The 1,040,194-nt window shown below is 43.4% G+C and overlaps 1 protein-coding gene and 1 long non-coding RNA gene across 2 annotated transcripts; one reads left to right on the plus strand and one right to left on the minus strand.

Annotated features, from left to right (window-relative positions):
* The first annotated feature begins 329,771 nt into the window (after positions 1–329,771).
* On the plus strand, positions 329,772–974,319 carry LOC145350299 (contactin-associated protein-like 5). The gene is made up of 24 exons (XM_080199493.1): positions 329,772–329,990; positions 405,456–405,566; positions 413,889–414,082; positions 532,406–532,553; positions 571,852–572,055; positions 576,385–576,569; positions 581,430–581,573; positions 589,580–589,841; positions 623,681–623,824; positions 625,966–626,137; positions 668,880–668,986; positions 672,618–672,737; positions 677,583–677,783; positions 747,083–747,239; positions 754,220–754,347; positions 756,024–756,194; positions 763,914–764,132; positions 795,651–795,890; positions 804,779–805,003; positions 848,916–849,049; positions 876,625–876,718; positions 908,213–908,431; positions 965,635–965,706; positions 972,197–974,319. Exons 1-24 carry the CDS (start codon positions 329,900–329,902, stop codon positions 972,391–972,393), a joined length of 3,939 nt encoding a protein of 1,312 aa, XP_080055619.1. The 5' UTR covers positions 329,772–329,899; the 3' UTR covers positions 972,394–974,319.
* LOC145350300 (uncharacterized) lies at positions 821,598–863,378 on the minus strand. Its single transcript, XR_013888173.1, has 3 exons — positions 863,220–863,378; positions 845,898–845,934; positions 821,598–821,698 (listed from the first exon to the last, which is right to left on the minus strand). It is a non-coding gene; the product is annotated as an uncharacterized LOC145350300 (long non-coding RNA).
* Positions 974,320–1,040,194: the final 65,875 nt, after the last annotated feature.

Below are 1,040,194 nucleotides of genomic sequence, written 5' to 3' on the forward strand. Positions count from 1 at the left end.
GGTGCCTGTTTGAGCACACTCAGGGAGAACTTAGCACGGCCAATCCACCTAATCAGCACGTCTTTCGGACTGTGGGAGAAAACTGGAGCACTCAGACGAAACCCATGAAGACACAAGGAGAATGTGTGGACTCCGCACAGACAGTGACCCAAGCCTAAATCGAACGCAGATCCTTGGAGCTGTGAGGCAGCAGTGCTAACCACTGTGCCACCGCACTGCCCAAGAGAATGTTGAAGGTATCAGTAAAGATAATAATGATGTGGACAGTTTTACGGGTGGAAACTTAATTGATAATACCTTTAACATAGTGAACAATTTTACATTGAAAAGGCTACCTATATTCAGCTCAGCAATTTTATTGCATGTGGATTTAGTAGTGGTGTCAAAAGAAAATGCCACTTGCTTTTTTTATAGGAAGGTTAATACCCGAGAAGAATTTTATTAAAAATTACAGATTGGTTGATAAATCCAGTTTAATGACAAAATCAATTAATGAACATAAAACTAAGCTTATTCCCACCCAATAAATATTAGTTTATTCAGGATCGTGAAATCAAACAACTGGGATATATCAGTAATTAAAGAAATTCAGTCACTGTGAATATTTTATGTTTGATTTTGTTCTGTACCAGTTAATTACAAGACACGATATAACTGGAGAGGAGGTGGTTGAAAGCATTGGACAGTACGGTAGCACAGTGGTTAGCACAGTTGCCTCACAGCGCCAAGGGTCCAGGTTCAGTTCTGACCTTGGGTCACTGTGCGTACATCATATCCTAGAAATCATAGAATCCCTACAATGCAGAAGGGGACCATTCGGCCCATTGAGTCTGCACCAAAAGCAAATCCACCCAGGCCTTACATGCAACCCCATATATTAATCCCTCTAACCTACACATCCCAAGATACTAAGGGGAAATTTAGCATGGCCAATAAACCTAACCTTCACATTTTTGGACTGTGGGAGGATACCGGAGCACCAAGAGGAAACCCGCACAGGAGAACGTGCAAACTCCACATAGACAGTGACCCAAGCCAGGAATCGAACTCTCTGGTGCTGTGAGGCAGCAGTGCTAGCCACCGTGCCATCCAGTAGACTTTGCATATTCTCCCTGTGTCTGCATGGATTTCCTCCCACAGTCCAAAGATGCGCAGATTAGCTTGATTAGCCCATGAGAAATTGCCCCTTAGTGTCACGGGGATTAGCAGGGCCAATGAGTGGGATTTCGGGAATAGGACTTGGGTAGGAGTGTCGTTGGTGCAGGCTCGATGGGCCGAATGGCCACTTTTTGCACAGTATATTTAATAACCACATTCATAGCATTTGTAAATTATTGCTGTAAATAACCAGATGATCACCTTTTTACATTAAAGGGAACTTCAATACTTTAACCTGAAGCACAGCCATGTCCAGCTGATTTTCCACCATCTCATACTCTTGGGGTGAATGGGATTAAAGGTTATGGGGAGAAAGCAGGATTAGGCTCTTGAGTTGGACATCAGCCACGATCGTGATGAATGGCTGAGAAGGTTCGAAGGGCAAAATGGCCTCCTCCTGCTCCTATCTTCTATGTTTCTATGGTACACCACCTTCCCTAACACCTCCCTCTTCCAGCACGCAGCCTTGCAGCCTCTTGTCTTTCAACCCAATTAACTACGAATCAGCTGGTGCACATTCAATGGCTGCCTCGCTTGACTTGGAAAATTCTTTGTTCCTTTATCGCTCAGGATAAAGAGGTTTGATTTCCTGCCAAATAAACCATGATACCTCAATGGATCAAGTGGGTTTGTTGAATGGGTAAAAATGATGATGCCTGGAATTTTTTTGTTCAGGCCTCTTCTCAGGTGTAGAATGGGTGGCACAATGGGAGCATGTACCAGAAATCGAAAGACTAATCCTCTCCCAAACTCGAGTCTGGATCTTCATCATAGAACAGTTACAGCACAGGAAGAGGCCATTTGGCCCATCACGTTCATGCTGACTGTTTGCAGGAGAAACTCAGCTTGGTAAACCACCGTCCCGGCTATTCCTCTGCAATTGCAATGTCCAAATCTCTTTTCAAAACCACAATTGAATCTGCCCCCACCATATTGCCTCCAAATCCTTAACCTCCCACTGGGTAAAATGTTTTTTCCTCATGTTGCCATTGTTTCTTAAACGTCTTACTTCTGTGTCTTCTGGTTTTTGATCCTTGCACCAATGGAAATAATTTTTACTTATCTTCTCTGTCCAGTCTCTTCATGATTTTGAATACTGCTATCAAAACTCCATACAACCTTCTCTTCTCTGAGGAGCCCCAACTTCTTCAATTTATCTGTGTAAATGAAGTGCTTCATCGTTCGGGTGGTATGGTGGTACAGTGGTTAGCACTGCTGCCTCACAGCACCAGAGACTTGGGTTTGATTCCCAGTTTGGGTCACTGTCTGTGCAGAGTCTGCATGTTCTCCCTGTGTCTGCGTGGGTTTCCTCCAGGTGCTCCAGTTTCCTCCCACAGTCCAAAGATATGCAGGTTAGGTGGATTGGCCATGCTAAATTGCCCCTGAGTATCAAAGGGAGTAGCTAAGGTAAATGCATGGGGTTATGGGGATAGGACCTGGGCGGGATTGTTGCCAGTGCAGACTCAATGGGCCGAATGGCTTCCTTCTGCACTGTAGAGATTCTATGATTCTCGGAACCATTCTGGTTACTGATAGACATAGTCTATAGGCCACCAAATAATAACATCATGGTAGGGCAGGCAATAAACAAAGAAATAAGTAATGCATGTAAAAATGGTATGGCAATTATGACAGGGAATTTTAATCTACATACTGATTGGTCAAACCAGGTTGGTCAAGTCAGCCTTGAGGTATGGGTTCGTAGAATGTATCTGTGATAATTTCTTTGAACATTATATAATGAAACCGTAAGGCAGCAAACTATCCTAGGTCTGATCCTGTGGAATAAACAGGAATAATTAATGATCTCATAGATAGGGATCCTCTTGGAAGGCGTGATCACAGTGTGGTTGAATTTGAAATACAGATGGAGGGTGAGAAGGTAAAATCCAAGGAGACGACAATGGAATGAGGGCAGAGGTAGACTGGGAGCAAAGACTTTATTGTGGGACAATTAAGGAACAGTAGAGAACTTTTCAATTTTTCACAATGCTCAGCAAAAGTATATATCAGTGAGAAAGAAGAACTGTCGGAAAAGGGATAATTAGCCATGGATATCTAAGGAAATAAATGAGGATATCAAATTGAAAGGTAACGCATACAAAGTGGCAAAGATTAGTGAGAAACTAAAGGATTGGGAAATCTTTAAAGGTCAATAGAAAGCCACGAAAGAAGCTATAAATAAAAGTAAGATAGATTATGGGAGTAAACTAGCTTAGAATATAAAAACAGATAGCAAAAGTTTCCACAAATACATAAGAAGAAAAAGAGTGGCTAAGATAAACATACACCCTTTTGAGGACGAGAAGTGGGATTTAATGAGGAAATGGACAGGTATTTTGTGTTGGTCTTTACAGTGGAAGACACAAATAACATGACAAAAATTGATGACAAGGAGGCAATGACAGGTGAGGACCTAGAAGCTGTTGTTATCACGAAAAATGTAAGGCAATGGGGCTAAAGGTAAACAAGTCCCCTGGCCCTGATGGAATGCATCCCAGAGTACTAAAAGAGATGGTGGGGGGAGTAGCAAATGCACTAACGGTAATTTACCAAAATTCGCTGGACTCAGTGGTGGTTCCCGCAGATTGGAAAGCAGAAAATGTGATGCCATTGTTTCAAAAAGGAGGTAGACAAAAGGTGGATAACTATAGTTAACTTAACTTCCGTAGTGGGGAAAATGCTCGAATCTATCATCAAGGAAGAAATAGTGAGACAACTGGGTGGAAATTGTCCCATTGAACAGATGCAGTGTGGGTTCATGAAAGGCATGTCATGTTTAACTAAATTACTGGAGTTCTTTGTGGACATTATGAGCGCAGTGGACAATGGGGAACTGGTGGATGTGGTGTATCTGGATTTCCAGAAAGCATTCAACAAGGTGCCACACTATAGGCTGCTGCATAAAACAAAGGTGCACAGCGTTACAGGAAATGTATTAGCATGATTAGAGGATTGGTTAACTAACAGAAAGCAAAGTGTGGGGGTAAATGGGTGTTTTTCTGGTTGGCGGCCAGTGGCTAGTGGTGTGCCCCAGGGATCAGCGTTGGGCATGCATCCCAATGTCATCATGGTCTCACATGATATTGAAGATAATTAAGAAACCAATTCAAATTAATTAAACTCCAGTTGTCTGAGGTTTTACATTGTTTGACTGTCCTTAAGGTTGGTGGGCTAGTTGAGTGGCAAAGCAGCCTTTACGTTTGAGCTGTAACCTCGATCTAGGGAGGGGTTGTAAGGTCACGGCTCAGATAAAATTAACAAGTGTGTTTGGGGACTGGGGTGTGTGTATGATTGAGCTGCTGTTTTAACATTGATTTTTATCTTCATGGACCAGACCTGAGACAGCTCTGCAGTGGCTGCCCACTGAGGGAACACGCTGGAAGTGTCAACCCACATGCTCCCTTTTCTCAGTGCCTGCCCTCTTCCCACACAGCACTCAGCCTTTTCCAGAGTATTGTTGAGTCAAGCCTCTTCCCAGGGATTTGACAGTCAATTTATCAGCCAGCATGAAATTACGCTCTGGGTCACAACTGCGGTTGGGAATTTTGTGCCCAATCCCGGGCTTACCAAGCGTATGCACATGACAGGTGACAAATTCGGGCCCTTGTCTTTTGTACATCATAGAATCCCTACAGTGCAGAATGAGGCCATTCAGCCCATCGAGTCTGCACCAGCTCTCCGACAGCGTATCTTCCCTAGGCCTTTTTCCTCTGCCCTACAAGCGCAACCCCATACATTTATCCCGCTAATCCTCCTAACCTACACAATTTGGGACACCAGGGGGAAAATTTAGCATGGCCAATCCACCTAACCCGTATATCTTTCAGACTGTGGGAGGGAACTGGAGCACCCGGGGGAGCGGGAGAATGTGCAAACTGCACACAGACTATCACCCAAGGCTGGAATTGAACTCCGCTCCCTGTCACTGTGAGGCCGCAATACTAACCACTGTGCCACCATGCTGCCCTTGTAATTACTTAATATCTTGTAATTGCATCTTTTAATGATTGAACATCTCTGAAGTTGGACTGGGTTGACTGTGGATGAGATGAGGCATGGGTTGAATTATTAAGCTGCTGCATCTGACTGTAAATCAAATGTACAGAGTGATAGTTATGATTGGCTCAATTGTTCCAGCTGAGTTTTGTATATAAACACAATTTGCATGCTACACTACCCCACTTTAAGTGGGTCACCTTGCTTGACTTACACAGATTAATTCCTCTGCATACAGCATTTACTGTTTGCCTTTTCTGGTGTTTTTCTGGCACAGTTCTTTCGCAAAAGCTAGATTGGTTTTCAGATGTCTAAGACTCTCGTTACTTCCTTGCTGTTCACAGTCGAAAAGAGATTAAACCTTCCAGCAAAATGGTTCATCAATTCCTCCAAGTTGCTTGTTATTTACAGTCTATTTGAGAAATGAAAGAAGAAATAAAGTAGAATCTTCTATTTATAGACTACTTCTCGCAACCTCAGGATGTCACAAAGAGCTTTTTGGTCAATGAATCGCTTTTCCAATGTCATCACTGCTGTAATAACAGGAAGCACAGCAGCCAATTTGTGTACAGCAAGGTCAAAATGCAATATAATGAACAGACAATCTTTTTTAAGTGGTGGTGCTTGACAAACAAACATTGGGCAGGGCACATTGCCTCTGTTGGTGTTCGAAACATGAAACAGCGCCTTTTAAATTCATCTGTGTGATGGATGGGTGCAGCTCCAACGACATTCAAGACACCATCCAGGACAAAGCAACCCGTTTGGTTGGCACCACCATCTGTAAACATCCATTCCCTCCACCACCGAAGCTCAGTAGCAGCAGTGTGTACAATCTACCAGGGGCACTGCCGAAACTCTCCAAGTTTCTTTAGACAGCATCTTCTAAACCCACGGCCACTTTCAATTTAGAAGGACAAGGGCAACAGATAAGTCGGAACACCAACACCTGCAAGTTCCCCTCCGAGCCACACACTATCCTGACTTGGAAACATATCACTGTTCCTTCACAGTTGCTGGGACAGGATCCTGGAATTCCCTCCCTAATGGCATTGTGAGTCAACCCTCAGAAGGCGGACTATGGACTTCAGAGGTTCAAACAAGGTAGCTCACCACTACCTTCTCAAAGACAACTAGGGATGGGCAATAAGTGCTGACCAGCCAGCGACGCCCATGTCCCGTGTTTTAATTTTAAAAATACATAAGAACATAAGAACATAAGAAATAGGAGCAGGAGTAGGCCATCTAGCCCGTCGAGCCTGCCCCGCCACTCAATAAGATCATGGCTGATCTGTCGTGGCTCAGTTCCACTTTCCCGCCCTCTCCCCATAACCCTTAATCCCCTCTCTTATCAAAAACCCATCAACCCGCTTCTTAAAAATATTTAGCGAGGCAGCCTCCACCACTTCAACGGGCAGAGAATTCCAGAGATTCACCATCCTTTGAGTGAAGAAGTTCCTCCTCAACTCCGTTCTAAACTGCCCCTCCTTTATCTTGAGGCTGTGCCCCCTAGTCCTACTGTCCTTTCTGAGTGGGAAGAGTCTCTCCACCTCTATCCTATCCATCCCATTCATCATCTTATACGTCTCAATGAGATCTCCCCTCATTCTTCTAAACTCTAACGAGTACAAGCCTAGTTTATTCAGCCTCTCCTCATAGCTCAACCCCCTCAACTCCTCAGAGCCGTAACCATAATATGATATCTCTAACAATGCAGTGCTCCTTCAGTGGTCCACTCACGTCTTGGGCCAGATTATGTTCTCAAATCTCTGGGAAGAGGCTTGTCTCAACAATGTTCTGACCCAGAGAGGAGACTGCTGTCACTGAGCGACAGCTGGCATGTATCAGCAAGATCAGCTGGTTAGCAGTTGGCTGTCAATTACTTCAGGATCCTTTTCTTTGACTTACAGTAATACAGCCTGCTTTTAAAAAGCAAACATTAATGCAATGGGGGCAGAATGGTGGCACAGTGGTTAGCATTGCTGCCTCCCACCTGGGTCCAATTCCGGCCTCGGGTGACTCTCCGTACCTGCACTTTCTCCCCATGTCTGCGTGGGTTTCCTCCGGGTGCTCCGGTTTCCTCCCACAGCCCAAAGATGTGCAGGTTAGGTTGATTGGCCACCTTATATTGACCTTAGTGTCAGGGGGTTAACAGGGTCAATGTGTGGGGTGATGGGAATAGTTTGGGATTGTAGTCAGTGCAGGCTTGATGGGCCAAATGGTCTCCTTCTGCACTGTAGGTTTTATGATTCAATGTTTTTCCTAAATCCGTTTTGTGGAAAAATGGTAACAAAAGTAATCTTACTTTCTGGAATTCACTCCCTTAAATCTTTCTGCTTCCCCAACTCCTTCTGCACCACTCATCACTTCCTTAAGGCTCACTTGTTTGCGACCATACTTTTGGTGTGATCAGATGATGTGTACAAGCACTTAGCAGCGTAAAGTATAGTTACTGTTAGATTTTAGGAAATGTAGCATCTAATTTGCACACAACACATTCCCACAATCAGCAAAGTCGTAATGACCAGGTAATATTTTTGAGAAGTTGACTGATGGATAAATGTTGACTAGGATATCCCTTCTCTCCTCTGAAATAATGCTATGGGATCCTCTATGTCTACCTGAGAGGACAGAGAAAGCCTTGTTTAATATTTTGTCTGAAAGATAGCACACCATCTGTCGTACATGCAAGTGCCAACCTAGATGTGGGCCAGAATTTTCTCGTCCCATTCACCCACCACAGGAATGTTAGCGGGCGGGACGGAAAATTTGATGAACCTTTTAAAGACCTCAGCCAAGAATTTTCCACCTTGAGGCATGCTGCTAGGAAATCCTGTCCACTATGTTCACTCTATGGGCCAGGATTTCCCCCCCACCCCTGCATGGGAGGTTTTCCATGTGGTGGATGTGGCAAGCCATTGGCCACCAGTGGGATCTTCTGGTCCCTCCAAGGGCTTTTGCAAGGCTTGCCAGCCCTGTCACTGGGGAACTTGCCACTGGGGTGGGTTGGGGGGCGTGGGGGGGGGGCGGAATTGTTGGTGGGGGGTGGGGGAGGCAGGGGTTAACTTTGGCAGGAAAGGCTGAAAAATCCCATCCCTGGAGTGAACCTCAAACACACAACGTTTGACTCGAAACCACTGTTGCCGAACAAAATGCCCCCATATAAACAAACTTCTGATTTAGAGGCGAGAGTATTACAACTGAGACCAGATGATACTTGGAGAAGCAAATATTCCTGGTTTCAACACATTTGAGCAGACGCCTGTGAGGAAAGGATTCAGAAAGCTCAGTGTTGTCATTAGTTCAGTGCTCAAACTATACAGACAAAACAGATTCATGCTCACATTACTGGCAATACTGTACCCTCGCACAGCTCTGAATAAATGGCATTAGACAGCACCTTAAAAAGCAAAGAACTCACAGCAATTCAAGCAAAAGGGAGCCCTTGCATGAATGCACCTCAGAATCAGATGTAGGTAATGGTAGCAGGACTGCTCAATAATTTTATGATTTTGTGGAGAATTCATGCTGGTACTAATGTCAACAAATCTATGTTTTTCCAAACGGCGAAAGCTCAGGTCAAGTCTCAGTTGTGGTATCAGCAGAAATATTAGCACTAAGAGCTCCTCCATGGTTTGGTGGGTGAAACATCAAAATCTGGAAGGTACATGTGAATTCACAGGTCTAAATTGGTCTTAGCTGACCCTACCCTTCCAACACTTGACCAGGCATTACTATTGGCTTTAGCATTCCCGAGTCGAGGGAGATGGAAATCAGAGAGGGTTTCCGCTCCTGTTTGTTCTAGCACCCCTTTGCTTTATGTGTCCATCTCGTTGGGTGAGATAGGATTAGAATCAATCGCGATGATGTTGTCCACTGGCACATGGTTGAGGTTCTGCGCTACTAATGCAAAGCAGCAGCTTCAAGGGGAGGGGAAATAAATTGGAGAATTTAGAAGAGGTTAATAAACATTAGCAGCTAAGAGAAGGGTTGGAGAGGAAATGGTGGCACATGGTATTGTCACTGGATTAGTAATTTGGGGACTTGGGTTCAAATCCCACCATGGCAGGATGGAGAAATTTTAACACAATAAAAATCTGCAATTAAAACGTCTAATGATGACCATGAAACCATAGTTGATTGTTGTAATACATGAATACGATGGGAATAGAGGGATAAAGTCCCCGAAAGGGTAGGGGGCTTTATTTCAGTTGGGCAACATGATCTGTGCAGGATTGGAGGGTCGAAGGGTCTGTTCCTGTGCTGTAATTTTCTTTGTTCTTTAGCAGATGTACAAGGCAAGTTTTTTACACAGAGGGTGGTGGGTGCCTGGAACTCGTTGCCGGGGGAGATCATGGAAGCAGATATAATCGTGACTTTTAAGGGGTGTCTTGACAAATAAGGACTATGAACAGTTAATTATACGTGAAAGGATTTGAAATGAAATTGAATCATGATCTATATGCTTTATATCAATGAAATTGATAATGATGATTTTGAAATAACCTGTTGAATTAAAATTGAATTGTATTAATTAAGTTTGTAAAGTAGGAATGTGCCGTTTGTAGTACTGTGACTACAGATATCAGTAACTTTAATGAAAGAAAACAAGATTCATCAACATTTTCATATAGAATTGTGTAACTTGCATTCAAAAGATAATGGATGCAAACAGGCATTTTCAAAATATATCGGTATGAAGGAGCACCTTAAGATACATTTTATATGATACAAGCTGCCCAGGCCTGGAATGATGCCGAGTGATGAGCCCTCGTTTAGCATTAGACAAAGTCTTTGGCCAGTGCCGACTTAAGCAAAATAAGTTTTCTTGGATACTATGGCAACCAGAAAGTAATCTATGCCAAGAGGTGGTGACTTTCATTAATCAGAAAGACCTAATGAAGTAACATTATTTAAAGTGGCAGATTTTAAAATACTGTCATCATTAGATTGACATATTGAATAATAAATGAAATCACACTGAGCTAATTAATGGATTGAACTATAGATAACAAAAGAGTATAATTGACTTGCATTTTGGCACAAAAGACAGGATCTTTTGAGAAAGCCCTGTGGTGCTGTTGTGCTGCCTGGCATATCTGAGGTCTCCCTTCAGCCAAAGTTATTGTTCTCTCTTTTTGTATGTCATGTTTGATTTTTTTTCTATGTTTTAATAAACTAGTTTAAAATAAAATTTATTATGCTTTTAAACTGAGTCGTTTTGCCTTTGCAAAGTTTGCATTTTCAGAAATGCTTTAGTCTTTTCTAAAGATAACCAGCCACCAAATCAAAATTCCCCATGACAGAGAAAACACAGAAGTAACACTAAATTACAGAGAATCATATTTGATTAAAGTATAATAACAATAACAGTTAGTATTTATAGAGCGCATCGGGCATAGCAAGCCACCCGAAGACACTTCACAATAGTGTCATGGAACTAAATGTGATATTGAACCTTGTAAATAACTATTAGGACAGCATCAAAGTGGTAGATTTTAAAGAGCATCTTAGTGGAATGGTGAGAGGTAGGGAAGCAGCTAGCTTTAGAGTAAGAATTTTGCAGTTTGGAGGCTAGGTTAGAGGGCCGAATAGGAGATCTTGAATCATTGTCGGGCTGGAACAGATTACAGCGATGCCGTAGAGTAAGGAAATGAAAGGATCTGAAAAGAAGGATGGGAATTTTAAAATGGAGGTATTGCCAAACGATAAGCCAATGGAAGTCAGCGAGCATTGGGAGGATAGGTGGATGGGACTTACCATGCATTCAGGAACAGGTGGCAGGGCTTTGGATCTCAAGGAGGGAGGCTAGCCATTGAAATAATTGAATCTAGAGATAGCAATGGCATTAAGGAGGGTCTCAACAGTTAATGCACTGAGGCAAGGGCACAGATGAGTGATTTTGCATGGGTGGAATGCAGTCTTGATGTTGGAGCAGATCAATGAATCATAGAATCATATCAAATTGTACGGAGGATGAAGATAGAATCATAGCATCAAAGAATCATACAGTGTGGAAGAGGCCCTTCAGCCCATTGAGTCTGCACTGGCCTGTGAGAAACATCTGAACTCCCTCCTAATTCCATTTACCACATTTGCCCCATAGGATGAAAAGCTTCAATAAAAAAATCTCTTTTTTCAGGAATAGTCAAAGATTTTGTTAGACATTGCTAGGAAACCATACAAAATCTCAGAGGCGTCCAAAGCAATCAGTGACCAGGAACTCAAAAAGCGGATAAAAGCGCATTTTTGGTTTGAAGTTTAAGTAATTGAAGATATGAATAATTCAGAAATACTTTACTCTGTTCAACAAAATGCCAGTATCAATAACAGATTCCGTGAAAGAAGGAAAAAAAGAGTTGCTGATTGGATTAGACAACTCACATTGCCTTTCACAAAGAATCGCAACGCTCAAGTATTGAGGAATGAGCCATGTATTCAATTCAGGTTCAGAGCCAATGATTAGCACAGGCAAGGATTTTCTCTGGATTGCTATTTACTTTGGCACTATTACTAATCAGTTCAGGAATGTGCAAGAGATGGTAAAGTAAATAGCATGAGAATATTGCAAGGAATTTTATCATGTAATTGACACAAATGAGGTGACTGATAAAATCAACAACGACAAAGTCACCAGTTGAGAATTATCATGGTTCAGGTCAAAAACTCCAGAATGCTTTATGGAGTCTGCCTGGATCACAAGTTTTTCATCTTGAATTTGGCTAGGATAAGCATGTGATGTTTCACTTCAGGTATGATTCAAGTAAACCACTAGGGAGACAAAAGACCCTTTTCACAGGTTTAACGCAGCACAGACTATTGCTCACGTGACACTGGTAACTGAGTCCTTTGGTAGACAGTTGAAAACTCTCAATCTTGATACACCCAGAATAGGTTGAAGTCAGAACAGCTTCTCAGAACATCAGGGACTTTAGGCAAACTACCAACAACAGATTCTTTCCTTCAGGAAAGCAAAAACCTTGCTTTAAGATGACCAGCAGAATTTCCAGCTAAAACAGGGACAGAAAAATCTCTGTTCAGCTTGCTATCCCTGTAAACAAAGCAACTGCAAAACTAAACCTCTAACTGCTACCAAACACAAAATGAAACCTTAAACTCCTCGAAAAAACTGTCCAAAAACACATGACCATCCTCCGAACAATGCAAAACTAATCCCACAGTAAACAGTAACAACTCACTTAAGTAGCAATCAATGGAATTTCCAGTCAAGCCGGCAAAAATGACATCACTGAAGCCATGAGAGCTCCAGAAATCGTGATTTAAAAAAAAACTTGTTAAAGGTACATTAACATCACAGGATTTAAGAAATTATTTGAATAAGCGTAAAATGCACTTGACCTGGCTGTAAACTGCCATATTTTGTTGTATTTTGCAGCTTTCTCTTCTTGTACCTGACTAACTGAAAGTTATATTTTATCCCCATGCATTAAAAATACATATGGAGGGGAATCTCACCAAAAAAATGGCAGAGTATTGATTCTGGCAAGAAAAGAGAGAAACAAGCTGATTGTGACGTAGCAGTGCTGACCACTGTGCCACCGTGCCACTCCATATTAAAATTTATTGGAATGCATGCAAAGCAGAGTCATGCCCGCTGTGGACGTGAACATGATGATATTGCTGGCAAGGGGCGAGGGAGATCCGAGGTTGTGATCTGGCGCTCCATCCAACTGGATGGAAGGCCATCTGGAGTCCCTGCTGGTATTCACATGGATGGCAAGCGTGGGCTCAGGATCGCCTTCACATTCTTTAGTTTCAAGAATTCTTAGCAGGAGTCTAGTCAAATTCTATATTTTGACAGCATTTTCGTTGATTGCTGATAACCATGTTAGGAGGTCTTGTGGCCAAGTGGCTGGAATCCCTACCTCTGAGCCAGAATTTCTGGGTTCAAGTCCCACACCCCAGAACGTGATGGTCAAGGAAGATGTGATCATAACACAGCCAAACAGGTTGAGCATCAACTTGTAAATCCTTTCCTGATTAACGAGGGGGTGAAAGGTTATTGGGGGTGGACAGGGGTATGGGGTTGAGATCAACTATGATCTTATTGGTTTTGATTTGATTTGATTTGATTTATTATTGTCACATGTAGTAGTACACAGTGAAAATTATTGTTTCCCTGAACACTATACAGATAAAGCATACCATTCAGAGAGAAGGAAAGGAGAAAGTGCAGAATGTTGTGTTACAGTCATAGCTAGGATGTGGAAAAAGATCAGCTTAATGTGAGGTAGGTCCATTCAAGAGTCTGATGGCAGCAGGGAAGAAGCTGTTCTTGAATCAGTTGGTCCATGTCCTCAGACTTTTGTAGCTTTTTCCCAGCGGAAGAAGATGGGAGAAAGTATGTCTGAGGTATATGGGGTCCTTAATTATGCTGGCTGCTTTTCCAAGGCAGCAGGAAGTGTAGACAGTGTCAATGGATGGGAGGCTGGTTTGAGAAATGGACTGGGCTTCGTTCACAACTCTGTGTAGTTAGTTTCCTGTGGTCTTGGACAGAACAGGAGCCATACCAAGTTGTGATTGAATGGCGGTGCAGGTTCCGGGGACTGAGTGGCCTTTTCCAGCTCACCAGACTATAGCATTTTTGAGAAAGTGCATGTTGCTACAGCAATCTGGATACCTTGTTGGGTGCATGGATTAGGTGGAAGGCCAGTTGGAATCAGATTGGTGCTGACAGCATGAGATTCGATCCCTATTCTGCTTTGGGTGGATTTGTTGGGTGCATGGATTAGGTGGAAGGCCAGTTGGAATCAGATTGGTGCTGACAGCATGAGATTCGATCCCCATTCTGCTTTGGGTGGATTTAAGACCTGACTCCTTTCTCGATCCATGGTGTAATTTATGGCACTGTGGACCTGCTCTGCCGCTGGCCGGAAGAATAACTCCATAAGTGAAGATTACTTGGACGAGCATCAGAATTCAACACCTTTGGCCATGATGACTTTTTAAAAAATCTAACCAAATCTAAATACGACAATCCTATCACTCTGGGATTTGGGTTTGCTATCAGACCCAGATCCAGATGTGAGGCTTCCTTCATTGACTTTCTTTGAATATGGGCATGAAACAAACTTAACATGAGTTGTTGCTAAATTACTGCCACATTCAGGAACATGAATGCGGGATCTCCAAAAATAACAGAAATCCATTCGAACCACCCAACTTCTTCTGTCATCCAGGTTTTGGTTTTGAACCCGATCAGACCATTTTCTGCATGCTCATTACGATGAAGGAATGAACACTTTTCTAACATTAGGTTAGGATACATTTTTGGGGAATAATCAAAAGCATTCAATATCCGAGTCTTTATTATTAGAGGTGCGGAGTACAAGAAAAAGGAGGTTAAGTTGAACTTGCCTCAGACACTAGTGGGACCTTGTCTGGAGTAATGCGTTCAGTTCTGAGCATCACACTCATTGAATCATACAAGCATTGAGTCCACACCGACACGATAGAAACATCTGAACTCCTAACTAATCCCATCTGCCAGCACTTGGCCCATAGCCCTGAATGTTACAATGTGCCAAGTGATCTTCCAGATATTTTTCAAAGGATGTGAGGCAACCAGCCTCTACCACCCTCCCAGACAACCCATTCCAGTCCGTCACCATGCTCTGGGTAAAATGTTTTTACTCACATCCCCCCCTAAACATCCTGCCTCTCACCTTGAACCTATGTCCCCTTGTGACTGACCCTTCAACTAAGGGGAACAGCTGCTCCTTATCCACTCTGCCATGTCCCTCATAATCTTGTACATCTCGATCAAGTTGCCCCTCACTCAGTCTTCTCTGTTCCAAAGAAAATAATTCAAGCCTATCTAACCTCTCTTTGTAATTTAAATGTTCCATCCTGGGCAGCATCCAGAATCTCCTTTGTACCCCCTCCAGTGCAATCACATCCTTCCAATAATGTGGCTACCAGAGCTGAACACAGTACTCTAGTTGTGGCCTCACCATAGTTCTATACAACTCCAACATGACTTTCCTGCTTTTGTAATCTATGCTTGATTGATAAAGGCAAGTGTCCCATATGCCTTTTTCATCACCCTACTAACATGCCCTTCCGCTTTCACAGATCTGTGGACAAGCAAGCTAAGGTCTCCTTGTTCTACAGAACTTCCTAGTGTCCAATCATTCACTGAATACTTTCTTGTCAAATTACTCTTTCCAAAGTGTATCACCTCACACTTTTCAGGGTTAAATCCCATTTGCCATTTATCTGCCCATTTGACCATACCATCCACGTCTTCTTGCAGCTCAAGACACTTCGACTCACTGTTTACAATCTTTGTGTCATCCCAAAAACCTACGAATTCTACCCTCCCACGTAGTCATCAGTGTAATTTACTTAAATGATGAATAATGAGGGCCCAACAGATCCCTGTGGTACACTGCTGGACACTGGCTTCCAGTCACTAAATCAGCCTTGTGTCATCACTCTCTGTCTCCTACAACTGAGTAAGAAGTCTCACAACACCATGTTAAAATCCAGCAGGTTTATTTGGTACCAAACACCACTAGCTTTCGGAGCTTTGCCCTTTGTGAGGTGAATGGGGAGTTCTGGTCACAAACTGAGCATACAAAGGCACACACTCAGGTTACAGAATACTGAATAGAATGCGAGTCTTTACAGCTAATCAAGTCTTAAAGATGCAGACAATGTGAGTGCAGATGGCATTAAGCATAGGTTAAAGAGCCTACAACTGAGCCAATTTTGAATACACTTCATAAAATTACCCTGTATCCCATGTGAATTTATCTCCTTTACAAGCGATCCATGTGGGACCTTACCAAAGGCTTTGCTGAAATTCATATAAACTACATTGACTGCACAGCCCTCAACTCCAATTATCTGGCAACTCCCCCATGGTCAAAGAGGAATTGAAATTTTGGGTCAAAGCTCATACAAACTCTTCCCTTGCTCCACAGCAGTCTGGGGCACAATTCATTCAGATCTGGGCACTTATCCACTTCTAAGGCTGCCATCACCTCCAGTATCATATCCTTCCCTATGTAAATTTGCCCAAGAACTTCACAGTCCCTCTCCTCGAATTCTATACCATTGTCCTCATTCTCTTGGGTGAAGATGGATGTGAAATATTCATTCAACACTCTACCAATATCCTTTGGTTCCACAGATTTCCCCCTTGGTCCCTAACGGGCCCTACTCTTTCCCTGGTTATTCTCTTCCCATTGATAGAGAATATCTTGGGATTTTCCTTACTTTTACCTTCCAGAGGTTTCTCATATCCCCTCTTTGCTCTCCTAATTGCTTTCTTAAGCTCCACTCTGCACTTTCTATACCTCACTAATGCCTCCATTGATTTGCTCTCCTTGTACTTTTTAAAATACCTTTTTCTTTCTCATTGTATCCTGAATATCTCTGGCCATCCACGGTTCTCTGGGCTTGTTTTTCACATCTATCACCTTAGCAGGAACATGCTGGGTTTGCAACCTCCTCATTTCCTTTTTGAATTCCTCCCACTACTCGCCTGTAGATTTTCCCATTAGTAGCTGTTCCCAGTCTATCTTGGCCAGATCCTGTCTTATTTTACTAAAATCCACTCTTCCCCCAATCCAGAACTTTTTTTTTTGCAGCTTGTCCATTTCCTTGTCCATAATAAGCTTAAATTGTACCATGTTGCGATCGCTATCACTAAAATGCTCCCCCACCAACACCTCAACCAGCTGTCTGGCTTCATTCCCCACAATCAGGTCCAGCACAATTCCCTTCCTTATTGGACCCTCCACATATTAATTTAAACAGTTGTCCTGTACACATTTCAAGAAATCTACTCCATCCAAGCCCTTAACATTATCTATATCTCAGTTAATGTTAATGAATATTTTAAAAAATTTATTTATTAGTGTCACAAGTAGGTTTACATTAACACTGCGATGAAGTTACTGTGAAAATCCTCTAGTTGCCACACTCTGGCGCCTGTTTGGGTACACTAATGGAGAATTTAGCATGGCTAACGCACCTAGCCAGCATGTCCTTTGGGCTGAAGGAGGAAATCGGAACACCTGGAGAAAACCCACATAGACATGAGGAGAATGTGCAGTCTCCGCACAGAGAGTGACCCAGACCGGCAGTTGAATCTGGTTCCTTGGCGCTGTGAGGCAGCAGTGCTAACCACTGTGTCACGGTCCTGCCCACATGATGTGAAGGCATTGAAGGGAGTGCAGAAAATATTCATGAGAATGGTCCCAGGAATGAGGAACTTCTGGTGTGAAGGTAGATCGAAGAAGTTGGAAGCGTTTTCCTTGTAGAAGAGAATGACACCGGGAGATTTGGTAGAGGTATTCAAAATCATGAGGACGTTGGACAGAGTAGATGGGGAGAATCTTTTCTCAGTCACAAAAGGGTCAAGTACAAGAGGGCACCATTTTAAAAATTGGCTAAGAAAGCAATGATGGCACAAGGAAATTGTTTTTCACCCAGCGAGTGGTCAGGATTGGGAATGCACTGGTTGAGAGCTAGGTTCCATTGAGGCATTCAAAAGGGAACAAGTCTGAAAAGGAAGAATTTTCAGAGTTATAGGGAGAGGCCAGGGGAGTGATATTAGTTGAGTTGTGACTTCAGAGAGTTGATGGAGACACAACGAGACAAATGGCCTCCTTCTGCGCTGCAACAATTCTGCGATCCTGTGAATGTGTTTTCATGATGTTGACTGCAGGATTAACCTTGGGCAGGACATCAAGGATAACTCCCCTGCTCTGCTTTGAAATAGCTTTGCAGGATCTTTTAGACCCGCCAAGAGCAAGCAGCTGGAGACTCAGTTCAATGTTTCACCCAAAGGATAGCACCCCCTCCGCGCTGCACCGCAGCGTCAGCACAGATTTGTGTGCTCAAGCCCTGAGGTAAAAATTGAATGCACCAACTCGTGAGTCAGAGGTGAGGAAGCTCCCCACTGAGCCACAGATGACACTTGGCAGCACAGCAGCTAGCCTGTGAAAGTACTGGGTGAATTTACAGATGGTTCACACAAAGCGCAGCAACACTGAATACAGAAGTGGAAGATAGCCCCGTATTTAGGTCACTCCCATGATTCACCCGGCAACAGAACATCAGCTTTAACGAACCTATTTTTGTCAAACTCCATCTCCAGCTGTACCTGGACTGAGAAGGGATTCTGAGCAGGGCCCAAGAGAGCTGGTCAGCACAGAGCCTGATTACACTTCATTATTGGGAAACAGATTGAGATGATCAAAACTGTCACTCCCCGGCAGTCGGCTTCCATGTCATCGGTGTCAGCTGGTTTCAAATCTGGGTCTCTGTCATAACTCATTACAGTGGCCAGTCTGCCAGACACCTTACATTTGATCCACAAGCATAGTTCATCCTTGGCCAAGCCGTAATAAACCTTCCCTGCTTACAGCAACAGAAAGATTTAATGAGATATGATTGAATTCATAACCAGATGGCGCAGGCTCTGGGGTGTTTCTGTCTAATGAAAAACATCCCACTCTTTAGTGTTAGCGGTTGGAAGGCCATGTTTTGTGATTGGCAGTAAGCGCATTCTGATTAGCTCCCTTAAGGGTAGGCTTCTGCGGAAGGTGTGCGATGGTATGACAGCACTGCGAAATGTTAAGAAGGTTTTTTTTAACATTTCTGCAGGACGCCGCAGAAGAAAGCAGTCAAGGAGAGATCGGCGGACTCTGCTTTCCACCCTCTTCCATTTGGGGGATTTGACAGGGTGGATGCTGAGAGGAGGTTTCCCCTCCTGGGGGAATCTAGAAGTAGGGAGCACTGTTTCAAAATGAGGGGTCTCCCAATTATGATGGAGAAGAGGAAGTATTTCTCCGCTCAGAGGGTCACTAGTATATGGAATTTGCATTCCCAATATGCAGTGGAGGCTGGGTCATTTAATATATTGGGCAGCACGGTGGCACAGTGGTTAGCACTGCTGCCTCACAGTGCCAGGACCTGGGTTCAATTCCGGAGTTGGGTCACTCTCTGTGTGGACATTCTCCCTGTGTCTGCATGGGTTTCTTCTAGGCACTTTGGTTTCCTTCCACATTCCCAATATGTGCAGATTAGGTTGATTGCTTAGTTGCCCCTTAATGTTGGGAGATTAGCAAGGTAAATATGTTGGGTTATGGGACTAGGGCCTGGGTGGGATTGTTGTCGACACAGGCTCGATAGGCCGAATGGCCTCCTTCTGCTCTGGTGGAGGGATTCTGTGATTCTGTTATGGGAAGCAGCAGGAATGTAGAGTTTAGGCCACAAACAAATCATCCCCAATGGCAAAACATGTTCAAGGGGCCAAATGGCCTACTCCTGCTCCTATAGCTAACGTTCTTATTTTACCTGATTCCACAACATCTGCAAAGGACCAATTGGGAGCTGGAGAGCCCTCCATCCAATTGCTCAAGGAACCTGCCTCTGCAATTTTGCATTTAGATGCAGATTCAAGAGAAGCTTGCAGAATTCAAGAAAATCTGTGTGTTGTCATTTGTCTCACATCATTTGTATATGTGACTCCAGGTCACAATGAGAGAACCTTGATGCCTCCCTCATTCACTTAAATGCATCCTCAGCCATGGAGAAGAAATGCTTCAAAGAGAGTAAACAGGTGAAGAAAGACATTGGAGGAATTTTCCAGATGCGCTTTCTCCCAGTTGGAATCGGTTGGCCCAGGATTTGGACATTGAGTGAAAAATGGATTTTGCGCTGCGCCAGTCCTGACCAGGTTCCTGGCCAGAGCAGGCAGGAACCCAATAAACATTCTAATGGCCTGTTTAATATGTCATTAGCATTCTTGAAACATAGCAACATAGAAGATAGGAGCAGGAGGAGGCCATTTGGCCCTTCAAGCCTGCCCTGCCATTCATTATGATCATGGCTGAACATCCAACTCAATACCTTAATCCTGCATTCCCCCAATAACCTTTGGTCCCATTTGCTCCGAGTGCTATAGAAATATAGATATCTCATTCCAATCCCTCCCACTGTTTGCCTAACTCCCCAGTGGAATCTGCACTGGGTGGGCTTTGGTGCAGGTCCTACCAATGGGGGACCTGGCTCATTGGGCCCCAAGGGGGGGAGGAGGGTAATGTCAAGGAGATAGGTCCAGTGCCCATGTGCCCTCTCCCACTGCCAGGCTGCAGAGGCAGTTTTCCCCCCACAAGGGTCATGGGGGTTGGATAGACTTGGGCTGGAATAAGGTGTTGGCCTCAGAACTCCCCCCCCCACCCCGCCAAGGCTGCACTTGTCCTCTTTGCGCTGGAAAATTATTACTCAATTTCAAGATAGTGAATTCACACACCATTCTGTGGTAAAATATTCATTATTGTCTCTGCCCTCTAAAACCTTTGAAGTCCCCTGGCCACTTTTAATCTCCATGTCCTTTGGACAGTAGGAAGGCTCCCAAACCACAGCAGCATCCCATTCAGCAGAAGGGATTCCTTTTTCTCTCTTTAGGAAGTTGCAAGGGTGAAAAAAACCCTTCCAGGTCCGCTGACTGAAAAAAGTCAGTCATTTTCACTCGGGGAGAATTTCCTTCTCCTCAGCTGTTCATTCATTGTTTTTAACACAGCAATTGTTCAAGTCTCTGAACATTTATAGAAAGTTAAGAGTCTTTGAAATACTGCAAAACATTGTTTCCATACTAATTTCAGTTCAGACCCTTTAACCTTCCTTTGATTGACAACTTAATGGTTTTTACTCAGCATGCAACCATGCAGCTGGAGTACTGTGTGCAGTTTAAAAGTAGGGAGTCTGTTTCGTCATTCAATCGTGGCTGATTTCTTTTCATTCTCCTGCCTTTTGTCCATAACCCCTAATCTCCTGATCAATCAAGAACCTATCTATCTCTGTCTTAAAGACACTCAATGACCTGCCTCCACAGCCTTCTGCAGCAAAGGGTTCCACAGATTCACCACTGAAGAAATTCCTCTTCATCTTTGTTTTAAAGGATCATCCCTTTAGCCTGAGGTTGTGCCCTTTGGCTCCAGCTTTTCCTATTAGTGGAAACATCCTCTCCAAATCCACTCTATCCAGGCTAATGGGATGCTGGCCTTCATAGCGAGGGGGATTGAATATAAAAGTAGGGGGGTCTTGCTGCGGCTGTATAGGGCATTGGTGAGGCCGCAGCTGGAGTACTGTGTGCAGTTTTGGGCGCCGTACTTACGCAAGGATATTTTGGCCTTGGAGGGAGTGCAGAGGAGGTTTACTAGGCTGATACCGGAGTTGAGGGGGTTGAGCTATGAGGAGAGGCTGAATAAACTGGGCTTGTACTCGTTAGAGTTTAGAAGAATGAGGGGAGATCTCATTGAGACGTATAAGATGATGAATGGGATGGATAGGATAGAGGTGGAGAGACTCTTCCCGCTCAAAAAAGACAGTAGGACTAGGGGGCACAGCCTCAAGATAAAAGGGGGGCGGTTTAGAACGGAGTTGAGGAGGAACTTCTTCACTCAAAGGGTGGTGAATCTCTGGAATTCTCTGCCCGTTGAGGTGGTGGAGGCTGCCTCGCTAAATATTTTTAAGACGCGGGTTGATGGGTTTTTGATAAGAGAGGGGATTAAGGGTTATGGGGAGAAAGCGGGAATGTGGAACTGAGCCACGACAGATCAGCCATGATCTTATTGAATGGCGGGGCAGGCTCGAAGGGCTAGATGGCCTACTCCTGCTCCTATTTCTCATGCTCTTATGTTCTTATGTCTGTTTATTTACCTTCCCCTTCATGCTTGAATGCATCTCAAGTAGCCCTTATTGAAGTTAATTGTATTCTTTACACAAAAGAGGGACTGAAAAGCATTTATCTGTTTTGAAGTGGCCGCACTCCACCCCTCCCATCTTTTGCCAATTGGACCTCTGTTGCCCACTCCATGTTGTCCTCTGATACATTGCTTACATTCGTTCTGCCATTAATACATTCTGATCTCTTAATATGCCACTATCAAAACCTTTCTTAGCCATGATCACCATCATTTACATTCCCTTTGGCTTTTTGTCCACAATATCTTTGCCACTCTCTCCCAGGCCTCCATTTAATCCTTACGGCTCCACACCCCCCCCCCACCACAGCAGTATAAGCCTCATCCTATTTCCAGTTCTTTTCAATTCTGACAAAGAGTCATCCAGACTCGAAATATTGGCTCTGTTCTCACTCTCCACAGATGCTGTCAGACCTTTTCTTCATTCATGGGGTGTTGGCATCACAGCTTGACTCAACATTTATTGTCCATCCCTGAGGACAATTTTTGAGAGTCAACCACATTGCTGTGGCTTTGTAGGCCAAACCAGGTAAAGACAGAAGATTCCCTTCCACTGAGGACATTGGTGAACCAGATGGGTTTTTACGACAATCGACAATAGTTTCATGGGCATCATTATACTTTTAATACCAGATTTTTACTGAATTCAAATTTCACCATCTGCTGTGGCTGGATTTGAACCAGGGTCCCCAGACCATTACCCTAGGTTTCAGGATTACAAATCCTGCAACAATACTGCTCCATCGCCTCCCTATATAATTTGCTTTTATGGAAATTTGAGTGTCATCCTCAGTACATTGTTCTGCATGAAGATTTCAGCAGCTGCTTGGGGTGAAGCAGGTAAGTAAGAATAATGTTTGGCTCACTCACCTGACTCTCAGCCAGCTTGACTGCTTGTCACATGAGTATTGTAATGTGATTTCTGAAGAATGTTGACATGTGGAGCAGCTGGTATAGGCAGCACTGGGATGTGACACGTGGGTAGACAAAAAAACTGCCACATTTTCATGGGCTCTGAGATGCGACCAGTCCCCAGTGAAACTGAGATTCGAAGACAGTGGCGCTTGGGATCTCATGGCAGAAACACATGCCACGCAACGGGAGCTGGCCCTCGCACTGAGTGCCAACTTGTTCATCCCAGGACTTTAGTCCAAGGGCAGTCAAGATCATGTGCTACCTCCCTGTGTCCCTGAGGCATTTAAGGTGGGCGGAATTTTACTGGCACGTCCATTCAAGTTATGTATGACCCCACACGAGGCCAAAGGAGAACGTTGTTCTCTGAACCTCGCCTGCCCCTGGAACCGGGGCCAACATGTCGATAAAGTTCCAGCCGATCACTTGAATAGAAACAACGTGCGGGGGTACAGGGAAATGGAGAGGAACTGCACTAAGTCATAATGCTTGTTTGGAAAACCATTGGACCAAATGGCCTCCTTCTGTGTTACAACAAAAAAAATGTCCTTAGGATAATAATGATAGGGAGACGCAAAGAAGGATGATGATGATGCAGATGGAGAAAAAAGGACAAAAAATTGGACTCCAAACTACCCACGAATTCCTACACAGCCATCTTACCCTGCGGCCTCTCTCCAATGAGTTCCAACTCAGCCTCTACATCGCCTGTTTCTTCATTCCAGTACACCAGCTCAAATGCCTTCTTTTTGGTGTTGTAATATGTGTTTAAGGGATAGGAGCATGCCATTACGAGAAGGGAAGTGTGTCATGTGATCCAGCCTCAGTTTCACTTTGGCCTGTGTTTGGCCTTCTTTGGAAGAGTGGGGGGGGAAGTATCTTTAAAAATGAAGGGGAATGTTGTAATATGCCTTTAAACCATAACAGCATGACATCACTGGAGGGGAGGTGTGTCATGTGATCTGTTCTCAGTTGTACCTCTGCTGGTTAGCACATACATAACTCAGCTCTGCGTCCAGTGCGTAGAGGAGCAGAGGGGAGGAGGACCTCCTTGTGGGCTTGCCCCTGCGTCCAGCTAAGCCTCTCATTAGCAGGTCCATGCAGTTGGTGACAGAGAGGGTTGTCTGTGCAACTGTGCGCCCCTCTCCTGTAACTATGCTTGCTTCCAGGTATCCCTGGAAAGGGAACATGCAGTGTCTGTCGGCACTATCAAGATCTTCCATGACCTGTGAGCACCGTGGGGGCTGGAATGTCTTATCTATCCCTTCAGTCACATTTTGTTTTGTTATTTTAAGTTTTCTTTGAAATTCTGTTTACTATAATATAGCATCCCTTTAAGGAGCTGCAAATCAATTTTCCCATTTGTTCATTTAGTTTATTTGGTTAACCAAAAGAAGCATCAGTCAATCTTCAATATATCTATCAGCATGCCGGCTCGGTGGTTAGCACTGCTGCCTCACAGTGTCAAGGAACCCGGGTTCAATCCCTGGCCTGCCTGTTTGGAGTTTGCACATTCTCCCCATGTTTGCATGGGTTTCCTCCGGGTGCTCTGGTTTCCACCCACACTGCAAAAATGCGAGGGTTAGATTGATTGGCCATGCTAAATTGACCCTAGTGTCAGGGGAATTAGCAAGGTAACGATATGGGATTCCGGGAATAAGACCTGGGTGGAATTGTGGGTGGTGCAGACTTGATGGGCTGAATGGCCCTCTTCTTCAGTGTAGAGATTCTACATACTTAAGACCTAGACTAAATAAATGAACCCACAATGTGTTTTCAATGCGTTATGAGTGATTAGTGCCTTTGTATCATTATAAGAACACAGCAATTAGGGTAAGGGAATTAAAAAGTGATAATGAAGAGGTGACACTGAAGGAGCAAAGAATAAAGTTGCTGATGGGATTCGAGTGATGGAATCTTGAACTAATGGGTCTCAGCAAAACAATTTTTTTTATAAATTAAGTTTTTTTTTATGTTAGTTAAATTATACCATATTTATCTAATGGTTGAAGGTATCAGCATAAAAATTAATTATGAAACCAATTTTATCTGTTGTTAAAAAGTTTTATTATGTGAGGCTATAATTTGTACTTCAATATTTTATTTAATAAATATGCAAATATAAGCATCAGTTTAGCGCTTCTGCACGAGTAGCACTAAATGTGTCGAGTCTAAATGTTTTGCTTGACTCTTTCTGCACTGTCGATTCATCCTGTATTAATTGTGTGTGTTTGGTTGAACAATTTCCCAATCATTTTTCTGAAATGACCTGGACACTTTTTAACCCCAAAACACAACAGCATTCTTTTGATTCACCCTCAACATGTGAACCTCATTCCCAGACCGGCATTTAGTGGTCCTTGAGTGGGTGCTGGGCTTTTCTATTAGCTGCAGGAGCTGGTTGTTACATCTTTCTTTGCTACTTCAGAGAATCAACCCCATTTCTAAGACAATCAATGAAGATGAACATCTCACCAAAGCCATCCTCATATCTCTTCAAACAACTGCGCAACCTCAAACAGACTATTGTTCACACAAACTACTCAGCCTTCAGGAGAATAGTGACTACAACTTTACCACGGCAACCTCTGTAAGACATGCCGGATCATCAACATGGATACCACCGGCACACGTGAGGACAGGTACATGTTACATACTCATGCAACTTGGTCAACGCTGTCTACTTCATATGCAGCAGGAAAGGGTGTCCCGGGGCATGGTACATTGGGGAGGCCATGCAGACGCTGCGATAACAGTCGAAAGGACACTTCTCAACAATCACCAGCCAGGACTGTTCCCTTCCAGTCATGGAACACTTCAGCAGTCACAGGCATTCAGTCTCTGATCCTCAGGTAAGCGTTCTTCAAGGCGGCCACACAACAATGCAGAATCACCGAGCAGAAATTGATAGTCAAGTTCCGCACACATGAGGGTGGCCTCAACCGGGATCTTGGGTTCATGTCAAACTATGTGTGACCCCCACCATTTGGCCTGGGCTTGCAAAATCCTACTAACTGGCCCGGCTTGAGACCATTTACATTTCTTTAACCTGTGATTATCCCTCTCTTCACTTGCTTTGGCTATACCTGTAAAGACTTGATTACCTGAGAAGACTCACATTCCAACCATTATCTTGCAACTGTGTCTTTGCCTATATGTATGCCATGTTTGTGAAACTTACCTTTCCACTCACCTGATGAAGGAACAGCGCTCCAAAAGCTTGTGATTCTAAATAAAGCTGTTGAACTTTAACCTGATGTTGTGAGGCTTCTTACTGTGCCCATTTTTGCAGGAATGGGATCACTCCGATATTACAACAATGATGACCAAAAAGTGCTCATTCAGATTCCAAGATCCAGGAATACTGGTGAGCGACACAACACAACTTGGAGCAGCAACTGGAGACACTCAGCGGGGAAAGGCCCGCAACTAAGACCTCCCATCATAGCTATAGGGAATGGCTGCAAAACGTGTAAAATCTCTCAGTGTGAATGATTGCTAAGAAATTAATATTGTTGATATAAATTGTAATTCTGACTGTAGTGAGACACGCAGAATGTCAAATGTTATATTAGAAACTCTACAGTACAGAAAGAGGCCATTCGGCCCATTGAATCTGTACCGACCACAGTCCCACCTAGGCCCTACCCCCACATCCCTACATATTTTACTCATTAACCCCTTTAACCTACGCATCTCAGGACACTAAGGGCAATTTTAGCATAGCCAATCAATCCAACCTGCACGTCTTTGGACTGTGGGAGGAAACCGGAGCACCCGGAAGAAACCCACGCAGACACGAGGAGAATGTGCAAACTCCACACAGACAGTGACCCAAGCCGGGAATCGAACTGAGGTCCCTGGAGCTGTGAAGCAGTAATGCCACCCACTGTGCTACCGCGCCACCCACTGTGTTACTGTGCCACCCTATATTGATAGATACCAATCCATTTTGCTCTTATACACATATTTGATGTGTTCAAAAAGGCATTTTTACCTGGCGCTGTGAGGCAGCAGTGCTAATTACTGTGTCATTGTGGGAACTTATTAGGATGTTACCAGGACTTGATGGTTTGAGTTATAAGGAGAGGCTGGAGAGACAGCGACTTTTTTCCCTGAAGTGTAGGAGGCTTTTTAGGAGTGATCTTACAGGGATCTATAAAATAATAGATCAGCTAGATAGTCAACATCTTTTCCCAAAGGAGGAGAGTCCAAAACCTGTTGATATAGGTTTAAAATGAGAGGGGAGAGATACAAAAGGGTCCAATTTTTTCACACAGAGGATAGTGAGTGTCTGGAACAAGCTGCCAGGGGCAGTAGTAGAGGCGGGTATAATATTATCTTTTAAAAAGCATTTAGACAGTTACAAGGGTAAGATGGGTATAGAGGGATATGAGCCAAATGCGGGCAATTGGGACTAGCTTAATGATAAAAACTGGGCGGCATGGACAAATTGGGCCGAAGGGCCTGTTTCCATGCTGTAAACCTCTCTGACCCTACGATTCTAATCCGTTGGCTATAAGGCGCTTTCATAGATCAAAACTATTCTTCGAGGCTAATATTTCTCAGCATGTTTTCGTAAAGTGGACTTTTACAATCAGACAGCTTGATGGCCACCTTGACTGGTGCCAACTTTTTACATTTAGCTGAACTGAAATACGCAAACTTCCATAGTGGGATTTGAACTCAAGTCTTCTTGATTATTAAGGCAGATTTCTAGATACTAGTTCATTTCCAAAAACACTCCAGGCTGGATTTTCCTGCTGTTCCTGCTACCTGGATATACCAGTCCCATCAACAGTGACAGTCGATAGTTCCCTGGCGGGCAGTGGGTGCGAATAACAGGAAACCTAGTTGACAGACTCCGAGGTGACAGGAACCTGACCAGAGTGAAGACAGCTGCTGATTGTAGCCAGCTGCTTCTGTCAAATGCATATGTGGAAAATGTGCCCTCCCTCCCCACCCCCACACCCCTGCCCCCACGCGCCCCCCCCCCCCCCCCCCCCAACGCCTCCCCCCAATGCCTGGAAATCAGAAAGTGCTAAAGTCGGCGCTGGGACTTATGATTTTTGGGCACCCGTGCTTGTGCCACAACAGGATGTCAGTCCCGTCATGGCAAAACTCTGGCTCGTAATCTAGGCACACATTTCAGTCCAGTACCGAGAGAGTGCTGCATTGTCAGAGGTGCCATCTTTGGATAACCTTAGACCGAGCTTGCACCTGTTCTCTCAGTAGATAAGATAATCTGTAGTCAGTGTTCAAAGAGCAAGATATATACTCTTTTACTTTATTCATAGAATGTGGGTGTTACTGGCTAGGCCAGCATTTATTGCCCATCTCCAATTGCCCTTGAACTGAATGGCTCACAAGGCCATTTCAGAGGGCATTTTCTCCAATATCCTGGCTAAAAGTTATCCTTCAACCAACACCACTACTCAAATTATCTTATTGCTGTATGTAGGACCTTGCTCTGTGTAAATTGAGACCATCTTTCCTACCTAACAGCAGTGATCATACTTTTAACAAATCTATTTCAAAGGCTATAAAAGAGCTTTGGATGCCCAGAGTTGTGAAAGGTGTTTTATAAATGTAAGTATTTTCTTTCACTCTTCTTAAGTTTATGTTTTCTTTTCTGTCTCCTTAATCAAAAGTGGGCAGATTTCAATACTTCTGAGTTCCTATCATCTATCGTGGCAACAGGAGAAACAGGGGAAGGAAGATGAAGTCAAGGAGAAAATAAAATGACAACTATGTCTTTGGCAGCTATAATGATAGAGAGATGAGAATGATGTAGATGGAGATAAAGGATGAGTTCCCAAACAGACATCTGCTTTGTGTCTTGCCTTCAGTAATATTCAACTCAATGTAGGGATATGGGGTAGGGCCTGGGTGGGATTGTGGGCAGTGTAGACTCGATGGGCCAAAAGGCCTTTTTCTGCACTGTAGGGATTCTATGTATTTCTATGTATTCCAACTCCTACATCACTCATTTCTTCATTCTCATGCAATGGATCAAGTACTTTCTCTTCAGGGAAAACGAATTAAACAGTAATAATGAGGAAGTGGCACTGAGTGATTCACAGACAGCAAGGGAATAAGAACAAAGAACAAAGAAAATTACAGCACAGGAACAGGCCCATCGGCCTTCCAAGCCTGCACTGACCATTTTGCCTGACTTAACTAAAACCCCCTACCTTTCTGGGGACCATATCCCTCTACTCCCATCCTATTCATGTATTTGTAAGACACCCCTTAAAAACCACTACCTCTCCTGGCAGCGAGTTCCAGGCACCCACCATTCTCTGTGTAAAAGATCTACCTCGTACATCTCCTTTAAACCTTGCCCTTTGCACCTTAATCCTATGCCCTCTAGTAATTGATTCTTCCACCCTGGGAAAAAGCTTCTGACTATCCACTCTGTCCACGCCTCTCAAAATCTTGTAGACTTCCACTAGGTTGCCCCTCAACCTCAATCATTCCAGTGAGAACAACCAAGTTTCTCCAACCTCTCCTCATAGTCAATGCCCTCTATACCAGGTAACATCCTCATAAGTCTTTTCTGTACCCTCTCCAAAGCCTCCATATCTTTCTGGTAACAGGGCGACCAGAATTTAACACTATGGGTGGAATTTTACCAGCACATCTGCCCAAGTTTCTCACAATCCCGCCCAACACCAACAGAGAATGCTATTCTCTGAGCAGAGCCCGCCCCTGGGATCAGGGCTGGCATGCCAGTAAAAGTGCAGCCGAAATAAGGTTCTATAAAGCTGCAATATGACTTGCCAATTTTTAAACTCAATGCCCCGGTGGATGAAAGTAAACATGCCATATGCCTTCTTCACTACCTTTTCCCTCTGTGTTGCCACTTTCAGTGACCTGTGTACCTGTACACCCACATTCCCCTGTGTATCAAAACTCTTAAGGGTTCTGCCATTTACTGTATATTTCCTATCTGTAGACCTACCAAAATGCATTACCTCACATTTGTCCGGATTAAACTCCATCTGCCATCTCTCTGCCCAAGTCTCCAACTGATCTATATCCCACTGTATCCTCTGACGGTCCTCATCGCTATCCACAAATCCACCAACGTTTGTGTCGTCCACAAACTTACTAATCAAACCAGTTACATTTTCCTCCAAATCATTTATGTATATTACAAACAGCAAAGGTCCTAGCACTTTGAGGAATGCCACTTGTCACAGCCCTCCATTCAGAAACGCACACTTCCATTGCTACCCTCTGTCTTCTATGACCAAGTAAAAAGTCTGACAACACCAGGTTTTAGTCCAACCTATTTATTTGATAATATTCTCGCAAGCTTTTGAGGGGTTACCCTCTTCGTCAGGTGAATGGCCCCTCGAAAGCTTGCGAGAATATTATCAAATAAATAGGTTGGACTAAAACCTGGTGTTGTCAGACTTTTTACTGTGTTTACGCCAGTCCAACGCCGGCATACCCACATCATGACTTCTATGACCAAGCCAGTTTTGTATCCACCTTGCTAGCTTACCTCTGATCTCATGTGACTTCAACTTCTGCACCAATCTGCCATGAGGGACCTTGTGAAAGACCTTACTGAAGTCCATGTAGACAACACCCACTGCCCTACCCTCATTAATCAACTTTGTCACTTGTTCAAAAAACTCATCCAAGTTAGTGAGACACGACCTCCCCTTCACAAAACCATGTTGCCTCTCACCAATATGGGTTACCTAATAAGGTTGCCTAAGGTTCGGACTGATGGGACCGAGAACAACTCGGGCAAACCAAAACAACACATAAAGTAAGTTACATTTATCGAAGAGTGAGTCATAGAATCCCTACAGTGCAGAAGGAGGCCATTCAGCCCATCGAACCTGGACTAACAACAATCCCACCTGTGCCCTATTCCCAGTAATACCTATTTCCCCTGCTAATCCCCTGACATTAACGGACAATTTAGCATGGCCAATGCATCTCACCCGCACATCTTTGGATTGTGGGAGGAAACAGGTGTACCCAAACGAAACGCACATAGACACGGGGAGAATGTGCAGACCCCACCTGAGGCTGGAATTGAACCGGGTGCCTGGTGCTAATCATTGTGCCACTGTGCCGCCCATGGCTGAAGGTAACGGAGTGATGAGTTAATCATTAAAACAATTTTAACCTGTTATTGAAAAATTTTATTCTGTGAGGCCGTATTATATACTTGAATGTTTTTGTTTAGTAAATATGCAATGGTAAGCATCAGCTCTGCGGTTCCACACAAGTAGAGCCAAAATGTGTTGATTCTAAATGTCCTACCTGACTCTTTCTGCACTGTTGATTCATCCTGTATTAAATGTGCATGTTTGGTTGCACAAGTTTCCAATTATTTTTGTCAAATGACTTTGGGGGGGTTGAGGTGGTGAGTATGGGCAAATTATTTTACCCTGTCGTTTCTGTTCTCGTGAAGAGGGATGTCTGAATTATTGCTACTCTTTGTGTAATTATAAAGAAATTAATATGTTTGACACAACAATTTAGGATGCATTAATTAGCGTTATTAAAATATGACTACAGCATTTGAATTTTGACATGAAAAATATAAAGTTAAAGTTTATTTATTAATGTCACAACTAGGCTTACATTAACACTGCAATGGAGTTACTGTGAAAATCCCTTAGTTGCCACACTCTGGCACCTGTTTGGGTACACTGAGGGAGAATTTAGCACAGCCAATGCGCCTAATCAGCACATCTTTTGGACTGTGGGAGGAAACACTGTCTGCGCAACATCGAGGGCCGAAGGGCCTGTACTGCGCTGTAATGTTCTATGTTCTATGAAACTGGGGTGCCCGGAGGAAACCCACGCAGACACGGGTACAATGTACAGACTCTGCACAGTGACACAAGCCAGGATTTGAACCCGGGTGTCTGGTGCTGTGAGGCAGCAAGTGATAACCACTGTGTCAGCATGCCGCCCTCTCTAGCTACAGGATTGGATTTGTTGCTGGGTGGTTAAAAGTTCAGAAGTAAACTTAGAATTCTTAAAGTGTTTCTATATTTCTGGAAGGCTGGTGGGGGTTCAGTCTGAGAACATTTGAAAATTTGATACAAAGTTGTTTTTTGTGGTAGAAAATGGACAATTCCAGTTTGGCCACTGAGACACGTCTTAAAAAAAGCCAACATACAGATATGTTTTGCATCAATTATTCCCCAAAAGGAAAAACAGTACATGTGTGAAGATATGCTAAAAGAAAAATAACGAGCATCCACTTTGACAGCAAACTGAGACAGCGATACTAATATCGCCATATCAACATCCTGGGTTGCCATTGACCAGAAACTGAACTGGATTAGCTGTACAAATACTGTGGCTACAGGAGCAGCTCAGAGGCTAGGAGTCATGCAGCTATTAACTCACCTCCTGATTCCCCACAGCCTGTCCACCATCTACAAAGCTCAAGGATCTTGGGAGTCATTGTTCAAGATTCTCTTAAGGTTAATGTGCAAGTTCAGTCAGCAGTTGGGAAGGCAAATACAATGTTAGCATTCATATTGAGAAGGCTAGAATACAAGAGCAGAGATGTACTTCTGAGGTTGTATAAGACTCTGGTCAGAGCCCACTTGGAGTCTTGTGGGCAGTTTTGGGCTCTGTATCTAAGGAAGGATGTGCTGGCCTTGGAAAGGGTCCAGAGAAGGTTCACAAGAATGATCCCTGGAATGAAGAACTTATCGTATGAGGAATGGGTCTGTACTCATTGGAATTTAGAAGGATGTGGAGGAATCTTATTGAAACTTACAGCATACCTCATAAGAACATAAGAACATAAGAAATAGGAGCAGGAGTAGGCCATCTAGTCCTTCGAGCCTGCCCCGCCATTCAATAAGATCATGGCTGATCTGTCGTGGCTCAGTTCCACATTCCCGCCCTCTCCCCATAACCCTTAATCCCCTCTCTTATCAAAAACCCATCAACCCGCGTCTTAAAAATATTTAGCGAGGTAGCCTCCACCACTTCAACGGGCAGAGAATTCCAGAGATTCACCACCCTTTGAGTGAAGAAGTTCCTCCTCAACTCCGTTCTAAACCGCGCCCCCCTTTATCTTGAGGCTGTGCCCCCTAGTCCTACTGTCCTTTCTGAGCGGGAAGAGTCTCTCCACCTCTATCCTATCCATCCCATTCATCATCTTATACGTCTCAATGAGATCTCCCCTCATTCTTCTAAACTCTAACGAGTACAAGCCTAGTTTATTCAGCCTCTCCTCATAGCTCAACCCCCTCAACTCCGGCATCAGCCTAGTAAACCTCCTCTGCACTCCCTCCAAGGCCAAAATATCCTTGCGTAAGTACAGCGCCCAAAACTGCACACAGTACTCCAGCTGCGGCCTCACCAATGCCCTATACAGCCGCAGCAAGACCTCCCTACTTTTATATTCAATCCCCCTCGCTATGAAGGCCAGCATCCCATTAGCCTGGATAGAGTGGATTTGGAGAGGATGTTTCCACTAATAGGAAAAGCTGGAGCCAAAGGGCACAACCTCAGGCTAAAGGGATGATCCTTTAAAACAAAGATGAAGAGGAATTTCTTCAGTGGTGAATCTGTGGAACCCTTTGCTGCAGAAGGCTGTGGAGGCAGGTCATTGAGTGTCTTTAAGACAGAGATAGATAGGTTCTTGATTGATCAGGAGATTAGGGGTTATGGAGAAAAGGCAGGAGAATGAAAAGAAATCAGCCACGATTGAATGGCGAAGCAGACTCGATGGGCCGACTGCCTAATTCTGCTCCTACATCTTATAGCCTTATGGTATAAATCAGGATTGTGATGGAATACTCTTACTTTGTCTAGATGAATGCAGTCCAACAATGCTCAAGAAGCTCCACCCCATCCAGGACAAAGCAGCCCATTTGATTGGCACCCCATCCACAAACATTCACTCCCTTCACCATCGACACACATTTCCAGCAGTGTGTAATATCTCCAAGATGCACAAGCAGGATCTCACCAAGATTCCTCAGACAGCACCTTCCAAACCCACCTAGAAAGGACAAAGGCAGCAAATGCTGAGAATACCACCAACTGGGAATTACCCTACAAACCACTCACCATCTTGACTTGAAAATTTATCAGAATTCCTTCACTGTTACTGGGTTAAAATCCTGGAATTCCCTCCCAACAGCACTGTGGATGTACCTACACCACATGGGCTGTAGCATTTCAAGAAAGCTGCTCACTGTCACCTTCTCAAGGGCAACAGATGGGCAATAAAGGCTGACCTGGCCAACAACATCCACAGCCATTGAATGAAATGAAAAAAGAATTAGAGGCTGTGATTGTCAGGTTTCTTTCATATATTTGTTTTGTAGCTTTCAATAAGCTTTGCTTATAAGAAAGAATTAAAATTGCATGAACTTGAACAATATTATCGACATGTTATGATTAGTTTTAGTTATAAATAATCTCATGGACAAACTGAAACCTTAACAAAAACACATGAGATGGGATTTCCATCTGGCAACCTCCTCCAGATTTATGCCTGCTGCAAGTTGCAGAGACCAAGGGTTAGACAGGGAGAATGTTTCCACTCAAGGGAGAATGCGGGACCAGAGGCCATGTGCGCAGAATTAGGGCATGCACATTTAAGATGGATTTGAGGAAGAATTTCTCCTCTCAAAGAGTGGTGAATCTTTGGAATTGTGATGATACTGTACTATTTATTTATTTCATATTTCTGTAAAGTGTTTAATGTTTAATATTTTTTTCTCAAAACAGTCAGTATGTCTTGTGGGAATGCACCAGATGCCGGAAAGAAGGTAATTACTCATTTTAGCCCTGTAGTGTTTACTTAGAATTAAGCTAATTATGATTTGTTTATAAGATAACCCCATGGGGCTTGCATGGGGAATCATTTGATTGGTCTCCCTTCTGAACTCATAGAACGGTGATTGGTAATTGCCTTACCAGGTAGATTTCATATAGCAAGCCCTTTATAAAGCAAGCCCCTGAGTGGGTCCATTATTGCATTGTCCTTGTTGGGATCTTTTTACATTCACCACAGGCTTGTGGTTTTGCTTTACTTTATTTTGTGCAATAGAACACTGTTCCTTTACGGCTGACTCCTGGAGTTATTATAGTTTATTTAAGAGAAAAAAAAACCCTGGGGTGTTTTTCTTGATTAAAGTAATAGAAGGTGAATTAGGTATACAAGGTTATATAGTCATTAGAAGTGGGAGGAGCTAGGTATATGGCAGAAAAAATACAACTTTCTGTATTCAGTTGCTGAATTTGCAAGCAAGTATGCCTGGACTTGCTAACTATATATAAAGGGGGAGGGGCTTAAATCTATAAGAAAGATGTTGCTTAATTGGAACTGAAATAGTGATCAGTTAGAAATCAGAATAGTTTCCTTTCATTTTAATGATTGTTCAACTGTTACAATTTAAGCTACTTCATTTTGTATCAGCTATATGTAAACTGTTATGAATAATGTTTGTTTTGGCAAAATTTGTCAGTAGAATCATGCCTGGAGCAAAAAATTCTATCCTCACATTTATCCCAAAAATAAAAAAAAAATTGCTGAGATCTAATCTGACTTCATAATATACCTTGGGGTTCGAGTCCATCACACTATTTTTTTTCCCTTGGGAAGCTATAGAGGCCAACTTTATTTCATTTTCTTAAATCGATAGGCGATAGCTGAGATCAATAGGTTTTTAATTAGTAAGGGAATTAAGAGTTACAAAGATAAGACAGGAAAGTGGACTTAGTGAGTGTTAGATCAGCCATGATCTTATTAAATGGTGGCGTAGGCTCAAAGGACTGAATGGCCTACACCTGTTCATATTTTTTGAGGTCATATACTTCAAACTGTAAGGCCAGCCCATTGAAATAGCCACTGCTTGAATGGATTATATCTGCCAATGCATTAAAATCAGCCAGCCTGGTACATAGATGCTGAAGATCAGTAACATTGGAGGTGTCTGATACTCTCCACTGGGAGATATCACTATGGCTAAAAATCTCAAGTGGGAATGGTAGTGATATGATAAAATAACTCATGCTGAAAGAACCCTCCTTACACGATGTGAGCAGTGTATAGCTACAGCATCCAGATAAATAAAGGATTGACTTAATTTGTAGCCTAAAGGGCTACACTTGCACTAAATAAATTAAAAGAAAACCAGCAAAATTATAAATTTTAATGAAAAATGAGATGCTAAGTTGTAAGAGACTTTTACTACCTTTGCCAATAATGGATGAACAGATACTGGTCGACAATCACCAGACTGGAGTGTTCCTTTCCTGGTAGGGAGCACTTCAGCACTCACGGGGATTTACCCTCCGATTGTCATGTGAGCGTCCTCCAAGATGGCCTTCAAGATACATGACAATGCAGAATCACTGAGCAGAAACTGATAGCCATGCTCTGCAGGCAGGAGGACGGCCCCAGCCGGGGTCTTGGGTTCATCTCACACTACATGTAACCTTCACCATTTGGCCTGGGCTTGCAAAATCTTACTAACTGTCGTGGCTTGAAGCAATTCACACCTCTTTAATCTGTGTTTATCCCTCTCTCCACTCGCATTGTCTGTACCTGCAAAGACTCAATTGCTTGTAAAGACTCGCATTCCAGCTATTACCTTGCAATTGAGTCTCTGTCTATGTATGCCCTGCTTGTGAACCCATCTCTCCACTCACCTGAAGGAGCAGTGCTCCAAAGGTTCATGATACCAAATAAACCTGGTGTCGTAAGACTTCTTACAGCATCCATTGTTAGACATTTCTCAAAACTTGCAGAAAAGTATTTGTGAGATAAGGCACGCTAAAATTTGTGGTGAAGTTAGTGCTTGTAAAATTATAAATACTTGTAAAATGCTAATAGCAGTAAATTTGTCTGTTTGAAAGGTGGCTTTGCATTTTTTAATACAAAAGAGCTGTATGTGCAAAAAATCTAGTACAGGCTGAAACAATGTATCAGGTAAAAACAACAGGATTGCTTTGGTAACAGCATTTGAATCAGAATCTGTTTTTGAATTTTAACCAATCAATTTGAAATAGGCATTTGGAAAGCAATAGCATATTGGATTTGAATTTTGATATTGTGATAACCTGTAAACCAACCCGACTGTGCGAATTTCTATATGTCATGAGCGGAGGGGGAGGGTGGGGGGGGGGGAGGTAAAACCACTCCCAGCTCCAGAAAACTGCAAGAAGAAAGACAGCCACTGCCTCTGTTAAAAAATGCCACAGCTGGAAAGGGAAAAACAGAAACTACTCTTAGTCAGCGTAACACACACATTTTATGTCTTAAGAGAAAGACTCATTTCATCTCAGAAGGATAAAAGAACAGAAACAAAGAGAAAAGAAGATTCCAGGAAGGCAACAAATCTGACTACATTTTGAGTGTGACTGAAGATTCCATATTCTTTTTGTTAGTAACTGGGAATTGTAATTATCTAAACAGCATTCCATTAGAATAGTATTTAATTCAGTCTGTTAATAATTTAGTTAACCTGTTCACTTTAGTTTGATGAAATGAAGTGTTACTTGTTACTCTTAAAGAGAGAGTCATAGAATTATTGAATCCGTACAGTGCAGAAGGGAGCCATTTGGCCACAACCCCACCCAGACCCTATTCCCATAGCCCTACATATTTACCCTGCTAATCTCCCTGATACCTGCGTCAATTTATCATGGCCAATCAACCTAACCCACACATCTTTGAACTCAGGTCCAAAGTCTCAAGTAGTTATTTTTATTTAACCACCAGAAATTGCTGTCGGCAAATTGTGTCATTTCTTGCATACTCTTCAATAGATTATGAAAGGGAGGTGCTTCTCTTTGAGTGGTTGAGTGTTAGTTCCTTCTCTTCATAACAAATTATTGAAGGGAAGTCAAATTGAAAAGAATACCCCAAGGCAACAAATATCTGAAGGAGACAGCAGTAGTTGGTAAAGCAAGAACTTCAACACAAAAAGTAATCAAAATTAGATACATGAGGGAAAATGGCTAGTAGGAAACTGAAAGAGCAACATTTGCCAGAAGTAAATGCTATATTTTTTGTTTGGCTGACTGCAGTTTGAGTTTAGAAGGGACATCAAGCTGAAAATAAGTGCCTCTCACTCTCCTTGGTTTTGGAAATTCTGCTGGTTACCTGAAAGCAAGGCTCCTTGCCTTCCTGGAGTAGAAATTCTGCAGTTGGTAGCTTGACCAGAGAGTCTTCCTGGTGTTCTGGGAAACTGTTCTGACTTGAAACTATTCTGGATGTATCCAGAGGGCCGCTAGAAGTTACAAGGCTAAAAAGTTAGGGTTTCAATTCTCCAACCAAAAGTATCAGTTCCAGTATACATGAGTATTCGTCCTTGCTCTGTTAAATCTGTGGAAAGTGCTTTGTCTGTGGGAGGTTTTGATAGGTTGGAACATTTTAGATATATTTGTTAAAGGGTATCGTGGTTGTTTTGTTTGTAATTGATAAAAGTTATTGCTAATTTTCTCTCTATACATGCTGATTATATTCCTAAATAAACTTTGTTTGAGAAAAGCTCCCTCGTAGATCATTTGAATTATACCTGAATTGAAACATATTATTCTTAGCTTAACCCAATTCAAAATGTAAAACTTATGATCCAGGCAGACTTGATAAAACACTTTGGAGTTTCTGACCTAAAATATTACATAACAAACTACCAAATCAGCAATCAGGGTGTGTAAATCTATAGGAAAGACACCTCACTCACTATAATAATTGTAAGAGAGAATTTGGAATAATCTGTGATTAAAAGACTAACAGATCAGGGTAGATTAAATTAGAGTGAATAGAGTATAAAGAAGTTACAATGTAACCACAAATGCTGTTTGCATATGTACACCTATAACCACTATTAAAGAATTTAGACATCTATTTTTGAAAACGTGTTCTGTATTAAAAGGCATGATACGACATAGTCAAGTAAAAAGAATCACATTCCTTGGAACAATGCAGCTACTGAGTGAAGGGAAGAGCTACTTTTATCAGTGTCTCTAGACAGTCCTAATGAATAGGATATTCATGAACCAAGGTCATACCAAGGGCCCCAGAGAGTTCTAATGAATGAGACATACATTGCACCAAGTTAGGTGCATTGACCATGCTAAATTCCCCCTTAGTGCTGGGGGAATGGCAAGATAAATATGTAGGGTTATTGGGGTAGTGTGGGATTGTTGTCAGTGTAAGCTCGATAGGCCAAAAGCATTTTTCAGCACTGTAGGAATGCTATGATTCTAAGAGCGCCAAAAACAGTGAATGCATATGAAGCTATTTTGTTACATGTTTTTGGTTAACAGACAGTCATTTTTTTTAAACCAGGTATTGATGGCAACATGAACAGATAACATGCAATATCCTGCTTCATGTTTTATTTATGTAGGCTCCCCCCGTGAATTAACTTATTCTTGCAGAAATATTTGGATAAATTTCCTCTGTCTGTATTTTGACCTATATTTGGCCCAATGCCTGCAGTTGAGAAGTATATGGCTACTTTTGCTATTGCCAGATCTGCAGTCAATGCCCCATAACTGTCGCCAGCAGATTCCCAAAGCTGTTCAAATGCCATTCTTCCTCCTTATTTTTTGTCACACTCACCCTTCCACGTCCTTATTTCACCCTGATTCAGCTTCTCTGATGTGGAATCAAACAGAATTGCATCGAGTCACATAGGAGCATGAGGTGGCCATTCAGCCTCTCGAACCTGTTCTGATATTCAATGAGATCATTGCTGATCTGCAGCCTAACTCCACATAAGCCTTAATACCAGAGGATAGCAACGATCCGTCCATCTCAGTTTTAAAATATACAAGTGATTTTAAAATGAATAATGGATTTGGCATCAATTACCATTTACAGGAGAAAATTCTAAACTTCTACTGCCCATTGTGTTTGTGCTGGCCATCAAGCACCTCTCTATTCTAATCCCATTTTCCACCGCTTGATCAGTAGTCTTATATACTGTGGTGTTCCAAGTGCTCATCTAAATTATTCTTAAATGTTCCCAACTCTGCCGTACTTTCAGGCTGTGAGTTCCAGATTCCCTCTACCCTCTGGGTGAAAAGATTTTTCCTCAAATCTCCTCTAAATTCCCAGCCGCTGATCTTAAATATATGTACCCTGGTTAATGATGCCTCTACTAAGGGGAAGGATTTCTTCCTGTCTACCCCACCTATGTCCCTCATAATTTTGTATACCTCAAAGACCACTCCCCCCTCCTTAATGCCAAGCCCTCTCTGCTTTAGGGAAATAACCCCAGCCAAACCAGCCTCTCTCAAAGCTGAAATGCGCCAACACAGGTAACATCCTGGTGAATCTCATCTGTACCCTCCATAGTGCAATCACACCCTTCTGATTGTGTGATGACTGCAACAGCACACAGTACTCTAGCTGTTGTTCAGGACCAGAGGAGAAACTCCAAAGCATTGGATGAAGTTGGCCAAAACCCAAACATTTACATTTGGTTTTGGCAGGGGTGAGCAAAAGATGTTTCACTCCAGGTATGATTCAAGTGACCCACTGGGAAGCTTTTATCAAACAAAGTCTATTTAAGAACACAGTTAGAATATAACAAAATAATTAGCATTTACCTTTTACCAATTTAAATACATGATAAAATATAATTATTAATAGCTAGCTGTCTCTATTTATCCAAATCAGCAGTATACCCCATATACATAAATTCCATCTGTAGAATCAGTTAACACAGAAACCACAGATGCTTACACAATGCTAGATTTCCAGCTGTTCAGCACTTCTTGAAGAGATCCATATGGCAGTTTTCAGAGAAGGATATAATCTTAAAGCAGCAAAACTTCAGAGAAGTAAACCTAGTATCTAGCAGCTCCCAGTCTCCAGACTTCAGAGAGTGGGGACAGGGAGTCATTGAGGTGTACAAAATTATGCAAGACACTAAATTCTCCCACCTCAGAAACAGCATCTAAGCGTAAATATTCTCCGTAAGCCTAGTTTCATCCTGTCACATCATCATATCTGTCAGTCATTCTAATCAAACCCCTCTCTGCAAAGTCCCAGGGGAACACCAAAAAACAGCATTAGTTCAGATTAAAACCATCATTCTAGCAAATAGAAGCAATTACATTGTTGCAGCAATAATAGAGGATGCCAGTTGTAGACAGTCCGATGAAATGGAAGGCTCTGCTAGAATCATCCTGCATGGTGACATGATTCATATGCATTTCTTAGAGGCACAATGTCATCACAAATGCTTGTATAACGAGCATTTTATACAATTCCGTCATGATCTCCCTGCTGTTATATTCTATGCCTCATAAAGACACTTATCCTATATGCCTTCTTAACCATCTTATCTATCTGCCCTGCTACCTTCAGAGATCTATGGACACACACTGCAAGGTCCCTCTGGTCCTAATGTCCTACCATTCATTGAATATTCCCTCGTCTTGTTTATCCTCTCAAAATGCATCACCTCACATCTTTCAGGGTTAAATTCCATTTGCCATTATTCCCCCCATTTTGACCAGTCTGTCTCTATTATCCTGCAGTTGAAGGTTTTCCTTCTTGCTAGATACCATACTACCAATTTCTGAGTCATGTTTTGACAATGTTCTATATTCCTCTAAGAACAAAAATAGTTTCTCTGTATCTGCAGTCATGAAGGCAGGAATCTAACTGGAACTGAGTTCATTGATTATAATCTGCCCTTGCTTGATGGCACACACGTTTCCTTTGCAATTGAATTTAAATCTTACGTAGACGTTGAGCAGAATCTAGTCTTTTTCAATTGCATAAAAAATTCCCATTTTAATCAAGGAAAAAAAATTGTAAGTCAGAGTTTAAAAATAATAAACACACATCAATCAGCAAATGAGGACAATAGGTGGATACCCTGGGTGAGAATTTAATCAAATTGATTCTGACACAGTAATGCACAAAGGACAATAACTTATCATTTCTCCCCTAAACGCTGCTTGATATTAGAGTATATTTCTAGTATCTCCCATTGTTACTTCTTCCAACATGTGTATTTTTTTCAGAGCTATAAATAACATGTTGTGAAATTAATAATGGATTCAGCTCAGTTGCATTCTGATTAAACAAACTCTCTTCTTACTGCAATCTCTTAGGGATTAAAATCTACATATTTTAAGGACACGAACATTTGAATGCCACGCAAATCACTCAAATGTTTTATTCGGAGCAAACAAATCCAGCAAAGTCTTTCAAATGAAAAAAAAACTTTGCGTTTCTCTGGAATGAGACACAGTATGCCAATGGACATGAATTACAAAAGTCAAAATGTAATAATATCTGCACATAAATTGTTTTGAAAAGCCTCAATCCATTTCATGTGATAAATTATCTTTTGAAGTGCAGCACTCTATAGAGACAAGTGTTAACAACCATTCCGTATTAACAAGATCTCACAAACAGTAATTAAATAAGTGACCAGTTAATTTGTTTTTTGATTGATGATGGAAAGTTGTCTGTCCTTGCAAATGAGATGCTGGTGTTGGACTGGGGTGGGGGGCACAATAAGGTGTTTCACAATCAAGTGAGTGGCACTGATTCACCTAATGAAGGAGCAGCACTCCGAAAGCTCGTGATATTGCATAAACCTGTTGGGCTTTAACCTGGTGTTGTGAGACTTTTTACTATTCTTGCACATAGAGCGGTGGAAATCTTTAGCACCCATCTAACTCTATAGATCTGTCAATGCTTTAACATCTCATTCAGTGGACTGCACTAGTTTTTACAGACATAATCCACATCACATCTGCACTAGCAATGCACTCTCTCAATACTGGAACAAAAACATTCTGCTGAAGGTCAAGTTTAAATCCTGGTGCAAATTTGGACATTCAAACTTCTGGCTTAAGAATGTTTGTCTCAGAATAAGGGGCAGGTCACTTAGAGCTGAGATGAGGATAAATCTCTTCAGTCAGAGGCTGATGATTCTTTGGAATTCTCTACCCCAGATGGATATGGAGGGTCAGGCATTAAACAAGTTCAACACAGGTCTTGATAGATTTAAAGATATCAATGATGTGGGGATGATGCAGGAAAATGGCATTAAGGTAGAAGATTTGCCATAATCCAGGGTGGGGTTCTCCATGATGGCACAGTGGTTAGCACTGCTGCCTCCCATTGTTGAATTCTGGCCTTGGATGACTGCCTATATGAAGTTTGCACATTCTTCCCATCTCTGCATGGGTTTCCCCTGGGTGTTCTGGTTTCCTCCCATATTCCAAAGATATGCAATGTACCAATGATTGGCCATGCTAACTTGCCCCTTAATATCAGGAGATTGGCAGCGTAAATACGTGGGGTTACGGGGATAGAGTTTGCACTGGCAACAATGGGATTGTTGTCAGTGGTGGCTCGATGGGCTGAATGGCCTCCTTTTGTACTGTAGAGATTGTATGACGAATGGTGGAGCAGGCTAAGGGTTCGAATGACCTACTCCTGCTCTTATTTCTTATGTTCCTTTAAGGGACAAGTGGGACCAGCTGAACAAATCAGAAACCCAATTCACTAACATTAGATTTAAACATTCTATAACATTTTATATTGAAGTATAAAATGCTCATTGGCCTTATTGGCATTACTACCTGCACTTGTCTACTTCTTAATTCCATTCTCCCCAAATACCAGAGCTAAAATAAAAACAGAAAATGCTGGAAAAGTTCAGCAGGTCTGACAGCATCTATGGAGAAACAGGGATTATGTTTTGAATCTAATAAAGCCAGAGCTGATCAGAGAATCCATTAAAGTCAGGTTTCCAATACCATTTCATAGACTGTCACCATCTGGATCAGGTTTTCCAGCTATTGCAGTCCATCTTTTTTTTATTCATACGTGGACGTGGACGTCACTGGCTGGCCAGCATTTATTGCCCATCCCTAGTTGCCCTGGAGAAGGTGGTGGTGAGCTGCCTTCTTGAATCGCTGCAGTCCATGTACTCTGGGTTGACTCACAATGCCGCTCGGGAGGGAATTCCAGGATTTTGATCCAGCGACTGTGAAGGAACAGTGAATATATTTCCATGTCAGGCTGGTGAGTGACTTGATGGGGAACTTGTAGGTGCTGTTGTCACCATGTCCTCCTAGATGGAAGTGGTCATGGGTTTGGAAGGTACTGCCTGAGATCTTTAGTGAGCTGCTGTAGTGCATCTTATAGAGAGAAATCACTGGTAGTGGAGGGAGTGGATGTTTGTAGATGTGGTCCAATTAAGTGGGCTGCTTTGTCCTGGATGGTGTCAAGCTTCTTCACTGTCATTGAAGCTGCACTTATCCAAACAAGAGGGAAGTATTCCATCCTACTCCTGGTCTGTGCCTTGCAGATGGTGGACAGGCTTTGGGGAGTAAAGAGATGAGTCACTTGCCATAGTATTCCTAGCCTCTGACCCGCTCTTGTAGCCACTATGTTTATGTGGTGAGTCCAGTTGAGTTTCTGGTCAATGGTAACCCCAAGGATGTTGACAGTGGGGGATTCAGTGACAGTAACACCATTGAATGTCAAGAGGGCGTTGCTGGAGTGCCTGTTATTGATTGTGGTCATTGCCTGGCATATGTGTGACGCAAATGCTACTTGCACTTGTCAACCGATGATTGGATATTGTCCAGATATTGTTGCATTTGAGCAGATTAGTTCTGATGTTAGTTCCATTAAAGCAGCTTAATATTCCTTCTATGTCATTAGGTGTGAGGGCCTGACAGCAAGGTTGAGCATGTTTATGGTTGAGCAGGTCAGCTGAGCATTGGGGAGCTGCCAATTCAATATTTGGTTTGCCTTACCTTTTGATCTCATTATTTCAACACTGAGTTCAGAAGTATTCTGTTAATGATCAACCTATTTTTCACAGTTCTCATTTTAATTTCTGTTGACTGTGCAAAGATTTGACTTGACAATTCAAGGGATTGATTCTCTATATAAAGCAAGCCTGCTGGGAAGCAAAGCACACAATACTTAATTTGCTGGCAGCAGATTGAGAAAAGCAGAAGGTGCAGCTGATGTAGAGGACCTACCAGGGTCACAGGACATTTATAAGCTTGAAAGGTGGGGTTAATTTTGGCCAAGGATATATTCAAAATTCCATAAGATCCAATAAAGGGCATGGGAATCTCACACTGCAAAGTGTGGACAGCACAGTGGCACAGTGGTTAGCACTGCTGCCTCACAGTGCCAGGGACCCAGGTTTGTTTCCCAGCTTGGGTCACTGTCTGTATGGAGTCTGCACATTATCCCTGCGTCTGTGTGGATTTTTTTCCGGGTGTTCCAGCTTCCTCCCACAGTCAATCACAAAGATGTTTGGATTAGGTTGATTGGCCATGCTAAATTGCCACTTAGTGTCAGGGGGACTAAGTATGTAGAGTTATGGAGATAGGGCCTGGGTGGAATTGTTGTAGGTACAGGCTCAGTAGGCCGAATGGCCTCCTTCTGCACTGTAGTGATTCTATGATTCTAAAGTCCCCGCAAACTGCAGAATAACAATGAGCTGTTATATACCTATAAACAATAAAGTTGTTTGAGACAGAGCGTAAAATGAGATTCCTATGCAAAACAACCAAGAGAAATTGCAACCCCTGCAAGTTATATGGCATTTTCAGGTATAAGCCCTTTGTTGGCAATACATCTTTGAGGCAGAAGGTTGTGGTTTAATGTTCCCCTCCAGAACATCAGCGGAAAAATCAAAGCTGACACTCACTGTGCCGTACTGAAGCAAGTGTTGCAGTGTCAGAGAAATTGAGCAGGACTTTTCGTTTACACTCGCCATGAAATTCCCCGCCACGTCAACGGAATTTTAAGTGGTTCATTAAATTTTCCCTCCCACCTGCAATGATTCCCGCAGCAGGTAGGGATGGAAAATTCACTTCACTGGCTTTCAGATCAAAGCCCGTCTTCCCTCTCAGGTGGAACTAACAGATTCAATGCCATTATTTTGTTGAAGAGTAGGTGAGTTATCCTTGCTGTGCAGGCTAATATTTATCTCTGAGTCAACATCACAGGAAGGTTATTATCTGGTCGTGGTCACGTTGCTCTTTTTGGGACATTCTTATACCCAAGTTGGCTGCTGCATTTCCATACATTGCCATGTGACTACATTTCACAAGTGTATAATTGGCTGTAACATGCTTTGAGACATCCCGCACTTGTGAACATTTATATATAAACGCACAGCTTTTGATCCTCACAAAATTGAAAGGTGTTACGTCTTCCATTCCTTAAGAAGAGAAAAGGTGGGAGCACACACATTAACTCTAATTATTTAACTAAAAATAGACACAACCAGGTTTCAAAAGAATTGGTCAGGTTCGCACTCGATGTAGAATCTATTGTCTTAGTCTCCTCTGATGTTCCTCAGGGCTTATTTATGCAATGATGAACTTTTAGAGTTGTCGCCAGACACAACAAACTGCACATGTCTTTTATCTACAAATTGCTTCAGCTTTTCCAGAAGATTCTCTGGTACCCAGCCAATTGTGTAACTGGAAACCGATCACATGACCTGAATGGCCAATGAAATTTCTTGTAAATGAAGCCATTATGCTTGGTTCAGATTGCATGTAGCTCCCATCGCCTTAACCCATGTTTAACCCATAAGACACAGCGCCATAGAGATGAGGTCGAGCTAAACAACTCAGCATATTTGGGCAATACAGGAAGCTTTAGGACACAGTTCACAGACTTGGCTCACAGCAAATTTATGACCTGCATCTGCTTTTAATTACAAGTTGACCAAACATCCTAGCGTGCTTAACTCTCAGCCAGAATCACCCTTCAAAGCCAATATTGACATTATTGTCGTTAAAATCATTTTTGTAGCCATCCTTGCTCCATCAATAACGTACCTAGAAAAGTACTGGTTACAGAGTAAACAAAATCTCGAGCCTGTTCAATCTGTCCTTTTGGATATAACCTTTCGGCTGTGGTATCATTTTAGTACATCTGTTCTGCATCATTTCCAGTGCCTCTGTATCATTTTCCTAACATGCAGAGCAGAACACTGCACAGTATTTGTTGCAGAAAGATTTCAAAACTCTGCTGTTGATGCTTCAAAAATGCTTTCAGACCACAATGACAAGTCAGCATGAACATACACAATTGGATCACAATTTACAGCAATAATCTCACCAGCACAATTTCAAATCACTTTATATTGGATTTGTCCATTCAGAAAATAACAGCGATTCCAATATTGTTATGGACACAGTGGTAGATCCCATTTTCTGCTTTGGTTTGTCTTCTTTGACAGAATTGCAGTCACAAGACTGAGGGGAATGGTGGGGTGGTGGAACTCATGGAAGGTAACAAGGAAAATGCAAAGATCAAATTCTACAGGAGCTCCGGGGGGCTCCATTCTATAGTGCTGGTGGAACCATCCAGATAAACGGCGGAGACCCAGTTACAAGTGGGTCCCCTCCCCATTGTGAAGCAAATGGCATTGAGGGGATGGGGTGGAAGGGCAGAGCCACAGGCCCAAAGTCTGAAGCTAGAATTCCCGCTGTTCCAGATCAGGCAGAAACCAATGTATCACAAAGGTCACTTTAGGCTTGTCTTTCCCTGGGTGAGTAAGTATAGTTATTTTCTTAATGACTGTAAGTGCAAGTTAGGCAATCTATCTGGAGTCCGGAGGAAAGGAGTAGTTTTCTGAAGGGGAATTATCCGTTGCCAGGGGCTGAAGGAAACATGGCAGACCTGTGCAAAGTCTAGTACCCTCCCCCGACTATGTCCTACACTCAATATAGAAAGACGCTTCAGGAACATTTGCCCCTGAACAGTATCAAATCCGAGAGATTTTGAACACCACCAGCACATTACATTAAGCATAACCTTCTAATCCATGACTGTAGGCTCAATGAGTCGCTAATTTAGCCACATTTATTGAGCTGAAGTTTGATTGCGCTAGTATTGATGCATGAAAAGAAATTCAAAGCTTGCCTACGAATGAAATGCTAGAAGTCTGCAATGTGTTATTGAAGGATAATCTCATCAGTTTTACTTTCAATTTGCCAGAAAGTTATAAGATTTACATATAAATTCATCCTTGACAACTGTTCTGTAAGATTTTTTAAACCCTGACTTGGCTAAGATCCAGATTCAATTTAAAACTCTGAAGAGAAATTTGGTCCTTGATATGTGATTCCTACACACCTCAGTTCTAAACCCCCTTAACTTGCCATGCCTCTTCCACATAGGCTGACAAAGAAAAGTAGGAATGAAAAGAACTGCATATGTCGTATTGAAAACCAAAACTCTTAAGTCTGTCACAGGAGATAGAAAGCATCCTTTCCAGATGTATCACCACTTGGTATGACTCCTGCTCTGGCCAAGATCACAATAAACTACAAAAAGTCATGAACGTAGCCCAATCCATCATGCAAACCAGCCTCTTGTCCATTGACTCTGTCTGTACTTCCCACCACCTTAGAAAAGCAGCCAGCATCATCAAGGACCCTATGCACCCCAACATATTCTCTTCCACCTTCTTCCGTTGGGAAAGAGATACAAAAGTCTGAGATCACATATCAACCGACTCAAGAACAGCTTCTCCCCTGCTGCCACCAGACTCTTGAATGGATTTACCTTACGTTAAGTTGATCTTTCTTTACCCCCGAGCTGTGACTAACACTATATGCTGCACCCTCTCCTTTCCTTCTCTCCTATGTATTCTGTGAATGGTATGCTTTGTCTGGATAGCACACGAGAAACAATACTTTCCACTGTGTACCAATACATATGACAATAATAAATTAAATCAAATCAGAAGTTGATAACTTGTACCTTCCTCTACATGAGTGATTGAATATTTTCCTGGTTTCATAAACCAACAAATTGAATATTTGACAGGTTTATGTTTCATGCAATGAAAGAGAATGCCTTAATTAAGTTACAAATACTGAAAAAAGTTTCTGTTAACAATGAGACCTGGTTTTCAAAAGGAAATGTAACACCAGGGGTTCTGACTGGTTCACTTTAATCCTGGAGATCAGTGAAAATTACTCAACAAGTTGCTTGCTATTTGGGTGTTGGTTGTCATGAGTGAAAGATCTATGTTGAGCTTGTAATGGCCATTGTCACTTACTGCTTCATTGTATGAGATTGCAGATCGTGGTGCCTTAGATTCTTTGCCAAAAGATCATTTGCAATAAGTCATGTTGAGGAAAATTGGTGAAAACCACAACATGAACAAGTTGTTCTGATCCACTGATGCAATTAACCTGACAAACCTGCTTCTCTCAAAATGCCACATACGTATTCATGAGAGAGACAGCTGAATTACTCCAAAACTGTGATGACCCATTGCTTAGCAACCAAATTATCCTCTTAATAATCAAGCAGGGTTGTGGTGTTCCGGACATGCTGCAGTTCAATGTTAGCGCAGCTGGATGGCTGGTTAGTGATGCTAACAGTGTGGACTCAATTCCAGTAACAGCTGAGGTTACCCATGTTGACCCCACCTTCTCAACCTTGCCCTTTACCTGAGGTGTGGCGATCCTCAGGTTAAATCACCACCTGTCGGCTCTCCCCCTCAAAGGGGAGAGCAGTCTATGGTCATCTGGGGCTATGGCGACTTTATTGATAGGACTTTATATTTACGCTGGCATTCTACTGCCCCGCCCCTCCCGCCTGTCCGCCACAAAATCAGAGTGGGTAAGGGGCGGACAATGGAAAAGTCCATTGTCCTTGGATGGGATTTTCCAGTCTTGCTCGAGCGAGGCCATTAAATCCCACCCAGCATCTTGAGAATGCATATCAATATTGTATTGCACCCTTCTCGCAATGTACATTTTCACCTAGTTTGTGACATCAGCAAATTTGGAAATATTGCATTTGGTCCCCATAACCCACATCATTTATATAGATTGTGAATAACTGTGGCCCCAATACTAATCCTTGAATATTCCTCTAGTTACAGATCCTGAAAATGACCTGTTTATTCTTACTCTCAGTTTTCTTTCTGTTAACCATTTCTCAATCCATAGCAGTTTATTAACCCCAGTCTCATGTGCTCTAATTTTGTTCACTATCCCCAATGAGCTTTTGCTTGTTGCAAGTTTTGGTCCAACTGCCAGATGTTTATTTTGGGGTTAGCACTGCTGCCTCACAGTGTCAGGGACCTGGGTTCAACTCTGGCCCTGGATCACTGTCTGTGTGGAGTCTGCATGTTCTCCCCATGTCTGTGTGGATTTTCACTGGATGCTCCAGTTTTCTCCCACAGTCCAAAGATGTGTGGGTTAAGTGAATTGGCCATGCTAAATTGCCCCTTGGTGTCAGGGGGACTAGCAGGGTAAATGCAGGGATAGGGACTGGATGGGATTGTTGTTGGTGCAGGCTCGATGGGCCAAATGGTGTTTTTCTGCACTGATTCCATTCTATGATTCCAACTTCTTGAGTGGAGACTTCTTAAAAGCTTCCTGAAAATTCAAATACATCACCATATCCACTGGTTCTCCTTTATCAATGTTACAAGTAACAGCCTCAAAAAATGTCAACAGATTTTTAAACATGGCTTCCCTTTCATAAATCCATTTGTCCAACTGTATCATTATTTTCCTGAAGTGTCTAGTTATCACATCTGTCGTGAAAGATTCTAACACTTTCTCCACTACTGATATCAAAACGTTCTGTACTTCCCCATTTTCTCCCTCTCTCCTTTTTGAACATTCAAATTTGTTACTTTCCAGCCTGAAAGAATCTTTCCAGATATTTTTGTTTTTGCACTTGAAAGATAACCACCAATGCAGCCACTATTGTCAACAATTGTGCCACATTCTGACATATTGGGCGGGATTTTACAGCCTCGCTTGGGCAAGACTGGAAATTCCCTCACAAGATCAACAGAGATTTCCGTTGTTGAACCCTTGCCCACTCCGATTCTGTAGAGTGCAAGGTGGTAGAGGTCTGGCCATAGAATGCTAATGCAGAACTTTGCCTCGTTTAAGTAAAGATTATCGGGACAATTTTCCAACCTCAGCGTGTCTGCTGTAGATTGCGTCAATCATGGAAAATAGCGTGCGGGCCTAAATATTAGTTCCATGCCAGGTGCCAACGGATATGCAATCGTACTGTCCCCTTTCCACTGGCACAAACCAGATCACGCCCAGAAGGGGCATGAGGCTGAATAGCATGAGATTGATTGGATCTCAGTCTCACTGGCAAGTTTGACACGTGATTGTCCCCCCTCCTGGAATGTTCTCACTTCTCTGGTGGGATTTCTCATAGATGCGAATAACTACTGGTCTCCATTTGTAGAGATCAAGTTCAATGGCCACGCCGTGGGACCCAAAGGCCTGAGTGTTCAGGGAATGACTGTGCATTACCCATTGGCCAGTGCCTACATGGCAGTGCCCACCTAGCACACTGGCAGTGTCAGTTGGGGTCATGTAAGGGTAGTTGCATGAAGTGTATCCTGGTGGGTGGGCACATCAGGAGTCAGGCAATGGCAAATCAGGAAGGCCCCAATAAGATCATAAGACATAGTAGCAGAATTCGGCCACTCAGCCCATCGAGTCCACTCTGTCATTCAAATTGGCTGATATTTCTCTCATTCCCATTCTTTTGCCTTTTCCCCATAATCCCTGATCCTTTATTAATCAAGAACCTATCTATCTCTGTCTTAAAGATACTCAATGGCCTTCACAGCCTTCTGCGGCAAGGAGTTCCACAGATTCACCACTCTCTGGCTGAAGAAATTCCTCCTCATCTGTTTTAAAGGACCACCCCTTTACCCTGAGGTTGTGCCCTCTGGCTCTAGTCCTTCCTACTAGTGAGAGTGGAAACATCCTGTCCATGTCCACTCTATCCAGGCCTCGCAGTATCTTATAAACTTCAATAAGATATCCCTCATCCTTTTAAACTCCTACGAATACAGAACTTTCTAAGCCCGGTTCACCCTTTCTTAGGTACAAGGCCCAAAACTACTCACGATACTCCAAATGGGGTCTGACCAAAGCCTTAAACAGCCTCAGAAGTACATCCCTGCTCAAGCATTCTAGCCCTTGACGTGTGCGCCAACATTGCATTTGCCTGCCTAACTGCCGGCTGAACCTGCACATTAACTGTAAGGGGATCTTGAACAAGAACTCCCCCAACTCCCTTTGTGTTTCTGATTTCCTAAGCATTTTCTCATTTAGAAAATAATCTATGCCTCCATTCCTCCTCCCGAAGTGTATAACTTCACATTTTTCAACATTGTATTCTGGCTGTCACTCCTTTGCCCACTCCCCTAACCTGTTCAAGTCCTTCTGAATCCCCCCCTGCTTCCTCAATACTACCTGTCCCTCTACATATCTTTGTATCATCTGCAAACTTAACAACAGTGCCTTCAGTTCCTTCTTCCAAATCGTCAATGTATACTGTGGAAAGTTGTGGTCCCATCACCGACCCCTGGGGCACACTGCCAGTCACTGGCTGCCTTCCTGTAAAAGACCCCTTTATCCCCACTTTCTGCCTTCTGCCAGTCAACCAATCCTCTATCCATGCCAGGATGTTACCCTTAACACCATGGGCGCTTAACTTATTTAACAGTCTCCTGTGTGGCACCTTGTCAAAGGCCTTTTGGAAATCTAAATAAATCATGTCCACTGGTTTTCCTTTATCTAACTTCCTTGTTACCTCCTCAAAGAGAACTCCAACTGATTTGTCAGACATAATTTCCCCTTGATGAAGCCGTGTTGACTTAGTCCTATTTTATCATGCACTTCCAAGTACTCTGCAATCTTATCTTTAATAATGGACTCTAAAATCTTGCCAATGACTGAAGTCAGTCAATATCCTGATGCTGGTGGCTCATGTCAGGGTGGGGCTAGAAGAACATCCCTGATAATGGAGTGGTCCCAATATCCATGAGGGGAGGGATGGGATCTCCTGGTCCACTGTGAGATCAGGGTGTTCTTGCGAAATGGCACGCTTTGCAGCTGGGCTCATCGTCATGTTTAGGTTACAAATTATTGAAGTTGGTTGGAAGAGATTATGTTTGCTGAAGTTTATCATATCATTTAATTGTTTTGAAGGCGAGGGGTAAGGAGTTTGGAAGCCTGTCCCAGATAGTTCCACTTAACCTGGATAGCTTCATTTACAAATTTTTATGGCAGCACCACTTTATCTGGAATCTTTGCATTACATATTTTTTTAAAATCCAATGTGGCCCAAATTAAAAAGAATGGGAACTGATTTTACAATGGCAGCTTGTGGTCTGAAACCTGTAATAGGAATGAAGTTTATTCCTGGGGCATGAATGGAATAAAAGTTAAGAGTCAATTCTGACTTGTATAATATATTTAAATTCAATAATTCCTGAATAAATTGTTTTTGGTTTCAATTATCAAAGCACAAGGCATTTTGAAATGCAACAAAAGGCTCCAAAGAACTGTCAAAAATCAAAATTTCCTGAGCCCTCAGATGCCCCTAGGTAATAAATATTGCATCAGCTGAGTATGATTCCCTCTTCCAAAGTAATGAAAAACATCATTATAAAGGTTAAACGTCGAGTATTTCAGTTTCCCTTTGCTGACAATACACTGGCTTTCTAAACGACCTAGACTTTGCTTGGAACTGCTTTCAGGGTGGCTACCTGCACACAACCACAAAATTACAGCAACAGAATTGCCACAGCTTCGAGCAAACGCTCAGTCTTGAGAGGCGGAATATATTTTGAGTTGTGGACGTTTTGTAGATGGTCTCACGTCAGGCGCAGTAACTAATGATGCCGCCTGATATGTGATAATCCAAAGGGACCTGAAGACAAGGCAATGACTGACCATTGGAATGCACCACAGATAAACAGGCAGGCAGAAGGGGAATGAGGATGTTGCATAGTTTAACTGACATCTGGGTGCCTGCGGGGGTAAGTCAGTCAAGCCCAATGAAACCATTTCTTGCAGACGATCGAGGGAATCAATATCATGGTGAGTTGCACAGCCAAGTCGTGTTTTAAAAGTCAAAGAGGTTGAAGTTTTACCTGACCTGACGAGCTCAGAAATCTGGAGCCCTGTGTTCAGTTTTTTTTGTCTGAAGCCTTGAGCTTCGGACACCTGCCATTTGAATTTTCCACCTTGCTCACAGTTTGACCCCGCTGTCCTTAGCCTTCTGCAGTGTTTGACTGAAGCTGAGCGCAAGTTCCAGGAACAGTGTCTTTCTGCAGTCTTCTGGACTTAGCACTGAGTTCAACAATTTCAGACAGGAATGCCTGTACACATTTTGTCTCCTTTCTCTCTGAAAGTTTTGGCCACTCACTTTGGTCTTGCACCACCAGCTCTTTGATATTTCATCTCTCTTCCAGCCTATCATAGACCTTCACTTTTGTTCTTTAGAAACATAGAAAATAGAAGCAGGAGTAGGCCATTCAGCCCTTCAAGGCTGCTCCACCATTCATCTTGATCATGGCTGATCATCAAATTCAATACCCTGATCCCATCTTCCCCCCCATATCCCTTGATTCCTTTAGCCCTAAGAACCATATCTAATTTTTTCTTCAAATCACAAAACGTTTTGGCCTCAACTACTTTCTGTGGGAGTGAATTCCACAGATTCACTATTTTCTGCGTGAAGAAGTTTCTCCTCATCTCGGTCTTAAAGGTTTTATCCCCTATCCTCAGCCAATGACCCCTAGTTCTGGACTTCCATCGGGAGCATTCTTTCTGAATTCATCTGTGAGATCACCTCTCAGTCGTCTAAACTCCAATGAATATATTCCTAATCGATAACTTGGTTGCATCTGCTCCACTTAAACTATGAGATTTCTAACTTTCCCTAGTTCTGATGAAAGATCATGGCATGGTTAGCATGGCTGCCTCACAATGCCAGGGACCCGGGTTTAATTCTGGCCTTGGATGACTGTATGAAGTCTGCACATTCTCCCCGTGTCTGCGTGAGTTTCCTTTGGGTGCTCCAGATTCCCCCCCCAACTCCAAAGATGTGTTGGTTATGTGCAATTCTCCTTCAGTGTACCCGAACAGGCACCGGACTGAGGCAACCAGGGAATTTCACAGTAACTTCATTACAGTGTTAATGTAAGCCATACTTGTCACTAATAAGTGAACTTTAACATTGATCTGAAACATTGGGCAGAGTCATCCGCCCTGGGTCTAAGTTCAGTGACAGGGGCAGGAAGCGAGAGTGCTTTCCGCTGTGGAGCCCAGTGGAAATCCATGCCAAATCATTTGTTGCTGGACTCATTAATTATGCTGCTGAGGAGATGGTTTCCCAATGTTTATTACAGGGAAGCTTGCAGCATGCATGCCACTTACCATCATATCCAGGTGCCATGTTTAAAAGGTGTCGAGCAGCTACTTTTATCAGTCAATTCAAGATGGGGTGTAGTGACTTCTAAGCTGTGCCCAGCATGCCTTCTAATTCTATCTTTTACTCTTGTTCTATGCTTCTAAAACGTTGTTCTAATCCTTTTAAACTCTCTAACAATGCTTTAATTCAAACTCTTGCACATTTGACCATCAGACTTTTGAATGGACCTACCTTAAGTTGATCTTTTTCAACACCCTAGCTATGAATGTAACACGACATTCTGTACTCTCTCCTTCCCTATGAATGGTATGCTTTGTCTATAGCGCACAAGAAACAATACTTCTCACTGTGTACTAGTACAAATCAAAGCTCTTCGCAATGGACCAGGACTTGGCACATAGCAGACAGAGAGCACAGACTCCCAGATTCAATGTTACATTGCTGCAATGAAATAGAAGAACGAGGGGATAACTTTTACCTATGGGATGGGGTGTGGAGGAGAACCCATCCATCCTGCATGCAAGACAGTTGCCAGGGTGGTCAAACTCCACCTGCAGGAGGGCCACTCTGCAATGCAGGAAAAAGATGAATGACCTAATCCATGTAACGGGGCTAAGTGAACCCTCTCCTACACATACCCAACTCACTGAATAGGAACTGACATGGACCTCAGTGGCTTGTCCCAAAACCATAAAATTCTGCCCAAGGTCAATGAACCTTTCCATTGTCTGCTCCGGTTCCTGGTGGCAAGTGGGGCAGTAAAATTCTGGCTACTATCTTTCTTCCCAGGCATTCAAGTGAGTCTCAGCATGCTGCAGGGATGCCCACTGCAGTGCTTGTAGTCTTCAACTAGGGAGGTGCCTGCAGGTCTTTAACCCTACTACATTGAAAGCTAACATTTTGAAGGGTGGGTATTGTCATAGGTGGCACGACATTCCTTTCAAGGATGGATGGACATCCTGCCTTGCTCCAATCACACTCAATTGGGCATGAAATGGCAGTGGACTTGTTCGAGGTTGGCAGGAGTGGGTTACGGGCTGAGCCTCAGGATTATGGGTGCTGTGAGGCAGCAGTGTTAACCTGGTGGACCTGGAGAGTCGGTGCAGACTCGATGGACCAACTGGTCTCCTTCCGCATGGTAGGAATTCTATGAATTCTACGAAAGTGACCCTTCTTTTTGCAAAAGTGGCATTTGCCGTCCTTGGCGGGACAATTTTCACATCTGTGCTTATTTCCTGCCACATCAATTGCAGTCAGCTGGTACGTTTAGATGGATAGTCTCTTCCGGCCTCCCTTTCTTTTTTGTGACCACTTCACTGTTTTTAAATTTGACTTACTCCATTGAGTGATATGGTTCTCCCTTTTACCCAGAACCTCAGGATTGGTTTTGCTTCCTGACCTTAACTTGTCTTCCCGATTGAATTGCCTTTGTTAAGATTAAATCATCCGCTGACTTCAAGTGGTCAGACAATGCTCCGTCCAAAATTCTGACACAATTGTTGTCCCTGATTAGTTCATCTTTTCAGCCACAAACCTATACCGATTACTGGTAAATGTATCAATATTTTTCTTTTGTCTTTGGCTACACTTGTTAAATTTCACCTATTCAACAATGGTATTTTTTTTGAAGACTGAAGTAAGCATGAAGTGCTATTATTACTTCATCATACTTAGCCTTTTCTTCATTGATCCCTTGCTGGACTAGGCTTTTGATTGTATAGCCAGCCATTGTATAAAATAGCACACTGACTTGCTCCCCACTTAGCTCCACCATGAAGCCCGAGGCGGTACATTCTCTGGCAAATCATTGGCATCTATTCAACCATGCTTCAGCCTAATTGAGACCTACGACATGTTCAAAGCTTTCCAATAATGACAGAGGATTTTCCATGCTTGTTCCTCCACCCGCTGCCATCATATTATGTTCTTGGTCTTGTGTGATAGCACAGGCTTTTTACAAAGTCTACGGACACAAGGAAAGAATTAACTTCAGTAAGCAACAACCCACTGTGGCTTCCCTTGTAGACCATGAGGTCTACAAGGGAGAGCAAGATCAAGGTTCATCAAGTCACTTCCTGTGAGCAGCTTGGTGGCACAGTGGTTAGCACTGCTGCCTCACAGCTCCAAGGACCCAAGTTCAATTCCCGGCTTGGATCACTGACTGTGTGGAGTCTGCATGCTCTCCCTGTATCTGTGTGAGTTTCCTCTGAGTGCTCCAGTTTCCTCCCACAGTCTGGAAGATGTGCGGGTTAGGTGGATTGGCCATGCTAAATTGTCCCTTCGTGTCAGGGGGACTAGCTAGGCAAAATACATGGGGTTACTGGGCTAAGGCCTATGTGGGATTGTGGTCAGTGCAGACTTGATGGGCTGAATGACCTCCTTCTGTACTGCAGGATTCTATGATCTATGATTTGTGATGATATATAATGTTTCATTAGCACATTACACAATTAGAATTAATCTTTTACACTACAATTACTATCAAAGCAACATATTCCATGGCCAGAAATCTGAAATTATATTCTGTTGAAAAGTTAACTCTAAACTACCTCTCCACAGACACCGGATGACCTATCGAGTATTTCTAGTGCTTTTTGGTTTTATTTGGTTCATTGAAATTTAAATTCAGGACACCATGTTCTGCTTGTTTAATGTTTATTTATTCATGTCACAAGTAGGTTTACATTAACACTGCAATGAAGCTACTGTGAAAATCCCCTAGTCGCCATACTTTGGTACCTGTTCGGATACACTGAGGGAGAATTTAGCATGGCCAATGCACCCAACCAACATGTCTTTTGAACTATGGGAGGGAACTGGACCACCCGGACGAAACTCACTCAGACACGGGGGAGAATGTGCAGTCGCCCACCCCAATAATTGAACCCAGGTCCCTGGCATTGTAAGGTAGCAGTGCTAACCACTGTGCCATTGTGCCACAATTGAAACATTTGGCTGTGGATATGACTCACTTCCCACCCCGAGATTCAGCCTGGCCCCTTTGATTGCTGGTCTTATGACACAACGACAACACCACCAATTTTACAAGTCAACAACGAAGTTGAAGCAGAGCACCTGGAGGAAACCCACGCAGATATGGGGAGAACATGCAGACTCCGCACAGACAGTGGCGCTGTGAGGCAACAGTGAGGCAACCACTGCACCACTGTGTTTAGTACTTGCAACTAATGATATTCATGAAAGGGTGGGAACTTTGAGCTGAGTTTTGTGTGTGTTCCCAGCCCTGTGGTAAGCACCATGAGTAGAACAACTCCTGATGTAGGCTGTGGTTGGAGCACATCAGATTGCAGGGAGCTTTCCATCCAACTTTTCCAATAACCTTAGGTCTCTTTGATGCAGACACGGAATAACAAAAGTAGAACAAAAAATGAAACAATTTTTCATCACTGACATTCCTTACCTTGATAAATACTTAAAATCAGCAAAGGAGGGAGGTAAAAATGAGTCCACTTCGGAGTTCTGTGATTATGGCCTTCAGAACTGATAGGCGAGAATCCATATTTTTCAAATGTGACAGCGGTGGTTTGCAAAGATATTTTTCATGTGCTTTTAAGCTATATTGTGTGACAAAAACTGTTGGAATCTACTACGCTTCCCAAGTTCAACACAGGAAATTGATGGTAGCCAATTACTATAGAAAACCTATTAGGTGGACTGCGCTTCCCAAATTTAAATAGGTATTTCCAAGTGGTAATGGAAGATGGAAGAGAATGATTTCACAGTTGCAGTGTCAATGCTGAGTTTCATGATCCCTAATGAAACTTGAGATTTGTTTTCATGGTTTAGAACACCGTCCAAAGTCATAATTGGGCTGGGACTTTCCTGCTGCACCCCCTCCACCCATTTCCCCCACCCCCTCCACCCCACGGTGGGTTTTTCCAGCAGCTGAGAACTCTCGCCATTGACTACCAATGGGATCTTCCAGACCCACTGAAGGCCCGCCACAAAGGGTGGGACAATAATATCCCGCTGGCAGAAAAGATCGGATAAACCTGCCAACAGAAATTACACAGCCGAAAAGATGGTGCTTGCAGACTCAATAGGAACATTTGCAAGAAAATTGGTTAAGTACTTGGGCCGGAATCTTACCACTGTTCATGCCGGCGGGGTTTTCCCATCCCGCTGCAGTAATTTGGCTGGCTGCCAAATTCTCCAACCTCGCTGCAGTGGGACTATGGCGTGAAACGGGTAGTAAGGTCGCGCCCAAGGAGTAATAGCCACATTTCAGGGCTTTGGGGAAACAGTGAGGGAGTGGGAATAATAAGCTGGGTCTACCAAAGAGCCAGCCTGGGCTCAATGGGCTGGATGGTCTCCCCCTGTGCTGCATCACTCACATGGTAGAATAAACCCCTTCGCCGAGCATTTTGCTAATCCGTGAGACAGCAAACAGCCGCTCGCAGAATGGACTGGAAACTGCACCTTTCGAAGATCAGCAAACGCTTCTCATTTCTGGCTTTAAAATGGAATTGGCTGCACTGTAATGTATTGATGCACCGACAAACAGAGTGAGCCCAGCAGGGTATTTCAATAGAAGTATGACTGAAAGGTGAAATTGCCTCAGTTTTAGCATTTGAGAAGGTACCTTCATAATTTTTAAACGCCCTACAGGTACCTAAAGTTATATGTTTGAAGCAAAACAAAATCCATTGCCTTATTTTACTCCAGTTTTGATTGGCGCCCAATCATTCATTTTCAGTGTCTGAGGATATTTTTTAGACAGGCGATTCTGATTTGCAGCCAAATTCCAGCCTTCGTGTCGGGCAAAAGTGATGTGGTTTTTTTTTGGGTTTGCCTATGTGTTTTTCTCATTGACAGCTCTTGCCTCACACCACTCACTGTGGATCAATGCACTGTTTATACAACGCTTTATCAAAAGGCTCCAATGATTACTTAAGCAAAACACAGTGATGAGGGGATGGTTGGAAATATAGAATTTACTGTATCAGAGAACATAGGAGCAGGCCCTTCGGCTCACAATGTTGTGCTGAACCTGATGTCAGGGATCCGGGTTCAATCCCGGCCTTACTTCACTCTCTGCGTGGAATTTGCACATTCTCCCCGTATCTGCGTGGGCTTCCTCCAGGTGCTCTGGTTTCCTCCCACGCTCCAAAGATGTGCGAATTAGGTTGATTGCTAAATTGACCCTAGTGTCAGGGGGATTAGCAGGGTAAATATGTGGAGTTATGGGGATAGGGTCTGGATGGGATTGCGGTCAGTGCAGAATCGATGGGCCAAGTGGCCTCCTTCTGCATTGCGGGGATTCTATGAATTCAACTAATCCCTTCTGCCTGCCCTTGATCCATACCCCGCTATTCTTTACATATTTATGTGCTTATCTAAAATTCTCTTAAACGCACCTATGTATCTGCGTTCACCACCAACCCTGGCAAAGCATTCTGGACACCTACTCTCATGATTCTGTGATCATGAAAGGCACTTTGTAAGTACAAGTCAGCTCTGATGAAGAGTCATCCTAAGTCAAAATGTTGTTAGCATCCATAGATGCTGCCAGACCTGCTGAGATTTTCCAGCAATTTCTGTTTTTGTTTCAGATTCCAGCATCCGCAGTATTTTGCCTGAATAAATACAGGTGGGTGGGATCTTCCAGCCGCATATGCCCCAAGACTGGAAATTCCTGCCCAAGATCAATGGACCTTTAAATGGCCTACCAAATTTTCTGTTCCACCCACTGTGATTCCTATAACAGGCAGGACAGGAAAATTCTACACTTTATAAAAGTAACATGAACATGTGCTTTAAAACGGAACAGTAAGAAGTCTCACCAGCTTAAAGTCCAACAGGTTTATTTGATATCATGAGCTTTCAGAGCACTGCTCCTTCATCAAGTGAGTGGGTTCAGAAACACGGCACATTTCGACACAGACTCAGTTGCAAGATAAAGGTTGGGATGCGAGTCTCAACAGGTGATCAATTCTTTACAGATATAGACAGTACGAGTGGAGAGGGATAATCACAGGTTAAAGAGGTGTGAGTCGTCTCAAGCTGGGACAGTTAGTGGGATTTTGCAAATGCAGGCCAAATGGTGGGGATCACACGTAGCGTGACATGGACCCAAGATCCCAGTTGAGGCTGTCCTCATGCATACGGAACTTGCCCATCAGTTTCTGCTTGGCGATTCTGCATTGTCGTGTGAACGATTGGGGAATGCTTATCTGAAGATTGGAGGCTGAATACCCTTGACTGCTGAAGTATTCCCCGACTGAAAGGGAACACTCCTGCCTGGTGATTGTCGCATGGTATCCCTTTTTTTTCTGGTCCAATCCACAGCTGGGATTGTACAGTCCTAACAAAAATCATTGCGCTTTTGGTTGAGTTGTCTAATTTCCCAGGACCCATCATGCCATGATGGAGCTGGAAAACCCCAGCCTGACTTCACCTGGGCCAAAGCAATACTTATAGAACTGCACCATAGTATTATTGAAAGTATTTATCATTCATTCTATTCCTAACAATGTCTGCCAATTGAGAAAACCTCAAGCATACTTCATGCTTCCTTTTCCAATAAGACATAATATTATCTGACTTCTTCCCAGGCTTTTCTCCCAGTCTGTGGACCATGAGGCCAAATGAATTGAATGCTATTGCTTTCCCTTCCCATCGTGACAATCATAATTTCTGTCCTATTCTCATTCTAGTTTCGCACATTCTGCTGTTTGGAATTGTTCTGGGGGTCAAATTCACAACTGTGATGATTGCAACAGTGAACTGATTGGATATCTTAACTTATTGCTGACGCCAGGCTTCTCTTTGTTGGAAACAGAAGCATTCCCGCTTGCCTGGTAAATTATATTACCCTCATATAATGGCTCTTTCTTCAGTTTGTAACATCACCCCTATAGAGACAGAATTAAGGAGAAACCTGCTGTGAGAAAATCGCTGAAGGTGTGGAATATCAATCCAAAACAGAACATGCAGCTGCAAACACCAAGTGAGTCCAAATCAATAGCAAAGTGTCATTCACTTTTGTAGGACTGTTGGTGACATCTCTGTGCATTTCAGTATCAAAGCAAACAGAATCCAGGAAGCCTTGTGAAGCAGGGGCACAAAGTGTTGTGTGAGCTTCCATGCAGTACGCCAATCTGCATGCAGTCAAAGTAAAGTTTATTTATTAATGTCATAAGTAGGCTTACATTAACACTGCAGTGAAGTTACTGCGAAAATCCCCCAGTCGCCACATTCCAGCATCTGTTTGGGTGCACTGAGGGAGAATTCAGCATGGCCAATGCACCTAACCAGCATGTCTTTCAGAACGTGGGTGGAAACCGCAGCAGCTGGAGGAAACCCATGCAGACACGGGGAGAACATGCAAACTCCGCACAGAGGGTGACCGAAGCTGGGAATCAAATCCGGGTCCCTGGAGCTGTGAAGCAACAGTGCTAACCATTGTGCTACCATGCCGCACCCAGCTCAGATGGAACTCATGGATTCAATTCCCGGCTTGGATCACAATCTGTGTGAAGTTTGCACATTCTCCCCGTGTCTACATGGGTTTCCTCTGGGTGCTCCGGTTTCCTCCCATAACCCAAAGACATGCAGATTAGGTTGATTGGCGATGCTAAGTTGCCCCTAGATTCGGGAGGGGAATAGTTGGCGATTATTAAGGTAAATGGATGAGGTTACAGGGATAGGGTGGGATTGTTGTCGGTGCAGGTCCGATGGGCCGAATGGCCTCCTTCTGTACTGTCAGGATTCTATGATTCTTTGAACTGTTCAGTAATCCAAAGAAACTCTGAAGCAACAAATGAAGTAAAAAGGTGATGAGTGTATTGATTGCAGAAGACAAAACTAATTTTCTATTTAATAGACCACCTCCTTAAATATTGATTTCCCTTTCAACAGATTCATCATATGAAGATTAGCAGTCAGATAAGACTGGGATATTGGTTCATGTCATGTAAACGCATTGTTAGTAGCTCTGAACAATGGAAAGATGATAGAAGCATAGTTACAACCATGGAACATAAAGCAATTAATAGAACAACAAACCCCAATGGAGCAATAGAGTTCATTTGATGCAATCCAGGAGAATTTGATGGATTCATAACAGAGGGATGATTGTTAGATTAATAGCTCTCTCTTGATTTGGTACATGATAATGCATGGTTACTTACAGTCACTCAGGTTCATTTCTAACCTACTTACAGCAAAATGAAAGGACAAACCCTCCACGGTAGTTAAAAGATCCCAGACTAATAAATGGACAACACATTAAGTGGGAACATTGACATATGGAGCATTAGTCAGAGGGTTGACATTTTTGATGAGGCAACACACACACACACTGCAATATTGTACTGAAGAATTAAAACTAATATAACAGGTCGCAAGAACAGAAAACGCTGGAAAATCTCAGCAGGTCTGACAGCATCTGTGGAGACAGAATAGAGCCAATGTTTCGGGTCTGGATGACCCTTTGTAAGAGCTGGGACAATGCTTGCTCCACCCCAGGAAACTGAGCATTCTTCAAAACAATGTGCTATGGGATCTTTCTGCATCCACGGGAGGCAAGTGTCATTTCAAAGACAGCAGTTCTGACATTGATGCTGCAGTCCCACACTATCGCTCTAGAGCTTTTAATCATGCAGCTGCTGGACTTGAACCCACGATCTGCTAACTCAACAAAGCGAAAGTGCCACCAGAGAGAAACGTTGCATTCTAATTGACCTCCATGTACAATAAAGCTGCAATAGATTTAAGCAATTAAACCTCTCATCTTTAATTGTCAGAAGCAGAATAATATCCTGTATCATGGCGTGTACAATGCTTCTGGACACTTGCACACCCTTGGAATTGCTGTGAATAATTGGATGCTACTTGTGACTGGAATTTCTAGATTCTATCTTACTGTAACAGTATGATGGCACAGGAGTTAGCACTGCATTCTCGCAGCACCAGGGACCCTTTTCAATTCTGGCCTTGGGTAACTGTGTAGACATGATGCGGAGATGCCGGTGTTGGATGGGGGTGGGCACGGTAAGAAGTCTCCACAACACTCGGTTAAAGTCCAACAAGTTTATTTGGAATCATGAGCTTCAGAGCACAGCTCTTTCGTTGGGCACCCTCCTCTCTCTGAGTAGCTGGAGCTGATAGGGTCACAGGCAGGGGAGATTGGGAACATCTGGACACTCCTAGGGATTCCTAGATGGGTGTGTGTGAGGTTTCCACCTGACAAACCTCCTCTTTTTGTATGCCCTCTCTGACTCCTTAAGGAGAAGGGGCACCAGGAGGGAGGTCAAGTCGCTCCGTCCTCCTCGTACCCAGGCACGGCAGAAACTTACCCATGGCTACAAAGATGGAATGCTGTCCTGGGCACATCTCAGGCAGAAACTGGGCATGTTGCTGGAATAGGATCTCTGCATCAGTCTCCCAATGGAGACTGCAATGTGCTTACATATTGGAGTCACTACATCAGAGGGCATGGACTCCTCCAGTTTGCATATCACTCTGTTGATGGCCTCTAACATTTCTGCCTGACGCTTCCCTGCGTCTCACCGATAGTCCAGCATTGTCTCCATGGCCACTTCCAGAGGCTCAGCGTCTCACCCAGACTTAGCATAGGCCTCTTGAGCAGCCCTCCAAATGCTGGAGACCTTGGCTGCAACTGCCTCCTCCTCCTCCTAAGGAAAGGTGCCTGTGCAAGCCAAGGCCGAAACTACTAAGAATTGCTGAGGTGAATGTGTCTGAGCTGATGGAGGGTGCAGGAAAACACTCTGGTGGCTTTACAGGCGAGAACTCACCCTTGTTCTCTTCTGAGGTCTCCCGCGGGCAGGAGCTGACTTCAGGTTCAGGGGCTGGCCTCATCTTCTTTCTGCTGGCACTTAAAATGGAGGGAGGTGAGGATGAATGACTGCCCAAAGGCTGGCTTATCAATCACCTTGGTTTGCTGAGGTTGTCTGGATAATGCATGCTTTCGTCATGAGATGACTCGGAGAAGCTAATATTGCCATCAGCACAGGCATGATCACAGTCCAACTCAGCAGCCTGCAGTTCAACTTGTGTGAGGGGCTAGAACGCAGGCACTCCCCCTGCCATTTACTCTCTCTCTCCTGTCGTGGGCCTCCTTCTCTGGAATAAAGAATCATAGAATTATAGAATTCTTACAGTGCAGAAGGGGGTCATTCAGCCCATCGAGTCTGTGCCAACCACAATCCCACCCAGGCCCTATTCCCATAACCCTCATTTACCCTGCGAATCACCCTGAAACTAAAGTCAACTTACCATGGCCAATCAACCTAACCCGCACATCTTTGGACATCTTGATGCATTGTGAACGTGCATGATGAAAGAGCAGGTCGCCGCTTGCTAATTCTGCGGCTCATAACTGACCTCAAGATCCACCAAAACCTGACCCCCATATGCATGGCACAAGTAGGGACTGAACTGGAACAGTTTCCTGGATGGGTGCAAGAAACATCCAGAACAAAACAGTCCACTTGATTGACACCCCATCCAATAGTCTCGACCACCAGTGCACAGTGGCAGCAGTGTGTGTAACATGTATAAGATGCACTGTAGCAAATTACCAAGGTTCATTCAGTAGCAAACTGCAAGCTCCATCAGCTGGAAGGGCAAGAACAGCATGAGAGTGGCAAAACCTGCAAGTTGCCCTGTTCTCCATCCCATGGAGGTGCATTCACTGTGGCTGGGCACAAATCCTGTAGTTGCTTTGCTAATATGCATGGGCTACAGGCATTCAATCAGGCAAAAGTCCACCACCTTGTCAAGGACATTTAGGGATGGGTGATAAAAATTCTAGCCTTGGCAGTGATGCCTGGGTCTCATGAGACAAACAGATATGGTGAGGTGGGTTGGAAGGGTAGAAGGTTCGCTTACCTTAGTGATGCAGATTAAATCATTGGCCTTTTTCCTGCACTGCTGGACAGTCCTCCACTGCACCCCAAGGCCATTGACCACTCTGGCTACTTCCTCCCAGGCAGCAGTGGTCAGCTGGGATGACTTTCTGCAGCCATCACTGTGTAGGTTCTAGCTTGCACTGCCTTTGGAAGATACTTGAGCAGTGCATCACTTGCTGTCTTCTCCTGCTCATCCTTTCCTTCTTCCTATGAGTGAAGGCCTGTCTGAATACCATTTACATATGGCATCTAGTATGATGGCTAGGCGCCTGACTTCCTGCCTGCCCCACTCAACGTGGAACATGCACGTGCATAACCAATTTGCATGTAAAAGTCCTTCTCAATCCATGGTGGAAATTACAGCAGGTTTCTCGTCCCGCCGTGGAGTTTATGGTGAGATGTGAAATTTCTGCCTCATGTTTTTAGCCGCAGACATGTAGACGGAAAAATAACGGTGCAAGTGAATGTACTTGAATTCAGAGTTATTGGTTAAAGGAGAAAGGGCTGCAATCTTTCTTGAATCAATGTCCAATTCTCCCCTAGTTTATTAAAATGGAGGCATCTTAGATAGGCCAGATTACTGTTATCTTCTGAATCAGTGACTTAAAAAACATCCAGAACCGAATACAGCTGCTGAGTGTGTCCATCGCTCAATGCTTTTCCGCAAGTTCAGCATTAAATGTAGGATTCTGATCTGTTAATTAGTCCATTGATGCAGATGAGATAAGACCACTGGCTGAGCAGTACGCTTCGGTAAACTTTGGAGTAATTCTACAACAGGAAAAATGAACAGCATCATTGGAGAGTCATCTTTTCTAATAATTGGTTGATGATCTAACATTGTGCACCAAACTGATTGTTGCTACGCATATTATTATTGAACCATTTGGCCTGGGCTTGTAAAATCTTACTAACTGACCTGGCTTGAGACAATTCACACCTTTAGCCTGTGATTATCCCTCTCTCTACTTGTATTATCTGTACCTGTAATGACTTGATTAACTGTAAACACTGGCACTGCAACCATTATCTTGCAATTGGTCTTTGACTATACATGCCATGTTTGTGAAACCTACCTCTCCACTCACCTGATGAAGGAGCAGCACTCCAAAAGCTTGGACTTTAACCTGGTGATCTGAGACTTCTTACTGTGCCCACCCCAATTCAATGCCAGCATGGGTGGCATGGTGGCACAATGGTTAGCGCTGCTGCCTCACAGCGCCAGGGACCCAGGTTCAATTCTGGCCTCGGGTCACAGTCTGTGTGGAGTTTGTACATTCTCCCTGTGTCTGCATGGGTTTCCTTCGCGTGCTCCAGGTTCCTTCCACACTCCAAAGATGTGTGGGTTAGAGTGATTGTCCATGCTAAATTGCCCCAAGTGTCAGGGGGTTCAGCAGGGTAAAATATGTAGTGTTATGGGGATAGGACTTGGATGGGATTGTTATCGGTGCAGACTCAAAGGGTCAGTGGCCTCCTTCTGCACTATAGGTATTTTATGATTCTGTGATATTAACTCAGTGAGACAATGAAAAGAATAATTTGGAGAAATGCAAGTGTGTTGACTAGTTCCTGCAAAACAAGATCAAAATTGATGTCCAATGTTCTGATTAGCATATTAAGTCTTGCAATAAAACTAAACTCTTTGGGAATTCTGTGCCTCTCTCCTGCTTTGATAGTAGGTAATGGAAGGTGCAGGGGGAATTTTCCAATTGGCATGCGATAAGGCTTACTGTTAGCAGAAATTGGCTGCAGCTATTTTCTGGCAGTAAAGGAGCAATCTGAATATTTTAGTTTCATGCCAGCAGTGAACAGGGGCACAGGGGAGAAAGTTCACTAATGTTGGGTTCATTTTTAATCATCAACAAGGTGTCTGCGCACGTAGTTGTTACGAGTTCCCAGACTGGAAACCTGCCCCACTCAAGAACTGAAGTTTATAGCTGTATGCAACAAAAAAAGAAAACCTCTGATATCGAAACATAGAAAATAGAGCAGGAGCAGGCCATTCGGCCCCTTACGCTTGGTGCACCATTCATTGTGAGCATGGCTGATCATCCAACTCAGTAACCTGATTCCACTTTGCACCTTCAATCCCCTTATTCCCAAGAGCCATATCTTAGGAGAGGTGATAGCCCAGTGGTATTAGAATTATAGAATCATAAAAACCCTACAGTGCAGAAGTAGGCCATTCAGCCCATCTAGTTTGCACCGACAACAAATTACACTATCCCCAAAATCCTATATATTTACCTTGCCAATCCCTCTAACATACACTAGCCAGGACACTAAGGGGCAATTTAACATTGACTGAACCATTGAAAAATTAATCCAGAAACTCAACTAATGTTTTGGGATCCCAGGTTGAAACCCTGCCACGACGAATGGTGGAATTTGAATTCAATAAAATTTTTCTGGAATTAAGAATCTACCGATGACCATAAAACCATTGTCGATTATCAGGAAAACCCATCTGGCTCACTGATGTACTTTAGGGAAGGGAATCTGTTGCCCTTACCTGGTCTGGCCTAAATGCAACTCCAGAGCCACAGCAATGTGGCTGACTCTCAGCTGTCCTCTGAACAAGGGCAGCTTGGAATGGGAAAAAGTGCTGGCCAGCCAGCAATAGCCATGTTTCACAAATTAATAAGAAAAAACTCCATCATGAAAGCATATATTTGGCCTCAACTGCTTTCCCTGGTTATCAACGTAGGGTGTTTAGGGCTAGGTTTGATTTGCTTATTGTCAGAGCTATTTGTAAATTGATAATCAGTCCCACATTTGAAATAGTATCAGAGACTTGTCAAAGTTATTGATCAGATGATGTGCATTGCAGACTGGTATACCACTGGAGAAGGAGGAAAACCTCCAGGTAAACCTGCTCCTGGGCCTTGCCAAACTTGCCATCAACAGGTCCAGACAGTGGGTGGCCGAGGAGGCCATACTTCCTGTGTGTTTGCCCCTCTACCGTGGCTACATTCACAGGGAACATGTGGTGTCTAATTGGCACTGTTGAGGTCTTCCATAGACATTGGGCACCACAGGGACTGGGGTGCATTATTGATCCCTTTAATCACATTTCAGTTTGATGTTTTAAGTTCCATTTGTGATTTGTCTTTGTTTAAGGCAGCATCATTTTAAGGAGCTGCCCTTTTACCTTTGTCTCTCCGTTCATCTGATTGTTCTTCATATAAAATAGTTGGAGATTGGTATAACACATTAAGTTATGAGTTGGCTATTGCTTTCCCTTTCTATTCTGAAGACACATTCTTTTGTGAGTATGCATCACAATCATGATCAAGTGCCTTTTCTCACAAATGAAATCCTATGAAATCCTATCCTAAAAGAGGACATGAGAAGACTTTGGCTGATAGGATTAAGGAGAATCGTAAGGCGTTCTATAGGTATGTCAAGAACAGAAGGTTGGTCAGGGCAAGATTAGGGCCAGTTACAGACAGCAGGGGGAAGTTGTGTGTGGAACCGGAGGAGATTGGAGAAGTATTGAACCAATATTTCTCTTCGGTGTTCACACAGGGGGACATGAATATAGCTGAGGAGGACATTGGGTTGCAGGGGTGTAAAATAGACAGTATTACGGTTGATAAGGGGGATGTGCTGGAAATTCTTGAGGGGCTGAAAATAGATAAGTCCCCTGGTCCGGATGGGATCTACCCTAGGATTCTCTGGGAGGCTAGAGAGGTGATTGCAGAGCCTCTGGCTCTGATCTTCAGGTCGTCATTGGTCTCTGGTGTAGTCCCGGAGGATTGGAGGATAGCGAATGTTGTCCCATTGTTTAAGAAGGGGAACAGAGACTTTGCCGGGAATTATAGACCGGTGAGTCTTACTTCTGTTGTGGGCAAGGTTTTAGAAAAAATTATTAGGGATAGGATTTATAGTTATTTGGAGTGTAATGAATTGATTAGAAATAGTCAGCATGGTTTTGTAGCGGGTAGGTCGTGCCTTACTAACCTTATTGAGTTTTTTGAGAAGGTGACCAAAGAGGTGGATGGGGGCAAGGCAGTTGACGTGGTATATATGGATTTTAGTAAGGCGTTCGATAAGGTTCACCATGGTAGGCTTCTGCAGAAAATGCAGATGTATGGGATTGTGGGTAATCTAGGAAGTTGGATCAGGAATTGGCTATCAGATAGGAGACAGAGGGTGGTGGTTGATGGTAAATATTCATCATGGAGTTCGGTTACGAGTGGTGTGCCTCAGGGATCTGTTTTGGGGCCACTGTTGTTTGTAATTTTTATTAATGATCTGGATGAGGGTATAGTTGGGTGGATTAGTAAATTTGCTGATGACACCAAGGTCGGAGGTGTGGTAGATTGTGAGGAAGGGTGTCATAGTCTGCAGGGAGACTTAGATAGGTTGCAGAGCTGGGCCGAGAGGTGGCGGATGGAATTTAATGCGGAGAAGTGTGAGGTAATTCACTTTGGTAGGAGCAACAGATGTGTCGAGTATAGGGCTAACGGGAGGACTTTGAATAGTGTGGATGAACAGAGGGATCTAGGTGTATGTGTACATAGATCCCTGAAAGTTGGGAATCAAGTAGATAAGGTTGTTAAGAAGGCGTACGGTGTCTTGGCGTTTATTGGTAGGGGGATTGAATTTAGGAGTCGCAGCGTCATGTTGCAACTGTACACTACTCTAGTGCGGCCGCACTTGGAGTACTGTGTGCAGTTCTGGTCCCCGCATTACAAGAAGGATGTGGAGGCGTTGGAGAGGGTGCAGAGGAGGTTTACTAGGATGTTGCCTGGTATGGTGGGGAGGTCCTATGAGGAGAGACTGAGGGATTTAGGGTTGTTTTCGTTGGAAAGAAGGCGGCTAAGAGGGGATCTTATTGAAGCATATAAGATGATTAGAGGTTTAGATAGGGTGGATAGTGATAGCCTTTTTCCTCGGATGGAGAAAGCTAGCACGAGGGGGCATGGCTTTAAATTGAGGGGGGGTAGCTACAGGACGGATGTCAGGGGTAGGTTCTTTACCCAGCGGGTGGTGAGGGATTGGAATGCCCTGCCTGCTGCAGTTGTAAATGCGTCTAGTTTGGGGGCGTTTAAGAGATCTCTGGATAGGTTTATGGACGAAAAGGGATTGGTATAGGCTAGTGGGTCATTGTTTTTGTAACTGGTCGGCGCAACATCGTGGGCCGAAGGGCCTGTTCTGCGCTGTAATGTTCTATGTTCTATGTTCTATGTTTTGAAATGTTGCTATCTGCATCTGCATATGGAGCAGTCTTGAAGGTCTGAGTGGCCTTATCCTGCTCCTAACTTATGGTGAGAACAACTAGACTTCTCTAGAGAAGAACCGAAAACCAATGTTAATTTAAAGAGTGAAATATTCAAAAAGCTTTGCATAGCAAGGTTTCTGAGAAGAATAGAGGAAAAATCCGGAATATAAAGTTGTTTATTTTCAGCAAAATCTTTTATTCACTTTAAGTGCTGCTGTAGACGCAAGGCCTGGTTGTTCTTTTTTAATTATTATATTTACTTAATGTGGACATTTTAAATTTGTATTCCTGATTTAAATATTTGAGTAAATAATGGCTACTTAATTTTGTATGATGGTAACCATTATAACTGAGACTCACCTTGCTGAAGAGGTAAGATACCACCCCAATTTGTTCGCAAATGATATTTGCAGCTATCAATCAATTTGGTGATTTTAGATAGACAATCAATTTTAGATAGTCAACTGTTTATCAGAAAAAAATACAAGAATGCGCTGATAGTTTTTCTAATTACCAAACTCTTGTACTAATGGTGCAGAAGGAAAGATGCAAATTGATTATCAGTTTGACTCACACACTGTATTTCAAACCCAAATGAAAGAAATTGGCAGGAAGGAACCACGAGACAGGGTATTAATTATTGTGAAGTTGAGTTTGTGAAGTGTAATCCTTTTAAAAACTGGTTTTGTGTTCAGTGTGTGGATGTTTAAAATGGAGGTGCACACACGGTACCCAGATTGCAACATTTGCGACAAGGACCAAGCATCAGGGTTGCCTAGGTAACAAGCTTTGCAGGCTTTTGAATTTTGACAACCTATCAGTTTAAAGAAGACACTCAGCAACCTATCAAATTCAAATTTGGCTGTTGTCGGCAACTAGACTTCTCTGGAAAAGAACCAAAAACCAATGATCAATCCTGGTGTCGGAAAGTTGGTTAAGTCATCATAACGATAAAAAGTTGAATTCAACTGCCTGCCTTCAAGTCAGTGATTTCAGCTGAAGCGCTGCTACCTCTAAATACCTAGTGAGAACAAGAGCAGCTCCCTGAGAGTTTAGAATATCTCTAAAGATCACTTTCCACCTATCTAATGAAGGGTACCAAATCAGAAAGAGTCATAGGGGTTTCTAGAATGGAAACAGACCCTTTGGCCCATGTTGTCATGTTGCCCCTTTCTTTTAAACCCCTGACTAGTCCCAATTGCCCACATTTGGCCCATATCCCTCTATACCCATTTTACCCATGTAACTGTCTAAATGTTTTTTTAAAAGATAAAATTGTACCCGCAAGAGCTTCCAGACAATGGAATTGACTGAAGAACCCCAAAGGTTTTTCCAAAGATGTCCAGTTGTATCTTTTTGTGAGTGACTAAGTTCCTATTGCTGTTATTTTTAGATAATGAATAGACTTTGTATTTATTTGAACAGCATTCTAGAAGTATCTTACTTTAATCCATATATTACTTGTTTAGTTAAAGTCCCCGGTTGGATAAATAAATAACTTGTTAATTATTCAGTGTCAGGTGTTTCTGTTAATGAATCTCTAAATGTTAATAAAGAACAGTTAATACCTTCCCAAACATTTTTAAACAGATTATGAGATGAGGTATTCCTTCTTGGGGATTTGGCGTGGCTTCTCAAAAAGGGATCATCGTGACATAATATTTAGATCTGAGTTTAAATGTAAACAAAAATGTAGTCATTGCGGATGGGTTTGTGGAATTTAATTTTCTTTATATACTTTCATGAGATGTGGATGTTGTTGGCTAGTTCAGCATTCATTGCCCATCCCTAATTGCCCTCGGGAAGGTGGTGGTGAGCTGCTTGGACTCTCTGCAGTTGCTGTGGTACAGGCATATCCACAGTACTGTTAGGGAGGGAGATCTAGGATTTTGGCACAATGATGGTGAAGGAACAATGACATATTTTCAACTCAGGATGGCGAGAGTGATCTGGTGGGGAGCATCCAGATGGTAATGGTCCCAGGTATCTGTTGCCCTTGACCTTCTGGGTGGTTGAGGTCATGAGCACGGAAGGTTCTATTGAACGTGCCTTGGTGAATTATTGCAGTCCATCATGTAGATGGTGCACATGGCTGCCCCTGCAATTATCTAAAATATGGTGTGATGACAATAAGCTGCAATCTCTGTTAATATGAAATGCGAATTGGAAGCATGCCTGTCATTTTGGAAAATACAATTATCGAGCTATTGAGCATGTTGGAAATAAGATTGACTGCATTTTCCCATTGCCCACTCCATTTTTAGCAGTCACGCAGGAGAATTGTTGAAAGTGATTTAAGTTTAAATTTATTTATTAGTGTCATAAGTAGGCTTACATTAACGCTGCGATTTATATCATTGATTAGGAGATGGCAGAAGTATGGATGAGAAGGCCAGCAGATAGAACCAGGGTTGCACACAGCAGCAGAATGGGCTACTTAATGTGACTGTGTTTGGATGGGAGTAGACTTTGGCTCCGATCTTCCAGTTACCGTGTCATCAGTGACTGGACCTACTACCCAAATTTCTGTGGCAGGATCCCACCAAAATCCTTATGCATACAGATTCGATTGGAATTCCCTGGGAAATTGAAACTCTGAAGGGCAATTTCCCTACTCCTTGAGACCCACCAAAAAAGTGCATGTCTCTGATCTAGAGTTGGAGATTTCAGGACATTTCCAACTTACTTACCAGGAAATGTTAGACAGAAAAATTCTAGTGGTTAGCACTACTGCCTCACAGCACCATGGATCCGGGTTCGATTCCTGGCTTGGGTCACTATCTGTGTGAAGTCCGCGCATTCTCCCCCTGTCTGCGTGGGTTTCCTCCAGGAGCTCTGGTTGCCTCCCACAATCCGTAAAACGTTGGTTAGGTGCATTAACGATACTAAATTCTTCCTCAGTGTACCCAAACAGGCACCGGAGTGTGGCGACGAAGGGATTTTCACAGTAACTTCATTGTAGCATTAATATAAGCCTACTTATGACACTAATAAATAAATTTAAAAAAACTGATGTGACTCCAGATGCACAGCAATATGGGTTTACTCTCAACTGCCTTCCAAAGGTAACTAGGTATGGGCAATAAATACTGTAAAAAGTCTGACAACACCAGGTTTTAGTCCAACCGATTTATTTGATAATAGACTCACAAGCTTTCGGGGTTAGTCCCTTCGTCAGGTGAATGGAGAGTTCTGGCCTCAGACAGAGCATATAAAGCACAGCCAGCGACACCTATGTCCAAAAATGAATAGAAAGAAGACGTTGTGGTGCTGATGCTGATCAGATTTGGCCTTTGATTTCTTCAGTCTGTTGAAACAGACAAAACAAGTAAGAAGAGATTGAGAGGACAGATTATCTTTAAACTGGAGGTTGTGACCAATTTCCAGTTCACAGCCTAACTACTAGATGCTTGATTGGGTATAGAGCAACCATCGTGTCTCCCCTTCCCCACCTTCTCAAAGCTGATTAGTCAGCTGACATAGATTCACTATGATGAGATGGCGGGGGGGCCTGAGTTAGTGGATCACACATTCCTCATTCTGTCACTCTCACCTCTCCAGAAACCATAAAATCCTGCCACAATCTCTCTGCTCTGAATGAATTCTGCAATTCACAGGGAGGCAGTGGCACAGTGGTATCATCACTGGACGAGTAATCCAAAAATTCTCTGGGGTCTTGGGTTCAAATCCCACCATGACAGATGGTGGAATTTGAATTCAAATAAAAATGATCCAGAAATAAGAGCCCACTGATAACAATGGAACCATTGTCTTTAAAATCCATCTGGTTTATTTATTGGTTACAAGTAAGCTTACACTAACACCGCAATGAAGTTATTGTGAAAATCCCCTAGTTGGCACACTCTGGCGCCTGTCTGAGTACACTGAGGGAGAATTTAACATGGCCAATGCACCTAACCAGCACATCGTTTGGACTGTGAGAAGAAATCGCAGCATCCAGAGGACACCCACTCAGATAGTGTGGAAACTCTGCACAGACAGTGACCCAAGCTGGGAATGGAACTCGCAGTCCCCGGCGCTGTAAGGCAGCAGTGCTAACCACTGCACCACCATGCCGTCACTAATGTCCTTTATGGAAGGAAATCTGCCAGCCTTACCTGGTCTGGCCTACATGTGACTCCAGATCCACAGTAATGTGGTTGACTCTCAAATGCTTTCTGAATTGGAGGCTATTAGGGATGGGCAATAAATGTTGGCCCACGCCCACATCTCGTAAAAATGAATGAAAGAAAGCAATCTTCGATGAGTAAACCCTTTGAAAACAGCAAGCTTACAGGTGACTGTTCATGAGAACAAATGAAGTGAGCTTTTTACTGTTTCCCATCAGCATAGATTCTAATGGAATTTCTGACAGGAAATTAGGATTGTTTTCAAAACCTCAGTCAGAGCATTTTCAAGGATAATCCCCGAGGTATGAAAAGTACCATTAAATGGCTTGATCTTCAGGGTAATACCCGAGTGAGTCGACCTAATAGATGAGATTACAATTTTGAACACACTGCAGCTTTCAGGATGTAGAGGGATCACAATATTTGCCTTTCCGAATGCCTTGCTGCCTTGAAACCAAAAACAGAAATGAATAAAACTCACTCGCCTACGACATTAAGGCTCAGGGTAAATTCATTATTTTAATCTTAAAAATGCTGGAAGAATGAGTAAGAAGCCTCACCCAATGCTAGGCATAGTAAACAAATTGCATTTTGAATTCTCCTGGGCCTCCAGTATATTTTTTTTAATAAGGAGGGCAGTGCAGTGCCCTGTGCATAGTGCAACACAAAGCATTATTTGAGTTCTCACTCTGAGCTTTGTGGGACAGTCGATCCCGGGTGCTTTGCCACAGGACAAGGAAAAACTGAAGGGTGGATTACCCCGAATGTCCCCCTCCTTGGTCGTTGGTCTCAAAGTAGGGGAATTCTAGGAGAATGCCCCGTGCCTTATCACATGGGTGGCACAGTGGCACAGTGGGATTTGGATTCAGTTCCTGGTTGGGTCACTGTTCGTGCGGAGTTTGCACGTTCTCCCCATGTCTGTATGTGTTTCCTCCAGGTGCTCCGATTTCCTCCCACAGTCTTAAAGACATGCTGGCGAAGTACATTTACCCGAACAAGCGCCGGAGTTTGGCGGCTGGGGGCATTTCACAGTAACCTCGTTGCAGTGTAATGTGAGCCTTACTTGTGATTAATAATTAAACTTTACTTGACTTTGCTTTACATTGTCACAAGATATCATACCAAGTTTCAGTCAGCTTTCACAGATGAACATAAATAGCCCATGAGAGCAATAAATAATGGAGAAGGGGTGTTCTCCCTGTGCCTGGAACAACACTTTGTTAGTCCATTTTGACAGGAATAACAGCAAAATGGACTATTATTTAAATGGTAAAAAATTACAGCATGTTGCTGTGCAGAGGAACCTGGGTATCCTTGTGCAAGAATCACAAGGAGTTGGTTTGCAGGTGTAGCCGGTAATTAAGAAGGCGAATGGAATTTAGTCTTTCATTGCTAGAAGGATGGAGTTTAAAAACAGTGAGGTTATTTTGCAGCTGTATAAAGTGCTGGTGAGGTCATATCTGGAGTGCTGTGTACAGTTTTGGTCTCTTTACTTGAGAAAGGATATACTGGCACTGGAGGGGGTGCAGAGGAGATTCATTAGATTGATTCTGGAGTTAAAAGGGTTGGCTTATGGAGAGAGACTGAGTAGACTGAGGCTATACTGAATGGAATTCAGGAGAATGAGGGGGGATCTTACAGAAAATATATGAGATTATGAAGGGAATAGATAAGAAAGAAGCAGGGAAGTTGTTTCCACTGGTGGGTGAAACTAAAACTAGGGGGCATGGTCTCAAAATAAAGGGGAACAGATTTAGGACTGAGTTGAGGAGGAACTTCTTCACACAAAGGTTGTGAATCTGTAGAATTCCCTGCCCAGTGAAGCAGTTGAGGCTACCTCATTGAATGTTTTTAAGGCGAGCATAGATAAATTTTTCAACAGTAAAGGAATTAAGGGTTATGGTGAGTGGGCTGAGTCCACAAAAAGATCAACCATGATCTTATTGAATGACGGAGCAGGCTCGAGGGGCCAGATGGCCTACTTCTGCTCCTAGTTCTTATGTTCTTATTTAACACACTTAAGAAGTATCAATAAAAATGAATGGCTGGTACTTTCCTGCCCCCCCTCCCCTTCCAAGGCAGGTGGTCTGGAGGCGGTGATGGCACTGCATTCGTTCTATGATCCCATCAAAGTCAGGGGTGTTTTCCATGGTCAGGGGCTATGTTATAAATATAACATGGGCTAAATATAACAGGGGCTTTTTATAAATATATAAAAAGGAAGAGGCTGGCTAGGGTGAACGTTGGTCCCTTAAAGGATGAGAAGGGGGACTTAGTGGTAGGGGATGGGGATATGGCTGAGGTCCTGGATAATTTTTTTGTTTCTGTCTTCACGGAGGAGGACGTGAATAATTTACCGGGTGTTAGAGATGGAAAGGTGGTAGGACTGGAGGGTCTTAATGACATTACTGTTACTAGAGAGGAGGTGCTCGACAGACTGGAGGGGCTGATTGTGGACAAGTCGCCAGGACCGGATGGAATGCATCCGAGGGTTCTGAAAGAAATGGCGGAGGTGATAGTGGATGCCTTGGTGGTTATTTTCCAGACGTTGCTGGATTCCGGGGAAGTGCCGGAAGATTGGAAAGCGGCTAATGTTACGCCGTTGTTTAAGAAGGGTGCCAGGCAAAAGGCAGGGAATTATAGGCCAGTTAGTTTAACGTCTGTTGTAGGTAAAATGTTAGAATCCATCATCAAGGAGGAAATAGCGAGGCATCTTGAGAGGAATTGCTTGATAGAGCAGACGCAGCACGGTTTCATTAAAGGGAAGTCGTGTCTGACAAATTTACTGGAGTTCTATGAGGATGTGTCTAGGGCGGTGGATAGAGGAGAGCCGGTGGATGTGGTCTTTCTTGATTTTCAGAAGGCGTTTGACAAGGTACCACAGGAGGTTATTGCAGAAGGTCAGGGGACATGGAGTTGGGGGTAGGGTGTTAGCGTGGATAGAGGATTGGTTGTCAAATAGGAGGCAGAGAGTGGGGGTCAATGGGTGCTATTCGGATTGGCGGATGGTGACTAGTGGAGTGCCCCAGGGGTCGGTGCTGGGGCCTCAGTTATTTACCATTTATATAGATGATCTGGAGGAGGGAACCGAGTGTATGGTGTCGAAATTTGCTGATGACACCAAGATTGGTGGAACGGCAAATTGCACGGAGGGTGTGGAGAGTCTACAGAAGGATCTAGATAGGCTGGGCGAATGGGCCAGGAAATGGCAAATGGAATTTAATGTTGGCAAGTGCGAGGTGGTCCACTTTGGTAGGAATAATGGTAGGAAGGATTATTACTTACGTGGCGAAAAACTGCAGCAGGCGACGGTGCAGAGGGACCTTGGAGTCCTTGTGCATGAGTTGCAAAAACCCAGCTTGCAGGTGCAGCAGGTGGTCAGGAAGGCGAATGGGATGCTGGCCTTCATAGCGAGGGGGATTGAATATAAAAGTAGGGAGGTCTTGCTGCGGCTGTATAGGGCATTGGTGAGGCCGCAGCTGGAGTACTGTGTGCAGTTTTGGGCGCCGTACTTACGCAAGGATATTTTGGCCTTGGAGGGAGTGCAGAGGAGGTTTACTAGGCTGATGCTGGAGTTGAGGGGGTTGAGCTATGAGGAGAGGCTGAATAAACTGGGCTTGTACTCGTTAGAGTTTAGAAGAATGAGGGGAGATCTCATTGAGACGTATAAGATGATGAATGGGATGGATAGGATAGAGGTGGAGAGACTCTTCCCGCTCAGAAAGGATAGTGGGACTAGGGGGCACAGCCTCAAGATAAAGGATTAGAACGGAGTTGAGGAGGAACTTCTTCACTCAAAGGGTGGTGAATCTCTGGAATTCTCTGCCCATTGAAGTGGTGGAGGCTACCTCGCTAAATATTTTTAAGACGCGGGTTGATGGGTTTTTGATAAGAGAGGGGATTAAGGGTTATGGGGAGAGGGCGGGAATGTGGAACTAAGCCACGACAGATCAGCCATGATCTTATTGAATGGCGGGGCAGGCTCGAAGGGCTTGTTGGCCTACTCCTGCTCCTATTTCTTATGTTCTTATGTTCTTATGTTGCTGGGGAACCCATAGTTAATGGTAGCCCCACCCCCCCTCAAGGAAAACACATTGTGCTGGTTTGGTGGGTGGGGGGGAGGGTCATAAAATCCTGCTAGCATCTGGTTATATTCACATTACTGTTTGCATATTCTTGCTGCGCTCTAGTTGTCTGCTGCGTTTGCCACCACACAACTGTTAGAGTAGTTTAATTGAACTTCATTGGCTGTAAAGGGGCTTTGGGACATGTGAAAAGTACTATATGAATGTAAGTTTTCTTTCTTTCCCCCAGCACACACATTGGGGAGATTTACAAGAGTGTTAAAGAATGAATTGTAAATGAAGGTGGGCTTTGAATGGTTAGGAAGGACTATTACTTACGTGGCGAAAAACTGCAGCAGGCGACGGTGCAGAGGGACCTCGGGGTCCTTGTGCATGAGTCGCAAAAACCCAACTTGCAGGTGCAGCAGGTGGTCAGGAAGGCGAATGGGATGCTGGCCTTCATAGCGAGGGGGATTGAATATATAAGTAGGGAGGTCTTGCTGCAGCTGTATAGGGCATTGGTGAGGCCGCAGCTGGAGTACTGTGTGCAGTTTTGGGCGCCGCACCTGCGCAAGGATATTTTGGCCCTGGAGGGAGTGCAGAGGAGGTTTACTAGGCTGATACCGGAGTTGAGGGGATTGAGCTATGAGGAGAGGCTGAATAAACTAGGCTTGTACTCGTTAGAGTTTAGAAGAATGAGGGGAGATCTCATTGAGACGTATAAGATGATGAATGGGATGGATAGGATAGAGGTGGAGAGACTCTTCCCGCTCAAAAAAGACAGTAGGACTAGGGGGCACAGCCTCAAGATAAAGGGGGGGCGGTTTAGAACGGAGTTGAGGAGGAACTTCTTCACTCAAAGGGTGGTGAATCTCTGGAATTCTCTGCCCGTTGAAGTGGTGGAGGCTGCCTCGCTAAATATTTTTAAGAAGCGGGTTGATGGGTTCTTGATAAGAGAGGGGATTAAGGGTTATGGGGAGAGGGCGGGAAAGTGGAACTGAGCCACAACAGATCAGCCATGATCTTATTGAATGGCGGGGCAGGCTCGAAGGGCTAGATGGCCTACTCCTGCTCCTATTTCTTATGTTCTTATGTTCTTATGCTCTTTAATGAAATGCTATAAAGCTAATAACAGACCCAAAAATGGAAGAGTTGCCTTTTCTCTCCGTAATTAATGTTGACTGCTGAAACCCCTGGTGTCCAGGCGTTTAAAATGAAACGTTTACTAGAATGCGTTTTTGTTGGAGCTATATTGAAGAACTAATTGCATCCTCTACGATTAACAACAAGTAACTCATTGCAACTGTTACATTTACCTTAGAATTCTTTATTCTCTTTTTTTTTGCCCGAGTCCCCATGTTCAGATAAGTTCAAAAAAATCCTTATTTCGTTGTCTCTTAATATTGAGAAAGAAAAATGGGAAGAAAATGTTTTTTTCCGCAACCTCAGAACATTGCCAAACATTTAGTAGCCAATGGGATAAAAACAGAAAATGCCGGGTAAACTCAACAGGTCTGGCAGCATCTGTGGAGAGAGAAACTGTGTCAAAGAGTCATATGGATTCAAAATGTGACCTGTGTTTCCCTCTCCACAGCTGTTGCCAGATCTGCTGAATTTATCCAGCAGCTTTAGCTTATGTTTCAGATTCCCGATATCCACAGTATTTTGCTTTAATTTAACCAATGAAGTTGTCATGCAGGAAACAGGGCCACAAAACGGTGCACGCAAACAGTGATGATGAGCAGATTGTTTCTGTGATACTGCCTGAAGGATAAGTATTGGCCAGGGACAATGGTGAGAGCCCCTCTCCTCATCTTCAAAATAGCGCACTGGGATCTTTTACATCAATCGTTCAGGTTTTAATATTTTATCCAAAAGACAATAGGGCAAAAAAAAATCACGCATGCTGTCAGTCTGAAATAAAAACAACAGCAAACGTTAAAACAAGCTGATAGAAAAGAAGATTAATGTTTTAGTTCAGATGAAGGATCATTTGTTGGTGATTTTATTCTGTGCACCATCACTCATTCCTACAACAAACCTTTATCTGCCATTTTAAATAGATATTTAATGTTCATGGGTTACAATCTCTGTTAAAATCATGACCAAAGTATCACAATCATAAGGGCTGATGGTGTAATCAGAATGCCTTACACTCACTTACCAAAGTGTAATGACTTCAATCAGGCCATTGAGGTTAGCCTGTTGGAATATGAACTCCCTGATTAAAGAGTGGAAGATAGTAATTGTAGGTTATTGATAAATGGATGGCATTAGCCAATGGTAATATATCTTTCTTTTTTTTGTATTTGAATGTTGTAACTATTCTTGTAATAACATATTTGTAATAAACAAAATAATTCTCTGATTAAGGAGTCAATTGATGGGCCAATCAGGGAGTATTTTCCTTGTATTTAACTGGGAGTGTCAGCTCTTCTGGCACTTCTGAAGGTAGATTGCTAACTGATAACATTCTGTGTATTGCTGCTGGAATTGTAAATAAAGGGATTTTGATGAAGGGGCTTCTGTCCCCGAAGGCTCATTACAAAAAACAAATCTTTTATGGAGAGCTTGTATGTACGGTGTGCTCTTACGGCAGTCAAAGGAAACACTACAAGGACACATTAGAACTAAGCTTGCTTAATTTTGATCTCAACCTAGTTTTGGGCAAGTTCACCCAGGATCCCTGCTTCTGGACAAACTAATAAAATATGATGCAACCTCCTTTGGAAGTGAGCACATATTGGAGGCGGAGAGAAAATGTAAAGAGAGGAAATCCTGAGCCAACAACTCATCCAACTCTGTGGTATTCTGTCCTTTATCATGCAGAATTTTATTCATTCATCATGGGACATGGGTGTTGTTGGTTGGCCAGCAATTAGTGCCCATCCCTAGCTGCCCTTGGAGGACAGTTGAGAGTCAACCACATTGCTGTGGCTCTGGAGTCACATGTAGGCCAGACCAGGTTAGGACAGCAGGTTCTCTTCCCTAAAAGATTTTAGTGAAACAAATGTATTTTTCCGACAATGGTTTCATGGCCATCAGTAGATTCGTAGTTCCAGATATTTCCTTTTATTGAATTAAAATTCCACCAACTGTTGTGAGGGGGATTTAAACCCCAGTCGCCAGAACATCAGCTGAGTTTCCCGATTAATAGTCCAGTGGTAATACCTCGAGGCCATTGCCTCTTCCCAGACTCTAAACACAGATCAGTTTTAGCTGTCACCTACCAACCCACTGGAAAGGTATCAAACATCTCATAGAATCCCTACAGTGCAGAAGAAGTCCGTTCGGCCCATCGAGCCTGCACCAACAACAAGACCACCAGGCCCTAATCCCCCTGTAACCTCATGTATTTACCCTGCTAGTCCCCCTAATACTAAGGGTCAATTTAGCATTCCCAATCAAATCTAATCCGCAAATCTTTGGACTGTGGGAGGAAACCAGAGCGCTCAGAGGAAACCCACGCAGATACGGGGAGAATGTACAAACTGCACATAGACAGTGACCTAAAGCTGGAATTGAACCCAGGTCCCTAGCACAGTGAGGCAGCAGTGCTAACCACTGTGCCATCCTGCTGCATCTCAGATGATGGACATGGTTATTTTCACCTCTAAGAATGAACAATAGACAATTAAAGACATGTTAAAATATTCATCCACTAATCATCAACAGTTATTTCCCGGCTGATTTTTGGTTTATGATGTTAATTAATCTTTATCACAGTGTTGGTTTGAATTTGCCTTCGCAACCAGTGGAAGCTTTGAATAGTAAGATTGTCCAGTCCACTGACTTTAACTTTATCATCACTAACATCCTATGCGTAGGTTTGAGGGATTAGCGGGCAAATATGTAGGGGTAGGGCCTGGTTGGGATTGTGGCTGGTGCGGACTCGATGGGCCGAATGGCCTCTTTTTGCACTGTAGGGTTTCTATGAGTTCCATGTGGAGAAAGCCAGATAAAGACTGACTTACCTGTAGCCTCCCTGCAATATTATAACATTCTGGATTGGGGAAATAAGAAGCAAAGAAATTGAGGGTGATTTTGCGAAGATCGGATCAGCTGTCATGTGCACTGCGGGAATGTTAATCAGGCAGGATTGCATGACAACTGGCTAACCTGCCACTGTAAAAAGTCTGACAACACCAGGTTTTAGTCCAACCGATTTATTTGATAATACTCACAAGCTTTCGAGGGGACTGCCTCTTTATCAGGTGAATGGAGAGTTCTGGCCTCAGACAGAGCGTATAAAGCTTTATATGCTCTGTCTGAGGCCAGAACTCTCCATTCACCTGACAAAGAGGCAGTCCCCTCGAAAGCTTGTGAGTATTATCAAATAAATCGGTTGGACTAAAACCTGGAGTTGTCAGACTTTTTACTGTGTTTACGCCAGTCCAACGCCGGCATTCCCACATCATAACCTGCCACTGCCAGTTATGTAACCATCTGAGGGTGCAAAGATCTTTCCTCATCACTCTGGCACCAGGGTTAACCCCGTGGATCTCCTCAATGCCAGTTTCCATTTTGTTCTGAATGTTTCCTTCAGTGAACTGAGGAAAATACAGAAATCAAAGTCTGGTCTGACTAGGTCAATATACAACCTTAACAAAATGGCCCTAAATTTATACTCCATTGATTTAGCATTCAATCAGAATTAGATGGATGCCATGCACATTCTTATTAAGAATGAAAGGTTTTCCCCGTCTTCATAAATAAATACTCTGATCCTAATTCATGATGAATACATTCCTAGTTTAATAATACTTATTAATGATACATTTTGCAACGGTAGCTAATGCCTCTAATTGCTGATTGTTATTGTGTGATGAGAGGGGATAATCAAAGGTGATCTGTTAGAATACTTAAATCTCTTACAGGTTTTATCCACATTTGACATAATCCCTTGCCTGGCTAAACAATACTTCAGATTACTAACGCTTATTTCAAACCTCACAATTAATTCTTCATCATTTCAATGTATGGGGGCTGCCTTCGGTTGAGTGGGGACCGAATATCGGAGAACCAGAATCATAAATCCAAGATTAAGGTCATCATTTGCAGCAGTCATCCCTAATGCTCCTTTTTCCTTTGAAGATTTAGAAAACCGATATCAGATTGGGGAAAAGCCACCATTGGTGTCTTCACAAGATCGTCCAATCTTGGTGATAAGAAAGATGAGCCAATGGCAGCATCCCTTCTGAAACTAGCTTACCCAAGCTTAATGTAGGCACAAATCACTCAAAACCAGCTCAATGGGCAGGATGTGTTGTCCATATAGATAGATAGATACCCTACAGTGTACGAACAGGCCATTTGGCCCACCGAGTCTGCACCAAACACAATCCCATCCAGGCCCTACCCCATATCCTGACATATTTACCCACTAATCCCTCTAACCTACACATTCCAGGACACTAAGGGGCAATTTTAGCATGGCCAATCAACCTAACCTGTACAGCTTTGGACTGTGGGAGGAAACCGGAGCACCAGGGGGAAACCCACGCAGACACAAGGAGAATGTGCAAACTCCACACAGACAATGAGCGAGGTCGGATATCAAACCCAGGTTCCTGGAGCTGTAAAGCAGCAGTGCTAACCACTGTGCTACAGTGCCACAAATGTATCTGACAACAGACCTCTGATGCAACCATTCTACTCAGAACCCAACCATGGCAGGAAATTCCCATAAGGATAGTTGAAAAACTTTAGGGATGTCCTCAGATCATCCTTGAAAAGTGCAATAGGAAGTCCCTGGCTTGTAATCAACCAACAGAGCCTAAGTTTAAAGGGATGGCTCTTTAGAATCGAGATGAGGAGGAATCTCTTCAGCCAGAGGGTGGTGAATCTGTGGAATTCATTGCCACAGAAGGCTGTGGAGTTCAGGTCATTGAGTGTATTTAAGACAGAGATAGGTAGGCCCTTGATAGGTAAGGGGATCAACGGTTACAGGGAAAAGGCAGGCAAATGGGACTGAGAAACATATCAGCCATGATTGAATGGCAGAGCAGATAAATGGCCTAATTCTGCTCCTATATCTTATTTATCTTAAGAGGAGAAGTTTTTTTTGACAAACACCATGAAATTTTATCAGGAACATACAACGGTGAAGTTGAAGTGTTTGAGAGCACACAGGCCTCCAAACATCTCATTTCTCCAAACCCTCAGGCCCACCATCTTCCCTGTATGTGGTAAAGGCAGCAGTCTGTGTTTTGGACTTACTGGCCCTCACAGAATCCACTGAAGCAGAATGGAAGCAAGTCATCCTTGACCTCAAGGGACTGCCTAAGAAGAAGAAAATTTAAGTGTTTAAGAAGGTTCACTAGGATGTTGCCGGGCCTTAAGGGTGTTGAATATGAGGAGAGATTGAATAAACTAAGATAAATGCAAAATTTTGCGGATGCTGGAATCTGAAACCAAAACAGAAAATGCTGGAAAGTCTCAGCAGGTCTGGCAGCACCTATGGAGAGAGAGTAGAGCCAACATTTTGAGTCTAGATGACCCTTCAATAGAGCTGGCAGGATAGTTTTCACTGGAAAGACAGAGGCTGAGGGGAGACATGACAGAGGTCTGCAAAATTATGAGAAGCATAGGCAGCATGGATAGTCAGAGCCTTTCCGGGGTGCAAGTGTCAATTATAAGGGGGCACAGGTTCAGGGTGAGAGGGGGAAAGTGTAAGGGAGATGTGCGGAAAAGGTTTTTCATGCAAAGAGCAGTGGGTGCCTGGAACGTGCTGTCAGAGGAGATGGTGGAAGCAGATACATTATTAACAGTTAAGAGGTTTCTGATGAGTACATAATGAGGAGGGAATAGAGGGATATGGACTGAGTAAGGGCAGAAGGATTCTTTTAGTGTAATTTGGACAGCATGACTAGCACAAGCTTGATGGGCCAAAAGGCCTATTTCTGAGCTGTATTTTTCTTTGGTCTTTGATCTAATACACAAAGAGCTTTAAACGAGCTTTTCTCATTAAATTCGCTTTTGCAAATGGGCAAAGTATAATTTGCATCACAACCTCCTCAGAAGAGAAAATGTTTTTTTTTCCAGGCTCTGAAAGTAACTGGTGAGGCATTCTTCAACATCATGCAAAAATGAATTAACGCTAACCTCAAGCATTCCACAATTATATTACACATGTGCCAGAGACATAATTCTCTTCAAATTATAAAACTGTATTTCTGGTCCTTAGACCTATGTTGTAGTTTAATAAATAGCCCCTATCAGATCCAGAATGTTCATTTCTGCCGATACTCAAACTTTTTAATTTAACTATGGTGCTTAAAGTCTAAGAACCATTTTTGGTCACATTTCTATGAGCTTTGTACAATGTATCAATGTCTTTTTGAATTGGACAATCAACTCCAATATTATCATATTGGTGGTGGTGGAGGTGGTGTAGTATCTTTGTACCTGGGTTGGTAATTCAGAGATCCAAGGTAATACTCTGGGGATCAAGGTTTGAATCCCACCACAGCTAATGGTGAAATTTGAGTTCAATAAACATTTCAAATTAAAAGTCTAATGATAAGTATGAAACCATTGTTATCATTGTAAAAACCCATCTGGTTCACCCATGTCCTTTAGGGAAAGAAATATACCATTCTTTCCCAGTCTGGCCTACATATGACTCCAGATCCACAGCAATGTGGTTGACTCACAAATACCCGTGTGAAATGACAGAGTGGCAGGCGGCACAGTGGCTAGCACTGCTGCCTCACAGTGCCAGGGACCCACATTCAATTCCAGCCTTGGGTCACTGTCTATGTAGAGTTTGCACATTCTCACAATGTCAGCTTGGGTTTCCTCCGGGTGCTCCGGTTTCATCCCACAGTCCAAAGATATGCAAGTTAGGTGGATTGGGCATGCTAAGTTGCCCCTTAATATCAGGGGGAACTAGCTCGGTTAAATGCATGGGACTATGGGGATAAGGTCTGGGAGGTGGGTTGTGGTGGGGGGTGTGGGGAAATTGTGGTCGGTGCAGACTCAATGAGCCGAATGGCTTCCTTCTGCAGTGTAGGATTCTATGATTCTAGTTAGGGGTGGGCAAAAAATGCTGGCCAAGACAATGACATCCACACCCCATAAATTGAATAAATTAAAGAAAAATTATTAGTGGGTTAAAAAAGATTTAAACAACTTGTTTCATTGGGTAACCGGTTGTCAAATTAACTTAATTTATTGTTCATATGAGCACGACATCATTGCTTATCTTGACAATGAAAATATCAGCAAGCTACATAGTTAAAGAAGGGAGTGGGAACTTTGGGGCAGTGGGTCAGAATGGTCAGGGTTTTGGCTGAACAATTTGACCCAATAGTTAGGTTTTATTCATACTGACACCGGGTAGAACTACGATGTTAATTAGTTGTGAAATAGTTTCTTGAAGTTGCTGTTCGCAAACTAATAATAATAGATAACAAAAAAATTACTCCTGACAGCATAACAAATTAACTTGTCAGTTTGAGCAGGAGGATGTTTAATTGTTGGCAATTCTTCTGCTAGATGCAGGTCAGTCACTGAATAAAAATAGACACAATTTGGCATTCGAACCAATCAACAATTTACAATGCTTGCTATTCATCTGTAATCGTCTTTACCTTACTGTAAGATTGCACATGCTGCCTAATTATTACTTTGTTGTTTAAATATATTTCAATGGGAATCGAATAACAACAATTCTCTATGGCACTAAATAAAGTTTAGATTTTCTGACCTTGGCATGAGTTTTTGGCCCATGAAAATACATTTCCAGCAGTGCTGTTAAGGCATCTTTTCCCTTTTTTGTGTCACTTTATGCTACACATCATTTTCTGCCTGGGAGGACAGTTAATCAACCTCGTCCACCTAATTCAGTCTTCGCTCCCAATGTTTGAAGGTGCATGAGAACTTGATAGTTTGGCTCAGCACTTGGTTTCTGCACTTCACAGGGTAAATGCTTTCTATTCCCACTAAACAGCTGATCATGCAAATCTCTCCTGCCTATAGAACATATAGAACATAGAACATAGAACATTACAGCACAGTGCAGGCCCTTCGGCTCTCAATGTTGTGCCAACCTGTGGAACTAACCTGAAGCCCATCTAACCTAGGCTATTCCAATATCATTCATATGTTTACCCAATGACCATTTAAATGGCCTTAATGTTGGCGAATCCACTACAGTTGCAGGCAGGACATTCTGCGCTCTGAGTAAAGCTTAGTACCCACTTTAACTGACACTGGCTGGAATTCTCCCACCTTGCCTCCAGCTGGGATTCTCCAGCCCCACTGATGTGAATGGATATTTGTCTGAGAGCCAAGTTCTCTGTTCTTGCTGGCAGTGGTTGTGGGACGTGTGAGACCAGAGACTTCCAACAGTTGTTAATGGTTTTGCTCCTTTCATGCGTTGTTCCTCACTCCCCGCCACTGCCCCCTCCCTGTTATGACTGCCAACTCTCATGAGAGGGCTATAGCGGGATTTGCGCTGGCAGGATCTCAGTTTGAGGTCTTCTCCATCTCCCCACTGATGAAATGATCAGATTCACATCCAAAAAGGGCATCAACCTGATGTCCTTGAATTTAAGTAGAATTTAACATCATCACACAACTTAACATCACTACTTCTGGGATCAGTAGATTTAGAAACCATAGACTCCATAGAATCCCTACAATGCAGATGGAGGCCATTCAGCCCATCGAGTCTGCACCAACAACAATCTGACCCAGGCCCTATTCCCCCAATCCCACACATTTAAACAGTTGTCCCTCTAACATACACATCCTGGGGCATTAAGGGGCAATTTAGCATGGCCAATCAACCTAAACTGCACATCTTTGGAGTGTGAGAGGAAACTGGAGCACCCAGAGGAAACCCACGCAGACACGGGGAGACTGTGCAAACTCCACATGGACAGTGACCCAAGCCGGGAATTGAACACAAGTCCCTGGAGCTGTGAGGCAGCAGTGCTAACCACTGTGCCACCATGATGGCAGTAGATGGGCAGCATTGTGGCATCATGGTTAGCACTGCTGCCTCATACCACCAGAGACCCCAGGTTCGATTCCCTGCTTGGGTTTCTGCTGAGTTTGCATGTTCTCCAGTATCTGTGTGGGTTTCCTCCAGGTGCTGCCAGTTTCCTCCCACAGTCTGAAGATTGTGTTGGTTAAGTGCATTGGCCACACTAAATTCTCCCTCATTGTACCCAAACATGCAGTGGAGTGCAACGAGGGGATTTTCAATGTAACCCCATTGCAGTGTTAATGTACTTGTGACATTAACAAATAAACATTAAACTTTAAAACTTTATGTTCTAAAGCAAAGACCAGTCATGATGATCACACCAGGACTTTGAGGTGACTGTAGGCCCCAGGTGGCGGTTGACATAACAGGGCACTGCCCCCTGTCACCCTGATAATGCCACCTGGCAGTGGCACATTGGCAATGTCAGGTTGGCAGTGCCCAGGGCTGGCCCTTTGTGCTGCCCTATTAGAGGGGCAACATAATTACATATGGTGGAGAGAGCGATGGATGATTGGGGGAGGGTTCTGTCTCCATTGGGGGTGGCAAGTAGAGTTACTGGGAGGAAGATGCCCTGGTGACAGTGGGGCGAAGATTGAGGTTTGCCTTGTGTGGGTAGAGGGGGAGGTGCCCCCATCTTTCAGTGGTAGGTCTGTTGAGAGGATTGGGGGTATTCCCCATATCTGCCAGGGGTCCCGTGGGGTTGGGGGGGAAGGTGGCCTTTAAGATTGGGTCACCCAGATATTCCACTAATTACATCTTTTCACTCTGTAAAGGACCCATTTATTCCAACTCTCTGTTTTCCATGTGACAGCCAGTTTTCAATCCTTGCTAACACACTTCCTCTGATTCCATGGGCTTTTACTTTATGCATGAGTCTCTTGTGCGGCACCTTGTCAAATGTCTTTTGCAAATCTAAATACACAACATCTACAAGGTCCCCTCTATCTCCTCTGCCTGTTACATCTTCAAAGAATTTGAGCAAGTTTGTCAAACATGATTTACCTTTCACAAAACCATGTCGAGTAGGTTTGAATACATTCAGCTATCCTAAATGATTGGCCACAGTAAGACAGGAAAGGCACTTCACAGAATCAGTATAAAACAAAATGTGACACCATGTCACAAAAGGATACATTAGGGTAGACAATCTAAACGTTTGACCAGAGCCGGGTTGTGAGGAGTACCTTAAATGAGGAAAGTGAGATTGAGAGTTGGAAAGATGGAGAGATGATATTCCAGTGCTTAAACAACTGAAGGCAGTTAAAATTGGGAATGCATAAGAGGCCAGCATTGGAGGAATGCAGATACCTTAAGATTACAGATATACAGAAGGGCAAAGCCATAGCGAGATTTGAAAGCAAGAGTCAGAATTTTAAAACGAAGATCTTGCTTGACTGGAAGCCAATGCAAGTCAGAGATGGGTGACGAGAATGGGACTTGCAAGTCCATTGGATGGTTGTGACAATTCTTAAAGGTGTATAAAGACAATTACTGCATTTAAAGAAAGGAGAGCAGTATTTTGACTGCACGTGCCCAAGGATAAAGGCTGGGCACCTTCGGTCTGCAAGTAATCAAGACCCTGATCTTAAGAACATAAGAAATAGGAGCACGAGTAGGCCATCCAGCCCTTCAAGCCTGCCCCACCATTCAATAAGATCATGGCTGATCTGTCGTGGCTCAGTTCCACTTTCCCGCCCTCTCCCCATAACCCTTAATCCCCTCTCTTATCAAAAACCCATCAACCCGCATCTTAAAAATATTTAGTGAGGTAGACTCCACCACTTCAACGGGCAGAGAATTCCAGAGATTCCCCACCCTTTGAGTGAAGAAGTTCCTCCTCAACTCCGTTCTAAACCGCCCCCCCTTTATCTTGAGGCTGTGCCCCCTAGTCCTACTGTCCTTTCTGAGCGGGAAGAGTCTCTCCACCTCTGTCCTATCCATCCCATTCATCATCTTATACGTCTCAATGAGATCTCCCCTCATTCTTCTAAACTCTAACGAGTACAAGCCTAGTTTATTCAGCCTCTCCTCATAGCTCAACCTCCTCAACTCCGGCATCAGCCTAGTAAACCTCCTCTGCGCTCCCTCCAAGGCCTAAATATCCTTGCGTAAGTGCGGCGCCCAAAACTGCACACAGTACTCCAGCTGCGGCCTCACCAGTGCCCTATACAGCCGCAGCAAGACCTCCCTACTTTTATATTCAATCCCCCTCGCTATGAAGGCCAGCATCCCATTAGCCTTCCTGACCACCTGTTGCACCTGCAGGCTGGGTTTTTGCGACTCATGCACAAGGACCCCGAGGTCCCTCTGCACCGTCGCCTGCTGCAGTTTTTCGCCATGTAAGTAATAGTCCTTCCTACCATTATTCCTACCAAAGTGGACCACTTCGCACTTGCCAACATTAAATTCCATTTGCCATTTCCTGGCCCATTCGCCCAGCCTATCTAGATCCTTCTGCAGACTCTCCACACCCTCCGCGCAATTTGCCTTTCCCCCAATCTTGGTGTCATCAGCAAATTTCGACACCCTGCACTCGGTTCCCTCCTCCAGATCATCTATATAAATGGTAAATAGCTGAGGCCCCAGCACCGACCCCTGGGGCACTCCACTAGTCACCAACCGCCAATCCGAATAGCGCCATTAACCCACACTCTCTGCCTCCTATTTGACAACCAATCCTCTATCCATGCTAACACCCTACCCCCAACTCCATGCCCCCTTACCTTCTGCAATAACCTCTTGTGAGGTACCTTGTCAAACGCCTTCTGAAAATCAAGAAAGACCACATCCACCGGCTCTCCTCTATCCACCGCCCTAGACACATCCTCATGGAACTCCAATAAATTTGTCAGACACGACTTCCCCTTAACAAAACCGTGCTGCGTCTGCTCTATCAAGCAATTCCCCTCAAGATGCCTCGCTATTTCCTCCTTGATGACAGATTCTAACATTTTACCTACAACAGACGTTAAACTAACCGGCCTATAATTCCCTGCCTTTTGCCTGGCACCCTTCTTAAACAACGGCGTAACATTAGCCGCTTTCCAATCTTCCGGCACTTCCTCAGAATCCAGCGATGTCTGGAAAATAACCACCAAGGCATCCACTATCACCTCCGCCATTTCTTTTAGAACCCTCGGATGCATTCCATCCTGTCCTGGGGACTTGTCCAGAATCGGTCCCTCCAGTCTGTCGAGCACCACCTCTCTAGTAACAACAATGTCCTACCAGCTTTCCATCGCTAACACTCGGCAAATTATTCACGTCTTCCTCCGTGAAGACCGAAACAAAAAAGTTGTTCAAGACCTCAGCCAGAAGCTATCTTCTGGGTGCTTGCCATTTCAACACACATCTTGCTCCCATATCCAAATGTCAGTCCTTGGCTTGCTGCAATGTCAACCTGGTGTTGTGAGACTTCTTGCTGCAACGTTCCAGTGAAGCTCAATGCAAACTGGAGGAACAGAATCTCATCTTCCGGCTATGTGCTTAACAGCCTTCGAGTCCCAACAACAAATTCAACAACTTCAGATTATTTGCTCACCCCACCTCGCCCCCCTTTATTTTCATTCTATTTTGTTTAATTTTTTAGTTCTCTACCTTTTATTTCTTTATTGTCTTTCTTCATTTTTCTTCCCCCCACTCTTTCCTCCCACTTCCCTTACTTTTTTCTCTCCCCGCTTCCCCCTTTCTACATTCTACCTCTGTCCCATTTCTCTATCTCCCCTCTCCCCTCCCCTCACCCCTCCTGCTACCTGCACTGTACCCCCCCCCCACCCCCCAAATCCTTATCTTTCACAGCGTACAGCTTCTCTGTTGTTTGGCCATTCACACCTTTTATTCTCTCTGTGGACAGCTATCAGCATTCTTTCCCTGTGGTTTCTATGGCTATGACTCAACTTTCATTCCCTCCCCATGCACTATAAATATCTCCCACTTTCTATACCTTTTGACTTTGACAAAAGGTCATCTAGACTTGAAACATCAGCACTTTTCTCACCTTACAGATGCTGCCAGACCTGCTGAGATTTTCCAGCATTTCCTCTTTTGGTTTTCAGATTCCAGCATCCGCAGTAATTTGCTTTTATTAAGGGTAAATCCACCTGGCTACATTACAGTCTCAGAAGGGACAATTGGACTGAAGAAATAGGATTAATGCACTGATTTTCCAACCAGCATGTGCCATTAACAAAGGATCTATGCAGTATTGGAGCTTGTAAAATAATCACATAATTATAGCAACATTTTTTATTTTACTTTATTTGTCGCAAAAGCAGTTCGCCACCACCTCCTCAAGGACAACTAGAAATGGACTTTGTAAGCTGCTCTAGCCAGCGATACCCATATCTTGCAAAATGAATTTTTAAGAGATATAATAATGTTAAATATGTTGTATTTTCACAGTTACTTTATAAGTGCGGCATGATAGTTGGTATTCTATCCATAAAATTCAGCAAAGAAATAGATAGCTGACGAAAATTGCAAATACAATTGTGATTGGTTACAGTGGCATGAGTGTCTAGGAAAAATATGTGAAAGGTCTATTTCCCCCAAGTGTAAAGTGTAAACAGATCACACTGTAAAATTTCGAGCTTACTGTTTCTTGACAGTCTTGCCACTTTTGATTTTTCGATTACTGGCTTGACAAGTGACAATGTAATTATTCAAAATCATGTCAAAACAGATTATTGAACCCTGGTACCCTGCAATGGTTGGTACATACTTAAAACATCGTGCACAATTTTGGATAGTGCCTTCTTTAGCAGCATATTAATGTACTGAAGAGATTTCAGAAAGGTACAGGAAGGATTATTCTGGGGCAAAAATGTTTAATTATGAGGATGTGTCAACATTCCTAGGTTGCTGAGTTTCTCCGGCTCTGGCATCTCGCACGTTGCTGATTTTCAGTGTTTAACCATTCACAGCTGTGTATTTAACTTCCATGTAGATCATTCATTCTGGGATTCCCTCCCCAGCTCTACCTCTCTTACCTTCTGTAAGATGCTCTGACAATCCTGTCCCAATGCCTCCTTATGTGACTTGCTGTTACAATTTGTTTGACCCTGGGATGTTTTGCAATGTTAAATGCAATGGTGTTATTGTTTGGGGAGATAAATGATGGACTGTCATGTCATTTCAATGGCTTACTATCTAGGTTGCTGTTGTTTCATGCGTGGTGTTAGCACAAATCTTGATTTGCATTATCGATGCAAGTTCTGCATATGAAGTCAGTGTTGGCAGGATGGATGGTGGGATTGACTTTGTACCATATTTCTTTGTCCTGAGACACTTGATTCTATTCCCCTGGAGTCACATGTAGGCCAGATAAGGTAATGATGACAGGTCAACGAGCACCTCATAGAGGCACTTATATTCTGTACATGGGACTTTTCTTGAATTTTATGTTCTGCAAAAGTCATATTCATTGTTCCCCATCCTTCACAGGAACCACATTGTGGTTTCAGATGCATAGAGGCAATGAGATAAGTGACAATCCAATTAAGAATACCTCTTGCAAGGTATTTACTTGGTGTTGAAAGAAGTGAAATTTCATAATGATTGTCAAGGGTGGACTTGCCCCGCCCCCCCCTCCATTTGTAGAGATGAGTTATGGAGGCATCCTTGAAATCTTGGGGCATCATGCCCTGGCTCTGGATCAGGTAGAAGAAGCTTCCTAACCCTCTGTACCTGAGTACTACAGGTGAAGTTTCCCCAGGCCCTTGCTGTTTGCCCATAGAAAGCTGCTTGATGGCCTCTACTTGAGGCTTCAGAAGTTGCATCATTGCACACTATGGATTGTTGGTTCATGAGATTATCAAAGTGCTCTGCCAATGAGAGAGAATCTCATGCCTGAGGAGCCAGTGCCATCTACTGAAAGGATGGGTGTCACACTATTTGAGGCCAGAGACAAGTTACAGTTCTTCAGGTCATTTTTATCAGTAGCTATTTGAAGCTAATCAGTCTTGTTTCCCATTATCAGTTCTTCACCTTACTTAGATGGACTCTAGCATGTGCTTTGTGCAATGACATTTGGTGATTTCTTATCAGATACGTAAGATCTGTGAGCATCATGTGTTTCGTCTAGTAGCTTGCTCTGTCTTTTGTGTTACCATCCCAGCTGATGTTAAGACTGGACAAGCCAAATCTCAGAGTGAAGTCTAGTTTTGTAGATCCTTATGTTTTATTTCAGAAGCCATGGAGGAAAGTTACTGAATACATTCGCAAGAGCCTGCTGATGAAATTTTAACACTGAGAATAAAGCATTTATTGAAAGGAGAAAACTGAGGTTAATTACATCAAACAAAAAGGTGGGAAAGATCTCAATACAAATTCAAGAAGATGATTCAATTTCCCAATATTCTTAACCCAGCAATATCTTTACGGATGTATAAACCAGTGAAAAGTTACCACTAGCTTGTCACAAAGTCTTGTTATGCATATCAATTGTTTTCTTCCCATGAGTTCTTGAGCACCCGCCAGATGCTCCTCACCCAATTTCTATCTCTCTTCAAGACATCCAAAAATCACCACACTTTAAACTCAGCGTTTTAGGAGTAACATAGCTAACCTCAACGTCAGTAAAACAGGAGAGATAATCATCGACTACAGGAAGCGTAGTGGAGGACATAACCCTGTCTACATCAATGGGGATGGAGTGGAAATGGTCAATAGCTTCAAGTTTCTGGGTGTCCAGATCACCAGCAACCAATTCTGGTCCCTCCACGCTGTTGCCATAGTTAAGGAATACCTCTACTTTCTCAGGGAGCTAAGGAATTTCAGCATGTCTGCTATCAATCTCATCAATTTTTACAGATGCACCATAGAAAGCATCTTTTCCGGATGTATCATAGCTTGGTCTGACCAAGACCCACACAAAACTACAAAGGGTTGTGAATGTAGCCCAGCCCATCACTCAAACCAGCTTCCCACACACTGTCTACACTTCCCACTGCCTCAGAAAGGCAACCAGCATAATCAAGGGCCCCAATCACCCTGACATACTCTCTTCCACCTTTTTCCATCGTGAAAAAGGTACAAAAGTCTGAGATCACATACTAACCGACTTAGGAACAGCTTCTTCCCTGCTGCATTAGATTTTTGAATGGACTTAGCTTATATTAAGTCTCTACACCTTAGCTATGACTCTAACATTACATTCTACAATCTCTCCTTTCCTTCTCCCCTTTACGACGGTATGCTTTGCCTGTAAAGCGAGCAAGAAACAATACTTTTTACTGTATATCAATGCATGTGACAATAAATCAAATCAAAAACTGATCACATTACTGAGTCTTACAATTGGCTATTTTGTTAACTACATCTACCCTTGTACTTGTCTCAAGGAGCTTAAATCTGCCTTCGTCCTCTGACATGCACCGAGCTCTCCTTTGTCTTTTGCTGTGTCTCTGTGTCATTGGACTACTGTCACTAGGCAACAGCCCAGTTTTTTCTACTTCGTTTTCCTTGCAAATCACTCAACTTTTGAAACCTTATTAACCCATCTCATTGCAAAACCTCATTAAAAAAGCAATCTAGCTTCCTTAACACAAAATACAGATGTATATATAAAATTCAAGTTAAAAATTATACATTTCTCATCACACATGGCGACTTTTGTTGAACTAGTCTTGGTCTTTCCGTTTAACAAATCCCAAGGAGCTTAGATGCTCTGCTGGAAGCTTTTCCCAAGACTTTTCAATGGTAATATTGTCCTCTGGGATATCAGCAATTCCTGTGGCCAGTTTGTGTCCCAGTTCTTAACTCCTTAAGAACAAATGCATCAAGCTTCCTTTGTGACTTGACTCTGCACGAGAATGCTTTAGATTTTGTTTTCAAGGACACAATACTACTTAACTATTTTGTACTACGAAGAGAGTTCCGGCTTCCTCCCACAGTCCAAAGATATGTAGGTTAGGTGGATTGGTTGTGCTAAATTGCTCCTTAGTGTTGAAAGTTGTGTAGGTTAGGTGAATGTACAAGGTTGTGGGGATAGGGCAAGGTGGATAAGGTGTCATTTTGGAAAATTGGGCAGACTCATTGGGCTGAATGGCCTCATTCCACACTGTAGGAAGTCTATGGGTTTAGCACTAAGCCCAAAATGTTCTGAAATTAATATTTTTTGAATGATACATATCTACTTTTCCAATTGCATGGCACCTTTTATCACATTAGGTGACATGGAAAGTAAATTTTCCAGTGGGAAATTGAACTGTATAAATGCACATTTAACACACAGATCTTTAGGATAGTTCGTCTTTCGTTGCCTCATCACTATTGGAGAAACATGAGCTACAGGTTTAAAATTCCTGTACAGGTCAGGACCTTCTGCTGCTCCATGTCCTCCAGTGCACACACACATACACACTTTCTAACACAATCACACACACAGCCAACTATCCACGCAAACACACGTGCCCATGGACACAGGCCAGAACTTTACCCTCTCGTCTGCCCCAGTATGAAATTCTCCCTTGGCCTCGGGCGGGGATTTTACGCTCCTTGCCCAAGTGAGCTTGTAAAATTCCAAACAAGTTCTCTCAGACATTCTCTAACACATCCACACACACAGCTAACTACCTGAAATAACTCCCCAGAAGCCATGCTCCCTTCATCAGATTGCCTTTATTTATAAACTCTATTCCACTCCTAAATGCTTCAGGTACACAGTCAGACTAAGGAGTACCAGTGGACTTGACACTCCCATTTTTATATGCAGGCCAGGCTTCCCGATTGGGCAGGCAATTATGACCTCAGTCAGGGACATCTTTTTGTGAAGCCTATTGCACCAGGTATTCCCAGGCAGTCTCCCAGCCAAGTACAAACCAGGCCTGAGTCTGCCTAGCTTCCGAGATCAGACAGGATCAGCTGTTTTTCTTTAGACTTGTGTGGCCGTAAGCGACCTCAATCAGGTAGCTCATACTCCAAAAACCAAACTGATGTGCCATGTTGAAGCCATTCCACTACCCACACACACAAGCCCAAACACACACTTACATACACCAGAGTTGAGGGGGTTGAGCTATGAGGAGAGGCTGAATAAACTAGGCTTGTACTCGTTAGAGTTTAGAAGAATGAGGGGAGATCTCATTGAGACGTATAAGATGATGAATGGGATGGATAGGATAGAGGTGAAGAGACTCTTCCCGCTCAAAAAAGACAGTAGGACTAGGGGGCACAGCCTCAAGATAAAGGGGGGGCGGTTTAGAACGGAGTTGAGGAGGAACTTCTTCACTCAAAGGGTGGTGAATCTCTGGAATTCTCTGCCCGTTGAAGTGGTGGAGGCTGCCTCGCTAAATATTTTTAAGACGCGGGTCGATGGGTTTTTGATAAGAGAGGGGATTAAGGGTTATGGGGAGAGGGCGGGAAAGTGGAACTGAGCCACGACAGATCAGCCATGATTTTATTGAATGGCGGGGCAGGCTCGAAGGGCTAGATGGCCTACTCCTGCTCCTATTTCTTATGTTCTTATAAGTGTTCTTGATTATCTGCTTATTACACTCATTAAAATGTCAAAATGATAAAAGACAAAGGGTGTCTCAAACCTTTGGCCCACAGCTTTTCACCTAATGGGTGGTGGATCAGGGCAGTCTGTGCTAAGATGCACTTGTAGGCACCAACATCCTGCACTGACCACATTAATGGCCCCGTTACTACAATTACCGACAAGCTGGGGGATCCAGTCCATTACTGCCACTAATGGATTGGCTGCCATGGAATTTTCAGAACCGTGTCTTTAACTTCATCAACAAATTAAGAACTAATCTTAAATCCATGAACAAACACGACCCCCCAGAGAAATAAAAAAAATCAACACAAAAGCCTGTACAACAAAAGAACTATATTACAGTTACTCAATTAACAGTTCACAATTGATCGACGAGTTCAAACAGTTACACCACGCAATTATAGAGTGCAACAAAGGAGATATTTCTGCTGACAAAATCAAAATTAACATCCCATAAGACTAAAATACATTTTGCTTTCAAATGGGTTTTAAAGCAGTGAGACACATACACTTGTCTTCACCCTATCCAAAAACTCTAATGAATCAGATAAATCTGAAATGAACTCATGGTTCACGAGACTACAGGAATTGCAATTTTCACAGGCTCGTATTGTTTCCGAGGGTTGCTTCACTTGGCAGTGGGAATTAAGTGAAAAAATGCATTAAGTTACCATGGCTGTGAACAGACTTTCACCAGTTCCAATGCCATTGCATCATTCATTCATCACCACTGTGCTTATCACAGATAGATGAAATATTACACCGAATAGAAAGAAGATGAATATGACTTGTGCATCATGTTTACAGTAAAGTAAAACTTACGGCATTAACCTAATACTATTTCAAAATGATCTTAGATAAACAGATCCTTCATTCGTAAATCTGAAATCTGAACATATCTGAAAGTGGTACAATTTTTGAAATTCATGTGTGGGATGTCCCAGAACTTAAACCAACTGCACTTGACCTTTAGTATGGAATGAATATGACTTGAGGCAACATGTCCCTAGCCAACACAATAACATCATAGACCATAAGATATAATAGTAGAATTCAGCCATTTGGCTCATCGAGTCTTCTCCACCATTCAAGCATGGCTGATATGATTCTTATCCCCATTCTTCTGCCTTCTCCCCATAACCCTTGATCCCCTTATTGATCAAGAACCTATCTATCTTGGTCTTAAAAGACACTCAATGACCTGGCCTCCACAGCCCTCTATGGAAATAAGCTCCACAGATTCACCAGCCTCTGGCTGAAGAAATCCCTCTACACCACAGTTTTAAAGGAGCGTCCCTTCAGTCTGAGGTTGCCCTCGAGTTTGAGTCTCTCCTGCTAGTGGAAACATCCTTTCCATGTCCGGTCTATATAAGCCTCCCTGTGTTCTGTAAGTTTCAATTAGATCCCTCCTCATCCTTCTAAACTCCATCGAGTATAGGTCCAGACTCCTCAATGTCTCCTCATGTGACAAACACTTCGTTCCTGGAACCATTCTTGTAAACATCCTCTGGACCCTTTCCAGGGCCAGCACATCCTTCCAAAGGAATGGAGCACAAAACTGCTCGCAATATTCCAAATGGGGTCTGACCAGAGTCGTATACAGCCACAGCAGTACATTACTGCTTTTGTATTTTAGTAACACATATTAATCTGATACAACCTGAACCAAGTGCAGTGACATTTAGCACGGAATATCGATGACCTGAGGAGGCAACACGACCTGAGCCAACATGACATGAGTTAACTACACCTGACCTTCAGGGTTGGAAGCTCATGAAGCTAACACAACCTGAGCCAACATGAACATTAGCGATGACACCTGGCCTTAGCCTGGGAAATCTAGTTGTTTGTGCTTCATGTGAATCTTGTCAGCCATACCTGATCTTTAGTGCGGGAAGTCTAGTTAATGGAAATTCCTGTCTCTATTACTCAGCAGTACATCTTACTTTTCTGGAGATTTTATTTACTTTAAACTACAGCTATTCTAGGCTATGACCCATTGTAAGTAGGTCTAGTCCTATATAAAGTATCTGAAAACCAAAACAATCTGAAAGCTGAAATCCGTGATCGGCCCCATGGTATTCAGATAATGGACACTCCATCTGTACTAACAGTATATTTTAATTTCTTACTCATTTTTCAATGCTGCTTATTTGCTCATGGGTGACTCTTTGCGTTGCATTATACAGATGAGCTTGAGCAGAAACCAGAGAGAAAATACTTTCCAAAACCTGGGGGTGGTATGGTTTTGGGCACAAGTGAAGGTTAGGTGTGCAGGTGAGTTGGATTGGCCATGTTAAATTGTCCCTTAATCTCTAAAGAGGCGCAAGTTAGGTGGATTGGTCGTACTTAATTGTCCCTCAGTGTCGAAAGATGCACAGGTTAGGTGGATTGGCCATGGTGAATTGCTCTTTAGTGTCTAAAGATGCACAGGTTATGTGGATTGGCTATGGTGAATGTGTGGGGATAGAATGGAGGGTGGATTGCTCTTTTGGAGAGTCAGTGCAGACCTGATGGGCCAAATGGCGTCTTTCTGCACTGTTGGGATTCTATGATTTCTCTCTTGGATTCTGCTTTTATTTCAATTTCTTTTTATTTCTATTGTTATTTTGATGAAATAATTGCTTGATACAAGCTTTCTTCTGCAATGCATTTCCTCCCTCATGTTGGAGAGAAGTTAGTTATTTCTTAATTGATTGGAGTATTCAATACAGTTGGCTATTTTATGTTCGGAGAATGCTGTGGACAATTCAATGTCAACCTTTAACTTCTTCTCTTCAACTGTGCATCAGAGAATAGTCTTAGAAAATTATCTTTCATGGCCAAGATTTATTAGATGACTAGAGTTCAGCTTAATATGCTGCACCTTATATTAGCCAGTCTAAAGAATATTAACAAACTAAACCAACCACAGCAGGAATGCTTCAAGAATATTAAATAATCTGTTCTTTGAGTTGTCAAAAATTAAATTGAGAACAAATTTGTGTGAACAATCACACTTTATTAACACATCCTTGGAAAACTGATTGATTCCATCATAACACTAAGCATGCACAGTCCACAAAATAATCAGATAGATACTAACAGATATAATTTCAATCATTAAAGACTCAAACATAGTTTAGATGTCAGGTTTTCATGGAGGGAACAGGTAGGTTTAGTTAGGAAACATCCCAATCCAGCGGATCTGTTCCTCCTAGAAGGGCCCATTACCATGTTATTTTTGCTCCAGAGAGCGGGAGGTGGGATGCAGTTGGAACCATGGCCTGTGGAGGCAGGCCCAAGGTATCAATGTAAGTGGGTGATAGTGAGGCTGGCATGCTGGAACGCCCGTCTCCATTTGCAGGGCGTTGACCCAAGTTTAAGGAATAATTTCAGGTCCTTGAACTCTCACTCCTAACACTCACCCACCTCTTATGCCCCCTCATATTTTCATTGCCTCCATAATCCTATGCCCCCTCAATTCTACCTCCAAGTGCCCTACATTTTACCCATCTTTCCTCTGTGGCCTCAGTGTACTCTCCCAATCAGTATCGATTGTGGACAATAGAGAAGAAAAAAATTCAACTTTTATCAATCTAATGGAATTTTCATTCAAACACACTTCGTTGTGAAATATATTTGCATTCCTAAAATCCATTCAAAACAAAATAAATCCCTTCAAATGGTTAATTATTGTAAAACGAACACAAAACTATTTCACTTCCTACATCAAAGACAGGTATTCATTTAATGACTTCTTCAAACTATCAATCACAATGTGAATGCAGACCCCTACTGATATTCGTGATTATGGACATTTTGAAACTCAGCCAAGTATTCATAATGAGCTTAGCTATAATAACAGCCCTTGAAAAATCTAAAGAATAGAATCAATTGAAATTGCAAAAACATATGGCTAATGTTTTTATCTAAGCCAGGCCAGATAGCTTATCAGTCAATTTATTCTAACAGCAGGTATGTGCTGTTTCTCTTTACTTTTTTTTACTCTACTTAAAGCTGCAGACTGTTTCTTTTTTAATTTAAAGTGCTGGGGGTTTAAATCACTCAGATCATAAGAACATAAGAACATAAGAACATAAGAAATAGGAGCAGGAGTAGGCCATCTAGCCCTTCGAGCCTGCCCCGCCATTCAATAAGATCATGGCTGATCTGTCGTGGCTCAGTTCCACTTTCCCGCCCTCTCCCCATAACCCTTAATCCCCTCTCTTATCAAGAACCCATCAACCTGCTTCTTAAAAATATTTAGCGAGGCAGCCTCCACCACTTCAACGGGCAGAGAATTCCAGAGATTCACCACCCTTTGAGTGAAGAAGTTCCTCCTCAACTCCGTTCTAAACCGCCTCCCCTTTATCTTGAGGCTGTGCCCCCTAGTCCTACTGTCTTTTTTGAGCGGGAAGAGTCTCTCCACCTCTATCCTATCCATCCCATTCATCATCTTATACGTCTCAATGAGATCTCCCCTCATTCTTCTAAACTCTAACGAGTACAAGCCTAGTTTATTCAGCCTCTCCTCATAGCTCAATCCCCTCAACTCTGGTATCAGCCTAGTAAACCTCCTCTGCACTCCCTCCAGGGCCAAAATATCCTTGCGCAGGTGCGGCGCCCAAAACTGCACACAGTACTCCAGCTGCGGCCTCACCAATGCCCTATACAGCTGCAGCAAGACCTCCCTACTTTTATATTCAATCCCCCTCGCTATGAAGGCCAGCATCCCATTCGCCTTCCTGACCACCTGCTGCACCTGCAAGCTGGGTTTTTGCGACTCATGCACAAGGACCCCGAGGTCCCTCTGCACCGTCGCCTGCTGCAGTTTTTCACCACGTAAGTAATAGTCCTTCCTACCATTCTTCCTACCAAAGTGGACCACCTCACACTTGCCAACATTAAATTCCATTTGCCATTTCCTGGCCCATTCGCCCAGCCTATCTAGATCCTTCTGCAGACTCTCCACACCCTCCGCACAATATGCCTTTCCCCCAATCTTGGTGTCATCAGCAAATTTCGACACCCTGCACTCGGTTCCCTCCTCCAGATCATCTATATAAATGGTAAATAGCTGAGGCCCCAGCACCGACCCCTGGGGCACCCCACTAGTCACCAACCGCCAATCCGAATAGCACCCATTGACCCCCACTCTCTGCCTCCTATTTGACAACCAATCCTCTATCCACGCTAACACCCTACCCCCAACTCCATGTCCCCTGACCTTCTGCAATAACCTCTTGTGAGGTACCTTGTCAAACGCCTTCTGAAAATCCAGAAAGACCACATCCACCGGCTCTCCTCTATCCACTGCCCTAGACACATCCTCATAGAACTCCAGTAAATTTGTCAGACACGACTTCCCTTTAATGAAACCGTGTTGCGTCTGCCCTATCAAGCAATTCCCTTCAAGATGCCTCGCAATTTCCTCCTTAATGACAGATTCCAACATTTTACCTACCACAGACGTTAAACTAACCGGCCTATAATTCCCCGCCTTTTGCCTGGCACCCTTCTTAAACAACGGCGTAACATTAGCCGTTTTCCAATCTTCCGGCACTTCCCCGGAATCCAGCGACGTCTGGAAAATAACCACCAAGGCATCCACTATAACCTCCGCCATTTCTTTCAGAACCCTCGGATGCATTCCATCCGGTCCTGGGGACTTGTCCACAATCAGCCCCTCCAGTCTGTCGAGCACCACCTCTCTAGTAACAGTAATGTCATTACGACCCTCCAGTCCTACCACCTTTCCATCGTTAACACCCGGCAAATTATTCACGTCCTCCTCCGTGAAGACAGAAACAAAAAAGTTATTCAATACCTTAGCCATATCCCCATCCCCTACCACTAGCTCCCCTTTCTCATCCTCTAAAGGACCAACGTTCACCCTAGCCAGCCTCTTCCTTTTTATATATTTATAAAAACTCTTGCTATCCTTTTTTATATTAAGCGCTAGCCCAGCTTCATAGCTTCTCCTACCCTCCTTTATCAACTTCTTTGTCAATCTTTGTTGACATTTAAACCTTTCCCAATCCTCTTCTCGCCCACTGCTCTTAGCTACTCTAAATTCCTCCGCTTTTAATTTAACACTTTCCTTCACCTCCTTCGTTATCCACGGCTTATTACCTCTCCTCCTACTGTCCTTTTTGACCATCGGAATAAATTTCTGCTGAGCACCAAGAAAGATCTCCTTAAAGATCCTCCACTGCTCCTCAGCAGACCTACCTTCCAACGCGCTCCCCCAGTCCACATTCGCCAATTCTTCTCTCATCCTACCGTACTCCCCTCTATTCAAACAAAGGACGCGTGTCCGGGAACCCACTTTCTCCTCCTCCATCTGCAACAGAAACTCCACCATGCAATGATCACTCTCTCCAAGAGGATCCTTCACCGCAAGGTCCCTAATTCTACCCGCCTCATTACATAGCACCAGATCCAAGATAGCTCACTCCCTCGTCGGCTCCAACACACACTGTTCAAGGAAATTATCCCGGCAGCATTCCAAGAACTCCTCCTCGAGCCCACCTCGTCCAACATGGGTCGACCAATCAATATGCAGATTGAAATCTCCCATAACTACGGCCGTCCCATTCCTGCATGCCGCACTTATTTGCGCGTTAACAGCCCGCCCCACCTCCAGATCATTATTCGGGGGCCTATAGACGACACCCACCAGCGTCTTCCTCCCTCTGCTGTTCCTAATCTCCACCCACAACGATTCCACTTTCTGCTCTTTATCATTTAAACAAACCTTAAATCCACCCTTCACAAGCCTTTATGTCTCTTCCATAAAATTGTGGCTCTTAGACTGTTGGCTAAGGTGATTAGAGCAATGAAGATGAACCTGTTTGTACTGAGCAGTCAGGTCAAGTAAGTCTGCTGAGTTCAGATTGTGATCCACACCTCTTCCACTGACAGCAGAAATTAGGATCTGATCAGACATGGTGGTGGGCCTTCTCCTTTTGGGTCCTGTCCACCATTTTGAAAGTCTCCTAAGTCTTCTCAACTCATTGAAGAGCCACATCCAAGTCCATTACAATAACTCAACATTAGCTGGAAGCTATTTAATAAATGTGGGATGGAAATTTCTGTCCATTGATGTCCTGCTGCCACTGCATGTGAGGACAGAGAATTTGGCACTCAGCCATATCTCTATTCAGTGCAGTGGGGCGAGGAAATCTCACCAGCATGAACAGCCAGAAAATTCCCCCCTTCCCCCTCCCCCTCCCCCACCACCTCACCCCTCCCCCCTCTCCCCACTCCCCCCTCCCCTCCCACTCTACCCCCCACTCCCCCTCCCCTCCCACTCCGCGTCCTCCCCCAGTCCACACCCCCCCCAACTCCGCACCCTCCCCCCACTCCACACCCCCCCCCCCCCAACTCCGCATCCCACCGCCCCCCCCACTTTCCAATCATGGGAGGCAAGATGGCACAGTGGTTGGCACTGCTGCCTCACAGTGCCAGGGACCCGGCTTCAATTCTGGCCTCGGGTCACTGTCTGTGTGGAGTTTGCACATTTTCCCTGTGTCTGCGTGGGTTTTCTTCAGCTGCTCCAGTTTCCTCCCAGAGTCCAAAGATGTGCAGGTTAGGTTAATTGGCCATGCTAAATTAACCCTAGTGTCAGAGGATTAACAGGGTAAATATGTGGGATTACGGAAATAGGGCCTGGGTTGAATTGTGGTCGTTGTAGGCTTGATGGGCCAAATGGCCTCCTTCTGCACTGTAAGGATTATATGAACTCTCTGAATAATGTCAAAGGTTAATTCAAGAATTCCATAAGACTGTGTTTTTTTACAGTTAGACTCCCTGGGCAACAATTCTAGGCAATAATTCTGTTCGTGTAATTTTTAAATCAATGCTGAATTATTACTGATAAGCTATAAGCAATGATTCTTCCTGTCTGTTTCTCTTTCCTTTCTCCCCACCCTTCAATTTTGGAAAGAAAGGGGAGGGTTGAGGTGTGCAGCACTTCACCAGGAACTGGGGCGTAGAGGGTTATTATTTTGAACGGGGCCATGACAAAGACAGTTTTGATAGGGAAGGGAAGCAGAAACTGAGGAGGGAGACATTTTCAAATTAACACTCATTTTAAAGCTATCAGCCGATGTATTGCATAAAAAGCACTGGGAAATCATGGCTGGCAGTAGCAATCAGCAATTTTCATGAAATTCAGGTGCTTAATGAGGCTCTCAGACATACTCTGTGAGAAGATTCTCAATCCATTAACATTCCCATCAGAAACCTGCAATCCTGAGGTATTGGGTAAGGAACAAGCCCATATCTGCTTGTTTGATATCCTTATCTCCGTTCACCTATCTACATCTGTATAATCAGTGCAGAACATTTACTTTATATTTCTATGCGAGATAGCAAATATCATATTGTATGTTGTGTGTTCCAGGTTTAAGATAAAACTGATAAGCAGATCAAGCTTTGCTTTCATAATTTATATTCAGCTCAACTTTTCAGCGTCATGCTGCTTCACCACATCCCAGTCTGTCTGGTAAGCTTCTACACATCCTTCCTTTACTTCATGTCATTTAAAGTCTTCTTCGACTGATCAAAGACAAAAATAACATTAGACAGTGAGAGACAGAGACACAATTGAAGATTTCCGAAATTAAACAAACTGGGTGTTCTGTTTCAAGTTGAATTTTGGATAAATGTTATTCTCTAAGCACAGACCTGGGACAGCAAATAATTGGCTGACTTTTGTGCTCTGGACAGCTTGTCTGCAAGCAATGTAGAATTCAACATCATGGTCGCAGTACTGTGTCATTATCACATACCCAACTGCACTCACCCTGCAGGTATTTTACTTGCGATGGTTGTAATGGCTTTAATCAGGCAAATGAGGTCGGCTTGTTAGAATATGAACTCCTTGATTAAGGGCCAAATTGATGGGCCAATCAAGGAACCTCTTGCTTTGTACTTAACCAAGAGGGTCAGTTCCTCTGGCACTCCTAGTATAGATTGCTAACTAAAGTAATCTGTATGCTGTTGCCAGACTTGTAAATAAAAAGATTTTGGTGAAAGGACTTCTGCCCCCGAGGACTTATTACAGTGGGAGGGTGTCAGTGTTCCAATCACCTGTGGATGAATTGCGGCCCTCAGGTGGCCAACAATGACCCCTTTAGAGCTCTTCCCACTGCTGCAAATCTTCCCACAACAAGAGGCAAGTGTCCAAGTTGCCCAGTAAAAGCTGGTGGCTTTGAGTTTGGACTGGACCAGGCAGAGAGTTGTCTCGCATTTGGGCACCCTGTGGAGGCCCCCTTCCCCAGGGTTTCAGCAGCCCACATTTCCACTATTCCCTGCTCGATCCATCCCAGTCGCCCCATCCTGCCAGCCTAAGCCCAGTGAGATCCTGGACTCACTTTGTTCTAGGCTTCTAGCATCTCTTTTGCAAGATACTCAATGTAATTCCATTAGCAGCCACTGCTCCTGGTAACACTGCTGGGATAAAGGATTTGCTGGGCATTTGATCAGCCAGCCAGAAGATGAGACTTCCTCTCAGCTCAAACCAATTAAAGCCTGAAGGCTATTAAAGGGATTTAGGGAGGTATGGTCAAGCAGAAGAGGTTCCCCTCTGATTTTCATAGTGGGAAGCAGAAGCTGTAAAAAATTCAGTCTGATAATTCTCTCTGTGTTATTAAACTTGAAAGATGTTTTCACTGTCAATCAAACAGAAACAGGGAATGCATAGCCTTGTCTCGAGCTTCTTCCGTTCATTCCTAATAACATTGCTTAAATATATCTTCACTGACTTCAGTCCTCCCACTGTACAAGGATGTGCAGCTTGGGTGAATTGGCTGTGTAAATGCAAAGGGTTACGGAAATAGGACGGGGGGAGGGGGGCAGGGGGGAGGTGGGGTGGGGGGGTGCGTGGTGGGCCTGGGTAAGAGGTTTTTTTGGAATGCCGGTGCAGATTCGATGGGCCAAATGGTCTCCTTCTGGCACTGTAGCGATTCTATGACAATAGTGTCATTTTTTTTCCACTGTTTAACATAACAGCCTAATGAGTGAAAGAGTGAATTTGATTGCCAATTCTGTCGATTTACACTCTAAATCAGGAGGAGAAGACTTTAAACATATCTTGCAGGGTCAAGGATGAGAGTAGAACTAATTATTGGGATACATTTTTAAAGTTTCAGTGACCAGAACAGATGTTTTCTTTCTGAAATCCATTTCTTTGAATGTGAACTAAACTTCTCAAAATTGTTTCATACCTTTTGATATGAATCTTTATTTTAAAATACAAGGAAAATAAATGAGCAAATGTGCATAAGTAAAATATTGGAATGCTTTTTATTTCACTCTTGCCAAAGGCATATGATGGAAATGTTGAAGATTTAATTCCACACTGTTTGTAGGTTTACTCAGCAACTTTGGTCTAATATTAGACCTTCTATGCCCTTTAGGATTAGACAGGGTAGAATGAGGAAGAATGTTCCTGATGGCGGGGCAGTCCAGAACTACCGGTCATAAGTTTGAGGATAAGAACTAATGTGAGGAGAAGTTTCTTCACCCAGAGGGCGTTGAGTATGTGGAATTCACTACTACAGAAAGTAGTTGAGGCCAAAACATTGTCTGATTCCAAGAAGAAATTAGATATAGCTTCAGGGGCTAAATGGATCAAGGGATATGAGGGGAAGAGGGGACCAGGATATTGAATTTGATGATCAGCCATGACCATAATAAATGGTGGAGCAGGATTGCATGGCCTACTCCCACTTCTAGTTTCTATGTTTCTATGTTAACTTTCTTTTACATCCATGATTGTCCGTATCAAAATATTTCTTTTTTGCAGTTTGAGAATGCAAACCACAGTATTACATATGCAAAGTAGCCTGGCAGAGATTTTTTAGCACGCACACTGATTGATTTTCTTTCTGTTAAGTCTCAAGTCCCTTTTGGCAGCTATCAAGATTAAGCTGATGCAAAGAAACTAAGGCAGGAATATGCACAAAACTTATTAATGTGCAAAAGTTTCATTTTGCACATTAGGAGAGAATCTGACTTTTAACTCATTTAGTCCCAGGATTTCAGCAGCCCACATTTCCACTATTCCCGACTCTATCCATCCCAGTGTCAACCAGAACTTTACTTAGATCAGGCGGACACTAACTCAAAAGCATGTGACATTGCGTAGGAAGACATCAGGCATGAACACCCTATCATAGACAACAAAGAAGAAGAACAAAGAAAGGGACAGCATAGGAACAGGCTCTTGGGCCTCCAAGCCCATGCCGATCATGATGCCCTAACTAAAAAACCTTCCGACCTTACTCGGCCTATATCCTTCTATTCCCTCCCTATTCACGTTCCCTCCAGGTGCCTCTTAAATGTTGCTAATGTACTTGCTTTCACCACCTCCTCTGGCAGCGCAGTCCAGGCACCCACCACTCTCTATGTGAAAAACTTCCCCTGCGTATCTCCCTTAAACTTTCCCCCCGTCATCTTGAACCTGTGCCCCCTTGTAATTGACACTTCCACCCTGGGAAAAAAGCCTCTGACTATCCAGCCTGTCTACGCCTCCCATAATTTTGTAGACATCTATCAGGTCTCCCCTCAGCCTCCACCTTTCCAGTGAAAACAATCCTAGTTTATTCAACCTCTTCTCACAGTCAAAGTCATAGTCATCATTGAGATTGCACGCAGCATTATGTTCAGAGGGTGCACATGGGAGCCTGAAGTGCACCCACTGTCAATTAAGAGGACAATTAAGCACATAAATGAGAAAATTGATGGTGATTTGACGTGGCTCATCCTCTTTTATGGTTGACGGAGAAGCCAAAAGCCTGGGCGGCCTTTGCAACAAACATATTCTAGGTAAAATGTCTGGGGTAATATAAAATAAAAGCAGATGTTTGAGAGCTGAGGCGTTGTGAGGTCTGCTTGATTTTGTAGCATTGACACAGTTTGCAGCATTGCTTAGAGCTTATTTCATTGGGACCGTACCACAGCTCCCTGAGGAAGCACCAAGGTAGCTGTCTGCCTTTAGGGAGCTCATTGGAATCACCTACCAGCTCGTTTCCCACCCCCTTCCTTGACAGCGCTGAACCTTTATCAACACATGTTCCACACCATGTGAAATCATGGCTGGGGCCCGATTGCGGCCGGAAGTACATATCGCTTTGGCTCCCGATGATCATGTCCTCCCAGTGAGTGTAAGCTTCAGGCCCTCATGTTTGGAGATTAATGTTGGCCTGATTTAGAACATAGAACATAGAAAAACTACAACACAAACAGGCCCTTCGGCCCACAAGTTGTGCCAATCATATCTCTACCTACTAGGCTTACCTATAACCCTCAATCCTATTAAGTCCCATATGTTCATCCTAAGTCTCTTAAAAGACCCTATCGAATTTGCCTCCACCATGACCAATGGCAGCCGATTCCAGTCACCTACCACCCTCTGAGTGAAAAACTTACCCCTGACATCTCCTCTGTGCCTATTCCCCAATTTCCTGAATAGTGGGTGGGATTTCCCGATCCTGCTCACCACGGGAGACATAACGGGCTGGACAGATTTAAAGGTCCACTGGCTTTGGGTGGGAATTTCCGGTCTTGGGTCGTGCGTGGCCAGAAAATCCCGCCCAATGTCTTTCTAGTCCCATTATCCTCCCTCAACTTCTTCAAAAGGGACTCAATCCCATGCCTCCCATAATTTTGTCCATCTTTCCAGTGAAAACAATCCTAGTTTATTCAACTTCTTCTCATAGTCAAAGTCATAGTCATCATTGAGATTGCAATGCAGCATTATGTTCAGAGGGCGCACATGGGAGCCTGAACTGCACCCACCAACAATTAAGAGGAAATTAAGCACATTGATGAGAAAAATGATCGTGATTTTACATGCAAACATGGTTCAGTTGGTAATGACTTCTTCGCCTTGTTTTTCACTACCATTCTTTTCCTAGAACGACAGTGTAATGTTAGTGTGCTTTTAAGGGTTTTTTAAAATTCATACTCACAGCCTTAGGTGATGTCATTGTTGGGAGGAGAAAATAAACTCTGGACAGGTCAGGTGACAAGGATTAATTTTCAGTTTTCAGTTTGGAGCTGCAGGTTTGATTGAGTTCTAGAAGGGACAACAAGCTAAAAAGTGTTTTCCCTCTTTCCCTGTTGTTTTGAAAATTCTGTTGGTTTCCGGAAGGGTGAAAATCTACTGTTCTTGGGGGCTGAACCAGAGTCTTTTTGGGAAACTGCCTTGTTTTGAAACTGTTTGGAGTGAATCCAGAGAACTGCAGACTTCAGCCAAGCGACTCAAATTTCCGTTATCACGTGAGCAGTAGATTGGGCTGTGTTAAACCTGTGAAAAATGTTTTTGTTATCTGCGGGTTTTAGTTTTAATTGGAACACATTAGAGATATTCATTAAGAGTTATATCTTATAGTGGTTGTCTTGTTTCTTGTTAGTAATTGATAAAAATGCTTTCTCATTTTCTTACTATATGTGTTAACTATACTCTTGAATGAGCTTTGTTTGATAAAAACTCCCTAATGGGTCTTTGAATCACACCTGAAGTGAAACATATCATGCTTATCCTAGCAAATTCAAAATGCAAAACTTATGATTCAGGCAGACTTTATAAAATACTTTGGAGTTTCTAACCTGAACCACAACAATAGACATGGCTCTAAATCTCTTTTGAACCTATTCTGCCCATTTCATGTGCTATCCCTGATAACTGGTAGCACAATATCCTTACTCATGTTCAACCTGACATACCCCCTTTAATTCACCATTTCCTAATTTTGAATTTATGTCCCCTGATACTTAAGCTGTTCCTATGGTAAAGCATTTTTCTGGCTCAATTTTTTTTTCAGTTTATTTCATGAACTTGAAAAATCAATAATAACACGACAGGAATGCGTTTTGTGAATTCTTAAGGGTTCATCGACTTCCCACAAGTGTTAGACATCAACAGGGTGACTGACAACTTGAACTCATGTAGTGTAGCATTGAATTCTTAAATGGCAAGCATTGGTGGTGCTTGCTACCATTATTTAAAGAAATAGCCCTATTTACCTTTTTCACAATGATCCATGATCAACAAAGAGGTTGATCTCAGGGCTGCTGAAGCTCAGATCACATGCTTACACAAAGGAGCCACGCCATTCTTTTTGTTCATCTGAAAAGAGAACTTAAAATAGAATGAAGAACAAAGAAAATCACAGTACAAGAACAGCCCTCCAAGCCTACACCAACCATGCTGCCCGACTGAACAAAAACCCCCTACCCTTCCAGGGACCATATCCCACTACTCCCATCCTATTCATGTATTTGTCAAGGCGCCCCTTAAAAGTCACTACTGTATCCGCTTCCACTACCTTCCCCAGCATCGAGATCCAGGCAGCCACTATCCTCTGTGCCGAACATCTGCCTTGTACGTTTCCTTTAAACTTGCCCCTCGCACCTTAAACCTGTGCCCTCTAGTAATTGACTCTTCCACCCTGGGAAAATGCTTCTGACTATCCACTTTGTCCATGTCTCTCATAATCTTATAGACTTCTATCAGATCTCCCCTCAACCTCCATCATTCCAGTGAGAACAAACCAAGTTTCTCCAACCTCTCCTCATAGCTAATGCCATCCATACCAGGCACCAACCTGGTAATTTTTTTCTGTACCCTGTCCAAAGCCTCCACATCCTTCTTGTAGTGTGGCAACCAGAATTGAACACTATATTCCAAGTGTGGCCTAACTAAGGTCCTATAAAGCTGCAACATGATTTGTGAATTTTTAAACTCAATGTCCCAGCTGATGAAGGCAAGTATGCCTTCTTGACTACCTTCTCTACCTGCGTTGCCACTTTCAGTGACTTGTGTACCTGTACACTCAGATCCCTCTGCCTATCAATACTCTTAAGGGTTCTGCCATTTACTGTATAAATGGCAGAACTAAATGTCCAAATACTATTGCTCCACCACTGGTGTTCAAATCTTGAGTTGTCTAGATCCTAAAATGAGGAATTCTCTCCCTAATCTGCTCCACCTCTCTAACTCACCCTCTTCCTTCAAGGTATGTTTCTGACCAAATGTTTGGTTACTTCCCTCAGTATCTTTCTCTTAACTCAATGTCAGTTTTCTCTCTGATTATGCTTTTGTCAGGCGCGTAATGAGAGAAAACACTGTGCCTTACAATGTTAAAGAGTCATGGGGGGGTTTTTCCATCCCGCTCGCCATAGCAGGTGGGGTGGGGACCGTACCAATATCTGTTGACCTTGGGTGGAATTTTCCGGTTTTGGGTCAAAACTAGCCAGAAAATCCTACACATAGAGTCAAAGAGTTTTACAAGATGGAATAAAGCCCTTGGACCCATCGTGTCTGCACCAGCCATCAAGCACCCATCCTAATCTCATTGTCCAGCACTTGGTCCGTTGCCTTGTATGCTATGGCAATTCAAGTGCTCATCTAATATTTTTTAGAACATAGAACATAGAACACTACAGCACTAACAGGCCCTTCGGCCCACAAGTTGCACTGATCATATCCGTACCCACCAGGACTATCTATAACTCTCAATCCCATTAATTCCCATGTACTCATCCAGAAGTCTCTTAAAAGACCCCAGCGAGTTCGCCTCTACCACCACAGACGGCAGCCAATTCCACTCACTCACCACCCTCTGAGTGAAAATTTTTTTATCTGTTGTGAGGGTTTCTGCCTCGACCACCCTTTCTGGCAATGAGTTCCAGATTCCCACTACCCTCTGGGTGAAGAAGTTTCTCTTCACATATAACTTCCTGCCCCTTGGCATACGCCTCAAGTTAACTTAAAGTTGTTTTTGCTGTTTAGTCTGGAAGCTCCCTGAATTGACGCAATTGTCATCCATGGGAAATAATGTGGAGTTTTCTGCTGCAGTGAAACCTCTGCCCTTAGCTTCCAGGCTCATCTCTCTGGAGTCTGGCTCTGGTGAATTATCTCAGTGTCTGTCGCTTCAGTTGGGACCTTCTTTCAGTTTTGAATCTGTTAAAGATGTCATTTTTCTTAATATTTCAGCTTTCTTGTGAGGATGAGGATTTTTGACCCAGAGTTGCCACCATGTTGGGAAGGTGTTGCTTACAGAATGTGTCATTGTTGGCCTTCCAAATGTTAATAGTAAATTTATTAACTGTATGTAATTATGTACAAACATACAGTAAAGGGTACTTACATCGAACTATCTCAGTCTTAGGTATCTAGCCAACACCAAACCGACCCTGGGTTTACACCTTGTGACTTCTTACATCTCTGTGTAGGAGGGACAGTATTCAGTCTGCATTAACCCTGAACGTGCCAGACCTTTCTGCTACAAATCAACATGATTTTTCAAACAAAACAGGCATATGATTGAATGACTGTGACCTTTCAGAAAGGATTTGTAGAAAATTGAGTCAGCAAGTAACAAGTGTTATTTGGCTACAAACTTAAGCTCTTTTTAGGCACTCAGGTTAGTATGATGAGGTCAAAGAACAAGAGTCAGAGAAGGACAGGGGGAGGTTTTGGAACAGATACGATAATGATTTTTAGGGGGCATCTTGGCAAATACATGAATAGGATGGGAATGGAGGGATATAGTCTCCGGAAGGATAGGGGGTTTTAGTTCAATCGGGCAGCATGGTTGGTGCAGGGCTGAAGGGCCTGTTCCTGTGATGTAATTTTCTTTGTTCTTTGTGAGTTGATTCAGATTTATTCAAACTTCTGTTTATTTTAACACTTTAGGCACCAAAACTCAAACTTACAACAGTTGCAACACTTTAACTCTTATACTGAACATCAGCTCTCCAACTGAACAATAACTTTATTTCTTTAAATGAAAACAGAACCGGTTTAGAACAAAATGGCCAGGTCCAAGTTTTCCATGTGGTTCTTTGTCTTCTCTGAAGACGTTCTTTCAGGGCACTCTTGGGACGGTTGATCTTTGAGCTATCACTGAAGACAAAGGGCTGGAACATGTGCCTTTATCCTAAACTTCTCAGAATCTTCCAGAAAGTTCTCTGACACTCAGCCAATGGTGTAACCGGAAACTGGTCACATTATTCAACCAGGCCAATGGAGCTATTCAAAGACAAATCCACAATGCTTAGTTTAAATGGCATGTCAGTCATAGGACTGCAACCCATATATGGATATGGGTCTGCCATTACCAGCTGAGTTCCAACAACTATCCTTATTTGGTCAGCACAGCAAATGTCAGGTCACAGCTCACAGGCCAGGTCACAGCTTGTAGCAACTTTGTGACCTGCATCTGTTTTCCATTAAAACTGGACCAAAAATCCCAGCATGCTTGATTCTCATTGCCACAGTTGTTCTTACAGCTAATATTGCCATTATCGTTGCTGAAGTCATTGTTGACGGCGGCTCTCCGACATCCAAGTAACTTCTAAGAAACAGAAACAATGCAAATTATTTATTAAATTTGATGGAAAAACTGCAACCTTTCACAGGGCGATGAATGGTAACAAGCAGGAGGAATATTTATCCGTCTGCTTCTATACAAGAATGTAAGAAAAAAGTGGAAAAAGTTGACATTTAAAGGTTAGAGAAAAAAAAACTCAGAAAGCCACATCTTCAGATAGATGATATGAATACATTTCATTTTGATGAAAATATCACGGCTAATTAAAACACTTGTCAGCCATTTTTCGGGGGGGGGGGGTGGAATCGGTGCTGGTGGTGTTGAGAAGGGAGGGGAATTGGTCTCAGTTGGTTTTCAGCAGAGTGATCGTCAGGGTTCCACGAATGCCTTCTAGGATAATTTGAACTCTGTGTTAAATGAACACTGTTGAAAATCATCTTCTACGTTTAACTTATTTACTGTGGGCTGATTCGGTGATATTCTTACTCTCTGGGTCAAATTTTCCCATTGCGCCCGGGCAAGGGGGTGTTCCAGGGAAAGATCCGTTGACCTTGGGCAGGATTTTCCGGCTTCGAGGTGAGCACAGCCAGAAAGACCCACCCTCTGAGTCCTCTGCGCTCCTCCAGTTGTGGCACCCCCCGTTTCAATCCCTCTCCCATTGCTGGCTGTATTTTCAGCTAAATGGGCCCTAAAATCTGGATGTTGATCACTGACCACCCCCCCCCAGTCCCTTTTTGATGGTGCTTGAATTATCCCTGTGACACAGCTTTCGATCATCTGTTCTGTTATCTCCTTTTGCGGTTCGGTGTCAAATTCACGGTGTGCTTGCGAATGATTTTGGGGCACTTGCTTTACCATATTAATGCAAGAGAGGAGCGGATTGAAATAAATTATTTGGTAGAAATAATAGTAGGAGGGAATATTATTTAACGGGAGAAAAGCTGCAGCATGCTACGGTGCAGAGGGACCTGGGAGTCCTTGTGCATGAATCGCAAAAACCCAGTCTGCGGGTGCAGCAGGTGATCAAGAAGGCGAATGGAACGTTGGCCTTTTCGCGAGGGGGATAGAATATAAAAGCAAGGAGGTCTTGCTGCAACTGTACAGGGCACAGGTGAGGCCGCAGCTGGAGTACTGTGTGCAGTTTGGGTCCCCTTATTTGCGAAAGGATATATTGGCCTTGGAGGGAGTACAGAGAAGGTTCACCAGGCTGATACTGGAGATGAGGGGGTTTGCTTATGAAGAGAGATTGAATAGACTGGGCCTGTACTCGTTGGAATTTAGAAGGCTGAGGGGGGATCTTATAGAGACTTACAAGATAATGAAGGGGATGGATAGGGTAGAGGTAGAGAGATTCTTTCCACTGTGAAAGGAAACCAGAACTAGAGGGCGCAGCCTCAAAATAAGGGAGGGGACAGTTTAGAATGGAGTTGAGGAGAAACTTCTTCACTCAAAGGGTGGTGAATCTCTGGAATTTTCTGCCCATTGAAGTGGTGGAGGCTACCTCATTGAATATATTTAAGTCACGGGTAGATAGATTTCTGATAGACAAGGGAATTAAGGGTTATGAGGAGAAAGTGGGAAAGTGGAACTGATCCAATTCAGATCAGCTATGATCTTATTGCATAGCGGGGCAGGCTCGAAGGGCTAGATGGCCTACTCCTGCTCCTATTTCTTATGTCCTTAAGAAATTGGTAAATGATGGAATGGACGACCCTTGACTATTCAAACATGAATAGCTGATGCATGGCCTGTCTTTTTGTCCAAGGGGAGCTGGAGTTTTTCAGGTAAGCAGCCTTCTATGGGACACAGCCACTTAAGCATAAATGATCACATCCGTTCAGGGAACATTCTTTTCAGCCTTTAAGATGATTAAATATACCAAAATTGTGTTTATAAATCTCCTCAGCTGCTTCATGCAGCTCAAAAGATCTGATCAGAAAGCAATGGCACTGACAGTAGACTTTGAAGAAGGAAAGGGAATCTGCATCTAAATAACATTGAAGCAAATCTATATCCACAGTGGGTAATTCTTACTTTGGCTGGTAAGTAAAATGTGAAAATGACTGAGGCACTCTTCCCTCATTTTCCCTTCTGGTATGCAAAAGTGTTTCATAGGTTGATATCACTTTAAAGTTTATTTATTGATTAGTGTCACAGGTAGGCTTACATTAACACTGCAATGAAGTTACTGTGGAAATCCTCTAGTCGCCACACTCCAACACCTGATCAGGTACACTGGGGGAGAATTTAGCATGGCCGATGCACCTAACCAACATGGTTTTCAGACTGTGGCACCCGGAGGAAACCCACGCACACACGGGAAGAACGTGCAGACTCCGCACAGACACCCAAGTTGGGAATCGAACTGAGGTCCCTGGTGCTGTGAGACAGCTGTGCTATCCACTGTACCACCGTGCTACGTGTGTTTGGTTATAGTCCAAAGGCAAAGTGATCTTTTCCCCAGTCGCATGCCTGGTGAATTGTGATAATGCTGCACAAGATGTACTATCAAAGGCAGAAGGTTTGGCCTCTGTCTGATGCTCTTGGATATCATCCCTGGCTGGAGATAGCAATCAGTCTCAACTCCTCTGTGCACTGCCCACAATCTCATAACAGTGAGGCTAGACCTTTGCTGAAATAAGAGAGAAAAGTCTAGAGGAGCAGCAAGCGTAACAGAAAGATTGCTGTTGACAGCATGCCTAGACAATGGAATTGAAGAAGAATATTGTAACAAAGAGCAAATTATTTGTAATTAATGTCTTATTGTATGCACCTTTTCCTTTGTCTGCACATAATTCTTTGTGTTCCCTTCTTTCTAATGCAGGACACAAATCTGAATTTCATAGCATTCCTTTAATTAGACATACCTTCTGTCTCCATGCTTCTTGTCAATCTAGCAACCAGGAAAGTCCCAGTTGGAGCAATGCAGACCTGATGGTGTTATTTTTCAAAACAGGGTCTTTTTTTGAAAGATACTTTCCCAGCATGATCCCAACATCAATATTCTTTCTTTTGGAATGATGTCTTTTCCAATTTGCCTCATGACGTTTTGACAAATCAAGCAGAATTCAGGCTTGAAGTGTGATTTATAGACTTGCCAAAAGGAAAGTCAAGAAGAAACTTCTGACCATTTAATATGGCAGAACAAGTCTTTGTTTCTCACTGCTATGTTTGGTGTTCGCTGGAACGCCTTCACTACTGGGGTTAGGGCAGTAATTTCAGAAATGCGGAGTGTTGCAGATTTCAATGGCTATTCATCATATGCTGACTTACATAATTTACAGCATAAGAGATTTGTATCTGGGTAGTTAATTTTGTTTTTGTCCGCATAATAAGTAATTAGGGCAAAAAAAACCTGCAAAATGAACACATCACATTAAGAGGCAACGCAACATTAGACTGAAGCAAACTTGAAAAAGTTGAAAATGCCGACCAGAGGTAGCAAATAGGACACAGTGGTCCTCATTAAAAGTTGAGGATCCTGCCCTGAGTAACTCCCTCTAGTTTACTTATATCTGTTGTTATGTTTGACCCTTTATAAGGAAATGGCAAAACGTATATTGTAAAGACCAAGCTGAAAGCAATTGTGTGCACCCAAGTGTGCAGTTCAACCTTAAGTTCATAGAATCATAGAATCTCTACAGTGCAGAAGGAGACCATTCGGCCCAACAAGTCTGCACCAACCACAATCCCATCTAAGCCTCATCCCCGCAACTCTAAATATTTACCCTGCTAATCCCTCTAATCTATGCATCCCAGGACACTAAGGGGCAATTTAACATAGCCAATGCACCAAACACACACATCTTTGGACTGGGAGCCTATACATTAAAAAAAATGAGCATAGATGTCTACACCAGCCGTTATTGTCCATCCCAAAGTGCTCTTGAGAAGGTGGGAGTGAACCGGCTTCTTGAACTGCTGCAGTCCATGTGGTGTAGGTTTACCCACAGCACTGTTAGGAAAGGAGTTCCAGGACTTTGACCCAGTGTCAAGTGGGGGAATTATAATTCCAAGTCAGGATGGTGTGTGGAGGGAACTTGCAGATAGTGGTGCTCCCATGCATCTATTGCCCTTGTACTTCTCAGAGATAGAGGTTCTGATTTTGAAAAGTGCTGACTAAGGAGCCTTTGTGAATTCCTGCAGTAGATTCTACAGTGCTGCTACTGTGTGTCAGTGATGGAGAGACTGTTTATTGAAGGTGATGGATGAGGTGCCAGAAAAGCTGGTTGTTTTGTCCTGTGGATGGTGTCAACGTTCTTGAATGATGTTGGAGCTGCACTCATCCAGGCAAGTGGAGAGTATTCTATCACGCCCCTGACTTGTGGATGATAGATTGTACTTAGGAAGTCAGTAGGTGAGCTATTTGCTGCAGAATTCCCAGCTTCTGACCTGCTCCTGTATCCATAATGTTTATATGGCAGACCCAAAGCAGTTCCTGGTCAATGGGAACCTCCTGCATTTTGATAGTGGGAGGATTCAGTGAAGTAATGCCATTGAATGCCAAAGAGAGATGGTTAGCTTCTCTCTTGTTGGAGATGGTCATTGTCTGGAACGTGTGTGGCACTAATGTCACTTGCCACTTGGGAACCCAAGGCTGAATGTTGTCCAGGTATTGCTGCATATGGACATGGACTGCTTCAGTGTCTGAGGAATCGCAAGTGGGGCTGAACATTGTGAAATTATCAGAAAACATCCCCTCTTCTGCCCTTATGCAGGAGAAGGGGCCATTGATGTAGTAGCTGGAGATGGTTAGACCTGGGACACCACCCTGAAGAACTCCTGCAGTGATATCCTGGGACTAAGATGACTCCCCTTCAACAATATCAACCATTATCCTTCCTGCTAGATATGACCTCCAAACAATGGAGAGTTCTCCCCCAATTCAGTTTTGCTGGGGCCTTTTGATGCCATGATGTGGAGGTGCCGGCGTTGGATTGGGGTAAGGCGCAATAGGAAGTCTCACAACACCAGGTTATATCACAGCCTGTGTTGTAGCTGTACTGGAACAGCTTGGCTAGAGGTGCGGCAAGTTCTAGAGCACAAGTCTTCAGTACCATTGCCTGAATATTGTCTTCCAGTATCCAATGCCTTCAGTAACTTATTGATGTCACATGTAGAGTTTAAAACTGGCTGAAGACTGACTTCTGTGATGCTGGGAATCTCAGGAGATTAATCATTCACTCAATACTTCTGGTTGAAGTTTGTTGCGAATGCTTCAGCTTTATCTTTTGCATTGTTGTGCTGGGCTCCTCCTTCAATGGGGTTGGGGTATTTGTGGAGCCTCTTCTTCCAGTGCCAAAGGATTGGAAAACTGTCAATATGGTACTCTTGTTCAAGAAAGGAAGGAGGCAAAATGCAGGAAACTTCAGTGAGCCTAACTTCAGTTATTGGAAAATGACTGAAATTGATTATTAGCAGACAATTACATTCATTTGAAAAATCATAATCTGATCAAGTAGAATCAATATGATTTCATGATGGGGAAATCATGTGTGACAAATTTACTGGAGTTCTTTGAGGAGGGAAAACTGGAGCAATCGCAGGAAACCCGTGCAGACACGGGGAGAACATGCAAACTCTACCAATGGCCAGAATTGAACCTGGATTCCTGGTGCTGCGAGTGCTAACCACTGTGCCATCCTGGTGCCCAGTGTCATGGACAGTTGCACCTCTGACAGATAATTCAGTGAGGATGAGGTCAAGTATGTTTTTCTCTTTTCTTGGCCCCCTCACCTCCTGATGCAGACTCAGTCTAGCATCAAGCCTGTTAGGACATGGCCAGCTCAGTCAGTAGTGATAATAGCGTTGCATCCTTGATGATGGACGTTGAAGACACCACTCCAACTTCATTTTCCGACCTTGCAGTGCTTTATCAAGTGGTGTTCAATATGGTGGAATACTGATTAATCAGCTGAGGGGAGGAGGGGAGGGGCGGTGGTAGGAGGAAGCCGGGAGAAATTTCCTTGCATATTCTTGATCTGGTACATTGAGACTTCATGGGTTTCGGGGCAATGTTGAGGACTCCCAGCACTACTTCCTCCCAATTATATATCACCACCTCTGTTATATCTGTACTGTGGGTGGGACAGGACATGCCAAGGCATGCTGATGGTGTGTGGGACAGTGTCTGTGGTCCTATGAGTTATGTGAGGCTGTTGATTGAATAGTCTGTGAGTAGCCATGGCAAAACTGTTGATTTGTAGCTGGCACAATATAATAGGACAGAAGTGCATTGTCAAGACAGCAATGTCCACTGCTCTCTGGTGTGCTTATCGAGAACATGAGCGATGTTCTAATGACTTATATTACGATATTAAGTTAGTGCACTTCAGAAATTTTCAATATTCGTGACAGCATTGGTTCTTGTTCTATTAGCCTTATAAAAACCAAATCAATAGTAGCAGTAGTAGGCCATTCAGCCCCTTGAGACTACTTCACCATTCAATAAGATCATGACTGATTCCACTTACCTGCCTGCTTCCTATAACCCTTGACTCCCCTGTCAATCAAAAGTCTACCCAACTCCAATTTAAAATGTTCTGAATGACCAAGCCTCCCCTACTATCTGTGGAAGAGAACTCCAGACAGTAGTGACCCTCTGAGAGAAAATATAAATCTCCTTATCTTGGTCTTAAATGGGGGACCCCTTATTTTTAAACAGTGTATCTGGTTCTAGGTTTTCCTCACAAAGGGCAAATAGTGAGGTAAACTTTCCACAGTCCCAAATGATCATGGGCTGACTGGTAATGATTTAACCTGAGGATTGCCACCAAAGTTGAGAGGGTAGGGCCTTCATGAATAACCTCAGCAGGTACAGGAATTGAATCCACGCTGTTGGTGTCACTCTGCATCATAAACCGGTGTTCCAGCTAGCTGACTCCCCAACCAAGGGAAACATCCTCTCAATATCTGCCCTGTCAAGCTTCCTCAGATTCTGATATGTTTTAATAATGTGGAGGTGCTGGTTTTGGACTAGGGTGGGCACAGTAAGAAGTCTCACAACACCAGTTTAAAGCCCAACAGGTTTATTTGGAATCACAAGCTTTTGGAGTGACTCACCTGATAAAGGGGCAGTGATCTGAAAGTGTGATTCCAAATAAACCTGTTGGACTTTAATCTGGTGTTGTGAGACGTCTTAATGTTTCAAAAGATCTCCTCTCATTCTTCTGAACTTCAATGAGTATGGTAGCCAATCTGCTCGACATCTTAAGCCAACTGCTTCATCCCAGGAATCAGGCTTGTGGAGTGAATGCAGAAAACTTCTCACTTTGAATGATTCCAATTAGCTTACTTTTTTTCCCCATTTTCTCTCCTCTAGAGCAAAACATTGTAAAAAATATTTTCCATGTATCATGTAGAATAATCATTAGTAAAAGGAAAATATTTTCTTAGCAATGCACCACCTTAATCCATTCAAATACAACAGGCAGTAAAGAAGGCAAATGGTGTGTTGACCTTCATAGTGAGAGGATTTGAATGATGTTTTGCTGCAATTGTATAGACCATTGATGAGGCCAACCTGGAGTATTGTGTGCTGTTTTGTTGTTCTTATCTGAGGAAGGATATCTTTTCTATAAAGGGAGTGTAGCGAAGGCTTACCAGGCTGATTCTTGGCATGGCAGATTTCATTAGAGGAGAGATTAAGTCGGTTAGGATTATATTCACTGGAGGTTAGAAGATTGAGAGGGGATCTCATAGGAACTTATAAAATTCTGACAGGGTGAGAAAGAGTAGATTCAGAACGAATGTTCCCAATAGTGGGGGAGTCCAGAACTAGAGCGTCATAGTTTGAGGATAAGGGGTAAACCTTTTAGAACTGAGGTGAGGAGAAATTTCTTCACCCAGAGGGTGGTGAATGTGTGGAATTCACTATCACGGAATGTAGCTGAGGCCAAAATATTGCCTGATTTCAAAAATAAATTAGATATATTTTTGGGGGCTAAAGGGATCAAGGGGCAGCATGATGGCACAGTGCTTAGCACTGCTGCCTCACAGCACCAGGGACCCAGGTTCAATTCCATGCTTGGGTCAATGTCTGTGTGTGGTTCTCACTGTTTTCCCTGTAGCCTTCATAGCGAGGGGGATTGAATATAAAAGTAGGGAGGTCTTGCTGCAGCTGTATAGGGCATTGGTGAGGCCGCAGCTGGAGTACTGTGTGCAGTTTTGGGCGCCGCACCTGCGCAAAGATATTTTGGCCTTGGAGGGAGTGCAGAGGAGGTTTACTAGGCTGATACCGGAGTTGAGGGGGTTGAGCTATGAGGAGAGGCTGAATAAACTGGGCTTGTACTCGTTAGAGTTTAGAAGAATGAGGGGAGATCTCATTGAGACGTATAAGATGATGAATGGGATGGATAGGATAGAGGTGGAGAGACTCTTCCCGCTCAAAAAAGACGGTAGGACTAGGGGGCACAGCCTCAAGATAAAAGGGGGGCGGTTTAGAACAGAGTTGAGGAGGAACTTCTTCACTCAAAGGGTGGTGAATCTCTGGAATTCTCTGCCCGTTGAAGTGGTGGAGGCTGCCTTGCTAAATATTTTTAAGATGCGGGTTGATGGGTTTTTGATAAGAGAGGGGATTAAGGGTTATGGGGAGAAAGCGGGAAAGTGGAGCTGAGCAGCGACAGATCGGCCATGGTCTTGTTGAGTGGCGGGGCAGGCTCGAGGGGCTGGATGGCCTACTCCTGCTCCTATTTCTATTTCTTATTTCTTATGTGTCTGCATGGGTTTCCTCTGGGTGCTCCGGTTTCCTCCCACAGTGCAAAGAAGTGTGGGTTAGGTTGATTGGCCATGCTAAAATTGCCCTTAGTGTCCTGAGATGTGTAAGTTAGAGGGATTAATGGGTAAATATGTAGGGGTATGGGGGTAGGGCTATAGTCGGTGCAGACTCGAAGGGCCGGATGGCCTCTTTCTGTACTGTAGGTTTTCTATGATCTCTATGATAAGGAGAAGGGGGGATTGGGATATTGAATTCGATGATCAGCCATGATCATAATGAATAGTGGAGCAGACTCGAAGGGCTACTCCCACTTCTAGTTTCTATATTTGTATGTTACAATGTTTCCCGAATACCAGACCTTCTAAATAACATCTCTCAACAACTAATCTCTTCAACAAAATATCTCTTCAGAGATTACCACATCTTGGTAGGTCATGACGTTACAACAAGTGCTGTTTAGTCAGATGAGGAAAGCCTTAGAAATATTCACAATGGATGTTTGGTGACAATAATTGTGTTGCGCTCTTAATTAAACAATTAGCACAGTTTAATGGGTAACTTTAATGGGTATTAATGTACTTTGCTGTTAATAGCCCTGGTTCAGACCAATTCTTTAAGTTTTGATTTAACAAGCTATGCTGCAAATGTGCGGAATTAAAAAAAAACTACCCTGTGACCTTTAGATGTGCAGAATTGTAAAAATACAAAAATTGTGATTGTCAAATAACGGTAAAGTCTCCAGTTGTTTTCCAGGTCGAGCTTGGCACTAAAATAACACAAGAGATAGCTTTGCAGGAAGGAAACGCAATGTCAGCTAAAGGGAAAGAGATAAATCTTTCATTCACATTTCGATTTGAGAGAATGCAAGCTTGGAAAGAAAATAGAACAATATTGAGCCAGGCAGTTTTACTTGAAATGTTTTAATGTTTATAATAAAGGAAAACTTTCTCTATTAAAATTTGCACTGTTGCAGAATGGATAATATCATTAAATCATAGAATCACTACAGTGCAGAAGGAGGCCCATCAAATCTGCACCGACCACAATTCCACCCAGCTTCTATTCCCCTAACCCCACACCTTTACTCTGTGAATTCACTGACAATATGGTCAACTTAGCATGGCCAATCAACCTAACACACACATCTTTGGATTGTGGGAAGAAACCAGAGCACCCGAAGTAAACCTACGCAGACTCGGGGAGAACGTGCAAACTCCACACAGACAGTGACCCAGAGCCTTGAATTGAATCCAGGTCCCTGTACTGTGAGGCTAACCACTGTGCCACTGTGCTGCCTCTAAGTGTTGTCATGGGTGTGACTCTTTTATTCAAGAAAGGAAGGAAGCTGAAAACAGTAAACTACAGGCCAGTTATCCTCACATCTGTTGCAGGGAAGTTGCTGGAATCCATTATTAAGGAACTAATAGTGGGGAACTTAGTAAATTTCAGCGCAATCAGACAGAGTTAACATGGCTTTGTGAAAGGAAATTATATTTGACTAAGTTATTACAGTTCTTTGAGTAAGTGACAAGCAACGTGGATAAAGGTGGACTTGTGCATGTGCTATACTTATTTCCAGAAGGCATTTGACAAGGTATCACATCAAAGATAAGAGCGCATGGTGTACGGGGTAATAAATTACAATGGATAGTGTATTGGTTAGTTAATAGAAAGCAGAAAGTATGGATAAATTGGTCTTTATCAGATTGGCAAGATGTGACAAGTAAACTGCCACAGGGATCAATGCTGATGCCTCAACCATTTACAATTTATATCAATGAGTAGGATGAAGTGACAGAGTGTATGGTTACTAAATTTGTGGATGACGCAAAGATAGGTAGAAAGCTAAGTTTTAAAGAGGACACTTGGAGGGAGTTTTCTCATCCCACCCGGCATGGGAATCATATTGGGCAGAAGTGGGGGCGGGGGGGCAGACCATTCAAAGGTCCATTGATCTCGATTGGGATTTTCCAGGTTTTGGGGCAACTGCAGTCAGAAAATCCCACCAAGGAGTCTGCAAAAAGGCATAAATAGGTTAAGTGAATGGGCAACAATTTGGCAGATGGACTCTTACATGTGAAAATGCGACCTTATCCATTTTGGCAGGAAGAATATAAAAACAGCATGTTATTTAAATCGAGAGAGATTGCAGTGTACTGAGGTGCAGAGGGATCTGGATGATCTGGTACATGAATCAGGAGCGATATAAATACAGTAAATGATTGGGAAGGCAAATGGAATGTTGTTGTTGGGAAATGAATATTTTGCATGTTTGCTACAGTTGTTTAATTGATGACACCTCAGCTAGAGTTCAGGGTACAGTTTAAATCTGTATATATAAAGAAGCAATTCAAAGCAGGTTCATTTGATTATACTTGGAATGGGGGGGGGAGCGATGGAGGGGTGGCTTATCTGATGAAGAAGGGTTGTACAGGTTGGATCTGGAGTTTAGAAGATTGTGCAGTGATCTTCCTGATGTAAGATCCTGAAGGGACTTGACAAAGTGTGAATGCTGAAAGGATGTTTCCCCATGTAGGTGAGTCTGGGGGACTTAAAAATAATGGGTCTCCCACTTAAGATGGAGATGAGAGGAAATGTTTTCTCTCAGAGGATTGTAAGTGTTTGGATACCTCTTTCCCAGAGAGTGCTGAAGGCCGGGTTAATAAATATTTTTAAGACAGGGATAGATAGATTCTTGACTAACAATGGAGTGAAAGATTATTAGGGGTAGACAGAATGTGGAGTTGAAGCCACAATCAGATCAGCCATGACTTACTGAATGGCAGAGCAGGATTGAGGGACTGAATGGCATTTGACTAAATTGTATGTTTTTATGTTCGTATGTTATGTGTGAGTGGATGTTGCTGGCAATACTTGGATTTTCTGCCCATCCCTAGTTGCCCTTAGGAAGGTGGTGGTGACCCTATTTGAGGAGGATACTGCCCACAGGGTTACTACAGAGTTCAAGGTTTTTGACCCCATAACAATGATGTTGAATGGTGGCTGTAGAAAAGTGGAGAATTAAAGATTCAAAAACTTCCGAGTCGCTTCATGAATTTCTTCTTTTGGTTTCTTCCACTTTATCACCCTTCTTCTGCTCCTCCTGTCAATCACCATTTCCTCTTCCAATCCTGCTGTCTTTTAGTCTCTCATCACCGCAGGCAGAATTTTACCCTCTACCTCCACCCCATCCCCATCTACACCAGTGAGATCTTTTAGTCCTGTCAAAGATGGTGGACGTTTGAACAACTTACTACATTTTCTGGCTCCCACCTCATGGGCAACAGGGCCGTAGAATTCCATCTACATCTCTCCATTTGGCCTTAAGCCTTTCTCTCCTCCTTCTTCATCGCTCACCACATCTTCCCTCTCTCTCTCTCTCATAGCCATCTTTTTTCAGTTACTTTCTTTGACGCTCCAACAATTTCACTGAGCCCCTGAAGTGTGATTTCTGATTTTCTCCTTTCCTGTCAATCTACACACCCACCTCATTAGTACCTAGTCATTGTTCCTTTATTCTCAATGTTGCCCAACTTTCGCCACTAGACACCAAGGCTGGTCTCACAGATGTCTTGTGGATTCTTCCATTCAGTGCCAGTGATACTTTTCTATCACAACAACCCCAAGCGGAGATAACAGAGAGAATCCATTGCTTAATTTCCATTTCCATCTTTCCATTGTCTGTCACCACTGAACTCAGGGGCTTGAAACTATTCACTTTCTCTAAAGGGGGTGATCTTACCATTGCACCCTGTCGGGCAATGCTTAGGACAAGCCAGTAAGATTGCCAAAGGGCTGAGAAATCAGGTTCACGCTGGATATACCGTGTACAGTTCAAATGCTGTGTATAGTACTGGGTACTATAATAGATAACCCTGTTATAGAAAGGATATTATTTAAGTAGGAAGAGTGTAGAAAAGATTTACTATGAAGGTACTGGGACTTGATGGTTTGGGTTATAAGGAGAGGCTGGATAGACTGGGACTTGTTTCCCCTGAGGCATAGAAGACTTAGGAGTGATCTTGCAGAGGTCTATAAAATAATGAGGGGCATACATCAGCTAGATAGTCAACACCTTTTCCCAAAGGCAGGGGAGTCTAAAATAGGTTTAGGTTTATGGTGGGAGTGGAGAGATACAAAAGGTCCAGAGGGGCAATTTTTTCACATAGAGGGTGGGAAATGTCTGGAACAAGCTGCCAGAGGCAGTAATTGAGACAGGTACAATTTCTGTAAGAAGGGTATAGAAGGAAATGGGCCAAATGTGGGCAACTGGGACTAGCTTAGTTGTAAAAACTGGGCGGCATGGAAAAATTGGGCCAAAGGGCCTGTTTCCATGCTGTAAACTTCTATGATCTCTCTATATCAGGCAAGGTGAGCCGTGCACCCATTTCCAGTGCGAGGCTAAATAATTTATTTAAATAGATTTAAATTTAAACTTACATAGACTTAATGAGCCCGGGAAGCAATCGTCTGGGTTCACTTGCCTGTAGCCTAGTGGGAAAGGTTCTCTCTGGTAAGGACCAGCATTAGTCCCAATGTACAGGGACCAGTCATGATGGCCTTGCGGGTAGAAGCAGAGAGCATTAAGACATCTCCGGGGAAGTTGAGGGAAATGGGGAGGTGCCTCTTGGGCAGTGCAACTCTGGCACTGCCAGCCCAGAACCCTGATACTGCCTGGAGATTGGGGTCTCTGGGCATGGTGCCTATGAGGGTGAGTACAGACTGGGCTGGGCCAATCGAGGGTGTGACACCATTGCAACTCTGCAGGTGATCAGTTGGGCGGGGAAGGGGATCACTGCCACTCTGCAAACGATTGGTGGGGAGGGAGAGGGGCCCCGCTATCACTCTGCAGGTGATTTGTGGGAGCAGTGATTGGTCTGGATGGTGGGGAGGATGGGGTGATATCTCCAGGGGGTGGGGCTTGTGATCGGCTGTGAGCCCCGCAATAGCTGCGGGGAGGGGTTGGGTTGATGCTGGCTGCAGCAGCAGAGGCCTGGCAGGTCTCTCCTTCAAACTTGTCAGGCTTCTGTTGGTTGCCATTGCGCATGTCCAGTCATAGTGTTCTGCACATACGTAATGGCACCCTGTGCTGCTACAGCAGGCTTTCTGCAATTTAAGCCCCACCTTTCCCCCTACAGACAAAGAATGATCCTACTGATTTTGCATGCACTAAGTACATAAAATAGCAGTTTTGAAGTCACCCAAAAAACAGACCTGAAACTCTCCCACGCCCATCCTTAGAACTTTTTTGGTAAGCCTTCATTCACACATGCACTCTGATTCTCCATTCTAAGTTCTGACAGTTGATAAATTGGGCCTATAGTCTACTGATCTTCATAGTTCTGTCTTTTATTCCAGTTATATGGTAACCCTCCAGTTACATGTTTTTCTCTATCCATTCTGTTTAGACCTCATGAGTTTGAACAATTATTAGAAAATGTTTAGACAGCGGCTTTCCATTAATCTGAATGTGAACATAGGAAAGAACAATGGAAAAGGTTTTGCAAAAATAGTAAGTTGTGGCACAACTGGAAGTACTTGTCAAAGTAAAATTTTTAACATATGGTAATTATAGACATAGGTATTCCTCATTTGCAAAGAGCTACATCAAAGTCAATTAGTGAAATAATTCAATAAAATTTACATGAAATTATGAAAATGAATCCGCCACACGATATTAAAAATTAATGCAAAAAATTAATAAATATTAATCTAGGATCTGCAAAATCAGTCTAAATGGCAATAGAAAAAGTATTTTCAAGCATTTACAGAGCTACTTTTCCATCTGTTTTCCCTTGGTTTGACCTAGCCTTGGCTACATGAAAATTCAAATGTTCAGTGCTATAGGAAAAGTGAATTGACATGTAGTGGGGGACAGGTGGGGGGAGTGGTGGGCGGGTGGGGCAGTGGTGGGCAGGTGCAGGTGGGGGTGTGGGTGGGTCAGGCAGTGGTGGGCAGATGGGGGAGTGGTGGGCAAGGAGGGCAGTGGCAGGCGGGTGGGGGAGCGCTGGACGGATCGGGCTGTGGTGGGCAGGAGGGGCAGTGATGGGCGGGAGGGGCAGTGATGGGCTGGTCAGGCAATGGTGGGCAGATGGGGGGCGGTGGGCAGGTGGGGTGGCGCTGGGCAGGTGGGGCAGTGGTGGGCAGATGGGGGAGTGGTTGGCAGGTGGGGCAGTGGTAAACGGATAGGGGAATGGTGGGCAGTGGGGTAGTGGTGGGCAGGTAGGGCAGTGGTGGGCGGATGGGGGAATGGTGGTGGGTGGGCAGGGGTGTCAAAATAGCAGACTGGAACCAAGAGAAATCACTTACTATTTCAGTTCCACTTTTTGATTTATGCCAGCAGCATGAACAATTTCTCTTCAGCACTCTGTTTTATTTGTTTATGCAGGTGGGGCTAGTGGCTGCTTTATATCCTGGTTTATGTGCAACTTGCTTTTGGGGGCACACTGTAGTTTCTTGACTTGGAGTGAAGGAAGTGAATCAATGCAGGCAGAACATAGACTATTCTGCAAATTTCTAGCTCACTGGATGCATGGCCTATGCTTGAGTCATGATTATACTCCTTTCGATTTCAGGATAGGGACTATTATGTGCTAATCTGAATACTAAAGATTGACCCTGTTATTGGAGATAATGTGAGAAGTGAACACAGCAAAAGACAAATTAGTGTTAGAAAAATATGCAAGGTTGGAAATCCATATTTAAAAGTTTTCACAGTTTATTTATTGATGTCCCAAGTAAACTTACATTAACGCTGCAATGAAGTTACTGTGAAAATCCCCGAGATGCCACACTCCAGCACCTGTTTGGGTACGCTGAGGGAGAATTTAGCAAGGCCAATGCCCCTAACCAGCACGACTTTTTGACTGTGGGAGGAAACCGGAGCACCCAGAAGAAACCCACGCAGACACTGGGAGAACATGCAAATTCCACCCAGATGGGGTCCCAAGCCGGGTCCCTGGTACTATGAGGCAGCTGCCCTTTAGGAACCTGCAGGTTGTATTGTTTTGGCCACCTTTCATACTGCTGACCAATATTCAGTTCCTTTGAAGGTACAGAATCGAAACAGTATGGTTAGCATCATGAATGCAATGGAAATTCAAGCATTTGACCCGCAGAATGCTTTAGCCTCAAGCTTATTTTTCTGATGGACATTTTCCATCTCAGAGCTGCCAAGTGCACAATGAAATTGTGTCAATCAGCTTCCATGCTGAGACTTTATTGACTTTGGATCAACTGTTTACCTGCCGAAAAATGACGCAACCTTCTGCCTAGCTTGCTTCGAAACATGTCTTAAAAATTGGTTCTCCGTGTTTTGTCTTGTGTAGCTGTTTATTTTATGTGTTCATAATTTAACGATTTATCCAGTTGACTATCTTTGTTTACTGGTGGTGGAATCCAAGCTAATTGTGAAGGCTCACATCTTTTATTTATATCAGGAGTTGAATGCCTGCTGGTTGCATGTAAAGGCATGTTACAATGACTCCTAAACACAGAGGGTATATAATTAGAAATCAGGAAAGACTGGGCTGCACTCGCTGCAAAGCTGGAAAATCCCACCCAATGTCAACGGACCTTAACATGGTCCGTGTTCCAGCTGCTACAATTCCCATGATGAACGGGATGGAAAATTCCACCCCTTGTCTCTTTTTTCTATGGAAAAGAGAACGTTGAAAGCTAATCCAACAAAAGCCTGTAATATTATGAAGGGGTTTGCTTGGGTAAATATATAAAAAAATGTTTCTACTTGTTGGCCATTCAAAATCAGAGATCATTAACATAAAATAGACAGTAATAAGTCCGATAAGGAATTTAGATGAAAGGACTTTGTCCAGAGAGTGGTTGGAATATTTAGTGGCTGAGGCAATTAGCATAGACACATATAAGAAAAAAACTAGGTAAGTACATAAGGGAGAAAGAAAGAAAGTTATATGCTGACAAGGTTAGATAGAATTGGGTGAAATGGGCCAGTATAGCGTTTAAAGACTGGCATGACCTCATTTCCTTTATCTGGAAGGAGGAGAACATGCTGGGAAATCTCAGAGACACTGTAGTCATGACCATCTTTAAGAAAGGTGACAAGCCCAACTGCAGTAACTCCCTCCTGAACACAGAGAAGGTCATCGCAAGAACCTTCCTTAATCGTCTACTCCCTGTGGCTAAAGAGTCACTTGCAGAACCCCAAGGCAAATTCCGCCCCTAAACAGTGGATGGACATGATCTTCAATGCATGACAATTACAAGAGAAATGCAGGCGCATTACCAACCCTTGTACTTTGCCTTCCTTGATGAGATCGATGGAGCTTTCCATGGTCTGCCCAACGCCTGCTTTGATTCCTGTGGCAGGTGGGATGGTAAAATTTGCCCCTGAGTCTAACAACGGAATAGTAATAGTTCCCATTGGTTCATTGATTCCTATTTTTAATTGGGGGGAGGGGGAGCAGGGGGGCGGCGAGGAGGGATGGATGTACTCAACAACACATCTGGAGAAGTTTCAAATCACTTCCAGTGACTTTTGGAGTTCCATGTCATTTTCCACTGCGCAGACTTCCAAAGTTGGTGTCAGAAACTTTTAACTTTAAACTTCAGTTTCAGTCATGTAATGATGGCCAATGTTAACAATTTTATTTTATTAAAATATGTTCTATCAAAGGCTAGGTCAGCATTTATTGCCCATCCCCAATTGCCTTTGAGAAGGTAGCGGTGAGCTGCCCTTTTGAATCATTGCAGTTCATTGCACTGAAAGGAAGAGAGTTCCATGATTTTGACCCAGTGACAGAGAAGGATCAGCAATATATTTCCATCTCAAGATGGTGAGTGACTTGGAAGGGAGCTTCTAGGTGGTAGTGTTCCCATGTACCTGATGCCCTTGCCTCGCTTTCACTCATTTGAGGCCTTTTAACAGTTGGATGCAACTAAGTAAGTGGCTTGCCATTTAAGAGTCATAGAATCCTAAAGTGTAGAAGGAGGCCATTTGGCCTACTGAGTCTACACTGACCATAATGCCACCTGGAGTCTATCCCTACAACCTCATGCATTTATCCTGGCTAGTCCCCCTAACACTAAGGAGCAATTTAGCATGGTCAATCCACCAAATATGCACATGTTTGGAACATGGGAGGAAATTGGAGCACCTGGACGAAACCCGCACAGACACGAGGAGAATGTGCAAATACCACACAGACACTGGTCCAAGCCAGGAATCGAACCCAGGTCTCTGGCCCTGTGAGGCAGCAATGCTAACCACTGTGCCACCGTGCTGCCCACAGAATCAACCAGTTTTCTTTAGAGCTGTAGATTTCCCTCCTTTTAGTTAGCCAGATGGGTTTTCATGACAACTGACAATGGTTTTAATTCCAGATTTTTAAAAATTGAATTCAAATTCCACCATGTGCTGTCCTCAGAGTATTATCTTGGGTCGCTGGATTATTGTCCAGTGAAAATGCCACTACACCACCATCTCCCACAGTACTGTTAGGTCATGATAAGGCAAAATTGAAAGACCAGACAATAACAGTTTAATTGTTTGCTATGGCTGATGGTATTATATGAGCATTCATATGTATGAGGAGCATCTGAGGACGCTGGGTCAATAGTTGATGGAGTTTGGAAGGATAAGCTGGGATCGCACTGAAACTTATAGAATACTGAAAGGCCTGGATAGAATAGATGTGTGGAAGATGCTTCCTTTAGTAGGAAAGACTAGGATCCGAGGGCACAGCCTCAGACTAACGGGATGACCCTTTAGAACTGAGATGGGGAGGAATTCTTTCAGCCAAGGAGTGGTGAATCTGTGGAATTTATTGCCACAGAAGGCTGCAGAGGCCAAGCCATTGATGCATTTAAGACAGAGATAGATAAGTTCCTGATTGATAAGGGGATCAAAGATTATGGGGCAAAAGCGGGAGAATGGGGTTGTGAAGCTTATCAGCCATTATTTGAATAGTGGGGCAGACCCGACAGACCAAATGGCCTAATTCTGCTCCTATATCTTATGGTCTTATGAAGAATTCTGGTGTTCGGTATTTCTGGAAAATTTAGAAATTGCCACACATTTAGCGTGTTGCTACACAGAGCAACCAGGGGGATTTCTTTCCTTGGTGATTGTCTCTATCAGGATCTCAAGCCTGATGCCAAGGTTCATAAGAATATGATTGGAAAGTTTTTTGATTATTATTTTAGCATTGTTGTAGACAGTGTTTTAATACTGCCGAATGTTACATTCCATACAAGTGTGAATTTAATGGGTTTTCATTATGTGAAGGGTATCTTGTCATGCTAAATTTAGTATGGAATGCAGTAGACTATATAAATAAATGAGATGTTGATCCATTCCATTGGGCAAGCCATCCCTGGGGAATGGTTCCATAACCTTTAGTAAATTTTGCTTCCTCGCATTTTGTAACTGTCATTGCTTTTCTGTGTGTTTGAGCACAGGAGCGCGGCATGTTGCGTAGCTCTATTTTTTCAGCAGCAGACATTACTTACGATCAGCCCAGGAGCCTTTTAAAACCAATGCATTAGGTTCTTGCGTTCCAGCCCATTAGTTCTGCTGGAGTTTACCCAGAGGGAGCATTGTGTTTCTCTTTCAATGCGATACAACAGAGTAGTCCTGGAACTCACACCGTCTGCTGTCGAGCAGAGGGAACAAAAACCTGCATTTGGACAGCACCTTTAACCTAACGAAATGCCTCATTGTGCTCTCCAGGGATCTCCTGATACCCAGACACATCAGGAGATATTAGATCAAAAACTTAGTCGAGGACTGCCTGAAAGGAAAAGAGCGAGATGGAGAGCAGTAACGTACTTTCCAGTGTTTAGTACCTAAGGTGAAAGCAATTGAGATTAGGAATGCTCAACAGACCTGAGAAATAGTCTCCATCTGCCATTCTGAGTCCCCTCAAAGACAAGGATCAAGCCCAAGGGAAAGCAACTAAATTTGTGCAATTTTTATCAGTCGGCTGAAGTACCACCTGTAGATTGGTCGCAATCTATGGGTACTTCACTGGTCTGGGATTTGACTCCATCTTATGATGGGGTTAATTTTATGATCTTGTCCTGTTGGCACAGTGGTTAGTACTGCTGCCTCACAGTGCCACAGACCTGGGTTCAACTCCAGCCTCGGGTGACTGTCTGTACGGAGTTTGCACATTCTCCCTCTTGCTGCGTGGGTTTCCTCTGGGTGCTCCAGTTTCCTCCCACAGTCCAAAAATGTGCAGGTTAGGGGACTGGCCATGCTAAATTGCCCATTAGTGTCCAGAAACATGTGGGTTGGATTGATTCGCCTTGGAAATGTGTAGCGTTGAGAGCATTAGGGCAGAAGGGATGGCCAGGGTGGACTGTTCTTCTGGAGGATCGGTGCAGACTCAATAAACCAAATGTCCTCTTTCTGCACTGTAGGGATTCTATGGTTGAAGGGATATACTCCAGATAAGGAGTCTTATTTCCTGGGACTTGTATGACATCTGGAGCACATGATGTGTGTAACTTTCTGACCATTACATACATATGTTATATGAATAGTTATGCAAATGTTATCATGATTATGTAAGACAAGCTAGATGGACAAGAGGGTCTCTTCCTCCCTGTTATTGCTTGATTGGCCACATATGCAACTAAATTTCTGTTAGTTGCTTCTGGTGAGTGAGGCAACAGAAACCGTAACCACTCACCCCTGATTACGGAGCCAAAACAATTGTCCTAATAATAATTTTGGGACATTTGTCTGAATCAAGCATATTCATAAAACAGATTGTATTATCATTATCACATCTCTTGCTGTGTGCAAATTGGTTGTTCTGTTTCCTACATTACAACAGCAATGACACCTCAAAAAAGTGTCAAATAACAAAGAACAAAGAAAAGTACAGCACAGGAACAGACCCATCAGCCCTCCAAGCTGTGCCGATCATGATGCTCTAACTTAACTAAAAAAAACCTTCTGTCCTTACACGGTCCGTATCCCTCTCATCCCTCCCTCTTCATGTGCCCGTCCAGGTGCCTCTTAAACGTTGCCTCTGTGCCTGTTTAGAATGTCCTTTTCTGTTAAGTGCTTTGGGACACCCTGAGATTGGGAAAGGCACCACATAAATGTATGTTTTTTTCTTTGTTTATGCTTGAAATCATGCTATCTACACTTTGTATTTCTAAAATCTTCCTCAACTTCTTCGACTGTCTGAAACTTCCAAGCTCTTTGTCTGAAAGCCTTTGTGAAACCTCTATACATCCGCCATAAATTCGAGAAACTCCCTCTGATTGGATGGACATCGTCTGAATTCACGTCTCTTACCTCACCCCAAGAAGAATTCCATTTTACAAATCTGGTTACACACATCTCTTTCTCCCGCATCACTTTTTATTTATCCATTTGTGGGACTTGGGCGTCACTGCCGGACCAGTATTTATTCCCCAGTCCTAGTTGCCCTTGAACTGACTGGTTTGCTAGGGCATTTCAGAGGGCAGGTGAGAGCCAACTACATTGCTGTGGCTCTGGAGTCATATTTAGGCCAGATCAGGTAAAAACATCAGATTTCCTTCCCTAAAGGGACATTAGTGAACCAGATGGATTCTTTGACAACTGACAATAGCTTCATGGTCATCAGTAGATTCTTAATTCCAGATACTTTATATTGAATTCAAATTCCACCATCTGCTATGGTGGGATTCGAACCCTGGTCCCCAGAGCATTAGCCGAGTCTCTGGATTAATAGACGGGGCCATCACCACAGACCACAATCGGTAAGGATAGGCAAAAACACCCCTTCCATAATCATCCTCAACACCGGTGCCCCACGAGGCTGTGTTCTCAACCTCTTACTCTCCTCCTTAGACACTGATGATTGTGTGGCCAATTTCCCTCCAACTCGATTTTCAAGTTTGCTGATGACACCACCATAGTGGGTCAGATCTTAAACATTAACGAGACAGAGTACTTTCTCAGAAGACTCAGGAAATTTGGCATGTCAGCTGTGACTCTCACCAACTTTTACAAATGCACAATTGAAGCATTCTTTCTGGTTGTATCACAGCTTGGTCTAGCTCTTGCTCTGCCCAAGACCGCAAGAAACTACAAAAGGTCGTGACTGTAGCTGAATCCATCGTGCAAACCAGCCTCCCATCCATTGACTCTGTCTATACTTCCCACTGCCTCGGCAAAGCAGCCAGCATAATTAAGGACCCCACGTACCCTGGACATTCTCTCTTTCTCCTTCTCCCATCAAGAAAAAGATACAAAAGTCTGAAGTCACCAACCAACTCAAGAACAGCTTCTCCCCTGCTGCTGTCAGACTTTTGAATGGACTTACCTTGCATTAAGCTGATCTTTCTTTACACCCTCACTAGGAAAGTGGCACTACATTCTGCATACCCTCCTTTCCTTCTCTATGAACAGTATGCTTTCTCTGTATAGTGCGCAAGAAATAATACTTGCACTGTATACTAATACATGTGACAATAATAAATCAAATCAAATCAAATCCTCCAGAGTACGTAAGTCTGTGATGGTTGCCCCTGTCAGACTGAAGGAACATTAGCAAGTTAGTATGCTATACAGGCAATAGTGCCACAAAGATACTTAAAAATTGTTTTCAGGCACAAGACTATACTTTCATAATTTGTAGATTGTTGATAATAACAGACTTTGGTCACTGACTTTACCCACAATGAGACAATGTCATTTAAAAACAAACCCTCAAAAATTCCAGGCCCTCAATCTGCAGACAGGACTAAATGGTCCGAGAAGCAAAACCAGAACTCAGTTACCTGGATTTAGAGACTAGTTTTCCATGGCCTGGACACTATGGGGGTGATTCTCCTACTGCGCCACACTAATTTTCTAACGCAGTGTGGTGAGACAATCTTGTATCAGGGCATGTGTGAGATTTGCAAAAGCCTTCCCACCGCGTGCACATCTCCCAGCGCCAGGTTTCTGGTGCTGACTGATCCACGCTGGAAACCAGCACCTTACATCTGATTTTAATCTTATTTTAAAGTGATTAACAGGCCCAGGACTGAATTCTTTAGGCCCGCAAGCATCTCCCTCCCCACCAGGAGTATTTCACTCCAGCGAGGTTCAGACTAGCTCCCCACTTTCGGGGAACAAGCGGCCTGGCCCTGATGGAGTGAAAGGGGGGGGCAATTGGTGCCCCTCCCCCCAGAAGTTGGGTCGTGGGGGGTGATGCCCCTTGGGCATGGGCACCCTGATAGTGACAGCCTGTGCCCCTGGCACTGCCCAAAGAGCAAATTGCCCATGCCTGGGGGCACCTTGGCACTTCTCAATGGGCATCAGGCAGTACCAAGAGGGTGGGGCAGGGCTTAGGGGCAATCAGTGGGGGTGGGGGAGCGTCCCGCCACCACTCTGCATAGGTATCGATGGGGGCAGGAGGGAGGCCAGGGATCGGGGTGGGCTGGAGGGGGATTGGGATTGCTGGGGGAGGTGAACCTGTTTCGGGGAGGAGGCTGGAGAGCGGACTGGGCTGAGGGTGCCTGCCGGGGAGTGGGTCTCCTGGGAGGTGGAGGGAAACGGCCGACGAGGGAGGCATCATCCTTGCTGGGGGAGGGTGGGTGCTGGCGATCGGAGTGCTCAGGGACTGGAGGGGGAGGTTGTGGCTGGCCCACAAATGGACGGGGGGCTGCGATTAGACCGTAGGGGGTTAAGGGACAGCACTGCAGGAGTCGTGGGCTGACCAGCGAACAAGCTGGCCAGCAGATGGGAAGGCTGACAATGTAAGGCCACTACACATGCAAAGAGGTCTGTTGATTTCACCCTCTTCAGGGTGAATAGATCCCCTTCCCTGAAAATTTTATGATATTCACACTGGTGGCTTCTGCACCGCAGAGTGTGTCAGATCTTGGTATGAGAAGGGATTAAGGGTTATGGGGAGAGGGCGGGAAAGTGGAACTGAGCCACGACAGATCAGCCATGATCTTATTGAATGGCGGGGCAGGCTCGAAGGGCTAGATGGCCTACTCCTGCTCCTATTTCTTATGTTCTTATGTTCTTATGTTCTTATGAACTCCCGCTGGGAAAATTGGCTTACACCAGTTTTCTTGCAAATTCAGCACTTAGAACTTTTTTTAGGCGAATTCCACCCTACATGTGGCTACAGGGACCGCTGACTGAATGGTTCTGGGTACCAACACGTATCTTTGGAAAATTTCCTTCGAAATTCAGCTGGAATGGAAGCACTGAATGGGCCGTATCCCATGATAGTACCTCCCTAGTATTCAGTCCCAGTGATTTCAATAGAATCACTATCAAGCACAGTTTATAAGCAGAAGATGATGAGATACCACCTCTCTCCGTGACTGTCCAAGACAAGTTTACATCCCAACGTATTTCAAGTTTATATCCCAACACATTACTCCAATTTCATTAATGAGCCATGAGTTATGAGGGAAAATAGACATCTACTTCTTTTCTGTTTGCTTCCAACTGGGGAAAAAATATACTTTTGAATGAAATGTGCAAGTTTGTATGATTGATAAATCAGTTTACATTTAAGAAAAAGATCCACGAGAAAATAATTTTACAGGTGAAGGGCAAAAACCTGAATTGTACAGATGAAGCATTTTGGTACTAATGGATTTGCACTTCCATGGAGCTTCATGTTAAGGGGAATGTGTATCAAGGATTCAAATACAGGAGCCGTTGGGCTCTGCATGATTCTTCATCCATTACAATTAACATCAAACTGTGCGCATGCATTTGTAAAATCTACTCTTCAAAGTAGGATGACGCAAAGCACCCATTATTCTGTGACAAAATGTTCTTTCCACAAATTCTATTTTTACTCGGGGTAGGGAGGTGGTGCACACAGTTTGTTTCCACAGCAGCCCTTGTTGCGCAGTTAGTGAGGCCTGCAAGAAGTGACAGATACAACATACCAAGCTGCTCACATCAGCTAAAATGGAGAACATCCCTTTGGAGTTCAGGGGACTAGTCAAGGATATAAAGTTTCTTGTAGGATGTGTCATAAAGGTTCAGTGAACAGAATTTAAACAGCTTTGTTATAAAGTCTGGTCATTTGGGCTTGCAATGGCTGGCTAATTATGAGGGATAGGGGGAACAGTGATAATATCTACAGGGATATAGCAAGATTCCATTCGCAACAGACGGCCGTTCTCCACCGTATCGTTAACAATGGCTGTGGAAAATATATTTCCAAAACTATGTTAAATCTTATATATTCTGCCATGTCGTCTAACACTTTAACTTTATTTGTCAACTTTATGTAACAGAATCACAAACTGAACATGTCCAGAATCATAGAATCCCTACAGTGCAGCAGGAGGCCATTCAGCCCATCGAGTTTGCACTGACCACAATCCCACCCAGGCCCTATTTCCATAACCCCACATATTTACTCTGCTAATCCGCTGGCACTAGGGTCTATTTAGCATGGCCAATAAATCTAATCCACACATTTTTGGACTGTGGGAGGAAACCAGAGCACCCAGAGGAAACCCACACAGACACGGGGAGAATGTGCAAACGCTTCACAGACAGTGACCCGAGGCTGGAATTGAACCGGGGTCCCTGGCGCTGTGAGGCAGCAGTGCTAGCCACTGTGCCACCTGTCCTCTCCAAAGGAGAAGTGACAGGTGAAATCTTCAAATTCTCCATACTCTTGAATATTGGAATATGCACAGTGGTGAGCACTGTTGCCTCACAGAACTCGGGGGGACCGAGGTTCTAGTCCCAATTTGGGTTTGTGGCAGAAACAAATACTTTTTTCAAAATTATTTCATGGGATGTGAGCGCTGCTGGCTGAGCCAGCATTTATTCCCTGTCCCTAAATTGCCCTTGAACTGTGTGCCTTACTGGGGGCATTTAAGAATCAAACACATTGCTGTGGATCTAGAGTCACTTGTCGGCCAGACCAGGCAAGGACAGCAGACTTACATTTGTTATCCAGTGGGTATTTTTGTATGACAATCGAAGGTAGTTTTGTGACACCATTATTGAGACGAGCTCTTTAATTCCAGATTTTTATTAATTCATTAAACTTTAATTCTACCGGCTATCATGGTGGGCTTTGAACTCCTGCTTAAACAGTTGGTTTAATATCTTCTTGCATTTGGAGTTATCGATTTTTAGTATAGAAGTTCAACATGTATCCCGATGGATTTGCTGACTTGTCTGTTTCTTTTATGTAAGGCTCAGTTTCCCCACTCCCACTGGAACCATTTGTATTGATTTGGTTGAGAACATGTTATTTGCAACTTTAAACTCACCAAGATCCCTTCGACAGCAGCTATCAATATCATGAACTCTATCCCAGGAAGGACAAGGCGCATGGGAACAGCACCACCTACAAGTCACGCACTGTTGGACCTGACTTTGAAACATAATGCCGTTCCTTCCGTGTGTTCCAAACTCTTACTTTAAAGCCCTGTGGATAGACCTTCACCAGAAGAACTGCGGTATTCAAAAAGGATGGCTCAGCCTCACATTCTCACGTAGGGTTAGGAATGGACAGCAGCCACATTCTGGAAAGGAATAAATAAAATAAATAAACTGTAAGAAGCATTCAATCTTCCACTTGTATCCATGATATGAACAAGGAGAATGGCATTAATCTCTTCACCAATCTCACCTTGTGTGCAACTGTTCTTTTTGTCAAGTCTCATCTGTGGAGAATTTGGGACAGCACAGTTGCACAAGGGAGGCAATGGCCTCGTGGCATTATCACTAAACTATTAATCCAGAAACCCAGCTAACTTTCTGGGGACTTAGGTTCAAATCCCGCCATAGCAGGTAGTGGAATTTGAATTCAATAAAAAATATCTGGAATTAAGAATCTACTAATGATTGTCAATTGTCAGAAAAATCCATCTGGTTCATTCATTCCCTTTAGGGATGGAAATTTGCCGTCCTTACCTGGTCTGGCCCACATGTGACTTGGGAGGCACAGCAATGTGGTTGACTCTCGACTGCCCTTGGACAACTAGGGATAGGCAATAAATGCTGGCCAGCCAATGTCGCCCATGTCCCACGAATGAATAATAGAATTGAATAACAGTGGTTGGCAGGGATCCAGCTTTGATTTCTGGCTTGGGTCACTATCTGCGCGGAGTCTGCACTTCCTCCCTGTGTTTGTGTGGGTTTCCTCCGGGTGTTCCAGTTTCCTCCCAATGTCCAAAGATGTGCTGGTAAGGTGGATTGGCCAAGCTAAATTGTCCCTCAGTGTCAGGGGGACCAGCTAGGGTAAATGCATGGGGTTATGGAGATAGGGCCTGGGTTGGATCCTGATTGGTGCAGACTCAATGGGCCAAATGGTCTTTTTCTGCATTGTAGGGATTCTATGATTCTGTGAATTCCCTTCCCATCCCTACCTCACTCCAAAGCTTTGACTTTTGCTTTGGTTCACTGGGAAAATGACTATCTTGTGAAAAGTTGGTGTGTTCGATTTTCCTGGTGATGATCAACTTGATGACTTCAATTCAGGTAGAACAGAGAACAAAGAATAATGCAGCATAAGAACAGGGTCTTTGGCCCACCAAGCCTGAGTCAACGTGTAGTTTCTAACCCTCTGTTTAACTCCCGTTCACGTGCCTATCCAGATACTTCTTGAACATTGCTAACGTGCCAGCTTCCAGCACCTCCAATGGCAGCGCATTGCAGGCTCCTACCACTCTCTGTGTGAAAAACCTTCCCTGCACATCTCCCCTAAAAAGTATCCCCTCTCACCTTGAAGCTGTGCCCTCTTGTATTTGATCTTTGCACCCTGGGAAGAAACCTCCGACTACTCACCCTATCTATACCTCCCATAATTTTGTAGACCTCTGCATCCTCCATGCACATAAAGGGTATATCTAACCATGCTTAGCTAACTCCCTGAGGTTGAGAGTTAGAAAGAAGAGAGATTAAAACAAGGCAAGTAACAAATTCTGAAAGACAATACAATCAAATTGGTCAGATTCATACTGTGCCATCAAAGTGTCTAGTCCCCTGCGAGCTTTTAGTTAATCGATGGTCAATCACTTTCAGAAATGCTCTTTCTTGTTTCCCCTGAAGTGAAATCACACTGTTCTGCCTGCATTTAACTCTTGACTTCCTGATTAGATTGAAATTATAATGCATATTTCCCCATGCTGCAAAACTGTGGAATTGATTTGATTTGATTTATTATTGTCACATGTGTTAGTATGCACTAAAAAGTACTGTTTCTTGTGCGCTATACGGACAAAGCATACCATTCATGGAGAAGGAAATGAGAGAGTGCAGAATATAGTGTTACAGTCACAGCTAAGGTGTAGAGAACGATCAACTTAATGCAAGGCGAGTCCATTCAAGAGTGTGACAACAGCAGGGAAGAAGCTGTTCTTGAGTTGGTTGGTACATGACCTCAGACTTTTGTATCTTTCTCTTAACGGAAGAAGGAGAAAGAGAGAATGTCCTGGGTGCTTGGGGTCCTTAAAGAATGTCCGGGGTGTTTTGGCTACTTTCCCAAGCCAGCAGGAAGTGTAGACAGAGTCAATGGATGGGAAGCTGGTTTACGTGATGGATTGAGCTACGTTCACGACCTTTTGTAGTTCCTTGCGGTCTTGGGCAGAGCAGGAGACATACCAAGCTGTGATACAACCAGAAAGAATGCTTTCTACAGATTATTAATCCAGAAGCTCAATTAATGTTCTGGGGCTCCAGGTTGGAATCCCGTTACGTACCAAGCTGTGATACAACCAAAAATTACCTTCTAAAATTAACATGGGACTGACTGGGAAGTTTTTTTAAAGAGTCAACACAGGGACAAATAGCCTCCTTTTCTGCATTGTGATTCTACCATCATTAAGCCTAGAAAATTAATGCCACACCACAATGAATTAATTCTGCTTACGTGAACTGCATTTGTTAGTAACTAATTGTCATCCACAAAGACTTCTCTCATTATTGGAGAGACACAATTGGTTATGTAGTTGATGGGACACCTTTCTATAACAAGCATGGGGCAAGGCAAGGGGGCAGGGGTTGAGCCTGTGCCTGGTTTACTTCATTTATGCAAATGCTTCATTTTAAGATATTGCTGCATAAGCAATTACATTTACATGCTACGCTGAAAATATTAACTAACACAGCTTTAACTTGACTACACTTTAAGACTCAGAAGGTATGCTGGGTTGGCTAGAAAATTGACTGCATTTTTGGAAAGTACAATGCCAGCAAAAACAGACTTTTTCATAAGCCATAAAAGCTTTACACAAACAGCATCTGTGAGGTCGCGAGGTAAGGATGGATATATTGTGGAACTGTGTGTTCACTTCAGTCTGTTTTAGAGTTGTGTTTTAATCAGTACAGGACTGGCAGAAGATGCCAGTCTCTCCCTCTGACTCTAGCTTTTTTCTCTTTCTGTTTACTTTTGTAATGACTTTAAGTTCTGTTCAATAAAAGAAATTCATCATACCCGTGCCGCCTTCGTCTATTCAAAGGAATGAATGGACCCTACAGTAGGCCTGTATGGACAACCACAGCCCCGTGATTACACCTGCGCTGGGGGCATCATTCTGCATTACACTCCAGCCATGTAGCTAACTGTATTAGCCGAATGACATCGTAGGACCATTGCCAAACAAAAGTAGTCACTGAGCCAAGTAAGGAGATATTATGGCAGATAACAAAAGCTTGCTAAAAAGGTAGGTTTTATGGAGCATCTTGAAGAAGGCTGGGGGAGGGGAGTGAAGCGGCTAACAGGAGTAGTTCCAGAATTGAGCGAGGGGCTTAGGCAGCTGATGATTTGGTCTCTCATGTTGGAGGGATGAAAGTCAGTAATGCGAAGAGTTCAGAATTGGAGAACAGGGAACATTAGAAATTGTAGAGCTGGACAAAGTTACAGAGACATAGAGGGCGTGCAATTTGAAAACAGATGAGAATTATTATGAAAAACACCAAAGGCAGAGATGAAATTTTTATTTCACTCAGTGGTTTACTCAATCTGGCATGCACAACAGGGAAGGTGGGAAAGCAGGCTCAGTGGTTCCTAACAAGAGTGAATTAAATAAATACATAAGAACATAAGAAATAGGAGCAGGAGTAGGCCATCTAGCCCTTCGAGCCTGCCCCGCCATTCAATAAGATCACGGCTGATCTGTTGTGGCTCAGTTCCACATTCCCGCCCTCTCCCCATAACCCTTAATCCCCTCATAAGAACATAAGAACATAAGAAATAGGAGCAGGAGTAGGCCATCTAGCCCTTCGAGCCTGCCCCGCCATTCAATAAGATCATGGCTGATCTGTCGTGGCTCAGTTCCACTTTCCCGCCCTCTCCCCATAACCCTTAATCCCCTCTCTTATCAAAAACCCATCAACCCGCGTCTTAAAAATATTTAGCGAGGCAGCCTCCACCACTTCAATGGGCAGAGAATTCCAGAGATTCACCACCCTTTGAGTGAAGAAGTTCCTCCTCAACTCCATTCTAAACCGCCCCCCCTTTATCTTGAGGCTGTGCCCCCTAGTCCTACTGTCTTTTTTGAGCGGGAAGAGTCTCTCCACCTCTATCCTATCCATCCCATTCATCATCTTATACATCTCAATGAGATCTCCCCTCATTCTTCTAAACTCTAATGAGTACAAGCCTAGTTTATTCAGCCTCTCCTCATAGCTCAACCCCCTCAACTCTGGTATCAGCCTAGTAAACCTCCTCTGCACTCCCTCCAAGGCCAAAATATCTTTGCGCAGGTGCGGCGCCCAAAACTGCACACAGTACTCCAGCTGCGGCCTCACCAATGCCCTATACAGCTGCAGCAAGACCTCCCTACTTTTACATTCAATCCCCCTCGCTATGAAGGCCAGCATCCCATTCGCCTTCCTGACCACCTGCTGCACCTGCAAGCTGGGTTTTTGCGACTCATGCACAAGGACCCTGAGGTCCCTCTGCACCGTCGCCTGCTGCAGTTTTTCGCCACGTAAGTAATAGTCCTTCCTACCATTATTCCTACCAAAGTGGACCACCTCACACTTGCCAACATTAAATTCCATTTGCCATTTCCTGGCCCATTCGCCCAGCCTATCTAGATCCTTCTGCAGACTCTCCACACCCTCCGCACGATTTGCCGTTCCCCCAATCTTGGTGTCATCAGCAAATTTCGACACCCTACACTCGGTTCCCTCCTCCAGATCATCTATATAAATGGTAAAAAGCTGAGGCCCCAGCACCGACCCCTGGGGCACTCCACTAGTCACCATCCGCCAATCCGAATAGCACCCATTGACCCCCACTCTTTGCCTCCTATTTGACAACCAATCCTCTATCCACGCTAACACCCTACCCCCAACTCCATGTCCCTCGACCTTCTGCAATAACCTCTTGTGAGGTACTTTGTCAAACGCCTTCTGAAAATCCAGAAAGACCACATCCACCGGCTCTCCTCTATCCACCGCCCTAGACACATCCTCATAGAACTCCAGTAAATTTGTCAGACACGACTTCCCTTTAATGAGACCGTGCTGCGTCTGCTCTATCAAGCAATTCCCTTCAAGATGCCTCGCAATTTCCTCCTTAATGACGGATTCTAACATTTTACCTACCACAGACGTTAAACTAACCGGCCTATAATTCCCCGCCTTTTGCCTGGCACCCTTCTTAAACAACGGCGTAACATTAGCCGTTGAATGAAAATGTTTTGTCTGTAGAGAAAGAGCATGGAATAGCACTAATCGCTACCTCAGTCAGTGAGCCAACATTGGCATACTGGGCCGAATGGCCTCATTCTGTGTGGCATGTCTCATGCGAGTAATTTTACTCTCCCACTCTCAATCCTCACAGCCTGTGGGTGAGGCAGGGTGAAGGGTTAAATCACTAAATCATGCTAAATTGCCCCTTAGTGTCCAAACATGTGTAGATTAAGGGGTTTAGCGGGATAAATGTGCAGGGTTACAGGGATAGAGTGGGGAAGACGGTCTGGGTAAGATACTCTGTCAGAGAGTCGGTGCCGACTCAATGAGCCTAATGGCCTCCTTTTGCACTGTATGAAAAAGACAGTGGAACATTGGATGTGCCAAGATTAAATGGTACTTAATCACTTTGACTGACAAGTTACCACAATAGAGGTGATTTATTTTTGACACTGGTAGTGCTGAGAAAAGAAAATCTATTTTTTATTAAAAGTAATCCAGCAGGTGGAAATGGGATTTGGAGAAACCCACCTTCATAGCAGGTGGAATATATAACTTTGACAACTCCTGCACACCACCAAAGAAGATTGTAGGACAAGCCTTCAGAGGAAATTGCCCATATACTTTCCTGACTGGCAGAGCTGTGGAGTGAAGGAATAAGGGAAATGCTCTATTTTAAAAAGCTGAAATAATGCCATATGCAATACTGAGGCAACTGCCAAATAAATCACAGCAGAACTCGGGAATAGAAAGAAAGTGCCAAATAATTAATTTTATTTCACAAAGGTAGAAATTTCAGTGTTGAAGCAGTTATCGAATCAAGACAGCCGGATGATGTACCACAGTAGAGAAACTCTGGACTGTCATTTTTGATAAGTGGATCCCTCGAGGTCATTTCAGATGCAAGCAATAAAGTGTAACACCTACACATACTATCAAATTGGTAGCAAATTCTGCAAAAAAAACAAAGTTGCTTGTTCAAAAATTAACTTTCAATGCATTTGTCTGACTTCAGAAGTTAAAGAGAAAGATGAATGACTCCTACATTCTGCAGATGATGTCCAGGAGTTAAAATGTCAAAGATTTCAAACAATGAAGGGCCAAATGACTAGCTGTGTGTCTGAGCCTCAGTCGACAGAGAAACATAAAACACAGAAGCAGGAGGAGGCCACTTGGCCTTCAGGCTGCTCCACCATTCATTTTGATCATGGCTGATCAAGGTCTCCGTCAATCCCCCTCACCTGCTCTCCTACTCGCCGACTGACTCTAACGAGTGTTCATAGAGTAATACTCAATAAACAAAATGGAAAAAAAAAACTGCTCCGCATTAAAAGCCCCTAATAAATCTGACTTATAGGGGAGAAAATAAACAGAGAAAAAAAACTGAGAAGCATTTGTGGACATGAACTATTGTTGAGGTTTTTAGCCAGGGGATTAAGAGGATGAAAGTTTCTGCCATTTGTCTACAGAACAAAGAGCAAAGAACAAAGAAAATTACAGCACAGGAACAGGCCCTTTGGCCTTCCAAGTCTGCACCGACCATGCTGTCCGACTGAACTAAAACCCCCTCCCCTTCTGGAGGCCATATCCCTCCATTCACATCCTATTCATGTATTTGTCAAGACACTCCTTAAAAGTCACTATCCTATCTGCTTCCACTACCTCCCCCAGCCTCGAGTTCCAGGCACCCACCACCCTCTGTGTGAAAAACATACCTTGTACGTCCTTTTTAAACCTTGCCCCTCAGAATTAGCAGTCTTGGGTCAGTCAACTCGCAGTGCACATTGCTCAAAGAAGGGAAAGACTCTTAAATGCATCTGAAATGCTGTGAGTTGTGATGAAAAATAGATGACCACCAATCTAGAGCTCAACTAAGGAGGGTTTATTAAAACAAAAGCAGAAAAGTAAGGACCAAGCCAGCATCAGTTGGCACCACTAGAACAACGTGATGAAAATGAAGAATGGTCAGCTGTTGGAAATAAGGGACTGCTGAGGGTGTTTTAACCAGAGGTTAAGAGGCTGCAATTTCCAGTTAATTAAAGCTTAATTTCCCCAGAGTGAGCCCAGGATTTGAGGAAGACAAACTCCTTGTTACATTGGAATTACATCTGATTTGACTTGACCTGTTAAATTTCCATAGGATTGGCCACATACAATCACATTGAGGTGGTGGTGGCATAATGCTATTTTCAATAAACTAGTAGCACAGTGGTTAGCACTGCTGCCTTGCAGCGCCAGGGGCTCAGGTTCGATTCCCAGCTTGGGTCACTGTCTGTGTGGAGTCTGCACATTTGCCCCATGTCTGCGTGGATTTCCTCCGGGTGCTCTGGTTCCCTCCCATAGTCCGAAAGATGTGCTGGTTAGGTGCATTGGCCATGCTAAACTCTCTCTCAGTGTACCCGAACAGGCATGGATAGTGGCGACTCAGGGATTTTCACAGTAACTTCATTGCAGTGTTAATGTAAGCCTACTTGTGACACTAATAAATAAAAAAGAAGTGTGGAAACCCAGAACAATACTCAGAGACAGGAGTTCCAATCCACCCAGCTACTACTGCTCTTTCATGCTATTGCTTTACAACAGCAACATGAGTGATGCTTACCAGTAATGAGATGCTGTCATCCAGCTAAAAAGCCATTCTGTCCATCATGCAGATGTGCAATGAGGTATATGAATTTTAGTGTCAGTGCAATGCTAGGTATGAAAGCTGTAAGCCCCAAAACTGGTGGATCATATCAAACAGCATATCCCAGCCACGATTTGCAATGGGCAAAGTACAGACCATACTCAACCAGCCCATGATTGCAAAATTCAAAACATAGTGGCCAACATTAAGTGTGATTCCATGATTGGACAACATTTGTTAAATAATCCTCAGTGTGAGAAAAATTACACTGACAATCAATTTAAGATTATTAGTCGGTCTTGCGTTAGCTTGTGCTCGTTAGAGTTTAGAAGAATGAGGGGAGATCTCATTGAGACGTATAAGATAATGAATGGGATGGATAGGATAGAGGTGGAGAGACTCTTCCCGCTCAAAAAAGACAGTAGGACTAGGGGGCACAGCCTCAAGATAAAAGGGGGGCGGTTTAGAACGGAGTTGAGGAGGAACTTCTTCACTCAAAGGGTGGTGAATCTCTGGAATTCTCTGCCCGTTGAAGTGGTGGAGGCTGCCTCGCTAAATATTTTTAAGACGCGGGTTGATGGGTTTTTGATAAGAGAGGGGATTAAGGGTTATGGGGAGAGGGCAGGAAAGTGGAACTGAGCAGCGACAGATCAGCCATGATCTTATTGAATGGCGGGGCAGGCTCGAAGGGCTAGATGGCCTACTCCTGCTCCTATTTCTTATGTTCTTATGTTCTTATGGTACATTCATATGCGCTGAAAGCTACATATAGAGTCATAGAGTCAGAGAGGTTTACAACGTGGAAACAGACCCTTTAGCCCAAATTGTCCTTGCTGCCTCTTTCTTCCAGCACTAAGCTTGTCCCGATTGCCCATGTTGGGCCCATATCCCTCTATGCCCATCTTACCCATGTAATTTTTTAAAAGACAAAATTGTACCCGCCTCTACTACTATCTCTGGCAATTTGTTCCAGACATACACCGCCCTCTGTGTGAAACAAATTGCCCCTCTGGACACTTTTGTATCTCTCCCCTCTCACCTTAAACCGATGGCATCTAGTTTTAGACACCCCTACCTTTGGAAAAGATATTGACTATCTACTTTGTCTATGTCCCTCATTATTTTTTGACCTCTATAAGATCACCTCTCAGCTTCCTATGCTCCGGTGGAAAAAGTCCCAGTCTATCCAGCCTCTCCTTATAATTCAAACCATCAAATCCTGGTAACATCCTAGTCAGTCTTTTCTGCACTCTTTCTAGTTTAATAATATCCTTTCTACAACTGAGTGACCAGAACTGGACACAGTATTCCATGTACACAGCAACCATTCTTTGCAGACAGGAAGAACAGGTGCACACATTGCACCTGTTTCAACTAAGCTGAATAAGTGACAGCACTCACAGGTTCACTTGTCATGGCAATGTCTTGACTACTCAGACTCAAGTTGTCTAAATTTGAACCAATACCTGGCAATTAACTTTCAGTCACCATCAAATAGTGCATTCTCCGTGGCAACACCTCTTACAACCAGCGGCCACTTGACCAACCAATCAGCACTCTCTTCTCATACTGTATAAATTTGTTGCTTCCTTTGGATTGGTATTCTTGTGAAATGTCCTGATTACAGCTTTGAGAAATAATATCCCTTTTTTCATCAGTATTCAAACACTGCACTACCAAATGACTCACAATATAAATTGTTGTTCCCTTTACATTTGGTATTTTTTGAAACCTGTCCTGATGAGTACCAGGTAAAAAGCTTTGGCAGCACATCTCTTTTTCAGCATCGCTGAAGTCCTGTACTATGAAGCGACTATTGATAAAAAAATTAGCACTTTGGTTTGAAAGTCAGCCACAACACATGTTTGAACTTGCTTTGATCTGTTATGTTAACAAAGACATCAAACTGTTCGGGTTTAATTTAAACTCTTGTTTTATATTAACATGTGCCATACTTTCTCCTCATTAAATCCAGTATCTTGGGTAGGTCCTCATTGAAAGAAGTGGGAAACTTTTCTGCTTAATTCAACTTTTAACCCCAGTAGGGTATAAATATTTCAAAGCCGAGATCTTACAACAGCGTAATTGTAATTGTAGTTGTAGAATAAAATGATGAAAGGATCGCAGTTGACCAGGGACTTAACTTAAATGGATAAGCCATCACATGATAATTCTGTGTATCACAATGAACATCATCAAATCTGAGGGTAATCTTGTGTTGAGTGTTATCCTTATCTCTCATGTTCATACGTCTTCTATTGAATTATCAAAGACCCACCCATTTGACAAAATAATCATATTTTGCTTTGTTGTCCTTAACAAAGATGAAACCAGGTATCAAGACAAGCCAATAATGATAAGAATGGTGATCCATTTTCATTTCGTTGTGCAAATTAGCATATAATTGTTGTTTAACGGAGGGTCAAATGATGAAGGGTATTTCTCTGAACTTCCAGAATTTCTACAGCAGATGTAGAAGGAAATTGATGCAATTTATTTCAATAATTGTACATGTTAACTGAAACCACTGATCCCAAATGGAAATTCAGCTGAAGATGCCCAGTTTCAGATAAAACAATAACTTGAGGGTTTGGTAGCTCGGGTAGTTCCTAATGATCCCATGCTTCTCATGAATAGTTGAGAACCCATTGCACTCATATTGTACCTTTCATATAGAAAAGGCCACACTGAGGAGAGTTCACAAACACAATTCTATTTAGTTTATTTAGTTTATTTATTTATTAGTCACAAGTAAGACTTGCATTAACACTGCAGTGAAGTTACTGTGAAATGCCCCCAGTCGCCACATTCTCTCGCACTAACCAGCACGTCTTTCAGATTGTGGTGGGGAAACCGGAGCACCCAGAAGAAACCCACACCAACACAGGGAGAGCAAACTCCACACAGACAGCCACCCAAGCCGGGAATCAAACCTGAGTCCGTGGCGCTGTGAAGCAGCGGTGGTAACCGCTGTGCCACACCAGTAGGAGACCTCAGTGGGGTTTTCTGGTCACGCTCATTCCAAAATTGGAAAATCCCATCCAAGGTCAATGGATCTTTACATGGTCTGCTCCCTGCCTGCTCCGATTCCTATGGTGGGCAGGAAGGGAACATCCCCCGCCCCCCCGCCTTGGGTGGGATTTTTCTTCCTTTGGTGACAGTTGAAGGTGGTGTGCTACTTACTGGCAGCGGGATCTCATGCTGCTGCCCTTGTCAAAGGGGTTTCCGGTTGAACACACCCCGTGAAATTCACAGCAAGGGGTGTGCCATCGGCTGGACCATAAGATCCCGCCAGCAGAATCAGCAGCAAGATTTCCGCGATTAGATTGGTCCCAGAAATAAGTTTTAAGGAGCATTTTGAATGAGAAGAAGGAGATAGAGATATGGGAAAAGCTTAGGACTTGGTTGCTGAAGAGTTGGCTGGCAACAGGCAGCAATGAAATCTGTGCTTGCTTAAAAAGCCAGGATTACAGTGGTAAGAACCAATGAGGCAGCACAGTGGTTCGCTCTGCTGCCTCACAGTGCCTGAGACCCGGGTTCGATTCCCAACTTGAGTCACTATCTGTGCGGAGTTTGCACATTCTCCCTGTGTCTGTGTGGATTTCCTCCAGGTGCTCTGGTTTCCTCCCACAGTCCAAAGATATGTGGGTTAGGTGGATTGACTAAATTGCATGGGTTCGTGGGAATAAGGTCTGGGTGAGTTGTGAGTGCAGACTCGATGGGCTGAATGGCTTCCTTCACAGGATTCTATGATTCTCTTAATAGGAGCAGGAGTAGACTTTTCAGTGAGGCCTTTGTTGGGCAACAATGGATGAGACAGCCACATATAGCCACATAATGTTTTTTGTATATATAGCAACATATTATGTTATAATTGAAATACTGCAGGTTGAATGTCAGCCATTATGGGACTTGACTAACTTGACCACATAAAACCACTTTTTCCTGGGACTACTCGGTACTATAGTCAATGGATTTTAAACTTATTGAGTAGGATCCCCTCTTATCAATACAAAGGCAGCTGCACTGACTAACCGACTGTTAATAGAATAAGTTGAGTGCAGTGATTCATTGTGAAGGCCCAAGGACAGTTGATATAAAGGCAGACCCCGACTCAGATTCCCAAATAGCTCTCACTTGCTCCTTTACAAGGCAGAAGCCACAGACTGGCAATCAGGTTTAGCTTGAGGTTAGGATCAATGAAACCACTTCAGCTGCATTCCCAGCTGAGGCTATCACTGAAGGTAGCGGGAGTTTGGGCCATGTCACCCTCATGCCTGCGTGGTTTGTGGGGAGTTGAGGGAGGGGAGGCTACCTGTTATTTGTGGGCACAGTAAGGATTCTCACAACACCAGTTTAAAGCCCAACAATTTTATTTAGAATCATGAGCTTTCGGAGCACTGTTCCTTCATTAGGAATTTGTGGCTGGGGACACAGGATGCCTCCCTTTTGGTGGGGGGTTTGTTATGCTCCCCTGGTCAGTGTGGGGGGTGGGAGGAACAATTTCATTTTTTTTGGGAGGATTGGGTCCTTTAAATGATTGTGGAGATCAGGGTGCCATTTTAAAATGGCAGTCTGGTCTTGGAACAGTGGAGCTGACCACTGAGTTGTGCGTGATGCCTGCTGGTATGGCGCTTAGTCCCAATTTGGGAGAATCACAGCCAAGGTGCCTGGTACACATTATGAGATAGTCCATATCTGTCCACCATCTGATCATGTGGCCACGTGATGCCTAATTGTCAGCTTCATTGGATATATATACAATCAATTAATATTGTGATTGGTAGTCAGCTGGAATGGGCTGAAGCAAATATATAAGAATGTGTGATTTCCTTTGTTCAGTCAAAAGGTCACATGGTTAGCCCAGTGGCTGACTTCCAACAATGGAAAAGAAAACACCCCAATTGAACAAACCTCGCCCTCAAGGGATTTATCTTAAGCCATTCTTCATCAACATCTTCAATAAGATCTTCCATAAAAGGAGAGGAGAGAGTGCTGAATGTAGTGTTATAGTCATAGCTAGGGTGCAGACGAAGATCACCTTAATATATGGTAGGTCCATCCAAAAGTTTGATGGCAGCAGGGAAGAAGCTGTTCCTGAGTCAGTTGATCTCAGACTTTTGTAAATTTTTCCTGACAGAAGAAGGTGGAAGAGAGAATGTCTGGGATGCATGGGGTCCTTAATTATGCTGGCTGCTTTCCTGAGATGGTGGGAGGTGTAGATTTGAATGAGGGGCGAGTATACAATCAATTAATCTTAGATTAACTTTACCAGATTCTCATCTCCCTTAATATCCAAAAATCATAGAATCCCCACAGAACAGAATGAGACTATTCGGTTCATCAAGTCTGCACCAACCACAATCCCATCCGGACCCTATTCCCGTAACCACACATACTTACCCTACTATTCCCCCTGACACAAAGGGACTGTTAGGCATGGCCAATCCACCTAACCCGCACATTTTTAGACTTTGGGAGGAAACTGGAGCACCCGGAGGAAACCCACACAGTGCCTATGCACTTGCATGCTAATGGTCAATGCGTGGTGTACATAGTTACCAGGTCCTTTTAGATAATAACATTCTTTGGTCTCATAACACTTCACACTGTTCTGCTTTTCTAATTTTCTATCAAAGTGGATAATGTAGCATCTTTCTGCTTCATATTCCATCTGTCAGATTCCTGCCCACTCATTTAACTTGTCTGAATTTCATCGCTGCCTTTTGTTTTTCTCAGTTTACTTTCCCACCCATCATTGTATCATCAGTCAAACTTGGATATAGCACACTCATCTCTCATCCAAGTCTACATTTTCCACCGCCTCAGGAAAGCAGCCAGCATAATTAAGGACCCCATGCACCCCGGACATTCTCTCTTTCACCTTCTTGCCTCGGGAAAAAGTTACAAAAGTCTGAGATCAACCGACTCCAGAACAGCTTCTTCCCTGCTGCCATCAGACTTTTGAATGGACCTACCATATATTAAGATGATCTTCCTCTGCACCCTAGCTGTGACTATAACACTACACTCTGCACTCTCTCCTTTCCTTCTCCCCTCTGTACTCTATGAACAGCATGCTTTGTCTACTGAGTGTGTAATAAACAGGCTGCATGCTTTCCTTTTTTCTCTGCTGGAATGAGAAGGAAAGGTAGATTTTTAAAAAGTATTTAATGGTGTCACAAATAGACTTACGTTAACACTGCAATGAAGTGAAAATCCCTTAGTTGCCGCACTCTGCCAGCTGTTCGGATATACTGAGGAAGAGCTAGCATGACTAAAGCATCTAACTTGCACATCTTTAGGAGTGTGAGAGGAAACCGGAGCACCTGAAGGAAACCCACAAAGAGAGAATGTGCAGTTAGTTACCCAAGCTGGGAATTGAACCCAGGTTCCTGGCGCTGTGGGGCAGCCGTGCCACTGTGGCGCCTGAGAAGCATTGGAAAAACCAAGGAAATCCACATTAGCTACTTTCATTATTTATTCTTCACACAGGCACACAAAACATTGTTTGACTTGCTGCTGTTTTATTTCTCAAAATCAGTTTGGTAACTTACTGTTACATAATTGGAACAGTTTGACCAATAGTGCTGCTTCAAATTGCAACAATAACCCTCGAAACTTTGCTTCCCAACCCACGCATTGATCTCCTGCAAATATAACAATGTACGCAGCTCCTAGTAATAAAATAAACTCATTAATTGATTAAGGAAAATATTTTGATATGTTACGCATAATTATATTGGTAAGTGAAATAAATACCTCAGGCACATCTGGGGTATTCATAGAATGTTCATTAGCTGTTCATCTTTCATTATTATTGTATAGCGTGCAAGAAACAATATTTTTCATTGTATATTAATACATGTGACAATAATAAATCAGATCAGACCTCATCCCCTTCCCAGTCCCATGGAATTAGTAGCACATTCCCTAGTGTCTCTGGATAAAACACAACTTTTTAACGATGGTTCTTCACTGCCCAACACTGGCTTAATGCCAAGAATTCAAAGTGTTATGATCCAGAGAAAAATTGAATTCCAAAATGAGCCCGCCGACATTCTTCATTGTCAGTAGCAGATGGTTGGATCGTGCTAACAGATGTGAGACAGAGAAATTTGAATAATCCGCAACCGTAATCCTTTACCCTGTGAGCACTGGAAAAGGTCAAGTTTCAGGATTTTTACTCAGCCAGGGTAAGAATTGCAAAGGGTACACAAGCAAACAGCTGTAGAGGCAGGTATACTTTCCCAGATTTTGTTCTGGCATATTTTACCTCTCTACAGATGTGTTGTCGGATATGATTTACAACTTTGAAAGCGAGCATATCATCCTGCGTTATCATTTACTTGGAATGAAGTGGTATAGGGGGCACTGCAAACATCTACAAAAGCCAGTGAATGTCATTGCTTGAGTGAATTCAGCTCTTGTATCACAGATTTGGCATTAAAGCAAATTACTCTGCATGCTGGTGATCTGAAATAAAAACGGAAAGTGCGAGAGAAACTCAATGGCTGGACTATTACCGGCATGCCCGCTGGTAAAATTGGAGTGGGCGCGGCTCTCAGAATGGTATTTTCCATTGGCCCTGGGCGGGATTTTACAAGCCTCGCCTAGCGAGGTTGCAAACTACTGGCCTGTGGATCTGGTAACATCTGTAGAGAGATGTGTCAATCCAATCCAACCCTTCTTCAGATTTGAAGAATGGTAGAAATGTGATAGGTTTTATGCTGTTGAAAAAGGGTTAGGTTTAGGGTTAAGGGGAGATTAAGTACTAAAGATGTCATGGAACAAAAGGGAATGGTAACGGTAGTGGTAAAGAAACAAAGCATTGGTCCAGAGTAGGTGTTAATAGCAGAATAAAGGTCCGCTCTGACTACAAAAATATGAAAACAAGATACTAACAGACATTAGGAGAAAGATAATATTTTGTTTCAACGTGCCGTACTTGGGGAATTTATGCATAATTGACAGTGGTAATCATTTGCAGCTAACCTTCAAACAGAAGTGCCAAGTGGATGATCTATCTCTGTCTGCATCATAGATTTGAGTCTTCAGGCAATCTGATTCACTCCAAGTGATATCAAGAAATGGTTGAAGGCACAGGGTACAACATAGACTATAGGCCCTGGCAGCATAACAGCAGTAGACCTGTGCTCCAGAACTAGCCACATCCTTCCCTGGTCTAGCCTGCACATGACTCCAGATCAACAGCAACTGGTGCTGTAAACCATTTGATTGAGCAAGGAATGCTGCCCAGGGCACAGCAGAAGTGGCTGACACCACAGGCCACACCACCTGTTCTTGTTCCTTCAGGGCTTCTGTAGTGCTGGCACCAGTGGCAATACAGAGTCCGATTCCGGGGCCATACTGTGAATGGTGTCATCATCACGGAAATTTGCTTGTGCTTTTCAGTTTATTCTCAATTAAATTTCTGGTCATTATGCACTGAGGCCTTTAATGGGCGAATATTATTAATTATCTTGCTGGAACTGAATTGCACAATATTTTAATGTTTCTATTTCAGACTGCACATTCGGGTCAGTTCAGAGATATTGTTGCTTTCCTTACAGTATTGCTGGATAATAACTAAATCAATCACAATGTGGCATACTTTCCAAACTTCAGTAAATCATTATTGACATTTTTTTTCTATGCAATGGATCCTAATTAGGCCTGTTGCCTTGATCATCAGGTTTTGATAAGTGTGTCATTGAAGCTATTATTATAGGGTAATATAAATCTTTCTTTAGTCTTCAGATGTCAAACCTATTTACCAGAGACCCAGTGACGTCTCCTGTTCTAAGCAGTTGAAATAGATTCCCAAACTTCATTTTTTTTCCATGAGAAAAATCTCTCATTGCACTTCAACTGCTCCAGAATTTGAATCAGGGCACAATCTGTGAACAAATCTACCGCCCCACTGACCTTCAAGCTAGCTCAGGGACAATAACTGACAGGGGTAACAATGGCTTTGATTGTGAGATCCAATGTTGACAGACATTGAGTGAGAATAGGTGGAGTGATTAAGCATTTTACAATGGATATTTCATTGGCAATCATTTCTACAAGACCAGAGGTCAAAGGCATTCCTGTAGCAATGAAAGCTCAGGGAACAGCTTAGTGAAAATGGGGGTGAGATGAATGGGCATTGATCAATGGGCTGTCAGACCGATGCTAAGGATGGAACATTCATTGGCACATGATGGTAGCCAGATGGTACATTTAAAATAAAACAGCTGTACCAACAGTTCCAAACTTGAATCCCTGAAGTAATCAAAGATTGGGTCATGATAATTTTGCATCATGCATTGTATCTTTCCTACCTTACACAGCACGGAAAGAGACCATTTAGCACAAGCATCCCATGCCAGCATTTGTGTTTCAATTGGGCCTCCTTCCACCCTACTTCATCAAACTCTATCAGTATTACACTCAATTGGCTTGTCTCTTGTTTGCCTACCTAGTCTTGTAGAATCATAGAATCCCTACAGTGCAGAAGGATGTCATTCGGCCCACCGAGTCTGCACTGTCTTAACCAGACAATGCAAAGTGAGTACTCAATCTCTTAAACTTTTATTGCTTGCTAGGAAGGAGAACAGACAGAGTGAATTTCACTATGTTGTTCTGTTGATTCATACAGATAATTAGCATCTATATTTAATTACAGCAAATGAGAAATAAGCAACTTCCTAATCCTTTATTTGCATACATAGTTCAATAATCATATCATTGCTTTTTGCCCTTTCTTATCTGATAGAAAACCATCTCCTTTATTAGCATTATATGCCACCATATCTTTTTTTTTAGTATTTATCTTAGTAACTTTTCTTTGTTTCATCCTGTGGCCAAGGCTGAGAATGCAGTGTTTATGAAACTGACACAAAGTTAGATTAGTCTCTTTCCTGAATACACAACTACTGACCTTCAGTGAGGCCTTGCCTGATAATCAGCCTTTTCCATCCCTGCTGACGGAGCTGCCTGCCACAGTTGTTGCAACTTAAGTTCCACAGTCTCTCCCTCTGACAGAATATCTTACCCAAGCCCTCACCCTAGCCCCATAACTCCACACAGTTCCTATGGCTATACCATCTAACCTAGACATCTTTGGATATTAAGGAGCAATTTACCTTGGCCAAACCATCTAATCTGTAGATATGTAGACTGTGGGAGGAAACCAGAGCACCCGGAGGTCTTGCCTTAAAGGTCTTGCATTTATGCTATTTCATCTCAACTGCTCTCTGTTGTAGTGAGTTTCCTATTCTCATCACTATTTGGGTAATGAACAGATGCCACTGGTAAAATTCCCCCAGGGTCCTGTGTCCATTCACGTGGCTTCACATCCCACTTTCAATCCTACTGTCAAAACTTTAACAAATCCTGGCCAATATATTTTGAGAAGCAAAATAATTCTTCTGAATTCTCTGTTGGATTTTTTAGTGACCATTCTTCACAGCGCCAGGGACCAAGATTCAAATCCCCGCTTGGGCTACTGTTTGTGTGTTCTCTCTGTGTCTGCATGGGTTTCCTCCGGGTGCTCCGCTTTCCTCCCCCAGTCTGAAGGACATGCTGGTTAGGTGCATTGACCTGAATAAGCGCCAGAGTGTGGCAACTAGGGGGTTTTCACAGTAACTTCATTGTGGTATTAATGTAAGCCTTACTTGTGACTAATAAGTAAACTTTAAAACTTTACTCTCTGCTTTCCCTCTTGTAGTGAGCTTCTACTCATTCTTTGAGAGTGACTGCATCTTAAAAGTAATCTATTGGTTGCCAACCACTTTGGGATGTCTCTGCGCTGTGAAAGGTGTTATAACTGGGTATGTTCTTTCTCTTTGTTAATCTGTAATGAGAAACTGAAAGGTTTCATTTGATGTTTGGCACCAACTCCCAGTGACCCACCATGCAGAATGGTAGTCCCTAATTCACGAGACAAAGTTTTAATTATCTCTTACTCATTTGAGGGGAAGACCTTAGATTTTTGGAAACTGAAGTCTCATTTACTCAGATCTCGTTACTAAACTTTTGGGATACTGCTGCAATTTGACAACTGCTGATGGGCTCTGAAAGCAGTTACGGTGTAACAGGCTGTGAGGTTGCTAGGTGAGAATATTTGCTGAGATGTGAAGGATGTTTTTACTGCCTTGGCATCTGCCCTGTCTTTGTTTAAAAATAGCCATGATTAATAAAGGTAAGCGCGGAAAAGTAATCCCAGGATGTAATTTTTTTCCCCCCTTTGATGCTGGCACAAGGTAGATCCCCAGGCTGAAAGTAAGTAATAAAAATATAGCAGGAACCTCCTGTGTATTGCTAAAGAAGCTTTAAGATTGCAATATCTCTCTACAATAATCCTCAGCCACTGCGCTGGTGAATAAAGAAAGGACAAGGAGTCGCGTAGCTGGGGGTTACTGTTAAAGACATTACGTTTTAGTCCCAAACAGAGCTGTAAAAGAGAAGAAAAAGTGGCTGAGAGAATGGGTGCTGGTGGGTGGGGGGGGGTCAAGAAGTGTGAAATCATAGAATCATAGAATCACTACCTCTACAGTGCAGAAAGAGGCCACCGATCACAATCCCACCCATATCATATTTGGACAAATGATATCTTCCTGTTAGAAAACAGCTACCTCAAAACGCATGCACTCCCATCTGTTTCAAAAAGACCAATGACTTTGCTTTTTGATTTATTATTACCACATATATTAACATACAGTGAAAAGTATTGTTTTTTAGCAGACTGTACAGACAAAACATACCGCTCATAAAGAAGGAAATGAGAGAGTGCAGAATGTAGTGTTTGAGTCATAGCTAGGGTGTAGAGAAAGGTCAACTTAATGCAAGGTGGGCCCATTCAAAAATCTGACAGCAGCAGGGAAGAAGCTGTTCTTGAGTCGGTTGGTACGTGACCTCAGACTTTTGTATCTTTTTCCCAAAGGAAGAAGGTGGAAGAGAGAATGTCCGATGTCCGAATATGCCAATCCACATAATGTTATTTTTCCTCCAAAATGATCGCAGTAATACAGGAATCCATTGGCCATGTTAAATTGCTTCTTATGGTCAAGAAGGTTAGCAGAGTAAATAAAAAAAACAAAGAACAATACAACACAGGAACAGGCCCTTTGGCCCACCGAGTCTGTGCTGATACACGGTTTCTAACCCTCTGGTCGTTCACATGTCTATCAAGATGTATCTTGAATATTGCTAATGTGCCTGCTTCCATCACCTCCACTGGCAGTATGTTTCAGAAACCCACCAACTTCTGTGTGAAAAAAATTCCCTGCATGTCACCCCTAAACTTACCCCCTCTCATCTTAAACTTGTGCCATCGTGTATTCGACCCTTCCCCCCGGGAAAAAGTTTCTGACTATTCACCCTATCTATGCGTGGGGTTAGAGGGATAGGACCTGGGTGGGATTGCTGTTGGCTCAATGGGCCAAATGGCCTCTTTCTGCACTGTAGGGATTCTCTGATTTCACTCTATGATGAAGTTTACCTGCATGACTACACCTTTAATGTTTCATAATTTCAGTTTAGGTAATAATACCAAATGATCATATTTTAGCTCACTTCAGGAGATGAATCATGCACTGTGTGCACGATGTCAGATACAATGAGTTGTGTCCATTCGATTGTGGATGTAATTTGGCCGATTCTGTTTCTACTAAAAGCAAAGCATTCGCTTAAAAATCATAGAATTCTGACAGCTGTGCAATTGCGGAGTAATAGCCACTTTACATTTTTAATTCATGAGCTGCCTATTGCTTTCACTGTTTCTATCATTCAATTAAAATATAACTTCAGACCTCAAGAGGCTGACAATCCATAACCAAATATAATGGTGGACTGATTGGGGGATTATTAATCATTAATGGATTATGAATACACACCAAGATCACAGGCAGGCACTTCAGTCTGAATAAATGAGCAGAACGATGTAATAGCTGAAGGTTGGAAAAGTCGGATAATTTAGCGATTTATTTAGAATTGATCGGATTCAGTGAAACATCCAAAATCTCATCCTTATTGCACCAGCTTTTATTTATTCTAACCAGAGAAGAAAGGTTTAGACCAAAGACACAAATTGTGCTATTTTTTAAAAAATTCATTGACGGGTTATGGGCAAGGCCATCATTTGTTGCCATTCCCAAAATGCCCTTGAATTGAGTGTCTCACTTGGCCATTTCACAGGGCAGTTGCTGTAGGTTTGGATTCACAGGTAGGCCAGAATAGGTAAGGGGCAACAGATTTCTTTCCCTAAAGGACATGAGTTGTTTTTTTCCGACAATCAACAATGAGTTCATGATGACCTTTAGACTTTTAATTCCAGTTTTATTCAATCAAATTGCACCATCTGACGTGATAGAATTCAATCCCACATCCTGACAGGATTCTTCTGGGTTGCTGGATTATTCATTCAGAGACAACAGCCAGAATTTTACTACCCCACCCACCACGGGAATCGGTGCAGGCAAGGGGTGGACCTTGGAATGATCCATTGAACTCAGATGGGATTTTACGATTTCGGGACAAGCGAGGAGTCCTGTCCAATACCACTATGTCACTGTCTCCCTTTGGAAGATTTCTGTGGATTCACAAGATCCAAAGTTTCCTATATGAAACAAACGATTAACCGAATAAGGAGTAAGATGTGAGGAGTGCAGAAGTATCATGTTAAAATTAATCTTTTGGTGTTTAATAAATAGTTTATTTCTTTGGGAAAAGTTAATTGGCAGTTCTGTAACTCTGTTCATCCATGTCTCTACAAACATTACAAGTTACTCTCTATTGAGCCAGGGTTGCATCCTGGGACTTGCCTGTTCAGTAGTAACATTAGCTAGATTTGTAACGAAAGTGGAGATTCAGAATCATAGCCTCATCAGTTCTTCCATGATGATTTTTATTCATTTGTGGAACATTGGCTGCCCAGCTTTTATTGTCCATCCCAGTTGCTGTTGGAGGGCATTTGGGAATCAGCCACATTGCTGTAGTCCTGGAGTCACATGTAGAACAGATTAGGTAAGACTTCCTTTCCTAAAGGGCATTAGTGAACCAAATGGGATATTCCAACAATGGTTTCATGGCCATCAGAAGAATCTTAATTCCACATTTTTTTAAATTGAATTCAAATTTCACGAACAGGCATGGCAGGATTCGAACTCGGGTCCCCAGAACATTAGCTGAATTTCTGGATTAACAATCTGGTGATAATACCACCATCTCCCCTGAGCGAGACAAAAACAGAAAATGCTGTGTGAAATCAGCAGGCTTGGCAGCATCTGTGGAGAGATTAACAGATTAATGCTTCAAGTCCCTATCATTCTTTCTCAGAGCTCTTCACGTCCAAGTTTCCCACCAGCCATGAATGAAAATTGTTAAACTCCAGAGAAGTGGTAATCTCCAGCTTTCTGCAACCACAAACAACTTGCATTTAGTCAGTTTCTTCAACTGTATACATTTCCCAAATCTCTCCACAGGAGCTTAACCAAATAAAAATGACACTGAGCCCAAGGAGATTTGAAGGAGTGAGAGGTCATGTGGCAGAAAGGCACAGCCAACAGTGCGATGTATTCAGGCTGGAACAAGAGGTCAGAATTGAAGGAGAATGAGGTCCTTGGAGGGTTGTAGGATTGAAGGAGATTTTCAAAAACAGAGTTAAACCTTCTTCCATGATTTTCCTTGTGATCCTGAAATCAATGGAAATAAAAATTGAAAAATCAGCTGCTGACCTTCCTGTGTCACCAACTTGGATGAACACTGTACCCGAGGTTGTGAAGAACTTCTTCACCTTTGGTGCCAGATACCATTATCTATCTCGAAAGCATTGTGCTGTGAGTCTCAAAGGCCCAAAATTCAACCAGGTTTGGGTGCAAAGAGAAGCTGGTGGGTTGGGGGAAGTGGGGGGAGGTTTAGAGGGGGTGGTGAGTGGCCTGATGAAGGTAAGGGTGGGGGGGGGGGTGTAATATAGAAGGAGGGCTGTGAAAGGGGCATGCACAGGAGGGGGGTTAATGATAAGGCCTCACGATGGATGCAGGGGGACAAGCTGGTGGATGAGAATGATGAACAACGCCTAAGGGAATGAAGCTGGATCCCAACAAGGCTGCATGACGAGCTCACAGACAAGGGTGTCAAAGAGATGCCACAATGGTTATTGGAAGGACATGCACAAAGACTCCAGTTGAGGTGGGTGGATGTCCAAGTGGGGCTGGGACAGATGATGGGCTTAGTGGGAGGTTGGATGAATCGAGAAGCAGGCTTCACCTTGAAGCTGCTAGCTTTTTCCCTCTGGGCTGCTGACATTTCTGGTGATCAAGATGTGGAGATGGCAGTGTTGGACTGGGGTAAATACAGTAAGAAGCCTCACAACACCAGGTTAAAGTCCAACAGGTTTATTTGGTAGTAAACACAGCTAACTTTTGAAGCGCTTCTCCAAAACTCACCTGATGAAGGAGCAGCACTCCGAAAGCTAGTGGCGTTTGCTACCAAATAAACCTACCGGACTTTAACCAGGTGTTGTGAGACATCTTGCTGTGTTCCTGGTGATGACAGGTGGGCTGGAGATGGTGATATGAGTGTGCCGGACTGATGATTAAATTTGGTGCCAGGATCTTCAAACCGGCCGGCTGATAGTGGGTGGATGAATCAAATGGAACACACTTGTGCAGAATTAATGAGATTCCAGTGCAGAATCTGGCATGTGGTCCTGTTATGTTGGTTGAGGGACAAGTGCCCCCAGTGCTCCCGGTGCTCCCGGAGCTGACCATCACTGCACCTAGTCTCAAAATGGGAAAATTCTGCTCAAGAACTCTGGGAGAAAACCCAACATTTTATGTTTGGATGTTCCTTCAAGCTTGTAAAGTAAATCATTAAGTATTTCAATAAATGCAGATTAGCACCCTTGTAAGCCCCAATCAATGTCAAAGGGATTAATGTATACACTCCCTTCATTTCCATTGAGGACTCCGTACAAACTATGAGGCTACACACAGCAAAACATGTCCCTCCTTCTTACTTTATGGTAACGTGAAACTCAGTCCAGATACTAACATTATGCCCTTTGAATTAACCTGAACATAGGGCGGCATAATAGCTCCTTTAATTCAGCAACCCATAAATCTTCATTGTTAAGCAAGTACTCCACGTTCTTCCCACAGTCCGAAAGACATGCTGGTTAGATCACTGGCCATGCTAAATTCTCCCTCAGTGTACCTGAAAAGGCACTGGAGTGTGGTGACTAGGGGACTTTTACAGTAAATTCATTGCAGTGTTAATAAGATCATAAAACCATAAGACACTGGAGCAGAATTAGGCCACTCGGCCCATTGAATCTGCTCTGCCATTCAATTGTGGCTGATTTTTTGCTCATCCCCATTTTCCTGCCTTTTCTCCATAACCCCTGATCATTTTGTTCATCAAGAACCTAGCTATCTCTGTTTTACATTCAATGACCTGGCCTCCACAGCCTTCTGTGGCAATGAGTTCTATAGGTCAACAATCTCTGGCTGAAGAAATTCCTCATCATCTCTGTTTTAAAGGATCGTCCCTTTAACCAGATGTTGTGCCCTCTGGTCTTAGTTTTCCCTACTAGTGGAAACATCCTCTCCACGTCCACTCTATCCAGGCCTCGCAGTATCCTGCAAGTTTCCATAAGGTCCCCCCTCATCCTCCTAAACTTTAACAAGTACAAACCCAGAGTCCTCAACCATTCCTCATATAACAAGCTCTTCATTCCGGTGATCATTCTTGTGAACCTCCTCTGGTACCTTTCCAAGGCCAGCAATCTTTCCTTAGATATGGGGCTCAAAACTGCTCACAACACTCCAAATGTGGTCTGACTAGAGCCTTATACAGCCTCAGAAGTACATTCCTGCTCTCATATTCGAGCCCTCTCAACATGAACGCTCACATTGCATTTACCTTCCTAACTGCTGACTGAACCTGCACCTTAACCTGAAGAGAATCTTGAACAAGGACTTCCAAGTCCCTTTGTGTTTCTGGTTTCCTCAGCATTTTCCCATTTAGAAAATAAATATAAGCCTATTTGTGACACCAGTAAATAAATAAATAAAGATAAACATTTGGCCTTGGATTATTATCTGTCTCTGTGAGAGCTGGAAACTTTAGTAATTGTTCTGCACTCAAAGCAGTGGAAATTTAGTCACATCCAGAGTTCAACTTTAAGGTGATTTTCTAGGGTTGGTGTCAAGTAGCGGTTGGAAAAATCCTCACTGAATGGCCCCGAGGGAGTGTTGGCGGATAAGGCGAGGATAGATAAACTTTTGAACAGTAAAGGAATTCAGGGTTATGTGAGTGGAGCTGAGTCCACGAAAAGATCAGCCATGATCTTACTGAATGGCAGAGCAGGCTCGAGAGGCCAGATGGCTGACTCCTGCTCCTAATTCTTATGTTCTTATAAGTTGCGTGGAGTTTCGGCTGCAAATCCACCGAGCAGACGCACGGGGAATCAGCAGTAAATTCATTTACACATTAAATTTGATTCTTGTCGCCGTTTGTGACAGTACATAATTGTCTCTTACCCAAACCGGCAAGAGTTATCCGGTAATCCGATTAGATGATTTTTGTGGTGTACTAGGCTGAGAAAAGACAGTGAACAGTCATGTTTTACACTCTTTATGTATGCACATCTCAACAGACATCGCAGCAGAGAGGCTGCAAAACAAAATGCGCAGCTCTTACTAAATACAACACTATAGCTCTCTATCAGCTTCAATTCTAATCCATCCATTTGATTTCTTACACTCAAAGCAAGGCAATTATTTACCAAAGCATATGGGATCCCAGTCTTCATGAATAGATGTATTGAGTACAAAGATCAGGGAAATTATACTGGCTTTTTTTCAATCACAGAATTGTTACTGCACAGATGGAGGCCATTCAGCCCATCACGTCTAAACCGGCTCTCTAAATGAGCATCATGAATTAGTGCCACTCACCTGCCCTTTTCCCCATATTCCTACACATCGGGTGGGATTTTGCAGCTGCACTCACCCCAAAACTGGAAAATCCCACCCGAGGTCAATGGATCTTTCCATGGTCTGCCCCTCGCCCGTTACAATTCCCACAGTGGGCAAACGGCGAAATTGACCCATTGCTTCTTTTTTCATGGAATCTCTACAGTGCAGAAGGAGGTCATTCAGCCCATTGAGTCTGCACAGACCACAACCCATATCCCCATTACCTCCTTCATTTACCCTAGCTAGTTCCCCCTGACACTAAGGGGCAACTTAGTATGGTCAATCCGCACACCTTTGGACTGGGTTCCAGGCATGAGGGACTTCAGCTATAAGGTTAGGTTGGAGAAGCTGGGATTGTTCTTCTTTGAGTAAAGAAGGTGAAGGAAAGAGATGTACACAATTATAACAAGTTTACACAAAAAAAAGCTGTTCCTATTAAATGATGGTACAAGGGCCAAGGGACACAGATTTAAGGTTTCGGGCAGGAGTGCAGGAGGGAAGTGAGGAGGAAATATTTTACACAATGAGCCAAAATGACCAGGAGATCTTGCCTAAGGGTGGGGGGGTGTGGTGGAAGCAGAGATAACCAATGATGCTAAAAGGAAAATTGGATGGACACTTAAAGGAAATGAAGTTACATTGGTACGGATATAGAACAAGGCAATGAGACTGACTAGATTTCTTTACTGAGCTAGCATAGACTCACTGGGCAGAATGGTCTCCTTCTGTCCAGTCCATGACTCTTGACATTTGTGCAAATTCAACTTTGATGATTCCTTATGCTTGCTGTTTTTAGGCGACTCCTTCAGAGTTACTGATGATCGTGGTTTTCTCCTCAATCTGTGTTTCCAGTTCAAATCCTTATTACAGCTGGTCCTACAGCAGAAAACATTCATCCTAAATCATAAAATCCCGACGGTGCAGAAGGAAGCCATTCAGCCCAACAAGCCTGCACTGACAACTATCCCACCTTGGCTCTATCCCTGTAATCCCACTTATTTACCTTGCTAACCCCCAGACACGAAAGGGTGATTTTTACCATGGCCAATCCACCTAACCAGCACATCATTGGACTGTAAAGTAAAAGTAAAGCTTATTTATTAGTCACAAGTAGGCTTACATTAAACTGTAATGAAGTTACTGCGAAAATCCCCTAGTTGCCACACTGCAGCACCTGCTCGGGCACAGCAAGGGAGAATTTAACATGGCCAATGCACCTAACCTGCACATCTTTGGACCATGGGAGGAAACTGGAGCACCCAAAGGAAACCCATGCAGACACAGGGAGAACGTGCAAACTCCGCACAATGACCCGAAGCCGGAATTCAACCCAAGTCCCTGGCACCGTGAGGCAGAGTGCTAACCATCGTGCCAACAACCAGACCATCCAGAGGAAACGCACATAGATATGACGAGAATATACAAACCCAACACAGTCACCTAAAGTTGGAACTGAACCCAGGTTCCCAGCACTATGAGGCAGCTCACTCGGAACAGCTCACTTGGAACAGCCACTGTGCCACCGTGTCTCTCACTTTAAGCAGGGCCCACCATTCAAGAGACCATACTACAAAGAAAATTATTTATAGTGGACAATTGTCAGAAGGTAGCCACGTTTTGCATACCAGGATGACATGAGACCTTGCAATGCAATTTTGAAAGAATAAACAAGTTGGGATTCAAAATGAAACAAAGACACAATAGGATGTGCCCATCAGATTTCAGTAACTAGCCTTGTACTCCTGCTTCAAACTGTAAAACTGTAAATAGTTCTGACATACTATTGAATGAGGGGCCCAGTTGATTCCCTTGGAAATGCTAATACCTAAAGCTGTTTAATTAGGGCAAAGCTCACTCACCAGTCTCAGGATGTTGATCGATCGATACCTTCCCCATCAAAAAAAAACCTTCAACAGGATGTTCACAAATCCAGGATTGCTGCAGGATTTAAGAAGGGGCAATCAAAGACAGGAGGGGTTTTGTGTCAATCATTGTCACACCTGTGATTTATGCTCTATAAGAGGACACTGGCAATAACTCGTAAAGTAACTGCAGACAGGATTGATGATACACACACATACTCGTCTCAGCCATCAGCAGGCCTGAGCGCAGCTCACTCAGAACAGTGTTTGTAAGTATTGATTTAATTTAAAGGGAGCGAGCTCCTTTTCAGAGGTACAATAAGCTGCTAACAGAATATCAAACTTTGAGCCTTGACCATAGTCTCCACCTAGGTCAGGCCAGATATTTGAGTTAGGAGTCTAAGAGCGAAGGTGCAAGTTCATCTTTCTACATTATTGACTGCTTTACTGTTCAACCCCAAAGCTGAGTGTGTCTCCATAATTAGGTGAAGCACAGCTTTTGCTTTCTCCAGAGTTTGTCCCAGTGGAGCAAGAGTCCTGAGGTGGCACGTGGTTGCGAAGCAACAGCCTAGTTTTCCTTTAAACCCACTTTGCTGTCACATCATAAACCCTCATTACCATGCATGCTTCTAGAAATGGAAATCATCAACTTTTTCAAATACAGAAAGGCAATCATAGAATCCCTAGTACAGCAGAAGGCCATTTGGCCCATTGAGTCTGCACCGACCACAATCCCATCCAGGCTCTATTCCCGTAACCCCATGTATTTACCCTGCTAACACCTTGACACTATTTACTATGGCCAATCAAACTAACCCGCACATTTTAGGAGTGTGGGAGGAAATAGGGGCGCCCGGACAAAACCCATTCAGGCATGGGGAAAATGTACAAACTCCACATAGACAGTCACCCGAGGCTGGAATTGAACCCTGGTCCCTTGGCGCTGTGAGGCAGCAGTGCTAACCACTGTGCCACTGTGCTACCAAAATTGTAAACAATATTAAACTTACTTAAAGCTATGCCTTATATCTAGCATACACAAATACAAGTATGACTTACTTCAAACTACTTCTATTTCCTCATAAGTACCATTGGTCTACCGGCGATATCCATCCCTGTGATTCCATCCATCTTCACGTCCAATACTGAAATTATGTTTCTTCTTGAGTTCCTCTGTTTTTCATATGTGAGGGGCAATGCTGTTACCTTTACCTTCCTTCATGCTCCACTATCTCTCTGCACATGGTGGCAATTGCCTCATGGAAAATCCCTTGCAGCAAGCTTTCCTTGCATTTACTAATGCAAGGGCTAATTTACTTGCATGGGCTAATTGGCTGCCAAGTTCAGATAGCTTGAGGCAGTTCTTGAGGATTTGAGATGATTCATATCCTGAATATCATAAGCTAAGCACCCAAAGCAAGCTTCTAAATTCAGATATGTGTCAAATGAATATAGAGTTCCTACAGTACAGAAAGAGGCCATTCGGCCCATCGAGTCTGCACCAACCACAAGCCCACCCAGGCCCTACCCCCATATTTACCCACTAATCCCTCTAACCCATGCATCTCAGGACACTAAGGACAATTTTAGCGTGGCCAATCAACTTAAACTGCACAGCTTTGGACTGTGGGAGGAAATCGGAGCACCCGGAGGAAATCCACGTAGACACGAGGAGAACGTGCAAACTCCACACAGACAGTGACCCAAGCCGGGAATCGAACCCAAGTCTCCGGAGCTGTGAAGCAACAGTGCTAACCATTGCTACCGTGTCGAACCTTCCTTTTATTTTTTTTTAAACAATGTACAATATTCGTAATGGAACTATTGTCCAGGAGCTTAATTGGAGCAACATTTATAGAAATGCTGTGGCTACAAGGACAAGTTAGGGCATGGGAATTCTGGCAGAATGAACTCACTAACTGACTCCATAAAGACTGTCCACAACCTATAAGGTACAAGTCAGGAGTCTGATGGAATACTCTCCACTTGCTTGGATGATTAAGGCTCCAACAACACTCAAAAGCTTGACACAATTCAGAACAAAGCATCCCACTTGATTGGCAACCCATCCATGACATTATTAATTCCCTTCACCACAGAAGGACAGTGGCAGCAGCATGTCCTTTAAAAGATATACCACAGAAACTTACCAAGGCTCCTTTGACAACACCTTCCTAACTCATGACCACCTGAAAGAACAAGGGTGCTGGACACATCTGAAAGGCACACACCATATTAACTTGTAAATGTATTACTCCATTGTCTTTGTATCAAGATCCTGTAATTTCCTTCCTAACAGCACTAGGGGTGTATTGGCACCACATAACTGCAGTGGTCAAACAAGCCGGCTCACCATCACCTCTTCAAGAGCAATTAGGGATGAGCAACACACTCTGGTCTTGCAAACACTGTGGTACTCTTTGACTTGATTTATTATTGTCACATGTATTAGCACACAGTGAAAAGTATTGTTTCTTGTGTGCTATACAGACAAAGCACGCTGTTCTTAGAGAAGGAGAGAGTGCAGAATGGAGTGTGACAGTCTTACAGTAGAGTAGCTCCATTCACAAGTCTGATGGTAGTAGGGGAGAAGCTGCCCTTGAGTAGGTTGGTATGTGACCTCAGGCTTTTGAATCTTTTTCCTGACAAAAGAAGATGGAAGAGAGTATATCTGGTGTGTGTGGAATTCTTGATTATGCTGCCTGCTTGTCAGAGGCAGCGGGAAGTGTAGACAGGGTCAATGGATAGGAGGCTGGTTTGCGTGATGAACAGGGCTTTGTTCACAACCCTCTGTAGTTTCTTGCAGTCTTGGACAGAGCCAAAGCCATACCAAGCTGTAAAATAACCAGAAAGAATGTTTTCTATGGTGCATCTATAAAAGTTGGTGAGAGTTGCAGTGGGCATGCCAAGTTTTCTTAGCCTTCTGAGAAAGTAGAGGCATTGATGGACTTTCTTTAACTGTGGCATTGCTTAAAGGAACCAGGACAGTTGGCGATCTGAACATCTAAAAACTTGAAGCTCACAACCATTTTCACATCCATTTTCACATTCCCACATCCCAAATCAAATCAAAACAAATCAAAAGGAAGGAAAGGAGAAAGTGCGGAATACAATGTTACAGTCACGGCTAGGGTGTAGAGGAAGATCAGGTTAATTACATGAGAGGTCCATTCAAAAGTCTGATGCCAGCAGAGAAGAAGCTGTTCTTGAATTGGTTGGTACGTGATCTCAGACTTTTGTATCTTTTTCCTGATGGAAGAAGATGGAAGAGAGAATGTCCGGGGTGTGTGGGGTCCTTGATTATGTTGGCTGCTTTTCTGAGGCAGCGGGAAGTGTAGGCAGAGTCAATTGATAGGAGGCTGATTTACATAATGGACTGGGCTTTGCATGCAAGTCATAGTGGGGCTGACACAGTCATGTCTGGTCAAACGTCCACACACATGCTCTTCATAAAAGCCAACATTGGATAGTGTGTGAGAATGAGCGATCGGGATATTGCCCTTTTATTTAAACATAGGGCTAATTGTAATCCTCCGTCAGCATTCAGTTAAGACTTATGATTCAGCCTTAGGAGAAGGCTTGCATTTATGTAGTGTCTTTCAGAGCCACAGGACATTCTGAAGAATTTCACATTCAGTGAAGAACTCATCACTGTCATATTGTGAGAAACAAATGGGCCAGCCAACATACACACAGCAAAGCAGCTCAAACAGCAGTGTGATAGTGATGAAATAATCTGGTTTGGTAATATGAGTTGAGGGGTAAACATCGACAATGATAACACCTTTATCCTTCTACCGAACAGTGGCAGAGGATACTTTGCAGTCACTCAAGAGACTGAATGGAGCTTCAGTTTAACATTTTATCTGAAAAACCTGACCAAGAGTGTAGTGCTCCACCAGTAATGAACAGGACTGCCAGCTTTGCTTCTTTTGTTCTCAAGCCTTGGGAGTGAGGTTGGAATCCGTAGACTCCCTATTTGGACGTCAGGCCACTACAGACTGAAGCATGGCGGACACTTGCATGTGTCCAGTTTGTGTAGCTCAGTTACTCATGATCAGTGCACTGAAACACCAGGAGTGTTAACTTCTGATGCTTTACTAATCTGCATCTGATTTAATTCAGGGCCAAACAAATTGGGACATTCAGAAAAAGAAAGGTCAGTTCACCCCTTCACATGTTCTGCTGACAGTGGAAATTAGGTGAAATTGCTCACTTGTAACAAGAGGCTCTGTTAATATTGATTTCATAGAAACATAAAATCCCTACAGTGAAGAAGAAGCCATTCAGCCCATCGAGTCTGCACCGGCTCTCTGACAGAGTATCTTACTCAGGTTCTCTGCCCCACCCTATCCCTGCAACATCACACATTTACCATGGCTAATCCCCTGAACATACACATCTTGGGCAATTAAGCGTGGCCAATCCACCTAAACTGCACATTTTTGGACTGTGGGAGGAAGCCAGAGCACCTGGAGGAAACCCACACGAAAATGGGGAGAACATGCAAACTTCACATAGACAGTCACCAAGGCCAGAATTGAATCCAGGTCCCTGGAGCTGTGTGGCAGCAGTGCTAACCATTGTGCCACCATACCACCCATTTGGTCACGTACAATTGGGGGAATTTCTCCCTCCTTAGCTGAGTCAGCAGAAGTCCCACAACACCAGGTTAAAGCCTAACAGGTTTATTCAGAATTACGAGCTTTCATCAGGTGAGTAATGAAGGAGCAGCAGTGCTCCAAAAGCTTTAGGTTTCAAATCAACCTGTTGGACTTTAACTTGAAGTTGTGAGACATCTTACTGTGCCCACCCCAATCCAACACTGACATCTCTGCATCACAATTCAGTCTAGGCAAAGTGCATGGCCATTGGTGTTCTCTGCTGAGGAACAGTAATATTACTTTGCAATAATGTCAAACATGTTCAGTTACATTGAGTTGAGCTCTGATAGAAATGCAAATTTGAAGCCATCGTCATTATTCTTCTGAGAAATAGACATCCCTGCAGCAAAAGAATTGTTGAAAGAATTTCATTCACATTACAAGACAAGTATTACTAGAGGGAGATAAAAACTAATTTGGGAATAATCCCCACGTATGAAATCTGAAATGATTTCTTCCTCATTCCTTCATTATGCTACACTGATGACTAGTGTGAAGGTAATCATCAGAATAATTAAACTATAAGAAAACGGTAATGGTAAATTTGGTGTTTATTGACTTCTGGGATGGTGATTAGAAGAGCTCCTGTCAGGTTGGTTCATTCTGTAACTTTCTTGCCACTGTGTCAGACGCTTATGGATTCAAGTCTCATCCCAGTTTTGAAGCATGCACTCCACATTGAAAAACTGTTGTATTGTTGGCTGTGTAATTTCTGAGATACAGTAGTAAACCAAGTTTATGTTGGGCCATTCTGATGATTCTCATCCATGGCAATACGTGGAGGAGGACTTGAAGAAGCTATGCCCAAGACCACAAGGAACTACGAAAGGTCATGAATGTAGCCCAATCCATCATACAAACCAGCCTCCCATCCATTGACTCTATCTACGCTTACCACTGCCTCAGCAAAGCAGCCCCACACACCCCGGACATTCTCTCTTCCACCGTCTTCCCTCGGGAAAAAGATACAAAAGTCTGAGAACATGTACCAAGCGACTCAAGAACAGCTTCTTCCCCTGTTGCTGCCAGACTACTGAATGAACTTACCTTGCATTAAGTTGATCTTTCTCTACACCCCAGCTATGACTGTAATACTACATTCTGCACCCTCTCACTTCCTTCTGTTTTGTCTGTAAAACGTGCAAGAAACAATATTTTTCACTGTATGTTAATACATGTGACAATAATAAATCAAATCAGGAGTTTCTCTGGTTAATTTTCCATCTTTCATTCTATGAGTTTTCATTCATCCATGAGGTGTGGGCTCAGTTGGCTAGGCCAGCATTCATTGCCCATCCCAAATTGGAGAAGTTGGTGGTGGGTTACTTTCTTGAATCATCACTGTCCATGTGGTGTAGGTACACCCGCAGTCTGTTAGGGAGGGAGTTCAGGATTCTGACCTTGTGACAATGAAGGAAGAGCAACATATTTCAAGTCAGGATAGTGAGCGGCTTGGAGGGGAACCTTCAGATGGTAGTTTCCCCAGGAATCTGCAACCCTTGTCTTTCTAAATGGTAGAGGTCATACATTTGGAAGGTAGTGTCTAAGGAGCGTTGGGGAGTTTTAGATCAGAGGTTGGGAATTCCGTGATGAGTGACTCACCTCCTGACTTGCCAAAGCCTGTCCACCATTTACAAGGCACAAGTCAGACTTGACTCGATGAGTGCAGATCCATCAAAACTCAAGAAACTTGACACCTTCTAGGTCAAAGCAATCACTTAATTGGCATCCCATACACAAATCTCCCTCCAGACTGATGTACAGTGCAGCAGTGCGTACAATCTACAAGATACACTGCAGTCCACAGCCAAACCAGATCAATGGTCATGTACCTCATTTCCTGTTTTGGGGATTTCTTCTGTACAAATTTTTTGCAGCATTTGCTGACAAAACAGCAGCTCAGCTGGAGGTCTTTGCTGCTGAATAGTAATACACATGATAATTGGAAACATAGCACAGAATTTAATATGTTAAGGGCACAACTGATGATAAAGGTGAGCAATTCAAATCCCACAAGGGAAGTGTAAAACAAATGCCCAAATTTTTTTACAATTTGTATAGTATGCAAAGAGGTTTTGAAACACTGGGGGCAGCACAGTGGCACAGTGGTTAGCACCGCTGCCTCACAGTGCCAGGGACCTGGATTTGATTCCCAGCTTGGGTCACTGCCTGTATGGAGTTTACACATTCTCCCCATGCCTGCATGGGTTTCCTTCAGGTGCTCTAGTTTCCACCCAGAGTCTGAAATATGTGCTGGTTAGGTGTATTGACCTGAAAAGGCACTGGAGTGTGGTGATTAGGGGAATTTTACAGTAATTTCATTACAGTGTTAGTGTAAGCCAACTTGTGACTAATAAAGAACAAAGAAAGAACAAAGAAAATGACAGCACAGGAACAGGCCCATTGGCCCTCCAAGCCTGCACTGACCATGCTGCCTGACTTAACTAAAACCCCCTACCCACCCAGGGACTATATCCTTCTATTCCCATCTTATTCATGCACTTGTCAAGACGCCCCTTAAAAGTTACTACCGTATCTGCTTCCACTTCCTCCCCGGCAGCAAGTTCTAGGCACCCACCGCTCTCTGTGTAAAAAATCTGCCTCATACATCTCCTTTAAATCTTACCCCTTGCACCTTAAACCTATGCCCCCTCATAATTGACTCTTCCACCTTGGGAAAACTTCCGACTATCCACTCTGTCCGTGCCTCTCAATCTTGCAGATCTCTTTCAGGTCTCCCCTCAACCTCCGTCACTCCAGTGAGAGCAAATCAAGTTTCTCCAACTTCTCCTCATAGCTACATACAACATCCTGGTAAATCTTTTCTGTATCCTCTCCAAAGCCTCCACATCCCTCTGGTAGTCTGGTGACCAGAATTGAACACTATATTCCAAGTGCGGCCTAACTAATGTTCTATAAATCTGCAACATGACTTGCCAATTTTTAAACTCAATACCACGGCCAATGAAGGCAAGCATGCTGTATGCCTTCTTGACTACATTCTCCACTTGCATTGCCACTTTCAGTGTCCTGTATACCTCTACACTCAGATCCCTTTGCTTATCAATACTCTTCAGTGTTCTGCCATTTACAGTATATTTCCTATCTGTATTAGACCTTCCAAAATGCATTACCTCACATTTGTCCAGATGAAATTCCATCCGCCATCTCTCCGCCCAAGTCTCCAACTGATCTATATCCTGCTGCATTCTCTGATTGTCCTCATCGCTATCTGCAAACCCACCAACCTTTGTGTCGTCTGCAAACTTACTAATCAATCCAGTTACATTTTCCTCCAAATCATTTATATATATTACAAACAGCAAAGGTCCCAGCACTGATCCCTGAGGAATACAACTTGTCATAGCCCTCCATTCAGAAAAGTTAAACTTTTAACTTTACTGTAAAAACCCAATAATGATGTCCCCTGTTTGAGCTTCCCAGTTACTGTAGAGTAAAGGAGACATGAATTTTGCTTCTTCATAAAATATCTTCATTCCTTTGATCCAACTTTTTTGTGTCTGTCTTCACGGAGGAGGACGTGAATAATTTGCCGGGTGTTAGCGATGGAAAGGTGGTAGGACTGGAGGGTCTCGATGACATTACTGTTACTAGAGAGGTGGTGCTCGACAGACTGGAGGGACTGATTGTGGACAAGTCCCCAGGACCGGATGGAATGCATCCGAGGGTGCTGAAAGAAATGGCGGAGGTGATAGTGGATGCCTTGGTGGTTATTTTCCAGACGTCGCTGGATTCCGGGGAAGTGCCGGAAGATTGGAAAACGGCTAATGTTACGCCGTTGTTTAAGAAGGGTGCCAGGCAAAAGGCGGGGAATTATAGGCCGGTTAGTTTAACGTCTGTGGTAGGTAAAATGTTAGAATCCATCATTAAGGAGGAAATTGCGAGGCATCTTGAAGGGAATTGCTTGATAGAGCAGACGCAGCACGGTCTCATTAAAGGGAAGTCGTGTCTGACAAATTTACTGGAGTTCTATGAGGATGTGTCTAGGGCGGTGGATAGAGGAGAGCCGGTGGATGTGGTCTTTCTGGATTTTCAGAAGGCGTTTGACAAAGTACCTCACAAGAGGTTATTGCAGAAGGTCGAGGGACATGGAGTTGGGGGTAGGGTGTTAGCGTGGATAGAGGATTGGTTGTCAAATAGGAGGCAGAGAGTGGGGGTCAATGGGTGCTATTCGGATTGGCGGATGGTGACTAGTGGAGTGCCCCAGGGGTCGGTGCTGGAGCCTCAGCTTTTTACCATTTATATAGATGATCTGGAGGAGGGAACCGAGTGTAGGGTGTCGAAATTTGCTGATGACACCAAGATTGGGGGAACGGCAAATTGTGCGGAGGGTATGGAGAGTCTGCAGAAGGATCTAGATAGGCTGGGCGAATGGGCCAGGAACTGGCAAATGGAATTTAATGTTGGCAAGTGTGAGGTGGTCCACTTTGGTAGGAAGAATGGTAGGAAGGGCTATTACTTACGTGGCGAAAAACTGCAGCAGGCGACAGTGCAGAGGGACCTCGGGGTCCTTGTGCATGAGTCGCAAAAACCCAGCTTGCAGGTGCAGCAGGTGGTCAGGAAGGCGAATGGGATGCTGGCCTTCATAGCGAGGGGGATTGAATATAAAAGTAGAGAGGTCTTGCTGCAGCTGTATAGGGCATTGGTGAGGCCGCAGCTGGAGTACTGTGTGCAGTTTTGGGCGCCGCACCTGCGCAAAGATATTTTGGCCTTGGAGGGAGTGCAGAGGAGGTTTACTAGGCTGATACCAGAGTTGAGGGGGTTGAGCTATGAGGAGAGGCTGAATAAACTAGGCTTGTACTTGTTAGAGTTTAGAAGAATGAGGGGAGATCTCATTGAGACGTATAAGATGATGAATGGGATGGATAGGATAGAGGTGGAGAGACTCTTCCCGCTCAAAAAAGACAGTAGGACTAGGGGGCACAGCCTCAAGATAAAGGGGGGGCGGTTTAGAACGGAGTTGAGGAGGAACTTCTTCACTCAAAGGGTGGTGAATCTCTGGAATTCTCTGCCGTTGAAGTGGTGGAGGCTACCTCGCTAAATATTTTTAAGACGCGGGTTGATGGGTTTTTGATAAGAGAGGGGATTAAGGGTTATGGGGAGAGGGCGGGAAAGTGGAACTGAGCCACGACAGATCAGCCATGATCTTATTGAATGGCGGGGCAGGCTCGAAGGGCTAGATGGCCTACTCCTGCTCCTATTTCTTATGTTCTTATGTTATTTAACTTCACACACAATTCTCTGCCACCTAACAGTGTCACCTGAGACCCCTTTACATACCTGTGACTTCAATTGAATAAATGACATCAAATTAGGATTTAATTGGAAGGTCTGTTAACCCATTCATAGCATCCTTTACTACTTGTGACAATTGTATAGTAATTTTTTTAAAATTTGGTTTGATTAATTGCTGTCACATGTATTAACATACAGTGATAAGTTTTGTTTCTTGCGTGCTAGTCAGACAAAATATACCACTCATAGAGAAGGAAATGAGAGAGTGCAGAATGTAGTGTTATAGTCATATCTAGGATGTAGGGAAAAATCAACTTCATGCAAGGTAAGTTCATTCAAAGGTCTGACAGCAGAAGAGAAGAAGCTGTTCTTGAGTCGATTGGTACGTGACCTCAGATTTCTGTATCTTTTTCCTGAAGGAAGAAGGTGGAAGAGAGAATGTCCGGGGTGTGTGGGGTCCTTAATTATGCTGGCTGCTTTGCCGAGGAAGTGGGAAGTGTAGACAGAGTCAGTTGATAGGAGGTTGGTTTGCATGATGGATTGGGCTACATTCATGCCTTTTTGTAGTTCCTTGCAGTCTTGGGCAGAGCAGGAGCCATACCAAGCTGTGATATAAACAGAAAGAATGCCTTCTATGTGCATCTGTAAAGGTTGATGAGAGTCGTAGCTGACATGCCAAATTTCCTTAGTCTTTTGAGAAAGCAGAGGTGTTGGTGGGCTTTCTTAATGATCGTGTCAGCATAGGGAGACCAAGACAAGTTGTTGGTGATCTGCACAACTAAAAACTTGAAGCTCTCAACTCTTTTTACTTCGTCCGCATTGATGTAGACAGGGGCACGTTTCCCTTTACGCTTCTTGAAGTTGATGACAATCTCTTTCGTTTTGTTGACATTGAGGGAGAGATTATTGTTGCCTCACCAGTTCACCAGATTCTCTATCTTATTCCTGTACTTTGTCTTGTCTATGTTTACTAAGAAAATTTTAAAGAATAATGTAAAGTAGAATCTCACTTAAATACAACAATAACTTCGCACAGTACGGAATACCTTAGAACAGTTCCAAACAAATTTAACTACCTACTGGAGCAGCAAACTGGCTGAGTGGTTAGCACTGTTGCCTCATAGCGCCAGGGACCCGGGTTTGATTCATGGCTTGGGTCACTGTCTGTGCAGAGTTTGCACATTCTCCCCACGTCTGCGTGGGTTTCCCCCGTGTGCTCCGGTTTCCTCCCACATTCTGAAAGATGTGCTGGTTAGGTGTATTGACCCGAGTAGGTGCCAGACTGTGACAACTAGGGAACTAACTTCATTGCAGTGTTAATGTTAGCTTTACTTGTAACTAATAAACTTTACTTCAGAGCTAACCTTCCTCATATCTGTTCAGCAATGCCTTATAGATTTTGAAATGTACAAGAATCCTGTAACTTTTACCACCAGTGCCTTTAATTTCTCTTGGGGTGCCCTCTGTTTAAAGGTTATTTATTAGTGTCTCAAGTAGGCTTACATTAGCATAGCAATGAATTTACTGTGAAAATCCTCTAGTCACCACACTCCAGCACCTGGTCAGGTACATTGAGGGAGAATTTAGCATGGCCAAAGCACCGAACCAGCACATCTTATGGACTGTGGGAGGAAACTAGGGCACTCCGCGGAAACTCACACAGACAGGGGGAGAACATGTAGATGCTGCACAGACAGGAACCCAAGCCGGGAATTGTATTTGGGTCCCTGGCATTGTGGGGCAGCAGTGATAACCACTGTGCCACAGTGCTGTTCTGAAGTTACCAGCAGTTGGATTTTCAGATCAGGCTATGTTCTCCATGTTTGCCTGGAGTTAACACAGTAAGAAGTCTCACAATACCAGGTTAAAGTCCAACAAGTTTATTTGATAGTAAACCCACTAGCTTTCAGGGTTTGCCCCTTTGTCAGGTGAGTGGAGAGTTCTGGTCACACACAGAGCATATAAAGGCACACACAGTTTACAGAATACTGATTAGAATGACAGTCTTTACAGCAAATCAATTCTTAAAGGTGCAGACAATGTGAGTGGAGACAGCATTAAGCATAGGTTAAAGACATGTGTATTGTCTCCAGTCAGGACAGTAAGTGAAATGTTTCAAGCCCAGGCAAGTCATGGGGGTTACAGATAATGTGACATGAACCCAAGATCCCGGTTGAGGCCATCCTCATGTGTGCGGAACTTGGCTATCAGTATCTGCTCAGCCATGAAGGCCACCTTGGAGAACGTTTACCCAAAGATCAAAGACCGAATGCCTGTGATCGCTGAAGTGCTCGTCAACAGGAAGGGAACAGTCTTGCCTGGTGATTGCCAAGTGGTGTTCATTCATCCATTGTTGTAGTGTCTGCATGGTCTCCCCAGTGTACCATGCCTCGGGACACATCACTGATGAAGACGAACATCTTGCCAAGGCCATCCCCACACCCCCACTTCTTGCCTTCAAACAACCACACAACCTCAAACAGACCATTGTCCGCAGCAAACTACCCAACCTTCAGGAGAACAGTGATCACAACACCACACAACCCTGACACAGCAACCTCTGCAAGACATGCCGAATCATCAACACGGATGCCATCATCTCATGTGAGAACACCATCTCCCAGGTACACGGCACATACTCTTGCAAATCGGCCAACATTGTCTACCTGATATGCTACAAGAAAGGATGTCCCAATGCTGCATCTTACCAATCGTCAATTTATATCCAGATTTCTTGCTATTTCTTCCTTGATGATAGATTCAAGCATTTTCTCTACTACAGAAGTTAAGCTAACCAGTCTATAGTTACCCTTCTTTTGTCTACCTCCTGTTTTAAACAGAGGCATCACATTTGCTGTTTTCCAATCTGCAGGAACTACCCAAAGATGTGCGGGTTAGGTTGATTGGCTATGCTAAGAAATTTCCCCTTAGTGTCCAGGGATGTGGAGGTTAGAGGGATTAGTGGTATAATATGTAGGGATATGGGGGTAGAGCCTGGCTGGCATTGTGTTCAGTGCAGACTCGATGGGCCGAAGGGCCTCTTTCTGCACTGTAGGGTTCTATGATTCTATGATTCTGCCCCAGAGTCCAGCCAATTTTGGTCAATTACCACTAGTGCATTTGCTATTTCTCCCACTATCTCTTTTATTACCCTTGGATGAATTCCATCAGGACTAGGAGACTTGTCTACCTTTAGCCCCATTAACTTGCCCAACACTACCTCATTCGTGATAATGATAGTTTCTAGCCATAGCCTTCCTGTCATGTTATTTGTGTCTTCCACTTTGAAGACTGATACAAAATACCGGTTCAATGCCTCAGCCATTTTCTAATTTCTAATTATTACATCCCCATTCTCATTCTCTAAAGGACCAATGTATACTTTAACCACTCTTTTTTGTTTTATATATTGTAGAAACTTCTGCTGTTTTTATATTCTGTGCTAGTTTACTCTCATAATCCATCTTACTTTTCTTTATAGCTTTTTTTGTGGCCTTCTGTTGACCTTTAAAGATTTCCCAATCCTCTACATTCCCACTATTCTTTGCCACTTTGTATGCATTTTCTTTCAATTTGATACCCTCCTTTATTTCCTTAGATACCCATGCCTGATTAGCTCTTTTTCTACAGTCCATTTTTATCAATGGTAGTTAAGTTTGCTGAGCACTGTGAAAGATCGCTTTGAAAGTCCTCCACTGTTCCTCAATTGTCCCACCATAAAGTTTTTGCTCCCAGTCTACCTTAGCCAACGCCTCCCTCATCCCTTTGTAGTCCCCTTTGTTTAAGAACAAGATACTGGTATTGGATTTTACCTCCTCACGCTCCATCTGTATTTTAAATTCAACCATACTGTGATCACTTCTATTGAGAAGATCCCTAACTGTAAGATCGTTAATTATTCCTATCTTATTACACAGGACCAAACCTAAGATAGCTTCCTCCCTCATAGGTTCATAAGAACATAAGAACATAAGAAATAGGAGCAGGAGTAGGCCATCTAGCCCTTCGAGCCTGCCCCGCCATTCAATAAGATCATGGCTGATCTGTCGTGGCTCAGTTCCACTTTCCCGCCCTCTCCCCATAACCCTTAATCCCCTCTCTTATCAAAAACCCATCAACCCGCGTCTTAAAAATATTTAACGAGGCAGCCTCCACCACTTGAACGGGCAGAGAATTCCAGAGATTCACCACCCTTTGAGTGAAGAAGTTCCTCCTCAACTCCGTTCTAAACTGCCCCCCCCTTTATCTTGAGGCTGTGCCCCCTAGTCCTACTGTCTTTTTTGAGCGGGAAGAGTCTCTCCACCTCTATCCTATCCATCCCATTCATCATCTTATACGTCTCAATGAGATCTCCCCTCATTCTTCTAAACTCCAACGAGTACAAGCCTAGTTTATTCAGCCTCTCCTCCTAGCTCAACCCCCTCAACTCCGGTATCAGCCTAGTAAACCTCCTCTGCACTCCCTCCAAGGCCAAAATATCTTTGCGCAGGTGCGGCGCCCAAAACTGCACACAGTACTCCAGCTGCGGCCGCACCAATGCCCTATACAGCTGCAGCAAGACCTCCCTACTTTTATATTCAATCCCCCTCGCTGTGAAGGCCAGCATCCCATTCGCCTTCCTGACCACCTGCTGCACCTGCAAGCTGGGTTTTTGCGACTTATGCACAAGGACCCCGAGGTCCCTCTGCACTGTCGCCTGCTGCAGTTTTTCGCCACGTAAGTAATAGTCCTTCCTACCATTCTTCCTACCAAAGTGGACCACCTCACACTTGCCAACATTAAATTCCATTTGCCATTTCCTGGCCCATTCGCCCAGCCTATCTAGATCCTTCTGCAGACTCTCCATACCCTCCGCACAATTTGCCGTTCCCCCAATCTTGGTGTCATCAGCAAATTTTGACACCCTACACTCGGTTCCCTCCTCCAGATCATCTATATAAATGGTAAATAGCTGAGGCCCCAGCACCGACCCCTGGGGCACTCCACTAGTCACCAACCGCCAATCCGAATAGCACCCATTGACCCCCACTCTCTGCCTCCTATTTGACAACCAATCCTCTATCCACGCTAACACCCTACCCCCAACTCCATGTCCCCTGACCTTCTGCAATAACCTCTTGTGAGGTACCTTGTCAAACGCCTTCTGAAAATCCAGAAAGACCACATCCACCGGCTCTCCTCTATCCACTGCCCTAGACACATCCTCATAGAACTCCAGTAAATTTGTCAGACACGACTTCCCTTTAATGAAACCGTGTTGCGTCTGCTCTATCAAGCAATTCCCTTCAAGATGCCTCGCAATTTCCTCCTTAATGACGGATTCTAACATTTTACCTACCACAGACATTAAACTAACCGGCCTATAATTCCCCGCCTTTTGCCTGGCACCCTTCTTAAACAACGGCGTAACATTTGCCGTTTTCCAATCTTCCGGCACTTCCCCGGAATCCAGTAACGTCTGGAAAATAACCACCAAGGCATCCACTATCACCTCCGCCATTTCTTTCAGCACCCTCGGATGCATTCCATCCGGTCCTGGGGACTTGTCCACAATCATTCAAGGAAGCTATTATGGATACATTCTATGAACTCCCCCTCAAGACTATCTTGACTGACCTGGTTTGACCAATTGATATGTAGATTAAAATCCTCTGTGATAACTGCTGTACCATTTTTACATGCATCCGTTACTTCTTTGTTTATTTCTCGCTCCACCATGATGTCATTATTTGGTGGCCAACAGACTACGCCTATCAGTGACTTTTTCTCCTTACTATTTCTAATTTCCACCCAAATGGATTCAACTTCTTTTTTTTCCATACCGCCCTGATGTCATCCTTAAATATCAGAGCTACACCACCTCCCTTACCTTCCTGTCGGTCCTTCCAAACAGTGTGATACCCCTGGATATTTAACTCCCAGTCATGACCATCATACAACCATGTCACTGCCAGTGTGAAGTTTGCATATTCTCCCCGTGTCTGCATGAGTTTCCTCCTGGTGCTCCGGTTTTCCTCAACAGTCCAAAGATGTGAGGGTTAGGTTGATTGGCCATGCTAAATTATCCTAGTATTGGGGGATTAGCAGAGTAAATATGAGGGGTGACGGGAATAGGGTCTGGGTGAAATTGTTGTTGGTGCAGGCTCAATGGGCTGAATAGCTTCCTTCTGTACTGTAGGGATCCTATGATTCTAATATGGAGTTGCTTCAAAGAGCCTCACGTGACAGTATCAAGAGAATGGGGCTTCACAAAAGACCAGACAATGTGATAGCTGTGCATGATAAGATGACGGGGTTCCAGCTTGGATATTGTACCCATGATGTGGCGTGAGCTACATGAGAGAGTTAGGTGTCACTTGACATGTCACACATTTTTCAATTTGTCGTGCAGAGTAAAGAGAATCTATGCAAGGGTGAGGGCAAAGACCAAAGCTCTGATGAAGGGTCATACAAACTTGAAATGTTGGCGCTATTCTCTCTCCACAGATGCTGTCAGATTTGCTGAGATTTTCCAGCATTTTCTGTTTTTGTTTCAGATTCCAGCATCTGTAGCATTATGCTTTAATGGAAGTGTGGAGCTCTGATGGAAATAGAGATATCCGACCACCACAATTACGCAATCCTGGTGATTAGTGCATCAAGTCTATTTCATTGATGATAATACACTTCGCACATCTTGTGGAAATGAATCCAGTTTCTCTCTGTCAATTAGATTACACCTGCCTCTGTCAGGATTTTTAATCTTGAACATGCCTGCCTTCATATATCGGCCAGAATTTTCCAACTGTTCATGCCAGTGGAATTTTCCCATCCCACTGCAGTGAAGGGAGATTTGGCTTGTGTCAAATTTTCCATCATCGCTGCAGCGGGTTACAGCATGAACGGGTGGGAAGATTTCACCCTTCATTCTTAATGGCCATAGCATTTCCCAATGTGCTTTACAGCCATAGAGGCTGTAGACTCTGTTGTAACACAGAATGCAGAGCAACCTGTGGGCAGCATGGTGACAGTGGTTAGCACTGCTGCCTCACTGCGCCAGGGACCCAGGTTCAATTCTGGTCTCGGGTCACTGTCTATGTGAAGTTTGCACTTTTTTCCCTGTGTCTGCATGGGTTTCCTCCAGGTGCTCCGTTTTCCTCCCACATTCTAAAAGCGCAATTGGCCATGCTAAATTGACCCGAATGTCGGGGGGATTAGAAAGGTAAATGTGTGGGGTTATGGGAATAGGGCCTGGTGGGATTGTAGTCAGTCTGGATTCAATGAGCCGAATGGCCTCCTTCTGTACTATAGGGGCTCTTTGATTCCAACCAATTTGCACACAGCACCTCCACAAACAGGAATGCGATAATGACCAAACAGATTGTGTATTCCAGTGTTATTAAGTAAGGACTAAATATTGGCCAGGAAACTGGGATGATCTTCCCGGTTCTTCCTCAAGACATGGGATCTTTTTTACGTCCACTTGCAAGGGCAGAGAGTGCTTTAGTTCAAAATCTCATCTGAAAAACAGCTCCTCTGTCAGTGCAGCACTCTCTCAGCATTGCTCTGGATTATCACCTTTGAGTTTTGTACTCAAGTCATCAGAGAGGAACTCAGAGTTAAGTGCACTACACTTATTCTCTCTACACTTCCCAGTGCCTTGGCAAAGCAACAGCATAATTAAGGAACCGACGCACCCTGGACATTCCCTCTTCCAAACTTCTTCTGTCGGGAAGAAGTTACAAAAATCTGAGGTCGCATACCAACCGAGTCAAGAGCAGCTACTTCCCTGCTGTCATCAGACTTTTGAATGAACCTACCCTGCAATAAGTTAACCTTTCTCTATGCCTTAGCTATGGCTGTAACGCTACATTCTGTACTCTCTCCTTTCCTTCTCTATGAACGGTATGCATGTCTGTCTCATGCGCAAGAAACAATACTTTTCATTCTATGCTACTACATGTGACAATAATAAATGAAATCAAATCTATCTACTAATATCAGAACTCTGTCCCAAAGTTAAGAATTGTTGTGGCTTGTCACACTTTTTGTTAATTTATTTACTGTTGTTTATTTGGACGAGCTACTTGTGTTCAACATGGCACGGAAGTTTTTAATTTAGCATTTGGTATCAGAATTGAACACTCACAGCTTAGGTATTGAGCAAGAAAGATACTCGTAAAATATCCTCTATGCTTTGCAATAACGTGTCTTGATCACCATATTAGGGCAGTTTTTAATTCTGCACTGGAGTGAATGTTTTCTACATTTATCATCCTTACAATTCCTTTGGGCACGATCGGCAGTTTAGCGTTAATTTGTGCTGAATTTAAATTATGGAACCAGGAACTGTGTTAATATTTCCAAATGTAAGGGCAAATTCAGCACGGCTGCCCTTCTGGAACACAACCTTGCCAGATGTGAGCACAGTTTGGAGAATTGGGACGATAGTTAACAATCCTATTTCCGATTCATGCGCTTGGTGTTAAATCTCTGCTCACAAAGCTAGCCCACTGTTGTGAAAATTTCATCATAACCAACAAAAAAAGATTTTTTTTTCCCCTTGAGTCTGGGGTAAATTCAAGTTTAGAAATTGAAGCATAATGTTTTAATTTGGTCCCAACCTGTTACAACTTTTTTTTATCTTGGATAGTGAATGAAATAGGAAAATGGATGCTTCAGGCAAGATAAGAGAGGGTGACAGAAGAGGCGTAGGGGTGTTGCTTCACTGATCAGTGTACCTGTGTACCTGTACACCCAGATCCCTCTGCCTATTAATGCTCTTTTACGGTTCTGTCATTTACTGTACATTTCCCATTTATATTAGACCATCCAAAATGTATTATCTCATGATTGTCTGGATTAAATTCCATCTGCCATCTCTCCACCCAAATCTTCAACTGATCTATATCCTGCTATATCCTCTGACAGTCCTTATCGCTTTCCGCAATTTCACCAATCTTTATGTCATCCTCAAACTTATTAATCAAACCGGTTACATTTTCCTCCAAATCATTTATATATATTACAGAAAACAAAGGTCTCTGTACTGATGGAATGTCAAATATCACAGACCTCCATTCAGAATCGCATCTTTCCGCTACTGCACTCTGTCTTCTATGACCAAGACGTGGAGATGCCAGCATTGGACTCGGGTAAACACAGTAAGAATTCTCACAACACCAGTTAAAGTCCAACAGGTTTATTTGGTAGCACAAGCTTTCAGAATGTTGCTCCTTCTTCAGGTGGGTGAAGAGTTGTGTTCGCAAATAGGATATACATAGACATGGACTCAATTTACAAGATAATGGTTGGAATGTGAGTTGGAATACTATCACCTGAAGAAGGAGAAACATTCCAAAAGCTTATGCTGCCAAATAAATCTGTTGGACTTTAACCAGGTGTTTAACCTCGGACTTTTTGCTAGTCTATGAACAAACCAGTTCTGTATCCATCTTGCCAGCGCACCTCTGATCCCATGCAACTTTACCTTCTGTACCAGTCTGCCATGAGGGACCTTGTCAAAGGTCTTACTGAAGTCTATGTACACAACATCCACTGTCCTACCCTCATCAATCATCTTCATCACTTCCTTGAAAAACTCAATCAAGTTTGAAAAAAGATAGAAGTAGTCCCAGAGTGAAAGTACTAAACTGAGGGAAGACTAACTACGACAGTATTTGGCAGGAGCGAGGGGACATAGACTGGGAGCGACTGTTTGAGGTAAATCCACAACTGATAAGTGGGAGTCATTTAAAAGACTGTTGTTAACGATGCAAGACAAGCATGTCTCAATAAAAATGAAAGGTGAAGATGGCAAGATTCAGGAACCTCGGATGGCAAGAGAGATTATGAGTTTACTGAGAAAGAAGAAGGAGGCATACATAAATTTCAGGAAATTGAAAACAGATAAGGGTCTTGAGGAATGCAAAGAAAGCAGGGACTTAAACAGGGACTTAGAAGGGTAAAAAGGGGTCATGAAATGTCCTCGGCTTGCAGGATTAAGGAGAAGCCCCAGGCTTTTTATGCCTATATAAGGAGGAAGAGGGTAGCTAAGGCAAGGGTAAGTCCAGTCAAGGACAGTGGATGGAATTTGTGTGGGTAACCAGATGAGGTGGGTGAGGTCCTTAATGAGGACTTTGCATCAATATTCCCAAAAGAGAAGGGTGTGATGGATAATGTGTGTAGAAAAGAGGATGTTGACATTCTTGGGCATGTTGAGCTTAAAAAGGAGGAGTTATTTTGAAGAACAGTAAGTGGACAAGTCCCTAGGGCCAAATAAGGTCTATCCCAGAATAGTGAGAGAGCTGAGGGAAGAAGCTGCAAAGGGCAACAATGCTGGCCAGCCAGCGGCTGTCATGTCCAGTGAGTAAAAAAAATTAACTATTTTGCTCTGCAGCCCACTTATCCATCTCTGTTTGTCAACCTGATTACCAATCAGGTATCAACTTGTCGTGATTGAAATGTTGCAGCAGGTCTTTGTTCTGTACGTGCTTCGCAACCTTCGACTTAATTGGCAATAGCAACCCTGGTCTGGAATTACTGGAGTCTGGCTTTGGCAGTTTCCTACCCAAATGGGGCAACAGTGGTTGGCAATGAAAGGCAAAACAGACAGAGTCTAGTGAGCAGCAAATCCCTCACATCAGCCTTTGACAAGTCAAGCAACTGCGCCAACTGGACCACGAGCTTATCTGACAGACACAGCTGAGGGAAGAGGTTGAAAGTGAACAATTTTCATACTGAAGCAGCAAAGAATTAAATGACTGGTGACAACTTGATTAACTTGCAGATGAGCACGATAGCAGAAAAAAAAAGTAATTAGCGTTGGAAATAGAAGGTTTTTTTTCCTGCCACTTAATTGTCAGCAACTTACATATACTCATCATTGCCAGAGATTGTCTTTTTAAAGTTCATTCAGGGAGAAACATGACTTTATCTGAATTTATATTGATGTGTCGACATGCTTGTCCTTTCAACACACTTTGCTTTTTTTTATTTTTTTAATGGAAGATTTATTTTGACGATAATGGAGAATACATTAAAAGGTCCTGCTAATAAAAATTGTCATAAGTTGTTTAACATTGTGGTGAGGTACCATATATTTTGCAGATGACACTGATGGAAGTTACAGGTCAAATTGGTGTTTGCATTTCTCCAACAGCGTGTCTCCATTCATGCAGCTAGTGAGACTGCCTGGAAAACTAATTGTGCTATTAGTTACCGATGGTTGGTTCAGCTTCCAGATAAGTCTTCCTCACCTTTTTAGCTGCACAACCGTTACCCATTAACTTTCATCGTGATAGCTCCCTCGCTGCTTTGTCTACCAACTACATATTTAGGTGAAGACAACGGCTGATTTCAGAGATCAAGCTAGACTTTTTTGGTCTTCTTCTCATAGAAACATAGAAGACAGGAGTAGGAGGAGGTCATTTGGCCCTTCGTGCTTGCTCTGCCACTCATCACGATTATGGGAGAAAGCGGGATTAAGCTATTGAGTTGAATAACCAGCCGTGATATTCATTTCTATGAATATTACGGATGATCATCCAACTCAATAGCCTAATTCTGCTTTCTCCCCATAACCTCGTTCCCATGAAATAAGTGGATGTATTACTGAGACGCAACATGGTTTTGTGAAGGAGAGGTCGTGTCTCACAAACTTGACCTAGTTTTTCGAGGGAATGACAAAGATGATTGATGAGGGTAGGGCAGTGGATGTTGTCTACATGGCCTTCAGTAAGGCCTTTGACAAGGTCCCCTGTGGCAGACTGGTGCAGAAGGTAAAGTCACATGGGATCAGAGGTGAGCTGGCAAGGTGGATACAAAACTGGCTTGGTCAAAGAAGACAGAGGGTAGCACTGGAAGGGTGCATTTCTGAATGGAGGGCTGTGACAAGTGACATTCCTCAGGGATCAGTGCTGGAACCTTTGGAGGAAAATGTAACTGGATTGCTCAGTAAGTTTGCGGATGACACAAAGGTTGGTGGACTTGCAGATAGCGATGAGGACCATCAGAGGATAGAGCAGGATATAGATCAGTTGGAGAGTTGGACGGAGAGATGACAGATGGAGTTTAATCCAGACAAAGGTGAGGTACATCATTTTGGAAGGTCTAATACAGATAGGAAATATACAGTAAATGGCAGAACCCTTAAGAGTATTGATAGGCAAAGGGATCTAGGTGTACAGGTACATAGGTCATTGAAAGTGGCAATGCAGGTGGAGAAGGTAGTCAAGCAGGCATATGGCATACTTGCCTTCATTGGCTGGGGCATTGAGTTTAAAAATTGGCAAGTCATTTTGCAACTTTATAGAATCTTAGTTAGGAACATAGTGTTCAATTCTGGTTGCCACATTACCAGAAGGAATGTGGAGGCTTTAGTGAGGGTACAGAAAAGATTTACCAAGATGTTCCCTGGTATGGAAGACATTAGCTATGAGGAGAGGTTAGAAAATTTATTCTCACTGGAATGATAGAGGTTGAGGTGCGACCTGATAGAAGTCTACAAGATTATGAGAGGCATGGATAGACTGGATAGTCAGAAGCATTTTCCCAGGGTGGAAGAGTCAATTACTAGGGGGCACAGGTTTAAGGTGCAAGGTGTAAGGTTTAAAAGAGATGTACAAGGCAGATTTTTTACACAGAGAGTAGTGGTGCCTGGAACGCGTTGCTGGGGGAAGCAGTGGAAGTGGATATGGTAGTGACTTTTAAGGGGCAAATTGACAAATACACGAATAGATGGGAATAGAGGGATATGGTCCCTGGAAGGGCAGCATAGTTGATGCAGATTAGAGGAACAAAGGGCCTGTTCCTGTGCTGTAATTTTCTTTGATCTTTGTTCTTTGCTTGCCCTGTCAACATTGGAATGATAAAGAACTCAAACAGTAATTCCACAATGATCCCATTCCTCTACAAAACCGTCATTTCATCAGATGATGAACTTTTGACATTGAGAAAGGGGGAGGTCCTCTTTTAGATGATGAGAGGAGAAAGCATAAAGATGTCAAAAGGCTGGTCAGTGAGGTGAAGCCTAGAAAAAAGCTTGGTGGTTAAGGCTAATTATTAGTAGAGGGAAAAAGAAATAGTGATGTCACAACAGTGAAAAAGGCAGTCAGAAAGGGGAGGTAATAGCATTTAAGAACATAAGAACATAAGAAATAGGAGCAGGAGTAGGCCATCTAGCCCTTCGAGCCTGCCCCGCCATTCAATAAGATCATGGCTGATCTGTTGTGGCTCAGTTCCACTTTCCCGCCCTCTCCCCATAACCCTTAATCCCCTCTCTTATCAAAAACCCATCAACCCGCTTCTTAAAAATATTTAGCGAGGCAGCCTCCACCACTTCAACGGGCAGAGAATTCCAGAGATTCACCACCCTTTGAGTGAAGAAGTTCCTCCTCAACTCCGTTCTAAACCGCCTCCCCTTTATCTTGAGGCTGTGCCCCCTAGTCCTACTGTCTTTTTTGAGCGGGAAGAGTCTCTCCACCTCTATCCTATCCATCCCATTCATCATCTTATACGTCTCAATGAGATCTCCCCTCATTCTTCTAAACTCTAACGAGTACAAGCCTAGTTTATTCAGCCTCTCCTCATAGCTCAACCCCCTCAACTCTGGTATCAGCCTAGTAAACCTCCTCTGCACTCCCTCCAGGGCCAAAATATCCTTGCGCAGGTGCGGCGCCCAAAACTGCACACAGTACTCCAGCTGCGGCCTCACCAATGCCCTATACAGCTGCAGCAAGACCTCCCTACTTTTATATTCAATCCCCCTCGCTATGAAGGCCAGCATCCCATTCGCCTTCCTGACCACCTGCTGCACCTGCAAGCTGGGTTTTTGCGACTCATGCACAAGGACCCCGAGGTCCCTCTGCACCGTCGCCTGCTGCAGTTTTTCACCACGTAAGTAATAGTCCTTCCTACCATTCTTCCTACCAAAGTGGACCACCTCACACTTGCCAACATTAAATTCCATTTGCCATTTCCTGGCCCATTCGCCCAGCCTATCTAGATCCTTCTGCAGACTCTCCACACCCTCCGCACAATTTGCCTTTCCCCCAATCTTGGTGTCATCAGCAAATTTCGACACCCTGCACTCGGTTCCCTCCTCCAGATCATCTATATAAATGGTAAATAGCTGAGGCCCCAGCACCGACCCCTGGGGCACCCCACTAGTCACCATTTGGTTTGATTTGATTTGCTTTATTGTTGTCACATGTATTGATATACAGTGAAAAGTAATATTTCTTGCACGCTATACAGACAAAGCATACTGTTCATAGAGAAGGAAATGAGAGTGCATAATGTAGTGTTACAGTTATAGCTAAGGTGTAAAGAAAGATCAACTTAATGCAAGGTAGGTCCAGTCAAAAGTCTGATGGCAGCAGGGAAGAAGCTGTTCTTGAGTCAGTTGGTACATGGCCTCAGACCTCTGTATCTTTTTCCTGATGGAAGAAGATGGAAGGGAGAATGTCCGAGGTGTGTGGGGTCCTTAATTGTGCTGGCTGTTTCGCCGAGGCATGGGGAAACGTAGACCAAGTCAACAGGTGGGAGGGTGGTTTGCGTGATGGACTGGGCTACATTCACGATATTGCTGTTTCTTGCAAGACATGCCGGATCATCGACATGGATACCATCATCACACGTGAGAATACCATCCACCAGGTACATGGTAAATACTCTTGCAACTCGGCCAACATTGTCTACCTGATACGTTGCAAGAAAGGATGTCCCGAAGCATGGTACATTGGGGAGACCATGCAGACGCTACGACAACGGATGAATGAACATCGCTCGACAGTCACCAGGCAAGACTGTTCCCTTCCTGTTAGCGAACACTTCAGTGATCACGGGCATTCAGCCTCTGACCTTCGGGTAAGCATTCTCCAAGGCGGCCTTCACGACACACGACAGCGCAGAGTCGCTGAGCAGAGACTGATAGCCAAGTTCCGCACACATGAGGACGGTCTCAACAGGGATCTTGGGTTCATGTCGCACTATCTGTAACCCCCATGACTTGCCTGGGTTTGCAAAACCTCACTTACTGTACTGTCTGGAGACAATACACATCTCTTTAAACTGTGATCAGTGCTCCTTCCACTCACATTATCAGCGACTTCAGGTCTTGAACAGCAGGTTAGGTGTAAGGATTCGCATTTTAATCAGTAATCTCTAAACTGTCTGTGCTTTATATGCTCTGTCTGAGGCCAGAACTCTCCATTCACCTGACGAAGGGGGTAACCCCGAAAGCTAGTGAGTATATTATCAAATAAATAGGTTGGACTAAAACCTGGTGTTGTCAGACTTTTTACTCTTGCAGTCTTGGGCAGAGCAGGAGCCATACCAAACTGTGATACAAACAGAAAGAATGCTTTCTATGGTTTAGTAATATTGTGGTATCATCATTGGACTGGTAATCCAAAGACCCAAGGTCCAGTCAAAGTTCCAGACCCACAGCAGGTGGTGAAATTTGAATTCAGTTGAACAAAATTGTCTATTGTCCTGAAAACCCATCTGGTTCATGAACTCCCTTTAGGGCAGGAAATCTGCCGACTATACCTGATCAGATCGACATGTGATTCCAGACCCACAGCAATGTGGTTGACTCTTAAATGGCCTAGCAAGCCACTCAGTACCTGGACAACTGGGGATGGGCAATAAATGCTGCCCTGAATGAATAAAAGATAAGTGAAGGTCACTAAATGGTGTGAGTGGACTCACAACTAAAGGTGAGCACAGCATTTAAACAAAAAATCTTAATTATTCCTACTTCCACAAGAATAACTAGTCTTCACCAAACCAAAATATTTCAAATCTGAAATGAGATCAAAGGAAATAAATCACCAGGAATGCGTGGAATTTATCCCAGAATCCTGAGTGAGATGAGGGAGAAGATTTGTGAAATCATTCTGAGGAAGTTAACAGATGTGAGGGAACCACCAAGTGATTGGAAATGAGTTAATGTGGTGTCTATATTCAAAAAAAGGTGACAAATCAAATGCAATCAAGTACAGATCCTCTAATCTTAATTCTATTTCAAATAATTGATTTGATTATCAGATGTAAGTTGTGGATTACTGTGAACCAACAAGGAACAACAGTTGCAAATCCAGAACTGGGATGCACTTTCAGGGAACCAATTTTACTGTCGAAGTGTACAGCAAATATGTACACTTAGAATCCTTACAGTACAGAAGGAAGCCATTCCACCCATCACACCTGCACTGTAACCCCTCTCAGACGCCATTATACATCAGACACTGGGACGTTATAAGCCGCAAAATAAAGACCAGAGACAGACACCAGATAAACATCTTATGAAATCACTGGGGAAGAAAGAGATCATATGACATGAGTGACCATTTTTAAACTTCTAACTACAGTTGAGAACTCAGGTGCTGGCCTTTCTGCAGGAAGGGTGGACCTCCCTCCTGCCAGCATCTGACAGCAGGACTCCAGACTGAGCAAGCAGCCTGCAACCAGCCTCCTTAAAGGCTGTTTATCTGGAGGCTACTTACCACTGTCTGCCAAGGAGGCCAAGTCTCTGAATATCAACTTCTCCTCACTGTGACACGATCATCATAAAGGAGTTTTGGACTTCAACCTTCAACCAGGAACCTACTCAACTGGAAATTCTCTGTGATTTCTCTGAATGTGGAATCCGGGAATCTGGAAATCACATGAATTAATATACATTTTTGTAGTTTGTTTCACTGTTAAGTTCTTCATCCCCTTAATGTATACATGCTTGTTTGTGTGTGTGTATGAATCATAGTCATAGAATCTTACAGGTATACAGCATGGAAACAGGCCCTTTGCCTCAACTTGCCCATGCCGCCTTTCTTTTAAACTGCTAAGCTAGTCCCAATTGCCTGCGTTTGGCCCATAGCCTTCTATGCCCATCATATCCATGTAACTGTCTAAACACTCCTTAAAAATTGTACCCGCCTCTATTACTTCTGGCAGCTTGTTCCAGACACTCACCACCCTCAATGTGAAAAAAATTACCCCTCTGGACCCTTTTGTATCTCTCTCCTCTCATCTCAAACCTATGCCTATCTTTGGGAAAAGATATTGACTATCTAGCTGATCTATGCCCCTCATTATTTCATAGAACTCTATAAGATCACCCCTAAGTCTCCTATGCTCCAGAGAAAAAAGTCCCAGTCCAACAAGCCTCTCCTTATAACTCAAACCATCAAGTATATTTATAAATTTGTGTATGTGTGTATGTGTGTGTGTGTGTGTGTATGTCTGTGTGTGTGTATGTATGTGAATGCATCTGTGAGTGTGTATGTGTCTGTGTATATGTGAGTGTGTGTGTAGGGGTATGTGTGTGTGTGTGTGTGTGTGTAGGGGGTGTGTGTGTGTCTATCCCTCTGTGTATATATGTGTGTATATATTTGTTTCTGTATGTGGCGTGTGTGCATGTGTGTATATAAATGTGTCTGTCTGTCTGTCTGTGTATGTGTATCTGTCTGTGTATGTATATCTGGGTGAAACTGCAATCACCTCCTCCACTCTCTGGGGTTTAAATGTGTGAATAAACTAAACATCCTATTTAATCCTAAGAGAGTTTGCCACAAAACCATTTTAAAAATTGAGTACACAAACAAAAGCTTTTGGAAAAAGCCCAACAGCCTATTTTTTAAAACAAGAAAACACATCTGTCTATGGACAGGTGGTGAGGAAATAAAGGAGTTGAGTTTTGCCCTTCTCTCCTGTCTATAACAGTACATTACCACAACTCCTTGATTGTGGCCTGCCACATTCAGGAGAGTTAAAAGTCACAGATGAAGCCTTATTGCTATACAGGTCCAGGCAACGAGACAATTCCTTCAGGCGCCAATTTAATTGAATGTAGGTTTATAGCCACAAAACTTAAAATTCCTTCATCGTGGCATTGCCTTCACTTTTCACCAAACTGTTGCTTAGTTAGCGATTGAACAAAAAACTTCTTAGTGTTACTTCCACATTCTGATTGACATTTCTCTCTCGAATTCATCTTATCATCTGAGAGCAGGGTTAATCAGAAACCTAACAGCTGAGTGGTAACCACAATCGCAGCAAGCAACAGATTTCCCCAACAGATTTCATTTCTTGGGTTTCACTTTTCAAACTATCAGTAATGCTAATTCAGAACACAGCTGCACATAACTGATTGCTAATAATAACGTACACATCTCAAATTAAATTACAAATAAAACCTGATTATTGAGGAGTCAGTTTTTATCCAGCTCCCTGATACTTATGAGACCCGCACAATCATTAAGCCACAGCTTCCATGGGCTTGCCAACACATTTGGATTGTCATTCCACTCCTGATTACTCAGGTTAAAATGCAACCAATCATAGAATGATAAAAACCTGACAAGTGCAGAAGGAGGTGATTTGGCCCATCAAGTCTGCACCGACAGCAGAGCGGTATGGTGGTTAGCACTGCTGCCTCACAGCGCCAGGGACCTGGGTTCGATTGCCAGCTTGGGTCACTGACTGTGTGGAGTTTGCACATTCTCCTTGTGTCTGCAGGGTGCTCCAATTTCCCCCCACTGTCCAAAGATGTGCACTTTAGATGCATTGGCCATGCTAAATTGCCCCTTAGTGTCAGGTGGACTAGTTATAAATATATGGGGTTAGGACCTGGGTGGGATTGTGGTCAGTGCAGACACGATGGGCTGAATCACCTCCTTCTGCACTGTAGGATTCTTTGAAAATCCACCTAAGCCCTATCCCCATAACCTTACACATTTATCTTACTAATCTTTCTAACCTGTGCTTTTTGGGACACTAAGGGGCAATTTAGCACGTTCAGTGCACCTAACGTGTACTTCTTTCTTGTCTGACTTTCTGACTTGAACCAGGTGAGGTTCAACAAGTTCCCAATGCCTTCTGTCAAGTGCAGAAAAGTCAGGAGACAGCAAGGTACAAACCCTTGTTACATTACCAGCTATGTTAAAGTAGGTAGCTTTAGAGGTTCAGCTATTTTGAGCAGCATGGAGAAGATTAGTGTATAAGTTAAGTTAGTAGGATTGTGGAAGGACAGGAGGGAGGTGGGGTTCTCAGGTGGTCAACGTGACGTAGGAAAGGGTTGTGTTATGAGTGGAGAGGGTAATCAGTTAAAGTTAAAGTTTATTTATTAGTGTCACTGCAGTGAAGTTACTGTGAAAATCCCCTAGTCGCCACATTTCGACATCTGTTAGGGTACACTGAGATTTTAGCATGGTCAATGCACCTAATCTGCACATCTTTCGGACTATGGGAGGCCATTGGAGCACCCGGAGGAAACCCGCACAGACATGGGGAGAATATGCAACTCCGCACTGACAGTGACCCAAGCTGGGAATCGAATCCAGGTTCCTGGTACCGTGAGGCAGCAGGGCTAACCACTGTGCCGTTGTGCTGCCCAATCAGTGAGGGGTGGGGCAGGGCAGGTGGTCAGTGAGGGCAGTCATAGGGCTGGGGTAGTCGGGATTTGCGAGGTTAGTTGGGGGTGGGGGAGTGGGAGGGAGGGTAGACATTATATCCAGTGGGAGATCATGGTATAGGAATCCATGAGTTAGACGGGGATTTAATTCTTCTAACTTTTCCTGGGTAACTTTTCCTGTAAGACATTGATGCTATTCAAGGAGCAAAACATTGAGCTGACTTTTCAAGTCAATGACCTTTCATCACATCTCCAGCAAGAGTTTTTGCAGCGTAGTCTCCGCTATAATGTAGGGAATGGGGAAGTCAATTCTGCCCAGCAAGATCTCAGTAACAGCAAAATGATATTGACCAGATATTTTAGTGATGTTTTAGTGATGTTGGTTGAGAACTAAACATTGATCAGGACGCTGGAAAAAAACTTGCCTGGTCTTCCTCAGGAGAGTACATTGGGATATTTGTGTTGATTTGTAAGGGCAGAAAATGCCTTGATTTAACATTTGGTGGCATGGTGGCACAGTGGTTAGCACTACTGCCTCACAGCACCAGAGACCTGGGTTCGATTCCTGGTTTGAGTTACTGTCTTTTGATTTGATTTATTATTGCCACATGTATTAGTCTACAGTGAAAGTATTGTTTCTTGCGCACTATACAGACAAACCATACTGTACAACGGGAAGAAAGGAGAGAGTGCAGAATGCAGTGTTACAGTCATAGCTAAGGTGTAGAGAAAGATCAACTTAATGTGAGGTTGGTCGATTTAAAAGTCTGATGGCAGCAGAGAAGCTGTTTTTGAGTTAGTTGATACATGTTCTCAGACTTTTGTATCTTTGTATCTGTGTGGAATTTACATGTTCTCCCCGTGTCTGCGTGGGTTTCTTCCTGGTACTCCTGTTTCTCCCCACAATCCGAAAGACGTGCTGGTTAGGTGCATTGGCCATGCTAAATTCTTCCTCAGTGTACCTAAACAGGAGTGTGGTGACTGGGGAATTTTCACGGTAACTTCATTGGAGTGTTAATGCAAGCCTACTTGTGATACTAATAAATTTAAACTTTAAAGAAAAGATTTTATCCAAAGGTTTGATGAACTGAAGGTGAAAGTTCCTCTTTGAATGAAAAATGGCAAGACATTTATTTTGCTTAAAATTGTCAAGCCTGAACTAAATTGTGGAACATGTGGCTTTGAAAATGTGCGATTTTTTCAGTGTGCAATTTAATGAGCAGTCATTAATTATGAATAAAACTAAAGTTAAAACAGGATTGTCACCTCCAATATATGTCATTGACAGAATGCAGCGCAAGTGAAATCCATTATCTGTAATTGTACTGAGAAAATTTAATTTCTAAGTCAGCATGACTAATCCAATGATTTCTTTACAACATTGTTGAATTAATTTTTGAATTTGTCTAATCTGTGCAACAAGAAAGCACAAGAAATAAGATGTAGGATTTGCACCGCTAATACCAATATCTGTTAAGCAGTGGTTAACCTGTGCGCACTGAATATAAGGGCAACTATGCTTTGCATGTTCAAATGAGCAAAAAAGAATAAAGTAATTAATGAAATAGGTGGAGCCCTCATTGTTGTTGAGTCCAAAACCCAGGCTCCAGAACTTTCTTCCTTGGCAATCCCTTGAGGTACAGGATGATTTGTTTCCAGTTTTGTTTGATGGGTTCTGAGATTGCTGATGACTCCAATGCACAATCTAGTGCTAGATGGATGGTTCTCCAGCAGGTGGGCTGAAGGGCTTTTTTGGCACTGTATGACCACACGATGAGTTCTTGGAGGGTTTGCGACCTTCCTCCGATATCTCAACCTTGCCTCTACGTGTCTCTGATGAAGTCTGACGATGTGTTTGTGGCCTTCTCCAATGAACCATTGCCAATTTTGGTCAGTCACAAGCCAGGGTCTCCCGTGAGTCAGTGGGAATGTTGGACTTCAAAGATTGATTGAGGGCAGACCCAAAGCATTTTAATTGTCCTCCCGAGAGCCCCCTGCCATGTTTTTTCTTCTGCTTACAGTGCAGGTCTATCAGACTCTCGTATAATTTAGTGAGCTTGCCTCATGAGCTGAAAACTGCACACTCCAGCCCCAAGCTGCAACTTGGATGACTCTGTGTCGCTTTACCAGGCATCAACCAGTTCCAGCCTACCCCAACAGTTTATGTTTCTAGACCTCAGGCTCAGCTTTTGTTTCCTTGGAAACCATAAGTATTATATTCCTTTCGATATTTCCCTTTTCTGTTTCCACTTTCAGTTTCTGTTTTCAGTTAGGTCACACTTTGTTTTGGTGTCTCCAGTTTTTTTTTAATCAGGCTATCTCTTCCATTCTGATCTTTTAGGATTAATAACCTCCCAGCTTGTTTGCTATGCATTTAGCCCCATTTTCATGACCTGTTGGCTCAGATCAAGCCCAAGATCAGGTGCATTGACTTTTCTAGTCAGTTGGAATCTTGTAAGTCTCTCTTGTGGGGACCATGAACTGGATTCAATTTGAATTGGTTTTTGGAGCAAGCAAGGAGATGGATTAATTGTTTGCTTTAAGACTGAAGGAAAAATAAAAAAAACATAATTCTTAAAACTACAAGTTAAAACCAAATTCTAAAACTAAAAGATTTATTCTAAAACACGTGCCATGAATAAGATATTTGTAACATCACAAAAACAACTTCAAATTTCATGGAAGTAGGAGCTGAAAATAACACAACGAGGGCAACAATGAAAAAAAAGAACAATTATGTTTGTTCAGAAGCATGATGTACAAAATTTAGATTCATCTTGCCAGAATTTGGGGGTCAGTTGTACAATCCATGGCTACCGGAAATATTTCTACCTCAAGCAAATCCCAAGGAAACAAAGCAGATTAAGAGGTCATTCATCTCATGTCTAGCTGTGGGATCTTAACCTGTGCAAAATAGCTCCCACACGCTTGCTTTGATTTGACTCGATTTGACTTATTATTGTCACATGTATTAGCATACAGTGAAAAGTATTGTTTCGTGCGTGCTATACAGGCAAAGCATACCGTTCACAGAGAAGGAAAGGAGAGAGCCCAGAATGCAGCGTTACAGTCATGGCTAGGATGTAGAGAAAAATCAACTCAGTGCAAGGTAGGTCCATTCAAAAGTCTGATGGCAGCAGGGAAGAAGCTGTTCTTGAGTTGGTTGGTACGTGACCTCAGACTTTTGTATCTTTTTTTCCCGACGGCCTGCTTCCATTACCGAGCAGTCACTGCTCTCCCAGAATACGTGAAGTGCGTTGACACAGTTCGGAGAGCCATGTTTGGATGCCATCCTAAACTTTCCTGTATTTCTGCTGAAAAACTCTCAACTTTTAAAGCCTTTATTAACTGGGGAACGATTAACAGATTCCAGTACTCTTCTGTTGGTGTTTAGTTGATGTCATGTCAATTTGCTGCAGGCAGCTTTTAACGTCGTAGTGGAAATGAGTTTTCCCGACATGATTTTAAATGGCAAGTACACAAAGTAACACTGCATCAGCAAGACGATGGGTAGGGAAGACTATTAGAGTTTGCAAATTGCTCCCTCGCCAGTAATTGGAGCAGTGGATGCTTGTTTTTCCTTAATTGGAATTTGTAACACTCATTTGAAGGGGTGTGCACAAACACGCTGCTGAAACAGCACTGCATTGTCATAAATTATAAACGATATATATGTTTTAATATTCTAATTATTAAATAATATGTCGCTCACAGCATTAAACAAACCACTTGGTGGAAGTTTCTTCTGTTCGCAACACTAATTTAAATCCACTGTCATTTAATGACACCTCCTCCGAACACAGATCTGAAACTATTTATCAATTAGGTGGGAAATCCATCCGCGAGATCTGAGGAATATCAGCAGGGGTCATTGAAAATGTCATTCAAGCAATTAAATTGCATTCAATTAAAACAAAGACAGTGCCAATTTTCAACTGCAGGAACCCAAGACCCTCGGAGGTGATCTAGCAACTTTTATCCAACCTATCCAAATCGTGTGATACAAATAACTGACCCACCTCAATGCATTTGAGCAAGGTTGGTTGAGGGACCTGAGGCTAACCAGCGCCACCAATTATTGTTAACAATAATCTGTTGCAACCATACTCCACCATCAGAGCAGCACCATTTGTGGAATGTAGTGAACTAGCTCCGGTATTGATGGCACACTAAACAGATGGGCAATTTCAATTCCAAGTTTTCCTTTTTTTCCTTCATGGGATATAGGCATTGCTGGCTGGCCAGCATTTATTGCTCATTCCCAGTTGCTCTTGGAGGGCTGTTGAGAGTTAACCAAATTGCTGTGGCTCTGAGGCCACATGTAGGCCAGACCAGGAAAGAACGGTAGATTTCCTTGCTTCAAGGGTATTAGTGAGCCAGATGGTACAATCAACAATGGTTTCATGGTCATCAGTAGGTGCTTACTTCCAGGTTTTTTTTTATTGAAATCAAATCCCATCATCTGCCATGGCAGGATACGAACCTGGGTCCCCAGAACATTGGCTGAGTTTCTATATTAATAGTCTAGCGCCAACATCACTAGGCCATCACATAAGAACATAAGAAATAGGAGCAGGAGTAGGCCATCCAGCCCTTTGAGCCTGCCCCGCCATTCAATAAGATCATGGCTGATCTGTCGCTGCTCAGTTCCACTTTCCCGCCCTCTCCCCATAACCCTTAATCCCCTCTCCTATCAAAAACCCATCAACCCGCGTCTTAAAAATATTTAGCGAGGCAGCCTCCACCAGTTCAACGGGCAGAGAATTCCAGAGATTCACCACCCTCTGAGTGAAGAAGTTCCTCCTCAACTCCGTTCTAAACCGCCCCCCCTTTATCTTGAGGCTGTGCCCCCTAGTCCTATTGTCTTTTTTGAGCGGGAAGAGTCTTTCCACCTCTATCCTATCCACCCCATTCATCATCTTATACGTCTCAATGAGATCTCCTCTCATTCTTCTAAACTCTAACAAGTACAAGCCTAGTTTATTCAGCCTCTCCTCATAGCTCAATCCCCTCAACTCCGGTATCAGCCTAGTAAACCTCCTCTGCACTCCCTCCAGGGCCAAAATATCTTTGCGCAGGTGCAGCGCCCAAAAATGCACACAGTACTCCAGTTGCGGCCTCACCAATGCCCTATACAGCTGCAGCAAGACCTCCCTACTTTTATATTCAATCCCCTTTGCTATGAAGGCCAGCATCCCATTCGCCTTCCTGACCACCTGCTGCACCTGCAAGCTGGGTTTTTGCGACTCATGCACAAGGACCCCGAGGTCCCTCTGCACCGTCGCCTGCTGCAGTTTTTCGCCACGTAAGTAATAGTCCTTCCTACCATTCTTCCTACCAAAGTGGACCACCTCACACTTGCCAACATTAAATTCCATTTGCCATTTCCTGGCCCATTCACCCAGCCTATCTAGATCCTTCTGCAGACTCTCCACACCCTCCGCACAATTTGCCGTTCCCCCAATCTTGGTGTCATCAGCAAATTTCGACACTCTACACTCGGTTCCCTCCTCCAGATCATCTATATAAATGGTAAAAAGCTGAGGCCCCAGCACCGACCCCTGGGGCACTCCACTAGTCACCATCCGCCAATCCGAATAGCACCCGTTGACCCCCACTCTCTGCCTCCTATTTGACAACCAATCCTCTATCCACGTTCACACCCTACCCCCAACTCCATGTCCCTCGACCTTCTGCAATAACCTCTTGTGAGGCACTTTGTCAAACGCCTTCTGAAAATCTAGAAAGACCACATCCACCGGCTCTCCTCTATCCACCGCCCTAGACACATCCTCATAGAACTCCAGTAAATTTGTCAGACACGACTTCCCTTTAATGAAACCGTGCTGCGTCTTACCTTCCCTTAAGGTAGATAACCACTAGTGGTTTTGGCTTTCTGATGTGAGAAAATGATATTCTCTCTTCTTCTCCCATTCAAATTCATAATTGTCTCAAAATAGGTGGACTACTCACCAAGAATTTTTCGTGATGGGGTCCACCTTGTCTCCTATAGATGACATCAATTCCATGAGGCAATATACCGTCCCACTACATCACGAGCGTGATGGGTGTTTTGTGTAGTTGTATGTAACCAATATTAATCTAATCCAGGAGGCAAGACAACAGGAATGCTGCTTTTTACAAAATGTCTACCTTTGTCAGCATGCAGGAAATGATTGATCAAGCATTAGTAATCATTAGAGCTAGCATCATCCCTTCATTGCAATTAATTGCTCCATAAGCATATTTTGTGACAAACAGCACATAATGCATCAATGTCGTTGTGATCCTATAGATGCTGATCATGCTTAAAAAATAAATTGAAATTCCCAGTGACCAGCAAAAAGGAATTACACGGCATGATTTCAATTTTTGAGACTCTTACTGTAATAAACAAACTAAATCAATGCTGACTAAATACTATTTTGTGGGCAACTTAGATTCTAAGCAGCGGAAATGTTAACCCTTGTTAATGTTTTAAAGCAATGAAAAATCATAGAAACCCTACAGTGCAGAAAGAGGCCCTTTGAGTCTGCACCAAACACAATCCCACCCAGGCCCTACCGCCATATCCCCACATTAATCCCTTGACACTAAGGGGCAATTTCTTAGCATGGCCAATCAACCTAACCCGCACATCTTTGGACTGTGGGAGGAAATCGGAGCACCTGGAGGGAACCCACACAGACACGAGGAGAATGTGCAAATTCCACACAGACAGTGACCAAAACCAGGAATCAAAGCCAGGACCCTGAAGCAGCAGTGCTAACCACTATGCTACTGTGCTGCCCCTTTTTATAAAGAGCCAGGTTTTTGAATATATAGGTACTGGATCCCGTATCGGAGGCACTAGAATCATAGAAACCCTACAGTGCAGAAAGAGGCCCTTTGGCCCATTGAGTCTGCACCAAACACAATCCCAACCAGGCCCTACGCCCACATCCCCACATTAATCCCTCAACACTAAAAATCTCCCTCCACTGTTGTACTTTACTCTGACCCTAAAGCAGGCAGTCTGCTCTCCTAAAAGCAGTCTGAAATGACACCTAGCTCCTATGGGATGGCTTCCTTTCTTTTCTTTTTCCAGTCAGACAACTTTTAATCCCTCAACTGGTTTTCACATTGTCATAAAAATTTAATCACTGGAAACAGTTCACTTTCAAAGATTAAGATTTACTTGGATGCTAACAGGACTTGATGGTTTGAGTTATAAGGAGAGGCTGGATAGCATGGGACTTTTTTCTCTAGAGCATAGGAGGCTTAGGGGTGATCTTATAGAAGTCTATAAAATAATGAGGGGCATAGATCACTAGATAGTCAACATCATTTCTCAAACGTTGGGGAGTCTAAAACTCAAGGGCGTAGGTTTAAGGTGAGAGAGGAGAGGTACAAAAGTGTCCAGAGGGGCAACTTCTTTCACATAGAGGATGGTGAGTGTCTGGAACAAGCTGCCAGAAGCAATAGTAGAGACGGGTACAATTTTATCTTTTAAAAAGCATTCAGACAATTACATGGGTAAGATGGATATAGAGGAATATGTGCCAAATGCGAACAACTGGGACTAGCTTAGGGGCTTTAAAAAAAAGGGCAGCATGGACAAGTTGGGCTGAAGGGCCTGTTTCCATGCTGTAGACCTCGATGATTCTATGACTCTAAGAACATTCTGGAAAAACTTGTGCTTTGAAGGATGCTGTTCCTTAAAGTTCAAGATGAAAAGATTCAACAAAATGCCTTCTCTCAGCAATACAAGTCCATTAAAGGACTAACACAGGATTCTGATTGATGTTCCTGGAAAAAAAAAATCCATTTAAAAGGAAAGGCAGTTAAGCAGTTTTTAAAGAAACTGGATGCCTCTTAACTTTGGTGGGCTGTGTGCAGAAGGGGTCACATGATAGTATATGGCTTTGAAAAAAAAGGCCAGAAAATTGTATAAATGCTTTTTTTTAAGTTCATTTATTAGGGTCACAAATAGGCTTTCATTAACATTGCAATGAAGTTACTGTGAAAATCCCTTAGTCACCACACTCCGGCGCCTGTTTGGGTACACTGAGGGAGAATTAACATGATTAATGCACCTGATCAGCGCATCTTTGTGGGATTGCACATCATTTGGACTGTGGAAGGATGCAGGAGCACCCGGAGGAAACCCACACAGTCATGGGGAGAACATGCAGATTCCGCAAAGACAGTGACCCAAGCCGGGAATCGAGCTCGGGTCTCTGGCGCTGTGAGGCAGCGTTGCTAACCACTGTTTGGTTTTGGTTTAAGAAGGGAGGCTAACTGCTTGTGGAAAGAAGACAGCAGCCTTTTGGCAGGGCAGGGGGGTGGGGGGATCGGGGGGCGGATGGGGGAATGGGATGTCCACCACAACAACAACAGGATCCAGCACTAGTGTGGGAGGTTGGAGAATAACAGGAGGCATTTGTACCTTGACATTGTGAGGCTACAGGTAAATTGGAGGTACATGGCCAGTGTGGGATCAGGCAGTCTCAGGCTTAGAGTTCACCAGGAATGTCAAACAGGACTAGTAAATGGGGACGTCACACTGCATGCCGGTCACCATATAACGTAAAGTCCTGGACAAACAGTCTCCTCATCCCTTACTGGGGTGGACTCAGGAGGCACAACAGCACAAATACTTTTGAACTGCTGTCTCTCATCCATGGTGCTCATAGGTGATCCATTTGTCTTTATGCAGGACAAGACCTCTAATATAAGGGACAGAGCAAAGAGTGGATGGGGAAACTCCTGAACTAAAGACACTCTCCACCTGTGAAGGGTGGGCAGCAGATCTTGCTGAAGAAAACAGAGATCATTCCTGAATGGAAGGTGATATCGGCTTCCCACAGAAAGCTAGTAAGGGTCCACCCAGTATATATTGGCCAGGCATGGAGAATGTCTTGAGTGGCCTATAATGTTGGATCACTTATTATTTGTTCCCACTATTCCAGCTACCAACAAGAAAAGGCAGAGGATGTCCAGTTGTAAGACCCTCAGTCCCAGGCTTTAGACCAACTTGATTGAGAATTAGAATAACCTTTGAAGAAGATTCATCACTGCATTCATCCCTCCCTTCCACCAGTGCAGAAATATGTACCTCAGTTGGACCTAGGTTAGAGCAGGCTGAGGTTCACAATCTAGTGATCACCTCATTGACACTGGTTTACAGCAGATCAAAGGTGTCCAATGCTTGGAGGACTGGAGGAAACTAGGCCCCTGTCGAACCTGATGATAAACCTCTGGAATTGGCCCTCAAAGAAATGCGGAGGTGCAGAGGCAGGCAAGGAAGCATCCGGCAGAATTTTAAGAAGGTGTCAGCAGACTGGAATGAAAGATAGAGAAAATGTTGTGCCTTCGGCATCTGAGTCCATCTATGTCTCCGTGGGAAGGGTGGCAACCAACCAGAAGATCCAAGTCTAGCCACTTCAAATGGATTTACGCTTGGGTCTTAACACCCCCAGGTGTGAAATTTCATGTACAACATGGCAGAGCATGTCTGAAGTGCCATCCATGCAGCAAATATTCAGAAGTAGTTCACTTACAATTTCAGACATCAGGTGACGTGTGGCAGCCATCTCTGTTCAGTGTCTTTTCTTGTATTTCAAAAAAAGATCCTCTCGAATAGTTTAATATATTTTTGGTCAGCTGATAAGAGTATAGTTAAATATCACACTGTCACAGTTTTCCATCATTGTGACATACAGTACAAGAGCTTCAGGACCCCCCTGACTCTATCCACAACAATTATTTTTCTTTTACTATGCAGTCACATCTGGGAAATATTACATTCTTTGATGTCCATGCATAATGTGTAAAAAAATGTTGCCAGATCTTTGCTCCTTACGTTCTCTTGTACTTGTTTTTAAGGACCAAAAAAATTTTGTGCATCTCACTACAGATACATTATTCTGTATCCAGTGTGGGTTAATTCTATCATCCCGAATGCTCAACCTCGTTAAAAGATAAAATTCATAAATAACATAAAGATATAATTGCAAAAATGATTAAGTATCGCACGGTCCAGAAAACACTGGTCCCTCTATTCAGTTCAGTGGAGTTGAACTGCAGGAAATAAGCATGAAAAATATGTTTTACAATCCGCTATTAGCATTTAAAGAAATGCAATGATAAAACTTTTTATTATTTATAAATATTCTCACAAAGATCATTGAATTCCAGTACTAATCAGAACACTCCAGGCCAAAGGTCACATTGTAATCTTCAGTTTATTATGTCTGAAGCAATTTCTATTCAACCTCCCAGCGGCAATTTATCGAAAAATGTACCTTGAAGTATCATAGGCTAGACTATATTGTTCATCATCATAAGTAAATATAAATATAACCTGCAAAAGTGAAAGGAATCTAAAACTGCTGACATTTCAAATTCTGACATATTAAAAGAGTGATTTTTGATTTGATTTATTATTGTCACATGTATTGGGATACAGTGAAAAGTATTGTTTCTTGCATACTATACAGATAAAATATACTGTTCCTGGTGTACCTAGGGGAGAAGGAAAGGAGAGAGTGCAGAACACAGTGTTACAGTCACAGCTAAGGTAGAGAGAAAGATCAATTTATTACATGGTATGTCCATTCAAAAGTCTGATGGCAGCAGGGAAGAAGCTGTATGCAGTAGCATTAATCTGAGCTGAGTGTGTTTTTGCAAATGTCCTGGCAACAAAGGATGTCTCAGTGTTGATAATGAGAAAATTAAGCAATCTGATGTCACTGAAAATAGGCACATGTTGCTGAAGATCTTAAGGTCATCAGAATGAATGCAGGAATATCAAATATTTATAACTTTATGCTCTACAGGAGCATAAGGGGAATGATTAGTTGACAAATCTGAATGACTGAGGTATTATCATGAAGAATCCAATGAGGAAAATAGGTTCCTTATGCTTCTGGGTAATTAAAAAAAGATGCAAAACTTTAATATATGTTTTTTTGTTTGTAGAGCATGGATCCCAGCATAGGAACTTATGTCACTTTGTAACATGCACGAGTGAGTCATGTTACAATCTGAACTAATCATCTTGAATTGGTTGTTAGTGTAGTTATTAGCACATTCAGGATTGTTCAACAAGTGCTGCCCAATTGTGAATTACATATCCAATAGACATTTTCTTTTGGGTTTTGCAAACATGGGCTGGCTAAGTATACACGTATATGGCATTGCACCAACACCGAGATTGATACATGACATTGCTCAGTTGTCTGCAGCTAGAGTATTTAGTTTCACTGATGGCAGCATTATGTTGCAGTCCCCCTTTGTTTTCTTTGTGGTAATGCCTCAGCCAATCAAAGTTAACTTATATTGCTTGCCAACCAATGAATATCCCTTTCCTCCTGTGGCATAAATTGTTATGTTTGCTTGAAATTTGGCATTCTTGCACTTGTCCTGATGAGTGCAGGGTGAAAAGCTTCAGCAATGTGTTTCCATTTTCAGCAATATCAAGTTCTCTATCACTGAGCAACTGTTTCCACTTTCTAAGTTGGACCATTGGTTTGTGAAATCTCAAGTTTTGTCTCCATTCAACTAAACACAGGCAATTCTGGAATTCAGTATGTGAAAGAGAAAGGAAAGTTTGCAATTTAGGTGGGGTAATGTACCAGAGCTGCCCTGACCAATCTGGTGAATCTCATACAGTCATAGAGTCATCGGGAGATACAACACTGAAACAAACCTTTCAGCCAACTCCTCCATGCTGACCAGATTTTCAAAATGGAACTTGTCCCATTTGCCTGTGTTTGGCCTATATCCCTCTAAACCTTTTCTATCCAAAGTACCTGCTCAAATGTCTTTTAAATATTGTAACTGTACCCGCCTATACCATCTCCTCTGGCAACTCATTCCATATATGCACCACCCTCGGTGTGAAATAGTTGCCCCTTAGGTCCCTTTTAAATCTTTCCCCTCTCACCTTAAACTCCCATGCCCACCAGTTTTGGACTCCCATACTCTTGGGAAATGGCCTTGGCTATTCACCTTATCTATGCCCCTCATGATTTAATAAACCTCTATAAGGTCATCCCTCATTCTCCTACACTTCAGGGAAAAAAAGTCTAGCCTATCCACTCTCTCCTTATAATTGAAACCTCCCTGTCTCAGTAACATCCTTGAAAATCCCTTTTGCACCCATTCCAGTTTAATAGCATTCTACTTATTGCAGAATGACCAGAATTTTATGCAGTACTCTAAATGTGGCCTTACTAATGTCTTGTACAAAGCTCCTTCACACGTTTGGCCATAGTAAAGTTAGGGAATGTTTGTCTTTATCTCCAAACAGCGGGAGTACAAATGGAAGAAACTTATGCTACCATTGCATAAAGCTTTGATTAGATCACACCTAGAGTTTTGCAATTGGTTCTGCACACCATATCCCAGAAAGGATACACTGACCTTGGAAAAAAATACGGAAAGATTCACCAGAATGATATCAATGCTCAGAGGGCCAGAATATAAAGGAAAGGTCTTAAACGAGACTTGTAAGGGGTGGCACGGTGATACAGTGGTTAGCACTGCTGCCTCACAGCACCAGGGACCCATGTTCAATTCTCAGCTTGGGTTATTGTGCAGAGTCTATACGTTCTCCCCATGTCTGCATGGGTTTCCTCTGGGTGCCCCGGTTTCCTCCCACAGTTTGAAAGACATGCTTGGCTATGCTACATTCTCCCTCATTGTACTCCTGAACAGGCACCGGAGTGTGGGGACTAGGGGATTTTCACAACAACTCATTGCATTGTTAATGTAAGCCTACTTGTGATACTAATAACTAAACTTTATTACTTTGAGTAAAGAAAATTGAGAGGGGATACATTTGAAGTCTTTAAGCGGTTTGAAGTGTTTGATCTGGTAGATAGAGAGAAACTATTTCCTCTGATGAGGCGTTGAATTCCATATTGTGAGGGCAGAACCCAAAATTATAACTAAGATTTACAATCAGAACTTATGTCACAAGGCACCCCTTACCTAAAAGGTAATGGAAATCTGGAACTGGCGGCTGGGGATCAATTGAAAGTTTGAAAATTGAGACTGAAAGATTTTTGCTAGCAAGGGTATTAAGGGGCATGGAAACAAATTGGGCAGATAGAGTTATGGTAGAGATCAACATTGAATGGTGGAATAGATGTGAGAGGTTGAATTCAGTTTAAGTTTATTGATTAGTGCCACAAGTAGGCTTAGGTTAACACTGCAATGAAGTTACTGTGAAAATCCCCTAGTTGCCACACTCCGGTGCCTGTTTGGGTTCACTGAGGGAGAATTTAGCATTGTCAATGCACCTAACCAGCACGCCTTTCAGACTATGGGAGGAAACTGGAACACCAGAAGGAAAGCCACACAGACACGGGGAGAAGGTATAGACTCCGCACAGACAGTGACCCAAGCCGGGAATCTAACCTGTGTCCCCAGTGCTGTGAGGCAGTACTTCTAACCACTGTGCCACCATGCAAGTTCGATTCATGGCTTCCTTTGTTCGTGTTGAGGATAAGACACCCTTCAGTCAGAAATAGCTTTTTGAGGCTGGGTCATTTAATCAAAGTGCATACCTGATCATAAAATCTTGAGACATGTGAGCAGGGGTAGAACAAATGGCCCATTGAGCTTGTTTGACCATTCAGTAAGATTGTGGCTGATCTGATAGTGGCCTTAACTCCACTCTCCTTCCTGTCATCAACCCCCACGTAACCCTTGAGTTGTGGTGGAAGGCATTTGCACAGATTCTGACATGGAGAGCATAAGTTAATCTTTCTTGGAAAAATTTTAACAGCACATTGATTCTGCTGCTTAGATTTATAACCACATCACAGTCAGAGATAATGAGAAATAGATTTAAGCTCCCACATCTCATGGAGAAGATTTGACTGGCAGCACCTCAGAGAGAACAGACACAGTCAGAATCAAATACGGCTTGGAACTGGTCTCAGGATTTGCAGAGACTGATTTGTTTTTTTGGATAGGTACTGGCTAAAGTATGAACGCATAGCCAATTAAGAAATATTAGTATAATTCCAAATTGATAAGTTAAAGTGTTGATGGTCAAGGCACGGATGATATAAAAATAAAGGCTGAAAATGAAAAAATTCCTACAGACCATATACCATGCAGATCAATGATCCTTTGTCACAAGTACACATAGGTCTTTCTTTTTGTTTAATTTATAGGATGTGGGTGCCACATTCAGCGACTATTATTTATTAACCTTGAGAAATGCATGATGATTTCCCTTCTTGAATACAACCAAATAGCTCATTAGGCAATTTCAGAGGACAGTTTTTAAAAAATTTATACGTGGGATATGCGCGTTTCTGGCTGCTCAGTATTTATTGGCCACCTGTAGTTGCTCTTGAGAATGTGGTGGTGAGCTTCCTTCTTGAACCCACTGAGTGGTTTGCTAGGCCACTTCAGAGGGTGACTGAGAGTCAGCCACATTGCCACAATGTTAGCCACATTGCTGGCACTGGAGTCACATGTAGGCATTCGAGTCACTCAAATTCTCTGCTTTATTTATTACTGATCAATTTATTTTGATGTGGCGAGGCCGGTGTTGGATTGGGATAAACACAGTAAGAAATCTCACAACACCAGGTTAAAGTCCAACAGGTTTATTTGGTAGCAAAAGCCACTAGCTTTCGGACCGCTGCTCCGAAGGCTTTTGCTATCAAATATACCTGTTGGACTTTAACCTGGTGTCGTGAGACTTCTTACTGTGTCACTTGTAGGTACGAAACCAGGTAAGGATGGCAGGTTTTCATCCCTAAAGGACATTAGTGAACCAATTGGGTTTTTCTGACAATCGACAATAATTTCACAGTCACCAGTAGATCCGTAATTCCAGATATTTTTATTGAGTTCAAATTCCACCATCTGCTGTGGCGGGATTCAAACCCGGGTCCCCAAAACATTAGCTGAGTTTCTGGATTAATAGTGATAATACCACAAGGCCATCACCTCCCCCAGTTTTAAAGCCGATCAGATTGTTATGGATCTGGAGTCATAGCGAGGCCAGATCAGGTAAGGATTACAGACTTCACTCCTTGTAGAACATCACGGAACTGGCTAATCCAGCAGTTATAATGTTGCTATCGCTTATATTAGTGTTTCTTTCAGATTTTATTGAATGCAATGGAAGTAATTTTCCCAGCTGCCGTTTGAACTTATGTCTCCTGGTCATCAATACAGGCCTCAGAATGACTAGTCATGTAATGTAACCAGTAGGCTACCAATGGGAATCAATAACTTATATTTTCCTTATAGAGGGGCTGACAAACTTGCGGTGAGCTTCCTCCATTTTATACTTTATTGTAAAAATCAAGGCCAGTATTTTCCAGCCTTGCCTGTGGCTAGGCTTCTCCAATCCCACCACTATGAATGGAGATTTGGCTGAATGCCAAGTTCTCCGTTTTCACTGGCAGCGTGACTGAAGAATTCCAGCCCAAGTGTTTTTTTTACCTATGTCAATCTTGAAGTGCAATTGTCATCCTTGACAATCCAAGTAGAGATGCTTTGAATCCAGTTCCACCTACATGACGGTGACCTTTCATTATTTTCAATTATTTGCCGCCTTCCCAAAACTTGTCTTGTTTTCCCATTCCGCTTCTGTGGAAAAATGCAAAAGAAAAACCACTGGAAATTTAAAAAAAAAACAGAAAAAGTCCTGGAAACACAAAACAGGTCAGGCAACGTCTGCTGAGAGAACTGAGAAAGGGATTCTGTTTCCAAGGAGAAGTGGCTCAGCCAGTAAGCACCCCGACAGGCATGGCAATCGCCATCTCCACGGCTATTCTGCCAAAGAATTCAGTTCTGCTGTCTGAAAAAGAACCATCTCATCCATCACAGTCATCTTAACCCTTGAGCTTTCCCTTGGATAATTTGATCAAAACTGTCAGTTCAGCCAGAATACTAACTGGTCGTATGAAATTTCAGATTTGAATGAACCCACTGTGTGTGAGCTGCAGTTACATGGTGAATAATAATACCTGCAATTGTGCACATCACCACTCAGGTCCTGAGATCACACACAAATATGGAACAGGAGTAGATCATTTTGTCCCTCAAGCCTGATCTGCCATTTAATACGATTGTGGCTGATGTGATTGTAGCCTCACATTGCGCTATTTCCCCCTTTAGCAATGGGCACGACGGCCATTTAAATGCATTTTCCTCTTTACTACTGCGTTTGCCCATCCAGAATCGATGCAAAATAGACATGCTTCACGTTAAGTCCAATTCGGGCTGTCTATCAGTGAGGGTTTATAAGGAGCATCCGAAGGCCCTCTGCTTGAGATCGTGGGGAGGCGGGTGGAGGGGAAGGGAGGTCCACTGCCACTGTGCCTGTGCTGATGTGCGTCGTAGAAAGCATTCTTTCTGGTTATATCACAGTTTGGTATTGCTCCTGCTCTGCCCAAGGCTGCAAGGAACTACAAAAGCCCAATCCATCATGCAAACCAGCCTCCCATCCACTGAATCTGTCTACACTTCCTGCTGCCTCTGCAAAGCAGCCAGCATAATTAAGGACCCCATGCACCTTGGACATTCTCTCTTCCACTTCTTCCGTCAGGAAAAAGTTACAGAAGTCACTTATCAACCGACTCAAGGACAGCTTCTTCCCTGCTGCTGTCAGACTTTTGAATGGACCTACCTTGCATTAAGTTGATCTTTCTCTCCACATTAGCTATGACTGTAACTCTACGTTCTGCACTCTGTCATTTCCTTCTCGATGAACGGTATGCTTTGTCTGTATGGTGCGCAAGAAACAATACTTTTCACTGTATGTTAATACATGTGACAATAATAAATCAAATCAAATCAAAACCAGTGGCGGGGAATGGGGGTCCACTTCCACTCTGCCTGAGATCAGTGAGGGGGAATGGGGGGTATCCACTGCCGCTCTGCCTGAGATCAGTGAGGGGGGATGGGGGGTATCTGCTCCCACTCTGCCTGAGATCAGTGAGAATGAAAGGAGAGGGTAGGTCACTGTCTGAGTTCGATGGGGGGAAGCGGGGAGGGGGGGTCTGTGATCGGTCTAGGTGGCAGGGAGTGGGGAGATAAGGGGATCAGTAATGTTGTGGGTAATGGGGCAATGCCCGTGGAGGCCAGGGAGAGGCATTATCCAACCTGGGAGAGATGTGGCAGGGGAGCAACATTCTATAATTTTTTTTCTGCGCATGCGCAGTTGGAAGTGCTGATCGGAGCAGCAGGGTTTTGGTCGTGTTAAGCCCCGCCCATGGACTTGTGCAGTGCGATTCAGGCTCGGTGATATTTATACAGAAAGAGTGCATATGGGGGCGCCTGAGAATGGGTCTAAATATCAGATCTGAAACTCTCCCCGGGCCCGATCTTACCATCAAGTTGCGCCCATTTTCAGGCACAAAAGCTTGGTAAGTTGTGTGTGAGGTAAGTAGCACGATCCGTGCCCACCTCTGTGCTAGTTCCCCCTTTACCAAAGCAATTGGGACCGCCTTAATGGGCTGCATGCCCAACCTTACCAGAACTTCCTCCTTTACCACCACGTTTGCCCATCCAGAACAGGTGTGAAACAGAGATGCTCCACAAAAGTCCGATACAGGCGCTCCAGTTAATGGGGAGGTAAGTGCCGAGCATCGGATGGCTCTCTGCTTGAGATCAGTGACGGGAGGGGGTCCGCTGTCACGCTGCCTGAGATCAGTGAGGCGGAAGGGGCGGGGGGGGGGGCCACTTCCACTCTGCCCGAGATCAGCGAGGGGAAGGGTGATCTGCTGCCACTCTGCATGAGATCAGTGGGGGGAAGCGGGGAGTGACTCGTGATCAGTCTGGGTGATGGGGGGTTGGGGAGGTAAGGGGGTCAATAGGATTGAGGAATATAGGTAAGCCTAGTAGGTAGCGATGTGATCGGTGCAACTTGTTGGCCAAAGGGCCTGTTTGAGCTGTAGTTTTTTCTATGTTTTTCTATGTTCTTCTAATAGTATTGTGGGTCATGGGGCAACGTCTATGGGGGCCAGGGGGAGGCATTATCCGGCCCGGGGAGGATGTGGCAGGGGAGCAGCATTTTATCTTTTTTTTCTGCGCATGTGCAGTTGGATCGAACTGCAGGGTTTTGGTCGTGTTAATCCCCACCCACAGGCTTGTGCAGCGCGATTCGGAATCACTGATATTTTTGCAGGCAGAGTTTGTATAGAAGTGCTTGAGAACGGGTCTAAAAGTCAGATCTGAAACTCTCCCAGGGACTGATGTTACCATCAAGTTGCGCCCGTTTTCAGGCGCAGAAATGTGGTAAAGTCATGCGTGAGGCAAGTAGCGTGATCCGTGCCTGCCTCCACACTGGTTCCCCCTTTACCAAAGTGATTGGGACTGAGCCTGAAACATACTTGCATTTAAATTCATTTAATGGGCTGCACGCACCCAACCTAATCAGTACTCCCCCCTTTACTACCATGTTCGCCCAACCAGAATCGGTGTAAAACAGACTTGCTCCACAAAAGTCCGATTTGGATGCTCCAGTTAGTGAGGAGGTAAGTGGCGAGCATTCAACGGCTCTCTGATTGGTGGGTGGAGCAAGTGAAGGTGGTCAGATGGCTTTCTGCTTGAGATTGGTGGGATGGGGGTCCACTACCATTCTGGCTGAGATCAGTGGGGGTGAAGGATGGTTCAGCACCACTCTACCTGAGATCAGTAAAGGGGCAGTTGGGTCCATTGCCACTCTGACTGAGATTGGTGAGGGGGAGCGGGGTACACTGTCACTCTGCCTGGGATTGGTGAGGAGGAAGGGGGTCCGCTGCCACTCTATCTGAGATTGGTGAGGGGGGGAGCTGTGTCCACTGCCACTGTGTCTGAGATCAGTGAGGGGGGAGCGGGGTCCACTGCCACTGTGCCTGAAATCAGTGAGGGGGGAGCTGTGTCTACTGCCACTCTGCCTGAGATCAGTGAGGGGGGAGCTGTGTCTACTGCCACTGTGCCTGAGATCAGTGAGGGGGGAGCGGGGTCCACTGCCACTGTGCCTGAAATCAGTGAGGGGGGAGCTGTGTCTACTGCCACTCTGCCTGAGATCAGTGAGGGGGGAGCTGTGTCTACTGCCACTGTGCCTGAGATCAGTGAGGGGGGAGCGGGGTCCACTGCCACTGTACCTGAGATAGGGGGAAGAGGGGGAAGTGCCCGAGATTGCTCTGGGTAGCGGGGGAGTGGGGAGATAAGGAGGTCAGTAATGTTGTGCATTGTGGGGCGATGTCTGTGCGGGTGAGGGGATGACATTATCTGGCCTGGGAAGGATGTGGCAGGGGAGCAGCATTCTATCATGTTTTTCTCTGTGCACGTGCAGTTGGAGGCACCGATTGGGGCTGCAGGATTTTGAGTGAGTTAAGCCCCACCCACAGGCTTGTGCAGCGCGATTCAGAATCACTAATAGTTTTGCAGGCAGAGTGTGTATGGGGGTGCTGGAGAACGGGTCTAAAAGGTGGATCTTTTTCAAGTCCGCCCAGACTTAATCAAAATGGTAAAATAGGGTCCCAAACCACATAGGATGACCTGAAAAGAGATGGTCAAAAGCCTGGTTAAAGAGATAGGTTTTAAGGAGCATCTGAAAGAAAGGACATGAGTTGAAGATGTGGAGAGAGGTTCAGGGAGGGAATTCCAGAGTTTAGGATCTAGGCAGCTGAAGAGACAACCACTAGCGATGGGGCAATTGAAATCAGGAAAATCCAGAGGGCAGAGTTAGATCACCATTTTAACTGAAGGAATGCATTTGGCCCTCAATTTCCTTCGACATCCTGCTGCTGCGCTGCTGTAACTTTGGGTGCAGTACCAATGCGAATCCCTACTGTGTATGTGAACAGGGTTACCATTGCCCATTTGACAATGTTACAGCTGTGTGATGGCACAACATCCTTGGAATTTCAATGGTTCCCATTTGGCAACCCTCCAGCTGCTAAATTTGTGAGATAATTTTTTAGGTTTCACACATTATGCAACACACGTGCACGCAATGGATCAACTCAACCTTTGGAATGGAAAGGTAGAACATTTGATCACACTCCACCTGCTTTTGAATCTGGCTGCATTAATCATAATCCTGGCAGCTGAATGTATAATGAACCTTAGGAGTCAGACACACTGCCAATTTAAATCGTGGTGACATAATTTTTGGAAAATTTAAATTATAATAAGCAGAGTTGGCCTTTCAAGCAAGGTGTTGCATAGTTTAGGTAATAATATATAACTCATTGTCAAAACAGAATGTAATTTTATGATGTATCGGGTTTGGATGCAGTAAAGCAATATACTGAGTCAAATAATGCAAGAAAAACAGCCTCTTCAAAGACCTTTCCGAGATTCAATTACACTTATGATGGGAACAGAAAGTAATTAATAATTAATATAATTATGAGGCATTTATTTCTGAAGTACAATGATGTTCACACAAAATATAGCATAGGAGTTAATGCAACAAGTTGTAATAGTATGCTCCATTCATAAATCGTTTTTTTTAACATCTTTGACTTAATCTCCATTTCCTCCATCTATAAACATGAATGTTGGACTCAAACCATGCTGCAGTCCTTCCATCATGTTTGTGATTTCTTTTGATACAGGCATAGGGAAGCAGGAACCGTTCAGAATGGCTGTGCACTTCCAGCATATGACTGAAAAGCTGGTTATGAAGAGCAAATTGCACAATTTATTTGCTCTGTTTTAAAACAGAAGCAAAACTACAATTTGTTTTGTGAGCTGCAACAGATTTAATGTCCTCTGTATAAAACATCAAACACAGAAACAAATCATTCGATGCAAACAATCTATGCTGGTGTTTGGAGTCCACCCAAACCTTCTCACATCTTTTCTTATCTAAATCTGTCATCGTGACCATCTATTTCTTCTCTCTCAAATTCCTTTCTCTAGTTTCCCCTGAAAAGCATGTATATTCAATTCATCCACTTCCTGCAATAGCGAGGTCCACATTCTCACCACTCTGAAGTTTCTTTGTCCTCCTTCTGTGCTGTAACCATTCTGATTCTGGCACAGGCACAGTCAAAGAATTTGGTAAACACGTGAGGAAGAGAAAATCTGAAGGTTACCCTGATAGTGTAGTCAAGAAGGCTGGGAAGAAACTTTAAATGCAAAGGGTGCCATAATGGTGAAAGATGAGGGATTCCCATTCTCCTACACACATTGAGTGCAGTTTCTTCACCTGAATACAGGACTCAGAACCCATTACACAAAAAGTGGCAAATGTTTGATCTTGTTGAGAAACCTTACCTTGACCTATACAAGAAATCCAGATATGACTACGGAGATCCATTAAAGATGCCAAAAGACAGTACCAAGCCAACCTAGAATCCCAGGGTAGCCACATGTACTTCCACCAACTATGGCAAGGTCTGCAAGATATAATGGGCTGCAAGATGAAGGCATATAAAATCACTGGCACCAGTGCACCCCTCCCCGATGAGTGAACACATTCTACGCCCATTTTGAGCAAGGGGTCAGCGAGAGGATTCCCTCCACCTCTGAAGCTTTAGCCAAACCAATATCCGAGGTCACCATTGCAGATGTCAGAGCAGCCTTTTCAAAAGTCAAACTATGGAAAGTGACTGGCGCACATTGGTAAACACAGTAAGAAATCTCACAACACCAGGTTAAAGTCCAACAGGTTTATTTGATAGCAAAATCCAGATGGCAGATGGGGTACCCAGACGAGCACTCAGACCTTGCGTGGACCTGCTGGCAGGGGTATTTGCAGGTATCTTCAACCCCTCTTTACACCAATCTGAAGTCCCTGTCTGCTTCAAGAAAATGACCTGTAGCAAAGAAAAGCCAGGCAGTATGTCTTAATGACTATCATCTGGTGGCTCTGAAATCCATCATTATGAAGTTCGAGAGGTTAGTCATAGCACAAATCAATTCTGTCCTCCTAGGTTGTCTAGATCCTCTACAGTTCACCGATCACCATGACTGGTCCACAGCAGATGCCATCTCCCTGGCCCTACATTCAGCCCTGGAGCACCAGGATAACAAAGACACCTGTGCCAGACTTCTATTTATTGACTACAACTCAGCCTTCAACACCATTGTTCCTACCAAGCTTATCTCCACTCTCTGTGGCCTGGGCCTCAGGACCTCTCTCTGCGACTGGGTCCAAGACTTACTCATCTACATTGCAATCAATAGGGATAGGCAACAACACCTCCTCCACGATCATCCTCAACACCAGTGCCCCACAAGGCTGTGTTCTCAGCCCCCCAGTATACTCCTTATACACCAATGACTGTGTGGTCAAATCCCCCTCCAACTTGATTTTCGCGTTTGCTGGTGATACCACCGTAGTGGGTCGGATCTTAAACAATGACAGGAGTACAGGAATGAGACAGAGAATCTGGTGAACCGGTGCAATGACAATAATCTTTCTTTCTCTCAATGTCAACATAATGAAGGAGTGATAGTCATCAATCTCAGGAAGCGTACTGGAGAACATGCCCCTGTCTACGTCAAGGAGGATGAAATAGAAATGGTCGAGAGCTTCAAGTTTCTAGGTGTCCAGATCCCCAAAAACTTGTCCTGGTCCCCCCATGCCGGCACTGTAACTAAGAAAGCTCACCAGCGCCTCTACTTTCTCAACAGGCTGAAGAAATTTGGCATGTCCACTTTGACTCTCACCGACTTTTACAGTATTGTTTCTCGTTGTATCAGAGGGCGCTATGTTACCATAGCGTTGCGCCCGTTTTTGGGCGCAAAAGCATGGTAAATTCGGGTGTGAGGCCATTAACGCGATCCACGCCCATGTCCACGCAGATTTCCACTTTACCGAAACCCGGGAATCTGCTTCATGCCCGAAACGGGAGCAACAGTGATTTAAATGTATTTGCATGTATTTCAATTGAATTAATGAACTGCCCGCCCAAATGTATCAGCAATTCCCCCTTTTACCATCGCGTTCGCTAATCCGGAATCGCGCCAAAATGAACCTGCTGAGTAAAAGTCTGAATCGGGTGCTCCAGCTGCTGAAGAGCGAGTTCAGAGCTTCCAACAGCTCTCTGACGCAGATCGGTGGTGGCAGGGAGGAGGGTGGAAGGAGCGGGGTGGGGTCAGATCATTCTCTGGTTGGGGTGGGGGGAGGGGAGTGAGGCCAGATCATTGCCTGGTTTGGAGGACAGGGGGGTGGGGTAGGAGGAGGAGGCGGGTCAGATGTATCACTGGTGGGGAAGAGGGGGAGGGTCAGTCATTCTCAGGTGGTGGGGGGAGTAGGGCTGATCGTTGTCTGGTCGTGGAGGGGGGAGGGCTGATTGTTGTCTGGTGGTGCGGTGGGGGGGGGAGGCGATTGTTGTCTTGTGGGGAGGGAGGAAGAGGCGGGTCAGATGTTCCTCTGGTTGCGGGGGGGGGGGGGGTCAGTGAGGCTAGATTGTTCTCTGTGGGGAAGGGGGTGAGTGAGGCCAGACCATTCTTTGGGGGTGGAGGGGGGGGGGGAGGGAGGACAGATCATTCTCTTGGGGTGGGGGAGGGAGGAGGGAGGCGAGTGGAATGTATTTCTGGTGGGGGGGAGGTCCAGTTGCTCACTGGTGGTGGAGAGGGAGATGGGTCTCTGGTGGGGGGGGGGGGGGGGGGGGGGGGGGCGTGCGGAGGGGCAAGGGGGTCTCTGCTGCCGCTCTCCAGGCAATTGGTGGAGGTGGGGTGAAGGGAGCAGGGAGTTGCAATTGGTCTGGGTAGCGTGGGGTCGGAAGCGGGGGGGCGGGGGGGGGGGGGGGGCGGGGGGTATGGACAAAGAGGACAGTGATGTCTATGGGGGCTATCGATCCCGCTTTCCGCTCCCGAGCTGCTTTCTCCGCTTTCTGCTGCCTGGGAGCGATCTGACACGGGCACGCTTTTTAAAATGTTTTTCCAATTGTGCGTGCGCAGTTCAGAGCTCCGATTGTTTCAGGCGTGCTAAGCCCTGCCCACAGTGCGGGTGGGACCCACGATTTTTTTTTCCGCCTGACTGCATACGGAAGTGCCTGAAAGCAGATTTCCAAATCGGATCTGAATTGCGCCCGGATTCAGTATTAGAATGAAAATGGTAAAATCGGGCCCACAGCTTGGTCTGTCTCCCTCTCTGCCCAAAACGACAAGAAACTACAAAGGGTCATGAACGAAGCCCAGTCCATCACGCAAACCAGCCTCCCATCCGTTGACTCTGCCTACACTTCCTACTGCCTCGGAAAGGCAGCCGGCATAATCAAGGATCCCACGCAACCCAGACATGCTCTCTTCCACCTTCTTCTGTCAGGAAAAATCTGAGGTTTCATACTAGCCAACTCAAGAACAGCCTCTTCCTACTGCCCTGTCAGACTTTTGAATGGATCAACCTCGTATTAAGTTGATCTTTCTCTGCACCCTCGCTATGACTGTAACACTGCATTCTGCACTCTCTTCTTTCCTTCTCTATGTACGGTGTGTCCTGTCTGTCAAGCACAAGAAACAATACTTTTCACTGTATACTCATACATCTGACAATAATAAATCAAATCAATTCAAATCAAACAAGCCTTTCCTGTTAATCATTCAGCTCTTTGATGGTGGAGTTAAGGAAAATGAAACAGTTCCATTGAACTTTCAGTTGTTAAATATTCTTATTTAAAAAAAAACATGTTCCTGTTTAAAGTTGTCTGGCGCCTTCCTGAATTTGACACGCTGAAAAGTGGGGAGTGAGATTCATTTTCTTTGCTTTGCTTGACTGACCCCATTCATGTGGAACTTCTTCATCGATAAGGATGCTCATTAAACTATTTCTGGCCAATCCCAGAGCATTTACAGGCTAGAGTGTAAATTTGGCGGGACAAAGAGCACATTAAAAAAAACCAAGGAAACTAGTTTAAACATGAGGTTAAGTAATCTGAAGAGTAGTTAACAGCAGAGGACTGCTCATCTGCAATGGTCAGAGGTGCTGGAGTTGCGCTCTGGTGTGCTCCAGCAACACTACAGCCCTGGAAGGTGACACACTGTGTTACTGCCCTGCAATCACTTGCTTCTCAATAAAGTGCTACAGACTTCTTCCAAACCACATTAACATTTTGGGTAATCTGTGACTCCTAGACCTAAGATTTACAAATTGCTAGCCCAGCTCATGGAAAATCTTCACTTCCTCTTCAGCACCTGGCCGCTTCTACTTCGCTGAAGAGTTTGCTGGCAGGCTGAGTGTTTTGATTTTAACTCGGGAAAGACTCAATGCAGGCTGAATGCATTTCAGCCAGGACTCCCCTCAAAGAAGGTTGAATATGTAACACAGGCCATGTCAACTCTCATTATCATGGGTGTGTTGCTTCCAGACTGTATGAATGGCAGAACCCTGCCTGATGCAAATTTCTGGTATGAGTCACCACTCTACTTAAAGTGGGGATGCATCTTTTAAGGTGATATGGGAGAACTCTACGAATACAGCCAGAATGTGCAGATTCTTACATCTAGTCATATTAGCTCAATTCCAACTTTACTACGCAGCTTGAAAGGATGCTTTTGGCTTTATGCTGCCACAAACCGTGGTTCAATTCTGGTGTGAAGTTACACGAGAGCCACGTAGACAATGGTAACTCGTGGTGGGATTTTCCAGTCCCGGACTTTCCCGCTTGAATGATTCCGACGAACCTTTTGCTGATTTTCCATTCTGCCCGCAATGATTCCATAGCAGGGGGGACTGGAAAATCCTGCCCTAGGGAATCATTTCTCCTTAGTCGCCTCACGCACATGGGATTCGTACCAAGCGCTATATGACTTTCAGTAGCAGTAGTCGTAGTAAAAACTTAAACGCTTAGAATTTGCTTGCCAAGGTAATGGCAAGCTTAATGCACTTGCAGTTATTATTGTGATAAAAGATACATTGAGAGTTATGAACTGCAGCAAGTGACCAGAAAATTTTCGATTGTCCCGTTATTAGCTTCACAAAATTCACAGTGCACCCCTAACTATCCCACAAGTTTCATGAAGTCCATTTGTGCTTTAATTGCCTATTAAGCTCACTGCAGAAAGAGAGGGTAAGTAACTAGCATGGTTTTTTAGTAATGCAATGTCTTTTTCCTGCAATGCCGTTCAACGACTCTGGACCAGAAACGGGAGAATTGAAACCGTGCAGTCTCAATTCTACTGGCACTAAATCATGGGTGACATGATGGCACAGTGGTTAGCATTGCTGCCTCACAGCACCAGGACCCGGGTTCAATTCTGGCTTTGGGTCACTGTCTGTGTGGAGTTTGCACGTTCTCCCCGTGTCTGCCTAGGTTTGCTCCAGTTTCCTTCCCAGTCCAATGATGTGTGGGTTAGGTTGATTGGACATGCTAAATTGCCCCACAGTGGCAGAGGGATTAGCAGGTTAAATACGTGGGGTCAACGGGATAGGGCCTGGGTGGGATTGTGGTCCAGGCAGATTTGATGGGCTGAATGGCCTCCTTTTTGCACTGTAGGGATTCTATTCTATGATAATTTTACAATGTTCAATATTTAAGAAGTGCTTTTGTGCAGTGGCACATTGGTTAGCACTGTTGCCTCACAGCACCGGGGACCTGAGTTTGAATCCAGGCTTGGGTCACTGGTTATGTGGAGTTTGCACGTTCTCCCCACATCTGCGTGGGCTTCCTCCGGGTGCTCCAGTTTCCTCCCACAGTCTGAAAGACGTTTTGGTTAGGTGCATTGACCCGAACAGACGTGGACGTGTGGTGTCTAGGGAAATTTCACAGTAACTTCATTGCTGTGTTAATGTAGCTTTACTTGTTACTAATAAATATACTTTAACATTTCACTTTCCTTTTATCCCTTTTTTATCCAATCTTTCTTTCCTATTTTATATAGGAATATATATATTTTATATATTTTCCCTATAATATATATATTTTTCCTATAAATATATATTTACATATATCTATATTTAATTATATTTTTATATTTAATATATTTATGTTTCTATTGTCATTCCTCCACCTATTTCTCAATTCTTGAATCTATTTGGATGAGGAGATAAGACTGTTGGTCCCACTATTCACCAATGTTCCCAGCTCACACTTGCAGCAAGTTACAGGGTAAAGTATTTCCCAGCTAAAGGGTGAGGGTAGAAAAGTCTAACCTTGGGGTTATGCCATGAAGTACACATAACCACAAGTCCTGGGCCAAGACTTTTGCACGTTATTTGGAAATATTGACGAGGGTCCAGTTTTCATGACATATAACAACGGAGTAAGTCTGTTACTGATGATAAGGGTAAAATAAATTCCACGTGGTGTCTTTGTGTGATGATCTAAATTAAAATGTGTGTTAAACGAATGCATTTGAAATGTAATGTTTTGAAGAATGAGTCATAAAGTATGAATATTCATAACATAGAATTTGAAGAAGGATCGTATAATGGTTTTAGCCTGTGATGAAGAAGAGAGTTATTGTGCTTAATAATGTCGACAATATGCAATGCAGAGACAAAGAAGAAAAGCTTTTCAGTCAACTGTGATTAATGAAAAACCAGTCGCTGCCAGGACAAAGTTGGCTGCAAACCAGAAGCTTCTTTGATTTAAGGATAGACAATCCATGGAAACCTTGAATTGTCCATTCCTGAGCCAGCTACTGTCTGCAGGATCATCCACCATTATTGCTCGCTCACCTTTTTTTCATTTCCTCTTCTCTGCTTTTCTTATCTCTAGCTACCTTCTCCCTCATTTTTTTTTCATCCCTATAATTGCGCTGTCGATTAAGCGAATGTCATTGCTTCATGCCTGAATAAACCAGATGAAGGAACTGGCCTGCTTTCAGAAGAATCACGTAGTTTTCTTTTTCGATTAAACTGACGTGTAAACGCTTACATGAGAGTGAAACCTGAGGAGATCCATCTCCAGAATGTGTCACTTAAAGTCATCCCAAGATGTTATGTACTTGGGAATATAACTGCGTATTGTGGGGCCTCTTCATCAAAGCCACATTAAAGCCTTGGTCTTTTGTTCATATAATAGGGTGTCACGGTGGCTCACAGCACCAGAGATCCAGGTTCAATTCCCAGCCTGGATTACTGTCTGTGTGGAGTCTGCACATTCTCCCTGTGTCTGTGTATGCTCCCTCCCACAGTCCGAAAGACGTGCTGGTTAGATGCATTGGCCATGCTAAATTCTCCCTCAGTGTGCCCAAACAGGAGCTGCAGTGTGATGACTAGGGGACTTTCACAGTAACTTCATTGCAGTGTTCATTTAAACTTTCTTGTGACAATAATAAATAAACTTTAATACAATCGTGTTCTTTATTCTATTATAATTTGCACAATTGTGGTGGAGTGGACTGAGATGGGGTGATGGTGGTGAGGGGCGGGGGAGGGGGTCTGTAGGAGGTGGCATGATGAGTTATGAAAAGTAAGGGAACATGTCATCAAGATGGACTCTCCTGGACCAGGGAGATGCACATCACATTCACGTTGTGTGGACTTGATTATGCTGCATCACTGTTCTTGTTAATCTTGACTATTGCTCCAGAAAATGGGCAATTGCAAGTTTCTTTCTACTGAGAACTAAGCTCAGTTTAGTTGAATCAATATGGACATTGAGCTCCCAGCTAAATGTAGCTGCGTAAGCCACTGTAAATGCAAAGTATTTTCTTGGAAATGCTCTGCAGGATGTAATAAATATTAAACTGCTTATGTTGAGTCTGTCGTGTAACATCCACATTGTATCCAACTTTGCCCATTGTGCTGGAGTTTGAATCCAGCTAATGTGGACAAGTTGAGAAAGAGTAATATTAAATAATCTGCGTTGTCACCACTCATCAGATGAATTCTAGAGTAAAATAGCCTTTGGCTTTTAGACTCATTTGCTTGTACTTTTGCCTCTGAGTGTGAAGTTAGAAGGTTCAAACAGCAGTGGCAGAACTGAGTAGAGAAACAAGACTGGAGGCAAAGTGCAGTCTTGAGTGATTATCAGAGGTGCCATTATTTAGATGAGACATTAGACCTCTTACAAGCGCATGTGAAAAAAACCCTTGTCCACATAATGAGGGTGGTGGCACAGTGGTTAGCACTGCTGCCTCACAGACCCAGGGATGCAGGTTTGATTCCTACCTTGGTTTACTGTCTGTGTGGAGTTTGCACATTCTCTCCATCTCTGCGTGGGTTTCCTCCGGGTGCTCCGGTTTCCGCCCACAGTCCAAAGATGTGTACCTTAGGTAGATTGGCCATGATCATTGTGGGGGGTTACAGGAATAGTGCGGGGGAGTGGGGCTTAGGTAGGGTGCTCTTTTGGATGGCCAGTGCTGACTTGATGGGCTGAATGGCCTCCTTCTGCACTGTAGCAATTCTATAGATTGTGTGGCATTTGCAGACAGGAACAGAATCTTCTAGTCTAATATCACTCTCCTGCATGCTTCTGTCAGCATCCCTCTCTCGATGAACACCACTCACAACAGACCATCTGGTCATTCAGTACTTCTTATCTGAAGGTGGGAAATGTGGACAAATTCTCGTTGTGTGCTAGTTTGCCAGCCTCCAGCCTCTTCTCATGAAGGTGGTGCCTGGGAAGTGGCAGGCAGCCAGTCAGACTAATTAAGGTGCCAAGACACTTTACACATGCCATCTGGACTGTCCAGGGGCCAGGAACACGTACTACAAAGCAGCCCAGCAGGGACACGATGGGTCAAAAGGGCGACAGCTATGGACACCAGAAAGGTTATCAGTCAGTGAATTCCCCAGCCAGGTCAATAATTGCCTTTAATTCCACTCTAAATAACAATCTTTGGTAAGGGGCATCTTCAAATGCCACATGGAAGTGCACAAAAATAACAGACATTTTCCCATCCTCTACTGTAGTTACTTATTGAAAAATTTCAAACGGGTTCCTCAGACATGACCTACCCTGCCTCTCACAGATGTGCTGAAAATGCTCAAGCCACTCCTTCTTTAATTATAGACTCTCCTCATTTCCCAGCAACAGATGGTGGGCTAGGTGATGTACAATTCCCTGGTTTGTCTCCCCCTCATTGGGAATCTAATCCAATTTTGAGTTTTACCTCGTAAATCCCAAATGTTTGCCTGCTGCGCCTTATGATGCAACCTGGGCCCCTCAATTAAATCGACAACCTCGGGAGTGCTCCTTGCTGTACCATCCTGTCCGGTTAAGAACACTTCAGCCAGTTGCTGCTTGAGCTCAGTGTACTTTTCTGTCGCGATGGAGATAAATCACACAGGCTTCAATGTCCATCTGAAGGTCATTTGCTCTGACAGTTCCTCGTGAAGTATTATTAGTCTGATGGGATCTAACAGACCAGACGGGGGGCATTTGATCCATTGTGCCCGTACTGGCTCTTTAAAAGAGTTGTCCAAAGGAGCCTGACACCCCAACCTTCCCCCTACCCTCCATCCCCCCTCCCCGTTCCCCCTAATCCTGCAAATTAGTTCCCCTCGAATGCATGTCCAATTGACTATTGAACGTTCCTGTGAAGGTTGATTCAGGTAGCGCGTTCCAGATCATAATAACCCTCATCAGAGCGAATTGTGGCAATTTAATTGCTTAAGAAAAACATATAAATCCACTCCATCAGTTACGATTATCTGCCATTAATTAATCTGCTACCTATTCTGTCAGCACATTGTCCCTGGTCCTTGCAACCACTGAGAATGGCTGACCTTGAACTGGAATTAGTTGATCGTGCTGATCCAACAGGAAAGTTGATTAACTGTTCAATGTAAGCCGTGAATGTACTTAAACTCCTTTTTGTGTCATTGCTCTAGACTTCGAATATTATTTGTTAGCTGCGCACTCAAGCTGAAACTTTGGGCATGAATGAAATAGATAATCAACATCTTTTCCCAAAGCAAGCACAGTCTAAAATTAGAGGGGCATAGGTTTAATGTAAGAGGGGAAAGATGCAAAAGGGTGCAGAGGGGCAATTTTCTTTCATTCAGAGGGCGGTGAGTGTCTAGAATGAACTGCCAGAGGCAGTAGTAGAGGCAGGTACAATTTTGTCCTTTAAAAAACATTTAGACAGTTACATGGGTAAGATAGGTATAGAGGGAAATGGGCCAAATGCAGGCAACTGGGACTAGCTTAGTAGTAAAAACTGGGTAGCATGGACAAGTTGGGTCGAAGGGCCTGTTTTCATGCTGTAAACCTCTGTGATTCTATGACTCTAACTAAACAGCAGAATCAAATTAGACCTCACGTTTATGACCAATCGAGATTGAGGAATCTGTAGCATCTTTTTTTTTCAGTTATTATTAAATGCAATGCTGACCAGAAATGTAGAAAGTACAATTTGCGGCTCCAGGGCCTTTTAGCGGTGAGGTACGTCCAATCAATTGGCCTTGGGGGAAGATTAGCTTTCCAGACACATTGCACACAAGCCATATCTCCGAGTTAACATTCTAAAATTCTCATTACATTGCATTTTAACCAAGTTTTTCAAATGGTGAAACAGTCCTGGCCGAGGCGAGAAGATGTAAACCATTTATTAATCGACCATAAATCTAGTCTATTTTGTTTCAAATTTCATCCATCTCTGTACTAATATTGGCTGTTGATTAACCAACACCTCAAAATTAAAGTTCTTATTCTCCGATCTAAATTACTTCCCCGGCCCCACCCTTTCCTTAAAAAACATCTTCCAGTCCTTTGAGAACTGTTCTGTCAATGCTGGTCCTTTACGTATCACCCAATCTCTTTGCTGTGCCCCTGAACTCTAAAATTTCCTTCTGAAAGCCTAATGCATCTCCCACTTCTTTTTTGGATTTGATTTCATTTATTATTGTCATATGTATTGAGATACAGTGAAATATTGTTTCATGTGTGCTTTTCAGACAAAACACACCGTTCATAGGATGCATAAGGGACAGGGAAAGGAGAAGGTGCAGCATGTAGTGTTACAGTCAGAGCTAGGGTTTGGAGAAAGATCAACTTTATATAAGGTAGGTCCATTCAAATATGTGATGGCTGCAGGGAAGAAACTGCCCTTCAATCAATTGTTACATGTTCTCAGATTTTTGCATTTTTTTCCCGATGGAAGAAGGTGGAAGAGCATATGCCTGGGGTATGTGGTGTCCTTGATTATGCTGGCTGCTTTTCCGAGGCATCAGGAAGTATAGACGGAATCAGTGGGTGGGAAGCTGATTTAGATTGGGCCTTATTCACCATACCTTGTAGTTCCTTGCAGACTTGGTCAGAGCAGGAGCCATACCAAGCTGTGATCATAGAATCCCACAGTGCAGGAGGAGGCCAGTTGGCCCATCCAGTCTACAGTGACAACAATCCCAGCTTACTCCTGTAACCCCATATATTTAGCCTGCCAACCTCCCTGACACTAAGGGACAATTTAGCATGGCCAATCCACCTAACCCACAAATCTTTGGAGCGTGGGAGGAAACTCATGCAGACGCGGGGAGAGCATGCAAACTCCACACAGATAGCTCCCTGAGGCTGGAATTGAACACAGTAAGAAGTCTCACAACACCAGGTTTAAATCCAACCAGTTTATTTGATAGTAAGCCCACAAGCTTTTGGAAATGCTGTTCCTTCATCAGGTGTGTGGAAGGTTCTGATCAAAGAAAGGCATATAAAGACACAAACAGTTTACAGAATACTGATTAGAATGGAAGTCTTTGCAGCTAACCTGCTATTCAAGTCTTAAAGATGCAGACAATGTCACATTGTATTGTTTCATGCGTGCTCTTCAGACAAAGCATACCGTTCATAGGATGCATAAGGGAGAGGGAAAGGAGAAGGTGCAGCACGTAGTGTCACAGTCAGAGCTAGGGTTTGGAGAAAGATCAACTTTATATAAGGTGGGTCCGTTCAAATTTCTTACTGTGTTTACCCCAGTCCAACGCTGGAACATCTACATCATGGCTGGAATTGAACCCAGATCTCTGGCGCTGTGAGGCAGCAATACTAACCACTGTGCCACCATGCTGCCCCAAAGCCTACTGCACCTGGTATTCCCAGGCAATCTCCTATCCAAATACTGACCAGGCCCGAGTCTGCTCAGCTTATGAGATCAGACGAGATTTGGTGCTTTCAGACTACTGTGACCGTAGGTTGTGATACATTTGGAAAGGATGCTTTTCTGTGGCGCATGTTCTTTAAGACCATCTTCAAAACTTACCTCTTTGGCCAACCGATGATTTACCTTTCTTAAAATCTCCTTCAGCTCAGTCTCAGTTTACAATTGATGGTCTTTCCATTGAAACAGCTAAGGGCATTTTCCCATTGTAAGGGTACTTTATATAAATGTACGTTGTTGCGTGTTTTTGTTATTGCCATTGAAATGCACCTAAAAATTTTTTCTTATTTTTTTACATGTAGCAAAGTTAAAATAACCAGAGTTCACTGGCTCCAGGAAAGAGCTTGCATTGCAGGGTGAACCCATTTGTGCCGGAATTGATGATTTCATCTTGATGATTTTCTTAACTTTACTGGAAATCCAAAAATTGAAACAATGAGAGCAATTTCCCGTTTGATCACACAGCATAAAAGTAGAAATGCAAGATGAAACCTGGCAGTATTACTATCATACCAGCTTATTTGCTGCTCCTGAAATATTTGAAACAAAACTAAACCTTATATGTGCAAACGTATGAGTAATTCAATCATTTTATTTTCTGGACAATACTAATCTCTCAGGTGGCATCATAAAAACACATTACCTAATCGTTGTCACATTGCCAACATAAAAACAAACTACTGCAATGCCGGAAAACTGAAGTAAAATAGAAAGTGCAGGGAAGTCTCAGCAGATGTGGCAGCATCTGTGGAGAAAGAAACAGAGTTAATGGGTGAAATTCTCCCAAGCCCCCACCAGCAGGTTCAATGGTGAGCAGGGGGGTTGGGGGGGGTGGGTGGAGGAGAATTCGGTGGGAGATCCAAACAACAGTTTTATGGTGTGAATTTCCATGGGATCTTCTGCTGGTGCCTCCCATGTTGACTCAGAAAAATTTCATAGTTTTTTTTACATTTCATAGAATCCCTGCAGTGCAAAAGGAGACCATTCAGCCCTTCGAATCTGCACCAACCACAATCCCGCCCAGATCCTATCCCCATAACCCCATGTATTTACCCTAGCTCGTACCCCTTGTATACTAAGGGGCAATTTAGCATGGCCAATGCACCTAACCCACATATCTTTAGATTGTGGGAGGAAACCAGAGCGTCCGGAGGAAACCCACAGAGACAGTGACCCAAGCCAGAAATCAAACCTGGGTCTCTAGTGTTGTGAGGCAGCAGTGCTAATCACTGTGCCACTCTGCTGCCCAGTTCAAGGTCAATGTGAAACTCACTTGCATCCCGCTAATGAGATGTGGATGAAGGCCAGACCACCTTGACCTGATTCTCCACAGTACCATTGAGAAACCACGCTGGTGCAAAACACAGTTGGAAAACATAGGCCAGAATTCTCCAGTCTCACAAACCCTGCTCTACTGCCAGCAAGACCAGAACATTTGGCTGAATGCCAAATGTCCATTCACAGCAGTGGGACTGGAGAATCCTAGCTGCGGTGAATTTGGAGAATCCAAACATTGTGTCCAGGAGTTGCGACTTACCTGAAAAATGCCTGGGGCTGCCTCCGGGAATCAGAACGGAGGCTGCTGGCAACCCTGGACCCTGAAACACCACAGCATTGGCTGGGCACAGCATCTACAGGTGATCCTTCCATATTGGATATCTTGGAGGGGGTCCACCTTGCATCTCAAAATGTTCCTGGAGTTCCAGCTTCATTCTCAGGAGATTTATTATCTGGCGTCAGAATGCTCCCAGAGACCATTTCCATTTTCAGGAGCTCCATCTTCTTTCAATGATGTTGGGCACCATTTCAATTTGGCACCCAGATGGGAGCCATTAGGCCAGCCCCGCCATGGAATTGAGTGCAAAATCCACAGCTGCATAGTGAATGAGGTCGGGACCAGGAGGTTTGGCATGTTTTCCCTTCACAGTGGGAAACATGATGGATGAGATTTCTCAACTGCCCCAAAGCCAGAAAATCCCGCCCAAGTCAATAGACCTTTGCACGGTCCTCCCCCACCCATGGCAGGTGGGACAGAAAAATTCCTACATGTCCCTTCCCTGCCACAGGACTTAGACCCGAGTTGAGAGAATTAAACCCATTGTTTTGAATCCAATTCCACATTCTGAAGAAGATTTGCAATGGACTCAATGTTAATTCTGTTCCTCTCTGCACAGATTATGCCAGGCTGGCTGTATTTTTCAGCATTTTTCTGTGTCTATTTAATTATCACATAGTTTTGATTTGATTTGATTTATTATTGTCACATGTATTGGGATACAGTAAAAAAATTTATTTTTTGAGCGCTATACAGTCAAAACATACAGTTCATCGAGTATATAGGGGAGAAAGAAAGGAGAGGGTACAGAATATTGTGTTGCAGTTACAGAATGAAGAGAAAGACCATGATATGTCCATTCAAAAATCTGATGGCAGCAGATTGAGTCGGTTGGTATGTGTTCTCAGACTTCTTCGAGACAGGATTTATTCCCATTTGGAAATAAATGGATGTATTATTGAGAGGCAACATGGTTTTGTGAAGGGGAGATCGTATCTCACTAACTTGATTGAGTTTCTCGAGGTCGTGACTAAGATGATTGATGAGGGTAGGGCAGTGGATGTTGTCTTCATGGACTTCAGTGGGGCCTTTAACAAGGTCCCTCATGGCAAACTGGTGCAGAAGGTGAAGTCGTATGGCATCAGAGGTGAGCTGGCAAGGTGGATACAAAACTGGCTTGGTCAAAGAAGACTGAGGGTAGCAGTGGAAGGGTGCATTTCTGAATGGAGGGCTGTGACAAGTGGTGCTCCTCAGGAATCAGTGCTGAGACCTTTTCTGTTTGTAATAAATATAAATGATTTGGAGGAAAATGTAACTGGAATGATTAGTAAGTTTTTGGATAACACAAAGGTTGGTGGATTTGCAGATAGCGATGAGGACCATCAGAGAATACAGCAGGATATAGATCAGTTGGAGACTTGGGTGGAGAGATGGCAGATGGAGTTTAATCTGGACAAATGTAAGGTAATGCATTTGGAAAGCCTAATACAGATAAGAAATATACAGTAAATGGCAGAACTCTTAGGAGTATTGATAGGCAAAGAGATCTGGGTGTACAGGTACAATGGTCAGTGAAAATGACAATGCAGGTGGAGAAAGTAGTCAGGAAGGCATACTTGCCTTCATCAGCTGGGGTATTGAATTTAAAAATTGACATGTCATGTTGATGCTTTATAGAACCTTAGTTAAGCCGTGCTTGGAATATAGCGTTCAATTCTGATCGCCACAGTACCAGAAGAAAGTGGAGGCTTTGGAGAGGGTACAGAAAAGATTTACCAGGATGTTGCCTGGTATGGAGGCATTAACTGTGAGGAGAGGTTGGAGAAACTTTGTTTGTTCTCACGGGAGCGATGGAGGTTGAGAGGAGACCTGATGGAAGTCTGCAAGATTATGAGAGGCGTGAACAGAGTGATAGTCAGAAGCTTTTTCCCAGGGTGGAAGAATCAATTACTAGGGGGCGTAGGTTTAAGGTGTGAGGGGCAAGTTTTAAAAGAGATGTACGAGGCAGATTTTTTACACAGAGAGAGCGGTGGGTGCCTGGAACTCGTTGCCGGGGGAGGTAGTGGAAGCGGATTGGGTAGTGACTTTTAAGTGGCCTTTTGACAAGTACATGAATGAGATGGGAATAGAGCGATATGGTCCCCTGAAGCGTAGGGGGTTTTCGTTATGTCGGGCAGCATGGTTGGTGCAGGCTTGGAGGGCCAATTGAGTCTGTTTACTATGCTGTAATTTTCTTTGTTCTTTGTACTTTGACTGAGGTGCAGAGACATTTTTTCATCCCGTGTGTGCTGAATCTGTGGAATACATTCCCACAGAAAGTAGTTGAGGCCAAACATTATGTGATTTCAAGAAGAAATTAGATATAGCTCTTGGGACTAAAGGGATCAAGGGACATGAGGGGAAGGTGGGATCAGGATATTGAATTTGATGATCAGCCATGATCAAAATGAATGGTGGGGCAGGCTCAAAGGGCCGAATGGCCTACTCCTACTTCTATTTTCTGTGCTTCTATGATTCCAACAGACTCATATCACATCTGGAACTGATCATGCCCATTTCAAAACAGAAGCAAAGGAACTGATAAACCCACCTTGCTGGTAGATCAGTAGCTGGAACTCTACCACCTTGCCCGCCATGGAATCGAAACGGGTGAGGGTCCAACAACGGAAGTCACCCTTGATCTCAGGCAGGAATGTCTGGTCTTGTCCAAGCAAGGCCACAAAATCCAACCCAGTGTGTCTGCTGAGACAATGGCTTCCCCAAGTCAGACCCTCAAAATGGATGGTAACTCTTTCAGCGAATAACAGTTGGGACGTTATCTGAGATCAAAGCCAGTTCCAGACAATGGGGATAACCATCCCTTTTGGAAGTGGTGAAAGATGGTCATGTGACCTGAATGACCATTTTGAAATCTTGCTTGTGGGAACTGAGAAATTCCCAGACAGTGATTTTAAAATTGACCTGAAAGGACTCCAACAGCCTGGCAGAGAGAGCAGATGATTACCACCTCACAGATCCATGAAACATGCTTGATTTTATAAGCCCCTGATCAGCACCTGCCAAGCTGTCTGAACACAGAGAGCCCATTGTGCTACATTTCCTTCCAGGATTTTCATATTGTTATCTCCAACCAGAACTCATCAGAACTGAACACCGCCACAAAGGACTCTGATTTTGGACTCTTGAAATCATGTGAACAAATATTCATTTCTGCAATTCTTGTACTTTACAATGTTCTTACTCTGCCCACCTTTTGTGTGTGTTTATACATACATATATGTGTGTGTGTGTGTGTGTGTGTATCTGTGTCTGTGTGTCTATTGGGGGAAACTTTCCCATCTCGGCCACTATGGAAAAATCGTAGCGGGCTGGGGACAGACCATGCAAAGGTCCATTGATCTTGGGTGGGATTATCCTGTTTTGGGGAACGCAGCTGGACATTCTCTGCCCCCCCACTGCACTTCCACTCGCCCCATCCAACTCTCTGGCCCCGCACTCTACATAAGCTAACCGCCTTCCCTGTATTATCTACTCTAGTGTCTTATCACTCACAGCACCTTTATTGATTCTACCAGTTACCTGGTACCAATAAGTCCAATTGCTTTTGCACGTGCCTGCTGGTTCACTACTTACGCAGCAAGTTTACACACCTTGAGTTCAATTACATTGGGGCTTCTGCCCAACATCTTGCAGAGGCATCCCATTTTCCTGCCCTCTTTGATCTGGACCAATGGTTACCCCTTGTTACATTTACCAGCTTTACGGCGGCACAATTGCACAGTAGTTAGCATTGCTGTCTCACAGCGCCAGGGACACAGGTTCGATTCTCAGCTTGGGTTACTGCCTGAATGGAGTCTGCATGTTCTCCCTGTGTCTGCATGGGTTTCCTCTGGGTGCTCTGGTCTCCACCCACAGTCCGAGAGACGTACTGGTTAGATGCACTGGCTATGCTAAATTTTCCCTCAGTGTATCCAAACAGATGCCACAGTGTGGCGACTCGGGAATTTACACAGTAACTTCATTGCAGTGTTAGTGTAAGCCAACTTGTGATACTAATAAATTAATTTTAACTTTAGTTCTGCAATCTTTTGTACAGACAGTAGTAATTGCTGTTGTGACTTACAATTCAGTTACCTACTAAATGACCAGCACTTCCCTGAGACCACTAACCTGTTTGAACAGAAAGATTTCTAACATGTAGTTTGCATTTTAGAATTATTTGGATCACTACACTATCAAAGATAAGGTTGTATCATTACAATAGCGAGTCAGTAAATGAATCAGTGAAACAATTAATGAATGAATAATCTGTGATAATCTTTAGTCCACTGTGATACCTCTCCAGTGTTTGCTGATTTTGTCTCAATGTTTTAATGTTTCCCTCAATTCACTGCCGAGTTGCAAATGTGTTAGCTGTCAACATAGTGTAAATTTACAATGTAAGCCCTATCGCAGTGCCACCTACAGCTGTGACTGGAACTCTAAGTAAATATTGACACATTTACAATGCGACTGATGAATCCAAAGAAAAACAGGTTGCAAGGATATAAAGTACTAGCAAGGCACAAGGAATGTTGGCCTTTATTGTAAGCGAGATAAAGTATAGAAAGCATGCAAGTATTGCTGCGATTGAAAGGTACTGGTGAGACCACACCTAACGTACTTAGTACTTAGAACGAGAGGCTTGTACTAGAAGTGATTCAGAGGAGAATCACCAGGCTGAGTTCTGGGGTTCATCTTTACAGGGAAAAATTGAGCAAGTTGGACCCATACTCACTAATGTTTAGGAGAATAAGAGGTGATCTTGTTGAAACATCTCAGATTCTGAGTGTGGGGGTGAAGGGAGGGGTGTGCGTGGTGGCAGGGTAGTTGCTGAGGAAGTTTCCTTTCGTGGGAGAATCATGGGCGTGGTGGGTGGATGAAGGATGTGGTTGGGTCCACTGACACAGAAGCAGAGCATAGGTGGCCACAGACTCACTATCATACACTTAAATAGTACTGAGATGGGCTGATTTGAATGTCTGCCTCAATTCTTTGTGAGTTCATTCCATCTTTTATAGAAGAATTTGATTTGATTTGATTTATTATTGTCACATGTATTAGCATACAGTGAAAAGTATTGTTTCTTACATGCTAAACAACAAGGCACACCATTCATAAAAAAGGAAAGGAGATTGTAGTGTTGCAGACATAGGTAGAGTGTAGAGAAAGGTCAACTTAGAGCAAGATCGGTCCATTCAAAAGTCTGACAGCAGCAGGGAAAAAGCTGTTCTTTGGCACGTTGTCAGTTGGCATGTGACCTCAGACTTTTGTATCTTTTTCCTGATGGAAGAAGATGGAAGAGAGAATGTCCAGGGTTGGTGGGGTCCTTAAATATGCTGGCTGCTTTTCCAAGGCAGCGGTAAGTGTAGAAAGAGTCAATGAATGGGAGGCTGGTTTGCTGAATGGACTGGGCTTCATTCACAACCCTTTGTAGTTTCTTGTGGTCAAGGACAGAACAGGAGCCATATCAAGCTGTGATACAACTAGAAAGAATGTATTCTCTGGTGCATCTGTAAAAGTTGGTGAGAGTCATAGCTGACATGCCAAATTTGCTTAGTCTCCTGAGAAGGTAGAGGCATTCGTGGGTTTACTTAACTATAGTGTCTGCACGGGGGGTCCAGGACAGGTTTTTGGTGATCTGGGCACCTAAAATCGAGAAGTACTTGATCATTTCTACTTCAACCCCATTGATATAGACAGAGGCATATTCTCCACTCTGCTTCCTGAAGTCAATGGCTATCTCCTTCATTTTGTTGACATTGAGAGAGAGATTATTGTCATCGTACCAGTTCACCAGATCCTATTACATTCCTGTACTCTGTCTCTGTCATTGTTTGAGATCAACACAGTACGATGGTGTCATCAGAGGTATATAAAGACTATATTAGGGGGCTGAGGACACAGCCTTGTGGGACACCGGTGTTGAAGATGATCTTGGAGGAGGTGTTGTTGCCTATCCTTACTGATTGCAGTTTTGGGTTAAGAAATTCAGGATCAAGTCACAGAAGGAGGAGCTGAGGCCCAGGCCATGGAGTTTGGAGGTACGTATTGTAGGAATAGTGGTGTTGAAGGCTGAGCTATAGTCAATAAATAAGAGTCTGATTAGGTGCCTTTGTTATCTAGGTATTCCAGGGTTGAGTGTAGGGCCAGGGAGATGGCATCTGTTGTGGACCCATTGCAGCAGTAGGCGAACTCTAGTGGATCTAGGCAATCTGGGAGGCTGGAATTGATTCACGCATGGCTAAAATTTCTCAGCACTTCATAATGATTAAACCCTCTAACCTTTTTCTCTGACACACTCCTCCAATACCCCACACAACCACCGGAGCCCACCATACCCTCCATGCAAGGTCAATGGCAACTAATGTCCTCCATCACTCCATGACCCCTCACATCCTCCATGTCAATTCAATACCAACACATACAGCTCACCAACCTCCATGGCCACTTGGACTTTCCATGTCACCTCTATTGCCACTCACACTTTATCTACTCTGGGTGCACCTCAGGAGTCATGTGGAGATGAAAATGACTTCTAACAATGTAACACAGATTTCACTCCTATACACCTGATGGTGAAAAAACTCCCTTTCATAAAATCCATTCAAAACAATTAAATCTCAAGTGTCTAAGCTCTCATCAAAACAAACTTCTATTCAGACCCCACATCAAAGAAAGCTAATTCTTGCAAAAGCTCTTTAACTATCATATAAAATGTGAGCTCAGAAACCCCTGTTGAGATAATCGTAGCCCTTTAAATTCATCCAACATTCATAATGATATAATAATGGTCCATATGGAAACATCAATTAACTATTTTGTTGACCAGATGCTACTTTCTTTTCCCTAATCTACTGTAGTCAATCAAGGCATTCCAGCTCTGATTGACATCTGCAGACAATTATTAATAGTTGAAAAAGTTTATTAGTCAAAAAGACAGTTACATGGATAAGATGGGTATGGAGGGATATGGGCTAAATGTGGGCAATTGGAACTAGCTTAGGGGTTAAAAAAATGGCATGGACAAGTTGGGCTGAAAGGCCTGTTTCCATGATGTAAACCTTTATAACTTTATGGGGCGGGTGGGACCTGTACAAGAAGGACAGGTTACATCTAAACTGGAAGGGCATAAACATTCTGGGTGGCAGATTTGCTAGTGTCACATGGGAGGATTTAAATCCAAGCTGTAAAATACCCTCTTGACACTACTCAACCTCTTTTCCCTCCATTAAGACATTCCTCAAAGCCAATCTCTTTGACCAAACTTTTAGTCACCTGACCTAGTAACCACTCATGCGTCTCAGTATCATACTTGGTTTCAATATGCTCCTGTGGAAGTGCCTTGGGATGTTTCATTCTGTTAATGGTGCTGTATAAATATAGGTTGTGGATGCTCTATTGTTGACTCTATTTAAAGGTGAGATGCACTTATGCCTGGTCTCTCAGGGAATCATGGAAGATGCAGGTGGATAGGAAAGTGGAGCTGAAGCTGAGGATTGGCCTTGATCGCACTGAATCGTGGAGCAGACCTGACTGGGAGGCGCGTCTGCTCCTGCTCGTATTTATTTTATTCTCATCTATGGATAGGAGATGAATGTCGGCCTTGCCAGCAATGCTAACATGCACCATGAATGAAAAGAACAAAAAGATCCAATGGACCATGTACACTGTTGCATTGAAATAAGTATATTTTTATTCACTCGTGGTACATGGGCAGCATTGGCTGATCAGCATTTATTGTTCACCCCTAGTTGCCAAGGGCAATTGAAAGTCAACACATTGCTGTGGCTCTGGAGTCACATGTAGGCCAAACCAGGCAAGGACAGTGGATTTCCTTCCTTAAAGGACATTAGTAAATCAGATGGGTTTTTTTTCCCTGACAATCAACAATGGTTTCATGGTCATCACAAGATTCGAATTCCAGATATATTTTATTGAATTCAAATTCTGCCACTTGCTGTGATGGGATTTGAACCCTGGTCCCCAGAACATTAGCTGAAGTTTGTGGATTAATAGTCTAGTGATCATACCACTAGGCCATTGCCTCCCCATATGGTTAAATGTGAACAAGATGTCATCACGCTGAGTTGAGAATGGTGTTTTCTCTTCAGGCAAATATCATGGGAAGGCTTGTCTCTCTGGTAGATGGAGACTGAAAGAGCCGATCCTTCAGGCTCCTGAACAGTCAGGGGATAGGACCTCCTGGTTTGGAAGGGCTCTGACATAAGTAAGTTCCTTCCATTGTCTGCAACTTGCGTCTGCTGGAAGGCTGCTTCCCTAGGTGTTCAGCACCAGCTGAAGCAGCTGTCAGCAGCTGTTGCTCAATGTTAGCCAGGGAAAGCTGTCTTTTCATCTGGTATTTGACACATTAGCAGGATACATATCAATCTCACTAACCAGAGCATGGTTGATGATGACATACTGCGTTTGGCTTTCTGAAATCCTCCATCCATGACACATGTCCTGCCCAGTGCAATTCATGTTGTAAGATTCTATTCAATATTGGCAGATTGGCTCTGTTGAGAACTACAATGTTTCTGATGTAGTCCAGCTCTCTGATATTCAAGTTGGAGTGACACCAGCTTTGAAATGAGCTTTTGACCTTGGACAGTCAATTGTCTACATCTTTGTTGACAGTAGTATCATTTGAGATCATGCAGCTGAGGTCGGTGAACTATTGGACTGCATTGAAATTTCTACCATCAATATTGTTCCACTGCAGAATGTAATTTCCTCAGGGAAGTGGTTGGTACAGCACTTCTGTTTTCTTCAGGCTAAAAGTAAGATGAAAGGCATTTGCTGCCTCATAGAAACATTGTACAATGACCGACATTGCCTCCTACACGTGCCAGTTTCACAGTACGTCCTTCTACTCTTTTTGTCGGCTGCTGCATGTTAGAAGGGCAGCTGTTCAAAAACAGATGTGTATACCCTCTGTCAAACCAGCCTTTGACGCATAAAGCATCACACTGAAGAAAATAGCGAAATGGGCTGGTGCCAGAATGCATCCTTGCTTAATGTCATGAAGCTGTCTGACAGGTCCATGGACCCGGGTTCAATTCCAGCCTTGGGTCACTGTGTGTGTGTGGAGTTTACACATTCTCCCTGTGTCTGTATGCGTTTCCCCTGGGTGCTCCGGTTTCATAGAACATAGAACACTACAGCACAAACAGGCCCTTCGGCCCACAAGTTGCGCCGATCACATCTATACCTACCAAACCCTAGAACTATCTGTAACTCCCAATGCCATTAGATCCCATATACTCATCCAGAAGTCTTTTAAAAGACCCCAGCGAGTTCGCCTCTACCACCACCGACGGCAGCCGATTCCACTCACTCACCACCCTCTGAGTGAAAAACTTTCCCCTAACATCTCCTCTGTACTTGCTTCCCAGCACCTTAAACCAGTGTCATCTCGTAGCAACCATTTCAGCCCTGGGAAATAGCCGCCGAGAATCCACCCTATCTATTCCTCTCAACATTTTATAAACCTCTATCAGGTCATCCTACACTTGAAAGGTGTATGGGTTAGTTTGATTGGCCATGATAAATTGTCTGTTAGTGTTGGGGGGATTAGTAGGGTAAATATGTGGGGTTATGGGAATAGGACAAGGATGGAATCGTTGTTGGCGAAGGCTTGATGGGCTGAATGGCCTCCTTCAGCGCTGTAGGAATCTATTCTGCTTAATTTGACCTTACTGCCGTTGGTGGAGTTGGTGGAAAATGGTGAGGAAGCTTATTGGGCACCTGAATCAGGATAGTATCACCTAAAGTCCATCCTGGCTGACTGCAGGAATCTTGATGAGAACTACAAAGAGAGTGCCAAGTCCACATCTTTTTCTCTACAGATCTCCAGTACCTGTCTCAACACAAAGGTCACACCTGCCAGTTACCCTGTTGGGTCTGAATCTACACTGACTTTCATAGAATCCCTACAGTGTTGAAGGATGCCATTCAGTCCATTGAGCCTACACAGACAACAATCCCATTCATCCCTTATTCCCACATCCCCACAAATTTATTTTGCTAATCCCCCTGACATTAAGGGACAATTTAGCATGACCATTCAACCTAAACCCACCTTTGAAATGTAGGAGGAAACTGGAGCGCTTGGAGGAAAAACACACACACTCACAGGGAGAACCTGCAAACTCCGCACAGACAGTGACCCAAGGCCAGAATTGAACTTGGGTCCCTGACCTGTGAGGCAGCAGTGCTAACTGCTGTGCCACCCTTTCAGTGAGGCTTTTGTCAGACCAACACGATCTTGAGATACTCTGCCAAAATTTTGCCTGCAGTGAAGAGCAAAATTAAAATCACACAAAACACCTCAAGTAAAAGGGTTCTCAGCTGAAATCTATAAACAGGGAGGAGCTGTGATCCTTGATAGGCTTACAGAGCTACTTACAGCATACTGGGAGAAAGGACAGTGCCTCAGGACTTTTGAGATGCATTGATATCTCCCTTTACACAAACAAGGGAGAGAGTCTGATCTATAGAGGCATCGCATTGTGTTAAAATGTCATAGGAGGGGAACATTTAGTTCAGAAAATTGTAAGTAGCTAAGGTAATTAAGAAAGAAAAATAATGCAATAGAAATTTGTGTTTGACTTAATCAAAAAAAAGGCTTAGGTTTACATAGCACTTTTCAAAGTTTCAAGGTGCTTTACAACCAATGAAATTACCCTTGAAGTGCAGTCACTGTTGTTATGCAGGAAATGCAGAAGCCAATTTGCGCACACCAAGTTTCAGCAATGTCATAATGACCAGATAATCAGCGATTGTGATATTGATTGGAGGATAATTATTGACCAGGACACCAGAGATAATTCCACTACTCTTCTTCAAAACAATGTCCTGGGATGTTCTCACATCCACCCGGGTATGTAGATTGGGAGGGTGGGGTTTTCTGGCCATGCGCACCCCAAGATGATTCTCATGGAGGGCGGAGCCAAAAACTCTTACCCGTCCTCTCGGTTTAAGATCTCTTCTGAAAGATGGCACATCAAACAGTAAATAAATTAGCTTTGCTTAGTATTCTGTGATTCTGTAAGCTATGGGTCAAATGTTGGCAAGTGGGATTAGGTGGGTAGGTCAGGGCATTTCATGCATCAGTGCAGACTCGATGAGCCGAAGGGCCTCTTCTGCACCGTAGTATTCTGTAATTCTGTGGTTCTGCTAATGAGCAGAGTGTTTAACCATCATTATTCAACTCTCTGTTGTTCCAATGGCTAGTTAGCGGGTTAACTGATATGTCTTAAACCTTCAGTAACTCAGAATATTGGGTTAATCACAATGACTAAGCTGGTAAAATAAATCCGCTAACTAGTAAATGAAAGCTTCAGCAAAACATTGTAGCTTTGGGATTATTGGAATGAAGCAGAAATAGTCAGAAAGCTGAATTATAAAAACAAAACTATAATTTATTGCAAAATATCTGTCCATGAAAGACATATTCAATTGAAAATTGGAATACTGCAAGGTCTGATGCTTTTTCATTGCATTGTAAATGTGACATGGAAAACTTAAATACAGTAATTTGTACAGCTTTGAACACAGAGGAATAACCAGCTATTTTAGTGCCTACGACCTGCTGTCATTCAGTGACCGAATTACATGGTACTGCATAAAATGATAGTGATAAAATATTGAACCCATTTCATTGTTGTGCAGAATTGCCAGTGTATGACTGTGATGATAACAAAAGGAGTGAAATGGAATTTGCTGAACGTTGTAATGTTGTGGTTATAATTGTGTTAAAGTCCCAAATCTTTGAATTTTCATTAGTGAGCATATGTATAGTCCTGCCCTAGCTCATTTCTGCTTTCTTGCTCTGATAATCAACTCACGATTTGAACCTGATGTGTCTCCTCTGCCACCTTGCTAGGCTTATACTGTCCAGCGAGGGGTCAGTGTCTGCCACAAGCTGCAAATCATGACTCTCCACCATGAGTTATGACACCCATATATTCATTTGTAGTTGCAGCAGTGCAGACAATAACTTAATGGGAATTTAGGGCGAGTGTGGGATGGTTTGAGGGACAGTTCATAGAATCATAGAAACTTTACAGTGCAGAAGGAGGCCATTCAACCCATCAAGTCTGCATTAACAATAACCCCACCCAGGCATTATCCCCAAAACCATCCATAAATTTACCCTACTAATCCCTGTAATGTACACATCCCAGAACACTAAGGGGCAATTTAGAATGGCCAATCAACCTAATCCGCACATCTTTGGACTGTGAGAGGAAACCGGAGCACCTGGAGGAATCCTATGCAGTCACGGAGAGAAACTCAACATAGACAGTGACCCAAACCAGGAACCGAATCCAGGTCCTGGAGCTGTGAAGCAGCAGTGCCAACCACTGTGCCAACATGCCACACAATTTAGGACTAATACAGATGGGAAATACACAGTAAATGGCAGAACCCTTAAGAGTATTGTTAGGCAGAGGGATCTGGATACACAGGTCACTGCAAGTGGAGAAGGTAGTCAAGAAGGCAGATGGCATGCTTGCCTTTATCGGCTGGGGCATTGAGTTTAAAAATTGGTAAGTCATGTTGCAACTTTATAGAACCTTAGGCCGCACTTAGAATATAGTGTTCAATTCTGGTTGCCACACTACCAGAAAGTGTGTAGGCTTTGGAGAGCATATAGAAAAGATTTGCCAGGATGTTGCCTGGTATGGAGGGCATTAGCTATGAGGAGAGGTTGGAGAAACTTGGTTTGTTCACACTGGAACAACAGAGATGGAGGGGCAAACTGATAGAAGCCTTCGAGATTATGAGGGGCATGGACAGAGTGGACAGTCAGAAGTTTTTTCCCAGGGTGGAAGAATCAGTTACGAGGGGGCATAGGTTTAAGGTACGTGGGGCAAGGTTTAAAGGAGATGTATGAGACAAGCTTTTTACACAGACAGTGGTGGGTGCCTGGAACTCACTGCCGAGGAGGTATTGGAAGTAGATACGATAGTGACTTTTAAGGGGCGTCTGGACACATACACGAATAGGATGGGAATAGAAGGATATGGTCCCGGGGTTTTAGTTCAGCTGGGCAGCATGGTCGGTGTAGACTTGGAGGGCTGAAGGGTCTGTTCTCTTGCTGTAATTTTCTTTGTTCTTAAGTAGTAAATTTGGGAATGAAATAGATGGACATGCAGGAGGGCTTTGTAGCTTTTGTTTACTATGTAAGTTCAAGTAAATAACTTATTTCATTGTTTGGGATACATATGAATCTATCAGCAATTTATTTCGGCATTTAGTTTATGGATGCTTAATGATTTATGCTTTATTACATGCCCCACTCTAATTAATTGTCCTCGGCTATATTGTGTTCAACACTGTGTCATCTTTTATGATTCAACCTGAGCCAAAAGGTTGATTTTTTTTTACATTCAGTAGATTTATGAAACTAACAAACCACTGTAGTTACTATTTACCAAATATAGTGGATACAAACAGCTGGTTAATCTTTATTTGAACTTACACAGTAAACACAAGCTACTCAGCCTTCCTCTGCGTGCGTCTATTATGTTCGCAAATGTACTTAATTCAGCGCTAAGTTGGGAGCCCATGTCATGGCGAGAAGCTTAGGCAAAGAGATTGAGAAAGGCACGCGTTTGTAAACTGGGCCCTGTTGGAATGGAGAAGGAGTGTAGGCGCTGGAGAAGGCAGGAGATAATTTCTCAACAGGGGAAGACAGAAGGCAGAGAAGATAAAAGTTGTACAACTACAATTCAAAGAGAGAACAAACAAGGAGCAGCCAGAACAACTAATAATGAGTACACTGAGCTGTGTCAGTGACAGAGAAGCTAATTTAAGCTGATCAAACATTGCTACACTGCTATGGTATCACGACACCAAAGAATTCAATGTAACGTTTCTTTTTCCCTTCCCGCACTTACTGGTACACTAGGCAGACTTTCATCTTTTCCCATAGCAAGTTTTTTTCCCCCTGCAAAAAGTTTCTAGCCTGTTGCCAGAGGTTTATAGCTTGAGGGGTGCCACTCCATATCAAACATGGCTGATCAGGAACTCCTCCCGCTCTTACTGTCTACGATTAGAGTCATAGAATAATAGAGGTGTACAGCATGGCCATTCGACCCAACTTGTCTATGCCTTGTTTTTACCAATAAGCTAGTCCCAATAGCCCATATATGGCCCATATCTCTCTATATCCATCTTATTCATGTAACTGTCCAAATGCTTTTTAAAAGACAAAATTGTACCCATCTCTGGCAGCTTGTTCCAGACACTCACCACTCTCCGTGTGAAAAGCATTGCATCTCTGGAGCCTTTTATATCTCTCCCCTCTCTCACCTTAAACCTATGCCATCTGGTTTTAGACTCCCCTAGTTTAGGAAATGATGTTGTCTATATATCTTATCTATGGCTCTCGTTATTTTATAGACCTCTATAAGATTACCCTGAAGCCTTCTACACTCAAGGGAAAAAAGTAGCAGTCCATCCAGCCTCTCTTTATAACTCAAATTATCAAATCCTGGCAGCATCCTAGTAAATCTTTTCTGCACTCTTTCTAGTTTAATAATACAATTTCTATAATAGGGTGGCCAGAACTGTACACACTATTCCAAGTGTGGATTTACTAGTGTCTTGTACAACTTCAACAAGACATCCCAACTTCTGTATTCAATGTTCTGACCAATGAAACCAACCAAGCTGAATGTCTACATCACCACTCTGTCCACCTGTGACTCTACTTTTAAGGAGCTATGAACTTTACCCCCAGGTCTCTTTGTTGTATAACTCTCCCAACTCCCTACCATTAACTGAGTAAGTCCTTCCTTGGTTCAAGTGACCAAAATGCATCAACTTGCATTTATCTAAATTAAACTCGATCTGCCACTCGTCAGCCCACTGGCCCAATTGATCAAGATCTCATTGCAATCGGAGATAACTTTCTTCACTGTCCACTATGCCATCAATCTTAGTATCATCTGTACACTTACTAACCATGCCTCCAATATTCTTATCCAAATCATTAGTATAAATGACAAATAACAGTGGACCCGGCACTGATCCCTGAGGCATACTGCTGGCCACAGGCCTCTGATTTATAAAACAATTCTCTACAACCACCATCTGGCTTCTGTCAAGAAACCAATTTTGTATCCATTTAGATACCTCATCCTGGATCCCATGAGATTTAACCTTATGCAACAACCCTACCATGCGGTACCTTGTCAAATGTCTTGCTAAAGTCCATGTAAGCAACGTCAACTGCACTGCCCTCATCTACCTTCTTGATTACCCCTTCAAAAAGTTCAATCAAAATCATGAGACATGATTTTCCACTCACAAAGCCATGCTGACTGCCCCTAATCAGTTCTTGTGTCTCTAAATGCCTGTAGATCCTGTCTCTCAAAATCCCCTCTAACAACTTACCCACTACAGACGTTAGGTACGCCCAGTGAAGCAGTTGAGGCTACCTCATTGAATGTTTTTAAGGCAAGGATAGATAAATTTTTGAACAGTAAAGGAATTAAGGGTTCTGGTGAGCAGGCGGGAAAGTGGAGCTGAGTCTGATTCTGGTAAAAAAACAATTATACTGATTCATTTCTGCTACAAGGGTCAGCTTTAGCTGCGCATGCATTGCTTTCAAAAACGTAAAGTTTATTTATTAGTGTCATGAATAGGCTTATATTCACACTGCAATGAAGTTTCTGTGAAAATCCCCTAGTTGCCACACTCAGGCATCTGTTTGGGTACACTGAGGGAGAATTTAGCATCGCCAATGCACCTAACTAGCACGTCTGACTGTGGGTGAAAAGCTGAGCACCCAGAGGAAACCCATGCAGACACGGGGAGAACATGCAGACTCAGCACAGACAGTGCCCCAAGCCGGGAATTGAATCTAGATCTCTAGCGCTGTGAGGCAAGAACATTAACCACAGTGCCACCCCAATGCAATGAAGTGAATAAAACACTGCAGTAATACAGTTCAGTCATGTTCCTCAGGTTGATATTATTCAGTCAGTTTTACTCTATTCAATGGAGTGCAAAACCTCAGATTCAGCACGTAAAACTTCAGATCCACAATGCCTACATCTTTGCTTCTCTGACACCTGGAGCATGTGATCTTACTAACTTTCTCAAAGTAATTGCCTTTCCATTGAACTATTCCCAGTTCTCACTAGTGTTAATTCACGTCTTCCTCTAGGTGTTTTTGGTGGCATCTTATCCATATTTTTATCAGTCCAATGTCATTTGTATGATGGGGAGATGATGGCCTCGTGGTATTATCACTAGACTATTAACCCAGAAACTCAGCTAGCATACTGGGGACCTGGGTTCAAATCCTGCCATGGCAAATGGTGGAATTTGAAGTCAATAAAAGAAAATCTGGAATTAAGAATCCACTGGTGACGATGAAACCATTGTCGATTGTCAGGAAAACCCATCTGGTTTACTAATGTCCTTTAGGAAAGGACATCTGCAGTTCTTATCCCACCTGACCTACATGTGATTCCAGAGCAATAGCAATGTGGTTGACTCTGAAATGCTCTTGGGCAACTAGGGATGGGCAATAAATCCTGGCCAGCCAGTGACGTCCACATTCCATGAGTGAATAAATAAAAATTGCACCAGCTCTAAGGAATTAGTGCAACCCTGCCAAGCAGATTAATCTATGATTCCATGAGCCAGTACACCAATGCCATGTGGATTGGAGACTCATTAAGCTTATGTACAGTCACAGTGGGAGAGTAACATATTTTCCGCATTTGATGTTTTATGCATCCGTCTGTGTGATAAAGGCAAAAACAAAGAATAGGAAACTACCCCCTTGTAAACATCAAATGTGCTTCTGGTGAGATGAAGATGGAGATTGGGGTGGCATGATGGCACAATGATGAGCACTGCTGTCTCACAGCACCAGGGACCCGTGTTTCATTCCAGCGTTGGGTGACTGTGAGTGTGTGTGTGTGTGTGTGTGTGTGTGTGTGTGTGCACACACGCGCGCGCGCACATTCTTCCAATGTCTGAATGGGTTTCCTTCAGGTACTCCGGTTTCTTCCCACAGTCCAAATTTGTGTAGGGTAGGTCGATTGGCCATGCTAAGCTGCTCCTTAGTGTCCAAAGTTTTGACGGTTAGATGCATTAGTGGCAGTCTGGGTAAATTGCTGTCTCGGAGAGTCGTGCGGACTCAATGGGTTGAGTGGCTTCCTTCTGGACTGTTGGGATTCTATGGAAGTGATTCTCCCACTCCAACCTGCAACTTTACTGGTGGGTTGGGATGGGAGGTGCGCGTCACTGGCTTTTTTCCGGGATTTGCACATGTGCCGGGAACGCATGTGTATCTTCCAGAGCAGGAAAACAGTTGCCGGCAAGACCATGCTGGAAACTGGCAGGAAGGCAGGTAAGTAATTTAAATATGTTTTTAAAATGTTTTAAATATCTTTTAAATTTAATTATTGGGAACTTAGCAGTCCTGATTGAATCTTCCATCCCGCCAGGATTACTTCATTCCAACAGGGTTCAGACTAGCTTCCCATGTTTGGGGAACTAGTGGGAGATCCCACTGGAATGAAGGGGGAGCAATTGGGACCCTGCAGGGGGCTGGGTGGTGGGGGGATGGTGCCCCATTGGCATGGGCACTCTGGCAGTGCCCATGCCGAGGGGGCACCTTGGTATTCCAGCTTGACACTGAGCAGTGTCAAGGGGGCAGGGCCTATTGTTGGCAGGGCCGAGGGCTGATTGGTGGAGGTGGGGGTCCTGCTGGCATTCTGCATTGGGATCAGTCTGGGATGGAGGGAGAGCAGTTACTGGGGTGGGCTGGGTGTGTTGGGAGGGGTTGATTGACCTGGGGGTGGGGGCTTGTCTCCCAGCGGGTCCGACCCTCGGGGGGGGGGGGGTGGTCAGCGGAGGGGTGTCTGCCAGGATAAGGGGGTTCGGGGGTTGCCACTGCTGTACATCAGGGTGGGGGGTTGGGGGGGGTGGTCAGGGCTGACCTGGGAATTGTTGTGGGGGCTGCGATTAGGCCATGGGTGGGGTTGGAGAGGCAGCACTGCGAGGTGCCCTGGGCTGGCCAGTGATTGAGTGGGGAGACTGACAGGTCAGGATTGCTGCACATGTGCAGAGTTCCAGAACTGTCAGATTCTGGCACAAATAAGCCTCACCGCCCCTGCGTCTTTAGTGAGATTCACGATTGGGACCTCTGCAGCGCACAGAGTGGGAAGATTCAAGTGAGAAGTTGAACTGACAAAACAGTTGTAATCTGGAACATTTTTCCCACCAATTCAGCACTTTTGGGAGAATTGCCTCCTATAATTCTTTGACTCTAAGCAAATTCCCTCTACCTTCCTTATGAGCACATTTCAGTCTAGAAGAACCACTTGGACATGTTGTCCATTTTCCAGAAAGGCCAAAGAAAAGCCACTGAGTGTAGTTATTGTATCAGAAATTATATTGGTGATTTTTTATTTCATGTTAGAGCAGATGTCATTCTTGGCACTTGATATTCGAGCAGATCAGTGACTGGGAATTCTGTGATGGCTAACACACCCTCTGTCTCCCCAGAGCATTTCCACCATCTATTTGACATAATTGTGGGCAGCACAGTAGCACTGTGGTTAGCCTTGCTGTGTCACAGTGCCAGGGACCCAAATTTGATTTTTGGCTTGGGCCACTGTCTGTGTTGAGTTTGCACATTCTCCCCGTGTCTGTGTGGGTTTCCTCCGGGTGCCCCAGTTTCCTCCCACGTTCTGAAAGACATGCTGGTTAGGTGCATTGGCCCGAACAGGCACCGGACTATGGCAACTGAGAGCATTTCACATTCAGTTCATTGCAGTGTTAATGTAAGCCTTACTTGTGACCAATAAATAAGCTACTTTACTTTTAACTTTAACTAGGAGTGTGATAGAACACTGGCCTGGAAGAGTGTAGCTCTGACAATACTTGCCCAAGGATGTGGTAGTACACCTATGCCAGAACCTGTGTGAAGCTCCCACATCAGATGACCTTGGAGGACATCCACTGCCAGTTGCTTTGAGGTTACTTCCACCCTGAACTTATTTCCCAGTGGATCTTTCCAGGAAGCCACTGAGCACTTTGCAGAATCTCACAATTGGCGATGCATAAATTCATAAGATAGGTGACAGATATTCTTTCCAGTAATGCTCTCCATTATGGGGGTTCCACATGGATGAAGTAAGACAGGTTGCCACAGTTGTGGGATTCACAGCATTTTCAGGTTTCCTGTCGGTACAGGGCGGTGTTGACTGCATGTATGCGACCTTGAGGGCTTCCTGGCAGCAGCCTGTAAGATTTATTAATAGGAAACGCAGAATGTTGAGCTCATATGTGATCACAGAAAACAGATCCAGCCTATGGTGTGTTAGCCACCCCCATACGAATCTTACATCTTGAGTCACCTGATAGACCTCAGCACTTTCAAAGTTGGCTCCTCAGTGAAATAGCTAATGATGCCCATCCATCGGCATCTGTGTCCATTTCTAGGCATTCCCCTGACTCTGAGTCATGTGCCTTCTTGCACTGTATGGGCAGTATTGTACTCACATTAAGTCCAGTTCCCGCTTCTGTTTTTCTTTCTGCCACCAGTTTTGTTTTGTTTCAGCCACTCATCCTTAAATGGCTCATTTGTCTTTAAACAACAGGTGCATCATACAAACTTCCTACGTCCCCTTTTCACCAAATCTTAGGATATAGATAGAATGCACACTGGATGGTCATGTCAAATGGACGGTCAGATTGAAGGAGCTAATATGGGAATGAACTTGCAGAGCATAAGTAGCCAGCTCTACATTGTACCCAATGCTATAATGAGAAATGTGTCCAATACAGAACAAATAGGAGCCTTTGGGGACCTAATGCACAGCATAAGTAATGAACAATAAGTAAAATGAACAAATTCTGGCAAGTTGGCATTTTCTTTTACTCAAGAGATGCTATCAACATTTTACAAGAATTCAAAGTCTGCATTAAATCAAATGAAAAGCACTGGCACCAAAACAAGGAGACCTATGCTTACAGCTGTCGAGACCGCCTGCACTGAAATCACTGAATACCTCAATTACCCAAGTGTACAGTATTATGATTCCTGCTGATGTTATAACTGGATGGGAAGATCCCAGAATGGAAACATGGCTCAAAATAGCCTAACTTTAATGTTTTATCAAGCATGGAGAAACAAAGTCACAGGACTGCTCGTTAGTTTTAACAATAAGAAAATACATGTACTAAACATGAGACAAAATGGGTTTTAATACAATATTCATTTACTCTCCTCTCCCCGCCCTTTGGATAAACAAACTACACAGAGGTTTTATGATTAATACAGATGACAAAGTACATTTAAAGTGACAATGCTCTCATTAGCACACAAAGTTGGTGTCTGTGGATTTCTGTCAGAAACCCTCAGATGATTGTCATATGAAAATTTCTAAATTCCATTCAGGAAAACCATGTTTAAAACCTTCTCTCAAAATTATATGTTCCTTTAGCAGTTTACATTCTAAATTCCTGTCCTGATTTTGCAAATGACACTTTCAAATAAAACTTCCGCTCCAGACTTAACAGTATGTCCATTCCAGGATTTTGTTCCAATCCCTTTATGTTTCCATTACCTTGTCTGACCCTCACAAATTTTGATATCCAGCTAATGCTTTCTTCCCAATTACTTTAGAGTGTGTTCTCTGGTGGTGGTAAGACATTTGAAACTTTAGGATTGCTTTAAAGACATTTTTCTAGCCTTCTCACCAATCGATTCCTTCTCAACTCTATAAGAACACAAGAACATAAGAAATAGGAGCAGGAGTAGGCCATCTAGCCCTTCGAGCCTGCCCCGCCATTCAATAAGATCATGGCTGATCTGTCGTGGCTCAGTTCCACTTTCCCGCCCTCTCCCCATAACCCTTAATCCCCTCTCTTATCAAAAACCCATCAACCCGCTTCTTGAAAATATTTAACGAGGCAGCCTCCACCACTTCAACGGGTAGAGAATTCCAGCGATTCACCACCCTTTGAGTGAAGAAGTTCCTCCTCAACTCCGTTCTAAAATGCCCCCCCTTTATCTTGAGGCTGTGCCCCCTAGTCCTACTGTCTTTTTTGAGCGGGAAGAGTCTCTCCACCTCTATCCTATCCATCCCATTCATCATCTTATACGTCTCAATGAGATCTCCCCTCATTCTTCTAAACTCCAACGAGTACAAGCCTAGTTTATTCAGCCTCTCCTCATAGCTCAACCCTCTCAACTCCGGTATCAGCCTAGTAAACCTCCTCTGCACTCCCTCCAAGGCCAAAATATCTTTGCGCAGGTGCGGCGCCCAAAACTGCACACAGTACTCCAGCTGCGGCCTCACCAATGCCCTATACAGCTGCAGCAAGACCTCCCTACTTTTATATTCAATCCCCTTCGCTATGAAGGCCAGCATCCCATTCGCCTTCCTGACCACCTGCTGCACCTGCAAGCTATTTGGAGTCCATGAACAGAATCCAGCTCTACTTCCAGATTTCCAGACCCAGCCATCCTCTGGAGTTGGCTTTCTTGCACATTAATCCATTATATAGCTTTTCTTCTAACAAAGTTGAGAGAGATCTAACTTTAACTTCTTCTGGCAGAGTTGAGAGAGAGCTGTTCACTGCTCCATGATCTGCCTTCAAGTGCCTTTGGGTTCCAGCAGCTAAAACTTCAGAGCAAAAAAAGTGTTTTGCTTTACCTTACAAAGGCCCCTAGTTGCTAAGCAACTGTATTTATTTTTCTTACTATAGCTCTCTGAGCACAATAGATTTCCAGCTTGAATTGAAACTAATCCCAACATATACAAGTGTCTTCACCTAGCATGAAATCTAACTATGAGTGTCTTCCAGGCACAGAAACATTAAATTAAACCTACTTAAAACTATAGCCTATTGCTAATGTTTACCAATACAAATGAAAATCCCTTCAGACTACCTTTGGTTTGCTAACATGAAGCCCTGGCAGAATCACCAGAAGAGGTTTCAATCAATGTTGTAAGGATGCTTTTCAATTAGATCTATGCAGTTATGGCAACTAGATAGGCACAGATGGATACTGCGTAACGTCAGATACCAAAGATATGAGTTAATTTGGGCTGCACGGTAACATAGTTGTCAGTAATACTGTCAGGGTTCAATTCTGGCCTCGGGTGATTGTCTGTGTGGAGTTCGTACATTCTCCCCTTGACTGCTTGGGAGCCCCAGTTTCCTCCCACACGCCAATGATGTGCAGATTAGGTGGATTGAGTATCCTAAATTGACCCAAAGGGTGGAATCTTTCAGCTGCACTTGCCCCAAGGCCGGAAAATCCTGCCCGTGGTCAAGGGACCTTTGCATAATCCATGTCCCACCTGCTACAATCGCTCAGGCATATGGGATGGTAAAATTCTGACCTTAGTGTCAGTGGAATTAGCAGAGTAAATACATGAGGTTATGGGGATAGGGCCTGGGTGGGATTGTAGTCAGTGCAGGCTCAGTGGGACAGTGGCCTCTTTCTGCACTGTAGGAATTCTATGATTCTACAGTTCTATGAATTCCATGATAGATTGTGCATCATTAAATAATGTAGGTTGGAATGAACATGGCAAGTAATGCAATAAAAATAGCACTGTAAGACAAAATAGCAAACTGGGAAACATTAGAAAGTTCTGCAGAAGAAGAATGGATATATTAAACACACAACTAATACAGAATAAAAAGTGGCAGAAACTTCAGTATACCCAGAATAAACATTGAAATGATGGGGCATTCAATAAAGCACCAGTGAATCATTGATGTCTTGTAATAACACTAAAAAAATGATATTATAATGGACATCCTGAGGAAACAATTTAATCAAAACACTTTGCCATGTTCGAATTTGTGTTCAGTTTTAATTTAGTTTATTTATTGGTGTCACAAGCAGGCTTACATTAATACTGCAGTGAAAATCCCCCAGTTGCTACACTCTGGCACTTGTTCAGGTACACTGAGGCAGAATTTAGCGTGGTCAATGCACCTAAACAGCATGTCTTTCAGGCTATGGGAGGAAACCGGATCACCTGGAGGAAACCCACGAAGACACGGGGAGAACGTGCAGACCCCGCACGTGACTCAAGTCGGGAATCGAACCTGGGTCCCTGATGCTGTGAAGCAGCAGTGCTACCACTGTGCCACCCAATTGTCATCATGGCATATTGTACATCCCATGCTGATTAAAATTGAACATGTGTTTGTGAAAATCCCACCTCTGCTGGATAAAATCATAAGATCCCTACAGTGCAGAAGGAGTCCATTCGGCCCTTCGAGTCTGTACCAACAACAATCCCATCTAGGCCCCATTCCTGGAACTCACAAATATATATGCCGCTAATCCCTCTAACCTATGCATCCCAGGACACTAAGGGTCAATTTAGCATGGCCAATGCACCTAATTTGCACATCTTTGGACAGTGGGAGGAAATCGGAACACCCGGAGGAAACCCGCACAGACGCGGAGAGAACGTGCATATTTCACACAGACACTTCAGACAATGAAGAATGTTTACAATACAAAATAGAAGGGAAAGCTAACACAAATACAATCTTTGAGAAATGAACACAAGTTGTTCCAATATTCTACCTCAAACGAAATGGATAATATTGATTGAAATAGAATAAATATGTCATGTCAAGACTTCAGTTAAACAGCAAATGTGCAAGTGAAGATGTTGCCATCATTCCAATTTGTGTGCATTCCTGACTAATAGGTACCTCTGTGATTGATGCAAATTCGTGGCTGTTCTGTAGAAGTGCAATTTATCGCCTTTAGAACTTTTGGATGAACAAATACCCCGGGGAATTTATGTTTTGTTTGCTCATGCTGCTGCAGATTGCACAAATATAAGGATCTGCCACTCCAAATTGCCCGATGATAAGCTCACAAAAGGTGTTTAATGTTACAGTCTGATTGATGTCAGTCGTGCTGCAATTGGGAAAGAGCCAATGACATAGAAGATGAGAGTTGTGGTCACCTTGATGGCCACTAGCAAGTCAATTGTCACCAAAGATTGCCCCTCTAAATCAATCAACAGGACCCAACAAAGATCTATTATTATCTGCTTGCTGAGATAAGTTGAAGTATAGTTTACACATTCAATTCCTTTTTGTGAGAAGTCTACATTCACGAGGTTACCAATCTGATACCTACCCATTCTTTTAGCTTTGTGCTGCAGCAAATTCTTGATGCAGGTCTTTCCCCTTGGATGGCGAAACTGACCATGTGACTTATCTCATTATTTCAGGTAAAAAGTGCAGTGGCGCAGGTTTAAGGGTCACTGCTTGCCCCTTTCATTATTTCCTGAAAGTAACTGAGGGAAATGTGGGGCTGGATTTTACTACGATGGATGGCACACACCCCGACCACATTCTTCCCACTCTTCCTCAGGAAGAAAGTTCAGCTGGATGCCAGCTTGCTCTAAGTCAACCTGCCTTGCAGCCATAACATGAGGTGGGCTGACTAAATTGTTGAAGAGTGAGACTTCTGCCAATCACTCAATAGGAAGCCCCCGCCCTCAGGTGCTGCTGTCCAATCTGAGTTCCAGAGTGGGTGCTGCTGGGACTGCAGGAAGAAGACTGAAGATAAACATGTCTACTCTGAGGAAGTTGGCTTGAGGATGAGGTTGGATCCCAGAGTCCAGGGAGAGTGGAAAAGAGGATTGTGGGGATTATATTCAGATAGGCAAACAATGCAGAAGGAAAGGGAAGGGTGACATCTTGGTATACCTTCCTCCAACACACAAACAGCACAATCAGCCTTACCCAGTTGAGGTGCCCCCTATATTTGTTCACATAGGACATTAAAAATGGCCTGCCCCCTCCTGGCCAACTGCTCATGCCAACTGTGTGACAGCATTGGATTTATCTTCTTGAAGCATTCACAGCTGAGGAACTGGATAAGGAATCGGGTGATCTCCTATGGGGCTGCTTGGAGTTAGTGGACTGCTCAGTATTTAAAAACTTTGTGACCAGCCTGAGTGAGTACGTCACTACAGTAACTGACTCCATTAGTAAGTGTGTAGAAGACTGTGTGCCAAAGAAGGAAATTTGTGTGTTCCCCAACTGGAAACCGTGGATGAACAGGGATATCCACTGCTTGCTGAAGCCCATGTCTGAGGCATTCAAGTCAGGTGGCACTGACCTATACAAGAAAGCCAGATACCATTTAAGGAGATCCATCAAAGATGCCAAAATATAGTATCGGATCAAGCTAGATTCCTAGGCTAGCCACACCGACCTTTGACGACTATGACAAGGTCTGCAAGGTATAACAAGTATGAAGGCATGTAAAATCACCAGCTCCAATGCACCCCTCCCTAATGAGTTCAATGTATTCTATATCCATTTTGAGCAAGAGGTCACAAAGGAGCATGCCCACTACCCTGGAAGCTCTGGATGAACCTGTATCTGGGGTCACTACTGCAAATGTTAGAGCAGCTTTCTTGAAGGTCAACCTACGGAAAGTGACTGGCCCGAATGGAGCACCCGGACAAGCACTCAGATCCTGCATGGATCAGTTCGTGGGAGTATTCACAGACATCTTCAGTCTCTCTTTACAATAATCTGAGGTCCCTATCAGCTTCACGAAGACAACCATCATCCTGGTACCTAAAAAAAAACAAACAGCATGCCTTAATGACTATCAGCCGGTGGCTCTGACATCCATCATTATGAAGTCCTTTGAAAGGTTAGTCGTGGCACAAATCAATTCCAGCCTCCCGAACTACCTGGATCCACTACAGTTTGCCTACTGCCACAACAGTTCCACAGCAGACGCCATTTCCCTAGCCCTGAACTCAACCCTGGAACACCTGGATAACAAGGACACCTAAATCAGACTCCTATTTATTAACTAAAGCTCAACCTTCAACACCATTATTCCCACAAAACTCATCTTCAAACTCCGTGGTCTGGGCCTCGGCACCTCTCTCTGCAACTGGATCCTGAACTTCCTAACCCACATGCCACAATCAATAAGGGTAGGCAAAAACACCTCCTCCACAATCACCCTCAACATCGGTGCCCCACAAGGCTGTGTTCTCAGACCCCTACTATTCTCCTTATATACCTGTGACTCTGCAGCCAAATTCCCCTCCAATTCGATTTTCAAGGTTGCTGACGACACAACCGTAGTGAATCGGATCTCAAATAATGACAAGCCAGAGCACAGGAATGAGAATGAGAATTTGGTGAACTGGTGCGGCAACAATAATCTGTCCCTCAATTTCAACAAAACAAAGGATATTGTCTTTGACTTCAGGAAGCATAAAGGAGAACATACCCTGTCTACATCAACGGGGATGAAGAAAGGGTCGAGAGCTTCAAGTTTTTAGGTGTCCGGATCACCAACAACCTGCCCTGGTCGCCCCATGCTGACACTGTAGTTAAGAAAGCCCACCAATGCCTCTACTTTCTCAGAAGACTAAGAAAATTTGGCATGTCAGCTATGGCTTTCACCAACTTTTATGGATACACCATAGAAAGCATTCTTTCTGGTTGTGTCACAGCTTGGTATGGCTCCTGCTCTATCCAAGACCGCAAGGGACTACAAAAGATCATGAATGTACCCCAATCCATCAGACAAACCAACCTCCCATCCATTGACTCCATCTACCTGCCTCAGCAAAGCAGCCAGCATAATTAAGGATCCCATGTACCCCAGACATTTTCTCTTCCACCTTCTTCTGTTGGGAAAAAGATACAGAAGTCTGAGTTCATGTACCAACTGACTCAAGAACAGCTTCTTCCCTGATGCTGTCAGAATTTTGAATGGACTTACCTTGCATTAAGTTGATCTTTCTCTACACCCCAGCTATAACTGTAACACTGCATTCTGCACTTCTTTCTGTTTGAATGGTCTACCTTGTCTGTGTAGCTCGCAAAAAACAATATTTTTCACTGTATGTTAATACATCTGACAATAATAAATCAAATCAAATTATTGAACATCATATTGTGTTTATGGTTCAGTTCACTGCCATTGTACATCTTATTATGGGCTTATGAGATGACTGAATGAGGAAATTTTGAAGCTTGATTTTTTTTTATTCATTCAGGAGACATGGGCATCCCTGGCTGGCCAGCATTTATTGCCCATTCTAGTTGTCCACTGGAGGGCAGTTGAGGGTCAATCACATTGCTGTGGCTCTGGAGTCACATGTAGGCCAGACCAGGTAAGGATGGCAGATTCACTTCCCTAAAGGACATTACTGAACCAGATGGATTTTCCTACAATTAACAATGGTTTTGTGGTCATCAGTAGATTCTTAATTCCAGTTTTTATTTTTCATTGAATTCAAATTCCATAACCTGGGTCCCCAGAACATTAGCTGAGTTTCTGGATTAATAGTCTAGCAATAATATCACTAGGCCCTTGCCTAGTGAATGTTTTAATATGAACCATTTATTATTAACCTTGAGCTATCTACAAATCCAATTTCTGGTCACACATGGGGTTGTTCTATGCAGGTCACCTACTTTTAGAGCTCTGTTTTTTGACTGTTGTTGAGAATGACTCTATACATCAAGCCATGGTTGGTATTCTCCCACGTTAACCCTTGTTCTGCTGAGCACTTTTATATTACAATGCATGCAGGCAATAAGACAACATGGGCAATGTATTATTCAGGTCAATGGGCTTGTTAATAAGTGTGACGTTAGTGTATCTTTAAGAGTTTTTTTTAATATCATGATCTCTGCAGCTCTCATAGCCAGTGTACCACATGGTCACAGATTTAGATGATGTCATTGGTGGGAGGAAAAAGAATTGTGGGCAGGTCAGGTGACAAGGGTTGTCTTTATTTTCAGTTCTGAGCTGCAGTTGGATTTTAGAAGGGACAGCAAGTTAAAATAAGTCTTCCCTTCTCTCCCTGTTGTTTTGAACATTCTGTTGGTTAGCTGAAAACAAGATCTTGTTTTCCTGAAGGGTAAAGTTTGTTGTTGTTGTAGGCTGGACCAGAGTCTCTCTAGTGCTTTAGGAAGCTGTCTGGTCTTCAAATTGTTCTGAGTTGAAAGAGCATTGGATTGCAGAATTCAACTAATGGCCTTAATCCCACTATCAAGTGAGCATTAACCATTGTGCTGTGTTAAACCTATGAACTGTGGGGCAGCAGTATTAACCACTGTGCTGTGTTAAACGTATGAACAGGGTTTTTATGTTGTCTATGGGTTTTGGTTTTAATTGGATCATATTAGAGATATTCATTAAGGGTTATACATTGCGGTGGTTGTTTTGTTTGTAACTGGTAAAAATTCTTGCTAATTTTTTACTGTACATGTTAACTATATTCTTTAATAAACTTTGTTTGATAAAAGCTCCCTAGTGGGTCTTTTGAATCATGACTGAAGTGGAACATATCTTGTTTGTCCTAACCAAATTCAAGAGACAAAACTAATGATTCCAGTGGGCTTCATAAAACACTTTGGAGTTTCTAACCTGAACCATAACACAAGCCAAAATGACTCCTAATTATTTATTTATATGGGTCCTCTTCAATAGCCCAGCTGGTAGAACAGAAGAGTTTGGAGGATTAAAAATGACATTCTTAGGTGCTGGTTCAGTTCTGGATTGAAGGGAGCACCATCTGTAATGGGTGGCATGGTGGCACAGTGGCTAGCACTGCTGCATCACAGCACCAGGATTAAGAACATGCTCCAAAACTGAAGACTCCTAAAAACCCACAGAGGGTTTAGCCTCAGCTCAAGACAAGCTGGATCAGGTTTGTGTGAAAAGAGATTGCCTCTCAACCACTGCTCTTCAACATGACTATTTAAGGCCAGCCCTACTGTTACTTCATTGCCTTGATGCCTCCCAACCCCAGCAACTCGCCAATTCACCCACATCTGCATGTGGCAGAAGGGTCTGAAAGAGCATTCGGTGGCCGTCCCACTCATTGGTTGGAGGGTAATTTATGTTGCCACAATCTGGTCCCTGCTACCCCACTGTAAATCTTTTCATCACCATCTTGCCACTCTCAATCTGGTCTAGGAGAGGAAATATTAATCTCAAAAAATCAACCACAGTGTGAGGATTAAAGGTCATATTGGATGAGGGGGTCGTTGGTTCCCTACTCTGAAGGACATTAGTTTGAGCTTTACAATAATTGCAAGATGGATGGCTGTTACACGTCCCTGCTAAGTTTTGCCGGTGGGCATATTAAATAAGTGCACTCACTTTTCAACCCACTTCTGAGCTCATCTCCATAATACACTATGGTGGGCATGAGCCGAAAGTGACAGTCTGTCTACCACATGTAGGTAAATAAGTAGGAGTCATTTCAGCTTGCCAACAAGCCCATTGACCCGAATAATACATTGCTCATGTTGTCATGCTGCCTATATGCATTGTAATATAAACATGCTCAGCAGAACAAGGGAGAATAGCATCGCCTACCCAAGGCATGGTGTATAGAGTCACATGGTAATAACCTTTCAGAGAACAGTCTAGGAACAGAACTCTGAAAGTAAGCTACCTACATAGAGCAATTCCATATGTGGCCCTACATTGCACCTGTGAACAGTTACATAATATGGTCATCATCCCTGGTTACAGCTCACAATTGCCCAGAATTATTAAAGTCAGTGGCCAACATGTCTTGGTGGAATCGTGAATACATGACCTTAGATTTCATTCCAGTAAGTTAATCACTCTACTACCTAATTAGAGTTATTTTGCGTCCACACAGAGGAAAGGGATAAGGAGACTGTTTCCCTTTATTTCACAATTACAAACACAAATGCATAGTTTGTCATCACAGAACACATTATAACAAAAATACAGAATAAATTATTTATCTGTGTTAGGATTGCAAGAATGTAAGAACATAAGAAATAGGAGCAGGAGTAGGCCATCTAGCCCTTCGAGCCTGCCCCACCATTCAATAAGATCATGGCTGATCTGAAGTGGATCAGTTCCACTTTCCCACTTTCTCCCCATAACCCTTAATTCCCTTGTCTATCAGAAACCTATCTACCCGTGACTTAAATATATTCAGCGAGGTAGCCTCCACCACTTCAATGGGTGGAGAATTCCAGAGATTCACCACCCTTTGAGTGAAGAAGTTCCTCCTCAACTCCGAACTAAACTGCACCTCCCCCCCCCTTATCTTGAGGCTGCGCCCTCTAGTCCTGCTATCCTTTCTAAGCGGTGTCAAACTACTGATGTGGGCAGTGTAGGCAGTATAGTCAGTGCAGGCTTGGAGGGCCGAAGGGCCTATTTGTGTGCTAAAGTTTTCTTTGTCCTTTGTTCTTTGATGCTTCCAAAGGCAATAGTATTTTCAGATTGGAGTTTACATTCATTAGCATCCTAAAAAACTGCACATATGCAAAATGTGTCCCTTGTGTTTTGAAACAGCAACAGATGGTTTAGTTTGGGTGAAAAATGCAATTGAAAAATGATATGTCCAAGCTGAAAAACTGAACAATTTCTCCATTGAACGGTCTTCATTTGGGAGAATGGAGTATTTTTAGAAATATTACCCCAGAACAATTTCACGGCAATTCTCATGTGACTGCTTCACTAACCAGATTGCCAACTTTCCAGTAACAATAGCTCAGTCATACTTGAACAACTGGTCTCTCTGGTATTAACAGGCAGTTAGTGAACTCTTCACACCTGAAGTAATTGAATTGTCAACACCCTTTATTGCAAATAAACCAAAAGCCGGGATTACATAACCCACTGGCAAAAAAAATCAGAGAGAAAGCATGTTATCTTCAGTTTAAGTAGGCAACTGTAAGTTGTAGTTAAATTTCAAATGAAAGGAACCCACCTACTTATACTTGTGTTGCACATCTGCTAACTGGTGACATAAAGCCATAAAGTTATTATGACAAAGATGGAGGTCATTCAGCCCGTTAGGCTCCCTGCAGAAAAATTGAAACAGTTCCATTCATTGCGTAAAGACGTTCTTTCTCACATTCCCTACACCTCTTGTTCTAATCCTTAAGTCTGTGTCCCCTAGCCCTTGTGCCATCAACTTTTGTTCCTCTACCTTATCTAAGAATGTTATAATCTCCTACACTTCTTTCAAATCTCCCCTCAATCTGCTTTGCTGCAAGGTAAACTGCGCCATGTTTGAGACCAATCTGGTCAATCTCCTCTGCTTCTCTCTCAAGGCTTTTACATCCTTCCCAATGTGTAGTGACTATAACTGTGTTCAATGGTCTTGCTGTTGACTAATCAGAGTGTTATAAAAGTTCAGCATGATTTCCCTGCATTTGTACTCAAATTCTCTATCTACAAAGCCCATGATAAGTTTATTAGTCACAAGTAAGGCTTACATTAACACTGCAATGAAGTTACTCTAAACATTCCCCCAGTTATCACACTCTGGTGCCTGTTTGGGTACACTGAGGGAGAATTTAGGGTGGCTAATGCACCTAACCTGCACATCTTTGGACTGTGGGAGGAAACCGCAACACCCACAGGAAACCCATGTCTCAGATTCCACTCAGACAATGGCCCGAGGCGGGACTCAAACTCGGGTCCCTGACACGGTGAGGCAGCAGTGTTAACCATTGTGCCAACGTGCCACCCACTTATACTTTGCTCGTTACTCTCTCATGATCACTTATGCTTTGCACATTACCCACTCAATATGACTGGCTGCCTTCAAAGACCTATGTACATGAACCCTCAGATCCCTCTGTGCCTGCACACAGTGCCATTAAGTCTATATCATCTAATTAAGTCTCTATCATTTTAGTTAAGTTTATATAAGTCTGGATAGTGCTTTGTGTATTACCCCACCATAAGTGGCCAGGCTTTCAATTGCCTTAACCTCTATACGTCCACCTCGCTATCTCATTTACCTCCTTTAAGACACTTATTAAAATCTTCCTCTTTAATCAGAATTATTAGTCATCTGACTTAATATCTCTTTATGTGGTTATGTGTCGTATCCTCCATCTGAAAAATGATTTACCCTGACTTACTGTTTCGCCCTTCAGCCAATTTTTTATCCAGGTTGATTCCAGCCCTCCTGATCCATTAGCCTTAAATTTGTTCTCATGGAATCATAGAATCATAGAATACTACAGTGCAGAAGGAGGACATTCGGCCCATCTGCCTGCACTGACCACAATGCCATCCAGACTCTATCCCCATAACCCCATGCATTTATCCTACCTAGTTGCTCTGACACTGCCTCCACAGGTGCTGCCTGACCTGCTGAGTATTTTCAACAAGCTGGGTGGGATTTGAAACCCGCAGTCTCCGTAAATGGGATCACCAGCACGGGAATAAAATGAGGGGAGAATTGGGAAATGCGATTCTCTCCACAGAGGTCATGTTTCCCGATTTTCCCCACCCTTCGCCAGTGAGGGCATGAGGTTCATGGTCAAAAAAAGGGCAGTAGGATCCTTATTTAAATAGATGTCAACAGGATCCTCTCTCATGACGCCATGTTGACGAGGTTTACAACTGTGGCCAGTTGAGGGGATCCCTCCAGGGGTGTAGAATTAAGTATTGCCCCCCCGCCACCCGCCCCCCCCCACGGGGGCAGAGAGGGACATGGCTGGTCACTGCTCCGGTTCTGCCCCGGCACAGATTAACACTACAAGTTTGGCATTGCCCATTCGCCCTTTCAGACTTATAGCATCTAGAGTATTTACTTTGATATTTGACATATGGTGGCACCAAAGATCCATAAAATGTTTTAATTTATTTCAACTGCTCATCAAGTGCTCTTGAGAAGTATTCCAGCACTTTTTTGATTGTAGTTTCACAATGATCAGAAGCTCTCAGTGAGAGGTCAAATCGCTTACACAGCCTTTTATTGTGTGGAGACGTTCTACCAAGTGATCACTGGTAATATTGGCTCTCCTTTCTTTCCATCTCTCGTTGAAGCACAACAGGTGCTTGAAAAGCATTTGCTTGCCAATTTAGTGAGTATTTATCTGTTCAAGTGCCATGAATGTAAAAGAATCATTACAACATCAGATAGTTTAGAAGATGTCCTTCGGCCCATTGAGTCCACACTGACGCATTGGAAACACCCGAACTCCCATGTAATCCCATCTGCCAGCACTTGGCCCAAAGCCCTGAATGTTATGATGTGTCAAGTGTTCATCCAGGTACTTTTTAAAGGATGTGAGGCAACCCGTCTCGACCACTTTCCCTGGTAGAGCATTCCAGACCGTTACCATCCTCTGGGTAAAAACTTTTTCCTCATATCCCCCCCTCAACATCCTGCCCCTCATCTTGAACCTACGTTTTCTCATGACTGACCCTTCAACTAAGGGGAACAGTTGCTCCTTATCCACTCCGTCCATGTCTCTAATAATCTTCTACACCTCAATTAGGCCGCCCCTCAGTCTTCTCTGTTCCAACGAAAACAACCCAAGCCTACCCAACCTCTCTTCATAACTTAAATGTTCCATTCCAGGCAGCATCCTGGTGAATCTCCTCTGCATCCCCTCCAGTGCAATTACACCCTGCTGATAATGTTTCAACCAGAACTGCACACAATACTCCACACTGAGCTGTGGCCTCACCATAATTCTATACAACTCTGACATGGCTTCCCTGCTTTTGTAAGCTCTGCCTGGATTGATAAAGACAAGTATCCCATATGACTTTTCCACTTCCCTACTAACATGCCCTTCCGCTTCCACAGATCTTTGGACAAATGTGCCATTTGTTCCATAGAACTTCCTAATGTCCTACCATGCAATGAGTGCTTTCTTGTCAAATTACTTCTTCCAAAATGCCTCACCTCACACTTTTCAGGGTTAAATTCTATCTGCTGCTTATCTGTCCATTTGACCATTTCACCTATATCTTTTTGTAGCCCAGGACACTCCGTCTCATTGTTAACCACCACCCAATTTTTGTGTCATCCACAAGACACATGGACCCTTGCAAATTTCTAAATGAAAAGAACATTGTATTTATTGTTGTTAATGCCCTATAGATGAAGAAAATAACAAAATCGCTCCAACTCACACCCACACATAGGTTTGAGATACGCATGTGTAGACATGCACACACACACATTTATATTAAAGGAGGGAGGATAGGTTAAATCACCTGAGAGCCCAAAAGAAAATCAATCATACACAAATCCTATAAATTGATGCATTGGATAGTTTCAGGCTGGGTTCGGTGATTTTTCCAGATTCTGTGTGAGACAATTTAAAGCCTTGGTTTAATGATCTCCGCTTTTTATTCTGAAATCTTGAAGATGCTGCTGGCGGTGTTTGTCTGGTCGTATACGGGCAGTGCACACGTTTGCTGCAGAGAGAGATCATTAATTTTTTTCTCACTCTTGTTATCCACTCTTGATCTGAGTGTCTCTGACCCCAGAATAGCAGTTTATTTTCCAATGCAAAAGGATAACTTGCTATCCCATGACCGCCGTTCATAAACGAGCCAGTTAGTAAATACAGTCAACAAGCTGGAGAACCTTCATTGGAGATCCATTGTTTAAAGGGTTAGATGAAATGGTCGGTAGACTCCCCGTGTCAGCTTTGTCCAAACTGATTGAGTTCACTGGCTTGGTCTACACCCACTGGAATGAACAGATTATGGCCGGATGCCTTAGATTTTTTTGGGGGGTTCAGACAGAGAGAGAGGACATGTCCCCTTTTCTTTGTGCTCTGCCACTTTTCTTTCAGCTCAGGTCCACCCTTGTTGCCCCCTGTGATGCCTTGCCTTTATATTTTGGCTTGTTATCTTCTTGCCTCCTGGACCTTTCCCTTTATTTTCATTACACTTGTTAGTTGTTTTCTTGTGTGGGGTGGTGAATGGGGTGGGTATCCTCATGTTGGGGAGGGGAAGAGGAAGGGGGGTTGTGGGGGTGGGGGCAAGAGGGAAACAGGATGATGGACTGGTTCTGCTACATTTTAGGTGGCTGGGAGAAGGTTGTTGTTGAGGTGCTGTTAGCTTTGGGATTTATATGTTTCTGGGATGTGTGTTGGAGAGTTTTTTTTTGGGGGGGGGTGTTTCCTGGCTGGGGAGGTTTTGTGTCTTGCTGACTGGGCGGTGGTGTAGCAGGTGGGCTACTGAGGGGAAGGTCAGGCGGTTGGGGCAAATGTCCTGGGGGTTTACTGATAGGTATGTTGATCGGTAGGTTGTGGGTTGATGGTTGATTTGTTATCTTCCCGTGTCTTGGCACTTTTGCCGCCGTCTGTTCGGGTGGGTGTGGTGGGGAACTCCTGGGGCTGGTGGGATGGGGTGACTTTTTATTTGTGGGTGTTTTCTGTTGTGGTGGACAGGATGGTGTGTTGTGGATTGGGGTAATATGTATCAGATAGGTGTGAGAGCATTAGTTGGCGGAGCAAGGGAGTTCAGGGACATCCTTGTTTGTCCAGGTTTGGCATGAGGCAAGAACTTTTGTTGACAGTACAAGGATGACTTCTTTGACCATTTATTTATTTATTTGTTAATTAGTGATCAAAGGAGACTTACATTAATAATGTAATGAAATTACTGTGGAAGGGTGCACTGAGGAAGAATTTATCATGGCTAATGCACCTAACACATCCTTCGAGTATGGGAGGAGACTTGAGCACCTGAAGGAAATCCGTGCAGAGAACATGCAGACCCCGCACAGGTAGTGGTTGGTCCAAGTCGGAAATCCAGTCCAGGTCCCTGGCGCTATCAGGCAGCAAGCACTGATCACTGTACCACAGCGTTGGCCCATCAATGAATGATTTTGCTTATATTATATTATTTTAAAGTGATCCAGAGGGTTAGTTCATAGAAGACCACAGTACAGAAAGAGGCCATTTGGCCCATCGAGTCTGCACCGACAACACTCCTACCCAGGCCCTATCCCCACAACCTCATGCATTTATCCGAGCTAGTCCCCTGACACTAAGAGGGAATTTAGCATGGCCAATCGACCCAACCAGCACATCGTTGGACTGTGGGAGGAAACTGAAGCACTTGGAGGAAACCCACGCAGAGAATGTGCAAACTCCACACAGACAATGACGTGAGGCCAGAATTGAACCTGGGTCCTTGGCGCTGAGGCAGCAGTGCTAACCGCTGCGCCACCGTGCTGCTCCCTTAGGATAGTGATGGGAAGTTACCCTGTGACCAGGGCTCTTTCCAGTGCTCAAGGTGATTCTGGGAGAATAGACATTTGCATTTTCCAGGGAGAGCCCTTTTGTTAGTTGTAATGAGTTAACCTGGTCCAGGTTTCTGTGTGTTCAATAATTTTTGATATGAGGCACTATTTTTTCCTGTTTCCAACTACATGATCACACATGCAAATGAATTAAAATCCATCTGCTATTCCATAGCTCATTCACTTAACTGGTTCTTATTACATATCATATACTACATTGAGTTTACAGTATAGAAATCAACTGATCTGTATCAGTGTTCACTCTCCATACAAGCCTCCTCACATCCGGCTTCTTCGGATCCCATTAATATATCTTCCCATTCCTTTGTAACTCATCTCCTTAAACAACATCCTCTAAAATGTATCTGTACTATTTTCAACTTGCTAATGTGATAGCACATTCCATATTCTGACCAGGCTCTGCGTTAAGAGGGTTTTCCTGAATATCCTTGGAGGCTTTGGGCAGTAGGAGGCCATGGGTGGAAACCTGAAGGCATGTCCCCTGCAGTCAGCCAGATAGACAGAGAGAGAGGTCAGGAAGACATGTTGAACAATGGAGAGGCAGCAAGGAGCTGTCAGGATTCCAGGTCGAGGAGCTCTCTTATTCCTCCTGTCCTGCAAGGTAACAAAGCAAAAGAATTGTGAAAGCACATTCTTTGTAATCATTGGATCTCTACAGTGCAGTAGGAGGCCATTTGGACCATCAAGCTTGCACCAACAACAATCCCACCCTGTCCCTATCCCTATAGCCCCACAAATTTACCCTGCTAATCCCCCGAGGGGTAATTTATCATGGCCAATCAATCTAATCTGCACATCTTTGGACTATGGGAGGAAACTGGAGCACTGGAGAAAAACCATGGAGACATGGGGAGAACATGCAAATTCCACACAGACAGTCACCCATGCTGGGAATTGAACCCAGGTCCCTGATGCAGTGAGACAGCAGTGCTAACCACTGTGTCACCGTGCCTAGGCCTCTTCTGGACCAGATCCACTTGTCACACAATTCAGAAGACATTCCTGGAGCTCAAATTGGATACTTAGTACAGGATCACATTGACTGGTAAACTCCTCTACTTTCTCAGAAGACGAAGGAAATTTGGCATGTCAGCTACGACTTTCACCAACTTTTACAGATGCACCATAGAAAGCATTCTTTTTGGTTGGATCACAGCTTGGTATGACTCCTACTCTGCCCAAGACCGCAAGGAACTACAAAGGTTGTGAATGTAGCCCAATCTATCACGCAAACCAGTTTCCCAACCATTGACTCTGCCTACACTTCCCGCTGCCTCGGCAAAGCAGCCAGCATAATCAAGGACCCCATGCACCCCGCATATTCTGTCTTTCGCCTTCTTCCTTCAGGAAAAAGATACAGAAGTTTGAGGTCACGTACCAACCAACTCAAGAACAGCTTCTTCCCTACTGCTGTCAAATTTTTAAATGAACTTACCTTGCATTAAGTTGATCTTTCTCTACACCCTAGTTATGACTATAACACTACATTCTGCACTCTCTTGTTTCCTTCTCTATGAATAGTATAATTTGTTTGTATAGCGCGCAAGAAACAATACTTTACACTGTATGTTAATACATGTGACAGTAATAAATCAAATAAATCAAATCTAATATCCCTCCATTCTGCTCAGAAGAAAAAAAAATGCATTTATATAGCACCCCTGATGACCACAGAAGATCCCCAAGTGCTTTGTAACCAATGAACTACTTTTGAAATGTTGTCACTGTTGCAGCAAAGCAGCCAATTTGCCCACAACAAGATTCCACAACAGCAACACAATAATGATTAGAAAGTCCGTTTCCTAGTTGGCACGCAGAAAAACAGCCTGGAGACCAGGGACAACTCCTTGCCCCTTTCCAAATATTTACATTCAGCTGAGATGGCAATGAGGTTAAGAAACCCATTAGAAAGATGGTACCTCCCACAGTATAGCATTCCCTTAGAATCAGCCTGGACTTTCCTATTCAAGCCCTGGAGTGGGGCTTGAACCTACAACTTTCAGAATCACCAATGGAGCCATAGCTAACATGTTGAAAATGCTGCCTGCAGGAAAGCTGCAGGATTAGGGGCACTAAGTTGCTGTGGTTACGTTAGCTGCCCATCTGCCCAGTTTCCAGGAAGAGAGTCACTGCAGTACAGAAGGAGGCTATTCAGCCCATCAATTCTGCATCCACCCTCTGATAGAGCATCTTACCCAGATCCTATTCCCGTCACTTCACATATTACTTCACTAATCCACTGCCAAATCTTGGATCACTAAGGGACAATTTAACATAGCTAATCAACCTAACCCACATTTCTTTGGACTGTGGGAGGAAACCAGAGCACACGGAGGAAACCCACGCAGACACGGGGGGAAACGTGTAAACTCCACATAGACAGTCACCCAAGGTCAGGATTAAATCCGGGTCCCCGGCGCTGCAAGGCAGCAATGCTAACCACTGTGCCACAGTGCCACTTAATTGAGCTCTATTATCTTTTCCCCCAGTGATGGCAGTCACCTTGCCTCACCTACACAAATTAACACAACTGAAATAATGGAAAATTTAGCAAACTTTTGTGTGGAATGGTAACACAAAACAGCTGTCACTGAAATATCTATCTGTCAGCACAGATGCTGAAATAAAGCACAATATCATAGCAGGTTCATTGCAATAAGAAACATTGTGCCAATAACTCACATGGCAAAAAAAAACACTGGATTATTTTATTTGTTGGGCTTTAAGTTCCCTGTACCTTACACATCGAGTTAGGTTGCTGGAGGATCTAATTCTCCCCTCATCTATTCAGGCCCCCTTTCCTTTCAAATTTTGAAAATTTTGCAGTGTACAATGAAACAAGGGTGCTGACCTCAAAGAAAGCTACACTGAAAGATATAATGGTATCAGTGGGGAAAACATTTCAGCTCTGTGTTGCACATTTGAGAGTTTTTAAATGGAGAATCCTAGCATGGAGCTGCAGTGTTGTCATCAAGCATTCCAAGTAACCAAGCCCATTAAGGAACTCTCACAGACAGCTAACCAGGAAAGATGATAGGGAGATAATGGTATTATTGCTAAACTATTGATTCAGGAACCCAGCTAATGTTCTGGGGACCCAGGTTCAAATCTTGCCATGGCAGATGGTGGAATTTGAATTTAATTTTAAAAATCTGGAATTAAGGACCTACTGATAACCATGAAACCATTGTCAATTGTCAGAAAAACCCATTTGATTCATCAATGTCCTTTAGGGAAGGAAATCTGCCATCCTTACCTGATCTAGCCTACATGTGACTCCAGAGCAACAACAAATGTGGTTGACTCTCAACTGCCCTTGGGCAACGAGGGATGGGCAATAAATGCTGGCCAGCCAGCGACGCCCATGTCCCAGGAATTAATTTAAAAAATGCAAAGCTCTAGAGTCAATTTTTTAAAAATAAATCCAATGTGGAACAATATATAAGTTGTGATATGCACATGAGCAGTGGCTGGAAGATTGTGGAAAAGTTTTAAAAACAAATCTTCACTTAAAAAAAACAAAATCTTATAGTTAAACTTCATGTAGACATTTTATATCACTCTACGCATCTCAAATTATTTCGCAGGGCTAGATCTGTTGATTAACATTAGAAGATACATTACCTAGATTGTTTTTGAAAAGTCAAGTACAGTTGGCTGGGATTTCTAATAGCCGCAAGGCAGCAGATAAGGGGGAAGTTCCCACCACTCAACCGATTGCAACGATCACTGGCTCTGGGATGGTATAGGGATGGGGTGGCAAGGGGTGGTGGGGTGTTTAGTGGCAGATTCCAAAATACACCCTGTGGTGAAACTTTGACAGACATGACAGCGACTTCAAAACTATTAATTTTCACTCTTCTTAAGACACGGTCATTTCCAAAGGGATAATAGTCAGAATTCTCCAGTCTTGCATGACCCATCACAGCTGTTAGCGAGAACGGGACAATTTGGCACTCAGCCAAAATTCTATTCACCACAGCGGGACTGGAGAATCCTAGCCAGGGGCCAAGATGGAGGATTAGGGCTCATGACTGCAAATGTTGACAGTTCATTGTTAAAACAAAGACTTCGGCCAATGTTACATGACCTGGGAGGCGTAATAAAGCTAAACATCTTTAAGGTAAGTATCTTTTGCAATATCTAACCACAATGCTAAATAGCTCCTCAGGTTCTACTATCAAGTTCTCCCAATTTGAAAACAAACAACAAAGCTTTTGAAATGCCAATCAGGTAGCCCCTGGAACTGTTTATGACATTTTTCTTCCCTTGCAGTGAAACATGCTGTGTGATATTATTGACACAAATTGCTTCACCCAAGTTGCTTCTGAGCTATTTCAGTTTTTCTGATCACACACCGGCTTCTAGTTTAAAAACATTTGATAGGTGCGCAGGACATGTTTTTTAACTTGTGTCAGAACAGTGCAAACAAAAGGCTTCCGTGCCTTAAATGATTTACTATTATTGTGTACATGCAAGTCTGCAAAGGACAAGTTGTTTCAATAGAATTAACTAGGGAGCAGTCAGTTATGAAAAATATTATTCAACTTGTGGCATAGGCCTGACTTAATTGATATATTATAAGCATTTATTGTCACAAATGTTCTGCGTGCTTGAGTGCATGGCAACCAAATGTCACAGTGCTATTTCACAATGTTCTCATTAAATTGTCAACATATAATAAGCCATGAATTGTATTTTGTTTCTCAGCCATGATTAATACAACATAACTATATTTCCATCATTATATTCCATCTTATGGTTAATTCTTAAGAGGGAATATTTATTAATTATGCTAAGTCATAATAAATCCCAATCATCTGTGTTTTCTGTCAATGTCCAGCACTTTACACCCGGGAATGGCATTTCATAATCACTGCTATTCCATCAGTGAATACGACTGAGGTGTAACAAGTGCAAGTATGGTTATTGCATCAGATGTGTCTTTGTAAAGTACTTGTAAGGTGCTTGGTGGAGCAATGACTTATGTGGGACTGGAGAATAGCACCGGGCACAGTATGATGTATAGAGTCACATGGTGAAGTCAAGAAGAAGGAACCCATAAGGGAGGGAATGAGGGCGGTGCGGGGTGCTGGCAGGCAGCTCCATGCATGGCATTATCTAGGATTTGTACATTGTTAAGGATTACCATAAATGGTTCATGTTTAAACATACAGGTCTCAAGGTTATCAATGAGACAAGAAAAGAACTCAGAACACAAGAGATACCGGCCATCTGACCACCACTCTCTGCCAGCAACATCAGAAATGTACAAAAAAGGGTTGGTAGATTAAATGCAATATTTTGATGAGGGCAGGGTGATGTCTGGACAATTCATGCCAAATATAGAATGAGTCAGGTAAAGATTGAGCACAAAGAGTGCCTTCACTGTCACTGGGTCAAAATTCTGGAACTTGCTGTATAATAGCACAGTAGGTGTATCTACACAACAAAGACTGCAGCGGTTCAAGAAGGCTGCTCACCACCACCTTCTGAAGAACAATTGTGAATGGGCAAGAAATGTTGGTCTAGGCAGCAATGTCTACAACTGCAAATGAATCCAGAAAAAGCTCTGAGGCAGCTAATCAATCTGGAAGTGAAGATCTTATGGGCAGAGGAAATGGAAAGAGTGAAATTAATTACATTTCTCTATGGAAACCTCAGCATGGTTATGCATTCTGGAGGATTTGCAGCTGGGTAGGGCTGTGGCCTCCACTATTACCCTCCAAACTGCCACAACAAGCAGAGGTGAATTTATCTGAACTCATTCATAGTATAGTGCCAAATACTCATGGAGGCTGTGTCACAGCTGTGCTACACCTAATGTTAGCTGTGGAAATTAAGTTGTAATTCCAGCAATGGCCAAACACTGAATACACTTTGTTCTGTAAGATTAAGGATGTTCAGGTCAAATAAAGCAATAAATATAGTGAAACTGCAGTTGAAAGCAATTACAAAATGCAAAAGCTGGTATGGAAAAATTTAAGTTACAACGTTTGTGGGAATTAAGTTATGAAAAACAACTCTGTCAAGTGATGGAAAAGATTATTAGCCAAACAAGACCTTCAGCCTGGCCTTCCAGTAAGGATAGTGCTTACTCACTCAGTATAAGAGACTAAATCTAAAACTTTGTTCCATAAACACTGCATTCCAGGCTAGGACACAGGATGGAAACTTGTGACAATTACCAAATAGCAAGGTATGGAGACATATTATGCTAACGAAGGATCCTTAGGAGACAATTTTCTAATGGATAAGAATGGGCAAAATGCTATGCTATGATTGGTGGATATATATGCAAATGAAAGGTTAGAAAGTTGCTCATTTCTCATTTGCTGTAATTGACTATATCTATTAGATTTTCTGCATGAATCAGCAGAACATCCTGCTACGCTAGGCACTGCATTGTGGTCTCGCTTATGCACAAGTTATTAAAGCTTGGAATTTGAGTACACTGGGTTTAAGTGTTGTCTGTACGTAAAGTCTACAACAATGCCAAAGGGTGGCAGTTCAGGTAAAAGTTAAACTTTACTAGGTAGTGTCACAAGTAGGCTTACATTAACACTGCAGTGAAGTTACTGTGAATCCCCTAGTCACCAAACTCCAGGGCCTGTTTGGATTCAACGAGGGAGAATTTAACATTCCCAATGCACCTAGCCAGCATATCTTTTGGACTGTGGAAGAAAACCGGAGCACCCGGAGGAAGCCAATGCTGACTCGGTGAGAACAAGCAAACTCCACACAGACAGTGACCCAAGCCGGGAATCAATCCTGGGACCCTAGTGCTGTAAGGCAGCAGTGCTATCCACGCTGCCACTGTGCACACATATCCTCACCATTTTTGGCTTTTTCTACTTCACTCTAGCATGAATGTCAGCTGCACCCTCATTTACATGCAGCCTACAGAAAGAGGTTTGAAATTGATTGACAGATTTTGTCTTCTTTACAGTGTAGGAAGAGGAACATTTCACAGCTGCCCTGTATTGCAGCACTGTTGCATTGTTCAGACAGAGTTCTTGGAATTGACAGCAAGTTTGTTGTCCTCCTCTGACGCCACAGCTTGTTCCTGTTCACCTATATCCTGTGAATCATCTAGTGATATCTTATCAAGCTCACTAACTGCCCCTTCCAAGATCTTTCAAAGGTTAGTGGGTGGGATGCAGCATATAGTCAAGTCCTTGTCTTGTCCCGACCCAGTGGCAATGCTGACAGGCCTAAAGTGACAGTACCCAGTGACTAATGTTAGCTCCAGGACAGACACCAGCAGAACTTACTTTGCAAGGGAATTAAGGGTTATGGAGAGAAAGTGGGAAAGTGAAACTGATCCACTTCAGATCAGCCATGATCTTGTTGAATGGCGGGGCAGGCTCGAAGGGCTAGATGGCCTACTCCTGCTCCTATTTCTTATGTTCTTATGTTCTTACATGATGCTTCTGTGATTATTTATATAGCAGTGAGCAAAGTGAGGCAAGAGGTGGAGATGGCATACTGCTAGCCCTCACCTCATGGAAAAGCTGTTTACATTATTTCTTATTCCCATAGTATTCTCTAAGGCTTGGCCATCCACGTCTTTTCTGAGCCACTCAAAAGGGTTATGAGTTCAGCGTGCCTCCCCAATTCCATTTTGGTCCCTTCAATTAGGTAGCAATTTTTTGCATACGCAATCTTGAGATGTAAGTTACAGGAGTGCAACAACAGTGTAAGATATATACAGGAAAAAGGCAGCTCCTTCACCAAGCCTATCACATTCGGACAAGTTGCAACGTGTGTACATGTTGATTCCACCCACCCCAACATCCCCACAATTTTAGACTGTAGCAGTTGAAGCCAGTCTCACAAACCCCACTACTCCAATTCAGATCTTTCAATTGCCAGTTATTGAGCATTCAAGGGGCCATTTCCAGACCAGCTTCAAGTTTCAGCTGACGAGATCAGTTTTTAGGCTTAAGGGTGGGGGGGGGGAGCTTGGAGGGGTTTGGGGGCTGGGTTCTGGGGGATGCCTTCATCAGCAATTACCTTAACAACAGTACCTTCCTCCCCGACCTGAGTCCCAGATGGCCCCCACAACTCCACTGTCTCACCACTGATACTGTCATCCCCTCCTGTACCCATGTCTCCCCTATCCTCCCCACCCTAAGACTTACCTGACTTACCTATTCCTGGAATCCCAGGACTAAGGCTCTGGGCGCTGCTGGCAGTGCCAGTCCTGGCCACTTGCAGCTTGTGGCGCTACTCAGACTAGGCCATTCAGATTGACTGGTAGCTTACTAAGGCGGACGTCCTCTCTTGTGAGAGGCAGAAGTCCCGTTCTTAGTCAATTACCGCTCACTGTAGCATGAAATCACTGCAAGCAGGGAGTGCCATCGCGAAATCCCACCATGTTAGAAATCCTGGTCCTGGTACACACTCAAGAGGGTGGGAGTTTCCAGCCACACCCGCCCCAAGACAGGAAAATCCCGCCTGAGGCCAACAAACGCTTGCGTGGTCCTTGTCCCGCCCACTACGATTCCCATGGTAGGTGGGACAGGAAACTTCAGCCCAGAGAATGTAAACTCATGTGCTCACACTAACACTCTTCATTACCAATAAAAACAGGGAAATGCTTAAGTGCTTAAAGCAAGGTAGTCATGTCTCCTTGAAGCTGCTAGAATTCTCATTAGTTTGGCTACCTCTATTTTTGGAAATATTCATCCTCTGATGAATTTTTGACATCTTCCTGCTTTACGACATGATACAGAAAAGGTGAGACGCCTATCGAAAGGGGTAGAAAATAACCTACCTGCCCTTTCGTCTGCAGTCTGGAAGATTTGCTTTGCAATGTCAGAACTTATACTTTTAATTAATACAGCCTTAATTAAATTGAATGGTAATGAGCTATTTCACTTGCTATGTGGCGCAGTCATGAGAGCCCTTTAACCTTTTGCATTGTTTCCATCGAGGCAAAGATAAGATTATGACAATTGAAGTCGTAGTGACTTGAACGATCCAGTCCGCTCCAGATGTAGCTGAGCATTAGATGATTGGGTGATGTTTATAATTATATCAGTGCATTCGAATGTTTGTCAGTTCGACAGTAATCCAAGAGAACAGAGACTGACACTACCTTCATAACTCTTCTCTCAACAGCTTCTGCGAGTAAGCACTCATTAACCAGCTGATAAGAGTTCCAGTGCTGTGTACACCAAACACTGAAGGGCAAAAAGTCATCCAGAACCTGTTTTGATTTGTGATCTGCCTGTGCCCATTCTGACTATCACACAAACCTCACAATGCATCCTCATTTCAACAATTGTAATACTGGGCCTAGAAGGGAGCCACAGTGCCATTGGTTAGTTCTTCCAAGGCAGCCTGTATCTCTCAATTTTTTGATTAGATTTGATTTGATTTATAATTGTCACACGTACTGGGATACAGTGAAAAGTATTGTTTCTCAGAAACATAGAAACTAGAAGCAGGAGTAGGCCACTCAGCCCTCAAGCCTGCACTGCCATTCATTTCGATCATGGCTGATCATCGAATTCAATATCCTGATCCACCCTACCCCCCAAATCCCTTGATCTCTTTAGCCTCCAGAGCTATATCTAATTTCTTCTGGCAATCAGGCAATGTTTTGGCGTCAATTACATTCTTGAGCTCTGTACAGGCAGAACATACCATTCATAGAATACATAGGGTTGAAGTAAAGAATGAGGTACAGAACTGTTTATTATCTTTATTTGTCAGTCACAAATAAGGCTTACATTAACATTGCAATAAAGTTACAATGAAATTCCCTTAGCTGCCATAATCCGGTACCTGTTCAGATCAATGCACCTAACCAGCATGCCTTTCAGAGTGTGGAAGGAAACCAGAACGCCTGGAGGAAACCCACAGACACACATGGGGAGAATGTGCAAACTCCACACAGACAGTGACCCAAGCCAGGAATCGAACCCGGGTTCCTGGCGCTGTGAGGCAGCACTTCTAACCACTGTGCTACCATACCAAATATAATGTTATAGTAAGAGATAGGGTGAAGAGAAAGATCAAAAGTCTGATGGCAGCAGGGAAGAAGCTATTCTTGAGTTGGTTGATGTGATCTCAGACTTTTGTATCTTTTTCCAGATGGAAGTAGGTGGAAGAGAATATGTTCGGGTGCATGGGGTCCTTGATTACGCTAGCTGTTTTTCCGAGGCAGTGGGAAGTGTAGTCAGTGTCAATGGATGGCAGGCAGTGGAAGGAAACTGCTGATGGCTGCTTGTACTGATGCTAGCTACAAGAACTGCACAATTGGAGCATCAGTGAAGAGACAAATTCAAAGAAGTGACATTGGAGGCCTCAGTGGTGGAGGTTGATAGGAGAGAGGCTATGTTCTTGGTGGTGGGGACCAAGAAACCTTCAAGGATCAACCTCACAGGAAAACAGGACAATTGACCAATGAGTCCAAGGCTGTAATTCTGGTGCTGAGGACCTTGAAACAGTGCTTCTTGAACTTCTTGTTCAATGAGATCATTGAACAAGAAGTCCAATGATCTTATGAGGGAAGCGAATACATCATTACCTGCCATCTCCCTCCCAGGGCACCATTAACCTTTCACACTGCTCATTATATCATTTCTGCCATCACTCATTCTGCAGTCGTCCCTGGCATCCTGGGATCGCATCTAACGTGCAGATTCTGTACCCCATTCTCACGCACTCTCCAATGTTGCCAGCCACACACCGACGCCTCCACATACCTCCACATTTGCAGCTGGGCAGGCAAATCACTCAAACATGACGCAACATAACAATTGGCATTCTCCCCTGTCTTTTACAGGGCCAGGTGCTCCATAGACACAGGGAGCAGAGCAGAACCATGACCCATTCAATGTGAAAAGAGAAGAATAGATGGATTGAACATGCTGCACAAGCATGGAGGGAATGTCTATGGGATCTTTAATATTCACCTGAAGATTTACCTGTTCCTCTAGTATGAAACACTTAGCATCTCATTGCACTTACAACAACAATTGGAACTTACATATTTCCACCACTTGAACTCAGTTTATTTTTTTTCCAGTGCCTATAGTAGCTGTTCCGCTCTGTCATCCGGGATGGAACATTCGGAATAGGATCTCCTGGAATTTTTTTTTTACGAGCTCACAGTTTATAGTCCAGGAAGCACATCAGTCGTAGTTTCTACTTCTAGATCAGTACGCTGAGAATAGGCACAAACTGTTCAATGCCCACAGTGCTGAAATCTTCTATCAGAAAATGGTGCCCCACAAATGAAGTTCTTTCATTCAATTAGCAGTGGCACTTAATTAACAAGTGGTTAATTAATCAAAACATTCATTGGATTAAAATGTTACTGTGTGAAAAGAAATTTCGCATTAATGGAACAAGGTGTTCTAATTTCCTGCACATCTTGTAACTGATCATTTATTGTTGGTTAAAATGATGGAGAAAACATTGGAATTAATCTATTTTACGCAAATGTCTCAGATTGGCTTACGTTCAGACTCTTCATACCAATCTAAATGGAAATACGACATAATTGAAATCAATTTACTATTGTAGACATGCTTTTATAGTGTAAGTATTAGCTTCACACTGATTTACAAATTGCAACTTGATTTCTTATTCACCACGTTTCTCCTCTGCTTGTCATCCACACAGTCGCTGTCATCCCCACAATTATTTTATCCATTTGCCTATTTGTTTTTACATTTTCCGGCAATTTAGCTGCCTTTGTAACACTGTAATCTGAAAATGCATCAATCCCGTTAAAAGTAATTTGAAGGCTCTTTTAAACAATGTCCTTTATAGATTTGTTTTTGTTTGGTAACAGACACATAAAACCCTAATAGATGAAAAAGGAACAAACAGTGTAATGGAACACCCACAAATAACTAATAAATCAGTGCCTGTGAACAAGAATGTGGAACCAAAGATTTTTCAAATTACCAGTCATTATTTAATGATAGTTTCTTCATCACCAAAAATATTGTTGCACTCTTATTTGATGAGCAACAATGTTAGACCCCATTGGAAATATTTTACTAAAGCTATTTTCCACCTCTTGACTGTTGATGTGATGCTCTGATAAGTGAATTGACAGCAATGGGGTGTGGATGGGTGGTTGTTCAAAGTGCAGCAACAATACAGCAGGATGTGCCTGCTTAGTCTACTGCTATCAAAGAGTTCATAGTGCATTGCTAGTTTGTTTCTCTGCCTAATTCTACCCTACACCATTCTTATGCTCGCGTGCGTTGTAATATGCTTTTGAGCATGGCATCACTTAAAAGGAAGTGTGTCATGCAGTCCAGTTTTAGTTTCACTTTTTTCACACAGCTTTGCTTTGCTTTCGGCGTCTTCAAGTTTATAACTATGTCCATCTATTTTCATGTGGCTGGTTTTGATAAATGAACACACAGCGTGTTTACCTGATGCCTTATGAGCCTTTGTCAGTAACATAAAAACATAATAGCATGTATATGCAAAATTTGGATAGCCCCATTTTACTGCAGGGAGAGTTCAGTAGAAATGCAAGATTAAAAAGTGAATCAGCAGATGAATAAATAAATTGTACGAATACTATTTTAAAGAGACGGGAAGAAAATTTTGTTCAGGTTAGATAAATAAGGCAGACTGAAGTAAATTGAGAAAGTAGTTCGAAATTATTATTGTGAGTTCCATATTGATAAGCAATCTCCCCATTGAGGACCAGCTACTCAGTATGCTGCAGTTTATGAACATACAATCTGTTGTGGGGAATTTGAATAATTTAAATAATATCTAAAAATTTACATTCAAAATCTTAGACTTTATTCAAAAAACTCACAGAAGGCAACATTTTGGTTCATAAGAACATTAGAACATAAGAAATAGGAGCAGGAGTAGGCCATCTAGCCCTTTGAGCCTGCCCCGCCATTCAATAAGATCATGGCTGATCTGTCGTGGCTCAGTTCCACATTCCCACCCTCTCCCCATAACCCTTAATCCCCTCTCTTATCAAAAACCCATCAACCCGCATCTCAAAAGACATCATAAAATTTGTTTAAAACATAAAATCAAACAGGACAAGCAAAATGTAAATGTATGGCCATTCTGGAGATCTTCTAAAGTTTAAACAGCTCAGGTCCAGAATTGTAAAAGCTCTCCGAGACATCTGAGGCACTCAGACAAATTACAAATCAGTTATAGTATTCTGTTATCTATAATTCCTCCTTCCATTAGCTTAGGATCGATTTCATCTAACAATAATACACACGTTGTCCGATACTGAGCCATTCACAATTTGCCAACCAGAATAATGCTTTTTCACTGTCCATATAGTACGGATGTCACCCTCTATCCTGGCAAAACTAACTTCCTGGTTGCTAGGCACCCACGACACTCTCCCCAGGTGTCAAAATGAACTTTTCCCACCAGCATATTGCCAGATGAATAATACCTTGGGCCCTAGGTACGTATTGATCCTGTGCCTAGACAATGAATGCCGCTATTCATGAAGTTACAATATTTGTTCCACATGTGCAACATTTCTAATACCTCCTCCTGCTATCTAAGGGATATTCACCTGATGGTTCTATCCTTCTGACCTAAACCATTATACATTGCGGCATCTTGTCCTTGGCCAAACTGAACAATATACTAAATACATTCAATATTTTGATCTATATAATATATACTTTAAAATAATATTTACTTATTTTAATACTGCTACTGCATTTACATTCTGTATACATTAACTTGTTATGGAGAATGATTTAACCGCTTCTAGCTCTCTTGCCTCCTCAAAGACCACATATGTCTGTAAATCTCACCAACTAATCTGAAATTCCCTTCTACACAATGCATTTCATCATCCAAATTTGGCAATTGCATATGTTCAGTGCAAAGTCACAAGAGGTTGACGATGAAGTTGCTGTCAGCATGCAATGTTTTAAATGCACCCTTATGAAAACGAAGATAAAATCCAGGGAGAACCTTACATCAGAAATTTGAAGATATCTACAACAATTTAGATCGAATTTCACACAAATGGTGCTTGCTTTCAATGGCTCCTTGTTACTTTTTCTTTGTGGAGCAGGGGCAGAAAAATGGCTGGCAGAGATTCTGGGTGACACCGAAGGAGTACTGTTCATGCTCACTGTTATGTCAATCATAGTACTGAGTACTGTGTGCAGTTTTGGTCCCCGCATTTGTGAAAGGATATATTGGCCTTGGAGGGAGTACAGAGAAGATTCACCAGGCTGATACCAGAGATGAGGGGGTTCTCTTATGAAGAGAGATTGAATAGACTGGGCCTGTACTCGTTAGAGTTTAGAAGGCTGAGGGGGGATCTTATAGAGACTTACAAGATAATGAAGGGGCTCGATAGGGTAGAGGTAGAGAGATTCTTCCCGCTTAGAAAGGATAGCAGAACTAGAGGGCACAGCATCAAAATAAGGAGGGGGGGGGCAGTTTAGAACAGAGTTGAGGAGGAACTTCTTCACTCAACGGGTGGTGAATCTCTGGAATTCTCTGCCCATTGAAGTGGTGGAGGCTACCTTGCTGAATATATTTAAGTAATGGGTAGATAGATTTCTGATAGACAAGGGAATTAAGGGTTATGGGGAGAAAGCAGGAAAGTGGAACTGATCCACTTCAGATCAGCCATGATCTTATTGAATGGCGGGGCAGGCTCGAAGGGCTAGATGGCCTCCCCCTGCTCCTATTTCTTATGTTCTTATGTTCTTAGTTATAGACCCAGGCACTTGCAGCCTGACTATAATTGAGATGTTGGAGCCTCCAGAGGATTGGGTTTCATAGGAAGACAGATATGGAGCTGTGGCAACTGGTTTAACAGATGAATTTAAACATTTGAATCACAGTGTAGGAGTCATCAAAATACCCTCAATCTTTCTTTTTTTTGTCCATTCCCACTTGAAGATGTTGACATTAATTGAGCATTCAAATGCACACAGCAATCATTTGACATTAAATGTCCTAATTTAGAATGAGTTTTGCATGCAGTCAGCAGCATTTTGCCATCTTTGACATGAAATGTGATCAAATGGCAAAAGACATTCTAATGTAGGGGGACTAAATTAGGCCAATAGAAGACACACAATCATGGTTTGAGAATGCAAACACAACTCTGACTTAAGAGTGCATGATCTTCGACTATAGAAAGCGCTGACAAGAGGTTGTCAATATAAAAGACAGAGCTAACTGAATAACAAGTATTTCTCATTGAAACATGTATCTTGAATTTCTAAAATAGACACAGCTTATTCCTTAGAATACATTTTGTAAAACTTCAGCTAGTGGCAAGATGCAGCAGGGTCTGTTGGGATGGAGTAGTGCGACAAACCTACATTCTATAGGACCATGGTTTTACTAAATGCTGCCACCTTATCGGCAGTTGTCGGGAACTCAATGCCAGCTTGATGAATGGAACTATACAGCTCAAAGCTGATAACACAGGAACAAGACAGACATAAGGATTTTCTAAGGGTCAGGTAAGAGTCACATGAGTTTGAGTCTGTGGGAATATTAACTTTAACATTTGCTGTCTTGCTGGACAACCAAGGGAGGTAACATCCGAAATTAAGGACAAATAAGATCCCTTGAGGTCAGGTTGTAAGTTGTTACTGGTTGGGATTGGTGACAGGGGTGATTATTGATTGATTTGTGTTAATGTTTGCTCGGCTATGTTTACCAGAAAGATGGGAAATATAATTTTGAAAATGTACATTTACCCTCGTATTTTACCCTGTATTTCACAGTGTTGGGCTTCTTTATATCATTCTCCCATTCGATTGTTTGGTTAATCAAGTCATGCCTTAGAATCAGTACACTGAGTTTGTGAGTCTCTGTGTTTAGCTTAAGTTTTAGCAATACACAGCCTTGAAAAAAAACATCAACACATTCAAAGCTTTATTCTTTTTTTTCATTTAGTCCACAATACAGTACATACTTGAGACCACTCACCGGATCCCCATTGTTCCTAATTCATTTTAAAGCATAGGTGGGTCTATGCTTTCCACCTGCACACTGCCCTACCAATCTCAGGAGCTAAGCTCTCTAACTTCCCACCCCAACCTCAGAGTTTAAACTCTACCTTCCCCCACAACCCCCCCACCCCTATTTGATGGTGTAAACTCTCTCCCAACCCTTATCCACATTCTCAGGGTTTTTATTTTGAACAAAAATTAAGAAACTTGCCCTTCCAATAGAAAGCCTAGCTGAGCTGGGGTCTTTCATAGTATCTCAAACCAGATAAAGTGACTGGCTGTGAAAAAAAGTTTTAAAAAATGTTGATTTATTAGTCACAAGTAAGGCTTACATTAACACCAAAATGAAGTTACTGTGAAATTCCACTAGTTGCCACATTCCGGAGCTGTTCAGGTCAATGTATCTAACCAGCACATCTTTCAGACTGTGGGAGGAAACCCACGCAGACACGGGGAGAATGTGCAAACTCCACACTGACAGTGCCCCAAGCCAGGAATCAAACCTGGGTCCCTGGCGCTGTGAGGCAGCAGTGCTAACCACTGTGCTACCGGTGTAACTGCCTCTTAAAGCAATCCCTCCTTAAGCATAAAATATTTGAATAGCACACTATCATCATAATCAGTAAAGTAAAAGTTGCAGTGGAAAGCTTATTAATCTTAACCTCAGCAAATATTAGTGCTGGTATTTGTCTGTGGTTTTGAAATCCTGCAAGAGTACCAAATTTGTGTTAGCCAGATCCTAAATTGTGGGTATGTTCTGCTAAGGAACCAATAATCTTTTGTTTGAAGCAGACAAAGTTTGCGATGCAAGATTCTACTAGTTTAACAAAGCAACAAGATTCCATGTTTTGAACAAACAAAAATAAGCTGTACTATACAAGATCAGAAAGACAAAACTATTTACAATGTCTTATATACTATTCTACACAGTCTTACATACTAGATTCAGTGTTCGTTTATGGTACATGTGAATTAACAGGCAAACTGTAGTCAATCAAACCACACTACACAATAAATGACAGATGCAACCAAAACAGATTCCATGGATTTCTCAGAAACCCACCCAGCTATTAGTCACACTGCGGCTGGAATTTTACTGTCTCACCCACCCTGGAATCTGGGTGGGCGAAATTCATGGAACAGAATTTTCCATTGGCCTCGGGCAGAGTTTTACGTGCCTCATCTGAGCGAGGTCGTCAAATGCCGGCCTGTATGTCAACCAGTCGCACTGGAGTTCCATCTCCCTCTTGAGGGTTTCCTATCATAATCTTTGAAAAACTTGCATTGGAATTCTCTCCCAAAGTCTCTCCCGCTTGGGAGGCTTCAATATTGGCCCACCTCGCAGTGTCTCAATCTCACCTTCTGAGATTCCATTCACTGGGTTCCTGAATACACCCAAGCATCTCCTTACAAGTACAAGTTCAGCTCTTCAGCCACACTAAGCAAAACACCACAGATCCGAAGATGTTGTTTTGCTCCAATCACCCACAGCATGGAATCAGTACCACATGGCTTCCTTTTTGGATTTCAGGCCTTCTTCTGAGCCCTTTTTGATTATTGAAGCTCCCAAGACCACTTCTTTTGCAGTCTGCAATCCCCCCTCCCCTTCACAGCTCTTTCTCTAATTGGGGACTGTTTCTCCTTTTTGTAACTCAATGGAGACCTGTTCTTACCCCCTGTCTCTTGCCCTCTTTCTGGGACACCTCTTTCGACCACTCCACTCTGCACCTGGTCACCTGATCTAGGTTTTCACACTGAATTATTTTTCCTCTATATGAAAGCATTTAAGGCTTATCCTGGCCCTAAGGATGTTAAAATATGCAAACTAAGCATGTGCAGCCAGTTCCCGGCCAGTCCCTGCTTGGGAGGCTTGAGACTCATCAGAAACTGAAGTCCCCAACCTCAAGGTAAGCTGAGTTTTATTATTGGGATTCTTAAGGCCAACAGCAGCTGGACGGGTAGTCCACCAGTGGAAAAGATGGTCATCAGACTTGTTGGAAACAAGGGTAAAGCGGAAAGGCGAGAGGAATTTAAGAAGATAGTTTGTAGTGGAGAAGTGAAGCCGAGAGGGCTTTACCTCTCTAAATGCGATTAGAATATTTTACCTCCACCTTAAGATTAATGAAAGATAGCAATTCTAGGTTGGATCACTCACTTTGTGCCCCATTAGATTGTCAGACTCTTATTTCCTCACCATAGATTCTACAAATTGAGTTGAACTGGCATTACAAAGGGAAGGAATATAAATAACATAGATGAAGCACACTTGAGCATTAAGTTAAATGATGCAGTTAAAATTTCTTTCTCATAGACCAGTAAAAATTATGAATGAACAATTCAGGAATAGATGCTGAATAAGGGGTGTCCCAGTAGTTAGCACAGCTACTTCGCAGTGCCAGGGATCTGGGTTCGATTCCTGGCTTGAGTCACTGTCTATGTGGAGTTTGCACATTCTCCCAATGTCTGTGTGGGTTTCCTCCAGGTGCTCCGGTTTCCTCCCACAGCCTGAAAGACGTGCTGGTTAGGTGCATTGACCCCAAACAGACACCAAAGTGTGGCAACTAGGGGAATTTCACAGTAACTTCATTGCAGTGTTAATGTAAACCTTAGATAAACTTTGGAATAAATATGTGTAGAAGCACAATTTCAATAGGATTGGTATGGATGCAAATGTTCTTGCGTTTCAAGCATTAACCGAGTTGGAGCCCTTTACGAGCTAGAGTTGTACATGATGACATGACCACCTCCTCCATGTGCTAGATAAAAGTCTGACCTGGAACTGGAGCTGGAAGATTTTTGTATTAAACTGAAGCCGGCACTGACCAGTGGCGCACAGCATGTCAAGAATCCATATCCATTAGCATTCGACTTTACTGCTCAACAATTTCTCCAGCCCCATTAAAATTAATGGGCAAGGCTTCTCGTTGGCAGCGCAGATTCGTACAATTACTGCATGGCGTCTTTACCAAGCTTGGTGATCAACATTATCAGCAGCAGAGTCTTTGAGGCTGATTCCTGATGGATGCCCCCGGGCACTTTATCTTCCACTCTGATTTCAAGCTCGCAATCACTGACATTGTTGCTGAACCCAATGAAGAGCAGGAAAATCTAACTTGGCAATGTCAACTCCCACTAAGCAATTAGAGGCTTAATTGCCGTAGCACTGCTGCAGCTAGGCAGTGCTCTCCACTTCCTCAAGCTGAAATACTGCACTCCCTGTCATTCTGAGTTGAAATATTAGGACCGCAGCAACTGCTAGAGAGTTTACAGGATAATCAAGTTTGCTAATGTTTGTTTCTTTCTTTTTAATCACTTTAGAATAGCGTGCATGGCATAGTTCTCTGGCAGCCTACTCCATCAGGCATCCACAGAAGCATAATAGAACAGAATCATAGAATAGAATTCCTGCAATGCAGAAAGAGGCCATTCAGCCCATTGAGTCTGCACCCAGGTCCTATTCCCATAATCTCACATATTTAGCTTGCTTATCCCCGATACTACAGACAATTTAGCATGGCCAATCAAACTAATCCGCACATCTTTGGAGTGTGTGAAGAAACTGGAGCACCTGGAGGAAACCCACACAGACACAGGGAGAGCATGCAAACGCCACACAGACAGTGACCTAAGGCCATAAGACCATAAGACCTTAAGACATAGGAGTAGAATAGGCCATTCTGCCTATCATAGATAAGGGCATTAGGGGTTATGAGAAAAATATCAGTCATTGAATGGTGGAGCCATTCAATGGCTGATATTTTTCTCATCCCCATTCTCCTGCCTCTTCCCCTAACCCCTGATGCCGTTATTAATCAAGAACCTAGCTATCTCTGTCTTAAGGATATTCAATGACCTGGCCTCCACAGCCTTCTGCGGAAAAGAGTTCCACAGATTCATCACTCTCTGGTTGAAGAAATTCCTCCTCATCTCTGTTTTAAAGCATCGTCCCTTTAGCCTGAGGTTGTGCCCTCTGGTTCTAGTTTTTCCTACTAGTGGAAACATCCTCTTCACATCCACTCTATCCAAGCCTTGCAGTATCCTATAAGTTTCAATAAGTTACCCCCTCATCCTTCTAAACTCCAACGAGTACAGACCAATGAGGCCAGAATCAGACCTTGGTCTCTGACGCTGTGAGACAGCAGTGCTAACCATTGTGCCACCTTGCCACCCCAACTCTAGTCCAACTATTTGGGCATGACTGCATGATACTGCCAACAAAATAATAACAACAACAATAGCAATTTGTTTGTGCATATATCACAACTTGAATGTAGCAAAGCTTCCCAAGTATTTGATTTGATTCAATTTGATTTATTATTGTCACATGTATTAACAGACAATGAAAAGAATTGTTTCTTGTGCGCTATGCAGGCAAAACATGCCATTCATAGAGACGGAAATGAGACAGCGCAGAATGTAGTGTTAGCTAGGGTGTAGAGAAAGATCAACTTATGCAGGGTAAGTCCATTCAAAGGTCTAACAGCAGCAGGGAAGAAACTGTTCTTGAGTTGGTTGGTACATGACTTCAGACTTTTGCATCTTTTTCCTAAAGGAAGAAGATGTAAGAGAGAATGTCCGGGGTGTGTGGGGTCCTGGCTGCTTTGCTGAGGCAGCAGGAAGTGTAGACAGTGTCAATGGATGGGAGGCTGGTTTGCGTGATGGATGGCAGTTTCTTGTGGTCTTGGGCAGAACAGGAGCCATACCAAGCTGTGATACAATCTGTAAAAGTGCATCTGTAAAAGTTGGTGAGAGTCACAGCTGACATGCCAAATTTCCTGAGGCTCCTGAGAAAGTAGAGGCATTGGTGGGTTTTCTTAACTATAGTGTCGGCATTGGGGGACCAGGACAGGTTTTTGGTTATCTGGGCACCTAAAAACGTGAAGCTTTCGACCCTTTCTATTTCATCCCCATTGATGTAGACAGAGGCGTGTTCAGAATTGAACAAAATTTCACGTCGAGTCACATCTGTTGATTTCAGGACCATAGCCAAAACCTTAAACGTAAATTTCTCAGGAGTATCTTAAAGAAGAAAAGAGGTGGAGAGGTGTAGGGAAGAAATTCCAAAGCATAGGACCTTGGCTGGAGGAAGGAATGACGGAAAGATTAAGATCTGTGTTGGTCAAGAAGCCAGAGTTGGAGGAGTTCACCGTTGTTGGAAGCCTGGAAGAGATTACAAAGGTATGGAGGTGTGAAGAAATGGATGGATTTAAAAACGAGGAAAAATCATTTACTCTGAGGCATTGCTTAACAATGAATACAGGGGTGACATGGGACTTGTTGAATTTGGATGTGGCCAGCAGAGATTTAGATTTCTTTAGGCTTATCAAGGGTGGAACATGGAAGACCAACCAGGAGTGCATTGGAATAGTCAAGTCTCGAGGTTACAAAGATATGGATGAGGGGCTCAGCAGCAGGTTGAGATGGATGTGGAGTTGAGCAATGTTATAGAGCTGAGAATTAGCATTTTAAACTTAGAGAAAATGTTTTGTCAGGAGCTCACTAGGTCAAAAATAAGACACTGAAATTACAAATAATCTGAATCAGGCAGAAAGAGAGGGATATATAGGTACATGACTAATATTTTCCATTAATAGGATACTGATGCCAATCCAAAAAGAAGTTTTGCGACCACACAGTCCAGCAATGTTGTATAAGAATTCCAGTACATGCACAATGCCAAGTTGATCATATCAAACAACATGTTTCTTTGGTTGTTCGGAATAGGCAGAGTTGAAACCACATTCAAACAGTTCACGCCTGCAAACCCCAAAATGAAACAGCTACTGTTGAGTGTGATTCTGCATTTGGTCAGCACCTGCAGAGCAATCCTGAGTGTGTAAACAGCTATGAGAAGGAACGGCCTCATGGTATTATCACTAAATTAATAATCCAGAAATTCAGCTAATGTTTCAAACCCTACCATGGCAGATGGTGGAATTTGAATTCAATAAAAAAAAATTGGAACTAAGAATCTACTGATGACCTTGAAACCATTGTCAAAAAAACCCCATCTGGTTCATTAATGTCCTTTAGGGAAGAAAATCTGCCATTTTCACCCAGTCTGGCCTACGTATGACTCCAGAGCCACAGCAATGTGGTTGACTCTGAACTGCCCTTGGGCAACTAGGGATGGGCAATAAATGTTGGCCAGCCAGTGATGCCCATGTCCCACGAATGAATTTTAAAAAACCCATTTATGATTGAGCTCATAATGTGATACATTGTAGTTGACTCTGAACAACCATCTAAAAGAAGCCGCTCAGTTCAAGAATAATTAAGAATGGGCAATAAATGCTGCTCCAACTCCCATGACATATATTCATTCACAGGGAATCGTTCACCGCAAACAAAAGGAACATATTTAAGCTTTGCACATTTTATGAAACTGGCCAATAAAACTAAACTTAGAAACCATAGAAAATTTACAGCTCAGAAACAGGCCTTTTGGCCCTTCTTGTCTGTGCCAAACCATTTTTTGCCTAGTCCCACTGACCTGCACTTGGACCATATCCCTCCATACCCCTCTCATCCGTGTACCTGTCCACGTTTTTCTTAAATGTTAAAAGTGACGCTGCATTTACCACTTTATCCTGCAGCTCATTCCACTCTCCCACCACTCTCTGTGTGAAGAAGCCCCCCCTAATATTCCCTTTAAACTTTTCTCCTTTCACCCTTAACCCATGCCCTCTGGTTTTTTTCTCTCCCCGAGCCTCAGTGGAAAAAGCCTACTTGAATTTACTCTATCTATACTCATCAAAATCTTATACACCTCTATCAAATCTCCCCTCATTCTTCTATGCTCCAGAGAATAAAGTCCCAACCTATTTAATCTCTCTCTGTAACCCAGCTTCTCAAGTCCCGGCAACATCCTCGTGAACCTTCTCTGCACTCTTTCAACCTTATTTACATCCTTCCTGTAACGAGGTGACTAAAACTGTACACAATACTCTAAATTCGGCCTCACCAATGCCTTATATAACCTTACCATAACACTCCAACTTTTATACTCAATACTCCGATTTAACCCTTTTCTCCTATAGTATAAACTGCTGTGATTGTTTGAAATTTGGAATTCTTACATTTGTCCAGTTGACAAATGCAAATACTGTGACAACGCTCATTTCAGCAGTGTAACTTTAGTCCATAAAACTGGTTTGTAACTGCAAGAATCTACAATACTGGAAACTCAAACAATTTGGAAAGATTTTTAAGCCTTTAAAAAAGACTCTGGCTCTCTAGAACAGGATTTCAGAACAAGCATAAGACCTAGCAAAGACCAAATTCCTGAAATCCTGCAGCTTTCAGCTTTTGGATGCAAGGTTTTGTCCCCTTTGTGCAACTGGTGCCGTAACAATGGCCAATATTCTGACTTTCAGAAGCAGCAGATGTAACTGTCTAGGTTGACAGAACTTTGTAATAAACAAATGTGAATAAATGGAGCTAAACATCCAGCTGGAGAACCTCCAAACTCTTTGAGGAAGGAGCATCAAAAGATTATGTCTGAGCCTCGGGGCAGAAGCTGCCAAACAAAGAAAGAAGACTTTATTCAGATTAAACAATTGTTATCATGAGATTCTGTTTTGTGGCCCAAGTTGTTGTGGAATGGAGTGTTTTACAGCACGCCCTGTTTGTTAAACATTTCCCTCATGCTTCAGCCCAGTTTGCTGGAAGTTGGGACTGACACAGCATGGCAAGAATAATGAGGAATTTTGGACCTTGATGAACACTGGACTAATGATCATAGAATCATAGAAGCCTACAGTGCAGAAGGAGGCCATTCGGCCCATCAAACCTGCACCAACAACAATCCCACACAGGCCCTATTCCCATAACCCCATGCACTTATCCTAGCTAGTCCCCCTGACACAAAGGGGCAACTTAGCATGGCCATTCCATCTCACCCACACATCTTTGAGCTATGAGAGGAAACCAGAGCACCCGGAGGAAACACACACCGATACAGGGAGAATGAGAAAACTCTACGTAGACAGTGACCTAAACCAGAAATTGAATGCAGGTTCCTGGTGCTGTGAGGCAGCAGTGCTAACCACTGTGCTACCGTGCTGCCTCAACTGAGATTTGAGAATTGAGAAAGAAACAGGAGAACAATAGCAAAGGTGGCTGTAAATTAGATTCAAATCATATATAGACAGAGAAATAAAGAGAGGGTGGCATGGTGGTTAGCACTGCTGCCTCATTGTGCCAGGGACCCGGGTTCAATTCCATCCTTGGGTGAATGTCTGTGTGGAGTTTGCGTGTTCTCCCTGTGCCTGAGTGGGTTTCCTTTGGGTGCTACAGTTTTCTCCTTCACTCCAAACATGTACAGGTTAGGAGAATTAGCCATGGTAAATGTATGGGGTTATGAGGATAGGGTGGATTGGGAGGTGGGCTTGGATAAGATGCTCTTTCGGAGATTCGGTGCAGACTCAATGGGCTGAATAAGCTTCTTCTGCACTGTAGGGAATCTAACGTCCATGGTTCAATGGATTGTGTTGAGAATGAAAGAAGAAAAATGTGATAGATGCAAACCATAAAAGTATAACATTTGAAAAATCTCCCCTTTTCCTGCCAGTAGAAGTGGAACTCTAGAGTTTCAGATGTTCACTTTCTTGGCCTTAAGGAAGTTGAAAGGAACAATAATTTTTCTCATAAAAAAGATCCTTACCCATTAAGTACCAGCCCTAACTTTCTACCGTGAGGTGAATTGGTAAATAATGTGAAAATGCAGTTATTTCTTAACGCTAACCACTGTGCCACCATACTGCCAATAGGAGCATAGTACCGCAATAAAAACTGTTACTTAGTACTTTTTCCCTTTGCCTCATCTGTTCAATCCCTGGACCACACAACATTCACAAGTTATAGCAAAGGCAATCTACCTGCTTGTGTTGGCATTTTAAAGTGGAGTAATTTCCAATGGATTACCTCACATTACAAAGACAACCAAAGGGAATGGCTGTCCCTGACATCTTGGTTACTTTTCTCCTGTTACATTGTGTTCCATACTTTCATGTTTAAATGTATTAAGAACATAATAACATAAGATCTAGGAGCAGGAGTAGGTCAACTGGCCCCTCGAGTCTGCTCTGCCATTCAATAAGATCACGGCTGATCTTTTTGTGGACTCAGCTCCACTTACCCGGCCACTCACAATAACCCTTAATTCCTTCACTGTTCAAAAATTTATCTATCCTTGCCTTAAAAACATTCAACAAGGGAAAAGCAAGTTCCTGTGGATGCAGGAATCTGAAATAAAAAGCGAAAATGCTGGAAAATCTCAGCAGGTCAGGAAACATCTGTAAAGAGAGAAAAGAATTGACGTTTCAAGCCTGGATGACACTTTGTCAAAGCTCTATGAGCTCTATTCAATGAGGTAACCTCAACTGCTTCAATGGGCAGGGAATTCCACAGATTCGCAACCCTATGAATCATGGCATGGTAGCACAGTGGTTAGCACTGCTGCTTCACAGCTCCAGGGTCCTGGGTTTGACTCCTGGCTTGGGTCACTGTGTGGAGTTTGCACATTCTCCTCGTGTCTGCGTGGGTTTCCTCCGGGTGCTCCGGTTTCCTCCCACAGTCCAAAGATGTACTGGTTAGGTTGATTGGCTGTGCTAAGAAATTGCCCCTTAGTGTCCGGGGACGTGTAGGTTAGAGGGATTAGTGGGTATAATATGTAGGGATATGAGGATAGGGCCTGGGTGGGATTGTGTTTGATGCAGATTCAATGGGCCGAAGGGCCTCTTTCTGCACTGTAGGGTTCTATGATTCTATGATAACCCTTTGGCTGAAGATGTTCCTCCTCAATTCAGCGGCAGTCCTCAGCTTGAAGCAGCATATCTTGGTGACACTCCTGCAAACATCTGCATTACTTTAATCTCTGGGCAAAGTTTCATTCATTCTTTGAGTTACTCTATTTTTCTGCCACTGCATCCCACTGCAAAGCAATTAATTACATCCACTAGAGATTAAATTTTTATGTTGACTGAAATAAGTCGACTTGCACTATTTAGATTCGAACAGTAGCAAGGATTGTTTCCGATCATCATTTTTTCTCAAATGTGCTCAAGGGTGAAGAGTGTGAATTAGCAATTAGTTGCTTCTAATTCTTTCTTAATAGGCTTCACACAAAGCTATTAGTTCATTCAAACTGGAAAACAATTCAGTAAAACATTCATTTCTTTGAACAGATGGTGTTAACTGCAAGAGACAAGAATGAAGACGTTAAATTTCACAACTGTCAAGTACAAATAGTGTGCCATAAAAATAATTTATAAAAGTCATGTCATTCCTGCCCAATCGGAACAACATTTTGTGATGTCAGGAGCAACTTCCAGTCAGTTGAAAGTGGTTTGAGATGTTAAGCTTCAAGCAGGCTCTCGCCGTGGAAACCTACTGTTCAGAGGAGTCCATTTTGAAATTCAGCAGTTAGAAACATTTCTAAAGTCCTTCCAAGTGCCTCACCAGCAAAATTCTATCTCATGTTTATCACTTCTATTAATGTATGTGTATGTGTCTCTCTGTCCTGCTCACTGTCTCTCTTTCCCTCTCTCTCTGACCCTGTCTCTTTTTCCCTCTCTCTCTGCCCCTGTCTGTCTCTTTGTTTCCATCTCTGTCTTTCTTTCTTTCTCCATGTTTCTCTCCTTCCCATTTCTTTCTTTTTCTATCTCTGTATTTGGCTCTCTCTTCTCTGTTTTAGTTTTATTTCGAAGTGTTAGAATTCATTGAGCGTATTTGCCAACTTTAAGGGCGTTCAAATGCTCAGTGGATAGGCATATGGATAACATTGGAATAGTTTAGGTTAGAGGGTCATTAGATTGGTTCCACTGGTCGGCGCAACATCGAGGGCCGAAGGGCCTGTACTGCGCTGTAGTGTTCTATGTTCTATTTCTCAGTGCTCTCGATGTGACTGATACCCTACTTGACAACTTAGACTAAATTCAGCACACAACGGCATTAACTTGCACTCAGTTGAGAAACCCTACATTTGAAAGTGATTTTAAAGTCACAATTTGATAAGGAAAATTAATCGAGCACCTGAAACTACGTCAACTGTGAACATTGATTTGTTTGCAAGTTTGGAAACCGTATCAATTACAAATAGCAACCGTTCACCTGACAGCGGTAGTATTAAACCCTCGTGAATCAGTGATCAGCTAGCTCCAAAGTGCGCTCACAGCAAGTGCTTGGCCTGTTTAAGCACTCAGAGAGAATGTTGTTGAAAATTAACTACGTCCCACACAGCCCACACTTGGAAATTTGCTTCCAGTTACAAATAGTCGTTTATGAATGCAGAAGATTGCTTCCGCAGCTTTGAAAACTGTGATAGGTTTCAAGAGTTTTTGAGGGCTTTTAATGAATCCTGTAGGACAGGATTGTGCTTTCGAGTGCTTTAGTTATCATTCCAAATTTCACCATTTGAAGGCAGATCAGCTGTGGTGGCTTCCGAATTTTTATGAACACCCAATCAATGTCAGATCTTCCAGATGAGATGTTGTTACTCAGCATGCGACTGCATTGCAACAGTGAATGTGGCACCCCAGGATCTATATTCATAAACAATATGTATTATATAATGCCTCTATAATCACTAAAAACCCTCCAATTAGTAACTATTGTCCTAAACTAAATAAAACTACCAATCGACTTTTATAATGAAACCTAATGCTATTATGTCTTGTTTTCTTTGCTACAGATGTGCCACAGGGTTAGAGTGATGCTTCATCAGCAATCATCTCCTCTTTCTGCTGTGAATTTCTGTAATTCTACCATAAACTGCACGTTGTTGCCATTCTTTAGATGCCTATCGGGAACATATTTGGTCTACCTCTGAGTTTGCACTTCTCCATTCTCTTGTGGCATTCCTGTGTCATCCCGAGAAGCTTTTCCTGCATTGTTTTGGTTATGGTTATTCTGTGATAATAGAGGACAGAATCTTTTGGCCAGCAAGTGGCAGGATGGAAGCCTATGGGGTGTCTGCTTCCACCCACGAGCATCAGGAGAATGTGGCTGACTGGCCAGCGTGAATTGTGGCCAAGCGTACACCCTATTGCCAACGGCGGAGCTAGGAGCTTGGCGGGAACAGAGTGGACAAGTGATCCGGGGGGAACATAAAAGGAGACCAGACAGCTGGAAGAAGGCTGCAAGGGGCTATAGAGTCAAGGAGTCATAGAGATATACTACATGGAAACAGGCCTTTCAGCCCAACTTGTCCATGCTGACCAGGTTGCCTGAACTGAACTAGTCCCATTTGCCTGCATTTGTCCCAAATCCCTCTAAACATTTTCCGTCCATATGCCTGTCCAAGTGTCTTCTAAATGTTGAAATTGTACCCACCTCTGGCAGATCATTCCATATATGCACCACCCTGTGTGAAGGACCATGGTGCTGGCAAAGACATGATTGAAAAGTGGACCTCATGATTGCCTCTGCACAATGAGCAGGCTGCCAATGTTCCTGGACACTCAACACCCCTATGCTAAACAGGTGACAACCTGTGGACTCTGGCACAGTCAGTGAGTGCCCAATGTTTCCACCCAATGCTGCAAAATGGAAGGAGGCGGGCATCCCACCAAACCAAAACGGTGTGGACAGAGGTGGTTGTGGTGTGGTAAATGCCCCAGGGGTCGGTGCTGGGGCCTCAGCTATTTACCATTTATATAGATGATCTGGAGGAGGGAACCGAGTGCAGGGTGTCGAAATTTGCTGATGACACCAAGATTGGGGGAAAGGCAAATTGTGCGGAGGGTGTGGAGAGTCTGCAGAAGGATCTAGATAGGCTGGGCGAATGGGCCAGGAAATGGCAAATGGAATTTAATGTTGGCAAGTGTGAGGTGGTCCACTTTGGTAGGAAGAATGGTAGGAAGGACTATTACTTACGTGGCGAAAAACTGCAGCAGGCGACGGTGCAGAGGGACCTCGGGGTCCTTGTGCATGAGTCGAAAAAACCCAGCTTGCAGGTGCAGCAGGTGGTCAGGAAGGCGAATGGGATGCTGGCCTTCATAGCGAGGGGGATTGAATATAAAAGTAGGGAGGTCTTGCTGCAGCTGTATAGGGCATTGGTGAGGCCGCAGCTGGAGTACTGTGTGCAGTTTTGGGCGCCGCACCTGCGCAAGGATATTTTGGCCCTGGAGGGAGTGCAGAGGAGGTTTACTAGGCTGATACCGGAGTTGAGGGGATTGAGCTATGAGGAGAGGCTGAATAAACTAGGCTTGTACTCGTTAGAGTTTAGAAGAATGAGGGGAGATCTCATTGAGACGTATAAGATGATGAATGGGATGGATAGGATAGAGGTGGAGAGACTCTTCCCGCTCAAAAAAGACAGTAGGACTAGGGGGCACAGCCTCAAGATAAAGGGGAGGCGGTTTAGAACGGAGTTGAGGAGGAACTTCTTCACTCAAAGGGTGGTGAATCTCTGGAATTCTCTGCCCGTTGAAGTGGTGGAGGCTGCCTCGCTAAATATTTTTAAGAAGCGGGTTGATGGGTTCTTGATAAGAGAGGGGATTAAGGGTTATGGGGAGAGGGCGGGAAAGTGGAACTGAGCCACAACAGATCAGCCATGATCTTATTGAATGGCGGGGCAGGCTCGAAGGGCTAGATGGCCTACTCCTGCTCCTATTTCTTATGTTCTTACGTTCTTATGTTCAATCACAATGCAGTGTGCCATACCCAGACACAATGCTACAAATGCTTCAGTTATCTTCTGAACTCCGCAAGCTTGAGTACCAACCTAGCCTGGCACTTAGTATGGAATATTTAAGGGTGGGTATCAGGAGGGGTGCTCATGGGTGAAACATGCATGGTACCAAAGGACATATATCCTCTGCATGCCATGCATGTAGACAGGGCCAAGCGCCTTCAGTGTATGGAAGGGTGAGGACTCCCATTCTGCCAGGCATCTAAGGCTGGATATTCAGCTGGAAGGCTCAGGAGACTGAAATGGTGTTGCTGGAGCTCTCTTCACTTACTGGAACACTTGTTCGCATTCGGGAGAAGAGAAGTCATAAGGTGCAGGACCACATATGCATGGGTGCTTGTATGCCCAACAAAGTCATGCCTTCACAATTCGAGGTAGACACTATCAATCACAAGGGCAAACAAGGAACAAGATTCTGAGGAATTGGCGATGCAGTAGTGTCGGACGATGGAAAGAAGGGGAGAGTGTAAGGGAAAAGCTGAATTGTGCCATTGCCAGTGAGAAGGGAACATCCAGAGATCTCACAGATCAGCGACCCTGTTGATCCATATATCACATATTTCCTTCTGTCTATTTATTCACAATCATCTAGAATGTAGAATCCTTACAAGGCAGAAAGAGACCATCGGGCCCATCAAGCCAACACTGACAACAATCCCACCCAGGCCCCATCCCACATATTTATCCTGTCCATATCCCTGACACTAAGGAGCAATTGAGCATGGCCAATCAACCTAACCCATACATTTTGGAACGTGGGAAGAAGCAGGAGCACCCGGAGGAAACCCACACCGGCACGGGGAGAATGTTACCTGTAGCAGGAATTGAACCCAGGTCCCTGGCACTGTGAGGCAGCAGGGCTAACCACCCTGCCACCCTTGCACTTCTTTCTCTCCATCTGTGAATATTTTTTCATTGCTATTTCACGGTATCAACACTTCTGCCTTTCTCTTGACTTAACTGATAGCTGGCTGTTTGACATTTGGTAGTTACAAAATCACGAGCTTACGCGTGGTTATTACTGCATCATTTGAATTACACATAGAAACATAGAAAATAAATGCAGGAGTAGGCCATTCAGCCCTTCAAGGCTGCACCACCATTCAGTACGATCATGGTTGATCATGTACTTCCAATATCCCACTCTCACTTTTTCTCCATACCCCTTGATCCCTTTAAGCACGAGGGCCACATCCAGCTCCTTCTTGAACATATCCAGCAAACTGGCCAGAACAGCATTTTGTCGTAGAGAATTCTACAGACCCACAACTCCCTGAGTGAAGAAGTTCTTCCTCATCTCAGTTCTGAATGGCTTCCCCCTTATTCTTAGACTGTGACCCCCAGTTCTGCACTTCTCCAACATTGGGAACATTTTTCCACGTCTAGCCTGCCCAGTCCCATCAGGATTTTATATGTTTCTATGAGATCATTCTTCTAAATTCCAGTGAGTTCAAGTCCAGTTGATCCAGTCTCTCTTCATTTGTTAGACCTGCCATTCCAGGAATCAGTCCGGTGAACCTTTGCTGGACTCCCGCAAAGTAAGAATGTTCTTCCTCAGACGAGGAGGCCAAAACAGCACACAATACTCAAGGTGTGGCTTCACCAAGGCCCTGTATAACTGCATCGAGTCACCTGATGAAGGGGCGGCAAGCGCTCCAAAAGCTAGTGGCTTTTGCTACCAAATAAACCTGTTGGACTTTAACCTGGTGTTGTGAGACTTCTTACTGTGTTTACCCCAGTCCAACACCAGCAACTCCATATCATAACTGCAGCAAGACATCCTTACTCCTACATTCAAATCCTCTTGCTATGAAGGCCAGCATGCCATTAGCTTTCCTCACTGTCTGCTGTACCTGCATGTCAACCTTCAGCGACTGTTTCACCGTGACACCTAAGTCACGTTGCACTTCCCCTTTTCCTAAACTGCCACCATTCAGGTAATAACTTTCCTTCCTGCTTTTGCCACCAAAGTGGATAACCTCACATTTATCCACATCATATTGCATTTGCCAAGTATTTGCCCACTCAGCCAGCTGTTCAAGTCACCCTGGAGCCTCTTACCATCCTCCTCACAGCGCACACTGTCGTGTTGTCTGCAAATTTGGAGATATTGCATTCAATTTCTTTGTCCAAATCATTAATGCATATTGTGTACAGCTGGGGTCCCAGCACTGAACCCTGCAGTACCCCACTAGTCACTGCCTGTCACTCTGAAAAGGACCTGTTCATTCCTATTCTTTGTTTCCTGTGTGCTAACCAATTCTCTATCCACGTCAACACATTATCCCCAAGACCATAAGCTTTAATTTTGCTTACTGATGTCTTGTCTTGGACCTTGTCAAAAGCCTTCTGACAGTCTAGGAACATTAGTGTCCATTGGTTCACCCTGGTCACCTCCTTAAAAAATTCTGGAAGAATTGTCAAGCACGATTTCTCTTCAGTGAATCAAAGCTGACTTGGACCGATCTTGTCACCACTTTCCAAATGCTCAGTTATTACTTCCTTAATAACTGATTCCAGCATTTTCCCCAACACCAATGTCAGGCTAGCTGGCCTATAATTATGTATTTTCTTTCTTCTTCCTTTGTTAAAAAGTGGGGTTACATTAGCTACCTTCCAATCCACTGGAATTCTTCCAGAGTCTATAGAATACTGGAAAATGATCTCCAATAATCTCACTATTTCTAGAGCCGCTTCTTTGAGCACTCTGGGATGCAAAGCATCAAGCCCTGGGGACTTATTGGGTTTTAATTCCAGCATTAAGCATTGTGTGGGAATTATAAGGTGTGCACTTCTCTGGCCAACAAAAAAGTTAACATGACTTGTTAATCGTAATGGGAGGGAATGAATAGACTCCTGTTCAAGATGTCTTAGCTATAAATGACAGACAGACAACCATGTTAACCAGTTATTGGCTGACACTCAGGCTTATTCAACGCAAGATATATACTTTCAGGAGAAGCATTGTGTTAAAGCTGAGATGACGGCCTGACTTTACCATTTTGATTCTAAGTGCTGAATCTGGGTGTGATTCAGGTCTAATTTGTAAACTCTGTTCTCTGGCACCCTCATATGCACTCAACCTGAAAAAAAAGTAACGATTCTGAATCGAGCTGCACAAGCCTGTGTGCAGGGCTTATCACTCCTTAAACGCTGCAGTTTCAATCGGAGCCTTCAACTGCGCACATGCAGGAAGAAAAGTTTGAAAAATGTTCCCCTGTCACATCGATCCCGGGCCATAGAAAGCGGATAAAGTGGCCTGGGAGTGATGGCCCCCACAGACATTGGCCCACCCCCACAACGTAACTGTCCCCCTTATCCATCCACCCACCCTGCCACCCAGACCAATTAGGGCCCACTGCCTTCTTTCTCCGCACCCCCCCCCCCTCAACTGATCGCCTTCAGAGTGGCAGTGGACACCCACCCCTCCCCAGCCCCTGCTCCCTGCCTCCCTCCACCAGAGAACCATTTGGCCCACCCCTTTCCTCCTCTCCCCCACCGCCCCCCACTTCCCACCCTGCACCAGAGTATGATCAGGTCTCCCCCTCCCCCAAACAGAGATGCATCTGGCCCACCTCTTGCCTCCCCCAACCTCCCCTCCCCACCAGAAATCCATCTGATCTGCCTCCCTCCTCCTCCCCCACTCACTCCACCCCCACCAGAGATCCATGTGGCCCACTCTTCACTTGCCCCCACCACAATCTGAGTTAGGGAGTTGTTAGAAGCTCTGAACTTTCCTCTTCAGAAGCTGGAGTGCCTGAAACAGACTTTTGCCGGGCATGTCTGTTTCATCTCAAATCTGGATGGGTGAACGTGATGGTAAAGGGGGGAATGCTGGTAAGTTTGAGCGTCCAACGCGCAAATGCATTTAAATTGCCATTGTGCCTATTTCGGGCATGGTCCTGATCACATTTATTTTTGGACCTTGGTAAAGGAGGAATCGGCTTAGACGTGGGCATGGATCGCACCATTCATTTCATGCTCGACTTTACCAAGTTTTTGCGCCCGTAAAATCGGGCCCAACATGTGTAATTAGCTATAAACTAATGGGCTAACTCTTACTTCATTTTTTACAAGTTATAAACCAACTGGCTATTTCCAACAATGGACTAAGATGTGTTTTCGACAATTTATTGGATAAAAAGTTGGTCCCCAGAAACGATTTTAATAGAGCAAGATGTTGAGAGAGATGTAGGGAGAAAGATGTAGGGAGAGACAGGTAGAATGAGTGATTTTGACAGAGAGGTGTTAGTTTTTCATGTTATCCGTATTTTCAGATCTGTCATTTCACATCCTACAATAAGAAGCATGGTAAAAAGTCTATTCAATTGTTAAAGACTTCCTGCTCTTGCTGTGAATTACAGATAATTACTGCTAATTACTGTTAATTGATGCTTTGCTTTTTGATCTTTCAGATTTGTTACCTTTTTAATGGCTAATAAACTTCCTGAATTCACCATTTAAAGTGTTCTTTCTTGTTATATAATTAAGTCTCTAGAACCTGGTGTGATTTATAATTGGGGGCTATTGCAAAAAGTGAATGCCATAAATCTTACTTCACTGAATTAAGTTTCTTATAGTGTGCATTTTTTTGTTGCTATTTTAACACTGCTGCCTCTCTTGACTTAACTGAAAACTAAATGTTTTGTAGTCAATATTTTCATCCATCTACTCATGGTCTGGATTCTCCAGTCATTCATGCCAGTGGGATTCTTTGGTCAATTTAAATGCATGCAGATGCATTTAAATTGCCATCGTGCCCATTTCAGGCATGGTCCTGATCACATTCATTTTTGTGAACACAGATTTGGTTGAGCGTCAAATTCTCCATCTTTGCTTATACTGGCGGTAGGGCCTGAATGGCCATGGCTTTGGCCTTGTATGACCTGGCAGTGTATACAGCCTACAATGTTGTTAGTTTCTCCTTTCCAATTATTTTTTGTACTGTTCACAGCCCCAAGTGTGCTGATCTTAACCACTTTTAAAAATACATCCTTAAATTTGGACTTTCTGGGTGCTGTTTTCCAATCTTGTTATGCAATTGTCAACAGACTCACCTGATTCCTGTTTCAGATCTTAAAATTCATGTTGGTAAATCTGACAATTTGACTTTGGCTGGATGAGTTTTTCAACAATATCTGGGTTTCTGCTGTCTTCTTTACTCTGCTTCCAGCTTTTAGACAAATTCACCTTTCCCGCTTTCTCACAAGAGGATGTGTGTGACCCTTGTTCTTTAGACCTTTCAACAAGATACTGAAATTAACACTTTTATTTTAACTTTTCAAATGCCTCTACAACATCATTAGCTGGCCAGATGCATTGGCCATGCTAAATTCTCCCTCAGTGTTCCCGAACAAGTGCTGTAGTGTGGCAACTAAGGGATTTTCACAGTAACTTAATTGCAGTGTTAATGCAAGCCTACTTGTGACAAACAAATAAACTAATTAAAATAATTATCCTCCTGATTCACCATGTCCTAGAGCTGTAATGCTGAGACAACCATCTTATTTTCATATAATTTTCTCAGTTTTTTATTTCTCTTTCTGGCGCTAGTTTCAATTTAATTCATTATTAACATTGTTTAAAATATTTGAGTTTTTGCTCATGGACAACCAGCGCCACCACGTTATATCCTCTGCTTCCCATGTGTTAGAAACAGTCGCACAGTCAAAATACAGGAGCTTCACTGACTGCATTTCTTGCTGCTCTCTATGTTTGGCTGCTGGACTGATACATGGTTACTCAGAAAGTGACTGCAGCACGACAGTGAATGTGGCAGCCCAGGCTAAACTCTTTCAATAAAACCAATATTCAGTAAATTAAACAAATGGGAGGTGGGGCACTATCACTAAAACAGAGCATCAAAAGGAAATTAATAAATTAAGTCAAAATGCCATTCCGAGGGTATTGTTGCACCGCAATCCCCACGATGCTCTCTGGTTGCGGAATGCCTGAAGTGTGCTGGTGGACACCACATGCTCTCTCCCCAAGGCTACCTGGCAGTGAATGCAGCCACAGTAGAGGGGTAGATAGTAGTGTCAAATAAGCCCCTCAGCCGCAATCCAGGATATATATTCACACAACAATTAATTTGTACAAATTATATAACAATATAATGGCCTCTTTCCAGATTTCTCCTTTTCTCTGTCTGCCTTTTCAAAGTTTCCTTGCCCAAGGGTGATGAGGCCAAACGCAATGCCCCGAATATGCTTCACATGACAGAACAGGAACCTCTCTGATGATTCAACCCACACTGGACAGTGCATTTGACAAATGAGCTTTTGGAAACCAACCAGGAAGATCAGGGAGCTGATATCATTTGTTTGAGCAATGATTTGTTGCCCGTAATTGTGCTGTTATTTATTTAATAACAATAATTGGATGAAGGGAAATTTATCCTGCAAGCAAGTCTTCACTTAAAACACGTCAAAGCCATTGTGATAAATCAAAAGCAGCAACTTGAGAAAGAGGAAGCAAAATAAGAATTGGCATTTAGGAACATTGGCAATTATCTAGGATTAAAATGAATTATTTCATATGATTAAGTTTTCAATTTGAGATAGAACAACCATTATACAGATATAATTTAGTCGTTTATGTACACTTATAGTTCTTGTTTGAGATTTGTTTTGTCAATGTAAGACATTTTAAGGTCTCTGCGTGTCTTCTTTTTTATATAACATTTGCACCAGGTATACTGTGCATTGGATTTCCTGTTTACGACTAAAATTTCACAATTATTTGTTCAAGTTCTTTATTCCTGGCAAAAATTAATTAGCTTAAAACTGATGTCAAAGTGACCAAATAATCAGATAACTTCTCAACTCATCATTGGTTGGAAGTTTGTTTATGATTCTTTTGAAGTAATTTGCTTTTCAAAAATTTATTTTACAGGATGTGGGTTTCGCTGTCTCGGCTAATATTTATGGCCCACCTATAATTGTCCTTGAGTAGGTGATGATAAGCTGCCTTCTTGAACAACTGCAGTCTAAGGAGGCATGTCCGCTACGACTCTCACCAACTTTTACAGATGCACCGTTGAAAACATTCTTTCTGGTTGTACCACAGCTTGGTATGTCTCCTGCTCTGCCTAAGTCTGCAAGAAACTACAAAATGTCATGATCCATCACGCCACACGATAATCCAACACGCAAACCAGCCTCCCATCCATTGACTCTGTCTACACTTCCAGCTGCCTCGGCAAAGCAGCCAGCATAATTAAGGACCCCACGCACCCTGGACATTTTCTCTTCCACTTTCTTAAAAGATACAAATGTCTGAGGTCACATATCAACCGACTTAAGAATAGTTTTATCCCTGCTGCCGTCAGATTTTTGAATGGACCTACCTCACACTAAGTTGATCTTTCTCTACATCCTAGCTATGACTGTAACACTACATTCTGCACTCTCTCCTTTCCTTCCCTATGTACGGGTATGCTTTGTCTGTATAGCACATAAGAAACAATACTTTTCTGTGTACGCTAATACATGAGACAATAATAAATCAAATTAGATCAGTCCAAGTGGTGTTGGTACACCCACAGTGCCTCAGAGAGAATGTGATAGGGAGCACAGGGATTATGGTGTATTATGTTTGTGTAAAACAAAAAATAAACAGGACATACTCTGTGCGGGTTGAAATAATGTTAGGGAGAAGCAAGCTAGGCACTTCAAAGAATAGCCTGTCAAGCTCTTGATTGGACTAGCCCACTATATAAATATGGGTGTTTTGTTCAGAAGGGATATTTGAAACCAATTACAAATTGAGAATAGAATACTAGATAAACAAAGTGTTACATGAAGAATATTTTTTAAATGGTGGAATTGCACTCAATTATAACACAGAAATGAAGGAAAGTACCTCTGATGAGTAATTTGATGCCCTGGGGGAAGCAATTATCTAGGGGTATTATTGCCAGACTATTCATCCAGAAATTGAGCTAATGTTCTGGGGACCTGGTGGGTTCAAATCCTGCCACTGCAGATGGTGGAATTTGAATTCAATACTGGAATACAATAAAATATCTGGAATTAAGAGTCTACTTTTGACCATGAAAGCATTGTTGATTGTCAGAAAAACCCACCTCATTCACAAATGTCCTTTGGGAAAGGAAATCTGCCATCCTTACTTGGTCTGTCTTACTGCGACTCCCGAGCCACACTAATGTAGTTGCCTCTCAACTGTCCTTTGAAATGGCCTAGCAAGCCACTAGTAAGGGTGACTAGGGATGAACAATAAATGCTGGCCAGCCAGCAACGTCCATGCCCCACAATTTAAAAAAAAGTCTCCATAAATCTGCATCACAGACACAGAGTCTGTGAGCTTTGAATCCATAGTTAGCTTCCCGAAGTGGGTCTGAGATGTCATCTACCCTTCTCTTCTTCAAGGATCCACTTCACCTCTGGATTGCTCCTGGAATTGGAGGACTTGACTCAATCCCACACTAACCCCCCCGGGAGCAAAACTTTTGTGTGAGTGTCATTCATATGGAGCTGAGATATTTTCTGTCTTGAGAATCAATGGCCTAATTCTGGCCCAAAGTGATAATATAACAAAAATATTCACAACCATTACCCTTTCATGTTTTCAAAATTGCCTTTCCTGAACCCTCATGGATGGGCAGGCCAACCCATACTATTCGTAGAACCATAGAATCATAGGAACCCTCCAGGGCAGAAGGAGGCTATCTGGCCCATCGTGTCTGCACCAACAACAATCCCACCCCAGGCCCTATCCCTTTAACCCCACAGATTTACCCCACTAATCCCTCTAACCGACACATCCCAAGATGCTATGGGCAATTTAGCATGGCCAATCAACCTAACCCGCACATCTATTGTATAGCTGCATACAGGAATTGAAATTATACCTATGAATTTGAATGGCTATCATGGTTTGAAACTTGTCTGGGCCAGTTTGTATCAGACTTGGGTAAAACAAATCATTAAAATGGATCATGGGCCTTTATTCTTGTGAAATGAGGAGTAGATGTTAGTGGGGGTCAGTTTAGATGAGTTGGCTGGACAACTGGTTTTTGATGTAAAGTGATATCAACAACTTTGTCCAATTCCTGTATCGGCTATAGATGTGGCCTTCTTGACTTGTTGCTTGCCTGAGGTGTGGTGAACCTCAGGTTAACACCACCAGCAGTCAGCTCTCTCCCTCAAAGAGGAGAGCAGCCGATAATCGCCTGGGATCATGTCGAGTTCAACTTTAGATACTAGTTCATTGGCAGTTCGCTTAATTAGGCGTTGAGTATCTGGCAAACTACATCTGAGAATAAGAATGCTTGATGCTCCTTATACTTTTTCCCAGCAAGTAACCCCCAACACCTAGCCCCACCCACCTAACAACCACCCCACCTACCAACCCACTCACTCAACTCCCTGCTCCTAGCCAGCTGACCACCAGCCTGGGCAAAGGCCTGTAAACGCATAAAATTAATTTTAAAGTGTGACGTCGATTGAGACAATATGTGTATCCCTGTGTTGCTACATATTGGCATAGTGACACAGTAGTTAGCACTGCTGCCTCACAGCACCAGGGACCCAGGTTCGATTCCCGGCTTGGTTCACTGTCTGTGTAGAGACTGCACGTTCTCCTCATGTCTGTATGGGCTTCCTCCAAGTGCTCTGGCTCCTCCCACAATCTAAAAGACGTTCTGGTTAGGTGCACTGGCCATGCTAAATTCTCCCTCAGTGTACCCAAACAGGCGCTGGATTGTGGTGACAAGGGGCTTTTCACTGTAACTTCACTGTGGTGTTAATGTAATCCTACTTGTGGCACTAATAAACTTTAAACTTTATGTGCAGGATTTTATGACTTTGCTCGGGCAAGACTCGTAAAATCCTGCTGGAAGTCAACAGAAAATTCCATTCTGTGAGCCTCGCCCACCCCAACTTTGGGACGGGTGAGGTGGTAAAATTCCAGTGTAAAACCCTACGAGCACACAATGGATCAATTGACTAGTTCTTCCAAACTATGACTGACATCAAAGCCAGGTAGACAATTATGAACAATGATTCAAATAAGCTGATCATGGAAAAGTGCAACAAAATAAAGCCAGAATTGGACACACAGCAAAAAATATCCTCCAAAAAGACCAACACTGAGAAAAGAAGGATTTGTAAAGGCCAGGCTTGCCCAAAATCATTGTGAACTTTCTCTATTGTTGGCTTGGCAATCACCTGATTAAGGTACTTCTGGAAGCACATTTTCGTAATTGAGTAAGATTAAGGCAGGGCAATGCAATTTGCTGATTGCCGGAGGTCTGTCACTTTCCCATTTACTCAGCTGCGAAGTGGAGCAAATTGGCATTCTGCAAGTGATCTCTGTGGGTTCTTCACTGGAAAGAACATTTTGCAAGATTCTTGCAGCTGGGCCCATTGATTTCACAAATGGCATTTCCAAGCCGTGCGGAGACTCAACCAATTTAATCTCGCATTTCTGGTCTTCCACCGATTTTTCCCTGATTTTACTTACCCAAACTATTCATGATTTGCTGAAGTTCCTTGCTACATCAATGTAACCTACCAGCTATTTTCCATGTTGGGCTTCATTTTCATCAGTGCAGATCACTGACTGATTTGGTGATTCCGGAGAATTGAAGAAATGTAATGATTATCAAGGGATGAGCAATTCTTCCTGATCCTCCATTGGAAAATCTATTGTCAGACACAAAACTAGATCGTGAAGATTGTGATGATACTATGCCTTTAAGAAATGTATTTGTCATATTTTATGTGCAGGATCTGTTATAGAAGTTTGTTGATCAGAGCCATGCTGTCTATAAATGGCACCCTCCATTGTTTCAGCAGCAGCAAAATTGATCTTTATTTTAATCTGAACTAATGCAGAGTTCTGCTGTTTTGTGTTTTCCCCTGAGATATTGCATTGTAGGGCTTGATCAGGTTTATTGACAAGTAAGGTGATGTGTCTGAGTGAGACCAGGCCTTCACAGGAAACTCAAGGCAGTCTGCTTTTGGGATCCTTAGAGAGAGGTCACTTTCTCAGTGAGGTCTGGAGACTGGAATCTGCCAGGAAATAAACATCTTTCTCTGAGATTCTCTTGTCTGCAAGTGGAACTTTCTCTGGAAATTACTACTTGAGAGCCAGAAGGCAGGTGTCTGTCTGGATCACTCTCCAGAACTGTCAAAAGGCTAGAAATCTATTACCTACAGAAAGAACTTTGGTTTCTATGCTAATTGGTTCTAAAGAAGGGATTCATATCTTTGCAGGATACTGCTAAATTGAAACAAAAGGAAATAACAAGCTGCTAAGAATTATAGTTTGTCATATTTAAGTATTTTAGTTGATAAAAGGTGTGCTAATTCTTTTTGTTATATTCTAATTGTGTTCTTAAATAAAGGTGTTTTTGCTAAAAGCTTCCCAGTGGGTCACTTGAATCATACCTGGAGTGAATTGCTTTATGTTCACCCTAATGCCAAAATTAAATGTAAAAGTTAGGGCCTGGGTTCAATTCATAAAATACCTTGGAGTGCCTGATCTAAATGTCTAATCCTAGAGGGCAGGCACTTAAGGTGAGAGAGGGAACATTCAAAAGAGGTGTGAGGGGCAAGTTTTTTAGACAGAGTGTCTGAGAACGTGCTGCAATGGATGGTGGTGCAGGCAGATATGATAGTGGCGTTCAATAGCCTTTTATATAAGAACATGAATATACAAGGAATGGAGAGATATGGACCAAGGGCAGGCAGACAGGATTAGTTTAATTTGGCATCACATTTGGCACAATATGTGGGCCAAAGAGCCTGTACCTGTGCTGTACAGTTCTTTGTTCTATCTGGTCCTTAACAAGACCCCCATATAGGGCCGGGTTAGTTTCTCTCAGTTGCACTGACAGGTTGGCACTCGAATTGGCCTCTCTGCCTTCCAGTGAGGAGCAGCAAGATAAAAAAAAAGCCTTCTCCTTCCTCCTCATTATTATTTTTAACAGAGGCTTCTTGAATTGGCCACTGCTCTCTGTGTTTCTTTTTGGCTCTTCTGAGAGACAGGGGGAGGAAGAGATGGTGCCAAGTAACAAACGCAGCTAAAGAAGAGGAGTTAACACTGATAGACATGATGACCTTTTCTCATCCCAGATATTTAAAGAGTCAGATGAAAAGGAAAGCTGAAATATTTTCCCCATGTGTAGGCATTGAAAAGAAGCAATGCTTTAAATTTATAGCTGTTTTTTAGATGTTTCTGTCTGCCTTCTTCCATTTCTCTAGCTGCCAGCATTTGACCTATGCTGCTCTGGGAGTTTTTGCTAATTATACGAATGAGTTCATGTTTTAAAATCAGCCCGCTATCATCAAGCTTGCACCACGCCAGCGCCAACCATTCCCCAGGTAGATTTTGTTCCTCTTGCAAAATTGGGGCTCTGAGTATGGCACTTGAAGGAAGCAGCCGACACATGGAAACTTTTAACAAAGCATGAAGTTTGTGCCCACACCTTACAAGGAGAGAAAATTCAACAATTCTTAAAACAATTTTAAATTAAGTTGATTTATTAGTAACACAAGTAGGCTTACATTAACACTTCAATGAAGTTATTGCGAGAATCCTCTCCAGCACGTGTTAGGCTACACTGAGAGAGAACTTAACATGGGCAATTCACCCACCATTTTATTCATAGTATCATAGAATCGCCACAGTACAGAAATAGGCCATTCAGCCCATCAAGTCCACAATGACAACAATCTCACCCAAGCCCTATCCTCGTAACCTCATGTATTTACATATGCTTCTCTCCCTGATGCGTGCGTATTTCCCCTGCCACTAAGGGGCAATTTAGCATGGCCAATTGACCTAATCTGCTTATCTTTGGACAGTGGAAGGAAACTGGAGCATCCAAGGGAATCCCATGCAGACAAAGGAAGCATGTGCTACGTGCATGAGAGCCAGCCAAGGTCCGAATTAAACCCAGGTCCCTGGCGCAGTGCCAACCATTATGCTGCCATGCCACCTTGAGTTGTTATTTTGTGTCATGTATCAGTAGAGGTTCCATGACAAGAAGGTCCAATATCTGGGAATCTGAGGTGTGACTGCAGCCAAAGAACAATGCGAGTGACTTTTGAAGGCTTTTGTGCACATATTAGTAACAGCCACTAGAATAAGTTCTGTTTAGTTACCACATTTAATGTTGAAAACATTTTCTAAGGAACCTCAGTGAGATTGTAAATGCACATTTTAAGAAAATATCTTAAAGAAGTCAGAGAATCTTTACCTTCTGGTTAAATTCACACTAAATAAGTCATTGGCGCGGAGTTTTCCTATTCCACCTGCTACAGGAATTGTAGTGGACAGGACAGGACCAGGCAAAGGTTAATTTACCTTGGGTAGGATTTTCTGGTCTTCTGGTTAGTGAAGAGGATGAGGACCTGCAAACTGGAAACTGTTGACACATTGTAGGGTTTCAGAGGAATCACAAATGCCAGTGAAAAATGGATTAGGACACTATTCTATTAGGTTAGGTACTTGGGGTTGAATCCAGAATAGACTCCTGTGTTCTGTGCATAGCAGATGTTAATTTTTGAGCTGACCAAATCTCAGAGGGAAACTTGACTTATCAGCAATACCTTTGTTTTTACTCTAAAAGAAAGAAGAAAATGCATTGAACTCAGCAGCTCAAAATCCAGGAATACTTTCAGAATTTTAGAATTAAAAGTAGAAGGTTTATTAACAGGAAGAAGCGAAACTTATGCACACAAGATTATGGGTACAGGGTTACAATTAGCCTTATAAATCATTCTATCAAAAGGAACCCCTCCTCGGACAACACCACAAACAAATACCATCCTGGCAACAACCCCTTATAGATGGATAACTATAAAAATCTGGTAATAATGGTAAGTCAAAGCTGCTGAAATTTTACTAAAGCTTACCATACAATGTCGCATTCACTTTCACTGTTGTGGAAATCCAAAACGTTATTACTTTTTGCAGATTCAAGACTTTTCTGGCATGGCTGATGGCTAATTCAAACTGAATCTCTTCTCCCAGCCCATTACTATTTTCAGCAGGGTCTCACTCACACACCCAAATCCTCAACCCTCAACATCACTCCTTAAATATCTGTCTTACCTTTCATACATGATTCTGAATTCCTCAGCGCTTCTTTAAATTTAATATTTTAAAAATATAAAAAACTTTCATGTTTTCCAATGCCTCCACTTTTAGGTCAAATAGAATTTAATAACTTTCTCTTGATTACCAGGTAAACCTTTGTGACTTGTTTTACTTCTCTTTAACAGTGAAAAGAACAAGTCTTTAGGTATCTCCCAAAGCAAATTTATCCCAAACCGAATCTATTTACTTACAAACCACTTAACCAGGAATGCCTAATAAGGATAGCATCTTTATCCCTTTCCCATCAGCTCAAGGCAGCACCGTGGCACAGTCATTAGCACTGCTGTCTCATAGCACAAAGGGCCCTGCTTCGATTCCTGGCTTGGGTCACTGTCTGTACGGAATTCACATGTTCTCCCTGTGTCTGCATGAGTTTCATCTGGGTGCTACAGCTTCCTCCCGCATTCTGAGACATGTGTTGGTTAGGTGCATTGGCCATGCCTCCCTCAGTGTACCCGAAGAGGAGCTGGAGTGTGGCAACTAGGGGATTTTCACAGTAACTTCATTGAAGTGTTAATGCAAGCCTATTTGTCACACTAATAAATGAACTTCAGACAACAAGTCTTTCAGCCCTTCCCAAAGCAAATTTCTAAACTTTGTCTGTTTACTTAAAAACCACTTGACCAGGAGAACCTCTTTACAAATGCATGAACCTCGCACCTTTATCCTTTTCCCATCAACTCTTACAGACAAAAATCTCCATCAATCTTTTCCAGCTTAATCACAACACAAACACATGAACCACCCCCACACACACACACACATCTACACAAAAAAAAAACAAAATACTCCCCCCCAAAAAAATTTTAAAAATCATCTATTCTCAAACATAGAACGAATAGCATTTATTTTTGGCTCTGCTGGATACAAGGGCTCTAAGAAAATTGACTTTGAGAACTGTCATCTTCTGCACAGCATGCTTACAATTTGGTACTGAATTGACAATTTAGTATGTTACAGAGGAGAAGATAAGGATGCTTGTTGGGGAGATGAAAGCATTTACATTGATCCACAGGTGGGCATTTTTGCACATTAGGGTTGGAAAGGTGGAAAGTAGAAATGCATTGACATTTGGTATCAGACATAACGGTGACATTTCGCTGTATGCCCAGACTAGGAGTCGAGGTTTTCCTGAATTTGAGCCTCAGGTCCTGTTGACATCAATTGGGTGGGCTGCTGGTACAGGTGATGTGGCCAAAGACAGTTAGCCCATTTCATTTCAGATTGGTGGCCCAAAGAAGTAGCAAATGTGGAGGGGCAATGGATGTTAATTGTATAATAACTGAAGTGAGCATCACTTAGGGATTCAGCTGTGCCCCTACATAAAGGAGGAAACTGAAACTGTGGTGGTTGGATTAGGAGATGCAACATGCAACTCTGTGAATAATTATACACTGATAAGTGTATAAAACGCTAGGTTCCAGTTCTATCCTTCAGCCCCTGGCTACCTCGAGTAGAATAATGGAGTGGGAGCGGGATTGGGAAAGGAGTGGGTGATTTCTAACCTGCACCAGCACTTGTTTTGTTACACATTAAAAACCATTCACCTTTCATTGGCAATTGCCTAGCAACAGTGTAAGGATCCTAAACTCTGTGACCTTCTCAGCTCTACAACATTGAAAATTAGAGCGGTGACCTAAAACTGGCATTAAACCCCTCACTGATGCATTTTAGAGTCCTACCAGCTGACAAATTGTTCAATGTAACATCAAGGAGGTGATGGCCTAGTGGTATTGTTGTTAGACTATAAATTCAGAAACTCAGCCAATGTTCTGGGGACATGGGTTCAAATCCCACCGTGGCAGATGGTGGAATTCATGTTTAATTGTAAAGAATATCTGGAATTAAAAATCTACCGATGACCATAAAGCCATTGTCGGAGAAACCTATCTTGTTTACTAATGACCTTTAGGGAAGGAAATCTGCCATCCTTGTCTGGTCTCCATGTGGCTCCAGAGTCATGGCAATGTATTAATTCTCAACTAGTAATGGTCAATAAATACTAGCCAGCCAGTGGCACCCATGTCCCATGAATTAACAAAAGAAGGGAATCTTTCTGGTGCCTTTTGGATATGCTAATCCCTGAATTTTTTTTTTAAGTTCTATCTCTTCCATTCATGTCATCAACTTTATGGAAAAAAGGAATCCAAAAATATAAATTAGAAAAAAGAAAACAATTTTCAAGGTGAGAACCACTGAGAGAGTAGTCTAATGTCAATTATTCCAAGACCTTTGTAAATAACCTAGTCACAATCTCAATATAATTTAAAGTTTATTTATTATTGTCACAAGTAATGAAGTTATTGTGAAAATCCCCTGGTCGCCACACTTCGGTGCCTGTTCGGGTACACTGAGGGAGAATTTAGCACGGTCAATGCACCTAATCAGTACATCTTTCGGACTGTGGGAGGAAACCGGAGCACCCAGCAGAAAACCATGCAGACACGGAAAGTACGTGCAGACTCCACACAAGAAATGACAGAAGTTGGGAATTGAATCCATGTCCCTGAGCTGTGAGGCAGCAGTGCTAACCACTGTGCCACTGTGCCATCCTACAATAGTCAATGATTTTCAGGAAAAGAAAAATATCAAAACAATATTTATTCTCAAATATTCCCATATATACCCTCGCCAGATTGAAAAAGAACACTTTGGTGGCATATTAGACACACATGTGTTTTAATGTTAATAATCTTTTATTCACAGAAAAAAGGTGCTAGTACTTTGTTTTTCCATGAATCAAACTGCAGCATCATTAATTCTGTCCTATAATCTGCATTTCTAGATCCTCAAATCACACTGCACTCCAGCAAATCAGAAATTAAACAATATAGTTTATATTTTTCATCAAGGGATTATTGTTAGCAACAATTTCGCCATCCAATGTGTCCATCAACTCAAAATAACATAATCTAAAGGGGACAGCACTGTGTTTGATAATTCATTATCACCAAGATCCAGATGGCCTGAGGTTAGATTTGTATTTATACAAATATTTAACTCTTCCCTTCTGCTATCCGACACAATGGGTGGGATTTTCTGGCCACGTTTGCCCCAAGGCTGGAAAATCCCATTGGAGGTCAATGGATCTTTGTATTTTCCTGTCCCGCCCACTACAACTCCTGTAGCGGGCAGGATGGGAAAATTCTGTCCAAGATGCCTCGATAAGCACCTTCATTGACCTAATTGACTATCTGCCACTAATAGTTGGGTAAGTTTCACCCACAGTGGAAACCATCTCCTCAAAATTGTCGGGAGGTGAGAACACATTGGCTGACGCAAAATTCCTTGCATGCCTTCTTTCAGATCCGCTTTACAGTTCTATGAAAATTCAGCCTGATAAAATTGATTGAGTTTCCCCTCTAAAAAAAGTCCTTAAACATTTTACAACAAATGGTTTATTGCCTTTGAGAAAGTAATGGAAAGAGTGATGGTTTGCTTACATTCCAAAGCATTATTGAAAAGCTTGAGAATCATTTTATATAATAATTGATTCTGATGTACAGCCAATGACATCTTATATCATAATTTAAAGTACACATTCAATTTTTTAGACATTCTCAGGGTCTTAAAAATACACAAGGAAGCTTTGAAATCTTGACCCATTCTGAGTTGGAATTATAATACATGCTGTTCGAAACGCAATTGGTCCCAATGTTTGTCTTTTGTGTTTTGCGAAGTTAGCCTAGACCTTAAGTTTTACATTTGAGTTTGGCATTAGGGTGAGCATACACTGCTTCACTCCAGACATGATTCAAGTGACCCAGAAGTTTTTATCAAAGTTTATTTAAGAACACTGTTGGGATTTAAAAAAGAATTAGCACAACTTTGGCCAATCATAAGACTTAAACATGAGGCAGTGTAACTCCTAAGCAGTTATCTATCTCTGTTGTTCCAAGGTAAAGCAACATCCCACAGACATACACATTGCTCCAGGCTTAGCACAAAGACAAATATGCTCACATTGTGCTGGACTTTCAACTTTGTAACACCCGTGGACAGAAATCCAAGACAGCAATTTTCAAAAAGAATATATGCTTAAAGCAGCAAAACTTTAGAGAAGTAAACCCAGTCTCAGGCAGCGTCCAAAAACAACCACCCAGACAACAGAATCTCCACTCCAGAGAGAGGGTAAAACACTGCTGTCCCTCTCAGCTTCAAGCAGCTCCTGAAAAACAAAACTAAAATTGGGCTTCTTTGTGAAGCATAGCTGTCCATAGACACATAGTTTTAAAGTTTATTCATTAGTGTCACAAATAGACTCACTTTAACACTGCAATGAAGTTATGGTGCAAACCCCCTAATCGCCACACTCTGGCGCCTGTTCAGGTACACTGAGGGAGAATTTATGATGGCTAATGCACCTATCAAGCGTGCATTTTGGACGAAAATTGGAGTATCTGGAGGAAACACGAGGAGAATGTGCAGACTCCGCACAGACAGTGACCCACCTGGGAATCAAACCCAGGTTCCTGGTGCTATGAGGCAGCAGTGCTAACCACTGTGCCACCATGCTGCCCTCACTTGACCTGATCTGTCATTCATCCTAATCTAGCTTTACTCTGCCATCCCAGGGAAACAGTACACTGCATTAGTTCAGATTAAAACCAACATGATGGCAATTGTACTTCTTCAATAACAATAAAGGACACTGGCTACAGACAACAAAATGCCAACAAAATCCCAAGGACTTGTAACTCATCCTGCTGAGAAAGATGATTAAAATACATTTCTTAAAGATACAGTACCGTCACATTTGTAAAACTAACCTTGTGGATCCATCTTAACATTGTTTAACTTGATATAAAACATGTGTTGTTCAGTTCCTACCAAGCTCTGTAACGTGGTATGGTGTTTGACCCAGATATGAGCTTCAATCCCATACCTGCACCATCACTCTGTAATTGCAAGTTGGTGTCCCTGTTGCCCTTGTTGATGTCACCAATGTTGTATTAGACATAGACAATAGAAAATAGGAGCAGCAGTGGTTCATTTGACCCATCAAGCCTGGTCTGCCATTCAATACGATCATGGCTGATCCTTTTTCTCAATGCCATAATCCCATGCTCTCCCCGTAACCCTTGATGCCTTTAAGAATTTAGAAACCCTTCCTAAAAATATTCATTAACTTGGTCTCCACAGATGTCTCTGCCAAGGACTTCCACAGTTCACCACCCTCTGAGTGAAGAAGTTTGGAAGCTTCTCCTTATCTCAGTCCTTAATGGTCTACCCTATATCCTGTGACTATAATCCCTTCTTCTAGACCTCCCAACCAGAAGAAACTCCATCTTTGCATCCAACCTGTCCAGCACCATCAGAGCTTTAAACATTTCAAACAGATTATAGGCGGCACAGAAGCACAGTGGTTAGCACTGCTGCTTCACAGCTCCGGGGACTGAGTTCGATTCCCTGCTTGGCTCACTGTCTGTGTGGAATTTGCACATTCTCCTCGTGTCTGCGTGGGTTTCCACCGGGTGCTCCGGTTTCCTCCCACAATCCAAAGATGTGCGGGTTAGGTTGATTGGCTATGTTAAAAATTGCCCTTAGTGTCTAGAGATGCGTAGGTTAGATGGATTAGTGGGTAAATATGTAGGGATATCGGGGTAGGAGCTGGGTGGGATTGTGGTCAGTGCAGACTCCATGGACCAAATGGCCTCTTTCTGTACTGTGGGGTTTCTATGATTCTAGATTCCAATCCCCCCAATCCTCCAAACTCCAGTCACAGTTTACTCAATCACTCCGCATATGACAATCACACCATATCAGGAATCAGTCAGATGAACATATGCTGCACTCATCCCATGGCAACTGGATCCTTTCCCAGACAAGGAGCCCAAAACTGCTCACAACACACCAGGTGCAGTGTGTTCTCACCAAGGCCCTGCACAATCTCAATAAGACATCCCCATTCCTGTACTCAAGTCTTCCTGTAACAAAGATCAACAAACCACTTTACCCTTCAACATGTACCAAGATGCTTGCCTTCAAAGACTGCCACATAAGGACACCCAGACCCGCCCTATACACCAACATTTCTTAATATATCACCATGTAAACAACTTCCTGCTACTCTAATCCTGATTGCAGTTGTCTCTTTGGCTGTTTGCTCATGCTGAATCAACAATGGTGATTAATTGACCACTTGTAGGTCATAGTTGGCGCATAGGCAAATGAGTGACACAATACATTTCCACCCACTGTTTAAAATTCTAACAGAGACAGGGTAGGTGAGTGACACAACTGCACATTCCTTCACCCCCACCTGCCCTCAGCCTCACCTGCCAGCCTGCTCCTGGCAGGGAAGGCTAGAGGGGGAGGGTATAAAATTCTGTTCAAAGAGTAACCAGAAAGGCAAATGGAATGTCATTCTTTATCTCCAGGATGCTAGAATTCAGCAGCAAGAGGATGGTTCTTCAGTTATAGAGAGCCTTGTTGGCACAGTGGCTAGCATGCTGCCTCACAGTGCCAGGGATCTGGGTTCAATTCTGGCCTCAGGTTACTATCTCTGTGGAGTTTGCACACTTTCCTTGTGTCTGTGTGGGTTTCCTCCAGGTTTTCTCCCACAGTCCAAAGATGTGCAGATTAGGTGGATTGGCCGTGCTATATTGACCCTAGTGCCAGGGGCATTAGCAGGGTAAAAATGTGGGGTTATGGGGGTAGATCCTGGGTGGGATTGTGATCGGTACAGACTCAATGGGCCAAATGGCCTCCTTCTGCACTATATGATTTCTTTGATTCTACCTTGAGTGCATTGTTCACTTTAGGGCATTGGACCTCTGAACATCAACATTGCAAGGAGTGTAACACAGTATTGCCAGTATCAATGTTGAAAGGGTTAAGTTGTAATGATTGATTGCATAAACTTAGCTTATATTTTAAAGGTTTACAAAGTCTGTGGATGATGTAATTGAGGTGTTTAAAATAGAAAATTGATTCAATAAGGTGAAAATTTCCTCTGATCAGGAAGATTCCAAAGTCTCAAAGTCAGAGATCACTCATTTAGGAATGTGATCAGAAAATATTTTTTTCCACTCTATCTGGAATCAAGGATTTACTGAAACCATTGTTGATTGTCAGAAAAACCCATCTGGTTCACTAATGTCCTTTAGGGAAGGAAATCTGCTGTTATTACCCAGTCTGGCTACACGTGACTCCAGAGCCACAGCAATGTGTTTGACTCTCAACTGCCCTCGGGCAACTAGGAATGGGTAATAAATGCTGGTCAGCCAGTGACACCCATATCCCACAAATAAATAAAAAATAACATCAAGATAGCATAAATCTGGAACATACCTCCCTAAAAAACTAAAGCAGTGGATGGAGGAGGAGCGATTGAAATTTTAAAGATTGAGGCCATTAGATTTCTGTTGGTTTCAGCTACAATGGATACGGAACGACTGTAGGTATATGGAGTTGAGGTACTGATTAATCATGATGATATTGAATGATGGAATGTGCTGCATACTATTAGGTTTTAGGGCCAGAGTGAAGCTTTGATTTAATGAGATTATTGAATATGCCATTGCTCTTAGTTAAACATTCTTCTGTCCTAATAAAGAGCTTAAAGCAGTAATTAACTGTAAGTGTAAGTCTGAACTCTGAAGATCTTGGATTCCCACCAAAAGCGAAGTCAATGTTGTGCTTAATAACAATAAATATTGGCTGTTTTTACAGGGAGTTACCAATAAAGCTCCTGCTTTTGAGATGTAAGTCACATAACAACAGGAATAAACCATTCAGCCAATTAAAGAAAATGCAAGTGAAATGCTACTTGAACTGAAAGACATGTTGGGGCCTTGGCCAATGAGTGGGGTGGGATGGGGGAGGGGTACCGGGGGTAAAGGAATGGGTGTTGCACCCTCTGTGATTGCATGGGGAGGTGCTGTGGGGAAGGGATGAGTAGTTGGGATGATGGAGAAGTGGACTAGGGTGTCACAGAGGGAGCGGTCCCTCAGGAATTCTGACAGGGGGAGATGTGTCTCATGGTGGCATCCTGCGGGAATTGGCGGAAATGGTAGAGGATGATCCTTTGTATGTGGAGGGGTAAAATGTGAGGACAAGGGGGACCCCAATATGTTTCTGGGAGGGAGGTGAAGGAGTGAGGACAGGGACGAGTCAGACACGGTTGAGTGCCCCATAAACGATACAATGTGGGACTGAGAGGAAGGGGGTTCTCAGTTAATGAAGAAAGCAGAAACATTGGAAGAATTTCTTTGAAGGTAGCATCATTGAAACAGATGAGATGGAGAATGCAGTGGAATCCTTACAGGAAACGGGATATGAGGAGCTACAGTTGTGGTAGCTTTGTGAGTCATTGGGCTTGTAATGAATGTTAGTGGCCAGAAATGGAGACAGAGAGATCAAGGAAGGGAAGGAAAGTGTTGCAGATTGATTATGTGAAAATGAGAGAGGGACAGAAATTGGAAGTAAAATCAGTACAATTTTCCAAGTCCAGACGTGACTATGAAGCAGCACCAAAAACAAGAGTCATATGGATATGAAACGTTAACTCTGTTTCTTCTCCACAGATGCTGCCAGACATGCTGCATTCTTCCAGCATTTCCTGTTTTTATTTTAGATTTCCAGCATCCACAGTATTATGTTTTTATTTTCACTCTTTGTACAATTGACCATTCGGCCTGCACACTGTATTTTCTGGAAGAGAGCTTCTAGTGGCTCTAAGTGAGTTTCCCAGGTGTTGTTGCACACTACGCAATTAGATAAGCCTACCACTACCTGGTTCATTGGCCTTTGAATGGTCGCTGGGGTACTGGGGAGTCCAAGTATCATGACTTGACACTGGCATAATATGTCAGAGTTACAAAGGTGGAGGTTTCTATCCCATCAAGGGAACCTGCCAACATCCTTCAATTGGATCTCCTTTTGTAATGGATGTTGCTTTACCTATCCCATCTACGCAGTCTTTTAGATGGCTATTGATTAGGAATCAACTTTCCAGTACTCAATACACGGCACAACTGGGGAGCTCCAGCTACTGCCGGTGTGCTCTGATAGGTTTTCTGGACCTAGCTGAGAAGGGTATCGCCTTATCACCAAATCACGGAATCACTACAATGCAGAAGGGGGTCATTTAGCTCTTTCAGTTTGCACCAACTCTCCGACAGCATACCTCAACTATAGCTCCTCACACAAGGCTCATTCCCTCGCTCTATCCCCATAACCCCATACATTTACTCCACTAATCCCCCTAACATACACATCTTTGGGCACTAAGGGGCAATTTAACATGGCCAATTCGCCTGCATATATGTTGGAGTGGGAGGAAACTGGAGCACCCAGAGGAAACCCATGCAGACACAGGGAGAACGTGTAAACTCTGCACAGGTAATTACCCAAGGCTGCTATTGAACCCAAGTCTCTGGCATTGTGAGACAGCAGTGCTACCCACTGTGCCACCGCGCCACTATGGGATAGGGCGTCTCTCACATCCTCCAGGTCAGACCTACATCCTCCAGGTCAGACCTACTTGTCTTTTCATCAGAAGGAGATGGGCTTTGGATGCCCCCTGGTGAGAGCTGAAACATCTCTCCTCGCCTCCCTTTTACCCATTCCCGCCTGCCTTTCCCTCCTTCACCATGGACCCTGGCCTTGTATTTTAAATCAATTTGTTCCATCTCATTTCAAATTCCTGAGTCTCAGTTAAAGATTTCAAAAAAATCAGTTTTCGAAACGAAGCTGCAGCTCAGTGAAATTAGAAACATGGATTTCTATATCAATAATCATATATTCAGAATTCAGTTAAAATTCCATTCTTCTGTGCCCTTTTGAGCAGCTATTTGCACAATTGCCTTTCCAATGCGAGGAGTTAAAAAGCCAATTGAAATTGCATTCCATTAGGGGGGGATAGTTTTCACAATGGAGCTGGAATTTCAACAAAGTGAGATTTGAGTATTTGTTCCTTTAACCTTCGTTTTTTATCGCTGGGTTCTGTCTCCGTGTCTGACAATGAAACTGAAAAAATCAGAGTAGGTCAATGGCACAAATACACAACCTGCATATTTGTGAAATTGAGAAATGTAATATCTTCATATTGCTTGGTGCTGGATGAAAACTATTAGGATTCAGTAGCTTCTAACTAAATGCATATGTCTGTTTATATTTTAATTCCTCAAATCTATGTGACTTAAATAAGCAGAGTAACTGAGAGGGTGTATTGTGATGGCATTTCACAGAATCACAGAATTGTTACAGCATAGATATCTGTCGGTGCCTGCGCCAACTCTCCGATAAGCAGCATACCTAATGCCACGCACCTGCTTCTACTCATAATCCTGTTCATTCTTCCTTTTCAGATATTATTCCAATTCCCTCATCGATGCCCTGATTGAATTCTGCCTCCACCACACTCTCAGGAACAGACATTCCACACCTTACCCACTCACCGTGTGCTACGTATCTCCTCATATCTCCATTGCTTCTTATTTTAATAACTTTAAATCTGTGCCTTTTCAATCTTGATCCACCCACAGCCTTGCCCTATCTAATCTGCCCGGGCATCTCATGAATTTGAATACCTCGTTCAAATTTAATTCAACTTTCTTTTCTCCATGGCAAACAATCTGAACCTCCAAAGTTCCTTGATGTAACTGAAGCTCCTTATCCTTGGAATCATTCTCATGAAACTTTTCTTACACCCTTCCCAAAATTGTGGATCCCAGAAATGGGCATGATATTCCAGTTGAGACCAAACCAGTGTTTTATTCAGGTTCAACATATCCTCCTAGCTCTTGTGCTTTATGCTCTGATTAATAAAGAGTAGGGACAGACCTTTCCCGACCCACCTACCACAGGAATCGCAGCGGATAGGACAGGAAATTTGGCAGACCATGCAAAGGTCCGTTGATCTCGGGCAGGAATTTTCGGTCTTGGAGGCGAGTGGAAAATCCGGTCCTAGGATTCTGTAAGTTTTATTAACCACTGTCTCAACTTGCCCTGTCACCACCAATGACCAATGAAACTGATACATAGAAACATAGAAGATTGGAACAGGAAGGGGCCATTTGGCCCTTCGAGCCTGCTCCGCCATTCATTATGATCACGGCTGATTATCCAATTCAATAGCCTAACTCTGCATTTTCTCCAGAACCCATGTATATCCAAGTCCCTCTGCCCCCTGCATCCCTTTAAGGATCATGCCCTTTATTTCATATTGTCTTCACATTCCTCTGCATTGAATTTCACCAGCCATTACATTAACTTGTATGTGTCCTTTTGAAGTTCTATATTATTCTCCTCACAGTACACAATGATTCCAAGCTTTATCCAAAAATGTTCAAATTGGACTCTGGACAACTGCACTTCAATCACTCCATTTAAAATTTGACCACTGAAAAATTACACCCCATGCAAAATTTGACATAATTCATAACCAGGTTAACCACAATTAAAGCTGAAAATACAGTCAACTCCCATCATTCATGATTCCCTCCATCGCAAATTTGTTTACGCTCACAAAAGTATTTCTGCACCAATCTTGGTGAGCTGGCCCTCATTCATGATTTAACAATTAAAATATCTCGCCTAAACATAACAAAAAGCGTCTATGTTGTCTTTTTCACAGTGGAAGTACAGAAGGTGCATGTGCCATCTCGAACTGCATGTCATTTGCTGTGATTTACAGAATACAGTAAATTCCAACCAATATTTTGCAGTGCAGGTACAGTACACCACTTGACTAAAAATGCCCAAGGAAAGTGATAATGCTTGAACAACAGATCACAATTTTGAATAGACTGAAAAAGGCATAAGTGTTACCATGTTGGCCAAAGGAGTATTCTGTCAATTTATCCACAATCAGCTAGAATAAATTGTATGAAGAGAAAGTAAGGGCCTATATTAGTGTCAGAGTGGCATATTTGCACAATGGTTAGCATTGCTGCCTCCCAGTGCCAAGGACTTGCGTTCAATTCCAGCCTTAGGTGACTATCTGTGGAGAATTTGCACATACTCCCCGTGTCGATATGGGCATCCTCCAAGCACTCCAGTTTCCTCCCAAGGTCCACAGAAAGTGGATTGGCTAGGCTAAATTATCCCTTAGTGTCCAAAGATATGTAGGTTAGATGGATTTGTCATGGTAAATGTGTGGGGTTATGGGTAAAGGTTGGGGGAGGGGGAGGGCAGGGTGCGCTTAGGTGGGGTGCTCTTTTGGAGAGCCGGTGCAGACTTGATGAGCCAGATGGCCTCTTTCTGCACTGTTGGGATTTTTATAGTTCTGGTAGTCGTATCATCAGCTTAAGTTTTGTAAGTAGGAGAGATTCACACAGAGGAAATAAAGGATACTAGTTAATGAATCCAATCATTGAGTGATTTCAAGAAGAAATAGGATGTAGCTCTTGGGGCTAAAGAGATCAAGGGATATGGGGGGAAGGCAGGACTAGGATATTGAATTCGAAGATCAGCTATGATCAAGATGGATGGTGGAGCAGGCTCGAAGGGCCGAATGGCCTCCTCCTGTTTTTATTCCCTATGTTTCTATGTATCATTTGAAACAAAACACTTGAGTAATTGTATCAACACATAAAGAGTACTCAAAGGCATGGTGTTGGTGTCACTGGTGATGTTGAAGGAAGTACAGAAGGTGCCTCTCCTTCCAAAGCATTCTCTGCCAGCAGAGGATAATTCAAATTTGGGCTGCAATAATGTGAAGTTGCTGGACAATTTTCACAGTAAAATCATTGCAGTGTCCATGTAAACCTACTTGTGACATTAATAAATAAATAAACAAGGCTGACCATGTAGCTGCAGGAGAGTTTCCCCAAGGCGCTGCATGAATACATTGAGGAGAGCGACTACTAGGCAGAGCAGATCATCAACACAGATGAAACAGGCCTGTTTTGGAAGAAAATGCCAACTAGGAACCACGTTTCGAAAGAAGAAAAGACAGTTCTTGGTTGCAAAGCAGCAAAGGACAGATTGATATTTTGACTGTGTGCCACTGTGGCTGGTTTTAAATGTAAACCAATGCTGGTTTCTAGGTCAGAAAACCCTCCAGTTTATAACAGGAAAAATAAATCTCAGCTACTAGTCTTTTCTCAGGCTAACAGAAATGCCTGGGTTACAGCAGGAGCATTTGAAGGCTGGTTTGCCAATTGCTTTCTGTCAGAGGTCTGGACTTATCTGAGGGAGAAGAAGCTGTCTTTCAAGGTCTGACTAATCCCCAATATTGCAGCTGGACGTCTGCACACTCTCGCAGAGAGATTTCAGATGTGGACATTTTATTTTTACCCCCAAATATAACCACATTTATCCAGACAATAGACGAGGGTGGGTCATTATCTCATTTAAAAACTACTATGCCTGATGAGGTTCTGCCCCATCCTTTCTTTATGGTTTAAGGAGGCTATTCAGCCCATAGAGTCTGCATCAACTGTCCAAAAGAGCATCTTACCCAGGTCTAAACCCTGTCCCATGCTCATACCATCTTGATTAGTTCACCGAACCTGCATATCTTTGAACTGTGAGAGCAAATCAGACATCCAGAGGAAACAAACTCTGTGCTGCTAGTCTCGAGTGTGTGCAGCTCAGTACTGTTAGTCTGTACAGCTCAGTACTGGAGCGTGTGTAGCTCAGTACTGGAGTGTGTGTAGCTCAGTACTGGAGTGTGTGTAGCTCAGTACTGGAGTGTGTGTAGCTCAGTACTGGAGTGTGTGTAGCTCAGTACTGGAGTGTGTGTAGCTCAGTACTGGAGTGTGTGTGGCTCAGTACTGGAGTGTGTGTAGCTCAGCACTGGAGTGTGTGTAGCTCAGTACAGGAGTGTGTGTAGCTCAGTACAGGAGTGTGTGTAGCTCAGCACAGGAGTGTGTGTAGCTCAGCACTGGAGTGTGTGTAGCTCAGTACAGGAGTGTGTGTAGCTCAGTACTGGAGTGTGTGTAGCTCAGTACTGGAGTGTGTGTAGCTCAGTACTGGTGTGTGTGTGGCTCAGCACTGGAGTGTGTGTAGCTCAGCACTGGAGTGTGTGTAGCTCAGTACTGGAGTGTGTGTAGCTTAGTACTGGAGTGTTTGTAGCTCAGTACCGGAGTGAGTGTAGTTCAGTACTGGAGTGTGTAGCTCAGTGCCGGTGTGTGTGTGGTTCAGCACTGGAGTGTGTGTAGCTCAGCGCTGGTGTGTGTGGAGCTTAGTATTGGAGTATGTGTAGCCCAGTACTGGAGTGTGTGTAGCTCAGCACTGGAGTGTGTGTAGCCCAGTACTGGAGTGAATGTAGTTCAGTACTGAAGTGTGTGTAGCTCAGTACTGGAGTGTGTGTAGCTCAGCACTGGAGTGTATGTAGCTCAGTACAGGAGTGTGTGTAGTTCAGTACTGGAGTGCGTGTAGCTCAGTACTGGAGTGTGTGTAGCTCGGTGTTAGAATGTGTGTAGTTCAGTACCGGAGTGTGTGTAGCTCAGTACTGGAGTGTGTGTAGCTCAGTACTGGAGTGTGTGTAGTTCAGTACTGGAGTGTGTGTAGCTCAGTACTGGTGTGTGTGTGGCTCAGCACTGGAGTGTGTGTAGCTCAGTACTGGAGTGTGTGTAGCTCAGTACTGGAGTGTGTGTAGCTCAGTATAGGAGTGTGTGTAGTTCAGTACTGGAGTGTGTGTAGCTCAGTACTGGAGTGAGTGTAGTTCAGTACTGGAGTGTGTAGCTCAGTGCCGGTGTGTGTGTGGTTCAGCACTGGAGTGTGTGTAGCTCAGCGCTGGTGTGTGTGGAGCTCAGTACTGGAGTGCGTGTAGCTCAGTACTGGAGTGTGTGTAGTTCAGTGTTAGAATGTGTGTAGCTCAGTACTGGAGTGTGTGTAGCTCAGTACTGGCGTGTGTGTAGCTCAGTACTGGAGTGTGTGTAGTTCAGTGTTAGAATGTGTGTAGTTCAGTACTGGAGTGTGTGTAGCTCAGTACTGGAGTGTGTGCACTCAGTACTGGAGTGTGTGTGGCTCAGTACTGGAGTGTGTGTAGCTCAGTACTGGAGTGTGTGTAGTTCAGTGTTAGAATGTGTGTAGTTCAGTACTGGAGTGTGTGTAGCTCAGTACTGGAGTGTGTGCACTCAGTACTGGAGTGTGTGTAGCTCAGTACTGGAGTGTGTGTATCTCAGCACTGGAGTGTATGTAGCTCAGTACAGGAGTGTGTGTAGTTCAGTACTGGAGTGTGTGCACTCAGTACTGGAGTGTGTGTAGCTCAGTACTGGAGTGTGTGCACTCAGTACTGGAGTGCGTGTAGCTCAGTACTGGAGTGTGTGTAGTTCAGTGTTAGAATGTGTGTAGCTCAGTACTGGAGTGTGTGTAGCTCAGTACTGGAGTGTGTGTAGCTCAGTACTGGAGTGTGTGCACTCAGTACTGGAGTGTGTGTAGCTCAGTACTGGAGTGTGTGCACTCAGTACTGGAGTGCGTGTAGCTCAGTACTGGAGTGTGTGTAGTTCAGTGTTAGAATGTGTGTAGCTCAGTACTGGAGTGTGTGTAGCTCAGTACTGGAGTGTGTGTAGCTCAGTACTGGAGTGTGTGTAGCTCAGCACTGGTGTGTGTGTGGCTCAGTACAGGAGTGTGTGTAGCTCAGTACTGGTGTGTGTGTGGCTCAGCACTTTAGTGTGTGTAGCTCAGTACTGGAGTGTGTGTAGCTCAGTACTGGAGTGTGTGTAGCTCAGCACAGGAGTGTGTGTAGTTCAGTGCCGGTGTGTGTGTGGCTCAGCACTGGAGTGTGTGTAGCTCAGTACCGGAGTGAGTGTACTCAGTACCGGAGTGTGTGTAGTTCAGTACTGGAGTGTGTAGCTCAGTGCCGGTGTGTGTGGCTCAGCACTGGAGTGTATGTGGCTCAGCGCTGGTGTGTGTGGAGCTCAGTATTGGAGTATGTGTAGCCCAGTACTGGAGTGAATGTAGTTCAGTACTGGAGTGGAGCTCAGTGCTGGAGAATAGTTTACGCTGCAGCTCTTCGACGCCGAGTTGCGGTGTCTCTCTGGCATTCCCTGTAAGTGATATTGAACCGCGTGGCTCCTCCGCACTTACGTCCGGATTCCCCGGGACCAAACAGCTGGCGCAGGGAAACGTGTTGTGTGGCAGGACAGTGGAAGGAGCAGCTGCTTTTAAAGAGGAAGGGAGAGGGAGACAGAGCCAGGCAAATCGGAATGTGCGCTGACATGGTCAGGAGTGGAGGAAGAGATCACTGAGCTCGCCCAGTCTCCAGATTCAATTGCTTCAAAACATGGACCAACACACTAGCAGAAAACGCTTCTTCTTCGCTTTTTCCCTCTCCATCATCAGCCTATGGATCTTCCTGACAACTGCACATTCCCGTAAGTACACCCTCTCGGTTTATTACTGGGGAAAGGAGGCTCACAGAAGGGGATTGCAGACAAATCGGTGGAGGGTATGCAGCCAATATGAAGCCAAATGTCAGAAAGGACATGTTGAGGTAACGTCCCTGGAAATATATCAACCTTTCTGCAGAGTGGTGATGATATTGTGTATAATAATGCCATTTAAAGAGACGCGCTGGTGTAGTTTTCGTGTTAATGCACCGGCGGTATTCGACGTGTGTGTAAAATACTTTATGATCGAGTTTGTTCTCATGTTTATACCATGATGCCACATGTGCAAAGTCCAGAGTGCCTAAGTTTTTATATTGGGCGAATCCCGCCATCTACTTGAACTGCCGTTTGCGCTGTTCTGTCTGTGCGTTGTGCAATGTGACTCTGTCCGTGGTGCTGAAACCAGTTCAGGCTACGGGAATAGCACCGGACAGCTCCTTGTTCTCAGAGTTGATGCTTTGGCGAGGAGTTGCTGCAGGGACCAGGAAGCTACTTAGCAAAGCATAGCCGTGTTGTGAGCTCCGAGCCAGATGCCAGGCAATGATGTGCTGGCCACCTCTCCACATGCCGTTGTACTAAACAAACGTCGTTGTGAAGAGTTAACGTTTTCATACTTCACAATGGCCTATACTGAAATTTTTTTTTTCAACTCGACTTGTACAATCTTCAGCGATCCGCATTCAATAAAGTGGGTCAGTGAGAGAGTCCTATTTTCAGGTTTCACTTGTGAAACCACTAAGATTAAAGGTACCCTAAATACAGACAGACTTAAGTGTGTATGCGTTGAGGTGTAGCAAATACATTCTACCTGTGTCTGTACGAGGTGGAGGAAAGGCTAGAGGGTGGGAATGGGGGCTGGCGGTGTGGAAGAGAATAAGGGGTTGGGGGCCGGGGGCGGCGGGAGGTGGGTGAGAACGGAAGGAGAGATACATAAAGCTAAATTAGCAATTGACACCGTAACTTAAATTGTCCCTTTTTTTTCAAACCATCTGCTGAAAATACACCGAGGAAAATGTTGCACATCAAAATTCCTGAATTTTTTTAATCCAGTAGATGTGACAAAAACGAACACTAACTGCAGGCAACTGTAGCTGATTAGCCATGGGTTTGCTCCATTGTTTTACCTGAAGGTTCTTTCCTTTTTAATGTATTACAATAGTTAGTTGGTTACTTACAGACTGCAGCTATACTGTTACGCTTGCGTCTGTGTAAATCCCTTTTGAGTTGCACATTGATGGAAATATGTGACTCAAACTTGAGAGTCAGATTCTGATTAAAGACCTCTGAATCTACTAAAGCCAGACAATGTGAGATCTCCTCCAGTTGGCAATCTTTATTCTGGGCAAAACTCCAATTTTATCAGCTTTGTGGCAGTATTTTATTCCTACCTATTCCAATTGCATTCAAATTTAATGGGTGGAAGTGCTGCAAAAGCATGTTTCATTGAATCCCTACAGGGCAGAAGGAGACCATTCAGTCCCTCAAGTCTGCACCGACCACAATCCAACCCAGGCCCTTTTCTTGTAACCCACATATTTACCCTGGTAATCCCCCTGATATTAGGGCCAATTTAGCATGGCCAATCAACCTAACCCACACATCTTTGGACTGTGGGAGGAAACTGCATCTGGAGGAAACCCATGCATTCATGGGAAAAATGTGCAAACTCCATACTGACAGTGACCTGAGGCCAGAATTAAATCTGTGTCTCTGGCACTGTGAGGCAGCAGTGCTAACCATTGTGTCACCATGCACTCTGGGACTGCTTCTGAAGTCTGAATAGATACTAAAAGAAGCCCAGTCATTTAAACAATATGGTATCATCAAACTATACTTTCATCAATTCATCCAAGATCATATTCCATGTGTGCATTAATTTTTAGCTTTTTTAATCAGCTCTTAGTATTATCAGCTTTTTTAGCATTTTTTTATTGATGGCATTTAACATACAGCAAAGATAAAGATAAAGAAGATTTTAAAGCCTGTGGAACAACATGTAGGAAACAGTTAAATTGAGTCTTGAATATACAACGTTATAGGGAGAGCAATACTTAAAGCTTAATTCAACATAAAAATGTGCAGTTATTTGTGTGTGTGTGTGTGTGTTAGTGTGTGCGTATGTGTGGGTGTGTGTTTGTGTGTGTGTGTATGTGTGTGTGCGCAATGTGATGGGATTGTGTGGGGAGATGGCAGGGTGATATGAAAAAATAGATATTCACAGCAGAAAATTTAAAGTTATTGCCTCTTTTAATACTCTTTATAAAGGATATTGAGACTCTCTTGACTCAACCAGTGAATAGTTCAGCAGGATGGAATGGGGGAATGATTTCTGATTCAATTCTGGAGTTATTGATGATTTCTGCAGGACTTAAAGAGCATTTTTAGACTAAGGAAAGGGAAATTTCCTACTCCTTTGGTCATATTTAGCCATCCCTACTGAAAGCATTCATGTGTAGAGATTGAACTTGACTCTGATATTCCCTCTCAAATAATCTGGCAGCAATCACTTTTCATGCCACACATGAAGGATACTTAAAATAAAAACAGGAGACATTGGAAATGCCCAGCTTGTCAGGTATCATCTGTAGAGAGAGAAACAGAGATGTTTTAGGTCAATGACCTTTCATCAGCACCAAAGGTCATCCACCTGAAACATTAATTCTGTTTCTGTCTGTGCAGAGTCTGCCCAACCAGCTGAGTATTTCCAACACTTTCAGTTTTATTTCCATCATCTGCAGTACTTTGCTTTTGCATGCAGGATGGACACTGCATCTGTTGTATTTGGTACTGAACCTCAACAAGGATGTGACTGAAATAGGAGAATATAAACAAAACTACAAAATTAGATTGCTGCTAAGTTTGGTTGTCCAGTAGATTTAAGTTTGTTTTTTAGTAGTGAGGGATAAGGACTTGATTATGAGTCAGCATGGAGGTGTTACTAAGCTAAACAAGTTTGGGAGACCTGTACTAATCTCACAGTTGAAACCAAAACGCCTTAGGTTAAGAAATACAACTGACACCATTTCAACTTCTTATTTAAAGGTATGTTTGATTCATGTCACAAGTAGGTTTACATTAATACTGCAATGAAGTTACTGGAAAAGTCCCCTAGTCGTCACACTCTGGCACCAATCCAGGTACACTGAGGAAGAATTTAACATGGCCACTACACCTAACCAGCCCATCTTTTGGACTGTGGGAGGAAACTGAGCAACCAGACGAAACTCATGCAGACAAGGGGAGCACATACAAATTCCATACAGTGACCCAAGTCGAGAATCGAACCCGAATGATAACCACTGTGTAATTGTGCCATCCCAATTCTTCATGTTGTGAGGGCAATAGGCATATAATGTGGCCTTGTTGCAGTACCTTGATGTACCTTGCACATAGTTGGCTCATAGGTTACTAGCTTCTCATCCATGCAGCACTGTGTTCATCAACTTGTGCCCCAAAGTTCTACTCCATGACTGACAGTATGGTGTCAGAGTTCTTGGGTTACATGGCAGTATTATTTGGCTTTTTATTTCCTTTTTAGTAAAACAGCAATGATTGCTATTCATCTAGCACTGCTCATTGATTCCACTGCTTAGAACGAACCATTTGGCACAAATGGTCCCTACTGTTTATGCTCCTACTTCCTCCCACTGACCTTGAAATCACCTTATTAATGTAATTCCTAAGATGCAGGAAAACAACTTGGACTTTTTACGAGGAGGAGGAAAAGAATATCATGGGATCCAGGGTGACGTATCTACATGGATACAAAATTGGTTTCTTGACCAAAGCCAGAGGATGGTTGTAGAGAGTTGTTCTTCAAACTGGAGGCCTGTGACAAGCAGTGTGTCTCAGGAATCAGTGCTGAGTCCACTGTTATTTGTCATTTATATTGAGAGTATAGGAGGCATGGTTAGTAAGTTTGCAGATGACACCAAGATTGGTGGCAGTGGACAGTAAAGAAAGTTATCCCCAATTGCAACGGGATCTTGATCAATTGGGCCAATGGACTGATGAATGGCAGATGCAGTTTAATTTAGACAAATACGAGATAATGCATTTTGGTGGATTGAACCAGGGCAGGGCTTACTCAGTTAATTGTAGGGCATTGGGGAGCATTACAGAACAAAGAGATCGAGGGGTACATGTTCATAGCTCCTTGAAAATGGAGTCATAGGTGGACAAAGTGGTGAAGAAGGTATTCGGTGTCCTTGGTTTCATTGGTTAGAACATTGTATATAGGAGTTGGAACATCTTGTTGAAGTTGTACAAGATATTGGTAAGGCCACACTTGGAATACTGTGTGCAATTCTGGTTACCATATTATAGAAAGGATATTATTAAACCAGAAACAGTGAAGAAAAGATTTGCCAGGATGCTACTGGGACTTGATGGATTGAGTTTTAAAGAGAGGCTGAATAGACTGGGACATTTTACTCTGGAGTGTGGGAGGCTGGGGGATGATCTTATAAAGGTCTATAAAATAATGAGGGGAATAGAAAAGGTAGATAGTCAATATCTTTTCCAAAAGATAGGGAAGTCTAAAACTAGAGGGCATAGGTTTAAGATGAGAGCGGAGAGATACAAAAATGTTCAGAGAGGCAATTTTTTCACACAGAGAGTGGTGATGTCTGGAACAAGCTGCCAGAGGTAATAGTAGAGGCAGGTACAATTTTGTCTTTTAAAAAGCATTTAGATAGTTACATGGTATGAGGGGTATAGAAGGATATGGGCCAAATGCAGGCAATTGGGACTAGCTTAGGGGTTTTAAAAGAAAAGGTCAGCATGGACAAGATGGGCTAAAGGGCCTGTTTCCATGCTGTAACCCTCTATTTCTCTATGACTCTGTCATGAACTTGAGAAAAGGGAGGAAATAGGGAAGAGAGACGGACAGAATTGTTGCTGAGGAGGCTTTTGATAAAGTTTGTGGAGGTGGGGGGGAGGAAAGACATATGGAAGCACAGCAAACTGAAGAGAGACAGAGAGTTGCACAAGACAGGAGCATTGTGGCTTCCAGTGGGGGAGCAGAAGGTGTGTGAGGGATGAGGAGAAGTGCATTCTCAGAGGAACAGAGTATATTCATGTAGAAGAGGTGATCATAAATCAAATGTGGCATGAGACATATAAGAATTAGAATTTGGAAGTCACAACTGGCCATAAGAAATTAATGGAGCTTAAAGAGGACAGGGTGATAAGTATGCAGCTCCATATCAATATGGCATGTGCTGCAAATGCTTGGATGAAAATGTGTGGATTGATGAGATGGAGAGGCTACTGAGAAAATTAAAGCCTAAAACAGGAGAGGAACTGGGCAAGGAAGCAGAGCTTGAAGTTGAATAGCATGCTATGGCTCACAATCCCTTGACTCAGTCTGAGATATTTGCTGGGATGGTTGATGGAATTGAGGCCAGTGACATGGAAGATATAGAGGTGGAATAGATTTCTGGATGAAGTATGGATATCAGCCTGGCAATCTGAGGGTGGCAGCAATCTGAGTGTTAATAAAAAAAGACAGTAGATAAGGAAGAGTGACCTTGGTAAGTTAAACATCCATTGTGACTTAACCAGTGCCATGTCCTTGTCTAGATAGAGCAAGAGAGGGAGGCAGCAAAATACATGGGTTTAAGGAGGAAACTGTAGTGTTTAGACCCTAGATGGCTGAAGGCTAGGTAGGTCAAAAAGAATGGGTTGATAAGAGCCTTAATCAAAGCCACCAGAGCGAGGTGCAGATTTGGAGGCCTGGAGATGATAGTAGGTAGGGCTGTAGTGGGTTACAGAAATTGTGAAGGCTGAGGGATTTAACTAGAAGGGATTTAACAGATAGTGACATAATTGGTAGGGACACATACACAGACATGGGTTAGCAAAAGTATCAGTAAGTTTTAAAAACATATTATATCAAAAATATGGAATGTGAAGTTTAAAGTTTTTAAAGTTTAAAGTTTATTAATGTCACAAGTAGGCTTACATTAACACCATCATTAAGTTATTATGAAATTTCCTTCTTTCCAAAAATATAGACTTTATTACTATAGTGGAGAAATTTGGCATTCGACAAACTTAAATGACATTTTATGTAACAACGAGTCTGTTTAATAGTAATTATTAAGGTATGCCATTAATAACCCAGTTGCACCTCATTCAATACTATGTATTTTCCAAGATTCTTGTTTTGAGAGTAAGAGTGCAGAGTGAACATTTTCATCAGCTCAGTGATTTCTAATTATTTGATGTCTGGAGAATGGGGTGAGGGGACCTCAATAGCATCCCTAAGGAGAATGCAGAATTACTGACAGCAGCTTCTGTATTTCCCTGTTCAGCGGCACATATGCAGACTCCAGAAGCTGCTATCAGTTTTGCTGTCATTGCAACCAGAAAATCTCAGCCATAAAGTATTTACACCCTAATGTTGGCAAGAGAAATTTCCAGATTCCAGATTTTGAAGTGCATAGAGTGAACATCGTCCTTCTTTTACTGAAAAGCTAACACTGCTGATGGCCAACTTAAAAAAAAAGAACCACATATGAACTTTAAAGTTCACATTGCACCGTACACTTTCCATTGCAGAATCCTGAGGAAGTAAGCACAAATTATAAGGTTGACATCCAAACCTTCGCAAGTTGCACTCGAGTTTTATTGGATATTTCCAGTTGCTGCAAAGCTAACCCTGGAGCAATACAAAATGTGCAAAAGAATTGTCTTGTGACAAACTCAAATCAGAATGTCTTTCAGTTAGATCTAAACGCCGTGATACGATAAACATCCAATACATTACTCATTTGGATTCGGAGTTGCCACTTTGACTTTAATCCTTCCTTTCTTCTTAGCGCCAACTGTCGAAGGTGTAAATTAAAACTAGTGTTAAGTTGCAGAAGAAGGCTAAGACATGTCAAGGCATCACTGGTTCTGTTAAAGTATGACAGTTGACATTCTGTTTCTCTGATCTTGCTAGTTAAAAGATAACTGGCCAGACTTCAAAGGTTTGCCGCACAGTAATCATTCAGCAATTTCAATCCCACATATGGAGATAAACTGCTCTATTTTATACAGCATATATGCACCTTAGACATATGATGCATTGATGCAAATAAATAGTGTGTGTGATATTTGTGCAGCTCTATTACCAAATAGCATGAAGCAGGATACCAGAATTCATTCACTTCACTCTCTCAGCCATAATGTTTTTTTCTTTTATAATATTTCAATGAATGTTTTTCTGATCTGATTTATTATTGTCACATGTATTAACATACAGTGAAAAGTATTGCTTTTTGTGAGCTACACAGAAAACATACAGTTCATAGAGAAGGAAAGGAGAGAGTGCAGAATGTAGTGTTACAGTCATAGCTAGGGTGTAGAGAAAGATCAACTTAATGCAAGGTAAGTCCATTCAAAAGTCTGACAGCAGCAGGGAAGAAGCTGTTCTTGAGTCAGTTGGTACGTGACCTCAGACTTCTGTATCTTTTTTCCCGAAGGGAGGAGGTGGAAGAGAGAGTGTCCAGGGTGCGTGGGGCCCTTAACTATACTGGCTGCTTTGTTGCGGTAGCGGGAAGTGTAGACAGAGTCAATGGATGGGAGGCTGGTTTGTGTGATGAGTTCATTATGCTTTTTAATCCTGGCATAATGACGGTGGTGAGAAAGATGTACAAATGCCTGGAACATTGGTCTGTGCAGGTGAAGTTCTGTTCCAATAAGCTGTTCACACACAGACAACGATATTTACAGTGGGGGGGAGGGGGGCATGTGGAGTGGGGAACAGGAGACGTGCGGCGGAACCTCAGAGAGATCTCTTGTCTTGCTGAATGCAACAGCCACTGTAACAGTGCCTGGTCACAGGTCAGTTTGACCAGCGAGCGGGCCAGCTGGCAAAACCCAAAAACCAGGGACCGTCATATGAGGGTTGCAGTTACTCCCGGATGTTTTAGTTGGGATGGTTATTTTTTTTGGATGTAAAGGGAAATTGGAGGCTTGCGATTGGATTCCCAAACCGAATGTCGATGGCAGTCTATTGGAACGGGCGATTGATGTATCGAGAGCTGATGTCTCGGGAGCAATGCAACTGGAATGCATGGTCCGCAAACACACACACTGACAACCCTGGCAGTGAGAGCCTGAGATCAGTTTCTTGGTCAGGGCCCTTGCTGGTCCCCTGCTATTCAGCACCAAGGAGAATGGAGTAGACGGTCCGCGAATTACGAAAAAAGCAACACACACTGGGAGAGGGAGAGAGGAGCACAACACGTGTGGGGGTGGGGTGAGCTGTAAGGAAACTGGAGAACTATTGCCTCGAGGGTCACCTAGACTTGAAACGTCAGCTCCGTTCTCTCTCCGCGGATGCTGTCAACCTTGCCGAAATTTTTAGGCATTTTCTGCTGATTTTTGTGGAGCGAGGGGTTGAGTGGCGGGGGGTATGCTGAGGAGATGGATGAGAGAGTGGGAGACAGAAATGGGAGGAGACAGAGAGAGAGAAGCCCAGACAGAGGGTTAGGAGATTGATGAAGTCATGCAAACACAGGAGGGAGGATAAACATAAACTGGGGATGGGGAAGCAGAAACCGGACCGGGCGCGGGGGTGGGGGGTGGGTGCAAGAGTTAATGTTTTGAATCTCCCTGTAGCTATGTTTATGCACTTTCTGTTTGGAGTCTTAAGGCCCGAATCTCACCTCCCTGAACCTGTGCTTCAATCGTGAGAGTCAGTGAAGCGAATCCGCTTTGGTTTGGGCTTTGTTTTATTTATTGTTTTTACAGCTGGCCATCTATTGCCAAAAGTAAATAAAAAAAGTACAACTCCTTCATTTGGAAGTTATTTACACCCATGACAATTTTGTCAACTAGGTAGAATTTGCTTTGGGTTTTTCCTTGTAACGTAAACACCGCACAGAATTTTGACTTAAATATTATAATGCTTATATCTGCCTGTTCTTGAATGTTCTCAAAAAAATCCCCAGAAAATGCTGGAAAAGCTCAGCAGGTCTGATAGCATGAGTGGAGAGGGAATAGAGACAACGTTTGGAGTCAAGGTGGCCCTTCTCTCTCCACATTTGCTGTCAGACCCGCTGAGATTTTCCAACATTTTCTGTTTTTGTTTCAGATTCCAGCATCCGCCAGCATTTTGTTATAATCCTGGATGATCTCAGTTTGATTTATTAATATTTATTCCTTTCACTAGAAAATAAAATGGTAAATATTTTATTTGGAGCTTATCACTCTGGCATTCAGCCAATGTTTTCTCATTTTTGTCTGACCTGTTACACTGCCGGGTACATTGAAACCGGCTGCACACTCGAATATCTTTCAGGAGAAATTGGCCTGATGTTCGGCCCCTAATGTTAGGTTGTTACTGAACTCGCTCCCGTGAAGCTTCGAGGAATCATTACACTCAGCCAAGCTGAATACGTTCGCAAACAAGAGGCAAATGCCATTTTGGCAAATGTCATGCGATTAAATATTCCCCCATGATCAAATTTTTAGAAACAAGTCCAACTGGAGGCGGCAGCTCACTTGAGCACTTCCTCCAACTCCACCTTCGCAGATTTATTAACATTTCGGTTAAAAATGCTAATATTTCATGAAACCAGATCTTAAGAAAAGTAACAAGTCAACACCTAATTCCTAACGAAAAGTTAATTGACCAAAATGTTCACTTTAGAGCTCCCGAAATAGCTGTTTCCTGACCCAATATTTCCAGCAACAAAAACGGAAATTGCTGGAAAATCGCACTAGGTCTGACAGCATCTGTGGGGAGAGAGTAGAGCGAACGTTTCGAGACGGGATGAACCTTCGTCAAATCTAAGGCGCCTGTGTGAGTTAATTCCTCCTGCTTCAAGGACTGGCCTGCAACGAAACTAATGAACTCATAATGAGAATTAATTCGACTTATCAATCGAGGAACAGCTTTTCAACCTAAAAAAAAGTCTATTCCAACAACAGGTTTGCCAAAGTGGGAACGGGACAGCCGGTTATTGTACCATACATTGCTTGCATTATTTCTCTCTCTCTCTATATATATATTTATACACACAATATATATGCATACATCCTATATACGTACTATATATGTACTCAATATATAAAATATCTGTATATTGTATGGATATATATTATGGGTTAAGTTGATTGGCCAGGCTAAATTTCCCCTTAGTGCAGGGGGGAAAGGCGGGTAAATATATGGGGTTACGGGGATAGGGCCTGGGTGGGATTGTTGTCGGTGCAGGCTCGATGGGCCGAATGGCCTCCTTCTGCACTGTAGGGATTCTATGATTCTATGAAAAATGTGTGACTCCATGCTCTATTACTCGATACATACGCACACATTGGTTTTGTGCGGTGTTGGGGCCAGGGATTTCAGTATGTATTTATTGATTATTTGTTACCTGACTTTCATATTCCCTGTCCCAAACGCGATTGTCCCAGTCTGATTTTAATGTATGTGTTCCCGGATCCTGAGTGATAATGGTAGATATCCCTACCCAGAATGCACAGCGCGGGAGAATATACCCTATCTATTATAGTGGACCTCGACGCGCAGTCGCAGGAGGAACTCTCCCTCAGCAGGTACACATAGAAACTTGTTTTACATTTTCCTATCTGGAGGCAAAAAGTGGCATTATGATTGGATGTTTAATATTTATATCAATATTAATGTTACAGAAAGGTGAGCTATTAGGTGATTTGATCCTAAAACTGGGAATATCTTTTACAATTTATAATTAAGATTAGGGCCAGACAAATGGAGCCAGAGGGTTGTTTGGAGGAAAGAACTAGCTGAATGGGACTGACACACGCAGCCAGGGGTTCTGTGAATGTTCTCAGGGTCACTCAGTTCCAAACTTTATTACAGTTCATTAGTACAATCATGAACAAAAGGAGTTGAATTCTGGAGATGAGGTGAGAATTGCTGCCCTTGACATCAAGGAGACATGAGACCAAGAGCGCAGGTTAGAACAAAGAACAAAGAACAACACAGCACGGGAAACAGGCCCTTCGGCCCAACGAGCCCGCGCCGCCGTCCCACTGTCTCAGTGACCTATTCATGATTTTAGTCTACGCCTAATGTGCGAGGATCAGGGAGGCCCAATATAGGGACAATTTAGTACCCAATCAATCAGCCTAAAAGCACATCTTTGGGATGTGGGAGGAAACCGGAGCACCCGGAGGAAACCCACGCAACCACGGGGAGAATGTGCAAACTCCCACAGACACAGGCCCAAATCCATGTGTCCGCACAGCAACAGAGATAGTCTCTGAGCTGTCATGTTAGATGGATTGGCCATGCCAAATTGCCCCTTCATGTGTCCCTAGATGTATAGGTTAGGGGAAGGTTAAGGGGATTAGTGGGGTAAATACTTGGGGTTACAGGGCTAGGGCCTGGGTAAGATGCTCTGTCAGAGAGTCAGTGCAGATTCGATGGGCCAAATGGCCTCCTTCTTCATTGTAGGAATTCTACAATGCAGAAGGGTGGCCTAGTGGTATTATCGCTAGACTATTAATCCAGAAACTCAGCTAATGTTGGGAGAACCGGGTTTGAATCCTGTCACCGCAGATGGTGGAATTTGAAATTCAGTAAATATCTGGAATTACGAATCTACTGATGACCATAAAACCATTGTCAATTGTAGTAAAAATCCAGGTGATTCACTAATGTCCTTCAGGGAAGAAAATCTGCCGTCCTTACCTGGTCTAGCCTACATGTGACTCCAGAGCCACAGTAGTGTGGTTGACTCTCAACTGCCTTCCAAGGGCAACTTGGGATGGGCAATAAATGCTGGCCAGCCAGCAATGCTCATGTCTTACGAATGAATAAAAAAAAATTCTAACTGTGACATCAACAACCCAGTAGTAGCAGATGAGGAGTCTTCACACTGGATAGTTACTGCACACACTCCTGCCAATGAAAGTTCTGCTGAGGTCTCTCTCTCTCTAAACAGAAATTTTTAATTATTACTTTAAGGAAGTTCTCCCATCCACTCTCCCAGATCTTGGTCTGCAGGGGACAATTTCAAAACTGGCGGATTGCATGAAACTTGAAAGTGTTGTAAACGGGAAAGAGAACAGTGTAGACCTTCAAAGGACAAGTCGATGTGCCCCCATGCTGACACTATAGTTAAGAAAGCCCAGCTACTTTCTTCGGAGGCTAAGGAAATTTGGCATGTCAGCTATGATTCTCACCAGCATTTAGAGATGCACTATGGAAAACATTCTTTCTAGTTGTATCACAGTTTGGAATGGTTCCTGCTTTGCCCAAGACCACAAAAAACTATAAAAGCTTGTGAATGTAGCCCAATCCATTACGCAAATCAGCCTTCCATACATTGACCATGTCCACACTTCCCACTGCCTCAGCAAAGCAGCCAGCATAACCAAGGACACCATGCAGTCTTCTTCCATCAGTAAAAAGATACAAAAATCTGAGGTCACGTTCCAACTGAGTCAAGAACAGCTTCTTCCCAGCTGTCATCAGACTTTTGAATGGGCCTACCTCGCATTTCTCTCTTCCCTAGCTATGACTGTAACACTACATTCTGGAATCTCCTTTCCTTCTCTATGAACATATGCTTTCTCTGTATAGCGTGCAAGAAATAATACTTTTCATAATATATTAACATGTGACAATAATAAATCAATTCAAATCAAAACAAAAAGTTGGTGGAGTGGGCAGATAGATGGCAGATGAAGTTCAGTGCGGGGAAGCGTGAGGTGATGCATTTTGGTAGGAAAATCATAGAGAGACAATATAAAATGGGGGTAAATTCTTAAAGGGGCGCAGGAACAGAAGGATCTGGATGTACATGTACATAGATCATTGAAGGTGGCAGGACAACTAGAGAGCGTAGTTAATAAAACATATGGGTATTCCAAGCTTTATTAATGGAGGGCAGAGTACAAGAGAAAAGAGATTGTGGTGAACATATACAAGACAGTAATTAGACCTCAGCTGTAATATTGTGTACATTTATGGGCACTGCAGCATAGGAAGGATGCAAATGCATGGGAGAAAGAGCAGAAAAGGTTGACAAGAACAGCTCCAGGAAGAGAAATTTCAGTTATGTGGATAGATTGGAGTGGCTGGGCCTTTTCTCCTTAGCGAGAAGAAGGCTAAGAGGAAATTTTACTGGAGATGTTCAAAATCATGAGCAGGTTGGACAGAGTAGATAGGGATGAACTGTTCCTGTTGGTAAAAGGATCAAGAGAGAGCGAGGGCGCAAATTTAAAGTGATTTGCAAAAGAAGCAAATGTGATGGGAAATAAAAACTTTTTTCTCATAGCGAGTTTAGGTCTGGAATACACTGTCTGGGAATATAGTGGTGGCTGGTTCAATTCGAGCTATTTAAGAGGTCATTAGTTACTTACGATATGGAAACAATGTGCAGGGATACCGAGAAAAGGCAGAGGAATGGCACTAAATCATGATGGTCATTTGGAGAGCCGGTACAGACACAATGGGCCAAATGGCCTCCTTCTGCAGTGATTTTGTGGGGATTGCTATGGGAAAATGCAACCACAAGTGCACAACTCACAGAGTTCCCAAACTTAAAATGACCCCATAGTTTGTTGGGGACCAAGGTGAGATGATTTCACTCACGTCTTGTGACGTTTAATGTTTCATTAGGTACATCAACATTTTTGACTGACTATTTTTGAAGCGTTTTCGATTCAAACCACTTGTGCAGTTGCAGCAGAAATGTGTTGAATGGTCAACAATCAGTCGTGATTTCTAATAATGGGATGGGGAGCTTAGGAACATGCTGAGGAACCTGAGTGCAGGAGTTTCCAAACAAACAGAAGCTACAGTTAGAGCAAAATGCATGGCCTAATTACAACATTAGTCGCAAAGTACTCAGCATACTACTGTGCAGAGGGACTTGGGGGTCCTTGTGCATGAATCTCAAAAAGTCTGCAGATGCAGCAGGTGATCAAGAAGGCGAATGGAATGTCGGCCTTTATCGCGAGGGGGATAGAATATAAAAGCAGGGAGGTCTTGCTGCAACTGTACAGGGCACTGGTGAGGCCACAACTGGAGTACTGTGTGCAGTTTTGGTCCTCTTATTTGTGAAAGGATATATTGGCCTTGGAGGGAGTACAGAGAAGGCTCGCCAGGTTGATACCGGAGATGATGGGGTTAGCTTATGAGGAGAGATTAAATAGACTGGGCCTGTGCTCGTTGGAGTTTAGAAGGCTGAGGGGGGATCTTTTCGAGACTTACAAGATAATGAAAGGGCTAGATAGGGTAGAGGTAGAGAGATACTTTCCACTTAGAGAGGAAACCAGAACTAGAGGGCACAGCCTCAAAATAAGGAGGGGGGAGGCAGTTTAGAACAGAGTTGAGGAGGAACTTCTTCTCTCAGAGGGTGGTGAATCTCTGGAATTCTCTGCCCATTGAAGTGGTGGAGGCTACCTCGTTGAATATGTTTAAGTCACGGGTTGATAGATTTCTGATAGATAAGGGAATTAAGGGTTATGGGGAGCAGGCGGGAAAGTGGAACTGATCCACTTCAGATCAGCCATGATCTTACTGAATGGCGGGGCAGGCTTGAAGGGCTAGATGGCCTACTCCTGCTCCTATTTCTTATGTTCTTATGTTCTTAAAGTGTAGGCGAGTGTGGTGGCCAGATGTTATGTGATCTTTCCAACGCCAAAGCAGTGCAATTTGCTTCTGTTTGAGTCTGGGCTGTTGCTGGTTCTTTGAGTTCAGTCAGATGTACTAAATGGTTCGTTCATCTCAGCAGTGACTCAACTGGAGGAGAGTATTACAGTCACCCTTTATTATACATTCCAAATCTCTTTTTTCCTTTGCATAGATCAAACAGGTTATACATCCTGTCTATGAATCCAAATGAACAGCTAGAGTTGGAAAAAATATCAAAGTTAAATTTCTATCAGCATGTGCTATGTGACTACTTCAAACCTACACAGTTAGATACAATTTACAGCACAGAAATGGGCCATTCTGCCCATCGGCTTTGTGCTTCTGATTATTATTTTTCCCTATTTCTAGTTTGCTTGTTCTGTGTGTGTTATCATATTCATCCAAGTAGAAATCCTTCCATTTCTGTATATGGTGACTACAGATTAGAAATAAAGATATAGGAACAAAAGGAGGCCATTCAGCCCCTCATTTCTATTTCCCCATTCAACTAAATTACAACTGAACTGCACTTTAGCTCCATTCATGCACATTTGCTTCCTAATGCCCAATACGTTTGTGAAAACAAAGTACTGTTAAGTGTCTGTTGTGAATGCAACAACCAAGAGGTGAATGTCAATGTGGACTGAGAATGACTGTGTCCATGTCACAGAATGGTTCCAGCACAGAAGGAAGCCATTCAGCCCATCGTGTCTGTGCTGACTCTCCAAAGGAGCAATTTAGCTCGCACTAGCCCCCCCCCCCCCCCCCCCCCCCACCATCTTCTCCCCACGGCTAGTGGGGATGGGCTAATTTGGGAGTGGACAGGACAGTTGCCAGATATGATGGACATAAGAAATAGGAGCAGACTAGACCAGGCACCCCCTCGAACATGCCCACCATTCAATACGATTGTGGCTAATCATCAACCTTAGCTATGCCTTGCCACCTATTGCCAATATCTCTTGATTCCCTTAGTGGCCAAAAGTCTGCTGATCTCAGCCTTAAATGTATTCAATTTTGGAGCATCCAGGACCCTCTGGGATAAAGAAATCCAAAGGTTCACAACTCTCAGTGAAAACATTTCTCTTCATCTCATTCCTAAACGATTGACCCCTTATCCTGAGACTGTGGCCTGCGTTCTATATTCCCCAGCCAGAGAAACAATCTCTCAGTGTCTGCTCAATCTCTACCTGCCAGCAGCTGCTCTGGAGCTTACACTCCCACTCTGCTGGTGCTTAAATTGGGAATTTGTGATTAAAATTGCTACAGTGGCTGGCAGGCATGGAAATAGCTCCTCAGAACGTGTGCTCTCCGGGAATTTGGACGTGTTGAAATCCACCTCAGTGAGCCAACAACCTCAGTAAATTCAGAATATCAAATAAATGTTGTGGTAGGAAAATATTAGGGCAACCCTCGGCAATTTCAGACTTTATAGCAAATTGCATTCAGTAAAGATTAAGATAATACCAGCCCGAGCTTTGTCATTAAGGACATTATGTAAATTGCCACCTCTTGTTCCACCTGCATATAATCTGCATGACAATAATTCCAGCAATTAGATAAGGAGGATGAGGGTTACTGATCTCACTGAAACAGTGTTACGCAGTGTGTTGAAAACATATATTATGTTGCCTTTCGTGGCATGATAATTACCTTCTCCCACAAAAGTCATTGTCAGTCTAAATATCCATCACAACCTGGTGAAGCTGTGGATGGAAAGTGCTCCACTTATTTCTCTTCCTCCCTCTCCCCCCACCCCCCCAGTATTCTCTGCTTCTTTCCTGAAGGCAGTGATTTAACTTGGTGAGCATCCTTCACGTAAGTTGCTAGATGCTGTGCAGCGGCCGAAACAGCTTCCAAGCTGGAAGGTTGTGGATGGATTGACACAGGCCAGCAGATTGATTGGCAAGCCTTTGTTTCTGCATTTATCTTATAAGTCTCCTAAAATAGGGGCAAGTGTCCTCAGATTCAGAGGGTTAATTTGATTTGATTTATTATTGCCACACGTATTAGCGAACAATGAAAAGTATTGTTCCTTGCGTGCTATACAGGCAAAGCATACCATACAAAGAGAAGTAGAGGAAAGGGAGCAGAGTACAGTGTTATAGTCGTACTGGGGCGTGGAGAAAGATCAACTTAATAAAAGGGAGGTCCATTCAAAAGTCTGATGGCAGCAGAAAATAAGCTGTTTTTGAGTTGGTTAGTACATGACTTCAGACTTTTGTATCTTTTTCCCGATGTAAAAAGGTAGAAGAGAAGAACGTCTGAGGTGCATAGAGTCCTTAATTATGCTGGCTGCTTCGCCGAGGCAGGGGAAAGGGTAGACAGAGTCAGTGGATTGGAGGCTGGTTTGTGTGACGGACTATACTTCATTAACAATGCATTGTGATTTTTTTTGCCATCTTGGATAGAACAGAAGCCATACCAAGCTGTGATACAACCAGAAAAAGTGCATTCTATGGAGCATCTGTAAAAATTGGTGAGAGTCATTGCAGACATGCTGAATTTCCTTAGCTTCCTGACATAGTAGATGCATTTGTGGAACTGTCACATTGGCTGTGGAGGGACCAGGACAGGTTGTTGATGATCTGGACATCTAGAAACTTGAAGCTCTCGACCATTTCCACTTCATCCCCGTTGATGTAGACAGGGGCATGTCCTCCACTACGCTTCTTGAAGTTGATGACAATCTCCTTTGTTTTAGTGACATTGAGGGAGAGATTATTGTTGTTGCACCAGTTCACCAGATTGTGAACACATTGACCTTGTCCAATAGCTCTCATTAGCCAGGCAACATTCTTGTTCTCTGTGGAATGTACGTTAGGAGTCACAAACAAAGCAGTGCTTCCCACATCTGTATGGCACTTCACCAACTGCCAAAATTATTTGGACTGAGGGTGGGTGGAGGAACTGTTCAGGAGTTCAAGCACAATCCAAAAATGTGCAGGTTAGGTGGATTGGCAATGCCAAATTGTCCCTGAGCATCCAAAGATGTGTAGGTTAGGTGGATTGACCATGGTAAATGTGTGGAGTTATGGGGATAAGATGATGGGGGTTGGAGGGAGAGTGGGGCATTGTTGGATAAGATGCTCTGTCAGAGAATTGGTGCAGAAGCAATGGGCTGAATGGCTTCCTTTTACCCTGTAGGGATTCTCTGGTTCTCTACAAATTCCTTTTTCTGCTTCCACATTTACTTCACCAGCTCCTGATAGTTTCCAGCCTTTCAAAAACGCCTGACAAACACCTCCACATGAATCTTTTTTACAGACTTGTCGAAGAAATGCGGAATTCGCTGTTCCCATCTGGTGAGTTTGGGGCACCTGCGCTTTTCATTGTGCACCAAGCATATCGAAGGAATCGGCAAACAGAATATCCTGTTCTGCGCACGGAACAGGAAGCAGACTTCAGCAGATGGATCAATACCAACACACACTGTTTGAGAATACACTCACCCCTGCTGACAATCACGTAACGATGGAACTGGAGAAACAAAGCAAATCAAAAAAAACCCCTCTTTTTTCCCAGCTTCGGCATCTTGACTTCCGCTACGGCAAGCCAGGATCAAAGATAACTGATGGAAATAAAAAGAACAAATGCTGGAAACACTCAACAGGTCAGGCAGTGTTTGTGGAGAGAGAGAGAGAGAGTTAATGACTCAGGGTAGTGACTTTTTACATTATAAGAACATAAGAACATAAGAAATAGGAGCAGGAGTAGGCCATCTGGCCCTTCGAGCCTGCCCCGCCATTCAATAAGATCATGGCTGATCTGTCGTGGCTCAGTTCCACTTTCCCGCCCTCTCCCCATAACCCTTAATCCCCTCTCTTATCAAAAACCCATCAACCCGCTTCTTAAAAATATTTAGCGAGGCAGCCTCCACCACTTCAACGGGCAGAGAATTCCAGAGATTCACCACCCTTTGAGTGAAGAAGTTCCTCCTCAACTCCGTTCTGAACCGCCCCCCCTTTATCTTGAGGCTGTGCCCCCTAGTCCTACTGTCTTTTTTGAGCGGGAAGAGTCTTTCCACCTCTATCCTATCCATCCCATTCATCATCTTATACGTCTCAATTATGCGCAATTGAAACTCACATCAGGTGTGATGGAATTGAGATACTGTACTATCATCAAAGTAATCTTTCTCAGTTTTCTTTCTTCCTGGTTGCAATGTCCTTCTCTAATTGCTGTTTGTATGTTCTGGCAGCCGGTTCTATGTACAGTATTCAAGGAGAGGTCATCATCAAGCTGAAGCCTGAAGCTGTATTCCCACATCTCCACCCCACCCCTCCTCACCCAACCTCTCCCACTCCCCCACAGAGATAGGAAACCAGAGTCAGGACTGTCTTCTGGTCTCAAATCTGTCTTTGGTGGTCAGTGTCAAGACTGCCATGTGGGTAAATCCTTCACTGACATACAGAGACAGGTTCCTCGTCCAGTTTAAGGTGATGAGGACGAGCTCTCGATGCTTGAGGGCCAATAAGAAACCTTCCCGCTTCAGAGAAGCACCCGGCTGAGTATAAGACAATTAGTTGGGAGCGTGTCTCAGCAAGAAGTTGCCACTTTCTAAAAAAGCTTTAATTTAAAACAAAATGTCAAAAAGCAGCTAGTCACCGCTGTGGCAGTAGGGGTGGTTAAGGTGGGCATTGATAGGTGGGGGTGGGAGGGGCCTCTCTTGAAGGTGATTTTTGAATGGACTTCCACCCAGACAGGAAGGGAGGCCTTCCAGGAATATTGGTACATAAGAACATAAGAACATAAGAAATAGGAGCAGGAGTAGGCCATCTAGCCCTTCGAGCCTGCCCCGCCATTCAATAAGATCATGGCTGATCTGTCGTGGCTCAGTTCCACTTTCCCGCCCTCTCCCCATAACCCTTAATCCCCTCTCTTATCAAGAACCCATCAACCCGCTTCTTAAAAATATTTAGCGAGGCAGCCTCCACCACTTCAACGGGCAGAGAATTCCAGAGATTCACCACCCTTTGAGTGAAGAAGTTCCTCCTCAACTCCGTTCTAAACCGCCTCCCCTTTATCTTGAGGCTGTGCCCCCTAGTCCTACTGTCTTTTTTGAGCGGGAAGAGTCTCTCCACCTCTACCCTATCCATCCCATTCATCATCTTATACGTCTCAATGAGATCTCCCCTCATTCTTCTAAACTCTAACGAGTACAAGCCTAGTTTACTCCAGCTTGCCACTAGATAGCTGCATCCAAGCCACTGGTGATCTCGTTATAACATCAGAAAACTGGTGGGAAACTCCAGTCAAGCATCTATCGCCCATCTTTAACAAAGTTTAGAGATTAAAAGAACGAGAGGCAATCTTATCGAAGCATAAGATTCTGAAGGGGTTGGACAGGCGAGATGCTGAGAAAATGTTTCTTATTGTGGGGCAATCTGGAACTAGGGGCACAATTTTGAAATAAGGGGTGTTCCATTTAAGTTGGAGAAGAGGAAGAATTTCCTCTTTGAGCAGGCTGTTAGTTGTAGAAATTCTCTTCCTGAGACACCAGTGGAACCTGGATCATTGAATATATTCAAGCTGGGATGGACAGATTCTTGATCGACAAGGGAATCAAGGGGGACAAGTATGAATGTGGAGTTAAAGCTACACAATTGGACCAGACATGGCTTTATTAAATGGTGGAGCAGATGTGTGGGGCTGAATGGTCTCTTCCTGTTGCTACTTTTCAACTCCCAGTCTAATTGCCTACCCTCCTCATGAACGTGGGGAGCCTTTCCATGCCACAAACCCACATTGACTAAAATGGCCAATGCTGGGAATGGAGTTGGGAATGAGGCACACTGGTTAGTTTTGTAATTTTCAGGTCACTTTTGCCTCCATTCCCACCATTGGTGAGGCTTGAGCATTTAGTCCATGAGCTCCATTCCTGTCACCACAGACTCAGCCTGATCTGTGAAATATCTCCTGTATCTTCTGCCTTTTCTTGTTGATTTCCAGCATCCCAGTGTTTTTGTTTTAGGACCAACAATGATTTTATGGTGTTCCTTATGAAAGCAGGAATGATGGGATTGGAAAGCACAGCTGGAGGCCATTCTGGCCATCAAGCCTATGCCGGGTTCCTGACAGCAGTACCTAATTACTCTCACTCTCTATCGTACTCTTTTGAAAGTTACTATTGAATTTTTTGAATTACAGCTCCAACAGAACTTAAAGCATGAAGAATTCCTGAACCATGTATGACCTACCTTGACATGCAACCCACCATCAAATTAATACTTCCACCTATCACTCAGATGATTAATTCACAGCTCAATTATGTAACCAGCATAGAGGATGGCTGCATAACTTTGCATAGTTAATCCTACTGCAGTTGAGGAAGGTTACAGACCAAATTGTTCTGAAATTATTACCGTTATGCAGTGCTGATGATAAGAAAAAGAGTTTATTTTGTTATGATTTTTCATAGTTTCCATTCAGGTAAGCTCTTCCCAGATGAGGTCTATCATGACCAAGTATATGGCGCAATGTGGTTAGCATTACTGCCTCACAGCACTAGGGACTTGGGTCCGATTCCCGGCTTGGGTCACTGTCTGTGTGGCGTTTGCATATTCTCCCCGTGTCTGCATGAGTTTACTCCGGTTTCCTCCCACAGTCCAAAGGTGTGCAGGTTAGGTGGATTAGCCATACTAAATTGTCTCTTAGTGTCAGAGGAACTAGCCAGGGTAAATACATGAGGTTGTAAGGATAGGGCCTGGATGAGATTGTGGTTAGTGCAGACTCGATGGGCTGAATGGCCTCCTTCTGCACTGTAGGATTCTATAATACATAGTAACGATTCCCTTTACTCTGTCCAAATATTAGTGTGAATATTTTAACTTCTTCCATCAGCCATATGTTTGGTCTCTATGGGAATATGGCCATTTCACTTGTATCTTGTTGCATTTTATTGCCATTAACCAACCCCATAAGAGCTAGGTCACCAGGCTGAGCATGCAGAACAGCAGAGAGAGAAGATTTTAATGAAAGCAAAATACTGCGGATGCTGGACATTTGAAATAGAAGCAGAAAGTATCTGGAAAACTCAGTAGCTCTGATAGCATCTGTGCAAAGTGGTCACGACAGCACAGTGATTAGCATTGCTGTCTCAAAGCGCCAGGGACCCAGGTTTGGTTCCCGGCTTGGATCACTGTCTATGTGGAATCTGCACATTCTCCCCGTGTCTGCATGGGTTTCCTCTGGGCTCTCCAGTTTCCTCCTGCAGTCCAAAGATGTGCGGGTTAGGTTGATTGTCAATGCTAAATTGATCATGGTGTCAGGGGCATTAACATGGTAAATATGTAGGGTTATGGGAATATGTAGGGTCCCTGGTTGGGACTGTGGTCAGTAAGACTCAATGGGCTGAATGGCCTCCTTCTGCACTGTAGGGATTCTATGCATACATCGGAGTTCACAGGTGGGATTTCCCAGTGAATCCCACCAGCAGGATTTTCTGATCCCGTTTTCTGTGATCTCCCGCCATGGATTCTCTGGCAGCGTAGGGTGTGAACAATAGGAAACCCCATTGACAGTGGAGGGACTGGAAGATGCCAACAGCAGCCAAAGGTGGACTGTCGTTGCCATTGTATAACATAGCCCGGCGTGGGGGAGTGGAAAACCGTGCCCAAAGTTTCAAGCCTGTGTTTCTTCCTCAGAGCTAAAGAGAGGCAGAAACATGTTGGATTTTATATTGTTACGAGGGGACAGAACTGGTGGAGCAAAGGGAGATTTTAACTTTGATTGCTCAGCTGATCTAGATCCAGAGATGTCAGGCATGGCCAGAGACGCTCTGCATCAGATAAGCAATCTGAAAGTAAGGGAACCCAAACCTTTCTTCTGGAACAAGTGACAGGTAGCCTGGTGTGGGAGGGTGAAGGGATATTTTGCATTGTGGCAATACATGCATGGAATATTAACAAAAGAAGAAAGGTGAAGGTTTAAGATGAAGGAGAAAGGCCAAAACCTAAAATTGCCAAACTCAACGTTGAGTCCCGAGGGCCATGACTTGACCAATCAGAAGAGGAGATGCTGCTCCTACAGCTTGGGCTGGGCTTCAAGGAGCATTGCCAAGGATGGGTGTGTGGGCATGAGAGCAAGTTACTGCTGAGTCATGCATTACCTCTTTACAAAACACCACCCCTCCACCATCACACCAGGCCATCTGTGTTGCTGCTTTGTGTTGGAGTTTCTATAGTTTTGCACACTCTCATTCCTTTCGGCTCTGACAGGGAGCTATGATTCAAAACATTAACTCTGTTATGCTTCCTGCCAGATGCTGGCAGACCTGCCGAGTTTATCCAGCATCCTCTGTTCTTGCGTCAGATCCTAGCATCCCACGGTATTTTGTTCATTTATGTAAGCCTTGATTGCAGGAAGAAATAAAATAACCGTTTCCCTCCATGTTTTAAACTGGGCATTGGGAATTTTTCAACCAATTTATAAAACAAAATCCCACTAGGTTTACTAACTACTTGAATGGAGTTCACGGGTGGTATTTTATGGCCTCACTTGATCCAAGACTGGAAAATTCCACCCGAGGTCGATGAACATTCCATTGTCTACCCTTCACCCGCTCCAATTCCATGGTGAGCGGGGCAGTAGAATTCCAGCACACATATTTCAATGAAGGTTTTAACAGCTGGGTAACCAATAGTGAAATAAAATCATCCGTTCTCAATTGCTAGTGATTAGGTCTGGTTTCCAGATGTCACGTTGCACACTGTTACGACCAGGTAAGAAAAGTTGAATTTGCTCCCCTCTATTCAACTTCCATGATTGGTCAAAAAAAAGGTTCAAACTTCTTTTTCATAGGGGTATGTCTTTTCTAAATCAGAATGTGTTTAAGTACTTAAGTAATGAGCAACAAGGAACCAACCAAGATCTTGTCGAATCAAATAAAGATTTATTAATCACTAAACCAAAAAGAAAAATAAAACATAATGTCTCACACACACACACACACACACACACACACACACATTATCAGAATTAAGGGACGTTAGAATTCAAATAAAAAATGGTTAAAAGAATATAAAGTTATTTAACTGTCCTGGAGGCACAGATATTTTAACATTGCAGCTGAGTTGGACTAACTGGTTTCCTGGGTGGGGTCAAAAAATGTTGCAATTATTATGAGGATTGCTGGTAGATTTCGAGTAAAGTATCTTCTGAACTGGGTAATACACTTGTTGGAAAAGAGGGTGGGGGGAGAGCTCAGCTTTCAGCCCCTCTCTTTTGTTGAAGTCTTTCTTGCAGTCTCACTGCAGTGGTTGTAGCCTTGAGATATTCCACCCATTGTGTAATTCCAAGGGGTTTTGGGTGGATCTGCCATTGTTTCAATATCCTGTAGTTTGCATTTTAATGATGTGGAGATGCCAGAGTTGGACTGTGGTGGGCACAGTAAGAAGATTCACAACACCAGGTTAAAGTCCAACAGGTTTATTTGGAATCACAAGTTTTTGGAGCACTGCTCCTTGACCAGGTGAGTAGAGAGGAAGGTTCACAAATATGTCCTGCTTGTGAACCTCCCTCTTCACTCACCAGAGGAAGGAGCAGTGCTCTGAAAGCTCATGATTCCAAATAAACCTGTTGGACATTGCATTTTAATATCACTTCCTTAGACAGTGATCGGTTTTGATGGGTTTCCAAATTCAGGGAATATTTTTTCTGTTCCCTTGGAGGTAGTTGGTTTGTTTTTTGTTCAGCTTCACCTTCACCTTGGAAGGTGGCAAAACCTTTCTGAAATGGTTTGTTGTGTCTCATTTTAAATTACAAAATTTCAAAGTCAGTCAGAAGTCTGAAAATCTGAACTTTAGAAGTCATTTGTGAACCAAGCTTTACGTTGCAGTAAACTAGTGAGCATTGTCTCCAAAACCCATGGGGCAACTATAGTATTGTTTGATAAAAAGCTGAATGAATGGCAAATCTAGGCATATTGGATCCAAACCTCTATTATTTCTCACACTTAAGTATTTTCTTAACCCTTGAAAAGCATTGTATTATGAGGAAAAGTTGAGCAGGTTGGCATGTACTCATTGAGTTTGGAAGAATGAGAGGTGATGTTATTGAAATATATAAGATCTTGAGAGGACTTGACAGGGTAGAAGCTGAGAGGAACTTTCCCTTTCGGAGAGTCTTGAACTAGGGGACACAGTTTATAAAATAGCATTCTCCTGTTTAATCTGAGATTAGATTTTTTTTTCTCTCTCTGAGTGTCATTAGTCTCTGTCTCAGAGAGCAGTGAACATGGGGGTCATTGAATATATTCAAGGCCTAGTTAGACAGATTTTTGAATCAACAAGGAAGTTAATGGTTATGGGGGAAGGCAGGAAAGTGGAGTTAAAGTCACAGTTGGACCAATCATGATCTTACTGAAGGGTGGAGCAGGGTTGAAGGGCCAAATGGCCTACTCTTGCTCCTATTTCTTATGTGTTCTAACTTTGGACTTGATCTTCATCACAGTGTAGCATCCCCTCATTGAGGCAAAAATATTGTAAAAAGGCCAAAATTTCTAAGTTCTATCTACAAGACCAGCATTTTTCATCTTCGTGGAGGCTGGACTGAAGTTGAGTCAGAGGTTGCACATTCACAGTTTTCAGAGGCAGCTGGCTATTAAAATTATCTCCACTGAAGTGACACTCTGGGAGAACAGGAGTGTGGAAACTGGAGCTTGCAGTTTTATACAGGTAAGGTGAAGCCTGAACTGGAGTACTCACTCTGGAGAGGTAAGGAACCCTTTTGGGAAGGGCTGCAGGACACTTCTGGGAAAGATAAGTGTCAAAGCTGTCAAGAAACTGTCCAAGGATACTAGCTGAGTTAGCATGGAAGGGAAAAGGGCAAAAAGTGTTGGGGTGGCATGGGTTGGCACTAAGTTTTCACTGGTGGTATGGGGCAATGGGGTTGAATCCAAGTGCATTAAGTTGACACTGGGATGTGAGGAGCCCTGCAATGGGTAGAGGGTAACTAAATTAGTGTCAAGGTGTGGGGGCAATGGGAGTGCATGGTGGGCGCAATTTGGCATGGATTGGGCATAAGGAATGGGGATGAGTACTGGAGGAATTTCTTTTAGAGTCATTGGGTGGAATTTTACAGGTTTGCTCGGGCGAGACTGGAAATTCCCAGCCGAGGTCAACAGAAATTTCCATTGTCGGATGCTCGCCTGCTCCGATTCCGTGGCAGGTGGGATGATAGAGTTCTGGCCATAGATGTATAGAGCAATACAGCACGAAAACAGATTCCTGTTTTCTGGTCCATGCTGATTATGATGTCCTCCCAGCTAATCCTAATTACCTGCATTTAGCCCATATTCCTCTGATCCTTTCCTATCCATGTACTTATCCAAATGCTTTTCAAATGTTGCTATTGTATTTTGTTTTTTTTTTATTTCTTTGGACACAATACCAGGATACATGCACAGCAGCCTACAGATTTGTTCCAGACTCACCTGTCCTAATTCCTGTTTTAGCCAGCCCAAAAATTCCACTTGCAGAGAGCCATTTTTAAAGGGCAGGTTCACCGAACTGGGAAATCTGAGTCACCTGTTCTATAATTTGTGTGGCTCGGTGCCAGACTTTGCCCAATAGAGGTCCTGTGATGCACTTCATGATACATTACTTCAAAGGCACCATATCAAAGCAGTTGTTGTTATATTTGAATATAGAAGTGTCTTGACTTTGCTATGAAACCAAAATTCTGTGAATTCAAATATGCAGTGTTAACAGATGGATGTAGCATATATACTTACTGTCAGAAATGTGTTTGCAGTGTCTTTACACCAAATATGCTGAAAATAGGTTCTTTCAACTCTACATGATGCCCTGCCCAATGGTCTGACTGAGATCTGACAAAACCTGACCAGAAGAATCAACAGTGCCGAAGGAGAGCCATTGAGTCTGCAGCAACCACAATCACACCCAGGCCATATTCCCATAACTCCATGCATTTATCCTAGCGAATCCCCTTGACACTGAGGGGCATCATCAATCCATCTAAGACGCACATCTTTAGCCTGTGGGAGGAAACCCATGCAGACAAGAAGAGAATATGCAAACTCCACACAGTCACCCAAGCTGGGAATCGAATGCAGGGGCCCCTGGAACTGTGAGGCCGTAATGCTAACCACTGTGCCACCATGCCACCCTTAAATAGCCTTTGGAGAAGTAAGAGACAAGATTTAACATTGGACTCGACATCTACTCTCCCAGTGACAACATTGTCTGTCAAATGTACATTTTCAATTTTGTTCTTAAATATTTTATTATTTCGCATGATCTAACGATGTTTTATTTTTAATTTGCTCATGGCATATTAGCTCTTACCTTTCTATTCAGGAACTAATTATATTTGTGTGTGGTCACCAAAATAAAAAATAAAATTCTATATTTTGGCTGTCTGCAGGAACAGTGAATCATACTGGGAATGATATTTCAAAGCCTAAATTTAATAAGATAGTGACAAGAAAGAATCAATTGAACTAATTCCCCATTAGGAATTGCTGAAAAAGAGTAGACACACTCAGTGATGATAGCCACATATGCATAATTGTATACAATGATAAATATTCATCCTAAAAGTGTGTGGAGCAACTGCTAGTAATGTGCAAGGTGTGCTAGTAATGATTCAGTAAAGGAGATGTGTTCATTTGATGTGGATGGTGTCTTTGAATGGGATGATGTTGGACTCATAAACATGAATGTTAATGCTTGGGAATATCCTGCAACATTTTCTCTTGAATTGATGAAGCTCTGGAATTCCTTCCATGAAGCTCTCTGACTGCTTTCTTTTTAGCCAGTCCATAAAACTGATCTCTTCAACCAAACCTTTGGTCACCTGTCCAAATATCTCCTTAGGTGACTTGGTATCAAATTTTGTTTGATCACACTCCTATTAGGTGCACCTTTTACTGTATTCAAGGAACTATACAACACAAACAAACTGCCATTGCTGTAATACCATGAGATGGAGTACCAAACATTATGTTTTATATTTTGTAAAACTAGCATGCTGACGTGTCAAGTTCACACACGGCCAGCGCTGTTCTTACTATTTCCGAGTCTGGCGTTATCCGTTTCTCTCATTATCCTTCACACTTTGCTGTTCCTCTCTCGTATTACCTCCTGGTTTCCACACTCCAGCCAAATTAATGTAAACCCTCCCCAACAGCGTAAGGAAATCTCCCTGCAATGGAATTGGTCCAGGCTCTGTTTTTGTGTAATTGATGTAGAGATACCGGCGTTGGACTGGGGTAAACACAGTAAGAAGTCTCACAACACCAGGTTAGAGTCCAACCAGTTTATTTGATTGTAATCTATCAATTACTATCAAATGAACTGGTTGGACTCTAACCTGGTGTTGTGAGACTTCTTACTGTATGTAACTGGTCAGGCTTGTACAAGTACCACCTCCCTCAGAACTGATCCTACTGTCTCTGGAATTCCAAAGCCCTCCCTCCTGTACCATTGTTCCAGCCACATAAATATATGTTTTGTTCTCCAATTTCAATATTCACCTGCACCTAGTCCTGGAAGTAATCTACAGATTACTTTTGCGGACCGAGCTCACCAAGTTCTGACTGCAGGACCACATTCCTCTTTCTGCCTACGTCATTGGTGCCAACGTTGACCATAACACCTGGCTGTTCACCCTTTCATCCCCTACCTCCGCTCTATCAGAGAGTGGCCAGCCTATGGAATTCACTACCTCAGATAGTAGTCGAGGCCAAAGCACTGTGACTGGAATTTTACCAGCCTGCCCGCCACAGGAATCAGAGTGGCTGAGAGGTGGACAATGGAAAGGTCCGTTGACCTCAGGTGGGATTTTATGGTTTTGGGACAAGCGAGGCCATAAAATCCTGCCTTGTATTTTTTCAAAAAGCGGTTAGATATAGCACTTGAGGCAAAGGGGATCAAAAGATATGGGGGAAGGTTGGATCGGGCTATTGGGTTGGATGATTAGCCATGATTATAATGAATAGTGGAAGAGGCTTGAAGGGCTGTATGATTTGATTTATTATTGTCACATCTATTAGTATATGGTGAACAGTATTGTTTCTTGTGCGCTATATTGCTGCTCCTATTTTCTATGTTTCTACCCCTTCAGGGTGTTTTACAGTGACTCACTGCTTCTGTTATTTTTATGAATTTATTAGTCACAAGTAGGCTTTCATTACATTGCAATGAAATTACTGTGAAAATCCCCTCGTCACCACACTCTGACGCCTGTTCGTGCATACTGAGGGAGAATTTAGCATGGCTAATGTACCTAACCAGTACATCTTTCTACTTGTTTGGAAGTACAACGCTGATTTTTTCTCATTTGTTTGTGTGTATTGCTGTGTTCTTCTCCCTATGTGTAGATCTACAGTAGGTTCCTCTCCTCTTTTTCCCTCTGTGCCCTAATCTGTATGTTTGTTTGTGGGTGGGTCTAGCTCTACCTCTTTTTTGCCCCGTGTATACTTGCACCATCTTGCCTGTATATATCTCAGTTTTCATTTATATTTCTAATCAATGCATAATGCTCCATGGGGTATTTCCAGGGAGGCTGCTGTGCTAGTCTAATAATAATTCTTAAAATCCTAGAGTGTAAATTCAAACACCAGAATGCACCAAATTTTATGAAAACCAGTTTTTGCAAAAAAAATCATCCAACTCATTAAAGTCAACTCAAACTCAGATTCTGCAGTGAGAGTGGGACACCTTTGCTAAGTCTCCCCCAAGGAGCAGTTTAATAAGCTCTCTTGAATAATAAATATTCAAAGCTAGCTTTTCATCCACACCCACTGAATCATAGAATTTGACCGAGTTTTATTCTAAACTGTTGCCCTGTAAAATATTTTGATCTGTAATGTCTTCTCCAATTATATTATTAAAAATGCCAACACCGTCTATTTTTGGACCCCTTCACTTTCCTGATTAATATGGTGGCCTTCAGTAAACTTATTTATTGGATAGGGGTCAACTTCCTTATATTACATCACTGATAAATCTTAGAAGATCTCCAATGCCTCCTGAACTTAAAATTGTAAAACAAAATCCAAAGACAATCTATTCATCACCGAACAGAATCTCTGCCTACTGATCCCTGTTTCATACTTGTTTGTTCATCCAGAATTGAGAAATGTTCAGTCTCATTGTCTTGACTCTGACTTTGAGCCCAGCTTCAATTCCTATATGCAGTACATTGTCGGGATTAGTAATGTTCACCTCTGTGACATTGTCCACCCTCAGAAATAAACTCGCTCCCAAAAATTCCTTTCCATCGCCTTCAAGGTCAACATATTGAATGGCCTCAAATTCCATTCAGCATAAATTCCAACTTATCCAACCTCCATGCTCACATGAAATCCCACCACAGAACATCACCCATTCCTCACTTGAATGCATTCAGTCCTCAATGCTCCAGCACTTTGATTTCAAAGTCCTTGCCCTCATTTATAAATCCCTTCACACTTCTGTCCCTAATTACTCCTCTCCTTATGTGCTGCTTTGTGTTAGCTGCTCCTGTGACTTTAGTTCTTTTTGCATTCCACCCTCTTTCTGCTCCATGTTTGGTCATAGAGGCTGGATTTTTACTGCCCCACCTACCACAGGAATCAGAGTGGGTGAGAGGAGAACAGTAGAAAGGTCTGTTGACCTCAGGCAGGATTTTATGGTTTCGGGGCAAGCGTGGGCGGAAAATCTGGCCAAGTGTCTTCAACTACCTTTGATGATATTCTCAGTCATTTCATCAAAAACTGAACAGAATAGAATAGAATCCCTGCAGTGCAGAAGGAGGCCATTTGGCATATTGAATCTGCACGACAGATACCCAGGTTTACCCACTAATCCCCCTATATTATACATTGTGGACATTAAGGGGTAATTTAGCATGGCCAATCCACCCAACCAATACATCTTGGGAATCTAAGGGGCAATTTAGCATGGCCAATCCACCTAATATTACACATCTTTGTCCAATGTTCCCAATTCTTCTACTTCTGCCCATCTTGCATGTCTACCTCTGTTACGTACTTTGGTACATTTCCCCATGTCAATGAAACAGAATAAGTGTGTGATTTTTTTTGTATGATATAACCTAAAATATTAGGGGTGAAAATAATCACTGGCTAACTATTTTCCAAACAGTCTTAACAACATATCTGTTGCTTTTATTATATAAGTTTGGACAAAGGAAATTATTATTTTTAGAAATTATTGAAACAAAAATAATCTCGCTGTCATCCTTGTTCAGGTTATATGTCATTTTTCAGTAACGTCCCTTTGGACTTCTCTTGCTCTCCATCCAATTTGTACTTTTACCTTGTATCTCTGCTTCTATAATTTGTTCTCTCTATAAATATTTACAACTAGAGAGTTAACCAGAGATGCATGGACACTTGCTGAAATATCACTGCACCTAGAGAAAGTAAAATCAACACAAGGAATACTTGATGGCCAGCAGGGAACTATGTTTTTCCTTCTGCTTCGGAATATTTATGGCACATGTTCTGGTTGCTTTGAAATTGTTTACTGGTACAATCTGCTTAGTTGTCGAAGCAACGCTGAATGAACAGCGAATGTGTTTATTAACAAAAAATGTGCAAATAAAAAAGGTAGACTTACAGTCTTCAACCACTTTTTCACTCCCTGTAGCTGAGAGGCGCCGTGGACTTGTGGGAGATAATTGTCAGAACTGCATGTATGAAGGATGGACCTTAATTTGTTTTTAAACTGGAGGTGTGTGGGGGGAGAAAAAAGTCCTTCTGTTTTCGTCAAGGGGGGAGGGAGGGGGGGGAGTCCAACCACTTACCCAGATGGATGCACTCAGTTAATAGTAAATTATTAAAATAATTGATTAAAAGACTCCGCTGGGGGCTTCCTCTATCAGAGCTGCACATCAGAGGCAAAATTCTTGGTCATAATTGCGATCAAACTGTGCAGGAAATAGATCTACACCCTGCAAAGGGGAAGGGCAAAAAGTCCACAGTTTGCCACGGGCAAGGCCGTGAGTTGTTTATTTGAACCCTAAACATCATGGTTTTAAGTTTATGCCTGCTAATATGCTGTTATAACAGTAGAAGAAAAATCAAACCTAAACTGGTGAAGTACAAATTGTTGGGCAGTTGCAATATTGATTCAACGTTGGTAGCTCAAACCTTTCATGTTCAAAGATTCAACAGTCCACATTCTGTTTTCTTCAGCCCTTTCATCAACTAAATAAATTATACAGGCAAATATTTGAAAGAATAAACAACAGCAAAATAGTACAGTTGCCAAACGTTTCCAGTGTGAGATTAATCAACATAAAGTGGGACGTCGGTTGCGACAGCGATTATAGAATCCCAGCCATAGAATTGAAAACAAGAAGTATGAATTAGAATATTTATTTCATTGTGAAATCATGTAAAGAAAACACAATAAACAGTGGGAAAGAAACTTTAAAAAGTCACAAAAAGAGCATTTATAAAAGTAATTAAAATACCAATATAGGATTTAAGAGCAGAAGTAGGCCATTCAGCCCTTCAAGCCTGCTCCGCCATTCTATAAGATCATGGCTGATCTGGTTGTGGCCTTAACCCCAGTAATCTGTCTGCCATCCCATATCCCTCGACTCTGTCTGATATCAAAAATCTATCTAACTCAGCCTTGAATTAATCCAAAATCCCAGTCTCCACCAATTTCCAGGGAATGAGATTCCAAACCTGAATATGTACATTTTCTGGACCAAAGAGGTTGTTGGACAGTAATTATGAATGTGTAATGATATTAAATTTACATCTGATTGGACAACTCTAACCAGAAACCCATTGACAGTGGTGGGATCTTCTAATTCCAATGGCAAGTCATATTCTATTGCCACAAAACATGCCCCACGAACCGTGGAAAATCCCATCCCTACTTTTCCTGTCCCATATTGGCAAGTACAAATAACATGTTAATCACAACTGGTGCTTGCTTACTCTGTTCAAATATGTTGAACACAACAATGCAGGATGTATATAAATATCAAAATGGCTAACATATTCTGGGACACTGGCTGAGCTCAAAATTGCGACTAATGCCAGAAAAGCATTGTTAAAAAAATAAAGAATTTATGTGCAACATTTTGTAACTATTAAATATAATAACCTGGCTGTATTGAGAAACAGATCACTTCCCAAAACTTCCCAATATTAAATAGATTAAAAAGGAATTTCTGGTCGCGTCCATCATGGGTCCATAAATTCCTATCAAAAATTGATGGACATTTTGCTGCTACATCAACGATTCCTGTTCCACATTTCAACAGTGACTACATTTCACAAATAGTTAGTGGCTTCAAAGTGTAACATCACCTGTCTCTGTCCCTGTCTCACCTCGCCCAAACTTTTTGTCTGGCGTAATATAGATCATCTTTCTCGTTTGAAAAAATATTTTTATTCTTTGCGTTAAAAGTTTATCAATGGACAAACAGATTTGTTCAGTCATCTTCCAAGGTTTTCTAAAAAAAAATTAGGATCTATCAAATCAGGTTTCACTCTGGTATCTGAGTTATCAGGTATTAACATCAGTTGGGATTACAAAAGTAGTTGGTCATTCATACTCTTAAGCAGTCACAGACTCACAGAAATATCCCTTGGCTCATAACCTATGCCATAAGCTGTACCCAGGCATCTTTTGCAATTTCCGGTAGCTTTTGGTCATCCAAGGGGAAATGTGTCTCCCTTCACTCATTCAGTGCCTGAGGAAGATCCATCAATGAAGCAGTGCTGAACTTCAGAGGAGATCCTGCGAGGACTCTGTGACATCTCTCCGGTGATATGGTTCAGTCCCTCAATGCACCCTGCAGCCCCAGAATGCTCCCTCCAGCTGGCAGGAATACTGGCTTCTTGGAAAACCTTTCACTTTATGATTTAGCTCCTTCCAGCACCCACTTTCCCTGGATTTTTACAGCGCGTGGCGGTGTCGCTGCCTTTTAAAAATGGCAACAACACCTGCGGCGGGATTTTCCGGCAACGCTCACCCCAAGATTGGAAAATCCCGTCCGAGGTCAATGGACCTTTGCGTGTTCCGCCTTCCATTTGTGACGCTTTCCTTGGCTGGTGCGATGGAATAATTCCACCCCTTGTGTCACGTGGTCTGCGACCTGATTTCTTGCGCCCCTGGCGCCAGTTCCGTTAATTAGCCGGTTGACGCATGATTGTGTTCAGCTCTCAATACAAGTTGTTTTTGGCAACGTTGCCTTGGTGCTCAGGTAATGAAAGGTGCTATATAAATGGAAGTCTTTCTTCTTTCAGTGCCTGCAGCTGAATGTGGAGGTCAGACACACACCTAGTACAAGATCTTGGCCCCCCATTTCTACAAAGCACGCAGGGTGGTATCACTGAATGTTTGGTCGCTGTAGTGCTAGTAGCGTCTCTTAAGTAAGAGTTGGATGGTGGGACTGGAGGGGTGGGAGTTGGCGGGGTGCGGTGGGATTGGGAACTGGGCGGAGTTGTAATTATTCCTCAGTTCACATGGCAAGGGGGAAGAAGCGGGGAAAGAAGTGGCCAGTTAACCAGACATCAGGTGGAGCATTCCTGCCCCTCATATAGTAAAGCCAGAGGAGTCTTAATGTCAGCGAAAACTGGAGGCATGGGCAGGAGATGTGTACTCACATGCACCCCTCACACAACAAGAAAAAGTACGGAGTTGACGGCATGTCCTCAGCATCATTTGGAATCTGACTCACTGTCCATTTAATTTGATTTGATTTATTACTGATGCATATATTGGAATACAGAGAAAAGTATTGTTTCTTGCTATACAGGCAAAACGTAGTGTTCATAAAGTACACAGGGGAGAAGGAAAGGAGAGGATGCAGAATGTAGCATTGCATTTACAGATAGGGTATAGAGCAAGATCAGTTTAATATATGATAGGCCAATGCGAAGGTCTGATGGCAGCAGGGAAGAAGCTGTTCTTGAGTCGGTGGGTATATGATCTCAGACATTTGTATCTTTTTCCTGATGGACAAAGGTGGAATAGAGAATGTCTGGGGGGCATGGGGTCCTTGATTATGCTGGTTGTTTTTCCAAGGCAGCAAGAAGTGTAGACTAAATGGATAGGAGGTTGGTTTGTATGATGGATTGGGCTATGTTCACAACCCTTTGTAGATTTTTACCATCTTGGTCAGAGCAGGAGCCATACTAAGCAACGATACACTTGTTCATGCAGGAGAAACATACCATGCAAGCTGCACAGTTGGTGAGTGAAGTACTTGTGCATTCGGAAATTGCAGAGGAACCTTGTGAGATGCACAGGGCCCTAAATTAATTCCAACTTTTCTACCTTCTAACATTCCCAGCGCATACTCCCACTGCCATGCAATGTGGTAGTGGATGGCTCACTTCCTGTACATGCACTTCCTGCCTCTCACACTGGGACTAGGAGGCTGTTTAATTGAAAGGTGACCACTGTGTGATCGAACATCTTTGGTGAGTAGTTAAGATGTGGGGCTGGATTTTTCTCCCCCTCTGCAGTGTGCTCTGCACCGGCAGGAGGTGTTCTACTGCTCGCTAGTAATGGGGTCTCATGGTCCTGCCGTGGATTGAACGCATCCTTGCCGCCCAGGAAACCCGCAGCAGGGGAGAGCCTTCAGCAAGGTCCTGCCAATGTGAACACAGCCGGCACATCCACACGATGTGAACAGCAGCAGGATTCCAGCGAATGAATATAATACCTATCCACAGCGGAAAAGACCCTTAATTAGGCCCCAGATGGATGGAGGACAGACTGCACCTCAGCAGCTTAATACACGATAGCTGATTGAAAAATACATCAAGAAGTTAAAGCAGTGCGCAAGTTACATCTCGCTTTTGCTGTCCTGAGTTTTAGATGTCAAAAGAGTCAAAATCTGGGCCTTTGACAATGTTAAAATGTGGGTTAAGCTGAGTGAAACTTGCAGTGATATTCAGGGTCCCTTGAATGAATATTTCATTTTCAAAAGCTATGATTTACTTTTCATTTTCCTCTATGCAGCCTTCACAATTCTCTGTTACAGATGATGCCATCTAATGGTTAAAGGGAAAAACATTGGCCATGGGTGATGCCTGTAGAATTTGTAATCCTTCCAGTGCCTGCTAGTTGATGCATTTATGACTTACTGAAGGTGGGTAGGGCTCTTAAAATAGCTGCAAATGTTCATATGCCTTCAAGCATGTCAAGAATTTCTAAGAGAGAATCCAAGAACTCACTTAAAGAGCGGCAGGTACATTTTATTGCTGTTCCTGATGCCTTAGCTACCTCTCAGGCTAGCAATCAAATCAGAAAATGCTGGAAGAACTCAACTGGCCAGAGACTGGGTGTGGGGAGGGGGGGAGGGATAGTAAAAGAGAATGGTGATGAGGCAGAAAGTCCGGAGAGACTTGGGAAAGGCAATTCTCTTGGTAGATTGTGGTTTTTATATCGTTGAATATATTTAAGTCACGGATAGATAGATTTCGGGTAAACAAGGGAATTAAGGGTTATGGGGAGAAAGCGGGAAAGTGGAACTGATCCACTTCAGGTCAGCCATGATCTTCTTGAATGGGGAGGCAGGCTCGAAGGGCTAGATGGCCTACTCCTGCTCCTATTTCTTATGTTCTTATGTTTTTGATTTTCCCTGTCCCCTGACTTTCACACCCACAAAGGGAACCTCACTTAAATAGATTCTCATGCCCGTAAGTATTATTAATGGCCCTCCACCACACGATTCCCCCTCCCTCACTAAATATTCAGCGGTCATGTTGGTGAGTTTTACAGCAGAGGTGGCCAAATGAGAAACAGTTGAAGGAATCCGTCCAGAAGTGAGTATAGGCCCTGGGCAGTGCCTTGGCATTTCTCCCTAGCACTGCCCCCTCAGCACAGTGCCAACTTGATAGTTCTACTCCAGTAGTGCCGACATGTGTGAAGGGACTGTGACAGGGGCTGGCCCCAGTTTGGCGTGGGGTGGGGGAGGGGCGGGTGAGGGGGATTGCAGGCATGGGGGGAGGGGGGGGCAGTGTGGGACATGTCAGAGATGATTGTCAGTGGAGGAAGGGGGAGTCCCTTATACCTTCATGATCTCGGGGAAGCGGTGTGAGAGCCGGGATAATTTGTTGTTTGTTTCTGTTCAGGGGTCCGTTTAAAGATGGTGCCCTGATCTCAGTGAATTAGGTCGTCCTGTGCTCTCAGGCCCCACCCCAACTGAGTGACAGCATAAACTCCAACCACTGATCTTTTTTAACTTAAAGAATTTCAAAATCTGGAGAGAAACCTGACCGGTGGAGATGGAGAGTTACACCCCGGGTTTCAGTCTGAGCCTTGCACTTTGGGCCGGATTTTCCGGCTGCGTTCACCCCAAGGACGGTAAAATCCCACCCGAGGTCAATGGACTTTTTCATAGTCAATATCCTGCCCGTGGCGATTCCCACAGCGGGTGAGCAGGATGGGAAAATTCCGCCATTTGGTAAAATTCCGTCCAGTATCTGTGGGGAGAGAAACAGATTGCACATTTTAGTTTGATGACCTTTCATTAGAGCAGGTTAATGGAACAATGGACATGAATGTTATTGAAATTCCCTTCCTATTGTATTGAAGTCGTTCATCAGTTTACTAGAAATTGGATCACACTTTTGCTGAAATAGGGGAAGAGGAATTTACAGTAAATGCTTTCAGCATTCATACCTGTCCTCAAACATCTTAATGTTAATTAAGGCATTATTTATGCCTTATTCTGACCTTCCTGTTGCTTGCCATTTCAACACATGATCTTGCTCCATGCCCACATGTCAGCCCTCGGCTTGCTGCAATGTTCCAGTGAAGCTCAATGCAAACTGGAAGAACAGCATCTCGTCTGCCAGCTGGGCACTTTATAGTCTTCCAATCTCAACATCGAATTCAAGACTTCAGAGGATTAGCTCGACCCCACCTTGACCCCTTTGTTTTAATTTTCAAAGAATCATAGAACCCCACAGTGCAGAAAGAGGCCCTTCAGCCCATCGAATCTGCACCGAACACAACCCCACCCAGGCCCTACCTTGATATCCCTACATATTTTACCCACTAATCCCTCTAACCTACGCATCCCAGGACACTGAGGGGCAATTTCTTAGCATAGCCAATCAAGCTAACCCGCACATCTTTGAACTGTGGGAAACCGGAGTACCTGGAGGAAACCCACGCAGACACGAGGAAAATGTGCAAATTCCACACAGACAGTGATCCGAGCCGGGAATCGAACCCACGTCCCCGGAGCTGTGAAGCAGCAGTGCTAACCACTGTGCTTAATTGTTAACTGTTCTCTACCTCTTATTTCTTTATTGTTTTTCTTTATTTCCCCCAATTCTATTTTACCCTCCTTTCCTTCCCTTTTCTCTTCCTTTGCTTCCCTTTCCCCCTTTTTCTCAATTTTACCTCTCACCCAACTCCACCTTCCCCCCTCCCACATCTTCATCGGTCACAGTTTACCCTCCAATTTCAGCTCCTCTGCCGTTTGGGCATTTGCATACCTTCTATTCTCTCTATGGACTTCCATTAGCAGTGCTTGGTTCTGTGGCTATGACTCATCTTTCATTCCCTCGCCCTGCAGGAGAAATATCTCCCACTTTCTATGCCTTTTAGCTTTGACAAAGAGTCATCTCGAGTCGAAACATCAGCTCTTTTCTCCCCTTACAGATGCTGCCAGACTTGCTGTGATTTTCCAGTATTTCCTCTTTTGGTTTCAGATTCCAGCATCCGCATTAATTTGCTTTTATTTTAAGGCATTATTTATGTTTGGTGACATGTTCACGCAGCCCTGACCTACATGAATTTGTTTTGTTAGCATTCTTTGACACCTACTGAGTTCTGCTCTAGTTAGTTTTAGCTACACATACAATAGCCACATAAACTCTGTTAATAATAGTGTTTATAAAGCTGGGCCAAAGTGATGCAGACTTCAGGCTACAAATAACATTAACTGCATAGCAAACTTTGAAAACCTCGCAAATTCCTTATTCTGCTGAGAGCTTTGAGTTTCAGAAACAACATATTCCATTGCACATCACCAGGTTTATCCCATGGCTTTAGATTGATTATGGTTTTAATCAAGCATTTTTGCTTTTAATCTCATTACCTATTGCTTTTGGAGCATTATTGGCTGATTTGCTGCACAGTTTATGCATTATTCTTATGCAGCATGCAATCAGTCAACTGTGGATAATCTCACAGGCTGAAAACTGCTATTGCCTGTGATAGCCAAGTAAAGTTAAGTGAGGGATTCTCTGAAGCATTGAGTGGTCTAGACTGTCACTAAGAAAGGTTTGGCCTCTGGGCAAAAATTAAAGTGGTTTATTTATTCGTCACAAGTGAGGCTTGCATTAACACTGCAATGAAGTTACTGTGAAATTACACTAGTCGCCACAGTCCAGTGCCTGTTCAGGCCAATGCATCTAACCAGCACGTCTATCAGAATGTGGGAGGAAACCTTACTCTGGAGTAAGCCCACAGAGACACAGGGAGGACGTACAAACTCCACACAGACCGTGACCCAAGCCGGGAATCAAACCTGGGTCCCGGATGCTGTGAAGGAGCAGTGCTAACCATTGTGCTACCATGCCACCCGGGCAGGAGCTGTGAGGGGAAAAGAGGAACAAGATATAATTTTCAAAATGCTCTTTTCTATGTATCTTCCATTTTCCCTCCCTTTCTGAGTGCAGTGCCAAAATGACAACTTTAATGGCACTCGCTGGGTACTAATGTACAAGTCATTATGTAATTTGTGTTGAGGAAGCGATACCCCGTGGATTACGAATCACCATAAGTTGCTGTTCTGTCTTGCAGCGATACCTGGCTCAACTTCAACCTCCCCACTGGTTCCATGACATCAGATGCATGAGGGAAATATAGCACTTTTCTCGACCGTCAGATGTCTCAAAGTGCTGTGCAGCCAATTTAAATTCTTCTGAAGTGTAGCCACTGTTCTAACGCATGAGACGCAGCAGCTATTTGTGCAGTGGGGTGATCAGTGGTGGAGCCTGCCCTGGAATTTATACCCTGGGACGGGTGTGCTTGGGAGATGTGGGGAGGTGGGGGCGGGGGAGGTGGGTGGGTTGAGGGAGTCACCAGCCAGTCAGAGGCAGGCAGCTCTGCACTCAGCAGCGCCAACTGAGGAGGCCAGGACTGCTGCTAGAGAGACACCCATACCCTTCCCCATCTCCCCCACTCACTCTCTACCCTTCCTCAACTCCCCACATATGGCGGTGGTGGGAGGGCAGGTGGAGGTGGGGGAGGTAGAGGCAGGGAATAAACAGAAAGGATGGGGAGAAGACGCTAGCATTTAGTATTCCTCCTCACACGCCTTATCATTGTCCAGTTCCTCGATCAGGTTCCGGGGAAGATATCTCGGTCGGGTCATGGGTGGAGGGGGGGGACTGCTAGTATTAAAATGGCGGCGTGGGCTCGTTGGGCCGAAGGGCCTGTTTCCTGGGCTGTTTTTGTTCTTTGTATAGCAAGCAACCCACCCACTTTCTCCTGCCATGCATGCACACCACATGGGGCCAGGGCTACTGGAACTGGGTAATTCCCTGTGGCAGTGCGATAAGGCCCTTAACCGGCCATCAATTGGAGATGGAGTTCCTGCCGCTCAGGGCTGGAGTTCAAGATATGCTGCCATCCTGCCCTATTACACACCTCCAAGCTCGCCACCAAGAATCACAGAATCATAGAAACCCTACAGTGCAGAAAGAAGCCATCTGGCCCATCGAGTCTGCTCCGAACACAATCCCACCCAGGCTCTACCCCCTTATCCCTACACATTTACCTGCTAATCCTTCTAACCTATGCATCTCAGGATGCTAAGGGGTAATTTTAGCATGGCCTTTCAATCTAACCTGCGCACCTTTAGACTGTGGGAGGAAATCGGAGCACCCAGAGAAAACCCATGTAGACACGAGGGGAATGTGCAAACTCCACACAGACAGTGACCCAAGCTGGGAATTGAACCTGGTGCTGGTCCCTCGTACTGTGAAGCAGCAGTGCTAACCACTGTGCTACCGTGCCACCCCAGGAGAGTGGCAGGTCAGTCAATAGCTGCATTCTCAGCGGTGAGCGCTCCCTCGTAAATGGAAAATGAACAGAAAGAACAGTAAAAGAATTGTGAACAGGAATTAAATCGGGGATGGCTTGCAAAGTGTATGTGTGGAAAAACGAGAGAAGGTTAAATGGCTGAAGAGGATGACACTTTAAGCAGGTCATCTTCTTTCGACCTGCCCTTTCCTTTCCCTCCTCCCTTTGATCTCTAACTGTTATAAGGTTGCTTATTCCTGAAGTTGAATGTTGGAAGTCGCAATATGTTTTACTCCGAACACTATCCTTGATTATATTGGCCAGCCAAAATCAATTGCTTCCACCCAGAAAGAGAGATGAGGCATGAATCATTCTACTTTGTTCTAGATTTTTTTCTTATCTTTTCAACAGAAGAGCGCAAATCAAAACTGCGCAGTAACAATTTAAATTTAAGGAGGAGTTAGAGAGATTTTTAATCAGCAATGGGTTGAAGGGTTATGGGGAGCAGGCAGGAAAATAAGGATGAGGAGTATGATTGAATGGCGGGGCGGACTTGATGAGCCGAATGACCTAATTCTGCCTCTCTATCTTATGAACTTATGAACAAACCTATTGTTGTTTACTGGCTGATGTTGTATTTTGGCAGACCTACTTTGTAACTAATGCAAAATTATTCATTTCAATGCCAGTGTCATTATAATGAGATTAATTCCATCTGTACATTTGAATGTCAATTCTGTTATCATTCCAAATGAATCTATACTTCAAGTAAACAGAGCAAGTATGCTCTCTAGCCACAGGAGAAAAGATCACTAAGTACTCAGTTATTTTGTGTTTACTTGACTAACACAGGAAATTAGTACATTTCAAGAATTGTTAAGCCAATACTTCTGTTAAAACTGGTTTGACACTGTTGTAGTCTTTGTCACGAGCCACGTTGATGTTATTGGTGAGGATGTCCCAACTTGAAACGTAAGTTTGTGGTGGTGTATAGTTTTGTTTTTGGAATGATGTGAGTAGTCACTTGAAAACTCGGTGAGAATAATCAGTCCAGCCAACATAAAACAATTGTTAAAGACTATTTATTAAATTAAAGAGACTACAGTACTCCAAGACAATTAAGCGTATGAATCACTAAACACATGCACCATATATGCAGAAATTACCTCTTATTCCAAAATATATCTACAATCACTGAACTCCTTAAGACTTCCAAACTAAATAAATCTATAAGTCAAATCCAGTTTATTACCACACAATACAAGGCTGCGGATCAAATCTGGAAAACATCTTTTCCTGGTCCAGGGAAGATAGTTAAACTGCTCTAAAGAAAGTTTCTGCGCTGTCGTGACTCTAAGACTGAGATGCAGGCTTGGCTGTGAATTGTGGACTGGCCTCTCAGGCTGTTAACTGTAATCTGGCCTGCCTGCTTCTGAGGGCGCTGGCAGTTATACTACTTTTCCTCTTTTATTCTTTATTCGGTGCATTTGACTGTCTGCATCTCTCAAATTCCTTGACTCGAGAAATTCGCTGTGTATACCTCCACGACTTCCTAATCATAGGTCAATTTGCAACTGGTTCTGTCTCGATGCCTGCCAATCTCAATACTGGGAAATATCACATCTTTTGAATATTGGCCACTGCTGACACTAGGCAGATTTCTTCCTGTTGTTGGGCAGATTGCATACGATCATGCCTTGTTAAATTCTTAGTATTGCTGTTCCTAGGCAGATCTGTGACAGTACATTGGCAAATTAAGTTTCCTGTCATGTGAGGATGTTCACTGCTCCACTAATGACCTCCTGGGTCTCCTCGCTGCTGTCCAAGAGATGGAGCAGATTTTTGAAGAGGATTCCCCAGTAATCACCTGGGAAACCTGTACTATCTAAAATAAAGATGCAGCAGTATTTATTTCGAGTTGTGTTTTGCCTGCAATGTCCTGAACTTTCTTATATATATCTGGGTTGAGGTTATTTACTTGTTGGGCCCATTGTGGCACCCCCTTGCCTATTGGCTCTTGGTCCACCAGTTTAAAATTCCTGAGTCCCACAGTCCAAAGATGTGCAGGCTAGGTTGATTGGCCATGCTAGGAAATTGCCCCTTAGTGTCCAGAGATGTGTAGGTTAGAGGGATTAGTGGGTATAATATGTAGGGATATGGGGTAGGGCCTGGGTGGGATTGTGTTCGGTGCAGACTCGATGGGCCGAAGGGCCTCTTTCTGCACTGTAAGGTTCTATGATTCTATATCACATTCAAATCCCTCAATGGTCTGAGCCGTCTCAGCTCTGCAAATCTGAGATGCTTACACTGCCCCAGAATCTGCAGTTCATTTTGCTTCTGTCATTTTTTAACCCTTGCATGAAACACGTAGGTCAATTTTAACCTAACCATGCAGTCAAGAATCTGGTGGGATCAAATTTTATTCCCCAGTGAATTCCTTTAAAAGAGAAACTTAAAAAGAAACTATGGAGTATCTTATTTTTATTTATTAGATATACAAGTAGGCTTACAATTGCACTGCAATGAAGTTACTGTGAAAATCCCCTCGTCGCCACACTCTGGCACCTGCTCGGGTGCAGTAAGGGAGAATTTAGCATGGCCAATGCACCTAACCAGCACGTCTTTCGGATTGTGCGAGGAAACCAGAGCACCTGGAAGAAACCCATGCAGACATGGGGAGTACATGCAGAATCCACATAGATAGTAACCTATCCAGGAATCAAACTCAGGTCCTGGGTACTGTGTGGCAGCAGTGCTCACCAATGTGCCACCATGCCATGTGTAAAACTAGAATCCTGCCCGATCTGCCATGGCTCCCACCCAGTGTTGTATTCTCCTATTATTCCATTATCATTTAGGAACTATATGTTCAGGCGTATGTATGCATGGGTCTCCAGGGTGTCACATCACTCATTACAATATGGCATTCATGGCGCCAAGTTTGAAACCATCCATGACAAAGTAACCCCACTTGATTGGGACCCCATCCACAAACATCACTTCCTCCACCACTGACACACAGTGGCAGCAGTGCATACCACCTACAAGATGCACTACAGGAACTCAAAGAAGCTCCTCAGACTGCACGTTCCGAACCCATGACCACTACAATCTACAAGGACAAGGACAGCAGATACACAGGAACATCACCACCTGAAAGTTCCCCTCCAAGCTCACTCACCATTCTGACTTGCAAATATATTGGTGTTCCTTCACTGTTACTAATAGGCCAAAATCCAGGAACTTCCTCCTTATCAGCACAGTGGCTGTACCTACACCTCAGGAACTGCAGCGATTCAAGAAAGCACCACTTTCTCAAAGGTAATTAAGAATGGGCAATCACTGTTGGCCCAGCCAACAATGCCAACCTCCTTTGAATGAATAAGAAAAACGCAACAATGTCTCAGTCCACCAGACATGGCATGAGATTCATGAAGCACATTTAATGGCGTGTCTAGCTTTTACTGTTTGAGAGTGTGATCATTTCAAAATTCTGGGAACCACTGGGCTAATCGCGAAATTCGGTTAAAATATTTTCTCATCCAATGTTACTGGAAGTTTCCTTAAATGAACGAGGCTCCACTTTGTGTCTGGGTTAGTTAGCAATAAGGTTTGGCTTTTGCATATCTGGCACATCGGAAAGTTGCCCCACATGCTGCTGTGTTATGGCCAGAACATCATGGGCAGTGTCAGCCAGAGCTTTTAAGAACATAAGAACATAAGAAATAGGAGCAGAAGCAGGCCATCTAGCCCTTCGAGCCTGCCCCGCCATTCAATAAGATCATGGCTGATCTGTCGCTGCTCAGTTCCACTTTCCCGCTTTCTCCCCATAACCCTCAATCCCCTCTCTTATCAAAAACCCATCAACCCGCGTCTTAAAAATATTTAGCGAGGCAGCCTCCACCTTTGCTTTGATTTGCGAGACTCTGCTGTCACCATTGTTTTATCACAGGTAAACACTGGACATAATTACTGGGGTCACTGATTTATGATGATTGACTGAGTTTAACTGCAATTTTATTGCACTGCCTTGCTCAGGTGTTAAATTGCCTTAAGGAGCAGAGGCGCACATATAGTCCAGTCTTATTTGGGCAATTGCTGAACATTCAAGCAACTTGGGGTAATTGAATTCAGGCGAGAATTCCTTAATGTTATATTAAATTCAGTGATGTGCAATTCAAGCATTGTTTAAACGGTATGATAACGTTATAAATGATTTTAAATGAGCAAGTTCTAAGCCTAGGAAATTATGTGCAAGATTATACAAATCCGTAATGTGTTTGTATCACATTTGTTTCTCCATTATTTTATTAATGGAGTTTATATCTGTTGAAACATCATAGAATCATAGAATCCCTGCAATACAGAAGGAACCATTCAGCCCATTGAGTCTGTACCGACCACAATCCCACCCAGGCCCTATTTCTGTAACCCTCACCCCCCTGACACTGAGGGTCAATTTAGCATGGCCAATCAACTTAACCCGCACATCTTCGTACTGTGGAAGGAAACTGGAGCGCCCGGAGGAAACCCACACAGACATGGGGAGAACGTGTAAACTCCACACAGACAGTGACCCGAGGCCAGAATTAAACCCGGGTCCCTGGCACTGTGAAGAAGCAGTGCTAACCTCTGTGCCACCATGCCACCCGCAGATGCAGGTTAGATTGACTGGCCATGCTAAATTGCTGCTTAGTGTTAGGGAGATTAGCAGGGTAAATATGTGGGGTTACGGTGATTGGGCCTGGGTGGGATTGTTGTTGTTACAGGCTCAATGGGCTGAATGGCCTCCTTCTGCACTGTAGGGATCCTATGATTTGATGAAATAACAAATAAGCTAATGTAAATATATAAGAGTCTCCCCACTGATGGCAGGGGAGGGTTGTGTATTGGGCAGAGGTTGGAGGACAGAGCCAATATGGATTAAAAGACATGTTAAGGGGGAGAGCATCCCAATTTGTGATGCATGTGCCTTACACCTTATTATTTTACGCTGATAGATATCAGGGTCCTCTGCCATGGTGAGGAGATAACTTAATTTAAATCAGAATCACACAGTACAATTTGTTGCACAGATTTCCCAGATTGCTTTTGTAATTTACTCCATCCCTACAGCCCTCCTAATGATGGTGTGCCTCCAATTTTTGTCTCTTGTGCATCCTCAATTTTTAAACCTCTCCACCATCGGTGGCCATGCCTTCAGCAGTCTGGGCCCTAAACTTTGGAAATCTCTCCTCAATAATATTTACTTTCCAATCAACATTGTTAAACTGGATGATCTGGCCATCATTACATTGTTTTTGGAGGAGCATCTGTGCTCAAATTGGCTGATGGACTTCCTACATTACAACAAGAAGCATACTTCAAAAGTTCTTCAATTGGGGTACCCTGAAGTCATGAAAGGGACTATATAAATACAAGCCACTTTCACTCTTCTTCCATTTCTCTTCCTTCCTCCTTAACACATCTCCTCTGGAACCTTTTGAACCTTGCATTCGGTTACCTATCTTAACAACCCATTTGATGGCTTGTGTCAGGTTTTGTTTCGTGTGCAGCACCTTGGGATGTTTCATTTCCAAGGGTACTATGTAAATTCAAGTTGTTGTTATTTTAGTGGAGGTTACTTTAGTTCAGTCATTAGTTTGAAGTTAAAGCAATTATTAGACACAGACAGATGTTAGCTCCATGCTAAACGTGATTAACAAAGAACAAGGAACAAAGAAATGTACAGCACAAGACAGGCCCTTTGGCCCTCCAAGCCCATACCAACCATGATGCCCTAAAAAGTAAAGTTTATTTCTTAATCACAAGTAATTTTCTTTCTTCTTTCAATATGTAGTGGCTTTTAAGGGGCGTCTTGACAAATGCATGATTCAGATGGGAATGGAGGGATATGGTCCCCAAAGGGAGGGGGATTTAGTTCAGTCAGGTATCAAGGTTGATGCAGGCTTGGATGGCGGAAGGGCCTATTCCTGTACTGTAATTTTCTTTGTTCTTTGTTCTTTATAAGGCTTACATTAATGCTGCAATGAAGTTACTGTGAAATTCCCCTAGTCGTCACAGTCCAGCCCCTGTTTGAGTCAATGCACCTAACCAGCACGTCTTTCAGAATGTGGGAGGAAACCGGAGCACCCAGAAGAAACCTGCGCAGACACTGGGAGAACGTGCAAACTCCACACAGACGGTGACCCAAGCTGGGAATATTAAACCCAGGTCCCTGGCACTGTGAAGCAGCAGTGCGAATCACTGTTATACCAGACTAAACTACAGAAATAATCTTCTGCCCTTACTTGGTCCATATCCCTCCATTCCCATCCTATTCATGTACCCGTCCAGATGCCTCTGAAATGTTGCAGATGTACCTGCTTCCACCATGGGTAAGTCATTAGTAAGCAGGTAAGTGGTGGGTCTCTGAAACGTTTGAGAGAGGAATCAAGTTACTTTTCAATTGACTCAGAGGAAGTAACTTGTTCAGTTACCTGCTTCACAGCCAGATATTTGGAAGAATCCAGAAGCATAGAGCCCAGAAAAATACAGCATAGAGGGTGGCCATCCAGTCCAAAACCATGCGTCTCCCCTTTAATATCTGAACCACGATTAAATTCTGGGGGGGCTCTGGGATAATTAGCTCATTAACAAAGCTAACTGGTACCTCACCAGCATTAGGTGGGGATTCCCACATTGAACCCTTCCCACTTTCAACTTGGGACACTTGTCTTGGCCCCAAAAATCCAATGTCGGTATTCCCACCCAATTTACCCAAATTCCCATCATCATGACCATTCCAGCTAGCTGCATTAACTTGTGCCCATCCGAGGAACCAGTACTTTATAAAGGTTCACCATAACTTCCTCACTTCAGTGTTCTGTGCTTTCTATATGTTCCGGATCCTGCGTACCTTATTAACTAAATTTGTCAATCTGCATTGTTACCTTTGATGATTTGTGTACAGATACCTCTAGGTCCCTTTGCTCCTGCACCCCTTTCTAGAATTGTATCCTATTTTCTTTTATATTGCCTCCCTTTATTCGTCTGGCCAAACTCATTCCCAGTTCTGAGTAAGGGTCATTGATCTGAAAGATTCGCTCTGTTTCTCTATCAGTTGCTGCCTGACGTGCTGAGTCTGTGCAGAATTTTCTGTTCTTGTTTCAGATTGCCAGCATCTATGGTATTTTGCTTTTGTTATATTGTAGTTTGTTCCTCGTTGACTTGTGCTTTATTAACTTCCCTCTTTTCCTTCTTCAGTGAACCAACAAACGAGACTGTGCTTTTGTCTTCCAACTCCAATTCCGTCAGGAAAATACATAGGCATGTTTAGTTTGACAGCTGAATGGTTTGTTAAGTTCCATAGTAAATTGTAAGTAGTAAAACCTTACAAAGCAAGAATTTGAATTGTTACAATACAAACCATTTGTAGAGAATTTCACCAGGTTGTTGGAGGCAGTGAAAGAAAATCAAAGAAAAATTAATTGAGTTGGTTTGCTGATGACATGTTCCCATCTCTATCTGTTTTTTCTAATGGTGAACGCAGTCTGACGTTGGCAACAGAAGAACGTTATTCAGCAATTTAGTACAATTTTTCACAGGTATAGCAGTTTTCCCACAGGTTCCGTGCTGTGTTAACAGCTCGGCAATTCAGAGGCAGAGGCCGCACAGAAGGAAATGATAGTGGAGAGGGCTTTCTAATCTTTAATGGCAAAATTGGATTGCCACAGACAGAAGTTGGAATTCTCTGACCTCACCCATAGCTGGGATTCTCCTATCCCCTGCAGTGAATGCTAAGTGTCAAATTCTCCAATGTCGCTGGCAACAAGAGTGGGGCATTCGAGATCAGAGAATCATAGCCAGAGACTTGCCATTGTGCAAGGAACCCCTGGAGACAGATGTCTCCAACGCTATTGGAAGTGATTCAGTGACAGTCACAGACATTAAATGATTGATCCTCCTTTACAGCCCTCTGCAGCACTGAGTGCAGTCATTTAGGCAGTATTTAATGCACGCTACAGGATGGGGGCAGAGGAGTTCACTCACCAGTCCACCCTCAGAGTCCACATCGCCTCTTTGAGGGAAGGCCAGCTGATGTAAGTTCCACTCAGGCCCTTGAATGGACAGTGTCAGGCCTTCCCCAAATTCATGGACCTCAGGGGAGGAAGTCCCATGTAGCTCCATTGAATAGCAGTGCCACTGGGATGATGGTGGTTGCTGTGGATATGACAGTAATCCAAAGCCATGTATCACACTCAATCCCAGAGCTATGGAGAGGATAATTCAGGAAGGGGGTTTGGGAGGGGGGGGGGGGCGGGAGGGGGGAGTTGTTGGGGTTGGCAGGTTCAGGGGCCGGGGGGGGAGAAGGGGGAAAGGGTCCGGCAGCAAGGGCAGAAGGGTGGCTCTCAGCAAGACACCTCCACCAATATCAGGTCCTTTTCACAGGTGCTAAATGCCTTTAAAAGAGGGACCCACCTGGGAGCCCACAAGCAACCCAGCAAGGGTTACTTCTCATGTTCCCTGCTTGGCAAAGTGTTTGCTGCCAACCTCAGCAGGATGAGGCCCTGGTGTGGAAATTGATTGCTGATTTAATCACCTCAGCTGGTGGTGGGGCGGGAAGACTGTCCTCGGGCCAGCAGGCTCTTAACCGGGGTGGAATCAGGAAGGCAGCGGGGTCACCATGTACCACCAGACCATCTGATTGAATGCTGTCCCATCACAAAACCTTCCTGGAGGAGGGCATTAAATTCCACGGAAATCCATTGAACCATAGAACATTACAGCACAGAAACAGGCCTTTTGGCCCTTCTTGGCTGTGCTGAACCATTTTCCTGCCTAGTCCCACTGACCTGCACCTGGACTATATCCCTCCACACCCCTCTCATCCATGTACCTGTCCAAGTTTATTCTGCCTCGTGTAAGCTGCCATCTGCCCTTGCAATTGAGCATGTTGGCTCATTCTCTTCCCTATCCAGCAACCTTAATTGGGCAACAGTCCCGTGAGGTGGATTTCTTTATTGGGTATCTTCAGGTTAGTTGAACCGGAAGGCGTGCTGCTGTTACAAACGAGATCAGGAGCTGAGAAAATTTCTAAGCCGGAAAATTTCAGTCCCTCACCTTTTTTTTTGTGAAAGTGGACCCGTGGCTCTTTTCATGTATCTGAAACAGCTTAAAGATTTGCCCTGAAGCCAGTGGAGCTATTGCTGTTTTCTCACGTCGTGCCAGAGTTTCACATTCAGAACGTATATCACTTATCAGAAATTGGCCTTTGGCAGTTCCATTATCCTTCATCTCGACTTGCTGCTTGATGTGCCTCGGGGTTTCTATTCATGGCCTGCCAACCTTCCCCTTGCATGTCATCACATTTACGGCACATGTTCTATTTTTTCTCCTGCTTTCTGGTGAGAGGAAGAAAGGGCTTCCTATTAAGCGAAACATTTATCCCAGTATGTATAAAAGGAAAGAAGATTCTCTTTTAACTTTATAATGCCAGTGCTTCCATGAGAAGTACCATTTCAGCTCTTTTCTTTCCTTTTCCTTTTTCTGAGTGCCTGCCTTCAACTCAGCAACTGCCCAGTGTGGCACAATGAAAATCAGCAATTGTCATCTCTTTGAAGACTCATTAGGTATTTTGACATTATTAATTCATAGTTTAAACATCTTGTTTTTCTTCTTTCCTTGGACATGCTATTTTTCTGGATACCCTCCATTCTCTAACTCTATTTCTGACATTTCATCCATAAAATCTTCATGTTCCAGTGAAGGGCTTTGGCTGGAAAACTGATGTTTCCTTATCTTTACAAATGCAATCTGACTAGCTGAGCTTTGAGGGCTTATTCTTGCTTTTGTTTTCAGATTTCCAGCATTGGCAGTAACTTAGTTCCTTCATGTTTTCAGCAAATGGTCAATCTGTGATTTTGATTTTGATTTGATTTGATTTATTATTGTCACGTATTAACAGACAGTGAAAAGTATTATTTCTTGCATGCAACTCAGACAAAACATACTGTTCATAGAGAAGGAAGCAAGCGTGTGCAGAATGTAATGTTACAGACAGAGCTAGAGTGTAGAGGAAGATTAACTTGGTGCAAGGTAAGTCCATTCAAAAGTCTGACAGCAGCAGGCAAGAAGCTGTTGTTGAGTCGGTTGGTACGTGGCCTCAGACTTTTGTATCTTTTTCCCGATGAAAGAGAGAATGTCTGGGATGTGTGGGGTCCTTAATTATGCTGGCTGCTATGCCGAGGCAGCAGGATGTGTAGACAGAGTCAAAGGATGAGAGGTTGGTTTGTGTTTATGGACTGGGCTATATTCATGTCCTTTTGTAGTTCCTTGCAGTCTTGGGTAGCGCAGGAGCCATACCAAGCTGTAAGGAGATCCATCAAAAGAAATCCATCAAAGATGCCAAAAGACAGTACTGGACCAGTTAGAGTCCCAGACTAGCCGCACTGGCCCCCGCTGATATGGCAAGGTCTGCAAGACACAACAGGCTACAAGATGAAGGCATATAAAATCGCGAGCTCTCTGAGGCAGGCTCTCGGGGGAGATGGTGGAAGTAGTCAGTTTGGGGGAACAGTGGAACAATGGTCAGCATTGTTGTCTTAAAGTGCCAGGAACCAAGATTCGATTCCTGTGCTTGGGACACTCTGCGGAGTCTGCCCATGTCTGCGTGGGTTTCCTCCAGTGTGCCAGTTCCTTTCAGTTCGAAGATGTGTGGGTTAGGTTAACTGACCATGATAAATTGCCCCTGAGTGTCAGGGTGGTTAGGAGGGTAAATATGTGGAGTTAGGGGGATAGGACTTGGGTGAGATTGCTGTCAGTGCAGGCTCAATGGGCCAAATGGCCTCCTTTCTGCATTGTAAGGATTCTATGATTCTACGAATTTCTTTCTGAAAATAACATTTTGGGATACAGTGGATGAGTAATTTGTAATGTGATGTGATAAGTGCGGAGGGAAAAGATTGCTTTAGATTAGAACTGGATGGCTTAAGGGCTTGGCCAGTTCACAAAGCTCTCCACAACTGGCATTTTTCTCATGTTTGGACCTGTTGGAGACTAATTGGTACATTGATTACCATGATTAGTCCAATTGACTTGCTCCATTATCAATGCATCATGTGAAGACCAGAATAGCAGGCAAACTAGCTGAACCTTGGCCTTGTTTTGTTTAGCTATGTTCAGTTGCCCGAAAAGAAACTTGAAATAAAAATCAGGCATATTTAAAATTAAAAATATTAAAATAATTCAATTGGGCATGACTCTTGCAGAGAATCTAACTCCTCTTTAAACAAAAAGCATTAGGAAATGGATCACGCAAGAAAAAAAGCATCAAATTTGTTTGTTGAGTTCACTCCTTGTGAAGGAGTGCTCAGTTTTGAAATGCGAGAAGCACTTTTGATTTGATGCGCTGCCCTAGAATATCTGCTCGTGCTACACTTTTCTTTATCCATTCACAGGACATGGGTACAGCTGGCAGCATTTGTTGCCCATTCCTTATTTTTAAATATGTTTTATTCCATTAGAATTTATATTTAGAATCCCTACATCGCAGAAGGAGGCCATTCAGCCCATCAAGTCTGCACCGACCACAGTCCCACCCAGGCCCTATTCCCGTAATCCTATATATTTAGCCTGATGCTCCCTTTGACACTAAGGGTCAATTTAGCATGGCCAATCACCTAACCTGCACATGTTTGGACTGTGGGAGGGAACTGAAGCACCCAGAGGAAACCCACACAGACATGGGGAGAATGTGCAAACTCCACACAAACAGTGGCCGGAGGGCGGAATCGAACCTAGGTCCCTGGCATTGTGAGGCAGCAGTGTTAACCACTGTGCTGCCCCATTCTCAAAGCTACAAAGCTAATGTGCACAGTGGACTTGCCAAGCCATTAATTCAACTCCTTGCTTGCTCCAAAAACCAAATCAAATTGAATCCAATATGTGGAATTATGGGAATAGGGCCGCAAGAGAAATAAACAAGATCCAAGCTGACAAGAAAGGGAAACACACCTGATCTTGGGCTTGATCTGATGCTTGACCTGAGCTAAATCGCCCTTGTGAAGGTCATGGAGAGTTGGCTTCTTTTTTTAAAAGTTTATTTATTGGCGTCACAAGTAGGTTTACATGAACACTGCAATGAAGTTACTGTGAAAATCCCTGAGTTGTCACACTCCAGCGTCTGTTCGAGTACACGGAGGGAGAATTTAGCATGACCAATGCACCTAACAACACATCTTTCAGACTGTGAGAGGAAACTAGAGCATCCAGAGGAAACCCACTTAGACACAGCAAAAATGTGCAGACTCCGCACAAACAGTGGCCCGAGCCAGGAATTGAATTTGGCCCCTGGTGCTGTCAGGTAGCAGTGCTAACCACTGCGCCACGAATTGAGTGGCTTATAAACTTCTACAGATACCAGCCAAAAGTCAAACACATTCCTGTGGAGCTGGAGTTATGTTTGGGCCAATCTCGGCAAGCACAATAAATTTTCTTCCTAATGGACACTAGTGAACCAGATAAGTTTTTACAACAAGCCAGGAGGTTCATGATTACAATTACTGACAATAGATTTCTATTTAATTCAATTCCCCACTTGCCATGATTGGAATCCAAGTCATTGGCTGAATTTTAAGGTGGCTGTGGGTATTAGTTTCATTCCTATTTTGGAGGAAATCAATTTTCCTCTGCATTCCTCATCTAATGCCAATTGTGTATGCCTTTCCAGTGTATTCACATGAACATCAGGTTTCCCAATATTAGAGGGGGATGGAAATTGCATTTCCTAACCCCTGCGTGTTTAGCCAACCGAATCAATGTACATCTCCTATGTTGACACATGAAGGAATTTGCCTGATCAGAAAGATCAAGGTCACGAGTAAAGCAGCAACTTTCCTAGTGTTTTTTTCCTGCAGCTACTAAACCAGCAAACTACTGCCTGAAAGCAAGTTGAGTGTCTGGCTGGGGTGTGGAGAATGGAAAGAGGATTTTCTTAAAGATAAACCTAACACACCTGAACAAGAAGGAGGTCAGTCTTCAAGCTCAGTCTTTTAAAACAAGACATTTTAACAATCTGCTCTGTAGATTGGGAGCAGCCCTATCCCATCTACAGTGCAAAGATGCACAGACGGAACAACAATAGCCTGAAATGCCTCGCTTGCTTGCTGCTCACACAGCTCAAAGGCAAGGGAGGCACCATCGGGCTGTAGATGATTTGATCTATGTCTTAAGTTTGGAGATGAAGGATCATGACCAACACAATCTCAGATTAATTCCAATACCTTTGAGGAACTTTAAAGAAAACAGCTTCAACTAAATCATATCGTTATAACTGGGGGGAAGGCGGGATTAGTGTATTGAATTTGATGATCAGCAATGATTAAAATGAATGGTGGAGCAGGCTTGAAGGGCCAAACGGCCTGCTCCTGCTTCTATTTTCTATTATCCCTTAGGTGAGGAACCTGAAATGATTGTAAGTAACTTAAAAGTGATTTTTGACCAAAATCTTGCTGCTTTGCTCTCTTGGGCTCTTCCTGATGATACGTATCTCCTTTCTGGAGCAATCTCCATGTGGAACCCCTTTCAGGGGCTTGCAAATAGAAGACAGTTTGTGAAAGAGATCATACACAGTCCTCTGCAGGATCTGGATTGCTTAATTGGGTGCATGACTATCTGTTAGTTGGTTAGTGTATTCCCAAATTTCTCTCGCGTTGGCTTAGCTGCAAAAGAACTTCTTCATGTCCCACTTGAATAACTGTCTAGTTTCAGTCAGCCTTCACTGGTTTCAACTAGTTTTCTGTGATTAACAGTTCGATTTAATTCACTTTTTTCAAATTAGTGCAATTAACACGTTTCAGTGTAATTAAAAAGTATTGCACTCATAAGTTTTCCATATCCCATAGACCGTGGCATATAAGTCAACCCAGTGTATACAATGACCCCATTTTTCCAGCCCCAACACTCTAGTTTTTGATATAAAAGCTGACCCCTTATTCAGCAACTGCACACTAGCATTAGTAGCCAGGCTCAACTTTTTTTAACCCACGAATATATGTTTTACTTAACTGGGCACAAGTGATCAAGGACACCTATGGGCTGTGATGCAAAAATGTTCAGGAGGTTTAAGACATATCCAAAGAGTGGCGAATGATGAAAAGAAATTAGTCTTCCATCAGAACGCATGAAGTACGAAACTGGCTTCAAGTTAAAAGTCATAACCTTTGCTGACACAGTCAAATAACTGTGCTGCAGTGAGAGAATTTAGTGTCAGCATAAAACTGATACGAGAATGGACGAAGAAGGAATCCACCTGAAGATGGTGCCCAAGACCAAATGTACCATAAGAAAGGGACCAGTCATTGGACTAATCTTGAGAAATACGTACCCGAATGGGCCCCAAAGGATCGTCCGAGAGGTTTCATTGTCAATATGACGTGCATAAATACATTGCAGTGGGACAGATCAAACCCCGACTCCAACAAATGTTTCAGAGTAACAGCTAGCTGGAGTGGCTATTTCACGGAACAAAAATGAATAATGAAGACCAAGACTTCCCAAGTGCTACCAAAAGACCTTGATGCCAAAATTATTAGTTTCCAGCAAACCTCCATCAGACAGTAGCAAAAACCTCAAGTACCCATTCTGTCATATTGCTAACATGGGTGAAACACCAGTGAATTTCAATATGCCCAATAAACCAACTGTGGAGTCATAAGACTCAAAAACAGCTCCAAGTGAAAAACCACAGGCCATGAGAAGACAAGGTTCTTGGTGGTACTGGCCTACGTTCCTAATGGAGCAAAGTTAAACCTTATTGTGATTTTTAAACACAAAGGCATGCTGAAAGTCAAATTCCCATCAAGAGATTTTATGCATGTCCAGAAAGTTAATTGGATAGGTGAGAACAGAGCAAAGATTTGGATCTGTGTATAAGGCATTCTAAAGGCTTATCGAAAGATTGCAGTTTATGAGCGTGAAACATGTTTTCGAGTCCATACAGACCATCAGGAAATGGTCTGTAAAAAATAACACTAATATTGAGGTTAAACAAAGGTCAATCTTTGTATCTGTGCCTGAACAAGCTATTCAAGAATTATGTCCATGCTGAATGATTTGATTTGATTTGATTTATTATTTGATTTGATTTAATTTATTACTGTCTCTTGTATTAGTATACATTGAAAAGTATTGTTTCTTGCGAGCTACACAAACAAAGCATATCGTTCATAGAGAAGGAAATGAGAGAGTGCAGAATATAATGTTGCAGTCATAGCTAGGGTGGGGAGAAAGATCAACTTAATGTGAGGTAGGTCCATTCAAAAGTCTGATGGCAGCAGGGAAGAAGCTGTTCTTGAGTCAGTTGGTATGTGGCCTCAGACGTTTGTATCCTTTTCACGATGGAAGAAGGTGGAAGAGAGAATGTCTGGGGTGCGTGACGTCCTTAATTTTGCTGGCTGCTTTGCTGAGGCAGTGGGAAGTCTAGATATAATCAATGGATGGGAGGTTAGCTTGCGTGATGGATTGGGCTACATTCGCGACCTTTTGTAGTTTCTTGTGGTCTTGGGCAGAGCAAGAGCCACACCAAGCTGTGACACAATCAGAAAGAATGCTTTCTATGGTGTATCTGTACAAATTGGTGAGAGTCATAGCTGCCAAATTCCCCTAGTCTTCTGAGAAAGTAAAGGCTTAGTAGGCTTTCTTAATTATAATGTCGGCATGGAATGGTAGACGGTTGATAGACAAAATAAACCTTCACAAAGAGTGGAATTAAGAGTGCTGCCGCTCTAGATATTTTATGTAGTTTCATCCTCAAATCATGGGATGCAATTAGCGCACAAGCTATCATCAGATCATTCAATTTCCAGTTTAATGGTTGGAGAGGAAGGCGATTCGCTGTGGAGGGGTGATTCTGGGGCAGCCAAAGTGTAGTGAATCTGTGGAATTCATTGCCACAAAAGGCTGTGGAGGCCAGGCCATTGAGCGTATTTAAGACGGAGATAGATAGGTTCTTGATTAGTAAAGGGATCAAAGGTTACAGGGAGAGGCAGGAGAATGGGGCTGAGAAACTTGTCAGCCATGATTGAATGGTGAAGCAGAATTGATGGGTCAAATAGCCTAATTCTACTCCTATATCTTATGAAGTGTAGGGTGTAGTCTACTGCATGTATTTCGGCATGAAAGACACTCTGCTGAGAGGCACATTATCTGAAACAACGACCATTTCCTGACTATGTAGTTCCTCTGCGACCACTGCAAAAAGTTTTTACATGTTTACATATGCAATGTTAACATAGATTCACTGGAAAATTGACTTCCTGCCTAATGAACAGGCCACAACCCAGTGTCTAGAATCACTGTTCAGGAGATCCATTTTCTTGTATTTCAGGAGGGAAATGAGAATGGACCTTAAGTAGTGGAAATGGATATATATTTGAACTTGAAAAGAAACAATTTGTAGAGATTATGCGGAAGAGCAGGATGGCGGGACTTATTAGGAAGTTCTTCCAAAGTGCTGCCAGTTTGGGCTGAATGAGCTTGTTCTGTGCTATAGAAAAGCTGAAATCAATGACTGAAATATAAATGCGCAGTTTTTCTAAGCTTGTGTTACGATTTTACCCAGTTGCGATTTAACAATTAGACAAGCTGGAATTCTTTTATATCGTAGGAATGCCCAGCTGGCTTTCTAATGTTTACAAGCGGATATCCAGATGCCTGTGCCTCAACTGATTTAACCTTAAAAGCCATCTTTCATATTGTCAAATCATCATCAAAGATACCAGTGAACGGGATTTTCCAGTCGCACTTGTCCCAAAACTGGAAGCTCCTGCCCACGGTCAATGGACTTTTACATGGTCCATCCCTCACCCACTATGATTCCCATGGTGGGTGGAATGGGAAAATTCGTCCCTTTGTATCAATTGAAGTTGTGCTTTTAGACCTTCTCAGGCTGAATGTGGTGCCAGAGTATAGAAGAAATCTGAAGAATAGATAATGGCATGGTGGCACAGTGCTTAGCACTGCTGCTTCACAGCTCCAGAGACCTGGGTTCGATTCCCAGCTTGGGTCACTGTCTGTGTGGAGTTTGCACATTCTCCTCGTGTCTGTGCGGGTTTTCTCCAGGTGCTCCAGTTTCCTCCCACAGCCCAAAGATGTGTGGGTTAGGTTGATTGGCCATGCTAAAAATTGCCCTCAGTGTTCTGAGATGTGTAGGTGAGAGGCATTAGTGGGTAAATATGTAGGGATATGGGGGTAGGGCCTGGGTGGGATTGTGGTCAATGCAGACTTGATGGGCCAAATGGCCTCTTTCTGTACTGTAGGGATTCTATGAATTCGATGAAAATGTAACCCAGGTGAGGTGGACCTGACAAAATTGCTGGAATTTTACTGGCGTACTCGCCCCGATTGCCAGTTGGCCTTGAGTGGGATCTTACGAGCCTCGGGCAGGTAAGGTGGTAAAATTCTGGCAAATATATCAAATAATCCTGAACCTACACAGATTTTCCTCAATTTAGTTATTTTGCCTCACAGTCCTAGGCTGCAGTTTTGAATACACAGTTGAAAGTCCGACAAACATATGGCCTGGAATTTGCTCCATGCTGGTTTGCCGTGGTAACTGTACTTGCGTTGCAGCAGGACTTGCAAACCCAAAGATGTTACCCACTTGGGGAAAACTCCCAGCCTGCTTCCTGAAATAGTCAGGAAGGAATCACTAGGAGGCTGGTTACGACAAAAAAACTTCTAGGGCTGATTTTTCCTGTTCCACTGACCACGGGAATTGAAGTGGGTGAGGGCAGACCGTGGAAAGGTCCATTGAACTCGAGCAGGATTTTCCAGTTTCAGGGCGAGCGCGGCTGGAAAATTCCACCCAGAACCTGTCTGTCTTCTTTAGATGAGTGAAACACCCAAAGGATCATCATCAAACAGCCTTTAATGCAGTGCCATATAAGGAGATATTCAGTAAAGTGATTCCCATAGCTTGGTCAAAGAGATAGGTTTTTAAGAAGTTTCTTAAAAGGAGAAAGGAAAAGTTCTCTCAGGAGAACTGACAATATGGGTAAAAAAGTGAGGCAGTTACTGTGTGGCAAAATTGAAAATATATTCTCAGCACTTTGCTACTGGAGAAGAATCTTTCTTGATACTGTTTCCTGTTTGATTATTTCTTAATAGACGCATGAATATGTAATATATATATACCGTTAAATGACAATCTGGTAGGCTCGTGTTTCCAAGGTGTTGCTGGGGATATTTAAGTGGAGGAATTCCAGAGCATAGTGGCCAGGTAGTTGACAGGGTAGCCATCAATGATGGGACAACTGAAAAGGAAAGTGAGAACCCAAACTGTTGACTTAAGTACGAACGAAGCAGATAAAATAGCAAGGGTGTGAAATGGGAGTGTCGCCTGTCAATGAAAATAGGCAAATATTGCAGACAGGGAGCCCTTAGGTATTGTGTGGCTGGCACCAGTGCCTTGAAGGTCAGTCTTCTGTTCCAGGAAAAATGTGGGATGATTGTGCAGCTGGCACCCATTGGGATTTGATGCCGTTTAATTTTTAAATAAATCTTTGAATGTTTATTTATTAATGTCACAAATAGGCTTACATTAACACTGCTATGAAGTTACTGTGAAATTCACCGATCCACCACATCCAGAGCCTGTTCATCCGGCAGCACGGTGGTACTACTGTCTCGCAATGCCAAGGGCCCGGGTTCGATTCCCGGCTTGGGTCACTGTCTGTGTGGAGTTTGCACATTCTCTCCGTGTCCTGTGGGTTTCCTCTGGATGCGCCGCTTTCCTCCCACAGACCAAATGATGTGCAGGTTAGGTGAATTGGCCTTGCTAAATTCTCCCTCAGTGAACACAAGAACATAAGAAATAGGAGCAGGAGAGGGCCATCTAGCCCTTTGAGCCTGCCCTGCCATTCAATAAGATCATGGCTGATCTGACGTGGCTCAGTTCCACTTACCCGCCTTCTCCCCATAACCCCTAATCCCCTTGCCTATCAAAAACCTATCAACCCGCATCTTAAATATATTTAGTGAGGCAGCCTCCACCACTTCAACGGGCAGAGAATTCCAGAGATTCACCACCCTTTGAGTGAAGAAGTTCCTCCTCAACTCTGTACTAAACCGCCGCCCCCCCCCCCGCCTTATCTTGAGGCTGTGCCCCCTAGTCCTACTGTCCTTTCTAAGCGGGAAGAGCCTCTCCACCTCTATCCTATCCATCCCATTCATCATCTTATATGTCTCAATGAGATCTCCCCTCATTCTTCTAAACTCTAACGAGTACAAGCCTAGTTTATTCAGCCTCTCCTCTTAGCTCAACCCCCTCAACTCCGGTAACAGCCTAGTGAACCTCCTCTGCACTCCCTCCAAGGCCAAAATATCCTTGAGTAAGTGCGGCGACCAAAACTGCACACAGTACTCCAGCTGCGGCCTCACCAGTGCCCTGTACAGTTGCAGCAAGACCTCCCTATTCAATCCCCCTCGCTATGAAGGCCAGCATCCCATTCGCCTTCCTGACCACCTGCTGCACCTCCAGTCTGGGTTTTTGCGACTCATGCACAAGGACCCCGAGGTCCCTCTTCACCGTAGCATGCTGCAGTTTTTCGCCATGTAAGTAATAGTCCTTCCTACCATTATTCCTACCAAAGTGGACAACTTCACACTTGCCAACATTAAATTCCATTTGCCTGAACAGAGGATCTTCCCAGTAACTTCTTTGCTGTGTGAATGTAAGCCTACTTGTGGCGAATAAATAAACTTTACTTTACTTTTGTTAAGGCTTTTGTAAACCAAATTCAGAAAAAGGATACCAACTGCAACCCAAGATATTAAATTGTAGTTTTTTTGTTTTGCTTTTTATTTAAAATTGTGACGTGAAGTGGAAATTCGATTAGTAATGCTTTATCGACTTTGCGGCTTTTTCCACAATTATTTGCATCTGAATCTACAGATTTAATATTTGTGACTGCTAGGGCAGTCACAAATATTTTAGAAAAAATGTAACTAAGGTCTGAAATATTTTAATTGCATAATCAATTATTTGGATTGATATTGTATTGCACCTTATGCTTAATGTCAAAATAATAGTCCTAAGTGCTCCGCACATTCAATTAAGCAATGCAAATGAGGTTCTTTCAGGCGAATTGACAATAGGAGTAAAAAAGTGAAGCAGTTATTGTGTGGCATTAAGGAAAATGTATTCTCAGCACTTTGCTACTGGAGAAGATTCTTTATTGGTACTATTTCCTATTTGATTGTTTCTTAATAGATACATGAATACATAATATGTATATAGTTGAATGACAAACTGTTGGGTAGCATTTCCAAGTTAATGAAGTTTATTGTGTGTGTAATTAATGTTCCCCTTTACTTTATGTTACAGTAAGGAACAAAATCTGTGTGTTCCTTTGCAATAATCTCTCTTTTAATAAGCCATAAATGCCATAGGCCAATTTCTCAAGTACAGTGAAACACACTTAATGCCTATATCCAGATAGCATCCTGTGTATGACTGAAAATTAATTTGCTTCTTTCCTGACAGTGTGTTTGCAGAATCTGTTTAAACATGTAGTGGCAAAATTAAATATTTTTATATCAAGTACATTCTGAACGTTAACCTTTTGCGTTACCTTTCAAATAAATTAAAATACTGTTGTGATGCTTGACTGCTGGCTAGTATTTTGTTATTAAATATAATGTTGCAACAGTTGTAACTGTCAGAGAATAATGATGGAAATTTTAGAGTCATTACAATTCTTTAATATTTTTCAGGTTAGTTGTCTATTTTTTAATACAGTCAGTTTACAGCGTATAGTATAAAAATTGTAAACAGTTTCGCATGGAAGTAATTCCGTGTTGTAGCTGTGTTGACACCTTATTTTTAGGTGTGCCTGATGCTGCTCCTGACATGCCCTCCTATACTTCTTGTTGAATCAGGGTTGATCCTCTGCTTTGATGGTAGTGATCAAGTGGGAGATGAGGTTATAGATTATAATTATACATTTTTTTAAAATTAATTTTTTTGACTCCATCCTTAAAGTTACAAAGCCAATGCTCAGAATGGAACGGGCAAACCCAAATCCATTCCTTGCTTGCTCTGAAAACCCAAATCCAAATTCCAACGAAATTCAATTCCAGGTCCCCTCAAAAGAGACGACAAGATCCAAGTTGACAAGATGAGGTATTGCACCCCATCTTGGGCTTGGTCTGATGCTTGATCTTAGCTAAAAGGCTGAGAAATGATGATTCTGGTTATATACAGTTTCGCTGTTGCAGACCATCCACAGAGCCTCATTGTTGCCGAGACTTAAGTTGCTAGATTTGTTCAAAAGCTCTCCTATTTTGCATGGTTATCACCAAAACCCTATCGTGCAGAAGGAGGCCATTCGTCTCATCGAGTCTGCACCGACAACAATCCCACCCCAAGCCCTATCTCCACAACCCCACACATTTACCCCACTGATCCCTCTAACCTACATATCCTGGGACACTAAGGGTCAATTTAGCATGGCCGCAGAAACAAGGGGAAAGGCTGCTGATGGCAGCCCTTAGAGAGGAGAGAAGGTTTGGATGGCCAAACGGCAGAGAAGTTGAAATCGGTGGGTAAGCTGTGACGGATGATGATGTGGGGGTGGGAGGGTGGGTGGGGTGAGGGGAGCGGGGGAATGGGTGGGAGAGAGACAACATTGAGAAAAAAGGGGAAAGGGGAAGCAAAGGTGGAGAAAAGGTAAGGAAAGTGGGAATAAAATAGAGAGAAAGAGTTGGGGGAAATAAAGAAAGACAATGAAGAAATAAAAAATTGAGAACATTTAAAAATTAAATAAAAGAAAACAAAGGGTCGAGGTGGGGTCAAGCTAATCATCTGGATTTATTGAATTTAATGTTGAGACTGGAAGGTTGTAACGTGCCTAGCCAGGAGATGAGGTGCTGTTCCTCCAGTTTGTGTTGAGCTTCGCTGGAACATTGCAGCAGGCTAAGGACAGACATAAATATCTCCCACTTTCTATGCCTTTTAACTTTGACAAAGGGTCAGCTGGACTCGAAACGTCAACTCTTTTCTCTCCTGACAGATGCTGCCAGATCTGCTGAGATTTTCCAGCATTTTCTCCGTTGATTTATTGAAAAGAAATGGTGAGATTGTAGGAGAGGTTTTCAAAGAATGTAGGGATGATGGTTACGCCGCCAGTGGTGGAGTGGAGCCAGTGTGGGTGGGAGGATGGAAAGAGAAAAATAATGAACCTATTTGGTCACAAACTGGATGTTTGTAATAGTAGCAATACAAAAAGACCTTGGGTTTTTTACATGATATTATTCCCTTGACTGTGGAGCTTTCGCTATTACATGGAAATAGGTAAGGATTTAGGGTGGAAATTGAGAAAAATTGAGAGTTAGGGGAACAAGAGGGAGAAAAGAAAACTGGGATCCAAGTTCTTCAATTTCTAGATTATTGATACAAGTATATATTTTTACAATTACGGTAATACGATGATCCAGGAAACTGGTCAAATGAGATATTTGGATGCTTTACTACATGAAAGGTGCTGCATAAATGCATTTTGTTGTTTTTATATACAGTATGTGAGGGGTCAGCGGGTGGGAAGTAATTGTTGGGGGTTCGAGTTTAGCCTAGATTGCTAATTAATCATTTTTGGTGTGTGAAAATGTACAATGATAAGCTAATGATCATGCCAGTAAGATGCAATTAACGTATTGCCTATTTGTTTGACTAAACGTATGAATTTAATTTACTCAATTCCATGTTAAATTTTATTTTGTTATTGTGAGCACTGAAAGGCACCAGCAGAGTCCACTTTGGGACTTTGGAAGGATAATAATCACATCAGTAAAGACTTTGGAAGCAAAATATGGACCTTCATGGATGATCCCCAAGTAATCATGAATTGTAAACAATGGGGAAAAGTGCAACCATATTCAAAAGAATTTGAACCTTTAGGAAGGTAATTGGGCCACTAGCAATGTAAAAGAATTGGTTTGGGTGGTAGGAAGCCATGAGATGGTTATTAATACATCTATAAAACCATCTGTTAATAGCAAGGTGTGTTATTTAGCTTAGTAAGAAGTCTCACAACATCAAGTTAAAGTCCAACAGGCTTCTTTGGAATCTCAAGCTTTCAGAACACTGCTCCTTCATCAGGTGAGTGGCACTGATTCACCTGATCAAGAAGGAACATTCTGTGATTCCAAATGAACCTGTTGGACTTTAACCTGGTGTTGTGAGACTTCTTACTGTGCCTACCCCAATCCAATGCCGGCATCTCCACATCATGGCTTTATTTAGCTTCTGTGACAGAATGAAATGTGCTTTACAGAGGTTGAGGACATGCAATTTTTGGACTGTGGGAGAAAACCGGAGCCTCAGGAGGAAATCCACACAGACAAGGGGAGAAAGTGCACTGAGGCAGTGACCCAAGCCAAGAATTGAACCCGGGTCCCTGGCGCTGTGAGGCAGCAGTGCTAAATACTGTGCCACAATGCCACCTAATACTCACATCCCATGGAAGAATAAAAACAACTTTATGTATTCACAATCAGTTCTTTTTCCAACGTGATAAACAATTTAAATATTCTTGGTGGGGTGGGGCGAGTGTGTGACAGCGAGGATGTTCAGGGGAGAAAATGAGTTAAGCGTGAGGCAGTTGGATTTGAGAACATTATACAGTGAATATTTAATATTAAGCCGCAAGGGGAAATGTTAGGTCAGATGATTAAAAGCTTGGTCAAAGAGTGGATTTTAAGGAGTGTCTAAAAAACAGAAAGCAATAAATGGTAAAATGAGTCATATCACATTTTTTAAAAAATGGTACAGTGTATATTGCGTTTGGTCATTTCAGGTTACATGAAAATGCATTCACATGGAAAATTAGGCCTCCTTGGCTATTGAAGAGCTCTGCTTAACCTGAATTTGAAGATGGCTCCTCTGGGATTTGACTCATCAGGAGTTTGTCTTATGTTGGGAGGGGAGACTTGGAAATTTTAAGATTGTGACAATCGAGGCAGATTGCAGGAAAAATATTGATGAGCAAGTTTATTCCAACTCCTTCACTTAGAAATGTTATATAATCACTCGCCCCTCCCCCACCATAGCCCCACCAGGAATGTGACGGAATACTCCCCACTTGCCTGGCTGAGTCCAGGTCCAATAACACTCACATCCTCCAGTACAAAAGAGTCCTCGGTATCCCATCCACCACCTTCAACATTCACTCCCCCATCACAGAAGTATGTACCATCTACAAGATGCACTGCAGCAACTCACCAAAGCTCCTTCTACAGGGTCTTTCAAGCCTGCAACCTCTACCACCGCAAAGGAGGAAGTTAGCTGATGCACCACCTGCAAGTTCCCCTCCAAGTCACACACCATCCTGACTTGGAACTATATAATTGCTCCTTCGTTGTCCATTGGTCAAAGTCCTGGAACTCTCTCCCTAACAGCACTGTGGATGTGGATACACCTCAATAGATGGCAGTTGTTCAAAAAGATTGGTCAACATCACCTTCTCAAGGGCACTTAGGGATGGGCGATGCATACTAGCTTAGTCACCAACACTCACATCCCATTAAAGAATAAAAGCAACTTTATGTCTTAACAAGTTTTTTTTTCCAATGTGATATACAATTACAATATTTTTGATGGGGGGAGGTGGGTGCGTGGCAGCGAGGGGGTTCTGGGTAGAAGAGGAGTTAAACATTTTGATTTGATTTATTATTGTCGCATGTATTAGTATACAATGAAGGGTATTGTTTCTTGCAAGCTATACAGACAAAACATACCGTACATAGAGAAGGAAAGGAGAGAGTGCAGAATGTAGTGTTATAATCATAGCTAGGGTGTAGAAAAAGATCAACTTAATGCAAGGTAGATCCACTCAAAAGTCTGATGGTGGCAGGGAGAAGTTGTTCTTGAGTTGGTCAGTATGTGTCCTCAGAAGTTTGAATCTTTTTCCTGATGGAAGACCATCTGCCCGGGGTGCATGGGGTCCTTAATTATGCTGGCGGCTCTTATGAGACAGCAGGAAGTATAGACAGTGTCAATGGGTGGGAGGTTGGTTTGAATGATGGACTGGGCTTCGTTCATGGCCCTTTGTAGTATTTTTGTGGTCTTGGTCAGAGCAGTGGCCATACCAAGCTGTGATATAACCAGAAAGAATGTTGTCTATGGTGCACCTGTAAAAGTTGGTGAGAATCATAGTGGACATACCAAATGAGGCAGTTGGATTTCACTGGATCTGCATACCAAGTTAAACTGTAAAGCCATTGAGAAGAAAAGCGTAAGTTGATGCAAGAGGGAATCAGATTGAAAGAAGCAAATAAAAAGAAAGTAAGTATGTGGCACTGAAATTAATCGAAAAGGGCAGGCTCTGGAGCATGATAGTCTTTTTGTTTATTCTGCATAGAAATATAAATATATATTTTACGTAGTCATCTGTGGTTTAACTCGCAACGATGCATTCGTTCGACCCCTTGCTTGATGAAACCGCATAAAATCTTGTTGATATGTCACTCAGTATTTTTCACATAAATTACTTCCTGGAGATAACTAAGTGGCAGTGCTCCAAAGCTAAGAGTAATTATCACTTGTCATACTTCTCTGGATAGTTTCAAATTAATTAATAATGTTCCGTGATTCAGTGCCACTCGAAATGGAAAATTAAAACGAGAAGATTAAAGCAGTTCATTGGATTTTTCTGCTCATCGTTTCTTTACGGTAAGGTGGTTTTAAAACTTTCCTGGGCAGCTTCTTCAGTTATGGCAGTTGCTATAGGAACCTATCAGTATAAAAAAGGAGTGTTTCCCTTTGGGTGAATCAGGGAAGGCACTCGAGCATTCTACAAAAATACACGCTGCACACATGAGCAGTCAATTCATCAGGTACTAAATCCTGCAACCAAAATATTCCTGAGGTTTTTGGAGATTTCTCTTGCATGACCTGGACCCGATTAAATTAACCCACATCAAAAGAAATTTGCCCAGTCATGAATTCCATGATGCTTTTGGCCTTTTCATAGCACTCCTTTGTGTTTTATTAAAAGTTTGTCACAAGTAAGGCTAACATTAACACTGTAATGAAGTTACCGTGAAATTCCCCAAGTCACCACAATCCAGCGCCTGTTCAGGTTAATGCACCTAACCAGCACGTCACTCAGAATGTGGAGCACCCGGAGGGAACCCATGCAGACATGAGGAGAATGTGCAAACCCCACACAGATAGTGACCCAAGCCAGGAATCGAACCCAGGTCCCTGGCGCTGTGAAGCCTCAGTGCTAACCACTGTGTTACAGGTAACCTTTCTGCTCCTGTACGCTGGCATTAAGCAACCTTTCCTTTGGAAGATGGGAGGTGAAACGGAACAGATTCCAGGACCTTGGCAGATGCAGAGAGATGTTACTCCCAGATTGAAAAGGATGGTTTGGTGATGGTGTATAGGAAGTGAAAAGATTTCACCAGTATGTATGTGGGTGGCACTTCATATCCTTTATGGATCACAAACTGTTATTGGGCTTGGTCAAGGAGGTAGTCATTTCTCCCAATGCCTCAGCCAGGGTTCAACGTTGGGTGTTGTTGTTAGCAGCCTATGAATACTCATTCCAGCGCAGACTGGGTACTCAGCTATCAAACACAGATACCTGGCCTTACTGCAGAGCAATTCACCACTGGCAGTGCCGCAAGAGATCATAAACACCCAGAACTTTTTGGATACCCTACTGATTTCTGCCCAGCAACTCCAGACATGGATCCAGAGACATCTAGTGCCAGTGAAGGTAAAAAAAAGGCCCTTCGCAGTTGGAATAAAGACAGATCGGAACAGTTCCAGACCTACCAAATCCTAAAAAGAGGAGTTGAGTGTAGACGGCAGAGTGATTTTGTGGGGACCCAGAGTAGCTGCTTCCTCCCCATCACCCTACTGCCATCTATCCTACCCCCACCTCAGCCAAGGTGACGCTGCCACTAGGAGACACATGCAGTCAGAGGCTGACATACTATTTGTGTCCACCAGCCCCCATATGCTACAGCTTCAGATGGATAGCAACATTCTTTTTGAATCTATCCTTTCTAACCTTGTTACAATTTTCTGAGTTTCTATGAGATCCCGTCTCACTCTTCTAAACTCCAGCGATTATAATCCCAGTTGACTTAGTCTCTCCTCAGGTGACAGGTCTGTTATTCTGTTGTTAATTCTTGTGAAATATGGAGATATAATGTGCATAATGTAAGTGAACAAGAATTTTCAATAACTGATTTAACTTCCCCTACTTCTTTTTAAATTATGTTGTGAGGAGAGGAAAACCAGATATCGATAATCTGTGTAGATAATCTGTGTCCTACGCCCGTAAAACCTATCAGAAAGATCAACATTTTACCTTGATTTCAAAGAACAGCATGTAAGGGACAATTTAGCTGAATGAAATGTACTCCAGGCAAACAAGTTGACATATTTTGTGGTTTCTATTGAGACAAGCTTTACGTCATGTCTGAACATGCCTCTCTGAAGACATTAAAACATAAATGTGCTTGTGGATGATTGTCCATTGACGAGAATCAGGATACACCAAGATCACTTGGAGAGACTCAGATATAGTGGTCACCCCAGACTTGGCTCCTGCAAACCTGAAATCTAGCAGAGTGGGGTTGTGAAGGAATCTTTTATCAGCAGAAGTTGTGAATGGCCAGAGTTCATTCCCCATTATCTGTCATTGGTTTATCGAGTCATTTGCATTGTCACATGGCTGAAACTGGCTGGAGGTAGCCAACGTCTCATTATTCTATTAGGGTCAATCTGGGAGACCAGGCGGTAAACCATGTCTAGTCCAGCACAAGATTCGAAAAGGAAGCCAATGCAGACCGTGAAGTAGGGACGTTCATCATACCTCATAAAATTGCTTCATTGCAGGGGTAGGCCACTTGGCTCATCAATTCTACACTGATTCTCTGACAGGCGATCTTACCCAGGCCACTCTCCCATTCCATCCCCAGAAGGACATGGAGGCTTTAGAGAGAGTGCAGAGAAGGTTTACCAGGATGTTGCCTGGTATGGAGGATCTTAGCTGTGAGGAGAGATTGGGTAGACTGGGATTGTTCTCCCTGGAAAGATGGAGAATGAGGGGAGACCTAATAGAGGTGTACAAAATTATGAAGGGTATAGATAGGGTGAATAGTGGGAAGCTTTTTCCCAGGTCGGAGGTGATGATCACGAGGGGTCACAGGCTCAAGGTGAGAAGGGCGAGGTATAACTCCGATATCAGAGGGATGTTTTTTACGCAGAGGGTGGTGGGGGCCTGGAATGCACTGCCAAGTAGGGTGGTGGAGGCAGGCATGCTGGCCTCGTTTAAGAATTACCTGGATAGCCACATGAGCAACCTGGGAATGGAGGGATACAAATGAATGGTCTAGTTGGACGACTGCGCGGCACAGGCTTGGAGGGTCGAAGGGCCTGTTTCGTGTGCTGTACTGTTCTTTGTTCTTTGTTCTTATCCCTGTAACCCCACACATGGCTAATCTGTTTAGCTGCCATATATGGGGAAACTAAGGGACAATTCTTTTCTCCATGTCCAATCCACTTAGCCTGCACATCTTTGGACTGTGGGAGGAAACCAGACCACTTGGAGGAAACCCAAGCAGACACTGGGAGTATGTGTGAACTCCACACACATAGTCACCTGAGGCCAAAATTGAATCTGGGTCCCTGGAATTGTGAGGCAGCAGTGCTAACCACTAAACCATCGTGCCGCCCTGCAGAATTATAAACTGTGACATGAACTTGACACAATCTTGTCTGAAAATGCTAGAAAACTCCAACCTGCATTGTGTCTATTGACCCAAGAGAGAATGCTTCACGCCTGCAATGTTTAAATAAGTGATCTGTTTTGTTTATCCTCTAAGTGCATGTTACATCTTTAGAAATAAACTTCTTGTGTGTTCTGGTATGCATGGTGACGTGTGTTTAACACGATTACAATTCCGTGAGAAATAAATTATTTAACCCTTCCTTTGCTTTAATAACTTAAGAGAAAGCCTTTTCTCTGTCTGTCCACAGCAAAATTTCTCAAAAATATATCTTGTAGCATGCCAAGAGGTGAAAAAAATGGGGAATCATGCGAGTGATTATCTGGAAGCACTTATCCCAAGACTGGAAATTCCCACTGGAGGTCAACGGACCTTTAAAAGGTCTGCCAAATTTTCTGTCCCGCCTGCTATGATTCCCACGGTGAGTGGGATGAGAAACTTCCAGCTTACATTCCAGGGGTAATCGAGGCAGACTGGGGGTGTGGGGTGGGGGGGGGAGGTGTGTGTTGAGGCTGGCCCTTACACATCCGGAGGCTAAAGGTTGGGTGATGGGGGTAGGGGTGGATGTTGGTCCCACTGCCAGCAATGCAGGGTCCCAGGGCTGACCAGTGATCGGGACACCGGCAGTGCAGGGCTACTGCGCATGCGCCGATCACTGCATTCAGAAATCGGATAAACACGGTAAGAAGTCTCACAACACCAGGTTAAAGTCCAACAAGTTTATTTGATAGTAATCCCACAAGCTTTCGGAACGCTGTTCCTTCGTTAGGTGAGTGGAAAGTTCGGCTGGTGTTGTGAGACTTCTTACTGTGTTTACCCTAGTCCAACTCTGGCATCTCCACATCCTGACAGATCAGCACATGCGCAGTGTCCCGCTCAGCACTATGTTGCCAGCCTCTCCAGTGGGAATATGCCCCACTCACTGATCTTTAGTGATACTCACCCTAGTGCCCTTTGCAATGAACAGCGTGGGAGATCTGTTTGGAAAGTCTTACTGAAAAACAGTGGGATTTACTCCAGTTTTTACACAATTTCAACACTTTTTTTGGGAAAATCCCACCTTTTCCCCCATCTACATCATAAGCCTGATGCTAGTCTTTCCCCATCTACAAGATTAGAAAGCAATCATTTGTTCTATTTTCCTCTGGCAATACTCATAGAACACTGCTCATTAAATACAAAATTTACAGGTACTATTGTCTATGTTATCTTGCTAGGAAGTAATACATTCATTGGTGCAGATCATATCATGAGCATGGAGAAGGGAGATCAATTGGCTTGTTAATGAGTTGCTGAACCTCAAGCTGAAGCATCTAATCTTGTATCGATTCAGAAAAAGCAATTCATTTGAAAACAAGAAGGCAAACAAACTCCTCATTGAGGACATCTGTGGGCTGCAGTGATTAAGACCCATAATTCAAATAAGAGTGACAGAGACAAACTTTACATTCCTGCTGAGGCAGGGTTGTAAGGTGGGCAGGGGTGTAAAATAAGTCCACCAATGCCCACTTCCACAGGCATTTTACCTGCCAGATGTCAGGCGTGGATCTTCCTGCATTCCACGGACCAATTAAGGCCTTTGAATGACCAACAAATGGTCATTCAAGGGCTCCACCTATTGCCACCGAGACTTTTCCTGCAATGGGGAGACCAGCCCTGAGGTGACCAGACTGCCAAGTTAAAAAAAGAGTTAGCAAAGTCAATGCTATCTGTCCCATTCTCTAACATTCAGAATTAACATGAGGTGAACATGAAATAGCAGGCAAGCTGTGTTTATACACATTGCAAACTGCATGTTAAATCATTCACAACCAAGACAAATTTCTCAGAAACCAACACAGATGCCAGGGATCACCGAGAGTCACAAAAAAAGACTTTAAAACTATGATCTCTGACTGCATGGTGGCATAGTGGTTAAGACTGCTGCCTCACGGCACCAGGTACCTGGCTTCGATTCCCGGCTTGGGTCCCCGTCTGTGTGGAATCTGCATGTTCTCCCTGTGTCTGCCCTTCCTCCGGGTGCTCCTGTTCCCTCCCACAATCCAAAAGACTTGCTTGTTAGGTGCATTGGCCATGCTAAATTCCCCCTAAGTGTACCCGAATAGGCGTCAAAGTTTAACGACTGGGGGATTTTCACAGTAACTTCATAGGACCCTGACCTATACAAGAAAGCCAGATACGATCGAAGGAGATCCATCGAAGATGCCAGAAGACAGTACCAGACCAAACTAGGGTCCCAGGCTAGCCACACAGACACCCGCCAGCTATGGCAAGATATAACTGGCGACGAGATGAAAGCATGTAAAATCGCCAGCTCCAACACCCCCTCCCTGATGAGCTCAATGCATTCTTTGCCCATTTTGAACAAGATGTCAGCGAAAACATGCCCTCCACCCTGGAAGCACTGGATGAACCAGTATCTAGGGGTCACCATTGCAGATGTCAGAACAGCTTCCTCAAAGGTCAACCGATAGAAAGCGACTGGGCCAGATGGGGTATCTGGAGTTGCACTCAGATCCTGCATGGATCAGCTGGAGGGTGTATTCACAGATAACTTCGCTTTACAACAATCTGAGGTCCTTATCTGCTTTAAGAAGACGACCATCATCCCAGTACTTCAGGAAGTGTAGAGGAGAACGTGCCCCTGTTTACATCAATAAGAATGAAGTAGAAAGGGTCAAGAGCTTCAAGTTTTTAGGTCCAGATCCCCAACAACCTGTCCTGGTCCCCCCATGCTGACACTATAGTTAAGAAAGCCCACAAACGCCTCTGCATTATCAGAAGTCTAAGGAAATCTGGCATGTTAGCTACAACTCTCACCAACTTTTACAGATGCACCATAGAAAGTATTCTTTCTGGTTGTATCACAGCTTGGTATGTCTCCTGCTCTGTCCAAGACCACAAGAAACTACAAAGGGCTGTGAATGTAACCTAATCTATCACGCAAACCAGCCTCCCATCCATTGACTCTATCTACACTTCCCACTGCCTCAGCAAAGCAACCAGCATAATTAAGGACCCCACACATTCTCTCTTCGACCTTCTTCCATTGGGAAAAAGATACAAAAGTCTGAGATCACGTACAAATCGACTCAAGAACAGCTTCTTCCCTGCTACTGTCAGACTGTTGAATGGACCTACCTTGCATTAGGTTTATCTTTCTCTACACCCCAGCTATGACTGTAACACTACATTCTGCTCTCTCCCCTTTCTTTTCTATGAATGGTATGCTTTGTATAGTGCGCAAGGAACAATATTTTTCACTGTACATTAATACTTGTGACAATAATAAATCAAATCAAATCAAATCAAATCCTTCATTGCAATGTTAATGTAGGCCCTCCTTGTGACAATAATAAATAAACTCTAAAAGCTTCCTCATGAGGGATTTTCCTTCCTCTTCTTCGAGGATTCAGCCTCTCATTTCCCTCAACAGCAGCTCCAGCCCACCCTGAGGGCTCACTTACTGCTTCCTCCCACAATGAGTTTCCAGACAGTTGGATTTCCTCTCAGACTGCCACAACAGATTGTTTGCCTTCCAACTACTCAATCGCATCATCTGAGACTGTGTTCTTATTGGGTTGGCCAGGTTGCACTCCAGTACCTAACCAGCTGCACAATCCCAGCTATCTAGCTGTACTTTATGGATAATATTGGAATAGTTTAGGTTAGAGGGTCATTAGATTGGTTCCACTGGTCGGCACAACATCGAGAGCCGAAGGGCCTGTGCTGCGCTGTAATGTTCTATGTTCTAAGCAGATGGCCACACTCCGGCGCCTGTTCGAGTACACTGAGTGAGAATGTAGCCTGGCCAATCCACCTAACCAGCGCGACTTTCAGATTATGGGAGGAAACCAGAACATCCAGGGAAACCCATGGAGATACGGGGAGAACATGCAGACCCTGCACAGACAGTGACCCAATCCGAGAATTGAACCTGGGTCCATGGCGCTGAGAAACGGCAGTGCTAGCCACTGAACCACTGTGCCACCCCGATAACTAAGATAACTGACTGTCTTACTTCCATAATAACTTGATGAGAACTTGATGTTCGGAATTCTACAGCTGCTCCCATCACGGAATTGGAGTGGGCAAGGGGTGGACAGCAGGAAGGTTCATTGACCTTGGGCAGGGATTTCAGGTCTCGCTCAAGCTAGCGTGTAAAATCCTGCCCAATATCTGAAACACAGTAAGAAGTGTTTACCCCAGTCCAACGCCGGCATTTCCACATCATCAATATCTGAAACCAAAAGGACTGGAGAGGACCAGATGACCACCACCTTTTCAAGAGTAATTAGGGATGGGCAATAACTGGTGGGCTAGCTGGCAATGCCCACACCACACATGAACAACAAAATAAAAGAAAGTTTTACAAAGCAGCATATTGGAGTGAAATTAAGCTATTTATTTCCATTATACTTATGCTTTCCTCAATGTGTTTTACTTTATAAGATGACACAATTTAAGATCATTTTACAGATGAAATAAATCAGCATAATTTGTTTTGAAACTGTTACCCATTTTGAATGAATGTGTGCACTAGAAGCCATCTGTCATGACAGAAGCTGTGAGTGTGGTGAATATTTATGATCTGATGAACATCAGCACTTTACAGCATTGTTATTAATGAATTCCTCGGTTGTATAAGAGATGAAGGAAGCCTTGCGAGTTCCCGAGTGCCAGTTTTTCTAAGTTATTCCAGGCTCGTGGAGGCTACCTGGGCAACTGTTCGAGCCATCCACCTATGCACTAATTTTCCCCAAATGTGTCTCCTAATGTACGGTGCCATGGTGGTTAGTACTGCTGCCTCTCACTGCCAGAGACCCGGGTTCAAATACAGCCTCAGGTGACCGACTGTGTGGATTTTGCACATTCTCCCCGTGTCTGTGTGGGTTTCCTCTGGATGTTCCAATTTTCTCCCACAGTCCAAAAGTATGCATGTTAGGTTGATTGGCCATGCTAAATTAACCCTAGTGTCAGGGGGATTAGCAGGATAAATATTTGGAGTTATTGGGATAGGGCCTGAGTGGGATTGTTGTTGGTGCAGACTCGATGGGCTGAATTATTTCTTTCTGCACTGTAAGGATTCAATAATGTGCACACAATGCATTTCTAAACAAAGTTAAAGATAATTTATTAGTCACAAGTTGGCTTCCATTCAGAATGCAATGAAGTTACTGTGAAAATCCCCGATTTGCCGCACTTCGACACCTGTTTGTGTACACTGAATGAGAATTTAGCATGGCCAATGCACCTAACCAGCACGTCTTTTGACTGTGGGAGGAAACTGGTGCACCCGGAGGAAACCCACGCAGACATGAGGAGAATGTGCGGACTCTGCTCAAACCGGCAATTGAACCCAAGCCCCTGGTGCTGTGAGGCAGCAGTGCTAATTACTGTGCCACCAAGACAGAAATAGACAATAGTTTTAATTTCTTCATTCTGAAATCAGTATTTAATTTATTGCTGTAAATTAAAGAACACTTTTGACTTGTTCCATTGGTGCAGCATCTTAATGGTTATATTGTGCTGTAGGTTGGTAAGGGTAGTCTCCCCATTTCATACAGTGGGACCTCTATCTTAGCTGAACTGTTTAAAGAATAGCATTTGTTCAAAGCATGGCATTTTAATGAGGGAAATAAGATGAATTAACTTCCTCCAATCTTGTTCACTTATTGGCTAGTTGCAGGGTGTCATTGGCTGCTGCAGGAGCCTTTTATTTGTTCTGGAGTGTAGTGCAGTGTGTGCCAGGGGGGTATGGGGACGATTGATGCTGGGCAGACCTAAGGAAGGGCTGAAAATAATCAAGTAAAAGTGGGAAACGTCCAAAACAAACACACGGCTACATTATTTTAATATGTGTGAGAGCTATTTATACGCCCATTGTCTTATAAACTGCGCAGATCTTGGTTCACAATATGTCAGTAATTTCACTTGACGACCATCTAGGTCTCTTAAGGCTTTGTTAAGATTCTCTACTGCGCTTGCAAACAGCAGAAACAGATTGTGCAGCTAATTGATTGAAATTTAATGCTTTTCTTCGTCTGGCAGATAACTGTGATGATCACTTGGTGTCTGATTTGCCTCAGTTGGTGTTCGATTCCTCCTCCGAGTTGTCTAGCAGTCACAGTCCTGGCTTTGCCAAGCTGAACAGACGAGATGGTAAGATGCAAGGCATTGATCAACAACCATTCATGTTTATTTCTTAAAGTTTATTTCTTTATTAGTGTCACCAGTAGACTTACATTAACACTGCAATTAAGTCACTTTGAAAATCCCTTAGTCGCCACACTCTGGCACCTGTTCGGGTACACTGAGGGAAAATTTTTGCACGGCCAATGTACCCAACCAGCATGTCTTTTGGACGAAACCAGACCATCTGGAGGAAACCCACATAGACACGGGGAGAATGTGTAAACATCACATGGAAAGTGACCCAAGCCAGGAATCAAACTCAGGCCCTCTGCGCTGAGAGTCAGCAGTGCGAATTACTGTGCCACCGTGCTGCTGCTGCAACTGGTCTTGAATAATGAAAAGACATTCACTTTTAAGAACATAAGAATATAAGAAATAGGAGCAGGACTAGGCCATCTAGCCCTTCGAGCCTGCCCCGCCATTCAATAAGATCATGGCTGATCTGTCGTGGCTCAGTTCCACATTCCCACCCTCTCCCCATAACCCTTAATCCCCTTGCCTATCAAAAACCTATCAACCTGCATCTTAAATATATTTAGCAGGGCAGCCTCCACCACTTCAATGGGCAGAGAATTCCAGAGATTCACCACCCTTTGAGTGAAGAAGTTCCTCCTCAACTCCGTTCTAAACCGCCCTCCCTTTATCTTGAGGCTGTGCCCCCTAGTCCTACTGTCCTTTCTGAGCGGGAAGAGCCTCTCTTGTCAGTTTGATAAGGACAAAATGTCTGATGCTGTAACTTGTACTTCAAGCTTTGTGTGTTATGAAGTTAGAAATGGGATCCCTCCTTCAGTAATCTTTGTTTAAAATTCAAAATCACGCTATAGAATCATAGAAACCTTACAGTAAAGAAAGAGGCCATTCAGGCCATCAAGTCTGCACCAACCACAATCCCACACCCAGGCCCTATCCCCCATCCCTACCCACTAACCCCTCTAACCTGTGCATCCCAGCACACTAAGAGGCAATTTAGCATGGCCAATCAACCTAACCCACACATCTTTGGAGCGTGGGAGAAAACTGAAGCACACGGAGGAAACCCATGCAGACATGGGGAGGATATGCAAACTCCACACAGACATTGACCTAAGCTGGGAATTGAACCCAGGTTCCTGGAACTGTCAAGCAGCAGTGCTAACCACTGTGCTACCATGCCACCCATTATCATCTTGGGAGGATAATAATTGATGGTAGCAATATTCCCTTTCTGTCTGTCTGTGTATTTTCACATTTCCAAAATATTTACATTCTCATTGTTAATGCCAACTTCAACAGAGAATTGACTGAATTCATAATATCATAAGATATAGGAGCAAAATTAGGCCATTTGGCCCATCTAGTCCACTCTGCCATTTGATTATGGCTGATATGCTCCTCATCCCCATTTTCCTGCCTTCTCCCCATAGCCTTTCAAGCCATTTACCAATTAAAAATCTGTCAAACTCCTCCTTAAATTTACTCACTATTGTAGCATCCACTGTACCTTGGGATAGCGAATGCCACAGGTTCACAACCTTTTGGGAGAAGTAGTTTCTCCTCAACTCTGTTTTAAATTTGTTACCCCTTATTCTAAGACTATGACCTCTCCTCCTAGAATTCTCCACCAGCAGAAGCATCTGCTCCATGTCTATTATATCTATACTTTTTATCATCTTGAATACCTCGATTTCATCTCCCCTCATTCTTCTAAATTCCAGAGTATAGGCCTAAACTGTTCAATTTCTCTTAATGCAACAAACCCCTCATCTCTGGAATCAATCTAGTGAGCTTCCTCTGAACTGCCCCCAGTGCTGCTAAATCTTTCCTCAAATATGGAGACCAAAGCTGTGCACAATGCTCCAGGTGCGGCCTCACCAATGTTTGTATAGTTGCAACAATACTTGATTACCTTCATATTCTATTCCTTCAGCTATAAATGCCAACATTTCATTTGCTTTCTTTATTATCTGCTGTACCCACATGTTAGTTTTCATGAATGAGGACACCCAGATCCCTCTGCACTGGAGCACCCCAAAATCTCTCCCCATTTAGATAATAAGTCACCTTCCCATTTTTGCAAACAAAATGCATGACCTCACACTTGTCCATGTTAAACTACAATTGACACATTTTGGCCTACTTTCCTCACCTCTCCCTGTCCCTTTGTAAGGTTCTTATTTCCTCATTGAAGACTACGAAGAGAGACTAAATAGACTGGGTCTGTACTCGTTAGAGTTTAGAAGGATGAGGGGGGATCTCATAGAGACATATTAGATAATGAAGGGGATGGATAGGGTAGAGGTAGAGAGATTCTTCCCGCTCAGAAAGGACAACAGGACTAGAGGGCACAGCCTTAAGATAGGGGGGGGGGGGGGGGGGAGAGAGAAGAGGAGGAGGAGGGTGGGGCCAGTTTAGAATGGAGTTGAGGAGGAACTTCTTCACTCAAAGGGTGGTGAATCTCTGGGATTCTCCACCCATTGAAGTGGTGGAGACTACCTCGCTAAATATATTTAAGTCACTGGTAGATAGGTTTTTGGTAGGCAAGGGAATTAAGGGTTATGGGGAGAAAGCAGGAAAGTGGAACTGAGCCACTTCAGATCAGCCATGATCTTATTGAATGGCAGGGCAGGCTCGAAGGCCTACTCCTGCTCCTACTTCTTATGTTCTTATGTTCATTGCAACTTATTGTCCTGCCTATTTTTGTGTCATCTCTAAATTTGGCTATAGAGCCTTCTATCCCTGTACCCAAGTCATTAATATGTATTGTAAATAGCTGGGGCCCAGGGACCAAACCCTGTGGCATCCCACAAGTTACTTCTTGCCATCCAGAAAAAAAAATTATTTGTCCCAACTCTGGCTAATGGAAAGAAGACAGTCATCTAAGCAAGCTGGTAAATTACCCCAATCCCATGTGATTGAACCTTATGAATTAGTCTTTTGTGTTGCACCTTATCAAATGTCTTCTGGAAGTCCAGATATACTACATCTGCTTGATCCCCATTATCCACTTTGCTTGTTACATCCTCAAAGAACTCTAGAAAATTAGTCAAACATGATTTGCCTTTCATAAAACCATGCTGATGGATAGTGTTTTGACTTTCCAAATGTCATGATATTTCTTCCTTGATAATTGATTCTAACACTTTTCCAACAGCAGATGTTAAACTAAGTTGTCTATAATTTCCCACATTTTGCCTCCCTCCCTTTTTGAATAAGGATGTTATATTAGCGTTTTTCTAATCCATTGGCACCTTTCCTGTGTCCAGGGAATTTTGGAATATCATAACCAATGGATCCACTATCTTCGCCTCCACTTCTTTTAATAGCCTAGGATGTCGGCCATCAGGCCCAGGGGACTTACCTGCTCTCAATCCCAATAATTTGCTGAGTACCTTTTCTCTATCAATGTTGATTATTCTAAGTTCTATCCTTTCTATTACTTCTGACTTACCAGTTCCTTTAGGAACGGTATTTGTGTCCTCCACGTGAAAATTGAAGGAAAGTAATGATTTAGCATATCTGCGATTTCAGTGTTCCCCACTATTAACTCTTCCATTTCATCTTCTAAGGGACCAACATTCACCCGAGTGACTCTCTTCCCTTTTATATAGCTGTAGAAACTTTTGCTATCCTTCTTGATAATTTGCACTAGTTTTCCTTTCGTAATTTACTTTGTCTTTTATTGCTTTTTTTGTATCCCTTTATGTTTGAAAGTTGCCCAATCTTCTATCCTGCTGCTGGCCTTTGTAATATTGTATATCTTAGTTTTTGTCTTTATATTATCCTGGACTTCCTTGTTTAAGCATGGGTGTTTTTTTTAAACTTCCCCTACCTTCTTTCTTCCTCACTGGAATACATTTTTTGTTTTGAGGACTTGAGTATCTCCTTAAACAAAAGCCACTGCTCATCAGCTGTCCTGCATTTTAGCCTTCCTACCCATACTACTCATGCCAAATCTATCCTCATGCCAATGCAATTTCTTTTGTTTAATTCCAGAACAATAGATGAGATTCCACTTTCTCACCCCCAAACTGAATTTTGAATCCAATCATACTACAGTGACTACTCTCTAGAGGATCCTTAACTGTGAGTTCTCATAGAACCTCCTCATTACAAAATATCAAACCCAGAGTAGCCCGCTCCCTGGTTGGTTCCACAACACATTGCTCCAAAAAAAAAAAGTGTCTAATGCATACAGTGAACTCTGCCTCCAGGCTACCCTTGTCAATTTGATTCTTCCAATCTATGAGGCATACTAAAATTGCCCATTATTACCATATCTTTCTTGCCCCCAGTATTTCCTGGTTTATACTGCATCCCACAGCAGAAAGATTGTTTGGAGACCTATAGGTTACACCTATCAAGTCCTTCTTTCCTTTACTATTTCTTATTTCTACCCAGACTGATTCGCATCTTGATCTCCTGTGGTTACAGTATTTCCTCAATACAGCACTGATTCCCTTCCTTTTCCTTTCAGTCTATCTTCGCAAAATGCTGAGTACTGTTAGATATTCAACTCCCACACCTGGCCTCCTTGTAACCATTTCTCAGTAATTGCCACTAAATCATACTCTTCTGTTTCTATTCACACCATTAACTCACTAATTTTGTTCCAAATGCTTTGTGCACTTAGAGACAAAGCTTTTACAATTGTTCAACTGGTAATTTTCCCCCTCTTTTCTAATTCCTTGGTGCATAAAGACATTCACCTGTTCTGTCTCTGTTTTATTGTCTGGTAACCATCCACCAAATCGTTAACCTGCACTCTTACTTCCCCCTTCTAATTTCCTGTGCAACAGAACCCACCCCACCCCATTCAGTTTAAAGCCCTGAATGAGTGAACCTGATGTTATTTGTCCAACTAAAGCCCTTCCTGTGATCCCCTCATCACCCAATATAAAATCCATTTGCATCGTAAATAAGCCAGTGCTTGTGCCTCTTCTACTCTGATTAAAATCATTGTCATTGAGTAGAAGCAAACTTCCTGAGATTTGTTTGGGTCTCTGTTTAAAAATAAGGAATCATGGTGGCATGGTAGGTAGCATTGCTGCTTCATAGCTCCAGAGATCCAGGTTTAATTCTGGGCTTGGGTCACTTTCTGTGTGGAGCTTGTACATTCTCTCCATGTCTGTGTGGCATTCAGCTTCCTCTCACTGTCAAAAGCTATTTAGTTTAGGTGGTTTGGCCATGCTAAATTTTCCCTTAGTGTCCAAAAATGTATAGGTCACATGGATTGCCATGGGCAATGTGTATGGGGATAAGGCAGGGCAATGCGCCTGGGTAAGTTACTCTTTCAGAGAGTCAGTGCAGACTTGATGGGCCAAATGGCCTCTCCTGCACTGCAGGGATTCAATGATTCACTCATTTAAGACAAAGATGAGGAAGAACACTTTCCTCTCAGAGCACGTTGAGTCTCTAGAACTTTCTTCCTCAAAAGGCAGTGAACTCAGCCTTTGAATATTTTTAAGGCAGAGCTAGATAACCTTTCACTGCCATATTTATCAAAAGTCTATCAGGTATAGGTGGGAATATGGGATTGAGGTAGCAATCAGATCAGCTTTGGTCTAATTGAATGGTGGAGTAGGCCTGAGGGGCTGTGTAGCCTGCACCTGCTCCTAACTCATATGTTTTTATGTATGTTCATGTCATTTTAGATCTTGTCTATTCTATTGGTTCCTATGAATGTTAAAATCTGAAGGGTAGCCGGGAATGTTCCAGGCCTCTGAGTTTTTCCAACATTTTCTGTTCCTATGTTAAAGGGCCTGATTTTTACCATTTTCATTCTAAGTGCTGAATCTGGGCATAATTCCGATCTGACTTGGAAATCTGCTTTCAGGTGCCCCCATGTCTGCTCAGCCTGGAAAAAAAAAATTGCGGGCCTGAATTGTGCTGTGGGCGAGGCTTAGCATACCTGACACGATCAGCGCTCTGAACTGCCCGTGCGCAGTTGGGAAAAATTTTGTAAAGACATGCCTGTGTCCGATCGCTTCCGGGCTGCAGAAAGCAGAGAAAGTGGCCCGGGAGCGAAAAGCAGGAGTGATGGCTTCACGCACATCGCTGTCTCCCATTATCCACCCAACCACTCCCCAGACTGATTGCGACCCTCTGCCGCACCCACACCCCTCTCGTTCTCCCCCCCCCCCCCCCCCCCCCCCCCCCCCCTGCTATTGGGGCCACTGGAAACTCTGAACTTGCTTTTCAACAGCTGGAGCGTCCAAAATAGAGCCCAAAAAGTTACAATTTTCTCATTTCTGTCAGAAAGTGTGAACCAACATCAAGACAGACTGGCATAACAAGGGAGAAAACTAACTGTAAAATTAACATTAAAGGCCTGAAAATCTCACATACTGTGTTAAGAAATGTAAGTGATAGCCACTAAAAGTCAAGGAAATGAAGCAGCAGCACTGCCATTGCTTAATGTTCATTTATTAGTGTCACAGCTAGGCTTGCGTTAACACTGCAATGAAGTTACTGTGAAAACCTCCTAGTTGCCACACTCCGGCACCTGTTTAGGTACAGTGAGGGAAGATTTAGCGTAGCCAATGCATCTAACAGGAATATCTTTCCAACTATGGGAGGAAACCAGAGCACGCAGAGCAAACCCACGCAGACACAGGGGAGAACGTGCAAACTCCACACAGACAGTGACCCAAGCCAGGAATTGAACCCAAGTCCCTGGCATTGTGAGGCGGCAGTGCTAACCACTGTGCCACATGCCGCCACTGGTGTGCACCAAACCAGCAAAGAGGTGCTTAATAATTCTGAGACCACAGAGTGGACTTTTTTGCATTTATCCCACACTTTTCTACTGAATGTTGTTTCACTCCAAATTTTTGGGAACAGATAACATAGATTGGTCCTCGGATGTAAGGATCAAGTCTAATTAGGAGAGATTGAGTAGCCAGGGTCAGTATTCCCTGCAGTGTAGTGTGAGGTGGAAAGACACTCTCACCGTACTACACTCGAATGCTCTGCTTTATTTATTACTCATTAATTTATTTTGCTCAGCAAGTTGTTTCTTTTCATACTTCAGGCTTACATTGATCAGCAACAAAGCACCTGTTTGGGTACACTGAGGGAGAATTTTTTGGCATGGCTAATGCATCCAGCCTGCACGTCTTTCTGATTGTGGGAGGAAACTGTAGCACCCGGAGGAAACCCACGCAGAAACTCATGCAAACTTCACACAGACAGTGACCCAAGCTGGGAATTGAACCCGGCTCCCTGGAGTTGTGAGGCAGCAGGGCTCACCACTGTGCCACCATGCCGCAAAGCTGGGCACAAGAACAAACGCCCATTAATTCGGACACTGCTCTGTTCAGGCATCTACCTGATACGTGTGGCCTTTGAACGTGCCTGCAGCAGTTGCAAGCAATCGAATGGTTGACCTTGAAAGTATAAGGGCAGCAAAAAGTTGCATTGAGAGTTGATGCAACAAGTTTCAGCACCTTCCTCCACTGTGTTGTGCCCATGAGATATGAATTATTTGGATAAACAAACAAAAAAAAATGCAATTCACCAGATTTCGAATAACTGTAATCAGCATGGAAACAACATCCAAATTTCCTCTTAACCCATGGGGAATGGAGCTAATTCCAGTACTCCAAAAGTGCCCAGGGACTTGAGACCAAGTGAGGGTCTTAACCATTTAAGACAGAGAAAATCTTTATCTGAGGGTCGTGAATCTGTGGAACTCTCTTCGCTCGAGTGTGGTAGAGGCAGAGACATTGAAGATTTTCAAGGCGGTGGTAGCTAGTCTCTTGAGGGAGATAAGGGAATAATAGGGTGGGATTTTGCAGCTGCGTTTGCCCCAAAACCGGAAAATCCTACCCTAGTTCAATGGAATTTTGCGTGGTTTGCCACCCCCCCCCTTCCCCCTGCAATGATTCTCGTAGCGGGCTGGATGGGAAAATTGCCCCCCATAGGGCATTGGTGTTGAGTAAGGTATTGGCAACTGAGGCCAAAATCAGATCAACCATGAGCTTCTTGAATGGCAGAGCAGGCTCAGAGAGGGCCCATTCCTGCTTTTTATATTTGTATCTAAACTCCGGACAATACGGATCCAGTTTACTTAGTCTCTCACCAAGTATTGTGCGTGGAAGCACACCCCACATTCTCATCACTTGTTCATACAGAACGATTATGTCTTCTTTGCGAAGCTTTCTGAAATCAACATTTGCAGTGGCTTCTGATAATGGAAATTTAAATATCGAATGTGTAGCTATCCATAATAATTTGAGATTTGCTTATCCACACTTGAGGGAAGGCTGAAGACTATTGTTACCAATGGCTTTCTCAAAAATTGTATTTCAGGGGCAGGTGGATGGTCCCCCCTGGAATCTAACAAACACCAATGGCTACAGATAGATCTTGGTGAGAGGACAGAAATCACGGCTGTAGCGACTCAAGGTCGATACGGTAGTTCAGACTGGGTGATAAGCTACCTGTTAATGTTCAGTGACACCGGAAGGAACTGGAAACGATATCGTCAAGAAGACAGCATTTGGGTAGGTGGTCCACACGATTATTTTCAAAATGTCATTATAAACATATAAATCTATTTCACAAGAAATATATAATACATATAGCTACCACAATTATTGCTGAATAAATAATAACCCTTTTTTAACCCCTCATAGATGTTGCCAACCAACAGTTTAATCATTTTTCATCAAACTCACTATTTATTATCTTTGCTCAAAAAAGGGTTTCTATGTCAGGTTAAACAACTTGTGCCTCATCTCTGACCACATCCTCTCACATTTTTCTGTGCAATCTTAAAACTTTGCATTGTCAGCTTTACAAACTATTGACATTGTGTTGAAGTGAGAAAGCTACATGGACTGTGATAGAATAATGTGTTGCTGTTAGCAAGGTGCCAAGACATACAAGACTATGGACCAAGTGCTGCAAAATGGGATAAGAATAGTTAAGGTGGTTTGTCTTTGACAGATGCAATGGGCTGAAGGGTCTTTTGCTGTTCTGTATATTTCTGTGACCCTATCAGATCAGATTGGAGTGACATTGAGGTGCATGGAAAATGCATTTGTGGAAGAAAAGTGTTCTTAAAAGGAAAGCATGTGCATCAATATCCTTTACAGAATATTCTGATGAAAAAGAAAGTCAAACTTAATCATTGGCAAACTTAATGAACATCAAACTTAATCAACTCCAAAGATGTGTGGGGTAAGTGGATTGGCCATGCTAAATTGCCACTTCATATCAGAGTGGCTAGCTAGGGTAAAAACATGGGGTTATGGGGATAGGGCCCAGCTGGGATTGCGGTCAGTGCAGACTTGATGGGCCGAATGGCCTTCTGCACTGTAGGGTTCTATGATTGCTTTTTGCCATCAGTTGATTTTTACCTCAGATGCAGTGAAGGTTAGATTTTCTTCTTGGTAACATTCTGACAAATTGTGAGCTTGGATTTCTTGAAGGCGGAAGCAATTCTTTTTGTCAAAACTTGAAAGTCATTTTAAAAAATGTGAACAGTAGCCCAGTGCTTAGGGAACTGAACCAGGAAACTATTGTGTGACTAGTCCACATTGTCAAATTTAATTCACCAAATGTGAATATACGTGGCCTAGAAAGAAAACAAATAAGTTGATCGGCTGTTTAATGTTTACTATCTTCCTTTGCTAGAGGCCAGTGTGTCCTGCATGAGAATCTGGTCCCACACTGCGTGATTGTCTTACTACGCCTCAGGCAGAACTTGCTTTGGGTTATAAATGCCACCATGCCAACAGGCGGCACAGTAGCATAGTGGTTAGCACCACTGTTTCACAGCTCCAGGGACCTGGGTTCGATTCCTGGCTTGGGTCACAGTCTGTGTGGAGTTTGCACATTCTCCTCGTGTCTGTGTGGGTTTCCTCTGGGTGCTCCGGTTTCCTCCCACAGTCCAAAGCTGTATGGGTTAGGTTGATTGGCCATTCTAAAAGTTGTCCCTTAGTGTCCTGAGATGCATAGCTTTGACGGATTGGTGGGTGGATATGGGGGTAAGGCCTGGGTGGGATTATGGTTGGTGCAGACTCGATGGGCCAAATGGCCTCTTTCTGCACTGCAGGGATTCTATGATAACATTTCTTCCATTCCAAGGAAAATTAATGGGTCTCAGGATTCAAAGTTAGAGTGACTAACTTCTTCCACACTGCCTTTTTATAGAGTTGTGGTATGGTATGTTGTATAGCACTTCAGATGTGGAGAGTTTGTGTGCTGCCAGGGAATGGCATCTGCTAACCGTCTGCACTGGTGGAGCAGAATTTCTTTCGTTTAACTCCAGTGGGTAAAATAAATTTCAGGAGAGAGGTTGATGACTTGCTATTCATATTAAATGATTGCACAAAGTCAAGATCCATCCTGCTGGTTGTCTCATTGTCATTGAACAGACTGGTGTGATTTGATCAAAATAAGAATAAAAAGGAACTCTGCACTGAATTCAGGGTATTCCCTCATTCGTACTGAGGTTGTGTGCATATGAAATAACAGTAATTCCTGCTTAAAGTAATCCCAAACAATTTTTCACCATCATTACGATTTGCAGCCTTTGCCTCACTGTCTAAAACCCTGTATTTATTTCAAATTTGTGCTTATATTTAGCCACACAGCATGGTGGCACAGTGGTTAGCACTGCTGACTCACAATGCCAGATGCTCAGGGGCTTGGGTCACTGTGTATGTGGAGTTTGCACATTGTCCCCAGAAATCCACTGTGTGGTTTCCTCCGGGTGTTCCGGTTTCACCCCCCCCCCACCCCCCACAGTCCAAAGCTGTACGGGTTAGGTGGATTGGCCATGCTAAATTGCCCCTTCAATTTAGGGGGACTAGCTAGGGTAAATGCATGGGGTTATGGGGAAGGGGGCCTGGGTGGGATTGTGGTCGGTACAGACGTGATGGGCCGAGTGGGCTCTTTCTGCATTGTGTACGATTCTATAAATACAGCGGCATAAAACCTTCCAGCTTGCCTCGGCCAAGCTACTTTCAAGCTGCAGCAGGTAGGAGGTTAGATTTAACTCCGGCCTGGAAAGCAATGTCTTGATTATAGTTCAAACGTGCAGGAGCACTGGGGGATTTTCACGTCCCTCCCCATGCCAAAACATTAAAAATCTCAAACCCCTATCCACTTTTGGATTTAATCCTTTAATAGAGGCAGTTCGGTGGGTGGTGGACTGGTCACTAACTAGCTCGTTTAAATACCATTGCGAGGCTGTGTGCTTCAGATTATTTCTCCTTTTTTGGTTTAATCCTGATCAGCCGGATTTCCCGTGAAGTGTCAGATTCAGAGACAAAACCATTCTTTTCAGTACCCCGAGGCAAAACAGCTTCTACTCCCTCCCCGCCTCAGCATACAACTGTGCGGCTAATGTATTTGTACACTTCACTTTAACTAATGAATTCTCTAGGTTTCCAAGCTATAAGGTGGAGCTTTCACACTCTGCAGTTATATGACAATATTAGCTTGTATTGCCAAAATCTTTCTAAAAGAAAAAATGCGTACCCTTTCTTTTTGTCTTTTGCACCCCACTAAATCCCTTCCTTTTCTGGAAATATTAACTCATGTTTAATAAATTGTCTCACATGCTCCCTCTCGTACTGTCATCTCGATAATACAACACAGAAGCAGGCCATTTGGCCCAACCAGTCCATGCTAGTATTTATGCTCCACTCGAGCATCCTCCCATCCAACTCTTACCAGCATAACCCACTATTCTCTTCCCCCTTATGTTCATATCTTATACCTTACCGAAATGGCTATTCTTCATACGAGCCTAATCAGTAGGTATTAGGCATACGGAGCAATACAATCAAGTCAGAACCTCTTCCTACCTTGAATTCACGCAGAAAGCACTTTCCAGGAAACATCTCTAGAAAACTCTCTAAAACAGGGACCGTGAGCATCTCTCGTGAACCAACCTGAAGATTAACCAGAATAACCCCTAACCCAGCTCAGAGCAACTAACTCAGCATAAGTTGTGGATTGAACGGAGATGTTTTGCTGTCTCTGACTTGGAGCCACACAAAACGTTGAGGGTTTCAACTGAGATTTCAAGGAACCTCTTTCCATTTCCCTGGCTCTTTTTTAAGTGTTCTCATCAAATCTCTTCTCAAAGGAACTTTTTATTAATTTTACCAGATGTGTATGGGTATGTGATCTTATTAGAATGGCAAATTGTCTCAAACACATGGAATTGTAATTTCAGTACTGCTGAAAAAAAAGAGACACACTGTCAAAACATCCCACCTTTCACTCATCAGGATAGGTCAGAAGAAAATACCAACAATAACAAGGATCAACAATCTGAAAAAAATCTCAAAGCTGATGAAGGGTTATCCAGACTCGATGTTGACTCTATTGTCTCTCCTCAGATGCTGTCAGACCTGCTGAGATTTTCCAGCAGTTTCTGTTTTTGTTTCAGATTCTAGCACCTGCAGTATGTTGCTTTTAACAACAATTTATACTCCATGAGAAGAGGGTACTGATTGGTTGGCAAGTGGGATTTGTTTCGTAGAGGCATTGCCAAAGAGATTGCAGCATGGAACAGTTAACTGTCCAGCCTTGTTCAAATCTGAACCAGGCGGATCGACTCTCATTAATCAAGGAATTGCCCTGGTGAATAAACCAGGGAATATTTGTTACCCTAGTTTTATTTAAAAAAGCGTAATGAATGGACATGGTTCTTCTGTCTGCAAAGGATTGGGTCCCATATGTGAATAGACTAGCATGTCAGTAACAAATGGGGGTGATAGGCCAGTGCTCCAGACAGGCTTTGAGGCCCTCTCCCAGCCTATCCGGTTCCAGCTACCTCGAACAGCCAGACCACCGTTGTGAAGCCTCATGAACGGTGACCTGGCTGCTAAGGGAAATTCTTATTTAAAATTAAAGTAGGCTGGAGATAGAAGATTCTTCTCTCTCACTTATCAGAAAAGGCTGCTTGCTGCTGCTTCACACTGAAGGGCCCTCCAGCTATGAGCACTTGTCCGCTGTCCTTAATGGGCAGCAGGCCCACCCTCTGTCTACTAACTGGCCAGTTTGAGCAGAACATATCACAGCTGGTTGACTGTTCCCCATACTGCGTGTGCTTCTAACTGCCATTTGACCTTGATGGTTGGGTCTATAGGGAAAATCCTGCCCAGCTGTTTTGATCTTGCATAAATGGAAATCAACGGTCATTTTTATCTTTCCAAGTGAGATGTGAAATGACTTTCCGTACGATAGTAAGAAACATTAAGTAGTTTCAATTGGAATAAATTTCCCATGTGCTCTTCATCTGCCTCTCCCACTTCCTACTCTTTCTTTAGCTTTAACTTTCCTTTAGGTTTTTCTATGTTGCCCTGGCTTTCCCTGCTGTTTTGACCTTATCTCTGTTATCTCAGCACCATCTATATTTAGATCTTTAAGCTCAGGCTCTGGAGTGAGTGCTGATGAGGAAAAGAGATTCTGCGATTTTAATGGGTAAATTAATGAGTGCTTGGGTAAGGCTGGGAAAGATAGATAAATAAGTACCTGGTTGTAAGAGCAGAGAATGCTGTTTCTTTAACGAAAAACACAGCAGTTTTATTGCATACAACGTCGTTCAGACTCCCTCTGGACTAATGTGATTGGGTTTGGTCACTTAATCAAAATGGTTGTAAGTGAATACAAAATGAGCAGTAAAAATGATGATGTTTAAGAGTTTAAGTTTAAAGCAAAACTAAGCATTTTTACTCAATGAAAAGGGGAGTCCTCGATGATCTATATGAAACTTTCCAAGCTTTGACACAACTATCCTATTTAAATACTTACACACAGCCAGGCGGCACAGTGGCACATCAGCACTGCTGCCTCACAGTACCAGAGACCCAGGTTCAATTCCAACATTAAGTGACTATCTGTGTGGAGTTTGCCCATTCTCCCCATGAATCTGGTTTCCAATGTGGAATGCCATAAGCATAGACAAGGGTCATGGGTGGAGAGGGGACTCACAATGTTGAAATGGTGGCGCGGGCTCATTGGGCCGAAGGGCCTGTTTCCCTTGCTGTGTTGTTCTTTGTTTGTCTGCGTGGGTTTCCTCCGGGTGCTCCAGTTTCCCCCCACACTCCAAAGATGTGCAGGTTGGCCATGCAGGGGGATTAGCAGGGTAAAAACATGGGGTTATGGCTGAAATTGTTGCCAGAGTGGCTAGATAGGCTGAATGGCCTCCTTCTGCACTGTAGGGATTCTATATTGATTTTTGGAGGATATTGGTTGGCTGGAGTTATGTCACACGACTTTCTCTTCTTTGCTAGACAAGAGAAATTGGAAGGACTGTTCCCAAAAAATGGCAAAATGTTAGGCTGGAATGTCACAGCCATTCATGCCGGCAGGGTTCTCCCATCCTGCTGCAGTGGACAGAGATTTGCTTGGGTGTCAAATTCTCCAACTTTCCTGCAGCAGAGTATGGTGTGGACAGCCGGTAAGATTGCAATCTCAGGGTCTGACTGAAAACCGGTGTGTTTCACTCCAGATCTTAAGGCATTTTGTCAAAAAAGAGGGTTGTTAGTTTCAAGAATTCACTGGCATCTCACAGTTGGGTACAAATGCATGAGTTTATTAGGAGTTTCTTCTTTGTTTCTAAAAAGATGTTCACCAGCTTCTCAGTCTCTCTCTCTCACTCTCTCTTACGTGATGTAACCAGTTCTCTGTCTTACAGTCATTATTATACATTATTTCAAAGAACACCCATTTACATTAATTGTTAATTGAACACATTTGCAGAGGTGGCTGACACTGATTAGTCCGGACTCTGGTCATGTATAATGCATGAGTTAGCTGTTTCTGCTGAGCTTAGCTGATCACACAGTGAGTAGTGACAAGTAGCACAATAGCAGAGCAGTACATGCCCCATGCCCTAGTATAAACAAGATCTTAGGAGTCATCTACAAATCTATGGTAGACATAATATAAACTTACTGCAGAAAATGTTAATACAAATACATTATAGAAAATGTTATAAAATTATAAAAGTGTAAAAGTAATATAAAAGTACAAAAATAATTAAAAAGTAATAGTTCTTTTAAAAAAGAGGTAAAAAGGTAACGGGGAAGCTGTGGTATGGTCACTGAATTAGTAATCCAGAGACCCAGGATAATAGAACATAGAACATTACAGCGCAGTACAGGCCCTTCGGCCCTCGATGTTGCGCTGACCAGTGGAACGAATCTAATGACCCTCTAACCAAAACTATTCCAATATTATCCATATGCCTATCCACTGACCATTTGAACGCCCTTAAAGTTGGCGAGTCCACAACTGCTGCAGGCAGTTGTTCTACAGACCAGGGTTTGAATCCCACTATGGCAGATTGTGAAATCAGAATAAGAATCAAGAATTCAATAAGAATCTGGAATTGAAAGTCTGATGATAACCATGAAATCATTGTTGATTGTTGTAAAATCCCATCTGGTTTACTAATGTCTTTTAGGGAAGGAAATCTGCCATCCTTACCTAGTCTGAACTACATGTGGCTCCAGATCCACAGAAATGTGGTTGATTCTTAAATGCCCTCTGAAGTGGGGCACTCAGGGATGGCCCACATCCCAGGACTGAACCAGTGAATAAAGAAAAACAGGTAGCTAAAAAGATTTAGGACATTTAGCTTCCAACAGGGGCGTGTTTCACATCAGCATGTTGAGTGGTGGGGAGTAAAATGCTGGTAAAGCCCGCTGCACTGAAATTGGGGCACCCTTTAGAAACTGATTACATCACCAGCGAGGGGTGGCAAAAATCAGAGATTGGCAATCACACCAGCGAGATTCCCGATCTCCAGGTTTCGCCGGATCTTGAGTCCTGCCAACAATCCCGCAGACAGAGAGTGCAAGCTCAAGATCGTCTCCATAAGTACAAACTAAAGCTTGAAAATAAAATTGCATTGAGGGGATCAGTTGACGAATTTTATTCAAGTTAGTGGCATTTAATTTCTCTCATTGAAAAATAACAGTCCTCCCATTTGGTTAGGCCGTATGTGCACAATCTGTTCCTTGAGAACCTGTTTAGCGCTGTTGTCCCACAGCGCTAAGGACCCAGGTTCAATTCCGGCCTTGGGGGATTGTGTGGAGTTTGCACATTCTCCCCGTGTCTGCGTGAGATTCCTCCGGATGCTCCGGTTTCCTCCCACACTCCAAAGGTAAGCCTGTTAGGTTACTTGGCCATGGCAAATCACCCCTTAGTGGATGGGGGATTAGCAGGGAAAATATGTGGGGTTACAGAGTTAGGGCCTGGGCAGGATTGTTGCTAGTGCAGTCTCCTTGAGCCAAATGGCCTCCTTCCGCACTGTAGGGATTCTATAATTCTCAGACCTCGTTACATCACTGGCGAGGGGTGGCGAAAATTGGGAAACGAGATCTCACCGACGAAAATCTCATTTCCAGACCCTTGTGGGATTTTGTGCCCGCTTTGCAGTTTATGTTCACGACAGAGATGGGCTCAAAATTCCACCCTATTCATTTCTGGCAAATGGAATTACCCCATACATCTCCAATGTACTTAAACTCATTAAATCCATTCATTACAGGTCTCTGGTTTACATTTTGAACTCAACTACTCAAAATCATATGCAGACAGGAGTACTTTCACACCTGATTGATTGTTGGAATCTCATTAAACCAATCCAGCCGATGCTTGCAAAAATAGCCACGAGTTAAAGAGCTGTGAACAGACATAATGTAAGCTCATTTCAGCTACTCGTTTTCCCCATTACTCCGAGAGGTGTGAAGTCCAAAGGTTGTTGATGATCACCTAAAATAGGAAAAATCTTGGGTATAATACCCTTGAACAATGTTTGATAATTATAACTTGAAATATTCCACACTCTGTGTAACAAATTGTTATTTCTGATAGGGGGGTACTGTTTTAAAATTAGGGGTTACCCTTTTGGGACAGAAATGAGAAGAAAAGTTTTCTCCCAGAGGGTTGTACAACTTTGGACCTCTCCACCTCAGGCGGCAGTGGAAGTAGAGTTCATTGAATGTTTTTAAGATGGAGGTAGACAGATTCTTTTTGGGCAAGAGAATCAGAAGTTACGGGGGCAGATGAGAATGTGAAACACAACACAAACAGATCAGCAGTGATCTTATTTAATGGCAGACCAGTCTTGAGGGGCAGAGTGGCCTACTTCTGCTCCTATTTTGTATGTTCTCCTGTTAGAACATGAGAAATAGGAGCAGGAGTAGGTCATTCAGCTTTGCTATTCAATGAGACCATGGATTGATGGGGCTATATGTCCCCAGCTCTTCTGCAATGTCTACTGTGGACGTTTTTTATTTGAGTAGTTTTCAAGAGAGTTTGATTACTGCTTCCCCACTGCACCCTCCCCCTGCATCACCCCCGCACCCTTTGTGATATCCAATGGAGGTCACTCTGTTGCTGTTTAAGAAGTTAAATCGTTTTTACCTCACTCTCACTGAAACGATGCTTTATATCTGGAAAATAATTCTGATCAGCAGTTCTTTTGGAGTGGATCAATGCATGTTATAAAGCTAATAACATATGCTTTTATGGGTTGCAAAGAACAGTAAAATTCTGGAAAATGTTCGTGCTTTCATTAAATAAGGGGTATGGTCCCTTGTATGGTCTTTTGAAATGCTTACTATTCATACTTGTGAGAAATGCAAATGTTATATTATCACTTATTAAGATATCATAATGTCCAAAGTTAATGAAAGGTCCAGAGGTACAACTTTCATTTTAATTTGGTTGGAAATGTAGCTCTCGCAGTGAAACTCTGCACATCCAACTCCAAGATGAATGCAACATTTTGTACTGATAAAACACTCTTGGTAGCAAATTTGAACTTCCAGTAAATAATAAGGTTGGGGCAATCGCTTTCAAGTGAATTATACATTAAAAAAAAGTTGTTTTATAATAGCTTTTTCAGATATAACTATAATACTTAACCCCTTTCACCTCTTGTATCAACATATTTATTCAACTGCATATTGTAACAGCCAATTCTAACTGATCTTCAAAGGAATATTTCTAATTTCAGGCTGAAAAATAGGAAATATTCGATCTGAGATGTGCATTAAATTGCAATCACAATCCATTTTAATTGGCTCAATTTGAATTTGGTTTATAGTTTATATGAGCTAGCAATTTTTTTTCCCTTTGTCTGCTCCACAATGAAGCATGAATCCCTGAAACTTCTTGATGTCAATTATGCTGCACTTACGCGGCACAGTTACACTGTTCAGCATCAGCAAGATTAACACACATCTCCAGCCAGATTAACATTGACTAGAAACTAACTGGACCAGCCAAATAAATCATAACATCCCTACAGTGCAGAAGAAGGCCATTTGGCCCATCGAGCCTGCACCAACAACAATCCTACCCAAGCCTCATCCCCTCAACCTCATGTATTTATCATGTTAATCCCCCTTACCATAAGGGTCAATTTAGCATGGCCAATCAACCTAACCTGCACATCTTTGGGCTGTGAGAGGAAACTGGAGCACCCGGAGGAAACCCACGCAGACACGGAGAGAATGTACAAACTCCACACAGACGGTGACCCGAGGCCAGAATTGAACTTGGGTACCTGGTGCTGTGAGGCAGCAGTGCTAACCACAGCACCACCATGCTGCCCTACTGTGGCTACAAGGGGAGTGCAGAGACAAAGACTTTCCTCCCCGCTCCATGATGTGTTTCACAGCAGTGGGAGGCAGTGCGCTGTTTGCTGATGGTGGGACATTATTGTCCTACCATTATCGATGAGGTTTCCCATTGAATGCAGCCTTCACCATCAGCAGAACCATAAGGTCTTGCTGGTATAAATACCAACAAGATTTTGGCATAGAAATCCTGCGGTAAGTAACTCACCCCCTGAATCCTCGAATACTGTCTACCATCTAGAAGGCATAAGCCAGGAATATTCTTCATATGCCTGGAATGGTTCAGCTCCAACAACACTCATGAACCTTGGCAACATCCAGGACAAAGCAGCTTGACTGGCATCCCTTCCACAAACATTCACTCCCTCTGTCACTGATGAACAGTGGCAGCAGTGTGTACCACCTACAAGGTGCACTGTAGGATTTCACCAAGGTTCCTTAGGCAGCACCTTTAAAACCCACCGCCGCTTCCATCCAGAAGGACCAGGGCACAGACACATGGTAACACCATCACCTGGAAATTCCCCTCCAAGCCACTCATCATCCTGACTTGGAAATACATCCCCATTCCTTAACTGCGGTGGGTCAAACCGCCTCCCTAACAGCACTATGGTTGTACCTACATCTCAGGGACTGTAGCAGTTCAAGAAGGCAGCTCACAACCACCTTCTCAAGGGCAATTAGGAATTCGCGATCATAAATACTGGGCCCACATTGCACGAATGAATAAAAACAAACAAGCCTTCTAATGTAAGTTAATTTACAGTTTTTGGTGCATCTCTAGTGAAATACAAATGTGGAAATTATGTCCTTTGCTAACATCTCCTGCTCAGGAAATTTCTGTGCAACAATGCATATATCTTTAAAGACTTTATAGACGTCTGTTTTTAGAATAACACTGCTATATCATAGGATGCATCTCTCATCTGCAGCATCAATCCAGATTGTCATGTGCACACTAAGTGCCAACTGTGCCCACTGGGCATTACTCCAAGATACCATGAAGAAGAAGCCCAGCCACCAACATCAATCATGACACTGTGAACTGCCACTGACACCCAGGACTGATTAAAGGAGTAGAGAGAAGAAACATCACTTCATAAGGGCAGCTAATGTTATCACACTCTCCCTTTACTCCTCGCTCACCTTGGGCACCTCCATTCTCTTCACACTCTTAAAGCAACACTTACACTACATTCTTGGTGTGTTCTTACAACTCCCTGAAAGTACAATAATTGTTTTTCATAATCCCCTTCCTCCACTTTAACATCCTTATATCTCTCATGTCAGCTGCCCCGTCCCAGTCACTGGACATTCCTTAAACATAGAAACATAGAAGATAGGAGTAGGAGGAAGCCATTTGGCCCTTTGGGCTTGCTCTGTCATTCATCGTGATCATGACTGATCATCCAACTCAATTGCCTAATCCTGCTTTTTCCCCATAAGAGCTATATCTAGCTGCCTCTTGAAAGCCTTGAATGTTTTGACATCAAGTATTTCTTCTGGTAATGAATTCCACAGGCTCACCACTCTTTGGCTGAATAAATGACTCCTCATCTCCGTCCTAAACGGTCTACCCCAAATCCTCAGACAGTGACCCCTGGTTCTGGACACACCCATCATCGGTAACATCCTCCCTGCATCTACCCTACCTAGTCCTGTTCGAATTTTATAAGTCTCTATGAGATACCCCTTCCCTATTCATTCATCTGAACTCCAGCAAAAACAATCCTAACCAAGTCAATCTCTCCTCATACATCAACCCCACTATTAACTAATAATCTCATCCTCAAATACAACAAACTGTCCCCTTTGCTTGCAGTGGAAGGAATGTTTGCTTTGCAATACACTTCGCAGTTGTCTTGTGATTTATGATGAAGATAGGAGAGTATTTGATCAAGGTGACATAGCAAAGACGTGTGGCCTAGGTGGCTCCCTTTAATTCTAAAGGATCCTCCAAATTCCCCAAAATAATTTCCCCTTGAAACAGGTTGTGAACGCTCCCTCCATGGCCAACAGATCCTGGATTTGAGCACAGGGCCTCTGTTGCAGAGGTAGGGATGCTATCACTGCACCACAAGACCTTCCGGTAAAGGTGCAGGTTCAAGTTGCATTGTGTTACTGACTGAACAAACGCACCCGCCTGAGCCCCTTGTTTGCCAACCTCGGAAGGAAGGTGGAGAATCAGGCCATTCTCACACTTGCTCCTCCTTTTCTAGTTGCCATTCAAGCAGTGGCACAAATCCATTTTGGGGACCCACATTTCCTCTACCATTCTGCAAACAATCACGTTGCTTCACTTTGTCACAGGGAAGTTAGGGATAGTGGCAGACAGATCATCTCGCTTTCGGAGAAAAGTTGTTTTCTGTTGCTGAGCTTCTGAAGAAATTAGCTCTTGTCCCCTAGAGCTCTTTCCCAACCCATTGCCATGGTTCTTCTTCCAAAAATGTAGCCCTAATGGCTTGCTGCTTCGTGATGACATTATACTGCTTACTGGATAATGGTCAATGGTGTTTTTAATGATGTTTCTGAGGTCAGATTCCACCTGAGCATTCATTGAACGCAAACCCTATCTATGGAAGTAAACTGCAGGATTAATGTGATCATAGAAACCCTACAGTGCAAAAGGAGGCCATTCAGCCCATTGGGTCTGTACCAACCACAATCTCACCCAGACCCTATCCCCATAACCACATGCATTTACCCTAGCTAGTCCACCTGACACTAAGGGTCAATTTAGTGTGGCCAATCAACCTAACCGTAGCTCTTTGGACTGTGGGAGGAAACTGGAGCACCTGGAAGAAATCCACGCAGACACGAGGAGAATGTGCAAACTCCATATAGACAGTGACCCAAGCCAGAAATCAAAACCAGGTCCCTGGCGCTGTGAGGCAGCAGTGCTAACCACTGTGCCACCTAGCCGCCCTGATGTCTACATGGATGTGAGTCTGCAGTCTGCATGAAAGAGAAGCCTATCCCCAGTGACAGCTCTGTGCCCTGTCCAGCTGATTAAAGGTGTTGCAGACTTGCAAGCCTGGTAGCTTCAGATGCTTGATTCTTGCACTGAGCTATGCCTGATAGTCTGCATTTTCCTGAGATGGTTTGGGAGGAACTTCGTAAGTGGTAACTGAAGAAGAGCTGACAATGGTGTCTACAGATCATCCCTCAGCCTCTGGTACAATTGCCTTGCTTTGTGAAGTGAAGGCAGTGAAGACTGATCTCTGACTGTTCCAAATGGTTGGAGAGGTCCATAATGCACACCCCCCCAGGATTGTGACAAATGTCATAAGGGCATCACAGAGGCAGTGTGGTTAGCACTGCTGCCTCACAGTGCCAGAAATCCGGGTTCAATTGGATACTCTGTGGAGTTTGTACCTCAATGTGGAATGCCATAAGTATAGTCAAGGGTCATGGGTGGAGGGCGGACTCATAATGTTAAAATGGCGGCGCGGGCTCGTTGGGCCAAAGGGCCTGTTTCCAGGGCTGTTTGTTCTTTGTTCTTTGTATTCTCACCGTGTCAATGTGGGTTTCCTCCAAGTGCTCCGGTTTCCTCCTACAGTCTGAAGACCTGCAGGTTAGTTGGAGTGGCAATGTTAATAAGCTCTGTAGTTTCCCAAAATGTATAGGTGAGATGGATTAGCTGTGGGAAATGTGTGGGGCTAGAGAATAGGGTGTGGGTAAGGTCCTGGGCAAGGATCCTCTGTCAAAGAGTTGGTATAGACTCGATGGCCAGTATTTCACAACCTCGCTCAGGTGAGGCTCGTAAAACCCTGCCGGAGGCCAATGAGAATTCAGTTCTGTGAGCCTCGCCCACCCTGATTCCAGGGTAAGTGTGCCGGTAAAATTCCAATCATTGTTCAAATGACCTCTTCTGCACTGTAGGGATTCTATGATTCTATGAAGAGAGAAGAACATTTATTGCACCTGCATTTGATGGTACCTCCCCATATTCTCTCACTCTTCAGAATGCGAAAGGAAATGCCAATCTTGCTAATTGAAATAATGAAGGGAAGCAACGTGTGTCAGCTTGGCTCAGTTGGTGGTATATTTGCTTCTGAATTGGAAGGTTTTGAGTTCAAGTGCCACTTGAGGAATTGAGCACATATCTAGGTTGGCAATAGAGTGCATACATAATGCTCATTTCCAAACATGTCTTCTAGGTAAAAGTCAGAGGTTTTATTCCTCTACTAATGGGGAAAGTTTTTTTTTTCTCTAATGGGATGTGGCCATTGCTATCTTGGCCAGCATTTATTACACATTGCTAATTAACAGAAGGTGGTGGTGAGCCGATTTATTAACTGCTGCTGGGCAGTGTAGTGTATTGGTTGACCCACAGCGCAGCTAGGAGAGGCGTTCTAGGATTTTGAAGCCACGACAGTGAAGAAATGGTGATTTAATTTCAAATCAGGATAACATGGAGGGGAAGTTGCAGCAGTGCCTTTGTCCGAGAGATCGCAGGTTTGAAAGGTACTGTGAAATGAGCCTTGGTGAGTTGCGCACTGCTGGCACTATTGGAAGTGAAGGGAATAAATGTTAAAGGTGGTGGATGGGTGCCAATTTAACAGTCGACTTTGTGCCAGATAGTGTCGAGCTCCTTGGGTGCTTTTGGAACCACACTCATCCAAATCAGGAGATGAGTTATTGTAGAATTCCCAGCCTCAGCTCTGGTCTTGTATCCTCAGTATTTGTATGGCTGGCCCAATTCAGTTTCTGGCCACGGGTAACCATAAAATCTCTGCAGTGCAGAAGGAAGCCAGCCCATCGAGTCTGCATTGAGTCTCTGAAAGACCATCTGACCGAGGCTCACCTCCCACTGTCCTATCTTTGTAACATGGTGGTCAACGTAACCTGCGGATCTTTGAACATTAAGGGGAAATTTACCATGACCTATTCACCTAACATGCACATCTTTGGACTGTGGGAGGAAACCACAGCACCCAGGAGAAACCCACGCAGATTCGGGGAGAACATGCAAACTCCACACAGTGACCAGAGGCTGGAATTGAATCCAGGTCCCTGGAGCTGTGAGGCAGCAGTGCTAATGACTGTACCACCACGCTGCTCTTCTAAAGTTCATTTCTGTATTGGTCTTTTAAGTAGTAGACTTCAGATTGCATCAAACTGGATGGACAGCGTATTTGCTCTATAACTTGGTAATCAGGAAGGAAAAAAAAAAATGAACAGAATTTTCTGACTTTGCTTGCCCTGAATGTGGAAAGTCCCACCTGAGGTCAACAGATCTTTCCATGGTCTGCCTCTCACCCACTCCGATTCCTGTGACGGGTGGAACGGTAAAATTCACCTCAATGAGTGGGTGGCTCAGTGGCACAGTGGTTAGCACTGCTGTCTCACAGCTTCAGGGACCTGGGTTCACTCTATGACTGGGTGACTATGATGACTTCAGCCAGGCTAATGAGGTTGGCTTGCTACAGTCTATGGGCACCTGGTGTGGAGAGGGGCAGGTCGGCATGGCGACGTCCTTGTGAACCTTGCTCCTGGGCCTGGTGAGACGCGCCATCAATAGGTCCAGGTGATCATCCATCCTGACTGTCTGCCCCTCAACTGTGGCTACATTCACGGCCAGGTCTCCCTAGAGAGGGAGCATGCGGTATCCACTGGCACAGTTGATGCTTTCCATGCCCGCAGGGCATAGCATGGGCTGGAGTGTATTATGACCCTGATAATCATCTTTTGATTTAATGTTTTAAGTTTACTTTCGACTTTGTTTTTGGTTGGGCCGTCCTCCCTTCCTTTTGGGGAGCTACCCCTTTTAATTTGTCCCTTAGTTAGTTTGAGTTTGTTCATTTGGTTGGTGTCAAAAGAGATATCTGATGAGTGTTAATTTGAGTTTGTTTATTTGGTTGGTATACAAAAAAAAAGAGATACCTGATGAGTCTTAATTGATGGTTAAATCAGGGAGCCTCACACTCCCCATTTAAAGCAGGTGGGTCAGACTTTCAGCAGGGAGCCACTGCAGAGCTGGCTATGTGCAGATGTATTGTGTAAATAAAGTGACTTGGCGACAGGACTTTTGCCTCCGTGGAGTTATTACAGTGACTGCCTGTGTGGAGTTTGCACATTCTCCCCGAGTCTGCATGGGTTTCCTCCGGTTTCCTCCCACAGTCCAAAGATGTGCGGTTTGGGTTGACTGGCCATGCTAAATTTGACTCCAGTGTCAGGGAGATTAGCAGAGTAAATGTGGAGAGTTACAGGAATAGGGCCAGGATAGGATTCTGGTCAGTACAGACACGATGGGTGAGATGGCCTCCTTCTGTACAGTGGGAATTCTGTATACTATTCTATATTCGGCGAGTCTGCCAGATTTCACACGTGATTCCTCCTGTTCTTACCTACCTAATGAATATCCCACCTTTGCATTAACATCAGGGCCTTTTCCATTGAACTTAAAGAGATCATGCCCTGCTGATCCTGTCTAACCCACATGAATTGAATCTAAATTGGTTCATAGCATGAATCCTTCATCAATAGTAATTCCACACTGACAGTGGCTGACTGCTTGTTGCTTTACGGAACTCTCGACTCAGCTGTACATTTATATGAGGTACAATAGAAAGCACTTTGTCTTCTCGAATGAAAACGTTGTTAGTTTCTTCACAGACACTTGTCAGTTTTGCTTATCCGCCCCAATAAAACATCTGGAAAAGCTGAGAGAGATATGCAGAGGCCATTTTAGCTGCAGACCTCAGCAGAACACACACAAGCTTTTCCTGTGGGGAGAATCTGACCGAATATCATTAAAAAAAAATTAAAAATTGCACATTTTGGGCAGCTTACCTTTCCAGCATTAAAACATGGCTGCAAGGTACGTCAAAAGAACTTCATTGGCTTTTACCACCAAAAACAAAAAGTGCTGGAAAAGCTCGGCGGGTCTGGCAGCATCTGTCGAGAGAGAGAGAAGCAGAGTTAATGGGTGGGATTTTACAGCCTCACTGGTGCTGAAACCATAAAATCCTGCTCAAGATGAACAGAACTTTCTATGGTTTACCCTTCGCCTGCTCCGATTCCCCAGACGGTAAAATTCCACCCATTGTGTCAGATCTCGATGGGTCTTCAGAACTGCAGCATTTTGCTTTTATTCATTGACTATTGAGTAGATTGCGGTGTTCTGAGGTTGTGAAGAGTGCTTGGTATAAACAAATTTTTCTTTTTAAGCATTAATTGGACCATTGTCATTATAGATCACTAAACTTCAGCAGCTCAATGTCTGGTACCAGTCGAATGAGCATTGAGCTAGATTTGCACTTTCTACATCAGTGTGCTGTCAAATCAGGATCTGTGTGTAATCCAAATGCAGGCTCTGTTATCTACAGCAAACCCTTTATGCTTCTGCACTGCAATATTTCTTTATTCTAGATGTTGGATATGAATTTAAATGCAATCCTGTCAGATGATAGTTGATGCCCTGACCTGGTAGAATCATAGAACCCCTGCAGTGCAGAAGAGGCCATTTGGCCCATCGAGTCTGCACCGACTCTCTGACAGATCATTCCACCCAGGCCCTCTCCCCCACCCCATTCCCACAACCCAAAGATGTGGGGGTTAGGTTAATTGGCAAGCTAAATTGACCCTCGTGTCAGGGGGATTAGTTGGATAAATGTGTCGGGTTATGGGAATAGGGCATGGGTGGGATTGTGGTTGGTACTGACTCGATGGATCAATTGGCCTCCTCTTCTATGAAATTCGATGAAATTCCATGAAATCCCACACAGCTGCCATAGTTAATCCACCTAACCTACGCATCTTGGAACACTAAGGGAGAATTTACATGACCACTGCACCTATCCAGACTGTGGGAGGAAACTGGAGAACCCGGAGGAAACCCACACAGACACAGGGAGAGTGTACAAACTCCACACAGACAGTCACCCAAGGTCAGAATTGAACCTGTGTGCCTGGAGCTGTGAGACAACTGTGCTAACCACTGTGCCACCATGCTGTCCTAAACACCTGGCTTCAAATTTCCTCTTTTGTTTTGGCTTCAAACTCTTGGACTTCACTGGACACCTCTACACGATGCTTCTGCATTAGACTACAATGGGGGAAAAAAAACTAGACTTCTGTCTGGAATCACTTATTATTTTCTTAATCTGTGATCCCTTGGAAAAAATCTGGAAAAATTTAGATCTACCTCATTTTTCAAGCTTTGTTTCAAGTAACACAATGGTTAACACTGTTGCCTCACAGTGGTGATTCCCAGCTTGGGTCACTGTCTGTGTGGATTTTGCACATTCTCCCCGTGTCTGTGTGGGTTTCCTCTGGGTGCTCCGGTTTCCTCCCACAATCTGAAAGATATGCTGGTTAGATGGATTGACCCGAAAAGGCGCTGGACTGTGGCAACTATTGGAATTCCACAGTAACTTCATTGCAGTGTTAATGTGAGCCTTACTTGTGACTAATAAATAAACTTTTACTTTAAAATTCCTGGGCTCCTCATGACATCAAGAAGACATTTCTGTTCTGGAACACCCTGGCTATACCATAAGGTCCATTTCTGCCTCTGTCTTACGAATGTTTTGTGACAATTAAGTCAAGGCAAATCAGTCCTCTGCCCTCCTCTACCACTGCAATGATTAAGAGACTCAGTCTCCTGCTGAACTTGTGACTGCAGTAAGAAGTCTCACAACACCAGGTTAAAGTCCAACCAGTTTATTTGATAGTAATCCCACAAGCTTTTGGAAATGGTGTTCCTTTGTCAGATGTGTGGAAGAACCTTCCACATTTTCTCTTTTAGTTTCAGATTCCAGCATCCGCAGCAATTTGATTTAATCCAATGACTGGATACTAATGAGATGCTGATGGTGAGGTGGATATGTAGAGTTACAGGACAGGAGAAAATTAGGAATCAACACATCAGGGTCTCAGTAAAGATTGTGGAGTATCAAAGAAAGTAGCTGAGAAGAGATTCAAATGGTACGGTCATCTATTGCGGAGAGGAAGGGAACATGCACTATGGTGAGCGTAGGAGATGGGGGTTCCAGGAAGAAGAGGAAGGTCTAAGGCCAGATGGAAAGTTTCATTGACAAGGGACTTAACGCAGCAGGATTGGAAGAAGAATGGATGCCTGACAGTGGGAGGTGGAGAAGGATGACCAACCAAGTGGTGATCCCAATTAAATGGGAAGATCTGAAAGAAGAAGGGGAAGGAGAAGTCAAAGTATACAAATCTCTAAAAGGACATGATTGGCATTGAAGGAGTTGGGAAAGCGAACTCCAATAGAGTTCTCCTGTTGACAAAATGTCGAAAATATGACCTTGTCAGAACCACTTGACAGCACCATTCCTGCTTTGACAAACGGTCATCTGGACTCAAAACATCAGCTCTTTTCTCTCCTTACAGATGCTGCCAGACCTGCTGAGATTTTCCAGCATTTTCTCTTTTGGTTTCAGATTCCAGCATCTGCAGTAATTTGCTTTTATCCAATATCCTGTTATACCAGCAAAGCCAGCAGAAGACCTCATGGCAACAGCCACTGTCCAATACTGGCATTTGCTCGACCACACTATCATTGGAGTAAGGAACCACAGAGATGACCACATCCTCCACAGGCACCAACTGGTCATTGCCTCATCTGTCCTGGTCCCTCCTCCTCAGGAAGTGAAGGAAGTTAAGCATGTTTGCGGCGACCCATTAATTTTTACATATACATCATAGAAAGCATTTTTTCTGGATGTATTACAGCTCCTATTCCTGCTCTGACCAAGACTGCAAGAAACTACAAAATGTCGTGAATGTAGCCCAGTCCAGCCTCCAATCCATTGACTCTGTCCACATTTCCCGCTGCCTCGGAAAAGCAGCCAGCATAATTAAGGACCCCATGCACCCTGGACATTCTTTCTTCCATCTTCTTCCATCGGGAAAAAGATACAGAAGTCTGAGGTCACGTACCAACTGACTCAAGGACAGCTTCTTCCCTGCTGCTGTCAGACCTTTGAATGGACCAACTTCGCATTAAGTCGATCTTTTTCTATACCCTAGCTGTGACTGTAGCACTATATTCTGCATCCTCTCCTTTCCTTCTTCCCTATGTATGCTATGAATGGTATGTTTTGTCTGTATGGTGCATAAGAAACAATACTTTTCACTGTATCCTGATACATGTGACACTAATAAATCAAATCAGAATCAAATCTAATGCGCCTCTTCCATCAGCTTGGCTCTCAAATGGCAGAGGCACCAATGGCTCTGCCACAACAAAATTAACATTGACCAGGTCTTGCTGTGTTGAGGTTTTCAATGCTCAGACTTGGACTGGCACAAGTGGCAAGTTACATTCATATCAAACAAGTGCCCAGCAATGACCATCTCCAACAAGAGAGAATCTATTCATTGCCCCTTGACATTCAGTGGCATTCCCACCATGAATCCCCCCACTATCAACTTCCTTGTTGTTACTATAGGCCTGAGACTGAAGAAGACCTGCCGTAGAAATACTGTGGCTACCAGAGCAGGTCAGAGACTGGGGCTTCTCAGGTGAGTAACTCACCTCCTGACTCCCCAAATTCTGTCCACTAGCTACAAGACAAAGTCAGGAGTGTGATAGAATACTCTTCACTTGCCTGAATCAGTGCAGCTGCGACACTCAGGAATCTGAGCATCATCCAGAACAAAGAAGCCTGATTAAGTGGCACACCAACCATAACCTTGAACATTCATACAAAAATAATATTCTGTGGATGCTGGAATTCTGAAATAAAAACAGAAAATGCTGGATAAGCTCATCAGGTCTGGCAGCATCTGTGAAGAGATAAACAGAGTTAATATATCAAGTCCATGAGACTCTTCTATAAAACTTAAACATTCACTCTCTCCACCTTCAACACAAAGTGGCAGCAGCGTGTACCATCAACAAGATGCACTTACAGGAACTCACCAACCCTTCTTTGACAGCATCTCTACCACCCAGAAGGAAAACAGCAGTAAGGAACACCTCCAGCTGCAAGTTTCCCTTCAAGCCACTCACCTTGGAACTGTTCCACTGTTCCTTTATTGTCACTGGATCAAAACCCTGGCACTCCCTTCCTGACAGCGCTGTGGATGTACCTAACCACATGGATCAAGAAGGCACCTCAGCACGACCATCTCAAGCAAAAGTGTCTCGAACTTCCCTTTTAATACCATTATCAACATCAGCACAACAGTTTGGGGATTTATATACAACTTCTGCTAATGCTTTTTGCTCCTTTAATGTTTCTCAGCACTACCCAATCAGATTTGATAGTATTGGAGCTGATATCTTTCACTGCTATTTCCGCTTTAACCAGCAATGCAACTCCATCACCTTCCTCTTTTTGTTTGTCATTGCTAAATACTGAATACCCCTGAATGCTCAATTCACATCCCTGGTCACCCTGCAGCTATGTCTCCCTAATCTGCACGATATCATACCTGTTTACATCTATTTGCGCAACTAATTCGTTTTATTGCAAATGCTCTGTGCTTTAAGGCACAAAGCCTTAAGGCTTGAATTTTTAATATTACATGTCCCATCCCTACTATTTTTCACTGTTTGAGTCTGGTGGTATAATGACACAGTGGTTAGCACTCCTGCCTCACAACACCAGGGACCCAGGTTTGATTACAGGTTTAGGTCACTGTGCGAATCTACACCTTCTCTCTGTGTCTGCATAGGTTTCCTCCGGGTGCTCCAATTTCCTCTCACAATCTGAACTACATGCTGGTTAGGTGCATTGGCCGTGCTAAATTCTCCCTCAGTGACCCCAAACAAGCACTGAAGTGTGGTGACTAGGGGATTTTCACAGTACCTTCATTGCAACGTTAATGTAAACCTACGCGTGATGCTACTAAATAAAGTAAACTTGATTTCTCTGCCTATCACTTTTCTGATTCCACTTTCTGTTTTTTATTCTTGTCTTTGGTTCCCCCTTCTCTTACTGGAGGGGGAATTCTATAACAATAATTGGTCATCTAATCAAAGAGTTCTTTGCTGAAGCACAACAGCATAAGCAGAGGCTGGACAAACTAGGGTTGTTTTCTCTGGAGTGGCAGAGGCTAAGGGACGACATGATAGAAATGTTTAAAATTATGAGAAGTATGGATAGGGTTGATAGTCAGAATCCTTTTTTTGCCAGGTGATAGGGGGAAAGGTCAAAGGAGTTATGAGTGGTAGGTGTCTGGAACGCGCTGCCAGGGATGGTGGTGGAGGCAGATATGTTAGGGGTGGTTAAGGGGCTTTTAGATATGCAGATGAATATGCAAACAATAGAGGGATATGGACCATGGGATTGCAGAAGGAATTAGTTTAATTTGGCATCATCTTTGGCACAACATCATGGGATGAAGAGCCCGTTCCTGAGCTGTACTGTTTCATGGTCTATGTTCTATGTGCTATTCCAGGAGAATATTCACATGTTACCTGCTGATCAACATTGTTCCAATTACTCTATCACGTGTCAACTTGCATCACTTACTGTGATGATGTTACCAATTTGGTGGCATTGTTGATCAATATGTTAAACTGCAGGCACTACAAAGCAATATCACAACAATAACCTTCTGATGCAAAGACTCCTGTGGTGACTATGGTGATGGTCCTTTCAAAGGCAACTAAGCAGAAGAGGTCTCATGGTTTCAGAGACCAATTAGGAATAGAGTGAGTAATCACCCCCTGGGGTGGAGCTCTCTCAGGCAGAAGACAGTCTAAAGACATGTCGGGACTGGGGCAGCGAGCCTCTGTAGAGTTTTTCCTTATTAATAAATACCCTTTGTGTTCCTGATGAAGTCTACATTGTACTTCATTACAACGACCGACAGAGCTAAAGTTGATACTGTGAAGCACATTGTTCAAAGAAAGACTTCCATCTCCACCTGTGTGTTCTTTTTGGTACAGAAACGATGCCATCTACTCAATAAGATCAAAGCCACTGGCTGTGGTAGGTTATTAAATATATTCCCTGATGTTCCACAAGCCCCACAGAATTACAGCAATCAATAAATATCACGCTTTCAAAATGACAGGAGAAAGGCTGAAACATGACATACAGAAGTTCAAATTGCTTCGCATCTGTTCTGTCAAAATGAACACTCAGAAATCTTCTGTTAAGGATTAACTAACACAAGAGCCATCTTAAAGTCTAATTGGCAAAAATGTTCTCACTATCATCACAGGAATCTATTATTCAGTTAACAACATGCAGATACCATACATATAAGTGCCAACCTTGAAATGTCAAACTAGAATGGCACACCTGGCCTTAGACATGAATACTAAGCAGTTCTATTTATGAAGGGGAAAGTGCTTTGCCTGAGACTCATCAGTCTGGTGAGTATGTAACGCAAAAGAAATTAAAAGCACTGTTTATGACAGCAATTTTGAAGCAATTGATTTCCACGAGTGAATTTCTGTTTTGTAATTCCTCAGGTCCCCAGAGTCACATAAATTATTCTTGAGTTTCTGACATCTGCAGTAATCACTTTACATTTCATTTTCATGTTTTTAATAATAACTTTGTATTACATATGTCCTTCATGTCCACAATGCGTCACCTCCCTCCAATTCCATTGCATCCATCCCTAAGGCTATGAGATTCCCATAGGAGGTCAACGATAATACATTAAGCAACATTAGTGAAAGAAAAGGAACATCAACCGTCAAAGGTGTGCCTCCCAGGGGACACAATCCAAGCTGCACAAAAACACACTGGCCTTGAATTTCTGCAGAGTTTCCCCAATTTCCTGTGATCGTTCTGGGTGGGAGGGCAATGGAGTTCTGGAGAGCTCCAGCTATGTCCAAGCGTGAGGCTGAAGTTCAGAGTGTGTGTTCCCTCAAAGGATGCTACCACAGCTTGGCAAGTGATTGCCATTTGTTTGGAAGGCACTTTCCATGTCAGGCACTTTCCATGTCAAGCACATCCCTGTCAGCCTTCAGAATGACATAGGAACAGCTTATGCAACTTCACTCTTCTCCTCTACTGAGGATTAAAGGCAGCAGGCTCATCACTGCCTACTGCTCCAGCAGCAGCAGGGGCAACAGCAGCCTTCTTCTCAATGCCCCTCCCCAGGGCAGGTGACATGGATACTGAGATCCAGTTGGAAGCAGGTGAGACCCCCAATCTAGATGTCAACAAGGCTGAGGATCAGTTGCTCTGACATGTCTAAGCACTAGTGCCTCAGGATGTTCAGGCTCTCCCGTGGCAGGCCACTGCTGACATTTGCAACGCGCCCCCCCCCACCCCCCACCCCCACCCCGGAACAGGACCCTCATCCCAGTGGATCTGGTGAGTCAGTTGCCTGTTATTAGAAGGCCTCCTTTCACTGCTCTCCCCCACTGCAACACATATCTCTACTTTTCAAAAAGTTTTTAAAAATTTCTTACTCCATAGAAATCATAGAATCCTACAGTGCAAAAAGAGGCCCTTCGGCCCATCGAGTCTGCACCGAACACAATCCCACCATGGCCTTACCCCCATATCCCTACATATTATACCCACTAATCCCTCTAACCTATGCATTCCTGGACACTAAGGGGCAATTTCTTAGCATGGCCAATCAACCTAACCCGCACATCGTTGGACTGAGGGAGGAAACCAGAGTACCTGGAGGAAATCCACGCAGACACGAGGAGAATGTGCAAACTCCACACAGACAGTGACCCAAGCCGGGAATCAATTCCAGGACCCTGGAGCTGTGAAGCAGTAGTGCTAACCACTGTGCTACTGCGCCACCCATCTTTAAAGTTACAAAGCCAAAGCCCAGAATAGACCGGGCAAACCCAAATCCATCCCTTCCTTGCTCCAAAATCAAATTCAAAATCCATTTGAATCCAATTCATGGTCCTCACAAGAGAGATAAACAAGATCCAAGCTGAGCAGATGAGACATTGCACCTCGTCCTGGGCTTGATCTGATGCTTAAATTGCGTGTCGTCTTGTCCTGCATTGAGGGAAAGGAAAAAGGTGTGAGTAATGGCTTGTGTGGAGAGCAGGGAAGGGCACTATTTGTAAAGGGTAACTGTGAGGTATTAATGCACGCGGCCATTAGGATGAGGGTGAACATGATGCTGGCTTTTCGGGTGGGGACCTGTAGAGAAAGGAATGAGTGGAACTGTGAGGTGTGTACACATGAAGAGTTCTGTGTGGGAGAATGCTGAGTAACTTGGAGTGTGGTGGTTGGTGCCTGAAAATGTTACACCACTCACCTGTCATGCCTTCCTGAGGTCGAGAATCCTCTTGGTGCACGGTCTTCAAATTGCACCTACTGCTGCTGACTCCCTCCACTTACATCCGTGCCTGCTCGGTGGGAGAGGCTTAGGAAAGTTCTACTCCACTGCAACCCCTCAACTCCCTCAGCTGGACCTTTGGCTGAGAGTGAGAGGCCAGTGGAGGGGAGGGGCGGGGGGCAGAGCGCGGAGGGCAGGCTTCCCCAAATTCATCGTTATTACAGTGCCACCGAAGCCTGAAAATTCCAAGTGCCGGTGAACCTTTCGGAAATATGTATTGTAAAAGTTTGAGACCCCTCATGTCTGTGAGTTCCAGTGAGCAAAATCCTTATTCAAGCTGCAAAGAGAGAATCATAGCTTACCATGGTGCCTCTCTATGTGGTACAGAGTTTATAGCACATATTTATAATTCTTCCTACTTTTCACTCTGATATTTCTCAATTTCTTAACTACCGCACAATAGATGTTTCCACGGTCTCACTACTCAGCCTTGTTGTCAGCCTTTAGTTTCCCCTTATCTCCTCGTCCTGTTTAGGATTGGATGTCTGTGAAAGCCATTACTGCTATAACGTGGGCTCACCACCCCTTGGCCAAGGAGCCCATCGTGCCTTCAGTACTAGTGGGCAGCATGGTGGCAGAGTGGTTAGCACTGCTGCCTCACAGTGCCAGGAGACCTGGGTTCGATTCCCGGCTTGGGTCACTGTATGCGTGGAGTTTGCAGGTTCTCCCCATGTCTGCGTGGGTTTCCTCCGGGTGCTCCGGTTTCGTCCCACAATCTGAAAGATGTGCTGGTTAGGTGCATTGATCCGAATGGGCGCCGGAGTGTGGTGACTTGGGGAATTTCAGAGTAATTTCATTGCAAGCCTTACTTGTGAATATAAATAAACTTTATTGGCTAAATCTCCCATCACCCTGAGAAAGGGCTGTTGCTACCTTTAACGCTGCTCATAACTATATGTGCCCACGTCAAAGCTATTACTGCTCATCTTAATATCAGTCTTCATTTCAAATTATTTCAATTACCCCACTTCACATGCCTTTATCCCTTCAATTAGAGATTCCCCCCTGGCAAAACTGATGCGTCATCCTGTATACCCAATTAACTGGGACATCAGGAGGTGGGCTCTTAATTGGTTTTCTCGTAATTGGTAAGTCATGAAGATGTGCTCCCTGCCAAACAATTACTTTTAATCCACTAGCTGGAAATATGAATTGAACTTCCAAAATACAGGGTGGCACAGTGGTTAGCACCGCTGCCTCACAGCACCAGGGACCTGGGTTCTACACTGTCTGTGTAGAGTTTGAATGTTCTCCTTGTAAGTGGGTAGATTTGCTCCAGGTGCTCTGGTTTCCTTCTAGCGTCCAGAGATGTGCAGGTTAGGTGGATTGGCCATGCTAAATTGCCGCCTTAATGTCTGGGGGACTAGTAGGGTAAATAAGTGGAGTTAAGGGGATAGGGTCTGGTTGCCGTTGTTGTCTGTGCTGACTCGATGGGCTGAATGGCCTCCTTTTGCACTGTAGGCATGATATGATTTAAAAACACAGACAAGTGGTGACTTGAACTCATAGTCAAGATGACCATCCAATTTGCATCGCTAGTCATTTAACAATTAAATCTTGATTAAGACGCAGAGAGTAGCCTGCCAAAATCCATCAAAGACATTGACCCTAGTATTTTTAGTTAGGAAGTAAAACAGTGATGGGGCTGTGGGAGTAGCAGGGACCTTGAAAACCATCACCCCCCCATAGGTGACTCTGGAGGTTCTCACCACCTGTGAAGGTGACATCACCACCATTTGGGTGCATCCACTCCAGGTAGTTGATGGTATAAGGGGGAAGAAGGGAGGGTTAGGATGGAAAGCAAGACCAATGCTCATTCCCCCAGATAGTAAGTTGGTGGTAGTATGGCGGTAGGGGGTGGTGAAGGGAGCAAGAGAGAGAGAGAGAGACGGAGAAAGGGGAAGAGCAGCTGGAAGATGAGAGTGGACCATTTGAGAGGAGGGGGAAGCAAATGGGGCGATGAGAGGACTTGGGTCCTGAGATTTATGACCGAGGAGTGTGAAGTCCTTCCAACTTCTGTCTCATTAGCCAGGCATCTATGGCAATCAGCCTGGAGACAGGCTGTTAAAGTTAAAATTGGACTTTGGTGAAGAGGATAATTTTTAAACCTGATCTAATGAAGTTAGAATTGGAATAAGAAATTATGTTTGCTGGCCATTTGCAGAGAGCAGTCACGATAAAAGCCAGCCCCTTTGTTTGTTTTAAGCACATGCTCACTCTCCAGAATTGAAAAGCTAAGAAAGATCCTTCATCCTTCTCTGTCTCTGTCTCCCCCAGCCAGCTCGCAGGATTTTGGGACCTGTCTGCCAAGGTCTGACTCTTTCTTTCTAAGTGGAGGTTTTAAAGAAAGAGCTCAACCTCATGTCAGCTGTGTCATAGAATCATAGAATGGAATCATAGGATACTTACAAGTACACAAGGAGGTCATTCGACCCATTACTGACAACGATCCCACCCAAACCCTATCCTTGTAACCCCATGTATTTGTCCAGCTCATCCCCCCGTTACTAAGGGACAATTTACCCTGGCTAATCAACCTAACCTGCACTTCTTTGGACTGTGGGAGGGAGAACTGGGAGGAAATCCGCACAGACACAGGGAGGACATGCAAATTCCACACAGACAATGACCCAAGCCGGGCTTCGAACTCGGGTCCCTGGCACTGTGAGGCAGCAGTGCTAACCATCATGCCGCCCCAAGAGAATGGTGACAAACCATTGTCACCAACAGAATAAATAGTTAATTGATCCGCAATCTTAAATCACCTTGACATAGAAAGCAGAAGGCTGCAGGAGAGAGCCTAAAGCCAGTTGCGCTGCCAAACGACTGACTGTAAACATTTTAACCATTTCTTTACCAACGCTAATTTGATTAAGCTATCCTGACTCATTCTGTAATCTGTACTTTTGGGTGTGAAATTTGGTGTGTATTTTATTGTGTAACTTAGATAGATTTCAGTGTAATAAAATTAACCTGTTCCTTTATTAAACTCCACAAATCCTGTCCAATTCCTCCTTTTGTGATCACAGTGTGTAAGCAGTTAAGTAACACTGAATTGGCAAGTGTATCCTTTTCAAATAAAAAAAAAGCCTGTTGCCTGTCTGACGAGGAGAGGAAAAGAGGGGAGCCATTTAACACCCCTTCATCTGATTGTAATGGTTACAAAGACCACCCCCAAAGCCCTCACACCGAGGAATTGCAATCTGAACCCAAAACTGGTCACACTGTTGTGCCAGAGGCGAAGGCTGTAAGATTCTGTTCCAATACACCTGTGGGTAATCTATAGTCTGAACCCGCTATGTTTACACAGTGCACAGGCAGATGTTCCACTTCAGTGCTTCTGGTGTGCATCGGGAATATATTTTAACAAATTGCGTCTGAATTGAAGCTATCATATCCATGCAGGTGCTTGGTGAGTGCAATCTAAAACTAATCCCACTGCCCTGCTTTCTCGCAACAGTAGTAGATCTTTCACAGGTTCAGGCATTTACTCACTTCCAGTGCCAGAAAGCTTCCTGGCACTGAACAGCTCACAGCGTAAAATAATAGTTGTTAAACTTTATCAGCTCCTTCCATAGTAGGGAATTATATTTTTCTCCAACTCTTATGCTATGACTGTAATTATCTTTTAACAGTTATTTTATTAATCCTTTCCTCACTGACGGCAGAGGTCCCCAAGCTTATCTTCACTTCAGAGATTCCAGTTACCTAATCACTCTTTGAAAAATACCAATCATTGGTTTGAACTGGAGCTGTTCTGCTAATTGAAGAAATCCTTGAATTTTAAACCAGCTAGTCATGTTATCCAGGAGGCGATGGCCTTGTGGTATTATCGCTAGACTCTGAATCTAGAAACTCAGCTAATGTTCTGGCAACCTGGGTTTGAATCCTACTACGGCAGATGGTGGAATTTGAATTCAATACAAAAAAAAATCTGGAATTAAGAATCCAGTGATGACCATTAAACATTGTCTATTATTGAGGAAAAACCCATCTGGTTCACTGATGTCCTTTAGGGAAGGAAATCTGCCTTCCATGCCTGGTGTGGCCTACGTGTCAGTCTAAAGGTACAACAGTGTGGTTGACTCTCAACTGCTCTCCAAGGGCAATTAGGGATGGGCAATAAATGCTGGCCAGCCATTGATGCCCATGTCCCACAAATAAAATTTTAAAATAGCATGTTTATATTTGAATTGTTTGGCTTAAGAACATAATTATTGTAAGTGGCCCTTCAGGCATACTCCACCATTCAATAATATCATGGTCAATCTTCACCCTGAGGAATATCTTCCTGCACTATCCACTTATTCTTTGATTTCTTTCGTATCCAGAAGTCCATCAATCGCTGACTTGAATATACTAAATGATTGAGCCTTTTGACATAGAGAATTCCAAATGTTCACACCCCTTTAAGCGTAGAAATGTTTCCTCACCTCATAACTAGCCAACCCTTTGTTACGACTCCATATTCTAGGTATCCCCCAGCCAAGGGAACCATCTACCCGTTTGAGCCCCTCAAGTACTTTATGCAATCACTTCTTGGGATAAACCCACATGCCTTGCATGGGGAATCATTAATTGACCGCCCTGTCAGACTCGTTGAGTACAAGCTCCCTAGAGATTGATAATTAACCAACGCACGTGGAGCTTGTATAAGGAGCCTTGTATAAAGCAAGCCCCTGAGTGGCTCCATCATTCCTTAGTCCTAGTTGGAACCAATTGAGTTCACTCAAGGCTTGTGGCTTTGCTTTACTTTATTTTGTGCAAAAGGCACTATTCCTTTACAGCTGACTCCTAGACTTACGCTTCTCCTGGGAAATATAGGCCTGAGGTATTTGATCCATGCTCATAAAATAATCCTATCATCCGCAGATCAGCCCAGTGAAATAAAAACAGAAAATGCTGGGTAAAGTCATCAGGTGTGGCAGCATTTGAGTTGGGAGAGAGTTATCATTTTGAGTTTATTTGGTTCTTCTTCAGAGCTCTGAGGAAGAGTCATAAGGAACATTAACTCTGTTTCACCCTCCACAGATGCCATCAAACTGTAGAGTTCATCCAGCATTTTCTGCTTTTATTTCATAATTCCAGCATCTGCAGTATTTTGCTTTTATTTCAGTCCAGTGAAGCTTCATTCTACACTCCCTGAGGCAAGTATGTTTATCCATAGGTAAGAAGACCAGTACTCCAGCTGTGACTTCACTAAGACCTTTGTCCAAGCCTTGTTCTGGCTCCACCCTCAAATAAACAAACCTGAGTTTAAGCTGATTAACTACTGCCAAATTATGACTGTAAACTGAAATATGGAGTGAGATTCTCCATCTTCTCAGTTCCATGTTTCCCACTGGCGGGAGGTGGCTCATTGTTTGCAAGCAGCAGGATTCTCTGGTCCCGCTGCTGTCAGTGGGGACACCCATTGATGTCACCCGACGCTGGTGGCGAACCTGCGGGCAGGGATGTGCTACCAGCAAGACTGGAAAATCCTGCCAGCGTGAATGCTGGAGAGTCCAAACCATGATTTCTATGAAAGTAGCTGGTGCCTAACCTCTATGTTCCACAGCAAAAACATGGACGATATGAAGATCAGCATTACACTCATACCATTTTTTCCACACAGCTATATCAAGTCGCAATAAAATTATGATCAGAAAACTGGGAAAGGAATACAAAGGCAATAGAGAAGAGAAAAGCTCTTGTGGTGACAATTAATCATGTGGCAGTTTCCATTGAGTAGAAATTAGTGTGGGCTTGTTTTCAGATCCTGCAATTTCAGATGCTGCAATAACAATGCTTATCCCAGGCTTAATAGAAAATTGGCCCATGGGTTTTGTCTGCATACTTGGGGCATGTTCCTGTGGGATATGGTACTGCCATCACTGGAAGCAGCACTCAGTTAAGTCCCAGCTCAGGGAGAAAGGGATGCTTGTGACACCTGTGGAGTTAGGGGACCTCTCCTGCTCATTCTAGTGTTATCGGGTGATTTATAAAATAACAAAAGAACAAATTCCAAAACGGGTCCCTGATTTGTTATTGTGGGACTGCTGAAAAAGCCTGAATGTGGTAGACCAAATTCCTGATGCATTCATGGAGGGGTAGATCAATGTGTCTCAGGGGTCATTAGAAAGGAATTAGTCCCCCCCCCAGTTGAATGTTCAAGTTATTTAACATCAATTTTCAGGCACCCACTTCCTTTAAATTTGGCAGCGAAACTAATGCCTATACAAATTGGACAGAGGCCATCCCGACACCAAATTGGTATGCGTTGCGTTAGTTTTGCGACCTGAATCACGTAGCAATTCCTGCCCCAATTTATCCAGCAGAAAATAGATTCATTATCTTTGACAGCGATGAACACAGCATGAAAAATTCATCAGAACGTTCGTGATAAGTTGTCTTCAGAAAAGCAAAATCAACAGCTTGCAATTATACCTAATTGTGTATTCGACGGGAACTTTTTTTTCAACTCCCAATTATAACATGTGATTTCCTTGTCAGCCACTTTGTTATTGTTAGCAAAAGGATTCAGATCATAATAAAACAAAATGATTTTGCAAGGCTTTAAAAGCAATATATTTAGCTTGAACTCCAATCATTGCATCTTAATTTCCCATTAGATATAATAACGTCAGTGAAAACTTGATTTTTTGAGTGTTTTCATCTTCAAAGCCACTAATCTTTTTATCGCGCCTTATTATCTATGAAGTGTTCAGCTACATCCATTTTGGACCTCCTATGTATATTTATTGCGATTTCAAGTGGTTGTGTATGGCAATAAATAGCAGCTGGATACAGCTGCAACAAGGACAGATGTCTAGCTAGTTTTCTAGTGTTGACTGCCGAGAACGTAAAACTTGCCCCTTTTTGCGATCTTGCGGAGTCCGTGGACCACGCTTACATTCATTGTTTTAGGCTGCATCCCCTTTTTAGTTATCTTCAAAACCTTTTACTGATGTTCTGTCTGCACTTCAGTCCCACGCTCCTGATTTATAGACACTTGGTGCGGATTGGATGGGGGGGAATGGGTGGAGAACCTCCTCATGAGTCTGTTCCTGGATCTAACTAACGTGCTGTTAACAAGTCCAGGCAGCAGGCGACTGAGGGGTGTCATCCGTCCCGACCGTCTAGCTCTCTACCATGGCTATATTTGTGGCTGGGTGTCCCTGGAGAGGGAGAGTTCTGAGTCCATGGGGATCATTGAGCTGCTGCATGTTCATTGGGCACCACAGGAGTGCATTATCGACCCCTTTAACCGTATTTTGTTTTAATGTCTGAAGCTTTCTTTTTGCTTTTCTTTTTGTTTCAGGTGATTTCCTTTCATTTGAGGAGGGTTGCCCTTCTTGCTTTGTCCCTCAGTTTGGTTGTTTTAGTTCATTTGATTTGATTTGATGAGAATATGCTGACTGGAGAGACTTCATTGCTGAATGTGAGTGCTTTTACTTTCAGTGTGAACTTTTCAGTCAGAAGAATGGAATTTCTCTTGCACTTTGACACTGTAAGCTAGACAGTGCTAAGTTAATAAAAGTCAGTGCTTTTTCTTTAATGCTTTAACTTGCATCTCAAGTCCAATGTGAGAGAATTATTTATTACTATGAGGTGGAATGAAATTCGTATTCCCAAAGCCATCTCATCTTGTTGAACTTCATTCAGAGCAGAACTCTGAGCTTAGCGCTAAAATACTTGAAGTATTTTATTGTAGCCATTGAGAATTGGCTTCCCATTGCCCCCAGATTGATTTGTCTTTGGCTGCCATGGTTCCATGGAGTAACCTTCCATTGTGGTGGGCCACAGACAGCAGTGTCGGAAAGACTTCCACCAGCAAGGGGAAATGCCTGTGAGGGTGAACTGCTGGCCTGGTACGAGAAGCTGAAGAAGCAGCTCCAGCTGTAGAAAACAGCGACACAGCTTAGGCACCAGTGACTCTTGAAAAGCTGACTCAATTAACGGCCTTGCTGAGGATTGACATTCTGGTAAGCAGACAACAGGTGTTGTGCCTTTACAAAAATGCTGATTTCCAAATTACCATCTCAATGTCACACCTTTAGTTTATGGCAGGGTGAGTGCTTTTACTTTCAGGGTGAAGCTTTTCAGTCAGAAGAATGGAATTTCTCTTGCACTTTGACACTGTAAGATAGACAGTGATAAGTTAATAAAAGTCAGTGCTTCTTCTTTAATGCTTTAACTTGCACCTTAAGTCCAATGTGAGAGAATTATTTATTACTATGGGGTGGAGTGAAATTCGCACTCCCAAAGGCATCTCATCATGTTGAATTTCATTCAGTGCAGAACTCGGAACATAGTGCTAATTGGGGTTGCATTACTTGAAGTACTTTATCGTAGCCATTGAGAATTGGCTTCCTACTGCTCCAGATTGACTTCTTGTCAGCCGCATTGATTTACCTGTGTAAATCTGGCTCCACAGGTCAATTCTCATTCAAGCCAACAGTACAGGTGCATTAGACTGACCAAGTATCCTTGAGTCTACTAGTTTTCCCGGAAATGTAAAACATCATCAGCAAACATTGCTACTTGTGTCTGCAGCTGATGAGACTGGACATCAGATGCCCTAATTTGTACATGTCTAAGTCTATGTTTGACACCCAGCTGGGTTCTGAGTGATCAGAAGTGTGATGGTTCTCACCAGCCTGCATCAAACTGCTGGACCTAACAGAGTTGATTGGGGAGTTTAAATTATTTCCAACTCTAAGGCAGACTTCCATCTGCTTCCATAGCTAGTAACTCCTGGAGCAGGTCACTAGTCTGTCACCGAGACTTGAGGAACACTATGGGGGAGGTGACAGCCCAATGGTATTATCACTAGACTATTAATCCAGAAACTCAGCGAGTATTCTGGGACCCAGCTTCGAATCCCGCCACGGCAGATGGTGGAATTCAAATTCACTAAAAGAAATATCTGGAATGAACAATCTACTGATGATCGGGGTCCTTGTGCATGAGTCGCAAAAACCCAGCTTGCAGGTGCAGCAGGTGGTCAGGAAGGCGAATGGGATGCTGGCCTTCATAGCGAGGGGGATTGAATATAAAAGTAGGGAGGTCTTGCTGCAGCTGTACAGGGCACTGGTGAGGCCGCAGCTGGAGTGCTGTGTGCAGTTTTGGGCGCCGCACCTGCGCAAGGATATTTTGGCCTTGGAGGGAGTGCAGAGGAGGTTTACTAGGCTGATACCGGAGTTGAGGGGGTTGAGCTATGAGGAGAGGCTGAATAAACTAGGCTTGTACTCGTTAGAGTTTAGAAGAATGAGGGGAGATCTCATTGAGACGTATAAGATGATGAATGGGATGGATAGGATAGAGGTGGAGAGACTCTTCCCGCTCAAAAAAGACAGTAGGACTAGGGGGCACAGCCTCAAGATAAAGGGGAGGCGGTTTAGAACGGAGTTGAGGAGGAACTTCTTCACTCAAAGGGTGGTGAATCTCTGGAATTCTCTGCCCGTTGAAGTGGTGGAGGCTGCCTCGCTAAATATTTTTAAGAAGCGGGTTGATGGGTTCTTGATAAGAGAGGGGATTAAGGGTTATGGGGAGAGGGCGGGAAAGTGGAACTGAGCCACGACAGATCAGCCATGATCTTATTGAATGGCGGGGCAGGCTCGAAGGGCTAGATGGCCTACTCCTGCTCCTATTTCTTATGTTCTTATGTTCTTAAATCATTGTCGATTGTCGGAAAAACCCATCTGGTTCACGAATACCCTTTAGGGAAGAAACTCTGCCGTCCTTACATGACCGGTCTACCTGTGCAATGTGGTTGACTCTCAACTGCCCTCTGAAATGGTTTAACAAGCCACTCAGTTGTTCAAGAAGGCACCACCACTAAGGTCAGTTAAGGATGAACAATAAATGCTGGTGCCACCCATATCCTATGAATGAGTTTAAAAATACTTCACATCAGCCGTGGCTAACCAGGTGTTTTACCGACTCTTGCCACATAATGAAATTTGGCATGTCAGCTACGATTCTCACCAACTTTTACAGATGCCCCACAGAAAGCATTCTTTCTGGGTTGTATCACAGCTTGGTATGACTCCTGCTCTGCCCAAGACTGCAAGGAACTACAAAAGGCTGTGTATGTAGCCCAATCCATCATGCAAACTAGACTCCCATCCATTGACTCAGTCTACACTTCCCGCTGCCTTGACAAAGCAGTGAGCATGATTAATGACCCCATGCACCCCGGACATTCTCTCTTCCACCTTCTTCCGTCGGGAAAAAGATACAAAAGTCTGAGGTCATGTACCAACCGACTTGAAAACAGCTTCCTCCCCGCTGCTGTTAGACGTTTGAATGGACCGACCTCGCATTAAGTCGATTTTTCTCTAGTATGCTTTGTCTATATGCTGTGCAAGAAACAATACTTTTCGCTGTATGTTAATACATGTGAAAATAATAAATCAAATCAAATTCAAAAATCAAATTTCTGTGTTTGGAAGGATTTGCAGGTTGACATTCAACCTGTTTGACCACGTTATGAATGTGAATGCACGTTCCTTGGACATCAAGTCCTGGGGTGGGACTTGAACATGAAGCTTCTGGCTGAGGGGCACGGACATTATCCACTGCGCCACCAGACCTCCTGTTTAAATTATAGAAGTAGGTAAATAGGATAACAGCAAAGTTATGATATTAATATGTCATGAGGTAGAGCTGAGTAAGTCTTTCAACTTCCCTATTTTTAAAATAATGTTCTGTAATGTTATAGGTTCAAACATTTCTTTGTTAATTTATTGAGATTGTACCCACTGTTCTATGCATTTCAAAAAAAAATCAGACAATTGTGCAGTTAGTTTTCATAGCAGATGGATTTTCTACCTTAAACAGCTTTCATTTTATAAAGCGGCGCAATTTGTCTTTATATTGATAATTAAGTCTAGTCCCTATAATTCAGACTGGCACTAACAGTTGCTGCATTAGAATTATAATGAGCTCTTGAACTTTAATTGTAATTTATTCATTTTCATGAGAAGGCACATTGCTACATTGCATGGATATGAAATGAATGGTGCTTTCAAACTTTTATGGTGTTTTAAGTTTTCATTGAGTAATGTGAAAAAGAAAAACTTGCATCTATATCATGCCTTTTACCCACCTTGGGATGTCCCACAGCACTGTACAGCTGATTAAGTTTTTTTTATAGCGCATATGTAATGAATAAAGCATTTTTGCCTAATGTTTCCGTAGCTAGTAATTCCCGGAGCAGGTTGCCAGTCTGTTGTCAGAGGCTTATAGCTTGAGGGCCACCACTCCATGTCAAGAGTGGCTGACCAGGAGTTGCTCCCAGTTTATTGCCTAAGCATCAATTATTTTAAGTACGCCTCAGCACACCAATGTCTCTTTCAGCCAGCATAATTAAGTACTGCACGCATCCCAGACATATTATCTTCCGTCTTCTTCCATCGGCAAAAAGATACAGAAGCCTGGGGACACATACCAACTGACTCAAGAACAGTTTCTTCCCTGCTGCCATCAGACTTTTGAATGGACCTACATCGCACTAAGTTGATCTTTCTCTACACCCTAGCTATGACTGTAACACTACATTCTGCACTCCTTCCTTTCCTTCTCAATGAATTCCTTCCAATTGTCTGTATAGCGTGCAAGGAACAATACTTTACATTGTATGTTAATGCATGTGACAATAATAAATCAAATCAAATTATACAAAGATAGTTTTGATATTATTTCAGATATTTCAGGAATCTCCTGTGCTGTTGCTGATGGACTAAAACTGTTGGTATCTTTCTCCTAATAAATATCTCTTTCATCCAGTTCTCCTTTTCTTTCTCTTTTTGTTTGTCTCACATTCTTCTTATCTTCATCTAGATACATGGTTTTATCTCATTGGTACCAAATGGAAACATTCATTTAATGTTAGAATTGGCTTTTTTGCATCATACTGAATTCAGAGATTAACGAGTTTTCTGCTGTTTGTTAAATACACCAGTAAATTATCTGTGGCACCGTTTTGGGGGGAGGGAGGGGGTGGTTAATGAATAGAAGGTCTTGTTCTTCAATTGTGACAGATTTGGGAGAGAAACTTGGGAGAAATAATGGAACATAGAAAATCAGAGCCGGGTGGGGCCGTTCGACCCTTCAAACCTGCTCCACCATTCATAGAATCATAGAGTCATAGAGCTTACAGCATGGAAACAGGCCCTTTGGCACAACTAGTCCATGCTGCTCCTTTTTTTTTAAACCCTTAAACTAATCCCAATTCCCGCAGTTGGCCCATATCCCTCTATACCCATCTTACCCAAGTAACGGTCAAAATGCTTTTTAAAAGACAAAATTGTACCTGCCTCTGGCAGCTTGTTCCAGACACTCACCACCCTCTGTGTGAAAAAACTGCCCCCCTCGGAGCCTTTTCTATCTCTCCCCTCACAATTTAAACCTTTGCCCTCTAGTTTTATACTCCTCTGCCTTTGGGTAAAGATATTGACTATCTAGCTGATCTATGCCCCTCATCATTTTATAAATCTCTATAAGATCAACCCCTCGGCCTTCTACGCTCCAGAGGAAAAAAGTCCCAGTCAATTCAGCCTCTCCTTATAACTCAAACCATCAAGTCCCAATAGCATTGTAGTAAAACTTTTCTGCACTCTTTCTAGTTTAATAATATCCTTTCTATAATAGGGTGACAAGAATTGTACACAGTATTCCAAGTGTGGCCTTACCAATGTCTTGTACAACTTCAACAAGATGTCCTAGCTCCTGTATTCACTGTTCTGACCAATGAAACCAATCATGCTGAATACCTTCTTCGCCACTCTGTCCATCTGTGAGTCCACTTTCAAGGAGCTATGAACTTGTAACCCTAGATCCCTATGTTCTGTAACTCTCCCCAATGGCTTACTATTAATTGAGTAAGTCCTGCCCTGGTACAATCTACCAAAATGTATCACCTTGCATTTATCTAAGTTAAACTCCATCTGCCATTCATCAGCCCATTGACCCAATTGATCAGGATCCCATTGCAATTCAAGATAATCTTCTTCACTTTACACTACACCACCAACCTTGGTGTCATCTGCAAACTTTACTAACTGTGCCTCCTATATTCTCATTCAAATCATTAATATAAATGACAAATAACAGTGGTCTCAGCACTGAATCCTGGGGTACACTGCTGGTCACAGGTCTCCAGTTTGAAAAACAACCCTCTACAACTGCCCTCTATCTTCTGTCATCAAGGCAATTTTGTATCCATTTAGCTACCTCATCTTGGATCCCGTGAGATTTAACATTATGCAACAACGTACCATGTGGTAGGTACTTTGTCAAAGGCCTTGCTAAAATCTATGTAAACAACATCAACTACACTGCCCTCATCTATGTTCTTGGTTACCCCTTCAAAAAACTCAATCAAATATGTGAGACATGATTTTCACTCACAAAACCACACTGACTGCCCTTAATCAGTCCTTGCATCTCTAAATGCCTGTAGATCCTATCTCTCAAAATACCTTCCAACAACTTACCCACCACAGATGTGAGGCTCACTGGCCTGTAATTCCTGGACTTTTCCCTGAAGCCATTTTTAAACAAAGGTACAACATTTGCCACACTTCAATCTTCAGACACCTCACGTGTGACTATTGATCTTTCAAATATCTCTGCTAGGGGATCCGCAATTTCCTCCCACAATGTTTTGGGATACACTTCATCAAGTCCCGGGATTCATCTACGTTGATGCACTTCAAGACTTCCAGCACCTTTTTCTCTGTAATATGTACACTCCTTAAGGCATCACTATTTATTTCCCCAAGTTCCCTAATGTCCATGCTTTTCTTAACAGTAAATACGGATGAAAAATATTCAGTTAGGATCTCACCCATCTTTTGTGGATCCGCACATAGATGACCTTGTTGATCCTTAAGGGGCCCTACTCTCTGCCTCGTTACTATTTTGGCTTTTCAGTATATGTAGAAGCTCTTTGGATTCTCCTTTGCCTTTTCTGCCAAAACAACCTCGTGTTCTCTTTTTGCCCCCCTGATTTCTCTCTTAACTCTACTCCTACACTCCCTATACTCTTCAAGGGATTCCGTTGATCCCAGCTGCTTATGCATGTCATGTGTCTCCTTCTTCTTCTTGATCAGGGCCTCAATACCCGAGTCATCCAGGGCTCCCTACTTCTACCAGCTTTGCCCTTCACTCGAAGAGGAATGTGCTTACCCTGAATCCTGGTTAACGCTTTTGAAAGCTTCCTACTTATCAGACATCCCTTTGCCTGCCCATAGATTCCCCCAATTAACTTTTGTTAGTTCCTGCCTTGGTACACACACTAAATATGGAGGGATAAATTTTCCACTGCCACCCACTGTGGGAATCACTGTGGACAGGCTGGACAACTTGACTGACCATTGAAAGATCTGTTAACCTCAGGTAGGAATTTTCTGTACTGGTGTGGGTGAGACTAGGAAATCCCACCAAAAATAATTTTTGATGCCGTTCACACCAAAGTAAAATTGTAATCAATGGTTCCTTTTCCTTCCTCATAACTTTGGGCGGCATGGTAGCACAGTGGTTAGCACTGTTGCTTCACCACTCCAGGGACCTGGGTTTGATTCCTGGCTTGGGTCACTGTCTGTGTGGAGTTTGCACATTCTCCTTGTATCTGCGTGCATTTTCTCCGGGCGCTCCGGTTTCCTCCAACAGTCCAAAGATGTGTGGGTTAGGTTGATTAAGAACATAAGAACATAAGAAATAGGAGCAGGAGTAGGCCATCTAGCCCTTCGAGCCTGCCCCGCCATTCAATAAGATCATGGCTGATCTGTTGTGGCTCAGTTCCACTTTCCCACCCTCTCCCCATAACCCTTAATCCCCTCTCTTATCAAGAACCCATCAACCCGCTTCTTAAAAATATTTAGCGAGGCAGCCTCCACCACTTCAACGGGCAGAGAATTCCAGAGATTCACCACCCTTTGAGTGAAGAAGTTCCTCCTCAACTCCGTTCTAAACCGCCTCCCCTTTATCTTGAGGCTGTGCCCCCTAGTCCTACTGTCTTTTTTGAGCGGGAAGAGTCTCTCCACCTCTATCCTATCCATCCCATTCATCATCTTATACGTCTCAATGAGATCTCCCCTCATTCTTCTAAACTCTAACGAGTACAAGCCTAGTTTATTCAGCCTCTCCTCATAGCTCAATCCCCTCAACTCCGGTATCAGCCTAGTAAACCTCCTCTGCACTCCCTCCAGGGCCAAAATATCCTTGCGCAGGTGCGGCGCCCAAAACTGCACACAGTACTCCAGCTGCGGCCTCACCAATGCCCTATACAGCTGCAGCAAGACCTCCCTACTTTTATATTCAATCCCCCTCGCTATGAAGGCCAGCATCCCATTCGCCTTCCTGACCACCTGCTGCACCTGCAAGCTGGGTTTTTGCGACTCATGCACAAGGACCCCGAGGTCCCTCTGCACCGTCGCCTGCTGCAGTTTTTCGCCACGTAAGTAATAGTCCTTCCTACCATTCTTCCTACCAAAGTGGACCACCTCACACTTGCCAACATTAAATTCCATTTGCCATTTCCTGGCCCATTCGCCCAGCCTATCTAGATCCTTCTGCAGACTCTCCACACCCTCCGCACAATTTGCCTTTCCCCCAATCTTGGTGTCATCAGCAAATTTCGACACCCTGCACTCGGTTCCCTCCTCCAGATCATCTATATAAATGGTAAATAGCTGAGGCCCCAGCACCGACCCCTGGGGCACCCCACTAGTCACCAACCGCCAATCCGAATAGCACCCATTGACCCCCACTCTCTGCCTCCTATTTGACAACCAATCCTCTATCCACGCTAACACCCTACCCCCAACTCCATGTCCCCTGACCTTCTGCAATAACCTCTTGTGAGGTACCTTGTCAAACGCCTTCTGAAAATCCAGAAAGACCACACACACTAAAATTGCCTGTTAGTGTCCTGAGATGTGTAGGTTAGAGGGATTAGTGGGTAAAATATGTGAGGATATGGGGTTCGGGCCTGGTCGGTGCAGACTCGATGGGCCGAATGGCCTCTTTCTGTACTGTAGGGATTCTATGATTTTAATTGCACCCTAACATTACCAAACTCATCCATATATTGTTGTAAAAAGAAAAATAATGGTGGCATGATGGCACCGTGGTTAGCATTGCTGCCTCACAGTGCCAGGAACCTGGGTTCAATTCCAGCCTCAGCCACTGTCTATGTGGAATTTGCACATTCTCCTCATGTTTGTGTGGGTTTCCGTCAGGTTCTCTGCTTTCTTCCCACAGTCCAAAGCTATGCGGGTTAGGTTGATTGTCCATGGCAAATTACCCTAGTGACTAGCAGGGTAAATGTGTGGATTTATGGGAATAGGGCCTAGGTTAGATTGTGATCGGTGTTGACTTGATGTGTCAAATGACCCCCTCCTGCACAGTAAGGACTCAATGATTTTATGATATTCTGATGCACTTCGCCTTTATGTTTACTGTCTCAATGAGAACAGACACACTTGATCTCACATCCTCATGATCATGCAAGATTTTACCATTGTTACACAGCAACAATAAATAAAATCCTATTTTAAGAATCATCTAGCAAAAAAAAGGATTATAAACAAGAGCCTGGCATCTGTTACAACAAACAATTCAATTTAGCATCTATGCTGTTGTTTATAATGACTTTCTGCTTTGCTCTCTTTTTATTCTATGGGATGTGGGCATCACTGGCAAGGCCAGCATTTATTCCCCACTCCTAATGCCCTTGAGAAGTTGATGAGGAACTGGTTTCTTGAATAACTGTGGACTATGTGGTGTAGATGGAACCGCAGCGATGATAGGGAGGGAGTTATCGCATTTTGACTGTGTGGCAGTGAAGGAACAGGAAAATAGTTCCAAGTAAGGATGGTATGCAGCTTGGAAAAGAACTTCACAGCTGGTGGCATTCCCATGCATCCGTTGCTCCTTGGCCTTCCAAATGCTAGAGATTACAGGTTTGGGCGATGCTGCGGAAGGAGCCTTTGCAAGTTACAACATTGCATCTTGTCAATGGGTCACACTGCTGCGACTATGCATAGGTGCTAGAGGGAATGAATATTGCAGGTGATGGACTATGAGTGAGATTTTCCTCCTACTCTGTGGTGTGTTTCATGGTGGCGGGAAATGTCTTGCTGGCAGTGGGATCTTATAATAGCAGCAGGGGTATGCCATTGGCAGGACCATAAGATCTTGCTGACTTAAATGACAGCAGGATCTTGGCGTATAATGCCAGCTGAATGGCTTAGAATCATTGGCTGGAATTTTACTAGCACTTCTGTCCCAATTCTGGGGTGGGCGAGGCTCAGGGAACAACATTCTCTTTTGGGATTGTACAAATCTCGGGTGGACGTGCCGATAAAATAAAATTCTGCTCATAGTCATACAGGTTTACAGCATAGAAACAGCCTTTCAGCCCAGTTTTTTAATCACTAAACTAATCCCAATTGCCTGCATTTGGCCCATATCCCTCTATACCCATCTTATCCATGTAACTAGCTCAATAGTATTTAAAAGACAAAATTGTACCGTGTCTACTCCTACCTTTGCCAGCTTGTTCCCACACTCACCACCATCTATGTGAACAAATTGCTTCTCTGGACCCTTTAGTATTTCTTCCTTCTCACCTTAAACCTATGCCCTCCAGTTTTAGACTCCCTTATCTTTGGGAAAAGGTGTTGACTATCTAACTGATCTATGCCCCTCATTATTCTAATAGACCTCTATAAGTTCGGCCCTAAGCCTCTTATGCTCCAGGGAAAAGAGGAAGTGCAACCTTGCACCTCATGTCCCAGGTATCCCATGTCCAGATATCTGTTTATATAATGTATCCATCCTTTTGATATTAATGATACTGATTCTCTCTTTGAAACTGCTTCTCATTCACTACCAGTCAACTTTAACATTGTTTGTTTTGTGGCTTCTACTTCTTTTCACCAATCATCCACTACTAGTGCTTTTCATGATCTTGATTTTAATTGGCCTTGTTGGATATCTTATGGTTTGTTTGATGGGTTTCTTATTTGCAGTGACCCCTGTACTAGTTAACAACGTGAAACTTCTTGGTCTGTTTGTCTAGTTTTGAGAGGTACAAATGGTGAACCCATGAATAAGTCAGTTGCAGGCTAACAAGCAGTTTCAATGCCCAAAAATCCATTGTTCACCTCAGAAGATAGATGGTGGCTATTCATGTTTCTGCGGGTAGATGAAGTTTTGGTGGTGCCTCTTTTGTTACAGGACCAGGCTGATAATCGGATCATCTGCTGGGTCGTGGTTTCATTCATTGCCCTGCATCCTCACATTGAGAGGTATGGGTTTCCACAGGCCTGAAGGTTGAGCTTTTATCCTGTAATAGCTGTTAGAATTTTCCAGAAACTGTAATCAATTTTTGGTTTAACAAAGTCCACTTTTAAAATCACAATAAAGTAAGGTTTAATTTAAACAGTTTATGATCTATTTCAGTTCTTAAGCCTTCTTAGATGGGGTAATGTTGATTTGCATTGATCAGTGAGATATTAATGAGAGGGTACAAATTTAAAGTTTAAGTTTATTTATTCATGTCACAAGCAGGCTTACGTTAACACTGCAATGAAGTTACTGTGAAATTCGCCTAGTGACCACACCCCAGCACTTGTTCGGAGACTCTGAGAGAGAATTTAGCACGGCCAATGCACCCAACCAGCACGTCTTTCGGACCTTGGGAGGAAAGGGGAGCACCCAGAGGAAACCCACGCAGAGATGAGGAAGATGTGCAGACTCCACACAGAGAGTGACCCAAGCCGGGAACTGAACTTGAGCCCCTGGCACTGTGAGGCAGCAGTGCTAACCATTGTGCCACTGTGCTGCTCTAGAAAAAGACTTCTTGAAAACTAGCAATATTAAAGAGTACAGGCGAACAAACAGAATAGAATTTGACTCTGTGTTGCAGAGAGACAACCAGCACCTTAGGCTTGATGAACCAAATGGCCTGTTTCCATGGTGCAAACATTCTGGAATATGTAATCACTTGCAAATGTGCTGTATTTCAGCACATGGTCCATCTTGTTGATATAAAGCAACACCCACCTGTCAGTAATCATTTCTGGTGACCTTATTTGATGTCAAATTATTGAGACTTAGGTAGTTTTGAAAATGATCTTAAGAAATATTCTGTACTGTTGAATTGGACTTGGCTTTCACATTTCTTATCTTAGTGAATCACAATAGTTCTGCACGTGGAGAATTATTACCCTTGGATGATTTATCAGAACTGAACAGGGATAGGGCAGAGGGGAGGAGAAAATTAAATCATATTTCTTCTCTCGATGCTTTCATGTGTTTCCGAGGGGACATTTCAGAATGGCACTGGAGTATATCTGGAAGCAGTTTCTCTATCCTCCACCACAAGTGACTCACAAATAAAAAATGTATGGTCTGGCATAAAGGGAATATTAAGAAAGAAACAAGTGCAGAATTAAATAAGAAACATTAAAATTGAATGAAAATGTTGGATAGTAAAGTGAGATAAAATATAAAAATGTCCAAATATCCAGATAATCATCATACAATGAAGATGAAGGAAATGAATTGATAATGTCTCAGATATGAACATTTCATTTGAATTTCATTTTAGGACCATAGAATTACATAAAATTTAAATCACAGAAACACACATTTATCTGATTCATAGAATCCCTAATGTGCTGGAAGGGACCATTTGGCCCATCAGACCTGCACTAACAGCAATCCCACCCAGGCCCTGTCCCTGTAACCCCACATATTTACCCTGCAAATCTTCCTGACACTAAGGGCCAATCAAACTAACCTGCATATCTTTGGACTGTTGGAGGGAACTGAAGCACCCAGAGGAAACCCACACAGACACAGGGAAAAACGTGCAAACTTCACACAGGTGTTGACCCAGTCTGGGATTTGAATCTGGATCCCTAGCACTGTGGTGCTGTAGTGCTAACTACTGTGCCATCCTAGTTCATACCACTATTTATTCTCCGCACCTCACTTTATCTAAACCTATCAGCATATTATTCCATTTCTATCTCCCTTGTGTACTTAACCTCGCTTCCCCTTGAATAAATCAATCCTATTCATTTCAACAACTTGTGGTCATGAGTTCCACATTTTAACCATTCTTTGGTTAAAGCAGTTTCTCCTGAAATAATTATTAGATTTATTAGTGACGATCTTAGAACATTAATGACTAGTTTTGGACTCCCTTCCCTATCCTCCTCCCCACCCCCCCCCCTCCTCACCAGCCCTTCCCACACAAGCGGAAGCATCTTCTCTATGTCCACCCGAGCAAACCCCTTCGTCATTTGAGTGATCTCTATTCAGCCACCCCTCAGCTTTCTATTTTCTGCTGAAAAGCATGTTGATCCTATCTTTCCTGATGGTTAAAAGTGTACAATTCTTGTTTGTGCTGAATGATGCCCTGAAGAGCTGGCAGTGAAATTTCCCTGTACCGCCAAAGTTAAAAAAAAGGACACCTTTGTGTCTTGAAGTGACCACAACCTTCAACTGTCATTTGTCAGAGTTCCTAAAATGTGCCACAGAAGATCTGATTTGAAAAGATTTGAATGGTCCATGCCGCAGGGTACTGGTGCATCCACAATGTCATTTAGGTTCCATGAAGGCACATAACGACAAGGTGCATTTTGTCACCAACCATAGCATCAGACGTCCATGTTGGAGGCCTTTGTGATAATTGACAATCTCCTACTGGTAGAGGGCACCAAATTGCAGATATAAACCCCTCTCAGCTTCATTAACTTAGGTCATGCCCTACAATGATTAAAGGAAGCACATTATTCAAACATTATCCAGATGGTGCATGATGTCAGCCTGAGACCTGCTGCCTCAGCAGCTGCAAGAGCGCAACATTTATGAGCTGGTCCATTCAGATGTCAAACTGGATGAATGGCTCTTGAGTGACTTGATGTATCCCTTTCCACCTTATCCAATGGCACTAGTCACAGTGGTAGCCAATGGATGCTGGTCATGGGGGTCATTCAAAAACAATGGTGTTCATTGAACAAACCTTTTCAGTTTTGATGCCTATATATCGGGGGGTAAAATTACAGCGTATCCTGAGAAGGATTATAAGGTTGTAATAGTCTGCAGTATGCACAAAGAGGAGGCAATGGCCGAGTGATATTGTCACTAGACTATTAATCCAGCAACTCAGCTAAATTTCCAGAGAGTTTCAATCATGCCACAGCACATTGTAAAATTTGACATTAAAATAAGATGATGCCTATATCAATTGTTGGGAAAACCCGTCTGATTGACTAATATCTTTAGCGACGCAAATCTCCCTTCCTTATCTGGTCTGGCCGACATTAACTCCAGAGCCACAGTATTGAGTTTGACTCTCAGCTGCCCTTGGGCTACTAGGGATGGGCAATAAATGCTGTAAGAAGTCTCACAATACCAGGTTAAAGTCCAACAGGTTTATTTTGATAGTGAACTCACAAGCTTTTGGGGTTTGCCCCTTGGTCACCTGACGAAGGGGCAAACCCCGAAAGCTTGTGAGTTTACTATCAAATAAACCTGTTGGACTTTAACCTGGTGTCGTGAGACTTCACACTGTGTTTACCCCAGTCCAATGCCGACATCTCCACACAATAAATGCTGGCCAGCCAACAAATGAATGAATAAACAAATGTGAAAGTGTCACAAAGATACGGTTTTTGAAAATCCAATTCCTAATTTTTTTTTTCTGGGTGGATTTTATAAAAACTGGGACCATATACAGATGCTAGGAAAACTACCCAGGTTGTTGCAGTACACACAATTTTGCATTCTGTCAACTGGGTTGAAGACAGATGCTCAAACTGCAACCCCACCCCTGTGGAACATGCCCCTGTCAATTCAGACCACCCTAATACTTTTCTGAGATGAGGCATCAAAATGCCATTACCTTTTGAAACAATAACTGCAGCAAAATGAAGTAATCAAATTTTTCAGGTACGTACAACCAGCAAGATGCTTCAAGGGCCTTATTAAGCAGGAGGATGAGAATAATAATGCTGTTCTGAGCACAGATTGATTAAAGCTGTGCTCTCTCTCTCTCAATTTCACTCTCTTGAATGTGTTGTGCCCCATTTTTCAAAGTAACCATTCTGAAAATAAAATAACTGCAAATGGAGACCTTTGCAAAAAAAGTCTGCTCCGTACCTCCCCAGTAAGAAGTCTCACAATACCAGGTTAAAGTCCAACAGGTTATTTGGTAGCAAAAGCCACTAGCTTTTGGGCCTCTGGCCGTTCATTGTACGCTGGCATCTCCATAACATGCCATACCTCCGAGGAGTACAGCTAAACTAAATGAGCACAACATTAAACATTGTCCACCATTGAATCACTAATCAAGGAACTGCCAACTCTATATTCCTTGATTTAACTTTGCTATGATCCCAGTTGATGTTACTACTGGATGGGAAGATCCCAAAATGGTACCGTGGCTGAAATGACCATAACTTTTACTTTTTTTAGAGGGTATGGAAGAACAGAGTTGCAGGACTTTGGCAACAGAAAAGATCATTTATCAAACATGAAAAGTTTGATTATAAAATAATACTTCTTCACCCGATCCAAATGTCCACAAACGTACACAGATTTTCAGGATAACACAGATTATAACATGTATCTTGTGCCACAATGTTCTCAGTAAATACTCAAATAAGCTAGCTATGGTCAAAAACACCCCATTCTGAAATCAAGTGGCAGATGCTACCCTAGTTGAATTTCTGTGGATATTTCCTCAGATTCCCCAAGATGATTATTACACAGTAAGCCAACTAGCCACACTGAACTCTAGCTTTCACATGCATGTTTCCTAAACTCCACTCTCGAGAAGAAACATCTTCAGATCTTCCAAACAATGCTTTCCTCAACTGTTTTCAGCAAGGGTCCACTTCTAGGATTTCCAACTCTCCTTTCAGTATTCCCCTGCCTTGGCTTGCCATGTGTGTTCAAGCTTCCATACGACCTCTCGGGTACTTAGCCAAGCCAGTAGAACACTACTGCTTCATAGGCTGTTCTAAGGTCACCTTATTTTAAGAAATGTGTTGAGCTTTGCTGGAATTGATTGCTGTCAAATGATTCCTGACAATTAATGGCAATATTTTCATGGACTGGCACTGATCTCATATCTTGAAGTAGGCGCATCATCTGAATGTCAGCAAGTCCTCTACCTGCTGTTATGGGGCTGTCACAATGTTGTTTTTGTTGCATTTAAAACTATCATTTCTCTCAAGTGGTGAGACAAAGGCATGAGTGTTTCAAGGTGATTTATTGACAACTGTAGCACTACAGGACTCCAACTAAGCCATTCAGAGTGCAGAATTCAGAAATATACAAGCAATTATAGTTTCAGATTTGATTACAAGTAATTAACGCATACCAATAAAACTATAGGAATTATATCTATCCATCACTGTTACTGATTAAGATTTCATCATGCATACATAAGGATATAGTGTCCAATTTCAATTTGTGCGTGTTATTTCATCAAGAAATGATAGCTATACCTCTGACCAATGGTACATCAACCTCCCCTTCAATTATTCCTTGTTGTAATGGGCACATGAGTTGCAGCTGCACATTGTTCAATTAAATTCTTATCTGGGTCTGTTTTAATCAAGACCTATGGTTTTCACATATCTTTCCCTGAAATTTTTAAACTTGGATTCCATGATTCCGTGATTGAATGATTACTGTTACCTTGCAGCATTGACTGGACACTGTCTTTTTATTACTTGTTCTCTCTAAGCATGTTAAAGCCTAGAAGTATTTGCAATTATTAACCCTTCCACCCTCAAAGACAGGAGACATTGCAAAATACTGTTGAAGACATGCAGATACTAGTGTGGTAAAGGGGGATACTCTGGATTTGATTTTCCCGTATTGAAACCAGGACGAAGCGAGATGGAATGGCAAAAATAAGGCCCCCTGTGGCCTATATGTCAACCTGCCACCTCCATTCTCGACTACTGACTCTCCAGAGGAAAGGGGGAGAGCCAGCGTGGGTAGAAAAGTGAAGTTGCCTGCTTTGTGAATTGGTTGTGTTGCTCATTAAGAGCACACATTCTGATCGCTCTAAATTTTCATGGAGGAGGGCGGGTGGTCATTAAGGACTCTCTGAGGCAGGCTGGTTTCAACATGGTCAGAATAGGGAAAGCACTATCGAAACAGCATTATTTGATGGAAAAAAAATCAAATTTGGGCAAAACAAAAGCGAAGCAGCGATGATATTTTAATTACCAGCTTTCTTTTACTCTAACCCAGGTCCATGTCCCCCATTGTCCCTGGCCAAATTGAAGACACCAGTACTCTCATTTCTTTAAGACCATGCACAGAAGCAAGCTATAGCAATATTTGAGCTAGGGTGTGGTATATTTTGTTGGTTTCCCACTTCCAGTGACATACATTTTACCAAACCCCGCACCACCCCTGCCCTCCCTTCCCCCCATCCTCCCCCCACCACTCTAAACCCCGCACCTCCCCGGGACCCGACCCAGTCTTTAATTGGTTAGCAGACCCATCTCTAAGGTCATGAAGACCCTGTGAAAATCCCACCAGCTGGCAGACTGGAAACTGAGGCAAGAATTCAAGCCAGGTTTGGGTCCAATTCCCAACTCAAATGGAGAATTCCAGCCCCAAGTCCTGAAGGAACAAACATTTCATGCAAAGCATCACTATTTGATTACCTTGTTGGTGCGGACTTCTCCGAAGTGTCTGTTTCACTCCAGGTCAACCTGCAAAAACTTCTAAGCTTTAATAAGCTTAGAGAGAACAAGCAATAAAAAGACAGTGTCCAGTCAATGCTGCAAGGTAACAGTAATCATTCAATCATAGAATCATGGAATCCAAACAGTGCAGAATGGACCCATTCAACCCCTTGAGCCTGCACTGACAACAATCCCCAAGGTCCTATAACTGTTACCCCACTATTTACTCTGCTGGACCTCTTAAAATGAGGTGCAATTTTACTTGGCCAATCAACATAACCCACCTATCTATGGAGCATTGGAGGAAACCGAAGCATCCACTCAGACACGGGGTGAACATGCAAACTCCACATAGACAGTGACCCAAGGCCAGAATTGAACCCGAGTCCCTGGTGCTGTGCAGCAGCAGTGCTAACCACTAACACAGTTTGACAACACTGGAGATGTAACCAGAAAAACAACATTCTTTTTGGCCAAGTTTGCAAATTTGACTTGGTGTGGCGAATGAGCATTCACCCAAGGGGACCCAATCCCAATTTCATAGCGAGCAGAGGGATAACATGCATCAATATGCTGTTATGTTTGTATTGTGGGAGTGGGGAGGTGGGACAAGAGGACGCGACATCTAAAACATCCACTCCATAATCGTGCAGTGATTCCTAAATACGTTTGAAACTCAAAGATATTCTCAATCGGGAGTAGAAAAAAGTAATTAATAAATGTAATACTGTGGAAATACACCATAGAAAATTATGGAAATTTGTGCAAATTTCAGAGAACTCATCTTGCTATTTCAGCTCAGACAATAAGAAAGAAACAAACCCTTTGACCCACCAATTTCATTTTCAGTGGATGAACGTCACTATTCAATTGCAGACAACAGGGTTTGGTGCTTACGCACTAAACATTTGCAATACTAATGCTACACAACAATGTTTCCCAGGTGTACTGAGTATCCTTTAATCACTGCAAAATTATTTTTCTCTCCCCCATAGAATTGGAACCATATATTAGTCAGGATAATTACAGTGCTGTAACAGCTAACTGAGAAAAGGAAGAAGGCTGAAAGCAAGGATTGATGCTGTTTTCTATCATTTGTTATTAAGCTGTGGGCACTGCTGGCTAGATCAAGATTGGTTGCCATCTTTTCTTGCCCTTGAGGAGATGATGGTTGGCTTGTCTTCTTGCGCTACTGCCATCTGTAGGACGTTAGATTATTAGGTGGCAAGGTGGGCGGGGGGTGTTGGGGAATGGGGGTTGGGGGTGTTGGGAGGGTTGGGGGTGGGGTTAGTGGTTCCAGGGTTTCAGCCCAGCAGCAATGAAGGAACGGAATGTGCAACCAACTCAAGGTGATGTGTATCTTAGAGGGAAGTCTGGAGGCAAAAAGACATCATTCCCACACGCCCGCTCCTCTTCTTCTCAGAGGTGGTGGAGATTGTGGGTTTTTTGTTTATTCATTTATGGAACATGGGCATCGCTGGCAGGGCCAGCACCTATTGCTCATCTCTAGTTGCCTGAGGACAGTTGAGAGTCAACCACATTCTTGTGGGTTTTGGAGTCACATGTAGGCCAGACCAAGTCAGGACAGCAGATTTCCTTCCCTCAAGGACATTAATGAACCAGATGGTTTTTCCTACCATTGACAATGGTTTCATGGTCATCAGTAGATTCTTAATTTCTGATTTTTTCTAAATTGAATTCAAATTCCACCATCTGCCATGGCAGGATTCGAACCTGGTTCCCCCGGAATATTAGCTGAATTTCTGGATTAATAGTCTAGTGACAACACTACGGCGGTGCTCTCCCTGTTTGGTGAGGCAAATAGAAGTGTTCAGTCCCATCATGGCTGCCATCTGACTTTGGTGGCACCAGGCAGGCAGCTGCCACTTCCTTGTGATGCTGGGTGTCACTAATTGGGTACCAAGCTCACCTCTTGCTCCTTCAGGACATCAGCCTTTTGAAATAACGTTGGGTGAGTAATGCAGAGCCAGCAAGGGACTGGGAGCTGGACGTTGTTTGGGCATTAGATTTTATAGACTCATAGAATCCCCACAGTGCAGGAGGAGGCTATTTGACCCATCGAGTCTGCAATGACTACAATCCCACCCAGGTCCTATTCCCGCATCCCCACACATTCACCCTGCCAATCATTCTGACACTAGGGTCAATTTAGCATGGCCAGCCAACCTAACCCGCATATGTTTAGACTGTTGGAGGAAACCAGAGCACCTGGAGGAAACCCACGCAGACATGGGGAAAATGCGCAAACTCTACACAGACAGTGACTCAAGGCTGGAATTGAACCCAGGTCCCTGATGCTGTGAGGCAGCAGTGCTTACCACTGTGCCATCGTACTACCCCAAAAATGATCAGGACATTCTGGATACCTCCCCTGCTCTTTTTTTTAATTCATGTGGGCATCAGTGCTTGGATTGTATTTATTGCCCTTTTCAGAGAGGTAGTTAAGACATTAGTTTCGTGGTCACTATTAGACTTTGAATTCCAGATTTTTATTGAAATCAGATTTCACCATCTACTGTCGTGGGATTTGACCCTAAGTCCCCATAGCATTACCCTGCGTCTCTGGATTACTTGCCCAGTAACAATACCACTATACCACTGCCTCTTCTATTTGTTGCCCCACGTTGAAAATCCGCTCCAAGGTTTCTTGAAAATATGCAAGGCAGGTAAGAATTTGTTATAAATAGCCGTAATTGCTAGACATTAATATAAAATTATAGCTTTCACTGTGATCACACTTAAAGTGAAAGAAAGTTGATTTTGTTGATTCCTGCTATTATTATTCAACCAGCATAAACTAATTGTTAAGCAGGAGTGCAGTATTTAACATATGCCTGACAGATGCCCACTTACCTGTCCAAAATATTTACTGTCGTGTGGGCCAGAGAGGCATAAATACCTCTGAATATGATTTAGGTTCAAGTTTAATCTTGCACGAACGCCTGTTGATTATTTTGCAATGAATGGCGTGTCTGTTTATATCACTCAAATTCAGAAGTTCAGTAGTTTCGATTCTCCTTGGCTTAGCCATCCCCCAGGTGTTTGCATCGTTGGAATAGTTTAATTCCTCTGGCAGTAATGAATGGAGCTCGATATGGACATGTACCTCAGCAGTCTTGTGAATGAATATATCCACGAAAATGGATAAAAACTTGAATCAGGAGCTGCTGTGATTTTTTTTTGTATTCAAGTGTGCATTTTTTTGTGATTTTCCATCTGTATTTAAGATCCATCAGCTTTCATAAACTTGAATATATAAAAACGTGTTTTAAGAAGTACTAATATTAGTTTGAGAGACAGGATCCACAGGCATTTAGAGATGCAAGAATTGATTAAGGACAGTCAGCATGGCTTAGTGAGTGGAAAAACATGTTTCACAAATTTAATTTTGAAGGAGTAACCAAGAAGATAGATGAGGGCAGTGCAGTTGATGTTATCTACATGGACTTTAACAAGGCCTTTGACAAGTATCGCACGGTAGGTTGTTGCATAAAGTTAAATCTCACGGAATCAAGGGTGAGGTATCTAAATGGATACAAAATTGGCTCCTTGACAGAAGCCAAAGGATGGTTGCAGAGAGTTGTTTTTCAAACTGGAGGCCTGTGACCAGTGGTGTGCCACAGAGATCAGTGCTGGGCCCATTGTTATTTGTAATTTATATCAATGATCTGGATGAGAATATAGGAGGCGTGGTTAATAAGTTTGCAGATGATACCAAGATTGGTGGCATAGTGGACAGTGAAGAAACTTATCTCCAATTGCAATGAGATCTTGATCAATTGGGCCAGTGGGCTGATAAATGGCAGATGGAGTTTAATTTACACAAATGCGAGGTGATGCATTTTGGTAGATTGAACCAGGGCAGGACTTACTCAGTTAATGGTAGGGTGTTGGGGAGAGTTAAAGAACAAAGAGATCTAGGGGTACATGTTCATAACTCCTTGGAAGTGAAGTCACAGATGGACAAAGTGGTGAAGAAGGCATTCAGCGTGCTTGGTTTCATTGGTCAGAACATTGAATACAGGAGTTGGGACATCTTGTTGAAGTTGTACAAGACATTGGTAAGGCCACACTTGGAATACTGTGTGCAATTCTGGTCACCCTATTATAGAAAGGATATTGTTAAACTAGAAAGAGTGCAGAAAAGATTTACCTGGAAGCTATGGGACTTGATGGATTGAGTTATACGGAGAGGCTGAATGGACTGGGACTTTATTTTCTGGGGTGTAGGAAGCTGAGGGGTGACCTTATAGAGTCTATAAAATAATGAAGGCATAGACAAGGCAGATAGTCAATATCTTTTCTCAAAGGTAGGGGAGTCTAAAACCAGAGGACATAGGTTTAAGGTGAGAGGGGAGAGATACAAAAGTGTCCAGAGGTTCAATTTTTTCACACAGAGGGTGGTGAGTATCTGGAACAAGCTGCCAGAGGTAGCAGTAGAGGCAGGCACAATTTTATCTTTTAAAAAGCATTTAGATATTTACATGGGTACAATGGGTATAGAGAGATATGGGCCAAATGCAGGCAATTGGGATTAGCTTAGGGGTTTTAATAAAAATGGGGTGGCATGGACAAGTTCACTGAAGGGCCTGTTTCCATGCTGTAAGCCTCTATGACTCTATAATTCTATCTTATTTACTCAAATAGAAACCCACTCATAACTTTGAAACTTCTATTAAATCACCTCCTATATTGTGGAGTTGGAACCTCCAGTGCATTGATTCAATTTGAATAGCGCGGGATACTCTGGTTACTAATGCTTTGACCTGTCTAGTTTTGGTTTTGGTTAGAATGACTTTACTTGCCACATAAGACATGCATAAAGCAACATTTTATTTTGAAATAAGACACGAATAACCATTTATAGTCTGCAAGGGTAAGCATTTTCCTCTAATCTGTTCCAGCGTATGAAAACCAGTTTGTGAAGTCAATGGCATTTTACGATTTTCGCTTAATTATGATAGCAATGCTTATACATGAATTTTTTACGCTTAATTGGAAAAAAATCTAAACTATTATTTCTTTGAGCTGATGCATTAAAAATAAGAGGACATCAGCCTGAGAAAGAAACATCAATAATACAGTTTCTTGATCGTTGTTAACTTTGTATGAGCTACCTTTGTACTAGGAATCACGTAGTCAATGGCTTGTTCTCACGTCAATAATGTTTTCCATTCAAGCCAATTGACCATTGTTGCAGTTTGTTGGTGTAATCCTTTTAATTACAGCTTTGGAGCCTGACTGACTGGGAGTAGGGAAGGGAAACAAAGTAAGTATTTAGTTTCTGACTTGATCATGATAATAATGGAGTAGCCAGGGCAACGGTTCATAACATCCTGGCCCCAATTGAACTGCTTAAAGGCATGTTTTCTGTGATTTATATTTCACCGCGTTAGGCATAATTTTTTGGGTAGTCAGATTTTCCAAATAGCAGCAGCATTGAGAAAATGTGTCTGATAATTGTCGCATAATGACTACCTCCCCAGATTGTTTTTAAGGTTGTCAACTATTGTTGAGTGTGTGAAATCACAGACAATAGACCATCCCCTCCTCCCCCCACCTGCCGCCCATCTTCCCACTATGGGCTGCCCAACATGTCCATCCTTATGCTGCCACTAGTTCTTGGCCCACGATCGCCAACAAACCCTCATTCTGCTCAGGACAAAATCTCTATATGATCCTCCCTCTCTGTGCTCAAATTGGAATGACAAAGCTGACAGGTGGTTGCTTGTTTGGGTTTTGAAATGCAAGAGGACATGTCCAATCTGGCTTGCCATAGTCATGTGATTCTGCCATGAGGGACACACTGTAGGTTGACATTTCTGGTCAGTTCTATATAACCTCTCACAGAGACAAACACTGAAGAAGTACAGTTGTCTCTGTACATGAAATTGAGGGGGAGAAGACACTGGGCCCGGCAACACTGAAAGGTTCAAATCTGCAAAGAAGCTCCTGCAAATGGCAAAGGAGCAGACAAAGACTGCAAAGAATGTTACTTCATTTTCGGAGACATGATGTGACATACAAGCAAGAAAAGCAGCTGCACACTGTGGTTATCCAGTCAATAACAGTGGTCCCAATGAGGAGGCTACAGCAGAATACAACAGTCCAAAGATGTGTGGGTTAGGTGGATTGGCCATGCTAAATTGCCCCTTAGAGTCAGGGGGCACTAGCTTGGGAAAATGCGTGGGGTTATGGGGATAGGGTCTATGTGGGATTGTGGTTGGTGCAGACTTGATGGGCCAAATGGCCTCCTGCACTGTAGAGATTCTATGATTCCATGAACATCTTTCAGATTCAACGTGAAGCAACATCTAGGCTGATACATACACCATCAATAAAACAGATACTTTAAATCTGACAAATAAGTATCTTCTCAACTTTAGTGAAGTGTCCAATGAGATGCAACTCTACAAACACCACATAATGTAACAATGACAAGGATGGTCTGAGATTGTCAATGATACACCTGTAGTCACAAACATATTGGGCACACTGAGGTGAATTGATAGCCCAAGATGTCATCTTGTTCAAAGAAAATAGAGTCATATTCCTAAGAACATGAAAGGAGGGATGTGAAAACCATCAAGAAATTGAACTGACATTGTAAGAGGCAAGAAGCATGTATTACTGGCCCAATATGGACAACAAAATTGAAGACTGTATTGGCCAATATGTGTGCACATAATAAGTACCAGGCTAAACAAGCTAAAGAGTCATTGATGATGCATAGCATGCCAGATAGACCAAGGATGAATCTGGGAGTAGATTTTCTCATTTTGGCCAGAACTGATGACAGATCACTGACTACAATTCTGACTATGGGAGTTAGACCAAGTGTCTTCAATGATGATGAAATACCTGGAAGCCCACTTCAGTTGGTACTGCATTTCAGATATTGCGATGAGTGAAAATGGTCCTCAGTTCACAGGGGAAGAATTCAACTGATTCACAAAGGATTGGAAAATTTATTGAAAGTTTATTTGAAGTTTATTTATTTAAACCTTACTTAAATTAAGCACTACTTGTAATCTCCACAATATCGCCAGTCAAATGGTAAGTCTAAGGTGGCAGTGAAAAACACCAAGGGACTCATCAAGAAATTGAACAAATCTAGCATCATTGAGTGGAGTAAAACACTAACTAAAGATATGGTCAAGTAGTCCTGTCCAGAGACTGATATCATGCTGCACGCAAACTACTCTTCCAATAGCAAAAAGCTACTGAAACCACCAGTAATAACAAGAGAAGATCAAAGTGCAGCATCAGAAAGCCAAATTTTATTTTGGCAAGTTTGGAAAACCATCGCTAGAGTTGAGCACTGGAGAGCCAGTCAAAGTGCAAACTTTTAATGCTCTCAAACATGTGAAACCTTGACACGTTCATACAGAGAAATTGTCACCTTGATCGTACACAGTGAACAACCAAATGTACCGGCACAGCTAACCAAACAATCAGTGAAGCTGTTCATTCACAACGATTGGGGGTTCAAGGAGAAGAGATCTTACCAGCTGTAAAGAGTATGAACTAGCATCAGTCCCAGAGGTCCATGAGTCCCCAAGAACAATCACCAAGGCAACAAGAGCCATTGGAACGACAATCTGTGGACAAGGAACATCACCCAGAAGAACAACCAATGTCAATGTGCATACATCCCATTAATCGACCTGCATGGTTTAAAGACTATGGTTGATATTTTACAGCCCCACCACAATGTGCATCTCCTCAACAGATGCAGTGGGCCATTTCTGTTTACTTCAATGGGATTGTAATATCCCATACGCCAAAGAAGGCGTATGGTATGCTAGCCTTCATTAATCGAGGGATTGAGTTTAGGAGTTGGGAGGTAATGCTGCAACTTTATAAGACCCTTGTCAGATCCCACTTGGAGTACTGTGCACAGTTCAGGTCGCCTCACTACAAGGATGTGGAAGCTATTGAGAGGGTGCAGAGGAGACTTACAAGGATGTTGCCTGGATTGGGAGGCATGCCTTATGAGGATAGGTTGAGGGAGCTAGGTCTCTTCTCCCTGGAGAGACGAAGATTGAGATGCGACCTGATAAAAGTTTATAAAATGTTGAGAGGTATAGATAGGGTGGATTCTCGGAGGCTATTTCCCAGGGCTGAAATGGTCGCTACAAGAGGACACAGGTTTAAGGTGCGGGGAGCAGGTACAGAGGAGATGTCAAGGGTAAGTTTTTCACTCAAAGGGTGGTGAGTGAGTGGAATCGGCTGCCATCAGTGGTGGTCGAGGCGAACTCGCTGGGGTCTTTTAAAATACTTCTGATGAGTACATGGGATTTAATGGGATTGAGAGTTATAGATAGGCCTGGTAGGTATGGATATGATCGGTGCAACTAGTGGGCCGAAGGGCCTGTCTGTGCTGTAGTGTTCTATATTTTATCCTACTAGATGTGAGGGACAGTAAAATCCAGGTCTCTGTGCAATGAATGTGCAGAGACTGACTAGCAGAACAAACTGTTGTTAATGCACGAGAACAGTGGGTGTGCTGTGGCTAACTTGGATAACTCAGTCACACAGGATCCTGCATGCAAATATGTCTTTTGTTCGCTGGACAAAGGGGGATGCTTGTATTTTTTGTTCAATCGGAAAAGAGGGATGATTTTGTCTTTTTAGTATGAAAAAGGGGTATTTGGATTTTGAAATGCAACTTTCCTGTATGTCCAATCTGGTTTGCTGTGGTCTTGTGACTTGCACTGTAGGCTGCCATTTCTGGTAAGTTCAAGAAAGCCTCTCAAAGACAGACACTGAAAAATACAGCTGTCCTAATACATTAAACGTGTTCATGTTCAATTTGTTTGAAGTCAGCTGTTATGTAACCTGAAAAATCAAAGTTGCATCCACCCAAAAGATTGTTTTTAAATCCTCAATCCTCTGCATTTGTTGTTTGTTGGGGAAATTCTGATGTTATTTTTATTTGCCTCTGTGAAAGCATGCATGAGTGTAACATTTATCACTGCTAAAAGTAAGTGATCTCTCCCTGCATTACTCATGACTGTTCAAATGTTCGTAACTTGGTTGTGAAATTTTGTTGCTTACGTAGCCTGTGCTTGTAAGGACCACCACTCCCATTCTTCTGACAGGGAGCACATCCTGAACTCAGTCAGAAGCTGATTGCCAAAGCTACAGGAGGTTTATCTCGATTGGGAGGTGTTTGCTCTTCCTGAGGGACAAGCAAGTTTATCTCAAGGTCAAGAAAATTAGCACAGGATCGCTCACTTGTGATTTGATTGAGTTTCATACTGATGATAGCTTCCATATTCCACAAACAAGCTCAAAGCTTAGCAGACCTGAAACATTTGTGAAGACATTAGCTTTCTTCAGAAACAATCACACTAATTTCTGTCTCATTTAAAGGGTAGCTTCTGTATCATGACTAGACTCATTCACAAAATCAGCATGCCTAATCCAAATTCAGAATCCCTGCTCTGAATTAAATGTTTTGACAAATATATTTGGTTGGGTTAGTGGTTGAGGCGGGAGACGGGGGGTGGGATGGACGGGGGGGGCGGGGTGGGTGGAGGGGAGGGTTGCTGGGGGGTGTGGGGAGGGGGCGGGAGCAGGGGAGGAGACACGACTTTCCAGCCCCTCCTACCAGCTGGATCTTCTGGTATTGTTGAAGATGACCCATCCCCACATCGTGGCGGGTTGCCCAGCAGAGGTACGGGTGAACCACACAAAATGCCGTAGACATCGGCGGGACTGGAAGGCTTTGCATGCGGCCAAGGCTGAGCCACCTCCGCCTGCTGGAAGGCACATCGTGCGGGTACGGGAAAGAGGAAGGGGGGAAGAGGAAGGGGAAAGCAATGGGAGGGGGAGAGCAGAGAAGGGTGGAGGTGATGCAGAAAATCCCACCCTTGAATTCCTCCTTTAGTAGGATTTGACCAGGACCTAATTTTGATGTTTGCGCTGGCACTCTAAGACAATTCACTCCATATACTAGACATTGTTCATACAATTACATTGTAATTCAGTGCAGCAACATACATTTATGAAATGCATAGTGGGACAACATGATTGAATCTGTTTATCTCACCACTGCTTCCCTAAACAGTACTTCAGTTATCATGCTGGGGATCTCCGAAGTAGATTGAATCTCTTTAAATATTCTACCGAAGTGCTGGAATCTTGATTCAGCTGACCTGTCTAATATCTTATCTAATGCGTACAAATGCAAATCCGAGCTGTCATTACTGCTATTAACTGCTTTTTTGAAGAGAAACGTGGAGAACATTTTGAACTTGAATGCAAATTCTAATACAAGGAGCTAAATAATTTAACAAATGTCCTGACTGGCCCAAAGAGCTGCCTCACAGGTGAGCTATAGTAGTTTGACTTGTTGGATTGTATTTTATTTGATGGCTAGAAGTAGCCTTTGCAGATAGAGAGGGCAAATTGGAATACTCATGCCTCCTTTTGTTGCCAGTAAAATTAAATGTGAAGTATTTTGCGATGTTTTATTCATTTTTTTCAAAAGAACGTTCAGTGGGTATGCTATTTCTTTTACCCATTTGCTTGCAAGCCTTCCAGCATGCTTTTGTAACTTCACTTACAATTGATTCATGGGCGATACAATGGCACTGTGGTTAGCACTCAGCGCCAGGGACCCGGGTTGGATTCCTAGTTTGGGTCACTGTCTGCACGTTCTCCCCATGTCTGCATGGGTATCTTCTGAGTGTTCTGGTTTCCTCCCACATTCCAAAAGACGTGCTGGTTAGGTGCATGGGCCGTGCTAAATTCTCCCTTAGTGTACCCGAACAGGCGCCGGATGTGGCGACTAGGACTTTCATCGTAACTTCATTACAGTATTAATGTAAGCCTGCTAGTGATACAGATAATTAAACTTAATCCTTACCTGTTTATCAGCTGGAAAATTGATATTCCAATTTCAGTCTAGGCAATTTCCAAAGGAGGGTGATACAGACTCGAAACATTACTCTTGCTTCTCTCCCCTCAGATGTTGACAGACTTGCTGAGTTTTGCCAGCACTTCCTGTCTTTTTATTTCAGTATCATATGCTGATTGTGTGCAGTTTTGCTGTCATTTATAAATCAAGTTGTCATTTCCGACAGTGTTAATTCATTGGAATTTATTGATTAAAACTTTCAAGATGTCAGGGGAACTGATCAAGAAGAATTGTTATCGGGAGTCTACAGAATGTGACCATAGACTGCGGTCTTTCAGGAATAACTTAAAAAATAATTTCCATATACATAAAATTTGGTAGAAATTCAAAATTGGTCCATCAAATGCCGATTCATTTTAATATTTGAGATTGATAGGGGCCTGAAGGGGAGGCACCGCATGGGGAGCTGTGCATGTTGAAATCGGGGATCGCCGGGCGAGTGGGGGTGGGGGAGGTTTGAACGGATGCACTGATCGGTCAGGGGGGCTGTTGAACAGGTTTGCTGATCTGCTGGGGAGGAGGGAAGGAATCAAGGATGGACCATAATGGGGGAGGGACACTATCAGGGGAGGGGATTAGAATCACGGACTGCAATCGGAGGCGGGTGGCATTGGTGGGGGGTGGGTGAGGCGATGTACGGGGGGGGGTGGGGGGGATTGACAATCTCCCAATTGTACATAGTGCACTGGGAGATCACGCGCAATAGCATCCTCTGCCAGTCAACAGCTGCTTCCCAGCGTGGACATACTCCATTCATTCCCCCTAGTGGAGAGAATTACACTTTGCCTCTTTTTTTTCTAAGTGTGATAAAATATTAATTTTTCTCATGCCAAAAAACGGATCTGAAACTCTCCCATTTTCATGCTCATTTGGCACTTAGAATTTCTTTTGGTAAGATCACCTCCATAGAGTTTTACAGCCCAGGAAGAGGCCCTTCGGTCCATCTTGTCTCCTCTGGCCATCAAGTAGCTATCTATTCTAATCCCATTTTCCAGTACTTGGTCCGTATACTGGTACTTAATAAAGAGAAACAATTTATATTTGTATAGCAGTGTAACAAAATTTCCCAAGACACTTCACCAGAGCACTACTGAATAAAATTAGACATTGAACCACAAAGGGAAATATAGTGACTCAATCAGGCCATTGAGGTTGGCCTATTGAAGTGTGAACTCCCTAATTACGGATCCACTAAAAGAGTTCCCTGATTAAGGATCCAATTGATGGGCCATTCAGGGGGTCTTTGCCCTGTACGTAACACGGAACGTATACTCTATGTACTGCTGTTAGAGTTTCTAAATAAAGGGATTTTGATGAAGGGACTTTGGCCTCTGAAGACTTATTACAGGAAATGTTAGGTCAAATGACCAAATCTTGATCATACAGACAGGTTTCCGGGACCAATTTAAGGGAGTAGAGTGTGAAAAGGTAAAAGATGGCAATTCTTGAGTATAGGGCCTAGACAGCTGAAACTATGGCTACCAATGCTGAAGTGATTAAAATTGGATATGCTGTACAGACCAGAGTTTGAGGAGCCCAGATACCTTGGAGGGATGTGGGGCCGAAGGAGATTGCAGAAATGAAGCAAAGTGGAAGGGAGTGGCGTAGTTGTGTTATCACTGGACTAGTAATCAAGAGATCGAGGGTAATGCGCTGGGGACCCGGGTTCAAATCCCACCATGGCAGATGGTGAAATTTGAATTCAATAAAAATCTGAAATTAAAAGTCTAATGATGACCACAAAACCATTGTCGATTGTCATAAAAACCAACCTGGTTCACTAATGTCCTTACCTAGTCTGGCCTATATGTGACTCTAGACCCATAAGATATAGGAGCAGAATTAGGCCATAAGGCCCATCGAGTCTGCTCCACCATTCAATCATGGCTGATATTTTTCTCATGTCCATTCTCCTGCCTTTTCCCCATAACCCCTGATCCCCTTATTAATCAAGAACCTATTTATCCCTTAAAGACACTTAATGAGTTGGCCTCCACAGCCTTCTGTAGCAAAGAATTCCACAGATTGACCACTTTCTGGCTGAAGAAATTTCTCCTCATCTCTGTTTTAAAGGATCATCCCTTTGGCCTGAGGTTGCGCCCTCTGGTTTTAGTTTTTCCTATGAGTGGAAACATCCTCTCCATGTCCACTCTATCCAGGCCTCACAGTATCCTGCAAGTTTCCATAAAATTCCCCCTCATCCTTCTAAATTCTAACGAGTACAGACCCAGAGTCCTCAACCGTTTCTCATACGACAAGCTCTTCATTCCAGGGATCATTCTTATGAACCTCCTCTGGACCCTTTCCAAGGCCAGCACATCCTTCCTTAGATATGGGGCCTAAAACTGCTCACACTACTCCAAATGGGATCTGACCAGAGCCTTGTACAGCCTCAGAAGTACATCCCTGTTTTCGTATCCTAGCCTTCTCAACCCACAGGTATGTGGCTGACTCTTAACTGCCCTCAGGGATGGGCAATAAATGCTGGCCCAGCCAACGACACCCACATGCTATGAATGAATCAAAACAAAAAGAAAACTTGAAGAGGAGTTTAAAAATCAAAGCATCGCTTGACTGGTTGCTAATACAGGTCAACGAACACAAGGAAGTTGGAAGTTAAACTTGATCAGATATAAGTAATACCCCCATTATATTGCACTCCATCTCTTGGCACGTGGAAGTGATTACAGGGTAATAATTGGATTTTAAGATTTTTTTCCTGTGGCATTGAATAGTAAATGATCTTCTGAAATAAACCTTTGTGATGTAATCACTCAGGGGAATGCATTGTTCATAATTTTACTGCTTAGTTAATTATGAGCTGCTCCTGAGCTCCACTGGTCAAATTCAATCAACGAGTTAATTTTATGGCAAGCTTTTCCCTCTGGAATAAAACCGTGGAATAAATTACTATTGGTATGGTATGTTTCAACTGTATATTCTTTACAACCAGAACCAAATTGCCTCTTACTTATCATGGTGCCCTGTCTTCTGATAATTTGGAAGCTAGTTTTGCAAAGAGTGGAAATAAACACTTGGCTTCAAAGTTTAACATAGAAATAAAAGCAGGAATAGGTCATTCGCCCCTTTGGGCCTGCTCCATTCATTTTTATTATCGCTGATCATCAAATTCAATATCCTTTTGCCCCCTCCCCACCCCCCATATCCCTTGGTCTCTTTAGCCCTAAGAGCTGTATTTAATTTCTTCTTGAAATCAGGCAACATTTTGGCCTCAACTACTTCCTGTGGTAGTGAATTCCACACATTCACCATCCTCTGGGTGAAGAAATTTCTCCTCACCTCAGTTCGAAAAGGTTTACCCCTTATCCTCAAAAGATGACCCCCTAGTTCTGGATTCCCCCACTATTGGGAACTTTCTTTCCGAATGTACCTTGCCTGACCCTGTTAGAATTTTATAAGTTTCTATGAGATCCCCTCTCCTTCTTCCAAACTCCATTGAATACAATCCTAATTGATTTAGTCTCTCCTCGTATCCCAGACCTGTCATCCCAGGAATGGTGATGATAACCACAGTCCCCAATTTCTAACATGGAGTTAATTTAGCATTAAGCAATAAATTTTTGTGGATTTGCAACTCTAGCCGAGTCCATTATAAAGTAATTCTGGCATCTTAAAAAAAAGTCCTTAAATCATGAATCCCCAATTTTCTTTTTGTCTTTTTGAGCATAAATTGCCATTAAATCCATGCACAATTGCAGATATCTCAAGTCGGTGTTGCTAAGCAACTACCATCAATGGGACAATTGCTGCAAGTCCACCAGAGGAAAAAAGCGACACTCAGATTTTAAGCTTGCCGAATTTCTGGTCCGCCACATTTAGATAAGAGACATATGGAGTAGTGGACGCTTGCACCTCATTCCCTTCCTTTACCACCACAAAGTATCATCAATACATCAACAGCAGTTAGAGTTGATGCAGACACCGTGGAATCATTCAATGGGATAGCACAGACATTGGCCATTCAGCCTGTCATCTCTGCACTGTCAAAGAGCAATCCTGTGTGTTACACTCCCATGTTGGGGAATCAGGATAATGTAAGTGGTGCAATTTTGGTGTTGGGGGTGCAAGGACAGAGGATCTGGAGGACCATTTTGCAGTTGACAAGGTGAAGTTGATAAGAAAGAATAACTGGCTTTGTAAATATGGATATTTAATATAAGGAGAGGGGCGGCACAGTGGTTAGCCCCGCTGCTTCACAGTGCCAGGGATCTGGGTTTGATTCCTGGCATGAGTCATAGTGAGGAGTTTGCATGTTTCCCCCATGTCTGCATGCATTTCCTCTGGATGCTCCGGTTTCCTCCCAAAGATGTGCCGGTTAGGTGGATTGGTCATGTTAAATTGCCCCTTAGTGTCAGGGGGATTAGCAAGGGTAAATGTATGGGGATAGGGCCTGGGAGAGATTGTGTTCAGTGCAGACAAAATGGTCTGAATGGCCTCCTTTTGCATTATAGGATTCTATAATTCTATAAATGTGGTGGAGGAGTCAAGTATACCTGCTTGATTCTACCCAAGCCTTTACAAGTTAGTTTCAGCTGGAATATTATGTACAGTTCTGGACATCATGCTGTAGTTTAGATGTCAAGGCCTTAAAGAGGGTACTGAGAAGCTGTACCCGGGATTTTCTCTTATTGTTTATGGGATGTGGGCGTCACCAGCTGGACCAGCATTTATTGTCCATTCCTGAAGGCATTTGAGAGTCAACCATATTGCTGTGGGTCTGGAATCACGTGTAGACCAATCCAGGTAATGATGGCACATTTTCTTCTGTAAAGGACTTTCGTGAACCAGATGTTTTTTTTTCAGACAATCGACAATGGTTTTGTGGCTGTCAGCAGACTTTTAAATCTAGATTTTTATGGAATTTAAATTTCATTTTCTGCCATGGTGGAATTTGAACCTGGGTACCCAGAGCATTACCCTGGACCTCTGGGTTACTGCTCCAGGATGATACTGGGGATGAGGGATGTTGGATATGTAGTGAGATTGCTCACTCTGACATTGTTCTCTGGAGAGTAGATATGGTTAATGGGAGACCCCCTGGAGGTAGTAAAATTATAAGGGTTTTAATAGAGCAAGTAGAGATATGCTGTTTCTTTTAGCACATAGTCAGTAATGAAAAGTCAAAGATTTAAAATAATTGGACAATTAGTGTAGGAACTCAGAGCATATTGAAAGAGGACTTACTTGCAGAGCTTTGAGGACAAAGATGGGTGCGATACTAAATTGAATAGTTCTTTCAAAAAAGCTGATAGGGGTATGCTGGGCTGGATAGACGGTAAGATTCTATAAGTAAATCCAGCTTAATTGAGCAGATTGTTGATAGCATTTCGATAAAAAGCATTGTCTCAGGAAAGACTTAGGAAAACCTAGAAAGTGGCAGTGTACCATGTTTGCTAATTACTCTTCCTTTGCAAAAGTAATTATCTTGTCAATTCAGCACACATTGTTGTGCCTCATTTCATTATGTTTGAGAAGCAAGACACTCAGCTGGCAGCACTGGTGGAGACAAAAGCTTAACATGTGAACCATTGAAAAACCTGTCAACTGTGAACTTGTACTCTGTTGCTACAAAGCTTCATAAATGAGTTGAACTTCACCCATGGCCATAACCGATATTGCCCTGGTAATTCCAGGAGCAACTCAACTCTCACTGGAGCACAACTACAGAATCCATATCTCACTGCAATACTTCAATTAACAAGGAAATCTTCTCTCTTCACTTCAATGAGAAAGGGAGGAAAGGAAAAGTTGTCTTCCATAAGTTAGAGTTACATTTCATTGGTGAGACTCCTTTAAGTTTGTTCTTTCCAAAATGTGGCAACCACATTACACCTGAATCAGGGCAACTTGTTTGCTGTTGGTGTGAATAGCAGATAAACCCAAGGTAGCTGTAACTATGCAGATTATTAGCACACTAGCTTTCTATCATCTGTTACTCAACCTGTCCAAAGTGGCCCTGCACCTGTTAGAGCCTCAGATTGCCTGTATTTAGGTGGTTTATTTAGCTCAGTTGGCTGGACAGCTGATTAGTGTTACAGAGTGACATAAACAGCATGGGTTTGATTCCCTTACCGGCTGAGCTTATACATTAAAGCCCCCCTTCTCAACCTGATCCCTTGCTTGAGGTGTGGTAATCCTCAGGTTAAATCACCATCAATCAGCTCTCCCCTTCAAAGGAGAGAGAGCAGCCCATGGTCATCTGGGACTATGACTACTTTATCTTTTTTATTTAGTCAGCTCTGATACTTATTGCAACCTGATTGTGCTGTCAGATGTGGCTCGGCTGATAGAGCTGCCACCTCTGGGTCAGAGGCTATGTATTGATAGCCTCACTCTCAAGCTTGAGCCCAAAGAGCAAGGCTAACCCAACAGTGCACTATTGATGAAGCCCTGCACTGCTGGAGGAGCTGCTGTTCAGATGAGTTGTTAAATTGAGGTCCCATCATATGTGGGAAACATGCCTGCTGATTGAGATGGCATGGTGGCACAGTGGTTAACATTGCTGCCTCACAGCACCAGGGATATTGGTTTGATTCCCAGCTTGAGTCACTGTCCGTGCAGAGTCGAGATGTTCTCCCCGTATCTGTGTGGGTTTCCTCTGAGTGCTCCAGCTTCCTCCTACACTCCAAAAGATGCACTGGTTAGGTTATTGGCCATGCTGAATTCTCCCTCAGTGTACTCAAACAGGTATAGGAGAGTGGTGACTAGGGAATTAAGAAATTGTAAAAGATCCCCTGACACTATATTCAAAAATATTGGCCTGTCCAATATTTTTTCCTTAAGTTTTAAAGTTTATTTATTAGTGTCACAAGCAGGCTTACATTAACACTGTGATAAACTTACTGTGAAAATCCCCTTGTTGGCACACTCCAGTACCTGTTTATGTCATGTCAGCTACGACTCTCACCAACTTTTACAGATACACCATAGACAGCATTCTTTCTGGTTGTATCATAGGTTGGTGCGGCTCCTGCTCTGTCCATGACCACAAGAAACTACAAAGGGTCATGAATGAAGCCCAGTCCGTCATGCAAACCAGCCTCCCATCCATTGACTCTGTCTATGCTTCCCGCTACCTCAGAAAAGCAGCTAGTATAATTAAGGACCTCACGCACCCCAGACATACTCTCTTCCATCTTCTTCCCTCGGGGAAACAGATACAAAAGATACAACCAACTCAAGAACAGCTTTTTCCCTGCTGCCATCAGACTTTTGAATGGACCTACCTTGCACTAAGTTGTTTCTCTATACCTTACCTATGACTGTAACAGTACATTCTGCACTCTCTCCTTTCCTTCTTTATGAACAGTATGCTTTGTCTGTATAGCATGCAAGAAACAATACTTTTCACTATACATTAATACATGTAACAGTAATGAATCAAATCTTTTTTTCTGGCACAGGTAGACTGTTAACTTCTGCTGTAATCAGTGTGAAATCTTTTTCATTTAATATTACAGGGAATCTAAATATTTATGCTTCTCCTATTTATGATTGTCAGGTTTGGTTTCTTTTTAAATTGTGTTGCCCTCCTCACTTACTATGGTCTGAATTGTGCATTATATGATACAGATCAACAGGGATATTAGCAATTTGCTAATCTAGAGTAATCTTCTGCACCTAATGATAGAACTCCCCTCTATTTCTAGATAATGGAATACTATTATGTGAGGTTGAACTGGTCAGCCTGCATAATGCATCTCAGGCAGCGAAGAGAATATTCACTGTCCGAGAGGTTGAGACACTAGCCAAGCATTTGAGCCTCTAAAAAAGACTAATTGCAAGCTTACAAAATTATGTTGGTTACAAGATGTAGATCTTCCAACCAATCGCATACTGAATTGCAGGTACGGTGCTCACCATATTGATATGGGCAAAAAAGCCACACATCCAGAGTTTGAACCTGAAACAGGCACCAGGCCCTTTGCAAACACAGATAAAGGGCGCTTGTTTGAGCCTCCTCCGAAATATTGGCTTGTCTCAAGGCTGCCAGTGCGTAGCTTAACCAGGAAAGTCAGGATCATATACACTCTAACCGGCGGTCCTCAGTTTTACAAATCTTGGGTGTTCATCCAAGGTACTCTCCAGTTATAGGCATGAAATGAAACAAAACTTACTCCAACAAAGAAAAAAGTTTCATAAAAGAACTTAATTACTCCAACATTTGAGGCCTCACCCTGGGCCATTCCAAATTCCCTCACAATTCCCATCAGGTTCTTACTTATACTGAGTTGGCTGGTCAGCTGATCATCACATTATTTTTGTCATTGGTTCCATAATTTACTGGATCAGATGACTCTTATAGCTTGTTACCATTGGTCACAGGACAACAGATCCAATGTTAATATAGGTTACATTCTAACAGTGGGCATCATTGCTGGTAGTGGAACAGCATTAACAGAAACAACTGGGCAAAGAATAATTATGTATAAACGTACAATGCAGTTTTGTTGCTCTGTGACTCACACGATTTTGGGTCCTTTAGATATATGTATATTAGCTGGAGACATTTTGCTGGATTTGAGCTCAGATGTTCTCGATGGGTGTGGATGAATGGGAAATCGGCCATATCCAGTTTGTATCGAGTGAGCAGGGGAGATCTACCAGAATGGCAGCAGGGGTGCGCTACTTTGAGAATAGAGAATCTAGGAGTATTCCTTTTACATCAGAGAAGATTAAAAGAGAGACTTAATAGAAGTGTTAAAAATTAGTAAGGGTTTTGAGAACATAGATGGGGAGAAACTGTTTCCGCATGCTAAGGAACAAAGATAAAAGTTAAAAAGTAAAGTTTATTTATTAGTCACAAGTCGGCTTACATTAATACTGCAATAAAGTTACTGTGAAATACCCCAAGTCGACACACTCTGGCACCTGTTCGGCTCAATGCACCTAACCAATGTACATTTATCAGAATGTGGGAGGAAACTGGAGCACCGGGAGTAAACCCAAGCAGACACAGGGAGAATGTGCAAACTCCACACAGTAATCCAAGCCAGGAATCAAACCTGGGTCCCTGGCGCTTTGAGGCAGCAGTGCTAACCATTGTACTACCATGCCACCCCTGCTACTGTGCCACCCCGAGATTTAAGATAACTGGCAAAAGTCCTGGTGATGGATGGAGGGAAATTTGTTTTACAGAGAATATTTTAGTATCAGGAGATAGGACATAGGAGCTAGAGTCAGCCATTTAACCCCCCAAACCTGCTCCTCCATCCAATAATATCATTGTTGATTCTCTACCCCAACACTACCTTCCTGCATTAGTCCACATCCCTTAATTTGCTTAGTCATAGAATCATATAGTGCAGTGGAGGTACATTCAGCCCAGTGAGTCTGATACATAAGAAACACCTGACCTCCTATCTAATCCCATTTACCAGTACATTGCCCAGAGCCTTGAATGTTATGATGCACCAAGAGCTCATCCAAGCACTTTTTTAAAGGATGTGAGGCAACCCATCTCCACCACCTTCCCAGGCAGCACATTCCAGACCATCTCCATCCTCTGGGTAAAAAAGTTTTCCCTCACATCCCCCGTAAATCTCCCCACCTCTCAGCTTGAACTTACGTCCCCTCGTGACTGACTCTTCAACCAAGGGGAACAGCTGCTCCTAGCCACACTGTCCATGTCCCTCAGAACCATATCATATTGACCAGGTCACCCTCAGTCTTCTCTGCTCCAACTGAAACAATCTATGCCCATCCAACCTCCCTCTCTAACTTAAATGTTCCACCCTAGGCAGTATCCTAGTGAATCTCCTCTGCACCTGAAGAAGGGTAATATAAAACTTACAGTATAAAAGCCCCTTGTTTTAAATTTACTATAACAAGTAGACTAGGTGAAGGTAAAGATTACAAGGTGCCTTATATATAGAATAAGGATTCATTATGTGCCTAATACAATATTCAAAGGTATTGTCTGTGTAACCACAATTTAACCAAGTATTATGAAGTTAAACTGTAATCTTAATGTGTTTTGGCCAATGAGTGATCTAACTGTTCAGCATGGTGGGAAATATACAGTAGTAGTTAGGCCAAATTCTTTTGAGACGATGGAGTATAGGGAGAGCAGTACTCCTTATCAGCTTGAGTCAGGCAACTGCAAGTTAATCAGGGCTTTGGAACGTACGGGGGTGCATTAGCCCATAGTTAATGAGGTTGGTATGGTTTATCATGCTGATAATAGGACTGGACATAGGCAAGGGAATTGTCTCCCTTTACCAATTAAAATTTGCAGGCAATAGCAATATCCTTGAATCTACTGGATTTATACAGTTAAGATTTCTAGGAATGGGGAAGAACTTTCAGGTGTAATGTACTAATGAACTGTTAATCCTGCTGATAGATAGAGCGTTGACTGGCTAAGCTAATTGTGTCTAATATCGCAATTGAGCCCTCTTGTTTGGTTGTCAAGCTTGGGTAGGAAATTGAAGTGCTCAGAAAAGTATATCAATCCCGCATGTGTACTGTTACGTCAGAAAGGGTAACCGGTGCTTGCTGACTACCTTTTCCCCTGAGGCATGAATTAGCAATAAATTTCTTTTCACTCTTTAACTACATGCTGTCTTTCATACTCTCTGTATTGGTTGAGTTCAGCTGGGTACAAGATTCAGGAGAAGGGATATTCCAGAAAATTCCTCTTTCAGCATCCCCTTCTGTGCAATCATATTCTTCCTATAATGTGGCGACCAGTATCCAAACTTCTTGTGATTTTTGTCTTGAATATAGTCAATGACTAAGCAGCCACAGCTGGCCATAGTGCAGCATTCCAAAGATTCATAATATTTAAAGTGAAAGAAAAGTCTTTCCTCATCTCAGTCTGAAATGCTGAGACATTGTGCTTTAGGGCTTTCCATCAGGAGAACTATTTTCTCAACATCTACCCTGAAGAAATGCTCATGTTTCAAAGAGCCATGATGTGAACTTGCTAGCATTGGACAGGGGTAGGCACAGTAAATAGTCTCACAACACCAGGTTAAAGTCCAACAGGTTTATTTGGTAGCATGAGCTTTCAGGGTACTGCTCCTTCATCAAGTGAGTCGCCTGATGACGGGACAATGCTCCGAACGTACATGCTACCAATAGACCTGTTGGACTTTAACCTGGTATTGTGAGACTACTTAATGTTTCAAAGAGATTGTGCCAGGGAATAACTGGCCTAATCTTCTCAAACTGTAGTCATAAATCAACATGGATTGTACTGCCTGAAAGAGAGTAAGTAGCTATAATAATACCTTTCAAAACAAAATTATGTATATAGAAAGATAAGAACATAGAAAATAGGAGCAAGAGTTGGCCATTCAGTCATTTAAGCCTGGTCCTCCAATTCATCATAATCATGGCTGATCATCCAACTCAATAGCCTTATTCCATCTCCCCTCATATCCTTTGATCCCCTTTGCCCCAACAGCTATATCTAACTCTGCCTTGGAAGCATATAATTGACTTGATTTGATTTGATTTATTATTGCCACATGTATCAGTATACAGTGAAAAGTATTGTTTCTTGCGTGCTTTACACACAAGGCATACTGTTCATAAAGGAGGAAAGGAGCGAGTGCAGAATGTAGTGTTACAGTCATAGTAGGGTGTAGAGAAACATCAACTTAATGCCAGGTAAGTCCATTCAAAAGTCTGATGGCACCAGGGAAGAAGCTGTTTTTGAATCGGTTGGTTCATGACCTCAGACTTTTGTATCTTTTTCATGACAGAAGAAGATGGAAGAGAGTTTGTCTGAGGTGCGTGAGATCCTTAATTATACTGGCTGCTTTTCCAAGGCAATGGGAAGTGTAGATAGGATCAGTGGATGGGAGGCTGATTTGCATGATGGATTAGGCTACATTCACAACCCTTTGTAATTTCTTGTGGTCTTGAACAGAGCAGGAGATATACTAAGCTGTGATACAACCAGAAAGAATGCTTTTGATGTGCATCTGTAGAAGTTGGTGAGAGTTGTAGTGGACATGCCTAATTTCCTTAGTGTTCCTGAGAAAGTAGAGGTGTTGGTGGACTTTCTAATCAAAGCATCAGCATAGAGTAAGATGTTGGTGATCTGGACACCCAAAAACTTGAAGCTCAACCTTTGTCTCCATTGATGTATTCAGGGGCATGTTCTCCACTATGTTTCCTGAAGTCGATGACTATCCTCTTTATTTTATTGACATTGTGGGAGAGATTACTGTCATCACATCAGTTCACCAAATTCTCTATCTCTTTTCTATACTGTGTCTCATCGTTGTTTGAGATCCGACCAACTACGGTGACGTCATCAGTAAACTTGAAAATTGAGTTGGAGGGGAATGCGGCGGCACAGTCATAGGTGTATAAGAAGTAGAGTAAGGGGCTGAGAACACAGTGTTGCAGAGAATTAGTATTGAGGATGATCATGGAGGAGGTGTTGATGCCTATCCTGACTGGCTGCGGTCTGTGGGTTAGGAAATCTAGGATCCAATTGCGGAGGGAAGAGCCGAGCCCAGGCTGAAGCTTGGAGATGAGTCTCGTAGGAAAAATGTGTTGAAGGTTGAGCTGTCGTCTATGAATAGGAGTCTGATATAGGAGTCCTTGTTATCTAGGTGTTCCAGAGTTGAGTGTAAAGCCAGGGAGGTGGCAGCTGCTGTGGATCTGTTGCAGCGATAGGCGAACTGTAGTGGATCCAGGCAATCAGGGACACAGGAATTGATCTGTGCCATGACTAACCTTTCGAAGCACTTCATAGTGATGGATGTCAGAGCCACCAGACAATAGTCATTAAGGTATGGTGTGTGGCCTTTCTTTGATGTTGGGCTGATGGTCATCTTATTGAAGCAGGTAGCAACCTTGGGTTGGTGTAAATAGAGGTTGAAGATTTTTGCGAATACCCCACCAACTGGTCTGCACAGGACCTGCGCACTCATCCGGGTATCCCATCTGGGCCAGTTGCTTTCCATGGGTTGACTTTTGAGAAGGCTGCTCTGTCGTTGGCAAAGATGACCTTGGATATAGGTTCCTCCAAGTCTTCCAGGATGGAGGGTGTGCTCTCGCTGACCTCTTGCCCAAAACGGCCATAGAATGCGTTGAGTTCATCAGGGAGGGGTGCATTGGAGCCAGTGATTTTACCTGACTTCAACTTGCAGCCTGTTATGTCTTGCAAACCTTGCCATAGTCAGTGGGGATCTGTGTGGCTATAATGTTTTGGCCTCGACTGCATTCTGTGATCACGAATTTTTGAAAAAGGATGCATTTTGTGAGGATAGAGTGGACAGTGAGTACAGCATGCCTCACATCAGCAAGCCTGTTACTGGGAAATAGAGACTGCGCAACTGTCTGAAGTAAGGAATCCTGCGCTGCTGCCAGCTGTGTTGATCAGGGATTGGGTGCACTGATCAAGAACTATATGGTATCCCGATGGAATAAGTTTTGGGACTAAAAAGTGCATTTTTGTCAAAGAGGCAGTATAGGCTAAATGGACCAAGGAGCCTATTTCTCATGGTGTAATGTTCTATTTTTCATTGGCTACCTGTCCATTTTCCCTTCCATTGAAATTGTAATCATAGTTACAGTCATATGAGGGTCCAGTTCACTTGAAACACAAAGGCCAGAGTCTGTCTTTGCCCTTGGATGCAACAGCAATGTCTTATGTACATATTTTTGCCCATACATAGGCAATTGTGTCACCACAAAAGATTTTCCAACAAAGCAGCATTTAAACCTCATTGTACATGTAGGGAATAAGGAAACAAGAAGATTTTTTTAAAATTTAAAGGCCTTTGTCCATTCACCATCCAAGAGTGTTATTTTGTCCTTCAGAGGACAAACAGTCCTGGAGGTGAACGGAGGTAACGTTGGCTACAAAAAGTGAAAACAGTGTGACATTTAACAGTGAGAACCTTCAGCTGGGTAAGCACAAAGAAAATTCTTTACCGTGAAAAGGTTTTCATCAAAACATAAGTAAGTTCAACTTTTCAATAAAAGTGCAGAGCTAAAAAGAAAAAGAGTTTGGTTCAAAGAGTGCCAGTAAGTTGGTTGTGCTGATGTTCACTGCAATGAAAGAATATTGGGTGAGGTCAGTTGTGAATTGTGCAAGTGCTTATGTGGAGTTGGACTGAATAGCAGTCAGACAACCTTAAAGGGCAAATGGTATTTAGATGGGCTTGGCTGATGAGACGCGGATTCAAATACTGTCACGGCCGATGGTGGAATTTGAAATCAATAAAAAAAAATCTGGAATTAAGAATCTATCGATGACCATGAAACTATTGGTAGAAAAACCCATTTTTTATTCACTAATGTCCTGTAAGGAAGGAAGTCTGCTGTCATTAACTGGTCAGGCTTACAAGTCACTCCAGAGCCACAGTAGTGCGATGGTCTCTCGGGCAACTGGGGATGGGCAATAAATGCTGGCCAGCCACTGTCACCCATGTCCCACAAATGAATAAAAATAAAATGAGAAGCTAAAGAGACTATAATTTTGGGCACTGGGAAGTTTTGATTAATTTGTGCCCACCCCAGTCCAATGCCAGTATCTCCACATCCTGATTAATTTGAATGGTGCAAGGTTTGCTTGGTGGAAAGATGAGGCAAAGGAAAAGTGCAAGTGATGACATTGAATGTGGAAATTGGACAAGTTTGGAAAGCTTGTGATGTATTAGATGGTGGACACAAGAAAAGCAGCAGTCATATGGGCCAAAAATTTCCTACCTTGCCCACCACAGGCGAGACAGAAAATTTGATGGACCGCTTTAAAATCTGTTGAGCTTGGGTGGGAATTTCCAGTCTGGGGGCACCCGTGTATCTTAACTTGCATCTCAATTCATGTTCACCTGGCATCCCTGCACTCCCTGACCTATATGAGCTCCCAGTTAACCATCCTCGGATGGAGAAATCTAGCAGGAGGGGGCATGGCTTTAAATTAAGGGGGGGTAGTTATAGGATGGATGTCAGGGGCAGGTTCTTTACCCAGAGGGTGGTGAGGGACTGGAATGCCCTGCCTGCTGCAGTTGTAAATGCGCCTAGTTTGGGGGCGTTTAAGAGATTGGTGGATAGGTTTATGGACGAAAAGGGATTGGTTTAGATTAGTGGGTCAATGTTTTTTTTTTAAAAATAAGACTGGTCGGCGCAACATTGTGGGCCGAAGGGCCTGTTCCGCGCTGTAATGTTCTATGTTCTATGTTCTAATACTCTGATTTAAGAACTTCCTTTTTCAAAATGCTCTTCTTGTTTCGCCCCTCCCAATTTCTGTATTCTTTTTCATGCCCTGGAGCCCTGAGAGATATCTGTACTAATTCAATTTCAGCCGCCTTCACGTCATGATTTTAGTTGCATCACTTTTGGGTATCAGGCCCTTAAGTTCTGGAATCCCCCCCCTGAGCATCTCCTCTTTTCCACTTCGCTCTTCCTTAAAGCACTCGTTACACCTTGCACTTTGATAAAGATTTTGACAGTTGTCCTAAAATCTCCTTTTGTGGCTCAGCGTCAAGCCTTGTTTAATAACTTTCCAGCGAAAAACCTGGGGTTGTTTTATTATGATTTTTATCATTTTTGGCTATCTATGGTTGGCCAGATTGATTGTCTGCCAGGAGTCCGAAGATCGCTGATGAGGCTCAATTTGAGGTCTGCAGATTTTATGGCATGTGGGGCATTTGTTGTCATGTGGGATGTCTGGTGATGTTATCAGTTTGTGTTGCGTTTGTTCACTGTTGCTTTTCCTTTTTATTTGGTCATTGTTGGGTCTCCAAAAGTTGAAATTCTTCCAACAGATATTGCTGTCATCTGGTTGGGTCCAGAGCAATGGTCTCCCAGGAGTTGATGTAACTTTGTCATTCCTTCGTGCTGACTTTCAGCACATCCTTGTAGCGCTGCTTCTGCCCTCTTTCAGGTGTAACTTCCCTGACCAAGCTGGGAGAAGAAGACCTGCTTTGTGAACCTAGTATCTGATGTACAAGCTTTACGACCAACCCAATAAAGCTGATAGAGAATGATCATTCCTCAATGCTTGATGTGTTTCCTTGTAAGAGGACACCGATGTTGGCGCATTGGCCCTCCCACTTAATATGTAAAATCTTCTGCGGGCAGCATTGATAGCATTGAGATGCTATGTGAATGCAAATTAATGGTACTGTTATTGAGTTGTTTGAATGGAAAGGCATATGCTCCAATTGGTTGCTGCTAAGCATGGGAGATGCTAAAGAGAAGGGAAGCAGCAAGTAGCTGTGATAAAGGAGTCAGGAGAAGTGGGCATTTGACACGGAAAATGCTTGGGAAGGCAGACATGATAATCAAACTAAGGATGGAAAACCTGCACAAGACAATGAAGAGATTTTATTTATGAACATTTAACAAACTGACCATTTTGTGTCAACCTTGGGCTATTGGTAGCACATTTGCCCATAAATCATGAGTTTAGATCCAACTAAGTCCAATTAAGAATCTACTGATGACCCATTGTCAAAGGTTGAGAAAACCCATCTGGTTCACTAATGTCCTTCAGGGAAGGAAATCTACTGTCCTTACCTGGTCTGGCCTACATGTGACTCCAGAGTTACAACAATGTGATTGACTCTCAACTGCCCTCTGATATGGTCTAGCAAGCTGCTCAGTTCAAAAGCAACTAGGGATGGGTTATAAATGCTCATGATATGGAGATACCGGCGTTGGACTGGGGTAAACACAGTAAGAAGTCTCACAACACCAAGTTAAAGTCCAACAAATAATAAATGCTGGATTTATAAAGGCCAGCCAGCCAGCAATGGCCATGTCTGATGAATAAATAGAAGAAAAATGCCAATGCTGGAGTTCTACTGCCCTGCTTGCCACGGGAATCGGAGCAGGCGAGGGGCAAACAATGGGAAGGTCCATTGACCTTGGGTGGGATTTTCTGGTCTCTGGTCAAGTACAGCCATAAAATCCAGCCCCAAAACTTTTCGAATTTCTAAGCGGACACTTCAGAACGGGACTGAGAATAATTTGTTTTTGAATGTGGCATTAAAAAGCCTTCCTAAACTACAGTAAAAATAATCCTTCCTTTCAGTGGTGCCTTGATGTTGGGTTCATTCATCCTTCAAACACAGCAGACTAACTGATGATTCAGCTTTGCTGCTGTTTATTTGACCTCACTGAGTGAACTGGTTGATGCATTATCCACAAAACAACAATTACCATGCTTCATTGTTCACAAAGCTCCCTGAAATATACAAAGGATGCAGAACGCAGTGCATAAATCCAAGTCATTTCTTTATTGATGGCAATCGTCCTTCCTCCTTCCTACACACTTCATCCATAACTGGCTGGAATATAGGATGCCACTTAGTTCTGCCTTGCTCCATTATTGATGCATTCGAGTGAATCCTACAAACTCAAACATATCAGCACCAGAGGTCATCATCCTGGCCTGAATGCCAGATTTTCTACCTATCTATTTTCTACACTAATGTCTCTTGCCCTTAGTATCCTCCCTATTCATGGTTGAACTTCAGGATCTGTTTTTTCAGGATGGTAGGGAACACATTCCCACTGACTCCAACAGGTCTGCTGCCATTTTACACTCTAAAAGCATTGATTGGCCAAAGGTCAGACTTCTGTCTTACTCATTGGAATTCTCACCTTGGAGATATCCAGCGCTTCCAGGTACATTGCTGCAGGGGCTGGAAGAGACACTGCAGCAACTAAGTGTCAGGGCATGAATCATATAATTCCTACAGTGCAGAAGAAGGCTACTCAACCATCAAGTCTGCACCATGTCTCCGAAAAAGCATCTTACCCAGACCCACCCCCTACTATATCCCTGTAATCCCATACATTTTCCAAGGCCAATCCACCCTAGATATACTCTCTTCCACATTCGTCCATTGGGAAAAAGGTACAAAAATCTGAGGACACATACCAACCGACTCAAGAACAGCTTCTTCCCTGCTACCATCAGACTTTTGAATGGACCTAGCTCATATAAAGTTTTCCTACACCCTAGCTATGACTTTAACATTACATTGCACTCTCTCCTTTCTTTCTCTATGAATGGTATGCTTTGTTTGTATAGCACACAAAAAGCAATACTTTTCACTGTATACTAATACATGTGACAATAATAAATCAAATCAAATTGAATATTCAGACACTAAGGGCAAATTTAGCATGGCCAGATGACCTAGCCTGCACATCTTTTGATCTCATGGAGGTCAGGTAAGTGACAAGGGCTCGGTAGGGGGTGGGGGGGTTGGTAAGGAATGCCTAAGGGGCTCACGAAGATAGCAATTGGGGTATAGGGTGTAAGGTCAGTAGGGTGAGGCGTAAGCAGAAATATCAAAAAACCCCTCCAGGGAGAGCACATAAAATTCAGATCCAAGTGTATTTAACTGGCAAGTATATGTCTAATACTTTCTTACCAACAAAGACACAATAGACCAAATTGATTTTCAATTTGCTTTCACTCTACAAAATGGTCAGCCGTTTGGAACAGTTAAGTGCAGTGAAGAGGAAAATCGATTGGCTGTTATGGTCGACCCTTTGTTCAATTCTTACATTGGTGCAACAAGTTAAAGAACATCTAATGGCCTAATACACCTGAAATTTTGTGTCAAACATTGAACCACGCCAGCATCTTAGATTGCATTGTAGAATTATAGACTGATTACCACAGATTTGGTCCTTTGAATGTGGGTCCACTCTCTGCAAAAGCTGTTTAGCTAATACTACTCCCCACCCTTTCCTCTTACAAGTGTATTCCTTTCAAATGCTTATCCAATTCCAAGAGGTGGCACGGTGGCACAGTGGTTAGCCCTGCTGTTTCATAGCGCTAGGGACCCAGGTTCGATTCCCAGCTTATGTCACTGTGCGGAATCTACACGTTCTCGCTGTGCCTGCATGGGTTTACTCCGGGTGCTCCTGTTTCCTCCCACAGTCTGATGGTGTGCTGGTTAGGTGCATTGGCCAGGCTAAATTCTCCCTATATGTACCTGAGCAGGTGCCAGAATGTGGCAATTGGGGGATTTTCACAGGGACTTCATTGCAGTGTTAATGTAAATGTACTTGTGACACTAATAAATGACTTTAAAAGTTCTCTTTTGAGAGCCAGAATCGAATGTCTGTTTCTGCCACATTCCGGGCAGTTCATGCCAGATCCTAACCACTTCCTGCCTCAATTTTTAGGTTGGCAGGCACTTGATAGATTGGGGAGTGGTGTAGGGTGGGAGAGATAAAACTAAAATCCAAAATCTTGACTGAGAAAGTGATGGGGGTGCCTCCATGAAAATCCTCCTTCCTCTGAAGACATTTTCCTCTGCCTCTATTTGTAATGCCCAGGATCCCACATGCTTTATTGACCACTTTCTCAAACTGAGTAGCCACATTCAAAGATTAGTGAACATTGAAACATAGAAGATAGGAGCAGGAGGAACCCAGTTGGCCCTTTGAGCGTGCTCCACCATTCATTACGATCATGAATGATCCTCCAACTCAATAGCCTAATCCTGCTTTTTCCCCATAACCTTTGATCCCATTCGCCTCAAGTGCTATATCCAGCTGCTCCTTGAATACATTCAGTGTTTTGGCATTAACTACTTCCTGTGGTAATGAATTCCACAAGCTCACCACTCTTTGGGTGAAGAAATGTCTCCTCATTTCTGTCCTAAATGGTCTACCCTGAACATATATCTACAGCTATTTGTTCCTGTATCCCTTCTAGATTTGTACCTTTCAATTTGTATTTCCTCTCTTTGGTCTCTCTGCCTAATCAATCACTTCACCTTTCTCTGTGTTAAGTTGCATCTGGTTTATTTGGTGGCATAAGTCACAAGCTTTTGGAGTACTGGCCCTTCATCAGGTGAGTGGGAGCTGTGTTCACAAACAGGGCATATATAGACAAAAACTCAATTTACAAGTTGGACCTGTTGGACTTTAACCTGTTGGTCTTTAACTTGGTTTTGTGAGAGTTCTCACTGTGCTTACTCCAGTCCAATGCCAGCATCTCCATATCATGGCTATGATCAACACCACAAACTGCCGGCTCAAAGTGAAGTGAATTGCCAAGAAGATTGCGCATATTGACACAGACATCAAGTTTCCACACTTGTAAATTGAGTTTGTGTCTATATATGCCCTGTTTGTGAATACAGCTCCCACTAACCTGATGAAGAGGCAGTGCTCTGAAATCTAGTGGCATTTGCTACCAAATAAACCTGTTGGACTTTAACCTGGTGTTATGAGACTTCTTACTGTGCTTACCCCAGTCCAATGCCAGCATCTCCACATGAAGTTGCATCTGCTGGGATTCTGCCTGTTCTACCAGCTTGTCCCCTGGAGCCTTTCACTCTCTTCACTGTTCACAATGCTGTCAGCCTTTTTCATCAGCAAACTTTGAAATTGTACCCTGCATATCGAAGTTTAAGTCATTAATATACATAAAGGAAATCAATGGTCCTAATACTGACCTCCATAGAACAACATTTCTCCAGTCCAAAATCGACCATTTGCCATTTATACCCTGTTAGCTTTCACTCAGTCAACTTCATGTCCATGCTATCACATTTTCTTTTATTATAAGAGCTTCAATTTTGCAGTTAAGGCTGCTATGTGGCATTTTATTAAACACTGTTTGAAATGTACATCACATCAATTCCCTCTGTTATCTCATCAAAAAATTCAATCTGAAATATGACTTGTCTTGAACATCCAGGCTTGCTTTTCTTAATTAATTCCCACTTGTTCAAATGACTTTTGTTTCCCAGACTATGGCTTCGAAACACGTTCTCAGCATTGAGATTAAATTGATTAGCTTGTAACAGCCGTGTTTATCAATGCATTATTTTATGAACAAGGTATAACTTTTGCAATTCTCCAGCCCGCTGGAACCATTCCCACAAATGAAAAAGATGGAAAGATTTTGGTCAGTATCTTCGCAATTTTCACCTTTATGGTCCCTGAGCATCCTTGGATGAATTGTCTCAATCTTGGTGACTTATCAACTGTGTCCATACACAGGTCTCATTTTTTTTTCCCCTATTCCACTTCACCACCACCAACCCCCCACCCCCCCTTACCTTTATACATCACGGTGGCACAGTGATTAGCACTGCTGCTTCACAGCACCAGTGTTCGATTCCCAGCTCGGAACACCATCTGTGCAGAGTCTACACGTTCTCCCGTGTCTGTGTGGGTTTTCTCTGGGTGCTCTGGTTTCCTCCCACAGTCCGAAAGATGTGTTGGTTAGGTACATTGGCCATGTTAAATCCCCCTTAGGCTAGAGGATTTTCACAGCAACTTCATTGCAGTGTTAATGTAAGCCAACTTATGGCACTAATAAATAAACATTAAGAAAAGTCCATGTTTTAAAGTGATCGCTCCAGGGAATAACTGGCCTAGTCTTCTCAAACACTCTTCATAAATCAGCATGGAACATATGCCTGAAAGAGGGTCAGCAGCTATAATAGTCCCTTTCAAAACAAATTTTTGTAAATAAAAATAGAGAAAATAAGAGCAGGAGTAGGCTATTCAATCCTTTGAGTCTGCTGCACCATTCATTATAATCATGATGTGGAGTTGCCAGCATTGGACTGGGGTCGGCATGGTAAGTAATCTCACAACACCAGGTTAAAGTCCAACAGGTTTATTTGGTAGCACGAGCTTTCAAGCATTGCCCCTTCAGGTTGGTGAAGGGTTCGGTTCACAAACAGGGCATTTATAGACACAAACACAATTACGAGATAATGGTAACTAAGTCTTTAAAGGTACAGACAATGTGAGTGGAGAGAGGGTTAAGCACAGGTTAAAGAAGTGTGAATTGTCTCCAGCCAGGAGATCATAATCATGGCTGATCATCCAACTCAATAGCCTGTTCCCACCATCCCCCTGTATCCTTTGAGGGGATTTTCACAGTAACTTAATTGCAGTGTTAATATAAGCCTACTTGTGATTAATAAATAAACTTGAACTATTTCTGTGACAGAAGGTTTCTGGATTCCCTTTCATATAATCTGCCAGTGTCTTCTCATGCTCTCTTTTTTACCTTTTATATCACATCGCCTCTGGATTTTCTGTGTTTGGCCTGGTTCTGACCTGGATGACCAACATAACGTTTGCCATATGCCCCTTATTTCTGCTCCTTAAACCAGATAATGAGTATTATTTTATCAATACACAGCTAGAAAATATACAATGACACTTAAAATTAATGTGTGCTGCATGTTTGTTCTTTGCAGCATGAAACAAGTGGGAACATTTCTCTCTTTTGGAATAACACAGTGATCTGTAACTGTAAAAGGAAAAGTCTGTAATAAATGTGAATTTGAACATCTGCAGGCACATATCCGGAAGGACATGGCCTGTCCTTTTCCATAAATGATGACTGCCCTGCTGTGTATTGCCAGCATTTTACCCTTTCATTGTAACAAAGTCTAAACCTGTGCTCCCGGATGATTTTCACACAAATGGACATTACCGTTCCCACTCTAACAACTCATTAAGCCTACCAATTTGGACAGACGCCTTTCATCATACAACTAGATGTTTTACTGTAAAAGAGTCACATCATTACTGCTTGCAGTATGGTGTGATCAATATTAACAACATTCAGCCTTTGAATTTGACAGGTTGTCAATACACTTGCGAGGTGTAAAACAAGTTTCATTTCTGAATTTGCAAACCATCACTCTTAAACTGGACAAAGGTTGTCCTTGAGCATGATGGGCACTTAATAGCAGGAATCTCGGCTTTTTTTAAAACTCCGCAAATTCCTGCTAAGGAGGACCGTCATTAATTAATTCAGTGAAAGCTGATTGTGTTATGGATTTGTCCATGTATTGCGACAGACAGAAAGAAAGGCCCAGTTTGGCACTTACTATCTCCCACGACTGAAATTGAAGACCGAGAATCAACAACTACAGATTCTATTCGACAGGACTTCACTGTAGGTGTTTGAAGAAGGCTTTCTGAAGGGCTGCAGTCATATCTCTCTGATAATGTGCAGAAACACTGCGAGATTACAGTGTTTGTTTTGTTAGAAGTGTGCGGCCAGGCGAAAGAAAAAGACAAGGTGCCGCCATGCATTAGATCGCTGTCCTTTCAACGACATGGATCTCAAAAGAAAAAAAGTACTACAGATGTTGGAGTACTGAAATAGAAACAGAAAATGATGGAAATGCTTTGAAGGCCAGGTCGCATCTATGGAGGGTGAGGCAGGGTTAAGCAGGAGAACTTCACTGATCCTGCATGAGTTGGGAGCAATGAGGATGTTTATTGGGGGGGGGGGGGGAAGGGGGGGTTGGATGGGTGGGGGAGGGGATGGCATTAAAATCTCAGTGTGCCAAAGCAAATTGACCACGTTCTGCTGTCGGGGAATTTTATTATTGGCAGGAATGGGATTAGACTGGCTTCCCACACAAGGATGCAGGAAGCCAGTTTATGCACGCATGGGATCTGTAACGGGTCATGTAACCATGCGATTAGCATTGTGCCAAGAGTCGATCAACCCTCTGCTGGGAGGATGCCAGGAGATGACCTCCCATTGACAGCCCAGAAAGAAGGAATTTTGAACTGTAGAGCGGGCTGCAGACAGGGAAGGCTGTGCCCCACCCCACCACCCTTTGTTTTATGAACATTTGTTTCTTATTTGTTCTTTTTAAAATTTATTTATTAGTCTCCCAAGTAGGCTTACATTAAGATTGCAATGAAGTTACTGTGAAAATTCCTCACCGTACCTACTCTATACAGGAGGCTGCTCTCTGCTTTAGTAGCAGCTATGATTGCTAGGGGTGGGCACTCCTGGGATGGTCTTGTTGTTGCTTCTCTGATGGGATGGGTGGCTGTCCTAACTGAGCCAGCAACCCCGATGGCAGTGACTTAAATGGATGCCGCCTGAAAAATTTGGTGGGAAATCTCACCGGCCTGCCTATACGGTCAACGTTCTTGGGTCCTCGACAGATCTTGGTAAAATCCTTCCTTACCTTTCAGAACTGGGAACAGTTGGGAATGTAGTCGGTGTTAATTCAGGGGAAAGAGGGAAGCATTAGAAACAGAACAAAAGGGAAGATTTATGATCATATGGAAAACAGTGTGATGATACTATGCCTTTAAGCAATGTATTTTAATAATGTGTCTCTGCAGGATGTTTGGAACAGTCCCTGGCATTTTGTCAGAGCTGTTTTGTCTACAGTCGGTGTCCTCTATTGTTACTGAAGTGGTATAATTGACATTATGTTTGTTTTAATCTGACCTAATGCAATGTTCTGTTGATTTAGTGTTCCCCTGGGATTGCATGGTAGATCTTGATTGGGATGATTGACAGATCAGGTCATATGACTGGGGACAGCTATGTTTTCACAGAGAATTCCAGCCTCATACTGTTTTCAGATGTAGTTTGGAGTTTAGAGAGAGAGAAATGTCTCTTCTTTCCCTTCTCTGGAGTTGGAGTTTTTGCTGCCTGAATGACGATGCTTAGGAAGCTGCAGAATGAGAGAGAGGTAACTTTCCTGTTTTTGAAGTCTGAAGACAAGGAGCTGCTGGAGAGTAGGTTTCATCCTCTGTTTCACAGTCTTGAGGATACACCCGTCTCTGAAAACTGTTGAGGGTGGCACAGTAGCACAGTGTTAGCGCAGCTGCCTCACAGTGCCAGGGACCCAGGTTCAATTCCTGGCTTGGGTTACTGTCTGTGTAGATTTTGTATGTTCTTCCCATGTCTGCATGGGTTTCCTCCGGTGCTCCGGTTTCCTTCCACATTCTGAAAGAAGCGCTCGTTAGGTGCATTGATCCGTACAGGTGCAGGACTGTAGCAACTAGGGGAAATTAACAGTAACTTCATTGCAGGGTTAATGTAAGCCTTACTTGCGACTAATAAATAAACTTTACTTTGTTTGGATTCCTGCCCATAGGCGATAAAATCTAGAGACCTAGTACCACGTGAACATATTTCTTTTAGTGTGAGCTAATTCTGAAGAAGGGAGTATGTCTAGGTGATGTTGCTTTTAATTTGGAACAATAGAAATAGCTAGCTGTTAAGAATTATAGTGTGTCATGTTTAAGTCTTGTAATTGGTAAAAATTATGCTAATTCTAATTTATATTCTAACTGTATTCTTAAATAAACTTTATTTGATAAAAGCTTCCTAGTGATTCACTTGAATCATACTTGGAGTGAGACATCTTGTGCTCATCCCTGCCAAAATCAAACGTAGAACTTAGGATCTAGGCTAACTTGATAAAACATCTTGGAGTTTTTGGCCTGGGACTTAATAACAACCACAATTAAATGACTGATATTGGTGGTGCAGGGCAAAGAGAGTGGTAATGGAGCAAGTAACAAAAGAAAAGCTTGTCTCTGGTTGGTGTGAATAGCCGAAGCCAAAGCAAAGAAAGAGGGAAACAAGGCATGAAAACAACACCTGCAAAGAAAATGAAATTGAAATGGGGGCAGAGGTTATGGTCTGTAATTGACGAACATAAATCCGTGAAATGCTTCATCACAAGAAGCCTTCAGCTTACATTGAGCTCAACTGGAACCCCTGCAGTGGTGAGACCAGAGTGTGACCCATTTCTAGCGATGAAGACATGTGCAAGTTTTTTTTCAACCAATAACTTTTTTGAAGTTGTTGGGGAAATTGTATTTTCTAAATGTGAGAAATCTTGATTCAAAAACTTACAGTTCGACTGAGAATAAATTTCACTGGGCATTTTGATGATCCACGCTCATCTCATCCTGAGCATTAGAGTAGCAACGGAACGCACAAAACTGAGGAAGTAACAAAGGTGAATAGAAGGTCGAATTTAAAACAAACCATTGATGGTATGAAGACTAAGAGTAAATGTTATTTAAGTTGCTACAGAGAAACAGTTTGCCACAGGAAGACATTGACTCCATTAAAATGTTCTTCTACTTACAGAAATAGTATACAAAGATATGGCTGACTGGCAAAAATAATGGGCACGATTCTCCTGAATCTGGGCTATGCCAGCAAAAAAACAGGAAATTTTCCTGCTGGCATTGGCAGCGTCTGTCAGGTGGGATTCTCCCACTGGAAAGATGTAAATTTATGCATCCCAATAATCAGGCCAGCCAGCACTGCTGTTCAAAGATTGGGTGCCTCTTAAAAAGGGTATCCTTATCTGCACATTCTTGGACAGGTTCTACCTCCCCCAAAAACCAAAGTGGTGACTCCTCTGTTGACATGGAAACAAGAAGGGCATTCTGTCTCCACCATTGAAATATTCGGCCACGCCCCATGCCATGCAGGCATGACGGTGACTCCACCTGACCCCCTTTCTCAGCCCCCCCTTCCCCCCTCTGATCCGTCCTTGTCAGCCGGATTTTCCACTCTGGATACTTCCCAAACGCCATCAAGTCCCATCCCTTGGCAATGCCAATGGTGCGCTGCCCCCTGACAGTGACATCCTGGCCTGGCATGTTGGACCCCAAGAGGTATCAAACAGGTGATTCCAGTACCCATGTGTGCCTCTGCCACTGCTGGGCTCCTGAAGGAGGTATTCCCCAAGAGCCCTGGGGGTTAGGTGGGCTCAGGCTAAGGACAAGAGGTTGACCTCACTATACTCCGCCGTGATGGGGTCTTCATGGCTGGTCCGCCCTTTCTAACCCTGGGAAAGGTGGTGTTGTGTTTCAGGATAGGATTCAGCTGAGGGGATTCCCCTTTCTCTCTCTAGGAAGCTGCAGATGTGATAAAATCCCTTTCAAGTCCGGTGGCTGAAAGAAGACAGTCACTTTCACCAAGGGGGAATTTTCACAGCTGTTCACTCAGCACCATTATTTTAACACAGCGTCTCTGAGCCTTCACAAAAAGCTAAAAATCTTTAAAATACCTTCAAACCCTCTCAAAACCTTTGTTTCCTTTGAGCTCTCATTTGATTGACAGCTTAATGGTTTTTACTCAGCATGCAGTCAGCTATGTTTATTTACCTTTTCCCTTCATGTTTGAATGCATCTCAAGTACCCCCATTATTCCTAACTGCAGCGTTTACGCAAATGAAAACCATTTAGCTGGTTTGAAGTTGCCTGCATCTGCTTGTGGGTTACACATGTCTTTTAAGTGCCAGTGTTTATAGCTGTGGTAGAACACTGGGATTTGGCTATGGATGCAGCTGGTTTAGGAGCACAAGTTTTCAGTATTACAGCCAAGATGTTCTCATGCATACAAACTTAGGAACATACAGTTTAGGAGCAGGAGGACCCCGTTTGGTTCCAAGAGCCTGCTCCGCCATTTGATACGATCTGATTACAACCTCAACACTTCCTTCTTGTCTAGCCTGACAACTAATGGTTCCCTTATCAATCAATTGTAACAATGTAGGAACAATTAGAGGTAGGCAACAAATGCTGGCTTCGCCAGTGACGCTCAACTCCATGAAGGACTATATTAAAAATGCCGTTTTCCTGGAGATTATTGCTGGGATATCATTTCTCTCTCTTGCTGAAAATACTTTTAGTGTGTCTCAAGAGCAGCAGTCTGGCAATATAGCAAGGAGTATCTGTTATGTTAGGCTGATGTGACCTACTAAAGAATCAGGTAATCATTCTAGCAGTGAGGTGCAACAAGAATACAATAAATGGCAGACCATTAAGAGTATTGATAGACAGAGGGATCTGGGTGTACAGGTACACAGGTCACTGAAAGTGGCAACACAGGTGGAGAAGGTAGCCAAGAAGGCATATGGCATGCTTGCCTTCATCAGCCAGGACATTAAGTTTAAAAATTGGCAAGTCATGTTGCAGCTTTATAGAACCTTAGTGAGGCCGCACTTGGAATATAGTGTTCATTTCTGGTCACCACACTACCAGAAGGATGTGGAGGCTTTGGAGAAGGCATAGAAAAGATTTACCAGGATGTTGCCTGGTATGAAAGGTATTAGCTATGAGAAGAAGTTGGAGAAACTTGGTTTGTTCTCACTGGAACGATGGAGGTTGAAGGGCGACCTGATAGAAATCTACAACATTATGAGAGGCATGGATAAAGTGAATAGTCAGAAGCTTTTTCCCAGGAAGAGTCAATTACTCGGGGCATAGGTTTAAGGTGTGAGAGGCAATGTTTAGAGGAGATGTACACAGAGGGTGGTGGGTGCCTGGAACTTGCTGCCGGGGGAGGTAGTGGAAGCGGATGCGATGGTAATGTTTAAGGGAAGTCATGATAAATACATGAATAGGATGGGAATAGAGCGCTATGATCCCTGGAAGAGTAGGGGGCTCTAGTTAAGTCAGGCAGCATGGTCGATGCAGGCTTGGAGGGCCGAAGGGCCTGTTCCTGTGCTGTAATTTTCTTTGTTCTTTCTTCTAATACTTGCTGAAGCAACCAATATAACATGCTGGCATGCTCAGTGCTGGCTGGCAAATTAAGCTCAAACCTTAATATTTAACACAAAATGTGGAAGCAAAATCAACCCACTATTTCATATTCTTAATTCTTAAACATCTTTCACCATTTTTGACTCAATCAAAAAAGCTCCTTTACTACATTGTGAATCACTGTCTGCCACCTGCTCCGGTATCCAATTATCTACACAGTTTACTCATGATTTTGTTTCATGTGTGCTATGAGTACTGAAATTTTAGTCACACAAACATGCATGACCAATTACTGGCAGTGACCACTTGTTAATAATGAGGAAGGAAGACTATTTGTACACCATGTGCGTAACTTATATTAGATGTGGGTTTTGATAGAGAGTAAAAGGAGCCATTTCCCAAAATAATCCTTATGACAATCACAAGAGGAGCTTCATGATGTGAGGAAGTTAAAGTACAATGGTGGGTTTTCCAGTTGAGGGCAGCTCACCATTGGCGGCTGGCGGGACCTTCTGGTGATCACCTTTAGTAGGACTGGAAGGGCTCAAAAATCCCGTCCAGTGAATATACTTACAGCATAGTGACTTTGAGATAAAACCTAACATCTACAAGGTTCTGAGGTGTTCAACCTTCAGATTGTCTTGTAACCCTACCTTGGAATGGCCACTTCTCCTCTCAGAAATATTCTGCCATTCTCTGTTCTAAGCCCTTCCCTGACGTACACCAAAAGCACCCACGTTCCTAATGGTTTTTGTGACTTCATGAAGCCTCCCAGCCATCATGTCCTTTCTCGAGAGACCATCCGGTCCTCGATAACACATGGTGCGCGACTCAGGACCCTCTTAAAATCACCCTACTCATATACCATAAGAACGGAAAAAAGAGTTGGAATTTCCATGCGGATGGAAAGGCTCTTTGTCTTTGCAAACATGGTGGCACAGGCCCAGATCCAGACGTTTTGGCCCCAGCCTGTCAATTTTGCAGGAGGATAGGGTCAAATTCTGATGTACGCGTCCATGGTTAATGGAGACATCTGCACATGTTAAGATGCAAATGCCTCTCTCAGATGTAACTTGGACTGGTGGGATGTCCAAAACTTGACTTGTGTATTTTAGACCTGATAGGAGAGTTCTTCTTCGATAGGACTAGCATTCATATGATGGATTTGATGACCTTCTCCTGTGCTGTAGCTATTCTACGATTCTAGATAATTGTAGGTTAGAGGGCTAGATGTGTAGGTTAGAGAGTTTAGTGGTAAATGTGCAGGGATATAGGGTAGGGCCTGGGTGGGATTGTGGTCGTTGCAGACTCGATGAGCCGAAGGGCCTCTTTCTGCACTGTAGGGTTCTATGATCTGATGATTCTATGAGATAAAGCTATGGAAAATAATGTTAGCAGTAAAAGCACTTCACTATTAAAATCACACAAAGGGGTGAATTTTCCTGTTCCGCTCTCTGTGGGAATCAGAGCGGGTCAGGGGAGATGGACCATGGACAGGTCCATTGACCTTGGAGGGGCTTTTCCAGTTTCAGGGCGCGCATGACTGAAAAATCCCACCCAAAATGTTTTTCTGCCATTTCGGTGCCTTCTATGATTTTTCTATGATTCTATGATTCACTGATTGAGGTACCAAAACATTTTTGAAAAACTTCATTAGTGGTTTAATGTTGTCTAGTATTAGGACTATGGGCCAAATGCTGGCAGGTGGGATTAGGGTGGGAGTTCAGGTGCTTCTAATGTGTTGGTGTGAACTTGATGGGCCAAAGGGCCTCTTCTACTGGGGCGACTGTACCATCACTTTGTACCTCTTCTCAGGCGCGAGGTGGTCATAAAGTGGGACATAAAGTCATTTGCATGACTGGCATGGACGGGGCCATTTAACAACTGCCGGGTTTTTGGCGCAGTCAGCCTCTTGCCCAGAAATGGACGAGAGACAAGTTAATGTATTGAAATTTATTTCAATGCTATTTAACACCTGCTTTGCAAGCCCGGTGCTCGGTCATCCAGGCTCACCCTGCCCCCCTCTTTATGACCTTGCCGGGAAAGGTTCTTGCTGGCAAGGAATAGGTATGCTCCCCATGAATGGGGAGCAGTCGACTTGGCCATGCTGGTGGAACTGAAGGCCATTGAGGCCTCATGGACCAAAAAAGATGATCCAACTAAATGGAGTGGAACTAGAATGGAACCATGGTACATTAAACAAGGCAATACAAAGGTAACCATGGTAATTTTGATTGGCACTCAGCCAATAGGGCATTCAACATAGCTGCAAGGGAGGGCGAGGGAGGCTGCCCCTTGGGTAGTGCCGAACTGGCAGTGACACCCTGGCACCTAGGCAATGCCCACCTGGGTAAATGGGGGGAGGGGCCAGCAGGGGGAGGGACCAGTGGAGATGAGGGCAGTGGGAGTCTGGCTAATGGCAGAAGGGGGCCCACTGCCACTCTGCAACAATTGATGGGGGGGAGGATGGCAGGGCCCGATCGGTGGGGGAGGGAGGGGGCCTGCAATCGGTCTGGGCAGCGGGGGGTGGGTGTATGGTGGGGGCAGTATATCTCGGGCCATGGGCCTCTGTGATTGCGGGGGGGGGTTCGGGCTGCCTCTGGCTGCCTGCACTACTAGGGTCCCGACAGCTGTCTCTTTGTCAGACCCCTACTATTGCTCATGTGCATGTGTGGCATCAGAGGCCTGCGCTGCCTCCTCCCACAAGCTTTCTGGCATGCCAGGCTCCAACCATAGGCTTCTGCAGTGAGCAACAGGCTGGCTTAGAATTTTGGAGACAGAGTGTGTATTGGGGGGGGGGGAAACACCCAAAAGACTGATCTGAAATTCTCCCTGTTTCAAGTCTGCCCAGCACTTAGACAAAAAATGATAAAATCGTCCCCAATGATTCTAATCAATTCATCCAGACTACCTTTCCCTTTAAAAGTCCTGCAAATTTCACTGTCGTCTACAGTGATTGATTGCCTCATCTGTCAATCCAGTTGAAATAAACAGTTTCTGAATATATCTTCCCTGGGAATAGCAGTAGTCAACTCACACAAAGGGAAAGTTCAGCTTTGATACATGTCTGTGACTGCTTTGTGGGCGTACTATGGATTGCTGTGTAAGGTGCGGATTTTATTCCTGCACACCAGCTTTAAAAATGCTTCAGTCAAACCCATTAAAATGCAAACGTGGTGATTTTCAAATTTAATGAGAAGAAATGTACCTCAGTGTTGTCTTTTAATTGCCGCTGCAGTACCACCCATGCCTCAGCTGCAAAGGGTGCTGTCCAGTTTACCAGAAATGGTATAAGATGTTGTGTGGAAGTGACGCAATAATATTGATGAATTTATCACCTAATCTTGGCAACTGGTAGTTTTGACTGTTCCCCTGGAATAATATTGCTCGCAGTCAGTTCTATTCATAGTTTAGGTTTAGCTGAAGTCAGGATTGAGGAGGTATATACCAGCAGAGATCAGCTTGATCAAATGTCCTGTTTTGGCAATGTTAATTCAGTCTATAGAATCATAGAATCCCTACAGTGCAGAAGGAGGCCATCCAGCCCATCAAGCCTGCACTGACAGCAATCCCACCCAGGCCCTATCCCCATAACCCCCCATATTTACCCTGCTAATCCCTTTGACATTAGGATCAATTTTGCGTGGCTAATACCCTAACCTATACAACTTTGGCCGATAAGGGGCAATTTAGCACAGCCAATCCACCTAACCAGCACATCTTTTGGAGTGTGGGAGGAAACCAAAGCACCTGGAGGAAACCCACGCAGACGCAGGAAGAATTTGCAAACTCCACACAGGCAACAGTCACCCGAGGCTGGAATCGAACCCGTGTCCCTGGCGCTGCGAGGTAGCAGTGCTAACCATTGTGCCACTGTGCCGCCCATATAATTCAATGCATGTAAATGCTGTCTTGTCCCTCTTCACAATTACATTGTGCAACTATAGATACAAGTTCACTGCCTTCAGTAATTAGTCAGGGTGCGAGAGGAACAGTAAGCATCTCTCTTTGCTCTCATTTTGCCTTTACCATAAGAGTGTCTGTTACAAAGAGAGAGAGAGAAGTGATTATAGCTTGCAGGGCACCACCCTGCATCAAGCATGACTGACCAGGAATCTCTCCTGCTCTTACCACTTGCCATGGGCATGTCGGAAAGATTAGCAGGTTGAATATTGTTTGACAGTAAATGCTGCCAACTGTGGCAACCAAACCATGTTGATAAGACAATCTCACTGTGTTCTTGAGTACCTGCAGGAGGTAGGATTTACATCTCATATTTACTGTTCACCATGAATTTATTAAAAAAAAGTAATAAGACAACCTGTTGAAACCAAGACTCAGAACAGAAGTATGAGCTTGTATTTGTATATTAACTTTCACATCATCATGCTGTCACAAAGTGCTTGGCAACCAATAAATGGTGCGCTGTGAAAATATGGTTCAATGGATATGCACCGGTTATCAACACTTTTACTCGGTAGACAGATGAAACAAACAAGTGCAAAATAAAATCAAATTACTGCGGATTCTGGAACCTGAAAGTGGCACGGTGACACAGTGGTTAGCACTGTTGCCTCAAGGCATCAGGGGCCTGAGTTCAATTCCTGGCTTGGATCACTATCTGTGTGGAGTTTGCACGTTCTCCCTAGGCTGTGTGGATTTCCTCCGGGTGCTCCAATTTCCTCTCACATTCTGAAAGACAAACTGGTTCGATGCATTGACCCAAACAGGCACCAGATTGTGGCGACTCGGGGAATTTCACAGTAACTTCAGTGCAGTTTTAATGTAAGCCTTACTTGTGACTAATAAATACATTTCAACTAAAAACAAAAACGAAAAATGATAGAAAATCTCAGCAGGTCTGACAGCATCTGTGGAGAGAAAATAGAGACAACGTTATATGTCTGGATGACCCTTCATCAGAGCGAAGGGTAGATGAAACAAAGTGACCGGTTGAATGACGGGTGAACAGAAATTCTACCTGACTCGCTGTGCATCTTGCACTTGTGTTCACTTTTAAGGGACCAATGATACTGGCCATGCTGAACATGTTAATCATAGGATCACAGATTCCCTACGGTACAGTAGGAGGTCATTCAGCTCATCGAGCTTGCACTGACAACAATCCCATCCAGGCCCTAACCCCACGTATTTACCCTGCCAGTCCCCTTGACACCAGTGGGGCAATTTAGTGTGGCTAATCAACTTATCCCACGCACCTTGGGACTGCAGGAGGAAACCAGAGCATCCAGAGGAAACCCACGCAGACACAGTGAGCATGTGCAAACGCCACACAGACAGTCACCCAAGGCTGGAATTGAACCCAGGTCCTTGGAACTGGGAGGCAGCAGTGCTAAGCGCTGTGCCACCACCTATTCACATATGTGGCTGTGTTGCCGCTGGTTGCGTGAATATCGGAACGAAAGGTGGATTTGAGAAAGATGGCAGATTGAAGTGTCCCCACAGAGAACACAAAGAACAAGAATTGAACATGAAGGCTTTCACTGATTGTATTAACAGCTCACATTCTCAACTTTTCAAAGTACCTTCATTGCAGTGTGACTGTAAGCCTACTTGTTACTAATAAATGAACTTACTTAATCCATTTTTTGAATTTCTTCTGCTGGCTAGCCAGTGAGCCTGTGTGGAGATCTTTCATTTTGTTTCCTTTCACGTTTGGAATGATATCGAATTCATTCTACGTTTTATTTTAGATTTCCTGCAGTATTTTTCTTTTTGAATTCATTCTGCCCAGAGCGAGTTTCATTTCTTGCATTTTCACACTTCCGCTGGAGACAAAAGCAGAACGATATGGTTGAAATCAAAATTATTTTGGGTCCAATTATAAAGCATCACTGTGCAAAACAAAACTGATAAGTCTACAGCTAGTAACTACTGAATATGTGCTGTTCAGCCTAAATTGGGTCAATACTCTGAAGCATAAATTATAAAGAAACCTCAATTATCACTTCAGGCATCCAGGAGATAAAAATAAGAACTGGCATTGCTTTGTGTTTGAATGTGGCTGAATTAAAATATTTCATATTTATACAGCAGTGTTTTTGATGAAGTACATTATTACAAGTTACTGTTAATAATTGGAATGCTGCTACCAGTTAGGTAAAGCTGCCAGTTGCAAAACTTTGGAGAACTTGATTTATTTAATGTAATTGTACAGGAATGTGTAGGTAGATTATATAATACTTCAGCTAACCACCTTCTCCCACATTATTGTGCCAGGAAGTGCAGGAGATAAGTAATGTATTTTTTTTCCCTTTGTTCATGGGACATGGCTGTTGTTGGCTGGGCCAACATTTATTGTCCATCCCTGAGGTCATTTGCGAGTCAACCACATTTGCTGTGGTTTTGGCATCAGGTGTAGGCCAGTCCAGGTAAGGATGGCCAATTTCCTTCCCAAAAGAACAATAGTGGGTTTTTAACTACAATCGGCAATGATCATTGGTAGATTCTGAGGGGCAGATTCTCCCAAAACAGCCCTAAGTGCAGAGTTTGCAGGAAAGCTGGAATAATTCAAGCTGTTTTTTTTTCAGTGGGAGTTCACACTAGAATCTCCCACACTCTGCAGTGCAGAGGCCATCAGCATGACTATTGTTAGATTTCAGGGGACTGCTCACACTGGAACCAGTGGTCTCTATGCATGCACAGTGGCTCCAAAGTGTCAGTTTCTCATCTGCTGGCTGGCTCGATCACTGGGCATCCTTGGACTCTCTCAGTACTGCCCCCCAAACATCCATGGCCCAATCGTGACCCCCTGTCCATTCACGGGTAAGCCCCAAACTACACCCCCCTGTCCTCGCCTGCCCCAATCTCTAGGCCCCCACCCCAGCAATGACGATCTCCCACCCACCCGCAGGCAGACCCCTGCCAGCAGTGATGATCCCCTGCCTCCCCACAGGCAAATTCCTCCGCAGACCTCCACATGCAAACCCTCCCCTCCCCAACCCACCCCTGGGCTGGCCACCCTCCTGCCAGCCCGCCCCGATCGCTGGCCTGCCTCCACCTTGACCGGATCCCAATAGAGAGTGGCAGCGTGACCCCCACCCTCAATGATTGCTCCCTAGGCCCTGCCCTAGGCAAGTCCGTCCACCCCCCCCACCTACGGTAGGCCCAGCCCCCAAAATACCCTGGCCCCGTGGTACTGCCCCATGCCCAGTGGGCAGCGTCAAGATGCTTCCTGGACATAAGAACATAAGAAAAAGGAGCAGGACTAGGCCATCTAGCCCATCGAGCCTGCCCTGCCATTCAATAAGATCATGGCTGATCTGAAGTGGATCAGTTCCACTTTCCCGCTTTCTCCCCACAACCCTTAATTCCCTTGTCTATCAAAAACCTATCTACCCCATGACTTAAATATATTTAGCAAGGTAGCCTCCACCACCTCAACGGGACGAGAATTCCAGTGAATCACCACCCTTTGAGTGAAGAAGTTCCTCCTCAACTCTGATGTAAACTGCCCCCCCCCCCCCTTTATCTTGAGGCTGTGCGCTCTAGTCCTGCTGTCCTTTCTGAGCGGGAAGAATCTCTTTACCTCTACCCTATCTATCCCCTTCATTATCTTATACGTCTCTATAAGATCCCCCCTCATCCTCCTAAACTCTAACGAGTACAGACCCAGTCTATTTAGTCTCTATTTAGTTCATAGTCCAACCCCCTCACCTACAAAATCAGCCTAATTTTGCATCTCTTCCCTCTCACCTTAAACCTATGGCCTCTCATTTTACACTCCCCTACCTTTAGGAAAAGATGTTGACTACCTTCCTCATCTATGCCCCTCGTTATTTTATAGAACTCTATTCAGCACCTATAACAGAATTTGCTTTCTGTGTATATAACTTGGAGGAATTTATGTATTTTTCCTTCCCTAGCATACATTTGGCATTCTTTCAGAGAACGATGGAATCCCTAATTCATCTTAACTGCCCTTTGCAAAATTCATCTGTTATCCAAACTCTGGAGTCAAACGTTTGCTGTAGGGTGATTCATCTGCCATATCTTTAAAATGCTTGAGTTTTATCCCCTGACAGTCCAGTTCTTTGCAGTGCTGTACATATCTTTGATTGACTGCATGTTCAGAGTATCTGATGCATAATTTATACAATAGATCAAGAGGATTTGATTCACTTTCGAGCTTTCTGAATCTACATTTGCTGGATTGACCATGATGCCTTCCTTCAGTCCCAGTATTACGTTTCTGTATTTACTGCTGCTTTGATAGCTGGAGATATTCCACACCTAAAATTACTTTGAATATGTAGAGGCATCTAAGAAGAAGCTAGACAACCCTCCAAGGGAGAAAGGAATAGAGGGTTCTTGCTGACCTTGTGAGGGGGGAAGGATGTGAGAACTGGAGCAGAAGTGCCAATTTGGGCTGAATGGATTCTGTACTGTATCTCCTCTCTAAATCATTAAATCCTCCTTATTATTTGCTAGAGGTAAAACTAAATCCGTTGCTAGGGACAAATTAAAATGTTTGATCAGTACAATAAATGTCAGAATCCACTGGTGATTCTTGAACATGGCATAATTGTTATTTGGCAGTTCGAAACTTGAGAACTGCTGAAAAATGAGACATGCAATCAAAGTTTTTTATCTTGCACAGATCAGGACATTTACCAACGTTTTAAACTGGTGGGGTGGTGTGGGTGGAGGGAGGGGGGAAGTAACAATTTATGCTGCAGGAGAAGAGAGTACTGATTGGTTGGGAAGTGGAGTCTGATTGGAGAAGTTGCCATGGAGAATGCAGCATGGAACAGTTAACTGTTTAGTTTTGTTCAGATTCAAACTATGGAGGTCGACTCTGACTGGTCATGGTATTACCCTGGGGAATGAACCAGCGAATGGCTGTTCTGCAAGCTTCTGTTTAGTTAAAAAGGGCACTACGTATGGTCATTTTCTTTCAGTCTGCAAAGGACAGGGCAATGTGTGTGACTATACCAGTAATTTCTTGCAAACTGCCCTGATGAGTGCAAACGAACATTTTGAGAGCTTCTCTCTCTTTTTCAGCAATAGTGGATGTAAATTTTAACATTAGAAATAAGAAATTTAAAGAGTAAAATCACAAAACATTTCACACACTGGAGAATCTGAAATTGTTTCTTGCAACAGGCTGAATTTAAATTTTTGATTTATTCAATTAAATTTCTTTGTTTGGTGTGGATATTGTGGAAAATGTGGCAAAGATAGCTCAATGGAATTGTGATATAGAGGCCTGAATTTTCATCACGGATACAGCTATCACAAGTTGGGAATTTTCCAGGCTGCCTGATCTCACTGTGTCTGGTAGCATGCCCAAGGTAGCAACATAGGTATGCAGATGGCAAGGCAGACAGGTTAGAAGGCACATCTCTTTTTACCAGGGCATTAGCACAGTTGTATTCATGGCTTTTTAGTCCCTCTAGCCCTCACCCTCCACCAGCCCTCATATCCCCCATGTGCCCTGCTTGCTCACTCATCCAGAAATCACTAGGTTCACAACCAATGAGTCTTTTAATACACTGGCAAATATTTGAAACACATTTGAAAAAGAAAGAAAGATTTGTTGAACATTTCAATCAAATGCTGGCAGTGGAAGTCCTATTGTGGAAACCTGTATTCCACATCACACCACTTATTTTTGTCCAAATAAACACATAGGCATTGAAAAAGCTCTTGGAAGGAGAATCAGGTTAGTCACACAATGCTAGCACTTCCCTCACTGGGTAAAAAATATATAATACCTCCTGAGTTGATTCCCTTACTAACTAAAGAGTATATAGCACCCTACCCCCTGAGTTGAATCCATTGGTCATTTTTGGAGCTCAGTGAAGCATTCGTAATGAGAACACCTGGAAAAACAGATGTCAATCCACTTGCCTATACTTGACTGATAGCTTTATAAGAATGCAAGAGAGGCAATATTTTTCAAAGAGAATGGTGATTGCATAACCATTTTATTTTTGGTTCGCATCTCAAGACTGCGGTTCTACATGGTGCATGAATCCTCTGTGGTGCCCTGGGCCACATCTCCTAATAAAATAGGTCTAATCCCCTTCACCATTATGGTGCCTTTGACACATCTACCACTGCAATGGAGCCAGAAAGGTTGGGAGTTCCTCATGTGGGCTTGCTACCAGCCTCCTTGCCCCATGCCAGCAAAATTGTAAGAAACAAGACTAAGGGTAAGAATTCCAGAATTATGTTCCTCCCGCCTGTTTTCAAAGGCTTTCAGATTCAATCGGGCTTCACAAAAATTTGAGCCAGAGCATCCATTCTAAATAGGGTCAGACCAGAGTGTTCAGTGCAAGTCTCTGACCCGTCTCATTGTTATCAGGACCTTGCAAGAGAGCAATTTATGTCATTTCAGCCTGTTTTATTTTTAGATTGTCCACAATTCAGAACAAAGTGACAATGAGAGAGGTGATGGGTTGGCTTGCCACAGAAAGTGGCACAGATTGTTAGCTATTCAGCCTATCATGTAAGACATCTTTAATCCCTTGCATATCCCACCCTTATTGAGTGCTGGAGGTTAAAGTCAAGACCTGCATTCCTCTTCTGGGCAATACTATAAAATACAGTGGAAAGGACGACACATCATTCACATCCACATGCATTGAATTACATGGAATTAACAGTGCAGAAACAGGCCATTTGACCCAGTTGGTTTACGCCCATGTTAATGCTCCACACTAGCCTCCTTCCACTTGATTTCATCTCAATTTATCTGCCTACCCATGTATTCCTTTTTCCCCTAAAAAAAAATCCCCTTAAATGCACATAATCTAGTTACCACAATTATTCCGAGTTCCCTATTCTAACCTCCTCCTCGGTATCAAAGTTATATCCAAATTTTCTTTAGTGAATTTATTTATTGATGACTTTCCTATATTCATGAACTTTACTTTTTGACTCCTGTGGAAATGTGTGACTAGCTGTCCCCAGACAAAACACTTCATAATTTTATTATGTCACCTTTGATTTTCCCTTTTTTAGGGAAAATATATTTCAATACTTACATAATATTGAAGGAGCTTGTACACCCATATTGGGTTTTGCCTACAGCATTTTCAATGATGTAAACATTTTGTGAGTCTACGTGTTGCTCAATGTCTAAGCATAAACTGAAGGTGACACAAGGACTGCTCTTTGACTTGGTGCCAGCAATTCACAAGCACTGGGCAATCCTTTCTTGAGTACTGGGCAATCCTTTCTTGAGTACTGGGCAAGGCTTTCTTGAGTACTGGGCAAGGGTTCCTTGAGTGCTGCGTAGTGGCTTGAAAGGGCCAGATACGTTGCAGGTAAGTTTTACACTGCCTACAGATTCCAAGCAGTGCCACAGGGCATCAGCTACTCTGATACATATTTCTTTTTGTTAATAAGCATGTAGTCATTTTCTTAGAAGTGCATAAGCATTTCTGACATTGATTGCAGTTAAAGGAAAATTGGCACAGGCTTGGGTGATGCATTTTGCATTAACACAGTTCCTCATTTGGTTACTGCCACTCGGAGGGAATTCTATTACAGACTTTAAAGGGCAGCTGCTTGTTAAAGACGGCCAGCAATTGTTCAGCAGCAGGAATTACAGTTCAAGGCATTTGAATAAGCAAAAAGGCTTGGGGTAAGGGCGCAGGAGCATTGGATTAAGCTACAAGTCAGACTTGCAGATTCTCTGATACAGTTGTGACTGCACAGCCTAAAAGATGGGCTTAAAGGGAGCCGCTTTTGAGCATTGCATAAAGGAAGCAGTTTTATCTCTTTGCTTTATCCCTCTCTCTTGGTTCCACCAAAATCTATCATTATCAGAATTGAACTCCAGCAACACTCTGTGATGGGGAATTACAAATGTCTACAGCCCTTTCAGTGAATAAATTTCACCTCAGCTCTGTTGCAAATGACCCTTACTCTGTGACTATAACCCTCAGCTCTGGACTCCCCAGCCAGGGAAAATATCCTCCCAACACCTATCCTGTTAAGCTCCTTAAGAATTTTACAAGTTTCAATGAAATGATGCTGCACTTGACAGCAATGCCAATGTCCCCAAACAAATCAAGAAAAATTATTCTAAACTCTGGGGAATTGAACCTGTTCTATTCAATATTTTCTCATGGGACAACCCCCTCATCCCTAGAATGTCCAGTGAACCTTGCATTCACTCTCTCTGAGATTAATATATTCTTCCTTAGATAAGGAGGCCAAAACAATACACAGTCACCAAATGTTCTCTCACCAAGGCCCCATACAATAGCAGCAAGACTTCTTCACTGTGATATTTGGGTCTGTTTGTAATAAAGGCTAATCTACAATTTGTTTCTCTAATTACTTGCAGTTCCTTGTTTGTTAATGTTTTGTAATTCTCCTTTCTGAATAACAGTATTACACAGTCTCTCAGCATTTGAGAAAACCCTGCTGTACTAGCTTTCCTATCACAGTGGCTAACTTTGTATACCTACACACTATCCTCCCTTTCTGTTATTGTCCACTTAACTATCAATATCCTTTTGCATCTTCCTTATTGTCCCATCCTAACTTTATATCATTGACATATACTGCACTCATTCCCCTCATCTAAGTCATTGATATAGACCATCAATAATAACTAATTAAAACCCAAGTACTGATCCTTGTGATACCCTAATAGTTACAGCCTGCCAACCGCAAAATGATGCATGTCCATCCATCCATTTTTTGTTTGTCCGTCTGTCTCTCTCCCTCTGTCTCACTCTTTCTCTCTCTGTATATATATGTTTAGAGACTTTGGGTGTGCGGGGGAGGTGATTTCCATGCTCCTGCAATGTGTTTCTCAGTGGTGGGAGGTGGCCTGCTACCGGACAGCAGCGGGATCTTCTAGTCCCGCTACTGTCAATGGGATTTCCCATTGGATCCATTCACATCACTGGAAACCCACAATAGGGGTTCACCATCAGTGGGACTGGTGAGAACAGCTGAAAAATTCCCCCCCTTTATTTATATATCACAAAATATGTCACTTTTACTCCACAGCTTTTAATCTTATGCAAACGCTTCATAGAATCACTACAGTGCAGAAGGAGACCATTCAGCCCATCAAGTCTGCACCAACAACAATCCCACCCATGTCTAATCCCCATAACACCTCATAGTTACCCCACTAATCCTCTGACACTAAGGGGCAACTTAGCATGGCCAAACCAGCTAAGCTGCACACCTTTGGGCTGTGGAAGAAAACCAGAGCACCCGGAGGAAACCCAACGCAGGCGCGGGGAGAACGTCCAAACTCCACACAGACAGTGCCCCAAGATGGGAATCAAACCCAGGTCCCTGTTGTTGTGAAGCAGCAGTGCTTGCCACTGTGCCGCCAGTCCTTGTTTCACACCTTAACAAATCCTTTTGAAAATCCAAATACACTATATCCACTCATTCTCCCTTATCTAGTCTATTGTTACAGCCTCAAAAAAAGATTTTAACAATTTTTTTCAGACCATAATCATGTTTTGATTTACAAAGGGCCTTGTTATCAGATCACTAATAATAGATACCAGCTGTTTCCCTACGATTGACAAAAGGCTGGTATATTTTTTTAAAATCCCTTTCCATCCTGTCTTAAATGTTTGCTACATCAATCAATAGAAACTGTGCTGAAAAATTTATCCAAGTCAGAATGAAGCCACTCCCTTAAACACCACAATATTTATAATTTCATATAGATATATATGTAATCTGAAAAAAACCCTACATGAGTGTTGTTTCAAGGTTACAATCTCATGTCTGGTTTCAGATGACAATTATAAAGCACTCAAAACTTAGCTCTCACAGTTTGAGATGTCATGTAAGCCAGGAGATGAGATTATTGCCTTGTAATGACTCCCTGCCATCCGTTACTTCCACGCTGACGGCAAAATACAGCTCGCTTGGGTCTTTAAACTCATTTATTTTTCCAAGGGGTTCGATTCTGCAATGTTACTTTGGAATTAATTTACCAGACCTTAGCTACAGTCAGAAATGCCTGTGTGAGCGGAATGTGTTAAACCCCAGACAGAGGTGATGGAAATGATTGCTGGCTCATTATAAACCTCCGTGAGAAAATGGCAGAACGAAAACGTCCCAGACTTCAAGCTAGGAGCAAACATTTCAGGTATTATAATGCTTTAGTCATGCTGGCGATGTATACCCACATTAAAATGAATTGATTTCTGGTGGCTGGTGACAGTCTTAATTGCACCATCTTTGACAATGATAGTAACAATTTATCCCTGGAAGTAAATCCATGATGCCCATGGACAGCTATGTCGAATCTTTAAAGCCACAAATATGCCGCTACAGAAGGTTGCATTGGTTTTCCCATCATACGTTTACCTGTATGAGTCTCAATAAACAATCATGTATAATGCAAGTGAGAAGTCAGATTTAATACCAGCTCACCAATATAAAAGTGTTCATTAAAAACTATTAATTCCGTACAAGTTCTTGTAAAAACATACTTTGCAAAGTTAATAAAGTAAACTAGCTATGTTGTCAGGTGTTCTGTAAAATCCATTCTCCCCATGTAAAGTTGGTACTAAAGACTTCAACCTCACGTGCAGAGAAAGTCAGGATTAACATCAGCATAAATTGCCTGGCTAGAATTGAGCCTCTGCCTGCTATTGGTAATCCAATCAAGCTATCACATGCTTAGCTAAGGAACCAAACAAGGTTATTAAGTGTTGAAGTCCAAAATAGCTTTCTCCCCAGGCTTCGAAAGTAAACCGCAGAAAATCTGCCCAGCTCCCTTTGAAATTCATTTGATGTTAATCTCTGAAGCATTGTATTGAGTCTCATTATCAATAATAAGGTTTAATGTATCCAAGGGGATACAAAGAGATTTACATCATCTCAAGGTTTATAAATGAGAAACTGAAAATGGAGAAATTAGATGTATTAACCTGTGAGGTTTAAGCATTGATCTGTTGCTGATACTCCTAGGATGGCAGGGTTAGCACTGCTACCTCACAGCATAAGGGACCTGGGTCCAACTCCAACTTGGGTGACTGTCTGTGTGGAGTTTGCATGTTCTCCTCATGGCTGCATGGGATGCTCTTTAGGAGAGTCAGTGCAGACTTGATGGGCCAAATGGCCTCCTTCTGCACTGGCATTCTGTGAGATACAGATGCATGCTGTGGGTACAGCTTCTTTCCTACTTTAGTGTGATTAATTAGTAGGTTTGCAACGCTCCGCCCCCTCCACACCCACCCTTCCAACCGAAAGTAAATCACAATAATTAATCTAGCTTTTCAATGGCTTTAGCTTTCCAAATAGTTTGTTTCATTTTTTTGATGGGATGTGGGCGTGGTTGACAAGCCCAGCATCTTTGTCCCAAACTTAATTACTCTTGTGAAGATGATGGGAAGCCATCACCTTGAATTAAAAATGAATGCTGTTCTAGCTCATTTCAGAGAGCAGTTAAGAATTAACTGCGTCTCGAACCATGTGCAGTGCATACCTTGGCGGCATGTACAAGTTGAGCCAAAGCGCCTGTTTCAATGCTGTAAACCTCTATGACTCTGTAAGGATGGCGGGTTCCTTCCTCCAAAGGGCATTAATGGACCAACTATTAGATTCACGGTCACCATTAGACACTAGCTTTATATTAAAGATTTATTACAGTCATAAAAGCCTATCTGGTTCACTAATATCTTCTGGGGAGGAAATTTGCTGTCCTTACTTGATCTGGCCTACATGTAACTCCAGATCCACACTCCAGCTGGTAAATGCCCTCAATGTCTTGCCCCCCAAGCCACTAGTTGAACTGTAAAAAATCAGTCAATAAGGAATGAAACCAGACTGATCACCCTGCATCAACCTAGCACCTGAAATGACATTGGCAAACCCACTGTTGGCCTTGCAAGTACTTCTTTTTAACATCTGGGGGTTTATGCCAAAATTATTATTATTAATTTCATTATTGTTATTATTTGAGTGGGTGTAAATTGAGAGAGGTGGATACTGAGCAAGCCCTTGATGTCTTCAGTTGCTGAAAATAAGCGCAATGGTACAGCAAGCAGTCAAGAAGGCAAATGGTATGTTGGCCTCCAAAGCGAGAGGATTGAATGTAAGAATGGGGGCGTTTTACTGCAATTCTACAGGACATTGGTGAGTCCGTACCTGGAGTATTGGTCTCCTTGTCGGAAGAATGATGTCCTTGCTAGAGAGGGAGTACAGCAAAAGTTTAACAGACTGATTCCTTGGCTGGCAGATCTTCATATGAGGAGAGACTATATTGATTAGGATTATATTCATTAGAGTTTAGAAGAGTGAGAGGGGATCTCATAGAAACTTATAAAATTCTAACAGGATTCGACAGGGTGGATTCAGAAAGAATGTTCACGATAGTGGGGGAGTCCAGAACTAAGGGTCATAGTTTGAGGATAAGGGGTAAACCTTTCAGAATTGAGGGTGAGGAGAAATTTCTTCATCCAGAGGATGGTGAATATGTGGAATTAACTACCACAGAATGTACCTGAGGCCAAAATGTTGCATGATTTCAAGAAGGAATTAGATATAGCCCTCGGGGTTAAAGGGATCAAGGAATATGGGGGAAGGCAGGATCAGGGTATTGAATTTGATGATCAGCCATGATCAAAATGAATGATGGAGCAAGCTCGAAGGGCTGAATGGTCTCATCCTGCTTTTATTTTCTACGCTTGTCTTTAAAATTCAAAGAACTGTCTCACAGACTAGTCAAGTGACAGCCTTACACGGTCATATTCATGAAATCACAGAAGCAGCAGTGTGTACCACCTACAAAATGCACTGCAGGGATTGACCAAGATTCCTGAGACAGCACCTTACAAACTCATGACCGTGAACATCTAGAAGGATAAGGGCGGCAGATACATGGGAACACCACCACCCGCCTATTTCTCTCCAATCTCTCACCATCCTCACTTGGAAATATATTACACTTCCTTCACTGTCATTGGGTAAGAATTCTGGAACACATTCCCTAACAGCGCTGTGAAATTATCTAAACCACATGGACTGCAGCGGTTCAAGAAAAATTCTCACCATCACCTTCTAAAGAGTGATTAGGGATGGGAACTAAATGTCTGTCTAGCCAATGACACCCACGTTCTGTGAACAAATGGGAAAAAAAGGCAATAATTAGACTGTGTGGGGGTTGAAATTAGTCTTTGTCAATAGTGCAAAGGAGGCTTGTGGAATATCAAGTTAATTATTTACCATGTCTGATCTTCACCCCCATCCCTTTAATCCTTTTCCCGCAGCTTCTCAAACTTAGTTATGCAATCCCCTCACCCATTTGCCAGGCAAATCCCATCAATACCCTCTTTTAACTGACCTCCTTTTCTTCATGAACTGCCAGAAGTTCCAGAAGTGGCCACCCCATGAAGCTGGCGCTATTGAGCCTACAGTGCTGCCCATCAATCGATTGGTCAGTCACTCTCTATGGTGGGAGTTCCTGCCCAAATGGGTGCAAAAGTCTTGCTTGGAGCCAATTAACACCTGGCAAGAAGAAGATAACTGCAGGCTCCCGGCGGGGCTGATCTTTCAGTCAGGGGGAAGGGGGTTTGGGGTGGGGGTTTGGGGAATATGGCACCCCATATAACTTCACCCATCTTTCCTACCAAACTGCACTTCAGACAAATTACTGTGAGAGAGACATTACAACATGGTAGACGCGTGGCAAAGTGTACCAGAAACACAGAAAAGTCAGTCAACGCCTCAAAGAGAAAGTTAGGAATAACATTTCAGCTGCAAACCTTCATTAATATTGAGATTGCTGAAGGGTTACACATGAAAAGTTAACCTGCTGATCTTTCCCTTTCACATGACAATATTATGCATTTCTAGCAGCTCTGACTTTCCTGTTTTATCTACAGCAGGCATGGGTTGTTTTGGAAACAGAGAAGTGTAAAGATATAGAAAATAAGAGCCCTTTTGAGCCTGCTTTGCCATTCATTAAGATCATGGCTAATCATCCAACTCAAAGCCAGATCCCGCTTTCCCCTTACATGTTTTGATTCCTTTGGCCCCAAGAGGTATATCTAATTCCTTCTTGAAAACATACAATGCTTTGGCCACAACTGCTTTCTGTGGTGGAGAATTCCACACACTCATCACTTTCTGGGTGAAGAAATTTCTCCTCATCGCTGTCCTTAGACTGACCCTGGGTTCTGGACACCCCCACTATCAGGAACGCCCTTGCTGCATCAACTCTGTCTAGTCCTGTTAGAATTTTAGAAGCTTCTATGAGATTCCCTCCTCATTCTTCTAAACGCCAGTAAATATTGAACCATAGAATCCCTATAGAAAGAGGCCATTCAGCCCAGTGAATCTGTACTTTGGGATATTGATAGGCTGGTTGATTGGGCAGATATATGGCAAATGGAGTTTAATCCGGATAAATGTGAGGTGATGCATTTTGGCCGGAATAATGTAGGGGGGAGTTATATGATAAAGGGTAAGCCCGTAAGGAGTATAGAATTGCAGCGAGACCTGGCGGTGCAAGTGCGCAAGTCTTTGAAGGTGGCAGTGCAAGTGGAGAGTGTGGTGAAGAAAGCCTATGGTATGTTAGCCTTTGTAGGAAGGGGTATAGAATATAAGACCTGGAGTCTCATGTTGCAGTTGTACAGAACGTTGGTTAGGCCGCATTTAGAGTACTGCGTCCAGTTCTGGTCGCCTTACTACCAGAGGGACGTGGAGACTCTGGAGAGAGTGCAGAGGAGGTTTACCAGGATGTTGCCTGGTATGGAAGGATTGGGGTATGAGGAAAGATTGAAGAAATTGGGGCTCTTTTCCCTTGAAAGATGCCGACTGAGGGGGGATCTAATAGAGGTATATAAGATTATGAAGGGTATAGATAAATAGTGGTAAGCTATTTCCTATGATAGAGACATGTAAGACAAGGGGCCATGGACTTAAGGTGAGGGGGGAGAGGTACATCACAGATATTAGAGGGAGGTTTTTCACACAGAGGGTAGTGGGGGTATGGAATGCTCTGCCAAGTAAGGTGTTGGAGGCAAACACGCTAGAGTCATTTAAGAGTAACTTAGACAGGCACACGGCTGGGTTGGAGATGGGTGGATATAGGAGATTGTTTTAAATAAGGGTCATTAGCATTGGGGCGTCCCTGGTAAGGTAAATGGATATGGTACAATAATAATTTTTTTTTCCCTTTTCATTCACAGGTTATAAGTCGGTCCGCCTCATGTCCAACGAGGGGCATACATGCGATGGGTCGTACTGGGGCTGCTCTTGGTTCGAGATTGGTCCAGTGCTTCATGTCGTTAGTGTGTGCCTAAACTGGACTAGATACTGGGCAAGACAACAGCTCAGTGACTATCGCTGATTGCTGTGCAGACACATGGATTTGGGCCGGTGTCTGTGGGAGTTTGCGCATTCTCCCCATGCTTGCGTGGGTTTTCTCTGGGTGCTCCAGTTTCCTCCCACACCCCAAGGATGTGCTGTTAGGCTGATTGGCAGGAATAAATTGTCCCTAAATCAGTTTCCCTCAATCTGGATGGCCATAAAACATTAGACAAGGGTCGTGGGTGGAGAGGGGGACTGGTGGTGTTGAGATGGTGGCGCGGGCTTGTTGGGCCGAAGGGCCTGTTTCCTGGGCTGTTTTTGTTCTTTGTTCTTTGTACTTAGTGGTCTTGATTTTACCACACAGCTGCCCGAGGCCCCTAAGATCATGCCCGAGGCCAATGGGGAATGCCGTTCCGTTAGCCTTGCCCTCCCAATTTCAGAACGGCCATGCTGGAAAGATAGAGCCAGCACCTTACCCAAACCCTCCTCATTGTACTTTCCTGTAACCCCACAGATCTACCATGGCTAATCCATCTAACCAACATATCTTGGGACACTAAGGGGCAATTTAGCATGACTAGTGCACCTAAGCAGCACATCTTCAGATTGTTGGATGAAAACGGAGAATTTGGAGGAAACCCACACAAACACGGGGAGAACATACCAACTCCACATAGAGAGTCACCCATGGCTAGAATTGAACCTGGCTCCCTGGATGCTGTGAGGCAGCAGTGATAATCACTGTGCACTGTGCCCCATAATGCTAACCAACTCAATCTCTCCTCCTACATCAGCTACGTCATCCCAGGAATCCGTCTGGTAAACCTTTGCTGCACCCACTCCATAGCAAGAACATCCTTCCTCAGATAAAATGACCAAAACTTTACACAATAATCCAGGTCTGGGCTCACCAGGGTCCTGTAAAATTGCAGCAAGATGTCCTTGCTCTTGTACTCAAATGTTCTGGCTATGAAGGCCAACATACCATTTGCTTATCTCACTGCTGGCTGCCCTGTGTGCTTACTTTCTGCAATTGGTGTAGAAGGATACTCAGGTCTTATTATGTATTCCCCTCTCCTAATGTATAGCCATTCAAATAATAATCTGCCTTCCTGTGTTTGTTATCAAAGTGGATAACCTCGCAATTATCCATATTATACTGCATCTGCCATGTATTTGCCAACTCTCTCAACTTGTCTGAGCATCTCTGCATCCTCCTCACAGCTCACCTTCCTATCCAGCCTTATGTTGTCTGCAAATTTGGAGATATTGGCTGGAATTTTACCGCCCCCTCCCCCCGCCCCCAAGATGAGCAGGTGAGGGACAGACAATGGAAAAGTCTGTTGACCTTGGGTGGGATTTTATGGTTTTGGAACAAGCGAGGCCATAAGATCCCACCCATTAAATTTAGTTCCTTCATCTAACCCACACAAACACGGGGAGAATATATTCTGAAAAGCTGAGATCCTAGTTTTGATCATTGCAGTACCCACTGAACACTGCCTGCCACTTGGAAAAAGCTATTCACAGACTAAAAATTGAACATGTTTGAATGATGTTGGAATCAACTTTGCAACTAATGCAGACATTTCTCATAGCTTTACACACACAACTTAAGGGTATAAGTCTTGGATTTGTTTCAAGTGATGTACAAACCTAAAGGACTATGAAAACTGTCACCATTGTCTGGTACAAACTATCCGAGCCTTATATTAAAGGATAGAAAACACATTATTCATTCACTTGTTTTATGATGAATACATTTAATATTATCATTACCTAAGTTCTACATAAATCAGAGATAAACTGATTGCACATGACCTTTAATGTCTTATTAATAGCTGAACACATTAAATGCGAGTTAAATCATGGTCTTTGCAAACACTTTCTTGATTATAGTTATATATCACAATGAATGAATCACAACACCCTAATTAGGTGCAGCATAAATCTAATGGAAGTAGAAATTTTTGCTCGGTATTCCAGCCTGCCTAAAACTAATATTGCATTACCTTGCAAGAGGTCATTATTTTTGTTCATTGATACTTTGGCACTTTTCCAGATATTGACACAGGGTTCTTTGCAAGTCATGCTGTTTTGTTTACGTGGACACAGTGATGTTATTACGAAGAATACGCCATTAAGAATTAGCTCCGTAATTTAGTATAAGCAGATGAGCAACATAAATGGCAATTAAGCAACCTGATAAATCATGCAGCACAGTGATTGCTTTGTGAGCCATATGGAGATGAAGATAGAAGCTCGGAAGGAGCATTTGAATGGAGGCAGGCGAGGGGAGGGGGAAGGATGGAGAGATTGATCACTTATTAAGAAGCAACAATCAGATGTGCTTTCCCATTCCCTGTACTTAAGTGTCAGGGTGACACAATGGTTAGCACTGCTGCTTCCCAGCGCCAGGGCCCTGGGTTCAATTCCTGGCTTGGGTCACTGTCTGTGCAGACTCTGCACATTCTCCCCATGTCTGCGTGAGTTTCCTCTGGGTTCCCCAGTTTTCTCCCACGGTACAAAAGACGTGCTGGTTAGGTGAATTGTCCATGTTAAATTCTCCCTCAGTGTACCCGAACAGGCACCAGAGCGTGACAACTAAGGGATTTGCACAGTAACTTCAATGCAGTGTTAATGTAAGCCTACTTGTAACACTAATAGATCACCTTAAAACTTCATTCCAATAGGTCAGCTTGTGGTTGGGTAAATGTATTGAATAGAAGCATCTATTCAATCTGAATAAAATCAAGGGGAGACAATTGATATTGTTATGGAAGCCTAATGGCAATTATCATTTTTGCACAAAGTGTTTCCTGTATCCTTGTACATGGAAGTTTTTGCTTTCTAGAAGTAATTATTTTTGAATGGCCTCTTTCTGCTCTGTAGGGATTCTTTTGTTATTTGATTCTATATTGGCTGGAGTTGAGAAGAATAAGGCAGGTGGTGGGGGGATCTCATAGAAACCTGTAAAATTCATACAATCCCTACAGTGCAGAAGGAGGCCATTCAGCCCATTGTGTCTGCACTGACCACTCTCCCATCCTATTCCTATTTACCCTGCTAATCCCCCTGACATTAGGGTCAATTCATCCTGGCCAATTAACCTAACCCGCGCATCTTCGGAGTGTGGGCTGAAACCGGGGCACCCGGAGGAAGCCCACACAGACATGGGGAAAATGTGCAAACTCAACGCAGACAGAGACCCAAGGCCAGAATCGAATCTGGGTCCCTGGAGCTGTGAGGCAGCAGTGCTAACCACTGCACCACCGTGCTGTCCCAATTCTAATAGGACTAGACAGGAAGGATATTTCCGACGATGAAGGTGTCGAGACCCAGGGTATACCATTTAGGACAGAGATGAGGAGAAAATTCTTCACCCAGAGAGCCGTGAGCCTGTGGAATTCTCTACTACAGAAAGCAGTTGTGACCAAAGCATTGTATGTTTTCAGGAAGGAATTAGATACAGCTCTTGGGGCTAAAGAAATCAAAGAATATAAGGGGAAAGTGGGAACTGGCTACTGATTTGGATGATCAGGCATGATCTTATTCAATGATGGAGCAGGTTCTTACTTTCTATATTTTGAACATTTTTGAGAAGTGATAAACAGCTACAATAGGTTTTCTTTTTCTCTGCCTTCCCTAACCCCATAACTCCCAAACTCCAACACAAAATATTTGTAGCCCAGAGGCCAGGAAGAGAGAACAAATAGCTAAAGTTAAAAAAAATTTATAAAGTTGAAAATAAAGGAAGGATAGATTTTCAACTTGCTGCCCTAGTGTAAAACTGAGGTTGCAGATCAGTCATTCTTTATAGCAGCTATCCTATCTTCATTTTAAAACGTAGAGGATGATTTGCACGTGATGGCCTCAAGATGTCTTCCCATGTTTTACAACTAATTAATCCTTCTGAAGTACAATCCGTGTTATTATTTTAAATGGGACATGGGCATCATCGGCTGGGTCACCATTTATTATCCATCTCTAATTGTCCTTGATGGGGGCAGTTAAGAGTCGACCACATTCCTGTGGATCTGGAGATACATTTCTTTATTCATCGGTGGGACAAGGGTGTCACTGATTGGTCAGCCCATCCCCAGTTGCCCTTGTTCTGGGGGCAATTGAGAGTCAAATATATTGCCCCTTAGTATCATGGGGAGTAGCAGGGAAAATATGTGGTGTTACGGGTTTATGTCGGGGTCTAGAATAGGCTAATAAACATAACCATAGATTTGGGAGCACTAACACAACTAACTTTAGAATGAATGATCTTGGACTATTGGAACATAAGCCAACCAAGGGCTGTTCCCATAGAAGTGAGCTTTGAACGATTAACAAATATTTCTCATTTAAAACATGTATTTTGAACTTACAAGATGGATGTGTTTTGCTTTTGGTTACATTTTGTGAAACTTTAGTCATGGACAAAGTACAGCAGGCCAGGTGGGAGAAATGAGGGACAGTAGTTCCTCCGAAAAGTAGTAATGCTATCAGCAGTGGTTGGGAACAAGGTGGCTACCAATGCCAGCCTTCTGAATAGGGTCATACAATTCCGAGAGATAACGCAGGTGATGAGCAGACATGAAGAATTTCTTGAGGTCAAATGAGAGTCACATGGGTTCAATTGGTGGGAATCACTTCACTGTCCGGCATCTCATATTGCTGGGCAACAAAAGGGAAGTAATGTCTGTAATTTAATAACAAATTAAATCCCATTAGCACATGATGTATATTGTTGTTGGCTGGAGTTAATGACAGAATGATTATTGACTGATTTGTATTAATGTTTGCTGGGTCCACCGGAAAGGTGGGCAATATGATTTTGGGAATGAATAATTGCTTTCACAGGAGCATTGTTCTTCAGACTGATATCCAGCTGCTGGCATTCTATGTCTTGAGTGGAGCGCTTCCTCATATCATTCTCTCATTCAATTGTTGGGTTAAATAAAGTCACGTCCTCACCATCACTGCATTTTGAGTCTTTGTATTAAGTGTACGTCTGAGTATATACAAAGCGTTGACAGGAAACCCTCATCTACACAGGGATGGGGCCGGGATGAGATTGTTGTCTGTGAAGGCATGACGGGCCAAATGGCCTCCTTCTACACTGTAGGGTTTCTATGGTTCTACTCACAGATGCTGCCTGACCTGCTGAGTCCTTCCAACATCCACTTTTTATATTTTATTTCAGATTTCCAGTGTCGGCAATATTTTGCTTTTGTATTAAGTTCATCAGGCATTGGTAGAACAGCTAAAAATAATTCATTGTTATTAGATTGCCAAAAGGTTAAACAATTTTCCAGTTGCACAGAATGGGAAACGATTTTCCAGTTGCACAGAACTGGAAATGATTTTCCAGTTGCACAGAACTGGAGTATGATAGGTCAAGACACCCAATTTTCTGGTGTTGCAAAAGGGATGCAGATGAAAAGAGGAAATGTGTGACAATCAAAAAGAAACAAGGGATTTTTGCAAAGCTGTGAAATCATCAGCAAACTAATTCGAAGCAGAAAACAATATTTTAGGCCTGTGGAAGGTAACAATTTATTTAATATTCCTCCCGTTGTTTCCTATTCAACTCTGCTAGCTCGGCAAAGCAGCCAGCATGATTAAGGACCCCACGCACTCCAAATGTTTTCTCTTCGACCTTCTTCCATCGGGAAAAAAATACAGAAGTCTGAGGTCACGTACCAACTGATTCAAGAATGGCTTCTTTCCTGCTGCCATCAGCCTTTTGAATGGACCTACCTTGTATTAAGTTGTTCTTTCTCCACACCCTAACTATGACTGTAACACTACACTCTGCACTCTCTCGTTTCCTTCTCTATGAACAGTATGCTTTGTCTGTATAATGTGCAAGAAACAATACTTTTCACTGCATGCTAATTCATGTGACCATAATAAATAGATCAAATCAAATCAAACCCCAGCGTGTAGCTAAATAATCTTTTAGAATTTGAATGACTTGCAATAGATTGGACGCTTAAGCAAGAATTTAAGGACTTCACGCTACTGCCCACCTCATGGCTTCCAAGGTGAGGAATGGTGCGTAAAGTTGCATGGATGGGATTCCCACCAGTATCTTATCCACCTCAATCTAGACACAACTTAGTGGTCACTTAAGGTCTTTTCCTTGCCAAGTTTCAATTTTTAGGCTGACAGGCATTATTTGGGGCAGGGTGCCAAATGGAAAAAGTCAGGAAACTTTATGGGCAGGATTTTATTGCTTACCTCATCCCGAAACCATGAAATTCTGTCTGAGGTCAACAAACTTTCCTAGGTCTGCTCCTCGGCTGCTCCGATTCCCATAATGGGCGGGCTGGTAAAATTCCAGCCTATATCTTTTTATATTTTTATATAATCTTTTAGTATTAGAGTATGATCTGTGGTAGAAATGTCCAAATGTTTAGTTTTAATGGACCACAAAGGTATGTACCACAGAGCTTTAGGGGGCATACATTAAGTTTAAATCTATGTTAAGTTGCAAGTATCTCAGGCTGTTCATTCTAATAGAAGTTTAAGTACAAATTCAAGCTTTGCCCACCATTGAGGTATTAATTGTAAGAATATCCCATCTGATAACCCAAGCACAGAAAATGTTTGCTTCACTCTTTCACAGGGTGTGGACATTGCATTTATTGCTCACCCCAAACTGCCCTTGAGGAACTGATGCCTCAACCACCTTCATCAACTGCTGCAGTCTTTATAGCGTGGGTTCACTCACAGTGTTGTTAGGTAGAGAGTCACAAGATTTTGAGGGAATGAATAGTTAAGTTGGTGGATGGCGTCAGTACAATTATTATTTCCTGGGTAATGTTGATTTGATTTATTGTTGTCAAAAGCATTGGGATACAATGAAAAGTATTGTTTCCTGCACGCTGTACAGACAAAGCATATCGTACATAGAGAAGGGAAAGAAAAGGTGCAGAATGTGGTGTTACAGTCATAGCTAGGATGCAGAGAAAGATCAGCTTAATATATGGTAGGTCCTTTCAAAAGTCTGATGGCAGCAGAGAAGAAACTGTTCTTGAGTTGGTTGGAATGTGATCTCAGACTTTTGTATTTTTTTTCCCAATGAAGAAGGTGGAAGAGAATGTGTCTCAGACGTGTGGGGTGCTTGATTATGCTAGCTGTTTTTCTGAGGCAGCAGGAAGTATAGGCGGAGTCAATGGATGGGAGGCTGGTTTGTGTGATGGACTGGGCTGCACTAATGACCCTTTGTAATTTCTTATGGTCTTGGTCAGCGCAGAAGGAGCCATACCAAGCTGTGATACATCTGGAAAGGATGCTTTCAATAGTGCTTCTCAAGTGATGTTGGAGCTGCTGTCCATCAGGATAGATTTTCTAACACACTCCTGACTTGTGCACTGTAGACAGACTTTGGGGAGTCAGGAAGTGAGCTACTCGCCACAGAATTACCGGTGTCCGACCTGTTGTTTTAGCTATAGGGCAATAACCAGTTGCAATCAGTGTAGGATTACCACCCTGTACCCATTTAGCTACTCTAGATTTCTTCAGTGCCTGTCTTTCCTGAGCTTCCTAATTCAGGCCAGAAGAGACCAGGCAGTCCCATGGGTCCCTGGTTCTCGTGTCAGAGTAGAATCAGAGAGTCATAGAGTCTACAACGTAGAAGGAGGTCATTTGGCCCATCAAGCCTGCACCGACAACAATCCCACAAGATGCTATCCCGTGACCCCATATATTTATTCTCCTAATCCCCCTGACACTAAGGGACAATTTAGCATGGCTAGTCAACCAAACCAGACATCTTTCGACGATGGGAGGAAACCAGAGCACCTGAAGGAAACCCACGTAGACGTGGGGAGAATGTGCAATCTCCACACAGGACCCGGAGGCGCGTCCCTGGTGCTGTGAGGCGGCAGTGCTAACGACTGTGCCACTGTGTCACACCTAAGAGAAACTGTGCGAAGGAGGATACATCTCCTTCTGCATAGCACGAGCTGCCTGACGGTAGGTCAATTTAAAGATCCCATTGAAAATAACAGGCCAAGGTAAAGATAAGTGTTCAAGGTATGTGGATGGGATTTGGGGTGTGGACGAGTTGGGGTGGGGGGGGGTGCGAGTTAGACATGGGGATGCTGGGAGTGGGGTGTCAGAAATTGGGTGTAGGGTGTAGGACATGGGGTTGTGTGGGGATCGGATATGGCAGGTCAGACATTGGGGTGGAGTTTCAGACATGAGTGGAAAAGTTGGACATGGGGTGCTGGGGGTCTGGCTGGATTGAATCAGGTTGGGGTGGCGGGGGAGGGGTGTTCTCCAGCCAGGTCAGGTTGTATTGGGTAAGAGGGGTGTGGGTCAGGATTGGGTCAGGGGTTCTGGTCAGGTCCGTGGATGGGTGCTTAGTGGAGGGGGGTGGGGGGGGGGGGGGTGGTTAGTCCCATGTGAGGTATGGTCTAGGTATTTAAAATAGTTATGCTGAAATGGTTTTTCAGAATAACTATTAGCATAACATAGGCAGACTATCCGAAGTTAGTGATTTAAATCACTTTGTCGGATGGTTACCAGCGCTGCACAACTGTCCAAGAAGAGTTATCCCTTATGGTTAGTTGCCATGTAAACCTTTACCTGGGAATTTGCAAGAGCGAATCCCCAGAGAATCTTTCAGGTAGCTATGCTGGGAAGTTACAGATAGTATATATGTGGCTGGTCCAGTTAAGTTTCTGGTCAATGATTCCCCTCCCCTCACACCCCCCAGGATGCCACTGGTGGAGAATTCAGTGACCCTGGAGCTTTTGAATGTCAAGGCGAGGTGGTTGATGCTGGAGGTGGCCATGGCCCCTTGTTTGGATGTTACTTGGCACTTAATATCCCAAGCCAGAACACTGCCCAGACCTTGCTACCTGTAGACATGGATTCCTTCAGTATCTGAGCAGCAGCAATTGAACGCTGTGTAATTACTAATAAACATCCCTGCTTCCAATGTAATGACAGAGGGAGGAAGCAGCTAAGGATGGTTGGGCATTGTAATAATCTTGCATGCTGCCCTGTGAATCTCCTGCAAGGCTCAAGTGATTGGCTTGCAAGAGCAATGATCATCTTCCTGTGTGCTATATATGATTCCAACCAGTGGAGAGGCTTCCCTTGATTTCCATTGATTGCAATCTTACTATTTAATGCAACAGGATAAAACCAGTAATGAAGACAAATAAGCACATAGAGGACAATGCTGGTGGTGCTTCAGTTATCTAAGTTTAAGTTTATTTATTAGTGTCATAAGTAGGCTTACATTAATATTGTAATGAAGTTACTGTGAAAATCCCTGGTTTCGTTTCTTCTAAGTCTTTCAGAGCAACTATTGGCAGAACACTGGCAGACCATCTGAAGTTAACTCGGGTACACGGAGGGAGAATTTAGCATGGCCAACGTGCCTAGCCAGCACATCTTTTGGATGTGGGAGGAAACTGGAGCGCCCAGAGAAAACCATGTGGACACGGGGAGAACGTGCGGACTCTGCACAGACCATTACCCAAGCCGGGAATCCAGGGTCCCTGGCACTGTGAGGCAGCAGTGCCAACCACTGTGCCACCTCGCCAGCCCACTAATTGCCAGTTGCCAATTGATGTACTGCACTTTGGATAGACTTTTCTGCGAAGGAGATTTCAAGATCTTTTTTAAACGCTTTTGTTTAATATCAATTTTGTTCCACTCAGATCAGTAGCAGGGCAATGTTGCTTTCCTGGCTGATTTCTTTTTATCTTTCTGTTCCCTTCGCAGGCTTTCACAGGGAACTCCAATGCGGATGGCGTCACGCGGCACAAATTGCAGCATTCCATCAAAGCAAGACTCCTTCGTTTTGTTCCCCTTGAGTGGAATCCTCATGGTAGGATAGGGATGAGAGTTGAAGTTTACGGATGTTCTTACAGTAAGTATGCACTAATAATGGAATGCTTTAAAAGTGTGTTTCTCAAGTACTGTTACCACTGGGGTCGCGCTGAACTGCAATCAGGAATGCTGTCACTTTGTAGTTCACTTATGTACAGATTTAAATGAAGAGTCCTGGGGACTATCTTATTAAAAGTTAATTGAACGAGACTCAGTTGAGTCAACCGACACAGAATGAGATGTGTTTTATAATGAAGGATAGCGAAAATTAAGTCAGAATCTTTATCAGCTTTACTGCAAGAGACTACACTTCTGAAACGTAACTGATTTATGTTAATTTGGCTTAAAAGCAAACTTCTATTAGATCAGCTAATAATTCAGATCAATTGTTTGACACTTCTTACAGCTTTGTGGCTGAGACATCTGAAATTAATCTGCACTTGTGTTGTAATTATTTTGAATAAATCAGCATCTTGTCTGATTCTGTGGGGCAGGATTTTAATTGGGCCCTCAATGAGTGCGGGATTTGGCAGAATGGAAAATAAAGGGATAGGGGAGTATGGGGAGCAGTAGGGAGGTCGATTTGAGACGAGGGAGAGATCGGCCACAATCTGATTAAATGATGGAGCAGGCTCAAAGGGCTAAATTTGCCTACTTCTGCTCTTAGTTCCTATGAATGTAAAACCACTCGAATGCCATCGGTTTGGATTATTTTACTTCCTGGATCCCAACTTCTTCCATCCAGCTGGCCTCCAGAAATGGAGAGGCATCTGGCTACCCATGGCCAGCTAGAAATCGTGGAACCCAGATCAGGGGGGATCGGATCCATTTCAAGGCTGTGGCCCTATGCTGGACATGGTGTTTTTCATTGTAAACCTGCCTCTGAGTGTATTAGAAGGGTCCGGAACTTGAAGGTGTAATGTGGGGCTGATTACAGTACCTCCCACACAGTGATGTAAGAAGACAAATGACCCAGGTCTAGTGTAAGAACATAAGAACTCGGAGCAGGAGTAGGCCATCTGATCCCACAAGCCTGCTCCGCCATTCAATAAGATCATGGCTGATCTTTTCGTGGACTCAGTTCCACTTACCTGCCCATTCACCATAGCCCTTAATTCCTTTACTGTTCAAAAATGTATCTATCCTTGCCTTAATAATATTCAATGATGTAGCCTCAACTGTTTCACTGGGCAGGGAATTCACAGATTCATAATCCTTTGGGTGAGGAAATTCCTCCTCAACTCAATCCTAAATCTGCTCCTCCTTATTTTGAGGCCATGCCCCCTAATTCTAGTTTCATCCGCCAGTGGAAACAACCTCCCTGCTTCTATCTTATCTATTCCCTTCATAATTTATATGTTTCTATGAGATCTCCCCTCATTCTTCTGAATCCTGTACTGTGGAGCAAAGGTATGTTAAGACCTTGATATAGGGAAATCACTTGTCTGTATTTATGTAACTAGATAGTTAATAAAGACAAGTGTTGACATACAGGAAACTATAAAGACCTTTTTTAGTAGACACATTCTGTAACCAACACCATCCCAACATAAACTTTCAACAGGATTTGTGACATCATGCAATATTTAGCATGAATGTAAATGCCTTAATGCCAAAATCAAGAGTTAGCTAACAAAAACTTTGCAACCGTTACGATAGACAATTTTCAATCTTACTCCACTGCACCATTTAAAGTTCTCACTTTATGATTCCATTGGTTCTGAATAATGTGTATGAAAAATAAACATGTTTGACACCAATATCATTGGTTTTATGAGAGGTCATTTGTTCAAAGTATATGAGAAGTATATGCATGTGCTGAGGCATAGTAAGAGAAACGTAATCAAAAGTGCTAACAATTGCTCAATGATTGTTCTATGAATGCTTACTGAAAGGGTTATTTAGCTTTGTGAGAATCGATTGCTGCATCAGTTCTCTTTTGCAAGGAGTAGGAACCTGGGTTCAAATCCATTCCAGACTAATGGAATTTCTGTTCACGGTTAAGAATCGGATTCTGTGGAACTCTCTGTCAGATTAAACGATGGTTTAAAACTTGCTGGTCAATTCTGTGTTGAGCAGCACCGAGTGGGGCTCAGGAACCCCACTCTGGCCTGTTAGTCCCTTCAGCATCCAGTTCAGAGAAAGTCAGTGGCCAAGACGGTGCATGATTCGTCATGTGAAATACTGATCTAATGATTTGGCCAGACTCAGCTTAGTTCCTGGTAGACAAGGAAATGGTTCAAAACACAAGTATACTCATAAATCAGCGCTATTTGGATGCAAATTGACAGTTTTGCTCAGAAAAGGCCATTTGAATGATCGGTTTGGGAAATGCACAAAGTCACACTGATGAGACAAAGCTGTTATGCCGATGCAAGGGTAAAGTCATGTTGTGTGGCAGAGTATGGAGAGATTTACTTCAGCCCTATCCCTGCCATACCTGTTTGCTGCTGACATACCCCTCACCCAGAGTGCAATAATCAGTGGAAAATATGCATGTAGATGTTTAAGGTGAACTGTGGATTTGAGAATATATCTTTCAGTAATGGTAATGTTTCTAAGTCCAATTCAGGCGTATGGGCACCACGGTGGCACAGCGGTTAGTGCTCCTGCCTCACAGTGCCAGGAACTCAGGTTCGATTCCTGGCTTGGGACATAGTCTGTGTGGAGCTTGCACATTCTCCCCGTGTCTGTGTTGGTTTCCTCCCGGTGCTCTGGTTTTCTCCCACAGTCAAGAAGATGTGCTGGTTAGATGCATTGGCCACGCTAAATTCTTCCTTCGTATACCCGAACAGGCGCCAGAGTGTAGCGACTGTGGGGATTTTCACAGTAACTTCATTGCAGTGTTAATTATTGCTAATTTGTGACACTAATGATTAAACTTGAGAACTGTGTTAGCCTTTCATATTATGTCATGTTGCAAGGGGACGGGTGATGTTATAGGTGGGATTTAGAGACACAAAATAGGCAACCAGAAGACCAAGTCCAATTAATAAACAATTTACTGGTTAACACATGTGAAGGCACATAACCAAGTTCCTTGTTATACAGGCAGAAAAAGTTACCAAGGTAGGTACACATACATTCGTAGTCAGGTTCCAAAACAGGTTTGCTGTTTGGTCCTGGTTGTAATCCACAAGGAACACAGCAAATAGCACAAAGCAAGTCATCCACACAGAAATCCAACATCCTTCTTGCTTTCATTCTAAGGTTTCCACCTTTACTATTGTTTGATTATCTACTGAAACTCATCTCCAAGGTTGACGTGGAAGCACTTCCTAGTTGAAGTTCGCCAGTTCCTTCTGGGATTGCCTGGTAGCCATCTTGTGTGAGGCCTGGCAGTACTCAGCAGCCATGTTGAGTGGAGGGACGGATGCCACCTAGAAAGTGGAGGAATAAGTGTCTGGAACACCACCCTCTCCAGCACCCAGCCCCTTGTAACATCACAACAGGCATGTTAAGACAGGGTGTCTAAGACCTGCATAGCACAGTAGAGCATCATAAACTAAAAGCCTGCTTTGTTCTGTTGCCTAGGTGAATCTGGTCATTTAAAAAGAATATTTGAGTGTTACAATCATGCTTTCTCTAAGTGGGCTTGATATCGCTTAGATGCAGGTCCAAGCTTCAGTGATTATTTCTTGAGCTCCAGCCTCCTGACATTTTAACCTTGGTAAGATCAAGGTCGCCACTTCTTGTTGGCTTATATTTGAAGGTTATAGCGGAAGTAGGTGGTTTTCATTGTATAGCCTCCCCTTGCCCCTCCTTATTGTTCAGCAACAGCACGTTTACCTATTCCCCCATGCTGCTGTGTGTGGATCGAAACATCTGCATTGCTGTTCATGACATGTCCAGCTGTGCACTGCACTGGTCTCCATAAGGCATATTTCACAGATTTATTGCAAAAACAACTTGTATTTATATAGAGGCTTTAACATGAGGTGCTTCACATGGCCATTTTTAAAAAGATATGACTCTGAATTACATTAGAAGATATGAGGTGGGATGACCAAGACCATGGTCACAGACATAGGTTGTGAGGAGTAAGCTGAAGTAGGAAATACATGGTAGAGAGGCAGAAAGGTTTAGTGAGGGAATTGGAGAGCTTAGGGCCCTGATAGCTAAGGGTGTGACCACCAATGGTGGAATAATTAAATTCAGGGATGCTCAAGAGGCCAGAATTGGAGGAATGTTGGTATCTTGGACATTTGCGGGGCTGAAGGAGAGAGATAGGGAGGGGCAAGGTACAGGAGGGATGAAAACAAGGATAAGAATTTTTTAAATCTAAATGCCCATGAAGATGAGTGAACACAGTGGTAATGGATGAATAGGATTTGATGTGAGTTAGGACGCAGGATATGAGTTAGGAAGTGAGATATGAGTTAGAACATGGGACGTGAGTTCGGAGAATAGAATCATAGAATCCCTACAGTGCAGAAGGAGACCATTCGGCCCATCAATTGCCAACAACAAGCCATCCAGGTCCTATCCCCATAATCCTACAAATTTACTCCACTAATCTCTCTAACCTACGCATCCCAAGATACTAAGGGACGATTTGGCCAATCAATCTAACCTGCTCATCTTTGGACTGTGGGAAGAAACTGGAACACCCGAAGGAAACCCACACAGACACAAAGAGAATGTGCATATTCCACTCAGTAAAAAGTCTGACAACACCAGGTTTTAGTCCAACCGATTTATTTGATAGTAAACTCACAAGCTTTCGAGGGGACTCCCTCTTCGTCAGGTGAATGGAGAGTTCTGGCCTTGGACAGAGCATATAAAGCACAGACAGTTTAGAGATTACTGATTAGAATGCGAATCTTTACACCTAACCTGCTGTTCAAGTCCTAAAGTGGCCGACAATGTGCGTGGAAGGAGCACTGATCACAGGTTAAAGAGATGTGTATTGTGTCCAGACAACACACATCTCTTTAACCTGTGATCAGTGCCCCTTCCACACACATTGTCGGCCACTTTAGGACTTGAACAGCAGGTTAGGTGTAAAAATTCGCATTCTAATCAGTAATCTCTAAACTGTCTGTGCTTTATATGCTCTGTCCGAGGCCAGAACTCTCCATTCACCTGACGAAGAGGAAGTCCCCTCGAAAGCTTGTAAGTTTACTATCAAATAAATCGGTTGGACTAAAACCTGGTGTTGGCAGATTTTTTACTGTGTTTACCCCAGTCCAACGCCGGCACATCCACCTCATACTCCACTTAGACAGTGATCCAAGCCGGGAATTGAACTCAGGTCCTGAAGCTGTGAGGCAGCAATGCTAAACACTGTGCCACCATGCCGGGTGAGTTAGGACATGGGATGTGAGCTAAGACACAGTCCACAAAGCCTTAGGTAACCTTTGGTTTTCAGATGGTAGAATGTATGAGTCCAGGGCTACGTTAGATTAGTCAAGTCCAGAGATAACAAAGCAATGGATTACAAATGTATTAGTGATTAACAGGCCTATAACAAGCCAGAACAGTTGAACTTGTGAGTTAATGTGCACTAGTTTGATTCAATCCTAAGAGGGGCTTTGGAAAGGGGAAGAAAAATATATTAATTCTCCAGTAAGGCTAACACTCCACACTAACATACACTCAGTGCATGCATTATTCCTATTGCACCTTCTCCCTGTTTTACTTAACAAAGAGCAATTCAGTCCGATGTCATGAAAATACTGGCATGGAAATGTGGCAGCTTTGTACGAAAGAAAATCTGGTTATATCGATACTGGGGATAATAGAAATGGAGCTGCAGGTTTTTGAAATGAATTCGTTCTGAGAGAGAACATTGCTCGCTTCAGACTTATGCTTGTCTCGGAAGCTAAGCAACTCTCACTTCCGAACACACCTCCTTCCTCTCAGTCTGAAGCGATTACATTTTCACAGGAATAATCACACCATCAAAGCGACTTGCAAATATGCACAAAAGAACACTGATTGCCCTAATTTTACATCTCAGATTGACTTCACGTGGAGTATCCAGTTTGTGAATTTAGTTATAATCATTCCTTTGATCTGCTTCCTTTCCATAATGTTCTGCTCATTTCTTCTCATCTGGCTGATTCGCAGGGGTGGGGGGGGGGGGTGGCGGGGGAGTGGGGGGGTATGGCCAGGAAGGGGAGGGAGGGGGAAGGGGGGTTTGGGCGGGGGGGGTGCTGAGTAGTTGGCCAACAGAACCATAAGAACATAAGAACATAAGAAATAGGAGCAGGAGTAGGCCATCTAGCCCTTCGAGCCTGCCCCGCCATTCAATAAGATCATGGCTGATCTGTCGTGGCTCAGTTCCACATTCCCGCCCTCTCCCCATAACCATGACTGAGTCATTGCATTTTTACTCTGGAAATGTTTCCCTTTCAACTCTCAGGATAGGAAGACAGGAATTAGGAGCACGACTAGGCAATAAAGCCCTTTGGACCCGCTCCGCCATTCTATATGATCATGGCTGATCTCTATCTCATCCTAACTCCACCTACCCTCCTTTTCCCCACAGTCCTTTACCATCTTTTTGACCAGATATTTATCTGTCTCTTTCTTGAATCCATTGGCTGATTCTGCATCCATTGCAGTCTGGCAGTGAGTTCCATAGATTCACCACCCCCTGTGAGAAGTAGCTTCTCCTTACCTTGGATGACTGCCACTTAGTTTGAGACGTTTATGCAAAATTTTTGCCAAAAAAGGAACCTGGGTTTACTTTAAAATTCTGCTCCCAAAATTTGGAAGCAGCATGTAGAATATTAAAGACAGGAAAATTAGCCTTCTGTAATTATCTATTGCGTCGACTCGCTGACTAACTAAATCATAAATCCCAGATCTGATACCCCAACTCAGTTGCTGTTATGGTTGGATTACTATATTTGACCTCAGTCTTCTGACCATTTTGGAAGATCAAATTCAGATTGTAAATGGCAGAACGTTTAGGAGCTTTGACATACAGAGGGATCTGGGTATAAAGCTCCACGGATCTCTGAAAGTGGCAACACAGGTGGATAAAGTGATCAAGCATGCTTGCCTCTATTGGTCAAGGATTCGAGTATAAAAGTTTACAAGTTATGATACAGCTGTCTAAAATTTTAGTTAGGCCACATTTGGAATACTGCCTGCAGTTCTGGTCACCACGCTACCAGAAGGATGTGGATGCTTTGAAGAGCGTGCAAAGAGGGTGCTTTGAAGAGGGTGCAAAGAAGGTTCACCAGAATATTGGCTGGTCTGGTGAGTTTTAGGTATGAGGAAAGGTTGGATAAAATCAGATTGTTTTCGCTGGGAAGGCAGAGGCTGAGAGGCAACCTGATAGAAGTCTGCAAAATTAGGAGCGGCATAGATAGGATGGGTAGTCAGAGGCTTTATCCCATGGTGGAAGGGTCAACTATAAGTGGACAAAGCTGAAGTGAGAGGTGGTAATTATATGGGAGATATGAAGGGAATGTTTTTCATACACAGCATGGTGGGTGCCTGGAACGCACTGCCTGTGGAGGTAGTGGAAGCAGGCACATTAGCAATGGTCAAGGTGTGTCTTGATAGACAAATGAATGGGAGACGAACAGAGGGAACAAAACCATGTATTGGCATAGGCTTGGTGGGCTGAAGACCCTGTTCCTTTGCTCCTTATTCTCAGCATTAATCCCTGAGAAAGAGGGAAATCAACTAGCAACTATAGTCTCAATCACAATGCAGTGGAAAGATTAACAGGATCGAACTACACAGTGCTACAGCTCACAGTGATATCAGAGGGTGACAGAAAGTAGCATCAATAATAAATAATTAAGAGAGATATAGGATTGAAGCTGATTGCTATTTATGGAAGTGTACCCCAGCATATCAATGTGCTTACCAAAGACCTAACTCCTTCAGGAAAAGAGAGGAGTTGAGAAAAGATTTGCCTTTGTAATAAGGTTCGTTTCAAAGAAAACTAAATATTTTTCAATTTGTTTAGGCTGGTCCCTGGATGGCATGTCTGTCATATGAGGAAGAGACTAAGTTGGTTAGGATTAAATTCACTGGAGTTTAAAAGATGAGAGGGGAAATTCCAACAGCGTTAGACAGGGTTGATTCAGAAAGAATGTTCCTGCTGGTGGGGGAGTCCAGAACTAGGAGTCATAGATTGAGGATAAGAAGTAAACTTTTTAGAATTGAAGTGAAGAGAAATTTCTTCACCGGAGGGTGATGAATCTGTGGAATTCATTACCACAGAAAGTAGTTGAGGCCAAAACATTGTGTGATTTCAAGAAGAAATTAGATATAGCTCTTGGGGCTAAAGGGGTCAAGGGATATGGGGGAAGGGGGGATCAGAATATTGAATTTGAGGATCAGCCATGATCAAAATAAATGGCAGAGCAGACTCGAAGGGCCAAATGCCTTACTCCTGCTTCTATTTTCTCTGTTTCGATGTTACTTTAACTCATAAACAAACTCCCCAAAATAAATTAATAATCACTCATAAGGAGTAGGCAATGGCCTAGTGGTATTATCACAAGACCATTAATCCAGAAACTCAGCTAATGTTCTGGGGACCCGGGCTTGAATCCCACCAAGGCAGATGATTGAATTTGAATTAAATTTTAAAAAATCTAGAATTAAGAATTTACTGATGACCATTGTTGGTTGTTAGAAAAACCCATCTGGTTCATTGCTGTCCTTCAGGGAAGGAAATCTGCTGTCTTCACAGGGTCTGGCCTACATGTGACTCCAGAACCACAGCAATGTGGTTGACTCTCAATTGCTCACTGAAATGGCCTAGCAAGCCACTCAGCTCAAGGGCAATTAGGAATGGGCAATAAATGCTAGCCAGCCAGTGATGCCTACGTCCATGAATGAATAAAAAAAACAAATCAATGAAGCAGTCTTCCCATTTTAGCTTTCATTTTTAAGTAGAAATTCTATTACAAAACAGGAAGACAATATTCAATATAGCTATCTCATTCTATTGGTTCTCACAGAACTCGAATAAGCACCCCGCAACAAACTGAGTTGAGTGAAGACAGATAGCGAATAGAACCGCAATGCTAGATTTGGAGGTCAAGTTAACAAATTAAACTTCTTCCCATTTGACTGGACCGATTTCCATATTGTTTTCACCCATGACTTGGGGAATTAAACTTAACCCACTCTTGGAGAACTTGATGAGATTGGGTTCAACCCTGGTTTTGCACCCCACCTAGTTTGCTCTCTGTTATTCTCACAAGGACATATGAACTAGGAACAAGGCATTAGGTACTTTGAGCATGCCCCACCATTCAATGATTAATCTTCTACCTCAACTTCACTTTCCCGTCTCTGCTTCCTAGATTCCTCCATTCTCTTGCTAGTTCACAAAACAATCAAGTTTAGGACATTGGCTTTGTGACCATTTTGTTACGAGCCTTTCATAATGATAGCTGGCTTCAACAGTAGAACAGCTGAGATATAATCCAACTATTATAGATCCCATCATCCATTTACACTCATTACCATACAAAGATGGCACAACGGCACAGTGATTAGCAGTACTGCCTCACAGTGCCATGGACCTAGGTTCAATTTCAGCCTTGGATGACTGTCTATGGTCAGTTTGCACATTCTCCCCATGTCTGCATGGGTTTCTTCCAGGTGCTCCAGCTTCCTCCCACAAGCCAAAGATATGCAGGTTAGATGGATTGGCCATGATAAATTGCCCCTTAGTGTCAAAGGGATTAGCAGGGTAAACATGGGGGATTGTGGGGTAGGATGTGAGCGGGATTATTGTTGGTACAGGCTCATTGGGCTGAATGTCCTCCTTCTGCACTGTAGTGATTCTATGATTTTTCTGAAGTTTCCAATAAAATAAAATGTGTCAAATCTAGTGAAAAGCTGCATGTTAATACGCGTTATATAATTGTTCCATCTGACATAACCTACTTTTCTCAACCATTCAGAAAAATGAAGAACAGTTTACATTGTAGAACAGCAGAAGCGAGTTGAAAATCCTTTCTTTTAACAGCCTTCGTAACATTTTCTTCCTACATTTAAATCTCTGGTCTGTTTTTACACTGAACATTCACTGAAGAGAATGTTACTTTCCAATTCTGTACATTCAAAAGGTTTTTACTCTTTAGGATTGAACTGACATGAGCAACGATATGAATGAAATAAGACAGACTAGCCATCATCGATCAGTTTTTCTAAGTATTTATCCTTATCCATATTGTTACATTCAAATATTGTTGGTGTTTTCTCCTAGACAACAAAATAGTTTGAAAGGCCATTTTAGAGATTTGAAAAATCAACCATAAAGTATGGTCTAGAAGAATGATTTTGTGGGGACATTCTGGGTGACTGGGAAGCAAGGTGGATTGCCCATAAGGGCACTATGCTTAAGAGAAAGCCAGTGAGTAGCAATTGGAGGTGTGCTCTGCTCTTCCATGCTCCTGAAATTCTCACCTCTACTTCACCCCATATACTCTCTGTCTTCTTGATCTCTCTATTTTCCTGCTTTCTCTGTATTCCTGTTCTTTCTGTGTTCCTGCTCTGTCTGTGTCTCTGCTCTCTCTGTGTCTCTGCTCTCTCTGTGCTCCTGCTGTCTCTGTGTTCATGCTCTATCTGTGTCCCTACAGTCTCTGGGTTCCTGCTCTTTCTGTGTCCCTACACTCTTTGTATTCCTGCTCTCTCTGTGCTACTGCTTTCTCTGTATTCTGCTTTCTCTGTATTCTGCTTTCTCTGTATTCTGCTTTCTCTGTATTCTGCTTTCTCTGTGTTCCTGCTCTCTCTGTCTATTCTCCTGTTGTGTCTGTGCTGTACCCCTTTTAGGGTCCTGCTCCTTGTGTTCCTGCCAATGTTTACAAACTTTTTAGTGAGAAATTAACACATCCACCTCACTGATATCTCTAAGTAAGTAACTGTTTTTCTAGAACCGCTATTATAACTGCCTTTAAATGTGATAACTCCATTTTATGAGCTTCATATAGCATTATAACTAAATTGAGAATCCAATGGAAAGCGGTCTTCATCTAAAGGTGATTGAGGAACACTGGACTAGACTCAATTGTGGGTCAATTTGAGTAGCAGTGGCAGCTCCTCTGCCCTGTGGGACATCAGCAACTGGCTTTGTTTCTCAAGAAATACGGTGCCATTTTGAAAAAAATTACATTTTATTTTCATTCTTTCATAGAATGTGGGTGTCTCTGGCTGGGCAGCATTTATTGCCCATCCGTAATTGCTCTTTAAAATGTGCTGGTGAACTTACTTCTTGAACCACCACAGTCCATGTTGTGTACGTACAACCACAGTGCTGTTAGGAAGGGAGTCCCAGGATTTTGACCCAACAGCAGTGAAGGAACGGCGATGCAGTCTGTGCGGTGTCTGATTCAGAGAAGCACTTGCAGGTAGTGGTGTTCCAGTGTATCTGCTGCACTTGACCTTCTTAGTGCCAGAAGTCACGGGTTTGGAAGGTGCAGCTGAAGATCCGAGGTGAGTTCCTGCAGTACATCATGTAGATGGTACACATTGCTGCCTAGTGTATCAGTGGTGGAGGGAGTAGATGTTGAAGATGGTGGGTAGGATACTAATCAAACAAACTGCTTTGTCTGGATGGTGTCAAGCTTCTTGAGTGTTGGAGTTGCACTGATCCTACCAAGTGGATGGTAATCCATCACATTCCTGACGTGTGCCTTGTAGATGGTGGGCAGGCTTTGGACAGTCAGGAAATGAATGACTCGCCACAGAATTTCCAACCCCATTTTCAATTAGCTGGGCGAGATCTGAACTCATGATGGCGGCAAGGTGGCGCAGTGGTTAGCACTGCTGCCTCACAGTGCTAGGGACCTGCGTTCGATTCCCGGCTTGGGTCACTATCTGTGTGGTTTGCACATTCTCCCTGTGGTTGTGTGGGTTTCTTCTGGGTGCTCCGGTTTCCTGCCACAGTCCAAAGATGTGCGAGTTAGGTGGATTGGCCATGCTAAAGTTGTCCCTGAGTGTCAGGGGAACTAGCTAGAGTAAACGCATGGGTTTAAGGGGATAGTGTTTGGGTGGGATTGTGGTCGGTGCAGACTCAATGGGCCAAATGCCTTCCTTCTGCACTATAGTATTCTATGATTCTATGACCTCTAGATTGTTATTCCAATATCTTACTACCAAACTGCCATACCCAGTTAATAGAGGAACACTTAACAAGGGGGAGTTTTTAATCTTGGATGGCTGAGCGGTGGAATTCATGGGCATATCATGTGGCAGTAAAGTCAGAGGCTCAGTCTAAACTAATAAACAATCCTCATCTCAATGAACCCTCTAAGTTTCATGCCCCAAACAGATGGCAAGACGCAGCTCATTGGTTTTGGGTCAAACCAACATTAAAACCCCAAAAGCAGCAGGACCAGCAGCAAGGTAACAACAACAACAATAACTATAATTATATAGCACCATTAGCATAATGAAACATTCCAAAGGGCACTTCACAGCTGTACTGTAACAGCAGGTCACATATGAAGTTAATTGGTCAGATGGCAAAAAAGCTTAGTCAAAGAAGTAGGTTTTGAGGCACGTCTTCAAGGAGGAAAAGGAAGTGAAGATGTTTGGCAGAGTATACTCCAGAGCCTAGGAACCAGGCAAACAAAGGTGCTGCCACAAATGGTTGTTTTGTTGCTGTTGTGCTTCCTGTACCTAGTGGTGCACAAGGCAGACTTTCATCAGTCCCCATAGCGATGTTCTCCTGGGAACAGGTTTCTAGCGTATCATTAGAGGCTTAAAGCATGCCACTTCTCATCAAGCTGTATAAGACCCTGATCAGACCTCACTTGGAGTACTGTGCTCAGTTCTGGTCACCTCATTACAGGAAGGATGTGGAAGCCATTGAAAGGGTACAGAGGAGATTTACAAGGATGTTACCTGGATTGGGTGGCATGCCTTATGAGGATAGGTTGAGAAAGCTCGATCTTTTCTCCTTAGACAAAAGATGAAAGGGAACATGATAGAAATGTGTAAGATGATGAGAGGTATTGATCAGGTGGACTTTCAGAGGCTTTTCCCCAGGGCTGAAATGGCTGCCAAAAGAGGACACAGGTTTAAGGTGCTGGGGAGTAGGAGGAGATGTCAGGGGTAAGTTTTTTACTCAGAGGGTGGTGGGTGAGTGGAATCAGCTGCCATCGGTGCTGGTAGAGGCAAATTCGTTAGGGTCTTTTAAGAGACTTCTAGGTGAGTACATGGGACTTAATAGGATTGAGAGTTATAGGTAAGCCTAGTAGGTAGAGATAAGATCGGTGCAACTTGTAGGCCGAAGAGCCTGTTTGTGCTAGAGTTTTTCTGTGATTCTAAGCATGGCTGATCAGGAATCTCTCCTGCTCTTATCCCCCACCATTGGTGTGTTTGGGAGCATTTTACAGGTTAATGTTTGACCGGGTTATGAACATCTCTTCCTTGGCCATCAAGTTCTGGGGTAAAACTTGAATGCAGAGCTTTTGGCTCAAAGACAGGAAAGCTATCCACTGCATCACAAGGCCTTCATCAATGGTGGAGCGATTAAAATAGAGAATGCTCAAGAGACTGGAACTGGAGGAGTGCAGATATCTTGAAGTGTTGTGGAATGGAGGAGATTACAGAGATAGTGATGGACCAGGCCATGGAGGGATTTGTAAATCATAGATCATAGAATCCCAACAGTACAGAAGGAGGCTATTCAGCCCATCGAGTCTACACAGACAACAATCCCAGCCAGGCCCCATAAGCCCACATATTTACCCTGCTAATCTCCCTGACACTAAGGAACAATTTAGCATGGCCAGTCAACCTAACCTGCACATCTTTGGAGTGTCATGTGGAGGTGCCGGCGTTGGACTGGGGTGGGCACAGTAAGAATTTTCACAACACCAGGTTAAAGTCCAACAGGTTTATTTGGAATCACGAAATGCTGCTACTTCATCAGGTGAGTGGAGTGTGGGACGAAACAGGAGAAACTGGGGAAACCCACATAGGTACGGAGAAAATCTGCAAATTCCACACAGACATTGATATGAGGCCAGAATTGAAACTGAGTCCCTGACATGGTGAGGCAGTGGTGCTAACCACTGTGCCACCGTGCCTTCCTAAAATATTGTTTCCGGCTGGTTTTGAACCAGGGACCTTTTGCGTGTTAGGCAAGTGCAATAATCACTATGCAATGGAAGAATTTTAAAATCACTGATATTGGTCAGGAGCCAGTGTAAATGGTGATAGGAGTGGGTTCAGGTAGATTTGATTTGATTCAGTTGATTTATTATTGTCACATGTATTAACGTACAGTGAAAAGTATTGTTTCTTGCACGCTATACAGACAAAACACACTGTTCATGGAGAAGGAAACAAGAGAGTGCAGAATGTACTGTTATAATCATAGCTAGGGTGTAGAGAAAGATCAACTTAATGCAAGGTAAGTCCATTCAAAAGTCTGACAGTAGAGGGGAAGAAGCTGTTCTTGAGTCGGTTGGTACGTGACTTCAGACTTTTGTAACTTTTTTTCCAAAAGAGGAAGGTGGAAGAGGGGTGCGTGGGGTCATTAATTATGCTGGTTTCTTTACCAAGGCAGCAGGAAGTGTAGACTGAGTCAATGGATGGGAGGCTGGTTTGCGTGATGGATTGGGCTACATTTACAACTTTTTGTAGTTCCTTGCGGTCTTGGGCAGAGTAGGAACCATACCAAGCTGTGATACAACCAAAAAGAATGTTTTCTAAGGTGCATCTGTAAACGTTGGTGAGAGTTGTAGGTGACATGCCAAATTTCCATAGTCTTCTGAGAAAGTAGAGGAGTTGGTGGGCTTTCTTAACTAAAGTGTTGGTATGGGGGGACCAGGACAGATTGTTGGTGATCTGGACACCTAAAAACCTGAAGCTCTCTATCCTTTCTGCTTCATCCCCATTGATGTAGACATTGATTTAGATTTTGGGAATGTGGAAAAGTGAGTGGCTGTGACAACCGCGGCCCAAATTATTTTTAGAGGGTCTTGAACCATATGGATATTGCTAAGATCTGAGGTTAGAATGGAAAAAAGAAGTTTGAAAATAATTTAGAATGGATTATTTCAGGATCAAGAATAAATATATTCCATGGAAATGAGCTTACGTTTTAGTCTAATATTGCAAAGGGGAATTTAAATTTTACTGTAAAGATTCATATTTCTTGATATGTAACACAAGAGCCAAAGATTTGATGGATTCAGATGGAAGTCTGGAAAATGATAAAGAATCATTTGCAATTCAACGTAAAGTGCTAACTGCTGATTTATACGTTACCCAACCTTCTGTAGTTTAAATTGTCACTCAACGAGATAATATTTCATCCAAGTGTGCACCAACATAAAAACTGAAAAGTTGACTTATCGTGATAAGTGCTGTATTTAATAATGCTGTCAAATATCTGAGCTATTTTTGAAACTTCCAATATTACTTGTGAATACCAGGAGCTTTCGACACGATAATTTAACTTCCTGCAGAGGCACTGCTGAATTTAACCACAGGTCATGCTTTAAATAGAAGTACACAGACAAGTGCCTGGGTTGCTGCCGAATTCATTAACTGGCCAGTGGGCGGGAGCAGACACTTGGCTGTGGAAGGAGGTAGCCAGAGACATGTGGTAAAGGTCCCCCGTCATTCAGTTGGTGGTCAGGCTCCAAGGTTCAATGGCTCCCCTGAATCAACTCAAAACTCTTCAAGCCCATGTCTATTTTGCCCCTGTTTGTTTAATTCTTTTGTGGGACATGGGTGTCGTTGGTTGATCAGCATTTATTGACCATCCCTAGTCACCCTTGAACTGAATGGCTTTGTAAGCCATTTCAGAGGGCATTTGAAAGTCAATCACAGTTCTGAGGGCCTGGAGTCACATGTAGAGCAGGCCAGATTTCCTTCCCTAAAGATAATAATGAAGCATTTGAGCTTTCCTGAAAATTGACAACAGCTTCATGGTCATCAGTAGATTCTTAATTCCATTTTTTTTAAATTGAATTTAAATTCCACCATCTGCTGTGGGATTTGAACCTGGATCCCTGGAACATTAGCTGAGATTCTGGATTAATAGTCTAGTGATAATACCGCTTAGTCATCACCTCCCCCTATTTTCTTTTTCTAAAATCTTACCCGCCACTCATCTTAAACTGACTGACCTGTAGATGCTACGGGCTGTCTTTATATTGTTTCTTGAATAAAGGTACCACATTTAACCTCCCTTCAATGTGTCTACCCCACATCTAGGGAAGGTTGACAGGTTATGGCAAGGTCTTCTGCTCTTGTCATTCCCACTTCCTTCAGCAAAGTAGGATACAAGCCATCCGGGTGGCATGGTGGTACAGTGGTTAGTGTTACTGTCTCACAGAGCCAAAGACCCAGGTTCGATTCTGGCCTTGTGTGTGTGTGTGAAGTGTTCTCCGAATCTGTGTGGGTTTCCTTCAGGTGCTCCACCCACAGTCCGAAGATGTGTAGGTTATTTGGATTAGCCATGGTGAATGTGTGGAGTTCTGGGGAAATGGCGGAGGGGAGGCCCAGGGTAGAATGCTTTTTCGAGACTCGATGGGCTCAATGGCCTCTTACTGCACCGTAAGGATTCTGTGCTTCCATGAATCAGGTGATTTATCCACCACATGACCTCAACCATCTCTGTTTCTACTGATAATTTATCAGCATTCTCTTTCTTTGTACACTGACAAAAATACTGATGACATATTAGGGCTTAACTTTTGAATTCTAAGTCATGTGCCCCACTTTATCTTGGAATCTTGAATTTAGGCTTTTAACACTCACCGACTGTTGAGGGAGGGAGTTTGGCAGAGAATCCCTGAAGATATCATAAAGCATCAGCTCGGACAATATCAGTCATGTACATCTTGTCTCACTGGAACTGGCTTCAGGCAAATTAAAGTCCTGGATAGTTAGTTTATTAACTATTAACCTAGTTAGTTTAAATTTAGCAAAGAAATGCATACAGATGGTGATGACAGTAAATCCTGATTGAGAATGCAGATCAGTGTCCTCCTGAGAGATGGTTCACCTGTTCTAATTTTGCATTCATTCAACTGGATGTTATACAGTGGCAGCATTCTTGAGCAGTTATGATTTATCGCTGTTTTCTAATCATAGTGCCTGTTGAAGTCTGCTTTCATGGATTGATTTCACATTCCTTTTCATTTCTCCTCTGTCACTGCACGGAATCACAAATTTTCTCTGCGTTTCAATGCAACTTTGCTGAAGTCAGTTAGTAAATCTTATTCAACTCACCTTTGCATGATGTTAAAGAAAGAACACAGCCCGGGAAACAGGCCCTTCGGCCCAACGAGCCCGTGCTGCCATTTTAACTTTATGAGTCCCCACTCCACCCATGACCCTTGTCTATGCTTATGGCATTCGACATTGAGGGAAGACTAATTTAGGGACAATTTGCTACACCAATCAGCCTAATAGCCCCTCCTTGGGGTGTGGGAGGAAACCGGAGCACCCGGAGAAAACCCACGCAAGCACGGGGAGAATGCGCAAACTCCCGCAGACACTGGCCCAAATCCATGTATCTGCACAGCAAACAGTGATAGTCACTGAGCTGTCGTGTTGCCTAGCATCTGGTCCAGGTTAAGCGTACACTAATGATGTGAAGTGCTAGGCTATTCTCGAAACAACCAAGAGCAGCCCTCGTACAACCGATCGCGTGTATGCCCCTTGTTGGACAACAAGGTGGACCGATGGAAAATAGGAGCAGGGGTGTATCATTCAGCCCCTCGAGCCTGCTCCGCCATTCAATATGATCATGGCTGATCCCCTATCTCTACATCATACTCCTGCACTCTCCGCATACACCCTGACACCTTTACAGTCTACAAACATATTTGCTTCTTAAATCTATTCACATTCTTCTGTGGTCAAGAATTCCACAGGTCCTCCAACCTCTGAGTGAAGAGGTTTCCCTTCATCCCAGCCCTAAGTGGCCTACCCCTGAGACTGTGACTCTTAGTTCGAGACTTTGAGGGCAATTCTCCCAAAAAAGTTCTCGATGCTGAAAAATGTTGTAAATCATGATTGTTTTCTCAGTGGGAGTTCAAACTCGAATCCCCCGCACTATGTGCACAGCAGAAGTCACAAGTGTGAATATCATTAAAAGATTGGGGCGTGGAGCCCTTACACACCAGAGTCTGACACTTCTGGAACTCTGCGCGTGCACAGTGGCCCTGAAATGTCAGCCTGTACTTTGCTGGCCAGCCCGGGACCCCAGACCTCTGTCTTTTGGATAACCACCCCCCCCCACCCCCGACAACCCCATGGCCCAATTGCAGCCCTCATGACCATTCCCAGGCCAGTCCTGACCCCCCCTCCCGTTCTGAAGCACTCCGACCTTCAGACCCCCTTAATGGAAAGCAGACACCCTACCCCCGTTGCATGTCCCCTCCCCTCCCCACAACAGGAGGCAGACCCTCTGGCAGGCTGATGCTTGGTGAGCAGTGCCTAAGGTGCCCCCTGGGTATGGGCTCTTTGACCCTTGGGCAGTACTCCTCCCCCCTTCATTCCAACGGGATTTCCCACTAGTTCCCGAAGGTGAGGATCTCGTCTAACCCCACCAGAGTGGCGGGATGGGAGATGCTATCGGGCCCTGAGAATTCAGTCCCGGGCTCGATACTTACATTTAAATCACATTAAAATAACCCTGGTGTTCTCACTGGTTTCCGCATGCTCCCGACAGCGCCGGATTTCCGTTGTTGGAAGATGTGCACGCGTCCAGAATGCACGCCTAAATTCTGTGAATTGGTGCACACGCGAATCTCTCGGCCCGAGTCTGCATTGACTGCCTGACAGAGCATCTTACCCAAGCCCTCTCTCCTGCCCTATCCCTGTAACCCCACACATCTGCCCTGGCTAATTTATCCAACCTCCACATCTTGGGACATTAAGGGGCAATTTACTGTGGCCAATCAACCTAACCCACACATCTTTGGAGTGTGGGGGGAAAACTGGAGCACCCAGAAGAAACCTACGCACACACGGGGAGAATGTGCAAACTCCACACAGACAGTCATCCGAGGCTGGAATTGAACCCGAGTCCCTGGAGGTGTGAGGCAGCTAATCACTGTTCCACCGTGCCACTCCATCCTCCATGAAAAGAGACACAAAGTAATCATTTAGTTTCTTTGCAATTTCTCTATTCTCCATTTTAAATTCTCCTATCTCTGCTTGTAATTGATCTCTATTTGTCTTTGTTAATCTTTTCCATTTCCATACTGATAGAAGCTTTTATAGTTTGCTTTTATATTTCTCAACAACGCGCATTCATGTTAGTTTTTCCCTTTCTTTGTACATCCCTTGCTTACCCTTTGCTGCTTACTCAATTGTTCCCAATCCTCAGGCTTACAACATTTTCTGGCAAATTTATAAGCCACTTCATTGATTTAATGCAATCTTTAACTTCTTCAGTAGTCACAGCTAATACATCCTTCCTGTTAGTTTTTTTTGTCTTAGAAGAATGTATATTTGTTGTAGACCAAACAATACTTTTTAAAATGCTAGCCATTACCTGTGAAATAGTTCACTGTATTTTCTCAGTCTACTACAGCCAACTTGTCCCACCTCCCTTCATAGTTTCCTGCGCTCAGATTCAAGCCCCTTGTTTCAGAATGAACTATATCCCTTGTAAACGGAATGTAAAATTCCTTTATATTATGATCACTATTTCCTAGAGGCTCCTTTACAGCAAGGTCATTAATTATCCCTTTCTCATTACATAATAATAATCTCATTACATAATCCCAGATCTAAAATCCCAAATGTGTTGCTCCAGATATTCATCCTCCACTGCATGAGTGTAAATTAGGTTTACCCACTCTATATATTCATTGAAGTTGCCCACATTACCTGTATTACATACAGCTCTAATTTCCTGTTTTATACCGTGCCCAACTCTACCACTACAATTTGGTGGCCTATAAGCAACTCCAATCAGTGTTTGCTGCCCTTTCCTGTTTCTTAGCCCCAACCTTCTTCAATCTAAGATCCTCTATCACTAATGTACTGATTACATCCCTTGTTAACAGTGCTACCCCACCTCCTTTCCTTATTTGCCTATTCCTAAATGATGAATACCTTTGACTACTCAGTTCACAGTCTCGGTCACCCTGTAACCACTTCTCCGTAATGGCAATTAAATCATAAACATTGAGACATATTTCCCCATTCCGCCTGCCACGGGAATTGTAATGGACGCGGAGCGGACCATGGAAAGGTCTATTGACATTGGGCAGGATGTTTTGGTTTTGGGATGAGCCCAGCCAGGAAATCCCACACATTTGCCAGAATCTTACCGCTTTGCCCGCCCAAAGCTTGTAAGATCCCACCCAAGGCTAACAGGGAATTTTGTCTGTCAGCTTCGCCTACCTCAACTCCGGGGTGGGCAACGCCAGCAGAACAGCATTCTCTGTTGGCCTTGGGCGGGATCTTACGGCAGGCGAAGCGATAAAATTCCAGCAATTATCCCAATGATGCTTTTAAATCACCTATATTGTTGCAAATACAGTGAGCATTCAGATAGAATGCCTTTAACTCTGTTAATCAAGAATCTAACTAACTATGCCTTAAAAATTCAAAGACTCTGCTTCTACTGTCTTTTGAGGAAGAGAGTCACAGAGTCTCACAAGCATCTGAGCGAAAACATTTCTCCTCATCTCTGTCTTAAATGATTGACTCTTTATTTTTGAACAGTGACCCCTAGTTCTAGATATTTTGACAAGAGGAAACATCATTTCCACATCCACCCTGGCAATGCCACTCAGGATCTTAAAGGTATAGATCAAGGAGCAGCATGGTGGCACAGTGGTTAGCACTGCTGCCTCACAGCATCAAGAGACCCGGGTTCAATTCCAACCTTGGGTGACAGCCTGTGTTCAGTTTGCACATTCTCCCCATGTCTACGTCGGTTTCCTTCGGGTACTCCGGCTTCCTCCCACAGTCCAAAGATGTCAAATGCTGTTTATTATTGTCACGAGTAGGCTTACATCAACACTATAGTGAAGTTACTGTGCAAATCTCCTCGATGCCATACTCCAGCGCTTGTTCAGGTACACTTTAGCATGGCCAATGTACCTAACCAGCACATCTTTCGGACTGTGAGAGGGAACCACAGATATACAGACTAGGTGGATTGGACATGCATTGGCTTACAACGTTGGGGCGGGGGCTTTGACCTTGACAGCATTTCCTTTCGAAAGGTACGGACCTGATGGTCTGAATGGTCTCTTCTGCACTGTAGGGATTCTATGATTCTAAGTAACCTCTTACTCTTTTAAACTCTAGCGAATACAAACCTAATCTCTCCAACCTTTCCTTATAAGAGAACCCGCCCGTTCCTGGGATTAGTCGAGTGCACATCCCTGCGAGGACATTTGTCTCTGTCCTCCGAAGTTGAAACCCATCCATCTTGTACAGGTCCCACTTGCCCAGAACCAGTCCCAGTCCCTCAGAAACTAGGCTGATGTTAGAGTGCTGTGTGCAGTTTTAAATGTCTGAGTCTGGAAAGGGCAGCAGGGCCACATCAGGCACTCAGCAGCGATTTATCTCGATAATGATAGAGATGGGAATTAATGCCTAATGAGGTACTTGAGATACGGGGATTATTTCCACTGAAGCAAAGCAAACTAAGAGAACATTCAATGAATACTTTGTACAATTGTGATTAGGGAAAGATTATTTCTGCTGGTTGGGGGGGTGTGGAGGGGGATGGTGGTGGTTGGGGGGGTGGTCATCAATTTAAAATTGTCGCTGAGAAGGAAGGCTAAAAAGATTTTCTTATGCAAGGACTTGTCAATGTCAAAGGCTTGTGTGGCAAACCTTGCAACAGGGAGTTGTACATTCCCTATTCCCCTCCGCTCACAATGCACTTTGGGGAGGTTGGGAAGGTGATGGCCTAGTAGTATTACTGCTAGACTATTAACCCAGAAACTCAACTAGTGTTCCACGGACCCTGGTTCCAACCCTGATATCAGTGCGTCACTTAAGGGTTACTGAATCAAGGCAAGCAGAGAGAACTGAGAAAAGAGATCGGCCGTGATCATGGGAGAAGGGGCTCAAGGAGTTGAACATGGGGAAGCATGAGCTTATCCATCTCAAATCTAAATAGAAATCACCTAATAAATTTTCCCCCACAAGGGATTATCAACAAAAATGAGAGCGTGCAGCATTAAAACTTATGGCATTGAGGGCAAGACTTGGTTTGGAGATAGGTGACAGAGAGCAAGCATGAAAAGCTTGTGGGATGTGAGAAGTAATGCTTCCCTAGGATTTGAACCAGCGCCTCAGATTTCTACATTAAATATCAGTGACGTAGATGCAGAAATAGAAAGCTGTAAATCCAAGTTTTCCAATGTCACTAAGTTAACTGGTTTTGTCAGTAAGAGCAGACAGCAGTAAGGGAATGTAGACGGACTGATTGAGGGGCCATATTTGGACAGCATAAGGTTATCTACTTGTGACCTCAGAAAGACAAATGAGAATGCATTCTTATCGATGAGAGACACAATGACGAGTGGAGATGGTGGGTGTCATGTTGGTGCTGTCTGTCTCTTTAAGACTGCATGGCAGAAGAGGGTCACCTGGCTTGAGGGACCAATGGGAACAGAGAGCGAGTGATCACCCTTGTGAGGTGAGGTCTTCTCTCATGCAGAATCATTGAGCAGCTACATTGTCAGCATGAAAGAACTGGGGCTCTACCTCAAGGCAACCATTGGCTGCAATCCCCTGTATCCAATTTATCAATAAGGAAATACCTTTTGTTCCTAGCATTAGTGTTTTGACATTGGCGAGGGGAGCCAGGCTATTACAATAGTTATAGTGATAATGTCACTGGACTAATGCCAATGGGTCTATGCTACTGCTCTGAGCACACAGGTTCAATCCCACTATGGGAGCCTATGGAAGTTAAACTAAACTAATACATGGTTGTAAATATATCTGGAATTGAAAGCTAGTGCCAGCAATGGTGACAATCAAGACTGCTGTAGAAACCCATCTGGTTCACTAATGCTTTGAAAAAAGTGCCCACCATCCTTACTTGGTCTGACCCACACATGGCTCCAGATCTGTGCTACCATGACCTGCTCTATACAGCCCTCTGAAATGGTTTCAAAAGCCATTTTTACTTGCCAGTAAAAGGAACAAAGTGATTTAGATGCCCATGTTTGCAATTACTAAAAGCGGGTACAAAAAAAAATCAAAAATTCTCATGGGATGTTGGCCTTCATCACGAAGGGATTGGATTTGGAATTCAGGAGGTTATGCTTCAGTCATACGAAGTAAGACTGCAAAATTTGCGTTCAGTTTAGGACACCTCAGGAATGATATAGTGCCCTTGTAAGGAGGACAATGCAAATTTACCACTATGATAGCAGGGCTTAAGGGTGAAATTATGAGCACATGTTGCATAAATTTGGTTTGCATTCCACTGAGTTTAGAAAATTAAGAATATTGCGGTAACTGATTATTACAAAGGAAGAGATGTGGCCATTATAACTAGTCACAGGGACTAGGAAGGGGGGATTTCAGCCAGAGCTCCTGGTCTGTATGGTAACTGAATTCTTGCGGAGCTGAGATGTGTGAAAATCTGGGAGAAGGATTGTTTAGTGCTCTTCTTGTTTTCAAGCCCATTCACCTCTGCTTACAATGCACTTTGGGGAGGTTGGGGAGACGGTGGTATCACTGTTAGACTATTAATCCAGAAATTTAGCTAACGTTCTAAGGACCCGATTCAAAACTCGCCATGACGGATGGTGGAGTTTGAATTCAATATAAAAATATCTCGAATCTACTGATGACTACAATTGTCAGAAAAAAACATCTGGTTTACTAACGTCCTTTAGGGAAGGAAATCTGCTGTGCTTACATTATCTAGCCTACATGTGTCTCTAGAGACACAGCAATGTGGTTGACTCTCAATTGCCCTTGGGCAACTGGGTATGGGCAATAAATATTGGCCAGCCAGCACGTGTCCCACGAATGAATAAAACAAAACTTGCGAACCCTACTTGCTAGGTTACTTCAAATGTGGCACGGTAGCACTGTGGTGGGGCAGCATGGTAGCACAATGGTTAGCACTGCTGCTTCACAGCTCCAGAAACCTGGATTCGATTCCAGGCTTGGGTCGCTGTCTGGTGGAGTTTGCACATTCTCTTCATGTCTGCGTGGGCTTCCTCCCACAGTCCAAAGATGAGCAGGTTAGGTTGATTGGCTGTGCTAAAAAATTGCCCCTTAGTGTCCTGAGATGCGTAGGTTAGAGGGATTAGCAGGAAAATATGCAGGGATATGGGAGCAGGGTCTGGGTGGGATTGTGGTCGGTACAGACTTGATTGGGCCAAATGGACTCTCTCTGCACTGTAGGGTTTCTATGAAATCTAACAGTAAATAGTTTGATGAGGGACTAGGAGATTAGCAATGGCTGTGGAATTACTTCCTGAAATGAGTTAACAACTTGAGAAGCAGAGGACAGAAAACAGGGTACGAGGCATTAAATCTGCAATATGATCCATGTTCAGGATTGCTATATCCCTGCAACAACAATCACTCTGAACAAATGGGCCACTTAATTCTTCCATTTCAGGGAAAGGCCAGATAGGTTAATTATTCCAGTCGCTTGGAATAGAGTTGAACTGTCTTTGTATTGTTCCCTGATTTCTAGTGGTTTGTTATTATTTTGTTGTAATGTCTCTGTTATTTTGTCAATATTTTTCATTAAAGTCAGATCACTGTCTTGTATAACCTTTTGATAAAACAACATTTTAAAACAGAAATCAATGACTGTGTTTTTTTTTCCCTCTCCCAAAGTAAATGATACTGTTACTCTCACTCAAGGGTTTAGATCTGTGATCAATAAAACTTTAGCATCTGCCAACAAGTAGTATATTGGTATAAAGCAGCTTCACTAATGGAAATGCTGCTAAGCAGCAAAGACTCAACAGTACGGAGGGCAAGCAGGCAGGATGGATGCTAATCCTGCAGTCCTGCAGTGGGCGACATGGTGGCACGGTGGTTAGCATTGCTGTCTCAAAGCGCCAGGGACCCAAGTTCGATTCCTGGTTTGGTTCACTGCCTGTGTGGAGTTTGTACATTCTCCTCGTGTCAGTGTGAGTTTCCTTTGGATGCACCAGTTTCCTCCCATAGTCTGAAAAATGTGCTGGTTAGATGCACTGACCTAAACAGGTGCCGGAGTGTGGCAACTAGAGGAATTTCACAGTTATTTCAGTGTTAATATAAGCCTTAGACTTGTGAGTAATAAATAAACTTTTTAAAAAAACTATTACTTCACACGTTACATATTTTGCATGGAAATCGTGGGCTATTAATGTAATGACTCAATAAACTTACATTTCTGCAATGCCTTCAGTGAAACATCTCAAAGCAGTTCATCAGAGTATTAGCAAACAAAATTTAACATCAAAGGACTATTAGGGCAAAAGGAGGCAGGTTCTAACAAGCATACAAATGTAGGAGCAGGAGTAGGCCACTTGGCTCCTTGAGCCCGCTTCATCATTTAACAAGATCATGGCTGACCTGCTTGTAACTTCAATCCCACCTTCCTACCTAACCTCAATAACCTCATTAATCAAGATCCCATCTAGCTCTGCCTTAAAAATATTCAAAACTTCTGCTTCCATTGTCTTTTGAGGAAGGAGAGTTCCAAAGAGTCACAAACCTTTGAGAGAAAAGAAAATCTCCTCATCTCCGTCTTAAATGAATGAATTTTTCTTTTTATTTCATGAGCCCTAGGGGAGGAAATGGCAATAGAGAAGGAGAAAGGTTTAGGGAGAGAATTCCAGATCTCGGGACCCTGGCAGCTGGAGGCATGGCTGCCAAAGCTGGAATGGGGATACACAAGAGGCCAAAATTAGAGGAGTGCAGAGATCTTGCAGGACTATGTGCCTGGAAAAGGTTACAGAGATAGAGAGAGCCAAGGTAGTGAGGGATTTGGGAGCTTTTATGATCCTTGACCACACCCTGGGACATCAGGGGTAGATCGAGTCAGGGACCAGTAATCTTGTTTAAAGTGGTTAAAAGTTGAAATTAAAGACACCTGCTTTCAGAATAAAGCCACAATATTTCATGGGTTTTGAACCAAAGAAACAAAATTTATTATGCAAGTTTAAAAAGATAAAACAGTTAACAAAATGTATCTTATACACTAAGTAGCAGAGGATACATGTGAATTAACAGACAAACTGCGGTTAAACACAGCGTGCTAGAGTAAATGACAGGTAAAATAAATGCTTTCTCAAAAACCCATCCAGACATTAGTAGTCATAGAATCTACAGTGCAAAAGGAGGCCATTTGGCCCATCACACCTGCACCGACAACAATCCCACATAGTTCCCCTTCCAATCCTCCTGACATTAAGTGGCAATTTAGCATGGCCCATCCACCTAACCCACATATATTTGGAGTATGGGAGGAAACCCATGCAGACACAAGGAGAATGTGCAAACTCCACATAGTCAACTGACGCCAGAATTGAACCGGGTCCCTGGGACTGCGAGGCAGCAATGCTAACCGCTGCGCCACAGTACCATTATAAGTTACACAATCTCTTTTAACTCTGTCGTCTCCAACAGAGATTACAGTTTTATACTTTTAAAGATCCAGCTTCAAAGCCCCCTCAAAGCCACTCCGACTTGGACTGCCTTAAGTACTGCTCCCTTCCCAGGGTTTCCACCTCATTTTTCAAGACTTCATTCCCTTGCTTCCTGAGTCTGCAATCTAGTCTTTTAACATTGGTGTAATTTCAGCTTTCCAGGGCTTCTTCCAAGAGCTCGCTAACTGGTGCTCATGAACACAGCTTTCACAGTAGCAACCCCGCTGTGTGAAACTGGCCATCTTCTTTTTCGGCTGCTCCCAACTAACTTTGAATGAGTAAAATTAACAGACCCTTGAGTGGCTCTTCACTGACCCTTGAACTGATCTGGATGGCCTATTAAGATGCTGGAAGAGGGTACCCCCTTGATTCTCAGGAGGGACCACTGTAACACCATTGGAACATTCCGTCTCGTGAATGTTGTAAAGCCCTTAGACTACAAACTAACATTGTACACCAAGACAGAATGAATTTAATTCATTAAAAAGTGAGGATGAGAATTTGAGAAATATTTTGAAACACATTGGAGTGATCTTCCCAAAAAAATTCTCAGTGCCAAATGAGCATGAAAACAGAAGAGAATCACATTTTTTGGGGGGCAAATTAAAATGAAATCTTACCTCACCCTGTCAAAAAAGTGAAGCAGGATCTGTCTTCTGCCAGCAAGGGAGGGGGAGGGGCCTAAGCTCACCGAAAGCCAGCAGATAGCAGCGGAGGGCACTTTTGCGCATGTTCGGATCTCTGTGTTCTGCCAACAGAACGCAGAGCTGGCCTTTGTGGCTGCTTTCACCCCTCACTCTACCCCACACTCCTTCCAACTATTGGGGGACTCCATGCTTGATCCTGCCCCTCTCCGGCCTGGACTGATTACTCCCCCCGCACCTTTACGGGCCAATTTCTCCCCCCTCCCCTGCTACTGTGGGATTCTGTGGCTGAAACCCCCGCCTGAAATTTAATGGGTGGGGTAGGAATGGGGGGGAGGTGTTATTGGCAATCCGTCACTCCTGGGCTTATTGAAGCCCTTAAGTGGCCACTTAAACTCAGGTTTAATTAAGTATAAATATTGAGAGAACAGGGTCAAGCTAATGAAGTAAAAGGAGATATCCAGATAGAAAGAGAAAGAAGGTGGATGAGTTAAATGGAAATATATAGCATGAAAGAAGAAAACCAATTATTTATTACTGCTTGTCAAATGGTAAATCACTCTTGAATATTAGTTAGATATGTTTTTGTTGTGATTACAGTAAAACGAGGCATACAGTTCAACGTGTTAATATTCAGGTATTGTTCATATTGGTTTCATCATATTGTATCTGGAAAGTTATGTACATGTTGCTATGACCCAGGCCAGAAACTCCAAGATGTTTTATGAAGTTAGCCTGGACCCTAAGTTGTTACATTTGATTTTGGCAATGGTGAGCATAAGATGTTTCACTCCAGGTATGATTCAAGTGAGCCACTAGGAAGCTTTTGTTATACATTGTTTATTTAAGAACACAGTTAGTGATGGCAGAGTGGTTAGCACTGCTGCCTCATAGTGCCTGGGACACAGGTTCAATTCCTGGCTTGGGTCAATGTCTGTATGGAGTTTGCACATTTTCCCCGTGTTTGCGTAGATTTCCTCTGGGTGCTCCAGCTTCCTTCCACACTCCGAAAGACATGTTGGCTAGGTGCATTGGCCATGCTAAATTCTGCCTCAGTGTACCCGAATAGGTGCCGGAGTGTAGCGACTAGGGGATTTTTGCAGTAACTTCATTGCAGTGTTAATGTAAGCCTACTTGTGACAATACTTAATAAGCATAACTTTTACCAATTACAAGAAACAACTATTATATATATAAACCCTAACAGTCAGATAACCATGCTGTTCCAAGTCAAGCAACACCCCATGAACATGTATCCTTTCCGAAACTTGGCACAAAAAATCTAGTATGCTCACATGTTGCTGGATTTTGCAGCTTTTTGCAGCTTTTTAGCATCTGCTATGAATTGGTCCTTTAAAATGTTGGATTAAAACTAAAGCCTTCCAGTCCTGGGATTTTAACAGGTCTCTGGGGAGAGAGATAGAAAGATATAGACACTGCTTGACTCCACCACCCCCTAGCTAGCAACTCTCAGACAGCAGAATTTCCAACTTCAGGCAGAGGGAACAAGAAACAATGCTTTATGTCTCAAGTCCATGCAGCTTCTGTGAAAAATGAAACTAAAACCTTGGCCTTTACTTTGAAAGAAAAATTGTCCCCTAGGCATCAGCTGACGTGTCAATCACCCCCAAATCAAGCCCCAGTCAGCATTCCCAAGGGATCATTAAAACCCCAGGACACTGCATTAGCCCAGATTCAAATAAACATGTTGTCCATTATATTGCTTCAGTAACAGTTAGAGGTCATCACCTCCAGACAGTTCGGCAACATTAAAACACTAGGGCCTGTTTAAAAAACCTACAAGGAAACATGATTAAAATTCATTTCTTAAAGGCACAAAATCATCACATAGAAACCAGAAGCAGGAGTAAGCCATTTGGTCCTTCCAACTTGCTCCACTATTCATTTTATTTATGGCTGATCATCAAATTCAATATCCTGATACCCTTTCCTCCCATATCCCTCGACCCCTTGAATCCCAAGAGCTGTATCTAATTTATTCTTGAAATCACACAACATTTTGACCTCAACTACATTCTATGGTGGTGAATTTCACACATTCACCACCCTTTGGGTGAAGATATTTCCCATCACCTCAGTTCTGAAAGGCTTACCCCTTATCCTTAAACTATGATCCCTAGTTCTGGCCTCCCCCACCAATAGGAGCATTCTTTCTGAATCTACCCAATCTAACCCCGTTAGAATTTTATAAGTTTCTATGAGATCCCCTCTTACTCTTCTGAAAATATAATCCTGACAATATACCATTGTGTGTTTCAATGTATAATTTGTTTTTTTGAAGTGGGTAAGGAGTGGAATATATTATGGACCTACCCTCTTTACTTCCCTCTCTGCTTTGTGAGGAGGTTTAAGTGAATTTAGTTCAACAATGGCTGCCTACTTTGTAAGTCCACATTTTTCAGTGCAATACACAAGCCTCAGTTTTTAAACTATTACATCTCGTTATACATCAAGGAAATTTGGCATGCCAGCTACGACTCTCACCAAGTTTTACAGATGCATCATAGAAAGCATTCTTTCTGGTTGTGTCACAGCTTGGTATGGCTCCTACTCTGTCCAAGGCCCACAAGAATCTACAAAAGTTCGTGAATGTAGCCCATCATGCAAACCAGCCTCCCATCCATTGGCTCTGTCTACACTTCCCGCTGCCTCGGGAAAGCAGCCAGCATAATTAAGGACCCCATGCACCCCGGACATTCTCTCTTCCACTTCTTCCATCAGGAAAAGGATTAGTCTGAGGTCACAAACCAACTGACTCAAAAACAGCTTTTTCCCTGTTGCTGTCAGACCTTTGAATGGACCTACCTTGCATTAAGTTGATCTTTCTGTACATCCTAGCTATGACTGTAACACTTCATTCTACATTCTCTCATTTCCTTCTCTATGAACGATATACTTTCTTTTTTCAGCGCACTAGAAACAGTACTTTTCCCTGTATGTTATGTTAATACATGTGGCAATAATAAATCAAATCAAAACATTGAATCAATGCTTCAGGAATAAAATGAAACATTGTTTAGTTTATTCAATGTTTTTTAATGTTGAGATATGATTTATTGATAAGAAAGGGACAAGAGAGGGATATAGGGTATTGAAACAGAATTTATTTTTATGTGATTTAATCCAGTGGTTCAATCTTAACATTTTAAGATATTCCTTCAATCATTCATATAAACCCACTGTGTAAATGTTCAATGTTATCAATCTTGGCAATAAATGATTTTCACCAAAGTAATGTTGTCTTAATTTTACACAAACGATGTCTGGGATGGAAAAGATAATGTAAATGTCACTGGTTCAGTTAACTCCTGACAATATCAGTGAAAATGTATGAAGAACGATAGTGCAAAATAAATTAGCCCATGATATCCAGAAACATCTAATCAGAATTTCAGAATCATCTCATCAGAAAATATCAGGCATATTTTGTCTCCAGTTAATTTTTTTTTATTGATGCTGATCAAAATAGGAAATAACAAAGCCAGAGGCAATGGGATACTTTCCCATATTGCTCATCCAGTGTCAAGAGGAATATTCGAGCAGGGGGTAAAATTCAATGTTTGACCAGGACATGGAATCATGGAAACTTCGAAAGAAAAGCATAATTCAGAATAACATTGTCAAATTCATACCTTGAGTTGTCTATAATGTCATTAACCTCCTTCAAATAGAATTTTTATTTGACTATATCAGACTCTCCTGAAAATTTTGGGCTGAGACATATTGCTTTAATCTGAAGGTGTGAATCTGAAAGTTAAATTGAGATTGTGTCTGCCTAATCATGTGTTGTTCACCTGGATTCTCAGGAAGCACAAGAGTTCTTCGGTCAGATTTATTACAGCAAGTGTTTCTTTAACTCCTAGCATTTTCTAAAAGTAGCTTTGCTTCAAATCATTTATTTTAAAACAAGAGGATAAATTTACTCAGGGCAGGGCATTTTTTAAATGTTGATACCTGAGCAGTAATCATAGAATCATAGAATGCTACAGTGCAGAGGGAGGCCATTTGGCCCATCAAGTCTGCAATGACCACATTCCCACCCAGACCCTATCCTCATAACCCCTCATATTTACCTTGCTAATCCTCCTGACACTAGGATCAACTTAGCACAGCCAATCAACCTAACCCGCACATCTTTGCACTGTGGGAGAAAACTGGAGCGCCTGGAGGAAAGCTACGCAGACATGGGCAGAGTGTGCAAACTCTACACAGACAGTGACCCGAGACAGCAGTGCTCACAACTGTGTCACAGTGCTGCCTTTATGCTAATCTCTCTTGGAGGTCACTGACCTGTTGTAGAACCTATTTTCATTGCATGGATATCAAGATTGGAATAGATTAATCAAAGGAGAAGTGTTATGGGGTTATGATGGAAGTGCAAGATATCAGGTATTAAGAGGGATGGTGGATAGAAAGGCAAATAGAAGGGCAAAGTGATGGGAGCAATTGGGGGGAGGAGGAGAACCACTGCATTATTTTTGTTTATCATTACAAATGAGTGGGCATGGGAAAATATCTTTCAAATATTTCACTGTGCCACCATGCCACCCAAATATCTTGGGCGGCACGGTGACACAGTGGTTAGTGCTGCTGCCTCACAACGCCAGGGATCTGGGTTCAATTCTGGCCTCAGGTGACTGTGTGGAGTTTGCACGTTCTTCCCATGTCTGTGGGTTTCCTCTGGGTGCTCCTGTTTCCTCCCACAGTCCAAAGATGTGCGGGTTAGGTTGATTAGCCTTGCTGATTGCCCCTTAATGTCAGAGGGACTCGCTGGGTAAATACAGGGGATTACAGGGATAGAGCTGGGATTGTTGTTAGTGCAGGCTCAATGGGCCAAATGACCTTCTTCTGCACTGTATGGATTCTATGATTCTAAATGCATTTTGGAGATATTCCATTTTTCATTTACATGCCTGAAGTAATATTGCAGAGAGGGACATAATTCTGCTCTGACTCTGTCAGCCCCAGGAGATTGAATTCCTTCTCTGGAAAGGATGGGAACTGCTGCAGTTGACGTTATTCCGACTAAGGGTAGTAGCAGAGGTCAATGTTGGAAATCCAGTTCCATGTTTGCACCACAGTTAACTCATCCTCTTCTTACTTGACTCACCCTTTCTCCGACTAACAACAGCACTAAAAAAACCTGAGATTGACAAGGTGGGGTGCCACAGGGCTTGACCGGGCGTCCCAACATTTCACAATCTATTTGAATGACTTGGATGCAGGGATAGAAGTTATTATAGCCAAATTTGCAGATGACACTAAAATAGGTGGGATAGTAAGGGTGGGATTTCCTTTCTATGCACATCTCAAGGATGGAAATTCCCATCCGAAGTCAATGAACGTTTCCATGGTCCTGTCCTATCCACTACGATTCCCGTGGCAGGCGATACAGGGAAAATTCCACCTTAAGTTGCGATAAAGAAATTTGCAAATGGATATCGATTGGTTAGGCGAGTGAGCCAAACTTTGGCAGATGGAGTTTAAGGTGGATAAGTGTGAGGTTATCCATTTTGGCCAGGAAAGGTAGAAAGGTAAATTATTACCTAAACGCAGAGAAACTTCAGAGTGCTTCAGTGCAGGTGGATTTGTGTGTCCTTGTGCATGAATCGCAAAGAACTGGTGTGTAGCTGCAGCAGGTAATAGAGAAGGCATATGGAGTTTTGGCACTTATTGCTATTCTATTAAGATTAGCTCTCTGCAATCATGCAGTGTGTTTCACGCTACTCCCTCAGTGAGGGGCCCAGGAAGATCAGAACTCGGAAATTCGCCTGCATGGATCACGCTCTCCGGATTCTCGCAGACAGAGAGTGCGGGCTCAAAATCATCCACATAGAAATTGCAATTTTACTGTTTAGCACGCAGACATGGTGAGAGAAGAAAAAATAATAATTTTCATGTATTGAAGTGTGTTGAAAGAGGACCTATCCACAGACGGCATACAAATTGCTGTGATAAAATAGCGTAGATAGACAGTCCCTATTGATTTCTTTAAGGAAAAGAGAATCAGTCAGCTGAATAACATCAATTGTTGCTGGGTTTTCTTTACATCTTCATTGAGTCACCAACTCCATGAATTTATCTCCTCAGATTAATTATCCACTTTTTTTTTTGTTCATGCTGAGAGTGATTAGTGGTTTTGTCAAACATTGCATTTTTTCTCCCCTTTTTTTGTTTAATGATTCTATAATGTTATTATGCTGCACACCTTCTTCAGCCAGGATTGCAGCTAATCAGATTTTGTCTTGTGTGCTCTCTTTGCCTGCATTGTCACATATCAAACCATTCGTTCTCTGAAGACCTGAAACAGGGAGATTAGGCGGACAGAAGGTCATTGCCGACTTGGCGATGACTCACAGAACCTTCCATTTGATTTTTTTGGGATCTGAATGGCTGTCAGTGAGAGGAGACATACATCTCCTTTCCCCAAATGGATTTAACTCTGGGCTTCAAAGGTGAAGGACAGTTACTGAGATTAAAAGCTCAGCCGGCATTACATTTGAAGCTATCAAAGTTATTCCATAGTATGTAAGTGCTTTTAACGAAGAAAATAATATACTCGCACCCACACAGTACTTTGTGTGGCCACAAAATGTCTCAAAAATACTCCAGGATTAATCAAGCACTTTTCAACTGTAATCACTGCTGTCTTCATCTTCTCAGACAGCTCCTCAGGATTGAGGATGCCTTGCTTTCTTTGGGTGGCATGGTGGCATAGTGGTTAGTACTGCTGCCTCACAGCACCAGGGACCTGGGTTCAATTCCGATGTTGGATGTGTGGAGTTTGCACGTTCTCCCCGTATCCGAATGGCTTTCCTCCGGGTGCTCCACTTCCCTCCCATAGTCCAAAGATGTGCGGGTTAGGTTGATTGGCCATGCTAAATTGATCCTAGTGTCAGGGAGATTAGCAGAATAAATATGTGGGGGATTGGAATAGGACTTGGGTGGGATTGTGGTCGGTAACAGACTTGATGGGCTGAATGGCCTCCTTCTGTGCTGTAGGGATTCTATGATTCTGCACTAAAACTGAGTTCTCAGATAACAGAGGAGGCTAGTGCGTGACCTTCAGTCTCTGTAACATGTTGGGCAGATAGGGGTTGGAGGAGCGGATAGGTTGTGTGCCCGGGTTGCTACACCTCCTTTGAAGCTTGGCTTCAGCTTGCTCTCAATGATGAAACTCCGCAGCTCCCTCCCCCGAGGCCCTTGCGCCACTCCCGGTGGTCTAGGGCCAGGGGCCCCCAGGTGTCAGTGTGGGCTTCATGTCATTGTCGACTTGGCAATTTTTTAGGATTTGAATAACTGTCAGTGAGAAGAAACATTCATCTCCTTTCCCCAAATGGATTTAGCTCTGACTGTTCTACATAAGGCCACATACAGGCTGTAAACAATTTGCATGCAACATGATCACACAAACAGAAGTGAGGACCAAAATTTTCTGGCCATTCACATCCCGCCACTACTGCAAGCGAGGACGGGGAATAAGACCAGAAGACATTAAGATATAGGAGCCATTCGGCCCATTGAATTTTCTCTGCTATTCAATCATGGCTGATATGATTCTCATCCCCATTTTTCTGCCTTCTCCCTGTAACCCTTGATCACCTTATTGATTAAGAACCTATCTCTCTCTGTCTTAAAGACACTCAACCACACTGCTGTAATTCTGAAGTCACATGTAGGCCAGACAACCACAAGCTTTCTTCCTTAAAGGGCATTAAGGCAGCTTGGTGACACAGTGGTTGGCACTGCTGCCTCACAGTGCCAGGGATACAGGATCGATTCTCAGCTTGGGTCACTGTCTTTGTGGAGGTTGTACATTTTCCCCGTGCCGGCATGGGATTTCTCCAGGTGCTCCAGTTTCCTCCCACAATCTGAAAGACGCACCGGTTAGGTACATTGACCTGAACAGGCGCCGGAGTGTGGTGACTTGGGGAATTTCACAGTAACTTCATTGCAGTGTTAATTTAAGCCTTACTTGTGACGAATAAATAAACTTAGTCCAACCAGATTTTTAAAAAATGATCATTAGTCACCATCACTGAGACTAAGTGTCAATTTGAGATTTTATGACTGAAATTTCACCACCTACCATGAAGAAGCTTGACAGCATCACTTACCTTCAAGCTCCCTTTCCTCCTCTCCCCTTCCCCGACTCCTCGGCTCTGCCCAGTCATCACAAAGTTTTGCCACATTAGGCCAGGACTTCTCAGTGTGGAAGATAGACAGGCATCACATTATAGAAGGAATGGAAGGCGTTATAAAGATTATTTTTGTATTATATGGTGCTGTCTAAGAAATTGTTTTCTTCACCGATCTAGAATAACCATCAATGAGAACCCATGCACCCAGAGTATTCATCTGGGCCTCTGAATTGCTAATCCAAGTGCATCAACACTTACCGCCATTTCCCTTCCATATCTGAGACTTAATACTCAACTCAGCATGGATTTTATCTGAGAATAGTATGACTGAAAAGCTTCAGCTAAGATTCCCCTTAATCACATAAAGTAACCGATGCAAAGATGTGGACTGGATTGTCCATTCTAAAATTGTCCCTTCGTGTCAAGGAACGTGTAGGTTAGGTGGTACAGAGTGTGGTGATGGGGGCTGGGGGGAGGAGGGGTGGGCGTGCAATGTGGGGGGGGAGGGATGGGAGCAGTGGGGGGAGGTGGGGAGGGAGGCTGGTGGGATGCCCTTTCAGAAAGTTGGTGCAGACTTGATGGACTGTATCACCTCCTTTGCACTGTAAGGATTCTATGGTTTATATTCTATGGTTTCTAACTCTGAGAGGATAACTAGGAACCCAGCCTTTCTTCCTCCTTTAAGCTTGGCTCACTCTGTATTTGGAGTCTGCACATTTTCCCTCTGTCTGCATGGGTTTCCGCCAGGTTTCCTTCCATAGTCCAAAAGACGTGCTGGTTTGGTGCACTGATGGTGCTAAATTCTCCCACAGGCGCCGGAGTGAGGCGACAAGGGGATTTTCACAATAACTTCATTGCAGTGTTAATGTAAGCCTACCGGTTATACTAATAAATAAACTCTAACTTGAAAACTTTAACATTCTGCTAGGTTACCTGTTCATTACTGTGTAATTTAATGTCTTACTGGCAATGGCTTGAAGAGTTTTGATAAACCTTTATTGAAAGCTGATGGAAGATAATTCCACATCTCATTGTTCAAGGAGCTCTTATATTTTTAATTACTTTATTGTGTGACTTGAATGTTCGTGACCCAATTAAAGATTAAGATACATCCAAGTCAATTTTCTAAAAGAGAGCGATTCATACTCCACAGCTTCAGAGGGACAAATCTACAGAAAAAAAAACTGCATTCAATGTTGGTATGAAAGTCCCATAATAACAGTGACTGAAATCAATTATTTTGAAAAGGAAATGATATTTTCCCCCAAAATTGCAAGCATGCAATGCTGACTCATTTGGATTCTTTCAGTATTTTTTTCCATTAATGCTGACAGTTATTAAGGACTTATGTGCACAGACCTACTCTCACACCAAGAAAGAAATAGTATTTTGAAAGTTCAAATCAAATGAATATATATTGCTTTCCACAATGGAAACTCATTGATTGTAATTCTAGATCGCTGAAGAAAACAATTTCTTAGACAGCACCACATAATACAAAAAAAATCTTTATAATGCTTTCCATTCCTTCTATAATGTGATGCCTGTCTATCTTCCACACTGAGAAGTCCTGGTTTAATGTGGCAAAACATTCTGATGACCGGGCAGAGCCAAGGAGTCGGGGACGGGGAGGGAAGGAAAGGGAGCTTGAAGATAAGTGATGCTGTGAGGTGTTGGAGGATGCTGTCAAGCTTCTTCATATTGTTTGAAGCCAGACTCATCCAGGCAAGTGGAGAGTATTCCATCACACTCCTGACTTGTGCCTGGTAGATAGTGGATCATTTTTGGGGGAGTTAGCAGATGACTTACACTTCTCGGAATTCCCAGCCTCTGACCTCCTGTTGCAGCCATTGTATTTAAAGGGCTGGCCCATTTAGGATGGTGTAATAACATCAATCAGACCATTGAGGTTGGTCTACCGGAATATGAATTCCCTGATTAAAGATCCGCAGGGACTGGGGTGCATTATTGACACCTTTAATCACATTTTAATTTGATGTTTTAAGTTTATTTTCCACTTTGTCTTTTGTTTCGGACAGTTTCCCTCTTTTTGGGAGCTGCCCCTTTTGAGTTGTCCCAAAGTTAATTTAATTTTGTTTATTTGGTTGGGCACCAAAAGATGTCCCTGATCCAATTGAAGAGCCAATCAGGGGGTCTTTGCCTTGTACTTAACCAGGAGTGTCAGTTCCTCTGACACCCCCGGAGATAGTGTACTAACTGCCAGCACTCTGTATGCGCTTCTGTTAGACTAATCCCTTGGGGAAGGGAAGGACCCTGGACATAGTTTCCTCTGGACGGTTGCCCCCCCCCTCCTCTCAACTCCCGGCTGGGGAAAAACCCGGGAAACAATGCCCTGGAGGATTGCAGATAATCTACAATGTTTATTTCCAGCATAACAGAGCTGCTTGTTACATTGTGTGAATTCTATTTTTTGGTTTACAATCTATCCTTGTGGATTGCCTGGCGTAAAGGATAAAGTAACCCCCGGATAATCAGGCAGGCAAAAATCCGGGAGGTGGGAACATCCAGAAGATGAAATCCTGGAGGTTGCAGACGACTCACAATGGTTATTGTATTGTAATGGAGATATTTGTTGTTATACTGTGGTGTGATCTCCAGAAGGTCACTCTCAGAATGTGTAGTCCCGAGAGCTGAACCCTCAGGAGGGAGAAATATAGAGGCCCTGGAAAGTCAAAGGGAACCTACAATGAACACTTTCTTAGTGCACGGTAGTAGTTGTTTGTTATTGGCTAATGGATGGGGTTAGCCATCGGTACAGTTTACATAAGAAGTCACTGACTTATTGTTGTTGTGAGTTGTCTGCAGCTTGGAAGGTGGGTTGTGGACAACTTGCAAAGCATACCAGCCATCCGTTATGGTGCTTTGTTGTTTGTATCATTGTATTTAAATGACAAGTTTGTAACTGATGCTGTTGAGCGTTAGCTTTATAATCTGTAATTGAGATGGCATTTTTTGAATAGTGTAACGCACTTTTGTATTTGTATAACTGTTTTGACAATAAAAAGAGTGGATCCAATTGATGGGCCAATCAGGGAGTCTTTGCCTTGCACTTAACCGGGAGTGGCAGTTCCTCCCTCGGAGGTAGACTGCTGATTGTTAGCACGCTATGCACTGCTGTTAGAGTTGTAAATAAATTGATTTTGATGAAGGGACTTTTGCCTCCAAAGACTTATTACAGATGGCATGGTGGCACAGTGGTTAGCACTGCTGCCTCCCAGTACCTGGGATCCGGGTTCAATTCTGGCCTCGGATCACTGTCCATGCGGAGTTTGCACGTTCTCACCATGTCTGCATGGGATTCCTCCAGGTGCCCCGGTTTCCTCCCACATTCCAAAGATGTGCAGGTTGGGTTGATTTGCCATGCAATATTGCCTCTTCGTGTCAATGGGGATTAGCAGAGTAAATACATGTGGTTATGGAGATAGGACCTAGGTGGGATTGTTGTCAGTGCAGGAACAATGGACCAAATCCATCTGCACTGTAAGGATTCTATGATTTCAGTTTCTGGACAATGGTGGCCCCCTCTCCCCCAAGATAGTGGGATACAGTGATGTAAATTCCATTAAATGTCAAGTGGGGGGGGATGGGATTGTTGATTTTCTTTTGCTGGAGACTGGAATGGTCATTACCTGGCAATGTGTTACAATCTGTAGCGGGGGGTGGGGGAGGGGGGTACTAATCAGATATTAGGATGACGCCAATGGAAATAAATTAAACCTTATTTGACAGTGAGTGATGAACTCTTGCAGGGCTCCTCCAGATCGATTTCTGTAATTTCATTCACAGATCCAGAGTAATCCAATAGTTACATTATTTCTCCAGGGCTTAGTCCTGGATTTGCAGCTGCAGTCACTGTGGCTGACTCTTCATGGAAATTCAGCCCCTTCCATTTTAGCTTTGCCACGGCTCATTGAGAATTTTTTTGAAATTTGACATGAGTATGTTTTCTTCCTCTGCAGAATCTGACGTGGCTGACTTTGACGGGAGAAGTTCCCTACTTTACAGATTCAATCAAAAGAGTATGAGCACCGTCAAGGACATCATTTCTTTGAAGTTCAAGACAATGCAGAGTGATGGCGTTATGTTGCATGGAGAGGGACAAAGGGGAGATTGTATCACACTGGAGCTAAAGAAAGGCAAACTCTCACTGGAGATCAATTTAGGTAAGCATTTGAATACACGAATCTGTAATAATAATAGAAACATAGAAACACAGAAGATAGGAGTAGGAAGAAGCCATTTGGACCTTCGAAACTGTTCCACCATGGCTGATTGTCCGAATCAATAGCCTAATCCTGCATTTTCCCCATTACGTCTGATTGCCTCAAGTGCAATATCCAGCCACATCTTAGAACTAAATGAACTACAATCCATCTTGTGGGGCAAGTTATGGGTGGGGCAGAGGAATGGTCAAAGAAAGATCTTGAGGAAGCCCTACAGGTAATGATAAGCTGCATATGCCAGGATCTGAAACAAAAACAGAAAATGCTGGAAAATAGCAGCAGGTCTGACAGGGGCTGGGGTTCTCCAATCTTGTCCACAACTGGGATTCTCCCATTCCGCTGCTGTGAATGGAGATTTGGGTGAGCGCCGAATTCCCCGTTCTCACTGGCAGTGGTGGTGGGGTGAACGACACTGGGGAATCCCAGCCGACATTTGTGGAGCAAGAACAGAGCTAACATTTCAATTCTGGATGACTCTTCATCAGAGTTAAAGACAACTGGGAATAGAATGAGATTTATATTGTTGTGGTAGAGTGGGGTAAGGATGGGTGGGTGGGGGTGGCAGCAACAGTAAGAACTGGTCCTCTTCCAGCTCCCAGTGCCTATCCCACACCCCTCCCCCAGCCCCCACCCCCCCAACTCCCAACACACAGAATAGTATAAATTTCATCCTATTTCCAATTCTCTTCAGCTCTGACGAAGGGTCAGAGGTTGGCACTGCTGCCTCACAGTGCCAGACACCCAAGCTCGATTCTGGCCTTGGGTCACTGTCTGTGTGGAGTTGGCGTGTTCTCCCTGTGTCTGTGTGGGTTTTCTCTGAGTGTTCCAGTTTCCTCCCACACTCTAAAGATTAGGTGGATTGGCTAACTTGTCCCTGAAGTATCCCAAATAGTGTAGGTTAAGGGGAATTGGGCATGGTAAAAGCATGGGGCTATGCAGATAGGGTAAGATATTCCTTCAAAGAGTCAGTGCAGATTTGATGGCCTCCTGCACTGTGGGGATGCTAAGAGTCTTCTAGACTCAAAACGTTGGCTCTGTTCTCTCTGCACAGACGCTGTCACACCTGCAGAGATTTTCCAGTATTTTCTGTTTTTGCAACAGATAATGATGGTGGCAGTGGGGGCAAAGTGTGAAGCTTATCCATCGTTGAAAATGCTGTGGCAACAGTTATATAAATTGGACTGAAAGCGAGCAAGGGTCATGGCAGTTGGGTACATAGTTGATTGGCAGTGTGAAAGGAATCAGAAAATATGAGGAAGATGAGGAGGGAAGGTGCACTGTATGAATGGTTATTGAGGAGACCTTTCTTGACCTTTGTTACATTCACTTATATCGGTAGACAGTAAGCATGATCAGAGAGTTTCAAACACAAAATAATGGAAAGGAGGGGCATAAGTTTAGAAAGTGACAAACTTTCACTGATTTTAAGGGGGCTGCCAGTGGGACAAGCGGAGGTGTGGGAAGAAAGACTAGGGAACATTTTTGAAGAGTGAGCGGTAATGTTAGTTTTTTTTTAGAATGTTAGCAAGAAACATGCAGGATGCCTGAGGAAAGGCAATCATTCACAACGTCAACTAGCACAAGAACCATAAAAATGGCAGTTTAGTGGAAATAGTCAATGGAGAAGAAGTTGTGCCCGATTGACAAGATGAACTGTGAGAATGCACGAGGAACAAGTCAAAGACAACAAAATTGATTTGCAGATTCAGACTAACATGTGTGGAGCCTGAGGCAAGGTTGGCAGGCCAAAGGAAAGCAGCATGGCAGCTGAACAGATAGTTAATGACAAGGAAGTCTGCAAGTGTCGATTGGGATAGGCGTTTAATATGGACAAGGGAGAAGTTCGAAGAGGATGGTTGGCAGTGGAGATAAGAAACTAGAAAATGCTCCTAGGATAGTGGAAAGGTTTTGCAGAAGTTGGTGAAGGCTTTATTTGATGAGCTGAGAAAGCAGTGGTGACGAGTGGCCAAACCAACTGAGTACAAAATACCCTCAAATTTGCACCCATTGGAGGGACGTTGTGGCTATACTGGAGAAATGATCGTCTTGGGAGAGAGATAAGGCCTTTTCAGGATCGAGCATGAATTGTGAAAGTTGTGGAGCAAATTAGTGGTTGCAGAAGTGATGTGGTGTGTTGGGGACGGGGCTGTGTGATGCTAAAAGACCAAAGTGCCGTGTTTGTGGAAGCGGTTTCATGTCACTTGGAGGAATGGAGATAAATACATAAGAACATAAGAAATAGGAGCAGGAGTAAGCCATCTAGCCCTTCGAGCCTGCCCCGCCATTCAGTAAGATCATGGCTGATCTGAAGTGGATCAGTTCCACTTCATAACGTAGTCTGCTCCCCAAAACCCTTAATTCCCTTATCAATCAGAAATCTATCTACCCGTGACTTAAACATATTAAACGAGGTAGCCTCCATAACTTCAATGGGCAGAGAATTCCAGAGATTCACCACCCTCTGAGAGAAGAAGTTCCTCCTCAATTCTGTTCTAAACTGCACCCCCCCCCCCCTTATTTTGAGGCTGTGCCCTCTAGTTCTGGTTTCCTTTCTAAGTGGAAAGAATCTCTCTACCTCTACCCTATTCAGTCCCTTCATTATCTTATATGTCTCTATAAGATCCCCCCTCAGCCTTCTAAACTCCAACGAGTACAGGCCCAATCTGCTCAATAGAACAGGCCCAATCTGCTCAATAGTACAGGCCCAATCTGCTCAATTAAAGGAACTAATTGGAGATGACCCCTGGTCATTGATCCAGGGTAGTAACATCATCACAAAATGGAAGGTCAAATGGATGGCCACGATTAGAAGAATATATATGGAAGGAAGAGTTCATGGAGTATAGACATAGTGAGTTCTGTGGAGAGAGGGAAAAGAGTGATGAGGTGCAGATTGAGTTTATCACAGACAAATATTTGTTTAGCTCAAAGTTTAAATTCCACCCAGTGTTGGAAGTAGAACTCATGCCATCTTCAAAAATAGTGTGGATAGAAAAAGGAGATTGAAAAATGGAGAGAAGAAGGGACAAAACAATAATAGAGATGCACAGAATTGAGAGACTGCAGAAAAAATTGGCAGACAAATTTGGAAGGAAAAAATGAGGAGCAATAAAATTTTAAAAATGGTGTCATTTTAAGGTGGATACAGGTGTGTAAGGATCATATACACATACCTTCAAAGGTGTCAGGAGAAGTGACAAATCATTAAAAATATTTATTTATAAATGGAGGCTTGAAGTACATAATTACTCCCTTCAGTTAATCCCTGGTTTAGGTTTTAGCTGGATTATTGTACCCAAAGAGTGGACACCAAACTTTAAGAAGGTCATCAAGAACTTTGAGAAAGGTCCGAAGGTGATTTATCACAGTGATTTTAGGTACGAGAACTTTCAGTTAAGCAGAGAGACTTGAGAAGCTGGGGTTGTTCCCTTTTCCAGTGGAGAGGTTTAAGGAGAGATTTAATTCCGAGGGATCTTGTTGAAGGAAGAGGAGTCCATATTCAGAAGAGGCAGATTTAAGATAATTGCCAATATATTTTTACCAAACGCGTCAGTGACCAGGGTTTGCCCGAAAGCATGGCAGAAACAGAATCAACAGTCACCTGCAAAAGGGAATTGGATAATTACCTGAAAAGGTAACAAAGCTAACAATTATAAGGGCACAGTGGTTAACACTACTGCCTCACAGCGCGAGGGACCTGGGTTTGATTCCTGGTTTGAGTGACTGTATGTGCGGAGTTGACATGTTCTTCCCCCGTTTCTGCATGGGCTTCCCCTGGATCTTCTGGTTTCCTCCCACAATCCGAAAGACGTGCTGGTTAGGTGCAATGGCCATGCTAAATTCTCCCTCCGTGTACCCGGATGTGGCGACTAGGGGATTTTCACAGTAGCTTCATTGCAGTGTTAATGTAAGCCTACTTGTGACTCTAATAATTAAACTTTAAACTTTAGCAAAACTCTCAGAGAAGAAGAACGACTAATTGAATCACTTCTCCAGAGAGCTGTAAAGGCCAAATGATCTGAGAAACCTCCCACAATGTTGTAAGATCCTTTGATTCTACAATCAGCCTCTTTTTTCCTGCTGTAAACTTCAATGTCTCAGGTGGATACCCATCATTTAAAATTGATCAAACCAGTTTCTCTGTTGATTTAAAAGTTCCCATGTTTCATTATATAGCTCAGCTGGATTTCCATTTTGATGCTTCAGGCGTATCTGCCGAGGTTTTCATTGATTTGTGAAAATGTGACCGTACTTTTTTCTGCATTTTAGGTAGCACAAAGTTGCATTCCATCAACGGTCACACCTCGGTCACGCTGGGGAGCCTGCTGGACGATCAGCACTGGCATTCCATTACAATTGAACGCTACAACAAGCAAGTGAATTTCACCGTGGATAAGCACACGCAGCACTTCCGAACCAAGGGAGAGTTTGATTATCTGGATATTGATTACGAGGTGAGACTTGTAGCTGAGAAGAAGGCAAGTCAAACATTGAACATAAGTATTTCCAAGTTTTCATTCATGTTGCAAATGAGATCAGGACTAAGATAGGCGCTCATAAATCCAATAAGGACTCCGTGTTTGACCCAGAGAATGGTTAGAATGTAAAAATTGCTACCCCAAGTTGCAGCAGCGATCAATGTAAATGGAAGCAAGATGAGGGAGAAATGAATAGAATGATGTGTTGACGATGGAGAATGGGAGGAAGTTCATCTGAGATGAATGAATTATTTCTCCTTAAACAAATATTTGTCAAAGAGTCATTGTGACACAGAAAGAGGCAATCCAGGGTGGCACAATGGCACCAAGGTTAGCACTGCTGCCTCACAGCTCCAGGAACTCAGGTTTGATTCCCAGCTTGGACTTCCTATCCGTGTGGAGTTTGTGCATTCTTCCTGTGTCTGCGTGGGTTTCCTTTGGGTGCTTCGGTTTCCTCCCACAGTCCAAAGATGTGCAGGTTAGGTTGATTGGCCACACTAAATTGCTCCTTAGTGTCCTGGCATGCATATGTTAGAGGGATTAACAGGATAAATATGTAGGGTTGCGGGGTTAGGGCCAGGTTGGGATAGCTGTCAGTGCAGACTTGATGGGCCGAATGGCCTCCTTCTGCACTGTAAGGATTCTGTGGATCCTATGGGGGCTCTTTGTAGAGCAATCCAGTTAGTACCATTCTGTCCGTCTTACCTCCAAAGCTTTCATGTTTATTTCCTGCAAGTACCCATCCAGAATCCTTTTGAGTTCCAGGTCATCACCATTCATTGAATAAAAATTTTCTTCCTCAAGTCCCCATTTCATCTCTTGCCCGAAACCTTAAATCTGTGTCCCTTCGTTATAAGTTAACAAGAAATGATTTGCTTTGTCCACTTTACCTTAAGCTGTCATTGTTGTGTACACCTCTGTCAAATCTCCCCTCAAACCCCTTTGCTCCAGGAAGAACCATTCCAACCTCGCCCACCTAACCTTACAGCTAAAGTCTCTTACACCTGGAACCGTTCTGATAAATCTCTGTACCCTTTCAAGGGCACTCTCTTCCTTCGTCAAGTGAGGTCACCTGACCCTGGACTGGTTAACCAGAGTTTGATTAATGTTACAGTTTCTTTATTGTTGTTGTCCAAATGGGGATGTCTTGTCTTGTACAATCTGTTGGACGTCAATTGGTTTTCCTTTTACATCAATGTAAACTGCTTCGCATTGCTAAGCATGGAGTAAACTCTGTCCCATTTGTGGAAGCATGTTGTCTCACCGAGTGACATCTCATACTCCATTGGCTTCACGTTGGTTGCAATATAATTTTTAAAATTAAAGAATCTCTTTTTAAATGCCTGCCGTGGTGGTGAATTCCCCAGTGGCAGAGGCAGCCCGCCATTGGCCGGCGACAAGATTTTCCAGTCCCGCTGATGACTACAGGGATTTGTGTGCCGCGTACCCTGTGCCGCGTACCCTGTGCTGCTGGGGAACATACAATGGGATTCACCACCAGCAGGACTGGAAGATCCCACCAGTGAGAAGGGTTGGAAAATTTTGTCCAATGGAACATTTGGCAATCCAGATAACTTGGACCAGTTTTCTGCACATTTCTCCCCGGAGGTCCCATTGTCCAACCAGTTTTTATAGTGAGATAATACGCTTGGAATGATGAAAAACAAGGTGGGATAAAGCACTGAAATTACTCCAAACACAAATTGTTCAATTTTTAAAAATGTAATTACTATGCACACTTGAGAACAACTTTCCCCAGTCAGGAAGCACAACAGAAATAATTTATTATTTCCTTATCGAGAACTCTGCCACATTTGTTCCGAATGACTAGAGACGTAACAAATCCTACTTATAGGATTATAGGGACTCATCATGAATAATCTCATATCCAGGACTCGCCTCAATGCCATATACGTCATTCCTGAAGACATTGCATGCCAACCTCATCAAACTAACCTCTAATTCTCAAACATCCTGAAAAAGTCAAAGAACTTTTTAGTGTTTACATTCCCCGACTCTCCCTCCCCAACACACATCACCCCCCCCACATCACACCCCACCTCCACTCCAATTCACCCATGATCCCCCCCCACCCCTCCACCCAAACCACCCCTTCAGTTTTCTCCTTCGTATCCTGAATGTCGCGACCTAAATTGGACAATGAGTTCAACGCTCGTCAATCTAATTACTCATATGAGAATGGAAATAATGAATTGACTCCATTATATCTGCACTTTATAATAAAAGATGAAAATGATAGATAAATCTGGCAGCATCTTGGAGAGAGGAATAGAATTAATGTTTTGAGTCCATGTGACTCTAAGAGCACCCCAAAATACATTACTTCAGGCATGGGGACAGCATGGTGGCACAGTGGTTAGCACTGTTGTCTCATAGTACCAGGGACCTGGGTCCGATTCCTGGCTTGGGTAACTGTCTGTGTGGAGTTTGCATGTTCTCCCCGTGTCAGAATGGAGACACTCCTTCAGGTGCTCCGGTTTCCTCCAAAGATGTGTGGGTTAGGTTGATTGGCCATGCTAAATTGCTCCTTATTGTCAGGGGGATTAGCAGGGTAAATATGTGGGGTTATGGGGATAGGACTTGGGTGGGATTGTGATCGATGGGCCGCGTGGTGTCTTTCTGCACTATAGGGATTTTATGATTTACATTAAGAGGCTGTAAGATATTGTATCTATAAGTGAGATTCAGATCTACAGGTTTCACGATTTGGACCTTATTTGTGACAAATAGCCAGACATAGTTTCAGAACAAAATCCTGGTGTATTTATTAAACATAAAGCTAAATCCATTAATAGCTAAAGGAAAAATAACAGGAAATCGTACAGCACAATGCAAGTCTCAAAAAAGACAAGTTAAATGTATATCACACCAACAAATAATTAGCCCAGCGGAGGGTATAGGTGCCTCTTTCTATAAGATGGATCTAACTCACTGCTGCAGAAGAGTCCTAAATTTCTTGGAGAGTCAGTTCTCATACTTTTCTTCCTGATGCCCTAAATTGCACTGGCTAATTAATGTCTGCTGTTGGTATCTCTTATCCTTATTGATGGTCAGTGGATCTCAAGGTCACTTATGCTTGAGGAGGAAGGCTGAATTTGCAAAAAGGTCATTAATTTGTGATGGCTGGAAGATTTGTTCTCACAGATCTCTCTAGCTGTGTTTTCTTGGATGCAAATATCCAAACAGCAGCGCCAGTGGTGGCCCCATTTAGTCTGATAACATTATCTTTTTTTTGTGTTAGCAGTTCGAGCTAACAAGGTAACTCTTTCAATTCAGCAAGCTTTAAAGAAATTTACACATTAACACAATGCTGGTGCATTAAATTTGATCAAGTTTCAATAGTAACTACTTAAATTTGCAAAATAAAATCTTGTCTGTACAGTTTTACCCTCATCATTAGGCTGTCTGAGATTGCCTAACTCAGAATAGATTATAGATCAAACCTGTAATCTATCCAGTTCACATGGTCCATGATTGCTACATTCACCACCATATTTACTAATGCAGTGTAAGGGAACATGACATGAGATAGCTGTGTTCATACCCCAATCAATCATAAGTAATTCACTTTTTGTCTCAGTTTAATGTTCCACAAGTGTAGAATAATAAGGAACCAAATAGCCTTCATTTTAATTAATGCCAAAAGCAAGTTAAACACAATTATAAGTTTCTCATTGCATCACAGAAATTTAGTGCTGCATTGTAACAAGGTGTTTGACCTTGACCCTGTGAAACTTGAGTGTCATGCTTGCAGGTACAAAGGCCCAGGGCCAAATTCTCTGACCTTGCCCGTGGTTGGGATTTTCCCATCCTGCTTCAGTGGACAGGGAATTGGCTCAGTGCAAAACAATGGTTAGCACTGCTGCCTCATTGCACCAGGAATCTGGGTTTGATTCTGGTATTGGGTGACTGTCTGTGTGGAGTTTGCATTTTCTCCCCGTGTCTGCGTGGGTTTCCTCTGGGTGCTCTGGTTTCCTCCTGCTATCAAAAGATGTATGGGTTAGGTTCATTGGCCATGCTAAATTGCCCCTTAGTGTCCCAAAATGCATAGGTACGGGGGATTATCAGGGTGAAGACTTGGATTTACAGGGATAGAGCCTGGGTAAGATGCTGGATAAGGTGCAGACTCAATGGGCTGAATGACCTCCTTCCACACTGTAGGGATTCTATGATTCCACGCAGGTGAATTGTCACATTAGAAACGCCACAAAGGCTAAAATCAGGACTGTTGGATTTACTTGTTGGAAGGGGCCAACATTCCTGCAAGAATTGCATATCAAAGCTGAACAAAAACATTTTATTGACACTGTGGGTTAAAACGGTTACGCAGGACGCTGTGTACAACAATTCTCAGTGCATCTGTTTGATCATTTATAATGTGAACAAAGGTTCCAGACCCTGTGATGAAAGAAAGCAAGTTCTAAATTGATTACTTCTCAATAATCAAATCAGAATTATTCTGCCAGCTATTGCAGAGCAATTGGAAACTGAGAATCATTTAATTTTCAGGAAAAAATGCTGTATTGCAGCACCCGAGAAAATCAAACTCACAGGGTGGAATTTCCCCACGGGAATCATAACAGGCTGGATATGGATCACACAAAGGCCCATTGACCACGAACAGGATTTTCCAGCCTTGGGGGGCAAGCATGTCCGGAATCCCGCCCCCCTCCCCTCCCCCTGCCGCCACACACACACACACACACAATATCCTAACATCCTGGAGTATTTTGTGTATTGCTATTATTTTACCTTGTGAAGCAATGCTGTAATAATCATTCCTTTTTATCTGTCCTTTTTATTTCCATTCCAAAGCTCAGTTTCGGAGGTATCCCAGTTCCAGGCAAATCGGTGAATTTTCTGAGGAAGAATTTTCATGGCTGCATCGAGAACCTCAATTACAACGGAGTGAATATCATTGACCTGGCGAAGAGACACAAACCTCAGATACACATTATGGTATGATCGGCATCAGAGGATCAAGAGCGTTCATGACACAGAAAGAGGCCACAAGATCCATTTTGTCACCAAGCTTACTCTGTGTATTGGACACGGGGTTAAATAGAGTGTTATAATTCAGGCCAGAAACTCCGAAGTGTTTCATGGAGCTCACCTGGATTATAAATTTTGCACTTTGAATTTGACTAGGCTGAGCATGAAATATTTTACTTCAGGTATGTTCAACTGACCCACTAAGGAGCATTTATCAGACAAAGTTTAGTTAAGAATATAGTTAACATATATAGTAAGAAAATTGGCAATAACTTTTATCAATTAAAACAAGAAAAAAACATGATATTGCATAAACCTTAACAGCTAAACATCATTCCAATGAAACAAACCCCATAAACAAAACTCTTGCCCCAGGGTATAACAAAGCAAAGACTAATGTTCATGTGATAGTGGAATTTAGTCCTTTGGTTGAATGCTATAGTTCTCTTGAGGCACATACAGACAAACTTGGAGTCAGAACAGTTTCCCAAAACTCCAGGGAGATCTAGTCAAGCCAACCACCAAGAACAGATTTTCTACTACTGAAAGCCCAGGAATCTTGCTTCCAGCAAACAGCAGAATTTCTAAAACTAAGGAGAGAGAGAAAAAAAACGTGACTTTCCAGCTCGATGTCCACCCCTTCTAAATTAAATCTGAAAATTAATGCTGGGGAAGAACCACCTGACTTTGACTTGTCAATCAATCTTCCCCCTAACGATGCAAGGTCATAAAAGATCCCAGAGTAAAAATAAATAAAAACCCAATTTAAGCCATTGAAGTAGCGATAAAAGAACTTCTAGTAGGGGGCCCAGCAACAATGAGAACAAAAAGGAAAAGGTCTTCTTACAACTGCAGAGAACATTTAAAAAAGAGTATTTCTTAAAGGTACATTAAGGTCACAAGGGTCTTAGAAACACTGCAGGAAAACAAATGTTCTGAAAGGCTTGTAGAATAAAGCATTTGGGAAATTGTAGAGTGTCAATGCTGGCTCAGTTGATAGCACTTTCATTTGGGATTAAGTAGGAGTTGAAACCAAACTCCATAGACTTGAGCCCAAAATACCAGGCTGACATTCCAGTAGGCTATTGCACTAAGGGAGATGCCATTTTTGAATAAAATGTTAAAATGAGATCCTGTTAGGTTCATGTAAGGAAAATAAATCTCTTTGCATTCTATTGAGAGCAGGGCAGTTCTTCTCTGTGGGATCTTACTGTGTGCAAAATGGCTGCTGTGTTTCCTGTTGGGAAATAGCGACCAAGAAATGGCCTTAAAGGGTGGAAGCGGATAAAATAATAACATTCAAAAAGGAAATGGATAAATAGTTAACAGGAAAAACGTTACAGGGCTAAGGAGAAAGGGCAAGAAAATCGATAGATCGTTCAATAGGTCAGTACAGGCGTGATGGGCCGAACTGACTTCTCCGCAGCTGAACCATTCTATGATTCTATGAGTAATTTTATTTGTAATTAAATAACAATAAAAAGCATATCATGTCACTAAGTAATAATTGATTCAATGAGAACATTTGTCACAGACCAATTGTGTTGTTTTAAGTTCCATTTTGGTATTGGATGAGAAACATTGGCCAGACTTTTCCGGTTGTTCTCGCCGGTGGGGTTCTCCAGTCCCGCCGGAGTGAATGGTGATTGGGCTAAGCTCCAAATTCTCCGTCCTTGCTGGCGGCATTGGCAGGGTGTGAATGCCTTGAGAATTCTGGCCATTCTGTCGATTCTCTGATTCTGGATTCTGGTGAGGCAATGGCAGATCAGTCATCTTGCCTTTTCATTGGCTCCCACTCCTGCCAATCCCCAGTTCCAATTGGAAATACTTCTGCACCACGAATCAAAAGATTTGCTGTTTTCTTTCAATATTTTGTTCAATTTTTTGGCCTGCCACTGACCTCTGCACAATGACTTGTACCGAACCCCTCACCCAGCATTCCAAAATCCAGAAGGATCTGAAAACCGGAAGTATTCAAAGCCGGGCAGTTCTTTTTGAATAAAACACTTTTATTCTTTATTTTTCATACTTTGTTTTGTGTATTGTAAGCGTGTGCCAAGTCCAAAACCTATAAAATCCCCAAGTCTGTCATACATCCAATCCCAGAAGATGCCTTGTCATTGGCTGGTGACAGGATCTTCTAGTCCCGCTACTGTCAAAGGGATTTCCTATTGAATCCACCCCAAGCTGCTGGGAAACCAATGGCAGGGTGCACTGTAGGTGGAACCAGAAGATCCTGCCGGCGGGAAGAGTCTGACGATCTTTATCTTTTTTTAAGTTTGATGGGATCTTGACTTTTTTAGTTAATTGCTAAGTTTGATCCCACCATCCCCGTTCATTGGCCCCTTGGCCACCCACCCACCTCCCAGATAATCAGCCGTTCATCCCCTCACTAATCATTAACCCCTCACCACCTCCTCTCTCCCCCAACCTCATCTTCCCCACCCCGGTCATTGGAACCCTTCCTCCACCACCTCGCCCCGATCATCAACTTCTTCTTCCCCCCTCTCCACCCCTGTGCCCATCTCCAATACCTCCCCCCAACCATGGTCATTTCTAGCACCCCAGCTCCTCCGTCTGCTCCTGGCCACCACCACATCTCAATGAATTTCACACCCCTTCACATGATTCTCTGATTGGGGCCTGCCCTTGGCACTTGGCACTGCCATGTTAGTGCTGCCAGATTGGCAGCACCAGTGCCAACCTGTGCCAAGGGGCAAGGCCAGGATAAATGGCCATGCTACTGTATGGCCAGGTCTCTCCCCCCCAGGGGCTAAATTGCAACCCTGGGAAGACACTCTCATCTATGTGAACCTACTGTAAACTGTGCCAAAGTCAATATATGGTGGAGGGTCAATGTTTGGTGAGAAGTGGGTTAATAATATTTAAATACTTTCAAATTAATGTCAAGCAGATTCATGCCTGTTTTAGGCGTGAACTGGTGACATCACTGGCAAACGGTGGGGAAGATCCAAAATTGTGATCTCGCTGGCGGGAACTGTGACTTCTGGATCTTGAGTCCTGTGGTATTCGCACAGATGGTGATTGTAGGCTCAAGGTTGCCCCTATGTATCAGGCTAACATAAATCCACACTGTTATTGCAGCCTGAAAGGGCAGTAGGTCATTGTAGAGTAATGTATTGAGGGTTATATTAATTAGACCATGATGTTAACGATGATGTAAGCAGGACTCAGGGTGGAATTGCCCCATCCCACCCACCACGGGAATCGTAGCAGGCAGGGGTGGACCATTTGTAGCTCCATTGATCTCAGGCCTAAACTTGTAGTCTTGGGGTGAGTCTGGCTGGAAAATGCTATCCTGAGAATTAGATGGCCAAGAGGTTCCAAGGAAGTAAGACACAGAACAGAGAATGATACCATGAGATCTTGGATGGAAATAGTGTAAATACATAGTTCAAGGTAAACTAAATATTGGCTATCTCCAAGTCACTTTAAGTGAAACCTTTTTAAAGCAGATATAAACTTGACTGGCTGCCACCACCTAGCCCGTGGAACAGATGACCATGGAGATTGGCACAGTTCCTGACCAGCTGCCTTTTATTGATGGGAATCCCCATTAGTGGGTGATGAAAGTAGCACTGAAATCACTATGAAATATGATGGTAAAGTTGGAGATCATGATCCTGAGTACAAGGTAGCATTGGTAATAGCATGAGCATGAGAATGAGGTTGCATTATAGAGGAAGCCTGAGCATGAGCACCCTGACCATCTCCACACAACCCCCTCTCACCGCCACACTAACCACCACCACCCCCCCCCCCCCCCCCCACCCCCCCACACTCCCACTGCTGGGCCAGATCATCCTTTGGGCGTCAAGAGGAGAAAGAAATGCCTGAGAAAGGAACACCACTTCTGACAAACCGACACTCCAGCATCTCAATGACAAGCACTTCAAAGGGATGCCGGACTTGTAGAGTTGATGGCACAGGGTAAAAGTCACTGTACCAGAGTGCAGGGGTAGATGTCAGAGTCCGAGACATCTATGTACAGTCACCCTCAGAGGAGGGAGGAAAGTCATGATGATGATCGAGTGGGCAGGGATGTTAAGTCTCAGGTGTAGTATTTAGTTAATCAGCAGTAGATGTGTGGATATCTGGCAGAGTCCCCGGAGATGCTAGAAGCTGATTGGAGGAGTCCCTCAGCATCATGAACTCCATATTGTCCTGGTGGCTCAACTACCTAAGGTCTAACCATGAGAGATTGGTTAAATTCATGGAGAGACACGTGCAGCAACACTCGAGTTGATGCAAAAACAGGGTATTAGCCAAGAAAGGATGCAAGCCTGTCTTAGGAAAGAAAGCATCTCCATGCCTGGTGAGGGATATTAAACCAATTGGGAAATCTGAGACAGTGGCTGGAATTTTACTGCTTGCAGAATGGAACTCTCTGTTGGCCTCGAGTGGGATTTTACGGCAGTAGTCCTGATGGCATACCAGTTGCTGGATTGGATCCACCCACCCTGAGTCCATCAACCCCACCTGAAGACCAAATTGGGCTGTGAAGCTCACTGAAGAGGGTGGAGGTATCGAGAGATTCTCATCTTCCTCCACTTCCTCAGTCCCTCTACTGAGCCCTCGCCTGCTACTCATGTGCTAGTGACCACGGCTGCCCAAGTAGAGATGCAGAGGCTGCAGTCTGAAGGAGGTCCCAAATGGGAGCCGACATGACAAGACAGGTCACCACGCTCGTCATTGTCATTTAGACAGAGAGATAGGCTGCCTCCACCTCCTCCAATGTCTAAACTCAGGTATCAACTGACTCAAAAACAGCTTCAGACATTTTGAATGGAACTACCTTGCACTAAGTTGCTCTTTCACTGTGCCCTAGCTAAGACTGTAACACTACATTCTGCTTTCTTCCCTAAAGGAGGCTTGCATCCTTTCTTGGCTAATACCCTGTTTTTGCATCAACTCAAATGTTGCTGCATGTGTCTCTCCATGAGTTAAGCCAATCTCTCATGGTTAGACCTTAGGTAGTTGAGTCACTATGAATGGTATGCTTTGTTTGTATAGCTCACAAGAAACAATGTTTTTCACTGAATTCTAATGCATGCAACAAAAACGTATCAGATCAAATCAGACAACATGAGGCAGGGAGCACTTCTTAGAAGCATGTGAGATCTAAGGTTGCCATCTCACTTAGATCGTTATTGAGTTCACATTGTATATAGCACATTTGAGCATTCCTTAAATATATTTGCTTACATTTGTACATGACATGGTGTGTGTGTGTGTATACTTAAAGAGAGTTAAAAAAGATTGGTGACATTAGGATGGTTGTTCTTACCAGTAATAATGAGGCAAGAATGCTGAGGGCTAGCTTGATTTACTATCAATAGGATTAAGGTTGTCTGCCAATTTGTGAGGCTTCAAAGAGTTCCTTCCTTCTCTCTCATGTCACATAATGTTCCAGTGTTCAAAAGCTCAAGCACTGCACTTATGTCTTTCATTCTCCATTCACGCTTAACTTTAAGGGAGGCTCAATGTTCAGAATCCTTAAACATATGCTGGGTAGCACATTATTCTCAGGCATGAGTGCTGGGCACAAGGCAATCATCCACACAAGGGTGTTACACATTGGCCGAAGTGTAAGCATTGCAGCTCAGGAGATCATGGGCCTCATTTTACTATTTTCATTCTAAGTGCTGGGCGGACTTGAAACCGGGAATGTTTCAGATCTGACTTTTAGACCCGTTCTCAGATGCCCCCATATGCACTTTGATTGAAAAAAAATCAGAGATTCCTGTAGGTAGGGCTAAATGCCCCTGAAACCCCTCAGCTCCGACCAGCGCTTCCAACTGCACACGCGCAAAAAAAAAAGGATGTAGCTTCTCTGTCACATCACTCCAAGACTGGATAATGCCTCCCCCTGACCCTTACAGACATTGCCGCACCCCCACAACATGACTAACCTCTGTATCCCTCCACCCCCTCTGCCACCCAGACCAATTATGGGCCCCTCCCCCGATCCCGCCACCCCTACTGATCTCAGGCAAAGTGGCAGCTGATCCCCTTTCTCCCCCACTGATACCAAACAGAGTGGCAGCGTATTCCCTTTTACCCTCACTGATAAGCTGTTCATTCATCGTCATCAATGAGGACCTCGACACCATTAGTCATTTAGAGGCTGGCTGCGGTGTGTCCGAAGTTGACTGATCAGGCCAATTCGGGCATGGAATGTCCTTGGCACATATTGAACAGACTTGTGTAGACACTGTATTTGTTGTTGCGCTGGTGGCTGTGGACTTGCATAGCTTGCGCTTTAGTTGTTCTTCAGCAATACACCTTGCTTTGTGAGCTTGACAGGCTTTGTGGATGAGGCAGTGCTGGGTAGGGCTGTTTTGCACCGATTCTGGATGGGCAAACATGCTGGTAAAGGGGGGAGTTGGGCATGAAGTCCACTAAGTCAATTTAAATGGGTGCAAATGCATTTAGATGGCTGTCGCACCCCTTTTGGTCCCAATCGCAGTCATTTTTGGGCCTTGATAAAGGAGGAACCACCATGGAGGTGGGCGTGGATCACACTATTCACCTCATGCCCAACTTTACCAAGTTTTCACACCCAAAAATGAGCACAACGCGGTGTTAAAAATCATGCCCTATGTCTCATGCGTGTAATATTAATCCAGCGCTGTGCCCACTACTTTGCTGTGTTTGCATTCCAAGTTGATATGATTTGTTTTGAGCAGTAAGCAGAGGAACATGGAAATCAAGAATGTTTCATGTGGCACCCACATCAGAAATGAGACCATTGGCTGGCTGGGATATTGTGCAAGTTCAGAGATGTTGTTGCACAATAAGGCGCTCCTCAAGCATGAGATACCTTATCTGCATGTTTGCTGCAAAATAGATTGCTATCAGTACGTGTTCTGTTTGAGTTGTGACATTCTCAGCATTGTGAACATGATTTGATGGTTTCATGGGCTGTCAACTCATGCCAACCCGTGTCCCCTGCTCACTACTGTTTCCCTCCATGTCAACTCACTGAGAATTGTTTGACAGTTCTTTGACAGGTTTGACAGTCTCAATAACTTTTTACACACAGTTATGTTTCCTTTTAATAATCATAATGGGCGTCTTATCTTTCACAAAGAATGATTTAAGTTTTCCAAGTGTATCCCAGGACCATATCCAAAGCAGTGCTTTACCTCCTAAAGGGATATCCTTGCTATCCAAATAAATCCACCAAGTTCAGATCGTGCTTACCTGGTCTAATCTGGAAGCTCTGAATTGTATACGCTCAATCTAGCAAGATCCCATGTCAATGGAGGCAGCTAGTTGTTTAAATGGTCAGCTGCCTATGCAAACGGACCCTGGCCCGACTTCAGTTCCACCCCTGCAAAAATAGGAAATGCCACGTTTGAGGGCGGGGCTTAGAATTTCCTGGGTGGTCTCCATCATGCAGAAACTCTGGACATTTGGATAATCTAGGGGAATTTCACAGTAACTTAATTGCCCTATTAATGTAAGCCTACATATGACTAATAAATAAACATAGCTGTACTCTTCAATTTATGTAAGTTTGAGATGGCAATTTAAAGACGTTGCTTTAACAATCAGGATCTGACAAAATGTGATGTGGACTGCCCCAGCCTGCAAGTTTTGTTCACAAGACCTGCAATTTGTACAATAGTTATAACTTAATCCAGGGTAGGCTTTATGCAGGTGATGGGAGGAGCACTGGATCACCCACTGGAAATCCCTACGGAGAGGTCCAATTTATTTTGAGCACTGGACAGTTTTCCATTGTCCCAGTGAGCTGTTACTACTTCCTGTGTGCTCCAAGGCAATGTAATGTTAGTCTGAATGTATTGAAAGCCTGAGATTAAAAAATGTTCTTCCTTCTCATTCAATCTTGATTTGCAAAGAATCCTGACACACATTAACTCAATCAACATTTCTCTTTTCTTAAAAAAGTCCCATTAATATGTGTTTCTTTTTCTCTTCTTCAGGGCAATGTAAGTTTCTCATGTTCGGAACTGCATATTATTCCGGTCACGTTCGTGGCTCCCAGTAGCTACTTGCTGTTACCTAGCTCGCCTCAAATGGATGGGCTATCTGTCAGCTTCCAATTCCGCACGTGGAACAAGGATGGCCTGTTGCTGTACAATGGACTTCGTGAAGCATCTGGAGCTCTGCAGATACATCTCCGTGATGGAAGGCTGAAAATAACCATTCTGAAACTGTCAAGGACCCAAACTGACATCGCTACAGGTAATTACAACAGTTGATTACTTCATGTTCGGCGAGTGCAGAAATATTGAAACTGAAAGTCAGACAAATCTCTTAGGTTTTAGGAAGGCATTTTGGCAGACAATTTATTTTTCTTCCTAGGGGTTGTGAAAATGTCAGTAGGTTTTGCGTTAATGCTTCAGTACTTTGCAGAAAATGAGTTTTGTGAAGGTTTGGGAACTATTTATCATGGAGCCCTACAGCGTCAATGCCTGAAATTTAGGGCATCAATTTGGGAGGTCTAGGCTGTCAATCACGGACCCAGCCTACATCATTCGCACAGGGAACGAAGTGTCAGATGGCAATCAGCTTATATGGTTCCAATCAAACAAATGTGTCGAGGTTCCAAGGAGGAAAAAAGACTGGAACATCCATCTGCATGTAGCCTAGAGTGTCTAGGTATATTGGTCCTAAAGAAAATATCCATTCAGGAAAAGAACATAAGGGGGTTGAAAGAAAAGTGCATTTATAAAGTTTATTTATTAGCCACAAGTAGGCTTACTGCAATGAAGTTACTGTGAAAATCCCCTAGTCATCATACTCTGGCATCTGTTCGGGTACACTGAAAGAAAATTTAGCATTGGCAATGCACCTAACCAGCGCATCTTTCAGACTGCGAGAGGAAGCTGGAGGAAACTCATGCAGGCACAGGGGGAATGTGCAAACTCCACACGCTTAGTGACCCAAGCTGGGGATCGAACCTAGGTCCCTGGTGCTGTGAGGCAGCAGTGCTAACCACTGTGCTGCCGTGCCACCCTGCATCTTTCTCATCCTCAGGACACGGCAAGGTGCTTTGCAGTTAATTAAGTGCTTTGGAATTATCGTCGCCCTTCGGAATGATAGAGGCCAAGTTGCAAATAGCAAGGTTCCTAATATAGCACTGGGATCAGACCATCTGTTTCTTTGATAATGTTGATTCCTAATGTCAGTCAGAACAATCAATAGGGTGTTTCTCTCCTGCTCCTCTTCAGAGCAGTAACTTTAGATTGCCTATATCCAACTGAAAGAGAAAACAGATCTCTTTTAGTGTCGCATTCAAAGGGAGATACTTCCAACAGGCTAGAGCTGCCTCAGTACTACACCATGGAATCAACCTGGGTCTTGTGCTCAGTCTGTGAAGTGTGAACTTAACCCATGACCTTTTGATTTAGGCATGCAAACTCCCACTTATTCATGATTCACAGGTTAGCCAAGGGTGAGCTTATTCTCACCAAATTTAACATAGCTGAAGAATTATTTCTCCCTGATCCCTACAAAATGAGAGCCTTATTTGTGGAGTGAAGCGTACGTTTAGAAGACTTTGTACATTGCAATGTTATTTTGCACTGCAGTTCTGAACATTTTGAACACTTTTCCATTTGAGATTTGTCTTTTGATACTGGATCAAACCAAACTACCACTCCACAATATGTTCAATCATAAGGAAAGCAATGGTCAAGTGGTATTATCACTAGACTATTAATCTAGAAACCCAGGTAATGCCCTCGGGACCTGAGTTCAAATCCTGCCATGGCAGATGATGGAATTTGAATTCAATAAAAATATCTGGGATTAAAAATCTACTGATAACCATGAAATCATTGCTGATTGTCAGGAAAAACCCATCTGGTTCACTAACATCCTTTAGGGGAGGAAATCCGCAGTCCTTACCTGTTCTGGCTTATATGTAGGTGGCTAGGTAGCACAGTTGTTAGCACTGCTGCATCACAGCTCCAGGGTCCTGGGTTTGATTCCTGGCTCGGGTCACTGTTTGTTTGGAGTTTACACATTCTCCTCGTGTCTGCGTGGCTTTCCTTCGGGTGCTCGGTTTCCTCCCACAGTCCAAAGATGTGCGGGTTAGGTTGATTGGCCATGATAAACAATTGCTCCTTAGTGTCTAGGGATGCGTAGGTTAGAGGGATTAGTGGGTATAATATGGGGGGATGGGGGGATGTGGGGGTAGGGCCTGGGTGGGATTATGTTCGGTGCAGACTCGATGGGCCAAAGGGCCTCTTTCTGCACTGTAGTGTTCTATGATATGTGACTCCAGAGCCACAGCAGTGTGGTTGATTCCCAACTGTTCTTGGGCAACGTAGGATTGGCAATAAATGCTGGCCAGCCAGCGATGCCCATGTCCTGCAAATGAATGAAAAAAAAATCTGTGGCAGTGTATTAGAACAGTTGCACTTTATTTTCTAAACATATTCAAAGTGACAAGGATTTGTAACATAATCTAAATCCTAAATAATAAAATTTACTCCATCACTTTGCTACTTTTTTTTCCTTTTTGAGGTCTAGAGAAAGTTCCAACTGTTTTGGTACAATATCCATTGATGCACCCCTGATAGCTACCCTGCCCCACCCCAATTTCGAAGCATTATACATTTCAATAACAATTCCATACCCGAGGAGTTGCAGTAGTTTCACTCTGAGGGATGTAACCATTTGGCAGTAAAACTTCTGCAAATACATCGCCTGTAACTGCTTAACCTATTAAAGAAATAAAGAAGATAACTTGCATTGTGCAGTAACTTATCATGTCCTCGGGAGCTCCCAAAGTGATTCGCATTCCATTAATTACCTTCTGAAATATTGTCAGTGTTGTGGCAGAAGTTAATTTCCTCACAGCAAGGTCCCATTAGCAGCAAAGGAGAAAAATGGCATCTAATCTGTTTATAGCTGAAGGTAAATGTTGACCAGGACACAAGGAGAATTCCCTGTTCTTCTTCAGGTTGTTGCTGCGAAAACTTCTACATACACCTGCACAGCTAGATAGGGTTTGGGTTTAACAGATGAAGTGAACAAGGTCACCTTTACAAATGCAACACTTACACTGCGCTACTCTGAGTAGAATGGCTCTGATTAAGCCAATCATGAGGTTGTATTGTATGATTTTCAACATTGGATTGGAGTCTCCAAGTTCATAGAGTAGAATTCTACAGTGCAGAAGGAGGTCAATCGACTCACAGAGCCTGCACCAATAACAACCCCACGCAGGTCCTATCCCTGTAACCCCATGTATTTACCTTGCTAATCCCCTACTAAGGGATATTATTTTTTAGCATGGCCAATCAACCTAACCCTATCTTTGGAGTGTGGGAAAAACCAGAGCATCTGGGGGGAACCCACACAAACACAGGGAGAACGTGAGAACCACACAGACAGTCACTCCTGGCCAGAATTGAACTCGAGGCCCTGGTGCTGTGAGGGAACAGTGCTAACCACTGTGCCACCCATTGTTCATGGATTAGATGACCAGATATCTTCAATTAACTGTTAGTCCCACTGTTGCACAAATTAGTTCTTGACAGATATTTGCAAAAACACTTAATGGAGGTATAACAGGTGAAATTTGATTTCATGCATAAAACGTAAGACAATTTCTTTTCAAACAAAATTAATAAACTACACTTCATCTTTTTGGTGACACTTTGATCTGGCCCTCCCCCGAACTCCTGATCCGAAACAGAGCTGTTAAATGGTTATTTTGCATCAGTTTATGTGACTGTAATTAGTGGTCCAATATTATAATTGGTGGTTCAATATTAGCTGTGGGTTGTGCAGTGGACAACAAAATCATAAAGAATAATAATTAGAACTGTTGAAATAAATAAGGATGCCAACTTGGATAGACCAGAAAATAGGCTTTACAAGAACATAAGAATATAAGAATATATCATCTGCATTTTTGCAATCACTGGGAAAGCAGATATATCAGTGGCACAGTGGTTAGTGCTGCTTCACAGCACCAGGGACCCAGATTCAGTTCCAGGCACAGGTCACTGTCCATGTGGAACTTGCACAGTCTCCCTGTATCTGCATGCGTTTCCTCCAGGTGCTCAGGTTTCCTCCCACAGTCTAAAGAAGTGTGAATAAGGTTGATAGGCCATGCTTAAAAAATTGCCCCTCAGTGTCAGGGGGACTAGAGAGAGGGAAAATACATGGGTTTACAGGGTTAGGGCCTAGGTAGCATTGTCATCGGTGTAGGCTCAATGGGCTGAATGGCCTCTTTCTGCACTATAGGGATTCTATATAAAACTATTAGAGACCATTAGAAATTAGTAACATGATTTTAGGAGGAAGAAAAGTTATCACTTCCAAAACTGCTTGAGTCTTTTCAAGAATTTACTCAGGTGGTGAATGAGAGTAATCAAGAGGATTTTGTTTCCCTGGGTTTTCTGACAGCATTTGCTAAGGTACTTGACAAAATAAAAAATCGTGTAATCAGCGGAAATTTGGTCCATTAGACTTGAAGTTGGTTCCAACTCTGCAAGCAGGAAGTTGAAGTCACTGGTTGTGGGTCAGCTTGGTGGCAGGTTACCACTGTAAGCATTGGTGTCAGAACCAGGACCTTGTAACTATTTCCATTTATTGGACGTGTGATCAGTAAGTTCGTAGAAGATACAAGAATAAGTGCAAGCATTTAGACTGTTACAGAATTCTGCAAAAATAAAATGATTTAGATACATAATTAAATGGGTCAAACAGTGTCAAATTGCAATTAACCTAGATGAATGCAATGTGATTCACATTGGCAAGCCCAAAAAGAATATAATTAGTTCTTCCAGGCAATAATACTGAATTCATTTGAGAAAGAGAAGCATTGAGGTGTTACTGCACAAAGTTCATGGCCAAAGCAGAAAAAACATAGCTATGAACAATTAATTGTACAATTCAGCATCAGTCAAAGGACACCATTCTGTCCTTATATGGGACATTACTTAGTCTGCTTCAAGAGAACAAAGTCCAGTTTAGTCCTCTTACATAGTGGCCCTGAAATCAGTTTCCAGTAGAGCCAGAAGACTGATTCCCAACTTAGAGGATTTTAATTACTCGCATAAGCTGAAAGCTAGGTCTATTTACTTTAAAACAATGGAGAATTAGTTCTGACCTGATAGGCATATGAAATAATGAAAAGGCTGGAATGTGTACCTACTAATATTCAATGATATTCTGTCAGAGAGCCCATGCAAACACAAAGGGCCAAATTGCCTCTTCCTGCACTATGAGGATTGTTTGATTCTATGATAAGGCAAGAAACTAAAAAGGAATGTGTAGAAATGTCCACACATAAGAGTAATACATGTCTCTGTGCTGGATATTTGACAGTATCTTTGGAGCAATTCAGAAGTTGTTTCTGAGTAATCTGGAGTCATTAATTAAGTTTCCTATCCTACCCTAAAAGGGAGATGATGAATTCTGAATGTGATGCTATGATAACAGTCTTTCATATTCGCAAATGATGGATATAATGTAACGTTCTGCCTTTTCGACTATGGTTTAACCCTTATATTTCAGAAAAATTGTGATAGGTATGGCAAGTGTGCACTTTTCGTTGTTGGTACAAAAGAAAAGAATTCACTACCCTAGCCTGACCTGAAAGATAAGACTACTCCAAGACATTAATTATGTTGCTACCTCTGGTCGCACGTTATCTTCTGTGAATCAGAGCAGACAATGCAAACTCCTTCATATTAAAATGGAGACATTGTTCAATATGCTCCACATTTTGTACTTCCTGTCATGAGGCCTTCGACTCAGACCTGAAAACTGCAATTCTTATAAATTCAATCTTGGGGTGAGGGTATCGTTGACAAGGTTGGGATTTATTGCCCATCCCTAGTTGCCCCAAAAAGTTGGTGGTAAGCCTCCTTCTTAAGCGACTGGCACAGATTTGATGCAAGGAAGTGACTTACCAGGTCACTTCAGAGGGCAGTTAAGAGCAAGCTAAAGTGAAGTGGTGCTGGAATCATGTACAAGCCACAACAGTAAGAGTAACATGTTTCCTTCCAATAAAGACATGAGGGAACCAGTTGTGTTTTCAACCACAATCTGGCTGCTTCATTGTCCAGAATAAGTGCAACATTTCTAACTGAATATTAATGACTATATCTTCTTATCCAGTTATTGTTAACTGTGAAGATAAAATAGAAGGTAGATTAAAACTTCCAGTGGAGTAAGCGAATGGGGCATTAACATTTGGCAGGAAGCTACAGATCTTGAATGAGCATTCCAATGGAGCTTGCCCATTGCGAGCCAGTGGAACATTTGAATGGCCAGATTGGGGATCCAGGTTGCAAAACCATTTGCTGGGTCAGAATGAGATTTTCAATTGTGTGGGAGAGAGGATCCCAGGGCAATAGCAGTTTATATTATCCTTGTGGATTCCAGCAAATCCCTACCTGCTTCTCGTAAACCCACAAAAGTAATTTTACCACTCAAAATTGCTCCACCAGATTTTTGCCAAGTGTAATGCCCACAGTCGCCATAATAGACATTAGCCTTAGCGTTGGTAGCCTGCTCTTTCTTCGCAATTGCAGTTCTTGGTACAATTCCTCTGAAATCAGCCTAACCATGTAAAGGAATTGTGAATTTTCCGTGCAGGTTTATGTCTGGCCTGAACTTCCACCACTGTGGAAGGACACTGTGTCAGGACTGTCACTGCTGACCAAGCCAAACCTCAAGGTAAGGTCTGCCTTAGTGACCATAAACTCTTTGCTTATTGTGAAAGCAAGGAGGGAAGAGCTACTGACCCTAAATGATTGAACTTCAGTAACACTAGTAACATACCCCTCTCAACATCAGTGGAGGCGAAGTAGAAAGGGTCGAGAGCTTCAAGTTTTAGGTGTCCAGATCACCAACAACCTATCCTGGTCTCCCCATGCTGACACAGAAGTTAAAAAAGCCCACCAATGCTTCTAGTTTCTCAGAACACTAAGGAAATTTGGCATGTCAGCTACGACTCTCACCAATTTTTACAGATGCACCATAGAAAGCATTCTTTCTGGTTGTAACACAGCTTGGTATGGCTCCTGTTCTGTCCAAGACCACAAGGAACTACAAAAGGCTGTGAATGTAGCCCAATCCATCACGCAAACCAGCCTTCCCATCTATTGACTGTGTCTACACTGTTGCCTCGGCAAAGCAGCCAACATAATTAAGGACCCCAGGCACCCCAGACATTCCCTCGTCCATCTTCTTCCATCGGGAGAAAGATATAGAAGCCTGAAGTCACATACAAACTGACTCAAGAACAGCTTCTTCCCTGCTGCTGTCAGACTTTTGAATGGACTTACCTTGTATCAAGTTTATCTTTCTCTACACCCTAGCTTTGACTATAGCATTTCATTCTGCACTCTTGTTTCCTTCTCTATGAATGGTATGCTTTGTCTGTATAGCATGCAAGAAACAATACTTTTCACTGTATACCAACACATGTGATAATAATAAACCAAATCAAATCAAACCTTTAGAATTTTAAAAATGAAAAGATTTATTCACAACAAAAAAATTATGCACGCAAGATTAAATTTACGCAGTTAAAATAATCTTATAAAGCAATCCTCCCCCCCAAAACAAAATCTGCATGGTACACAAGTATTCTACCTTCTTGAAAATAACCCCCTTATAGATTGTCAACTCCAGTCATATCACTCAAGTCAAAGAATTGTCACTTTAATAAAGACTACCACACAGCTTTTCAAACACTTCCACTCTGATATGGAATTCAAGCTGTTTTTCAAAAGCAAAGATTTCTGGTTTAACTCTGAGTGGCTGCCTCCAATTCAAAACATTCACAGCAGTCCACATACAGTCTTCAGGACTTTCCCCCTCAGCCATTCTAATTCAGTTAAATATCCCTCTTTAACTATCCTTTTTTCCTTTCACCTCAGTTCCCATTCTCTTCAATTAATTTCTCCAAATATAAAAAAAGTTTCCATTTTGCCTCTAATTTTGAGTTAATTAAATGTTTCATTTCTCCATTTATTCATTGTAAGATGCAAATATTTGTTGTTAACTCTGAAATTCTATAGCTGAAAAAACTTTCCCACTTATCTCACAATGCAAATTTCAGATCCAACTTATTTTACTTATAACTCAAACTCACCATAACCTTCTGTCAGCAGTGCATCACCACAACATCTTTAACTGTTCAGCTCTTAAACCTCACAGACAATCTGTTCCAGTAACCTTCCCCCTGTTTAATTCACTCTACAACACACACAAACACACACATACACACACACACATACACACGCACACACACACACACACACACACACACACCTTTCTTTAACTTACATAATACCAACTCATCTTATATTTAAATTAGTTTGTAGTACACCTAAATTTCACATAGGTTAACATTTTTCAAGGATTTGGAACCCCAATGTTATCTAGTTTAAGTTAATCAGCACTAAAGATTATTAACTAGGAGCTAAGTTATATCCTTAATATAGGAATAAAAGTCCAGCCTTTCCAGCGCTTTGTCAACATTTCCAATTGGAAACACTACCCCAATTTGTGCAATTTAAAATTTTTAAAAATCTCACATCAAAACTAGTCTTTCAAAAAGTATGCATTGGAAGCTGACCCTTCGCACACAGTTGGCCAAAACCCCAGGGAAAATGATCATAGGAAGTAATTTTTCTTTGTACAGACACATATTCTTTTTGTTTGGGGAATAGTGGTGGAAAGATTTACAAGCCCATTGAATCATGTTAGGAACATTCCTTCAGTGGCTAACAATTCTGTACTGAAACCCAGAACGTATGGTCTAGAGGGAGGGAGTCTAAACAATGTGCTCACAAGAACGTCTTCCACAGTAACTAATAAGACTACATTTATTGATCCCACAACACCAGGGGATGCACTCCCCATCTATCGCCACTAAACTGCACAATGGGCCTCAGTTCTGGAATCAATGTCCTGCACCTCAAGGGAACCCTGAAAACTTCTGACCGGATTCTAGGAACAACAGAGTTATTATGACACAGTAGATTTTAATTCTGCCCTACTTTGACCTACTTTGACCAGGTGCTGTGTATAAATTGGTGATATTTGGCAATGGAATGGACAGTTTTGAAGTTCCATTGTCAATAATCTACTCGTGTAACGATGTCCTATAGTACAGAAATTAGCAGATTGATGTTTCTGCTGGCTTGGGATATACTCCGGCATGGATTATAAACTAATTCTGCTTTCCATAAGTGTGTAAATGCCTGCTTTTAATGGCAGGCTTGTCATAGGAAAATGAATCATCCCAATAGTGGGATTTTGTGACCATTCCCAATGGTGGTATCTTCTGGTCCCATTGACAGTCGCTCCACCCGCATCTTCCCCCAAACCCCACCCACCCTGGGTGCAATCGACAGAAATCCCATTGACAGTAATGGGACCAGAAGATCTTGCTGCTGGTAAATGGCAGACTGCTTTTGCTTCTGGGGCAGAGGGTGGGGAGGTGGGGTGGGGAGGGTGGGGGGGGTTGGTGGCTGGTTCCATGGAGGGCAGAAAAATCATTGAATCCTTACAGTGCTGGCAGAGCTGGAGAACATTCAGGCTTGGGGTGACTAGTGGTGAGTCACATTCACGTCACACAGGTATCAGGAAATGACCATCTCCAAATAAGGAGAAGGTAACCATTTCCCCTCGCCATTCAATGACACTACCATTGCTGAATCCCCCACAATCAATATAGAATCATTGAATCCCTGCGGAGTGGAAGAGTTCATTCGGCCCACTGCGTCTGCACGAACTCTCCCTGACAGAGTACCTCACCCCTGCCCTTTCCCCCACCCTATCTTCTTAACTGTGCACATTTACCATGGCTAATCCATCTAACCTATACGCCTTTAGTCACTAAGGGGCAATTTAGCCTGGCCAATCCACCCAACCTGCAGATCTTTGGATTGTGGGAGGAAACTGGAGCACCTGGAGGAAACCCACGCAGACATGGGGAGAACGTGCAAACTCCAAACAGTCACCCGAGGCTAGAATTGAACCCGGGTCTCTGGAGCTGCGAGGGAGCAGTGCTAACCACTGTGCCACCCCTTGATTCCCAAAATTGAATCCCATTTTACTACGTTTGATTTCCATCTTGGAATGTTTTGTTCAGGCTGGTGTGAGGACAGAGTAGTTGCACCCGCTTGCTGATATTCTGGTACCCAACATTTTTTAAAATAAGTTTTACACTAAAAACGTCAACAGAAAATAATAAATGAACCAAGGAAGACATGACAAATACTTCAATTCTGGGCATGACAACTTTATGACAACTCCCATAATGTGAACACAGCTTAAGTTGTGCGTCAGCAAAACTGTTCCTCAGCTGAAACATCTGTTTTTAATAATCCATTAAAATGGATATAAAGGGTGGTTATGAATCATTCCCCCCGCGGTTGTGAGCGATTTCATTTTTTGTTATCATCTACATTGTATCCAGACCTTAAAGTAGAAGAGAAGTTAGTACTGCTTTGTTTTTTTTTTCTTTTGAGGCGGGTGTTATTTAATTTGTAACCTTCGCTCTGCCATTCCAGGAGTTTTCTTTGGGGATCAAATACTTGCCTCATTTATAACTGAGTCAGATGTAACAAGGAAACCTTGCACCATCTGGAATTTCAAAGCTGTTGCACTTCAACTCATCAGACCATTACAGAAAATCATTAAGTTCTCAAATAGACAACACGAGATTGCTTTTCTGTGTGTTTTGTTGACAGTAACAAAATCAAATGATACAGTTCGGGTTACCACCTTCTACCCAATACCGAATCTGATAGTGAAAACAAGACGTTTAGGTTGGGTGGGGGGTGGGGGGGGGGTAGCGGGCGCGGTGGCACATGGTGAGGCATTAAGAAAAAGACACTATTGCAATATACGTGAAGATAAAACAGCTTCAACATGTATCTGTTATGGAAATATATTCCATATCGGCGCAGTCTCTCTGCACCAAGATTCTCTGCCTCCTTCTCCTACATCGGCCCTTTGTGCGTGCACTGCCGATTTACATCCAATGTCTTTGGATTTTTGTCGCAGCTTGGTTTTTGCATTCCTTTTCGTACCGGACCTCATCTTGAATGGCTGGATGGTATATCTCTGGCAGTATTTAGCCTATCCAACTGGGCCGATGAATCTGTGATTCCACCTCCTGGGATCCTTGCTTGATTTAAGATACATGATATGTTTGATCGGGCCTAACATATTCTGGCACCAGATATGAGTGTTTCTCACTTGCTCAGGTTCAGACATATTCTTAGAATCTCTACAGTGCAGAAAGTGGCCATATAGCCCATCAAGTCTGTACTGACACTTACCATATAACCCCATGTAATTACTCCACTAATTCTCCCTAACCTATATATTTTGGGACACTAAGGGGCAATTTAGCATGGCCAATCAACCTAACCTGCACATCTTTGTGGGAGGAATCCGGATCACCGGAGGAAACCCTCGCAGGCATTTGGAGAATGTGCAAACTCCGCACAGTCAGTCACTCTGGAGTTGAACCTGGGTCCCTGGCACTGAGAGGCAGCAGTGCTAACCATTTTGCCACCCATTTAGATGAATCTTGCAAAGGATTTCACTGCCATTGTGTCTTTCGATCACCCTATGCATTGAACTATGTATTAACATCATGAAATTTATGATTTTGTTTTTGACCTAGCTCTAATTCTTCAAATTATGCAAATCCACAGGGTAATATATTTATGCTGGTGCTTTTTGACAGGGTTCAGCATTATGAGTTGCTTTTTGACAGAGTTCAGCATTATGAATTGCTATTGGTATTACTGGCTGTTTATTGTTTGGAAGGAGGATATATACATCCAAGTCATAATGGTGAGAAACATGAAATAGATGATGTTGAACAAAGGATAAAGAAAATTACAGCACAGGCCATTTGTTATCGCTCAGATTGCCACAGTTCTACCTCATTATACAAAGAATAAAGAACAAAGAAAATTATAGCACGGGCCCCTCAGCCCTCCAAGCCTGCCCTGACCATGAACCTGTCGTGCTGCCCATGTGACTAAAAGTCCCGACCCTGCCAGGGACTATATTCCTTTATTCCCATCCTATTCATGTATTTGTCTAGACACCCCTTAAAAGTCACTATCATGTCTGCTTCCACTACTTACCCCAGGCAGCATCTTCCAGGCACCCACCACCTTCCGTGTAAAAAATGTGTTCTCATGACATTGATGCTCCGGCCTTCTCAAGGTACAAACCACAGGGTGACTGAGCGACAGAATTGACCTCGGTACTTGTGTTACTGCAGTTGTTTCTGTAGACTGTCACTGATGGAGGGGGTGGTTACTAAGTCCAGTGGGAAAGCTGCTCATTAAATGACTTTCCCTCCCTTCGATGGTGTTCATTCTTTTTGGGTGTTGTTGCAGTTTTTTTGTTCAGGGGATGTGGCCATCATTCACTGGGCCAACATTTATTGTCCATCACTAGATGCCCTTGAACTGCGTAGTTTGCATCATAGAATCATAGAACCCTACAGTACAGAAAGAGGCCCTTCAGCCCATCGAGTTTGCACCAACCACAATCCCACCCAGGCCCTATACCCAAATCCCTACATATTTAACCTGCTAACCTAAACATCTTAAGACACTAAGGGGCAATTTCTTAGCATGGCCAATCAGCCTAACATGCACATCTTTGGACTGTGGGAGGAAACCGGAGCACCTGGAGGAAACCCACGCAGACACGAGGAGAATGTGCAAACTCCACACAGACAGTGACCCGAGCCAGGAATCGAACCCAGGTCCCTGGAGCTGTGAAGCAGCAGTGCTAACCACTGTGCCACCATGCCGCCTTAGGCCCTACCATTTGCTAGGCCATTTCCAAGGGCATTTAAGAGTCAACCACATTGACGTGGGTTGAGAGTCACAGGTAGGTCAGATCAGGTAAGGGTGTCAGATTTCCATCCCAAAAGGACAATAGTGAACCAGAATGTCTTTTTTTTACAACAATCAATAAATGATTTTATGGTCATCATTAGACCTGTAATTCCAGATTTTTATTGAATTCAAATTACACCATCTGCCATGGTAGAATTCAATCCTGAGTCCCCAAGGCATTACCCTGTGTTTCTGGATTACCAATCCAGTGACAATACCTATGCCACTGCTTCATCCATTCAGCCAACTGATGAGAAATCCTACCCCAGCGCTGACTTGAACCTTAAAAGTGGTGGCCAGGCTTTGAGGGAGTAGATAGTTACTGTGCTCTGTTCTTGCAGCCTAGATATGGATGGGCCATTTCAACATTTGGTCAGTGGTGGACCTTTGCATGTTTACGGTAGTGGCCACAGTAATGGTGGAGCTGTTGAAGGTGAAAATTGGTTGCGCTTTTTCTTGTTCGATATTGTTGTTAACCAGCATGCATTCAGCATGTGGCAAACCTTCATCTATACCGAGCCTGGAAGCTGATAGAGAAAAAGTTATCCAAAGGATTTCAAAATTTGGAACAAAAAGGCCAGAATTTTACAGCCCCGCTCACCACGGGAATCGGAGCGGGCGAGGACGGACAATGGAAAGGTCCATTCATCTCAGGCAGGAATTTAGGGTTTTGGGACAAGGGAGATGTACAATCCAGCCCGTGTGATGTTGTTAAATGTTATCTTGTATTATTTGTATCCTGCTGCCGGTGTACAGTTAATCAAATGTGAGCTTATCTTCTCAAGATGATCTGGCATCACATTTATTGAACTAAGCCTGGATTAAATCTCTGCAGCGACACTAAAGTTTCTGCCTTGCATCAATGCATTTTTCACACAAGAATTGACACAAGAATTGATGTATAGCGCACGCATGTTTATGCGGGGGGGTGGGGGGGGGGGGCAGCATGGTGGCACAGTGGTTAGCATGCTGCCTCATAGCACCAGGGATCTGGGTTCGATTCCCAGCTTAGAATACTATTTGTGTGGAGCTTGCACATTCTCCCCGTGTCTATGCGGGTTTCCTCCGGGTGCTTTGGTTTCCTATCACAATCCGAAAGATGTGCTGGTCAGATGGATTGGCCGTGCTAAATTCTCCCTCAGTTCACCTGAACAGGTGCTGGAGTGTGGCGACTAGGGGGTTTTCACAGTAACTTCATTGCAGTGTTAATGTACACCTACTTGTGACTAATAAATAAACATAAGAACATAAGAAATAGGAACAGGAGTAGGCCATCCAGCCCTTCGAGCCTGCCCCGCCATTCAATAAGATCATGGCTGATCTGTCGTGTCTCAGTTCCACATTCCCGCCCTCTCCCCATAACCCTTAATCCCCTCGCTTATCAAAAACCCATCAACCCGCGTCTTAAAAATATTTAGCGAGGCAGCCTCCATCACCTCAACGGGCAGAGAATTCCAAAGATTCACCACCCTTTGAGTGAAGAAGTTCCTCCTCAACTCTGTTCTAAACCGCCCCCCCTTTATCTTGAGGCTGTGCCCCCTAGTCCTACTGTCCTTTCTGAGTGGGAAGAGTCTCTCCACCTCTATCCTATCCATCCCATTCATCATCTTATACGTCTCAATGAGATCTCCCCTCATTCTTCTAAACTCTAATGAGTACAAGCCTAGTTTATTCAGCCTCTCCTCATAGCTCAACCTCCTCAACTCCGGTATCAGCCTAGTAAACCTCCTCTGCACTCCCTCCAAGGCCAATATACCCTTGCGTAAGTGCGGCGACCAAAACTGCACACAGTACTCCAGCTGCGGCCTCGCCGATGCCCTATACAGCCGCAGCAAGACCTCCCTACTTTTATATTCAATTCCCTTCGCTATGAAGGCCAGCATCCCATTCGCCTTCCTGACCACCTGCTGCACCTGCAGGCTGGGTTTTTGTGACTCATGTACAAGGACCCCGAGGTTCCTCTGCACCGTCGCCTGCTGCAGTTTTTTGCCACGTAAGTAATAGTCCTTCCTACCATTATTCCTACCAAAGTGGACCACCTCTCACTTGCCAACATTAAATTCCATTTGCCATTTCCTGGCCCATTCGCCCAGCCTATCTAGATCCTTCTGCAGACTCTCCACACCCTCCGCGCAATTTGCCGTTCCACCAATCTTGGTGTCATCAGCAAATTTCGACACCATACACTCGGTTCCCTCCTCCAGATCATCTATATGAATGGTAAATAGCGGAGGCCCCAGCACCAACCCCTGGGGCACTCCACTAGTCACCAACCGCCAATCCGAATAGCACCCATTAACCCCCACTCTCTGCCTCCTATTTGACAACCAATCCTCTATCCACGCTAACACCCTACCCCCAACTCCATGCCCCCTGACCTTCTGCAATAACCTCTTGTGAGGTACCTTGTCAAACGCCTTCTGAAAATCAAGAAAGACCACATCCACCGGCTCTCCTCTATCCACCGCCCTAGACACATCCTCATAGAACTCCAATAAATTTGTCAGACACGACTTCCCCTTAACGAAACCGTGCTGTGTCTGCTCTATCAAGCAATTCCCCTCAAGATGCCTTGCTATTTCCTCCTTGTAAACTTTACATAGAGGCATTATACCAGGAAAGAAAAGTACATTAATAGATATTCAGCAACAAAAAAACCCAACAACTTATATAGCGGCTTTAACATTAAGGCGCTTCACAGGATCATTGTAAAACAAAATATAACACTACATGAGATATTAGGACAAAGCTTGGCCAGAGATAAGTTTTAAGAGTTTAAGGTTTATTTATTAGTGTCACAGGTAGGCTTACATTAACACTGCAATGAAGTTATTGTGAAAATCCCCGAGTTGCCACATATCAGTGCCTGTTTAGTTACACTGAGGGAGAATTTAGTACAACCAATGCACCTAATCAGCATGTTTTTTGGACTGTGGGAAGAAACCGGAGCACCCGAAGGAAACGCAGGTGGACACAAGGGGTCTCCATGCAGTCAGTGACCTGAGGCACTGTGAGGCAGCAGCGCTAACCATTGTGCTACCGAATCATGTTAAAAAAAAGGGAAGATAGAAATTGAGAGGCGGAGAGGTTTAGGGAGGGAAAACCTGAGCTTAGGGATTAGGCAACTGATAGCATGGAAACTAATGCTGGAGCGATTAAAATTTGAGAGGTGCAGGAGATCCCAGGGTTAGGAGAGTGCAAAAATCTCAGAGGGTTATGGGCTGGGGAAATTATATCGGTAGGGAGGAGTGAGGGTCAATGTATGTCAGCAAACCCAGACTTGAGGTGAACAAGGCTTAGTGCAATTATGTACATGAGCATCAGAGTTTTGGATGGCCTCATGTTTGATTGTGAAGGAATACAGGTCAGAAGATGTATTAATAATGCAGAATTAGCAGGTTGAAAATTTGCTTTTCCGTAAACTCACAGAGAAAAATATTTTTGTCAACAAAAGCTAGCACTAGTTTGCCAAGCATGATGGTGTTTCTCCCCCTCACAACCATACAAATTCATTGATAAAAAAAATCCAAAATATGGGGCTGAATTTTCCAGCCCCTGCTATCAGTGGAATCTTCCAGTCCCACCGATAGCGATACCCTACAGCGAGTTCCCTGGCAACATGATTGGCAAGCAACATAAAGCACTGTAGACATCACTGGGACATTGTTGGGCGTTGAGGCAACAAACAGTGAGGGCAATATGTGTGAGTAGTGTTTCGAATGAAAAATATAGGTCCAAGAGACCAACATCAGTACAATTATTTCTAACCTATAATGCGAAATCCCAATCATAATGCAGCATAAATTTGAGCTCCAGTCTTCTCTTTCCATCCCTCTGTCTTTTATAAGTCAACGTTAAACATGAAAAAATGCTGTTTGGCCTAAGATGTTAGAAGTCGTTAGTCAGTCTTCCGTATAAAACACGAGATTATTTCAATAGCGTTTCACTCAGCAAAGATTAGTAATAGGGAATAATAGCTGTTCTTTCCTGAAGGTGTACACACAATTTTAGAACCAATATGGAATAAAATGTATATTTTTCTCCAAGATAATGTGGTAATATAATAGTAAACTTTGCTTTGCAACTTCTGTTCTTGTTATGTTTCAGGTTAAAAGCTCCAAAGTGTTTTACCATAAGTCGCCTAAATCATAAATTTTACACCTTGAATTTGGTTAGGATGAGCATGAAGTGTTTCGGATCAGGTGTGAATTAAATGACCCATCAGGGAGCTTTTATCAAACAAACTTTATTTAAGAATATAGATAACATGTATAGCAAGATAATTAGCAAGAACTTTTATCAATTACAAACAAGAAACGAAACAACCATTATAATGTATAACTCTTAATGAATTTCTCTAATGTGTTCCAACTTAAACCAAAACCTACAGACAACAAAAAAAACTTTTTTGAATGTTGAACACAGCACAGACTTATGCTCACTTGATACTAAGATAAATTCTTTTCCTTATGAGGCTGCATAATATTCCTGTGACTCAGAGCAGTTTGAAGACAAGAAAACTTTCCAAAGCACTGGAGAGACTCTAGTCCAGCCCTCCAAAACACAGCAGACTTCCATCCTTCTGGAAAACAAGATCTTATTTTCAGCTAACCAACAGAATTTCCAAAAAAAAACAAACAGGGAGAGAAGGACTTGATGCTTTAAGCACTCCATCTCACAAACTGAACATGAAAATGAGATCCCTGTCACCTGAGCTGTATAGTAAGAAGTAATTTGTAGAAACTTGATGTCTGTGTCAATATGTGCGATCTTTTTAGAGATCCTCTCCACTTGGAGCCAACAGTTTGCGATGTCGATGGTAGCCATGATGAGGAGATGCTGATGTTGGACTGGGGTAAGCACAGTAAGACACCGGCATCTCCTCATCATGATCTGAGCTGTATACAGTTTTTACCCTCCTCCCACAGTGACTTCACCTAAGGCTGTGAGCTGCAGAGATCATGATTTTTAAAAAAAAACTCTTAAAGGGACTCTAACATCACACTCTCAACATTTAAAGGAATTCAATCCTTTATTTCCAATTCTCAATTAGATTGCAAGTCTTGTATCTGCATATTTTGCCAGTAATTTCTGGGTTGATATATTGCAGTATTGTGTTTGCTTGTTGAATCATTTTGAAGTATATTGAATGTAATCATAGGTCATTTATAGCACTGGAAGAGGCTACTCAGCCCGATGAGTACATGCCAACTCCTTGTCGGGCAAACCAGCCAGTCACATTACAACACTTCAACTCTGGCCTTCTAGTGCTTATCCAATTTTCTTTCGTAAACATTGATTATCTCCACTTCCACCATCCCCATGGGCCAGGTCATTATCACTCACTGGATAAAAGGCTTTTCTTCACAACCTCCCTCACCTTTATTCAGTTGAAAGGAGGATGTGAAATCTAAGTCCCTATCCCCATGTCAAATGCTAATCACAATATCATAGAATCCCTACAGCAGGAGGAGGCCATTTGGCCCCTCGTGCCTGCACAAATAACAGTCCCACCCAAGCCGTACTCCTGCAACTCTATACATTTACCCTGCTAAGTCCCCTAACACTAATTCTGGGATTACCTAGCCGTGCTCATCCCAAGATTGGAAAATCCCATCCGAGGTCAATGGACCTTTGTCTGGTCGCTACAATTTCCATGGCGGGTAGGATGGGAAAATTCCCCTCAAGGGTCAATTTAGCATGGGCAATCAACCTAATCCACTCATCTTTGGAGTGTGGTGGGAAACCGGAGCACCAATGGTCATAATCTTTCTTTGCGCGCTTTGTCCAGACCTGCCATAATCTAGTACACTTCTATCAAATCTCCCCTCAATCTCTTTTGGTCCAGGAGAACAACTTCAGATTCTCCAACCTAACCCTGTAGCTAAAATCCCCCATCCTCCAATCATTCTGATAAATCTCCACTGTACCTTCTCTGGGGCCCTCACTTCTTTCCGAATGTGTAGTGACTGGAACTTGTTGCAAAGATTTAGTTGTGGCCTAGTCAAATATTCCCACAAGTTCCCACAAATAGTAATGAGAAAGTGTGCCAAGAAAAGAATGATTGGAAAATAGAAATGGCTATTTGAAATTAAATTTTTGTATAGCTTCTTGCTTCCATTGTAAAGCCAAAACTGAGTTCATACATATTTCAATTCAGTTACATATTTATGAACTTAGAAAATCATCGCTGGAGCAATATTCCAAATCGAGAAATTGGGTTTGTTTACAAGTTATGACAAGGGATTATAGAATCCTGAAAGTCTAGCTTGATCTAAAATGAAGCCTGACAAGAATCTATTTCCAGTTGGCAGAAATAGTCATTGACTTGTTCTGGATATTGTGTCACATTTTTCTGTAGCTAACATGACAAGGTGAGGCACTTTAAAAGCAGGATCTATCAAAAACTAGATGTGAATCCAATTTGGAATGCCCATATAATGAAGGTAGCAATAGATATCCATCTATTAAACTTTAATTCAAAATGCAACTTGTTAAGATTTTTATACAACTACATCTAACTTGAATAAAAACTCTATTTTTTTTGGTTTTACTATCACCTTGCAACTTGAATTTTATTTTCCAGTCTCTGATCGAAAAGATATATATCACAATGTTGGAGAGTTGCATTACATGGTTATAAAAATCGATATTTTGTCATTGCACTGTAACAGTGATGAACCAATGGATAGCTGGTGAAATTATCACGGCCATTGTATTTTATTCATCTTCATGAAATATAATGCAAAAACTCCCCTGATGTCTCAGTAAATTTATCCAGCAAGTAGTTGGGATATGTAAGCCCAGAAGGTGGAGAGTTTGGTCTGCACTGGGCTATTCAATTCAGCAGAAGGATGTTGTAAAATTGCTCTCAACAGTCTTCCATCAGGAGAGGAGCAAAAGTTCTTCTTTGTTATTGCTACTCTGTAATTCCCGCTGTTATGGACCAGACAAGAAACTCCAATGTAAGTTATGCAGTTAGCCGAAACCTCAACTTTTACATTTGATTTTGGCATTAATGTGAGCTTAAGGTGTTTCACTCCAGGTATGGTTCGAATGACCCATCAGGAAGCTTTTATCAAAACAAGCTTTATTTAAAGGACACAGTTAGAATATAACAACAAGAATTAGCACAACTTTTACCAATTAAAATGCTTAAACACAACAAAGTATAATTCTTAACAGCTAACTATCTCTGTTGTTCCAATTTAAAGCAATGGCCCCACAAATATGCACCCTTCATCAGAGTTAGCACAAAAAACAAGTATGCTTATATGGCGCTCGATTACCAGCCTTTTAACACTTCTGGACAGAGATCCAGATAGCAATTTCCAGAGAACAGCAAAATTTCATTGAAGAAAATCTAGTCTCTGGCAGCTCCCAGTCTCCTGAGGGGAAAAGAAAGACACTCCTCTCTCTCAACTCAAAAGCAGCACCTAAACAGCAACTAAGTTTGAATTGTCTGTGTAAGCCTAGCTCCACCCAGTCATATGATTTGTTTGCTGTCAATCATCCTAATCAAGTCCTACTCTGCAAAATCCCAGGGGAACATGAAGACCAGCATAATTGCTCAGATTATTCTAGCAATTAGAAGCAATTATGCTGCTGCAGTAACCATACAGGGCTGCTGGATTGAGGCAGGATGGCCCCAATAATAACAAATAAAACTGCTAAAACAGATTCTGTACAGGAATCATAACAAACACATTTCCTAAAGGGATAGTATCATCGTACTTCTGAAAGTGCATGTGTGTGGATATCAATGGAGGGCTGGTTTGGGATATACTGTTATTCCCTGTTCCAATCCAGTTATTAAAATCATTCTTGAAGATGTTATGTTAGTTGAAAGTTTGCTTTAACGTATTGGCTGATGCTGCAATGCAGTACATATGGAGTGCTGCACAGCTGCAAGTGTTTTCAAGTGAGATTTTTTACCCCAAGACTCTATTCCACAGGATAGCAGCAGAATTCTCCCTGCTGAACTGGCCACCACATATTTCTTAACCGACATCACAAAATTTGATTTGATTTGATTTATTATTGTCACATGTTGTCACAGTGAAAAATATTGTTCCTTGCACGCTATACAGACGAAGCACATAATTCATAGAGGAGGAAAGGAGAGAGTGCAAAATGTTACAGTCACCGCTAGAGTGCAGAGAAAGATTAACTTAATGCAAGGTTGGTCCATTCAAATGCTTGATGGCAGCAGGGAAGAAGCTGTTCTTGAGTCAGTTGGTACGTGATCTCAGACTTTTATACCTTTTTCCCGTTGGAAGAAGGTGGAAGAGAGAATGTCCAGGGTGTGTGGGGTCCTTAATTATGCTGGCTGCTTTGCCAAGACACAGGAAGTGTGGACAGAGTCAATAGATGGGAGGCTGGTTAGTCTACATCCATGACATTTTGTAGTTTCTTGCAGCCTTGGGAAGAGCAGGAGCCATGCCAAGCTGTAATACAACCAGAAAGAATGCTTTCTGTGGTGCATCTGTAAAAGTTGGTGAGAGTCGTTGCTGAGATGCCAAATTTCCTTAGTCTTGTGAGAAAGTAGAGGCGTTGGTGGGCTTTCTTAACTATAGCATTGGCATGGGGACCAGGGCAGGTTGTTGGTGATTTGGGTGCATAACAACTCGAAGCTTTTGACCATTTCTCATCCACATTGATGTAGACAGGGGCATGTTCTCCTTTACACTTCTTGAAGTCGATGATAATCTCATTCGGCACAATAGCGCAGTGGTTAGCGCTGCTGCTTCACAGCTCCAGGGACCTGGGTTCGATTCCCGGCTCGGGTCACTGTCTGTGTGGAGTGTGCACATTCTCCTTGTGTCTGCGTGGGTTTCCTCCCTTAGTCCAAAGATGTGCGGGTTATGTTGTTTGGCCATGCTAAAATTGCCCGTTAGTGTCCTGAGATACGTAAGTTATAGGGATTAGTGGGTAAAATATGCAGGGATATGGGGGTAGGGCTTGGATGGGATTGTGGTCAGTGCAGACTCGATGGGCCAAAGGGTCTCTTTCTGCACTGTAGGGTTCTATGATTCATTTGTTTTGTTGACATTGAGGGAGGGATTATTGTCATCATACCAGTTCACCAGATTCTCTATCTCATTCCTGTACTCTATCTCATCATTGTTTGAGATCTGATCCATGACGGCAGTGTCATCAGCAAACTTGAAAATCGAGCAGAATTTCTGATGACTGTTGACGTTGAGATCTTGCTGTGCACAGATTGACCGCTGTGTTCCTTACTTTACAGCGGTCACTACATTTCCAAAGTACTCACTTGGTGAGAACATGCTTTGGGATATTTGAACTCACGCAAGGCGGTGTATAAAAGCAAGCCTTCATTTATTTTTAAAACTGGAAATAGATTGCTGCTTCTGTGCAATATTAATAATGTTGGCCATCATAATGCTGCTAAGAGCTGTCAACCAACAGTGGGTGACAATGTCAAAATCTCGGCTGAACTGGTGAACAAGAGTCCAGATGGCAATGTTAATTGTAACAGTTACACAAGTGCCGTGTGGTCCATTGGTGATTCATGTTAAGGTTGATTTTCAATCTCGTTCAAGTAAAGAACAATTCTAGTGTTCCAACTGTTTCATATCTGACAATCAAATTGCTTTTAATGAGCTTGGTGCAATGCAAACCCACGCAGACACAGAGGGAGGAGAATTCTAGGTTCAACCACCTGCCCTGTGTTGTATGAGCAGAGTTCACATCAGGCAGCTGCTGTGGCGTTATCATTGTTTTCAGTCTTGCACTGATGGGGAGAGAATGGGCAGGAGGGGAATTATAGGTGGCGGGGAGGATGGGTGATTATGCAAATTATTTTGATTGCTACCTGGATAACTTTGCTGGAAAACAGACTGAGGTGTTTTCATAGGTACAGAAGGAACTCAGCTTTTTGAAGTATCTTTCAAAATTTTGATACATAGAGGTAAAATTTAGAATTGTAGAGTTCCTACAGTGCAGGAGAGGGTCATCTGGTCCAATGAGACTTCACCAAGAACAATCCCACTCAGGCTCTATCCCCATAACTCCACATCTTACTGTCTAATCTCCCTGACACTAAGAGGCTATTTAGCATGGCCAGTCAATCTAGCCTGCACATCAGCACACCCACAAAGGTAACAACAGACAACTTGGTGAAATTAGCTCAAATGGTAGAGTGTCTGCTTAGCATGCGAGGGATAGTGTGATGGATGCCCATATTCTCCACTTCGTAGCTGGCAGGGTGGCAGAGTGGTTATCACTGCTGCCTCATAGCACCAGGGCCCTCGGTTCAATTCTGGCCTCCACTGTTCTTGTGGAGTTTGCAAGCTCTCCCCGTGTCTCCGTGGGTTTCGTCTTGGTGCTCAGGTTTCCTCCCACAGTTGAAAGATGTACAGGTTAGGTGGATTGGGATGCCAAATTGGCCTTAGTGTTCAGGAGACTAGCAGGATAAATGCATGGGATTATGGGGATAGGGTTTGGGTGGGATTGTTGTTGGTGCAGGCTCAATGGGCTGAATGGTCTCCTTTTGCGCTGTAGGGGGTTCTATGATTCTATGATCTTTGGAGCGTGGAAGAAAACCAGAGCACTTGCAGAAAACCCACACAGACATGGGGAGAACATGTGGTGTCCGTACAGACAGTGACCCAAGCCGAAAATCAAACCCATTGTGAGGCAGCAGTGCTAACCACTGTCAACCATCATTCTATATAAGTATTGTGATTCTTCTGGCTATAAAATGGTGGCACAGAGTACTGATTTAGCATTGGAACAGCTGGTACCTAAACTGTGCATGGTTGTGAACCCCTTATTTTAGAACACATTGGAGCCTAGAGTCCACTGAAGGCCACCGTCCCTAAATTACTCGGTACTGATCAGGAAATGCTTTGCACACAATCAAGATTTTTCAGCCACAAAAGGTAAATTCATTTTTTTCAATAAAAAACAATTCCTGAGGAGTCAGGAAGAGCACAAGGGCTCACTTCCCTCCCCAGTAGCCAATCGCAGCTCCCCCTCCTCCTGACACTTATCATTCAGCCACTATCAGTGAAGCTAGTGACCCGAGATTCACCTCTTTTTGTTTATTCATTCATGGCGCATGGCCATCACTGGCTGGCCAACGTTTAGTGCCCATCCCTAGTTACCCTTGGAGGGCAGTTGAGAATCAACCACATTGCTGTGCCTCTGGAGTCAAATGTAGACCAGGCTGGGTAAGGACAGCAGATTTCCTTGCCTAAAGGACGTTAAAGAACGAGATGAGTTTTTCTGATAACCCACAATAGTTTCTCGGTCATCAGTAGTTCTTGATTCCAGATACTTCTTACTGAATTCAAATTCCATCATTTGGGTCCCGAAAACATTAGCTGAGCTACTGCATTGATGTCCAACAGGTTTATTTGGAATCACAAGCTTTTGGAGCACAGCTCCTTCACCAGGTGAGTGAGTCACCTGTTGGACTTTAACTTGGTGTTGTGAGACTTCTTACTGTGACCACCCCAGTTCAACGCTGGCATCTCCACATTATTTCTAGATTAATAGTTTAGCGATAATACCAGTGAACCATCACCTTCCCTTTTCACCCAGATGAGCTATCTGTGAAGGGCAATGAGGCTTGAGGGCCAATTTATATTGATCCTTGACCCTCTCAGTAATGTTATGTGCTCGTCGCATATACAGAGCTGAGTGAAAATCTCATCCAGCATTTGCTTTATATAAGGAGGTAGTCTTGGTGTCTTCCAGACCAGCATTTTCTGTTTTTCAAATTGATCCATCTGCAGTCTTATGCTTGTTTTTCTGAGAGGATTGTTGCATGATGAGAGATTGAGCAAATTAATCTCATTGAAGCATAAGAGATACCGATGAGGTGTCAGGATAGACACTGGCTAAGGAATCTGAAACAAGGGGGCACAGTCTCAGGAAGATGGGATGAAATTTTAGGACTGAGATCCTTCCTGAGGTGAGGAGAAACTTCCGAGTGTTGATAAAGATGGCTGCAGGAACAGTGGGGCATCAGCAATCATCTTCTAACATTCTGTAGATTCTGGAACTGTTCCTGTAGATTGGAAAGTGGCAAATGTAACTTCACTATTTAAGAAAGGAGGGAGAGAGAAAACCGGACCTGTTAGCCTGACATCAGTAGTCGGGAAAATACTAAAATCTATTAGAAAGGACATGGTAACTGGACCCTTAGAAAATTATGGTGGAATTGGGCTGTCAACATGGATTTATGAATGGGAAATCAAGTTTGACAAACCTGTTTTTTGTGGGTGTAAATTTAACATAAGAACATAAGAAATAGGAGCAGGAGTAGGCCGTCTAGCCCCTCGAGCCTGCCCCGCCATTCAATAAGATCATGGCTGATCTGTCGTGGCTCAGTTCTACATTCCCGCCCTCTCCCCATAACCCTTAATTCCCTTGCCTATCAAAAACCTATCAACCCGCGTCTTAAAAATATTGAGCGAGGCAGCCTCCACCACTTCAACGGGCAAAGAATTCCAGAGATTCACCACCCTTTGAGTGAAGAAGTTCCTCCTCAACTCCGTTCTAAACCGCACCCCCCTTTATCTTGAGGCTGTGCCCTCTAGTCCTACTGTCCTTTCTGAGCGGGAAGAGTCTCTCCACCTCTATCCTATCCATCCCATTCATCATCTTATATGTCTCAATGAGATCTCCCCTCATTCTTCTAAACTCTAACGAGTACAAGCCTAGTTTATTGAGCCTCTCCTCATAGTTCAACCCCCTCAACTCCAGAATCAGCCTAGTAAACCTCCTCTGCACTCCCTCCAAGGCCAAAATATCCTTGCGTAAGTGCGGCGACCAAAACTGCACACAGTACTCCAGCTGCGGCCTCACCAGTGCCCTATACAGCTGCAGCAAGACCTCCCTACTTTTATATTCAATCCCCTTCGCTATGAAGGCCAGCATCCCATTCGCCTTCCTGACCACCTGCTGCACCTGCAGGCTGGGTTTTTGTGACTCATGTACCAGGACCCCGAGGTCCCTCTGCACCGTTGCATGCTGCAGTTTTTTGCCACGTAAGTAATAGTCCTTCCTACCATTATTCCTACCAAAGTGGACAACCTCACATTTGCCAACATTAAATTCCATTTGCCAGTTCCTGGCCCATTCGCCCAGCCTATCTGCAGACTCTCCATACCCTCCGCACAATTTGCCATTCCACCAATCTTGGTGTCATCAGCAAATTTCGACACCATACACTTGGTTCCCTCCTCCAGATCATCTATATAAATGGTGAATAGCGGAGGCCCCAGCACCAACCCCTGGTGCACTCCACTAGTCACCATCCGCCAATCCGAATAGCACCCATTGACCCCCACTCTCTGCCTCCTATTTGACAGCCAATCCTCTATCCACGCTAACACCCTACCCCCAACTCCATGCCCCCGACCTTCTGCAATAATGTCTTCTGAGGCACCTTGTCAAATTTTAAAGTTTATTTAGTTGTGTCACAAGTAGGCTTACATTAACACTGCCATGAAGTTACTGTGGAAATTCCCTAGTTCGCCACAATCCAGTGCCTGTTTAGGTACATGTTAGAATTTAACATGGCCAATGCACCTAACCAACACATCTTTCAGACTGTGGGAGGAAACCAGAGCACCGGAGGAAACTCATGCAGACTTGGGGAGAATGTGCAGACTGAGCACAGACAGTGACCCAAGCACAGGAATTGAACCCAGGCCCCTTGTGCTGTAAGGCAGCAGTGCTAACTGCTGTGCCACCATGCTGCCCTGAATTATTGTAATTAACAAAAGGGGTATGGGGAACCAATGGATGTAGTACATGAGGATTTTCAGAAGGCTTTTGACAGAGTCCCATATAGGAGATTAATAAGCAAATCTGGAGCACATGGGATTGGACATCATATCCTTGCACAGATTGAGAATTGGTTAAGTGTTGGAAAAAGAGTAGGAATAAATGGGTCATTCTCAGGTCAGCAGGCTGTGACCCATGGGGCACCACAGGGATCGGATCCCAACTATTCACGACCTGAATCAATAATTTGGATTTACGGACAAAATATATTTCCAAGTTTGTTGATGACACAAAACTAAGTGGGAATGTGAGTTGTGAGGATGATGCAAAGGGGATTTTGACAGACTAAGTGAGTGAGCAAGAACATGGCAGATGGAATATAATGTGGAAAGATATGAAGTTATCCACTCTGATAGGAAAAAATAAAAATGCAATTTATTTCTTAGGTGGTGATACATTGGGAAGTGTTGATGACCAAAGGAACGTGGGTGTCAATGTCCATACATGAGTGAAAGCCAAAATGCAGGTGCAGCAAACAATTAGGAAGGCAAATGGCATGTTGGGCTTAGTTGCAAGAAGATTTGAGTACAGGAGTAAATAAATCTTGTTGCAATTGTCAGAGATTTGGTAAGGCTGTACCTGGTGTATTTTGGTCCCCTTCCCTAAGGAAGGATGCAATTATCACAGAGGGAGTACAATGAAAGTTCACCAGACTAATCCTTGGGATGGCAGGATTGTCCTGTGAGGAGAGATTGAGGAGACTGAGTCTGTGTTCTCTTGAGTTCAGAAGAATGATCTCACCGAAGCACAGAAAAATCTTACATGGTTCAACAAGGCAAGGGTCAAAAGCATGTTTCCCGCTGAGTCTGGAAGCGGGGGACACAGGCTGAGACAAAGGGGTAGGCCACTTAGCACTAAGAAGAGGAAAGACTTTTTTCACTCGGAATGTGGTGAATCTTTGGAGCTCTCTACCCCCGAGGGCTGTGGAGTCTCAGTCATTGATTATGTTCAAAGCAGAGATCGATAGATTTCAGGATATTAAAGTTAAGGAATACGAGGATCATTTGAGAAAATACCATTAAGGTAGAAGAGCAACCACGATCATATTGAATGGCAGAGCAGACTTGAGGGCTCTTAAGGGCCTACTCCTGCTCCTTTGTTTCATATTCTACTGCACTTATGGCTTTTAGCTCGTCACATAATGGCAGCACTTAATGTGTTGGTTGAGCTTTCTGATAATAAAATTTTGCAAGTCCATACTCATTCACAGTGCGTATCCAAAATTTATGCTCCTCATAATTCTTTAACCCAATGGTGCACTTTTGGAACTTAGCCGCAAGTCATTTCTGATTTCTGACTATAATGTGCAGAAACTCATGGAAAACATGTTCCTCCATTTCCACAATGCGTTTTCAGCAGGTGACTCACCACTGTGGAATAATATTCAAGGACATTGTCAAAGCGAGGAGGCAGGTCAATCAGAGCGTTATTGTCTAATCAGACCATTGCCAATAGGATTATTTCACTTGTTTTGCCCCTGAACTTGTTCTTGCTCTTTCTTGTCACCACAACCTGCTGCGCACATACCTCATTGAGTTTCACAAAAGTCCAGAATTACTAAGTAAAACTCGATCATGAAATTCTCAATCGGCAAAGTGTAAAATCTCATATCACCATTGTTATTTTGGAATTCTTGAACATTCTGCTATATTCTTTATAAGACCCTTGTCAGGCCTCACTTGGAGTACTGTGTGCAGTTCTGGTCGCCTCACTATAGGAAAGACGTAGAAGCTATTGAAAGGGTACAGAGGAGATTTACAAGGATGTTGCCTGGACTGGGAGGCATGCCTTATGAAGTTAGGTTGAGGGAACTGGGACTCTTTTCCCTGGAGAGACGAAGGTTGAGAGGCGACCTGATAGAAGTTTATAAAATGTTGAGAGGAATAGATAGGGTGGATTCTCAGAGGCTATTTCCCCGGGTTGAAATGGTCGCTACGAGAGGACGCAGATTTAAGGTGCGGGGAGGAAAGTACAGAAGTGATGTTAGGGGTAAGTTTTTCACTCAGAGGGTGGTGAGTGAATGGAACCGGCTGCCGTCAGTGGTGGTGGAGGCGAACTCGCTGGGGTCTTTTAAAAGACTTCTGGATGAGTATATGGGATTTAATGGGATTGGGGGTTATAGATAGGTCTATAGATTGGTAGGTGTTGATGTGATCGGCGCAACTCGTGGGCCGAAGGGCCTGTTTGTGCTGTAGTGTTCTATGTTCTATGTTCTATTACTTCATAGAATCATAGAAACCCTACAGTACAGAAGGAGGCCGTTTGGCCCATCAAGACGGCACCGACAACAATCCCATCCTATCCCCATTACTCCACATATTTACCCTGCTAATCCCCCTAAAACTAGGGTCAATTTAGCATGGCCAATGCACCTAACTCGCATATCTTTGAACTGTACCAGGAAACCACAGCGCCCGATGGAAACCCTTGCAGACACAGGGAGAATGTGCAAACTTCGCACAGACAGTAACCTAAGGGGGAAATCCACACTGGATTTCCATCTATGTGGTCTGCTACGACAACGGATAAATGAACATCGCTCGACAATCACCAGGCAAGACTGTTCCCTCCCTGTTGGCAAACACTTCAGCAGTCATGGGCATTCGGCCTCTGACCTTCGGGTAAGCGTTCTCCAAGGCGGCCTTCACAACACACGACAGCACAGAGTCACTGAGCAGAGACTGATAGCCAAGTTCCGCACACATGAGGACGGTCTCAACCAGGATCTTAGGTTCATGTCGCACTATCTGTAACCCCCATGACTTTCCTGGGTTTGAAAAACCTCACTTACTGTACTGTCTGGAAACAATACACATCTCTTTAACCTATGCCTAGTGCTCTTTCCACTCACATTGTCTGCATCTTTAAGACTTGAATAGCAGCATTCTAATCAGTAATCTGAAAACTGTGTGTGCTGTTATATGCTGTGTCTGAGGCCAGAACTCTTCATTCACCTGACGAAGGGGCAAACCCCGAAAGCTTGTGAGTTTATTATCAAATAAATTGGTTGGACTTTAACCTGGTGTTGTGAGACTTCTTACTGTGTTTACCCCAGTCCAAAACCAGCATCTCCACATCAGAACTTTCTCCCAAACAGTGCTGTCAGATGTAACATTGTCTCCTTGTGCAGAATTTTAGTGGCTGAACCAGGACCATGGACAAAATGTTAGCCACGGGGAAACTCTGAGCCTCCTACAAGCACAAGGGCTAAGAGTGTAATGCAGTCACCCACCTCCCCCCTCCCCCCCGACACAGAGTCGCACGTTGTTGTCAGTATCACATGTAAACCTCAGTCATGACTTGGAGATGCTGGTATTGGACAGGGTTGGGCACATTAAGAAGCCTCACAACACCAGGTTAAAGTCCAACAGGTTTATTTGGAATCACAAGCTTTTGGAGTGCTGCTCCTTCATCAAGTGAGTGGAGGTTAGTTCACAAACACAGCATATAGAGGCAAAAACATAATTGCAAGATGATTATAGATTGGAATGTGAAGAATGATTGGAATGTGAGTCTTTTCAGGCAATCAAGTCTTTACAGGTATAAACAGTGGATGTGGAGAGAGGGATAATCACAGGTTAAAGAAGTGTGAATTGTCTCAAGCCAGGGCAGTGAGACCAGAAGACCATAAGACATAGGACCAGAATTAGGCCATCTGGCCCATCGAGTCTGCTCCGCCATTCAATTATGGCTGATATTTTTCTCATCTCCATTCTCCTGCCTTTTCTCCACAGTAGCACAGTGGTTAGCACTGCTGCCTCACAGCTCCAGGGACCAGGGTTCGATTCCCAGCTCGGGTGACTATCTGTTTGGAGTTTACATGTTCTCCCCGTGTCTGCGTGGGTTTCTTCTGATGCTCCGGTTTCCTCTGACAGTCCAAAGATGTGAGGATTAGGCACATTGACCATGCTAAATTGCCCCATTGTATCCCAAGATCTGTAGATTAGAGGGATAACCAGGGTAAATATGTGGGGTTATGAGAATAGGGCCTAGGTGGGATAGTTGTTGGTGCAGACTCGATGGGCCGACAACTATCTATGGGTTTCTATGATAACCCCTGAGCCGCCTTGGAGAACACTTACCCTAAGATCGATGACTGAATGCCCTTGACTACTGAAGTGCTCCCTGACTGGAAGGGAACACTGCTGCCTGATAACAATACAAATGATTTTTCACCAATGATTAAAAGAAGTTTCAAGATTTAAAGTTTATTATCAGTGTCACTAGTAGGATTACATTAAAACTTCAATATAGTTATTGTGAAAATCCCCTAGTCACCACACTCCGGCACCTGTTCAGATACACTGAGTGAGAATTTAACATGACCAATGCATCTAACCAGCGTGTCTTTTGGACTGTGGGTGGAAACTGGACCACTCAGAGAAAACCCATGCAGACACAGTAAGAATATGCAGACCCTGTATAGAAAATACTTTTCTTTGTTCTTTTGGTCTTTGTTCAAATTTTGGAGATTTCAGGCCCTTTGCTATTGAGGATAGAATTTGGGTTAGAGATCAATGAAGATTCTGAAATTGAAGGGAACTCTGATCTGTTAGGTTTCTACTCCTTCAGTTCTGCAGTGGCAAATTCCAGCTGAGCTGAGTTTGTGCTCATTCTGATAGTCCTCTCACCAGACTGAGAATAACATGGGGAGGCGTCTACAAATTAGAGCTGGACAATTCAAGAGTGAATCAGGAGGCATTCTTTGCAGAAGATAGAAAGAGATCCAGAAATCTCTCCCTCAAAAGCCATACTTGAACCATACATTCCCTGCAGTGTAGAAGAGACCATTTGGCCCATTGAGTCTGCACTGACCCTCTGACAGAGTCTCTTACTTTGGCCCACTCCCCCTCCCTATCCCTGTAACCCCACTCATTTCCAATGGTTAATGGAACACAAAGGGGCAATTTAGCACGGCCAATCCATCTAATCTGCACAGTGGAGTTGGCTCAAGGCATTGAAAAGCTTCCTTCTATTACTGTATTCTTACGTGAGGATCCAGCCACATTCATTTTCAATAGGTCTAGAGGTACCTACATCTGCAAGTAGACATAATGAGATATGTCTTGAATAATAATCAGTAGCTGTTATAATGGCCAGGAAGGCCACAAGGAATCTTCAATAGATCTACCCGTGGGCTTAGAGAGTATGAGCTGCCTCATTGAGTGAGCAGAGCCTTGCGCAAAGGGAAGCAGTTTTTAAGCCTGAAACTTTATCTGGACTGGAGTTGTAGGTCCCAGAGTGAGAACCACCTGATTGTAAGCCATGGGAGTAGCATTTTTCTTTGGTTCACAATAAAACGGTGATGGGAACCAACGTGAAGTTGAATTACTGACAGTAACCATTCTGGTTATCTGTCTGGGGCTACCATTTTCACAGCAACTTTAAATAAATTTGTAATTGCTAACTGTCTTTGGCCAGTGGTTTCCCATCTTGGATGATCAGCTGTCACTTTGAGATTTGGACAGTCGTAATGAGTGACAACCCCTAACATTTTCTTTGCGCTTGTGTGTTATTAATGTATCCAAAGTTTGACTGAAGTTTCAGACCAAGGTCAGTTCAAGCAGGAAAGTGTTAAAGAATGGAATGGAATCAGGTTGAGGGAGGGGGAGAAATGTGAGGACAGGGAGTGGTGGGTGTAGGGAAAAAGGCAGAAAGCATAGTGGCTTAATTGGACTGGAGTACATTGATGTAATGGGAGATCTTGTGGCGCAGTGAGTAGCCTCTGAGCCAGAAGGTCTGCGTTCAAATCCCATTACAGGACTTGATAGCCAAGGAACTTGGAATCTACAGTGCAGAAGGAGGCTATGTGGCCAATCAAGCCTGCACCAATAGCAATCCCACTTAGGTTCTATATTCGTATTTCCATATATTTACCACCTCAATCCTTCTGACATGAAGTGGCAATTTAGCTTGGCTAATAAACCTAACTACACATCTTTGGACTACAGAAGGAAACCGAGGCACCTACGGAGACATGGGAAGAGCATGCAGACTCCACACAGACAGCACTGGAATTGAACCCGGGTCCCTGGGCCTGTGAGGCAGCAGTGCTAACCACTGTGTCACCGTGCCACTCCATGAAACTTGTGTTCACAATCTGGCCAAACAACATCCAAATCCTTCCAACATGTTAATGGCAGGCATAAGAGTGGGAGATTCTCGTGGTCAACCATGCTTTATGGGCAGTGGCATCCATCAAGGTATAAGTCTCTGATGACAGGCCAGCCATCTGGTCCGGGAAACAAAAGCTCACTATGAGAAGAGATGAAAGTCTGTCTTGTGTACCACAAGATGTGGGAAGTGAAACAACAATATAAATGAACTCATCTATGAGGGTCAGTTAGCTCAGTTGGCTGGATGGCTAGTTCATGATGTGGAGAAATGCCAACAGCGTGGGTTCAATTCCCAAAGCAGCTGAAATTATTCATGAAGGACCTCTTTCTCAATCTTGTCCCTCTCCGGAGGTGTGGTGATCCTCAGGTTAAATCACCACGAGTCAACTCTTCCTCTTCAAAGGGGAGAGCAGCCTATGGTCATCTGGGACTATGGCAACTTGACCTCTTAGATGAACACATTTTGGTGAGGAGATGCTGGCATTGGACAGGAATGGGCAAAGGAAGAAGTCTCACAACAAAAGTTTTGATTTGAAAGGCCTCACAGTGCCATGAACCTGGGTTCAACTCCCAGCTTGGGTGACTGTGTGAAATTTGCATATTCTCCCCGTGTCTGCGTGGGTTTCCTCCGGGTGCTCCGGTTTCCTCCCACAGTCTAAAAGATGAACAGGGGCTGGAGTGTGGCAACTAGGGTAATTTCACAGTAACTTCATTGCAGTGTTAATGTAAGCCTTATATGTGACTAATAAATAAATTTTACTTTCGTATACACTGAGTTCTTATTGCTATACACAGACATGTGCACAGTAAGAATGTTGATAATTTTAGACAGGTAATTGCCTTTGGTAAAACAGCACGCAGAGATATTTACAGCCTACCCCCCTCTTGCCTTTGTTACTAATATAGCTCTGTAGATCCAATACCTCAAACACCTTTTTTTTAAAAAAACACAATTTTACATGCACATTAGGTGAAACAACAGATGGCATCGACATGCATCAGTTCAACATCAATTCATGACTATAAACCTCTCAGAAATATGTTGCTGATCATCTGTCTCTCTAAAAATGTTAAAAGATGCTGATGTCCAAAGCGGGAATTCATGTGTCATGAATGGTGATGACACAACTGAATAAGTTGAGTGCGAGATGCAGCTCTCCCATTTATCACATTCCAACAGGAACCTCTTCGATTTTCTAAGGATCTGATTTACATTTTGCAGGTACAGGGCTGAATGATGGGCAGTGGCATTCCATTCATTTCAATGCAAGAAGGAATCATGTCAGCATCACGCTGGACAATGATGCTGCCTCGACCGTCCATTCGACTGTACAGATTAATTCAGGGAAGAGTTACTATTTCGGAGGTAAGATAGATCCCTTGTTCCACATCTATCAATTACGCTCATTAGTCATTTTATTTAATATGTTACTGCTTTATAACTTTGTGAATCAGTGACATCCAACTGAGATAATCTGTAAAATTCACTTTTATGAAGGCTCTCTTTCCACAGATTATCTTTACCATTTACTTAATAACCTAAGGGAAAGTTCTCAAAAGACTCTTCTTAAACCCCAAGACTAATCCAAATCCTATTTTCCATTATTTATGTATTCAATAAACCAGAAGACATATTTTTCCACGCAGAGGGTGGTTATGGTCTGAAAAGCACTGCCTGAAATGGTGATTGAATGAGATTTCATAGGATGTTTTTAAAGCCAATTGGACATGGTGCTTGAAGAGAACTAATTTACAGGGAGAAAGCCGGGGCATGTGACTAAATTAGATAGCGCTTGCCACAGGCCTGCACCCACACGATGGGCAGAGTGGCCCCCTTGTGTGCTGTGAGGTTTGATGAGTCTATGATTCCACTATTCAAATCTAGCTAGTATTTTGCTGTAGTGATGCTTCCTTTGCCTCAAAGCACAAAAATCCTCACATTCCTCAGAATATTGTCGTGACACTGTACTATTTTGCTATGTGTTATGTTTAAGGTTTTAAGGGGCTGTGTTTTGTTACAAGAGTCAGTCTGTATAGTAAACACACAGCAGATATTAAGATTGCAGGGTAATAATGATTTCAGCCAGGAATGTGTTACCTTGTAGAGTTTATGGATCTTTTGTTTATTTAGGTTGCTCTGGGATTTCAGACAAGGTATGCAGAGTCATGTGCGTGTTTGATTAGATGTGAGTGGTGTGCTTACTGGGAGGAGCTAAGCTTGCAGGAAAGCCAATTTCAGTTTCATTTTAAAATACTAGCAGTTGCTGCCTGGGCTGTCTTCTATCTTCAGAGGTGTTCTAAAAGCTCTAGGACTGTTAAACTAAGCTTCAAGCAAGAATGCCTGTATTTTGCTGACTAATTACAAAGAGAGGAAAATGTTGCTTGGAATTCATTCTGAAAGGTTAGCAGTTGAGAATTGTATCTTGTCATGGTTAAGTATTATTCAAGTGTTAAAGGTTATGTTAATTCATTTATTATAGTTAAACAATATTGCTAAATGAAGTTTGTTTTCATAAAATTTCCCTAATTTTTGCATTTCGCCCAAGCAAAAAACTGGTGAGCTAAGCTTCCAGCATTCCAGCCACATATGTTATTGCAAAGTGGAATAAGGCCCTTAACGGCCACTCCTTGGCCATTTAAGGACCTTATTAAGTTGAAGAGTGGGTTGGGCTGTTTGATGCCTTACCGATCTACCGTGATATGGGGCACACCTCGAGGTTGGACAGGGAGGTGGCCACCCATTTTATTTGACATGACCCGTTGTAAATAGGCTGCCAGGTGGCACCCACCCCATTTCCGCCACACCCACCCCCCACCTCACCTCACTGCTAAAATTTTTTTTGAATTGACAAAGGGTCATCAGGACTCGAAACGTCGACTGCTTTCTCTTCTTAACAGATGCTACCAGACCTGCTGTGATTTTCCAGCATTTTCCCTTTTGGTTTCAGATTCCAGCATCCACAGTAATTTGCTTTTTTTCAGAGCTTGTAGTTTCTTCACTGGTGTGTGAAATCTGAAAATAAAACACTTGTAATGTGTGAAATTAAAATAAAGTGATCCCAGCATTGGGGCTCCAAACTGTGTCCTGGGTGGTTACGCTGTAAGGATCCTGATTATCCGTGGTGGGAAACAAATGCATTGCTCCAGTTGTGATTGGTTCTAGGAAAGTACACATAATGATTTTCATTATGCAACTGGTTATTCAGCAACTTTATAATGTATGCTGTTTATTGTTCTTTCACTTCTTCCATTAAACGTCTTAGTGACAAACCTTAATAGAAATTGTCAAAACAATATAATGGAGTATCATTATCTCTTACTTATATTGGACCCATGACAATAAAGGAACCTACAGAAGATAGTTTCTTGATTGTTTTTGTTGCCAACCACAAATGTAAATAATTACTCATTCCCCGGTCTTTGATGTACGACTGCTGTCATACACAGAGCTTTGTCTTTACTCATGATATTCCTAACTAATTTTTATGCATGTGTTGCGCTCCTAAGGCTGCCCTGGAACTGTCAGAAATGCTGGATGCTCAAATCCCTACGGTGCTTTTCATGGCTGCATGCGACTCATCTTCATAGACAATCAGCCGGCAGATCTCATTCAGGTGCAGCAAGGCTTACGGGGAAACTTCAGCGACCTTCAGATAGACATGTGCGGTATCGTGGACAGGTAAACATTCCTCACGTTTCATACTGAGTAGATAGCTATGCTTCGTTCTGGTTCAAAACAGTTAAGTGACTAGAAGGGGGGCACAGTGGTTAGCACTGCTGCCTCACAATGCCAGGGATCTGGGTTCAATTTCAGCCTAGGATGACTGTGTGGAGTTTGCACGTTCTCCCCATGGGTTTCCTCTGGGTGCTCCCACAGTCCAAAAATGAGCAGGTTAGGTTGATTGGCCATGGTAAAATTGCCTCTTTGCATCAGAGGGACTAGCAGGGTGAATAAATGGGGTTACGGGAATAGGGCACGAGTGGTATTGTGGTCGGTGCAGATTCGACGGGCCGAATGGCTTCCTTCTGCACTGTAGGGTTCTATTGTAATCTAATCTAAGTAATCCAAAGTAGCACCACACTGAAGCACCAGTTCAAATTCAAAGACCAATTGTAGAGCTTGATCATTAACAACCAATGAAGTGTTGTGTGGATACTTTCTAGATCAAGGTTGCTTTGTTTCACTTGGAAAGGGTGGCCATAGGTTTTTACCATTTTTCTGAAGCAGGCTGCCGGGTCTGTTAGAAAACAGCAAAGCACTATTGGAGGTAGGCTTGTGTGCCTGTTGCCTATAGATCCAGCTAATTGCTAAATGGCAGAGCAAATTTTAAATTTGCCACATGCTTTCTACCTTCATTCACTTTGACAAAGGCATTTGCAGATGAACATCTTTGCTGGTGTGTCTCTGATGAAAGGTAGACCAATTGAAGGTTATGACTCAAGGCTGGGCTGCATTTTTTGTGTCCTACTCAAGTGTTTTTTTGGTGGTGGGCAGACAGGTATCCACCCCATCACCTTCCCACCCATCCCAAGTTCCATCTCGTAAAACAGGGAGTGGATGGGTGCTGAAATTGGCATATTTTAAATAGGTAATTAAGGGTGAATTAGGCTTGTTAGCAAACCAATTGATCCTGACAATATGCTGCCCACTTCATTAAGCAGTTGGCATGGGCAGTTGGACAGAAGTGAGCATCCTGATTTTAAAGAGATAAATTCTTCAAAGGGTGGAAGGAAAGGGGGAGTTCCATCTTCAGGGGCTGTCCTTTGCTGATTGGGAGGCACCCTCCTAAGATAGAACCCTCCCTTTTTTCTCTCCCCACATTCCAACCACCCCCAGATCTCCATCTCCCTTCCTAACCTACTCAAACCCTCCTTGACCAAGACCCAAGACTTGCCTGTTTCTGGGGATGTATTGCCCATTTGTTTTGTTCCTTGTAGCAGTCCAGCTTAAATGCTTTTGGTGCCAAGACAGACAGAACTGCTGCCCAGTCCAATTACCATAGAATTACCATAGAATCTTGCAGTGCAGAAAGAGGTCATTCGGCCCATCGAGTCTGCACCAACCACAATCCCACTCAGGCCCTATCCCCATATCCCTCAATATTTACCCACTAATCCCTCTAACCTATGCATCCCGAAACACTAAGGGCAATTTAGAATGGCCAATCAACCTAGCCCGTACATCTTTGGGCTGTGGGAGAAAAAACACACTGCCTAAGAGGATGGTGGGAGGCAGGTACTCTCACAGCTTTTAAGAAGTACCTGGACGAGCACTTAATCGCCAAGGCATAGTAGGTTATGTTCCAAGTGTTGGTAAATGGGATTAGTACAGATTGGTATTTGATAGTCGGCATAGACGTGGTGGGCCGAAGGGCCTATTTCTGTGCTGCCTGACTCTATGATGCTCTTGTCTCGCGAGGCAAACAAGAGTCTCTACAGATTATCCAGTTAGAGATTCTAACTGCATAATCTGTAGAGACTCTAGTTTGTCTTGCTTCCACTAACATGGAACGCTGTCCATGTTATCCTTGGTAACACTGGGGTGTACTCAGCCAATGTCAGCTCATGATTGTTCAACTTCAAGGTGTCAGGTAGGCTCAGTTGGCAGCACTCTCATCTGTAGATCAGACTTTTCAAGCCCTACTTCAGTACTGGAGAATAAACATCAATGCTGCAGTACTGAGAGAATGCTGCATTGTTGAAGGTGCAGTCTTTTGAATAAGATGTTAAGTTGAAGCCATGTCCTTCCCCATAAGTGGACATGAAAAAATTCCATGTCATTATTTTGAAGAACATTGGAGTTATCACTGGTGTCTGGCTCGATATTTATTTATCAATCAACACTGCTAAAGCAGGTTATCTACTCATTGCTTTGTGCAGATTAACTTGTGTTTCGTACATTACAACAGTGGCTACATTTGAAAAGTATTGCATTGACCGGCAAACACTTTGTGACATTGCAAAAGGTACTTTATTTTTCTTTTTGTTAACTTGCTGTACTTCTCAATGCAATGATTGAGTAAGGGCTGTTGGCTTTTGCATAGTATTAAATGAATGGGAAATTGAAAGAAGTAATTCATTTTCACATAACAATTCATTATATCCTCAAGATGTCCCAAAACATGGCAGAGGCAATGAATTACATTTGACGTGCAGTCGCTGTGCTGGTGCAGGTGAGTGCAGCAATCCACGTGTGAGGTGTCACAATGGTTAATAAGAGTGGAGCTGCTGCACAGACTGTTTTGGATTTGACAGCCACTCCCTTAGCTAACCTGAGTATCTCAAATTTATGGAGAATGACCCACGTTGCAGCATACCAACACATGAAACAGCACAACCCAGAGAGACGGTAGCTGCTTTTCCTTGTGTATTGGGCTCGTGTTTTACATATGTATTTCTTCAAGAGCCATGTAAACAGTAGACGAGGGGCAATTTTGTTCGCATCATTAGCTATTTCAATTCAAGGTAAAGTAAATGGACAGAACTTCAGTAATGATCGGGTATGCTTAGTTTGACCTATAGGTATTGGTTGAAAATTTGCCTAAAAATGACTCAGAGTCATTTTGGGTGAGAAAACAGTGTGATTACTGGTGCCAATCAAATTGCAATTTTCCCACACTTGGCCCTTTTCTGGGAGAGGGCCGAGTTTTGTACTGGTTCTTGAGAGAGGGGACTAAACAGCGGCACAGTGGTGGGTGGCACGATGGCACAGTGGTTAGCACTGCCTCACAAAGGCAGGGACCCGTGTTCGATTCCCGGCTTGGCTCACTGTCTGTGCGAAGTCTGCATGTTCTCCCTGAGTCTGCTTGACTTTCCTCTGGGTGTTCCAGTTTCCTCCCACAGCCCGAAAGATGAGCTGGTTAGGTGAATTGTTCATGCTAAATTCTCCCTCAGTGTAACCGAACGGGTGCCGAAGCATGGCGACTAGGGGATTTTCACAGTAGCTTCATTGCAGTGTTAATGTAAGCCCACTTGTGACTAATAAATAAATAAACTTTAAATAAGAAAACTTAAACACATTTGCAAGCCTTCCTTCACAGAGATTGGGTATTGTTTTGAAGGGTGTCTCAATCTCAAAGTGATTGGATACCTGGATTCCCTCCATCATTGGAGGCATATTTCCAGCGGGACCCCCTGCATGTACCCCCTTTCAACCGCACCTCCCCCCCCTCCACTTCATGAACCCCTACAGCTCCCCCACTTTTGTATAACAACTTTTGAGAAAAACAATCTTCATCCACTCTACAGCCGACATAAAACTAACTTGGCCTATGGTTGCCTGGATTTTGTTGCCTTTTTTTTATAAAGATAAAAACTACATTAATTATCTGCCAGTCATCTGGCACTTTATTAGGTATGATACAATGTCTCTGTTGCAGGTGATGCAAATCATGAGCCATTTTCATCCTGTCTAACACAGGAGGATCTCAATGGCCAGAGTTGAGTGACAGTGTCCGCTCATTTTCAATGAGCAGTCAACAGTGGGGCTGTAATAACTGGCAACAATCTCCCTGACACTTGAGGTGAACATGAACAGTTTGATAAGTGAGATCATTAACACATTGCCTACTGATTACTATCACAGCTGAGGCCAAGTAAGCGAATGTGTGCTGAACCAATGTTTATCTGATGTAAATCTCAAGGCTTAGAGTGAGTAGTGTTCTGTTTGTTTAAGTATCAATTATATTTCTTAAAGAAGCACTGGGGCTGTTTTACACCTCCACCTCAACAATTGCTGGAAGATCCCCTTCTAAAAGAATGGTAAACATTTCATTTTCCACACCATTTGTAGAATCGAAGATTATCAGCACAAAGTCAACTTTCCCATATTAATAATGAATATTATGACTGGAGGAAACCAGATTTGTTCTTTCTTGGGTCCATTTGAATCACAAAGAATTGCAGCTCAGAAGCTAATATGTGTGAAAATAGTCAAGTGGTTTTTCTCTTGTAGAGAAAGGGACTCATGGTGCCTGTGACAAATGAGAAGGGCTTGTTTGGGACTTGGTGGAGACACTGTTTACATTTTCTTGCATTTCTGGAGAGAGTCTTTTGAGTTCACTCTGCAGAGGAAAGGAGATGAGAGTGTACTCACAGGGGTTAAGAGTTACCGCTGAATTGATTTCTGGTCATTCTGCTCAGCACTCTGGTGAGTGCAACTCCAATCCACATTACTACCCTTGATCTGGCATCTAATTAATCAGCGGTAGCCTGAGGCAATCCAGGAATAAAAGTGGGGGAAAAAGAACAGTAAATCTGGGGCACCGAAACAGAGCTTTTTCAAAGGAGCCACTGCTGCATTGTTTGAACAAACATGAGTGAACACAATCGTTCAAATTCACCTACCTTTTATAATAAAAAATGCAAGGAGTTCTTCAGCTGCAAAAACGTGATTTACTTTTTGCTCTGAAGTTTTGTAAGCAAGGTTGCAACAGTTTTGTTCTGGTGTCAGCATCCTAATAATTGTCCATTTATGAAGCCATGTGAACAATAATTCTGGAAGGCAGTGCGTAAATCCCCCTGATCTGTCAGTACACATGATGTGGGTATGCCAGCGTTGGACTGGCGTAAACACAGTAAAAAGCCTGACAACACCAGGTTTTAGTCCAACCGATTTATTTGATAATAGACTCACAAGCTTTCGAGGTTTCCCTCTTCGTCACAGTAATCTCTAAACTGTCTGTGCTTTATATGCTCTGTCTGAGGCCAGAACTCTCCATTCACCTGACGATGAGGGAAACCTCGAAAGCTTGTGAGTCTATTATCAAATAAATCGGTTGGACTAAAACCTGGTGTTGTCAGACTTTTTACTGTCAGTACACGCACATAGGTAGGATCATCGAATCATAGAATCCCTACAGTGCAGAAGGAGGCCACTTGGCCCATCGAGTCTGAACCAACCACAATCCCACGTAGCCCTTAATCCCGCAACCCTACATAGTTACCCTGATAATCTCCTGACACTAGGGTCAACTTAGCATGGCTGATCAACCTAACCCACACATCTTTGGACTTACCTCTACATAAATAAAGTAACATAACTATCTCTTACAAAGCTGGACATCCAACATGGAGAGATGTGGCCTAGTGTTAATGTCACTGGATGAACATTCCAAAGGTCTAGGCAAATGGGCACATAGAATCAAATATCCCAGCGTGGCAGTTGGTTGAATTTAAATTCAATTAATAAATTCTGCAATTGTAAAACTAACCTCTGTAATGGCTACCATAACAACAACTACCGTCAACTGCTGTTAAAAAAAAATCTGCTTCACTTAGGGAAGGAAGCCTGCCCTTTCTGTCTGGCTCCTGACCCACAGCAGTGTGGTTGACTCTTAACTGCGGCCTGAAATGCCCCAGCAAGCTACTCACCTCAAAAGCAATGAGGGATGATGAACAGCTGCCTACATCCCTTGAAAGAATAAATAAAACTCAGCAGTAGCATGGTGGCACAGTGTTTAGCACTGCTGACTCTCACTGACAAGGCCCCAGGCTTGATTCCCAGCTTGGGTCACTGTCTGTGCGAAGTTTGTATGTTTCCCGCAGGTCCGCATAGGTTTTCTCCAGTTTCCTCCCTCAGTTTAAAAGACATGCTGGATAGGTGCATTGGCCGTGCTAAATTCTCCCACAGTGCTCCTGAACTGATGCCGGAGTGTGGTGACTAGGGGATTTTCACACTAACTTCATTGCTGTGTTAATGTCAGCCTACTTTGATCAATGAGACCTTAAGATGTAGGAACAGAATTAGGCCATTCAGCCCATCAAGTCTGCTCTGTGATTCAATCGTGGCTGATATGATTCTCATCCTCATTCTGCTGCTTTCTCCCCATAACCCTAATTCCCTTATTAATCAAAAACCTATTTGTCTCTGTCTTAAAGACACTTAATGACCTGGCCTCCTCAGTTTCTGTGGCAATGAGTTCCACAGATTCACCACCCTCTGGCTGAAGAAATTCCTCCTTATCTCAGTTTTAAAGGAGTGTCCCTTCACTCTGACGTTATGTCCTTGGGTTCTAGCCCATCCCACTAGTGGAACCATCCTCTCCAAGTCCACTCTATCTAGGCCTCTCAGTATTCTGTATGTTTCAGTTAGATCCCCCCCTCATCCTTCTAAACTCCATCGAGTATGAACGCAGTCTCCTCAACCACTCCTCATACAACAAACCCTTCATTCCTGGGATCAGTTTTGTGAAGTTCCTCTGGACCCCCTCCAAGGCCAGCACATTCTTCCTTAGGTATGGGGCCCAAAACTGCTCACAATATTCCAAAGGTCTGCCTTATATAGCCTCAGCTTTGTTAAATAAACTTTAACTTTAACATAACCATCTCTCTTAAAAATTACCTGTTTCCAGTGTAGCTACAATGTAGCTCGAAGCACTGATGCCCCTTTTCCATTTTCCCACACCACATGGCCAAATCTTTAGCCATGATTTGCTGGCAGGTTTGAGCAGCTTATCAACTCAACTGTCATGAGGCTAGATATCTAATTATTAAGGGCACTTTGGGCAAGGAACATCCTTCATACTTAAAGCCAAAGGCTTTGACAAGGTACCTCACAAGAGGTTATTACAGAAGGTCAGGGGGCATGGAGTTGGGGGTCGGGTGTTAGCGTGGATAGAGGACTGGTTGTCAAATAGGAGGCAGAGAGTGGGGGTCAATAGGTGCTATTCGGATTGGCGGATGGTGACTAGTGGAGTGCCCCAGGGGTCGGTGCTGGGGCCTCAGCTATTCACCATTTATATAGATGATCTGGAGGAGGGAACCGAGTGTAGGGTGTCGAAATTTGCTGATGACACCAAAATTGGTGGAATGGCAAATTGTGCGGAGGGTGGGGAGAGTCTACAGAAGGATCTAGATAGGCTGGGCAAATGGGCCAGGAAATGGCAAATGGAATTTAATGTTGGCAAGTGCGAGGTGGTCCACTTTGATAGGAATAATGGTAGGAAGGATTATTACTTACGTGGAGAAAAACTGCAGCAGGCGACGGTGCAGAGGGACCTCGGGGTCCTTGTGCATGAGTCGCAAAAACCCAGCTTGCAGGTGCAGCAGGTGGTCAGGAAGGCGAATGGGATGCTGGCCTTCATCGCGAGGGGGGTTGAATATAAAAGTAGGGAGGTCTTGCTGCGGCTGTATAGGGCATTGGTGAGGCCGCAGCTGGAGTACTGTGTGCAGTTTTGGGCGCCGTACTTACGCAAGGATATTTTAGCCTTGGAGGGAGTGCAGAGGAGGTTTACTAGGCTGATGCCAGAGTTGAGGGGGTTGAGCTATGAGGAGAGGCTGAATAGATTAGGCTTGTACTCGTTAGAGTTTAGAAGAATGAGGGGAGATCTCATTGAGACGTATAAGATGATGAATGGGATGGATAGGATAGAGGTGGAGAGACTCTTCCCGCTCAGAAAAGATAGTAGGACTAGGGGGCATAGCCTCAAGATAAAGGGGGGGCGGTTTAGAACACTGTTGAGGAGGAACTTCTTCACTCAAAGGGTGGTGAATCTCTGGAATTCTCTGCCCGTTGAAGTGGTGGAGGCTGCCTCGCTAAATATTTTTAAGACGCGAGTTGATGGGTTTTTGATGAGAGAGGGGATTAAGGGTTATGGGGAGAGGGCGGGAATGTGGAACTGAGCCACGACAGATCAGCCATGATCTTATTGAATGGCGGGGCAGGCTCGAAGGGCTAGTTGGCCTACTCCTGCTCCTATTTCTTATGTTCTTTAGTTCAAAGGCTGACTGAGGGTGTGTGGCAATGGGTGGACTGCGAGTTGCCAGCACAGCATGACATTTCTCAAGACAAGAGATCCAACACTGAACGAAAGAATGTAGAGAAGAGTCTACAGTTGGGTTTCGCTGAGATTGGCCATTCTTTACTCATCAATACAGCTTTATTCAATCTATAACACCCAGTAGAAACACTGAGAAATAACTTACTCGATGTAGACAAGTCATCGTCAAGTGGAAGTCTTTTTACAAATTGAAGAGATACCTGGGGCAGAGAATTAAAATACTATTCCTTCACCTTGGACTATCTGCTCATTCTGTAATGTGTGCAAATTGTTTGAGGTTCATTCACTTCTGTTGTCGCCCATTCGAAGGAGCATAGATCGACAGGAATAGTTGGAGTGGCAAATATATATATATTGGCTCAGAAAAGCTGATCAAAGTTTTGATGCTAATTGTTTCATTCATCACCCATGTAATTCATTTAGTTTAACAAGAATAGCATCTAATCTTATAATTTGAATGTTGTCCAACTCATATTCTGGAGAAATCAAATTAGTTGCTAATATTGCTTTACCGCTCCCTGCTATTTAACTGAATAGGCTTGGATGATGCACGGAATTTGTCAGAGAAAGGACGAGTATAAGAAACAAGATGAATGAGTTCCTGAAAAATATTCTGTTAGATACACATAAAACCATCAGCAAACACAGCTATCATTTCACATCAAAGCTCATCAGAGTCCCAATGTGCCAAGACATTATTTAATGCTGATAAATATGTGAATAACTTCAGCTGAACTTGAATATTTTAATTGTTCCATAGCTCAGCTAGTCGAACATATTAATTCCTGTCTCTTATATAAGACAATAGTTTGCATTTATGTAACACCTTCAATGTTGTAACGGACCTTGGTGATGATGGATTGTCCCCTAAGTTTAATGAATGAGTGCTCAACAAAATAAAATGGTTCACAGTTTAGCTTGATGTTGACTCATGTCTGACGTTAGACCGAGTCTTGATATGCAGAACCAATTGCAGATTCTGCATATGGAGTCAATATTGGAGGGATGGATGGATGGATGGAGATATTGGCTTTGCACTGCACTCACTTCTCCTGGAGGGCGTTGACACTGTTCTCCTCAAATATCCAAACCGCTTGATGACAGAGGCGTGCTCATTTGGGTCTGTCCAACATTGTTCCATCCCATATATTGGGATCCAGCCTGCAAGTTCTGAGGGTTGCCTTTCATATTTATATTAGTCCATATCCAGGTTCAAATAGCTGTGGAGCACTAGCATTCGGTGTACGGGAATCCTCCATGAGAGCCAAAAGGCTTACCCAGTGAAGCTGAGCTCTGATCAGCACACTCTGGATACCAGGTACACAGCACTCAAAGAACCTCAGTTTAGGGGATTCTATCCTGCCTGGCGTTGCCAATAGTTCTCAGACGGTGGCAGAAAGCTTCAAATTGCTTTTTGTGATACCAGTAGTATGTCCTGACTTTGCACCTAGAAAGAAGTGATGTAAGAGCCACTGCCTGGTAGATCTTGATCTCTATTTTGAAACAAAACTCCTTCCAAAGTTTGGGTGAATCTGCTAAACACTGACCTGACTTTTGCCAGGCGATGGCTGATTTTGTCACCCAGTGTATGTTACTAGAGAGGATACCCCCAAGAAAGCAAAACTGCACTGGACAGAAGAATGTATTATTGATAGTGGCTGTGGGTTCCTGGAGGACATACTAGGGCAAGTTGATACCAGATCTCCATCTTCTTCAGTCTTAATGTCTGGTCAATTCTGAGGCTGGGACAAAGGGACCAGCAAGCATCTGAGTGTATGTGTACGAGAGTGTCGCCTTCCACGAACAAGAGTTTACTCGGCAGCTGTTCATTAACCTTTGTGCATGTCTTGATACTTTGCAAGTTGAAGCATTTCCTGAATTGAATGTGTATCCCTGTGGTAAGGTACTGGGAAGGACAGAGTTTTGTGGAATTTTATGGATTAATGCCACATATGGTGAAAGGGCAACTGACAAAATTTGTGAGACCTACCTTTGTTGTTTCCATTATTTAAAACACAGTGTCTTATGATTGAAATTTGCTAAGCTGATTGTTAGTGTAAAAGTTTTATGAAGTAAAATCATGACCATTGGGATTTTCCATTGGCGTGATTTGGGAAGTTCAGTTCTTTAATGTTTCTATTCTCCACAGAGATCGTAACATAATCATGACTTAATCTATAAAGAACAGTGCTCACAGTCCCCCTAATGGTGAACCCCATATAAATTAAACCCTTGGTAGTATTGTTGTTTTGACAGATTTTTTGTTGGACTCCCATCCAGTATAATGGAGGTTCAAGAGTTATGATGTTAACTAGCGTTTATAATTAGCAATTGGTTGGTCCCAAAATTAATCAATATCTTCTTCAATCAGCTGCAAGTAGTTTATGAAGGTAACACCATTGATAATGCTTGAACAGTTTCATTCTGCAAGTTATTACTTACTGCCAAGCTGAGGATCTGCGCCACCCAGTAATGCCTCATCACTCTCAAAGTATTTCATTATCTTTCCCTCTCACTCGTTCGCATTTACTTTTATGGTAAACATTGCTGCAGTAATTATTTCCTGGGGTAGGCAGCACAGTGGCACAATGGTTAGCACTGCTATCTCACAGTGCCAATGACCCGGGTTCGATTCTGGCCTTGGGTAACTGTCTGTATGGAGTTTACACATTCCCTCTGTGGCTATGTGGGTTTCCTCCGGGTGCTCCGGTTTCCCCCCACAGTCCAAAGATGTGCAGGTTTGATGGGCTAGCCAATGCAAATTAGCCCTAAGTATTCCAAGATGTGTAGGTTAGGGGGATTAGCTGGATAAATCCGTGGGGTTACATGGATAGGATCTGGATGGGATGCTCTGGCATTGGAAGGGGTGCAGAGGAGATTCACTAGATTGATCCTGGAGTTGAGAGGGTTGGCTTATCACAAAAGGCTGAGTAAACTGGAGCTAGACTCATTGGAACTCAGAAGAATGAGAGGAAATCTTACAGAAACATAAAAGATTATGAAGGGAATAAATAAGATAAAAGCAAGGAAATTGTTTCCATTGGCGGGTGAAACTAGAACTATGGGGCAGAGCCTGAAAATAAGGGGAAGCAGATTGAGGACTTAATTGAGAAGGAACTTCTTCACACAAAGGGTTGTGAATCTGTGGAATTCCCTGCTAAGTGAAGCAGTTGAGGCTACCTCATTGAATGTTTTTAAGGCAAGGATAGATAAATTTTTGAATAGTAAGCGAATTAAGGGTTATGATGAGCGGGCAGGTAAGTGGAGCTAAGTCCACAAAAAGATCAGCCATGATCTTATTGAATGGCACAGCAAGTTCAAGAGGCCAGATGGCCTACTCCTGCTCCTAGTTCTTATGTTCTTATGTTCTCTATCTGAGAGTTGGTGTAGACTTGATGGGCTGAATGACGTGCTTCTGTACTGTAGGGAATTTATGATTCTATGATTGGGAGAGGTCCACAATTTTTTTCGAAATGGTACCAGAGAATTATTTTTGTCCGCATGGGAGTGCAGATGGGACTCAGGCAGAGAACATTTTTGTCTACAATTGGATTCTTTTTCGACTGAACCATCGACACAAACAGCTTCTAGTACAACAAAGCAATTTCCCTCCTGTCTTCAAAATGAAATGGCTGTGACTGAAACAACAATGTGCCAGCACTATAAAGCTAGCAGCACTCTCTCCATGGCTCGTACTGTAGTAATGATCCAAGACTGTCATGACATAAAGCTTCTCTGTCAATCTATCCATCCTTGTAATGACCTGCAGGCTTGAAGGAGACAACTAGTTTGTTGTTTGCATGGAACTTTTAAGTTTCTGCTTGAATCCTTTTCATTTAACCATAATGGCAAATGTAGCAAGAAGTCAGATGAAGAAGTAGTTGGTCTAATTGTGATGGCATTGTCAAGACATCCTGGACTTCTTTGAAGTTTAGTGGGGTAATTAGCATCCATCTGAACAGGCAGGCAGCGTCTCATCCAAAGCTTGGCACAGCAGACAATTCACCACTCTATCAGTGCTGCATTAAAGTATCAACCAAGATTGGATGTTCAGCTACTGCAATAGTGTTTTATATCACAAGTTAGATGAGAATGCCACCAACTAAACGAACTAAACAGAATGAAAACTGTGTTATCAACGTGGGATGAGAGTAGAGAAATTGGCCATTGAGAAATAACGATGATATGCGTTTACATAGCTCCTTTCACAAAATAAAAACATCCCAGAGGATTTCACAGCCATGCACTCAGTCAAAAAAATTGATACTGAGCCAAAGATGGAGACACTAATTGGGCTAGAATTTTACTGTCAAAGTAACGGTGAGATGGTTACCATTGTTATGAGTAAATGTGGGTTAGGTTGATTGGCCATGGTAAATGGCCCTTAGTTCAGGGGGATTAGCAGGTTATGGGGTTAGGGCCTGGGTGGGATTGTTGTTGGTGCAGGCTCAATAGGCCAAATGGCCTCCTCCTGCACTGTAGGGATTCTGTGATTTTATGAAATGTTATAGGAAATTGGGATGAGTATCAAATTCTCAGTTCGATGGCAATACCTAAAGGTTGCTGTCCATGTGATGTCCATTTTGTAATTAATTTTGCAACAATGGCCTTTTGCTGTCTTTTTCACTATCGAACTGCACTGAATGTGTGAAGTTGTTGCATTTGTGCAGTAGATATGGACTAAACTTGCCCCACAAATGATGTCTTAACATAGCACACATAAGTACCCTTTTAACAACATAATTGTTAATTATTCTCAAATCCAGGTTTCTGCTATCAAATATTAACTTTTACAAATTCCAGGTATGAATTGTTGGAGATATTTCCTATTTTTCCCTTCTGTTTCGTTTTTCCTTCTCAACCCAGTCATCGTTCCCTCTCTTCACTTCTCTTTCAGTCCTGATTTGTCATTGAACACACCCATTTAAATTCACCCTGCTGCCTCAGTCCCTGTGTTACTTATTTCTTAATCCTTTAATCTCACAGTGCAGGAGATTCTGAATTGCTGGCCCTGTTCCTTATAGGGCTGGAGGTTATCACATAAATAGGGAGTAGCAAGGCCATGGTTGGATTTGCAAACAAGGTTAGAACTTGAGACATTGCTTAACTGGAGGCCAATGTAGTTCAGCGATTGATGGTTTTAAACAGAAAGCTGTATTTTCAGGAGTTAAAAGGGGATTATTGTCCCATGTTTATTTTTTCCAAATACAAATCCAAAAAGGTACAAGCAATAGGGTCATTCCTCCAAATCCAATATATTTGCATCAAACTTAGAATACTTACAATTCATAAGCAGGCCATTTGGCCCATCGAGTCTGTACCAACCACAATCCCACCTCAGGCCCTATTCCTGCAACCCCACATATTTACCCCGCTAATCGCCTGACACTAAGGAGCAATTTAGCATGGCCAATCAACCTAACCAGCACATCTTTGGACTGTGAGAGGAAACCAGAGCACTTGGGGGAAATCCACGCAGACACAGGGAGAATGTGCAGACTCCACACAGGCAGTGACCCGAGGCTGGAATTGAACCTGGGTCCTTGGTGCTGTGAGGCAGCAGTGCCAACAACTGTGCCACCATGCTGCTACTTAGAGGGTGGAATCCTTTCATCCGGTGACAAGGTCCTGTGGAGGGGCAAGATTTCCCGCTCTGGAAACTGGCAGGAAATCTCACCAAATCTTCAGATCCTCAACTTATTAATTATGCAACAAGGAGTTTTGCACTGTATTCCATGGTAAGGAAGGCCTGATGGCGCATGGTACAAGATCCTATCTGGGCGCCATATTGAAAAGGTGCCCAACACCACTGATCCATTATTGAAGTGAGGAGATGGACCCACTGAGAAAGAAGATGTTTCTCCAGGAACATCCTGAGGCTGGGAGATGAGTCTCCTCCAGGATGCCGAATCTGTAGATGCTTCCTCCACCCATTGCGGTGTCATTCCCCAGTCCAGTATTGTCGGCACATCCCATCCTGCACTAGAAAAACAGTGCTGAAGAAATTAATGGGGTTGAAAGCCGATAATTCCCCAGGGCCGGATAATCGACATCCCAAGGTACTAAAAGAGGAGGTCATGAAAATACTGGATGTGTTGGTTGTCACCTTCCAAAATTCTGCAGACTCCAGAACACTCCCAGCAATTGGAGGGTGGCAAATGTAACTCCACTATTTTGTACCCCCGCTATCTAGAAAAGGAGTGAGGGAGTAAACAGGTAACTACGGACCTATTAGCCTAACATCAGTTGTAGGGAAAATGCAATAGAGTCTACTTTGAAGGATGTGATAACAGGACACTTATCAATGGGATTAGATAAAGTCAACATAGATTTATGGGAAGTAAATCAATTTGAAAAACCTACTAAAGCTTGTTGAACACATAACTAGTAGAATAGATGAGGGTGAACCAGTGGGTGTGGTGTATTTGTTTCAGAAAGCTTTTAATAAAACCCTACATAAGAGGTTAGTGTGTGAAATAAAAGTGTGTGAAAATGTGGTAATATATTGGCATTGATTGAGAATTGGTTGGCAGACCAGTAAACAAAAAATAGGAATAAATGGGTCTTTTTCGAATGGCAGGCAATGACTACTAAGTTCCTGCTGGGACCGGTGCTTGGGCCCAGATATTCCCAATGTACATCAGTGATTTGGCTGAGGAATCAAAAGTAATATTTCCAAGTTTGCTGACAACACAAAACTTGGTGGGAACATGAGTGGTGAGGAGGATGCTAAGAAGCTTCAATGTGATGTCGGCAGATTGAGTGAGTGGGCGAACACTTGACAGATGCAGGATACTGTGGATAAATGTGAAGTTATCCACTTTGGTTGGGGAAAATTAAGTGGCGATGGGTTGGTAAATGTTGATGTGCATCCGAGTACCCAGTTACTGAAATTAGGAAGGCAAATGGTTTGTTGGCCTTCATTGCAAGAGGACTTGAGTACAGGAGCAAGAATGTCCTTCTGAAGCTGTACAGGACCTTGGTGAGACCACACCTGGAGCACTGTGTGCAGTTTTGGTTTCCTTATCTAAGAAAGGATTTGTTTGCCACAGAGGAAGTGCAGCAAAGCTTCACCAAACTGATTCCTGAGATGGCAAGTTTATCACGTGAGGAGAGATTAGGTCGACTGGACCCTTATTCACTGGAGTTTAGAAGAATGAGGGGAGACCTAATTGAAACACATTAAATTCTGACAGAGCTGGACAGACTAGATGCAGGGATATGGTTTCCCCTGACTGGAGGGGAGGGTCTAGAAAAAGGGAACATTCAACCATTTTGGAGAAATTTCTCCACTCAAAGAGTGGTGAACGTACCACAGAAGGCTATGGATGCCAGGTCACTGCGTATATTTAAGAAGGAAGCAGAGACAGACTTCTGGACTCTAAAGGCGTTAAGGGGTTCAGGGAGATGCTGAAGTCTGGTATTGGGATAGAGGATCAGCCACAATCATACTGAGTAACAGAGCTCGCTCAAAGCACCAAATGGCCCACTCCTGCTCATATCTTCCATGTTTCTATGAACCATTGACCGGCTGTTACATATTTTATTTAACTGAAGCACGTGCAATGTGTGTACATGCATTTTTCCATCTGCAATATTAGGTTCTGTATTAGTGAATGATTATTTTTATAAATGGAAACACTGCAAAGGTCTAATTTGTGATTAACTGGTGGTACCAGGGATATTAGAGTAATCTGCAAAGACCATGGGCTGGAAATGGCAGGCAGTGGCAAAATGTTGGTCTGAATTGAGTGGCTGTAGCTGTGGGCCCATTGATCAGTAGGAAAGCTGGTGGTAGTCCTACCATTGCCATTTCCCAGCGCTTGCTGGCATTATATCCCAATCGGACACTTACCAGCCTGACTCTGAGGTACCCGAATCCTAGAATGAGATGCCACAAGCAAGAGGGACTGGCCAACCACTGGTGCCTAGTGGTGTCCAGGAGTAGCCATTGTGGCCCGAGACTGAGGTAAGGGAAATGCCTTTCCAGGGCCAGTTAGGCAGACCCCAGCCACAGGCGGAGTGGAAACAGGGGATGTGGTGTTCTCCCTGTGGGTGGGGGCAGGTGGGGTGTCACTAGCAGGACCCTCTGTTGCCATTTAGTACCGATGAGGAGGGGGGCTCATTCCCTCAGCCTGTAGCAAGTGGTGTGGTTTCCCCTCGGTGAATTGTGAAGTGATGTGATGCGGTGCAGCCCTTCCCTGGCCAATTTTAGGCCTCAGTTGTCCCAGCGTGGCCTCCTTTAATGTTTTGCTCCTAGGGTTAACTGGAGAAAATTGGGAAGGCCATCTCAATCCTTCCTCCTTGTTTATGCATCGCCACTAGCTTCCAGCCTGCAGAATGTAAGATAGTAACTTCTGCTGAAAACTGGATGCATATAGACATTCGCTGCATCTAAGGTGAAGCTTGTCCCAGATATTCCCCATGGTTCATTAGACACCTTGTGAAAAAATGGTGACTTGTGTCAGTTTTTGAAGGATGATCGGCTGTTGAATCATCAGCTCAGCATGAATCAGTTCCTTGGAAAGAGCACCATTGAGAAAAACAAATCTAAATTCCCATTGTAAATGCTCCTAAATTTGCACCGATTTTCTCTATTTTTTCAATGCTTTATCAATGGAAAACTACCACAACCTTTGTACTTCAAATTACTTACCATCCCCATTTTGAACACACTGGATTTTCCCTCTATGTGGTTGCAGAGCTTTCAGGTGTCATACACTGTAACAAGGAGACAATCTCAAAAGAAAGGTTTGTATTTGTGTTGCACTTTCCATGAGCTCAGGGCATCCAAATGTGCTTTGAAGCCAATTAAGTACTTCAGAGGTGTGCTCATTCTTGTATGTAGAAAGTGAGAGCTGGCTAGCTAGCAAGCGTGTAGTTTAGAATAATGCTCATAGCACACATTTGGTTCCTGCTTTGACTGAGGTCAACTTGAACTTACCTCCTCACCCTGCCTCTGAGGGTTGGAAGGCAATGGCAAACTACCACTCACAAAAACTGCCAAGAGAAGGGGATCGGGATGAAGCACATAAAATGCCAGCTACCTACCATCAGGCAGAGCATTAGTGGAGTGGTGGAAGTATGATGGCTAATTTTGTCTTCAACAAGCCTGTGGTGCCTGCTTCCTGCAGCCAGTAAAGGAAAGTGAGTCTCCAGACAATGATCAACTAGCCCCCTAATCAGCTGACAATCCTCAGTCATATGATGGGACGCTGATTATCTCTTTCACACATCGATTCTCGTTGGCCTTGGAGAGTGCTGGCACCAAGAGGCAGTTGCCTCTCCTCAACATGCGACTATTCCTAACAAAGCTGTTGCCGCCAGGGTGTACCACTGTCTCACTCCGACCCCCAGCCTAAGCCACCCTGCATTGAGACCACCTGGCAACTACAACACACTCCTCATTAACGCAGACTCATCCTGGTGATGCTGAGGAAGTCATTGACTCCCCCAACCCACCTCCCCTGCCTCTTCTGACACTACAGTCAGCTGAGCTGCTGGACTCCACAGCTGCTAACCTCCACTGGTACCTCCTGCCATGCTTCCTTGATCAGGCAGAAGATACTGTTCTTTCTGCCCATTGGGCATAAGATCCCTGGCAGTGTCCTTACTACCTGAAGGTGAATCCAAAAAATGACATCCCTGTACAAGGGGCACATACTTTGTCTGGCATTTGCCATTCCCCTATGAACAATTGTATTCCACTTTCTGGACTGAAAACTGCAAACATTGGACATAAAGAATGTTGGTGTGACCAGTGAGGGATCTAGGTCTTGCTAATGAACTTTCAAAGAACAAAGAACAACCCAGCACGGGAAACAGGCCCTTCGGCCCAACGAGCCCGCGCCGCCGCATCACCCTACACCTATTCTACCCTGCATGTCTACGAATGGGACCCTACTCAGTCAGATTCAGGGAAGAAATAGTGTCAATTTGGTAGAAACCGATTAGCCTAAGAGCACATCTTTGGGGTGTGGGAGGAAACCGGAGCGCCCGGAGGAAACCCACGCAACCACAGGGAGAATGCGCAAACTCCCACAGACACAGGCCCAAATCCATGTGTCTGCACAGCCAGCAGTGCTAGTCACTGAGCTGTTGCGGCGCCCGTCTATCGGTCCAGGATCAAGCACACACACTGACACGAAGTACTAGGCCACTCCTGGACTTCCAAGAGCAGCCCACGCACGACCTGCCGTGTGCATGCCCCTCGCTTGACACGAGGTGGACCTCCACCTGTGGAATAAAGACAAAAAATATTAATCATACAGCCTGCCCTTCCGGTGTCTCCCGAGGTTTAACCCTATTTAATAGCCCCTACCATATCCCTCCATTCTCGTTTCACTCATGTGCCTATCTAACTGCATCTTAAACGAGTCCAACGTTCCTGCCTCCACCACCCTACTCGGTAGCGCATTCAGTCTTAAGTGTGGTCTAATTGGTGCCTTATTTGTGTTGAGCAGGACTTTTATATTCCATTCATATTTTATACTCCATTCCCTTTGAAATAAAGGTTAACTTTCCGTTTGCCTTCGCTACAACCTGCTGAAATTGCATGCTAGCTTTTTGTGACTCACACATGAGGACCCCCAATTCCCTCAGTGCTGCAGCTTTCTTCACTCTTTCTCCATTTCTAAAATATTCAGCTCCTTTATTCTTCCTGCGAAAGTGCATAACTTCACATTTCCTTGCATGATATTCCATCTGCCAGATTTTTACCCACTCAACTACCTGTCCATATCCCTCAGTAAACGCTTTGTATCATCTTCACTACTTGCCTTCCCATCTATTTTTGTGTCATCCACAAACTTGGCAATAGTAGATCTCACTTCCCTTGTCTAAGTCATTAATATATATTCTACATAATTGTGGCCCCAGCACTGATCCCTGTGGTATCCCACTAGTTACAAGTTGCCATCCTGAAAATGCCACTCTTACCCCAACTCTCTGACATCTATTAGTTAGTCCATGCTGATATACTACCCCCAATACCTTGGACTCTTATCATACTAAGTAACCTTTTGTGCGTACAGGGTTACACAACCCTTTATTCAGAAAAATTGAACTAATTCAGAAAATGTAACTTTTGCAAAGGTAAAATGACTCAGTTTTAGGGTGGAACAAAATTTATTTATTTAATTCTAGTTTACTAAAAGCATAGAAGAAACATCAAACATGACAGCCAAAACAATAGAACAATAACTTCAAAGTTAAAGTTTATTTATTAGTCACAAGTCAGGCTGACATTAAGACTGCAATGAAGTTATTGCAATGAAGTTAATGAACTTCAGCCAGAGGGAGACCTCAGATATCCAGGCAGTACAAACAAGCACCACAGAGCTTTCTCAAAGGTCCCGACTTTCATGCCAAAATACAAGGCAATTATCCTCTTCTGTAATCTTTATTTCAACCCATTCATTAGCTAAATGTGATTTCATTTATCAAAAATATGTCAATCTAATTATGACAAAATTACTTCAATCAATTAAAATCACCCTAAATAATCATTTTCCATTATGTTGTTCTAATTAGCAGAAGTCCAAGGCTTGGTCCAATGCCAAATGTGGGCTAAACATTCAGCATCAGTCCAAGTCTGATTCATCTACAATATATCATCAAATGTTTTTGTCCACAAGATATATTTTGAATATATCTGTTTGCAACCATTGTTATTCTTATTGCTGGTTACATAATAGTCCATCAAAAGTTGCTGAATCTGCTTTCTTTCATTAATGTTACTAATTCTTTAGTCAGTACACTGAAAAATTGCATATTTTGCATTATAAGTTTAATTAATACAGTTCAATGGGTTATTTCAATATAACAGATTATTTCAAAATTATTTTAATCAATTTTGTTCATATTAAGCATATAGATCATAATTCAATGTCATTACAAACCCTTTCACGGGTAATTAACTGCTCACAATCATCATGTTAAGTAAGATTGATTTATTTAACTCTTTCTTTCCTAATTGTTAGCTGCTAATGCCTATCTTATTTTTAGAAACCCCTTCCACGGTTTCTTCAGAAGGAACTCTTCAAATGCGGAAAATGAAAATATAACAAAACTTACTCCAACATATAAATCAAAGAAATGATTTCACAAAGAAACTTTGTTCCTCCAAACTTGGGCCCTTGGCCTGGGGCACTCCAAGCTCAGCACAGTTCCAAACAGGTTCTTATTTATAGTGAGTCAGCTGGTCAGCTGACTATTACATCATTCTGTAATTGGATCCACTGGGTCAGCTGACCCTTACGGCTTGTTATCATTGGTCACATTACATCTAATACAAAGTTGTCACCGGTTACATTCTAACCTCCACAATGCAGTAACACATGATCACATTCAGACGAGTACTTCCATCCCAAATCACAACGCTGTCCATTTCTTATCTGTTACCATGACCTGGGTCATTGACATTATATTCTGCCAATGAACTCTGTTTGGCTCTGCCGATACTGCCTGACCCGCCAAGTATTTCCAGAATGTCCTAGTTCTCTTCAAAAATTCTTCCCGATGTTTTGCAAATGTATCTCTTGTTCTCTTGCTTTAACTTAAAAAAATGCAAATTGTCCGAATCTTTGCATACAATTTTAATAAAACCAACCACAGAGACATCTTGCTTTCTGCCTGATTAAAACTGCAAATCGTTCTGCGCACTCAATTTTTCCTTGAGATTGACTTCTTTATGGTTAACTTTTTAATGGAATTCAGATATTTGCCGTGATATACATTTGCATTTATATTGCTGTAGTTGTGCTATTTAATAAATTATCAATGGTTAAATAATTCAGCATTTGTTCGTATGGATTGACTGCTTCTTAGTTGATGTGTTACAATCAAGGGGCGAGCTGTCGGAAACTCAAGTCACACAAAAGCTGAATTGCATTTAAGTTTCATATTTTGAGACGTTAGGCTTCAGCTTGAAATGAGTCACCGATTGACTGAGTGGGATAAATATTTTCTTCCACCGTTTCCAGAACAAGTTTCTATCTGAAGTCGGTTTCAAGGCAATGTTGTGGGCAGTTCGTGACAATGATTGAGCAACAACAGCAAGCTATTATTCCAGGTGCCTAGAAAATCAGGGTTCTATTTTTGTGCTCACTCTTGTCTCAACAGTGTGCCACGGGGCATTTCAGGGATTTGAGAGAAATGCGTTAGGGATATAAAGAACACGTGATGTGATTATATGTTATAAAAATAGAGAATGCTGGAAACACTCAGCAGTTCTGGCTTCAGCAGAGAAAAGGTCAGCATTTGTAGACAAAAGTCATAGGTGGAAGAAGGATTGGAATGAGGCACTCACTGAGTGTTAAAATGGGCGGCGCGAGCTTGTAGGGCTGAAGGACATGTTTCCTGTGCTGTGTTCTTCTTTGTTTTTTGTTTGTTTGTTTAATTTTAACTCTGCCAAAGTGTCACAGTCAGGTGAGGAGTGGTCGACTGGCCCCCCTCTTTTTTGTCTCCTTGTTTGAGTGCAGTTGGTTTTGTGAAAAGGATTTAGTTACTGATGGAAGTGTACAAGATTATGTGGGGCATGGACAGACTAGATATTCAGAAGCTTTTTCCCAGGGTGGAAGAGTCAATTACTAGGGGCATAGGTTTAAGGTATAATGGGCAAGGCTCAAAGGAGATATGTGAGGCAAGTATTTTACACAGAAGGTCGTGGGTGCCTAGAACTCGCTGCCGGATGAGGTAATGAAAGCAGATACAAAAGTGACTTTAAGGAACGTCTTGACAAATACATGAATAGGATGGGAATGGAAGGATATGGTCCCCAGAAGGATAGGGGGTTTTTCTTCAGTTGGGGCAACGTGATTGGTGCAGGCTTTGAGGGCCAAAGGGCCTGTTCCTGCGCTGTAATTTTTTTTGCTCTTTGCTTTGCTACTAATTGAGTGAGCACTTAAGGGTTTGCATGCTGTGATCATCAAATACATAATCAGAGAGGACTTCTTCAGGGGGTGGCGTGGTGGCATAATGGTTAGCACTGCTGCCTCACAGTGCCAGGGTTCTGAGTTCAATTCCCAGCTTGGGTCACTGTCTGTGCAGATCCTGCATGTCCTTCCTGTGTCTATATGGGTTTCCTCCGGGAGCTCTGGTTTCCTCCCACCATCTGAAGGACATGCTGGTTGGGTACACTGACTATGCTAAATTCACCCTCAGTGTACCCGGACTGTGGCGACAAGGAGATTTTTACAGTAACTTCATGCAGTTGCACAAGCCTTCGTTGTGACTAATAAATAAACTTTAGTTCTAACAAAGAAAAGCAGTTTTTATTGTACTTAACTCAATCTAAGTCAAATAATAAAAAAAAATTTTGACTCATTTGGACTTGAAACGTCAGCTCTTTTGTCTCCTTGTGCCACCATGCCTCCCAATCTATAATAACCAAAAACAACTTTGGAATCTAATAGATGTAACAGGAGTTTCTCAGCAGGGAATGAATGTTCCCCAAATTCTAGAGTCTGCAATTCTGAAACAAAGTGAATAATTTTTTTCAATGAGGCTGACATTCCAAGTCTAATGAAAACTCCCCAGGCTTCCACCACTCTTCTAGTATATTCAAGTTATTTCCAGCTGTACTTTCTCAGTGAAGCTTCTCACAACCTTTATCTTCCTTGTTCACTCAGAATCCTGCTTCAGTCTGGATGTTCCTCTCGTGGCAATATTCATATGTCAGTTTCAGCAGATCGTTCCCACTTGTGTGCCAAGGGAATCACTGCCTTTTGGTAGTTGCAACCTGATCAATCCTAGCCGTAGGGGACTTAGTCCACATCTGGTATCTGGTATCTCTTGGGCGTAAACATTATCCTGAATGACAATTCTCTTGGCTTGCAGAATCTTTCGAGTGAATCCATCCTTTCAAGGTCATTCAGCCGAGGCTTAGCTTTCTTGCTTTACTTTCTTTACATTATATCCCTTCCAGATCTGACCTGGGATGTTGGGGGGGGGGTTTCTGATAGACAGGGGAATTAAGGGTTATGGGGAGAAAGCAGGAAAGTGGAGCTGATCCACTTCAGATCAGCCATGATCTTATTGTACGGCGGGGCAGGCTCGAAGGGCTAGATGGCCTACTCCTGCTCCTATTTCTTATCTTCTTATGGGGGGGGGCAGTTTTTCAAACCCGCTGTGTTGACCGCTGTTTCGTGGGCTCCCTGTTGGGTGCCACGGTCTCCGTGCACCTCCAGCTCTAAGATTTCTGACGTAGTCAGCTCCATGATGGAAATCGGCACGGAGCTGATTATATATGGAAATGAGTATTTCCATATCATTAATGGGCTTGAGACTGAAGTCTCCGGTGCCGCTAGCATCTTACCGACCACCTGCCCCCCACCCCACCAGGAATGATTCGCTGGGTTTACAACTGTTCCCTACTAATGGAGAACATGCGGCCAACCCGACCGGAGTGAAGAGAGGGCATTGCAGGCCCCCTCCCCAGGAGGTCGGGGGTAAAGGGGTGGGTTTTCTTTGAGCAGTGCCGGCCTGGCCATGCCAGCCTTGCCCCCAGCACTGCCCAAGGGAAAACTGGCAATGCTCAATGGTAGGGGCCAGAGGGGGCGGAGCCTATTGAGGGGATGATGTCTACTGGGGGACCGATCGGTAGGGGTTGAGGGAAGCTGCTGTCACTCTGCCAGAGGATCACAGGCAGAGGGAGGAAAGAGAACATCAGGGCTGGCCATCCAATAAAGGGGGACATCCAGGTGTGGTGGCAGGACTGCTGGCGGGTGGGGGGAAATGGTCAGAAGGTTGGGGCTGGCCAACGGGAGGGTTGGAGAGATTAGGGTGGTCCATGCCAGGGTGAGGTTGACTTCAGGACTGGCCCGGAGAGGTCCGGAGACCAGCAACTGAGGGGTGGGGAGATCAGAGTGACAGTGATAGGGAGTCATGGGGCTGACCATCGATTGAGAGACCGGTAATGCGTTGACAGTGCACATACACTGATCTTGGCGCTGACAGACAGGCACATGTGCAATGGCCCCCTCAGTACTTTGCTGTTAACATGTCCAGCGGGGATAGACTCTGTCCGCTGATTTTCAGAGGAAATCCCACCAGGGCTCTCTGCAGTGCTCAGAGTGTCGGAGATTCAACCTAAAAATCCCACTCAAAAAAACAGTGGGAGTTATTCCCGTTTTCACACGAACTGGGGACTTAGAATCTTATTGGGAAAATCCTGGCCCAGGGAACATTATTTACTTCCAATGTTTGCAAATCTAGCAAAAGAGTCGGACGAGAGATGAGGAGATTATCTCTGTTGCAGCAAGGTCTGTCATTCTGGAATTCTCTGCTAGAACGTGCAGTGAGACATAGATTCAACAGCAAATTCTTAGAGAACTACACAAAGGGGTAAGGGATTACATGGCTGAAAGGAAAGGGCAAGTGACTGGAACTTGTTATATAGCTCTCTCAAAGAACAAACACAGACACAATGTCTCCACAGTGGCTGCCTAGAAGTTGTTTCATTCATTGATTCTGTGACTGGTGTAATAAAGTGGCAAATAGAAGCTGTTGAGTAGGCAGTTCTGCTTTGACCTTAGACAGTGCATTCACCCTGCTAACCAGAAAAACATTACTCCACGCTCTTTTTCCAAAAACTGATGGAAATAGTGACTGGTTGGTCCAGTGCTAATTTCTTAGTTGCTTTCCAATTATTTCCTGCTTGACATCAAGGTGCAGGGAGGCTCAACTTAGCCGTAATATTTGGCAGCTTTTTCACACAAGGAAAGCTACGACAATTTGTACATATTTCATTGAGAGCTGGGGGTCAGAAAACTTGCAGACCAGGCAGTCCAGTGGCAAATAAACTTTAGCACTGATAAATGTGAATTGATGTGGTTTAACAGGAAAAACAGAAACAGCATCTAGAGATTAGAAAGTAATAAAATGAATGCAATAGAAAAGTAAAGTGATCCAGGGATACAGGTGAATAAATTATTAAAAGCACCATCACAGGCTAGCAAATAGAGTAAAGGTGTTAACAAAGCACGGGGATTTATTTGTGGGGGTATAGAATTCAGAAATAGTGAAGTTAATGTTAAACTTGCTTTGGAGGCTAGTCTGGCACACATGGAGCCTAGTGCACAAGGGGAGATTGTGGTCTAGTGGTAGTGTCACTGTACTAGTATTCCAGAGGCCCATGCTAATGCCCTGGAGTGTTCAAGTCCTACGATGACAATTGTTGGAAGTTAAATTCCATGAAATTTGCAGCTTTATAGAACCTTAGTTAGGCTGCACTTGGAATGTAGTGTTCAATTCTGGTTGCCACACATTCAGAGGATGTGGATGCTTTGAAGGTGGGACAGAAAAGATTTATCGGGGTGTTGGCAGGTATGGAGGGCATTAGCCGAGAGGAGAGGTTGGAGAAACTTGATTTGTTCTCACTGGAACGATGGAGGTTGAGGGGTGACCTGCTCAAACTCTACAAGATTATGAAGGGCATGGACAGAGTGTACAGTCAGAAGCTTTTTCCCAGGGTGGAAGAGTCAATTACTAGGGGGCACAGGTTTAAGGTGCAAAGGGCAAGGCTTAAAAGAGATGTATGAGGCAAGTCTTTTGCTCAGAGGGTGGGACGTGCCTGAAACTTGCTGTTGGGGGAGGTAGTGGAAGTAGATACGATAGTGACTTTTAAGGGACGTCTTGACAAATACATGAATAGGATGGAAATAGAAGGATGTGGTCCCTGGAAGGGTTGGGAGTTTTAGTTCAGATGGGCAGCATGGTGGGTGCAGGCTTGGAGGCCTGTTCCTATGCTGTAATTTTATTTGTTCTTTGATTTTTGATTGCATCGTGAATATAAAGTTGTCTAAGTAATACGACCATGAGGCTGTGTCAATGGTTGTGTAAACCCTTTACTGAAGGAAATCTGCCATCCTTACCTGCTCTGGCCTACATGTGACTCCAAATCCACAGCAATATGGTTGACTCTTAACTGAATTGTCCTAGCAAGCCACTCAGTTCAAGAGCAATTAGGCATGGGCCATAAATAAAGGCATTCACTGTGATGCCCACGTCCCATGGTATAAAGAGTCCCTCTGGTCTCCATACCAGAGAAACAATGAAGAAAGGACAAAGAGAGTGACAAAAAAGTTACTCGAGCTGAGAGATGACAGCTGCCTGGAAAATCTGAATGGATTGGATTTAGAAAAGAGAAACACTGATACTCATTTTAAAAATTAAGAATAGATTGGACAGACTAGGTATGGAGAGAGTGGATGGGATTCTCTGGCCGTTCACGCCAGAGGGATTGTCTCATCCCACTGCAGTGAACGGAAATTTGGCTGAGCGCCAAATTCCCCGTCCTCCCTGGCAGCGGTGGTGGGGTGGGAACAGCTGGAGAATTCCAACCAATGTTTCCATTTTTTTGCAATATCCATATCTACAAGTTACTAAATCCAATTGGAAGAAAAATGGAGAAATTCATTTGTTTGGAGAGTGATTAGAGTGAGGAACTTGCTACAATAGGGCCTTATTGGAGCAAATAGCTTAGATGTCTTCAAAGGGAAACTAGACAAGTGGAAAGTAGAATAGAAAGCTATACTAAATGGCTGAGGTGAGGTCCATTTTTCTTTTACCGTTTCACAGTATGTGGGTGTTCCTGGTTAAATCAACACTCTTATTTCCCATCCTTAATTGCTCTTCAGAATGTAGTGGGGAGCCACCTTCTTGAAAAGCTGCAACATTTTTCAAGATAGAATGGGTGGAGGTTAGTGTGAAACACGGTGGCACAGTGCCAGGGACCCGGGTTCAATTCTGGCCTCGGATTGCTGCCTGAGTGGAGTTTGCACATTCTGTCTGTGTCCTCATGGGTTTCCTCCTGGTGCTCCAGTTTCCTCCCGCAGTCCAAAGATAGAATCATAGAGGTTTACAGCATGGAAACAGGCCCTTCGGTCCAACTTGTCCATGCTGCCCAATGTGCGGGTTAAATGGATTGGCCATGATAAATTGCCCCTTAGTGTCAGGGGGATGAACAGGGTAAATACATGGGGTTACAGGAATGGGTCCTGGATGGGATTGTTGTCAGTGCAGGCTCAATGGGCCAAATGGCCACCTTCTGCACTGTACAGATTCTATGAAACATAAACTTTAGCACAGACTAAGTGGGCCAAATGCTTCGTTGCAGTACTGCGTAGTTCCAGATAAACATCGATTAATCATAAAAAAAACTTTTTTTTTGTTATACTAACTATATTATTTAAAATGTATTAATGAGGTTCAATTGCTTCTGTTGTTAGTGTGAGATTCCCATTGGTCATCTTTCCTCTATTAACTTCTCTTAAGTAATTGCATGCATAGTTCTCCAAAGGTCAGCGCCAGCCAATATCTCACTCAAATGGCCAAATTTAAATTATGTTTCAGATAAATTAGCAATTACAGAAGGGCAATAAAAATACTGGCCTGGCCAGTGACACCCTAGGGCATTCTTACATGCAGAGCATTGGGCCTGATGCAGATCTCATCAAATTTCAATGCACACCCCGCTTTGTCTGGAAATCTGTGAGTAGCCAATTGGCCCTGATTAATTGTTCTGTTCTTGAATTTTTGGACATTGAGAGTAATTGTTGAAGTTTATGTATATTGTCACAAGTAGGCTAATATAGTATGCAACATACAGCAAATGCGTGGCTTTAGTTGTGATATACCTTTAAGGTAGAACTGCTTTGCATCACCAGATAGGATAAGGGTGGCACAGATTTCAGTGATCACAATGAATCACAAAGTTCTTCAAGCTCTTATGAGGAATTTCAGTGCCCATCCTTCTAGGTGCTAGGGCACATGGTAGCACAGTGGTTAGCACTGCTGCTTCACAGCTTCAGGGATCTGGGTTCGATTCCCAGCTTGGGTCACTGTCTGTGTGGAATTTGCACATTCTCCTCGTGTCTGCGTGGGTTTCCTCTGGGTGCTCTGGTTTCCTCCCACAGTCCAAAGATGTGTGGGTTAGGTTGATTGGCCATGCTAAAATTGTCCCTTTGTGTACAAGGATGCTTAGTTTGGAGGGATTGGTGGGCAAAGTGTGTGGGGGTAGGGCTTGGGTGGGATTATGGTCTGTGCAGACTCGATGGGCCGAAGGCCTCTTTCTGCACTGTAGGGTTCTATGATTAACACTGCAATGAAGTTACTGTGAAAATCCCTGAGTCACCACACTCTGGCACCTGTTTGGGTACATTGAGGGTGAATTTAGCATTGTCAATGCAGCTAACCAGCACACCTTTTGGACTGTGGGAGGAAACTGGAAGAAACCCACACAGACACGGGGAGAATGTACAAACTCTGCACAGACAGTGACCCAAGCCGGGAACTGAACTTGGGGGGTCCTGGCACTGTGAGGCAGCAGCGCTAATCACTGTGCCACATGCCACTCTCTGAAATCAGGTTATAATTACTACAACTTAGGTCAGTCCTGGGATCTTCCCTGCTTGTAAGGAAACCAGGAATAAAAATTTTCATAAGCTGCCTTTTTTCTTCAATGCAAATTTTGCCTTAATAAAAGGGTTTCTAATTTAAGTTTCTTAACAAATTACTGTTTATTTTTGTTCTCAAAACAATCTCTCACTAAAAGAATATAACATGGCGATTTTATCAGATATTAAAAAAAAACTGCCTTACCAACTGAAATGTAATGAAGCTTTTATTGGAATTTAATGTGCAGTGCAAGTAAAATATAGTATGCACCATACGGCAAATACATGGTTTGAGTTGTGATATACCTTTAAAGTAGAACTGCTATGCATTACCAGACAGGATAAGGGTAGCACAATGGCACAGTGGTTAGCATTGCTGCCTCGCAGCACTGGGGACCCAGATTCGATTCCAGCCTTGAGTGAACCTCTGCGTGAAGTTTGCACATTCTCCCTGTGTCTGTGCGGGTTTCCTCTGGGTGCTGTGGTTTCCTCCCACAGTTTAAAGATGTGCAGATTAGGTTGATTTATCATGCTCAATTGTAAATACATAGGGCTTGGGTGGGGTTTTTATCAATGCAGGCTCAATGGGCTGAATGGCCTGTTTTTGCACTGTAGGGGTTCTATGACTCTTGGATGTGATGTATACGCTCATGTGATCTGCAGGCGGAAGATACCAGCACAAATTTTGTGAGGGAGTCTGTGTGTTTTTGAGGCAGATCCTAAAACAGAAACTGAACTGAGAAATGTAACTGAAAGGGAAGTAGGAAAAATGAACCCAGAAATGAAAATTAATTTTCCAGTTTCTATGAAAAGTGCAAACAGTCTGTTTGGGGAATTAAAACTGAAATCTAGTTGGAAGATATAAGAGGAGACAGACCAATGCAAGTAGGAGTTGTTGAGTCTACTGATGTAGATGACGGCCCAGAAGTGATGGATAAGTTGCTGCAGCTGTTTCTGCTACTGGAAGACAGCATTAGAGGGCCTACCCCATCCAGTCTGAGTTGAGTAGGTTCTGCAGATATGTGCCATTTGTGGTGAAGGCCATAACCCTGGAATTTGGGTTAGTTGTGCACAGATGTTGGCTGGGAATCAGGCTAGCACCTAGAAGGATGGGCACTGAAATTCCTCATGAGAGCTTGAAGGACTTTTTAACTCATTGTGATCACTGAAACCTGTGCCACCCTTATCCTATCTGGTAATGCACAGCAGTTCTACCTTAAAAATACATCACAACTAAAGCCATACATTTGCTGTATGTTGCATATTATATTTGACTTGCACTGCACATTAAACTCCAATAAAAGCTTCATTACATTTAAGTTGGTATGGCAGTTATCTTTTTTACATCTGATATAATCTTCGCAGTTAATACTATTTCAGCGAAAGTTTGTTTTGAGACCAAAAATAAACGGTAGTTTGAATGAAACTTATCAAATTAGAAATCCTTTTGTTAAGGCAAAATTTGCATTGAAGGAAAAAAGGCAGCTTATGAAAATCATTATTCCTGGTTTCCTTGAGAGTGCATGCTGAGGTATGCTGAGGACTGCTGAGCCAATTGATAAGATCTGTCTTTATTATATCTGCTATTTAATTTGCAATTTATAATTTATATTTGGCCACAATGTATGTGTTAATTCAGGTTTAACTTATTAATTTAGGATGTAAGGGTCCAGGTAAAAGAAGTATTTAATGTTTGCCTTGTTGAGTCTTATATTGTAAGCACTCTTCTGCTTCAAACTGTAGAAATGTATGGCTTCATTTCTTTAATAAATAATTGGGATTTCATATTTTTAAAAACATGACTGATCTTGAACGAGATGATAAAAACCAAACAATTAGATGTATTAACTAGTCTCCTACATATTGTTGGATATAGTTTTGTTTTTTCAAATATAAGAGCCTACATTGTTTGAGTTAACAAACCTCCTTGTTTGGTTGGGATGTTTGTATAAGCATTGCAAAACACAATAGTTTTCTGGTACAGCTAGACAGGCTGAATGGTCTCCTCTGTGTGGCAATTTTTATAAATACATAAAAAGGAAGAGGCTGGCTAGGGTGAACGTTGGACCCTTAGAGGATGAGAGGGGGGACTTAGTGGTAGGGGATGGGGAAATGGCTGAGGCCCTGAATAACTTTTTAGTTTCGGTCTTCACGGAGGAGGACGTGAATAATTTGCCAGGTGTTAGCGATGGAAAGATGGTAGGAGTGGAGGGCCTGAATGACATTACTGTTACTAGAGAGGCTGTGCTCGACAGACTGGAGGGACTGATTGTGGACAAGTCCCCAGGACCGGATGGAATGCATCCAAGGGTTCTGAAGGAAATGGCGGAGGTGATAGTGGATGCCGTGGTGATTATTTTCCAAACGTCGCTGGATTCCGGGGAAGTGCCGGAAGATTGGAAAACGGCTAATGTTACGCCGTTGTTTAAGAAGGGTGGCAGGCAAAAGGCGGGGAATTATAGGCCGGATAGTTTAACGTCTGTTGTAGGAAAAATGTTAGAATCCATGATCAAGGAGAAAATAACGAGGCATCTTGAGGAGAATTGTTTGGTAGAGCAGATGCAGCACGGTTTCATTAAGGGGAAGTCGTGTCTGACGAATTTATTGGAGTTCTATGAGGATGTGTCCAGGGCGGTGGATAGAGGAGAGCCGGTGGATGTGGTGTTTCTTGATTTTCAGAAGATGTTTGACAAGGTGCCTCACAAGAGGTTATTGCAGAAGGTCAGGGGGCATGGAGTTGGGGGTAGGGTGTTAGCGTGGATAGAGGATTGGCTGTCAAATAGGAGGCAGAGAGTGGGGGTCAATGGGTGCTATTCGGATTGGCGGTTGGTGACGTGGAGTGCCCCAGGGGTCGGTGCTGGGGCCTCAGCTATTCACCATTTATATAGATGATCTGGAGGAGGGAACCGAGTGTATGGTGTCGAAATTTGCTGATGACACCAAGATTGGTGGAACGGCGAATTGTGCGGAGGGTGTGGAGAGTCTGCAGAAGGATCTAGATAGGCTGGGCGAATGGGCCAGGAACTGGCAAATGGAATTTAACGTTGGCAAATGTGAGGTTGTCCACTTTGGTAGGAATAATGGTAGGAAGGACTATTACTTACGTGGCAAAAAACTGCAGCATGCAACGGTGCAGAGGGACCTCGGGGTCCTTGTGCATGAGTCGCAAAAACCCAGCCTGCAGGTGCAGCAGGTGGTCAGGAAGGCGAATGGGATGCTGGCCTTCATAGTGAGGGGGATTGAATATAAAAGTAGGGAGGTCTTGCTGCAGCTGTATATGGCACTGGTGAGGCAGCAGCTGGAGTACTGTGTGCAGTTTTGGTCGCCGCACTTACGCAAGGATATTTTGGCCTTGGAGGGAGTGCAGAGGAGGTTTACTAGGCTGATTCCGGAGTTGAGGGGGTTGAACTATGAGGAGAGGCTCAATAAACTAGGCTTGTACTCGTTAGAGTTTAGAAGAATGAGGGGAAATCTCATTGAGACGTATAAGATGTTGAATGGGATGGATAGGATAGAGGTGGAGAGGCTCTTCCCGCTCAGAAAGGACAGTAGGACGAGAGGGCACAGCCTCAGGATAAAGGGGGGGGCGGTTTAGAACGGAGTTGAGGAGGAACTTCTTCACTCAAAGGGTGGTGAATCTCTGGAATTCTCTGCCCGTTGAAGTGGTGGAGGCTGCCTCGCTAAATATTTTTAAGACGCAGGTTGATGGGTTTTTGATAAGCGAGGGGATTAAGGGTTATGGGGAGAGGGCGGGAATGTGGAACTGAGCCACGACAGATCAGCCTTGATCTTATTGAATGGCGGGGCAGGCTCGAGGGGCTAGATGGCCTACTCCTGCTCCTATTTCTTATGTTCTTATGTTCTTATGTGTGGCATCATTTTAGGAGTTCGTAAAGTTCGATATGAGCTTACATGTAAAATCGAGGTTGATGAGCGCACTTCATTATTTAATGGTTACAATGATGATGAGACTTCCATAGATCTTTACCTCCCTTGACAATGTACAAATTGGGTCTTCATGTGAATGCAACATTGTGTGGCAAACAGTATGTTCTCAGGCACAGTCGGAAAATAGGTAGAATGAAATAGGAACTGAGCGCACACAAATGAGACAAAGCATTAGGACAGAGATAATAGAAATTGGATATTGTTCTTCTGTGAATAGAAGGGATTTGTAGGTGGATTATGAGAAGAAAGTTAATCATCGGATGATCCCCCGTGATTGTCAATATCTAATTTAAAGCAAATGAAGAAACAGGTCCAAATACAATTTTAATCAAAATGAATTTTTAAAAATTAAACTGCATTGAAAGACATCTTTTTTTTTGTTTTTACAACAATTCTGAGCTGGTCATTAACTATGCATGGAGACTCAGTTAGTAGCACAGAAGACAAGAGGGAGTAATAGCAGAACAAGTATGTCTTTGTGAAAGTACATACAATACAGCAGATTGCTTGGTATGTGAGATTATAGGTGATAAGAACATCAATGCACCTCATCACGCCTGATATTAAAATTCTCATCCTCATTTTCAAATCCCTCCATGACCTTGTCACCCCAGATTATTGTAATCTCCTCTAGTTGCATAATAATAACGTATCTCCCCTACAGAGGCAGTGACATGAAGATTTACCAGGTTGATTCCTCGGATGGCAGGTCTGTCATATGAGGAGAGACTAAGTCGGTTCGGATTATACTCATTTGAGTTTAGAAGAGTGAGAGGGGATTTGGTAGAAACTGATACAAATTTAACAAGATTAGGCAGGCTCAATTCAGAAAGGAGATCTACAAAATTATGAGAGGCACAGACAATGTAGATAGTCAGAGGCTTTTTCCCAAGGCGCAAGTGTCAATTACAAGGGGACACTGGTTAAAGATGAGAGAGGGAAAGATGTACAGGGAGGTTTGTCATGCGGACAGTGGTGGTTGCCTGGAACATGCTGCCGAAGGAGGTGATGAAAGCAAGCACATTAGCAACGTTTAAGAAGCATCTAGATATGGGTAAATGAAAAGGGAGGGGAAAGAAGGACACGGACCGAGTAAGGGCAGTTCTCTTTTATTTAGTTGGGACATGATGAATGACACAGCCTTGGAGGGCCGAAGAGCCTGTTTCTGTGCTGTACTTCTCTTTATTCTTTGATCTTTGATGTTCCCAATAGTGGGGCATCCAGAAATTGGGGGTGATAGTTTGAGGATAAGGGGTAAACTTTTAGGATTGAGGTGAGGATTTTTTTTTCACCCAGAGAGTGGTGAATCTGTGGAATTCACTACCACAGGAAGTTTTTTTTTATATTCATTCACTGGACATGGGCATCACTGACTAGACCAGCATTTATTGCCCGACCTTAGTTGCCCTCGAAAAGATGGTAGTGAGCTGCCTTCTTGAAACACTGCAGCCCACATGATGTGAGTTGATCCACAATGCTGTTAGGGAGGGGACGCCAGGATTTTGACCCAGCAACTGCGAAGGAACAGCGATATATTTCTAAGTCAGGAAGGTGAGTGACTTGGAGGGGAACTTGCAGATGGTGACGTTTCATAGTTGAAATCAAAACTTTGTGTGATTTCAAGAAGATATTTGATATAGCTCTTGGGCTAAAGGATCAAGGGACATGGGGGAAGGTGGGATCAAGATATTAAATTTGAAGATCAGCCCATTGTCAAAGTGAATGGCGAAGAAGGGCTGAATGGCCTGTTCCTGCTTCTATTTTCCATGTTTCTGAGTTCCTCTAATTCTGGCCACTTGAGAATTAGTGATTTCAGTTGCTCCTAGGCCCCAGGATCTTGAATTCCCTCTGTCATGAAGGCCACAAAGGGCACAGGGGTTCACTGATAGATCTCCCTGTGGGCTTTGTGGAGCTTCCCTATTGAACAAGTAGAGGCTTGCCCAGTGAGAAGAGGTGAGCTGGGGCTGTTAAAATTGCTGCTCAGCCCAGACCTGCGTTGAAGGTCCTGTCTAGCTTTAAGATGCAGGTGTGGCCTTTCTCTTTACTGCATAATTAGTACATTATGGTAGTTGGCTGAATTACTACACCCCTCCCCCCCATCCTTTTTGTCTCTCTACCCCTCATGCCTCCTTTAAGACATTCCTTAGAACTTCTTTTTACCCCAGTAATCCCTGATGTGACTCAGGGCAGTGATCTTTTGTGTTATCACCTGTGAAGTGCTTTTGGATATTTTAATGCATTAAAAGGCAGCATATAAATACATAGATGACACAGTGATTAGCACTGCTGTCTCACAGCGTCAGGGACCCGGAGTCGATTCCTGGCTTGGGTCACTGTCTGCATGGAGTCTGTACTTTCTCCCCGTATCTGCATGGGTTTCCTCTGGATGCTCTGGTTTCCTCCCACAGCCCAAAAGATGTGCTGGTTAGGTGCATTGGCTGTGCTAAATTCTTCCTCAGTGCTACCCGAACAGCATCAGAGTGTGGCAACTCGGGATTTTCACAATAACTTCATTGCAGTGTTAATGAAAGCCTACTTGTGACACTATACTTTAACTTGTTGTTGATGGAGATGGAGTAAAGGGATGTTCCTTTATTTACAAATAAAAAGCAAACCTGAAGCTTTAAAGAAGTAACACAAAAATTACTCACCTTTATAAACTGTGTTGGTTTCCCTTAAGAAAAAACTTGTACTAAACATGTGGGATATCACTCCCATTGATGACTTAAGTAAAAAGGTTCTATTGGCAAGCAGGAAAAAGCAGTTACAATGCAGCCTGAGGAAAGAGTAATAAATTAATAATGTTAAAATGAGATTTTCAGTGAAGTCTGTTAGGTGTTAATTAATAAGCAGTTTAAATATATTGATGGACGGATCCACAGTTTACTGCTCAGCAAGTATGTACTTACAATGAAACTAGACTTTACAATTCACCTTTTCCTGTTTGGAATAATGTCTGGAAAATGCGCCACCTGCTGGATATTTCAGTGAAATATAAATTCTGTTTTTTAAAAATTGAAACCCGAAAAAATCAAGGACTTGCCAGAGGCCAGACTTAATAGAATCTTAGAAATCATAGATACTACAGTGCAGAAAGACGCCATTTGGCCCATCGAGTCTGCACTGACCACAATCCCACCCATTCCTTACCCCACTATCCCAACATATGTACCCGCTAATCCCTCTAACCTGCGCATCTCAAAACGCTAAGGGGCAATTTTTGCATGGCCAATCAACCTAACCTGCACATCTTTGGACTTGGAAGAGCACAGATATGACAGTGGGTTGTCAGGTTACAGCAGGTTACAGAGTTAGGGAAGGGAGTATACCTTGGGAGAGGTTTGTAAACAAAAATGAGAATTTTAAAAGAAAAACTCAATGCCTTGCTGGACCGGGAGCCGATGTTGGTTAGCCGGAGGTTTGTGGAGGTCAGAAGTTGGAAGGCTGTCCAGGACTGCTATGGAGGTTTAAAGATAACAAGGCTCGCAGGTGGGGATTTCAGCTGCAGGTGAGCTGAAATTGGGGTGGAGTCAGGTGATGTCATGGAGGTGAAAAGAGGCGATATTGGGATGGCATGAGTCTCTGTCTAGAGGCTCACCATGGGGTGAAATATTACATCTAGGTTGTGAACGGTGAAAAAGCCTGAGGTCATGTACCAACTGATTCAGTTCTTCCCTGCTGCCACCAGACTTTTGAATGGACCTACCATATATTAAACTGATCTATCTTTACATCTTAGCTAATACTGTTCATTTTGCACCCTCTCCTTCCCTTCTCTATGTACGGTATGCTCTGTCTGTGTAGCGCGCAAGAGACAATATTTTTCACTGTATCCCAATAGCTGTGACAATAATAAATCAAACCAAAAAGTCTGATTCAGCCTCACACAATTTCTGGGTAGAAGGATGAAGTTGGTGGCTAGAAAATGGAGTTGGTATCCTCCTCAAAAGCCTTTCTTCTATCGTCCAGCTTAATGGTTTTGTCTAGCCCCACTCTCATCGATCCGATCAAAGCCAGAGATTCTCCGACAGAAGTTTTAGTTCTGGGCCCCACACTGTTAGCTCTGGCATCCCACAGGAACTAAGCCAAGAATGCCCCTTAAATACAAATCACCACCTGAAGGAGATCTTTTGGAATACAGTAACACTGACGAGTGAAAAATCTGTCAATTAAAATACAATGAAAACCCCCTGACATGTGTATAATGGTATTTCATGAATGATTACACACAACTTTGTCATAAGTTGACAAGCAAATTTCATTAGCAAGATCCATTTCTCTGATAACTAGGCATTTGTGCTTTCATCCTGAAATGAAGGACCCAATCTGTAAAATACTTCACTGCTGTGGACTAACAAAACATCATCACTGCTCGTGCCAACATCTCTTCCAGAACAGACAGCGATGTAGAGGAAATATTCGCGTATCCATTAGCTTATCTTTCCCCTTCAGATGTTGGGCTGCTTGCTGTGAATCTGCACTATTGTCTGTTAACCAGCATGTTTCATGGTTCATTTCTTTTCTTTCAAAGCTTGGGAACTATGGGACTTAATGTAAGAAGATATAAAATTGAACCATACTTTATGCAACTTTACAGCATTCCGAAGGATTCGAAGCAGCGACCTGCAGAGCTGAGCCACCCTACAATCAGTGGATTTTGATTTGATTTATTATTGTCACATGTATTAGTATACAGTGAAAAGTATTGTTTCTCACATGCTATACAGACAAAGCACACCGTTCATAGAGAAGGAAAGGGGAGAGTGCAGAATGTAGTGCTACAGTCATAGCTAAGGTGCAGAGAAAGACTAACTTAATGTGAGGTAGGTCCATTCAAAAGTCTCTCAGCAGCAGGGAAGAAGCTATCCTTGAGTCAGTTGGTTCGTGATCTCAGACTTTTATATCTTTTGCCCGATGGAGGAAGGTGGAAGAGAGTTTCTCTGGGGTGTGTGGGGTCCCTAATTATACGGGCTGCTTTTCCGAGGCAGCAGGAGGTGTAGACAGAATCAATGGATGGGAGGCTGGTTTATCTGATGGGCTGAGCCATGTTCACAACCCTTTGATCAGATCTAAGCTCTACCACCATGTCCCATCCTATTGTGATTATACAACTAATGGGAGGTGGCAGCGGCTCCACAAATATCCCATTCTCGATGACGGGGGAGTCCAGCTCATCAGTGCAAAACACAAAGTTGAAGCGTTCGCAAGTGTCTTCAACCAGAAGTGCCAATTGGATGATCCATCTCGGCCTCCTCTTGAGATTCCCGACAACACAGAGGCCAGTCTTCAGCCAATTCAATTAACTTCACATGATATTAAGAAACAGCTGAAGGCACTGGATACTGTGAAGATTATGGGCCCTGACAATATTCCAGCAATAGTACTGCCCCAGAACAAGCTATGCCCTGAAGCAAATTGTTTCAGATAGAACACTGGCATCTGACAAATTGCTGGGTATGTCCTCTACACAAATGGCAGGGCAAGTCCTACCCAGCCAATTACTGCCCATCTATCTACTCGCAATGTTATAGAAAATGCCAAGAACAGAACAATAAAGCAACATCTGCTTACCAGAACATGCTCACTAACAGTTTGGGTTCTGCCAAGGCCACTCAGCATCTGATCTCATTCCAGCCGTGGTCTAAACATGGACAAAAGATCTGAATTCCAGAGGTGAGGTGAAAGGGACTGCTCAAGGCAGCATTTAACCCCGTGTGGCACCAAGTTGCTGCAGCAAACTGGCATTAATTGGAATCAAGGGGGAAAACTTGACACTGGTTGGAGTCATACTTGGCACAAAATAATTTCAATCCAAGGACATTGCTGTGGGAGTTCCTCAGGATAGAGCCCTGGGTCCAACCATCTTCAGCTGCTTCATCAATGACCTTACTTACCTCCAGTATAAGGTCAGAAGTGGGATGTTTGCTGACGATTGCACAAAGTTCAGTGCCATTTCCAATTCCTCAGAAACTGAAACAGCCTGTGTTCAAATGCTAGCAGAATTGGAGAACATTCAGGCTTGAGCTCACAACCGGTGAGTAACATTTGAGTCACACAAATGCCAGAAAATAACCATCCCCCAAAAAAGGAGGTTAGCACTGCTGCCTCACAGTGCCAGGGACCCGAGTTCGATTCCCGGCTTAGATTACTGCCTGTGTGAAGTTTGTACATCCTCCTTGTGTCTGCGTCGGTTTCCTTCTGGTGCTCTGGTTTCCTCCCACAGTGCAAAGATGTGCGGGTCAGGTGGATTGGCCATGCTAAAAATTGCTCCCTAGTGTCAGGGAGACTAGATAGGGTTTTGGGGATAGGGCATGGGTGGGATTGTGGTCAGTGCAGACTCGATGGGCCGAATGCCCTCCTTCTGCACTGTAGGATTCTGTGATTCTATTAACCATCTCCTCTTCCCATTCAATGACATTGCCAAAGGCTGAATCCTCCACTGTCAACATCAGGGAAGTTACCATTGAGCAGAAACTGAACTGGACCTGCCATTTAAATACAGGGACTACAAGAGCAAGTCAATAACTAGGAATTCTGTGGCAAATATTTCACCTTCTGACACCCCATAGCATGTGCACCATCTATAAGTCTCAAGTCAAGAGTGTGATGGAATGCTCTCTGCTTGATGGGATGAGGTGGGTAAATAGGTTGGACTAAAACCTGGTGTTGTCAGACTTTTTACTGATGGGATGAGTACAGCTCCAACAACACTCAGTATGTTTGACACCATCCAGGACTGACACCCCAACAACCATCTTAAACATTCACTCCCTTCACCACTGATGCACAATGGCAACAGTGTGTACCATCTGCTAGATGTGTTGCATCAACTCAGCAAGGCTCCTTCATCAGCACCTTTCAAACCCATATCCTCTTCATCCTGGAAAGATAAGGGCAACAGATGGATGGAAGTATTTCCAGCTGCAAGTTTCCCTCCAAACCACGCAACATCCTGGCTTGGAGCTATATCGCTGTATGTTCATTTTCTATTTCTAGGTCATAATCCTGGTACTCCCTTCCTAACAGCACTGTGGGTGTACATCTTGTGGACTGCAGAAGTTCAAGAAGGCTTCATCCTTCTCAAGAGCAAATAGTTATGGGCAATAAATACTGGCCTCGCCATTAACACCCACATCTCATGAACAAATGAATAAAAGTAAAAATTCCAGACTGTAAATTGAATTTCAATTGAACTGAAGATTAACCAAACTCAATTATCCAGTCAATAATGGGGCGGCATGGTAGCACAGTGATTAGCACTGTGCTGCCTCACAGTGCCAGGGACCTGGGTTCAATTCTGACCTTGGGTCACTGTCTGTGTGGAGTTTGCACATTCTCCCCGCGTCTGCGTGGGCTTCCTCCGGGTGTTCCGGTTTCCTCCCATAGGCCAAAGATGTTCAGGTTAGCCGGATTAGCCATGCTAAATTGCCTTTTAGTGCCCAAAGACATGTAGAATAGGGAGATTAGCAGGATAAGTATACAGTGTAACAGAGATAGAGCCTGGGTAAGATGTTCAGTTGGAGAATCGGTGCAGATTGGTGGGCCGAATGGCTTCAACTCAACTCTAACAATTATATCTGATTTTCAGAATGCACCAAATTAGAACGTTATGGCATCCTCATTTAATATTTTATATTCATTCATGTGTCAAAGGGAACCATTGACAAAGCCAACTGTTACTACCCATTGCGAATCTTGAGAAAGTGACAGTGAGCTACCCTCTTGAACTGCCGCAGTCCTTATGGTGGAAGTACAGTTGTTAGGAAAGGATTTCCAGGATTTTGACCAAGTAACGGTGAAGGAACGATGATTTTGTTTCAAATCTGGTTGCAGTGTGGTTTGAACTGGAACTTGCAGGTAGTGAGTTTCCCATGCATCTGCTACACTTGTCCTCCTAGGTGGGAAACATTGTGAGTTTAGAAGGAAATGAGCTAAATTTATTGTATTTTGAACTTAATTGTTTTCGACCTCTGTTTCGAACCACTTTAACATTCTCAGATATCATAAGCTAATTTTTCAAGACTTTAGCATCATATGGGTTTGAAGGATCCCAAATTCACTTCTCTGTATGTGCTGAGCTTCTTAGCAGTTGGATGTCACAAATATTCTCAGCATCATTGGTCTAGTCTAAGTGGAGGCCACGGCCAATATTTTATGACCTCGCTCGGGCAAGCTCATAAAATCCCACCCAAGGTCAACAGAGAATTCTGTTCTGCAAGCTGTGCCCACCCTCGTTCCCGGTTGGGCATGGTGGTAAAATCCACCCCCCATGTCCATGGTTCCCAATCCAGAACAGTATCCAGTGGACTCTGCTGGCAAGCTTGGTTTGATTTTATTGGGGTGGTTGATAGTATAGTGGTAATGTCATGGGAGTAATAATCTACAGATCTAGGCAAGTGTTCAGGGGGAATGGATTTACATCACGCTATGGCAGATGGTAGAATTTCTGGAATATAAAACTAGTGGCAATCATCATCGGTTATTGTTAAAAACGCAAGTGATTGACTATTGTCCTTCAGAGAAGGAAATCTGCCATCACTGCCCTGTCTGGCCTACATTTCAGTGAAGGTCCACAATAATGTTGTTGGTGCTTAGCTGCCCTCTGAAGTAGTCTAGAAGCCATTCAGTATTGGGGCAATTAGGAATGGGTATCAAATGCTGATCTTGTGTGTGTTGCCAACATTGCTTGAAAGAATGAAAGAAAATCAGGGTTACCTCCACAGCTTTCCTGATAGTGACCCTTACATGGGTTACTTAGTTCTCATCTGCTGTGCACTGTATTCAGAAAGCTGTTGAGATTTTCAACAGCTGTTTGTATGCCCTGTTTGTGAACAGAACTCCCATTTACCTGATGAAGGTGCCGCGTTCTGAAAGCTAGTGGCTTTGTGCTACCAAATAATCCTGTTGGACTTTAACCTGGTGTTGTGAGACTTCTTGTCGAGATGTTCAACCCAGCAGAAAGACTCAACTGAGTATTCATGATTGTAACAGGCAGGAATTTTACATTAACATAGGGGAGAGTTTTCCTGTCCCGCCAGCCACAGGAATCATAGCGGTTGGAGAGGACCATGAAAAGGTCCATTGATCTCAGGCGGGATTTTGCAGCTTTGGGGTGAGCATGGCTGGAAAATTCTGTGAGAGTGTCCCAGTTGGCTCTAACTAACTTAAAGTGACCAATGCAGGCAACTCCACGTCTGGTCAATCCTTCAATTTTGCTTTCATTTTTATTGGGATCAGGATGAGCTAGAGTGTTCCTCCTGGCCCCTCAAAAATATTCTGGTCTGTTGCTGATTCCTGTTCCATGATTGCACCCTCCGCCCTCCCCCACCTCACCCCCATCCCTCTAGGTGTGTACTGTTAGCCTCCTCAGGAAAGGAAATGTCCAGTTTCCTGCCCATTCTGCCTCTCAGGCTGTTTAGCATTTGCACACAGTTGCATGCCAGTGAATATGATGATTTGACCCCTGTGCTGCTCCTGCTGATGCACCCACTGCCCATTCTCCAGCCCCATTGCAATTCAAAACTGAACCATCCTTCAACTTGTCTGGAAGCAGCCTCAGTAACGACTTCTGTTGCCATACATGAATTCCAATCAGGTTTGATTGAGTTGTCCGCACCATGGATTGCCATGTCCTTCGCAGCCAACACTGAGGTGAAGCTCTTGACTTCTCTCTCTCGACCTCTCCACACTTCCCCATCCCTCTCCTCCTTTGAAGGTCTCCTTTAAACCTACCTACTTGTCCAAGGTTTGGTCATCTCTCCAAATATCTCCTTAGGTTGCAAATCTCTTGCTGATGATGCTCCTGTGAGGCGTTTTGGGGCATTTAGAGCAAAGAACAACAAAAAAAGCACAGCACAGGAACTGCCCCTCAACCCTCCAAGCCCATGTCGATCATGGTACCTTAACTAAACTGGAAAAAAAACCTTATTCAGCCCATACCCTTCTATTCCCTCCCTATTCATGTACACATCCAGATGCCTCTTAAATGTGCCTGCTTCCACCAACACCTCTGGCAGCATATTCTAGGCACTCACCACTCTCTGAATGAAAACCTTCCCTTGCGCGTCTCCCTTGAACTTTCCCCCTCTCACCTTGAACCTGTGCCCCCTTGTAATTGACACTTCCACCCTGGGAAAATTCTCTGACTATCCACCCTTCTCATAATTTTGTAGACCTCTATCGAATCTCTCCTCAGCCTCCATCTTTCTGGTGAAAACTACGTTAAAGGAGCTATTTGAAGGAAAGTTGTCGTTGTTGGGGCACATTTATTTAGTCACTTCCTTTTTTTGTGCTCTAGATGTTTACCAAATTACTGTGAGCATGGAGGAGAATGCTCGCAATCCTGGAGCACATTTTACTGTGACTGTGCAGGGACTGATTATAAAGGAGCTACCTGCCATAATTGTGAGTATAACTATGTCAACATCTCCTTTTAAACAATGAATTTTTATGGTAAAGTGCTGCCAAATTAAGACATCTTACTCTGGCAGCCTCTTATTTGTACAGAGTTTAAACTTTTTCGTATTTTAAATTATTTATTCACTTCTATGAATGTGTGGTTGTAATAATGTTCAACACACCAATGTGTAACTTTCTACTAGTGTAGGAAGGTGTGAGTTAGATGGAACTACTTATCTTGTCAAGTCTAAAATCAACTTGAGCATGAACTTTTCATGACCTATTAAATCTGCTGAGGGAAAGCTCTGTTTTAATATTCACTGGTTGCTGAAGGAAACCAAATAAATCTCCGAGAATATTCATCCATCTCCATAACTCTGTTATTGAGCACTGGCCAACATCTCTCGACAGAAAGTATTCTCATTCCTCCCTTCCTCCGCATACATAAAAGAAAATTGTGGATATTTTCCAGTCTTTTTCTACATCGATGCCAAAAGTCACCAATTCTGTTCCCAACCAGATCATGATCTACTCTCTTTGTGAAGGAGTTCATCAATAAGAAAAAATCCTGCCCCCCATCATGGGTGGAATGGTGGCATGATGGTTAGTATTGCTGCCTCACAGCACCAGGGACCTGCATTCAATTCTGGCCTTGTGTGACTTTGTGGAGTCTGCACATTCTCCCCATGTCTGCATGGGTTTCCTCTGGGCGCTCCAGTTTCCTCCCACTATCCAAAGATGCGCAGATTAAGTTGATTGGCCGTGCCAATTTACCCCTTAGTGTCAGGGGCACTAGCAAGGTAAATAAATTTAATTTTATTTGCGCCACAAGTAGGCTTACATTAACACTGCAATGAAGTTACTGTGAAAATCCCCTAGTCGTCACACGCTGGCACCTGTTTGGGTACACCAAAGGAGAACTTAGCATAGGCAATCCAGATAGTGACCCAAGCTGGGAATCTCTGGTGCTGTGATGCTGCAGTGTTACTTGAGGTTATGGGGTAGGACCTGAGTGGTATTGTTGTCAGTGATGATGGGCCAAATGGCCTCCTTCTGCACTGGAAGGATTCAATGATCTGATGTCTCATGTTTTTCTTGAGGCTGATCATTGTGCCTTCTAATCCTGCCATAGGTTAATTCATTTACTGTGTTTCACCTCTTATGGTTATTCTATTTTTCTGTGTGTGAAGGCATTTCCTTGGTTATAGACTACCCGCTCCTACCTCCGCCAGAATCAGATGGACGTGGCCCAAGAACAAAAAAAGACACTTTCCCTTCATGTCCCCCCATCTCTAATTGCTCCTTTACCACCACCCATCCCCTTCCCCACCAGACAACTTTCTTGTAAAGGTGTTCATTCATCAGTTTTGGGAAAACACACTTTTTTATTTACAAGTTAAAACTGTACAAAGGCTTGCTGCCTCTTGGCTGCAAAAAGCTCCTGTGATAACTCTGAGTACAGAAGCCCACACTTAACCCACTCTGCTCTCCAATTGGTTCCTGCGCCATGTAACCTTTGCCATGCAAATTGATCCTTAAAGGGACAATCACCACATTTACCCAACTCTTAATCTACTGAAAGAGCTACTCTTGCTAATCTATCTTGTTTGCCGTATTTCCTAGGTCATGCTCCTGAGGAGAATTTGTTCCATTAATTTTCTTTTATTTGTTCATGGGATATAGATGTCATGGCCTGATCCTTTATTTATTGCCCATTCCTAACTTCCCTTGAGGGGCAGTTACAAGTCACACACATTTATGATGCTATAATCTTCCAACCAAACAATTCCATCTCTGTGTAAACTTTGAATCTTCATTCTTCGCTTGTCAACTTCAAGCTCATTTTCAAGATTAAAAGATAGGTTCATCGATGCACCAAAGTTTCTGACACAGAAGGTCATTTGGTCCATTCTGCCCTTGCTGGCACTTTGCTCGGACAAGCCAAAGCCAATTTTGTGACTCTCCATCGCTGATACCTTTCTCTGTTTCATCCATTTAATCCAAGAATAAGAACAGAAGAACTAGGAGCAGGAGTAGGCCATCTGGCCCCTCGAGCCTGCTCCGCCATTCAGTAAGACTATGGCTGATCTTTTCGTGGACTTAGTTCCACTTAACCGCCTGCTCACCATAACTCTTAATTCCTTTACTGTTCAAAAATCTATATATCTTTACCTTAAAAACACTCAATGAGGTAGCCTCAACTGCTTCACAGGGCAGGGAATTCCATAGATTCATAAACCTTTGGATGAAGAAGTTCCTCCTCAACTCAGTCCTAAACTTGCTCCCCCTTATTTTTAGTCCATGCCCCCTAGTTCTAGTTTCATCTGCCAGTGAAAACAACCTCCCTGCTTCTATCTTATCTATTCCTTTCAGAATCTATATGTATCTATAAAATCTCCCCTCATTCTTCTGAATTCCAATGAGTAAAATTGTCTCCATCTCAGCCTCTTAATTCCATGTTCTGCACAAATAAATTGATCCTCTATTCTCTCCTTACTGACTTATGAATCATTTTCAACTGACAAGCCTTCTAAACCTGAAATAATCTTTCCCCATTAACTCTATCGAAAGTTTTTGTAATTAATAAAAGTTATTAAATCATCTCCTAGAGGTCTGTTTTTGTTCTCTTCTTCCAAATGTCATTTATCTTTTGAAATTAAGGTTTAATTAATATTATGGAACATTTCGCTCACAGAACAAACGTATTTGAAATGTTGGCATGAAATTTTCCAACCCCAGGATGGCAGGTTTGAATGTGGGATGGCTGAGAAAATAGCCGTGACTTCCCAATGCATTCCCTTCGCCACCACACCGAGAGAGTTTCCCAGCGGCAGGCAGTATCTAGCTCGACTGCCCACTAACTAGAAGTGGGCCGTCATCTTCAGTAACTCAGAACCAGATTCTCTGACCCTCACCTGTGGCTGGAATTCCCCAGTCCTGCTGTTGTGAATGGAGATTTGGCTGAGTTCCAGATCCTCTGTTCTCATTGACAGCGGGATTGGAGAATTCCATCCCAGAGCTCCAATCAGGGTGAGTTTTCAAGCTGACTGGCATTTCCCATTGAAGTGGCTTTCATGCAGGCTTGGAGGGTGGGAGGGGTGCGGGGAATTGATGTGGAGGGGAGTTACAGGGATCAAATGGTGAGGGAAGGTGGGAGTGGAGTCTTCAGTGGCAGAGATTCCATCTCCCAAAAGTGGGGTGCCATGGCAGAAGAGGCCCTCACTATGGCAGTGCCTACTTCCCATTGTTGGGGTAGCCCAGGTTGTAGGGCTGTGACCTTTTGATTAGATTGGCAGCTTCAGGAGCCAACTAACCAACCTTAATAGGGTGGCAAAAATGGAGATGGGGAATTTGGAGGTCAGGAATTGGCTTTGCTCCCAGTAAGTGTGGATTTGGGGCCCCCATTTGGTCCTGACATCAAGGCCCCAATATCCATGGGCAAGCTCTGCCCATTAACTTTGTTTATCATTGCACAAATACAATCTGATACATCTCTTCTTTTATTTCAGATTTCATGGTATTTTGCTCCAGCGTTTGCTCTCGATGTGCGACAGAATGTTTGTAACATCCTGGTTTTATTACATTGTCAAATGCTTAGACTGAAAGAACCCCTTTTATCTTGTCTGCCTTATTGCAGCTGTGCATGAACAGTCATGTGAAGCTTACAAACACAAAGGGAATACATCAGGCTTCTTCTCCATTGATCCAGATGGCAGTGGTCCAGTGGGAGCACTCCTTGTGTACTGCAACATGACAGGTGAGCTGCTTTACATAATTTTTGCTTTAAAAAGTCAATAAATCAGAACATATAAGGGAGTCAAAAACCATGAAACAGGCAAAGCATTTTGTCCCACCCCCCTGAAGAGTTTTATTCTTTGTTATAATCTTTTTTTGCAAGACAAAGATCAGTTTTATGGAGCTGTTAAGACATCGGTCTGAAATGGAAGATGTGACAATCAGCTTCTGAAGGAGAAAGACAGAATCATGTTCTTGGGTAGAGGTTGGGAGGGAAATATGACTCTCCACAACTCTTGGATTTAAGATCAGGGCTACAACCATATTGCCAGTAGGAAGCAGCGCTCACAGGGAGTCTGATGGGAGACAGTATTATCACATTGTAGCATCAATTTTTCAACTCACTGCGAAAGTAGGATCACTAAATCACTCCTTAATTACCTTTCTTGTTCTTCCAGTTCCTGAGTGGCAAGTTGTGCATTTCCAGGGTGGCACAGTGATCAGCAGGGACTTGGGTTCAATTCTGGCCCGGGGTGATTGTCTGTTTGGAGTTTGCATGTTCTCCCTGTCTCCGCGTGAATTTCCTCCAGACGCTCTGGTTTTCTCCCACAATCCAAAAGATTGCAGGTTAGGTTGATTGGCCATGCTCAATTGTCCTTTCGTGTCCCAAGATGTACAGGTTAGGGGAACTGGTGGAGTAAATACATGAGGTTTCGTGGATAGGGCCTGGATAAGATGCTCTGTTAAAGAATCAATGCAGACTTGATGGGTCAAATGGCCTCCTTCCGCACTGTAGGGATTCTATGATTTCTGGTTCCCTGGTTCCCAGAATACTCTTTTGCTTCACAACTTTGATCAGAGTTTTAGATCATAGCTACTTGCAAAAAATATATACTTTTGATTTCCTAACGCAGTTTTAAAGTCAGGTAAGAAGTGCCTCATGATTCCTAAATGTCTTTAGCTTCTAAAATCTCAACTTTGACTCCAGGTGGTGTATACACTGCATTTCCATTTGTGGGAGGTGAAGGTGAATCTAGCAAACCTGGATAGAGACAGCTCCTCCACCTCGACAGCTCTAAGCCACTCAAAGGATATTGAATTATGGGCCATTCATCTGCCCATGTCAATAGTCAGTTTGAGTCTGCAGTCCACAATGGGCCTTCTTGTAGATTTGAACGGGAAGTGGGAATATCACACTGCCACAGCCGCAGAGATAATTGCTCTTCAGAAATAATTATTTAGACGGTGACAAGAGCCCTATCCTGCTTCTGAAGTGCATTGTGCATTGAAGTGATGGGCGCCTGGAATGTGCTGCCAGAGGGGGTGGTGGAAACAAGCACATTAGCAACATCCAAGAGGCATCCGGATGGGTACATGAATAGGGAGGGAATAAAGGGATAAGGTCCGAGTAAGGACAGAAGGTACTTTTTTTTAGCTCAGTTTGGGCATCATGATCGGCACGGACTTGGATGACCATAGGGCCTGTTCCTGTGCTGTACTTTTTTTTGTCCTTTTCTTTGTTGTTACCAGATGCCAAGAAGTGAGAAAAATGTCTTACTTCCTGGTCCTGAATCTCACTGTAAAGAATAAAAAAAATTCAGAAAGCATAGCAGCATTGACAACAATGAAAAAAATGGAAAAATGTAATGCAAACGTTGAACCCGGTTATTTTGTCTGATGACATTATCGTGCTAGCATGATTCATTTTACTAATTCTCGTGAAGTGGGTTTTGCAGATAAGGTCAACAATATTTTTGGCCGTCATTGCCCTTCGAAGATAATAGTACAATGAGTGTCTGGCTAGGCTACTTCAAGAGGCAGTTAATAATAAATCCCATTGATGTGGAATTGGAGTCAGATAGGGTAAGGACGGCAGATTTTCTTCCCAAAAGGCCACTGATTGCACACAGTAATTCATTTTTAGCAAATCTGTCAAATGTTGTATGAATTGCAAATGGGTTGAATAAGGCAACCTTTTATTTATATAAGAATGAGGGAATGATTTTGTAAGCTGCTTGATCTTACTATGATGGGGCATGAGTGAAATTAACACTCTCTCTCATAGTATATTTCCCAAAGTGCTTACACGCCCAAAGCTGTTACTCAGCGATTGTACCTGCGAGGAGCCTGAACGTCATGTTATGTGCTATCAGCAGAATTGCCATCAATACATCAGTTAAAAACACCTGAGGTGGCACAGTGTCACAGCGCCAGGGACCCATGTTCGATTCCCAGGTTGGGTGATTGTCTCTGTGGAGATTGCACGTTCTTCCCCTGTCTGCTTGGGTTCCTCCAAGTGCACTGGTTTTACCCCACAGTCTGCAAGATATAGGGCAGAATTCTCTGGCCGCACTGTTCTAAAAGCCGAAAATTCCACCTGACCATCGATGGCATTTCACATTCTCCGCAAACCCCCCGCTAGAATTCCAGTAGCGGGTGGGTTGGGAGAATTCTAGCTGTACTGTTTAGGTCATGCTAAATTCTCCTTCAATGTTCCTGAACTGGCGCTGGAGTGTAGTGACTTAGGGATTTTCACAGTAACTTCACTGCAGTGTTTATGAAAGCCTACTTATGTCACTGATAAATAAACTTCAAACCTTTAAATTTCATTTAGTCATTGGCTGTAAATCATATGCATTTAGTTACATGTTCATGCAATTTGATTGTGAAAATTGTAACCCCTGGAAGAATTTGAATATGGGCAGAGTGAGCATCTTTGGTGCTACCTTTCATGTTAGAGAAGGAACCAGCTACTCAGATGAGACAAAGCAAAGGGTACGACTGCAACAACTTATTTGTCATCAATTGTTGCACTTTAAAGTTGATCTCTCTATTCCCAATAAAGAAACACATTCACAAGTAGGTATTTAGGTTTATACAGCCCATAGAATCATAGAATCTCTACAGTGCAGAAGGAGGCCATTTGGCCCATCAAGTCTGCACTGACCACAATCCCATCCCGGCTCTATTCCCATAACTCCACATATTTACCCGGCTATTTTCCTGACACTAGGGTCAACTTAACACGGCCAATCAACCTAATCCGCACATCTTTGGATGTTGAAGGAAATCAAGCACCCGGAGGAAAACCATGAAGACACGGAGAGAATGTGCAAACTCCACACAGACAGTGAACTGAGGCCGGAATTGAACTCAGGTCTCTAGCACTGTAAGGCAGCAGTGCTAACCACTGTGCCATTGTGCTGCCCTTAATTTGATTTTCATTTCTTTTTTATCTTCCTGCACTCAAAAAGTCACAAATATAAGACGGTGGCCTGGATTTTGCAGTTAGCGACAATGTTACAGTGTTTGCGGCTGACCTCGAAGAAAGCTGCCCACAAAGATCTGCACTCATGGTGCTGCAGTAATGACAGCAAACAAGCTATAGACAAATATATTAAAGTATTCTCATAGGCAGCAAATCAGGAAGTTAAAAACACTGAATCTCTTTACTTTTAATTTATATCTTCAGATAGGGTGATAAATGTTTATGATTGGATATTGCTAGAAAGAGAGACATACTATCAAAGTAATTTTTTTTGCATTCATCAGGACAAACGCAAGATTTCCAATTTTGCTTTCCCCACAGCAATGCCTCAGCCAATCAAAGTCAACATGCCAACCCAATCAGCATCCTTTTCTCCTAAAGTATAAATTGTTGGGGTCATTTGAAATTTGGCATTCTTGTGTTTGTCCTGATGAGTACAAGATGAAAAGCTTCGGCAACATGTCCCTCTTTTCAACATTTTTTTTGTAATCCTAAGGAACAGATTATGACTCAATTAAAATAGAAGCTTGCAAGAAACAGATGCAAACTTTAAACAATGGGCAGGACTCTCCAGATCCTCCCTGGTAGTGGGATTCTTTGGTCCTGGCAGCAGCAGACCCCCACCCTTGGGTTTCCTAGCAGTGTGGAGTGGCTTCAATGGAAAATTCCATTGACAGCAGCGGGACTGGAGAATCCCGCCACCCGCAAATGGCACTTTGCCTCCCACTGTCGCAAAACACACAGCTGGGAGACCAAGGAATTCCACCCAATATATTTTATTTAAAAGATATGTGGAACATCGACATTCCACTCATATAAAATTAGCTTTTTATGACCAGTGAAGATACAGCATTAACTATGAACAGAGTACGTCATTACAAACTCAGTCACACCTCATTCAACAAGCATTTTTACAGTGGGGGGTGGCTCATCGTCACAGTGGTTAGCACTGCTGCCTCACAACACCAGGGACCTGGGCTTGATTCTGGCCCTGGGTGACTTTGTGGAGTTTGCATGTTCTCCTTGTGTCTGCTGGGTTTCCTCCGGGTGCTCCGGTTTCCTCCCACAGTCCAAAGATGTGCAGGTTAGGTGGATTGGCCATGCAGAATTGCCCCTTAATATGCGGGGGGGGGGTTATGGGGATTGGGTGTGGGTGGGATTATTGTCAGTGCAGGTTTGATGGGTCAAATGGCCCCATTCTGCAAAGTCGGGATTCTATGATTAACAGCATAAGGCAAAAAATTCAAAGATTTCCCATTGATTGATCTGGGGAAGAGAGGCTGAACTGTTACCTCTGGAGAAACAGAATGATTGACAACAACTTCTGAGTGCCTGTGTTATTCTATGCATGTGTAGACTCCCTGAAGCTGCTCACCATTTCAGGGGAGTTTTGATGATGATGCTGACTTTTCACTGGAATTACTACCATTAACTCTGAGCCATGATAGTGCATCTTCAAGATCAAATGTTAGTTGCAGGAAAATTACACCGGCAGGGAAAAAGCTTTCCCAGATTGCATTGCAAATCAATTATTGTTCCTGTTTGTATGCCATTGCCATAATGTGCATTTATTGTTTTTTATTTCTTAAAAAAAATCAGAGGACAAAACCTGGACTGTGATTCAGCACAACAACACTGAGCTAACCAAAGTACAAGGTTCCACTGCAGAAAAACCCCATCTCGTGCAGTTTAACTATAATGCCAGCATGGAACAGCTCCGGGCCATGATTAATAGCATGGACTACTGTGAACAGAAAGTGGCCTACTACTGCAAGAAGTCACGCCTTTTAAATACACCCGGTAAGTACCAGTGCCACAAATTACAAAACAAATTATGTTGGAGCATTAAGGCTCGACATCAGCCTCTTACGTCTCATTGCCTTGACGGAGAGACACCAAGTGCAAAATTAGCTTCAGTCAAAAGGCATTACTTTTATTTGACACTGGTGTGTCATGCCCCACAGTGCTACTGTAGGAACCGGGAACTTGTATAATGAGTTTCCCAAATCACATCTTGACGGCAGGAGTGCCTAAGGATGGTGCAATAATGCTCAGGAAAACATATTGATGACCTGGATATTAGAGACAATCAAGCAGGCTGATTACTTGAATAGAAACAATGTATAGGGGTGTGGGAAAAAGCCAGGGGAATAGTACTAAGTCATGATGTTGTTTTGGAGAGCCAGTGCAAACACATTAGACCAAATGGCTTCTTTCTGTGCCCTAATTATTCTATAATTCTGAGATACATAAATACATTGGATACTGTGATGCATCTAAAAGTGACAAATAGATTTTAATTAATGTAATTAAATATGTCACATATTTATATGTGTAATAGTTTGACTGAGTGGGCAGGGAAGTGGCAAATGGAATCCAAACTGGAAAAGTGAGAGGGAATGCATTTGGGGAGGGCAAACAAAGGGAATACTTAATAATTGGGAAAGTATTGAGAGGAGTTGAGGAAGTGAGAGAGCTTGGAGTGCTTTTCCAACAGGTTTGTGAAGGTGGCAGGTCATGAAAGAATATGGAATGCTTCCCTTTATTGGATGAGCGGGGATGTAATGATGGAGGTGTATAAAATGCTGATTAGGCTACATCTGGAGTTTTAGCTACAGTTCTGGTCACCACATTACAGGAAGGGCATCATTGCTCTGGACAGAATGCAGAGGAGGTTTACAAGTATATTGCCAGGGCTTGAAAATTGCAGCCATGAGGAGAGATTGGATAGGTTAGGGTTGCTTTCCTTAGAACAGAGGAGGCAATGTGGTGACATAATTGAGGTGTACTAAAATTATGAGGTGCCTAGGTAGGGTGGGCAGAGAACACTTGTTTCCCCACGGTGAGGGATAAATTTTAAGGGGTATTGATGATAAAAAGAAGAAAATGCAAACCACCTTGCCACCTGCAATCGTATAATCTCCAACCATTATTGATGAGGGATCTGCCCAATCATCTCCATTCAGGACCAGTGGTGGCATTATATGCAGCCATTAGTTATCTCACCCACCACATCACTAGGTAGTATAGATAAAACTGCAAACATATAAAAGGGAAAGGTCTTCCAACACAATAATATTCAGACTTCAGTCTCAATTGTTAATCCAGATGTACATCATCCATTGCAATATAGCAAAGCAAAAAGAAAATGATTCTGGAATAAAAGCTTCAAAAAGCTTTATTCACGTAATGAAGAGGTGCAAGAACATGTAATAGCAGGTCACAAAAGCTTCTTCAGTTTTGACAGGCAGAAGTGAACTAATATATTAGAAGGTGAGTGTCTCTGTTTAACTACTTCAATGTTTTTACTTGTTAGCTTAGCCATGGAAATGTGCAAATGAAAACCATTAAAAAAAAGATATTTACCAGGTGAACAATTCATTTTTAATGCAGTTTTTTGGTAGTAACATTTTAAAGGTACACTTTATGTTGGGTAATGTGCACTGCATTGCAGGACTACTTCCTTCAAACCATGCCTACCATCCTGTCTGGTGCCAAGCAGCCTGTTAGGGCACAGAACAATTAGGCAACTGGCTTTGGTTGCCTAACCCCTTCCAGCCCCCTCCAAATGCAGGCCTACACATAAATACTCAGTCAAGGTGCAAAGTGGCTTCCTTACTCACCTTTGAAGACTGAAGTTTATTCAACAGCTTCTCACTCTGCACCCACAGCTGCTGACTAACGCTACCACATCTGCCCATGTTTCCTTGTTGACATGTGGAGGCCTCCTCTGGTCTTCAGATTATCTCACTGCAATCATTTACTGCTTGCATGAATGTCTGCAAGCCGTCATCTGATTAACAAAGGGCTGACTTGTCCGTGGCCATTCCATGCTCACTTCTGCATGGAATGGCCACAGCTGGGGAGTAGGTACAGAGGAGATGTTAGGGGTAAGTTTTTCACTCAGAGGGTGGTGAATGAGTGGAATCGGCTGCCGTTGGTGGTGATGGAGACAAACTCGTTGGGGTCTTTTAAGAGATTTCTGGATGAGTACATGGGATTTAATGGGATTGAAGGTTATAGATAGGGCTGGTAGGTAGGGATATGATCGGCACAACTTGTGGGCCGAAGAGCCTGTTTGTGCTGTAGTGTTCTATGTTCTATGTTTTGCGGCTTGGGCCTCTGAACGACATTACTCGAGTCCACGCACAAGTTGTTTCTGTCTTTGAATCCAATGGAAAATATTTAATTGCTCCAGCCACAACACAAACTTCCAAAGCTCCTCCTCATGATCTTCACAGCTTCCTTCCCCTTGTATCTTCTTAACACTTTCTCCACCAGCTGTCCCCTGCCTTCAGCTGACTCCTTGGGACACCCACCCTGTTCTGTTCCCCCACCCACCCCCATTAGTGTTGGGTTCTCAACCCTTTCACGTTGGGTTGCTGTTAATCAGACAACCAGATGGTGGGAGCAGAGTTTACATTCACTTCCAGGCCTACCCAGGCAGGTGTACGCGCAGCAACTGAAAAATTCAGGGCATAATTATGATCAAATCATGAAAATATATGACAACAACGACAGTAACCTGTGTTTGTACAATGCTTTCAACATGGCAGAACATTCCAAAGTGTTTGACAGGAACATTATCAAATAAAATATGACACATAGCAGCACAAGAAATATTAGGGTGGGCCACAAAATGGCTGTAAGGAGCATCTCAAAAGGAAGAAGATTAGGAGAGGCAGAAAGAGTCCAGAAAAGACTTATAGAGTTCGGCACTTTAGTAGCGGAGGGTATTAAGTCAGAGCTACACTAGAAGCTGAAAGAGTGCAAGTCTCTCGGTTGACACTTGGAATCCTGTGCACAGTACTGGTCACCCTATTACAGGCAGGATATTATTAAACTAGAAAGAGTGCAGAAAAGATTTCATAGGATGTTACCGGGACTTGATGGTTTGAGCTATAAGGTGAGGTTGGATGGACTGGGACTTTTTTCCCTGGAGCGGAGAAGGCTGAAGAGTGATCTTATAGAGGTCTATAAAATAATGAGGGGCATAGATCAGTTAGATAGTCAATATCTTTTCCCAAAAGTAAGGGAGTCTAAAACTAGAAGGCATAGCTTTAAGATGAGAGGGGAGAGATACAAAAGCGTACAGAGGGGCAATGTTTTCGCACAGAGGGTGGTGAGTGTTTAGAACAAGCTGCCAGAGGTGGGTACAATTTTGTCTTTTAAAAAGCATTTAGACAGTTACATGAGTAAGATGGGTATAAGAGATATGGGCCAAATGTGGGCAATGGGGATAGCTTAGTGGTAAAAACTGGGCGCAATGGACATGATGGACCAAAGGTCCTGTTTCCATGCTGTAAACCTCTATGATTCTATGATTGTATGCCTTGAAGAGATTAAAGAGAAGATGAGAGGGGATGCCATGGAGGGATTTGAAAAGAGGAAAGAGAATTTTAAAATCAAGGCATCATTTGACTGGGAGCAAGTATATGTTAATGAGGGCTGAATAGGTCTTTGCTTCGATTTATTTATGAACTCCTTTCAACTTTGTGAAAACCTCAATAAAATCACCCCTTAACTTACATTTAAGAAATGTCAAACTAATTTTTGTAATCTCTTATAATCTGACTTTTGGAGCCCTGGTCACAGTCTGAACCCCAACAAGGCCAGTCTTTCCTTTCTGAACAGTGGTTCTCAGTATTCAAAGCGCTGCTTAGCATGTCATGTGATATGAACTCAAGAAATTGTTGCTCACTGCAATATCTTTGTTTTGAAACAAGTATGCTGCAATTTTTCACCTTCTTTCTGCTGTTTGAAAACTCAGTTTTATATTTCAAGACTGATTCAGGCCAGTGATTTGACATGTTGGTTGCCTAATTGAGGGAAGGTGTTTCAACGTGTCTCCTTTGACAGTGTAATGATGTCTTGGATCACAGCTGATCATTCTACACTTCTTTCTTGTTAGTGTCTCAGTGTTACGGAGTCATGTTATGGCCTTTGATATGTAAGTTTCAATAATAATGAAAGCATTATATTGTGGAGAACAATAATTTAAAAAGATACATTTCCTGTATCTGGCTAAAAGAAGCGCATGTTAAGAATATGAGTTTTAAGACTTGTGATACGGCAAACAAACTAAACAAAATGGCTAACTACTGTTTAATCAGCATCTTATACTTTAAATAACAGGAACATCGCACTTTTGACTTCTAAAATGACCAAAATCCCTATGCCACACATAGTCAAAAGTCCCACCATTATACTTTATACTGTCTTTTAAGTGCTACTTCATTCTCCCAGAACCAACCTAAAGCCATTCTCCATTCCCAAAACCTAACCTTTTTTTTCCCAGCTGGATACCTTCCAGACAGGAATGTTCATTTCCCCCCGCCCCCAACTCTGCAGTGGGATTTCCCAAGGCAGAAGCAGTGAGTCACTGGCCACTAATCTTCTGATTCCCCCAGGAAGTTGCTTAATTGGAGCCAGACTTCATTCTTATGAAGTGTATTCAGAAATGATCAAACAATCTTTGAACACTGTTGCTCCACTGGAGAAGGTCCACCCTTCCCTGCCACCATGTTGTTTGGTGTCTCACTGAGACATCTAGAGGTTTGTATGGTTAAACATTAAGGATTTATTAACAATGCATTGCTAAATACATCCAAAGGTACAGTTTGGCATGGGTGTTGTCTCCATGCTGACTTCTGTTCGTCTACCACTCAGACTAATATCTCTCTTTACGTCATACTATGGGCAGAACTGCTGCCGTAATGCTTCCCAGTCCCACATTAACCCTTGCACTGCCCAAACATCCTCTGCAGAAGTTCCCCATCCCACTTGCCACAGGAATCATAGCGGGCGGGACACAAACCATGCAAGGACTTCATTGGAGGCAGACCTCGTTAATAATGAAACCAAAATGATAACCAATCTCATAATCGGGGGGGGGGGGAGGGAGAATAAAAGCTAGGAATTGACCTAAAATATCTGATCAAAGCTGAATTGGAAGATTTGAAACACAAGATTCAAGCTGGGTATTTTCCTTTGAAAGCACGCAATAACGTATACTTTTCAATGAACCAAACTGTTCAAGATTTGAACAAATAAATTGCTGAGGTGCCTCAAAGGCTCAAAGAGATTTTGAAAGAAGCAGAATGTTTAGATGAATGCAAGAATTGAAAATCTTAATCATGTGCAAATTCAGGATGTATCGCCAGAAAAGCACAAGGAGGAAATAATAATTCTGAATTCCATTGTTGAAAGTTGAAAAGGGAGTTTGAAAAACTCAACCAGATAGACAGCCAAGTAAAATGGCAGGCAGAAGATGTACTCAAAGAAGTTTTGCCTTGAAAGGATCTGAAGAATCAATATGTGACCCTGGAAAAACATGGGATTATACAAGAAATGTTGAAAACTACTTCAGAAAAAGGTACACTGAAACCAGCAGCAACAAAACAATGGACTGAATTTGATATGATTTTTTATTATCACATGTAATGGGGTACAGTGAGAAGTATTATTTCTTGTACACTAGACAGATAAAACATACCGTTAAAGAGTACATAGAGGGGGAGTAAAAGGATAGGGTGCAGAAAACAGTGTTGCAGTTATAGGTAGGGTGAAGAGAAAGATCAGCGGAACACATGAAAGGACCATTCATATGATAGCAGGGAAGAAGCTGTTCTTGAGTTGGTTGGTATGTGTTTTATATCTTATCTTATGTGGTGGCACAATGGCACAGTGGTTAGCACTGCTGCCTCACAGTGCCAGGGACCTGGGTTCAATTCCAGCCTTGGGTCACTGTCTGTGCGGAGTCTGAGCGTTCTCCCTGCGTCTGCGTGGGTTTCTTCCGGGTACTCCGGTTTCCCCCCACAGTCTGAAAGATGTGCTAGTTAGGTACGTTGACTATGCTAAGTTCTTCCTCGGTGTGCCTATGCAGGCACCGGAGTGTGTTGACTGGGGGATTTTCACAGTAACCTCATCGTAGTTTTAACGTAAGCCTACTTGTGATACTAAGAAGTAAACTTTAAACTTATACTATTTCAGCAAACTTGAAAGTGAAGTTGGAACGGAATTTAGCCAGGCAGTCATAGGTGTATAAGGTGTGTAAGGGGCTGAAGTGTAACGTAAGTTTGCAAGAGGTCAACAAGGAAATGAACAATTTAAAGAACAGCTAACTGTCCTTCAATATCAAATGCAACAAGAGCATGCAACCCTTCAGCAACATGAAGTATTGAAGGCGACCTTGAACAACAGAATGGAAGGGCAGCACAAATATAGTTCTAACCCGATGTCCACATTTAGAAATTATGTCATGGAATTAATATCTTACACATGTATCTGTGTTCCAAGAAATCTATCTGAGCTTGCCCTGCCACTTAGCCTGTTCAAATTAGTATTATTAAGGAACAAATGTATCAGCCCCTTCAATATTACAAAATTGGTGTAAAACCAAAAAAAAATCCTTCCTACAAATTAACTCAAGGTGCGTTGATATTTTAGTAAAATATTTTAATAGTACTTGGAAAAATATCTGCCTATGAATGAAGTTTAAGAATATTGTGATCAGTGTATGTAGAGACAATTACACACAACAGTGGCTTTGCACCTTAGAATCAAAGGACATTGTTTATGCGGTATAACTGATAATACTTTTTTTAATGAAAGATTACGCTTGTTGGAGAAAATCCAGAGATTTTTCTTATCGGAAGTTTGTCTGTGGCGGTTCAGAGCTTGATAAAATCAAGCAATTTGAGGTACACAACAGCAGACAAATTTACATATAATCCAGTCGGAAGAATGAACTTCTTGGGCTATGGGGCAGTTATTAATTTATTTTAGTGGGTATGTTCTTCTATTTGTCTGAGACAAATTTGTAGAATTCTGCATGTATAAACCTGGAGCTAAAAATCAAAGGCAGAACTTTCCAATTTTGTTTGCCAAGTGCAGCGGAGGGCAGTTTTGGAAGCACCATTCCCTGCTGGTCGGAATTTTATGCTCAGAACCTTATTAATTATGCACAAGTGAATGTCACCTGGCAGATCAGGAGATAATTTATCTGTCTGCTGTCAGTAGCGGGGGGTTCAGAGATCAGGATGCCATATTTGAATGCCAGTCCAACACATTCATTGCACTCTCACCAGCCCACCTGACTTCATGATAAGGCTAAAGATGTCACCCGCCACCTGCACCTTCCCCCCCGCCCCCCCAGAATAGGAAAGCTCCCAGCCTACTTCATAGCATCATGAAATTATAGAATCGCCACAGAGCAAAAAGAGGCCATTCAGCACCGATTCGCTGAAAGAGCACCTTAACCAGGCCCATTCCCCATCCCATCCTCAAAAACCTATGCACTTAGCACGGTCGATCTACCTAACCTACACATCTGTGGACTCTACGGGGCAATTTAGTGCAGCCAATCCACCTAACCTGCACATCTTTAGATTGAGGGAGGAAACTGGAGCAACTGGAAGAAACCCACGTCGACACAGGGAGAAAGTGCAACTCCACGCAGACAGTCACCCAAGGCCAGAATCAAACCTGGGTCCCTCCTGCTGTGAGGCAGCAGCGTTAACCACTGTGCCACCGTACCAACTATATTTCTGCTCCTACACTTTATGGTCTCTAACCACCAGCCCCTTGAAGGCCTTGATTTGAGGATTCCAGATGCAGAGGCATGTTGTCTAACTATGGGATGGCTCCAAAAGCATCCCAGTGTCACCTCTTCAGCCTGGGAGGCTGTCGCCCAAGAGGTCAGCGTGACTGGCAACCCTGCCTGAAATGCCATGCAGCGCAGGAAGAGGATGAATGATCTCATCTACTCCACGAGGGTAAGATATCCTTCAACCCTCTCCAACATCTAACTCTTATCATGTAATCATATGCCAACTCTCTTCACAGATCTCACACATCCATTAACGGGTGATACATATCAACGCTCAAACTCCATCTTTTAGCTCTTCTCGGGGTTGGGGGAGATGGGGGGGCCTCACCACCCAAGTGCATTTCAGCCAACCTCTTCCCCATCCCCTCTCATCACCATGCTTTTCTTCACTTTTGTACAGACTGAGCTGCCACACAACAGACTTGAACGAGCCCAGATGGGGGAGAGCTGACCAAGGTCCTGGTATGCCCTGTATTCGTGGAGGTTATAGTCAACTTTTCTGGGGAGGACAGTGTCCCCTCCTTTGGGATGACCACTATGGAAACCTTGGTCCAACAGGTCTTGTCAGTTTTGAGCTTGAAGCTGCAATCCATGGCCACAGGCACTAGTGGACACCATTAGGATGTAGACGACAGGGGATGAGGCCGTTTGACCTCACTCCAGATGCACCGTCTCCTGTAGGAGTCAGGCCGCGACACTCTAGTATTCACAGGGAAGATGAACATCAGTGGAACAGCCTGGGAGCCTCCTCACTTCAAGGGTGTTCAGCTGTTCACCACCTGCCTGTGCCCAGATCCAATTCAGCAGCATGACAACCAAGGGTGCTTCTGACCCTGAGCGGGACTCCTTTGTCAGGCCAGAGGTTGGGGCTGCTCCAAGGCGTAGTGGTGTCTCTTCTCGTGAATGGGTATGCTATCCCTGGAAATAAATTGCATTATTTCTCAATCATTTGCTGGTCAACTGGAGGTGTTGTGAATTTATACTTTGGAATCCTCTTATCTCTTGGTTTAGTCATCGTCGCTCTATTGTGGTAGTATACCACTGCGAGATAAACATGTATATGATGTCAAACTCAGTGCAACTATTCACTGGACCCTTTCCAAAGAGGACTAAGGACATCAGTGACCATCTCCAACCACACCATCCCCAACTTCAGAGTATTCATGTGATCCCTTCCTAATGTGCTATAATAATGATTCCCGCCCCCCCAGCCCCGCCTCACTCTTTCAGGTTTTTACATTAAACAATGAGATGTCCTTTTGAACCCCTTGTTGGGGTTCAGTTTCCTGCCCCTGACTATTCGCTCTGCCTTATATTGTTCACCAACTTCCATCTCCTTGCCTTTTGCTGTCACACCCTCCTTGTTCTTGCCCCTCACCCTTGCACAGCCCTCCTTCTCCATTGCCTGCCTTTTGTTTGCCCTTCCCTTGCCAGCGCTTGCACAGCCCACCATCCCATTCCCCCTTTGTCTTCATCAACCCCACCCTCACCTCACATCCCATTCGTAGTCGAACTTCGAGTTAGGCAAAGTGGAGGTTGTATGCATGTCGCAGCACAGTGCTACCTGTACAGAAAATGGTGTCAGGCGTTGAGAACAGAAGAGCCTGTAGTCCTCAACCCCTGGTGCAGTATTGATCAGAGTTGGTCAAGGTGGAGGATTCTTGAGTCCTGCAGCATAGTGCTGCCCATAAAGACAATGGAGCTGAAGGACACAAACCATTCAGTCCCAGCAATATGGTTGACTCTCAACTGTCCTCTGAACAAGGGCAACTAGAGATGGGCAATAAATGCTGGCCAGCCAACCACACCCACGTCCCACGAATGAATAAAAAAAGTGACATCCAGTGCAACAGGAGTCACGCAGCGCTATGGCAGGTAGACTCACCTTGAAGTTTCAAGCTAACTGAGGCCCAACTTGTGCACACCACTCATTTTCAAACAGATTTGGGGCTGACATAATTTCCCTGCCGGTGTGACACAAGATTGGAAGGCATGGGGAGATTCCAGTCTTGATGAGCATTCGTCAGATGCGGGTCTCCAACTTATTGGCTCCTGCTGGATTCTCCCACCCGCCACCAAACCCATGGCAGGCAAGAAGAGAGAATCCCACCCTAAGGCCGGAACCTTATCACCGTTCACGCTCATGGGATTTTCCCACCCCGCTGTATCGAACGGAGATTTGGCCGAATTCTCTGATCTCGCTGCAGTGGGAGTGTGGCGTGAATGGCAAGTAAGATCGCAGCCCGAGTCTTTTCAAATAGCATTGCCAACATTATCCACATCCCAAGAAAAGAAACAAGTTGAAGTCAAACATTTTTTTATCTGTATTTTGAGCTTTTAGTCTAGAGAACCATCTCTGGTTCAGCGTCATTTCTGGGAGTGCAGATTCTGCTTTTATCTGCTCAATATCTAAGCAATTCATAGCATGATCACAAATACAACTATAAAACCTTGTTACTGCATTGGGATTTTCTGGTTATAGCATACGTCCTCAGATAATTTCTCTGAACTATGGAAAATGATGGAATAAACAGTTCATTAGAACAAGGCTTCGGTTATAAACTGTCAAGTAGATTTATTATACAATGAATGGCTAAGTGAACAAAATAAATGGCATGATGTTGATTTTCAATAGATAGCTACTGTTTTTCAGAAGAGAGAAAAATAAAAGTCATTAATAAGGTAATAGCTACAGCGGTAAACTGCAAAACAACTTGCATTGAACATCAGTTGGTTGAATATTTACCCTTACACAATGGTTTGTCGCTGATTTTATAGTCCATGATTTATTTCTCTCTTCTGCCTCCAGGCAATGTATCCAATTTCAAAAGAGGCAGACTGAGAAGTAGTTTCCAAAATTTGACAGGCATAAAGGAAATTCAAGTATGAGTCTCTTATCTCCAAAAGGAATACAATCAAACATATACTCAAAATGACCCTGCAGTATGTTTGTATTGCAGTTGAGTAATTTAGTAGGTTCACAGATAACTGATCAGACATAATCAAGATCAGAGGCTGGAAATCCTGTGGTAAGTAACTCACCTCCTGACTCGCCAGAGCCTGTCCATGATTTACAAGGCACAAGGGGAGGTGCACAAAGTTATAAGGGGAAGAAATAGAGTGGACAGGATACAATTATTTCCCTTGATGGAGAACCTTCGTCTTGTACCAGGACACTTTAAGATAAGTGGCAATAGGTGTAGTAGGCACTAGGTTTATGAGGAAGAACTTTTTTATGCAGGGGGTGGTGGGTGTCTGGAATTCACTGCTTGAATTTGTGGTGGAGGCAGAGACCTTAAACTCTTTTTAAAAGTACCTAGATCTGCACTTCAAGTGCAGTAATGTACATGGCTGTGAACTGGATACAGGAAGGTGGGATTAGATAGGGTCCTCAGGCTGACATGAAGAAGATGAGCCAAATGGTCTTCTTCTGTGCTGTAATTTTTCTATGGTTCTAAGTCAGAAGCGTGATGGAAGACACCGCATTTGCCTGAATGACCGAAACTCCAACAACGTTCAAGAAGCTTGGCACCAGCCACAATAAGGCAGCCACTCCACCATCTTAAATATTCACTCTCTCCACCACCTATGCACAATAGCAGCAGTGCATATATCATTTACAAGATGCACTGCAGCAACTTACCAAGGCTCCTTTGACAGCAACTCCCAAACCCGCCACCTCTACCACCTAGACAGGCAAGGGCAGCACATGTAGAGGAACACCACCAGCTGCAGGTTCCAAACTAAGCCTCACACCGCTCTGATTTGAAACGATACAATTATTTCTTTACTGTTATCGTGGACTTTGCCAGTGATGTTCACATTCCATGCAATAATACATTTTAGGGACTTCTTAAATATCATGGATTGAATGATCCCAGTATTTAATGGAGAAACAGTTGGGGGAAGAGGTACTTGCAAAAGAACATGCCTGACTCTGATTTGTTAATTTTTTTTGGGATGAAAACAAACCATTTTCCATTATCCATCCTTTACAGTGAAAACAGATAATGTTCCATTATCCATCCTTTACTGTTCTGAGCCCAAATATGCCCGAAGGTGGGAAAAGCTTTTGCAAAATCCAAACTCTGAGATTTTGATGATGAAAATATATTGGGCTTTTTTCTGGTGGGAACTCTCACAACATCTAAGAAGCATTTAAATGAGCACTGAAATGCCTTGGCTTCCAAGGCTACTGATCAAGTGCTGGAAAATGGGATGAGAGTAGATAGGTACTATATGGATGGAAAGGTAGTAAATGAAATGAACTGTCAGAGGAGGTGGGTACAATTACAATATTTAAAAGACATTGGACAGGTACATGGATGGGAAAGGTTTAGGAGGATATGGGCCAAATGCAAGCAAACGGGACTAGTTTAGTTTAGGAAACCTGGTTGGCATGGACAGGTTGGGCCGAAGGGCCTATTTTCTTGCTGTATATATCTATGACTCTATGGGGTGCTTGAGAGTCGAAGCAAACATGATGGGCCAAAGGGCCTTTTTTTTTGCTTTAAACTCAACAACTGAATCAGATGTGTGCCATGATGTAATGAAAAAAGGCATAATATTACAAAGAAAAATCTCCTTTCTTGCCATCTCCTACCCATCATGTATCTTGGATTTATAGGTATCATATTTCAGTTCAATGAATTTATCCAAGTAGCTGAGAGATTTTATGGACCAGCCGATCTTTCTGAGCAAAGAGACAGACACATGAGGCAGAATTGGCTAATGGGCCACGAGTTACTAAATTACCTTTGTGATCATGGTTAAACATTTAAGGCCAGATTTAGTCTGTGAATCAAAGAATTGAACATGTTTGCTAGAGGTCATTGGTGCACAAGTGCTTGATATAACATTAACTGCTCTTTGTTGAGTGAACCATCCACCAACCAGGAAGGAGGCACACTAACTGGACAAGTGAGCAAATAATTCAACTGCATTCTGCACGATGCATCACAACTATGACAAAAAAACTGATGTAGTGTAAAGCACCCAAGTGAAATTTTGACACTAAATCAAGCCTATTGCATTTTATTTCAGTTCAATGTTTCGGGAATAAAAATTTGGCATCTTGCTGCTTTCAAAGAAAAAGCTTAAATCAATTCCGATTCACAGCAAAACATACACAGGAGATGTAAATTTTGTTACCTGACACCTAAGTATTGAATTTTCTGAGAGATTCATGATTGTGTTTGCTAGAATAAGGTGTTAGAAGCACCATGTGTGCATCAGAGCAACACCATTATTCCTCTCTTTGGAAAAATGGCCATTCAATCTGCCTTTAATACAATGGATATGTTTAGGTTTTATCATTGAACAATCTCATTACTCTTAATTTGATCAGTACTCACATCTAAAGATTCATTTTCCCCCATAACGTCACCTTGTAGTTATCAGCTTCTTGCTGTTAGGTGTTTGACTGCCTTATATTTCTTTCAAGTTATCCACCAGGAGAGGTGGGACTGGGAAGAGCTTGACTTTGCTGAGCCACATTTTCAATACCATGAATGGGGAAACAGACAATCTTTTATACATTTTAGTTTCAGTTTCAAAAGCAGACCGAGGTCATAGAATCCCTACAGTGCCCAAGGAGGCCATTCAGCCCATCGAGTCTGCACCAAATCTCCGAAAGGCCATTTTACCCAGACCTGCTCTCTCACCCTATCCCCATATCTCCACTCATTTACCCTGTTTAATCCACAAATTTGAACACTAAGGAGTAATTTAGCATGGCCAATCCACCTAACCTGCAAATCTTTGGACTGTGGGAGAAATCCGGAGCACTCAATGGAAGTCTGCCCGTGCAGACATGGGCAGAACATATAAATTCTGCAGAGACATTCACCCAAGGCCAGAATAGAACCCAGGCCCCTGGTGCTGTGAGGCAGCAGTACTAGCCTCACTGTGATTTGATAAACTAGCACTCTGATTTAATTTACTCTCTTCCTTGTTATGGTAGGGATCACTGAGCTCCTCAAGGAACGGGTGGCGCGATGGCATAGTGGTTAGCACTGCTACCTCATAGCACCAAGGACCCAGGTTTGGGTCACTGTCTGTGTGGTGTGTGCACATTCCCACTGTGTCTGTGTGCATTTCCTCCGGGTGCTCCGGTTTCCTCCCAAGTCCAAAGATGTGTGGATTAGGTAGATTGTCCATGCTAAAATTGCCCTTTAGTGTCAGAGGGACTAACGGGGTAAATGGACGGAGTTATGGAAATAGGGCTTGGGTGGGATTGTGGTCGGTGCAGACTTGATGGGCTGAATGGCTTCCTTCTGCATTTAAGATTCTATGAAAGCAAGGTGCTTCCTCTTTCTGCTCCTGTTTCAAGAGACAACTTTATTTGAACAGAGATTTAATTCAGAACAATTACCTCTCTTCCATTTATAAGATCATTGTGCCAGCTTCATCCATATTCTACGTAGAGAAATAGCTCGTAGTATTAAGAAAACGGTGATCCCAATGAACTGAAACTCTACAGATATTATAAATTGTAGAAAATAAATGTAAATGTTTTTATTAAAATATCCTGTTTATATAGCTGGGGCTGGTGATAATATGATTTGATGTGTTATGACTGTTAATATGATAAGCTATAGTTGAAGTTGCGCATTGTGGGTGAAACTGGATACAATGCATGGTGATAAGAGTGGGGATATTAAGGTTACATGATGCTGTGTAACTGATTCACCAAGTGATATGGTTCATCCTGCATGATTAAAAACTGAAAACATTTGCCAAGCAAGGCCCTATATATCGAGATCAAATGAGAGATTGGATAGATCCTGAGTGACACTGACTAATTGAAATAAAATGACCAAGATTGAGGAACAAGGCTCTAAAAACTTGCAGAAATAAAGATACATGTACAACAATTAGCATCTAAGAACAAAAAAAAACGATACAGCACAGGAACAGGCCATTTGGCCCACCAAGCCTACACCAATTCTTATTTACACACACTACTTACACCCCATAGACGGTTTCTGTCCCTCTGTTCACCTCCCGTTCACACGTTTATCAGAATCATAGAATCCCCACAGTGTAGAAGGAGGCCATTCAGTCCATCAAGTCTGCACCGACAATCCCACCCAGGTTTTATTCCCGTAACCCCATATATTTACCCCCCTAATCCCTCTGATGCTAGAGTCAATTTATCATGGCCAATCAACCTAACAGGCACAGGGATAATGAGCAAACTCCACACAAACAGTGACCCGAGGCCGGAATTGAAGTCAGGTTCCTGGCACTGTGAGGCAACAGTCTAACTACTGTGCCATCATGCCGCCCCTCAAATATACCTTGAACACTGCTAATGTGCCTGCTTCCAGCACCTCCACTAGCTATGAGTTCTAGGCGTCCACCACACTCTGTGAAAAACTTTGAAGCACATCTCTCTAAACTTTCCCCCTCTCACCATGAACCTATGCCCTCTTGTAATTGATCTATCCACCCTGGAAAAAAGCCTCTGACTATCCACCCTATCTGTGACTCTCATAATTTTATAGACCTCTATTAGATCACACTTCAGTCTCTGTCTTTCCAATGAAAACAATCCAAGTTTATCCAACCTTTCCTCATGCCTAAAACAAGCTGTAATGAACTATTGTTGATATGTGGAAGGAACAAAAGGTCCAAACTCTGCCCCAGCCAAGCATCACATTGAACACCAAAGCACCAGAAGAACTCAGAAACCTGCAAGTTTGACAGTATGTCCATAAAAGTAGATACCTTACCAATATATAACACTGGGCAGGAACTGGAAAATTGAATTGAGTACATGTTATAAGCAAATGCAACAATTATGGCTAGCATTCTAATCTGGAGGGGGTAGGGACAAATAAGGGGCAGGGATGAGCAGGATTACATTCACTGACTCAAGAAAAGACAGATGGAATGGGTCACTAATTGGACTATCCTATGCATAATGCCAATGATGTGCTGCGTACATTCTGTCCTGTTCTGTGCACTATTGCATCAAGGTGGTAATGGATGCAATGTTTAGGCTTGCACGCCGTCACATTCACCACAGACGAGGTTCATCAGGCAAAACAAACCAGGGGATTTTGGAACATTGCTAGATTCCTAAAAGTCCAAGATTGCATAGATTGCATGCATGAAGCTGTGGAGTTGCCAGCTGGCCAGCCAGGGGCATGTGTAAACTGTAGAGGGTTTCATTCTCTATATGTCCAGCTGCGGAGTGAATACTGACAAAGCATAATTCAGGTTTGGACATGTTATCCAGTACAACACGTGCAGCCTTGGGCATGCCCAGATCCTCGAGCTGTTCCATCCTGGAGATCGATTCTTGAGAACAAGGGCTATCCATTGAAGAGATAACTCATGATCCCGTGGAGCATATGGTCAGATGATGAGCTGCTTACTCATCCAACACTTCCATCATTGAAAGGATTTTTAATCTGCTCAAAATGAGATTCAGATAGTTGGACCACGCAGGAGACACTCTGCAATACGACCCAGCTTTGATCTCATCTAATTGTTATACATAACCTGGCACTTAGAGAAGACTTGAAGATAAAGTTTATTTATTGGTCAAAAGTAGGCTTACATTAACACTGCAATGAAGTTACTCTGAAAATCCTGTAGTCACCACACTCTAGCACCTGTTGGGTACACTGAGGGAGAATTTAGCATGGCCAATGGACCTAAGCAGCATGTCTTTTGGATTGTAGGAGGAAACTGGAACACCTGGAGGAAACCCACACAGACTCAAGGAGAACATGCAGACTCTGCACAGACAGTAACCGAAGCCAGGAATCAAATCCGGGTCGCTGGTGCTGTGAAGCAGCAGTGCTAATCACTGTACCACTGTGCTGCCCTAAACAGGAGAATTTGCTGGATGTGGGCTCTCTCCTCTAATGATAGAAGCCGAGAAGCTTTCAAAGGCAGAGAGATGCAGGAGTATCTCATTCTGTAACGTTTCACCTAAGAATGTAGTTCATTTCTAACAATAAACATCATTAAGTCATAGAACTCTATATTGTTATCACGAGCCATCATTGCTACAGGGCCATTGTGCATATATCAAAAGCATGACAGACCCTCAGAAAAGTCACTGGGGCACACATGACCTACGATTCCCTGATTAACATCCCTCAAGTTTATACGCATTGACTTATATGAATCATTGTGGGTAAAACCAAAGCTACGAAGGCTTCCAGTAATGATGAGAAAAGAGCCTTTTTTAGGAGTAAATTTAGATTAGGTGGGATACATTGGGACGTATATTAACTAAAGATGGCAACAGTACCCGAAGATGTGAGAGTTGATGTTTACCGGGAGAAATGTTACGTTTAAGAGAAAGAAGAGAATATTGCGTAGACAATTAAATAGAAAACTGAAACAAAGATTTTACAGCCCTGCTCATCCCAAAACTGTAAAATCCTGCCTGAGGTCAACAGACCTTTCCATTGTCTGTCCCTCGCCTGCTCTGATTCCTGTGGTGGGCAAGGAGGTAAAATTCTGGCGCATAAGTTTGATGTGGAGTATGGCACTGAAACACAGATTTCAATGAAAGAGAAGGCTGGGCTTCTCAAGCATTCTGAGATATGACCTTGGGGATACTTAAAGCAAATAAAGTGGACAAACAAGAAAATATGTTGCAAATGCTAAACTAATATTATCAGGAAAATGCATTTGAGTTGGATGCATATACTGAGATGGACAGGAAAAAAGTGTTCAAAAACTGAATGTAAGAAAAATAAGCCATGAGGGGAGAAAATAATTATGCTTTTGGATCAATAGAATGTAGGCGATTGTATGGACAATTGAAGAATAAAACACATCAGAATAGAGAACAGATTGATTTAAGACCTGCATTAGGCAGATCAATGATGATGACATGGGGGGCATTTGATCCAATGCACCTGTGTTGGATGTCGGAAGAAGCTATTCATGTCATCTTATTTTCCTGCACTTTCATGTCTTTGTTTTTCAAAGCTTATCGATCTTGCTTTCAACTGCTGTTATGAATTCTGCTCTTACCAGCATCTCTGGAGTCAAGGAACATCATTTAGATCCCAGCACCATTCCTATTCCTGCTCATCTGCTACTAGCAGTTTCTGCTCAGGCTCACCACCAATACAACCCAGTGGCAAGCAATTGTTCTCAAAAGGGATCCTCAGCTTCTACCAAATCAAGGTGGATGGACTTTTTAAAGAGCTGTCTTTATGGCCATCTTTTGTTTTTGATTTTCCACCTTTAGTGGAAATGAAATCATAGAATAGAATAATAGAATTCCTGCAGTGCAGAAGGAGGCCATTCAGCCCATAGAGCTTGCATCAACAATGATCCCACCATTAACCTAACCCCAAGTATTTACTCTGCTAATCGTCCTGCCGCTAAGAGACAGTTTATCCACTCAACCTAACCTTTGAAGTGTGGGAGGAAACTGGACCACCCAATTGAAACCCACGCAGACATGAGGAGAACGTGCAAACTCCGCACAGTCACCCGAGGCTGGAATTGAACCCAGGTCTGTGGCATGAGTTGGTTCATTAATTACTTTAACTGCCTTCTCAATTGTAACTGAGGGCATAGTAAGGGCATTTTGCTGTGGGTTCATCTGCATTCAATAACTATTGTTCCACAACAATATTTCGTTCATTTTCCTATTTTATTGTGTTGTTTATTTGGACTTGTTTCATTAACTCTGAAGGACTGTGAAACATGATAACTTTCTTGTAACATATGTAGGACAATTATGAAAACATTAGCTTCTTTCCATGTTGCTCTCTCCTTGAATTTGTGTCTTTCTACGCCCTCTTTGTGAACAGAACTCCCACTCACCTGACGAGGGAGCAGCGCTCCGAAAGCTAGTGGCATTTGCTACCAAATAAACCTATTGGAGTTGAACCTAGTGTTGTGAGACTTCTTACTGTGTTTACCCCTGTCCAACACCGGCATCCCCCCAACATGGCTCTCTCCTTGACTCAGACTCAGACCAGATGAGTATATGTCACTTCCTTCTATGACATCACAGACCATTACAGTTGACTCTTTGCAGGGACTAAGTCTAACATGCTCCAATCTATCGTGCACTAAATATATTGAGCTCGTATCACCAATAGTTGACATTTGGCATATTTACAGAGCTGGCTGTTCCTGGTGTTGAGCTATTTTTGGGGGATGTGGTTCATGCTGTCAGCTCACCAACTGCATTTTAATGAGTGACAACCATGATACAATCAGATAAGATTCTGCCCTGCGCCTCCTGTGCTGTCACCAGACGCACTCTATCCTTACCCATCCATTTACCGTGTCCATCCCACAGCAAGATTACTTCAGTTGCAAGCAATACAAGAACTAACTGCGCAAAGTAAATCAAAATAAATGGTTTAATAGAGAATCTTCATCACACCAACACTTGGGCCATGCCCTGTGCCACAAATGCTCCCTACAATCCCCATCTGCTTAAAATTTATACCGGGTCAGCTGACTATCCCATCATTTTGCCATTTGCACATTGTCTACTGATACCTAACAAGCTGATCCTCATAGCATGCTACCATTGGTTACCTATTAACAGATTCCAATGTTATCATTGGGGTTACATTATAACATACCAGATGCACCTGAAATTACATTATAGCCCTTTATGTAGACTTTAATCAAGTTCCTTTTCCAGGTATCAGAATGACACTTCAATGGCATCCCCACTTTTAATCCCATCAAATTTTACTATACTGCTACATTATCTACTCTGATCCTTTTCTGTTTACCTTCCTGTAATGACTTCAACCTGGCCATTGAGGTTGGCCTATTGGAATATGAACTGCCTGATTAAAGGAGTTAATTGATGGGCTAATCAGGGAGCTTTTTTCCTTGTATTTAACCGGGAATGCCAGTTCCTCTGGCACTCCGAAGGTAGACTGATGACTGATAGCACTCTGTACTGCTGTTGGAATTGTAAATAAAAGGATTTTGGTGGTGGGGCTTCTGCCTCTGGAGACTTATTACAACCCCCATCTCTTTTTTGTGTATCTTTTCATTCTCCCCCTTGTGTTAAATTCAAGGCAAAGTATCATTTAGCATGTCTGCCATTTCTTTATCCGATGAGGATGATCCTTTTGCCTCTAAATGGCCTTACCTGCTATTAACTTTTTGTTACATCTCCTGTGTTTATGAGATCACTGTTCAATATTTGCTTTTATATTTCCTGCCAGACTTTCTTCAAACCCCGTTTAATCCTTTAATCTCCCTTTCTTCTTTAGCTTTCTCAGAATTTACATGCTCAGAACTTAATTTTAATTTCCTTAAGTACTGCTGGATTTGCCCTCTGTCTTTTGGTCTGATTTTCATTTTAAATTCTCCACTCATCCAAGAAAGTAGTTTTCACTGCATCCCAATTACTTGTGGGAGTCTATTCCAAGCTCAAAAATACTTCTGTTTGAACATTTTTCATTGTTCATCCAAAGTCTTATCTGCCAATTTTTCATTCCAATTTATCTGGAATGGTTTTCTTTTTATCTTATTGAAATTTGTTTTTTTTTCATGTTGAGCGCTTTTATCTTTGAATGTTCTTCCTCCTTTTGAATTCTCCGATTGAATCAGATGGTCGGCTGTCGTTGTAATGAATAAAGATTAAAGGCAGAGGGGTCTAAATTTGATAGCCCAAGAAATGGGAATCGGAATCAGTGCGCGTTATTAATCTGTTCCCATTGATTGCAATGCAAGCCGCGCAACAACTTTGTGCTATCTGTTCATATCATTGATCACAGATTCAAACCAGCACCATCCGTGTGATTGATTGGCAGGGCACTGAAGCAGGAGGCTAATATTGTGAGGGGCCAGCTGAATTAAAACAAGCCACGCTGCTTAAAGTTATCCTGCACCTCTGAGCAGAGAGTTAGATTGTGTCTGCTGCAGGCATTGGCAGTTATAAAGGAAATATATCTGACCTGGGAGAGTGTGGACTCCATGGTTTTTAGATCTGCACTACAGGCTGTTTGGAGGATGTGGCAAAGAGAGATGTCCTCTACTCTTTCAGAGCCAGAGACCTGAAGGATACATGCTCGGAAGGTAATGGGAGAAGATAGATATGAGGTCAATGCAAGGAATCAAGACCTAAGGAACCAGATGCAGTTTCGTTAGCAATTTAGTGACCTCAAATGATGAGTCAAGGTCACTAAATATATCTTCAAATGACATTTCCTACTCACTACGCCACTTACATCAGCTGAAGTCACCCCATCCCCATCACTCATTCTTCAATTATCCTGATCAATACAATAAGGATTGATATCTGACTCTGTACATTCATCACATATCACAGTTGCAAACCTCACACCCATATCTCATAACTTGAGCATAATGCCATCTGTTTACCTCCAGCACCCACATCACCCAACAGGTCGTACAACACTTGCTGGCATCCTTTCTTCTCACTTGTAGGGTAAGATGGACACATGGAAACTGGCCAGAGCCGAGAGATCCTAAGTCCCATGGAGAAGATAGTACCGGCCCTTATTAGAACAGTCATTGCAGAGGCCATGGCTGAAAGTATCAACCATCCTCACACCTGATCCTCAATCTCACAGCCCACTTCATCCCCATCCCACAGTCTCCTGCAGAATGTGTAACAGGAATCTCTGACATTCTCCTTGCCATCTCCATAACACAACCTTATCCTTCTGCCTTTCTCCTGACAGCATATCAAGAAACATCCTTAGCCTGGGAGTGAAGGAACAATAGGAAGAATAGAAAAGAAGCATACTATCTAAATGGAGAGAGATTGCAGAACTCTGAGGTATAGAAGAACCTTGGTCTCAAAGAACAAAGAACAACCCAGCATGGGAAACAGGCCCTTCGGCCCAACGAGCCCGCGCCACCGCATTACCCTACACCTATTCTACCCTGCATGTCTACGAATGGAACCCCTAACTTAGCCAGATTCAGGGGAGAATAGTGTCAATTTGGTAAAACCAATCAGCCTAAGAGCACATCTTTGGGGTGTGGGAGGAAACCGGAGCGCCCGGAGGAAACCCACGCAACCACAGGGAGAATGCGCAAACTCCCACAGACACAGGCCCAAATCCATGTATCTGCACAGCTAGCAGTGCTAGTCACCGAGCTGTTGCGGCGCCCGTCTACCGGTCCAAGATCAAGCACACACACTGACACGAAGTACTAGGCCACTCCCGGAACCTCCAAGAGCAGCCCATGCACGACCCACCGTGTGCATGCCCCTCGTTTGACACGAGGTGGACCTCCACCTGCAGAATAAAAAGACAAAAACGTTAATCTTACAAGTCTGCTTTTCCGGTGTCTCCCGAGGTTCTAACCTTATTTAATAGCCCCTACCATAACCCTCCGTCCTCGTTTCACTCATGTGTCTATCTAACTGAACCTTAAACGAGTCCAACGTTCCTGCCTCCACCACCCTATTCGGTAGCGCGTTCCATACCCCCACAACTCTCTGCGTAAAGAACCTTCCTCTCACTTCCAAATTATACCTCTCCCCCCTCACCCTTAAATCATGACCTCCTGCTACATTGATCAGGAAAAAGTTATTGTAAGGGTACAGCAAGTGATTAGGAAGGCAAATTGAATGTTGTCATTTATTGCAAGAGAAATGGAATATACAATTAGGGGTGTTTTGCTACAGTTGTACAGGGTGCTGATGAGACCATATCTAGAGGACTGGGTGCAGTTTTGGTCTCCTTATTTAAAGAAGAATTTGGAGAAAGGTCATTTGACTGATTCCTGGGTTGTTTGAGGGAGTAGGGGAGAAGTCATCTTCTAAGGAAAAGCTGGACAAGTTGGGCATATATCCATTGGAGTTTAGAGGTGATCTTATTGAAACATTAAGATCCTGAGAGGACTTGACGGGGTGAATGCTGAAAGGATGTTCCCCTAATTGGGGAGACTAGACCCAGGGACACGGCTTAAAAATAAGAGAGCTCCTAGTTATGATGGAGATGAGAAAGATTTTTTCTCTTAGAAGTTGTGAATCTTCGGAACTCTCTTCCCCAGAGAACAGTGAAAGAAGAATCAATGAATATTTTTAAGGCAGAAGTAGATAGATTCTTAACTAACAAGGGGGTCAAATGTTATAGAATCATACAGTGCAGAAGGAGGCCATTTGGCCCATTGAGTCTGCACCGACCACAATCTCGCCCAGGTCCTATCCCCCTAACCCCATGCATGTATCCTAGCTGGTCCTCCCGACACTAAGGGGCAATTTCGCACAGCCAATCCACCTAATCCTCACATTTTTGGACTGTGGGAGGGAACTGGAGCATCCGGAGGAAACCTACGCAGATGTGGGGAGAACGTGCAGACTCCACACAGTTGGGAATTGAACCCAGGTCCCTGGCACTGTGTGGCAGCAGTGCTAATCATTGTGCCACCGTGCCGCTCAAATGAGGAAAGGATTTAGGGAAGGTGATGGCCTACTTGTATTATCACTAGATTAACAATCCAGAAATTCAGCTAATGTTCTGGGGACTCGGGTTCGAATTCTGCTTGTTTTTCTTCAGCAAGAGAGAGTGTGAAGTTTAGTTAGCTGTCAGGGAATAGGGAGGTGTTATGATATTTGTCATGGTCAGTTCCTGCTGTGAAGGTGCTAGTCATTGGCAACCTGGATCTTGCTCTGTGCTGTGGTTGCAAGGAGTGGATGATTTCAGTGAGGGCTTCCTTTCTGAAATGCTAATGTGACACAAATGCTTGCTCGTTGAGGTTCAGGTAGGAGAACAGAGTCCTGAATACCGGCAGTGGTTTTGACTTACTGCTGAGAGCCTTTTTGTCCCTTTCCTTCTCTCCCATCCTCTTCGAGCAGCTCATCATAAAATCATAGAAACTCTACAGTGCAGAAGGAAGCCATTCGGCTCAGTGTGTCTGCACCGACAACAATTGCACCCAGGGCCTATCCGTAATCCCACATATTTATCCAGCTAATCCCTCTAACCTGTGCATCCTGGGACACTAAAGGGCAATGTAATAATTTAACTTATCCTTCTCTGCTTGATCTCTGTTAATTTTCCAAGTCGGGAATGTACTCCTAGAGGAATGGCTAAGAGCAGCTTTTTAAAGCAAAAATGTATTTATTCATCACAAGTGAGTCTTACATTAACATTGCAATGCAGCAACAGTGAAATTCCCCTAGTTGCCACAGTTAAGCACCTATTCGGATCAATGCACCAAACCAGCTCATCTTTCAGAATGTGGGAGGAAACCAGACCACCCGGGTGAAACCCACACAGACACGGGAAGAATGTGCAAACTCCACACATAGAACATAGAACATAGAACATAGAACATTACAGCGCAGAACAGGCCCTTCGGCCCACGATGTTGCGCCGACCAGTTACAAAAACAATGACCCACTAGCCTATACCAATCCCTTTTCGTCCATAAACCTATCCAGAGATCTCTTAAACGCCCCCAAACTAGACGCATTTACAACTGCAGCAGGCAGGGCATTCCAATCCCTCACCACCCGCTGGGTAAAGAACCTACCCCTGACATCCGTCCTGTAGCTACCCCCCCTCAATTTAAAGCCATGCCCCCTCGTGCTAGCTTTCTCCATCCGAGGAAAAAGGCTATCACTATCCACCCTATCTAAACCTCTAATCATCTTATATGTTTCAATAAGATCCCCTCTTAGCCGCCTTCTTTCCAACGAAAACAACCCTAGATCCCTCAGTCTCTCCTCATAGGACCTCCCCACCATAGCAGGCAACATCCTAGTAAACCTCCTCTGCACCCTCTCCAACGCCTCCACATCCTTCTTGTAATGCGGGGACCAGAACTGCACACAGTACTCCAAGTGCGGCTGCACTAGAGTAGTGTACAGTTGCAACATTACACTGCGACTCCTAAATTCAATCCCCCTACCAATAAACGCCAAGACACCGTACGCCTTCTTGACAACCTTATCTACTTGATTCCCAACTTTCAGGGATCTATGTACACACACACCTAGATCCCTCTGTTCATCCACACTATTCAAAGTCCTCCCGTTAGCCCTATACTCGACACATCTGTTGCTCAGAGAGTTATGCAAGCCGGGAATCGAACCCTGGCCCTGGCACTATGAGGCAGCAGTGCTAAACATTGTGCCACTGTGCCGCCATGAGCTGAAGCCTTGAAAAGTCAGGAAGAGCTCCTGCAGCATCTGCACCATTAGTCATTGTTGACTTTTGCGACTTTAAGGAGCTAAAGAAGGCACTGAACACTTGTAGAATTGAAACAAGAACCAAATGAAATCAGACAGTAACTAAGTTTTAAGTAGTTGATTATCCCTGGAAAACAATGCAGGGGGAAATCCTTCCTGCTGTTGAATGTAGGTTCAGCTGTGCAAGGTTATGAGAGGAGATTAGCTTGAGAATTGTGTTCCAAAACGTATCTAATGACATGGCATATTGATTGATTTCATAACCTACTTTCTCTACACACTTCTAGTAGTCATTTACTAGCTTAAGTTTATTTAATAGTGTCACAAGTAGACTTACATTAACTCTACAATGAAGCTACTGTGAAAATCCCCTAGTTGCCCCACTCTGGTACCTGTTCAGGTAGACTGAGGGAGAATTTAGCATGGCCAATGCACCTAACCAGTATGTCTTTCAGACTCTGGGAGGAAACCGGGGCACCCAGAGGAAATCCATGCAGTCACAGGGAGAATGTGCAGACTCTACATAGACAGAGACCCAAGCCGGGAATCGAACCTGTGTCCATGGTGGCTGTGAGGCAGCAGTGCTAGCCGCAGTGCCATCATGCCAATGTTGGCACCCTCACCAATATTGCATCTGGCACAACTTACTGCAGCAGTGAGTACACCATTTTGGAAGTCATAGAGCCCAAAGAAATTAAGCATTAACCATCCTAATTGTGTGCTGTGAGGGTGTTAATAGAGAAATTGAGAGACATAAAACAACTGAGAGAGAGGGGCTGAGGAGGTGGTAAATTGTGACTTTATATTGAATTATATTCAATTGAGAGGAGCAAAACAGGCTATCAGTTCTTTCATACAATCCCACACCAAGTCAAAATTACCCCACTGTGTGTAAATGATACGAGCAGAGATCTCACGATGGATTAACATGACTGCAGTTTGCTTTAATCTTTTGCTGCATGCCTCATAAACAAGTATATCACTGTCTGTGCACAGGCCGAGGCGGGATTTAATGGTTTGAAATTATTCCAGATTAGAGAACAGCTATTATTCCCAGCAGGGAATCATGGGTACACTGAACAATTACTTAGCCAATTTTTCTTCTGATTTGGTTAAAGAGGCTTGAATTACTCACGCTGCTTAAATTAATTTTGTGGCTCATCTTATGAATATTCTGCTACTTATGTTCCACACAATTCAATTTCTCTTTGTTTTATCAGATGAAAAAGCTACCACTGCATCGTGCAAACTTCTATCCCTTGAAAAGGAGACACTTAAACCAAAAATATTTGAACGCTGAGGCAATTTATTTTCTTATTTCATGGGATGTGGTCACCATGGGCAAGGTCAGCATTTGTTGTCCATCCCTAATTGCCCTTTGAACTGAATTGCTCGCCAGGCCATTTCAGAGGGCAGTTCAGAGTCAACCATATTGCTGAGGGTCTGGAGTCACATGTAGGCCAGACCAGGCAAGGATGGTGGATTTATTTCCGTAAAGGAAAAGTAAAGTTTATTTATTAGCCACAAGTAGGCTTACATTCACACTGCAATGAAGTTACTGTGAAAATCCTCTAATCTCCACAGTCTGGTGTCTGTTCGGCCACACTGAGGGAGAATTTAGCATGGCCAATTCACCTAACCTGTAAATCTTTTGGACTGTGGGAGGAACCCCGAGCACCCAGAGGAAACCCACGCAGACACAGGGAGAATGTGCAAACTCCATACGGACAGCAAGCTGGGACTTGAACCTGGGTCCCTGGCACTGGGAGGCAGCAGTGCTAACCACTGTCCCTCTGTGCCGCCCCTGCCACTGTGCCACCCCTAAAGGGCATTCGTGAACCAGCTGGGCTTTTACGATAATCAATAATTGTTTTGTGGTCATCATTGCTGAACCTATCCTTCAATTACAGATTTTACTAATTAAACTTAAATTCTACCAGTGATGCGAACCCATGTTCCCTAAGCCTGAGCCTGGGCCTAAGAGCAGGGAGAGATTAATAAAGACAAAAGGGGAGGAATTTTCCATTCCTGTTTTCTTTGGCTGTAAAAGTAGATGAACAGTGGCAGATTCACCCTGTTCCCTTGGTGCAAATGCAGCTGAAGACCACCCTGTGGATGGATTCCCTGTTTCCCCGTTTAATGATAGCCTGGCTCTTTTATCCTCATATTTATTTAAAACGTTTAATAAAGTTTAGGAGAGGCCACCTCCATGTTTAAGCGTCCCAGTTTCTTATCTTCCACTGTAATCTTCTTTTAGGAAGTCCCACATTGAGTCTAGTGTGGTGGTACAATGATTAGCACTGCTCCCTCACTGCCAGCTTGGGTCACTGTCTGTGCGGAGTCTGCACAGTCTTCCTGTGTCTGTGTGGGTTTTCTCCAGGTGCTCCAGTTTCCTCCCACAGTCTGAAAAATGTGCTGGTTAGGTTCTTTGGCCATGCTAAAATTCTCCCTTAGAGTGTGGCAGCTAGGAGATTTTCAAAGTCAGTGAATTGCAATACTTGATTTGATTTGATCTGATTTATTTTTGTCACATGTATTAGTGTACAGTGAAAAGTATCATTTCTTGCGTGCTGTACAGACAAAGCATGCCGTTCTTAGAGAAGGAAAATAGAAATTGTAGAATATAGTGTCACAGTCATAGTTAGGGCGCAGAGAAAGTTCAACTTAGCGCAAGATAGGTCCATTCAAAAGTCTGATGGCAACAGGGAAGAAGCCTTTCTTGAGTTGGGGTTGGTATGTGACCTCAGAATTTTGTATCTTTTTCCCGATGGAAGAAGGTGGAAGAGACTATGTCTGGAGTGCGTGGGGTCCTTAATTATGCTGCTTTTGCTGAGGCAGCTGAAAATGTAGGCAGAGTCAATTGTTGGGAGGCTGGTTTGTGCGGTGGACTGGGCTACATTCATGACCCTTCATTCACTGTTAAGGTAAGCCTACTTGTGAGACTAATAAATCAGCTTAAACTTAGGTTTGAGATTCAGCCTCCCCACCACCTCCCCCCCAAACCTTAATTAGAAAGGGATCCTACCTCCATGCCAGCGAAGCAGGCACCTCAGTAAAAATTTCAAGCCTCCATTCAATTCTCCAGCCTCCAGGGGACAGGTTCAGAAGCAGAAACAATCCCAACTCTGTTTTCCTTTCACAAGTTCACTCCGCCTACATTTGTTGTGCATTCAACAAAGTGGATCATTAAGAGAGAGCCCTATTTTCAGATTTCCCTTGTGAAATGACAAGGTTTAAGGTTATCCTTAATACATAGATTATTTAAGGTTATCCTTAATACATAGTGTGCATGCGTTGAGATGTAGCAAATAAGTGATGACCACCAGTGCAAGGTGGCTGTTAAAGATATACAGAGGAAAATTTTGTCCACCCCTAATTGGCCTTGTAGTGGTAAGCCATCTTCTTGAACCATTTGCTGCATGCTACTCACCTCCCTTGAGATTGATTAATAAACTCAATCTCTGCACCAGCTCAGAGCAAATCTATTTTTTTGTGTCTAAGAAGATCCTTGAAACACATAATCTAAAACCAATATACTTATCACTGATCGATAAAAAGAATAGAATCTTGCCTGTTTTCTGTTCTTTCATGCTCACTCTACTTCCAATTTATATTTGTAAGATAAAATGTATTTATAACGTGGCACCTTCATATTTACCAGGTGACAGGAGTTCTGCAGCAAGCAAAGAAAAGGACAATATAACTAACAACTTGTAAGCTTTGAGTATGTTGAAGGTGGATATGTGAATCACACTGATTCCCTGATCTTCCAGCATTGTCCCTGTCCAGGATCCCTGCAAGAACATATCAGCAAGTCCCATTCCTCATTTTCCCTTTTGTTCTGCAAATGTTTTTCCTAAAGGTGCTGATCCGATTCCCTTTTGGAAGCCACACTCTCACACAATACATTCCAGATCTTAAACACTCACTGCATTCTTTTTTGTTGCTGTTAATTCTGTTGTTAATCACTTTAAGTTGGTGTCCTCTCTGTTCTGCTGATGGAATAGTTTCCCCCCCTGTCCACTGAGCCCTGACCCCCTCATGATTTTGAAGACCTCTATCAAATCGTCTCTCTGGGTAGAATGGGTGGCACAGTGACACAGTGGTTAGTGCTGCTGCCTCACATCACCAGAGACCAGGGTTCAATTCCTGCCTTGGGTCACTGTGTGGAGTTTGCACGCTCTCCCCATGTCTGCGTGGGTTTCCTCCAAGTGCTCTGGTTTCCTCCCGCAGTCCAAAGATGTGCAGGTTAGGTGGATTGGCCATGCTATATTGACCCTTAATGTCCCAAGATGTCTACGTTAAATGAATTGACCATGGTAAATGTGTGAGGTTGCAGGGATAGATACTCTGTCAGAGAATCGGTGCAGACTCGATGGGCCAAATGGCATCCTTCTGTACTGTAGGCATTCTATGAATTCGATGGATTCTCCCATTTATATTGGAACTGAAGTCTTTCTTCCGTGGAACCATTCTCATGAATCTTTTCTCCAAAGCCTTTGCATCCTTCCGAAATGTGCATTCCTATCTGTGCCTTCAACATACTCAAACTTCTCAGGACTATTGTCACAGAAAAAAAACTAGGTACCAAGTTACATAAAGAGATAAAAATGAAAGCCAGGTGAAAAAGGATGATTTTATAGAGCATCTTAAGGGGGAAGATCGATGCGGAGGTTTAATTTAATTAATTTCCTTCTAGCTGTGCACCTTTCTCCTTATTACTGATTCAGCGCCTCCCTCATCAGTAAGCAGAAGGTTTGTACTGTAAGAAGGACTTTGTGACACTAAAAATCACAGCTTTCAGAATCAAGACAGTCTCAAAGATTGGCCTTCATTATCTCTTCAAGACCTGCTGGGAGATATCCATTTTCAAAGTTATCTGTTATCACCTTCTAAATTACCAGTTTTGGAGACCAAATTTCTGCAGCAATTATTGATTTGATATCAACAATTGGTTGGACCTTGTCGTACATTTCAACTTCTTTCTTTAAAGAACACCAAGGAGCAGCAATGATGTCTTTTTAAGAAAAAGTGTAATGATTTTGAATGTAAAGAAGAAGTGTGGGATGAGAATTAAATGCAAACGCCCATGAACAATGACCAATCTTGAGTTTGGCAGCTTCAGATAATCTCAGACAAGAGAATGGAAGACAAGACAATGGCTTCACAACTGTGGAAAATGCCCCCATTCTTGGGAAAGAGACAGGCCACATTGGGGTCCACCATCAAGCTTCAGTTTTCCTTTCTCCCTCTCATCCTCCTCCTCTCCTTCTCTCGATGAAAGGAAAAAATGAATTAGGTTGAATATATAGTGTAGAAATAGGCCATTAGGCCCACCCAATCCATGCTAGCTCTTAGACTCTCCTCAACTCTCCTCCCATTGTTCCTCATTTAATTCATGTAGTCTCCCTTTAAATACATTGATATTATTCACCTGAACCACTGCATGTAGCATTCGTACCATTCTCTGGTGAAAGAAGTTTCTTCTGAATTCCCTTTTGGAATTCTTGACTTATTGATGAACTTTAGATTTGTTTTTTTCCATAAGTGGAAACATTCTGTGTCCATTGGTTACTAGAAAAGTTCATCCTTTACTAAATCTCATATTTCTGAAGAAGCAGAGATATGGAACTACATCTCCCAGGCTTCTCTACCTCACACCTGGCCATTATAAGTAATTCCCTTGGTCAAAAGCCCTCCCTGAAGTTATTTCTTTGAGTTCTTCACACCAAAATGGTTGTTGTCTGCCAATCTTTATCAAAAACCAAAAAGAAATCTGCTGTGTTAATTTTGATGAATCATTATTCAACCAGTTAAATATATTAATTATGTTGAGGTCCCTTGAAGTCCCTTCTTATTCCTTGAGAAGTTAAAAGTTTTTTTTCACACCTTTTAGAAATTGATGGACATCCATGAAGAGGGTCTTTGCATTTGGAATGACATCTCATAGCTAGCTCAAGAGAAATGAGTCTGGCATGTTGTCTGTCCATACTTCCATTTTGTAAAATGCCTTTAAACTCAGTGTAAAACCAGAAATGTGTCTTTAAACATGTAGTTTTATATATAGTCCATATAGTTTAGAATATCATGATTACATATACTTATATATATTGGGCAACTGAGGTAGTGTGATAGGGTGGGAGCATGGGGTGGAAAGAGGTCGAGGCTGTGATGTGTGCTATATAGTTAGAAAGAGCTGGAGAGAGGAAGGGCGATGCATTGTGAATTGGAAAAGACCTATTGCTGCTTGTCTCAGTGTTGCCATAGCCCATCCAACAATTTAAAAGGATCAGAGAACCACAGAATCCCTACAGTGCAGAAATGGGCCATCTGACCCATCGACTCTCCGAAACAGCATCCCACCCAGATAAATGTGACTCAAAGGCCAAAATGATTGAGTGGGGAGTGAGAGACCCGACATAGCAGAGGCAGACTTGGAAAGAGTGTGAGATTACATGCTGTCCCACATTTGTGCAGGATATAATGTGAGTGCTTGTAACAACATGAGGTGTTCACTGGTTGTGTCAACAAATTAAAGCACAATTTGTCTTTTTATTTGAAATATATTTTACCTTTTAATTAATGTTTGATATAAGTTAGCTTGTTAGGGTAAAAAGTGAAATCTCATCCAACAGTTTTCTTTTCCTTCATGTTGTAGGGCTGGGAAATAGGTTCCAAGTGCAGGCTGCAGCCTTCATTTCCATACAGCTCCAAAAGTTCTAGCTGTCTTGAATATATATGATGCAAACCCGAATTTGAAGTTTGAACAAGAAGGTTGTATCCCCTTCTTCACATAAGTACAGGGCATGTTGTACACTGATTTCTATTTAAAGAAAAGGAACATAACCGGATGAACCTGTATTCTGGACGGAGCAACCCATTTCTGTATCATATTACGATGTGGAGTTGCTGGTGTTGGACCGGAATGGGCACAGTAAGAAGTCTCACAACACCAGATTAAAGTCCAACAGGTTTATTTGGCATCACAAGCTTTTGGAGCACTGCTCCTCTTCTCACTCAATGAAGGAGCAGCGCTTTGAAACTCTATTGGTAACAAATAAATCTGTTGGACTTTAACCTGGTGTTGTGAGACTTCCTGCTTGTCATTTTAGCTTGTGCAGAAAGCTTAATTTCCATTCTTGTGAAGTAAATTATTCAAAGAATATAATGTATTATTAGAATATACTATCAGAGGTGACGACCACAAGGGGTCACGGGCTCAAGGTGAGAGGGGAGAGGTATAACTCCGATATCAGGGGGACGTTTTTTACACAGAGGGTGGTGGGGACCTGGAATGCGCTGCCAAGTAGGGTGGTGGAGGCAGACACGCTGGCATTGTTTAAGAATTACCTGGATAGTCACATGAGGAACCTGGGAATGGAGGGATACAAACGAATGGTCTAGTTGGACCAATGCGCGGCACAGGCTTGGAGGGTTGAGGGGCCTGTTTCCTGTGCTGTACTGTTCTTTGTTAGAATATGCCACAGTTTGAAGGCAAGGTGCTTCTACGTTGAGGTGAATTTGTTGCCCAGTACTTGTAGTCTGAAACTTAGTGTACGTTGAATGAGTTTATTGTAATATACTTGAGTTTATCAGACTTCCATCTGGCCTGAGTCATCCAGCTATCTTCAGCGTGTTTGAGCAAACAAATAGAATTGGTGGAATCTGTTTGAAACTCCCACGTAAACTGAATCAGTGAAGCGCTAAAAATGTTCTGCTGAATAATGGTATTAGAAATTCCTGGCTCAATTAGTGCATAGGAGCAAAGAAATCATTATAAACTGATGCCACAGTATTGTCAGCCTTGTTTGACATGAGATGGAATAAACCCAATGTTATTATTGGGACCTGTTCTTATTTGTTTTGAGTTTTCCTCCGTATGGTTAGAAATGAGCGATAAAACAAAGTTGGAAGAAGCAAGCTAATCTCTTTTTCAAATACGCCTCTTGTATTTCCATTTAGCTTCTCTGTTTCATGATGTGGAAATATTAAACAATGACAAAAAACAGGCTACACTTCACATTGCTCCAGCCCCCACATAACCTACTGGGATAAAATTCTGCACTCTCTCCTTTCCTTGTCCCCTATGTACTCTATGAATGGTATGCTTTGTCAGTATAGTGTGCAAGAATCAATACTTTTCACTGTGTCCCAATACATGCGACAATAATAAATCAAATCCACTGATTGTACGATGGCTCAGCTCTGCAGATTGCTGATTTGAAGCCTTTGGAACGCTGTATAGTTGCACAAAGTATGATTCAATTCTATTTTTCTTTACATTTCTATAGGAACATTTCTGTACAAGGCATTGTTGAGGCCGCACCTGAAGTATTGTGCACAGTTTTGGTCCCCTTATTTAAGTAAATATGTAGTGGCATTGAAGGCAGTCCAGAGGAGGTTCACTAGATTGATTCCAGATATGACGGGTTTGTTGTATGAAGAGAGATTGAACAGTTTAGGCCCATACTCTCTGGAATTTAGAAGAATGAGGGGAGATCAAACTGAGGTATGCAAGATGGTTAAAGGTATGGATAAAGTAGAGTGGATGTTTCCTCTTATGGGCCATTCAAGGAAGAGAGGTCACAGTCTTAGGATAAAGGTAGCAAATTCAAAACAGAGTTGAGGAGAAACTACTTCTCCCAAAGGGTTGTGAATTTGTGGGATTGGCTACCCCAGAGTACAGTGGATGCTGGACAGTGAGTAAATTTAAGAAGGAATCAGACAGATTTTTAATTGCTAATGGGTTGAAATGTTATGGGGAGAAGGCGGGAAAATGGGGATGAGAAGCATATCAACTATGATCAAATGGCAGAGTGGACTTGATGGGCCGAATGGTCTAACTCTGCTCCTATATGTTATGAACTTATGAACATTAAGTCTTATAGTTCCCAAGCTTTGAAAGAAAAGAAACCAAACATGAAACACACTGTGTAACTATAAATCAATAGGGTGGCATGATGACACAGTGGTTAGCACTGCTGCCTCACAGCACCAGGGACCTGGGTTCAATTCCCAGCTTGAGTCTCTGCAGAGTTCCCAGCAGTGCGGAGTTTGCACATTCTCCCCGTGTCTGTGTGGGTTTCCTCCGGGTGCTTTGGTTTCCTTCCACGGTCTAATAGTATGCAAGATAGGTGGATTGGCCATGCTAAATTGCTCCTTAGTGTCAGGGGAGTTAACAGGGTAAATACGTGGAGTCATGGGGTAGGGCCTAGGTGGGATTGTTGTCGGTGCAGGCTCGATGGACCAAATGACCTCTTTCTGCATTGTAGGGATTCAATGATACTATAAAATTTACTGGGGCAGCCTTAAGGGCCAATCCACCTAACCTGCACATCTTTGGACTTTTCTTGCAATAAAAAACATTGAGGGGAGGAGGGGATGTCAGATTGAAGGGCCAAAGATTGGCTTTCATTAGCATCCTCTTCTTGTTGGATCTCTTGATTAGGCCCCTGTGAATGAGGGATAAATGCCAATTAGGGCATTGGCATTTCTTCTGGAGGTGTGGGAGATACTTATGTGTCCATTTATATACCTGAATCGCCATTAAATCTCAGTGGGATCAGGATTAATATCACTCAAGTGGGTCATTTATGAGCCTAATATGGTATGCCACTACCAGCGGGTGTGATTCCTGCACTGGATCCTCCTTGCCCCCCTACTAATGCAGTTTTCCCAATGCCAGGAATCAGATTAGACACTGCTGTGCCATTCTCCCAGCCTGCTCGACATCCTGCCCAGTGGAGGGAACACCAGAAAATTCTGCCTGTTGATTCTGTTTCCCTTTCTGCAGATGCTGCATGGACGCATAAGAATCTCCAATCTCTTCTGTTTACATTTCAAGTTTCTCATAACTTCTGATACAGGACAGTGATAGTGACTGACACTTATCTTCAGGGCGTGAGAATATTAATGTTGTTCAAAAGTCGCACCACTTTTTTTTTATATTTGTTCATGGGATGTAGCCATTACTGGCTGGGACATCATTTATTGCCCATCCCTGAGAACATTTAAGAGTCAACCACATTGCTATGGCCAGACCAGGTAAGGATGGCAAATTTCCTTCCTTAAAGGACATTAGTGAACCAGATAGGTTTTCACGACGATCAACAATGGTTTCATGGTCATCATTAGACTTTTAGTTCCAGAATAATTTTTGTTGAATTCAAATTTCACCATTTGCTGTGGTGGGATTCGAACCTGGGTCCCCAGACCATTACCCGAGTCCTCTGGATTACTAGTCCAGGGACAATACCACTATGCCACCACCTCCCCACCTGCTGTTACGTTACAATTGTCGGACTCAATGGGTGGAAATTTCCTGTCCTGCCCGCTACGGGAATCATAGCAGCCAGGACACGGACCATGCGAAGGTCTGTTGGCCTCAGGTGGGACTTTCCAGTCTTGGGGTGACTGCGGTTGGAAAATTCTACCCAATGCATGAGTTTGATGTGACAATATTTATTTGAACGTTTTGTATTGAAGGGCAATGCTTGCACTCGTTGGACTGGCATCACACAACTATGTTTCCAAATCGCGGCAGTGTGCATTCCTAATGTTGTGAACACTTACGTGAAAAATAGACCCCCTTAAAATACAGTCTCAGGACAAAGTCACTGTAAATATGAAGCTCTGTGAAATTATTTTAAAAACGAAAGCACAGAGAAATGGATCTTGGCCTTTCACCTATTTTTTCCCGATATCAGTCAAGTGTTACCATTGTAAATTACCCTTGGGAATATTCATGCAGCTTGTGCATGCACTAAGGTCATTTAAATGTTAATAACTAATGTCAAGTGTTTGTTGTTGTGCCTTGGGCAAAGTGCATACGCAGGAGAATTTTCCTCCCAAAGGGGAGAGAAACATTTATTTATATAGGAATGCAAATATCTCGAAGGTAACATTCTGGCTTCCTGATTGACAACTTATCATTCCAATAGAAAATATTGTGGGAAACAATTTTCAATGAACTATACGAGAAAAATAATCAAATCTATGAAGGAAATATTTGGTTGGGAGTTAGCTATACATGTCTCATTACCTGTGAGGTGCAGAAATCCGGTACATTTTTGCTCTTTAAGTTTGTTAAATTGCATTGTACTAGCACCAGGGTAAATCATGGTCGCGGTTGTCCCTCGATTGGATGATGCTGGCCACTTGGGGTCGCGAGCCTTCATTTGGCTGAACAGGCCAATTGTCATCCCTCAGAACTTTCAGCATATGGGACAAGATGTCTCATGAGGTAGTAAGATCCAGAGAGTGGGATTTGCTCCCTTTCCTTTCCTTCTCTACTGCTGCTCTGCCTCATCATACAAAGAATGAAGAACAAAGAACAACACAGGGGCAGGCCCTTCGGCCTTCCAAACCAACAAAGCACATGATGCCCAATGGAACTAAACCCCTTTACCCTTTCGTGGACCTTCCATCCTTTTCATGTATTTGTCCAGATGCCCCTTAAAAGTCACTATTGTATCTGCTTCCACTACCTCCCCCAGCAGCAAGTTCCAGGCACCCATCACTCTCTATGTAAAAAGAACTTGCTTCATACATCTCCTCTAAACATTGCCCCTCCCACCTTAAACCTACGCCCCCAAGTAATTGACTCTTCCACTATGAGAGAAAGCTTCCGACTATCATGAAGGTGTTGTGACTCAGACTGTGGATGGACAAGCTGTCGCCATTTTGAATGATTGATAGCAAACTCCACTCAACCAACAATGCACACGTGCAGTACTGCCAACATTCTCGATTTTGTGAATGATTTATTGACTTTAGAACATAGAACATAGAACACTACAGCACAAACAGGCCCTTCGGCCCACGAGTTGCACCGATCACATCACTACCTACCAATCCATAGACCTATCTATAACCCCCAATCCCATTAAATCCCATATACTCATCCAGAAGTCTTTTAAAAGACCCCAGCGAGTTCGCCTCTACCACCACTGATGGCAGCCGATTCCATTCACTCACCACCCTCTGAGTGAAAAACTTACCCCTAACATCACTTCTGTACTTGCCTCCCCGCACCTTAAATCTGTGTCCTCTCGTAGCGACCATTTCAACCCGGGGAAATAGCCTCTGAGAATCCACCCTATCTATTCCTCTCAACATTTTATAAACCTCCATCAGGTCGCCTCTCAACCTTCGTCTCTCCAGGGAGAAGAGTCCCAGCTCCCTCAACCTAACTTCATAAGGCATGCCTCCCAGTCCAGGCAACATCCTTGTAAATCTCCTCTGTACCCTTTCAATAGCTTTTACGTCCTTCCTATAGTGAGGCGACCAGAACTGCGCACAATAGGGTCTTATAAAGTGCGCCTGACAAGGGTCTTATAAAGTTGCAGCATTACCTCCCGATTCCTAAACTCAATCCCTCGATTAATGAAGGCCAGTACACCATACGCCTTCTTGACCACATCCTCCACCTGCAAGGCCGATTTAAGAGTCCTGTGGACCTGGACCCCGACCCCAAGATCCTTCTGCTCTTCAACACTACTAAGACTCCTGCCCTTGATAGTGTACTCGTTCATCCCATTGGTCCTGCCAAAATGGACCACTACGCATTTATCTGCATTGAAGTCCATCTGCCACTTCTCCGCCCAGTCCTGCATCCTATTTATGTCCTGCTGCAACTTCTGACATCCTTCCAGACCATCCACAACACCACCGACCTTCGTGTCATCGGCGAACTTACTAACCCATCCCTCCACTTCCTCATCTAGGTCATTTATGAAAATGACAAACAGCAAGGGTCCTAGAACAGATCCCTGGGGCACTCCACTGGTGACTGACCTCCATGCAGAAAAAGACCCGTCCACAACCACTCTCTGCCTTCTGCAGGCAAGCCAATTATTTCATGGTGTAGCTTTTACGGGATAGAAGGGAGAATATTTCTGTCTCTTACTGGCTTCTCTGTGCCATAAATAACAGAGATTAAAATCGCAGGGTATCAATGAATCATAGAAATTGTGAGTGTTGGTCATGTTGGTCACCATGTTGAGATCAAAGCAAAATGGGAGGAACTAGTTTAGGCATCATTACGCATCTTTCTGATGTAGTTACTAATTTTCCATATGAGCAGCTGAGTTTGTATGCGATATTTGTAGGAAACCCTTATTTTGGGCAGGATTTTTTTGGCCCTTACTGCCGGTGGGACCTTCCAGTCCCACTGAAGGTGGGCCATGTGGTGAGTTCCCCAGCAGCAGGACGGGCAAGCCATGCTAAACATCATAAATCTCGGTGGGACTGGAAGATCCCAACGTTGACTTAAGGCAGTGTGCCTCCGCCACTGGAAAACTCACTGCAGGGATGGGGGTGGAACATAGAATCCTGCCCTGTGTTTTCATGACTTTAAATGAACATGCAAAGGTGTTTACCTAACATGAGGTCCATATGTTAGGGACACTGCTCTGAATCTAATTTAAAAGCCTCAAATGTAATGCAAATGTGGATTGACAAACCCCTCGTGATCGCAACAGCAATGTTCATCTAATTGATAACTTTCCTCAATTTTTCTCGTGTTTACATAGAATCATAACCATAGAGTCATAGAGGTTTACAGCATGGACACAGGCCCTTCAGCCCAACTTGCTCACACTGTCCTAATTTTAACCGCTAAGCTAATCGCAATTGCCCACATTTGGCCCATATCTCTCTATATCCATCTTACTCATGTAACTGTCTAAATGCTTTTTAAAATGAGAAAATTGTCGCTGCCTCTACAACTACCCCTGGCAGCTTGTTCCAGACAGTCACCACCCTCTGTGTGAAAAAATTGCCCCTCTGGACCGTTTTGTATCTCTCCCTTCTCACCTTAAATCCATGCCCTCGAGTTTTAGACTCCCCTATCTTTAGGAAAAGATGTTGACTATATAGCTGATCTACGCTCCTCATTATTTTATGGACTTCTATAAGAACATCTCTCAGCCTCCTACGCTCCAGGGAAAAGAATCCCAGTCTATCCAACCTCTTCTTATAACACAAACCATCAAGCCCCAGTAACATCCTAGTAAATCTTCTCTGTGCTCTTTCTTGTTTAATAATATCCCATTGCAATCTTAGATGAGCTTCTTCATTGTCCACTACATCACCAATTTTGTATGTTAAACATGGAAAAAATGGCCTATCTGCCATAATTGATGAAGAAATGCATCACTTGCACATTTACTGAACATAGCTCTGGGCAATGATGCAACTGTAAAAGTAACTCACCACACTCCATCTGTACCCCATGCCCTGTAGATGTTTCTCTTCAGGTAACTATCTGATTCCCTTTTGTGAGCCACAAGTGAATCTGCCTCCACCCACACTCTCAGGCAGTGCATCCCAAATCCTAATCACTCACTGTGTTAAAAATAAAAGCATTTCCTTGTATCATTATTGCTTCTTAAATCAGTGCCTTATGCTACCCAATAACAAATACCCAACAACATATGGCACAGTGGCATAGCAGTTAGCACTGCTGCCTCAAAGTGCCTGGGTTCAATTCCGGCCTTGGGTGACTGTCTGTGTTGTGTTTGCATGTTCCTCCCATGTCTGCGTGAGTTTCCTCCGGATGCTCTGGTTTCCTCCCACAGTCCAATGAAGTATGGGTTAGTTTGATGGACCATGCCAAATTGCACCTTAGTGTTGGGGGATTAGCAGGGTAGATACATGGGGTAGCAGGGATAGGGTGAGATGGTTATTGGTGCGGGCTTGATGGGCTGAAGGATCTCCTTCTGCACTGCAGGGATTCTATGATGTGCTGCAAAGCAGAAAGTAAGACAAAAAATTGTTGATGCTTTCATCCTGCAGTTGGGCACAATTGTTCCAACAGCTAACACTGAAAAAAGTCTTTCAAACATTATCTGGCAATTTTAGAAACAGTCGGCTTGTAGACACATCTGTTAATGTCTCTGCACCCTTTTAATTATCTTCCGATGCCCGATCACAGAGCTCATGATAAAACCTTTAGTAAATGTCTCTCTGGTTAAATAATGTTAAGGTTTGAGCTTGAATAGAGCAGGAGCGACTCCTGGCACATTTTTAACAAATCCCTAAAGACACACTGCCCGAGTTCTTTAAACATTTCATGAATACTGGCATTTTTCTTCTCATCATTTTCCAAGGGTAAAAGTACAGACAGCTGGAGAAGTGCCATTAATTAATAATAATAACCCTTTCTTTCATGATGAGGTCAACAGTATTTGTTGCAAATTATATTTTGGAATTGGATTCATTCCAAATACTTTGGTGATACAGCATATTAACCACTTAACAATCAAGCATCTTTTATAAGTGAGAGAGACCATACGGTTAAAATCATTGTTGTCACATCAGTAATGATTGTCCCTTTCATCCTGCACTTTAGTGGAAATCAAACTCGCCCATCTGTACATATAAAGGATAGGTCAACAAGTTCAGTATTTCTGATAGCCATAACTTGGCAGAATATCAATGATTAATGGAATTGCCTCCTTGTTTCATTTGGCACCTGTGAAATGTGAAATGACCACAGGTGAACCTCAACCTGTTACAACAAGCTTGAAATACGCTCACTTGATATGTTAAAGTGGAAGTGCTTACGATGGGTGGCGCGGTGGCACAGTGGTTAGCACTGCTGCCTCACAGCACGAGGGACCTGGGTTCGATTCTGGCCCTGGGTGACTAACTGTGTGGAGTTTGCACGTTCTCCTTGTGTTTGCTTCCCTCGCGTGCTCTGGTTTCCTCCCACAGTCCAAAGATGTGTGGGTTTGATTGATTAGCTGTGCTAAATTGCCCTTTAGTGTCCCAAGATGTGTAGGTTAGGGGGGTTAGTGACTAAATATGTGCGGTTATGGAGATTAGAGCCTGGGCTCTGTCAGAGTGTTGGTGCAGGTTTGATGAGCCAAATGGCCTCCTTCTGCCCTGTCATGTATCTATGATTTTATGTCGAAGTGACAACTTCAGCATTTTCTCTTAAGTCTTTTCCACAAATGTGGACACCCTTCAGTCAAGACTAACATTGATCAGAGCACTGACAAAGGCTCATCCGCACTCAAAGGTCACAATTCTCTAAACCCACTGCGCTACATTTTTAGTGCAGTGCGCCGGGAGATTCTTGCATCAGTCAATTTGTGGGGTTTGCGTATGCTTTCCCGCCGCGATAGCATCTCCCAGTGCTAAATTTCTGGCAGCACCAACTCCACACCGGAAATTGGCGGGGAGATGCAGAAATCATTTAAATAGTTCTTTGAATCTAATTTAAATCGGAATAGCGGCCCTGGAACTGAAATTTTCATCCCACCAGCATCTCCACTAACCCTCCACTCCACCCCTGCCCGCCACAGTGGTTCACTGCAGCGGGGTTTACTGTAGCACCCCACTTCCAGGCAATGAGCAGCCCGACACCGCTGGAGTGAAGTGGGGGGGCAATCGAGGCCCCCCAATGAGTCGGGGAAAGGAGGGGTGCCCCTTGGGCAATGCCAACCTGGGCCCTCTGGCACTGCCCAAGGGGCAGAGTGGCAAAGCCCAGGGGGCACTTTGGCACTGCCGACTGAGCATCAGGCATTGCCAAGGAAATGGGGCCTAATTGGAGGGATGTCTCTAGTCAGGGGGGGGAAGGGGGGAGGCAATTGGTTGGGCTGGGGAAATCCCGCTGCCAGTTTGCACTTGGGCTTGGTGACAGAGGGAGGGAGGGACTGAACATAGGGGTGGGGAGGGGATGGGGGATCGGCCTGCCGGGAGGGCTGGATCTACGGGGGGGGGGAGAGACTGCCAGTGGGGGTGGGGGGGGGGTGTGGAGGGGAGATCAGGACTGTTTTGGGGGGGAATCGAGGAGGGCCATGGTGGTGGGAGGATTGGAGGCTGGCCCAGACAGCTCAGTGAAGCAGCGATGTGGGGGTTGCGGAGCTGGTCAGCGATCGGGAGGCTGGCCACTGTAGATGAACTGATCTTGGTGCTGACAGATCGGTGCAGATGTGGTGGCCCACTTAGCGCTGTGCTGCTTCCCTCTCCAGTGGGGATATGCCTCCGCCTCCTGATTTTTAGCGTGATTCAAGCTAGTGCACTCTGCAGTGCATCGAGTGTGGGGATTCAGTTTGAAACTCCCGCTGAAAAACCCGCAGGATTTCCTCGCTTTTACCCAAATTCGACACTTAATTGGGAGCATCACTCTATTAAACTTCAAACTCTACCTCATCGATTAATTCACTCTGTGTGAAGGCCAATTAAACGTGAAAGATATTCAATGCCTTTTGCTTGCTGTCTGTGAGAATTCTTCAATGTGATTGGCTGATTGCCCTGCTTGCTAACATTAATGTTGTTGGGTTCCCTTGCAATTGCACTAGATTCAAATTAATGTCATAAAGAAGGAAATCCACACATGGAGTTCACTTGATCTTTGTGGGAAGCCTTCCTTGAGGTCAGTAACAAATTTCACTGCCTCTCCTGCTGATTAAATGATCATGCTGAGAGCTACGCTGAGAAAGAATGTCAGTATATTTTTTCACCATACATAGAATATGGATTAACCAGACATTAATCAGTGCTACTTCATAAAACAAAAACCTATGATGATTGAGATTTTCAATAAAGGTCCTTGAATTAAGAGAGACATGGACAGAATGGATATTTGGAGTTTCTTTCCTAGGGTAAAAATGCAATTACTAGGGAACAAAGGTTTAAGTAGAAAGGGGGAAAATTTAAAGGAGATGTGAGAGGCAGGTATTTTACATAGAGGGTGGTAAGTGTCTGGCATGCACTGCCAGAGGAGGTGGTAGAAGCAGATACAATAGCAAGAGGCATCTTGGCATCTTGACAGATACATGAATAAGCAGGGACCATGTAGAAGCAAAAGGTATTTGGTTTAGAAAGGCATCATGGGCTAGTCCAGGCTTGATGGGCTGAAAGGCCTGTTCCTGTGCTGTACTATTCTTTGTCCCTCGAAACTAATTTAGAAACAAAATGCTATTTGTGCATTTTATCGATGGTTGTTGCCAGCAGTGAATAATCCTGGTGGTAAGATGATTTGGTATTTACTGCAAACCTTTATCAAATTTACTTTGAGTGAACAGAAATAGAATGACCTTCTTTTTAATCTTCGCAGCTTCGGATAATACGGTGCAGATACTTAGCTGAGGGTTGAGAGGTTTTGCTTTGAAGGCTGGAAACAAAAAAGTTCTAAACATAACCTCATTAGAAAATCTCTGATTGAAAAAAAACACTTCTAAAGCAGCCAACAATTTCTTTATATATCTACTTATTCATTACCATCTGTCTCACCCCAGTAGGCAATCATAGAATTATAGAATCCTACAGTGCAGAAGGAGGTCATTCGACCCATTGAGTCTGCACCAGCCACAATCCCACCCAGGCTCTATCCCCACAACCCCATGCATTTATCCTAGCTAGTCCCCCTGACACTAAGGGACAATTTAGGATAGCCAATTCACCTAACATGCAAATCTTTGGATTGCGGGAGGAAACCAGAACACCTAGAGGCAACCCAGGCAGATATGAGGAGAACGTGCAAACTCCGCACAAACAGTGACCAAAATGGGAATTGAACCTGGGTCCCTGCTGCTGTGAAGCAGCAAAGCTAACCATTGTGCCACCATGCCACCCCAGAGAATACCACTCGGTTCCCAGAGATGAGGCGCTGTTATGAAAATCAAGTCTCACTCACCTCACAAATAACTCTTGGAGGCAAAAAACTTTTAAAACGAAAAAAAATCTCTTTTGTCTTGGCTCTGTGAATAACTGCCAGCTAAAGTTTAACTTCATATATTAGTGTCACAAATAGGATTACATTAACACTTCAGTGAAGTTATTGTAAAAATCCCCTGGTTGCTGCACTCCGGCATTTGTTTGGGTGCACTGAGGGAGAATTTAGCAGAGCCAATGCACCTAACCATCACATCATTTGGACTGTGGGAGGAAACCGGAGCACCTGGAGGAACACCACGCAGACATGGGGAGAACGTGCAGACTCCACACAGACAGTTACTCGAGGCTGGAATCGAACCTGGGTTCTTGGCATGATGAGGCAGCAGTGCTAACCACCGTGCCAAAGTGCAGTTGCCTGCCTGCCAGCAGCTACGGTGATGAGGAAAGTGTTTGGTGAGGCCTGAAGGCTGAGTGGAGAAATTCAGATGCAAATTAGCATTACTCAGTGATCCTTGTGACTATTCTTTGCTAATCTGTAGTTGAGTATCTTACCTCTACAGTTGAAAGGAATGGAAGGACGAATCCGCATCAAAGAGTGATGCAAAACATGTCACTGTAATGTTCTCAAATGAACGGCATTTAATCTTCAAAAGGAACGGCAAAATATTTCCAAGTCAGGATGGCAAGTGACTTGGAGGGAAACACCCAGATGGTGTATTCCTAGGATATGCAGATATTGCCCCTTCTGATGGTAGTTGTTGTGGATTTGGAAGGTGCTGCCTAAGGAATCTTAGTGAGTTCCTGCGATACATCTTATAGATGGTACACACTATTGCTACTGTTTATTGGTGTTGGGGAGATGGAATATTTGTAGCAGGTGCAGCAATCAAATGGGCTACTTTGTCTTGGATGGCGTCAAACTTCTTGAGCGTTGTTGGAGCTTCAAGTGGAAAGTCTTCCATCACACTCCTAGCTTGTATCTTGTGGATAATGAATAGGTTTTTGGGAGTCAGCGGCTGAGTTACTCACCGTAGTATTCTTAGCCTTTGACCTGCTGTGCAATTAATAGTATTCATATGGCTAGGCCAGTACATTTTCTGGTCAATGATAATCCCAGGATGTTGATAGCAGAGGATACAGTGACGGTAAAGCCTTTGAATATCAAAGGGCAATGGTTAGATTCCCTCTTGTTGGAGATTATCATTGTGTGGCATCACTGTTACTTGCCACTTGTCAGCCCAAGCGTGGATATTGTCCAGGTCTCGTTGCATTTGGACATGAGTTGCTTCAGTATCTGAGGAGTCACGACTGATGCTGAACATTGTGCAGTCATCAGTGAACATCCTCACTTCTGACCTTATGATGGAGGGAAGGTCATTGATGAAGCAGCTAAAGATGGTTAGGCTGAGGATACTATCCTGAGAAACTCCTGCAATGATGTCCTGGAGCTAAGATAATTGACCTTCTTTGTGCCAGGTATAACTCCAACAGCAGAATGTTTTACCCCAATTCGCAGACTCCAGTTTTGCGAGCTCCATGATGCCACACTCGGTCGAATGCTGCCTTGATGCCAAGGGGGTCACTCTCACCTCAAATCTGGCATTCAGCTCTTTTGTCCTTTATTGAACTAAGACTGTAATGAGGTCAGGAGCTGACTGAATAGAGATTTGTTATTCAAAAACACCAAACCAATGTAAAGGTGATGTTAGAAGATTTTGTTTTTACTTCAAAGGCATCTTTGTCCCTTTCCCAACATTGCAATCCTTTCTCCTGACTGGCAATGCCAATCCACGTTACGTTTACTGTGGGGTGTCGTGGGTGGCTGGAGTTGGGGCTACCATCCTTGAACGAGGGTAAAGCTAGAAGTGAACTGGGTGCTTGGTAAGGTAGATAGGTTGGAAGACCCACCTCTGTTCCCTGTGACATCGACCCAGTTCTGTTCATGAACATTCAGCAGCCAAGCCCTCATTCTCATATCCTGCCCTCTCTTATCCCACTCATCCCTCATTCACCCTCCTGTCTCTTCCATACATCCTATGTCCTCTCCATTTGCCTTTTGGCCTCTTCATATTCAACCACTGCCCACAAATTCGTTCAGCCTCTTTCATATACCACACTGCCCCCACTCAATTTCCTCATGCAAACCCCTCCCTCCCCCCACCCAATTTCCTCATGCAAACCCCTCCTTCCCCCCACCCAATTTCCTCATGCAAACCCCTCCACCCCACCACCCCGCCCCGCCCCCCCCCAACACCCCCACTGGTTCTTAAACCAGTTGATGACAGGACTGGGGACAAAATCATGGGCTGCAATTTCACCGGCATGTTCACCCTGACTCAGGGGCAGGTGAGACTCACAGAATGGAATGACATTCTCCATTGGCCTTGGGTGCAATTTTACGAGCCTCAGGCAGGCAAAACGGTAAAATTCCAGGGATAGAATCAGACCAGGCTCACCATTTTTAAAGCTGGCCCACAGGCCCGCCATTTTCCAAGCCTTCCTGCCTCTTTTCCAACACAGAACAAGGCATAAAAATCCTTGACTTCAGAATTAATTATGGAAGCATGATAACTTGTAAAAGGGAAGGGTAGAAGTTCTAAATAAAAAATGTTTAAAGGATACAGGAAAGGGCAGGGGAAAGTGACTAAACCAGCTCAACCAACTGGAAAAATATTGAGCCATTGATAGTAACAACACTTTAAGAGGCCATTTCGCCCACTGGGTGGGATTTTCTGGCCACAGTCATCCCAAGACTGGAAAATCCCCCCCGAGATTAACAGACCTTTGCATGATCCATGTCCCACCCACTACGATTCCCTTGGTGGATGGGGCAGGAAACTTCCGCCCAATGTGTTTCTGCCAGGTGTCTGCTAAAGAAATCCGAACCTTATCCCACTGCTTCCCCTTAGCCCTGCACACCCTGGCCAATAACACAGCAGTGGACCAAATAGCCTTTTTTGCTGTAATCATCTATGAATCTAATGCTGAGTCGAAATCCTGTAGCTCCCTACTATGCAATGCTGTGGGTATAGCTACAACAGGATTGCACTGGCTAAAGAAGACAGCTCACCAGCGGTTTCCCGAGTGCTATTAGGGATGAGCACTAAAGGCTGGCTTGGCAATGATGGCCACATTCTTCAACAAATTAAAAATGCAATTCCTTTAAGTGGGTGGCACAGTGGCCCAGTGGCGCCTCACAACACCAGGAACCTGGGTTCAAATCCAGCCTCGGATGATTTTTTTGTGTGGAGTTTGCATGTTCTCCCTGTGTCTGCATGGGTTTCCTCTGGGTGTTCTGGATTCCTCCCACACTCTAAAAACGTGGGGTTAGTTGGATTGTCCATGCTAAATTATCCCTTAGTGTTAGGGATATTTGCAGGGTAAATACATGGATTTGCAGGATAGGGCCCGGGTGGGATTGTTGTCAGTGCAGGCGCAATGAGTCGAATGGAATCCTTCTGCACTGTAGGTATTCTATAATTCTTTTTACAATATTTGCCATAATCCTTATCCTTCAATCCGCACCTACATCGTACTTTCCAGTGTTTTCAGTTCAAGATTATGTTGAAGGACTTTCTATGTTTAGCTCATTTCATCCAGTTACGATACAAAGTGTGCAATAAGAACACAAGAGCATAAGAAATAGGAGCAGGAGTAGGCCATCTAGCCCCTCAAGCCTGCCCTACCATTCAATAAGGTTACGGCTGATCTGAAAGTGGTTCAGTTCCACTTACCCACCTGCTCCCCATAACCCTTAATTCCCTTATTGATCAGAATGGAGCTTTCAACCTTGTAGTCGCAAGCATGCTTTTGGAACCAAGCTTCATTGATTACAAGTAAGTTGGATCAACTGGCTACGTGTTAAATACACCTCTTCGTGAGGTACCAATAAACATCTAAAGGTAGAAGCTCAATTTACACAACCAAACAAACTTGTTTCTGCAACGTCCTGTTCATTAGCTTTTGTTTCTCCCAAGTTGCCATTTCTAAAGGGTTTGAATAAGCAGAGCAGATTGGAAGCTGCTATGTTACCACTTCACATGCTGCACAATTATTGCTGACTAACTGGACTATATTTCAGTGCCAGAGTATTGGATGCCCCAATTGTATTATCCAAACGGTAAGTAAAAGTTAGTGTAGGATTCATCCATTCCAAGATTGTGTACTTCAGCGTACCTGTACGTCCCTGATAAGAAATCATAGAAAGCTGCCTGGTAGAGGCAAAGTGGAAGTTCAAACTTGGAGGTCGGAAAAGCCCATGGAAATAAAATTAAAAAGAGTATCACCCTTTTTTTTGGGGTTGTAAGCTTAAGATGACAGGAGTTAATTTGGAATCATAATCTTCCTGCACCAATCTCTTACCACCCCATCCCTACTCCATTCCAACCGCTCCCCACCCACCCCAATCCTTGCTGCTCCTGATTTTATGTACCAATTACTGTTGGAAGTGTTTTGGCTATAGAATGGTGTGTCAGTTTTTATAGTTTTCAATAGGTTAACTGTAAGTCTTCATTTATGACTAGAACTATTTACAGATGAAAGATAAAGGGCACAGGCTAGGAACTATCTCCATGCTTAGGCCTTTATCTGTCTGTGCTCAACACGACAATGAGCTCTGGGTCATATGTATCATGGGGGGGGGATCTTTCCCATCCTGCTCGCCACGGGAATGATAGCAGGAAGGGGTGGAGGTCCATTGACCTCACATGGGATGTTCAGTTTTTGGGGCGAGCTCGGCCAGAAATTCCTAACCATATGCTCTCTTACATCATTGTGTCAGTCGTACAGTATTCAGTCCCACATTAACCTTGTCTGTGCCAAACCCTTATACTATATCTCCCCATGCCGCCAAGTCTTTATCCAATGTATGTCATTTTATATATGTTTATTCAATGCCTTACTTTGGATCTGTCTTATACAGTTACACTGTATTTACCACATTATGGCTATGGCTACTGTTGTGAAGTTGGTTAGAGTAATTGTAGATTGGGAGGTAGGAAGTTACAATTTGGTGTTTATACAATAGTAAAATGCTGGGGGAGGGGGGAAACATTGCATGGGCTGAAAGATGGTGCTTTTTCTGTGCTTAGAGAGTTAGAATTCAAGTATACAGAGAACCCAAACTGAAACATTTGTATCCAAAAAGCCAAGCAGCCGTTTTTACCAAGACAACAGGTTTTTGGATTTAGCCACTTGATTTGAATCAGACACTTAGATACCAAAAACCTGTTAAATTTAAATCTGACAACTTGGACCAATCCTATTATGGGAAATATTGATACGTCATCACAGATATAAAAAGAAGGGGGCTGTGGGACAAAGGGGAAAAATAACTGCCAGAGCTAAAGCCCTCAGCTCTCAGCTCTCTACTCTCTCAGGACAGAGAATCCCTGGCTCCCATAGCTTCATCTATGTCCTAGAGAAAGCACCATCTAAATAGAAAAAGTACCAAAAAAGAAGTTCCGAACAGAAGAATCAAAAGAGAAGGCCCAGAATATTCCAGAGGGAACAAAACCTGGTTGTAATTTAGAGAGTGACTAAATTCTATTTTGTTAATGAGTGGAAATTGTATTTATTTGAACAACATACTATTAGAAACTTGTCTTATTTGGGATGGTTAGAAGGGATTTATTCAGTTTGTTATTAGTTCAATTTGATTTGTTCACTGTTAGTTAGCCAGATAAATTGTTATGTGTTGATTTTAGGCAGGGTGTTAAGGATTTATTTTGTATTTAAGCATTAGAAGTTGCTGAAGAACAGGTAACACCACTTCACACATTTTTTTTACAGATTATAAGGTGAGATATTCCTCTCTGGGTGTTTTGGTGTTACTTCTCAGAGGGCGGACCAACCTCAGCTTTATAACACTACATTATTGCTTATTAATCTTCTATGTGCCAGACCTTTAAACAGTAGATATGAACAGGAGGCTGATTGCTGATTACGAGCAGCTAGGTGGCGGTGTTACTGGAGGCCGGTCCATCTCTTCGAACTGTGAAGTGGTGTTGCTACTGGGGTCTGTTACAAACATGTGATTAGAAAATTGGGAAGGGTTATATAGCTGCCTGGTGTGTCAGAAGAAGGGGACAGCAATAGAAGTGTGAACAAAGCAGCAGAGGTTTTGCTCAGTGTTTTGCCACTAGCTACCATTGGTGTATTTCTCCTCTTGACCTGTGTGTTTGTCATCCACTTGTTTATGCTTATTTTCTCTTTGTTGGCAATTGTGTCACTGTAAAGACAAAGATGTATTTTTTTTGGATTATTTTGTTCCTGTTGTTTTGTCAGGTGTACTCAAACCTGACTGCTTCATAGCAGTTGGTTGGATGCAGGCTACAGGCAGGGTGATGGTTGGATTGTTGCAGTGGTACAGTGGCACAGTGGTTCGCACTGCTGCCTCACAGCACCACGGACCTGGGGTTCAGTTCCCGGCTTGAGTCACTGTCTGTGTGGAGTTTGCACATTCTCCCCATGTCAGTGTGGATTCCCTTCGGATGCTGTGGTTTCCTCCCACAGTCTGAAAGACATACTGGTTAGGTGGATTGGCCATGCTAAATTGCCCTTTAGTGTCAGAGGGATTAGTGAGGGTGGATGCATGGGATTATGAGGATAGTGCCTGGGTGGGATTGTTGTTGGTGCAGACTCGAAGGGCCAAATGGCCTCCTCTGCAGTGTAGGGACTCTCTAAGTTTTCCATTTATTGTTTTGCACTCTGCCACCATTTGTTTTTCTTTATATTTGCTAAGGCTTCTGTCTTACTCTCCTCAATCTCCCTCAGGGTCTTGTCCTATTTTTTTTCTCTCTTGACTTTCTTGACGAGCTAAACCGCTATCGACTGACTGACTTTCTTTACAAATTCTCTTGTGTGTCTTTGTCTTTTTGTCATGACCATGGGTGGTAATGACAGAACTGCCTGCAGCCGGCTTTCTGAAGGCTTTGGGCTGTAACGCAAACAGTTATCAAATCTGAAGCTGGTAGTTTCTAGGCCTGCGAGGTGCCAACCAGACACAGTCATTAGAAACCTGAGATTTTCAAATTGTAGCTCTAATGCCTTATTGTATGACCTGTTAGTTGAGACAAAACCTTGTCTGAAATTAGATATAGCTGTTGCGGGTAAAAGGGGTCAAGGGATATGGGGAGGAATTGGGGGGGGATCAGGATACTGAATTTGATGATCAGCTATGATCAAAATGAATGGCGCAGCAGGCTCAAAGTGCTGCTGCTGCTTTTAGTTTGTGTTTCTATGACTCCAATTGCAATCGATACACAAGCATAGAATCATAGATACCCTGCAGTGCAGAAGAAGGCCATTCAGCCCATTGATTCTGCACTGACCACAATCCCACCCAGGCCCTATTCCCATAACCTTACACATTTACACTGCTAATCCCCTTGATAGTAAGGAGCAATTTAGCAAGGCCAATCAACCTAATCGCACATCTTTGGTCTGTGGGAGGAAATCGGAGCACCCAGAAGAAACACACGCAGACATGGGAAGAATGTGCAAACTCCACGCAGGCAGTGACCCAAGGCCGAACCGAAACATATAAAAGCCTTGTAATGCAATGCCCTATTAAGTAGGATTATCCTTGTTGGATAAGTGGTAATAAGTTTATTACTGCTCTGTACTGGCAAATTGTATAGTTCTAGCTAGTCACATTGCTAGTCCTGCCGTATTTCACTGGTTTGAGTTTAAGAGCCGTGGGTTTATCCTGCTGGTTATACTGGTCTTTGGTGAGTCCACATTTGGAATATTGTATTCAGTTCTAGTCACCTTACTATAAGAAGGATGTCGAAGCATTGAAAAGAGTGCAGAGGAGATTTACCAGGATGTTACCTGGTTTGGAGGGTAGGTCTTATGAGGAAAGGTTGTGGGAGCTGGGGCTTTTCTCTTTAGAGCGGAGGAGGATGAGAGGCAACTTAATGGAGGTTTATAAGATGATGAGGGGGATTGATAGAGTGGACGTGCAAAGACTGTTTCCTCAGGTGGATGTAGCTGTTACTAGGGGGCATAACTATAAGGTTATGGTGGGAGATATAGGAGGGATGTCAGAGGTAGATTCTTCACTCAGAGTGGTTGGGGTGTGGAATAGACTGCCTGCTGTGAGAGTGGAATCAGACACTTTAGGAACTTTCAAATGGTTATTGGATAGGCACTTGGAGCACACCGGAATGATAGGGAGTGGGATAGCTTGATCTTGGGATTGGACGTAACTCGGCACAACATTGAGGGCCAAAGGGCCTGTACTGTGCTGTCATGTTCTATGTTCAATCATAACAACATAAGAACATAAGAAATAGGAGCAGGAGTAGGCCATCTAGCCCTTCGAGCCTGCCCCGCCATTCAATAAGATGATGGCTGATCTGTCGTGGCTCAGTTCCACATTCCCGCCCTCTCCCCATAACCCTTAATCCCCTCTCTTATCAAAAACCCATCAACCCGCGTCTTAAAAATATTTAGCGAGGTAGCCTCCACCACTTCAACGGGCAGAGAATTCCAGAGATTCACCACCCTTTGAGTGAAGAAGTTCCTCCTCAACTCCGTTCTAAACCGCGCCCCCTTTATCTTGAGGCTGTGCCCCCTAGTCCTACTATCCTTTCTGAGCGGGAAGAGTCTCTCCACCTCTATCCTATCCATCCCATTCATCATCTTATACGTCTCAATGAGATCTCCCCTCATTCTTCTAAACTCTAACGAGTACAAGCCTAGTTTATTCAGCCTCTCCTCATAGCTCAACCCCCTCAACTCCGGCATCAGCCTAGTAAACCTCCTCTGCACTCCCTCCAAGGCCAAAATATCCTTGCGTAAGTACGGCGCCCAAAACTGCACACAGTACTCCAGCTGCGGCCTCACCAGTGCCCTATACAGCTGCAGCAAGACCTCCCTACTTTTATATTCAATCCCCCTCGCTATGAAGGCCAGCATCCCATTCGCCTTCCTGACCACCTGCTGCACCTGCAGGCTGGGTTTTTGCGACTCATGCACAAGGACCCCAAGGTCCCTCTGCACCGTCGCCTGCTGCAGTTTTTCTCCACGTAAGTAATAATCCTTCCTACCATTCTTCCTACCAAAGTGGACCACCTCGCACTTGCCAACATTAAATTCCATTTGCCATTTCCTGGCCCATTCGATCAAAGAAGTTCCTTGCTGGGGACTGGAATGGGAATGCTTCTTAATAAGGAAACCCAATTCATTCCCTGCAATTAACAACGAGACAATGTTCCTCCAGCAAATATAATGGTTATTTTAGTATTCATTGTAACAAAAGCAAAATACTGCAGTTCCAGCCTTGGGTGACTGTCTGTGTGGAGTTCGTACACTTTCCCCTTGCCTGGTCTGCAGAACAGTTTCAACGTTTTCTGTTTTTTTTTCTTGCATTTTGTTCTGGGAATTTATTGAACTGAAAAACTGACAAACAATCCTGCATTTACAATTCCAAGAAGGAAGAAAAGCATTGTTCAAAGAAGAGAACAGATGAGATGTATAATACACAATTGGCCACGTGAGCATGAGAAAATTTATTGCACAGTGTAATTGTTTTATGAGGCATTCTGGTGGCTGATGGTGCCGTATAAATGCACATTTTAACCTTATTTCATTAATTCCCCAAAGGTTTTCGTAACCTTGGTGCTAATGAGAAAACAGAACCCTAATCTTTCACATGCCTAGCGATTGACCCTTTTATCCCCTTTTTTATTGTAACAGTTATTTACAGCCTTTTTACTTACCTAAGCTAATTTAGTTCATTGTGATCAGCATTGTGTGTTGGGTCTGGCTATAATATGTGTTGCTATTAAGTTTACTGGCTAGATTTCTTGGTTGTTGGGAATTGGAGGCTTCAGCTCCCCGGTCATCTTAACAGCAGATGCCATAAAATATCAAAATCAACTGAAGGCTGAGCAATTTGTCAGGAATATTAGATACAGTGGCTCTGGCCCATACTGCAAACCAAGCAGATAGTGGTTTGCTTAACTCTTTCAACTTGTCTTTTTCACCATATCCCTTTATATTCTTGACATCTGGACCCAATACCACAAATTGTGTAGTTCTAGCGGGTTACGTTGCAAGTCCTGCCATATTTCATCATGGGGTGTAGCAGTAAAGACGTTCCCTGCCGGGGACTGGAATGGGAATGCTTCTTAGTAAGGAAAACCCAATGTATTCCCTGCAATTAACAATGGAACAATGGCCACGACTCTCTCATTGCAACCCACAACTTTTCTGTTGGGTCACAGTGGGAGACACATGTCTTTGGCCTTGAACAGGAATTTGCGCATGCGCTGGGAATGCATATGTATCTCCCAGAGCCAGCGAACAGTCACCAGCCAGACTGCGCTGGAAACCGGCAGGAAGGCAGGCAAGTAATTGAAATATTTTCTGCCAATATTTTAAATATGTATATGAGTTAATTATCAGGACCTTTGAGGTCGTGATTGAATCTCCCACTCTGCCAGGGGTACTCCATTCCGACGGGGTTCAGACTAGTTCCCCACATTTGCAGAACTTAATGGGAGACTCTGCCGAAAAGAAGGGGGGCACTCGGGGGCCCCCCAGGGAGTCGAGCACCCTGGCAGTGCTTGCCTGTGTCCCCAGCACTGCCCAATGGGCATGGCCACTTTGCCCCAAGGGCATCTTGACACTGCCCATCAGGCATCGGGCAGTGCCAAGGGGGTGGGGCCTATTGTGGATGGGGCCTAGGGGCAGTCAGTGGGGGTGGGGGGGTCCCGCTGCCACTCTGCGATGGAATTGGTCTGGGATGGAGGGCAGCGATTGGGGTGGGCTGGGGGGAATGGTCTGCCTGGAGGGTGTCTGCCTCCTTGGGGGATGGGGGGGTGGTGGTGGTCAACGAGGGAGGGGGTCTGCTGGGGTAAGGGGGGGGGGGGTGAGGGGACCCCCACTGCTGGGGATGGGGGCTAGACATCAGGGTGCCCCGGAACTGGGGGTGGAGGGGGGCGGGGGGGGGGGATGTGGTCAGGGCTGGCCCGGGAATTGTTGTGGGGGCCACGATCGGGCCATGGGGTGGGGGGGTGGGGGTGCTGGAGGGGCAGCACTGCTGGGGTCACTGATCCAGCTGGGCAGCAAATGGGAATTTGCCAGTTTGGGTCCACTGCGGATGTGCAGCTTTCCAGAACTGTCAGATTCCAGCGCGAATTGGTCCCGCCCCCTGAGTTTTTAACGAGATTCGCGACTGGGATCGATTCAGTGCACAGAGTGTGGAGATTCAGGTGAGAAGCTGAACTGACAGAACAGCCGGGAATTAGAACAGTTTTCCCACCAATTCAGCACTTTTGGGAGAATCGCGGCCAATGCTCCTACAGCAAATACAATGCTTGTTCTAGTATTTATTGTAACAAAAGCAAAATGCTGCAGTTCCAGCCTTGGGTGGCTGTCTGTGTGGAGTTTGTGCATTCTCCCCGTGCCTGACCTGCTGAGCAGTTCCAACACTTTCCGGTTCTTCTTCTCTTGGCTTTCCCTACTTTGTTCAGGGAATTTATTGAACCGAAACCCTTGCTTCAGATGCATAATGTGAATGTTGTTTGAAATCATGGTCAGGTCTTGTCCTGGAGAGGATCTAAATCTAAACGATGTAAAAATTCCTAAGTTGTTTAAGTAAAAGTCTGTGAGGAACGGACAGAGAGGTAGAGATGAGACTGAGATGAATTCAGTTATGATCGTATAGAATGCCGGCTCGAGGGGCTGAATCACCTATCCCTGCTCCTAGGTCTTATGTTTAAGTTCTTAGGTAAGAGATTGGTATAATTGCCACTGTGATATTAAAAATTTTGAGAAGCCATGACAGAAATTGATAATATCTCCATTCCATGCCGGTTACACTGGGAGATATTTATACTGTAGAGAGAGGGAATGAAAAAATGGATCATAGTCACAAAAACAAGGGGAAAGGCTAAGAGGTGCTAATTACAGTCCAGAAAGTGAGAATATATAAAGACTATGGTATATGGGCTTCCATTAGCACCTCTTAGCCTTTCCCCTTGTGTTGTGGCTATGGCTCACCTTTCATTCCCTCACCCTGCAGTATAAATATTTCCCAATTTCCTTGCCTTGTATTTTTGACAAAGGGTCACCTGGACTCAGAACATCAGCTCTTTTCCCTCTTTACAGATGCTACCAGACCTGCTGAGATTATCCAGCATTTTCTCTTATGGTTTCAGATTCCAGCATCTGCTTTTGTGCTAAAACAGCTACAGCATCTCATTGCTGTTTGCAGAACCTTACTGTGTACAAACTGGCTGCTACATTTTCTACATTAAGAACAGTGACCACACGTCAGGAAGTACTTAATTAACTGCAAAATACATGGGGCACGTTGAGGTCCCGAAAGATGTCAGATAAACATGTTTTTATTCTTTTTTCTGAAGACTCGATACGTTGTGGTCCTGGATACATCATGCTCTGTAGCAGCGAAGGTTCGAGTTGAGCAGTGGGCTTCTGAATGATGCAAGTACATTGTATCATTGTATTTAACTCTATTATGGCATAAAATCAATAAGCAAACCTAAGGAGATTAATTTATTAAATCTTGAAGAGTTACAACAATACACAGCCTGGATTAGGAATCTCACAGACTTGAAGCCAGCATAGAAAGCTTTTACAAGCAGCAGATTATGAATTGCAATAGATCTTAATCATAGAATCCCTACAGTGCAGAAGGACACTGTTCGGCCCATCAAGTCTGCACTGACCACAAACCCAACCTATTCCCGCAACCCACCCACTTACCCCATTAATCCCCTGACTCCAGGGTCAATTTAGTGTGGCCAATCAACCTAACTCGCAAGTCTTTGGACTGTGGGAGGAAACCCACACAGGCATAGAGAGAATGTGCAAACTCCACAGTATCCCAAGGCCGAAATTGAACCTGGGTCCCTGGCACTGTGAGGCAGCAGTGCTAACCACTGTGCCATTCACACCCACATCTTCAATCATGGAGCACTGGGTCAAAGGGTGTTGAGATTTTCTTTCAACATAGCCAGATAATCTTGATACAAGACAACTTCAGGTTTAGTAACTGGCAGAGTATTCTATACAAATTACAGCTGAATGTAGGATAGGCGCACTGAAGCTTCATGGTAAATGGAGAATCCATGAAACAACACAGGGGGGAGAGAGTGCAGTAAAGCTGAAAAGGTGAGAAAGAGAGGGAGAGAGAGGTGAATCAATGAAACAACCTGAGAAATAAAGAGAGGAAGAGAGAGAATGTGCTAAATCCTCGAAACGGCATCAAATTATACAATTGCATCCTAGCAGTGCAGAAGGAGACCATTCGACCCATCGAGTCTGCACAGACCACAACCCCAACCAGACACTATTCATGTAACTCCACAAATAAACCTGCTAATCCCCCAACACTAGGGGCAATTTAGCATGGTCAATCAACCTAACCCCCACACCTTTGGACTGTGGGAGGAAAGCAGAGCGTCCAGAGGAAACACATGCAAACACAGGGAGAACATACAAACTCCATAGAGTGACCCAAGGCTGGAATTGAACCTGAGTCTCTGGAGCTGTGAGGCAGCAGTGCACTGTGCCAAAGCTTTGAAGGAGCGAAAGAGAGTGAGAGAGTTTCTTCCCGAACAGAACATGGGTGAACTGAATGGGTTTTAACAGTAATCAATAATAGTTTCATGGTCACCATCACTAACTTTCAGTCTCACATTTTATTAATTGAATTTAAATTCCACCAGCTACTGTGATGTGATTTAAACCCAGAGAATTAACCTCCGGTCACTCACTCACTAACCCAGTGATCCAACACGTCACCATCTCCGTGATGAAGGGAACGTGACTTGCATGGACCAGTTTGAATAGAGAAGATGAAGGAGTCATCCAATTGATCTTTGTAAGAAGGTGAAATGTCTGATGGGTTAGAGAGAGAGAGAGAGAGAGAGAGAGAGACAGACAAAAGGTGGGATCTTCCGGCCGTTTACACCAGTGTGATACACTGGTCCTGCTGCAGTGAACAGAGTTTTTTGGCTGAGTGCCAAATTTTCCATTCTGTCTGGCAGCGGTGGGTGGGGCGTGAACAGCTGAAGAGTTCTAGCCAAAATATTTCCTCTGATGGTGGACAAAGAGGCTAACCCATTTAAAATTTAGAGTTAGACAAGTCAGGGGTGATGACAGGAAGCAATCCTGTGGTGACACAATGGCACAATGGTTAGCACTGTTGTCTTGTAGCACCAGGGACCCCGCGTTCAATTCTGGTCTCGGATCGCTGTCTGTGTGGAGTTTGCGTATTGACCCCGTGTCTGTGTGGGTTTCCTCTGGGATCGCTAGTTTCTTGCCATAGTCCAAAGATATGTGGATTTGGTGGATTGGATGTGTTAAATTGCCCCTTAGTGTCAGGAGAACTATCAGGGTAAATAATTGGGGTGACAGCAATAGGGCTTGTGTGAGATTGTTGCTGGTGTAATCTCAATGGGCTGAAAGGCCTCCTTCTGCTTTGTAGGGATTCTATGTTAAAGATTCTATGTTTACAGAACTGGTAGTGAAAATCTGAAAAACTCTCCCTTAAGAAACTGCTGAGCTGAAGGTCAAATTGAAAATGTAAAATCTTTCAGCGCTAATGCATTGATAGATTTTTGTTAAGCAAAGGTATTAAAAAATATGATTTGGATAAACAATGTTAAGATATAGATCTTTCATGATCGAATCTAACAGAATGACAGGCTAAAACTGAATGTTATCGGAGCTCTGCCTGATTGCAATGGTCCGCTCAGGGGAAGACTGTGGCTGTCAGAACATCGCCAGGAACAGAATGGGCAGCCGGAACGGTGTATTTTTCAGGATTTTGCCACCACATTTCCAACGGATAGCAGGGCTCAAAATCCACCAAAAGTGTTCAAATACATAAAGGTGGAGGGAGGCCATTCAGCCCATGTGAATTCAACACCACAGTAAACAATCTCAGCATCTACCTGCTACATGTGAGATTTGAGTGTTTTAATCAGCCCTAGTGTGATGGGCTGGTAAAATGCCAAGGAGTCACCAGCGGCACGGCAGCACAGTGGTTAGCACTGCTGCTTCACGGCTCCAGAGACCTGGGTTCGAATCCCGGCTCGGGTCACTGTCTGTGTGGAGTTTGCTCGTGTTTGCATGGGTTTCCTCTGGGTGCTCCGGTTTCCTCCCTTAGTCCAAAGACGTATGGGCTAGGTTGATTGGCCATGCTAATTGTCCCTTAGTGTCCCAGGATGCATAGGTTAGAAGGATTAGTGGGTAGATATGTGGGGATAGGGCCTAGGTGGGGTAGAGGTTGGTGCAGACTCGATGGGCCGAATGGCCTCTTTCTGCACTGTAGGATTCTATGTATTCACGTCAGGATGGCTCACACTGAGTGAAGTTTCTCAGTGAATCATAGAATTCCTACCGTGCAGAAGGAGGCCATTTGGCCCATCAAGATTGCACTGACAATAATCCCACCCAGGCCCTATCTCCGTAACCACATGTATTTACCCTGTTAATTCCTCAGACACTAATGTTCAATTCAGCATGAAAAATCCACCCGACCCACACATCTTTGGACTGTGGGAGGAAACCCATGCAGACATAGGGAGAACATGCAAACTCCATGCAGACAGGCACCCAAGGCCAGAATTGAACTCAGGTTCTTGGAGCTCTGAGGCAGCAGTGCTAACCGCTGTGCCACCATGCCATCCATCGTGACAGAACTACACGCTCATTTCAGGACCAGGCACCACCTCCTCAAGCTTGCTGGCCACCCAAAGATCTCCTCAACGTCGAGGTCACCCCTCTTCTGGGAAGATTCCATTCTTTGCCCACATCTTTGTAGCCAGAAAAAGGAAACTGCAGCCCGTGTAAGTGCTTCTGGACATCAGTCTTGACATTACCTTTTACCAGTTTCCCATTACAGCCTAAAATAAAAGCAAAACACTGCAACAATTAGGGATCTGAAATAAAAGCGGTAAGTTCTGGAAATACTCAGCGGGTGGGGCAGCATCCCCAGAGAGAGAACCTGCGTTAATGTTTTGAATCCAGTAGAACAGTTCAGTTCCAAAGGAGAGTCATTTGGGACTCAAAATATTAAATCTGTTTCTCTCTCCAAGGATACTGCCCAGCTTGTTGCATTTTCGCAGCACTTGCTGTTTTATGCTCCAGCATCTGCAGCACTTTGTCTTTATTTCAGGTTACAGTGGCAATCTGGTAAAAGGCAAGTGCACTTGTTGGCATTCTAGCCACTTGTCCTATGTTTCATATTCATATTCTCAAAGCAAACTTAAATAATTCTGTGAGTTTCCATGTGTACTTCGTAAATATAACTCTCATGAGACAAACACGACCAGCTTTAAACTATTAGAGTTGGGACAGAAAGTAAAGTTTATTTATTATTCACAAGTAAGGCTTAATTAACATTGCAATGAAGTTACTGTGAAACTCCCCTAATTGCCACACTCTGGTGCCTATTCAGGTTAGCAAGTCTTTTGGTCTCTGAGAGGAAATCGGACATGAACACGAAATAATGTTTGGGTAAACAGTTTCCAGTCTAGTTCTGGTCACCCTATTATAGAAAGGATATCATTAAACTAGAAAGAGTGCAGTAAAGCTTCACTGGGATGCTACCAGGACTTGAAACGTTGAATTAGAATGAGAGGCTGGATAGGCTGGGACTTTTTTTCCCTGGCTTAGGGGTGATCTTATAGAGGTCTATAAAATAATGAGGGGCATGGATCAGGTAGATAGTCAACATCTTTTCCCAAAGGTAGGGGAGTCTAAAACTAGAGGGTATAGGTTTATGGTGAGAGGTGAGAGACGTAAAAGTATCCAGAAGGGCAATTCTTTCAATGGTAAGTGTCTGGAATGAGCTGCCAGAGGCAGTAGCAGAAGCGGGTATAAGTTTACCTTTTAAAAATCATTTAGACAGTTACATAGGTAAGATGGGTATAGAGGGATGTGGGCAATTGAGACTAGCTTGGTGATAAAAACTGGGTGGCATGGACAAGTTGGGATGAAGGGCCTGTTTCTGTGCTGTAAACCTCTATGACTCCATTAATGCTTTCCCTATCATTCTAAGCTCCTTTCTTAGTAACTCCCTTTAAGGACCAAAGCACCTGAGTGTTTGAAGCCTTCCATTGTGTCCTCTGGCATAAGGAATTAGCCCAGTCTTTACCTTTTGATGTTTTATTAGTAGATTCCTGACATCTTTCTCCTATTTGACTGAGAATTTTTTAACAGAAATGTTAATTTGTAGGCCAGGATTTTTTCTAGCCAGCAAGCGTTGGATATGAGACTGGAAAATTCCCTCCCTCAATTTTCCCATCCTGCCCATAACAATACCTTCTGCTGGCAGGACTGGAAAATCCTGCCTTAGCCATTGCCAAGTTAATACTTTTAGCCATTGCCAAGTTAGGATTTCATTGAACTTAACGTTCAATTGCACATTCTTTGTTTCTTCAGTCCTTTATATTTTGTTATTTATACTGGGGCGGCATGGTGGCACAGTGATTAGCACTGCTGCCTCACAGCGCCAGGGACCCAGGTTCGATTCTGGGCTTTGATCATTCTCTGTGTGGAGTTTGCACATTCTCCCTGTGTCTGCATGGGTTGTCCCTGGTTGCTCTGATTTCCTCCCAGAGTCCAAAAGACTTGCTAACCTGAATAGGCACTAGAGCGTGGTGATTAAGGGAATTTCACAGTAACTTCATTGCAATGTTAATGTAAGTCTTACTTGTGAATAATAAATAAACTTCACTTTCTGTCCCAACTTCAATGGTTATTTCTGTATTTATAAAACTGGTCGTGTTTGTCTCATGAGAAATATATTTACAAAGTACACACGGAAATTCACAGAATTATTTAAGTTTGCTTTGAGAATATGAATAAATCAGACCCCAAGTTTCATTCTGTTAAAAATAGAACTACTCTTAATTTACTCGGGGGCGTCATTTCCAGACAGTGTGGAGGAGATAAGGAAGAGAGTGGGTTCTTTGATGTGACATTCTTTAATCTTCTTATCTATTTATCAATTTATTTCCCCCAAACCACAAAGGCCACCACTTTAACTACAGCGGCACTGTTTAACATCCTCTTGCTCACCTTTAAAGTATTTTACTGCAGGGTGGAGATGACTTCACTGAAATCAAAGTTTGCGAGAAAATGCATTGTTTTTGGGGCAAAGAAGTTGAATTCCATCGCAGAAGAAGTAAAAATTAAACAAAATGATGAATTAAATCCTTTATCTTTTTACCCACTTCTCATTATTCAGTGTGTGTACTGTTGAAATGTAACATCACAACTGCGCTAACAATTACTTGTATTAGTTCAAAGCAAGACTTGCATTGATGTAGGAATATCCTAAAACACTTCCTATACAATGAATTATTTTGACATGGCAGAGAACTAGAAAATGCTTAGACTTTTGACTGAAATGGATGTGATGCAAAATCTAGACTGACTAACAGGACTCCATTAACCTACCATCCCTGTGTTCATAGAATTGCCACAGTGCAAAAGGAGACCATTTGGCCCATCGAGCTTGCACCAACCACAATCACACCCAGGCCCTATTCTTGTAACCCCACATATTTACCTTTGCTAACTCCCCTGACATTAAGGGGCAATTTAACATGGCCAATCAACTGGCCCACACATCTTTGGACTGTGAGAGATCATGGCACCTGGGAGAAACCCACGCAGACATGGGGAGAACGTGCAAACTCCACACAGACCGTGATGCGAGGCCGGAATTGAACCTGGGACCCTGGCATTGTGAGGCAGCAGTGCTAACCACTGTGCCGCCCCCGTGTTCACTGACCAATGTTTGGGTTTGAGGCCCAACAAAGTCCTGTTTTTAAAATCCTCACCCTTTGTTTTGGATCCGTCCAGGACTTCATCCCTCCTTATCCTTGTAGTCCCTTCCAGCAATATCTCTTAAGACCTCTCTGCCATCTCTACTTGTGGTATCCAAAACAACATTGCTTTCATTTTGCTTCACTGTTGGAGGTCATGTCTTTAGCTTTCACAGCCCACAAGGCTTTCCGAGAAGGACAAAAGGTGCATGAAGAGCACCGCTTCCGATTCCCTCTCTGAGCCACACATCACCCTCACCGGGACATATGTCGCCATTCCTTCATTGTTGCTACCTAAATGTAACCCCCATTGGGGCGGCATTATGGCACAATGGTTAGACTGCTGCCTCACAGCATCAGGGACCCAGATTTGATTCCTGACTTGGGTTACAGTCTGTGTAGAGTTTGCACGTTCTCCTCTTGCCTGCATGGGTTTCCACCGGGTGCTCCAGTTTCCTCCCACATTGTGAAAGACATGCTGGTTAGGTGCACTGACCTGAACAGGTGCCGGACTGTAGTGACTGGAGGATTTTCACAGTAACTTCATTGCAGTGTTAATGTAAGCCTTACTTGTGACTAATAATAAATAAACTAAAGTAAAACTTAATGTTGAACAACATTTTCTTTGTTTCTTTAGCCCTTTACAGAGATTTGTCCCAACCGTATTTTTTTTATAATTAATTTGTGGGACATGGGCATCGCTGGTTGGCCAGCATTTATTGCCCATCCCTTGTTGCCTGAGGGCATTGAGAATCAACCACTTTACTATGGTTCTGGAGTCACATGTAGGCCAGACCAAGTAAGGACGACAGCTTTTCTTCCCTAAAGGACATAAGTGAACCAGATGGGTTTTCTCGACAACTGACAATGGTTTCATGGTCATCAGTAGATTCTTAATTCCAGATTTTTTTTATTGAATTCAAATTCCACCATCTGCCGTGGTGGGATTCGAACCCTGGCCCCCAGAACATTATAATCTAGTGATAATATCACTAGGCCATCGCCTCCCCCATTTCAGTATTTGAAAAAAAACACTTCATTTTAGTCTCAAGAGGTTTATTTTTACAAAGTGCATGCAGAAACTCATGGAGTGACTTAAACTTTGAGGACAGAAATAAATCGGGCACGCAGTTTCTTTCTTTGAAAAATAGAATCGATCTTAATTTACTCTGGAATGTCATTTCCAGACAGTGGGTTAATGCAAAATACACAAAAAAATTACTGCACGGATTGCAGTTGTTCAAGGAGTAGATTCGCCACGAGCTACTCAATGGCAACTCAGGCAGATGGGAAATAATTGTTGGCCTTCACAGCAATATCACAGTCCAAGAATGAATTCAGGAAAGGTCACACCAAATGGGTTGTCAGTTCACAAAGAGAAGGTAAATCAATGCGAAAAAAAGAGGCAAATTTTCCCATTCATAGGGAATCGTAGTGGGCGAGGAGCGGATCATGAAAAGGCCTGTTGGCCTCGGGCAGGACTTTCCGGTTTAGGAAAGAGCACGGCCAGTAAGTCCCAGCCCCCCAATGTCCAAATTAAAATACTTTTTTGGTTACAAAAAGTGAATTGTTCACAAAAATTTAGAATACTGCTTTTGTGGCACTTATGATTAAGTTTTTGGAACTATAGAAAAGTTATAGTGCAAAAGGAGACCATTCAGCCCATCTTGTCCATGTCAGCCCAGGACACCCAGGTGGCGTTTCCAATCCCACCTTCCCATACCTGGCCATTGCCCTGCAGCTTACAGCACTTAAGGTTCAGACCCATGTCATTTTTGAAAGAGTTTTGTGTCCCTACCTCCACCTGCAGCTCGCTTACCAAACTCCAGGCACTCACCACCCTTTGAGTAAAACAGTTCTTCCTCTTGTCTGTCCTACACCTTCTGCCACTTGTCTGTTTTGCTATGGTTTTGAAATGGCAATGGAACAACTATACAATTCTTGATCCACTCACCAATTTACTTGCAGGAAATAGTGATCTAGGTTCTTTTGCTGGGTCACCTTTGTCTTCACACTGCTGGAAGTGCAGTTGGAAAGTCATGTGAAGTGGGATATTATGAGCAATCATTCTCAATCTTGTGAGTATTTATAAATCGAAGGAGAACCTTGAGAAAATCAATCATCCTACACCTGGAAGCAAAGCTCTTCTGGCTATTGACAGGTTCCATGGTATGAATTAGTATTGACAGATGCAGAACACACTATACAACTGCCAGACCAAGATTGGCACTAGAGCATAGGTGTATGATTATTTTGTGAAGAACTACATGCATTGGATGCACAAAAAGCATCCCAATTGTTTTCAAGTATCTCCATGGAAACGCTTCAGGTTACCTGCGTAGAAGGATTTTGTAACTCAATATTTTATGATAAAGAAAAAAAAACAAGTGATATTTTTAGAATCGAGATTGGATGTGTTCGAATCCAGGAATTAGTGATCCATCAATCTCATTGGAAATCTATTGGTATATTGTCATCTCCCTTTTCTGTTGATGTCTGATGTCCTTCCAGTGTTTCCAGCTAAGGGACAAGTCGGCCAATCTTCATGTGCAGGTATCACCCAACAATCCATTCAGACCAAATGCTACAAGTCAATTGCCCATGGAATGCAACTGTTGATGGACTACATATTTTTTCTTGCAAGGGAGCTTTAGTACCTCTCGAAGGGTGAAAGAGGGTCAGTTGGGGGTTAGGTCAGCAAACTTGCAAAATGCTGAGCCCAACCCGCCCACAAAGACACCTACTTGCATTTTAACCATGATGGGTTTGACGGGGAGGGAGGGGAGATCAGAGCAACCAAAGTGGAGAATTGGGCTCATCATTACAATAAATTATATTGTACATCATTTGACTAGGACACTAGCTAACGGGGCATCCCAGGGCCCAGGAAACTCAGCAGGTGAAGCAAGTTTGGAAGAGTTGATTCCGGCAGGTAATTTTTTTATTTTGTACAGCACTGGTTCATCCTGGCCCATCAAGCCAGTATTGTGTCGCACCCAACTAACCACCATCCTCCGTCCCCAAACCTGTGATCTTTCCCTGGCCTTTGTTCCTCCTGATTACGGAGAGGTTTGGGAAAAGATTACACAGAGGTGCTCAAAATTGTGAGGCAGTTGGATCGTGTAAATAGAACAAAACTCCTTCTGTTGTCCAGACACTTAAAGACCAGAGGGCACAGAATTTGAGTGACTGACAAAAGAAGCAATGGTGACACAAGTAAGAAGAGGCCTGAATTATATATGGGTGATGGTGAGTGATAGGGGATGGACGATGATGTGACGAGGTTTATAGAAAGGACAGGATGATTGTGCTTGCAAGATCAAGTTTGGAAAGAGGTTTAATTGAAAATTTTAGGTTGCATTCCTGGTATTTGTCAGCACTGTCCTGTACACATAAGGGTTATGTACTTTGATACTTTCATATACCGTGCTTTGATATTTAAGAAGCTCAGTGCAAATATCGAGAACTGTTCAAACAGCGTGATTGGCGTTTTACTGCTTTGTGTCATAGTGTCATCCTCAGCAGAAGCGGTTGGCATTTGTACAGAGCTTTACTCAACAGCATCTCAATCCTTTGACAACTGCCAAACCCGTGACCTCTATCTCCCACCTAGAAGAACAAGGATAGCAGGTGCACGGAAGCACCAACCACTTGCACGCTCCCCTCCAAAACACACAGCACCCTGAGTTGTAACTATATCATCGTTCCTTCAATATCTCTGGGTCAAAATCCTACCAAACAGAATCCTACTTTCTACCAAACAGATTTTAGATTTGATTTATTATTGTCACATGTATGAGCATACAGTGAAAAGTATTGTTTCTTGCACAGTTTACAGATAAAGCATGCTGTTCATAGAGAAAGAACAGTGGCACCGTGGTTAGAAATGCTGCCTCACTGTGCTAGGGAACTGGGCAGACAGAATACAATGTGGGAAATGTGAGGTTATGCACCTTGGAAAGAGGAAATGAGGCATAAACTACTTTCTAAATGGGGAAAATGCTCAGGAAATCAGAAACACAAAGAGACTTGGGAGTCCTTGTTCAAGATTCTGCTGAGGTTAATGTGCAGGTTCTGTTGGCAGTTAGGAAGGCAAATGCTATGTTAGCATTCATGTCAAGAGGACTAGAATACAAAAGCAGGGATGTACTTCTGAAGCTGTATAAGGCCCTGGGCAGAACCCATTTGGAGTATTGTGAGCAATTTTGGGCCCCGTATCGAAGGAAGGATGTGTTGGCCTTGGAAAGGGCCAGAGGAAGTTCACAAGAATGATCCCTGGAATGAAGAGCTTGTCGTATGAGGAACAATTGAGGACTCTGAGTTTGTACTCATTGGAGTTTAGAAGGATGAGGGGGATCTTATTGAAACTTAAAGGATACTGCGAGGCCTATATAGAGTGGACGTGAAGAGGATGTTTCCAGTAGTAGGAAAAACTAGGACTGGAATGCAAAACCTCAGATTAAAAGGATGATCCTTTAAAAGAGATGAGGAGGAATTTCTTCAGTCAGGGAGTAGTGAATTTGTGGAACTCTTTGCCTAGAAGGCTGTGGAGGCCATGTCATTGAGTGTCTTTAAGAAAGAGATAATTGGTTCTTGATTAATAAGGGGATCAGGAGTTACAGGGAAAAGACTGGAGAATGGGGATAAGAAAAATATCAGCCATGATTGAATAGCAGAGCAGACTCAATGGCCCAAATGGCTTAATTCTGCTCCTATGTCTTATGGCCTTATGGTCTTATGCATTCAATTCCAGCCTTGGCTCACTGTTTGTGTGGAATTTGCACATTCTCCCTTGTCTGTGTGGTTTACCTTCGGGTGCTCCGGTTTCCTCCCACAGTCCAAAGGTGTGCAGGTTAGGTTGATTGACCAAGCTAAATTGACCCCAGTGTCAGTGAGATTAGCAGGGTAAATATGTGGCATTATGGGAATAGGGCCTAGGTGGGATTATGATTGGTGCAGACTCAATGGGCCAAATGGCCTCCTTCTGCACTGTAGAAATTCTATTCTATGAAAGGAGAAAGTATGGAATGTGGTGTTACAGCCATAGCTAGGGTGTAGAGAAAGATCAACTTCATGTGAGATAGGTGGATTCAGAAGTCTGATGACATCAGGGAAGAAACAGTTCTTGAATCAGTTGGTAAATGATCTCAGACTTTCGTATTTTTCTCCAATGGAAGAAGATAGAAGAGAGTACCTTGAGGGTGCATGGGATCTTTGATTATGCTGGCTGTTTTCGTGAGGCAGCAGGAAGTGTAGACAGAGTCAATGAATGGGTTGAGTGATGGACTGGGCTTCGTTCACAATCCTTTGTAGTTTTTTTGTGGTTATGGAGAGAGAGGAACCATACCAAGCTGTGATACAACCAGAAAGAATGCTTTCTCCAGTGCATCTGTGGAAGTTGGTGACAGCTGTAGTGGACATGTCAAATTTAATTAGTTTCCTGAAAAAGTAGAGGTGAGTTTCCTTCACAATAGCATCCACATATAGTGGGTGTACCTACACCACATGGACAGCAGCTGTTCAAGAAGATGGCTTACCGCCACCTTTTTAATGGTGATTCGGGATGGGCAGTAAGTTTTGGTTGAGCCAGCAATGTCCACACCCCTGGACAGAATTCTTTAAAATGCTAGTGAAATTTTCCAAATGGTCGTTTTGGTTCGTTAGTGGCACTGAAAGCCCGCAAAGTGGTTTTGTAGGGCCCGATTTTACCATTTTGATTCTAAGTGCTGAATTGGGAATGACCCAGATCTGATTTGTAAACCTGTTCTCCGGCACCCCCATACGCACTCTGCCTAAAAATAAGCGGCGATTCTGAATTGTGCTGCAGAAGTCTCTGAGTGGGGCTTGTCGCATCTGAAACCCTGCAGCTCCGATTGGCACCTACAACTGCACACGTGCAGGAAAAAAAAATTGACATACAGTGAAAAGTATTGTTTCTTGTGCACTATACAGACCAAACATACTGTTCCTAGAGAAGGAAATGAGAGAGTGCAGAATGTAGTGTTGCAGTCACAGCTGGGGTGTAGAGAAAGGTCAACTCAGTACGAGGTAGGTCCATTCAAAAGTCTGACAGCAGCAGGGAAGAAGCTGTTCTTGGGTCGATTGGTACATGACCTCTTCCCCACCAGAGATCCATTTGACCCGCCTTCCTCCCCCTCCCCCCTACCAAAGGTTCATCTGACCCATTTCCCTCCCCCTCCCCAACCCAGCCCCCCATCAGAGAAGGATCTAGCCCTCCTCCTCCTTCCCGCCCCCACCCCAGTCACCAATCTGAGTTAGAGAGCTGCTGGAAGCTCTGAATTTACCTCCTCAGAAGCTACAGCGCCCGAAACGCAGTCTGTTTTGTGCCAAATTTGGATGGGCGAATGCGGTGATAAAGGGGGAAATGCAGGTAGGTTTGGGCATCCAGCCTATTAAGTCAACTTAAATGCATGCAAACGCATTTAAATTGACGTGGCGTCCATTTTGGGCGCGATGCCGATCGTGGCCATTTTAGCCACTTGGTAAAGGGGGAACGAGCATGGAGGCGGTCGCAGATCATGCTGCTCACCTCATGCCCGACTTTACCAAGTTTTCACGTCTGTGGTAAAACCATGGGCTCATGGTGTTTCCGAACTTTTCACTATATGGTGTAATTGGAAAGAGCGGTGAAGTTGCAGGATTATCAGATGACTGCCCGAAGTGGCCTCTGCTTCTGTTAGATCAATTTTCCGGTAGATGCCTTCAACAAGTTGTGCTGCAGATTCTATTTTGACTTGATAAAGGAACCAAATTAACGCAAAATATTCATAAATAACCGGCCCTTTAAAATGATTTGAAGCAAGTGCTTAACAGAACTCTCGGTTCACAGCCCTGGCCCTGTCCTACGTGGCATTAAGAGTGGTTGTTTTTGTCTCCTCCCCCACAGATGGTGCACCATTCACATGGTGGATCGGGAGAACCAATGATAAACAAGCTTACTGGGGCGGTTCTTCACCAGGAGTGCAAAAATGTGTCTGCGGATTGGAGGGGAACTGCTTGGATACAAACTATGACTGTAACTGCGATGCTGATAATGATAAATGGTAAGTCAGGCTTTAATTTGTCAAAAGTGATAGCCGCAGCTTGCCACCTCTTGCTAGGTTGATAAGATACTACTTGAAAAGTACTTGGACAAATCATTCTAAATTTAATAATGATGTGGAGGTGCCAGCGTTGGACAGGGGTGGGTACAGTAAGAAGTCTCACAACACCAGGTTAAAGTCCAACAGGTTTATCTGGAATCACGAGCTTTCGGAGCACTGCTCCTACACCAGGTGCCTGAAGGACTCACCTGACAGATCTCTCGGCTCTGTTACATGGAGATCTGTGCATGCACAATAGCGCCCGCTAGTGTAAGTAGCCAACTTTGCAGCGAGAATAGACTCCCTGTCCACTCCCTGTACTGGCGAGAATCAGATCATGCATCATTGAATGAAACACTCGTCAAGTCTGCACCGACAGCAATCTTACCCAGGCACTATCCCCATAACCCCACATATTTACTCCACTAATCCCTCTCACCTACACATCCCGGGAAACTAATGGCCAATTTAGCATGATGTGGGGATGCCGGCGTTGGACTGGGGTAAACACAGAAAGAAGTCTGACAACACCAGGTTTAAGTCCAACTGATTTATTTGATAGTAAATTTACTATCAAATAAATCAGTTGGACTTAAACCTGGTGTTGTCAGACTTCTTACTACAATTTAGCATGGCCAATCCACCTAACCCGCACATCTTTGGAGTGTGGGAGGAAACCGGAGCACTGGGAGAAAACCCACGCACACTCAGGGAGATCGTGCAAACTCCACACAGACACTGACCCAAGCCGGGATTCGAATCCAGGTCCTTGGCACTGTGAGGCAGCAGTGTGAACCACAGTGCCACCGTGCCCCCCCAACAAGCACAAACTAATGCAAACACAGTGATGTTGCCAAAGTGAAGTGTTTCATCAAGAAATGTGCTGTGGGGCCAGAAAGCCGGTGTTTTGTGTCTGAATGGACAAGGTGAAGCCTGTTATTCATCGACACGGGAGATAAAAAGGAAGATCTGCCCCACAATAATGGAAAATTACAGTGTCTCAGGATCAAGCCCATTCCCCATCTATTATGCGATTGAATCTCATAATCCTCACATATCGCCAACGTTGGACACACCCAGTCCTGTCTCAGGACAGAGGCAGCTTAGAATAATCATATTTCAAGAGATTTTTTAAATCAATTGTTCAACAATAAGGATTGCTGCGGGGCTTGACATTACAAAAGCTTTGCAATTAAAAATAATCTACAATTAGTCAATTTCGAATACATTGTTGACTTCCATTTAATTTTTAAAATGATTTTTTAAACTTTTTCAAAAGTTAAATTAGTAGGCTGATCAGATTAATATTTTACTGAATAACATTAAATGAATTATGTATTTAACTAAATTAAATGGCTTACGAGATGATTTTAGCATTTAATATTTCAGTGAAATTTGCTAAGTGGTTGTTTCAGATTTTCAGTGAACGTAATATGACAAGTAATGTTTTCAATATTTGATTCAATTATATTTGATTATAGTTGAGAAAAGTTGGGTGAATAATTGGTTTAAATATTCAATGAAGGAAGTGCTGACTTCAATATTTCACTTCTTTCGGATAAATGGATGATCATTTACTGAATCCGATAAGAAGTCTCACAACACCAGGTTAAAGTCACAGTTTATTTATTAGTCACAAGTAGGCTTACATTCACACTGCAATGAAGTTGCTGTGAAAATCCCCTGGTCGCCTTACTCCAGCACCTGGTTGGGTACACTGAGGGAGAATTTAGCCAATGCACCCAACAAGCATGCCTTTCGGATTGTGGGAGTAAACCGGAGCACTGGAGGAAACCCACGCGGGCACAGGGAGAATGTGCAAACTCCACACAGATAGTAACCTAAGCAGGGAATTGAACCCGAGACCCTGGCGCTGTGAGGCAGCAGTGCTAACCACTGTGCCACCGTGCCAGGTTTATTTGGAATCACAACCTTTCGGAGCACTGCTTCTTCATCAGAAGAGATTCACTAGATGAAGGAGCAGCGCTCCGAAAGCTCGTGATTCCAAATAAACCTATTGGACTTTAACCTGGTGTTGTAAGACTTCTTATTGTGCCCACTCTTGTCTAATGCTGACATCTCCACATCACGACTGAAGTAAGTCAGACAGATGTTTCTTTATATATTAAACAATCATTGAGAAAAAATGATTTCATTATGTTTAACAATTTTAATATTTAATTATTTATATTAGTTCAACATTGTTTTATATTTCATGTTATTGGATGCTCCACAGCGCTTTAACTTCAGTGCCTTTAAACCTTAAGAAATTAACTTCATTTTTACTCTGAATTGTGTAGGAGACCAATTAGTATTTATTGTTACAATGAGCTGGCAAAGGGCCAACCAGACTCTATTCTCTCACCCCAGATGCTGTCAGACCTGCAGAGGTTTTCCAGCACTTTTTGTTTTTGTTTCCAATGTCCACATTCAAGGATTTGGGACAAGAGCTGGAAAATGGGATTAGCACCACTTTAGTGGCAGTTATTGTCAGCGCAGCCTCAATGAGGGTGATCTTACTGGTGTGGCAAGCCAATAAGATCGTGCAAGAAGTCAAAAATCAGCTATGTGCCTGGTTTCTTGGCTCTCGTGGTCTTATCGGCTGCCTTTTGCCGTCGTAATCAGCCTCACATCCGGGAAGGCCATGAGACTGATTATAATATTCATCGTATTATTTTAACATCATTTGTGAGCTCAGGACCAGAATTGTCTAGCTCACGTGCTTTACTGGCCTCGCCAATGGGAGTTCTCACCAGCGAGGATCATTTATGGTCATCAGCAACAGGGATCAACTGTGATGGCATGGCAAATGTTACCAGTTTGAGGTCAACTGGGTGGTCGGAGATGGTGGAGGTAGTGCCAGCTTAGCACCGCAAACTTAGTACCCTGGAAGGGCCAGCCTGGCACCTTGGCATTGCACACCAGAAAACCTGGCAATGCCAGTCTGGCAACCTGGCAGTGCCAAGGGGTGGGGCCTAATAAGAGGAGATGAGGCAATGGTGGGGGTGCAGGGAAATGATGGCGAGGCAGGGGTAATACTCTGCATTGGGGATCAGCTGGAGAGGCCAGCGATCTGCCATGGACACCAGTGATAAGCCAGGGAGGCCAGCATTCAGCTGGGAATGGCAGCAATTGGCTGGGGAGGACAGCATTCAGCAGGGAGGCCAACAATTGGGGGGAAGGGCATTGTCCAGAGGGTGGGGGTTTTCATCTGGTGGGGGAAGGTGGGAGGGCGAGTGACAGTGTACACTTGTACACAGTAGTAGGAGAAGTGAAAGGAGTTTTTTCCCATCTTGGCACCTGCGCAATAGTGCCCCTTGCAGTCAGCAGCCAGCTCCCCAGTGAGAATAGACTCTGTCTGCTCCTCCTACTGGCGTGAATCACACTTTGTCTCTTTTTTTGCACTAAATGCTGCATGATTGTGTGGGCACTCATCCAAAAATGGGTGCAATTCTTCCCTGTTTTCACACTTGTTTGGCACTTAGAATTCTTTGGTAAGATCACACTGATGGGCCAAAGGGCCTTTTCTGTCCTGTACAACTCTATGAACAATGGGATTTTCCAGCCTGAATTCCAGTGGATTGGATCTTTCAGTCCTGCTGAAGGCAACTCCCCAGATTGGAAATCTACTTGACTTTAATCCACTTGGGATTTAGACTGCCCTTGGTTCAACATCTAATGAGAAAGACAGCAACTTCCACATTGAGTTTAGTTGCAATGAAGCTTCTTCAGGGCTGCACTTGAATGGATTGCATAGATGGACACATTTCTGGAGTGGACTTTGAACCCACAACCTTTTGACTCAAAGGTTGCCAGACTGGGTTAGGACTGGCACCTTTAAGTCAAGGTAATTTGGCTGCAAATATTCAAAGAATCCTAACTATAGTCTGCAACAAAAACATAAATCGACTTATTCAATAAGTAATCCTGATGATAAATTATGCATCTGCCAATGAATAATATGAAGGGCCCTCTGGCTCATTAAGATGCCATGGAGAAATCGTGTCCTGCTTGTTGTCTATCACACTTCCCTCTCTACACTTGAAATAAAATTTCTCTTTTCGATTGACAGACGCATTCTGAGTAATTTTCTGTCAGAGCAATTTTTAAAAGTAAACAAACACAAACAAATTGTTGACAGTACTTTAATTAGCACAGGAGTCAGAATAAAACTCAATCTGGCCATCTAGAGGCAAGATACCAAAAGAAATCCTCATTGGATTTTTTTTGTCAATTATCTTAGATCTGTATCCTTTAGTTATGAACCCTCCTGCCAGTAGAAATGTTTTTTTTTCACCCTATTTCCTCAAAACCCAGTAGAATTCATACTTGTGTTTAATTTTATCATAGAATCCCAACAAGGAGGCTATTTGATCCATTGAGCCTAAACCGACAACAACCCCGTCCAAACTCTGTCCCTGTAACCCCTGCTAATCCCTCTGATACTAAAGGGGCAATTTTAGCATGGTCAATCAAACTAACCCTCACCTCTTTGGAATGTGGGAGGAAACCGGAGCACCTGGAGGAAAACTACGCAGACAGAGGGAGAGCATGCACCCTCCACACAGACAGTCACCTGGAATGGAACCCGGGTTCCTGGTGATTTCTGGCACTTTGAGGAAGCAGTGCTTACCACTGTGCCACCTCTCTTAACCTTTCTGCTCTGAGGAGAATGATCCCTGCGTTTCTGGTTGTTCTAGTTGCAAAAGTGGTGGAGGCAGATTCAGTAGTAACTTTCAAAAAGGAATTGAGAACATGCTTTAATTGACAGGACTATGTGATAGAAAGGGGACAAAATAGACAGCTTTTTCAAAGAGCTGTCACAGGTGCAATGGGCTGAATGGCCTCCCTTGATGCTCTATGATTATATAGCACTCAGTGAGATGCTGAGATTGGAGGGTGAATCTTCCCATTCTGCTCACCGTGGGAATCATAGCGGGCCAGGGACCATGGATAGGTCCATTGACTGTGGCGGGATTTCTGGTTTTGAGGCAAGTGTGGCCAGAAAATCCCACCCTGGAAGTTAGGATATGAGATAGAGAAATCTTGGTAACTTCTGATACCTCGGCCAGAATTTTTCGGTTGTTAGCACCAGTGGGATCTCCCGGCCCTGCCGAAGGTGCACTCCCCCACCCCCCCCAACCCCGCAGGTTTCCCGGTGGTGGCAGTTTGCATTTACCAGGAAACCCCATTGACAACGGCACGACCGGAATGTAAAATAACCCACCACCGAGTATAAATAGAAAGATAAACTTCAAATGATGAAGATATAAATCAAAACAGTGGAAGGAAGAACTTGGTTTGTGTGCTGGAAGAATGCTGAATGTACTGGCGCTGGAGGGGGTGCAAAGGAGATTCACTCAGTTGATTTCGGAGTTGAGAGGGTCAGCTTATGAGGAGAGACCGAGTAGACTGGCGCTATACTCATTGAAATTCAGAAGGATGAGGGGAAATTCCAGAAACATATAAGATTATGAAGGGAATAGCTAGGATAGAAGCAGGGACGCTGTTTCCAGTGGCGGATAAAACTAGATCTAGGGACAAGAACAAGGGGGAACAGATTTAGGACTGAGGTGAGGAAAAGTTTCTTCACCCAAAGGGTTGTGAATCTGTGGAATTCCCTGCCCAGTGAAGTAGTTGAGGTTACCTCATTGAACATTTTTAAGGCAAAAATAGATAGATTTTTGAACAGTAAAGGAATGAAGGGTTATGGGGGGTGGGGGGGCGGGGTTTTGGGGGGAAGGGAGCAGGGGAGTAAGCGGGGCTGAGTCCACAAAAAAGATCAGGCATGACGTTATTGAATGGTGGAGCAGTCACGAGGGGCCGGATGGCCGACTCCTGCCTCTACTTCCTATGTTCTTATGTTCTAAGTTCACAACAATTCATATTACATCCACATACAGTAAGAGTCATAGAGTCATGGAGTCATAGACATTTACAGCATGGAAACAGGCCCTTCGGCCCAACTTATAGAGTCATAGAGTTTTAGAGATTTACAGTATGGAAACAGGTCCTTCAGCCCAACTTGTCCATGCTGCCCTTTTCTTTAAACCCCCTAAGCTATTCCCAACTGCCCGCATTTAGCCCATATCCTTCCATACTCATCTTACCCATATAACTGTCTAAATGCTTTTTAAAAGACAAAATTGTGTCTGCCTCTACTACTGCCTCTGGCAGCTTGTTCCAGGCACTCACCGCCCTCTGTGTGAAAAAATTATCCTTCTGTACCCTTTTGTACCTCTCCCCTCTCACCTTAAATCTATGCCCTCTAGTTTTAGACTCCCCTACCTTAGGGAAAAGATACTGGCTATCTAGCTGATCTATGCCCTTCATTATTTTATACACCTCTATAAGATCACCCTTCAGCCTTCTACACTCCAGAGAAAAAAGTTGCAGTCTGTCCAGCCTACCCAGCCTAAGGACAAGTTAACAACTGAGTGTACATCATTTATCAATACACCCAGGAAAATCAGTCAAATGAGAAGATGTTTTTTGTCTAGATTTCAGTGATAGTAATGATAGCATGTTATTCTAGTTACACTGCCTGAGTTTGTTGTTTTATGTCCATGAACTGCATTCTGGAGCACAGCAAACCCAAGAGGAGATGGATATATCTTCGACTTACAGTCCTAATGTAAAACTAATGTTTCCTGTTATAGAAACTAAGTGATTTTAATTTTCATGCAAGGCAATGACAATGCAAATCAGAGTGCTTGTATCATAGGCAGCTGGTCTGTTCCACTATTAACCTGATGAAGGTGGGCACTCTGAAAGCTCGTGATTCCAAATAAATATTGGACTTTAGCCTGTTGTCATGAGAGTTCTTACTACTCTAACACCCAAGCAATCACTGGAAAATCTACCCCCATCTTTGCCATCGATTTATTGATATTGAAGTTTCTTTATTTGAGGTATATTTATAACATTCTACTTATTGGCAGGACTAATGACACAGGACATCTTTCATACAAAGATCATTTACCTGTAACACAGATTATTATTGGGGACACAGACAGAACAAACTCAGAAGCTGCCTACAGACTTGGACCACTTCGTTGTTATGGTGACAGTAAGTGTCAATCTATTTCAGGATCAGACTCATGAAAGATTGGCAACCTTTGATATCAGTCAACAGAACCTCACATTAATTTTCTAGTTTTTTTACCTGTCTTCAGCAAAAAGTGAACTCATTCTGTTGCTTCTTATTAAAATGTGCATATTGATCTCTTTTAATGCACAGAATTGTTTTAAATGTGTGCTCCGTATTTCCTTCTTGGACATTGATGGGTGGCATAGTGGCACAGTGCTTGGCACTGCTGCCTCACCGTGCCAAGGTTTGATTCCAGCCTTGGGTGACTGCCTGTGTGACATGTGCACATTTTCCTCATGTCTGTCTGGGTTTTCTTTGGGTGCTCCTGTTTCCTCCATCAGTCCAAAGATGTGCTGGTTAGGTGGATTGGCCATGCTAACTTACCCCTTGGTGGCCAAGATGTGCAGATTAGGTGGATTAGCTATGAGCAATGAGTGGGGATAGGGCAGGGGATAGGGCCCATGTAGGGTGCCCTTTCAGAGGGTTGGTGTAAACACAATGGGCTGAATGGCTCTTCTGCACCATAGGGATTTATGATTCTATGAAAGGTTTAGCCAGCAGGCAAAAGCAGAATCCTGTTGGTGTTTGTTGTGTGGTCCACAGCAATAAGTAATGAATGATTGAAATGAAAAGGGAAGCTCTTGCAGTATCCATTATGATTGGTGGAGAGGCAGGCAGCATGGGAGAGGTTGCACCTAGCTGTGGCCCACTAAAACAACGAGAAATAGGGAAGGGATAGGAGGACTTCACCCTTGTAGCCTGGCTCAGGTTATTAAAGATTCTGATAATGTTAATCCCGTGGGTAGGAAACAATGGCTGGAAATCTCTGGCTATCCACGCCAGTGGTTCCTCCAGTGGTGCACTCTCTGCCGTAGGTTTCCTGGTGGTGAGATGGATTAATGGGATTTCCTATTGACAGTGGTGAGACCAGAGGCTTCCGCCACCAATGAACGGTGCACTAACCCCCGCCACCAAGAAAAATGCTGAGGGGAGGCCAGAAAATCTCATCCAATGTCTGTTTGGAGGATATCCATCCAACTGAGGGGTGGTGTAGGCCATTTGACTCTTCCAGCCTGCTTTGCAATTCAGTAAGCTCGTGTTTGATCTACCACCTCAGCTCCACCTTCCCACATCATTCCAATATCCTTTAATTTCCTTGGTATAGTTAGCTACTTTAAATTTATTTATTAGTCTCGCAAGTAAGGCTTACATTAGCACAGCAATGAAGCTACTGTGAAAATCCCCTAGTTGTCACACTCCGGCGCCTGTTCAGGTACACTGAGAGAAAATTTAGCATGGCCAATACACCTAATTAGCATACCTTTCGGTCTGTGGGAGGAAACTAGAGCGCCTGAGGGAAACCCACGCAGACGTAAAGGAATGTGCAGCTTCAGCATAGGCAGTGACCCAAGCCAGGAATCGAACCCTGATCCCTGATGCTATGAGGCAGCAGTGCTAACCACTGTGCCACCGTGCTGCTCCTGTAACAGTGGCTGCACTTCAAAAGGCAAGTACTTCAGTGACTGGAAAGCAGTCCGGGACGATTTACTTTCTTAAGCTCAGGGGAGAGCAGAAAAAGATTAGAGCAGTTTTTGAGCTAGGTTTCAAATATTCAAAGATAAATCTCCAATTTAAATGTCTTTTCGCCCATCCAGAAAATTATTGGAACGCAGCATCATTCAACACCGAGTCCTCGTATCTCCATTTCCCCACCTTCCACGGCGAGCTCAGCGCAGACATTTCATTCTTCTTCAAGACGACTGCTTCCTCAGGAGTCTTCCTGGAGAATCTCGGAATTAAGGACTTCATCAGGATCGAGCTGAACTGTAAGTAAAGAGACAATAAAACTCATTGTTAGGATGTGAATATAGAAAAATGCAATCTTTCACTTGTTTTCAGTTTCATAAAATCATGGGTAATGTAACTCTTTTTTGGGCAGCACGGTGGCACAGTGGTTAGCACTGATGCCTCACAGCGCCAGGGACACGGGTTCAATTCCGGCCTCGGATCACTGTCTGCGTGTAGATTGCACGTTCTTCCCGTGTCTGCGTGCATTTCCTGTGGATGCTCCGGTTTCCTCCCACAGTTTGAAGATATGCGGGTTAGGTTGACTGGCCATGCTAAATTGCCCCTTAGTGTCAGGGGGACTGGCAGGGTAAATGTGTGGGGTTACGGGGAATAGGGCCTGGGTGGCATTGTGGTTGGTGCAAACTCGATGGGCTGAATGGCCTGCACTACAGAGGTTCTATAAAAATTTTTATGAGTTACTGTAGCCCTTGGAGTAGTTTCACAGCAACAGTAAGGCTACACATGGGGCATTCAACCTACAGTCATTGAGGAACAACCTCACCAAAATAAATAACTGAAGAGAATAAAGGTTTAAAATTTGACTTTTTTAAAATCAATGCTCTCCTACTTGCCTGGGAATGCTTTTGCATGGTGGTGTATGACAGCCATCCCACACGTCCTCCAAGGGGCCATTTTTCATGAGGAAACTCAAGCTGTGAGTTGAACCACAGAAGGGCATGACTGCCAAGCTTGGCACTGCCCTCAGCTGGCACTGGTGAACGTACCTTTTTAGCAGAGAACAGTGCCCAGGAGCGGAAACCTTGACTAACTTTATGGACCAAAGCCAACAATTCCTTTGGCACTTCTTTCCCTTTTTAATGATTTAGTGGATGTTTGGTTGAAATCCTGTTCATATATACCTATATATCGGCACGGTGGCACAGTGATTAGGACTGCTGCCTCACAGCGCCAAGGACCCGTGTTCAATTCCAGCCTCAGATCACTGCCTGTATAGAGTTTGCACATTCTCCCAGTGTCTGCATGGGTTTCTACCAGGTGCTCCAGTTTCCTCCCACAGTCCAAAGATGTGCGGATTAGGTTGATTGGCTATGCTAATTTGCCCCATAGTGTCAGGGAGATTAACAGGGTAAATGTGTGGGATTGGGGGGGAATAGGGTCTGAATGAGATTGTTGTCAGTGCAGACTCAATGGGCTGAATGGCCTCTTTTTGCGCTTTAGGAATTCTATGATTCTGTGTTCCGGTTTCCTCCCAGAGTCCAAAGATGCGTGAGTTAGGTAATTGGCCATGCTAAATTGCCCTCAATGTCAGGGAGATTAGTAGGGTTACAGGGATAGGATCTAGATGGGATTTCTGTTTGTGCAGACTCTAAGGGCCGAATGGCCTCCTTTTGCACTATAAATATTCAATAATTCTATGGTCTGATTTCCTCCAAAGATGTGCGGGTTAGGTTGATTGGCCAGGTTAAATTGTGCCTTAATGTCAGGGGGATCGACATCGGGCTATAGGGATAGGGTCCGGGTGGGATTGTTGTCAGTGTAGGCTTGACGGCCGAATGGCTTGCTTCTGCACTGTAAAGGTTCTGTGGTTCTTCATCAACTGAGTTTGGCCCAAACCTATTGAGGTAGGAAAAGCTGAGTGAAATTCCCTGCCAAGGAATCAAATGCAAACCTGAACTTTTGTGGTGTATCAGAGCTGTGAGTGTTCACTTGTGGTTTCTGGAGACAGTTATGCTGTTCGATTAGATATATTATTGTAATCTGTCCTGCTGATCCACTACTTCATATTGATTCTCCAGCAATCTTGCTCGATATTTTAAAATCTGTATTTACATTATTAGACGATTTGTTTTATACATTGTTTGAGCATCAGCAACACACAATCGGGAGTTAATGGTTTTCAACAACAATATTTTTCTTTAATGATGATTTTTTGTTATTGCACAAGCCACTTTATCTGAACTTGCTTAGATATAATGAGCACTTAATTATGTTGTCTATCCTGTGTTGCATTTTTTTCCCGACTGGACTTTAACCTGAGTTGTGTTGCTGTTTCAATAAAGGCTTAATAATAATATGGTTGTAAAGAATACCCTGAGCAAAAAAACCTTTCTGCTAAATGATGCATGCCAGCTATCTAATTATATTATCGTCTTCAGTAAGGAACATAACAACTGAGTGCGTTGGTGGTAATCTTTCCTGTGACGGGATCAATTGCCAGTACATTTTCCTTGTATTTTCTTAATCGTTCATGTTTAATGGGGGATTGCAGTGAAGACATTGCTCAGAATCCTAGCCTTGAAATTATGCCGTGGGATATTAATGTACTGATTCTTTCCTCTAAAATATATCTTTTTCTTACTAGTTTTCCACCGTCAAGTGTTATACATTAGTATCTTGGAATGTAATTTATAGACCTTTAAACAATGAGATGCCACAATTTGATTTCATAATCTACATAACTACATTTTTGCAAATTTTATCTCAGTAAAGAGCATTATAGAAGCTATTTATATTCTAGCTTCTGAAGTATTTAAAATAAATCTTTTAGTCATCACTGAAAAAGGATGTCACCCTGCTTTGAATGGTTTTGTGATTTCTTGACTATATAGTTAAGTGAAGAAGTTTAGAAACATAGAAAATAGGAACAGGAGTGGATCATTGGGCCCTTCAAGCCTGCTTCACCATTCATGGTTAGCACTGCTGCCTCACGGCGCCAGGGACCCAGGTTCAATTCCCGGCTTGAGTCACTCTCTGTGCAAAGTCTGCACATTCTCCCCGTGTCTACATAGGTTTCCTCCATGTGCTCCAGTTTCCTCCCATGGTCTGAGAGAAGTGCTGGTTGGACGCATTGTTCTCCCTCAGTGTACCCCAACAGGCACCAAACTGTGGTGACTAGGGGATTTTCACACTAATTTCATTGCAGTATTAATGTAAGCCTAATTGTGACAAAATAAATAAACTTTAAACTTTAACAAACAGGTGCTGGAGAGTGGCGACCAGAAGATTTTCACAGTAACTTCATTGCAGTGTTAATGTGGGCCTACTTGTGACACTAATAAATAAACTTTGGCTGATCTTTATCTGGACACCATACTTTCGTGCTGTCCCCATACCCTTTGAAGACTTTAGAATCCCAGGTGACGATGAAACTGGAATGAGAGATAATGCCATTGCCACAGCATTATCAATCTTATTTATCTGAACACATTTTGAAAACAGAATATCGAAGGATTTCATTTTCACCAATGACCACCCCATAATAAGATTGTAATTATCTGGCATTAATCAAATGGCCATGATTGTATTTGATTCCTTGTGACGGGAGCAGATTTATATCTCAAAATTCTAAGTCACATCCTACTCTATATCTAGGTAATACTGTGTGTTAATTCTTCCCCTTTCTCATCACAAGAGAAAAATGACATACATATCCATTCTTATCTTTAATGAAGAGAGAAGTGGAAGAGGAGGGTGGAATTTCCATCTCATGTCTTTTTCTTCTTATGCAGTCATTCAAGATCGAGGAAGACTTGCTTCCACTCTAGTTGAATGCGTTCTCCAATGGGTGATAAGTACAGTGCGTGACCTTCGGACACTGCCACACTCAGGGCAGATAGTGCCTGAAGGGTTGAGAAGATCAGGGGTAGAATTTTCCTGTCCTGCCTGTCGGGAGAATCATGGTGGGCGGGATAGAAAGGTGGCCCATTGAAAGACCTGTTGACCATGGGCAGGAATTTACAATCTTGGGCTGCACATGGCCAGAAAGTTCCACCCCCGTGTTGGTAGGATTATGCCCTCTCTCTGATGCCCTAACTTTACCACTATGTGTTCCTGTGTTTGCTGCCTTCATGAATAAACATTCTCCATTTTAGTCAGTCACAAACCAGGGACTCCATGAGTTGGAGGGAATGTTTGATCTCTTTCCCACTGTCCTCCTGGGTGCCTCCTGTATAATGGAGTCTTGAGTAGAGACATTGCTTTGGGTGTCAGACATACGACAGACATGTCTCACCCAGTTGAGTTGATTTTGAGTGATTAATAGCTTTGGGCTGGGCAAAAGGAGTGAGAGAGGACTCTGACATTGGACTGCCTTTCTTATCACCAGCTTTGAATTATTGTGAAGACATTGCTGGTCTTGAGGTATCTGCTGTGGTTCATTCAAGTCTCTGAATCATATAGGAGTATGGGATCACCGCTGCCTAGCAAACCATGAACTTAGTATCAGGCTTGAATTCCTGATCTTCCAGTGCTCTTTTCCTCAGTCAGGCTGAAGGTTGAGCTGGCACATTGGAAATGATGAATTTCTCCATCTTCCTTACTGTAATGTCATACCTCACTTCCAGCAAGTTGCCCATGAAGGTAGTTGACAAAACGGACAAAAAACTATGTTGCCGTCATTGCTAAATCAAAATCACTCCAATCTCAATCGTAGAACTTCAGTGTGTAGATTACGCTCGCACTCATTCAAGAACTGAGCCCCCGGCCAATATTGGCTGCTTCTCTGAAGCATTTGGGAAAATGGGCCTTTCATTTAACACCTAGACAACTAAGGTACCAGCTCCCACAGCTGAGGCACTAAACTTCAGTCTGTTTGAGGCATGTTCTCCACGGTCTACACATCTGACCAGGTGAATTTTGCAGATAGGACACAAAATATTGATGCCTCTCTAGTTTGGCAGCCCTTTGTTAGTCTGAATCTTTTTACTGCAACGAGGCCAGACAAAAGGGACACCTCATGGGGAAACAATCAGGTAATACTAATTATACTAGCGGAGAATGTAAATGGGGAGACAGAACAATTGACACTGAGAGAAATATAAACAGGAACTGGAACAAATAAAAAATAGAAACCGCAAGTAATGCTGTTCGTGATTCTTCTGACTAAACATTTAATCCACGTCAATCATTAAATCCGTAGCAAATCTGAATCTTCATTATAAATAGTGTGAATGCCCACCAGAATGCTGTTTGCACCCATTACAGGACTAATAAGGTCACCTTCTCACATTATTTAAATATTTATAGAATCCCTGCAGTGTAGAAGGAGGCTATTCAGCCCATTGAGTCTGCACTGATTCTTCGACAGAGCATTTTATATGCCCCTCTCATCCCCATAACCCCACATATGGACCCCTCCACTCTGCGGCGCTCCCTCAGCATTGTCTCTCACACGGTATGCCATTCCCTCAGCAATGACCCACTCATAATGCGGCGCTGCCTCAGCACTAACCCTATAACAGTGCGGCGTTCCCTCAGCACTGACCCTCCCACTCTGCATTGCTCACTCAGCATTGACCCACCCATAGAGCAGCGGTCGCTCAGCAATGATCCCCTTGAGGTAATGGCTGAGTGGTACTATCACTGAACAATTAACCCAAAAACTCGGCTAATGTTCTGGGGACCCAGGCTTGAATCCCGCTAAGGCAGATGGTGGAATTTGAATTCGATAAAAGATATCTGAAATTAAGAGTCTACCGATGACCAAGAAATCATTGTCGATTGTCAGGAAAACCCGTCTGGTTCAATGATGTCCTTTAGGGAAGAAAATCTGCTGCCCTTGCCTGGTCTGGCCGACATGTGACTCCAGAGCCACAGCAATGAGGTTGACTCTCAACCGCTCTCTGAACAAGGGCCACTAAGGCTGGACAATAAATGCTGGCCAGCCGGTGACACCTATGTCCCATAAATGAATGAATAAATAAGCCCTCACATCTTGGGACATTAAGGGGAAATATGGGAAAAATTAGGGAAAATATGAAGATCCACACAGACAGTCACTCAAGGCTGGAATTGAACTCAGGCTCCTAGCGCTATAATGCAGCAGCGCTAACAACTCTGCCACTATGCCATCCCATGAAGTTCCTACCTGCTTCAGTGGAGAGTTTCTATCCCTGTTAGTTCTGAGAACACAGAGCATTTGCAAAGTGGGCAAGATCCAATGTTATGCAAGTTCAGTAAACTCTGTTAAGTCTAATTAAAACCTGTTAATTAACTCTGCTGATCCCATTCAAAGCCATATCACTGTTCAAAAATCTGTTCTACTGGCATCATGTGCAGTTAAGAGCAATTTAAAAGCTATTTTAATTAAATAAAGCATTCAATGTAAGTTTCAAGCTGGGAGGGAGAAGAATTCTATTCACTCTCCCCATCAATGCAATATTATGTTGATGCTATTGGGTATGATAGTGTAATGGTTACGTTATTGGACTAATAAATGCCCCCGAGAGTGAGTCCAAATCCCACCATCGCAATCTGAAAATATGAATTCAGTTTAACAAAAAAAAAACCAAAGCTATTTTCAGACAATAAAGCTTCTGGATTCACTTAAAAGCCAAATTGGTTCACTAAAGTCCTTTAGTGAATGAAATCTGCTGCCTGTCTGGTCTGGATGTGACTCCAGTCCCCCACCACAGTGACCGTGCAAATCACTCAGTTGTAGAAATATAGAAACATTGAAAGTGGGAATCAAACATTTGCCCTCTGGAGCCTGCTCCGCCATTCAACACGAACATGGCTGATCCACTATCTTGACATCATACTCCCAAGCACTCCCAATATGGCTTGACACCTTTCGAGTCTAGCAATCTGTTTCCATCCTAAATACGTTCGATGACTTGGCTTCCCCTGTTTCCTGTGGTAGAGAATTCCACAGATTCATCACCCTCTGTGTGAGGAGATGTCTCCTCATCTCAGTCCTGAATGGCCACCCCGTATCCCGAGATTGTGACCCCCCCCCCCCCCGTATTCAAGAAACATCTTACTCCCATTCTCTCAGGGTATCCTAGCAATGGGAAATGAATGTTAGTTTTGCCTGTCATCACCACATCCTGAGAATGGACTGTAAACAGTGTTTTCATCACAATTAAGGTATTTCTCGATTCCCGGCTTGGGTTACTGTGGGGGGTTTGCACATTCTCCCCATAGGCATATGGATAACATTGGAATAGTTTAGGTTAGAGGGTCATTAGATTGGTTCCACTGGTCGGCACAACATCGAGGGCCGAAGGGCCTGTACTGTAATGTTCTATGTTCTTGTCTGTGTGGTTTTCCTCCGTGTGCTCCGGTTTCCTCCCACAGTCCAAAGATGTATGGGTTATGTGGATTGATCATGCTAAATTGCCCCTGAGTGTCGGGGGACCAGCTATGGTAAATACCTGAGGTTATTGGGATGGGACTGAGATGGGATTGTGATTGGTACAGATTCGATGGGCCAAATGGCCTCCTTCTGAACTGTAGGGATTCTATAATTTGACAATATTTATGTACAAAAATGAGTGACTGTCTGTGTGGATCTTCATATTTTCCCTACCTATGTATGGGTTTTCTCTGGGTGCTCCTGTTCCCTCCCAAAGTCCAAGATGTGTAGGGTAGGTGGATTAGCCATGTTAAATTTCCCCTTAATGTCCCAAGATGTGAGGGCTTATTTATTCATTCATTTATGGGACATAGGTGTCCCTTTAAGAGAAATAAGAGTGCTTGGAGTAATTGAACAAAAACTACCACTGTAATCATAACTTATTCCACTCAGGCTCCTGACTGTAATAGGTGAAGAGATCCAAATTACATGAATAATAAATACCCGTCCTGTGCTATTTTTCAGAGATGGGTCAGTGTTAATAGAGTAGGGACTAATTGTATGTTGTCCTGACGAAAAACACAAACACATTATCCTAGGGCACTCTTGCAGAAGACTTCTCTTCAGGTCAACCTTTGTTTGTGTCTGGTGTGATTTTCAGCTCCAATGGAAGTGGTTCTTTCATTTGATGTGGGTAATGGACCGTTCGAGGTGACTGTGAAATCGCCCACGCACTTGAACGACAATCAGTGGCATTATGTTGAAGCTGAACGGAATATCCGAGAGGCATCCCTTCAAGTGGATCACCTGCCGAGAAAGGCTCAGGGGGCCCCCTCTGATGGACACATCCAGTTACAGCTCAGCAGTCAGCTGTTTGTAGGTAGGAGCTCATTGTTCGCTATTAGCCTGTCATTCTGTGTGACATTTATACATTGATGCCAAGTACCACTCTGTTTGGAGAACCATGTTTTTCTTTGCATTATTTAGAGAGTGGAAAAATGTACAGTGTGACAAGGTGAACACATGTAAGTCATTGATCCACAGAGAAAGTCATTGTTGTAACGGAGATGGAGAAGAGATGGTGCCTGACTGAAAATAACACCTACAATAATGTGATGAACCTGAAGATTATTGATTTAATTTATTTATTGCCACTATGCAGTGATTCCCATGTGTCCACACATCAAATGTAACATACTCTGAAAATTACTGATATATGTTTTAGAATTTGATACAGAACTTTGTATAATTTGTGAATGACATCAAGTGACTTTAACTTGCAAGTAACCCACATAAGGAGGAGATACCAACACAAAGATTGTACATTATGTAAATGTACTGGGGCTCTGTAACACACTCATAACTGTAACCCACCATCCATAACACACTGTTCATCCATTACACACCTCACCCTTTACTCACCCAATTCACAACAGCATAATTATTATATAAATCCCATCGAATATACCCCCATTAAAGTTTAAAGTTTACTTATTAGTGTTACAAGTGGGCTTACATTAATACTGCAATGAAGTTACTGTGAACATTCCCTAGTTGCCACATTTTGATGCCTGTTTGGGTACACTGAGGGAAAATTTAATATGCCCAACACACATAACCAGCACATCTTTCAGACTGCGGGAGGAAACCGGAGCACCCAAAGGGGATCCCACGCAGACACAGGGAGAACGTGCAAACTGCTCATGGGCAGTGATCCAAGCCAGGAATTGAACCTGGGTTCCTGGCGCTCTGAGGCAGCAGTAATAATCACTGTGCCACCAAGCCGCAGAGGCTGTGCTTTACTTTCAGTTTGTACCCTGCGCAGTGCAAACAGCATCTCTTTCAATAAATCTATTGTATGTTAGCTTGAATTTACACATGCAAACCGCGGCCGGGATTCTCCAACCTCGCCTGCAGCCGGGATTCCCCAGTTGGTTACACATATAAGCCTGCCTGTTACAAACATTGCCCACTATACTCTCAGCTATTAACACCCCATCTACTCCACCCCCAACCCATAAAACACCCCACCTATGACACACCTCACCATTCACACACCCCCTCTGCCAGATCGCCATCCATTACGCATCCAATCCAATGCATCACCATTCTTTACACAACCCACCCATTGCATACCTGTAATATCCTAACTGATGTTAAGAGTTGTGGGTTTTAACAAAAAGAAGCACCATGGACTGGGATTCTTCTGGTCTCACATGTCCCACCAGTGAGATTGGAGAAAGTGGTGCTCTGCCAACTCTCCATTCATAGCAATGGGACTGGAGCACCCCAGCTGCAGGCAAGGTTGGAGAATTCTGGCTGTAGTTTACACATGTAGATTCACACTAACATGCAACAGATTTATTGAAAGTGATTCTCTTTGCACAGCACAGAGTCCAAACTGAGAGTAAAACAGTAGCCTCTGTAACAGTCTAATGACATCGCTAGCAAAGCATGTGATCAGCTCTTAAAGCAACAATACAGCCATTTAAATATATAACAATACCGCTCCATAATTTAAGCTGCTTGTATAACATACCCTACTTCTATCTGCTAAACCCTCATTTGTTACGCAACCCTTTCACTACATCATCATCCATTACACACACTGCCCACTATATCACCATTCTTTACACAACCTGTCCACTGCATCTCCATCCATTACATACTCTAACTGTTACATGCCTCACCCATTGCACCCCCATTCATTTTACACTCCTCTAATACATCCCTTGCCTTTACACCCTCTGCTCACTGTTGCTACACATGCTCCTATTACATACCTCACCCATTACACACCCAACTCTTTGCATATGCCAACAATTAAACATCCTGACCACTGCACCCCCATCTGTTACAAACCTTACCTATTACATATCCCATCCACCAAATCCCTAATCATTACACACCCTGCCCAATACAATCCCTGCACAATATGTAAAAGTCAAAATTAAGCTCCAGATATGACAAATTTATTTCACTGATCCATTACCAATAACCTTAGTTTTCTTTACTTAATAGGCTACACACGGTGGCACAGTGGTTAGCACTGCTGCCTTACAGCGTCTGGGACCTTGGTTTGATTCCCGACTTGGGTCACTGTCTGTGTGGGGCCTGCACATTCTCCCCATGTCTGCGTGGTTTCCCCCAGGGTGCTCCTGTTCCCTCCCACTGACTAAAAGTTGTGCTGATTAGGTGCGTTGGCCATGCTCAATTCTCCCTTAGTGTACCCAAGCAGATGCTGGAGTGTGGCAACTGGGGAATTTTCACAGTGTGAATGTAAGTCTACTTGTGACACTAATAAATAAGCTTTAATCCTGTCACAGAAATCCCCAATGTGAAGAATATCCTCACAGATTATTGCTCCATCTATTTATGTCCTCCATGTTGTGTTTACACAGACTGGGGCACAGATCCGTGTAAATCAATTCTCTTGATAGGATGTTCCTTTAAAATAACTCCACACATCACATGGATTACAACTGTTAAAACAAATTCCACTTTATCTGCCGAACCGCTGATCAATTATTAAACAATAGCATCATCAGCCTCTGTTGTTTCCTGGAATAGATGTTGTTTTCAGCCTCTGTCTCTGATGAATATTGGCTACAAGTGATCCAACAAGTTTGTTGATTCAGTGATAGTAATGATTTTACTCGAGCTTCATTTTGTTGCATGGATTTAACTTCAAGCAAAGCACAAACATTTCTCGAGAAAGTCTAGATTAACAATTATTGATGATGCACTCTTTTCTTGCAAATAAATCATTGCTCGGTGATGTACCTATGCTCTGCAATGCAAACAAATCTATATGTTCCAAGATATTCTTAGTTAGACTGCTAATAGGGTTTGAATTGTGACAATAAACAGATTGGGTTCTGTGTGGCCTTGGAAGGCAGTTATCCTGCAGCTCATTTGATGAGGGCTGCGCAGTATGATGGCACAGTGGCACAGTGGTTAGCACTGCTGCCTCACAGCACCAGGGACCTGGGTTCGATTCTTGGCTTGGTCACTGTCTGTGTTGAGTCTGCACGTTCTGTGTGGGTTTCCTTTGGGTGCTCTGGTTTCCTCCCACCCTCAAAGATGTGCCAGTTAGATGAATTGGCCATGCTAAATTCTCCCTCAGTGTGCCCGAACAGGAGCTGGAGTGTAGTGACTAGGGGATTTTCGCAGTAACTTCATTGCAGTGTTAATGTAAGCTACTTGTGACTAATAAATAAACTGACGAGGTCCAATTTTAACAAACGGTGGGTTGGGAGGTGAATCAGGTGGGAAGTTCATGTGGAGGTTTGGGCATGAGGTTCACACTATTTTAACCCCTGGGCAAGCAGGAATGGCATCAAGGACTGCTAGGTTGGCACAGGAATCTGTACTGGAGCTGACAGCCACTGACACACCAAGGGAATGGTTCCATGCCACAATGAAGAGGAGTAGTCAATTCTGGGGAGATTCATTGTGAGCATTGGAGGAGGATTCTTTGGTCTTCCTAGCCCACCGTAAAACTTCGCAGGAATTATGCCCGGAATTCCCTGGCTGTTCACACCGGTGGGATTGTCCAGTCCCGCCGGCTACACACTTCTGCCCGTTGGTCTCTGGCCGGCGTGGGGCTGACTTCAGTGGGAATTCCCATTGACAGCAGGGGGACCAGACAATCCTGCCACTAACAAATAACCTCCCACCAGCAGGAAGCTGGGAGGCTGCAGAATCTTGACCTACAATGAAAAATTACCTCGACCACTTATGCTAACTTTGCTTCCTCCCTGTAGATTTTCCTTTTTCTTATTTATGCGGGATATGGTGTCACTGACTAGCCAGCATTTGTCGCCCATCCCTGGTTGCCCTTACTGAGTGGCTTCCCAATTGATTTATTTCCAAAAAAAATGCATCATCTCTAATTGTTAATTGAGACTTTCTCAAGAAATGTTTGTGCTTTGTTTGAAGTTAAATCTGTTCAACAAAATGAGGCCATTTCAGAGGGCAGTTGAAAGTCAGCCACATTGCTGTGGCTCTGGAGTCACATGTAGGCCAGATCAGGTAAGGACAGCAGATTTCCTTCTCAAAGGGACATTCACAAACCAGATGGGTTTTCCCAACAATGGTTTTACAGTCATCAGTAGATTCTTAATTCCAGACATTTTTATTGAATTCAAATTTCACCATCTGCTGTGGCAGGATTCGAACCCAGGTCCCCAGAACATTAGCTGAGTTTCTGGATTAATAATGATCTGGTAATGATACCACTAGGCCATCACTTTCCCCTTTCCTGATACCTTTAGTATTCTACAGGCCTCCCCTTCCCTAATTCAGATAGTGATATAACATCAGAGTGTTAACCGGGTTTCCATCCAGCTGGCCTACTTTTGACAAGTATTTTTGTCAAGTTAAATAGCCATAGGCGGGAACTAGACCTCTCCCTGACCACCATTTTGACTCTGCATCATTCCCATGTCAACAGGTTTTGTTAAAATTGTTAAAGCTTTGGTGATGTAATTTGTAACAAAGAAAAATCCTGAAGGAAAGTCACTTTGCTATTTGTCTGAGGTATACCAGTCCTTCTATTGACATTCAAGTACAAACTCATCCAGTTCTTCGTTTCAGGAGCATTCTCCCTTTAAGAATGAAGATGTGCAGAATGAAAGATGCACAGTTAACGTTGATTGGCCACGCACAATTGCCCCTTAGTGTCAGGATAAATGCATGGGGTTGTGGGGACAGGACCTGGGTGGGAATGTTGTCGGTGTAAGCTTGATGGGCTGAATGGCCTCCTCCTGCACTGTAAGAATTCTGTGATTCTATTCAAGATAAGGTGTTTTTTCTGCTTCTCTTTGTGCCCCGGGTATAGACAAGCCATCACTCATTGGCCAATATTGTGCATGGCAGATTCTCTGCTTCTGGCTGCAGATGACTTGATTTATTCTGATGAGGTCCAAGGATGAATTTTCTCCCACAGTTGTTGTGTTGTGCCAGACTCGACCATAGATAGGGGCAACAAGCAGTTTTGGGCAGCACGGTGGCACTGTAGTCAGTACTGCTGCCTCACAGCACCAGGGACCCGATTTCAATTCCAACCTTGGGTCACTCTCTGTGTGGAGTTTGCACTTTCTCCCCATGTCTGAATGGGTTTCCTCCAGGTGTTCTGGTTTCCTCCCACACTCCAAAGATGTGCAGCTAAGGTGGATTGCACAATTGCTCCTTAGTGTCAGGGTAGATGCATGGGTTATGGAGATAAGGCCTGGGTTGGATTGTTGTTGGTACAGGCTCGATGGGCCGAATGGCCACTTTCTACACTGTATGGAGTGGGACAACTTGATCTTGGGTTTGGACATAGCTCGGCACAACATTGAGGGCCGAAGGACCTGTACTATGCTGTATTATTCTATGTTTTTATATCTCTATCTCTGTGATTCTATGAATCTCCCATTGAGAGTGGAGTTTTTTTGAAAGGCGCCTCTTTGAGTGGCTCCACTCAGATTTGTTGACTTATTGAAATGGTTTTTGAGCTTATATCAATAAAAATATGTTGTTGGCCATGCAGATATTCACCCATGGTGTTGACCACCCAAGGAAATCTACATAATGCAACTGGAAAGACAGCCATGCATACAGTTTCTCCTCCATTGCATCTCAGTTAGGGAGGGATATGATATCATTCAACCATCTCACTGACTGTGAGTTAATATTGATTTAAACTTTCATTCAAAAATTTTAAATCATATGGGATAGAAGGAGGTTTTTTGGCCCATATTGTGCCTTTGCCCATTTTTTTGAATGACCTGTCCAATCAGACGTCTAATGGTTTTGGTGCACAGTTGATTACATTACATTTTATGGCTCTTTTGCGATTGAAGGACACACAGAACAGCTACAGTTCAGTAAGCACTTGGCTGCCTTGCAAACCTAGCTGAGAAATCACAATGATTTAAAATTCTCTTGAGTGAGAAACCTGGAAAGATTTAACTGCACTGCTGAAGAAACCGCTTTAACTCCACAGGGGAGAGTCCCAGATCTTGATACATGAGCAGTCAATTTAAAGTCCACTTGAAAGACTCAACGAACGATCACGACAAATATACACGTTAAAGGAAGAAAGGCATTTCAAAAAAATTGTCCAGCGATGTACCACAGGGGGTCTACGTTGGGCTCCCTATTTGTCATTTAAATAAATGACATGCGGGGGTTAGGATTAGTAAGTTTGTGGATGACACAAAGATTTGACGGGTGGTTATCAGTGAGGCGGCGTGTCTTGGGGCACAGGGAGATAGAACATTCAAAGGGGTAGATTAAGTGGCAGATGGAATTTAACCCTGAAAAGCATGAGCTGATGCATTTTGGAAAGAGTAATTTGACAAGAAAATACTCAATGAATGGTGGGGCACTAGGAAGTTCTGTGGAACAAAGGGATGTCGACATGTTTGTCCACAGATCTTTGAAGGTGGAAGGGCATGTTAGTAAGGTATTGAAAAAGGCTTATAAGTTAAAATTAAGTTTATTTATTAGTGTCAAAGTAGGCTTACATTAACACTGCAATGAAGTCACTGTGAAAATCCCCTAGTCGCCACACTCCAGCACCTGTTTGAGTGCACTGAGGGAGAATTTAGTATGGCCAATGCACCTAACCAGCGTATCTTTCAGACACTTGCCTTTATCAATCGGGGTATAGAGTACAAAAGCAGGAGTGTCATGTTGGAGTTGTGTAGAGCTTTGGTGAGGCCACAGGTGGAGTACTGTGTGCATTTCTGGCTGCCACAATATCAGAAGGATGTGATTGCACTGGAGGGGGTGCAACGGAGATTCACCAGGATGTTGCCAGGGATGGAAAACTTAAGTTATGAAGAGACGCTGTGTAAGCTTGGGTGGTTTTTGTTGGAGCAGAGACGACTGAGGGGGGACCTGTTTGAGATATACAAGACTATGAGAAACATGGACAGAGTGGATAAGGAGCAGCTGTTCCTCTTAATTGAAGGGTCAGTCACAAGGACACATAGGGTTAAGATGAGGTTCAGGAGCAATAGGAGGAAAACCTTTCTTACCCGGAGGGTGGTGACAGTCTGGAGTGCACTGCCTGGGAGCGTGGTGGGGGCGGGTTGCCTCACATCCTTTAAGAAATATTTTCATGAGCACTTGGCACACCATTACATTCAGGACTATGGGCCAAGTGTTGGCAGATGGGATTAGGTGGGAGTTCAGGTGTTTATAATGTGTCGGTGTGGGGTCAATGGGCTGAAGGGTGTCTTCTGCACTGTATGGTTCTACGATTCTATGAAAAGTGACTGAAGCAGCAGAGGAAAAAGTTCTGACAGTTGCACATCGAGTGCAAAGGCCATGATATTAGGTGAACAGATTCTCACATTACAGCACATAGCTACTGACTATGGGCAGGATTTTCTGGCCCCAGTCGCTGGTGGGATCTTCCAGCTCCACCAAAGCCAAAAGACTTTTAAATAAATTGCCACATCCACCGTGTGAAGTCCTGTCACGGCAGGCTGGAAACGTGTGGCATTTGATTCTGACGGTTGTATTGATAAATTTATACTCATATGCCTATTATATAGGAATGATGATGCAGTTGCTATTTTAAGGAAGGTGATCAAATTTTAATTGTTATCCCTTAGAATGCCTGATAAGTGCTTCATAACATGTTATTCCCTAAATGTGATGGTGACATCTACTTGCAGAACATCAGTAATGCAATGCTTATTATTGATAACACATTGAAGAGAGACTAACATGTAATATTTTTATTTGGAGTTTTAATTGAGTTGGACTGGATATGGATGTTAATCTAATAAAATCAGCCCTGACCCAGTGCTAAAACTGTCCACTCTGTGACAAAAGGCCATGAGTTCATAGATCCAATCCAAAAAAACTTGAGCTCGTAATCTAGACGGATACTGTAGTGCAACACTGAGGAAGTGCTGCACTGTCAGAAGTGCTGTGTTTCAGATGAGACATTAAATCCATGCCCCATGTGGCTTCAAGGTTGGGCATAAACAATCCTATGGCACTCATTAAGAAGAACAGGGAAGTTCTCCCAATTTCCAGACCAGCATTTATCCTGACCAACATTCATCCCGCAACCAATACTCTTAAAATGTACCCTGCTCATTGCTGCTTTTTCTCACATTGGCTGTTCCATTTCCAGGCATTACAGCAGTGACTGCATTATTTTATTAGTTCATAAAATTTGGACCTCATTGGCTAGGCCAGCATTTATTGCTAGTCAGTAATTGAATATTATCTGTCAGGTATAATTTCTCTGAGTATAACTATTGTCAGTTTGTTCCTTGACTAAATTCAAACTTGGGTCCCCCAGGGAATTACCCGTGGTCTCAGGATTATAAATCCAGCAATCGTACCATTATGCCATTACTTCCCCTACTCCAGGGGAGACATATCTGTCCTGTCAAGCTCTGTAAGAATGTTTTATATTCCAATAAGATCACCTCCTGTTTATACAAACTCCAGAGCATGTAGGCCCAGAATATACTTAATTATGAATACAGTAGGAAAATCAGAAAGACAAATATTCCTCATGGTTAATCTTGGAGCTGCAGTACCTATTTGCCCTGTGATGTTTGCCCTTGCCTCATGTGGAGTAAGCAGCAAATATTGGTGCTTTACAGCCTATATAGCCCATGTGTCTTTGTTGTCCATCAAATCATCAGTGCTCTGTACTGTGACTCACTATAGAACCATAGAAAAAAAGAGCCATAAAAGCCCTACAGTGCAAAAGAAGGCCATTTGGCCATTGAGTCTGCATCAACAGCAATCCTACCTAGACCCTTTCCCCATAACCCCATGTATTTACCCCGCTAATTCCTGTAACCTTCACATCCTGGCACACTAAGGGACAATTTAGCATGACCAATCCACCAAACCCACACATCTTTGGACTGTGGGAGGAAACCGGAGCACCCAGAGGAACCCCATGCAGACACGGGGGAGAGCCTGCAAACTCCACATAGACAGTGACCCAAGTCTGGAATTGAACCCAGGTCTCTGGAGAACATAAGAACATAAGAAATAGGAGCAGGAGTAGGCCATCTGGCCCCTCGAGCCTGCCCCGCCATTCAATAAGATCATGGCTGATCTGTTGTGGCTCAGCTCCACATTCCCGCCCTCTCCCCATAACCCTTAATCCCCTCTCTTATCAAAAACCCATCAACCCGTGTCTTAAAAACATTTAGCGAGGTAGCCTCCACCACTTCAACGGGCAGAGAATTCCAGAGATTCACCACCCTTTGAGTGAAGAAGTTCCTCCTCAACTCCGTTCTAAACCGCGCCCCCTTTATCTTGAGGCTGTGCCCCCTAGTCCTACTGTCCTTTCTGAGCGGGAAGAGTCTCTCCACCTCTATCCTATCCATCCCATTCATCATCTTATACGTCTCAATGAGATCTCCCCTCATTCTTCTAAACTCTAACGAGTACAAGCCTAGTTTATTCAGCCGCTCCTCATAGCTCAACCCCCTCAACTCCGGTATCAGCCTAGTAAACCTCCTCTGCACTCCCTCCAAGGCCAAAATATCCTTGCGTAAGTACGGCGCCCAAAACTGCACACAGTACTCCAGCTGCGGCCTCACCAATGCCCTATACAGCCGCAGCAAGACCTCCCTACTTTTATATTCAATCCCCCTCACTATGAAGGCCAGCATCCCATTCGCCTTCCTGACCACCTGCTGCACCTGCAAGCTGGGTTTTTGCGACTCATGCACAAGGACCCCGAGGTCCCTCTGCACCGTCGCCTGCTGCAGTTTTTCTCCACGTAAGTAATAATCCTTCCTACCATTCTTCCTACCAAAGTGGACCACCTCACACTTGCCAACATTAAATTCCATTTGCCAGTTCCTGGCCCAATCGCCCAGCCTATCTAGATCCTTCTGCGGACTCTCCACACCCTCCGCACAATTTGCCTTTCCACCAATCTTGGTGTCATCAGCAAATTTTGACACCATACACTCAGTTCCCTCCTCCAGATCATCTATATAAATGGTAAATAGCTGAGGCCCCAGCACCGACCCCTGAGGCACTCCACTAGTCACCAACCGCCAATCCGAATAGCACCCATTCACCCCCACTCTCTGCCTTCTATTTGACAACCAGTCCTCTATCCACGCTAACACCCTACCCCCAACTCCATGTCCCCTGACCTTCTGCAATAACCTCTTGTGAGGTATTTTGTCAAACGCCTTCTGAAAATCAAGAAAGACCACATCCACCGGCTCTCCTCTATCCACCGCCCTAGACACATCCTCATAGAACTCAAGTAAATTTGTCAGACACGACTTCCCCTTAACGAAACCGTGCTGCGTCTGCTCTATCAAGCAATTCCCCTCAAGATGCCTCGCTATTTCCTCCTTGATGACGGATTCTAACATTTTACCTACAACAGACGTTAAACTAACTGGCCTATAATTCCCCGCCTTTTGCCTGGCACCCTTCTTAAACAACAGTGTAACATTAGCCACTTTCCAATCTTCCGGCACTTCCCCGGAATCCAGCGACGTCTGGAAAATAACCACCAAGGCATCCACTATCACCTCCGCCATTTCTTTCAGAACCCTCGGATGCATTCCATCTGGTCCTGGGGACTTGTCCACAATCAGCCCCTCCAGTCTGTCTAGCACCACCTCTCTAGTAACAGTAATGTCATCTAGACCCTCCAGTCCTACCACCTTTCCATCTCTAACACCTGGCAAATTATTCACGTCCTCCTCCGTGAAGACCGAAACAAAAAAGTTATTCAAGACCTCAGCCATTTCCCCATCCCCTACCACTAAGTCCCCCTTCTCATCCTCTAAGGGTCCAACTTTCACCCTAGCCAGCCTCTTCCTTTTTATATACTTATAAAAACTCTTGCTATCCTTTTTTATATTAAGCGCTAGCCCAGCTTCATAGTTTATCCTACCCTTCTTTATCAATTTCTTTGTCAATCTTTGTTGACATTTAAACCTCTCCCAATCCTCTTCTTGCCCACTACTCTTAACTACTCTAAACGCCTCCGCTTTTAATTTAACACTTTCCTTCACCTCCTTCATTATCCACGGCTGATTACCTCTCCTCCTACGGTCCTTTTTGACCATCGGAATAAATTTCTGCTGAGCACCAAGAAAGATCTCCTTAAAAATCCTCCACTGCTCCTCAGCAGACCTACCTTCCAACATGCTCCCCCAGCCCACATTCGCCAATTCTTCTCTCATCCTACCGTACTCCCCTCTGTTCAAACAAAGGACGCGTGTCCAGGAACCCACTTTGTCGTCCTCCATCTGCACCAGAAACTCCACCATACAATGATCACTCTCCCCAAGAGGATCCTTCACCGCAAGGTCCCTAATTCTACCCGCCTCATTACATAACACCAGATCCAAGATAGCTCGCTCCCTCGTCGGCTCCAACACACACTGTTCAAGGAAACTATCCCGGCAGCATTCCAAGAACGCCTCCTCGAGCCCACCTCGTCCAACATGGGTCGACCAATCAATATGCAGATTGAAATCCCCCATAACTACGGCCGTCCCATTCCTGCACGCCGCACTTATTTGCGCGTTAACAGCCCGCCCCACCTCCAGATCATTACTCGGGGGCCTATAGACGACACCCACCAGCGTCTTCCTCCCTTTGCTGTTCCTAATCTCCACCCACAATGATTCCACTTTCTGCTCTTTGGCTCCAATATCATCCCTTGTTACCACCCTGATGCTATCCTTAATCAGCAGAGCTACGCCCCCCCCTTTTCCCTCCCGCCTATCCTTCCTGAACACTTGATACCCCTGGACATTCAGCTCCCAGTCCCTGTCACCTTGCAGCCACGTCTCTGTAATGGCCACCAGATCGTATCCATTTGTGTCGATCTGCACCACCAGCTCTTCCACTTTATTCCGAATGCTTCGTGCATTCAGATAAAGCACCTTCATCCCAGCCTTCACCTGGACCCTATTCATACTCACGCCCCCTACTCAGTGCTAACCACAGTGCCACCGTGTGCCACCCACCATGCCGCTCGTCAGGCACAGAAGGTAAGCATATTACTGATTTAACTGCACTGCTGGGGTCCAGTGGGTCCTTGAGCTAGGAATTTGCAATCTCATATCTGCACGTTAAAAGCCATCTCACACATGGAATCAGCTTATCACCTTTTCCTTTACCTGAGACGGACAAAGTATTTGCAAAGCCACTTAGCTATCTTTCAACACACACAACAAAAAGAGAAAATGCTGGAAAACCTCAGCAGGTCTGACAGCATCTATGGAGAGAAAATCGAGCCAAAGTTTCAAGTCCGAATCAAGACCTAAAATGTTGCTTCAATTCTTTCTGCAAAAATGCTGTCAGACCTGCTGAGATTTTCCAGCATTTCCTGTTTTTGTTTCAGATTTCAGCAGTATTTTGCTTTTAGATGTCTTTAAACTTGTAAATTCAAATTTCCCATGAGATAGCGAGCTATCCAATCATTCACTTTGGCTTCAGACAATGTCTACAATGTTGTTTCTAATGCCTGGCTTTCACAGCTCTTTACAGTGTGCATGTGGATCTCAGTTTTGCTTTCAATAATGTTTCATGCAATCGATAACCTAAGATGATTTCTTCCACTTGGGTGTTATTTTCAACACGTTCCCCAACCCCAAATTGATATTTTGATACTTCATAAAATCCCAATATAAGATCTTGAAAGTCATTAGAATAAAATTATCTGTTAGACATGATGGAAATCTGCAAGATTATGAAGGGCATGGACAGAATGAATAGTCAAAAACTTTTTCCCAGAGTTTAAGGGTCAGTTACCGGGGGCATAAGTTTAAGGTGTGAGAGACAAGGTTTAAAGGAGATATATGAGACAAGAATTTTACACAGAGGGTGGTGTGTGCCTGGAATTTGCTGCCGGGGGAGGTAGTGGAAGCAGATACGATAGTGACTTTTAAGAGGTGTCTTGACAAATATGCGAATAGCTTGGGAATGGAGGGATATGGTCCCAAAGGAGTAGGGGGTTTTAGTTCAGACGGGCAGTATGGTTGGTGTAGGTTTGGAGGGCCGAAGGCCCTGTTCCTGTGCTGTAATTTTCTTTGTTCTCTTTGTTCTTTTGTTCTAAAATGTTGAATTGAGTTTCTGCTTGCGCCTCAGATGTGACGTGGATATGCCGGCGTTGGACTGGGGTAAACACAATAAAAAGTCTGACAACACCAGGTTTAAGTCCAACCGATTTATTTGATAGTAAATTCACTAGCTTTCGAGGTTCCCCTCTCAGGTTTCACCTGAAGAAGAGGGAAACCTCGAAAGCTAGTGAGTTTACTATCAAATAAATCGGTTGGACTCAAACCTGGTGTTAGACTTTTTACTGTGTTTGCCCCTCAGGTGGGCATTTGAGATTCAGGAGCTTTATTCAGGGAGACAGGGGAAGTGTATTACCCTGGTACCCAAGCCAATGGTTATCTCTCAACCAATGTCTGTGAGATAGATAATCTGCTGTTTGTGGGAGCTTGGTCTTTGCAAAACTGGCCACTCGGTATCCTAATTTAAAACAGTGACTGTACTACAATAGCACCTCATTGGCTGTAAAGAGCTTTGCAACGTCTTGAGCTCACAAAAGGCAACACACAAATGTAAGCAATGGCGATGGCTTAGATATTATCGCTAGAATATTAATCCAGAAACTCAGCTAATGTTCAAGAGGGCGGCATGTTGACACAGTGGTTAGCACTGCTGCTTCATATGCCCGGAGCCTGGGTTCGCTTCCTGGCTTGGGTCACTGTCTGTGCAGAGTGTGTACGTCCTCCCTGTGTCTGCGTGGGTTCCCTCCGGGTGCTCGGTTTCCTCCCACAAACCAAAAAACATATTGGTTAGGTGCATTGACCCAAACTGGCACTGGAGTATGGCAACTGGAGATTTCCACAGTAACTTGATTGCAGTACTAACGTAAGCCTACTTGTGACACTAATAAATAAACACTAAAAAAGGACCCAGGATCGAATCCTGCCAGGGCAGATAATGGAGTTTGAATTCAATAAAAAATATTTGGAATTAGGAATCTACTAATGGCCTTGAAACAATTGTCAGAAAAACCCATCTGATTCACTAATATCCTTTAGGGAAGGAAATCTGCCATCCTTACCTGGCCTGACCTACATGTGACTCCAGAGTCACAGCGATGTGGTTGACACTCAACTGCCCAAGAGCAACCAGTGATGGGCAACAAATGCTGGCTAACTAGTGATGTCCATATCCCATGAATGAATTATAAAAGAAGGTCATTCATTTAAGTTCAAGGCACTGACCAGCTCGTTAGCTAAGAGTGTGGCACAGAATAATGTCAACAGTGTGGGGTCAATCTCCATCCTTGCTGAGGTAGTTTGTGGGGCCTACTTCCTTTATGCCTTGCCCCAAAGTGACATGGCCCCTGAGAAAGCTTGGATCCTCCGCTTTTCTGCAAAAGCAGCAGAGAAGGGGCAGCAATACACACACACCTCCGCCTATGGATTGTCAAATTCCAGAGTTCCTATTCAACTGTAGAAATGTAACCTTTCATCACATACAGTTTGGACATATTTGAACAACAGAATTCTTTCCACGACTATTTTTTACTTTTATACTTTGAGTTATAAGGTGAGGCTGGGCAGACTGGGACTGTTTTCTCCCTGGCTTTGGGGTGACCTTACAGAGGTCTATAAAATAATGAGGGGCATAGATCAGCTAGATAGTCAACATCCTTTCCCAAAGGTAGGGGAGTCTAAAACCAGAAGGGAGAGATACAAAAGGATCCAAAGGGGGCAATTTTTTCACACAGAGGGTGGTGAGTGTCTGGAACAAGCTGCCAGAGGCAGTAGTAGAGATAGGTACAATTGTGTCTTTTAAAAAGCATTTAGACAATTGGATGGGTAAGATGGGTGTAGAGGGATGTGGCCAAACGTAGGCAACTGGGATTAGCTTAATGGTTAAAAACTGGATCCATCATGTAAATCTTTATCACTCGATGACTACCCATCTAGTTGAACAATACAAAATGTCTAGCCTCAGCTATGAATAATTAACAGGTAAACTGCAAGCAAATTAATAGCAGAAAGGATTTGATGTGCGAACGTCTGAATGAATGCATCAATGTCATTCAGTTGGTCTAAGTATACAGATAGAGATGTAGAATGAGAAAGAAACCAAACATAATCAAATGCATGTTACTGGGTGAAAGAAACTGAAGCTATTGATTTTCAAACTTCCTCAGCATTTGAAGGACAATGAAGAGGAGATTTCCTAGATCTTGCAAAGGGAGTCGTAACTGACACAGAGCGATAGAATTCAATCCAAAAAATAGACCCCACTTCATATGTAAAGGGAGGCAGACAAGGGACTAGGGTAGGTTGAAGAATTCAGCAATGGTGGAATCACTTAGGTCATCATGGTTAACCTCATCGTCCTGGAGCATAACCCACCAATCTGCTTTTCTTATTCATTCATGGGATGTGGGCATCGCTGGCTAGGCCAGTATTTATTGCCCATCTTTAATTGTTGAGTGTCCTGCTCGGCCATTTCAGATGGGTAGTTAAGAGTCAGCCACATTGCTGTGGGTCTGGAGTCATGTGTAGGCCAGAACGGGTAAGGATGCCAGATTTCCTTCCCTAAAGAATGTTAGAGAACCAGGTGGTTTTTAATGACAATCAACAATGATTTCATTGTCATCATTAGACTTTTAATTCTAGATTTTTACTAAATTCAAATTTCATCATCTGCTATGGTGTGATTCGAACCCAGTCCCAAGAACATTATCCTGTGTCTGTGAATTACTGGCCCAGTGACAATACCACTATGCCACTGCTTCCACCTTTTTGATTTGATTTGATTTGATTTATTAATCTCGCATGGATTAGAGAAAACTATTGTTTCTTGCGTGCTATATAGACAAAGCATACCGTACATAAGAAAGAAAAGGGGAGAGTGCAGAATATAGTGTTACAGTCATAGCTAGGGTGCAGACAAATTATTGAGAGGTAGGTCCATTCAAAAGTCTGATGGCAGCAGGGGAGAAGCTGTTCTTGAGTTGGTTGGTGCGTGATCTCAGAGTTTTATATCTTTTCCCCGATGGAAGAAGGTGTAAGAGATAATGTCTGGGGTGCATGGGGTCCTCGATTATGCCGGCTGCTTTTCTGTGGCAGCCGGAAGTATAGACAATGTCAATGGATGGGAGGCCAGTTTGAGTAATGAACTGGGCTTCATTCATGACCCGTTGTAGTTTTCTGTGGTCTTGGGCAGTGCAGGAGCCATACCAAGCTGTGATACAACCAAAAAGAATGCTTTCTATGGTATAGAAGTTGGTGAGAGTTGTAGCGGATATGCTCACTTTCACCTGCCCTAAGGGGTTTATTTTGAGATGACAGACATTGAATAAAGTAACAATTCTGATAATTCAGCAGTGTTTTACCACCCAGCACTTGTCCTACAACCCTCGAATACCAGCCAGTAACAAGAGCAGCTGCTTAGCCAGTGAGGGAAATCCTTTTCTGTTATACTTAAATGCTTTGGTTTTCCGAAGATGCTCAGAGGCATATATTTCGGCAATTTATTTTGTCCAGCTATCGGGAGGAGCATAAAGCCTCTGTTTGAAATGTGGCCGCTGGGTCATGGGAAAGCTCATATTTTGAGCTATTTCTGGATCTGTTATTGGGTAGCTGGCTGAATGTATTTAAAATTAGCAAAGTTCACCTCCCCAGAGACTCTGTAGGTTTGCAGTGTTGATATCGTTTGCTTAAAAGATCAAACTGGTTCATTTCCTTGATTTAATTAACTTTGATTCCCTAACGTGAAGCTGTTTATTCCTGGGCATGGTTATGTACCATTCAATGTTGTACTAAAGCACTAAACTGATGACTTATTGCAGTTGTAATTCTTGATTCTGTTATTATTATTAACAACGTTTAGAACCATAAGAGAATAATTGAATATACCTTACTTTTACGTTATAGTTCCCACATGATTGGAAACATTCCGTGTGCTTGTGCAATTTATCTTCAACTTCTTTAAGTATCTCTTTAAGTTTAAAATTAAAGTTTATTTATTAGTGTCACAAATAGGCTTACATTAAATTGCAGTGAAGCTATGTCACACTCCGGTGCCTGTTCGGGTACATTGAGGGAGAATTGAATATACTCAAGGAGCACATCTTTTGGGCTTGTGGAGAGAAAAAGGAGCACCCAGAGGAAACCCACTCAGACACAGGGAGAACAGACAGATTCTTCAACAGACAGTGACCCAACTAGGGAATCGAATCCGGGTCCCTGGTGCTGTGAGGCAGCAGTGTTAACCATTGTCCATTGTGCCACACAGTCAAACTAGGATGCTGAGGGGCGTCATGGTGGCACAGTGGTTAGCACTGCTGCTTTACCATGCCAGGGACCTGGTTTCGATCCCTGGTTTGGGATACTGTCTGTGCAGAGTTTATATGTCCTTCCATGTCTGCATGGGTTTCCTCTGGGTGCTCTGGCTAATGTTTATTTATTATTCATTAATCACAAGTAAGGCTTACATTAACACTGCAATAAAGTTACTATGAAATTCTCCTAGTCGCCACACTCAGTCCCCTGTTCGGGTCAGTGCACCTAACCAGCACGTCTTTCAGAATGTAGGAGGAAACTGGAGCACCCAGAGGAAACCCATGCAGAAATGGGGAGAACGTACAAACACCACATAGACAGTGACCCCAAGCTGGGAATCTAACCCGGATCCCTGGTGCAGTGAGGCAGCAGTGCTAACAACTGTGTTACTGTGCCTTCCCCAAGGTCCAAAGGTTAGGTACATTGGCTGAACTAAATACTCCTCTACTGTATCTGAACAGGCGCAGCAGTGTGGCGAATGGGAGATTTTCACAGTAAGTTCATTGCAGTGTTGATGTAAGCCTACTTTACTCTAACTAAACTTTACTCTAAATAAACTTTACTCTAACTTGTGCTCTGAAGGGAAGCTTGAGTATGGGGGCTCTCTGACTGAGACCAGGCAGATAACACACTGTTCCCTGGCCACGTTTAATCCTGCAAAATGAACTGAAACAAGAAATATCATCAAGAAAATTAATGTGTCGAAGCAATGGGTTGTTCTTGGAGGCTGTTTACTAATGGACTGTTTCTGCAGCATTATGGCTGACTCATGAACGCGTGATTAAATTGGTTTCAGTGTGGGAAGAAGCTTAAACTTTATTACTTCTTATAGCCTGAAACTAATTAATCAATTTGTATTCCTTTGCAGGATGATTAAAGTCACAGGTAATTGGATTTTTGAGCAGATAAATTTTTAGATAGACGTATTCTACGTCACTTAGACTGCATTTTGCCATCTGATTGCACACTGGGTACTCAATAATTTCTTCAGTAACTAAATATCTGGAAGATATTCAGTTCTAAAATAGGTGTCATTATTACATCCTACATGTATTGCAAAGGGAGAAAACTCTTATTCTTAGAATCCCTACAGTGCAGAAGGAGGCCACTCGGCCCATCGAGTCTGCACCGACCACAGTCCCAATCAGGCCCCATCCCCTTAACCCCACATATTTACCCTGCTAGGTCCCCCTGACACTAAGGGGCAATTTAGTATGGCCAACACATCTTTGGACTGTGGAAGCAAGCCAGAGCACCTGGTGGAAACCCACACAGAGATGGGGAGAATGTGCAAACTCCACACAGACAGTGACCTGAAGCCGGAATTGAACCTGGGTCCCTGTCTCTGTGAGGCAGCACTGCTAAACACCGTGCCACTGTGCTGCCCTATTCCGCAGTGCATTTCCACATCAAACCTTATAAATAAAAAGCACCATGAACCTTGATGAAGAAATGAAAGAACTCCCACTGTGAAAGCTGAGATATGACGCAGAAGTCACATACTGTACTTGCCAGTCTTCAGTCTGAGTTCAATTTATTTGACATTGATTAACATACATGTGTAATATAGGCACTTTCACTGCAGGGCACACGTTTTCAGTCAAGTGAGTTTGACTTATTAATAAAGTGCCACATGCTTATGTACAGTTGCTGCTTGATCTAATTGTTATGCAATTTTTAATAATAACAACGCAATTGATCTTTTTGTCAGATAATTGCTCATGCTGGGAAGTTGACGTCAGCAGGAGTGCGTAACCAATCGACAAGAAAATTGATCTGTTAGTGTTCCTTCAGATTCTTTGAGCATTTAATTGAAATGCCTCAATTTACAAGAAAATCCTTCTAAAAAAAAATTAAAGCTTATTTATTCATGGCACAAGTAGGCTTACATTAACACTACAATGAAGTTACTCTGAAAATCTCCTAGTCGTCACACTCCAACACCTGTTCGGGTACACTGAGGGAGAATTTAGCACAGCCAATGCATCTAACCAGCACATCTTTTGGACTTTGGGAGGAAACCAGAGCAGCCAGAGGAACTACACAGATACTGGGAGAATGTGCAGACTCTGCACAAACAGTGATTCAATCCAAGAATCAAACCTGGGTCCTTGGCGCTCTGAGACAGCAGTGTTAACCACTGCATCACCATGCCACCCCTGCTATGGGTGGCTATGTGGGCCTGCCATGTTGAGAAACAAGAAGACATTGAGATGATAGAAAATTATATCAAATATTTAACTTTCTCTCTCTCTAATAAATAGAGAGGCTGGAATTCTCACATCCTGCCCGCCACTGGAATTTTAGCCATTGATAGTTGGATAGGAATTTCCAGCTTTTGGACCAGTGCAGCAGGAGAATTCCACCCATATATTGAAATCAATCCCATTTTCCTGCTCTTGTCCCATATCTTTGAATGTTATGAGATTTCATGTGCTCATCCAAATATTTTTCACAGGTTGTAAGTTCTCCAGCCTCCACAAAGGAAGCACTTTTCAGATTCCCACCACCATCTGAGTGAAAGAGTTTTTTCTCAAATCTCCTCTAAATCTCCTGTTTGCCTCATGCCACATGGGTATTATCTTGACTTTTGCAAAGCAATGTGGCTACTTGGATTTTCCTGCCATAAGAAGCAGCAGCTTTTCAGTGCCGAACACATCGGCACAGACCATAGCAGGGACGTGTTGGCTTTCTCTGCTTTCCTTCGTTACATGTTTTACATCAAAGACTGAACAGGAAAAAGACAGAAAACATTTCATCCAAAATGTCTCATGGCGCACATTCATCAGCAAGACCATTTTGCTATCTCCCATTGCTGCCATAACCACCGCTCACTGTACAGGATGTGATGCTATGCCTCATCTTGAATTGGCCCTGTCCATTGCTGCAGGTGAACTACATGTGGATCAGCGGGATCTTCACAGTAACTTCATTGCAGTGTGAATGTCAGTCTACTTATGACACTAATAAGTAAACTCCAACTTTTTTGCCAAACTTCCCTTCCTGCAGGATTGGACCAGTGTTAGGAGTATTCTCTGCTCCAACTGCCCTGAACAAAATGTCTTCAAAATTGGTATTGGCAACAATTTACATTCTAATGTTTATTTTTTGCTAGTGTCACAAGTTGGCTTACGTTAACACTGCAATGAAGTTACTGTGATAACCCCCTGGTCGCCACACTCTGGCACCTGTTTGGGTACACCAAGGTAGAATTTAGCATGGCCAATGCACGTCTTTGGACTGTGGTAGGAAACCGGAGGAAAGTGAAACCCATGCAGACACAGGGAGAATGTGCAGTCTCCGCAAAGACAATGACCCCAAACCTGGGAATCAAGCCTAGAACCCTAGCACTGTGAGACAGCAGTGCTAACCACTGTGCCACCGTATTGCTCCCACAGGGAATGCTTGTTGCAGAGAATGTCTCCTTGTCGAACCGTTTCAAGATGTTTGCCTTGTACTTCACAATGGTGGATAAATCCAATAGTAAAATCTCCCACTTCTTTGAAATGTCCACTTACTACTCATGCTGCAATTTTTTAATTGCTGTTTCAACTTCATTTTCTTTCCAATCAACAACTCTTTTAACTTTCTTACAAATTTAGTGGTTCTCAAAGTCTTTGAATGTCCTTTCACAGAGAAACCCTTTGATGTCAAATTATCAAGAGCATAATTTCATGCTCTTGAATGGTGTAACTTCGCTCTGATTGGTTGGCGCTGTCATATGATAAGCTTAGACAAGTTTGGCCAATTCGGAGTTATCAGTGCCCAATTTCAGCCTATTGCGGGCATTGTTTCATTGCAGTTCTTCTGGCAGGATTAGTTGTAAACTTGAACATAACCGAAATTTCATAAAATCTAAATTTGACTCACCTGTGCTTCCACTGCAATGCAATTATGTAAGAGTTTCAGCCAGTTGGTAGCACTCTCACGTCTGACAGTTTTGGGTTCAAGTCCCATTCCAGAGACTCGAGCAGCAAGTTTAGGCAGCACTCCACTACAATACCAATGGAGTGCCGGACTATTAGGAGATGCCATCTTTCAAATAAGACATTGAACTGCAGCCCCAGTTGAATGCAAAAGATTCCATATGGCGCTTTCTGAAGCCAGGAAATCGAGTTATTCCTGTTGACCAAGTCATTATGTCCCCTTTAAACAACTTTGCAGAAACAGATGATCGAGCTGTGAGCACATTGCTGTTTGTGGGAGCTTGCAGTGCCTAGATTGGCTGCCATGTTTCTTACAATACAACAGTGATTACATTTGAGAAAAAGTCCTTTGCGACATCCTGAGGTTTTGAAAAATGCCATGTAAATGCAAGTCTTTGCTTTCTCTTCAGTCTCTAATACAAAAACAGAAAATGCTGGAAAATCTTAGCAGGGTCTGACAGCATCTGTGAAGAAAGAACAGAGCCAATGTTCCAAGTCTGGATGACCCTTCATCAGAACTGTATCTCTAACTAAAGTTTAAAGTTTATATATTAGTATTCCAAGTAGGCTTGCGTTAACACTGTGATGATGTTACTATGAAAATCTCCTAAGTCCAGCGCCTGTTTGGGTACACTGAGAGAGAATTTAGCATGGCCAATGCACCCAACTAGCACGTCTTTTAGACTGAGGGAGGGAACTGGAGCACCCGGAGGAAACCCATGCAGACATAGGGACTGTGTGCAAACTCCACACAGACAATTACCCAAGGCCAGAATTGAACCCTGTTCCCTGGCATTGTGAGGCAACAGTGCTAACCATTGTTTATCCATATTGGTGAACAATTACTGACTAATTCTTGCCATCATTGTACACTCTTCCCGAATCTGCCAGCTGTTCTTTTCTCCCAGTGTTACAGCTTTGACTCTGTTATAATTTTCCCATGCCTTAGGCTCTTTACACTGACTCTGACCTCAATCGATGTGCGCTTTTTCCATTCTCACCACTGACAGCATTAGCTTGAGAATCATCTATGTAACAGAGCTGCTGTTATAAGATTACAGTTTTCGACATGAAGCAATATAAATCAAGCATTCCCATCAAAGCTTACAATTTTTAATTACATCTCAAAGCAACTAAATTCTTTTAATGCATGAAGCTAAGTGCTTCCCCTGAAGCAGTAACTTCCAAAGGCAAATTGTAATGAGACCTGCAAAACCAAAAGAAAAAGTCTCACTAACAGATTAACACAGGAAAGAGAAAGCCGTACAAATACGCAAATTGTGAGCCAGTGCTCCCAAAAACAAAAAAGCAAGGATTTTATTTTCAAGAATACTTATTCTTCTGAGGGACTAGTCCACTGAGGTCTGATTTCTTCTAGTTCTCAGTTGAAATCTGTTCACCTCCTCCCCCTTCAATGAAAGAACATAACTTTTCACATCCATTCAAAGCCCTTCATTCATGCCAGTGCTCGACCCTTTATTTCAGCATCACTTGCATTAAGTTATGCCTGTAATGGATAGACTACATGCTGAATGACAAACAATTTACCTCCCACTTGTCTCTCATGTGTTCTGAGATGAACATGTGGGACAAAAATTATATCCAGAACCTTCTTATCTCCTGAAATAACATGGAGGATCTTCTAAGCAGGATATTTTCTTTCCAAATATAATATTTGCAATTATCATGCATTACCTAACCTCCTGTATAAACCCTAGATTTATCTGTATGCTGTAGGTTGGCCTGATAATTCCTCAGGAAAAATAACTGCATTAATGTGGAAAGTGTATTTAATGTAAATTGAGCTCAGGTCTGGGATGAATCAATTTCCTCATGACAGAGTGTTCATTCTTGAATAAAACATACTAATGGTCTTTAAACAAGTGACATATACTAAGAATTTTCCAATGACATGATTCAAGAGTATGATTACACTATATTTTTCATAAGATTAGTAGTGCCAAGATGAATTTAAATAGGGAATCAATGTTGTGCAAGTGCTGGAATAGTGGTTTTAAAGAGTGGTTCATAATGCTTTTTGTGGATGTCTTTGTATAGAGCATGTAAAGAGGAAAATCTCTCTTTTCATTGGCATTCTTGAGCAACATCAAGTGGACAGATTCATACTTTCGAAACACTTCACTTTTCTTTGGATCAGTTCATAGTGGCACATATAGAAGGAGATTACTTGGAGTATTGCAAAAGACATGATGCCAGAGTGTTTCATCTTGCGACCATCGGGACAAACTCAAATGGTGGAATTCTCTAGCCATGCTGGTCTAAAAGCCAGAAATTCCCGCCCAACTGTCAATGGGACTTCACATTCTCTGCAACCCGCCCGCTAATATTCTAGTGGCAGGCGGGATGGGAGTCTTCCAGCCAAGAATTTTAAAGTTTATTTATTAATGTCTCAAGTAGGCTTACATAAACACAGCAGTGAAGTTACTGTGAAAATCCCCTAGTCGCCGTGCTCCTGGTTGGGTACACTGAGGGAGAATTTAGCATGGCCAATGCACCTAACCAGCACATCTTTCGGGCTGTGGGATGAAACCGGAGCACCTAGAGGAAACACCTGGGAGAACACGCTGACCCTGCACAGGCAGTGACCCGAAGTCGGAATCGAACCTGGGTCCCTGGCACTGTAAGACAGCAGTGCCAACCACTGTGCCACCTAGAAATGCCTAACTTCAAAGAATCACAGCAATAAACCATCATGCTAGCACAGCATGGCTGAAATTTTCCCATATTTTTTCAAAGTGTCGATTCCAGGAAGAAAACCGGTGGGAATACACCAATGGCAGGAAAACTCACCGAATATTGACCTTATTAATAAAAATGTTTTCCCCCCACATGATTCAAATGCTCGGATGTCTTGTCTCCGATTAACTCATCCTGGGATACCTTAATCTCTCTAATCAGTGGGGCACACCTTTTCAACCCCTCCAGAAATACATTCAATCTCATTCAAAGAGGCTTTGCATGCTTTTTGGGCATGGAACCAATCTCACTGGCAAAACTGGGTGTTCCGAATGTGCAGGGCATATCTCCCATCATTCAGAGCCTGCTCCTCCCCATCTCCTTGCCTCTCCACCACCCGCCCCCCCCCAACAACCACCACCACCACCACCCCCCAACCACCATCCACGCTCTCTATTTGGACATTTAGTTGGCCATTCTTTTAAAAATAGAGGTGAGCATGTCTGGAACACGCAGTGAACGATCGGCACATGGACAGATCCCCACATCAGCTTCCCGACTCTGAACTGAACATTCATTTTCCCAGTTACTTGCGATAGTCACTATCATCCTCTGTAAGGCTTAAATATGCTTTTTAAATATTTACAACCTTTGTAAAGCCTGCAGCAACTCTCCCTCCTCCCCCCACCCTGTGTGACTATTTGCCTTCAGATTGCTACATTCCTTTATATATTTCAGTCGTCTAAAAATTATGGATCTGAAACTGTTTCCTTTTCAGTAATCCTGGCATGAGGCTGAATAAGAGACCCAGGTTCAATTCCCGGCTTGGGTCACTGTCTGTGTGGAGTCTGTACATTCTTCCTGTGTCTGCGTGGGCTTCCTCCGGGTGCTCCACTTTCCTCCCACAGTCCGAAAGATGTGCTGATTAGATGCTTTCTCCCTCAGTGTATCCGAATAGGCGCTGGAATATGGCAACAAGGGGACTTTCATGGTAACTTCATTGCAGTGTTAATGTAAGCTTCCTTGTGACAATGAGAAATAAACTCTAAAGTCAGCAGAAAGTCCTACTGGAGTTTGAGATGTGTTTGCTAGGCACAAAACTAATCCAACAAGGTGAACTCAGTTAATGTGTTCTTTACTTATGGTGTAAAAGCCTATACACTGCCATGACTCTGTCCCCGCGGCACCAACCCCTGGCAGTGCCAACCTCCCCAGACCAGGCTTGCTGGCTCTATCAGGCCACACCCTACCATAATGATGGTGCTAAACACACCCCCATAATTCTTTTTGACAAAATGTCAAAGACAAGGTGAAAATCTACCACTGTTCCTGCAAAGGAAAACACACTGGGGGCAATCTTATCATCATGCCTGCCAGCAATGGATGGTTGAGCCAGTAAGATCATGAGACAGCCGAGAAATCAGGCTTGCGTCTTGATTTCTCGTCTGTCGCGATATTGCGGGCACCAGATATCCGCCCATTTCTGGCGCAAGGCTGAATAAATTATTTAAATTTATTTTAATGGTAATTTCAATGTGATTAGCAAGCCCAGGACTCAATTGTCTGGACTGTTTTGCCTGTGTAGCCTCAAAGAACAAAGAACAGCACAGCATAGGAAACAGGCCCCTCGAGCCTACAAGCCCGCGCCACCCATTTTAACACGTTGAGTGCCCCACTCAAGTCCCTCGTCGCTCATCAACGCTCCCGTCCACTGCTGGGGGAGGTTCTCTGGTGAGAATCATGTATGGTTCCCCATCCACGGAACCATATATGATGGCGTTGCTGGGAGAACTGGAGGCTACTGAGACCCCTCTGGGAGGTCAGGGGCAAGAAGGGTGCCCCTTGGGCAGTGCCAATCTGGCACTGCCCACCAGACACTGGGCAGTGTCAAGGGGGCAAGGCCTGATGGGTTGGAGCCTACAGGGGGCTGCCAAAATGAGGAAGGCTGATCGGTGGGGCATGGACTGCTAAGGTTCTGTACAGCATTCGGTTTCAGGAGGGAGGTGGGACCGCTGCTGCTCTGAATGGTGACCCGTGGGTGGAGGGAGTAGGGAGAGATTTGGTGATTGGTCTGGCCAGGATGGGGGTTGGCGGTGGGGACAAGAAGGTGATTTTAGGATTTTTTTGAGTGCACTGAGTACATAAAATTCAACATTTGGACTTGCTCAAAAAACAGATGTGAAACCCTCCTATTTTCACGCTCGTTCTGGACTTAGAATTTGTTTCATAAGATCACCCTCAGTGGTTTCCAATCAGAATTTCAGGCTTTACCAGTATTGGAAACCAGTCGTGATTCCCGCAAATAGGATGTTACAGCAAAGGGCCGGGGTGGGAGTGGGAATATTTGACGACCCCACAAGCTATGACCTTAACCTTTTAAGCATACTTAAATCCACTTAAAAGTAAAGTTTATTTATTAGTCAAAGTAGGCATAAATTAACACGATTAACAGTCACTGTGAAAATCCCCTGGTCACCACACTCTGGCGCCTATTCGAGTACCCTGAGGGGGAATTTAGCATGGCCTAACCAGCATGTTTTTCGGACTGTGGGAGGAGACCAGAGCAACTGGAGGAAACCCATGCAGACATAGGGAGAACGTGCAAACTCCACAGTGTCTGTGTGGCCCAAGCCAGGAATCAAACCCAGGTCGCTGGTGCTGTGAGGCAGCAATGCTAAAACCACTGTGCTACCATGCTGCCCTATTAATTCATGCAAATCAGTTTCATGCCTTCACTGCACATGAACCTGATTATGTTACTGGCATAGGTAGGGGGAGATCTCAAACTGAGACCTTGCCCAGAAAAGAATCCCACTATGGCCATCTAATGAGAGTTAGTAGCCATAATGAGATTTGCGCCCTTAGCGAATGGGCCCAGGGAATCTTGCACAGAAATAGCTATTCAATTAAAAGTTTAACATGTCCGAATATTTGGTTTCCTTCAAGGAAGCACAGATTTTAGGACAAAATCTGAGAAAAACTCAGTTATTCTGGCAGCATCCATTGGGAGAGAACACACCGTTACCGCTTTGAGTCCACATGACCCTCATTCAGCACTAAAGAGAGGAAAAATGTGTTGGATTATGTACTCTATAAGATGGAATGGAACAACTGGAGTTGTGATTAGTGGCAGCTGGGACAGGTTGCTACTGAGGTGAACAAAATTTAAAAACAAGTGACAGATAGCCCAGTGGGGGAGAGGAGAGAGGGTTTTTACAAAGGAGCACAAAAATGTGTGGCATATTGAAGAAAAAGGTTACGATGGAAGTGCAAGGTCAGAGTCTAAAGTTGTTGAATTCAGCTTTGAGTCTTGAGTTTAATGTGGGTAGTAGATTTGTTGTGTTATGCCCCAGCTGATTACGCTTAACACTACCTTTGACTCATTCTATGAAAATACAGAGATGTGAAGTTGGTGTGCGGGTTTCATGCGAGTCTCGTCACCTCCATTGCTGCCTTGGTACGTACATACTGCCTCATGACAATCCCTGGAATGTAACTGGACCCACTGGGTCTATCTGAAGAAAATAGGGTGATGTTCTTGGGTAAACTAATAAGGACCATACAGGTTATCCTGAGCAGTCTATTATCTGTGTACTTTTATAAGAATATATCCCTGTATCCCGGCAATTGGTGAATAAATAAGCTAATCCTTTTGATGGCTCGCAGAAGAAAAATACACAACGCGAGAAGGCTAGGCTTTGGCTGATCTGTCTTTAATCTCATAATGGTTTGTTTTATGCCTTTGAAATTAAAATGCAAATTCTTAAGATAATAACACTGGCAATTTTCTTCATAATTTTACTGTTCATGTCCTTATGTTATTACAGACACTATTCTCCCAATTGCTTACAAGCTAGTTTTCCCATTGTGAGCATGATGGTTCTTTGAAAGGTCCAAAATTACCGCTTTATTCAAACATGCTTCTGAATAAATTATTTCATTCGGTATGTTGTTTTTAATGTTTGTTCCTCTTAAGTGGATACTCTGGATAAGCAATTTCAAAAAATGGGGATTTACTTATTTAATTACCCTGAGTGCACAGCGTCTGGAATAAGAAGAGCCCCGGTAGAACTGGCGAGGTTAATGCAAGTGCCACTGTTTCCTTTCATTATCTGTTAGGATTGTATCTGCTGGCAAAAAGAATTCATTGGCATGCGTTCCTGATATCTATCGGAGCACAGACTTAATGTTGCAAAGCTGGATGAGAGGTTGATTTGCAAAGCGACAAAACAAAACTAATCGGCAACTGTGTTTTCATAATGACATATTTATTTTTTAAAAAAGTATCAATTGTGCAGCTTTATTCAGGGTCAAACCTTGTCAGAAGATGGAGCTGGAAGCATAATGCGGTAGAGGATAAAACATTTGAAATACGTTTTGTAAAGCATTGAATGCCTAAAGGGATTATTGCAAGTAGTATTTATAATAGAATACATTAATCACTGAGCTTTAGCTGTTTAGTTTTATTACCTTTCTTAAGCTTTATAAATACCTGCATACATCAACGCAACAGTAAAGGGAATTCAGCTTTATTCTTCACGATTTAATACTTCTATTGACTGTATAGTTTCCTACTCCGCTAACTCTGTGGAGGCTATTAATAATAATACATTTAATAGTATTTAAATAATATTAACATTCAAAAGCTGTGTCTTAAATTTTTTTGTGTCCAGTTTTTTCAGCCATGCCACTGTTATGTAGAAGTGGAGGCGGTGGCGCTCTTTAAGTTTCGTACCAGTGTCTTGCCCCAGGGAAAAAGTTAATTGGAACAAGTCCTAACTGCTCTTTACCCAAAACCCACTGTGATTTAACATTGTTACCCGGCTCTTGCTTATTTATTTCCTCTCAAGTTCATTTGGATAGTGGCAAGATCAGGGAGTATTTTGCCAACCTATTACTTCCTCTAACACAGAGGATGTGCGCTTTTAAATAAAGAATTGGGGCTGTCTTTATAAATATTCGCAGCAGTCACAGTTTACATTAGTTCACTCCCTCAAAAAAATTAAACCCAGGTTCCAAAAGACGTGAGTCCATCATTTAAACACAATTTTAAAATGTCCGTCACTGACATCTGTGCAAGAACGTTTAAGACATTCATGTGACATTCCACTATCTGTTATTTTAAGATACGGTTATACCTTGTCCAATTAATAAATGTATTAAAATAATGGGCAGCGGAATATCATGCATATGAAGTTAAATAATATTCAGTCTTGCATTCCTACTCAATTGAACACTTACTAAGGTTGGGCAGCAGGATGGCAGAGTGGTCAGCGCTGCTGCCTCATCATGCCAGGGACCTAGATTCGATTCCCAGCTTGGGTCACTGTCCCTGCAGAATCTGCACGTTCTTCCCGTGTCTGCGCGGGTTTCCTCTGGGTGCTCTGGTTTCCTCCCACCGTCCAACAAAGTACGGGTTAGGGTGACTGGTCATGCTAAATTGACCCGATTAGCAGGGTTATGATGATAGGGCCTGTGTGGGATGCGGTCAGTACAGACTCGATGGGCCGAATGGCCTCCTTCTGTCCTGTAGGGATTCGATGGATATGGTTTTTGCAACAGGATTTCTGTAACTTGTGTCTGACTAATAAATATGCATATTCAGTATTCTATAATGTAATTTGATCCTAAGAGAGGAAACGAATACTCAACATTTCACACAAAAAATATCTTCTAACATAAAAACAGGGAGAACTGGAAAATATTCAGCAGGTCTGGCAGCGTAGGTGGAAAGTTAACGGGCGAGATTCGTTGGCCTCCCAGCCACCTGTTTCCCGTTGGCGGGAGGTGGTGCCTTGTTTGCTCGTGGTGGGACTCTCCGGTCCTGTTGCTGTCAGTGGGAATTCCCATTGATGTCACCTCACACCAGCAGGAAACCTGCGGGCGGGGGTGCGCTGCCAGCGGGAATGGAAAATCCCGCCAGAGTGAGCGGCCGGAGAATTCTGGCCAGGATTTCGGGTCCAGTGTGACTTCTTTGGAACTTTTGTGTAGAATACACTGGTGCTGAGATGAAATTTAGCCAATGATTATATTTCACATGTTAAAAATTGGAAGGTTAATGGTGTTTGTTCTTCGATCAAAACAATTATATCATCAAGGTGCACGAGAGCTAATTTTGTAAATCTCATATAAACCTATAAAATTCCCACGGGACTCGACAGGGTGGAGGCAGGAAGGACCTTCCCGTTGGTGGGCATCTATCTACTTATTTGGAATTCATCCTTTGCATTGCAAAGAATAATAAATAAATGTTAAGTTGCAACATGTGTACTGAGGATTTTTTTTTGCAGTTACGAGTGGTGTGCCTCAGGGATCTGTTTTGGGGCCACTGTTGTTTGTAATTTTTATTAATGATCTGGATGAGGGTATAGTTGGGTGGATTAGTAAATTTGCTGATGACACCAAAGTTGGAGGTGTGGTAGATTGTGAGGAAGGGTGTCATAGTCTGCAGGGAGACTTAGATAGGTTGCAGAGCTGGGCCGAGAGGTGGCGGATGGAATTTAATGCGGAGAAGTGTGAGGTAATTCACTTTGGTAGGAGCAACAGATGTGTCGAGTATAGGGCTAACGGGAGGACTTTGAATAGTGTGGATGAACAGAGGGATCTAGGTGTGTGTGTACATAGATCCCTGAAAGTTGGGAATCAAGTAGATAAGGTTGTCAAGAAGGCGTACGGTGTCTTGGCGTTTATTGGTAGGGGGATTGAATTTAGGAGTCGCAGTGTAATGTTGCAACTGTACACTACTCTGGTGTGGCCGCACTTGGAGTACTGTGTGCAGTTCTGGTCCCCGCATTACAAGAAGGATGTGGAGGCGTTGGAGAGGGTGCAGAGGAGGTTTACTAGGATGTTGCCTGGTATGGTGGGGAGGTCCTATGAGGAGAGACTGAGGGATCTAGGGTTGTTTTCGTTGGAAAGAAGGCGGCTAAGAGGGGATCTTATTGAAACATATAAGATGATTAGAGGTTTAGATAGGGTGGATAGTGATAGCCTTTTTCCTCGGATGGAGAAAGCTAGCACGAGGGGGCATGGCTTTAAATTAAGGGGGGGTAGCTACAGGACGGATTGCAGGGGTAGGTTCTTTACCCAGCGGGTGGTGAGGGATTGGAATGCCCTGCCTGCTGCAGTTGTAAATGCGTCTAGTTTGGGGGCGTTTAAGAGATCTCTGGATAGGTTTATGGACGAAAAGGGATTGGTATAGGCTAGTGGGTCATTGTTTTTGTAACTGGTCGGCGCAACATCGTGGGCCGAAGGGCCTGTTCTGCGCTGTAATGTTCTATGTTCTATGTTCTATGTTATTGTGGGAATTCTGTTCTTCCTTTGTGCGTTATTTACTGTTGACAAGGGCACAAGCAGCTACAATTGGACCTGAGTCTTTTACCCACCCCCAACCCCTCCAGATTTACTTAAAATCAATCGATCTGTTTTCAGGTGGGACTGCCTCAAGACAGAAGGGATTCCTTGGATGTGTTCGCTCTTTACGGTTAAATGGAGTCACCCTTGATCTTGAAGAAAGAGCCAAAATCACCCCCGGGGTGAAGCCCGGATGCCTGGGGCACTGCAGCAGTTATGGTAACCTGTGTCACAATGGAGGGAGGTGTATAGAGAAATACAATGGCTATTCGTGCAACTGCAGTCACTCTGCATACGATGGACCATTCTGTAAAAAAGGTAAGCAGATGCCCACCCATTAAAATCAAGTCAAATAATGTGAATGGCTTTCTTTTTGATGGTTGTACATTGGATTTCAGCAAGCTTTCCTTTCCAGATTAGAACAGAATCATTTGTTCTGAGTGTCAAAATGTTGAGTCATGCTCACTACATTGTAATAAAAAACATTAAATGCAAGTATCTAGATTCCCTGTCATATAAAGATACCCATTCCATTGTGTCTCTCACAGTCATGCTTCTGTATGATAACCTTTGCTGAAACTTTTTTTTCAGAACTCTTAGTTCCTTTTGTCTGGCTAAACTGTGTCATATTTTCCACCTGCCTAGATTACTCTCAGCCTTTTGGTTGTTGTTCAGTGGTGAGATTCAGCATCTGGTGTAATGCAACTATGAGAACACTTTGATTTGATTTGATTTATTATTGTATTTGTATACAGTGAAAAGCATTATTTCTCACACACTATAAAGCATACCATTTGTAGAGTACATGGAGAAAAGGAAAGGAGAGAGGATGTAGTGTTGTAGTCATAGAAAGATCAATTTAATAAAAGGTAGGTCCATTCAAAAGTCTGATGGTGCAAGGGAAGAAACTGTTCTTGAGTCGGTTGGTACGTGATCTCAGACTTTGTATATTTTGCTCAGTGAAACAGAGTATATCTATGTACGTCTGATATAGGTTGAAGGTGTTTCCCTTAAAAGGGAATATTGTGTGCAGTTTTGGTCTCCTTATCTGAGGAAGGATGTTCTGACCATAGAGGGAGTGCAGCAAAGGTTTACCAGGATGATTCCTGGGATGGCAAGACAGATGTAAGAGGAAAGATTGAATCAGTTAGGATTATATTCGTTGGAGCTCAGAAGGATGAGAGTGAATCTCATATAAACCTGTAAAATTCTCACAGGGCTAGACAGGGTGGAGGCAGGAAGGACTTTCCCGATGGTGGGCATGTCCAAAACCAGGAGTCATAGTCTAAGGATTGGGGTAAAGCTGCTTAGAACTGAGATGAGGAGGAATCTCTTCAAGCAGAAGCTGGTGAGCTGACTTGTTACCACAGAAAGCAGTTGTGTTTTCAAGAAGGAGTTATATATAGCTTTTGGGGCTGAAGGGATCAAAGGATATGGGGGTAAGTGGGGAAGCCATGATCAGACTGAATGGTAGAGCAAGCTCAAAGGCTCAAATAGACTCCTCTTGCTCCTACTTTTCTATTTCTATCTATTTTTCCATTTATCGCTAAATGGACTAGGACTGACAAATCAAATAAATAGGGCAAATTTTAATTCAGATAGGGTTTTCAGCAGGGGATTGCTCCAGTGAGTTGACTTTCTGCTAGGCAGATGCAGTAATTGCGCAGTGAGCATCTGCTGGAAGGGGTTGAAGCACTATCTACCTTGAACAGACAAAAAGAGGGAGCAACGCCACTGCCAGCAGATGAAGATGGAATGGCCTTTAGCTACCTGTTGGTTCCACTTTGCGGGGCTGTGGAACCAGTTCAGTGAAAGGTGGGAAGGACGGCATACATACGGGCAGCGCTGGATGAGTGAGCAAATAATTCTATTTTTCTATGCACTTCTATAGTCAATGGAGTTTAGAAGGATGGGGGGAGGGGATCTAATTGATACTTACAGAATACTGAGAGGCCAAGATAGAGTGAATCTGGAGAGATGTTTCCGCCAGTGGGAGAGATCAGAATTTGGGGGCACAACCTCAGAGTGAAGGGATGCTCCTTTAAAACTGAGCTGAGGAGACATTTCTTCAGCCCAGAAGGTGGTGAACCTGTGGAACTCTTTACTGCAGGAGGCTACAGAGCCAGGTCATTGAGTGTCGTTAAGACAGAGATAGATGGGATCCTGATCAATAAGGTGATCAAGGGTTACGGGGAGAAGGCAGGAGAACGGGAATGAGAATCATATCAGCCATGATTGAGTGGCAGAGCAGACTCAATGGGCCAACTGGCCTAATTCTGCTCCTATAACTTATGGTCTTATGATGAAGAGTTATTTGGAATGAAAGGAGAAATAAGAGTAGTAACCTGAAACAGCAAGAAAAGAATGCTAAAACAGTTCAGAAAAAAATAAAGGATTTAGCAACACGGAGAAAGAAAAGTTAAAATCAACTGGTTGTAAACAGGGGAAAGAATGAGTTGGAGGAATATGGAAGTATGAGGCTGGATTTTTTGCAGCAGGCGCCAAGCACATATCCTTCAGGCCAGCTGCTCTATATTCAGCAGTCCCACTGGGGGTTGGCTTTGAGTGAGGGACCCCCACCCAGACACCCACAAGCAAACACAAAAGGGCTGACTTAATGTCTTCCATGCATGACAAGCTCCCTGAATGCTGTTGGGTTCATCCCAGTGGTGGTGGGATGAAGTCCTTAAGTGGACATTAATTGTTTGCTTAAGGCCTCCATTGGTGGCCGGATTGGAAGGCCATCCACCAGCCTACTTGCTGTGGACATACTCTAGGCGGAGGCTGGGAAGGAGGCAACAGGGTCCCCACCTGTCATCCTATCGGCTGAGTGTATACCTGCCCAACGAACAAACGGGCTATGGGAAGAGGGTACAAGATTCTTTCCTTCAATCCAGGTAGGGAGAAAAAGAAACGGAATTCCTAAAATGTGTGTAGGGCTTCTTGCTGAAGTAGCAAGATTGCAAAGCCTTCAAGAGAAGGGGTCTTGTTTGATCTACATACAAGAATCAAAATAGATTTGGTTGATCAGGAGCAACAATCACAATCTGCTCCAAAAGTATATCTTATTATGGCCAGAATTCTCCCATCCCACCCGCCACTGGAATTCTCGTGGGTGGAGGGTTGGACCATTTAAAGATCCATTGGCGTCAGACGGGAATCTCCAGTTTTCAGGTGGGCGTGACCATAGAATCCTGCCCTTTATCTCCTGATCAGAAAACTGGTGTGGAATCTTGTCACAACACTGGGGTCTTGCCTGCTGCCTGGACAGCTAGTGAGAGACCCACGTTGCCTCTTTTTGGGAAGGCCCATTGAACCACTAGCCAATCAAGCAGTGGCGAGACCCACAGCAGGACTTCCTCCAGGATCAAGATTCCAGAGCCGGAATTCTTGCCTGCTGAGAGAGATCGGCCAATCAGAGGGTGACAGATCCTATGCTCTGCAGCGCCAACGTAGAGACTGTGGCCGCTTCTGGAAGGACAGGGATCTCAGAGCGACCGGTGCCACAGGCAAGTGATGTTGGCTGGAATTAGGCAGCAATGGCTGAATGGTGATTGCCAACTAGATTTTAAATTATAGGATTGCCTTTAGCTAGCAACTTCTGCAGATGCAAACACTTATTTAAATTGTCCAACCTTATGGTTTTGTACATCTTCGCATGTGATAATCTGACTATGTTCCAGTTCTGGCTCCTATACCATAGAATCATGGAATCATAGAATCCCAACAGTGCAGAAGGAGACCATTCAGCCCATCGAGCCTGACAGAATTAGAAAATGTATCCCATTGAGAGAGAGGTGCTAAAGGCAGCATTACATCGTACAAGATGAAAAGTGCAAAAATAAAAGTAAAATACTGCGGATGCTGGAATCTGAAACAAAAATAGAGAATGTTGGAAAGTCTCAGCAGGTCTGATAGCATCTGTGGAGAGTGAATAGAGCTAACAACTCGAATCTGGATGACCCTTTGTCAGAGTTCAACAAAGCTCTAATGAAAGGTCACCCAGACTCAAATCGTTCGCTCTATCCTCTCTTGTAAAACACAAATATATTTATAGAGATAGTGGTTTTATTCAAGAAGTGACATCGTTCCAGCAGGAATCGCTGTTCTGAATTTGAATAATAAAATCAACCTGGTTTGATATTGAATTCTCATCAAAACCTAACTGCCCAATATTTACATTCACAGTGCATCCTCTGCTTTCCATCAGTGACAAAGCTCATGTCACATTTACGGTTAGTTGAATGTTACATCATATGAACAAATGCTGCAACAATCATCAATTAACAATTGAATGAATATTTATTGTGGCTGGAGTGATAGTGCTTCTGGCTAATGATGGGACATGGCTTTCCAATATTTTCTTTGCAAAAACTTCATTTGAACTTCCAAGGTATAAAAAAAAGAGTGCATTTCTATTACATGTATCTTTTATCATTAATTACAATTTTACACACATTGGAAAGGAAGGCGAAATGCCTAAAGGTTGCTGTAGGCAATTTTCTTCACAAAACCTCCCTGCATTCATCAGGTCCCCATCCATTTTAACAGTAAAGGCCACATCTGAAGAAATACTTTTAAAATTTCTTATCTTACGGGGGAAATTGGATGCATGTTCTCTAAAGTGATGTGCGCTGTAATTTATTTAAATTGCTTTGCAGCCTATCATCCTTCACCATAAATTAAAGATATATATATAACATGTTGTAAACTTGCAGGCATGGAATTGTTGCAGTCAAGATTCCCACAGTCCCCACACAATCTAGTAAAACGTAACTGTCCGCATGAAGTATTCAGCCGGACAAGTGTTGCCTCTAACTTATAGTTAACAAAAATCTTCTGGTCGAACAATGATGCAAGATTAAAACTTACAAGATAAATAATGCTGTATAATGTATAATGGCTGTGTAGCTGCAGGTGTAAACATGTTGTTGTGTACGTGAGTCTTCACAAAGTAACTTGATATAATTTGTGGCTGCCAGTGCGTTTCTCTAAAGTTAACCCAGCAAAGCAATATACCCTATTACCATTTCTGGTATAAAGCCTAGTTATGCTGTATAAGATAAGTGTAATGAACACAATGCATTTGTATGAATTCATTTTGCTATATTAATGGAAGTGTTAATAGAGATAATAGAGGTGCGGCATGGTGGCACAGTGGTTAGCACTGCTGCCTCACAGTGCCAGGAACCCAGGTTCAATTCTGGCCCCAGGTCACTGTCTGTGTGGAGTTTGCGCATTCTCCCCGTGTCTGTGTGGGTTTCCTCCAGGTGCTCCAGTTTCCTCCCATAGCCCAAAGATGTGCGGGTTAGGTTGATTGACCATGCTAGTGTCAGGGGATCTGGCAGGGTAAATGTGTGGGCTTACAGAAAAAGGGCCTGTGGTCGGTACAGACTGGATGGGCTAAATGGCCTCCTTCTGTGCTATAGATATTCTATGATTCAATGAAAATTGGAGAAAAAGTAATTTGTGCAAATGTCAAATATTCTCCCATACTGCTATAAAGCAAGAAGACTTTGAGGCCACTTCTTTAAATTCATTCCTGGGATATGGGCGTCGCTGGCTGGCCAGCATTTTTTGCCTACCCCTTTGGCGCAGCACGGTGGCACAGTGGTTAGCACTGCTGCCTCTCAGCAATAAGGACCTGGTTTCAATTCCTGGCTTGAGTCACTGTCTGTGCTGATTCTGTATGTTTTCCCTGTGTCTGCTTGGGCTTTTTCCAGGCGCTCCTGTTTCCTCCCACAGCCTGAAACACATGTTGATTAGGTGCATTGGCCATGCTAGATAGTCCCTCAGTGTACCCAAACAGGCGCTGGAGTGTGACATAAGAACATAAGAACATAAGAAATAGGAGCAGGAGTAGGCCATCCAGCCCTTCGAGCCTGCCCCGCCATTCAATAAGATCATGGCTGATCTGTCGTGGCTCAGTTCCACTTTCCCGCCCTCTCCCCATAACCCTTAATCCCCTCTCCTATCAAAAACCCATCAACCCGCGTCTTAAAAATATTTAGCGAGGCAGCCTCCACCACTTCAACGGGCAGAGAATTCCAGAGATTCACCACCCTTTGAGTGAAGAAGTTCCTCCTCAACTCCGTTCTAAACCGCCCCCCTTTTATCTTGAGGCTGTGCCCCCTAGTCCTATTGTCTTTTTTGAGCAGGAAGAGTCTTTCCGCCTCTATCCTATCCATCCCATTCATCATCTTATACGTCTCAATGAGATCTCCTCTCATTCTTCTAAACTCTAACGAGTACAAGCCCAGTTTATTCAGCCTCTCCTCATAGCTCAACCCCCTCAACTCCGGTATCAGCCTAGTAAACCTCCTCTGCACTCCCTCCAAGGCCAAAATATCTTTGCGCAGGTGCGGCGCCCAAAAATGCACACAGTACTCCAGCTGCGGCCTCACCAATGCCCTATACAGCTGCAGCAAGACCTCCCTACTTTTATATTCAATCCCCCTCGCTATGAAGGCCAGCATCCCATTCGCCTTCCTGACCACCTGCTGCACCTGCAAGCTGGGTTTTTGCGACTCATGTACAAGGACCCCGAGGTCCCTCTGCACCGTCGCCTGCTGCAGTTTTTCGCCCCGTAAGTAATAGTCCTTCCTACCATTCTTCCTACCAAAGTGGACCACCTCACACTTGCCAACATTAAATTCCATTTGCCATTTCCTGGCCCATTCGCCCAGCCTATCTAGATCCTTCTGCAGACTCTCCACACCCTCCGCACAATTTGCCTTTCCCCCAATCTTGGTGTCATCAGCAAATTTCGACACTCTACACTCGGTTCCCTCCTCCAGATCATCTATATAAATGGTAAAAAGCTGAGGCCCCAGCACCGACCCCTGGGGCACTCCACTAGTCACCATCCGCCAATCCGAATAGCACCCGTTGACCCCCACTCTCTGCCTCCTATTTGACAACCAATCCTCTATCCACGCTAACACCCTACCCCCAACTCCATGTCCCTCGACCTTCTGCAATAACCTCTTGTGAGGCACTTTGTCAAACGCCTTCTGAAAATCTAGAAAGACCACATCCACCGGCTCTCCTCTGTCCACCGCCCTAGACACATCCTCATAGAACTCCAGTAAATTTGTCAGACACGACTTCCCTTTAATGAAACCGTGCTGCGTCTGCTCTATCAAGCAATTCCCTTCAAGATGCCTCGCAATTTCCTCCTTAATGACAGATTCTAACATTTTACCTACCACAGACGTTAAACTAACTGGCCTATAATTCCCCGCCTTTTGCCTGGCACCCTTCTTAAACAACGGCGTAACATTAGCCGTTTTCCAATCATCCGGCACTTCCCCGGAATCCAGCGACGTTTGGAAAATAACCACCAAGGCATCCACTATCACCTCCGCCATTTCTTTCAGAACCCTCGGATGCATTCCATCCGGTCCTGGGGACTTGTCCACAATCAGCCCCTCCAGTCTGTCGAGCACCGCCTTTCTAGTAACAGTAATGTCATTAAGACCCTCCAGTCCTACCACCTTTCCATCGCTAACACCCGGCAAATTATTCACGTCCTCCTCCGTGAAGACAGAAACAAAAAGTTATTCAATACCTTAGCCATATCCCCATCCCCTTCCACTAGGTCCCCTTTCTCATCCTCTAAAGGACCAACATTCACCCTAGCCAGCCTCTTCCTTTTTATATATTTATAAAAACTCTTGCTATCCTTTTTTATATTAAGCGCTAGCCCAGCTTCATAGTTTATCCTACCCTTCCTTATCAACTTCTTTGTCAATCTTTGTTGACATTTAAACCTCTCCCAATCCTCTTCTCGCCCACTACTCTTAGCTACTCTAAATTCCTCCGCTTTTAGTTTAACACTTTCCTTCACCTCCTTCGTTATCCACGGCTTATTACCTCTCCTCCTACTATCCTTTTTGACCATTGGAATAAATTTCCGTTGAGCACCAAGAAAGATCTCCTTAAAGATCCTCCACTGCTCCTCAACAGACCCTCCCTCCAACGCGCTCTCCCAGTCTACATTCGCCAATTCTTCTCTCATCCTACCGTATTCCCCTCTATTCAAACAAAGGACGCGTGTCCGGGAACCCACTTTCTCCTCCTCCATCTGCACCAGAAACTCCACCATACAATGATCACTCTCCCCAAGAGGATCCTTTACCACAAGGTCCCTAATTCTACCCGCTTCATTACATAGCACCAGATCCAAGATAGCTCGCTCCCTCGTCGGCTCCAACACACACTGTTCGAGGAAACTATCCCGGCAGCATTCCAAGAACTCTTCCTCGAGCCCCCCACGTCCAACATGGGTCGACCAATCAATATGCAGATTGAAATCCCCCATAACTACGGCCGTCCCATTCCTGCACGCCGCACTTATTTGCGTGTTAACAGCCCGCCCCATCTCCAGATCATTATTCGGGGGCCTATAGACGACACCCACCAGCGTCTTCCTCCCTTTGCTGTTCCTCATCTCCACCCACAACGATTCCACCCTCTGCTCCTTGGCTCCAATATCATCCCTTGCTACCACCATGATGCTATCCTTAATCAGCAGAGCTACGCGCCCCCCTTTTCCCTCCTGCCTATCCTTCCTAAACACTTGGCGACTAGGGGATTTTCACAGTAACTTCATTGCTGTGTTAATGTAAGTCTACTTGTGACACTAATAAAAAATAAAATAACATAGTTGCCCTTGAGAAAGTGGCCATGGTGAACTGCCTTCTTGAAATTCTGCAATATATAAGTGAGTGGCATGCTAGGCCATTCCAGAGGGCGGTTGAGAGTCAACCATATTGCTATGTCTCTGGAGTCACATGTAAGCCAGATTGGGTAAGGACAACAGATTATCTTCCCTAAAGGACATTAGTGCCTTGATGGGATTTTCCTGGCAATCAACAATGGTTTCATGGTCATCAGTATGTACTTAACACCAGCTACTTTTATTGAATTCAAACTCCACCATCTGCCCTGGCAGGATTTGAACCCAGTTCCTCAGAATGTTAGCTGAGTTTCTAGATCAGTAGTTTAGTGATAATACCACTAGACCATTGCCTCCCTTGTGGTACTGTGATACCGTTTCTGATCTAATTATCACACACACCATATTTGTGGAAAAGCAGTTTGTTTATTTCTCCTGTCCCTGCATCTGACATGTTGGCAAGCAGTATGGGATTAAAGTATAATACGTTTGACCTGAATTTTTGTGTTCTTGTTCTGGTTTTTAGAGATCTCTGCCCTATTTGAGTCTGGGACATCAGTGATATACACATTGGAGGAATCTTCCATCATTGTCAGGAACCTAAGTGACCCTACATCGACTGTGTCCTCAGATGTTACTCTCTTAAAGGAGAATATTGCGTTCCGTTTTCGGACTATACATACACCCTGTATGCTTCTCTACATCAGTTCTCTTAATGGGGAATATGTGGCTGTGACGCTGTCGAAAAATGGTAAGACTGATACATTTATAATGAATAATTAGAACTAACATACTAATCTAGTTCAAAAATTTATCCCCCTATTTGTTGCTGAAAATGAGTTGATACATAAAGTTAGCCTATAATCTATTTTTTATGAGACAAAGAGATAAAATTGCTATTCTAGATGGCCTTACTTATCCCCCACCCCATCCCCCCAGCATATTTTTCAATGGTGGCAATGGCTCAACACTGGCCACCAGTGGGATCTTTAATTCCAATATCTACAGTGTTTACATGGCGTGCCCATTCTTCCACCAAGTTATGCATTGTGGAGGGCAGGGAGGTGGTGGGGATGGGGGCCGGGGGGGGGTGAGGGGGAAGGTCATCCTCGGCGGGACTAGAAAATTCAGCCCTCGTTGTGCCACAAATTTTCATACTGAGCCAACCAGATCAGAAGGCTCTTACACTGAAACCAGATGAGGAGATGACGGTGTTGGACTGGGGTAAGCACTGTAAGAAGTCTCACCACACCAGGTTATAGTCCAACAGGTTTATTTGGTAGCACAAGCTTTTGGAGCGCTGACTCTTCAGATGATGAAGGACTTTAACCTGATGTTGAGAGACTTCTTACTATAGAAACTTGAAGCAGGATTAGGCCATTGGCTCTTCGTGACCACTCTGCCATTCATTACAATCATGGTTGATCATCACATTCAATATCCTGACTCCCCCCCCCCCCCCCCCCCCCCACTCTTCGCATATCCCTTCATCACTTCAGCCCCAAGAGCCATATCTAATTTCTTCTTGATGTCTTCTTAATTTCTTCTTCTCCAACCTCTATCCTATTCTCAACAAGGCTGCTGTTGGAATGCTAATGGAAGAATGGTGACCTCAAGCAAGTGGACATTCTAGGACGAGAGGTCATAGTCTGAGGACGGAAGGTAGCAAATTTAAAACAGAGTTGAAGAGAAACTGTTTCTCCCAAAGGGTTGTGAATCTATGGAATTCACTACCCAAAAGTGAGGTGGTTGCTGGGACAGTGAGTACATTTAAGGAGGAGCTAGGCAGATTTTTAATTGATAATGGTTGGAAGGGTTATGGGGAGAAGGCAGAAAAATGGGAATGAGGAGCATATCAGCCATGATCGAATGATGGAGCAGACTCAACGGGCCAAATGGCCTAATTCTGCTCCTATATCTTATGAAGTCATGAACTTAATGACAATGAAATCAGCTTCTAGTTATCGAGCTTATTCGTTACGCAGGGGCAAGAGAAGATAAGATTAGGTTTATCTCTGACTATTACCATGGTCAATTTCACTGGGATTATTCTCAGTGTCCCTTGCCTCCAGCACCAATATCATCGGACCTTGTCAGAAGGTATGTATGTATTGCCCGCTGTCATTCAGACACTGAGGGCTTATCTTCTCAGATTCACGTGAGCCGAAAATCCCAGCTGCCACCCAGTGGACTTGCTCCAATCTGTTGTGAAGGAGCTAATCCATTTTATTTATGTTGGGCTTTGATCAGGAATCCAGGGCAATATCAGTCAGCTCCCACCTCGAGGTCAGTATAAATTATTATCCAGTGAATGCCCCAATGCTGATGTGTGTTAAAGTGGGAAAGTGAGGATATCCCCCAAGTCATTGTCCCCATTTGTGGCTTGCTGGACCATTTCAGAGCAGCTGAGAGTGGTTCTTCAGTCACATGTAGGCCAGACCGGGTAAGGACGGCAGATTTCTTTTCCTAAAGGACATTGTTGACCAGATGAGTTATTTCCACCAATCAACAATGGTTTCATGTTCATCAGTAGATTCTTAATTCAAATTCCAACATATGCCCTGGCAGGATTCGAACCCGGGTTCCCAGAACATTAAATAGGTCTCATCGTCTAGGCTTAGCACAGGCAAAATGGGCAATTTACTAAAGTGTTGGAGGTGGCTGAAAACAGTCATCAAAATGTTCTGCTGATACGTGATGATACATGCTAGAAACAGCCATCTTGTTTTAGTGTCCTTCGGTAAAACATGTATTCATATACCTCTCTGTGTAAGTAAAGGTTTGTAGAATAAGCATACAAAATCTAAGCAAGATAAATGTGAGTTTGTGTTTTCCTCAAAGCACCAGGAAACAAGTTCAGTTCCAACCTCGGGCAATTGTCTGTGTGGAGTTTGCACGTTCTCCCTGTGTCTGCGTGGGTTTCATCCAGTTGCTCCGGTTTCCTCCCACATTACACAGATGTGCAGATTAGGTTGATTGGCCATGCTAAATTGCTCCTTAGTGTCAGGGGGATTAGCTGGGTAAATATGTGGGGTTACGGGATTAGGGCTTGGGTGGGATTGTTGTCAGTGCATGTTCAATGGGCTGAATGGCCTCTTTGTGCACTGCAGGGATTCTATGATTGTTTGCAGTTAATTTCGACAAGTGATCAGTGAATAAATGGATGGAAAATCCCATGGGACGGCAGTGCTGGAGTTTCACAACATTGAAGATGAATTCTGCTGTTTATCAAAAAGGCAATAACATTTCTACTCATTTTCACACACAAGTTTTCCCAGCTTTTCATATCTCCCTTTTAATGAGTTTCGGCAAATATTGATAGGTTTTCCCTGTATTTTAGATAGGTTTGCCCTCTATGTAGTTCAGATATTGATTTTTTTTTACTTTTAAGACTTGATTTTAATTTGTGAAAGTTTTCATTTATTTAACATATTAAAGGTTAGCTTTCATATTTTCCATAGTATACATACAGCACAGAAGGAGGCCATTTGGCCTATCAAGTCTGTACAGAGTCTCCGAAACAGCATCTTATCTATTCTCGTAACCCCACACATTTACCCCGCTAATCCCCATAACCTACGCAACTTGGAAAGCAAAGGGGTAACTTGGCATGGCCAATCCACTTAACCAGCATGTCTTTCAGACTATGAGAGGAAACCAGAGCACCCGGAGGAAACCCATGCAGACATGGGCAGAACATCCAAACTCCACACAGACAGTCACCCGAGGCTTGAATTGAACTGGGGTCCTCGGTGTTGTGAGGCAGCAGCGTTAACTACAGTTCCACTGTGCCTCTTTGGCTTGTATTGTGCTTCCATCAATAAGATTTTTTTTCCAACCAGCTGATGTTCCTCCCGAAGACTCCAGAGAATGCTGTCTCTGTAAACATTTTGATCCATTGCTGAGTACTTCAACCCTTGTAATTCAGTCTTCTGAATGTGCCGTCAGTGTACTCTCTGACCTGTTTTGGATCTCCTATGTTTCGAGTCCTGATGGAAGTGTTTTCAAGGCTTCATACAGAGCTTGTTATGTAACATGATTAAATATGGCCAAAAGTTTGGCCTCAATTGTTTGAGACAGTGAAGATATTCTTCTCTTGATAACTTCATTCCCAGCCTTCTATCATTTCATTACAACTCTCCAACTGTTACTGATCAAAGTGTTTGTCCTTCTTTCTCCACATGGGTACTTTTTCAAGACCCAGCCCCCTGCAGTAATTTGACAACTAGATTTCTAAACCTTACTTTGATTGGCAGTAAGACTTGAATGCTTGACACCTAAGTATCAATATCAGTGGCATAAAGTGTAAATTTATTCATACATTCAATTCTTCTTGGACCACATAAAGACACACCTCAACGCCCTGGGGAGATACCATCAAAACTGTCTGAGACAGATTCTCCGCATCAGCTGGGAAGACGAGCATATTAACATTAGTGTTCTTGAACAAGTCAAGAGCTCCAGCATCGGGGCCACAATCAAGCAAAACCAACTCTGCTGCACCAGTCACGTGCTTAGGACGCAAGAGCCCCACCTGCCAAAGGTAACTTCCTTTTCTCAGCTCATGAAAGGTTCGCAGACAAGAAGTGGACAAAGAAAGTAATTCCAAGACACACTGAAAGCTTACCTCAAGAAATGCAACATAGACGCCAATGTCTGGGAGTCCGTTGTTCAGAGGATACCGACAAGGTTGATTGCTGATTGAAAGGACACAACTTTTTGATGGCGCCCAGCGGCAAGAGGAGGCCCTGAAAAGGAGCTTGAGAAAGGAATACTGAACAACCCCCCCCCACTCCGGAAAAACCTGCCACGTGTGGGTTCAGAGGTACAGCTTGAGAATCAGGCTCATCAGCCACGCAAGGACCCTCAGAACCCATGACAAGTAACACAGAGTTTCTGACTGGACAATCAAACTCGTTAGTCACTGAGCACCAAAGAGGAAAAAGAAATTTATTCATAATAATAGCAACAACTTGCATTTAAATAGCAACTTTAATGTAGTAAGATTATCCCAAGGTGCTTTGCAGGCATTGAACATGATCTGAATGAGACCTGACCCAAGAATTACTATTGTGCTCTTGTTTTTATTTTGCTAGACTATTAATCCAGAAATTCAGCTAATGTTCTGGAGATCTGAGTTCAAATCCCACCACGGCAGATGGTAGAATTTGAATTCAATTAAAAAAAATGGAATTATGAATCTTCTGATGACCATGAAACCATTGCCAATTGTCAGAAAAATCCATCTGGTCATTAATATCCTTTAGAGAAGAAAATTTGCCACCCTTACTTGGTCTGACCTACATGTGATTCTAGATCCACAGCAATGTGGTTGACTCTCAACTGCCCTCCAAGGCAATTAGCGGTGGGTGTTAAATGCTGGCCAGCCAGGGATGCCCACATCCCACCAAAGAATAAAAGAAGTGGCAGAAATGTGAGTGATTTGGAAGGGAACCTTCAGGTAGGGATGATGTCCCCAGGTGCCTATTTCTTTCCTTCTAGGTGGTATTGATTGTGAGTTTGGAAGGTGCTGCCTAAGGATTGTTGAGATGCTGCAGTGCATCTTGTAAATGGCGCACAAAGCTGCTTCAGTAGAAGAAGGAATGAATGTTTGTGGAATGGTTAGCAATCAAGTGAGATGCTTTATTCTAGATGGTATCGGGCTTCTTGAGTGTTGTTGGAGCTGCAGTCTACCAGGCAAGTTCCATTGTACTCCTGGCTTATACCTCATAGTTGTTGGACAGCCTTTGAGGAGTCAGGAGGTATGTTACACGCCACAGGATCCCCAGCCTTTGACCTGCTCTGGCATCCACAGTATTTATATGGCTAGTCCCGTTGAGTTATTGTTTTCTACGTAGATAACAGCAGAAAGCAGAGTTTAAGCCTAAAAATGGAGAGGGGTAATTAGTATAAAGCAATACTTCTGTACACTTATTGACTGGAACTTTCTGGTGCTCAATCCAACATCCATTTACTGCAGTGGGACCAGAGAATCCCACTGGCGTAAACGGCTGGAAAATTCCGGCCATTTAGTAGCCTTATATTTACAGTGAAACAATAATTTCAGTTAATTACAGGCTAGCTTGCTTTACATTCACAGTGGAGAAAGTGCTTGAGGACATTCCAGGTAATAAATATTTAAAGAGCACAGATATCACAGGGAACAATCAACTTGGCTTTAGAATTGACAGCTCCTCCTTACAAATCTACTGGAATTCTTTAAGGAGATAATTAAGCTAGTTCAGGTATTTAATTCAGCAGATGCTGTTCGCTTGGATCTTCAACAAAGCACCTCATGTCAGGCCAATGGGGAAAGTTAAAATTCATTGACCCAGTGACGTGTTGCTGAGATGGATTCAGCATTAGTTTAGCAATTGAAGTCAAGGAGGTGGTGAGCAATGCAGAAAGTTCTACTGAGGAGAAAAGCAACCAATGGTATTTCCCTGGTTCCCAGGATTCCAAACATTTGCAATCCTTTTGAATGTGGGGTAAAAGATAGAATTTAACTCTCAGGCAGTTAGGAGGTGAGTCACGTCTGTTGACTGCTCCATTCTAGATTCGGAGGCTGGAATTTTACTGTCCCGCCCACCAGGGGAATCTGAGCGAGAGAGGGGTGGAACATGGGAAGGTCCGTTGACTTTGGGCAGGATTTTATGGTTTTGGGACAAGCAAGGCTGTAAAATCCCACTCGTAGAATCATACAGTGCAGGAAAATCCCTTCGATCCATCAAGCCTGCAGCGACAATACTTACTACTAAAGGCACGCTAATCCCATTTTCCTGCACCTGTCCCATTCCCTTGAATATTGTGATATATTAATTGTTCATCCAAATATTGTTCAAAGGTTGTGATGTTTCCAGTCTTCACTATCTTCCTAGGGAGTGCATTCCAGATTCTCACCATCGTCTGTTAGTTACAGGAGGGTGGGTGCTGTCCTTTTTGAGAACAGGGTCTTACTGACATCTTTGATGATAAACTGTGGGCATGAAGCCTGGCACAATTCATGGATGTCCAGGGAGTGGCCATCATTGCTCCATGGTCTTTTTGAGGGGTAATGGGGAAGAGTGAGAGCCCAGACAGGGGACTATCCTATCTCAAGTTCTCCTGACACCAAAATAATATGTTAAAACAGATTGTTGTACCCCTCTTCGGCTGTATCCTATACTCTTTCCCATCCCTGTAAGGAAAACTGGGTGGCATCTGCCTGGCATTCAGTCCACCAAAATCACAATCAGGGTCCTAAGGACACCAGCTTGCATACTGAAAGAGCGCACCACCTAATATAGGCAGGTATTTGACTTATCCAATGAAATGTCCTTTTCGAGACGCTAACAATTAGAACATCAAAGGACAGAGCAGCCCACTTGATTGACACCACATCTACAAACACCCACTCCCTCCACCGCCGCAGCAGTGTACTATCCACAAGATGCATTGCAACAATTCACCAAAGATCCTTAGACAGCACCTTCCAAACCCACTTCCATTTAGAAGCACAAGGGCAGCAAATACATGGGAGCACCACCACCTGCAAGTTCCTCTCCAACAACTTACTTTCCTGACTTGGAAATATATCGCTGTTCCTTTGCAGTCGCTGGGTCAAAATCCTGGAGTTCCCTCCCAAACAACATTGTGGGTCAACGCACAGCACATGAACTGTGGCGTTTCAAGAAGACAGCTCACCACCACCTTCTCCAGGGCAACTAGGGATAAGCAATAAATGCTGGCCAGCCAGTGATGCCCATGTCCCATGAATGAATAAAAAAAGCAAAGCAGTAATAAGAAAGCAAAATAATGCAGGTGCTGGAAATCTGAAAAAAAGAAGCAAAACATACTGGAAATGTTGTGTTGTGATGTTGGATATACAGCAATGCAAACATTGATATGTGCCTTTAAGAAGCTGCATAGTGATCTCCCTGTGACATTACTGTGTGGATAAAAGCTGCAACCTCCATGTTAAATGTTTGCTATTGTCTGTGACCTCCCTATTGTAAGTGATCTTCACTGCAAATATTCATTGTTGTCTGTGACTCTGGATCAGCGAGACTTCATGTATACTTTGTGAACAGTCAAATGATTAGTCATTGTAATTGTTCGGACCCAGACCCGATCAAGGCCTGTGTAGAGCTCTAAATAGAACCTTAGAAAAGTTACGGCACAGAAGGAGACCATTCAGCCCATCTTGTCCATGCCAGCCCAAAACAGTCAGGTGCCCTTTCCAATCTCACCTTCCTATACCTGGCCATAGTCCTGTAGCTATTTGGGCAATGAATTCCAGATCCCCACTACCCTCTGTGTACAAAAACAGTTCTTCGAGTCATAGAGGTTTACAGCATGGAAACAGGCCTTTCGGCCCAACTTGTTCATGTCGTCCTTTGTTTTAAACGTCTAAGCTCGTCCCAATTGCCCACTTTTGTCCCATGTCCCTCTACACCCACCTTACCCATGTAACTGTCTAAAAGCTTTTTAAAAGACAAAATTGTACCCACCTCTACTACTACCTCGGGCAGCTTGTTCCAGACACTCACCACCCTCTGTGTGAAAAAAATGCCCCTCTGGACTCTTTTGTATCTCTCCCCTCTCACCTTAAACTTACGCCTCCTAGTTTCTATCTTCCTCATGTCCCCTCTGCAACTCCTGGCACTTATCTTGAATCTATGACCCCAGGTTCTCGAATTCTCCACTGAGGGAAACAATTTTATCCTGTCCATTGTATCTCTTCCCCTCATAATTTTGTATACGTCAATGAAGTCAGTCCGCCAGCCTTCTTTGTTCCAAGGAATATAACCCCAAGCTAACCAATTTCTCCTCATAGCTACACTTTACGAGCCCTGGCAACATTCTCGTAAACCTCTGTGGAGAAAGAATACAGCAAGAAGTCTCATAACACCAGGTTAAAGTCCAACAGGTTTATATGGTAGCAAATGCCACTAGCTTTCGGGGCTCTGTCCCTTTGTCAGGTCAATGGGGAATTTTGATCACAAACAGGGCACATGGAGACACACACTCAGTTTACAGAATACTGATTAGAAAGCAAGTCTTTACAGCTAATTAAGTCTTAAAGGTATGGACAATGTGAGTGGAGATAGCATTAAGCATAGGCTAAAGAGATGTGTATTGTCTCCAGACAGGACAGTAAGTGAGATTTTGCAAGCCCAGGCAAGTCATGGGGGTTACAACTAGCAAGGAAGTGGGATGCATTCATTAGACTGTATTAGGGCAGATCAGGAGGCTTAGGCTGGCAGTTCTGTGAAGAACAACACTGGCACAAAACCCTGAGAAGTCCAAAAAAAATGTTTTTGTGCTGTAACATTAGGACCCAAGTGCAGTCCCTTGTCTTATAAAGCTGGATCCGGGTGAATGGTGTTCTATAATGATCGGAAGTCACCTCATTGATGTCTTCGATGGCTGAGAGATACCATGAGTCATGGACCTCCACGGCAACAGAGTTACTTCAGAACTTTCTGTTTGAAATATTGGGAGCACTTCAGAATACCTTAAGATAAAATGGATTGTGTCTGACGCTGCAACCTGAGGAGTGACCTGCGTTATTCCATTCCAATGGTCACAGTTGAAAGATACTGCTTGTGATGCAGAAATAGATTGTGGACAGGGAACCTCAGGTGTCACCAGTTAATCCTGGAAATCATTTGAAACAAATACAAGGCTTGCTCACGGCAGTGTTAGCTGTCCAAGGGCAATGAGAGGAACTGGTTTGAAATGTTGCAAACCGTGCTGTAATAAATCAGACTGAGATGTTCAATAATTCAAGGCTGGCTCTACATTGACAAGAGTTACAAAGATCATTTCAGCATAATTGTGATTTAATATGCCACAGTCGCTGTTTATAAAGTTCAGTCGAGAATGAGATGACCTGTCATTTTGTTTTATATACAATACACTAAAAGGTTGTTTCCACTCCTCGGGGAATCTTGAATATGGGAAAAGGGCAGTGCTTCAGGATAAGGGGCTGCTCATTTTGGACTGAGGCAAGGGTCACTCTAGGCATACGGGGAGTGGACAAGGAAGTCAAGATTATCCATGATCAAATTGAACAGGGAGTAGGCACGACAGGCCATTTGGTCTCCTCCTGCTTCTACTTCTTCTGTTTTTTTCTGGGTTTGTTGTCTGCTTTTATGCTTGATAACCCAACCAAGGACCTGGAGTGCAACAGGAGTTCTAACTGTAAGTAAAATGTAGGATGGAATTAATACTCTCACACCTTCACCTCACTGGTGGTGAACTTGAAGGCGTGGGGACCATTTATTCTGGTAGAAAGATATGCGTTGTGGACTCATGTCACCACCACTTCGTTCCTCACCAGCTGCCCTCCACAAGAACCAGACAAGAAACAGAAGCCACCAGGCCTTTCAATCCTGCCCCACAATTCAGTATGACTGTGGCTGAGCCATGCCAGCTGTAATAAGTCTTTGGAGGTAGAAGTCCTTCCACCAAAATCCCTTTAGTTACAAACTCTAATAGAGTGCCACCAGTCCACAGTCTATCTCCAGGGGTGCTAGAGGAACTGACACTCCTGGTCAAATAAAAGGCAAAGTGCCCCTGATTGGCCCATCAATTGGATCCTTAATCAAAGAGTTCATACTCCAATAGGCCAACCTCAATGGCCTCATTGAAGTCACTGGCCTCAACTCCTTTTCTGTGCCATTTCCCATGACCCTCTATTCCTCAAACCATCAAATATTTATCCATCTCCACTTGAAATACCTCTAATGATACAGCCTCCACCATCCTGTGGAGCAGAGAATTCAGAGATTCACTATCCTCTGTGAGAAGAAATTTCTGTGCACATCAGTTTTAAATGAGCAGCCCTTTATGAGCAGACACCACTTGGAGTACTGTGCTCAGTTCTGCTCGCCTCATTACAAGAAAGATGTGGAAGCTATTGAAAGGGTGCAGAGGAGATTTACAAAGATGTTGCCTGGATTGGGTGGCATGCCTTATGAGGATAGGTTGAGGGCGCTAGGTCTTTTCTCCCTGGAGAGACAAAGGATGAGAGGTGACCTGATAGAGGTTTATAAGATGTTGAGAGGTGTAGATCGGGTGGATTCTCAGAGGCTATTTCCCAGGACTGAAATGGTTGCTACAAGAGGACACAGGTTTAAGGTGCTGGGGAGTAGGTACAGAGGAGATGTCGGGGTAAGTTTTTCACTCAGAGGGTGGTGAGTGAATGGAATCGGCTGCTGTCGGTGGTGATTGAGGCGAACTCATTGGGGTCTTTTAAAAGACTTCTGGATGAGTGCATGGGATTTAATGGGATTGAGGGTTATAGGTAGGCCTAGTAGGTAGGGATATGATCGGGACAACTTGTGGACCGAAGGGTCTGTTTGTGCTGCAGTTTTCTATGTTCTATGTTTATCTTGGAGCTATTTTCCATTGTTCAAGACTCTCTCATTGGTGACAACATCTCACTATCTACCCCATCAAGTCCCCTCAGGATCTTATATGTTGAATAACATCACCCCTCTTCTAAACTCCAAGGATTACAGATTCTGACTATTTAGTCTCTCTGGATAAGACAACCATCTCATCCCAAGAATTAACCTGATGCATCGCCTTTGGACTGCTTCCAATGTTACTGTTACCATTATATCCTTTCTAAGGTAAGTGGAGCAGAACTGTACGCAGTATTCCAGTTGAGGCCTCACCAACACCCTGTTCAAATGCAACAAAGCCTCCCTATCTTTAAACTCCAACCCCTTTGCAATAAACCCAGCCCTCCCACAGACCCCCCTCTCTCTTTCTCCTCTTTAAGTTCTCGGATTTCTCCCCACTCTAACAGCCCAGGGTTTGCTTGCCTCCTGCTTGCCATTGCTCTTTTCCTCCTTGCAGTCCCTGCAGCCTCCACTGCTGACTTCCAGCGCCACTGAGTCTGCTGGAGCTGCTAGCCAATCAGATTGGCCAGCTGCAGCCAATGGGCTTTGGCCGCCATCTTACCGGGTGTTCACACCACACTCTCGCTGCAGTGAGAATTTGGCGGCCAACCAAATCTCTGTTCCCTGCAGTGGGATGGGAAAGTCCTGCTGGCATGAACATTGATAAGATGTTGGCCTTCCGTGTCAGCTGAGGGGCAGAAGTCTGACCATGAGGAATAATATTTGATTTACCAAGATGTTGCCTGGTATGGCGGGCATTAGCTATGAGGAACTTGGAGGAAGTTAGTTTGTTCGCACTGGAATGATGGAGCTTGAGGGCTGACCTGGTAGAAGTCTACAAGGGACAGAGTGGATAGTCAGAAGCTTTATCCCAGGGTGGAAGAGTCAATTGCTAGGAGACAGAGGTTTAAAGTGTGAAGGGCAAGGTTTAAAAGAGATGTATGAGGCAAGTTTTTTTACACAGAGGGTGATGGGTGTTTGGAACTCGCAGCCGGGGGAGGTAGTGGAAGCAGGTACAGAAATGAGTTTTGAGGGCCATCTGGCCAAATACATGAATAGGATGGAAATAGAGGGTAATGGTCCCTAGAAGGGTTGGGGGTTTTAGTTCAGTCGGGCAGCATGGTCGGTGCAGGCTTGGACGGTCAAAGGGCCTGTTCCTGTGCTCTAATTTTCTTTGTCCTTTCTTTGTTCTGAGCTTCTTTGGTCCACCCCAACGTGTTATTACTCCAGGGCAGGCTTTTTAAGAAGTCTCTTGTAAAATCCAAACCCCAGACTTCAACATTGCTTTCCTTAATTGGACTAATTAAACCGAGGAATGAACCTGAAATAGTAAATCTGTAGACTAGCAACCTTAATATTTGGCTGCAAGATAGCAGGGCTTAATTTATTAAAACAAAGTTGAAAGGAATTATATTTAATTGAAACAAATGTATATCCAGAAAGTGAGATGAGAAGCCTGTTGACAGCTTTAACCCTCATCCTGTTCTTTGATCAATAATAATTTGTTTTTGCAAAAACAAGAGACCGGAGAGAGAACCTAGGGGAGACATAGAAGATGGGGCGGCACGGTGATTAACACCGCTGTCTGACAGTGCCAAAGACCCGGGTTTAACTCCCAGCTTGGGTGACTGTCTGCGTGGAGTCTGTACATCCTCCCATGTCTGCATGGGTTTCCTCCGGGTGCTCCAATTTCCTCCCAGAGTCCAAAGATGTGCGGGGTAGGCCGATTGACCATGCTAAATAATTCTCCCTCAGCGTACCTGAACAGGTGCCGCAGGGGATTTCTACACTAACATCATTTTAGTTTTATTGTGAACCTACTTGTGACACTAATAAAATAAGAAAAAACAAAAAATAAAGACCACTTGTGAGACTGCACCTGCCAGAGTGTTGCAGACAGCGCTGTAGCTTTAGAGAAAAACTTAGGTTCATTTAACACCTGCAATGTCTCATCTCTCAAAACACTTTTTTATGCCCCGTATTGTTACAGTGCATCAGCTCCAGGCTTCACGCATCAGTGCACTGCTGACTGATGTCTTCTGTGACATAATGGAAGGAGCCTGAGGCATAAAAGTTGAAGGCTGCAATGACCTTGACAGCCTCTGGCACTTCTGCGGGGGGGTTTGCCTGGATGTCAAATTGCAATACATGGCATCTTCTCTCTTGTGAATTTAGCCCGTGTGGACACAGTTCTTCAAACAAATGCCGTTGGGTCGATCTCTGTTGAGGTTTATGGATTGAATGGCAATGGCTGAACAATATTAACCATCTCACGTCCACTTGAGCTGCTTTTCTTTTCCGCACTTAACGCAGAGATAAGCAAAGAATGGCAGCGAGGCCACGCCTGTAACTGGTGCATTTTGCTTCAGATAACGTATATTGGAAACCCCTGTTATCAATTTTGAGACAGCAGCAAATGAAAATGGCCGTGCCAAAACCCACGGGACATGGAACGATGAAGTGTCATCCAGACTTGAAACGTTCGCTCTATTCCTGCTCCACAGATGCAGTCAGACCTAGTGGGAGGAATTTTACGATCTCATTGCACCCGTTTTGCAGCCGGAAAGTTGGGCATCACGCGATCAGCAGGAATGGCGCTCATTTTCACGCCCACTCCCATTTTACCAAGAAATGAAATCAGTGTGATCGGGAACCCGCCCAAAAGGGGCGAAACGGCAATTTGCATATTTTTGCATTCATCATAATGCCATTAGTGAGTTTCACTCCCAATTGTCCCAGCTCACCTGCCTTAACAACTTCACTCGCTGCAACAGGATCGGTCTGGAAAATACCCCCTCTATAAAAGTTGGATTCAGGTGCTTGATCAGTGAGGGTGACTGAGGAGGTGAGTCTCTACTTTCAAATTACTCTGTGCTGCTCAGAGGGGATTGTTTTGTGATGGCCATGTTGCATTTCGGGTCAGGGGGCTGTTGTTGGTCACTGTGTCCAACCTCGGAACTCTCAGCACTGACCTCAGGTTTTTGCGCTGACTCTGGGTCCTAGTGTTGGCAGCAGCAAGCACTGTCGCAGGTGGGGGTTGGGTTGGAAATTCTCTGAAGTGGCAGTGCTGCAGCCTCAGGACTTATCAAGCAGCAATGTCTGTGACCACTACTACGTGTGCTCTGGATGTGTGTTTGTGGGTGGTGGGGAGAGGTGATTAGTGAATGGGGGAGGCTGAGTTGCCATTTGGGATCTGTGGGGGGGTTGGTGTGGGGAGTGTGTGTTGCTGTGAGTCTGTGGGGGTGTATGGGGAGTGTGTATTACAGGGGTCTTTGGGGTGGACATGGGGAGTGTGTGTTGCTGGGGGTCTGTGGTGGCGGGTTATGGGGATTGTATGTGGCTGGAGGTCTGTGGGAGGGTATGGGGAGTGTGTGATGCTGGGGTTCTGTGGTGGTGGGTTATGGAGATTGTGTGAGACTGGAGGCCTGTGGGAGGGTATGAGGAGCGTGTGATGCTGGGGATTTGTGGGGGGGTATGGGGAGTGGCTGTTGCCGGGTGTCTGCCGGCGGGTATGGGGAGTGTGTGATGCTGGGGGTTTGTGGTGGGGGGTGGGGGGTGGTGGTGTATGGGGAGCGGCAGTTGCCGGGCATCTGTGGGGGGAGGAATATGGGGAGTGTGTGTTGCTGGGGACGTGTGGGGCGGGTGTGGGGAATGTATGTTGTTGGAGGTCTGTGGGGGGCGGTTATGGGGATTGTGTGTGGCTGGTGGTCTGTGGGAGGGTGTGGGGGGTGTGTGACGCTGGGGTTCTGTGGGGTCGAGAGTGGGTATGGGAAGCGTGTGTTGCCGGGCTGGAGGTGGGCAGAGTTCTTTAACCTCCTCATCTGTCTCTCCGCTTCCCCAAATTCCCACCCTCCAACTACAGATTGACGAGAAGGCTTTTGCAACGTAACCAATGATCTTGCGAGTTAGTCACAGTTGTGAGGTGTAATAGCATTTATTGTTACCAATAATAGTGCTTCCAAATAAGTGAGAATATAAAAAACATGGGAACGTGAGACTTTAAAGTGCCTAAATACTCTATCTGCCTCGTGTTGCCCTTCATCCGTACCATCTTAGTGCTGCTACAACTTCTTAACCTTATGTGGCTTACCATTATGTCTCAGTGTCTCCCTGGGTGTACATTGGAGGTAGACGTGGCCAGCTACCTATCAGGCTCTGTGGCCTGTGATGTCCTTGGCAATCGTCCTTTGGAGGGCCTGAACCTTGAAGGCTCTGGCCAGCTTCCAGGTATCAGGGATATATCCATAACACCTTCTTCATCCCACTGCTCCAGAGATGCTCCGGTGTAGGAAAGGAGGAGTCAGAAGGTGCAGCCACAGCCGCAGTCTCCTGGGTGGAAAGCCCCAGCACAGACTCGAGCCCTTCATAGAATCATAGGACCCTACAGTGCAGAAAGAGGCTCTTTGGCCCATCGAGTCTGCACCGAACACAATCCCACCCGGATCCTACCCCCATATCCCTACAAAATATACCCACTAATCCCTCTAACCTATGCATCCCTGGACACTAAGGGGCAATTTCATAGCATGGCCAATCAACCTAACCCGCATACCTTTGGACTGTGGGCGGAAACCAGAGTACCGAGAGGAAACCCATGCAGACATGAGGAGAATGTGCAAACTCCACACAGAAATCGAACCAAGGTCCCTACAGCTGTGAAGCAGCAGTGCTAACCACTGTGCTACTGTGCCGCCCACGAGCCCTTCTCCTCCCTCAGTGTTCCCGTGGGCCCCTGGGTCACTCCATGGGACCACAAGGTCATCGCCTCCATGTGGCCTGTGGCCAGTTGAGTCCTTGCCTCCGACAGGCTCCTGCTTGCTAGAGGCCTCGGACATTCCCTCCTCCACCTGATGTACATGAGTGGATGTGTTGTGCACATCAGAGAGTGACTTAGATGCCTCGCCATTAACCTGACCCATTGATGTGAGAGTCTCTGTGATGGTGAGTCATGAGGTAGAAACCGACGCAAAACTGGTGGTGGCTCCGGAGGTCCCTTCATTCACTTCCTCTGAGGAGTCTTCCGAGCTGTTAGGGGCAGGTTGTGTGGGAGCAGCAGTGGGGGCCATAATTCTGGATTGTCCAGGCGTGTCGGGGTCCCTTCTTGTAACACAGGCCACAATGGTTAAGTGCAAGGGAGGGAGGAGAATCTGGGCTGCATGCAACTTACTTGAGATTTCTCCAACAAGTGGAGGATTGGCGGGTACTCACTTTTATACTCCAACCCTACCATGCTGCTGCTAATAGTCCGCATCCCCTCCTTTCTTGCAAGCTCCAGTGCCCACTCCTCAAAGGGGGTGAGAACCAGGATCTCAGGCACACCACTCCACCGTCCTCACCCACACCCGGTGATTATGGGTGGTATTCTCCGGTGGGAACAGAAGGAGCCATGAAAAATTTGATTGCATGAATCCTGCAGGGTTTCAGGGGGTGGCCCTCAGAAGGCAAAGGTTGTGATACTCCTTGGTGGGGGAAGGGCGGCACGGTAGCACAGTGGTTAGCACTGCTGCTTCACAGCTCCAGGGTCCGGGGTTCGATTCCTGGCTCGGATCACTGTCTGTGTGGAGTTTGCACGTTCTCCTTGTGTCTGTGTGTGTTTCCTCCGGGTGCTCCGGTTTCCTCCCACAGCCCAAAAATGTGCGGGTTAGGTTGATTGGCCATGCTAAAAAATTGCCCCTTAGTGTCCTGAGATGCGTAGGTTAGAGGGATTAGCGGGTAAAAATGTAGGGATATGGGGTAAGGCCTGGGTGGGTTTGTGGTTGGTGCAGACTCGATGGGCCGAAGGGCCTCTTTCTGCACTGTAGGGTTCTATGATTCATAGAAACTCTACAGTTCAGAAAGAGTCTGCACTGACTCTACAAAAGAGCATCTTACCCAGGCCCTACAAATCAGAAAAATAATTTTGTGATAATTTTGCATTCTTTCTCTTCTACACAATAGTCAGAATTCTTTGAACTTTCCCATGGCTGGGATTCTCCGGTCCCGCTGCAGCGAGTAGAGATTTGGCTGAGAATTCTCCATTCTCGCTGGTAGCAGCAGTTATATGATTCAATGACCTGGCAAATGTGAAAGTTTATGTTCAGTGACACAAATATGGAATTATTTAGTAATCCCTGTAGTTATTCAAAAATCATGTAGCATAATGCAAAATTCATATGTGTTCATAAATTTGTATTTAAGGCAAACTGACTCTTTTAGACCAACCATATCATTCTTGAATAGCCAGACAAGGCTCTAGATTTAGTCAGAGTTACAAGTTTTCCCTCAGAAGAACAATTGGAACTGGAATGTTTGAAAAATTTATGGTAAATGATTTAAAAGAAAGTTGGATAAATACTTGACGATGTGAGTTACTAATGGAAAAAATAGCTACACAAAACTAAATTTCTTTTAAGCATTCAGTGTAGAATATGTGTTGGTGGCCGATGAAATCAGGCAAAAGAACATTTTGCTTTGTGAATCACAGAATGTCCAATGGTATGTGGTGACAAAGCTATTACATGTAAACCTGGTTAACAATGAAACCTTCCCAATGTTCTACACACCCCAGGAAACCAACTGGAACTCCTACGGTAGATTCCTGAAATTGTCTCCAGTAGCTATTGGCCTGAATTCTCCAATCTTGTTCACCCTGCCACCCGCTGCCATGAGAATGGAGAATTTGACACTCAGCCAAATCTTCATTCACTGTAATGGGGCTGGAGAATCCCAATCTCTGGAAGAGTTTGGAGAATTCTGGCCATTGTGTGAAAAGAAAAAGAATGCAAAATAGCCACAAATTTATTTTTCTTATGCACAGGGCCTGGACAAGATGCTCTGTTGGAGAATCATTGCAGATTCCTTCTGCACTGTAGAGATTAGGGGTGGCATGGTGGCACAGTGGTTAGCACAGCGCCAGGGACCCGGGTTCAATTCCCGGCTTTGGTCACTGTCTTTGTGGAGTTTGCACATTCTCCCGTGTCTGCGTGAGTTTCCTTCGTGTGCTCCGGTTTCTTCCCACAGTCCAAAGATTAAGTGGATTGGTCATGTTAAATTTCCTCTTCGTGTCAGGGGCACTAGAACCATAGAAACCCTACACTGCAGAAGGAGGCCATTTGACTCAGTGAGTCTGCACCAAACACAATCCCACCCAGGGCCTTATCCCCACAACATCATGCATTTACCCTTGTTAGTTCCCCTGACACTAAGGGAGTCGTTAGGGTAAATGCATGGGGTTATGGGGATCATGCCCTGATGGGATTGTGGTTGGTGCAGACTCAATGGACCAAATGGCCTCCTTCTGCACTATAGGTTTCTATGATTCTATGACCTGGCAAATGTGAAGGTTTATATTCAGTGACACAACAATGGAATTATTTAGTAGTTGCTGTATTCTTATTCAAAAATCCTGTGGCATAATGCAAAATTCATTTCAGCTATGATCATTTACATGGCATTGATGAATGCAAAACCAAAACACTTTAACCTATTTCTTCAGTTTGCATGCATTAAGGTGTCTGTATTATTTCAAACTCACATATTTGCAAAATTTAATCTAGACATTGCTTTTGTCAGTGTGTGTTCCCAGTATATTCATCGCTATTTCAAACTTTGGCATTGGCTTTCACTACTACATGTAAATTTGAGCACAATATTATATTTATTGAAGATTGATAAAATATATTGAATTATTTAGTGGCATGAATCAAATTATTATCTCATAATCTGATACAAAACCCTGGATTTTTAAGCCTGTGCCTCAAGCAAACATGCAAGATATCTAAGCAAAACGTTCACCCAATCCAATACCCTAATTTCAAAATGGGATGCACACATTTCAATCAAATCCTTCAGATGGTTCTTGGTTATTTTAGTGTGGAGGGAGACTCATTGCTCGATGTCAGTTGCTGTGTCATACTATTTATCTTCTACATTGCTGATAATTTTCCATCTTGGTCTTATTAACTCAATGGAAATTGATATCCATGCTCTCTCCATATAATTCAGTCTTTCCACATGTGCACTGACGACAGCCTGCGCGGACTCACCTTTCCCTCTCGAATCTTCCATTATTTCTAAACTGTCAGACTGCCTATTCGACTTGCTGTGCTTGCTGAGCAGACATTTTCCCCAAATAAACATTTGGAAGTCCAAAGCCAATGTCATCATAGAGACATCGAAATGCAGGAGTGGGACTTCGAGCCTGCTCCCCCAGTCATTTGATCATGGCTGATCATTGAATTCAATATCCTGATTTCCCTCCTTCCCCATGTATCCCTCGATCCCTTTAGCCGCAAGAGCTACATTTAATTTCTTCTAGAAACCCGCTAATTTTTTGGCATCAACTTTCTGTCATAGTGAAATCCATACATTCACCACTCTCTGGGTGAAGAAATTTCTCCTCATCTCAGTTCTAAAAGGCTTACCCCTTATCCTCAAACTATGACCCCTATTCCTGAACTCTTCCACCATCGGGTGAATCCACTCTGTTCAAAATTTATAAGTTTCTATGAAATCCCCTTTCACTTCTCTAATCTCTAATTAATACAATCCTAACCGACTTAATCACTTCTCATATGACAGACCTGCCATCCCAGGAATCAGCCTGATGAGCCTTCTCTGTACCCCCACAATAGCAAGGACATCCTTCCTTAGATAAGGACACCATCAGTCACCATAGCAATTGCTTCTCCCTTTCCACTGACTCCATCTCTTTTCCTGGCAGCTCTCTGGCACTGAACCAGACCGGTTATAACCTTGGTGTTATCTTTGACTCCAAGAAGGGGTTCCTGCCACTTACCCACAAAATCACTAAGACCACCTAGATCTATTTCTACAACATTGCATGATTCTATCCTTCAACTCATTTGCTGCACAAATCCTCCCCCATGTCTTTTTTACCTCTGCACTTGACCAGTACAACATGCTCCTGCCACCTTCTCCCACGAATGTACCCTCCATTAAGTTAAAGTTATTCAAACTTGCTGTCATTTACCCATTAACCCTTTGCTTGCGGACCGACAATGGTTCCAGGTAAGCACAGACTCAATTTTAAAATTCCCATCCTTGTTTCCAGATCCCTCTATGGGGTAGAAGCCTGTAGAACAAAGAATGGCTGTTATGCACCCTGTCACTTGTAAGAGCAACGCAGCTAGGCCCACTCCCACTTCTCCTGAAAAGAGTTCTTCTTCGAAAGATCTTCTCTTCATAATCCAATATTTTTTGAGAACCATGATTGAATCTGCCTCCGCCCAATTCTAAGACTTCAAATCATAACCACTTGCTGTGGAAATAAATTTTTCCTCATGTTGCCCTTGGCCCTTTGGTCATTCACCTCAGGTTTTGGCCATTTCCCTGCCTGGAGGCCAGCCTAATTGACAAGTTTGGCTTCCAATTAGATAGAGAGGGTTCTGGAAGGCTTCGCAACCACAGACAGGTTGCCCACTGTGGCTAGTGGGAATATGGAATTGTGACCCAATCTCTAGCCAGGTGGAGAAGCTTTGCAGGGGGTGTGTAACACTTAACCTTCTTCCCTTCTCACGTCAGCAGCTGGATTGCCTGAGGCCTGGGAAACTTTGTTGGTTTTGGTTACACATGCAAAACAGGTTACATCAGAGGCCTCTGCTTGGGAGTGAGTCAAGTGGCCCCCCCACTCTGCCACTGCCCCTTGACCTATGCCTGTTGAATCCAGCTTATTATTACTCAAATGTGGGACATGGACATCGCTAGCTGGCCAGCATTTATTGCCCATCTCCAGTTGCCCTTGAATTGACTTTGTAGCGATTGATGCGGCTGAATGGCTTGTTAGGCTATTTCGGAGGGCAGATGAGAGTCAACCACATTGCTGTGGCTCTGGAATCACATGTAGGCCAGACCTGGTCTAGTGAGTGAGGGATAGTTACACAATACAAATTCTCACAGCCACTTACACCATTGTCTGCTCATGGTCTCCAGGTGTGATTGACCAGGGATTTGCAAGTCATTTCTGTCCTGCCCATGGCTTCACTGGATGCACAGTAAGAAGTCTCACAACACCAGGTTAGAGTCCAACCAATTTATTTGATAGTAATTCCACAAGCTTTCGGAAATGATGTCCCTTTGTCTGAAAGCTTGTGGGATTACTATCAAATAAACTGGTTGGACTCTAAACTGTGTTGTGAGACTTCTTACTGTGTTTACTCCAGTCCAACGCCAGCATCTTTATATCTTCACTGGATGCAGTCAGCCAATTTTGATGGGATTTTTGGCTCAGATGTTCCTGGCACATAGTAATGGCTGAAACAAACGTGTTCCCATGTGAGCACCCTGGTATGCCTCAAGAAGAGGAAACCTTGGCTCCTTTTATCCTCATTCAGCTATATTACATATTTTCACTGCATTCAGCTTTTCATTGGCTGTTCTGTGTACTTGTTAATTCCCCAATCTCATTAAATAGCACCAGTTGTCTTCCCATCCATTCCAAACAGGAAATGATTAGGAAGCAATCTAAACTCATACACCCGAGAGAATGGTCCTCCTTACCCCTTACCCACCTCACCCACCGTCCCCCCGCCTCGCCCCGCCCCGCCAGCCCCAAACAGATAAACGCGTGGAATTGGCTTATCTCCACAGGGTAAGGGATAGGTAAAATAATGATAGGAGAGGTCTAAAGCTTTCTGGTTCCAAACTGAAGTAATAGAATGAAATCAGACTTAATTTTATTGGTGTCAGATGCTTTGATTGTCTCCTGCGCTGGGATACTTGTTGTATGAGGAATGGTTGGGGACTCTGGGTCTGCACTCGTTGGAGTTTAGAAGGATGAAGGGGGATCTTGTTGAAACTTCCAGGATACTGCGAAGCCTGGATAGAGTGGACTTGAAAAGGATGTTTTCACTGATAGGAAAAACTAGGACGAGAGGACACAACCTCAGGTTAAAGGGACAATCCTTTAAAACAGAGATGAGGAGGAATTTCTTCAGCCAGAGAATGGTGAATCTGTGGAACTCTTTGCCACAGAAGGTTGTGGAAGTCAGGTTATTGAGTATCCTTAAGACAAAGGTAGATAAGTTCTTGATTGACAAGGGAATCAGGGGTTCTGGGGAAAAGGCAGGAGAATGGAAATGAGAAACAAAAAATCAGCCATGATTGATTGGCAGAGTAGATTTGATGGGCCAAGTAGCCTAATTCTGCTCCAACGTTTTATGGTCTTATGGTCTTATGAATAGCTTGGCCGGATGTGGACTGCAATATAAAGTGCTGTCGAGATTGGTTAACATTAACAGGACACATCATGCATGTGTTAGAAAAGGATCTGGCCTGACTTGAAAGTGTGTCTTTAAAGCTAGCAGTGAAAACTCTGGAAGATGAGTTCCTCAGACATCCAGATAAGTCGAAGTGCCCAAGGGCATTTTACCAGCCTGACCACAGTTTCTACAAGGTAGAGGCAATGGCTGAGTGGCATTATCACTGGACTATTAACCCAGAAACTCAGCTAATGTTCTGGGCACCCAGATCAGTAAAACAAAATCTGGAATTAAGAATTTACTGTTGACCATGAAACCATCGTCGATTGCTGGAAAAACCCATCTGGTTCCTTTGGGGAAGGGAATCTGCCGTCCTTGCCTGGTCTGGCCTACATGTGACTCTAGAGCCACAGCAATGTGCGTGACTCTCAACTTCCCTCAGACAACTAGGAATGGACAATAAATGCTGGCCAGCCTGCAATGCCCATGTCCCATAAATAAATTAAACAAAAAGATATGAATTACAATCTGCCCCATATACACTGCAGTTGATCTTATATTGGTCTCCAAGTATGACTTTGGCAGAAATTCTAGAGAAATTGTGCTGAAAGCTGAAACAGACGGACAAAGGAGTTCAGATCAAATGTAAAATCACCAGTGAAAGGAGCTTGAAGTGAAACGCTGCAACATCCCATCTGCATCAAAACTGAGGAGGAGTTAGTGAGAAGTGCCATTTTGTCAAGATATCAGGATGACCCTTTGTCAGAGCTCCGGCATCCACCAACGCTATCGGACCTGCTGAGAACTTCCCATTGTTTTCTGTTTTTGATTTAGATTCCAGCATCTGCAGTATTTTGCTTGTACCAATTGACATAATCGCCGGTGACCTTTCACCTGCTAAGATGATGACCGTGCGGCCAATCGGATTCACCAGGAGTGGGGAGGAAGTTAATGTGGTGCAGTTCTGCCAATGGCTGAAGAGCTCAGCCTGCCAGAGGTGGGTTGTGCCCCAAGTCCAGCAGATGAAGTGGTTACAGCTGATTGGCAGCGTGGGTACCTCATTGTGGCACATGCCTGCCCACAGGTCATATTACTCTGTGGCCAACTAGTGTCTCCGGATGGGAGAATTGGAATCCAGGGCCTTCCCACTATGCTTGCAAACTTCCTTGAGCTTTGGGTACCATACTGATTTATCTCCATCTACCTTACCACACAGAAAATTCTTAGTTATATGTGGCTGTTTCCTGTCCTGAAAACAGCAGAGTATGATGCACCAACATACTTGGGAACCTTGCCTTTGGGAGGAGTGCCAAATTTGTGGATGTGGCCTTCTGTGAGATGCCCAGATATTGAAATAGTTGCAACCTGACTGAGGAATTCCTTTTCTCTTTCGATTGATATGGTATTCAGGATTTCAGCCAGGTATTAAATATAGTGCTTCAAGTGAAGTGTCATTGCTGAGGTGTTACAAGCACCATCCAAAGGTTTGAAGACTACCTGTCAAGCTCATGAGCCTGGCAGGCTTCTCCAGAGTAGTTTCAGCTACTTTGTCACCTTTCAGACACTTGGACGTTCCGTCAGTAAGTGTGGACAGTACTGCGTTCAAAAATGATCAACCTTTATTCAGCAATAAATGCTGCCCAGATAACGATGCCCACATCCCAGGAATGATTTTTTTTAAAGAAAGGAACCTCAAAATCTTCCTGTTTTTAGCAATACGGGAGAATATTTGACATTTGCACAAATTACTTTCTCTCCATTTTTTGACTGTGGAAGGAAACCAGAGCACCTGGAGGATACCCACGTAGATATAGAGGGAACATGCAGACTCCGTACAGACAGTGACCCGAGCTGGGAATCAAACCCGGGTCCCCGGTGCTGCGAGGCAGCCATGCTAACCAGTGTGCCACATTGCGGTCATATTCCAAATGACAACTGCAACTTATATTTTTATATCACGTTTAATGTCATAAAACATTCCAGTTCACAGATGTATTATGAAGCAAAGTACAGGGGTATGACACTGAGCTACATAAGGAGATGTTAGGATAGGTAGCCAAAGGCTTGGTCAACAGGGAAAATTTTAAGCCAAGAGGCAGTGAAGTTTCAGGAGGAAACTGTACAGTTCTGGGACTTGGCAGCTGAAGGCATCACCACCAATGATCATAGTCATAGAGTCATGGGGGAGATCTTACCTTCTTGTCTCATAGGTTCAAGGGCAGGGCGAGTTAGTAAGCTCACGAGAGGGGTGTAAAATTAGATTTGCGCCTGATTTCTCACCTATCATGATCATACTGGCACCGGCTATCCAGCAAGATCGGGGGGTGAGGTGATCTCAATACTTAAATTCTATTTTAACCTATTCAGGGACCTGTTGTGATGGCCTCATTGGTAGAACCATAGGCCATTAAAGCCTCCCCAGGATGTTGGAGGCAGAGGGTGTGCCCGTTAGGTAGTGCCAATGTGACACTCTGACAGTGCCAAATTGGCACCCTGGGGACCAGCCGGCCCATGCAAATTGTGGGGGAGAGGAGTGGGGTTGATTGGCAGGCATGTGCAGTGGAGGGTGGGAGTGATTGGCCACAGAGGCCAGCGATATTCAGGGTGGGGCAGAGGCAGTGACAAATTTCTCTGTTCTGTGTTATTGCACAGGGCAGAAAGATCTGCACATTCACAACTGCACACTCTGTTGTCAGTTTTCGGCTTTCAGGGAGCTTAGGGCCTGCCTCCTCCTGTTGCTGGTGGGAAACAGATTTAGCAAGATTTTTTGCAGAGAGTGCCATACAGTGAGGCTTGCAGCCTCACTGAAAAAAAATGGATCTAAAACTTTCCCATTTTCACACTTGTTCAGGACTTACAATGTTTTTTTGATAAGATCACCCGCATAGAGTTGTACAACGCAAAAACAGCCCTTTAGTTGATTGAGTCTGCACTAATAAGAGCTAACATTAAAACCGTGCTATCCCGTTTTCCTGCACTTGCCCCATATCCTTGAATGTTATCAAAAGAGAAAACGCTGGAAAATCTCAGCAGATCTGGCAGTATCTGTAAGGAGATAAAAGAGCTGACGTTTCAAATCCAGACACCCCTTTGTCAAAGCTCAACTTTCCTCTGGACCCGAAATGTCAGTTCTTTTCTCTCCTTACAGATGCTGCCAGACCTGCTGAGATTTTCCAGCATTTTCTCTTTTGGTTTCAGATTCCAGCATCCGCAGTAATTTGATTTTATCCTTGAATGTTATGATGTCAAACACTTCTCCAATTATTTATTAAAGTTTGTAATGTTTCCAGCCTCCACTGCCTTCTGAGGCAGCGCATTCCAGATTCTCACCACCTTCTGAGTGAAAAAGCTTTTTTCTCAAACCTCCTCCTTGCCCCTTACCTTAAAACTCTGCCCCCTCATGATTGACCCCTCAACCAAGGGGGACAGCTATTCCCTACTCACCCCATCCATATCTCTCATCATCTTATACACGTCAATCATGTCCCCGCCTCAATCTTCTCTGATCTAAAGAAAGGAATCCGGTAGTGGACCTATTAAAATCGGGCATGCTTGAGAGGCCAGAATTAGTGGAGTGCAGAGATCACCGACCTTAGTTAGGCTGCAAGGGATCACAGAGACAGGGCAGAGTCAGTCAATGGAGCGAATTGAAAGCTAAGATAGAACATAGAACACTACAGCACAAACAGGCCCTTCGGCCCACAAGTTGCGCCGATCACATCCATACCTACCAAGCCATAGAACTATCGATAACTCCCAATCCCAATAAATCCCATGTACTCATCCAGAAGTCTTTTAAAAGACCCCAGCGAGTTCACCCCCACCACCACCGACGGCAGCCAATTCCACTCACTCACCACCGTCTGAGTGAAAAACTTACTCCTGACATCTCCTCTGTACTTGCTTCCATCGCCTTAAGCCTGTGTCCTCTCGTAGCGACCATTTCAGCCCTGGGAAATAGCCTTCGAGAATCCACCCTCTCTATTCCTCTCAGCATTTTATAAACCTCTATCAGGTCGCCTCTCAACCTTCGTCTCTCCAGGGAGGAGACCGAGCTCCCTCAACCTATCTTCATAAGGCATGCCTCCCAATCCAGGCAACATCCTTGTAAATCTCCTCTGCACCCTCTCAGTAACTTTCACATCCTTCCTGTAATGAGGTGACCAGAACTGTGCACAGTGCTCCAAGTTGAGAGGTATAAGCTCTTTTTTCACTGGGAATATTTTGCACTTTACTCATTCAGAGTCTGGGAGTTAGTTGTGAAGGAAAGTTTAAGACTAGAATTTTTCAATAGACTCCATGAGTAAATCTCTTTGATAAACTTCATTCCTCTTTTCCAACAACATGACTTTGCATTTGTTTTTTGACAGTCAAGACAGGCAGAATGTGTTTTAAAATCTTTCACTGCCTCAAAATCTCCCCAAGTGCATTGCTATATTGACAGGATGTTTTGGTGAATTTTTGACTCTGCAATCTCTGACTTCAAACATTTTTGTCATCTACTAATCCTATTCTTCATGTGCTTATATTTACCCATAAATGCGTGAATTTACGCTTACACAATGTGCAGCTTCTTTCTGTGGACATGTTCCATCCAGTTTTTTAAATGGCCATGCATGTCCCTTTGGATCTTGTCTGCATCTCCCACCATCTAGCAGCATAGAATCCCTGCAGTGCAGAAGGAGACCATTTGGCCCATCGAGTCTGCACTGATTGTCTGTCAGATCCTCTCCCCTACCTGTAACCCCACACATTTACCACGGCCAATCCATCCAACCTACACATCTTTTGACTGTGGGGGAAACCGGAACGCCCAGAGAAAACCCACGGAGATGTGTGAGGAAACCGGCAAAGCTCATACAGTCATCCAAGGCCAGGATAAAATCCAGGTCCCTAGTATTGTGAGACAGCAGTGCTAACCACTGTGCCACCATGCTATTCATTAACCATTCCCGCTATTTTGATGTCAATCACAAACCCTGAGATGAAGCCACGGACACCTTTCATGAGATCATTTTGATGACACCAAGCCTTACCTGTCACTGCCTTTTATCTCAGTCTAGTTCCCATTTACTTAATTCCTGTCATGTTGTGCTCTGCCTATACAGGCTGTTGCCAATACTTAATGTTCTGTAAGACTCCTCATCAAACACTCCATAAATATCCAAGTAAGTATTGCCACCCCTTTAAATGTCCTTATTTAATTAAAAATAAACAAAACAACAAACTTGCTCTGGCACAATTTCACTTGCGAATCTCCCTAAATATTCCATCAGCTTGTGCTTAATTGATTTTAGAACTTTTCCTGGTACCAGTGTGAGAATAACTGGTTGATATTTTCCTCACCGCGCAGATTCTTTCTCTCTTGCAATGCACCATGGTATCCTTGCACAGATTAAATGCAGGTAGCTTGAATGATTGGTAAAGGAAAGTTTATTTATTAGTCACAAGTAGGTTTACATTAACACTGCAGTGAAATTACTGTCAAAATCCCCTAGTCAACACGCTCCGGCGCCTGTCCGGGTACACTGGGGGAGAATTTAGCCAAGCCAATGCGCCTAACCTGCATGTCTTTCAGACTTTGGGAGCAAACCGGAACACCCGGAGGAAGCCCGCGCAGACACCGGAAGAGCATAGAGACTCCACACAGAAGTGACCCTAGCCAGGAATCGAACCCAGGTTCCTGGCGCTGTGTGGCAGCAGTGCTAACCACTGTGCCACCGTGCTGCCCTTTAATTTTTACCTAAAGGCTCCTGCGAGAATTGAACTTGTGACCCCTAATTTGCAAGACAAGTGCTCTAACCATTGAGCTCTGAAGTCAACTGCTGAGCACATCTACTATCTTACATACAATTATATTGAAATAATGGGTGGAATCTTGCCAAAAGTTGGCAGAATGTCAGGATTTAACTGATTTTCTCGCCAGATGTTATGGCAATTTGTCAAAAAAAAAACAAGTGGGCGTGTTTCACGTCACCATGTTGCAAGGCAGAGCCTAAACAAAGTCCAGCTCCCACTAGGATTCACCCTGGCACTGCCCCGGCACAGATTGGCACTGTCAGGTTGGTACCTCTATACTCTCAATGGTATCTGCAAGATGGGTTGGTTAAGCTGCTCTAAACCTTGCTAATGTGGCGCCGTGCCAGTATGGTTTGAAAATGAGGGGTCACTCATATGGTTTGGGGGTCAATAATTGTATTCATATTAATTTACTTGAATGAAATCAGGTTCTTGCTCATTATAGTGGTGAACTTGATTGCATCACCAGTGAATGGCAGCCAAAATCTTGTTGAGATTCCTGATTTCCAGGGTTTTGCCAGATCTTGATCCCCATGACCAATCTAGCCGACAAAGCATGCAGGCTCAAGATCTCCTCCATTAGCTTAGAAAGAACGTATTCTGCCCTACCTACTGCCTATATGTATTGTTCTATAGAGTTAGACACGGTAGATTCAGAAAGAATGTTCCCATAGTGGGGGAGTCCAGAACTGAGATCATAGTTTGAGGATAAGGGGTGAATCTTTCCGAAGTAAGGTGAAGAAAAATTTGTTCACCCAGAGTGTTGTGATTGTGTGGAATTCAATGCCACCAAATGTAGTTGAGGCCAAAACGTTGTCTGAATTCAAGAAGAAATTTAACATATCTGTTGGGGCTAGAGGGATCAAGGGATATGGGAAGAAGGGGGGATTGTGATTTTGAATTTGATGATCAGCCATGATCATAATGAATGACAGAACAGGCATGAAGGGACAAATGGCCTACTCCTTTTCTAGTTTCTATGTTTCTATGCCAGAGTTCATAATCTATACAATCCTCCCAATGTATTTCACCTCAGTGTCCTAAGTTCTGATGCGGGATTATCGACCAAAAACATTAGGCAGGATTTTCCATGCAACCCACCATGCCTCTCATGGTGATGGAGGCGTTTTAGCCAGGTTGTAGGATCATCTGGGCCATCCATGGTCAATGGGGTTTCCCATTAAGTGTAGCCCTCACCGCCAGTAAACCAATGGTGGGGGTGTGCTGTTGGCAGGGCTGGGAGATTCCATGAATGGTTAGAGAATTCCAGTCATTAGCTGTGTTTCTTGCTCCACAGATGCTTGTCGGTATGCTGAGTGTTTCCTGCATTTCACCTTCATCTCACTGCATTAAAATATCCTCCTCTTTCTTTGTCACTCATTTTTCCCTGAAATGCATCTATGCTACCCACCTCAACAATTCCGTGTAGTATCAAATTTCGTGTTCTAACAATCCAACAGGTGAATAGATTTTTCCTGAATTCCTTGATGCATTTATTAGTGTCTATTTTATATCTATAACCCTGACTTTTGAACTGCCTGAAAGTGGAAATATCTTCTTTGCACCTATTCTACCAAATCTCATCATGATAAGCTTTATTACTTTGATTTTGATTTATCTTGATTTATTATTATCACATGTTTTGGGATTCAGTGAAGAGTATTGTTTCTTGGGTGCGGTACAGACAAAGCTTACCATTCATAGAGAAGGAAAGGAGAGGGTACAGAGTATTATGTTACAGTCATAGCTAGGGTGTAGCGAAAGATCAACTTAATATAAGGTAGGTCCTTTCAAAAGTCTGATGGCAGCAGTGAAGAAGCGATTCTTGAGTCGGTTGATCCGTGACCTCAGACTTTTGTATCTTTGTCCCGACGGAAGAAAGTGGGAGAGAGTATGTCCGGGGTGTGTGAGGTCCTTGAGTATGCTGGCTGCTTTTCTGAGGCAGTGAGAAGTAGGCAGAGTCCATGGATGGGTTTGCATGATGGACAGCGCTTTGTTCACAAGCCTTTGTAGTTTCTCATGGTCTTGGGTAGACTGGAGCCACACCAAGCTGAGATACATCCAGAAGGGATGCTTTCTTTGATGCATATGTAAAAGTTGATACGGTTCATAGCTGACATGCTGAATTTTGTTAGGTTCCTAAGAAATTAGAAGCGTTGGTTGGCTTTCTTTACTATCGTGTCGGCATGGGGGCTGGGGGGGCGGTGCAGGATAGGTTGTTGGTGATCTGGACACCTAAAAACTTGAAGCTTCTAATGAGTTCAGTCCTTTCCGACAGTTATAAAATATTATGACCTATTTTGCATATTTAAGACCCATTTTCCTGTCATTGGATCATCGTTTTAGCAAACTAAATGTCCGGCCTGTCCCTTGTGTTGTGCATGCTTTGGTGAGGATGCAAGCTGGATGTTCCGAGAGTGCCCTCCTTCACTGTTGAATGTTATGGATAATACAGAGGTGCGATTGGTGGGATTTTCTACACTGGGAATATCCTCATCTTGCACAATAATTTCTGTTGATCGCTACTCCGGGTGACTTGTAAACAATGATTAAGATGTTAAGGCAGCACCAAAACAGGCTATTGTCTTCTTAAAATGCAATATTGTGATGCAAGCGAGCTAATTCTTGTTTGCAGTAAACTCTTTCTCAAAAGTGCTGAGTGCCACCAATTCTAGTACTGACAACAGACTGCTGATGCTGCTCCTTGGCAAGGCGCCTGCTTACAAAGCAAAGCAGAATTCATTAATGATTTTTTGGCTCGTTGGAATTTAGAAGGCTGAGGGGTGATCTTATAGAAACATATAAAGTAATGAAGGGGCTAGATAGGGTGGAGGCAGAAAGATTCTTTCCACTTAGAAAGGAAACAAGAACTAAAGGAAACAGCCTCAAAATAAGGGTGAGTTAGTTTAGAACAGAGTTGAGGAGGAACTTCTTCTCTCAGAGGGTAGTGAATCTCTGGAATTCTCTGTCCATTGAAGCGGTGGAGGCTACCTTGTTGAATATGTTTAAGTCACAGGTAGACAGATTTCTGATCAATAAGAGAATTAAGGGTTATGGAGAGCGGGCGGGTAAGTGGAACTGAACCACTTTCAGATCAGCCATGATCTTATTGAATGGCGGGGCAGGCTCGAGGGGCTAGGTGGCCTACTCCTGCTCCTATTTCTTATGTTCTTATGTTCTTACGACTTCCTTGATGAGAGCAACAAAAAAACTTCACACAAAAGGTCTCAGTGAGTTTGAGGTAAATGCACTGCCGTTGATATCAGTGGGTTCTGCTGATTCTCATCATACCTATTCGATCCTTCTAAGACGTTGCACCTCCAGCAAGATGAGACTTGAGGATGCACGCACACTACTCTGTGGATTGAAAGAATTGCAATGTTCCTCTCCCCGATTATTGATGCTGGACCTTCCCTGATTACACTGCTTCCACATGACCTTTGGTGTAGGTACCATTAATGTCACGTGCGTTGCATGGCTGACGTGGACATATACGTGCATATACCATGAGGTAGCTCTTAATGGGAAGCTTCACTTGCTTGCATTAAACCAGTTCCTCCTAATGGTAGTTTTCTAGGAAAACTGTGCGCTGTTCTGGTCGCCTCACTACAGGAAGGATGTGGAAGCTATTGAGACGGTGCAGAGGAGATTTACAAGGATGTTGCCTGGATTGGGAGGCATGCCTTATGAGGATAGTTTGAGGGAGCTATGTCTCCTCCCTGGAGAGACAAAGGTTGAGAGGCGACCTGATAGAGGTATGTAAAATGTTGAGAGGTATAGATAGGGTGGATTTTTGGAGGCTATTTCCCAGGGCTGAAATGGTCGCTACGAGAGGACACAGGTTTAAGGTGCTGTGGAGCAAGTACGGAGGAGATGTTAGGGGTAAGTTTTTGACTCAGAGGGTGGTGAGTGAGTGGAATCAGTTGCCGTCGGTGGTGGTAGAGGCGAACTCGCTGGGGTCTTTTAAAAGACTTCTGGATGAGTACATGGGATTTAATGGGATTGGGAGTTACAGATACCTCAATGGCCTGGTAGGTATGGATATGATCGGCACAACTTGTGGGCTGAAGGGCCTGTTGGTGCTGTAGTGTTCTATGTTCTAAAGACATTGGGCAGGATTTTCCACATGGCATGTTTTGCGGTGGCGCAGACAGCCTGCCGTTGGTGGAAACTTCAGGTCCGGCTGTTCTCAATGAATTTTCCCATTGTTCACACCCTCTGCCGCTGGGGAACCCGCAGTGGGAGGATGGAGGGTGTCATCCAGAAGATTTTGTCATTGGGAACACTCAAAATATCTGGCCCATTGTGACTGCTTCTTAGTGCTGACAAGGAAAATAATTTTACTGAGAGCTGTGGCTCAGCTGATAGCACTGCTGTTGTTGGGCTCAATTATTGAATGGTTGAGTGTCTGGTTGTGTGTGTGTGTGTGTGTGAGTGTGGTTGACTGTTCTCTGTGTTGTATGCTGTTAGTCAAGCCTATGTGTGTGGCTACTGGATGCAAGCTGGTGCTTCAGGCTATAGGCATTTTAAGCATTTTCTTTTGTAATAAAGTTTCATTCACGCGTAGAATCTGCTGCGTGACGTCCCTGCACATCTCTGAGGCCCAAAACTCAGGATTCACCTATGAATTACAAAGTTCTGGGTTCAAGACCCACTCCAGGGCTTGAGCACAAAGATCAAGCCTGACAGTCTCATGCAAAATGGAGGAGCGAGCATTGCACTGTCAGAAATGGTGGAGTGATCTTAACAGAAAAATGCTAAGTGCAGAACGAGCGTGAAAACTGGAGAGAATCGCACCGTTAGTTTGGATAAGTTAAAAATCGAATCTTACCTCACTCTTTTATAAAAAAATTGCAAGATCTATTTCCCACCAACAGGGGGGTGGGGGCCGGGCCTAAGCTCACCGAAAGCTGGCAGCTTGCAGCAAAGGGCAAAATTGCACATGCTCAGTGTGCCAGGCTGGCAGTGCCAGGTTGCCTGGTGGGCAGTGTCAGGGTGCCAGGCTGGCACTCTCCAATGGGCGCGACATCCCCCTACCCCCAATCTCGCCAAGGGTCTCATAGGCCTCTGGTCCCACAGGCGAGGCTGATACTGCAAGCCCTCACTGATGCTGATCCTTACCAGTGAGGACCTTCACTGACGAAGTCATAGGGGCAAGTGAGCCTGGACGATTCTATCCAAGATTTGCTAATAATATTTAAATTTTATTTAAAACAGAATTTAAATATTGATATCATCCTGGCATCCTATTTGGGCATGAAGCTGATTTCGCTGGATGGCCAGTGTCACTAGGATAGTGAAAGATGAGATATCTGGCTCAAACCAAAATTCCCAATGATTTTACTGGCTTGCCCTTCCCATCAGTGCATGGGGTGAGGTGGTAAGATTACCCCTGCTACCTTTCAGATGAGATGTTAAACTAAAGCGTCATCTACCTTTTCGGTTGAATCATAGAAGCCCTACAGCACAGAAAGAGGCCATTCGGCCCATCAAGTCTGCACCGACCATAATCCCACCCAGGCCCTACCCCCCACATATTTTACCCACTAATCCCTCCAACCTAAACATCTCAGGACATTTTTAAGCATGGCCAATCAACCTAACCCGCACATCTTTGGACTGTGGGAGGAAACTGGAGCACCCAGAGGAAACCCACGCAGACACAAAGAGAATGTGCAAACTCCTGGTGACCCAAGCCAGGAATCGAACTCAGGTCCCTGGGGCTGTGAAGCAGCAGTACTAACCACTGTGCTACTGTGCCGCCCTAAAAAAAAATTCCCTTGCCACTACTTAAAAGAAGGGCAGGGGATTTTTTCTCAGCGATCCAAGGACCTGGCTTGAAAGCACGTGTGACATGGCATTTAGTATCCTCACGTACCCGTGCCTACCCTAAAAAAATTCAATTACATTAATCAGTACCATGCATCCATCAATAAATCCATCTGAATCTTTGACCAACTCCCACTTGATAATGCCACATGTGAATGGCAATTTATGTCAACAGAAATCTAACTGGAAGGAAAATATTCTCGCCGAGCCTGACTTATTTGATTTTGGTTATATTAGCAGCAATTTCAAGTTCAAAAGATGCATTTTCTGGTGAAGAAAGATTATTGCAAAGGCCCAGGGGAAGCAGTTCAAATAAAATAACTTTCTTCCTCTATTCTGACCGTTACAATGCGCGACAAAGCTATTAGCGCAGCTCTGAAATCAAAGACATTTGCTCAGGCACTCCAGCAGATCCTGCCACTGACAAAGAATGTATTCCACTGCAAGTTTCAGCAAAAAAAAATTCCTCAGTTTCACTTTATGATCAGCAATTAGATGTCGGAATTTGTACTTCGTGTTGGTTTCATATGCAACTCGTTCAGAATATTCACAGTAAGTGCGCACATTTCATCTAATGCAACTGTCCTCTACAAGATAATCAGTTACTTGACAATATGGCATTTTAATTTTGCACTTGCAGCATTTTTTTCCTCCGATTCTAGGAGACCGTAGTGGGAAAAGCTTGATCTTTGAGGAACGTCAATGGCTCAGGCAACCAACAAGAACAGCACTACCTTAAAGGCAGCATGGACAAATTGGGCCGAAGGGCCTGCTTCCATGCTGTAAATCTCTATGACTTTATGACTCTATGACCTAAGAATCAGAAGGCCATGCGATTCTGGTGTATTTAAAATGCAACGCCCTGCATTGTTTTGTTTGCACAGTAAAAAGTCTGACAACACCAGGTTTTAGTCCAACCTATTTATTTGATAATATACTCACAAGCTTTCGGGGTTAGCCCCTTCGTCAGGTGAATGGAGAGTTCTGGCCTCAGACAGAGCATATAAATTTTTGTTTGAACATGAAATTGCTTCAAGTAAATGTTCTGTTCTATTGCATTTCTCAAGACATTAAAACCGACAAATTGCTGTCGATTTTCTAATCAGCACAGCTTGTGGGCGTTATAGGCAACCCTAAGTGCCCTTTTGCAAGCCTCATTTTATGAATGATAATGAGATGGATATTGACAAAGGCACGATTTCCAGATTTCTCTCAGGGAATTGGAAATTTGAAGAGCTGATTATCACCCATTTGGATTTGAAAATAGGGGCAACGTTCTGAGCTTCGAGGGCGACCATCTATATTCTTCAGCTGGAACATTTATGTAAATGAAACTTTTACTTTTGGCGCATGAAAGAGCTGAATTATTCAGTGTTTCTTTTATTGGCAGTTTTTTTTTTGCCCAGCACTGAATCAACTGTCCTTCCTTTTCATCTGCTAACAATTTTTTCCAAACCGGTCCCCCAAAAATCTTGGAATTAAAAGTGTCAATTCCATCAATCCCATTAATAAATATTGATGATAATATGTAATGTTCATCAAAGCTATGAAATGTCAATTGGATGGTAAATCTTGTGCTGTCTATTCAGGATTTTTAAATCCAACAGCATGAAAAAAAACCTCTAAAGTGGAACCCCCCATTTCATTGCCATTCCGAAGATAATTGGGTGTTATGTGGTCTTACTTTGCATTTTGGTAGATTGAACCAGGGCAGGACTTACTCAGTTAATGGTAGGGCATTGGGGAGAGTTACAGAACGAAGGGATCTAGGGGTACATGTTCATAGCTCCTTAAAAGTGGAGTCACAAGTGGACAGAGTGGTGAAGAAGGCATTCAGCATGCTTGGTTTCATCAGTCAGAAAGCTAAATACATTGAGTTGAAATGTCTTGTTGAAGTTGTACAAGACTTTGGTAAGGCCACATTTGGAATACTGTGTGCAATTCTGGTCACACCATTGTAGAAAAAATATTATTAAACTAGAAAGAATGCAGAAAAGATTTCCTAGAATGCTACCAGGATTTGACGGATTGAGTTATAAGGAGAGGCTGGATAGACTGGGACATTTTTCTCTGGAGCATAGTAGGCTGAGGGGTGATCTTATAGAGGTCTATAAAATAATGAGGGGCACAGATCAGCAAGATAGTCAATACCTTTTTCCAAAGGTAGGTGAGTCTAAAACTGAGGCCATAAGTTTAAGGTGAGGGGGAGAGATATAAAAGTGTCCAGAGGGGCAAATTTTTCACACAGAGGGTGCTGAGTGTCTGGAAAAAGTTGCCAGAGTTAGTAGTAGAGGTGGGTTTAATTTTGTCTTTTAAAAAGCATTAAGACAGTTACATGGGTCAGATGAGTATCAAGGGATATCGGCCAAATGCGGGCAATTGGGATTAGTTTAAGGGTTTTAAGAAATAAAGGGAGGCATGGACAAGTTGGGTCAAATAGCCTGCTTCCATGCAATAAACCTCTATGACTCTATGATACAAAGACTGGGGGAGCTTCAGTTCACATGGCCCTGGCGACCTGCAAGAAACTGGAGGCTGACACGAAAATCCTCATCATGCCTCTTTAATCCTCATCATGCCTCTTTAATTGGCTGCAAGTACCTTTTAAATAGCTGGGAGCCAACACTATAGCTCCCCATGCTGCCTCTGTGCAAATAGCCTTAAAAAAGGGGAACCAACATTTAGGCTGATGGGGCTATTTGTCAATCCCATTGCGAACTGATTCCATCATTGAAAATCTGAGGTCAGAACCACTGGTGCAGAATGGAGATCAAAGCTGGCCTCTAAATGTACTCGGTATCAGCACTGATCTGACTTTGTTTGTTAAAGCACTTTCCAGGCATTCTGCAACAGTGTTGAATGAGAAGTTATTGGTGAACAAAATAAACTAAGATGCTTCCAACTAGTCATAGACATAGAATCCTATAGTGCAAAAAGAGGCCATTTGGCCCATCGAGTCAACACCAACCATAATCCCATCCAGGCCTTATCCCCATATATTTACCTATTAATCCCTCTAGGAGGACACTGAGGGGCAATTTAGAATGGTCAATTAACCTAGCCCACAGTTCTTTGGACAGTAGGAGGAAACTGGAGCACCTGGAGGAAACCCACACAGACACAGGGAGAATGTGCAAACTCTGCACAGACAGTGACCCAAGCCAGGATTTGAACCCAGGTCCCTACAGCTGTGAAACAGCAGTACTAACCACTGTGCTACCATGTCACCTGAGCAATGCTAACACACTGTTGCTGGAATTTCCCCGGCACTCTGGAATCAGGGTGTGCGAGGCTTGAGAACTGCATTCTCCATTGACCTCAGGCAGGATCTTAGGAGCCTCGGGCGGGCAAGGTGGTAAAATTCTGGCACATAAACCAAGTCACATGCTAACTTGTTATCAATGGATTCATCTCCGATGAGCACTTCTCCAAGCTTCCATCCTCCTTAAATCAACTGAGCCATTAAATCTTTGCGAATTGCTCTTGTTCCAAAGAGGAGACCATTCAAAATCAGCACTTAGAGATAGAACATAGAACAGTACAGCACAGGAGCTAGCCCTTGGGGTGGCACAGTGGTTAGCACTGCTGCCTCACAGCACCAGGGACCTGGGTTCAATTCTCAGCTTGGGTCGCTGCCTGTGTAGGGTTTGCAAGTTCTCCCCATGTCAGTGTGGGTTTCCTTCAGTCAGAAAAATGCCTTTTGCCTGCTACTCTCTGTCTTTTATGACCAAACCAGTTCTGTATTCATCCTATCAGTTCTCTGTGGATTCTATGTGACTTCACCTTCTGTATCAGACTCCCGTGGGGGATCTTGTCAAAGGCTTTGCTGAAGTACAATATCCACCAAGCCGTCCTCATCAATCATATTTTTCACTTCCTCAGAAATTCCCTGTCCTGGGTGCTCCAATTTCCTCCCACAGTCTGAAAGAAGTATTGGTCTGACTGTGGCCACGAGGGGAATTTCACAGTAACTTCATTGCAGTGTTAATGTAAGCCTTACTTGCGACTAACAAATAAACTTTAAACTTTTCAGCTCACAATGTTGTGCCAAACAAGACACCAAATTAAACTAATCCCTTCTGCCTGCCCTTGGTCCGTATCCCTCTCTTCCTTGCATAGTCATGTGCTTACCTAAAAGCTCCTTATATGCCCTTATCATACGTGCCTCCATCACCACCCCGGCAGCATGTTCCAGACACCTACCACTCTCCGTGTAAAAACTTGCCCCTCACATCTCCTTTGAACTTTTCCCCCTCTCATCTTAAGTGGATGCCCCCTAATATTAGACATTTCAATTCTGGGAAAAAGATTCTGGCTGTCAACACTACCTATGCCTCTCATAATTTTATAGACTTCTATCAGTTCTCCCCTTGGCCTCCACCGCACCAGAAAAATCAACCCTAGTTCGTCCAGCCCCTCCTTATAGATCATACCCTCTAACCCAGCATCCTGGTAAACCTCCTCTGCACCCTCTGCACTTTATGGCAATGTACAGAATGTCCTCCTGCAGTAATAGTAGGTATGCAGATAGCAGTTATGCAGAATGGTTGGTAACTTCAGAGGAATTGAGTCAGATTCATGGAATCCTCATAGCAGGTTGCCATTTCCTATATCTATGGAATAAAGGAAGTCCTGAGACATCATTGATTTTCAGTGATTCAGGGTCACAAAGGCAATTCTTCTGCTAATAAACATTTTCTTCACTTTTTATCCAGAGGTGATTTAGAATAAAAAAGATTTATGCGGAAGGTGGCTAGCATATAGAATTTTCTGTGGCCAAGCTCCATTAATTCTTGATGCAGAGATGCCAGCATTGGACTGGGGTGGGCACAATAAGAAGTCTCATAACCCCAGGTTAAAGTCCAACAGGTTTATTTGGCATTACGAGCTTTCGGAGCACTGCTCCTTCATCAGGTGAGTGGATGTAGGTTCACAAACATGGCAAAATAGACAAAGACACAGTTGAAGATAATTAGAGATTGGAATGTGAAGAATGGTTAGAATGCGAGTCTTTTCAGGTAATCACGTTCTTTACACGTATAACAGTGTGTGTGGAGAGAGGGGTAACTGCAGGTTAAAGAGCTGTGAATTGTCTAAGGCCAGAACAGTTGGTAGATTTTGCAAACCCAGGCAATATGGAAGGGGTTACAAATAGTGTACTCAAGTAGTGTCCTCCATCCACTTACCTGATGAAGGAGCAGCCTCTGAAAGCTCATGATGCCAGATAAACCTGTTGGACTTTAACTTGGTGTTGTGAGACTTCTGGATATTAATTTTTGTCAGGGAGATTTAGCTATTTGTTTCAGACAGGAAAATGTTAAAGAGTTTGGCAAGGGAGCAGGTCAGAATTAGACTAGTTCACAAAGCAAGTGGACATTGCTTCACTTATTTCTCATATACGGAAGGAGACCAGAAGGCACCGACTTCATGAGACTGACTCCAAGGATTCAAGCCCACTTGAAATATGGCCAATTCCAAATTCAGTTGGCTTCTCAAATCAGAAGCTAGCAAGCAAAGAACAACAAGTTTTGCACAATGCCTTTCACAAACTCAAAATGTTCGGAACCTCTTCACTCCCAATGTCATACTTTTGAATTACGGTTGCTGTTGTACGATAGGAAACGTGGCAACAAATGTGTGCACAGCAAGCTCCCATAAACAGCAAGGTGATCATCTCTTTTTGTTGCGGTTGTTTTAAGGGAAATTATTAGCAAGAACATCACAGAGAACATCCCTGCTCTTCTTTAAGACCCACGGGAGTTTTTTAAAATCTACATGAGAGTAGATCTATTGGGGTAAATTTTCCAGTCCTTCCTGCTGCCAGAATCGTTGGGGGCGGGACAGATAATTTGACAGACCGTTGAAATATCCGTTGACTCCATGAATTTCCATTCTCGGGGTGGGCAGTTCTGGAACATCCCACCCACTGTCTTATCCAAAGAATGTCATCGCCACAATACTCCCTTAGTATGTCAATTAAAGTGTCATCTTGAGATTTCGTGCCCTGGCCTGGGATTCAATCCCACCACTTTCTGACTCAGAGGTAGGTGTGCTACTGCTGAACCACAGCTGACAGCATTCGATTCACCAGCAATTCTATTCTCCCCATCCCTAAGTTTATTTAGTGTCACAAGCTGGCTTACATTAACACTGCAATGAAGTTACTGTGAAAATCCCCCAGTCGCCACACTCCAGCGCCTGTTCGAGTATACCGAGGGAGTATTCAGCGTGGCCAATGCACCTAACCAGCAAGTCTTTCGGACTGTGGAAGGAAACCGGTGACCCAGAGGAAACCCACACATTAATGGGAAGAACATGCAAACTACACTCACACAGACCCAAGCATGGGAATTGAACCCGGGTTCCTGGCACTGTGAGGCAGCAGTGCTAACCAGTGTGCCACCCTATCTCTCTCTCACTATTGCTGCGTAATCGCAACGTTCTGTCTCCCGTCTTGCTGCTGATATCCTAAATGTGGCTCAAATACAGAATCTTACCATTTCTTTATTTTATACTTCATACTGTGCAAAGGATGAAATGAATTGCAGCATTCTGTGTAGTTCAGTTCATACAAAATTCTTAAATCCTGGCGAGAAATTAGTTACTGGTTTTACATGGAACACTTTTTAACTGAAGCCTTAAATTCCAAATAATTTGAGCTGCTTCAGGTGTTGCCTACTTTTCAAGAGAATATCTTGGTCGGTCAGAAACAGCAACACAATTCAAATGCCAAATAACCTGCTTCTTAATTTTATCCTGTGATTTGTATGTGAAACTGCTGAGAGCAAGTGTTGTCAGTCACCAGCTGTCTCCCAGGGTGTCTGGTGGATGCACCCTTCGCAACTGAATATTTTATATTTAATGTGTTTAGTTGCATTCTTTGGGTTTCACATCTTTGATGCGTCCATATGTCTGTATCTTTGCCAATCTGTATGATGGCTGGGTCACTTTCCACTCACAGGTATGATGCTCAACTGCACGAAGAATTAGAAACACACCAAATTGAATAATAAACAAAGTCTCACAATTGTTGCTAATAAGATTGTAAGAAGTAGGAGTAGGCCATTCTGCCCATTGATCGCCACCATCATTCAATAAGGTCATGGATGATTTGATTGTGGCCTTAACTCCACTCCACTATGGACCCTAATAACCATTATTTCCTCAAAGATCAAGGGGCAAATTTTCCTGTTCCATCCACCATGGGAATCGGAGCAGGCAATGGCCTAATGGTTTTACTGCTGGGTTATTAATCCAGAAACTCAGTTAATGTTCTGGTGACACATGTTCAAATCCCGCCATGGCAGATGTGAATCCAATAAAAAATGTCTGGAATTAAGAATCTACTGATGATCATGAAACCATTGTCGGAAAAATCCATCTGGTTCACTAATGTCCTTTGGGGAAAGAAATCTGCCATCCTTACCTGGTCTGGCTGGCATATGACTCATGTTGGAGCAAACCTGAAATTAAAAGATATAAGATGGTTACCTAGCACAAAATGGACTCTGTGAAAAGACATTAAGATGTGCTGACTTAGGCACAGACATTGCACAATGAGTTAAATCCTGTTAGTGTCTAATTACTACAGAAAATAAATCAGACCTTGAGGCCCAGATGATCAGCTTAGCTTGAGATAAGGTAAAACCAAAACAATGAGTTTTCTTAACAAGATCAGTCATTGAAAGAAGGGCATAAATGTATAACAATGTGCTAACTGCTAATGTCCATACTTGTCCACTGTTTGAAAATGTATACAAGAAGTCAGCTGCTATTTTAAAGTTGAGAGGGTGACTGCGAGCACTGCGGAGAGCCCAATTCTTCTCCCAAAGCTTTGTGCGATAAACTGCATGTTGAATCTTTAAATCTGACTCCGAGTAGTGATTTTCCCACAATGCTCCAGAGCCACAGCAATGTGGTTGACTCGCATCTAGAGATGGGCAATAATTGCTGTCTAGCCAGTGACGCCCATACCTCGTGAATGAATAAAAAAAAATGGTGAGGGGCAGTGCATGGACAGGTCTGTTGACCTCAGGTGGGATTTTCCTGTTTCAGGGCGAATGCTGCTGGAAAACCCCACCCCAAAAATCTGATAAATGTTCATTTAATAATTTTTAAAATCTCGAATAACAATTTGCTACACGCAAGTGTGAGACCAAAAACTTAAATTGATTCCTTCCTGGACCAAGAAGAGATCTATGGCCTTATATAAACAAATTTCAAATCATTTAAATGCTGAAAGGGAAGTGAGATGAGGAGGTTTCAGGAAGGAATTCAAGAGATTGGTGTTAATTGTGAACCACTACATTCTGCAGTAAGTTTCATGGGCAATTGATAGGCAAATTTTGCGAGCTTATAATCATCTGGCAAGCTCATAAATATTGTCTGTCGTCTGAGGAAACACTAAGTCAGTTACGATTATATTCACTGGAATTTAGAAGAGTGAGGGGGAATCTCATAAAACTTATAAAATTCTACAAGGGTTAAACAGGGCAGATTCAAAAACAATGGGCCAAATTTTACCATCGCAATGCGCCCATTTTCGGGTGTGAAAACTTGGTAAAGTCGGATGAGTGGTGTGTAGCACAATCCGTGCTCATCTCTGCTCTGGTGCCTCCCTTACCAAGGCCCAAAAATGGCCACGATTGGGACTGTGCCCAAAATGGGTGGGACGTTTGCATGCATTTAAATTGACTTAATGGGCTGCACGCTCAACTTTCCTGGCACTTCCCCCTTTACCACCGTGTTCGCCCATCCAGAATCAGCGCAAAACATACATGCTCCGCAAAAGTCTGACTGGGGAGTTCCAGTTAGTGAGGAGGTAGGTGCCCAGCGTCCGACAGCTCTCTGCTTGAGACCAGTGGGGCGAAGTGGGGGAGGGGCTCACAATCAGTTTGTATGGTGAGCGGGGGGGAGGAACGGTGGCGTTGAGGGGATAAAGGATCAGTGATGTCGGTGGGGCAACGTCTGTGGGGGCCAGAGGAAGGCATCATCCAGCCCGGGAGGGGTATGGCAGGGGAAACACACTGTATAGTTATTTTTCCGCGCCTGCGCAGTTGGAGGCACCGATCGGAGCTGTAGATTTTCGGGTATGTTAAGCCTTGCGCATAGGCTTGTGCCGCGCAATTCGGAATCACTGATACTTTTTCAGGCAGAGTGTGTATGGGGGAGCCTGAGAACGGGTCTAAAAGTCGGATCTCAAACACTCCCAGTTTCAAGTCTACTCAGAACTTAGAATCAAAGTGTTAAAATAGGGCCCAATGTTCCCAATGGCGGGGGAGTTCAGAACTAGGGATCATAGTTTGAGGATTAGGGGTAAATCTTTTAGAATTGAGGTGTGGAGAAATTTCTTCACTCAGAGGGTGATGGATGTGTAGAATTTAGTGTCATGTTCGACACAACATCGTGGGCAAAGGGCCCGTTCCTGTGCTATACTTTTCTATGTTCTATCATTCTGCCTTGAAGTACTTCCTTCCACTGATCCTACTTTTATCTTTCTGAGTCATTGGAAAGGATGGACCTTTTTATGTGCAATCAAGGTCACCAACCATTTCTTTTTTTTTAACGAGATTGTATTGCATTTGAAGTCACTATCCTGTTGAATGCTGGTTGAATGCTGCTGGGATTTTTCAATACAATCATTGGAAATCCCTGGCTTGGTCTGGTGCTGGGACTCTCCGGTGCTGCTGCAGAGAATGGAGTCTTGGCTAAATACCAAATTCTCCATTCTCGCTGGCAACGAGGCCAGGAATGAACGAGGTCAGAACATCCTGCTCTATAAGTCTGGCGCAGTACCTACTCTCACAGTCTCGGTACCACATCACCCTGCTGCCCACCGCCACACCCCCCCACCCCACCTCCAGTTCTCACAGCTCTGACAGAACCTGCTCTAATGGACCCCCCCCCGCCGTAGAGAATGTCCCAATCTGCGAGATTTGCCCACCCCAGAGAATGTGCTGAAATCATCCAGGAATGCAATGGCTCCCAGGTACGCCTCACCCCAATGATTTTATTATCAATTTAATTCAGGAGACAACCCATTAATAACTTTTTAATTGATACTTTCCCACCCCAATTACTGCAGGCTTTATTTTATCATCGATAGCACAGCACCAGATGTTTGCGCAATGTATTTTTCAATATATTAGTATTGAACGGTTAGCTATTATATCATTTAAATTGAAAATTTATGAAAAGCACATTAAAATGACAAATGTATGACAAATTAAAAAGTATCCTCCAATATTAGAGATGTCAGGTTTTATTACATGAGCAAATATGTTTAATACGTGTGTTGTTGTATACCCGAACCTGTGTTTTCTTTTTACATTATTATCTTTCCTTGAGTACAAAAACGGGCTCGGCACCTGAATTTTGACCTGTGTTTATTCTGTGCAGCAGATTGTATCTCTTCAATTGAAATCAATCAACTCTTTCCTTCCAGGGAGCTTTCAAATAAGATACAAACTGGACGGTGATAAAGATCCTGTTTGCCTGAGCGTTGATACCAGAAACTGGGCAGACGGCCAGCTTCACAGCGTCAAGATCGATCGAGAAGGGAAGGACATCTACATTCAGGTAGTGTGCAGCATTAAGTTGTGCACCTTTTAAAGAGAGTATTTGACTCCATAGACAGCAATAATATTGTGGTCATGTACATAATTTGAATGTTGTTTGTGAGCTACACAAACTCCAGATCCTTTGGGTTTGGCTACATGATAATCTTGAGTAAAATTGGATTGTTGCATTCAAAGTAATTATGTGCATAGAATTTGTGCTTTGGGATGCATTGAGGTTATGAAAGCATCATATAATTTACAGGTGGCACGATGGGGCAGTAGTTAGCACTGCTCCCTCACATCACCAGGGATCTGGGTTTGATTCCTGGCTCTAGTTAAGGTCTTTGTGGAGTTTGCATGTTCTCCCCATATCTGTGTGGGTTTCCTCTAGGAGCTGTAGTTTCCTCCCACCATCTGAAAGATGTGTTGTTTGGGTGCATTGGCCATACACATTCTCCACTTTGATTTGGGGCGGCATAGTGGTTAGCACTGCTGCCTCACTGTGTCAGGTTTGGTTCCCAGCTTGGGATATTCTGTGCGTGTGGAGTTTGCACGTTCTCCCCATGTCTGCGTGGGTATCCTCCAGGTGCTCCGGTTTCCTCCCACAAAATGAAAAACGTGCTGATTAGGCTCAATGACCCGAACGGGCGCTGGAGTGTGGCAACTAGGGGAATTTCACAGTAATTTCATTGCAGTGTTAATGTAAGCCTTACACATGCTTAAGAAATAAATTTTAGCTTTATAAATGCAAGTCATTCTATTTCCTTTCTTCCTTCTTTCTTTAAGACAGTGTGGTTACCAAGAGCTCTATCTTTTGTGACCAGCACTTCAAAAATAATATCAACCACTTCCCGCTAATCCAGATTGTTGGGAAATTGTTCCACGTAATGATTGAAACTGCAGGAAGGCTCCGAGTTTACCTCTTTGTACCCAAACATTCAATCTCACTGCCTCTGTGCTTTCAGCAACAACCGAGATTGGCTCGGCGAGACATTTATCATTCTGATGGCTGCCTTTCGCTGCTTGCACCCTGCAGCCGTGCCACAGAGCTTTAAAAAAAAGGAGGACAAAAGCAGCCTTCTCTGAAGGCTCAGAGGAAAAGCTACATTCTCTGAACAACAGGCAAAGAAAAAGACACAGTGTGAGTGCTGCGGAGGCTGCTCTTCATCTGTCAATAAGTATCCATTGTATAGGGAATTAGATAAGTTTGAGGCTTCTGACATTCATTGCAAGCGCGCAGAAAACTTTTATAGTTTTGCAGTAACTGCACGGAGAATTATCGGAAACAAATGTGGGGTGGGGTGGAGGAGAGGGGAGATTGGAGGTGCGGAGGGGTGGGGGGGTGCCACAGTCAGGGGGAGGGGGGCAAGAGTTTGAGCAGCTCCAGTGCTCATTTCACACAGCGCCGGTTGGGAGATGCCATTGCTGACCTGATTTTTAAGGAACCTGAAGTCAGGAAGCCACTTGGCTAAACAGCAGCATGAGCAGAGTCTGGTATAGAACTCACTGGGAGAAGGGATGCTTAATAATTCATCAAGTCGTGGCTTTGCCTTGGCTCTCGTAAAATACAAAGCCTAATTGTTCCATTTTCTGGAGTCAGTTAATTAATGGTGTAGACATGATCTAATTGGATATTGCTCGTACAGCTCAGAGACTAGTGTAAATTATTAAAGACAGGATACTGTCCAGTAGGTGCTATGATTCATTTTAATTGGGACATTCAATTTCAGTTACAATGAACAAAAGCATTACTTACTAGGGTTTAGAAGTCAGATTATCAAACTGAAGACTCCATTCTCTGGTTATCTATCAGCACATTGACATGGCCATCAGATTTCTGTGCAGTTGTCTGAATATTTCCATCTTTTGCCTATCTATCGGCGGACTAACTTCTGTAGCTGTAAACCCACAAGGTATACCCACAGGGGAAGCAATGGCTTAGCGGTATTATTGCTAGACTATTAATCCAAAAACTCAACTAATGTCTTGGGGACCAACGTTCAAATCTCGCTATGATGGAATCTGAATTCAATTTAAAAAAACGTGGATTTAAGAATCTACTGAAAACCATTGCTGATTGTCAGAAAAACCGATGTAGCTCACTAATATTGTTTAGGAAAAGAAATCTGCCGTCCATACTTGGTCTAGCCGACATGTAAGTCCACAGCCACAGCAGTTTAAAGTTTATTTATTTGTGTCACAAGCAGGCTTACATTAACACCACAATGAAATTATAGTGAAAATTCCCGAGTCACCACACTCTGGCATCTGTTTGGGTACACCTAGGGAGAATTTAGCATGGCTAATGCACCTAACTAGCACATCTTTCGGGCTGTAGGAGGAAACCAGAGCACCCGGAGGAGACACAGGGAGCACGTGCAGGCTCTGCACATACAGTGACCCAGGCCGGCAGTCAAACCCAGGTCCCTGGTGCTGTGAGGCAGCTGTGCCAACCACTGTGCCACTGTGCTGCCCTTGACAGTGTGGCTGACTCTCAACTGCCTTTGAGCAACGAGGGATGGGCAAGAAATACTGACCAGCCAATGCCCATGTCCCCCAAATAAATTTTTAAAAAATGAATTACTTCAATTGGGACCCAAGCTCTGGAATTCCCTCCCTAAATCTCTCCATCTCACTAACTCTACTTCCTCCTGTATGGTACTGTAGTTCCATGTGTGGGGTTAGATGCGAGAATGAGCCCGGATAAGATACTCTATCAGAGAGTCGGTGCAGACTTGATTGGGCAAATGGCCTCCTTCTGCACTGCAGAGATTCTATGATATACTGAATGGACAGCTGAGCCAATTCTCAAGATCTACTTTAGTTGTATCTGCTGCTAAATGTGGAATTTATAGTCAATAAGCGATGGCAATTTTACTGTAAATTTTTAGTTAACTTATTTTGATTCTTGGTTTTAGAAGTGAGTTGGTCACTCAAAATAATAATTAGTGTTTGCATTCTTTCCTTTTAAACTGTGAAATCTCGTGGAATCAATCTTTCAGTAAATAGGTGGGACATTTCATATTTTTTTCTCCAAAGCGTTATTGGTCTTGACTGAGATCATAACAAGACTTCTTAAAGTTGTGGTTTGGTTTAGCTCTGTTGGCTGGGCAGCTGGTTAGTGATGCTGAAGCTACGCCAACAGCACAGGTTCAATTTCTGAGGTTATTCACAAAGGCCCCACCTTCTCTATCCTGTGATGATCCTCAGGTTAAGTCACTGCCCATAGTCATCTGGGACTATGGTAACTTTGCACTTTTACTTCTTAAAGTCTACTTTCCCTTTGACCAAGCTTTTAATCATCCAACCAAACATCTCCTAATGGGACACAGTGTCAAATGTTGCATTTTATCCCTCCTCTAAACTTCCTGCCTGATGACATTTTAGCACATTGTACTTTGTAAATACAAGTTATTGTTGTGTATAGAAACAAAACAAATAATATGTGGGAGAACGTTAGCTAAGCTTTCCATTTGAATAGCTGTAGGTTCCTGAAAGTGTCTCAATATTTACAGGTGGTCTTTGAATTTATAAACCATTGACTTCAGCGAATGAGGTTGAATGGTTGACTTGAAATAGCCTGAGAACCTTAAGATACCAGAAGGTAATTATACTTATTTGAGAGGTTGAACAGCCAAGATATTCACTCAGGACTACTTTGAAGGTATAGAGATAAAAAAATAAGGAGCCTTGGGCACAACCTTCACATCTTGTTGAGCACAGAAGCAACAGATGCCTGAAAACTAATTAATGTTACTTCAGGTTTGAAAAGGTGAGAGCCATGTTCTTCAGAATTATGGTCATGTTAGCCTGATATCTAAAATGGGCACCACAATTATTAAGCAAAGGAAGTATTTTCTTCTTAATGAGAATTATGCTGATAAAGTCACGGCATCGTGGGTTTAGGCAAGACAGAACATGTCCAACAAATTTCTTGGAAATCTTTGAGGATGTAAGAGTGTTAAACAATAATGGTGATATAATTGGTCTTGTAAGTCTCCACTGTTACAAAGCTTTTGATGAGATCCCATGCCAGAAATCAAAGTAGAACTTGTGAGGCTAAGTAGGAAGCTGTAAACTGATAATGATGGGTTAGATAATAGCAACTAGAGAGTACTTACCAGTGGTGATGGCACTATTACAGGATAGCTAAGATCAGCAAACTCTCCTGAAGCTCTAGTCTGGGGATATTACACCTACCAAAATATTTATTAACGATCGTGACATGGGTACAGTGAATAGAATGCCTAACTTTACTTGGGGCGATGCCAAGCTTTGTAGGAAAGGATTCATTTCTGGGGCGAGGCATGATTTAAACAGATCTGTCCAGGCAATAAACATGCAAATAAGCAGTGGGCTGACATACTGTATAAGTTTATTTATTAGTGTCACAAATAGGCTTACATTAACACCGCAATAATGTTACTATGAAAATCCCCTTGTCGCCACACTCCAGCACCTGTTTGGGTACACTGAGGTGATGTTCGCATGGCCAATGCACCTAACCAGCACGTCTTTCAGAATGTGGGAGGAAACCAGAGCACCCGAAGGAAACCCACACAGACACAGGGAGAATGTGCAAACTTCACACAGACAGTGACCCAAGCCAGGAATTGAACACGGGTCCCTGGTGCTGTGAGGCAGCAGTGCTAACCACTGTGCTAGTCTACTGAATACTTAAGGTTATTTATGATATTACTAAATTTGGCAACGAAGAAATCTTTGTGTCACAATGGAATACTTAAATGTCTTTCTAATGTTATTTTAAATGGATCATCTCACATCAAATTAAATGGATTTTAAGATAGCTGACCACACATGTTCAAATCAGAATTGGTGGATTTCCATCATGGAGGTTTTTTTAAAATTTATTTGTGGAACCCGAGTGTCACTGGCTGGGCCAGCATTTATTGCCCATGTTACCCAAAGGCAGTTGAGGGTCAACCACATTGTTGTGGCTCTGGAATCACATGTAGGGCAGACCAGGTAGGGATGGCAGATTTCCTTCCCTCAAGGACATTAATGAACCAGATGGGTGTTTCTGACAATTGACAATGGTTTGATGGCCATCAGTAGAATTCTAATTCCAGATTTTTTTATATTGAGTTCAGATTCCTCCACCTGCCATGGTGGGATTCAAAGCCAGGTCCCCAGAACATTAGTTGAGTTTCTGGATTAATAGTCTAGCCTTAATACCGCTAGGTCACCACGTCATGGAAGTGCCTGTTGAATGCTCATTCCACTGGCTATACAAAGAAAAAAAGGGCAAAGGCTTATTCCATCAGCTCTTTCCTCCTGGGTTCACTGCCCCAGAAATTAGGCTTCCAAAAGTAACATGTCTGGTCATGGGCCATCCTGTAAACCTCTATCCGACCACACAAGTTGAAAATACTTCCTTTCCTTCATAAATGTGGTACCATTTTAGATATCAGGCTAACATGACTATGATTCTAAAGAATATGGCTGCCACCTTTTCAAACCTGAAGTAATATTTTTCAATCACCACTCCGATTAAGTCCATGACAAAGAGAGATCCGTGGGCAGCCTTCTAATTCTACCATGGCTGGATGATCCCATTCTCACTGGAAAGACGGAGGTTAAGGGGTGACCTGATAGAGGAGTACAAGATGGCCAAGGCCTTCTGAATAGCAATCAAAAGGCCCCATTGTTAGGAATATGATGTCATGCAAATAAACTTGAAGTTTGCAAGTTCGGCCAACTGTACTGGTTTTCTGATGCCAAAGCCATCCATATATCAGGCTCTGGCCAGCCCACGCCACTCACACATCCAGAATTGGGGGGTGCTTGTGATGACTTCAGCCATGCTAATGAGGTTGGCTTGCTAGAGTATGCACTAACTGATGAGTCCTAATTGATGTTTAGATCAGGGAGCCTCATGCTCCTTATTTAAAGCAGGTGTGTCAGAGTCCCAGCCTGCATTCAGCAGGGAGCAGCTAGAAAGCTGGCTGTGTACAGATGTATGGTGTAAATAAAGTAACTTGGTGATGGGGCTTTTACTTCCGTGGACTTATTACAGGGCTGTTGGCTCCTGATTGGCCAGCAACTCTCAGACGCAGGGCATCTGCTCCATACCAGGATTTCCGAGGAATTCCCCCCCCATTCCCTCACAGGAACCTGGAAGCCCAATGACAAGCATGGGTACAGGTAGCAAGTCATCTGATTGGAATTAAATCTCATCATCCACTCTGAAAGGCTGAGGCGGGTTTGCCACCTTGTGGAGGCAGTAGGCTGGTGGATGGTGTTAAATCTCCTAATACTGAGGTGTCTCCTCAAGAATGACTCCACAGCCAGGAGTCAGGGAACACAGACCTTTATTCAGTCTAATGGTTCCACCCTCCAAACGTTGACTGTCCACTCAGGGTGGTTCCCAGCCAGCTCACATGACCCATTTCCTTAAAGAGGCTATACCCCAACATGCATAACGGATCTGTCCCTCTGCCATGACTTTTTTTTTCTAACAAAAGAGAAAATGCTGGAAACTCTCAGTAAGACTGGCAGCTTCTATAAGTAGAGACAAGAGCTGATGTTTTGAGTCCAGATGACCCTTTGTCAAAGCTTTTCTGCCAGACCTGCTGAGATTTTCTCTTTTGGTTTCAGATTCTAGAATCTGCAGTAATTTGCTTTTATCCACTATTTGTTTTCCTGTTGATACTGACATTAATAAGTTTAATACCCTGTTCTTTGCTTCTGACAATTTAACATCAAATCAACTTTGGGCAGGGTGTGTGTGCGTGTGTGTGTGTGTGTGTGTGTGTCGGGGTGTTTGTGTGTTGTGCATGTGTCGGTGTATGTGTGTGTGTGTGTTGTGTGTGTGGTGTGTGTATGTGTCATGTGTGTTGTGCATGTGTCAGTGTATGTATGTGTGTGTTGTGTGGCTGTGTGTGCATGTCGTGTGTGTGGCGGTGTGTGTGGGGGGGGGGTGGTGGAATGTGGAGGTCGTGTGTGCAATTTAATTGGGTGAGTGTGTGGTAGATGGTAATGATGCCACTTTTCCATCTCCACTCTGATTAAGTTGGTGACAGAGGCACCCAGGGGCCACCTTCCAACTCTAACCATCAACTGAGGCCCAGAAGATGAGCAATTAGTGCTTAATTAAAGACCATTTCCCACTGCTGCTACTATTACCCATGACGTGGAAATGCCGGCGATGGACTAGGGTAAACACAGTAAGAAGTCTCACAACACCAGGTTCAAGTCCAACCAGTTTATCTGATAGTAAACCCACAGGCTTTTGGAAACGCTGTTCCTTCATCAGGTGTGTGGAAGGTTCTGATCCTATTTGTCATGTCAGCGCTTTACAGCCGATGATATACTGCTGAAAAGTACTCCTGTAATGTAGGGAAAATAGCATGCAATTATGCACAGGAAGATCCCAACAACAGCAGTGTGATAATGACCTATAACCTGCTTTAGTGATATTGATCGAGGGATAATTATTGGCCGAGATTCTTTTGTTCTTCTGTGATATGATGCCATGGGATCTTTGATGTTCACCCGAGTTGGGAGACCAGACCTTGGTTTAAAGTGTCACCTGAAAGACAGTGCCTTTGACAGTGTAACACTCCCTCAATACATAGAAACATAGAAATTAGAAGCAGGAGTAGGCCATTTGGCCTTTCGAGCCTGCCCCACCTTTCATTTTGATCATGGCTGATCATCGAATTCAACAACCTAATATACATTTCACCCCATTTCCCTTAATCCCTTTTGCCCCAGGAGCAATACCTAATTTCTTCTTGAAATCACACAACATTTTGGCCTCAACTACTTTCTGTGGTGGTGAATTCCATAGATTGACCACCCTCTGGGTGAAGAAATTTCTCCTCACCTCAGCCATAAAAGATTTAGCCCTTATCCTCAAACTATGACCCCTAGTTCTGGACTCCCTCACCATTGGGAACATTCTTTCTGAATCTACCCTGTCTAATCCTGTTAGAATTTTATAAGTTTCTATGAAATCCCCTCTCACTCTTCTGAACTCCAGTGAATGTAATCCTAATCAACTTGGTCTACCCTCATATGACAGATCTGCCATCCCAGGATTCAGCCTAGTAAATCTTCGCTGCACTCCCTCTATAGCAAAGTCATCCTTCCTCAGATAAGGTCACCAGTTTAGAATCATAGAATCCCTACAATGCAGAAGGAGGCTATTTGGCCCATCAAGCCTGCATGAATCACAATGTGACTCAGGCCCTCTCCCTTTAACCCCACCTATTTACCCCTAGTTCTCCTGACACTAAGGGAAAATTTAGCATGACCAATCCACTTAACCTGCACATCTTTGGACTGTGGGAGGAAACCAGAGCACCCAGAGGAAACCCATGCAGAGACGGAGAGAATGTGCAACCCCACACAGATAGTGACCTGATGCCATAATTGAACCCGAGTCAGTACAGTACCCTGTATTATTCTGGAGTGTTAACCTAAATTTTATCCTCAACTCTTGAGAGCAGGATTGGAATCCTTTACCCACTGACACAGAGGTGTTACTGCTTGCGATTAACTCTGATATTTACTTCCATTGGTAGTCGGAGATCAGGAGTTCGGAAGCCAGGAACGACAGTTGCCAGTGGGACTCGAGCCCACGTGCCAGTCAGGAGCCGGCCACACATGCACAGTTCATTGTTTCCATGTATGTGCTGGCCACAGTTAATCATTTTGACCTTCTTTAGGCTTGGAACAGACCCTGGGGAGTTGTGCAGAGGAGAAGGAGGAAAAGTGAAGCAGCACCACAGCTAAGGCCAGGTGGCTTGGAAATGAATGTCATTGCAAAGAGTATGTCCCAGGGAGCAGGGTGCAGGAGAGGGATGGGAGGAAGGTCCCAAACCAAGAGGCATGTCCCAAACAAATGAATGGGACAGAGAGAGGTCCAAACAGACAATCCCAACTAAGGAAAAAGGGCAGAGATCTGAAGCAAATCCTGTTAGAGCAGAGATCAATATAGTACAGGAACAGGCCCTGATCTAGATAGGCTGGGCGAATGGGCCAGGAAATGGCAAATGGAATTTAATGTTGGCAAGTGTGAGGTGGTTCACTTTGGTAGGAAGAATGGTAGGAAGGACTATTACTTACGTGGCGAAAAACTGCAGCAGGCGACGGTGCAGAGGGACCTCGGGGTCCTTGTGCATGAGTTGCAAAAACCCAGCTTGCAGGTGCAGCAGGTGGTCAGGAAGGCGAATGGGATGCTGGCCTTCATAGCGAGGGGGATTGAATATAAAAGTAGGGAGGTCTTGCTGCAGCTGTATAGGGCATTGGTGAGGCCGCAGCTGGAGTACTGTGTGCAGTTTTGGGCGCCGCACCTGCGCAAGGATATTTTGGCCCTGGAGGGAGTGCAGAGGAGGTTTACTAGGCTGATACCGGAGTTGAGGGGATTGAGCTATGAGGAGAGGCTGAATAAACTAGGCTTGTACTCGTTAGAGTTTAGAAGAATGAGGGGAGATCTCATTGAGACGTATAAGATGATGAATGGGATGGATAGGATAGAGATGGAGAGACTCTTCCCGCTCAAAAAAGACAGTAGGACTAGGGGGCACAGCCTCAAGATAAAGGGGAGGCGGTTTAGAACGGAGTTGAGGAGGAACTTCTTCACTCAAAGGGTGGTGAATCTCTGGAATTCTCTGCCCGTTGAAGTGGTGGAGGCTGCCTCGCTAAATATTTTTAAGAAGCGGGTTGATGGGTTCTTGATAAGAGAGGGGATTAAGGGTTATGGGGAGAGGGCGGGAAAGTGGAACTGAGCCACAACAGATCAGCCATGATCTTATTGAATGGCGGGGCAGGCTCAAAGGGCTAGATGGCCTACTCCTGCTCCTATTTCTTATGTTCTTAAGTCTGTGCTGACCCATGACACCTTTCTAAACTAAAGACCTCGTGTGAAGTAAAGTTGAGACAATGGTGCAGAGCAATGGGCTCCAAATTGAAGAGGGAGAGCTGTAGGGAGCAGACTTGAAGCAACATGAGCTTGAGAGTCTATGTGGTAGATATAGTAAAATAATTTCAGTTTTCTGAATGAGGCAGCACAGTGGTTAGCACTGCTGCCTCACTGCACCAGGGACCTGGGTTCGATTCCCGGCTTGGGTCACTGTCTGTGTGGAGTTTACACATTCTCTCTGTGTCTGTGTGGGTTTTCTCCGGGTGGCCTGTTTTCCTCCCACAGTCCAAAGACGTACTGATTAGGTGCATTGGCCATGCTAAATTCTCCCTCAGTGTACCCAAACAGGTGCCGGAGTGTGGCGACTGGGGGGGGAGATTTTTCACAGTAACTTCATTGCAGTGTGAATGTAAGCCCACTTGGGACACTGATAAATAAGCTTCAAATTTGTATTACTGGGGTGAAGTAATAGTGAATATTTGAATCACTCTCATGAAATCCCAACAGAAGAGGCCATTCAGGCTATCAAGTCTGCACCAATTCTCTGGCAGAGTAATTTACCCAAACCCTCTTGCTGTAACCCATTTACCATGCCTAATTCATTGAGGTTCCATATCTTGGGACACTAAGGGGTAATTTAGCAAGGTCAATCCACCTAAGCTGCACATCTTTGGCCAATGGGAGGAAGCCCACGAAGACATGGGGAGAATGTGCAAATTCCACCAAGTCAGTCACCCGAGGCCAGAATTGAACCCGGGACCCTGGTGCTGTGAGGCAGCAGTGCTAACCACTGAGCCACTGTTTGGCCCTAACACGGCTAAGCATTAGTGCAGATGATCAGTGAAAGAGGAGACTTACTTAAGTCTTTCAAGTTCCAAGAATAAAAAGCTTCAAGTCTGTCTCATGGTTCTTATTTGCAGTCCTTTGTTGCTCATCATTGAGCATGGATGCCACAAATATCCCCTGAGATGTCTCACTGTCCAGGGTTGGTTATGCAACTTTACAAAGTTTGATTTGAGTTGATTTGATTTGATTTATTAGTGTCACATGTATTAGCTGGGGAATATATTGTTACAGGCATAGCTAGGGTGTAGAGAAAGATCAACTTAACGGGAGGTTGGCCCATTCAAAAATCTGACAGCAACAGGGAAGAATCTGTTCTTGACTTGGTTCATACGTGACCTCAGACTTCTGCATCTTTTTCCCAATGGAAGAAGGTGGAAGAGAGAATGTGCGGGTTGCGTGGAGTCCTTGGTTTTGCCGGCTGCTTTGCCAAGGCAGCAGGAAGTGTAGTCAGAGTGAATGGGTGGGAGGCTGGTTTTGACGATGGATTGGGCTAAATTCATGATCTTTTGTAGCTTTTGTAGCTACTCGAGAAGTATTCTTTATCTAAATACCAAACCCTTAAAATCTGGGCCCCTAGACTTCTCAAAAAAGGGCAATTAGCTCAGTAACCTCTGAGTCAGTAATCAGCAGCTTCCCATCCTTCAGCCCCAGCTCCTGCTCCAATTATTAATTCAATCATGAAAATTAGGATTAATGGAGGTCCAGAGAGATTTTAGAGATCACAGAATCACAAGAACTAGATGCAAAAAGTAATCCAAAAGACTAATCGAACTTTAACCTTGACAACTACAGGTCCAGAATATAAAAGGGAAGAAGATTCACTACAGAAAGCAATACAAAGCTCCTATTTAGAACACATCTGGAGTACAGTTTTGGGTACCACACTTTAGCTTTATTAATCTTGGAAGGGGAATTGCAAATTCATCAGGATGTCACCAAGATTTCAATGGTTAGATGATGAGGCGAGGTTACATGAACAAAGCACAGTGGCACAGTTATTAGCACTGTTGCCTCATAGCACCAGGGACCCGGGTATGATTCCCGGCTCGGGTGACTGTTTGTGTGGAGTTTGCACGTTCTCCCCACGTCTAAGTGAGATTCCTCTGAGTGCTCTGGTTTCTTCCCAGAGTCCAAAGATATGTGGGTTAGGTTGATTGGCTGTGCTGGATTGCTCTTTAGTGCTGGGGGATTAGCGTGTGGTTATGGGGATAGGACCTGAGTGGGATTGTTGTTGGTGAAGGCTCGATGGGCTGAATGGCCTCCTTCTGCACTGTAGGGATTCTATGTTTTGTCACCGGGCATCACAGTTGCTCCTTTTCAGCAGTTGCAGCAATGCGAATTTCTCTGCTGCCCCGAATGTCCTGCTCTGACAGCCATTTCAGAAGAGGGACACCAGCCCTAGCCTGTCCTGAACAACTATAGCGAGCCCACAGTCAGGAAAACAGTCAGAGGAAAAACTTTTCATGATGCTGCCATGCAGTAACAAAAGCCACCACTAGATGGAGGTGCACCCCTGTATCATGACCATAGTCCAATGGGCGAGAGTGTTGTTCTCATATTTCACCTGGGTTTAAATTCAGCCGTGGACTAGCTGATATGTAACCTACAAATGAAATGAATGTTAATATTGTCAATCCAGTTTCTAATGATTGGTCAAGAGTATAACATTTCTCACAAAGTGGAACAAAATTCTAATTGCATGCTTTTTAAGCATGTTTACACAGCAAAGATTTGAGTTCAGAAATTTGTAGCATCATATAGCATCACCCACATCGTAAAATGTCCCCAGACACTTCACAGAAACATTACCGGAGAATATTTAAGTTTGCATAACTAGAGATATTGGCGCGCAGGATCATAGAAAGTATTATTTTCGGTTGTATCACAGCTTGGCTCCTGCTCTGTCTAAGACTGCAAAGAAGTATAGAGTGTTGTGAACAAAGTCCAGTCCATCACTCAAACCAACCTCCCACTCATTGACATTATCTACACTTCCCACTGCCTCAGAAAAGTAGCCAGCATAAATAAGGACGCCACGCACCCCTGGACATTCTCCCTTCCATCTTCTTCCGTCGGGAAAAAGATTCAAAAGTCTGAGGACACGTACCAACCGAGTCAAGAACAGCTCCTTCCCTGTTGCCATCAGACATTTGAATGGATCTACTTCACATTCAGTTGATCTTTCTCTGCACCCTCGCTATGACTGTAACACTTCATTCTGCACTTTCTCCTTCTCTATGAACAATATGTTGTGTCTATATAGCACACAATAGGCAATACTTTTCACTGTATGCTGATACATGTGACAATAATAAATCAAATCAAATTAAAAGTGAGAGATTTTAAGGGCTATTTATGGAATAATCCAAGATGATGCTGGAATGTGGTGACTTCTTGCAAGCTGTGACCAGCTAATTCTATCTTTTACTCTAGTTCAATGCTTTTAGAACTCTAACTCTTTTAAAATCTTGAGCAAGGCTTTAATTCTGATCTTTCTCTGCATTTTAGCTATGACTGAAACACAACATTGTGCACACTCTCCTTCTCTATGTACGGTATGCTTTGTCTGTGTTGGGTGCAAGAAACAATACAAAGATTTGGGTTCGGAAGTTGGTAGCATCAAATATCATCACTACATCGTAAAATGACAATAATAAATCGAATGATGGTAAGGAGCGGGATCAACAGACCAAGAGAGTTTCAGGGAGGGAAATTCAGAGCTTGCGAAAGAAATGACTGCCAGATAGTGGAGCGAAAGGAATCGGTCCCAGAGCAGAGGGAGATTTATTCTGCAACCTCGAGAAAAGGAGACCAGCCAGATGTGTATTGAAATAGTCAAGTCTAGAGGTACATGTTGGGATTTAAACCAGTACTGGAGTTTATGGCCAGAATTTTACCGGCACACCCCTCCGAGGCTCGTAAGATCGTGCTCGAGACCAATGAGGAAATCTGAGCCTCTGTTCTGTGTGCCAGTAAAATTGGGGCTCCTGTTTCCCTAATGTCGCTGTCTAATTTTCATGTGGTATTCAACAACAACCATTCAAGTAATAAACCAACCTCCCAACCATTGACTCCATCTATATTTCTACATTGACCCGAACAGGCGCCGGAGTGTGGCAACTCGGGGAATTTCACAGTAACTTCATTTCAGCGTTAATATAAGCCTTATTTGTGACGAATAAACGAACTACTTCCTAACTCAGTGGCCCCATGTGGAAGAGGGATTAAGTAATCCAGCAATGCCACTCATTCCACATCCTTCAACTGCAGTACCTTATCCTGCTTTTTTCAGTTGCTGTTATATTTCTGTGAGGACCCGAGGTCTTTGAGAAAGATCTGAAAACCTTCCTGGTAGCCGTTAGCTTCTCCGTGATGGCTTTGTCAGGGTAATGTTTAAATAATGAGAACAGCGACTCCAGTTTAATTAGTGTAGGTGCCGATACTGAGTACTTACATTTCTCCCGACTTGACTGGCCATGTCCTGAGGGTGCCTGGGCTAATGACACTACCTGCAGTTGCTGGTACGGTGCAGTTTTTCCCACAGTTATGTCATTGGTGGCTCGAAGCACCTGGATTCTGTCTGTATTTCCCCCCTCCCCCCGTCAAAACCTGAACAGCCTCAGCCTCTGGAGGGGCTAATTATCCGCTATCTGAACTGCGTTGGAGTGATATATGAGTCAGTGCGTTTGCTTTGCTTGGGCTTGTTACAGTGACAACACACAGTGGTGCCCCAGCTTTCCCTCTGAATTCAGAATTAGCGATCATCAAAAGACATAAACTGGCATGCACGTTGGCAAGAATAAGGGGCATCAAACGTTACATAATGCGATACCCCGCCCAGAGCTATTCCAGAAGCACCAACATCCTCTAGTCAAATGCATTAAAATTAGCAGATGTGTTTTTGAGATGAGGGCCAAAGAATGTTTAATAACAGCTACCGAAGAAAATGGCCTTGATCAAAGCTCAGGTCACTGTCTGTGTGGAGTTTGCACATTCTCCTCATGTCTGCGTGGGTTTCTTCCAGGTACTCTGGTTTCCCCCCACGGTCCAAAGATGTGCGGGTTAGGTTGATTGGCCATGCTAAAATTGCCCCTTAGTGTCCAGGGATGTGTAGGTTAGAAGGATTAGTGGGTATAACATGTAGGGATACGGGGGTAGTGCCTGGGTGGGATTGTGTTCGGTGCAGACTCGATGGGCCGAAGGGTCTCTTTCTGTACTGTAGGGTTCTATGATTCTATGAATTTGATTTGATTTGATTTATTATTATCTCATGTATTATTATACAGTGGAAAGTATTGCTTCTTGCACGCTATACAGACAGAGTATATCATTCATGGAGAAGGGAATGAGAGAGATATACTGTTACGGTAATAGCTAGGGTGTAGAGAAAGATCAACTTAATGCAAGGTAGGTCCATTCACTCGGTTGATGGCAGCAGGGAAAAAGCAGTTCTTGAATCGGTTGGTACATGACCTCAGACTTTTATATCTCATTCCTAATAGAGGACTGGTTGTCAAATAGGAGGCAGAGAGTGGGGGTCAATGGGTGCTATTCGGATTGGCGGATGGTGACTAGTGGAGTGCCCCAGGGGTCAGTGCTGGGGCCTCAGCTATTTACCATTTATATAGATGATCTGGAGGAGGGAACCGAGTATAGGGTGTCGAAATTTGCTGATGACACCAAAATTGGTGGAAAAGCAAATTGTGCGGAGGATGGGGAGAGTCTACAGAAGGATCTAGATAGGCTGGGCGAATGGGCCAGGAAATGGCAAATGGAATTTAATGTTGGCAAGTGCGAGATGGTCCACTTTGGTAGGAATAATGGTAGGAAGGATTATTACTTACGTGGAGAAAAACTGCAGCAGGCGACGGTGCAGAGGGACCTAGGGGTCCTTGTGCATGAGTCGCAAAAACCCAGCTTGCAGGTGCAGCAGGTGGTCAGGAAGGCGAATGGGATGCTGGCTTTCATCGCGAGGGGGATTGAATATAAAAGTAGGGAGGTCTTGCTGCGGCTGTATAGGGCATTGGTGAGGCCGCAGCTGGAGTACTGTGTGCAGTTTTGGGCGCCGCACCTGCGCAAGGATATTTTAGCCTTGGAGGGAGTGCAGAGGAGGTTTACTAGGCTGATTCCAGAGTTGAGGGGGTTGAGCTATGAGGAGAGGCTGAATAGATTAGGCTTGTACTCGTTAGAGTTTAGAAGAATGAGGGGAGATCTCATTGAGACGTATAAGATGATGAATGGGATGGATAGGATAGAGGTGGAGAGACTCTTCCCGCTCAGAAAGGATAGTAGGACTAGGTGGCATAGCCTCAAGATAAAGGGGGGGCGGTTTAGAACAGAGTTGAGGAGGAACTTCTTCACTCAAAGGGTGGTGAATCTCTGGAATTCTCTGCCCGTTGAAGTGGTGGAGGCTACCTCGCTAAATATTTTTAGGACGCGGGTTGATGGGTTTTTGATGAGAGAGGGGATTAAGGGTTATGGGGAGAGGGCGGGAATGTGGAACTGAGCCACGACAGATCAGCCATGATCTTATTGAATGGCGGAGCAGGCTCGAAGGGCTAGTTGGCCTACTCCTGCTCCTATTTCTTATGTTCTTATGTTCTGATGGAAGAAGGTGGAAGAGAGAATGTCCAGGGTGAGTGGGTCTCTAATTATACTGGCGGCTTTGCCAAGGCTGCAGGAAGTATGGACAGAGTCAATGGATGGAAGGCTGGTTGCATGATGGGCTGGGCTACGTTCATGACGTTTTGTAGTTCCTTGCAGCCTTGGTTAGAGCAGCAGCCGTACCAAGCTATCATTCAACCAGAAAGAATGCTTTCTATGAAGCATCTGTAAAAATTGGTGAGAGTCATAGCTCACATGCCAAATTTCTTTTGCCTTGGACATTCCAATAATTAATTGGAGGATATTTCTGTTCATGTGGAATTGGATTTCAGGCAAGCGTTCCGGTAATCTATTTATTAGTGTCACAAGTTGGCTTACATTAGCACTGCAATGAAGTTACTGTGAAAATCCCCTAGTCGCCACACTCTGGTGCCCGTTCGGGCACACTGAGGGAGAATTTAGCTTGGCCCAATGAACCTAACCAGCACGTCTTTCAGACTGTGGGAGGAAACCGGAGCACTCGGAGGAAACCCACACCAACACGGGGAGAACGTGCAGACTCCGTACAGACAATGAATCGAGCCGGGAATCGAACCCGATCCCTGGCACTGGAAGGCAGCAGTGCTAACCACTCACGGAGGATTAGGTGAGGGAGAGCTGGGTGTTGCCAGAACACTACACTTTTGGATGATGTTGCTAAAAAAGAAGGTGGGGGGCAATGATGGAGCATTGGCTTACACCAAAGATAATGCAAGAGCAGGAAGAGAAACCATTTCTCTGGTGATAATTAAACAAATAAGAAAGTAACCAGCAAACGCAGCCCAGCCAGTTAGAGAATGGTGGAGAGGCATATTGGAAGGTTATGTGGTCAAGTGGATCAAAAACTCCAGACAGGTTGAGAAGGACGAGAAAGGAAAATTTGTCTTTAGCACAGGCATATTAACATTGCAATGAAGTCACTGTGAAAATCCCCTTGTTGCCACACTCTGGTGCTACTTAGGATACACTGAGGGAGAATTTAACATGGCCAATGCACCTAACCAGCACGTCTTTCAGATTGTGGGAGGAAACCGGAGCACCCAGAGGAAAGTCACAAGTGACTTTGATAAGGGTTGTGAGAGGGCAGAAACTTGACTGGAGACACTCAAAATGAAGATCTGGGCATGCACTTGGGAGGCGACAACACATTTAAGGACTTTGGGGAGGCAAAACCGACTGGAGATGGGGCAGTAGTTTTCAAAGAGGGTTGAATTGACTTTTAAGGAGATAGATGATAATGGGAGATTTGGAGAGCCATTAACATGATACGGTGGCACGGTGGTTAGCACTGCTGCCTCACAGCCTCGAGGACCTGGGTTTGATTCCCGACTTGGGTCACTGTCTATGTGGAATCTGCACATTCTCCCCATTTCTGCATGGGATTCCTCCGGGTGCTCCAGTTTCTTCCCACATCCCAAAGATGTGCAGCTTAGGTGCAGTCACCATGCTAAATTGCCCATTAGTATGCTGGGATGCATAGGTTAGAGAGAGTAGTGGAGTAAATATGTGGTGTTACAGGAATGGGACCTGGGTGAGATTGTTGTCAGTGCAGACTCAAAGGGTCGAATGGCCTCCTTCTGCACTGTAGGGATTCTATGGTTTCTAACAATGCCAGCCAACATGTGAACCAGCAGAGAACATGGGTGGTTTAGAACTTCAGGGGGAATAGGGCTGTGGAAGCAGGAGATGAGTCTTGTGGACAAGATGGGCTTGAAGAGGCCATTGGAGCTGGAGGACACAGAGTAAATTCAGGACTAAGGGAGAGAGAAACTTTACAACCAACAGAAAAGCAACAAATTGTATTTATATAGCACTTTTAATGTAATGAAACAACCCAAGGTGTTTCTTTCCTGAGGAATTCTGGACCAGAATCCCATGTCACATTCAACTCTAACAATGTTTCTATTTTGACATAAATGTGAGGAAAGATCCTCCAGGACTAATTCTGTTGACAAATTTGGGACCCCATATCAAAACAAGCTTTGTTCATTACAGTTCAATATAACTCAAACAAAGGAAGCAGCTTAACCATTAACAGTTGAACAATTTTGTTTTAAATGAAAAGAAACTTCTTCAATTTCTAACTTGTTACTGTTTCAGTTCCAAATAAGCAACATTCTCTTAGCCTTAAAACTCCACTTCAAATACAATTAGCAACCACAAGCATACTTGCTATAACAAGTGCACATAGACATGAAGCTTTCAAAGCGATTTTTGTGGAGAGAGAGCAGCTTGTAGAAAACCTCTGTCCTCAAAACAAACCCCAGCCAGAACTGAAAGCTGTTTTTTACTCTGCTACAAACATAGCTCCTCCCATTAACTACATTTTCATATGACCATGTCAATCAACCTAATCAAAATCACCAGTTGAAATCTTCATTTTTAAATAAAAGTCTATTAGTTCTCTCCTAAGTAAATATTCCAAGGCTAAAATGAGTAATTGTCTTTCCCCTGGCATCTAAGCTGCATTCCCCCCCAGACTACTGACTGCCTATAGAAAAAAGCTGAATTTTAATACATTTCCCTTTGCCGTAAAATAATGAATGGCACACTATTATCACAGCTGGCCCTCTAAAAATGAACCAACAATCTGAAAAGGTGTCTTCCTTTTCCAAAAACCTCTAATTTTGCCACACTATTAGTACCACATCAAATTTAGCAATATGTAGTCCAGTTCAGTCTTTCTTCTCCAGTGCTGAATATTCTCTCCTTTCACATCAAAGAAATAATAAAGCATCTTCAATCACATTGTCCCTTCTTGCCCTAAGATCTTCAAATTAAATGCCAATATTAATAAACTCAATTTAAACATCAATTTTTTATTTTTAAACTTCTCCATAAACTTCAGTGGAATGCAATCAGTGTAAACAGTTGTCTCTGATGAAGTGATGACAACATAAATGTTAAAATGTCACAGTGCCAACAGTAAACTCAAAGTCTTCTTCTTGTTGATCAAATATTTCTTTTGATGAGTATTATATTTCTGGAAAAAATAACCAACAGGTCTTTCCATCCTTCCATCATCTTATTGTAACATTGCAGCACCAACACCCACATCATAAGACCATAAGATGTAGGAGTCGATTTAGGTCATTTGGCCTATCGAGTCATTCAATCATGGCTGGTATGATTCTCATCCCCATTCTCCTACTTTCTCCCCATAACTTCTGATCCCCTTATTGATCAAGACCGTATCTATTTCTGTCTTAAAGACACGCAATGACCTGGCCTCCATAGTCCTCTGAGGCAACGAGTCCCACAGATTCACCACCTTCCGGCTGAAGAAATTCCTCTTCATTTCAGTTTTAAAGGAACGTCCCTTCACGCTGAGGTTGTGTCCTCGAGTTCTAGTCTCTCCCTCTGGTGAAAACATCCTCTTCACATCCATTCTATCTAGGCCTCTCGGTTCCTCCTCATCCTTCTAAACTCCCAGTTGCCTCAACTGCTCCTTATATGACCAACCCTTCATTCATTCGCATCAATGACCACCTTTAATTGCTTTGCATAATTTGGTGTCACCGAAACTGGTGTGGTGCCTAACACAATATTCAGATTGTCAAATGCCTCCTGACATTCAGACATCCATAGAAATTTCCTGTGCTTTTTCAGCAGGCCAGTCAGTGGAGCAACCGCACTGCGAAACTTTGGCATGAATTTCCTATAGAAACCACTCATGCATCGGAATCACAACACTTCTCTTCCCATTGACGGTATTTGGAACTCCCCAGTAATTTTGTTTTCACATTCTGTAGGGTCATCTGTCCATGTCCAAACTGTATGGCCTAAAAATGTGCCTTGGGTTTTTGCAAATTCATTCTTAGCCACAATTAATACCAAGTCAAACAAACAATTCCTTTAATTCCTCGATGGGCTGAGTCACCTAAATCTGCTCCTATGTCTTATGGTCTTATGGTCTAAATGATCTATCCACATCTGATTAAGATTTAGTCCAGAAATGACCTTGTTAATTAGTCTTTGGAATGTTGCTAGCATATTTTTCACTCCAAAGGGCCTGACTTCAAACTGATAAAAACTATTTGGCATCACAAAACTTCCTCCGCTCTTTCTGATAAAGGTACTTGCATGTATCCTTAAAATAAGTCAAGTTTGAGAATGGAATTTGTTGGTCCCATCTTTTCAATACAGTCTTTCAATCGAAGTATGGGATACAATCATAAAACCATAAAACCCTACTGCGCAGAAGGAGGCAATTTGGCCCATGCATCTGCACCAACCACAATCCCACCCAGGCCCTATCCCCATAATCCCATGCATTTACCCTAGCCAGTTCCCCTGATACTGAGGGGCAATTTAGCATGGCCAATCCACCTAACCTGCATATCTTTGGATTGTGGGAAGAAACTGAAGCTCCCAGAAGAAACCCATGCAGATACAGGGAGAACGTGCAAATTCCACACAGACAGTGACTCAAGTCAGGAATTGAACCCAGGTCCCTGGCACTATGAGGCAGCAGTGCTAACCACTGTGCCACCGTACTGCCCTCACATTGTAACCACACTGACTTTTCTATAGTCCACACATAATCCTTGTGTACCATCTGGTTTTGGTACCATCATAATAAGATCCAATCACTAGAACTCACTTCAATGATATTACTCCGAAGCATCCTTTTAATCTCTTTTGAAACTTGTGCCAACTTTAATGGATTGAGTCTGTACAGATGCTGCTTAATTGGAACAATATGATAACAACTATATCATGCACAATTACTTCTGTATTTGCTAGTTTGTTCCCACATATAGCTCAATGTGACATTTTCAGGTCATTTTAATTTGCTTCTAGAAAGTAACTCAGTAATTTATCCAAATTTCTGATTAGTTCCCCATTGTCCAATCTAATTTGGAGAATGTCAAACTCAGATTCATCCAAACTTGTGTCTTCACTCTGACTTATAACAACTAACACATCCTTTCTTCTGTTTGCCTTCCCCATCAAAATACTATTTTACCATAATAAAATGACACACTCTATGAATTTTCCTTTTCTCACTTTTTTTTATTTACTAAGGCCCATTAAACCTTGTTTTTAATGGTAATGATACTAATACTTTTACCCACAATCAAAGCTACAAATTTTGACCTATCTATTTCTTTTTTCATCACATGTTGTGCCACCTTTGAATGCCATCTATCCAACTCACCAGCCCTAGTTAATCTCTTATAGAATCATACAGTGCAGAAGAGATCATTCAGCCCATTGTGTCTACACTGACACACAAAAAACACCTGACCTCCCATCCCATCCCATTCACCAGCACTTGGCCCATAGCTTTGAATGTTATGGTGTGCCAAGTGCTCCTCCAGGCACTTTTGAAAGGATGTAGGGCAAGCCACTCTCCCAATTAGCGCATTTGAGATCATCACCACTATCTGGGTGAAAATGTCCCCCCTTAATATTCTACCCCTCAACTTGAACCAATGTCCGCTTGTAACTGACCCTTCAGCTAAGGGGAACAGCTGCTCCTTACTCACCTTGTCTTTGCTCCTCATAATCTTGTACACCTCAATCAGGTTGCCCCTCAGTCTTCTCTGCTTCAGTGAAAACAAACAAAGCCTATCCAACCTCTCTTACATGATCCATCCCAGACAGCATCATGGTGAGTCTCGTCTGCATTCTCTCCAGTACAATCATATCCTGCCTATAATGTGTCTCTAATTTTGACATATAGTCCAACAATATAGTTTCAGAACATTGACTCACCAATTTCTCCTTGATCAATTTAAGTGCTCCTCTTACCTCATGTCCAAAATTCAATTCAAACAGATTGAATTTAGTTAACTCATTTGGTGTATCTCCAGTTGCAGAAAGCACAAATGGAATTTCTTTATCCCAATCCTCTGGATAATCCTTACAATAAGCCCTAAACAAGGTTTTCAAAGTTTGATGCCACTGTTCTAAAACTCTCTGAATGATATGTAGTTGATGTAGATTGCTTTTCTTCTTAGCTACCCATAACTTCCCTTGGAGTCAACTTGGATCCTTGATCTGATTGAATTTCCGTGGGCAGTCCACGTCTGGTTAAAAAAAAAACTTGAAGCAACTCCTCTACAATCCTCTTAGCTGTAATACTATGTATTGGGATGGAAATCCAGTCAACAAACTCCTCCTTTTCATTTTAGTCAGGGGTCCCAAGCAATCAATTTGGACCCTCGTAAAGGGTTCCTCAACATTTGGGACAAATGGAGCATTTGTGCGAGCAATTCCCTGTCGCTGTGCATTCTGTCACAACATCGCTAAGGGTTTTTTTGGTGACCCCAGTACTTGTCAAGGTGTACGAATACAACAGTCAGTACTGACATTAAAGTAAGTGTAACACGTGAGCATTCAGAAGCAATTGTGTTACCCTCGAAGAAAAACCAGCCATCTATGTGTGGACAGCTGAGGGACATTGTGATAGACCACATTTGCCTTAAGGTGGAATCAGTTGCAGACCCAGTGATTGTGGAAGCTTTTTTCGCCAATCTGTCCAATCGTCTGTACATATCCCAAGAGAATGATAAGGATGCCCACCTGATTCCTGATCACATGATTCATGCACTTGGCCACATCGCAGTGACATTAAGAGACAGCCGAAGGTGATGGAACCGATTTCTGCAAAGTTCTGCGGCAGAAATCCTGCCAACCTCCATCCCAGCTGAATGTTCTTATTATCGATCAGCTGTGCTGCTTGGTCATCACTGGGAATCAATATATTTACCAAGAAGTGTGGAACCTCTTTCAACAAATCAGTGTGAAAACCAATTCTGTTGTCTACTCAGCAGCTAAAGACCACAAAGATCATGGATATAGGCATTTCTCCCCGGCAGTTATCAGTGCCCTCGTTAATTACAAAAACTAGTTGGAATCAACGAGCAATCAGAAGTTTCAATTGGCACCATCAGGAGAACTCTGAAAACCAGTTGCGTGCCTTTGAGCTCTCTGACAGAGATACTAATCCCAATTTATTTTTAGAGGGACGTACATACAATGTGCTCACCTGTCACCGAATGCCTAGTGGAATGCAGGGACAGTGGCAAGGCAGACGTGTAATTTATACGATGTATGCCTTTGACACTTTTTTTTGTGTCGTGACAGAAAGAGCTAAATATTTTATGGACTTGTCAGGCCTGTTTTATTGAACAGTAATCTTGATTCATTTCATATTTGACGGGTAGCCGACTGCATACCTATCAAGAAGAGAATAACTGTGTGTACATTGCGAGTAAATAATGCGTAATAACTTATTCAGAAAGAAGCAAGCTGAAATGCTCTAATTACTGTCTTTACATCCCATCAGTTTTCTGCTTGAAGGTTATGTGTGATTCAATCTTTAGCATGGAAATGATAAAATTCTTCAAGGAGTTTCGAGGGAAATTTATGCTGAAATGAATCCAGTGCTAATCCACTACCAGGACAAACAAAAAGAATTATTTCTTATGAATAGATCCTCCTAATGGATTAGCATTCCCTGACCTGTGATAAAATGTGAGTGTTGTGTCTTCAACAAATAATGACTGATAGACCATGCAGCTATCTTCTCGCTTGTCCTCTGTTCACTTTGTTTGGAAAACCAATTCCTGTCCGCACTACCTTAATGTTGTCTTTAACCTTTTGGAAGTAATTACAATGTTAAACTCGCGCAGGCAGGAAATTATGCCAAGACTTTAAGTCGTGTTTTAAAATTAGTGGACAAAAAAAAAGTAAACCGTAAAAAGTAAAAAAGTAATAGAAAGTAAACTGCCGCAGTCTACCACTCCTCTCAGGATTAAGAGACATGCTTGAATGCTACCAGTGCATGCTTCCCTCTCTCTCTATCTGAGAATGTATAATATTACGTACTTCTGTACCCTATAGTGCAGAAGGAGGCCATTTTGCCCATCCTCAGGAATTCTATGACCTTGCCCACCATGGAGCGGGAAACGGTCCGACAGCGGAAATCTCCGTTGACTTCAGGCAGGAATTTCCAGTCTCGCCTGAGCGAGGCTGTAAAATCCTACCCATCGACTCTGCATCAACTCTCTGACAGAGTATCTTACCCAGGCCCTTTCCTTCACCTGATCCTCATAATCCCATTTACCTCAATAATCCACACACCTAGGGATACAAAGGGGGACTTTATCATCTCCAATCCACTTAACCTGCACATCTTTGGACAATAAGGGGCATTTTATCGAGCCAATCCACTTAACCTGCACATCTTTGGACTGTGGGAGGAAACTGGAGCACTCGGAGGAAACCCATGCAGATACAGGGAAGAATGTGCAGATTCTACACAGGGGGCCCAATTTTACCATTGCGTCACACCCGTTTTCAGGCGTGGGATGATTCGTGTGATCTGCACCTACATCTGCGCAGATGCCCATTTCACCAAGGCCCGAAAATGGCTGCGATCCGTAGCGCACCCAAAACAGACGCAACAGTGATTTAAATGTATTTGCACGCGTTGAAATTGAATTAATGGGCTGCCCGCCCAACTTGACCAGCATCACCTCCTTTACTATCGTGTTCGCCCGTCCATATTCGGCACGAAACAGACACGCTCGGCACAGGTCTGTTTCAGGCGCTCCAGCTTCTGAAGAGGTAGGTTCAGAGCTTCCAACAGCTCTCTGGCTCAGATCGGTGGTGGGAGGGAGGGAAGCGGGCCAGGAGGTGGGGAGGGAGGGATGGAGGAGGGAGGTGGGTCATCTGTACCTCTGGTGGGGGAAAAGAGACGGGGGGGGGCGGGGGGGGAGGAGGGAGACCTGATTGTTCTCTGGTGGAGGGGAGGGAGGAGGGAGGCAGGTCAGATGTACCTATGGTGGGGGTGGGGGGGGGGGAGGGCAAGAGAGAGATGGGCCAGATTATTTTCTGGTGAGGGGGAGGGAGGAGGGATGCCCAATGGCTCCCTGGTGAGTGGGGAGGAGGGAGGAGGCCAAATGGATCTCTGGTGGAGGGTGGTGGGGAGGCAGGGGGGAGTGCTATCGCTCTGTGGGCGATCGGTGGGGAGGAAGGGGGACAGAGGGTCGTGATTTGGTCTGGGTGGTGGTGGCATGGGTGGGTAAGGGGAAGAGTTAAGTCGAGAGAGTGGGGTGATATCTGCAGGGGGCCATGGCTCCCAGCGTCGCTTTATTCATTTTTTGCGGCCTGGGACTGATGTGGCAGGGGTGACCGCGCACGCGCAGTTCAAATCTCCGATCGGAGCTGCAGCGTTTCGGGCCCTGCTCATAGCAGGGATTGTCGTCAGTGCAAATTCGATAGGCCAAATGGTCTCCTTCTATACTGCACTACCGGATGTGTACCTCCACAATCTGCCTTTCTTTTCGGGGTGGTGCGGTGGCATCGAGATTAGCACTGCTAACTCACAGTACCAGGGACCTGGATTCGATTGCTGGCTTGAGTCTCTGTGGAGTTTGCACATTCTCTTCGTGTCTGCGTGGGTTTTCTCCAGTTTGCTCCCACACTGTGAAAGATGTGCTGGTTAGGTGCATTGACCCAAACAGGCGCCAAAATGTGATGACTAGGGGAGCTTTACAGTGACTTCATTGCTGTGTTAATGTAAGCCTTACTTGTGACTAATAAATATACTTTACTTTTTGTTTTAAAACTGCAAATCCGCAGCCACGATAGTGGTGGCTCATTGTTGTGCTTCCTAAATCTGTGCACTGACCTGTCTGACACCATTCACTCTTCCCTTTCTTGCGCTTGAACAATTGATCCTGTTCTTCTCCAGCCACATAACAAGCTCTTCAAGGAGCTTGACCGCTGGTTAATTGGAGGCAAGTGGCTGCTGGCTTCGTCCTCTTTTGAAAATTGAGATCATTTTGTTTAAAAGTGCCCACACCCAAACTTGCGCTTGTGGTGTCAGAGATTTTGGGTACCAGCAACCTTAGGCACTCTGAGTCGATTTGAGTACAAACAGTGCGAGACACCATGCATAACCCGTTATGGGGCCTTTACTGACTTCTGCACAAGAAGAAACTAGCTTGCAGCATCCTGCAAGTTTTTCTGAAGTTACAAACAAACAACTTAGCAATTATAGTCAATTATAGCAAATCAGAAACAAGCAATTTTTCGAATCCTTCATTTGCATACAGATTTGCCAATTAAATCCTGGTGTTTCGCCCTTTCTCATCCAATGAAAAACGGACTTTTGCTCATCCTTTATTTGCATAACATATCCCCATAGCTCGCCTTTGGTATTTGTTATGGAAAAATTTGGTCTTGCTCACCCTTTGGTGAAGGCCAAAAAACAGAATGTTATGGGGTCCACACAGATGAAGATTAGCTTATTCATCCTGAATAGCAGACACTGACCCCTTTTGTAGTTCTGCAAGCTGACAAAACATTTTCCACTATTACACAGAGAAGGCATGAAACTTTAATTTGAACACTTCAACTTCTGCACAATTTAACTTCCAAATGATGAAACCTCAATCTGAGCATTTTGACTTCCACAGTGGATGATTGCAAATCTAGCCTGGGGCTAGATCGTTTAACATCTTACTTGAAAGATACCACCTCCAAGTCTTTCACTGCTGCAATATCTTAGCCTCGATTTTCTCACCCAAGTAAGACTTTGAACTTACAGACTTTCCGAATCAGAAGCAAGAATGCTATTAAGTCTACAACTGACTCCAACTGTATTTCTACCAATAACAAATAGCACTCTGCCTGAAATCAGTAAAAGTTCCCGTAGTCCCAGATGACCATAAGTTGCTTCCTCTCCCCTTTGAGGGGGAGAGCTGACTGGTTTTGATTTAATCTGACGATCACCACACCTCAGGCGAGGGGCATGGTTGAGAAGCCAGGACCTTCATGAATCAGGAATAGGAGTTGAATTTGAATTGAATTGATGTCACTCTGCATCACAAACCATCGGTCCAGCCAACTGAGCTAACTGACTCCGCAAAATCAGTACAAACTGGGTATCTCCAAGACCGCTGTGGTTCAGCTCCATACAATGTTGTTCCAGCTACCACAGATGACAGGGTATTATTGCAGATTTGATGTTGTATTTTGACTTATAACCAAAAGTTTATAAAACCCAGGGTGGAGTAGATAAATTCATTCCTTGTTTTAAAATTAAAGAGAAGTATTGATGACATTATGAAAAGAATCACTGCTCTAAAGGTTACTATCTGAATATACATGTTGATCAATGCCAAACCGCAGCATAAACTAGGAGTCCACCACAGGAATACAATATGACATTTAATATTTCTACTCTTTATTTGCAGATTGATCAACTTGCCACCATGAAGTACAGCCTCCCTGCATTTACAGATCTTGAATTCAATTCCATCAAATCTCTCATTCTGGGCAAGATCATGGGTAAGCAGTTGAAAATTTCTCTTGATTTTAATGATGGCACTGTTTGTATTTGGTCTGGAATGCATTCCCTGGAAAGGGTGTTGGATGCAGTTTCCAGTAGTAGCTATCAAAGGAGATTTGGATAAGGACAACATTTCCAAGGCCAATGATGCAGGTGTGTTCTGTTTTGTTCTTTTAATGATCCAGGAGAATGTTAGTCTCCAAACAATTATAAAGGTCGATTACAAAACAGTAAATAGTACAAGAGAAATACAAGCAATGGGTCTCATTGGGGACCATGATAACATGGCTGGTTTGGAGCTCAAGTGTCCCTGGCACCGTTCTTGATGCCAGTCCAAGGTGAAGTCCAATGTATCCAAGTTGAAGCTCCCTTTTAGTGTGGGATAAACAAGCTTTTGTGAGACTTGGTATAAACACATGCTTGGAAAACAATATACAAAAGTAACAGTAGAAGGTCAACTTGGCCTGCGGTTACTGTGATACCATTATATGGTACAAAACATAGCTTCACCCCATTCTTAGATTCCCATAGCATGGGTGTTGCTAAGTTGGCTGGCAAATATATTACCTCATTAATCTCTACTAAGAAGTCTCACAACCGGGCGGCACGGTAGAACAGTGGTTAGCACTGCTGTTTCACAGCTCTAGGGTCCTGGGTTCGATTCCTGGCTCGGGTCACTGCCTGTGTCTGCATGGGTTTTCTCCGGGTACTCCGGTTTCCTCCCACAGTCCAAAGATGTGCGGGTTAGGTTAATTGGCCATGCTAAAAAATTGCCCCTTAGTATCCAGGGAAGCGTAGGTTAGAGGGACTGGTTGGGATTGTGTTCGGTGCAGACTCGAAGGGCCTCTTTCTGCACTATAGGGTTCTATGATCTATGAACACCAGGTTAAAGTCCAACCTGTTAGACTTTAACCTGGGGTTGTGAGATCTCTGACTGTGCCCATCCCAGCCCACTACCGGCATCTCCACATCTTTACTTTCTGTTTAGGGTCTAATTGGATAATTCTTTCAGATAGGTGTTGCAGGTGCAGTGGACTGAATACCATCCTCTGTGCAATAGAATTCCATGATTCTATCCTTTGTCTACATCTGAGTCAGTGCCTGTGGACTCGAGAATGGTGACAGTTGGTTATGTTTGTTCTGACAGTAGATGTTTTAGCTTGGGAGAATTCTACATGAAGAGAATAGGACTGTCTGGTCCCATGCTGTACAGGAAGGTTGAATACACAGCAGCAATGCCAGTACTTTGAATGCCATGCTGATGTTGGTCAGGTGTGTTGGCATCTTAATAAGTGAATTTAAATGAGGAACATAATGAAGAACTTAAAGGGGATGCATGTCTTATCAAAAATTAGAACACAGGTGCCTTGCCGTCTCTAAGGGGGCAGAATGAGGACCCATTGAAACATTGTGTCTGTGCCGAGTCAATGTAAAAATGCCCTCTTTATGTCACAGATCAGCATGGAACTCACAAAGTGAAATTGGGATTCTGACAGAGAAGAAAGAAGGGCTTATGCCTTTATTCTTGGTGTATCAAGTTCTGAAGACCCGCTAACCCTTTGAGGTCTGGAATTTGAGGCAGGAGTTGGGAAATACTTGGCAATGGCCATCTCCACCAAGTAAAGTTCAAACCCTTCACCCTGATCTTCAACAGCACCACAATCACTATTCACCAAGGCTCCTCAGACAGCACCTTCAAAACCCATGACCACTACCATCTAGAAGGACAAGGGTAGCAGACACATGGGAACACCACCGCCTGCAGGGCCCCGTCCAAGCCACTCATCATTCCGGCTTGGAAATATATTGCCGTTCCTGTACTGCAGCTAGCATAATATCCTGAAAGTCCCTTCCTAACAGCACTGTGTGTGTACCAACATCACAGGGACTGCAGCAGTTCAAGAAGGTAGCCCATCACTGCCATCTGAAAGGCAATTAGGGATGGCCAATGAATCCTGACCTAGCCAGCCATACCTACATAATTTTAAAAACTTGTACCTCACCATCAACCTCCAGGAATCATAGTTGGCTAGCCTGACCAATATTATTGACAACTTCATCAGTCATTTCAACACGGTTTCTTATTTACTAAAAAGAAAGCACTGGAACCTCTGCCACAGCTGAGAACTAATTGTTAAAAATTAGCCCACAAACCCAAGTTCACAGAGCATTTTGTTGGCTCTGGACTTTTTTGACTGTTTATTTGCCTCTTCCAGGAGATTGTAGGGGAGCGGCAAGAAGGAGGGAAGTGAAGCAGTGTTTAGCCATGGTGATAAGCTGGGTAGCCCAGCTGATTTTATTTTCTTATATTCAGATTAATTAATTTAAACTAACCCGACAAGCAAAAAAATGTTGTAATCATACACCAGGACAATGCTGTGGCACAGTGGTTGGCACTGCTTCCTCACAGTGCCAGGGACCTGGGTTTGACCCCTGGCTTGGATCACTGCCTGTGTTGAGTCTGCACATTCTCCTCGTGTCTGTGTGGGTTTATTCCGGGTGCTCCAGACATGCTGGTTAGGTGTATTGGCCATGTTAAATTCTCCCTCAGTGTACCTGAACAAGTGCCAGAGTGTGGCGATTGGGGGATTTTCACAGTAACTTCATTGCAATGTTAATATAAGTCTACTTGTGACACTAATAAATACATTTTAAAAACCAGGATTTTTTTTTAACAGAAGAAACTTATAGCAGTGGCAGTATGCTTCTTATCATTTTGAACCTGCCGAGAATAGTCTTAACTGATTTCATGACTGTCAACAGTGAGAAAAGGTCAGCACTTTTTATTCATTGTTTTAAGTTGCCATCCCTTCCATTCATAAATTATTTCAACTATTTAAACTAAAGCACTGTTAACACAACCAGCAGGTAGCTACCTGAGGGTGTGATGAATAGAGATTTAGGGCAGGATTTTACAGCCTCCCTCGGGCGAGGCTGGAAATTCCCACCTGAGGTCCCACCTGTTGTCGGACTCTCGCCCGCACCGATTCTGTGGCAGGTGAGGTGGTAGAGTTGTGGCCTTAAACTGTTTCCAAGGAATAATAAATGAGAATATTTTTACTCCTGTTGCCATGCTTTATAATATAGAAATGCATCTTCTGCCCTCTTCAGTCGGAGAGGAGAATTTAAAACCTTCAGTTTTTTTTCTTTCAATGGGCAGGATTCTACAGCCTCACTCGTCCCAGAACCGTAAAACCCCGCCTGAGGCTAATGGCAATGTCCATCCCTTGCCCACTCCGATTCCCGTGGCGGGTGGGAGGGGTGGTAAAATTCCAGTGTCTACGCGAGTGAAATGAAATCTTCAAACAGCTGTCGGCTATTTATTTCAACGATTCCTTCACCTCTCGTTGTACAAAGGTTTTTTTTTCTGAACCCACTAAGCAAATTCTCGTGCATACCAAAAGAGTCATTGACAGTTTGGAGTGATTCATGAGTTTAGTTTATTCCATCAGCAGGTCCATTAGCACAGGATGTTAATGAGCAAATTGATTAATCATTGCATATCTAACGGTGTGCACCAGTAAGTGGCACACAGGTGCAAGTGGCAATGTGGAAGTATGAGTAGTTATAAGGGCGCTTCAATGGTTCAAATTTAGACTGGGATAGTTTCGGTGTAAAGGACAGAAAGGGACAAGAGCTCTTCGAGTACGTTCAAGAAAATTTTCCACTGCGGTATGTTTCTGGTCCAATGAGAACATAGAACACTACAGCACAAACAGGCCCTACGGCCCACAAGTTGTGCCGATCATATCCATACCTACCAGGCCTATCTATAACCCTCAATCCCATTAAATCCCATGTAATCATCCAGAAGTCTTTTAAAAGACCCCAATGAGTTTGCCTCCACCGCTACTGACGGCAGCCGATTCCACTCACTCACCACCCTCTGAGTGAAAAACTTACCCCTGACATCTCTTCTGTACCTACTCCCCAGCACCTTAAACCAGTGTCCTTTCATAGCAACCATTTCAGCCCTGGGAAATAGCCTCCGAGAATCCACCCTATCTATACCTCTCAACATCTTATAAACCTCTATCAGGTCACCTCTCATCCTTCGTCTCTCCAGGGAGAAAAGACCTAGAGAAAGGAAGCATTACTAGATCTGGCTCTTGGGAATAAGGTGGCCATGCAGATCAAGGTACAGGAGGGGTACATTTAGTGTGATCATTGTGTCACACGGTTTATGTTGACAATGGAAAAGAACACCGGAAGATCCAAACTAAATATAGTTAACTGTAGGAGAGGCAATTTTAAAGGGGTAAGGATGGACCTAGGCCAGATAAATTGGAATCAAAGAAAATTAGCAAGCAAAACTGTAACTGAACAATTGGCTGCCTTTAATACTGTTCATGTACAGTCCAAGTATACACTCAGAAAGAGGAAAGACAGAGCAACTAAATCCAGAGCTCTCTGCATGATGAAAGAAATAGAGGGGCAAATTTTTCCTTTGTGCCCATCACAGGAATCAGAGCGGGCGAGTGGTGGACCATAGAAAGGTTCATTGACCCTGAGCGGGATTTTCTGGTTTCGAGGTGAGCGTGGTCAGAAAATCCTGCCCATAGAGTGAGGTGATGTAGAAAAGGTATACTTGTGGCAGGGGATGATACAATTACAGAAAAGTTTGAACATCAAAGGTTCAAAGAGGATTTCAAAAGGCAAACAAGAGAAGAAAAGAGAGACCATGAGAACAGATTGGCAGGTAACATCAAAGGGAATCTATAAATCTTCGCTAGGCATATAACTATTTAAAGGATGCTAAGAGGAAGAATCGGGATAATTTGGCAAAAATATTCTTAACTGATTTCATGACAGCAAGGAAAGATCCAGCATTTTTTATTCATTATTTTTAGTTGGCACCTCTTCCATTTATAAATCATTTCAACTATTTAAACTAAAACATGTTAGCGCAACTAGCAATCTGAATGGAGGCAGAATACATGGCTGAATACTTGCATGCGTCTTTGCCAAGGTAGTAGATACTGCCCAAATTGAAAAGGGAGAGTTTTGATTAGGCTGTCTGGATTTAAAGTTGATAAGGCATCAGGATCGAATGAGATGCATTCAAGGATAGTGAAGGAATTGAAGTTGGAAATTATCGTGGCACTAACCATAATTTTCCAATCTCTACTAGACTCAGGAATGGTGCCACAGGACTGGAGGTCTCACAAATCCTTGTCTAAAAAAGATTGCAAAGATAAGCCCAGCAACCACAGGACGGTTACCTTAACCTCCGCAGTGGGAATCTTTTAGAAACAATAGTTTGGGACAAACTTAATAGTCACTTGGACAAATGTGGGGTAATTAAGGGAAACAAGTATTGCTTTGTTAAGGGAACATAATAGAGATGTAATTAACAAAAATGGATTCAAAGACAGGGAATGAGAATGTTGTACAATGATAAATTTTAAAGAATACCTCAAAGGAGGTAACTGGCTGCTGAAATTTCTGGCCATCCTAGAATATTTTGCAAATGAATAACACAGTTGTTAGAAAGAAAAGTCTGAATGAAGTGCATTTGCTAAAATGTGCTTCCTCCCATTAGCAGGTGATCAGGTATTCAGTTCACAATGTACAAATATTCGACATATCACAATTACAGCGTACAAATAATCATCTCCAATAATGAACCTGGTTAATTTCTCAAGAACATTAAAAAATATAGATTTTACAACATCATTTAAAAATAGAAGCATTGTTTTCTCTTAAATTCTATAATGGTATGTGGGTATCACTGGCTAGGCCAGCATTTATTGCCCATTCCTAGTTACCCTTCAGAAGGTAGTCTTCTTCATAGAATTCATAGAATCCCTACAGCACAGAAGGAGGTCATTAGGTCCATCGAGCCTGTATTGACAACAATCCTACCCAGGCCCTATCCCGGTAACCCCACATATTTATCCTACTAGTCCACCTGATACTTAAGGGTAATTTAGCATGGCCAATCTACTATCCCACACATCTTTGGAATGTGGAAGTTAACTGGGGCACCTAGAGGAAACCCACACAGACACGGGGAAAATATGCAAGCTCCGCACAGTCACCCAAGGCCAGAGTTGAACCTGGCTCTCTGACGCTGTGAGGCAGCAGTGCAACCACTGTGCCATTGTGCCACCCAATAACTTAAATCATAGAATTGTTCCAGTGAAGAAAGAGGCATTCAGCTGCCTTCTTGAACCACTGCAGCCCAGGTGGTGTAAGTGGTGTATATCCACAGTGATATTATGGAGCGAGTTCCAGGATTTTGACCCAATGACAGTGAAGGAACGACAATATAGTTTCCAAGTCAGGGTGGTGAGTGACTTGGAGGAGGACCATCACGTGGTGTCTTTCCACATGTTTCTGCCCTTGTCCTTCCAGATTGAAGCAATTGTGGGTTAGGAAGTAGCTGTCTAAAAAGAATAAGTGAGTTCCTGTAAAGCACCTTGTAGGTGGTTTACACTGGGGGGGCTTGAATGTTTGTGAAAGGAGTAGCAGTCAAGTTGCTTTATTCTGAATAGTGTCAAGCTTCTTCAGTGTTGAAGGAGCTGCACTCATCCAGGCTAGTGGAGAGTATTCTATCACAAATCCTGACTCATACTTTGTAGATGAAGTGAACAGGCTTTGCAGAGTCAGGAGTTTAAACTGTAAAGTGTATTTCTTAGTGTCACAAGTCAGCTTACATTAACACTGCAATGAAGTTACTGCAATGAAAATCCCCGAGTCGCCACACTCAGATGCCTGTTTGAGTACACTGAGGGAGAATTTAGCACAGCCAATGCACCTAATCAGCACATCTTTCAGACTGTGGGAGGAAACCACAGCAATCAGAGGAAACCCATGCAGACACAGGGAAAATGTGCAAAGCCTGCAAAGACAGTGACCAAGCCGGGAATCAAACCTCGGTCCTGGCACTGTGAGGCAGTAATGCTAACCACTGTGCCACAGTTGAGTTACTTATCACAGGATTCTTAGCCTCTGATCTGCCCTTGTAGCCATAGTATTTATATAGCTAGTCCAGTTCCAGTTTCTGGTCAATGGTAACTCCAAGGATGCTGACAGTGGGATATTCAGCAATGGTAATGCCATTGAATGACAATGGATGATTTTGAGATCCTCTCGTTTTGGAGATGGTCATTGACTGGCACTTGTGTGGTGTGGATGGTATTTGCCACTTGATAGCCCAAGCCTGGATACTGTCCAGGTTTTGTTGCATTTGGACTGCCTCAGTACCTGAGGAGTCATGAATGGTGTTGAACATTGTACAGTCATTAGTGAATATCTCCACTTCTGACCTCATGATGGAGGGAAGGTCATTGATGGAACAGCTCGAGATTGTTGGGCTGAAGAACTCCTGCAGTGATGTCCTGAAACTGAGACAATTGACCTCCAAACACTGCAATGAATGCCCTTTGTGCCAGGTATGACTCCCCTGATTTCCACTGACTCTAGTTTCACAGGGACTCCCTAATGTCATACTTGGTCAAATGCTGCCTTGATGTCAAGAGCAGTCACTCTTACCTCAACTCTGGAGTCTAGATCTTTTGTCCCTATTTGAACCAAGACAGTAATGAGGTATGTGACCCTGGCTGAACTCAAACTGAGCAGGATATTGCCACTTGATAGCACTATTGATGACCCCTCCAGCACTACTGGAGATTGAGAGTAGACTCAAGGGGAGGTAAGTGGCTGGGGTGGATTTATCCTCTTTCTCATGCACAGGGCGTAACGTAATTTTCCATATTGCCTGGTAGATGCCTCTATAAATGCAGTATCATAGTGACTTTGTTACTGGCGTAAAGACCCAGAAATATGAGTTCAATTCCCTTTATGGCAGCTTGGAATTTGAATTGAATTAATTGAACGTGGAATATAAAGCTGGTATCAGTAATATTGACCATGAAAGTACCGAATTGTCATTAAAAAAAATCGGTTTCACCAATTTCCTTTAGGGAAGGGAGCCTACAGTTTTTCTTGGCCTGACCAATATGTTATTCCAGACCTACTAACTCTGAACTGTCTCTCAAATGCCTGTTCAAGACTCTCAGTTGTATTGAAGTTGGAGGAAACACCATCACTTCCTGAAGGGTATTTAAAAGTGGGCAATAAAGGCTGGCACAACCAGAAATACTCACATCCCGTGAATAAATTTTCAACGACAGTCATCCAGTAACATGCAGGAAAAATTGTACATGCCAACCTCAGGATTCTAATGAAAACCACAATACTCATAAGTATCAAATGATTTGGAGGTTTCTTTGAGCTTTGTGGATACTTTCAAGTGGAATTTGATAGTGTTTGAGTTGGAGTCAGTCCCATGAGCCACAAGTAATATCTTCTGAAGTTTGGTTTTAACACTGTCGTGATTCACAACCTTCTTTGGCAGATGACTGAACAGTTCACATCACAATTGGGAACAGTTACTGGGAGGTTCTTGATTCATTTCACGCTGGAATAGATGAAACATCTGAATGTGTTTGAAGAGCTATAACAGTTACTTAACCCTAAATCACACAAAGCAACAAAGCACATCAGAGGCAATTGATTGACACAAGCTTACAATCAGTCCTCATGCCAGTTTATTCATCCATCCAAATGAAAAATGTAACCGCTCCAATCTTTGGTTGATTGACAAGTTCTCTTATCGACATAGATGTTCTCACACCAAGTTTGCAAGTGTTAATACGAGTGTGTAACTTCCTTCCAGTGAAGAACTTATCAGGTGCCAGACATAGAATGCTATGGAGTTGGTAGGATAACTCAAAATGCAGCTTATTTCTGATATGTGTTGCAAGGATCTACTTTAGAGAATGTACCTACAGCCTTCTCAGATTCTCCATTTGATTACATGTGTCCATCTAACTGGGAAAGTAACATGAGGCAAGCCTAGTGGTATTATCACTAGAGTATCAGTCCAGGAATTCATAGGCATTGCTGGCTGGCTAGTGTTTATTGTCCATCCCTACTTCCCCTTGTTCAGAAAGCAGCTGAGAGTTAACCACATTGCTGTGGCTCTGGAGTCACATGTAGGCCAGACCAGGTAAGGATGGCAGATTTCCTTCCCTAAAGAGACATTAATGATCCAGATGGTTTTTTCCGACAGTTGACAATGTTTCACGGCCATCAGTAGATTCTTTATTCCAAATACATTTTATTAAATTCAAATTCTACCATCTGCCATAGGGAGATTTGAACCCAGGTCCCCAGAACATTTGTTGAGTTTTTGGATTAGTAGTCTAGAGATAATACTGCTAGGCTATCACTTCCCAACACTTGGCAAGATTAAGATAGAAGGGCAAAGAGATAATTGAACCTCTGTGATACGACACCAAGAACCATCATAATTATGCAGGATAGCATGCTAACAGTTAAAGCTGATCTACAAGGTTTGCTGATGTGCAGTATAGGAACATTCCGGAATGAAATCCTGACATCATTTTCAGTCTTAGGGAAGCTGAAGACCGAATACCAGAGCTGAGTCTAAACCAATTTGGTTCTTCACAGCCAGAAAAGATCCTTCATTCATTCTTAGACAAAGTCAAGAGTGAAACTGAACTTAAGTTACATCAAACAGTTATTATCTCTCCTGTAACTGTACCAGTAAAGTGCTGTTCTGGAATAATCGTGATCCCAAAGACAAATGACTCAATTAAAACCTGTATGGACAATTTCTAGCATGGGGCTAGCGATGCCAGGAATCCAGTGCTCAGAAAGGTGCAGAGGCCGTGGCACCCAGCGGAAATCTCGCTACACGGCCTCCGCTTACATCTCCTGGTCTACTGCACTGCTAGAGCAGTGCAATGGACTAGGTGAATGGTCCCCATGACTTCAGTTTTAAGGGCAAAGCAGGATTACCATTGCAACAACACTTCATCATCAGTAGAGATCATCAGTTGGATAAAACTAATCTGTCTCACAACAGGACAAAACGTTATCAGAGGTAAGCAGAAATGTGGGGTTGAGATTACAATAAGATCAGTCATGATCTTGTTGAATGGTGGGGCAGCTTCAAGCGACCAAGTGGTCTACTCCTGGTCCTAATTAGTATGTTCATATGTATGCCTGTATGTAGGACCCATTGTCAGAGGCAGCTCCACAGGGAGCTTATACTTAACAAAGCCTTTAACATCACTCTTGCATCTGTTAGAACATAATAGATCCACAGTGTGCTATTCAGATTCATATTTAAAATACTCTGTTCAGATAGGAGGCACAATCTTGCGTTACCTTGTCCTATTGGAATGTAAAGAAATACACAAACAAATCTGATCTCTATCTTAGAATGCCTACACTGCAGAAGGAGGCCATTTGGCCCATCAAGTCTGTACCAACTACAATCCCACCCAGGCCCTATTCCTGTAACCCCACATATTTGCCCTGCTAATCCCCCTGACACTAGGGTCAATTTAACATAGCCAATCAACCTAACCTGCATGTCTGTGGACTGTGGGAGGAAACCAGAGCACCCAGAGGAAATCTACGCAGATACAGGGAGAATGTGCAAACTCCGCACGGACAGTGACCCAAGGCCAGAATAGAACCCAGGTCCCTGGCACTGAGAGGCAGCAGTGCTAACCACTGGGCCACCGTGTCGCCCCTGTCTCATGGTGTGCCACCATGCTGCCTCTATCTCACAGTGTTGTGTGGTTTCTTTCTTCTGTTCTTTGGTGGAATCTGCATAATGGATATTCGATTTTTGTCCTGCCTCCTGATGATTGGTCGTGAAGCCATGCTATGACTTTGCTCCTTATTTCTCCATAACACCAACTCAGCTGCTTTTACTGGCATCAACCAACATAGAATCATAGAGTCCTACAGTGCAGAAGGAGGCCATTTGGCCCATCAAGTTAACACCAACCACAATCCCATCCAGGCCCTATCCCCAGAACCCCATGCATTTAAATAGTTGGTTCCCCTGACATTAAGGGACAATTTTGCATTGCCAATCCACCTAACCCACACATCTTTGGACTGTGGGAGGAAACCAAGCACTCTGAAGAAACTCACACAAACAAGGAGAGAATATGCAAAGTCCACACAGACAGTGACCCAAGCCAGGAATTGAACCCAGGTTCTTGACACTGCGAGGCGGCAGTGCTGCCCAGGTCCCATTTAAAGTCTTCAATATGCATGGGTAGCTTGGAGAACCTGGAGCTATTTTCCTTCAAGCAGAGCAGATTGAGAGGAGACTTGATAGAGATGTTCAAAATCACAAGCAGTCTGAGCAGAGCAGATAGGGAAAACTGTCCCCATTGACAGAGGGCTCAAGAGTCAGAGGACAGCAATTTAAGCTGATTAGCAAAAGAACCAATGGCAACATGAGAAAAACCTTATTTTACTTAGCATATGGTTAGTCTTTGGAATGCACTGTGTGGGAGTCTGATGGAGATAGAATCAACTATGGCCTTCGAAAGGGGATTAAATAAGCGCCTGAGGAGAGGATAAACATCATCATGGGGGAAAGGTTGAGGAATGAGCTAAATTGCTTTTGGAAGATGGCAAATCTGTTGCCCATCACTTTTACACATGTCTGCGATTTGTCAGTCAAAGTATTCTGTATATGACTTTTTTTTTCTTTATTCTTTCATTGGATGTGAGTTTCGCTGGCAAGGTCAGCATTTGTTGCCCATCCCTAATTATCCTTGAACTGACTGACTTTCCACATCATTCCAGGGGGCAGTTCGAGCCAACCACATTGTTGTAGGTCTGGAGTCACGTGTAGGCCAGACCAGGTAAGGGCGGCAGATTCCCTTTCCTAAAGGATATCAGTGAGCCAGATGGGTTTCTATCACAAGCGATGGTTGTCATGGTCACCATTATCGAGACTAGCTTTTCAATTCCAGCGGAGGGTGTGGAGAGTCTGCAGAAGGATCTAGATAGGCTGGGCGAATGGGCCAGGAAATGGCAAATGGAATTTAATGTTGGCAAGTGTGAGGTGGTCCACTTTGGTAGGAAGAATGGTAGGAAGGACTATTACTTACGTGGCGAAAAACTGCAGCAGGCGACGGTGCAGAGGGACCTCGGGGTCCTTGTGCATGAGTCGCAAAAACCCAGCTTGCAGGTGCAGCAGGTGGTCAGGAAGGTGAATGGGATGCTGGCCTTCATAGCGAGGGGGATTAAATATAAAAGTAGGGAGGTCTTGCTGCAGCTGTATAGGGCATTGGTGAGGCCGCAGCTGGAGTACTGTGTGCAGTTTTGGGCGCCGCACCTGCGCAAGGATATTTTGGCCTTGGAGGGAGTGCAGAGGAGGTTTACTAGGCTGATACCGGAGTTGAGGGGGTTGAGCTATGAGGAGAGGCTGAATAAACTGGGCTTGTACTCGTTAGAGTTTAGAAGAATGAGGGGAGATCTCATTGAGACGTATAAGATGATGAATGGGATGGATAGGATACAGGTGGAGAGACTCTTTCCGCTCAAAAAAGACAGTAGGACTAGGGGGCACAGCTTCAAGATAAAGGGGAGGCGGTTTAGAACGGAGTTGAGGAGGAACTTCTTCACTCAAAGGGTGGTGAATCTCTGGAATTCTCTGCCCGTTGAAGTGGTGGAGGCTGCCTCGCTAAATATTTTTAAGAAGCGGGTTGATGGGTTCTTGATAAGAGAGGGGATTAAGGGTTATGGGGAGAGGGCGGGAAAGTGGAACTGAGCCACGACAGATCAGCCATGATCTTATTGAATGGTGGGGCAGGCTCGAAGGGCTGGATGGCCTACTCCTGCTCCTATTTCTTATGTTCTTATGTTCTTATTTATGGATTGGATTTAAATTCCACCAGCTGCTGTGGTGGGATTTGAACCCATACGACTTCTGTTTTTAAACTTCTCCGGGTTTACTGCAAGCCAGTCATGATTTTGGTTTTTTTTCATTTGTAATCCTTACTCCATGTAAGTCTAAAATCTGCATTTGGTAAGTGCGACAAATTCTCAAATTACAAATCAATGCTCACATTGTGTTTAAGGGACTTCTAACTTAGGGAGTTAGCACCCGACATCAAACAAGTGGATTGGTGTCACCCACATGATGATGAAGTTTTTATAGCAGCATTTTTATCCTCCAGCACATCCTTGGGGCACGGTGGCACAGTGGTTAGTACTGCTGTCCCACAGCGCCAAGGGCCTGGGTTCAATTCCTGTACCTGCGTGACTGTCTGTACAGAGTCTGCATATTCATCTCGTGTCTGCGTAGGTTTCCTCCCACTGTTAGAAAGATGTGCTGGTTAGGTACATTGACCATGCTAAATTCTCCATCAGTGTACCCGAACAGGTGCCGGAGTGTGGAGCAACTTGGGGATTTTCACTGTAACTTCATTGCAGTGTTAATGTAAGCCTACTTGTGACATTCATAAATAAACTTTAGAAAGTTAAAATCTGCATTATGTAAGAGTAACAAATCCTCAAATTATAAGTTAATGCTCACATTGTGTTTAAAGACTTTCAACTTTAAATTCGCAGTTCATTTATTCGTGTCACAAGTAGGTTTACATCAAACACTGCAATGAAGTTACTGTGAAAATCCCCTGGTCGCCACACACCGGCACCTGTTCGGGTGCACTGAGGGAGAATTTAGCATGGTCAATCAACCTCATCTGCACATCTTTCGGATTGTGGGAGGAAACCGGAACACCCGGAGGAAACCCATGCAGACACAGGGAGAACGTGCAGACTGCACACAGACAATGACCCAAGCCGGGAATCAAACCCAGGTCTCTAGGGCTGTGAGGCAAAAGTGCTAACCATTGTGTCATCGTGCCACCCATGCCACCGTGCCACCCCTAACTTTGTTAGGAAGTTAGTACTCAACCATTTATATAGATGATCTGGAGGAGGGAACCGAGTGTATGGTGTCGAAATTTGCTGATGACACCAAGATTGGGGGAACGGCAAATTGCACGGAGGGTGTGGAGAGTCTACAGAAGGATCTAGATAGGCTGGGCGAATGGGCCAGGAAATGGCAAATGGAATTTAATGTTGGCAAGCGCGAGGTGGTCCACTTTGGTAGGAATAATGGTAGGAAGGAATATTACTTACATGGAGAAAAACTGCAGCAGGCGACGGTGCAGAGGGACCTCAGGGTCCTTGTGCATGAGTCGCAAAAACCCAGCTTGCAGGTGCAGCAAGTGGTCAGGAAGGCGAATGGGATGCTGGCCTTCATAGCGAGGGGGATTGAATATAAAAGTAGGGAGGTCTTGCTGCGGCTATATAGGGCATTGGTGAGGCCGCAGCTGGAGTACTGTGTGCAGTTTTGGGCGCCATACTTACGCAAGGATATTTTGGCCTTAGAGGGAGTGCAGAGGAGGTTTACTAGGCTGATGCCGGAGTTGAGGGGGTTGAGCTATGAGGAGAGGCTGAATAAACTAGGCTTGTACTCGTTACAGTTTAGAAGAATGAGGGGAGATCTCATTGAGACGTATAAGATGATGAATGGGATGGATAGGATACAGGTGGAGAGACTCTTCCCGCTCAGAAAGGACAGTAGGACTAGGGGGCACAGCCTCAAGATAAAGCGGGGGGCGGTTTAGAACGGAGTTGAGGAAGAATTTCTTCACTCAAAGGGTGGTGAATCTCTGGAATTCTCTGCCCGTTGAAGTGGTGGAGGCTACCTCGCTAAATATTTTTAAGACGCGGGTTGATGGGTTTTTGATAAGAGAGGGGATTAAGGGTTATGGGGAGAGGGCGGGAATGTGGAACTGAGCCACGACAGATCAGCCATGATCTTATTGAATGGCGGGGCAGGCTCGAAGGGCTAGATGGCCTACTCCTGCTCCCATTTCTTATGTTCTTATGTTCTAAGTAGATTGGTGTCACCAACATGATGAAGATGTTTTTAAAGAAACATTTGTATCCCCTTGCACATTCTAAATTCAAATGTGAGCAGTTTAGGGACTTAATAAGCATCCGCAATGTGTTGAAATGTTCTTAAGCTTTGGTGACTGGTTTCCATTTTCTGTGGGTTAAAATCACTTCAATCCTGGGTGTTAAATCAGACAACAGCCTGCTGATGAGAGCACTACAGCCAGATTTAATGTGTAAAAATCAATACCAGCAGCAATATTGTTCGCCATTTGGCTTATCCTTTGTTACTTCAATTAATGATCGAATTCTGAAATTACACTCAGAAGAATGAATTAGTGGGTATAACATACATCAACTCCAAGCTAAATGTTTTATCAGATTGATGTTGCTGCAGTCTAACCTTGAAATCGAAGAACTTCCATCGCATCCATCTAAGGTCATTGAGCGGCAAGTTCAGATGAATTTCTTCCAGATGAGATTGGCTGTGGGTGCCATCAATTAAAGGAGGTTTTTGAGAAGTTGGGAGAGGAGTGTGCAGCGGGGGAGAATTCTTACATGATATAAGACTAGGCAGGCAAGCCACAGATATTGATTCAAAGCATTCACAACGCGTAAATCTTCCAACAATCTGCAATGCATATTGCAACAGAGACAATGTAATAATTGGGCTGCGATCTTCATAGCGAACGGTCAAATCGAATTGACAAATATGTCCGAAAAGATCCTTTTCTTGCAACAATTTGGAACAATACACTTTTTAAAAGTTTTTCTTTTAAGGTTACTTATTAGTGTCACAAGTAGGCTTATATTAACACAGCAATGAAGTTATTGTGAAAATCCCCTTGTCTTAAACTTAAACAAAGCTCGTTCCATGGGTACAAAGGCAGAATTGCCTATGGTTGGTTGAGTGAATGGACTAACATGTATGGCAGCAAATAAACAGTGGGAATTACTTAAATAAACAATTCAACATGTTCAGCAAAATGTATGTTACAAAAGAAAACAGCTTACTCGGGAGTTAAGAACAGAAATGGAGTAAAATAAGCCACTTGTAACTGTGAAGAATAGTAGTTAGCCTGAGAATTGGAATGTTTTAGAAACCAAGAAAGAGTTACCAAAGGAGTAAAATGGAATGTGAGAATAAAAAGGAGGAGAGCAGCTGAAGGAAATATTGATCCATTAGCAGCTGACGTGCATGAAAAATTATTACGGGGACTGAGGACATGGCAGAGAGACTGAAGAAATATTTTGGCTCGGATTCACCCAAAAAAATTCTAAGTGCCGAATTTGCGTAAAAGCTGGAGTAATTCCTGCTTTTTTTTAAACTGGGATTTCAAATGGAATCTCTTACGCTCTGTACATCACAGAGTACCCGAGTGAGATTCACGATGAAAACCTGGGCGCACGGCCTATTCCCACTGGAGAGGTTGGCAACAATACTATGAGTGGGCCAATCAGTCATAGCGGAGATGTGCACAGGCCCCACACTGCCGGCTTCGCGATCGCTGACCAGTTCAATTGCTGACCAGCCTCACAACCCTCACATTGCTGCTCCTCCAATCCCCTCACTCCCTGATTGTTGGCCTCCTGGATATCTCTGGGCCAGCCTCAATCCCTCCTCTCCTGCCAACCCAACTCGATCCCCCCACAACACCAGCCCTGACCCTATCACCTCCCCTGCAGCTGCAACCCAACTTGATCCCCACCCCTATGGCCAGCCCCGATTGCTGTTGTCACCCCCCTCTGCCACTGATCCCAAGTGCAGAGTGGCAGTGGGACATCCCCACACCCACTGATCGCAGCCAAATAGTCCCCGCCCCTCTGGCCCTGCCCCTTTGGTACTGCCCGATGCCTAATGGGCCGAGCCATTGTGTCCCCAAGAATGAAACCATGTTTCACAACTTCATTTGCTTTTTGAGGGTGCAATTAATAGGGTAGATAAAGGTGAAGCAATAAATGTTAAAAAAAAAGCAAATTACTGCAAATGCTGGAATCTGAAACCAAAAAAGAAAATGCTGGAAGATCTCAGCAGGTCTGGCAGCATCTGTAAGGAGAGAAAAGAGCTGATGTTTCGAGTCCAGATGACCCTTGAGTCATCATGGCACAGTAGCACAGTGGTTAGCATTGCTGCTTCACAGCTCCAGGGACCTGCGTTCAATTCCTGGCTTGGGTCACTCTCCTCGTATCTGCGTGGATTTCCTCTGGGTACTCTGGTTTCCTCCCACAATCCAAAGATGTGCGGGTTAGGTTGATTGGCTGTGTTAAAATTGCCCCTTAGTGTCCTGAGATGCGTAGGTTGGAGGGAATAGTGAGAAAAATATGTCGGGATATGGGGGTCGGGCCTGGGTCGTTGTGGACTCCATGGGCCGAATGGCCTCTTTCTATGCTGTAGGGTTTCTATGATGATTTCTATCTGGACTCAAAACATCAGCTTTTCTCACTCCTTACAGATGCTGCCAGACCTACTGAGATTTTCCAGCAGTAAATGCAGTTTATTTGGATTTCCAAACGACCTTCAGAAAAGTACCACACAAAATAATAATGCACAAGATATTATTTAAGTTTATTTATTAGTCCCACAAGTACGCTTACGTTAACAGTGCAATGAAATTACTGTGAAAATCTCCAAATTGCCCCACACTCCGTCACCTGTTCGGGTACACTGATGCAGAGTTTAGCACGGCCAATGCACCTAACTAGCACATCTTTGGACTGTGAGAGGCAATCGGAGCACTCAGAGGAAACTCATGCAGACCTGGGGAGGACGTGCAGGTTGCACACAGTCAGCCACCCAAGCAAGGAATCGAACCAGGGTCCCTGGCATTGTTAGGTAGCAGTGTTAACCACAGTGCCACCATGCCACCTTATGGATTTAGGATAGTATATTGGAATGCATGAAGGATTGGTTAATAGCACAAAGTAGAAAGTAAAAACTAACATGCCATTTTCAAATAGCTAACCGATAACTAGTGGGACTGGGGACAATCATGAGATGAGGAGAAATTTCTTCACTGAATATTTGGAAGTGTTTATCCAGGAAGGTTATGGATGCTCCATCGTCAGACATATTCATGACTGAGTTAGATGGTTGGCACTGTGGCACAGTGATTAGCACTACTGCCTCACAGCGCCAGGAACCGGGCTGATTCCTAGCTTGAGTCACTGCCTGTGCAATAAGGATGGGCAATAAATACTCAATGTATCAAGTCCTGGTAGCATCCTAATAAATCTTTTCTGCACTCTTTCTAGGTTATTAATATCCTTTCTATAATATGGTGACCAGAGTTGCACACCGTATTCCAAGTGTGGCCTGATCAATGTCTTGTACAACTTCAACAAGATGTCCCAACTCCTGTATTCAATGTTCTGACAGATGAAACAAAGCATGCCAAATGCCTTCTTCACCACTCTGTCCATGTGTGACTCCACTTTTAAGGAGCTATTAATATGTACCCCTTGATCTCTTTGTTTTGTAACTCTCCCCAACGCCCTACCATTAACTGAGCAAGTCATGTCCTGATTCAATCTACCAAAATGCATTATCTCGCATTTGTCTAAATTAAACTCCATCTGCCATTCGTCAGCCCATTGGCACAATTGATCAAGATCCCGCTGCAGTTGGAGATAACCCTCTTCACTGTCCACCATGCCACCAATCTTGTTGTCATCTGCAAGCTTACTAGCCATGCCCTCTATATTCTCATCCAAATCATTAATATAAATGACAAATAACAGTGGGCCCAGCACTGACTCCTGAGGCACACCGCTGGTCACTGGCATCCAGTTTGAAAAACCAACTCTCTACAACCACTTCAAGAAGCCAATTTTGTATCCATTAAGATACCTCACCCTGGATCCAGTGAGATTTAACTTTATGCAACAACCTACCGTGCGGTACCTTGTCAAAGGCCTTGCTAAAGTCCACATAGACAACATCAACTGCACTGCCCTCATCTACTTCTTGGTTACCCCTTAAAAAAACTCAATCAAATTTGTGAAACATGCTGATTGTCCCTAATCAGTCCTTGCATCTCTAAATGCTTGTCGATCCTGTCTCTCAGAATAACTTCCAACAACTTAACCACCACAGATGTGAGGCTAACTGGCCTGTCGTTCTCAGGCTTTTCCCTGCAGCCCTTGTTAAACAAAGGCACAACATTTGCCACTCCGCAACCTTCAGGCACCTCACCTGTGACTATCGATGATTCAAATATCTCAGCTAGGGGACCCGTAACTTCCTCCCTAGTCTTCCACAACATCCTGGGATATACCTTACTAGGTCCCGCAGATTTATCTATCTTAATACCTCCATTTCGGATCTCACCCATCTCTTGTGGATCCTCACATACATTACCTTGTTGATCCTTAAGAGGCCCTACTCTCTCCCTTGTTACTCTTTTGCCCTTTATGTATTGGTAGAAACTCTTTGGATTCTGCCAAAACAGTCTCATGTCCCCTTTTTGCCCTCCTGATTTCTCTCTTAAGTCTACTCCTACACCCTCTATACTCTTCAAGAGATTCACTTGATCCCAGCTGCCTACGCTTTTTTCTTCTTCTTGACCAGGGCCTCAATATCTCGAGTCATCCAAGGTTCCCGACTTCTGCCAGCCTTGCCTTTCACTCTAAAAGGAATGTGCTTACCTTGAACCCTGGTTAGCACACTCTGGAAAGCATGTCACTTACCAGACATCCCTTTTCCTTCCCACAGACTCCCCCAATTAACTTTTGAAAGTTCCTGCCTGATATTCTAACTTGCTCCAAGTTAGAATATTAACTTTTTGGACAGACTTATCATTCTCCATAGCTATCTTAAAACTAATAGAATTGTGGTCACTGGTCCCAAGGTAATCCGCACTAACACTTCTGTCCTTCCTTATTTCCCAAGAGGAGTCAAGTTTTGCCCCCTCTCTATTTGGGCCATCCGCATATTGAATGAGAAATTCCTCCTGAATACAGTTAACAAATTTCTCTCCATCCAACCTCCTAATACTATGGCTGTCCCACCAATGTTGGGAAAATTAACATCTCCAACTATTACCAACCTATTTTTCTTGGAGCTATCCGTAATCTCCTTACATATTTGCTCCTCAATTTCCTGCTGACAATTTGGGGGCCTATAGTACAACCCTATCAAAGTGATTTCCCCCTTCTTATTTCTCAGTTCTATCCATATAGACTCAGTGGCCGAACCCTCGGATCTATCCCCTCTCGGTGTGGCCGTGATGCTTTCTCTCATCAAAAGCGCTACTGCCCCTCCTCTCTTACCTCGGGTTCTATCTTTCCTATAGCACCTGTGCCCTGGAACATTGAGCTGCCAGTCCTGTCCCTCCCTTAGCCATGTTTCAGTAATTGCTATAATATCCCAATCCCACGTACTTATCAATGCCCTGAGTTCATCTGCCTTGCCTGTCAGCCCTCTTGCACTGAAATAAATGCAGTTTAATCTGGACTTCCCTTGCTCTCTGTCTTGCTTCTTACTGACACTGCCTTTACTACTTAATATGCTCTCTTTAACTTCTGTGCTGTCCTCAAACTTCTCTTCTGTCTCCCTACTCCTTTGGATCCCACCCCTCTGCCAAGCTAGTTTAAATCCTCCCGAGTGGCTCTAGCAAATCTCCCCGCCAGGATGTTGGCCCCTCTCCAGTTCAAATGTAACCCATCCCTCTTGAACAGATCAGTTCTTCCCCAGAAAAGATCCCAATGATCCAAAAATCTAAATCCCTGCCCCTTGCACCAGTTCTCAAGCCAAGCATTCATCTGCCTAATCCTCACTGTCATGTGGTACCAGTAGAAGCCCTGAAATTACTACCTTCGAGGTCCTACATGTTAGCCTTCTGCTGAACTCTCGATATTCACATTTCAGGACCTCATCCCCCTTTCCAGCTATGTCATTGGTACCAATATGTACAACGCCATTCGGCTGCTCACCCTCCCCCTTGAGAATGTTCTGTAATCACTCAGAGACGTCCTTGACCCTGGCACCAGGGAAGCAACACACCATCCTGGAGTCTCGATTGTGGCCACAGAAATGCCTGTCCATGCCTCTAACTAGCGAGTCCTCTGTTACTACTGCTTGTTTGCTCTTTGCTTGACCCTTTCCCACAGCAGAACCAGCTGTGGTGTCACAGGCCTGGCCACTGCTGGTATCTCCCCCTGACAGGCTATTCCCCCTCAATAGCATCCAAAATGATATACCTGTTTGAAAGGGGAATAGACACAGGAGATTCCTGCACCACCTGCCTGCCTCTCCTGGCAGTCACCCATATACCTGTCTGAACCTGTGGTGTGACAACCTCCCTGCAACTAGTGTCTATCACACTCTACGCCTCCTGTATACTTCACAGTGCATCCACCTGTTCCAACTGAACAATGCGGTCTGTGAGTAGCTGCAACTGGACACACTTCCTACAGATAAAGTTGTCAGGAAGATTAGATCGCTCCCTAATTGCCCACATCTGGCAGGAGGAGCCTGCCACTGCCCTAGCTGCCATTTTGCCTGATACAGATAAAAAAAAATTGCAACTCACCTCTCCCTTGCTTGTGGCCCTCCTGCTGACTTTTTTTTGTTTTATTTTCGAAAATATGCTTTATTCATAAAAAAATCTCAATTAAACCATTGCAAACCTACATATCACATATACAGGACTAGAGGGCACAGCCTCAAGATAAGGGGGGGGGCAGTTTAGAACAGAGTTGAGAAGGAACTTCTACACTCAAAGGGTGGTGAATCTCTGGAATTCTCTGCCCGTTGAAGTGGTGGAGGCTGCCTCACTAAATATTTTTAAGACGCGGGTTGATGGGTTTTTGATAAGCGAGGGGATTAAGGGTTATGGGGAGAGGGCGGGAATGTGGAACTGAGCCACTTCAGATCAGCCATGATCTTATTGAATGGCGGGACAGGCTCAACGGGCTAGATGGCCTACTCCTGCTCCTATTTCTTATGTTCTTATAACAATTGCAAACAGTCCTACACAAAATTACAGTCATTACATTTCAAAACTTAAAACTATATACATGCCTCAGATTTTACAGTGTGCCGTTATTTCTCAGATTGGCACACAGTTATGCAGGCCGAGGGTATTCTGCAGTTCCCGGGCCCTCGGTCTGCCTCCATTGTGCCTTTGTGGCGGCTGCCCCCATCTTGAGGGTATCCTTCAGCATGTAGTCTTGGACCTTGGAATATGCCAGTCTGCAACACTCGGTCGAGGACAGTTCTTTCAACGGGAAGATCAGCGAGTTTCGCGCAGACCAAAGTGTGTGCTTCACCGAGTTGATGATCCTCCAGCAGCAGTTAATATTTGTCTCGGTGTGCATCCCCGGAAATGGCCCGTAGAGCACAGAGTCCTGCGTCACCGAGCTGCTCGGGACGAACCTCGACAAATACCACTGCATCTCACTCCAGACCTTCTTTGCAAAGGCACATTCCACAAGGAGGTGTGCGACCGTCTCATCAGCCCCGCAGCCACTTCGAGGGCAGTGTGCGGTGATGTTGAGACCTCGAGTGCGCGTAAAGGATCTGACGGGGAGTGCCCTTCTCACCACCAGCCAAGTCAGATCTTGGTGCTTGTTTGTGAGTTCTGGTGATGAGGCGTTCTGCGAGATGACACTGACAGTCCGCTCAGGGAACCATCCGACAGGATCTGCCATCTCCTTTTCTCTCAGGGTCCCAAGGACGTTACGCGCTGACCACTGGTTAATCGCCATGTGGTCAAAGGTGCGTTTGCGGAAAAATTTCTCCAGGAAGGACAGGTACTGCGGTACAGTCCAACTACTTGGAGGGTTCCGTGGCAGCGTGGCCAGACCCATCGTCTGCAACACTTGGGATAGGTAGAACCTCAAAAAGTAATGGCACTTGCTGTTAGTGTACCGAGGATCTACGCACAGCTTGATGCGGCCGCACACAAAGGTGGCCATCAGGATGAGGGCGGCGTTGGGAACGTTTTTCTCAAGTTTATCTCCAGATAAACTTGAAGATGGCCTGGGTCACTGCTGCAGCGCAGGATTTGGGGATAGGCCACACCTGCGCCACGTACAACAACACGGCCAGCACCTTGCATCAGATCACCAGGGCTTTTCCTGTGATGGAGAGGGGGCGTTGCTCCCATAAGCCCAGTTTTTGTTTGGCTTTAGCAATGTGCTCGACCCAATTTTTGGCACATGACTTTTTAAAAAACTTTTAAGCTTTATTCCAATCCAATCAAGTCAAATTAAAGCCAATTCAGAGTCCCAACAAGTTGGGACATTCCTGGTCCAAGATGACAATACAGGGCTCTCACCTCCTGTTTTGGGCTTGATCTACATGATCCAAGCTGATTAGAGTAGGTATAGTTCCTCCTCCAAGGCTTGATCTTATTTGCATCTTAGCCAAAAGGCCGAGATAGCACTTTAAAAAATTGCTTCAAATGAAGCTGAAATGTAACCTAATGACTTCAACCAAGTGCAGCGTGTTGACACCACACTTGATCTTAGCCAAAAGGCCAAGAAGCAATAATTCTTTTTCCACAGATGCTAGCCTGATGAGTATTTTGTTTTGTTAAGGAAGGAAGGAGGGAGGGAAACACTGAAATAATGTTTGCAGTTTAACTGTCCCGTCACAGCAGCTCCTCCACAAACCACCTTCTGGTCACAGTGACAGCACTTATGCAAATGTGACTTGCAACCGCCAATCACCTTCGCCGGTAAGTGACGCTCAGCTCCGCCCTCCGAACATTCTCTGCAGATGAGGCCATATCAAGCTGTGACACAGTCAGAAAGGATGCTTTCTCTCGTGCATCTGTAAAAATTGGTGAGAGTCATAGTGGACGTGCTGAATTTCCTTAGCCTCCTGAGAAAGTTGAAGTAGAAAGCACCATATGGTTAAAAGAAAAGTGGAAATCTAAAAGTATTATAGAAAATTCTGGCAAGGCACAGCAGGTTTTGTTAGCACTTGAGCAGAGAACAGATAGATCTATTAGCGTTTCAGTCACAGCTGTTTTGTCAGAACAGTTTCTTATCCAGAGTTCATCTGACTAAAGTTTGAGCTCCTTGTGGTACAGTAATGAAGTTCTCATTAGAAAAAGCATTCATGGTCAGAGTTTAAGGCTCTATGTTATGCTGTGTTTATGTCAATGACAAGACTTGTGCCTCCCATTAGTCCACAATCTGAAATTAAAGCTTAAAATGAGACATGCTCATATAATCCGAATTTTATTGAATGGTTTTGCGATGTTGCTGTGTCTGAATGCATCACTACACTCAATTGAGAGGGAGGGAGGCCCCATTTGAAATCAATTTTCGTCGGAATCAATTTCCAGCCAACCAAATCCAGATAATGGACTGTAATGGCCTCAAAATGGGAACTTATCGCAATGTGAATACTTCCACTGCTGTTAGATTTAAAGGGGCTTCCTCTTGATCACCAAATGTGTTCTCCAGGTTGGCCACTCAGAAGGGAAAATTGACTGCAAAATCCTACCATTTTGGCAGATCAAAAACAAATGTTTTGTTGTAAGTTTGCTTGGATTTCAGATTTGTAGAAACATTGAAACTAGAAGCAGGAGTAGGTCACACAGCCCTTCGAGCCTGCTCTGCCATTCATTTTGATTATGGTGGATCATCAGATTCAATATCCTGATCCCCGCTTCCCCCCATATCCCTTGATCCCTTTAGTCCCAAGAGCTATGTCTAATTTCTTCTTGAAACCACATAACATTTTGGCTTCAACTACTTTCAGTGGTAGTGAATTCCAAACATACGCCATTCTCTGGGTGAAGAACTTTCTCCACACCTCAGTCCTAAAAGGTTTAACCCTTATCCTCAAACTATGACCCCTAGTTCTGGACTCCCCCACAATTGCAAACAGTCTTCCTGAATCAACCCTATCAAATCCTGTTAGAATTTTACAAGTACATATGAGATTCTTTCTGTACTTCCCACCCCTTGGAAAAGCAGCCAGCATAATCAAGGACCCCATGCACCCCAAATGTACCCTCTTCCACCTTCTTCCATCTGGAAGAATATTCAAAAGTCTGAGATCACATACCAACTGACTCAAGAAGACTTTCTTCCCTGCTGCTAACAGACTCTTGAATGGACCTACCTCGCACTAAGTTAATCTACACCCTAGATATGACTGTAATACTTTATTCTGCACTCTCTCCTTTCCTTCTGTATGTGTGGTAAGCTTTTTTCTGCATAGCACACAAGGAACAATATTTTTCACTGTATCTCAATACACGAGACAATAATAAATCAAATCAAATCAAATCAAAAACTGATCCAAAGTGGCATCTTCTTGATGCAATCTTTTTAAAATCTGGACTGTTTTTTCTGTGTTTTGATTCTCAGCTGACACAGTCATGTCCAAATGCTACATGGCTGCAGGCATTTTAAAGAGTTTTGCATCTGACCCCTGAGTTGAAAACTCCTAGAGGATTTGATGTTTCTATACATTAAAAGCAGAGAATTGAAGCAAGCAGCTATGAGCAGACTCATAATGAAAGCTAAACTTTCAAACTGAGTGTAACATAACATTTCAGATCCCACGTAATATTTTAAATCCATTTAAGATCAAAAAATGGCTTCATCTTTGATACTGCAGTTCAAATGTTCCAGTCCTGTAGCTTTAAAAAAAGTGTGGCATACAGGCAAGGAGGTACAAACGTCTCTTTATAGATGTTGAACTTTGATTAATTGTCATCCCCCTGATATAGTCAGTGGGGACAAAGTAGAAAAGCTCGACAGCTTCAAGTTTTTAAGTGTCCAGAATGCCAACAACCTCTCCTGGTCCCTCCATGCCAACACTATCATTAAGAAAGCCCACCAACACCTCTACTTTCTCAGAAGACTAAGATAATTCGGCATGCCCACTGCGACTCTCACCAATTTTTACAGATGCACAACAGAAAGCATTCTTTCCGGATACATCACAGCTTGGTATTGCTCCTGCTGTGCCCAAGACTGCAAGAAAATACAAAGTGCTGCGAATGTAGCCCAAACCATCATGCAAACCAGCCTCCCATCCATTTTCTCTTCCCACACTTCTCACTGCCTCAGAAAAGCAGCTAGCATAATCAAGGACCCCACGCACCCCAGACATACTCTCTTCCACCTTCTTCCATCGGGAAAAATATACAAAAGATCACGTACCAACCGACTCAAGAACAGCTTCTCCCCTGCTGCTGTGAGACTTTTGAATAGACCTACCTTGCACTAAGTTGATCTTTCTCTACACCCTAGTTATGACTGTAACTCTATATGCTGCACTCTCTCCTTTCCTTCTCGATGTATGGTATGCTTTGTCTATATAGCATGCAAGAAACAATACTTTTCACTGTTTACTAATACATGTGACAATAATACATCAAATCAAATCAAATCAAAAATTGATCCAAAGTGGCATCTTCTTAATGTCTGGAATTCTGTTTGTTGTCTGTTTTCAAAAGTGTCCATTTTCAGGATGATGTGAGTCAACATTGGTCAAATTGAAGCAGATTAATCCTTACTAAGGGCTCATTTGACTTCCTCGTGATCCAGTGCAGTTGACCGGATGACTATTACCTTGGTGCTGATTCCTATTTATTCCAGTGGAATAGCATGTCAGTTAATCTTTGAGATTTCTCTCAGCTATGAATAAAGCCATTTCAATTCCAAAGTTCTCATTTCCCTTCAGCATTACGTTCCAGCATGCTACAGGGTATGATAGTGTCTTGTAATATGCAGAAAAAGCAAAGTCCAACATCACTGCAGTTAAATCAAAACATAATACCACCTCACTTCCAATCACAGAATTCAATTGTGATGTCCTCTGGCCATCTTTCCTTGTCCATAAGCCAGCAACTTACTGCAGAATATTGCACACATCCACAAGTTCCATTTATATCTTAGAGAACACCAGAGGGTTGGAATGCATTTCGAGGATGTAACATATTTCAAGCTTGATAAACCATGACACAAAATACAACAGCATTCTCCATTTTCATTTCAGTTTTCCAGAATTTTGCAGTTTTTCAGCTGATGAACTGTTCAAGCATTCTTCATCTAGTCCGTGGCAGGACTTCACCTCCACAATGTGTTATTATCTCCTGACAGTCACTGAATTATCCTGATAGGCACTCACAATTACCTATTCATTTTCTTCAGTACCATAATGCAGATGTAATATAGACACGAGTCAACGTCTGTTTAGTTCAATGGAAGCATCATGCAGAAGGCAAAGCCGTGCACATGATGCAAAGAAGAATAACAACAAATACGGATAGTGTCCTTAGACACGGTGGGTAGCATCCCTGCCTCCGAACCGGAAGCTCCAAGGTCAATTCTCATTGCAGGGGTGGAATCTTCCTGTCCCACCCGCCATGGGTATCACTGTGGGCAGGGATTGTGGGGTGGAGTTGGGGAGGGAGGTGGAACATGCAAAGTTGCCCTCAGGTGTAATTTTCCGATCTTGGGGCCAGAAAATCCAGCCTCAAGACTTGATGACGAAGGAAGGCGCATTCGTAATGTGACAAAATGAGTATCAACTTGTAAATCCTTACAACATCCACCAATGGCACTCGGTATGAACAAGATAGAAAGAAAATTGGAGCCCCTATCATAGATGATTTGGATTTGGGGACCAAGTGTAGTGTGTCAAAATTCGCAGATGACACGAAGATGAGTGGAAGAGCAAAGTGTGCAGAGGACGCTACAAGTCTGCAAAGGGGTATAGACAGTCTAAGTGGGTGGGCAAGGATCAGGTAGATGGAGTACAATGTTGGTAAATGTGAGGTCATCCATTTTGGTAGGAAAACAGCAAAATGCACTATTACTTAAATGGTAAAAAATTGCAGCATGCTGCTGTGCAGAGGGATCTGGATGTCCTTGTGCAGGAATCTCAAGGAGTTGGTTTGCAGGTGCAGCAGGCAATTAAGAAGGCAAATGGAGTTTTGTCCTTCATTACGACAGGGATGGAGTTTAAAAACAGTGAGGTTGTGTTGCAGCTGTACAAAGTGCTGATGAGGCCACACCTGGAGTACTGTGTATAGTTTTGGTCTCCTTACCTGCGAAAGGATATACTGGCACTATGGGGGTTCAGAGGAGATTCCCTAGGTTGATTCTGGAGTTGAGAGTGTTGGTTTACGAGGAGAGACTGAGTAGACTGGCGCTATACTCATTGAAATTCAGAAGAATGAGGAGCGATCTTATAGAAACATATAATTTATGAAGGGAATAGATAAGATAGAAGCAGGGAAGTTGTTTCCACTGGCGGGTGAAACTAGAACTAGGGAACATAGCCTCAAAATAAGGGGAAGCAGATTTAGAAACATAGAGACATAGAACAGTACAGCACAGTACAGGCCCTTTGGCCCTCAATGTCGTGGGCTATGTCCAAACCCAAGATCAAGCTATCCCACTTCCTATCATTCTGGCGTGCTCCATGTGCCTATCCAGTAACCACTTGAAAGTTCCTAAAGTATCCGACTGCACTATCACAGCAGGCAGTGTATAGCACACCCCAATCACTCTCTGAGTGAATAATCTACCTTGGACATCCCTCCTATATCTCCCACCATGAACCTTATAGTTGTGTCCCCTAATAACAGCTACATCCACCTGAGGAAATAATCTCTGCACATCAACTCTTATAAACCTCCATTAACTCTATTAGGACTGAGTTGAGAAGGAACTTCTTCACACAAAGGGTTGTGAATCTGTGGAATTCCCTGCTCAGTGAAGCAGTTGAAACTACCTCATTGAATGTTTTTAAGGCAAGGATAGATACATTTTTGAACAGTAAAGGAATTAAGGGTTATGGTGAGACGACCCGAGTCCACAAAAAGATCAGCCATGATCTTATTGAATTACGGAGCAGGTTCGAGAAGCTTGATGGCCTACTCCTGCTCCTAGTTCTTATGTTCTTATTATCACAATGCATAGCTCCAGACTACAACATGCATGTCAGAGAGTGCATGCTGCCATGGCAATTCAGACTCCTACGTGGGGCAGGATGGCTCAGAGGGCTTGACAGCCAGTGTGGATCACATTGGTGCCAGCAGTGAGGGGGTTCAGTCCCTGTTTCAGCTGGTGTCGATCCTGGACCCAGTACTTTGCCCTATTCATGGTGGAGGTTGTGATGCTGTGGGTCAGACCTCTATTTGGGCGCAAAACTGAAGAAGGTAATGAGTGAAATCTTCCGGCTGTTCATGGTGGTGAGATCTTCTGGCCCTGCTGATGGTGCATCCCCACTGGGATCACTGAGAAATTCCCACCTTCTTGCCACTGTGTGGGTAATGCAATTTATCCTAGATTCCTTATTAGTGGTGATCTTTACTTATCTACTTTGTTTTTGGATTCCTCCATAAGTGGAACATTTATCTATGTCTATCAAACCATTTCATGGTTCAATTAGGTCAACCTCGCAGCTTTCATCTTCTGTAGACAAGAGCTTAACTTGTTCAGCCTTTCCTGGTTAGCATGTTCTCACAGTTCTCATATCAGCCTTGTGTTTCATTTTTCACCTTCTCCAGTGCATCTTCTGATAATCTGGAGGTGATAGCTGTACACGGTATTCCAACTATTTTCAAACCAAGTTCAATACAGGCTTAACATAGCTACACTGTTTATTCACTTCTATTTCTCTAGCAATGAACCCCTTTGCTTGTTTTGTTGGCTTTATTAACTTGGAACACTATTTTTGATTATGTGTTATCTCTACCACTAAATTCCTGTGTCGTTTACTCCATTTTCATTTAATGCCCAAGTAATAAGTAGCCTTCTTATTCTTTATGCCAAAGTGAACTACTTCACATTTATCTACTTTGAAATTCATTTGTCAATTGCATGCTCATTCTGTAAGTTTATCAGTGTTTTGTATTTTAACATATAGGGCTGGATTTTCCGGCCATGCTCTCCCCAAGATGGGAAAAATCCTGTCCCGCTGCTATAGTTCCTGTGGCAGGTGGGGTGGGAAAATTCCACCTATAATTCCTCAGTAGTAACTAACCCCCAAATTTGGTCATACCCAAAATGTTTGCCCTTGTAGATGAGATTTCCGATTCCAAGTCCAAATTGCCTATGTATATAGGTGATCGCCTGAGATGACAACATCAATCCATCTGAAATACCACGTCCCACCTCTCGTCAGGCTGAATAAATATCCTTAATCTCCAGTCTGCTAACCATGGGCTCTTACATTATTCTTAAACCTTTTTGTATTAGAGAGTGCTACATTTTGATTATGTCATTCAATTGTAACTTTAAATTAGTTGCAGTTCTGTTTTTGATCACATTATGCAGATCCATTATCCTATGTGCTTTAGCTTTAATCCTTTTCTGGACATATCCTATTTAGCTGGTTACAATATCAAAGCGTTGTATTTGTCAAACCAATTTCGATGCTGTCTTAATTGCCCATCTCCCTGATATGTGATTAGTTTTCCAGAGGCACAATTGCTCCTCTAGACATTGTGGAGCCTTGATAAGATATCTATTCTCTTATTGTTGCTGTAACCTTGAAAAGATCTCACCAAGGGTGTGATTGTGATTGTGCTGGTGCTGCCTGGGATATGGTAATTTGTAGTGTCCGCCCACTGTAATTGTGAATAATATAGTCAGGCTGTTCAACCCTTTCCATTCATTCCTCTCCTGCTGCAGCCCACATGTCCTGGGTTTGCTATAATACAAGAGTTGTGGTAACAATCAGATCAGCCACGAATGGTGGAGCAGGCTTGAGCGGGCCGAGTGGCCTACTTCTGCTTCTCATTTATACATTCATAAGTTTGCATTTCTCGCTAGCAAGTGTGGTTTCAGGATCCCATCGAGTCTCGACACAAAGGGCAGTATGGTAGCACAGTGGTTAGCACTGCGGCTTCACAGCTCCAGGGACCTGGGTTTAATTCCTGGCTTGGGTCACCGTCTGTGTGGAGTTTGCATGTTCTTCTCGTGTCCACATGGGTTTCCTCCAGGTTCTCTGGTTTCCTCCCACAGTCCAAACATGTGCAGGTTAGGTTGATTGGTCATGCTAAAATTGCTCCTTAGTGTCCTGAGATGCACAGGTTAGAGGGATTAGTGGGTTAACACATCGGAATATGGGGGTAGGACTTGGGTGGGATTGTGGTTGGTGCAGACTCGATGGGCTGAGTGGCCTCTTTCTGCACTGTGGTGTTCCTATGATTTAACAAAGTGCTTGCAATCCAGAGCCTTTGAAACGGCAATGCTGGATTCCCAGGAGACTTATGACTTTCAGTATTGATCTTCTGGCTGTAAACTTGGTGATAAATGCTGTCCTGATAGTAATGAGTTTCTCCTGCCGATGGTCGAGGGACATCAGTGAGAAAGTTAGGATGACACACAGGCAACTTTGATTAAAATTCTGATGAATTTACAATTAAGGGACTACAGCCTGTGAAGAATTGACTTCAACATTTTCTATTCTCCCTTAAGTCTAATTAACAATCAATTTTTAGATGCACTTTGCACTTAGGATGTGGAGTGAATCGATGGAAGGAATGACAAAGTGCATGAATAATTTACGAATTGGTTTAAAATGGATTATAATAATTGCGTTTAGTTAAAAATTTGTAACAGCTAATTTCATCATGAGTGGGGTGATCATATAGATTCAATAAATAAAGCATTCTGAAGCAGATTGTGGCTGATTTTGATAAATAATATGTGGGCAGTTATAAGTGTTAATTTGTGCTTAATTAGCCTATTGTCAACTTTTATCATGTCCTGCAACTGACTAATTGCACACGATATTTATGTTTCAGACAGCGATAATCTAGATAAAGAGGTACTGAGGGCGAACACAGAGGGCTACGTTGGCTGCCTCTCATCAGTCCAATTCAATGGGATTACTCCTCTAAAAGTTGCATTGCATCAACCAGAGTCTCCCCTAGTCTCTGTGAAAGGGCATTTGGTCGAATCAAACTGTGGATCCTCCATTGCGAGTGAATCGATAGCCGTCACTACATCGTACTCTTTAACAGGTATCCTTCTTTTTAATAATCGGAAAAATAAATCTTTTGGAGGTCATGTTTTTGGAAACACGCATTTGACTACAATATGGCTAATAAGATGAATCACAAAAGGTTGGCTTGCAATGAATCGCAAAAAGATGATTTGCGGGTGCAGCAGGTAATTGAGAAGGTAAATGGAATTTTGTCCTTCATTGCTAGAGGGATGGAGTTTGAAAACAGGGAGGTTATATTACAGCTGCATAACGCCACCGCCTGAACTTCTGTGTACAGTTTTGGTCTCCTTACTTGAAAAAAGATACACAGGCACTGGAGGAGGTGCAGAGGAGATTCACTGGGTTGATTATGGAGTTGAGAGGGTTGGCTTATGAGGAGACAGTGAGTAGACTGGGACTATAATCATTGGAATTCAGAAGAATGAGGGGAGATCTTATAGAAACGTATAATATTATGAAGTGAATAGATATGGTAGAAGCAGGGAGGTTGTTACCACTGGCAGGTAAAACTAGAACTCGGGGTGTTGGCCTCAAAATAAAGGGGGCGCAGGTCTTTGATTGAGTTGAGGAGGAATTTATTCACCTAAAGGGTTGTGAATCTATGGAATTCCCTGCCCAGTGAAGCAGTTGAGGCTTCCTCATTGACTGTTTTTAAGGCAACGATACATACACTTTTGAACAGTAAAGGAATTAAGGGTTATGGTGAGCGGGCGGGTGAATGGAGCTGAGCCCATGAAAACATCAGCCATGATCTTATTGAATGGTGGAGCAGGCTCGAGGGGGCAGATGGGCTACTCCTGCTCCGAGTTCTTATGTTCTTATTATGTTAATTTGGTGCAGTGCTATTTTGTACCTAGATTGGTCCACTGCTAATTGAATGACTTTGAAAGTCTATTTTGTGTTATAATGAAACATTTAAGGTGTTACCATCTCTCTAACAGAAGATCGCAAACCCCCACAAGTTAAGCTTCCACATCTCCCCTTTACAAATTCATGTTTTTGTAAGAATTGGAACAGTTTACAAATGAATGCTCCTGTGTGATATCCCATCCAATGGGGGTATAGAGATTAGCAATTTTCACCCAACCCTGCACTGCCTCATCATTTATTTCATGATTTTCTATCCGTTCTGTTAATAAGGGAACACATTCATGAAATTTGCCCTGTGCGTCATCACTGGGTAGTGAAGAAATCATTTGGAATGTGGCAGAGAATGACTCATCAAGTCTCATTATGTATGCTTAGATGAGAGCCCAGACAGCAATTAGAATATTAAAACAGTTGCTCCCCAGAAGAAACATTATTCTATTGACGACTAAGGCTCCCTGATCTTTGTGGTCAGTTTAACAATCTTTGTTCACATGGCTTAAGTGGTTTCAAGGGTTTATGGTTTTTGAAACTTCAAAGAGCCTGGTAGATTGGCACTTTTATGAAATTGACCCAGTTGCTTCTTTTCAAGAATAGGAGAAAGTTATCGATACCATTACTCATTATGGTGTTTATTGATTCTAGAAGGTGGGTCAATGGGTATGTAATTGCCCATGTTTGGCACGGGGGCATAATGGGGTATCGGGGAGTGATGGACTAACCGAGTTTGGAATAGGGGGCATTGGAGCCATAGGAGGTGGACGGGCAGCATGACGTGGCATGGATGGTGTATGTGGAGCGTTTGGAAGGTAAAGCGACTGTGAGAGCTGAGTGCAAGAAAGCCTTTATTCTTGATATTTCATTGGGATAAATTCACAAGGTAATGGGTCAGGTCTATTAAACAGTCTATCTCCAGACCTAGCTGTCCCTGTGGATGCCTCTCCCCTTCTCCCTGAGTCAGCTGGCTCAACTTCAGCCCACATCTGACCACCAGCAATGCAGATCCCTTTGCAGGCACTTTCTCCCGAGGAGAAACTCATAAAAGCCCATCTGGTTCGCTTTAAAGAAGGAATTCTCCTACCCTTACCCGGTCTGGCCTACATGTGATTCCAGACCCACAGCAACGTGGTTGACTCTTGAATGCCCTGAGTTCAAAGGCAGTTAGGGTAGGGCAATAAATACTGGCCTAGCCAGTGATGCCCACACTCCATGAATGAATTAAAAAAAAAGTTGGGCATTGAATATTATCCTTGGCCTCATTCTCCTTCTCATCAAATACTGCTATGAAATTTTTTATATCCATGAAAGGACAAATGGACCCTTGTTGTAACACCTTAACTAAAAGATAGCATCTCAGACATTCCAACATTTCTTTCAAAATGTCCCTCATGCACATCAAATTAAAGAAAGTACTTAAGTCAACGGGGTGACTCTTGAAACTACATCCAATTTTACACTAAGTCAAAGCTTAGACATAAATTATGTTTACATTGTTTTACTGAAGTTTTTGCAAACATTTCTGCTAAAGTTATGATAGACAATAGAAACTGCCACAGAATTTTATCTATATTATATGTACATATTAGGATGCTTGTGTTTTTGCACACACATGGCATGGCTGTAGATTTGCAATTCTATACAGTAAAAACATCAGATCCTTCTTGAATTACAGAAGCAATTAGTGGATATTGACAATAATAATATCTGAAAATATTTACAAGGGGACAGACCAAATTCACTCAACTATGTAGCTTTATGCTTAACAATAAAATTACTATAGGGGGGTGATCTTACCAGAATTTGGCAAAATTTTTAATTTTAGTTTATTAGTGCCACAAGTAGGCTTACATCAGCACTGTAATAAAGTTACTGTGAAAATTAGCCAGTCGCCACACTCCGGCACCTGTTCGGGTACACTGAGGGAGAATTTAACATGGCTAATGCACCTAACCAGCACATCTTTCAGATTGTGGCAGGAAATCAGAGCATCCAGAGGAAACCCACGCAGACACAGGGAGAATGTACAAACTCCACACAAACAGTGACTCAAACCAGGAATCGAATCTGGGTCCCTGGCGCTGTGGCAGTGCTAACCACTGTGCCACTGTGGCACCATAGTGTTGATTCCAGTGAGAAAAATGGACTGAGTAGCACTGATGGTTCCGGCATAATTTATGACTGAATCTTGAGCCGCATTGACAAATATTTTTTATGTCCACGAGCATAACGCTGCATCCATGGTGACCTCCCTCTGATTAGCCTGCCATGGCCGAACTTAAGCATGCCAATCACTGGGGAGCCTCATATAAACAGCTTCCCAGCACTTAGTCCAGAGCTACTGTAGGAGATAACAGCCAGGAGGCCTTGACCCGCCTTCTTGATGGAGGCTTTGGGATGGATTGTAAAGCTCCGCGAGTGGGCTTGTTTTCAGTGGGTGAGAACATAATCTATGGGGGGATGGCTAGCCCACCATCTTTTCAGCCTCCCCGTGCTGCCCTCATAGTATCGAGCAGGTGCCAAAATTGGTGAGCTGTCAGCCATATGTAAATAAATAATTACAGGTTAATTGAGTTGTATAAAAGCCAATTAATTGACCCCCAAAACTACACTGTCCATGCCATGACATATGGGCAAGCAGGAGGATGTGGCAGCCAATCCTCTCCAAGATATTTTGAGGAGCGCAGAAAGGGATGAGGTACTCTCTTTGGCGGAGAATGCCATTAATGTATTGGTGTCACCCCCCTCCACCCCCAAACATAAGCGCAGAAGTCCCACACTTCCCTTGTTGCTGGGGCTCACAGCCTCTTATTGCCGCTGAACGGACTTTGCTTTTTAGTTGGGGAAGGTGGATGAGCCCTCTATCCCACCCCCACCACCACCAAACCCCTGCAAAATCCAGCTCTCCCTATGCAGATACATTTCCTAACTTTTCTGCCCAAATGCACGGTGAGGATCTTAAGTCACTTTGTCTTAGCCTGTCTCCCCCAGCAAAAAACATTTCTTGCAAGCCACTCGACAAAGTCTTCAGTTGTTCCTTCATTATCAATGTTTATAAACAGAAGCAGAAAATGCAAGGTAAAATGCAGAGAATATACTGTATAAATCATTGTGCAGGTGTGGGGCAGCACGCTGGCACTGTAGTTAGTACTGCTGCCTCATAGCGCCAGGGACCCGGGTTCAGTTCTGCTTTTGGGTTTGTGTGGAGTTTGCACGTTCTCACCGTGTCTGTGAGAGTTTCCCCTGGGTGCTCCGGTTTCCTCCCACAATCCAAAGATGTGCAGGTCAAAATTGTCCCTTAGTGTCCCAAGATGTATAGGTTAGACAAAATCTAATTGTTATCATTGGGCAAAGATGGCACAATGGTTATTTAATAGACTGAAAATTATGTGTACAGTTACCCTACCTATTCATTTCAAATTCCTTCAAGTCTTAAATAAACCATCCCTAACCTTTTCGAGTTGAGGAAACATAGTTTATGTAATCTCTTCAAGGGATTTAACTATGAGAGCACTGGTAACATTCTGCAGTCAATTAGTTGTGCGCTCAATCCATGGTCAGTATATTCCAAGGGTACTGTATATAGTTTTGCAGGTAAGGTTTGACCAGAACTTTATAAATACGCAGCAAAACTTACTTTTATATTTGAGCTGTCTCATTAAAAAAGAAAACATCCATTAGCTTTTTTGATTATTTCGTGAGACAAACTACATTTTAATGATCAGCATACATGACCCCTGATATCTCTCTTGTCCTCCATTGTTCTTCCTTTTAAATGGCACTTCGATGTCCTTTTCTTTGGTTGAAAATAGATGATTTCGTACATGCATCGAAATCCGCCTGTTATGTAGTTGTATCCACTAACAATCTATCAATGTCTCTTAATAATGTTATGCTCACACCTCCACTATTTTCTACCCCTCCAATCTTTGTGTCATCAGCAAAACAAAACATAAGTCAAAACTTAGTCTTGTAAACAGACAATGACACATGTGGTCCACTTGTCAGCTACCAAAATATGTGTCAGAGCCCGGTATAATAAGCTATCTATTCCACTTGTCTCCTCTCTCTGCGTCCTCTAGAAATGAAGTCAAAGTTTAATTATGCAGACAGATGACACCAATGGCATTGCCTGCCAGGCTTCTAAAAGATCATATCAAAGCTTAGGGTTTAGAAACTGATAATACCACCAGGGACATAGTCTATCTTCCTCCAGCAGCCCTTGTCAAAAGTTAGTCTTGTAAACAAAGAGAAATATTTGGAATTTTACTTGGCAGACTCCTGTTCTACTGCAGTGGTGCTGTTTGACAGTAGATTACACGGTCAGTGTTGGATCAAAGCACCAAGCGGGAACTAAGATGACAGAACAGCGCTGTTCAGATTGCCTGCCTATAAGTCACTCTAATCATTGCCTTTCTCTTTGCGTTTGCATGGTTGTGGGCTTCACTGTATACATTTTGGAACCCTGTAGAAGTAGTTGAGATTCTAGTGATGAAATTAAGCTTGTTAAGGGTGCAGTTGTGGCTCGCTCACCCATTAAAGTTGATGCCCGATTTCCCTGTCCACTGGAGCCAACATAAAGAAGGGACTGTCTGGGATGTTTAATCCTCTGCTATCCTCTACTTCTGCCCCTACATCTTACGCTCTTATGGTCTCAGCTCCTGTGAACACAGGCAAATACATTCAATTGATATTTCAGTATTAGGGGTGGAAGTGTTCAGATTATCAGAGGAGCTTCATTTTCCCAAGTAGGATAAGTAAACAAGACCTCAGTGCCCGCTCAGGTAGACTTAAAAAGAATTATTCTGAGTGATAGATCAAAAGATCAGTGAATTCTCCATCTGATCCTCCAAACATCTTTCCTCCAAGAACACATCCTGTACTACCCACTTGACACCCCGCAGATGTTGAATTTCAAGTCAAAAGCAGTGATAAATTTTTAAATATGGGATACATTAGGCACCATATCAATGTTTTCCAGTGGCATGAATTAATAAACATGTTAACATGAGTTGAAGAATTCAAATTCACGGACAGCAATGCGGGGCTGTGGGGCTGGCCAGTGATCGAGTTGGCAGCAATCGGGAGGCTGGCAGTGCGGGGCTACTGCGCATGGGCCGATCTCACCATTGGCAGATAGGTGCATGCACAGTGGCCCGCTCAGCGCTATGCTGGTGGCCTCTCCAGTGGGAATGATTTTTAATGAAATTCATGCCTGAGCACTCTGTGGTGTTCAGGATGTGGGAGATTATTTTTGAAAAGCTTGCTGGAATTAAAATGGGATTTACTCCAGTTTTTACACAAATTCAACATTTTGAATTTTTTTGAGAGAACTGTATCCATTGTTTTTTGGGGAAAAGCAAGGAATGGGAGTATATTTTGTACATAGAGAAAGAAACTGAAGGGATAAGCCACACGACTTTAGGGATAAAATGGACACACCCTGAAAAGTTCAAAGGATTACCCTGTAACCCCAGATCTGTCGTTTCTGGGAACTATTTGTTAAGCTTTGGAACTTTCAAGCGGTTATTGGATAGGCACATGGAGCACTCCAGAATTGTAGGGAGGGGATAGCTTGATCTTGGGATTGGAGCTTGGCACAACATTGAGGGCCGAAGGGCCTGTACTGTGCTGTAATGTTCTGTGTTTCTATGTAGATTGTCATTGATGGACGTAGTCAAGAAGGGCAGGCAATTTGCACTTGGCAAGATCCCACACACCACAAATGAATCAATGTCTAGTAGTTTGTCTTTCTTGGAGGAAAGATGTTTGGATGATCGTATGAAGAATTCACTGATCTTTTGACCTATCTCTCAAGATTTTTTTTTAAGTCTACCTGAGCGGACATTGAGGTCTTGTTTACTCATCTTACATGGGAAAATGAAGCTCCTCTGATAATCTGAGCATTTCTACTCCTAATACTGAAATATCAATTGAATGTATTTGCCTGTGTTCATAGGAGCTTAGACCACAAGAGCATAAGATGTAGGGGCAGAAGTAGGCCATTCAGCCCATTGAGTCTGCTCTGCCACTCAGTGAGATCATAACTAATCTGATACGATAATCCTCAGATCCACTGTCCCACCTTAACCCCATAACCCTTTATTCCCTCACTGATTAAAAATCTGTCTATCTCAGCCATGAACATACTTAACACAACTCAATGGGCCGAATGGACTAAGTCTGCTCCTACATCTTATGGTCTTAACAACCCAGTTTCCACAGCCCTTTGCAGTAAAAAATTCCAGACTGCACTACTGTCAGAGAGGAGAAATTCCTCCTGACCTCTGTTTTAAATAGACAACCCCTTAGTCTGAAAATTTGACCTCCAATTATGGACTGTCCCACAAGGGGAAATAACTGGTCAATATCTATCCGGTCAAGCCATCTGAGAATTCTATACATCTCAATAAGGTCGCCTCTCATTCTTCCAAACTCCAACGAGTCGAGGCCCCAACATGCTCCACCTCTCCTCATAAGAAAATCTCTCCAAGATCAAACTTCAAGATTAAGATCAGGATCAAGATTAACCTTCTCTGGATTGCCTCCAATGCCAAATATCTTTTCATAGATAAGGTGGCCGAAACTGTTCACAATATTTCAGGTGCAGAGTTTGAACCCAAGTCCTTCTGAATCATGCAGAAGTCCTACCAACGTACTGAAGCTGATACCAAAAGAGAAAATGCTGGAAAGTCTCAGTAGATCTGGCAGCATCTGTAAGGAGAGAAAAGTGCTGATGTTTCGAATCCAGATGACCTTTTGTAAAAGCTAAAAGGCATGGAAAGTGGGAGATATTTATATTGCAGGGTGAGGGAAAGAAAGTTGAGTCATAGCTACAAAAACAAGGGGAAAGGCTAAGAGGTACTAATGACAGTCCTTAGAGAGAATAGGTGTGAATGGCCAAATGGCAGAGAAGCTGAAATCAGAGGGTAAACTGAGTCAGATGAATATGTGGTGGAAGGGGGGAGATGGGTGGGAGAGAGATAAAATTGAGAAAAAAAGGGGAGAATGAGAAGCAAAAGTGGAGAAAAGATAAGAAAAGGAGGGATGAAATAGGGGGAAAGAGTGGGGCTGGGAGAAGAAAAATAAAGAAGGACAATAAAGAAATAAAAGATAGAGAACAGTTAAAAGTTAAATAAAATGAAAATATAGGGGTCGAGGTGGGGTAAAGTTAATCATCTGAAGTTGTTGAAGTGAAGCTGATATGCTACTAAGGTGACACATCTCAGAATATTTAATCACAAAGTTCTTTGGCCAGTTTCTGTTATAATGCATGTTAGTGCATTCCTTTGAAAAGTCTCAGTTTTAATATCTTCACTTGAGCTTCTTTACAAATGGCTTATACATTTTTATTTAGTCATGCTACCTGCATATTAACATTTGATATATTTAAAATGTGACTCTATTGTTCTCCATTATTAATATTATCCTCTAAAATAGAAAGATCAGAACTGAGAAATGTGAATAACATATCGCAGCTATCAAGTTGTGCATCCAAACAATAGCAATACGAACACCTCATATGTTATGGATGACAGGGCATGGAGATTGAATTAAAATTACGACACATGAAGACTGATATAATGCAAGCTAATGTAATAGTTTTACCAGAGTGACTGGCTGAAGAATGCTGCAGAGGTACATTCACGACAACACAGGGAATCAAATTAGATGTATTTTGCATCCTATGCTGTAGACTTGCTGAATAAATCTGGTATGGGATTGTGATGAGGGATGGCCTTAGGGTACATGCCTCTTCAGATTGGTCTTTGGTGACATTGAATACATTACTGAGGCACCGATATTAATTTTGATTGCTTTTCCCCTGAATGCCTACCTGGGATTCCTATTATCCAGATAGGACTGAGTTAATGCCTTGAGCAACCTGGAGCACAAATATGGTCAGGGAGATTCGTGCCAATGTAAATTAGGCATATTTAATCAATGTGTTCTGAAGCAGCAAGCAGAGCTAATAAAATATGCTTTGTCTAAATTTTTAAGACAATAAGGGAATCGCACTAACAATTAACCTGATGAGTATTGTTAGGCAGAGTGACCTGGCTGCACAAGTCATTGAAAGTGGCAACAGAGATGGAGAAGGTAATCAGGAAAAAATACGGCATGCTTGCCTTCATTAGCTGGGGCATTGAGGTTAAAAATTGGCAAGTCGTGTTGCAGCTTCATCGAACCTTAGTTAGACCGCGCTTGGAATATACTGTGCAATTCTGGCCCAGAAGGATGTGGAGGCTCTGGACAGGCTACAGAAAAGATTTACCAGAATGTTGCTTGGTATGGAGAGCATTAGCTATGCAGAAAGGTTGGAGAAACCTGGTTTGCCTTCACTGGAACAATGGAGGTTGAGGGGCGACCTGATAGAAGTCTACAAGATTATGAGAGGCATGGACAGAGTGGAGAGTCAGAAACTTTTTCTGAGGGTGCAAGAGTCAATTATTAGGGGGCATAGGGTTTAAGATGCAAGGGGCAAAGTTTAAAGGAGATGTACGAGGCAGGTTTCTAACACAGAGGGTGGTGGGTACCTGGAACTCGCTGCCGGGGGTGGTAGTGGGAGCAGATACAACAGTGACTTTTAAGGGGCGTCTTGACAAATATATGAATAGGATGGGAATAGAGGGATATAGTCATACAGCTACAGAGCCACAGTGGTTTCCACAGTGGAAACAGGCCCTTCAGCTCAACTTGTTCATGCCGCTCTTTTGTTTTTAAACCCCTAAGCTAATCCCAATTACCCATATCCCTCTTTGGCCCATGACCCTCTTTACTCATTTTACCCACGTAACTGGCTAATAGACAAAGTTGTACCCGTTTGTACTACTACCTCTGGCATCTTGTTCCAGACACTCACCACCCTCTGTGTGAAAAAATTGACCTCTGGACTCTTTTGTATCTCTCTCCTCTCACCTTAAACCTATATCCTGGAAGGGTAGGGGGTTTGAGTTCAGTGAGGCAGCATGGTCGGTGCAGGCTTGGAGGGCCGAAGGGCCTGTTCTTGTGCTGTAATTTTCTTTGTTCTCTTTGTTCTTTGTGCCCTAACTGACTCACGCTTTCCTTAAAATACTGTTGCATAGTAGGCACAAATTATATGCTTTCATCTTCTGCATGTGGTTAAATTGGAAGACTGAATAATTGAAATGGCTAAATTTACCTCTTCTACTAAGTAGCAAAACATTGGGGTTATGGGGACGGGGCCTGGGTGGAATTGTTGTCAGCACAGGCATGATGGGCCAAATGGCCTCCTTCTGTACTGTGGTTGATTGGAATTTTCTGATGTTGTAAGCCCCACCCCCACTGCCAGCGAGAACAGGGAACTTAGCACTTGGATAATTTCCATTCACAGCAGCGCGGCTGGAGAATTCTAGCCATGGGCGAGATTGGAAAATCCTGGCTGTTAACTTTTAAGGATAAAAAGCTGTGATGATAAACCTGATTTTATTCTGAATCACTGAACTACAATTAATGATAGAATTGGATCATAGAAACTTGCACTGCGCAGAACAAGTTCATCCACCCATCATTGGTACGCTGGTTTTTGAAAAAGCATTGGGCTGAGTCCCTCAGCCCCTTATTTGTCTGGAACCTGATAAGTTCTGCACTCTCGAGTACCGATTCAACTCCCTTTTAAAATTATCGATGGAATCAGCTCCCACCGGCCTTTCAGATAGAGCATTCCAAACCCTGACAACTCTTCCAGCTCCAATAACCTCCTCTTTTTAACTTTCCACCCGAGACATTTGGCGAGTGTCGCGTGTTCAGGAGAGGACAATGTTGGGGGAGAGGAGGAGGGGCAGCTGGGGGTGGGGGGAGGGGGGCAGATTTGACCAACTCCAGTCCACTCCCCGTAAACTGAAGTCCCTTAAACTTTCCGTCAAATATCCTTTGCACCTTCTCTAATATTTACTGCATTCATAACAGACTCAATATGGTGGCTGGCTAGCTGAGTCTTGCACAACGTTATATTCGATGTAACCTTTGACTTATTTCTGTGATCCTGCAACTTGATGGTCCGTCACACTTGATTCATTTACACCAGCAGAAGTATCTGCTTCTTATTGAAACTGTAATCTGCAGAGCGCAGAAAAATTATTGGGAAACAGCTGAATTTAATTTGCAGGCCCGGAAATGACAACCATTTATTATACACATGTCGCAAACTGACAAAATGGACTCTTTAATTGGCAGCCATATGACAAATAGCTTCATAATGGATCAGAATGTGTGCTTTGATCAGTTGCTATCTTATGAAGTGTGTGTGCATTAAGAAATATTGCAGTTGTTTTCATATATTTCCTTCCTAAATGGGTAATTTCCGAATGCCAGTAATTAATCAGGTTGTTTCCTTGATGTGAGTGAGGTCCTGAAATGCAGGTGACGTAAGTCCAAATTCAATGTTGTTAAATCTTCATTCCTTCAGGAAAGAGTTTCATTCATACAGCACCTTTCAGGACATCCCAAAGTACTCTACAGCCAATGAAGTGTTTCTGAAGTGTAGCCACTCTTCTAACGTAGACAGGAGGTGGCCAGTTTGCAGGCAGCAAGCTCCCACAATTCAAAATGCAATGTTGGTCAAGAAATGTGTCTTTGTGGTGTAGGTTAGAGGATACACTGGCTGGGACACTGGGGATAACACCCTCACTCTTTCCTGAAACACGTCTGTGGAGACACATGAAAGGGAGCTGACAAAATAGGAAGCATAATCCTCAGTATATAACAAATATGGTGAAAATTATAACATAGTTGTATAGAATATAGATTATAGAACCCCTATAGCACAGAAGGAGATCATTCAGCCCATTGGGTCTGCACCCAGACTGTATCCCCATAACCCTACTTATTTACTCTACTAGCTCCCTGACATTAAGGGGCAATTTAGCATAGCCAACCAACCTAGCCTGCACATTTTTTGGGGTGTGGGAGGAAACCAGAGCAAGCAGGGGAAACCCATACAGACATGGGGACAATGTGCCATCTCCACACAGACAAGCTAGGAGTTGAACCTGAGTTCCTGGCACTGTGAAGCAGCAGCACTAACCACTGTGCCACCGTACCACCCATGTAGAAGTGCTGCTTTCCAAAGACTGGGGGCAAAAGATATATAGCGGTAGTTTATTTAGTCATCTGAGCAGCTCTTACATTCTTCTAGTCTGCAGGGGAGAACGCCTACGCTTCTGCCATGTGACCCTTTAAGTTGTCACATCATCACGTGACCACTTGGTCTACAATCGAATTTACAGCACAGATACAGATGACTCAACGCAAAGGCTTTTGTTGGCGTTTACGTTCCACAGAGCATTCCCCCACACTATTTCAGCTAATCCTGTTAACGTGACCTTCTGTTCATATCTTCCTCATGTGCTTACTTATTGAGAGCAATAACACAGTGGTTATGTTACTGGAATAATAATAATTCAGATGCCTGAACTGCAGACATAGTGACGTGAGTTCAAATCCCATTGTAGTGCAGCCGAGGACTTTAAATTCAGTTAATTTTGGAAGTAAAAACAATACTGTTACCTGCAGTGGTGACCACAAGAGATAAGAACAATTGGAAAGGCCCATCTGGTTCATCAGGTAGATTTGTTGTCCTTACCTCTTTCAGCCTATATGTGACATCAAGCACTCAGCAATGTGCTGACTCTTCTGCAATGGCATAGCAAATCACACAGCTCACCTCCCAGCACCTTCTCAAGGGAAATTAGGGACGGGCAATAAATACTTGCCTTACCAACAGTTTTGTGAGTGAATTAAAAAAAAATCTGTCCTCTACTTCACTCCATTTGTTCAATTCACCTCAACTGTTCTTTGTGATTGTCATGTTTACACCCTTACCACTCTGAGAATAGTCTCCCAAATTCCTTGTTGGAGTTATCAACTCACCTTTTAAAAAGACCCACAAGGAGAAATATCTTTTCCATGTTTACCGTCTCAAACCTCTTCTTAATCTTAAAGACTTCCAATAGGCGCCCTTCATCCTTATCTTTTCTAGAACTGTTCAATCTCCTCTGATAGTTATAACCTCACAGTTCTGTTAGTATGCATGCAAATCTTTTTTGCACCTTCTCCTGTACCTCACTATCTTTATTTCTAATCATTGAAATATAGAAAATAGGAGCAGAAGTGGGCTATTTTGCCCTTCGAGCCTGTTTTGCCATTCACTTTGATCATGGCTGATCATCAAATTCAATATCTTGATTCCGCCTTCCCACCATATCCTTTGATCCCTTTAGACCCAACAGCTATATCTAATTTCTTCTTGAAATCACATAATGTTTTTGTCTCAATTACTTTCTGTGCATTGTAACTACACAGTAGTTATGCTGGTATTGGACCATAATGGAAGGACATCCAACAGTATTTCTTTGTCAGCTATACTTGCTCTTACACATTTCATTTTGAAAAAAAATTGTTTGGAAAGCGTGTAGGCCGTAATGATGAAGTGAGGGAGACCAGGCATCTGGGAACTGAGTGATCAAGGCAAATAACTATTTCTTCCTAACCCCCTCTTGCAATGCTTCCTTAATCTTTTCCCAATTGCGATAGCTGCTTTTAGTTAACATGGAACAGTACAGCACAGGAGCAGGCCCTTCGGCCCACAATGTTGTGCCGAACATGATGCAAGATTAAACTAATCCCTTCTGCCTGCCCTTGGTCCGTATCCCTCTACTCCTTGCATATTAATGTGCTGATCTAAAAGACCCTCAAATGCCCCCATTGTAAATGTCTCCATCATCACACCTGGCAGCACGTTCCAGACACTTACCACTCTCTGTGTAAAAAAACTTGCCCCTCACATCTCCTTTGAATTTTCCCTCTCACTTTAAGTGCACGCCTCTAGCATTAGAGACTTTAATTCTGGCGGAAGGAAAAAAAAGCTCTGTTAACCCTATCTATGCCTCTCATAATTTTATAGACTTCTATCAGGTCTCCCCTCAGTCTTCGCCATTTCAGAGAAAACAATCCTAGTTTGTCCAGCCTCTCCTAAAAGCTCTAATCCTGGCAGCATCCTGGCAAATCTCTTCTGCACCCTCTCCAAAGCCTCCACATCCTTCCTGTAATGTGGTGAGCAGAATTGAACGCACAGTATTCTAAGTGTGGCCTAACAAAAGTTTAATTATTATTAATTATTTTATTGACAACTTTAAAGCATTCACTTGATTACAGCATGGTTCCAACATTCCTTTTGGCTAAGATCAAGTGTCTTGCCTGTTCTTATGTTGCTTCTTGAACTTTTGGCTAAGATCAAGCGTCAGATCAAGCCCTAGATGGACTGCAATGCTTCATCTTGTCAGCTTGGATCTTGTTTGTCCCTTTGATAGGGACCATGAATTGGATTCAATTTGAATTTGGTTTTTGGAATGGATTTGGGTTTGCCCAGTCCATTCTGAACATTGGCTTTGTAACTTTGAGGATGGATTAAAAAAACATTTAAAGAAAACACCAAGCCTCATGAGGAGTCATTGGGTCAGACATCCAAAAGTTAGGTGAAAGAAGTAGGCTTTAAGTTGGCCTTTAAAAATCCAAAGTGCGGTAAAAAATGGCAGCATGCTGCTGTGCAGAGGGACCTGGGCGTCCTTGTGCAGGAATGTCAAGGAGTTGGTTTGCAGGTGCAGCAGGTAATTACGAAGGCAAATGGAATTTTGTCCTTCATAGCCAGAGGATTGGCTTATGAGGAGAGAATGAGTAGACTGGGGCTATACTCATTAGAATTCAGAAGGATGAGGGGAGATCTTATAGAATCATATACAATTATTAAGGGAATAGATAAAATAGAAGCAGGGAAGTTGTTTCCAGTGATGGGTGAAACTAGAACTAGGGGGCACAGCTTCAAAATAAGGGGAAGCAGATTTAGGACTGAGTTGAGGAGGAACTTCTTCACATAAAGGGCTATGAATTTGTGGAATTCCCTGCCTAATGAAGCAGTTGAGGCTACCTCATTGAATGTTTTTAAGGCAAGGATGGATAAATTTTTGAGCAGTAAAGGAATTAAGGTTTATGGTGAGTGGGTGGGTAAGTGGAGCTGTGTCCACGAAAAGATCAGCCATGATCTTATTGAATAGCAGAGCAGTCTTGAAGAGCCAGATGGCCTACTCCTGCTCCTCGTTCTTATGTTCTTATGTGTGAGGATGGCATTGAAGAGTTTGGAATCAATGCAATTAAAAATGCAGTCACCAATTGAACAGAGATTAAAATTGGGGATACACAGGGCAGCACAGTGACACAGTGGTTAGCACTGTCGTCTCACAGTGCCAGGGTCCCATATTCGATTCGCAGCTTGGATCACTGTCTCTGTGGAGTTTGCACGTTCTCCCCGCGTCTGTGTGAGTTTTCTCCGGGTGCTCCAGTTTCCTCCCGCAATCTTAATGACATGCTGGTTAAGTGCATCGGCCATGCTAAATTCTCCCTCAGTGTACCCAAACAGGCGCTGGAGTGTGTCAACTTGTGGATTTTCAGTTACTTAATTGTAATGTTAATGTAAGTCTACTTGTGACACTGATAAATAATACCAAGTTAAAGTCCAAGGGGTTTATTTGAATCACAAGCTTTCAGAGTGCTGCTGCTTTATCAAGTGAGTGGAAAGGTAGGTGAGACTGGTGTTGTGAGACTTCTTACTGAGCCCACACCAGTTCAATGCCACATTTTCACATCATGGCTGCCATTGACACCGCAAATCACCGGCTCAAAGTAGACAGGTTCTCCAAGAAGATAAAAAAACCTACGTCTCCACTCAACTGATGAAGGAGCAGCACTCTGAAAGCTGGTGGCTCCAAATAAACCTGTTGGACTGTAACGTGGTGTTGTGAGACTTCTTACTGTGCCCACCCCAGTCCAACACCAACATCTCCACATCACCGATAAGTAAACTTTATAGACTTTAAGCGAACAGAAGGTTGTAGCATTGGAGAAGCTTACAGAGATTGGGAGATGTGACTGAATAGTTTATTTTTAGATGCCAGTGAGGTTCACAGAGAGAAATTAACAATTATCCCATCACTGGCCTTTAAAAGTTAACTTTCTGTGGCAAGTTAGTTTCTTGTCCACCATGCAAATACAGCAATTAGATAACATTCAGTGCAAGTCAATCGAGAGGTAAACAACAAGATACCTTTGCCATTTTTGTGGAGCTAACAGTCGCACTGACATGACTGTGAATGCAACCTTTTGACAACTGCGTATCCCATTTCCCTTTAAGTGCTTGTACCACTTGCACATAAATAGCAGAAAGCGTCATTAGCCTCACCATTATTTTGACAGCAATTTATAGTCCAAGGTTAGACTGGAAAACCACAAGCTACTTGCTCTTGAATTCAGACAGTTCTTCAGTAATAAATCCAATTTGGAAACTTATCATTTCAGAAGATGACAATTACCTTAGGTTTTCTTTTCTCTTACCCCCAGTAGTTGTTGCATCAATGAAAAATAATTACCTTATTTTTATCAGTAGGACACTGAGGGACATTGTTACTTTACTTCCTGTGCCCTGTAACTTTGATGTGGAGATGCCGACGTTGGACTGGGGTAAACACAGTAAGAATTCTCACAGCACCGGGTTAAAGTCCAACAGGTTTATTTGGTAGTAAACGTCACTAGCTTTTGGGGTTTGCCCCTTCGTCAGGTGAGTGGGGCGTTCTGATCACAAACAGAGCGTATAAAGCATACACAGTTTACAGAATGCTGATTAGAATGCAAATCTTTACAGCTAATCAAGTCTTAAAGATGTGAGTGGAGAAAGCATGAAACGAAGGTTAAGGAGATGTGTAGTGTCTCCAGACAGGACAGTAAGTGAGGCGTTGCAAGCCCAGGCAAGTCATGGGGGTTACAAATAGTGTAACATGAACCCAAGATCCCAGTTGAGGCCATCGTCATGTGTGAGGAACTTGGCTATCAAGTTGGTCTGTAACTTCATCAGAAATCTTGGCCAAAATCTTCTGTCCTCGTTCATGGCTGGGATTTTCCAGTGCCACTAGAAGTGAATGGAGTTTTGGCAACATCGTGGCACAATGGGTAGCACTGTTGCCTCCCAACATCAGGGCCTCGGATTCAATTCTGGCCTCAGGTCACTGCCTGTGTGGAATTTGCACATTTGTCCTGTGTCTGCGTGGCTTTCCTCCGGGTGCTCTGGTTTCCTCCCACAGTCCAAAGAAGTGTGGGTTAGACTGATTGGCCATGCTAAATTGCCCCTTAGTGTCGGGGGATTAGGCGAGTAAATATGTGGGAATACGGTGATAGGACCTGGGTGAGATTGTTGTCAGTGCAGACTCGATGGACCAAATAGCCTCCTTCTGCACTGTAGTTTCTATGAATCTATGGCTGGAACGTTAGATTTTCCCTTCTCGCTCACAAGCGGGAAGTGCTACCGTAGACGGGGCCAGAGAATTCTGCCTTTATCTTTGGCAGTGGAGTGGAAGAAGGACCCAAGGGAATCCCCATTTACCAATCAATACCACAAGTTTTGAGATCCCAATAAAAATGTTATTTATTGTTTCAGCATTTCGTCCACTACGCTTCTCATGACCTCCACAACCTTCAGAAAATCCATTGTGCCTGTCTCCTGCTTTGAAAGAGCTCTCAAATTAAAATTCCACTCTTTATTTGAGGTTATTTATCATTGTCACAAGTAGGCTTCATTAACACTGCAATTAAGTTACTGTGAAAATCCCCTCATCGCCATACTCCGGGTGCCTGCTTGGATTCCTATAATAGATTCTTATTTCCAGATGTTTTTTATTGAATTCAAATTCCATGGGATTCGAACCTGGGTCCCTTTTGAAAATATATTTATTAGCGTCGCAAGTAGGCTTACATTAACACTGCACTGAAGCTCCTGTGAAAACCCCCACATCACCATATTCTGGCACCTCTTCGGGTGCACTGAGAGAAAATTTAGCATTGCCAATGCACCCAACTAGCATATCATTTTTGGACTGTGGAAGGAAACTGGAGCACCCGGAGGAAACCCATGCAGACACAGGGAGAAGGTGCAAACTTCACATAGACAGTGACCCAAGGCTAGAATCAAACCCAGGTCCTTGGTGCTGTGAGGCAGCAGTGCTAACCACTGTGCTACCATATTGGCCAGCAACCCAGCATCTTTTTTCCTTAAGGCATTTATTTAACTCCCTTTGGAAAGTTACAGGAGAATATGCTTCCACCAATCTTATCTCATCAAATCATTGTTGTAGCTTCTGAGAGGTTGGATTTTACACCTTGGAGAAACAGGTGTGTGCAACTGACCAGGGTGAATAAGCAACAAACTTGAATGTGGAACCCTGCTGAAATTTTAACTCCTTGGTCTTATCCATGAGCAGTGACCAACGCCAGGTGATGTCCAGTAGAAAGTGCTGCCTGGCTGGCAGGCTTGAGCTTGGAAATCAAGCAGTAAGAAGCCACCATCCACGGGAATGGAGTCCAGCAGCCTAACACACAGTAGGGGGGATCCTAGATATGAGGGAACAGGGAGATCCGGGGCAAGGGAAGGCCGAGCTTTCCTTGTGGAAAGTTTTCCTGCTATGAATGCAGATCCATCGCTCTCCTGTAAAGGTTGCAGGTTAAGGGTCTCAGTGACATCATCTACATTTCCACCAGCTTAGAAAGGAAACTTGCATTTATTGGAAAAGAACAAGGAAGTTAGGAAGAATTGAATAGCTCTTTCAAAGAATCAGCAGAGGCACAATGGGCTGAAAGGCCTCCTTGTACGCAGTGCAATTCTCTGATTCCACATTAAGTTATTAGTATAAAATTCTATTTAATTTTGTGTGATAACATGTTCCAGACTGCTACAATATATCAAAAAACAAAATCCAGTATTTTTGAAGTGTAATGAAGGGCCTTATTACTAAACATTTATGCATTCTTTCTGAACTAAAATCTTTAAAAACAGAGGCAAGTCTCTTACAATTCTCAATTTCAAATAAATCGGTGATAGAAGAAAGAACTGGCACAGGCAGGCGAACTGAATAGCCCCCTGTTGTGCTGTATCACTCTAAGATTCCATAAACACAGCATGACCTACATTCTTCTCCCTCTTGGCCTTTTTTAATGAGTCCGTTAGAGACATTGTGAAAAAAGAATGATAATGGGTAGCTCTTCATTACAATACCAATGCATGTTATCTTTTTACTTACATTATTTCACTAAGTTTTGGTCACACAATTGTCCAAAGATCCCCATGTGGGAGCTTGTACAAAAATGCATCTTGACCAATGCCTCCTGCCTTGAGAGTAGAACATTTGTCCATTTACAGGTGCTATTGCGTGAACGTCATTCAGTGCAAAGAAGAGACAAATGATTATTCTTTTTGGTTCCACTGTTTACCTTCCCATTACACCTACCAAATGACTCATCTGAATGTGCTCAATTGACAATGTTAGTAATAGTGCATTCAAATTAAATTCCATTGTATCCTGCCTGAAATAAAGAATTAGCTGGTAGACATTCTTTTGAAATAATATATCATTTAATTACAGAATGGTGGCAGCAGAGAAGGAGGCCGATCGGCCCATTGAGTCTGTTCCAACTCTCTGAAATAGCAATTCAGCAAGTGCCATACCTGAATTAATTTGATTTATTACTGTCACGTGTATTAACATAGAATAAAACGTACTGTTTCTTGTGCGCTCTGCGGACAAAACATACTGTTCATAGAGAAGGAAACAAGAGAGTGCCAAACATAATGTTACAGTCATAGCTAGGGTGTAGAGAAAGATCAATTTAATGCAAGGTAAGTCCATTCAAAAAAGCAGTTCTTGAGTCGGTTGGTACGTGACCTCAGAATTTTGACTTTTTCCCGAAGGAAGAAGATGGAAGGGAGAATGTCCGGGGTGCGGGGGGGCCTTAATTATGCTAGCTGCTTTGCCGAGGGTGTAGACAGAATCAATGGATGGGAGGCTGGATGGTTTGGTCTACATTCACGACCTTTTGTAGTTCCTTGCAGTCTTGGACAGAGCAGGAGCCATTTCCAGCTGTGATACAACCAGAAAGAATACTTCATCTGTAAAAGTTGGTGAGAGTCATGGCTGACGTGCCAAATTTCCTTAGTCACATCGTTACCAACCGCATCCCCCCCCCCCCCCCCCACCACCACCACCACCACGAACCTACACCCCATCCTTGCCCTGTAGCCCTGCAGCATTTTTCTCTTCATGTAACTATCCAATGTCCTTTTGAAAGCCACGGTTGAATCTCTACCTGCTACCCTCTCAGGCAGTACATTCCAGATCCTAACCACTCTCCACTGAAAGAAAAGCTTTTCCCCACATCACCACTGGGGTACTTTGGCCATTCATCTGAAATTGGTGACCTCTAGTCATAATCATTTAGCCAATAGGAACAGTTTTTCCATACCTGCTCTCGCCCGAGCACCTCTATCAAATCTCCTCTTAACTCTCTCTTCCCTAAGGAGAACAGGTTCAGTCTCTCCAACCTATCCTCGTAACCGAAGTCCCTCATCTCTGGGACCACCCTTGTTAAATTGTTTCTGCGCTCTCTTGAATCCTTTGTAAAGTGTGGTGCCCAGAATTGGACTCAGTTCTCTAGTTGACGCTGAGCCAGTGTTCTGAAAATCATGGTGGCACAGTGGTTAGTACCGTTGCCTCACCATTACAGGGACCTGGGTTTGATTCCCAGCTTGGGTCACTGCCTGCATGGAATTTGCACATTTTCCCCATGTCTGTGTGGGTTTCCTCCGGGTGCTCCAGTTTCCTCCCACACTCCAAAGATGTGTGAGTTAGGTGGATTGGCCATGCTAAATTGTCCATTAGTGTCAGGGGGATTAGCAGGGTCAATATATGGGGTTACAGAGTCAGGACTTGGGTGGGATTGTTGTGGGTGCAGGCACAATGGCCCAAATGGCTTCCTTCTGGAGGAAGGGCTTCTATGATACAGCGGATTTAATATTGTGTACTCTTCCTCTTCCACCTCGACTTTAGCAACAACTTCTTCATTACTAAAGAGAAATGCAAAATACTTATTTTAATACCTCAAACGTACATTCGATCTTTATGTGCAAATCCTACTTTTGGTCCCTAATCAGCCCCACCCTTCCTTTTCTTACAGTTTCCTTATTTATATAGAGTCATAGACGTTTATAGTATGGAAATAGGCCCTTTGGCCCAACTTGTCCATGCTGCCTTTTTTTAAATCCTGAAGCTAGTCCCAGTTGCTTGCATTTGGCCCATATCCCTCTACACCCATCTTGCCCATGTAACTGCTGAAACACTTTTTAAAAGGCAAAATTGTACCTGCCTCAACTATATGCTGGTAGATGATTTTTGGATTTCCTATAATGTAAGCCACCCATTCCCTGGGTCAGATCCATTCTAACCCCACTGAATTGGCCCACTTCTAATTAATTTTATTCTGAATTGCTCCTTTTCCTTTTCCATAGTGACTATAAATGCTATGATCACTGTCTCCTAAAAGTTTGTTAAAAAATTCTCCTGAAGACATGTCACAATCTCTTCTGCCCTCTTTGTCCTTTAAGCATGGCTATCACTGACCATACTCAGATAATAAACATCTCCCATTGTAACTGTGCTTTTTTTAATCTCGTAGGATTTCCTTTCAAATTGGTTCCTCTACATCTTTTCCACTAGTTGGTAAACAGAAGAATTTTGTTGAAGAATATTAATATGTATTTTAAAGTTTATATATTTATTACTTATTTATTAGTGTCACACGTAGGCTTACATTAATGTTGCAATAAAGTTACTATGAAGATCCCCCAGTTGCCACACTCCAGCACCTGTTCAGGTACACTAAGAGAGAATTTAGCATGGCCAGTGCCCCTAGCCAGCACATCTTTCGGACTGTGGGAGGAAACCAGAGCACCCGGAGGAAACCCACACAGGCACGAGGACAATGTGCCACCTCCGCACAAAGAGTGACCCAAGCTGGAAATCAAACTCATTTCCCTGGTGCTGACAGCATTAGTGCTAACCATTATGCCACTCTTGTGCCACCCCTCTTATTATTTTAAAACAGAATAATGTCAGTTTTCTCTTTAACACTTGTTGGTGGTATGTGGGTAGGGAGCAGCTACCTGAAAGTAAGTGTTTTTCAAGTTTATTTATTAGTCACAAGTAAGGCTTACATTAACACTGCAATGAAGTTACCGTGAAATTCCCCTCGTCACTGCATTCCGGAACCTGTTTGCATCCATGCATCTAACCAGCATGTCTTTCAGACTGTGGGAGGAACTCGGAGCACCCAGAGGAAATGCACGCAGACATGGGGAGAACATGCAAACTCCACACAGACAGTGACCCAAGCCGGGAATTAGACCCAGGTCCCTGGCATTGTGGGGCAGCGGTGCTAAGCACTGTGCCACGGGTGCCACCTTATTCATACTTTAAAAGGAACCATGGTATATTTTTGATCACAGGACCACAGAGCTGTTACAGCGCAGAAGGAGGGCATTTAACCAATTGAGTCTGCACTGGCTCGCTGTCTGAGCCATCCACCCAGTGTCATTTTCCTGCCCTCTCTCTATAACCATCACATTCTTCCTTTTCAACTAACAATCTAACTCCCTTCTGAAAGCCTTGATTGGACCTGCCTGCACCAAACTCTTTGGCAATTCATTCCAGACCTTAACCTCTCACTGACTGAAATGATTTTTTCCTCAAGTATTGCCTTTACCTCTTTTGCCAGTTACTGTGCTCTTCCCCCTTACAACTCAACTACTTCTTCTTAAAGACACATTTCCTCTGGAACAAATTATTTGAGAGCAGAATTCCCTTCCAAAGGTCGGTTATATTCTAAATATTTGGATGATTGATGCATTTCACATTTCATGATGACTAAATTAATTTTGGCATTGGTTACTGATGCTACTTCAGTGATCACTGTCAGTACATTTGTCAGGCAGTAGGATTATTAAGTTAAAAATCACTCACTGGAATCCTTGCCAGTTTTAATCCCTGAGATGTTGCGATTTGAAATATTGGATCACTTTAAATTTCCATTGTTCTACCAGTCAAATCAGCAAATGTAATGCATAGGTATTGAATCTATTGAAAGACCATAATCAGAAATGAAACAAATTAATTGCATGTAACCATATCTATTAATAAGCTATTACTATGGGCTATGTTCTCTAGTGAAAATAGATCTAATTATCTAATTTATTGCAGAACCATAGCCTAAGGTTCACTCACCACTTTTAATTGTTGATATACTATGAAATAGGGTGCTTAGTTTGTTAATTGTCTCATAATTTATTTGATTAATATATTATGAAAAGAGGAAATAATTTGTGCCCCAAAATTTAAAAAAAGGAATTGGGGGTCTGTGAGGGGTGTGTGCATGCACATGCAAGGGGGGAGGGGTTAGCAGTAGACTTAACCTGTTTTTCATTTTTATCAGTCTGTAACTTTCCCTCACAGCTAACCTTCAGAAGACCACCAACCAAGTTTACTGTGGCATTATAATAAAACTTTCAAATTTGACACTACACAGAAACATAGAAGTTAGGAGCAGGAGGAGGCCATTCAGCCTTTCGAGCCTGCTCCGCCACGATCATGGCTGATTGTCCAACTCAATAGCTTTCTCCCCATAACCGTTGATCCCATTCATCCCAAATGCTATATCTAGCCGTCTCTTGAATCCATTCAATGTTTTGGCATCAACTATTTCCTGCAGTAATGAATTCCACAGGCTCATCACTCTTTGGATAAAGAAATGTCTCCTACCTTCATCCCAAATGGTCTATCCTATATCCTCAGTTTGTGACCCCTTGTTCTGGACTGCCCCACCATCGGGAACATCCTTCTTGCATATACCTTGTCTAGTCCTGTTAGAATTTTATAAGTCTCTATGAGATAACCCTTCATTCATCTGAACTCCAGTGCAAACAATCCTAACCTAGCCAATCTCTCCTGGTACATCAGTCCCGCATCTCCGGAATCAGCCTGGTAAACCTTCGCTGTACTCCCTCAAGAGCAAGAACATCCTTCCTCAGAAACGGAGGCCAAAACTGCACACAGAATTCTAGGTGTGGCCTCACCAAGGCCCTGTATAATTGCAACAACACTTACCTGCTCCTGTACTCGAAACTTGTAGCAATGAAGGCCACATACCATTTGCCTTCTTTACCACCTTCTGCACCTTCATGCTTACCATCAGCAACTGGTGTACAAGGACACCCAGGTCCCGCTGCACACTCCCCTCTCCCAATTTACAGCCATTCAGGTAGTAATCTGCCTTCTTGTTTTTGCTTCCAAAGTGAATGACCTCACATTTATCTAAATTATACTGGATCTGCCATTGATTTGCTCACTCACCCAACCTGTCCAGATCATGCTGAAGGATCTCTGCATCTTTGCATTTTATGTAATAGAATTGGATTAACTTTACAGCACAGAAACATATGATAAAGTCTTGCTGCTGTTTACACCGGCAGGATATTAAAGTCCCACTGATGACGCGCCCCCTCCCCATGTGGGTTTCCCAGTGGGAAAGGGTGCATTCAGCGGGCGACCCCATCGACAATGATGGGACAATATGATACCACAGTCAGTAAGCATCACGCCACCCCCTGCCGCTGTGGAACATGCCATGAAGTAGGAGGAAAATCCTGCCCTTGATATTCAGTCCTATCAGCCAATGCCAGTGTTCCACTTGAGTCTTCTTCCGACCTGTGGGAGCAAATTTCACAGTCTGGAAGTTTCTTCTGAATTTCCCATTTGATTTCTCGATGTCTATCTTAATATTAATAGCCTCTAGATTTACCAAGTCCAAATGAGAAGTAGCAAACTGGATTCTTCATCTCAGGAAGTATTACTACCTCCATTAAGACTGGTAGTTTGCAGCAGAAAGTAAGATGAGATAGCAAACTGAGAGAATATTCTCTTCACATTTCTAAAACAGTTCCTACCCTGACTCTATCTAAGCAAGTAATGAGAATCCAAATGATCTCATTGAATCCCCCAAAGCCATTCTTCCTCACGCTATAGAATCTTGCAACACAGAGGGAGGCCAAAGAGAAAATGCTGCAAAATCTCAGCAGGTCTGGCAGTATCTGTAAGGAGAGAAAAGAGCTGACGTTTTGAGTCCAGATGGCCCTTTGTCTCAGAGGGAGGCCATTTGTTCATTATGTACCTGCCAACTCGTTGAAATAGTTTTTATAACTGACTCAAGCGAGAGGCTGTTTTGGGTAGTCAATAAATTTAGGGCAGCACATTGGCACAGTGGTTAGCACTGCTGCCTCACAGCTCCAGAGACCCAAGTTCAATTCCAGCCTCTGGTGACAGTATGAAGTTTGCACATTCTCCCTGTGCCTGTGTAAGTTTCCTTCCACAGTCCAATGATGTGCGGGTTAGATTGATTGGCCATGCTAAATTGACCCAAGTGTCAGTGGCTAGCGGCATAAGTATGTGGGGTTACAGGAATAGGATCTGGGTGAATTGTGGTTGGTGCAGACTCGATGGGCTGAATGGCCTCCTTCTGCCCTGTAAGGATTCTATTCTATGAAGATGTAACAATAATTAAGGATAAGAGAATCTAAGGCATTTGACCACTCCTTTTGTCACCCTGAATATCAGACTTCATGATATATGTGTTTCTTGCAAAGAGTAGGAGAAGGTAGGATAAACACTTCATCCATACTGTGCTAGCCTGCACCTTTACAAAAAAAAAGTAGTTTTTGATCCTGGTATCTCAAACAGGTTATTGAGTGACGGTTGCTATATCCCTGTATGTAATTCTCTTGTGGAAGTGGAGACAGTGAAGGCAGCTGTCTATGACATCCCCAAGTACATCAGAAGGGTTTTTTTTATATGTATGGCTCGGTCTGTGAACAAACACCTCAGATGCAATTGTGGTATCCTCATAAACTATGAGATGCATTGTCTCTTCCCTCTTAGATCTAAGAAAATTGGGGAACTGACTGAAGATAACGTGCTGCCTCGCTGGAAAAAGAATTAATTGTAATCCATTTCCATATTGAGTTTTTAAATTATCTTTTATTTATGGATGACTGAAGGAAACTTTCAAGCAGGTTCCTTCCATCCACAATTCCCTTTAGTGTGCCCGCTCTCTTCCATATTCTAGTGATCCAGATGTAACACTGAAACTCGCGTTGGTTTCTCCATGAAGATGCCATCATGCTAAAATGTACACTGGACCCCTTGCTGGAAAGAAAGAATTGAATACCTAAGATGAGATCTTGGCTGTTCATTAAATAATGGAGGAACATTTTTTAATCGAAATAAACAAAGTCAGGTCTTCTGGAAAGCAGAAGAAGCACAAAGAATGCAAATTCCCATTACAAAATGAAAGAACGCCAGCTGGCATCAACACTTCCTATTAATTTATGGACACAGTTAGAAGTCTCACAACACCAGGTTAAAATCCAACAGGTTTATTTGGAAACATGAGTTTTCGGAGCGTTATTCCTTCCTCAGGTGAGACTCATGAACTTTCAGAGCGTTGAGACTCACCTGAGGAAGGAGCAGCGTTCCGAAAGTTCACTGTTCCAGACAAATCTGTTGGACTTTAACCTGGTCTTGTGAGACTTCTTAGTGTGGCCATCCCAGTGTAACACCAGCATCTCCACGTCATATTAATTTATGATCCTATCGTAGAAACTAAATTTACCAAATTCTAAAGACAACATATTTGCATTTTTTAACTTTTTTTTCTCCATTAGCAAGAATGTTTTCAAGAGTTTAGGTTTATTTATTATTGTTGCAAGTAGGCTTATATCAACACTGCAATGAAGTTACTGTGAAAAATCCCCGAGTCGCTACACTCCAGCACCTGTTCAGGCACACTGAGGGAGAATGGCGAAAGCACCCAACCAGCACGTCTTTCGGATTGTGGGAGGAAACCGGAGCACCCGGAAGAAACCCATGCAGTATAGGGAGAATGTGCAGAGTCAGCACAGATGGTGACCCAGGCTGGGAACTATCACTGTTTGCTGTGCAGATACATGGGCCAGTATCTGTGGGAGTTTGCGCATTCTCCCCATGCTTGCGTGGGTTTTCTCCGGGTGCTCCGGTTTCCTCCCACGCCCCAAAGATGTGCTCTTAGGCTAATTGGTGTAATCAAATTGTCCCTAAATTAGTCTCCCCCCAGTCTGGTTTCCAATGTGGAGTGCCATAGGCGTAGACAAAGGTCATGGGTGGAAGAGGGAACTCACAATGTTAAAATGGCGGTGCGGGCTCGTTGGGCCGAAGGGCCTGTTTCCCGTGCTGTGTTGTTCTTTGTTCTTTGTTCTTTTATCTCTGGCACTGTGAAGCAGCAGTGTGTACCACTGTGCCACCGAGTGAGTGAACCTTACTGAAAAACGTCAGACTTTTTCTGCGAAAGTGCGATCCAGTCCAGAAAAGCCTGGGTCCAGACTGCCAAAAGCTTTGTGAATTGTATAATAATGTGTATATTTAATGACAAAAGTGAGAACAACTGAATCCCCAGGATTGGATTTAATTAAGAATATTTCAAAAGATAAATGGCATCAATACACAGCAATAACACTCTCTGGAATTTCACATGGAAATAAGCAAAGAAATATGTACACACTGCTGCAGTAGATAACTAGACATCATTAGTAGCAGGTAATCAACTATTAACACAGGGCTTATGTTAGGACGCCACGATATCCTGCAACTCCTGGAGATTTGCTACTGCATATTCACGACCCCAAATTGTGGTGGATGCTGGGACAGTGAGTAAATTTAAGGAGGAGCTAGACCTATTTTTAATTGGTAATGGGTTTAAAGGTTATGGGGGACGGCAGGACAATGGGAATGGGGAGCATATCAACCATGATTGAATGGCAGAGTGGACTCAGTGGACCGAATGACCTAAATCTGCTCCTACACCTAATGAACTTATATTGCAAGAACCAAAGCAGAGATCATGTTGGTACTAAAAGGAATGTCCACAAGAGTTCTTGTGAGCTTCTGCAGGAACGTTGGTGGAAGGTTAGCAGAAACCTCAGGGGCCTGTATTCCCCATGTTTCGCAGGGGAAGTATGGGGTTCCCATGATCTTCTCCTGGCTTTATGAGTGGAGATCAGAGAGCCTCCCAGTTATCATAGAATCATAGAATCCTGCAGTGTGGAAAGAGGCCCTTCGGCCCATTGAGTCTGCGCCAAATACTCCCATATCCCGACATATTTTACCTGCTAACCCTTCTAACCTAAGCATCTTAGGACACTAAGGGGCAATTTTAACATGGCCAATCAACCTAACCCACACATCTTTGGACCGTGGGAGGAAATCAGAGCACCCGGAGGAAACCCACGCAGACATGAGGAGAATGTGCAAACTCCACACAGACAGTGACCTGAGTCAGGAATCAAATCCAGGTCCCTGGAGCTGTGAAGCAGCAGTGCTAACCGCTGTGCTACCGTGCTGCCCCTTATGATTTCTGCTCGGTATTGTCTATAGCTATCATAAGGGCCAACAAATAATTCAAACGTAGGGTGTTTTAGAATGGGGAAACCCATTCTAAACCCATTAGAAACCCTACAGTATGGAAAGAGGCCATTCAGCCCATCGATTCTGCACTGACCACAATCCCACCCAGGCCCTACCCCCATATCCCTACACATTTACCTGCTAATCCCGCTAACCTACACATCTCAGGACACTAACGGGCAAATTTAGCATGGCCAATTAACCTAACCCGCACTTCTTTGGACTGTCCTTTTCCTTTTTCTCGTACACTGACATTTTCCTTTTCTTGCACACTGTTTGCTGAGAGTACTTACTGCAACACTCTGCCATACACTGCGCACAGCTTGCCAATCCATTAATAATACGAAAAGAATGCTCAACGTGTGTTGCAATTTCCAGCAGAGGAGGGTCCCAGTCTCTTGCACACAGTTAAATCGTATCCCCCCACCCCCAACCCCTCCCAACCACCCCCCCAACCCCCACCCCCGAAATGTTAACTGTCTCAAACATTTTGTGACTATTTGTTTAGAGCTAGGGAAGCCAGAATTGTCACTAGGTTTCAGCATCACCATTCCCATTGCAATGTCTTTGTTAAAGGATAAGACTGAATCAAGGTGCCATGAGCACTGTAGCCACAAGTTGTGTTGCTGGATGGAAGTTGTCATGGTGGATGTGTTGATTTCCCATTGGAACATTGGTGTACAATTAACGGAAACCCTCAAAGAGTAGGAAGTGGCAGGCTATTTATTTAACAGAACACTGGAGTCAATTTTAACACGTGGATGAGTGGCGAGTGCGGCAACCGGAATGCCTATTTGACAGCACCACTGACAGCCAGGAGCCAAATTGTCAGGCCTCATTTATAATCTAATGGACAAGTTATCTATGCCTTTATAGAACTGACTGGCACCTTGATGCTTTGGAATGCAATCTATTTAAAGCAAATTTAAATCTTTTGAAAGAGAGAAGTCTTTGATCTTGTCAACTATCTCTCTTACATATGCAAAAGGGTCAGTGACAGGTACTCAACCCACAGAGTGACAGTTCAGAGATAAGCACATCAGAAGATCAGAATAAAAGGATCTGTACAAAATCTTGAATCAAAAACTTTCCGAGTTCCTGAAGCATTATATTCAGGACACACGCATAGCACTTCCAGCAAACCTCGCCTTAATCTTTACTATCCTAAGCAGATCTCGGGTTTGATTCTGCTCTTGGGTATCTGCCTATGTGCAGTTTGTACATTCTCCCCATGTTTGCACAGGTTTCCTCTGGGTGCTCCGGTTTCCTCTCACAGTCCAAAGATGTGCCGGTTAGAGGGATTGATCATATTAAATTGCCCCTTAGTGTCCCAAGATGGATGGATTAGCCATGGTAAATGCATGGAATTACGGGGATAGGGCGGCATGGGTGGCCTGAGTAAAATGCTATTTCGGAAAAACGTCGCGGTCTCAATGGGCTCTTTATGCACTGTAGGGATTTTTAAATTTGATTTGATTTATTATTGTCACATGTATTAGTATACAGTGAAAAGTATTGTTTCTTGTGCGCTATACAGACAAAGCATACCATTCACAGAGAAGGAAATAAGAAGGTGCAGTATGTAGTGTTACAGTCGTAGCTCGGGTGCAGAGAAAGATCAACTTAATGCAAGATAGGTCCATTCAAAAATCTGTTCGCAGCAGGGAAGAAGCTGCTTTTGAGTCAGTTGGTACGCAACCTCAGATTTTTGTATCTTTTTCCGACGGAAGAAGGTGGAACACAGCATGTCCGGGATCCTTAATTATGCTTTGCCAAGGCAGCGGGAAGTGTAGACAGAGTCGATGGATGGATGGCTGGTTGCGTGATGGGTCTATGGTAACCCCAGCTTCTCTAGTATCCAAACATAGCTGAAGTCCCTCATCCCCTAGCATCGTTTCAGTCAATCTCACCTTCACACTGTCCAAGGTCTTTGCATCCATCCTCATGTGTATGACTGTACATTCCTGCAAAATCCTAATGGATTATTTATTAAGGATAAACATCGTTTCCTTGATTTATTCATTTGTTCAGAAATGTTGCTTTTTCTTTGACTGTATGCATTCATTGTGGAGTGAGAGTGAAAGGCTTTGTGAGTCTGCTGAGTATATGACTGTTATTTACAGAAAAAAACCTGCATTGATTTTGCCTGAGTTTCTATAACTCTTAATAGGCAGAGATATATATAAATACCAAAGTGAAATAAAGCTGGATTCCTTAATTTCCCAAATGTGCTATTTTTTATTAAAGTAAAATATTTGATTTGTGAGACTACTTTTTCCCAAAACTCAAAAACCCAACAAAACGTAAGCAATGGATATTAAAATGAAAGCTTCCTTCAGCTTTGTGACAGTGCGCAAAGAAATACATTTCAATAAATCTTTTATTATGAAAATGCAAATTCAATCTCTGGATTGTCACTGGTTGTGTTTGCTGCTGTGTTATTGTTCCTTCCCTGAAATTTAATAATCTTTTAAGATTGTTTTCGATTTCTCACTCACTTCTTCGTTATGTGCCCAGAGAAAAAGAAGCATTGTTATGAAACTGCTTCTTGTGATGATGAGAATGAGTCCTCAGCTTCCCAATGTTGGCCACAATCTTGCTGAGGGATTGCCTGACTGTTGTAGAAGCGATTCAATTGCATTTCATTTCAATAGAATGATAATCATGAGATCCATAGCACATCCTGACACTCCTACAATGTTGCTGGTTAAAGATTCTGTAGCTCCCTACTCAACAGCACTGTGAGTATGCCTACACTCACACAGAATGAAGCAGTTCATGAAGGCACCTCACCACCACCTCCTTCAGGGCATTTAGAGATGGACTTGTCAGCAACAACCACAGCCCATGAATTAATAAAAAAGGATTTGGTCAAAAAAAGTTGGATCTTTTCAATATGGGAGAGAAGCATTTGGATGAGGACCTGGTAAGGTCATTCCACTTACAATAAATAGCTTGTAAAGTTAAGACATAGCAGAGCAGCTCACCAAGTGAAATGTTCATCCTGTGGCATGTGGGAAGGCACGTTCTTACCAAGTGCTCTAAAGAAACACATCTGAAGGAAGTGTCATCAACTGCACAAGTCCCTGCCTTCAGAAATCAAATATATGTATCTGTTTTTGAATACGGTTGGAGTTGCTGTGGTGCATCTGTGAGGCAGGGAACTGCATGGATAGCATAGCTAGGGAGGTAGTCACATTGGAGGTTAGAAGCATTCAGACAGCGATTCAATGGGTGACCATACAGAGTGCAAGAGCTACCTGGGTTAGTCTTGCTCACTAACTGGTTTTCAATTTTTGAACACTGACAGTTCCTTAGGGGGTGGGATGGCAGCACAGTGATTAGCACTGCTGCCTCACTGTGCCAGGGACCTAGGTTCGATTCCTGGCTTGAGTCAATGTGATAACTGGACGCTGAGTAAATAATAATCTGATTGGGTAGAGTGTACATGGATTTATGAAAGGGAAATCATTTTTGACAAACCTGTTGGAGATTTTTTACTGAGGATGTTACTTGTAGCATAGATAAAGAAGAACCAGCAGATGTGGGGTATTTGGATTTTTAGAAGGCTTTTTGATAAAAGTCCCACAGAGGCTAGTAAATGAAATTAGTACACATGAGATTGGGGATAATACACTAGTATGAATTAAGAATTGGTTAATTCAGAATAAGAATCTGATACATAAAGAGTTAATGTGGCATTGAGTACAGCAGCACCAAAACAGTGATGTAAGTGAACACGTGACTTAGGGATCAGTGCGGTATTGGACAGAGCCCTGCTAATTGGAGACAATTCCTAATTTAAATCTTTAAAGTAACTATGTATATAGATTTTAATAGTTAATAAAGATATACAGTTGAACTATCTAAAACTATGAATATCTTAAAAAGGACTACATGCAAGATCTTACAACAGTTAATAAGCATAATAGAGCGTAGGAATAAATAGGTCATTCTCAGGATGGCAGGCTGTTACTAGTGGGGTCAACACAGTAAGATGTCTCACAACACTAGATTAAAGTCCAACAGGTTTATTTGGTAGCAAAAACCACGAGCTTTTGGGCCTCTGACCCTTCATCATGTGAGACTCTCCACACCTGACGAAGGGTCAGAGGCTCGAAGGCGAGTGGTTTTTTTGCTACCAAATAAACCTGCTGGACTTTAACCTGGTGTTGTGAGACTTCTTACTGTGTTTACCCCAGTCCAATGCCGGCATCTCTGCATCATGACTAGTGGGGTCAGCAGGCATAAGCACTGGAGCCACAGTTGTTAGACATTCGATGCAAATGATTGAGATATGGGCACCGAATTTACACTTTCAGATTTGCTGATGACACAGAACTAGATGGGAATGTGGGTTGTCAGGCAAATGCAAGGAGATTTTTCAAAGCAAAGTGAGTGGGCAGGAACATGGCAGATGGAATATAATGTGAATGAGTGTGATGTTATCCTCCTTGGTGGAGGAAACATGAAAGCAGAGTGTTTTGTAAATGATCAGAGATTGGGATTTGTGTACAGGAGTAAAGATGTCTTGCTGCAATTGTATCGAACCTTGATGAGATCGCATCTGGAGTACTGTGTGCAGTTCTGTTCAGGAAGGATATACTTGCCTTGGAGGGGTTGAACAGTCTAATCCCTGGTATGACGGGATTGTTTTATGAGGAGCGATTTTGGAAACTGGGCTTGCATTCTGTATAGTTTCAAAGAATGAGAAGTGATCTTATTTAAACTTTCAAAATTCTTACAGATGTGATAGGGTAGATGTAGATAGGACATTTCCCCTGACAAAACTAAGGGCTACAGCAGGAGAGGAATGAATGGAAAGGGTTGAACAGATATCCTGACTAAAGTATCCACACTCATTGTGGGAAAACACAACAAATGACCACATCCCTTCCAGCATTAACACAGTTGCACCCGAGGTGAGAACTTTGTGAAGCTACAGCAACAGGAAGGGAATCAATACCGCTTAACAAGATTCCATAATGTCTAGAGGAGCCTCTGGAAACTAATCAAGTATCAGGGAAATGGGGACAATTAGCACACCATCGAAACCAGTTTGACAAACACAACACTTTGATGTTGTAAACAGGTAGTCAGGATATGTCCTAGAAAACAATTATAGTTAACGCACACAGGACAATGGATCATATAATGTGATCAAAGCAGAACTGTTTTAAGTAACAAAATGACGAACTAATGTAAATGTAATGTTTTGTAACATAAAAAAGGTATAAGAACGTGTAAGAACCTTTGAGGAGTGGAGTAGCTCGGAAGCAAGCTCTGGGTTTTGCTCTCCCTCATGCATGTTTAATAAAAGTTGTTTTTCTTGAGGTTTGATGCGGTTTCAAAAGGCTCAGTTTGTTTATTCCCTCCAACACGGTAAACAGTGAATCAGCACTGAAGGCATATTTGGGAACAATAGAGGAATTCAACTCAATAAAGGAGATTGGTATAACTATGAACACATTGATTTGAAAGTGAAAAGAAGAGTAGATGAAGAGAAAGTAAATGTTTTCCTTACAATGTCGGAACCAGATGTAGTTTTTAAACAATGTTGTCTGAAAGACCCCAGTTCTGTGAAATATGATGATATTAATGAAATTCTGGACTCGTATTATGGCATGACTACAATAAAACTGCAATGAAAGTTGTTCCATCAGAGGAAGCAGCTGCCAAGTGAGGCAGTTATAGATTATATTCTCAAATGAAATAAACTCTTCACTGTAGGTATAGCACACATTCAGAAATTAACCTTGGGAATGCATTCGTAGGAGGGCTGAAGAACAGGCAATAAGTGGATAAAGACTTGTGATCAAGCCATAGTCATCGAAATGGCAGAAAGAGATAATCACAGATTGCAAAGGAGTTGTGTTCCTGAGTCAAGACAGGAGGTCCATCAGATTTCATGGAGAACCAGATCACAGCACCAAAGTTCAGAGCCTCAGAGTCAGAAATGTAGATACTACCATTGCCACGTCATCTATTAAAATTCCCTCATTTCCAGTTAAAATGCTGTGCCTGTGGGGAAGTTGGTCAAATTGGGTGGCACAGTAGCACAGTGGTTAGCAATGCTGCCTCACAGCTCCAGGGACCTGGGTTCGATTCTCGGCTTGGATCACTGTCTGTGTGGGGTTTGCACATTCTCCTTGTGTCTGCGTGGGTTTCCTCTGGGTGCTCCAGTTTCCTCCCACCGTCTAAAGATGTGCAGGTTAGGTTGATTGGCCTTGCTAAAAATTGTCCTTAGTGTCCTGAGATGCGTAGGTTAGAGGGATTAGTAGATAAATATGTAGGGATATGGGGGTAGGGCCTGGGTGGGATTGTGGTTGGTGCAGACTTGATGGGCCAAATGGCCTCTTCCTGTACTGTAGGGTTTCTATGATTTCTAAATCCGGATGCAGCAGAAGGAACAGTAATGTTCTGTGTTGTGGTTAAGATCCAGGTTGCAGGCAGGCACCAGGCCGAGGTTGTGATAGATCTAAAGCTAGTTCAGGAGTCCGAAAATCTTCCCATGTGCACGCGGTAAAAATGGAAACAGAACTTGATGTTATCAAGTAGGGAGATTAAGAGTTGTACTCAGTCAGAGAGCATGGAATCAGTTTGTGCAAGGTGAGAGTAAAAGGGCTGAAGGTAGAGGGTGGGATCTTAAGTCCACACTCTTAGGTTGCGAGATTGCTGATGGGGGCTCAAGATATGGCAAAATCCAGCCGTGAGATTGTTGGCCAGGGCTTAAAATCCAGCAAAACCCAAAAACCATGAACCTCACTGGCGAAATTGCAGTTTCCGATTTTCGCCACCCCTCACCAGCAACATAATCAGGTGTGAACCTGATTTCAATATGTTTAAATATAGGTAAATACCCTCCTCATCATGTTCCCCCCCCCCCGCCAAGAGATTTTCATAACATGACATAACATTGATGAGATTCACAACAGATTCAACCTGTGCCAGGGGGCAGTTATGATGTAGAGATGCCAGCGTTGGACTGGGATAAACACAGTAAGAAATCTCACAACACAACAGGAGCGGCGTCTAAAAGCTAGTGGCTTGTGCTACCAAATAAACCTGTTGGACTTCAACCTGGTGTTGTGAGACTTCTTACAGGGGGCAGTGCCATGAGTGGATCCTAGGAGGGGAGTCATGTATGGGACTCATCTATTTGTGGCGCAGTTGCAGACACAGAGAGCAATAGAGATGCTGGCTGTGGTGGAGGAAAGATTGGGGATGATCGATGGGGTCGGGGGGAAAGGGGATGCCAAGATGCCCGGAGTGGGGAAAGAAAGTCACACATATTTCCGTAGAAAAAGGGAGAAGTAGGGAAAGTCACAGATACTTCCATGGTGGAAGGGAGGGAAGTTTAACATTTCTTTATGTAATCAGTCATATTGGAACTGATTCCTAATTCTAAGGGCGGAATCTTTCTGGCCCGTCTTCCACAGAAATTGTAGTAGGTGGGGGCAGACCATACGAAGGTCCGTTGACCTCGGGTGGGATTTTCTGGTCTTGGGGCGAGCGCGACCAGAAAGTCCCCGACTCACCAGACTGATGGCGTTAACCCCACCTACTTTTTTGGCAGTTAAGGGGGCAAGATCGCAAGAGGAAACTGGCCAGTGGAGCTAGAGACTGGAATTTTACAGCCTCACCTGCCCGAGGCTCGTAAGATCCCACCCCAAACCAAGGAGAATGTCATTCTGCGTGCCGCGTGCGCTCTGATTCCGTGCTGGGCGACATGGTAAAATTTTGGCAAGAGAGTTCTACCTTGTTTTTTTCACCAGACCTGACACTTTGCTAAATTCTCGTGAGATTCCATCCATAATTGCAGTTCCCATATTTAATTTCATCATTGATGCAGTTGCACTGATGAATTCTGCCATCTCTAAGAGTATGAGAAATCCCCAAGTCACTTGTCCGAATGAAAAACTGGTGTCAAACTGATTTATATCTCAATAATAGTTTCAAGTGAGGTTAGTGTCAGAGTTGAATATGGTGATCATTCTTATAACTTGTCATTGGTACTAAATTGAGGGAAACAATCTCTCTCTGATGGGAAAAAATTGGCCTAAGATGATACAGTGAAGCTGACATGAGTTATTTACAGTAGGAATCAGTAAGAGTATGTCTGAGAAAGTGCTGAATGGGTACAAACTGGTCTTTGTGCAAGAAGGACCAAAAAATAAAATTTAGCATCACCAATGCTGAAGTCACGATAAAGGACCAAGTGCTGCCAATATTTTGCTCATAAGGGTGGTACAGTGGCACAGTGGTTAGTATTGTTATCTCACAGCTCCATAGACCCGGGTTTAGTTCCGGCCTTGGGTGACTGTGTGGAGTTTGCACATTCTCTCCATATTTGCACGGGCTTCCTCTGGGTGCTCCGGTTTCCTCCCACAGTTCAAAGATGTGCAGGTTAGGTGTATTGGCCATGCTAAATTGCAGCTTTGTGTCTCAAGATGTGTAGTTTAGAGGGATTAGCAGGGTAAATGCATGGGACTATCGGGAATAGGGTTGGGTGTGGGTCCAGGTAAAATATCCTGTTGAAGAGTCGGCGCAGACTTGATGAGCTAAATGGCATCCTTCTGCTCTGTAGGGATTCTATGCAAGGCTAAGCCAGTGCCTTATGCACAGTAAGAAGTAAGTGATTAACTTGACAGATTAAAAAGAACAGGGGCAATTAAGAAGAAAAGTTTTGAAGTGCGTCTCAGAATGAGAAATGGTCCAACCTCTTTTATCCCGTGGTCAAACACAAGAAAACTGTGAGAGTGAATACATGTGGACTCCTTTGAGTGAGACAGGAAAGAGGTACCTTGCCATAGCTATAGCAAGTGGGTTAGGTCTGTGCCCAATGCCAACGTGCCAAGACTATTGAGGTTTTGAGAAGTTGGTTTGCAATTTATGTGATGCCATCAGTGTTGGTGTCAGATAACAATTCACAGTTTATGTCAAGAGTTTGAAATATTTCCGAGTATGAATAGCATCAAACACATTCTACTACCATCAACATTAGTCAGTCTCGAACGGTGCTACAGAAAGAAGCATACAGATTGTAAAGAAATTTTTAAGAAGTATTTGCTTGCTAAAAAGCTAGTCAGTAATTATTTTACAAAGGGTCATCCAGACTTGAAACAGAGCCCCTTGGCTCTATTTTCTCCCCACAGATGCTGTCAAACCTGCTGAGATTTTCCAGCATTTTCAGTGTTTTTGTTGCAGTAATTTCTATATTTCTCCCTGACACAGGCTAGACAATTTTCTGTTCTCTTAGAGAATAACCTTGCAGTCTACAATAGGTTGTTTAGCTCACGGGTTAGTGTTCAAACGTGCTGCTAAGGCAAGGTTAATATGCTTAAACCTGAAGTCAATAGAAAAGCAAGACAAAATGAAGATCGATCATGATGTATGAATCAAGAAACCTAAAGAATTTGTTGTTGGTCAGAAGGTCATGGTGAAAACCACAGATACAAGTATGCGACTGAGGTTGTTGTAAAGAGACTAAGTGCATTCAGACATCTAGTGAAGATTGGAGAGAGATTTCTTCAGTGTAATATAGATTAAAAGAGGAAAGTAGACTATAGGAAAGCATGAGAAACTCTTTGTAGTCCAAATTCTTCCTAGAGTACAAATGGATGGTCAAAAAGAAACTGAAAATGTGTTGGTATTGCAGAATACACTGGTAGAGCAGTGAGTCAAATATTTGATTAAGACACATCAGAGTCCCAATCAGTCAGTGGAGACTCGAGTCAACATTAAAGTTCGGGTTTTATACAGTCAGCAATTTGAGAGAGCAGAGTCAAACAAATAGAGATGGAAGAAGGTATCCTGAAGGAAAAAAGGCCAGGCAGATTAACTAAAACTATGTAGGGGGAAGAGGAATCAATTTTATTTTAATTAACTGTTGTTTAGTTATGATATTTGTGTTAAACACCTACAAGTATTAAAAAAAAACTATTTTTTGCAGTTAAATTTCTTTGGTGGAATCCTGATCTTTTAGTTACGTTCACAGTTAAAACCGGGTACGCAATCCAACTGGTTAACTTTTTATATATTGTTGATGTTGGTTTCCTCAGATTGTATTCTGGGAACTCAAGTACATGTCCAATTTCACACTTTGAGCTGAAAATTGCATTTTTTCTGATGGGGAGGAAATGCAGTACATTGTAACACCTGAGCACTTTGTTATACTGCCCTCTCTGTTGGGGAGGTGTAAACAAAGTTAGTTGAACAAATCGTTGCCTGCAATTGTGCTTGTGTTAGCCGTAGTGCAAAGCACAATACTGCCAGTTGCAAGAATCCAACATGAAATGAGTTTGGAAGAGTGTCATTTCCCAGTAGTTCCAAGCCGATAAAAAGGGCAGAACTTTGAGAGAAAACGTTAGTGTTAATAATTGCCAGACTTTAGCAATAACAGTTACTTTTTGGAAGCTTTATTACACTCTCATAATTCAAGGTAACATTTAACCCACACACTCATCTGATATGAAATTGCATGTTGGTCACAATTCAGCGGGGAAAGGGATGACAGCACTGGAAGCATATTGTACAGCCTATTCAGTCTTCCTTCAAATTGTTGAATCATTCAGTCTGTGAGCATAAAACATTTTGATTTGATTTGATTTATTATTGTCATATGTATTGGGATACAGTGAAAAGTACTGTTTATTGCATGCTATATGGACAAAACATATCGTTCATAGGGGGTGATCTTACTGGCGCAACACACAAGTCGATGGGCATGGCAAGCCAGTAAAATCGTGAGAGAGACAAAAACTGGGGTCATCTCTCACAATTAGAGTGGCATTGGATTGCCAGCATGACCTACCTTGCGCCCAGGAATATGTAATAGAACCAATTCCCCAGATTTTCTATCTCTTTCCTGTACTCTGTCTCATGACTGTTTGAGATCCAACCCACAACAATGGTTTCATCAGCAAACTTGAAAATGGAGTTGGAGGGGAATTTGGCTACACAGCCATAAATGTATAAGGAGTACAGCAAGGAGCTGAGGACACAGCCTTGTGGGGCACTGGTGTTTAGAATGATCATGGAGGAGGTGTTGTTGCCTATCCTTGCAGCCTGTGAATTAGGAAGTTGCAGATCCAGTTGTAGAGGGAGGAGCCATGCCCCAGGCCATAGAGTTTGGAGATGAATTTTGTTGGGATAATGGTGTTGAAGGCTGAGCTGTAATCAATAACTAAGAGTCTGATATAGGTGTCAGACAGAAACATGACATTATAATTATAAATAGTAGGTTTTCCAATATATTTCTGACTGAGGAACTACAAATTCAGTAAAAACTATTGACAAAGGAATAAACTTAAAATAGTTGCAATCATGTTAGTCTTTCAGCTAACCATCCACCCCAAAACAAATAAGTTTAAGGTGGTCACTTGGTCCATCATTTTCATGTTGTCTGTTTTATTCTAAAATTCATTCTACTACTTTATTCTCTGCGTAGACTGCTTCAAGTAATAATCCAATTTTTTTTATTGAAAGAAGCTATAATTTCTTTGCCAAGTGTATGGAAAACAATCCATACTTAGACAAAATAAACTGTTTTACATTATTCATTGGTCCAAATATGACTTTGTAACTTTACACTCCCAAATTACCCCAGTAAGATCACAGGTGGTCAAGTACCATGTTAACACATCTTGGACTGTATTTACATCACACTGTTCATAACCACAGGCTGTCTACAAGGACTTTAAAGCCAATTCAGAAATCTTGAAGTGTAGCCACTGTTCTCATATAGGAAAGGCAGCAGCCAATTTGTGCAGAGCAAGGTGGCACAGTGGTTAGCACTGCTGCCTCACAGCTCCAGGGACTTGGGTTTGAGTCCTGGCTCAGGTGACTGTCTGTGTGGAGTTCGTATATTCTCCCCATGTCTGCGTGGGTTTCCTCCATTTTCCTCCCACAGACCAAAAATGGGTGGGTTAAGTGGATTGGCCATGCTAAATTGCTCCTTACTGTCCAGAGATGCATAGGTTAGGTGGATTGGCCGTGCTAAATGTGTGGGGTTACAGGGATGGAGTTGGGGTCTGGGTGAGATGCTCTTTCAGAGAGTTGGTGCAGACCTCATGGGCCAGGTGGCCTTTTTGTGCATTGTAGGGATTCTGTGGTTCTACGTGGTTCAAGCTCCAACAAACAGCAAGGTAATAATGTCCAGATAACCTGTTCATGTGACGCTGAACAAGGGATAAATATTGTTTAGGGACACCAGTGATAACTCTCCTATTCCTCTTCAAAATACTGTCATAGGATCTCTTACCTCCAAAGCAGGAAAATGGAGCCTCAGTTTAAGATCTCAAATGAAAGACAATCTTCAGACAGTGTAGCACTCCCACATTACTGCACTGGAGCATCAGCATTGATTTTTACACTCAAATCCTGGAGTGGGAATGAGCCTGACTCAGAGACAAGAGTGCTGCCAACCAAGGCAAGACTGACACCATCACAAATGTAATGAGACTGATCCGCCAACCTCTTCTGTGGCTGGGATTCTCCATTCCCGCTGCAGTGAACAGAGATTTGGCTGAGCATCAAATTCTCCATTCTCACTGGCAACAGCGACGGGGCATGAACGGCTGGAGAATTCTGGCCAATATCCAAGTTCCAGATTCAACATCCCCACAAGACTCTGCTTACTCTGTGAGCAGAGTAATTTCACCTCATTGCAGGAATATACTTTGTCGCCCAGTTCAATGGCATTATTGTAGACATGTATCTCTGTATCTGTATCTCACACCAGCCATGTTTCACAGCAGGAAGAGAAATCCTTCCAAGCAGATTTGTATGAGATGATTTCAGGGACTTGGAAAATCAAATGCAAAATTTTGAAAACCATACCTGTCCAAATAAGTGTTTTAATTATTTTACTTTGAAATGGATCCGTCAACATATTAGTTCATTGTTGTAAGACGGGGCAATCTAGGCGAGTGAATGGGATGTATGAGTGGCCCTCCTTTATCTTGGTGGGCCATAAGATTGAAATCAGGATTGCTCACTAACTGTGAATAATATTAAATACATTGAATATACTCTGAATATTTTATAACGAGTTATAGGATGCACTCAATCATTTATATACCAATAGAACTGTCATCAATTTCAAATGGTACAAACAAAAGCAATATTTACACATTGCAATCAGCATGCATGTCACTTCACTTGCCTTTGTTTGATGTATGTATCCTAGCTGTCATGCTGGTAGGGAAAAAAAAAACTACACAGGGACAGAAATCAGCAGAATATGACAACCCTGGTGGGCAATGGTCAATCAGTTGTCTCATGGGCCGCACTCGGAACACAGGTGGGCCACATGTGGCCCCAAGGCTGCAAGTTGCTCACCACTCTTGTAAGGGCTGGAAAGGGCAGGCATTACTATTGGTGGTGCTGTTGTATAAATATTTAATATACTCTAATCAAATTACCCTTGCTGCTATTTAATGGAAGATTAACTCATTTATGTTGGGCATTAAGCACTCATACAATAACATCAATAACAATTATTTCCATTCTTGGTGCGTTGCTGAATTTTAGCTATATCGAGAATCAAATAATGATGACTAGACTTAGAGAGAGAGACACCATTCTGCAAATTTAACAAGACCCAATTCAATATACATGTAACTAGAGAACTTCATGCAGTTAAAATCATGAGGTTGCACTTAAGAATAAAAAAAGTATTTTTAAAATACAATTTAGTGTATAACTAAATGAGGATATTGAACTAAATTTTTAATTAGGTACAGAAAAGTCGAGATGAGGAGAGGAAAATGGCCACATACTTTTTAATGAAGCAAATAACACAGCAGGATTTTCATGATTGAAGTATCAGTAATTACCAATTACATTATCTGTAGCAGGACCTTGAATAAAGGGGTGTCCCAATAGGGTGGAGAGGATAGGAGGGACTCTTTTTTGGAATAGATCTGAAGTGTAGCTCAGTGAGCAGGATGTGGCTGAGGTCAGTCTCATGACCCCGATCGAATTGTGTAGACAATCAACCATCAGTACTTCCTTCACGGTGAAAGTAACCACTGACCTCATTTTGGTGCCACTGGGTCCATCTAAGCACCCATACAATCAATTGCTGTATACTACAAGACAACAAATTGATTGTTTTATTCATTCATTGGACATGGGTATTGCTGGCTGGCCAGCATTTATTGCCTTACCCTAGTTACCCAACCACCTCAACCACATTGCTGTGGCTCTGGAGTCACGTGTAGGCCAGGCCAGGTGAGGATGGCAGATTTCTTTCCCTAAAGGGCATCAGTGAGCCAGATGTTCTTTTCTTCCGACAATTGATAATGATTTCATGGTCATTGATATATTCTTAATTCCAGATTAATTGGCACCGAACCCAGAACATTAAGTGAGTTTCGAGATTAATAGTCTAGCGATAATACCATTGGGCCATCGGCTTTGCTAATTCAGCATGCACCCATCTACATAAATTTCAGAGAAGGAAAGGCGTGCATTTTTAAGGCACGACCCATTCCAAAATGCTTTAAGAGAATGAAGTACTTTTTAAAATGTAGGCACTGTTTCAGTGTCAGAAACAGGCCACTAATTTGCATAAAGCAAAAACTCACAAATAGCAACATGCAGAATAATACAGAATCTTAGAACCGCTACAGTGCAGAAGGAGGCCATTCAGCCCATCAAGTCTGCACCAACAACAATCCTACCTAGGCCCTATCACCATAACCCCACATATTTACCCCAGTAATCCCACTAACCTACACAGCCTAGGGCTCATAGGGGCAATTTATCATGGCCAATGTCCCTAACCTGCACATCTTTGGATTGTGGGAGGAAATCAGAGCACCCGGAGAAAACCCATGCAGGCACGGGGAGAACGTGAAAACTGCACGCAGACAGGAACATGTATTGGCCACGACATCAGGGATAACTCCCCTCCCCTTCTTTGAAACAGTATCAGGGGATCTTTTATATCCAGCCAAGAAAATAGTTGGGGCAACGATTGAAACTCTCATTCAAAAGACAGCACCTCTGACCATGTAACACTCTCTCGATGCAGTACTGTAGAGTCAGCCTAGAATTTTGTGCTCAACTCCTGCAACGAGTCTTGAACCGAGAAACTTATGATTCTGAGACAAGTATACCTCATTATTTCAGGAGTCACTATAATAGTGGATGTAGCTACAACACTTTCAGTTGTCTCATTTCTGTAAGATGTATGGTGGGATTGATTGCTATGCACACTTCTCAAAAGTTTTATGGCAAACTCCCAAAATGTAAATGATATGTTTCCATCAACAAAAAGTAAGAGCTATCAATATATGGGCCAGAATTCTCCGGCCATTCATGTCGGCAGGATTTTCCAGTCCCACCGGCAACACACCCCTCCCTGCAGATTTCCCACCAGTGTGGGGTAAAAGCAATGGGAATTCCCATTGATAGTGGCAGGACCAGTGAACCCCACCACTAGCAAACAACACGCCATTTCCTGCCAGCGGGAAACACACAGCTGGGAGGCTGGAGAATTCTGCCCATGCTCTCCAGGAAAATCTCACTGAAAATAACACAACTCTGTGAAGGAGAAGGAACAATTTGCACCTAGGTTATCACAGGTAAACTACATGATCCAACCACGATTAACAAAATCCCTGCACAATAGAACACGAGTACAAAGAGGCCATCGGAAAACCAGATTAACTTCAAATATTTGAGTTGTTCAGGTCTTCATTCAGATATATAGATGATGAAAAAAGCGCAACTGTAGGAAGAAGTAGGATCTGGCATAAAGAAATAGTTGGATCCAAACTGGGACAGGGATACAGACCATATGGTCAAGCTCTGGTTGTCAGCCATGCTTCTGTTGGTGGCACTCCTGCCTCTGAATTATGAGGTTCTGGGTTGATGACCCACTCCAGCTCTTGAGCCCAAAAATGTGTGGTAAGCTGCAGTGCAGTACTGATGGAGTGCTGCAGTGCCATCATTTGGATGGGCCATTAAGTCGAGGGCCAATCTGGATGTAAAGGATCCCATGGCATTATTTCAAAGAGTTATCCCCAGTGTCGTGGCCAATGTTTGTCCTTCAATCAACTTGACAATGAAGCAGGTCACCTAAACAATATTACATTGCTGTTTGTGTAAGGGTTTTCGCTCTACGTGCGCAGGTTGTCGGCCAGGTTTCCTACATTACAACTGCGAGAAACATGGCAGCCTGTGACCACACTGAAAATGTTGCCATTTGTTGCCAAGTGAATTCACAGCTCTGGTGGTCATGTGAATGCGAGATCATCATAGCTCCAGCTGACCGTCGCTGCTCCCTGCTTTGAGAGGGAGAGCTGACTGGTGTGATTTAATTTGAGGATCGCCACACCGCAGGCAAAGGGCAAGGTTGAGATGGTGTGATTTCATGAATAACCGATGAAAAACACTCGTGCAAGTCTTTCTCTCCAAGGGGTGGCATGGTGGCACACAGTTGCCTCACAGCTCCAGTGACCCGGGTTTGATTCCTGGCTTGGGTCACTGTCTGTGTGGAGTTTGCACGTTCTCCCTGTATCTGTGTGGGTTTCTGCTGGGTGCTCCGATTTCCTCACACAATCCAAAGATATGCGGGTTAGGTTAATTGGCCATGCTAAGTTGCCCATAGTGTCCCGGGATGTGTAGGTTAAAGGGATTAGTGGGATAAATATGTGTGGTTATAGGGATAGGGCCTGGGGTGGGATTGTTTCTGGTGCAGGCTCAATGGGCCAAATGCCCTGTGGAGTTTCTATGATTTCTAAAACTGAGGCAACGACAGGAGACGAAAGGTGTGGGGACCCAAAGAGAGAGGAATTTGGTCAAACCATAAGGTGTAGCAACAGAAGTAGGCCATTCGACCCATTGTGTTTGTTCTGCCATTCAATTAGGTCGTGACTGATCTGATGCGACAATCTTCAACTCCACTTTCCTGCCTTATCTCCATAACTCTTGATTCTTTACTGATTAAAAATCTGATTAAATGAGCCTTGAGCACACTGAAGAAGGTTTGTGATATGACCCTAGAAAGGGGAGAAATACTCTGGGGTCCATATGGTAAACTGAGAAAGGAGACATCTGCGATGTTTGTTTTATCTGTGGGTGATGGCGGCAGGAGAGGAAAAGGGAAATGAAGGGTGTCAAAGGCCAGTACAGCACAGGAACAAGCCTGCAGGAATCACGTTGTCCTATCTAGACCAACTGCCTGTATTCCTCTATTCCCCGCCTGTTCATGTGGCTATCCAGATAAGTCTTTAATGTTGCTTACATATCTGCCTCAACCACCTCACTTGGCAGTGCATTCCAGGCTACCACCACCCTCTGTGTAAAAAGCTTCCCCTGCACATCTCGACTGAACCTTTTCCCCCTTATCTTGAACTTGTGCAGCCTTGTAATTGTCATTTCTTCCCTGGGAAAAAGCTCCCACCTGTTCACCTTATCCATGCCCCTCAAAACTTTATAAACTTCTATCAGGTCACCGCTAATCCTCCGTCTTTCCAGGGAGAGCACTCCCAGTTTATTCAATCTCTCTTCGTAGTTAATACCCTCCATACCAGGCAATATCCTGGTAAACCTTTTCTGTACTCCCTCCAATATGACCACATCCTCTGGCAATGTGGTGACCAGAATTGGACACTGTATTCCAAATGTGGCCTAACCAACGTTTCATGTAACCGTAACATAATTTGCCAACTTTTATACTCGACGCCCCAGCAGATGAAGGCAAGTATGCCTTATGCTTTCTTCACCACCTTTTCCAGCTGTGCTGCCACTTTTAAGGATCTGTGGATCTGCACGCCCAGATCTCTCTGTGAGTCTATGCTCCTGATGGTTCTGCCATTTATTTTATAGCACCCACCTAAATTGGATCCACCAAAACGCACCACCTCGTATTTGTCCAGATTGAATTGCCTCTGCCATTTCTCCACCCAATCTTCCAGCCTATCCAAATCCTGCTGTATTCTCTGACAATCTTCATCACTATCCGCAACTCCAGCAATCTCAGTATCATCTGCAAACTTGTTAATCAGACCAGCTATATTTTCTTCCAAATCATTTATATATATATTACAAACAACGAAGGATCCCAGCACTGATCCCTGTGGAATACCACTAGTTACAAACCTTCATTCAGAAAAACACCCTTACACTACTACCCTCTGCCTATTATGAATCCATTTAGCTTGATCCTGTATGATTTAACCTTTTGCACCAGCTGGCCATGAGAGACCTTGTCAAATACTTTACCAAAGCCCATGTAGACAATATCCATGGTCCCTCCCTCATCAATTATTTTTGCCACCTCCTCAAAAAACTCAATCCAATTAGAGAGTCATGACCCCCCCTCCCGCCCCCCGACTTTTACAAGACCATGCTGTCTGTTGCTCATAACATAATCAACATAGATGTTAACTAAGCTGGTGATTCTAAGCGCCCCTTTTTTGAAACTCAAACTGTGAGATTTAACGGCCTCATTCATCCCAAAACCGTAAAATCTCACCCGAGGTCAACGGACTTTCCTATGCTGCACCCCTCACCTGCTCGGATTCCCATCGCGGGCGGGCTGGTAAAATTCTGGCCAAAGGATCAGAGCCAAATAGATGTGAAGGAAAAAGAATAGGAGGAATTTCAATACAAATTTGGATTAAACCTCGTTGCTACAAGAATGCTGTAAATATACTGGCCCATCCTGGCTGTTCAACACCTATGCATAATATTGAACAGTTTTGTGTGGAAATTGAGTATACATTAATTAAGTTGCCATTGCAATTTATTTTGGTGGACCTAAGTAGAGCCTCAGGCTAAAGCCTGGAGAACTAATTGGCTCAGAGAGCAAAATCACTGCATCACCCCCTCTTGAGAAACGATTCCAGGTTTAGTAGAAATAAAGATCAAGACAATTAATCATTAATGGTTTTCACTTTTACAGCTAAAATGATAATGGTCTCTGGTGTGATGGTTCTGAGAGCACCATTCTTGTTGGGAACCCATGTAGCCCAGGAAATGTAATCATCCTATTAACAGAAGTAGATTCTAGAAAAAAGAGCAATCCCAATACTCAAATAATTATTTGATATTAACATTTAATCATTATCATGTTATCCATGTGAAATTATGATCCAGATTATTTGCAACCACTGAATAAATTATTTATTTTTACAAATACTTTATTTACCACAGAGTGTATACATAAAGAGAAAAGGGGGTGACACGGTGGCACAATGTTGAGGTGTGGCATGGTGGCACAGTGGTGGGGGTGGCACGCTGGCACAATGGTTAGCACTGCTGCCTCACAGCACCAGGGATCCAGGTTCAATCCTTGGCTTAAGTCACTGTCTGTGTGGAGTCTGCACATTCTCTTGTGTCTGTGGGGGTTTCCCCCAAGTACTCCCCCCACAGTCCAAAAATGTGCTGGTAAAGTGCATTGGTCATGCTAAGTTCTTCCTTAGTGTACCGAACAGGCGCTGGAGTGTGATGACTAGGGGATTTTCACAGTAAATTCATTGTAGTATTAATGTAAGCCTACTTGTGACACTAATAGTTAAATAAATTGGTGTACATGGCAATTTTACTATACTGAGGCCATTAATGTTCTGTCAGCAGAAAGTAACCTTAAACTGTTCATCATACTTTTTATTTGGAATCCCCCCCTTAAAACTCTCCATCGTTCTGACAAGAATGTCTGAAAAATCTACCTCTTTTATGAGGGTTTTGGTCACTGGCACTGTGGCACACTGTTTAGCACTGCTGCCTCACAGCGCCAGGAACCCAGATTCAATTCTGACCTTGGGTGACTGTGTGGAGTTTTCACCTTCTCCCCGTGTGGGTTTCCTCCCACAGTCCAAAAATTTGCGGATTAAGTGGATTGGCCATGCTAAATTGCCCCTTAGGGGGTTTGCAGTATAAATATGTGGGGTTATGGGGATAGGGCCTGTGTGGGATTGTTATTGGTGCAGACTTGAACGGGCCGAATGGCCTCTTTGGGCTCTGTAGGGATGCTATTATTCTAATATCTCATAATGTGGCTCAGTTTCAAATTTTTTTTCTATAGCCGTCTTGCTTTGGATCATTTAACTACAGAGGTGCTGGCGGCATGTTGGGCCGAAGGGCCTGTTTCCATGTTGTAATCCTCTATGGCTATATAAATACTTGTTGTATTCTTTTCCTGATTGTCCTTGCTATTGACCCACTTCGGTAAGTTGAAAGCTTCACAGTGCATGGGCTTGATTTGCTAGACTTACTACAGGCTCAATGTGAATCACATAAATAATATATGATGGCTCAAAGCAGACAATTCACTTATGATTCACCTGGTGCTACAAGCCTTTTGTGTGGTTTATCTATAACTACAGTTCCTAATGTACTGTAAACTAGATAACCTCACAGTAGCAGCAAAAATAAATATTTCAGATCATGACAAACTGTTTCGAGCAAGGAAAATATGTACATGGTTGCATAAATACAAATGTGAACAACTCCCGTGATATGTATGATAAGGGACGATACATTTGCCAATGTCAGCTTTTACAGGATAATCATTCCTACACCACTGACAACTTAATTCATAAGCTAAAACTGCACTTATTTGGGATTTACTATAGAGTGCACGATATTTATGAATGCAGCAAAATTCAGCCGGACCAGTGGCAAATTAGTTGAAAGTACAATTTCCAGCTGTTTGATTGTATGTTGGCTTAAAGTACAGGTCAAAACCTAATGTTGTGTCAAAGACATCAACACGTAAGTTCAGAGTGTTTGGAGTGCGGGAATCTGTGCACTTCTCCTCACTGACTCATGGAAGAAGCAATCTGTTCCAGCAAAACAGTGCAATTTCCAATCAATCCAAAGATAAACGATCATCGTGCTCAAGATCAACAACAAACCTAAAAATAAAGCAATTACTGAAACCATTTTGGAGAAAATCTCTCTGCTGCGGAAGGCTCTTTAGGACTGCCACGAGGGAGAGCAAAGTGCTAGATTAGGATTCTAAACCTCGAGCTGTGAATCATTGTGCATTCTTAAAGCAATTAAAAAGGGTCACAATTTTTATGTTAGGGTTTTCTAACAAAACCTGTGAAACTCATCTTTTATTGTGTCTTTGTAAGGATAAAGTCAAGATTCCACAATAAAATTGACTGTAATGATGTCTTATAAATATTTCTCAGTTCATTTCTGTTTCTTGAAGCAATGTAATGGCCTACAAATTTGTTTGTGCAGAGCCTGTCTTCCAGGGCCTAAGCAGCCTACTCAACAGGCAAGAAGCATGGACACATTTCTGGCTGGAAGGGTGCTGCCTACAGTATTTAGAAAGTCATGATACCATCAGGCAGGATCAGCATGATAAAAGGGAAATCATGTTTGAATAACTTGTTGCTGTTTCTTGAGGAAGTAAGAAACAAGATAGACAAAGGGGAACCTGTAGATGTGGTGCACTTGGAATTTCAAAAGCTATTGGACAAGGTGCCTTATCAAAGGCCGCACAAGATGAAACCTCCTCTTCACATGGACCCTGTCAACACACCTCCGGATCTTATATGTTGCAATCAAGCCGCCTCTCACTCTAACAAAGTAAAGCTTTAAAGTTTTATTTATTAGTCAAAAGTAAGGCTTACATCAACACCGCAATGAAGTTACTGTGAATGAAGTTCCCTTAATCGCCTTGGTCCGGCACCTGTTTGGGTCAATGCACCTAACCAGCATGTCTTTCAGACTGTGGGAGGAAATCAGAGGACCTGGAGGAAATCCACGCAGACATCAGGGAGAACAAGCAAACTCCACACAGACAGGAACCCAAGCCGGGAATCAAATCCGGGTCCCTGGCACTGTGAGGCAGCAGTGCTAACCACTGTGTGACCATGCCACCCAGCCTGCGTAGCTTTTTTGCATAAAAAGACACACTCGTTCCAGGAATAGTCTGGAAAACCTTCTCTGAACTGCTTTCAATGTATTCATATCCTTTCTTAAAAAAGATGAACACAGTACCGAATACTCCATATTTGGCCTCACCAACGTGCAGTATAACAAAAGCATAACCTTCCTACTTTTGTATTTATTTCCCCTCACAATAAATTATAACGTTGCATTAGCTTTCCAAATTAATCCAAATCATGTTTCTATGGGACAAAGCTATTGAGTTGGATGATCAGAATGAATGGCAGAGCAGGCTCAAAGGGCTGAATCCTATTCCTGCTCCTATTTTCCAAGTTTCTATGTCGTTTGCTGCATAGAATCATAGAATCCTACAGTGTAGAAGGAGGCAGTTTGGCCCATTGAATATGCACTGACCATATTCCCACCCAGGCCCTATCCCCACATAAAGTAATGCATTTGTCCTACTCGTCCCCCGACACTAAGGCCAATTTAGTACGGCCAATCCACACATCTTTGGATTGTGGGAGGAAACCCGAGTGCCTGGAAGAAACCCGCACAGATGTGGGGAGAACTTGTAAATGCCACACAGACAGTGACCTGAGCCAAGAATCGAACCCGGGTCCCTGGCGCTGTGAGGCAGCAGTGCTAACCACTGTGCCACTGTGTCACTGCAATACTAGCCTTTCTATGATTCATGCACTAAGACAATGGCTCCCGACCTTTTATATGCCACGGCACACCTCTACACTATAAAAATAATTTTGAGGCATACCTCTTATTTTCTCTGTCCTCTCCCCTTACTGGGAACTTTTTTTTTAACTTCTCCCTCTCCTCCTGCTTGTTTTTTTTTAACCATCTCCCTGCCTGTCCCCCTTCTCCCAGGGCTTTTAAGCTTGTTTTGAGTTTTAGCTTTCTCTGCGGTCACACGGGAACCTTTGCCTTCAGCTCCAAGTCCCGTTGGTCATGTGCATGGGCCTGGCCAGCATAAAAAATCGAAAGCGCGCTCGTGCGGCTCTGTCCCAGTTAATGCATACACGGGAGGTCCAAGATTCATCAGGTCCTGGCAATACCAACCATGAAGACCAAGGTCAGTTTTAGTTTAATTGCATGAATTTGAATCATTTTGTATCTTTTTGCGTGGCACACCTGGGAGATCTGCTCGACACACCAGGGTGCCATGATAAGAGGTTGCAGGGCTTTGAGATGCAGAGTTATGGGGGGTCTAGTACAATGGTTCCCAACCAGTGTGCCGTGGCAAATATCCCTTTGTAATTGAAGATACTTTATCTTCCACACATGAAATGTAGCAAACAAATAGTCAAAAAATATGGACAGTAAAAACAGTACAGGATATAAATACTTCTGGCTAACTGTGGGTTATGTAAATACAATTTTGGTTGTCCTCTCCCCAGAAATTTGAGGATAGGAGTTCTGTCCATCAACAATACAGCAGACAAAACAGGCAGGACAAGATGGCAGCTCCAACTAGAAATCTGTGCCAAAACAGGCACCTACTGAACTCATCCACAAACTAAATCCTTCACAGAAAAATAATTAGTCATTTGAGAAGTTGCTTAATATGGCCTGTGTGTAAATGGAGGAGTTCCCTGCATAGAAGTCCTCCCACTCAACTTGAACCCCCCCCCCACCCCGCTATAAAACTGGAGAGTCACCTTTGCAAATTGGAAACTGATACTTTTCTAATTATTTCCAAGATTCTTTAACACAGGCAATTCACAAAAATTATGTCTGCTCTCTTACTGGGATCTTGCAACAAGGATGGCAACTGGAGAATCTAAAAATGAACTTAATTACAGCTGGAACAGGAAAAGTGAGAATCCAATTTGTTGTGTGGCATCAAGGATGATTGACAACATCAGAGAAGCGATATGATACATTACATGTATACTTCCCTGTCTGAACTGGGTCATTGTTTTTCTCCCCTCATGTAGAGAAAGAACCACTGAGATGAAACGTTATTTCACGGTTGAACCTCACACATGATATAACACAGATGAGACTCTTTTGTTGGAGTCACTTTCGTCCATGAAACCAATAAAGTGCCTTAAACTCCACCACTTAAAATCTCCAGGCAGTTGACAAATCCTCATACTTAACAATTAACAGATTCCTCTTCTGTTTACAATGATCGAGTGAAAAGGAATATTAGTGCAGCACTAAAATGCTTTCTACCCTCATACTTCATGCTAGGAAAGTCTCCTTGCATCACGATTATAGTTTAGGTTTCTGTTTGTTCCAGAACCATACAGTTTCCACTCACAGAGTGGAGTAGAAGGCAGCATGGCGGCACAGTAGTTAGCACTGCTGCCTTACAGTGCCAGGGACCTGGTTCGATTCCCAGCTTGGATCACTGTCTTTGCAAAATCTGCACCTTTTCCGTGTGTCTGCGTGGGTTTCCTCCGGGTGCTCTGGTTTCCTCCTACAGCCTGAAAAACATGCTGGTTAGGTGCATTTGCCAGGTTAAATTCTCCCTTATGTGCCCGAACAGGCACCGGAGTGTGATAACTAGTGCATTTTCACAGTAACTTTGTTGCAGTGTTAATGTAAGCCTGCTTGTGACACTGATAAATAAACTTTAAACTAGAATTCCTGCAGCAGGAATTTCAACATATCCTTTCCCGCAAGCTATGAAAATAATGCATAGCTATTCACACAAGAACAGCAACTTTGCTGAATGCTTAATGCAGTGTCAATACAATAAAACATCCTAAGAGGCTTCAAAGAGACATTATAAGACAAGAGATGACACAAAGTAGCATAAGGAGATATCAGGGCTGATGACCATAAGTTTGGTCAAAGAGCTAGTTTTAAAGGAACGTCTACAAGGATGAAAGACAAGGTAGAACAATGGGAGAGGTTTATGGAGGCTATTCCAGAGGTTAAGTTCAGGGCAACTCAAGGCACTGTCACTAATGGTGGAGCGATTAAGATGTGGAGATGCTGGCATTGGACTGGGGTAAAAACAGAAAGAAGTCTCCCAACACCAGCTTAAAGTCCAACGGGTTTATTTGTAGCAAATGCCACAAGCTTTCGGAACAGGCCGTCCCTTCATCCACCTGATGAAAGCTTGTGGCATTTGCTACAAATAAACCTGTTGGACTTTAAGCTAGTGTTGGGAGCTCTTAAGATCAGGGCTGCCCAGGGCCCAGGACAGAAGGCCCAGATATATCTATATTCTATCTCCACAGATGCTATCAGAACTAGTGAGATTTTTCAGCATTTTCTGTTTTTGTTTAAGATTCCAGCATCTGCAGAATTTTGCTTGTATAACCACAGATATCTCGGAAGGTTGTGAGGCTGTAAAAGATTACAGAGAGAGGGAAGAACAAATCCATGAAGGGATTTGAAAATAAGCATGCAGATTTTATTGTCAAGGCATTGTTTGACCATGAGTCAATATAGGTCAACAAGTACAGGGGAAAGGGAAACATGGCTTGCACAATTCTGGATGACCTCATGCTTTTGGAGGGTAATACGTGGGAGATCATCCAGGAATGCATTGAAATAGTCAAGTCGAAACATGTGTAGCATCTCAGAAAAAAACACTAATAATTAGCGTGAACAAGAAAAAATTCAATTATCAGGAATTGGCTTTTAACCCTACGCAACTAAAATTAGCAAATTGAAGGGTTTCATGAGTAATTCAGAGAGGTTCTTCATTATTATTGACAGATCAGAAATGTCACAGCTTTGCTAAGTGAGTCGGTATCAGTGGAACAAAATCGGATAAATTCAATTTGTTTCCAGGCTCCACATTAAGGAAAGATGCTTGCATTCCCCTAATTCCAATCCATATCTGCTAATCCTTGTTGGAACATGTACATCTGCACAATTTAGTGAAGTTCGGATTCTACGTGTAAGAACACATCCTCTTCAACCCCATGAACCGATTCCTCCAACTAATGTGATCAGCGCAGATTTGTGCCTTAGCTCTATTCATCCATGGGCAGCACAGTGGCTCAGTGGTTAGTACTAACGTCTCATAGCACCAGGGACCCGAGTTCAATTCCGGCCTCAGGTGGATTGTCTATGTTGTCCCCGTGTCTATGTGGGTTTCCCCTGGGTGCTCTGGTTTCCGCCCACATTTCAAAGATGTGTGGGTTAGGTGGATTGACCATGCCAAAATACCCCTTAGTGCCATGGAGATCAGCAGAGTAAACATGTGCAGTTCCGGAGATAGGGAATTACAGTCAGTGCAGACTCAAGGATTCTTTCTGCACTGTAGGGATTCGATAGTTCTATGATCTTGTTTCATAATCTGTTCTTAACAAAAACCACAATGACATCCATCTTGAATATTCATTTCACTATCCACAGCCATTTGGAGGAGAGGGTCCCGAACATCCACTCCCCTTGTGTGGAAAGATTGCCTCCTGATTTTGTTCTTTAATGGTTTAGTTTTAGATTTGCAATCCTGTTCTGGATTTCCCCACCAGATGATGGTTTCTCTGCAATCATCTTATCAAGTTCCTCTATTATTAAACAGCTCATTACGATCACTTCTCAACCTTCTTCCCTACAAGCAATCCCAGTAATCATAGGAGACTTGTGATTAGGCCCATTTTTAACTGATGTTTTGAGGTCAAATTGCTACCATTCAATGAATCACCTCATCTATCACAGACTGGTGCTAGATGAGAACATTCGACCATCAAGAGTTAGGAACCAACTGATCTCAAATTTCTGAGTAGGTGGGCAATTGTTTAAGTCCCGTATAATTATTTTGTGTGGACACACATGGGCGTCACTGGCTGCCCATCTCTCATTGCCCTGGGAGGGCAATTGAGAGTCAACCACATTGCTATAGCTCTGGAGTCACATGTAGGCCAGACCAGTTAAGGACAGTGGATTCCCTTCCCTAAAGGGCATTAGTGAACCAGATGAGTTTTTTACAACAATCAACAATGGCTTCACGATCATCAGTAGACTGATCAGTAGTTAATTCCAGATTTCTTTTGTTGAATTCAAATTCTACCCTCTGCTGTGTCGGGATTCGAACCCGGGTCCCCAGACCATTAGCTGAGTTTCTGGATTAATCGTCCAGTGATAATAACCACTAGGCCATTGCCTCTCCCTTTTTTTCTATTAGCGCTCAGAGATGGCATCATTAGCCTATGGTTGAGGGGAGGATCCTATCAATGCAACTTGTCATATGATTTTGAAATTAACCATTCACAAGCCTGTTGTGACATCTCTATTAATCCTATATATGTTAAATTTATTGACATATTTACTACTTCACTTGTAAGGTTTCTGTCTATTCTCTGCAATGGATTCTTATTGTCATTGAAAATCCATGAAAGACCACCAACCTATTGGTACAGTGGGATTGAATTTTACACAGGACTGTTGCTATCTCAGCTACCCAACACTTGATTGAATGCGCAGAGGCGGCATGTGGACCCATCAGTTTTTGTTCCCCCCCTCAACTGGTCAGCAAAACACAACCCCTTTAATCAGTCTTTTACCTTAACTGGGGAAAAGTGTTTTGAAAAGCAGTTGCTGATTAGAATGGATAAAGTCCTTTATGTCACATTTAGACTTTTTGGGACAGTGATAGCCTAATGGTATTATTGATGGCTTATTAATCCAGAAACTCAGCTGATGTTCTGGGGACCCAGGTTCAAATCCCATCATAAGTTCAATAAAGATATCTGGAATTAAGAATCTGCTGCTGACCACGAAACCAATGTTTATTGTCAGAAAAAACCCATCTGGCTCATAACGTCCTTTAGAGAAGAAAATCTGCCGACCTTACCTGGTCTGGCCTACATGTGACTCCAGAGCCATAGCAATGTTGTTGGCTCTCAACTGTCCTTGGGCAAATAGGGGTGGGCAATAAATGCTGGCCAGCCAGCAATGTCGATGGTCCATGAATGAATAAAAAAAAAATTGTATCTGATCGTTCAATATGTTCATCACCTCTCTTAAATGTTTGGTGAACCACCTCAGTTGCTACAATTGGTGATCACAGCACTTAAAAAATAGTCTTTTGAGTATTGTGTGCTTGTGAATATTGCTGTGTAAATGCAACGCCAGAGTTTGAAAACTTGGGAAAGTTTCCCTGATAGTAATTGGAATCCAGAACTGTACCACCAGCTGCCATATCTGAGGTGCCAACTAGTTTGGCTATCTCACAAAATATAGCAGGCATGACTTGCTCTGGAGAGCTCCATGTGATGGGATACCTGCAGGAGATATATAGTTTGCGACCCATCTGCCAGGTATGGAAGGGATCCAAATATATGTGGAAGACTTCGCTCTCCCAACTCAAAATGGATTTTCTGTCCATTGGTTCGTCTCTTTCTGTAACTGGGTACATCAGTCTCCAGGTGTATTCCCAATTTTGGAACAAATGGAGATTTTGCCCTCAATAAATGCCTGTTCAAATTACCAGGAAAGGCTGGACTCCATACATTTAGATTCCAACATTACCTGTAGCTCTTTCCCTGCACTTTGCAACTGGATGAATGGTTGGATTGTGGCATTTATGCCACGTACTTTCAACCCAGAGGTTGCCAATCATAGTTGATCCATTCTCTTCTGAAAAGAGAAGAATAGTGATGGCATTTAAACTGAAATTTGAAGCTTCCAGAAGTTACCTGAAGAAAATTAACTGCTGTGGACTGAGTAGGTAAGAGCATAAGGGATGGCACAGTGGTTACACTGCTGCCTCATAGCATCAGGGGTCCAGACTTGGGTGACTGCCTGTGTGAAGTCTTCACATTCTTCCCCATGTCTGCATGGGTTTCCTCTGGGTGCTCCGGTTTCCTCCCACAGTCCAAAGATGTGAAGCTTAGCAGGATTAGCCATATTAAATTGCCCATTAGTTTCAGAGGGAACAAGCAGGGTAGATACATGGGATTACAGGGTTAGGATGGGATCATTGTTGCTACAAGTTCAATGGTCCAAATGGCCACTTCTGCAATTCTATGATTTGTAGTAGACATTATTTATAGACGGGACAAACAAAATACCAATATAAGTGTTACAATGCATTAACCTCTGATAATTCTAATGCTTTTTTTTCCAACCACAGATCATTCTGGGGCAATAGATGTGGGACAACCATTAAAAAATTCAGTCAGAAGTGACTCAGCCGTCATTGGAGGTAAGCGCATGAACTGGTCACAAGACTATAACATTTAAATCTTGTAAAATTCACATCCTTGTTTTCAAATCCTCTATGACCTTGCCCCTCCCTACTTCTGTACCCTCCTCCAGATGTACAACCCTCCAAGATGCCTACCCTCCTCCAATTCTAGCCTTTTGGACATCCCTCACTTCATTTCCCCACCATTGGCAGTCATGTCTCCAGCTGCCTCGGCTTCAAGCTCCAGAATTCCCTCTCTATGTTTCTCTTCTCCTTGAAGATATTCCGTAAAGCTTAACTTTTTGACCAAACTTTTGGGTACCCATCCTAATATCTGTTTATGTGGCTCTGTGCCAAATTTTGTTTGATAATCACTCTTGAAACATGCCTCAGCATGTCTTACTATGTTCAAGGTGTAAAATAATTGCAAGCTTCCGCTGTTATCAAAAGCTCATCTAATTATCTGCAAGGTTCAAGTCAGGAGAGTGATGGAATACTCTCTACTTGCTTGAATGACTGCAGCTGCAACAACACTCAAGAAGCTCAACACTATATACTATTGCCAATACTGCAAAGGATATGGGCCATGACAACATTCCGGCAACATTATTGAAGAGCTGTGCCCCAGAACTTGTTGCACTCCTAGCCAAGCTATTCCAATACAACTACAGCACTGGCATCTACCCAAGAATGTGGAAGCTGCCCGGGTATCCTGCCGACAAAAAAGCAGGACATTACAGTCCCATCAGTCTACTCTCAATCCTCAGTAAAGTGAAGGAAGGGGTCATCACAGTGCGATCAAGTGACTCTTGTTTTGCAATTACCACAGACTGATGCTCAGTTTGGGTTCTGCCAGGGTGACTCAGCTCCTGACTTCATTACAGCCTTGGTTCAAACATGGACAAAGAGCTAAACTCCAGAGAAGAGGTGGAAGTGACTGCCCTTGACATCAAAGCAACATATGATTAAACGTGGCATCAAGTAAACCCTAGCCAAATTGCAGTCAATGGGAATGAGGGGAAAACTCTCTGCTGGTTGGAGTCATACCTAACACAAAGGATGTGCAAGGCTGTGGTTGTTGGAGGTCAATCATCTCAGGCTAGTGTCCTCAGCCCAACTGTCTTCAGCTGCTTCATCAATGACCTTCCTTCCATCATAAGATTAGAAGTGGGAAATTTTACTGATGATTGCACAATGTTCAGCATCATCTGTGACTCTTCAGATACTGAAGCAGTCCATGTCTAAAGACCTGGACAATATCCAGCTTTGGGCTGACAAATGGCAATAGCATTCTCAAGTGCCAGGCAATAATCATTTCCAACAAGAGTGAATCTTACCAACATCCTTTCACTTTCAATGGCATGACCATAGCTGAATTCCCCATTATTTACATTACTGGGGGATCAGAGACTGAACTGGACATACATATTGTGGCTACAAGAGCAAGTCAGAGACTCGGAATCCACCAGCAATTAATTCACCTCCTGACTCCCCAAAGCCTGTCCACCATCTACAAGGCACAAGTCAGGAGCGCAGTGGTATTTTCCACTTGCCTAGATGAGTGCAGCTCCAATACACCATTCAGGACAAAGTAGCTCACTTGACTGGCACCCCATCCACAAACGTTCTCCACCAACAAAAGTGTCAGCAGTGTGTACCATCTGCAAGATGCACTCCTGGAACTCATCAAGGCTTCTTGCGCAGCACCTTCCAAATCCTCAACTGATGCCATCTGGAAGGACAAGGGCAGCAGACACATTGGAACACCATCATGTTCCCCTCCAGGTCACTCACTATCCTGACTTGGAAATATATTCAAAGATGTGTGGGTTAGATTGATTGGCCATGCTAAATTAACCCAAGGGAATTAGCAGGGTAAATGTGAAGGGTTATGGGAATAGGGCCTGGGTGGGATTGTGGTTGGTGCAGATTTGATGGACCGAATGGCTTCCTTCTGCACTGTAGGGTTTCTATGATTCTATGATATTGTCATTCCTTCACTATCATTGGACCAAAATCTTGGAACTCCCCACCAACAACACCCTGAATGGACCTATACCAGATGGAATGCAGCAATTCCAAGAAGACAGCTCACCATCACCTCTGAAGGGTAATTAAAAATGGGCAATAAATACTGGTCTAGCCAATCACGCCTACACTCCATGACATATTGTTTAAAAGTCAACTACTTCTTAAACCAGTGTACATAACACATCCAAATAAATGTGTAAAGATGACCAGCGCGAATTAATAAGAATTTAATTTTTTTTTTAATTTGTTCTTGGGACAAGACTGGATTTTATTCCCAAAGCTCGCTACCCTGAACAGATGGCTATTTTCTTGAATTACATCAAAATTGCGGTTGTTGTATTCCCACCTTTGCTTTGAATCAGCATTTGAACTGTTTATAATTGGAGCAGGAGGAGGCTATTCAGCCCTTCGAGTCTGCTCTGCCTTTCAGCATGATCATGTCTTATCATCAAGTAATATTATTACAGTGGGACGTTACAAAAAGTTGATTCTGTGTAACTGAAAGACAAATACATCTAAATTGAACTGAAGTATTTTAAGATGTGCTGTTGAAAATGTCAAAGGAAAATTACTCCTTATCAATTGGTTTGAGTTATGAGAAACATATAACGCAGGTCAACTTGGCATTCAGTCATATATTTTTATACTTTTTATGAGGACAAGTACAAATTGAGGGTCTGTAACAAGTTGATTGTTATTCCTCACTTCCATATTTCTTCCTGATCATGAGAGTATTGGCATTAATATGACACTATAAATTGGAAGGAAACTGCAACTCAATTCTATGTGTCCTGTCCGGCGAATGCCTCTTTTCCACAATAAAAATGACAAAGAAGCTGCTCTTTGCAGACATTTGCTTGACCTGTTTATCAAAGACTTTTTGCTGGTCTGAAAGTCATCTTTAACCATTTCCAGAATATATCAGCCCTTTAAGAGGTGAGGGCTGGATTTGAATGGAGCAGGCAATGGCACAGTGACATTATCAAAGAATAAAGAACAAATTGCTAGACTACTAATCAGCTAATGCTTTGGATACCTGGATTCGGATCCTGGCATAGTTGGTGATGGAATTTGAATTTAATAAAAAAAATCTGGAATTCAGAATTTACTGATGACTGTGAAACTCAGACTGTGTTTCTCCCACAAAGTTCAAAGTGTTGAATTCATGGAAAAATTGGTGCAAACTGCAATTGTTTTTTTTTGATGGGAGTTCAGACTAGAATCTCTCACACTCTGTGCAATGCAAAGGCCACAATCGTGAAGATAATTAAAATTTCAGGGGTGGGATCTATTCATGCCGGAGGCAGACAGTTCCGGGCCTCTGCGTATGCACAGTGGCCCCGAACTGTCAGCCTCCCATTTGCCGGCCAGCTCAATCGCTGGTCAGGCCTGAACCCTCACAGTACGGCCCGATCATGGGCCCCCCCATCCATTCACGGGTTAGCCCCGATCTCCTCCCGCGTCCCTGAGCACCCCAATCTGCAGGCCCCCTCCTCCCCTCATCAAAGAAATAGCAAGACACCTAGAAGAGAATGGTTTGATCAAGCAGACACAGCACGGATTCGTGAAGGGGAAGTCATGTTTAACAAATTTATTGGATTTCTGTGAGGATGTGACTAGTGTGGCAGACAGAGGGGAACCGGTGGATGTGGTGTTTTTAGATTTCCCTACTCTTAATCCCTTTCCTCTCTTTCTGAGATCCTTCATCCTGGACCTGAAGGATCAAAACTCTCTATCTACACTGTAAGCGGCTTCTGATGGTGGTCATTTTTTATTGATTGACACTCTAGAATCTGAAATGATGTATGTAACTGGGTGGCTTCTGCATCTCATCCAACAATAACAAGCACATATACACCACCCTTACAGGTGAATGATGTCGTAAGGAGCTTTGCGAGGCCGAGAGTTGAGAGAAAAAAGTAAAAGAGACACATAGCAAGACATGGTGGGGAGATATAATTTGATTTGATTTGATTTTATTATTGTTACATGTATTAGCATACAGTGAAAAGCATTGTTTCTTGCGTGCTATACAGACACAGCATACCATTCATAGAGAAGGAAAGGAAAGAATGCAGAATGTAGGGTTACAGTCATAGCTAGGGTGTAGAGAAAGATCAACTTAATGCGAGGTAGGTCCATTCAAAAGTCTAATGGCAGCAAGGAAGAAGGTGTTCTTGAGTCGGTTGGCATGTCAGTTGATGTTAAAAGATGGTACAATCTACTTGATTACAAGAACATGATTGCTGTAGCATGGTTTACATGGTATAATGTCCCATGATGCACTCCCTGCTGACTCTTTGGATGTTGGGGGTCAAGTCTGCATCATTCTTTAAATTCTGGCCTAGTACTTAGGAGCAGGAGTCGAAATGATCATCCATTTAAAACTTCTCCTCTGTTCAATATCATGCCTGATCTGACTATGGTCTAACCTGTCTGTCTGCCCAAAACCCATCAAAGATCAATCTAATTCGTCCTTGAATAAATTCAATGACACAGCCTTCTGGAAATGAGAAATGTGCAGATTAACAATTCACTGTGATTGGGTGGCATGGTCGAACAGTATTTAGCACTGCTGCCTCACAGCACCAGGGACCCAGGTTCGATTCCCAGCTTGGACATCTGTTTGTGTGGAGTTTACTCATTCTCCCTGTGTCTGTGTGGGTTTCCTCCAGATGCTCTGGTTTCCTCCCATAGTCCGAAAGAAGTGTTGGTTAGGTGCATTGACCCGAACAGGTGCCAGAATGTGGTGACTAGGGGAATTGCACAGTAACTTCATTGCAGTGTTAATGTAAGCCTTACTTGTGACTAATAAATAAACTTTAAAAAAGATTCTCCTCATTCCTAATCTTAAAAGGAAGATCTTTCATTGCTAAATACCATCCAAGGCCTCATATCTACTCTGTCCAGCCCCCTCATGATTTTGCACATATCTAGCAAAACCTCTTCTGAGCTGCCTTCTCTCTAAGGAGAACAGTCCCAACCTCTCCAACCTATCTGTATAACTGAAGTTTCTCATAAGAACATAAGAAATAGGAGCAGGAGTAGGCCATCTAGCCCTTCGAGCCTGCCCCACCATTCAATAAGATCATGGCTGATCTGTCGTGGCTCAGTTCCACATTCCCACCCTCTCCCCATAACCCTTAATCCCCTCTCTTATCAAAAGCCCATCAACCCGCGTCTTAAAAATATTTAGCGAGGTAGCCTCCACCACTTCAACAGGCAGAGAATTCCAGAGATTCACCACCCTTTGAGTGAAGAAGTTCCTCCTCAACTCCGTTCTAAACCGCCCCCCCCTTTATCTTGAGGCTGTGTCCCCTAGTCCTATTATCTTTTCTGAGCGGGAAGAGTCTCTCCACCTCATCCCTGGAATCATTTTTGTGAACCTCTTCTGTGCTCTCTCTAATATATTCACGTTCTTCTGATAGTGAGGTGTCCAGAACTGTGCACAAAATTCCAGCTGAGATCTATTTAGTGTCTTGCATAACTTTAGAATGGCTTCCTTGCTCTTGTACTCAATAAAGAACAAAGAACAAAAACAGCCCGGGAAACAGGCCCTTCGGCCCAACGAGCCCGCACCGCCATCTCAATACCACCAGTCCCCCTCTCCACCCATGACCCTTGTCTAATGTTTTATGGCTATCCAGATTGAGGGAAACTGATTTAGGGATAATTTATTACTGCCAATCAGCCTAACAGCACATCCTTGGGGTGTGGGAGGAAACCGGAGCACCCGGAGAAAACCCACGCAAGCACAGGGAGGGCAATGCCCTCAGTAATAAAGCCCAGACTATTACATGCTTTGTTAACTGCTCTCGCCACCTGTCCTGCCGCCTTCAATGATCTGTGCACATGTATACACAGGTCCCTTTGCTCCTGCACGTCTTTAGAAATTTTATCTCTTACTTTACACAGGTTCCTCTGTAACCAACTTGCTTGTTACATCTCAGAGAACTCACAAATTCGTTAAGCAAGGTTTCCCTTTCACAAAACAATGTTGGCTCTGCCTGATGCCATTATAATTTGCTAAATATGTTGTTATAACATCCTGAATAATGGATTCTAGCATTTTACCTGTTCCCCTTTTGTCATTGGAACCAACACTGCTGGGGGGGCAGTACGGTGGCACACAGTGGTTAGCCCTGCTGCCTCACAGCGCCAGGGACCCAGGTTCAATTCTGGCCTGGGGTGACTGTCTATGTGGAGTCTGCATATTTGCCCTGCGTGGGTCTCTTCTGGGTGCTCCAGCTTCCTCCCACAGTCCAAAGATGTGCAGCTTAGGTTGATTGACCAAGCTAAATTGTCCTTTAATGTCAGGGGGGTTAGCAGGTTAGGCGCATGGAGTTACAGGGATAAGGCCTGAGTGGGATTGTTGTTGGTGCAGTCTTGATGGGCTGAACGGCCTTCTTCTGCCCTGTAGGGATTCTATGATCCCTGCCCTATCTCACCTGCTCAACTTCTTTCTTCTCATCCGCAGGCGTGATCGCGATTGTGATCTTTGTCATCCTCTGTGTGGTGGCTGTAACGGGACGTTTGTTGTACAGACACAAAGGCACCTACCGCACCAACGAAAGAAAGGGAGCGGACTACGCTGAGAACGTTGATGCCACGCTGAAGAACAACGCCAATTACCAGGATTCTGTTCGTGAAGGCAAGAAGGAGTATTTCATCTGACAGCGATAAAGGTTCTCCTCATTACCTCACGGCAGAAGATTAACAACACCCAAGCTGGGACTCACTGACTGTACAATGAGTTAGCCACAGACTCTGCAGACTAAATGGTCACAGTACTGTACATGGCGTAGAACTGGTTCACATGATCAGATGGTGCGGAATTTGTTGTTTTCTGTTAGCTGTGGGTGAGCTCGGGGAGTTAGACATGCAAATTCTATAGAATTTAACAAGTGTTTAGAAGCAGCTATTGAAAGGTGAAATCTTTTCATTTTAGTGGTACAAAGCAGATATCCTGTTAATTACAGTAGCATTATTTTAAAAGCCGATTGCGGAAAAATGGTGCACATTTCCATTGAAACAGTTGAGTGATACAATAAAGAAACTCGGACTGAATCACAGCCTTCTGAGATTCTGATCATTGGAACTTCAATGTTGATCTTATTTTATTCAGTGATCTGCTCCAATTGTTTCATCTCAGAAGGGTCCATTGTATTTCACCCCCCCCGCCCCACCACCCTTCCTTCCTGTGTTCAAGTTAAAATTGCAACCATATTGTTTCTGCACACGCTGGCAACTGCGCAGAGATACACCAGGGAAAATTAGATTCCAATTAGCACAAGAGACAGGAAGGTGGTTAGGTTCTATTTTCCACTGAATCTGACTTCTGGAGCAGTCAAACCACGTTTTAGATAACCAACGACAACTGGTTATGTGACCCAAACGACATTAGACAAACGTGGACCTATTCTGTGTGCATTTTGTTCACAGCTCAATTCACCATCAGAGAGTTGGCTTGTGGAGCGCCACTCGGTCGGAATAATTGAGACAGCTTCTTGGCTGTCTCAAAGCAGTTTGCGTATCACAAAGCTGCCCCATTGCAATTCTAATTGGTGCCAAGCTGGCAACCTTATCAGAGAAGCCACAGAATAGATTTGTGCGGGAATTAAAAACAAATCTCACTTGTTGCAGGAAGGGGCTGTTTCACACAGTGCAGGTCCCAGGGTGAAGGGAACCGGGTCTTAAACCTAATGATCCTGTATCTGAGCTCTGAGTGCTTAATGCGAATGCTGGGTATCTCAAATGGAAAGTGTTCACATCCCTAAATACTAAAATCTTGCAAATAAATGTGACATTGTTATAAAATTGTGATTGTTAATAATATGGTCAGGAGTTAACGAGTGCAGTAGTCCACTCTGAGTAGATAGTTTTCTATTTAAACTCATACATTATAATATATAATCCACCCTTTATTATGCAGTTTGTCTTTGTTTGGTAAATACTATCACTGACATTTAAGACCAACAACAGACCAATTTATAAGAATTGAAATAAGAATTTGTTTCTAGAATGTGACTGAAGTACTACGATGAATTTAAAATGACTGCTGCAGCCTTACATATATTTATAAAAGTGCTTTGTAAAGTCTTGTTACGTGTTCTGATTCTTGAAGTACCTCTTTGTGTGAAGATTTTACAACTCTTTTGTAAGAAAAAGAACATTTAAAACCATGTTAATACTAATAATGAAATCCAAGTGGTCAAGTGTAATTTCAGACAATTGTTGTCCTTATCCTTGTATTTTGCATCTACAAGATATCTCTTACATTTACGATTAAAGTAATACCATGGAAACTAACAATATGACATCCATAACCTTTTCACTAAAGGAATTTTGTTTGAATTTTTTTTACTGGGTTTTGCCTGGGGATTCAAGCGTGCAATGAGTCAATAGAACTGTTCCATTAATTATTGAGATGGTTTATTTGCAATTAAACCAACCTTTGCAGAAAACTGTACGCCTGTGATAGTCTTAAATGCTACCGTGGTCGCTAACCCCCATGCACAGTTGAGTTTGTTGCAAACTGAATTTTGACACATGGCAGAATCCAAAATGGTCAGTTGGTTATGGTGGCTAGGGAGTGCTGGAACCAGTCAGGGTGAAGACTAAGAATTCTGAAATAGGGAGAGAGAGAATCCTCCGAGTTATGGAAATACAGATTGTTATGTATTAATGGTGATTCTTGGTAGCTGCACTAAGCAGTGTGTGTTAATATATTTGTGTATTCACCAGAAGTGACCTCACATGTCACTCGTGTGGAAACCTGCCTGAGTGAATAAGCAACCATGTAGTGAACACCAACTGCTAAATAAAGCTCCGTTATTTTTAACCCTTTGTGCTTCCTAGTGTCAATTCTCCAACTTACAACGTAAAAACTGGTAATGAGGAATTTGAATGGTGTTGGCTAGTCAACAGAATGGAAGGAAATTAGCCAAAAATCAGGAAGTGAAGATTTCAAAGAGAAGTTATTTGTATATGCTCCAGACATTACAGGCAAGGTGGACATGAGTAATGATCCTCTGCAGGGCAATTAGAGAGCTGGGTGTGTTTAGCAAAAGGCTGAAGCGCAGGATGTTGCCTTGTTTTAAAAAAATATTATGGTAGCTGTTACAAACACGTGGCAAAGTGCACAGACAGGGAACATCCTGTAAGAAAATGGTAGGGGTTTTCGATGTGTGACCCTTTAATGAAAATGTAGAGCAATGGAATTCCTATACTGGGCATGTAAACTATTTTATACAGGCAAACAAAACAGCAGAAGATATTAGGGTGCCCATGTTCCTGAGAGTAATGGGGCGAAAAAACATTTGAAGTCCTCAGTGGTTTAGAGCAACTGGAGAAGCCAAGCTTTAAAACATATGAAAAATCGTTGATATTTTGCAAGCATATTTTTCACAGAAGCATTTCATGTTTGTGGAGAACTTCAGATTTCACAAAAGAAATCAAGAAGTGGGCAAATAAATTCTGCAATTCGTAACTGCATTAAAAAAAAACTCGCAGAATATTGTGAGCTTGGTGATGTGCTCAGTGACACAATGCGGGACAGATTTGCGTGTGGTGTGCAAAGTGAAATAATACTTTGCTAAACAAGAGTACTCTCTGAAACAGGCCATGGAGAGTTCTGTTTGATGGAGCTGGCTGCAAAAGAATCTCAGCAATTGGATTTGTGCATGCAAATAAACAAGAAGTCAGCTGAATCGAGTTTTGAAACTTGGGCATATCACCAATGTACGAAGCCAGGGTGTTTAGCCGCAGGATGCTGGTATGAGATAAGGGGGTATGCAGAAGCTGTGGGAAAAATGATAAATAAAGCATGCCTGTTGGAAGAGAAAGAAAGCAAAAATAATAAATTAGAACAAACCAAAACAGCATGTAAACAGAATAAAAGAAGTATTCTTACTGTGTAAAAGGCTCGCAAGAAATGAAGTGATTCAAAATCTGAGGACAAATTATGACTGAATGTGCTAACCAGTGTTGCTGCCATAAATAGACACTGGGTCACTCCAGTGCTGAATGGTCAGCCAGTAAGAATGGGAATCGACACTGGAGCAGCAGTCTTACTGGTGCCAGAGACTGTGTATAAGGGAAAACTCAGACATATTCCCTTGGACGCTTCAAGAACGGTGTTGAAGACATACGCGGGTGAAGTGGTTCCACTGAAGTGCCGCATTGAAGTAGCTGTGCAATTTAATGGATAAACAGCAGATTTGTCTCTGAACAGTGTACAGAAACAATACTTTTTACTGTATACTAATACAGGTGACAATAATAAATCGAATCAAACCAAATTGATTTGGGTGCATTGATCGTGCTAAATTCTCCCTCAGTGTACCCGAACAGCTGCTGGAGTGTGGTGACTAGGGAATTTTCGCAGTAACGTCACTGCAGTGTTGATGTAAGCCACTTGCAACACTAATATATAAACTAAAATCTATAAAAAAACCACGCTGGCAGAATTCACATTTTCATTCATAAAATGACCATTTGTAGATCAAGGTGTTTTCACACCAGCAGATTCACCTTCCGAGTCCATTATCTGATGAGCAAACAATTCTGTTTGACATGGGCAGTGAGATCCATTTGTGTGAATTGTATCAGCTTTTATTATTCATTCATGGGATATAGGCGACGCTGACTGGCCAGCATTTACCATCCATCCCTCGTTATCAAGCTAGCAAGGTTCTCAATCAAATTCACATACTCAGAATATTTTGTGTACCTCACACTAAAGACAATTGGTTGCTTGATAGTACAGAGTTCGAGTATTGTTGTGAAAAGAGACATGCTGTCGAAGCTTTTCATCTTGCACTCATCAGGCCAGAATCGCAAGAATACCAAATCTCAAAGGGAGCAACAATTTGAAGTGCATGAGAAACAGGTGCTGAGTGGTCAAGAAATAGACTCCACCTTTGACAACGTAAGTTTCTTCTCAGCAATAAAAGGCAATTGCCCGGTGTGGTAATTTGAGATCACAATAAAGGTGGACAGATGCGTTGTTTAAAAGAAAGATCTTCTTTAGAAAAAGAAACAATGAAATTGAATAATAACAGTAACTCAGCAGAATAGTAATAATAATAAATGATTATAGAAACAAGAGCATTAGTAAAACGGATCTTGCTTGCAAAACATTGCCTTGCACATGGTTATCTATTTCAAAAATTCAGATAAGTAAATAATTTAGAGATATATGAAACAGATTGAAAATTAGCCTGTGGGTTTCAAAGAACAAAGAACAGTACAGCACAGGAAACAGGCCCTTCAGCTCTCCAAGCCTGTGCCGCACATTTGTCCAACGAGACGAGTTTGTTTCCCTCCATTCCCAGGCTGCTCATGTGATTATCCAGGTAATTCTTAAACGATGCCAGCGTGTCTGCCCCCACTGCCCTACTTGGCAGTGCATTCCAGACCCCCACCACCCTCTGCGTAAAAAACGTCCCTCTGGTATTGGAGTTATACCTCGCCCCTCTCACTTTGAGCCTGTGACCCCTCATGATCGTCACCTTCGACTTGGGAAAAAAGCTTTCCACTGTTCACCCTATCTATACCCTTCATAATTTTGTGCACCTCTATTAGGTCTCCCCTCATTCTCAGTCTTTGCAGGGAGAACAACCCCAGTCTACCCAATCTCTCCTCATAGCTAAGAGCCTCCATTCCAGGCAACATCCTGGTAAACCTTCTCTGCCCTCTCTCTAAAGCCTCCACATCCTTCTGGTAGTGTGGCGACCAGAATTGGACGCAGTACTCCAAATGTGGCCTAACCAGCGTTCTATACAGCTGCAACATCAGACTCCAGCTTTTATACTCTATACCCCACCCTATAAAGGCAAGCATACCATATACCTTCTTCATCACCTTCTCCAAAGGATATCAGGAATGGTTTTGCATTTCTATAGCATCTTCCACATCCTTAGCAAACAAATTATATTTGAAGTTTGGTCCCCGCTGTTTCATAAGCAAAGCACAGAAATACCACAAAATATTACAAAGAGCAACAAAATGAATGACTAAAGCATCCCTGCTACTGGAGAAGTCAGACTGTAGCGTGAACCTGGCTAGCTAGTTCCTAACCCTTGTTTTAGAAACTGTGGAGGGCAGTTATTGAACACATTCACAGGAGTCTGCGAGTGACATTTTAGCAAAAGAATAAAACATTTAGTAAACAAAGAAAATTATATCACACTAGACAAAAATGTTGAAAAGATTTCACCAGAACCACCAGTAAATGCATCAAATCGCACTTTTCCTTCACTCTATTGGTGGCATGGTGGGACAGTGGTTAACACTGACGCCTCACAGTGTCAGGGATCTGGGTTCATTTCTGGCCTTGGATCACTGTCTGTGTGGAGTTTGCACATTCTCCCCTGGTCTGTGTGAGTTTCCTTTGGGTGCTCCGGTTTCCTCCCACAGTCCAAAGATGTGTAGATTAGTGGATCGGCCATGCTAAATTGCCCCTTTGTGTCAGAGGGGCTATCAGAGCAAATGCATGGGGTTACGGGGATAGGGTTGGATGGGATTGTTGTCGATGCAGGCTCAATGGGCCGAATGGCCTCCTTCTGCACTGCAGGGATTCTATGATTCTTTGTTGATATATATGCAAAAATGTGTAAAGATAACACAATTTACAATATCTATCTTATACTCAAACACTCAGCGTAAGGATATAGTACAAGTGAACTACTAGACAAACTACTAGACGAAACATCCTGAAACCTTGTTCATTGCGGCCAGGGACTTCAATCAGGCCAAGCTGAAGAACGTACTACCAAGTTACCGCCAACGCGTCTGCTGTTCCATCAGAGGCCCAAACATCATAGACAAATGCTACATAAATATCAAACATGCCTATTGCTCTATCGCTCGGTCACACTTCAACAAATCAGATCACAGGCTGTGCTCCTGCTCCCGGCTTACAAGCAAAATCTGAAGTGGGAGAATCCATTAAAGAGAGTTGTGCAAAGTTTGCCTGAGGAATCAGATGATCTCCTACGGGGTTGCTTGGAGTCAGTGGACTGGTCAGTATTTAAAAACTCTGTGACAAGCCTGAATGAGTACGCCACTACTGTAACTGACTTCATCAGTAAGTGAGTGGAAGGCTGTGTGCCAAAGAAGCAAAATCTGCATATTCCCCAACTAGAAACCATGGATGAGCAGGGATATCCACTGCTTGTTGGAGTCCAGGTCTGAAGCGTTCAAGTCAGGTGATCCTGACCTATACAAGAAAGTCAGATTGATCTAAGGAGATCCATCAAAGATGCCAAATGACAGTACCGGACCAAGCTATAGTTCCAGACTAGCCACACTGACCCCCGTCCTCTACAGCAAGATCTGCGAGGCATAACAGGCTATAAGATGTAAAGTCACCGGCTCCAACACACCCCTTCCTGATGAGCTCAATGTATTCCATATCTGTTTTGAGCAAGAGGTCAGCGAAAGCATGTCCTCCACTCTGGGAGCCCTGGATGAACCTGTATCTGGGGGTCAGCAGCTTTCTCGAAGGTCAACCCATGGAAAGCAACTGGCCCAAATGGGGTGCCCGGACAAGCATTCAGATCCTGTGCAGGTCAGCTGGAGGGGGTATTCGCAGACATCTTCAACCTCTCTTTACAACGATCTGAGGTCTCTATCTGCTTTAAGAAGATGACCATCATCCTGGTACCTAAGAAAAACTAAGCAGCGAGCCTTAATGACTATTGACTGGTGGCTCTGACATCCATCAGTATGAAGTGCTTCGAAAGGCCGGAGCAGGTCCATAGCAGACACCATCTCTCTGGCCCTGCAGTCAACCCTGGAACACCTAGATAACAAAGACACCTATTTATTGACTACAGTTCAGCCTTCAACACCACTATTCCCACTAAACTCATCTCCAAGCTCAGTGGCCTGAGCCTCAGCTCGTCCCTCTGCAACTGGATCCTGAATTTCCAAACTCACAGACCACAATCAGTAAGGATGGGCAACAACAGCTCTTCCATGATCATCTTCTACACCAGAGCCTCACAAAGCTCTGTTCTTGGCCCCCTAATGTACTCCTTATTCACTGATGACTGGGTGGCCAAATTCCCCTCCAATTCAATTTTCAAGTTTGCTGATGACACCACCATAGTGGGTCGGATCTCAAACAATGACGAGACAGAGTACAGGAATGAAACAGAGAATCTGGTGAAGTGATATGGCAACAATAATCTCTCCCTCAATGTCAACAAAACAAAGGAGATTGCCATCTACTTCAGGAAGCATAAAGGAGAACATGTCCCTGTCTACATCTATGGGGACAAAGTAGAAAGGGTCGAGAGCTTCAAGTTTTTAGATGGTTCAGATCACCAACAACCTGTCCTGGTCCTCCCATGCCGACACAATAGTTATGAAAGTATACCAATGCTTCTATTTTCTCAGAACAGAAAGGAAATTTGGCATGTCAGCTACAACTCTCACCATCTTTTACAGATGCACTGTAGAAAGCATTCTTTCTGGTTGTATCACAACTTGATATGGCTCCTGCTCTGCCCAAGACCACAAGTAACTACAAATGTTATGCAAGCCGGCCTCCCATCCATTGACTCTGTCTACAGTTCCCACTGCCTTAGCAAAGCAGCCAGCATAATTAAGGACCTCACACACCCCGGACGTCCTCTCTTCCACATTCTTCTGTCGAGAAATAGAAATAAAAGCCTGAAATCACGTACCAACTGACTCAAGAACAGCTTCTTCCCTGTTGCCGTCAGACTTTTGAATGAACCTACCTTGCATTACGTTAATCTTTCTCTACAGCCTAGCTATGACTGTAACACTACATTCTGCACTCTCTCATTTCCTTATCTATGAATGGTATGCTTTGTCTGTATAGCATGCAAGGGACAATACTTTTCACTGTATGCTAATACATGTCATAGAGTAATAGAGGTTTACAGCATAGAAACAGGCCCTTCAGCCCAACTTGTCCATGCCATGCTTTTTTTTTAAACCCTTAAGCTAGTCCCAATTGCCCGCATTTGGCCCATATCCCTCTATACCCATCTTACCCATGTAAATTTCCAAATGCTTTTTAAAAGACAAAATTATACCTGCTTCTACAACTGCCTCTGGCAATTTGTTCCAGAAACTCACCACCCCCTGTGTGAAAAAATTGCCCCTCTAGATCCTTTTGTATCACTCCCCTCTCACCTTAAACCTACGCCCTCTGGTTTTCGATTCCTCTACCTTTGGGAAAATATATTGACTATTCAGCTGATCTATACCTCTCATTATTTTGCAGATCTCTACAAGATCACTCCTCAATGTGACAATAAAAAATTAAATTAAATCAAATTCTGGCTGGACAAAGCACATTCTAAAACTAACGAGTTTGAAACTATCAAAGTAGATTTAATGGGTTTCTCATCAAGCCCAAGATACTTGGCACATCGTGAGTCAACCAGTCTCATTGGAACTCTGGATGGGATTTTCAGTCCTGCCCGTTGCCAGGATCTGGGCGAATGGGCCAGGAAATGGCAAATGGAATTTAATGTTGGCAAGTGTGAGGTGGTCCACTTTGGTAGGAAGAATGGTAGGAAGGACTATTACTTACGTGGCGAAAAACTGCAGCAGGCGACGGTGCAGAGGGACCTCGGGGTCCCTGTGCATGAGTTGCAAAAACCCAGCTTGCAGGTGCAGCAGGTGGTCAGGAAGGCGAATGGGATGCTGGCCTTCATAGCGAGGGGGATTGAATATAAAAGTAGGGAGGTCTTGCTGCAGCTGTATAGAACATAGAACATAGAACATTACAGCGCAGAACAGGCCCTTCGGCCCACGATGTTGCGCCGACCAGTTACAAAAACAATGACCCACTAGCCTATACCAATCCCTTTTCGTCCATAAACCTATCCAGAGATCTCTTAAACGCCCCCAAACTAGGCGCATTTACAACTGCAGCAGGCAGGGCATTCCAATCCCTCACCACCCGCTGGGTAAAGAACCTACCCCTGACATCCGTCCTGTAGCTACCCCCCCTTAATTTAAAGCCATGCCCCCTCGTGCTAGCTTTCTCCATCCGAGGAAAAAGGCTATCACTATCCACCCTATCTAAACCTCTAATCATCTTATATGTTTCAATAAGATCCCCTCTTAGCCGCCTTCTTTCCAACGAAAACAACCCTAAATCCCTCAGTCTCTCCTCATAGGACCTCCCCACCATACCAGGCAACATCCTAGTAAACCTCCTCTGCACCCTCTCCAAAGCCTCCACATCCTTCTTGTAATGTGGGGACCAGAACTGCGCACAGTACTCCAAGTGCGGCCGCACCAGAGTAGTGTACAGTTGCAACATGACGCTGCGACTCCTAAATTCAATCCCCCTACCAATAAACGCCAAGACACCGTACGCCTTCTTAACAACCTTATCTACTTGATTCCCAACTTTCAGGGATCTATGTACACATACACCTAGATCCCTCTGTTCATCCACACTATTCAAAGTCCTCCCGTTAGCCCTATACTCGACACATCTGTTGCTCCTACCAAAGTGAATTACCTCACACTTCTCCGCATTAAATTCCATCTGCCACCTCTCGGCCCAGATCTGCAACCTATCTAAGTCTCCCTGCAGACTATGACACCCTTCCTCACAATCTACCACACCTCCGACTTTGGTGTCATCAGCAAATTTACTAATCCACCCAACTATACCCTCATCCAGATCATTAATAAAGATTACAAACAACAGTGGCCCCAAAACAGATCCCTGAGACACATCACTCGTAACCGAACTCCATGATGAATATTTACCATCAACCACCACCCTCTGTCTCCTATCTGATAGCCAATTCCTGATCCAACTTCCTAGATTACCCACAATCCCATACATCTACATTTTCTGCAGAAGCCTACCATGGTGAACCTTATCGAACGCCTTACTAAAATCCATATATACCACGTCAACTGCCTTGCCCCCATCCACCCCTTTGGTCACCTTCTCAAATAGGGCATTGGTGAGGCCGCAGCTGGAGTACTGTGTGCAGTTTTGGGCGCCGCACCTGCGCAAAGATATTTTGGCCTTGGAGGGAGTGCAGAGGAGGTTTACTAGGCTGATACCGGAGTTGAGGGGGTTGAGCTATGAGGAGAGGCTGAATAAACTGGGCTTGTACTCGTTAGAGTTTAGAAGAATGAGGGGAGATCTCATTGAGACGTATAAGATGATGAATGGGATGGATAGGATAGAGGTGGAGAGACTCTTCCCGCTCAGAAAGGACAGTAGGACTAGGGGGCACAGCCTCAAGATAAAAGGGGGGCGGTTTAGAACGGAGTTGAGGAGGAACTTCTTCACTGGTGGTGAATCTCTGGAATTCTCTGCCCGTTGAAGTGGTGGAGGCTGCCTCGCTAAATATTTTTAAGACGTGGGTTGATGGGTTTTTGATAAGCGAGGGGATTAAGGGTTATGGGGAGAGGGCGGGAATGTGGAACTGAGCAGCGACAGATCAGCCATGATCTTATTGAATGGCGGGGCAGGCTCGAAGGGCTAGATGGCCTACTCCTGCTCCTATTTCTTATGTTCTTATGTTCTTATGTACTGAACATTAATGGACTTTTAACTGGGTTGCCAAATCTCCCCTGGCAGTTCGCCAGCTTCTCAGGCAGTGAGTTCTCGATTCCCACCACCCTTTGGGTTAAAAAGTTTTTCCTCAAATCCCCTCTAAATCCCCTGTCCCTCTGACCTTCAATCTATATATAGAAAATGCGTTTTCATATTTAACATCCACTCCTTAATCTACAAAAAACACAGATAGTTCAGCTAGATCAGTGGATTTGGATTTAAACTGCAAGTGGCAAGATATGCAAATACTGCAATAAATCATGTGTGAGTTTTTTTTATTGCCTTGTACCCTGGCTAGATTGTCGCTGGAATAGAAATGTACAGATCAGAGTATTGATTCTCAGCGCTATCTGGAGAATGCAGATGAATCCCATTCATTGCGCTTGTCACAATTGAGTTCAGCTAATCTGTGCTGTAACTAACAATTAAACTATCGTGATTCACATTGATATTGATGTCTCCAGACCCAAGTCTTCTAAAGACTGTCCTCTCTTCCCTCCCCCAACTCCACAATTTCCATGCTTGTAAATTGATTCACCTGATGAAGGAGCAGTGCTCCGAAACCCCATGATTCCAAATAAACCTATTGGGCCTTTATCTGTGAGACTTCTTGTTGTGCCCACTCCAGTCTAATGCTGGCATCTCCACATCATGTAAATTTTAGCTTATACAGTATTCTGCTGTCCTATCCTTAATGTGGGTATGCCGGCGTTGGACTGGCGTAAACACATCGCTCGACAATCACCAGGCAAGACTGTTCCCTTCCTGTTGGCGAACACTTCAGTGGTCACGGGCATTCAGCCTCTGACCTTCGGGTAAGCATTCTCCAAGGCGGCCTTCACGACACACGACAGCGCAGAGTCGCTGAACAGAGACTGATAGCCAAGTTCCGCACACATGAGGACGGTCTCAACAGGGATCTTGGGTTCATGTCGCACTATCTGTAACCCCCGTGACTTGCCTGGGTTTGCAAAACCTCACTTACTGTACTGTCTGGAGACAATACACATCTCTTTAACCTGTGATCAGTGCTCCTTCCACTCACATTGTCAACCACTTCAGGTCTTGAACAGCAGGTTAGGTGTAAGGATTCGCATTCTAATCAGTAATCTCTAAACAGTCTGTGCTTCATATGCTCTGTCTGAGGCCAGAACTCTCCATTCACCTGACGAAGGGACTAACCCCGAAAGCTTGTGCGTTTACTATCAAATAAATCGGTTGGATTAAAACCTGGTGTTGTCAGACTTTCTACTGTCCTATCCTTACCCATTCCAAGCCCTCTACATCCTTCAATTACTGGCTTGTATATCGCTCCTAATAGACCAACCAGTGAGTATATCAGCAGCAAATGACGGAGAGAAGCAGTGTCTGATTTTGGAGCAGCGAGAAGTGTGCTAAGGGAAGCTAAGATATGTCAAAGCTGGAGTCCTAGGAGCCAAAATATGAAGGGCTGGAACCAAGGGAGACAGGCATGGCAGGGCTGGAGTATGGGGAAACAGACGGGATGTGGCTGCAGATTCCCGGTACTTTACAACCTTGCCCACCCAATGCTCGTAAGATCCTGCCCTTGCTCAATGGAGAATGCCAATTTGTGAGCCTTCTCTGCCCCAATTCTGGGTTAGGTGAGGACATAAAATACCAGAACAAGGGTCAAGGCATGGTGAGATGGAGCTCAGGGGGACAAGCGCAGCGGGGCTCGAGATGAGGAGACAAGTGGATAGGATGGAGCCCAGGGAGACAAGCACAGTCAGACTGCAGCCCAGGGGACAGGTGGGGCAGGGCTGGTGCCAGGTTGAGATAGGTGGGTGGGATTGGATTCTGGGGAAACACGGATGGCAGGATAAAGCCTTGGGAGAGTCTGAGCCCGGGAGGAAAACAGGCAGGGCTGGGCCAGGAAGGGTGAAGCCTTGGAATCCAGGAAGAGGAAAGTCGAATTGGGCTCAATGAGGCTGTCATTATTAAAGGACTAGGGTGGAGACGGTGACTGAGAGTATGTGTGTCTGTGTCTGTGTGTGTGTGTGTGTGTGTGTGAGAAAGATTGATTAAGTGATTGAATTGGAGTGAGTTAGTGAGAAAGATTGATTAAGTGATTGAATTGGAGTGAGTTAGTGAGTGATGGATGGAGTTGTGAGTGCTTAAGTGGGTGAGGGGGTAAGTGTGTTGGATTGAATGGGTGTGCAGGATGTATGACTCTGTCTTATGTCTAGTCTTAGCTTCCTCACTCACTCTCACCACCACACACCAACACACACAGAGTCAAATGTGCCCGTATACTCCCACGCACATACACTGACCCTCCAACATTCTGGTCATTTTAATTGTTTGCTCCTTTCTAACTCAATAGCTTATTGCTGCATCATCGTGTCACATTTGTTCAGCAATTGCTTCTTTCCTTACAACCGCAACTTTTGTTTTGAAATTCATTTTATTGTTTTGCCAAACCTTATCCCTCCAAAGTTTGCTTATCCCCTCGTGTGAGAAAAGTATGCAAATTTAGCCCTCCCCTCCCCCCCACTACTGCTCCAAGTAAAAATATTAGACAAGCCTGCCCTACAGCCATCTCTTTCTACTCTCCTGAATATAAATTATCAGGTTCAGTGGATTTATCAAGTTTCAATTCCATTGCTTTTCTCCAGTGTTACTCTTCATACTAAAATGCATTTCAGTTCTTCGCGTTTGGTATTAGTGTGAGGATATTATCTTTCATTCCATGTGTAATTCTATTGACAAACTAGGGAGCTTTTATCAAAACAGACTTTATTCAGCTATTCAGTTTAACTATAAAAAATGAGTTAGCTTCACGTTTAACACTTGAATAATACTTGAACATGACAAGGTATAATTCTTAATTGCTGATCTACATCCATTAGTTCCAATTCAAGTAATATTCCTCTTACATACATAAAACTACTCTTCAAAATCAGTTAACAAACATAGGCTTACATGGTTGTATGTGTTAAATATCCTAGAGTTTGTTTAACACCTCCAAAGAGGATCTATTCAGACAGAGAGAGGCACTTCTCTTTTAAACAGCTCCATTCAGCAACTGCTCTTGATTTTAAAAATAAAACGAAAATACTGTTTTTCTTGCAAGCTTAGCTCCTCACATTAATCACATTGATCTGTTAATCAGCCTAATCAAAACCCTACCCTGAAACACCAAGAGTAACCTAAGTGAACAAAAATGCATTAACTCTGTTTAGGCAAACACACTATTAGCTAAAATCACTCATTATCCTGCATTCTCAACATTTCAGTTGCCTGCTGACCAGACAAATCGGCACAATTTAAAACTGAGCTGGCGTTCAAACATAACCCTTACAAGAAACATGATAAAAATACATTTCATAAAGGCACAGTATCATCACACCCAACTCTCTGTTGAATTCTGGAAAGATTGCCTCCTACATTTTTGGGGATGGAATAGGGTTTGAAATGCAGTGGTGAAGGTACAGGTGTGAGTTTTTTGAATATTGCTTTCACTGAAAACCAGAGAAATTCTGGTTTCTTTAAAATTCTAAATACACAGTGGTACAGCGGTTAGCACTGCTGCCTCATAGCACTAGGGCCCCAGGTTCAATTCTGGCCTCAGGTTGCTGTCTGTGTGGAGTTTGCATATTCTCGCCGTGTCTGCGTGTGTTTTTCTCTGGGTGCTCCGGTTTCCTCCCACAGTCCAAAGATGTGTGGGTTAGGTGGATTATCATCCTAAATTGACCCTAGTGTTGGGGCAATTAGCAGAATAAATGCATGGGGTTGCGGGAATAGGGCCTGAGTGGGATTGTGGTCGATGTAGACTCGATGGGCCGAATGGTCCCCTTGCGTACTGCAGGGATTCAATGATTCACTGATGGGGTTGGGAATGTAAAGGTTTGAACTGTGCTAAATCTGAGATTTTTTTTTCCTTTTCAAAGCAGTAGAATGCCCACAAACAATGAATAAAAGCAGACAGGATAAGACCATTGGATTAGGAGACATTGGGATACAGTAAAGTCAAACACACTATTTCACCATCCTTCAGTCACATGATTTACAGCACTGAAACATGTGATCCAACCCAATGGTGCATGCTGCTGTTTATGATAGACACGAGGCTCTGCCCATCCTCCTTTATCTAGCTATATCATCATCGCTGTGTATTCCTTTCTCCTCACATACTCATATAGCATCCCCTTTATGGTTGCTTACTTTAATCACTCCCGTGGTACAAACTTCCATGTTATAACTACTCTCTGCGTAAATATGTTTTCTCTGAACTACACGTTGGATTTCTTAACAACTATCATATTTATGCATCAAGTTCTGATGTTGCCCACCAGGGGAAACAACTCCCCATGTCTACTATATCAAAACTTTTCCGAATATTAAAAATCTCACTCAGCTCACCCTCAGTCTTCTATTATCTTGTCAATGAATTAATTATCTTAGCTGCCAGCAAATATTTATTTTCCAATAGATGCATCACCTTGTGGAAGTGTCCTTATTGATCGCCATGTCATGATGACCAAATAGTCTATTTTTAGGGTTGTTGATTGAGGGATAAATATTGGCCAGGATACCGAGAGTAAATCCTATGTTCACCTTTGATATTCTGCCATGAGATCTTTTACGTCAGCTGAGAGACAGACCTGGTATCACTCTAATGAATCTGTTTTCCACATTCTTACATTATTTTTACAATATGGAAGCCAAGAACACTGCACTCCAATTATGGTTTAACCAAAGTTCTATACAAGCTATTGGTTTCATCCCCAGCCCCCATCCACATTAGTTTAAACCCTGCCGAAACACACCAGCCAACCTCCCAGCTAAGATATATATACCCTTCCCATTTAAGTTTTCCCCATCCTTCCTATACAGGTGCTGTCCTCTCCTGAAAATTTCCCGATGATCAACAAATTTAAAACCCTCCTTCTTGCACCAATCCTTCAGCCATGGATTAAGTTGAAGGATCTCACTGTTCCTAGCCCCACTGGCACTAGGCACTGGTCGCAGTCCAGAGATTGCCACCCTGGAGGCCTTACTCTTCAGTCTAGCACCCATCTCCCTAAATCGCTTGCGTATTTCCCCCCTGCTCTTCCTTCCTACATCCTTCTCTCCAATATGCAAGATCATGTCCGTTTGATTCCTTTCGCCCTTCAATATTCCTTCTACCCTCTTTGGGACATCCTGTAACCCTGCACCACTACCATCCTGGAGTCTCGCTTTTGTCCACAGAACCGCTTATCTATTCCTCTAACCATCCCATCCCCCAACACTACATCCTCCTCCCCAAAAAAGTGCTTTTAGGCTGATTGGTGTTAACAAATTGTCCCTAAATTAGACCTCCCTTAATCTGGTGCACCCCTTATTGTGGAGTCCAAGAGGCGTAGACAAAAGTTGTAGGTAGAAGAAGGATGGGAATGAGGCACTCACTAAATGTTAAAATGGGTGACGCGGGCTTGTAGGGCCAAAGGGCCTGTTTCCCGTGCTATGTTGTTCTTTGTTCTTTCCTTTTTTTTCAACTCTTTCACGGAAAATGGGCGTCACAGGCCAGCATTTATTGCCCATCCCTAATTGCCTTTGAAAATGTTATGGTAAGCCAACTTCTTGAACTGCTACAGGCCATGCAATGCTCGTATACCCACAGTGCTGTTTGAAAGGGAGTTCCAGAATTTTTATCCTGCAACAGTGAAGGCAATATCATTCCAAGTCAGGATGGGGTGTGATTTGCAGGGGAACTTTTTTTATTAATTCATGGGATGTGGGCATCGCTGACCAGTCCAACATTTATCGCCCAACACTAATTGCCCTTGAACTGAATAGTTTGCTAGGTCATTTCAGAGAGAATTTAAGAGTCTGGAGTTGCATGTAGACCAGATTGGGTAAAGATGACAGATTTCCTTCCCTAAAGGATATCAGTGAACCAGATAAGTTTTTACAACAATTGACAATGGTTTCATGGTCATCATCGACTTTTAATTCCAGATTTTGTACCGAATTCAAATTTGACCGTCTGCTGTCGTGGGATTCGAACCCAGGTCCCCAAAGCATTATCCTGAGTCTCTGGATTACCAGTCAAATGACAATACCATTATGCCACCACCTCCCTTGCAGCTGGTGATGTTAGAATGCACCTGCTGTATGTTGCCCTTGTCCATCTAGTCGGTCGAGGTTGTAGGTTTGGAAAGCTTTGTTGCAGGATCTTGGATGCGTTGCTGAAGTGTATCTTGTAGAAGGTACACAGTGCTGCCACTGAACGTCAGTGGTGGAGGGAATGGACATTGAAGGTGGTGGACGGAGTGCCAATCAAGCAAGTAGCTTTATTCTGGATGATGTTAACCTTGATCAAGATGACCTTGAGTGTTGTTGGAGTTGCGCTCATCCAGGCAAGTGGAGAGTATTCCATCACACTTCACACTTGGACCTCGTAGATGATGGGCAGGCTTTAGGGAGCCATTGCCTTGTGATTTGGGATGTCCTTAGTTCACAAATGAGATAGGGCAGAATCTTCCTTTCCTGGAGGTGTAGGTGGGCAGGACATGGACCATGCAAAGCTCTGTTGACTTCAGGCAGGATTTTCCAGCCTTTGGCAAGCGCAGTCAGAAAATCCTGCCCCCAGTAATGTGATTGCAAGTCTTTCCTTCACGAATAGCAATGAGAAGTTAAATTGCTCTGAATGGAGTTATTGAAATTCTGGCACTCTTTGCTTCTGATGCATTTGTAAGATACATTGTGAGATCACAGTTCAATGTCTTTTACCTTGAAATATTGCCAGGAAGAATATCAAAAGCACAATCTGTCTTTTGCAATACTTCCAAGTTACACAAATGTGGAAGTAAGCACAATTTCTGTTTGATGTTAATGATTCTCAAAGGTGCGTAAGTGATTATATATCAATGGCTTTTTAAAAAGTAATCCGTTAACCTTTCATTTCTATCACCTCTGTGATCTGGCTTCTCCCCACATCTTTCCATGCAAAAACATCAATGGATAGATATTACTCTGGACAATGTAAATTTTGTGAATGTTTGATGTACCAAATTCCTCTGATTTTTTTTTGATGAAATGTAAAATATTAAGCATTTGAACAATAACATCACCCGTTATAATATCAATCCGAGTCTCTCAAAGCTACTGTTGAATAGTTACCTATTCTCTTATGTAACATGTTGGTAGAGAGTGATGGAAAGGGGAATTGAGTGGAACAATGAAACTTGGATTTATACTAAGCCTAAAATAAATAAAAGTTTCAATCTCTTAAAGGTATTAGGGTTTTGTGACAAAATTAATTTGCCCTGTCTAAACATAGAATTACCACAGTGCAGGAGAAGCCATTCAGCCCATCATGTCAGTGCTGACTTTCTGACAGAGTTTCTTCCCCAGGCCCTGTCCCCCATCCCATCCTTGCAACCTCACACATTGACCATGATTAATCCAAGTAATCTACACATTTTTGGACACTAAGGGCTAATTTTTAAGTATGGCCAATCCACCGAACCTGCACATCTTTGGAATGTGGAAGCAAATTGGAGCACCAGGAGGAAATGTGGCGGTTGGTGGCACAGTGGTTAGCACTGCTGCTTTACAGTACCAGGGACCAGGGTTCAATTCTGACCTCGGGTTACTGTCTTTGTGGAGTTTGCACATTCTCCCTGTATCTGCGTGGATTTCCTCTGGGTGCTCTGGTTTCCTCCCACAGTCCAAAGATGTGCAGGTTAGGTTGATTGATCATGCTAAATTGATCCTAGTGTCAGGGGGATTAGCAGAGTAAATATTTGGGGTTGCAGGAATAGGGCCTGGGAAGATTGTGGTCGGTGCATCTGCACTGCAGGGATTCATAGAGTTCATAGGTTCCTACAGTGCAGAAGAAGGCCATTTGGCCAACTGGGTTTACACCAACTACAATCCTATCCGTGCCTTAACCCAATAACTCCATACATTTACCCTAACTAGTCCCCCAGACACTAAGGGGCAATTTGGCATGGCCAATCCACCTAACTTGCACGTCTTTGGACCATGGGAGGAGACTGGAGCACCTGGATGAAACCCATGCAGACATGGGGAGAATATGCAAACTCAGCACAGACAATGACCCACAACAGGAATCGAACCCAGATCCCTTGTGCTGTGAGGCAGCAGGGCTAACCACTGTGCCACCATGCCACCCCACCATTGTGCCACCATGTCACCCCTATGATTCTATTCTGTGAAACCAATGCAGACATGGGGAGAATGTGCAAACTCCGCACAGTCACCTCAAGTCATCATAAGCATCAGTCAAAGAGCCCAATTTTTCCCACGTGTCTTCTTTGAACATGTCCAAGGCAATGATTGCAAACATATTTTCACTCACAGATCAGTTAGCGTAAAGCCAACCATAGATGAGAAGATTTGCAAGAAGACTGGAGTCTCAAAGCATTAAGGATTCTCTTGTGTAACCATCACATTTCAATATTTTTGACCAATTTTCTGCAGGAAGTATTTGAAGGAGTTACTGTTAACTGTTTTAAAAAAGTAGACTGTACACAGAAGTTTAAAATAAGCACAGCAATGCTCCCTGAACCCCACCGCTCAATATAATGCCATGCGATTTTTCACAGCCCCCTTAGGGAACAGACACGTTGGGATCTGTTAATAGACTGGAGATTGGAGTTGCTTTCCGTAAAGACTGAAAACAATAAGCAACTTGTCAGCCTGTCTTAGTAATCAATACAGACCTCCTGCCCATTGCACTGGAAAATCTCTAGCCCCATAGTCTCAGGGGAAAATTATTACTCTGTTTTCTTCTGGCTATGAGCATAGGGGATTATAATAACAGAATCTTCTCTGGAACAAAACAACTGGAAAGAGAAAAAGAAAGAAAGGGAGATGAAAAGAGGCAGGTGGCATTGGCCAGAGGGGTGATGTGGTGGACTTAAAGAAAGGAAGGGAGGAAGAAAGGAAGGACTCACGTTTATATAGGGTCTTCTTGAACTATACATTACTTTTTGTGGGATGCGCTGTGTATAAATTACCTGTTTCATTTCCTATACTGCAACACTCAGAAGTATTATCTTGACTGTGAAGCACTTTGGGATATTATGGAAGGTACGACAACTACAATTCTTCTTTTCTTAATTATTCTGCCCTATAACACTGATGGGGCTGGTATCCTAAATTTGTAGACACCAGACATACAACAAAGTGGGAAAATAGGAACTGAGTGGAGAGAAGAGAAAACAAGTGGGAGGAGGCAATTCTTGCTCATTCAGATCCAGTATTCAGTACATAAAAATTGAACTTGTAGGGGATTTGCCTGAATGCTTGTGCCTGGCAATGGTCAATGGGTCCTCCCAATCAATCTGGGGGATGTAACAGAGGCACTTTGGATGCAATTTCACTGACTTACTTATGTATTATACACAGTCCAGGCCTTGCTACAGGTGAGAAGTATGGTTCTGTACATTAAAAGGTGAAGATTGTGGGGGGAAGGGGTGTGCATTACTTGCTGTGACATCGTTGTGGGACATAAGGAGACTGGCGTAAAGTTAAAGCACATGGAATTGCAGGTAATGTCTTGAGATGGACAGAAAGTTGGTTAGCAGATAGGAAGAAAAGAGTTGGCAATAGATGGGTCTTTTTCTGATTGGCAGTCAGTGACTAGTGGGGTTCTGCAGGGATCTGTGGTAGGACCCCAACTGTTCATATTATATATTCATGATTTGGAAGAGGGGATTGAATGTATTATCTCCTAATTTGCAGATGATACAAAGTTGAATGGGAGGGTGAGCTGTGAAGAGGATGCAGAGATGCTTCAGTGTGATTTGGACAGGCTGAGTGTGTGGGTATCTGTATGGCAGGTGCAGTATAATGTGGCTAAATGTGAGGTTATCCACTTTGATAGCAATAATAGGAAGACAGGTTATTACTTGAATGTTATGTTGGCCTTCATAGTGGGAGGGTTTGAGTCTCCAGACAAATGTGAGGTAATACATTTTGGAAGGTCTAATACAAATAGGAAATATACAGTAAATGGCAGAACCCTGAAGACTATTGAAAGACAAAGAGATCTGATTGTACAGGTACACAGGTCACTGAAAGTGGCAATGCAGGTGGAGAAAGTGGTCAAAAAGGCATACGACATGTTTGCCTTCATCAGTCGGGCATTGAGTTTAAAAATTGGCAAGTCATGTTGCAGCTTTATGGAACCTGAGTTAGACCGCACTTGGAATACAGTGTTCAATTCTGTTCGCCACACTACCAGAAGGATGTGGAGGCTTTGGAGAGGGTACAGAAAAGATTTACCAGGATGTTGCCTTGTATGAAGGGCTTTAGCTATGAGGAGAGGTTGGAGAAATTTGGTTTGTTCTCACTGGAGCGATGGAGGTTGAAGGGCGACCTGATGAAAGATTATGAGAGTAGATAGTCAGAAGCTTTTTCCCAGGGTGGAAGAGTCAACTAGGGGGCATAGGTTTAAGGTGAGAGGGGCAAGATTTAAACAAGCTGTACGAGACAGATTTTTTACACAGAGGGTGGTGGGTTGCCGGGGGAGATAGTGGAAGCGGATACCCTAATGATTTTTAAGGGGCGTCTTGACAAATACATGAATAGGATGGGAATAGACAGATACAGTCCCTGGAAGGACAGGGGGTTTTAGTTAATTCAGGCAGCATTGTTCGTGTAGGCTTGGAAAGCCATAGGGCCTTGTTCCTGTGCTGTAATTTTCTTTGTTCTTTGTTCTTTATAGGGAAAGGGATGTTTTACTGCAATTGTACAGGTCATAGGTGAGGCTACACCTGGAGTATTGTGTGCAGTTTTGGTGTCCTAATCTGAGGAAGGATGTCCTTGCTACAGAGGGAGTACAGCAAAGGTTTACCAGGCTGATTCTTGGGATGGCAGATCTGACATATGAGGAGAGATGAAGTCAATTAGGATTATATTCACTGGAGTTTAGAAGAGTGGGAAGGGATCTCATAGAAACTTATAAATTTCTAACAGGATTAGACAGGGGAGATTCAGAAAGAATGTTTCCAAGATTGGGAAAATCCAGAGCTAGGGGTCATAGTTTGAGGATAAGGGGTAATCCTTTTAGAACTGAGGTGAGGAGAAATTTCTTCACCCAGAGGGTGGTGAACATATGGAATTCACTACCACCGAATGTAGTTGAGGCCAAAACTTTGTCTGAACTCAAGAAGTAATTAGATATAGCTGTTGGGGCTAAAGGGATCGAGGGAAATGGGAGAAAGGGGACATCAAGATATTGAAATTGATGATCAGTTATGATCAAGATGAATGGTAGAGCAGGCTCGAAGGGCCGAATGGCTGACTCCTGCTTCTTGTTTCTAAGATGCAAGCGCATGAGGCTCAAGTATCCAACTGAACTAGTTTATATGCATACATACACAAATGGCTACAAGAGGGTGCTTTTACAATTGCCCCAACATCCCCCAGCACTGGTAGAAAATTTAGCCATGAACAGGCCAACTTTAAAAAAGGCTGTCCTTCAGTGATACTATGCTGTGGGTACTTAATGTGCAATCTCTGCTTCTTCAGTGGAGGAAGTCCCACCTCCCAGGTGCCGACGGCCAATCTTGCAATCCCAGCTATGTCAGAAGTCATTGGTGGGTGCTGCTGGGCCGCTAAGCATTGCCAAGAAGAAGACAGCATGGACACGAGACTAAGATAACTATGGGATTTTTGTGCTGGGATGGGTCAGGCACCTGAAGGGAAGGGTGGGAGGTGTATGGGGGTGGTAATATTTTGGAAGCCAGAAGAAGGGGTAGGAGGGGAAGGCATGAGGGATGGTTTCCACCCCTGATGTACAAAGGCATGTCCCAAAGGAAGTCCCCATTTTCCCCTTTGTTTAGCACAGTTGATGGAAAAAAAACAACCTGTTCACTCTAATCCAACTTGTACCATTTCCAACTGAATTTGTTTACATACATATATATACAAAGGGCGATAAGAGGATTTTTTTATAATTGTCCCTGTTATGGTTAGAAACTTCAAAGTGTTTTATGGAGCCTGACTGAAGCATAAGTTTTTTTGCATTGAATTTGGCTAGGATAAGCATGAGATGTTTCAGTTCAGGTATAATTCAAGTGACCCATCAGGGAGCCATTATCAAACAAAGTTTATTTAAGAATATAGTTGACATGTATAGCAAGTAAGTTAGCAACAACTTTTATCAAATACAAACAAGAGAAAAAAAAACAACCGTTATAATGTCTAACTCTTAATGAAGATCTCTAAAGTTCAAGTTACAACAAAAGTCCAATAAACAAAATCCTTTAAACAGATGTACCACTGCACAGGCTAAAGCTCACATCACACTGGAATCCAGTTCCCCTGGGTTGACTGTCGATTTCAAGTGATCTTAAAAACTCAGAGCAGCTCATGATCTTCAGCTCACCAAAACACAGACTTGTTGATGCAGAATGGTAAGCAAGATGTGTTTTCAGCAAACGGGTATAATTTTCAAAAAAAAAACAGAGAGAGAAAGAGACTTCTTTTCCAGCTTGCTTATAACACTGCAGCCAAAACAAAACCAAAAGCGACCCTTGTCACCTACTCACAGTTTTTTTCCCTCCTCTGAACAATGATATCACCCAAGACTGTGAGCTGCAGATTTCATGACTTAAAATAAAATCTCAAAGGGGAACTGATGTCACATCCCCAATATCCCCCATCCCTGGTAGAAAAGTTAGTCACAAACTATATGGGTATGTAACTATATTATGGAGGAAATAGGATGAGACCTTTAACTCTCTTAATTGAGTAACTAAGGGTCTCCACAGGCCAAAGAACTAGTAGACTATTGGGCAATGAACCCACCAATTGTGTTGTGAGGAACAAGTCTGGAGTGTGCTAGCCACCTGAAACATTTTCTCATGCCCGCCATCACCTTGTCCCCTCACCAGAATGTAATATCCAGCCTGAGGACAAGCTTTGTTTCTCCTATTGAAGACAAGATTTACAAGCAGACGTCAATCACAATAAGTCTGGCTTGATTTATTTTTTGGGTTTGTTTTCTTTCTTTATCCTCCAGTTCATGAACATTGATCTTTGATTAAAGGTGCGAAAGAAAGAGTGTTTGCAATGCAGTAATTCAGTTGCAAATTGCACACATTAATACACAAAAAGGACATTTTATTCCTAAATAGGTTTTTTTTTTGCCTTGGATTTTAAGCAATGGTAAATTGTAATTGCATGATTTGCATTTCAACATGATTTTTGTGTATTTTCTAACAGGAATGCTAAAAATACTGCTACATTAAAATGTTTTCCCTTCACGTACTGTTATTCAATTCTCTTTTGAAAGTGACTAGTGAATCTGCCTCCATCACCTTTTCAGGCAGCACATCTCCAGATCATGACAATGTGCTAAATAATAAAATCTTGCTTAATGACTTCACCTCTGGTGCTTTTGGCAATGACCTTCAATCTCGCCTTTGATGAGGTTGCTCTTCCACTGTAATAACTAAATCATAGAATGCCCACAGTATGGAAGAAGGCCATTAGGCCCATTGAACCTGCAGTGACAACAATCCCACCTATTCCCTATCCCCACAACACCATGTATTTACCCTACTAGTTCCCCTGAAACAAAAGCACTTAACCAGCACATCTTTGGAGTGTGAGAGGAAACCAGAGCACCCGAAGGAAACTCACACAGATATGAGGATAACATGCAAATTCCATACAGACCAGAATTGAACCCAGTCCCCAGCGCTGTGAAGCAGCAGTGCTAGCCACTGCACCAGCCCTCTGGCTAATTTCCTCTGATCTAAGGAAAACAACCCCAGTTCCTCAAGTATCACCATCAAGTTTGAGTGCCTCATCCTTGGTAACATTCTGGTAAATCAGTTGAAGACTTGGGCGGAGAGATGGCAGATGGAGTTTAATCTGGACAAATGTGAGGTAATGCATTTTGGAAGGCCCAACACAGACAGGAAATATACAATAAATGGCAGAACCCTTAGGAGTATTGATAGGCAAAGTGATCTGAGTGTACAGGTACACAGGTCACTGAAAGTAGCAGTGTAGGTGGAGAAGGTAGTCAAGAAGGCATACGGCCTGCTTGCCTTCATCGGCCGGGATATTGAGTTTAAAAATCGGCAAGTCATGTTGACACTTTATAGAACCTTAGTGAAGCCACATTTGGAATATAGTGTTCAATTCTGTTCGCCACATTACCAGAAGGATGTGCAGGCTTTGGAGAGGGTACAGAAAAGATTTACCAAGATGTTGCCTGGTATGGAGGGCATTAGCTATGAGGAGAGGTTGGAGAAATTTGGTTTGTTCTCACTGGAACGACGGAAGTTGAGGGGAGACCTAATAGAAGTCTACAAGATTATGAGAGGCATGGATAGATAGGATAGTCAGAAGCTTTTTCCCAGGATAGAAGAATCAATTACTATGGGGCATGGGTTTACGTTGCAAGGGGTAAGTTTTAAAAGAGATGTATGAGGCAGATTTTTACACAGAGAATGGTGGGAGCCTGGAACTTGTTGCCAGGGGAAGTAGTGGAAGTGGTATGGTAGTGACATTTAAAGGGCGTCTTGACAAGTACAGGAACGAGGTGGGAAGAAGGATATTGTCCCCGGAAGTGTAGGGGGTTTTAGTTCAGTTAGGCAGCATGGTTGGTGCAGGCTTGGAGGGCCAAAGGGCCTGTTCCTGTGCCGTAAGGTTGTTAAGGTTGTTAAGAAGGCGTACGGTGTCTTGGCGTTTATTGGTAGGGGGATTGAATTTAGGAGTCGCAGCGTCATGTTGCAACTGTACACTACTCTAGTGCGGCTGCACTTGGAGTACTGTGTGCAGTTCTGGTCCCCGCATTACAAGAAGGATGTGGAGGCGTTGGAGAGGGTGCAGAGGAGGTTTACTAGGATGTTGCCTGGTATGGTGGGGAGGTCCTATGAGGAGAGACTGAGGGATTTAGGGTTGTTTTCGTTGGAAAGAAGGCGGCTAAGAGGGGATCTTATTGAAACATATAAGATGATTAGAGGTTTAGATAGGGTGGATAGTGATAGCCTTTTTCCTCGGATGGAGAAAGCTAGCACGAGGGGGCATGGCTTTAAATTAAGGGGGGGTAGCTACAGGACGGATGTCAGGGGCAGGTTCTTTACCCAGCGGGTGGTGAGGGATTGGAATGCCCTGCCTGCTGCAGTTGTAAATGCGTCTAGTTTGGGGGCGTTTAAGAGATCTCTGGATAGGTTTATGGACGAAAAGGGATTGGTATAGGCTAGTGGGTCATTGTTTTTGTAACTGGTCGGCGCAACATCGTGGGCCGAAGGGCCTGTTCTGCGCTGTAATGTTCTATGTTCTATGTTCTATGTAATTTTCTTTGTTCTTTGTTCTAAATCTCTTCTTCACCCTGTCTAAGGCCTTGGCTGAAATGCTGTGCTCAGGATAGGACACAATACCCAAGCTAAGGTCAAGCCAGTGTTTTATAAGTCTTTAGTATTTCTTCCTTGTTGCGGTTGTCATGATTTTCTGGTCTTGCTGCACTGGGTGCAGATCATACTAATCTGGGAAAATTGCTTCCTGGCCAAAATATAGGTTTTGCGCCCAACGTCAAATGGTTTGCAATCGCCTGGTCCCTTGCTAATGGCACAAATCAGATCTTCCCCAGAAAAGGCGCAAGGCCAACCAGCATACTTAAAGTAGCCTTCGCCTGTTCAAAGCCACATTCTTCTAACTCCAGGGATCCTCCAACTCTCAGAGTGAAAAGAAACAGATGAGAATTTCTATTTGTCTCCATTAGCAGAGACCAGGAGCAATAGTCACAACCAGGGGGGCTTGGAAGCCTGTGAAGCACCCAGGTGTTCGGGGACATGGCTGGGATGCCCAGGTGGGCACTGCCAGTGTGCCTTGGGCAGTGCCAAGACGCTGAGTGGGGGTGGGGCCTGAGTGGAGGTGGGGCCTGAGTGATTGGGTGGGGCATGAAGGAGAGCTAATGAAGGGGGAGGTCATGAATGGGTGGGGTATGGAGGGGGTCATCTCAGGGATCATGAAGACGATGTCATTGGGAGGGTCTCAATACCCCAGTGCTGGCCACCCGTGTCAGGGTGGGGGTGGGGAAAGATGGCACCCATGAGGGGGGGTCCTGATGTCCATGGAGTGAAGGGGGGGGGGGTGGGTTTCCAGTGCACCATGAGATCAGACAGAACTGCTGTGGATCACTCAAGTTTTCTTGCCATTATGACGCTTAGGGCGTGATCTTACTGGTTCACTGTGCCAGTCGATTGGCACAGCGAGCCGGTAAAGTTGCATGAGAGGCGAAAAACCGGGTACATACTTGGTTTCCCGCCTCACACAAGCATACTGACCCTATTTTGTCAATTTTGCTGACAGGATCGACTTTGTGCTCAGAAAGGGCGCAAAGCCAATTTAAATATTAATGCCACAATTACCATATTATTAACAAGTTCGGCATAGCATCGGTCATTTCAACTTCCCTCCTTGCCGGCCGGTCTTCACACTGGGGCTGCCAGATGATATGGGTGTGTAACGGCACCTCCCTGACACTGAACCAGAACTGAAGGAGAAGAAAACCAGAGCTTTGAATGGATAAGGCTCGGTGAAATCATCGGGGGCCGATTCCACCCCCCCAAAACATTCTAACTTTTGGATTTGTGTTAAAAACTGGAGTAAATCCTGTTGGTTTTTTCAGCGTGAGTTTCAAAATGAATCTCTCACATTCTGTACACTGCAGAGTGCCTCAGCCTGAGTCACGCTGGAATTCAGTGGGTGGGTCCTGTTCTCGCTGGAAAGGCGGCAGCATAGCGCTGAGTGGGCCACTGCGCATGCGCCGATCTGTCAGAGCTGAGAGCAGAGATCGGCACATGTACTGTAGACCCGCACTGCTGGTCTCCCGGTCGCGGGTCACCCCAGTGACCCCTATATTGCTGGCCATGTGATCCCCCCACATGGCCCAATCATTGACCACCCGGATCTGCATGGGCCAGCCTTGCCGCTGCCTGTGGCCTGGTCTGCCTCGATCTCCATTGCCCCCCCCCACCTACCCATAGCCCCAATCTCCTGATCTCCCCCCCCAGTAGCCTCATGTTATCCTGGCAGTCCCGGCACCCCCCTCAGCAGGCTGACCCCCCACCCCCCCTGCCGTTTCCCCCACACTGACGCCCAGCCCCAATCGCTGCCCTCCCTCCCTCTGTCACTCAGCCCAAATGCAGAGTGGCAACAGACCTCCCCCCTCACCCTTACAGGAGATTTCAGTCCTGGGCCCACTAATGAGATTTAAAATATATTTAAATGGACATTTGCATTAATTATGCAGCTCCATACCGGAGACTTGTGGAGGCTAGAGTCTGCACATTCTCCTCGTATTGTGGGCCGAAGGGCCTGTTCTGCGCTGTAATGTTCTATTTACATGGGTTTCCTCCGGGTGCTCCGGTTTCCACCCACAGTCCAAAAGACATGCTGGTTAGGTGCACTGGCCATGATAAAACCTCCCTCAGTGCACCTGATCAGGCACTGGAGTGTGGCGACTATGGGACTTTCAAGTAACTTCACTGCATGTTAATATAAAGCTACCTGTAACCCTAATAAATAAACTTTAAGCCTGCCACTCCAGTCTGCTTTGAACAAGAAGGAGAAACTGAGATGTATTATGAAGTGAGTTTCCATAAAGGGAGGAGAATCACAATTACAAATTTTACAGGTCTATAGTGGATATTCTCATAAACTCGACATCAATGCTCATTCCCCTAAGCAGACCTGACACTCGCTATAATCTGGTCTGCACCCTGACTGCCTGAGATCTAATTAAACAATCGCAAGATCATAAGGTGTAATGGGTACAGTGATCTCATGCATACAGCCACATGCGGACAACTGTGGAGATGTATCGTGACCAAGGCATTTCTAATAAGAATTCTTGTATGTTAATGACTGAGGACAGGATGCTGGGTTAATTCAAATCCCCCTTCCTAGCCCATTGACAAGAGTCAACTGTAACCCAGGCAATTGCACAGAGCAGGTACGTCTTGTATCTGAATGTCATTGTGAGACATTGTAATAACATTTCTAGCCCATCAATCTTTCACTTCCCTTGGGTTGATCTGTATCCATTGTAGCGATATCATCCAGAGAACTGAAGGCGGTTATTAATATTTCCTCTTGTTAGGTAACGATTGAATAGACTGGGCCTCTTCTCTCTCTGGGAAAAGAAGACTGGAAGGTGACCAGATAGAGGTCTTTAAAATTGTAAAGGTTTTCAATCATTTGGACCAAAAGAAAATGTTCCCTCTTGTTGGGAAGTCCTAAGCTTGGGCTATCAATATAAGATAGTCACTTATAAAACCAATAAAAAATAAAACCAATAAGGAACTCAGGAGAATATCCACGGAATGATTAGAATGTGAAACATTGCTACATGGAGTGCTTGGGGTGAACAGTACAAAGAATATTACTTCTGATACTTTTAAAGGAGCACTGGTGAAGAATGGGGCTGAGTTTACAGATTCACTCATCAGTAATTTGTTACGTCTCATACAGACTATGAGACCTCCAGCCAATCCATCAACTACCTGCAAAGTGGAAGCAGTCAAACCAAAATCAGAAAAGGAGCAAACAAAGCCCAAAGATGTGCGGGTTAGGTTGATTGGCCATGCTAAGAAATTGCCCCTTAGTATCCAGAGATGCGTAGGTTAGAGGGATTAGTGGGTACAATATGTAGGCATATGGGAGTAGGGCCTGGGTGGGATTGTGTTCGGTGCAGACTCAATGGGCCGAAGGGCCTCTTTCTGCACTGTAGGGTTCTATGTTCTATGTAAATGCATTTAAAGGAAAGCCGGGTAGGCGCATAGAATCCCTACTGTGCTTAAGGAGGTCATTTGGCCCATCGAGTCTGCACTAATTCTGACAGAGTATCTTGCCCAGGTCCTCTCCCCCATCCTAGCCCCGTAACTCTACACATTTACTCTGGCTATTCCATTTAACCTGCCCATCTTTGGGCAAAAGGAGGGAACCAGAGCGCCCGGAGGAAACCCATGCAGACACGGGGAGAATGTGCAAACTCTGCACAGACAGTGACCCAAGGCCAGAGTTGGACCTGGGTTCCTGGTGCTGTGAGGCAGCAGTGCTAACCACTGTGCCAACATGAAACCCCCATGAGGGGAGAAAGAAATAAAAGGAGATGTTAATAGGGTGGGATGAAGTAAGGAAGCGAATGCTTATGTAGAGTATAACTGTTATTAATTATGGCCTGTTTCTATGCCGTCAGGTTCTGTGAATAATGACCATGACTTCAAGCATTTTTACTCATCTGTATGGTTCTATCTTAGCATTGTTGAGTTTTAATTTACATTGCAAACTCACCAGATCAGGAAGAACATGTTCAAATTCACAGCCATCAGACTGAATGGAGCAAACACTGTATCTTACTTCACATAATGCCTGGGGGTCAACAGTATTTTAAGCGCATTTAAGACAGGTTTATGCACAATAGTACCACTGTAAATAATAGCATTTAATTTGAGAGAATGCATTTTCTCTTTGATTGTTACACAGGTAGAAGTAGCTAGAATCATTTTCATAAGACACAATTTTTGAAATGCAGTGCTACAATCTCATAATATTTAGCAAGGTTTTGTTAAAATCTGGTTTGATTACAGCAATTTAAACTGAAAACCTTTGAAGTGGTATTGTAGACTTGAATACAGCTCCATCAATGGCAGAATTTAAAATGTAACCCTGAATTGTATAATTATGTGAAATCTGCCAAACTGCACGTGTCGAAAATACTGCATGATTATATGGTATCATTCAATATTACCACATCTTCAAGGTTTGATTGTAAGGTTTTGAAGAAACAAAATTATGTTAATTCATGGGACATGAGTGTTGTTGGCAAGGCCAGCATTTATTGCCCTGTCTAGTGGCGATCAGAACTGCTGCAGTCTAAGGGGTCATGATACCCTCAGAGTGCAGTTAGATACAGGGGGGCATGGTGGCACAGTGGTTAGCACTGCCACCTCACAATGCCAGGGACCCAGGTTTGATTCCCAGCTTGGTTCACCGCCTGCGTGGAGTCTGCACGCTCTCCCCATATCTGCATGAGTATCCTCCAGGTTCTCCGGTTTCCTCCCACAGTCCAAAGGTATGCGGGTTAGATGGATTGGCCATGCTAAATTATCCCTCGGTGTGCCCAAACAGACACCGGAGTGTGATGACTAGAGGATTTTCACAGTAACTTCATTGCAATGTTAATGTAAGCCTAATTGTGACCAATAAATAACTATGGATTTTCAAGAATTTGGCCAGATGAACCTTTAAGAAACAATGATACAGTTCCACATCAGGGCTGTATGTGCCTTGATAGGAATCTGGAGGTGGGGATATGTCCATGCAAGTGTTGCGCTGGTCTTACTAGTTAGTAGAGATTGCAGGCTTGCAAGGTGCTGTTGAAGGATGCCCAAACAAAATGCTGCAGTGCATTGTGTAGATGGAGAACACTGCAGCACACTGTATTGGTGGTGGATGGAGTCAATGTTTAAGATGGTGGATGGAGAACCGATCAAGCTGGCTGTTTTGTCCTGGATTTTGTTGACCTTCTTGAGGTTTGTTGGAGTTGCACTGGTCCAGGCCAGTGCAGAGCATTCCATCACATTCCTGGCTTGTGTCTTGCATTGGGAAGTCTGGAGTTGAATACCTCACATCTGACCATGGTTAAAATTTTAGATAGAGGATCAGCCATGACTACAGTGGATGGCAGAGCAAGCTTGAAGGGCCAAATAGCCTACTCCTGCTCCTAGTTTCTATAACCTGTTCTTTCAGCTGCAGTGTTTACATGGCAAGTCCAGTTAAGTTTTTTGATCAATGTTGACCCCAGGATGCTGATGTGGGGGGTTTATAAGAATATAAGTGCTTAAGAAATGGAGGATGTAACAGGAGTAGGCCATTTACTACTAGGCAAAATATCATAGAATCCTTAAGTGCAGAAGAAGGCCATTTGGCCGATTGAGTTTGCACTGTCTCTCTCAAAAAGGATCTTACCCAGGCCCATCCCCCACACTGTCCCCTTAACTCCACACATTAACCCCTTAACCCACACATCTTGGACACTCGGGCACAATTTAGTAGGGCCAATCCACCAAACCTGCACATCTTTGGACTATGGGAGGAAACTGGAGCACCTGGAGGAAACCCACACAGACACGGGGAGAACATGCAAACTCCACACAGTCACCTGAGGTCATAATTGAATCCGAGTCTCTGGCAGTGTGAGGCAGCAGTGCTAACCACTGTTCCACTATGCTGCTCTGGATATCTGCATGTTCCTTGATTCCTTGGTATCCCAAAAGAATCTATTAACTTCAGAATTGAATATCTTCAGCAACTGGAACATTCATGCAGAAATTATGCAAATAAATCAAAGCTCTGATTATTGTAAAGTTACTTTTAATTTAGCTGTAAATACACCCACTCAGAATGATGTTTTGCGGTAAAGAATTATCAGTAATGTTCCCACTAAGATTTGTACATCTGTGATGTCTATAAGGCATTGCTCAGGCCTTCTCCCTTGTTATTACATGTCCTTGGAGCCACAGAGGAGAACTTAAAGGTACAGAGCATTGAAGAAACAGGCTGTATACAACAATATTTTGTAGGAGGTTTTGATTGTCACCCCAACTCCAGCTACTTTCTTTTACACTGCACCTTTAAAGTAATAACATAACCAGGTCCATCCATGAGAGTGTTATCCAACGTGGAGCCATTAAAGATGATCAATGATCAATAATTTATTCAAAGGGACAAGTTTTAAGAATGTCTTAAAGGACGATAGAGAGGTTTAAAGTTTAAAAGTTGTTAGCTTATTTATTAAAGTTACAAGTAGGCTTACATTAACACTGCAATGAAGTTACTGTGAAAATGCCCTCTGGTGCCTGTTCAGGTACACTGAGGGAGAATTTAGCATGGCTGATGTTCTGGATTTTGTTGATCTTCTTGAGTGTTGTTGGAGCCATACTGGTCCAGGCCAGTGGGGATTATGCCACCACACTCCTGACTTGTGCCTTGCAGATGGTGGCTTTGGGAAGTTGGGAGTTGGAATACCTCATACTTGACCATGGCTAGAATTTAGGCAGAGGAACAGCCATGATCATAGTGAATGGCAGAGCAAGCTTGAAGGGCCAAATACCCTACTCCTGGTTCTAGTTTGTACGTGTCTATAACCTCTTCTTTCAGCCATTGTATTTACACAGCAGGTCCAGTTAAACATGCCTTTCGGACTTTGGGTGGAAACCAGAGCACCCAGAAGAAACGCACACAGACACGGGAAGAACATACAGATTCCACACAGACAGGGAGCCAAGCTGGAAATCGATCCTGGGTCCCTGGTGCTGTGAGGCAGCGGTGCTAACTATTGTGTCACTGTGCCATCCCCTTCACTTTTCCAAGTGAAGCAGCGGCCATACATAAAAACAAACTTCTGTCTTCTCAAGCATTGGACCACTTGAAGGCTATTCCCCCCAACCTTCCCCCTCCTCTGTTTTCTTCCTGTGGCTCCTTTAAATCTTTGTCGCCATTTTTAATTGCGTTTCGCTGGCTACTCAGTTGTAATTGCTGTAAATCTAGAGAGAAGCAAGCTGGAAATTAAATTAATTAAGTAATAAATAATTCAACGGCACAAGTGTGCTTAAGTGCCACAGAATAGAATCGAATTTTAGCACTAAGCTCCAATGTCGATATAAATAGCACAAATAAAATTACTGTCCTTACTGCCTCTCTGAGTGGGATTAGCCAGATATTACCTAAATAGCAAACTCCGATGAAAGGTTAATTCGGATGTAAGGTCGCAAACCTGAGCATTAATTCTGTTTCTTCCTTCACTGATACGACGTGTTTCCCAGCAACTTCTGTCTTTTTAACTAAATAAGATTGACTCATATTAAGTATCTACTATTGAGACATATTTTCCAGATGTGTTTTTGTATTGATCAAAGAGCAGAGTTCCAGAAGGTTCTGTCCAATGCTGGAAGAGGTTCATTGGTGACTTAGAATTTTTTTGGGAGCATCCTGGTGTATTTGGAACTCTCTTTCACAAGTAATGTTTGAGGCAGAGTCTTGGAATACCTTTAAGGCAGAAGTAGATTGATTCTTGATAAACAAGGGGGTGAAATGCTATTGGGGCTAAGCAGGAATATGAATTTGAGGTTAAAGAAAAGATCTGCCATGATCTTATTGAATGGCAGGGCAGACTTGACTGGCTGAATGCTCCTAATTCATATGCTCGTGAGAGAACCCCTCAACTCAGCGACCAATTTAGTGAACATTCACAGTGCCACCTCCAATGCAAGTGTATCTTCTCATAGAAATCAAGAATAACAGATTCCATTCCTGACTCCCACCCTACACCCCTGCCCCCTCACCCTACACACAGAATTACACCACTCTTTCTAAGAGAAGAAAGTCCTCCTCATCTTGGTCTTAAGTGGGCCTCTTATTCTGAGATGATGGTCCAACATCCTCCAACAAGGGGAAACAATCTCTCAGCATCTACCCTGTCAAGCTCCCTGAGAATCCTATATGTCTCAACAATGTCGCTTCTCATTTTTCTAAACTCCAGTCAGTACATGCCTGACCTACTTAACCTCTCCTCATAAAAACATCCCTCCATACCTGGGATCAATCTAGTGAATCTTCTCTGGACTACCTCTAATGCCAGTATATCTTTCCTTAAAAGCTGTTCACAGTATGCCAGATGTGGTCTAACTAGTGCCTTGTATAGTTTTAACAAGACTTCCCTATTTTTACACTCTATTCCCTTTGAAATAAAGGTCCACATTCATTTGTTTACCTTATTATCTGCTAACTTACATGCCTGGATTTTGTGATTTATGCATGAAAACCTCTAAATCCTTCTGAGCTGCAGCTTTCTGCAGTCTTTCTCCATTTAAATAATATTTGGCTTCTTTATTCCTCCTACTGAAATGCATAACTTCACATTTGCTCCATTATATTCCCACCTGCTAAGTTTTTGCCCATTCCCTTAAACTGACTATCTCCCTCTGTGGACTCTATGAACAGGATTTTACCAGCACTTCTGCCTGAGGTTCAGACGATCCCGCCCGAGCCCAACGGAGAATGTTGTCCTCCAAGTCTCACCTGCTCCTGGAATTGGGATGGGCATGCGGTAAAATTTTGGCCTATGGGTGGGATTTTCTGGTCGCCCTTGTCACAAGACCAGAAAATCTCGCTGTGGTCGAGGGACCTTTGCATGATGCCGTCCCACCTACTACGATTCCCGTGGCAGGCGGGACAGGAAAATTCCACTCTTTGTGTCATCATCACCACTTGCCTTGCCGGCTATTGTTTTTGTCTTCTGCAAACTTGGCAATAGTACGTTCACGTCCCTAGTCCAAGTCGTTAATATCGATGTTGTGCTCAGGATTGCACACGGCCTTCCAATCTTAGCCTAATCATTTCCTTGTATAAATTTTTAATTACTTCTTTGCTCAGGTGAAGCAAGGTTACAGGTTTGGATTTAGGCAGGAACCATGATCGCACCGCATTTTAGCACAACATTATCAATAAGTTGGACAGTGCAGAAAAGGACTCCATTCATTCTGAAGCAGTAACATCTCTCACCTTAATGAGCCAGGAAAACATTTGTCAAATACTCAGTCCTTTCTCTGGCACGGCAGCACATGCTGGCTGATTGAATAGTCAATATTATTTTTCTTTTACTAGACCATGTATCTTTCAGTTCTTTGTTTCTTTTTCTACCTATCTCTCATGAAAAGCTCATCAGTTACATAATACACACATCCATTGCAAACAACGGCACTCATGATAAAAATCAGAACCGAACATTTGAGACAAAGCTACTCTGGCATAGAAGCATGAATGCATCTCAAATGCACTCAGTGGATTAGCATTTTCCCATTGTATCTTTGATCAAATACAGCAATATATTCATTGTAATGCTTACAATAAGAATTGCTCTGTGATTAACAAGAGATTTGCTGTGAAGGGCTTTTTAACTGCACTTAGAGATATTGTGATCCTCGTTTGAATATTAACATTTGATGGCTGCTGTTGTAATGCTGTAAGGCATTTCTCCTTCTCAGAAGTGCCTTCTATCTTGCCACTGCCACAAATCAGGAGAGTGTCCTTTTAGTTTCATGGCCTATAAAAAGCAAGAATGTGAAATTTGGTTTGGACTAAAAAGAGACATGGGGATCAGAATGTGCAATTAACATGTGTCCAGTATTTCATAGAACATGGAACAGTACAGCACAGTACAGGCCCTTCGGCCCTCAGTGTTGTGCTGAGCTTTGTCCAAACCCAAGATCAAGCTATCCCACCCCCTATCATTCTGGTGTGCTCCATGTGCTTTTCCAATAACTGCTTGAAAGTTCCTAAAGTGTCCGACTCCACTATAACGCAGGCAGTGCAATCTACACCCTAAGCACTCTGAGTAAGGAATCTACCTCGGACATCCGTCCTATATCTCCCACCATGAACCTTATAGTTATGCCCCCTCGTAACAGTTTCAAGTCACCAAACCTATCTGCATCTCTTTTCAGCCTCTTTGTGTCCTCCTCACAGCATTGCCACCTAGTTTTATTGTCAGAAAATTTAGATACATTTCTCTCCATCTCTTTGACTAAGTCATTAATTGGTCCCTGAAGACCCCGGCTGCACATAGCCTTGTAATTACTTCAGTCAGGCCATTGAGGTTGGCCTATTGAAATATGAAGTCTCTGATTAAGGAGTCAATTGATGGGGCAATCAGGGAATCTTTTTCTTGTATTTAACCAGGAGTGTCAGTTCCTCTGGCACTCCTGAAGGTAGACTGCTGTCTGATAGGACTCTGTGTACTGCTGTTGGAATTGTAAATAAAGGAATTTTGATGAAAGGATTCCTGCCTCATGGATACTTATTACAAGCCTCAAGCTGATAGCCCTTCGACCATCTTTCCCTCTTCTCCTCCTGATTGTCAACTCTGCTCATTCTCCTAATCAGGTGGTAGGTCAAGGGGAATACTGCATCCATGCCTGTGAGCAAGTGATCTGAGCTGAACTCAAAGTTAAAAATAATGCTTTCAACATGTGCCACACCACTCCCTGCAGACTCCAGCAACTTTGAACTGAGTACAAAAACCCAAACATTCCCACTCACTCAGCAGCAGCCAATAGCAATCAATAAGTAGCAGCAACCTGGAAGTATCTGATGGTGTTAAATGGCTAGGGCTCCTGCCAGCTCCAGGATGCATCTATCTAGCTGGCCAGGGTGGTAGGCTAGCAGCAATGGTGTCAAGTTAGCAATGTACATTGACAGATGTCACAATCCATCTACTCTGCATACCTTCACCACATGCTTCCTTCACTCATACTCGCACATTTACTGAAATGTTAAGTTAAACCAGACCAGATGTGTTGCTGGGATTTTCCACCCTTGTTGTGGTGGATGCAGTGGGCAATTCAAATTTCCATTCAGTTCGGCAGGACTGGAAGACTGGAAGATCCAACTGGAGGGAGGGGCTAGAAAATCCTAGTGTGTGTGTGTGCATGCATTTGTGCGCAGATGTGTGTGCGCGCGTGTGTGTGTGTGTGCGTGCGTGTGGCCCAGATATCGTCTTGAAGCCACAATGGCACTGCAAATATATATGGCTGAGGCCCATGTTTTTTTTTTCAAATGTGAGTACAAAAATATCATTTTGGGATTTGCAAATGGATTTTGTTTTGAATACCTCAAAAGCAGTCTGCTTTGATCTTCTAAAGGAAATGAGGCAGCTATTCAGGACAGTGAGAATGCTCAGCTTTCCTTGTTGATGACTGGTCTCTGCATTTTGGCATATGACAATGATTTGTGTTGGGTTGCGGTTGATGATAGCAGTCAAGATGAACCCATTGTCCATATTTCAAAGGAGCCCAGCTGCTTCTTTTTAATTGACATAATGGTCCTCATTTGAAAACAATTTCCTCACCAGTGTGAAATCTTGAGTCCAATAAAAACTAGCAAATGTGTGTGCGTCTGGAGCGCTGCACAGAAGTAAATTGTTACAGTTTGTTGGCAAGCAGGAACATGATTCCTAATTGCTGAAATGGTTGACATCAGCTTGTTGCAGTTACATGCAGTGAGCTCTGATTCCATGAGAAATTGCCCTCCCATTGGCGAGTAATAACATTATGCGACGTCTGGTGTTGACAGCAATTGCTTCCTTCTTCAAAGAAATTAAGAATTTTCTGAGGCTTCCTTCTTCAAAGAAATTAAGAAGTTTTTGAGTTCTTGTTCGATCTTTCACATGGAAGAACTATATGACTGTTCAGCTCCACTATCACTTCTTTTAATCATTTGTGGGACCTGAGCGTCGCTAGTTGGCCAGCAATTATTACCCATCCCTAGTTGCTCTTGGCCAGGCCATTTCAGAGGCCAGTTGAGAGTCAACCACATTGCTGTGACTCTGGAGTCACATGTAGGCCAGACCAGGTAAGGACGGCAGATTTCCTTCCCCAAAGGGATGTCAGTGAACCAGATAGCTTTTTACAACAGTGGTTTCATGTTCATCAGTAGATTCTTAATTCCAGATCTTTTTTATTGAATTCAAATTCTACCCTCTGCCATGGCAGGATTTGAACCCAGCTCCCCAGAACATTAGTTGAGTTTCTGGATTAATAGTCCAGCAATAATACCATTGCCTCCTTGGTTTACCTGAAACAATATAATGCTGTTTATTCCAGAACATAGTGAAATTTCAAGGGATACAACTGCATAACCGATGAGAACTCCAAATAAACTCTCTGTATTTGTTCATTATTTTCCACTTTATAATATATATTGAATATATTTTATTATAAGTAGTACTTGACTGCAAAAAGAAATGTTACGGATGTGCTGTTGCCTATCCAAACCAGGCTTAGTGTTTAATATTTCTTTCGTATCAGATAGATTGAAGAATATTGGGATCCTCACATGAAGTTATATAATGCTGGTTAATATAATCACAGTTGATTGTTAGACTTGAGTTCTGAGCCGGAATTTTACTGGCTCATTTGTCCCAGATTCAGGGCAGGCAAGGCTCACAGAACAGCATTCTCTGTTGACCTCGGGTGGGGATCTTACGAGCCTCGGATGGGCAAGGTGGTAAAATTCGGGCAATATAACCTCTTTGCACCCTCTTTTTCCTTCCCTATGAATGGTATGCTTAGTCTGTATAATGCATAAGAAACAATACTTCTCACATGTGACAATAATAAATCAAATCAAATATTAACTCTGCATGAGTAAAGAAGCTCAGATTTTTGCAGGTAAGCAATCCACTCATTGGATTGTTTAAAAAATACCTGAACAGGAACAGCTACCACGTATCACGCCTGTTGTTCTGTTTCCCTGTGGAACTTCTGCCCACCACGCTCCGGCTCAGCTTGAGGCTTGTAATTTTATAAATCTGGTTTTAGTGCTTGAACTGCTATTTTGTGCAAAGAAACTAACCGCTGGCTTCCTGTCCCTCCAGTTGCTGTTCTTTCAACACCTAATCCGATGTGTCACAGCTTCTGTAAATCCCTTTTTCCATCCCTCTTCCATTCAGCTGACATGACATTTAGCTCTTCAAAAGAGAAAGGTGGCCTTTGTTCTCATCTTTCTCTTGAAAAGAGGGTAAATGTTATGTTGGCCTTCATATTGAGAGGATTTAAGTATAGGAATAGGGAAGTTTTATTGCAACTCTATAGAGCATTGATCAGGCCACACCTCGACTACTGTGTGCAGTTTTGTGTCTTTATCTGAGGGACGACTTTCTTGCTATAGACGGAGCACTGTGAAGGTTTACCAGGCTGATTCCTGGGATGGTAGGACAGTCATATTGGGAGAGACTAAGTCAGTTAGGATTATATTCATTGGAGTTTAGAAGAGGGGAATCTCATACAAACTTATAAAATCCTAACAAGATTAGACAGGGTAGGTTAAAACAAAATGCTCCTGATGGTGGGGGAGTCCAGAACTAAAGGTCATAGTTGAGGTTAAAGGGTAAACCTTTTAGGACTGAAGGGAGGAGAAATTTCTTCACCCAGAGAGTGGTGAATGTGTGGAATTCACTACCACAGAAGGTAGCTGAGGCCAAACATCGTGTGATTTCAAGAAGGAATTACATACAGCTCTTGGGTCTTAAGAGATCAAGGGATAGGGAGGGGAAAGGAATTATGACCATCAGCATGATCATAATGAATGGTGGAGGAGGCTTGAGGGACTGAATGGCCTTCTCCTGCTTCTATTTTCTATGTTTCTATGTAGGAGTGTGACCTGGAGGGTTTTGTTGAGGAAGATTCACAGTATTTGACCAGAATTGCAAAATAATCCCTGTAAATCTATATACTCAAGTTGTCATTCGGATCCAGTGCTGTGTGGAAACTGATAGTATTCCTTCCAATATTCTTAAGATATTTGGACATTATATTCAGAAACTATTTCAGTCTCAGCTCATCACCAGGACTTGCATACGTTTGCACTGTATCAGAACGTACAGGTTACAAAAGAATGGTTAACTGAGGAATTCAGGAGGGCATAAGTTAGCAGGCTGGGTGGGACAATGTCTGATGAAGGATAATTAGATGAAACCATCCAGGGCACTTGTTAGATCACACCTGGAATATTGTGAACAGTGTTGGTCCCATTATCTAAGGAAGAATATTGTGGTGCTGGCAGCAGTCCAGAGGAGGTTCACTAGATTGATCCCAGGTGTAGAGGGATTTTCTGATGAAGAGAGGATAAACAGTTTGGGCCTGCATTCAGAGTTCAGAAGAATGAGGGGTGATCTAATGAGACATACAGAATTCTCAGGGGGTTTGACAAGGTCGATACTGAGCCTTTGTTTCCCCTTATGGGAGAGTCTAGAACCAGAGACCGTAATCTCAGAGTAAGGGGTCGCCCATTTAAAACAGAGATGAGGAGGAATTTCATCTCTCAGAGGATAGTGAATCTGTGGAATTCTTCTCCACTGAGGTTAGGTTGTTAATTATGTTCAAATCAGAGATGGATAGACTTTTAATCAGTAGAGGAATCAAGGGTATGGGGTGTTGTAGGTAAAATAATACCTCTGAGACTGTTAGTAAGTCAAAATACAGTGATTTTCATTTCAAAGCTCTGGCTTTGAATCTTTCTTCTTCGATTACCATGCCTGCAACTGTTTCAGCACCTCTGTCTTTGAAGTTACTTGTGTGGTTAACATAAACAGGCAAGACTTGCAATGTCTGCAAAATAACATTCACATCTGACCATCTATATTCACATCTGACCATTTGTCTTTATGAGAGTTAAAGAATGAAAGGCACGAACAAGTAATTTACATTAACGCCAGGAGCAATATAAGCCTGGGAAGATCAGCCATGATGAAGGGTTATATTGTAAGGACAAAATTCATTAACCCTTTCCCTCCTTCATGGGATTAAAATGGTTAGTCAAGTTATATGGTTTACCAATGACATAAAACAATTAGATCAGGCTTTAATAACAGCATTAAATAAACAATGGCTGCTTTGGCACTGGCAAGCTTTTTAAAATTATTTCATGGGATTTGGACATCGCTGGCTGGCCCAATATTTGTTGCCCATCCTTAATTACCCTTGAACTGAATGGCTTGTTTGGCCATTTCAGGAAGCAGTTAAAAACCAAGTACATTTCTGTGCGTCTGGGGTAGGCCAGATCAAGCGAGAATGGTAGATTTCCTTCCCTAAATGTTATTAATGAACCAGATGGGCTTTATGACATTAGACTTTGAATTCCAGCATTGCTTGGAGTCACACTTTACCAAGCGTCCATAGTGAGATTCGAACTCAGGGCCCCGAACATTGGTAATTGTTATAAAAACCCATCTGGTTCACTAATAACCTTTAGGGAATGAAATCGGCCGTTCTCACTTGATCTGGTCTAGTCTAGACCCACAGAAATATGCTTGATTCTGAACTGCTCTCTGAAATGCGTAGCAAGTCATTCAGTTCAAGGCCAATTAAGAATGGGCAACAAATACTGGACCAGCCAGCGATGTCCAAAGTCCCATAAAAGAACAAAAGAAAACGTGTAAATGTCAAAGCAGCCATTGTTTATTTAATGTCATGATTAAATCCTGGTCTAATTGTGTCTTATGTCATTGGTTATATAACTTGACTGGATTCTTCTTAGGCAGCCGCTCAGAGCTGAGAGTGACTTGACTCCACTCTAAAAATGAGTTCTCTGGAGGCTGAACGTGTGACCTGCAACCTTTGTCAGGGGTGGATAGAAAGTAATTGGAGGAGTGGATAGATGAGGCGAGGTACTGACGCGCCAGGACCAGAACTTCACTTTCAAAATGTCAAAACCTCCCCCCAACCCTCAAGGTAAAGAGCAGTCCAGTAACAATACCACTGTGGGTCATCTGGTCCAATACATATTTCTATGGCTTGCACATTGTGTCAGGGCTCCTGTGTAATTCCTGTGGCTGTTTTACTGCATTCAATGCGGTAAAATAAATGCAAATGGCTGTTGCGGTGGGAATTGACACAATGAAATGGAATTGCGCTAACGACGTCTACTAAGCTGATCCTTTATTATGCCGCGACATTTTATTTTCACTTTGATGCAAATATTTATTCGCACACCTTTTCAACTAAATAACCGAAACGTCTGAACCTGGATTGATGGATTGATCGTGATGTCCTTTCAGCCAGAACTAATGTGAATTCCTTTCACCGCCGGCAGAACTAAATTCAATTTTAGCCTTGTAGAAGGTGAAATCCGTCAGCTGGAGTTGTGTCAGACTGATACCACATAACACGGTTTGCTTGTAATTTTTGACAGCCGTCAGCTGCAGTCTGTCTCCGCGTGTTTATGTTTTCTGGAAGCTCAGATCAAGTAAAGCTGCTATTCTTTCCAATCCATTGCAGTCTCAATCCAACTCAATTAGCCTGATGAAACATCTGGTAAAGCTCCAAGCCCTTTCTTCAAGAAGAAAACTTCCCGACTAACTAAGAGTCCGCGGCACAGTGGTTAGCACAGCTGCCTCGCAGTGTCAGGGACCCGGGATCGATTCCCGGCTCTGTGGAGTCTGCACATTCTCCCCGTGTCTGTGTGGGTTTCCTCTGGTTTCCTCCCCCACTCCAAAGACTTGCTGGTTAGGTAAATTGGCCAGGCTAAACTCTCCCTCAGTGTACCCGAACAGGTGCCGGATTGTGGCGACTAGGGGATTTTCACAGTAACTTAGTTACAGTGTTAATGTGAGCCTACTTATAAATAATAAATAAATAACATCCCTTACCAGTCACCTCTGCACATAATTTTTTTCTTGAGAGGAGCTCAGAGATCATATGACCATAGAATTTCTGAAGTGCAGAAGGAGGCCAGTTGGCCCATCAAGTCTGTACCAATTCTGAGGCCGCAGCTGGAGTACTGTGTGCAGTTTTGGGCGCCGCACCTGCGCAAGGATATTTTGGCCTTGGAGGGAGTGCAGAGGAGGTTTACTAGGCTGATACCGGAGTTGAGGGGGTTGAGCTATGAGGAGAGGCTGAATAAACTAGGCTTGTACTCGTTAGAGTTTAGAAGAATGAGGGGAGATCTCATTGAGACGTATAAGATGATGAATGGGATGGATAGGATAGAGGTGGAAAGACTCTTCCCGCTCAAAAAAGACAGTAGGACTAGGGGGCACAGCCTCAAGATAAAGGGGGGGCAGTTCAGAACGGAGTTGAGGAGGAACTTCTTCACTCAAAGGGTGGTGAATCTCTGGAATTCTCTGCCCGTTGAAGTGGTGGAGGCTGCCTCGCTAAATATTTTTAAGAAGCGGGTTGATGGGTTTTTGATAAGAGAGGGGATTAAGGGTTATGGGGAGAGGGCGGGAAAGTGGAACTGAGCCACGACAGATCAGCCATGATCTTATTGAATGGCGGGGCAGGCTCGAAGGGCCAGATGGCCTACTCCTGCTCCTATTTCTTATGTTCTTATGTTCTTAATTCCCTGATAGAATATGATGTGGAAATGCCAACATTGGACTAAGGTGGGCACATTAAGAAGTCCCACAGCATCAGGTTAAAGTCCAACAGGTTTGCCATGATTGTGAACCTACCTCTCCTCTCACCTGTTGGAGAAGCACCATTCCGAAAGCTCGTGTTTCCTCATAAACCTGTTGACCTGGTGTTGTCAGACTTCTTTCTGACACATTATCTTACCCAGGCACTCTCCCCTATCTATCCCCGTAACACATTTACCATGACTAATCCATCTAACCAACACATTTTGGGACACTAAGGAGCCAATCCACTAACCTGTGGACTGTGGGAGGAAGCCAGTGCACCTGGAGGAAACCCACGCAGACCCGGGGAGAACATGCAAGCTCCACACAGACAATCACACAAGGCTGAAACTGAACCCAGGTCCCTGGCACTGTGAGACAGCAGTGTTAACCACTGTGCCATCATGCCGCCCAGTCATCTTGTCTATTCTAAATAAAAATAGATATATCCAGGAGGTCAACTTCCCTCACCCCTGTGCTGTCATCAGAGCTCTCCCCTCTCGCCAATCCCATTCTGTCATCAGGGCTCTTCATTCTCCTCCAACACCACACATAAGGAGACCCCCACCCCAATGGAGAAGGGTTAAGCCCCTCTGTCAGAGTCCCTTTGGCATTGCCTCTTCATGTACCTACTTGGCACTACCCACTTGGCATTGTCCCCTGGCAAAAGTCACCACTGCTCACCTGCCTTTTCTGACACAAAGAACCTAATTTTACCATTTTGATTCTAAGTGCTGAACCTGGGCGCAATTCAGATCTGATCTGGAAGACTGCTTTCAGACGCACCGATACGCACTCAGCCTGAAAAAAAATCGTGGGTCTGAATCGTGCTGTGGGCGGAGCTTAGCACGCCCAAAATGATCGGAGCTCTGAACTACGCATGTGCAGTTAGAAAATAATTTGAAAAAGCGCGCCCATGTCAGATCGCTCCAGGGACACAGAAAGTGGAGAAAGCGGCTCGGGAGCGAAAAGCGGGAGCGATGGTCCCAACACACATCACTGTCCCTCTTATCCACCCAACCCCACCACTATCCACAGACATGACTGTCCCCCCCACCCCACCGTCCCCCCACCTCCGGCTAACCAGACTGATCGCGAATCCCTGCCCACTCCCCCCCCCACTCCCTCACTAATCACCCGCAGAGTGGCAGCTGACTCCTGTCCCCCATCCCCCCACCACTGGTGTACTGTGTGCAGTTTTGGTCCCCTTATTTGCGAAAGGATACATTGGCCTTGGAGGGAGTACAGAGAAGGTTCACCAGGCTGATGCCGGAGGTGAGGGGGTTAGTTTATGGGAAGAGATTAAATAGACTGGGCCTGTACTCATTGGTGTTTAGAAAGCTGAGGGGAGCATATTATAGAGACTTACAAGATAATGAAGGGGCTAGATAGGGCAGAGGTAGAGAGATTCTTTCCACTTAGAAAGGAAAACAGAACTAAAGGGCACAGCCTCAAAATAAGGGGGGAGGGGGGCAGTTTAGAACAGAGTTGAGGAGGAACTTCACTGTTCTTCTTTTTACCATTCTCTCAATTTTAATTCATTCCTTTTATGTACAGAATGGTTTTCTGGATCAATATCTCATCTTAGACTGGGTAATGCAGAATAGAACATGGAAACATAGAAGATAGGAGCAGGAGGAGGCTATTTGACCCTTCAAGCCTGCTCTGCCATTCATTATGACCATGGCCGATTGTCTAACCCAATAGCCTAATCCTGCTTTCTCCCCATAACTTTTGATCCCAAGTGCTATATTCATCCGCTTCTTGAATACATTCAGTGTTTTGCAATCAACTACTTTCTGTGGTAATGAATTCCACAGGCTCACCACTTTTTGGGAGAAGAAATGTCTCCACACCTCCATCCTAAGTGGTCCACCTAGAATCTTCAGGCTCTGGTTCTGGACTCCCTGACCATCGGGAACAACCTGCCTACAACTATCCTGTCCAGTCCTATTAGAATTTTATAATTCTCTATGAAATCTCCCCTCATTCGTCTGAACTCCAGCTAAAACAATCGTAACCTAGTCAATTTTCCCTCACACACCAATCCCGCCATTCTCAGAACCAGCTTAGTAAACCAACGAGGGGGGAATAATTGGCAATGTAGTTATGTGGGGCCCGTTGATGGTGAGCAACCATAATAGGTAGAATTCTTCATTATGGAGACTCAGGTAGTTGATTCTATGACTGAAGCCCTGAATCTGAATATGGTACGAGGTGTGAATTAGCTATGATGGTTTGAGGAATGTTACTTAAAGCGATGACAGTGGATAGACAATGGCAAACATTCAAAGAGTGCATGGGTGAGGAGAAATTAAAGCAACAGAGGTGCTTTCTATCAGTAGGAGGGGTGAAGAGGAGATCTACGTGAGGCGTTTAAAATTATGAGAACTTTAGCTGATAGAAATCAGAAAAAGAAAATTGCACTTAGCAAGTGAGTCAGTAACTAAAAAGGCATAAAATTAGGATCATCACCAGAAGCAATGAGAACACTTAAAATTCATCTTATGCCAGGAATTGTTAAACTGCCCAGAAACAGTGATGGAAGCAGAATCTATAATCCCTCCTCAAAGGAAATAGGATGAATATTAAATAACAAAAGACAGAGAGGCAGCACAGCATTCTGTGCAGAATGGCCTCCTCTGGTGCTGTAACATTTTATGAATCCATTAAAGAAAGCAGCAGCATGTTTACAGCAAACGGCTTTGAATTAATATTGCTGTCATTACCACTCCATGGCAAATTTCAAAAAGTAACAAAAATAACTTGTATTTCAGAATGCTTCGTATCGCAGTCAGCACAAAGAACCCCCAGCTCAGAACTTAAAAACAAACAGGCCAGCACAATAAATAAACAAAGTAAATTAAATCAGCACTCCCGTGTTCCAGTGTTGTTTAAACTCTTTGTATCTGAGGCACTTTCAACTATCAAAGAAAGCCAAACTTGCCTCCCACCAGGCTGAGTTGATTGAAAGCCATGTCAAAATGGTGACAGGACAACAAATTAATCCACCAACTTATTGTGATTCCTCCAATAATATTTTTCATTAATTATCTTCGTTTGAAATCAGGATTTTCAAAGAAAATTTTTTGATTTTCTTCTTTGCCATAACAATTGCTTACTTTAACATCGCCCGTCTCTGCTCCTACCTCAGCTCGTCCGCTACTGAAACCCTTGTCCGCGGCTTTGTACCTCAGGGCTGACTATTCGAATGCACTACTGACAACCTTTCACAATCTACCCTCCATCAACTTGAGATCGTCTAAATCTTTGCTCCCAGTGTCTTAACATGCACTAAATGCTACTTGCCCACCAACCAGTCAGATACACACCAGCCTGGCAGATACCCATCAGCCAGTCAGATATCCAACAACCAGCCACATACCCAGTTAATATTCAGATATTCAGCAACTAATCAGATATCCAACAACCTATCAGATACCCAATTAATATTCAGATATCCATCAACCAGTCAGATATTCAGAAACAAGTCAGATACTCAACAGCCAGTTAAATATTTGCTGATACATCCAGCTTCTGGTTAAGCAATGCCTCAATTTTAAAATTTTAATCATTGTTTAGAGCTCCCTCCATAGCCTTGCCCCTCCCGACCTCTGTAATCATCTTCATCGCTACAACCTTCATGTGCCTTCAGTTGAAACTCTGGACTTCCATCCTTACACCTTTCTACTGTTCCACCTCTCTTTCCTCCTTTAAGACACTCCTGAAAACCTACCAATTGGATCAAATCTTTGGTAATCTGCCCTTAGATCCCTTTGTGTGTTTCAGTTGCATATTTTGTTTTAGAATGGACTCTGTGCTGCACCCTGGGATGCATTATTATGCTAAATGTTCTATATAAGTACAAGTTGCTGTTGTGAGGTATGATCATTCAATAATTCATTTCCAAGCCTAAGGGCTAATTTTGCCCTTAACCAAGCTGTCCTGATATCGCTAAAACTTTGCTATTCGCTCCATGGTGAGGAAAATTACCCAGGTGCTTCCTGACCATGAAAAGAACAAATCTAAATTGGGCCCGTCAGCTTACATCAAATCATCAGCAAACTAATAGAAGGGGTCATCAGCAGTGCAATCAGTGTCACTCAATGTTAGTCTACCTCACCGATTAAACCAGAAATATTTAGCCCTGGACCTCGCTGCAGACCTGAACCATGCATGGTCACAAGGCCTGAATTCCCAAGGTGACATGACAGGAAGACAGTACTTGATGTAATGCAACACCAGGTACCAGAGCAAAACAGGAGTCAATGGGGATCAAGTGGAAAATTCTTCAGTGACAGAAGTCATATCTAACAAAGTCAGAAAATTGTTGAAGGTTACCTCAGTACCAGAGGTTCTTCAGTGCAGAGTCCTTGAGCTGCTTCATCAATAATCTTCCATCCATTGCACAATAAGCTGTGTTTACTGTTGATTGCACTCCAATAAGCTCGTATAAAGCACCTCTCGACTCCTAAACCCCTCCACAACCTACAAGGCACAAGTCAGAAGTGTGAAGTTTAAAATTAAAAGTGTGTTTATTAGTGCCACAAGTAGGCTTACATTAACATTGCAAATCCCCTAGTTACCACACTCTGGTGCCTGTTGGGGCACACTGAGGGAGCATTTAGCACGGCCAGTGCACTTAACCAGTAGGCGTTTCGAACTGAGGGAGGAAACTGGAGCACCCGGAGGAAACCCATGCAGACACAGGAAGAATGTGCAAACTCCACACAGATAGTCACCCAAGCCGGGAATCAAACCAGGGTCCCTGGTACTGTGAAGCAGCAGTAATAACCACTTGTGCCACTGTGTCGTGAAGTGATGCTCTCCACTTGGCCCTTTGGGTGAAACTGCAACAATCCTCTTGACACAACCCGGACAAGTAACCCGACTGATTGGTGTGCCATCCACTGCCCTGAAATATCCACTCCCTCCGCCACCAGCACACAGCAGCAACAGTGTGCACCATCTACAAGATGCAACGCGCCAAGGCTCCGGTGACAACATTTCCCAAACCTACCACCTCTACCACCGAGAATAATAACAGCAGCAAGTACATGAAAACACTGCCACCTTCACATCATGTAAATTGCAAATGTATGGGTGTACATGCATCAATGCTGGACAAAATTCTGGAAGTAAACCTGAGAGTATGGTGGGGGTGCTTTCACTGCCTGGACTGCAGTGGGTCAATTGAAAAATAACCCTTCTTCAAAACCTGCCAATAGGTCATCTTCAAACAACAAAATGTATTTGCATGCATTTTTTTAAACCAATCAGACTACAATGGTGCTAAGGGATGGCATATATGTGCAGATATATTTCTAGCAACTCAACAGTAATTATGTAGATTGAGCTTGATCAGACTAATGATTAGTACCACACTGCTATCCTCAAATGAACAGTATTGAACTCCCTCAAGTCCATTAATGATATTCATCCATCTTCTTCTGGCTTGGAATTTCTTTCCCTTTTTCTGTGCATGTGTGGATGAAGGACTGCTATTGAAGCAACCTTTATTGCCTGCTGCATTAAATAGATTGTTAACATTATATGAATCCATCAGGAAATCTTTATTTTTTTTTGTTCTGTGTACCGGTGTGTACATGCAGGCTAACGGAAACTTGGCAACGAGACTGGGAGGCAATCTCCTGACATCAAAAAGCACAAACGTGACGCTGAAGCAGTTTATCAATGTCACCTGAACCCCAAGTTGTGTTACGTCCTTGAAACAAACTTCAAGGTCTGTTCTTCGACACACTGGTGGAGATCGCAAAGTTTGTTTGCAGCAACTTTGCTTTTTTCGCCTTAATACATCAAATAAATTGAAGTAAAAGCAAATTATTGTGGATGCTGGAATGTGAAACCAAAAGAGAAAATGCTGGAAAATTTCAGCAGGTCTGGCAGGAGAGAAGAGAGCTGATGTTTTGAGTCCAGATGAGTTCAGCTTCGACCAAGGGTCATCTGGACTCGAAACAATGGCTCCTTTCTCTCCTTACAGACACTGCCAGACCTGCTGAGATTTTCCAGCATTTTCTCTTTTGAAAATAAATTGAAATGCAGGTTTCACTAACCTTTCAAAGGGCTAATACCATACAGTGGGCAGGATTACCTAGCCCATCCCACCAGTAGATCTTCAAGTCCCACCATAGGTGATTTTCCACGGCAGTGTCCCTCTGGAATATAGGAATAGGAACATAGGAATTCAGAGCAAGAGTAACAATTCAGCCCTTCGAGCCTCTTCTGCCATTCTATATGGTCATAGCTGATCTCCATCTTATCCTAACTTCACTTCCCAATCTTTTCCAATTGCCCTTTATCCCACTTTTGATCAAATATCCATTTGTCTCTTTTTTGAATCTATTGATTGATTCTGCATCCACTGCACTCTGGGGCAGTGAGTTCCATAGATTCACAACCCTCTGTGAGAAGTAGCTTCTCCTCATCTCTATTTTGAACCTCCCCCCTCTTACTCTACAACTATGCCCTCTTGCCCTAGACTGTTCTAGAAGGGAGGACATTTGGTTAACATTTACTTTATCAATCTCGTAGAGTGTTTTATATACTTCAATCAAATCCCCCCCTCGTTCTTCTGTACTCTAGCGAATACAAGCGCAAGCTACTCAACCGTTCCTCATATGACAGCCCCTTCAAACTTGGAATCAATCTAGTGAGATTGGCAATGGGTAGGTACGGGCAAGCCATGAAAAAAACTGCAAGCATGGGCAGGACTGGAAGATCCTACCAGCAGCCAACGGCAAGTGGCCTCCACCCATGTAAAACATGCTCAGGGGCTGAGAAGGAAGCTGAAACTCCCACCCAGTATATATGAAGTGCCTTAAAAAATTGTACTCTCCATGTTAGAATGATATAGATCAGGCTCAGTCCCAGGAACAACCAATAACACGTGAATTTCAATTTTGTTGTGATCTTCTTTAATGGTCACACTTTACAAGGGGAATTTTAAGCACAGATAGTGCAGAAGCAGGCCATTCAGCCCATTTGTTCCCAGGCCAGCCCATATTGCAAGGGCAATCCATCACTAATCCCATCTCTCACACACTCCTGATTTCCATGAAGCTTTCCTCTACTGCAAATATTTAACAAACTTTCCTTTAAAACAGGCAACTGCCTTGAATATTCTCCTTGGCAAAATATTCCACACTCCAACCACCCTCTGTGTCGAGAAATGTCTCCGAGTCTCTCTCAGCCTCTTAATGATGATGTTAAATTGATGATCCTTTGTCTCTGAGGCTCCAAAGAGAGATAATAGTCTTTCCAAAATTACTCTATCAAATACGTATGCTGTCGGTTTTGAATTTTCCATATGGCATACGAGCTTTTAAATAAAGAAAAAGGATGCCACGGCTAACTTGTCTTGTGAGCAACTTTGGAGACTCAAAAGCAAACTTGGGATGTTAGCACTCCTTCTTATTCCTTACTAACTCTGATTAATGCAAGTTAATTAAGCTGTAAGTTCACATTGCCACAAACAACACACAAGATATTTATAGATTTTCCTTCTTAAAATTTTGTGTTTTGATTAAAAAATAGGGGTTTTTTAAGCACTGCCCATGAAAATGTAATTACATGTCTGCTCTTTCCACTGTTTACCAACCAGGTCGATTACTTCCGAAGACTAATTGTCCAATTAAAGAAAGAAAACTATGCTTGACTGATGTGATATTTATATATCACAGAGCACTTTTCGTCTCTTTCAATCCTTTAAAGAAGAATCTGTTCACAAGCTCTTAATGATAATTAATCATGCCCTTGTACTAATCAGCAACACGTTGGGTTTGAAACTTTTCTGCAGGAACGTTCGCGTCAGGCCTTATCTTTGAAAGAAATATCCAGTTTTGTCTCCTTTATTGTCCTTCACATGCATGGCCCGAACAAGCCTCCCTCGAGTGCAGCATGTAAACGATACAAGTCATTGGGGATATGTAGTGAGCCGTGTTGTCAGGATTTGCCTTTCACTGTAATACGACTGCCAATCCTAGCTGCTTCCAGAGCCAAAGAATGGGGAATGGATTATTGAAAGAGATAGGAATGCTGTCCAATAAATTGATTTTGGAGAGAAAGGGGTTGCTATGTGAGGAGAATTTGGGCTTGTACTGGCTGGAGTGAAGAGAAGGGATCTGAGGGAGGTATATACAATTTTAAAAGGGATTGATAAAGTAAACGTAGACCAAATATTTCCTCTTACGGGGCAATCTCGAACTAGAGGTCACAGGTGTAGGTTGCGAGGCAGTAGATTTCAAACTGCGATGAGGAGGAACGATTTCTCACAGAGGGTGGTGAATTTGTGGAACTCTCTGGTCCATAGTGCAGTGGAGCCTGAATCAAAGAACAAAGAACAACACAGCACGGGAAACAGGCCCTTCGGCCCAACAAGCCCGCGCCGCCATTTTAACATTGTGAGTGCCCTCTTTTACCTATGATCTTTGTCTACGCCTATTGGACTCCACAATAAAGGAACCATAACCAGATTGAGGGAAGACTAATTTAGGGACAATTTGTTAACACCAACTGTTGAATGGTTCAAGAGGGAGGTAGACATATTTGCAATAAAAAAAAGGAGCGAAAGATGGGAAACAGGTGGGGAGTTAGATTTCAGACCAGGGAGAGATCAGCCGTGATCTGTTTGAATGGTGGAATAGGTTTGAGGGAATGAATTTGCCTACTTCTGCTTCTAATCAATATATTCCAATGTTCCGATCTTCAACTTCACCACCCCCACCCCTACATCCCCCCTTCCACCCCACCCAATCCACTAAAGATTTGGTGAAGAGCAGGAAACAATTCCAAGCCTCAGATTCCACGATTTCCACCTCATGAAAAGGCCAGCCATCTTCCTCTTTAATCTCCGATAGCCCAACATTTGAGAAATGAACTTGTCTGTTCTCTCATTAGATCCTGACAAAGCTACTGTGTATTATTCACAATGCTCTGACAATATCGGATTGGAGAGATTTTCACTCTTGAATAGTTGATTAGTTTTTGCTTCTGGAAGTGAACCCTATGGGGCAAATGGAGTCAGAGGGGACTAGTCCAAAGAACACCCAAACTTGATCCTCGTATTTCACCTTGATCATTTGGACTGTTGTGCTGACAAAGGCAGCCTAGCCACATCGAGAGATCCATTTCACAGAATCATCGAATCCCTACAGTGTAAAAGCGCACCATTCGGCCCATCGAGTGTGCACTGACCACAATCCCACCCAGGCCCTATTCCCATAAGCCCGCATATTTACCCTGCTAACCCTCCTGACACTAGGGTCGACTTAGGATGGCCAATCAACCTAACCTGCACATCCTTGGATGTGTGGGAGGAAAACCGGAGCACCCAGAGGAAACCCGTGCAGACATGGGGAGAATGTATAAATTCCACACAAACAGTGAACCGAGGCCAGACTTGAATCCGGGTCCCTGACACTGTGAGGCAGCAGTGCTAACCACTGTGCTATCGTGCAGTCCTAATTTATAATCTGCCTGCCTCATCAGTGGTCAAAGGAGTAATAGCCTACTTAAAATGGACAGGTTAGCCCAGTTAAAATAGATGGGAGAGAATTTGAAAGGAGAGTTCTAAGCTTTTGTGAAAAAAATCATTCAAAGCAAATTACAGATTCAGATCATTATTATTTGTCAAGTAAAAGTGGTTTCAAATGTAAACTCACTCCGGCCCAAAGCAATTGTGAATCAAGGAACATTTAATAAATAATCAAATTTAATCCAGGAGAATCGTCACTGAGTTAAGATCTGTACAATCCTAAAATGGCAAGTTGAGTACTTACTTTTGCAAAACATTGAAGATGGGATTTTACAGTCACGCTTGTCACAAAACCATGAAATCCTGCCTGAGGTCAATAGGGCTTTGCATGTTCCGCCCCCTCGCTCGCTCCCATTCCTGTGACGGGCAAAGTGGTAAAATTCAGGCCTAAGGATTGTTTTTTTCGTGGATATTTTTTATTCATTCATGGGCACCTCTGGCTGGCCAACATTTATTGCCCATCCCTAGTTGCCCTTAGAGGGCAGTTGAGACTCAAGCACGTTGCAATGGCTCTGGAGTTACACGCAGGCCAGGCCAGATTAAGACGGCAGATTTCCTTTCCGAAATGACATTTGTGAACCAGATGGGTTTTTCCAACAATCAACAATAGTTTCATGGTCATCAGTAGATTCTTAATTCCAGATTTTTTTTATTGAATTCAAATTCCACCATTTGCCATGGTTGGATTTGAACTCAGGTCACCTGATCATTCGCTGAGTTTCTGGATTAATGGTTTAGCGATAATACTACTGGGGTCGTCAACCCCACCTCCCCCCCTTAACTTATATAAATTACAAATAATATAATCACAGACACTAATTTACTCATTGAGTCATAACATTCCTACAGTGCAAAAGGAAGCCATTCAGTCCATCGAGTCTGCAGTGACTTTAACTGAGTACCTTATCCAGGTGATCTATCCTGCCCTATCCCTGTAACCCCACACATTTACCATGGCTAATCCATCTAATCTAAACATTTTACAACACTAAGAGTCAATTTATCATCGATGTACCTAACTCGCACATCTTTTGGACTGTGGGAGGAAACCAGGTCATCTGGAGGAATCCCATGCCAACACGAGGAGAAAGTGCAAACTCTGCACAGTCACTGAGGCCAGACTTGAACTCGGGTCCCACCTCAGCAATTAGACAACTTGAATTTGGGTTTTCTGGAAATAAAGACATGCCCATGAAGTTTTCTGATTGTCTGCTAATGTCCTTTAAAGAAGCTGGTCTCATTCTGATGTATATGTGACTCCAGTCCCGCAGTAACTGTTTCGCTGCCCTCTTGAGTGACCCAGCAAGATACACAGCCTTTATTAACAAATTCATTCATTGGACATGGGCATCACTGGCTGGGCCAGCATTTATTGCCCATCCCTAGTTGCCCAAGGGCAGTTGAGAGTCAATCACATTGCTGTGGCTCTGGAGTCACATGTAGGTCAGACCAGGTAAGGATGGCAGATTTCCTTCTGTTGAGAACATCAGTGAACCAAATGGGTTTTTCCTGACAACCAACAGTGGTTTCATGGTCATCAGGAGATACTTAATTCCAGATGTTTTGTATTGAGTTCAAATTGCACCATCTGCTGTGGCGGAATTTGAACCAAGTCCCCAGAACTTGAGCTGAGTTTCTGGATTAATAGTCAAGGCCATCACCTCCCCATCACCACTTCAAGGTGACCAGTCACCATCTTTGCAGAACAAAGAGAAATAGCCAATAAATTCTGGCCAGTTGCCAGCAACACATACATCCTAAGAATTAATCAAAAAATAGGGCGCGTTTCTGACACTCACAAATAACATTCATAGTTGGCTGGAAGGATGTGGAGAACATAATGTTCAGCAGATGTCCACCTGGGGGTGCTAATAAACCTCCTTTAAAATAAACTAACACATGACAACCATCTATTCAATTCGACTATTCATGTTTTGAAATTAGCTTTGTTGTGTGATAGCACATTGAGTAGGACTTAACCAGTATCAGCTGAAAATGATCTTTTTTGTCTCATTTACTCTGAATATCCTTTTTTGGAAACCTCAGGACTTTTCCTGTGTAATGTCTAAATGTTTCTTTTTGCAAAGGGTCTTTGACAAAAATCAAATGAAACATAATTTTATTGCTTATAAAGAAAATCACTGCTACAGATTAAATACATGGTTAAACTGGTGAAGTTGCCACTTAATATAGCAGAAATTTTCATTAGAAAATTGACTGCAGCATGAATGTTTCACTGAACCAGATTCCAGAATATTTCTTCCCCAGGCTTCTTTGCCCTGCCCCCCCCCATCCCAACCTTCCAATATGCCCTGAGTCCATAGGGAAAACAAAAGAAGAGGATGTGGTTAAATAGCCATATCCACATCAATGGAATTCAGTTTTGGCTCTATCTTAATCCAAGAATGGCAGCCTGACTAGAATGTGCTCAAAAACACGATGCAAGACCAGCAAAAATAGGTAGACCATAAGACCATAAGACATAAGAGCAGAATTAGGCCACTCAGCCCATCGAGTCTGCTCCGCCATTCAATCATGGCTGATAATTTTCTCATCCCCATTCTCCTGCCTTTTCCCCTGATCCCCTTATTAATCAAGAACCTATCTATCTCTGTCTTAAAGACGCTCGATGATCTGGCCTCCGCAGCCTTCTGCAGCAAAGAGTTCCACAGGTTCATCATTCTCTGGCTGAAAAAATTTTCTCCTCATCTCTGTTTTAAAGGATCATCCCTGTAGCCTGAGGTTGTGCCGTCAGGTTCTAGTTTTTCCTACTAGTGGAAACGTCCTGTCCACGTCCACTCTATGAAGGCCTCACAGTTTCCTGTAAGTTTCAATAAGATCCTATTTTCCCCCACCCCGCCCAATCCTTCTAAACTCCAATGAGTACAGACCCAGAGTTCTCAACTGTTCCTCATATGACCAATTCATCATTGCAGGGATCATTCTTGTGAATCTCCTCTGGACCCTTTCCGAGGCTAGCACATTCTTCCTTAGGTACGGGGCCCAGAATTGCTCACAATACTCCAAATGGGGTCTAACCAAAGCCTTATACAGCCTCAGAAGTACACTCCTGCTCTTGTAGTCTAGCCCTCTCAACATGAATGCTAACATTGTATTTGCCTTCCTAACTGCCGACTGAACCTGCACGCTAACCATAGTCTCCTGCCAATTAATGATGACTCTTCACAATGTGCCCTTATGGTCCAAAGTTGCTAAACATGACTTACATTATGGTAATGCCATGACACAAGGCAAGGATGTGAGCTCCAACAACAATGGGGGTGTTTGTCCCAGCCGGCTGCACTGCTCTAACAGCACAGACAGCTGGGAGGCATGAGCGGAGGCCTTTTGATAGGCACCCCGGCCCCTGCACATCTCCGGCCACCAGAATTCTGGCGTCATTAACTCCATGCCGATTTTTAAAATATTGAAATTCAAATTTACATGTCATCAGCGGGCATGGGACTAACATCTCTGGGACCGCTAGCCTCTCCCCTTGCTCCACCAAGAATGTTCCACTCCAGCAGGGTTTGCAACAGCTCCAAACTCATGGGAACTGGTGCCCCAACACCGCTGGACTGAAGAGGTTGGGGGTCAGGGGGGTACCCCCCTGGGCATTGCCGGCTTGGCAATACCAGCCGGCCCCCCGGCACTGTCCAAGAGGCAAACTGGGCCAATGTGAGGAGGGGGAGGTCGGTGGGAGTGGGGTATCCACTTGGAATTAATCATGGGAGGATTGGAGCTGGCTACTGGGGTGGGGGGGGGTGGAATTGGGGTCGACCTGTAGGGAGGGTCGGGACTGCGGGGTGTTGGGTAAGGGGGGGGCGGGGTTTGGCGTTGAAATTGGGAGATCGGGACCACTGTGGGTGCGTAGATGGGGAAAAAGGCTGGCCGGAGAGTGGGATTGAGGCTGGCCTGGAGACATGCCAATGGGACGGGGTTCAGAGGGGCAGTGATACGGGGGTTGTGGGGCTGACCAGCAATCAAGCTGGCCAGCGACCAGGAGGCCAGCAGTGCCGACCTACTGCACGTTTGCCGATCTTCACTATGACAGATCAGGCATGCACAGTGTTCCACCCAGTGCTGTACTGTTGGCCTCTCTTGTGGAAATAGGCCCTGCCTACTGATTTCTATCAAGATTCACGCTAGTGTACTCTGCAGCGCACCGAAGGTGGAGATTCAATTTGAAAATCCTGTTAACAAAAACCGCGGGATTTACTCCCATTTTAAAATTAACTTGGCACTTAGAATTTTTTTGGGAGACTCCCAGCCACCATCAGCCGGTACAGGAATTGATTGTTGTGTGATTTCAAGAAGAAATTAGATATAGCACATGGGGCTAAAGAGATCAAGGGATAAGGTGGGGAGGCAGAATATTGAATTTGATGTTCAGCCATGATCATAATGAACGGCAGAGCAGGCTGGAAGGGCTGGATGGCCCACTCCTGCTTCTATTTTGTACGTTTCCATGAACTGACACAGTTGATGTTAATTTGTTACACTCTAGACATTCAGCCACCTGAGCCAACCAAACACCCTAGTTTGGGTTAAGTGCACTATAATCGGAGTCTGACTGCGATCAGCAATGCCCTTCATGGATAAAAAACATGGTGGCCTGCCCTCTTATGTCCAATCATGCACGTGCAATGCTCCATAGCTGTCAACCTCAGCACAAGGCATACCCAGAAGCTTTTGTTTTATTCATTTGTGCGAAATGGACGTCGCTGGTTAGCCAGCATTTATTACCCATCCCTCGTTGGCCTTGGGGGACGGTTAAGAGTCAGCCACATTGCTGTGGCTTTGCAGTCACATGCAGAACAGCAGATTACCTTCCCTAAAGGACATTAGTAAACCAGATTGTTTTCTTTTCGGACAATCGACAATAGTTTTATGGTCATAAGTAGATTCTTAATTCCAGATATTTTTTATGATATTCTGCATTCCACATATTCTGCCATGGTGGGATTTTTTTTTTAAACTGAGTTCAAATTCTGCCGTGGTGGGATTTGAACCCAGGTCCCCAGGAGATTAGCTGAGTTTCTGGATTAATAAACTAGTGATAATACCACTCGACCAACTATTTATATAATCTGTACTTCACTATACAGGCACAGACCCTGTATAAGCCTGGAATATAGCTAAGGAAGTGTGTAGGTTGCACTGAACTGAAAATTCAACAAGAAGAGATGTCAAATTTGTTCTTCTTAAATGTAATACAGTGGCTAGAAATAACATTTTTAAAAATCATTTGAAATTTAGTCAGGCAACCTGCCACTTTTCTATCTCAGAAACAATTTTACCTAAATAAGCTACTTTTTTTCAGGAAAAATTCTGTTTCTGCCAATACAATTTCCTGATAAATGCAACTTTGGATAAGTGGCAGTAGCAATGCATTGGTTAACAGCGATGAAAATAAAGACATTGGCAATACGTTAAGGGGAATTAAAGCTTCAAAAAAATGAATAAAACATTGCAGATAGGTGATACTTCAATGACGTTCTTCAGAGAACATTAAAAGTGTATTTTTTTTAGATAAGTTCAGCTGATATTTTTCCATGTATTTTCATTATCTCTCAGACAATCATTTTAAACATTTTAATCCTTTATGCTCGATAATTCTCACTTAGGAAAATGATCGTATGTCACGCTTCCATTGCAACTGCACTTTGCGGATATTGAATATATAAAGTGTAAAAGTTCCAGTGTTTTATACACTTCTATGTTTGCAGATGTATTATTTCCCAGAGGTTAATGCCTGTGTACACATAATGCACAGAGAAATCTGAACTGCTTTTGAATATGAAGACTGAAATTGGAATTGCTGCCAGAGGCCAAAGATTTAAGGTGAATGGCAAAAGAAATAGAGGAAACGTAAGGAAAATAAAATCTACATACCAAATTCATGCAAGAAAGGGTTTTGGCCGATTCAACTGCCTCACAGCGCCAGGGACCTGGGTTCGATTCCTGGCTTGGGCCACTGTCTCTGCGGAGTCCACACATTCTCCCTGCATCCATGTGGATTTCCCCCAAGTTCCCCAGTCTCCTCCCACAGTCTGAAAGACGTGCTGGTTAGGTGCATTGGCCACGCTAAATTCTCCCTCAGTGTGTCCGAACAGGCGCCGGAGTGTGGAGACTAGGGGATTTTCATAGTATCACAAGTAGGCTGACATTACCACTGCAATAAGTTCTAATATATATGAAAAAACTTTCAATATGGGATAGGCTGTGTGCTTGAAGAACGAATATTCACAGCACTTTGAGGTAAGGGCAGGGATTGTCAAAACCTTATCAATTACATTGTTAAAGCCTGTTAATTTCAATTAGATGGGTGCTTGAACACACATAAATAGGGGATAGTTGGGGCATTGGGTGTGGTTGAAGAATATTGTCACTGAACAAAGGCAATGAATTCTACCAGCAAGAAAAGGGTGTATGTCTTAGTTTTCACTTCAGAGGGAGGTGATGGTCTAGTGGTATTGTCGCTACACTCTAAATCCAGAAACTCAGCTAATGTTCTGGGAACTTGGGTTCGATTCCCACCGTGGCAAATTGCGGAATTTGAATTCAGTAAAGAAAATCTGGAATTAAGAATCTATTGATGACCATGAAAGCATTATCAATTGTCAGGGAAACCCCATCTGGTTCATTAATATCCTTTAAGGAAGGAAATTTGCTGTCCTTCCTGGTCTGGCCTACATGTGATTTCAGAATCAAAGCAATGTGGTTGACTCTCAATACTGTCTGAAATGACAAGGGCAATTAAGGAAGGGCAATAAATTCTGGCCTGCCAGTGACAGCCATGTCCCATGACTGAATAAAAAAAAATAGATCCTGGTAATCAGAATATTGGAATAATTGGATAGCTTAAATAAACAGCTGGCACAGCTATGAAATGTTAAATATACCATTCTATAGTTCTATAATTCTAGCAACTTGCATGATGTGGAGATGCTGGTGTTGGACTGGGGTGAGCACAGTAAGATGTCTCACAACACCAGGTTAAAGTCCAACAGATTTATTTGGTAGCACGAGCTTTCGGAGTGCTCCTCCTTCATCAGGGGATCCTTCACTGCCCCGATGAAGGAGCATCACTCCGAAAGCTTGTGCTACCAAATAAACCTGTTGGACTTTAACCTGGTGTTGTGAGACTTTTTACTAGTATTTTTCAAAATATCACGGCAACACAATTTGAGCTTAATGGAATGCCTAACCTCAATACCAATTAAAGTAGGTTCCTGTCATTAAATGATATTATATTGTTCCCCCCTTTCATTGTAGACATGTGTTCAAATAGGCAGTCAGGGGACTATCATATTCTTTGATGCTGATAGAATCATAGAATCCTACAATGCAGAAGAAGGCCATTTGGCCCATTGGTTTGGCACTGACCACAATCTCACCCAGGTCCTATTTGCATAATCCCATGCTAGCCCTCCTGACAATAAGTGGCAATTTAGCATGGCCAATCCACCTAATCTGCACATAGAAACATAGAACATTACAGCACAGTGCAGGCCCTTCGGCCCTCAATGTTGTGCCGAGCTATGTCCAATCCCAAGATCAAGCTATCCCCTCCCTATCATTCTGGAGTGTTCCATGTGCCTATCCAATAACCGCTTGAAAGTTCCTAAAGTGTCCGACTCCACTATCACAGCAGGCAGTTTATTCCACACCTCAACCGCTCTGAGTAAAGAATCTACCTCGGACATCTTTGGAATGTGGGAGGAAACCGGAGCATCCAGAGGAAACCCGCACAGAGACGTGGAGGAGAACATGCAAACTCCACACAGATTTTATTTTGTCATATTTTATGTTTTCTATATCATATTTTAAATTATTTAAAATCATATTTTAATCGTCCACTGCCAAGTAATACCTTAATCAGGGCTGAGAAAAATCAAATTATTGTCCCAAGGATGGCTTCCTCACCTTCCTCTCGATAGATTACTTAAAGCTTCATTACCTATTATGATGTCTTGCTTGACCTGTTGGCCCCCAGTGAACTACCAACAGTGTCACAGCTGTGTGATCGGTCTTACTGTTCACGCATCATTAGAAGTGAAACAGCACCAGGCAGCTCCCAGAATCCATCAAGCCGGGTTGGTTTGGCAACAGGAGATCACATGACACGGCCCAGTGGGTCCAGTCATTTCGGACCTGCCTACTCCGAATTGACCTAATGACCTGAACGTCCAAGTTGATGGGGCAGAGAGCGCACACAGCATTCAAGGTCATCCAAGGTGTCTTGAAGAGATGCTTTGGTTTCCGCCTCTCAGTGGGCGAGACATTCCATTCTCTCCGCTAATGCTTTTAGACGAATAGTCTGCATTTACTAGCTGAAAAAAACTAAGCTATTGGTCGAGAATATGAAACAGTAACTGTTAGTTGTTTAAACTGGATTTAAAGTGCAGGCAAGGTTGTGACATTGGCATGCATAGATATGTACTGATTGTTATTCAGCAAAGAGGAGCAGAAATCTAAAATAGTTCAAAAACAGCCAAAAGCCATTAACAACGTCAGATGCCTTTATACCAATACAAGGCACATTAGAAACAATCTAATGGAATTAGAGGTACACACAGCTTGCAAATTACAGGCAGCACAGTAACATGATGTTGAAGGAAAACAGAAACTAAACTGTGGAGAAGTTGTAAAAATAGAGCAACGAAGGCTGGTCTTATTTTTCAAAGATGAATTAACTGCTGTGAAATAGTACAAGAAAGAGGTAATTTTGTTGAATGCAATAGAAAATAAAAGGTAATGGAGACAGAACTTGCATTTACTTGTAGCTGCAGACAGCAGCTCAGGGTAAACTGATCAGCAATGAGTTGCTTGAGCAAGGAGAGTTTCCGGGGAATTTTAATACAGTAATAACCAGTGTCAGGAAGGGGAAGTGAGGAGAAGGGACACCATCAAAACAAAATAGTGAGTGTATAAGCAGCATCCAGACACAACAAGGGGCAGGGCGCTGGAGTGCCTACTCCATCAGGTTCACACTTCATGAGAACCTGTTGGAAATCTGGAACTCACATTTAAATGCGAGTCATGGTTGTACAGTGAAATTTGCTTTCATAATTAAAGCTAAAAATAACAATTTTAAGATGCTTCCAATTTCAGAAGATGAATCACCAGAGAAATAAGAAGAAACCCAGGGAGGATTAAATCAACAGCACTTTTAAAAACACAGGGAAATTAAACAATGAACCTGTGTAGGATGCATTAAGAAGGGAATGCTTACCTCTGAACTAAAAAGAGAATCATAACAAGACTAAGATGCAGTGAGTGAATAAAGCAATCAAGAATAATGTCAGGGTTTAGAAGATTCACTTCAGAAAGCTAGATATCTTAAAACAGTGAGAAATGAGGTACAAAAAAAATAATTTGCTGATGAAATAAGTCATAGAAGGACAATGATTATGACAGAAAGGTGGATTGCCAGCTGTTAGTAGAAATCTAAAGATTTTTTTTCTGCAATGTGTGAAGTAAGCAGAATGTTAAGAACATAAAAGGGTAAAGCTGAACAGAAATATCATTGACAACCAAGAACTAGCAGATCTGTTAAATGAATTATTCACATTTGCAAGTGAAGACAGAGGACAAATTCCAGATCTCATCAAATTGGCTTGGGATTTCGTAATGTATGCAGGGGTCAATGAAATATGTGTTGTGTGGAAATTCAAAGAAATGGAAGGGCTGTTTTTTTTTCCATGGGATATTCATTTTTATACTAACTTATCATCGTGGAGTACATTAGTACTTCTGTCCTTGTAGAGCTGCACTTATTCATTGTGTCCCAATGCACTAAGTCCTCATCCTCATCTACAAACTGTTCCATGCTCCATCCATTCTATTTTTGCAAGCTCATGCAGACTGACTTTTCCCATTTGGTCACCTGATTTCTGTGCATCTTCCATCCCTCCACCCCCTCCCTCCACACCCTGCCCCTTCTATTCCTGCATTTTTGTCCCACTGTTAGGACTTTCTTTTTTTCGAATATTAATTCCTGGGATTGGGTTTTGCCGACCAGTCTAACTTTTATTTCCCATTCTTCGTTGCCACTGAGAAGGTTGTGATGAACCTCCTTCTCAAGTCACTGCAACTGACATGGTGTTGGCGTACATACAGTGTTCTCAGCTAGGGTCACCAAATGATGAAAGGAATGATGATATATGTAAGTTAAGATGGTGTGTGACTTGGAGGGGAAGATATAGTTGATGGGGGTCCCATACACTTGCTGCCCTTGATCTTCTGGCTGATTGAGGTCACTGGTTTGAAAGGTTTTCAGTGGCTCAGTGTTTAGCACTGCTGCCTCATAGCACCAGGGACCTGGGTTTGATTCTTGGCTTGGCTCACTGCCTGTGCAGAGTCTGAACGTTTTCCCTGCGTATGCATGGGTTTCCTCCAGGTGCGCCAGCTTCCTCCCGCTGTCTGAAAGATGTGCTGGTTAGGTGCGTTGGCCATGCTAAATTCTCCCTCAGTGTATCCGAACAGGTGCCAGAGTGTGGCAACGAGGGGATTTTCACAGTAACTTCATTGCAGTGTTGATGTAAGCCTACTTGTAACACTAATAAATGAACTTTTAAAACTTTTATTGACAGAGATGCCCTGGTAAGTTTCTAAGTACTTCATTCGGATAGTACACACTGCTGCCATGATGGTGGTAGAGGGTATGAATGATTAAGTTGATTGATAGGCTGCCAGTCAAATGTATGGTTTTATTCTGGATAATCTTGGACTTCATGAATGGTTTGAGTTGCATCAATCTAGGCAAGTGGAAGGTATTATACTTCACTCCAGACTTGTCTTTTTTAAGTGCCAAATTGTTGCTAGTATTCTGCCGAAATCCCTTTGCCTTTAATTTACTCTCCCACTTTAACATCATCCTCAAAACAAATCTTCATACCTAATCCTACTACTGCTCCACATAAAATCTTTCCCCTAGCTAAATGTTACTGCTCAACTTACTACTCTTTTGTAAAGCTTCTTGGGATTTGTTTTCTGTTAAGAGTTAAATGAATATATTTAACTCCGGCTGAAAATTTAAAGCTCTATTTGCAACATTTTAATAAAAACAGAAAACGCAGGATAACTCAGCAGGGTTCAGTCCAGTGAAGGAACAGTAGATTGGTGACACAGTGGTTAGCAATGCCGCCTCACAGCGTCCGGGACCCAAGTTCGATTCCTGGCTTGGGTGACTGTGTAAACTCCGCACATTCTCCTTGTGTCTGCATGGGTTTCCTCCGGGTGCTCCGGTTTGCTCCCACAGTCCAAAGATGTGCGGGTTAGGTTGTTTGGCCATGCTAAAATTGCCTCTCAGTGTCCTGAGATGTGTAGGTTAGAGGGATTAGTGGGTAAAATATGTAGGGGTATAGGTGTAGGGCCTGGGTGGGATTGTGGTCTGTGCAGACTTGGTGGGCCGAAGGACCCCTTTCTGCACTGTAGGGTTTGATGATTCTATGATCACCTGGACTGCAGTGGTTCAGAAAGGCAGCTCACCACCACCCTCTCAAGGGTAGTTAACGATGGGCAACAAATGCTGGCCTAGCCATGGCGACATCCATGTTCCATGAATGAATAAAAAAAAGGTTAGTCAAGTTATATAGCTTACCAATGACATAAGGCACAATCAGCAATGGCCGCTTTGACATTGACAGCTCTTTTTTCCCCTAGGGCACATCGGAGAATAAGGCTGGGAGGCACATAAATAACTATCACAGTGCTCACCATCCTCCGGTGCAGAGATACAGACTGTGGACAGATGCAGCTCTAGATTAGACTCAGGGTCACTCTCTGGAGAACTCTGAACAGAGATACAAGAGTGCTACTAACTACCGATTGGCCAACAGTTCTCTGGAGGCAGGGCTTCCTGATTCAGAAGGGTGGAGGCTCTGCCTACAGTCTGCTACTGGCCAATCAGCCTTCAAGTGCTGTAGGGCTATCACTCTTCTCCTCCAAGTGCTCCCTTCCTCTGTGATCTTTGAGCTTTGAGGATAATCTGGCACCTCGTAGAATTCAGGCCTTGGTGGTGGACATTTAAATCTCCCAACCAGAGTACTTTTTGAGCCCTTAGTGCTGCTTCAAGTGGTGTTCAACACGGAGGAGCAATGATTCATTAGCTGGGAGAAATGGGAATCAGCGGATTTCCTTGCCCATGTCAGGAGGCTTCATGAGATCTAAAGTCAATTTTAAGGACTCCCAGGGCTACTATCCCATGATTGTATTCTGCTGTGCCATCCTCCCTCTTTTGGGTCTGTCTGATGGATGGGGCAGGATGTACCCCGCACTCATGATGAAAGTGTCTGAGACATTCACTGTATGGTTCCATGAGTAGTCTATGTTAGATAATTTGATAAATCTGTGGGACAACTGTCCCAGCTTTTTTTGGCACAAGTCACTACATGTTAATGAGGAGAACTCTGCAGGATCAATGGGCTCCTGTTGCTTCAGTGGCTATGTCAATGCCTGGTGCTTCAGCCAGTTTTTGTTTTATTCATTCATGGGACATGGGCATCATTGGCTGGCCAACATTTATTGTTCATTCCTAGTTGCCCTTGGAGGGCAGTTGAGAGTCAACCACACTCTGTCACTCTGGAGTCACATGTAGGCCAGAACAGGTAAGGAAGGCAGATTTCCTTCCCTAAAGGGTATTAGTGAACTAGACGGGTTTTTCCGGCAATGGTTTCATGGTCATCAGCAGGTTCTTAATTCACCATCTGCCATGGCGGGATTCAAACCTGGGTCTTCAGAACATGTGCTGAGCTCCTGGATTAACAGTCTAGCGATAACACCATTAAGCCATCGCCTCCCAGTTGCATTTGGAACGAATGGAATACTAGCACTTTTTAAGAGAGCTGATCTTTGCTGTTGCATATATGAGTTGTTTCAGCCTGAGATAACTGCTATCTGCCGACTGAGGACTACACTCAGCTGCTGTACTCTTGTTGCTGCAATCTCAGAGTCTGTATTCATTGTCCTGATACTGTCAGAGGCAGAATACGGAAATAAAGACCTTGCATTCCTCGAGTTTATTTCACATGCTCAGGCACATCTCAATGTGCTTCACAGTCAATGAACTACTTTTGAAGTGTCATTTTTGTTTAGTAAGCAGGAATGGCAGACAATTTGTGCACAGTAAGATTCTACATTCCGAGTGAGGAGAGTGGCCAGATACACTACCATAAAATGAAAATAAGCCAGGATATCCAGAGAATAGATTATTTTCTGAAATATCTGTCGCTTTCCCTTCTTTGAGGAAAAAAAAGCTGTGAATTTATTTGGGAGATATGCATTTTAGCATGTCTCCCAAAATAACTCCAGGGAAGATTAATAACTTATTGATTCCTGATCGAATAGTGGAGGATTTCGCCGAGATCACTGTTGCTGAGGGAGGGGAAGAGGAACCTTCATATCCAGATTCTCAATCTACTTCTCCACCTATGATTCTGGATCAACCGTTCTGGATTCACCAGTGGTGTTGCGTAGGTCACAACGCAACCACAAAGCTCCAGACAGATTTTTTTCCTGATGGGTGATCGAAATTTATTGGGACGGGGGTTTGAGCGATGGGGGGGAAAGGAGATGGGGGGGAAAGGAGATGGGGGGGGAAAGGAGATGGGGGGGGAAAGGAGATGGGGGGGGAAAGGAGAAATGGGGGGAAAGGAGAAATGGGGGGGAAAGGAAATGGGGGGGAAAGGAAATGGGGGGGAAAGGAAATGGGGAGAGAGGAGATGGGGAAAATGTTACAGTGTGTCATTTTGAGTACAGGACATTCTTATAAGCCCTTCTCCTACGTAATTGTCTTACTGCCATCAGTTGAAGATTCTGACCATGTGTGGGCTTTAACTGGCTTTTCATTCTGCAGAGAGAGTGACCTGAAAACAAAGCTTGTTTTACTAGTGTTCCTGATTTGGTGGTTATTACTGTCCTGCTAGGTTACTGTTATTGGCAAACTTCATTATTTACTTAAAGAAGCTCCATCTTTTAAACAAAATATTCCGCTACCTTGTTTGTGCTCTCAAGTCATCGCATCCTCAAACACACTGAAGCTGAAAGGTCCACTGATAGGCACTTCCCTCACCCACTGCTGTGGTGGTCCAGGGTCCAGGGTCCAGGGTCCAGGGTCCAGGGTCCAGGGTCACCGGTAGCCTCCATCCCAAATTCCAGAAGCATCCCAAAGCCTTTTACAAGTAAGTCCCAATTTCTGCATGGGTTTGATTCAGACATGTTCAGGATTAGTGTGTTTTCCTGCTAGAGAACGGTGAAAGATTCCAGTTGGACTGCAGACAAAAGCCTATCAGTGGGATTCATATTGGTTTCACACTGGCTTCCTGACTGGGATTTCTGATCGACCATTGCAGGCAGCATTGGAAGATCCTGCTGTAATTTC

This window comes from Carcharhinus amblyrhynchos, chromosome 11 (genome assembly GCF_965287045.1).
Source record: "Carcharhinus amblyrhynchos chromosome 11, sCarAmb.v2.hapA, whole genome shotgun sequence".
Taxonomy (NCBI): domain Eukaryota; kingdom Metazoa; phylum Chordata; class Chondrichthyes; order Carcharhiniformes; family Carcharhinidae; genus Carcharhinus; species Carcharhinus amblyrhynchos.

What these genes read in the sequence shown, in the direction of transcription:
- LOC145350299 (XM_080199493.1), top strand. Translation starts at nt 329,900, where the DNA reads ATGGACCAACACACTAGCAGAAAACGCTTCTTCTTCGCTTTTTCCCTC. An exon ending in ATGTGCGGTATCGTGGACAG is followed by an intron (nt 626,138 to 668,879) that starts GTAAACATTCCT and finishes TTTGTGCTCTAG; the next exon opens with ATGTTTACCAAATTACTGTG. An exon ending in CATCAGGATCGAGCTGAACT is followed by an intron (nt 756,195 to 763,913) that starts GTAAGTAAAGAG and finishes TGTGATTTTCAG; the next exon opens with CTCCAATGGAAGTGGTTCTT.